General features: G+C 32.2%; 23 protein-coding genes, 8 long non-coding RNA genes and 1 pseudogene across 64 annotated transcripts; 20 read left to right on the forward strand and 12 right to left on the reverse strand.

Annotated features, from left to right (window-relative positions):
- Positions 1-5,083: 5,083 nt before the first annotated feature.
- Positions 5,084-205,803, forward strand: CASK (peripheral plasma membrane protein CASK). Of its 14 annotated transcripts, none has more exons than XM_087410333.1 (23): positions 5,088-5,195; positions 6,855-7,241; positions 29,031-29,143; positions 31,801-31,906; positions 32,941-33,018; positions 34,876-35,051; positions 39,261-39,332; positions 45,495-45,670; positions 45,835-45,957; positions 47,079-47,265; positions 47,915-48,036; positions 50,214-50,393; positions 179,146-179,334; positions 179,888-180,052; positions 180,354-180,428; positions 191,856-191,885; positions 194,738-194,975; positions 197,679-197,735; positions 199,783-199,902; positions 200,427-200,543; positions 200,663-200,770; positions 201,005-201,180; positions 202,446-205,803. In XM_087410333.1, exons 4-23 carry the CDS (start codon positions 31,830-31,832, stop codon positions 202,623-202,625), a joined length of 2,646 nt encoding a protein of 881 aa, XP_087266459.1. In that variant the 5' UTR covers positions 5,088-5,195; positions 6,855-7,241; positions 29,031-29,143; positions 31,801-31,829; the 3' UTR covers positions 202,626-205,803. The 14 variants fall into 14 exon arrangements, with proteins under 14 accessions (XP_087266458.1, XP_087266459.1, XP_087266460.1 ...); XM_087410334.1 differs by having other exon boundaries at positions 6,890-7,241; XM_087410332.1 differs by having other exon boundaries at positions 5,084-7,241.
- Positions 10,985-17,578, forward strand: LOC147908236 (uncharacterized). Its single transcript, XM_087410336.1, has 3 exons — positions 10,985-11,165; positions 11,336-11,421; positions 11,577-17,578. Exons 1-3 carry the CDS (start codon positions 11,001-11,003, stop codon positions 11,767-11,769), a joined length of 444 nt encoding a protein of 147 aa, XP_087266462.1. The 5' UTR covers positions 10,985-11,000; the 3' UTR covers positions 11,770-17,578.
- On the reverse strand, positions 19,907-26,084 carry LOC105151908 (salivary endonuclease-like). Its single transcript, XM_011065887.2, has 3 exons — positions 22,191-26,084; positions 21,634-22,114; positions 19,907-20,698 (listed from the first exon to the last, which is right to left on the reverse strand). The coding sequence occupies exons 1-3, from the start codon at positions 22,273-22,275 to the stop codon at positions 20,035-20,037; spliced, it is 1,230 nt and encodes a 409-aa protein (XP_011064189.2). The 5' UTR covers positions 22,276-26,084; the 3' UTR covers positions 19,907-20,034.
- On the forward strand, positions 54,013-129,597 carry LOC147908237 (uncharacterized). The gene is made up of 3 exons (XR_015546384.1): positions 54,013-56,403; positions 56,606-56,645; positions 118,532-129,597. It is a non-coding gene; the product is annotated as an uncharacterized LOC147908237 (long non-coding RNA).
- LOC147908238 (uncharacterized) lies at positions 98,503-113,967 on the forward strand. Its single transcript, XR_015546385.1, has 2 exons — positions 98,503-104,888; positions 105,047-113,967. It is a non-coding gene; the product is annotated as an uncharacterized LOC147908238 (long non-coding RNA).
- On the reverse strand, positions 205,708-210,146 carry Karl (lipocalin/cytosolic fatty acid-binding protein Karl). The gene is made up of 4 exons (XM_011065885.2): positions 209,846-210,146; positions 206,975-207,203; positions 206,346-206,517; positions 205,708-205,980 (listed from the first exon to the last, which is right to left on the reverse strand). Exons 1-4 carry the CDS (start codon positions 210,005-210,007, stop codon positions 205,827-205,829), a joined length of 717 nt encoding a protein of 238 aa, XP_011064187.1. The 5' UTR covers positions 210,008-210,146; the 3' UTR covers positions 205,708-205,826.
- A 2,905-nt stretch (positions 210,147-213,051) lies between these two features.
- On the reverse strand, positions 213,052-217,606 carry Cnb (centriole duplication and spindle assembly protein centrobin). Of its 3 annotated transcripts, XM_011065889.2 has the most exons (9): positions 216,506-217,605; positions 215,647-216,424; positions 215,391-215,499; positions 214,621-215,313; positions 214,309-214,550; positions 213,994-214,196; positions 213,614-213,894; positions 213,387-213,545; positions 213,052-213,311 (listed from the first exon to the last, which is right to left on the reverse strand). In XM_011065889.2, the coding sequence occupies exons 1-9, from the start codon at positions 217,128-217,130 to the stop codon at positions 213,225-213,227; spliced, it is 3,177 nt and encodes a 1,058-aa protein (XP_011064191.2). In that variant the 5' UTR covers positions 217,131-217,605; the 3' UTR covers positions 213,052-213,224. The 3 variants fall into 3 exon arrangements, with proteins under 3 accessions (XP_011064191.2, XP_087266366.1, XP_087266367.1); XM_087410240.1 differs by having other exon boundaries at positions 215,647-217,606; XM_087410241.1 differs by having other exon boundaries at positions 214,309-214,535; positions 215,647-217,605.
- A 704-nt stretch (positions 217,607-218,310) lies between these two features.
- Positions 218,311-221,153, forward strand: LOC147908239 (uncharacterized). The gene is made up of 4 exons (XR_015546359.1): positions 218,311-218,606; positions 219,312-219,371; positions 219,728-219,832; positions 220,057-221,153. It is a non-coding gene; the product is annotated as an uncharacterized LOC147908239 (long non-coding RNA).
- On the reverse strand, positions 220,170-759,985 carry LOC147908240 (uncharacterized). 3 transcript variants are annotated; one of them, XR_015546357.1, is made up of 4 exons: positions 758,427-759,973; positions 730,812-730,851; positions 444,251-444,292; positions 220,170-220,259 (listed from the first exon to the last, which is right to left on the reverse strand). XR_015546357.1 is itself a non-coding variant. In XM_087410250.1 (3 exons), the coding sequence occupies exons 1-3, from the start codon at positions 758,442-758,444 to the stop codon at positions 489,684-489,686; spliced, it is 339 nt and encodes a 112-aa protein (XP_087266376.1). In that variant the 5' UTR covers positions 758,445-759,932; the 3' UTR covers positions 489,611-489,683. The 3 variants fall into 3 exon arrangements, 1 of the variants encoding a protein (XP_087266376.1); XR_015546358.1 differs by lacking the exon at positions 220,170-220,259 and adding an exon at positions 425,306-425,500 and having other exon boundaries at positions 758,427-759,985; XM_087410250.1 differs by lacking the exons at positions 220,170-220,259; positions 444,251-444,292 and adding an exon at positions 489,611-489,964 and having other exon boundaries at positions 758,427-759,932.
- On the reverse strand, positions 246,529-419,914 carry LOC105146752 (uncharacterized). Its single transcript, XM_011057228.2, has 6 exons — positions 418,863-419,914; positions 334,818-335,026; positions 330,252-330,387; positions 316,834-316,967; positions 283,073-283,271; positions 246,529-271,974 (listed from the first exon to the last, which is right to left on the reverse strand). The coding sequence occupies exons 1-6, from the start codon at positions 418,915-418,917 to the stop codon at positions 271,889-271,891; spliced, it is 819 nt and encodes a 272-aa protein (XP_011055530.1). The 5' UTR covers positions 418,918-419,914; the 3' UTR covers positions 246,529-271,888.
- On the forward strand, positions 525,907-534,942 carry LOC105153189 (cytochrome P450 4C1). Its single transcript, XM_011067898.2, has 13 exons — positions 525,907-526,000; positions 526,458-526,667; positions 527,376-527,482; positions 528,075-528,165; positions 528,490-528,675; positions 528,906-528,999; positions 529,389-529,491; positions 529,687-529,792; positions 530,025-530,131; positions 530,206-530,274; positions 531,194-531,368; positions 534,442-534,621; positions 534,686-534,942. Exons 2-13 carry the CDS (start codon positions 526,511-526,513, stop codon positions 534,847-534,849), a joined length of 1,539 nt encoding a protein of 512 aa, XP_011066200.1. The 5' UTR covers positions 525,907-526,000; positions 526,458-526,510; the 3' UTR covers positions 534,850-534,942.
- Positions 541,355-547,110, forward strand: LOC105153188 (Cytochrome P450 4d20). Its single transcript, XM_011067896.2, has 12 exons — positions 541,355-541,596; positions 541,998-542,107; positions 542,237-542,327; positions 542,966-543,151; positions 543,373-543,466; positions 544,403-544,505; positions 545,000-545,105; positions 545,284-545,390; positions 546,011-546,079; positions 546,156-546,324; positions 546,558-546,737; positions 546,807-547,110. The coding sequence occupies exons 1-12, from the start codon at positions 541,443-541,445 to the stop codon at positions 546,983-546,985; spliced, it is 1,548 nt and encodes a 515-aa protein (XP_011066198.1). The 5' UTR covers positions 541,355-541,442; the 3' UTR covers positions 546,986-547,110.
- Positions 548,208-565,116, forward strand: LOC105153191 (cytochrome P450 4C1-like). The gene is made up of 12 exons (XM_087410202.1): positions 548,208-553,430; positions 553,909-554,018; positions 556,479-556,572; positions 558,636-558,818; positions 559,073-559,163; positions 559,888-559,990; positions 560,204-560,303; positions 560,405-560,511; positions 562,402-562,470; positions 562,734-562,902; positions 564,313-564,492; positions 564,578-565,116. Exons 1-12 carry the CDS (start codon positions 553,280-553,282, stop codon positions 564,754-564,756), a joined length of 1,536 nt encoding a protein of 511 aa, XP_087266328.1. The 5' UTR covers positions 548,208-553,279; the 3' UTR covers positions 564,757-565,116.
- LOC147908241 (uncharacterized) lies at positions 617,993-618,314 on the forward strand. The gene is made up of 2 exons (XR_015546347.1): positions 617,993-618,165; positions 618,227-618,314. It is a non-coding gene; the product is annotated as an uncharacterized LOC147908241 (long non-coding RNA).
- On the forward strand, positions 621,017-621,547 carry LOC147908242 (uncharacterized). Its single transcript, XR_015546348.1, has 2 exons — positions 621,017-621,398; positions 621,460-621,547. It is a non-coding gene; the product is annotated as an uncharacterized LOC147908242 (long non-coding RNA).
- Positions 651,303-659,197, forward strand: LOC147908243 (uncharacterized). Its single transcript, XR_015546365.1, has 2 exons — positions 651,303-652,175; positions 657,828-659,197. It is a non-coding gene; the product is annotated as an uncharacterized LOC147908243 (long non-coding RNA).
- LOC105151373 (Dpr-interacting protein kappa) lies at positions 675,137-871,371 on the forward strand. Of its 10 annotated transcripts, none has more exons than XM_087410242.1 (12): positions 675,137-680,813; positions 831,880-831,969; positions 843,536-843,639; positions 846,878-847,085; positions 847,344-847,499; positions 857,267-857,395; positions 861,259-861,396; positions 861,965-862,129; positions 862,939-863,007; positions 863,369-863,443; positions 869,002-869,143; positions 871,012-871,371. In XM_087410242.1, the coding sequence occupies exons 1-12, from the start codon at positions 680,726-680,728 to the stop codon at positions 871,025-871,027; spliced, it is 1,380 nt and encodes a 459-aa protein (XP_087266368.1). In that variant the 5' UTR covers positions 675,137-680,725; the 3' UTR covers positions 871,028-871,371. The 10 variants fall into 10 exon arrangements, with proteins under 10 accessions (XP_087266368.1, XP_087266371.1, XP_087266374.1 ...); XM_087410245.1 differs by having other exon boundaries at positions 675,138-680,813; positions 831,880-831,930; XM_087410244.1 differs by having other exon boundaries at positions 675,141-680,813; positions 861,980-862,129.
- LOC147908244 (small nucleolar RNA SNORD36) lies at positions 710,689-710,761 on the reverse strand (annotated as a pseudogene).
- A 36,741-nt stretch (positions 871,372-908,112) lies between the features above and the next one.
- On the reverse strand, positions 908,113-912,931 carry LOC147908245 (uncharacterized). Its single transcript, XR_015546494.1, has 3 exons — positions 910,475-912,931; positions 908,951-910,393; positions 908,113-908,889 (listed from the first exon to the last, which is right to left on the reverse strand). It is a non-coding gene; the product is annotated as an uncharacterized LOC147908245 (long non-coding RNA).
- Positions 912,932-947,985: 35,054 nt separating this feature from the next.
- LOC105151371 (neurotrimin) lies at positions 947,986-1,036,150 on the reverse strand. Its single transcript, XM_011065046.2, has 8 exons — positions 1,035,765-1,036,150; positions 999,835-999,932; positions 974,661-974,868; positions 964,658-964,813; positions 960,003-960,131; positions 958,762-958,899; positions 956,484-956,636; positions 947,986-951,530 (listed from the first exon to the last, which is right to left on the reverse strand). The coding sequence occupies exons 1-8, from the start codon at positions 1,035,835-1,035,837 to the stop codon at positions 951,283-951,285; spliced, it is 1,203 nt and encodes a 400-aa protein (XP_011063348.1). The 5' UTR covers positions 1,035,838-1,036,150; the 3' UTR covers positions 947,986-951,282.
- A 4,532-nt stretch (positions 1,036,151-1,040,682) lies between these two features.
- On the reverse strand, positions 1,040,683-1,062,744 carry LOC105151367 (protein RUFY3). Of its 5 annotated transcripts, XM_087410418.1 has the most exons (13): positions 1,058,494-1,058,621; positions 1,057,464-1,058,144; positions 1,056,802-1,056,980; positions 1,056,618-1,056,727; positions 1,056,029-1,056,236; positions 1,055,755-1,055,918; positions 1,055,499-1,055,661; positions 1,055,312-1,055,428; positions 1,055,015-1,055,155; positions 1,052,506-1,052,603; positions 1,049,365-1,049,581; positions 1,047,955-1,048,200; positions 1,040,683-1,041,637 (listed from the first exon to the last, which is right to left on the reverse strand). In XM_087410418.1, exons 2-13 carry the CDS (start codon positions 1,057,825-1,057,827, stop codon positions 1,041,497-1,041,499), a joined length of 2,148 nt encoding a protein of 715 aa, XP_087266544.1. In that variant the 5' UTR covers positions 1,057,828-1,058,144; positions 1,058,494-1,058,621; the 3' UTR covers positions 1,040,683-1,041,496. The 5 variants fall into 5 exon arrangements, with proteins under 5 accessions (XP_087266544.1, XP_011063344.1, XP_011063342.1 ...); XM_011065042.2 differs by lacking the exons at positions 1,057,464-1,058,144; positions 1,058,494-1,058,621 and adding an exon at positions 1,062,513-1,062,744; XM_011065040.2 differs by having other exon boundaries at positions 1,057,464-1,058,623.
- A 701-nt stretch (positions 1,062,745-1,063,445) lies between these two features.
- On the forward strand, positions 1,063,446-1,073,258 carry LOC105151368 (soluble guanylate cyclase 89Da). 3 transcript variants are annotated; one of them, XR_015546412.1, is made up of 13 exons: positions 1,063,446-1,064,786; positions 1,067,897-1,068,096; positions 1,068,383-1,068,576; positions 1,068,750-1,068,883; positions 1,069,381-1,069,617; positions 1,069,768-1,069,967; positions 1,070,044-1,070,151; positions 1,070,245-1,070,413; positions 1,070,499-1,070,642; positions 1,071,928-1,072,081; positions 1,072,277-1,072,386; positions 1,072,887-1,072,950; positions 1,073,041-1,073,115. XR_015546412.1 is itself a non-coding variant. In XM_011065044.2 (13 exons), exons 1-13 carry the CDS (start codon positions 1,064,745-1,064,747, stop codon positions 1,073,107-1,073,109), a joined length of 1,851 nt encoding a protein of 616 aa, XP_011063346.1. In that variant the 5' UTR covers positions 1,063,456-1,064,744; the 3' UTR covers positions 1,073,110-1,073,258. The 3 variants fall into 3 exon arrangements, 2 of the variants coding, with proteins under 2 accessions (XP_011063346.1, XP_087266546.1); XM_011065044.2 differs by having other exon boundaries at positions 1,063,456-1,064,786; positions 1,072,861-1,072,950; positions 1,073,041-1,073,258; XM_087410420.1 differs by having other exon boundaries at positions 1,063,461-1,064,786; positions 1,067,901-1,068,096; positions 1,072,861-1,072,950; positions 1,073,041-1,073,258.
- Positions 1,073,259-1,073,881: 623 nt separating this feature from the next.
- On the reverse strand, positions 1,073,882-1,077,315 carry LOC105151370 (trypsin-1). The gene is made up of 7 exons (XM_011065045.2): positions 1,076,685-1,077,315; positions 1,076,094-1,076,253; positions 1,075,309-1,075,471; positions 1,074,999-1,075,207; positions 1,074,611-1,074,813; positions 1,074,258-1,074,312; positions 1,073,882-1,074,102 (listed from the first exon to the last, which is right to left on the reverse strand). The coding sequence occupies exons 1-7, from the start codon at positions 1,076,751-1,076,753 to the stop codon at positions 1,073,987-1,073,989; spliced, it is 975 nt and encodes a 324-aa protein (XP_011063347.1). The 5' UTR covers positions 1,076,754-1,077,315; the 3' UTR covers positions 1,073,882-1,073,986.
- Positions 1,077,316-1,081,214: 3,899 nt separating this feature from the next.
- Positions 1,081,215-1,087,526, forward strand: LOC105151375 (trypsin 3A1). The gene is made up of 7 exons (XM_011065053.2): positions 1,081,215-1,081,401; positions 1,081,991-1,082,156; positions 1,082,760-1,082,919; positions 1,083,001-1,083,206; positions 1,083,632-1,083,852; positions 1,084,187-1,084,244; positions 1,085,921-1,087,526. The coding sequence occupies exons 1-7, from the start codon at positions 1,081,324-1,081,326 to the stop codon at positions 1,086,052-1,086,054; spliced, it is 1,023 nt and encodes a 340-aa protein (XP_011063355.1). The 5' UTR covers positions 1,081,215-1,081,323; the 3' UTR covers positions 1,086,055-1,087,526.
- An 812-nt stretch (positions 1,087,527-1,088,338) lies between these two features.
- Positions 1,088,339-1,094,279, forward strand: LOC105151374 (juvenile hormone acid O-methyltransferase). Its single transcript, XM_087410425.1, is given in 5 exon segments — positions 1,088,339-1,089,265; positions 1,089,349-1,089,520; positions 1,091,931-1,092,063; positions 1,092,205-1,092,403; positions 1,092,722-1,094,279. Coding segments are annotated over 5 exon segments (876 nt in total). The 5' UTR covers positions 1,088,339-1,089,078; the 3' UTR covers positions 1,092,907-1,094,279.
- Positions 1,094,040-1,099,987, forward strand: LOC105152127 (juvenile hormone acid O-methyltransferase). Its single transcript, XM_087410422.1, has 6 exons — positions 1,094,040-1,094,516; positions 1,097,343-1,097,605; positions 1,097,725-1,097,896; positions 1,099,022-1,099,154; positions 1,099,469-1,099,616; positions 1,099,806-1,099,987. The coding sequence occupies exons 2-6, from the start codon at positions 1,097,383-1,097,385 to the stop codon at positions 1,099,985-1,099,987; spliced, it is 858 nt and encodes a 285-aa protein (XP_087266548.1). The 5' UTR covers positions 1,094,040-1,094,516; positions 1,097,343-1,097,382.
- A 6,651-nt stretch (positions 1,099,988-1,106,638) lies between these two features.
- On the forward strand, positions 1,106,639-1,110,397 carry LOC105152128 (trypsin-1). The gene is made up of 6 exons (XM_011066223.2): positions 1,106,639-1,106,659; positions 1,107,511-1,107,631; positions 1,107,876-1,108,038; positions 1,108,312-1,108,520; positions 1,108,601-1,108,852; positions 1,110,126-1,110,397. The coding sequence occupies exons 1-6, from the start codon at positions 1,106,639-1,106,641 to the stop codon at positions 1,110,245-1,110,247; spliced, it is 888 nt and encodes a 295-aa protein (XP_011064525.1). The 3' UTR covers positions 1,110,248-1,110,397.
- Positions 1,110,398-1,112,174: 1,777 nt separating this feature from the next.
- Positions 1,112,175-1,117,693, forward strand: LOC105152114 (trypsin-1). 2 transcript variants are annotated; one of them, XM_011066207.2, is made up of 6 exons: positions 1,112,175-1,112,390; positions 1,112,920-1,113,013; positions 1,113,129-1,113,291; positions 1,114,623-1,114,837; positions 1,115,875-1,116,077; positions 1,116,319-1,117,693. In XM_011066207.2, the coding sequence occupies exons 1-6, from the start codon at positions 1,112,328-1,112,330 to the stop codon at positions 1,116,499-1,116,501; spliced, it is 921 nt and encodes a 306-aa protein (XP_011064509.1). In that variant the 5' UTR covers positions 1,112,175-1,112,327; the 3' UTR covers positions 1,116,502-1,117,693. The 2 variants fall into 2 exon arrangements, with proteins under 2 accessions (XP_011064509.1, XP_011064510.1); XM_011066208.2 differs by having other exon boundaries at positions 1,112,177-1,112,390; positions 1,114,635-1,114,837.
- A 1,116-nt stretch (positions 1,117,694-1,118,809) lies between these two features.
- LOC105152115 (vitamin K-dependent protein C) lies at positions 1,118,810-1,122,250 on the forward strand. The gene is made up of 7 exons (XM_011066209.2): positions 1,118,810-1,119,023; positions 1,119,311-1,119,392; positions 1,120,321-1,120,486; positions 1,120,582-1,120,787; positions 1,120,891-1,121,096; positions 1,121,311-1,121,368; positions 1,121,573-1,122,250. Exons 1-7 carry the CDS (start codon positions 1,118,934-1,118,936, stop codon positions 1,121,692-1,121,694), a joined length of 930 nt encoding a protein of 309 aa, XP_011064511.1. The 5' UTR covers positions 1,118,810-1,118,933; the 3' UTR covers positions 1,121,695-1,122,250.
- Positions 1,122,251-1,125,304: 3,054 nt separating this feature from the next.
- Positions 1,125,305-1,132,244, forward strand: LOC105152129 (trypsin-1). Its single transcript, XM_011066224.2, has 7 exons — positions 1,125,305-1,126,689; positions 1,127,002-1,127,053; positions 1,128,113-1,128,278; positions 1,128,634-1,128,842; positions 1,129,019-1,129,212; positions 1,129,585-1,129,642; positions 1,129,784-1,132,244. Exons 1-7 carry the CDS (start codon positions 1,126,633-1,126,635, stop codon positions 1,129,906-1,129,908), a joined length of 861 nt encoding a protein of 286 aa, XP_011064526.1. The 5' UTR covers positions 1,125,305-1,126,632; the 3' UTR covers positions 1,129,909-1,132,244.
- Positions 1,132,245-1,133,616: 1,372 nt separating this feature from the next.
- On the reverse strand, positions 1,133,617-1,137,389 carry LOC105152116 (uncharacterized). The gene is made up of 4 exons (XM_011066210.2): positions 1,135,791-1,137,389; positions 1,135,178-1,135,210; positions 1,134,937-1,135,106; positions 1,133,617-1,134,870 (listed from the first exon to the last, which is right to left on the reverse strand). Exons 1-4 carry the CDS (start codon positions 1,136,965-1,136,967, stop codon positions 1,134,721-1,134,723), a joined length of 1,530 nt encoding a protein of 509 aa, XP_011064512.1. The 5' UTR covers positions 1,136,968-1,137,389; the 3' UTR covers positions 1,133,617-1,134,720.
- An 11,765-nt stretch (positions 1,137,390-1,149,154) lies between these two features.
- Positions 1,149,155-1,150,666, reverse strand: LOC105152122 (uncharacterized). The gene is made up of 2 exons (XR_846905.2): positions 1,150,076-1,150,666; positions 1,149,155-1,149,708 (listed from the first exon to the last, which is right to left on the reverse strand). It is a non-coding gene; the product is annotated as an uncharacterized LOC105152122 (long non-coding RNA).
- Positions 1,150,667-1,153,433: the final 2,767 nt, after the last annotated feature.

The raw sequence follows: 1,153,433 nt of genomic DNA on the forward strand, positions 1-1,153,433 counted from the left end.
TGATAAAATTGAATTGACAAAAGTAGATGTGGTTCACTGTGGTTGCTCGTACTACATCCACAGGAGTGCCTATACCCTCTATATGGATAGTCTGCTTCTATCCTGTATAGTAGAGACATAGTCGTTTTTTTCACCATTTAAAAACTTTATTAAAAATTTAATTTACGCGGTAATTAAGATTAATTCGAGACCGCATCTTTCCGTCTCCGACACCCATATGTATACCCTCCCGTATTTAAAGAAACTTTGTAGGCTTACATTCATATATCCCTTACATACTTAGATTAGTGTTACACATCTTGCATAGATTCTGTTCGTCATTTTTCTTCTGGCCAGATTAAACCCACCTTTCATTGTTTCTAGCCAATATTTTGGCTTCACCAGAAATTGACAACAAGGAGAAATACTCCTTTTTGTTACCAATTAATCATCATCGGCAATAATCGTAATAAGATTTTACGCTTTTGTATGACGCACGAAACGCGAATGCGTCGCGAAGGAACCATTGTATTAACGAAATCGATTAAATATTAAAATAAACAACTGTCAAATAAAAATTCCATTAAAATTAAATGAACAAATTTCGCGTTTATTCTTTATTCTAGTTTATTAAAAATATATATCAAATTATATTAAATACATACCGTCGACTAGAAATAAATCTACATTAAAAAAAAATCTTTATGTCAACAACGTTCCAATTTGAAAGAATTCGATCGCAAATATTACGAAATTTCGATTAAACTTTTTATAAAATAAACTTTATTATATAAATAAAACTTTAATTTAAAAATAACTGAAAATGACTGAATCGATTATCATCCGATAGAATCTAAGGCCTATATACGTACTGGCATTGATTCAAAGTACGATTCATTACAAAATCTCATCTCAAAAGCATGCGAAGATGAAAAATTCAGATGAATGAGGTAAGATCCGAAAGAAACAACAAATTTCCCTTATATTAATAAAAGTATTTCTTTGTATTTTGTAAATCATTAAAGAATTTTTTGTATCGTTTTAAAATTAAGTATTTTAAGAGACGCAAAACTGAATGAGATTACAAAAATAATTATAATTAAATCAAATTTTTCTATTTCAAGACAAAATGTATATTGGATCTCACGTCATATTAACTGGTACAAAATCCAATTAATTGTTAATCACTTTGTATGGGTAAGTTAAAAGTTTACGTTAAAATTGATACATTAGAAATGAATATAGTAATTAATAATCGTATAATTTTCATAAAAAGCGAGATTAACAAATTGTATGAAATATATTTATTGTTACATTGCAATATTATCAATACTAGAAAAATGCCTATTACGATCGAAGCTGGATCTTCATTGCTTTAGATAATTCAATCTTGAATCTTACTAATATATACTATCTATGTACTTGCACATATACCATATTGTAATTTTTTTAAAGAACTAACCTATTCTAACCTAATCTGTTCTAACTTATTCATTTTAAATATATATATATAGGCAATGGAGTGTTATTAAATTTATGCATGAGTGCATCTAGATGTACGGTATATGTACTAAAATTATCACACATCCATTATCTCAATAAAAACATAATTAATTCAACACTCACCAATCCGATGCGCAACAGTGGAGTTATATCTGCAACGTAGCTACGATTCTGTAACATATAAATGTAAAAACCAAATTAAAAATGGGCAAAAATCAATCGTTAAAAAAAATAATTACTGTGGAAACGCATACAAAATTTTCTCAAAAACAATCACATAGTTTTAAGAATATAATTTTTGTAAGCACGGATATTTTATTTATCGTTTAATTGGATATTTATGAAAATAAAATTATATTCTCTGAAAGACATTTGAATAAATTTGTAAAAAATTTTAAATTTTGAAGTAATTCCTCTTTTTATAAATTATTATTTTTAAATTACTGTAAAATAAAATTAAAATTTAAGAACGAGCAAATAAAAATTAATTTTACACAAGTAAAGAATAATATTTACCGCGAAGTTGCTCCACTGGTGCCCGATGTCTCTCCCAGACCTCCTCCTCCTCTCGGAATTGGGTTGACATCCTTTCGCTCAGGACACTCGCGTAAAACACTCGCGAATAATACACTATAATCGCGCGCGGACTAATTATTTAGAAAAGTCTTTTGCGTTGAACTAGAATCCAATTAAATGGATTTTGTTTAAAGCTTATTTTATAGTCCGATAACTTGAACGGCACTCCCGTAACACACAAACGCGCGACGCGACGAACCGGCTGCGGTTCGTTCATTTTCAATTAAATCGGCGTACGTTACCTTCTCCGTCATTGGATTTTTACACGAAGAAAACAATTTTAGTCAAGTATCTAAAAATTTACCTAGATATATCATTCAGATAGATCTAAAAAATTTTAAATACTTAAAGAATACTGTTTTTTTCGTACATATCCTCCGGATACTGAACCCTCCCATCACGTTAAGGTCGTACTCGTTAGAGGGAAGATATCATTTGAAAAATGTAATATACTATCACCTATATTACTATGCAATTATTGGTTAACAGTTATTTAGAAATAAATATCAAACACACGTTAATTCGTCACCACATTATGAAATAAATTCAGAATAGATAAAAGGATTGAATCAATTATTGTCTATAAGATATATGATTAGAGTACAATGGAATGGTTAGAGATTAGTAAAAAAAAAGAAATATTTCTTTTATTACAACAAATAGTTTTAAAATTACGCTCAATTTTTTTATACGGATCACGAAAAATGCACGTAAAATGCACGAAAAATTGTTTAAATTACTATTTAGACATACTATATTAATTTGAAAGTAGGGATCGTACGAATTGCGTTATTTGCAGAGGAAAGTTTATTAATATTACTTTTTTATGACTCGTGTGATATCGTTCGAAATAATAATCGATAAATTATATGTATGTACTCAAGTAAAAGTAAAAAATTTCGTTATACATAAATAATTCCTTAATGTTATCAACAATTATCGCGAAATCGTAACGAATTATGTTTTTCATCGCGTTTTGATTTCAAATGAATGAATCGTATGAAATATCCGATTCCATGATATACGATCATCATCTCGATTCTTTTATTAATAATTAATCGTGCGAGTTAGTAATCGTATACTGTGAGTATTCATAAAGTACAATAATTCATATTATATCTACTAGTATTTTTCGTGATTATGTTTCAAAAAAGAATGTGAGAAAAAACGACACGCGACGCAGCTGCGACCTACCTGTACGAGCCTCGGTAAGGGAATGACTACGCAGTTACTACGTATTAACATGACGCGGCGCCGCGTCGCGTCACCCCACGTACCACCCCGTGTCAGTCCGTGCCAGTCCGTGTTTTTCCACGCCAAAATAATCTTCAAGGCTACGCGTCGATTACCTTATTTTGGAAAAATTAATACATATTACAAAGTAAAATAATCTATTCGTTACATTTATATTTTCCGATAAGTTTTAGTTTTATTTCTTACATTCGTTTACGTACATAATATCACCTATATATTAGATATTTCAAATTATAATAAGCGATTATTAGGCTGCATTCTACTTAACGCTTGCAATACTCACGAACATCGTTTGTCTTTGTTTAATATTTAATAAATGACAAGGATGAAATGATTTTACTGGCGTTATGAGCGTTAAGTGGAACGCAATGTTAGTTTGTAATAACTAATTTCGATTACACGAAATCCGTGATTGTACACAATATTTAAAAGATTGATTCTCTTGCGGCTTTTTGTTACTTTTGTATCATTTAATTTTTTCATTCGCGTCGTATTCTGCATTCTTAATCCGTAAAAAGTAATAGATAAATCCAAATTCACAATGTAATGCGAGATTTGTTGAATTCTAAGATTTCAACTTACTAATCGTAATAAAACATGCAGTAATTTGTAATCTCTGTACTCTATATGTCTATAATTCTGTTGCATACGTATTAATTATTTTCATAATGTGCATGGGTGAATGAAATAATAGCTCGCTGTATACAGCAAATACGCAACCGAAATATTTAATTCTTTGTAACATTAATTCATGCCAAATATTCTGCTTCTTGCATTTCAAATTAATTTTGCTTATTATAGAATATTAAACTGAACTGAAATTCATTTAAAATAACATAATTTATTTAAAATAACATTTTATTCTTTTCAAAGCGTAAACTTTTGGCACAAAATAATATTGATAAAATAAATAAAATTAATTAATATTTTTTAAATATTTTTGATTAATACTTTTCGATTAAATAAGACTGTATTCTTTATGTAATTGAATTTAATATCTTATGATAAGCAAAATAAATTTGCAATGTAAGAAGCAGAATATTTGGCACCAATCTATGTTATAAAGAATTAAATATTTCGATTGGTCTTGCTACGTGATTGCATCGTACAATATACTATTTCATTACTTATTTATCAGAAAAAATGTACGCGACAGAATCACAGATACACAGAATACAGAAATTATACAAATCACTGTTCTATTTAAATTAGCACCATATTTTTTACTTAATGCTTGGAATTCGACAAATCTTACATTATATTGTGAATTTGAATAAAATTTAATATTATTTTTCATGGATTAAGAATGCGGAATAAGACTAGATAGATTTAAGACTAGATATAATAGATAAATGATAGAATTCGAAAGTAACAAAAAGCAAAGAATCTTTTATTTAAAATATTTTGTATTCTGTATGGATTTTTTGTAAAACAAAGTTATTACAAACTAATAATCGCTTATTGTAACATAATTAAAATACCTAAGATATAGATGAGTTATATCATACAGCCTGTATGTATGCGTAACGGATCTAAGAAATAAAGCAATAAAGTCTATTCATCGGAAAATATAAAAAATGTAACTGATAGATTATTTTACTTTATTTTAATATACGTTAATATTTCAACAGTTAGACGGTTGCGGCTCTGGGGTGGGGATGGCACGGAGTGGCACGAGGTGGCACGGGGTGGCGCGGGTGGCGCGGGGTGGCGCGGGGTGGCGCGGAGTGGCACGGGGTGGCGCAGGGTGGCACAGGGTGGTACGGAGCGGCGCGGCATGTTTACGCGTAGTTTTACCTTGTAGTCATTCCTTTGCCGAGTCTCGTACGGGCAGGTGTCGCATGCTGTTCCATCTATTTCATTTTAATACGTATTTGTGATAAGTATGTACTAAATAATACGAAACATCATATTTTTGATTCCGAAAACTTAAAATATTAAATAAGAAATAAGTATAGAAAAAGTTTCGTAAAATATGTATATTAAATAACTGCTTTATTTTTTACATTTAAAATACATATTTTAAATGATATTGTGTTTAATACGATCGATCTCTGACTGATACGATTTATTTCAAATAAAAAACATAAAATCAAAAAACTTATTTAAAGTATTAATTAAAGAATAGATCAAAAGGAGTTATTTATAATAATAAATACTAAACAACTCTTTTATCCTTTTTATTAAAAATATGTATTTTAAATAACTTTATTAATACGATTGAATCCGATAACTTAGCTTTATATTTGATACGTGAAATAAATCCAATTAGTATTTCGTCGCAGAATTAATAATTTCTAATATCAATTTTCTCAAAATTTGGCGGTTAGTTTTAATGGTTTAAATCGTTCAATGTGTAATTACCTTAATTATATCGTAATATCAAAGAACATATTTAACGTTTATTTTATTATTTCAATATTATCAATAAATGTACTGACAAAACGACAAGAGATAATAAGTGATTTTTATTAGCGTGATTTTCTTTTACATAATTACTAACATAAAGTGTTTCCGACATCCCAACATTGTAGAGATAATTCACTTACATTTACCGAAATTTAAGTATGCGAAATAGGACGTAATAAATGAAATAAAATACTGTGTGTATATGTAATAGGTCTAAGAAATAAAGCAATAAAGCCAATTTATCGGAGAATATAGAAAATGTAACGAATAAATTATTTTACTTATTTTGAAATATACGTTACTATTTCGACAGTTAAGTGATCGACGCGTGACCTTGTTGTTTGCTATACTCTATTGTCGCAGGCGGGCGAGCGATTGACGCGTCACGTTAATACGTAGTAACTGCGTAGTCATTCTCTTACCGAGGCTCGTACAGGCAGGTAGCTGCGTCGCGTGCCGCTCTTTCTCACATTCTTTTTTGAAACATAATCGCGAAAAATACTAATAGATATAATATGAATTATTGTACTTTATGAATACTCACAGTATACGATTACTAACTCGCACGATTAATTATTAATAAAAGAATCGAGATGATAATCGTGTATCACGGATATTCCATACGATTCATTCATTTGAAATCAAAACGCGATGAAAAACATAATTCGTTACAATTTCGCGATAATTGTTGATAACATTAAGGAATTATTTATGTTTAAATTTTTTATTTTTACTTGAGTACATACATATAATTTCTCGATTATATTTTGAAAAAAAAATTGAGCGTAATTTTAAAACTATTTGTTGGTAATAAAAGAAATATTTCTTTTTTTTTACTAATCTCTAACCATTCTATTGAACTCTAATCATATATCTTATAGACATCGTAATAATTGATTCAATCCTTTTATTTATTCTGAATTTATTTCGCAATATGGTGACGAATTGACGTGTGTTTGATATTTATTTCTAAATAACTGTTAATCGATAATTGCATAGTAATATAGATAATAGTATATTACATTTTTCAAATGATATCTTCCTTCTTACGAGTACGATCTCAACGTGATGGGAGGGCTCCGGAGGATATGTACGAAAAAAACAGTATTCTTTAAGTATTTAAAATTTTTTAGATCTATCTGAATGATATATCTAAGTAAATTTTTAGATATTTGACTAAAATTGTTGTCTGTGTAAAAATCTAATGACGGAGAAGGTAACGTACGCCGATTTAATTGAAAATGAACGAACCGCAGCCGGTTCGTCGCGTCGCGCGTTTGTGTGTTACGGGAGTGCCGTTCAAGTTATCGGACTAAATAAAATGAACTTTAAACAAAATCCATTTAATTGGATTCTAGTTCAACGCAAAAGACTTTTCTAAATAATTAGTCCGCGCGCGATTATAGTGTATTATTTGCGAGTGTTTTACGCGAGTGTCCTGTGCGAGAGGATGTCAACCCAATTCCGAGAGGAGGAGGAGGTCTGGGAGAGACATCGGGCACCAGTGGAGCAACTTCGCGGTAAATATTATTCTTTACTTGTGTAATCTTTATTTGCTCGTTCTTAAATCTTAATTTTATTTTATAGTAATTGTAATTTAAAAATAATAATTTATAAAAAGAGGAATTACTTCAAAATTTAAAATTTTTTACAAATTTATTCAAATGTCTTTCAGAGAATATAATTTTATTTTCATAAATATCCAATTAAACGATAAATAAAATATCCGTGCTTACAAAAATTATATTCTTAAAACTATGTGATTGTTTTTGAAAAAATTCTGTATGCGTTTCCACAGTAATTATTTTTTTTAATAACGATTGATTTTTGAAGTGAGTGTTGAATTATACTTATAAGTATATGTATAATATTCTACAAATCCATTGCCTCGAAATGGATAAGTTAGAACAGATTAAAGTAAAATACGAGTTTGATATAGTTTGTATACAAAGTGCATTCGTATGCATACATTGTATACATATATAAAATTTTTTGAAGAATTGAAAATATTATAATAAATATTTGTTAATAATACTCGTAATTATATTAATTTATTAATAATATTGGCTGCATGTGATCAATATTAAAATTAAATACGTCACAAATTGTTGAACTTTTATGCTTATTATGTATAGTATAATTTCTTGAAAATATAAAGTTATAGAAAATGAAAAAATATAAATAAAAAAAAGTATAAGGATCTAATAAAAATAAAAAACGTTAAATACTGACTTTTATATTTACGTATTTAATTATTTAAAGTTATTTAAGTTTGCTGATGATATTGAAATTGTATGATCAATGGAAAAAATGAGATATTGATATTTTTTTACATGAAGTACATAAAATGAAAAATATATAATAAAAAATATATATATAAAAAAAGATTAAAATAAATAAAATTATTATTTATAGATAATATAATATGAAAAAATATTTGTTATAGTGTAACAAATATTGTTTTATTATTTTTTCCATCTATCCTATTCAAATATTCATCTAAGATTAAATTTTATACAAGTTAATGCAAGGGAGCAATATTCACATACACATATTGCTTTCTAAGAAATTGCTTTACAATTTGTTTGTATAGATATTATCATTGAAATAATATTTCAATAATAAATATATTCAGCATAAAAATATATTTCATACAATTTATTAATCTTGCTTTTTACGAAAAGTATTACGATTATTAATTATTATATTTATCTCTAATGCACCAACTTTAATTTTAACTTAAACTTTTATAACTTATCCATACAAAGTGATTAATAACTAACTAGATTTTGTACAGTTAATATTATGAGATTAAATATACATTTTGTCTTGAAATAGAAGAATTTGATTTAATTATAATTTTGTAATTTCGTTCAGTTTTTGTGTCTCTTAAACATACTTAATTTTAAAACGATACAGTATACAAAAAATTCTTTAATAATTTACAAGATAAGAAAGAGATAGTTTTAATAATATCAGGGAAATTTCTTATCCTTTTGGATCTTATCTCATTTATTTGAATTTCTCATCTTTGCATGCTTTTGAGATGAGATTCAGCAATAAATCACTCGAACCGATGACAGATTCTATTAAATGATAATCGATTCAGTCATTTTCAGTTTATTTTTAAATTAAAATTTTATTGATATGATGATAGCTGTGTTCCGTTTCAAGCATGATGCGCATGATGTATCATTTATCCTTGTTATTCATCAAATGTTGAACAAGGATAAATGATGCATTATACACATTATGCACGAAACGGAATGCACCCAAAGTTTATTTTATAAAGTTTAATTGAAATTTCACATTTGCGATCGGATCTTTTCGAATCGGACTATTGAAATAAAGATTTTTTTTTTTTAATGTAGATTTATTTCTAGTCGAGAGTATATATTTAATATAATTTGATATATATTTTTAATAAACTAGAGTAAAGAGTAAACGCGAAATTTGTTCATTTAATTTTAATAGAATTATTTTTATTTAACAGTTGTTTATATCAATATTTAATCGATTTCGTTAATACAATGATCCCTTCGCGACGCGTTCGTTCTTTGTTGTCGATTTCTGACATGTGAAGCCAGAATATTGGCCAGGAGCAACGAAAGATGGGTTCAGTCTGGCCAGAAGAAAGAAGATGAACAAGATCTATGCAAGATAGATTGATGTGTAATACTAATCTAAGTATGTATATGTAAGAGATATATGAATGAAACCTACAAGGTTTCTTTAAATACGGATGGGTATACGTACGAGTATTGGAGACGGAAAGATGCCGTCTCGAATTTACAGGATAGAAGCGTGCCAACTATTCCATCATATGAATAATCTGCACGCTTCTATTCTGTGGATGTAGTACAAACATGAACCACATTTACTTTTGACGATACGATTTTATCGACAGTGTCAGAAAGTGGATGTAGTCACGTAGTTTCTTAATCGAAAATGAATGTACTGACTGTTGTGTACGGGCGATTTTGACGGTAACAGGAAGACTCTTCAAGTTTGTCTGTGGCCTTATGACTAAATTGTTCAAATATGATTTGTTTATTCCACCCAAGATCTTGGACCGATTTCTAGCATCGGGACATTCAATATTGCGAATTCAGACATTTTAGAGATTACAAAGAAGGATTTTACTTTGAAAAAATAAAAAAAAAAGTATCTTATGTTCGTAAAAAAGCTTTCCCTTTAAAAAGAAGATTTCAATTTGTATCTTTCTCGATTATGCGGAAAGTTAGCTAAGAGAGGTAAATTTGCGTATTATCTGAAGGCAACTGTAATTTCTATCACCTATAATGTTAATAAAATGTCAATATAATAAAGACGTAGATTGAAAAAGATGTAAATCTCTTTTCTAAATTTCTGTGTGATTTAGCATGTACCGTGCAATTTACAAATATAGGCAATAATAAAGTTGACAATTGATGAAGAAGATTCCTCATGTTCCTTCAAAGTATACAAATTATTTATTTGTTATATCGATAATAAGAATTGTGATGCAATTAAAATTTTGTTCGTATTAATGAAAAATTATATTAGGCATTTATTATGATAAAAATATATTTTGTGTTAGTAAAAAATATCTACTAAAATGCGATTATATTATAATAGGAATTTATTAGTTAAATTAGATAGAAATGGAGATTAGGCTAGATTTCGAAATTGTAGAAAATACATAAATTAAAATAATTTTTAGATGCATTAATATATAAATGAAAGAAAGAGATTTATTATACTAAATATAACTAAAATAATATACGTATCACCAGAATTTTGATATAACGAATCATTGTTAGAGAGAGAAACATGTTAGAAATACATAACCAAATTGTTTTTATTTATAAGAAATATGTAAACATTTATGTAATTTGCAAAATGAAAAATCAAAAAAGTGGTAAAAGAGGTTGCACTAATAAATTAATTTTAAATAAAAAACAGAACAAATAATTTTATATAAAGTTATAAATATATTGCAAATATAATTTTTTTCTTTAAAAATGAAGAATTATATGCATAATGTTAAATGCTGTAATTATTAGGTGTTGGAATTAATTCGTAGCGTTTTACAAATGATGGGAAGTACTTTCATTAATGTATTTTTTAATGCTCATGTGAAATAAATAACATTCTTTCATTAAAAAACGCTACGAATTAATTCCAACACCTAATATCATTATAATTATGTATAACATCATGTATATTTAATAAGAAATTCAAATCAACTACAAATAAATAATGCATATAATATTAATATTATAATTTTATAAAATGAAATGATCGATTTTAGAAAAATATCGAAATTGAATAAGAAAATTATATATAGTAGAAGAAACAAAAAATTTAGAATGATTAAAAAATGGGCTGCACTCGATGAATATGTCTTTTATTCAATACTTAATACTGATATTCCTATGGAATTAGGAGTGGCAGCAAATACAGTAAGAATTAATATAAATAGTTATTAAAGCATTTTAGTCTCTCAATATCAAATGAAAATATAATAATTTTAAGTGTTTATTGAACATTTATTTTTAATATATCATATATGTTTGTTTTCAAATAAATTATTTAATAATAAGAAATTAATCGAGCTTTAATATTTTTGTAGATAGCACGTGGAATATTGGGTCTTTATAACAAATTAGCAACCGATCGAATAAAGAATCCCTATGTTATTCAATGGCAGAATTCCGGGTAATACAAAATTTCTGTTTTCTTGTTAATTTATTTTAAAGTAGATATTTAATATCAAATTTCTTCGAATTTTTTAAATTTGAGTCGTGTAACTTTTTCACGTGTAAAGTATAAGCAGATGCAAACATTATAATATATTTTTTTTAATTATGTAGGGAACATATAATTGTTTTGCAAGGATATGGCCATAAACATTTAAAATATCTCGAGAATGAAGCAAAGTTTGCAGCCCTCGGTACGCATGCTATTTATCATCGATGGTACAATCGAATAATGCTAGTACTATCGGTATTTGGACGAAAGGAAGAAATCGAAGATATCTTTGATGGGCTCTCATATTTACGATAGCGATATAAATAAATGGTATTTCAGTTTTTAAATACTCAAATAAACTATTTTTTCATTTATAATTTTTTCAATGCACTAGTTGCGATGTATCAAAAACGATACTTACAGTTAAATTAGAATTTAAAAAAATGTCAATATATTTTTACACACGAAAATACTCCCAACGTTGTTATACATTGTTTATTATCATATTCTTCTACATCGATAGCTGATACGTGATAGAGAGAAGAGAATATTATTATTAGCTAAAGCTATGTAAAAATTATATTATTATGCAGTTAAAAATATTTATATTTAATAGAATTTATATAACCTTACTTATTCTATTCAAAGAAGTTATATTTCCACGAATATAAAAAGAGAAATTCTTCAAATAAGAAAAGAAAACGGTCGAGAATTATATATGTAAACATAAATTATTTTTATACATGAAAATACTATTATATCTTGTTTATTACATCATACATTATATTCTTCCACATCGATAGTTGATAGAGAAGAGAATATAACGTATCAACTCTAATTACGTAAAACTTACGTCTACAAGAAAATGATTTAAAAATTTAATAGAATATATATCTATAGAATATATAATTATTCTATATAAAGGAGTAATTATCACAAATATAAAGAGAGAAATATATTCCTTTGAAATTAAAAGAGAGAACAGCCGGTAGAGAGAGAGAGAGAGAGAGAGTGTGTGTGTGTGTGTGTGTGTGTGTGTATCGATCGTGTCATCGAAAGGACGGTAATATCTGACTCGCGGAGGGTCTGGCGAGTATCACCGTCCTGGAAGCGCGTGACGCATACTCGGCGAGCGAGCAATGAAGGAAGTAAAGGACGTGTTAAAGCGCAAAAGGTTGCGAAGCAAAGCAAAAGAGAGGCAGGCGCCACGCCCGCCCCACCATGCTACAGTTCTGATCGCAGCGGGGTTATCGGGGGGTGAAGGACTGGCAGTGGTCGGCGCAGTCGCCCGCCGCGTTTTATGCAACCAGTCTTGCTTCGGAGCGAGCGAGAATCCACTGCCCCAGCATTTGACAGACGGGATAACGCGTGCAGTGTCATCGTTATTGTCCGTCTTCTCCCGTCCGTGCGTCGTGCGTACGTTAACGACATCTCGTAACGTGCGTAATCCGTGCGGCTTTTCGGAGACAAAAGGGGACACCGTATAACACGTATCACGTAACCGGACTTGAACGAATCCGGCACCCCACTGTGCTTTTGAGGCAGGTCACGACGGGGCCTATCTACGAGCCTGGCGTATAATATCGTATCGCTACCGTCTGTTTTCTCTGCTGACACTGCCGGCAAGGCAAGGCAAAGCGAAGCGAGGCGAGGCGAGGCGAGGCGAGGCGAGACGAGACGAGACGAGGTGAGGCGAGGCAAGGCAAGGCAAGGCAAGGCAAGGCAAGGCAAGGCGAGGCGAGACGAGACGAGAGTGAGAGCGAGAGCGAGAGCGAGAGCGAGCTAAGCCTAAGCGAGCAGAGCTGAGCCAAGCTGAGCGCGCGGCACGAAAGGTGACAAGGCGGGTGTCGACGGTGTGCTCGCCCGATATTGTCTCGCTCCGCGCAGAGGCAGAGCTGTGCGCCACACGTACGAATCACGATCGGAGCACCCCTGCAGTGGTACAGTGTTGGCTCGTGTCCGCCGACAGAGTGTCAGTGCGACGGCGGTCGGTGGTGTGCTGACACACGGGTATATTATCTGCGGCTGTGTGTGCGTGCGTATGTGCGTGACGTGTGCGTAAAGGCAAGAGAGCGACGGGCCGGCGGTGAAGGTGGTGCAAGAGAGAGGGACGGGCGCGACAGCGATGCGGCCGTGAATCCTCGATACGTGGCTGCGTTCACGCCGCGTGTACTCTACACGACACGGATACAACGACACAACGACAACGACGAGGACGACGAAGACGTCGACGACGGCGGCGGCGGTGGCGACGACGACGACGACAACGACGACGACGACGACGACGACGGCGACGGCGACGACGACGATAACGACAATAACGACGACGTCGATTACGACAACGACGACGACGACGTTGTTGGTTAGGAAACGACTACGACCAGAGCGACAGAAAAAGGCGCGTACTTATAAAAGGCGCTCCGAATTATCACGCATTCACGTAACCGTGACGCATCACCTGACGCGTGCAGGTTCCTAGCTTGGTCGACTCCTTCGACCTCCTCCTCTTCCTCGTCGTCACTATGGCGGACGACGAGGTTCTCTTCGATGATGTTTATGAGCTCTGCGAGATTATCGGCAAGTGAGTAACGAGAATCACATCAAGCAGGGTGAGAATGTGGGAGAGAGAGAGAGAGAGGGAGAGAGAGAGGGAGAGAGAGGGAGAGAGAGAGAGAGAGAGAGAGAGAGAGAACAAGAATCTGCAAGTTAGGGTGCAAGGAGGTGCTGTGCGAGAGAGAAAGCGCGATGCGATTGGATGAACGGCAGTGGGCGGAGGTTACTTTTGAACGTGTTGGTCGCGTGCATCTTGTACGTGCATGCGTTCTTCCCGCGGCTGCGCGAATGTAACCTGCCGAACAGGGAAAATAATGCCCGTACGCGCACAAAGATCGCATCGCATCGCATCGGTGTGACACGGAACGAGAGTGGGTAACGATGTGTAAGATTGGGGAAGGAGATGCGAGAGTCAAGTGAGGAAGACGAGTCAGGCGTCGTGTGTGCAACTACTGCAAGTTCCTTCCGTTTGCCTCCCGTTTCCACCTTCGTCGAATTCCATCCGATAATCCAACCCGTCACGCATGCTTACGACCTGAATAAAATTCAGTATCATTTTCCTGCTCATTCCTGTGCCGCAAAATAAATAGGTATGCTCTATACTCGTAATTTGTTACCCATCAATCGATACACCCGAGAATGATGTACCGATATTTCATTAAGTATTAATAGATTTCGTAAACGTCTGCTCCTTATTGTGAAATTAATATTTTTAAACTCGTAATTGAACTGACTTATTTGTAAAAAGCATCCTTAAATTCTAGAGAGATAAGGATCAAATGTTTTCTAAATTCCTACAATTTCGAAAGATAAGAATAAAATGGTTTTTAAATTCTTTTAAAAAGATAAGATTCAATGTGTTCTAAATAATGTAAATGGCTTGTTTCAATAAGATCTTGACAGGTTCTCGTTATATTTCTTTCAAAATAAACGGTTTACTCGACATATTGACAACAGCCCATTTGTCTGTCAAGTCTATAAATCGTCGATAAATCGTTATCTAGACCTTTACGTGTTCAAGGTTGACTTTTCCAATTAGCTCAAAAATCAAGATTACATCTGACTCCGAAAAAAACATGCAGAAGTATTGGAAAAACATATCTTTTTATAAAAGCGAACAGGAAAAATAGATGATTGAAAAAGAAAAAAATTAAAAAATTTAATAAAAAGTATTTGAAGCTTAAACATTTTGAAAAATCTTGATTTTTTTCAAGATTAATATATGATAATATAAATGTCTATCATTCCTGTTCAGGAATCTAAGTTGAAGTTTTAAAAGAAAAGAAAAAGTTTTAAAAAGATTATATTCCCGAATTGATATTTAAAAAAGTAATAGGAAAATAGCTATAATTTTACAAAAGAATTTTTATTTATTTACGAAAATTTTTCTGAACGATTAATGAACAATAATACATTATTTACCTATTTTTACCAACATATATTGATGTCGAATAAAAATTAAATTTTTTAAACAAAAAATATAGCAACTAATTAACATACAAAAATGAATTCATGCTGATATATTTCTTATTAATGGAAAATTTACACGAAGAAGATTTAATTGAAGCTTCTAATACGTAGTTCTCATATTATACTGCTGTGTTAGGAACGATCGATTTCGCCGAAATGGTTTATTTAATCTGCTGAAAGACTATAGGTTGAAAAGCAGAGATTGCTGTAACAGAAACGCAATTTCGTTTGTATCGGAAGCCAATACTTGATTTATCATTCAATTGGCTAACCTTCATGTCAAAATACTATACCAGCTGCGACTAAAATATCTGTCACAAAGGCGTAGGTTATTCGACGATCATCGACTTATGATTCAGATTTATTCTTCTCTCTCTCTGCCCGTTTAAACTATTTATAACTTACAATTATAATGCTGCTATAAATGGTACGCAATTTATTATCTTCCTCATTCGTTTACTTTTTATATGTGGCATTTTTCATTCATTTGTATTTATTTTTATTTATATGTTACATTTCTTTCTTTTTTATGTATTATTTCGTGATTCTTCAAAATCAGTATGAGATTTTTAGATATTAATCGGATATCTTACAAATATATTGAAATATGCATATAAATTAACTATAATACTCCTTGAAATTAACGTAACTTACTACTAATTAACTTTTATAAATTATTTTATATTTAAATAATTTTATAAAAGTCAATTAGTATTAATAGACTTTTATAAATTATTCAATATTTGAGAGAGGGTGACGTGAAATATCATCCTCTTTCGAAAGAGGAACATTTATATATGCCGCGATTCAATATAATTAAAAAAAGAAAGATAGATAGAGAAATCGTCGATTAAACGTACATTTTTGCAGAATTAAAAGATCTTTGCCATCTTTTTAGTGCTTTTATCAGCGTAACGTTAGCTGTCGAATTTTTGTCTAATACATTATCTTGGTGTTGTATTTTAAGTTCTGTCCTTGTATGCTAATGATAGATTTTCTCGTAAATTGAGAATTAATGTATTATTCGGCACGCACTGTTAATAATATTTTTGCTGAAAGCTATTTATGAAGATATAATCAATCATACGATATTGTCACACACATCGATGTTATAATTCATTTAAACTCGAAATCCTGTTAAATTAGCATCACATATTCTATCTCCATTATGCCCATTGAAGATGCCAAACTCGTTAATTAAACCATGTTTACAAATTGATCGATTGGTAGAAAATATACAATAAATAGCTAATCTTTTTAACATCGATCAAATAAAATTTTTATTTTTCGAAAAATGAATAAATTATGAAATTATTAAGTTTGAAATTATTAAAACTCATAAATATTAATCAAATACGATAATTTGTTTTTGTTGTCAAACAAGTTGGGAATTGATCAACTGTATATAACATTAATTTCTTGCTATTTTCAACTGTGTAATTAAGTAGAAACGCTTTGTCGCGTAACAATTGGTGCAGAAACATTTCAATAGGGACAGTTTGAAGAGATCATCCTACATACATATGCCTACATGTGGATCTCGTCAATTAAATTCAGCATGAGGTTATCGAGAAGTGGCGCATTCTTCGTTCGTTACAGTTAATTGAATTTGCACAGTCGACGCTCTTTTCTGCGTCAATTGAACTTAAATGCTGTAAACTATAGGGACAAATGGTTCTTTAAAAGTCGTTCCTTTCAATCGAATGCTATACAAATTTTGTTTCCTATTTAAAATATTACAAAGTAATACGCCCCGGAACGATAATGACATCTTTTATTATTATACATGTATATTTTATTTCGTAGCCATCGAATTTAATTCCTCTAAAGTTTTCAACTTTGCAACTCTTATAATTGAATTTCCACTCAGCTAAATAAATATTTAGTATGTTTCAACTTTTTCGTGGAACGTGATGAACCCTTAAAAAAGTGTGTACACAACATTTAATTATCCTTCATATTATAGTTGCTACAAGCTTTGCAATTGAGTTTCTAAATTATATGCATCATGCGAATAATATATATTATTCCTCGTAAAAGAGAAAAAAATACTTAAAAGCTAAATAAAAATGTACAAACAGCTAAAAACACGGAAATAAAATTATTATTAATGTTGTACATTTGTTTCTTTATGGATATTATTAGATAATAAATAAGGATCAGTTGTATCGAGAGCTGTTGTGGAAATGGAAACGGATTTATCGAACAGAAGCCCTCGACACTTTTACCTCGGTGCTCCATCGCTTCGTTGGAGAGCGAAAGCACCGAGAAATCCCCAGAATGCTTCGACGGTTTTAAATCTCGATGCGGACATGTACAAGGCGAGATATACGAGGCGGCGTGCTCTGCTTTTACGATTCACGCCCTACTTTTTATTTGTTCGCAAACTTCCGAAAGGCCCTACGTGTGTTTGCGTTCTTTAAAAGATAGAATAAACTCTTACCGTGATATTTGTCCTTGAACTTAATTATGCGAATCTAATTTTTAAAATAATTCAGAAAAGGAAATGGCATTTATATCACACATTAAAAAAAAATACATTAACGAATATTGAAATATGCTTTTATAGAGATTTAAAATAAATGAGAATTTATGTTTTTTTAAAAAATTTATTTGCTGCACATTTGGTATTTTACTTTTATGTTTGATTTTTACTTTGATATTTAAAAGTGTTTGCTTTATTTAGTACTGAAATATCATATTTTATTTCAATGTATAATAGAAGTTGTTGTAATAAACAAATGTGTCATTCGATTTATCTTAAAATAAATTTTTTTTTATTTTACAGAATACGTTCTATATCTTTTTTTTTGTTATAAAAATATTGAATATTTAAGTTAGAGTTTAAAACACACTTTTATTATCGCAACTTTGCTTTGAGATATAATAATAAAAGGTAACGATTTTTTTATTTTATACATTATTTATTCATCATAAAGATATATTATGAGATAGCAATTTTCTGTGATTATTAATAAAAAACTTTAATAATATACATACAAAATAGATATAAACATAGAATATAAATATATAAAATATACATATGTGGAATGATTTTCTACAAATATACAATATATATTGAATAAATATTTTCGATAAACATTATATTTAATATTTTCCAATAACATAATATTCTAATGAAATTATACTTTGAAGAAAAAATTCACAAGGAAAAAACTTCTCTTATTCAAATGTGCTCACCGAGGTGCTCACTATTCTCTTTGCGAGTAATATCTTTTCTGCGAGGAACAAGTCTGTAAAATTGTGTCACAGATAATCGCTTTAAATTTTTAACCCTTTGAAATTCTATTTTATATCTTGGAGATAAAGCTAACTTGTCTTGAATTTACACAAAGCGCGTGATATGTCAACATACAAGGTTCTTGTTTTAAAGCGTGATAATAATGCCTTTAGAGAAATTTATTTCAATAAAAATTTCCGTGTGACTTTTGTCTATATATTACATCGTAATAATTCATTTGTATAATTTTCAAAACATTATTTTGATATATTTTAATATCTAATCAACTGATATGGATCATTGTGGTCCAATATAGTTTATTTCACACCGATTTTGTATTAAAAACATTCGGATTTTCTATTAAAAACTAAATTAATTTATTGGATGTCGATATCTTTTCATTTATATAACATTGAGTATGTATATCAATATTATTCAATTTTTTTTTGATAAATATTATTGTTTGCCGATCATAAAAAAAATTGCTACGAATAAATAAAATATTGGATAAATATACAATTAATATTATCTAAATATAAATACATTTTTAAAAACATATTATTCAAAAATTTGCTAACATCTGCATTAACTATTACGAACGGATGTTGCCTTCCTGTTATCGACACCTCACTCGTATCAAAGATAAAGTATCTACTTAGTATGTTCAGTGAAGTATCGTTACACTTTGACTCAAGGAGGTGTATGGTGAAACTTTTGCATTAAATATTATTCTATACCGTATAAATAATACAACCTTACAATGTGTTTATTTCTATCATGTGATATAAGCTTCTCATCTTTTTATTTATATCATTTCAACGGATCTATTTTTAATTAATTCTAAATATACATTGAATGTTTTTGATCATACAGTTATTTATTGTTGATATATATATTTATTAAAAAATTGTGTTGTGCTAATCAAATTTTGACAAGCAATTTTTAAATGAAAAAATAAGAAAGTTTTTGTTTATTAACAAAATATATAATTATTATGTATCAAATTTCTCTCAGTATATATATATATATATATATAAATATATATATATAATATATATATATATCCATCCATATACATATATAAATTTAGAAACATCTATCTGTTATTATTTTATAAAATATGAATTTATAAAATTATTTATGCATGAAATACTTAGTGTTAGCTTTTATGCACTTAATCTATTATTATTGATTTAATCATGAAGCTTTTGGCTTCTATGCAAAAATCTAAACTTATAAGAAATAATTTGCGGATATTGATATCCTCTTGAAATACTAATTTGCCATACATAAAAGAACTAAGTGATTCACTCGTGTTACATTAGAATATCAATCACATCGAGCAGCGGCACGACGGGCAACGCCTTTCGTAGATCATCGACGCTGCAGGCATAAGAGATTCCTAACGTGATATTGGATGGTTCCCAGTTCAGCCACTCAATCCTTTCGCTGATATCTGTGCAGAGATATACATCGTCTGTGACTAATGTGATGAACGGATCATTGAGACCCACAAACGCCGTACCACATTTGCTCAATGGATCGTAGATGACTTTCCAATAGAACTTGGGTACAGATATGATGTCTTCGGCGAGATATACGGGTTGCTGTTCATTATGAATGTCTTCCATGGTCATCTGACCGTGCACTCCCGTGTAAACGTCGAGGTCCAAACGGCGGCTGGCGGCGAAGTGTCTGATGCTGATCTCCAGGAAATTCCAATTACCAGCATTAAAAGTCTGCCACTGAGGTGCGGTATTCAAGTACCAAAAGGTTGACCTCTGCTGGCTGCCGTAGACGAAATCCGTTTTGGCTACTAGATGTCCGCGGGAAAGAAATTGCAATGATTTCTTCAATCGTTTTTTAGCCAACTCGATCGAATTCAGGATTCTGGCGAGGGTATCTAATTGAGTTTCAAATTTGTACAGATAGTCCATATTTATCCAGGGATAAAATTTTCCTACTAGGAACTTGAACGGTCTGAAATATGTAATCGTCCTTAAGTAGTACAAATGATGTTTTTTTTTCATTGGCGACTGTGATTAAAAAATTATTTTTTTAATTATAATATATTTATATATTTAAAAAATTATAATACATAATATATTAGGTGTAGTAAAAAGAAATCCATTATTTTTCCAATAGATGATTTTAGTAATCTGTATCTCGCGTGATACAGATTACGAAAGCCATCTATTGGAAAAATAATGGATTTCTTTTTACTACACCTAATATATAAGTATGGAAACATAATCATTTTATTGATAAATGGATGATTTTTCTGATTATCCAAATATTAGTACATATTAATATATACAGTAAAAAACATTTTATATTTATTGGAAACAATCTACTCAAGTCTGTTAAAATTTTTTGTTAAATTTTTAACATTTAAGTGTTAATTTTAACATATTATGTTATTTAAATATTTTGTGTTAAATTTGATGTTTAACATTTCTCAGTATCAAATAATATAATTTATGGGTAAATGACAAATATATTACAAAAATAATATGTTTTAAAACATAAATTCTAAGATAAATAAATAAAATATATATTAACATATCATAAACGTTAATTGTACTGAAAAATATTCTTTCACAATTTACTTATAAATTGTGTCAATACTATATGTATTTATTGTGTTAATTTTTGTATATAATAATTATGTTACTTTCTAATATATTCATCTTATGTTAAATCAATACCAAAATTTGAGTGGACCGTTTGAGAACACGTCGAATGTGTTAAATTTAACACAAATTTTTCAACTGTGTTATTAATTTAAAATTAAACTATTTATATATTTAATTTGTTAGAACTCTTTTCTTAAAATTTGAACAATTATTTCATTCAAAGATTTTAAAAAGAAAAATCACTGAATAAAGATTCGATCAGTTATTACGAGTCCTCACCTGGGATAGTTCCTTTGATTACTTTTGATCATTTTCGTCATCGTGAACTTCGTGTAGTACGTCGTATATGTCTTCTTGTCGCGGCATAATTCAATAGTGCGGATGAAGGTGTCTCTCACGTTGAAACCAATCTCAATGGAGCTTTGTTCGTCGAGGCAAGACGGCGTGTCCATATATTGAGCATGATGCTCGGGATAAAATTTACAAACTAGAGACGAGATATGCTGGCGAACGCCTTTCACCTTAAACACCTTATCTTTTACGCAAACTGCTTCGACCTCATTGTAATTTCTTTTTTGGAAATAATTATTTTTGCCTGGGCATGCCAGATAAATGGAGTCACCCGCGAATATCCTCAGTGTCCCGTCATCGTCATCCGGGTACCAGATGGTCGCATTGTTGTCGACCTGTTTTAGGAGCAATGGTTCAGGCTCCTTAAGATCGCCAATTTTGTATTGTGTAGATATTGTGCAGCTGATATCTAAAGATCGTTAACGTGATGATAAAACAAATTTTGTGAACATTTAACGATAAAATTGTAAAATAAACTAGTTTACCAGTACTAATTGGGCTGGCAATTGCCCAAATGATACAACACGCAAGAAACGGAATGACCACCAACATGTTTGAATGATTATACATGGTCAACTACAACGCGTTTGTTACTCTCGTTTATTTTATACTAGTCGATTAACGGGAAATTCTTGTAAAAGATAATATACATATAGTAAGAGATAATCTTGTAAGAGATCTTGAACAAAATATTGATTTGACTATCAGTAGACCTTTAAGATAACTTCAAGTCACGTTTTCTTTCATAAAGATGCTGTTGAAATGTGAATGCCAGATAAAACTTTTGGATAAAGTGTAGGACAAAAATTAATATCTGTGTCAATTTAAGAAATATTTGTCATGAAGCAATGCATACGTGAAACAATGCATATGTATGAACAATGATAAAAGTATCATCTTTTTTTCTTCATATTTAGTTTTGTCATGAAGCAATGCATACGTGAAACAATGCATATGTATGAACAATGATAAAATATATTATATATTTAGTTCATATTTAGTTTCTTGAGATTTTATACGATTTCAATAAGAGTTAAGAGAAAAAAAGAAAGAAAAAAGTAATCTACTAGACACTTATATTATATCAAAAAACAATCTATTAGATACCTAATGTTTAATATTTGTCATGAAGCAATGCATACGTGAAACAATGCATATATATGAACAATGATAAAAATATCATCTTTTTTTCTTCATATTTAGTTTCTTGAGATTTCAATAAGAGTTAAGAAAGAAAAAAGAAAGAAAAAAGCAATCTATTAGACGCTTATATTATATCAAAAAGCAATCTACTAGATACCTAATGTTTAATATTTGTTATAAAGCAATGCATACGTGAAACAATGCATATGTATGAACAATGATAAAAGTATCATCTTTTTTTCTTCATATTTAGTTTCTTGAGATTACCTAATGTTTAATATTTTTTAATTGTTATAATATTGGGTTGGGGAAAAAGTTTCTTCGTATTTAAAAAAATTTTTTTACAAAAGTTTTTCATTTGTCGTGAAATGTTTTTGTTACAATTTTATTATATCATTTGTTAGAGCAAAGTTTCAGCTTTAAGAATCTTTTTTAAATTGCAGTATGGTGATTTTTATCAGAGTTAGCAATCAGAGTTTGAGCAATCAAAGTTAGAATGCTTTACTTAATTCGCGAATAACTCAGGTATAAAAAATCATACAACATTAAAAAAAAAAGATTTTGTAGGGAAAGTTTCAAGATTTTACGATAGGTCGAAAGTTTTCGTAAATTTTTTTGGGCACGTGAGAGACTCTCAAAGTGAAAATTTTTCATTTTTTTCAGCTCGTAATTTTTTAAATATAAAAATTACCAAACTCACAGAAACTCAAAAAATATAGTAACCTTTCGAAAGTAGAGATTTCAAACTTTAAAACCCTTTTTTTTTTAATTTAAATTTCGTTCATTTTTGACGAAGATATTGTATTTTGAATTAAAAAAAACGAAGAAACTTTTTTCCTGACCCAATATTATTTTATATGTTATTAAACAAATATTTTTGAACAACTGAAATTCAAGATAACAATTACTAATTTAAAGTATTTTATCTGATAAATTGTTTTTTTTTTTCAAAATTAAAAAATATAGAAAGTAATAGAAATTAACTGTCATAAATTACTTCTCATCGCATTGAATGCGTTAATATACTGCATACAAAAAGTTATTGCATATCATACAAATTTAGCGGAAAGAAAACGATAAGAATAGAATATTTAAATTTATAAAAGCAATAAATTTTAAATTAAAAATTGAAAAGAAGGACCAAAAAATACTGATGATTATATTACACGGGACATACAATTCGAGAGATTTGCCATATAAAGCTTTAACGTAAAAGAAATAAAGAATTGATTAATTTTTACAAATCTATATCGAAATTTACAATAGCATGTGAATATATATATATATGATATATTATGACATTGTTAGCTCTTTTTAAGTAAATTTTAAGAATATAAAAATGTTTCCCTTTATTTAGGATGTATTCAACTAAAAACCATTTTTTAAAGTTTCAAAATATTCGGCGTTTATATTATCATAAATAATATACATAACGTTGATCATCAGTTTTACTATTGCAAAATCTAACTGCAAGCAATAAGTGACTCGCAGTGTAATATAGAGGAAGAGAACACGTAATATCTACATGACAGCGCGGCTTAAGTTTAACAGAGCCATCGAGGTAGATGAGTAACTGCAGTATTTATATACTGCGTTTCGGTTAGTCGTAGCATATGTGATTTGTACGTGTTGATAAGAGTAACTACAGAGAAATTGTGTATGGAGTAAGAGCGACTAAATAGTCTGATGAGGATTGTCGACGTAAAAGGGAATATTTCAGTGGGTTAAACGAGCTTTTCTGAATGCTTCTGTTCTAGCTGGGAACGTTATTTATTCCTGACTTTCACTAACAATCCTATTTAGTGATTTCAATTTCCCATCCCTCTCTTCTCCTTGTAGTTGGGCATAGCTATTACATCTACGTGCCTCCAATACCGCGAAAATGAACGAGGTATAGCGATAGAATGTTAATGTCGAGCAAACGTATATCTTGATGATGTAGTTCGGCATCGAAGCATGCAGCTTCTGCATCCATAAACAAGTATCCAATTATGATAGATCTGAATACTCTCCGAAGAGAAAAGCTTTTTTATTAACCAAATGTTTAAAAACTCATTATAATATATTAATGTTTGCGACTTATTTCGAGTAAAAGATATCGTAGAAAAATAGTTATATGATTACAAAATGGATTATAAGACGTGGCATTATTACACATCTATATATCCGGTAAAGTTACCAATCTGATAATAAAGTATAAAATGTATGCGCTATTTTATGACTATATAAAAACCCTACTGATAAACATTTATTTCTGAAGATAAATTAATTATAAGAAGCTGAAGATGTAAAGGAAAAATATTGATATAACATATTTTTTATTTCCGATATTTTATTTCACAGAAATAAATGTATATATAAGTCGCACATACCTGATTGCACAACGTATAAATTTCTTGATTAATGAACTTATATATTATAAATTAGCAATTTGAATGCAACATTTTAATTAAGTTACATTCAATGATGTTATGTTCGGTTAAGTTATGCTTCAGTGTGAGCAATATGCTATATATCCTAGCAGATTTACTTAACAACTTAAGCGTATACTGATTTGATGTCGTAATTACCGTTTTGGAAAGCAGAATTCTGTATGAAACTTGAGCGCTTGTATCAGTGATGCCTACCCTTCAATGTAACTTGTTAACGGCAAAAGCCAAAGTTCAATTACGATCGATTTGAAGTTTAATTTACAATGACCAGAAGGTTAAATAGAGTCATATTTGATGATGCGGTGGGAAGTAGTACACTAGTAATCTGTACTTATGAATACTCTTTGAATGAAGTTTTATTTTTATACATAATATCGAATTAACTTAATTAAGAAGATATTTGATGAAATTTTTGTAAAACTTTTAACGATAGACAACTCAATTCGTCTATTTGTGTTTATTTTATTATACAGATTATTAAAAGAATTGTTAAGAATATGAAGTCATATATTTGTCGAAATATATATATGTAGAAATAGAAAAAAAGAAATCTTGCATATGAATTCCTTTTCAAGCGGAAAATTGATTTTGAATATAGGTCGCAGTAATGTTTGACCTCTTCTGGAAACTGACACGAGAAGTCAATAGCTTTTCATAAAAGGCGGATTACACTTTCGTGCGAATTGCTTTATGAAGGCCTTAAGGCACTCAAGAGCCGTCTTGCAAGAGAGCTTTTAACAACGAAAAACGGAGGATGATGTATTTAGTAACTCGTTCGCGAATATAGAAGATGACGGCACATACATATATATACATACATATACATATATGTGTACAGAATTTACATAAGAATGTTTTTAAAAGACTATATTACGTTTTTTATTTTATCTTGAGATTGTATAAAAAAAATACAATAAGTTGAGTGCTTTTTAAATGCACGATACACATCCATAATAATATAATCTTTATTAAAAAAATATGAATATAAACATGCAAATACAAAATAAAAAATTCATATGACATTATTATTTCATCTTACAAATTGTTAAAAATAGTTTATAGCTGAACATAAATATTTGATTTTTATGACTTTAAGTGGAAACTATAAATTTCTTACTTTCTATTATTATATGTAGATACATCGTTACATTAAATATCTAAAAGAATGATAAATACAATACATTTATGCTGTCAATCGAACATGAATAAATGATTTCAAACAACATACAATAATTTATTTTTATTTATTTTATAATTTTTATTATAAATAATATTACAATTATTCGTTAAATTATTGATTATAATATTTTTATTAAATGTGTTCATTATTATATATTATATATATATTACGATTCATTATTATGAGAACATACAGAATATTTAAAATATTAATAGAAAAGTTATTAATAGCTTGATAATAATGAAATAAATTTACAAAATATATGAAAAATTAATTTATGACATGCTAAATTCTAGCGATTTAATTTTAAAGAATTATGAAATTAAAAAAATATTAATTACACTAATTATTGCTTTAATAACTAATAATTGACTAGTTATTGCCAACTAGTTAGTATTCCAATAACAAATATCTCTATATGGCTTAATAATCGAATTGATAAGACTGCACAAAATGAAGAAAATCCAGGCTGAAATTCTATTTTCGGCAACAAGTCCTTTGCAGTGTTCTAAGATGCTTATTAGCAATATTATTATTAAATTGACAATTAATGTAATTTGCGATATTATTTGTAGCTTCAGTTTATGAGTGCGTTTTAAGTCTGACAAATTGAATTGGCGAGTTTTACAGAACTGAAAAATGTATTAAAGTATATACACATTATCAAACATCAAAATCTGCTTCGATTAAAAATAGGATTTTTATATGATTTATTTTTATTCTAATTTTCACTTATAATCTAAAAAATATACTTACATTTTATGAACAAATCACTAGTCTTTAAATATTATCGTTGTATAAACGTTTGAAAATAATAGCCCATTTATATCGACTGATTACATATCTAATAAAAAATAATGTAGCTATTTGAACATTGAAACAAAAATAGTACAGAAAGAAAATTGAAAGTACTTACGACGTTCCAAAATAAACGAAGCGTATTACTATGCAAGTATAAACAAAATACAAACGATTTATTTCATTATTGGAACAATTTATGTATGTTAGATATGATGGTGCATCATTATCGTGCAAACCGCAAGGATAGATGCTTGTGTGAAATGCTATACGCACGACATTCTCCATTGTGGGTTTTCACGAATTCCATGAATGCATGCGTGGTTATCATTCGATGGATAACCGAGACCGCTATCGAGTTTAACCCTTAAGTATAGAACTGATCATATGCCCTACTCATACACGCACATGCACAGACGCCTGTCTCACACAGATTATCTTCTTTATATGATACTGTATATTCAGTATATGACATCAATATCTGGAAATTCGATCTATCAATAACCATGTATGTGTGTGCGTGTGTTTCCTGTGTGTGTAGGATACGTTTTATACTGTGTGTTGCTGTGTGTGTATGATTTAAAAATAAACATCCAGATATTTTAAATATAAACATGAAGTATTTCGTTCTTGTTGTTTCTAATCTATTGGTAATGGGAATTGATATTGAATATTTTTATTTTAAGCTATTGGCGTTTGTCATGATATTAATTTATTTTTATATTAAATCTATGAAAAAAAATAAATCGGTAAAGATAGTGGCGGTCAGCTATTTTTTAGTGTAGCTATCAATGCTCTTTTAAGAAATAATTATATTTTATTCGAATATTGTTTGTTATCGTTTGTTTCATATTATAAGAAAAGTAAGTACATGTAGATATAAAATGTGCAGATGCAATGGATTTTAAATATAAAAGCATTTCATATTTAGCAACGAAAATTTATATATATTTATTAATATTTCAAATATCTTATATCAAAATTATGAATTTTAAATTATGAATTTATATTAGAATTATTTCCAAAACATTTTATCATTTTCTGATCTTACAAGATTTCAATATTTCAACGAACTATGACCTTATTGATTATATTGACATTTCCCTCTTTTCTAGATTTTCTTATATTAATGTAAAAAGCCCTGTAAAATTTACATGTAGATATAAAATGTGCAGATGCAAAATTAGTATATGCATGCGTAAGAAAAATGGAGAGTCACAGCGCACGCGACATTTAAAAATGGCGTTAGGTCACCAGAAGGACGTAACCTTGGTCTATAAAGTGATGTCAAAGAAATCTCAAGATATTATTCCTTTAATACCGGAACTTCATTTTACAAAATGTCCTTCAACTTTCGTTGAAATTTGTTAATATCCAAATACACAATTTTTAGTTATTTTATACTTACACTTATATTTATAATATTTTATTTTTATATCTATATTTTAATTTTAATCGATTCTGCAATTATATTTTGTAAACGAAAGAGTAAATTAAAATTTACTAACTATTTAAAAAATTAAGGTCTCTATTATTTAATTGTGCACGACATTACGAAAAAAATTGAAAACGTATAGAAAACTTTTTCGAATAAAATCCATTACTCTTTTCAAGTACATTTTGCAGGTATTAAATATTAGGTATTTAATAGTTTGCGTTTATTGAAGTAAGCTTTTTATCCGATTTCCTAATCATCAGACAATGTGCATAATTCGTACTCAACAACCATGCCACGAGTATAATTATTATTGTTGATGCCTGTATTGTTGCAGAGGACCATTCAGCGTCGTTCGGAAATGCATTCACCGTCACACCGGGCAAATTTTTGCCGTAAAAATCGTCGATGTGGCGAAATTCACCTCTAGTCCTGGGCTCAGTACTGCGGGTGAGTATATATTGTATAAGAATGACGTAGATATACACACACAAAAAAGATAAAGAAATATCCGGAGGTGTTTCTTTCCGATTTCAAGTTCCTCACGTTTGAGCAGCTTAATAAAAAAGCGCATTTTTCATGCATTATGCATAATGTACATTTAAACATCGAATAGTCAATTGAAGTTGATAAATATATTTCATGAAATATCTCTCCGAAACTTTAAAATATCAGATAAAATATTTTCGAGAAAGAGTATAGATATTTTGTAACATTAAGAGATCATTTTGGGATACATGTCTTTTGTAATCTGTGATCAATATTGAAGTGCTTTAATTTGACACATTTTAATTTGAAAGTGCTTTCATTAGTAACATTGCTTTTATATATTTTATAATTCTTGTAATATTCGGACAGAGACAAATAAATCGATTTAAATTTTACTGAGTTATTTCTCCATTACACAAAGAGTCCATTACACAAAATAGCCTCTCATGTTCTGAACTGTTTTATACATTCAAGTTTATCCAAATAAAGGAGAGATTCCTATCTGTTTGTAAATACCCTTCCATTAATTTCCATCGTGTTTTCGAAGCAAGGCTTATACTTCCCTATCCGTCCACTTACTGACAACGTACGCTGCTTTCCCCAATGCTGCCGACTGACTAAACATAGGTTCGAGTTGTGAATCGACGCGAAAGCCATTGTGCAATTGAATGGAAAGGCGGACCATTGTCACCGGGCACATTTTTCGGGGATTTAACCCAATGTACCAGTCGACAGGTCTAAATGAAATATACGAGAAGAATGCATTGTTTAAAAACCAGTTTTTTCTAATAAAGCGCCTTTTTTCCGGAAATGAGAGTAATATTTAATTTTTACTGATAGCACTGGTGAACCAGGTGTGAACATACTATAAGCTCACTAACAGATAGGCCATAGCAGAGAAAACGACTTTGGAACATTTTTCATATAATTTCTAAATTCTTTATTACTGCAATAAATTAGAAAAAAGAGGCTAAAAAAACCTCCCATAAATGCATATGTATTAATAATGAAACAGATGTTCATTTAAGATACCATATGGAATCTCTTTAGGATTATATGGATCTTATGTGGAAATATTCGGAAACATATGCGAACAGAGTATTATATTTCATTCCTATTTGTGAAACATAATTTTACGTATGAAGCAAGATGTTTCATTTTGCTAGATACGTCGTAAAATATTAGTTTTCTTGTTCACTCTTTGTTGTCATTTTTCTTTCTTCTTTTTTTATGATTACTTTCTTTCTCATTTCCATTATAAGTATTACTTGATCAAAGTTAAGATTAAATATTTAAATATTTTAATTATTTGATATTATATTTTTTGCTAAATTATATTTACTAACAATATGTTAAAATTTTTTAATTAGAAATTAAACCGTAATTATCGAACTAATTTGCAAATAGAAAGTACAATTTTATTCTTTAGCTTTAGATAAAGTTTATATTAATGAGATTTTAATTTAGTACTTACTTGCAAAGATATTTAATTACGAAGTTGTAAAATAGCTGCATGTATAATTTAGTGATAAGTTTTGCAAGAGTTCATATTGCTGTTTTTATTAGTCAAAAAATTTATTAATGGAAGATTCATTGATAAATTTCATTGTTCTTTACATTTATATGCATCAAAATTTTATAATTCATTAATTTGAAATTAATTAACTTACTTTTAGAGAAATGTATAAAATTATAAAAGAAATGTAATTTGTTAAAGAATTTTTATGTTGTTCTACAAGTTCGCACACTAAATGTTTTAATGTTATTAAATAAGTCTTTGTTTAAAATTATTGCAAATAGTTTTTTATATTTTTTTATGGTACAATTTTTGTACCATAAAAACATTTACACGACTAAAAGATATAAGCTATTCCGTTATTTCAGTCGATTTTCGTAGTTTTGTTATTCGTAACTTTGACTACAGATTTCATTGCAGTTGAATGCAGATACGGCATTGAAATTGACTCTAATAAAAATTAAAGGGAAACGAAAGTTTTTTCGCATTTAATTCAGATTCAGTATCTACAGTTTCGTTTAACTAGAATAACATTAAAATTATCTATTCTGATTTTTTATAGACATCTATATACAAAGTATTTATTTTCTTTAGATTTTTCGATATACATAGATTGTAATAGAAAACATTATTTTATACATTCGTAATGTATTATAATATAATTTATATAATAATATTAATTTCTTATATAAGTTGACAATACTGAAATTTTAGTTTATGATAATACATACACGTATATATTAGGTGTTGGAATTAATTCGTAGCGTTTTACAAGTGATGGGAAGTACTTTCATTAATGTATTTTTTAATGCTCATGTGAAATAAATAACATTCTTTCATTAAAAACGCTACGAATTAATTCCAACACCTAATATGTTTTTATAAAAAAATTTTTTGATATTATTTCTTGTCATATTAAATCTTTAAAAATCTTAAAGTTTTTAACATTTTCATGACAAAGTGGATTGCGAGAGAATCTCTCTAGTAAAGCAAAATTTGTTTAAAACAATTTGAACCATGTTTAGTCAGTGATTTTAATCTCCATGATGTATAATGCGTGAAAGCCACCTGCTGTGTTAAATCTACGTTTCATATGTTTTAGATTTGAAACGAGAAGCTACAATATGCCATATGTTGAAACATCCACATATTGTGGAACTGCTCGAAACGTACAGCTCCGAGGGCATGCTATACATGGTATTTGAATAGTAAGTATGCAAAAACGTATATATTTTATATTTTGGGAAAACATATTTCTTTATTTAGCTCATCAACAAATTTAATTATAATTTGACAAAAAGAATTGATAGAAACAAACTTATTCTACTTAATGTGCAACATTTATCTAATTACAATATTTTATCTAATAATAAATTTAGATACAGTAACCTCTAGTCTTACAAAATTAAAATTGTAAAAAATAACTATAGCAAACTATTATAGTTATATTCTTTCAATCATGAACTTTTAACGAGTCTTTTTTTAGAAATGCAACTTTTCGAAAGGCGTCAATCTCGTCCTTTATATGCCAACAAGTCTACTCTTTCATTTTCCTACTTACTACCTTCGTAATTACTACTTTCAGGCTAATGAAACGTTATGCTCGTAACATATGAAATGGAAAAGCATTACGTTCGTCGAAAATGAGAGACTCGGCAAAATAAATACGTGACATTTCCTTAACGGCTCTATCTTTACTCAGGAAAAGCACGTTTTCCATTTAGTTGTTTGCTATCTATTATAACGTTTTACTATAGTTCGCTATAATTGGATACACACATCCGAGGTGCTCTCGAAATAATCTACGCTATCGGATAAGATAGCTATGGTTTTTAATAGACTCGGTGCTCAAGGCGTTTTTAACGAGACTATTTAAATAATATGACACTCAACAACACTTCGTTATTTCCTTTAGTTTAATGGGATATTATTTATGTCATAAAAAATTCTTATTCAATGACAATATTATCGATATGACACGATTAGATATATCATTTTAATTACAAATATCATTTTAATCAATAATTTTCTGTGAATTAATTAAGCGTTATGAATGTTATGTTACATTTGATCATAATCGATATACATACAGATAAATAAGTATCAATTAAATAATTTAAAAATGATTCGTGAATAATTAAAACAAATAGGAATCAAAGAACAAGAAAAATATTCAAATTAAAACAAATCCATTTATCGCATCATCGGATATTCCTATTTCAATATTCCATTTCTTTTTCAGTATGGACGGCTCTGATTTATGCTTCGAGGTCGTAAGACGAGCAACTGCTGGATTCGTATACAGTGAAGCAGTTGCAAGGTAAGAAATTCATTATATCTATCATCGCGCGATGAGCACACTGTGCGAACGTCGCGAATCCACAGCAGACAGTATATCCATTTAAACATTATCCACTAAAGCTAAGACATCGTTTACTTTGGATGTAGTACGATACGCTGGCATTATGTCGCATGAATACATAATATTCTGTATTGTTCCATCCTAAAATTTTCAGGAGTTTCAGCCAATAGTGGCTATATTAAATTTATCTTTTATTACTCATATTTTTTCAAAACAATTAAGACATGTAAAAAATACAATATCCGAAAGATTTACAGAGCATTATTCCCATTGAAATACAATTATCGCATAACATCTAGATTTAATATGTATACTCCTACACGATGAAAATTACTCTAATCTGTTTATTAATCTTGTTAAGGCGATGCCTTCAAGATGAAAGAAATTCGATAAATTAATTGTTTTCATCGAGTCACTTGGAACTTGGAGTACTGAAACGTGATTACCTTTTGTATGTTACACTCGATATAATGCAAACGGATTCTCTCTCTCGAGTCTCCCTGGAGCGTAATAAATCTCTGTCTCGATAAATCCTTGACTGCGATCCATTAGATTTGCTATACTCGTTCATGTCACGCTTGAAATAACAGTAGTCTTCACCTCGAAAGGATCTTATTAAAACTGTTCACAAATGTCTTATATTTTTGACACTATGAAGAATTATTAGATAATAAGTCATGTTTAATGTAGTATCTCTGATAGAAACTACTAAATGATATCTGATTATAAAAAGAAGATATACATTGCAAATCGTTTTCATGCGTTTAAGTGCTTAATATCTATGTATTCCCTCAGGATCAGATATGATATGTAATCTCGATGATATAAATTACACACGATATAATATCTGATCACAAGAGGAATATAATACATTTTAAACAGTTTTCACATGTTTAAATATACTTAGGAAATATCTATACATATATATTTTCTATATTTAAACGTATAGATATTTTATATTATATATTCCTCCAGGCTCAGATATAAATCATCCTTTTCAAATCTTTACTTTCTTTTGTCTGAAAACATATTTTTTTCGAATTTCTCAGAATCAAAGACTTTATATTAATATTATATATCAGATTCACAAACATTATGTATTCACTGCATATAAATATCTCACATTACAACGCGCTCAAAAGATTCATCTCAAAGTCTTTGATTGATATGATGAAAGTATACGAACATAGTGTAGTAAATAACTGCATCGTTTTTGTCTGCGGTATTTCATATTTTGCATCGTCTTCTGGCAGTACACTGTGCCATCAATATCTTGTTTTTATTTTAGACCGTATTTCCTTTTTACATATTTTGTAAAAAATACTAGTGATAATGTCAAGAGTCAGTTAGAAAGGGTTTTATACCATATACAACTGCATGAAAAATGTTACTCCAAAAAATATTTATCTATTAATTAAATTTAAGTAATATGATTTTAATCCTTCCGTTTGAGTTAATAACTCATAAATACAATTAAATAACATTGTTAATATAGTTTATTACATAATTTATTTGTTTATAACATAAATAAATTCGAAATTTGGATTTATATTTATATTACCTAGTATCTTGGCTCTTTATTTATCGAATGAATTTATTAAAACTTTATGTCGTAAAATCATTACATGATATATATAACGAGGCCTTAATTGCTGTATTTAAATTCTCAAAAAGAACTGATTTTCTTTCACGCGCAAATGCTTCTTCCGTGCGGCCTTTGCTATTGTTCTCGACTGAGGGCGTACTTTCGTGATGTGTTCAGGGAGAGGTATAGTGTTAACGCCGGTACCTAAGAAAACTGCATTTCTTTTGCAGTCACTACATGCGACAGATCCTCGAAGCATTGCGTTACTGCCATGAGAATGACATTATTCATCGTGACCTGAAGCCGCAGTGCGCCCTCCTGGCTGGCAAGGAAAATTCCGCCCCAGTGAAGCTGCGCGGTTTCGGCGTTGCCGTGCAACTCCCAACCTCGCAATCTAATGGCGTTGGTATGTTCATACCTTCTTCTAATTCACTTATGTTTTCTTTACGCGATCTATTTTACATGGCGTAGAGATTCACATCGAAAGTCGTGCGACTTCAGCTCTGGGATGCCCGACCTCCATTATTAATGATTCTCTATTAACTTCCAACAAAGTTCTATATACGTGACACATACGACCATTATCATATAAAAATAACTCTATTAGTTTGAAAAATGGCTTTAAGCCAGCGTCTATTAAATATACGTACCTTTTAAATTTAGTTAAACCAAAAAAATTCGGAAAAAAAGTTGTCGTAAGTAAAGTTTTAATGTTGAAAATTAATTTAGAAAATATTGAGTTTAACGTTTAAGATATTGAACGTGATTAAAAAATAATTACAATACAGTTCCGATAAAATAATAATCAATTTTTAATTTTTATGAATTAATTTTTTGTCTGTTTTTTTCTATTTCTATTTTTTCAATAAATATTAATTGTCATATCAAAATTTAATTAAATTTAAACTGCTTGAAAATATTGATTGCATCTGAAAATCTCTTTCCATTTTTATAAAAATATCAAATCTAATTTCTTACGTAGAGTAGAATTTTCTAGATGCTTGAGAAATACTTGCATGTCTTACATTATAATGAAATTTTTTTATTAATGAAAATAACATGAGAAAGGTATATAACATTAATTACTGGCCATAGTTGAAGAAAATCAACTTTGTAAAATTAATTTTCGTAAAGTTTGCTTGTACATTTTGAATTAGTTTGCTTAAAATATCTCATCGACAAAAAATATCATTTTGAGAGATTTTTTGTTATTTCAATATATGAAAAGACATATCGATTAAGTCATGATAACAAAAACATCACTTGAAACGTCACTTGAACTGAAGTATAAAATCGTCGAGACGTAAAAGAGAATTTACTTGGGCTATGCAAATGCCCCAAACACTTTATGTTTCCCTCTATTCCGTGACATAGTTCACGAGAGCTGACGTCGTGCTGCTTTTAGCGCGACAGCATTAAAATTACTAAATTTTTCATAATATTTTTAAGTGGTGTCAGCGCTAGGCGAGAAGCGAAAATAGGACAACATTGACGTTATTAAGAATGATGAATAGAGAGATTATATCTCGAAATATTCATAACTTTATTGTCTCGTGATTAATAGCTTTCACAGAAGTCAATACGATAGCTTTTCTACAATCATTCATAACATAACAAAATATTACTTAATAGAACTCTTTACAAATATCACAAGTGTATATTTAAATGCTACGTAAATTGTGATATTTTATAAGAAAACATAAATTTAAAGATAAATTTTCTCCAAAATTTCACCTGACCTGGCGCCAACACTACTTATATTTAGCAAAATGTGCGCTGACGTAAATTATATTTACGCGTAATATAATTATACGCTTATTCCATCTGCAAACTGGCTGAGAGGCAGTATTCAATGCTCATACATCTATATTATCGAGACTTTATATATATTTATGTCTATTTTGTTGGTATTCACGAAATTAAGTACGTCACCAGATTATATATTAATTTTATATTAATTATTTAAACTTTTTAAATCGAGTTAAGCTCATGTACATATAAGTGTATGTACATACAATGAATTTTGCATTACAGCAAATTATTCGACACGTTCTTTAAACATGAAAATACATTTAGGACCAAAAATTTATGATTAAATGTTTAAATTGTTTAATCATATATATATGTATTTGTGATAATTTATTAACTTTTTATATTATATAGGAAGATATTTTTTTAAATATAATATAATAATACATTTCTATTCAGTACCTTTATAAAGTTTTATTTTTTTTTTGTTATGTTGAAAAAGTTTTTATGTATAAAATTAACGTATAATCTGTTTTTATGTATAAATATACATAATATATAATTTTGAAATAATACCTTTAATTTAAGTTAAGTGATTGCATTATACATTCCAACTAAATTATTATTTATAAGTGTTAAACAATTTATATGCGCTTAACCTATTTTCGCGTAGCTATCTCTTTCGCATAAATATTTTTTGAAAGCTAATGGACTATAAAAGATCAAGGCTATCTCACAACGAGAACATCGTTAGTCTAAAAATCCAATATTATTACGCCAAAGTGTTAAAAAAATTTATTGATACAACATATCGTCGATTTTATTTTGTTACGAGAAACGTGATACATTTATCATTGAAGGGGTTTACATGGCTCTATCTGAGAAGTTCATTTTAAATTGCCGACCTGTTGGTATTCAACCGGATTCATTATGAGTTCAAACGAGTGTCATTTAGCTGTGTTGCTTCCTTTTCATTTATAGCACTATAAAAGAAGAATTTTCAAATATTCAGTAGCAAAATGCATCATATCCCCAGAGATATGGCATTATTATTGCCAGGGATGTGTGTCAACGCATCTTTGACTTAAGATTGATTAAGTTTTTATGGAATAAATTATAATAATTATTATTTCCTGGGAAAAGTTCTTTTTACATATTACAATGTACGACATCATTTCCAATAAAGATATGACTTAATAATCCTCACAACGCAATGCGATAGTAATATTAACGGTCGAATGAGGGCAAAAAATCTATAAAAAGTGCATTGAATATTGCCTCCTCAGAGTTTGTAATTCAAATTTTTATCTTTTTTCTATTCTTTTTCTTTTTTTTTTTTTTTTCGTAACGATACAATGTGTTCCTGGCTCTCATCAAGCGTCACTTCAAAGACACTCGGTGTTTTTGTATCGTCTCTCTTTTGAATGCCCTACTCTGCGATTATTGGCTGGCTTGGTCGATGATTGGCAAATCACATTCAAAAAATTTCTCGGTGTTCAATGTGCACAATGCAACAGCTTTTATCGGATTTCTTCCCTACTGACAACCGTGATGCTCTCTTCTCTGATTAGCCGCAATCGATTGATGTCTATGCATTTTTTTTTATAATCTTTCGCTGCTTCGATATCGCATGGTTCCATTTGTAGATGCTCTTGTTGTTAGCGACACTTGTAGATATTCTAGACTGTACTGCTACGTCTTGAACTAATTTTAGACTTCCTTTGCGTGATCAGCGCAATTATTGTTGTCGTGTGTCTTCAAGTGATTTATTTCATTAGTAGCCATGCGATATTAAAGAAGCGTTTTCAATTATGAAGGAAATTAGGAAATCATCTTTCGCCATCCTGCATAATTACGTTATGTTAATGCTGACAATCGATATTGGAATTGCATTATCGATTTTATAATAGCACCAGTATCGCGTTACATCGTATCGCCGTTAAGAGCTGTTGATAGAACACACGTTATCCGTTGATTTCTTACTTTCGTTCTATATTTTATATTTAATATTTAATCAAGATTAACATTTAATCGAAGTTAGAGGGTTAATAATAGCATGGCATTATCAAAAAGAACATAGAACAACACAATGAATGAATAAATAACGATGAAATAACAGTTGCTATTCTTTGTATTTAACACAAAGAATTTAACACCGAAATATTGCCATAAAAACAATATAATGATAACGTTTGTCACTAATATAGTATGACACGTAACACTGTATACACTTTTATATGACGAGGCGCAGGATAAAGTGGTTCCCGCCGATCGATAATAGAATTTAATACCGATAAGAACTTTTGTCGGGGTTAATTGCCCCTTCGTTTCGCTAAGACGTTATGATATTATACCAAGTCAGATATTAATCTCTCCTCCAACTCCCACGGCTGTCGTCTCTGATCTTCCCAGTTCGAAACTAATTTGGCATTCTGTGAGAGTAAACCGACGGCGTTCCAAATACATAGGCCGGAGATTGACTGGAAAACCGCCGTGTAAACTGGGACGCGCAACTTTTTATATACGAGTTTCGTAAAACAAGACAGCGTTTGCCGCGCTGGGATTACGAGTCGCCTTAAACAAAAAGTTTCCGACAGCGTGATTAAATACGCATAACATTGCTGCGCGACGTCTCTGCCTTAACGCTCCATCATGCTTATTTCTCACATATAGCTAATGTTTCATTCTCGACTCTTTGTGACTTGAATTCGCGCGCGACATCGTGCATGTAGAGAGTAACGCGAAAAAAAAGCGCAAGTATACCGATAAGAGTTTCCCGCGGATTGCATTATGCAGCGACAGCGCGAGAAAAGTACGTCGTCTGATTACACCTTGATAACGTGAAATTTGGTTTGAATGAATACAGCATGTTACACGACCGAGTATCGGCAGTGTCTGAGCCCAAAGGGGCAGCTCTACTTGAAGGCCGACAGCGAGGGTAAGCCTGATCTAACCTTTAATCATTACTTCCGCAGGAGCCTTGTCTCATCACGCCACATAAATATATATGTATATATATATGTATATATATGTATATATATATATATATGTATATTACACGTACACACTTATCACATCCACACATATTGTATTATGCTACATTTTCACCCATTCCGTGTACTCCTCTATCACTATCACGTCACTGTACTCTAGAAGCTGCCACCGCTTGCTTGCTTGCTTTACGAGTTCGAATATTCACTTTGATTTGGCTAACTCATTAATATATATATGACTTGGCTAATATCTGACATATTAACATATTAAGTAATATATTATTTAATATTTTAATATGTATATGCACATTTATTTTTTTCTCGGATGTGTTTGGTTTACAAATTTGTTGAAGAATGTCATTCTCGGATTGTATACAATATTTCTTATTGAGCTTCGCTGATATTGTCTTCAGCAATACGTATGTCTGAAGCGGAATTAACAACACGAATGAGAATGAAAATTTAAATTTTTGTAATCATTTTTGTGTTTTATTGAAATACAAATTAAGAATGATAATTGTGCATCTATAAGTGTGATATCTATTTTTTATATATTTTTCTACGCTAGGATAATCATCACAAAATCGTTGGAAGTATAGGCGATTAATCCGAGATTTGTCGTACATTTTATGTAAGATTATAAAACGAACGAATTAAAGCAAGCTATTTGATAGTCTCTATACAGATTTTGTACTAACAGGATCATACGCAGATTTACCGTACAATACAAGTAAACTTATACAAACGTCGCGGAAATATGCCAAGCTCGACATTTTACATACCAATAGACGCACACACACACCACCAGAGAATTGTGTTGATTGAATTGTGTTGATCGGTCTAAGGCCAATGGATCTGTCTCCTTTGATCCGCGCGAGAGTTTGAGATTCCCTAAATAAATGCAACAGCAACTTAACAGCCACAGCCAGGTCGGTCTTCCTTCAGCGACGTTGTTGATAAAGAGCACCTTATCATCCGTGAAACCGTCAGTAAATCGCGCACAGCGCGAAATTATCGTGACGATAACAATCCTTCTCCTTTCTCTCTGTGTTCTTTCGATAGGCCTGATCTCTTCGAGCTGCAATTTCCCTTTTGAGGACCTGACCGACGCCGAGGATTCGTTAGTGAGCGACACGGAGGACAATATCGGTATCCACATGCCTGCCACATCTACATAACGTCTGATGATTTACCACAATCGGGGGGTAGAAATGAGAAAGTATCGCGTCTGTCTAGAGTATCTCTCTTAAAAAGAGATACTCCTTTCCGTGTCCTTGAATATAACTCCCGGCTTCTTGTACTTACGTCACCGTGTCGTAAAATATTATTGAGAAACTGTTTCCATCAACGATAAGGCCAGACGTATACAGGATGTTCTCTATTACTCGCATCAACTATATACATATGTTTCAAAAGATATTGCGGATATGAAAGAGAGCGGTATTGTTGAAACGAGAGCATTTCGATCAAAATCAACGATGTTATTCGTTTGAATTTATTTCTTCCAAATGATCAGTTTTTATCCAATTTAGATTACTGTTGATACATTGAATGAATTGTTCTCTACAAAGCATCCTGTATATAATGGGAAAGAAAAGATTCACATGACAAGTGTATGAGTCTGGCGAAATGACAGTAGTATAATTCAGTTGAAAATGACTCCGAGTTCATTTTCATGAGCGAAACGCGCACATGAATGTATAGCATTTCATAATTGTCGCTATCGATCAGTCCAGTTTCGTGATTATCCTCATTTGAGGCAATATAGTGGACGTTCTACCCCCTGTGTGGTATCGTTATATTAGTTTGAGAACGTGTAGTGTCTGCATAGACACTCAATCTACGTGCGATAGCAGTATTCCTGTGATATTATTGTGCAGGTCGCGTAGTAACAGATATTTGTTATGCCATCGAGGGGAAGTGAGTGAGAGAACTACTCCTTCCCCTTTTTTCTGTGCCCACCTGCCCCGTCGTCCGCGTGTCTGATTTTGTAATGCGCGAATGACGTACGCTCTGCTTCATCGTTGTAGGATTGGGACAAGTCTTTGACAAAATTGAAGGGTTCGTTACGAATCGAATTACGAATATTAAATTATTTCATTTTATTGATATATACTCTTATAGAAATCTAATACTGGTTCAGTAATACTGAAAGGCAGTAATTATTTATTTATTTTTTCAATATTAAAAGCACTGTTGTGCAGTATTTTTGGTTTAAAAGTAAATAATTAATTACTTTTAGTGATAAATGAATCAATATTAGATTTCTTAAAGATATAAATATAGCTTTTAAAAATAAAATTAAATATTAATCTTTTATATTTTTGATCTATGTTTATTAAAAATCAAAGGTCCTGGGCCAATCCAATCCGCAGCAGGAAATTCTCTTGAATAAACATAGCCATTTTTTTTTAGGAATGTCGAAAATATAGAAATCAAATACGGATATTTCTGCAATAACCTGAATTCGGACAGAGTGACTGAATTTATTCTGTGGCTTTCGAGTTCACCCGTAACACGTATCAGTTTCTGATTGAATTGCTCAAATCGACTGCTGTCTCCACATTGCAATCATGAGTATATATTTTGATAGTTAATTATTATTTACTATGAATAACGTACGTTATTATATACTATGAATGTACGTTAATTATTATATTAATAAGCGTGTATCCACATACAAAGGGTACAAATTTTAGGAAAAAAAAAAATCTGTTGTAGAAGATAATTAATAATGAATATAAAAATTGGTTAATTTTATTCTACAAATATTAAAATAAATTACATAATTCTATATGGATTATCCAGCGCTAAAATTTATACAATATGTTATATTTATTATTATTACAATTGATAAATGCAGTTGCACAGCAGTGAATTAATTTTATGTATATGATTGATATATAATGTATATTGTTGACAATGTTGAACAGTTATCCTTTCCGAATTGAAGTTTTTATCATATTCTTGTCAGAAATCTTATTCTTGTTTTTTCTCTCGTACTTGTATAATTAGGTATATTTTTGTTAAACGTAACAAACCCTTCAATCGATTTACCTATTTCTGAGTCTGGTTATGTGAACCAATTACCCGCGTATTTGGGCCTGTTTATGTCGTTGTTCGTAGCGGTAGACTAGCCTGTGTGTCTGCGTGTGTCTGTCTATTTGTATGCCGCTTTGTGTTTGTCTTTCATCACTTATCGATGACAAATTGAAACTAGTCGTCGCGTCAGAGAATACTATTTTGTTGAATGTCTGCGAAACATTTATTAAACGTTTATATCACGAGAAAGACAAACGCGATAAAACGTAACATTTTCCTCGATTGAACATATATCGATTGCTAATAAAACCAAAGCAGTTTCAGATATACGAATTCCAATTAAAATACAGGAATTTTTTGAGAATTTTTACTGCAATATCTTTGTTTACTAAAAATAATACTTCCAATCTCAATAAATCATACGTCACGATAATTACGTAATCTGAAATTGATATTTTATGCAATTGTTTTTTTGCATTGTGGCGAGCAATTAAAATATCATATTTTCTTAATGAAGAACTTAAGTTATGAAACTCGATAATTTGGAGTGCAATGTTATCTATACGATATACCTACGAAACGCGATGCTTTAATTATAAAAAATTGCGGAAAAAATATGATCTTGTTTTTTTAAATGAAGATGGTTCCTCAGAGATATCAGCATAAATATATTAAATGAGAGACATTTCGTGGCGCACTTATCTCACATATTGATTTTGAGATTTCCTGCTAGGAAGAATATTTAATATAATTAATATTTAATATGAAAAATATTTAATATTCAGCTGATACTTGTAAATCTTACATATGATAAATTATAAGATACACAGATTAACTCATAAATAGAACGGAAAACCTTGAGAATATATATGAAATTCTCTCAAGAGACATTTTGGAGACAGATTTTAGAAGTGATTAATCTAGAATCGTTTTTATGACGACTCCATTATTGCACATTTTGTACGTATGCTCTTATATAACATGTTTTTCTCGAAATAAATATTCCTGCTGGAAATTGTGCAGAAATTTCCCAGATCACTCGTGTATTATCCTGTATCTCTAAATTATACTTGCGTAACATATTATTAACTTGTCGCTTCGTTCGTGTAACTAATTACTTTCGTTAAAAGGCGAATAATTAAAATCATGAACGACAAGCGGCAACCAAGCGATGAACAAGCCGAAATAAAATATTTTTATCGACAGTTATATTTTTATTAGCGCGTTAGTTTTTCAAAAATTCGTCACTCACGCGCGTTTCTCATTATTAAATTTACATTCTGAAATCAAATAAATTCTGCATGCTCTTGATGTGAAATTGCATGAAAATTTGTTTCTCTGTATATGCAACTCTTTGGCACCTAGTTATGGCACTGTTAAATATTACATATTTTTACGTTTCTATTTCTGAAATATTTCTGATTCTATATTCTGATCTAAATTTACTTTTACTCGTTGCTTTCACTGTATATAAGTAATTATAATCAGTTTTCTTCTGCACCAGCACCTTTTATTTTTTTATTTAAGTATTCTACTCAAATATATTATATTATAAATAAATAACTTTTGTTTTACAGAATTTAATATTAAATATGTCTAGCAATAATTAAAATTATTAATTTAACTTAATGTGTATTACAGAAAAAGGAATGAATTAAAAATTGTTTTTTTTTTATCAAAGTTTAATCTTTATATCAATTATTCTAAAATGTTCTACAATATACGTGCGCGCGCTAATAATGTTATATTATTCTTGGAAGAGTGTAATCACTCTTTTTATATTAATCGCTCTCAATTATATTATCGTTACCGCAAAATGATGAAGAAGATAAACATCTCATTATTATAATTTACTTAATATTTTACACGTACGAAAACATAATGAAGGAATATATTTTTACTTATGATATATTTATGATATATTTATTTATTTTATCCAATAATAGATTTAGGATTTATGTAAAGGGTATATAGAAATTAATACATATTAACACAAAGTCTCTTTTTCATTACATAAACAAAACATTTAGATGAAATACAGTTAAGAGTCCATTCTATAGATAGAATAGTATATTTATAAATAGAAGTATGTATCGCAAACATAGGATACATAGTCTCTAGTAGAATATACGTGTAATAAAATAAAATATTAAAATATTTGATAAATTTATTATATACTGATTGTATATTTAAATATTTAAAAATATACAATATGCAATATTTAAATATTTTTTAGAAAGAAATCCATGCTTTAAATGCGTTAATCTTTATTAATAATTATGTGTCATATTAGATTTTTTGAATATGTAAAATTACACGATATTCTAATGATAATTTTTCTGATGTTTAACGATATACTCGCGAACGCAATTATGTCGTCTTTGCTTTACAGCCTTAATCATCTCATCTTTTCCCATGTACACTTTTCAATGTGCAGTGACCTACATTTCCTCTCGTGCCGCTTTCTGTGTCATTTACCGATTCTTAATAAATATAGATTGTTGAAAGTAAGCAAGTTAGCACGTTGGTTATCGTCCGTAAACGACGTTTGTGCCTATATCGGAGAATCGGCTATTTTGTGACAGGTGTATTTGTTTTCGAGGAATGCAGTAGCCTTTGTATTTGACGTTCGTTCTTTGCCATTAATTATACTTGATACGTCCAGTCGATCCGACGTTCTCGATAACGATAAAAATGGTTTGGATTCTCTCGCTACGGACAATCGATTTGGTAGAGAGAGAGAAAGAGAGAGAGAGAGAGAGAGAGAGAGAGAGAGAGAGAGAGAGAGAGAGAAAGAGAGAGTATGTATGTGTGTACGTATGTGGACGTGCGAGATAGAGCTACCGATTATTTAATATATATAGTCGTAAAATCGAGGAGATCAAAATCAAACGCAAATCCTTTATTCGACTGATAAATTCGGGTCTTACACTTGTCGCAAACACGGTTCTGTTTTATGTATAAACGATCGACTGTGAAGTTTCCGAGCAATCACTCATGCTTCCATTCTACCGGTTATATAAACCATTTCATCCCTTTCGCTCACGACGCTCTTGGTCGCGCAGGTCGTGTCGGATGTCCGCACTTCATGGCGCCGGAAGTGATCCAACGGCGACAGTATGGGAAACCTGGTGACGTCTGGTCAGCCGGAGTACTGCTACATGTCTTGCTAACTGGCACACTTCCATTTGTCGGATCTCGAGACAGGCTGCGGGAAGCGATCTGTCGAGGGCGGGTGCAGGTAATCGCCACGTCTTATGATCTTACGTCGTTTTTAACACTGTTAATCCGAATGTAACGAGACGGTTGGAGAATTTTAATAATGCTTGCCTGCACAACCATTTGCATCCGGGTCGCGCAGTTCTCCGTGCGCAACGAATAATTCCGTTTTAATTGAATTTGCAGATGGAGACACCACTCTGGGATCCCATTAGCGAGCCGGCGAAAGATCTCATACAGAGAATGCTTACAACCGACGTGAATCATAGGATCACCATCCAGGAGGTTCTCAACCACAAGTGGCTCAGAGTAAGTGGAACGGTTCGCGCGGTTCATGCTTCTATTTGGTATTCTTCTATGCATACAGAGCACGAAGGGGAAATCCCGCGGTTTAATCCGACGTATTATAATCGTTTGCGCGGGCGTTCGGTGACGATCAGCATTCTACGTCACGCCGCACAACTCCTGATAGGGATAATCGATGTAGCGGCTTCCGTTTCATCGGTGATAGTACATCGGATTTTATTTTTTTATAATTATGCCATGCATATATATATATATATATATATATGTGTGTGTGTGTGTGTGTGTGTGTGTGTGTGTGTGTGTGTGTGTGTGTGTGTGTGTGTGTGTGTAATATATACATATACATATATAAATATGTTTTATATATATATATATATATACATATATATATATATATATATATATATATATATATAATACACGTGGCCTCGTTCCTCCTTATTATCTCCAATGAATGTGTGTGCGCACGCGCGCGTCGTATGGTATGGGTATACCTATGTGGTGCAACAGTTAGCCAGTGACCTAAGGTAGGAACACTCGCGGAGTCACCCCCATGCTTCTTCGGTGCAACACACGTGCAACTGGGCTATCGATCGCTATAGCGGGAGCGAAGCCTCTGGTTAATGAAAATAACTATAGTAAAGTACACCTCGCGCTCGGTGTGCACTGCTTAGGGCTTTTTTTATGTGGCTGTACGTTCGTCGAACCCCCGTAGACTTCGTGGAAGCAAGTATACTCTCTCTCTCCTTTCGCTTCTCCATGACGGTATAATACGCCCCGATTGCAGGAAGGGAAAATAATTGCATATCACTTCGCTGCTGCTTCAGCATTTTCTTTACGATGTTTACGATGTTTACGATGTTTGCGATGTTTGCTGTTGCTTCACACAACGTCTATGAACAAATTTTTATTTCAAAGCCGATTGATTGATTTGCGCTGATTTGATAAGTTATTTTTTTTTGTTTGATAATTTATTGATGTCTTGAAGAAATATTTTTCTAAATTATATTTTGCACTTGCAGTTTTGGCATTTGTGATTCATTGTGTCCTTGTCAATAAAAGCATGGTCATTATTTATTTTACAACGATTGTTTTATAGCGAATGAACGGATCTTAACTTACAGGATCGTGATAAGGGTGCAGCCCGTATACATTTAGGTGACACTATAGAAGAGCTTAAGAAATTCAATGCGAGGCGAAAACTGAAAGACGCCGTAAAAGCAGCCATCTCCTCGTCGAAGTGGCATGCTCCGTATTCAGAAGCTAATGGCGACAATTTCTCTGACGTCGGCGATGACGAGATAACTACAGGTATATCGAACGCGAGCGATTTCGGAATTTCATTTCTCCGATACAGTACAAATATTACAAAATGCAATGCAGATAAACGTGTTCCCCTCGACAGATATTTAATTTACAAGGAGGAAGAGGACAAACAGATTTTATTTGGATGAATTCTGTGTTTCAATCGAATTATCAGAAACATATAATATTAAAAATTAAATGAGAAAGCGTTTTAACGTTTCGCTGACGTCAAATTTTGTTTCTTCAAAAATTCAAAAGTACTCTGCATGCGTTTAATTGATCGTGATATTTTCATAGCAATAAAAGTAATGATAACATAATATAGGCCAATATTTCATTCATAGCTTACTATTTCAACAATGAGAGATCGATGGTATCGTGTAATTTGGAAATTCCGTTATTTCCGCGAACATTACGTTAATAGACCAAGCAAATGAGCGCAAATAAGCACGAATGAATAATTTGCCTCAATGAGTGGGAATGGCGTTACGAGTACAAATTATTTATTTATACATATATATGTTTACGTTCGCTTAATTGAGAGCATTACTCAATATTGTCTACCGCTATATACATAGATTACAATTACAATGAATCGTCAAATGCTTCAATAACGTTTCGTAAAATCAATATTTCATACGTTCTTACGTTATAGGCGCTGTAGCTGAAATTGCGGATTGCTTGGATGACATTGAAATTCTTGAGGAAAGTGACAGATTGTTGCGGTCGGAAGTTCTCAATGCCGTTGATGATCATCGAATTCGAGTCATCTTAGAGGTATTTTTTACAGCTATCCGTAATTATATAAAAATAATAAGAACATGCCGACTTGGCTAAGACAATGGAAGAGTAAGGTTAATGATTAAAAGATTGCAATGAACTATGAAATCTCAGTATTCAAACTTTTCGCTTATCAGACAGATAATATCGATTTAATTATAAATGTATGAATTATCGCGTATTCATTGCGAAAATATTGCTACACATGTCTTTTAATGTCTTTAGATATTGAACATAAATTGACTTTAATTATACAGTAACTTCTGTTTTATACGATCGATTGTTTCATTTTATTTTTGTTCAATTTTTATTTTGTGCGAATTTTCGTAACTACAACTTGGGTCTTAATCGGCAATAAAATAATTCTGATTCTTTCTCTCTCTCTCTCTCTCTCTCTGTGCAGATTAGAAATAAAAAAATTTACCGTAAAGAATTAGTTAAAAAATGAAACATGTAATCTCAGAAAGCAAAGTTTTTTGTTTTTAATTCAGTGCAAATTCGAAAATAGTTTATTGTATAATAGATCCACTCTTTTTTTTTAAATATAATAATATTCGTTAATAAAATGTCACCTGGTAATATCGTCTTAATTATGAAAATATAACTCGCTAAATGTATTCGTATAATGAAAATTACAATTTTCATTATACATTTAGTGAGTTTATTTATTCTTTTTACAACTAAAAATATAAATGATGTGATTTGAGTAAAAAGAAAATTCTAAAAAATTTAAATCTTATTACAAATTTCACCATTACGTTAATATTATTATTTATTTCATTAATTTAATATTTTTTCAAGAGAAAGAATCGTCACTTTTATTTATTCAAACAATTTTTTTCTTCGTAGCTTTCATAAATGAGTAATTTCTAATAGGACTTTTCTTTTGTCTGATATTATTTTTGCGTTATTTATATTTTTATCAACAGCGAAATTTTCTGCAATCAATTGCAAGTAGCAAAGACAGAATGCTTTCGTCACACGTAGGGTAAAACAGAATGAATTATTTCTTACCAAGGGCGGGTAACGACCGTCACCTCCCTTTCCATGAAACGCTTGCGCATATATTTGAACTGTTATCTTTCGACTCGACCGGATCGGTAGTCATGTTGAAAGGCACCCCTTTTTTGCGATTGAGTTTCGTCGCTGCAGAGCTTGAGCTTTTCTACTGAGAGCGGAGCCACTCATCCTCAACTCCCTCAGTGGTCCCCCCCGACCGTGGAGGGATAATGTAACCCCCTGCAGGATATCCCGCGGGAACGAGCTGCCCACTCTCGTTCCTTTCGAGGAAAAGCACGCAAGCGCTACCTTCAAGCTGGCAAGATGGCTGCCGTGGAGTCCCGATAAACAACATGCCACGCACGATCGAGGGATCGCACTATCGCGCCAACACGCGTGTCAATGTAAACTTGTTCTTTGGTGGTTCTTGAAGTGTCACGTGGCCGAATGAGCCACGTGCTAGGACCATGTCACACGTGGTCCTAGCCTGGTGAGGCTTATATGCACTGTTTATGCAGCAGAGATGCATCTCTGTCAGTTAATGTTCATCGGCGACGCCGAGTTAGCCGGCGATCTGCTCGAAATCGCGGGTTTCCTGGTGAGTAAATTAATTCGATCAAGCCAAATATAAAGCAGGAATATTGCCAGGCAAATTCGAAATTTTATGTACATAAGTAATACCGATTGTCGCAAATTTAAGCGCATTCGCTTAATCATATGATCAGAATATATCATGGATTGTTTACAAATTGTTTTCAATCTTAATGTATGTGTTATCTAATAATATTATAATTTTTTTAATTTTCAATCTTTTTAATAAACACTTATTTTTTATTGTGTTATACTTATGTGATATTTATTATTTAAATTTATTTTTTACTACATTTTTATAAGAATATTTTGTGTAAATATTGCGTGAAATTAAACAATATCATAGAAAAGTTTGAATACTAAGATGGCTTTAATCTTTTTGCGTTAGTTGTTAAAATGTTATATTTTTTAGCATTTTAATAAAAATAAAATGAAATCTTGCAATCTGCACTTTTAATTTCAGAAAATGTGTAACGATGGTTATTTTTTGTTAAATAAATACGAGATTACTTGTACAAACGATATGAAAAAACAACAGAAGGATTTAAAAAACTTATATTAATGTTGATATTTTTAATTTCTAGCTTTATGACAGAATCTCAGGTCGTGTACCAGCACCGTATCGAGCACCACAAACGGATGCGGTTCAACGTGCTCGTGATGTTGAAGAGATCCTTCGGGAAGCAGAGCATTCGGCGGTGCGAAATATCGATAGAGCCGATCTTCGAGAACTTCATGAATTATTGATCCAGCCACATATGAGGGTAAGTACGTTATATTAATGTAACATTAGAAAACTAATGCAGATGGAATAAACAACTTGCTTCCGCTTTTTCAACACAAAGTTAATTCCTTTAACTTATTAATTAACGCGGTATCTATTAATCTGTTATTAAAAAAAGAAAATTTTATATCAATTTCATATCTTTGTTTACATATAATATTTTATATATTGTGCGCCATTAAGAAAATTGTCGAAAATTGTAAACAAAGAAACTGGTACATTTTAAATCAATCCTTAATTCATTTATTAATGAATATAATTTTTACTTTAAATATTTTTTGCATAATGTTGGAAATTACAACACTAAGAAAATTGTGAAAAAAGAAATTTTATGATACATTTTAATTTAAATAGTTCTTGATATAAATTCATTTATTAACGAACATAATTCTTACTTGAAATGTTTTTTGCATAATGTTGGAAATTACAGTTTGAGATTGCATTGTTGCGTCAAGCAGTTATTGCAAAATCGATCGTCGGTAGTTACGGGCTGCGTCACGTTTGTAATAACCCAAGAGTTAATCAGGCACGACTTGATTCGTATTACATTATGAATCAATAATTTTTCAATTGCTCACGTGAATGAATTCAATTAATAAGAAAATAGGGGAAATATTGATGATTAATTACAGTTTGAATAGTACTAAGTAATTTCTTAAGAATATCTCTAGATATTAATTTAAAAAAAAAAAGCTACGCTCTGTGTATCTTTTTATTAACAATTATATAATATTTTAATTATATATTTTAAATATTAATTATAATTCTGGTACGAAAGTGTTGAAATCTTAATTAGTTTTGATTTGTTTTAACATAGAAATTATTATGATACAATTTTATATTATTTTGACTTAATTAATCTTCAGAATATGCTGTACAGTATTACAATATTGTACAACGGTTACGTAATATTCTGTACATAAATTAAATGATTTGTAAATGTGATTAATTCTGATAAATATTACTGGATTACTGGAATTTATTAATTACATAGCGATTATTACAAACAAATGAATAATTTATATTATGATGGAAAATTCAGTTTCTTTTATTATACATATACATGTATAGATGTATATGTATAATTTCTCATTATGAATATAAATATTATATATATTACACATATATGTCATATTTATAATAGTTACATATTTAAAATTATACATATATATTTTTCAATTCCATTATATACATATATATATTGGTGTTAAAAATAACTTTTAAATGACACATTATGCCATAAAATTTACGCCTGTGCGGTGTAATAATTTTTCATATGCACAAGTACGTATATTTGTGTCACTTACATGCATTTATGTGACAGCAAGATATATTTGGTAGTTTCTAAATATAAGAGAAATGAAAGAAATAGCCTGTGAAATCCGCGAAAAGATTGATCGTTATCGGACGATTTGTGGCGACTTTCCGCAAACTATTCCGACGTGGGTATCTCGATAATCGTCTAACCGCACCATTGCATTGCTGTTTGTCCTTACAGAGGCGATCGTTGGTTTTGCTAGCATATTTATCGCGGTGTTTGACATTACCGTAGAATATACTGTAAATGGGGCGCGGAAATGTAGGTCGATCGTTAAAATTCTCGGTTAAAAATCCCGTAGCTGTTGCGGGCGGGATAGGACGGGCAGGGAGGAAAGAATTATAGCAGGAGTAAGATAAATGTAGAGAAAAGGAGCGAAAAGCGGAAAGATAGATCGAGAAACGCGAGATTTAAACGGACCGTGGCGCATTCTGATAGGTATACCCTCGTTACTAGGTGCCTTATTAATCCCATCTTTATCCTTGAGGCGCAATGCTCATTATTTATTTGCAACCTCCGCCTTCGTCCGCGTTTCTGTCTGGTCCTATTTTAGATCGACGTCTCGAGAAACGGAGAACCCGGCTGTGCCCTTTTACGTGATATTTGGCATTGCGCTCCGGATACGACCGAAATCGATGTGACGCCCTACTTCGATTAGCGACACAAGTGGAACAGGCAAAAATAAAAGAGTGTCTGGTGCATTTAATTACATATGTTGAATGGTTTGATAGAGCTTCTCGTTCCTTCCGCAAGAAATGATAGCTATCCATGTATAAACGTCCAAAAAATTGTTTGTTAGAGGAATTTTTATTTTTAAAATTTAACTTGTTTTGTTTCATTAATTTTGAATCGAAGATAAAGCGTTTGTTAACCATCACGTTTTGAATTACAAGTATATGTGTATTTGTCGTTTAATATAGAGATGTTTATTATAACAGTTATATTAAATTTCCATAAATGTTATATACATTGATAAAATACAATTAAATAAAGAGAAGTTATTTTTTCTTATATACACGATTTCATAATTACATTTACAATTGATGCAAAATTGAAAAGACTTTTTAAATCTCTGACGTGTAAACCAAGAAAAGGAAAACATATTTAATCGATTCCCACGAGAAAGTAGAACTTGTTGCTTCGTTGAGACAGGAAATAATATTGTGGCAAGAGGATTGATCCAGAGCTATACATTAAAATGCATGATAGAAAAAGCTGAGAGCTCTCGATCTATCTACTCTATTATATAATTCGATCACGATAAGTAATCAAGGAAAAAATTAACGTATGCTTAATTCGCGGAATCGTAAAGATTGATAATATGCATTCATATTTCGCATTCACATGTGTGTATATATACGACATATATACAAAAAATTGTAATAAATTATGCATTGTAGTAAATAATGCTTAACGGTTCTTTTTTTTTTCTTTTTAATCATGCAATGAATTCCTTTTATGCTTGAAATGTTTCTCAAAATTCATTCAATACTGTAATTTAGGAACTTAATTTAAAGATCGAAAATCTTGATATGAAAATTTTTAGTTATAATATTTTTTTAATTACATTTTTATATATTTTATATATTTTTTGAAGTAATCGAAGTTGTTCAATAATATCGCATTTCTTAGCTGGATTTGTCATTTATTTTTTCTACATAAATAATATTAAGTCTGTTTTCAGTTTTGTAATTTTTCTTCAGGCAATTTATACAATAGGTATGTAATTTGTATAAGAATTTATTATATTTCCATCGTAATTTTATATATTGTACAATATGAAAAACATTCACAGAATGTAATACCAAATAAAACAAAATTTTTTGGAAAATTAGAATACGTACAAATATAAAATATATATTAAAATATGTGCACACGTGAATTGAATGCGCTACATATAAATTATAAATAGAGAATTTCATCCTGAAATCTAACGCGAATTATCATCTGAAGAACGTATAAATACTTATACGTACGTACTTTATAACAATCAGTTGATATTAACAATTTTATTATTAACAGCGAATTTTTATTTTTATAAAAAGATGATTTAATTCTTTTGTTTAATCGAGCAGAATTAGTCATGGCTTTAAGTGAAGCTTTAAGCGATGGAAAAATATTTGCAATATGGAAAGTAAAATGCGTGATAAATCGTTTTTCGAAATTTAAAAAGAATAACAAATGCAAAAGCAATAAAAATTTGAAAGAATTTGGCGTGAATAGATTTGTGAGATGAGAAAGTATTATTTTGAATGGCACACGATCTTGACTTTCTCGTACCGAGAGTGTCATAAAGTCTATTCTTTTTAGTTAAACTTCTTGCACAATTTATCTCTTTCCTCCTTTTTTTCTTCAAAAAAAAAAAGAGAAAAGATGAACCGTAGAAGAAGTTCGGTTAAAAGGAACAACCTAGATATAAAATATAAACAAAGGTCACCGCTCTAGCAAGCGCGCCGAATTGTTTACGTAAGGGCATCGCGTTATCAGCTACATTCGCAGTTATACGCCGATAGTGGAACGAGTAGATAACAGTGTGCTCCGTATTTCGTCGCGTTATTTTTCGAAATTGCCTACAGACAATTAGCAACAATTGTAATTTCGCACGATTAGTTAATTCCTACAATTGACGATTCGGAAGAGTGTCGAAGTGATAATTACTGTATTTTAAATTTTTTATCGATTCGCCAAGTTTTTGTTTCGAAAACGTAAAATAATATAAGGACGTATTCATGATTATATTGTATTTTATTTGTTAATGGCACAACACGAATTCGGCATTTGGTCGAATCAGTGATTTATTACAACTTTTCAAGATTCTTTTGTTGCGCTAATTTGAGAAATTTTACGCATGTCGAATGAATTGTATCATAATTCTATGCAAACTACGTACTTACTTTCTTCGCGTTGTTCTTCCTTTACAATATAATACCATACATATTGCGAGCGATTAACATCGAAAGTTTAATATATCGTGCAATTCTAATTAATCGTGCAATTCTAATTAACTTAAATTCAATTAATCGCATGAAGGTTTTTCTTGAGCATTTTTCGATCATTTACAGAACTTCACAGTGTCTGTGTTCTATCCGAGACTCAGACATAAGGTCTGTTCTTTTTCGCTGAATTTTTTGCACAGTTCATTTTTTCTCTTTTTCTCTCCATGTGGAAAGAAAAGGAAGAAAAATAAACCGTGCAAGAACTTTAGCTAAAAAGAACAGACATATAATAAAAAAAAAAAAAGGAATAATAAATTTCAGTTTATCTAAAATCGAATATAACGAAATACACGTTTCTGATATGTTGAAATCTGTTCCTTATTTCTTGTTCTTTATTCCTTTCATTGTGTCTGAGTTAAAGCTTTAAATATAATAAAAAGACACAAGTAATAGAACAGGAAATAAGAGATTTCAACTTATCAAAAATCGTGCATTCTAGTATATACGATTTCTGGTTGAAATCTTTTATTCTGTTTCTACTGCATATGCTTCTCATTGTGTTTAATTCTAAAACGGTCAACACCGATTCTTGCATGATACATAAGAAAATGAATGAAAGTCTTTTACTTCCTTACTTTTTATGAAATAAAGGACTCTGATTGATTTTCTTATGCGTTACGCGTTATGTAAGAATCTGTGCTTCCCTGCTTTAATAACAATTCGCTTTGTGTTGCACAGTTTTTTATCATGTATGTATAATACATGCGCAACAACAATATAACGACACTGTAATTAAGGCATGCTCTATTGTATCGTGAGAAATTGATCAATTATTCTTACATTTAACTGTAAACGATCAACTTTTTATAGCTTACGACTTACAACACTATTGTAAGACTTAAGAGGCACAGGCATGAAACAGTTCGGCTTCAAGTCGAGCAGCTCAATTAGTCGCAGATTTAATTAGTAAAGTAACCATGACCCCAGTATTTTAATTTTTGTTGTCATGTATATGTTAGCTATTGAAACGCTTTCGCAAGATTTGATTGAAAGACATTTCGTGGCAAATCGTCGTATTCGCGGGTGACGCATTCCGCAAACGTTTTCATCTTCAATAATTTTAAACCGTATGTCGATTTGCTTGCCAGATCTGTAACGCCAGATAATTTCAAACCGCATATATTCGTAGCGCGTATCATATATTTACCATGAAATTATCGAAAATGCGATTAATAAAAACAACATAGCTGCGTTTAGCAGAAAAAGCAACTTTGCACGATTCTTTATTATGATTAATTGGTTTATCCAATAAGCAACTAAAGACAAGACTAATTACATGAAAGAATTTTACAACAGTTGCAAAGCGGCGTTTTCTGCTTGAACGCAGCCTATAGGCAGTATCGCGACGCGGCGTGACGAGTGAAGTTGGCTACGCAACTCGTACTCGCCGTTTGAAATTTCGTCCGTTAGTGCCTCGATGCTCGGAACTCAGAATGTTACGGGAGTCAAGTAATGTTCGTAGCTTGTTTACTCTCGCTTCGCGCAGTTACTCTTTTCTCACATGTGTTATTGTTTGTCGTGATGTATCAAAATGTGTCGGGAGTGCCGTATAAAGTAATCCACAATCGTAGTTAACCTCTTTCGCGAATGAGTGCGAGTGTGACAAAGAAGTTTGAAAGAAAGAAGAGATCCTGGGACTATTGGGAGATATCGGGCAACGGCGGAGCAACTTTAAGGTGAGTAGTTTATTATTTATCTATTATTTTTCATAAATCTTTAGAAAAGTTTTATGAAAGTTTATATAAAAAAAATTATTTGACACATTATGGAGTTTATTTATTACAGATTTATTTAAAGTAGGAATAAAGTTCAATACGCAGTAATTTTTTTTTTATATTAATTATTTTATTATAACATCAATATATTTGTGTTTTACAGATTAATGTTTATTATAACTCCGCTACTGCACATTGTACCGGTGAGTGTTAAATAACTTTTTATCAAACGCATGCAACATAATTTTGAGACAATGGATTGAAAATTATATCCTATATTACACAAATAAGATACATGAAATAATTAATGCTAGAAAATAATTTTAAAAAATAAAAACTTTTTTATGATTATAGTATACAAAAATTTGAATTTGCATTGAACATGCATACATATAGATAAATGTTAACAATGAAATAATCTTATAAACTTAAATTTTATAAACTACTTGACGTGTAAATTTAATATTTCTTCCTTTGGTTGTTGTTATATGACAAAGAATTAAGATTAAAAGTTCTCTTAGATATAAAAGTCCTTTTGGAATTGATAAATGAATAATAAAAATGGAACAGACAAAGAAGTAAAATACATTTACATGATACATAAACAATATTTTTGATATATGAATCTTTTTTCAAAATTTTTTTGTGGTTGTATTCGTATATCTTGTGAATGATGAAGATTAGAATAAGATGTTTAGTCTCCTTTCTATATGTATGTATCCATGTATCTCATGAATGATGAAGATTAGGATAATATGTTTATATAGTCTTCTTTCCATATATAATGAATGTATAATAAAAATAAATCAATATTTATAAAATACAATAAGGAAAAAATAAAAATTCAGGTTTTTTTTATTTGCAAATATTGCTTTTAAGATTTAAATCCTGTACTTTTATATATCTATACAGATCTATACAGATGTATTTTTCCAGAATTAAATATCATATAAATTGTCGCAAGAAAATATTTAATATTCAGAGATTTTATTAATATATACATATATTATGTGTGTAGATAATAAAAACACAAGAAATATTTTTATAGTAATATAATATTGTAACTGATATCTTAATTTTTACTTAAAGTGGAATTGTGACATGACATTCAACAAATTTTTATCTTAAAGTTAATTCTATTATATTATAAAATACAATACTTGATATTGAAAAAGTTTTTAATGTATTACATAATAAAACTGATATAAAAAATAAATATATATACATATTTTTACTTATATTATTAAACAATAGCACAAGATAAAAGGTTATTAAAATTAATTTTATAATGTGATCAGGAATTTTTTTATATCAAGTATTTTAATATTGAGACATATATAACTATTTAATTCTGAAATAATCTATAATATAACAAATCTTTTTTTCACAACGAAATATTTATGTATTCATAAATAAATCTATATCAATAATAAAAATAGTATTAGCCAACTCCAATTTATGAATTAAAAATTTATGAGAAGATTATTGCAACTATAATATCTTTATATTAGGATATTTTAGACTTCACTATATTTCTAAAATATCCTGGGTAAACCTGTAGAAGGAAAACAGTACAAGATGATATATCTTATATGTTTATCTAAAACTTATATGTTTATTTAAAGCCTTTACGAAGAAAAGATATTTTACGAGTGTTTTTAAAATGTAGAAAAATTTATTAAAAATTTCACAGGGTTACATTTATTTAAATTAAACATAAAACGCATTTTAATTAAATTACTGAATTAATTAAATTTTAACAGCTTATCCATAAATTTAAACATTGTTGGATATTACAATTTCAACAATCTTTCAAAGCCTTGCTATTATCTTAATTACTACAAAAAGTGATTAATTAATTCGCGATACACATACATGAAAACACTCAAGTACAAAGCAATAAATTGTAATTTATATTATTATGTACAAGTAGTTTTTATAGTATTTTTTTCTAAAGAGTTTAAACAATTTGTACAATTTTAAAGACATAATGTCTCTTAAAAAAAAATTGTATATTTAAATTCTTTAGAAGACTCGACGAAAACTACTTGTATAATATAATATATTATAATATAATTTATTGCTTTGTATTTGAGTGTGTATTTATTATATGAATTAGACATAGTCTATATCTTTAAAATTGTGTATTTAAATTCTTTAGAAGATTATGCAGGTTTATAAGAGTTAATGTTTTTCAAACAATAGAGGGTATGATAAAAGGGGATTACAAATATTGCAGGATGGCGTTTGCATTCATACATATTGATTCTACATGACATTCGCGGTCTCGTATAACAACGTAATAACATTAGAATAATCCGTTGACATTAATCCTGAATTAGTTTGTTTCGCAAAAATGTAATAGGTATGTAAAAACTCTTTATATTACTTAAATTGAGAAATTTATTTTATGTTCTTAAATATAACAGCAAAGTACAACTTTTCTTAATTAGACGTCTTATATTCACATTCGGCAGACCATTCACTAAACTTAGTTCGCTTCATCTATCACAATGTGTGCCTAGTCAAGTACTAGTAGTACTAGAAGTACTAGAAGAGTCTGTAAAAGCAGGAATGTTCCCAGAGTGCTAATACTTTTCGCAAGATCCACTTGGGCAGTTGAACGAGCGAGCCGGAAGAAAGTATCCGCCGGGCTTGAAACTGGATCACGATTGATTGGCGCCGTATCGTCCGGTGGTGTACGCAACTCCGTCCGGTGGTGGCAGCTACCGGCGCTGACGGTACTGCGAAACGGTCGCGCATCAGTCCGATGCGGGGGTGGCATGGCGCTCCACTAGCGTACCACTAGCGAACCGTGGTGGAGGGTGAAAGGAAGGATCTGACGTACGGGGCGGGTGGCCCCCGAAAGGGTCGCGGGAGGGGTTGCTGGAGCCGGGGGTGGGTGGCGGGCGTCAAGGCAGGAGAGCTAGTATGCCGCAGAACGTAGATCGCGAGCGACGCGATCCGCACCCCTCTGGTCCACACACATACAGGTTCTCCGTTGACGACGACGACGTCCGTGGACTTGCCGCAAGCCGATCGTGCTTGCGCAGCACGTGGAGGTGGCGAAGGATCGCTTTTCGTTGATAACGCGATCTGAAGACGTGTGATGACGTGTCTTACTCGTCTCGGCGCGACCCGCGCGATCGCCGCCACCACCGACGAGGTCGCGGATCGCGCGCGAAGGGTAGTCTCGCGGAGGAGGTGCTCGTGTCGCGGCCGCGCGCCATCCGTAAACAGCCCAGTAGTGTAGTCATTCCCGACCCGACCTCTCGCGAGCATAACAGTACCCTCCACTATACTCGCGGCGCCGCGCCGGCTAATCGCAAGCGCGGCACCTTCTGTGTGTTACCCTAGTGATATATTTTGGTGCTCTGCCCCGGTACCGCGCGAGAGTGCCACGACACGGTGTAGATCAACCCTCCGGTCTCAATGTGCGTTACGTCGTTCCTCCATCTTAGTGAACGACTCTGAATATACATCGCGTCATATAGATTGGAGCTGATCTGAGCTCATGCGGCTGCTGATCCTTCTCATTCACGACCATAATGCTAACCTAGCAAAAATCCCATTGTTATAGATCGTTTCAGTTCGCTAATCGTGTAGCTCGATTCCCAACCGGTTGACTCGCATCTGCCGACACATGGTTGTCTAGTAATTCCGCGATTTTATCAGAATCTTATTCAGCTGATTTGATGTTTGATTTGAACTTGGATTGATGTATAATTTATTTGTCTCTCGGAGTTTAAGTGATGAAACTATTGATATCTCGAAGGATTTGCGTGACGTTCGTTTCGTGACTCGCTCACGCGTGACGTGCATTATATGTACAATGGGAAAAAGATAATGACACAAACAATTTTCTTATTTCTTTTTTAAAAAATTGTAATAATTATTAGTCTAATTAGAAACTGTCTTCTATAATATATAACCTTTGGCATAACTTGAAAGATTAACTTTTCTAGGACATTGATTTCATTATAGCTCTATTTTTAACAAACTTACAAAGTTATTTTATTTATACACTATAAAAGAGAGTATCGATTATAACGCACACGTATATGAATGAATGACAACCAAATATATTTAGATATATATCTCTTTGTTTATTGTTAGTAATTATTTAACTTAATGAAAATTTGATTGATATAAATATATCTAATATTTAATTATATCATATTATATTACTTTAATGTGTATTTGATTTCTTCGGAGCTTACATGATTTCTGTGTCAATAGATATTTTTCTTACTTATCGAAATAATTTTTGTTTCTCGCGTTCTTATGAAAAAATATATAGAGTATACAAATGAGAATAAAAATAGATTATAATATATTAAAATTTCTTGAATATATTCAGTACAAAAAAGATCTTCCTCCCATTTTGCTATTTGCCTGTTTCGTGAAATGTCAAACAGTGTCAATCCGTTTGACATTCCATCATTGTGACATTCATGCAAAGTTTCGTAAAAAAAACCCATACGTGCCATTTTCCCAACTAGTACAAACAAACAAGTACACATACGTTTTTCCATCGTCGGCAAACTGCTTCAACCAGAGTGTACAAATGAAGTTATCTGTCCGTGTCGTTGGTGGCAGCAATCTTGCCGACGACGTTTCGTTAGCTGCCGGTGGTCGCGACCGTTGATAAATTTGATCGCGGCAGAAATCTTTGCTGAATGAAAACCAATAATTTTGCGGTTTCCTCAAACAGCCTAATCATATTCGTCCAATCTCGTTTCTTCAATCGTTACTTCTCATTGGGCTTCAAATTGGGCTCGCTTTTGTTATAATTGATTTATTTTAGGCGGTGGCGGCTTGTGATTTTATCGTACTACTTTGTCTGAAGGGATCTGGGGATTACACCCGGTGTTACTAACATTGGCGACAGATTTTTGCAGTTTGCGAAACCCGAGTTAGCCCGATTGTACACGAGTTTATAAAACATGGAACGCATATATATCGTATGCATGTCAGAATTGTCGCGCTCGAATTTATCTTCTTTGGTACAAACTAGAAATTGTTGTCGTTACTATTGTTAACAAAGCCCATCAAAAATCGAATCAATAAAATCAAAGTAACGCAATGTATACATTTCAATAAATTTAACATTATTTTTGGCTTTGAAAATGTACAATGTATAAGATCATTTTATCAATTATATTTTTTGTAATTGGGAGGTTGCAGGAATCAATTTTTCTGAAATAAAAAACTAATAATATAATTAAATATTAAATTATATTTTGTTCAACTATAAATCTCAAAAAAAAATTTTTCAAAGATGTTTAATAATGTTTATTCATTAATTTGTCAAAAATACTTTTAATTTCTAAAATTAAATAATTTATTATTTATGTAATTGGATTTTATTTTATTAAATTGTTTTTATTTTGTAATCATATATTTTATATTTTATTGAGCTAATACAAATAACTATACGAACTAATATAATCGAGAAAATAAATAGTTTATATTATAGGTTGTTAATTATCATAATAAATTACTATAATACAACAGAGATAAAAAAACTTGAATTATATTTTCAACGTAAATTTTACCAAAAGATTTTTTTAAATAAAAAGTTTTGTGTTTTTATCTTTGCGAATTGTAATACTTGAAACTTTGCAATTGTTCGGAAATGCCAATTACCTACAGTCGAAGTTTGTCATGTGGTTAGTCAACTGTATAACGCGAAGCTTCTTTAGTCTGATGAGTTCTGTTTTCTATCGTCGCGTGATAAAGCTTGATAAAGCGGGAAAACTCTCAACTCTCAACTCTCAACTCTCAACTCTCATCGACCCGAATTCTGTATTTTTAAAGTTAAGTTGCGTTTTATTCAGTTATTAGTATTCTTTGTTTTCAACTATCATTTCTCTAGTAAATTAAATGGCATGTCAAAAACGCTATGCATAGTGAACCAAGCGTGTCTAAAAGTGGGATAAAACGTAATAGGCAATATGTTTCCGAAAGTAAATCTTTATTAACGAAGAATAACATATATTTTCGTTTTCTAGATGGAAAATCCGCTTCATGCCTGACATGTTTTATTTCTTCCATAAATATTCTTGTTTTGTGCTTTGCTTCGTAGCAAGTTTAAATATATTCTATTTTATTGCTGTAAATTATTCTTTTAAATTAAAATATATATTTATAATAAAAATATAATTTTTGAGACAAAAATTCTATAAAATATTCCCCCAAATTTGTTTTCACTATAAATTTTGAATAATCGATAACAAATAAAACAGTATCTACATATATCATATAACTTATAGAGTTAAATAAAACTAATAAAAATTACTAAATACTAATAAACTGAGTAGAACTATGGTAAATAAAATAGAATCAGTAAACAAAGTATAATAAAATGCGATGTAAAATGAATGATGAAGTAACAAAATAATTTCTTTGCCAGATTCTTTTGTCTCGTGAAAGTAAAAAGTACAAAGAATTTTGCACAATTCCAGCTCTCCACGCTAGTGCATTGATTGAATTTTGTATAGGGAGGTGCGAGGATGCGGGCGGATGACTAATGGCGGCAAGGTGGAATGCATGGCGAGTGGCAGATTTTTGAGAATGGAAAGGAATTAAGCGCAAATTCAGAGAATATGTGGATTTGTATGTGTGCGTATGTGTGTAGTAAATTGATGGAATCGTTAATGTAAAAGAACGGTAGATGGCCAATACACAGCAAGCCTCTTCTTAAGCGACTTTCTATTTTTTCTCCCTTCAATGATTTTACATTTACTACAGACTTATTTCTCCGCGCGTTTCTCTCTCAACAATCTTATTTATTGTTAGTTTCTTGATTCTTCTTATCACACTCCGGGGTATAGAAAAAACGATTTTACGATCTCGTTTGTAAGACTAAAAACTATTTTATTCGACCTTGGGAAGTATTCTTGTTACCTCCACATAACTATTTTTATTTAACCTACGGAATAGAAATTATAGTCAAAATGTCATGTATTTTGGGATTTCTCTGATTTTTATTTACTATCGAACACATGTTATTGTAGGCGTAATAAATTCATATATAGTACTCAATAATATTAATGACGTCAAACGTTCACGTTTAAATTATCCAAACATTGATTTGAAAATATAGACGTATATTTATGACATGAATGTAATTATTTATTGTACAAATGGGCTACTTACTTTAATATAATAGTATCGTTATATTAGAGTTGCTAATAGTATAGCAATTAATACCATTTATATTATTGATGTCGCATTATTCCGTAATGAATTACATTAATTTAATAATCATGATGCCCAGTGATTGTTCAATCAATTACATTCAATCAATTACAACGAAGTTAAAGTCGATAGTGCTTAAATTGCTGAGGTAGTGGCGTGAGCTTTAGACATTCGTTGAAAGATGATATGTGATAGTTGTAACGCGAGCACGAGGTGCGATATCTAATGTCTAGAAAGAAAATTTCTCGCTCGACTTGAAACTTTATCGTTGAAACTTGGCATTCATCTCGACAGGATTGGTCGGCATTGTTCCAACGCGTTCAATCAAAAACAAAACTAGCACGAAAGTTCAGTCAGTACGATAAGAATTGTGATACGAAACGTTGCACTATTACGTAAAATAGAAAATGATGTCTCGCACAAGACTTTTAATTGGCAAACCAATCACACCGTAGATTTGACGATGCTAATCAAATGTAATGATGTACGATTTTGGAAGAAGAAATTCTTTTGCTAGAAAAGTTAGATATATGTATGTCGATTCGTGAATCAATATGACTAACGTCACGTGCGCGGAAGTGGAGTGGGAAGGATATGTAGCGAAACGAAGATCTGGCAGTTGACGAAGGACGATATTGCATATTGTCGAGATTGGATTCGTATGTAAATGCACGGGAAATCCTGTAGCTTCTGGTTACGTCTCTTTTTTCAGAATAATCCGATACTTCTCCACCTGATGAAGTTATCCCATATCCACTTTCGTCGATTAGTCGAGCCTAAAAGGATTGCAGGATTCGATTTTTCGAGATAATACGGATGTAATACCTGGGATGAATCCAGATAAAGGTGGAAAAACACATAAAATTACTCAAGCATTATTGATCAAATGAAATAATAAAATTTAAATTGACGATAGATTTAAATGATGTTGTTCACATCTATGTGTTTATTTTTGATACCTTAATTGTATCAATCAATTAACAAACCAATGGTATTTGTAAGTAAGAAGAATGAGATTGCTTAGCTAGGAAATTACTAGTCTGAATACGTAATGGAGCGCTATTTCTTCGGGCTTTAACCACCGAATTGAGTCGAGCAATTAAATAGGACAGCTTTAACAGAGGTCGGCTTTGCCCGACTGTAGTTTTAGATGTAGATAGTATATATTGATTATTTTATCCGAACATGCATACCGACAGTAATTATAATTTTATGCAAAAATAAGAAAAGGAAATTTGTACATTTTGCAAGAAATACTACATATATGCAAGAAATACTATATGTATATTTTTTTACATTACGTTATGTTTTCATGTTTTGTCTGAATACATCAATTGTTTAGTTAAAATTAAAGTCGTTTCTGTTTATGCATCAAGATTGGTTATATTACTAATATCAATATTTTACAAGTTTTCTATAATATTTTGAATTATTATTTCGTATTCACTTAATGATTATCCATTTACCGCTTACTAAAATGAAACTTACGATGCAATTCAATTTTATGTTATACTACATATTTCAGATTACATTTTGCATAGGAAGGCTTGCTACTTTTCATCTCATAGAAGGCATAAACAGTGTTTCTTGTTTATTATAAAATACACCGTCTGCATTGTGTAATTTATATGCTATGTTACACTTTGTACAAAATTTACTTCTTTATAGGAAAGAAATGAGTAGTTCACACTATCTATGATAATACGGATATGTACGGCCTTACAAGATCTCGTGTGTACAAAGTAAAAACTCAGAAAGAAAAGGCGAACTTTTGAGACACTGCCAATTCTGTAGAAGCTCTGTTCGGGAGCTCAGTCTTGACCGTCACGAAGGAAACAGCGAAAGAGCGTAGTAGAAAAGAGAGACATTGTGGAATGAGAATTTAAGCAAATGGAAATACAAAAGTGCATGCTGGTGTACAGGGAAAAGGTCGCAAAAATGCACGACGGTGGAAACTGTCGTAGGAATTGCAAGACAAAGAGTAAATGTATCGTAGCATTTCAACGTTTAGAATACATACTATATTTTTTACAAGGCGTTGGCTGTAATATTTTTCTCTCTTGAAAAAGAATGAAATTAAGAATTTATTTACTAATTTTCATTACATTATAGATGCATTCTTTATTAGAGAACAATACAAAATAAGTGCGAATATTTGAGATAAGATATATAAAATTATTTTGAAATCGATTATGTTTAAAAAAATATATAGATACGTTGATTGTCTTTAAAATATTTAATTAATAATTATAATCATTTTCTCTGCCATTATTAGTTTATTCGAAACCTTCGAAACGCACATAAGCCATCCGTAAAATGACACTTTGCAGCTTTATTTTAACTCGCACAGTAACTGCAATCCTCTCTAACATGCAAGTTGCGCATCCAATTTCTATGCTACACAAACATCAGTACGTGATACAAGTTTTGAGCATCATGGAAAGCGCATAATATAACATACTATTTTGTATTCAATGTGAGCACGTATCTTTTTCACTTCGATCTCGCTATGTTGATTCTCGATCATTCCCTAAAGCGATGCTGTTACATCTTGTCTTGGATTTTACTCAAACGAAATATTTCCAAAATCTGCTTGTTTCTTTTTTCTAATCGCAGCTCATTTTATATTACGTCCCAAATTAGAATCAAGCTAATAAGCAACCAGTAATTTAAAAAATATTTCTCGGTAAATGTCTAGTAATTCAGTTGAGCAATAATCCCGTGATTCTTATGAAATTCTTAAAACCGATTTTGCTTTTTATTCTTTTTTTACTCCGTTTGTGAAAAAATAAAGTATGATTAAAGTTTCTTAAAGAGCTATTTTTTAGAACTCAACGACTACAAAATTTTTAAATTTTACTAAGTTACAATTAAATTACACGTCTTTACTTTACTTTTAATATTAACCTTTTATTATTCCTATGGGATATGTCCAAGTCTTTAGTTTTATAAATTCACTGAACGTGTGAATATTGTAATTCGTTAGCATAAATTGTTTCACAATTTAAAAAATATTTTGCATTTATCTTTACCTGAAAGATATATAATCAACTTTTATCTAATTATAAATTATCAAACAGAAGAATGAAAATTGAGATATAATGTTAGGATATTAGAAACACTCCACGAGAGTAATTACATTAAAAAAGAACTGGATGAGCAGTAGAGTCAAATACCTATTTCTTTCGTTAAGGGAATTATAGAGAGAACGTGGGAATTATATAAATTAGTCTATAATTAAATGTTTTAATGTTATGCGTTCATTCTAATCTTGAGATTATAACAATGAAGTACATTTATTTGCATCTAACTAAGTACTAATTATTATCAATAATCTATATGTGTATAAACAATAATTCATGCTTGCGTATATTTACATATTATTAATATGTTATTATTAAGTTCTCTTTAATAAGCTTTCGTATCGTCGAGTTTCCTCTTTCAAATTACCATTTCATATGCAGATTATCATTTAACTTCGCATGAAATATCACAGAAACTAGGATATAAGGTCTTTGTCTTTTCTTTGACATCACACAGCACTTTGGTTTTTATCTTTAATTTTCTTCGTAGTTTATTACGATATATATATATACAGTCCCTGAGTCACAGAATACAAAGTATCTTCGAATCTAAAATATGAGTAATCTGCCAATTAAAAATCTTATTATGTAGTCTACGTAAAAAAACATAATATTCTATATTGCAGTTCTTGTTGTCGGGTGATATTTCATGCTAGTCTTGTTCTCTCTCTTATGCCGTTACACAGTTGCATTAAATGTATGAAATTTATTTGTACTTAATTTAGATTGACATTACCCATAATTATCTGAAGTTCTATTACTTGTAAGTACGTTCTGTCCTTTTGACAATTTTAAATTACGCGAAACAATTAGGCATTAATGTTGGGCGACCTCAAAGTTTCAGTACATTTCAAATGACCGTCTCGGTATTGTTATTGTATCCTTTTGTTGGATTTTACATACAATTCACAAGCTTTTCTCTTTCTCTTTCTCTCAGTTTCTCTTGGTGTCACTCTATCCTTTCAGCGGACTGCAGTTATGTTGTTGAGTGCAGGTCTTTATTACCACTTGTGCGATTCTCGAGGTCTTCCTGTATACATAAAGCCGCGTTGTACGTAGATGCACGCTAAAGACATTAGAAGTTTGCATGTAGCGGTATGCAAGTTCGGTACTCATGCTGCGTTAGTGTTAAGCCAAGAGTCATGATATTCAGAGAGAGAGAGAGAGAGAGAGAGAGAGAGAGAGAGAAAGAGAGAGGCAGGTCAGAGATAGAGTCACTAACGCATGCTGTTCCAATTCTGACTATCCTCTGTAATCTCACACATACGCAACTATGCTTAATGCTAATTAGTCATTATCTGCACATCAAACAATAAACAATATTTAACGCGAAATGAACTTACGGCCATGCGAGTAACGAACGAACGTTACGGTGATTTTAATTTAAAAAAAATTATTGATAATTGCACAACTAACTTTTATTACGCGTTTTTCATATAGATGATGCAGTACTAGAAAAATTTTCCACTGCTCATTTCATTCGCATACAAATATCGATCTTCTTTTTGGCTTTCTTTAGTGTTACATAGGTGAAAAATAAATATTAGTTCCTCACGCGAGTGAGAAAATTCTCAAGTGAATCGTGCGAACATCTCGAGTGACGTGTGTGTCATCGATCAATCGGATCCAAATTGGATCATCACTATGTGAATTATGTTAAACGCAGTTTACGCGTTCAGCAATGATGGACCACACGTAAGGCTATACCACTATGTCGCTATGCCTGCACGCCACGTTATCATCCGTCCTCTACGCGTGACCAAAGTGATGACAATGACGACGATGATGTAGCCGCTCGTGTAACAACGACAACGTGCCACGCACAACGTGCCGGCGGCTGGGAGTGGAAGGTCGCGTGCTTAATGCAATGTGAGGTTCGTCATGAACCACCCCGCGACCCGGGATCCGCTTGGCTCCAGGTCGCCGGGATGCTGCTATCACACGTGGACCCCGCAGTTCTGTCCGCCATGCAGGATCTGCCAGAGGCCGGTCTTGAGCCTGCAGCCTTGCGTGCTGCGACGCCCGGCGCTCTACTCGTATCCGTCCGTCCGAGAATCGGAACGCCGTCACGAATGCCACCCAGATATCCATCAAGAACGCCATCAAGATTATCATCAGGAGCATTATCCAGAATATCATCAGGAATATCATCGGTACGAACGTCCACGGCGGCAGCGGTCATTCGAGGCGCTATCCCCGCGTCGTCGCGACGTTGACATCGCCGATGGCCGACCGGCCTCAAATCCTTATTATCATACTCATCCGCCACCGAGCTCGTCGACCGGTTATCTCAACAGATCAGCCAGCGTGGTTCGCCTAGGTTCACCCGGTGGATCGCTCGGTCAACGTTCTCCTGGAGCACGCATCGCGAAACCGCCCGGTCTCGAGCAGACCCACCGATGGATCGGCGAGGAGACCAAGAAATCCTTACCGACGCACGTCTACAAATATTATCTCGCGCACACGAAGGAGTATCATCGGCAAAATATCAAGGTAATTAATGTTCGTTCGCGAGGTCAACGGTCGGTCGACGTGAAGGAAGATTAATTAACCCAGATAGTCAGTGGCACGTACTCTCGGGGAGGAGAGGGTTTTTCGTCTAATTATTTATATAAGTATTAAATCGTTTTTCTCTCGTATATGTGTTGCGTAGATAATAATTCGTTATGAGGTCAAAAAGTTGCTAGTTTAATTGAATATTATACTTTTCGATTTAATTCTACGAAATCCTATACTTATCACATGTGTAGTGTATTGATTATTTTTCTCGCATTGTATGTAAAATTAGTAAAATCTTTCGTAAAAGTAATCAAACTTGAACCATGCGATCATTAATTCTCTTTAGTGTTCTGACTGATGTCACAGTATTTTTCACATAGTATTGTGATATTGAAATGGAAATAACATATCTTTGTCACACATGTCTTTGATATGAGATAAAGTAAATTATTTTTTAAATATTTTGCACATTCTCAGTTATTTTTCAAGAGATCATTATTTTCTTTTCAATTTGATAATAATTTTATAACGTTTGACTTTGCAGTTAAAATTTATTACAATTGCAGTTTTACAATCACTTTATAGTTTTGGATACTCCTTAATCGATTAAAATCGTATATGTTATGTAATTTTATTCATTTCAAAATTCTGCTGTTTCTTTTCTGCTTTAAACTACAACACTTTCTGTTAATAAATCTTTAAATCCTTAAACTATTACACGATATCTAAATCCGATAAGATTAACGTAATAATAATTATGATAATTAAGTGACGTTATATTTTGTTTTTAATTTACGTGATTATTTTATTCTTTAGATGCATTCTCGGTAGAATATCAAAATAATTATTTTTTATCTGAGATTTAAATATCAGATATATAAAAGCAAAAGTTAATTAATCATCATTATTTCGGTTTCACGCTCGAGTTTTCGTGATTTAAGATTTAGACAAGAAAATGCGTTTTCGGTGCTAGTCTGCGGAAAGTAGTCTAAAGAAAGATCTTGGCTATAATACTCTAACTAAAATTATGATTGAACGATATTTCGCATCACTATAATCAGAATATTTTATCCGAGTGTTATCAAGGCAGAAAAACATATTGCAGAAAAATAATAGAAAGGAGTTTATTTAGTTTTCCTTTTTTATTAAATAAATTTATTGTGATGTACTAATATACAGTATATAATATATCTAGAGAATTTTAATTTTAACATTATGCCGTTTATGATATAATAATTTTTCATTTAATTTGAAGCAAACCATAAAATTGATCATCAAAAGAATACAAAATAAAATGCTCGTAAAATAAAAACGCAATCAGATTAGGTAACGATATTTGAAAATTAGAACAAAGCGCGTTCAATTAATTTTTGCATAATATTTGGCTTCATTAAAATTTAGGATGCAGGGATAAGTGTGCTGTAATCATAATTATGATGATACAAGTTACGAGCTTATTTAGACATGCACACACATATACACACGTACACACGCATATTACAATGCAGCTGCATATAATAAATCTGTTTTGTTTGAAATATAAACGATAATTTAAGAAAAATACACTGTAGCAGTTAAGCTTGGCAGTGGAAATAAAATTCTGTCTGGTAATTTGTTCAGATATTTACATGATAAAATTGTTGCTCGCGCTTATACATAATCCAGCATGCATAAATTTTCCATAATTTTGTTTTTGCTGTGTGCCTTGTGCACACGTGTTTCAGTTAAAGTTCCGTTTTTATAATATTTGCCATTGCGAGTGCCGATCATAAATTATCATAGCGTTGTCGCTATCATGATATTTACTGTACGAACAAGTACTCTTGAGATTTCTAGTATCATGAAATGTACGTGAGCACAGCACCTGAGCGTGCCTCAAACACTTCAAAGAGGAAAAGTCCGTGCTTAAACGAACCGACATTTTTCGTCTACGTACTTCGTTATAATATATCTACAAACTACTTAGTTTGTACTCAAAATATTACATCGTCTCTTCCATTTATTACGCTGTATTATATCTGTTAGATACTAAAACTCTTTGCAAAACGATGATAAAGGGTGTAATTAAATTGTTAAAAAGTAAATTGAATTTTTCTTAAGCGATTTGTATTCGAACATTTTAATGAACTTTGACTAATTATCGAATGAAGCGAACTTAATCAGATTTTTTTATTGTTGATTATCAGAGCGGAGTTGTTATGAGTTGTTATAATGAGATAAATTACGTGTCTAAATTATAAAATATTGTTGACCTATTTAATAAGGTAAATCGCAGAATCGTATTTACAAACATAAATAAAAGAATGGATGCTGTTCATCTTCTGTAAAATATATATTATGCTATGGAAAGATTATGTTTGACATATATATACATTTATCATATGTTTCGACTACACATGGATACATGCAAGTAACTGTCGTAATAAAATGAATAATAGTTATTTTAAATTTAAATAAATTGCAAGCATTTATTCTATATATTTATTTTATATATATATATATATAAGTAAAGATAAAAGTAAGATTTGAAAGTACATCAAGAATCAAATCGGAAGTATTTTAAGTTAAGTTTTTTATTACTTTTAAATTTGAATGCAAAAAGTTTTATCAATAAGTTATTCTAAATTTTTCATGGAAAATATTTCTTGGAATAGCACATATATTATTATAATTTAAATATATAGATACAAACAAGTTAATGTTTTGAAGGGATGAAATTTATAATTACATTTCTGAGTTATATTTTTTATTCTGCAAACACTATTGGATCTTAATAATTTATTATAATAAAAATACCTTATTTTTTTTCTTTTTATTATTTCTTACGAGGAACTATTATTGATTATTATTTTATTATTTCTTACGAGGAAGTATTTTATTACCGTAAGGACTAAAAATAAATTAACAAAATTAAGTTTTTGAATGCATTTAAAATATTTATTTTTGAATTTACTTTATATCTATCATAGATCTATATTAAACAAAAATATAATATATCTATTACGATTATATATTATATTAAAATTAATATGATTGATATCTTTGAATCACAATGGATTAATTTTATTACACTATATTTTATAAAGAAAAAAAACTTTCATATTATAGGATATATAATATTATTTAAGAGAAATATATATTTAATCAATAAAATAATTTATTGAAACATGCTTAATATAATCAATTCTGACTAAAAAAAAATTGATTTGAATTTTAAGATCAAAATATAATATTTTAAATAATATCTATTTGATTTGCTTCAAATAGTTTCTCCTATATTATCGAAATATGTAATATGATCATAATTAAAAAGAAAACATAATATTTTTAATTAGATCAATGGAAGCTTTCTAGTTATAATTATGATATCATTAGTAACTAAATTGTTATCGAATTTTTGTACTATATCTTTACAATGAGACCTAATATCTTTTTCATTTACCTTCAGAGGAAAATGAGATATAAAGCGCAAGCATAATTTAAAAATGTAATGTTGAGAGATATAATGTTAACGAAGTTTTACCTGGTTGTGAAAAATTAAGCTCAAATCTTATTCGCCAGAACTACAATGACTCTTTGTTTTTCCCATTGAAATTATGTGGAAATAAACAATTTTGGGTAATGAACATTTCTATTTTATTATTTTTAATATAATTACACACACTTGATTGTGTCGATTATTGCGAAGATGTATTTATTTTTAATATTTTTTGTCTTATTCTACGATGAATATATTACCATGTAGTTTGATAGTAACAGTGATAATAACTTGACTATAATATATATATATATATATTTTTTTTGTAATATATGAGACAGCAAAAATCTGTAAAAATAAGAAATGTTTTTACTCCTTGAGTGTATCCTGTCTACGATTTCGGTGAATGCGTCACACAGATGCAGTGGAGAAATGGAAACCAAGTGGGCATGCACATAGAATTCGAAGAATTTTCCGACTGGGAACGTAGACCGCGTTTGCATAGAGAAATACAATAATTTGCATATTTTGCGGTCATAGGAACGGCTGACAGGAATTTGAAAATAAGGGAAATATAAGCGCATTAAGTTACACAGAACGAAATTTAAAAAATTATAGATAGAGAGAGTCAATTTTTACTAACGTCTAACGCGCGATGTACAATACATTTCGTACGGCTTACGCAAACCGTCGGTATAATAATATAACTGAGCTTGCCTCGTGCAACGAATATCAAAATGGCACATGGTACTTTAGTTGAATATCAAGCGTCTTTTAAAGCCAACGTAACGAACAGAATTTCTACTACTTCTACTCTTCTATTCCGTTTTGGACGAATACATATGTTCGGAGTAACGATCTGAATCTGCGCACGAATTTCTAGTATCCTTCGATCATGAAAAATGAAATTAAAGTACCAATTACACTTATATAGTGCGCCTTAAAATGACACTTGAAAAAAAAAAAGATTTCGCGCTGTATCGTCGCTACGCATAACAATAAGTCTGTTCCTTTTACTCACATTCTCTATGCATATTATATCTTTTGTTCTCCATTCTTCTCCTTTTCTCACGATGAGCACGTACTTCTTTTATCTCAAACACGAAAAGTGTAGTTACAAAGAATAGATCTAATAATAGTACTGCAGAAAATACATATTATAATACTGTTTCGTAAAATTATATTAAATTTTTACAAGCATACACACGCACAGAATGTACTTTGTATTATACTTATATAAAAGATCGTTTTAAAGTTGTTTTAAATATTGTCATATATCAGTTTTTAATTTTATGAATTATTCTATAAATTTATAAATCAAAATGTGTGCTAACTATATACAGTGCTTTTTACATGCATTTAATATTTTATATACACAGAATTTCTTTTTGTTATTTTTACATGATTCAAATTGAACCATATTTTTTCGAATTTTATACTTTGTGATGTTTTATTTTTATGATATATTGCTGTATGATACGCACACGGATTGACATTAACTTCTTTTCAATACACCAATAATGTAACATTTGTTGATGTAGGTACCTGTAAGAGTTAATCTCGTAGAACATATGTTTGTCAAATATAGATGTTGACATTACTAGAGGCTATTAAGATGAAAATATAACAAATAATAAAATTGTATTTTAAAGCGTATTTTGCTTTGTTATTGATATGTGTAATGCATCTATCATAGAAAAAAATTATACAGTAAAAACAGAATTTTATTGTAGATAATAAGAATTATTATAATAAATTGTTATTTATAAAGAGAGAAGCAATAATTAAATATAAGTAGCAATAATTGTATAATTATATTAGCGAATACGTATATGTATATATATATATGTATATATGTGTTTATATTTATATACATATATATATATATATATTAGGTGTTGGAATTAATTCGTAGCGTTTTTTAATGAAAGAATGTTATTTATTTCACATGAGCATTAAAAAATACATTAATGAAAGTACTTCCCATCACTTGTAAAACGCTACGAATTAATTCCAACACTTAATATATTATGCACACATTTTGATTTTTAGTAGGTACTTTTTAAATTTCTTGGAGTCAAGTCTTGTTCCACGAAATACTTCCTCTGCTTTATACATCTACTCATAATTTATTAATTATTTATTTACTTATTATAGAGCTAATTAAGCAGTACAGGAAATAATAAAAGTTATTTCTAAATTGTCGAAGTCTTTTGTATATATTCTAATTGCCACATTACTTATAAATTTGAAATTTATGGAGCGGCAAAATGTTTTGTCTACAAGAAATATGAAGAGTTTATCAGTGTACGTTACGTTTTTATTTTGAATGCACTTTGCTTCAGCGAGACTCACGGAGAGAGTATCTTGCGATGTATTTGCGGTATTGTTAAGTTTATGATCTCGTTTATGCAAGGGATAGGTGCTCATTCTACGACTGATAGATCACACAGCGTGTCGAACTTCACTTGAGAAACCCGATTTTACGACTTTCACTTAGCTGAAGTTTAAAACGACCGTTTGGTGCACACTATAATGATAGCATAATGCTTCAACGGATTTGTATGTTAATCGGGGATATAATGACTACTATAGATCTCTCCATACGGCTTATATCGCTTCCCATTCATGCAGCTTTGCAAACGATCTATATCACAATTTCTTTTTATTAATTGGTTTGATAATGAAATGCATTAAAAGCAATAAAAAAATATTTTCTCTAAGTTCTTACAAAATAAAGATAGAAAAGTTTCAAGTCATTATTATCTAGAAATTTTTGAATTCATCATTATTAATCGTTTAGATGTGCTATTAGAGATAAATTATTTTTTATATTAGGTGTTGGAATTAATTCGTAGCGTTTTTAATGAAAGAATGTTATTTATTTCACATGAGCATTAAAAAATACATTAATGAAAGTACTTCCCATCACTTGTAAAACGCTACGAATTAATTCCAACACCTAATATTTTATTAAAACAATTTTTAGTAAGAATTAAATTATCAGTTGCAAATAATTTGCTTGTATATGATGTCATGTTTATTAAACTAAAATAGAGTATTTCTAATTCATCTTATTAAGATTAAAAAGAATTGTAAATGGATATCTGTAAACGAACAATATTCAACAATACATCTTCGATCGTATTGTACTCATAGTAGGCGTATTATATACGCAATTATCAAACTAATAGCACATGGCAACATAGTATTGCGAGTGCATAGTTTGACAAGATTATGAAAGCCATAATTCAGTTCTCCAGTGTAAGGAGCACACAAACTGTTCGTTGCTCCAATTATTGACGTTGAGCGGTAGTTGCAGATCTGACTGTTGATCCATTAGTTGGCAACCTAAATACGACCTGTTTGTTGCAACATTAATTCTCGTTAGATCGAACCTCACCTGCCCTTCGGACGTGAAAATTAGGCCATCCGGGATACCGCATGTAAATTAGTTGTAGATATGTTATCAGACATGTGACATACACATGTCCCGTAACTCTTCGAAAATTAGATAGAATGATATAGCATTTTCGATCTCGAGTACTATTTAATTTTATACTGCGATATATTTTATACTATGATATAATGATGTTTCTACTATATATTTACCATTTATTTTAAAAAATTATTTTGATATACAATATTTTCTTTTTATTTTACAGATACTTAAAAGTGAGATCATCTTCTCGATTGACAAAGCATTTTTTTTATAAATATTTTTACAATTTATTAAAAATAATACACACATTGTTGCATTTATGCTATAAATCAAACTAAACATCTTTCTAACTTTACGAACTGATTTTATTAACTTTAAAATAAAGCTTGATAGCGTAACTCATTTTAAAACAGTAGCATTATTAACATTTAATGTAACATGGAAAAAAATGCTTGCAACGTTTCTGTTTTATTCTGTTCATTTAATGAATTTATATTATTACGCAGTTCTCCATTGTTTTTATTATTTTAAACGTGGAATATGAAAATTGAAATATCTGGAGCTCTAACCATAAGTTATTTACGCTAAATTTATTATTATTACGCTATCGAACTCCGTACAATTTAAAATTTATTGAAGTTCTCATGACCGATCGCTTTCCGATAACATTTGACATTTGTACAGTTGTTTTAATAAACTGTAATTGGAATCCTGCAGCAATAATCTCATGCTGTCCTATGGCATGATATACTTTCTATCGAAACATTTACTTGTAATTAGATAAAAGATGATCCGCGCTTTGAAAGACGCGTTGGATTAATCAATTTTGTGAGGATAAAATTCAGGTTATTTGCAAAAGATATATCTCTGTATTGCATTCAAACTCTCTATACATCCATGGTCGCGATTAATTAGTTATCAGAGTTTTACAAATAATTTAATTTTCAAAAATGAAACCAATCCCGAATTATTCTTTGTGTTGATTTTTAATACATACGATTTGTGCTAAAAGTACAACCATATTATAAACTGTGTATAACGAGACTAGACGTGCCTAACAATATTTTCTGAATGAAATATTAACTGAAATTTTCTTTTCACAGATTAATACTGAATGTTGTTTTCACTTGATTACATTAAATATTTGTTGTATATCTTATTCGTTTAAACAATTTGTTCGTTTCAATGTAATCGCGCGAATAGCATCAGGTTTTCATCTCAAGCAAAAATAATCGAAACAACTCGTGATATCATCACATAAGGATCAGCAATATAACTCATTGGTACATGCGATAATTTTAATTAGCACATGCACCGATTATTCCATATTTTTCTTCGCCCACTCACGATAATCCACTCACGATAAACGAACCTTAATTCCCTCTTATTAATAATTTCAAGTGTTATGCATCGGCAATGTGTGCATTGCATATATAACGGCGGTCAATGCGCTGGGTAATCGTCGCATGAAGTGTCGATGATGAAAAGCAGAAGCAAACCGTAATTGAATCATAATGAGATTCAATTTATTAGGGTTATCAATTATTGATTGGCCCTTGAATTATATTCGTCGCACGAGGTTCCGCAAAAAGCCCGTCGTAAATCGCGAGCACGACACCGCTGTATTTAAACGAACCCCTGGGAATGTTTGCGTACGCCGCGTTCGTTTGGAAATTCTTGATAAAATAAATGTGACGGAGATAAAGTAGGAATGAAAAAAATGCACTTTAACCTGCCGTGATATGGAATGCATGAAGGCGGAATATAGCGAAACACATTGTGCATTACGCTTGCATGAGAATAAAACAAAAGCAGCGGTATCTCCGAAACGCACGTTAACACGACCAAATATGACACGAGTAACATGACATAACTAGCGAGCATTTTATTTATTTCACAAAATATGCTTTTGTGTCGTGGAAGGTAGTTTTAGTAGTTTATCTTAATTTTACTTTATTTTTTATTTAAGAACATGATGACGCAACGAGCAACTGTTACATTTTTGTACATATTTTAATGAATTTATAAGATAGTATAGTATATACTTTTTGTAGACGTATTCACAAAAATGAAAAATAAATCTGACATATAATTGTTGGTATCCCTAACAATTGTGTGTCGCTACTTTTATGAAAATGCAAAATTATTTGTGATGTTAATGTTAATGGCATTACGATTAATACTCCTGAATTCGTCTCTTAATTTATTCTTGTCTTGATATATGTATTTTCTGGCATCAGATGAATTAAATGGCATCTGTGCCAAATACGTCGCTGGTACGATGAATGAAGTTGGTAAAAACGTGTTAATTCACTACTCAGGCTCTTAGTTATAAAACCATACCACTTACGCGAATTAGTGGAGCCAGTTACTACTTGAGCTTGGCATGGTTTCTAGAACATGTTGTTTGTTTCTAATGGCTGGTCATGAGAACCAACAGAATTCGCGAACGGTCAGAGATTACACATAAATTTTTTGCGCAGCATAGCTTCGCGTGGTAATTTCGCGAAATTGCGTCTAATGAATCTAAAAAGTATCGCGTTGTAAGATTCACTCTCTACTACAAAATTAATGTTCTCTTTATCGCAGACAATGAAAATCATTGTATTATACATTGGAAGTCCTTCTCTGATTTTTAACAATTATGACTTGTATAAAGACTGTCTTTCTTTTAGCTATCCGGCGGAATACCGCTTGCGGGTTTAATTGCTCCTCTTTTTTATTATTACGGGATACGCTCGTTGAAATTCGCAATTTCAATGCATGGCTGTAATGGTATCATTGTATCGTGTCGCCCTTGAGTTATTTACATCCGCGTTTGCAGTCTTCATTCGGTGGTCTCACCAACCTTGGCGGAGTGTATGATAAATCGAGGCCACACAGTGGAAACGCGAGCGGTAACGCGGAGAGACTCGGTGTGACAGAATGATATATCGCGAACGGTAATGCGCTCGCGTGAGCTCGCGGTAATTACGAACGGCGTCCGATTAAACTTATAATCGTACGTAATTAAAACTCTTAATTGCTTCAATAAGTATCCGTCCAGTTCCGGAGTGAGAGAGGACTGTTCCTTTTCCTCCGTGCCGTCATCTTTCTTTCGGTCTTGGTGTAAACACCAAGATAGCGAACTCGCATCCATCTTTCCTTATTACTTCTTCTTTGAAAGTGAGACGAGGACACACAGGCACGATCGATGTGGTGTCGCGTCGTTAATCTTCAAGCGAGTGCAATTCGAAATTCTCTCTTGTACGCGTATGGTCAGGTATCAATGCGCGTGTATATATGTATATTTTCTTAGTTATAGCTACCGATGTTGAATAGTTTCATCCGATATTGACATCGAGATGCACAAACCAGTGCTAAACCGCTAAACCGCAAAAATCGGCATGTACAATCAAAGTACAGCATGACATTGAAAAGTTTTGATCACCAACTAGAAACGAAGATTTTTAGAACACAGTATTATTGTTTTGTACGTAAGTAATACATTTTACAAAAGATTCGACTTCGAAACTTTGTAATGGAACAAATAGATTTTTAGGACAGATTTTGTTCTCATTTACGTCATTCTTTTTTTAACTTTAATAATAGCGTGTATGTGTATATATGTATATATATATATATATATATATAAGTTGAGTATACTTTTTAAAAGTTCCCTAAAGTTTCTGCAAATATAACCTTCCATATGTCTAACAGCTTGAAACGATTGATTGGTGTTACTAGACTGGAAAAATAAATATTCGCAGATAGTAACAAGTTATTTAAAGATTGATCGATGGAAAATAGATTTATATATGGAAATTAGTCAAAATCTTTGCAATTATTTTATTTCAAATTTTTTTTAATTTTTTGTTTCAAATCTCTGACTTGTAAAATAATTGAAGATAATTAATATGTGTGTGTATCTCTCTCTCTCTCTCTCTCTCTCTATTTACTCAAGATGTCTTTAAACTATTTAATTATATTAGGTGTTGGAATTAATTCGTAGCGTTTTACAAGTGATGGGAAGTACTTTCATTAATGTATTTTTTAATGCTCATGTGAAATAAATAACATTCTTTCATTAAAAACGCTACGAATTAATTCCAACACCTAATAATATATTTGTAAAAATTGTATAAATTGCAAATGACACTTTAATAATATTTAATTACTTTTTTAGTCTTTATTTAAAAACTCATTAATTTTTGAAAGTTTTGTACTTATTGACTAAAATTTAGAAGAGAAAATAATTTGGAATACGTTATTTACATTAGCATACAAAACAAATCATTTAAAAGCATAAATATTATTATTATTAATTTAAGAAATTGTATAAACTAAATTAAATATATAACTATTTTATATATTTTATTTTATTATTTTTGTTTGTATGCGCGCGCGCGCGTGTGTGTGTGTGTGTGTGTGTGTGTGTGTGTGTGTGACTAATGTGACGATACCGCAAATCGCATAATTAAATTGAAAATTGTTCGCTTCATTAGATATTTAATGTGTGACTTGATTGCATACGTATTTTGTGTTATGCATCAGAGACACGAGACAGGAGAATTATTCAAGTGAAATTGTTAATTAAAATTTGTCATGATTTTTCATGCTGTCAGTTTTGCTTGATATTGTAAGTTTGTAATTATTATTTTATTAATGAAATCTTGTTTATTTGAAACTGTTTAATAAGAACGAAAAGTTTTTTCAATTTAACATATAAAAGAATTGAATCGAAAAATTGTGTTCGTAAAAATACATTAATCAGCGAGCTAGTTTGAGAAAAATAAAGATCTACAATAAATATTCTTTACAGTAGTTCTAAAAGTTTCAACGTGAGAGATAATGAATTGGTCCTGCATATTTTACTGTCTTTAGTTCCGTAATTATCTGCATGAACAATACAAATGACTGATTCAATTTTTTAGTAATGAGATTTTATTTTTTTAAATAACATATATACATACATTTATAAAACATATACCTACATATACCTACATATACCTACATATAAAGAAAATTAATAGTTATTTAGTTATTCTGACATAAAAATTATAAATTTATTCTATTTATTATTTATTTAATTTTTTACAATTAATCGTGAAATCTGTTATAAGAAGAAACAGTAGACATTTTAAATGTATGTATATGTGTAACGAATACAAATAATATTAATTTATAGCAAAAAATTACTTTGAACCAGAATTTTAAAATAACGTTAACTTTTTTTTTTACAAAAAATATCAAATATCGCAAAAATCTATTTTTGCACATTAAAGATCATTTCTGAAACATGTTTTAATGAAATTTGGCTTGTGACATCATTTTCAGCATCTAAAAATCTATATAAGAAAATACACTTGTCTTGTTGGTTCGAAATATTAAAAAAAAAATTTTTTTTATGAATATTTTGTAAAGAGACCAAGTTAAGACATTTTAGAAAACGAAAAGTTTTTAAAATTATTAAATGCAGATTAAAGTTCTTCGCGTTTTTGTTTTAAACTTTATGAAAATTTTTAAACAAGCATCAACTGAAGGTTTCAAAGAATGCATGCCATCATACACTTCGTCTTCTATAGAAGGCGGCTTCCCAATATTTTGCGTCATGCTGGGATAACTCCGAACGTATGTGCATCCGTTAACCCAATTTGTTGCATTACTTTGATAGAGGGATCATTCGGCGGAAAATATGAGCCGGGAAATGTTGGACGCGTGTTATAAAAGGATCTATGACTTATATTTGCGACGGGAATGATTTCGACATTAGGTATTCGTTTATGGAAATTTTGATGTATATATGTTTATGGAAATTTTGTGAGTCTAACCACACAAAATATATAATATATATTAACATTTTATGATGTGTACTGTAGGAGATGTAGGCAGACGTACCACAGAAAAAATAAACATTGTTCTTATATAAAAGCATATAAAATCACAAATTTTTTGTGATTAAACAGAAAGCAATATAACTCCTCTACGGAATAGAAAATATTAAAGACGTGGCAATGACGAGATAATTGCGAAAAATCTTGAAATCTTATCTATCACAACTCTCACAAAGATGTTAACGTTATTAAGATCTACTTAATATAATTTACGAGTGTTGCGCTCAACTTTGAAGACACTGGCGCTGAAAGAGATCTATCCGTCTTTTAAAATTCAGCTGCTGTACTTTAGTCTGCTCTATAGAATATTATGGAATAACGTATAAGTTGATTTAAAGTTATAAATTTCTTAATTTTATCCATTCATGCTTTTATTAATTCTTTTCCGATTCTTTCGTGACTTCAAAGTAGTGTAGACAATATTCCAAATCTGAGATAATTATGCATTACTGTTGAAAGGATTTTACAGCAGTGTATAGAATAGAAAGTGAATAAAGCACGTTAGGTCAAACCGTGACCTAAGAATGTTCAGTAGTAAAACCATGTTCGGAGTCTGACCGCGTTTAGTTGCTGGTGAAGTAAAGTTGTTTCAGTTAATTATACTCACGAATCATCTTATTAATTAGTATGATAGATTCACGTTATTTTATTAATCAACATTAATAATAAGTTTTAAGGACTCTCGATAATTCAAATAAAAACTGAAAAAATCAAATTAATCAACTTGTTTATTTTTTATATTAATAAAAAATGCTCTTATCTTGAATATTCTAAATATACACTATCATAATATTATTATGAAATTATCTATTACCGACAAATATCATTGTAATTTCTCCATAACATAGAGAGAATTTAAAGTGACATTATATAATTATTATTTAAAAAAATCTTATTTTTAATGCTAAAATTTCCAGGTATTTTAATAAAAGGAATATTTAATTGTATGATAATTTTATATAATATATATTATTTTGTTAAATTATTACTGATTATTTTGTTATATAATTATTTATGTTACTCGTAATATTAGTTACGCGATATATAAATATATTTTATGTTACACTTAGAACTACTAGTATTTTTAACTGCACTTTTATGTAGACGACTACGAACTTTATCGTGTAAAGGCTTAAAGCGAATCGTAGATAAGAGGATTGAGAATTATTGAGTAGGATACGCACCAATCATCGATATTGTATCGATATTGTATGATTCTATGCCTGTATATAGGCATGTAGATTAGCTGATACATTACTTGTCAATTTTATACCAGCAAAATACATTTGTGCCTTTGTTTATTACAGTATAAAATATCATTTACAAAGAGAGTCATAGGTTTCCTTGGAAAGATAGATAAATTATAATGATAAAAGGATGGGAATAAATACATAAAATTGTGATACTCATATCCAAGTTTGAATGTTGATATTACGATAAATGGAATAATACGAATAATATATGTAGATTTTATCTATCTGAATAGCGATAATCAAGGAGTCGATTGCGCGGTCGCGAGGAATATTAATGAATTTGTAATTCATCAGCTTGCATCTTTCTCATTGAATTTACATTAGCATGAATTTAAAACAATTATTTAATAAAAATATAATACAAAAGTTCGTTTTGTTACATTTTGAAGTAATATAAAGCATATAAATGTACAATTTATTTGTACTGTATTTATCTGGAAAAGAAATATAATTTATTTTTAACATAATTAGTTTACATAAATCATTCTTTTCATTTAAAACATATTAATTGATTAGTACAATAGCTATTTGTTAGTATGGACGTTGAGTAATTACAGCTTTAATGTATATGCGATGCAGTTGACTTACTTCGCAAGCGTGGTCTGACTCAAACAAGATTCTACTACTGCATGCTGTTAAGTCGTGGTTTGACCTAGAGCGCTTTATTCACTTTCCTTTATCTGTATTGTATTGTAATAAGATTATTTGAACGAATATGCGTAATTACTTCAGGTCTTCTGAATTGTTATCTATGTCATTAAAAACTAATAAAACCAAATGTATAAAAAGAGTTATATTTAAAATATTGAATGAAAAACGTGAAATGATTTAACAATTTTATTTTTTCGTGAATATTGTTTATTTGATAAATTATACGCGTGCACGTTTGCTTCTTTTATAGCAAACGTAAATTTTATAAGTAATCAGGCTAAGCTTTGGCAAGTGTCTCCATTTCACAAATTGCATGAAGATCTCGTAAATAGGACAAGGACGTTTAACGTAAGTGACCATACATACTTCAGTGCATTTAATAACAGGATATTTTAGAAAATAGGGATCATCAGGATAGATTAGGGTTCGTCCTAAGAGGTAGAATTAGTTCACAAAATTATTAATTGCGCATGATATTCATAATTACTAACGCTAATATCTCGATGCAAGTACGAGAACATTATTAATGATCGATCTACTCGATTGAGCAGGATGCAGTAAAATTTCATAGATTCTCTTAGAAATTTATAGAGTGTGACTGATGCTTATCTGCAATATAATTTGCTTTATAGATTTATATATGTTTAATGTGATTCATCGAAATGTTGATGCTATGCGCTGTCAGTAAATGCCGCAATTTGTGTTCAATGAGTCGTATATGAATATGGCTTATCTTTTTAATTATTCACGTTGCAAACTGCAGTTAATAAATGGTCACAAATATTCTCGTGTAAAATTTCTCATTAACAAAGCATTTTATCTAAATGATATTAGTATTTTAATTGTACATGCTTGATATTCAAAAATCAAAAATCTTATTTCTATTTTGCTATATGAATTGCTATTATTATTTTCTGTGAGCGAATAATAATAATTTAGATAATTTTGTAATTAGTATTCAACATAATTATGGCGTATGTTTTACTTAAACTTATCGACGATATTGACAAGCATACGTAGGAATGTGAAAAATCTCGCGACATGATCTTTTTGAATACAAGTATCGAGATATAGGTCAGCCTTGGAATGTAGGTTAGCGTGTCATGTTTTTGCTGCAGAAGTGAACGTGACCATGTAGAAATCATTATCAAGTCTGTTTATAAAATTTCAGTAAACTTTGGATTTAATCTATCTCAATAGATTAAAAGATATTAAAATCATTTAATAAAGAAGATTTATTAAAGAATTTTTGTTTATGCAGTATTTTGAAAGTATAATGATTTGTAAAGTAATTTGAAAAAATTATATAATTTGATGTGATGATATCTTTCAATTCAAATAAGATGCGTAAAAAATGGTTGAAAATAGGTGTGCATGGAGAATTAGCATCATTGCTAAATGGCGGAATACATTTAAGGGTTACACTGTGGTGGTTTCAAGCAATGAATTATTCAAGATGCGTGATGTAATGGCGAATACCTGTTTAGCTTACAGCTAGAAACTCGACTTGCATCATTTTGATTTAAAAAGTGGTGACTCGAATAACTTTATTATATTATACAATCAGGATAATGCATAAAATATGATAAGCACAGGAATTATTCTAAAATGAATTGAGTTCATCAGTCTACTTATAGCGAAAAATTGTTTAAATATTTAAATATTTTTAATATTTTAATATTTTTAATATGAGATGGTTTAATAATTGCGTTTAAAAGTTATAATATATGTATAATGTACATTTGAAAATGATCGGCAAATATAATTTTGTTGTATATCAACACAACAAAAATTAGGATTTAATTTAGCACAATATATTAATTTTTCTTACACAAAAGAATTTACTGCCACTATACCGAGTTTACATTGACCTTGAATTAATACTATACTATTGGTTAACGTTACATGCTGTACTAATAAAAGTAGAGCATATAACATCATTAATCCAATTCAGATTGGTACAAACTCGCTACAGTCGAAAATACTATTACTTTTAAATTTTTGAATATTTCATTGATATAAATGGTATATATTTAGTTTGACAATTTAAATATCGTATTGTACGCATCAATAAAAATTTTTTTATTGCAGTGGAAATGTATCAAAATAGATCGAACGTTTTTTTTTTTACAAGCATAGCTATTCAATCATCGTAGAACTTTAACAAGAGGCACGCTGATTTGTATCGAGTGCGCAATGTAAAAGCTTCGTTGCGTATTAATTACGTTGGAAAGAAAGATTGTTCGATTTGACTAAAATTTATATCGTCCAATATCAATTAAAACGAGAACAATGTCGTTTTGTCAATGTCACTCTATAATAAAATTTTCGATATTTCCTTTCTTCGTATTTACAATCTCGAAAAAATTGTTATGATAAAACTTTTTGCTCCTCTCATATCATTTTTGATGACAGTTATCTTGGTCAATGGAAATAATTTGTTTTTAATGGAATTTTTTTATTTTCAATTTTTACACTTGCGTAAAACTTAGTGATAAAAAAAAATACATGATACAAGTTGGAAATGTTTCACAAATAATGAATTTCTTTAACATATTTATTGCACATAAAAACCAACTTCAAATTGATCATTGACTCCGCTGTTAAAAAATAATATCTAGTGGAATATTCTAGCTGTTTGCTGCTCATATCAATATATATCAGTACGCACTCTCATACTTTCCCTTGTGTATATTCGTAAAATATTTATTAGTACAGTTTATATTGGCTTTGGGAAATATCATTCAATCGGGGGATGAGAGAGAAAGAAACTCAATTTCTATATACATTATTAACAGTAGGTGCCCACGAATCCTGAATTCAAACTAAATTTTATATTAAGGATGTAGGTATTACGTATTTTTTTTTTACAAAATAAAATATAAATATAATATAATTCAAAAATTTGGCGGCGATTTAAAATTTGAATAAAAAATTATTTAAATAAGAAGTAGATTTAAAAAAAAATAATTCAAATAAAATGAGAAGATTTTTATTTAAATTATAAATTGTATTGATAAATATATAAATATTAACCTTATTGGACGGTGCATTTTACATACATATAAGGTAGTTGGCCCAGTAATCGTCTCGTTAACCAAAATTTGATTTTGCAAATTTATATATTTTTATATTTTTTTAGATTGAAAAATGACTGTTATTTTAGATTATTTTAAATCAATTTTTTGTGACGAATAAAGACGTCACTCTAAAATTCTTATAGCTACTGTTGTTGAGAAAATCCTAAAAATTAGAAAGTGCAAATGTTATCGCCATGTCGCCATAACAATTTGCCCAATAATCGTCATGGGTACGTTCCAAATAACAAATCGTCATACGTGTTTAACTATCGCATACACGAATGATGGAATGATTCAGCACATAAATTTATATATATATATATATATATAATATATAATATATTATAATATAATATATATATATATATATATATATAATGTTTTATATTTTATTTTTTCATAATTTTTTATAAAATATATAATATATATATATATATTTTTTTATAATTTTTTTTTTCAGAATTATTATTTTATTATAAATTTTCAATAAATATTAATAGCTGTTTCAACAGAAAAGAATTGTAAAATTAGTTTTTATTCGAGTAGTGCTCTCTGAGCATCGAATAGATCTTTGTTCTCGATGTTCCAATTATCGATATCCTTTGCTTGCATATCTATTTATTAACTCGACTATGCCTATGACGATTACTAGTTCGTAGAATGTCTAAATAATAACAATTACGGATTTAATTTTTTTATTTGGATTTTGGATACATTATTATTCGATTTACAGACAAGAATTTTTTTCGACCCATCTAGTCTCAGTAATCGACAGATATGCTTCAGTGAACCAGTGCTTTTCACGTAAAAAAAAATTATGAAATTTGTATGAAACAATAATTTGTGATGGTGTATGTAAAACGATCTCAATTTATAACTCGAAGCTCAATTTACTTCATGCAAATTGCCAATATGCTAAGATCACACGAGACATCAAACAGTATCTCTTAATCTTACAATGAAGCATTTGATCGAAATCATGCAATTCAGTTGCTGCACATATTCGATTTAATCAATAGTGAATTCGTATATTTATGGGTTTCATAATGTAACACAATATTGTAAATACTTCCTTAGAATCAATAAAAATATCAACAAGCCTGATAATCGACAGAAACTAAAATACGTCTTTAATACGTGAACTTGGCGATTAATGATACCTTGACAATTTTTGGGCCAACTCTCTATCTTAAATAACATTCATTTTTCACACATTCATTTTCACGGAAATATAAATTTCCAATTCCACTCATTTTTTTTGGATTCATAGGTATCATACACCTTTATGACACCTGATACATTTTTAAATTTTTCTACTTCTTTTTCTCTCCTTATAAATTATTTATATCCTGTGTTATTTAGTACAATTACTGTTGTTTTAAATTTTAGGTACTTTAAGTCTTAATAAGCGTTTCACTTAAATAAATATCTATACTTTATACCAATATCGGTCAATAAAGCTTATCAATAATTTACTTAAGGATAAAGAGGGGGGACGAATTGTGCTGTGACGTGAAAGCTTATATGTAATTAATAGCTCTATGAGAGCATCCATCTAACGCTTGAACGACACGGGAATTGGGGATAGTATGTACGGGAATGAGTAGCGTTAGGAGAGCCACCTACTCGTGAAGGAATCGATCGGTCGTTTTTCATTCACGCGCCTTCGGCATATGGGACATATATATATACTAGCCCCTGATATTCGGTCTCCAATCATGCACATCTTTCCTTTCCTACCTGGACCGACACCTCGAGCTTTGTACTTCTCTTGACCCATTTCCTGGTTTCCTTGAATAACGAAGAAATTGGCATTTAAATGAGACAGAAGTCAAAAGAGAGCCAATCATTTCTGAGTTTTTAAAAAAGTAGTGAATAAATTCAAGGGGTAAACGGGAATAGAACGTTTTGGCCGCGAAAGAAAGGTTTACGAATAGGATCGTACGTAAGAACAGCGAAGGTAAATTTGAACTAGGAATAGAGGATAAACGGTAAATTCGTGGTGATTATTCGTGGCATGGAAATTAGAGGAACAGTAAGAGAGGAGACGAAAAGCGAGAGTAGAAGATTACGAGAGAAGGAGCGGCACCTCGTGAAGAGGAGAAGAAAGGGGATACTGCGGTTGAGTTTGAGGAAGAAAGTCGGTAGGAATGGGCGAGAGGAGTGGGGAAGGAGAGTTGAACCATAGGTGGTGGGCGAACATTGCGGTCCAGAGGGATGAAGGAGAGCCGCGTTGCCGCTGAGGGGTTGGTGATGCTGGCGGATGAGACACGCCGGGCTATGGAAGGGTATATACGTGTGGGAGGGATGACTAGGTAGCAGGGGGTGAGGGTGGCTGTCGAGGATAGTGGGTCGGTCGGTTGGTTTGCGTGGAGGGACTGCGCGGCAGTCGAGGCTGCGAGGTTCAGTGTTGGGGAGCGCGGCATCGCGATGCGTCGGTTTTCCGTCGCTGCCGCACTCGCGCACGGCTTTCTTCATCGTTCGAACTTTTTTCTAGTTCGTGAAGAAACTCTTGGATAGCCAATATTTTATTTTTGTTTCGCATCTTTCGATTTTTGTTTACTTCCATCTTCCAACCGCGTTCTGTCTCTCAGTCTCGTTCTTTGCTCGCATTTCTCCCATTCGACAGTCACCCCCGCGTCCTCTTACGCGTGATTCTGTTTGTGTATCTCTTCTTCGCGTTTATACATCGCAACTCGTGGATCCATTTATTCTGTGTTCTCGTTCTCATTCTCATTTGATCTGGAGCGCGCTCTTCGAGGCGCGCGACGTAACGCGTCGTGACGCGCCAACGACAACGACAGCGTGCGTCAAGCTTCGCGAGTGACAGTGCGTGACGACGACGCGGCAGTGGATATAAGGGCAGATCATGGCACCAGACAGGGCCACGCGACTACGAAATCCGTGAGTACGAGCGCGCTAACGGCGGCTCGTAACGGCAATGGATCATCCGTATGCGGGTGGTTGGATACCTCAAGGTCACGGTGGCGGTGGAGGCGGTGGAGGCGGCGGCGGCGGTGGTGGAGTGCTTGGCGGAGGCAGCGGTGCAGCGACGGTGCCGCGATGTTGGGAAAGGCCGTGTAGATCGACCGATCCTTCACCGATGCGTCCGTTTGACCACGGTATGCGCTCGACAGAGGCGATGAGATCGATGGAATCGATGAGATCGATCGATTCCATCATACGTCAACCACCATCTGATCCGATACGCATGGAACATCATCATTCTATGCGACCGATGGAAGGAATGAGCAGATCAATGGAACAAATCCGTACGGAGCAACCGCGTTCGGTCGTAGATCATCCCATCGCTCCGTCTTCGGTGTCACCGGGCAGTATAGGGAGCGGTATGGATCGTAGCCGTATGATGCGTGCCATAGAGCATCCCTGCCGGCTAAAAGATCATTCCAGTTACATTCACGATCATCACTTTGGAAGACCTCACGAGCACGGATGTCGATCGACTGAGCACATATCACGGCTGCTGGAGCATCGACAGCACGAAGCGCAACATCCGGGGAGACCGCCGATTGAACATCCAGCCGTACGACCGCCTATGAACTATTCTTGCAGATCTCTCGATCACGCCCCCGGGCGACCCATGCCGATGGATTGCGTGATTTTTGGCCCGCATACCCATCCACCGCCCAGACTGCCCGCGGAAAGCCCGTTTCGCATCAACTGTCCCGTACATAGTCCCTTCCGATTCAGATTCCCAAACGGCGCCGGCACCGAGTACCATTCGCATTCACAGGTAAAGCATACTCGCATATCCGCAACATGTCGACTATTGTCCGAATGAGATGAGAGTGATACTATTGTTCGTTTCTTCTCGCTATGCTAGAGGATTGTACGATTTATTCCGCATATTTAAATGGACCGATAGACGTAGATGTTATAATCCACAGAATCTCCACGTGCGGCCTCATAACGAATAAAAATGATAGGTTGAATAACAATGTTGGAAAAATAAATATAAGCTATATCCAAGTAGTTGCTTTCTATAATTTTCTAACTATTGTCTGATAATTGCTGTATGTAATTTTTATATAAAATATATTGATATATAAATCTATATGGAACATTTACTAAAGTTTTTGCACTAATTGTTTATGTACGTGATTTATTATGAAAAAATAATCTTAATTGTTAAATACTTAAAAATAAAATTAAGAAAATATTGTAAATTTATTTTTCAATAGAATAGCAGTATTTTCTAATTGATATTCTAATTGATATTAAATGATACAAATTTTAGCCAAATTGACTTTTTCTCACAATGTCATTAATACACAATTAGAATTTGATTAGATTTAAATTATTCTATAGTATACAGGTAGTAATCAATAATTAATTTCGAGATTGTGTTTCTCAAATTATATTTCGAGTAAGAATTATTATAAAATAATTAATTCAAATTGAAAACTGAATTTTATAAATAAACGATCAAGATCATTTAAAAAATATAAATTAAACAGTTATATAATTTTTACTTTAAATACGAAGCGCCACTACGGTCTGAATGTTAAGATGTTAAACTATTATATATAATCATATAAATAAATTAATTTCAGAAATGATAATTGCCGATATGTTGTCAGACTTTCAACGGAATCAATCTGAAATATTAATAATCCCCCCAAATTTCCTAAATTAATCTTAAAAAACTGTAATAAACTTATTGCGAAAAATATTGCCTCAGCCGGGAGTCGAACCCGGATTTCGGTTTATTACAGTTTTTTAAGATTAATTTGGGAAATTTGAGGGGATTATTAATATTTCAGATTGATTGCGTTGAAAGTCCGACAACCATATCGGCACGCAATTATCATTTCTGAAATTAATTCATTTATATGAATATATATAATAGTTCAACATCTTAACATTCAGACCATAGTGGCGCTTCGTATTTAAAGTATTTAACATAAACGATCTTGTTTCCAATCTTATTGTATAATTTTTGTTATTATTTATTTTATTTTCTTGTTATATTTTGCTATCGGAATTGCATTTAATCACGATATTGGATATTAGATTTTAAATTGCATTTAATCGCGATATTAGATCTTAAAATTATCTTGTCACAGAATTTCAGGCAAATCTACTTACTGTTCATTGTCAACCTAAGTCCATAGAGTGTTTTAGTAAACATTAGTCCTTCCGTGCTGAAGCTTAATGCAAGGATTTAGGTATGCTTAATTCGAAAAGCGGATGTTCTAATTCCTTGAATAACTAAGCTGTATAACTTTTCGTAATCAAATAGTTCACCTTTGTAGTAACATAATTTCGGAGCGAAAGATTTTCTTCGAATTAAGCGCACGCTTAAATGAAAAATATTCTCAAATTTTGCGTAATTTTCACGGTTAATTCAGTCAACCGTTGAATTTTTCTTTCTGTGCATATAAATGATAACGAGAATGCGAGAACTCATGTCCTACATTTTATACTGATATCGTAATATACTGGGATGGCTATCACGTGTGAACCTAATTCCATTATACATGACAACTGGAAATTCTCTCCCGCATTATCACGCTAGCTTTCTCGCTGAAATTTTACGTAAGAGCGTACTTACGTACTACAAGTTTATTCTGTGGCGCGTTTATTCCGTAAGAAAAATGCGTTGCGCTCGTTCGGTCCATGTCGTAGAATCCGATCCACAGTCGCATCTAGATTGTGCTCGAAATTTGTCGCACGTACATGTAAAAATAATGAAAAACGCACACAACTGCTTTGTTTTAGCAAACCAATGCACTCGATACTCGGGGAAAATTAATGTCGCCAATATATGACATGTACGATGTGTATGCCTGAATATTTTTGGAAATTGTGCGAAATAAAAGACTCGTAATTCCTGTCGGGCATTGAGTTCTTTGGGATCCCTTTTGAAATTTATGGGCTAATTTAAAGAGTCTCAAATGAGAGAAAAGGTAAAATACTGATTTCATTATTCTTAACAATGAGAGAGGAATATTGCATTGAAAAATAAATAGAGAGAGAGAGAGAGAGAGAGAGAGAGCTCAAAATGTGTTTAACTGCCGTTTTTTTATCTTAATTTTATGCTTAATTTTATTTCCGTTTATTTGATTTTATTTCCGTTTATTTTTTTGTAAAAGCGACTAGTACTGAAGCTTGCAAATTTCTTGCATTTTTTGCGAATACCATATAAATATGATATTCGTTATATTTTTTACAAGATAAAAATCTAGTTATATACTAGGAAAAAATTTATATAATATTTAGATTCCTATTGTAGAGCTTTTCATCAGAATTTGGAATGTTATATCTTAATGAATGGGTCGAAAGTCATTATCTATTGGATAGTAATACACCACACGGATGATAATATGGGATCGATGGCATTGTGTGTTACGCATGCAAGATAGATAATAACAGGTGTAACTCCATATCTCTGAGCTATTCCTTTGACGAATTTGTAAATGAGATTACTATGTAGCTGTGGTAGTCGCATCTGCAGGTCGCAGCTGTGAATACGACCGCAACATGGTTAGTTAGACCAGTCATAGAATATAGATTTCGAACTACGTTCCATACCGTTACAGCGTTAGAAACGGTCCAGAATACGCCGTATAAGTTTACTTCATCGTATCGGTCGTGTTTTATTTAGGTATTTCGACAAAGTCATACATTGACATAGTTATTGTAAATATCTTCAATCTCATCGTAATATAAATATAAAGTTTTTAACATAATTTTTAATATCTTCACACTTCGATTTGTGCGGTTATTCTTCTAACACGTTATATATTTATTACTATTTTTTAATCATTGACTTGACATCAATTGATTACTTTTTTAATTCTCTCTGTTGTGTGCTACGTTTACTTTTAATTTTCAACTGTCTCTTACTTTGATGTATAACTCGTCCATTAACGGATTGAGCACTGGATTTTCTACTCAGTCATACAATTGCTTGTGACATTTTCTGCAAAATTTTATTTAGCTTGAGGCTCCTTCAAATACCGTTGCTGGATTTAAGTTTATGATGACCTACATATTTGTTCGTACTTATCGGTATGTCTGAAGTGCATTGAGAATGGCTTAAAAGTGAGTTGAAACGTATGCGTTAAGCTTTTTCAATGCTTTTGTGAGATTTTTACTTAATATTAGCGTTTCAACATCTGCGCATGATTCTTATTTGTCCTTGTTCTCTTTTGATATATTTTTAATATGAATCACGAGCATCGTATAATGCGTATATTATATAGTATGTAGATGTGCAGCATTGTTCTAAAATAGGTCTCCATTCTTTGTAAATGTTCTCTTCTTAATCACTTTATAGAATGTATAATATTTTTTTGCAATAAGGTTGTCAAAATGCTAATAATTCTTAAATTATGGATGATTAAAAATTGATAAGTTTTTTTTGTGAAAAACGATTTATGCTTTGACAATATTATCTCGAAAAAGAATTGTCGAGGATTTTAATTATGAATGAAAATGTGAATTTCTTGATTATTTTATATCTATATTTTTAATAACCTCTTACAAAAAATGAGTAACTATATTATCTCATTATTATATTATACATCCATCATTGCGTAAAATATTAATTATTTTGCAGAATAACACTTCTGTTGATTTTGTAATTTCTATCAGTGGTTTCCCACAATTGCGTGGCGTCACTGTATTTAATTAAAAAATAATTCTTTATTACTCGCGCGCTTGAAACGATTAAGCGGTAACCTTTATTTCGGTTTTCTTGTATTATTTTCTACAAAAGCAATGTTTACGTTTTATATTAAAATATTGTTACTACTACAGATTTTTCAATTTGCATTTTGTTATTTAAAACGTATAATTTTGGATTTTTAATGTTAAATATTCCTTTCAGAAATACCCTTTATCTACGTTACACTTTATCTTTATGTACGCAAATTGCGACATAACGTTAGACAAATTCTCCATCACCATGCTTTAACTAAATGAAACGCGTCAAGAATTCCCAACACATGGAACGGTGTGAAAATTTCTCAAGCTTCAACATGGAGATAAGTAAGAACCGGAGGATTCTTTAGTCTCGCGGATTGTACGAGCGATGCTACGTTGTCTAACCGTAATCGCGAGAAACCCAATTTATCAAGCCTTCGTCTGCCCATCAAGTATGCTCTGCACCACGTCTCTCATCGTTTTTCTTTATGCCACTTTTCGCGTGTACTCAAGCTGGTCCAACGGAGACACTGCCAACTGTCGTCGCCTTGTCTGAGACTTTTACAATGTCGCGTGGTTTACGTGCCTCTCGTACCAAAAACGGCGATCTCATAGGTCGACTTTACTTCTTCTCATCCGCCATGACGGTTATTATCGCTCTACGTCTTTCGTTTATCCTCTTCTTCATGATATTCAGCATGATAGTGAGGCGTTTATGTCGAAACATGCGTTGAATTATTGTGGCAAAGCAATCCTCATATTTTCACGAATAACATGGGGCACCGATCTAAAATCGCGATCACTTTAAACTTATATCTCTGCAATAAAACATAATAACATTTCATGTTTCGATTTCGCTGATACGACGCGACGTATGATTGTCACAGTGCTTGGCACCTATCATTTTATGTCTAGATTAACGCACACCGTTATGATAAATAATATCGTTAGAACGCGTTGCATAAAACAGTTTTTAATCTCTAGTACTGACATTTCTTTCTCTCTCTTCTCTCTCTTTCTTTCTCTATGTCTACTCAAACATTGTTATGTTTTAATAGCGTTTTCAAATCCGATTTAGTTGCGCATTTAGGATAAAGCTCGGTTCATATTGCAAATGGTTTATGTTTCTCATATTTTCAATTACACTGCACATACTTCATGTTATGACACAAAAACATCTTTTTCATTTGCCATAATTATAATATTATCTCAAAATGATAAATTGAGTGAGTAGAGATTTTTTTTAGAAATATATGGAACATTTTATAATTTTCAAAGGACGAGTCGTATTTCATAACGCATCATCATTGCGGAAAAGGTTGGATTATGGCAAACTGTGCAGACCAGATTTCGGTGATGGGAAAGAAAGACAGATATGAGAAATAAAAAAGAATATAAAAGTCGCCAAAACGATCCATCAGAGGACTGTTGCTTGATTTACGAGCATGCTACACCTCGCAACAATTTATTTCATTTATCTTACTCGTATGTTTTCTTTATGACTGACTGTTCCACATTTTAGCATGTGTAATTCTTCCAAAAAATGAAGAAAAACATATTTTATTTATATGAAACATTATGAGACAACACGCATAATTAATTTAAAATATAACATAATGTATATATTATATTTTTATTTAAAATATAAATGTATTATACTAATACTAATAATAATAAACATATTATACTACTTAATTAAAGTATAAATATTTTATACTTAAATAGACAAGCTTCATTAATAAGCGGAAAATTTTTATGAAATATTTTTATTTATTCGGTGGATGTACCTAATTTATTTTTGCGATTCGTTGGCTATACTCTTTTCTGATGTATATACGTCTGATTAGATAATTGATTTTCAGTTACGTAAGTGTTTGTTGCTACTCTCGGACACGCTTTGTATCATAGAGAAATTTTAAAATATTATTGCGCACTGAAATACTCTTGCATTACATTTCCTAGTATATCTGAAATCAATTTAAATATATATTGTATAGCTTCACTCCTAAAAGTTCACCAGATTTGCAAATGCAAGATGACGCACTCGGCAAAGCGTGATAAGGAAATCTCGCGGATTCACCTGCGAATTTTTGATTTCGCGTGTACGGCTGGAAATATCAACTTTCAGACATTATTCGTCGATGCCTTGATAATGCTCCCCGTTTCCGGAACTTTTCTCTTCTTACCGCGCTCTACGCGATAAGAAAGTGCGAATATACGTCCGTATATTCAATTCTGCGCCAGAAACTTTTCACGCATTGAAATTCCGAATGTTCGCTTCGAAGACTCGAGAGGTATGGTGTATCGGAGAACAGTTTGTCTGGAAATTTTACTTGATGTATGTCACAAATTTGTATTTCTTATGATTATCGACAAACAATTTTTATCCGTGATATATTTCTCTGTATATGATTTCAGGAATTTGTATAAGATATGTTAGTGAAAAATGGGAGATACAAATTAAAATGTGATCTTTTGTGGACTTTAAAAGTCTATAAATGATTATTTATATTTAACATATATTTTTCAAGTTATTCAGTATAAAATTGTATTTCATTCAAATTTGCGTATAAAGTGTCTACAGTATATGCAGTATGTTTATCTTACGTTCTCTCCTACGTTGCAGTATTCTCGTGCATACCTATGGGACGACAAGGTGCTTCTTTGTTCACACATAAGTAAATGTCATGAAAATATTATTTTCTGATATATAAAGCAGAGCTTTTTAATGCATTTAAAAGAAATTGATATTTTTTTATTCATTAAAATTATGTTACTTATAATTTGGAGATTAAAATAAAAAGTTTCTCCCTTTCTTGTTTTCTCAAATATAATATGCGGTTTCGTGTACATATTGTATGTATACATATGTGTATATATGTATATATGTATATATGTATTGAATATGATTTTGAAGGTATTATACATATATGTGTATGTATGTGTGTGTGTATATATATATATATATATTTGTATATATATATATATATATATATATATAGATATACACACGTACACGTTTCATGGAACGCATAATCTTTGAAAAAAGCAAGATCTCACTTGTAAACCTTTCGCTGAAAATTCGATTTATTTTATTTCGTACATGATTGCATAACTTCTGATAATTTATGCGTAAAATCGCGGGTAAAATCTGTGTTCTGACTATTTGAAGTATGCTCGTTCTATTCTCTCTTGAGTAAGTTTCTACATCACATCGGAGCTGTCGAAAGTCATCACTCTCTATATTCTTCAGCCGAAATAAAAAAATATGAAATATATTTTTTGCTATACAATTGTAGAGCTTAATTTATAAATTTTTTATTTGTAATAGAAATTAAATTCCTATGTATTATACATTTTGAACACTTATAACAAAATATTTAATTCAAATAATAGACAATTTGAATTAATCTGTTATTTAAATTTGACCTTAAAATTTTATTTGAAATTTTGAAATTTTTTGATATTTTGTTGAAAATATATAAAAGTGATTGATATGACAGAAATGATAGTATCCATACATGTTCAATATTACGCTTGTCGGATTACGACCATTATATGTATAGTCCAGAAATTAATCCTGCAAATTCTTTAATAGAAATTGGTTTTTAATATGTGCCACTGAAATTACGATTCTAGTTTGTAGCTGCTTAATCTCTTATTTTCTGAATGAAAGATTATTTTATATATATATATATATATATATATATATATATATATATATATATTTGTGCGCGTGTGGTGTGAAACATATATATGTGTACATTTTATATATTTTAATATTACGAATAGCAAGTTCCAAATGTACGTTATTTATAAAAGTATTGCAAACATTTATATCTACTATTGCAAATGCATTTAACTTGGTGATGTCATAATGAGAAAAAGTTACTTTCGCGCCAGTTTATTTCAACTAATTACTTGACTAACGTACGTTAGATAATCTTTTTGAATGTGCCCCGCCTACGCGTGTTAGATTGTAATCTCATTCATTATGTAAACATATACTGCGGCGTGAAGGAACAGAATGGATAAAATGTCAATGAGATTCTTTTCCCCTCTCTATCTTATTTTCTCGTTATGGTACCAAGTAGTGCATCTATTTCCACAGTTGAGAGTACCGAAGGTAGCAATTAAGTACTTGCCTTCGTCTATCGTAGTTCTCCCTCGGGGACTAATTATTGTCTAAACGGACTAACTGTTTCCGCACACACTGGACTACGTCCAGTGAACAATAGAATGACCTTCGAAGTTCAATGCAGTTCGGAGGTAAATTCGAGGTCCTACCGGAAGATTGTTCAGGTCGTAATATAGATGGAATTCTAAATGGTTATTCAGCTGGCATCTCCTTTTCTATTTGTTACTGTGTACACATGAGTGATTGGTTTTCGGATAGATGAATTCATTTTCGTATCTGCTATTTTCTGAAAAGTATTCCAGCTATTTTTAGCACAGAGTTATATTTTTCATAATTTTCAATTCGCACTCATACAGCGCATTTTTTCAATGAATTTTTTAGAATAATAGACAAATGCATTTATAAATAATGCCTATGATCAAAATTGTTTTGAAAGATTTGCAACAACTGTGACCTCTTTTTTTTATGTATGTTGTATACTAATTATATCTTTATATACGTTTCTATAATATATATGTGTGTGTTATTCAGGCATATTTTTGATTGAAGTTTTCGTTTAGATTTTCATATACATTGTTCCTAAAATAGGCACCAGAATTCAGCTTTACAAAAAATTTATTTAAGAGATGTTGAAAAGCAGGAAATTTTGTCATTCTTAGACCCGGTAACTCAAATGTGCATGTTTAAAAAATTAGGTCAAAGATATGTATTGGAAAACTAAAGGTCAGAAGAAGAAATCAATGTCTGAGAAAATTATATGATTCAGAACTGCTTTATTGTAACTTTACTGTCATTACGATGTGGGTATAATGACTTATATTCAAACATAAAGTATTCTTACAAGAGAATTCTATTTTTCAGAGAAATAAAAATGTACACAGAAAGAATAGTTTTATTGGAGTACTTAAAAATTTAACTATAGATACAGATTGGAAAATAATTTTATTGAACTACCAAAATAATTATTTTGAGCATTCTACATAATTATTTTGATGATCCAACAGAATTATTTTTCAGATTTACATCTAAATTTTTAAATCCCCTTCAACAAAACCTTTCTTTCCATAAACATAACAATAATGTACACGAGGAAAGAACAATTTTGCTGAATTATCTAAAAATTTAGATAGATACAGATCCAAAAATAATTTTATTGGATTATTAAAATAATTCTGTAAGAAACTTAAACATGATGAGAAATGCTACAAGAAATTTTGGCATTCTAATAGTTTGAGCATTTTACATAATTATTTTACAGTTGAACAAAATTTGTTTTTAGATCTGTATTTAGCTAAATTTTTAAATATTAGTAAAGCTGTTCTTTCCGTATGCAATAATTCCAGAATCGTCTTTGTAAATCGTGGGGATTAAGCATCGCTATTATTTCTACAATGTGGCACAAGTTGCGACACTCGATGCAACGAGCGCACAATTATGGTGATTTCCTTCGTTGCTTCTCCTATTTCCTTCTGTCTCTGTCATGATCACCTCTCGAGAATGCACAATTTGGTTAATGCGTTTGCCGCACCAGCGGACTCGTTTGTTAGGAATCTTGTATTTCCATAATCGATATATATATTTTAAATTGCGCACCTTATGCTGCGCATTCTATCTCGACAATGAAAAACTACATTGTTATTGTCGTGGAAATCAATTTAATGACGTCGCGAAAGATATGAACGTCACGATCGATAGTTTCGTAAGTCAAAGCATTAGGGATGTAAATGGGGGTTCTTAGGAACTTTTGTTTTATAGTCCTCTTTCCATTTTCTTCGCCGTAAAGAACTGTTTTTACATCAGTCTCACTTTTATTTTGGTCTATTTACTTTCAAGTCCAAAAAGATTTAGTAAAGAACTTTTTGAAAACTTATATGTATATATACATACAGGTATTAAAGTCGATTTGCAAGTACAGGTACCTGTACTAAAGTCAATTTGCAAGTAGCTTAAAAGGTCTTAGACCGTAGGATAGATAATATAACAAAATATCTGTTTGCAGCTCTTGTTGCAATCGTATTGCAAAACGCTCAATGCATACAGAAGGGAGTATCGAATAGACATAACCGTCGATGCGTCACGGCCCACGCTATATTCGTCGATTTATGTGACATTTCGACGGAAATCATAAATTTACGTGCGTCATATAGATCATCAACAAAAAATTGATCGCATTGCGTTAAAACATTATTACCGTTACGACATGGTGGAAGCGCGAAAATTTATATATATTTCACTTACATCTTGGCATGTGTGCAAGCGACTACGGCGCGCGTTTTCTATTCCCGACAATGGAAAAACAACCTTCGCGTTTATAACGCAGTAACATTGTGAAACCACACGATGACGCATTACATAGGCCTTATAATGCCGATAACTCACGTACATGTGGCTACAATAATGAGCGTGTTCATCTTAATCGTAGCTGTACAAAGCGACGTTGTTCCATTCAAAGAATTGACGGCATCTTGGAAATTCAGATAAAGTGTCCCATCATCATCCTATTAAAAATCAACTCGCAGAAAACAAGTGTAAACACGTATGAATTTTATAGAAATTTTTATCCTTTTCTTTTATGGTGAGTTCAAAAGAAAAGTGACATAATATGAATGATATGTTATCATATAGAATTCTAAATGTACCAGAGTAGCGCAATTTATCCAAGTTGAATATCGACTAATTTTTCATTAACTATTTCGACCGTTATTTTTGATCTGATGATCTATCATCTTATAAGTAAGTAAGCAAGTAATCTAATAAGTAAGTAAGTAATAAATAAGCCTGATAAATAAATAAGTTTAGTTATTCTTTGATATAATATCATTTTTAGGTCAAACATGGCAAACTTTTGCGCTACTTTAAAGGTATATCTAGAGCTAGAATATTATAGACTAGTTATCGCGTTGAGAGAGATGGAAGGGCTGACACCGGCAACATCCGCAACCATTTCAATTCTCAGACGGATATCTCGGCGACGCGACACTGCGCGGCGCTTTTCATTTCCCTTGGAAGATTTATGACGTGAACTAGATGCATAAATCCCCCGCCCTATGCGAATTCGCCGTTTGTCCGAGGCCGGCCGCGTCTTTAGCATTTTAAATACCGTGGCCGGGACAATTTGACTGCGACGAACGATAGCAAATCGAATACGATGACAGAGTTCATTCATTATTCAAAACACGGGAGCCTGTTGTTAGGTTACCAGTCTGCTTGGTCGGTTTCAATGGAATATATTAGCATCATACAGAACGAAAGAAGATCCCTTTGGAACACTCGGCTCCACTTTGCGCAAGTGTCGTACTTTTGCTACAATCCCTCTTCTGTTTCTCCTTTCTGTTCTTTCAGCTGTTCGTCAACCGCGTTCACGTTCATGTACACGTCTACTGTAAACCGCCACGTAAAAAGCCCGCTACGTAAAGACTGCGGGGAACTTTTCACCTTTTCATCATTGACTACCACATTCACTTTATAACTTCTACTATGATACCTACGGTACCTCATTACTTTTTGGTAAATATTTAATCTTATACGTTGAGCTGAATAGAGTGTCTGGATACTTATTTCCGTACTAACGTGACACGAAGTATGAATATGCTAAGATCGCAAGATTTTCTATTCAATTGAAGTCTATGTTGAACCCTAAATTAATACTCTTTAATTTATTATATGAAATGTCACGCTTGATTCAATTTAATAATTTTATATGTAATATCGACGTGATATATGACAAGCTCGTAAAAATATATATATATATATATACGAAAAATTTCATTCTTTCCTTCATGTTAAGAATATATAAAACTATATATTATAAAACTCGCGTTAAACGAAAAAGTTGAAATTTTCTTGAGATAAAATAAAAAATACTATTTTGTGTTAAAATCTGTACTTTTTTTATCAAGTATTAAATGAATTATTTATTTGATTTTTTTTTGCATTAACAATGAAATATTTATGTGAAAGAATCTGTTATTTAAATGCTTATTGACATGCCAATTTACTTAATCTATCGAACAGATTGTATGTGATAATTTAACCCCTAAGTTCTTATGAATATTAGATCCTTTAATCTTTCACTAAATGATTAATCGATATTAGGGATAGTCATTACTACCCTTGGGGGGTCATTAACGATATGGATGGTGCTGCGAACGTTAACCGATATTCAATATGGCTTAATCGATAGGAACGGATGATCTGGCTAGTCGTTGACGCATCATTGCATCGAGATGTTTATGACATCTTATACGTATTACGTTATTTTGAAAAATAGATTTATATGTGCCTAGAAATAAATGAGTCTTTTAAAGGAACAATAATTTGGAATTTTTAATTTACTCAGATATCTATCAAATTTGTTAAATTATTTATTTCAAGTTGTTTCACACGCATATATATAATGACAGTAAAAATGAACAATTTTTAATCATATTTGAGTTTTATGTGCAGTCAAACGGCTTTGTGCATTCAGATTCTCGAAAAGTACAAAGGACAGTTATCTCTAAAACTCTGTAGTATCGAAATTGTTGAGATTCTCACATGTACATGAAGGTCATGCATGCGTGCAAATGCGCGTATGTATCGTTCGTTCCGATTAAACGGTTAAACCGATTATAGCGATCTGTACATAAAAACGTATACATATATATGACCTAGTTGGATGGCGTTTGAAAAATGGGAATGTGCAACATTAAAAAAACTACAAATAATATCTTAAGTGAACTAAAATTAATAGTTTAATTATTTAATAAGTATATGACGGATGTTAAGAATTCAAAACGCTGAAGGGATGCAAAATGTCCATTGGGGCGAAGTACATAGCAGGATGGGCGAAATTAATTGAAGAAGAGTTACTCGTAAGATGGAAATAAAATAATGACGACGATTCTTCCTTTTAAGAAGAGATGTCATCTTCATTCGCTCATTTTCGCTCACACTTAACTTCAGCTAAACAGGTTTAGATATAAAATTATAAGAATATCAACAATATACAATATACAACCGAATAATTTAAATCTCTCTCTCTCTCTCTCTCTCTCTCTCTCTCTCTCTCTCTCTCTCTCTCTCTCTTTCTCGTTCTAAATATAATTTTCAAATTTTATTAAAATATTAAAAGTAAGTTAATTTGTTGTTTATGTTAAAAGTTATCATTTGTGCGATAAATAACTTAATTATCACAGTATATTTTTAATTAGTCCTGTTTCGTGCAATTATATATTTGAAATATATACGTCATCAATAAATCGCAGTTGAAGATAAATTATTGAGTAGAAATTTCAAGCGACTTCGCGGTGCACAATCGCTCTCCATTCTAATTAAATATTCAGTATAGTAATAATTAAAATATTCAGGACAAATGCGGGCGCAGCGAGATTCTAAAAGATTAAGCAAAGCACAAGAATACATCATCAGAATTTTTTTGTGTATATAATCAGTCGTAGTGTATAATCAGTCGTAGGGTATGATGGTTGTCCTTGCAAGAGTATTATAGTACTTTGAAGGTACAATACTCTGATGAGGCACAATGTAATTAAACTGCGAGCAGCACAGGTGTGCTATCGTGTGTATATTTCAAAAACGACATATGTGCTTGCCTCCCTGGGCACAGCAAAGTGCGTACACTGCGTGTATAATTCGTGCTGCCGAAATCCTATGTCGGGTAGGTATGTAAATCGATCGATAACGGCAACGCGTGTTATTCTCGTTAATTGCCTAAAATGATGGGGCCGTGACGAAGATTTCGTAGTACCTATGATTATGCCTCTATAGGCAACGCATCGATGCATACTGTTGACGTCGAAATTGACAGAAAATCGTTAACAACTTATTACGTACCTACGTACGTACGTATGGCGCATTTGAAATGGATTGCCGCTCAATGACGAACCTCGCGTTCCTCGAAATTAATAAAGTTCGACATTGAGCTCGTTGCTCAGTATTAACCTAGATATGACGAGCTGCGTTGCATTTCACCGGCGCGTGATGCCGGATTTTGGAACAGTCAGCAGTCTGACGTAGAATATAGTTGGAATAAGACGAGCAGCACAGCTATTGCGATTAAATTTTCCAACTAACAAAGTAAGATTACAATTTATAATATTTGGAAGTAGAATAGGATAAAAGTAAATTGTAAGTCTTTATCTTTACAGTGAAAGATGAAGACGAGGAAATTGTGTGTTACATAACCATATATATATTATTAATATATATTATTAATATTTTATTCAATTTTACAGAAAGTTTTGAGAGATTCGACAAAGTCAAAGCAGTAAAGAATTCGAGATTATTCTTATTAGAAACTTGTTCATATTCGATGCATACTATGATGAATTCTAAAGCAGCCATTTTCCATTTGCTAAAGTTGGCGCACAAACTAAATTTATTTCCAAGATGAGATAATTCTACAACTACGAATTTCAGTGCTGGATAAGTTTAAGAAACGTTTATCACTAAAATTTCTATCTTTGGAAATGCCGCAACCTTGAGGTAATTATCTGAGAAGAACTAAATCTCTCGAATATAGAAATTGAAAATAGAGGAAAATTCTTTCCTTAAAGTTTTTTTACAACTGTAAATTAAAAAAGGATTTTCTTGCATTTGTCGTCGTACGACGTAAAATATCCGCTTGAGATATTACTTAAATAATAATGCATAACGCTTTGCTGCCCGAATTGTCACTTCTTTTCCTTCCATCAACAATTTCACTTGCACCTGCTTCGTATTCTCTTCGCATTTATTTACCTTTGATTTTCGCACGCGAACAAGTTATAAAGTCACAGTCAAATAACGATGTTGACATTTTCGGTCAGTGCCCTAGTTTATTTAACTTGTTTTGCCTTTACTGAATCTTTCGCTTGGAGTAATAGAGTTCATGCTCTAGAGTTATATATGCTTTATCAATTTCGCCCGAACCACAAGTCTCAACAGGATTTTACTCACAAAAAATAATAGGAAATAAATGAAAGCAAAATTGCGACTATCTAATATTTTTAATAAATCAAAATTTTCCAGTTCTATTAGATTTTTATTCTGCTTTTATGCACAAACTAACAAACATTTTTTGGTAGTATTAACTTTGGGAAAGAAATTGTGTGTGTGTGGTGTGTGTGTGTGTATTTTGATTTCTGATAAATTTAATTTATATTTTCCGATTATGAGATAAACTTATATACCGAAATATCATAAAATGAAACGTTTCGGCTTACAAGTTCCTAAACTAGGGCAATATTGCACTTGTGATTTTTTTGTATTTCGTGTTCTGATAAGTCTTGTATTTTTATATTTCATTTTTTATAGTTTTTAAGATTACCGAATATTTTAAAGTTTTGCAAAATATAAGTCTAAATATTTGTTACTTTTTATAAAAAATTATATAAAAAGTTTTATAAAAAGTTTTTCTTATGCAAATTGTGTAAATATATAAATCATCGAATTCCGTAGAGAATTTATGGTTGAAATATTAATCTAGAATCAAATTATTGTGCTCTAGCGGAGCATTAATGTTACCGAGATCGTCTTGACAGGTAAGCGTAAGGCATAACGTTGCCGAATTATGCACAAAGCCATCTTGTCTCGGAAATTTGCGCGATTATTGGAGGGTTTATGCTACCATCATCTTATCTGCACTGCATGCTGGCATATGTATTCATGGACAGAGCACGTTAAGATACGCAGGCTGACTGTAAATGGTTAGTGGAATCGCAATGCATTACGGTGCATCGCATTCGTTCGCTCATTACGGCGCGCATAATGAAGCTGAAAATTCGATGCAAATTGTCATTAGATTATACGGAAAGAACGATTTTTAAAGTATCTACAAATTTAACTAGATCTGAAAATAATTTTATTAGACTATTAAAATAATTATGAAGGCAACTCAAACATGATGAGCAATACTGTAAAAAGTTTTAGCTAGATACAGATCTGAAAATAATTTTATTGAACTATTAAAATTATGTAGACAACTCAAGCATGATGAGCAATGCTGCAAAAAATTGACATTCTAAAAACCAGCTTAAGTGTCTTGTGCATTTTATATATTATTTTGTATACTATTTTAATACTTCAACAAAATTTTTTTAGATCTGTATCTAGATAATTTTTAGATACTTTAACAAAACTGTTTTCCGTGTACTTATTATTTAAATAATAAATGTAATTTATCGATCGTATATGTTTATTATGTAAAAATTACGATGTTACACATGAAGCATTTAATTTTTATAAGCAGCTATAAAGATTCTGTCATAATCCTTAAAAATTGGGTTTTGTGGAACATAGTATTTAGTTTAGTAAAACATATTTTGGAATCAATAAAAAAGTTTGAATCATTAAATGAAAACTTAAATTTTTTATGTCAATGTATGATTTCGAAAAATTTTCTATTATCACTTACATCGTTTTAGACATTATACAGAAGATTTTACATATTTTCCCGCAGGGTAAATTTGGCTGTAGAAAGTTCAAGTACCCGTTTCAAGGACGCGATCCCTAATTAAAAGCGCTGGTGACGACGTTCGCGCTATTGCGCCGGAATTTATGCCTCTGGTAAACTTTATCCATCTGAAACTTTATAGACATAAATTTTGGGTACCTAGAAATCAAGTTTTGGTTTAAAACTTTACAACTTTTCGTTGTAAACAACACAAACATATATTAAAAAATTATCAATTTTACAATCACAGTCATCCTGATTGAATATGTTTTGAGCTTTACATATAAAATCTGTGCTTATTTCAAATATGTTATTTCAAATATATATAAAACATGGAAAGAAATTTATTAATACAAATTTTAAATAATAATGATACAATTCTGCATTATTAACATCTTGTAGCAATAATTTTACGATCTGTTATAATAATTTATCGCAAACAATATTTGACATTACGTTTTAATCTAATCAATTTTTTAAAATTAGTCATTGGGATTATATTTATTTATGTACTTAATAAAATATGCAACTACAATACTTAAAAATACCATTATAGTACATAATACCATCTAAACAGAATCTTCATTTTAAAAAGTTTTAAATTATTTGTAGTAAGTTCGTATTTTTCCTGACAGTGATAAAATCAACCGATATTCTTGGAAAGTAATAACTGAAAGTAATATAATTTGTAATATAATCGTGGAATGTATTTAATTATTGGAATGAGATTAGTAGAGTAATTTCGGCGAAGGTGTCATGTACCTCCTACACTTGGTTTAGTAATGTGTGGTGCAGATTGATGGCGACTGACTCCTATGTATATTGCAGCTTCTATGAGGTCGCGTCGTTTCGGGAATTGCGTGGGCAGCTTTCCCTTTACTTTCGTTTCGAATTTCCATGCATGGTTGAGTGCCTGATTTCTCTTCCGAGATAACAGAACCATTCCCACGTTGAAACGTCGAGAATCTATGTAGAATTTCAAAGGTCGTTCGAACATTCTGCTACACAGAATAAATATAAGTGACTATATATATTATACATATATCATGCAGTATGCGTGTAATATATAATTATAACACATTATAATTTGTCTCTATTAAAAAGAGTTGGAATATTAAAAAATTAAATAAAAAATATAATTTAAAAAATATAGTAATAGCATTGAGATAAACAATTACATGGAAATTATCTCATTTTAGCCTGTCATGTGTATTTATTATTTTCTTCTTTATTAGTGAAAAATAATTCAGATTCAACAGGTTCAATTTTTATGATAAAATCAGAAGATGGGAACATTGCAAGGGAAAAATGTTTTCTCAGCTTTAAAATTATTTTGAGCAATTGATGTTAACCAATGAATTCCGCAATTTAAAAAATCAAAAAGTACTACTATACTTCAATTTATACCAACAGGACGTCTTCATAGGACTTACGTCCAGGACGATTATTGCTAACTGACGATTTTACAAAGTTACGTAACGTTTAGCCAAAAACTTCAAGGGCAAATTCTTGTGTATATTAGAGAAGATACTTTTCGCGTTTCTATTTTCGTATGACATGGTTTTGGCACTTTGACACATGGGAAATTGATAAAATTGCCTGAAACGTGAGGCGAGGCTCGATTTGTACGTGCTAAAAACTGCTATCAGAAATTCTTACAGTCATATATTCGAAGAAGCCGGAAAGAAAGAGAAAGGAAAGATAAAAATGCTTCAATATTAATAATCACGAAATTATTTATTGCTTAGGTTAATGAATTATGTCAAAGTACGGAAATAGTACGAATAAAGACCTGTTATTTTTTTTTATTAAATTTTAATTGGATGGAAAATGATTTCAGAGATTAACCTAGATTCAGTCACGTTCTCAACGTTACAGGGAAAGAATGAATAGTTTTCGAAAAATATTTTTTTAAATTATTTAAATTACTCTATTTAAAAATATATATGTGCTATATTATTTAGGAATATGGAACTTTAAATATATATATAAGAATAATTATATATATATATATTTTATAAGTATTTTTTAATAGATATTCCAGAATTATTTTCGAATTCTCCTGATCTACAATTATTAACAAATGGCAAGAAGAATTCTCTTATTTATTTTCATAATTTAAGTTATGTAATTTAAGTTATGGTTTTGCATGCAATTAAATAAACTACTATTGGGCTATTATCTTAGGAAGTAGTATGCAACTAGCACCGAAACGAAGTCCGAGGAAGGTGCAGAGAACTGTGGAGAGTCGCGGAATGGAGTGGCTGTGTTGGTATTGCGGTATTTGGTGATAGCTATATCTCAGTATGTAGTCTTTATAATCCCCCAGCTTATAGAGAAAGAGAGAAACGCAGAAGGATATCGCTGTCGTCTGCAATGGACGTGAAAGGGTCGTACTCGAGTACTTTGTACTCGCGCGACATCGGTCGTGGCTACGACACGCGGCACAGCGATACGTAAACCACGAAATTGCTGGGATTGCGGGGTAACTTGGTCGCGAAGTCTGGAAAGCTTCGATTTTCTTCGCCTTCTATCTATCAACCGGAAAGGCGCGCAATGGCGAGTAGTGCTTCCGATAGAGACGTACGATATACGTTTCTCGCTTCGGTATTGGAAAATGCAACGGGGATATTTTCCCGTCTATTGGGCGTGGTGTGTGAGGACAGAGAAGGATTATATATATAATATATATATAGCTGACAGTCTCTCCAATACGACTAACTGCTGACATACTGTCAACAAATAAGTTGAATATAACTAAAATGGTTCGTAAGAAATAGACGTTGAAGTAAAACAAGCAAATTGAGAAAAATAATATTGGTTAAAATGCGAGCGATATTTACATGTATGTAAATGCAATATCGATGCTTTAATTATGAGAAATGTTTACGCGTTACACACACACACACACACACACACACACACACACACACACACACACACACACACACACACACACACACACAGGCACAGAAATATATATTATCGAGATATTGAGAGTTTTTGAGAGTATTTCCCATGATATTTCTTTTTTGAGAGAATATCGATATAATCTTTGAATATTTATTTTCGCATATATCGAAAATATATATACAAATATTAGCGATTTTTAACATCGAACATTGTCCGATATTTCATGCCGATTTACTATATATCAGATTTGCAAAATACATTGACAGTTAACGCAGTTAACGTACTTTTATAGTGCAGGGGCGCGATTTGAATGATCCCCGTGTTTTCGTAACTTCTCAGTAATAATAATACACACATACGTAGTATATACAAATATAGTAGTATGTATGTACCAGCTGTCGTTTTTTCGTTCATTGATCGATAAAGCATGTTGACTTTGTGCAACTTGCTTGATGTTTGCATCACACATTGTGTGAAACTTTCGATGCGTTTTTTACTCGTTTTTTTTGAAATCCGGTTCAGCGCACACGCGACACACACACACACACACACACACACACACACACACACATACACACGCACGCACACATGCATATAATGCATTAGTATTTCTACGTGAAATATACTGTCACACACCATGGATAACTGTAATATTTGTAGCGATTTTATTTGAATATGTCCACTCCGATTTTTTTTTCACGACTTGTATGACGGTTCGGCAAATGCAGTTACTTCAGTTTGTTTGATGGAACAATTCTACCAAATTTTAAATTTTACTTCCTATACACTTTAATGGTCAATGTATAAAAAACCGCAATATACAGAGGAACACCATTGCATTCGGTTATTAATTATTGAAATGTAAATTATTGAGAAAAATTTTATCGTGTTTTTTACAATGACAGAATATATTGCTTTGTTTTGCAATTTGTATTTTAAATATGATATTTCATCAATTACAGAAATATGTAACTTATTTCATCAATCATTTACGTTAGATCGTAGATGTAAGTTATTATTAAATAAATTTTTAAAGTGATATTTTTTTAAAGTACATTACAAGTATTAAAAAAATAAATTTGAAGTTGTTTCAAGTTTTAACTTAAAGAATGAATCCTCTCAATATGTTGGAATAGATAAACATGAATATGAACAACGCAGTATCACTTTTATTTGTTATTTCTTGAAATATGAAATATGAAATTATGAGATAGAGATAATAATCAATTATGATTGATTTATTTGCGAACGCAATTATGTTTGACGTCATTTAATTAAATTACGTTTAAAAGAATAATTTAGAACTAATAAAAAATACATATAGCAAACTATACATATATACTAATAAAAAAATACATATAGCAAGCTATACATATATCTAAAAAAAGCGAAATGCTCGATATTTTTATGCTTCACCTAGCTTATAGTTAAATTATCGCACGTGTCACTTTATTTTATCCCTTTATTTTTTTTATTATAAAATCGCAACGTCAACTATATAACGCACGTCTTATACGAATTTGACATGAACAAAATTTTTTTCTCTGGATAATGGTAATACCATCTATTGTTATTCTATCATTAGTCCTTGTAATTATTTGTTAGCGATCAGCAATTATTGTGTAACACGTGGTCGGTGTGTTCGATGATCGTGCATGACCAACGTCCAGGGCGACCACAGTTAACCCGCTCTCTCAACCCTGACGACCAGCTAGATATTCGGTCAGCGCATTCCCTAATACCATCCCATGGAAAATTGAATTGTTCGAATCGTCAACGGTCGACTGAGTAAAGCCATCAGTGTAGAGGACTGACCTTCGACCAACAGGCGTTAGCGTCGGATGATACTTCAATGACCAAAGTTAATTTACGTTGCGCTTCTAAATACATCGCTCTGAAGCTTAACTTGCGACTATCAATGTATATCTGAGTCGTATCTTACAAGAAAAACCGAGATTCGCGGCTCCAAAAGAAAACATTTAAGATTTATTTTTGCGCTACTTGTGTAACATGAATGTTTGGCATAATTATTTAATTACAGAATTTTGTTAAATGATTATGCGATCGATTATAGTGCACGTTCAGCTCATCTTCCGTGTATCCATGAGTAAATGTACAATAACTGAATTAATTGCAGTAGTATGCGTTGTAATTTCTACAGTACCGCGCACGTTAACGTTATGTAAATTGACTTTAATGAAACTTGCATCAAGCACATTTCTTTCAAAGTTGGTAACACTGGATAGGTAATTAACAATTTCACATAACAATACGTGTCGTGTATTACATTAAATATAATACAGCTTAAAATTGCAGAACATCTCGTCCTCTTTACTTTAAAAATTCTTGTGCTAATTATTTCATTTTTTTATATCTCTGAAAAATATGATACCGAACGTATCATAGATTCATTACCTATATTATCATACAATTAAAATACATAGTTCGTTGAATTTTTTGCTAATCAGGCATTTAAAAATATTATATTGTTATTACTCTCAACATATTTATTTTGTTAAAATAATTTATTATAAAATGAATTAACTCAACTTGCGACAATTACTATGTTAAAAGATAAATAAGATAATTATAACAACTATTATTTTTCATATTTTTATTTCAAAGACATACCACATGATATACATTTACATTTAAAGTTATATGACAGTATTTTATAACTGCCTTAATTAATTTGTATATGATATCACAATTATAATGAGAGCCATGATAGTTCGTAATATTTCTTACGTTCCTTTCTTATCTAAGATTTCACATAATTAAAACCTGTCATGTGAAGGAAGTTGATGAAGCGGCTCGTATAAAGGGTTGAAGAAGAGTACAATGAGGTCTCGCCTGCTAGCGCAATTAATATGTATCAAGGATCTAGGTCTGTCTACTCACTATCCGATCCAGACCCTCTTTTGCGAGTACATTACGGATGATAAAAACCACGCGAGAAATGTTTTATGTCTCGCCCCGTGAATCTCTGTCACGTGAGAGGATCTCGTAAGACACGGCCAAGGGACGAATTTGTAATGCTGGAGTGTTGGCGCATTTCCTTCGGCGAAAAGAGGACGGAGAGGAATAGCGGTGACCTATAATATCTTGAAAGAAAGAGGTGTGATAAATTCGGCGTGAGGTGACGACGGATAGCATACGGGATGTGTACTACGGGGTTATCCCGTTTCGAAGCAAAATAACCCACGGTTGCATCCCAGACAGGGAGAGTCGTAAAAAAACACGCATTTATTCTGCCTTCTCGTCTTCTCTCATCTCACTTTTTCGTTCGGTCCCAGGTGTTTTTCCGTACCTCATTTACAGCTTCTTTCCCACCCCTAATTCTTCCACATTCTTTTTTCGTCTTTCTCTGCCCTCGTCTCTTTCCATCTATCCATTGGTTTTAGCCTCATGTCTTTTTTGTGGAATCTGTGACCCGATGCTTTATGCTGATTCGGTGGTTGCATCTCAACGTGCGACTTTTATCTCGCTTCCACTTCGAAAATTGAGTTGAAGTGCAAGTCCTGGAGCATCAGAGCGTAATGTAACGTTCTGAAAGCCTCTCTCGGGTGTGGTTTGCAGGAAGTTATGTGTCATCTCGAATGCGCACGCGGCTTTTGGATAGATTAGGTTAATCGATATGCCTTCTTTTTTTTCATATCGTTTAATTCCCTTGTAATGATTTTTCTTTATCAAAATTTTCTTCTTATTGTCTTGATGAAATTAAAGAGACAATATTGATCAATAGTATATGACACAAAATTTCTTTTATTTTTTAATGTATTTATTAATAGCCAAATGGAGAAAAACAAATATTTATTTTTATTAAAAAAATTTATTTTTATTAAAAGTATAAAATAACAAAATATGAAAAATTTCTTTATTTTTATTCTGACGTCAGCGTTTTTATGATAGAAGAAAATTTTTACGATAGAAGAACAAATATACAGCTGTATTAAATATTGTTGGAAATTTCACATTAAATTTTATACATGAAGATTTTTATTATTCTTTTTAGAGATTTATTTTAAATTACTCAAATCTTTTGATTCAATTTTATTTTATAACTTATTATACATATATTAAATTTTTTATATTAGAAGATATTTTAGAAGATACTTCTTTGAGTAGATAAAAAAATATTTATAATAAAATTGTAAATAACATTGAGATATATTATTTATGGTTTTGAAGAGAGAGAATTTTTCCGCTGTGCAAAATTTATATAAAAGACTCTCTGCATTGCCTGCTCTGCCAGAAATATATCGTCCTCTTTCTGTTTCATATATCGAATTACTTCAACGATCTGGAAAAATGAAATACAGTCCTCGAACGAATACAGTTACGCGCCGAAAAATTTGAGGGTCATGTTATCGTCGACAATTTATAACTTTTATCCGTTGTTTCGATGGTACTTTTTAAAGATGTCGCGCGTATATAATATCAAAGAAATGTTATATATACTTACTGGCAATTGACATATATATTCGATTGCGATAGTATGAACATGACGATACAGAACAATTGCTTTTTCAAATGTTATTATCTCTCTGTATTTCATTTAATTTTCTTTTATCTATTTGCACTTATTATCAAATCCTTTAGGTATAATGAATATTGATAGCTGTGAGATTAGATATTAATGCCACTATCTTTCTATTATTTCTGATATGACACATTGCACCAAAATAGGAAGAAATTATTTGCGATTTGACATTTTTAAGCATTGCGAAGTTTTATTTCACTTTGAATAGTTTCGACGTACCGATATGCAGCGATCCCGTTTTTTCTCAGCGACTGCAGGGATTATACGAACGGCTTCATAACTCCAGTCATGATATATCGCAGCCGGCAACTTCTCTCTTCGTTGGCAGTATTAATCGACCATGAATATAATATCTGGCAGCGTCGATTTTCCCGATCGCGCATTGCGGCTGTTTTTTATGCTGTTTTTTATCAGTCGGATGTAGAATCCAAATGGTCTCAGGAAAAGGGCAGTACGCGAATTTAACGTATAACTTTCCCGCAGTTGGAATGGCCTTTCCGTTAAATTGAATTAAAGTCGGTCACCTGAGCACTCAAAACTTTGCGATCCACGTCAACGAACGACAGACACACGAGATTCTGATCCCTAAATCCTTACTGAATCATGAAAGCTGTCTTGTCATGAATTTCTCTAACAGAGTTGCATTTCTAACAATAACTGGGTACACCATGCTAGTTACACAAAATCGATTATAAAGATTTTTGAGCACGACATAATTACAATTAGTATTTTAAGATTAGTATTTTTTAAACTGGAATCCTTTATCATCATGATACAGGTTTAAATTAAAATATTGATTTTATTTTAAGAATTTTATGAGTTTATTAACAGTTACTGAACGATCGTTTTACATAGTCTGTCACGTAATTATTGTGTTTATATTTTCGATTTCTATGTAATTATCTTTATGAATTTAATTGTGTTGAATTAGCGCATAGTTATTAACGGAGTCGTGCAGTTCTACATTTAATGAGTTCTATGGAAATAATACCTGCACAAAAACTCCGCTCTTTACACGTTCGTTATCGGATTCACTTCAAATATTATAAAACAACATAATTCAATGCGTTGAATTATATACGACAGTACTCACGTAATTGAATTATGTCATTGATTTATTTGTCAAATTATTAATGTGCTATTTGCGTGCATTTTGCATATTTACGCATATCTTTATTTACGTCAGTCAAAATTTATACTAATTGCAATCGAATATATCGTGTAATACATAATTTTGTGAAAATAAAATAATTATGTTTTATTATAATATTAATATTAAAAGATAATTTTATCCAAATAGGCCAATATGTTTATAAAATTCCATAAATTGCGATTAATAGTGTGGTATTTCTAGACATATGATTTTTTCCGCTATATATAAGAAAATTGAAAGAAAAAAATGAAGATAATAAAGATTAAGAAAGAAAATATAAAAAAGGCATCTATTAAATTATATAATTGTTTATACTATTAATTGTTTATATATAATATTTTTCAAATATCAATTTTGTTTTGTGTCCAAAATGTGAGAATAAAATTTACCGCTTAAATCGGAGCCTTGATAGAAGCTTGAACCATAATGATGAAGTTATCTAAAATTTCTGATAGCAGTAGCCATTTTAGAAATATATTTTTCCTACATTTATTCAAGAAAAGATTTTTGAAAAATTTTAAGAAATGTAAACAGGAACCTTTACAAAATGAATTGCTTTAAATTTAATAATTTTTTATTATTTTAATAACATGAGAAAGAGCTCGATTTCATTCATCAACTTTAAGATTTTTTTTATAGATTTTTGCTAACACTAAATATTTCCATTGCAATCGTAGTTCATTGCGTCACGAGACCATCGCTCCTTAGTTGTAGAGAAGATAGTGATAAACACATTGGATAAAGAGTCGGGTAACGGCAATAAGTAGTAGTATCTCTGATATAACTCTACAGAATTTCTCTGTCCTCTCGAGGGGCTTAGTTGGCTGACTACAACATCTTTTACGATTATATTCTTAATGGTCTCGCTTTGTTTCCTCGCCGCGCATCAATCGCATTAAAAGGAAGAAAAATGGCACAGACGATCATTTTCCGAGGTCGATCGGAAAATGGTCGAGAGTTATCGTCACACGCCGATCTAATCTACTTATTTTATGAGGTAGTAGCGAGACATTAAGATAGTAGCGACAGGCGATCGTACGATGTGAGCTGTTAAGAGCTTTACTGCGCAAATTTGTCGAGGTTCCGGAATTGCATGGTTGGCTCGCCAATGTGTAAGCAAACCGCATTCACTACGTGTCATCACGCAGTGGTAAGCACATTGTTGACTTACATGAAATCTATGAATATGTATGATTACCGTTTCAATGCGTTTGCTTTGTGAATGTTTTCAATCCGTTCAAAATATGAAAAAAAATTCAGATTTAACATGCATGATTGCTCTTTAAGAAAAAAAGGGAGGGGGGAGGGGGAAAGAAAGAGAAAGCAAACACTTGCTCGAAATGTCTGTGCGGCCTACATTCCGTACATACGTATGATATAGCATGTAGAAAATATTCCGCGTGTTTAAGCGATCGATGTACAAAGCTTTTCAGCACGATTTTATCATAAATTTTGTTTTCTTGATAGATTAATGAAATATAAATGTAGACATGATATATTGTGATTACATTCGTCTGCAATGAAATTCTATCCGTATGGTATTGTCTTTGAAAAATAAATTGATATCTTCGAACATTCGATACGTGCGATCGCTGTTTATCAAGATTTCAACAGAAATTTCTTGGTTTTCTATAAATTTATGACACATTACAACGGATATGTGATCAATATTTTCTAGAAAGACACTTTTGTGCCATAGAATGCTCTTATTTTATTTCATGTGTAATCTCGAATTACATTCCACGCATGTTTCACGACGCGGCGTGCTTAAATTGTAGAATAAAAAAAGCTGAAAAATGAAATTTGCAAAAAGTTTTATATCTCGTAAATATTAATTATTATCTCATCAGATTGTGTTTGCTTTTAATTTAATTCACGTCAAGACTGAGTTATTTGACTTTCCATTGCTACAAAAGTATAAGCGCTCTCTCTTGCATTAATATTTTTACATTTTGCGTAGATGGCGAGGTATCGCCAACAAAGTGAAACCTACTCTCCCGTAGACTAATTTTAACAAGCTATTTCTACCCTCAAATGCAGTTGGCATCTTATATATTTTGCTAATTCAGTATGCGTACGGCACTTTACTGTAATTCAAAAAATAATGCAAAAGGTGGAACAAGCGTAACCCGACCTCGCCTCTGCGCAATTTGAAAAATTAATTACGTAAAGAGGAGAGTTCGCACGATGAAACACCCGGTACGTAGACCGCGTATGAATTCAACCTCCGATAGTCCGCAATGCGGAATTTCTGGTTCGAACATGTATGCGAAGTACGAAAGGAATATAGAAAATCTTTCGTAAACTTACAAGATATTTCGGAATCGCGTTAACTTTTATTTAGTTGTCGTAGAAATGTTCAGTCAATTCTCGAATAGCAGTTTTAAAATATCAGACGCCGTTGAAACTTTCGTTCCGTACGAACGCAATTTCGCGTCTTCTGTATATGACGTGCGGTGCACGCGAATTTTTTATTAAGAAATTTAGTCAAATAATTAATCAACTTTTCTACGATTTTATGAATTAGTCAACTTTATAGCTTGTACTCTTAAATTTTTATTAGAACAATAATGATATGTATAAACGCAACATAATTCCACTTGTTAAATATTTTTTGAATTAAAGCTAACTTTACATTTTATTGTATCACTAATGAATTGTCTCTTTTTTTGTTACAGGTGAGTCATGATTTTATGATTGAAGTTATCTACTTCGTGTAAGCATTTATCAGGTAATAGTATCTTGTATGCAATTTATTGAATTCATCACTCTGTGTTTATCCTGTTTTACGAACAGAAATCAGTCTTTTTATATGCAAATGGCTAATTGAATTTTATAAAATAATGGCTCTGCGAAGTTTATGACATACAGCGCCGTACAAATATATTATACATATGCATATGCACGGAAATTTATAAACATAATACGCACGTTTCAAATATTCATTAACGCGATTAATTCATATTCGTATTTTTTTAAATTACAACAAATTTCTATATTATATAATAATATAATATAAAAATGTGTTATAATTTTCTCTATTGTTCTCTTTTTTTCTTGCTTTTTAATTACATAATTAGTAGCAGAATATGGAAAGATGAATATCAATATTAAATTTTCTCATAATATGTGAGAGCAGAACTTATAATTAAAAACTTATAATGATTATTCAGCTAAAAGAGTCTATCTTCTATATTAGGCGAATTTAATTTAACTATCATTTGATATAAGTTCGTCATGTTATAATTACGGAATTCACTTTGGCGAAAACGCTAGGATAAGCGTTGCTTATACCCGTTGCATCCTTCATTTGCACGGAGCTTCCAGCGCATTCGGTTGATTGCCTTGTTGATGAATATTACTCTGATCTGTATCGCGGCACTAATGATCAGCTCGCTCAAGTTTGATTTCTCTTAAAAGATTCATGAAGATTCTTTTCACCTGTTCCAGTTTTCTCGTATATAGATTTTATCGCGTTAATTTGGCGTATTGGCATTTTGACAAATAATTAATTATAACATAAACAAAATAAAATATTCATCTTTATTGGTCTTTGTTTTTCTTTAACTGTTTGAATTAATTGTCAGAGTAGAATGGATAGAGCTTATCTCACTTTTGTGCGCCATTATTTAAATGACTTTAAAGATTTCAATATATCTATATAATATGCAAGTTGATCATATAATAGCAATAAATTATGCAAATATAATTCCGGTTAAAACAAATTAATCTAATTTTATCTGATATCAATGTAGAAATTAATTAACGAAGCTTGAAGTTGGAAATGATAATTCCAAGAAATTTCAAACTTTTTTAGAATTTTAAAATAAACATATACGAAAATATGTTTTTCTTTATTTAAGTATATTTATGTATAATATAATAATTTTTGTTAGTATTATTATACATACATATAAGCCTGTTCAAGTGATATAATTATAGTCTTTACAATATTTCTCATACAAAATTTTAATAGGATCTGTAATTCATTATGTCGTAAACTCATTTTCGAATATGAATACGCTAATAATGAAAAGTTAATTAGATATTTATCATTATATTATCCTTTGGAAGATTTTAATGTGGATTATATAATTTTCATGAATATCCACGAGAACACCCAGCTATTACAGCACAGTTACTATAACTTTTATCAATTTTTTGCAATAATTAAATGAATTAAATGAAATTTTGACTTTTAATAACAAAAGAATAATTTTAAATATTATGTTTTTTTAAATAAAAATATATTACTATATTTGTTAATAATAAACAATGTGATAATAATAGCAATTATATGGTCGGACATATTTAGAGGATTTATTTACGCAATATAGAAATGCTACGTACCTATAATTAAAGATTAAATATAGTAAATATACTATACTTTTATTTTTTGTGAACAAAAATAAAGACATATATTAACTAAAGGTTGAACTATGGGTTGATAATACAAAATTGCACATTGCTTGTAATTTGCATCGAAATGGATTCCTGAAAGGCGAAACCCTCATTAAACATCTTCATTACCGGCGTATTGCACTGGCAAGAGGCATTACGCGATCTGTTCACTTGCTACTTTATGATAGCAAGCAATTTTAGCGAGGTTGACAATAAGTCCGTTACATAACTGGGTTTGCTTAGTCCTATTTAGATTTTCAACGAGCGCTTGGCTCATTGTTCCAATTTTTCGCCTTATGGAAGTTTCTCATTTGTTGTCGCCGTGAAATTGCTCAAAGTCTACCAAAGCTTTCTAAGATTTTCCAGAACAATGTTCAGCTTTAATCAAGTTTCCAGTACCTTACCTTCCTTTGTTTGGCGAGGTTAATTAAAAGAAAGATCACAGATTCAATAGACGAATTGTCTGATACAAGAATTAAAAAAAAATTGATTTAGTGATAAAATACAGAATTAGTCACATTTACTTATATAAACAGAAGAGAATACTAATTATATAAATTAAGATCCTCTTAATCTTACGTTTTCGGAACATTAAGTTACTGAAATTTTTAAACATATAAATATCACGATATTTTTAAAATTATACTTCTAATTGGTTTTTATATATAAATTTAAGTAAATAGAATTTTAATTTAATGTTTTAACACCGCATATACACGTATACACTCGATAACTAATTTTATTACGTATAGATATAATTAGATCTAGTAGGCTTTTTTTCTAAATTTAGTATAATCTTGTTTTATATTTAACTTAATTAAATTTTTAATAATAAAATCTTAAATTTTTTTTTTAATCAAAAGCAATCGCATTTCTCAAGAAAAGATGAAGATTTTTTGTTGAGATGCACGAAGTAGACACTTCCATTACTTTTATTTGTCCACCTTCACGGAGTAGGATGAGAAGATCGATAGTGAAATATAGACTATCTCAGTGCAGCTAGAAAATAATAATGGGTTGCTGTTAAGAAAATGATATTGATTTGTCGTTTATCGGCGATAGAGAGGAAGATAAGATATTAACCTTTTCAAGAAATCGAAAGTGATTTTTTTAGCGGATTTTTATATTTCATGTTATCGTTATTTTACGGCTCTATCATTTTCATATTTTAATCATAATGTAAGAAAGGAGTATAAAGATTGATCATAACAACTAGCATTAGTTCTTTATGTTCCTTTCTTACATTGTGAATGATTTATTCGTAGAGCCTTGTCATTTTATATTTTCATATTTTATTATAATGTATTTATTATAATATATCTATTATGTATAACACGCGCGCGTAAAAATACCAATTTTTGAAGTTAAACGTTACGTTCTTCATAAACTTGCAAAGATTATCTACATTAATATATGTGCGGCATTGCATTTAATTATTGCATTTTGTTTTTGAAATAAGAATATGCAGTTGGAAGCGATAAATTTCGCTTTCAACAGACCACTTCTTGACTCTTTCCGCAATCTCAGCGACTTCCGTAAATTCTCTGCTTTGAAGAGCATTCTCAAGCACACCGAAAATATGATGCGTTACGATAAACGGGGTCGTCTCTTCAAAACTTTTCTGACAACAGCAGTATTCTAAACTTTCTTTCGTTTTTATATATTACACTTCTTAAAACATTATAATGCATTTTATTTAATTAAAAGTCTTATACGATTGAAATTTTGTTTATTCAAGATGAACGAATGAATCTAAATATATAAATTACATAAATAAAAAATAGAGCAAAATCTTATACTAATGATTACTTTTTTTCGCAAAATATGATTACTTAAGTAGTAACAATTTTTTTCCTTCCAAGAATGCGATATTTAACTCAACCATTTTTTTCAAAAACGAGAAATTTTTTTAAATATGATTAAATATAGTTTTCTATATTGTCGAATATTTATTTTGTTTTAAAAAAACGTACATAGGATATTTCTTCCCTTTCCTCGGACGATTCGCAATAAATGGTATCGGAACGAATCACTTTGCAGTTTCGTATATCTCCTCGATCTGTTTGATTGACGATCTACCGCTTCTTGTCGTTGAACAAGAGAGGCCATCATCCGGTCGGCAGCGGACGATTTCCTGATCGTGGTGTCGGGTACGTGCCCACGAGCGTACCGGTTCACAGGATTTATCGCGTCGCATTAATTGGAATGAACGTGTCTGCACCTCTGCTGGCGTTCACGTGAAACACGAAAATCCTCTTGCGCCCTACGGTGTGAATAACGACTTTGGATGCCGGCATGTCGTCTTCTACGCAGTATCGTACGACAGAAACGCTTACAGAAACTCATGGAACAAATAGCGCGATTCTATGAAACCTTATACTGTTGTTGTATCAAACTTTTTTGTATGTAGTTTTTTACACGTTGCAATCTAACTTTGTAGGTTCTTACTAAAGAAAACACAAGAGAAAAGCATTGCGCTATAATTTACAAAAAACCTTAAAAATTTCCTCTCTAAAATTACAGCCGAATATCAGACGCGCTAAAGTAGAATGCTTTGAAATTTATTATTCTAATTTGAATATATATTCTAGTTAATTAGTATTTTAATGAACAAAGAAACATTTTTAACTTTGTATATTTAATTGAAATTAATTTTTTAATTAACTTTAAGAAGTTTGAAAGAATTAATTTTTTAACATATGCATAAATGTATACTCCAAATTGGTAAAGATTTAATTTGCAGACTCTAAAACACTTGTTTTTAATTTGTAATCTTAAACTTGATGAAAACATGATATGATACCTAACTTGAAAATTAAGAATTAGAACTTTTCTCTCTATAATACCGTACTTTTAATATGTTTTTGAAACGCTTAATGAAGTCGACAAGGATACACACCCTTTTTCAAACTATCCAGAATCTCATCTAAAGATATCACGAGTAACTCAGAGCTCGCCCTCGGGAGACTACTTAAGGTTCAATTTTCAAAGCTCCCGAGATCATCACCCTCACTGTCACTCTATCCTATGACCTTTATCCTTTGTCCTTCGCGTATCTTCCTCTTTTCACTCCCAAATTACGTTCTTACCTACTAAAGGAAATTTTATAGTACTTTTTTAGCACAGTTTTAGTTTTAACTAAAACTTAATTTTAACTACATTTATGTCACGACATATATTTTACGAATTATCGTCAATTAATCTTTTATATAACAAAATATATATTACTACGATCATTGTTAATCTTAATCAACAACTTTACATTTAAATCTTAAAGTTGATAAACTATGCTTTGATGTAACTTGATAAATTTGGACTTTGATAAATCTCGAGTCAGGAATATCTTTTCTTATATGCATTCCTCTCTTGAAATTGTTTCGAGAGCTAAATTGAAAGTTTCGTGAACCACGAAAGAGAGACCTAGGATACTGTTTTGGGAGAATGCCATAGTAAAGAATCTTGATGGTTTGCAATATAGTCACCTGTCTTCAAAGCACAACAACATCACACCCAAGGTACGCGGCAGCGATATCGCATTTTAAAACAACATACCAACGACACTGTAGCTAAAAGCAATTTTGCCCAGCGATACTCTTAGCATCGTATCCTCGAAATATATTAGGCCGTTATATAGGTTGTCTGAACGCCCACAACGGTTGACGATTGCGTTACCCTATCGATATTCGATACAATGTAGAATCGCCCGATAGAACCGATCTAGTACGACGAAGGGCGGACTCACGTAGTCTACCAAGATACTTTGAACTCCACTCATAGCTGTAATTCGTCGTCTGGAGCATAGCGATCATTTATATTCGGGACGGCGCAGTCTTCCGAACCACCCTTTGCTCGTCAATCTTGTCCACGTATATACAAACGCAATTAATCGCAGTAAGGGCGGAAAACTATCAGCTTGCATTGAATGAAAGAGATTACAGACTGCGGACTAAACATTCCAGAGGCGCTCAAACATACTGCAACGTGTGTGGTACAACGTCCGCAGGAGGCAACCGTTCGAAGTTGCTTGGACGTTAGCCAACCCCGTCTTGTCCGCAGCCGCATATCTCCGGTTACTAGCGAATGGAAGATGGCGACGTGGTGGAGATAAAGAGCGGAGGAATGAGAGAGACGAGTACGAATGCGAGATAGTTTTACCGGTGTGTTTGGATTGGACTAAAGTGGGAAAGTAGGCAACTTTATTTATTACTTTACACTCTGCAGGCATTTCTGTAGATAGCGTGATCTAGTATACTTTACTAGAGAATCTATAGTAAATGGAAGCCGAACTCTATTATAGCGATCTTTTGACGAGCGTTTTCTTTGTGAGAAGATAAAACTTCGATCCTTCAAAAAAGAATTTATATATTTCGCATTTAGATATTTTATTCTCTCGATCTCAACTACAGATTCTTTGATCATTTTCGCTAACATCTACTGATAATGTCTCTGATAATCTCTATTTGGTATAAATTTATTTAATTATTTTATATTGTTATATTCATACTATTCACATTCGAGTATGCGTATTCTGTATATCTCTGATAAACTCGCAAATATCAAATTTCCTGTTACCGGAACTATCATACATCGAATTCATTATTATGAGATCAAATACGTTTATTCCGCTCTCGAAATTGAAGTTATAAATTAAAATTGCGATGTGAGAATTTAATGTTATCGTTAGTCTGTTAGTGCTATTAATCGCTAAAGCTATACTCTTTTTTTTTCATTTTCCACTTTTTACTCTCCACAAAATATGCTTCAAAAATGAAGAGCGTAATAACGCTTACAAAATGTTGATACACATAACACGATCCGTAAAAGCGCATCTTTCTTTTCTTATCCTATCTTGGCCTCTCATACTCAACTTCTTATCTTACCTATTGTATCTCTTCGCTTTTCTTTGTCTAGGCTCAAACAAGATTGCATTTTATGCTTAAACTTTGTACGCTTTTCAGCGAAGAACCTTACTTGTGTTCCCCGCGCATTTATAGGAGTCTTATAGACATTCTCTTAGTTGCCATCGTTACGCTGATGTCATTGTCATGGCACATTGTAACTTGCAACGAATGAGAATTGAACTTGTAGTTGGTTAAATGCTTATACACGGTTTATTTCAAATGCACTTTGAAATATCGGGAAAAAAAACTTAAGAAAGATCTTTGTAATTTCAGTTCGCGGATTTTATTATGGAAAGTATATATATATATATATGCGAACATACATTAATAATTATCTACGAATCATATGAAGTATACCTTTTTTATTATTATTTTTTTTGTATATTATGAACATCATTACATTAGAGAGCATTAAATCTGTGTTTTTCTTTTCCAATTTCTTTCAGCTGAAATTAGTTTTGAATTTAAAGTTCACATAAATGTTTATATTGCAAGAGAAATTCTATGATTCATACGTAAATTACTGTATCTAAATGGCAGCAATCTGCCTCTTTTGTATCTTAAATTAATTATATTTTACAAAATTTGATTTCTACTATTTAGTAAACAAACTTCCATCGAGAAATCAATAAATCGTGCACACATTGGCGTTACGTTTCAATATTATTGCTATCTTTAATATCAGTTAATATCGTTTTTATTTTTACTATCTCTTTCGACTCTTTGCCGTTTGTAATTATCGAATTTATTCTATAACTTCATGCCAATATCATCCAGTTTTCATTCACTGGCGCATTATTTTCCTCATCTCTGAAACAAATATTCAATTTCGATGATATCCTCTCAATGGAGAGATAAAAAAAAGGACACTTTTTGCAATTCTGAACCTAGAAGCTTTGTAAATGATTGTCATACGTGCTCTGTCTATTGTTCTCTTTAGTTGATGCATTTCCCTTTTTGTCTCTGATCTCAACTATCAGTCGTGATATAACGAACTTAAGTACAATTACAACTCCTTTATGCCTTCTCTTTAGAATACAGATCATGGTTCTCTTCAGTAAAACTTGACATGACAAAACACTCGATGTAACAGTAACGAACAAACTCACGTCTCCTAGCTGGCTCCCACTTAACCAAATCTTAATGAAAAAATTATGAAATAATGCGCTATTTATGCACTATTCATATCCGCAAAATTTTTTAAGATTTGGTTAAGTGGAGAGGGGGGGAGGAGCCGCTAGGCAGACGTAACAAACTCTCTAATGTTATCGCAAATGATTATTATTGAGGTATTATAATCTATTTATTACTTTAGTAAATTACATATTAGCTTAGTATATTTTAGTTTAATATGCATTTTAGTTTGGTGCGGTTTAACATGCAACACGAATTATATTAGCTAATAGGTAGGAAATGTGGTTAAGTACCTACAATAAATAATATTTTCGAAAAAGATATAATTCAAATATTCAACCTATTAAATATTCCTTTATTTAGAAACAAAATTTATTTAATACTATTTAAACTACAGCAATATTACTCTATGAGTATAATGACATGAGAGAAGTATCAGTCATATAAACTTTTGCAAGTTTAACCAAAGTTGTCTGAAAACATTATAGAGACTTCACGATTATTAGAACTTTCATGAAAGCCGTGGCTTTCCGTGTTCTTGCTGTCTCATCAGGATGTAACCACATCGATGCTATACAAGCGCTCCAAGGTTCCTACAATTTCATGCTACGTAACTTCTATAAATTAACATCGTTGTGTATATTGCTCTTAGTATCGGTAAAAATATAAAAAAAAACGTTCATTTATTATTAAGAAAATGGATTTGTTATCTAAGCAAAAATTAATAAATCAGTGAGAAAGTATATTTTATTATGGTATTATAAAGTAATTTTTTCGTATATCTGCTGACATTATAACAATTATATTATATTTATAATATTAATTCGACAGTAATATAAACGATGTGGATAAGTTTATTTCATTATATGATAATTATTTTCATGTGCCGATTATCAAGTCATATTTATAATGTTTTTTTCTCTATAAAATTAAAAAATATAACACTTCTCAAATATTTCTGTTAAAGCAAATAAGTATGATAAATATGTATATGAAGTAATAAATAATAATTACAATATTCTCAGATGTTAAGACAGAGGTACATATTTATGCGTTTATTATATTTAGTGCACTGAATTCAATCTGCGCACTTTGTATGCTTTGAGCATAAATCCCGCCTGTTAAAAATGCCATATATCCCAAACGGGTGAGCTATACAAGACAACAAATTAAATAAAGAATACGAAAGCGAAGCACTTGTACACAACACGCTTTACTATTCCATTACACGTATGAATCACGAAATAACCACTAAGTCTTTTACATGTCCTACAGTAATCATTTTATGTAGATTGTAATTTATGATGGCTTTACTTATTACAGTGACAAATCGATTCAACTCACAATAATTTCATTAATATTAACAGTAAAAAACTGAAATTATAATATAATACTAATATAACATAAAGGCATGTAACAGAGTAGTTGCGGAAAAATTATCCCCACTCCTTCTATTTTTTCTGACTTCTACAGCGTAAATCTCAGCGCGGCATATTTGCGGAGTTACCCTATCTCGAATATACAATGAATATAAAACAGAATGATGTATATACGTATAGAAACTTTTATACAAAATTTAATATATCGTTTTGTGTAAATAATACGCTTGTAAACATAGAAAAACTTGTAATTGATTTTTGCATCACTGTTTAAAATCACGATGAATTCCGAGTCTATTAGGGATCGTCGGTAATTGCTTCAATGATTTGACGTCGACTAACTTAGATAAGATTTCTGCTTATTATTAAAATTTTGTAATAATGATTAATTATATAATTGAATATATAATATTACTAAATTATTATTGTGAGTACGGAATTTATGAATTATCAAATCAGTAATTGTGATGTAAAATGTCAAAAAATATGTTTTAATTATTTTTGTATAACAAGAATATTAAATTTTACCAATATAGAGAATCTATTGTAATAAATTTATTATTTGAGAATATTTTTAAAAAATATGTTTTAATATCAATTTTCTTCTTTCATAATCATATAAATTATCTCCATTATAGAAGAAAAGTATACTTTTGATTAATTTTTTGCAATATTGTGAATGTTTAACATTTTTGCAATATGACATTTTCAAAATAAGTTGTTGTGTCGCTAATGTGAAATATCTATTAACAAAACTCAGACAAGTTTTTATAACGCGTAAAACATTTTAAAAACGCGAGCCATAAATTTTCCGAATACGTGAAGCGTTTTGTGAACACGTTACGTGAGCTTCGAATATTTTAATATTTTTATATGAACATGCTGGAATAATGACTAAAAAAATCTTTATCAATTCCCGCTGTATAAAAACTTATGCCAAGAAAAAATACGGGAACATATTACATAACTTTATATACGATTAATATTATGTAGGTTTGTATTATACATATATATGACAGAAATTATCCAGTTATTGTCAAAGTAATCAACCGAGATGATTTTAATCGGATTAACCGAATTAACGAAGTGTTCTAAATTTTCCTGTAATTAGCCATTTGGCTTGAAATTATTGTCACGGACGGCCATTTCAGCATTTTAGGTAAATGTTACAACTGCAACTGGCATTGTGCCATTATAATACGGACGAACGGCCTACGTGATCGCGCGCGACCCCAAGTTGCATCTCCGTTTCGTGGTAGGAACCACGTGTACCTACGCTTGAGTGCGCTGATGCCCACGAATAATGCAAATAGTGAGTGAAAAATGCAGCAGTTCAGACGGCTTTAAGCGCGTCTTGCCGAGAAAAAGCCTTTTACATATACATCCTCTCTTACGTCGTTTCTTTAGGAAGCTCGCTTTAAATGTACATTCGAACGAAATCCAAGAAAGCTGATAAATTTTACGGGTCGTAAAAGTGCATTTTATAAAATTTTTTGACTATTTCTTCCCTTTAATTTCTATTTTTTGTAGTTTGTATCGTAGTAAAGAGAAACACCTGCTTCTTCCATATTGCATATTTGGACAGGTATGATGGAGCACATGTCTCGTACTTCTTTCTTACTATCAAATGCGGCACATGCACTTACGTGCGAGCAAAATGGATTGTTCATGATTCAAACGGTTTCCCATTTTCTGTTCAAATTGCAAACAAAAAATGTAGCAATTCAGACGGCTAAGTGCGTCTTACCGAGAAAAAGTCTTTTATATGTACATCCTCTCTTATAAGATTGCCAATAATCACTTATTCACCCCGCAAATTAGGGAAAGCTACACTGTAGGTAATTATGTTTTTTTCTTTTAATCGTATAACTATTTTATATTTAAATTATTAATATGACACTACGACATTTTTAACACATTAACGAAAAATTGTTTATAAATTTGAAAATAAATGATACGGCAGGAATTCAGGACGCGTTATAATTAAATAGTTAAATGTCTGCAACAATAAAAATGATTTACTGCAACTATAACTAATTTGTGGATACATTTGTCTGTCCACTGACTGACTTCGTTTATCATTTGATGTGATTTGTGCGAAGGATTTTGAAGTTGATATCGTTCACCTTTTCGTACATTCTTTCCATTCAACCTCATCGGTCACTCGATTTTTCACACCATTTCATTGATCCGTGCTATGTAACGTCGTACATCTTCATTCCTCTGTGTGACTTCCAAGCTTTTTTTCCCTTCATCTCGAAGAATTCTCCGTCTTTCCCTAGCCTCTACTTACATGTAATCTATCACTTACCATGTTCGCGAAAATCGAACTTTTCACTTCCTGCGCCATCACTTTTTTGCATACAATAATGGACTTAGTGAACGCTTAACGTCTAAGGAAATACTTGATTTTTCAATTTTGAACTATAAAATTAAACTTAAATATAATGTGATACGTGCATAATAAGAGACATATGAGAAATCTGTCATCAACAAAAATTTCTTACTATAATATACAGAAACATTACGTAAGGATCTTATTGTTAAAAAATTAAAATGTGTTATTAGTATAAAAATTACCAATAAAGTTAAATTAATCAAAAATATACAACTCATTCTTTTCATAAAAATTAAATTAGTTTATATACAATATATATTTATATTTTTTTCGTAACTTTAATTTAAACATTTATTTAAAATATACATTTTTATATATTATTCCGCATTATATATCTCGTAAAAAGTTTATATTTTTTTCAAAAAATATACTTTTAAAAAATGTAATTTTTCATAATAATCGCATCGACTATTTATATTTCTTTTATTTTTGTGATGAAGCACTACACGGAGAGAATTTTCTTTTAAAATTTACTCTGAAAATATGGTAGTTTAGGTAGTTATGGTACAATACAATATTTTAAAGATTTTTACCATACACTTCAGTAAAATTAAACTTATTTTATACTTTATTATAGTTTTATTAATGAATAAGAGAGATTTATATTAAAAAATTTTTCAAAATACAAAGTTGTCCCACGATTATCATATTTTTAGGGTAAACTCTAAGAAAAAATTCTCTCCATATATCAACGGGGATCATCTATTATTATTACACATAAATTATACGCATCCTTTACGGGACTTGCTCGTAAAGGATGCGTATTTCGTCTTCCAGTCTACCGGTATATTCTGGAACAACAACTGGTCTTCGATACGATTCAAAATATAGCTGTGCCAACAGAACGGAAACCAATCCTTAGCATAACGAAAACGTAACTGACAATGAGAACGGGAAGGCACGTTCTTGTGAAAATCCATGTCTTCGTAGAATCGTACCATGTGAAAGATCTAATCTAGCGTGCTGTAAGCCGATTTCGTGTCTCCGATAAAGGTGACTCAATTCACTGGTCCAACCCTAAGCTTGGTCCGTCGCTGACCCTGCACTACTATCGCTAGAATAATCACAGTGGTACCGCCCAACGAAAAGTCAACCATCACGTTCCAATGTCGACCGGCTATTTTCGTTGCGGTACTTCGGTTGTTGAAAAATTCTCGCAATATCTGGTTTAAAAAAAAACAGTCAACGTCGAGATCCCGTATTCGGAACGAAAAGTTTGTTCACTTTTAATTTTTGTTTTAGACTTACATTACACTTGTATGAAATTTGATACGACAGTAATATTATATTATATATATATCTGAGAGAAGTATATTATTATTGAAGAACTTCATCAATGTCTCATTATCGCATGAAATCAGAGGAATAATTTATTTTCTCGTTTATTTCTTTAATTTGATATTCACAGTGACAATCGCAATGAGATCGCGCGAGATATATGAGAAAGCGAGACACCACAAAGAGAATAATCGATCAGACAAAAGTAAATTTATTGTTATTTTTTTTATTTTCATGTTACGTTCTCTACGTCTCTACGAAAGTAGAAACGACATTTCTACGTTTTGCGTAGTCACTGATTTCTTGCTTTTTATCTTTCTCGGGCTTGTCTACTAGTTTTAAATTTACGAGATACGTTGACTGTAGAAACGATGAAAAAGTTCTTCGTGAAAGAAAAGAAACCTTGTACGATTCTTATTGTAGCGGTACGAACGTCTGACAGATTCATTCGTTTAATTCTGCAGCTTGTAAGATTTGATGTTAATATCTAAATATTGTAACATTTCAAAATTAGTTTTGTTTTCGAAATTGAAATGTTTTATATACAAAAAGACATACTGAAAAGAAACTAATATTTTATGACATAGGTAAATTATGTTTACTAATCATAAATATTTGTTACAAAAAATATAAATAATATATATTTATTTTTTTTTTAATTTGTATACAATTATTCTTCTTTTATCTATTTGAATTCATTAGTTAACGAAACATTTCAATAATTGTAAGGAATAAAAGTGTTGTTTTTCTTACTTATATCTTTTTATTTTCGTTTAAATTATATATATATATATATATATTAATCAAACTAAATTATATACATGAATATTTGTATAATAAGTTATTCATCGTGTATATCAAGACTTGACTATATGTGCGCATATTGCAAGCGTGCAATCACCCTTCGATCTAAAGATGTTAAACGACAATATTGTATATGCGATTTTACATATGATGGCAAAGAAGCTAAAAATATAACAGCGTAACTTGAGTTACGAGAAGATCGCGCACAAAGATAATCTATACACATGCAGCGTCGAAAAATAGAACAAAAGTTATAATCGTGTGCGTAGCGTCTTGTTTCTATAAGAGAGAATCTTCACTGCAATTACAATATCTTTTAACATAAAAGGGAAACACGTAATTTTATCGCCTTTGGCATTTTTCATGATTTACATCCGTAGCGTCAAAGAATTCATAGATGAAAGATGATACTCTGGTCAATTCTGTGTAAGAAATCAGGGACTGATGCATTTTTCTTTTCTACATAATATTTACCGATATTATTTTTATACATTGATTTTTGATATTTTTTTTAAATTACACGTTGTTTTTTTCTCTTAAAAATAGATTCTGTTCTTTATCATGTTTCCACAATCACATGTGTAAAATTAAATTTGTTATTAAAAGCTACTTTTTATATGCACAAGAAAGAACAGTTTTCTTGAAGGATTTAAATTAGCTAGATATAAATTTGGAAATAATTTTTTGGACCGTTAAAATATAAAAATATGTCATCATCGCTCTTAAAATAGAAAATTTTTTGTAACATTGCTCATTATATTTGAGCGTTCATAACATAATTATTTTGATAGTCCAACAAAATTATTTTCATATTTGTGTTTCGATAAATTTTTAGGTATTCTAACAAAACCGTTTTTTCCATGTATGTCAAAAGAATAATATGCAATGCAAACAATTTTTTTCCGCAGGGATGATGCATACATTTGGGTTTGCTAGACTATACGCATTCTGTTTTTTTAACTGATATTTTTTGTTGGTAGATAGTAGTTTTTCCTTAACCTATATGAATTACTTAAATATTCGAAGTTTGTTGCATGAATGTAATGCGAGACGCGATTGGCTTTAAAATATATTGATTGCAAACATTTTTGATTGTACGATATTTGATGCAAATGATTCTTACTCTCTGCAACATGCCTACAACAGACGAATTTTTATACATCCTCGCCGACAATCACTGCGATATTTCCGGCTAAAAGGTTCCACTGGGTACATCGAGCGAATAGAAGGGCGTCACAGAAAGCGAATATGCATCAATAAAAGCAAGATAAAGTAACGTTTCAAAGGAAGAATGGTCGGGTTAACAGAGGCAGATTTCAGCACGCGTAGATATTATTGATTCACCTTGCGAAGAAATAAATCTCTTTCTTGGAAATTGTTACCGTAGTCTTCACCATTCTTGTTTAACGATATTCTGTCTCTTTTGTATCCGTAACGCCATATTGTCGCCGAATATTATCAGATATCGTCGAATGCCGTACAGATACAAATTTTTCTCTCTAATGAACTATGCGTATAAAGTATTGAATGCTCCACGTTTATTTCTTTTATCTTCTTTGCATGCAAATTTATCTCCTAAATTTCAAATTTGTTCTATTAACTATTATATACAACATTTGTATTATATTAGATTATATTTGGAAAAAATTTTTTATTTATTTATAATCACATTGTATATTTTATTATTGTTAGCACAAATTTAATTGAAGAAGAATGAATGATCATTGGAAATTCAATATAAATTGTAACTTGATAAATATTATCTATTTTATCTGTATATCTTTACTATATAAACTTGTTTGTATTTTATTGTTACAATTTTTATCTGTATTATTTTTTTATACTTAATAATTTCGTAGAAAATATAGCGTTTGATGTTCGTACACTGTGCGATACGCGTACGCGGAAATAAATAGTGAAAAAGAGATAAACCAGCAACTATTGCAAAGCAACGAAAGAAATGGGTCGTGGCTTTTTTATAGAAAATAAGCTCGAACTTACGGGATTGGCACCGCTCACTGGAATTCATTCGGAACGTTCCTTGGCTATTTCACTTTCAGAATTACAGAACTGGCCGCGTTATGGAGCTTTCGCGGCAGGTAAATCAAAACCGCAGCATTCTGCGGCGTCGTCGGCGAAATTTGTTTACAACCTGGAATTCATACAATTCTGCGTGCCTTCGCGGCTATTAAATTTTAATGGTCTCCGGTAGATTCTCTGTGTAATTAATTTGTGCACGTTCGTCAGTTAAGAAATGGGGTTAAATGATCATACAATCTTATATGTTGTTATTTACGAAATTTTTTCTTATTTTATTATAGAATTTTAAATATTTTTATTTGCTTTTTATTTTATGTAAGATTTTCCTTGATTTGGAGAATTTTTTATACCGATATCAAATATTAGGAATGCAAATATACGAAAATTTTATTTTAATCCTAAATATATTTTAATATAATTTTTAACAAAATATTTTAGATTTAATAATCTCAAAATAGTTGGAGCTTTTAAATTAAGAAATTAAAAGTTAACATAAATAACATTTTTATTATAAATTTATTGTTTAGTTCAGATTAATCAAAAACTAAGTGAAATAATAGTGATTTTCTTATGACAGCTTATCAATATTTATCGAGAGCTTGATTAATATTCATCATCCTATTAATTATACTCTTTGTGACTGAATGGTTGTCTAATAAATGACACGAATTTAATCCGTGTGATTACATCAGATTGCAATAATCCTTAATAGAGAAACTATACAGATGCTTGTAAATATCAATTTATTACATGCATGTCAATAAACTTACGAAATTCTCTCTTAAATTGTGCCGAATATACGATGAATTGTGACCCTGCGTCAATGGATTTTCATGGCTGATCAGCTCAGTAGAATATTCGCTCGGAAATAGTCCTTTTCAACGCGGCTCGAATAGTCGAACGTAAGTAATGCAGTCGATCGAAAATGCAGAAATGCGTCGCCATTTTTCATATAACGATGCATCGATTTGTAATCCATGGATAAGCGTGATAGAAGAAAATAGATTTAGTCATGCGGTCTTTTTTTCCTTTTATATTCGTGTCTGTAGATCTTTCACAGTAAATCAGCGACGCTTTGTCTTCGGAGGATTTCCGACTCTAAAAGTGCACTTCGCTCACGTCGATTACGCGTGCATCCATGTATCCAGGTGTATATGATGTGTATACGTGCTCAAACTATCGCCAAGTAAAGTGCGTACGTGCGTTTGCATATATGCAGATAGTGTACGTCCGTTTACCCCTCACGTTTCTGCACAAGTACTTATTACTTACTGCAAACATCTGTGGAACAATCAAATTCACTATTAAGCTATATTCGAATTAAAACTGTTTAATATACTGTATAAGATATCTTTGTTTGCCTTACAATTAATTAAGATACATATTTAACTTGCAGATTACCCTTAAAATATATACTAAATAGATAATATAAATAAATCAGTTGAATCAATTTTTTATTATAATAAACTATATGGAGTACAAAGAGAATTTATTTACTATATTTACAGTATATAACAATTTTACTATATAACAATTTTTAATAAGTTTAAATAAATATTTTTTAACTTTAAAAAACGTAAATATATTTTTACATCATATTTTGTAATTTCAAACTCTGGAAAGGGTAAATGTTTAAATAAATATATATTTTTAAGTACGAACAATCAGTTTTAATAGCTTTGCTTATTAAATTTTCACTTTGTTTGCTTGAAGACTAAAATGTCTCTGTTTTAATATCACAGCGCGCGCTGTCATAAGAATATCCAACTAAACTTCCTTTCTCTTATTTACATCCTGCGTTTGCAGTGATATTTTACTGTTACAACATTCCATGCGAGATTCTCTGTTTAGCTCATCTTTGTTTTGTACTCGAAACAAAAAGAACAGATCAGTAGAATTAAGATAATACTGCCTACCTAAAAAGTTAAACGAAAACATTTAATGAAATGCCGACTTGCATAATGTATAGAATTGATTTAAGTACCCAATAAGGGTACTTAAATCCCTTGACTTAAATGTTCTTATAATCTTACAGCAAAACTTCACCGACAAAGTTGCTGAATGTCCTAAATTTTCTAGAATCCACTTCCTGGCGTCTGGTCATGTAACCTGATTTTAATCGCATTTCGTCTTAATTTATCACATTATGACATTAAAAGAGTTGAAAATGAAATTATATTTTGTCTACTTTATGCTCTTCAAAAGAACGAAATAATTTAAAGCGTTTGAAAATCCATTAATGAAGAAGATGTTTTTCTTTTTATCATGAAACTCTGATGCATATATTTTTGAAAACATTGTTACTTTATTTACATTAATGCATCAGTTCATAAATATAATTACTCTTTTTCTGTGTCTTTATTACTATCGAGATAAAACGATATTATTTAGCATCCTGCAATGCGAGCAACTTCTGGTTGCAACTTTTGATTGATTTCTAAAACTTTACGTGATCTTTGTTCTTTTATCTAGTATTATTAATAAAAATTACTAATTATGCAAAATTGTCATCTCACAATCGCATGAAGTTAATAGATGCATAACCAATTTTCTGCTCAAGAAATAATTCTATATTAGAGATAATTTTTTCATTAATTAAGTTTTATGTAGATAAAGAGTGCAAATTTTCAAGAGTTTTTCGACCACTCGTTTTATTTGTATGTTTACTTATGTATCTTACGTTTCTTCGTAGAAATAAAAAATAATCATTATAATAACGCCAGATTTAAAGAAAAATTGGTACATTGAAATAAAATGAATAAAATTCTTATTCGCATCGTTATGAAATCACAATAAATTATTGAAACATAACTGATAGTGATTTTATAACGATGCGAATAAAGATTTTATTCACTTTATTTTAATATATACCAATTTTTCCTTAAGTCTGACGTTATTATAATAATTATTTTCGGTTTCTACCAAGAAAAATACATAAGGAAACATATAAAGAAAACAATTCCCGAGTGGTCGGGAAACTCTCGAAAATTTGTACCCTCTTTTAAGTGAAGAAATTTTAAAGTTCCATTGTTCCACATGATTCACAATTGTACTGTAATGCATTACTTTTTATATCTCTATTACAAAAACTTTACGTTTCAAAATGTAGAAAATGAAGTAATTAACAACGTCTGTTTGCAATTACGTGAAGTAGAGTGTAATCGTGCATAGAGTAACTTGGTCGTCCACAGGAGATTACTGTAAAGCTTAACAGTAGCTTTTCAAACTATGGCACGTTAGTATAATTGCATACGGAAGGTTGTAAGTAGATTCACTGCAACCATTAGCACGCAATTTGCGGCCGATTCGTCTAACGAAAGCAATTACTCTTCAAGTTTATCTGAGTTTGCCTCCTCCTCTCTCAGTAATGCCACCATCCGCGTCCGTGAAAGCCTTAGAAAGTTATAGTCTCGGACACTTGGAAATGGTGAGAAATCAATTTTCTAGGCTACGAAGCGTCAACTTTCCATCTTCCCTTTCTCATTTAATGAATTCTATCTGCATGCCAATCGATCTCCAAATACTTCTTTTCTTACAGTGCAGCATCGACAAAACGGATTTAGCGACAAACTTCACATTAAAAACTTTAATAGATTAATAGAAAATTTTAACTGATACTCGTCGCGCAATTTTAAAACTAGTTGATTTAAAATTTAATTGGAATAGACACAAACAAAGATTTTAAAACTGACTAAAGTAATTAATAATTAACAAATCGAATTATACCAAAATTAGTAAATCCAAATGATATGTAAAAATATAATAATTTATATAAGGTTTATTTATATAAAGCGTAATCTCTCTGAAACTTACTTTTAAGTTATATAATCTTGATTGATATTAAATTTCATCAAGGATAAAACTTGTATCAATTTATCAAAATGTTCATTTTATGCGTCCTTCATTCTTCTTCAGTCAAATACTAAGTATAACAATCTTTCGAGATATATCAAGGCTACTCTAATAATTATTAGAGATAGTTTTGAATGTTTATAGAAATAAAACGTATTAAACGTTTTATTTCTATAAATGTTTTATTTCACTCAACATTAGCAAGAAATATTTTATTAAAATTTAGATTATCAAAACACACGATCTGTTTTAATTGCAAATATTAAAAAATCATAGAAAAATAATAAATCGCTTATTTTCAATGTTGTATTTCTATTTAAGAAATAACAAGTATCCTTTATCAACTGTTGGAAAATATGAGTAGTTATTTTAATAAAGTAGATTTTTCCTTGTGGGAATTTTTACCTACTGCTTTTTCTCAACGATCTTTTAACGACTTTAAGTAATTAAAGCTGATTGCTCTTATTTCCCAAGTGGCATGGAGATAATTCTAAACCGATATTTCCTATGAAATATAAGATAAAATGAAGAATATTTCTGTCTATAATACAATATTGGCCGAACTTTACGTTGTAAGTTCATAACCAGGATTTGCTATTAAAAGATAATGTGTGAAAGTTATAAAGTAAACTAAATACGCAGCAGAGTGAGAATTAGCCTTTGCGTATAACAAATTATCTAACGTAATTAAATACGAGTTGGCATTACTAAATTTTGATTTCAAATATCTCACTTCCAAAATTGTGAAATTCCAGCAGTTATAAATTCATTCCTCGCTTTGAACATTCGTTAAATGCGGATTTTGGAATTATTGTACCATACAATTCCAAAAGCGCAAAGTGCACTGCTCCGACGCAGACGCTGCGTGCTGGTTTACGGATGGCTTATAAATTCTATATATATATATATATATATATATATATATATATATATATATAAATTATATATATATATATATATATATACATATATATATCTAAAGCCGTAAATAATACATCCGTTCATTTATTGAATGACAACTTTTTCATGGAATGTCTCGAATCGTTCTACAATAATTTGTCCATTTTTGCGTCCAGTTATAAAATCATTATTATATCTACACAGTAAGTACATAAATCATAAGTCAAAGTATTAATTATCTGTAAAAATACAATCGACTTTTTTTTGCAAAAAATGCAAATTCATGGATTTCAAAAACTAGAAAACTACCTCAAAATGATATATATCGAATGCTTGTGATACAGTGTTCCGTGAATTGTTCAAGAAAATTGGACATACGCTACGTTCTCTATAGAAATAAAAACCTGAAACTTTAATTAAAAAGAACGGATAAATTGCCATCATTCCACACGCGTACACAAAATTGCATATGAGACTTAAAAAAAAGCAGATTAATCTTAAATTTTTTTTAATAATGCGACATTTTACAATTGTGAAAAATAATTATGTCCTTAGAGAAATGTAAATGAATAGATTTAGTATCTTTCAATTTTATCTATCGATTTCATGTCACCCGTAGACATAAACGAAGTGATTTCGAAATCGAGTGATCAGTTTACGGAAAAACTAATCAACGGTAAGGCGTCTGTGGTGTAAACGTACAAACGTTGTAAAAGTTGGCAAGCTGCTAGGTGAGTGCCATTAAATTCGAACAGATTATCACAGTCAAGTACATTTTCGAGAGAGAGAACCGTCGAGCTGACTGCGAATTTCCACAATGCTGGATCGTGCGAAAATCGAGGGAATGCATTCAATCCAATTGCGATATAAATCGGCATACACACAACACACACGGGGAGAAACCGCGGCCGACATCGGGATAGTAAGCCTGTTAAAATTTTCGGGAACACGAAACGCTTTGCTGCGCACTTTCTGACACGAAGGCCGACCGCCTTCACCGCAACTACAAGATTGCAAATGCGGTGCTTTTAACGGATTAACTCTGCCTTTTTCGTCTTAAATCACGGATGTACATTATTTTCTCCTTTTATAATACGGTATTTACGTATTTAGATTCTGTTTCAAAATTATATTCTGAATATAAATCGTTTTTTAATGTACAATATGATTAGAGTAAAATAGATTGTAGCATTTTGTGAAAGACAAATTTAATTATCTAGACAGACAATTAACATGATATTTTAAAAGATATTTTATTAAGAAATTATAATTTACACATACATTTTATATACAGAGTGACGTACGTTATATCATTTAATTATCTCATGAAAATTATATTTATATATGGAGTATATTTAACTGGTTTTTTAACTGTGTGAGAAAATTCTGGAAAATGTGTCTTTGTGAAAATGTTAAGATAGTTGAGATAGCATCGTGAGTCAGAATTGAGCGGAGGTGGATATACACACTAGTAGTGAAATAGTAAACAATAAACGGTTGACTTAAAGTGTTGAGCATAAAGTTAAAGTTGTATTGTTTTCGTGAAAACAAAGAATGTGGCAGAGACTCGGAGACATTTACGCCCACATCATGCAGTTGTACCATGCATTATCTGAAGATTTGTGTCAAGAAATAATCAAACAGAAGAGTATGTCTCCAAAAAGTTTGTCTCTATGAGACAAAATAGCGATTATATTGAATGTTGTTATTCATTAAAGACAATTTTCAAACTTCAGTAATTTATACAATAGTCCCAATTTTATTAAAATGTGTTATATGTACAGCAAATGATAAATATGACATTTCGTGCATTACTCTGCATTTCACAAACTGATGTGTGCACCTTCATCTTCGCTAAATTCTGACTCATACCTAATAGAATTTCCTCGAAATACAATTTGCGCGCTCACACAGTTAAAAAAATCGATACTCCTGAAGTATAGTTTTAATGAGATAATTAAATGGTGTAACATTTCGTGTGCTACTTTGAATGTATTACATATGCAAAGAATATGACTATGAAAATCAATTTTGATTGTCATTTACAATCGGTAATAATTGAAAATTCGATTTATTTAAACATTTCTAACATTGATATTGCAATCAATTTATTTTGTAATTTTTATAGCGATATCAATTTTTTCGGAACAAAACATTGGTATATGAATAATTGGTTGCAATATAAACAATGTAGATTAAAACAGTTACGCGGATTGAAATGTAACTATTGACCTACGAAAACATTTCACACTTGTGTCAATTCAATGTGTCGTTTCTAATAATTATTCTAACACACTATGAATATTTGACGTGCGATTATTTCGGTAACAAAAATTTAATACACTTTCCGTATGCGATAAAAATCATAAATGACGCATTTCCAATAATTTATTATTAGTAGTACTAATTTTGCAAGCAGGAAGGTTGTGTGGAGAAATTTTTTCAATTTTTCTTATAACGGGCAATTCCGTGTATCTCCATTAACTTTGCGTTAGCTGTCGCTGCGTTGAAAAATATGCAACAAAAAAACTGGGTGGAAAAAGATTGATAATTATCTTGTACATGGATTTACTGTGATCTCGTTACTCCAGAATATAAAATTTTCATTTCGCTCGCTTTCAGGTTATACATCTTTCCTTACGCATGTTCATATATACAATAGTTTCAAACTTGTTTGCTAATTATGAACTAGAAATGGTTTGCGTGCTATATTTGCTATAAACAAACAACGCTTTCAGCCATACGACACAATTAATGTCGCATTGCAGAAATATCCCATACATTGCAGCCTCTTAATGATCGATGGATATGCATTTTTGAAATAACAGTTGCGGACACTCGCAAACTTGACCTCGATCATCACAAAAGCTCAATAGCAATTCCGTGTTTCTGCATGGATAAATTGGAAAGGCTAACCTATGTAAACATTTAAACATTTAACGCTCGCTCTCGATGAATTGCAATCATTCAAAAATCCTGTAGAAATGTAAGGGGATGAGAGATTGAAATTGTTCTCGTGAACAGCGAGAAATTTTATCAAGTGTCCTTTTGTACCCGTATCATATTATTAATCCGAGCGTTTTTAAATCGGCGCAAAAATCATTTGACCGCTATTCATGACACATACTTGTTAACACATTTGATGTCATCGATTATAAAGAAGACCGATACTGTCCATAAATGGCACGGTATATATTATTAAATTAAATGTTATTAGCATATCATAACTGCTGCATTACTACTCGGTTTGGCCTGAATTTGTTTTTAAAGTATAACATTGTAACTTTGATTATTAGCTAATAATTAGCTACTACTGGTAATGGGACATTATTATTCGACAATGCATCACTACTAAGCCAACGTTGAGCTCGTTTAACATCGGCAATTTCTCTGGAGTATTGGGAAAAAAAATACAAGCACAGAAGACCATATACGTAGTGGTTAGTCGCTGAATACATTTGTGAATATTTAGACAGGGCTATGTCCCAGAACGTAGAAATCACATCTCTATAGGGGCACTATAGAAGTTTCTCTTTGAACACGCGCCGGTTGACCTACTTCATTGCAATACTTCATTCCAAATACGATATGAATTTACTTGATGTCTGTTTGGAGCTTGGGTCTTCCAAATCGGATGATCAATTAAGTATTTTGTACAAATCACAGGAAGTTTCGCTGAGCGAATTTACATAGCTTTTCAAATATAATATGTTTCTCCTTTCTAGTAAGAGACATCGCAAAAGCACAAATATGATTCTGGAATAACGCTTAGGACGAATAGGAAAAGAAATTGTGTCATTCGTTCCCTAGAATTGATTTGAACATGCGGACAAAAACTTTCAATTTTCTGTAAAACATTGTCGTCAATTTAGGTTTCAGTTGCTTCAATAGTTGCTTTCGATCATTTTAAATGAATATTGCCTTGAATTATAATTCTTACAATAAACTTAATTCATTTATATACGTTATATTAACGTAATAATTAAAACTATTGTTCTAAAAACTATTGTTCTAAAAACTGTAGCTGTTGACTTGTTTTTTTTTTAATGAAAAAAAAGGTCTTTTGTTCCGTTATATAAAAACTGTATATCTACGATTTATCTAATCCTAAATTGTTAGAAAAACATGAACTCAAGTGACTAATAATTCCAAAAGCTACTTCGAACTTTGACTAACAGTGGATTCTCTAATGGACTGTTACAACGTAGTCGCGAGTTCGAAATCATATTTTCAGCAATATAAATCTGATTTCGCAGAAAGTTGAGTCCGCGCGTAACTCACGAAAACTTTTTCACTTATCGAATTCTGCTGATGATTTACCGAGAGTTTAACGCAGCATTAAACGCCCAAACAGCCAACTAACTGCTCCAACAGTTTCTCGTATTTCTTACAATTAAAACATCTTTATTGGACAAAAGTATATATTCTAAATAAATGACAAAGAATAATAATTATTTAAAATTATTCTAAATTTTAATAATATTCCGGTAATATTAATATCTTTATGTTAAATATTATAAAGAATTATAATTCTTTATGTACATATTAGATCATTTTATTTAATTAAAACAAGCATACCATTTATATATTATATATAGGAAATTTGTATAACGATGCAATTATTGACGTATGGTATAGTTACAGTATTATATCTAGTCTAACTATTGCAGATTTGTGTAAACTAGATTGTTAAATACATGAATTATATTTAATGAATTAAATAATCTCAAAATGACGAGAACGTATGATATTAAATTTAAATTAACATTAATATAATTTATGATATAAAAATATAGTGAAACGAGGTGATCATTATCTCCAACTTAAAAAAATATACATTTTAATTAATTTTTTAATTTATTATTTATGTAATTTAATTTTTAAAAGTAATGTTAAATTTTATTCCATTGAGTCCTAGCGTGTAATTTATTTACATTTTCTCATTCAATCTCATTTATCGAGTTTTGAACTAGAGTACAATATATTGAGATAAATTTATATCAAACTCAGATTAGATTGTTCAACTCTTCAATCACCATACGATTGCATTTAATGTCTATCTATATCAATGAATTACATTTAGTGTTGCAATCATTAACTGATATTTAGTTACAAATTTTTATAACAGTTCTGATTTTTCTAAAATTTTTAATTAAAAAGTGCAATTAAATTAAATTTTTATTGTAACATTAGTATCAATAATCAAAATTAACAGTGACATTAATATTGAAATAAAAGATTTGATTTTATTAGAATTAAATAAAAAAAGAATTTATAGTAACAAACTATGTATAATATATACATATCTATATAATTTAAAACACTAGTTAATATACATGTTATTTTATTTAACTTTAATTAATATGCGTTTGATATTACATATTAGATTTACGATTTTTACAATTTTTTTTTATTGATAAAATTACAAGTTCTTTAAACCAAGTTTGAATGAATCTAGAGATTTACGAGATTCACGAGATGACAGTATATTTTAAATATTTTAATATAAATCTTTACATCATTATCTGTTATTCTTTTTATACTCTATCATTCATCTGATCTTGACGCGTCATAAAATTCGTGAATACCAATCGAACATCTCTGCGGAAGAGCACCTGACGACACGTTAGGAAGCCGGGCGTCTAAGAACTTTGTCAAGTTAGATGTTCCGCGCTTGCTGGAAACTTGGCATCACTAAGTTGCAAGAAATAGGCACTTTGTCTTCGTGCTGTCATGTAACTAGGTGATACCGGTTATGCTGAAAGTCGCTCACACGCCCGCCGCCATCGGAGATTAAACGAGGACGTAGTAGAATGGCGGCCGCATGATTAATTTCAGGATATAATCTTAAAGGAAGCGACACATTTGCGCGGAAGTGTCAAGCCAACGCTATACAACCAGCGGATGACATATTTGTCAGGGCAGCATCCGTTATCTGACTGCAGTTGATCTCGGTTATATAGAAATGGTGTATATCTAACAATCGTGACGGACACTCGCCGACTTAGACTTCCTGCTTGGAATTTGAGCGACAGCCTTTTTTTTAATAGCGCGTTGTCGGAATCCCTCTTGCTGAAATGAAAATGGTACTTTTATTCATTAATTAATGTTTTTACAATTCAAACGGTAATTAGTGTTCGCTCAATAACTTCAGCCATTATTTCAACTATCCTTTATAAAATAATTATACGTAAAACAACAGTAAGTTTGTCATTTATGTATATATCGTCTTTCATCAAAACTATAAAACACGCAAGGTATTACTTGCAGTTTCCGTTTTGCACTTACGTAAGCAAACTACGAGTTTTTATTTCGCCTCCCTGTTTCTCTTGTCAAGCGATAAGTATGGCGTGCGAGAATAGCGTACTACTAAAAAAGAAAAAATTATACAACGTGTTTGTGAGGGAAAATATTTTTTAATAGTTTTTTTAAAAGCTCCATAAGAAAGCGGCTATTTCGTCGACGAACAATTACCGAGCGCAGTGTGATGCAAAAACTATCACATAATTAACCGCATCACAGTAAATTTCACTCTACAGAAACACGTGGACGCATTATATGAAAAGATATTTGCAAGCTATTATACGAAGTGTAATTTTTTCAGTATGTTATTATTAGGTGTTGGAATTAATTCGTAGCGTTTTTAATGAAAGAATGTTATTTATTTCACATGAGCATTAAAAAATACATTAATGAAAGTACTTCCCATCACTTGTAAAACGCTACGAATTAATTCCAACACCTAATACAATTTTACATTCGATAATATATAAAATCGGGATATCAAAATATGAAATTTTTTTTTTATTAAATTATAGAATAAACACCTTACAGGATATGTTTCTTTCATAAAATTAATGTCAAGTTAATTACACTTTATTAATCATCAGGTTTAATTGGCGCCAGCTGCATTGATAGTTTGTCAATGAACTAAGATGTATGATTCATCATCGGTTTCAAGTCTGATTGAATATTACTAAGATTGAAAGCCACAAATAAGATGATCTATTGATATGTCTTGCCAATAATTTCCAAACATTTATACGAACTAATTCGATTTACATGGAAATAATTTTCATGTAATTTTCGAAATTAACTTCAGAGATTGGACATTTTTCGTATTTACTTTCATTAAATTTGATTTTAAAGATCCATTATATAATATCAGTTTATGCGTATAATATTTATTAATTATACATAACTAGTTGGAAACTTGAATTATATATATATATATACATTAGTGATTTATACAAATTTTTGTTATACAAAATTTGATAGATTGATTACATTTTGAAAGTGACAGCATGCATAAATATATAATTACAACATTTATAATTAGAACATTTGTATACGTATAGAATATTGCTATATTACATCTATCGTATTAACTTCACGTGTTATCAATATAAAAATCACAACACAAATTGTTATAAGCGGTATGTCATATATTAAAAATCCATAATCTTCAAAATTATAAAAACGTTTCGGCCACTATCTGGCCATCTTCAGTATGTCATATTACATAAAATTAGTAAATAATTAATAATTAAATTTACGCAAAGTACATGAAAACTTGTCTGGGTCTTTAGTTAACAAGATTATTGAAAATTTATTCATGAATCTTTAAGCTCAACGCAACACTCGATTTCTTGGCAATTTTATTCCGAAGTTATATTAACACAAATCAACCTTATTTCTCGATTGAGAGAACACTTTTGGTTAATTTCCAGATTCTAATAACAAAATGACATTAGTATTACTGTTCTATAATTCATATAATTAAAATCTATTTTTGTTAGTAGCATACCTGTGTCCATTACAAGACTGTTAATACTTTGATTGTCGTCATTGTTGAAATCATTTGACAAGGACAGAGATTATTTAACTAAAAACTTATTTAACTAAATCATGTGTTCTTTGTTTGTAAGTTATTTGTTTGTGCTTCGATTTACATATTAAATTAGAAAATAAAATTAAGGAGTAAAGAAAGAAATTAGGGAATAAAGAAGAAGTCCTTGTTCAGTAGAAGAAGATATCTATTTGACAACCTCTCTGTGTGTTATGATTGTTTGTACGAAATACTTTATGCAATCATGCAAAAATAATTGACTAATATTAAAGAGTGATTCATTGACAGAACAAGTGACAGATTGTATGAAGGAATACTTAACTATATAGTCGCGCATTTCTATCAAAACATGATGTGTGTAGTAAATGTAGACAGAAAGAGAATAGCGATCTGTTTCACATTCGTCCGTGAAACAATCGTGAACTGGAAATGAAATGATATTTTCCCATGTCTACATGCCAATCTCTGGCAATTTGATCTGGCCGACCTAAATCTCTTTATCGTTAAATATGGATTCGAAAATCAATAATGAGAATTTGCTAATTGCATTGACGTAATAATATCATATGTTCGAATTTTTATATTATTCACTTTGCAGTATAGTATTATATTTTATAGATTTGATAAAATATACCCGGCTTAACACTTAAATTTGTGTTTTAAAATTTAATTGTTATGTTCATAAAATAATGAAACTGTACTCTCTAAAAGTGATTCAATGTATTATTACTAACTTTAGTGCTACACTTATAATTGAATCATCAGCGAATATTTACTGTTTTTAATAATACATTGATTCACTTTTAGAGGTTATAATTTTTGCAGATTCAAATGCACTTCAATCTGTATTCATTTTTAGAGTATTATCAATAGACTATTATTCATTTTAGAGAATATATATGCAAAAATAATATCTGTGCTAAAATGCTTGCTTATTTTTTCAAAATATTAATTTTTAAATTGTGCAGTGCTATAGTAATGAAAAGCTATACATTACGTTGAATATATATGTATTTTATATATGTATTCAGTTATCAATTACGCCTGAAAATGTTCTAGTCACTGTTAACAGTTCGTCCCCTATCACCACGCGTTTTGCTACAAGCAATTAACTGTCGCAAATATAGCTGTCAATCAAGTTTATATACATTTTGTGAAAACCCGAAGTCAACGCGATGGTAACGTGGCCTCTGTAGATTGCATATCAGAATAACGCGCGCATGCACCTAGAAAGGTTAATTTAATTAGTCTCTGCGCGGCCAAGGCTGCAGCGATTGCCTTCCTAGCGGATGGATAGCTACTCCCGTTGGAACTATCTGCTAAAAACTTTATTTTGTCCCTTAGGTAATCAGCAGAATATGTAAATTGCATTTTGACGCAACCCGATTATAACGAATATCACCTAAGCAAGTTTGTGGACAAACTATTCCGCATTAAATACTGCATTCTGGATCAATATCAAGTGTATCAGTTGCAAACATTACAAAATATAATTAAAGGTAAAGGTATGTAATCTATAGCTTTTCATTACTGAGACAACACTGCACAATTTAAAAATTAATGTTTCTTAAAATTAAAAAAAAAAGCAAGTATTTTAAGCACATAGACATTATTTTTATGTATGTACTCTCTAAAAGTTAATGAGTTACTTCAGTGCTATATATTTATAACTGACGTAATCATCAGCCTTCATATATTAATTAGAAGAAAAGAATGGTCCCAAAATTAGCCCCTTTGTAGTTTTCGAATTTTGAATCAAACCGTATACCAAACGATGGGACATTAATTTCAAAAAATATTTAAGTTGAGCATAGGGGCGGTAATTTTGAGATACATGGAGTCAAAATAGTCAAAGTCTCAATATTTTGCTAATAATAATTTTACACATATATTGTAACAATTATGAATTAACGTAGCGAACATTAATAATTTTGTAAATATTTTGTAAATATTTATTACCTATTCATTGAGAAAAATCTCTGTTTTACTAAAAAATTTTTTTATGAAATATTAAATATAATAAAAAATTTTAAATGTAGTATTTATGTATAGAGATACTTAAACATAAATCAATCTTTTATATCTCAGTATTGCTATTTATGTCTATTAATTTGTTTCATTTAATGATAAACAAAATTGCAGAACTTCAAACATATATCAACAATCGAATTTTACAATTACAGTTAAGAGGAAAAAAAGAAAAGGGGTTATCAAAAATATACTTTTTGGCATGTATATTTTTTTAAGTTATCTAAACCATTTCTGAAAAATCTGCATTTCCATTAGAGTTACTACAGTTGTACAAACTACATTGCAATTTTATTTATTAATTACATAAATTCCAGTAGTCTCGAGGAAACCAATATACGAAACGCATAATTTAAAAACTTTCTCGGGTTAATGTCTACCTAAGAACCGAGAAAGTACGAAATAACTCTCGCGGATAACCCAGAAAAGGAAAAAGTTACAAATCGATGGAGGATCGGTGTCCTTGACGAATATATAATTTTATCCCAGGGGAACTACCCTCGATAGTCGCGCCATTAAAAATATGCTATGTCAGTGCGCCATCAGACGGAGGGTGATGGAAGCTTGCGAGCTACCATGCAAGGGAATAATCAATGCCCTTGGGAATACTTGCCTCTAGTTCAGCAACTACGGTTCAGCAACGTCGGTTTGCATTTACCGACACAACCGTGGATACAACGCATCTCTGTCAGCTTAGATCCATCGGTATTAGCGACTGTTTCTTATCCGACGAATAATATTTAATATAAAATATTTCTGATAAGCAAACAGAGATATCAAACGAGAATAATATTATTTTAATTATTTTATTTGTTATTATTTTTTTTTTCAAGAAAAAATCTATAATGATTTTTTGAATTTTATTAATTTCTACATGCAATTGGGAAATTTGTATTAAATTTAATACAATTTACATTTTTCAAATAGTCCATCAAAGTTTTTATGTTAATTTAACATAAGATGAATATGTTAGGAAATAACACAAATATTATGTAAAAATGCATACAAGGAATGTGACACCATTTGTAAATAAATTGTAAAAGCATATTTCTTTAGTAAAATTAACATTTACATTATTAACATTATTTTATTCATTTATTTTAGAATTTATGTTTTAAAATATTTTTATGTTATTTATTCATAAAATCACTTACTCATAAAGTGTGTTATTTTACATTAAAAATGTTATATTAATTTAATATAAAATATTCAAATAACATAAAAAAATTACATTATGTTAAATTAACATTTGAATAAAAATTCAATGCAAAAATTTTGACAAGACTATCAGATTATTTTTAATACAAATACAAAATGTTTTTTTATTAAATATTTACGTATAAATTTTATAGAATGTACTAACAAACATTGATAGAATAATTCCGATATATACGTCGCACTTATCAAAAGCTTAATTTATTAAGTATTATTTACTATATTTATAATAAACAAACTATATCAGTAAAAACTTTGTACTGTGTACTACTATGAAAAAAATATTAGAAATCCAAAATATTTATTTTTTATATTAAAAAATAAATAATATTAAAAGTTAAATTAAGTTAATAAAAAAAAGTAATTGAAATGTTAAAAGTTAAATTTATTTTTTTTTATTTTTTTATTTCATGATTTCAGTCTTACAAATAACGGAAATGACAAATATATACTTCATTTAGAAAATACTCTATATTCTATTTACATGTTTTGTTCATATATACTGTTTACATATATATTGTTATATATATTGTTTGAATATTTCGTTCATATATATTGTACTTATTAAATTTAAATAATAAAGTCATTTCGAAATTTTTGTCATCTTTTTTGTATATATATATATATATGTGTACTTTTGTAAGACTGAAATCATGAAATAAAAAAATAAAAAATAAATTTAACTTTTAACATTTCAATCACTTTTTTTTATTAACTTAACTTTTAATTCAATTAATTTAATTATAAATTAACTTGTATCTTAATTAAGTTAAATTTTCAAGATTGTTAACTTTAACTTAACTTAGTTTAAAAAAAAGTTTTGTTTTATTGGGGTTTTTTTGGGGGATTTTTTGGTTTTTTTAGGGGTTTTTTTAAATAAAATTATTTAAAATATTTTTTTCATGTAGTATTTAGTTTACGTTGTATTTATCATTATTTAATTACATATTCAAAATAAAATTAATTATAAATAAATTGTAAAAATATTATAGTGATGAATTTTTCAAATGTAAAAAAAAAATATAATGAAAACTCAAATGTAAAAAAAAATGTAATGAATACTCAACAAATAGAAAATAAGAAATGTCAACATTTTAATACTAATCTAGAAAATAAAAATTACAAAAATTGTGCAAACATTTAAAATAAATGACTGTCAAAGTTGTGAATATAAGATAAATCTATAAACAGAATTTTTTTTAATAAGATCTTTATAAATAATGAAAAAAAAACTTCTAATCAATGATAAAGACAATATTGTCTTAAAAAAATTACGATTTTTGATAATGAATTAAAATTCTATCGTAACATAATAATATTTCCATGAATTAAAATTATGTCAAGGCATAATAGAAATTCCGAATTTTTATTATGTCATGACATAATAATAATTGCGAATTTCTATTATGACATAATTTTAATTTATGAAATTATTATGTCACGAAATAATTAAATGATAATATTAAAAACATAAAATTTATGTTTTTAATATTATCCGAATAAATGGCAAGCCGTTTTATTTTTTAATAGCAGAAAACTATGGCGTTATTTTATTTTTTAATAGCGTAAAAGAAATTTAGTCTAATGTTAAATTTTTGAAAAATAACTATCTCAAAAAAATTACGATTTTTAATAATGAATTAAAATTATGTCGTAACATAATAATATTTCCATGAATTAAAATTATGTCAAGGCATAATAGAAATTCCGAATTTTTATTACGTCGGGACTTTTTGTATACCCTGTATGTATTAAAATTGATATAATATGTTAACATTATATCAGTCCAGTTAATTTAATATACCTATATTCATTAAATATTTATAAATACATTCCTTTTATGCGTTACCGATTAAAAAATTTATTTTTCTTATATACAAAATCCCAATAAAACTCATAAATTTCGGGTTTTTTTAAGTGAGTAAAACCTAAAAAAACCCCTGGATTTTTTTGCGTAAAATAATGCCAACTCTGCCAGGTATGAATCACGAAACAACCACTAAGTCTTTTACACCCTACAGTAATCATTTTATGTAGATTATAATTTATGATAGCATTACTTATTACAGTGACAAATAGATTCAACCCACAATAATTTTATTAATATTAACAGAAGAAGCTGAAATCATAACACAATATTAATGTAACATAAAGGCATGTAACAGAGTAGTTGCGGTAAAATTATCCCCACTCCTTTTAATTTTTCTGACTTTTGCAGCGTAAATCCCAGCGCGACTATTTATAGGAGTTATTCTATATATTTTAATTGAAAAGATAAATAGGTTTAACTATTTAATACCTTTGTTATAATTTTATTTTAACTACATTAAAAAATTTGGTATAAAAAATTTTTTCTCAGAAATATCAACACTGTTCTAATTAATTATGTTTTGATTGAATATAGTTCTTTTTATACAAAAATTTGATTTATTCATATCTAACAATCGCTTCACATTATTTAATTTTAAATTAAATGCAATTAATATTTACATTTTCTAATATATAAATGAACATTTACACAATCTCTTAATCATGTCATATTTGAAAATTATAATTCGGTCTGCTATCATCGTATCTGCTATTTTCTTCTTGTAGGTATATTTGATAATATATTTACATACACAAGTAACTTCTTTAGGTCAGACTATTCAGGTTACAACTGTTATGGATGAATTTTATTTCTTCCTCGTCTCCCCGGAATTTGAATATCGTCCCTGCAGCTTCAATCTAGAATACTTGTCGTTAGCGATATAGATAAAATGCTTAATCAGTGCCACCGTCGTAATTACACTGTACACATAAAAAATAGCATAAAACCTCCTCGTCACCCTGATTTTGAAATAGGTCAGATCGCTTATATAAATTGCTAGATTGACAATTGCCTTTATAAAACTGATTAATAACAAATACGAACAATAATACAATAAATAGAAATCATGTATCGTTTGTCAAACAAGATTAAGAGGTACTAACAGGATATATAATGAATTATAGACATTGTTAACTGCTGTAATTCTTTTACGTCATTTATCTTCAGTTCTTTTCTTAATTCTAGAATATTGCGACTTTTGTATCAAAATAATATTATTATGTCGCGCAAGATAGTAGACACAAAAGAGAATTCAAAAATAAACGACCACATAGCTACAGGCACAGAATACTAGGGAAAACAAAGGTTGAGCGTACTAAAGCAAGCAGATCCGGTGGCAAGAAGTTTGAATTATTCACGAGATGATTTTTCATGCCGACTAATAATCCTGAGTTAACGAAAAATTAATTACGAAGTTATTTGAGATTGAAAATTTAAAGCTTTTGACGAATGTGTTCCGATGGAGAAATTTTATCTTTTAATTAATTTCAAACAGATTTACGCAGGAATTTAATTTGATACCTCATTATCATATTACATTGCGTATTGTTTCGTTAGTAACAATCACTCTATAGAATTTAAAACAATTGAAAAATCAAATAACAATACGCATTTTACATATGATTTTTTATCAAAAAAGGAATATAAAGAGAAATTAAATATAATAAAAGAATTTGATATCGAATACACTATATAAAGTAATTTCCGAAACAATTTCAAAATTTAATACTTAATACATATACAATGAGCTATAATGAACTAATTTCCATCTTCCTATTTGACCGATTATGTAAATTATTGCCAAATTATTGTTGTTACTGTCGTCATCTAGTCAGCATTACGTAATATGCATTTGCTTGAATACCAGTAGATTATTTTAACAACAGTCTAAGGCGTTTTCTTCAAGTAGATTAAAATTTCAATATGTCGTATAATATGTTCATATTGAAAAATTAGAGACGTTGCCTGACGATTGTGTTTTTGCACTGAAGCATGCGGCACAGGTGTGCACAGCATCGTTATCGATATAAAAAAAGTGTTGTAAACTTATCCCACCTTCTTATTACTCTTATATCTTGCAAAGTTTGTGGCGACTGTTCATCGCCATTCTCTAATGACAAAAAACACCACAAGTATCTTTCTGAATTATTTATGTTTTATATTATATGTATATTATATATCAAAGATACAATTTTTACATATTATATTACATACACGCATCAAATATATAATTATTTAATTAACATATTATTTAATATTATACTAGGTATCCCAAAATTCGCGAATCAAAATATCATAAAAAATGTTTTGAAAAATTAAATAAGAAGTTATATAATTATGTACATATTTTTATTTCTAGCAATAGAGTTATAAGAGTTTAAATATTATTACGTTTAGACGATCACCTGTCCATAAATTGTGCATGCACTGAATACTACCATATTTTAGCGTTTAAACGTAGTCCATAATTGGCCATATTTAAATCTTATTATTTTACAAACTATTTTTTAAATTAAATTTTTAATCACTTTTTTACTGTGATCTTTTGATTCACGAATTTTGGAATATCTTTATAGTAAATATTTAGAAAAAATTGCTGAAATATACAGTTTTATGCAGGGTTAACAAAATTAAGGAAGCCGTAAGTAGTAACAAACGTCTTTTATCAGACGCAAGTGGTAACACCTATCTTTGCAGTACCATTATACGCGTCCACGAAGACTTAGTGAGTTTTGCATTTATGAATCGATATACTATCGGCTCAATTTAAACGTAACTGCACCATTTGAGCAGAAACATTACGATGCAACGTTTCCTTACGATTAGAAATTCTACTTTTACTTCTTGCGAAACTTCATTCATATGAAAATCCATGTCATACGCTATCGATATACCATTAGCATACATTTAACACGCGATAAATTCAATCAGGGATGATTTTCTTTGTAGACAGTGGCTTATATTTCGCATGAAAATAAATTCATACATTTTATCGTAATTGTTTCATTATTTTCTAATTTTTTTTGAAAGACTATAAAACGTTCAACTATATAGAAGTATTGCAATGAACTTTAGTGTTTTCTCATTTTGCTAAAACAGTCACGGGATATGTTTTCTCCGTAATGAAGATTTTTTTTTAATGTTTAACTTATGTTTTCTGTCCCAAGATATTCTTAAGATTGCAATAACTTAAAGCCATCTTTTTCTAAAAGAAAAAAAGTCGATGAGAGAGCAAATAAAGATAATAAAAATTTAAGAGTTAACGAGAAAATTGTACTCTAACATCGGTAAGTTCTGTGACTGGATATGTTCTCAAGTAATGTGTCCAATTAACTCGGGAGATATTAAGGGAATTGAACAGAGCGTAGTAAAGGATACCTGGCAGTAATCAAATATACTCGTGTCTCTGATGAGATATTTCATCACTGCAGCGAGCCACTCATATCACGAATATCTTTTTTTCAATGAGAATAGAAGGCAGGCAGGCAGGCAGGCGTGTACACATTGGACGTCACGCGGCGACAATGCGGGATGTTTTCACATGATGCAGGATATGTATGTGTTTGCTTGCTATTGAGGTTGCTGGAGTAACAAATCCGTCCGTTCTGTGTGGTCTCTACGAAACACGAAATACGTGGTGGTCGTTTTCATGCGACTGACCGTCCGACCGCTTGGTCACAAAGAAAGTCGCCGTGTGTATGCACATGGAAGACACAATTGTCAATGCAGAAAACAAAATGTGCTAGGTCGCGCCGGCTCGTTCCGTCGGTGGCGAATTGCTGCTTGACTCGCGACCCGCGAATATTCCATATTTCGCGTTTTTTAAGAAATATATGTATAGAAATATATATATATATATATTTCTTAATCTATATATATATATATATATATATATATATATATATATATATATATATATAAATATCCCAAGAGATGGCAGAGAGTCCTTGTTATAGATTCCCTGAAGCAATCGGTGCCTCGCGTAACGGATTCATGCCTCGGGGATCGCATGAAACTCTTGATTATAGCTTCATATTACTCGAAAATCTTGTTGCTATGCTTGCAACAACAACGCGAGGTACTGGGGTACTAACATACCACATACGATTGTGCAAGGAATCTAATTAATTGTGGAACGTTTAATTCACTATATGTAAAATTATAAAATTTAAGTTTAATGTGCAGTTCGCCATATTGCACATTGTGCGCGACTGAAGTTAACGACTCTCTGCTTTTCTGAAAGTTATGGATTTTTCAAAATATAAAGATGAAATTTCTCAGAAATGATATGTAAGGAATTAGATAACTTGAGGAATTACAGTATATTTTGAATGCTTTATATATACATATTTGTGATGCAATATAATAAAGAAATACTTACCTAAATTGTAAAATAATTCTTAATGACCAAAATATTAATATTATAAATGTAACGTTTAATAATAATACATATAATCCTAATTCCATATACATAATTTTTTATTCTTCTGAATTCTTTAATGATTTAAATTTGTACATTTTTTACCTTAATCGATTGAATATGCTGAATACAAATTAATATGTATTTTTGCGTATTTCATGCTTATAAATTACCATACACAGAATTCCTTTTGACTAATTTGCGAATATCTATCTACATGACGCTTGCCGCATGGAAGTTCGAAGTTCGAAGATAGAACAGTCAATCTCTAAGGGCCAGAAACTCTCCAGTTACAAGTATCGCCCGAAGGAATATCGCTTACCCATCTTCTGAAACTCATCTTAATTGCACGAAATGTACGCTTGTGCACGGGTTAAAGAGCAATCTTATAATGCAAAGCGAGGCAAAAATGAAGTATCGAGCGAAAGTGCTTCGTCAAGTCTATGGAAATTCGTCCCTTAATTATATGACTGTTAAAAAGCTGTAAATGTCTAGAGGTTGCGGTGTATATTAAGTTTTTAATAAATCCAGTATGCGCATCACGTTTAATCGCTCTTTTTAGATTACGGGATATTATATATGGAACCATAGTCTAGAAATTAATTACGAAAATAGTAATTAAAAAATGTATAAACGCACAAATGGCATTGTGTTTATAATGAAAATAATATTATGTATAATTATATAGAATTAAAATTAAATTAAAATAATTACAAATATTTTTACGGAATTATAAAAATATTACTTAAGAGAAGCTACGCAACATGCAAACAAAAATAATTTAATAAACAATTTTGATTTAATGAACAGTTTTGTTTGCATATTTATGTAGCTTTTTTTCTTTTTTTATTTCTTTTATAATAATTTTTAAATAGGATAATAACATACATACATACATACACACACACACACACACACGCACACACACGCACACACGCACACACACGCACACACGCACACACACACACACACACACATATATATATATACTTTTGCCACTTAGTTATATATTAAAATGAAGTCATAATAAAGGACGTATGTCTGAAAGCCTTGCTAGAAATATAAAAATTTCATAGATTATTGTTCTATTACATGTGAGTATCTGTATAAAATTTGAGCATTGACATTTTTCAACGCAATTTAACGTAATTTAAACGATATTTTCTTATATTTAATTTAAAATAATTTTTATTTATAATAGTTTAAAAGATAAATTAATATAATTTTGATAAATATACTGTTTTTTATGTTAATATTACAAACGTAAAATGTATGCAACTGTTTGGAATTTTGATTACAAATCGATACGAAACAATAGCAATGAAAAAGAAAAATAGTAATCAAAACGGGTATTTATTTTAGTACAGTTCGTTACATGTTTCTTGAACCAGAATTAAATCTATACCATATATCCGATTGGACTAATTCGTATACTATATTCGTACACAGTATTAACTCAACCAGAAACATTGATGGGGGTTAGGATACCGTATATTCTGAATATACACGATCGGACGTGTTTGGAAAGTTTATTTGATGTATGATTACGAAAGTAAATATACAACGCTATGCAATTAAGACGTTCAAAATCAATCGTATCATGGTGAAATTAATTTCTGATAGTTCAACAGTGATTAATTATTTACACACAACTTAAAATTAGTTTATTGCCAGATATGACAGAGACAAATATTTTAGAAAATTGTCATAAATAATCCATATTCGCGGAAAAATAACTCCTGCTATCAGAGATTAATTCTGAGTAATGGTTATTCTTGACTCGATTTATAGTCATAATTGTGAAAATATGTATACCCACTGAGAGTATAAAAGTTTATACGTATTTAGACATTCCGTGTTAATGAAAGTAAATATTTCCTGTTTGAAAAGCAATTTTCCACGAATTTCTTGCATTGGAATTTCCTATCGCGTCATCATCTATTGCTCCGGAACGTCATCCCTTCTTCTTCTGACGTACTCAAAAGCTTTACGAAGATTCATTACGTCGTTCTCTCATTTAACGTGCTATGCGTCGTAAGTTTCGAAACCCACTGACACTTGAAATTTGCGAAAAGAGTTTTTATGTCAACATTTAAAATGCATATAAATTGTGACGAGCGCTATGCAATTTTATGCTTTACGAAGACATCTTATATGCAAGACGCAGGTAATCGAATAATAGTAATCGGTTTTGTGCGAAGAATTGGCGTAAGATGAGGAGTACGGCTAATATGGTAAAATACTGGCCGGCATAAAGCTTTTCTTAAGTAAGGCAATAAGGACTTTTATTTTTATAAAGAGATGGAAGAGACCATTTTGCGGAAAACTGGCTTTTGAATAGATTGGAATTAAGTCAGAAGTTTGTATAGGACATTTTTTATTGAGAGAATTGCTGTCTGATATTATTTTAACATTATACATTGAAAGTATCTACTTCTATCTATTTTTCTTTTTTATCAAAACTCAGTAAGAGAAAACGTTTGAATATAAATTTATATTTTCTTACTAAGTTGTCATAAAAAAGGCAAGTAGGTTTTCTTAGAAAAAAAATTTCTTACACAAAGATTTTTGTAGTTTATAAATACGAAACCTACAAAATCTTTTATGTGTATATTATTTCGAGATACGTATTTCATAAAAATTTAAAGATCATCACGCTACATTGAAATGTGAATTTACATTTACGCTATGTGACATTTTCATATTCTTCAACGAAATTCATGACAGAATTATGCGGCCGTTCTTCTTCATTGGATGCCGAGGTACCATTCCGTGTGATAATGCGGTGTCTCGTTTTGCAGTGAATTACCTTTTTCCTTCATAAGATAGGGATGCATTCGCGGTGGGCGAAGTCTCATCGAGTGGCAGGGGATTGGCGGGAAGCCGAACAGCTCGGCGGAGCACGGCACAGTCAGTACCCGGCGAACCGTCTGCACGTTCGGTGCTAATGTCCAAGCTCCTCTGACGATTCGGTTCCATAAGCATAAATTGTAATTTCGCTTAATTAACATTATTCCTTGGCTTCTATGGCTTCCGATGTACGACGTCTGTTTCATGAAATCGGAGAAAACCGATAAAATCTTAAATTTAAACGGGAAGATCGTGTGTGAATAAGTTATTCCTCTCAACTGTTACATTTTTGAGATTCAACTTTAAATTACAACTGATCAGCGTGATGCTATGCTACGTGAGTTTAATTGTGGATTAATCAATTATGAATGTTTGATTTTGTCACTTTTTTGTTTTACAAAAGAATCGGAGCATTAAAATTCAAAGTTTATAAGAATTGAGAAATTAATTGTATAATTGTGTGTAATGTGTGTGATATATTATAATTTTTATCTATAATTTATAGCTATTTCTATTAATATATTCAAATTATTATAAATAATTGCTAAAAATAGGAAGGTGAAATTGAAAGAAACTTGTAATACAATTTATTTTCCGTAAGCTGTTGTTAGTCTAGCTTTTATGTTAAATTTTATCATGTCTTTTATGATACGTATTTTTAAGAAGAATATACTTATTAATCTCGTTACGTATTGCACTTTTATGTATTGCATATTTACTTTAATTAAATTATTATGTACAGAATAGAGTATCATTGAGGTCGCATACTTAATGATATTCTCCTCCCTCCGTATTTCCTTGGAGACACGCCTGCTATAAAGTTTGGTTATAAAAACGAGAAAAAGTGATAATTGCAATATTCATTTTTTAGTGCTTTTTTAAAAATAGGTGTTTAAAACTCCGCTTGTTATATAATTTTATAAGGCGATCTTGCCATTATCACAAAAGGTGCAAACTTTTACGTGAACAAGTTTTACGTGAAATTATTACAAAGATTATTCATAATCTAATTTTTTATAAAAGTATAATAAATTTAAAAAAAGCTTCTTCGATTTTATATATTTTATATATTTTTATAAAATTGCTATTTAAAAAATTGATCATCTATATTATATTATGATAAAAATAAAAAGTGCAATAATAATATATATTTTTATTTTTGTTTTATATTTTTGCGAATAAAATAATATTGTCAATAACTTCAAATCACGTTATTTATTTCATTTCTGTGCATTATTAATTAATTTGAAGATAATGCAACCGTTGTCATACATTTCTAAAAATATTTTCAGTAACATTAATACAAACTTCATCTAATATCAATTAATATAAAAGCTTGTGCAATTAATAGCTGATGGTACTATAAGAGGCTATTGAAAGCTCGTTTGACCGCATGAAAGCTTCGCCATTTACCCGGTCCTGAATTTAGATCGTTAAATATCAATGATGGTGATACGAAGTCCCTCTTCACCATCGCGACAATTTTCCTCTTTCTCCGTTTTGCACTCACACAATATCACAGTGGCATCCGGGTACTTCCTGTATATATCACCCTGATATCGTTTTTGTCAAACGGCCGTTTAACAAATGGCTTGAAAATAATTTGCTCTCGGTGCGCAGACTAGGCATGCTTGCTCAATCGTCCCGATGAATCTATAAGATAATACGAACGAACGCATTTCAATTTTTCCGCAATGCAGGCAATCCTGCATGCTAACGGCCACGAGCAGTTATTAACACGTGCGTTGTGTCGATAATCAGTACCGGTAAATTCTTTCAAAAATTGCATTGTGTAGCCTTCAATCTGCTTTTCTTCATTGGGGCTTTTTATCTTTTCCTTTTTTGCTGCCGAACACTTTCTATGTGCAGCAGAAATGGTTTGTTTTTTAATGCGGCAAACAAAACCATTTACTTTTCTATTCAACCATTACTATTGTAACAGGTTCTATTCCCTACATATATTTTTTTGAAATAATCTTTTTTTTAGTTAGTTTCATTTTTAACAATTCAATTATTGTAAAACTGTTTTAATACGAAAGAGTTGCAATTAAGAAGAATTATGTTTAGGTATTGTGACTGAAAGATGGAACATATTAAGATCTTATTATTGGAACAAATTGCATGCCAAGAACTTCCTGTTTTCGTCTTAATTTCTATATTGAAGTAATACAAGTGGAAGATTTAACATCATTTACAATTTGTGTTGTAATTGTTGTAGTCAGAATTGTTTAGTTTTCAAAGTTCAGATCCTTTTATCCAAGAGGATTTGAACTGTCATGAAAGCATTCGATTTACAGTAATAAATTAAAATCGCTGATGATTTACATTGAAGAACATCATATTTTGAACTACCGCTCTCTTGTATAGTCAATTATAATTGCGCATATTCGCGTTCAATTAATTAAACGTCCCATCCGATATGGCATCCGCTTTGGATACTTTCGGATATAATAACGTCTAAGAAATAAACTATGACTGCTGCATTGCGAAATTTCTAGCAAGTTTAATGCATTCTTATCGAAGGATATCTCTGTTGCCTATCAATGCCGCGCCCCTAATGTTAAAAGCTTTTCACGAACACGCGAATGTGTAAGACGTATCTGTAATAGAACCGCTGAAGGGAAGAAAGTTAAATTGAACTTTTTTATCCATCGCGAATGTTAATTTGATTTTGTTACATAGAAGAGAAAGTTACACATTGAAACATAATTCCACGGTCAAAGAATTCGCGCATAGAATTAGATTATGAGATTAAAGTTTTTCTTAAATTTGATATTTTTACAGAAATTTTTATAAAGTACTAAATTACAAGAAAGTTCTTATACATGTATACGAAACAGAAAAAATTTATTTAGAATAAGTTTGTGAATTGTTTTTTTTTTCCATATGTATAGTATTCAAAAATTAAATACTGAGATTTTAATATACCGATCCCAATACTTGTAATCAAAGAGAGAATACCCTTTATGATCATTACAAATATAATTGCTGTTGATTATTATTAATAATCAATTGATATTGATTAATAATCAATACATATTATTCTTAATCATTATCCATTTAATCATTTGATATTATTTGCAATTATTAATAGCAATTGTTAATACCATGTGTTTAATACTATTATTTCTATTGTAACTTACATTATAATACTTTTATTAACAGAATAAGATATTTTATTTCCTAAATCAATTTAATTAAAAGAGAAAATTAAACTAAGTATCAGCACATTGTTATTATACAGAAGAAGTTTATATTCCTTATTAATATGTTCACGAAAGCTTTTAGAGCATTGTAATGTCTTGATTTGGTTTCTGAGTGCACTATTCGGCGTTAGTCCTTCATAGCTAATAACTTTGAAGCTCTTCAATTATTCAGTATGAAAGATATTGTCACGAAATTTAATCTCTCAAGGATCAGCAAGGCTTTCTAACACAAATATCATTTACGTAAACTAGTAACAGTATAAAACTAATTTTCATATTCATAAATCATACATTGTTTTACAAATAATATTTCAAATATCATTCGCATATAATTATATATTCGCGCTTAGAATTATCCATTAAAATGAAAGAAGTTATATGCTATAAAAATCTACAATTTCTAATTTAAGAGATCCGTAGAATATGATTTTTATAGAAAAAATTGAATTTGCCATATAATCTTTTGTCGTCAATATACACAAATAACGCAAGTTATAGGAGCTTATCCGGTTGTTTCAGAAACCATTAAAGCGGGCTTTGCTTTCAACTATAACTGATACCAACTATGCAATCTTTCGTTCTGTGTTAATGTGGTTTACTCCATGGACCATGCTAGAGTTTCAACAACTGAGCTAGCTCTAACATAAAAGCGCGTGCACTAAAGTGGAATTACCACAGCATCGGTGTAATGTACGGTCATGATGGTCCTGACTAAGCAGAGTCTATCTCACAATGACATCATTAAACTGGAATTAATAGTAATTTATGGAATTTGCATTTTGCCAGTTAATTTACCTAATAGTGGACTGCGTAGGATTGACAAGTATACGCACATAATCACATCAACGCAAGACAGTTCTATAACTGAATTCTAAAATGTAGTTTCTTGTAACATAACATTATATAATTATACTACGCTTTCGATCAGCATTTTATAACGAATGAAAAGAACTTTAAGATATTATTATAAAAATCTTAATGGATATTTATTTTAGCGTAATATTTTATTTAGATTAAAGAGACATTTTATTTAGAAAAAGTAAAAAGAATAAAGATTTATTTTCAAAAAATATGGAAAATATTAAAAATTTTAAATTGGAATTTACGGATTTTAATTCTAGATGTCTCTCACGTATATTTATTTTATTAATATTACAAACATAAAATATGGATAATAAAATATTTATTTAGTTTTTAATTTTATTATTTTTGGAATAAGTCTAATAAATGATTAAATACTGATTATGATATAAATTCAAGTTATTGCATATACACTGTTAAATTTATAACATCAAATTATATCCAATGAATTATTTTTAATCATTTTTATAAGTCACTCTTACTCTCAACATGTATTATTAATTTAATTAAAACAATGAAATTAGACATTTTACAATTCAAGAAAATGTATTAAATTTAACTCGAATTTAGTTTATTATGTACTAAGTGTATATACATTAATATGTTAATACATTATTTACTTTGAAATTAACCATAGAAATGGATTGATTTACATTTTGACACACACATATAAAGAAAAAGATTCAGTCTTTAAAACCATCTTAATCGTACTATCCATGTTTCTAATAATTGCAACTGTTTGTTGGTAAAGTAATATGATCTGTAAAAAGCCCCGATATGTGTAGGTAAATTATAGATTGGGTCACCATGACTCCCTTAGATTTCTAACAGTGTAAAGTGAAAAATTCATTGATTTTAGGTATTTTATTATTATTACTATAGCTTACCTACACATATCGGGGCTTTTTACAGATCATATTACTTTACCAACAAACAGTTGCAATTGTTAGAAACATGGATAGTACGATTAAGATGGTTTTAAAGACTGAATCTTTTTCTTTATAAGCCCCGATAAAGCGGATTGTGCTTTTTTAAAAATAATTTAGTCCATTTTCAAGACAAAAATACATTTGCATCGTAAACGTACATTTCTTTGCCCCTTGGCTCGATTACAAATCCCCCATAAACATAAATTTTGCGAAAAATTGCAGTGGGCGCTTGCGAAAAATTTTCTCGCACGGTTGTTCTAATACTCTAGCGATTTTCTCGGTAACAAAATGCGTTGTCAATTTTCGACCGGCACGGAATGGCGCGAGAATTTGGGACAACATATATTCACGTACCAACCTACGATCCAGCTTTTTACGTCGCGCCTCGTTGTCCTCTTTCTTCGTGCACGCGATTCCATTCTCTCACTTCAGCTCCTTCTATAATTGTTCGCCATTAAACGAATCCAAGGGGGTATCCATTAGTCTCGCGTGAATCTAAGTGACAACGAGAACGAGCTCTCATAACTTTCGTATCTTCTAACCGCGTTGTATCCATTGCGCACTTGTTCTTCATACCGCCTCCGCCATTCATCCTACCTCTGTTATCATTTGCATAATTTCGCGAATGCGTCTATTTTGTGCAATCGCGTACTTCTCTCGATCGAAATCGCAAAGTGACTGCAAATCTTGCACGGTGTTGAATATTAAACAAAATTTGGGGGATACCCCAGAAGAATTATTTTCAGATTTATGGTGGGATATATCTATACACGCCAGCCATATACGTTGCGTCGGAGTGCATGCGCATGATGATTTAAAGAACTGTCTTGTCGTTTGCACCATTCCACGCGTATATTTTGCGAATATTATTCGTATGTTTGGCCTGCGATTGGTGATTTATTTTTTTTTTTCGCTCTTTTATCGTGATATCAGTCGAACGATGGCATTGAATTCAAAGCGATTTGTACTTATAACATACATAAATATATATGTGAAAAATTATAAATATAAAAACATTTTGTACATAAATTATGTATAAAGTTATATAGCTTTATATATAAAATTAGATATTTTAACATAAATATATCAGCTTGTTCATATATAGATAAGTAATTAAATTTCTTTACCAAATAAAACTTTTAAGTATATATATATATATATATATATATATATATATATATATAAATAATATATATGTATATAAAATTATACTATCAGGATAAATAATCTAATTCCAACAATCATAGATGATTTCGGTTATTTCGGTTATTTTAATACCCTTCTTAATATGTACATTTATCTTTATTACAATGTGTTTCAAACAGAATATTTTATAAAAATCCGTTATACTGTTATAATACTATAGTTTAACAAATTCTGCGCAAAATAGTACCTCCCTTCGGAGTAAAATTACGCAACTGGAAATACTTGGATTATGAAATAATATAACGAGGTTAATCATGGATTTTCAATACAAATGGAAATTTACGGGAATAAACGAATGAAGTGTAAAGAATCCAATAAGCAGCAGAAATTAATTAATATAAAATAGATATTGCCGTATTTTTACATTAATATCATGAATTGAATGTCTATCTTATATACTTTTAGCATATTACAAGGATACCTTGTCTTTTACATTCTTCTTAAAAGTTACTTATCAAGAAATGTAATTCAAATTGCACTTCTCTTTTAAAAGAATCTAGTTGTGGCGAGAATAATGTTGAGTGGCAATTATAAAATCCCACGTTAAGCAGTAATCCAAATGCAAATTATGCAGATATTTAACTTTTCAAATTTAGAAATGCGTAACGGCACTATTCAATGTTTCCTTCAACAGCAACGTATAATTGTTTACAGAGATAGATCAAATATTGAATCGTGCACGTCAAACTTTCCAACTTTCAAGAGAGATAATCTGAAAATGACTACTGTGCATAGTTCTTGGTTCTCGCGGTTTCCTGCAAGGTGAAAATTGCGGCAAGAGTTATCATGATTTTAAAATGCACAAATGCTTGAGAACGAAATTTGCAGGTAATGCCGAGCCTTTTCTACCATGTCGTTCCTTTGTAACTTAAATACTTGCACAGCAACTTGTCCGCGCTCGCAATTTCGTACATCGTACCGTTGTTTCGGTAACTCTCTCAACGAAAAAACCGACGATGTCCACGAGGAAGTTTCTCGCTGTCGGCGAGAATAGAAAAGTTTTGTTTTCACGGTAAATACACGGGCAAAGTTTCATCTAATTGGTTAAGTCGTTAAGGTCACGAACAAAACCGATAGCGACAAAACTTGGACGGTGTAACAGGCGTACATATACAGGGTGGGCCATCTATTGGTACGTTTTTAAAAATGCGATCAAATGAGCATACATTGATATTTTTTATTAATTTTTTTTTTGTTGTGAAGCTAAAAGTATCCGCGTCAAGAATGAAAAACGATTTCGTTCATGTGGCTCCCTCTACTGGCCTTACAGTATGCCATTCGGTCACCCCAATTATTAATGACATTTTGGACTATTGTTTTTCAAAGCTGGAATTGTCTCACACTTTGGGCCACAGCCTCAATATTCTCGGGTGTGCGCACTGTCCGAGCTCTGGGACCACTTCTGTCATCCACTAACATCCCTTTCTCACGAACTTTCCTCACCAATTTGCGTATAGCTCCTTCGGTGCTCCATATTTCTTTTCAAAATTCGTACAGTTTCGGCGACACAGCACTGACTTTGAAAATAAGTTTTTAAAATTTCAAAACGCTCTTCAAGAGAAAACATGTTGTTTCGTGCCGCGGACGGTATGACTAATAAACTGTCAAAATTTCGGGTCTGTAGCTCGTTCGGTGTTGCCATACGACGAAATTCAAAAACGTACCAATAGATGGCCCACCCTATAGCATTCGATAAAAGAAATGAAATACGCAATTTTGTCAAAGCGACAATTTGAAATGTATCAATTTCAATATATACAGCAGTACGAAATAAACGACACATGAATACAGAGCAAGCAGATTGTTATTTAATTGCGATTACATATTGATTGTACTGTATTATAATTAATCTTACAAGTTAATATATATCGGTAACGATATATTTCTCAGTGAATAAATTTAACATTATGCGATTAATTAGCTTGTTTTTGTTTGTTAGTTTTGGGAAAATTATAATAAACAAGTTACTGAAAAATAAGATACATATATGTAGCACTTTTATCTGTTTATTCTCTGATATGATAAAAAAAAATGATAAATCTAAAATATGTTCTGTGAATATTAATTACAGCTGACAAATAAGTCAGCGATTTGTAAAATTATGTCTCCAGGTTTATTCAAATAAAATTTTTTCTCATACACAATCTAGCCCCTATACTGCTGGACTAATTAATATCGGATTCTGTGTCCGAAAGAGAAATGTTATTCGCTCTACATTACGTGGTAACAAGTTCGTTTATTGAATTGGTAATGCATTTTACATTATTTCAGGTTCCAATTACGTATATCACTGGGACATTATTAGAATGAATTGATTGTAATTTCGAGTTACGATGCAGTTTGCAGTTTCAGTAACCATCGTGAAATAGACGCACTAGCATAGTGTCTCTATAACTCTATATTTCCTCTATAACTCTATATTTACACTGTTTCACGTAACTCTATATATATTTATGTTTTAAATTTGTTGACGTACCACTTTGCATCAGTGTCTGTCCAATATTGGGTGCATCAATTAACTGTAAAGTAATATCATTTGTAATAACATTAAGGACTAATTAACTTAATTAGTCCTTAGCAAGTCAAGTTATTTTATTTTTTTTTACATACACACATACACACACACACACACACACACATTATACATATTTAATGTTAGATATACTTATACTTTTTTTTATACTATCATTCTATATTAATTTTTAATCTGAAAATCTTTTCTTAATCATTTCTTTATCTCAAGCAATTGCTTGGTAAAAAAAAACAATTTATAAACAATTTTAATTTCGTCACAATAATTTTCCGTTTAGTCAATAATAAACGAATATAATTAACATATAAATATATGTATAATAAAATCATTAAATTTTTTAGTTTAATATTTTCTAAAAAATATAAGTAAAACAGAGATGTAAATAGAACTTCAATATAAAAGATATGAAGTTAGTGAAAAGTATATCAATTCATTAGTAACCTTATGAAGATAACAGTCTACTTTTAATTGATTCAGCGCATTGTTTTAATATTGTTTTCTAAAACAGTATATTTGTACACAACTGTATTTTCAGTTTCACGAGATACATTTTTAGCTATAAAAGTTTACAAACAATATAAATTCCAGCAACTTCACTCAATGACGTAGTATCTAATATTTTATATTCAGAGCAATAATAGTTGCCGTGACATTTAAATCACCAAGAAGACATTACTAGTAATATTACTACTGCATTGCCATGAAATATGTAATATTTTAAAGAAAGAAGTTATTGACAAGAATTTTCCATCACTTCAACCGTTTATTTTTCTCAATTGCAGCATTTTGATTCATAAACTACGCTGCATTAATTTAAGTTTATAACATTTTTTTTTATGATATGTACTTGTTAATCTTTGTATTATGATGAAAATTTTTTATCGATTCAGAAGATTTATTTACTGCCGCGAGTTATCTCGTCACGAACACAGGGAACTGAAAGAATTTTTCCTATTTTATCAGTGATAAATAACTGTGTTTATAAAACTTTGCGTAATATATCTCACTAATGTTGTTCAATATTTGTTTGCGTCAACTAGTAATTTATTTGATTCCCTTCTTTCAGGCTGAAAATACAGTCCTGCAATATTTAGAAGTAGGCTGAGACTCTTAAATTATCTTCTTAGTTATGTGCATGCCGCAAAATGGCTATTATTTTAAAGTACTTTTTAAGTACACGCGAGAAGTTGCACTCTCGCAGCTTTTAATTTTCCCGGCGACATATCTTGGTAGCCGGTAGTACGGTAGCTGCAACTGCCATATGCCTTGATAAACTCGAAAATAGGATACGGGAAATGGTGTACTCTCATACACGGTTTGCTTTGAATGGGTTGTGCAATGCAAGTTTATTGAAAGCCGGAAGTTGATCCACACTACGACGAATGTAGTACCCATCATCTCGTCGACTCGTCTGCCCATACGCGCACCTATCCTACTTCCACCTCATACTGCGAGATTCCTCACTGTCCGCGTGCCACTCGTGTTTTGCACACTTTTTCGGTATGCGGAAAACGCATTACACACGATAGAGGCCATGGTTTCACATCAGTTTCCGCTATGCAGACTATATCTGTATCAATGTGCAGCTGTGCTCTTCGTATCGCTTGGAATTCGTGGCACGAAACGTAATATCATGAATGGATTACATCTCTGGTTTTTCTCACTTGTCGCTAATCTTAATTTTTTGTTTTTTAGAAAAAAATGAATTTTACTCACAAATATTATATTCGCCATGTATATAAATATCATTTTTTTTTTTTCGAGAATATTATTTGTTTCCTTAAGTGCGCATTAATTGAACGAGAGAAAAAAGACAAAATAAAAACATAGATCTTTAGAAATGATTTTATTAAATTGCTTTTTATTATTGTTTATATAGGATATTTCACTGCTTTTATGGATGACAGATCTATATTTTATCCCAAGATATTATTTAATTCTTGTACCAACCTGAGCCAGAATTTTTAATGTTGAAAATTAACACTGCAAAAAATAGGAAAAGGTTTTGCACAAAATTTTTCCTCAGAAATAATCCAATTTTTTAATTTACAAGACAATTTATTAAATAATTTGTTATATAATAATAGCAGAGACAGGAACATTTTGATTTTTGTATGAAGATGTAAAAATTGTTTACTTTTTGTCTTAAGAGTACTACATTAAAACGATCGCTGAAGTCGCATCGCCATATCTCTTACAAGCCAGTCAATTTTTATTCATAAATTTAAAGAACGACAAGCTTGTAAAGCTTTAGAATGATATAATACGATGAGGAATGACTAGGAAAACGTCAAAAAATGGAACGTTTCAAATGGTATGTATATTTGCGAGTTTCATGCCTCATATTCATCATATTATCGCATACATGCATAACCGAGTTACATAACTGATATATGCATCTAGAGGATATATTTCTGAGTATACAAAACAAAACGGAAGCCAGCTACGCAGTGCATTATGCCATTACTGGTGCACCTGCGTCGTTGCGTACTACGAGAGTGGCATTTCCGCTCTCTATCATTCGATCCTGCCGCGTACCCTTTGCTTTCAAAATATCCCAGGAATTCCGGCTATTCGACTACGATTGTAAAGATAGCTTCATAGTGTCGTATAATTAATTTCACGACTTCTCTGACTTGCATGCCTGCCTGTACGCTCTAATAACTCCTCGAGTTTCCCGTCCGCTGTCATATTCAGATTTTTCTGTAACGAGTTATATGAAAAATTTTACATGCTGTTATTTCAAGACTTATATTAATTGGCGGTTGGATTTATATCGAATGGACTGCGCGGAGAATTTAATCCACTTCAACGATACTTTGTACTTGATGAAATTCGCAGTGAAAAGCGCGTTAGAGCAACGTGAATGTTTTTATAATGAGTAACTATTTCAACGAATATATCAATAATTATTTCACGTTATTTCAATCGCTTCTTTAGAATATTTTCATCGAACGGAGTTGTAACAGAAAATTTTATTTAAATAAAGAGTTGTAGTATAATCTTATCTGTTTTTAATTTATAAAAGAATTTAGAAAATAATTTAATCTATGATGTATAATTTATTCTACTATACATAAATGTGTACTATACACAAAGCATAACTGTAATTTAATACAATTAAGGAAAACTCTTTACGTAGGGGTATTTTAATAGAAATAGTTTAGAGCATAAAGTTGAAAAATTTGTCATTACAAACTTCTAAAATGTCAAAGATTATTAAATGTAAGAAATAGCTATAAATTCTTATCCATTTTCTTAAAATTATCATCATCATCAAGAAATGGTAATATACTTGCTGATACAAAAATATCAATCAATCTGATTTTATTATCCGATTACTTAGCGATGTTAAATTATCTTTGATACATTATTGATAATCATTACTAAATTGTAACTTGCTTTAATATTTATTGTTAACTTGTAGATTATATAGCGATTATATAATATACAGATATATGCGCTTTTATAATCAAGAATCTGACTTTCCAGTTTCGCATTGACAATTGTTTTGGTTTTAAATAATGCAATTTTGTTTGAGTCAGCAATATTTATTATATTGATACCAATTTTGTCAGATATCAGTGTGTTGTAATTTCATACAATAGTGCGGCATATAAATGGCGCATGCTGAAATTTATTAAGTAATACATATACACAAACGAATTTAAAAGAAATATATAAACTTGATCGAAACAAATTGAAAAATGGATACCTAAGAATTTTTTGTATATCTTTTATTTGTATATCTTTTTTTTGTATATCTTTTGAAAGACTTACAAATATAAATATTCTTCGATTTTATTTCCATTTTATCTATAACATATACCGGACATTTTCCCGAGGCGATTCCTGTGCGTGGAAAGCAAATGTCAATACATTTCTCGAATAGAGCGTTGGGATGTGCTTCGTTATCGAGCAGCATTGATCGTAACGAATAATGCTCTTCCATGGGAGAGACGTGGGGGAATAATAAATTTTTAACGACGTCGGTTCATTAGCAAGTACTTAAAAATGCTGGGGTCAAGTCCGGTCCTCGCCTTGCCTCGTATATATCGCCTTTATTCATTCTGTCGCTGACAGAGAAATTAAGTGGGGCGTGGAAGATAAAAAAAAAAGTTAATAAATGGCCACGCAGACCCCAGCCGGAACTGGAATACAAAGCGGTGTTACTAGATTGCAAATCAACGCTTTATATACCCTCATGTATCGCGTCTCGTAGAGAAACAAATTCAGTTTTTGACAGTGCAACGACACGCTGACGGCCCAATTATTAAGTATAATGAGAATTTTATCGCCCTTCCAGCTTCACAAATGAAGAGATTTTACTGCTCGTCATATATATACCATAGAATGATTTACCAGTTTATAACGCGGGTTAATGATGTCAATGGATATATGAATTTTTGACATATATATATATATATATATTTAATTTAATCAAATCTGCGTAAAGAATGTCTATATTACGAAATAATTGAGTTGTAAAATTAGAAGGAATTTATTTATGTTGAATATTTATATGAAATATTTTTAAAAAATTTAATAGTGGTACTACAATATTATATGATGGTTTTGGCGAATCTATTGTATTAAGTGCGATAAGATCGCATAATAGTATTTTAATCAAAATGTTTAATTAAGTTTCACATCATGAATGTGCACGTAATAAGGTCTTTTGTTCTAACAATAAGTGTTTTTCTTCCGCGAGTTGTTACGATGTTCTTGTTCAAAGTGAAGTAAATACGTTCTCAATATGTTTCAATATCGATCCGCGCTACTGACTTTCGCAATCGAGGAGCCAAAGTGCGAGCTCGAGGAAGGCGCCATGGATGTCCATGCACGAGGCGATAATTCGTCGTGTCTTGAGCACATTTAACGAAAAGATTCGCCGGATCCGAAAAAGAAATAAATCGCTGAAAACCAACTGGGTACTGGCATTCCAAATCGCGCTCATTCTTACAATTCTCGACACTGGTGCTATTTTCGAGAGTATGTCGATCCCCATTTGGGCGTTTCTTCCCGCTTTGCTTCTTTTACGATCCAAGAAAAAAATATAAAAAATATCGAAGAATGTTATTGCCGCTTGTATAATCATTGGTACACATTCGAAATACTGTTCTATTGAGAAAAGAAAACAAAAGTCATTCGTATCAGATACAGATACTTCTGATAACTGCGAGTGAAGAGATAAACTGGATAATAATCCAATGATCATTGAATATATCCATATGGTCATCAGTGATAGCCAAAGGGACTAATGTTTGTAACAATGGGCAATTGCCGAGTACATCCCCGACAACAGGAACCATTTGTGTGTTAATTGACAAGTACCTGTAGTTAACTCTGTGTGCGCGCACATGATTGAAAATGATACTCTCGGGAACATTTCAACCAAGATGTTAATTCGACAGTAGTCCGTATTCTAACCGCCCGTTAAACACGATTATTTGATGTTGATCTCGTAATTCCAAACATAAATGATGCATTTACACGCAAAATAGAAAAAAAATTCTGCAATGAATTTTATCAGCTTGTTTTATATATATATATATTATATAGACTGATATTGTTTTGTTTGATTATTTGTACGTACACACAATAGATAATAAACGAAAAATCGAAATGGAAATATCGAATGTTTTAATAGCATCAATATTTTTGCAATCATGATTGTTTTTTTTTACGAACAATAAGATAAATCTAATAAATATCGGATCACTTATCCTTTCACAATGTAGAAGACTGCAGTGTTGAAAATATGGATGTTATATTACATCAATAATTGAATAAAAGATGATTATTTATGCTAGATATACAAAATAGTTAAAAATATAATAATTATTTTAAAAGTTAACTATTTTGTATATTTGCGTTTTGTTTGTTTTTCTATTATAATCTCTTTTCAAAAACATGTGTGACGCTAAACTTACGAACCCGCGAAACTTCACAACTTTATGCATACACAGTGATAAGTAGTAAATTTAAAGTCAATAGTTTACTGTAACGATGAAGTTAAACAATATTGGTTTTTTCAAAATTAATACACATTTCTTTCAAACTTAGCTAATTTAAAATCGATTTTTTCTTAGCAAAAGTTTGATTAAATATCGTTTCTTACGCAACTTCTGAAAGTTATTAGTTTTCGATATTGAATATTGTAATATCAAATTAAAATTCATTTAAATTCAGTTAAAGTTCGAAATTATATAAAGTGCAACTATTTTTTATTATGTTAGTCTTGTTTTGACATTTGATATCTTTCGAAATTAATTTGCTGTAATCATATATACTTTCAATAATAATCTATGATACAAGTTCTTTGACGAATGAAAATAATAAATGAAATAAGTAAAAAATAAATAGATTCCAAAGGTACAAAGAAGATACAAAGAAGAACCGCAAAAAATTGAATTAGAATTATCTTGGGATTGATCCTGGGATGCTTTGTATAGATTTTAATAATCCTCTGATCCAAAATGATTTCTCAGGTAGACGAATGAAAGCAGCAGATTTACGTATAATTGAATTTTAATTTGCCCAGAGAGAGAACTATTCTTGCAGAAATAGCCGCGGATATTCAGTCGCTAAACGATAATTGAATCGGATTTCCGAATCCCACGATTAAGTCGCTTCCCTCGTCAATTTAACGCTTTCTTCGTCCCTCGTATTTTTCGAAGGAGGTAGGAATATTTTATCCGAAAGACACCCCGCGCATATTACAGCGAGCAATGCCAATGGCATGAATAGCTGATGAATCGGTCCGAATGAATTTTATCACCCCAATGCGATCCAACCGCATCCGTCCGTACCATTTGTTCAGCCTTCGTGCAAGACGAATGATTATATATTTTAACACAGAGCTTATACGTACCGCAATTGAAGCAGTCCGCACAGTCGCGGTTTACCGCATACAACCCTCCCGGAATTGCAGACCGATGAATTGGCTTCCGGACTACGAATGATGCCACAGCCGCGGATCGCGCTCCAATTTGCATGGAGCAATATTATTTTATCCTCGAATCCAAGGACCAGCTTGCGTAAGCTCGTGCGCGCGCGCGGATATCAATATGTGGGATGAAGTTGCAGTCTCCACTGTTATCATGCAAGCGGAAATTCAAACCTTTCGAAGCATCCTCGAGATATTAACGTTGAATTTTATTTCTATAAATATAAAACTGCTAAAGAAAGATATTATAAAATATGATACACCATTACTCAACTGATTGAAAAACTGATTGTTATATATCAATTTTGTAGCTTTTAAGGTTTTATTTATAATATTCGAATAACAAAATATTTTGAATTGACATACATTTTTCCGAAATGTTTCATTTCGAATATTTTCACGTATTGGTATTTCTCATAATAAATTCGTACGTTTGCGAGATCGCAAGTTTCGAATGTCCGTTAAGGTTGTATGCATATTTAATGAATATTGTACAAAACGTTGCACATGTTATGCGATATTGCATTTTGAAATTATAGCAATGTAATGTTTTCCAAGTTAAAACATTTTAAGCATACAATTTTTACATAAAGATGACGTACATATATATGTATATATATATATATATATATATATATATATATAATAGACTATTTGACTATTTGACATTATCGGTAATTCGTAAGGAAAAGAACAATGAAGATAAACGATATTTGTGAATTAAATTATTCAATATTTTTTTAATTCTAATAGATTTCTGAAAAAAAAAACAGTTAATGGACATTCCTACATTGGCTGTTCTTAATTAATGAATATCCGATGGTGCTAATGTAATTAACGGCGTTCGATTAAACTGCGAATGAAAACCACCGAAATAGTCTCAACGTCCATTCCCGTTTTTCTTGAATTAACTATGCAATTGTGCTTTCTCGCAGATGGTGCAGCGAAGTAACAAAAATACAGTTGTGTTATCATAGAGATTAATCCATTATTTATGATTTATTTTCTTCGAGTCTACGGTATTCTACTTCTTCTTATAGTAAATTATCAAATGATAGCTACAAAATAATTTTATAATTTTCACGTGGTCCACTGAAAATTTGACTTAACCCTTCCAGGACTTTTGAGAAATGGAACATATAATGTCTAATTAGTTTTAAAGATTTGAGGGATCACTGAATATAAAAATGAGGTCGAAATATAAAAATTGACAACTCAAAAGCTTGAAAATTACAATTGTTTGTACATTAATAATGTATAATAAATGATGTAAAATAAATTTTCTTTAAAACTAGTTAAACTAAATGACTTAATATTTACAAAGATATCATTTTTTAAAGATACTGGTACATGCACTAGATCTGAAAGTAAAAAAGTACATTTTAGATTAATCTACATTGAAAAGAGTCTGATAATAATAATTAAGTCTAGATGATAGCTACTAAAGTTTGGTGAAATAATTTCAATTAAATGTTAGATTAATAGAACCAAAGCCTATTAAATGTTAATTTTACTTTTCTAAATATTATCAAACGATTAATTACTATTATTATATTTACTTAAATATCGCACCAATATGCTAAAATATATTAATAATTATTACTTTCTTTTTAATGTAAAACGTATTTTTTATATATACAGTTGATTCCTTCTTATGTACTTATAAGAATATGTATATACATCATAAAAGGTAATTTACGTGCGAGTTTATCATGTTTCTTGGCCATTTCGTTCTTGTTATAGTGTACCTGAAATATGTTTTTTCCATGTGCGATTTGCATATAAAGTAGATGTGTGAGAGAACAGAAATAGAGACTTGTCGTTGCTATCATCTGGGTCACAGGTGACGAGTTTGGCCGCGTTTCAGGTAAACGAGACCCATCCTTGGACAAAGTGCTCGTAGTGCCCCTTCCAGAATCTTTCACATCCATGAACAAAGCATTTCCATGATCTGATGCAAATATTTGCGTGACAATATATATTATCTTTTATACGTATAAACGAAGTCAATGGCCAGTACAAAAAGATACACATTCATATATTTAACTAAAATAAGATGGAAGTTATATTAATATTAAAATGATTATTCTTTTATTACGTAACCATCTCGAAATTTTTACGAAAATGTATAAGTCTTCACAAAAGTGAAATTAATCGGTAGACGATTATGTAAATATGCAATTAACGTATCAAAGCAATATACAATTCTCTAGCCTAACTTGAGTTTGCAGCACAAACAATTCGTTTGAGACAATTTTGAGGTTGTAACAGATTAGGCTTTAAGCTTGATCGACCGAACAACTACAGCTTAGAATTCGAATACTGTTATTAAACCACCAAATCCATTCACGATTGCTCGTAAAGTCTCTATTCAACTAATCCGCCAAAGAGTACGCAGCGTCGATAGCTGCTACTGAAGTTTTAGTAAATAAGGAAGTATATTTGGATTTCGACTGTTTGCAATGTCTAGTGAGATTTGGCGAGTGTGTGTATATATAAATCCGATTTACAAGATAAACAAAATTCAAAATTTACACATTTATATCGTATTAATATGTAGTAATGTGCGGCTATATATTTTACATATATTTTTAATTATAAAATAAATATAATTATCATTTAATTTTACTATGCTTTAAAAAAAAGAAAATAAATTTTTTAATTAAAAATTATTTAATTATATTGTATTTGAAATATAATAAAAAAAAAATGAGTTTGTCACCAAAAGATGATTAGTCTTGAGATCAGTTTCTAACATTGTCCGCTATTTTTTATAATTTTACGGAAATTTATTATAAGCTCAGCGTGCAGTCGACGTAAACGTCATAAGTTTGTAAAACTTTCTTTTTTTGAACTATTTGTATATGTCAGATGCGTATATTTCCCAATATACTTTTTTCTAAAAAGTTAAATAAATAGCTTCAAGGTATTAAAATTAAATCTGCAGAATGAAAGGTTTCAAAGAGGACTTAATAAGGATAATATCATCAAAGTAGGTTTTTATTAGCTGTAGAGATTTAAGTGTCAAAGTATCAGTGAAATTCGAGGAAATTCGGTGAAATTCAACATTTATAGCTTCAATGTTGCCTTAAAATAAATCTATAGAGGTTTAGAAAAGAAGTTAATAAGTATAATATCAAAGTAGGTTTTTCGTAGTTTACAAAGTATTTTAGTAAGTGTGAACTATTCTTAAGAATATCAAAGTAGTATTAAAATTTCGACTCAGGAAAGAGATTATAAAATAGTCAGATTATAAAATATTATATATTTTCTTAACATAAAATATGTACAAAATACTATTTATGAAAATTTTTTTGTAAATGTTCCACATTAAAATAAATAATTCTATTTGAATATATATCAGTAAATTATTTGATATGAAAATATTCGTGAATAAGAACGAAACATTCTATAGCAAACACGATAAGTAAGTACATTTATTAATCTATACATTGTAAAATAGAACATGATCATTTATAATATGTTTATCGCGTATGCTATCCCGCCATTAAATTTAGAATTTGCATTTGAATTTTAATATGAAAGCCGATAATTTAAATGTAAATTATAATATATATATACGCATATTTTACGCTTTTCCAGTTCGATCGAAACATGCATATCACTATATACACGCATTATGTGTTTTTCATACGAAACATATTACTCTCATCATGTTAAGACACTTTGTTTCATATAACTCTACTGAGTAATTAATAAAATTAATCGGACATTTTTACAAAATCATACTTATTAAATTATTTTCCCAAAACAATTTTCTGCATATCACGCATATATTCAGTCTAATAGATTAATTATTTAATTTCTCTTGCCATATGAATATATCCGTGCACATGATACATTTATATAGTAATATTTAAAATTTTAAAAACGATGTTTGCTGTGTGTGTGTTCATCGATAATAAGATTAAATATTTATACATAGTTTAGACTACGTTCTGCAGAAAGGACAATCAGCAATCAAAATTTGATTGCATATTTCCTTTTTATACAATTGCATTTGTAAAATAACATCGCAAAGATAAACATACAACTAACTAATACATAACTGTCCCGAATAAAACGTATTTGCATACGACTGAAGCTGAGCATACTTATTAGTTATGGTAATACTGTTGCTATTTATAATAAGAACTTATTACATAATTTTATGATAAACAGAGAAAAGGAAAACTTTTCTTAACAATAGCAAGTCAATCGTCTTGTGATATGTAAGAAAGAAGACGTTAAGAATTTAATTTGCAATTTCGCTTTGCTTTTTGTTCCAGGCACTTCTACAAGCTCACGACGTTGCCGGTCACGAGGTCTACGGCGAGGAAGCCACCAGGGTAACGCCACCGCCACTTCTCACGTATCTGAATGGCGGCGACGATCTCGAAGGACAAAACGGCGATTTAGATGAAAAAATTACTCGCGTCAGACTGGTGCAGTTCCAGAAGAACACGGATGAGCCGATGGTGAGTAACAAGGCAAATACATATGTGTTTCGGCAATGTGAAACGTCATTTTTGAAATATGGTACAAAAAGCTTCCTATGGTATGATTTTTTATTTTAAAACGAGAGAGAAAAATATATATATATATTTTAAATAAATTCTTAAAAAATATGTGTGAAAAAATTATTTTTTAATGAAAGCGTAAAAATATGTATACAGATATATATGGATGTGAAAGATATTGTTTAGGCATTATGTTGAGCAATTGAAAATTTGTGATAAAAAAGTTAATTTAATATTATCTTAATATTTTTTTTAATTTTTAATAAAACATTTAATAAAGATTTGCAGGATAATAATAAATATTAAATTTTTATGTGCATTGTAAAATAAACTTTGTTGTTATGACAATTTTGATTTTTAATTTACGGCGTTGTTATTTATTATTCACATGGTTTAACACACGGACATTCGCCATGTTTGAAATATGCGACTGTAATGCAATGTTTAACTTGTTATCGATAAAACATTACATTTACCACTCTTAATTTACTTTACATTATCTGTTTTTCAGGGAATCACATTGAAAATGAATGAGGATGGGCAATGCTTCGTAGCGCGGATTATGCACGGTGGGATGATCCATAGACAAGCCACTCTTCACGTTGGTGATGAGATTAGAGAGATCAACGGTATACCAGTTCAGAATCAATCCGTTAATGCCTTGCAAAAGATTCTGGTGAGTATTATAAAGTTATTCTCGTAACTGCGAGCGGAATCTGGGAACTTGTTTCAAGAAGTTCTTAATCCTACGTTATCAAAGAGATTACTTGATGGAATATACTATAACTTTCTCAAACAAGTATTTATTACAAAATTTAAAAAAATTATACTTTGAAGCAGAATATGATATCGAGTTATAAATTTAGCTTTAACACTGCATTGTTGTGTGCAAAATTTTGTGTTTATGCGAATGAGCATCGGCTTGCTTACTCGTAGCCATAGTTTCTGAAGAGCCCGGTTCTCTTCGACTGTTACAGCGGGAGGCACGTGGATCGGTGACTTTCAAGATCGTGCCATCGTACAGGAGCGCGCCGCCCCCCTGCGAGGTACAAGTAAGACCCAACACCCAAACCCTTTCCCAAAACACTATCGCGTCTAGTAAGCCCACATCTTCCACGGCCTCCACGGGCGCGAGCTCTGGAGGTGGTGTGAATAAATCCGGGAAACCGGTGAAAACCTCTGCGGCCACGAGCAAAGAGAAGACGCCTAAGGCGTCAAAAACTTCCAAGTCTAAGAGCGCTTCCTCATCCACTGAGAGCACGCCTAGACGTCGTTTAAACCCATTATCGGCTCTACGATCGCGAAAGTCTTAAACTCTTCGATCGATCTCGATTTCATGTAGCCCGCTCGGTTAAATCGTGTATTCACAGAATTACCAGAAGCACATCGAACTGCTTCTAGACGTAATGGTAGATCTTTCCCGGAGCAAAAATTTATGCCTTCTTCCAACGACACCATTGAATTAATTACTGAGATAGCAAAGTTGCTGACGAACTTAGGCCTTATAGAGTAGGTAGTTCTTATCGCAGTTGGTAATAATTATGGTAGGTAGTTTTTGTAGTCACAGTAATTATGCATGTTAGGCTTTTTCCCCAGTACGCTTGACTATATTGATTACGTAATGATTACTTCTTGGAAGTATGCAAATTTCTATAATATCAGTGCTATTATAGATTTTTTTTTCAAGATGATAAGTATGTGATATTGTATGTATATATTTAAAGTAAAATAAAAATTTAAAGTTTTAATTAATAATGAATATAAACATGATAAACATATTATTCAATTAATTTATTTTTTATTATTCATTGATTTAATTTTAAAGAAAGAAATTATTTACAAACAATTTCTTTAATATTTTATTTTTGTAAACTTTATTTTTATTCGATGAAATTCCTTTAAATATTCTCTGAATTATGTAACTTTATCTTCTAGAGAGTCACATCAGCATTATATATTCCAGATATTATTATTGATTATAACTCAAAGACATGATTCCACGCATGAAGTGATCTACCAATCGATTAAATAGTTTGCCTTAGTTTCTCTTAAATACAATCTTCTAGTCTAAGTCATACTTTGATAATAGAGTTTGCAACGAGTTTTAAACAATTAATTTGCGTTATATATATGTAGATTATTACAGATAATTATTTATGAAGGAAAAGAACAATTAATTCGATTAGATGATTTAAACTTGGCACACTTTTATAGTGAAATCACATTTCACATTTTATAAAGAATTGTATGATTATTACTTTAAAGAACTCACTCAACGTACGAAGTCTTTGCCTATTATCCGTTTCACGATTAGGAAAGTTTTGGATAATGAACAGAGGGATATACGATTAGTTCCTCAATAGTTTGCAGTTCGTATATAGTTTCCCGCGTAATTTCATCTAAGCTAGACCACGAAGTTTACAAGAAGTTTGCAGGAAGACAGGCGGTTAATAGTGTCCACTTTGCATTACGTTTAAGATTATCCACTATCAGAAAAATTTTTGTGCCATGTAATCGGCAACGAAGGAATTGAAAATATAAACTTCTATGAAAGCTTTAAAATTATTTTTGAATGTATCTCATTAAACTCGAAAATTTTATTTAAATTCCAAATTTATTTGAAATTAGCCAGAATTCATTTAGCGACCTTTATGTAGGAATAACATCATGAAAAACAATTGTATACGCAATATTTCTTTTGATAGTTATTTTGACAGCCATTATGCCGAATTAATACTTATAGGTATTATATTTATATACATATATGTATACATACATGTGCAATAAGCCTAAAAAATTATGACTCATTAATAGAGATGTATTTTCTGATAAAGTTAATATAGATTTTTGTTTACTCCTTTTTTAAAATTAATGATTAGAAGAGTCTTGCAGATTAATTTGAAGATAAAGATGCAGAAAAATTTGATAATATTCTAAATGTGTACTTTCTTAGATAATCAATTAGATACTTAATTTTTATATTATTATATATATTATTATATTCTTGCATAAAACAGGAGTATATTTTTTAATCGACTTGTCTTTTAGGGCAAACAAGGATGTTCACGCCTTAAATTTCTGAAATAACTTAATTTTGAACTTGAACATAGTTTCATTGCTAATCTTCGTTAATATTGACGAAGGGAATGGAAACTGATATCTGGCGGTTTATGTGCGCCAGCTTAAGTGCAATATTCTCGAATAGTTGAATATATTCAACGACAAATTCTACTATAGTTCAGTGTCCGGTCATATTTGAAGTTTTAGTAATTAGCGCGCAGGTTCCATCCGAGGGAGCAAGTTCTTGGAGAACGTAGAATTCTCGAGGCAAACGACAAGAACTTTCCTTTCCATGATTTATGAGCGTTTTGGGCTAATTACAAATACCAGTTCGCGTACAATTTATGAATTTTTATCTCTCTTTCTTTCCGAGTCATGGCATGCTGGGCGGTTTAGTTTATTTAACATCACCTATGTCAATAAATTGATGGATCTGTCGGCGCGGTTTTTTATTTTTATTTTGCAAAGCAAACGAGTGGAATTGGATAAAAATTTATAAATTGAATTCGTTTACAGTAAAACCACTGTGAACAGCATTTTTCCGGAAATCGTTTATCGACTGATAGTTTCTAGAATTTAAAAACGAGCAATGTCCAATGCCTGATATATGTTTTGCTACACTTTAATTTTATGAAAAATATTTCAACTGTTTCAATATTGTTTTCTTTATAAAATTTTATTTGTATCGCTATATATTATGGAAGAAGTAAAGAAAATATTAATATTAAAATGTGTTTAGTTAAATCAAACTAAGAGATCTAACGAAATTTTATTTTATTATTTCTTGTTATTTTTTATGTTAAATGTTTATTCAGTAATCGATTTTTTTTATTTCCAAGTATATCTAATTATTTATCTAAATTATCCAAAGATAAATATTTTAACCTAAGAGAGAATAAATATGTAACAAGATGCTATATTTACTTGATAATTCTTTACTTGATAATACATACCTGTCTTTAAAATATTTTAGAACGAATTTTAATAAAAATCAGTAAATTCTTTAATTTTTTACGAAATTTTTAGAGTGACAATGCTTCTTTACTAGTTTAAGTAGTTTATATGTATATGTTTAAAAACATATTATGTATGCAATTATAAATTATATATTTATGAAGTAACTATAAAATATAAACTAAATGTAAACTATAAAATACTTTATAGATTTCTCTCTCTCTTAATGAGAGAGTTTAACGTCCAAACCAATAAACTTCCAACTCTGCTTTTTCTACGAAATTGAAATCAGAATAGAGACGTTTATGTGAATACTTCACTTTATATTCACAATCACACTCCAGCAATCGTTTAATCCAACATAGAGTTTTAAGCAATAGCGCACAATGTGCGTAATCGATAAAAGCGGTAATAGAATCGAGATTATGTTCGAAGCAGTAATTCCGAAATTAAATCAGCGTAATTCTAATCACGTTAATCCGAATCGTTACAATGCGCGATTTCCTTCTATTATCTACAAATTTTGAAGTGAAGATAGAATTTCTTCGCGTACTGCAATTTGTATTTACCAATGAATTTGTCACGATTTCTCATCTTTATATGATTCAACTAAACGCAAAATAGTTTCTATCATGCTATACGTCGAAATAATAGATGCCAGACTAATAAATAGTTAGTAAATATATAAAAATAGATATAAACGTGATCGATATTTGCAGAGGTTTTCACCGCAGTTATCTGTATTACATATACACATGCACATATATAACAATATATAGAATGATTATTGAATTAACTAATTTACTGTTACAATAATAAAAGAATTTAGATATAATATTGTTTGACGTACCGAGAAATATAACGTTCGCTCGTGGCGATCGTGTTTATAAAATGAAAAAAAAAAATTTCTATCATTTTACGATATTTCTCAGTGCTCAAGCAATGCCACGCAAGACAAAGAAATTTCTTTCAGCATAATGCCAAATCGCATAAAATCAAATTGAAGAAACAGAGTTTTTCCCTGGATCAAGATTTTATTAGGTACAGCTGCTTTTATGTTGTTGCAAAATTTGATTTTTACATCAGTACGCGTGAAATGATTGCTTCTTCGATCAATCTGTGGGATTGATGGAACACTTGACGAAGTAAACGATTTTACGTTCGCAATATTTGCAATGTTCGCAGTATTTTTCATAGCTCACAATTCTGCGTCGCGAGTTCGTGCTTCGGGCACGTTGTATATATTTCAAATTTTACAAACTAGTCACAAGGCCCGTACAATGTGCAGTTACATGTACAGCTCTTTAAATAGATATACGATACCCTTCTTCGCGTACCCACTTGTATAAAGAATGTTTGCCATCTTTAATTGCTTATATCGCATTATATAGATAACGAATCTCCTACGATTGTTGCAATTGTACGGCAATAGGACAATATGCTAGTCGCATGACATATAATGTTCTCTCTCTTTTGGAGGATTATATTGCGCTTGCAATACGCAAGTGTCACATATAAGGACGCTGCAAAGTCGACGATATAATCGACAAAAAAAATCATTATCGTAAAAAATATACGAATTTTAAATTGTACAAGCGGCACATCAGCATAGCTATGATGTGCTTGATTTAACTGTTATTAGAATGATGTATTTTTGTTTATTTTTAGCTGTGATAAATTTCGTTGATTGTGTCGTCAATCTTGTAGCGTTGCATATTATGTCCCGTACATAATAGATGGTCCTTGCACTGACCTGTGTTGTGTTCAAAGTTCACATTAATTTCACAGATATTAATTCTGTAATAAGATAAAGCATAACTGATGATTTGCTCTGATAATATTAACATAAGAAGACGACGCTCGTTTAGCCAAGATTAGTCGGATTATCATTGCAAATGTGAGAGCTGTTATAATTGAATGTGATATCTTCTGTTAATGTGAATTTTGCGAATAACAGGCCAGTGTGATGGAAGCTCTAATTAAACAAACGGGATGATGCTGTTAGAAAATAATGTATGATATACATATTAGAGAGATATATATATTAAAAAGTATACATATACATATATACATATATACATATATATTATATAATCTGTATTTCTATAAGACAAAGTCGGTACGAGCGGTGTAACAAAACGCTTTGGTCGGCGCTTTCGAGTCCACGGCGCGTGCATGTTTCTTTTTCGCTCTTTCTCTTTCCAATTTATCTCTTTCTCTTTTTCAATCTTTCTCCCGTTCTGTTCTTCTCTCATTCTCTCGTAATTTTGTTCTTCCATTCACTCTTTCTCCCTGTTTCTCTTTTTCTCTCTTTCTCTCTGTCTTTTTCTCCTTTCCCCTCTGATTTTTTCTTACGACGTTGAATTAGACAACACTTCGTTACTGATAGTACAATAGTTCACTTTGCGGGGGAAAGAAGTATATAAGGAATGCACACTTTCGTTTCCACATGTGTTGGAATGTTGTTTGTGTTTCTGTCATAAGGAAGCTTTTGTTACACCCCTCATTATACCCTCACCTGCATGAAGGATATCTTTGCGAACTGACGCTTTTCTTTTTGGCCAGTGTAGTCCTCTGCATCATAAGTGCATACACGTAAAGCTATAAGTCGATCAATGGGTTTTAGTCGAGTTTACTGCAAAACTCTCTGGGCAGTTCGTTAATCATCATGTCTTGCACGGACTCACTCGCGACTGTGTAGATATCGCGCAAGCCTGGTAGCAGTGTAATTTAATCTTTTTCCTTTTTTTTAGTTTATTTTATTGGCGATTCGTATCGTTGTTTCATAATTGTTGAATTATCCAGAAAAAAAAACGAGAGAAATCTATGTCTATTTAAAATCTTATAAATAAAAATTTAGAGGATATATAAAAACTTGTTATACTATTTAAATAACAGAAATTTAATAATATTTAGACGCTATCGTGTGATGGAAAAATAATAGCATGCTATCTTTCTGGATAATTCAATGTAAACTAATTCTATTCTGAAGAAAGGATGCATAGCACACCTTCTTAAAGTCTCTTGCAAAATTTATTATCGATGTATGTCTGAACGTGCAAAAATATCCGTACATGCAGTTGAGGGTAAATCGCAAATAACGTCATCTATTCCGGCTCGGATAAAATCTGAATCGTTGTTTAATATAAGTCTCGCGATTTTCATTTTAACTCGTATGATCAAACTGACGGGCGCCGTTACTGATAAATCTTCGGAGTATTTCTCTAAGTGTGTTAGTAAAATATGCACTAACGACGGCTTCAAAGTAATAAGGCACTTCCCTCTTTCTTCGTACCTGAATAAACATATTTATTTTCCACATATTCTGTACCTGATGAAAGATTGCGAATCCATTTTAGAAATCTTGCGATTTGTCGAACAACGATGATAATCGTTAGTAGCTTCTATAGAAATTGTGTGTACATAATTCACAATTCTGAAAGAGTAAAATACAGTTACAGCCGATATTGTTTAAATATATCGCGTGCGGTTCAGTTTGAATTATAATTTCGATATCTTGGTGTGACGTAGCATTCATTTGTAAATACTGTATTTGTATATCTGCTTATGTTCATACATGTGTTTAACGTAGCGCCCGGCCTCTCGTTCTTCTCGTTATGCATCACGTAGAAATGCAAAAGGAAGTGGAGATATGTTAAGAACGTGATATATTGCCTACTTCCTTTCACACTCTATACTACACATATATACGTGTGTGCAGACGGCTTGGTTGGATTTAGATTTTGTAAAGCGTTGTAAAATGTGTTGGGAGTCTATGGATGTTTCAAGCATACGCAGATCTTATCAATGTATACTTCAAATTGTTGGTGTGACAAATATCTGTATATGAGATTGCATAGTATAGATCATATTTTCCGAAATATACAATTTCGTTAAACTTTCGGGAGTGCAAGGTAGAAGGACACGGGACAGATGAACCGTTAACTGTCACCTACATTAGAAAGATATTACGAGCTCGAGGAACGACGGTATAGCGAGAACGACTCGTATACAACAGATGCGATTAAGATTACGCAGTAAAATTTCGCCTGCGGAGAAAAGTCGGTATTTTTGATAAGTCTGCAAATGTTCAACAAATCTTAACGTCTATCGACAACTGTTTCACCTTCTACAAAAAAATGAGCTTACCAAGAGTTAATTGTTCTCTGTCTCGTGCGTCTGTGCTACATCTGTCACGTTAAAAGGGAGCATTTACGGCTAATAATCACTGCGCAAACACATCGTGCTGTCGGAATGTGCGGCAACCCGTTTACGTGGTATGATACGAATAAGACAATGTAACCCAAGGCGTTTCGCGACGACGAGCGTTGTAGAACGAGAACAGGGTATCTCGTGCGTTACATGGGAAGCGAGACACCCTCGATAAGCACACCCTCTCCCTCCCCCTCCTCCGTCTCCTCGCCCCGACCACGTTGCATTTCCGAAGCCATCACTCCCGGATCCCCATTCTCCAATCGCATCTTTAGGCGAGAGCAGCAACAGCATCGGCGAGCGCAACGGCAGCGGCGTTGTTACCCCCCGCAGAGCATTGTACGAAGATATAATAAAGCATGAACCGCTGGAACACATCACGAGTCGTCGCACGTCACCTGTAACGCGATCTTTTGTCCGTGTCCGCCGTAGAAATAGAATCGACGAACGTTACATACAAGAACTCTCTGTCTCTTCGATGTACACACATACCTACATACGCACATCGTCGTGCTTGACATGACCCTCTTCCCGTATCGTCACTCTCCCGTTACATGCCCATTTTGTCGCTCTTGCACTCTGCAACGATTGCGCCTGGCACTTTATTGCCCTGCACGAAGGCATCTTGAGCGATGCCATAGATCTCATTAAACGTCTCGAAAATTAGCTCAATCCTTTTCATCGGAATTCGGTAGCGCGTGAAGTCAGCCGTTATGAAATATCTTAGAAAAAGAGAATTTCTACCAATTGTTACTAACGATTGTATCTTGTATATTAGATAAATAGATTCGATTAAGCCACGGTCGATATGCAAATGTTTTTTAATAATGTTTTTTTAAATAATGAAAAGTATCTTATTGTTTTTTCTAATTACTTATTACTGTACTAGAAATTTAAAAACATATATAGATTAAATATATTATAATTATATTTTTCGATACTTTTCAATACATTTTCCTTTGAATTATTTTATCGTACAAAGTGCGAATTAAACACGGATGCCTCGAAATCCTATTTCGAAATTGATCCTTCGATCTCGCGACATTTTCGGATTTCATTCTCAGCACGCGCGTATCTTCTGCCTGCCGACGGTTTGTACTTTCGATTTATGACGTCTCTTCGTGAAAGATATCATGGGAAACGAATATATGACTCGATGTACGTTTCTACGATCGCGTGCGAGAGAGGCGTCTATAAGAATTTCTTGTCGTCAGGCGACGCTCCGAATAAACCTGAAGCGAAGCTGGTTTCTCGGGTAAATCCGCGAAAACGATAGAAAAATCTTCGGTAACTGTAATCATATTTCACAACCCTACATCACAGCGTTGCTCTTCATGTTCACTACCCTCATTCATATTGTACCATGTCACACACATGTTAATTGCAGTATGCAGTGGATGAAATAGGTAATCTTTATATGTCCTGTGTTCTTCGTCCTGACAAATCCGATTAACATTATCTATGATCATAATTCATATATGTAGAATTTTAGTCCTTACAATAACGAATGAAAAATCATTCCACAAAAGCACAACCAATTCTTCAAGAGATGTATCGCGGTGCAGTGCTAAATTATATTGATTTATCTTAGGAAACATTTAACGCGTATAAGCTTAGAGTATGAAATAATGGAATTATCCGTCGTGTGTTAATTAATAAAGATTTTTGAAAATTACGTTAAAATTTAAGAACAATATCATATCGTATTATCGCGAGATATTGATAATAGTTTAAAAAAAGGTTTGGTTTTTTTCTATCGCGTTGTAAATCGTTAGTAACAATAGAAAGCACCGGCGGTAGTACGCTCGTTGGAAATTGAATCGGGTAATCTACCGCAATAGACCATTGCAAAATTTTCAGTCGAATTTATTCTGCACCGCGATCCAGCTCTTTTTTGTTTCCCCCTTCCGAGAGCAAGCCCGAAGCCTGATTCTTCTGGTCTGGCGCTCGGAAGCAGATAGTTCGGCCTCGATGGAAATCGACAAGAGGATTCAGCAGCATCAGCAGCAGTCAGTCCACCAGACGAGTTGTCGATAGCGCAGTACCTGCTATATCACTGAGTAGAATTGTCTTTCCCAGTGTCGCCTGAAAATCCCATCAGCGACATACCATCGTCAAACCTTCCCCATCGTTCGCCCGTTCATTTCTTCTTTGAAGTAGAGCGCAGCTTCCAATGCACGTCGGAGACCCACATACCGTACCACCATGTCCATGCACTGTCCTTTACGTTACTATAGAAACGGGGATGGGCACAATCGCGCGGTGACTTTATTCGAACAGCGCGGCCTGAAGTTTCGAGAGGCGCGTCTGCCGAGCTCTGCGAAATCGGTTTTCATAAAAGGGACTCGCGTCATTATTCCTCTCGTCCGAATCGAAGCGAGATAGGAATTTGTAATCAGATAGGATAGAAATTTCCGTGTTGCAGCATACGGAGTCGAAGGAAATGGGATACAATATCGATTTGTCAAAAATTTATGTTTGGCATGACGCAGTAAATTCTAATTTGTTGAGTTAATTAACTTCACCGTTCAATTTGTGCCTGCATTATTTTACGATATCGTATGTAATTTGCTGACGAAGGACATCGCCATATTTAACTAACATTGTTTACCAATAGTTAAAATCATTAGTCGACAAACTATCTCCGGGCATTCCAATGTAATTTGAATCTACGAAATGAAGACAAGGTTGAAATATTGATCAGCAGCCAGCAGTATATTATCAAGCCAATTCGCAAAATTTTTTTTATATTTGTGTGTTACATTACTGTTGCTTTTTTTACATGATTTTATTTTTTTTGTTCGTTCTAGAATGACATTATCCCTTATTTCACATTCATTCGCTTGTATTATAAATCATTATCTCATTATTCATTTGATACAAAAACGACTATATACGATATATATATATATACATATTAACGAAATCGCAGCGTAACTATTTAATCATTGCGAACACAATGAACACTTAAGACTCTGTAAAGCGTGTCTCTCGTATAAATCGTACAAATCATTTGATAAACAAAATTTAAAAAGCTCAGAACTACAGCTTATCGCATAAACGCATATTTTTGCTTAACTGGAACGGTAATCTAATCGCAGATTTTACACTTGGAGAAGTGAACCACGAGAACTTCTACCGGCTTGCTCCCGCTTGAAAGTGTTCTATTTCCAACGAAACGTGCGAGGAAACTTATCTATCACGTAAAACGCCAGGCGTACCACTCAGCATTAGAATGTTGCTAATTGTACCAGTCCGCTTTGATTCCTCCCAACTCCCGACAGGAAGCGTCGAGAGTTCTCGCTCGAAACTTGCATTTCCGCGCCACGCTCATCACACGTGCCGCAGAACTGCGAGCTCGAAATTACTTCGTACATTCGACTCGCAGCAGGTGTTGGGCACACACTGTTAAATTACGATAATCTATGCGTGTAATATCACTTTGTATAAAATCTAAATAAGTGATCAATAATTAACGGTTGTTACTATTGTTTGCTTAATTAGATATGTTGCGTATTAATAGCGGTATTCTCTATACTTTATCAGCAATACCTGCATAGTGCAAAACACAATGAAATATATAATGTATACGACAGTCAATATTTTAAACACTTCTCTATACTTCAGTGAAACGACAAAATTTTTCTACTGCCAGTTAATATATATGGTATTGTATTCTTTAAGAATTAAAATATCGAGTTATTTAAATATAATCGCTGATTCAGTACAGAATACTGTTACAGGTGGTACTTTGATTAAAAGTAGATATTTCCGGCAAGCCGATGCTGCAGACACACGAAAATAAGACCATGCCATTTCCATGTTTATTACGAAAATAAAATGATTCGCGAAAGATTTTTTTTCTGTACCCGGGGAATAGGGATTTTTTTCGAAACTACAGTGGTTTCACACCATCAATTTGGATATCGTACGCGTAGATTGCGCGTGGGAGCCCAACGCTCGTAGGTGTCGAGAGTACGAAAGACATCTGTTGAATAATACGAGAGGATCTAGTAAAGCCTGCATGTGCCACACAGCAATGCGCACCGTGCATCTCGGAAGCGTTGACGCGTGCGACTCAACCGTAGGTGCTGTTTATCATTGATTGTGTCATTCTTATTCACTTTTCTTCTCCCCTCATGCGACATACGCATGGGGGAGGGTCTCGATTAATCCGTATTACGCTTTGGTGCGACTTTGAAACATGATTAATTAATTGATCTTCCTTTTTTTCTGTTTCCTCAACACTCTAGTTGTTCAGGATTAAGCCTCTGCCAGTGTTAGTAAGTACCGCCACTTGATCTGGTGTGATTGGACTGCTGTAGTTAGAAGGCTATGCGTACATATACTTATATATTATATTCATACTTACACATACATTATATATACATGCCTCGTACTGTCTCTGTTCCTGTATTATCTATACACGCCATCGCTGAAAAGTAGGACCTTTACTCGGATTTTCCTGTTTATCAATTTTTCCCTTTTAATCCCGCGTACTTTTTCCTTTTTTTTTCGCAATGCTTCTACTTCACGACAGGAGTTCTCAAGTGCGAGTAATACGTATCGATATGTTCGCTTATACATGCCTCCATATAAAAAAAATTCCTATTCGCATGGACGCTCAGAGGAATGCTTTAGAAGTAAAAAAAAAGCCTGTAAAAAGCGCATACGGTCATTGTACTATATATAAAAATTATCATTGTATCTTTCGACTATACACATTAAAAGCGAAGCTGAAAAATATTTTAATTTTATTCAAGCCATTTTTATTTTCAATCATTAATTGTCTACGAGAAATTGTGATTTAAAATAAAGTTTGTTGAATTAAACTTTGCGAATGCAAATAATTGTGACAGCTATTTTTATCCAAGGGACTATTTTGTATTGACAACAGATAAATTTAATAGTATCTTTCCTTTCGTCCGAGCGCTCATGTATTTCTTACTAAAAGAAGTTCTTTCGCTTTTCAAAGCACTTGACGTAATTCATGGAAACGTCCTATTTGAAAACGTGTGGCTCTTTTCGTATTCGAACAAGTTTCGATATTTTCAAAGGGAACATTTGCTGACATGATGCCAATAGAGACATACTACTACCGGAAACGTATAGAAAAATGTATTCACAGTTAAATGGGCTACACGTTGGCAGGACAATGCTACGATTAATCGCCAGTCTCGTGAAAAAAAAAAAATATATTGATTCCTATACATTCTATTACCACATCCGAAATTTCCAAAATTGCTAAAATCTTGCAATCGCCATACGATCCGAGATTTAGGAATAAACGTAAGTTTAATGTTGATTTGTTTTGTATTATAATTTTATTAACTTTCAAGACATTTAATTATTATCAATAAGCATGAAACTCTTAATTCTTTTCGTATATATAATAACATATCATCATATTTATTTTTTACAATCAATTATGAACGGTATAGAATACTAACGGCGTATACACTTGTCGAAATCCATCGTATCAGAAATGACCCTAAATAACTGTACAGTTTCATCAATATGCAAAAAATTATCATACAGACGTTAAACCTGTACGAATATTAAATGGATCCTATTAATAAATTACAAGTAAAGGCATGCCATGTGTGTATATTAACTGTCAAGCTATTAAACGCAAAGGATTGACAATAAAATGATGTTACAAATAGGCTGCTAAATAAAGTCGCAAATTTTCGTTCGTGTGACGCACAGACTCTAATTAGTACGCACCCATTAATTAGTTCAGAATTGTCGATATTCATAACTTTGATATATCCAGAAAATTCCTTTAATTTGTGATTAAAATCGATACAATTACGAATACACCAGACGTGTAATATTCGTACAGAATCAAAATGGCAAATCATCCTTCACTCTTCCCCTACTCACTTTCATCCTCTACGTCCTCTCTTCGCACATTATTAAAAATCACAGCTCTGTTTTGCGAATGACATGTGCGTTAACCGGAAGCCACTTTTGTCACTGTCTACAACCATATATCGTTCATTATATTTACTGTACATTATACCTTCTCTCATGCGTCGTTCTTTACTCACACATTCATGTAGTGGCCGCGCGCATATCTGCATCGTGCATATCTTCGGTATGCGTGCGTGCGTGCGTATACGTGTGCGTCTGTCCTTGCGCGATGTGCAGCAACTAGTGCTTGAGCTTCTTGTGAAACGGAATCACTCATACGTTATATATCTATGTATGCCTTTACACGTACTACGTATTGCGCATCGCTAAATGATCAAATCGTGTCGCTGGTGGCATTACGACCATAAAAAGCTCGCACAACAATTCCCGTGTCCCTCCAGTTGACGAATTCCCGCCCCCAATACCGATGAGTGTATCGAGATTGACTGTAAAAACCGTGCAGGTCCCTAAACTAAAGTCGATGACCTAACTGCGTACCGACTGTAAAACGTCATACAGCGACGTTCAGAGACCGGCGAGTTTTATATTTCGTCTGGAAATTCGTATTTACGTGCCCCTTCCTTTTTAACTTTTAAGCGATGTGGCGAAATCGAGCTACGAGTCGATCGCTGGTTATCTTGAGACAACGTGTGCATTTGTACTTTACTGGATCTCTATTATGCGCCATGTAACGTACTACAAATCAATACTACAAATTCGGACGAACTTGCGAGCGCTCCATTTGCCATTGATACTTTGTACATTCTCTACATTGTACTGTCACTCTTTGCAAGAGCTATTGCCAGTGCTTACTACGTCGCATCTTTCGCTTTCCTCGCAACATTTCATTAGATTCGTTCGCTATGTCTAGCGCAGCGCTGTGTAGGTCCATCAGCGATCGATATAGCCGTAGAACGATATCTTAGTCACGTCTCATGGTCGAGGACCTATTGTTGTTAATTAAAGTTTTCCTTACTAAACCAATAGATGTTAATGATTTCACTATAAAATGCACATTATCTTTTTAATTATCTCACATATATATTTTTCCACTTTGTAGTAATTTCTAATGTATAATTATACATATATAATTTCTCTCGTTATTAAATATATCGACGCAAAGTGAAATCCTTGACGTCGAATTTATCAGTGATTAATAAAATTAACGACGTTTAACCATCTCTAAGAAATGTTAACGTGATCTTTGGTACACCAACAGATTTTCGTTCGAGCGCAATTCGACTACGATCCACTAGAGGATGAATTGATACCTTGCGCACAGGCTGGAATCGCTTTTAGAACCGGTGACATTCTGCAGATCATCAGCAAGGATGATCATCATTGGTGGCAAGCGAGGAAGGATAACGCGGCTGGTTCCGCGGGTCTTATCCCATCGCCCGAACTTCAGGAATGGCGCATTGCTTGCATGTCTATGGAGAAGAACAAGCAAGAACAAGGTAACATAACTTTGCTATCCATATTGGTCGTTTTTGTGTAAAATCGCTCGTCTGTAGAACACGAGTATTGTTCTCGATATCTGATATGTAAAAACGATGTACAGTCGAAGTTCTTTTTCTTCGCTTTAAGGGGACTGATCATTTTTCATCACGTTTTATCTTAGATTGTTATCTCGTAAAATGGATGAAGTTCTTTAAAAAGAAAAGGAAAACATATTCGGTATAACAATTATGAAAAATATTGTTCTAGAATGTAATCCTCTTCATTTCATCGAACAATTGAGGATAAAATTTCTTGATGATTTTGGTGTAAAATATTTTCAATGCTGATCCTCTGTTTTAAGTGTTCTTTGAAAGAATAATTTTCTTTCTCTGGCGTTAAATATAACGTTAAACTTTTAGGATAAGGATAATTTTAGTTAAAAACTCGAGTAGAATGAGTAATAATCACTGGTTCCAGCAGATCGCAGAATCTTTGAGTACAGAACGGAGAGTCAGAATTTTGCCGATTGAGAAGATCATTATTATGTGACATTCTTTCACTGCCGCTCAATCGATCCCATTATCATCCAATCACATTTGATGATTCCATTCAATTCCCACTGATTTTCACCAAATCATTGCTGCCACGAATACGAATGTGCTGATGAAACACGATGTCGTTCTGTGTGTTGTTCGATGTGTACAGGTTTTCGATGGAGCATGTGATATCGTTGTTATCAGTCAATTATACTATCAATTATACGATAAGATGCATATTAATAGTGTATTTTTCATTCAGGATGAATTAGTTAGATTAATTATCGTTTGACGATATTTATCCCCAAAATATTTCGAACAGAAACAAAATGGTGTTTGATATTTATGATATTACTTCATACATGATATATTTATGTATTTTTGATGTAGGAAATATTTTAAAGAAATTTGGAATCCCTCAGATTTGAAAAAATATAAAAATTACGCACATTAATTATTCTTTGTAAACTATAATAAATCTTTCAAAGTATAACAATATCTATATGTAAACGAAATTAATAATTAATAGTACGTATCAATTAGTAACAATTAATAGTGCATACAATTAATAATAAATAATAAATGTTTAATTATGATATTAATGCATTTTGTGTGAATATTAACGTTTCCATAATATTATACAGAATCTAAATCAGATCATCCGTATCATTTCTTTTTGTCGGAAATGAATAATAACCGTAAATCGAAAAAAAAATTTTTACTACTAAAAATATTCATTGTTTCTTATTAGTTTATCGTTTTCTAAACTACATCTAACAGCGTTTCGGTCGAAAAAGAATAAACCTGAGTCAAGTATGAAATTTTTAATATAATAAAAACATAAGTCGAAATAAAAAGTTGGATGTGTCTTTTAAAAATAAACAATCTTTGCTTAAATTTTTTTATATTACTTATGATTTACGAGAAAAAAATAAGAACACGTTACAGATTATGAGTCATTCATTTATCCAGACATCAAAAGTTATCGGAGATTTAAATTAAAATTTATACTATACTCTACATGACCTATCTCCCTATTTAATATTTTGACTTGACTCAGATTTATCCTACTTCCGGTAGTTTCCGGAAAATTGAAATCTACATTATTAAATAATTTAGATAAGCTTTAGGAATGAACATTTTTTTCTCAACTACTATGCATATTTCCAAGAAAAAGTGTAATATGAATGATCTAATACATGCATGTCTATAACAGTATATGATAATAGAAATAGACTAACGAATTTAAAATATATAAATTTTTTTAATCCACATCTCACGTATTTAATGTTGTGATTATAGTTAATCGAATACAGTTTTTATGTTTCAATTTTAATTAGATAAATATATTTAGGTATTTAGATTGGGGGAAGGGAGGGATGTTTATATATCTTATTAAATATAAATTAATTCCTAAAGATTTTTTTATTAAATTGTATATAATTAATCTCTGAGAGAGGCTGAGTTTTTAAATGTTATATAATTCGAAGAGATTTTATAATTCAAATCTCGCGTGAGGCGTATAAACCTGTATTGATTTCGAATCTCGAAGCTGGATATGAACGTTTCCCGAAGCCATTCTGTTTGGCTAAAAGCATCTATCATCTGCAGACGTTAGAAATAAAGCACAAACGTAATCGTTACTTTGGATAGTTACCGATCCATGAAATTTTAAAATACCATTGCTTTTGTGTTAACCATAAATCTTTTACTTTTGAAGAAAAGATGCTGTTATAATATTATAAGTTGGCAAAAGCAACAAAATGTTAGAAAAAGCGTATCGAATTATACGCAAGATAGTGTATCACTTACAAGAGTTATTTCCATATTTTCATAATACACATTTAATAGCCAGACCACTTAATTTAAAAAACACAGATCACGATGAAGCAGCAAATGAGATACGATAGAAGGAATAATTATACGATTTTAAAATGTAACGTTAAAAGCCAGATTTAATTACGAATTGCACCTATATGAAATCGTATGCAAATCAAGATTTAAATGTTTTAAGAATATGTAACAAGAAAGTTTCGGTCGCCATATATCTCTATGTATGCGTCTGCTGGCGTAAGTGGGTGGCATGAAGGACGGATTAGGAATAGGCAAATGGAGAGCTAGCGCATACAAGAATAATTAGCTGCAGTGATATATCTGTTGTTTATATGTGTTATGCGGGGCTAGATGCTGAAGGAGAAGGTGGATGTTCTTCTCACACCGAAGGCTGCGACGGTTCGACAGGTACGTCTCTGCCTTCAGGTAGACACGTGTAGAGTCACATAGGACGTACTTTTAGACGCATGAAGTACAAACTGGATCCATGCTTCTAACACACGCATCAGTACAGAGAGAAGATAAAAAACGGGACGTCTTTCAACGATTTATGGAAACGAACGCACAAGCTTTTACTTTTAATACATGAAATTTATTATTCTCGTAATTTTATAATATAAATGTACGGACGATTATGTTTTTAACTTATTGTTAGTATTTTCATATTTGATAAAACACTTGCATTAACATTTACGAAAATATTTACGAAGAATTGTGTAATACATTTAAGTTTTTAACTTGCAATTAGCAAATGACTTGGTACCATTAACAAAATTATCTGAACAAGAAGTTCCGAGAGCTATGTTGCTAATGTACGTAATAAATGTATTACGCTTATTAGATATTGAATAAATATTCATATAATACATTTACTAGGCAAAAAAAGTACATCTATAACAATTTTATTATAAAATAAACTTTGCGTATTTGATTTAAAAGATATTGATTTTGATATAGATTTTTATAAAACTGTATTATTAAATTACACAATTGTAAAAGTATCTCACGCAATGCATGAAAATGAATGCCATTATGTGAATTCTTCATAATTGATGTAACAATATGGAATTAAGCATCAATAACAAAAAAGCTTTAAAAGTTTTCAATTTCCAAATTTGTCTAGATAAAAAATTTTGTAACGTTGCGAAATATTTCGAGAGAGCATCATACTGATTATAATTTATTAATATGGGTACTGTGGTATATTCTGCATTATAAATTAATAGATAGCTTTTTACACATGCGTGCTTTAATGCATGCGTTCGCTGCAAAACATTCAACGCACACTTATGCTTATTTCGCACGATTTCACTTGCAAGCGTACGCGGCAGCACGATTACAATCGGGGCTTGTAATAGATAATTAATTGATTGTTCTAAATGTTTATATAGCGAGTAATGATTTTGAGAATATCTTACTAAAAATCTCAGAAAACGATATTTTCATCCTCATTCTTGATTCTGAAATATAAATCTTTTCTTTTCATGTACGTATTTTTATCCATCTTCAATTGTAGATATTTTGGCAAGATATCGTGATTTGCACAATCACGCGAGCTATCATCCGCAGCTTCGATATACTGTAGTCCCACACGAATCTCCTTAGTATACATATTCTAGTATACAGTAGATCGCGAAAATAATATTCACGAGGTAATTCACCATGGTTCCCCTATTATGTCACTTATTCAACAACGCATTAATTAATCATCGACTTTACGTTATCATCTTGTGACCTGCTGGAACACCCCTTTCAATAGGACTTCCCCAAGTGCCTTTGGGCATGGCTTCCTTCAAACTGGCTGATTGAATGAAATTCTTTTTATAATCAATAGATAAGATTTTGCTTGATCCAGGAACCAATATTCGCAGAGTAGTTTATCACTTCGTGTTAGCATTAATTTTCAAGACGCTCCGGAGGGTTGCTAATATTAAGTGCACACGTCGATGCGTACTATGTTTCCAATAGGTTAACACACTATGTTGGGTACATGTTTAGGAGAAGTAATATCGGGAAATACTTTAGCGACGTGAACGACCCTCTTTGTGCAATTACGGAAAATATCTGTCGTGCCTCATTATATTTTGGCGATATAAATCAGAGAACTTCCAGAGAAACATTAATAGATAATAGATTACAACTTGCATCGTAAAGAGTTTAACCATCATTGGCTGGCATAATTTCTGATACACTTACACATTCGTATACACATTTGAATTTTGCGAGTCAATTTCGTTGCGACACTTACGTCATTGTGATCGTACTTTAAGATCAATTTAGCGGTCGTTCATCGACACTATAAAGGCACGTAACTTGTTAGTTAGCACGGATAATGGATTCCGTAACATGACACTTGCACAGTAATTTGCAAGTGTACACCGGATTTTTGAAAAGAAATAGCTTCATCTTCGGTTTCACGGCATTTATATATATTAACAATCTTTTCTGCTTGCAGTAAATTGCTCAATATTCGGCCGGAAAAAGAAGCAATACAAGGATAAATATCTTGCAAAGCACAACGCTGTTTTCGACCAGCTGGACCTGGTGACCTACGAAGAGGTCGTGAAGCTTCCTTGTGAGTTTTAGTTGCAGTTCTAAAAAAATTTAAATAAACATAAGAATAATTTATAATATAAAAAATGTAATTCTTATTTTTCTATAGATTATACAGTTTAATATTTACACAGTTTATATCAAATTCTTTTCGAAATGCCGAAATAATACATATCCTGAAAATTTTTTGCGCTCAACACGATGTTCTTGACAAAATTTGTGTAACATGTCAGAATTTTGAATAAATCGGGGTAAAAATTTGTTTCCCCCATTTTCCCCTCAATTTATTCAAAATCCTGACATGCCATGCAAATTCTGTCAATGGTATCATGTTCAGCACGAGAAAAAAATCTTCGGAATATGTACTATGATATGGCGAAAAAGTGATTTTTCGAACCGTGTTATCAGTGATAATTCTATTATTAAAATGTCTCAAAATTTATATTAAATACAATTAGAGCTATAATTTAATATCTTGTAACATTTATATAGAAAATAAATAATTATTGATTTTGAATATTATATATTATTTTTCTTTGTATATAGATCCTGCCTTCCAACGGAAAACTTTAGTATTATTGGGAGCACATGGTGTCGGTCGACGACACATAAAAAATACGATTATTTCCAAGCATCCTGATAAATACGCCTATCCTATTCCGCGTAAGTATTTCAAATTTTTTAATATAATTCTGAATTAATTAAATGTTATTTTTAAAAAATGTGCAAAATTAAAAATGATATATTTATTGGAAGATTTTTTAAATATGTTCTTTTTATAGATACAACGAGGCCTCCACGAAGTGACGAAGAAAATGGTCGTAATTACTATTTCGTATCGCATGATGAAATGATGGCAGATATAGCTGCTAATGAATACCTCGAATACGGTAAATTATGCCTATGCAAATTTTTATTTAATTTATTAAAATTGATTAATAAATAATTAATTTATTAATTTCTTAATTTTAAAATTGATAATTAATGGAAGAATTATTGATTATTAATATATTAATTGTTAGAATTATTAATTTAGAAGTATAGATAATAAATTTCACATTTTGAAACATTAGAAACAGTATATATTAAATATTAAAATTTAACCTATTTTTTTTTATGAATAGGTACACATGAAGATGCTATGTACGGAACTAAGCTCGAAACTATCCGCAAAATTCATGAAGAAGGCAGAATGGCCATATTGGATGTTGAACCACAGGCACTGAAAGTTTTACGGACTGCTGAATTTGCACCTTACGTCGTTTTCATCGCTGCACCAGCATTTGCAAATGTTACAGATGTAAGTATAAAAATAAATTCACAAAAAAACTAACTATTTAAAAAACTGCTATTTTGGATATTTTTCGCAAATTGTAGCTCGCATAACAATTTAACGAATGAATTTTATTATAATATAATATTTTTTTTATTCACATGAAGAAATATATATAATAAAAAATATATATAAATTTGTATAACATAAAGCTATATAAAAAATTGAATAAAATTTTCCTCTCCCTCTCTCTCTCTCTCTCTCTCTCTCTCTCTCTCTCTCTCTTTGAATTATAATTTTACAATAATTGAAGTATATTAATTATGTACATTATAATTGATAATATTAATTATATATTTTATTGTTTTTTGTTTAATATACATATTTTTAAAATTTTATTTGCAATTGCTAATCATTTATTTTTACGAGATAAATTTATATATACGAGATATATTTACGAGATTTTATTTAAAACGAGATAATTTTAAATTGCAACGTTACGAGTATTTACTTTTCGCATTAAACAACGATGTATAATTAATCAAGAACGGCATGTCTAGAAAGAATATGCTAATTTACCTTTCTACAGTACACGTTTTCTAACTAAAACATAAACATACTAGCCTTAAAACATTTACCATGTAAACTGAGATTAATGTTTAACAGGATCTACAATAATTCACATAATACAACGGCAAGTTACAAGCTAAAGAGCTTATCGAAGAGTACGTATACACAGATCACCGATATCAGCAAATATTCTCTTTAAGCTGAACGTATCTTGATTCTTGATGTGTGATGCGAGTAGGAATACTTGGCACGCCAATTAAGCAATTAAGCAAACCGTTCAGTGATCTTCAAATGAATTATGAATTTGCCGGATTAATCGGGCAAACAATTACCGCTCCACTTGTTCTGAATGACTAATCGACTGATAGCAGTCCGTTAATACACTTGAGAGGAAATCATTAAAGGATTTTGATGATGACATAAATATAATTCATATAAATACATATAAGTAAAGACTATTACATTCCCTATTCTACGTTGGATTAAATGCGTAATCAAATTTACTTCATTTTCATAAAAAAAAATATATGGAATTATTTAAACGTATAAGTATTCGGCGTGAAAATATACGAGACACTCATTAAAAAAGAAACGTAAAATAGATGGATAAAATGTTTTCATAGAAAATTACATCACAAAATTATATTCTGAACATTTTCGAACTGAATCGATTTTCTATTAAGCAAATACGATTTTTATATAAATGTCTCTTGTGCTTTCAGTTCGACGGTAGTTTAGAACGTTTGGCGAAAGAGTCGGACATGCTGAAGCAAGCATATGGGCATTTCTTCGATTTGACCATCGTGAACAACGATCTCGACGAGACGATCGCCCAATTGGAGGCTGCAATTGAACGCGTTCACACGACACCACAATGGGTGCCCGTTTCTTGGGTCTACTGACAGCGGTCTTCGCCGATTCGTCACATCGTCACCACGGATTGCAATGGCTCATCGAGGATGAAACAGTGATCGCTGGTGCCGTGACGATCATCGTATCACGGTCGATCCTCTCGACGCGAAGATTTGACGTCAACAGTCACCGGCGTCCAACAGGAATACGCCGCAGACAATTATGTCGTGTACGTAGGACGTACTCAACGTACTAGCAAACATAATCGCCGTCGATCGGCTCGACGGTGAAAACGATCAAAGTGCGTGACTATACGATGGCCGTGTGTTCATGAAATTCTTTCCATCGCTGCGTAATTGTTATTATCAGTCGCGAGACACGAGAGGAGACCAGCGACGTATCGTAGTCATCCTGATTCATCGATGAGTATTGCCGTTGTGTCCGCTACCGAGGCGTCGGATCATCCGGAAATGGAACGCGTCATCATCAAAGCACGACGAAGATCAGTGACGGCAATAATGTCGTCATGTGCGTCTAGAAACGGACGCTTTTTCGCGGACCACCAACTCTTTCCTGATTTCATCTCCTTCTCCCTCTGTTCCGTCTTCCTCCTTTGAAGATTAAAAGATAAGACAAAGAGCAACACTGACCAGCTGGGACTTCTTTTGAAACGAGACTGCTGAACGAATGCGTGTCTTTCTCTTTTATTCCGCGCAGTTTGTCGCTTCTTTCGACACATTCCTGGCACGGTTTCGACGAATTCACATACGAATTTCTCGTGATTCCACGCTCAAGGCAATCACGTTTACGAACGCGAACTATGTGCAGTGATACGGCAACGCGATAACAAGGATCAAAGAACGTCGCGCAGAATGTGGAAAACCAAAAACGAGAAACAATAGTCGTTATATTTTCGCGCGGACATCAACCGAGCGGCTGCATCTTCGTACCCTTTATCTGCGGAATCTATCGATTTCCGTAAACTGTAATTGCCTCCAATCATATTTTATCGTAATTACTTAACGAAAAGAAACTAGAGATCTCTCTCGTGCGGCACGGCAGTGCTCATGAATATAATGTATGTGTGTGTGTGTGTGTATATATATATATACATACATGTATATATGTACATAATTGCATATATATATATATATATATACGTATGTATGTATATGTATGTATGTATGCGTGTTTGTGTGTGAATAATGTATGTGTATATATAGCGAAAGATGGTCCTGTCGCAATAATCGAAACTCGCGTTTCTCTGATCGTTTAGTCAAAAGAGAAAAAGAAGAACAATAGAAGAATAATAGGAACTGGTGTGCTGCCGGCCGTCCGTCATTTAACAGTAACTTTAAGCAGTAGAGAACTTCGCCGGTTTCATCTAGTACTTCTGCTAATATCTAACGAGTGTTCATCTCTCGTCGCGGCTACCTCTACTACCGCGACGAATCTACGCATATACGCAAGCGCTTCTTTCGCAATTGATTGTCGTTTGTTTTTTTCCTTTGTCTCTCTTTCTCTCTCTATCGCCCGCCGAACTTCTCTCACCTTTCTACTTTTGACAATCGAGATCGCCGTCGGGGCGAAACGATTCGTCCGCTCGCTCGCTCGTGCACTCGCCCATCCTATTGCCATTCGTCGTTGCTCACGAGACTCCTCGGTCGCAAAATCAAATATGCACCTGACGATCTTATATTTCCTATATATATAAACACACGAAGCCGTACTGCAAATCCCGGACGAATGCATAGACGGCGGATACCGATCCGACAGTGAGAATTATACAAGTGCTTATTCGGAAGCGCTTGTATAAGATTATTTAAGTTTGTACAAGACATACATTCATTTACATACACACATACTCACGCAGGTACGCAACACACGCACGCACGCAAATACATAACATACATACACATATGGGCACACGTCAAAACTATAATGTCACTCGGTTCGTATTACTTACACCTTCGTACAAAAGCGTATAATCGAATGACGAAATGACAAAAACGCGAATCTACTTATAGGATATTTATAAAACGTAAATTTCAGATAAATAGATAGTTTACCAGCTATATGAAATAATGACACACATCTCTTCTCAGTAGAGAAGTACACACGTGCATCCACGCGTCCCCATACACCAACTCACATCGCCCACTTGTCTACACACGCACACAATATACATACATACGCACATTACGTACGCACGCAGTCGCATGCGCGCGAGTGCAGGTTTACAATATACAGATTTAAAAATTAGGTAATTAATTTACAAAGGATTAAAAAAAAATTAAATGTACGACTAATTAATATTAAAAAAATTACTAGGAGACTAATAGGTGATTTGCATATGTATATGCTCGTAGAACGAAGGAATGAATGCGTGTATACATGCGGGCGTGGTATGATAGTTTAAAGTTGACAACGTTGCGTTTATCACGGATCTGTTGGAGTTTCGACTTCACAGTCTGCTTTTCTCTTTCTCATTCTCTCTCTCTCTCTCTCTCTCTTTCTCTCTCTCTCTCTCTTTCTCGGTCGTCGCAACGATCTCGAAACATATAGGCGAATTTATATAGGCTTGCGTCTCGCTCCCCTGATGCGTTCTTCCTATTCCGCGCGACCATAGCAGGATAACACGAACCGATCGTGGCAGAAGCGCACGATTATTATATATTTTAGAAACGCATATAAACGAAGGGGAGGGTCACGATATCGTCACGCAATGTCACGTTTGCGAGGACCGGTAACTATAACATCGGACAGAAAGAGATTTTTACAAAGCCAGATATGAATTTGCCGAGTAACGAAAATGCTCGCACAAGAAAAAAAGGTTGCCCGTCGGTGTGATAGCGTTCGTATGCGTAAAACATTGCGAAAACGCGAGAAGCATGAATCACAAGTGATTTTGTAATATTTCTTATAAGTTGTAGCTGCCATATCTAGTAATTAAGTACTAGGTGCGTTGAGTGATAATCTGACGACTGTTACGCTAATGATAACGATGATGATGATTAATGATGACAGTGATCATGATGACCGTACGTGCTGCGGCATGTGTCTCAATTAATTTGGATGAATTGTGCTAAGATATTGAGAGAGACGACGGGTCTAAAGAAAAACAATAACATGTTCATTATAATTATGTAATTATAAATAAGAGGAAGAGACGAAGAATATTATAACACGTTGTTAATTGAATTAATAAAATTAGCCCAAAGTAACGAAGAGATGTTTGATTTGAGCGAAATTTATTGGCCTCTATGTTTTCGTTTCAATGGATGCCTTCTGGTGATATGCCTTCTTTTAGCTGGTGCCACTGCCGGTATAAGCATATCTTCCGAATTCGTCTTATTGCACTGCTTTTGGTCCATAGGGAACATGTACTCCAAGTCAATGTCATATCTATGTATTAAAAATTTTATTTTTAATCTCAAAAAATAATACAATATAATATTTGTTTTAATTCAAGTTTTCAATTATTTATTAATTTCTTTATTTATTAATTTCTAAAACAAACGTTTGGCATGCATAAAAATTTAATTCAAGAAATTATCGTTTCCTTTTCATACATCATCTTTAAATACATCATCTTAAAAATAAACGACTTTTAAAATTAACGATTTTAAAATTAACGAAATTGTATTCATATCTTATATTGAAGTATTAAAAAAATTATTGTAAAAAATTTTTCGAAAGATATATATATGTTTAATAAGATCTAGAGAAACAATTGTATTGTAATCAGAATAATATTAAGAGAAATATACCTAGGCAGTTTCTCTCGAAGATAAGAAATGACATTTGCCCCGAGACTCGCTTCACGACTCATGATGAAGCTAGATAAATATCTTGGGCTTTTACTCTTTTCAGCACAATGCATTAGTAACGCCCACGATTTATAATCCGAATCTAATACGTATGTATTATACACTCCTTCGTCTGGAAAATATCGAACTCGCCTTATAAAATAATTCTATGAAAAATAAGTATTTATTTTTGCCAAATTAAATTATTATAATTAATGATTCTTTCAGAAAATATATTTTTCAGAGAGTATATCTTGCAAGAAATTTACATCTAGAGCTGGCTTTCAGATTAATGACATGAGCAAACATAAATAAACAACTTGTTTCAAGGAAAATCGAATGGTATCACGAATGTAAATTGTTTATTGTCATTTGCTTAATCTGGATCCAGTTTAACATTATGATAAATTAATTTTTAAAAAATGAATAAAAGAAAAAATTGACTGAAAAGAATTAACTAATTAAAATTTTGAAATTAAATTAGAATAAATCATAAAAACAGAGCAAAATGAAATATGAAACTTTTTTTTATTACAATAAAAAAATTGAAAAAAATTAGATTATTGCGAGATAAGTAACTCTGTGTTTACATGGTAACTCAGCGTGCATCCAATGAGCAGGTAAGTCCGGCGAAGGGATTTTCCACGTGATGTTACCAACGAGCAGCTCGTTAATAGGATCGTCAGTAAAGCTGTAAGTGAAATTCATGGTAACTTCAGCGTTTTCAGGCGAAACCGAGAGCTCGGCTCTCATGCATCTGTACACGAGGGCTTCCTCTGAGCTTGCATAGTACTGTACTATGTACCACAATCCGAGAAACTGCAAGAAGCGCAAGATGTCTGTTACGTGCAAATGCATGTAGGCGTGAAGTCACGCGTGAAATAGACACAACAGTTTACCACGCCGATTTTATTCGCGCTAACGTATGCTAATAAATGTGTGCAGTCAACGGGTCAAGCGATCGCACTCGATAGTAAACGGCGTTAGAAATACGTTCAAAAATTTTCCAAATAATTATCACTTCGTTTCCATTCAAAGACATGGTTCATTGAAATTCTCTTGTATTTCTTATAAATTCATTTGACTTTTTTTTACTTTTCACAATGTGTTATATTGTTTAATTATATCATTTAAATGTATTTATATAAATTGAACTTTTACTATATTCAATACATTAAATTTTGAAGTAACATTTATTTTGATTTGCTTTGATTTTTTTTATAAGAAATTTATTTTTATAATAATGTTTAACTGTTGCTAAATATATAAAGAAATTCTATTAATAAGTTTCATATAAAATAATAATTCTCATTTATCACTACTAAAAAATAAAACTGAAAAAGTACAAAAATATACGCTTTATCTTATCTACAAAAACATGCAACAAATTAATGAGACTTATAACGGAAACGTGGGACACTTCAAAGTTTTGGGTTATCACAGGATATATGTATTGGGGTTTAGAGTCTATCTCTTATAAAGTCACACCCGGTTTAAAAATAATATTTTCAATATATATAAAATTTTTTTATCTTTTCGAACTCATTAAAATTTTAATCTAAGTGCCAATAACAATAAAACAGGAATAGTTTGAAATTAAACTATCTATATTATGTTCATAAAGAAAGACACAATCTTTATTTAAATGTAAGTTGCAGTGTCGTGCTTTAATTATTTTATAATTTTCCAAAATTCATATAAGAATTAAAACGCATCTGCAATATAATCCACTTCACTTAAAGTACATATCACCATTTATGACAAAAGCAAACTAACGGAAATTGTCGCTTCTATGTGAGCACGTCTGTAGTCTTCCTATAAATACATATCAAATCTAAAAATAAATTCGCCGAACGTTGCTCTGGAAAGAAAGTCTACGCAAGTACTGCTAAATTCTATTATTCCATATTCGCAAATAATATATATTATAAAGTTTCAAAGTAGTATTCTTGTAAAATGGTTTCTCCTCATTTTTTCTTTTTGTCTTCTTAAAATTTATTAAATAAATAAATACATACATTGTTAAATATTAAATATTATAATTTGCAACTGCATTTATTGTCAAGTTTCTATTCCAACTTTATTATACATTAGAAAATTAGATCAATTGATTTTTCATTTTTAAAACAGAATTGCCAAGCTGTACGACTATTTAAAAAAAAGTGATAGGTTTAATTGATACAATTTTGTAAATGATATAATTTCGAAAATGGACTTCCTATAGAAATTAAACGTGAATTAAGCATTCATAAATTTAGCAAAAGTACTTTATATTCTGTAAAGCCATTTGTCAACTCTTATTTCCTTAAAATTGCTATTAAAATTCATAAATTAAAGCAAAATATATCTCGTTCTTGGTCATCAAAATGTGGCCAATTTTTCTCTCTGTATACTGTAGTTATTAAGTTTTTAATACATTTAATTCAAAACCTCTTTAAAAGTTAACAATGTAGTGTGTGTTAGATTTATTCGCGGTTTACTAGGGAATACTAACTACTGGGAATACTAATATAATATGTATAGATATGTTTGACAGCTTTTACTACTTTCATGTCAAATTATGTGTTACTGTTAATTATACGGTAAACGATCGCTATTGCACATTGATCCTAATGAATAATTGTGAATTATGTTCCATATAATTAATATTCAACTGACATATTCGGCAATAGTAAATGTTCATTATCCATTTCCGAAATCACATCAGCGATGTATAATTCAGTATACTTCATATTATTTCGCATCAATATCGAACGTTGAATGAAATGCACTCCATCTAATTTACATAAATCAATTAAATGAAGCGGCAAAAATACGCTTAAATCATTACTAATGGTGAAAATGTTGATTTTGATGACAATTTCAAGTTTTACAATTAACACAAGAGTTAATTTTGAATTATAGAAGTAATTGTAATATTATAAAGACTTTTTAATAAAACTTAATTATAATGTAACTTATTTCTTTCGAAGAAGTAGACTCGATTTTTTTAAAGACTTTTCCGAGAAAATCTAATTCTTTATTAAATTATAAAAATTAATAAATATTCGCGATTTCAGAATGTAAAAATTTTATAGATGTTTTATAGTCACATTAAGTATATATATTAGGTGTTGGAATTAATTCGTAGCGTTTTTAATGAAAGAATGTTATTTATTTCACATGAGCATTAAAAAATACATTAATGAAAGTACTTCCCATCTCTTGTAAAACGCTACGAATTAATTCCAACACCTAATATATATATATGTATTCTTTTAAAAGCGATACAAAATTTTATATAATTGGAATCCACAGTTCCGGAAACAAGGAAGAGTTCAAATTTATCATTATACATACATGAGACAATCTTTGTATTTATTATACATGAAATGTTTAAGTGTAAACAATTCTCATTTAAAATGTATGAATCGGAAAAATCGTTTGATTCTTTCGATTGTAAATTGCAAAAGATTCTATACCTCGGATATGTCAAAGTTCCGTATTCCCTTCACTTTTGGGCACTTAGTCTTATCCTCCCGTCTCTTCCAAACACTGCCGGCGTCGCCGATGAGAAATCCGATGATAAGCAACGTTATTGTCAACCAGTAGAATCCCGAACGTCGTCTCGTTCCGGGATGCATCTTTACCGTGCATTCAGATTCCGCTCACAATAAACGGTACAAGCTGATCGGCTGGTTCGCGCGCGACGTCTCTCCTTGACTGTCGGGGCTTGCTCAGCGACTAGAGGCCACGTACATACCGAATGTACGAAGAACGGACGCGCGGCTCATGACTATTACACGGACGAAGAGGGGGTGGCCACTATCACGTTCCTCCCTTTGCATTCTTGCTGTTCCTTCGTTTTCAATCGGCAACTTGTTCCGCACGTACAATCCTCATAACTAGCGCCGGCTGGAACCCAGGACTCGTAGGCGTGATCGCCGTTTATAGCTAAAGAGACACGCTATATTCCCGAGTCACTCGGTTTCTCTCAATTGTCCTGTTCTCTCTGGCTTTGTTCCTGACTGGGACCAGTGAAAGACCTCGTCTGCAAGATTTTTGCGATCCTTTCACGATTGTGAAGTTTATGACAGTTATTTCTCGTGAAAGAGTTGAATTATATTCGTACTAATGATAAGTCATCGACATGATGATTTTACAAAAAAACACAAAATTAATACACAAAGTAAAATAATATAATGCACACACATAAAGATAGGGATTGCAGAAATAGAGATAATTTTTTGATTATCGATATGATTGTAACAATTTTATTCAAATCAATTTACAAGAAATAAATAAACATATAAATTTTATTTTAATTCATATATTTTAAATAATATAATGTGCATTTCGATATAACAATACAAAAAATATTTCTATAATTCAAATGTGAATTAGCAAAGGAATACACACGTATAATATGTCAGTTTATATTAATTTTTTTATACATATAATATATATTTTTATACATATATGTATATATATTTAAATGAGATGTATACATAGTTTAATTTGTATAGTATGCATAGATATACTCATATAGCATGCGTAGGTATATCTTCATTAAACAATAACACACTTAGCACTGATTAATTTGAATACATTGGACGTGACGATGCAACGCAATGTATTCATTATGTATACGAATATATAATGACATGTACAAATTAGGATAAAAAAATAGCAATATGTGTAATCGGTGCACTTTACTTATGCATTAACTTATTGTTTTTTTATTGGGTTAAAAATATGTGAATTGATTAGCTGGTTTTAGCAAAACATTTTTTCTGATTACTTTTGAGATGTTGTCAAAGTAAACGATTTTGTAAAAAAATGGATACATAAGATTTTTGAGAGATGGTTTTACTTTTAGTAATAACTTTAAAGTACTGAAGGTAATGTTTTTGAGGCTGAAATATCATCGAAAGTATTGTGTTTGTAATAATAAATAATAAATATGTGTTTGTAAGTAAATAATAAAGCCAAAAATAACAATAATTTATAGATTTATTTTGTAGAAATTTTTTATGTCGTTTAAGTGATACATACGTATTGATTATTATTCACCATGCACAATTGAAAATCGATTCGGTAATAGTACAATATTTCTTTGAACTTTGTATTAATATGCAGCAACCTACTCGAAGTAAACGTGTTTAACATACGATATTGATACGAAAAATTTCATTCGTGTATATATGACGAATTCTGATTATATTTGATTATAGTTAATTTTATATTTTAATTATATGAAATTTATGTAGAAATTTAAGCTATACAGAAATATGGATTATATGCACCTTTTTTAAAATAATAATTAATATATTTATTTTTTAATAATAATTAGTTAATAATAATTAGATAATTTTTAAGATATCTTTAATAAAATAAAGATAAATATATTTATTTTATATTCTATATATATTTTACATTTAGTTGCATTATTTCAATTTACTAAAAAAAAAAAGAATGTATAATTGTTATAATAGCTTGAGATAAAAAAATATAAAAAAATAAAAAATTTTTTTTATTATATTAAAGCTTACATATTACTGTAACTGAAAATTAAGTTGTCCTCTTTAGATAGCTCGAAACTTTTTGTTTTCGTTCCTCTAATAAAAAAGTATGACGTCAAATTCACGATTTCAGATCTGGTTATTCAGATCGAGTTATCTAATTGTAAGTTTAAAAGTTTAGTGTGTGTTGCTTCCCTGTAAGTAAACCACAAACTAAATTTATCATCTGGGATGAGAGTTGTTTGAGCAAAATAACTTTATCGACACTTTGACTGCAAATTGTTAGACTGCGTAATTTGTTTATTAAATGATTACACAATTTTTATGATATCTATCAAGAGTAGCCTTTTACGCCAAGTGTTTTTCGTAATGTACATTTCTTTCATACATAAATGAGAGAGATGCTACGTATTTTATAGGAAATATGTCTTTAGAATCCTTTACATTTTACAGAAAAAGGAACACAAATATAAATGTATATATGTATGCACATAAAAATATATTTTTAATTATACTTGCGCGGGTGCATATATATATATATATATATGAAACAGTTTATTTTAGAATCGCAATGAATGTACGCCAAACAATCTGCTACATTGATAAACTTATTATCAATTCGTCAGTTTATTATTTTATCACACATCCTTTTCCTCTATGACAATCACACTTACGAAAATATTTCGGAACGCAAAAACTAATGTTATGATAAAAATTGAAGGCGTCGGATATTTAATATAAAAAAATAGTGAGTGTTAGGTTAATGCTTTTAGGAATTAGTTGAAAGAGAAATAAGAAATGATTAAAAGATTAAAAAGAGGTTATCTTAAAAAAAATATATCTTAACAAAATGTACTTGTAATAGTTATATGAATATTAATATAAATTATAATGTTCAAAGTTTATATAAAGCAATAATAATATGTTTTGTTAAGTTTATGTTATTCTGTTATCGATATATAATATTATACAATCATTTTATAAATCTTTCCAAAACTGCAAAAGACAAAATAAGTAAATGTACATAAAACCATCTAAATGCCATTTACATATCAAAACACAACCGAGAAAAATTATCGTCGGTCATTTTATTTTAAATGGTATTGAATGTTGTATCTCGCGGTGGGAAAATAGGAAAAGAAAATGTAAAAATTTAAGCAAATCAATACAGTATATGAAAAAATGTTTTATTCAATTTTCGTCTTGCAGAAAAATAGATTGATATTTGTTCCATATAAAAAAATTTATTACTGCTAATTAAGTACACTGTACTCTGAATTCAGTTGCCATAATCGAGCTCATCTATGCCTTCGAAATCATTGTCATCACAAGTTGTATGTCATTTCCAAGGAGGCTTGTTCTTCTGATCTATTTTTGTAAGCATTTTTTGCGGAAGTGGTATATGTTCACTAATATCGTGTATAGTCTAGCAGAGAAAATGATATATTATTCCTATATATACATATATGTGTCTTAATTATCAAATTTTAAATAAATAAACCTCGGGACTTTGTTGCCACATGACGCTATCCTCACTCATACTCAATTCCTTTTTTAAATAATGTTTCCGCGGTACCTCTCTGCATCCTAATGGCGGACTCGAAATACTACTTCTGAGTTTTGGATCTTTGTCTTCTCTTGCTAACTGCATTTCTGCAATCTATAAAAAAATTTGTTTACGTTTGATCGTGAGTATCTTTTTAAGATTACCATCTGAATATCAATCACCATTTTCACATATTTTCGTAGATCATCCTTCGATTCATTTCTATTGGTTAATGGAGCATTTTCGATGGAATTCATTGTTACCGCGCTTTCGTTATGATCTTCAACAGGTTGTGCATTAATTAAATTACGTGCTTCTAACGATTGAGCAGTATGTTTTATTAATTCCTGAGAAAGTTTAGTGTAACAATTTGGCATTGATTCTGATTTTTTAGGACCTTTAGAATCAAAACATTTATCTCCGTGAATTTTTTGAATCGGAGAAATATTATCCATGTTACTTCCTGTAATAATAGTTTTTTTAATTTATGCACAAAAGTGTTATAATCATGATGATATTAACAAGTAATTGTATGTAAATTCGAACATATTCTGTGACTAACCTGATATAATGTGTAGAGCCTGTTGCCATTGTTTTTGCATAACGGAATGCAATTGTTCCGCAAGTTGAGATTTTGACGCACGTTGAGAATTCAAATGCTTTTCTAATAGAGATGATCTCTGTAAAGCTTGAGCTAATTGTAGTTCGCATAATCGTTTTTCCTCTTTATGTTTTTCCTCTAGCAAGTTTATTTCTAAACGATGTCTAAAAAAATTCAATATATAACTTATGTATATAACTTAGAAGATTAAATTGTACATATTTTATTGTACATATTTATATAGCGCTGCTATATAAAAATGTATAAGGAACGAACTTATCGATAACATCCTTTATCTTCCTAGCAGCGCATTCAGCTATAACTTGCTGTCTTGTTTTTAATTCCTCTAAAAATTCTGATTCGGCATTATCAAGTTGCATTTGAAATTCTTGCAATTTTGCTTTTACTACCTCATCCACTTGTTTCTGATAAACCTCTTGTAATTCTGCTCTGATTTTTTCCTTTTGTTCTGCAACAGACTTGGTTTCATCTTTAGCTAATTTCTGAAACAATAAGCACTAATAAATATATGGTTAATAAAATTATAAAATTTGATAACTATGACAAATAATTCAACATATATATTACTTCTGCTTTCTTAGCGTCGTCAATGGATACGAGCAACAATGAATTTTTCTGATCCAAAATAGAATTTCTATTTATCTCTTCTTTAAGCTTAAGTTGCAAACTCTCTTTTTCTTGTCTGAGTACTATCAACTCAGCTTCACAAGTATCTAATGCTTTGTGAATAACACCCATCTCATTTCGAACTTCTCCTCCCCTCAAACGTTCTTTATTCAATTCCGATTGAACAGTTCTTAATATTTCTTCGTTTTGTTGGTTCTTCTCTAACAACTTATTAAATTCTATCTTCATTTTCTCATATCTATTTTCTGCTTCTTGAACCAATGATTTGTAACTTTCTAATTCGTCTGCATGATTTTTTAACAGATCAACTTTCTCTTTGATCATAATGTCACTCTTCTCTTTATATCCAGCTGCCAAATCTAAAGCTTTCGATAACTCTCCTTCCAGCCGTTTAACTTGTGTTTGAAGTTCTAACATCTCAGACTGATGCTTTTCTGTGATATTTTGCAAATTAGTCTGTGAATTTTTATGCTCAACTTTTAATGTTTCGACTTGCTGCTTTAATTTAGACCAGGATACATGAAATTGAGATATCAGGACATTTTTTTCATTGTCTACTCTAACTGCTACTGCCACTTTCTCCTGTTGTTCCAACAAACGCTTCTGAAGTTCTTGAATCAGATGCTCGCAATGCTAAAAATAAATAAAAATAAAAAATAAATTATATTATTCTTATGCCATATACTTACTACAGTGTAGTTTTACAATACCTCTCTGCGAAATTTCTCTTCTTCTATCTTGATTCTAAGCGTTTCTTCTTGTGATCTAGTTGGATTAGAATCCCAAAAATCCGAAAGTGATAAAAGTCGTTGACATTTTCTGTAATAATTTTGTAATAATTCATTAATAATATTATAATATTATAATTTGCATTAAAATTCTCCTTGAATAGTAATATTTTACTCAATATACATATTTAAAAAATTTTAATATATAATATTATACGTAAAAAATTTTATAAGATACCTTATATAAAGATCCGTATTTGTTCCGACGTGTACAGTATTTTTACTAAAACTAGATTTTTCTTTATCGTGTAAATTTTCATTACCCTGTGATATTTTACAAAGATCTAAAGGTTCTGTATTACATTGTATAGTTTTCGATGGCATCATACCAGAAAGCCTAACTGAATCATTAATATGTGACACAGTATTTGTAACAGAAGATTTTGATGGGGTATATATACTGTTTGTGTTTATTTCATCTATCATTTGAACATTTGATTCTGACACTAATTCCTTTGGTTTAATATTGTCAATCGTAGCTGATACATTAAATAAATGATCTATATTTTTTGTATTTTGTATTGTATATCCATTTGGTTTTATAACAGGCTGAACATTTCGTTCCCATGTTTTAAATTCAGAAATCATTTTATCAGTCTCATTTACATGGAATGAATCATTGTACGATAATGATATATCAGGGAATGTATTATTTGTTTTTTTTTGAGAAAAGATTGATGAAGTATCAGTGAGTTGAGTATCTTTGTTCTCCCATTGAAAATCTAATTTACGATGCACATCAAATTTATGATGTGCTTCTTTTTCTTGACTACTTGCATTATTAATAGTTTCAGTTGATAGCGTTGGATGAAGTGATTCATTGCGATACTGATATCCACTAGTGTTATTTATTCTTTTCGATAATTCTAATTCAGTAGCTTCCATTTCTTGGAGTAACTCGTCAACTTCTGATAGTTCCATCTCTTGTACTTTAGAACGGGGATGTAGCAGCTGACCTGTTGATGTATTAGATGAGTTTGACATAGGTACTATTGAATGCAAGGAATTATGGGGTTTACAATACAAGTTACTCATACAATCATTCTGTCGAAGAGACAAATAGGAGTCCTTTGTCGCAGACATAACAGTGGCATGCGAGGGCCCAGTACCACAGGAAGCAGGAGGTACCACAGAGGAATCAGTGTACGAAGTTAAAACATCATGCTTAACCCGAGTAAGAGTGTTAGTATTAGTTGAATTAGAAGTAACAGCTGTCGAAGGATGACACCCAGATGACCTCGCGTCTTTCTTCAGGAAGTTAGTACAGCTCTGCGACGGATATCCATTGGGAGTGGAAGGAACGGATAGAGATTTACGCAGCTTCACAGGGGAATTTTGCAAGCTGGATCCTTGACTTACGGAGAACCTAGTTCTAGGTAGGGTCTGCCGTTGGTAAGGATAGGACGCACTGCCGTGGATTAACTGAGAGTCGTTAAGCAAACTGTTTGGCGCAGAAATGTCCAGGCTATTATCTCTGGACTCGATCGCGGAAATTCGAAACTCCAATGATTGCATATGTCCCACCAGCTCCGAGATAACACCGGTCTTCCCGCAATCCGTTCTGACGTGATTGCTCGAGCTGGTGTCAGAGTCGGAAGACGGTACGTGGAATATGTCAGGCGGGATCAGGAGCAAAACATCCGTGTCATCGGACTCGCTCATTATCCATCTAAACAATCGTCTGCCACCGGTAGCAAATTATTAAGCAACTACCACAGGTCAGTCGATATTTGCAAAGCGCTCGCAAAGCGTCCCGGCATTGATGTTTATGTACAGTGGAGAAACAGCCAGCGTCGCGTACCGGTTAGGTTAGGTTCAATTTCTTGTAGCGTGTATTTACGAAAGGTTTGTTATACGAAGCATATATTATGTGTCCGATTAGCGCTTATAAATGGTGATTAATCATTTCCAATTCGCCGTCGACAAGCCGCATCACAAAGATATACACAGCTCCGAAAATTTGTAAACAAACTTGAATGACACTCACGCGCCATAAAAGACAACATAACCACTTATTAGTTCAACGAACTCCATACAAGCAGAAAGAAACCTGAGAGGAATCAGCCCGACGTTTTACATAGCCTGTCAAAATCATCCATACAGTATACACTAGCGCCAATACATTCATTTTTAATTTGGAAACTACGTATATAATTACGTATTGGCGATAAAATCGTGGTGTCGAAAATAAATGCGAGTCTTACTAAATCGCAGTACTATAAATCACGTGCTAAATTATTTTAAAAAGTATAATATAAATTCTAATTTAAATCATGAACAAAATGAAACATTTTTTAAAATATCATTTCTAATCTGTATTCAGAATGCGTTTTCATATGCGCTTTTGTTTGAAATTTTTCATTGTAACGTGAACTATGTACGAAATGCATCATAAAAGTGCAAGCCGAATGCGATTCTTCCCTATCTCGACGAAACGCACAGCTTCAAATTCCGAAAAAGACTGAGATTTTTCACGCGTAGCGTTTATATACTATAATCCGAAAGCTAGTGCGGTCCAATGAGCGCCCGCAGCGAAGCAACGCGCTCATTGGCTGGCGTGCGAGTGGTGGGGTTCGCAGCCTGACGGCTATTATAAATACCGCGTAATTTCCACCTCCACGCTTTTGCGATTCGAGCAGGGGATGGGGTACGTCCTGTCATTTTAACGTTGAAAAAGTTCGCAACCCTGCTTCGAATCAATTGTTTTTCTCCATTTCTTCCGATCTCTGCATAGAATCTCTCAGAAAACATCAAACGACTAGAAGCAGCACAAAGGAATCGTCCATCGTTGGATTTATTTATTAAGGTAATCAATAATTAACTTTGCCTTTACTTCTTATAACAGTTTAAATATCGCGTACTGTAGAGTCTAATATAGTATTAACACACTGATTATTCACGGATTATACACGGATAAAAGTATCTTTCTCAATCCTACTCGTTTAGTCGAAAATAAAGTCGCGCGGTCGTGTTGTCGCGTCTCGTGTCGCTTTTTACGCGTGAAGTTGACCGCACACGGAAAACGACGCCGCTTCTCCATTTTGATTGCATTCACATTTCATTCGCGACATGCGACGGATAGGAGATGACAGGCGGAATGGACTCGCTCTCAAACGTGTGGCAACGCAATCAAATACGGTAATTAAAACCTATATAAAACCTGAATGTATAACTTAAATATATATTATCGATATTTAACTATCGGGTGATTATATAGATTCAGTATTTGTATATTTGTATATTAATAATCCGTTCAAACGCGTATTTCATAAAATTTGTTCGCCGAAATTATATTGCTTGAATAATTGTCAATAAGATTTTCTAACATCAAACTACACTACGAAAGTAATAAATATAAAAGACGAATATCTATTATAAGCATATATCTATTATAATACATGCGCTCGTCTTTTATGATGATTATTTCCGTATTGTAGATCGATATCGGATACCGGATCTGATGCTCGAAATACGGAAAATTCATAAACGCGACACCAAGAGTGAAAAGTGCAGCGTCATTGCGCCGCGTCGTCCGTGTCGCTTTTGGCACGCGAAGTTAGCCGCAAAAACCCTTCGCCATCTTAATTATGTTTCATTTACACATTTCAATCTGTAAAGTATAGATGTGATCAAGAGACGATTGGCATCGTGATCACATGATAATTGAAACTTATTAAATCTTTGTCGTTTATTGCAATATTTAGTTCGCGCAATTATAATATAAATTCAATATTTACAAAGAGAAGGATTGCCACCGTGTCGCGACGGTGCTCTTAATGTGTGAAATTGATTGCGCGACAGACGAAATCACTTCGACACATTAAGTGCATTATTTATTTATAGAATGCGGCGGATACAAGATGAGTCGATTCCAAATGAGTGCTGTTGTGACTTATTGAATTGGTAAGGAAAATATATTACATTAATTTTATGCCTAATTCTTAAAATATCTAATAATTGTTAATATAAATTTAACACTAGTATGCGGATAATTCGTTCGAGCACGTATTTCATAATATTCGTGCAGTCGAATAACATGCGTAGTCAACTGTCCAAAAATCTTTTGATGCATTTTAGGTGCGTTCCAATGTCCAAATTTTATTTATAAAGTATCGCGAGTATCGAACATAACAAATTTCCTGCGTTCTTATTTTTTTGCTTGCACCATGAATTATATCACGTCTAATTAATATCGACTATACGAACAAAATATGACATACAATATTTAGTTTTAACAAATTATTTGTTTCAACTGATAGGTGTTATCACAAAGCAAACAATGGGAAGAGAACAGAGGTGAAAAGCAGGCTTGGCAATTTTGTGAGGAGGAGGAGGTTCAGGAAAAGCAATAGAGCAACTTTGCGGTAAGCAAGCTTATTTTATTACATTACAAATAATAATAAAAAAAAAAATAATCTAAACCAGAAATTTATTTTCATGAAGATCATTTTGAGAAAATGTATAATTATTTTAATGGATATATAATTGAAAAATTATTAAAAAATTCAATGTGTATAAAAATTAGTTTTTTAATCATTGCTTATTTGGAATGCTATTTTAATTTGTATCTTGTATTTGTATGTTACAGAATCATGTAACAACGTAGCTGATAACTCCACTGTGCATCAATTGATCTTCCTTCTTCTTTTATTGGTACGCAGCCACCTCGGCCGAGATCAAACCATTAGCCAGTTAGTGAAGGTGTAAATATAATAGAGACATTCCACGGCTCTGTCCTGAGAGATCGGGGCATCAGTTGGTGAGTGACAAAGATTTTATCAGGTAACGAATCTGTGAAAAATGTACAGATTTATCATTATATTAGAAATGAATATAACGCTTTATAGATCCATTATTTTAAAATGGATTAGCTACAAACGATTATGATACATATTTAATCTTGGATTTGTCTATCATTATTTGTCAACTTGATCAATGTCTTGGTGCACTATTGCGCTTGAAGCTATTATGTTTATACCCGGAAAAAAAATGTTTCATAAATAATTATATAAAATTATATATAATTATATTAAAAATTGACATATTTTCTATACAATTATATAATATATAATTATTATAATATATGTCTATAATATACATAATATTTTTCCTGGGTATTTAAATAAGTATACATATAAAAAAAGAAAATAAAATAGAATTCAATGATGAGTTAGTGTTATAAATTATATAATATTAATAAATTAAGTAAGAATATAAATACGTTTAATTTTTTTTTAATCATTATTTAATTCACACATATTAGAAATAATAAAATTTTTTAATAAATATTGAACAAAAATTCTTTTCTTTATTAACAATGTAAATCAGAAAAAATATTTATATACAACTGCATTTTAATAAAAATAAGCTTGGTGGAAATAAATTACTGAAATAATTAGTTTTCAAATTAAAATTGATGAAATAAATAATGAAGAAGTAAAGAAAAAATAAAGTTTTGTATAAACAAAATATTATGAATTTTTAAATTCGAAGAATTCCACAGATTTTTTTTATTTTTAAATTAGTATAGAATATTTACATATTCAATATATGTGACATAACAATAAATAATATTTTGATACAGCAAAACTTATAATTAAATTAGTTATGCATTTATTTTCCTTAATTCCATTCCCAAATATTCATCCAAGATTAAATATGCTATAAAGTGATGCAAAGAAAAAATATGCGCGTGCGCGCGCGCGCGTGTATGTGTGTGTGTATGTGTGTGTATATTAATGTATATGTAAATATATATGTATGAATATATAAAATGCAATACTACATATGACTAATAATTAATAAAACATATAAATAATTAATTCTTGAACATTCATTGCATCAATTTTAACATAATGGATTGTAGCTTATTCATTTGATTGACAAAATACATTTACAACAAAATAAGTGACATAAAATCCCAAGATACTTTCAAACTTAAAATTTTTCTAATAAAGATATTTTCATATAATACAAATTAGTAGATATAAATGATACAACAATAATAACGCAAGGTTTTTTCGCGTAGTATCCGGAAAAAATTTGTCATGCATGAATATGCATAATTATGTATAAATATATATAAACATGTATAAATAATCATAAATATATATATAATATTAAATGAAATATATCCATATATATTCATAAATCTTTTTTTTGGTAAAATTACTTTTTAGTGTAATAGAAATAATAATAATAATGTGAAAACATAAAAAATAACTAAAGGGATAATTGTAGATTATTATTTGTTTTAGAAAAAAACAAGTTTGGAAAAATGTAAAAAAATTGCTCGTACAGAATAAACATAATTTTATATACATTATACATAAGTAATTTTTTCATATTTCTTCAAACTTAATGTTTTCTAAAACAAATAGTGTGAAAATTACTTTTTTAATTATTTTTAATGTTTTTACATTACTTATTAAATATTATAAAGAAATACTTCGCAATCACAACACAGATTTGGATATAGCGTGACATAAAGATGAAAATATAAAAAACTATTAGGTATATTAATTGTTATAAAAATTGATTATATACTATTAAATAATTTAAAATATGTTTTAACATTATTTAATACGCGTTCAAAAAATAGAGAACGAAATAGAGAAACGATAAATTAATCAAAGTTAAATATAAAAATTATAAAGAGCAATTCTAATTTATCAAAGCGCCAATCTACCGACTCTTTAAAGAAATATTTTTTCTCTGTTTCCATTATATGTTCCGCTTAAAACCTCCCTTCTGTAGTAAATTCTCTGTTTCAGTTTTCTCAATATTCTATTCCCTTTGTAATTTTTTTTTAATTCTTCATGTGCATTTAACACTACTGTTACAGTTTCCTCATGGCACATGCAAAAAAATTTTTAACCGATGATAGGTGTCATAATAATATAGAGATTTTCTTTCATAATGTAAATAATTGTTATACTATTACGTTAAATATTATAAAGAAATACTTTGCAGTCACAACAGTTTTGCATACAGCGTGATATAAAAATGAAAAAACGGTGCGTTCCTACCTACGGAAAATTTACGGATTTCACTCGAAATGTGTACAAATACTGGATACGGTCCGGGTAGTCAGATCGTTGCAATACGTGTCCAATTCTCGCCACGTTTACCGGTCCGTCGAGCTTGTCTCGTAAGACTAGCGTCTAGGAAGCCGATAAGCCGAATTAACCACGATTAATGCACGAGGGATGTGGGCAATATCGCCCCAGAAAGTGAATTGCCTCACGTCGCGTCTATCAGCCAAGCGTTTGCACACTTGTTGTGACACAAACTATTGTGGATCGCAAAGTATCGTGGTTATGAAGGCCTCGTCGACGTTAGACGTGTGTTAATCGTGATACGAGAAGCCGACCGTATTCGCAACGATCTCATTGTCGGTCCCGCATCCGTCGCGTCGATCTTAACAAATCGCCACTTCGCGCAGTTCGCACCGTCTCTTGCATGTGCCATGGAGATGCAGCATCCGAGACATAAAATGATCCCCGAAAATTAAGATTTTTATGATGAGAGATGAGGTACGCGATACATAGAATTTATTGTAGAAGGAAAAGAACGAATCGTTAGATTGTAGTTGAGTATCAGGAGTAGAATCTTTGCGCGTTTTGAAAAAGTAAGATGGAGTAACAATGAAATAAATAATAAATTCTACCTCGCGTGCATTTTATCGTTTCCAATGAACTATTTTTAATTTATACTTCACACATTAATCTCTCTACTATAATTGTTCCCCACTCCATCTCGGCTCTCTCAATATTTTATTCACTTTGTACATTTTCTTTAATTTTTCTCATGTCATTTACCATTTCTGTTGCAGCTTCCTCATGGCACGTGCAATAAACGGTGCGTTTCGTCGTAAACATTTACGGATTTCACTCGAAATGTGTACAAATACTGGATACGGTCCGGGTAGTCAGATCGTTGCAATACGTGTCCAATTCTCGCCACGTTTACCGGTCCGTCGAGCTTGTCTCGTAAGACTAGCGTCTAGGAAGCCGATAAGCCGAATTAACCACGATTAATGCACGAGGGATGTGGGCAATATCGCCCCAGAAAGTGAATTGCCTCACGTCGCGTCTATCAGCCAAGCGTTTGCACACTTGTTGTGACACAAACTATTGTGGATCGCAAAGTATCGTGGTTATGAAGGCCTCGTCGACGTTAGACGTGTGTTAATCGTGATACGAGAAGCCGACCGTATTCGCAACGATCTCATTGTCGGTCCCGCATCCGTCGCGTCGATCTTAACAAATCGCCACTTCGCGCAGTTCGCACCGTCTCTTGCATGTGCCATGGAGATGCAGCATCCGAGACATAAAATGATCCCCGAAAAATTAAGATTTTTATGATGAGAGATTGAGGTACGCGATACATAGAATTTATTGTAGAAGGAAAAAGAACGAATCGTTAGATTGTAGTTGAGTATCAGGAGTAGAACCTTTGCGCGTTTGAAAAAGTAAGATGGAGTAACAATGAAATAAATAATAAATTCTACCTCGCGTGCATTTTATCGTTTCCAATGAACTATTTTTAATTTATACTTCACACATTAATCTCTCTACTATAATTGTTCCCCACTCCATCTCGGCTCTCTCAATATTTTATTCACTTTGTACATTTTCTTTAATTTTTTTCATGTCATTTACCATTTCTGTTGCAGCTTCCTCATGGCACGTGCAATAAACGGTGCGTTTCGTCGTAAACATTTACGGATTTCACTCGAAATGTGTACAAATACTGGATACGGTCCGGGTAGTCAGATCGTTGCAATACGTGTCCAATTCTCGCCACGTTTACCGGTCCGTCGAGCTTGTCTCGTAAGACTAGCGTCTAGGAAGCCGATAAGCCGAATTAACCACGATTAATGCACGAGGGATGTGGGCAATATCGCCCCAGAAAGTGAATTGCCTCACGTCGCGTCTATCAGCCAAGCGTTTGCACACTTGTTGTGACACAAACTATTGTGGATCGCAAAGTATCGTGGTTATGAAGGCCTCGTCGACGTTAGACGTGTGTTAATCGTGATACGAGAAGCCGACCGTATTCGCAACGATCTCATTGTCGGTCCCGCATCCGTCGCGTCGATCTTAACAAATCGCCACTTCGCGCAGTTCGCACCGTCTCTTGCATGTGCCATGGAGATGCAGCATCCGAGACATAAAATGATCCCCGAAAAATTAAGATTTTTATGATGAGAGATTGAGGTACGCGATACATAGAATTTATTGTAGAAGGAAAAAGAACGAATCGTTAGATTGTAGTTGAGTATCAGGAGTAGAACCTTTGCGCGTTTGAAAAAGTAAGATGGAGTAACAATGAAATAAATAATAAATTCTACCTCGCGTGCATTTTATCGTTTCCAATGAACTATTTTTAATTTATACTTCACACATTAATCTCTCTACTATAATTGTTCCCCACTCCATCTCGGCTCTCTCAATATTTTATTCACTTTGTACATTTTCTTTAATTTTTCTCATGTCATTTACCATTTCTGTTGCAGCTTCCTCATGGCACGTGCAATAAACGGTGCGTTTCGTCGTAAACATTTACGGATTTCACTCGAAATGTGTACAAATACTGGATACGGTCCGGGTAGTCAGATCGTTGCAATACGTGTCCAATTCTCGCCACGTTTACCGGTCCGTCGAGCTTGTCTCGTAAGACTAGCGTCTAGGAAGCCGATAAGCCGAATTAACCACGATTAATGCACGAGGGATGTGGGCAATATCGCCCCAGAAAGTGAATTGCCTCACGTCGCGTCTATCAGCCAAGCGTTTGCACACTTGTTGTGACACAAACTATTGTGGATCGCAAAGTATCGTGGTTATGAAGGCCTCGTCGACGTTAGACGTGTGTTAATCGTGATACGAGAAGCCGACCGTATTCGCAACGATCTCATTGTCGGTCCCGCATCCGTCGCGTCGATCTTAACAAATCGCCACTTCGCGCAGTTCGCACCGTCTCTTGCATGTGCCATGGAGATGCAGCATCCGAGACATAAAATGATCCCCGAAAAATTAAGATTTTTATGATGAGAGATTGAGGTACGCGATACATAGAATTTATTGTAGAAGGAAAAAGAACGAATCGTTAGATTGTAGTTGAGTATCAGGAGTAGAACCTTTGCGCGTTTGAAAAAGTAAGATGGAGTAACAATGAAATAAATAATAAATTCTACCTCGCGTGCATTTTATCGTTTCCAATGAACTATTTTTAATTTATACTTCACACATTAATCTCTCTACTATAATTGTTCCCCACTCCATCTCGGCTCTCTCAATATTTTATTCACTTTGTACATTTTCTTTAATTTTTTTCATGTCATTTACCATTTCTGTTGCAGCTTCCTCATGGCACGTGCAATAAACGGTGCGTTTCGTCGTAAACATTTACGGATTTCACTCGAAATGTGTACAAATACTGGATACGGTCCGGGTAGTCAGATCGTTGCAATACGTGTCCAATTCTCGCCACGTTTACCGGTCCGTCGAGCTTGTCTCGTAAGACTAGCGTCTAGGAAGCCGATAAGCCGAATTAACCACGATTAATGCACGAGGGATGTGGGCAATATCGCCCCAGAAAGTGAATTGCCTCACGTCGCGTCTATCAGCCAAGCGTTTGCACACTTGTTGTGACACAAACTATTGTGGATCGCAAAGTATCGTGGTTATGAAGGCCTCGTCGACGTTAGACGTGTGTTAATCGTGATACGAGAAGCCGACCGTATTCGCAACGATCTCATTGTCGGTCCCGCATCCGTCGCGTCGATCTTAACAAATCGCCACTTCGCGCAGTTCGCACCGTCTCTTGCATGTGCCATGGAGATGCAGCATCCGAGACATAAAATGATCCCCGAAAAATTAAGATTTTTATGATGAGAGATTGAGGTACGCGATACATAGAATTTATTGTAGAAGGAAAAAGAACGAATCGTTAGATTGTAGTTGAGTATCAGGAGTAGAACCTTTGCGCGTTTGAAAAAGTAAGATGGAGTAACAATGAAATAAATAATAAATTCTACCTCGCGTGCATTTTATCGTTTCCAATGAACTATTTTTAATTTATACTTCACACATTAATCTCTCTACTATAATTGTTCCCCACTCCATCTCGGCTCTCTCAATATTTTATTCACTTTGTACATTTTCTTTAATTTTTCTCATGTCATTTACCACTTCTGTTGCAGCTTCCTCATGGCACGTGCAATAAACGGTGCGTTTCGTCGTAAACATTTACGGATTTCACTCGAAATGTGTACAAATACTGGATACGGTCCGGGTAGTCAGATCGTTGCAATACGTGTCCAATTCTCGCCACGTTTACCGGTCCGTCGAGCTTGTCTCGTAAGACTAGCGTCTAGGAAGCCGATAAGCCGAATTAACCACGATTAATGCACGAGGGATGTGGGCAATATCGCCCCAGAAAGTGAATTGCCTCACGTCGCGTCTATCAGCCAAGCGTTTGCACACTTGTTGTGACACAAACTATTGTGGATCGCAAAGTATCGTGGTTATGAAGGCCTCGTCGACGTTAGACGTGTGTTAATCGTGATACGAGAAGCCGACCGTATTCGCAACGATCTCATTGTCGGTCCCGCATCCGTCGCGTCGATCTTAACAAATCGCCACTTCGCGCAGTTCGCACCGTCTCTTGCATGTGCCATGGAGATGCAGCATCCGAGACATAAAATGATCCCCGAAAAATTAAGATTTTTATGATGAGAGATTGAGGTACGCGATACATAGAATTTATTGTAGAAGGAAAAAGAACGAATCGTTAGATTGTAGTTGAGTATCAGGAGTAGAACCTTTGCGCGTTTGAAAAAGTAAGATGGAGTAACAATGAAATAAATAATAAATTCTACCTCGCGTGCATTTTATCGTTTCCAATGAACTATTTTTAATTTATACTTCACACATTAATCTCTCTACTATAATTGTTCCCCACTCCATCTCGGCTCTCTCAATATTTTATTCACTTTGTACATTTTCTTTAATTTTTTTCATGTCATTTACCATTTCTGTTGCAGCTTCCTCATGGCACGTGCAATAAACGGTGCGTTTCGTCGTAAACATTTACGGATTTCACTCGAAATGTGTACAAATACTGGATACGGTCCGGGTAGTCAGATCGTTGCAATACGTGTCCAATTCTCGCCACGTTTACCGGTCCGTCGAGCTTGTCTCGTAAGACTAGCGTCTAGGAAGCCGATAAGCCGAATTAACCACGATTAATGCACGAGGGATGTGGGCAATATCGCCCCAGAAAGTGAATTGCCTCACGTCGCGTCTATCAGCCAAGCGTTTGCACACTTGTTGTGACACAAACTATTGTGGATCGCAAAGTATCGTGGTTATGAAGGCCTCGTCGACGTTAGACGTGTGTTAATCGTGATACGAGAAGCCGACCGTATTCGCAACGATCTCATTGTCGGTCCCGCATCCGTCGCGTCGATCTTAACAAATCGCCACTTCGCGCAGTTCGCACCGTCTCTTGCATGTGCCATGGAGATGCAGCATCCGAGACATAAAATGATCCCCGAAAAATTAAGATTTTTATGATGAGAGATTGAGGTACGCGATACATAGAATTTATTGTAGAAGGAAAAAGAACGAATCGTTAGATTGTAGTTGAGTATCAGGAGTAGAACCTTTGCGCGTTTGAAAAAGTAAGATGGAGTAACAATGAAATAAATAATAAATTCTACCTCGCGTGCATTTTATCGTTTCCAATGAACTATTTTTAATTTATACTTCACACATTAATCTCTCTACTATAATTGTTCCCCACTCCATCTCGGCTCTCTCAATATTTTATTCACTTTGTACATTTTCTTTAATTTTTCTCATGTCATTTACCATTTCTGTTGCAGCTTCCTCATGGCACGTGCAATAAACGGTGCGTTTCGTCGTAAACATTTACGGATTTCACTCGAAATGTGTACAAATACTGGATACGGTCCGGGTAGTCAGATCGTTGCAATACGTGTCCAATTCTCGCCACGTTTACCGGTCCGTCGAGCTTGTCTCGTAAGACTAGCGTCTAGGAAGCCGATAAGCCGAATTAACCACGATTAATGCACGAGGGATGTGGGCAATATCGCCCCAGAAAGTGAATTGCCTCACGTCGCGTCTTTCAGCCAAGCGTTTGCACACTTGTTGTGACACAAACTATTGTGGATCGCAAAGTATCGTGGTTATGAAGGCCTCGTCGACGTTAGACGTGTGTTAATCGTGATACGAGAAGCCGACCGTATTCGCAACGATCTCATTGTCGGTCCCGCATCCGTCGCGTCGATCTTAACAAATCGCCACTTCGCGCAGTTCGCACCGTCTCTTGCATGTGCCATGGAGATGCAGCATCCGAGACATAAAATGATCCCCGAAAAATTAAGATTTTTATGATGAGAGATTGAGGTACGCGATACATAGAATTTATTGTAGAAGGAAAAAGAACGAATCGTTAGATTGTAGTTGAGTATCAGGAGTAGAATCTTTGCGCGTTTGAAAAAGTAAGATGGAGTAACAATGAAATAAATAATAAATTCTACCTCGCGTGCATTTTATCGTTTCCAATGAACTATTTTTAATTTATACTTCACACATTAATCTCTCTACTATAATTGTTCCCCACTCCATCTCGGCTCTCTCAATATTTTATTCACTTTGTACATTTTCTTTAATTTTTCTCATGTCATTTACCACTTCTGTTGCAGCTTCCTCATGGCACGTGCAATAAACGGTGCGTTTCGTCGTAAACATTTACGGATTTCACTCGAAATGTGTACAAATACTGGATACGGTCCGGGTAGTCAGATCGTTGCAATACGTGTCCAATTCTCGCCACGTTTACCGGTCCGTCGAGCTTGTCTCGTAAGACTAGCGTCTAGGAAGCCGATAAGCCGAATTAACCACGATTAATGCACGAGGGATGTGGGCAATATCGCCCCAGAAAGTGAATTGCCTCACGTCGCGTCTATCAGCCAAGCGTTTGCACACTTGTTGTGACACAAACTATTGTGGATCGCAAAGTATCGTGGTTATGAAGGCCTCGTCGACGTTAGACGTGTGTTAATCGTGATACGAGAAGCCGACCGTATTCGCAACGATCTCATTGTCGGTCCCGTATCCGTCGCGTCGATCTTAACAAATCGCCACTTCGCGCAGTTCGCACCGTCTCTTGCATGTGCCATGGAGATGCAGCATCCGAGACATAAAATGATCCCCGAAAAATTAAGATTTTTATGATGAGAGATTGAGGTACGCGATACATAGAATTTATTGTAGAAGGAAAAAGAACGAATCGTTAGATTGTAGTTGAGTATCAGGAGTAGAACCTTTGCGCGTTTGAAAAAGTAAGATGGAGTAACAATGAAATAAATAATAAATTCTACCTCGCGTGCATTTTATCGTTTCCAATGAACTATTTTTAATTTATACTTCACACATTAATCTCTCTACTATAATTGTTCCCCACTCCATCTCGGCTCTCTCAATATTTTATTCACTTTGTACATTTTCTTTAATTTTTCTCATGTCATTTACCACTTCTGTTGCAGCTTCCTCATGGCACGTGCAATAAACGGTGCGTTTCGTCGTAAACATTTACGGATTTCACTCGAAATGTGTACAAATACTGGATACGGTCCGGGTAGTCAGATCGTTGCAATACGTGTCCAATTCTCGCCACGTTTACCGGTCCGTCGAGCTTGTCTCGTAAGACTAGCGTCTAGGAAGCCGATAAGCCGAATTAACCACGATTAATGCACGAGGGATGTGGGCAATATCGCCCCAGAAAGTGAATTGCCTCACGTCGCGTCTATCAGCCAAGCGTTTGCACACTTGTTGTGACACAAACTATTGTGGATCGCAAAGTATCGTGGTTATGAAGGCCTCGTCGACGTTAGACGTGTGTTAATCGTGATACGAGAAGCCGACCGTATTCGCAATGATCTCATTGTCGGTCCCGTATCCGTCGCGTCGATAGTAAATCGTCAGTTACATTACATATCCTGCAATTCGCACTGTCGTATGCACGTGCCGTGAAGGATCTGCAACAAGGATATATAGTGATTCGCTAGACATTGAGAATATTTATCCAAAAAGAGACCGACGAAAGCAAAGAAAAGATTTCCTGGAGACGGGTAATCAAAGGGGAATTGTGGATGGAGAATCTTGAGAAACTTCTTAGCCACTAATTGCGGAATTCAAATGGCGGAGATTATGGATAATTATAAAACAATGATTTTGTATAATTTATATTTCTTATGGTTCAATCACACAGTTGGAAGAAACATGGTAACAGTTGTGTAAAAATTAAAACGTGTGTAAAATATCTAAATATCATAGAAGAGAAATCACTTAATTCAATGTTAATTATAAAATTTTGTTTTATAGAAATTCACATTTTCAATTATTTTTGTTGAATTCTAATAATACATTAATAAAAAAAATCTGAGATGAAGGTTTCGTAACGATTTTTATTGTGATATGCAATTCTTATGGCTTCGTTAAAAAGGGGTCTCTGTTGCAGAATTAAATCCGAATTTTCATTCATGAGATTCGTATTCCGTGTCGATAATTTCAGTATTGATTGATGACCGTTAAAATTTTTGAAATTGTTAAATTTTTAATGATGAAATGATTTACCAAAAAAAGAAGTTATGTGAATGAGAATCTTATGTCACGAATATCATTAATGTTCGCCTTTGTCATTATTATGAATGGGAAATTCATTCGGTGTTCACATTTATTGTTTCTTATTTTTTCATGTTTTGATAATTACTTTTAATGAGATTTAAAAATCGGTGATCGAATTACTCTTTCTAACATTTCCGTTATTCTATCAACAGTTTTATTAACGTCTTTTACGATTTGTTCAATTACTTAAAACTTAATATATTATGTAACTGCTGATCACACTCAATAATTAATAGTATGTTTGTTTGAATATTGCTCATTAATTTAAATAACACGTATGATTGTATACTTGATTGTGACTCATTTTTTGTCTTTATTTTAAGTATAATATATCTCCATTAAGATATCATATTCTAGAATATATAATAGGTTGGAAATATGAATAACATCTTGATTCATCGATTCCAGTCAACAGTTCTCTCTTATTCGTAATTATAATTTTACATTTAATTTATTTTACAATTTAATTTATATCATATATTATATTAAAAGTAATCATATTAAAAGTAATCTGAATACGAAATAAAAATAAAACATATCAATAAACTTATAATTATTTGTGTACGTTATTAGCAACACGATAATTATAATATTGTATTATTAAATACTGTATGTTTAGTTCTTTCGGATCTTATGTCACTTATTGTTTTGTGTATTTTACTTGATATGCTTTGAAGGTTCTTATTATATTAACATTTATTATATCTTCATTGTTGCATTGTCAAATTTTATTTTATTATTTACCGAGTTTTTATAGTTAGAATATTACTAACATTATAAATTTCAATTTTTCGCGAAATATGTAAAGTTTTTTGTTTAGAACGGAATCACTATACGTATAATACGACAAGTAAAGTTTTAAACTTAAATAAAATTCCGAAAAACAACGCGTATCGTAGAGAAACATTCGATTAAAAATCTGATGCAAGTAATGAAATTTTTTGTAGATATGTCTTTAGTTTTTTATAATTTTTACGGTTATCAATTTTTTTTTTAAACAGTTTTTTATTTAAAATTTTTTGATATTTAAAATTTTATGATCGCCTCACGTGTACACACAATCGAACGTAACATTGTTTGTTGGTGAGAATAATAACACAGTAAGGAGGTATCTCTTTCTTATCAATTTTTAATTGAAATGCGATTAATTTATCTATTATTATAATTGATCAGATGCGACGAAAGGTAAGTCCAATCTGACCCGTATGCCTGTTCTGCAATCAGGTTGTAAGCCGTAAGAAATTAATCAATCATAATCGATTATTCTATTCATATTTAACTGTAATTAACAATTTTTTACGGCTTGTGACCTTATTGTAGAACAGATTAGAAAGGAGGAATATGAATAAAAAGTATAAGGTAAATGGTTAATTTTAATTACGTGGAATATAAGATAATGTACAAAATTATATTTACAAAATTATATGTTTGATTTTGTCTACATTTTCCTCTACTTTCTCGTATATGTACGAGACTGGAAAGACTCCATTTACATTCTAATCATGCGCGTATATTTGAAATTCTTAGATTTATTGCTCGAGATTTCAGGTATTCTACTGGTTTAATTAACAAATCGGTTCCCCTAGTAAGGCGTGTGTCGCGTTGCGGTTTTAATTAAAGAGGTTTTTTATTAAGTTGAAATATACGGATAGGTAGGTAAATGGAAAAGTATGGATAGGGTAAATAGGAATATAGACTGGAATACGGATAGATAGGGATTCGGGCAGGTAGGAGTGTAATAATTTGAGTTAAAAATTAGAGTTGAAAAGATATAATAATTATAAATATATAAGATATAATAATTGTGAATACGTTGATATATTTATTATTATTATTTTAAATATTATTATGTAAAATATAACAATAATAATATATAACTGCGTCTGTTATTATAGTTTTAATAATAATAACTTAAAAATTGTTATTAATTTTAAATTAATTCTTAGAGATAATGTAACATATTATATATTTTTGTAAATATTATGTATTGTATTTGTAATAATAATTATATATTATTATGTTATTTGTATAATATAATTGGAAATAATACTATATGTATTGTAATTGTAATTGTAATAATAATTGTAAATAATGTTTATTATGTAATCAGATGCAATTAATAAGACAAAAATTGATGCGCATTTAATAAACATTCGTTCTGAGAGGTTTTTAAAATTTTTTTGTTACCAAAGATTGTTAATAAATTCGGGAAATACTTTATTCAAAATTCCGTTAAATTAAAAGTTATAATTTATGTGACATGTATTATAATAATTAATTGAAGACAATGACAGTATATGTATACAATTTTTGTTGATAAAATTTAACATTCATGTTTTAAATATCATGATGTGACAAGTAAATTTAATATATTTTTGCGAAGTTGCAAATTTTATATTAGAGCTTGTTATATAGAATTCGCGAAATGCGTTATTTTATCTCGCTCTTACGATGAAACGTATTTGCCAAATTTATAATATCAAATATTTATTAATCAAATTCTTAAATTATGTTTCATATTAAATATGTTAAATCGTTAGAAATTATTGCAAATACGTTATTTTAACGTTCATTGAGGCTTCGTCGCTATCCTTCGTGTCAAGTAAATATTAAAAAATCTTCCCAGGTAGCAAACAAATGTTATTATCATTATTATGTTGTTATCATCAATATGTTGTTATCATCAATATGTTATCATAAGTGTCATCTTAACGTCAGAATGATGATAAATGATATTAACTTTTTATTTGGATTGTAGTTCGTACCGACGGAAAGTCGTAATAATTTTTAACGCATGCTATTTCTCGTCAATTTTCGTCAATTCTCGTCAATTTCTATAGGATCCATTTGAGACGCCTAGTTTAGTGCCTCTTTGTTCGGTGCATCATTGGGCTTTCCGTTGCAGGGCTGAAATTAATCTTGGGTTTTCTTGACATTTTCTGGAAGTAGTGATTTCGGCAATAAATTATCGAGGACAATAATGTAATTTTTTAAAAATTGAATTACGAAATCGATTACATATATATATGTTCTGGGAGAGGACTTTATTCTTTCATTAATTAATTAACATAAATGCTGCTTTGATAATAAAAAGGTTTAACGGATTGAACGTGAATAGCAATTGTGTACAGAAAAATGAATTACATTAAATAAATTAATGTTAGTAAGTAGTCATTTTTTGTAACACTTTTTTAAGAAAAAGATGTGATTACAAATGAATATATTTTTTTATTTTAATTCTTAGTTTCTTTTAAGAAACTATTTTCAGGCACTGGACATCCCTCTATTCCAGAAAATTTATTAATTTTTAAATATTCTAGAATATTAATAGTTAATTATTAAATATTTTAGGTTATTTATATAATGAAATACATACGCAATGAATATATTATTATATAATATGTAAATTTTTAGCTTTTATACATCTGATAAAATTTTATTAGAAAGATTTATATTTATTTGAATAAATTATTGAATAAATTATTATAGATGAATATAATTAAAAATGTGTGAGTACTTAATACATTCGAGACGAATCGATTGGGTACCCCGATATCCATAAGATTTTCAGAATTTTAATTACATTAAATTTAGATAATCTTACTTAATTATTTGACTGTATTTGATAAAATGTTACAGAGAAATGAAAACAACGTAAATCTTATACTTCTAAGTACATATTTGATTATGAAATTAATTGAAATCTTATTGTTATCGGTTCGATTCGCTTCGAACAGTTGGTACCTGAGAATTTTTGTTCGCACATTTAAATAAGTATAATAAAGATGTATGTATTTCATTATTTCGAAATATAATCATTTGTAATCACTCTTCAATAGGAATCCTTCTATCCATGTTTTTAGTAATAAATGTGTTTAATACATTGATGTATTATTTAATAATGAAAGAATATATATTTTTTTTGTGCGAGTCTTGATTTTGTGTACTAAAAAATTAAGATGGATATTTATTAAATTATTATCAAAATATTTGGGAATTGCATTACACTTGCATTATTCAAAAATTTGGGAAAAGATTGTTAACTTATTGTCGAAATGGCTATTATCAAGAGCAGTCCGGAAAATTTGGGATTCGTTTCCTCGTGCAGAGTTCTTGATGTTCAACGAATCATTTAACTTTCCTTTGCGGATTAATCCCGTAGAACTTGACAGAAGCAGAGCATAGTTCGCAACTCCACTTGTAGATTGTTCTTCTCTTCTAATATGTCACTCGGCAGAGAAACTTGATCGAATTGTTGAGCCAGTTATCCTATTAAATGCGATGATAACGCAATTTTTGATCATAATTTGGTTAATAAAATCTATTTCACCGTTGAAAGTAAATCGGGAATTAGAACTCAGACATATGATTAAATATATCGTCTGATTTATTTGATTGTTTACACATTGTTAAAATATGTAGTTGCGATATTGCAAAATATTTTATGTTTGACATGTATTATTGCGTAGAAAAATACATATATAATAAATTTATTAACAATCTTTTTGGTCGCGATTGTTTGCGTAAATTAAATAAAGCAAAATAATTTGCATTTGCTATTAAATAATTAATAAGAAATGTTACGTAATAATTATTTACCTATCATAAAATCCTAAATGTTTCACATTGCATCATAAAATCGTGTTATTATATGCATATCGATGTTTTATGTGTAATTTTATATTAAAGAAATTTTGTATGTATTTCTATTGTTTCCAATGTTATATATGTAAAGAAAAGCAGGGATGGGAAGTATATTTGTAATTGTTACAAATGTTATTTCCATCCCTCAAAAAAGATGAGGACCGCCGATCGGAATCGGCGGGGGTGGTGGAGGGCCTCTACAAGGTTAGTCCGCTTTTATTGGATAAAATTTCGATTAAAATCTAAAAATATTACTTTATTCATATAAAGGAAATTATGTAATTTAATTTAGACAATAATCCCAATATTTGATAAAGGCGGAGTAGTCTTATAAAAATATTTGACTAAACTATTATGTAATTCTATATTGTAATTTATATTTTATTTTCTAATATGAATGATAACTTTCATTATTGTACGTTGTATTTTGATAAGATAAATTGTAATATGCTACAATATAAATTTTATGAATAATATTAAATTAGAAAATAAAAAAGATATATGTCCAAAGCAGGGATGAAGTATATCTGTAATGGTGATATAATTAAGAGGGTCTCTACAAGGTAGCTTTTATCAAACGCTTTGTTTGAATTTTCTAATAAAAAATATACAGTTTGTATAAGAAAATTTCAAATTTACTCAAAATTCCTATCATAATTACATTCGGTCAAAATGGAACAGCTTAAAAAATTGAATCTGTTTATATTGTATAATACATTTTTTTGTAACAAATATTTAAACAATCTTGCATTATATTTTCTTTGTTCTTTATATATTTTATTATATAAAATACTTTATTATATTTTATTATACAAAAATATTATATGTTAAAATGGAAAATACTTGTCTTTTTTTATATATTTTTTCAGGCTTAAATTATTCTAGTTTTTAATTACCATATTATTTTTATGATGTATTATTACGTAATTATATTTTATAAGCATAACGGAATAGATCCAAATAAAATGTAATAAAACTCGGAAAAAGTCGAAAACTAGATATCATGGTATGTTACCCTCCGGAAATATTCGTAGCTACATAGTTCTATGTACACATTTTATGCACGTAGAGGCGCCAGTAGACGGATTCTATAAAACGCGTTCACTCTCAGGTTTCTCTCGATACCATCAGAGACAACATATTAGTAGCATATCTTTCAAATCCTAATAATTGAAAAATTATATGACTAACGATGAAACTGTTTCTCTTTCAAATTATAATAATAAAAATATTTCTTCTGCTATGCGAAAGAATCATATATGATATTTCAATTGTCTTAATCTTCTTGCAAGAATTTGATATAGTGTTTCATTTATGTAGCCAGTTAGTATTAAGATTTGTATACCCTTTGTAGAGATTTCTTTTTGCCCTCTGTGCATGTGAGTTATAGAAAAGTATCTATTATATCGATGCTGGAGTAAAATTTTATTTATATCGGAACCCTTTAATATCAATAATTGCTAACAGCGTCACTGATATAATTTACTAACTGTTGATATTTTGGGAAATATTCCAAGTCAGAAATGAAAAAATTACGTGAAAATTATACTCAAGTATTATTTTTTGTTTAATTATATTCTTTTCTTATTTAAAAAATTTTTTTATTCGGTTTTGCTTTTTGTTATTACTAATTCCTTTATTTTTTTATATATTTTTTCCTATAATGAGTGTAATGTAATCATTGAAAATAAAGATCGAAGAAACTGAAGAATAATTAAATGTAAAACAAACCGTGCAATTTTATAAAAATATATTTTATAAAAAAATAGTTATGGATTTTAATTAAATTGAATTCGACATTTATAGTTTATATTTTTTCAATTGCACAAATTATAAGAAATTACATAGGAATTAATAGCATTAATAATCCGATTCTTTGTCAGAGTTAAAATATCATTAGTATCATGAGAAATGTTACTATTAATTAATATTTTTACTTAACTTTTACATAATTTTTAGTTAGATATTATATTAATGAAAATTTATTTAATTCGTTGATTTTTTTTAGTCTCATCCGTGATTATTTTTTATTATTAATTATAGCCGTATAACATGCATATCGTATTACTATGGCTACATTTCGATATTCATTGCAAGTGCTAAAAATATATAGTGCACGTAACATACTAGATATTTTCAGTACTAACACCGAATATTAAAACACAGCCATATCATGTGGATATAGGCATCATTTTGATTAAAAAAAATTACTTTTAACATTAGAACTTTTGAATGTGCAGTCGATATGTCGCAGTGAGACGCATAAAATGTTATGTCGATATCGGAACATTGCATACGGCACTTGAAGCATTAAATTGAAGAGATGGTAAAGATTCCTATAGGGTATTCATGCTATAAAAATATAAATAATTGTATCTATAGATAAGAATACAGTATTTCTTAGAAGAAGAAAAGAAATACTTGATGTATTTTCAAATTTAAATAAAAAGATTTTATCAGAAATTTTATTTTCGGATAGAATAACATGTTATAAATTTTTACTAATTTAAAAATAAAACTTAAAAAATATTATGAGGAATTGAATGAAAAGTAGGATAATGAAATAAATTTACAATTTTTAATAACTATTTTTTTCCTTATCTGCTATATTATATGCTTGTATTATGGATGGATGAAAGCAAAAAAAAAGATTATATTGTCCTTCCATTTATAGAATTTGTTACAACCTACTTGTGTGTGATGACAAAATGCAAGTTATATATTTATAATCAAATTTCTTTTATTTTCTGTCTGTTAAGCTGCTGTCCATCAATATGATGTGTATTCTTATAGTAGATCTATTAAAAAATGCAGGAGGGAAAATATCAATTAGGACAGAAAAAGGACCAAAGACATTCTTCAACATATCGCTTTATTAAGTTCTCATAATGCAAATGCGCTTCTTCTCTGTCGACTACATTTTTTATTTTATTTTTAAGTAATATTATACACCTGCTTAAGGTACACTGTGAAACGTCTTGTGTCGCGTGCACTCTCGTATCGTGTTGCGAAATACATACACGCGTGTGGCGAAAGGGAAAGAGAGAAATAGAGACAGACGCAGAAGCTTTTTTATGGTATTATGAATATCACATTAGGTTATACCACATATCTCTATAATGGCGTCAATCTTCGACCATGGAATATGATGGATGCACTAAAAAATACTCGTTCGTTTATTTGATGCACTCCAATATCAATTTAAAAACCGTCTAGCTTATATATATATATATATTGACGCTTTAAATTTATTGACCTCTCGAAAATTGATATTTCATATCGAGCATAATTACTGCGTTAATTAAAAGTCTCATGCTATATATGTGTATACAAATATACACGTGCGAACATATTTAATTGATTTATGTTCCAAATTTTTATTGGTAGAAGTGTGTAATAAAGAAGTTAATGCAATAATTGATAGATTACTTCTATAATTTTTATCTCTTCGACTTTTCTAGCGTATTCTGATTTATATGCCTTTTTAAAATTGATCATAAAGATATAATAAAATAGCATCTTTCATAATATTGATTTACTGTAATAAATGATCGAATAATTTCTAGTGCAACTTCTAGTGTGTCATTTACAGTTTTACTATCAGCAGCTATTAATCTTTTAAAAAGTTCGTTTAAATCAACAAGAAAATGCTGTTTCTTATGCTTATCAATAATAATTATAATTTTTTCATCGTTAACCGATAAGTATGGACCGTATTGTTGTATTATGTCATTAATTAATTATTATCTTTCAAATCACACGCAATACATAAAATGTAAACTTACATTTTGTAAGTAGAATATTTCTTTATGAAAAAATAATTACTTCAATTAATGAGTTAAAATTGAGAAATATTCAATTTTCTTAATGAAAAACTTAATTTGATGAATTTAATGAGCTAAATCATAAAATTGTATTTTGTAATAAATATATTTATAGGAGTACATTATCTGCTTAAAAAACAATTCCAGAATATCTGTATTAAAAAGGATTAAATTTCATTTTTTCGTCGCAGAGTTCAATTAATGATCATAACTTTTTCTGAAACGTGTTGTATAATCAGTCATTTGTTTGGTTTTTAAAAAGTTTTCTAATTATAAACAAAATAATAAAAGCTGTAAACATTTGATATTGCAAAGTCTTCTAATTAGTGCACTAATTAGTGTCACGCTTGAGAATCTCAAGCTGTGCCAAATAATTCTATGAAAATTTCCATTAAAACATCAGGTTTTGAGAAAAAATTGATTTTAAAACTGGCCTTCTTATATATTTGAAAATTTTTTCATACTTCTTTTTAAAATTATTAAAATGTATCATAAAAAGTTCACTCGCGAAAAAAAAATTATTATATTGGTACAATAGAATTTAATAACAAATAAGATGGTTATAGAATGGCAATTGTTAGAAGGAATACTCTAAAGAGAAAAACTAGAAGTATACTACAAAACTATTCGTGAGACAAATGGTCTCTTTGTTACACAAAGGTCCGTACTTAGGGGTTAACGACAATGATCACACTCCGAATGTGGAGAGAGTTCTCGCCATTCACTTGAAAAATGCAACAGACGCAAGTTTGAACAACGCAAGGGATAGGCATTATAGGAATGTATGTATACGTGTGCGTACGTGCGTGCGTGCGATGACACGGAGCCCGAATGCATGTTAGCATTTCACATGAAGTTTGCATTCGAGGCACCGTTGTGTATCCGAAGCTTATGCGGAAGTTGCTGCGTATAAACCGTCAGCAGGGTAAATATCCTAGCTCGGCATCACGATACGATTTACAACAATCAACACGACACGCTTCCGCGCGCGCGCGCGAACATTGCGCGCGAACACTGATTAACTTTATTATTTAATGATGAAGTTAAGTGACAACGAAATACGAAGTCCGCCGCACGCGCGTTATTAGAGGGCGATGGAAAAATAAACTGACGATTACCGGCATACTTTATGTAAACTATATTACGTTATTTATTACATCTCGCCGATGAATCTGTAATGGCGGATTCTTTGATGAAATTAAAGTCACATTTTTCTTAGTCAAAACTTATAGCGATTTCATATTATGGATACATATTTAATGTGAAAAATTAAAAATTTTGGCACGTCGGATTTATATTTTAAATGATTATGGTTTACTTCAATTGATCTTAATAAGATTTTGATAATTAGAGACTTTATTTGGGATTTATCCGTTAAAAAAGTAAGATAAATTATCACTGAATTGAAATGGTTCGCTCTTAGGAGAAATATTAGTTTTCGTTAAGAAAAAATGGACTTCAAATTCGTCGAATCAACAATTGTTATCGATTATGCGATAATAGTAGGACATTCTGCGCATCAACGACTGTCACCAGTTTCACGTGTCATTGATCATATCGTTAAAAATCGTTGCAACTTTCACAGAACCGCGATTATCTACGGCGGCGTACGGTACAGCGACGGATCTTTGTCTTCTGCTATACAATTATAATACTACCGAGAACGGACACTCGGTGACTACTTAGGACATACGATTTTATAATCTTATTCGTAAAACCGATAAATATATATATTTATATATGTATATCTATACAATACAAATCACATTCTGTATTCCCTTCCGCTTCCCTGACAGCCGTGATGACATATTAACGCACGACACTTTATGTAAATACTGTATACGATAACAATGTGCGGCAACTATCGACGTTACTGCCGCGTTGGAGTTTGCGAAACTTTCTGGTGCTACGAGTGGCATGTGTAGTACCATACGCATTGATATTCCAAATTGGTGAAAGATGTGTAAAATAAAATACCTAATTGACATTCCGAGACTGTGTACGAAATAACTATCAGAATATATCAATATGAAAGATTATTCTTTCCTGCTGTTCCCTACTGTCTCGTCTTTTAAAGACGATAATCAGAAATATTTTTTAATCCAAAATGGCAGTTTAGAGGTCAATCAATTTTGATTTTTTACTGAGCAAATTGTCAATATTAGACTTAGTAACTGTCAAAGCACGTATTCTTTTACAATTCTTAATTTATCTATAATTGCATTAATTACATTTGTTTGTTTCGGTGTGTCTCGTTTATTTAAATATTTATATCGTCATTTTTAATAACTTTGAAAATGTTTTATAATTTTCGTACTATCTAAATTGACAGTAATTAACAAGTAGTTATTAGAGAGATTTCTTTCCAATATATAATTATCCAATAGAAAGAAGACAGCTGTATTGAACGGGGTCAGATCAAAAGTTCGCATGTGGATACATAAAAAAGTACAATATAAAGATTTTATATATGCATTTTATATGCATCGCTTACAGACGATTTCCGAAAAATTAAAGAATTAAATAACGCGAAGCAAAATATAATAGATAGATCTTAACTTTGTGCATTCTTTGCTATACAAATCAGTCGAAATCATACGATAAAATACATTGAATTTTTCCACCGTACATTATAACAAATATTAAATATGCATTGAACTCTTTATTACATAAATTAGATTCCTTACGAATATTTTATAATTGTCACGCTTAAGTTCTTAAATATTTACTTAATTAATTAATGCGTAACATTATATCCTTTCAATTGGCAATTGCATTGTATAAGTGCCAACATTGTTCTCTCTCGGCGATATTGCTTCTTTTTAAAATCATGTGATCTTCACAAATATAATTATGACAAACACCCAAGTGTTATTAATACATTATATGCATGTTTTATGACGATACAATATTTATCTGTAAGAGGCAATCTATATTTCTCTGAACGGCATTTTTCTAACAGAACGCAATGAATACACTTCACATTTTTAGAATCATATCCACATGAAAGAAAAATATTTGTAGTGTGCTCGACGCTAGCTGGAATACTTTTCAGTGTGTCGCGCGCGTGAAAGATGCGAAAAGGCCGGCCGGAAACGAACAGATGAAAGGTTTGAGGAGAAAAAGAGAAAAAAAAATCGATGAACACGCTTACTCTCGATGAGGAGCTCGCGGCGGAAGATCTTCCGATCGGCTGCGGTGTGCAACAGTCAGCAGGCGGGACAACTCACGAGTGGACAACGAGAGTTTCGAAGTACAATCGATAGGACCGCTGGCCGATCTTCTCTTTCCAGGAATAACTCTACCCGTTCACTACTTCCTGCGAGACTGCTCGTCTAGCAGTCTAGCAGCGGTGACCCCGCTAGCTGGCAGGAATCTTCCGAACGAACGATCAATAATCTGAAGCGAGAGAGAGAGAGAGAGAGAGAGAGAGAGAGAGAGAGAGAGAGAGAGAGAGAGAGAGAGAGAGAGAGAGAGAGAGAGAGAGAGAGAGAGAGAGAGAGAGAGCCACATCGATAACAGCATTTCCGTGTGAAACGAGCAAAACGCCGTCAAGTACAGAAAACAAAGGGCTTGGAAAGCGTGGGAAAAAAATGGCGGGCTGCGCGCTGTCAGCCGGAAGTATTACGCGAAGGAGTTCTTGTGCTGCGTTCGACATTCCGAATTTCGTTTGGATGCCTGCGATGTCGATACGGCACTGTCGAGAACTCGATGGTAACAGAATTGCTGCAATGCTTGCGCCGACTTGGGTCATAAATTAGAGTAACTTTCAAGAGAAGGAAGGTACTTTTGGCTATGGTTAAATAAAGCATGTTCTCTAAATTAGACATGCTTAAAAATAGCACAACATATCGCAAACCCGTTTGAAGAACTGTTTGAAGTACAGATAGGACAGTCTTCGCATTTTACGAATGACGTACTTCCTGTTAAATTATATCTTATATTTTATACTATTTTGTTTTATCGCTTATTATCTTCTTCAATTTTATGCTTTTGTTTGACATTTTCTTTGTTTATTTGTGATTTAATGATCAGTATATTCTTCCGTTTTTCAATTTCTTTCTATTTACTATTTTACAAATTGTGTCTCTATCACATCTACGTATACGTGTGCTTAATAAAACATGTGGAGTCAAAAAATATATATGAACTACAGAAATCAGTCTGAGACAGATATATTTTTCTGAACGTTCAAAATATATTTACCAAGAATAACTGGGTCATACGTGACTCACGATACGAAATTTCATTTTTATCAATAAAGAGTACAAAGTATACACTCAAATGTTATCATGCACTATCATCACTTTGTTCAAAGAAAGATGAAATTATTGAAAACGTATGACAGCGTCATAAGTGTCATAACACTGGATTAGTATAATATCCGTAATGCTTAAGTTAATTTTTTTTTACTCTATATAATACACACTATATTACTAATACATACTTACACCGTCTCCGTTTACGTTTTAAATAATTATTTATATTTTTTGTCTTCAAAAAAAATTATAAATTATGACTTTTAGCATGTGTGTGTGTGTGTATATATATATATATATATATATATATATATATATATATAAATTAGTAAATGTAATCAACAAGATTTAGATTCATTTACATTCCAATTACGATATATTGTAAAAAAAAGTTCTTCTCTCAAGGGAATGTGATAATAAAGAAAATTTTTTTTTTACTCCGCGCGCACGTAAATTCAAGAAATAAAAGGTCACATAAACTTGTAAATGTTAAATAAAAACGAGGATGAAACATCAAGTTAATAGAGAACTTAAAACGGCATAATGGCAGATGTAAACGTGACGTCAGAGTCGAGAAAAGCTACTGAAATATTCGCGATCAACTGCCTTATAAAAGCACGTAGGTATAATTATAAGAAAAATATTTTTATAAAAGATAAAATTAGATTCTTAGAGAGAAACATGTTATTAATCAAATAATTCACGATTTTTAATTACTTCATATATCAAATTTATCTGTCAAGTATTACAATCAAAATATATTCTAATATATTCTAATCCCCGAAATAATTCCGTTTATTATCAATCCAACGGAGAGATATTTCAGACAATACACTGTTGCGCGTTTCGTCGCGATTAAACGCAGATCTTTTAACATAAGCGGTCTTCCGACACGACGTCCGTAGACAGCGGCAGCATGTTTTGCAGGGTACCGATATTTATATACCGGCTTGTGCCAAGCTACACATACATATAAATACGTAAGGAAGGTGTTATCGGCTGTGTGGCACGGGCCAAGGTTCTTGACACCACTGAAAGATAACCGCCAGCTTCGATAGACCGTGTGGAGGTATCTATGGATTCTGACATCCCGCCGGTTCCGGATGGAACTTGGATCACTTCCTTGTCGTGCTCGCGCGCGCGCAAGAGAGAGAGAGAAAGAGAGAGAGAGCGAGCGAAGATAAACTCCTGGAGATAAACTCGAGGATCTTAGAAAACCACGGCAAGACCGATGGCTACGCTGTCTCCGCTTCGAGCCTCGATTCTCAACTTCGTCCCCTGGCATCCAACCATCCCCCCATTCGGTCTGTGCTTGTCTCCTATTCAGACGGCGGCCGTATCTCCCGAAATGCATCGAGCCGAGGTATTTGCAGTATATCGCTCTTGTGCCCCCGCCTCCTGCCATCGCCGTCAGTCTTGTTTGGCACCGGCGGCCTGTGTGGGAGAAATCGCCACGTCGGGATTTTTCGACTAACCCCCACTGTTCCCGAACATGGGCGCCTGGCTGGATTCTGCGCCGGCACACTTGCATAATGTCACACATCCTTTACGCTCGATCGGTCGCCCTTTTGTGGCGGCCACGTAACGCGTAATGCACACGCCCTTTCTCGCCCTTTTTCGCTGTACCGGGTTTTGGAAATCGACGTCGTATTTCACGTCGCATTTCCCACCATTTCCGATCGACGGCAATTGTACGAATTATGCTGGTACCATCATGATATTGAGACCATATCTGTATCACTGTTGACTGCAATCCCATTACCGTTAACTGCTATTGCTGTATGATATCTTGATCGTGTAGGATACGATTCATTATTGCTCATTCGAAGATCGCAAGATTGTATGAGCAGATTTTCCCTAGTAGATTTTTGTAATGTTTTATGTGTATGCCATTGCTGCCATTATGTTGGTTTGATTGTATAGTTTGGATGGTTGAATTAATCGTGGGTGATGTAGCTTGTTAATGAACAGTTAGTGAAATGAAAGCGCTATGCTGCGAGTTATTTTATAGTTTATTGCGCTTTTCATGGCATTCAGAAAATTAATTTTTCAAAACTTTCCCTATTACTTTTTAATTGGAATCCGAAAACGGAAAATTTTAATTATTCCGAAAGTAAGCGTCATCAGCGAAATTTTTATCTACTTATTTTTTCACACGACGGTATTAAGAGAATTAATAAATTTGTTCTTCTAATTTAAAAGCCAATTTTTTCTTCTGATTTTAAAAATTTTTTAGCAAAGTATAACTTTTCTCTAAAATTGTCTCAGATCTACATCGCATAGCAATATCCAAATATCTTTACAAAGATATTGGATCATCACCTAAAAATATCGTCGCATTTCCAAATGGAATATTTATAGGCTATATCTTAGTTTACGATAAAATATGAGAAATATGTTTCCATGAATTCAGTTTTCTTGCAACAACAGAACTTTTACGATTTGAAGAAGTTATCAAGCCATTACGATCGTACGTTGGCAAACAGCTACGATCGCCTGTCACTTCGTCTATTGTAATATTCCAAGTAGCTTCGCTGTAGTTGCACATTCCGTCAGCTATAAATTGGAAATAGTTTTGTCAAACCACATAGTAAGCACGTTCAATCTCTACATATCGTCTTTTAGGATTCGTATATTTCGTACGAAAGTATTCATTCAGACCAATGTGACTAACCAAGATAAATTTGCACAACTTTTTAGAGAACAAAATTGTTGTACGTGCATTTTCGCATATCATGAAAGTTTGATGTTTTATATTGCAAATATTGAATGCGTTTCTGGCGGATCTCAAAATATACATCAAATATTGTCATACGGTCGAAAAATTATATTACATGTTTTTATTTAACAGACAAGTAACTTATATGTGAAACATTTGTTTAAATTTTGTATAAAAAAAGAGAAAATAAAAATTTTATAATAGTGAATGTTAACACTTTGTAACAATTTCGATTCTTATTTCTATGACTTTTACATAACAATAGTACTTGAAAAATTAACGCTTGAAAATTTTAATGAGTGCTTGATGTAGTACAATTAATTGCTCCTTTTTATATTCTAATTTCTTGGATTATTGATACCTTTTTTGGTTACATTATTGTAGAAAGGTGTGAAAATAATTATTATAAATGTCGTTCAGTGTATAACTATGAAGGACATTTATGCGGTCGTGTTACTGCGCATACGTATAATGATTCTCGCGTTAATTATTCGACTTGTCCGTCTGGGAGATATCAAAGTTAAATGAGACAGGATTTTGATAATTGTGGCCCATTATACATATATGTATATATGAGATCAAAGTAGTTAATTGTACTGCATACCGGCCTCGATAATCAATGAATTGTGACATATTAATTATCATTAATATTAACAGCACTACTGTTAAATGGATATTTCTCGACTTCGTATGCGAGAAGTGTAACGGAGCCACTATGAAGCTTTAAAATTTAATAGAATAATTAAAATTTGGGAGGAAGCATATTATATTTGTGAATATTTAATGAACCTCGAGTAAACTTATGTTTTTTTTGTAATAAAAAGACTATATTTAATAATTAATTTTTCGCGATAATTCATTTCCTCCACTTATAAAAAAATCCCTAAAAGTGAATTTATAAAAATGCAATACCCATCAGCCCGCTTTTCAATATAATTCTGCATATTAAAATGATAATTGAAATATGAAATTCTAAAATATCTCATTAATTATATTCGTTATGTCTCATTCTAAACGTCATTTATAAAAAGCGAAATAAATGTAAGGCAGTCAAATGTTAATATTCATCGTATTATTTGTCCTTTTATGTTCAGGATGACAAAAAAGTTTGGTACATAATTGTATATTTATTAAATCATTATATAGGTAGTAAGCTGATATTTTATTATTTATTTTGACGTTAAAATGATAATGTCAGCTTGTTACTCGAATAGTTATGTATATAAAAAAAAACAAACTTTAAAGTTATTAAATAAATAAAGTTAGTTATCTTATTAAATACCAAAAGGACTCTGTACCAAAAGATTTTCATCAATTAGTGAATTAAAGACCTTTATATTGACTGCATGAAAATAATTATTCATAGAAACGTTCCTTAAGTACCTTAAAGTTTGAATCAAAAGTGATCATTTGGAATGTTAATTATTTTTAGTATTTAATAAGATATATTTAATGCTCTAGAATTTGTTTTTTGTAATATACGTTACTATAATAATTTGAGAAACATAAAACTTGTGTTCAAACTTTTTTGTTACTCTAATCTCTAAATTCTTTGGAGTGGAAGATTTTACTCTAAAGAGTAAAATCTTACTATTAAAGATTAAAAATTCACTTTTTCCATAAGAATAGTAGAATTTTTATTTTTCGGAGGGAGATTTCACTCCAAAGAATTTAGAGAATGTATATTTTCCTTTCGTTTGAATCTTGACGCAATTCCGTTTAGCTGTAACACGATCGCACAATATTATTCGTCTAAATATGCGCAATCTGCCACACGCGTGAACGTTCTCACGGCGAGATCTCAGGCGGAAACGGATGCGTGTTCACGTATCTTAGCGTATAGTTCGTATCAAACTGTGGCGCGGAATCCGCATGGTGTTTGGCTTTTGTCTCGACTGTAAACGTTAAATATCGATTACCGTAATTGGCAGGCCGCGTTGGGCGTAGCTATTATATCGTCGGCAACCGCAGCCGCATAAGCGGTGCAGATTCATGGTTAGCGCACGCTAAATAATCCGTTAACGATCGATGGCGGCCAAACGATCGCCAAAAACATAAAAGCTTGCTGTTTCGATGATAACCATCGTTTTTTTTATGTAGCGATTTTTGTAAATTCCGAGAAGCGTGATAAAATATACATGGCGCAAACAACGCATTGGTGATAATTTATATTTTTGTATCAACAGAATGCGGTCGATATTTACTTAAAAGTATAGTAATAGATAATTATATTTCTACAGTTATAATAATTAATTAATCTAAATTTTTCGAAAATTTTACTTTAATCTTTCTAATCAAAATTTCATACGTGTACGTGCTATGCCAATTTTAAAAGTACACAATAAATGGAGAAGTGTGTAAATTGTTATCCATATTAATAAACGATAGAAGCACTCTCGAACATGCTTTCATATACAGTATACGTTCTATTCCATTTTATTTTATTTATCGATTAAATAATATATATACATGTTTCATATATTCCAAAACTATTTACTGCGAATGCTATGTTCAAACGTCGATTGCATTCTATCGCATTCCATTTTATATTCTATTTAGGTCAATATGATTTATTCTCTGACGTGGAAGAAATTTTCTTTGTATTATTTCAACGGAAAGGCACGTTGTACCGATTAAATTTAAAGAAAAATTAGAAGTGTATATAGGAGCTTTTTTGTATGAGAATATATGTGAAAAAACTGATTAAATTTGACAAAAATTGTATATATATGGGAGCTTTTTGAGAATATATCCGGAAAAAAAAACTATCAATCCAGACGCAACGCTCGTATGTCAACATAACGACATAGCACACCACACTCGTGGTGCATTACGTGCGTACAGTTCGAGAGCTTGCTGTATCGTGTCACAGTGCGGGCAGGTGTGCTTTCGCCTCGAATTTCCCTGGAATTTAACATCACGACACATGGCCACGGTATGCAGGAGAAATAGAGGCGTGGATGAGAGTATAAGAGGACCCGCGCGCGTTAGAATGTGTCAAAGGCGAAAAAAGGAAGAGAGCGCACAGTGCGCGGGCGAGACGAAGAGCAAACGGAAGATGCGGATGGAAAAACGGGTGCAGGAGAGTGCAATGAGAGATTTGCGCGAAGGAACGTGTTTTGCGATTGGGCGCGTCGCCGGGATTATTGGAAATGTAATTTCGTATATACGATACGCGACCGACGGAGGAGGCAGAATTACGTGTTCACGCGGACGTATTTAATGCCTGGCCTAGCTATCGGCTCGAGCGCGTCCCGATGACGCTCCAGTACCGGGCTTAAAGGTGATGGACCGTGTTAAACTGGTATATTTTCCGCGCTTTCTGACAAAGCTGATTTACGGGGATGCATATAACGGCTCCGGGTATGCGATACCACCGCTGGTGGTTTCTCGCTGGTGATGCTATACGAACACAGGACCATTATACCGCCGTAGCTGCGAAGTAATACTTTCGCCTCGTAATCGACTTAGGAAGGCGTCCTGAGATCCCAAGTAAATATATATACCCATAGATGACGGACGAGCGCGAAGCTTCCGCGAGTTTTCGAAACGCGAGACGGATTTTATCATCATGACGAACCTAAGAGAATTACGCACACTCTCTAAACGAGCGAAATTGCGCCGCGCCGCGACGGGAAAATTTGCGTGCTAAAATAAAAGATTAATTTTCTACAAACTGAAAATTAAAAGAAAACAAGACGTAATTTAAAGCTATCTATGAATACTCAAGTATACATGAATGAAACTGCACACCGATATGCATGATTCCGGAACAAAATCCGCGAACCAGATCCTTCAATTAAGGCTAACCCGAGAATCAGAGATCCGAATCCGTAGACACGATCCAGTCAGCCAGTTGCTGAATCAATCCTCTAGCTAATGTTGGAGCCAACACTACGTTGCAGCGTTGGATTAACTACACCTTAGATTTACTACATCGAATAATTTGATAATTAAACCCAACGATTCGTTATCGATTTTTAAAGATGTGCTATTTTTTTTTTAATATCCACACAGTAATTTCACAAATTATAACGAGAGAGTTATAACATCCCAGAAAATGAGTGCATCGTCTGTTAGCAGATATTCTTTCTCGGAATAAATGATTACATAAATTTTTGCCGTATTTTTATCGATGGTTTAATTACCACGCTATTTAAAGTGTGGAAGATTAAAAAATTACGGATAAATGAAGAGACTGCAAACTGCCCGAATAAACTTTGATAATGGGACAATATCCAAGTTTTGCATTAAAGGTCACCGGAAGGAAGGTAGGAGGAGGCGTTCATTACACGTTAAATTTATTTACTCATCCAACATGAAATTGCTGCGTTGTCGAATACGCTCGATCAATCAGCGCGCGCGTTCATACAGTTATTGATGCCAACGATTAACAACTGAAATATATACACCATTCACCGCGATCATGATTTCTGCGCGCACTCAAGTCGAAATTATAAATTCCGTCTTAATTGCGAATTCCGCTTGTACGAGCACTTTTCGTATTCGTAACGGCCCGGGGAAATCCTGACTTTAACCCGTTAATTTCGCCGCGCTATCAATTACCGGTTGCTGATTGCGAGCAAGCACTGCGGCTTAATATAAAACGAATCTGAGATTTAATTCATATCGCGCCGTAACTATAGATCAATCGTAAATGCGCACCGTGAATGAACGACCCGCGAAACGAATTACACGCGTCGTACACGTAGCTTCGGCAAAGAGAATTGAATTCCGATATCGCAACGAGGAAACGGCCAGCATGGCCAGGGAAAATCGCTTGGGATTCTCGGGAAGCCGGATGTACCTCCTCCCTCTCTCATACCGTCTACTCGAAGGTGGACGCAGCTAAGGAATTTCCTCATTGCGACGAAAGCGGTACAGCGGAAACGGTCTGTTGTCCGATTTTTATCGTTTGGCTGCATTGGCTACTTCACGCTACTTCAGCAACTTTTTTCAGAATATCTCGATATCGCTTGCCGTGCGGGAATGTTGCGGGACACACACACCCGGCGCACAAATCAAATGAAATCGATGCGTTCAATTCGCTCGTGCTGCACATTTTGAGCCTGACGTAGCCGCGCCACGATTGCCCAGGATGCACCGATTAATTAATATTTCGCCCTGACTATGCCATCAGTGACCTAATTGCTCTCATTTCTTTTGTTTCTTTGATTAAGCGACTAACAAAATAATGTCGCAATTCAGGACAATTTTAAAAAGATAACAAATAAATAAAAGATATTTGTGATATTTGTTTGTGTCATAAATCAGCAATATTCCAATTTACAGTCTATAATAACAGTCATATTTGTAGAATGTTATACCGCAAAAATAAATTTTTAATTTTTATTAAGTTCTATTAAAAGTATACTCGATTTTTTTTTTAAATAAAAACGTGATGTGTTCTTGTACTTGTGTAAATACAATATCACGGGTTTTATATTTTCAACATATTGGCAATTTATCGTGTGCTGTAACGCGAGAGAATCTACTAACAATTTTATTATCACCATCGCACTAGTATAATTTCTTAAACTATTGCCGAAAATCTATTAGTGTCATCGTTCAATTAATTTTTTTCTCCTAGTGACTATAGTAATACAAACCAAAATTAAATTTTCTGACCGTATAAAATTAATATGAATAAAAGCAATCGCGAATCCTTTGAAAATAATATCGTAAAATATACCGTTTTGTACATTTAATTAATTATCATATTTTACAGCCAAATATATGTATACGAAACAATACAATTCTATAGAATTCGTACGTATTTCTCATATAAATAAATAATATGCAAAGAAAATGCAAATCAAATGTACGTGAAATATTTTGATTGCTAAATTTCAGTTAAAACTCACTTATATTGTATTTTATTATAACTTAAAATTGATATAAATTAACAATCTTATCGTGTGATTCTTTCATATATCTATTAATAAGAAAGTACGGTAAATTTGTAAAATTTTTAATTATCTAAAAAGCATCAAATGTGAGAGTTGATTCTTTTAAATCGTCCTTTTCGCATATGCATTTATTTATTGTAGACGATATATAATCGCAACACTTCTACAATAACATCACAAAATGATAATTTGAAGGGAATCAAACAAACGTGAAAAAAAACATCTATTTAAATTTCGATGAAAAAAAAACGGACTGCCAGATGCGAATGTAAACAGCGAAGTCCCAGGAGATTGAAAAACACTCGAACTTTATGAGAGTATAATAAATGAAGTTGGTGAAAAACAGAGAAGCGAATTTCACATAAAGATGTGCATGCAAATTTCGCGTATCGGTATCCGAAATGGTTAATGTCCGGTGAAACGAAACCATACGCGAGCTGAACATAACCGCTGAAACAAATAATGAAATAATGTTGCTATATCGTAACAGAGTCAATAGTCGGCACTCATAAAAAAGTAATCGAGCGAGGGGATAGATTCTATCATATAAATAGCTAATTTAGAGCGAACGGAAACATTATACGAGAACGGCTAACGGTACTTTACGGTTATCCGATGCTTCGCGTAATCGCGTTCGGCGTCTCGTAAAATAACACGCTCGCGATGTATAAAACAACGGTCGCTTAACATTACTTGCGCTGCGACGCTGCCACGATAAAATGATACAACGTTGACCAAACCCGGTTCACCTCTGTGGCCTCGTTATATTTAAAATGCGACCCACAACTCGCGAGTTCTGTCCGCTCTCCCTCTTTCTCTCTCCATTTTTTATTTTACGCATTTTTATGTTACATCCGTGTACCGACATTCTTACACGCAGAAAAAAAATACTGCCACCGCACTGATTTACGTCACTAGCACTATACATTCAACGGCCAGTGCTCTTCGTCAATTTCGTATGAGCGAGACAAGTTAAAAGTTGCGCAGTTACCGCCGATAAATAGGATATACTGCTAGCGGGAATTAAATCTAAACGGCAGAACTTTTGTACAAGTTCCCCCTCTAATAGCTGTAATTCCTTCCGAAGAAATTGCACTTTCCGAGATTGCTTTGCCAAGTTTTAAATCAGAAGAAAATTTTCCTTATCTTGTCTCTCGCGAGAGCGCCGCGTAAAAAGTAAATGCCTAAATACGTGAGCTCGTTTGCCACTATCTCTATTATTCTCTGCAGATTACCGTAGATATCTCATCAGGGTCTGATTTATTGTATAAAAAGAAAGTGTTACATGTAAGATTTTTCGTCGGGACGATTATGCAAGGAAAAAAAAAAGAAATTTCTGTAAGAAATGCTATAATTTTCAAAATAAAAATAAAATAAAAGATATGTAATATTTTCTGTATAAAATCCAAATAATTCTGGGTAAGTTTATGAAGTCGACATTTGTACTGGGTTTTTCGTTCGCTCAGATACGACGGAAGTTCTTTATATCGTTAGATCCGCAAGTACAAGACAGAACTGTCACGCGATAGAATACACCCGCAACGCTGCATAAAACATCAGTTTGTTTACTACGCGGCGATCGTGCACTGCTAAAAGTGTCGCTCGTCGCTCTTATTTTCACGTGTCACTCGTAAGCGCACTGTTTTCCATTGCGCGTTTAAGTCTCCATCGTTATCCATACTTGTCTCGCGACGCGCGGAACTACCCGGTCCTGGAATTAATAACGTATCTCTGGTCTGTCTGTCTGTTTTGGAAATAGCACGACGCGATGTCGCAATGGACCCCGGGTGTAGCCGTCACTTTTTTCCATCGCGCTCCATTACGAGCGTTTCGTACGGATACGCTCGCTCACTTCGGACTCCCTCAGAGGATGAGCGATCCTGCGGATGGTAGATGGAGATTGGTGGTGGTAGCAGCGGTGGATGGGCACGCGCTTATACGGCGAACATCAGTCAGCATCACTTGTCATCATTTGAGCGATGGGGAACGGCGCGAGAGACGGCTCGTAGTCTATAGAGTAGCGCGAGCTATGCGAGACGGGCGGTAAAGCAGAAACGCCTCCCACGCGAACGTCTTCGTCCTAGGGCCGATCGTCTTCTCTCAGCTTCTTCCTTTCTCTCTTTCTCTGTCTCTCTCTCTCTCTCTCTCAGGTTGTAAATTCATTCGGCGGACAAGCAAGAGGAAGACGAGAGCCGCGCGAGAACCTAGAATACGAAGCCCAAGGGAAGACGAGATATGCGAGGGAATTCGCTGAGTAATTTGCCGCATTAATAATAACCGGGCGGCTCCTTGCGGATATAGCACTTAATCCAGAAGCCGGCGCGCCGGGATAGATGACGAGGAAGCGTGGCGACGACGACAGCGGCGGCAGCGACGGCGGTGGCGGCGATGGTGGTGGCGATAGCGACAGTGATGATGGTGATGGCGATGGCGGCGGGGGCTGATGGAATAGAGTCGCCAGACGAAACGAGACTCGAGTGTATAATCCATGACGAATGACGTTGCAAAATAAAATCCTGGTTGTGGTGTACGCCCCCGGTCGTTGCATCAGCACGCGGTGCTGCGTGCACCTACTTATTCGATGTTCCATTATGCTCTACGACCGGGGAAGGGTATATATTGTTGACCTGGATGCTACACAATGTGATTCCGTAACGTACCGACATTCCCCTCTGTCGTCTCTCGGTATATTTGTTACCGAGGCGGAGGATGATGAAGAGGAACGGAAAGTGGCGAGAGGCATAGTCGCAACTCCGCTATTATTCCGAGAATCACTTTGTTCCAATTATTTCCAACCTGCTGGCGATAGTTCGCGTTTTATGCGCTAACTGACCAACAAATCAGCCCAGTTGGAGCTGACAAGATTGGAATGGCTGGCTCGATATTCGCTAGGAAAATTGAAAGGCTTAGAACGTGGCTTAGAACGAAAAAAAGGAGAAGATAGACGGTAAAATTATCGGAGATGATGAAACTATATCTACTATAATATTACCGCAGTGGCTTGTCACTGGAGAGGTGAGAGACACACAACGTTTCGAGAAGAATGTCGGATTGAGAATGAAGAACGCGAGGAAGAGGATGGTATATTACACTGAAAAATACGCGAGTTGGACCCCGTAGGCGAAATGGCTCGTTGAAATTTCCAGGACGCGTTTCTTTCACATTTAATCGGGTCTATGCGGATTTGGTGGCAAACAACGAGTTGTGCGCGTGACTCGCGGTGAAACGTGTATAACCCAGTTTCCGGTGCGAAATGTCCGGGTTATACTTGAGAATCGGTCGCGTTATGGAAATGGCGAAACTGACGAGACAGGCGAGGGCATCATGAAGAACTGGATAATAGTACGGATGAATGACTATGGCAACGTAAACGCGTGCAGGTTAATGCTGAGAAATGCACGGAAAAATGACATACAGCGTACAGGACAGGATGTATTCGCGCGATTTTCAACGTCCTTCCGCAGGAGAGAGCGTAAGGAAGACGGATGTTGACGTCGCGACCATGGTCAATTTTTCACATCGAAAGTCGCGGCATTCAAAGATAAAGGCGCCCCGAAACATGCACACACTTCAGACAAGAAGGAAAAAAAAATGATAAGCACCACAACCGGGATGCGAGTTTCATAAATAACTGCGCTATTTGAGACGCGAAATGGATATCGTAGGGAATATACGAGCGAATATATCGAATCGTATTTCCTCGCGTTAACGGGTGCTCGTGCTATATCCGGCATAAATCTATTCCTTTTCGATCATTGCGCGGCGTGGACGGGAGTGAGGGGTAAGAAGAGAAAGCTAAAGTTTCTCGTATAACGCGGCATCGGTAGTCGCTTAACGTATCATAAAGATAAAATAGCTTTCGATGGTGATAAACGAGCGCACGAATATCTCGATATATGTACCTATCGTTCGCAGTACAATTTCAGTTGGTCTATTACTACTCATTCGCCACAACCATGGGGTATCACCTTTCGACTAGTGTTCCGTTGGAGATCGATGGTTCTCTCCCGGAAATCGATAACTAGTGCCGAAATTGCCGAAATTGAAATTTTCTTGTAGTGTTGAAAAAAAAGGGGTTATCAGATCTGACCTTCCTGCAAGAAATATTCCATACATCACAGAATTTCTAAAAATGTTTTATAGAATGTATAAATATTCATAGAACGCACATAGATGTTCTATGGATGTTGTGTATTATCTGGGATCTTTCCAAAAATCAAAGGAAAATTAATTAACGCACTTAAAAAAAAGATAATCAGAAACGATTAATCGGAGATGTTTTCCATGTATCGAAGAACTGAAGATTTAATAAAAAAAGCGAAGTTTCTGATCGCGAAAATAAGAGAGATGGCAACTGCAGTCACAACAGCTACTTTTAAGGCGATTATTCAGTCTTGTATTTAAGACCGTCTTGAGTAAAGTCTTAAGATATAAATCAATTACAAGCCGGTATTCACTCCGTTCTTATTTTAAAATCGTCTTAAGTAATGTTTTAAGTAATGTTACAGTCCTTTGATTGGTTCATGACATCTTAAGATTGTATTAAGATGATCCTAAATACAAGATGCGACTATGAATACCGTCTTAAGTATTCATGCGTTTTTAGATAGCGAGACATCTTGAGTCGAAGGGAGTCGAATGTCACTTTTGATCGAGAGCTGATTCAGTGATAAAGTTCAATCTAAGTCGCGAAAGAAATACGCGAGTAATAAGCACCAGCGGAAACGGTCGATCTTGTAAGGGACGATTTCTTGAAACGAAAGAATCTTACGATCTTCGCACAGTGCCATCCTCGTCCCGTTTTACGACCAGTGAAAAACAATTCGTCCTCGTATAAAACGACGACTGGTTCTTAAAGTATGGAAGATGTGAGTGGCTCTATGGGACGTCCTTGGTGAGAATTCGATAGACGGGTTCCTCACGTTATAGGGTAACAGAGTTACGGCCAATCATGTGGCACATGTGCGAGTGAATGATGTTTTCATGAGATATATATTCGCTGTCGACATGTAATATTAAATGTATTTAATTCTATGTTAAATCAGCATATAAAATAAATATTCTTAAAACAAAGAAAAAACACAAATAAGAAGGACTAGTTGCGTTAGTTAATTTCAATCGCGATTCTTTGTCTTCTTTTAATTGTACTAGCAACATATTAGTTATAAAATTTTACAGGACGGGAAAGCCATTATAGTGGCGCTGAAACAATGCCATATTTCGAGGCAAGAAATACAATGAAATAATGAATCATAACAAATTTTACTCAGGAAAAACTAAAAAAAATTTTTAAATATACTCCTATGTTTTAAAAGTTAATATATTCCATGCTGCGTGGATTACCGATTCACGCTGGATTTTTCATTCCGGTCATTTGATATCTTGACTGTAAAAAACAAAAAATGTAATCATAAAATAATTTTATATCACACGTGGATACATAATTAATATATGATCAATAATATCGAATCAGTAATATTGACAGTATGCATTAATATTTTTATTACTTTTATTTTTAGCCTTACTTCATGATAACACATTTTACTTTAGTTTTACGTACATTATTTATTACACTGTGACATACTCATGACATGGATTCTAATAAAGCGATACTAATACTCGAGAATCAAAATCCAGATCATCGTCGGTATATTTTACGTTAATTAATCAATATTAACGAAACACAATCAGTAATATTTGTTAATACTGACAGTATTATTGACCGTATAGGGTCATCTTTAAAATTGGCTTGACACGGAACATATCAATAATCATTAACAAATATTGTGTGCTGTGTAATACAATAACTAAATACAGATTCATGTAGACAGGTAATTTATATCAAAAATCAAAATTCAGACGTCATAAGCAATATTTTCATCAAAGCGACATCTGACCTAGCTTGAAAAATATGATCCTTTTTGTCAGTCATTTGTTAAAAAACAATGGCCGCGCGACGGCGTTAAAACGTAGATAGGTATTACTGAAAATCCAACGCAAAGCTATAGGAGTATATTACGCGTTCCGTTGCGTATCAACGAAGAATCCTAGACGATTTACAGTTTTTGTACAACAACCGGACGATCTCTACCGGATTTGCGCAACTGTGCGAGCTTGTTTGATCGCATCAGATCACGCGTCGGCACACGCGAACGTTTGAAACCTGCTACTTCAACCTACGCACAAGCGTGATATACGTCATGTCGTTCTTGCGTCTGTTTTCCTTTTTTTATTTTTGTCATCCGTTCATTTGCTCGAAATCGCAAACTCGTGCGATTTCGAGCAAATGCGAACATGCAACCGAGACTCCTCGACGATGCGGAAGTCACTCGGCCGAAAAGTCATACGGGCGCATACGAGTTTTTCAAACGACGTGATTCTCTCTGACTTCCCCGCGAGTCCGCTTTTGACTCTTTTTTCCTCGATGTCTGCCCTACACTCAGATATCGTCCGCTTCCATTAAGCGCCGCTTTGATCCATGGTTAATTAAAGCGCCGCTCATACTCGGCGTATAACGACGAAGCCTCCTAAGGCTCTATCCATTCTTTCCTGGTTATTTCATTCTCGATAGGGAGAAATCAAAGCCACTTGAAGAAGATACCGAGGAATCTTCGTCGTGAGCGGAGTATGATTGCGAGTAAGGTCTTTTTTTTTGGATGATAGTGGCAGGATAACACCGCGGCGACGAGATACTTTGTCTCGCATTTTCGCTCTAAGGCTTAGATGCGAAGGCATCTCGTGAGGAAGAGAAAGGGGACCCGGCGATTTATGCCGTGTTCCGCCGGCGAAGCGCGGCGTCGGTCGGAGGCCATTGAGGAAAGCTCTCGAGGTGATCGAAGCTCGTTGTAGCGACGATATATCCTCGCCACCACGATGCCGCCGCCCTACTCCCCCAAACTCCAGCTATCGCCGAAATACGATCGTTACGATCCCGAATCGAGGGTGAAGAGCGACTTCGGTTCCTACCCTTCGTGCGCATTGGGATGTGTCGATCGTGTGGCTGTATATGTGCCTGTCTCTGTGTGTGTATGTGTAATAAATGTGTGCGCGAGCGCTTGCATCGAGTCAGTATCGGATCGCCTGTCGCACACCCGGCGAGGCTTTTCTTGCGAAATTACGTGATTTCGCGAATCTCACTATCGCCAAATCGATTGCGGATATAAGATACTGGAGCTCGAAATGGAATCAATTTAGGATACGGTGCGGTACACCGACTTCGGCTATCACTTGCGCGAAGCAGTGTGGCTAACTGAAATTCAAAGATCGAGGGAGATCTTAATTCATCTCTATCGTGGAGGGTTTTCTAATTTTCCAGTCGCAACTCGGCATGCTCGAGTCTACTGATGGCTTAAGTTTTATCGAAACATTCAAGTGAATATATATATATATATAACTTCATTCTAATTTCAAATAACTTAATTACATTGAAGATGTTCATCGGAGCATATTAAAAATAAATGAAACTTATACTATAATGAGCGTATTATTTTTACAAATACTTGTTTGTGAATTTAAAATAGCAATTATAACATTTTTCTTTTTTAAAATTACTATGTGATGAAATGTGTATATAGCTTCTTGTTCAATATGTTTGTCAATTTAATTTTATGTTAAGTTTAGTGTCTCGTAAAATCCCCTACAGGCAATGTTGAACCAAAGTTACAAACTTACTTCTCATCTTATTCGCATGGTAGATTCGAAACTGAGTTATTACTCTTGGCTTGAAGGCATACATACTAAAATTTAAAGGACTTTCGCGCTTGCAGAAGTTTTGAATCGTTGGGTTTTAATACAGAAGCACGTTACGACGAAATTACCAGGCAAGCTGCGTTGAAATTATCATATATACATCATACAGTCACTTCAAATATTTAACAATGATATTTATAATTTATTATATTATGAATTATAAATAACATATATAATCATGACCGAGATAAAAAATTTTGAATGTAAAGATAATAATGCAAAAATAATAAATATATGTGTGTTATAAAATCTCCATGTTCCTTTAAAAGATTAATTTCTATTTCTATATTTTAACAATAAACAATTTAACAAAGCACAATTTTCAGCATCGTATATTTAATTTTGCTTGGTTTTTTATGGCGCAATTTGTGCGTTAATTTAATAAGAAGAAATGTTTTTGTAATTAAATTTATACGTAAAATATTTGAACAAACAAATCTAACTATCTAATTATATATGTGAACTAAAAATTTTATTTAAATGTTGAAAAGTTAAATGGATAAAAATCTCAAAGTTTCATTATTTTTTCGTTTAATTACTAATATATTATATACTTTATACATTAACTATTATATTTATTTAATTATCTTACATTAAATATTATATTTAACAAATTTTACAAATTAGTTTGGCAAATTGGAAAAGAGCAAAAGAAATGACTTTATTAAATTTTTATTGATCTCATATCTTGTCAACTTTTCTCAAATATCTGTACAATGATATTATGTTAAAATCAATGCATTTAAAATAACATATGTAATAATTATAATGTGAGAGTGAATAAATATTATTTGATGTTGTATTTGATCTACAACGAAATTAGTACCAATCTTATCTCTCTTCTTAATTTTGATCATTCATGCCAATTTAATATTTAGCGGGTCAGTTGCGTGTTGAATGCCGCGTAATCGACCTCACTATATCTGTTATGTCCCGTTTAATTAGCGGGGAAATAGAATGATCATCCAGCGCCTATTTAATGCAGCCTGGCTATGTGGATTTGTGTCTGTTGCGTTCGGATCTAAGCCAGAGAATCGTATTATGTAAGCTAGAATCAACGTTAATTATGACATCGCAATGAGATTCCCCGTTTCTAATTGCATCAGCATGAAGCCTCTTATGAGGATAAACTTAGTGGGCATCTTTTTATCTGTATCAGATTTGTAACCGATGTAGGCCTGTAAATGACAAACACGATATTATAATTAATCTAATCGTTACGTCACGATCGTAAATATAACTGCAGATCGCGTAATTATGTGCTTTTCATAGAACTACGGCATTTTATATTTCAGTAAAATGATAGAATGCAATTTTAATTTACATTCGTAAAATGGACGCAAAAAGAATTTTTAATGAACTTTTATTGCCCAGAATGTGTTGACTTTTTATAATCTTAAATTTTTAATGTGACTAAATTTATATATACATATATATATATATTTATATATACAATTTAATTAAATTCAATTGATTCAATTAAAATTCTGTGTACCTCGCTTTAATAAAATAAAATAACTTTTTCTATATAATTGATATAAACATTGTAAATATTCGAACCAAGATAATTGAAATAATTCGAATTGAAGTAACATGGATAATATTTTGAACAATTCATACGAATGATACGTGTATAAACGAAACTTTATCAATTTCATTTCGCAAATAGAATTCTATTTTGGAATAGTAGAGAATCCGTTCTTGGGAATGCGATAAATGTATTACTACTGCGAGTTCGACGTATTTAAATTGATTCGAAATATTTTAACAACGCAACTTTTACATTACTTTAGTCATTGTTATAAAAAAAAATAAAGCCACAAGATATTATAAAATATACAAATGATGTGCGATTACTAAATTTCAATTATCATTTATAGACTTACAGTGAGAATTGACAATAAAGCTTAGGAATAAAACATAAGAGCACCGATCTTCAATGTCCATTAGATGACACTAACCATGAAGTAGCAACGTTAATAGTTACAAGTTAAGGTCATTCTCGAGCTATAAATGGGCGAGTTTCGCTAAAGCATCCGGACTACGAGCGATAAGCACCCTGAACAGTGCTAGACGGAAAAGTGTTAAGTTCGCTCGTAAATGTGAGTGCGGCTCAAGTTTTTTTTCTACGTCTCAAGCTGCCTTCTAGCGGTCTAACTAGCGGAGATTCGTTTCAATTACGAGCGGCATTCGATACCTTTGGGAGATACCGCAGTTGGACGATGAGTTCCCGGTCTGTATGTACGTGCTCTGAAAATCGCCGGGATCGGCACGGCGCGAGAGATCCTGAATGGGCACCGGAATGGAGATTTTTCGAGCTGTGGGGTAAACTTCGGAATGTCATGTACGTGCAATGTGCGGTTCGTATCCATGCGGCGCGGAACCGAGGAGAAATCTTTCGGAATTTGTCGACGGGGAAAAGTGGACGCACACAATTGTGCGGGAGCGTGTGGACGGTATCTACAAGCATGTGCAAATTTACATAGGAGACCTGGAGGAAGACCTATTACGTTTATTCCTCTCTCCCGCGTGTAGTGTGGAACGTGTGCACGGAATGTGAACGCGAGGGTGTGCGAACGTGCGTGACGAACGCATACATGTACAATTGCGAATGAAGAGACGGCATACGAGAAACAAGGAAGGAAAGATGAGAGCCACCATGAGAGATGATACAATGAGGAATGGTATCTTGCGAGAACATACGAGAGGGCAATGAAAAAAGGCGAGGGAAAGAGAGAGAGAGAGAGAGAGAGAGAGAGAGAGAGAGAGAGAGAGAGAGAGAGTGTGTACAAGGATAGGATATACAATCACCGTTATTTATTGCGGAATGCTTTTTATATTTCCACGTATTTCATGCTATTTTATTCCTGTTGATAATTCGGTTTACGAGATGAAAAAATAGGTGTAAACGTTGCATCTCACGATATTATTAATAATTCCATTCTCTTGAAAGGATACTAACTATAACGTTTTTAAAAAATCAAATTTTTAAATACGTGGAAATAATTTATAAAAACCTGTGCATTCTATAATATTAATAGTGTAATTAATATAAAAATAATACAGAAACATTGAGAGTATGCATCATTGAAGCATTAAAAATATGTCCTCTCTTTATTTGTATATATATTTTATTTTATAATATAACTCATTAAAAAGAGAACAAAAATTTCGACTCATCGTTAGACGAATTGTGTGAAAATAAGAATTATAACATTACAAATTAGTAACCGTTATTAAAACTCGGAATATTAAACGTAATGAACAAGCAACAATGATAATTCTGCGTGGAACATCTGCGGGTTGTAATGATTCATACATCAGAATGTGATGGGAATTAGGATTCTCGCCTCGAGGATCGTCTCTATTTTGCAATCAATATCAATTCATTCCATTAAACAACGTGTATGTCGAAGCTGTCTGTAACACGCGGCGACCCGATGAATTACAAATGTAACACGCCGGCAAAGTGCGCGTTAAATTTCCATAGGCAGGTACTTAGCCCGAGCATGTCGGGTCGCCGTCCTGCAACTGCCAGCTCGTTCGACTTTGCTATTTCGTTATCGGAACGTGAGCTACGTGCTTCTCGGTACGCGATCACGTTGAAACGCGCGCCTCGATTTACGACCGCGAAAAGAACAGGAAAACGTTCCTCGTCGCTTCGCGCGAGGGAGTACTATCAAGACGGCGCTTTAAACCGCGGCGTTTGAACGCGTTCGAAGATAATTTCGGAGCGAATCAATTTGACGATATCAGCGATAATGTCGGGACGAGCCAATTTTTATTGAGCACCACTTACGCTCGTATCATTTAATGGCGAGAAAGAACGAAAGATCGTGCGATGGTTCCATCACCAGTTCGGATTCTTGTCTACGTGTAACTGTTGGCACGTTTGGTAACTGTCTGGTTAATCTATAAATATAAAGCTTTTTTAGAACCATATAGAATTGCGATAATAATTCTCAAATTAAATTCTCAAGATCGTATAGATATAGACCAGTATATTCATAGTCCGATTTTTATATTTAAGATATTATATTAAGGCAATTTTAAGATGTCATAAATCAATCAGTATCTGAAGACGGTACTCAAGACAGTCTTGAAATAAATATGGTCTATAAAGTCGGCAAAATATTTTATTCTTTGCTCGCAGCCATATCATTGGAAAAAAAGCATATTTTATTGATTTTGAAAAGATAAGACAATATAAAATATTAAGTAAGACAAAAAAAACTATAAGTAAGATAAAAAAAAAATAAAGCCTCATTATATCGGTCTAGTCTCTTTGCAATAGCGATATAGTAAAGTAAAATTGCGTGTTATTTGTAAACGCGACAATTAACTTGCGATGGGTTACGTAAAGGATGGTTTACAGAACGTTAATAGCGTCATAACAAGGAGAATATGTAGGTCAGTTTCTGTGATGTGTTTTGAACAAACATGTTATCTAAAGTCCCTTGTTTCACTAAAAAAAAAAAGACAACAATTGGTTTGTGTACTTTCCGAATATTACTAAAAATTTTAAGAATACTATTACCAATATTTTAATACAATCTACAACATAAAATATAAACCTAATTCTCTGATGTTATAAATAAATATCTTTGACGTGAACTTTTAAAGTAATTTTTCTATGTAAATTCTTGAAAATATAAATTACGAAGATAAATATTTTAAACAAAACTATAAAAGTATTTATATTATTGTGAATATTCCTTTGATAGTTATTTTCTCTAAATTCCTTAAATATTTTCATAATTTGTTTCAGAATTCAAAATTGAATAATATACATAGTTTAGCAAGACCATCTTATGTAGTTAAACGGAAGACTTCATATAGCAAGCAGTCTCTAACACGACAATAGCTTTCACGTGTACTGTCCGTAGTAAGTATGGTCTATTATAACAACAACCCAAGAGCTATTCTCGCATATCATGGTATTAAGTCCTATTCAAAGTACATAAGACGTCATATGTTGCTAACTCTCTCACAGCTCACAGCTCTTAATATCAAATACACTCCAAATATCATCTCGTTAAATGATCAGATGTGAGTAATAATATTCAATTAAAATCACTATAAATACAATGTAAAGTTATAATTAATCACTTTTCAAAGTTAATCGTTTGTTAATCAATTCCATGAAAAGATTATAAAACTAATTTCGTATAACTGAATTGAACAAACAAAAGTACATAACTACAATATTATATACCGGATGACTCGTATTTTTGATATTTCCTTCTTTTTTTATGTAGCAATATATTTGATCTGTATATTATATTTATTCAAAGTAATGTACAAAGTAATGTCTCGAGCGAACTTTGAAATCTGATCAAAACTTGTTCGAATAAAACGCGGAACCGCGAGGCGCGTAGCGTGTCAACGCGTCTTACTGCAACTACGAGTGGGGTTTCTCGTTAAATCGTATGAAGTACCACGTTTAACTACGGCAAGGGTTTCTCAGGTCGACTTCTCCTCTTAGGTATGGGCAAACATTTGCTTTTCTTAGTATCAATCCGTGGGATGCGTCGGTGAGAGGATCGTTGCGCGGGAAGTATCTGCAGGGTCGTTCTAGAGCGGTGTAAAGAGAGCATAAAGCACCCGAGCTCCATTACTCTGCCTTAGTAAATCGGTACCGACGCTGAAGATCGCGCGCGCGACCCAATTCCGACCGTTCCTGTTATACCTAATACCGTATTTTATCAAAGATAATGCACGCCCCTACATTGAATAGACACCCGTATTGTCACCCGTGGTCGCGCGAAAATGTCCGCTAAAGCGCACGAAAACGGCTTATAAATTGTTTCCTGGCTATTGCAGAGGATCGACGAAAGTTTTGAAAAATGGATTCTCGATAAACGAAAGCTATTTGTTGCCTTAAACAAGCGTATTACTCGTATTAATAGCGCCGTCATATCCGGTTATTGATGAAAATGCATCTTTTTCATTTCTTTTACACTATAAATAGAAAGACATGATCGTAATAAAAGCAAAATAGATTATACTTTTTTATTGTCAAATTCCTAGAATTGTTTTATTTTCTCGAATAAGATTCTTGATTTTTTGTTTTTTTTTTCGACAATATTTAACGATATACTATTAATGATCGATTTATTAAAAACCATCAATGGATCGTTAAAAAAAGAATATTCTGAAGAAACTATGACTATGACAATATCTCAAAAAAGAATTGTTCTCAAAGAATTAAATAATAGAGTAGGATCTACGAATAAAATAAAGTAAATATTTTTTTATTTTATTTATCAAATAAAATACTATAAAATATTCAAATAAAACAGAGCCTGTGTACGAAGTCAAAGTAGGTGCTTTTATAAAAAAAAGCAAGTGTTGTAAGTTATGCATGTAAAATGTAAGTAAAAAGAAATATCTCTATCTGCAAGAATAATAAAATATGTTTTTTTTTCACTCCATAATAATGTGTTGGACAAAAATTATAAGTAGGTATATTACGTACATGTATATGTATAAGATTTGCGAATTATAATTCTGTAAACGCATTCTATATGGCTATGTTATGAATATCTATTATCACATCGATGAGGAAAGATGCTTTGTAAAGCGAAAGATTATTCATGAGAAACATAGGATGAACTCTTGCTTTTCTTGTGTCTATCGCTGCTAAAAGCATGCAATTTCCTTCGTATATTTATATATGATACGTTAACAGAGTTAGCATAAAATTTCATATAGAGTCATGCATCAAATTAATAGAGTTCATTTTAGTGTCATTAATTACGACCAGACAGAAAAATTAAAGTGAGTCCCGGTTTATAATAATTAAAGATTCGCATGAATGAAAACAATAACTTTGTACGGATATCAAACTTATATATCAAAGTTTTTAGGGAGAGCTAAAGAATAATTAAAAAATAATGTATGCTATAATAACTTAATCACTTTAATTTAAAAAATTTGGAAATTCTCTCTCTCTTTCTCTCTCTCCAGTATCTTATTTCAAACGCATATCGATATAATGAAAAAGGCATCCGTCGTCGAACAAATGTACATATCTAATTTAGAAACATGAGGAAGTATGTCGAGCAACGTTAATAACGAGTAAGAGAGAGTGTCGAGTTACGAGGGGGTTGCGCTGCTGCTTCCAGGTGCGCGAAGGGTGGATGGGCGGATGAAGAGCCTTCGTCAGCAATAAGCGCGATCACGTATACAACGGTCGTACAAGCGCGCTAACCAGCAAGCCAGCAAGGCAAGGTGGGATATCAGCAAGCGACGAAACAAAGTTTATTTTGAATCAGCCACGGTAACCCTGGAGTCGCACTATGCCGGCGAATAGCACCACGAGTACCACAGCAGATTCGACGCTCCTACCGCAGAGCTCCGGTTCTCAACAACGGCTCAACGGACACAGACAGACAGAAGCTGGAAGCTAGCGCGACCCAGAGAGGTGAGCCGGGAAAAGGAAGCAAACATAGAAGCAAAGCGAAGCAAGCGATAGACGAGAGATGAGAACGAGGACGGGGAGAGGATAGGTACGCGAAGGATGGTCTAGCCGACGATGGTGATTGTTACGGCGACGACGTTTCAGTTAGCTGAAACGTCGTTTCCTTTGACGCGTCTGTGTGAGGAAGGAACTTGTCCTCGATGAGGTGTACAGACGTGCACGCGTACACCAGCGCGGACGACGCCGCGCGTAACCATTGCCACGTAGCTGTACATACAAACAGCCGCACACGTGCGCGACCGACGCTACACACGACCGAGGAGGGATTCGAGGGATACACAAACACCGAGTTCCTGAGGCTTCCTTGGTATACGCTATTTCAGGAAGGGTGGTTGGATGTATCTGCTTGCCCGCGCGCGGTATTCGTCGTGCAAACTTCGAGCTCTTGCATGGGCGCTCCTTCTAAGACTTCGCCCGTAGTTGGGCTGTATAGCGGCAGAGAAGCGTAGAGATCTCGATTCGGGTTAATTGTGGGCTTCGTTCTATAGACTTGGTACTCGGGCAATGAATTTTAGGAGGCGCGCGCACGATATCGCCTCGTCTCGCCTCGCTTCGCCTCGCCGCGCCACCGACGCGACGCCGAGGAGGCGAGAGGTCGGACGGGAGCGAGCACCGACAAGCGGATATATTTATGCGCGCTCGTGGAAATTCTTCGATCTGATTGCGAGCGCAATTGCCAGGGGAATGAAAACGTCTGCATTTAGTGAAGTACTGTTTTCAACGCGCTACAAATAAGACCGCAGTTGTTCGTAGCAGCGGTGTATATTTTACTTTTGAAAAGCAAATATATCTAGGTAATTAAAAGAGCACAACTTTAAAAAGTAAAAGTTTATAGATTTTATAATTAAAGAGACTTGAGGATAATATCGAAACATATGCAAATATACAATGCTTTTCGCATTTTTTATATTTTGAGTTATATATTAAGTTAATTTAAATATTAAATTATGACATATGTGGAAAAAAATTTCATTAAAAAAAATTATTACATAATTTTTAAAAACGTTGACAAATTATATCAAATTTTCTTATTTACAAAAGAAACTTAAAACGAAAAAGTTAGTTCTAAAATTATTCTTCCTGCCTTTCACATCGTACACCGTATTTGTAAATATAATTTTTGTCAATTTATTCGTTTGCACGGTATGCAAGACTGCGTTTATATTTTAATATGTGGATTGAAAAAAATATTGAATATTTATATTAAGAAATTGTTAACAGTATACTACAGAATAAAAATATCTGTAAGAGGTTCGGATTGTTTTCAACCTATTGATAGAAAGATAGAGTTCATGCGCTAGTTTATTATGCTGGATAAAAATAAATATTTACATTAACTAAAATGTAATGCCCAAAAACATAATATAATGACTTGTAAAAGATCTTAAAACTAAAGACACTTAAACATAGACTTTAAAATTCCAGATTTAACAAAAATATTTCTATTTATCTTATTTCTAACTTATATATAAGTTGTAACTTCTCTTTAGAGATATCAGAAAACTATAGTAAATCGGATTTTTATCTCACTTACACCCATTTACAAAAACGAGTTTCGGGCAGAAATTAACTGTTCTTTAAAAAATTGTTCTGTCTACATCATACTTCATCCAATAATAAAATTTCCATAAAATTATCCATTAACACACTTGATACATTAATTTAAAGTATTTGTATATTTTATCACATTATAACTATACAAATTAAAAAAAAAAAGATTAAAAACAAGATGTTATAACATGACTTGCAAAAACTATAATGTATTCTGCTTCTGCATTCAAATTAAAACTTAACGTTCATGATTATCACCATAAATTATTAATTCTACAACTTTCAAAAACGCACTTCGTCCGAAAATATCGATAATGTCGATTTCCATGCGAAATTATTAGCACGTCCGACATCGATCCCTACAATTTGGCACGATTTAAGGTACCAGGCAGGAATCGGCGAATCCGCTTGCATGAGAAATAAGGGTCGTGGTTCCACGCGATGCCTTCCGTGCAGTTTCACGCCGATACGCATTACTTCGCAAAGATTTGTAAGCGGTCGCGAGCGTGCCAAATGCTGTGGTGTGCGCCGCGGGAGAACGAAAGCGGAAGGAAGGGAGGAAAAGACGTTCTATTCCAGGGTGGAATAGGGGTTAATACGGACGATTTCTGTGTTCAGGATGAAGGAACAAGCTGCACGTATATAGCCAGCTTATAGACGCGCGGAATCGTCCACGGAGTTTATCGTCCGTTTAATAAAAAGGAGATAGGAGGTGGGAGAATGAAAAACGTAACGTTCGTGCCATCCTTTCCAATGCGTCGATTTCTCCTCTATCTCCTTCGATAAATCGATCTCGAAACGAAACCTTTCCCCAGATTATATGCCCGACGACATCGTATATCTGCTAGATATTATAGCTTTAATACAAGGATTCAGTGACGCCATTAGAGATTGGTAAAACGCGCCGTCCAATTCAAACATTATGTTTTCAGAGTCAAGATAAGAAGGGATACTTTTAAAACGAGAATAGAACGCGTACTTTATCGTATTAAAAAAAAATACGGAAGATAGAAACAGATCGATCGAAGTATATTTTTCTTTGGCACGGCGTCATTAAAGAGCGAGTAACAAACTCGTTAGAAAACAAATCGTACGTAGGTCGGAGGCTAACAATCAATGTAAGTACATAACTCGTACGGCCGAGTTCTTCCGCGGCAGCAACAACAGCAACAGTAGCAACTACGCTGTTCTTGTAGTTTTGCAAAAACGTGAAAAACGAGAAGTTAACAAAAAAAAAAAGGGGGAAAAAACAAAAGTCAGCAGTCTGATCCCGTGTGCGCGCCCAGAGCGCTCTTTGCTTCAAAATACACGACATTGATCCGACTACGCGACCGAGTCCGAGCTTTTGAACAATGGATTCGAATCACCATCCTTGGCGAGTGTAACAGAAAGATATTCGAGTGCGTACCGAGTGCGTATCGAGTGCGTTGTTGCTAGAGTACAGGGAGGGTATGATTTCGCGGAACCGGAGAATCCGCGCTCTTTTTCCCTTTCGGTATGAGAAAACTTTTCGCACCGCTTTATCCGTGTCTGTTCCTTTGTGCGATCTCTATGGCTTGGCTCTCTTCTCGTCAATGATAACGACGGAAGAGACGTCTCTCATTCTCTCACTCTTCTCTCTCTCTCTCTCTCTCTCTCTCTCTCTCTCTCTCTCTCTCTCTCTCTCTCTCTCTCTCATTCATTCTTTCTTTCACAACAAGGATCGCAAATCTTCAGAAGCGGGCTGTACAAGCACTTATAGATGTATACGTGCAATCGACTTCAAAGTCCTGTCTCTTCCCTTCTTTTCTCGCTGTCACTCTTGGAACAAATCCCTTCTGTTCATTACTCGTCAAATGTCAAATTGAGCGTCGTAATAGTAATCGGACGCGACTAATTGGCTATGCTACTTCGATTCTCCGTGCCGTAAAGCGCGTGGCAGTGGATCTCCTAACAGCGGATTTGGCTACGGTGATCCTTTATCCGATTATCTATCTCTCCATCGGTCACGATCCAGGGATCGTTAACTGGTATCGCCGCTCCTCTCTTACTCAGTTCGTATATCACCGAAAAGACAAACGAGAAACAATCCGTGCATACCGGCGTGTCTTACAAAATAACGATACTATATAAAAGGGAGGTGGTAAAATATGTAACGATAACACGATCGACGATTTCGCGGTCGATAAATGTGTCACATTAAACGCGTCGTGTCCTTTTTGATTCAGGGACGTCAGAGTGTGGCGAAATGATTCTAATTATTATGGCAATGCTGCATCAGAAAATGATTCACCAGTTGAAAATTAACATCGCGCTGCTATTAACGATTGCACACGGGGAACATGTAGAATTTATGATCCTGACCCGTTCAGAAAAAAAAAAAATTTAATCCACTAGAAAAAAAAGAAAACACTTAATAATCATATATGGTTTAACAATATTATTTGTTTCTGCGCCGTCCATACGCGGTCCTTAAACCCTGCCTCCATCGTCTTTTCATCCAGCCCTTTCTCCCGCTGACTAGTGTGCTATTTATCATGCGACGCCCGTGAGCTCCCTTTTCGTGGTCTCAGGCGTGCCGTGACTATCTCAGAAGCAGATGGAGCGTGCCCAGGCAGAGTATTGTCACAAATGTCATCGTATGCGTGCCGCTTCCGTTTTCTGAGGTTACTGCAACACATGTTAAAAAGAAAAGTTATCATTTCTCGTTATTTTGTCAAATGGCAAGAACGTATAGTTTCTGGAATGTTAACTACTATACTGTCCGGCACTGATTTTATCTTTGACTTGCAAAGTATCGTTTCCAGAGATTTTTTGATACTGAAAACGATACTGTCCAAAAAATATCACGTCACATTTTCGAGAAAACTGGAATAAGCAAAAAAATGACGATTTTGATCATATTTCAACTGGTATTGCAGATAAAGAAATTTTATTTTTTAATTTGTCTACGCTATTTTTAAAGTGCTATTTTTTATCCTTAATTTTTTTTAAGGCCAAGTTACGGGTTAAAGTGAGGCATATTATATATACCTAGTAAATGTCATATCTTAGTTTAGGCGCATTTTAATTTTTGTGATTATATAATTTGTGTTTCTTGACTTGAAAGTAATAAAAAAATTAAATAAAAAAGAATATAAAAAAAAGAGCGTAACAAAGATCGCCTCCAAAAACGTGACTGAATGATTTATAGGGACTGTCACGCTAACTTCGGAATATCAAGTTCAAGAAATATAAATTATGTAATCACAAAAATAAAAGTATGCGCGAACTAAGAATGACATTACAGCTATACATGATAGCCCATATTTAGATCGCGTGTTTATCGATAAATAACATGCTTTTATGTCTGAAATTTTATAATATACGTGATCTATATGCTAAATATGCGCGCTAACATTATAAAACGTTTTGAATAAGAGTTGATATGCTTAACTTTAAACCCACGTAACTTAGTCTTAAAAAATCGTACAGAAATAAAAAAAAATGATTTTAAAGATAAAACCACTTTTGATAGTGAAGACGAAATTAAAAAAATTAAAATAATTTATTTTTTATTCGCAATGCTATTCTAAATATCGAAATTATTTTCGGCCCGCGTTACCTTATTTTCTTAAAAATATAATGTATTGTAATAGAATTTTTAAAGTGCGGATTCAAATTAAGCGACCAAATATTTTCAATAACATTTCACAAGTCAAAAATAAAAACCCAAATTTTAACAGTGTTATACAATAATTTTTAACAGAGTGCAAATAAAATTATTACACAATCAAAATATTTAAAAATCAGGCTGCTCCTCGCCCTGATGAAATAAACTGCAAGGTTCACGAAACGTTGACATTCCAAGAATGGATCTGGACACGGAAAAAACTCGCGAAACGCATAATCTTTATTTAGGAAGCATCCGTGGAAGCCTCAAGAATATAATCAAAATATTTATATTATATTAAAGTAAAAGTATTAATACAAATAGCGATTTTATATCAGAGAAATATTTATATAACATAAATAGATTCACAAATTTTTAAAATATCTACTGAAATTTTGTTGTGATATTGCAGCTTTTTTAAACATATAAATATTAGAAAAACGATATTCTATTTTATTGATAATAATATCTAAAAAAATTATAAGTTGTGCAATGTAGTTGCACTAAAAAATAAAATTTTTTAACACCATAGCGAGAAATAAAATAATATCTTGAAATAAAAGTTAAAAAAGTTAATCCAATAAATTATTGCTTTTTTATACTTTCCCAAAGTTTGCCTATAATAATCTAAAATTAAAATTATGCATTGAAAATAGATTATGATTTTTATTATTCATCATATTGTAAAAAAAGATCCAATAAAAAAGGAAAAGCTTTTCCAAGTTGAACATTTCACCGCAAACTCTATGTTGCATTCGAATTTCTAGTATCTTTGCAGTGCAAAATTTATATGCGCTACGTGTTCTCTATTTGCACGGAACGATGGCACGTGTGTCGTCCTCGTTGAAACTTAATTCTTTTTTTTTTTTGCGAAAAGCTTTTTTGTGTTAATGATATACACGAAAATTCACACGTATATTGTAAAAAGTGAGATAGATGAGTCGAATGATGGTGCCTGGCATGACCGGATTATTGATTGGTAAACACGGTCTGCATTACATTTCGTATCATTAAAACGTCATCATTATGCTGCGCGACATTCAAAATCGACAAGCCTACAATCAATAACAGCGACGATAATGACACGTGTCTCCGTTCGACGAAATGCGCAGGAAATCTGATGAATAGATATCAAATCATCGAGAAATGTGTCGCCGATAATCAGTTGATTTTAGTTCGGTTTATACATTATCGGTATATCATGAATATAACACGCGTGAAAACTAAGTACATGTAGACGTTCAACATTCTAATGTAGACACGTTGACAGATATGCTACGCATGAATATTATTGTAATTCAAAGTGTAGCTACCGTAACATATCAGTATATTTTACATGATAATATAACAATACCACACTTAATCTACTTGCTTTCTATATATGTAATTAATAGATGGTTGTTTAAAAAATTCTAGAATATAAATACCTAAATGTGATTTAAAATGTGATTAAAGAAAAAATAAATTGGAAAAAGAAAAATATAACAAAATTTTGGAAAAATTCAAATAATTATTATTATACTTTTAATATACTTAACAAATTTATATATTCCAAGTTTTGCTATAAAATTTAAGATTTTTAACAGTAATCGAAGTTGTCGAGAATCAAATTCTACAGGGTCCGGCAAAATGATCTCCCACATTTTTAAATTATTAAAGATTAAAATGTGGGAGATCATTTTGCCGGACTCTGTATTACCTATAAATTTGCAAGGGATTCAAATAAATGTAATTTTTATTTCACATTAGTCTCTAGGAGTAATTTAGGAACAATCACAAGATTTGGAAAAGGATCGCGCTTTTGTTTCTTCCTTAATTCGAACCAGATAATAGATTATATTTAAAATAGATTAAAATGATATGTATATAAAATATATGTATGCAAGGATTATTGGGGAGCGATTTCGCGTAAAATGACATTTTTCTTTCTGTTCGAGATTAAATCTCTCTGACGGGGCGCGGCGTGTCAACTGTTGAAATCCCTTTTGGAATGGAAACTCTGACGATGAGGAAGGAGGGTGGTGCCATTAAGTGGAACGTCAGTGGATTTTCCTCCGCGGGGCATTGTTCCTTCTGTCGGATAGAAAAGTCAATTTCCTAAAAACAATTCTGTCGACCACGGCCCAGGGAGTAATACGTACGAATCAAGCGACCAGCCGCCCGCGGAAAACCGGGTGTGAACAAAATGAAATTACTACGGGTGCAGAAGAGAACGAATTTCTGTAACGGCGGCAACGTTGGTACGCGGCGGGCGGTAAAGGGGACTAAAGTGGAATATAGCCCCGACAGGTTTGAAAATTGAGAAGAGTCAAAATCCTTTGGTCGCTTATCAATCGTCGAGGTTTACGGTATGTTCCTCCAGTCTGCTCCTATTACATTTATCTCAAAATGTACGAGAGTTTTGCCAACGATGACGAAATCGCGAACGCTCCGGATCCTAGATAGCGATCGTTGATATTACTTTTGGAATATTCCACTCGAACATAAAAAAAAACATATAATCTGATCATCTCTGACGGTTGATATCGCATGCAATGCCATACGCAATACTTTTTTATGCATATTTAAATATCCTACGAAATTCTGATATACCAGAATATTCTGTGGACACCGAAATGTTCCTCTCAACTGCAGGCTGTTTGACCATTTTAAAGTTGATTTTCCATTCCGTTCCAAGTTTGCTAAAGAATTTATAATCGGGAAAATCCGATGTGAAGACGTAATACACACTTTCTCTTTGTATTAATTTTGCGCGAATACGATTGCATAAAATAAATGTAGAATAGACTTATACAGAATTGCTCCAGATACATATAATATTTATATAAAATATGCGTGCAGAATAAACTGTCCGACGGCGAGCGAAACCGAGAGGAAAACTTTCGCAAAACCTCGGAGTTAGATTTTTCAGATGCATGCATAAATGTGACGTGTGCGTAAGAACAGCTTATGAGATATCATTCATGGATTTTCGGTAAGAGCCTTTTGAGAGGGATTGAAAGACTCATTCGCCACGACCTGAAAAGTCTAGGCCGCGACGAAATTCAAAGGGTTCTTGATGTAAAAACTCTTCAGGCAACTTCATGAGCCGGTGCTCGTAAGTTCGTGACACGAGTCTTCAGAAAGTTTCGGGGAAACGATTTACTTAGAGTACAACTGAGGTGCGTTTCAGTTGTATACATACTTTATCACTGGTATACATGAAAATCTCGGCGCAATGCAGCGGCAAAATTGCCAAAAGTTATTCTTGTAAGATGCATACGGTAAGGAGCGAAATTTCTTCTCGTTATACTGTGAGCTCGCTCGTTATAACATACGTTTATCCAATTATGAGATGATTAGTATAATAATAATAATAATAATAAACACACATGTTAAAATGTATCCTTAAATTGTTCGTGTTTCAAGATAATGAATAATGTACTTAATTAAATTAAATCTTTTTACATTATTAATTTATTCTATTAGTAGTATAAGTAAAATTTTAATCCTACTTTAATTCATATCAAAAAATAACATACAAAGAGCATCGTGCAGTAGAATAAAGAATAATATATATGTATACTCATATTACATGTATAAAGAAAATACAAAATTATTACATTATTTATATAGAAAACATTTTGATACTTGCGCAACGCACATATTTCAAATAAATTATTTTCGTAAAGAATAAGCTCTAATCGAAAAGTTCTCACTTTCCATATCTTATAGCAATCCATTTATTTTCCGGCGTTCGAAACTAATCGGATATTCACAAGTAATCAGAAACTCAGTAAAGTTCGACATAAACCAATAAATTTCAGACACCTGAAGATGGGTTTGCGTACAACTTGAGAACAGAATCCCGCAGATTTAATGCAGCTAAGGAAAATTTCCTATATTTATACTGTTTTGATTTGGGTGTATCTGTTTTGCAAACTTTCTCTCTGATACAATATCGCCTATTAATTAAAGCTGAACTGTTTTGAGAGAAAATTTGTGATGATTCAGATAAACCATTTGTCTCTTGAATGATCTCGGATCTCTTTAGAAAATATTTTTGGGTATTATATTTTTTCCTGTAAATTTTTTTCAGAATATTGCCACCTAGATGACATTATTTGAATTAAAATATCGCAAAAAGGTTGCTTAAGGTGAAAAGATTTATCCTAATCGGTCTTGAAACGATCACATACATGACACTTTCAATAATAATAATAATACCGAGTGTCAGTGATCAATCAATCACCTGGACTTTCGCGCAGGTGCTGCCTGCATGCAGTGCGCGATATTTCCCTATCTATTTGAGAGGTAGCTGCGACTATTCTGCACGAGAAGCCGAGAAGCCGATAAGCGTCATCTTCCAGGATGTTAGTCGATCGGGGAATGGCGTGCGTTTTTTTTTCCTCCCGGCAGTTTACATGGGAACAAGAAGGGCCGGATAATCGGGTATGCAAAGCCTTGATAACACCTACCCTTAAAGCTCAGGATACCTGCGTTACCACGATCCACGCTTCCGGGCTCGGCTGCCGCGAAATTATACATGCGACGTGTATAGAGGGTGTCTCAGGAGCACTTGACCTAAATACCAAATACTAGAAGCTAAAATAACAAGAATAACTTTATGACAATGTCAAGAAATATGATCGAAGCTTAAAGAATCTTAATGTATTTGTGGATAAGAAATTTTTATAAACTGCTAAAAATATTCATCAAAGTACAATTGTTAAAAAGATTTTGTGTAGGACATCAGTTGAATTATGAAACGGATTATTCAAATGAAAAGTTAATAAGAATTTAATTACACGCGAATTAAATATTCAATAGCAATTTGTGAAAAGTAATTTGTAGAAAAATTTGTTGAGGAATTATTTTTAATCTGCTTCAAATCTATATTTCTGTGTGTGTACTCAAAAAAACGCAAAATACATATAGATTTACCGCGGCGCAACCTTTGACTGTAGATAAGATTACATCTTTGAGACGATTTGCAAAATCCTTTTCTTCTTGCTTCGTTCGTACACGTGAGATTAGCGTCCTGGGTAATTCGCGAAGTCGGTAGATGGAGAATAGAGAAGGGTACAGGGAGGAAAGGCGTCGAGAAGAGGATAGAAGAAGAAGGGGCGAAGAAGCAAGAAGGCAACGAGACAGAAGAGCTGAAGTTTCGCCGCGAGGCGCGACGTCTTGTCCTGAGTAAGTTTCTCCAACGAGGTACCGAATCTTTCGTATCTCATACCATTGGCGCATGTGAGAAGCGAAAAAGAGGAAGTCAGACCGACGTATATATCGAAATCCACGGTACTTCCGCAGCAGTTCGCCGTTGAACTTCCGCATGCACGATGTGAGTTTTTTTTACACGAGAACGAATTTTCCAGGGAAGAGACAATCTCGCACAATGCATGTGGGAATATTATGACATCATGTCGGGGGATGAGTGCATTTCCTGTTTAAAAGATTTAATTTTATATGCAGATTTTGTAACTCAAAAGTGAAATAAGTAGCAACAAACATTAATCGTAGAATATAAGTGAATCGATCCTTATTACTATACATTGATCATTTCAAGTGCATTTTGCGGATTCCATTTTTAACATGTCTATGTGTTTCTTCAATTAAAAAATATAAAATACTAAGCAAGTATAAAATCAGCGTTATCAAGTTTTGATAAATGAAATTTTCAGCGTTATATAGATATGATAAAACAAACTTTATATTAAATATCGATTATATTTAATTACAATATATTTAATCCTAAATATTATTAAGAGGATCCTAAAGTGATGGAATTACAGCTCAAAATATTCTCCGAATTAGCTGTACAGATTGTAAAATCTTTTTATACAATTGAAGTACGCATAAAAAAGATAAGAGACGATTGATTTAATGAGAAAATAGAATAAAAGTTAAAAAATTACATTTAGTGTAATTATTTTTTTAACTTTTCTCTCATTAAATCAATCCTCTCATACCTTTTATATTTTAGTATTTTGTCGTATTAATATAATTGTTACTTGCAAAATGTATTGGACATGGAAAAAAGTTTTACTAAAGAATCTAAAAATTTGGTTAGATACGGATCTGAAAATAATTGTTGGGCTATCAAAATAATTATGTAGGATTCTCAAACTGGTTGTTAGAATATCAAAACTTTTTGCAGTATTGTTCATCATAAGATTTCTACGTAATTATTTTGATGATCCAACAAAATTGTTTTCAGGTTTGTCTATCCAACTAAATTCTTAAATACTTCAGCAAAATTGTTTTTTCCGTATAAAGAATTAAGGAAAACTCGAAAAATATGTAATTTTACATTATTAATGTAACTAGCTAGTTTTCTATTATAAAATAATTGAAACAAAATATATACTGAAATGACGTCATATCAAATTAGTGACATCATGCAGGCCATAATACTATTCTACCATTGTGTTGTGTTATATCGATGCTACATATATAAATCGGATATTCTATACAAATGCGAGCTATTCAGATGAAAAAAAACGAACGTAGCGGAAAATACCATTTTTGTGGTCGCTTTTATTTTCTGTAAATGTCACAGTCTTTTATAGAATGCTGCATGCGACCGGCGCTTATTAAATGTTATCGGGCAAACGTCATTGAAAATAAAATGAACGTACCGCTTCCGCGCCGGAATATATACCACCAGCCTTTTCAAAATAAACGAATATGAGGTGAACCGAGCTCCGGTAGCTTAACAATACAGAGGGTCGACAGATGCGAATAACATTTAACGAAAAATGTCAAGGGGCTAATACACAGCCTAACAGAAGTGATTACGATATCGTCATATCTAGCACGCACGTACAAGCTTTGATAAATGCCGCTGTGCTAAAATCGAAATTTTTATATGTTCCGCAATCCACATTCCCCCGCGCGCGCCGTTCCTCTGCGATTTATTAAATTCACGCTGCTGGCAACCGGTCAAACCGTATACGGAATTGAATGCGCGCGCGTTAATTTTGTTTCGCGTACAAATGGCTTTCCTTTATTTTCACAAATTGCGAATGTACGTATGTACGTACGTATACTTCGACAGTTGGAAAAGGGATTACCCCACATTGTGTGTCAAAATGTTTTATCGATGTTGACAACAGAATTTTTATCAGCATGACTAATGGATTTTGTCTGAAATTTAACTTACGAGAAACATTTTCGGGAGGACTGCGGAGAAGAATTCCAATAGACATTACGTCGTTAACAATGGATGCTGTAATATTGTGTGTACTTCAGCTTCGTATTACGTGTGATATTTCGGTTTACCGCAGCATAGTTGATTACCTATCTCGGAATAACTCTGGTTTACCACTGCATAGTTGATTGGCTATATCGAAATAACGCGAGTTTATCAATTCAATGCATTAAAGCAGCACACGCGTTACATGTCACGTTCGCTGTCATTGTCTAGTGTTATGATAAGAAGTTTTCCGAGAGCATCACTATGTCGGCGAATTCATGAACATTCTTCGCACCGGTCCACGACAACATCTGCCAACCATTTCTTCAAGTCATCTATCTACTTTGCACCGCGTTTCACATATTAAACTTCAGTTCACTTCAGCAGAAGAAAATCACTAAAAAATCTATGGACAGCATTCCTCTTCCATATTACACCGAGTGCAAATATTTTATATCTTTTCGCGTACGAAAGCTTACATCCGCAATGTGGAAACGAGATCTCTGAAATTTCTATCGAATGCTCCAAATTTCCCGCGCTACGTTTCACATACGAATTCTTTGATCACTTTAGTGTGTTGAATTGATCTTAATACTTTGAGTGCTAGAGTTTTTTTTCTATCGACAGTTTCGATAATTTAATAAATTTTTCAAATCTTTTTTCTTAAGAAATTGGTAATTTAATTTCTATCTTTCAACATGAAGTGCAGAAATACATAAAAGTACATTTATAACATGTATAAAATAACATAAAATGTTCAACAAAAAGATCCGTACGTTTTAAATATATTTAATTAAAAGAGTAACATTTGGAAAGAAAAAAGATGCTCGCAATATAAAATAAAAGCCTAGACTTTGGTAGATCGTATCAATTTATTGTAAATACTATCTGATCGTGCAATAGTGAAAAATGGAATATGCCATTTATTAGCCAATAAACTACATACAATATGGTACATAATAGCAAACAATAGGATGCACATACAGTTTGTTTTTTCTAAAAGCAGGGAATATCGTATCATAAGCAAGATATGGACAAAAAATGGCGTACAATGGGGCTTACGTACTCGTCCTGTTTTCCCAGGACGAATTGCACAATACGCAAAAATCCACTAGGTATTTTCCCGACCGTCGGGCGAACGGAAGTATCCAATCACCCGTATTTTGAGCAGAATCCATTGAAGAGCCAGATTCAAAACACCAGGATATAGATTATCGGTGGACGATACTTTTCGATTCCGCGAGGTACGAATGTGATCATAAAATTGGGGGCCAATGGGGACACTGGTAACGTGCATTGCATCAATGCAATCTATTGGTATACACTGCCACAGATTCAAAGCTAGACTTTAACTAGTTCTCGGCGCATGATACAGGATTGTAAAATACGATAGTAATTAAAATTTGTTAAAATTATATTATACTTGTAAAGTAACTATGTGTATTTTTAAAAGATACGTTATATACGCGCGCCATTACAATTCCATAATTTATTGAATTTTTTATAGAGATTACTTATTATTTTAATGACCGAACAAAACTCGCAACTGGATTATGTATAACAGAGCCCATCTTCTATAATTCTTTTATTCTATGAAAAAGAATATTTAAACCAAAAATTTTACTTAGTTATATCGCTGAAAAATAAATGCTCTTTATAAAGAAACAATAAATAATTGACAAATTAAAGAATAAAAGAATTATAGAAGATGGACTCTATTATTATACATAATCCAGTTGTGTGAATTTTGTTCGGTCACTAAAATAATATCTTCATATGAAATAATCTCTATAAAAAATCCAATAAATTATGGAATTGTATTGGCACGCGTATATAAATCGTTAATCAAATAAATAAAAAATAAAAAATCCTAAACTTTTCAAGCAATATTGACATTTTCAAAAATATGCGGTAGGCGCGACTTTTTCTTTTTTTAATTCGAAGCACTATTTTGTAAATCTGTATATACGATTTATTCAGACTATCGTGAATTATTTTGCGTCCACGTAGGGTCCACAGGGAGAACGGTGAAATCATCGGAATTGCACTAGCGACTCGGCACGTATACTTGGCGACGAAAGTTAGAGCGCCAGCGGGTACACCGGGCAAAGGGTGAAAGGACGGGTCAGCCGGCCGGAAGGTAATGGGAGCGTAGGTTATACCCGTGGCCGCTCAATTAAATCTCGTCGACGTCGCGTGCAGGAAAGCGAGCGCAGCGTGCACCGGAGGCTTCCTTACCGATTTCGAGTGGGTGGACCCTGCTCTCAGAATTTATTAGTCCGTGCGACCGACTAATCTCGACTCTCGGTTAGCTCGAGCGTATGTTGGTTGATCATAGAATCATCAAGATCGAGTCATGAATTACGAAACGCACGAAAAAGCGATCATTTTGTCATTATCATATTCCCGTCCAATAATTTTTTCTGTTAAACAGCACCAACCAAGTTTGGTATAACTATCAATACGTTACAAAGGATATTCTAGACACTTGCTAACGAGGTTGTCTATAGAGATATTGTATACCGAGAAACCTGATCTAATTCTAATCGAACATAATCTAACTAAACGGATTTGATCCAATGTGCGCTAATCTTGAATATTCGGTACGTTCGAAGTTTAATTCGAATTATCATTCAAGTTAGCTAGATAAATTGAATACAGTGACGTATATATAAGTGTTGAGTATTAAACTCAAAAAAGTTCAGAGAAATATTAAAGTCATAAGTTATATGCAAATTTTTCGAAACTTTTCCCATTTTAACGTAATGACATTTATGTTATGTCACTCGACTTGATTGGACTAAATATAATAATATGTATTCGTTATCGAAAAAGTTTCTCGAGTTATAAAGCCGAATCCAAGACAAAAAGGAACTTATAAGACTTCGAAAGTTCTTAGGTCAATATAAAACAAATAGAAACAAAATTTGTATAGTTACCTCTTTCAGGCACGGGTTCGCGCATACCCGAAAGGAGCTGGACTTCGCTTTGCTTTGAGTAGACGCCAGGTATCTCCGCGGTGCAACGTAGATTCAAACGACCGTTCGTGTAATGGAACGGCTGAAGGGTGAGACTGATCTCGCTCCACTGCGTTCCCTCGTCTTCCTTCGTCCGCTGTTGCCTCGTGGTCGCCTCCAACTGCAACAAATCAAGCGTGAGTTGGAGAACGTGTGAACGTCACGAGAAAAGGAATTCGCGAACGTTAAAGGGTAGGCAAGACGGTTACGGTAAGGGTCCCGTAGAAGAGGAGAAAGAGAGAGAGAGAGAGAGAGAGAGAGAGAGAGAGAGGAGGAAATGTAAATCTGCTTTCAACGAAATGCGTTCATCCGGAATCGGAAGGAGGTGAATTTCTGCCCTGTCCCTCCCACCGTCTTTTCGTCATCCCGCACGTTCAACGGCGTACCACGTTAAAGACGAGGGTTTCCACTTCGATGGAAAGTTGGAGAACCCGCTAACGTTCCTGCCATCGTGTTCTCCGATTAATGTCCTTCCATTCCCTTTTTTTTTCTTCTTGCGTGAAATCGCTTCTCGTCAAGCCGCGGCGGCAAAGAGCGAGCCCGTCGAAAGTATTGGCCGGAATGGCCGAGTTCCGGCTTTCTTAATGGATCATTATCGTCGCGGAAGTCGTGATAGCGTCGAAAGTAAGTTATTCGAGTGAATCGTACGGTAGAGTAATTTGTAAGCGAATTGTAAGAAGTTTGTCTAAACTTTCATCAATGTAGGCGACGATAGACTGATGTAGATTGAATTGCTGTAGATATATAGGTCGTCTCTATATTAGATATTACATATGATGTTTTACAAAATATAATCTTTATAAAGCATTTCATATTAACAAATCGTAATTGATACAGAAAAAGTAAATACCTTTGAAGATACATTATTAGTCACGACTTATAAAATAATTCAGCAATAAGCTAAAACAATTCTGATAAAATTATTTACTTTCTTATTTAATTATTTTTGAAATTTATTTATTTATTTTCTATTCAAATGTCAGTTGAATCATAATAATCTTGTGCTTAATAGTTTCTTAAGTGATAATAATCTCAGTAATAACATAATTCTCGATTCAAAGCGTTATATGCGCACCTGATGCCAACATGCTTCTAGAAGATAGTTGTTGCGAAGTTTAACAGCATTCGCGTCGAACCAACGGTAAATTACACAGAACATCTCGTATTATATAGATTATTAAGCCAACAGACTGTAGAATACGTATTAACATTTCAATCTCAAACATTACGTACGTTCGGAACAGCAATTGCTTGGACGAAACAAAACAATAGATATTTCTGGGCTTATTCATGCAAGTAGAAAAAAGAACACTTAGAAATGCAAAGACATTTGATTTGACGTAATTACAAGAGTAGTGCAGCAAAAAGTTTCCTTCTCAATTTATCTTCTCAAATAACGATCAGTACTAGGCAGTAATGAATTGGATAGAAGATGACTTCTAATCGCGACCAATCAAGCGAAGCCTAACAAAATTAATTGAGTGAGAACTTCGTAATAGAGCAACTACAATGTACGAATGATATTATAAAAATATAATAATCCATGATAAAAATATAATAATCCTTAAACTTTAAATTAATTTAACTTTGTTAAAAAGTTTTTCAAAGGCGAACTAAGTATAAAAGAAGAGACTTCCCACTGTTTCATCATCATGTCATAAAGTTCACTTTTCAATTAAATATGCATAGCATGTATAATGTTTTATTACAGTCTATATCATAAGTAAAAAGTGAATAAAAATCGACGCAAATATTTATGTGTAAATTGCATTGTTTATACATTTGACATGTCAAGTTTAATAGTTTCTAGTTGCAACAAAGAATATCGGTGAAAACATGCGAGTGTTATAGAAGCGCTTGCTGACTTCACATTTTCTCAACTGAGGAATTATGCAATTCGCGCGATCCAGTGTGATATATGGCGGAATGCGCAAAAAAGAATCTCGACCAATGATTAATGGCCGAGTAGCATTGATACTTATCCTCCGACGCGCCAAGAGTGCGTCCAGCCGAATATAAATTCCGCTTTTTAAACAGCTACCCGTGAAATTCAATCTCGAAGGGGAGCGAAAGTGATTACAGCGGTTGAATACAGATTATAAGAAGGCGGTCGCTACGTCATATTTAAGCGCTCCGGATTTTCTTTGTAAGCATCCAAAGGAAGGCTACATCTCTTTTCTCACCGGCACACTTTCGTGTCCTGTGCGATGAAAAAATTAAAAAATAAAAAAGAAGACGTTTGAGTATACCTAACGGATCGTGAAATTTTCTATTATGAGATTAAATGCGCTAGTCTTATCGAAGAAAAGATCCACTCTAATATTACGTCGCGTGGCGTAATCAAAGCTTTGATACGACGCCATCTTTTCAATATAAGATCTAATAATATTCTGACGCGAGTTTGAAAGAAAATTTGACTGATCTTGCACAAGGTTGCAAAAAGTGGACGATGTTCCAATTTGTTCTTAAATCAAACTGCATGATTCGACGAACCAATGGTTTGTAAGTTCGTAAAATCTCGCTAAAACTTTCCTCTCGATCTTTTAATTGCTCTCGTCAAAAGTTTCATGGATGCACTTTTTTTAAGCTGCGTACTTTTTTATTTCGAGATTCTTTAGCAAATTTGAAGTTAATTCTTTAACGATCAAGATTTTTTCAGAACTTTTAATTTTCGATACTAAATCTTTTTTTGATATAACTAAGTCTCAAATTAATATAAATTAGTAAAGATATATAAAATTATTAAGATATATAATTATTATTATAAAGATATATAATTATAAGTTTAAAAAAAATTATATTATTAGGTGTTGGAATTAATTCGTAGCGTTTTACAAGTGATGGGAAGTACTTTCATTAATGTATTTTTTAATGCTCATGTGAAATAAATAACATTCTTTCATTAAAAACGCTACGAATTAATTCCAACACCTAATAGAATAAGTTTACTTAAAAAATTAAACAGACGTTCAATACATTTGCTTTTTTCAAAGTTTAATTAGAAAAACTCTTTAAGTTTATTAAAATCATAATTTAAGTTAAAATAGATCGTCTGTATTTATATTTCTTATAAAATTACAGTTTAATAAATACATTCATTGTAATTAGATAATTATAATAATCTTCAAAGATACATTTTATGAAAATAATTTGCTTAAGTATTTAATAAACAAAAATATTTGTAGTAAATAAATATTGCAAAATATTATCTAGAGGAATTTAGAAAATAGATATATAAAATTTATCTTATATATCAAGAATGCGGAGATAGAAACGCTAACGATGTTTATTTCGCATGCTCAACTGCATTCTCTAGAATTTCCGCAGTCCCGCAAAGCCTACATAGAGATACATTAAGATACATGTAACTAACACCACGTGTAATCTAAGTTAAGTAATCAAATGAGAAATTCGAAACTAAATTAAAGTGAACGTATATAGAATACTTTTGATAAGCTCACGGAAAAGTTTTACAATTTACATTACAGTAAATAATTAAGTGAAAATATCGTGACATAAATCATTTTTATTTCAATTCTCTTAAAATAGAATATTTGAAGACATTTGTATACAATAATAAACTTTAAATATATTTTGTCACAATGCTCTTTTGGAAATCTTACAACATATAAAATGTTATATCTTAGTTATCTTTTAGATTATAAATGAATCATGACGAAAACAAAATTCTCAGCAAGATTACAGTTCTATTCAAGAGAGATTTACTTAAAATTGACTAAGAAGTACGTTTATTTATTTTTATTCTTGCAGAAGCTTAATTTTATCCCGATCTTTTAATCTTTAATATTAATATTTAAATTAGATCGCATTTTTTAATCTCAAAAGAGAATTATTTTCACATTCATCAGATAGAGAGAGAGAGAGAGAGAGAGAGAGAGAGAGAGAGAGAAAGAGAGAAATACTATTAGACCGTTGATTCAAAGCTTTTTTTGCAGAACAGCTTGCATTTTCTAATTTCATTATTCGTCATCTGAAAATGGAATTCTTTCTTTCCTTGCTATTCAAGGCGCAGATTACCAGAAATACAGCAGGAAACCCGCTGTGCAGTAGGCCATTACAGAGCTCTGCACGGTGCGAACACGACCGAGATATGAAATCTCAGTAATGCACATTTAATTGCATGTGTAGTACTTGTTGAATCGATGCGCGCATGTATCTGAAAACCAATATATTCGATTGATATCGCGAACGTGAAATCCGATTGATATCGAGGAAATACGACTATCTCCGTGGGGACTGAAGCAATGTGAAAATAGATAAAAACATCTTCGATGTACGGGTTAAATGAAATTTTTATAAAAAATTATCTGAAATAGATATATTTTATCCGCTACAAAAAAAAAGTCTGTTTTTATAGTATCCTTCGTGTTTTAATCATAAATAAATGTGCGAGAGACTTCATAAGAATACAAATGGCAAAAAAATAATTTTTTGCATAACTCTCTATTGGACGAGATCATGAACAAGATAAAAAGCACACGGATTAAATTCTCATACAGTTTAATTAATTAAAAAAAAATGTGAAAACATTTGAAAACAATTTTACGCGGTGATCGAAGAGAATTGATGAAAAGTTGGAGAATGGATGGCTCACAGAACGACAGAGCCGACGTTGATAACGACGACGACTACAATGTAGTTACATGAATGACTCTTGACGAATGACGTGGTTTTACGGTGCACCGTGATAAGGCAATATGTGTACTTATCATAACCATCACCGGTGTTATATACTCTATGGCGCATTGCGCCGCGTGTGCGTCGCGTGTCGGGCGGCTTACCCTGAACACCCTGCGCAATGCCCAACAATACACAATACCGTGTCGCGCGTGCTTAAATGTGCCTCGAAATCCACTGCAGTTCGAGGCGCATGCATCGTATTTAAGGGCGTAGCCATGCGAAACCTCTGCGACGAGACGCGGGTTTATGCGCGCGAATATGTCGGCGCGATGTGACGTGAGAACGGGATACTTTTGACCTCGGTTATTCTGTGTGAACCTCACAAGTCTCTCCCAGGCACCTTTGAAGTGTCGCGCGGTTTTCGGTGTAACCACCCGCTTATGAAATATAACCCTCGACCGCGCTCGCGCAGGTTGACTCATTTACACGGGGACTCGAAATGGGGTATTATTACGAGAAGTCTCTTGCCCGTTACGCCAGCTGCGTACTACTTCCCCTTTCTTTCCCGCAACAATAGTCCATGATCTTTTGTATCTCGTATATATTCGTTTTAATTAGCAGCAATTCCCCTGAATGGCATACCTTCGAAATAATTCCGCATCGTATGTCGAGATGTAACAACGTGTGCTCTTTATTAAATCTGAATTCCAAATGCATAAAACCTCATAATATTTTTACGTGGATAAGAATATACACGATATATTAATAGTATTATTATCCCAAGCAATGCCTTTCTCCGATATAACTATAAAAATAATATGAAAGTCTGATAGAAAAAAATTTAAAAAATATTACATTATATTTTTCCACTTATATATTACATTCGGTATTTTATGAGAACATTACTTGTTATTTTAATCGTATTAATTTGTACGCTACATGATGATCGTTTTAAATTATAATAAAGGCTCACATGATAAAGATTAACTGCGAGATTTCCGTCTAAAAAAAGTAAATGACGAGCATCTGTCCGATGAATATGTCGAAACGTGACAATGCGAAACTTTTGCAGAATTTCAAAGTGATCTCAGTTTTGCCGCTAAGCAACAAATTTTCATATACGTGGCTATCTCCTTCCTTCCGTAAGAGACGGTATTAGATACGCGATGGGCCGAGTTTCCCTGGAAAGATCTTGGCGCAGCATGCATGCAAATCCTGACCACGATAGTAGTGCAGATAGCACACGAATCTAGATGCGGAAATATACGTGTATGTGTGTATATTCGTGTATATATGTACGTAGCCATGGATACCACGAGTAGTCCAATTTCTCCCCAGTTGCATTCGACCGCTTTCTTGTGTTCCTCGAGCGACTTCTACGTTGCACCGAGATTCGACCGGTATTTAAGCGGCGTTTATCGCCAGCACGGGAACTCTCGAGGGCTGCAGGGGGATGGCAATGGTATAGAATGAACCAAACAGAGGAAAGAAGGAAGAGCTAGTTCGGCACGGATCGAATGGGACCGGTGCTCGTGGTGAAACGTGCGGTGAGAGAAAGAAGCCAAAAGGCAATGCCTCGAAAGCCAAATCGATCTTATAGAGGATTCCATCGGTATCCTTTTACAAGCTTCTCTGTCTACGGCACAGGATAGTCGGACGTGTCCGGACTGTGGCCTGTCTGTAATGAGCAGCCTTCACAAATACGGCGTTTGCTCTAAAGTCTCCAACGAGCATCTATCCTTCTTGAGCATGGATACGCAATTGAATTAGATGCATGTAGATATCGCAGAGGACATCGCGTATACATGACACGAAAAGAAACCGGGAAAGAGATACTGCTATCGACCTTGTTCCCATCCGCCCTCGTTATTGCTATCGAAAGCGACGCGGACTCGAGGAGGATGTTGGGCGATATCGAGAAAGGAAAGGAGCCGTTTTCACAAGCAGACAAAAAAACGACATCATAGTTTTCCGGCAGAGAGGAGAAATCAAAAGGCACAACTCGAACATCAATAATCGTTTCGAGAGAGAAATCTTCTTTTCGTACGGAATTTATTCAAGCATACTTTGCGAATCAATCGACTGTCCACGAATGATGCGACATGGATTTTCTTGTGATTCAACAATTTCGTGAATGGTACACGCTTTTATGTTCTCTGATGCACCTTTAATCTACTGTGAAAGATAAAGTGAACGTTACGTTCACATTATCGTTTGCGTTTATTATTTCATTGTAACTAGTCTCGGTAATTGATAATTTAATTCGATCAATATCAAAGAGGTGTGATTAAAACAGCACATAAATGGGAGTTTGCAATAATGATTAATAATAGAACGTAATTGACACTGTCGCTCACGCATATCTAGTGACGCATAATGAGGGTGAAATTCTACCTGTACACAGTTGATATCGATGTTTGTCACCTAACACGTAAAGCAAATTCGCGTGTTTGTATGTAATATATGTTTACATACATATATTGTATATTGTATATCTTTTTGCTGCATATTATATTTTTCATTCCATGTTTTGCATTCAATTTTGCTTTTCATCCAATTCTGAAATTTCAAAGTTTACGTAATATTTTTGCACTCCACGGAGTTCACGTTGCACGCAGATATGTCGAAAGTTTTCGAAAACGCGTCCTTTTTGTTGACTATGCAAATATTTTGCCTTCCGTAAAGTTTTAAAATACTTAATTAAATGTCACCCTTTCGATAATATCGGCAATTTTTTTACCCCGAAATATTTTTTTGCTCAAGCTGAAAATTAAAATTTTGTTGAGGTAAAATTCATTTCAAAGATCACAAATTACAATTGTATGATTGTATTGTTCATTATTTACAGTATCGAGACTTAATTAAAGTTTTTAATATATTTTTTATATACTATACTTTGTTGTAGCAAACAAAAACGTTACCATTACAATATTGAAAAAAGCCGCCGTTTCGCTTTGATTGTACCTGCGAAGAAAAATTTCTGCCTTCCGTAACATTTTGTACTACCTTTTACAAACTTAATGTGTTCTCGGTTAGGGGGGGGTTCTGGGTTGAGTGTTATAAAACTTGCCATTATTTCACGCTCAATTAAGAGAAACAGTTTCTTAAAATCGAAATACACGAAAGGAAATTGCAACTGGAAGATAAAAGAATCGAGAGTATCATGGCGCATTAACTTCAACAACGTTCGGCGCGTTTTTAGCCATACACGTCAACTGATCAGAATGAATCTTCGTTTTCCTCCGATCCGATCACTCTTCTTTTTTTTTTAGTCATTCAGCGAGCTAGTGAGCCTCTCTGTTTTATTTCACTTCCGTGTTATTCGGCGCGCATACGTTCGGTCGATGATCTATGGGACAGGTCTGATCCACCGACTGTGCGGAGTGACGCGCCTACATGCGGTTGCACACGCGAATACGATAAATCACGGCGAATATGAGCTCGGAACGCGCATGGGGTGCCATTCGAAACAGGCCGAACGTCCAGGGCAAACGTTTGCAGTTTCTCTCGGACATCGCGTCTCTCTTGTATACGCTGATCGATGATTCTGCAATGACAGTCGCTGCTTGCTGTTAACAGATGCAACGTCGTGCTTCAATTGGGGAGTGAAGAATCGATCTGATGAGCACGATCGACATCTTACGTTGGTTTCATCTCGAAAGCACAACACCCAGCTAAACGCGATTACATTTCCGTGACGTATTGATAGCAAGAAATTTTGGTGCAATAACGATTAGCGTGTTTATTCCACATTGTAGAATAAACTGGATTTTAATTACAAAATTCTCGTGCACGCATTTTCTTACTTTCACGCAAATTTATTTTACTAATTAATTAACTGAGTTTCCAAAGAAAACTGTTATGGTTAAGCATATCTTTGAATCATGAGTTCTTAACTTTAATCCGAATTATCTTTTAAGAGAAGTAATAAATGTAGTATATAATGACATAGTAGGAGATATTTCACTTGGCATTTCTAAACACAATGGAAAATGTGCAGAATAAAAAGATAGCAATGGTAGCTGCGACACGTCACTGAGACTCTACGATCTTAAGTGTGATACTGTAGTATATTCGTAGTAATATCCGTCCTTCGGACTTCTCTTGTTCATGCAATTTAGTAGAGTATACAGAGTGTCCCAGACTCGCCGGATGTCCTTTCAACAACAGATACCACAGATCAAACAAGAAAACAGCGGTTCCGGCAATTTCGAGAAATCAGTATCGAGTGATGAAATTACGTGAAATTGGAAAATAGAAATTTACGATAACATTTTTTTAAGAGTCGTAAAAATAAAAACAAAATAAGCAAATAAAATATGGATATTTATTATTTATTAATTATTAAAATAAAAATTAACTCTTCCAAAAATATATTTACTTAAAAATTTGTAAAATTTATAAAAATTAAATTTATAAAAATATGTAATAAATGCTTCATTACTGAAATTTGATATTGGAATTTAATATATTGGAAATAAAAGTACGATAAGTAATCGTCTGCCAATAATTTCACAAAGAAATGAAAAAGATAGTGTCCCACGTCAATCTATAATTTATTAGCGTCCCACATCGATTAAAAATTTATTTCGTTTTCGTGAGAAATTCAAGTAAATACATTTAAATGCGAAGAAAAGATCATGGTCTGAGATATTTTACGCATCAGTTGTAAGACGTTAACAGAGACTCGTCAACAGAGTGGGCACAATATGTATGCATACTACTTAAGTGCTTATTAAATATGTAAAGGGATGTGATGTGCCGAATTGGGGGGTTGCTCGATCTTGAGGCGAGAATACTAACGGTGATTGTGTTAACGAAAGCTATGGGAATTACATATGCGGGCGCGTAGAAAGCAACCGTAAAGAGCCGGGTGTGTAGCGAACGAAAGGATAGAAGGAAGGGAAAGTATGTGCTTTCGGGCGGCTGTCGGAGTGCCAGTACTCTTCGTTTCCGAGTTGTGAGCCACTCGAGAGCTCTCCTCCTTGCATCCTCTTCTCACGAAAATTGCGCTGCGTGAGAGTACCATACGAGTGCGGAAGACTAACGGAATTTAAGCTGGTATATTGCATCCTGGCGTCTTGTTCGACGAAGAACGTTTTCAGCTCTTCTTGATTATTCTTTCGCTGATGCGCGCTGTCTGTCATTCACGTCGGGAAAATTTATTGAGCTCACGACTCAGCTGAATTATAGAATCACGAATCTTCCATTTTCGTTATACAGCATATTCTTTCTTTCGACCATTAGATCGATCGTCAAACTAAAAATTATCATTTGACGATCGATCTGATGGTGATCTGATGAGAAAGAAAGAATATATTGTATAATGGAAATGAAAGATTCGTGATTCTGCAATTCAGCCGAGTCATGATCTCAATAAATTTTGTCAATAAATTTCAATAAGTTCTTATAAATTTTGTTGTAACACTTCGGAATAGTATTGTATTATCGTTTTCACAACACAGCGAGAAATGTTAATTAATTTAACTCTTCGTCTCTGCAATCTAGATCTTTTTTGACACAAGCAAAATTTTATCAAATTTCTCTGAAAAGGAAGTTCAATTCTCCTTCTTAAAACATCTTATAAATATTTTGTATTTATTTAATAATGTAATAGAAAAATATTGACAAGTAACTAAATTTTTTTTTATATTTTTTGAAGCCTAAATCAATAAAAAAACTCGAGCTGGACAAAAAAGACTCAGATTGCAAAAGGAAAGAATAAAAATATGATTGACGAATCAACATAAATTGATTTCCAAATACGCATAGAGCAACGGCGCACAATGAAAAAATTGAAGTGGAAATGCCTTTTTTGTTAATTAATGATTATTGTATTTAGGTAAGCGCGATTTTCATCAATGCAAATCCTATTTACCGAAGCGAATACTATGTTCAAATGGTCACTTGCGTTCGCGAAAGCCATATACGCAGTGCTATCGGGCGTACTAATCCATAACAAGAGGGCATTATATGCGTCGCTGTTGATTACTTACGCGACGTCGAAGTTACTGACACCGTACCCAATAGGAGGGGCATATCGTGTCACAAAGGTCAACAACTTCGATAGAAGGTCCTTCTAATCCTTCAAAGGATTTAGCTTGCGGTTAGCGGTGATCCCAGTATACGATTTCGAGACTTAGTAATAGCTGCTTCTATACCAATTTAACCAATAAGAGAGAGAGAGAGAGAGAGAGAGAGAGAGAGAGAGAGAGAGAGAGAGAGAGAGAAAATTCTTTCTCTCTCGCGCGCACACTAATAGAATTTGATTAAAATAAAACATAATCATTGGCTTTTTCACGATTTTCTGCTAACTTTTGTTTTTCCTAAATCATCGTACAAGCTTCGTTTAGCTTGCACGATCCATGAGTAAACGAATGGTCATCCTTTCGAAATTAATAAATAAAGAACTTTATAAAGATGATGCAAAGTTTTTTTCGTGCCATTTTAAAGAGTCTCACAAGAAGTTTAGCTTAATTGAATCGCAATGTAATCGATACTCGCGATTCTTTTCTTTCTTACTTTGTAAAAAATGTTTTATCCGGTTTAAAGTTTTATTATTATAAACACAATCTTTTAGAGTTTCATATAAAATAAAAGTGCGAAAGAGTCTCAATATTCTTTTTAAGAATATTAATGTCGTTTTAAGATCTACACATTTAATCCGAGAATAATAATCTGAGTTTTTTTTATATCCCAGCAGAAAGAAAATGTAAACTATTGTTTTATATAAATATTACTCTATTTTTTCTTTTTAAATAATTATTTTTTACTTAAATTTTTAAATATGTAATTCTATCAAAAACTCACAATAAAAAAGTGTTATATTAATTAAAATCTTTATTCCTCAGATACTACAATAACCTACATACTCTCTAATTTCTTTGGAATACAATCTCACTCATTCTAAAGTAAAAATTGAAGCCAGTCTTGAAAAGCAATGTTTCAAAATTTAAGAGTCAGATTCACTTTAAAAGTTTTAGGGAATACCATACTTATTCGGTTTAATATTTGTTTGGTTTCTATTTATCTTATTCAGAAATTTATTGTGATTAAGTTCCTACTCATAATGTTCTCAAATAATACATCGAAAACAATCAATAATGGATATGCAATATGTTATTAATAACAATAACTTTAATTAGGAGGTAAAAACATTCTAGACGATCGTTAATATAAAAAAAGTCAGGTGACTATTCCCAGATTAAACCTAAGTCGTGCTCTTCGAGCATATTTAAAGATTCAAGTTTTTGCGTTTACTTTCGACCAATTCCGAAATAATTCATAAGTCAAAGGAAAATGTAACTTCCTCGCAGTAATTCAAATGATCTCTCTTGTCGCATAGCGAAATATGCGTTTCAATATTGAAGCAGCATCCATTATGAAGCATCAATCTTCTTTTTACAACCCTGAAGCTGTGGTGTGCATACTTTATGGTCGGCCAATAAAACATGATTTTCGGGAGGATGTGAAAGTATAATCGGTCGGTACGCGCAGTGCGTCGCGCTTTAGATCGCACGGCAGGCGGCAGTAAAGAGAATACGCAAACGTCGACATGCATAATTGCGTTAGCCGCGGCAGCGGGGATCTTCCAGCCTGTTTTGAATTCATGGGCGTCGTTCAGTCGTACCCCCGCATCGTATTCGGAGAGCGGTGAAGCTTTGTCCCTATTACGCGTGTACTTGTCACGAAAGGAAGAGCCTCTCTCGCCTCTACCGCCGAATCCCACGTGGGTTACCAGAGATTTATACGAATCAAGATACTCCAGCGTGATTGCGAAAGCCCTGGAATCTGTGAAGATATATCTTAGGTGCGAAGAAGAAGTACGTTAGAATACATAGGAGAAGGGACCAAGGGGGATTCTTACTCGTAGTAGAGGTCGGAAAACGAACTCTTCGCCTTGATCCCCTGTCGGGTTACAGCTCCGCCGAGCAATTCGTAAGATTCGCAATTCGCATTTTCTGACAGGATTCCAGCGGGCGCGCGCGTAAAAACCCTTAAGTGCATCCCGACAAGTGGCCTCGCTCGATATGCCCAAATACGGGCACTCAAAATTTGGATCTGCGAGAGGCATCTACGAGATAGTATCTACGAAAATCCTAGTCGGGAAATCAGTTTCTTAACGCTGAAGATTACAACGATATGCAGGGTATACGGTACACTAATCTACGGTCGCGTTAATACTTAACGAAGTAGTTTCGAAGTGGTGTTTACAGCGTAATGTCTTCAGCACATTTTGATCAAACAGCTGCTCGCTCACATTGTACGCGCAAGGCTTTAGATCTTTCGTTTTCTCGTCTTTTTACTGTTTAAATTAAAAGCAAAAGATGTAAGGAACAGATTAATTATAACTAAAACAAAACAATTCGTTAGAGATATTTGCATCCTTTGAAGTCATAAGCTATCATTAAACTTTATATTATTGAAGAATTTCTCTTTTAATAAAATGTCAAAAATAAAAATCTTGGAAAAATTTAATTTTTTAAAATATTATTTCTTGTTTGTTTAAATATAAAAAAAAACTTTATATTTGTACTATGTGATAAATGTTCTCACAAATAATGTTTATAAAAAATATTTGTGCACGTATAATCTTCTTTAGCAAAAGATTAATTTCTTGAAAAGTTTTCTAGGAATAATGTTTATAATCTTTATAAATGGAAATTTTAAATAGTTAAATTATTAAAAATAATATCCTAGATTTTGTTCGCATTAGGTACTTTCCAATTTAATGTCAGAGAAAATTAAAACTTTAATGGTAATTGTTTAATCCTCGGAATGAAACGTTTAAACTTTTTGTCACAAGCAAAAAATTAAGAAGTTTGTACAACTCACATTTCGGACATTAATATTTTATTTTTCAATTAATTTAAAGCAAGCTTTACTTTGTATTTAAGAAGAAATTTCATTGAGAGTTTAATTGCTAAGATAATTAATGTTGAAATTTGACAAATTGCCAGTCTTTCCATCAAATTTTATCTAGAGTAGATTGACTGAAAACCCATCAAAGAATCCGCGGTTGAGAGATGGAACGGTTAGTCTAAGTACATATTTTAACGACGGTTTCTTCAGATCTTTCAAAGTCGAATTTCCCTTTAACGCAAATTTAATGAGAAATCATTACTGCTTGTCGTAGTTTCAGAATTTTCAATATCAAATATTTTAACAAGTAAGAGTCTGAAACTAAAAACCTTATTAGATCTAATTCAAACTAACTAAAAAAAACTTATCATAAAATTTATCTTTATTGATTCACATTAATATATAATAGTAATAAAATAAAATAGAGATCAATAAAAAGAGACTTTCTTTAAAAATATAATTTTTTTATTTTATTATATACAATGCAAATCATTGTATTATATACAATGGCGTATATAGTTTATATTTAAATCGGCATTGTTTTATATTAACTTCAAAGAACCCTCAATTAATCCTTTGATGTCACTTTAGGTATGGCACAATCGACTGTTTTTTTTTTATTTTATATGTTATAACTTTTTTAATAAAGATTTATCAATATTTTTATAGAGAGTAATAGACTTTTTTTAAATAAAAATATATCTTGTTTGTTACTGTTATATTTCTTAATTTCTTTTGGCAGATAAAATTTATTCTATGTTTATTTTTATGCGATATTTTTGCACAACATTCAGTACTATGGGACAAAATGTATAGAGCGGCGCACCAAAGGATTAATTTTTCAATGTTAGTTGTTCTTAATTATAAGTAGTTACATTGAAAAAAAGCAATGCGTATATATAATTTATCTCTTTATATAAAACGCGTTCAAACATTTGTAAGAACAACCTTAGTTCGCTAGTAGCTTCTGTCGAGAGTCGTCGAGTAAATAGCCCGAATGGGAGTCGTCTCAGTAAATATGTCTCCCGATACGTCACGGGGCTTTCGCGTTATACGGCATCATTTATAAGATGAAGAAGACGGTTATGGAACAGGAGTAGTGATAAATATGTCTGAAGCGTCTAGTTATACGAGTTTCAGCTCGAAGGAGTAAAATCAAGCCGATGCATGCAACGAATACTTGCGCATTCACGATACACATGCCAACGTTATTTACACTATCAAAATGATCTGCAAACGCCGGAATTGAAAGAAAACTGTTCTATATGCAGTAATAAACACGTCGATGTGATGAACGCATCCGTCGTTCTTCGATAAATCATTGGTTACCAAAGAACGTCGAGTGCACGAAATTTTTTATCGTCGTTACAGAAAAGAATTCTTACGAACTGTAATACAGTGAGATAACATAAAGGAGACAATAAAAACGGAGACGTCACGGCAACGAACAAACGATAGTCGTTATTACCATTGGCTCCTGTCGTAAATGCGCGAGGCGGAGTAATGCGGACGCGCGTCCGCAGTATATTAATGCATTCTGCCGCTCTATTTATGATCCACTTCCACCCCAGGAGTCGTTTACTTTCAATTCTCGGGTGTTCGATTAATTTTCGTATCGATGGCGATTCGCCCGAGAGCTCGCCACCGCCGTCACGCGCCACCGTGAAATTTATGGCCCACGGATTTCGCGAACTTCGCCTCGGGCTATGACTATCGCGATCACGGAAAAATCGGAAATCCGGCGCGTTGTGCCGAGCGGACGAGATATTTAAAAGCGTCTAGCTCACGAGCTATTTGCACTGGAGCCGCTGTACGTACGCGAATGCCCAGAGGCGAGATACGTATTCCCGCGAAATAACAGCGATTAAACTTTATGGGTCCCGGACAGTGCCGAGGGCATCTCTCTCTTTTGGCTTGATCGGTGGACACGGAAATCTGAAGCTGATTGCGGAATGTGACACTGCGCGAGTCCGATCGTTATTAATACCATTGACCGTTCCGTTTCTGAAATATCGTTTGCACCGTCGTTCGCGTACAGTGACAGCGAAACGGTGCAACGGATGGATTCGAAATGGAGTAAGGAGCGAGCAGATACATATGATCGATACATCGTACGTCGATATTTTATCCGTGAAATATTCGTACACGACGTACAGATAAAGTTAAATTTGCATTTATATTCTACAAAAGTGCTACCTTTAACTGGATTTACCGTGATTAAATGGACGAAGTTAAATAGGAAATGTGCAGACGAGATTTCTAACGATAATGGAAACGATCTCAATTTTCGATAAAGAATACCGTGCGGTTTTTAGCAATAAAGTTTTACGTAATTCGTGCGATACACCAAACGAATTCGCGTATATACGTCAGAGATCTTCGCGAGACTTGATTCACCGATGCAGGCGGTTATCCACTCCGGCTTCCGTGTGCGTCCATCGATCCGGATGTCGTCATCGTTCCGGGCAGATACATTCCCCGCCGTGGATATTATTCCCTCCATCATATAGATATGTGGATACGCGTGTCACAGTGTGCGAGCGTATTTCCGTACATCATCTCCGAGATATAGCCCAACTGTCGCTCGCGAATCATACGACGGTACTGTCATCGCGACCCATTCGGTGTAACCCACTTTTCTAGCCAAAATTCTTTCCTTCTCAAATGCAGCAGGCTTAAAGTATTAACCAATGACGAGAATGGCGACGGCGACGGGGCCGTATAAAGTATAGATTTGAAAATCGAACAGATATTGAGGTAATAGTCAAGAACGGTTATTGCCAGAAGAAAGTAGTTAAAATAGCCCAAGGATACGTCCATATCAAATAACGTAGAAATAAGTATAAGATGATAATAATAAGCAGTGAGCTTCGTGTTTATTTGAGAGGATTGTTTAATGATCTGCTAAAAGTTAAGTCTCCGCTTTGATAGAAAAATGACATCTCAAAATTAACAATTTTTTAGGATAGTAATTAAAATTTTTTGGAATTGTGGAATAACTTTTTAAAGAATCTTTTTTAAAAAAATACTATGACTGCAAATAGGAAATTTTATTTCATTATTTCAACACCGACAATACTCTTTCATCTGACAAAAAATGTTTTTTTCCTATAAAGAATTATTGCGAACTAGATCAAAGAACAAACAATTTATTTTTATCTTCTAGCGATAAATTGAATTACAAATATATTGGTTTTTTTTTTAATAAAAAATATACGTCTTTAGAGTTTTTCCCTGTTCTTCGAAAGTACTAATTTTTTAGTTGTGTCATTTTTCTATTAAAATGATATATAATCACATGTATCTTCTAATAATTCGGGAATGATTTGTTACTCAAGTGCACCATCCTGGAATTACGTAAGAAGGTGTGCGCTATATTGGGAACAAGTCGGAGTTCCAAACTTATATTAAAACAATAAAAACGGAGGACACGTTGCGTCATCGGAACTCGGTGCCGAAGGTATTCCTATACGTGATCACGTCGCGATTTAGCGTGTGACCTAGTACGATTGCAGATGTTACGTAGCCAATATACGTTTGTGACATTCTGATGCGCGGAAGAATGAGATCGACTTGATCGATACAGCGTGTCGCGTCGATATCTATACAGAATAAAAGAACAACAATACGCGCGGTCTTCCTGTTTCTTCTTTTCTTACCTTGACATCCTTCCTGCCGGGCCGCGTTTCCCTTCTCTTCCGGTTTTCCTCGAAAAATTACGAGTACGTGTAACTCGGTTGCGACGTGTAACGCGTCGTTGACCCGATACCGGAAAAGACATTCCGGGCCATTGGTCACAACGGCGCTTAAGCGACGTTCTATCTTTCGCTGGTGTGTGTCACTGGTGCTTTATACTCCCGGCGATTGAGCCCCCGAAGGGGCTCTCGTCTCTCTCGTCGGTCTCCTCCTTTGCCGTGCGCTATATCTCACATTGCGCTCAGGGGGTGGTTTGGCTCTCCTTTCCTTCATCCCTGCCTTTCCGTCCTTCCACCCAGTTTCCGTGTCCTCGTCTCTCATCTCACGACTTCAAAGCCATCCCAGTTCTCCTTCGCAATAAGATCGTCGGTTTACAGTAGACACTGCACGACAAAAGCCGCTCCTTACTTATTCCGCGTTCCGCTATCGATCCATTCCACTGTCACCAATCATTCTCTGCTCACAATCAGTCTACTCATTCGGTATCCATTTGATTGCTGTACGAGAAGGATATTGCGTTGCGGAGAATGAAAATAAAGCTGATTCAAATGCGAGCGGAACAATGCGTGAGAGCTTTCCTTTTGAGACATGACGAATGAGTCGGATGGGATGCACGCGTACTATGACGCGACGGTCCTCGTGAATGTCGAGTGAATGTCAGATTCCTCGGGGCCACTCCAGGGGACCAAGCGCGTGTTATACCGGCATGGTCTTTCGCGCAATTAGCCACGCGCCCGTGCATTAACGTACAGATTTATGGAGGTAATTAATGCACCCGTATGCGAATTATTGCGTCCTATTTGATACCCGATTTGCCGGCGGTGCAGCCCAATTTCTACACGTCGTCATGCTTTCAAGGAGCTCCGAGGAACACATTTCAATTTATTTAATTCCGTATCACGGAAACTCGGAAACGTAAAATGGTAGCAGAATCAGTTACTGCACCGAATCACTCGAGCTGTTTTGGTTTATTTCCTGCGGTCGACTCGCGCGAGGTTTATCGAAACATTACGATTATCCCCTTTAATTGGAAACGTATACACTTCATACATATGCCAATAACACGCTCTTGATTACGGTAATTCTATGATAATGTTACGGTATATTAGAGAATACGCTTACATGCTAGTGAATTAACTACAGCCTGGATACGCGAAGAATACGCATTAAAATATACTAATGTAATTAACAAAAGCATTAAAACCGTGCGTCAAATTTGAAAAAACTTTTTATAAATAGGTTACGCAGATGCAAAATTGGACTATGGAGAAACTGATCGACTTATCATCATAACTACACTAACATGATGATCGTGATATAATTTACATGCAGTACATGTAATGGAATAATGAATCAGTATGCTGCAACAGGCGGAGACAATCCGCAGTTACCGCGATGTCACGTCGACTTGATGTATTCATGGACTATACTATTGTCACCTATGACGTAAAATGCGACAAGGAGAATCACATTTTTAATAATGTTGACAGTCACATGCGACAAAGTAGAATATTCCCCAAGGAATCTGTAACTTTAGGAAAGTAGCGATTTTCTATATATCTTGCAAGACTCATTAGCGAAAGTAATTTATTATTCGAGACGAAGAATTAAAGAAGTCCGCGTTGCAATGTGCTTTGAGAGCATGGAACGTCAGCTGTAAGCTTTCTTGAGCAAAGGATAAACTGACAGAGAGAGAGAGAGAGAGAGAGAGAGAGAGAGAGAGAGAAGGAAAGAGAGGAAAAGAGAGAGAGGATTATGTTACGCCGAAGACGACGCTAAAGTCAGTATTAGTTTGCTGTCTGTGTGTGCGCGCACAACTCCCAGTAAATTCAGCATGTTTCTGCTGAGCTTGGGAAATCTGCAAAACGGTGACCCCTTCGCCATCTTGGAAAATTATACGGCGGTCGAAAATCTTCGCTAAATTTAACTTCGCAAAATATTATCCTTCCAACGAGCATTGTTCAGGCACACGTACCGTTCGCACCCATTCTCCCTATGTTGGCGGTAACAGCACGATCTACATTCACAATAGTCTGAGCGCCTCCTTCATTCGTATAATAGTGAACGGTTTACGTCAGAATGTTACACTGCGAAGCGCAATGGGTATTCGGATCCTCGTCTTCGGCTCCAGGTAAATTCCGTGCTATTTGAAGCGAGATAGTCGGATGTTCGATGTAATTCTGACGACTTCTCTCAGACTTTCTTTAAACTTTTTAACATGAAAGCAGCGAAGATTTATGCGGCAGTTAAAAATCCGCCGTATAAATATATTACCGCCGGAGCAAATTTCCCGAGTGTACATTAATCTGAATTTTTGTCCGCGTCATCGTGCGACCTTTCTATAATACGTAATTTACAGACGCACTTCACCGTATAATTCTCCGCTCGCACGGCGAATATGACTAAATTTTTCAAATTGTACCAGCAAAACTAACTTTTGTGCTAAGCGGAATACGATATTCTGCACTATAAATTTATAGTTAAATAAATAATGTTCAAGTAAATTTCTATCTTCGTTAACCACTTTCACAATGTTTAAAGAATTTCGGCAACTTTGTAAGTTGATCATAAATTGATTTATTTTTATTTTATATGGCAGACTGTTTCATAGGTCGACTACCTCGCCACAGCCGTCTTAAGCCTTCCTGATGTTATGTTCAGTACTCGGACGACGAACTGGTATTAGCCACCAGTCACTAACTCGAGAGTAGATACAGTGCATTTCGGTTAAACTCGGCAGAGCACCCAGCGACTGGCTAAGCTTTCCGATAAACTCGTCAGTCGTTTGAATCGACTGTACAGTATCAGCTCCAATTTACCGTCGGCTGTAGCGCACAGTTCCTTTCAGCAAAGGACAAGCATCTCACGCGCTCGTGTGTACACCACTATCGGAGAAACGAAACTGGTGGTTTTGCGAATGTATATGTGTGTATGTGGATTTGTATGTCTATGAACATTGATGTGCACGTGTCAAGTGTACGCGCGTGTGCTCCGCTACGAAGGGACGCTTTATTAGACCGTGCAGGTCTGAAGCTCGGTCACGGGGTTGACGAGGAACGAAGTGGATGCGGAAACACGGGCGGAGAGAAAGAGCGTGTACGAGCGGATGGAAACGAGGGAGATTGAAAGGGAGCGAAATGTAGGCGGAACACAAGCGGCTGCCGAGATCGGATCAGGGAATAGGGGAATGATGGGGGTGAACTGGGAATTGATGAAGCGACGAAGAACGGAACGTGGAGAATTAGTGGTTTTAGATGAGAAGACCGTTAGACGGGACAAGCCAGAGAGATGTCCAGAGTCGACATCTCTTCGAAAGGACCTTCCTCGATGGAAAACAATAGATTCCCGCGTGCATCTATTGGCTTTCATTACGACGACGATGACGATCGTGACGATGTGACGCCAAGAGTTCCCGCTTGTTTATCGATGATTCGTTAAGTGGCCGTTCCCTCTTTCTCGCATCTGTCCTCTCCGCCTCTCTCTTATTATTCTCTTCTCATCTCTAGTAACCTCGTTTCTATCTACTGTCTCTCTCTACCTCATTACGATCGTTTAATGGAAGTCGACGGGGCCGAAGCCTCGAGGGTAGGCCGCACGAAGCTAGATATGATTTTCCTCGGTGTTATTGGCCGATAATCCGCTGGTATCGACGGACGTGGAATATCGGTGTATATGTGTATACAGTGTGCACCCTACAGTGATATAGAACGGTATAACGTCGGATACACCGGCTGCAACGCCACAACAGAACGGCCACTGGCAGCGGAACGGCGCACGTCAAACTGGAACCAAGCGCTCGCCATCCTACGGCATCTCGTGTCCCACCAGGCCGCACGTCCGCGCGAATTAAACTTAACCACAATTAGCAGGAACCAGGGCTTCGTTTGGCGGCGCATATAACCGCGTGTAAATTGTAATAGCTACCCGACACTGGCAGCAACCGTCAGCGACGCGCTAACGCACGTGCGATACCCGCGTGTGTGCACGTTCTGTGATGACACGGAGTATAACGGTAGGTTCGTCGTTGAATACAAGATTGACCGATCGCGAATCTATCGATCTACATGGTCAACAAGCCTCATCGTCAGCGAGAAGCAGCATGGCTGGGAAAGTCGATGAACCGAACGCCGTGCAACGATGTACAAAGGACGGTGCCCGATAACTTATGTGTGAATTCGCTTTGATCCGTGTAACTCGAGATTCAGTCATCTTTTCACGCTCAATTTTCGTTTCTCTCATACAAAAAGATCTGAGTCATACCGATTATGATAGTGGGAGATATCTAAGAAAGTTAATTCTTTAATGTTTTTGTTAATTGTCGCACGTATATTCAATGAAATTTTGTGAACTTTTATAAATAGACTAAAAGATGTAAAAATCAATAGTGCAAGCATGGTGAAGAAACAAGATTATAAATGATTAATTATAAATTTTTTATTTGTTCCAAACTTGCATGTCCGATTTATTTATATATATTTAAAAAAATGTAATTCTTATACGTTTTAATTCCAGAGATATATCGCTGTAATTTCGGTCTCTCAGATATTATGACTTCAACGATGTAGAGCATAATTCGAATTATGTATATTTAATCTATTTAGATAGTATATATATATATATATACATATATACACACACACACACACTATCTAAATAGATTAAATATATAAAACAATATCATCGTAAGGTATATAATTGCATGCATATGAGATTCGTCATTGCATCCAGTTTCAATATACATACTATCAATATTAGTATGTATTCTGATAAATAAATACATATGTAAAAAAGATGAAGCTGCTTTATTTAAATTAACTGCTTTACTTAGTCTACGATTCACTTGATGTTACGAATGCTTCGAAGCATTTTTTAGTCAGTTAATAAAATTCTTTCTTCTGATTGATCAATCAAAAGTTTCAAAGCATTTGTAGCGTCAAATAAACCGCACCTCTAAACATATAAACATAAGAATGTCTCTTGTACATGAAAATAAAAAATATTAAATCATGTTGTTTGTTCCTTCCATGTATGAAAATGTATGGTTAACTCTTTAAAGCTTGGTGTGTTACGATATGCAACCACCTTTTTTAATCTCTTTCTGTCCTTAATCTGCTTGATGCTTTTGTTTGACTACTGCTTTTCTGTATGTTCACTAGTTATTAATAAATGTAAAAAGAATGTCACTGTCTTTGTGAGTATTGCAGAAAATATTTGCATTATTTCGACATAAGATTCAGAATGCATTAAAAATTTATCTGGACTAAATATAAATTTATTTGATGTATAAAATGTTTTTGTATGTCCGAAATAGATTAAATTTCCTTTTTTATTCACGTATTTTTATTATAATTTATTATACGTGAGATAAATTTGACAATACAAATTCTTCAGTTAAAGCAAATTTACTTCAATATATTATACTAGCATATCAAATAAAATCTAATGATCTTTTCTTTTATAAATATCACATAAAAAATCCAAAATGATCATGAAGAAATTTTTAATAAGATAAATAGGTTCTCTCCTAAAATAATATTTTTCTGTTTCAATTACTAAATTGTGAAGGAATTATAATAATAAAATTTTTACTATTTTAATCAGAATAAATAATTTTATAATTCTCTATACAATTTATATCACGGCTATATATATGGCTAGCTAGATTAATTACATGATTAATTACTTGATAATTTTATTGTGCTCTGTTTATATATTATGCTTAATTTATAAGTATAAGTTCTCTTAATTTGGACTTATCTCTTTTCTAATTTATCGTGTTTCTTAAATATCTGTAAAGGGGAAGATACGTACATGTCAATGTCAATTGCAATTATAAAGATGCACAAATGTCCATTTGCATGAAAAAAAAAAAATAAATAACATCTATGGAATCTAAACTTCTGATCAATATCCCCCCTGATTCCATCAATATTTACGGTATATACTGATCACAATTCACTATCCGCTGCTATCTAATTTCCGTTATATATTCGTAGCCTGTAGCAATAACTTTCGCGTGATATCTATGTTACGCAGCCGTCACTGTAGAGCCATTTGCAAAACATTAATTGAACCATAGTAAATCATAAATTTCATGCTAATGATATCATCCCGAGTGCATTTCATTAACGTATTTTCTATTCTATTGTTTATAATGTTACAAGTGTAACAAAATTTACAGCGTTATTTAACTGCGTTCAAATAATATTAATGCGTATTAACAGCTTAAAATCGTAATACCTACTTAGAAACTGTGTTTCTCTCTAAATAAAAAAGTTTTTTATTTTATTATAAAGTTATTTTCGCCAAAGAATATGTACGATTTTTAAATTAATCTTCAAATTTTAAAACACGTTTAGTATTTCAGTATTAAAATAAAGGGACATACTTTGCTTTTTGATAAAATAATAAAATTAGAATACAATTATACGATTGAATTAAAGCAGAATTATATTATCCTAGTTCTTATCTATTAGTAATAAATTCTTGAAACTTTGGCTATCTTGGAATAACCGATACAATTTAGTACTCCGCACACAGATCACGTGCATATAGTTTCAGAACTTTAGAGGCTTTTACGACTAGTACTCTGGGCACTCCCGGAAAATTATCTTAAAAAGTCTTCTTCGTCATACACACACATTCAAACATACAGCTTATATTTCTATAATAATTTTATCCAGTTTTAGAAGTACTTCGTATTTGTCAATTCGATGGATTATGTGAATAAAATGCAGCATATATTTTTACTCTTACTTATATCACTTTTTAAGAAATACTTTGAAGAACATGAACAAAGTTTTTTTGAATAAAACTTATACTAAAATATTCGTTATTGTCCAGTAGGAATAAGCAAATGTTATGAAAATATATGCATAAAGGAAGTATTAACTATCTACAAAAGCAGATATTTTTATAAAAATGTTAACTCAACTTGATGACTTTATTCCGCGTGTGTTTAAAAGTGACGTTTACTTTTGCTTAGTTTGTTGCATATTACAAATATATATATATATATATATATATATATATATATATATATACACACATGCAGTGACAGTCAACTAAATGGATGCTCTCTATGTGTACTTTGCATATGCAATATCTCCGTTAAAATTCTTTTTGGTATTCAAATAAATAACAACTGATGTGCAAAAAATTAATTTATAAACAAATGCTGCACAACTTTCTATTTTTTTTAAACAAAATTTATCAAAAAAGAATTAATTTAAAACAAATTATAAAACTGAAATATCGTCTAAATACAAACATATATCATGCATATGAAAAAAGGATTCAATGTTATAGTTTGATTTTTCAATGTATTAGTTTGATAGTTCATTTTTTTCTTATTATTTTTCGAATTTTAGTCTTTTACACTAATTTAAAAAAAAAAAGAATAAATTATCGTGTGATAATGGAATAAGACGACGCAAATCTCGATATTTCAGACTTAGATAACTTCTTGTGCATCAGATCTTCATCTCCATCTGAAGATAAGAAGAGAAGCGACGTCTTTTAAAGGAAAAAAAAATGTTCCATGACCCTCGCGTCGAGTTAAGACTCGCAATCGTTCGTCTCACTTCGTAGGTCACGGATGTAGGCTTTTATTATTTTTCGGACGATTTTCTCTTCCGTTCTCTCTTTATCTCTTCATGTCGTGATCGCACCAGTATGCACTAGCCATCACGGTCTCATCGTGTTATCCGAGGAGGACATCTCGAGTTTCAGAGGAGAACAAACGGCACGTCGTGTACACGTCTACTGACGACCCTATAGAAATTGCGAGGACGTTCTCGAGACTTAATGAATAGGGACCGGCGTGTGTATCTGTGTACGTGTGTATGGAGGGAAAGAGCAACGGTGGATGCGAGAGGTGGTGCGATACCGCGAGAGCACGGGGAAGAAGTTAATGGCTTGGCCGAGTGAAAGACTAAGGTTGGATTGTCGCGCAATTTCTGCGTTTCTGTCGTACGTTACGAATGAAATCTGCGATGATATTATGAGACAACGTGCAAAATGTTTCGCTTCAGTCATAATACGCTGCTGTAATACACTGCCATTTTTGGCATTTTGCCTTATTATGCAGCCGCATAGAACAATCAATAATCGATGTTTGCATATATGAAAATTCGAAACCGAAAATAGATTTATAAATAAATCATGGAGTAGAGTGCAGCTTTTTCGTCCATTTCTCGCAATAACATTTACGTTTCTGAACAGTACATATTGAATGTTTGAATATCGTGCTTGTGCTTTCAAGGATCAATCATGATTGTATAATGTTGTTGTAAGCACACTGCAAAGAGATATTGTTTGCTGTCGTAAATGTTCATCAAATTAAAAAGTAAAGTGGTACTATCTTTAATTATACGATAAAGTGATATCTTTTGTATTCCTATTGAATTTTCATATTACTTTAAAATTGGAACTGATAAAATAGCCTCGCCCTACTCTGTATAAAAATAAGCTGTGTGTTGCAGACAGAAACTGTAATATATTGGTGTCATCGTGTCGAATATCAATCCCCTTAAAACTGACTTCACAATAAGGCTCGGCGTCGAGTGGTGCTCGATGTCCAACCGTGAAGGGTTAAAAATGCAGCTTCGACGAGTTTCGGGTTGTTCCTACTGAGGACGTCTTCGTTTATTCCTCGATATAAAGCCGTGACGAGTCTGGTGTCGGATTAGCTTCGACGCTCTTACCTTTTCCCGTAGCGTTGTGCTGCAATTTGTTTCACGGCGGTGGGGCGAAGGAATGAAGGGCCGGGGTTTTAATCTGCATCGGATTATACCCTCAAAGAGCGATGCATTTCATTACACCGAAGCCATGCGAGAAAGTGGGATAGTGATTGTAGACAGTGCTGGCCAGTGAAGCCGAAGTGGAAATAAAGGACGTACTTCCGTCGCGGTAAATCCTTCCGTTATCACATTTAGACACCTGTCTATTTGCCGCGGAGAATGAGAAAGTATCGTTGGAATATCATACTTCGTGATCACGTATAACATTGTGTTGCTTTCAGTATAAAGTTCCAAAGGAATGTTCGTTACGTTATGCTATTTTAACGTGTCTCGTGCCGGATTAAATTTAGTTATGTAAAGTTCGGAATATCGATATTGACCTCTTTTACTATATTTCGTATGATATTTGTGAGGTTTCCAATTAGTTTAAGATATTTAATATATTGAAAAAAGTAGTCAATTTCATAAGGACTCGATATTCTTAAAAAACTATTTAAAAATGTGGTATTTATATTCCGTATATATGCCGAATATACATACATATATATGCGTATCTTTGACAGTTCACACATTGAGCCTCATAGTAATTTCATGTGGACGCAGGTGTTACAATGGTAAATGGTAACAAAGTGCCTCGACTTTGAACCAAGCTTTTGATGCATCGTACAGCAATTGCAAGCGATACATGGAGTCATGGTTTATGATGCAGTAAATTCAATGGTGTCGCGCGAAATTTGGGCAACGGTAGAATATCTTCGATCAAGCGAAATAGAGATGCATTTTTCATTCTTACTCGTTATAGGTATTCAATTAATTTTAATACAAGAAAAAATCTGTAGATGTATAAATGAGGTAAAGGAGAATAGGAAAACTATACAAACACTTAAAAGAAAAATTAAATAGCCGTAAAGCTGATTATTTATCGATTAATAAGAAAGAAATTTATTCAAAAGATATTCCAGTTACTTAGCTTTAAACTATAATAATTAACATTCATATATTATCAATATAAATTATAATTTTGAACAAATAATCAAATCCTTGTTCGAAATTACTCGCTGCCACATTGAACTATGCCAAATCAATTTTGTTTACAATTATAATTTATATTATAATATAATAATATATATATGTTGTAATTTAAAGTTTTTATCCTTTAAATATCCTTTAAATAAAGACTTATGTAATTGATTAATAATCGGCTTTATTTAACTTTTTCCTGGTAGTCATAGTTTCCTCGATTCTCTTTTACATTGAAATAATTGAAAACATAAAATGCTATTTACTAAGCTGCGTGTGCGTTCTGTGATCACGTGTTAGAGTGTGATACCAATTGTAAATGTATATGGAGCTATTACTGGATGCGAGAAATGAGAAGTCATATCACTACTTTAATATACTGCAATAATATCGTTCGCGGTTACTCTATGTTCACAATTTCTCCATTCTCTCCTAAATATATGATTGCACTAGAATGACAACAACACTAATAGTTCATGATAGTTTAGTCTAAAATATTCAAGTTGTCAGTGACAATCTGCGGAGAAATCAAGGAGATAATTTTTAATGTTTCATCGTTTCTCGCAGCGCCAGAATTATATTCAAATATATGCAAAAGTAGTACCGTATTGGCCAACAATCAAGACGAAAAAGCAAAATGTGCAGTGTTAAGGCGAGTGGAGACATGCCTAACACGCGAACGATCATCTGCATATGTTCCTTTATGATCTCTTAGAAGATACTCAACTGTATCGTTATTTACAGAGAGAAGGCTTAATGATAAGCACTCGAGGGCCCTTCAGATCTTCTGAATACACAACCGTGCATCTTGATTCATTAAACATTCCGTCATAGCTGCAGCTCAGGAACTTGCAGCTTAAAGATTAGTTTAATGGAGTTCGAATATGATGGTTCACCAAAGTGTACTAAGCAGTATCGGTCATGATTGAAGAGAAAGAGAGAATGAGCGTTGCGCACGCCAGCTGTTTAAGATAATGTTTTCACTGGTGTTACCGCCGGTTATTTTACTACGTGTCCTCAAGTTCTTCCTTGTCCTGTTTTACAATATCTATCGGATACCTCGCGAGATTACAAAAACAACACGGTCGCGCTTCCGTCCTACAGAACAAGAGAAAGAAAATACTCGTCGTCGCTCTGGGAAGTCGTAAGTGCACGGACAACGGTGCTCGTTTACCTTCAGGTGGCGACTTACGATCCAATAAAGAGTTTTTATCTCTCTTCCGTCCCCTTCCAACACAGCTGCGATTCCGATCTTCTTTCCCGCGGGATGTGTTTCTGATTGGTAAAAGTTACCATGGTTTATAAGTTGATTAAGGCCACAGTGGGAGGCGATGTCGAAGATTCTGTTTGCACAGGTAACCCCGAACTCGGTTTCGTCGTGGTGGAATAAGTTCAGCGACGCTCCCGTCAAGATGCCAGCAAGTCGTGCGACTTTTCTTAACTTATTGGAGAGTAAAACTGAGCGAAGAATAACAAAAAGAACGTTGTTCGCATTATGTGCCACGATACTCAAACAAACTACATCTGCTCCACGATAATCGAACGAATTCGGATATGAATTTTGTGAAAAAGTTAACGAAATTGCAGCTTGAAAAGATGTTGATTCTTTCATTACGTATAATAATATGTAATCAAGAAATATTTAATCATATAAATATAAAATTATGCTAAAAAGTAAGATTAAATAAAATAAATAATACTTTCAAATTATATGGTAAATAGTTAAAGTTTTTTTTAAAAAGCGTATGTATATATTTATTAATTTATACGCAAATTCTTTTCTACATTATTTAAATATTTCTTTGCAAACTATAATTTTAGAACAAAATGTTACTTGAAAGTTGATTTATCAACTTATTTTATAACGCTTTCATTTTAAGCAACATCAGTATCTCGTTTTATCTCAATTGTAACTGTAAAAGCGTAAATTAACACGTCAAACAAGACCCAGATTTAAGTTAAAAGTTAAAGCACTGATTTGCGGGGATAAAATCAGAAAGATCGAACATTAATCTCTCCTCTCTTTCCTTTTTTTTCCTTTCTCTTGCGGAAAAATATCCGACAAATTCATTAAAAACGAAATCAAAAAAGGACGCAAAAAATGGGGAGCATCAAACAGATATTTCAGAGAGGTCGTAATTTGCCAGGCTTGGCAGCGCGGTTATACATGTCGAGCGACGTATAAAACCACAATAAATCTCACTCAAATAACAAATCCTGCCCATATTATCGAAAAATACATGGTATTCCGATAGGTTGTGTCTTCACGGTCGTGTAAATCTCGCATGGATGATACGAAGAGTGAAGAAGAGAAGGATGTGGTGAAAATAAAGCATGGAACGAGAATTCATTCGTTACTATCAATTGTAAAAATATTTCGACAAAATAATCCAGGATAAAAACTTGAAGAAGAAGACCAACTAATCTGATCTTATAAACTCATCAAAAATATGAAAAATTAATGTGCCAGTCACAAGCAAGTTGATTTTGCCTTTATCAAATAATATTTCAAAATCTCATTTGACCTGTGTGATAGGACTATATAAAATATATATCATATCATGTGTAACATAGTGAAAGCGTCATTAATGTCGTTAATGTGAACATAAGTTAGATAAGTTCGTTTCACTTGACGTTCAGAACGTTCGCAAGCACATTTGTTAAACATTTGCCAAACAAGAATGAAATGAATCCAAGAACGTTGCGAACGTCAAGTGGAACGTAGCCAAGAAGAATATTTCGTACTTCTTTTATACTCCTTGTACCTCTTCTCTTTTCAAAGTTATATTAGTTTATAAACCGGACGAGAATACCTGAACATTGCATTCTCGTTGCTTCATACGTGCATATCGCGAATGTACAATAGGATAAGCGAGATCGCACGTGATCTAGCGGCGCTTACGATGTCGGGTTATGGGGTATTAAAGGATAACGACTGCATATTGATATCTGCGTAAGAGCGCGCGTCAGTTGCGCAAAATTTATTCGTGCCTGTGATAGTGCCGTTGCGTAGATTAACCTCAGGAATATCAGGCCGCGAATATACGCCATGTAAACGTCTCTGGAATAAAGTTATTATAAAATATGAGTACGTTGCGCGAACTGTTACAATTAAAAGTTTCTAAGCGTTTTCGGTACGCTTAGTATTAGTACAATTAAAGGCGATTTATCGTACACGATATACGAATGTGTTACGGAATGTGTTTCATTTAATGATAATAATATTCACAATTACAAATCGGAGTTAAACCGTTTGTCTCTTTTGCGATGTCATGTCATTAAAAACGTAATTGATCAATTTTCGTATTATCGAAGATATTCTGGTATATATTATATATTTGCATCACATCGTGTAAAACAGGAAATTAATAAATATAACAGCATATCAATTACAGCCGCTTTTCCATTTAAATTCAGCTGACATTTAGAATGCATTTATCAGAAAAAAGAGTCTTACTATCATTTTATTACATTCGCAGTCAAGATATTTTTTGCTGATAATATTACCTGACGTTCATCATATTGGTGCTCGTATTGATATTGCAAATACACATTTTATGTGCTATAAATATATATTATGTATCCTGATAATTAATAAACATATTTTAATGTATGTTTAATTTATATACATATAATATTATCATTAAAAAAAATTAAAACTTTGCATATTAGCAAACATTTTACAACGCTTTATCTACTCTTATATATTGTAATATATCTTTACTCTATAATCATTTATGAGTAATATTAAAATTCGATATAATATATATAATAGAAAGAGCGGTTAACGTATTTAAATATTTAATTAGATACAGATCTGAGAATAATTTTGTTGTACCATCAAAATAATGATTAATTACTCAAATTAGTTATAAAATATTTAGAATGTCAAAATTTTTTGCAGCATTTTTCATCATACTTGATTCGTACATAATTATTTTAATGGTCCGACAAAATTATTTTCAGATCTGTATCTAACTAAATTTTTAAATACTTGAGGAAAATCGTTCTTTTCGCGTAATTATATAATATAATTAGTCTCTTAAAACTAAATTACCAAAATGAAAACTGAAACACAGCACTGCAAAACTGAAATTCGCGTATCCTTTTTCATTAAGAAGATTAAAGAAGTAGTAACATTAAAGTGCAAAGATAAAATTTACCATGTATTATACTATAATCGATTTGCGTAATTACCTATTTAGTAAATACGTACTATTTATTAGTAAATATTGAAGTTGTACGACAATAATTATTGAAATAACAATTAAAAAGTTTTTCGACGAATAAATCGGAGGATAAATCAGAGAGGATTCTCAGCAAGAGATCAACTACCTAAAAGTTTTTCCTCCGAACAAACTACTTTTTCCGGCGCGAGTAAACTTGTACTGGCAACGCCCCGGCCATAAGAAACCGTTGTTTCCGCGACAAGATATCTTCTACGCTCTCAGAAACGTTCCCTGCAAATTCGACGAGTTTCTCGACAAGACGTTAGTCGTAAGAACCTAGCAGACCGACCCGGTTGTTCCTGACCTGGGCAATTCGTTACAACCCCTCGCCGCTCTCGTCGGCATTGCTCCTTCGTTACTCACACTTGTATGTATATACGCGATACTAATTTCCCAGGTCCCATGAAACCTGCGGTTGATTTCTCCGGATTCGTATTTTCCTGGTTTTTTACGATCACATCGCACATCCAAGAGATAATATCATTACAACTTTACGAAGAAATTTACGATTCGCTATCATTTCGATTATCTCGATTGGACACAAATATACGTTGACTGAACAAATTTATACCTAGACGTATAAGGATGACACATAAATAGCGTTATTTTAAGTTAATTAAATATTTATTTGCTAATTTTCAATAGAAATTTGATTTATACAATTATGATTAATATCATAAAATATTCGATAACCAATTTTCACATTATTTCGTCGAAATCGAAAATTTTATTTCGTTTCTTACTTAATTAATATTCACAATGCCAACAGTCAAGCGCTGGCAGAAATACTTCCACCGTTTAAAAACGGAAAAACATAGCAAAACACGTTCAGAGACGAAATTCTGCTCGATCAAAGTCGATGGTAAATTTTGGGTTTCCGCGATCAAGCCTGGACCACGCTTTCATTTTACATTTAGCTGTATCGGCTAATGAGATCCTCGCGACGTCATCCCCGGAGATTATGGGTAATGCATCGCCGGAGGCTGTTCCCGTGCCGCGGCGTTTCGCTCGGCAAAAGTTACTCGACAACATTTTTGCTCGTATCATAGTTATTAGTATTTCGTTCGGTGCTCCTGGCGGCTTTTGCACGGATTATCCGATTATTCAAATTCTCTTATCCCGCAGACGCGTTTGATAAAACCTTTTACCCTCGAAGACGACGTTGCACGAGCGTCCGGGACAGGGGAGGGGGTAAGGCTTAATCATTCATGTTCTAATTTCATACAGGACTTCAATCTTGGTATAAGAATTGAATTGCCAAAATAGACGATATTCGCGGAACAAAGGATTTGCTTAACCTCTTTAATGTCTGTCAATGTGCCTCTTCGTAGAGCTCGTCAGAATTCCTCAACATTCTTGCCCCAAAATTATTTCCAACTAAATTGAGCTCTAAAATGTGCCTTCGCAGTAGGGCTATGCAAATTCCGTGCACATCAGTTAAAAGCCGGTAATAAATGGAACCCATTTCAGGCGCGTGATTTCGGTGATAAAGGGAAAATAGTAACGTGCGAAAATGATCTCCTTTCCGAACGGTTAGAGGAGTTTCCTACTACAATAAACATTGGCGACGATGATAATAGCCGCTATGTAGACACATACATTCCGTAAATTGAAAATCGATATCGAAATCCTGTGCACTTTCAATGAGGCTTACGAGTTTCATGGGGTGGTAAGAGCAAATAGTCTTCGATTTAACAATTTTTATAAAAGGACCCATTTCAAGCGAGAAGATGTGAGAAAAGCGGATTCCGATTGAGTGGTATGAAGTAAAAATGAGTGCAGCTGTTAAATGGACCGTTTGAAAAAAAGAAGGAAGAATCACCACGACTTGAAGTATTTTTATAACGTATACATTTCAATGGTTTGCATTTTTTTCACACTTGGCTAATTTCATATCCAATGAATAAGATGTAATGCCTACGTAATAAATATACTGAAGTATTAAAACTGATTGTTAAATCAGAGATAAAAAATTATATTATATTTCCTCAAATTAATTGTTACATAGGATAATTCGTTCAATAATAAATAATTTTACTGTTCTCTTAAGATATTTATGCGCGTTTAATCCTTAATACACATAATGATTTTCCGGTCCTTTACTATATTCGATGAATCGTTCGTATTCCAAGTTCATTTTCATCATTTTTACAAGTATACAAAAAAATGTGAAAAAATTCTATATACACTTTAATATTTTTATAAAATATTTCTAAAATTATATATATTCAAATAAGAAAAGAATAAAGACTATTATATTTGACCAAGTGCTCCTAGTATTTCAAAGAAAGGAAATGCGCAGGACATGAATGATCATGGTGTACTAAGGATAAAATTTCATTATTTACTTGAGTATACCTTTCCTTTGAAAAGGTCAAGGTTCTGTACTGTTATACATACAGCCGCAAGTATAACATCGAAAACCCATCGCTGACACATTCTCTCGCTCCTTGATTCAATAATACGACAATCGTGGGCGATAGGCATCACTTACCGGCATGCTGTTCAGTGTGAATGAGATGCGAACCGGTGGCTTCGAAGGCGGCAGGCTGCAATTTGCCCTCAACATGTCTCCTGGGTCGTAGCGATCGCGTTCCGATACGATAACGGGCTTTTCAGGGGGCAGAACTGAAACATAATAATTTCGCGGGTCCCTCTTATAGTCATTGTCGACGAAACTCGAGCACGGAGCGGCGGTGGTGATACGGGGAAGCGGGCGCACGTAATCGCTCCGTTTCCCCGTGCTCGCCGCCGAACTTATCCAATATTCAAGCGCCAATGAGGAGACCCCGTTATGTCGCCAGCTTTATGCGCTTCCGCAGAGTACAATGGAGTACGTGTATTGCGTAATCCCGACGCCATCCTCAGAAGGCAGTTACGAACGCGTAACCGTAGAAAAATATTAAACGCGGTACGTGGATATTGATTTTACCGTGGTAGCGCGAATCGAGTAAACGCGGGGCGTTGCACTGCAAAGACAATAGCGGCAAACTGAAACTGTGATTAAAAGCTTGTTTGTTCTGCAGCAAAATGAAGTGTTCGTGAATGGAACCGGCTATTGCCGCCGCACAGATATAACGGACCTGAAGTAATAAAGCAAACTTTGTATTGGAAATTCACTAATCGTTGCGATACTTCAAACAGAAAACGTAACACGCCGGAGTAATCTAATTTCGAAGAATTGCAAACGTATGTGTATCAGATATCCTCTGGTAGAACGAGAATCTCTTAAAAACTCAATAATTAATAAAATGATTATTAGTAAAATCGATTTTGTTTAAAACGTATCAAAGTTACACTCAAACAATGCATCTAATATATTTATAATATAGCGGATATATATTGAATTTATTTGATATTTACGTATAAATATTGAAATGCATAAATATTAGACATACATATACAGATTTCAATTTTATTCATAGCACAAATACTTTTGAAGAAATTGAATGTGCTAGAAACGTATCGTCAATTTACAAAGCACTTCAACTTTATCACTAAACTATCAAAGTTCAGAACGGCCAAAGGTATTATGTTTACTGTATGCTTCACTCAGAAAAAATTTTCCAAAAACTTTTTTACTTATTTAGAAGAATAACATTTTTGCTTGTCCATTACATATACATGTATAGAATGCATCCATTATGCACACAAATGACTGTAAATGAGAATATGTGGATAATTAAAAAAATTTCGTGTTTATTAAACTCGCTGGTTCGCGTAAAGGAGATAGTATCTCATACTTAGCGTCAAAACACTACCAGTATCTCCAGATAATTAAAATATGATTCAAATTGAGAAGTATATATTGACTTCGACGATTAATTTTCAGGTATCAAGTATTATTAGAAAATTATCACTGTTCATTTTACCATATGCTAATTAGTGATTCGTGATTCATGTATTCAGACTAACTTGTGTCCAAATTAAAATAACTAGAGCTTATTATAAAATTATAATGGCGTATTTTTAGTTAGATATTCATCGAACCAATATTATGAATAATTTAATTCCTCAAATAATTTAGAAGGTCAAGTCTACAGTGAGAGAAATGATTTTGTTATAAGAATAAATTAAAGGAAAGCAAATGTGAGATTTGTTAAAAAAACGATCGATTTATTACGATTGCAAATTAATTATTCGTCAATGTAACAAATAATCAATAATATCGCTAGCAAATAAGAGGCTCATATATATAAAAGTCGTAGATGGTTCCAGGATCTTAAATCATAAAATTGACCAATTCTCCTTATATTTGACTGTGCTTAGTCGGTTTCTTACGATTTAAGAATCCATGGTCATCTACGAATTCTATGTAAACGAACCTAAAGTCTATCCAAAAAATAGGTTAGATTGTATATAGTTTGCTTCTGTTACTAATAATTGATTAGTATAGACTAGCAACAATCACAACAAAATTTTTGTCACATATTTATCGATCACCGGTTAAAGGTACTGGTGGCTTGTTTAACAAAACTAACAAAATCCTTTCTCTCAATGTAACAGATTTCGGCATTATGTTTTCCCATAAATTAATAGAAATTTCTCAACAGTATCTATAATAAATAAACTGCATAAGTAAACGAGAAAATTAAACATGGAATCTGTAAACACCTCCCGTGTATCATATATATTTTTATATTTAAGATATTTAATAATCAAGTCAGCAAATCAAGTTTGGTAGTAAGAACAAAATCGTATATGTTACGAAAAAATTACGTTACGAGAGATTAATTCATTCACATGATCGAATTAATTACAGAGTTAATAAAATAATATTGAAAAAATAGAAAATGTTCTGAGATTTTCAATCGATGCACTTCGATAATGCGTTATAGTATCCACTCAACTTGGACTTTTCGATTACTCTCACGTTCTTAACTACGAGCTTCGTATATGTGTACTTTATACAGCGAAGCACTTGAAGTCACTGTACTTGAGATGAAACCGGAAGCTATTGCTGATAAGTCAAGTGAAAGGAATAACCGTGAAATCTCCTAAGTTCTGCTCGAGGCGACGATAAACTGACGACTCGTGAAACGATAGAACGATTAATCGAATCTCGGTTACGTTGCCACGTTTCGTCAATGAATAGTATCGTGCAAAATTGATAAAGAAGCACGATAAGAATGCTGAAGCTATTCCTCGTACAATACGAACACGAATTCATGAATGGCTGATATTTAATATTGGATCCTGTTATATGAAAAAAAATAAAAATCTGAGACGTTTAGAAAAAGTTTATAATGCAGAACTCCTTTTGTCTGGTAATAAATTAAACGTTATTCGAATATAAAGTATTCCTGAATCATGATATAACTAAAATTACATGACATAGCATATTACCGGGCGCAGAAAATTTTCAGTTTTATTTTCTTCTTATTAGCAAAAGCTTTATTACCGTCTATTGTTATAAAAAAAAAATCATAATGACTTGTACTTTTTCCCAGAACTTTTAATAAAAATAACAGAATAAAGAGTAGAGAGAAAAAAATAACCGACGCGCAATTGTTAGATATCGTAAAAGAATTACACGATAAAACTTTTACTGTGACATAAAAAAAAGTCTATTTATTTTGTGCCGAGTTTTCCTTGTTATATTTAAGTAAATTCCGATTAAGTGCACGTTTTGATATCGATTTATTACTGCGGTTCTATTGCGGTGCAAATTTTAACACGATGTCATTACGATATGAGAAAATCGATATGAACGAAGGGAAGTAACATTCAGGAAAATTCAAGTAAGGATATAATTTTCATTTAAGCATATGAAAACTGTACTAGAACAAAATTCGTTTACTCTACGATTTTGCAATGTTATCGTAATATATGAATGTTCTGTATGGATAGTTTCTGCTCTACCAGAGAAGATTCTCTGCTTGAATTTAAATATTAATAAAGAAAGATCCGCAGATATTATGAAGATTCTCTGCTATTTGTAACGAAGGCACCATCGTGATCGAAGATTGCATGGTAGAAATGGAATTTTCGCAGATTATTACTATCGCGTTGAATATTCTTTCCGTATGTCTATCACTCTTGTACGAAATTCGTTATTTATGTAGATCAGAAAATATTTATCAGAATTGTTTTGCAAGATAGTAATGTACTGCAATTAAAGTAAAGAGTAAAAAGAAAATACTAGAAGCAAGTTTTCTACGAAGACTGTCTGCTGAAAAATAGATGTGATGCATTTACAGCAACTCGGTGAAAAAGAGGAAACTTTTAAATATTTGACGGGAGCACCGGGAATAGATGGAAGAACAATAAAACCTAAAATATTCCGTCGGAAAAAGAAAAGATAAGAATGCAATAAAGTCGATAATTATAAAACAAAAAAAAAAGGAATTCCAATAACATTTATATAGAAAATAAATATAAGTAATAAAAAAATTTTTTTTAATTATTTAATATTAAAAAGTTCATGTAGCGGTTCATTTTCCAATAATTAATTACTAAAAGCAATGAAGCCCTTTTATAAATAGGTGTGTGTATATATATATATATATATATATATATTTGATCTAAAGATAAAAAAAATAAAAGACTCAAAAATCTCAAATCGCAAAAGAATGCATTGCATCGTTTCATAAATAAATAAATATTACTCTAAATTAATATATTTACAAAAGTTTTTATTTGCTATCACTGCAAAACATTTTCAAAGTATTTTATTTAAATGCATTTGCTTGCGTTTGATGGCTGGGATATTGGATGATATGACTGATTCTTGAATTTTGCAGATTGAAATGGCTAACGGTTGCCAGAAATTTCGACAACCATCGCGCATCATTCAATCATCAATCTTGTTCTCCCCTTATCGGAAGTCAATTTCAAAGTTGGAATGACATACTACTATATACAATATATAAATTTTTGGTGACCGCGCATATGTTCCCATAAATAAAAAGTGCCAATTAAACGTGACGCATTTCTTCAATTAAAATGACAATAAATGCGTACAATAGTTAATTAGCATAAAATTCTCGTTTTGTTATTGTTTAAAAATATCTTTTATATAAAATAATTAATATAATAAAAATATATATTTTGACACAGTTATATTTATAAATATAATTGTATATTAAAACTTCGATTTATATAACATTTTATCGGATATCTCTGGCAAGAAAATTTTTCTGTCTCTTAGTTATCAAATTAAAAAAAAATTTATTTTTTTTAATAAATATAATAAATTAAATTATTTAGTATCGTCACGTATCACATTACGTAAAATAAAATATTAATAAATTTTATATTTAAATTTATTTTTGTTGTAAAAAATATTATAAAAACCGTTATCGTAGTAGGAGAGAAAAAATTTAATTAAGCGCGTCCAATAAAAAGTGTTATGCGCTAGGCAACGTAATGTTGTAACAACGCAAATTCCTAATGAATATTTTATTTAATGTTATAATGAAAGAACTGTTATAGAATTTCTATACATAAGTACAATCAAACATTTTCCATAATGTTTTGATAACGTATTTTTAAAATGTATATTTTCTACTAAAACAAAACTTAATTTGGAAGTGAATTTGTACAAGATGATTCACGTGTCACGTGTCTATCAAAGCATAAGAGGAACAGCTTAAACAGAATTACAAGGGATTTCGGATATAGTGTTCACTACTCTCGAGTATTATATTGTTCTTCTTCTTCTTCTGATGCGTATCCACTAATGGATGTTAGCGATCACACTTTCCATTACTTTCCTGTTTCTTGCAGTGTTTACCAGTGATTGCATGTCCCGCAATCCCGTCCACTGTCTTATGTTTTTCAGCCAAGACATCTTCCTCCCCATGCCTCTTCAATCTTTCCCTCAATTATCAGCAAAAATTGATATCTTTCACCTCGCAGTACATGTCCTAAATAAACTAAATTTTCCTCTTTTTTATTGTACTAAACAATTTGCGTTTCCCGTTTATACGCTTGAGAACCTCTTTGTTTTTTAATCTTGCCGTCCATGACACCTTGGAGGATTCTGCGATACAGCCACATTTCGAAGGCTTCTAACTTGTTGATATCATTCACTTTCAGAATCCAGCTCTCCATTCCATAAAGGAGCACCGACCAGACATAGCATTTCACGAATCTTATTCTTAAATCAAAGTCAAATACCGGATAGATGAACACTCTTCTAAATCTTAAGAATGTCTGTCGAGTCTGCTCTATGTGATATTTTATTTTATTGTCTGACGTCCTCGAATAATCATGTTCCCAGATACTTGTATTTATTAACTCTTTCTATGAGCTTTGTATCAAATGTTATGCTGGCATTATTGAATGCATTCAAGTTTCTAGTCATGACCATAAATTTCATCTTTTTGGTATTGATATTTAAGCCCATTGATTTACAGTATTCTACCACGTTAACCAGGTGTTGCAGGTCATCTATGTTGTCAGAAATTAAGACCGCGTCATCTGCGTAGTAAATGTTGTTAACTCACACTCCATTAGCTTTAATCATCCCATTTCCTTATCTTCCAAGGTCTTCTGAAAAATTGCTTCTGAGTACAGATTGAATAGGAGTGGCGACAGCACACAGCCCTGTCGCATTCCCCTCCTAATCTGTATGGAGGTGGACATGTTTTCTACTTTTACTCGTGCAGTTTAGTACTAGTATAAGTTTTCAATACATCGGATGTCTTTTTAGACGTTTTCTATATCGAGTTTTTTGAGGAGTAGCATTAATTTGTGATGTTGCACCTTGTCAAATGCCTTTTCGTAGTCTAAGAAACATAGGCATATATCTTTCCTCTGGTTGTAGCAGTTCTAGACAAGCACTTGCGTTGCGAATGCTTCCCTTGTACCTAACTCTTATCTAAACCCAAACTGTGAGACTCTTTCACACTTCCTACAGATCCTCTGATGTATTATGTTTAAGAATATCTTTAAGGAATGACTCATCAAACTAATGGGGACAAAAGTGGAGGTCAGCCACTGTTTAGGATAATGACCAGTATCATAAATATTTTATGTTAAATATTTTATGTAGTGCTGTTATGCCCCTCTCGTCCAGGAGCTTTCTAGGAGTATTTCTAATGGAATTTCGTCTAGCCCAGCTGTCTTGTTAGATTTTAAATCTTATAGTCTTTTCTATCTCTTTCTTGGTGATTGAAGGACCTGTCAAGTCAATAATGTTATTCTCCTTTTCCTTTATGGCTACAGTTATGTTAGGTCTTTTCCATTGTTTGACGTTATTGATTGAATTTGTATTTATTTCATTACTTACTTCAGTTTTAGTTTTTGGCTGCTTTAACTCTTACAGTGCTAAAGTTCTTTTGTTGTACGACTATAGTGTGAGTATTATATGAAGATCTGAATGTATTTTACATTCATGAGAACATTAGAGTGCGAATACATAGAAATTTCGTCGTTAACATGTGCAATTTTCTTGATAAGTAACCTCACCTTGTATGAAATAAAATTACGCGAGATTTTCCGAAAATTTTGCGATAAATGAAATATTACGTTCTATATGGTATATTTTATGCTGCATTTCGCATTAACAAGAAATAAGTCGTTATAAATAAATAATTAAGAAATAATATATTTCATCTTTATTGTATAAAAACCAAATTGACTTGAAGAGTTTCAATTTATTTATTACGTTTAAAATATTCTATTCTAAGTATAATATACTGAAATACAACTGGAAGTTTCTAATCTTCTTATTCTGTTCATTTTTGTCATTTTTACTCTTCCGATTTTCAATTGTATATTTATTATGTGACAAAACTAAAATTAATTTATTTCTAAATTAAAAAAATTAAGCTATTTCTAGAATTATTTTCTCACAAATTTTGATTTTCAATAATGTTATTATTTAAATCTTAGATGTAAAAGGATTTGATTGAACAAGCAGAAATTTATAATTCCTAAAATTGATTGCAACCTCAAATATTTACTGCTTCAAAACACTTGTGAAAGTTACAACGCATAAACGTTAAAATACTAACAACTACCATATAGTCAACTAGCGAGTAAATATCAATAATAATCATAACTTTTGTACAGCACATGTTCCAATACGAGTAATGTTAATTACGTAATAATTATATATTTAGTAACGTATATATATTAAAATTAATTTATATAAAATCAAATAAGCGTAAATCTATGTAACATAAATTCATCTAATTTATCGAAATTTGTAATTTAATAATAATTTGATATAAATTTATCAATCTGATTTATGAAACAATGTTTAACATTAAATTAAAGACGTCTGGAGAATTAGGTTTTAAAAGCGCAAAGATATCCTTATTCTACGATTAATTTAAAGTAAATTTTACTTTTGCAGAAGTTTAACATGCAAACTTAATTACCAAGATATTATAAGTTTTCAAAATTCAGAGAATACATAAGAAATATTATTTACGATTATGAAAGTCATTATGAAATTAAAAACATATATTAAAATATTATTATTTCGATAAAGCAGACAATGTCTGAAATGATCTGCATATCATATATCAAACTATCAAATAACACGATTATAAAAAAATGTCAATTTCTTCGCATGACAACGTGTAATTTGTGTAATTTCAAAGGATTCAATGTTTCATTCCTACAAGGTTTCCAGAGAATTTTCTTTCTGATGAAATGCTTTTTAGAAATAATATAGCTCGTTGGATATAAAATAATGAAGTGATGGAGTGCACACCGTATTATTCACGATGTTGTGTACGCTTACAGTACAATGCTCACGTATATAGTTAGGTAATTCAGTAATACCGTTCACGAGTTTATGCGACTTTGCTGTTACTGTACTACTCTATCAAGGGACAGTGCACAATGTTATTCATATTAATTCAAATTTACACAAGTCTTATGCACATAAATAACTAAATCGCAATGAAACAGTTGCGTTCATCACAATAATTTATGTTACGTAACATAAATTATTTTTAATTTCAACTGCGCATTGTATTACAATTGACGTATTAATGTTACAGAATGTTGAATGTATCGTCAAACTCAGCATTCTGTTTCCACGCAAAGGATGCCAGAGAGACGAGAGAGCATAGCATTTCTGATATTCAAGCATTTTTCCAGCATCCTACGCAGAATTGTGCCGTCGCACTTTAAGACGTTACAGACCGTTCATTGAATCAATACAGAGTTGCGAAATAAATTCTTCTCCTTTCAAAGCAGGAGATGATAGCACATATTCCAAGAATAATTTTGTAATTTTTATACATAAATGCTATTTAAACAACTTTTCGCTCGAAACTTTCCTAATACGTCTAGTTGTAATTAGAAAAAAGTACAATTTTGCTCAATTTCATTATATAATTAATATTCACAAAAATAGTAAAATTGCTTTCCGTATAATATCAAACGTAAAGAAAACTTTATGTGTATACACGTATTATTATATATATGTGTGTACATTAGTTTTTTTGAAAAGTAAATGAATTTAAAGTGTAATATGATAATTATACTATAATCATACACACATAAAATGTACAACAATATTGAACCAAACAAAATCCTTTTCCACATAACAATTATTTTGTAATTAACATACAGTTTCGTTATATCGTGAAAAAGCTAAAATTGCGTATGGAACGTTTGTGAAAACTTGCCAGCTAGGAAAAATAAAAAGTATAACGCGTAGGAAAATAAAATTCTTGAATATAATAAAAATATTGAATAATTTTCCGCTAAACAAAGCAGAATGTATGTATGCAGGCGCAAAAAGAATGCAGCTAGTTTTTATTTTAAAAAATGTAGTAGCCATACAAGAAATACAAGAAATTTGCAAATATTTGCAACTAAATCTTTAGGTGTATAATAAAATAAAATTCTGTTAAATTTATTTTTAATAAATTTAATCAAAATAGAACGAAAGAAACATTAAAAAATATATAAATAAAAAATATATCTAACGATTTTAGACTATATGAAAATAAATTACATAGTTATTACCAGTTTTTAATTCTCCATACAATTTTTGTATAACAGAAAATTCTTTTACATTTTTGACGTGTATTTTTATTAAAGAAGAAAATACAGTAATTACGTTAAAGCAGCATTATATTACAAAAATTGTACGAAATTTAAATAACAATATTAGACGAACTGCAAAATATCTATTTAAGATCAATTTAAAAATTTCTGTAGAGGCAATAATATAAATATAACAATACATTTTCGATTAACAAAATATTGTGGTTCATTAATTAAATTATAGTGAATTAAAAAATTCCGAGAAATCTTTTTATATTTTGACTTTGCTGTTCCTGTGGTAATGTTCTATTATGCAACAATTTGTAACAAGCACAGCAGTGCCACGGTAAACAGTGCAGCACGCGCAGAAGCATATAAAAAGTCCAATAAGAGAATATGTTCCATGCGTTGTGAGCTTTATGCGTAGCATAAAGGATGCAACTGTGCAAACATATATGCGTGAAAGTTCTTCAACTGTACTTCGAGAGTCTCGATTTTCGCCTTGCAAAATGTATCTCCGCGACAATTCGTGCATTTTCTAACGCTGTACTGCATAATGAAATCTTCGATTTCCCGCAAATTTAAAGAAAAGAGAGGATTGTAGAAAACATCTGGTATAGCTCTGACAATGCTAGTAATAACTTATAATAAGAAGATTTAAAGAGCTCGGTGGACAGATATATGGCGAAATTATTATCTCACGGTCGCTCATCTTTGAATAAATCGCAATTCCCTTAAATCCAATAAAATATTTCACAAATACCAAAGTGAGAAGCATTCCCAAATGCATAAATATAATCGGCTATTCCAGTGACTGAATTCCCCCAGCTAAAAAATAAAATAAATTCAAAAATATTAGGTGTTGGAATTAATTCGTAGCGTTTTTAATAAAAGAATGTTATTTATTTCACATGAGCATTAAAAAATACATTAATGAAAGTACTTCCCATCACTTGTAAAACGCTACGAATTAATTCCAACACCTAAACAATCTCAAAATAATCGTTGATCGTAGAAATAAAGAAAATAAAAACTTAAACATTTAAAAGCAACCATTGCTCTCTCAAAATTTGTTGTGCAAAATTTAAAAATTGTAACATTTAAAAATTTCGGAGAATATAAAATAATAAATATCCTGATATATAATATTTCATATAATGAATCTTGCGAAAACGTCATCGTCATGTACCACTTTATATTTAATTGATAAGACATGTAAATATTTGGTGTAGTACTTCTTATATTAAAAATACGAACATCAAATATTGTATACCGTTAACTATATTTTGAATTTTTACAAATTCTTTTTATCGATATCGATAATTTATCGGACCAAAAGAACGCGCTTTCACTTTATTATATAAATGATTTTATAAATACATAACACGTACGATTATATTTTTGTAACATCATATTTTAATATGCAATATTTTATAACATTCATACATCATATGAATAACAACTTGATTAATATGCGTTATGGAATTCATCACTTATACGTATTAAATGAGTGATTTAAAATTCACTTTATTGAGTTTGCGACATTATCAATGGAATGCAAAGCAACATACTTTTAATTATGCGAGTTTAACTTTTATATTTCGTACGACAAATTACATCCATGTTGATGACGTTGGAATGATAAACTAATTTCCTTAATGAACGACAAAACTTCTAATTCTATGTAACGTACATAAATCTCCAAAATGGAATTTCGCCAACCTTAATTTATCATACTGTCTCGAATCCAAATTTTTGAAACATGCCAAATTTATAACGACGTATAAACAAGTTTATCTATTACAATAATTTCTTATGTGGATTAGTTAATTAGAAACTCTTTACATTTCTTGGAGTGAAATTTCACTCTAAAAAAATGAAAATACTGCCACTATCAAAAGGGAAAAAGTTTTTGATTAAGAGTGGCAAATTTTCACTCTTTTCGAGTGAAATTTCACACTTTTGGAATGAAATTCGCTAAAAAAAAAAGTGAAATTTTTTTCCTTTAAAGTGAATCTCACTCCAATGAAAGAGTAATACAATCTGCCACTCTTATTCAAGTGCAAATTTTCCACTCTTTTTCAATAGTGGTAGTATTTTAATTCTTTTGAAGTGAGATTTCATTCCAAGAAATTTAGAGAGTATATCATTATTTACAATTATACAGAAAAATCACGCATCACTATTACATATACACATCAAAATGAGATACTGTTCAGCTAAGGATATTGCATGTGATGAACAAGTTGATATCAATTCAACGGCTAAAAGGATGATATATATGAATTGAATTCAATAGATGGATCAAACGCGACAGAGTTAATAACGATGATAAGGGAACTTTCAATGCCAGCTGTGCTGCAGAGATACACATATCTCTTTGAGTATTTTAACTTACAACATTTTATGACACAAATATAAATTACAGTAACAAAAGGATTATCGTAAATTTTATCAACAGAAGTCTATTTACGATTTTCTAAAAATTTCTAAATATTGTTACGTAATTGGTGTACTGTTCAAAATAATTTTATATTTAAACTAAGATTGAATTTGAATCTGTGAAGTAGTATTGTATTCTACTAATACTTCTAAAAAAATGATTACAATTCCAGTAACACTTTTTTTTTATTTCTACAGTTCTTTATAAAAACAAAAAAAGTTCTGTATTTTTTCTAAAGTTAGAACGCCATATTTTTAATTTTGGTTTTTTTAGTATAAAAATGCAAAACTTTTTTATTTTTAGAACTATAAAAAGTGTATGAAACTGTTATTATTATTTTTTTATATTAATAGAATGTCGTGCTAACTTCATAAAATCATAAATTGATATTTTTTATTAATTATTGATTATTGATTAATTATTGATTTTATTAATTATTGCCAGTTTAACAATATTGTTATTGCATAATCAAAAAAGTTTATTTCGTATCACTGTTTATCAAAATTAAATTATAATATAATCAGACAATTACAGATAAAACAATTTTATGAACAATTTCTATGGTTTCCGAAATTTAGTTAGCAATAATATTCTTCACGCATTAATTTATCATATATGCTGATTCAAATAATAAACTAATTTATAATAAGAGAGATTTAGTTCTTAAAAGTTCGAAATATTTTGATTTCTATTGTTAGAGACAAAAATAAACAATGGTAGTTGAAATTTGTAAATTAGAAATTATAATAACATAAAAAATATTATATTTTTTCATTAATTTTATTCCTTTTAAGCACTTCGTATAAAACGGAGCAAAACCTCATTTTTTAATACAACTGAATAAACGAAGCATTTCTATGGGTCACTGCTTTCAGAAGAAATTTTCACGTAAAAATACGCGGTTTAAAGAAAATATATAAAAGCATTTGCGCCAGTTCCAATTATGTATCGTTTGTAATTTTATTAAATTATGATAGTCACACAGAAACTGGAACATTATAGCGAAGCCTTTTAATTTATTCAATTGACAAAAAAATATTACCGCTGCCTCAATTATGTATATTGCACGCGCACATATGCAATTAGATTTAAATTTAAAAGTTTCGAAAAATTCTACAAAAAAGATTCATCAGATAATTACATAATATTCAATTGTTAATCACAAATACATATTGCGACTTTAATATTTTATACAATAAAGGGTAATAAAAATTAGTTTCCCATTATTGCTGAAAATTTAATTCTATCTCCGCATATACACTCATTCAAAGATGTCGCGAGAGAGTTAGAATTATTACAATTGAGCACCTCTTATATGCAGTTCTTGTATGTTTGTATTATCTAATGTGACATAATAAAAAAAGCAAGAAAAAAAGGCTTTCGACTTTCAAGGTACTCGCTTAATTCGCTCGTGCGTAAAGCTATGGCCCTGGATAACGGTAAGAGTGGCAGTCTGCCTTGTGCATGTGCGAAGTTTCGTGATACCGGATAATACCATGGCATGTACTTACATACTACGGTGAGATTCTTCGAGGCGGAGGCTGTGGAGAAGGTTGGCGCGTCTGCCGTAACTTCGCAGATGAATGTACCCGAGAGGCCGAAGTCGACATTGCGAAGCATTACCTGGCTGTTGTTCGACTTGTCGGGCTGAAACACACGTCCGCATAAGATGTACACAGCGAATAGGAATATCTATGTATCAGGCGCGACGGCCTAGGTTGTTATGCTGCGGTGAAGTAATGCCATTTACATGCGGATGTGATAACGTGATTCGATATAATCTCATTTGTTGAAAGATGTTACACATGTTGAAGAGATTAGTTATTTATTGTTTCGTGATTCGATGTCTGTACATAATTATTAATCGAATTATAAACATGGATTTCCTATTTGCCATTAGCTATTTTATTAGTTAAAATATTTTGTATTATATTATATTTTATATATCTATGATATAAGTAATTTTAACTATTAAAGATATTTAGCGCTGATAATAATTATTTTTTTTAATTTCTCATAAAATATAAAATTAGAATTTTTAAAAAGATGCACCGTTCTTTATTTCAGCAAATATTCCATGAATATCTTAGTTCTCGCGTCGAAGGATGTCTGGTTCACTTGAGGGAACAATCATCTTATCAGAAAATTATCGGACACTCAACTAAAGTGGCCCGGAAGGCCAAGCTGGTAGAAGTCGTGCTACGGAAATAGAGGTGAAGCAACGTGGTGATGGTGATAGGGACCGAATAGAGAAAAGTTTAATCAGAATAGGCAAAACGAAGCACGCATAATTAGCGATGCTTCCATAATGAAAGAGGAAGAGGCACGAGTGAACAGGAATACGTCAATGGTTGAGACCAAAAAAAGGATGAATTACAAGTTTTTTGACAAGTGGGAAAAAAAAGCGTGAAAAGCAAGTGAGCTTTCTCCTCGTTGATTTATGTGAACGAAGACGTGGAGTCCCCGGCTGACTTTACAGAAGCAGGAACAAAAGCTCAGCACGCCGCATGAGAGGAATAAATATGAAACCATAGCATTCTCACTCGGCGCTATCTAGGGAATAATCTCCGACGTGTAGCGTCTTGTCGTTCTCTCTTCCGACTGGCGATGACACTGATATCCTCGCGCGAGATACCCAATATTCGTGGCGTATGAATCGATCATTCGCAGGCTAATAACGTCCAGGATTAACAATTTTGCATGTCATCAAGTCTGTCAGATAAGCGTTACCAATACGTCATACGCATGAAAAATTAATGGAGCGCCAAAATTATTTAATCAAGACATCCAATAATAATAATGATGATGATAATAATGTTTTATTGACGTGCAAGATAATATGAATTTATAAACGTAAGTGCGATATAATTTAGAGTAATATCCGAAAAAATGAAGCATCAGAAGAAATAGTTGTTGTTTTAGAATCTCTCCCTTGTAACTTAATTCTTTTTATCTTTTCTTTGCAAAATTATATAAGTTTTTTTTCAAAATATATATATATATACAATTATTGTAAAATTAAAACTGTTATTTCCCGGAACTAATAATTCACCTGTAATTACCATTTTAACGTTCTTTTCTTATTCCTAGTTTTAAAAAGACATCATCGACATAAAATCATTATTTGCGGTTTCTTTTATCTAAAGGATTCGATCGTGCGGTAACATGCCCATTGCGATAAATTGTCTTTTTTATAGACCGTTACTTGTTCGATACTTGTTTGAATTCCTACTAGAATGGGTTGCAACGATGTCAATATGCTGGAAACGTGATATCTATACTTCTCGAACGAGCGTCAGGACTTGGTTTGGTCGAGAATTGCAAATAGATATTGGGAACTAACCGACGCGACTTCGGGCACGACATTGTGAAATAATGGGTCAACGCTCGTAGGTCATGCGTTCTGTGGTTCTTTTTGCTTGCTAACTCACTCATCCGTTGTCTTTAGCGTCACAAAATTTCACAGTCAACATTCCACTGTAAATATACGAAAATCAATAAATATCAATGATTTACGAAGATTGATACGATGAAACACATCATGAAGCATGTTAAATATGTTTGATATGCGTACTAGCAAGCTTTATATTTCATCATGAATATGCTTTTAACGTACTGCATAACGTCCTGTGTTACAACACCTGCCTGAGCGGCGCTTTGTTGACTCGTGTAAATGTTTCACCGCTTTGACTTCGCAAACGCTGAGTCGAATTGGTTAACTCGATGTTTAGTACTTTCAGCATACGTGAGAGAATTTATGCGTACGTGCAGAATCCCAACAATAATCTGCTCTTTACTTGCATGCAAAATAAAATTTGTTATACGAGAACTTTCCGCGTGTTACAGTAGAGTGTGCGCAGTGTAATAAGACAATAATTCATGTTCGTAATCGTATAAAGGATCTATGATAACACGGTGGGAAAACAACGGAATAAAAATAATTTTTTTTCCCCTAGTCCTCCGAACACGCGTTGCTGCGAGCGTGCTAACAATTCATTTCCCAATATAAAGGGTCTATTAGATAAAACATATACCTGGTGTAACGACTAGAGTATTGCGAGATTAACACAACTCATGGAAACAAGGTACGCATCGAAATCCTGCCAAACGTATTTCCGATATAGATATCCGGGCAGGATACGCATATAGTAAATCGAATATCAGCCCGAAAACAAGCCAAGTAACAAAACAATTTTTTCGCAACCTTTCCCTCGGGGGAGGGGAGGGGGGAGGAGGAGGGGAGGGGCCAAACGTATTTTTCGAAATCGAGGCTTTTATATCTCTCACGGCAGCGCGGTGCATTACTTCCCGTTCGTCACTGGAGAACCCGCCGCGCGTGTACCATGTTTCGAAACGATAAACGTAAACGGGAACAGGAACGTGCGGCTCGTTGTCACGGTTTGTCAGGTCGTTCATTCGGCTGTACCGGAACACAACGGTACCGAGGGGCTTGTTTTTGGCGCAACGCGTGTGCAGGCGGCATGGCCCGATTGGCGGTCATCGCGCCACCCCGCAAACCATCGCGCCCAACGCGTGTAACAGCCTACGGAAATGTTCGAGCGATGATAAAAGCATCGTAGACCCAACTGTTTTACGGCGATTACAGCGGTCAAGGGTGTTGTTAACGAGACGCCACCCCGCAATTTGCGGTTTGCGTTACGGTAATACGATAAAACCGCATATTTCGTTGTTAGGTAACCCCAGCTGCGATTTGCGCAGCTCGATCGAAAAAGATAGCCGCAGTTTTGCAGACTCATTAGGACATATGCAAAAGTGTCCCAATTAACAAATGCTCCCTCCTACCACCCTCAGTCGCCGATCGTTAAGATCTAGAACATTTCGTTCGTTTTTACGATGCGCATGTTCACAATGTTTTAAAGGAATAACAGGTGTTGAGAAAAAGAACAGCGATAAAAAGAATAGGAAGATTAATGATTTATACGGCGACACAGAGATTAGTACTAAATATATTAAAATGTGATTATGCTTTCTTGTAAATCTTTTCACATTTTCTTATCAGATGATTTATAGTAGACTTAAAGGAAATATACTCGGATAAATTTTATCCCTTAACCATTAAAAATTTGCTGATAATATCATAGTACAAGAAATATGATAGTAGAAGAAATATTAAAAGATCTGATTTAATATGTATAATTACTAAAATTTTTCAGTATCAAAACAAATAAGTAAAAATATGATTCGAGTAAAAGTAATTCGAATACATTTAATTATTTATATCATAGATATGTTTGTGTTAAATATTCTTCCGCGTATTATCGTTATTCGGATTACATTATTTTATCCATTCCAACATATACCTATGTAAAATTACTGCTTATCGATCCACTTTCAATTTACATTTTGGTAATTGTATGTCAATATATTATTATCTATACAGAGAAATGGCTCATTTTATATTTTATTAACGTTTATTAAATGCCAAATATTTGCCATTTGGAATTCATATACTCGTTTATTTTATTAAAATTTTCACGTTATAATAAATCCTATTCATATATCCAGTTAAAAAATGTTTGCTGCAATTTTTTTTTTATTAACAAAGAATTATAATTAAAAAATGTTTCTCTTTTCTTGCAAAAACTCTAAAATTTATTTAAAAAAATAAATATAAAAATATATTTTTAAAAATATGTATTAAAATATAAATATATTTTAGGAAAATAGATATTAAAATTTGAATAATGAAAAAAAAATTAATTATTTGCAACCTATATCATTATGTAAAAATTGTAAAAAAAATATTACTTAAAAATTATTATTTGCTCGAAATGTTTACCTAAAAATATTCATTTATTTGTTCGTGCGTATAATTTTATATTTTATTTTTATTTAAAGAAAATAACATGAAAATATGATGGACTGAATTGTCTTTTGCACGTTACTATAAATGTATTTTGTTAATACAAAACTGTATTAAAAATGAGTACAATACATATTATTTTACTATTATTATATGCATAATATTACTGATTACAATATTGAAAATACGTCAGCAATAAGGGAATTCAGTCCGAAATATGAAATGTTATCGGAGATCTCATTTAGTGACTTACGTCGACATTAATCCCGGAAATGTTGAAGGTCTTGGTAGATGATTCCTCGGTGGGTGAGAATCGGTAGAATTCGTGCCTGCCTCGATACCACTTGAGGGAGTAGAGTGGCGCATTCTCCAAATCATAATTGCACTGCAGAAGCACCTTCTCGCCACGTTGCACCACCTCCGGACTCACCTCTAGGCTGACCCCCCGCAGGCAGTTCGCACCTTTCAGGAAAATGAGAACAGGAACACAGGGCATTAAGTCTAGTGCGCATCATTAGTTCGCTTTTACTCGTCGCGCGAGAGGTTGCACAGCACGCGTCAGCGAGAAATTGCAATTCCGCCGAATGACAATTTCCCTCATCCTCCCTTCAACCTCTCTCGCAACTATGCATGCAACCGCAAACACACGCACGCGCGAGCTCTCACGTCCACGCGGCCACGTACCTGCATACATATATTAAACCCAGCCCCATCTCGTATCCCAACCATTTTCGCATAACCCATACTAGATGTTCTGCAAACTAACCCTCGCACTCGAACGAGCACGATGTTTTTTGCTGAAACTCCGTTATGCGAGGATTATCGACAATTCGACCTATTAAGCCGCAGTCCGCAAGGAAGCCAAGCGTTGGATAGCGTTCATATTAAAATGTGTGTATGTACTTCTATGTGTGTATGCGTGAGAGAGGAAAGGGAAGAGAGAAGAGGTCTGCAACTCCTTGGTGCAGAATGAAGCTCTTATTACGTAGTACCTCCGGGCTACACGGAAATGGGTACAGTCTACAAGCCGCGAATAGGAACAAAACTCTGCGGGGTTACTTCCCTCCTCAAAAGCATCAGGAACATATGCTACGCTATATGTAATATTTTAGGAAATGTGGCACTTTGTACCTACTACGGACAATGCACGTTTTCACGCCCATACGGAAATGTATTTACACATCGATGGAACGTGTAAATCTTTCGTCACATCCATTCTATTTATTATAACATGCTGATAACCTGTTCGTAAATACTCCTGTGCTCTGTATCGTATATCGAATACTAAATTCTTATAAAACATCTTAGAAAAACATGCTTTCAAATATGATTGATGATTTCACATCATCCGATGTATTAAAATTTAATATTTTTGTATGTTTCCAAAGAAAATTTGATATCTCATTTTTACACATTTTATGTCACTACAAATTGCATGATATATTTTAATATTTTAGCCTTCATTTTTCGTAAATTGTACAAAAATTTATTATTTAAAATATGACATTTTACTACACATCATCATTATGAAATTATATTGTAATTATAGTAATTTATTTTAGTAAATTTATTATAATATATTACATATTTTTATCGTAATAAATTTTATGCAATAATATATATATATAATTATTTATTTTCCGTTAAATCATAATAATAATATGAGTAAAAATTAAAATATTATTTATATACATATATATACTTGAACTTCCAGTAAAATGAAAAGAAATAAAAATTAACATATTTCTGAGTATTTATATTATAAAAAATTAGGAGGTTTTTTTTACAAGAAATTACCGAACTTTCACATGAACACCTTTAACAGCACGAAAGATATCGAATAGATATTTCATTTTATATCAAATGCATCGAAGTATATTATTAGTTATGGCATAATTTGATTGCGCAAAACATTCACATTCGATATATTGGAATAAACTATATTTTTGATATACTCACAGAAGAAAAAATCTAAAGAAGTAATATCAGAGAAATGAGGTGAGCAGAGCATGGAGTCTCTTCATCTAATTCAATAATCTCTAAAAGTCACTAAAAGTCATGCATGGAAGTTTAGTAATTTTTTATAACAAACTTTTTTTAGTTTTCCTTTGCAATAAAAACAAGTAAAAATGTGTTTTTTTTTATTTCTCACCATTTGTTTTTAATATTAATGCTTCTCATTTCATATAAATTTGGACACAAGAAGTTTATAAAACGCTCACAATTAAATTCAGCATGAAAGTAGATTAAGTAAATAAATAACTCATTTTATTCGAGCGACTTATACCTACGCGGAATGAGTTTATTAAAAATAAGAACATCTGACTATGTTTAATATTGTACACATGTTACACTAAGTCCTCAGAAATGAGAAAGAAACAGACGGCGCCACGTTAAATTGTGCTATATGATAAGAGCAAGAATGTTCACAAAAACAAAAATTATTAACATAAAGCAATCAACAATAAAAACATTGTTAACATAAAATCAAATATCGTATATATAGTTATTAAATTATCAAAAAATTAAACAATTTATTTATGTTAATATATATACCTATACATTAAACTTCACATACCTAATTCATTTTCAATAAATAAATTCCTCACGTATAAATATCCAATGTAAAAAATTCTCATTCTAACTTGTACATAATTATAAACTATTAGAATACGGAAGCAAGTGGATCTTTGTCAATCAGATACTATTTTTGTAATAAGACTTCTGAATTGTCTTGTAAACAATTTTACGACGTCGTATGACAAAGCGTTTTTCATACAGTCCAAGGAATGTCAGTTAAGTTCCTTGATGGCAAAAAGATACGAATTTCCCCGTTTACTACGAATAAGACTTGGAGAGTTGAGAGCTTTTTCCTGCTTAATTTTCGTTTGAAAGGCATCCTGAAAAATGTGAACCGACGTGACGCCAGTTTTAAGTTTCCAGGGACTTCTTTTGAAGGGTGCAATACTTGCATCCCTCGTTTCCCCTTGCTTTAGTTTCGTACTGCCAACGTATCTACATTTAAACTCTCAAGACCCCAGCTAGTTTTTATGCTTTCGGTAGTGCCACTTCTTACAACTAATTATTCGTAAAGAAAGCTAATTTAACGAAACACTTAACGTTTCAGCAATTTTCTTTGAAAGAAGGAAATGCACGCCACGCAACGCGAAATTACCTCGCTTGCCGACGTCAAATGGGACGATGGATTTTTATACTTTCATAAAGGCGCTCGTTTTTACAAGCAGTAGAAGCCAATACGATAACGGTAGTATATTTTATGAAGTAAATAAAGTCGGTCCACTCTATATCGGTTGTGTTTAGTATAATTTAAAGAACACGTTTAATACTTATAATTTTTAAATTATAAGGAAAAAACTTAAAATGAACTTTTGAGAGACAAACTGAATGAACTGATTTAAAAGAAATATTTAAATTAACAGCAATAGAAATATTTAAATTAAATGCATCGCAAGATTACGAGTAATAACAGTTTTGTGAAGCAGCAAGGTACGGATACATTTATGATGGATTTATATTTTAAAACTGAAGAGCTTTTGTAGGAGGCATAGCCTGCAATTACATGGATAATAAATCCATAGGATAATTTTTTTTTCCAATAATTAGCAAGTAGACTTTCTTTCTGATGAAAGGAGGTTGCATTTGTTCTTTTTGTTCGCTGCCATCATCCCATCGCTTTCCGCTTTCGCCAACTTCGAAATTTATAACAAAGTTTTAACAACTCGTCTTTCCTGTGTTGCGAGTAAAGAAAGTCAGGGATCCATCGCATCGAGAGCAGCGTAACGAAGAGAAATGTGAATTTGAATATACTTAGCCTTTAACATCAAAACTCCGGATAAATAGTGATAATTTGAGCGAATATATAAAGATTAATCTTAGTTTGAGAATGCTTAAATAATAGTAAAATCATGTCTGTCAACTAAATATCACATATTTAGAATAAATTAATCAACTTTGTAAAGATTATTATTATTATTTAAAGTGTTATTATTAACATATTTTCTTAATAGCCAAATTTTGTTTTCAATTTTTGTAGTAACGAATTGTGAACAAGTTTATATCCATTCGCATTATCGCTATACAAATTTATATCTCTTGTATGATTGTTTATTATTATTCAGAATAATGCTAATACGATCAACTTTAGATTCTAGTGATTGTAAATTTATGTTTGTTGAAAATATCAACAAAACACACATGATAAACATATAAGTCATAAATGAACGTTCAGTTACAGTAAACAATAACTTGATATTTGATTTAATATGTTTATGTGAGAAACACTGATTTACATGATTATCGCTAAAAGATTATTTATAACTGATATTCGAAACGTATCGGTTACAATTAATCAACATTTCATCAAAACTGGTTTTTCAATTGGTTTAAAAAATCTGGTTACATAGGCGTTGATCAAAATATCGAGCGAAGTTACACGTACATGCTAATCTCACATTTGAAAAAGTAACATTGGTTTTTCCGGCCGCTGCAAACAGATTTGATTGCAATAAAATTACGTCGATTTAACCGAACGGAAAGATTATCCCGGGTATATCGTTTAAAAGTAAAATCTACCCATGACATTTTTCGCGCGGAGGTATTAAACGGCGCAATCAACCCGAGTAAAACCATTTTCGTTAAATACGATCGACGCGATTTGCGAAAGCCGTTTCGACGGCTTCGGCAATGAGTTTTGCGGTACAGACAGTTTAATGCTGGGGGTGCGCCATCCCAATATAATTCCAGCACGATTCCCGAACGTTTCCGTCGCGGGCGGATCGTCGCGTCTGTACGCGAACGCGCCTCGGGCAAATTAAGTCCCACTCGTAACTACGAACGGTTGCGATCAGAATTGCAAAGTCCCGTGTATACTCTTCCCTTGTGTCTCTTTTCCATCGTCCCGGCATGTAGCCAAACCCATGAGACGCGTTATCACGCGCGAGATGTATATACTTTACGACACATTGCTACACGTTACAGAAATCACAGACATACGCGACATCACGTCGATTCACCTTTTCGCCATGTCAACTACGATTTATCTGTAATAAAACAACAGCATAAAGATGTTAGACGATTTTATTAATGAAAATTTTAATATTATTATGAAGCAGTAATCGTGAAAAAAAAAATCTTTCTTTACAATTTATATTTTAAAAATCTAATATAGTTATATGCAATTAAATCTTCTAAATTGCTTGACTAATTGTAGACTTATTAACTAAAAATAAAATTTTGTTGATCTAATAATACTTTTGAAATCTCCACAGATATTTTCACGGTTATTAATAAAGTTATGGTTTATGGATTATCTCCCCTCCCCCCTCCCCTTTCCCCACCTCCCTCAGTAATATATTAGATCATTTAAAAAGTATCCGCGGTTTTTTGTTCAATTTTTGAATGAAAAAACCGCGGATACTTTTTAAATGACCTAATATCTTTATGGAAAGAACATTTTGAAATCTCTAAAAATATAGTTATAGATATAGATCTGAAAATAATTTTGTTAGTCTCTATCAAAATAACTATGTAGACTATTTTAACCTGGTTGCTAGAATGATAAAATTTTTTGTAGCATTACTCATCATATATTTAAGTTTCCTACATAATTATTTTGATAGTCCAAAATTATTTTCAAATCTGTATACCTACTTAAATTTTTATATATTGTATTTTAACAAAATCGTTCTTTCCATATTAATACATTAAAATCTCTTTTTTTAATAACTTTTTCTTCTTCAGTCAGATGACGCATTTGATCAGTGAGCGAAAATTTAATTAAAACTTTGGATAGTAACAATATTTATGTAAACGATTTCTTAATAATATTTATAAAAAAATATTAATATGATATAATAATACTTGTATAATTTAACATTAATTATTCAACATAAGCAAAGCATTAAATTAAATGAGGTTGAATTATTACGTTCAGTATATCATATTCCGTAATGAGATCTGTTACCAAAGTCGTTATAACAGCAAATTTGTATTACGCAATTTATTTCATAATTAGATTTAACCTGAATATGATTCATTTTAATATTTGAAGTATGAGTCCCTAGTGCTCGTTTCATCAAAAACATTTGATTGATATTTATCACAATTTCTTTTTTCAAAATGGACCCTCAATGAGAAAAAGCAGAAATAAAAGTTTAATTAACTAAAAAGATGAGACAGATATAAAGTAAAAGAAATGAAGATTCAGTGACCTAGACCTGTTTTTCAACAAAACATATGACTATTTTTCATTCATATGCGTTGTTATGCGAGTGTGTAATGAAACGTTGGAATGTTGGTAATCTCAGAGAAATACGAACATATTTCAGTCATAGTACACGCAATCGGTCGTTTCTTTATACATAGTAATGTAGATAAACGAGAAACGTCGGGTACAGTAAGAACAGAACGGCCGCACAGCTTCTCTCGTTTCTCTCTCCTATCTTTTACCTGCTTTAAAGTTCAACAATGCTAAAGCATGCGGCACAGCGAAAGAGTATTTTGTTGCCAGTTTCCCCATATGCTAACCTTACAAATTGCGACGCATCTTTGCTTGCATTCTGCACTTGTAACAAAGTCTCATCGTAGATTAGATGTTAATGCGATAAACGTGATAGTTGCACGTTTCTAATTGTTCGAGACAATCAATGCGTCAATAAAAAGCTACAGAACTAGCAAAATAGTCTGTAATGTAGAAAGCAATGGAACAAAGCAATGGAAATAGATGCACGTATAAGTTTGTGAGAAGCTGACAAAACATTCTCTGTGAAACATTCTCACGAACTTAAGGCAATTTATTCTCTATCCGTATCGATATTAATATAATACGTTTAATTAATAATACAATTTCATAGTTATTTTAATCTTCTCATTGTAGAGGACTGAAAACTAAAGCAGATAAAATTATTTAAAAGAGTATATTTATCGAGTTGTGCTGCATGTAAGTTAAAGTGAGTTTAATATTTATTTATTGTAAACACTAACAGATGTCTCTATCTCGTGCAAAAGAGAGAGAGAGTTTAACGATAAATATTCAAAATACTGCAGAACACGATCCCTTTTACTATCGAAAGTTCCTCGCAGAATACGTTGATTATGTCACTATATCTACAGCCGCGCTTATATTGTCGTTGCATAACGAAGAGATTCGAGGTGGAAGTTTTGACGTTATAGGAAGTAGCGAAGCGACTTGATGAGCTCTAGTGAATCAAGCGAAAACAACAAACAAATTTAGCATCAAAGACCTGTATTTTCATGCAGTATATACGTTATGTACGCGCGGCGAGTTAACAAATTTTTCTGAGTTATTACGTGAAGTTTGGCAGTTCGATCGGTGGCGATACGTGTGGAAAATTCATGATTTTTCGCCAGCACTCAGCCGACCAGCCAACTTTCGTCTGCAGGCGATAGCGTTGACCGATTCTTCAATAACGATATCGAATTTCAGAAATAACATTCTCGACATTTAAAAACAAGAAAGACTACATTCGTTTTATCCGGAATTTTGACATTTTGAAAAATACGTTCTATATAATTTTGCATGTATTATTACAGCACATTGCGATAATATAATATAAAAAACATTAAAATAAAAAGTTGTTTTGTAGCTCCAAGAATAAATAAGAAGCTCCAAGAGTAAATAAATTGTCTATATGAGCCTCCGTGGTTGTTAGTATATGTAAACAATATACTTATAAGATGATATACGACATAATTCGCAAACAATTGGAATATACTTGTTAACAAAATTAACTGCCAATGTTTCGATTTTGAGTTCTCTTCAGTGCAGAAGTCAAATACAAATACTATTTATGTAATACTTGACTTCCGCACAGAAGAGGACTCAAGTCTAGAATCGAAATGTTTGCAGTTAATTTCGTTGGTAAGCACATTCCAATTGTTGCAAATTATCCTTATCGTCTTATGAATATATTATTTATGCATTAAAAACTGCGAAAATTTATCCTATAGACAATTTGTCTTTTATAACAAAATACATTACCTGCATATATTTTTTTTCATGTATATTATTAGCACAGAATTTACAATATATTTTATCTTTTAAATTATATTATTTAATGTGTGTGTATATAGTCTACTATTATATAGTTATTTACTATTAGAAATTATTTGTATTACATATATATATTTAGTTAATATTAATATGTATAAATTATTATTTATTTTATATATATATACATATATATAAGAATACAAATTTTAAATCTACAAGAACTCTGTGTCGACGAAAAATTTAGCTAATGTCGCTTCAGCATTGTGCACAGTAAAAAGTTACAACTACCCGATAATGACACAGAATGCATTCAGTTTTTCAAGAATAATGCGACTTTCGGTGACTAGCGACCGTTTGTTAAAAATGCTGACAAGCAGCAGATCGCAATGAAGCACGAAGAAATTTGAGAATAGAGAACTGCACTCGCTAGAAAAGCGGAAATTGGTGAAACCCGGGCGGACTGTCGGCAATCTGAGAAGTTATTACTGGGTGGGACAAATTGCACTTCCGAGCAAACAAAAATAAGAGGATATTAAACCGGATGAATGGAAATGGGACTCTACGTCTACATAATGATGAAAGATGCGCGCCAACTTAATCGTTACTTATAATGACATAAATAGGAGGGTTATATTAAATGACACACGCCAGACGGGGAAGTTGACATTTTATTCATGAATGCACGTCGCTTCGCTTCAATTACGAGAGTTTGTAATTATCTAAAGTAGTCCCGCGACAGCCAATTACCATATATGCGTATACGTCTAAGTATAATTCTGATTAGCTAAATGCACCCTTTTGCATGATACAGATTATAAATTTGAATATAATTAGTTATTTCTACTTATTTCGTATTTCGAACATTATACAAGTCAAAAAAGTTTTATTCAAATGTACATTTTACTAGTAGAATTATGTAGGATCCATCAAAATAATTACAATATGTAGAAGCTTGAACGTTAATGCTGCACAAAGTTAACATTGCAACAATCAATTTAAGCGTCCCACATAATTATTTGATATATTATTTGATGATACGAGAAAAATTATTTCCAATCTGTATTGAATTAAATTTTTAGGTAAGTACTTCAAAACCGTTCTTTCCGTGTATTAAATTCTACAGCATAAAATAAGCATTTCACATTTCAATACATGATAATTGATAGTGTCCATAAGCAACGGACGTATTCAGATGCAAAATAAACATGTAAATGCAAAATTCATGACAAATCAGCCGTCTTATTTTGATATTTCATCGATTCATTTAATTCATGTTTTCGATATTGGGTTTGAGTGAATGCTAATGACCGTGCATGGACAAATGTACTTGTGCGACTGATGAATAAATGCATCAGCATATGATATCAAAAAGACACAATGTAATATATAATCTCTTCTAAAATCTGGTTGACATCAGAGCTGAATGCGGGATACGTTAAAAAAAATGGGGTCAGAGAGAGAGAGAGACAGAGAGAGAGAGAGAGAGAGAGAGAGAGAGAGAGAGAGAGAGAGAGAGAGAGAGATGGAGCGCAAAGCTGTATCGAGCGTGTGTGTACATATTGTGGCGTGAAAGCACACAACAGTACGGCCAAATGAAAATGTAGCGGCGACTGGCTGCGCAGCCAGTCGGATGTCAAATCCCGAGAAAATATCGTAATTGCGTGAAAGCAGGGGAACGTATAACTTCATCATTGAGCCCGAATAAAGCGAAACGCTCCGCGGTCTGCCATGTGCGACAATGGCAAAACGAGAAAAAAAAAGTACGAGAAGATATCGTATAGAATTATGGTTTTACTGCTCTGGAGACGAGACAAAAATCCTTGGGGACGAAGAAAACCGGAGAAAATGACACGATGTAGCCATAAAACGTAAGTACCCGATTTCCGTGTGTTCATGCGACGAAGTCGTAGCCAGATATTTTTACAGCCTGACTTACAGTGAACATTGCGCTGAAATAAAATGCTTAATTATAAATGTAAAAGATAAGTTGATGATTATGACCAGCTGGCGAATAGCAAAATCGGATGTATAAAAAAGAGCTCCTAACTAAAGTATTACACGTCGCGGTTTATTGGATACTGGCGTAGTTTCTAGATATACGTAATAAAATTGCGATCGACGCATCTTTTCATAGGCAATTATAAAAGGAAACTCTTCAGAAATACTACCGTTCACTTTCTTCATATGTAGTTCATTTTCAAGTCATCATGATTAACCAGAATAAAAATAAATACATAAAAAATATAGTTTTGTTGAAATATCAAAAATTTAGTTAAATACACATTTGAAAATAATTTTGTTGAACATCAAAATAATTATGTAAAATGCCTAAATTGATTGCTATAATGTAAAACTTTTAATAAAACTTTTTGCAACATTATTCATCATATGTTTGAGATAATACTTACGTATTATTTTAATAATCCAAAATTATTAATAAGAAGAAGAGCTAAATTTAGATATTTCACTATTCTTTCCATGTAGATTTTCATTTTATAATAGTTATTTTTCACAGAAATTAAAAAAGATGCACACGTGAGCAAAAAATTGTCCGCACAACATTGTTTGTTAGTAGCAACATTTATATGTAACAGACCATTACACATGCAACATGCTGATAACGAGATAGTCCAGGAGGGAATTTGATATTTGATCAATACGTACAGTTTACCCTACGTCAACTGTATTGACTTTACAACAGTGATAGAACATAGGTTCCAAAAATAAACTAATTGTTGCAAAAAAAAAAATAAATTAAAGTTAAAATTTAAATATAATTAAATATATACGTATTCTCAAATTTCTGAAGAACTTACTCTAATTAGAATAAATAATAAAGTAATAATAATAAATTATAACATTTATAAAACATTGTATACTAAAAGTACGAGATGTCTTTATTACAGTTAGAAAATATTATCTATCTGAAATTATCTCAAGTAACCCGATATTATCTGAAGTTATAGAAATAATAGATAGGTAACGCATGAGTGTGTTTCAAAAGTAAATTAACCGCGACTATCGGTATAACCAGAAAATAGTCATGTAAATCAGGTAACAATTTATCTTGCATTTTCTCGTATAAACATATTCCAGAATAACACGTGCAGTCGGGATATTCAAATATTGGAATATGAAAGCGTCGATTCATGCAAAATGATCGGAGGGCGCGCATAGCGCAAAATCGCAGTTCCGCGCGTCGCATGATTGAACTGGCGATCTCGATAAGACCACGAACACTGAATTAAACACGCCGCCGGTAATTCAGCGTAAATTCGTCGAATGCAAAAACGTAAACGGGAAACGTGAATGTAGAGAAGGCACACATTTCACTGTCCGTACGCTGTAATCTGCCGCGGTCTGACTGTTTGGCGAATGAGTTTTAATGAGTACCGCTGTTGCGTAGGCGCACTTGAAAAATGCATATGCTCTCTCTCTCTCTCTCTCTCTCTCTCTCTCTCTCTCTCTATCTCTCTCTTTCTGTTTCTCTCTTCGCTGCTCATCTTCTAACGTGATATCGTGGCGCCGTGAACGTCATTTTTCCGGCGCATAAACTCACATACGTGGACTACTGTTCGTCGTAAAACGGGCCGAACGAGCGATGACCCACCGACGATCAGTTCAACGATATACCACGAAGAGTTCTCTCTCGTCTACGAACTATTAATGCGAGCATCACGATGCCAGCTATTAACTGGTGATGTATCGACTCTGCTCGATAATGCGCTAGTATCGCTATGAAAAATAGCTCGAGCGTCGCCGAAGGGACGCCGCTCGCCGGAAGTCGCTCGATCAACGCGGCGCGATGCAGTAGAGAGGAAGACGAGCGTGCGCCATAACTGTGTATTGTGAATCCGTTCAGAATGCGCACGATGCACGGGCTTTGTAGTTTCTTGAATTTCGGTTTACTCGGGCGAACGTAATGTACACAAGGAAAATAGAAACGCTCTCGGCTACACGTCGCTTCATTCTTGTACTCGCTAGAGCGCGATTCTCGTTACAGTCTCGTGACAACCGAGTATGAGACGATTGCTCTATGTGTGTCACTCGACATGAAATAAAATCTCGATTCGATTTCACTCGATTCCGCGTCGACGAAAAGTCGTAGTCTGTAAAGCTCGAAGAGAGCCTGTGAAAACGACTTACGAAAAGCTTTCAAACCTGTTGGACATTATTATCTATGCCACGTACATGAGATTTTTATGCTACAGAAGGATACGACAAAAAAATTGATGCACGTATTATATCAAATATAGCGTATTATATCAAAGATTCCTTTTATGTGCGATTACAAGCAAGATATAATTTCTGTTCGGGAAGTGATGGTTGTATTATACAAATTGATATTAAACACGCATTCACTACATATACAAATGATACGCTTTTCTTGCGGAGATACAGCGAAACGGCTAGGAAAGGAACAAAAAATAGAATGGTAACATTTCCGTACGAGGTAACTATTCATCATACGAGAAAGGGAATATTATTAGATTGGCAAAAGAAATTGAGTCATTGTACGAGAGCGCAGAATGACGAGACTTTGATCGATGAGTAATATTGCGCACAATTCACAAAAGATGGATTCCAAGATCATAAATTATAACCCGTTTTCTCGTGCAATTTTTTTAGTGTCCACAGTTGAGGATATAACGTTTGCATGATGTAAAAAAAAAAGCGAAAAAGAATTATGAAGCGCTATTACGTCGAAAAGCATTGGGTCTTTCGATCTTTGATATACATAATTGCCTCTGATAAATCTGTTCAAACAGCTGGTTAAGAATCAATGATAATTAATGAGTTTATTTCAACAAAACGATAGATATGTTCCATATTATTTATATTCCTTTGTTTGAAATTTATGACATACTAAATATATAATAATATTCTAACAAAGAGCAAAGAGAGAGAGAGAGAGAGAGAGAGAGAGAGAGAGAGCTGAGTCGTACATTAGGATCTAGTCAATGTACTGCATTCACATCACCATCTTAAACAAATACTTGATTATTACTAGGGAGATACCCACTGCCATAATGCACCCCGAAGCGATGCAGCAGTGCATCCGTCAGGAGTTATGCATATGACGGAAGACCAGCCAACATTACAGACAACACTGCAGACATGAGTTGTAGCAATATCTATGCAACAATTTACGCCAGATGTTAATAGAGATAGCGAGAAACAACACGTCGATACGAGTTCCTGCTATGTTGATTGCTCTATATAGTACGATTTACTTCAGCAAAATCAATTACGATACCAATAGGTTATTAATTACGAGTATTTAATGATTGATGATACTTTTACTAACCACAGAGAGGATTCTGCAATATTGAGTATACCATTAATAATCCAGTTTTAAGTTAAATGAGCAATTACGTTTTGTAATAGATTGTTTTCAGCATTATATATTTATTGTAATTAGTATCGAAGTGTACATTCTATTTGTAAATAACTTTTAAATTATATAAAGCAAACAGACTAAAATTATCCTGATATTATATGCATAATCCATTTTATAATAATCAGTGAGAATTGCTCGAACCTTTTTCGACCTAAGTCGCCATATCCGCGCTATGTTTAATTAAGCAACATCACGTACACTATATTTATTATACATTAATATTTGATATATATATATATATATCATTGCGTTCTATAATATATTATGAAATAATAAAGGAAAAATTTCTCCAGTTCGATCGTCATCATAAAAGCATTTCGCCATCGGAAATGTAAAAAGTACGAACTTGAGATTCGCAGAAATTACCTTTTAATGCCTTTATGATTTCGCGTTGCGATACGAACAAGAGGGCGAGAGGGCGGAAACGAAGAGCTATCCCATCGCTGTACTCAAGTCTACGATTACAATTCCGGGGCGAAACGGAGAGCGGAACGACACCCCCTTCCCCGGGTCTTCGCGACTTCGTTTCGCCGGTGCCCGCTTTTAAACTACTGCGAAACTATTGTGTTTTCTTATGATCGGCCGACGCTCGATGCAGTCGCCTCGACTCTCCCGCTCGCCTTCCTTCTGCATTACCAGGGATAACTTCCGCACGTACACGGCGACGCAACTTTGTTTGTCTGTGAGTTGGCTGTGGATAGTGCAAGCGGCAAAGCAAGCTCCGAAATGCAAGGCGAGAGACGGAACTCGCCTCGATGCGAAGCCAGGGTCCTTGGCATCATCGGACGCTCGTTCTCCTGGTGCGCCGCGCGCCGTCGACCCCGGGCATTTTTCACCGTTTTTCTACCTCCGACCTCCGCCGTTTGTCCTCTTAATTGAGTTTTTTTCGTTCGCATCGAGACGCCGGCCGCGCGTTACGCTACGTGCAGAAATCGAGCGTCGGATACGACGTAGCGAAACGGCGAGCGCGCCACGAAGAAAAGAGCCCCGGCAGTAAATTATCGCGCTCCTAATCTCAAGTATATTCTGCTGTACCGGCTTATCCAGCCGAGTGATGTAACGTTCTTCAGCTTCGCCAGCTAACAAACGGTTCGTCCTGTATAGAGTGCACGTTGTTATTCGTGTGAGTGTGTCTGTGTACGGGCGTGGGCGCCATCGCGAGCATTTGGACATTTTTATCGGTGCGCCATATATATTGTAACTAGCACTCGGAATTTCTCGCTGCACTTCCGATTTTCGAGGAAAAATCTCTATTGTTTTCTTTTTACTTTATTTTCTCGCTCCTTCAAGTGGCCGGTTGGTTCGAATTTTCTCGCGGGATCTATAACAATTTCTATATAGCTAAGAAGACATTGACTCTAATACGTAGGACGAATATAATGATAAATTTTAGCGATGTATAAAACAAATAATTTTGTAAATTTTTATCAATAATAAATTAAATAAAACCACAAAAATAATGAAAATGTATTAAAGCAATCACACAATTTAAGCTACTTTCGTATACTTAAATAACGTCTGACAAAAAACTGTAATAGTAACTTACTCGTTCTTACTTTTTTTTATATTTTTTTCTAAATGTCGCATCGCAATAGACAGTTCTCTCATCATCCGATCGAAGCAATTTTCGTTCTCACATCACTCGTTTAAATTGACATTGCTGTAACCGCTTACGAAGATTCGTGGATTCGCGAGGTCCTCGAGGTATCCTTATCCTGATATCGGCAGAACGCTCGCAAAAATCCTCGTAAACGGCAGATACATCACTGAGCTAGACAGCTGTTTTTCTTCAGGCCTTACTGGAAAGAACAGCTGTCCAATAAAAAACTTGAAAGTTTCGCGATTAGACGCTCGAGCTAAGCGAGGAACCGAAAGTCCGGATTGCTCGATATAATAAGTTTGATTAAGTATCGGCAAATGGAAGTACCTAGCCGTTCATCAACAAAAGAGAACCGTATGATGCTACTGTGACGAAGACGAAAACGAAGACGACGACGAAGACGACGACGACGATGACGATAACGACGATGAAGAGGACGACGACGGTGACTATCGCGACAAGGACCAAGCTGGCGGCTGAGGTGATCCTTTATTAACGGTGACATAGGGTTATCGACGTCTTTCTAAGAGGTTTCTTGCCGCGTTCGATTCACCGAGTTTCCGGATGTTGTCGAGGAGGCACGATAATACTCCAATTGTCTCTGACAAGGGCGATGATGGAATTTTCTCGGAAGAGAGAAAGAACGGGCAGACGATGCACTTGAGTTTGCGTATGTGTATGTGTGTGAGTATGTTCATAGAGGAAGACATTACATAATGCGAAGCTTTAGGAAGTTTTGGCGCTTACGAGTCCAGGATACCGATATTGTGTCAGGCCTTTTGTGGACGACAAAAAGACAAGTGAGCTCTTCATGGACGAGAATCAGTAATTTCGGTGGCGGTTAGCGAGCAATTGTGGGAAACTATATCGCATTGCGGTAACGAACCTGATCGAATCGTTTGCGGTTTTATCGTGCCAAGAGAGCCTACGCTGTAATAGTAATAGAAAGTACGATGTAACGCCAAATGGAATGTAATATGAAACATGAAATCGGAGCTTCGGTCGTTCGTTATATCATTGCTATAACCATTCTGGTGGTTTCCGCGATATATACACGCGTAATAATGAATAGTGCCACGGTATGCATACGTCAAGATTAAATTTTAAATTGCTTTAAAAGTACATTTTAACAATTATTGCGTGCTTTGTGGTAGAGAAAAACTGGCAAACTTTTCAAACATTATGACATTTATTTTTATGCTATTGTTGTCTGTTACGTACATTTGCTCTGACATCAATGCTCTAAAAAAATACGGGTGTAGATTTAACACCATGCGGTGTCTGTGTCATTCTCACCGGGTTGATGTTAATATTAACGTCAATGTGGTGTTTAATTTAAAATCCCTGTTTATATTAACTTCATAATAAATTTATATTAACTTCATCGATTTAAAACTCGTAATGTTAAATCCACTCATATTTTTTAAAGTATACGATTAATGTACTTATCAATATATAATTAATGTATTTATCAATATATAAACATATTAAAAAGAATGAAAATAATTTAATACACAACAGATAATATGTAGACACAGATAAGGTATAGAGAAGCATACAAAATGCATAAACATAGCATAGCATTATAGACCATCTGGACCAAAGAGCATCCAGCATAAAGTTGCCATTTTAATTTACATAACATACTCGTTGGTCCAAACAGTCTTATCTATACTAGGCTTATACGTTTTGTGTGCTATAGTCCTAATAGAGTATCTTCAAATCAATATAATATTGCATTTGTAAATCTCCTAATGACTTCATATAGTAACGTCATTTATACGCACAAAGAAACGAAACTTTCAAGCAAAATATTTGATTAATTAACTGAAATTTAATTAACCGCAATAACCGTTAAAAATTACTGGCATAATTACTCAATATCCCTTACAACGTGGTTAGTTTGGGTTCGATAATGGCAACGGAAAATATCACTGTGACTATGTGAAGTAACTTGATCTTTTGCCAGCATAATGTACTTTGGAAATGAGAAATAGAAACCGCAGACATTTTGATCATATTCTCCCTTATTCTCTTCACTTCTCTAAACGAGTTTATTATGCGAGAGAATAATGATATATTGTAAAGAATGCAACATACCGAATATTTGGCAATACGAACAAACTGTATAAAACGTCATCATTTATGTTAGCTACATTAGCTTGTCATCTAATCTCACACTTAACAATAAAAATAGATGTAGAAGAGAGATGTGTTAATAGAATACGTTCGTTAGATACAGAATACGAATTATATTTCTTTTATTGTAGTGCATTTGCGCGCACTTATCATTCAATTATTTTATATTCTTGAAGATTTTCAATTTTTCTTCAGATATTATATTTTTTTCTTCTTAGTTTTTCTTACATTAAGTTTAATATAAGGAAACTAAGATTTAATATAATAAATCAGTAAAATATATGAAATGAAAAAGCTAGATTTAGCGTAAAACGTGTATCTACAGTGAGAATACGAACTGTCATTTTCCAACGTGACAACCTTGCAATGCACCAGATGTTAAAGAAAGCGATTAATTACCTGCCAGCTATCGCTGGTTCCAAAAGATGCTTTTGCTCGAGATGAGTCGTATGATTTCCGGAAAGTCGAGGACAATAATACCCCGAATGTCTCTGACAAGCGGGACAATAGAATTTCTGCTGAAAGCAAAGCTACGGGAATGGGAATCGAAGTCAGATTAATAAGAAGCGAAGAAAAAGTGCTTTATGGATATGATTATTTTATGTTCTGCATTGCAGAAATGCAAAATGAATAAGCCAATTAATAGATTTATATCTTGTCTTACGCCTAGTATTTCATCATTGAAATTTTTTAATTCTATTCGCTAGAATTAGGTTTTTCAGGAATTTATTCAATAATTACATAGTTAAGCAATTTAATGTTGTACTTGGATTCTTTTTTTTTCTAAGAATGATTATGTAAAGTTTTTGTCTTCACTTATTTCTAATTGATGTTTTTATAAAATAAGATTTAAAATATTTTGTTTAGAAATAAAAAGAATATTTTAAACTATTGAGGTGTTTTTTTTTATCTTCCAACAAACTTTTATAATTTCCTTTAAAAATTACAAATATAAATTTAGATTATTCTACAAAATTGTATGTGTATATGTGACGCATAAATAATAAATATAATAATTCTTCACAAATTTTCAAAACAGTATCGATAGCACGACTATAAAGTACAAAACTCTAAAAATAATTCGATTACGTATATGTGGTTGCAATTTATATTTCTCTGGCTTTGGTACTGGAACATTGAAATATGGAGAGAGAAATGTTAACCCAAACAATATCATTTATAAAATATTTATGACGGGCACCTCGAGAGTAGCGACGTCGTATAAAACATTGCTTAATAGAGCATATAATGAGAAAATGTATTAGCCGGATATCTCTCTCTCTCTCTCTCTCTCTCTCTCGATCGATCGTTCATTTAATCGACATTTAGATAATTGAGGCATGTCGCTCACACATCTGCGCGATATCTAGGACTCGTCTGTAAATCGCAAACTGATCACGTCTTCTCTCGACACATAGAGTATCTCCAACAGATCGCATCTGGAAGATTACTGTCTGTATACTCATCCTTGATTATAGTATACTTTGAACAGTAACCGAGGAGCAAAAGATTGGATAGTACCAACACCCGAGTTTGAACACATTTCTGAACACAATACAATGTCGTTCATTAATTCAGCAGCACGAAACAATTAAGACTAGGGCTTTCAGCATCAACAGCAGTGATTTGATTTCACAGTAAATCAGACAACGTAACAATAATCGGAGCAGACGGATAACGAGTACGAAGAAGCAATACAAATTTTAATTAGAAATTAAATCGAATTTGTATACTCTTTTGTACGCAAAATGTACAAAAGTTTCACTTTTATTGTATTATATACTACTTAGAAAACATGAAGTTATTTGCAAAAGAATACAATATCAGTAATTTGTTCTTTATGACGGAACAAAGTTAAAGCAATGGAAAATGTAGATATTACGCAATATTCATACGTATATGTGTATATATATATATATAGGGTGATTCGTTTTAATCTCAGACAAATATTTCGAATATGCAATTTTATCAAAAAACATTCTAAATAAAAGATGTATGGTATAGAAGAGAACGTACAATGATAATGTCCTATTCTATGCCATATAACTTTAGAATGTTTTTTGTTAAAGTTGCATATTTTTAAAATATTTGTTTGTTAAGATTAAAATGAACCACCTTGTGTATATATATATATATATATATATATATATATAATTTTTAACTTTGGCAAATGTCACTAACCATAACAAATTAAAATAGTAACATGTGTTACACGAAATCAGTTCAATCTACAGAATACATCGTATTCGTATTATAGTAGAACAGACAATACGTCTCATAAATCACGGAAACTTCATGCCACACTGATATATTCATTGGATTATTCATTTTCCGCCATTCGTGCGTCGTCGCGGTACATTCGCAATAGCCATTACCGTGTCATATCGATGCAATTCACGATACGATCCATATATGTCCTTCCTCTTTGAAGCAGTGAACGTTGTATCTACTACGATAGCATTTTAGATGCTTTCACTCGACGTTGATAAACGTTGAATCAACACAATGTTGTGAAGCAAAAATTAACTCCCTTTCAACGCGAGTAGCTTTTTCACAAGCATCGAAAGAGAGAAAAAAAATGGACAGTTTACCGACGAAAGAAGGACGGCTGGTCCCCGTTTGCAGTGCTGAACCCCCGACTGAGCTCCCGAAATTTCTATACGTAATATGTTTGTATCTCGCAAATGGCGAATTTCCCGTCCCTCCATCCAGAGATTCCATCAAATCTCCCATCTCTTCAGAGATGGAGAATTGTTGCCACTTCCATATCGCATCGGTTTCAAATGCGATGCCACGGTTCTCGTGGTTTCGAAAGTTTAAAAGCCCGCTTTTGCGCTGAATTAAACCGAGAGAAGACTTAAAAGGGAGGAGGGGGAGAAAAAGAGATAACAACTGTGAATCGCGCAATTCACTTTTCGCCGTCCATCCTACGATTGCTATTCCTATCTCATCCCCTTTTCCTCCAGCGTTATGCAAACAGATAGGTCTACCGCATCAGCTCGATGGGTGCTTACGGAATTCTATACAAGTCCGTTGGTATGGTGGATGTAACCACGAATCGGGGAATGAATGGTTGCGCGCCCGTGAAGGAATGGTAGCGACATGACTCACCGCCATTTTCTGGTTTCTTCCTGTCACTCTGCGGGGAGAATCGAGAGTGCACTGGTATTCATCGATTCGTACACGCTCGGTTGCCTCCTTCCATGTGTGTGCACGCGATCCTGAAGAAAGGGAGAGATATCCACCTCCAACTGAACACTCGCGCGCTTGTCGCGGACACCAAGAATCGCGACTTTATCCCTATACGACGAATGGAGCTCGCTGCTTCGACATTGTGCAAATATCCTGGGACAAGTTTTCTACAGCGATCTCACGAATGAGACTCGGCCCAAAAACTGCTGACTGCCGTTTAACGTCTCGCGAGTTTCTCTGTGAATAAATTACGCAATATTCTGGAGGATTTTTAGCGATTGTACAAATGAGATGACGTCATCAAGCAAGGAAACTTGATAAACTGTAATTCAATTTAGATTTCACGCATAATTTAAATGTATACAACTGAATGCTTTTCTTGAATTTATTTTATAACTTTGCCGGAAATTAGTTATCATGAGTAAATAACATTCGTCATTTGTATTATGTTATTACATGTTGTTTTATCCTCGTATGCTTATAATTGTGTGTCGCTACTTCCGAATATCGTTGATATTGTTAGCAATTGTAGCATTTTCAGCAATTCTTTGGGGATTTGTGTCAGATTATAAATAGATTTACTGCTATCATTATTACTCAGTTCTCCCGGGAATAAGCGTACATTCGTGTCTGTGAAGCTCGTTATAATAACGTAATTAACAGATACAATTCATGATACTAATTGACATAAAATGTTACTGAACGACACAACATTAGAACGAATAGGGTATTTTCTCACTTCAATGACAATATAATTTTCATTCACTGCACATCGAATAAACATTTAATTCTACTATATTTCTTACGCGAATGTTATTTTCACACCATCCTAAGGGAAAAAATAATTTTCCACAAAAAATTATACAAATCATATAGAATTTGTGCCATTTGTTACATTTGTGAATTTGTCACAGATAAATTGGATTACAAGATACATTAATATCATAGTATTGTAATAAATCTTAATAAGGTACAACTAATTTTCGCGTAATGTACATTGCATTTTAATTATTCAGTATCGTTCATCTCGGGTGAAATGCAACAGCAGTACGACGCGCAAATTTATGATTTTTGCTTTGAAAAATAATTACTTGCTTAAGATATGTGACATTATTTGCTATAGATACAATTGTCATGATAACATAATTCCGCGCACGCGAAATATACCTATTTATTAACGAGGACGGTTGTCGCCGAGGGATGCGACATTACACAGACTGGAAGCAGATATGTATGTGACGAGCGCATACGTAATCGAAATTGTGAAATATTTCTGCATTAAACGACAAATCATACATATGTATGGGCATTTTAACAAGTATATTTTTCAAGCCTGCTGAATCAAAAATTCAAATGTCGCGGTAAGCAAGCAGCCACGGGACGTTGATAGTCTCGTGTATCTTTAAATGCTAGCCTCGTACTCTGGCCGGCGTTTCATGCTCGAGAATATGTAATGAAAATCTTCCGATGTGGTAACGTATACTCAAATTAATTAATTTAATAACATTTAATTAAAATGCGACAATTATTTTGCGATTTTATTATAAATATTTTTAGAAAGACAATGATCATTCTTTCTATAGCAAATATGTTCTCATAAAATAAAAAGATTTTAGAACAAAGCAGAAAGTTATTAGCTTCGAAAGTAAGTTATATAAAATATAACTTTTATATGACTTAAATGATACCATCAGTCTCTTTTTTCAACTAGGTAAAACATGATCTATCGATTTTTAATAAAAGTATTATGTGGTTATTATACGATTTATGTCACGTGCGCATAACTTCGTAGCTCAAAAACACGATAACGAATATAAATCGTTAAAATGTATTTAAACTTGTGAAATGCAATCACGCAAATGAACTAATCGTTTGCAAATATAGTTAGAGTCGAAATGGGTCAGTCAGTTCCGATAAAGAGGCGGGCCAACCCCGTTCGATTACGAATGCGAACCCTCGAAACCGCCGCGAATAGCTCGGTTCACGAATTACGTTCAGGGAGATGCACTGGCGGACACGAAAGCGCCACGCAAGCTGCACTCGACAGCTGTCACAATAATCTGATCCTGTAAGCAAAATGCAGCAATTAACGGACACGCGTAAAACCGAAAGAGTGACTGCAGGAAGAAGTGAGATAGCAAGAGAGAAAACAAGAATAGCATTGCTCGAGGCAGGGAAACCTCATACAAGCTTTATACAAAGGACGTGCATTCTGCCTATAAAGGCAGATTTATACGATTTACTCCTGATCATCATTTCGGATAACACAAATTTGGTAAACAAATTTCTGTCTAAACGGAAAATAAAATGTGAAATTCTCTGGCAAGCCACATTCAATATGAATTAATATTAATTGAATCATTTGTATAATACTTCCAGATATGCTTTTGATTGCGTGGCTTACAAAATCATATTACGAAATCTGCGACTTCATTTAAAAATTTTTTTAGCCTCCGAAGACATTCGATTTTATTTAAATAATAATCTCAATTCAATCGAATTTTAATTATTGTTTTCTTCGCTTTAATTTAAATATTGTATTCACCAAATAACATGTAATTGTAATAAATTGTATTGTAAAAGTCGATACTGTTATATAAAGCTGAAGTTTCCTCGTTTACCAAATAAATCAAAGTTGGCAGGAGCGTTAGTGAAAACATCAAGGTATACTTTGGGGGCTTTGGTTCAACTCTGATAAAGAGTTACCCATCTATATAATAATTCAATTATAAGTATGAATCCATATATTGTAAAGTACGGCCTTCATATTCTATACGCGGAACGAAACCTTCTAATCTCCTTTCGCAAATTACTCTAACTAAACCTTGTTTTACGTATAAACATACACTACTCTCTAGTTGGAAAAAAATGTGTTGAATTTAACTTAAATCGCATATCCCAAACGGTCCACTTGAATTTTTGAGTTAATTTTACACAAGATGAATATATTAGAAGATAACGCAAATATTATGTAAGAGAATAAATACAAAGAAAGATAATTTCGACACAGTTTGTAAAAAAATCGTGAAAGCATATTTTTTGTTAGAAAAGTAACATTTATGATATATTAAATTAACACTTTATTCATTTGTCTTAGAATTCAAATTTTGAAACACATTATTTTTATGTTACTTGTTCACTTACTCATAAATTGTGACACTAAAAAACATTGAATATCAATTTCACAAAAAATCTTTAAATAACATAATCACATTATGTTAAATTAATTCGAATATATTAAAAAATTCAACACAAACTGTTAACACAAACGTGAGTGGACCATTTCCAACACAAATACACAATTTTTTTTACTATATAGTGACTAAATTACTCAAAATGAAGCATATGTTTCGCTTTATACGCGAAAGTATTGTAGTAGACTGAGCGATATTATTCACAAACAATCTTTTCATGCCATCAAGACTTTTTTACTTCACGTAAGCGATTAATCAATTTTTTGAAAGCAGTTGTTTTGAACTAACTGTTAAATAAATAGTCGATATATTTTTTTCAATCAAGATAAAAAAAATACAATATAACGTTTGTGTATTTGAAAATATAATATTTACAAAAACTTGGTCAATCTGTCAATTTAATAGTCTGTAGTCAGTCATTTACATGTAACAGTGCAACATGCGTGTATACGTTTCTGAGATATTGACATTAGTAGAAAATGTATTCATTTATCATTTTATTTATCTGACGTGAAATATTTAATTTTCTGAAAACTTTATTCTGTATTCCTTCTACGAACAATTACCTTGTCCATTTGCATGTACGATATTTTCAACGTTTTCATAGACGTAAAACTATATAAATAGCATAAATTCCAACAAAATAACTTCACTCAACGAGATGACGTTTGTAACATCACGGTCTAGAAAATATATATGCGAAATATTGCCGAGCAGTCATGTCTGGAATGTACTCTCAACTATTTGCAATCCGCAAATTGTTTTTGAGCTATGTTTGACGGCGACGTTGGTAATTTTGCATCAAGATGTGGAAATAATATTAAGAATATTGGTGTCTAATTGGTTTGATTAAATAATTATAAATGTATTTATAAATATGATGTCATATTAGTAATACTATAATTCTAAATATAATTTAAAAAAAAAATAAAATACAATCATAATAAAAGATTCCTCGGCTAATTTGCAGTTAACATTTTATATAAATCTTTTCTTCAAATTTAATATATGTGTGTACACTGCACAGAGAAAATTTTTTTTTAGAGTTTATCCTGAAAATATGATAGTCGTGGGACAACATTGTATATATACACACATATATATATATATATATATATATATATATATATATATTCTAAAAATTTTTTTAAATGTAAATCTCTCTCATTAATAAAACTATAATAAAGTATAAACTAAGTTTGATTAATTTTGAAGTGCATGATAAAAATCTTTAAAATATTGTATAGTACCACAACTACCATACTTTCGGGGAAAATTTTAAAACAAAATGTGAAAGAACAGTTTTGTTGAAGTACCTAAAAATTTAGCTAGATATAAATCTAAAAATAATTTTACTAGACTATCAAAATAATTATGTAGATCGCTCAAGCTAGTTGAAAGAATGTCAAACTTTTTGCATTGTTTTCTTCATGTTTAAGTTTCCTACATAATTATTTTGATAGTTGAACAAAATTATTTTCAGATCTGTATCGGTTTAAATTTTTAGATATCAACGAAATTCAACAAAATTGATTTTTCTTGTGTGTCTGTGTACACATATCAAAAGGCGTCTCATTTAAATTTGTCTTATAGAAAACTACCATATCATGTTACGCGCACTGGACATCCCGCAAGCACAGCATGCAAGCAAACGTCCATCCTGCAAGCATGAACTTCGATCGAGTGCATGGTGCAAAGCAAATTTACGAGGCACCAAAGATAGCAGACCGAACGGAATAGGGTAGGATAAGAGGAAAAGCGAAATGGGGAATCTGCAGTCAGGCCGAAATCTAAAGTGTCGAAAAGACCGATTAAACGCGTATAATAGAGTACTTCGTGAAATAATCTGAAATCCAATTTATTTTTTGACAATACCGTCTGTGTACCTCTTTAAGATTGTTCTTATTATTAATATAAAAAATATATGCGCGTATATTTTTTATCGTAGATATAAATGGAAGAAAATATCTTTTTCTATGTGACACTTCAGATTATGCATGATTGAAAATTGGAGATAACTTTAGCGAATCAAGAATAAGGAGAATGACAAATTATATATCTAAAAAATAATAAAACAGTAATTTTTTCATTTGTGATGACAGATACTATACTATACGCGAAATTGCAGATTCTACACGTTATAAACATTTTAATGATGAAAAAAGTTTTCAATGTAAAAAAAATTGATATTATGTACAGTATATCGTATGTAAGGACTGAGTGTTATTTTAATATGGCAAGTTTTCGTGTAAAAACTTAGGCGCCAAACTAGAGCCAGCCGGTCTAAAGTATGATGGAACATTCTAAGCGCGTGAATCTAATAACTTTGTTACTAATAACCCGCGCCACTCTCCGATGGCCTTTACGATATTGCACGGTTGTAAGTTACGAGCTAATTATCGAGAGCGGGATTTTGTCGGGGTGAAAAACAAGTGATTTATGGATGTGATAGGAAAAGGTGTGCACCGTGGCGCAAAGCTTCCATTACCTTTTCTGAAGATGCACACAGAGCTGGTAGAACAATAGGTAAAGCTTGTACAATATAAGAAAATTTACTCGAATATTACCTATATCTTGTAGAATCAATCTCTTTTCAAACTATGATATAATATATCATAATTTGAAAAAAGATACATTTGAGAAACCGCATCTTAGATAAAGTAGTAAGATGCACTTCTCTGTTTTTATATGGTTTTGTTGAAGTATCTAAAAATTTAGCTAGATACATATCTGAAAATAATTTTGTTGAATCATAAAAATAATTATATAAAACGCTTAAACGTTGATAACAATACTGCAAAAAGTTCAACATTTTAACAATCTGACACATTTGAGCATCCTAAACAATTATTTTGATGGTCCAAATAAAATTATTTTCAGATTGATATTTGGCTAAATTTTTAGACTTTAATAAAATCATTCTTTTCTTAATAAGAAATTTGTAAAGGTTTCACATATAGAAGCGCAAAATCGCATAATAAATTGAAAGAAACGTACAATTATTCATATTCTTGATAGCACATTGGCAAATAATTTACAACTATTAATTTAAATCCATTATGAATCTTCAGCTATGTATGGCGTCAATTTGCTAATTGATTCAACGTAAAGTAAAACTGTTCCTCGATCGAGAGAAATAACGGTAAAAATTACAGGAGAGATTGGACAAAGGCCTCGAAGGAAACAAGAATTTTAACAAAACTAACAATCCTCCAAATAAAAGGGATGTCACTCCTCCCTTCCTCTCTCCCTCTTTTCCTCCCCCGCTACTGTAGAACTCGTTTGCTTTACTTCGTTCTCACAACCCGAGTTTTTCCACGCTGCACTACTGCGATGTATCTCCCACGCGAGTAAAATTGCCGGGATCGTGGTGGAACTATATAACGACAGTAACGAAGTCTCGGTCCTGATAAATTCACCGAAGCGGAAGCTTACCTCCCCCGTTGTTGCCTCGACCCTCTTCCATCGGTTTCAATGGCCGCGTGAGCCATGAGCAGTCACGAAAGTTTCAACGAGACGGCTGCTTCAAGATCGCCGGCAAAACCGACCTTTCTTCCGGCGTGGCGAAGCCTGGGCTTGCCTCTAATTACAACGTGGTCCCGTCTCGATGTCGACGTTTCCTCGACACGACGGAAATTCGCCAAGTGAATTGCTACGTTCTCCGCACGTCCTTCCTCCCGCTTTCCGTTATTGGTGCCTCTTCCACGTCATCAATTCAATTTCCTTGGCGGGTCTGGACTTTGCTATGAATGACTCGTCAATCTTATTTTCATGAATGTACTTATTTTCATGCAGAATTGGTAATATAGTTAGAAACCATACTTTAAATTATAGTTTAAGGCATTGATTTCTATAGGTTGTGTTTTTCACATATACGATTCTATAAGATATAGTATTGTTAAATTATAATGTTTCCCGTCATAATGTGCTTTTGCAATTATAGTATATATATATATATCTCTAGTATTATGATACTTTTACATAACGTACAATGTACTTTGGCTTCTAACATATGCACGTAGAATATTTTACATTGTGATTATAGATAGCTTCTACATTCTCTTTTGTAGTTCGTACTCTAAAGAGTCTTTAAACATGATGAAATTCCTCAGTGGCAAGACACACGATTGCATTCACAGACAGTAAAAGCGCCTCACGCATTCCATTAAGATCTCAGAAGACGGACAATGCCAAAGAGAATGCGAAATCCTCCCTTCATTTCGATGTTTCATATTTGGAAAAAAGAGGTATGAGACGGAAATAAATTCGTGTGAAACCAACTTTCCGAACTCCCGGCATTAATACACCGTTAGGAGAGAAATTTCTCGGTAAAAGTTTCTACTACTAGAATTGACTGCATTCTATGACGCGCAAACGTGAAATTTCTCTCCTATAAACTCTACTACGAAGTAATATAGCTGGTAGGCTTTGAAACATTTAAGTAAAAAGCTCCGAATTATAGCGAGAAACTTTTAATTCTTTGTGCTGCACTCCTATAAGTTAGAGATTATAAATTCGACAACGACATATCCCGATAATCGTAAATCTCAGAAGTATCGCTAACTCGAAGATGTAACATAATCGTAAAATGTGTGCAATCGTAAACGATAACGAGAAGAAAGAAGTATTAAAATCGTGAAAGAAGTATTGATTAAATATTTATCTTCTTACATTTTCAGGAGATCCAATTTCCATTAGCTTAACGCGTACTAATGCAGTACTTAATGCTTAACGAGCAGAGATGTATGAATAATTTGGTTGACTTCTTTCGACAAATAGAGATAGAGAAGCAAACTTTAACAGGGACGTCATCGACCTTTGTCGCTCTGGTTGCTTACATTAAAACAAACATTAGGAGCCGTTGTCATTCTGAGGATGTTTTTTATTGCGTGCTTAAACTACGATCGTAGACACAGCTGGACGCAAATACGCAAAGTACAACGAGGAAAAACGTGCAGGGGCCACGTTGAACTTAGTTAGGATCCCTCGTTAAAACTCAGTTTACACGCTCAATTTTACGAGATCACTCCGTGCGAGTTAAGAGTAGAGCAATAAATGTTATAGGTATTTAATTCAATATTTCTAATCCATAGATTTCTTTTGATTCTAACATTTTCGACTCGATACAATTTTTATTGTATTATATATACATTTAAACTTTAATTTGTCACTTATATGTCTAGTTTTATATATTAATTTTCCCTTAACTGTTTATCACTTATAAGTATTAGATATGAGTATGTATTAGATATGTAGATGTATATGAGTGGTCGCAGTGTACCGAGTTTGAGTATCCGTAGATTCGATAAGCTAAATGACTATCTAAATTAGTTATTCCCATGGATTTTGATATTTAAATTTTATTAATTATTTGAGTAGAAAGAAGTATATTTTATTCATAAATTAAAAATGACAAAAATATATAATAATATATAATAAAATATATAATAAATTAATGAATAAGAATTTATTCATTAATTTTTAATTAATATTTCATAGACAGTAATAATAATAATGCCATAGACATTTTAAACTAAATTTACTTAAAAAAAAATTGTATTTCTTTTTATGAACATTGAAAAAAATATTTTTGCTTAGAAGATTTCAAAGCATTTCATGTATAATACTATTAATGTACATTAATAACAAGTAATTTATTAAATGCTGTTACGATGATAATATTTGTTAATACGTGAAATTATATGCATATACGAAAATTTATAATTCATACCTCAAATTCTTGAACTGATTTTAAATCTATTGAGTTTTATTGCATATTATTTGCTTATTATTATTAATATAATAAATTATTAAAAATAAATTGTTCACATGCATTCCTCACGTACACCTCGTAAGTGTGTTAATTAAAAAATAATCGATACTATAAGTACGCACTACAAAAACATCCATTCCGCTTCCTTCGACCGATAAGTTTCATGGAAGTGATTAAAGCCATATGATATTGCGGTAATTGGCGAATATTGAATTGTACTGTTAACGGGATGCTTAATGATTTGTGCCAATCAATACGATATCCTATACATATCTACCGAGGGTATTAATTAAAGTGACATTTTCGATAACTATGAGGAATGATCACCGTTACCAGACAGTATCGACAGCGCCGCGCAATTTAATGTAGCGTGTCACAAGCGAGAGTTGAATCATCGGTAATCCTCATCATTAGTACCGGAGGCTTGTGCACAATTACGAAAACGGATGATATCATTGGTATGGTTTCGAGCATTTCCACTCGTTAAGCCTCCACGTAGGTTGCATTAAATCGTTCGTATTGTACTAAATGGATTTTGCGGACGAAACGGATGTAAAACAGTCTGTATGTGCGTATTCCATTATATATTACTGATTTTACGTATTAACAAGCTTTAAAGGCTGATGTCCGCTCTGTCGCATAAGTATCTTTGATTCCTGTTCTACGTTGATCATTTACATTGTAAAAACAGATTATGAAATAAATGTAGAACGTTGAGCTTTTAAGCTTTTAAGCTATTATAGAATAAGTTTATACTCCTGTATTAAAAAAAAATATATATATATAAATTACACAAAGCACTTTACAATGAATAAATGATGCGTGAGTATATCCCATAAATAATAGGAACTATGATAGTGGCAATATGATCCATGTTGATATGAATCATATTGCCGCTTACTCTACCATACTTTTCACCGGTATAATTATTACGTACCTACATCAAGATCATCGCAAAAACGAAAAGGGAAAGAGAGAGAAAGGAGAAAGAGGGATAAGAGAAGAGCACAAAAATGTTGACGAGATGGTAACGAGATACTGTGCGTCCATAATTCCATGCTTCGCGCACTCTTACTAATTAACCGGTTTAACGAAGCAACCTCGATTTTCATTCTCAGATGCAGGGAATATGCGGCGGTTTTGCGCGGTGTTTTATCGATTAAAATCAATTTTTGAGCCAGCTCGATGTATTTCTGTGCACAGCAGTTAAGTACCCGATAGGTCGGCGAACCACATCGCGACCAATTACGCTCAACCCAATGATCGATACGCGAGTAATTGTTCCAGGACTAATGCAATGTCAACATGGAGCACGAACAAATGCTCTTCGAACGAGTCAATGCTTCTATCAGTGAGTGGCGACTCAACCGCACGTATAGTTGCGTTTAACGCATTTTCGCTTTTTCTCTTTCTCTCGGAAAGAGAATTGTTGGATATACGGTGCATAAGATTCGCATTTGCATCGTATATGAGGTCGCTTTTATCGCATGTTCGAAAGCTGTTCGTTGCGCCGCCAACGCGATCGATTGTTTTATTCAACAGCATTCGTTGTGAGTGAGTAGTAGGCACGTTGTTATCGAAATACACAAGAATATACCATCACGCAATTTGGCCTATGCAACTCACTTGACGGGATAAATTTTCGTGCGTAATGCGATACGAACGTGCTCTGAACGGATCAGAACTGAAACAGCGCTTCGACAATCAATAGTGTAAGTTACATAGTCATTTTACTGTTTGCAATTTCACATTGGATCTAATAATAGCTCGTTATGAGTAAAGCGACATAATTGATGGTCAATATATCAATAGTAATTAATGGCATAGATAGATGAGTATAATGAAATGTGTATAATGGGTTTGTTTTGCAATTTCCTCCTATTTAGTTATAATACAATATCTCAATTTTTTAAGTAACAATTATCACGTTGCAAAATATTTCACATAACATCTCAAATATTGAGAGAGTAGCTGCAGAGTTGAATTTATAAAATAAAGTGAGATATATTGAAATAAAAATTCATCGTGTTTTCAAAAACTGTGCTGAAATGTTTTGATGTAGAGGTAATATTATAATAAAACTTTATTCTCATCAAGGGCGGAATCAGAGATTATTCTGGGGAGAGGGGGGAGAGGGCGCGATATGACGAAATGTAAATATATACTCATTATTGATGTCATTTTTAATATTTTTTAATTATTTTTATTACTTCATTATTTTATTATATTTACTATTATTATTATTACTACTATTATTACTATCATATTCATGAAATATAAATTATACATGTCTGGTATTCAGCATTTTATTATTTTTATTAGCCAGATATATTTTTATGTATACATTAATATAATATAAAATGTTATTTAAAAACAAATTTTGTTATATAATAAATTATAACTTTCTGTTGGAGAACTCTAAGGGGGACGGTCGCCTTCTCCACCCTCCCCTCCCCCTCGCGTCACTGATTCTCATAAGCTTGTGTATTGTAGTACAATTAAAAGTTGCAAGCGTCCTTTTATTTAGACACATTTAAGACTAGAGATGCAAATCACGGTGAAATTTGCCCGATATGAAGTAATGTATACTCCGTCCAGAAAACTAGGGATAGAATGTCTTGAAAGATGGAACTCGCGATGGTACGTGTCTCTTTGCAAACGCGGGATGAGTCTCTCGGCTGTGCCAAAAATGCACGTGCGATATGTATATAGGGAAGCAACTTGCGTTGCATAGTAGCAACGTGTACGTGACCTGCAATCGGCCGGCAGAAAAATGGCACTGTCATACGGAGCAGCTGATCGTATTACGGGGACATTCTTCACAACTATAATTTCAGGGTGAAGATACCTAACTTCTTAAAATACCAGTCATCCGTTATTCTGTGGGACACGCTGTTCGAAATTGAAATTTGCGTGCCAGAAAAGCCGGAGAAAAATGTGTACATATCCGTGATATATGCGTTCGCGTGTTACATAATGGAAATAGGTCATATTTAATGAATACACGAGTGAAGCACTTTTCATCATCAGTGATTAACGTCATTGTTCAGTGAAACATTACGTATCGCTAAGGAATTATGTCCTTTGAAACATTTTATTTAATTAGAAGACTACACGTGAGGCAAGAGATATAACGAGAAAGAGAGCTTCTCGGTAAAACAAAACTACTTGGAAATTCTTTTAAAAAAAAAAATCTTTTGAAAAAGAGAAATTCTACAAACGTATAAACAAACGCCGTTACTGCAGTGAGAATCGTCGATCATTTGCCAAGTTTACGTGAATTACTGATAAAAATGCATAATGATGCATTCGGGCGAGAATGTTCCTCTTATTTTTGCAGATATATTTCGTGTCTCTCATTTCATAAATCCTCTAAATAAAACACCGAGAAGAAAAAATGCGACGATCAATTTATTCAGACACCTCTTTCCCTTTCCCAACCGTGATAATTATACCGATGGGATTTTGCTTGTCATTGAGAATGCTCGCGGTAAGCGATAATTAATTCATAATCTTACGTCTTAAGGAGTTGGCCGAGACAATCCGAGAGCGAAGGGCGACGGTGAAGACTGTCAACGTTAATACTTTCTGGTGTGCAAATCGTTTCTGTCTTCGTCATCTGCGATGATAAAGTGCGAGTACTGCGAGCGGGCTTTCCTACCCCCGTACGGTTTTACCATTGATTTACGACACTGGATACCGCCAGCATATTCATATCATCTTCTCTGTGCTAATATCCATAAGTTCTCTTTGACCCCGCGCGGTGACTCTTGGCAAGAATGCGGATACGATGATATATAGATGACGTAATAACCGGCGTGAATGATTGCCTGGCAATCGACAATGTACCGCACGAGAGTAGATATTTTTTGCTGCGAATCGAATAAATCTTCATGTTAAATTGGTCTACTTCAGTTCTGTAAAGCAGGAGACCGTTAATGTAATTATTTCTTAATTCCTTGTTTGAACATTTAATAACTTATACGAGCGTAGAAATTATAATCGATAGGAGGTTCTTCGAAAATTCTTTGAAAGAAAATCAAACGGTAAATATCTATCGTCTGGATTCGCACCTTCATCCATTTTCAAGCTTTTCTCGGCGAGAAGTTCCGTTTCAAAATAGGCAGCTCTTAACAAGCACACAGCGCCCTGCCGCTTTTATTTTCCGACACTCGCTATAGTCTCCGCCAATTTTCGCCGCACGTGGTATCACGTTTTCCTTCTCATTTCTATCCATCGTGTCAAGCATACCGAAGTGTGCTTTTCTTCAGCCACCATTTTCTAGCTCGCTCACATTTTTCCCCTGTTTCCTTCGTATCCGCCTACGCCCCCTTTGTCAGTCCAGCTCCTCTCTTTGTCTATCTCCATACGTTTTCGAGGTTTACTTATCCCACAATAGAACGGAGCGCGTTATTTATACATTCTGTACCATATGGATCCATACGTAAAGTGAATGTGAACGGGGAGAGAGAGAGAGAGAGAGAAAGAGAGAGGGAAGGGTAGGGAGATAGTGTGCGCGCACGTTCATGCTTGACCCTTTGAAGATACAAACCTCCGGCACGTCAAACAAATATCGAGGGACCCGCAGTGCCACCTTCGTGAACCCTAAGCATGACATTTGGGACCCCGCCCCGCTTCGCTCTCTTCAGGATGCAATAGTCGTTTAAGATCTGACATCTATGGGCGCCATGATCTTCGGCCATAGATGCGACCAATGTTTGTTATGACTACATTATGACTCACAATAGGAGGAAGTGACGAGTGAGACGCTCTTTCTCTCTGTCTTCGTTTGATACGCAGCGCGCGATTATGTAATGGAGACAAAAAGTATACACATTCTGATTGGCCAGGAAGCTCCCACTCCCTGCACGCGCGCTTATCAATTTTCTTTCTCCTACATTCAATTTGAGAGAAAAATGATACGCTACTTTTCACTCGCGTGTATAAAAATAGAATTCTATAAAGAGAAAAAAATGTTAAATTAAATAAAAAAAAATGTTTTACATTTTCGTATATTTAATGTGTGCCGTTTTCACATGCTAATTGTACAAGAAATCTTCAGAGAGAACCAAGATAAAAATCTATGTATATTTGGACATAATAAATCACTTCATATTTTAAACATTTACTGCTCTTAATGCTTAAATCATCAAATCGACTCACGATAATCGTTATACTAAAGCAAGCCCTTTGTACCCTTTACGTATTTTCGTTTTATTCGTCTTTTATAAAAAAGTAACCCGTGGGAAAACCGCATCGTTCGAGAGGTAAGCAGTTAGCTTTTCTTCGCGCTTTTCAGCATGGAAGCGAGGATTTTTGATGCGAATACTTGCCAACGGTGTATCTTCTCCCTTTCCTTTCTGCGTAATCTTAGATCAGCGCAGAAATACGATCTCTCCCTTTATTTCGTCTCTTCCGCTCAGAGGTATTTCGCCTGTATATTCACACTTTCAGCTTAGCGCGAACGTTAGATTTCCAGTTTGGCTTGACGATTTTTCATGCAACTTAAATGTTAGCTGCTCTTAGCTTTCTATCCTTCATATTTATATTTTTATGTAACTCTAACATTAAAATATCATTACATTAAAATTTTATGAGTCTTATTACTAATAGACATTTTAATACACGCGAGAAATAATGCGTTATACTCAAGAATATTCTCCTTTTACTTTTTCTTGTATTAGAAATAATTTTGGTGTTACTACATGCAATTTATATTTTACCTACAGGACTAAATTCATTTTCTTTTGCGTCATATTCTCTGATTTACATTTATATCTAAGAACATTATTCAAGCTAATCAATGTTTGATTACAATTATCTGACATTATTCAAACAATTCAACGATTGACTGCAATTCATTATTATCATGCGACGATTTTTTCTAAGCTACATTATAACTGTGAACTGGATGATAATCACTTTTTTGTTACCAGCGTTTGTTAGAGAGAGAGCGAAGTATAAATTTATATTATGTGTTGTTTTTACCGTTTGTAATATTATGTTTTTAACATTGATAACGATCCGATCGCAATCGAAACGTCTGTTCGTTTATTGCTAGCACATTGTATTAAATCAACTAAAAGATCTATTACTTATGTTCAAACTTCTATATTAACGATGTTTAATTTTATAAAATAATTTTTGGCTCGTAACCCTTTTTCTTTATTGTTTTTTAAATTTTATGAGCCTCATTACTAATAGACATTTTAAAATATCTGTATTTCATATTAACAACAAAAGTTAACAAAAAAACAAAAAGCCAATGTTTTTTTGAGATAACAAATTGCAACAATTGCACAAAGTTCAGAAAATTTAGGTAGGGGAGGCGATATCATAATCAACAAAAGTCACAAAGTTTGATTTCACATAAATGAAACCGAGTTCTAGAAAGCAGAATTGGAGCTTATACGGCTTATGCTTCTTCTTTAAAAAAGTGCTGACTCTTCACAAACGTTACGTAGAAGTCACAAAAACGACGGACGTTAAAACCTAAATACTTACAAATGATATCTAGTGTTCGAGGATCGCGCAAAGTTATCCCGGTTACGATGCACACGTGGCTACAGAGGTTAAAAATTACATTTCTGCTTTCGTATATAAAAATGGACACGTATTTCAACGTGCACAGAGAGCTTATGGGATTTAGTTCTCTTTTGTTCCAGTACTTGTATTCTGCATTCGGCAGTTAGAAAAATTTTCCCAAATGAATAAATGAATAAATGAAATTCGTGACTCATTAGTTTTTTCACTGATAATAGGATTTTGTAGAACTTTTGTAGAAATAAGCAAAAAAAAAGTGAATAAATAGTTATATTTTTTAAATAATGACAGAAAAAAAATGTTATAAAAATATAAAAATAATCATAAAATTTTTAGAACAATATACAATACATAAATAAAAATAAATAGATACTTTATCAAACATCTACATTATATTTGATGTATAATATATTATCTAATCATAAAAATAGAAAATATCGTGAGTCGATATTATTTAAAATTAATTTCTAATTAAAACATTTTGAAGTATTTCAATAATTACACGTTTCAATATTCACATCATTATTCTATTGAAAGAAATTAAACTGTTATAATAAAAATAAAACGGTTTGAACGATTTATGTAATAAATTAATTAAAAGTAAAATACACTTGAATATCAAACTGGCTGCTTTCAGAAATTTAACGAATAATTACCCAATTAATTACATAATTATATTTCCTAATAAATAATTATATACATAATTGTACTTTTCGTTACAATAGTTTCATTCTGTATACATATCTGCTTTTTAGTATAATTTTGATATTAAATACGAAGTTAATTCTTTATAAAAGTAAAAGACTGAATTATTCGAAATAACATCTTGAATGTCACAAGATCCTTTCAATAAAATACCGTCTTCTTGACTAATTAGCGAGTCTAAATTGTACATTACTTAATTAAGTTTCATGTTTTACATATTATAATTTCTTATATAATAACATTCATTATGTTATTATTATCATTATTTTGCTCGTTCAATTCAGATATCTATTACTTCTCAACAAACACAATGCATAATGGGACGAGTCCGAAAGGGGATGTAACTCGAGAAGACAAATGTCTAAGTCCCCGTTACTCGCTTAAGAATGCGACCAGACAATACGTTTACGACGCGAACGACTTCTTTATTTGCAATAGCTCCCCATTACTATGTCGAATATACACTCAGAAGATAAATATGGGACTGAAACAAGGAAATTTTCGACGAGAACTACTGCGCGTATAGATCTTAGCGAAGTTAAAGCGGACGAGTGCGAGTGAGAATATCGGTATTCTTCACCATCGCGTTGCAAAATGAAAGACCACTTGGGACCCCGAATTGACGTGCTCTGCGACTATAAATAGAAAACTTCATTGTTTATTCCGCGCCAACAAATCGAGCAAGAAAATTTCTCTCGATAGAAAAGAATCTACGGGTCACAGTGTGGCGCAGACGACGATATGTATGCGTGTGTGCGCAACCAGGATGACCGCCGGGCGTTGGGTGGTTGTTACGAAAGGACAATTTCTCTTCCTGCACGACGTATCGTGCACCGCCACGCCCCTATACGAGATCTATTTCTATATTGGGAAAAAGTACTCTCGGAATAGAGAATGGGGATGAAAGAGCGAGGGGTAATGTTGAGACTGCAGGAAGTAGGTGGACAGAGGGTGGGCCATGGGGTGACTATGTGAACGAGGGAGGATAAGCGTGGTGGAACGGAAGAAAGAAAGAGAACGGGTACCGTGTTTACGAAAGGGCATGTAGCTCGCGTATTCCTTTTTTTCTAACTCTGCCACGACTTTTCGATTTTTCCAGTCCCATCGTGCTCAACTTTCCGCCGAGGATTTTCGGAGGATTTTGTTCGCGGCCGGAAACAGACGGGAGACGATCCGTTAAATCGAATTCGGCTAATGTACGGCAATTCCCCTTCAGAGAAAACATTTTGGTTCCACATTCTGGAAGAATTAGCCGTACCTGCAATATACTTTCTTACAGAGCCATTTTCGAACAAATAATCATGAAGTTTATTTTAATTATTCAGAATATTTGATCTATCTACTTTCTTGCTTAGGTTTTTCTAGTAAATTATTAATATTAGTTTCTTATTTTTAATTACTATAATTTTAATTATTCTAATTTCTTAGTACATCAAATAATATTACAAATATATCTGACTAAAATAATAAGACTAATTAATGAATAATATTAGAAAACGATGAGAAATATCTAAGACCTATTTCAATTATTTCTGTTATAATAATAATATAATAATGTTGTAATATGTTCATACTCTATAAATAAAATTAAAACAAATGAAGTGAATCAATAAGTGAGTTTAATTTAAAGATCGGATTAATATTCCATTCTCATTCATTCGTTGACCTACGCCAAAACAAGTTAAACAAGTTAAATGTGTGAAAACGAAATCAGTTGAGCATTAATAAAAAAAAATCGAGGATTTTTAAATCCACCAATAAAACTAGCTTGGATTACGCGACATATCCCCATTCCATTTCACATATCCCATATCTTTGAATGTTTTTCCAACGTCAATCAGAACTTTTCAAATATAAACTGAGCCGACAGTCGTTGAAAAGAAGTTGGTTTCTTTTAAAAATAAGTTGAAAATACAGAATAAAGTTTTTTTCGAGGTTTTACTTTCGAGAAAAGCAGCTTCGGAAGTTGATCCGGTATATATTGATTTGGTTTCTAGCCTATCGAAATTCGATACATATCGTTACTTTAGTTCGCGTAAACAATATATAGGTATTTGCAACATATACTATGAAACGGTATTCTAACACTTCTCGTTATATTGTTTTATCGTTTTTTAAAATATTGATTTTTTTATTCAATTAAAATCATGTTAAAATAATCGTAATATAAACTTATTTTAAAAAAAATTATCTTAGTAAATATTCAGCATTACACCAAATTAAACATTCAGTATCATTACAAAATAAAATATTTATAACAATCAATTTGAGTAAAACATGTATTCGGGTATACAAGCAATAATTTTTAAAATAAACAAATATTTTGCAAATATTAAAGATACGAACACAAATAAAAATTTTGATACGTAGCAAACTTGGAACTGAATCAAATTTAAATGGACCATTAAAAGCCGTTGTTTTTCTTTTCATAAGCTCTTCATCGAACAAAACTTAGTTTTCTTTTTGTAAGCACTTAAAATATTTTTGCTTAAAAGATTTCAAAGTATTCCATGTACTATTAACGTACATTAATAACAAATAATCCATTTATTTATTAAATGCTGCTACGATATAATATTCGCTAACACCTATATAATTATATATCATGTATAAAATTTTATATTATCGTAAATTTCGATTAAACTTAGATTTTAGGTAAATATAATAATACAAATAGAGCAGAAAATTATAAATATTCTAATGCATTCGTATAATAATTGCGAGTAATTTTTCCACATGAAAATTCGCATCCACGTCGAACAGGATCCTCGTTCGAAACGCGCATTCGTGAGTTACGTTTCTCCATAAAAAGGAGCCGGATAACCGGAATATTTTCGGCGGCGATAAACAGCCATTCGTCTACCCCCGCCAGATCGCCTTCGTTTCTCTCACGAATCGTTTCTCGAGAGAACGCCCCGCACCCCCATCGTTCCTGCCTTCCACAAGAGACGGGTATACGGGTAATACGGAACGATCTGACGAATGTCCCGGGGCAAAAACTCCCTGCCGGTCCGGGATACGTCGCAGTCCTTCCTGGAAGAATATTAAGCGCGCCGCGGCGCTTCGTCGATGCTTGCGTTTTTTCAAATTTTCGTTCCTCGATCGATCGGAGCGGGTCGTCTCCACAGCTACTCCGGAATCTACACTGTCGTCTATCACTAGCGAGAACGAGGAAGAGATACATTAGATAGGTAGATAAATCCTTAATACGGCTTAGGAAAACGGCTCATGAGGCAACTAAAATAGTGAGAAATGCGAGCAATACTGCCACGTAAGCTGTAAACTTTAATAATGCGTGTTGCATAACATAGCTCATTGTTTACGACGTGAATAACCGATCAATAGTGATGTAAATTTTAAGAGATTATTTCTTCACGTATATAATAACCTCTTTCTTACTGTGTTTATAATTAGAAAATGTTTCATTACTAGTATTTTTTAAATCAGTTTTCAAATTTTTTTGTTATTAACATAGTTACAGTTCTCAATTGTGCAATACTTAAAAGAACAGATAATAAAAATGTTTAAGCAGTTTATCAAATGATAAAAACTATTAATTATTCTGTCAGTAATGAAAAATACATTATATAATACAAATTTATAAAAAATAGTGTTATATATCTAATAAAAAATAGAGAATGTGAATATTATATAAATCTTTAAACATTATAATTTTATTTTTCCTTTAGTTTCTTGTAACCATCTCTTATAAATATTAATATTCATATAATATTCATATGCACTCATAATCCTTTTAATTTTATTACTGTATAGGGTGTTTTCCCATTACAACGTGATCTAAAAGAGCTATGTGTAAAGTAAATTTTTAATACAAAAATTAAAAAGATTTTAAACTAAAAATTTACATATTTTTAATTACAACATTCTTGTTATTATTCTTTTCTGCATTGATTTAGAAAGTAGAAAATATAATTTCTAACAATTAAATTATGACTAAAATAATCATTAAATTATGAATAAGATAATTTATACTATAATATAATAAAATTTAATTTAAAAATTCAGGCAAATTGTAAATCATTTTAATTTACGGCTAAATGTGACGGTAACATTAAAAGAAATAGTAGTATCATAAAAAGTAATGTATTACTACATGTATTTGTTAATTGATCAAATTCTAGAATACTTGTGTTCTAAATGGGAAGACCGAAGGAAACATTGCACATTTGTATAGAAGATCACGACAGGGAAAAGAAAGATTGGCAATTTCTACGCGCTTAAAACCCTTACCATCACTCGAGAAAATCTGAGGAAAAGCTAAACGGCCGGCAAACGACGAGAAATATATTTTTACGTGGATAGTAATCCGATGGAAGGGAAAACTCTTTCTCTGATCGCGATAATGTCCTAAAGCTGACGATGTCGCTCGACGTATTACATCCCGGCACGAAATATACACAGAAATGTGACGGCGGTGATTGATGGCGATCACCGAAGTGATTGAGAGGTCTGATGTACTTTTTTTATGCGCGATATGATTCACGGTGACATGATATCGATGACTTGGCGCATTGAAAACTTCCCGTGAGAATAATAGAAATGGCGTAAAAAATTTAAAGGTACTCGCGACGTTTTTACGATTTTGCAAACTTGACCCTTTGTTCGAACACATTAAAGTACATATCTACCGTTTCCAATGCAGCGCAGAAAATTACCTTAGTCTATGTAACAAAGAATTTCCGTTTCATTCTGTATAATGTAAAATGCACCGGGAAGCTGCGGTTCTTTTCCTGTTCATTCACTACCATCGATTTTAATAAGTCGAAATTAAAAATAAAATCTTAAAAATTATTAACTGCCAATACATTATACTTTTTTTCAGTTTATTAAAAAAATTTTTTTACTCTTTCTTCTAATTTTCAATTTCTTTTCAGTGCAACATAAAATCGTATTAAAAAACTTTTAAAAAATGTTCTATTCATTTTTTCTACAAAACGAAATATTTACAAGACATTTTACATTACGTTTAACTTAAACATAATTAAAAACTTTGCAATCGGTAGAACTAAAAATGATTTTATTTATATTTATAATATTAAATAGCGAAAATTTATACAATTATAATCTTTTTATATTAGGTATACTTAATGATTAGCAAACGATTAAAATATCTTCAGCGCTTTACTCTTCGAAAAGTTGCGCTTCTTGAACAATGCGCGCGCGAAACTTCCACTGTAAACATTCTTTCTGAGCAGCTTTTCAACTCAGCATCTTCAAGAGATTACAGATCAGACATTTGCTCTTTATTAAGTCGGGAAATTGTTCCATTATAAAAAAAAGTGCAGCTAATTTTAAGTACCGTCCGGATTCATGATACTTTTATAAATTAACAGTTAAATTTAATATTTGATATTAACCCTTTAGCATTATCCCGAAATTTTCGATCATATTAGTTTACACTCTGGACCGTTAAAGGAAACAGCGTATATCTTTTATGATTCCAGATTACATAAAAATCTGGAAAAAATTCTTATACGCTTGTGAAATCTTTAATAATAAATTTTTATAATAATAATTTTTAATAATAAAAACTAAACTTTATTTTATTTATTCCTTTACATATTAAAATCTGAATAAGAATTTTGAGAAAACGTGACGTCAACTGTAGGTATCTTAAAAGACACAAAGCGGTGTTGGACAGTTAATTACCATCTCTTGAATAAACGGAACTCGTTATAAAAAAATTTTCAAAATGTATTATGTTTCACAAATAGTGATGTGGCATAATGATCGTATTCCCTTGTTTGAAGTTTCCGGAAATAAATGTCTAACATAGGCTCGTAAACGTAACGAATAGCGGAAGAGAGAAAAAGAGATAGAGAAAGAAAGCGAGAGGGTTACGAGTTTTATGAATATATCATGAGGTTGGAATATCAACCGGATCGTCCACGTAGCTCGTCCGAAATCTGCATATCTCTTGGTATAGCACAGAGGCATTGAAGGATGACTAGCGCGACCGGATGGGAAAAGTCGTCAGTGCACACGTGGAGGAAATTGAAAAGTTTCAACTGAAACGCGCGCGATGTGAATCGATCCTCTCATGCGACCGTAAATCGATTCTCCCTGACACACAATCCGAAGTTTGACGCACACTGGACAATCAGCGGATAGAAGTGGCATTTTGATCGCATTTCAGACGCGACAACAGCAGTTTTGCTGTTAAATAGGCCAAAATATCGCGATTTTGTTGTCTTAGATGCGAGGAAAAGCTTTGGATACGAGTGAGAACGGCTATGGGAGTTTGCCTTCAAACATGTTTCACGGCTACGATGTTTGTAGAGTTAGAATCTGTGCCATTCGATATCCCGAGGGGATGTCAGGTGCCAGTTCGATCAAATATTCACGTTGTCCGAAAGTTATACTTATTGATCAACAATTCCGAGAGCTTCCTACGTACTGCGAACAGATTCGTTGGCGATTGTAACGAGTCACCGTCCAACTGCCAACAGACGAGCGTTCGTTCGACTACTATTAAAATAGTGATGTGGGCGCTCATGCGAGCTTAGTTTCCGAGTTTTTTAAATTTTCAGATAACAAGCGTGGAATTTATTCTTCCAGAAATTCTGCCGAAATAAACAGCGAACTTAATTGATAAAATAGTGAAGTATATCATATCTTGTTACACAGATAGATTTTCGCTCTTTTGTTGATATCTCATTAAATTTATGATTTAAAGTTATTAATATATAAAAAATTTTAACAGTAAAATTGTTGTTATTTGAAAATGCAATATCTAATATTTTCCTCTTAAAAATAATCTCTTTAAATATATATAACACAAACATATGTACTATGCGATGTACAGTCTGTTCTATAAGAACATGACCGACATAACTGTCGACATAGCTTTCGTGTCTTACTGCGGTCTGGTAGATTATATAACTATATTTGTTGTTTCATACCGCTTTTCTACTTGTTTACAAATGCCTTTGACTTTTTTGTAGCCAATTCCTGCGATATTTTCGGTCCTTTTTCTTTATAATTTATTTATAAATTTACAAAATAAAGAACTCAATAAATTCAATAAATTATAATTGTCAATATACATATATATGTATATATAATTATCGAATTTTATTGCATTTTTTTAGTATAAATGCAGTTTTTTCAGTATAAATAAATTTATAAACTTATATAATGAATATTTGTGTTAAATATAATTTATTGAGTATAATTGGTTCAATAAAAGCACTGAAATAACTTTTACATGAATTATTATAAAAAGTATTGTAAATATATATATATATATATACACACATACATACACACATATATATGTTTGTTTTTACATTTTGCAAATCTGGCAGCATTTGCACAGCCATCATTTATAATCTTCTACATTCAGATATCCTGTATCACATCACATACTTTTGTAATAACGTGTAATAGTAATTTATGGAGCAATATATCCATTGAAAATGCACTCGAAAAGTGGCCCGATTAGTGATGGTCCGTTTAATCGCGCTCCTCCGCGCGTAATATTGTGCGCACATCAGCGTGCTTAAATTGGCATGAAATATTAAATCTTTGTCCAAATGGCTTTAAAGGGCCGATGTGATTTGCGATTAATATTGATAAAATCCGCGTTATTCGCAATTCCACATTAGAGTATTTTCCGCGTCAAAGGTGTGAGATTAAAATTTCACATTACCGCGTGATCGCGCACTAATTAACCGACGTATATCTCACGCTACCAAGCAATAACAACAATAATTGGCTTGGCTATAAGCCGATTACCGCGATACACATAAATGTTGCGTGTTCTTTTTATGACACCAAAAAATCATATAACTTGGTGAGTGAGGATATTAAAGCGCGCTTCTTTAGGAACAATGCACTATAACGATGCTAGATGAAAGTATTAAGTAAAAGTGTGCAGCAGTTTTTTATACATTAATGAAATTATTCCATAAAGAACATTTTCTTTTCTAGCATAGGTAAATAAAAATTAACGACAGATATGGCAAGAAAAAAATGGACATTTTATAATAATTAAATATAAAAAATTATTAAAGATCAATATTTTAGTATAATTTCTATTCCATTATTAAATAATACATGATTTGTTACGTAAAATGTATAATAATTCATTCAATAAATTTATAGAAATATAAGGATCTTTTACCTTAGTTTAGAGGAACATTAGACTGTCGTTATACAATATATGTAGGTCATGTCAAGAGCGTCAGTGGACCGTTTTACAGATAACTCAACTAAAGCGCTTGTACGCCTTATCCACGTATACCGATATCATTATCGCATGACTCAGGCAACTGTAGCCATGTAACACGCGTAAAATTATATGCATTAACTCCGGAATATATAACGACTAATAATGCAACAAATAATAAAATAGCCCAACAAGAAAAATACAGAACGATTTCTAATATTGTTGTCACATACTTAAAATATAATATATTGTTCTAATTATTTTTTAATTATTCGATATATTCCGATAACTAAATTTTTTATCAAGAAATAATTTTGTTTATGAAAACTGCCATTTAAATTTTTGCAAATTAATCATTAAAGTGTTTTCTCATAAATCATTTTCTGTATGCTAAACATATGCTCAGAATACTCGAAATTCTCTTTGTGAATCAGAATCAATTTGTTATGATTATATCTCCTTAACATATCCTTCCAATAGATAAGCGAGCTTCCTACACAAAGGGGTTGTGAATACGTCCTGCGGCGGTTCACACCCTTGCGTGATCTTGTCGAAGGGTGCGAACGACTTCAATGGAACAGAATGTCACGGTTTCATTAGAGCTCTGAATAAACTTAGGTATAAGATAGCGAGAAAACAAAGTAATGTGGATAGGATATCAAAATCTAGTTTAGGCTTTTAATGAAAAAAGAAAAAAAAGCATCTTTCTTTTTTATTTTATCTATAAATTAGATATATGCAGTTTGATTTAAAATATTTATATTTTTATGTTGCTTTTGAAATATGTTTTAACTATAATCATTTGTCGAAAGCGTACTTTGCGATAAAAAAATATAATATTTTTGTCGTCCACAAAACGCAGCAAAAAATTAATTTTTTTTTTCAAATGTCTATATCTAAGATGGACAAATACAAGGATAGATAGACGCAAATTCACTTTTTAAAAAGAAAGATGAAAATATATATATAGTAAGTTCATAATATACATGTGACGTTATAAAAATTGAAAATATATTAATTTGCAAGTATACAATTATTTTCCTGAAATATTCGAAAGAATACAAAATAATTTTTCAAAGTTTAGCAACCAATCTAAGAAAAATAAATAATCTGAAATGCTGAAATAAATCTTCATCTTGACTAAAATTCTTCTATTTTCTCTCGATGGAATAATATTGGAACTTTAAAGAAGAGCATTAAAAAAAAGAAATAAGCGATTCTGATCAAAGTTGTAAACAGATTTCTGAAAATTTTACTCGTTTTTCTTATTCCTTTTCTCCAAACCGTTACTTTATTGAATTTTCTCTGAGGCTATTGAAAAATAATGTACTACATCTCAAATGCAGACATCTTATAAAAATGTCAGCAACACAACATTACCGTTCACAACTTTAAAGTTTGCGTATATTGAAAAAAAGTTTACTACGCTCGTAAACTCACGGATGAGGATTATACATGAGGCTACGAACGGTCACAAGTGTGGTATGAGATCCTGCATTTTCAACCGCGGACTATTAGCATATTGCATTTGACGAAAGTACTTAATTGCTTCGCTCCATCCGACGTGACGAATAAATTGCATGTGGCGTAAACGTAGGGTAACCGGTGAACGTTTAATCAATCTATACGGTGACGCGGGAAATACCGTAAATATAAATATATTATTTGTTGGCTACGTCAGCAAATGTTATTAAATGCAACATTATTAAATCAATTCTCATTAATACGATGATAGCGTTATTAAGTATCAGATTACAACTTCATGGATCATAATAAATTGTTATAAATTATCATGTATCTGATAAACGCAAACTATGCGGACAATTTTGTCTAAAAATGTTATTAAATTATATTAATCAAATATATTTAATTTTCTCTGAATTAGGGAAAATTAATAGCTAAATATAATTAATATAATTAATATATATCCGATTTCCTATTCGATATCCTATAATCGAGTAGGAAAATAATGTAATATTTATAATGTAATTGGGACTTGAGTAAGACGGATTTATTTAGACTGAAATGTAAAATAATATGGGTACATCAATCTGGCTGGCGCGCGAACAACAAAGAAAGAACGTGACAAGACGAAAGAACTCAGCTAGTACTTGGCAAACGCTGAAAATTGACTTTTCAGCAGTATCAGTGTCATACGTTCAGTAAGAATAAATGGAATACTCGACCCGTAGTTGTGCGCACTCAATATATTTCAAGCGAAGCAGAAGCAAAACACAAAAACACACCCGCGCGAAAAACAAGGCAAGGAAGCTCACAGATATTTTCCGGAAAATTGAACAACGATAGTGCACTACCACGACGTTAGCAAAAGGCTCTGTAATCAGTAACAAGAGAAAAAGTCGTTGACAAGAGATAGGAGTTTGTTATACGATGGAAATCGATTTTCTCGCGTACAGGTTTGTCACTTTTACGCACAATACAAAAGAATAAAAAACATTCGTACAAGAAAAAAATCAGGGTTATTTTACTAAAAAAAAAAAAAAAAAATGTCACTCGTTATTAACAACAGAACAGAACACTGAAAGAAATTGACAAAACATTAAAAGTAAAAGACCATCACTTTTTTCTATCACTGTGCACTTTAGAAAGTGTGTTGAAGCAGAAATGGCGATATGACAGTGGATGAACACAATTACCTGATCATCTTCTTTATCGTTCATTGCAACCCCGAGTACCGTGTATCGCAAGAAATTTATGCGTTTTTAATAACGTTCGTCTTGTCTCGTCTCCTCTTTTCTTCCTTTTTGATAATTTTTACGATAACGAGAAACTGTTTAAACAATGCCAAATTGAGAACTCCTATTTCGTCCATTATCTTGCTTCACACAAGTACAACATTCAAGAAAAAATCTTCCCCTTTCATAATTTCCACATTTGCGACGAGGCGAGAACAGGATAGAATAAAATAACGGTACTAACTTCACGCACATCAGAATAGGATAACATGCAACTCACATTTCGTATGTGAATTTTTGAAAAACAAAAAGGAAAGCTCATAGATATTCCCCGAAAAATCCAACAACCGCCATCCGGGACCGTCAGGCAAAGGTGGAGGCGAATAATTAGTTTTACCCGCGAAGGGAATAAAACGCAACGGTAGAGATCGACATCGAAATTGCCTGCAGGCGCTGCCGAGATCCGCGAACTCCCAGGTGTTCCTTCCCGCCTCGAATAGTATCGAATATGTATGATGCCACAGGCGAGTGGAAAACTGGCCTAATCTTATCACCAACACTCTCTACCCGCCTGACTTACAATCCCCCCTTGGGCATCAGAAATAGAGTTCTCTCTAAGACAGACTTCTTTCGCGCGCTTAACGGAAAGTTCGCCCCATGGGCAAGGACCTCCAAAATTCTGTTTATAAGCTTATGTCAGTCGCATGAAATAAATATAATATCACATGAAAGTAACATTCGATTGGCTCCAAAACTATCTACCGGTACTAAGTGATAAATGCTATTCAAGATTTGTAATTCTGGATGTTAACTTGATCATTCACGCCTATCATTGTTCTATTTCATATGGAAATAAAAGTAAGATCGCAATAATAAATATGTAAATGCTGATAAACGCGTCAAATATATATCAATGCTCAGTAACCAACGCTCAGAATTACAAATCTTAGACAGTACTGTGCTAAAAGCTAAGATTTGTAATTAAAATCTTTATGGTCAAATAAAATTTTAGCAGAAATTTGATGTTAGAAATTTGTAACTTCTTATTTTTCAAGCATATAAATAAATAAATAAACTTCACTCATTATTCTTATATTTATGACGAACGGATTGTATATTGTTTAAAGAAATTTTCATTCGAACATAAAATATTTATCGTTGCTGCTTGAAAAGACTAGTCTCCAATCAAATTTTTGCCAATCATTGATTCTAGAACATCCTGAGATAAAGAATAATATATCTTGAGATAAAGACAATAGCATATCCTTGTAGCAGAGTCGATTCTCTCGCAAACTATCGCGAACACATAGAAGAGAAAACCAAAAAGAATACCAAAGAGAAAAGTTTAATAAAGCCGAGAATTATTTATCAATTAATAAATCTTTACTAAAAAGATATTTCAGTTATATAACTTTGAATTACATTAAATAACTAAAATAATATATATATTATCAGTATAAACTATAATTTTAACAAAAAACAAACTCTTGCCATCAGAATTATGCCAACCGCGCGTAGTGCTAATATCAAACTGTGCTTGTGCCGTGTTCTGTCTTTCATTTAAAATTATAATTAATGCTGATAATACATGAACATTAATTATTGTAGTTTAAAATCAATTAACTTTTGAATAAAGATTTTTATAATTTATAAATAATTGGCGGTTTTATTTAACTTTTCCTTTAGATATACTTACAGTTGCTTCTCCTCTTACATTAAAAACATCGAAAAAATATAATTGTATTTATCTTAAACAACATCTGCCTTTTATATTGTTATCAAAGAAATACTAGTAACATAATCCCTTAAGTTGAATAATATTTTGTTGTTTTTAACTTTCATGTGTATCAAAACGTAAATCAATTCATTTCTGTAGTTATTACTTTTGAAGTAAATAATGTTCCATATTAGTATGCACTTAGTAAGAAACTTGAGTCAAATTTATTAATTTGAGTTAAATATTATACATTTTCTGGAGTTGAATTATTTAATTCCATTTCAATAAAATAACGTTGTATACTGAATAGTAGCAGTGGCGATCTATTATAGAAATGATTAAAAATAACTTAAATTAGGTATAATATGACATCATAAATTTAACATGTACAGTCACGTGTTACAGTTTCATATATAGCATATATCGAATTATCGCTTAGGTGAGGGAAATGAGAGATCACTACTCTAATATACTGCAATAGTATCGTTTGCGTTTACCCCATGTTCGCAATTTCCTCACTCTCTCCTAATACCATTACGCTTATGCGTAAAATGGAAAACCCAGGTTTACGTTCCTTGTCGAGCAGTGCGCAGCATGAGAGGAGTCTTCTTATTAAGTTCGGTCTGCTCGTTTTGAGCTTAGCAGAATCCGTATTACGCGTGCATACAGAAAAATGCTAAAGCAGCTTTGCTGTTCGATCAATCGGATATTACTTGCTTTGCTGGCACTATGTTCACGCAGTTTCGTGAGTTTGCTTTGGCGATGAAAGGATACCTAAGTTTTCTAATTAATTTAGCGAGATTGATTATACGAAATATTCTTCTTATATGTAAAGATAGCGAAATATGTTCTTCCTTCTATTCAAAATTGATAACAAGATATTTACAAAATATCTAAAATATTTCATATAATGCATCATTTTCTTTTAAAAATATAGATATAACAAACTTGATTAAAGATGATAAAAATTAAAGTATGTTTATTTTGCATTTTAAAGATGGATCTTACCCAAGTTTACTCTATTTACATATTATAACATTGCCTGTTTTAAAAAACTTCCTATTTCGATAATCAACTTCTTTTTAATCTCGTTAAAATTTTTTCAATAGCACGAATTAATAATCGATTTAATCAATTAATTTCAAGACTTGTAAAAAAATTATATTTCTATTTTCCTATTTTATATTCCTATTTTCACTATGCTCGGAGAAAACAAATCACTTTATCAAGATAATTGATTCAATTACGATCCATTCAACGTAGAATAATTTAACGTTTCCCTAAGCAAGAATTTTCATCAAGGCCAAAGGTTTCGGACGAAAAAGGGGATGAAACCCCAGAAGGGTTCTTCACCCTTAACGAAAGTTCATTTCTTCGAGAATTGTCGCAATTCCGTAATCATATGGATCGAACATTCCATTCTTGTGTTAAAGCTCTGTACATATCGACAAGCAGCAAACGATAAAATGCAAACAGTGAACATAAACATTTTTAATAGAATCGTCTGCATTCAATTATTTAAACTTTCATTATTTAGCTCAAATCGTTTTACTAAATTACACGTATTTAAATTTCATTTTATAAGTTATTTTCGTCACTGCATGCAATTCGATCGCTGATGTGTGCGCAGCTTAAGGAAGAAGGAGGAAAAAGAGTAGTGTCACGGCCGAACGGAGATTCCTCCGATCACACGGATATATACAGTGGATTTTCCCCAGTCCCTGAAAATCGCCCGAGGAAATTCGGGAAACCCTTTTCTCGTCCGACAAATTGTGCCGCGCCACCGCACAGAAAACTGGACGGTCGCGCATTGGAGGGCTTTCGCTTCCCTTGTCGATCCGGCCACGTATGCCAACATTCGATTCCTCGGGAATACGCGTCCTGGTTTTAATTAATCAAGCGAGAGAAACGGACTCACTTCCGGCTTGCCGGTCCACTACCGCTGCCATCGCCACCACAGAGCTGCGTCGCCTTTTTGTTCGTGTAATCGTTACCAGGATTCTAGATTCGTACGTACATACACCCCCGATTCCGTCGTACATATACACCGAAGCCACAGAATGTAGTGTCGGGCTGGGAGAGGGAAAAGAGAGGAGAAAGGTAAAATAAGGAATGGAAATCGAAACCTGGGGTCAGGAAGAGAGAAGAAAAAAACATTGTTCCCATCGTTTCGAGAGCTTCCGTTCATTGATCACCTTTCGACGTCGGCACATGCAGATAAATATCGAACGTAGCCAGGAATTAATTGTCCGCGCGATTTTACCTGGATATCCGCCGTGAGCTGCAATTTAATTGGATTATCTATAAAGGTTAACCGACGTATCGGTCCCGCTGTAGATCGACCAAGCGCGTGCCCCGAAATTGTTGGGGTAAAATTATGGCTCGCGAATTTGCACGAGTAAACGGAGCATGCAATGTGTTTATATTTGATCCAGGGATAATTAGGTGAAATCATAGACGACCATAATGTCAATAGCCAAAAAGAGGCATATTATTAATGTCCCGCATTAATTCTACGCTTGTTGCTTGTTATTAGAGAAAGGACTCGCTACGATTTACATCATTTGATCATGGACTGATATCTCCTAATATGTAAAATATTGTTATTGAAAAAAATGTTATTTAAACTAATGAAATATATATGATAAACATGAAACAATTCCGTAAAATAACTGATACTTAATATATACAATATACTTCTTATTGAAAAATATCCGTTGAACGAATGAAATATGATAAATATAAAACAATTCCGTAAAATGTTATAAAATAAACTAATGTTGATAATATAAATATTTGTGAATTTTCTAATTGAGAACAATATTAAAACTTGCATTTGTACATCCATTAATGCTTGGTGCAATTAATTGCTTGCGCGCGTGAGATTTAAAACAGTAGGAAATTATTATCTTGAATTGTTTCTCACTCATGTTTTATGTGCTTGCCGATAAGATTGCGTAAAACTTTCTATGGTGACCGAGAGATTAAAAAATCCGCAACCATATATCACAGATATTAATGTTAAGTCAAGTACACGATTTATCGCTTCTGTGTGTATATCTATAGAGTCATATATATTTTCCATTAACTTTACCGTGAGTTACGTACAATGCACGATATCCGCGTGTTATACGTATTTAAAAGAAACATCTTTTTTCCACTTACATCCATAAATCCTGGCATTTTATAATATTGCGTTAGTTTTGTTTATTATTTTGAGGAACGTTCCGTGTTCATTTCCGATCGATTTATCTGTTAAAAGCACACCTTACTAGCACACATATCGTATGCACATTATTCGTATTTTATATGCTACCGTGTATTTCTTCATGTCATCGGTAAAATTTGTAAGGCCAAGCGCGACAAGCACTGCTGTGAAAGCTTCGTGACACGGATTAGAATTTTCCGCACGTATGACACACGGAAGGAAACGAAGAAAAGAGGATAGCGCATATTGCATACGTTCAACTCGTTTGCAATTTGAATCGTTTATCACGCTCAAACGAATCCGAGAGAAGAGCCTCTCGCAAAAGCGGGTCGCGTATTCAAGATCACCATAAAGTCCGCGACGAATCGACTGCGTGCATTAACGTGGGGAAATAATTTATTCCGAACACGCGAGTTGCGACGCGCGCGTGTCTAAGATTAACACATGTTTGCATCGAGCTTCACACACCAGCGAGAAGTTCTTCGATGTATCGCGCTGTTCGTAAATGATTCCGTCGGAAAGCTGCCGTGACGAACATTTTTAATAGATTCTAAAAGCAAGTACGTGAAGCTTATCAGATCGAGTCGAATAATGAAAAATGTATAACGGTAATAAATAGTGATGCATAACGAGCATGTGCACGCATGTTGTACTAGAATATTTCAACATATATTTGTGTCGATGCGCCGATCCGAAACGAGCGCCAATAATAATAACAACCTAATTACGCGCTCCGTCATCTCGATATTGTGAAACCTCGTGACGGGACATAAATTCGTGATCAAATACAGTGAGATGGAAATCGCGCGTATCCGGATTCCCGCAAATAATTTCACCGCGTTAACGAGCAGCTCAAAAACAGCGTCGATGCGCTATCGCCGGCGCGTAAATTCTACACGCATGACAATAATGGCGCAATGTCAATGAATACTAAATTTTAAAAGAAAGAAAAATATCAACAGTCATATTGATAACTACATAAAGTAACACTTATCAATAAAAATAAATTTAATATATTTTAAATATTTAACAAATTATATTGAACATTTAATAGTCGATTTTCACTTAATATTATTTAATATTTAATTTTGGTACCGCAAATAATTTGTAATAGGTAATTTGGGACTTGTAGGTGACTTGGGACAGCATATACTTATGTTAAATTCAATCATGGAATCCATCTATAAGTCACTAAAGAAAATTAAAAATTTAAACTTTCTTTAATAATTTATAGATATATAGATACCATGATCAAATTTAATAAATACACGTTGTGTATTGTCCTAAATTACCTGCACTGTCCCAAGTTACCTACATTTACGGTACTTTTCCTTAAGAACGTTGGAAAACATCTTGCATTAATTGGAATTTTAAATTCAATGATAAAGGTATAAATTAAATATTTATAGTTAAATCCATTATTTTGGTTGAGATAACCAGAAATTCAATTATAATAACCAAAAATCTATTTCATATAAAATTAAAATTCGTTTTTTTTTTATACCTTTTGTTAGTACAATCAGAAACCTTTTGTTAGTACAACCATTTTCCTCAATGTATTGATTTTCTAAAGAAGTATCAATGTGAAGATCAAAAAGAAGAAACACGAGTGTCGATACTTCAATACCATTGCTATATCGTTAACATTTCTGAACAATACGAAGCATGGAAGAATATGTAAAATGTCAAAAGGGTCGAACCTTCGTTGAACCCTGTAGTGTGCATCCACATTATAAAAGAACAATAAACTATCAGATAACGAAATCTGAGATGAGCAAACGAGGCGCAAGAGTTCCACGATCGTGTGGTTATCATGTTTGTCGTCGTGCATGTATATATATCTAACATCAATAGAACGTACGTTCACAATTGATAAGAGAGAACGATTTTTATCTAGCAAATACGTAATAAATTCTCTTTCTCCTTTTAATATGGTATCCAGTGCGAGTTTGAATTTTATACAATTTTCAATTGAACCGACATGGATCGTCCCAAAGCGCGATTAAATCCGATTTTGATAAGCAGATATTCCACTCGAAACGTATTTCGATCCTAATTGGACCCAGAATTAAAATTGAAATATTTAACGTACAATAGTAGATGAGAGAGGCTACGTAATCGCTTTATATGTACACACATAGGATGTATGTTTGCAAATAAAATATCATATTACAGAGATGCTTCACGATCATTAAAGTATCGAAAAATAAATGATAGCACTTGTTCAAAACAAGGATTTATCATCTGATTATTACTTACAAGAGTTCGAACAAAATTATGCTTTAAAGTTATTTATACTTTACTTTTATCAACAAATGTCCATTTAATTTACGTTACCATACTACAGAACCTTAGAAATAAATATGCGCATTTATCGACAAAAATGAAATGTGAATATAGCTCTGTATCTTTCTTACGCACTTAGCTTTGTCTCGTCGTGAGATAAGCGATATTTCTTTTGTAACGTTAGCATCTTCGAATGTCATCGATGCGATCAAAATCTAATCGATGCGATCTATCAGATCTTTTGTTTTCAGATGATCATTCGATCAGTATTCTGACTATGACATAAACGGAAGTCGATTCAAGGACCACAACGTAATACATGATGGATAGTTTCGTACAAGGATGTTATTGGGAGAGATATATATCTTCAAGCAGGTTGACAGATATAAACGGATACGCTGGTTAACCGTAACTGGTTTAATTGCTATCACCTCGATATTTTGGAAATAAATTCGAATATTATATAGGAATATATTTAGGTACTCGAAAACACATCAATTACCTTGATCTTTTAAATATAAATATTACACTCTTTGAAGGTAATAAAAAAGCAAAATTTAATTTTTTAAATTGTACATTTAAAATTTTTCAAATTAAATTTTCAACAACGTACACACTTCATGGCCAAATATAATATAATATATAAAAGTTCTTTCACGTTTTCAGTAGCTCTTTTTAAAAATGTGTCGATTTTTATTTAATACTTCCCTATAAGTTTCGGCAACTGATAAATTTAGAAGATAAGATACTGATTATAAAGCATACTCAGGATAAAATGAGAATATCAATAATACCGTATTGAATGTATAGCATCGATGTTTCATTAACATCTCTATAAATATTCGCGACGTACACGACATGATCTCATTGCACGCAATTATGTGCAACGAAGCTAGCTTAAATACGGTACGTAATATGCGTATATTCACGGTTAAACTAACTCGTGCCAAGATGCGTTACGCCAGTAATAAAGATCCAAAGGAATAATTAATGATCCCAAGCAGAGCACTGCGGCGATACCGTAGCGGCGCCTTCAACGAGAAAAGTCGGCCAGGAGCTAATCGGCGCGGCGGTGCGGTATCTATCGGTCGTTGCCAGGCGTTCCCAGGCCCAACTATGAAAGTGTAATTAGCACGGGTATGCCGAGGCGGCACTACGGCAGGAAAGGGCCTTCGTTAATGAGTGATCGAAATTTCCAACGTGCTCGTAGCGCGCCAAGAGGCGTACTAACGTCTTGTACACCTGATATAATCCCCTGAGAGCTGGTGTATTAGTTTTCGTTCGTCTCCCGTCGATCGAATCTCTAAAGGGATTCTCCCTTCGTCACAGAGCGATAAGTCGGTAGGTAATCGTCGTACTTGCTCGGTTCAACACCGGCTGCGGATGCAATTAGCGCTTGATTTGTCGCTCTCTATTTCTATCGGTCCACGACCGCCCACGTCGAGAGGTCCAAAAAGCTTAGGGAAGCAGGTGGAAGGTCCACGGCGAATTCCCAAAGGTATCTGCGTGGCCATCTTGGAGACCATGCTCGAGACCTTTCGGCAAAAACGTGTCGCGTTGGCGTCGAGAGCGTAATTGCGCGCGACCTGCACGCCGAGTATTTTGCTATGACGTGCACAGAATACATAGCAGCAATGAAATTGCGGAGATAATTGGCTCCTTGTCGTCCCACAAAGCACCATTGTCACGCGTCTCAACATTCGTGGTTTAATACGTCATCAGGCTGATCCTTTTTTAAACCACGCTTGACTACTAATATAGACGAATTAACACGATTCGCTTTTAGTTCTGACCAGAAATATCCGCGATTTTTTATCTAGACAATGCATTAACAATAAGATAAATTCTAAAGATGCAAAGAAGAATAGAAAGGTGTCATTAATAATTCATTCTTTTTTTAAGAAAATAAAAAGAACCATATAAATTATTAATAAATTTGTGTGACTTGAACCGTTGACACTCAAGTTTCCGATTATAATAAAATAGTATTATTTCTAAAATATTCACAGAACAACTATAAATAAGAGAATCCGTTAAATTTTAATTTAGACAAATTAAACAACAATATATCGTTAAGCTGTTGTTAAATAAACATCGTTATATTAATGTTAGCTTTATTCAGGAAGTGGTTAGATAAATATTAAAAGAGAAAAATAATTATTTAATGCCTACACTTCAAAACGTACTTCACACTATATCACCAGACTATCAATTTCATTTTTAATTTTTCATCCGTCTTAATGATCGATAAAATTTACAGCAGCTGCAAAGCTGTTGATTTAGCAATTATGTTAACGAGAGCGCAAATTGATTTGTACATGGGTGCAAAGTCGTAAAGAAAAAAAAACTCGTCCGTGGTCGTGTCGTTCAAGTGTTTTCTCAATGTTGCCGTGTCAATTATTTCAACCCCAAATTCCTTGTGTAAGGAGAAATAAGGAAGAATACGACCGCGCCCCGAGAACACTCGGTCTGTCTAAAAACGTGCTCTCACAAATCCTGTCGACGTATTTATGCCGGAACGTAAAGACGATGCTCAACGTGTGTGAGCACTTTGCTATAGCTACAAGGGACAGTCGATATTTTTAGGCACTATTGACGAGGTCGGGAACTGATTTGTAGTAATCTTAAGTGTAGACAAATGTGCGTCGAAGGGTCGTGTATCTTATTGCCCTCTTGGCGCCTGAATAATCACTGGACATATAAATCAGGAACACGGTGATCTTTACAATGTAATTAATAACATTGTGTATTTTAATTCTTGGAGAAAATTCTCGAAAAATTCTTAAAAAGAATTGCAGTATTATTGACACACATATATTAAAAGCCACTTGCGCGAAAATACGAAAAGATACACATTGCATATATTGTGAAGTAAAAGTTAAATCTACATGCAACTGTCTTGTAATAAAATAGAATATATTAGAAGTATATAGAGATAATAAAAAATGTAGGAATAAAAGATATATATAAACAACGATTTAAGAAATGTGTTGGCAACTGTATACGCGTCGGATGTAACTTTCCAGAAATTTGTCTAGATTCATAAGTGACATAATGTCACAAAGTGCAAAGACTTGTAACGTAAAAAATATGTGTTGTGCAGATCGCAAAAGTATAGTTTTTGGCAGGTTACCCAATAACTTTTTAAATCGCTTCAACGCGCTCCGGCGCCGCTTTTTGTTACGAGTTTACGATCGGATATCCTTCTAACTCTCGGTATACTCGTGAACACGCTAATCATTTTTTATGATGTTATTGCACACGTAACGTTCATCGTTAAATTTATACAAGCCAAACAAATTTAGCATACGCATAAATAAAGTATGTAACAAATTTGAAAACTAAACATATACACGTATAATTATTTATACAGAAAAAGATATTATCTTGCGCAGAGTAAACTAATTATTTAAAATCAAATCTTCAAAAGTATGAACACATAGAAACAGATTTTGTAACAAATTTAAACTGTTATTTTGAATCGAATGGAAATAAAAATTTTAAAAAATTATCTTTTAAAATATTAAACATATCAAAAAATGGATATTTCAGAATTTTTATTAATTTAAAGAGATTAAAAAAATATAGATTCTCTCCCATCACTTTAAACATGCATGTTCATTTTAATCGGTTTAGTGATTTTATTGCTACAGAGGACAAGCATGCACGCAAGTACGTTCGCATTTTTACAAAAAAAAAAAACGCGAAATTCTAAAGGGATATTTTAATATTTCGAAGAGCTTGAGAGATATTCGACCGTTACATTTTTTTTCACGACGTCTGACCAATAGTTATTCTTAAATAAAGTATGTACAGCAGTATTAATTCTTCACCGGTTGGGGTTTTTAAAAGCATCATCGATATTTTGAGCAGAAATTGTGATAGGTAAATTTAAATCTGTAAAATAGTGAAAAGTAAAATACAATCCGACTTCTATGATAGTAAAAACTCGTTATTTCAGCTTTGACAAGTATTAGAATATTTTCAGATTTTTATATAATTCGGAGTAATAAAAGTTTATTGTTCTCGAAGAGAAATCCTTATTGCTGAAGGATAAGTTAAAATTCATGTGCTGCCGGTAATTAATACGTAATTTAATACAGCTTTTTGTCATCCATAGGCTCAATCCTTCATTAAAAGAGCTGTTAGATATAAAGACGCAACTCAGAAAAAGATTCTTAAAGATATGTCTCATGTGTCACTAGACACAAAGACAAAAGGTTCGCGCAGGAAAAGGATATTTTTGGAATACATCAGATCTCCATTTAGACTTTTTCTCTAATAGCATACTAACTATAGATAGTTTGTAAGATTTTTTGACTCTACAGTCACGATACAAAAAATTAATTAAAAAGAATATAATAATGTTAACAATAATAATGAATTCGATTTATAATAAATTAAAAAATATAACTTTCGATTTTTAATTATCGTTGATATTCTTATATTAATAATTTTTAATTTTGTGTTTCTTTGTATTTTTGTATTTTCAAGATTAACAAGACACGATATGTTTCGTGCTGCTTTAGTTCATCAATGACGCTTCTGCAGTTATATGTACATGCCATTAACAAAATAAACATAATCTCACGGTAGGAAAGCATAATTTCTTCTATAAGGTAGGAGATAAAGTAATATAAAAATAAAACGCCAATGAAACAAAATTTGCTACAAACAAACGGCTGTTTGTTAAATTTATATCGCGACGGGTTAAGCGCTTGGTATACAAATTACATTCCGTAGTTTAGCTCGCTTCAACGAAGATTACCCTCACATACGCGCCCATATCCTGAGATTTCTATCTCGTTCAGCGTTAACAAGAAACCTTAACGAGAGGCCACTTGTAACCGAGAGAGCAGCCCCGGAGAGATCTAAAAAGATTCTGCGCCTCCACCCCGGCGCGAATGACAACGACGTACTTATGTAAACCGTATGTTTTTACGGCCAGGCCGTTAAATCATTCCCGCTTGCTCGTGCTTGCCCAGAAGAACATACTAATAAACGGGCTAGGACGTACTCGAAGAAAACGGAGCGTCATCTGGAGTGATCAAAAATCTATTCCATTTCATGTGGAAAGGAAATAACGATAAATTTTACATCACTGTATCCATATTTCAAAAGCTGCATTTCCAATTATTTATTTCTCTACGGAAATATATAAGTACTACCCTTATAACTCTGTTTTTTTACCTATCGACCTCCGACCGTAAAAATACAGTTGTATTTATTTAACGAAAATAAGAGAACATTACGTTACGTGTATTAACTTCCAACTTAAATATAATATATCTTGATTGTTATGTTGATAATTAATTGAAACAGAATTCAGACAAATTCGAAAAAGAACTGACTAATTGTATATAGTCTTATTTATATTCTTACACTATCATCACATATATTAAATATATCTAACATGATTCGTTTGTGAAAAGCACACGAAAATGACTTGTGATGTCGAGCAAACTTACACATAAAGCAAAACGAATTACTGTCTTTTTATTTCTTTTACATCAACATTTGTTTTCATCTCATCGATATTGGACGCACGAATAATCCGTAATATGCTTTCAGATAAAATTTATTTCAGAGCTTCTTTATTCATCTTTGATTGAGCGTATATACCGAGGGGTGAAGAAAAAAAAAGAAAATATAATATTAGAGTGAGATACGTTCGTCTTCAAATATTATTCATCGTGAATATAGTTTTTTCTATTTTATTCAGGATCATTATGTCATAATGATTTATGTGATAGATCAATATTTCGATAGAATTCACTCTTTCAGTTGTCAACCAAGTTTGATCGATGTTTTGAATGCTTTCACAAAAACGTGTCCGACAAGAATATACGAATATTAAACTGTCATAACGAAGAAATTATTCATACAATAACAGCTGTTTCTACCCTAGACAAGGCACGGCTGTCCCTTCTTAATTAAATGAACTTCCGTCCGACAAGAACGCGGTTGCTAGGTGCATTACTATCGTTCCTTTAGCATTGAACGTCGTATCCCGGCATCGTATTCTGACAGCCCCTCTTTCGAGATTGTAAAGGCAATGAAGTGGCTGGCAAAACAACATAGTATAGCAAAACGATTCCTTTCTCCAAATACCTTCGAGGAACAACCTCTTACTTAAAGAGTCAAACACGAATTTCGACGCCAACGGATAGTAGCGGGATGTATCGATCGGATGCGAAATGAAAGAAGCACGTTTACCGCAGGCGCGTTTCTTTGGCGGCGTGTGCGGAAAGCATGTTTACTTTAATTACTTTCCTGCAGGTCATTGGCTGCAAGGCAAACGAGCCAAAGCGGCAAGAAGGATGCATTCGAAAACGAGAACGAAGTGCGAGAAAGCAGAAAAAACGTGTAATGAAGTCTTAGCGAAAAGGCGGCGGAAACTTGGATAGCACAAATCTAATCTTTACAACATCCTAACAAAATGATCTGTAGAATACAAAATGATCTGACGAATCTTAGGGCTTAAATTTGAAATCCGATTGCGGCATAAATTTTTTGGAAAACGCGTAGTATTGCGTGATATAAGCTTCTTTATTTTGGTCTATTTAAATGTAGCATATACGATTATTTTTCGTTTTAATTTTAAATTTATTTTAGACTTAATTTATCATATATGACAAACATATATTCTTTGGACAAAGGTCTAAAATTTTTCCTTGATGTTTTCAAATAAATAAAATTGTGTACATTTATCTTGCAAATTATTAACAAATTAATTTTATTTGTTTATTTATCTTAACGAATTATTTATTCTGTTTTTTTGTATTCGTAATAAAGATATTTTTAGAGAAATAAATAGTACCAATAAAATCAGTACCTCATACCTCAATATTAACTTAAGACTACATCATTCAAATATGATTTTCATAATTAATGTAACACGATACTTGTTATATACATTTTTTACCATTCTATTTACAATCGTTAAGTTAAGTGTATAATTTTTTCATATTCACAATATTCGAAACATTATGTCCTCTTAATTTTCCGAGTCGTAATAGATCTAGATTAGTGCAGAAGTTTTCTATGTGTATTGTTGAACATGCAGTCTTTTGCAACGGAAACAAAAAACGTTACGTTTGCATACGAATGCAATGTCATCGGTATTGTAACGAGCGACTATCGATCGGAATTCGCGGTTAATGCGTTTTGCAAAACACAACAATTGACTTTGCGGAGATACCTTGGTTATATCCTGATGGATGGTGCTTTCCCGTTGATGTTAAATGGCGCCGACGCCAGAAATCGCGAAATAAAACACGCCTATGCAACGTCAGTGCGTGAATCTTTCACAACAAGATACTCTTAATATCGGCGAGTTGGATATATATATTGTATTTATGCTCTTTGCAAATGCGTTATTATAATGCAGTAATGAAAACTTGCGATTTGTGCTGTACAAATAAAAAATAAATAAATATAATTAATCGAGGTAAGAAACTTGTGACGGAGATTTATTATACTTGACAAAGGTATGCAAATTTATCTTTAATGATGAAACACTTCAGACTATACATTGATGGACATCAGCTACGTGATGATCCTGTGCAAAACAGAGACATTTGCATTTCATTGCATGCAAGAACAACTTCGCTTTGAATGAAGTTACATCGAATCGTCGAGATATTCTGTATGACTGATAATATCGAGTTATTCGATTGATTTCAAATCGCCCTCATACATATAGGTGATCACAATTGAACTCGTTCCGTATAAATTTTTTCAGAACACATGGACAAACATGGATTGCACTTGAACTGCAGAATTTATATGTTTTGATGTATCTTTGAATAAACAATTTTATCGAGTGGACATGTACCCCTTGTGCCGTAGAAATAAAAGTTGAAACAATTAACGTATTATTTATATTGTGAATGCACGAAAATGTGTATTTATTGTATCCGAATACGAAATCCGTAATTGATCAAAATTCAATTCTACTGTAATCAATAATTTTCAGCAGAATATTAAGCTTCTAAGCATTTTCAAGAATATTATATAAACATTTAATATACATCAATCATATGGTGTTCATTTATAATGAATAGATGTCAATGATGATTAATAGCTATTTACATATATTGTACTTTATTTTCTATATTTATCAACTGTTAATCACTTAATTTCATTATTAATTATTTCTTCGGAAATTAGAACGTAACTATGCACAATAAATTTAATGATATATCCTCGCAACACGCAATTATAAATAAATTACAAATAAATTATATATTCATAACAAGACTAAGGAAAATCTCCATTGACCATACGAGCCATGAAAAATTCTAGCGACGTTCTACGTCAAGTACACTTCGGGGAACAATAATCCCATCGGCTCGCCGTTCATATCCGCGCACGAGCGCCCCGGCAACGAAGAGGCCTCTCGTCAGGGAGAAAAGGGTTACGATCCTAATTTCCGGCTGGTTGCGCGAGTTGACTCATTTTTGCATAATGCAGCCTAATAAGGGCTAATGAATGAAACGCTGTAACCCCCGATGTCGCGTAAATTGGATTTACACCACCCGCTATTTCCCAGCTTTCATCTTTGTCCCCCATCCCTCTGTGTGCCGTTGTCATATCCGTAATCTCACCTCGAGTTCCCTTTCTCTCTTTCCCTTCGCCCGTTTCGCGCGTATTTGCATACTTTATCATCTACCTCCGGACGAATCCTGCGTAACTTCACTCACGAGAATATCCACAAGTCTATCCGCCTAGAGTGGCATGGAGAAAGATCACGAGAAAGACCTCTCCCCTTAATTCTTCTAATTTTTTAAATTATTTCTTTCCATCTAACACGAGGTTTTTATCGTCCTAGAATTGTCAGCCTCATCATACTCTCTTCCTCAATCTCTTTCTCCACTTTCCAGCAGTTTCAAAGTTAACTCTTTAAATCACTCCGCTGCTAAACGTGGATTAATATCTTTTCTTGTTTTAAGCACAGAGCGAAAAAGAAGAAAAATATTATATTCGTCCATTATTTTTTAAGATAAACTGAACAATAAAAAGCTTAAAATTTTTCATTTTACAAAAAACATCGAAACTATACAGAAACTATTTACGCTAGATTACGAATATATATTTAAATAAATAAAATATAACACAATGAAAGAAAATATTAGCTGCTGCAACAATTTAGATGATAAAATATGGCATAACATTTTTAATTAGCTGCAGCAGCTATGTCACATCTTTTCTTTCAGTGCAGGTATTTTAAATAACTAAAAATTTTTTTTTAATCTTACATATATTTTTTTAGTATCCGATCTTAAAAGGTTTGCTTTAGCATGGCAATAAATGCTTCTCCCTCTTTCTTTTTTTTTTAGGCAAAGTCGAATGAATATTGCTGGCTACTTTAAACTGTCTGACTCGCGAAGCGTGTCCGGATCGATGCCAAAAGCTGTGGTGAAGTGTAAAAAGTTCGCATTGAATCGTGAGTGTTAGGCAGCAAGGAAAATCAATTACCCGCCTGCAAAGAGGGTGAGACGGCCCGAGACCGGGGGCACGTAATGTTTCCTTCAAAAATTTCACAAGGGACGTATGAATTATTCCCAAGACGATCGAGCGTCCGACACAATCCCTCCCACGATCGATTCTTTGCAGCTGCCACCGTCGTTTCTTTTAATCTAACATCTTTTTGCACGACCTCACGATAGATATGTAAGACCGAAAGAACGAAGTCACATCCGTTATCACGTGTCACCTGCGAGTATTTTACAAGTGGCTGCAAGAGATAAGCGTAAACTCAAGTACATACATCATCTGCCGTGAACTCTTTCAACGTGACGGATTGTACAATAAAGCAAAGATATAATATTCTAATAAACAAATATAACGTGCGTAACATATTAATCCATAATACTTTTTATAAAAAAAAACAAAAACGTTTAAAAACGTTTAGAAATAAAATATCGCATATTTCTTTAAATAAATTTATATTACACAGGTAAACATTTTATATGTAAATAAAAATGTATATATCGAAATAATATTATCCGATAATTTTGCGAATTTGTTAACGTTTTTTATTTAGTCACATTGATAGTTGTTGTGTCTGGTGTAATAATTGGTATATTACGGCAGTGTCGGCTCTCACATTAGTTCACATCCGTCGGATTTTTTTGACAGGATCTGAATTATTCCGCAGTCGTATTGCGCAGCAGACCAAACGAGAACGGCGAGCTTTGATGCGCGGCGGCGCATCTGTTGGATCTCGGCCGTGAAACGTTCTCTTGGTCAAATGGATCGTGGACCATGTCTCCAATAATTTCTTGCGTAATTGATACCAGACATAGATGCACAGTAGGAAGTGTTTTTCCTGCTTGTGCGTGGATCCATACGAGCAAACCCGATTAATGAATTTTGAACGGCTGTATCTGAACGTATAAACTTTGATTCAATCAGCCATTTCATGTGAAAAATAAGAAGTTAGTCTAATCTTTATTCGTATCTATTTAATAAAAACATTTATAAATTCATATACACATAGATAAGCAATACATTTTTTTAAAATAAGGATATCTGGATTTTTAATTTTAATATCGAATTCTACTAAAATATCTGAAAAATTACTAAAAATACTAAAAATACGTTTTGTTATTAATATGTATAAAAAAAAATTATAGGTTTTTTTTTGACATAAATAACTGTTAGAGATAAAATTAAATTGTAAATTAATAATTTAGTTTAAACTACAACCGAGAGAGATTGAATACATTTTGTAACCAAAATCAATATTTTCGAGTTCAATATTCTCAAACTTCATCATACATAAATTATATTATTTCGTAACATTGTTACGACAACTTATTACATAATTCAGTTTAATAATATGAATTTTGTATACACACGTGCACATAATTCAAAATATTATAGCTTATAAAACAATAAATAGAAATATAATATACAATAAATGTAAATAAAAAGCATATATAAATCAACATCTCCCGTTTGCAGGGTAGCTGCGCAATGTATCCCGTGCATCTATGTTTGGACGCAAGAAACATCTGGAAAACAAATTTATAACCCAGTTCGAGGACGAGCGCGGACGCGTGTAAAGCATCGCACACCAAGTCTCATTATATGTTCCAGAATAACAAATAGAAGCTGAAACGGCATTCAATGGTACGTATATGTAAATGTAGAGCACTGTTTAATTGTTAGTTTGTTAACCGGATTTAATTGCCTCCGTGCTTCACTCGGAAGCGCTATTACCGCGCATAAAGAAGGAAGCGTGCCCATTACGTAAAATAATTGCACAAATAGATGCAGGTGTTGCGTTAAAATTAATTGGTAGTTAATCGTGTCGAGGGGCCCGAATTAATTTTATTACTCCGTCGATGCCGCGCGATACGTCAAAGAATCAATACTTTCCGATACACTCCGTCCGCGATTTGCAGAAAATATTCTCTTGTAGTCTTAATTACTCCGTAAATGCGCTCAAGTCCATTTAATTACTTCGCATCTGACTATAGCGATGTACGTGGAACACATATCTGCGGGCTATTAAAGAGCGGTCGATGAGAGAGTCGCTTAGTGGACACTGGCATCCGTGAAAGTGGGCGCTGTTATTAACGAATGCTCACCCCACGCGTTGCACACAACGCTCTTGTCTGTTCTACTGTCGACATAGACTAAAACAGCTAAATAAACTGAAACAAACATTAACTCATCTCAGGATCCCGCATTTATCGGACATCTAAGAACTCGTAAGCTAAACATACATTTCATTTTCTTTGCTATTTATCGACAAAAAATCGAAACATAAAGATACGCGAGCAAAAATGCGATATAAAAAATTAAGTAAAAAAATTCTGCAAATTTTTCGTTACAATCGCTTTAAAAAAGAATATTAAAACCGTTTTTTTTTTTACTATTTTTGACACAATATTATTGTGTCAAAAATAATAAAAAATCCTACACGATGTGTACATACGATTTATAAACTAATAAACTTTATATCATTGAAAAATAGCGGAGAGAGAGAGAGAGAGAGAGAAAGAGAGAGTGAAAGTATTTGATTCCAATTTGCATTGGTTGATTCTCCCTCACATAACTGTGTGTGTCCAATTACTCTGCATGAGCAAAATTTCCAGTTGTGGATTCATGCCCTCAACTGGGGAGCGATCGAACTACTAGTCTCGGAGCAACCATACAGTGGCTGCGTACATTATATAGTTTGTTTGTAACTGCCTAAATTTTCTACATTCAACCATTACGGCACTTCGCAAACCCGACATCTCAAAGATTCCCCGGTAGAGCAATTAAGTCACTGAACGCGACTATAAGTGAGCAATTAGTCAGCATTGAATTTTGGTATATACTAGGGGTGATACCATATCAATGGTGATATTTCTATAGGAGATCATATAGGGGAGCATTCAACATGATTCTTTCTAATATAAACATATAGACGGTATTAGTCCTAAAGAAAACATGGCGAAATACGTGCGAAACACGCCTGACTCCGTAAAGAGCTAATAATTACACGAGGAATATGCGGACTTATATCACGACACCGTAGGGATAGATAATTTACTTGAAATCTACCCTTCGCGCGACAAGAGCTGAGAAGATACATCTGCTCGTTCTCTCTACTATCACTGATTAAAAGCATCACGATTAATATCTATTAATCGATTTGTGACGTAATCATAAAATAAATTGTAACAAGTATAATTTTCTTGAATGTTAAACTCTAGTCTTTTCTTGTTTCGTAATGTAGAATATAAATAGATACTTATATAACTATTTATATTCTAGAGTAATTTATATTCAGAATAATTAATGCGATCATCGTAACAAATAAAATTACATGAGATTCGCAGCGATCGAGAAATTATTGCCTTTATGACGCGATGTTTACAAAAGTTCCTACATGTACATTGACGTTCACAAATATCATGGTTTATTCCAGTAATTGTTAAGTCATGTGTAGTTACTTCTGCCTCAGTGACTATCCGCTCGGATTCCATTTCTCTATATTGCAGGTACTCTCAGGGGACTAACTGTTCCCATCGTTCTTCGCACTATCGAGTATCGACAAAATAGTTTCTAATACATGAATGCGATCCAGAACTTATTAACGGAATTTCACAAGAAGGCGATAAATATTACTAATTAACGCTAAGTTCGATTACACACACACACATATATAAACAATAGATATGTACCATTTATTATTACTTCTGTCAAATGAAAGTCATGATTATAATGACACGTACGAATTATTTTCTTATACAAATTCGACATAAATTCAAATCATTTTCAGAATATATTTCGCGGGAAAACTTGTGAAATATGAAAAGTTTCGAGCCTCCTTCATTCCTCCAAGACGGATCAATATTTTCTCATTTGATAACTTTTCCGAAAAACATATTTTCGTTTAACAACCACTTAATGATTTTTCACCAATATTACATACGGGCGATCCGTTTAAAAAATAATTAAAAATACTTTAATTTTATCAAAATTTGTCAAAATTATCACACTCGTTGCTTCACAATAACAAATTCGCGAGCAAATATTAATTAATTTGATTTTATGACTATTAAACCGTAATATTTGAATAAATATTTGTGCGTTTATACACTAATTGATGAATGTCGATATATGAAATGTAGAGAATTGTCAAATATGTAGAGTTCAAATTCATTATAGTCAAGAATATAGAACATACATTCGATATATGTGAAATATGTAAAATATTTCACATGTGGAATCTATATAATATTCCACATCTACTGAAACCTTTTTTATTCCAAGAATAACTATACAAAGAACAACTACGAGAAATAATTATTGTTCTACAAGTAATTCGAGTTTTTTTAAAATAATGTGTTAACGTTTAACTCCATTCTTTAGTTAATTTCAAGTGTATTTAAGTTAAACACAAATTTAATTCAACACCTAATTGCCAAGAAATTCAATGTCGAAAATTGAGAAGTTAAGACTAATAATTGCCTTCCATAAAGTTTTCGCTAAACCATAGTTAACTCCAAGAATCCATAATTAAGACATGACATAGTAAGTTTAACATACACTTGATACGCTGTACTTATAGTGAAAACATTTGCGCGTTATGACATGGAAAACTGCCTACATCGTCCCAGAATTATCGACGCCTTCTCCAACTTTTTCTATAGAATCTTCTATACAAACTAAATATTGTTATAATTAAAATTCAATATTACATTTTTTCGCAAATTTATAATTTTCAATATTAACCTTTTAATTAAAAAAATATATCAATCAAGAACTTTTAAAATAAAGTATATTTGAAATAAAATACAAAATTTTATTATATTTTTTTATCTAATTAAGTTTTTTTCGAAAAAATATCGATTTCAAATATATAATATCAATCAGATTCCGAATTTTTATTATTTAATTTTTTATACTTAATTCCAAAAGAAATTAAAAATTTGCAAACAAAAATATTCATCGCTATGAAATATTTAGTTCCAATTTTGAAGAAAACGATGTCTATTCTCCGTGTATGAGTTTATGCAGAATGAATTTCATTCTACGTTGCACAACCACCGATTTTCAAGTACAATAAGTACGATAAGTATCGCGAGTATTATACTCACAGGAGTCTCTTCTCATACGGCGAGATTGTAAGTTCTCTTGATATCACCCGTAATAACGCGAAGCAAGCGTAGCAGTACGTTTGTTCTATACAAGTACAATATATCTACTGCTGACAATTAATACGTTCACGACTATATAGCTCTCTAAAACTTTATCAGTAATATTAATATATTACTGCAATAGATTAATTCTCTAAATTACTTAATATCTTAAATTCTGCAAATGCATCGAATATAGAAGAAATTGCATTGGATTGTTAATATTAACTATAATGTACAAATAACAATAGAAATAAAAAGATAAAATTTCGTTATATTAAATATTATATAATCTCTCCGATACGATCTATATAAACTTATGTTTCTTTAAAATATTCTTTGATATTCAACTTTTTGAATTATTTAATTACACAATTAAGCAATAATTATCTCGTAAGTAATATTACGCTTCTCAACCACGTCAGACTGGCTCGACTCGTTGTTAAACAAAAGACGACCGGTAATCAGACATGATTGTTCGAATCTACACGTCCTTAGGAAGGTGTTAACTGCAGATCCAGGCGTTAGCTTTCGTGCCTTTGGGACTTTGTCACAGTATGAAGAAGGGCGTGGCGTTTAATTGAAAGGGGATTAATTAAAGCGCATGCAGGGTAAGAAAACCTCGCGTTACTCGCGAACGGTTTCCTCTGTCTCATGGGATTTCTTGCCGAATTATGCACAAAGTCTCTCCCTCGCCCAGCCTTTCTATTTGTGGAGTGCCATGGGAAATGCTCGTACGGACGTTTCGTAGCAGAGTATCAGCAGATACGAGAGAGAAAGGGAGAATATGAGAGTATATAGGGGGTGAGTACAAAAGAGAAAGGAGAGACAGTTGGAATTTTGATAACGTTAGGGTCGAGGTTGCTTTGCCGCAGCAACCACGACATTTCCCTCGCAGTTATTCCACAGCAAAAAAGAAATCTGCACCCTACTGCATACTCGGCGTTAGAATCTCTTCGACATTGCCTTGTCTTGAAATTCAACGGCACCCAACAACGCTGATATATTCCCTAACGAGAGAATCACAAGCACACATCGCAAATAATATTATTCTACAATATTTCGGCAAACAAGAATATTCATGTAACAAAAGTAATTTTATATATAAAGATTTATTTTGTATCATAATTCACACAAAATGTTTACAATTTTATTTCTATTGCACTTTTCCTTCAATTATAATTTTTAATTTTTATCAATATTTTCGTAATATTCGAATATTTAATATAACTAATATTTAATTTTTATATAGAGAATTTGCAATTTAATCTCAAATTAACACTCTGGAACTGAAATGCATCGACAGTCGCATTGGTGAAGAGGAGATTTTGTTATCAATTTACTCTGAAGTTTATTTCTCGAAGAGTTCTTTTTTACAACTGCTTTTAATTCATAACTTCATATATTTGTTATTTTAATTTAAAACAACTCATATCATGAGATGTTAACACCTTCGTATTATCAATATTCATTTTGTATTCGATAACTTCCTGCACCCTCCATTCTTTTCACGGAATTATATAACTCTGTATCTCTGCAAGCATCACGGCATAACGAACTCGGATGCGAACGACGAATTTTTGCGACGATAAAGAATCGGGCTAGGATACATATTATTCCGCAGTAATGCCGCGCGTTTCTCTCGCCGCCGCGAGTTTTGAGCAATTTCGCGGTGCGCAGCTTTCGTCTACTGTATTCTTAGGACGAACCGCAGCGAGGCAATAAAGTACCGAGGACTGAAGTCTTGCGCGCGGAATATTTTTGCAGGACACGCACACACATATGCAAGAGCCTTAACACGCGACGAAATATTCTGGCACAGGCGTTATGTCGCTGAGACATTTGCACGCGAACGTCGCGCAGTGTCTCGGAAAGAGCAAGAAGGTATGCTCTGCAAATCCTCTTCGGAGATTGATGAGTAATATGTAATATGTAACATTGCACACGAAAAAATCTCACGATTCGTGCAGACAGATCAAGTACTTGACGGTGATATAAATATTAAACATAAATTTTAATCTTGATATCTGATTAATCGCGAATGAGCTGTTTTTGACCCATTTGATAGTTTTTGTCTTCTAGTTAATTTGGATTTGCACGATTTGGAGCTTTAGATTTTTTTTTATGACTTTTCATAAATAATCATAATTAATTACAAGTAATTTTACTTTTATGATGACAAGCCCTCCTCGTAAAAAGTATGATTTACCTTGAATCACGATTGGGTTAATTTAAACCCGCGGTTCTAGTGTTAAATAATAACGCTTTAAAATTTCTCTTGGAAAGTGAGTGTTCGTTCATCAAATTATCTGCTTATATCTCGAATAACTAATTTATATGAAATATGGCAAATTAACTTTGGCTACTGGATTAGAAACGTTTTTTACGAGAATTATCCCCTTGAATTCATTGCATTCTATATCCTTATTTAAACCGGGAAAGAATCGCATCCTTCTTTTACTTCCCTCAACGATTGTAATGATAATAATTACATCAATCCACTTCGCGTTATATCAGCCCTCGCACTCATATATGTCGCACCGTTTATTATCGTATTCGCGCCAGCTGGACGGTGTGTATATTATTAAACCATCTTCACCCTCTCAGCATATGCCATCTCTTTACGTTTACGCACGTCGCTAAAATTATACACGAAATCTTTCTTTTTTTTCTCTCAGTCTCGTACTCGTCTCTTTACAATCCTCTTGGTTCCACTTGCGCGCACTCGCCGCGTGTTTCGTCTGACACGCTCGCAAAAATCTCGCGAATATCTCAGCTTGAATATTTTTCTCCGACAGGAGACTATTATGATTATAGCACTTTCTACAACTACACAACTTTCTCACTTGCAGCTTGCAATATAAAGAGCTTGATAGTTAAAGTTCCAATTAAGATTTGTATATTAAACTTTTTAAAATTGGAACAAATTGGAAAAATAATTGCATTCCTCATTATCGTTATTAGTATCAAAAAAATGTATCTAATCAAAATTTGCTTTCATCAAATTATAATATAAATAACAAAATATGTATATGATATATCACGATTATACATATAATTTTCATGAAAAAAACAATTTAAAAAAATTATGTATTAATATAGTTCTATGAAAATTATGTAAACTAGAAAATTATGTTATAAAAACTGATTATTTTCTTGAACAAAATATTGATTAATCGATCTTAAACAGTTGAAAGTTCTCGATCTTTAAACCGTGTATTATCTATTCAAAATATTTACATCAAGTATTTCGCATTTTTCATAAAAGAAGATAGTAACTTGATGAAAAATAATAAAAGATACATTTTCTTAAACTATTATTGCATTCATGGAATGACATGTTATTCTTATCATTATTTCGTTACTGTTTTGAGATTCATAATGTGGAAACTGCTACATTCCAAATTACGTCTACGCGCATGGTTTGCCAAGTCAACCAGGGGAAATTTATGCGCGCAAACATCTCTGAAATCATGGGTAATTTAACGTGAAACGAGAAGAACCGCGAAAAGTCATTTAAAAGTTTCAGAAGTTGTCTTAAGAAAAAAAAACTTTTTGTTCATGCGCGCGGAAAGTTGGAGACGCGACCGATTATGACAATATTCGTCTTAAACTTATGTACCATAACGTAACTGAGAATATATATTAGTAGTGGATAAAACTGAAGTGCATAAATATCGAAGATTGTCTTGTAAAGATATTAGCCGTATATTATGCCTCCATCTGCAATTGCAATCCATGCGATATAAATTATAAGTACCTGTGTGTTAATTTTAGTAGGCGTGTGCATGACACGCTCTCGGTAACGATAGCACGACTACTTCGAGCTGAATCCATTATGCCGTATACGAATATTACAAAGCTTACTGAATTGTAAATGAGACTCCTGTACTTCGTCGGGGGTTAGCAACGGTAACTTCGGCTACTAGCCAACAGCATTACGTCTGCGAGCGCGATACGAATTCGTAAGTTCTGTTAATCTTTACTCATCTTGGCATTAAAGTCATAATGCCAACCACGAGCGTTATGTGATACTTATTGTTTGCTATTACTTACGTATCATTAAATGTTTCCTACATTTAGCATAGAATAGAAACTCTGCTATTAATTATTATTAAACATGAATCTTTGTAAGAATTACATGTATGTATAAAGTATATTGTGAATAAAATAAATTATGACATATTAATATAACGTAAAGCTAACAATTAATAGTATACGATTATGTTTAGAAAAAAATATTTGTTGACATTAAAAATATATTTAGATTAGAAAAAGCTATAATACTGATAGTGCGCTACTTATATCTAATAATCATTGCATTGATGACATTCACGCATTAAAAAATGTGACAAGGAGTAATTATTAAGTATCAAGTTAAGCGCATTCTTGTAGCTAATTAGAAATGTGTAATATACGAGAATGTGTATATATAACGATATAATATCAGATTATTAAAAGCTAACAAATATCGTCCAACTGTCCAGTCTACAGCTTTCGATAGGCTCTCACCAAAACGGTTTGTTCACGATAACGAGAATTCTTGTCAATCGGCCGTTAGAGAGATAAATCGCCATGTACCTATATATAAAACCTCGATTCTTCCCACCGAGTGTCTCTTTTCGCTTCGGAGCTTCGACAGACCCTAGACGTTTACCTGGCACGAGTCTCCAAAGACTCATTGCGCTACAGTTCCGTGTTTCTTCTCCGCCAACTTCCTTTTCTTCTTCCCTTCTCTCTTGCTACTTTCGCTCCTACAAGTCCAAGCCTTTCCCTCAGGAATAAAGACGAAAATTGACAAACCCTTTGTTTCTTTGTGCACATCGCACTATATCTGTCTACGATAGTTTCTTTTTGCGGTTCGCCGAAACTTCGCAAAAACTAGATTCGAGGAACCACTAAAATAACTAATTAAAAAAAAATCTGGCAATATATATCTTAATCAGGATTGGCATTATTTCACCCCCCCCCCCCACCCGCCTCCAAAAAATCCCTGGAGTTTTACTCGCTTAAAAAACCCGAAATTTGTGGGTTTTTTAAAGGTTCATTGGGATATAAGAAAAATAAACTTTTTCATCAGAAACACATAAAAGGAACGAAATTTATAAATATTTAATGAATATAGATATACTGAACTAATTCGACTGATATAATTTTAATATATCATATCATTTTAACATATATATAATATTTAAAACTACAATATAATTTTATTTAAAGGTATATTCTATTTTCATGCATATTTTTTTTATAAGTCCATTTTCCATGAATTTACTTGAAATTAAATCTAAATTATATTTAAATATTCATTTAATATTTATATAATTACTATACATTCATCACTTTTAAGCTGATTTTTTTGTTCTACCCGAATACTTTTTATTATTTTATATATATAATATTAAAGAAAAAAATGATGATATTATATATAATATATATAACATCATCATTTCTTTCTTTATTTTCATTACAGAAGTAGTTTTCTTTTATTCGAAAAATTCATTTTATAATTAATTTGATTTGAATATGTAATTAAATAATGATAAATACAACGGAAACTAAATATTATGTGAAAAAATATTAAAAAATAATCAATGTTGTAAAAAAAACTCCACACAAAAAAACCTCCTAAAAAAATTCCAATAAAACCTTTAAAAAACCAATGGACTGAGCTTTTTTAAAAAAAGCTCGGGTTTTTCCAACCCTGAATTCTTTTTAATGTGATATAGAAGATTTCTCTCGGAATAATTGTTTCTCAGATTACATGAACAATCAATTTCTCTTACGTTTTTCCGAAACCAAATGCAAAATAATAATACTGTTATTACTGTCTAATAATCATTAGTGAGTAATATTTAATATACATGGAAAAAACAATTTTGCTGAAGTATTTAAAAATTTAACTAGATACAGAGATCCGAAAATAATTTTGAACCATTAAAATAAATATGTAGAACTCCTAAACGTTAATGATAATATTGCAGAAAGTTTAATATTCTGGTAACTAATTTGAACATCTTATATAATTATTTAGATTTAGTCCAAACAAAATTATTTTCAAATTTATGTATGTCCAACTAAACTTTTAGTTACTTCAAAATCATTCTTTCCATATATAAAAATTTACAGATTATAATTGTATAATCTGCGCATAAGTTTAACTAAGTCCGACGTATCCTATGGTCCTTTTAATCAAGACCTTATATTTTAGGCATATTTTTAAAAAATACACAAAAATACAACGCTGCTATCATCGTGATCATTATGTCGTGGACGAGACGCGCAATTACGCTGCAATGGAAATATAAGCGAGGAAAGTGCGAGGTTCATTCACAAAGCCTTCCCGTCCTTCTTTCTCTTCCCCGCCTTTGTAACGTCGCGTTAAAAGAAACCGCGAACCATAAGACGTATTCACCACATCCCGCGAGGTCTTTCCTCGGTTAATGCGAGATGAAATTACAACTCTCCGGAGTTCCGGTAGACGGTCATACCGTTCGCTACTTGAAGGACAGTGACACCTCGTTTCCCTTCCTCCCGCAGGATGTATGTAGGTGGGTAGGTGGATGGGTACGTGCAAAGACATTTCTTTCAACTGGATAGCCGGATAGCCAGGTGGAATGAACGTTCCAGTTACAAAAAGCCACCGCCCTTAATCTCGAGCAGGAAAGCAGTCCTTGGCTCTACGAGTTTCAAAGAGGAGTTTTCTAGTTATTGGAGAATATTCTCCGGAGTTTAACGAGATAACTTATACTTTTACGATCAAAGATTGACATTGTACGGATCGCGGAAGTCTCTTGGAAGTGCCGGATTGCGCTACAGTTTCCGGAAGGAATCGAACCGGGATCGGTTTTCGGGGAAATAGCGATTTTCGCGTAAATTGTACCCCGATATTGTTGAACGTGGTCCAATTAAAATCCTTGACCGCTATGTCGATTCGATCTCGTGACCTTTGTATATCTTCGATGAAAAGTTAATCTCGCGTATTAAAACGGCTCAACACGATTCACTTTGGATTCACTTCAATGTTATAATAGATTTGGACAAATCTAGAGATGTAGACAATATGCTCACACAATAATTCGTAGTAGACAACAAAAGAAATAAAACTATCCTCCTTTATTCATTTAGATGTATATAAATTATTTCAATTAATTATGTAATTAGATCTATAAAGAATCATATTCTCTCTCCTTTAATAAATAACGAAATCATTTTCATACACATTTCCTTCTCAGCATTAAAACATATATATTTTTTATTACGAAAATGTATACATATATGCATATAATGTAATGTATAGAATAAACTGATAGCTGAAATCGTAAAAAACGAATTTGTTGAAGATAGTATCTCGTTTTATTATTAAGCGGTCTCTCTAAAAACGAAATGCCGCAATATACTTAACCAGTAAGCCGAAACCGAGTTTTGATGATGAAACAACCTTGGGATTCTTTTTGCAAGCGAAGTATTTAAAACAAAGTTTATATGCGTCCTTATTCGAGCACAGGGGATTATAAAGTTCATTACGGTACTCAACTAGAAAAAACAATTAATAGCATTCCGAAAGTTTCAGGCTGATGGAAAAATGTGGAGCTTATAATACAGTCGCGAAAAGCATTGACTAGAGAATATTACTTTTTTTTACATTGTAAATTTTTATGGTAACAATATACGGGATTAAAGGATATATATTCCGCGAATTTCATTAATACGCAGATTTTCCAATAATATAGTCAATGTAACTAGAAATATGAAACCCAAGAAAATTAAAAATATCATTAATATGACTAATAATAATTCGATATTATAAAGAAGAACAAATTAAAAGAAAGAATATTTCCATTATAACAGATTTCTGATGTTTTCATTTTCATTATTATGATCTCATTGTTTCAGTTTATTTTAATATAAAGCATTTTTTATATCTATAAAGTAGCAAAGCTTTATATCTTTTATGAATATTTTTAGCATACGTGTCTTCTTATAGATATACATAAATCTTGCATAACGACGAACACGTGCACGCAAACAAGATAGGAAAAAATCTAAAAAAAAAAAAAGTAAAGTTTATCACGATTTGCTTGATTAAACTTTTAAAAATACGATAAATGTACAATGAATAAAGAGTACAGTATGTTATATTGTACTATACAACGTGTGCGTATTTGCAATTTAATGGAAAATTCAAACAATATTTTAAATATTTATTCCGAAGATAAAAAAAAGGATTTAACATAACACACTAATTTACGCAAGTACAACGTTCGCCAAATACAAATGGTACATGACAAACCAAGCTAATGTGGATAATCACCGGACACGGTAGTTACTGCCACAGAAGCCAATGATTAAGATTAATATTAGCGAGTCTGACAGCAACGATGTTATCATCGTGTGACACGCACAGAACAGGACGGAACGCTATTTGCACTATTAGGATTCTGTATTCTCAATAATAATACTATTACTTTACAGTAAATACTTTACAGTAAAACAAAGAAAACAAGTTTTAATAATTAACTACTTTAAGTACTTGACAGTCTTCTTATTATTTTGTATTTTTCTTTGTTATTTTATATTTTTTTTTCTTCTTAAATTACAATCGCAAAAAGCTCACGAATAAGAAAAGTTGTTGTCGACTAATTGTAAAACACAGTTGATTGCGAATTAAATGAATATGGATAATTACCGAACATCATAGTTATAATGATTAAGATTAATATCACCGGATCTAGCAAGAACATTATCATGGGACGCGACAAAAAATGCCGGAATCCATAACATAACAGTTGTGCAGGAAAATTGTGCTTCGTGAATTGTCTTTGTATTTATCCATTCTTGAAATGCCAGTTGTTATCTTGTGTCTGTTGCTTGCTTTGTTATCTAACATGAAGAGTACTTTGTTCTAAATCTTTCAAGATACATCCATGAAACTTTTTCTTGATAGTTTATATATTGTAATAATTAATATAAATTAAAACTTTCTTTATTGAGAATAAAAATATTTTACTATTAGGTGTTGGAATTAATTCGTAGCGTTTTACAAGTGATGGGAAGTACTTTCATTAATGTATTTTTTAATGCTCATGTGAAATAAATAACATTCTTTCATTAAAAACGCTACGAATTAATTCCAACACCTAATATTTTTTTTAATTTTAAATTGTATCCAAGATATAAACAATTATCTACGTATATATGAGAAACTTTTTTTAATTAAAACATAACATTGTAAGAGCAAATTAGTTAAAGAAATTCATAAAAAGTGACTGACAGACAAACATGAAACTAATGCAAGTACTCATCAGACAATGATTTGCCTCCATAATATCTGATGATTAACATTAATATTATCCAGCTTAATAATAATGGGTGATGTATTACTATTGCCATTATAATTCACACATCCACCGCAAAACAGAATATCATCCGAGTAATTAAGATAAGCAGTCACGAGAACAAATATTGAATGCATTAAAAAATCTCAATATTAATATTATTTCATTTTACAAATGAAAGGCTATTAAAATTTCGTATTTTGCCAACTGGAAATATTTCCACGTAACTCCCTTACCGTTTAATTAAAAAATTAAATTACATCTCTCCGAGTCTTCGAGATATTCGCGATTGCAATGAAAGTTTGCATCTGGTTTGCCTTTTCCAGCGCTAAACTTCGAGTCATCTCCGCGAATAATATTCCTGGTCGCTCGCTCGTGGCCCATTTCGCTCGTGGCACAAATGCAGTCTCTCAATTATAACTACTCACGACAGCGGCAATTTCACTTCCGATACACGCGTAGACCAGCTTCAAACAACTGTCAGTACTAAAGACAAGTCACGAGGCGCATTCGAGCTAAGCCTAAGTAACTATACAAAGGATTTTCGGAAGGTAAGAACCGAAATTCGCTCGATACGCTCCAAATCGTCCTAACGTCGCAACGCGCATCCGCGTTTAGTTGGCGGTCTCGATACAATAAAAACGCACCAGCTCGTAAGTCTATAATTAATTAAGCTACCTGTCCTATATGAGAACGTCAACTGTAAACCGCCTAATGCCGCAACCCTGTCTCGGTAGATCAGTTTGTGTGTGCGCGTGTCTATACGGAGCACTCGGTTGTGATATTCCTGGCTTAACGCCGTCCTCATCAAAATTGTAATTAAACTCCATACACGTAGTTCTCGATTCGGGCGGCTAATGCGTTCGCGACAGCTAGGCGTGTAAATAAATTCGCACGGAACGAGTACAAGCGTAATTCTCTCACATTAAATGTTGGCGATCCTTTGTTGAGCGCGCGCCTCCAGTTTACGGATTTTCATCCGTTCTCAACTCGTGGGTAGTTTTTTAACTCACTAATTGTGCAAGCCGAGAATTACTCTTACTTCCATCATAAATTTAAACGAATTACTTTATTTAACATGCATACTGTAGGTCTTGAATAGTCTACAATATACATTGTATGATAAATAAACATGATAAAACAAAAAAATCTATAACAAACCTATATAAGAAATATAGGAAAAATCTATAACATACCTATACAAGAAATAGTCTCATGAATGTATCTTGAAAGATTTAATACCAAAGCATTCTTCATATTTTAAATAACAGAGCAAGCAACAAGCGCAAGATAACAATATTTCAAGAATGAATAGATACGGTGACAACTCATGAAACATATATATATAGAAAAGTATCCGTGGAAGCCTCAAAAGTAACCAATATCATTCATTTATCATTTTATACAAACTTATAATCAATTCATTATAAGTTATAATTTTATATCTTTCTACAACAATACATAAATTATTATTATATAAAATATTGTCACATTTCTTTTTGCTTTAAAATAGATAAAGTTTTCATATATTATATAAATTTTTTTTATATAAAAAAAAGTATCCTCAACTTTTTCTGATAACACAGATATTGCTTCCATAACACAGATTTTGCTATTTTTCCTCCGATATTAAAAGCAAAAATCATGAAATATATGTATACGTACATTTTTTAATTTACAAAAAAATTATCTTTCTTTCAAAATAAAATGGAGACTTCACTCATCGAAATTAGATTAAAAGCGGAAATATATTCGACTATAATTTTTAATTAGACTACAATAAACCTATATATACACACACACATGTATATATATATATATATATTAGGTGTTGGAATTAATTCGTAGCGTTTTACAAGTGATGGGAAGTACTTTCATTAATGTATTTTTTAATGCTCATGTGAAATAAATAACATTCTTTCATTAAAAAACGCTACGAATTAATTCCAACACCTAATATATATATATATATATATATATATATATATATATATATTTCTTCAAATTAAAATAAAGAGAAATAAATGCCTGTGTCTCATATTATTTTAGAGTCATACAGACTATTGAAGCTTACTTCATGTTCATTATATCACCGAGATTGTCGAGAATTTGCTTTCGTAGCAAAGAGAGATCAGACTGTTAAATTAGCATGCCGATTCATAAATAAAAAACTAACTATTTCGTTACTCTAAAAGCTGCAAATTTACGGAGAGATTCGTCGATTCTCTCAAACGTTCATCCTCGTATTCCCCGTTTCTCTTCGTTCTCGCCTCCTTCCCAGCAAACATAGCAATCGTCGAAAAAGCGTCGAGAGAAATCAAATGAGTTTGCGCGAGAGTGACAATGGAGTTTCGCGACTGTAATCAAGCTACTGTGAGTGGCGCGGGAAAAGGGGTCGCCGTGAAGGGTGAAGGGATCGTCCTGCGCATTTGAATTTCCACGCAAAGGGAAACGAGATACCACCGATAGCGTCTAGAAATCGTCCGCGGCGCGACGATAGAGACATTGAATTAAGCACGATGCAGACCCTTAATTAAACGCTCGAAATTGAGCCATCGATTAAATACTTTCTCTCTCTCCTTCTCTCTCTCTTTCTTCCTCTCTCTGTCTTTACGGCAAGAACTTACGCTCTTCTTTAACACCAAAACGTCTGAATTATCGTGCGAATTCGTCGTGATAATTCGTTCCCAGACATGAATAAAAGATGTACAATAAAAATGCGTAAGAAAATCTTTCATGAACCCATCAAAAAGATAATTTCAAAATATAGAGACTTATTTTTACAACTTATTAATGTACACACATCATGTTCATTACTGACTTCAAATTAAAATTATAATTCTCTACTTTTTTTTGTCTTATAAGTATTAATATTACAGAAGGTTTAATTTAGATTTAGAGAATAAGAAAAAAAGAAGAAAGCTTGTGAAGCTGTTTCTTTGCATACGGAATAGGACTCTTTACGTGAAAAGTAATCCCAAAATATGATAATTGCGCAAGTTTTCTTCAGAAACCCATAGCACTAATCCTTGTAATCGAAACAATTTCGCACGCAAAATGCACTATAAATGTAACATGATATGAAAATAGAAAGTAACATAAATATCTTTATTGTTAAAAGCTAGCACATATAAACAGGATTGCTAATGGAAAACTTCAAAAAACAATCGATTCAAACTTCATGGTACCAATTTGTTCCACCATTATTTCGTGTCAGTTAACGTGCAACTGTTATTTTGAGGTATAAACAATATACCGTAATTGTAGCAAATTTATATTTCGGTAAACAAAAAAAATAGCTTTATGGACCACAGAGCGAAAAGATCAATTCTTTTTCCCCAAGTTGCTCTAATTGGCATGTCCTTTTTGGAAGAGAAAACCGTCGTTTTCGAAGATAGAATTTCACTCACACGTAAATTTAAATTATCTCGCGATTGTTGTTATAAACGAACAAGCATGATTTTTTTTTCAAAGTAACACAATAACACATTAAATCTAATGCAACTTTATAATCCTATTACAGCGTTGTCACAAATTCTTCCTCCTCTAAAATTCCATAACTTTTCCCTGATTTTCGGACAAAATTTCATGATTTTCTTTAACTTTCAATAATTTTTATTTTCAGTAATATTTTAAAATCATATGTTCGTCTTGTTTGGAAACTGTTAAATTATTTGTTGAAGATCAATTTAGTATAATAATATAAATTGCTATTAATACCGCTAATATTTTTAATTATTAAGTTGATAGTATTCGAAAAGTGCAGGTGTAATGTATATCGAATCTTTAAATTCTTTAAAGTCAAGAATTTTCATTTTCTAAAAAATTTTACAAAATTCTCTGACTTTTCCCTGATTTTCCGGACCATTTTCAATTTCCCTGGCACAATTTCCTGATTTCCAGTTCTACGACAATCCTGCAGTCACGCGATGAAAGATGCGAATTCGCTATAATAATTATCTCCATCACGACTTGTTATCCGACTCATTTTCCTACTCGCCGACAATGGAAAACGTTGTGAAAGAAATGTATAAAAAACGTGTTATTCGCAGAATACGAACGAGTCGTCATCGTCGACGTCGACCACGTTTTCGCGCGTGGTCCAGTCACGGATGTTGTCTTTGCCTCCGACATCGTGCGGCGCGATGAGCGTTGAAACGCGACGATGTAACCAGCGGGGGAGCTATTTTACGAAGGGAGAAACTTTTACACATGCATTATGGGGTGACAATCGTCACCTCGTTTTTCAATTCTAACCAGCTGAGTCTAAAAGCGCGAAGCACCGCGGCTTTTTGGCGAGTTGCCGCTTCAAAAGGGAAAAAGGAAGTATTTATTATGTCCTCACGACAATGAACATTTTTACAGAGAAAATGCAGTTTTATAACGGACTTTATTAATGTTTCTTCGCGATTTCTAAAGCAATTTTTTTTTCTTTGAAAAGTGCTATTTTACAACAATATTCCTTTAACATCAGTTTTATCGATGAATTCGATGAATTCCTATCAATTTCTAATATATATCATTGCACATCCGCTCTTTTGATATCACTAGAATTGACTAGAATTGATTAAAATAAAATTTATGATAATCCCACTTCACGGAAATATATCGAGAAACGGAAAGCTCTTATCGTTTTGAAATTATATGTATATGTATATGCAGATTATAAAATAAGTTTAAATATGTTATAATTCACGATATCCATTGAAGATACAATGTATATAGTTAAGAGACTTTGAAAAGCATTACATTTATTCTCTTCATTTAAACATTATATAAATATATGTCGTTGCGCGGTTATGCGAAAGCAAGTTTCTTACGCAATCTTTTATCGTAGATGCGTTCAGTAGAAAAAGCAACCGTTTTAAAATTCTTCAATATCCGTTTCTACCAATATAGATTAACTTTAATCTCGATTCGAGTTGAACCGAGATTAAAATTAATCTACATTGGTAAAAACGGGCATAAATGTTGATTTAAACATTTACTATAAATCCAGTGAAAGAAACAGAGCAAAAGATCAATCATTAAACAACTTTTGTAACAGTCGCAAAGCTATTTTTTCTGCTAAGTACAGCCAATCATATCCGGGAACGTATATCACTAGACGACGAAATTTTACACCGATAATTTAGATGTTTTGATTTTCGCACTAAAGAAGGACGCAAATTCTTGTCGTAAATAAAAGAAAAAGAGTATTTAGATCCGATTCCATCAATGAAGATTAATTTTAATTTCGGTTTTCTCTTTATCTTTTTCTAATTCTAAGAATTAAAACTAGAATTTTCTAATTCTAGAATCCTAAACATTTTTTATTTCTCAGAATGAGAATTTTCTCATTCTTACAATTATAAAATTTTCCAATTCTAGAGATTAGAAAAAGATAAACAGCAAATTAAACCGAGATTAAAATTAATCTTACATTGGAACCGGGCCTTAATGAATAGCTCAATTTCAAGCGTTTAATTAAGGGTTACCGCACACGACGTACACACACACACACACACACACACACACACACACATACACTAACACACCTCCGTACGTACAAGAAAGGTAAAAGTTACGAGGGACAAATCGTTTTTCAATATCCTGAATGTTCTTCAATATCTCGTCCCAATACAGGCAGGTCACTTACCTGCTATCGCCAGGAGAACGACGACCGCTTCTAGCCACAGGTGGCAAGTCTTCATCTCGACGGCGTGTACGGAAGCTCCAGCGATCCCACGATGACCAAAACCACTCGCGGACTCGCGGCTCACGCAACACTCGCGGACACACTGACGATCCACCACTCACGCCGGCAGTTAGGTCGCGTGAACGCAACTAGGTGAAATTACCCGGCACCACATCTGCTCGCTTTCGCACACGGCACGCTCTTTTCTCCTTTTCCTCTCGTTGATTCGTACCACTCGCTCGCGATGACCGGTAACCGGTCGACACTCGAGCGACGTCTTCGACGCTACCACTCGTTTCGTGCGTTCCAGCCGGACTGACGCCGCTGACGTGCGCCGAGATTCACCGTCCGAAAGACTCGCGTCAAACTTCACGCCGAACGGTCCCTCCACTCTTTCGCGACGATTGATACTGGTTGAAATTCAAATTACGTCAGATTTATCCCTTCGCGCGCGCCGCGTGCTTCCGAAACTTCCTCCCGCGGTGTGACTCCTTTTACTTTTATTTATTTTTTTTTTCTTCTTTCGTCCTCACGCACGTCGATCACGACACGTCGGCGATCGACGACAGACTCCGTCGGTGTGCGTTATCGATCACCGTGTGTGCTGATGAAACGCAGCACAAGCACGAACCAAAGATTTTAAGCACTGTTGACAGGGTAATTGCACGTATATCTGCACTGGATTGCGACGGACGAGACTGAGCGTCGCCGCGCGAAGCAGTTCTGTCGCGAGTCGCGCCTGCGCGACCGCCCTTTTATCCCCACCATCGGCGCGCCGACGATCTCGCAGCTTCCACTTCCTCTCCCGCCCTTCCTGCGGGGAAGTGAGCTCTTCGCTCCTTCGCGCTCTTCCCTGCGTCTCGCGTGGGTTTTATCCCGTTTCCACCGGGAAGCCGCGCGCGATCTCGTTTTCTCGTCTTCCCTCCCGACGCTCGCTTCTCCAACGGCCCGCACACCTCGCGACCGGGCCACGCACACAGACAGATCTCTCCCCCACCTCCCCTCCCCGAAAACCCACGATTTTATTCCGCACCTCCTTCCGCACGCGGTGGGGACGGCCGCCTGCCCCGAGACCTGCGGATTCAATTTGTCAGCCGAAAGTTGTTTTTTTTTTGAATGAATACGTTGAATGAATACGGTTTGTTACGCGTATCATTATTCGACATTAGGGACATTGTTGAATGTTGTCGCACGGCCTTGCGAAATCCGTAGGACGCCGCTCCTTTGCTGCTCGGACACGTAGATAGGTTGATCGCATGAATCTCAATTTGCGAAGACGATACGTGTCCTCGAATCTACCTCCGCTGAATTCTAGTCTTGCATTCACAGTACACGATTAAAACAAGATGCCTACATATATCTCATCTTATATTGGAACAATTATAATTCGTATTAGACGAGAATAAATCGATTAGGAGCTAGAAATAACTTTATTTTCGATTAAAGTAGGTTTCAGTGTTTAAATATTTTAACTAGAATGAATTTATCATAAACATATCCAATTCTGCAAATTGCGCGTCGAAAGCTTTTTCGACCTTGAAACGCAGTCACGAACAGAACTAGAATAGTAATATCACATGTTAAATTGACAAGTGATTTAATAATTTTGATACTAATAAGTATCTTAAAAGAATATTATTAATTTGATACTAATCTAAGCAACTTGAGAACTGTAAATAATTTAATTTGTTGCAAAAAATATTACCTTAACCGAGCAACTTAGATCTCCTGTGGTTTACAGAATTGGACATGTATATAAATTCACTTTGAAATATTTAAGCACTAAGATCCGCTTTGACTGAAAATAGATTTACTTAATTGATTTATGTTGGAACGCCTACTTGTATTATTCTCCGATTTTATTATAATTGAAATTGTCCTTTACTTCAAAAGTGACACATGCAGCTCAATAAATTAAATTTTTCAAAAAAGGAAGAAAACTATTTTTTAACTAAACAGAAAATTATTGATTAGTTAAATAATATCGGCAAAAGGAATATACTCTCAAAAATATAATCAAATCATTTTTGTCATTTTCATTTCATAACCTTTAAAAAGCATTCTTTTTTAACTGTAACGATTTTAATCTCCTACAAAACAATTGCAACAAATTCAGAATAATTATTTATTAAAAGCGACATAACTTGAAATATCATCAACAATTTATATTTATCTTGATCAACTAAAATGATTAAATTAAAAATAAAACAACTTTTTTAATCACCTTTTTTGATCACCAAAATTGCCGTAATTCTAAATATTCTCTGTAGAAGACTCTCCTTTTTATTTACAAAAACAACACAACTCTAAATGTGTCATCTTTGTAGAAGATATTAGGATTTGTTTGAAAATCTTTAGAACGATACACTTATTATTTGGTGAAAGGATTGTGTGAGATTAGATTATTTTATTTTTGATAATTGATAGAGTAATCTTTACTTATACTTTACGTATCTTATTCGTAGTAAATAACTCGAAAATCACATTTTTTTAGTCGTGTTACCTTTGAAGTAAGGGAATGACACACAACATGCACAAATTCACTTTGTATACTATTTAAGACGCTCGACAAACAGCCAATAATAAAATCATTATTATTATGAAACAGAAAAGGAAATAAGAAAGATATAAATGTTGTGGTATCGTGTAGTCTCTTTTAAAGCCCTTAACTACACTAGTGACTCCCCTAGAATTGTTTTTTTAAAACGAAATTATAGTTGCTCTTTTACTTTGCGTTATGCGAGTGTTTACATTTATAATATTGTTATATTATGCTGTTCTGTTTATTTCCACTGTGTAAATAAATTAAAATGGCATAGTTTGCTTCGTTATTATACTAACGAATTCTATAAAATATGAAGTTATATTATAAAATTATATTTTATGTAATTTATTATGAAATAATAACGCAACAAATATGGCATTTTAATTTATTAAAGCAGCAAAATCCGATTATGTTGTTAATATCGTTGAAGCGAGATAGAGCATACATTCGTATACAGCGGAAGAGTTTTGCATCCAATTCGACCGGAAGAGTTAAAAAATTGCGAATGTAGCTCTTTCTCTATCGTCATAATTCTTCACGGAAAAAATACGATTTATTCTGTATCTGCTATCAAACATCCGCAAGATACATCGCGGAAATGGTATCTATATTGTTCCTTGCTTCCCGGAATTGATCCTCAACAGCACGGACTGCGTTGCCCGCAGGCGTTGCGAACTGCGTAATGACGTATGCTGATCGCTCGCGCAAGGCCTCGTTTCGAAAACACTAAAGCACGATATATAGCACGATATATAGCACGATATTCGCAGGAAGCGAAGCCAGATCGGCATAATGTATCCCATGCTAGAAACCATAGATCATAGACCGAGTGACCTAATTTTCCCGATGCCATTGAAAATGCTTTGTTACAGCAAGTACATCAAGCGCATTGCTACGGCTTATAATGAACCATTACAACGGATTCATTTGTTACAAATCGACATAAATCTCAGAGTATTAGAATATCTACAATGAATAGTTACAGATAAAAAAATCATTTTGACACAGATAACGTGTAAAGTATTATTAAATAATATGATAAAATGAATAATGCCATTGGTCCATACACAGATATACTATTGAATCCAATATTGCTCCCTTTTGTACAACTCCGGCAATTTTAGTTAGAAATGAGCACATATTTCAACACACAATAGTACGAACTAAAATGTTACTAGCTCCATTCCTCAAGTATTTCATTTTTCGATCAATCGAATGTATTACTCCGAAGAACGTTAAAGACAAGCGTTAATTAATTCATTATCTAGTTTACTGATCTAAAGCAAAACAATTTTAATTCTTCGTAGTAATTATTTAGGATATATTTTTTAAGGATGATTAAACTTTTGAAGGTTTCTATAGAATTAGGAGATTTCGCGACAACAAATTATACGGTATTAAATTGAGTCATTCATTTCTAACACACGTCCGACAAGTTTTAGAAAATTTCATTAAAATAAGTATATCATCAATAAATGCCGCATCTTGATTCGTCTTTCTCTGAAACTTAACTTACACCACTTTCGGGATTAACAGCTCTATTACCCCACCGAAACTTAACCGCAATTCACGCCGCGGTATCTCGTACATCTCATTAATCGAGCGATTACACGTTTAATGAAGTGCGAACGTCTAAAATGTACTTCGAGATTAATTGGGGCGCGACTATTCTTAGATGCAGTCAAACTTTCGCCGGATGTCTTGCGCGCGATGGGATTCTAAAGTTCGCTGTGTAAGGCTTTAGATTAGAGCGGATAATTCTGTTCGGATTTACGCGTGCGCGAATTTCCGAGCGGATTTCTATACAGATACGTAGAAAGTTCCCGGACTTGCTCAGATGCTGGCGTCGATCGCGCAAAGATTTGAGAATAATGATATAAAAGTTAAGGGGAAGAGAGTAATATTTTCTTATCTATACGTCTCAAAACGTAAAACTCGCGTAAAAACGCGGGCAGTTGGGAAAAGTGTGTTAAAGCATGATTCACATTTTCCATACTAATACCAACTTCCGGACGGAATGTACTATATACAGGAAATCTTATTCGTCTACGGCGTGCAGATGCGGGTATCAAAAGGCACTTGGCGACTGTGCATTCATGAATCTCCGATGCGCGATTTGCTGCTTAAACATGGAGTCGCCGTGGGAGCGGTCATGGACCGGTCAGCACGCTCTTTATGGCGGTACATCTACCGCCCGCAATTTATCTTTCCCACCCGCGTGCACTCTGCTAGCGCGCTGCCTTCCCCTAGTTCTCCTTTGTCGCTTTTCTTTTCTCGCCTACCCCCGGACTTTGCTCCCTCGTCTCGTGAATCTTGACCCCGGAAACGCTGCGAAAGAAGGGCGCGCGCCCGCGAAGAAAGACGGCGGGGGTGCAAAGGAGAGGTGTGAAGGGAATAGACGATTAAAATATCAGAATCGTTTATCCGTATCGCTACCTTCCTTATAACCGTATAAAATAACCTTTCATCCTCATTCATGCACATGGCAATGCGACGTGACGTGACGCGACCGGTTGAAAGTCGCGTCAAGCCGAGTCGCTGAGATTCGCAAGATCACACTTTAATAGGATAGCACGAGCGAGAAAAGCGGGAGAAAAAGAAAGAGCGAAAGACAAGGGAGAAAACAGGACGCTTTTTTCGGTCGTACCCGAGCCCGCCGGCATTACTCTCACGAGGACAGGAAGCACCGAGGCGCTAGGCGGGAGGGTTGAGACCCCTGAATTATCGCGCGGAGTTATTTCTTCTTTCTATATATCGTTCTTTACCTCGGGGGCGTGTACACATACGAAGCACAGAGCTTAGGTACCACGGGCGCGAACGGACACGGCGCTAACTCGAGCACGAAAAACTCGGGAAAGTTAGAAGAAGCTACAAATACGTCCTACACGAGTATCCTGCTGTATATTTATACATATACGGTTGAAATTCTATTTTATATTTCTTATTGTGTTTCATATTTTTAATTAAACAAGCCTATTATGAACGTTCACCTGCTATAACAAATCCAAGAAATAATAGTAATAAGAAATTTTAAACAATAAATAATAAGGCTTACAAGCCAAACAAGAGCTTTAATACTTAAATAAATAATTAAGAACAATTACATACGTCTAATTACAAACTTATTGATCCTAATTAGGTGACTTCCAATGTAAAAAAGAACAGTCTTTAATAACAAAATCTCTTTAATAAATGTAAATACCAAGTTTGAATACCAAAATTCTAGTAAAAAAAAAGTAAAAAAAAGGAAAAAAGAGAGTTATCATATTAGAATAATTAATTAAAACATTTCGGCCTTAATCAGATCATTTTCAATGTAAATGAAAAACTTTATTGATATATTTTTGAGATTTCCACGAGTATTTTATATATAGAAACTATGTGGATTATTTCCTATATATATATATATTATATATATATATATATATATATATCGAGATCCATTATTAAAATGCCAAACGTTTCGTGAATATTGCAGTTCACTTCAGGGCGAAGAGTAGTTTGATACTGATTGACGTACAAAATAGTATAAATTTATAAACATGAATGTAGTCTACTATCGAATATTACATCAAACAATGAAACATCAGTAATAATGCAAGTAGTGTTACTAATGTACACTGAAAAAGAACTTAGTTGCACTAATTGGAATTTTGATAATTTTAAAATAAATAAAAGCACAAATCAGAAACGTATAATTAAAATTTATAAAATATTCTACACTCATAATTTATAAATATTCTACAGAGATAATCAGAAATTTAATTATGATAACCAGAGAATTCCGATCAGAATGCATTTTGTTCATATTTTTTTACTGGACAACCAGAACATTTTTCTTGTTAGTGTAGTGATTAAAATATGTATTTATGGTTTATGTGTAAGTGCAGCATTGTTAGAGAATAAAAACGTAAATATCTTTTTTTGTTTTTTCCTCACAAAGGACGAGCATCGCATTGATCCATCTAAAACCGTTCCTGGCTGAGAGCGTCTCGGACCGGAGCGTCGTTCGAGTCCCTGTTGTTGGTTCCCGGGACCAAAATGTATGCGTTACCTACGGAACCGAAAGATAAAAGTTATACGCTTTGCCCATACCGTACTTTGCCCATACTGCGCTGAGAGGTATCGGGAATGGAGTTGGAAGAGATGCAAAAAACCGCAACGCACATCGTCCCGTCAGAAATATTGGATGACGCACTACGCACTCTTCTACGGCCATCGAAGCCGCTTTTGTTTTTCCCTCTCTCTTTCTCTCTCGATTCCCTGTTCTCCCCTTTTCGCACGATATATTTTACGAACGCCTGGCTTTCAGCCGACGTTTTGTTTTGCCCTCGACGCCGAATGGCGCGACGCGAAAGAGATTGTATCACGGCCGCGAGATCTTTCGCCAAACTTCGCCACGAGGGAACTGGCGAGAAACTTTGCTGTTTATGGAGAATTGATAAACGCAGTATGCGCCGACGAAAAAATGCTGTTTGCGAAGTTCACTCGAGAGTTTCTCGGTTGGATTAAAAATATGCAGTTTAAACGAAACGTTCTGCGAGAGTAAATATTGGACGTGCGTCCGTCATGCGTCTTCCTCCGCAACCTCGCCCATGAGGAAAAAAAGGATAATACTGTATATTATTTCTATATTTTGTTTGTTTCAGGAAAAAAACAGTGCACATGACTAGAAGCAAAATTGATTCAGTAGATAAAGATTGTCGACATTGTTTAAAAAGAGATTGTTTATTTAAAAAAATATTTTTAGATAAAAAAAAAGAGAAAATTTCTTGATAATATATAAAACGATTAAATTTATTTTTTAAGAAATATTAATTTATTTATATTGTGGAAGTTTCTTTTTTTATAAAATCTATATGATATACAATTTATATTATTTATATATATATATATATATATATCGTATTTATGATAGAAACGATCCATTTAAATTCTTGTTAAAATTTTGGATTGCGTTTTTTAATATATTTGAATGTTAATTTAACATAATATGATTATGTTATTTGAATATTCTGTGTTAAATTGATATTCAACATTTTTCAACGTCAAAATAATACAATTTATAAGTAAATAAACAAGTAACATAAAAATAATGTATTTTGAAATGTAATACTGAGATAAATGAATAAAATACGTATTAATTTAAAATGTAAATATTAATTTTATTGAAATACTTCCATAGTTTGCTTACAAATTATGTCAATATTGTATTTATGTTGATTTTTTTACATAATATTTGTATTACTTTTTAACAAATTTATCTCGTGTTAAATTAACACAAAAATTTAAATGGACTGTTTAAGACACGTGAAACGTGTTAAATTTTCAACTGAAAAAAAAATGTAAAAAAATGTAAAAAATGTAAAAAAAAATTATCTCGACAAAATAGACTGTATTTCTCCTTAAAACATTCGCGGTAATAAAATATTTCTACTTCGATCTCCAAAGATGATTTATCGAGCATAAAGAATTTCTTATCACGTCATATCTGGAAAAAGTACAACGGACGATTCTTCAGCACCGTTTAACGATTGCCCGAAAACTCGAGTTCCCAAGCAAAAAGAAGAGAGACATTGAAAGCGTCGACGCGCGCGTGCAAATTTCTAACGTTACGGAGGCGGAAGTCGTGACGACAATAGTTTCGAAAGTGGCGTTTCGAGCCCGATGTACGCAGCTTTATAGACATACTGCGCGTACGACTCCAGAATAACAAATGCTCGGGGGACCGTTTTCTCACTATGGTCTTCTCTTACACGCCGCAGCGGCGATTTATCGTCCTACGTCTCATTCCGAAAATTGTTTCGTTACGCTTTTACAGTCCGTCGCTTTCTCCATGCTATTTTCTCTCTCTCTCTCTCTCTCTCTCTCTCTCTCTCTCTTTCGTTCTTTCTCTTATCATTATGTTAATAAACGAAGAATTTTATCTCCCGTTTAGTCGCGTAAATTTCGCGCACTGATCATCGTAGACCGTAGGTCGTAAGTTAAACTACTCGATAGAACAACACGAGTATAAAAGAGTCAATCGAGAGTCAACTTGGACAATGTAGTTTCTGTCTCTTTTTTTCTCGACAAACCGACAAATGCCCACGGTGTATCGGGTCGATCGACGCGAAAATACACTCGTGTCCTGTTCGGCCGACAATGAAACATCTCTCGCTCGAAGCGACAGCGGTACAGGAGTCGAAACACACTCAAGCTTGGGCTGCTAGCTACCCTACCCCTCTTGCCCTCATCTTCGTTCTTTTGCTTTTCTTCGCGATCCAGCTCTTTCACCCCCTACGCGACTCTCACGTACCTTTTCCCGTGCCCGGACCTCGCGGGTGGCAGTGATTAATCGCGCAAGGGTGACCGGTATTCGCGGCGTACAACGAACGACGTGTTGCTACGTCCACATATCTAATGTATACCCAGAAAAAAAAGACTTTGGACGACCAATCTACCATTCCCAATCTACCATTTGCTTGTTAGTCGTTTAGAGCTCTCTCTCCTCGTTGCCGACTTATGTCTTCTCGTGTTAAACCTTCTGTCGGACGAGTAATAAGGGAAGTCTGATGGCCGCTCGTCAACAAAGTGAGTGTATAACCGGGACGAGAAATCTCTACGTTGCTCTCAAGTGGAAAAATATATGACCCACGGGAAAACCACCCGTCATATTGTGGAATACCACGGAAATATATTCGCGAAACGCTCGGTTCAAAGAATCGATCCGTCGGCACGATAAAAGAAGAAATGTGGGCCGCGAGAGGAGGATAATTAGCGTACGCGAAAACACCCGGAACACTTACTAGAAACATTTAGCTCCTGCGGGGCCCTCCACTTTGCTTAATTGCGTCCTTAAATCAACAGCCCATTACACTATTGCCGTTTGCTATATCTGCCACGGAGATCAATACTCCCGTTGCATAAGAACAAATTCTTGGCATTCATAATGCAAAGTGCATTTCATGCGTTTTGCGCGTTGATGTTCTCGTATTGCTGAATTGATGGTGGATCGGTTACGCAGGTTCGATCTTTGCATGAATGAGAGAAAATGGATGTGAAAATTAATTCTCTGCATTTCAGAAATTCAATTCTTCAATGTTTAACGGAAGATTATGTCTTTTTAAATATCCATATTTTGAAATAAAATATTAAGAAGCTGTAAATGTTTTCGAATGCAATGGGTTTGAATTGATCCGAGGTTGATTATTGACACATGTTCTATTTTAGTCTTTGATTAAACAAGATTATGTTTTTGTATTTTCGTGTTAATATCGGATCGATACAAACCCACTGCTGTCGAAAATACTATTAAATTACGATACGTATAATTGATACATTTTTAATTTTTTAATCAAGATAGATAAATGGAAAATTTTTAAAATCTTTAATAATTAGTTATAAATTTGAAGAAAATGAAATTAATGAATATAAATATTAGAACTGTACTATTAGATTAAAATACAGTTTATTCTAACTCTCTTTTCTAGATCAACAAACTGACGAAACTTTGCGAAAGCATGCATACATAACAAGCACATGTTGAACACAGTTCATTTCTCATAATATTCTGGAGATATGATGTAATTGCGGTTATATACGTAAAATTTACGTAACAGCCCATTATAGCGGACTACGTTGATCTCGTGGATAAAAGGTCGGGTTGCCCAACTTGGTAACTCGGTCTCAAATCCCAGGTGTCGCGTTTCTGGATTTTTCCAAGTTATCTTCATACAGAATTTCTTCGTGTTTCCGGATTCAGTTCGGATTGTGAATTCTAGATAAATATAACCGTGGCATAATGTTGAGAATGCAGAAGGGGGTCGCAGTATGTTTATCGGTTACCATGTATTCCACGCGTACGTTGTGTATATTGGTCGTGTAAACGTACTTGCGACGACGCTCGTGGGGAGCTTACTGTTTACCTTGTCGTGTTTATAATCTGAAAATTACTTTTTTCCCATTTTCATTTTCTCCCTCTATCACGTAAATTGTGATAAAAATCAGGGAAACCCACCGTAAATTCGTCGTAATTTCGTTTCAATTCCGTCGGTATCGCCCAAAGGAGAAATGGGAGCCTATCTTTGAGATATCAAAAGGAAACACACATCGATAAGGAACTGCGAACTTTTTGCAATCGCTACTCAAGCGGGCTGATGTGTTTCTCGGTTCTCTCTCTTTTTTTTTTTCATCCCTTACGTATTTCCCGGGGCCAGTTTCGCGAGAACGAATGGACACTTTATCCAGAGGTGAATCTGAAACACGGCCGAAATTTAATGGCGTTCGAAAAGCTTGGTTAGCTTGGAGCCCCGGGATAATTTCTGCAGTTATCGCGATGCTCTGACAGAACTCTTACAAAAACGGTTACTCACCGATGGAGATAAACGTAGTACGCATTAAAACAGGGATTTCTACGTTTGAATAAAACGAAGCAAAATAGAACGAATTGGGATATAATGCACAAGAAATGGACATAATAATAACAGAATAATAGCGAAAGAGAGCAAAAAGGAGATATTGTTAGCGTAGCGTCTTATCATTTTGCAGCTTTACAAGAGAAATGTTGATGACGGCTAATAATCAGAGGTTTGCTGTTTATGCGAATAATAATTTCTGAATGAAAATTCTGCAAGATCCCTTTAGCAAGTTTTAATTCACGATACAGCTTGCGTTTAATTGAAATGTACGGTTTACTTATCATTTTATTCGGTTGAACGTATTTCTAGATTGTCTATTACCTATATACGATCTACTACATAGAACGATCGTAGTTTCTTTCAGTTTTACGAATTCTTCTTTCACCGATACACTGTTAACTTTCAAGATACTTGGTAAATACCGATAAATGAAACTTACATAATTAATTACATACTTAAAAGAGTTAATGGAGAGTTCGTTAACGACAGAAAACATCTTTAAGCCAGGCATTTAATTTTTTTGTTACCAATTCTCATTATTCTCACATCGAATCGATACTCGGATTTAACGCTGCTCAGTCTATTCTTCTTAAAAACAGCCATTGCTTTTCCGTCGACCACCAACGTTTAAAGATACTGAAATAATCGAAGACGCTTTGCAATTCACACAATGCTAATACAAATAATATACAATTATTGTGATATATATCAATAATAGATTTTTTATAATTTTCGATCAAAAATTTTCTCTTTATATTTTCAGCATATTTTCTCTTTATAATGGAACGCTTTTATTTATAATTACGCTTATTTAATGACGTATAACAACATATTCTGCGCAGATCATTATTACACTATTAAATTTCAACAAGTTAAATGTCGGAAATAGGATTATATAATTCATCGAATAACGTAGTTAATGGAAAGTTCCTTATCGAAGGGAAACATCTTTTAACCGGGCAGTTAAATCATTCATTGCAAATTCTCATTATCCTTGCATCGACTCGATAATCCGATACTATACCGATCAATCTGACAATTCCTCCTAAAAGAGGCCACGCTTTTTTCATCGATTCCTGCTCACCAACGTTCGAAGGAATCGGCGGCACGAAAGAGTTTCAGCTGCGACTAACGATTGACTTTCCATTACTCTCGGGATGAAAAAAAAAGGAATAACTAACGTAACTCGCGTCGAATGTTTCAAACGCAGTGCAGCAGATGCTGCAAAAACGTATCTTATTCGTTATCATTCTCTTCTCTATGGCAGAAAATGTTTTCAACCGAATTGTTCGAAGGCAGATTTTACAGAGACAAATTTTTATGGGCAAACCGCTAATTCTCGTTTTTTTTATGCCATCGTTTCTTTCAGATGCGAAATTGTCGCGCCATGTTGTTAAATAAAACATAATCAACTTACGGATGATATAAATGGATAAAAGTCTAGTCGCGCGTTGTATTTTTCACAATTTTTATGCGCGCGCCAAAAAATTCGTATTGCGAAAAACAAGCGGGAAAAATCAGATATTATCGTATTGTATCGGTCACGCGTGATCTTTTCGAGCTATGTATGAAAATCATTTTGCTCTACGGCTTTGTGTGCTTCGTTATCCGAGAATCAATAGAATATATTTATTTATTCTGATACCGTTCTATCAGAGCGTTATTTGCTATTCTTTTGTTACGACATCCCGTGCCCATCCTATTTTGCCGACATTCATCAATCGACGACACACTCACGTTGGATAATTACGATGGACTGGAGACCACTACGTACAATTAACCCATCCTGTTTCCTTTCTACGTGCCGCGCTGCTGATGCATTCATTCTCATGGGAAGTCCGTGCGCCGTGGTCGGTTTTTCTTTTTTTTTTTTACGAGCTATAAAGCGACGACGCAACAAAACGCGAGTCGTTTCGAGCCACCGCCAGTACATCAATTTCAAGCTCTTCACCCTCATTTCCGTCGCCGTGCCGCCCACCATCGAAACATGGTCGCAAAAGTGTAATTTTTTCAATTTGGCAGGGCATCACGAAAGAGCGGCCTCCCATCGCGTGTCGAAGGTGCTCTCCCGAGGAATCGTATGCGTCGGTATCGTGAGTAGTACACTCTGCGTAGCTGACAAAATGCCCGGCCAATTTGCTGCCATCCTATAAACGAGGAAAGGTAACGAATAATGTCAGTCATAAACCCTTTTACTTCGTCTTCCCCTCGTCACGGTCGTTATTTTATCCGCTTTTCTTATATTTACTTGCAGAGACTTATAAAAATGAATTGGAACCGCGCCATTTTTATAGGATGTACGGATAACTCGTAAAATATTAGGTATATATTAGAATCAGAAGACCTTGTCAGTTTTCTACAGTTAACCGTACTCTTAGTCGTACAAGAGAATAACATGGTAATAAGTTTTGCGTTAATATTTTTCTCTAGCTTGAGAGAAAGGTAAATATGAATTTGAAAGAGACAAGAATAATATACGTATTCATTAGCGTGCTAATCAATTAGAAAAGTAATCAATAATTTTACTTTATTCTTATATTAATCGTAAAACAGGCTGAAGTTGCACCGACAGGAGTAACTTTGCGAAAAAGTAAAGAAAGCTTTCAGAACCGTCCAGTGGCGGAAAAACTAATCAACGAGCAACAGGAATCTCATGAATATCGAAACTGGAGTTAACAAATGACTTTCTTCGGTATTATAAAGTACTATAGAATTTATTCGTTGCGACGACGCAAAGTTACTTTTTTACCACTAATTTAATACATCTCATCTTGCAGCATGCTCTAATAAATAGGAAATAATTATTATCAATTGGCAAAAAATTATTAATTGTCACAAAAGAAGAATATATGCAGCATTTTTCATGTATTTTCTAATTTTCTACACTGTGCATTTTTTCAATTAACTGGATTTAAAAAAGATATAATTACGCCATTGTTAATTAACGACACGACGCATTTCAAAGTTGGAATTTCAATTTTCTCCTGACATGAAAACAATTTTACATATTTTTTTTATAACATTATGTAAAGTAATTTCAGTTGATCTTATTAATATTTCTGATTGTCGTTTTGTTTTTCTTAAAGATTGAGATATAAGCACATTTGATACATACAAATTTAAATCCCTGATTTATGAACTCATTGATTATCCATGCGCGAAGTTTTATCGACCTTGTCACCTATGTAGCGCTATCCGATACGCTCGGAGACGCCGGAAATGTACTATCGCAATCACTCCCAGGGTGCCTCAACTTTGGGATTTCGATTTTACGTCGAAGTTAAGTCGACATTTATTTGGATCGCTCCTTCTGCCCGAATGTAGCTAGACCGGCGGTTTTCCTTACAACGGAAAACCGTGAAGCGTCCCACGAGCGTACACTGGAAGCTGCGAGAGCCTGAAAGTCTGAGGGGACTGTTCAGCAAACTTCATTTCGTCACACACGTACGGAAAAAGTGTGCGAGATCGTTGAATTCGAATCACAATATTCCCGGCGGACTAGCCGCGGACTCTAATACTCGTATTTTCATAAAACGAGAGCGCTTTCGAAATAAGATTCCAATCGATTTTTTCGCTGTTCGCCGCATGCCCGCAAATGTGCAGCATTTTGTGACTATTAGGACTTTCATCGTGGATCTCGAGAGGCCCACCGAGAGATAAGACGTTTTTTGACAATGTGCCAGGAAATTTTGCAGTATACGTGTTAAGCGATCTTAACACGTATGCTGAAAATGTCTGACGTATTAACGAAATAAAATTTCTGCGGCTGAGTATTCTGCGGTCTTATTTCATACTTTTTTCTCTTCGACAGTTACCTTTTATTTTCAGTCAAATGTATATTATTTTCTTTTTATTTATACATCTTCTCTCACACCGAATATATTCTTCACAATATATTCTTTTGTATATCAATGATTCAAAATATATTGTTTAATGATTAAATATTAATAATTTTATTATTTTTTGGAAATTTTTGTTGCAATGTATAATTAAAAAATACATATTAAAAACAAACAGACTTTTAGCAACAAATTAAATCTAAGGATAGATTTTAATATATTGCTTTAATGTGTTCTCAGGAATTATGAAAGAACGCTTGAGTATTAGTCTGAAATCAATTCCAAGTTATTCGCGCTCCAACTAAATCGAAGCAGTTTCTTCACTTTTTCAAACTTTCACTTCGACAAAAAGTATTGACAGAAATGTCGAACTTTGGTCTTTACTTAGTTTAATTGACTATGGGAAGTATATATAATAAAAATAATAAAAATCTATGACGTGCAACATCTAATGCATTTATCACCTTTACTGTTAAAGCTAACCTGTTTTTCTTAAATTCTGTTGTATTATAAACATATCACAAAAAATGTAAACCGATGATACATAGAAAGAATAATTTTGTTGAACTATCTAAAAATTTAGATAAATAGATTTTAAAATAATTTTGTTAGATCATCAAAGTAATTTTATAGGAATCTTAAGAGCAATATTGTAAGTATTGAAATTCTAGCAATCTGAGCATCCTTCATAATAATTTTTATAATCTAACGAAATTATATTTTTAGATTTCTAAAATACTTCAACAAAATCGTTTTTCTAATTAAAAAAGATCTTAAATTATAATATACGGTAAAATGCGCAAAAATGTTAAAAATAAACATGATATTCTATTCAAAAAAATTTAATGAAGTTTTCGACTCAACGTAAACGTTTTTCAACTAGAATTTAATAATCATCTTTTACTACTTTTAAACTATCGGCATTTATCTTAATACAAGTAAAACGCAAATTAAATTTCTCTTGAAGAGAAGCTAACTGAAAGTGCTCATAAAATAGGAGTAAATAATTCGTGTACATTTTGAATATTTAATTCGCAAAGTATTTCATAACCGATGTTAAATGTGTCTGTGAATAGACATCTTATTAATTTATAAAGGATACTGATTTCAGATTTAAAAAATCAATCTAATTTATAGTATTTCATAGAATTTGTTTGTACCACAGGTGTGCTAATTATGTGCATTGCTTTGAAATGTACATATACAGAGAGATAATTTAACGCCGGTCAAACACACGTCTGTAATCAGCACAAATTCCACATGCTCGGTTCTCAAAGCTCTTTCGGATGTTATATGAGAAGGAATTTATTTTTGAATACACAGATTACTGGGAATATGAATCCATTAATGTTAACTTTACAAAAAAAATAAAGTGAAAAAATAAGCACATCTATTTACGCATATCAATTTACTTGGTAACTAATTTGTATAAAATATATATCAAAAGGTTTATCATAATATTAATTGCTTTATTTATCGTAATCTTTAGTCTGAAACATTATCTCCATAATGCGCTTCCCATAAATACACACATCGTTCAACGATATATATATTTTAAATATTTTTAGAAATATAATAAAACAAAATTACAAAAATATTTAAAATAATAAAAATAAAAAAATGTTATGGTTTAAAGCTAAATCGAATGTTAGTAAAATACTTGTATGAGCTTTCGGTTGTGGTGCGTAAATAATGTATTTATAAAAAGTTAAAATATAATTCCCAAATATAATTCGTCTCAAATCCAGAGTCGAAACATTTACATTTGACTTCGTTAGAAAATATATTTTAATTGTTTGCGAATTATATTTTAATGCCTTATAAATACATTATTTGCATATTAACAACGAAAGCTCATATAAACATTTTATTTGAATTTAATAAAGTAAACAGTTTTTGATTTTGAAGTGAGCTGTTCAAAAATAACATTTATCCTTCAATTAATTATTTGTAAGAATGACTATTACGTTGCATTAATAGCATGCTAATTTTCAGTTACCTTGCTCTGCACATTTACAGGCCATATAGATTGAAATATGTACCCATTAAATTTTCCTACGCCGTAAAGGGAGACCGCGTAATTGAGTCCTAAACATTCAATTACTATTCTTATGCAGTTGCTCCTCTTACAAAATAAAGATTCTAATATCTGAATATCCAGGTGTTGACTTTAGAAAAAGTCAAGTATTATTTTTTATTCAGAATACGTATTATACGTATTCTTTGGTATGAATACAAAATATACATAAAGATAAAGATAACTTTGCATATAAATACCACGGTAACACATCTAAAATGTACAGCAGATTACTCAGATTTCTCTACATAATTTATGACTTAGATGCGTTTACGCCAGATCTTAGGTTGGCGATATTCGGGTTCTCTATCTTAACTAACTCCTATCAGGGGAGTTAAACTCTTAGTCATGTGGAAACCGCGACGCTGTCCCGGCTGATTACGCGGAGGATTACCTAATTTCGTAGTGCATAAATATAACTTACTAATCCAGATTATTATAAAAGGAAAAATAATTTTTATTAAAATACTACGGAATTAGGCCACGAAATGAACAGCACTTTGTACGTATATACATATATTACATAAAATGTGAATGAATGGCAAACGTTTGTTTCTATATATCTGCACGGTTAACACAAATAAGGAAAAATATAAATAAAAAAAATATTCATATTTGATATATGACTGATAATCATATATTATATTTCTTCTATTTGTGTTTCCCTCATTTAATTATACAGAAACAAGCTATTGTCATTTGTTCACATTAATATAAAACGTTAAAATGTCCTATTATTAAACACATTGGTAATTTGAGAGAAAAATCGATTCAATGCTTTAAATTTTTTATCCTTATTGACAATGTTAAAAGATAAACGACAATCTCACATTTTTTTTTGCGGCGTGTGCTGACTTGTGGCTGCTCAGATTCGAAATTACTTTAATTTACGATTACTCGAGACGTCTCGTTTTCTCGCGGAGTCGATGAGGATCGTTTGGTGCACACGTAATCGCGTGCCACTCAGACGTTTTTCCCCTGAAAGCGGAGAATTCGCGTATTCGCGCGAAGCAGAGAAACCTCCAAAGAGGCTTTCGAAGTTTCGGAGACCACTCGGTAAACTTCGTTTCGACTCACCGAAGGTAAAGAACGACGCGAGATCGGTGCATCCGAGTCACGCAGTTCCCGGAGGATTTCGCGCGGTCTCGTTTAGGTATACACACTCCATGTGCTGCGTTCTCGACATGTGCGAAATGAGATTTCCCTTGATTTCTTCTGCATTCAAATCTACAACGAGGTATACGCGTCGTATAAACGCGTTGACATCGTTATGGTCAGTCTCGCTTTGTTCGCGACGCGATGTGCTCATTTGCGTTAAACCTGATGAAATCCTCTTTCACGCATTAGCTTCTTCATACATCCAGTTGGACCTCGTTGATAGAAATCTCCATATTGCAGACATCGTATGTCTATAATAACAATATAATATAATCTGCGAGTAGAGATAATCTGAATCATCGATGTTTCAAACATCGATGGGTTTTCCCTTTTTTTTTAAAAAAAGAACAAAACACACTGATGTTTCTTTTATTGGAAAAGAAACAATCTTTTTGTAAACGATTATTTTTTTTTTAATAAAAGAAGCGATTTCTAATCAATATTTATGCAAATGATTTTTGTAAAAAAACGATTCAATGGTCTGAACAATTCAGAAGTATCTCATACATTTGAGTACATTGATCCACATGTGATAAATGAAACAATTTTGGAACCAATTTTATAGAAATAACTATAGATGTACCCATATATATAGTTTCGTTTGAAGAAGAGAGTAAAAAGTTATCTCACACAAAACTTACTAATTATATTAATAGCAGTCTTCGAAGATCTTAAGTGAACTTCCTTACGAATAACGCATGAACCTCGCATTGGCCAACAAGCGTTTAACAAATTTAACTTTTCATGAAAATAATTTTCATAGCTTGTTTTCTTTTGCTAAAATTAAGAGGGGGAGGGGGGAGGGACAAACACCTCCTGTCCCCCTTGCATACAATATTGTGTTCATAACAATCAATATCTCTTCTACATACAATATTGTATATTAAGATCGAAATTTATCTAATACATCCAGTAGATATATATTATATCGCATGTAATTTTATTAACTTTGGTTTCAATCTCCACTACGCAATAAATTTGAATAACTTTTGTAGTTCAAGTATATCCCAGTTACCGTGTTGCTCTTTAAACTTTCGATGTTCGTAAGTAGTTCCGACTTACGTAATATGAAGCGGAGGTTTCGAAATATGTGAACACATTTGAAATTAATACTTGGACTTTTAGCTAGCATGCCGTTTATGTCGTTTAAAGGCGTAAATGCCGTTTCGGGAGAACGTTATCCGATGCCTGTGGGCTTCTCGATGCGAGGGTCACTTGAGTGAGAACTACGCTCGAGTTTCAAAAGTGAACCGACGTGATCCGTTTTGTCCCGCTTTGTCAGCGTTTTCTGTACTTCGAAACGGCGCGAAGTCTTTCGTCAACGATTTGCAACGTTATTCTGTTAACATAGCGCTATCGATTTTCTCGCGTGGCTCAGGTGACGCTGCCGTTTTTTTTCTACCGACGGTAGCGATACGTTTTTTTTAAAAATAAATCTTTTAACATACCTCTCCCGTGTGTACCCGTGAAAATATCTCGCGCTTCTAATGGAAAGTCCACCGCAAATCGATTGCTCTCGTAAAATTCTATGCAACGAAGATCGAGAGATGTGCGATGCAGCAGTATTTTAGAACTTCCGGTAAAACTTCGATTTGCGAGTAAATGTTCACTCTTTTTTTTAATAACATACGCGTATATTTATTTTAATATCCATTACTGTATTTTTTAATTAAAATGAAATCAAAGCGAGAATGCAAGATTAAAGATTTAAAAGGCTATTTAAAAACATAATAGTTTTTAAAAGGTTAAAGAAAACATTTTATTTTGAATAAAATAACAACTAACCAATTACAAGATATAATAGAGAAAATGTTTCTCTTTTGTTAAAATTTATTTGACATATGCGAAATGCATAAATTCTCAATTTATGAATTTCTTCAACTCCGTATAATAATTAAAAATATATATTTATAAGTTTTAATATTGTTTTATAATTTTGTTATCGTCTTGTTTTAAATTTTGCTGTTCATTTGTAAATATAATAAGCACATTGTGTGGTGAATTAAATGATGACAATTTGTAATCGGTGCATCTCTTTTCTAACACATTACACGCGTGATTTATAAATTACTAACTGGCATAAACAATCAGTATCAACACCGCTATATGATCGACCAAAAGCATCACCTATGGACTAATTAAACATCATTTCGACAAAAGTCTAACGACAAGTACGCTAAATACATCCACCGTAATTGACAATCTACGTAATTACGCCACACGATATATTAGTGTGGAATATTGCGTATTGAAGTGTTTCACGTGTTCCACGTAGTCGCAGTTATTTATTCGGTGGAATAATGTGACATAATGGAAATTCTAAATGAGAGCCGATTTGCGTGTCGCGTTACAAACAATGCCATTTTCGCGCTGGCCACGGGTTTGTATTTAAGCCCGATGCAAATAATAATCGCATGTTACACGAACGAGGAGGAACGTCCACCCGTTTTATTGCCGGATCCGCAAAATTGCACGCGCAATCTACCTGTCGGCCAAATTTCTCTCTCATTCCGACCTCACACACCTGTGTGCACTTATGCGGACGCATTTTAGCCAACGCTATACGCGATAATATTAACGAAACTGATGCACTCGCTTGATTCTCGAGAAACTTCTAATTTCCCCCAAGTTCTTCGAAGCAGCTGAGTACAAATGAAACCGCATTATAAAAGAAGAAGTTTATCGTAATGGAGTTTGTTTAAGGAATATTTATGCGGACCTACCGCGCGGTTCCAACTAGATGTTATATAGTCGCACTAATGCAATACATCATGCCGCAATATTTTTCTGAAGATAGCTCTATTCGTGCGATTGCTTTACGGAAGGACAGAAATTCAATGGCACTGTTAAGCCCGGATGGTACCGGGAGGAATCAAATAAAGCCTTTTCGCCGCCACAAGAAAGGATAAAAAGGTCGGAGGGTGGCGTATGCTTAACAGATATTTCAATGACAAAGCAATATTCTTCTTGGCAATTTTCCGCCTAACGCTGGACAATGCGCGCTTTTAATTACGCGGTCATACGCGCGTATCGCAGGGATTTTGCAGAATTTTATTCGTCGACTTTTCCCGGCCGAATATACCGCGCCGTAAACGCGCGTATAAATGTTCGCAGCGATGCGTGCCGTTATCGCATGAATATGTAAACACGGCCTTACCTTTTGCTCCCGAAAGACTTTTCCGTTTTCTTACTTCCGTTGTGCAGACGAGCGAAAGCCTCTTTGATGACAACCGACTTTGAGTATTCGTTGACTAAGCTTGATATTATAAAGAGATGTTCATACGCAGTGAAAGCGCCGAAACGGAGTTTGTCGAGACGCAAAGTTTAATTATTCAAAGATTCACTATTATCGCATCGAGTGTTACGTGTACGAAATATTATACGGAAAGAACGATTTTACTGAATCTAAAAATTTAGTTAGATATAGATCTGAAAATAATTTGAAAAAAAACCATCAAAATAATTATATATAGGAAACTCAAATATGATGTTGCAAAAAATTTTTGACATTTTAACAACGAGCTTATGCGTCCATAATTAATTCAACAATCCAATAAAATTATTGTTGGATCTAGCTAAATTTTTAGATATTTTTTCAAGCCCTCTTCTTGTGTATGTATTTACAAGTTGTAAATTAGATTTTCGTGGATAGAAATATGAATTGTTATTATATATAAAATAATAATTGTGCAGTTTATTTTTCAATGCCATTTAATATCACTTGATTTTTTTATATCAAACGTATGATTTTCAGTATCTAAAATAATTAGTTATTATACTTATTCATTATTTAAAATAATATTTCGGAATTGTTATCTTAACTGAAACCGAATTTTATCAGCGATATAGAATTTAATGATTAATGTGTTCTTATTGAGCTGCCAAGAAGCTATCACCCACTTTCAGTTTTGGACATAGTTTAGGATAAACTTTACTTATCATCGTTCATCATCCGTATGGAAAAGTAAGACAGTTAAAATGACATACTGTGATCGATATGAAAGATTTTAATAAATGAAATCATTTTATTATTCAACAAAATAACAAAAAATTTTAATTACATTAATTATATTACTTCAATTAATTACAAACTGTGGCAAAAGTACTTTACTATTTTAAATAAATAATAATATTATAATTGATTGCTATTCCGTTCTTCATCATACTTATTCCACATTATTTTTTCATTCAATTATTTTTTTTATAATTATCTTAACTTTTCATTTAATGGTTTATATAAATATTCAAAGCCGCATAAATCTTTTTAATCGTTGCTAGTAAATGGTAATTTTATTGTTATTAAACTTCCAAATTTTATGTTGTGTATCTATATTTTCAAGAGCATGATTTAAACGAGTTGACAGAAATCTTAAATTCACAGTATATTTAAATGTTCTTCCAATGCAAAAAATAATATGATTAAATCTGTAATTTATAAATACACCTCATCTGTGATAAATCCGTTAATTAAAGATAGAAGCTATTTTTATACTATAGACAATCCTAAAGATATACTCATTAGAATTGGAGATATAAAATCCTGCTAATAGTAGACTTTATATGTAGATTTACCTAATAATTTATGCTGGATACATCATATAATAAAATATATTAATAAATTAATGCTTCATATAATAAATGCTTCATATAATAAAATATATTAATAAATTAATCGTGATAAAATATTCACTATTTAATTAGTTAAATATAATCGGATATAATCAACCAAAATAATCTTATGCAGATTATGATAATTCAAAGTGTCCGATGCACGAAAATTCCTCGCAAAGTGACAAATTATGTAGCTAAGGTTTACTTTCCACATTTAATTGGTTTTCGTTCCTAACAACGATTTGCAACCGCGACATATTTCCCGTTAATCAGACGTTCAGCTTGAAACTTTTTCCATCCATTTTGCCTGTAACCCCAAAGTGACCTCACTCCACGTCGTCTACTTTAACTTTCTCAAAGCGGTGTTTTTTCGACAGCTGCCGAAATATTTAACGGAGGAGGGAGCGAACTTTCAAACGGCAACATGGCTAGATGAACGAGATGTAAGATTAGCGTGGCGATTCGTTAAAAACCCCCTTCAGCTGACCCCCTTGCATCAGATTCTGATTTTGCGTGTATGTTCCGTGTAAATCATGCATACTGCAAATTAAAGAAGTTAAGTTGTTGTCCGAATCGTGGGAATACCTCATACGTGAACAGAGTTTCATGGATATTGATTGGTATTCTCTCGCTGGACAATATTCCATTTCTTTAAGGAAACAGAAAATATTAAATTAAAATACTATACTAATAATTTCCATTTAACTTATTACTGTAATAATAGTTATTATTACTTATTATTATTATTACTATTATTACTACAATAATCAGCTTATCCAGAAGAGTCAATATTTTCACTGCATAATTCATGATAAATTAAGACTATATGTATGACATATTGGTATGAATCTTGTTGTGAAACTTCAGAATTCTTTAGAATCGATCAAAATTAAGAAACATTTTTCTTGTTTCTTCGCTTTAGGAATAGATGGATAATAACTTATTATTAGGTGTTGGAATTAATTCGTAGCGTTTTACAAGTGATGGGAAGTACTTTCATTAATGTATTTTTTAATGCTCATGTGAAATAAATAACATTCTTTCATTAAAAAACGCTACGAATTAATTCCAACACCTAATAAAAAAAAAGTTATTAGTACAATAATAGGAATAAAAACAAAGCTGTAATAATATAATTTCAATTAAAAATATAATAGATGAAATAATATCAAAAGTCATTTCTTTTATATGTCTGAGATTGATCATTTCTGTTTTCTAATAAATCTTTGCTCAAGATACATTGACCACTTACGACCATCGCTTACGTTTTTATTTTTCGTTTTGCTCTATTTCTGGCTGAGAACGATGATCGATAGACGTCCGTTCAATGTGATCGTTAATAGTGGAGAACTCACCGAATCGAATGAACGTTTATATAACGCATAACATGATAGATACCGGATTGTAGGTTATTATATTTTCATAAGTAAAAAAGATTATCGGTCACGCAATAATGATAACGCCTTTTTATGCAAGTATAATGAGATTTTTTGTTTAGATATTATCGCAAGGAATACATTGTCATTCTATTTTTTGACGGGCTTTTGCAACGAACCGTTGCACGTTGCGAGCGAGACTATGTAATGCTTTTAGCCATTATTATACTGTAGCACTTTCTTCAGAAAGAAGACGTTAATTAAAGTATTGCAGTATGCGTTGCCAGCATGCTAAAAGGTTATGACTCATTTCTAAAAATAATGATATGTTACATGCAAATGAAAAATGTGAATAATGCGATGCATTTATTTTGCAACGCGTACCGTTGTATAATTCTATTAATTAAATACAGTTTCAAATTAGCTAAGCTTCTCTCTCATGTGAAATGTCTTACAAGATTATGTAACAGTATATTAAACTAACGGAATATATTTGTATTTTGGAATTCCGAATTGAAAATATTTTTGAATATAAAAAGAGTATGTCTCTCGAATATTTACTACACATTGGTGACTATAATTTAAAATAAAATTCAGCGATAATAAGTGCATGAAGGGAGAGAAGAAGAATTTAGGATTTTAAACGAGCACGGAAATAAAAAATGGAGTAGGGAAAATGTGGAAGCTCAATCTATATTTTATTCAATTTGCTTATAACGTCTTTATCGGTCACGCGTTCTCAATTTCGCGCACGCTCATTCTCGAGAGTCGCCAAGTGATATACCTCGTCCTGAGAGTATTAAAGTCTTTGCAATGGGATGACAGCAAAGTTTGCCGAGTAAGTATAAAGGGGAAAGGAACGCTAAAATATTATCACAGAAAAAACTGCTTTTCTAGGGTGAACTTGATTTCTCTCTCTCATCGATACATCTGTCCGGTTGCTCTGGATGCTATCACTATACAGTGGTAACGCTACATACCTGTTTTCATTCCCCAGCTATATAACGGAATCAACATGCCGAAATTGAAATTCGTCAATCGCTCCCATCTGACTTTTTTTTTATCATGTTTGACACATTTCAACCTTTGTACCAAAACTACGTATCGAAATGGGCAAGCAGATACCTATTTTGAAATCAATTTGAAGTCTATTCTTTTTTTCGACAAAAATATAGATACATCAAATCTTTAGTTATAAACTATTAATAATAACATTTTTCTTGGCTAACGTTTCACACACACACACACACACACACACACACACACAACACACACACACACACATATAAAAGTTTCTTATAAATTTATTATTTTTTAAATTAAAATATAGATAATTTAACTCACCAACACACGATGCGTAGTGATGGAGTTGTCAACTACGTTGATCTGTAAAATGCAAATACATTCAAATTATTGTATATCAATACCCAAAATAATAAAAAGTTTAAAAAAGAAATAATTATTATTTATCAATAATTTATTGATTTTTTTAAAATTAGATATTTAACATACAATTTTGGAGCTTCAGAAAAAAATGTTTTTTAAATATGAATTTTATGATAAAAAATACGACAAATAAAAATTTAATTATATCATGTCATGTAAAATGGGGCATGAAATGTGCTGTACAATTGTCGCGAGAGGAACCGATTAATTACTTCGAGAAACAATTAATGAATAATTAATTATTCCGTGGTTGCTGCACCATTACCCGCCTCCCAGGCCTCCTCCTCCTCTGTTTCTTCGTTGCTCATAATATTGATCACGAAAACATAATTATAATTGCACAGACACTAATTATCAGAATTCGACTATCGTATACTCTCAAAGTTAATCGAATGTAAATTTTATTAGATTGCGACGCATTTTATTAGAATAATGTGAAAAGCACGATTGTACAAAGATTCATCTTGATATCATACGATATAATGCGATTAATGAAATCAAATTAACGGTTAATTAAAACATGACGGCCGCTTGAAAATACATAATCGAAATTTAGTTGCATACACATAAAATTCAAGTACATAAATCACGCGGAATATATTATTATTATCTAATAAAGCGTCATAATATATCGTCGCTTTTCTTTGGATCATACATACAATTTAGAAGTTTCTGTATTAGTTTACGTTTTTAATCCGAAATGTACGAGAACATTTAAATTTTAAATAAAAAATATTTGAAGCGCAGTACAAGATATAATATTAATATATTATATCAAATTTAAATTTATTAAAGGAATAATTATCACACGCGAAATATTGTAATGAAACAATAATTTGTAAATCCTTTCATTGATTAGATTCCTATTACAAATTCGCGTGAGATATCTGCTTCGATAAATCCACAATACATTTACAAGCGCTTAATTAAAGAGCTTATAATTGATTAATGTTCGTAGGGAATGATCGCGTATTCTCTTAGCACTTGTCACGGTCGCGTCTCGAGGGGTAATGCGATGATATGTGAAACTGTTCGAGGTTCGGCGTAAATACGAATTGCTGGGTGGAGAACCTTATGTAAACACAGCGCGCTTTGCATCGTCAAAACAAGTACTAAGGACATACACCAACCATCTCGTTGCCGTTACGGAATAGGATAACTGTCCCTATTAATGTGCCTTTTAGCCAACTTGCTTATTATTAATTAAATATTGTAGCTTTAATTTTATCTGCTTGCAATCAACATCGGTTTTTCAACTATTTCTTTTTCTTATAATATTTCTTCAATCTAAAAAATGTTAATACTTTATAACGTTTTTGACACAAATAAAAAATGTTTTTGTCCCTATTAGAATTTTCCAAATGGCGATGGCCCTATTAATGTGTGCCCAATTTGTGTGCCTATCCACATTTGACTCATTTTAATATATATTAAAACAGGTGTAATAAATTTAAGCTAATTATTTAAGATAATATTACATAAATCATTATTTCAATTATATTTATTTCAATGTACATTTATAATACAACGTTTTCAGCTCCAATACAGAGCACATTAATAGGGGTAAGTTTAAAATCTTGCGGTACGTATTACTGGATTCACATAAATTCCTCATATCTTTTAAAAAATGTTTAAAATATTTTAATACTCAAAAAATAAAATATTATCTCTTCGGTATCGTATGCATTAATAATTTAACAAGAAAAAATATTTTTTCTTATTTATTCGTGCTAGTTTTCTTTATAACTTATCGAAATACAAAAGCACACTAATAGGGACAGTTATCCTATTCATGCGCATTTTAAAATAATTGTATGTATTTTCTTGTGTTCTAAATTAATAGTTTATCGTTACTCGAATCATTGTAACCGATGATATTTATACTTTTGTGCACGCCCTGAATTCGAACGACAAACTGCTTTTAAATCGATGAAATAATCGAAGCAGAAATATTCGAAGATACACTTCAATGTGAGGTATATTTCGAGTGTCGCTAAAGAGAGAGAGAGAGAGAGAGAGAGAGAGAGAGAGAGAGAGAGAGAGAGAGAGAGAGAGAGAGAGAGAGAGAAAGAGAGAGCACTGCCTGTAGATATTACTGTAGATTACAATTCTCATTCTCTCATGCTTCGGATTTCTACCACAAACGGATAAATTGCACGAAATATCTGCTTCGATAAGTAGCCGTCGCCTCGAATATGCATACGAATTGTTATCCGTGGGAATTAATCACAAGGGATGATAATCGGTAACTGTTCGAAGGGAATAATTGCGTTTTCTCTTGACACTCATCGCGATCGCGTTTCGAGGAATAATAACGCGACAACGCTTGAGGTTTGCCGTGCGAATAGTAGCGCGGTGACCATGTTTACCCAACGACACGCTACATGCCGCAAAGGACTCCGAGTGTTAGAGGACTAGTAACTGTTTCGTCGCTATAAGATATTTAGTGTGCTACAAAATGAATGTACGTTGAATATTCTGTTACTTACACTACAAACTAATATAAACTGTTATACTTAATGTAAACTGTTATACATTTTGCGCTTTGCTTTGTAGACTCTCGTTAATGTCGTTTAAAATAATCAATTTCTCTTAATTGAAAACTTTCATTTCTCTTCAAACAAAGTTTAAATAATTTATTTATAATTTATAATTTATTATTATAACAGTTATATTTATCTACGTGGAATATGAACTAACTGTTATACATACAGTACTTACATATATAAAAAAGTTAAAAGCATAATCAACTGAGTAATAGATGTTAATAGAATACTTGAGCTGTGAAAATTAATAATATGCGGTAAGCGAGCAAAATATGTGCAGTAATATTCATTAATTTTAATAATATGTTCACTCGAATTCGAAAATTAGCTTTGATATTTTCCTATTGAAATTTACACTACTCTAATTAAATCCCTATTACGTTATTAAAATATAGAGGATTTATTATATACATATTATGTACATATGTACATAATAATATATATTATTATTTATTTGTTATCAAACCCATTCCATTTCTTGAAAAGATCCCGTGCTGCTAACTATGAAGTATGACTTTCTTATATAAACGTGTGAAGAAATCGTGAAATTCTCAATCGTAAGTCGATTTTCAAGCGTTCGCACACTCGTGCCAAGATGTTATTTCGAACGTCATTTTTTGCGAAAACTATCCCATTCTCAACATAAATGCGAAACGCGCGTACAGTTGTATTCTTAGTTGGAAGTAGACAACGCTTCGCGCGCGCGGAAATAGCTACGTAACCGTATGAGAGATAAAACAAGGATGAGAGTGTCACTTCCGTGCCATCTTCGTCGTCTTTTCTGCAAATCGCAAGTGGTTGAACCGAGCGATTTGTTCCGTCGTATATGTTTCGTTTCATCTACATCACACATTCTATGCCATCGATTTAAAAAAAAAAGTTAAGCAGTTTTAGTAGTAACTCATATAAAGTACTATGCATTCGCAGGTCATCACGAATGTGTTTTTTTTAGTAATAAAGACTGCCGCATCGTGTACTGTTGAAGAAAGGATAAGGGTAAAGCTTATAGTCTCTTTTATTCCTTTTATCGCGTCATCCAGTTGGGTTCTACCAAGAAAGGGCGCTCTCTACGAGCTTTTGTGATATCTCGAGACTGAGTCTCATTTACGATATAACAATTCTCCTTTATTATTTCTATAATATCTACAAAGAATGGCTAGAAATAGCAGGTTTGATGATATAGTTAAAAAATTGGGTTGAATTGCTTTCAATTGACTGTGAATTGTGCTTTGTTTGAACACAATAAATACAATAAAAGTATATATATATAAAATATTTTTGTATTAGATTAATTTGAAAATTTATTAGCACATACGCATATAACATATTTATTATATAATTTATATTTAAATGTAGATATTCAAATATCAATGAATAATATATTACTGAAATACGAGTTTATTTGACAGAAACATAATATTCTCATTTTGTGTAGATGTTTTTTATTCCCTATAAAATATATTAACCGCTTATAAAGTTATATCCATATTATTATGTCGGTCTTATTAACAACTATTATATAACTGAAAACAAAAATCATAAAGTTATAATTTTATTTTAATTTATATAAATATGTATAAAACTTCCGATATATAAAGAAAAATATTAAAATTTAAAACATTTAAGACTTTATAATATCAATAAAATAATACATTAAAATTAACAGTAATAATTAATCTAGAGGACTATGCGGAGTCTATAATATTTTTAAAATCTTTTACTAGAGTAAAATTTGTTTGTAAATCATTATTTTTCATTGTATCTTTGCTTCAAAATATTTCAATGTTTGTTCCAGTGTCTTTCTTGTCTTGTAAAAGTGAAAAGTTATTAGATAATGTTTTAGTACAAGCAAATGTTACATTTTTATTCTGTTTGCAATTAGATGAATAAAATTTTAGCAATTTAAATTGCGCATCTCAGAAGTAATTTTAGTTATACATTTTTATTCTTTAAAATCAAGCATTCAGTTGCAAAGCAAGTCTGTTCTAAAAAAAAAAAAACCTATTCTTGAGTTTTGTTCTCGCCGTCTGAGTCTTAAAAAATTATCTTCACTGAAGAAAGTAAGCGTTTATCGAAACAAGTCGCTCTTCTTCATTATTCATGGGTTCAGTTGGGAAAGACCGAGCTTTCTTGAAACCTCTCAAGAAGCAGGAATGTTCTACCTCTCGATTTTTCGATGACGCTTCTTGTCTTGAATATTTATGGTATACTGTTTGTAATGATCGTAACTTTCGTTGGCGTTCCTTTTCCTTGTACTCATCGCCATAGTCACTGGCATGCCTTTCCTTTCCAGCAAAACTCCGTGATTGTGTTCAGCGATTCCACTCCCTCACCCTTCTTTTTAGCGCCCTCAAAGAGGGATCGAGAACGAAAAGAGAGAAAAAATAAATGAGCTCGCGACTGAGAGAACGCGACGCGCTTTCCTGAGGAGATAGGACGGTTGCCTTTCGTTAGAGGCAAAAAGCTAATGTGGGGTTACGCGAGATTGAACTCCGATCGGCCATTTATACGATGTCAATCGATCCTGGTTTTATCTGTTGTTGACTCAATGTTAAGCGAATCGTCCGTTCCAAGCCCCTTCCGACGACAAATGGCCATTGCTGACGTGCAACGCGCATCGGGTCGGGTCCACGAGAATACAATACACATGTCGCTGGTGAACGCAAGCACACCTCTGTCCCATTACATTGTATGTGTATTGTGTCTCTGTGTGTTTATATATATATATATATATATATATATATATATATATATTTTCTACGTATATATGATGCAGTGTGCAGTCGCGGAATTGCTACTTGAAGTGATAATTTTTTGTTTCGTGACGACAGTAACACCCCAACATGCCGCCGCGCCGGCTCCACAACCTGTTTGTTATGTTAGACGAGGCAATTTGTTGCTTCCAAGTCGGAGGCTACTCTTTCGGACAAAAGCGGACCGGGAGATTTTCATCCGTGTCACGATGAGAAGCGTTTCTCACACGAACTCGTGTCGAATTTGCGATCAACAATGAAACCATGTTAAATCAATTGATTAAACCTACACAAAATCTATCTCTGCTTTTTCTTTTCTATACTACTTTTTCAATCACTTCCGCTGTTTTAGTCTACATTTTTTTATCTCATTAATATTCTAATGAGATTAAAACAATCATTAAACAAAGACGAAGTGTGAAAAGTAAGTTATAATTAATCTCATTGCTGATAATTACGTACGTTATAATATAATAACTTGTAATATAATAATTATTAACTCTGCGCCGACAACGAGGTCTTTAAAGGCATCATGGATATTTTGATTGTGAAAATTCTGGTAGATAAATTTAAATCTGTAAAAAGTATTCAACTTCTATGATGCTAAAAAATTGTTGATAAAGTATAAGTACAACAGAATTTTTCAAATATTTATATAATCTGAAACAATAAAAAATTTGCAGTATTTCTCAAAAAACCCTGCTGATGGGCGAGTTAAATTCTTGCCGAAGGGTTAAATATAAATACATAAATTTAATAGAACTAAAAGAAAAAATTAAAATTACAAGAACGTTAAAAATTTAAAAAGAATTTATGGATTTTTTGCTACGTTTCAGAAACATTAAAATCATACATCAATATATATTTTAATTCAACGAACAATGACATTAACGCTTGTTTTTGTTTCATTTTAATCCTGTATTTTTCAGAAGATCATAGATATGTTTTGTGAAGATAAATCAAGTTGAACATGGAAATGTATATACAGCCTTAAATGTAGGAAGTTACTGCAATGTGTAAATTCATTGCCGTTAACGCATAATTTCTCGCATGAATCGTCGATACGAAATATGCGGATTGGAATATGCGAAGGTAGCGTATGAGACGCAAAGGCTTCGTAATAATTCGTGGGTAAGTAGGAACTTCGTCGAGGCTTGCGCAACGCATGTTCAAAAGCGATAATTACGAGAATTGAAATGTACGGAATATCTAACGCGGTACCTAGGATCGGCATTAGTAAATCTCGCAGATGACGGAGGGTGGAAACGGTACTGAAGCTATAATAAGAGGGGTTGAAGCCTCGTCGCGTATATACTCCGTTACAACATGCCGGAATATTCATCGGTTGAGGATATGCTAAATATTGAATTCGCTATCGCAACTGCTTCTAACTGATCGCAGATACAACGCTGTGGATATCTGCGTGTGCATGTTTCAAGGTAGAATAGTGACTGATTACTAGATAGAATAATAACGTGATAGTATACGAAATACGATCTTTGCATCGTTTTACTTCCGTCAAACTTCTCGAATGAGATCACATTACTAATTAATTACACATTATATATATATATATATATATATATATATATATACAAATTTATTACATTATATTATAGTTATCAGAAAAATTATTAATAATATGATATTTTCAATGTCTTGTTATATAAATAAATTTAGAATGTAAACTATCATGGAGAAAAAAAATTTAATTTTTCTAAATTAATAGATCGAGTAAAAAGAATTAGGAAAACTTAGCGTCATGCTGTTAAATATTTTTTAATTTGTATATAAATTGTTTATACAAAATATTTATATGTATATATATATATATATATATATATTACTAAAATTATTTAAATATATTATAAATTTTTATTCGTACATAGAAAAAAAGCTTTTTTTAGTTTATGTTAGTTTTTTTTTCATATTTATAATTAAATATATATACAGGGCGTCATGAATATACGGCCCCACTCGTTCCGAGCAAGTAGAGTGGACTAAACTGAATAGAAAAGTCCTCTACCATTTTGTAATGCTCGCAATAATTAACGAAATATTAACGTTTAAAAATAGCCGAATGTGCACGTCCTCCTGACCTATTATTGCCGAAAGTACGGTCCACCGAGCGCGCGGGCCGCAAGGAGCGGGACTTACCGTCGCGAGCATCAAAGCTCAAAAGGCGCGGGGCGCCTGCTAGGCCATTCCCACTCGGTGGGCCGTACCTTTGACAATAGTAAGTCGAGCGGACGCGCGTATTCGGCTATCTTTAAACGTTAATATCTCGTTAATTATTGCGAGCATTACAAAATGGTACAGGATTTTCTACTCAATTTAGTCCACTCTACCTGCTCGGGACGAGTGGGGCCGTATATTCATGATATCCCGTATATAATTATTTTAGAAAAAATATATAATTATTTTATCTAAATTTTAAGTAAATCTCCTTTTATCTAAATTATGTAAAAGGAGAATTACTTAAAAATTACTTCTGTAACAAATAAATTAAAATCCAAATTAAAACTGAATAAAAAAATAACTTATAATAATTAATTTAAAAAATAATTGCTATATCAACGCATGCAGTGTGCAAAATAATCATACAATTCATGAAAAATAACTCATGAAAAATAATCATACAATTACGAAAATATAATTTTTGTAAGCATTGAATTTTGAACCCATTATTTAATTAGATATAAAATAATCATATATTATCTAAAATAAAAATTTTAAAGTATTATTTAAATTTTTTAAAGTAATGATTATTAGTTATTTTTTTACTCAGTTTTAATTTGGATTTTAATTTATTCGTTACAGATGTAATTTTTAAGTAATTTTCCTTTTACATAATTTAAATAAATGGAGAGTTATTTAAAATTTAGATAAAATAATTATATATTTTTTCTAAAATAATTATATATATATTCTCTAAAGATCTTAGTAAAAATAAATGTGTATAAAATTTAAATAATACTTTAAAATTTTATACAAATTTATTTTTACTAAGAAAATAATTGCTATATGAACGCAAGCAGTTTGCTGAAAAACAATCATACAATTTTGAAAATATAATTCTTGTAAGCATAGAATTTTGAACCCATTATTTAATTAGACATAAAATAATTATATATTATCTAAAATAATTATACATTTTTTTATAAAATATATAATTCTAAAATAATTCTAAAATATGTAATTCTAAAATAATTATATATATTCTTTAAAGATCTTAGTAAAAATAAATTTGTTTAAAATTTTAAAATATTTAAATTTTATACAAATATATTTTTGCTAAAATTTTCTTTAGAGAATATATAATTATTTTAGAAAAAATATAGTACTTTATCTCTCTAAATTTTTAATAACTCTCCTTTTATCTAAAATCTAAATTATGTAAAAAGAGAATTACTTAAAAATTACTTAAAAATTTTATACAAATTTATTTTCGCTAAGATCTTCTTTAAAAAATATATATACAACAATCATTTTAGAGAATATATAATTACTTTAGAGAAAACGTATAATTATTTTATATAGAATTACTTTATATAATTATTTTATAGAATATAGAATTATTTAAATCATTTTATTTAACAATGATTTAAAAATAATCATTTTTAAATTATTGTCAAATAAAATGATTTAAAAACTAGCGAAAAAAAGTTAATATTACACAAATAAAAAATAATATTTACCGCCAGGTTGCTCCATCAGTGCCCGATGTCTCTCCCAGCCCTCCACCTCCTCTCAGAATATGCACAGGACACTCGCGTAAAACACTCGCGAATGCACTGTAATCGCGCGCGGACTATAACTTGAGTCCAATAACTAGAACGGCACTCGCGAAACGCGCGACGCGACGAACCGGCTGCGGTTCGTTCATTTTCAAGTAAATCGACGACGTTAGCTTCCCCGTTGGATTTTTAGACGAAGAAAATGAATTTACTCAATATCTAAAAATTTATCTAGATATATACATTCAGACATATCCGAAAATTTTTAGATATTTGAGAAAAATCATTTTTTTCGTGTAAAATATCCTCTGGGTACTGAGCCCTCTCATCACGTCAAGGTGCACCCATGAGAGGGAAAATAATCTGAAAAATGTAATAAATATCTATATTACTATGCTATATTATTGCAATCGGTTAACTTTTAGAAACGAATATCACGTCTGCAATCCTCATCATTATCATTGCGAAAAAATCAAAGCAAATAAAAGGGCTGAATCTTTTATTTATTCATAGATAATGTCTGTAAGATATGATTAGAATCTATAAAATAGACTAGAGATTAATAAAAGGAAGAAATGTTTCTTTTATTAATTGTTCCAAAGTTACAGTTAATTTTTTAACGGATCGTAACGAAAGATGCACAAAAACAAAAATTAATTAAATTATTAAACTGTATTAATTGTATTGAAAGCAGGAATTGCGACTTTTTTGCATGAGAGTATTCATATCAACATTATTTTTCTATGACTCGTGTGATACCGTTCGTACAAACAAGTAGCCGTATCGCATACTGCTTCTTTTCACATTTCTTTTTGAAACATATATTAATCGCAAAAAGTGCTAGGTATAATACGAAATGTTGTATTTTATGAATATTCACATAATATATATACGATTACCAGTATGAATAATTATTCATAAAGTATAATACAACGTTTCGTATTGTATTAGACATTCTTCGCGAAAAAGATTTCAAAAAATAATGTGAAAAAAAGCCGCGACACGGCTACGTTGTTTGTACGAGCTTCGGTAAGGGAATAATAACTGCGCGATAACTAGGCGTAAACATGACGCGCCGTTCCGTGCCACCTCGTACCATCCCCAACCGAAGGTCACGCGCCAACCGTCTGTCGAAATACTAACGTTAACGCCTATTACAAAATCAGTAAAATAATCTGTTCATTACGTTTTAATATTCTTCGATAAATATTACACGATGCTTTATTGTACGATTTACGTTTTATTTCGTTACACACACAACTCATCTATATTTTAGGCCGGTATTCATAGTCAGGGCTTATATTTAAGACCGTCTTAAGTATAATTTTAAGAAGTCATGAATCAGAGATCCGTATTAACGTCTTAAGATATTACTTAAGACAGTCTTGAAATAAGAACGGACTATGAATACCGCCCTTAAATATCTAATTAATATATCTGTAAATGTGTAATATATGATATTTCTATTTATATCCATTATTATATTTAGTCCAAATTGTTTCATAATTTAAAAAATGTTTGCGTTTATCTTTACTTAAAGAATGTATATTATTAATCTTATTATTAATCTTTATTTGAACGTAAATCGTCAAAGAGAGTAATAAAGATTGAGTTAACTCTGAAAGATTGAGATAACTCTGAGTACACACCTTAGTTTTGAGCAATATTACTATTTGAGCATCCTGATGTAATTAATTATCAGTTCGCGTTCGTGAATCTCTAATTTTCGTAGATTAATGCGCGAGCGCCTCACGCCACACGTCCGTCTTGCTGCGAAGTCGTCGAACAAATGCCAACGTGATGACGTAGCCGACCACCGCACCTTGCCCCCCTACGCCTTCGCTCCGCGTCCCGCCGCTTTTCGTCGCCAGTGATCCCCTCCCCCCCCGAGCTTTTCGCCAGATGTTGTTTAGATTACACCCAACTATCGCGTTTGAAAAATATTGAACGGTTAGTACAATTATTCAAGTATTTTTTATGATTTTGACAAACGGATATCACCGTACATTTCGCGTTTTGCTTTGTGGCATCTCGGGCACAATTCTATATTACTTGCATAATTCTTTTAAACGAATTACTAATTATTAGATATTTTTGATATTCCAACATTGTTTCAATTTTCATAATTCTTTTTAATGATTCATACTTCAATAAAGATTGATAAAATATTCTATATATGTTTTTTCTATAAAGATACATGCAAATTTTCTCAATATCGTGAAACAATTTGTGCTAAATACAGCTTTGGCTAAAAGTACTAAACGTCTTGTTAATCATTATTTAATTTTTCAGTTATTCATACTAGTAATAAATTAATTTAAGACACTACTACTACTGCAAATTATCCGTGTTTCGGAAATTCTTTCTTAAACTTACGCCGATCATGGCTCGATAAAATAACATACGAATTATTTAAAATAAAAAATATAAAATAAGTTCCAGAAACTTATTTAAAATCGTAGGAATCTGTAAAAAGAACAGGTACGAAAAACTTGTTTAAAATAAAAGATATAAAAATAGTTTCCGGAAACTTATATAAAATATTAAATAAAAAATAAGTCAGAAGTGTATAGTTATTTAAAATAATGAATTAATACTAAATAACGCTTTTAATTTTTTTATTTAAATTACATATTTTAATTTTCGTCGCTTTTGCAAGTAAATGAAAATTATTAAACGGTTCTTACGTACATTTTGACATCTTTAGAAAGTATTTGTAAAGTTGGATATTTATAACAAATTGTATATAAATTGTTATAACTAAATATAGTTGACAAAATGAGAAAACTGTATTTTTTTATACAAAAGTGTAAAATTCCGAAGCAAAAATATTTAAAGGATAAATATGTTTCATATATAATACATATAATAATATATGTTTTTAAACATATACATTATTTAATATTTTATATAAGTTTCCGGAAACTATTTTTATATCTTTTATTTTAAACAAGTTTTTCGTACCTATTCTTTTTACAGATTCCTACAATTTTATATTTTAAATAAGTTTCTGAACCTTATTTTCTATTTTTTATTTTAAATAATTCGTATGTTACTTTATCGAATCATGATCGGCGTTACAATAGGTCTTAAATTAATTTATTAATTGAAAAATTAAATAATGATTAACAAGATGTTTAGTACTTTTAGCCAAAGCTGTATTCAGCACAAATTGTTTCACGATATTAAGAAAATTCGCATGTATCTTTATATAAAAAACATATATAGAATATTTTATCAATCTTTATTGAAGTATGAATCATTAAAAAGAATTATGAAAATTGAGACATAATGTTGGAATATCAAAAATATCTAATAATTAGTAATTCGTTTAAAAGAATTATGCAAATAATATAGAATTGTGCCCGAGATGCCACAAAGCAAAATGCGAAATGTACGGCGATATCCGTTTGCCAAAATCATATAAAATACTTGAATAATTGTACTAACCGTTCAATATTTTTCAAACGCCTAAATAGGCTATAAATAGCACTCGGCGAAAAGCTCGGGGGGGGGGGGAAGGGGGTCGCGCGCGACGAAAAGCGGTGGGTCGCGAAACGAAGGCGAAGGGGGGCGCGGCGCGATGGTCGATCGTCACTTTGGTATTCGCTCGACTTCGCAGCAAGATGGACGTGTGGCATGAGGCGCTCGCGCATTAATCTACGAAAATTAGAGATTCACGAACGCGAACTGATAATTAATTACATAAGGATGCTCAAATAGTAATATTTCTCAAAACTAAGGTGTGTACTCAGAGTTATATCTCAATCTTTATTACTCTCTTTGACGATTTACGTTCGAATAAAGATTAATAATAAGATTAATAATATACATTCTTTAAGTAAAGACAAACATTTTTTAAATTATGAAACAAGACTAAATATAATAATGTTATAAATATAATTCGTATTATACATTTACAGATATATAAATTAGATATCCAAGGACGATATTCACAATCCATTCTTATTTCGAGACTGTCTTAAGTAATGTCTTAAGACATTAATACGGCCCTCTGATTCGTGACTTCTTAAAATTATACTTAAGACGGTCTTAAATATGAATACTTCGACTGTGAATACCGGCCTAAGATATAGAGTTGTGCGCGTAATGAATTCAAAAAATAAAACATAAATCGTATAATAAAGCATCGCGTAATATTCATCGAAGAATATTAAAACGTAACGAATAGATTATTTTACAGATTTTGTAATAGGCGTCAACTTTAGTATTTCGACAGTTAGACGGTTGGCGCGTGACCTTCGGTTGGGGATGGTACGAGGTGGCACGGAACGGCGCGTCATGTTTACGCCTAGTTACCGCGCAGTTATTATTCCCTTACCGAAGCTCGTACAAACAACGTAGCCGTGTCGCGGCTTTTTTTCACATTACTTTTTGAAATCTTTTTCGCGAAGAATGTCTAATACAATACGAAACGTTGTATTATACTTTATGAATAATTATTCATACTAGTAATCGTATTATGTGAATATTCATAAAATACAACATTTCGTATTATACCTAGCATTTTTTGCGATTATTATATGTTTCAAAAAGAAATGTGAAAAGGAGCAGTATGCGACACGGCTACTTGTTTGTACGAACGGTATCACACGAGTCATAGAAAAGTAACGTTGATATGAATACTCTCATGCAAAAAAGTCGCAATTCCCGCTTTCAATACAATTAATACAGTTTAATAATTTAATTAATTTTTGTTTTTGTGCATCTTTCTTACGATCCGTTAAAAAATTAACCGTAACTTTGGAACAATTAATAAAAGAAACATTTCTTCCTCTTATTAATCACTAGTCTATTTTATAGATTCTAATCATATCTTACAGACATTATCTATGAATAAATAAAAGATTCAGCCCTTTTATCTGCTTTGACTTTTTCGCAATGATAATGATGAGGATTGCAGACGTGATATTCGTTTCTAAAAGTTAACCGATTGCAATAATATAGCATAGTAATATAGATATTTATTACATTTTTCAGATTATTTTCCCTCTCATGGGTGCACCTTGACGTGATGAGAGGGCTCAGTACCCAGAGGATATTTTACACGAAAAAAATGATTTTTCTCAAATATCTAAAAATTTTCGGATATGTCTGAATGTATATATCTAGATAAATTTTTAGATATTGAGTAAATTCATTCTCTTCGTCTAAAAATCCAACGGGGAAGCTAACGTCGTCGATTTACTTGAAAATGAACGAACCGCAGCCGGTTCGTCGCGTCGCGCGTTTCGCGAGTGCCGTTCTAGTTATTGGACTCAAGTTATAGTCCGCGCGCGATTACAGTGCATTCGCGAGTGTTTTACGCGAGTGTCCTGTGCATATTCTGAGAGGAGGTGGAGGGCTGGGAGAGACATCGGGCACTGATGGAGCAACCTGGCGGTAAATATTATTTTTTATTTGTGTAATATTAACTTTTTTTCGCTAGTTTTTAAATCATTTTATTTGACAATAATTTAAAAATGATTATTTTTAAATCATTGTTAAATAAAATGATTTAAATAATTCTATATTCTATAAAATAATTATATAAAGTAATTCTATATAAAATAATTATACGTTTTCTCTAAAGTAATTATATATTCTCTAAAATGATTGTTGTATATATATTTTTTAAAGAAGATCTTAGCGAAAATAAATTTGTATAAAATTTTTAAGTAATTTTTAAGTAATTCTCTTTTTACATAATTTAGATTTTAGATAAAAGGAGAGTTATTAAAAATTTAGAGAGATAAAGTACTATATTTTTTCTAAAATAATTATATATATTCTCTAAAGAAAATTTTAGCAAAAATATATTTGTATAAAATTTAAATATTTTAAAATTTTAAACAAATTTATTTTTACTAAGATCTTTAAAGAATATATATAATTATTTTAGAATTACATATTTTAGAATTATTTTAGAATTATATATTTTATAAAAAAATGTATAATTATTTTAGATAATATATAATTATTTTATGTCTAATTAAATAATGGGTTCAAAATTCTATGCTTACAAGAATTATATTTTCAAAATTGTATGATTGTTTTTCAGCAAACTGCTTGCGTTCATATAGCAATTATTTTCTTAGTAAAAATAAATTTGTATAAAATTTTAAAGTATTATTTAAATTTTATACACATTTATTTTACTAAGATCTTTAGAGAATATATATATAATTATTTTAGAAAAAATATATAATTATTTTATCTAAATTTTAAATAACTCTCCTTTTATTTAAATTATGTAAAAGGAGAATTACTTAAAAATTACATCTATAACGAATAAATTAAAATCCAAATTAAAACTGAGTAAAAAAATAACTAATAATCATTACTTTAAAAAATTTAAATAATACTTTAAAATTTTTATTTTAGATAATATATGATTATTTTATATCTAATTAAATAATGGGTTCAAAATTCAATGCTTACAAAAATTATATTTTCGTAATTGTATGATTATTTTTCATGAGTTATTTTTCATGAATTGTATGATTATTTTGCACACTGCATGCGTTGATATAGCAATTATTTTTTAAATTAATTATTATAAGTTATTTTTTTATTCAGTTTTAATTTGGATTTTAATTTATTTGTTACAGAAGTAATTTTTAAGTAATTCTCCTTTTACATAATTTAGATAAAAGGAGATTTACTTAAAATTTAGATAAAATAATTATATATTTTTTCTAAAATAATTATATACGGGGTATCATGAATATACGGCCCCACTCGTCCCGAGCAGATAGAGTGGACTAAATTGAGTAGAAAATCCTCTACCATTTTGTAATGCTCGCAATAATTAACGAGATATTAACGTTTAAAGATAGCCGAATACGCGCGTCCGCTCGACTTACTATTGTCAAAGGTACGGCCCACCGAGTGGGAATGGCCTAGCAGGCGCCCCGCGCCTTTTGAGCTTTGATGCTCGCGACGGTAAGTCCCGCTCCTTGCGGCCCGCGCGCTCGGTGGACCGTACTTTCGGCAATAATAGGTCAGGAGGACGTGCACATTCGGCTATTTTTAAACGTTAATATTTCGTTAATTATTGCGAACATTACAAAATGGTAGAGGACTTTTCTATTCAGTTTAGTCCACTCTACTTGCTCGGAACGAGTGGGGTCGTATATTCATGATACCTTGTATGTATATATATATATTGCATATAAATAGTGAATTACAGCAACTCATTTTTAGTAGTGTAAATTTGTAATTAATTTACATAAAAATCACAAAATAAATAAAAAGATTGAAAATTCTTTAAAAAAAAAAGAGTATTGGAAAATATAACTCATATCCACTTCATTTTTACGTGACTTTTATAAATCAGTGCTTTCCAATAGTACTACATTTTAAACTCACAATTAAATTTTCAAAAATCTATTTCTAGTTTTATCGTACATCTTAAAGATTTTTTATTTTTATAACTTTTAATAAATATTTTATCTTATAAAATTCACGCAAGTGAATTTCAAAATACTTCTCGAAACGCTCAGCCAAATGATATCTAATAATTTTCTGCGAAAAAAAATTTAAGATGAATACTGTATGGCGTTTTTTACGGTATTCATGTAAAATATTCTATTTTCCTACTTATATAAAAGATAAAAAACTTGAAATTACTTTAATATTTTTGGAATGTAAGTGACTAGTACTTTTGCAGAATAAATTAATTTATGTCAGATATATATATATATATATGTGTGTGTGTGTGTGTGTGTGTGTGTGTGTGTGTGTGTGTGTGTGTGTGTGTGTGTGTGTGTGTGTAGTATATGTATTTATACGAAGTGGAATAATTATTTGCTCAATATATTTCAGAACTTTATTATTTTTTTTCAACAGAAAGTAGTTGTAAATAGAATAAAAAGCATAGCAACTTTTCAGCTTATAAATATATTAATATAATAATATATTAATATATTTTTCTTCCCTAATAATATACATATATAATCCTCTCTTTCTTTTCTCTCTTTTCTCTATTCTATTCTCTTTCTTAGATAAGTGATCTTAATAAACAACCCTTGTTGCGTGTTGTGGGATTAAATTCGTTTATTCCAACAAAGAGTGGTTTCCATAATCCAAAAGAGTAAAGGTGCAGCCCAAGAATTTCCTTTTCTTGGAGACATCAATTATCGTTGTCCTAGTAACGAATTGAGGCCGAGCACGTCCATTTGACCATTCTCACCATTGCCCAAGAAAGGGAGAGGCAGTAGAATTCTCGCGAGGAATCATGTCAAATGACATTCATAAACCACAATGAGTGTAAAGTAGATTTGTTCGCTAAATATTTAGCTTATTTTTACGTTCAGTAAAAATTCTCTTCCTCTCTTTCTCTCTCTCTCTCTCTCTCTCTCTCTCTCTTTCTCTCTCTCTCTCTTCGAAAAGATGCAACGTTAGAACATTATTTATGAAGAACCGGAAGAGCAGATACAGATAAAAAAGGAAAGAAAAACAGGAAATAAAGACGAAGAGAAAGAGGAGGGTAGATAAGGGGCAATGTTTATTATATGCTTCAGGAAGGACTTCTTTTATGACTAAAATTGGACTCGCAACGTAGTTGTGATTCCGTCGGCTTTAACGCATTCACATATAAATGACAGTGAAAAGGAGAAAATAAAAGAAACCCAAGAACATAGAGAATATCGTATGGACATTTCTATTGTAGAAAGCAGCAAGATCCTTGGAAAAGAAGTGTTTGCTACGTAAATACTCAAACTACTTTATTTGCTTTTCGCCAGAGTGGAAATGTTCGAACCTGCTGTAATTCATTGCCGGATATTGCGACTGAAATATAAATGTATCTCTTATATACACGTATTACTCTTTATTAGAAACCATTAATCATTATTGTGGTTTGTACTATGGATGTACCAAACAATTCTGTTCGTAGCCAATTGACTATCGAGAATTTATTAGTGCGATGTATTATTTTAATTTTTGTTTTGTTAATTTAATCAGAATTATTTATCACTTTAGAAATTTCTTATTTTTCGCGTTTTGTATCGAATTTTTTTATTGTCATTATCAATAGCACACTATGGAATATTTTTGTAAAATATAATTTTTTCTGCATAATAATTCTTAATTTCTTTACATACAAATGCAATCTCTTTGCATATTTCCGTGATGTTTTCAACAATACCTGTATACAATTTTAATGCAAATACTTACGAGGTGCAATGAGGTATGTCGATCGAGCGATGGAGTCTATTTACGTGCATTAAATTATTGAAAGCAGGGTGAGTGTATATAAACACACCGGCTTGCATACATGTATGATCAACAATGATCGGGTTGAATTGCATATCTATAGAAATATTCCCATTCGCTCACCCGCAAATAGGGAAGGGGAGAAGCGGAAGATCGAGCGGAGTTCCGGAATAATATTTACCTTACAATCGGTGCTTCGTTATGAGTTCCTGGCACTTTTACGAAACGCTCGATTGTCATTCGCTCATACGGGAATTTGCGCATCGTGTACGTTTCGTATTGTCTTCTCACCCCGCATATGCGTATAAATCGCTTCGCGTTTAGACCGCGACAGACCATACGTGAAACGAAATTTCGCGGCTCGTTTGCGAGCGATCGCTTTATCTCCCACAGTGACACCATGATGCGCATGCCGACATTATTATTGTATTATTCGCGGGATGTAACATTGTAACACGCAATTACATGTGTCCGTAAAGTGTACCTTGATGATTGGACGTAAATGCAAGTTGCTGTGCTCTTTTACGAGGACGCCGCGCCGTTTAAATACCCATGTAAGTTAGAATTGCAGTTTTGTTCTGCGTTTGTAGCGTCGAGGTATTTGTCATGCAAGGAACATATCCATATTATTTTGTTGTGCGAAAATGTTTGATGAAAATGTTTATGTAACATATACATACAATGTAGTATTTCGAGCTGCAAGTTTTTCTCGTCTTTAAAGTTTTTTCGTCTCTAAGAAGAATTTAGATTATTATGTTTCAATATATCTAATTTAAATCGATGAGAAATTAATATTACAAGTATAATCTTAATAATTGCGATATCTTTGTTAATAATATTTACAATTTCTGAACTGATATTTAATGATTTATAGCCGGTAAAAGAGAAAAATAAGTCTAACGAATAATTAAATATCATTTCTATTAATAAAATCTCATACTTTTGGCAATTGGATCATTTTTACAGAAAAATATTTAATTTATCAATTTACATTTATAAATTATTTGATCGTCGATACTTTATTAATAGCCAATTCAGCTAATCACAAAATTCCACTTTTAATTCCACGTTAATATTCCAATCTTTCATGCGAAAATAGGGATACTTTTAAATCTTTATAAAGTTCATTGTTTCGAAATTATCTGGATGCGAAGGATCCAGCAAACTCATGAAAATTCGCAAGCTCGATGAAGCGAGAGCGAACCCGAACGACATCGCTTTGCACGTTGAATTAGTGGATTATCACCGTGCTTGGGAAGACATTGGAAGGCGAACGAGCATTCTAATGGCGTCGCGGATACGCCACTGTTCCAGCAATCTTCCGGCCTTCCAGAATCGCAGTGAATTACGAGTACCAGGAATTCTTAAAGCTTCTCACGTAATGAGAGTCTCCAGGATATAGGGAACGGAGTTTCCCAGCTTCGAAATTCATTAACGGACCTTGCCCCTTTACCTTCTATCCTCTCCTTTCTCCACTCCTGTCTTGTTCCCGTCCATCCTCTTTCGCGACCGTCCGTCTCTACCCCCTTTTTGCCAGCGTCTCATTTTCCCAGTAGCAGTGTGCGAACCGTTGCACTTGCGCCACCCGGTTAATGGTATTTTTATAGGTTTACTTGTTTCTCGCCTGGTGAGCGGATGCCGCTGATCGACCGCGCTAATTATTTCCGGAGATAATCGAAAGAGTGGACAAGCTCACTCTTCGTTTTTTGGTGGGGAACTGCCTGAATTGTATATTACCATGGCGAAATGAAGTACCCACTGCTGCAGGCTTTAGAAGTTACTCCTTGATAATTGAATTCCGCATTATTGAAGGGGACTGTTCTAATTACAGCTTGCTTGATGTAAATTATAGATTGTAATAATAAATTATGCAAAAAGGGAAAGATTCTTTTAAGGAAATAGGATAGTAAGAAGAATCCGTTTGTTATTTTATAATTTATTAAATAATGTAAATACTTTACCATGCTATTATATATACCGACTTTTCGCGTGATATAATAAAAATATGATTTATTTAATCTATTTAAAAGTATTTTCTCTAAAAACTCTTAATTTGCACTATTTATTTCATGTTTCGTTCTCGACAGTGTATTGTAGAATTGTAGAATTGTAGATGATTAGTTTTTTGAAGTAATCTTTTGTTGAACTTTTAATATAGTTTTTTAATATAGTCTCTCTCTCTCTCATTCTATTTCTTTTTAAATATATCATTTTTCAAATTAAGTTAATAGCTTATCAATTTGCTATTAACTTAAAATAATAAAGTAACCGAGTTTCCTCTTTTAATAATTACAGATCTTATAATAATCTAAACCATAAATGTCACGATATTATAAATTTATATAAAATTTTGTTCGTAGCTTTTAACTAAGTTTGAGACGCACTTTCTTGATAGACAATTTGAGTGATTTAAGACGTCACCTAAAGTTTCGTGCAAGTTTTTGCGGGGGGAGGTAACTTGCGTCATAGAGAAACGAAAGTCATCGTCAGAAACAGAAGAAGCGTGTCGGTTTCACGGAAGCTCGCCCGATTCGTTCGTAAATTCCACTGAGTTAACGATTTTCGAACTACGGTGGACGCGGAAGTCATTGCCTAACGATGTCAATGTTTCTGCGATCTGCTGGAGAGCAGTTAGAACTTTCTGATCGAAATGGTTCTTCACGGTAGTTTCAATTGGAGTGAATCGGAACTTCCACTTGGAAAATGGACTCTGATTTAACTGCGATTGGTACATTGTCGACTTCTTAAAAGTTTGTTGCTGATTCTGTTGATGAATTTACGGTTCTACAAGTTAGACACATATTAGGTAGTGTGCTTAAATTTTACGCACACATTGATTCATAATAATTAAATAAAATTAATATGCTGCAACAAATATTTTAGAATAAATTTGTAAGCAATAAGTTGTTTTCATTCAATTTTTTAAATTTTGTTAAACTTTGTTTGTGCGGGAATTTCAAGTCACATTTTACAAATATATTATTTTAGTTGGAGGATTTAAATTGTACGACATAATTAATATTGTAAGGAATAGTATAATGAAATGTACACCAAATAGTGGCTATCAGAAATGTTACATTATGATTAAGTCTTTATATCTTTATACGTTATATATATCTATGTAGTTTATATTGTTATCTACTTGATAGACTCTGTATATGAAATTTGGATCACAAATTTATTTCATCGTTGTTTTTTTTCTTTATCTCACACAAGTGAGAATTGCATATCTAGTCAATGCATTTGAATACATTCACTCAGCGGCGATATCGGCTTACTTGTGCTGCTGTCGGAATTTCTCGGTGAAATATGTATACAATGACATATTCTTGTATAGAAGTGAGAGTCTCGAAGTGAGCGTGCTAACAGAGGGTCGCATATGGTAGATGGAATACAATTTTTCGGTGCGATTGGGATTATAAGGCACACGCGGGATTCAATTCAGGGGTCGGATGTGATGCCTTACAAAATTTCAATAAAAATTCTCATCAACCAAGCATCTCTCGCTGCTCAGTATCACTCCTATGGCTAAGCGTCGAGCCGATCGCTTTTCGATAAATCTAACTATCGAATCTGCGGGGGGAGTTTCATTTTCGATGAGGAGCAAGCAACTATGCATAAAATATATTGCTTTATCGTGTAAAAATTTGAAGTATCTTGTCATGTTAATATTGCATTGTTAGTATTTAGTGTTAGTTTCTTCGATTTGAACATAATTTCTTCAAATCAAATAAAGTTTTTATTTGATTTCAAAAAAGAATGTTTAAATCAAAGAAATTTTTTCTTTAACCGTATAGCAAAAAAACATTTCTTTAAATCGAAGAAATCTCTTTCTCTGGGTGTAAAGAACATTTTTTATGTGAGCGGAAAATTCTTCCATTATGGCTAAAATAATATTTTTTACTGCTTGTAAAATATCTTGCTCACTTTTCATATTTTTGCAATTTTTATTTGTAAGGTAATTTATTCGTGCCACGCTCGATTAAAGTTGTTTAGATATTTAACAAAAGATAATTATTTACTTTTAAGATAAATAATACGTATGTCAATATTAATTTCTTCAAAACATTATTGACAAAACTTAATACTTGCCAGGAGTTCATTCTAGCCCATGCAGAAAATTAAATTTTACAGAGCAAGCAACCCACACAGTGCAATGTGGCGTTTACCTCGCGTGACACACGCCGTTTCAACGAGCTACGCAATTACATTACGTGTAACTATGAAGATTGTCGTGAGCGCTGTTTAATGTAATATGCTATGAAATAATGTAATTATACGGTAAACTGCATCATCTTGTGAACGAAGAAAAGTGTATGGTCTAACAAATTCAAGTATATTTATAGTACCTGTGTATTTATTTTGCTTTTACCTCTTTTCCTCTTTTAAATTAAATTTAAAGAAAGCAAACAGAGATTTGCGTGTCTTCGTATTTGCTGAAAGACATCAATATGGACCAATATAAACCAATATACACTATTCTTCATAGCATGAATATTTATATGCGATATTAATTATAGAAAGATAAGCCCTAAAATGAAGATTTTCAAATGTCACTGCAATTTTCAATAAGGATGTCATGTTTCAATTTTAGCGGATTAAAATTAAATTTACTTTTTAATCAAAATACATTAATTATTTAAATGTAGGACACGAAATATAATTTTGGATACATCAAGAGCCATTATCTTTCATAAAAAAAGTCCACATACATAAACATAGTTGCTTAGAGTCCGTGTATTCTGCTCTCAACTTTGGTCCCCAGGTGACACTGTGTTTGACAGAAACGTTACTGAAATACAGGGTTTCCGCTTAAATTCGTGATACCACAGACGCTGCATCGGCCCTCTTTAGTAAAGGATGATAACCGAGACTTGTCTGGCACTCGACCCACGTATAGATACATTAGTTCGAGGGGATAACGTTACACACTTGGGGACACCTCCCTTCGGTCTCGCCATGTTCTCACTTTAGCGAGGAAATTCGCACGTACCGGGCTTGACTGCGGATTTCTAACGACTGTTTACAGAGCACAAAGGCATAACGAAATAATCGGGGATAGCACGCACATCGCTGAACGTGCAATTGTTTTTCAGATGCAGCCAATAATTTTCACTTGTATGTGTTGAATACGAGTACGTGTATCTGTACGAAGTATGTGTATTGTGTGAATAAAATAAATGTATACGTGAGAATTTCAGTGAGATTTCTGTAATTATATTGTTTGAGAGTCGATTCTGCATGCGCGAATGTATTGGTGCAGATTGTTAATTGGAGTGAATGAAAATGTCGCAGAGAGGTTGCCGATATTGTCCAATAATGCTAAACTTCACGCGACATACATTGATATTTAAATGTTTGTTCTGTCGTTTGTTCTACAATATAGGTAAATTCAATACGTCCACAGCGAATTTAAATAGATTAAGACATGAATTTTTTTTAATTGAATTCAGATATATACTTTATCGTCCTTCACATTTATTGACAAGCGTGTTTAAAAATAGGTATATGGTTGCATATAATGGTTAACAGTTTTTATTTTCATATCCTGTTAAAATAATATTTTACTTAACGTTTATATTCGCATAGTGCAAAAAAATATAGATTTTATTTTAGATTTTGACAGACAATTATATTGCTATTCTAGTCTTCCTAGTTTCAAGACATTTTTCAGTATCTAAGATTTAATGTTTGCTTCGGACGAGTGGCTAACGAGTAGGTTCAAAGGTTTCGCGAAAATTCTAGTTCCGTAATTAATTTAAGAGCAAACGATGAAATTACTTTCCGTGGTGCGGTAGTCTGTAACGTTCTAAAACTCAATATCTTCGTTGAGCTTTGATGAGGCATCTTAAGAAATGTCTGTCAAGCTTGTAACCGTTAGTTCGTTAAATTATTATGAAAGAAATAATATTTAGAAAGCTACCCTTTTTATTAATAAAGCTGTATAAAATGTAATAAATTTATTGAACCTAGGACATTATATTTTATCCTAATTATAAAACATTTTTTTTATTACAATTATTGTACTTACATTGCCTCTACAAAAATAAATATATAATATCTAGTAAGTTTATATTGGCTAGTTACATTCATTAAAAAAAAAAAAAATTAATTAATAAATAGCTTTTAATTATCGATCATTTCGTTGTAAACAACTATCATTCTATGTTGTTTCGGACAGATATAATCTTGACTGTGTCTATTAGAAAGTTCTGATTACATGTTAATTATAAAATAGATAATAAAAGTAATTACCTGTTTATTATAACGATAAAGTTAAGTGTATTAAATAAATACGCAATGTATCTTACGATTTTGATAACTCTTGATATTTTACTTTCAAAATAATATAAATACGTAGTTTTTTTATACATGCAAAAAATGTTTTGTTCAATTCGTGATTACATATCACAAAACAATGATATTTAGAATTAAGACAAATCTAAATATCTAAATATAATATAAAGTTAGAATTAAATTAAATATAAACTTAGAATTATAAAAATGTAATATTTCCTTTAGAAATAAAGTTCAGAGAAAAGAGCAGAACGTTGCGAAAATCGTGAAACGTGAATAAAATGTTAATTTTATGAATGTTGAATAAATAGAAAATAATTTTTCTTCTGAGCGTAACTTTTATTAAACGGTAATTCAAGTATGAAGACATATTCGAATTTAATAAAAGTGCACACTTATATTTCCACATAAACAACTCCGCTTATAATTTGACGCGTACACGAAGCAGTAATGAAGAAATTCAGAATATAGCCATCCGATATCTTGTGCTTTCCAGCCACGTAAAGCCGTCGGTGTCTTGCATGCGTGAACTTACTGCTTCTTCCCTTGCTTCTTCTGCAGAGTGTTTCGTCTCTTTTCGCCTTTTCATTCTCATTTCTTCTCCTTTTCTCATATATCTTCTGTCCTTTCCTCAGTCGTTGTTGAGTGAGCACCCCATCATTTCTACACATCCGTTTGTACATGTATTTCTCGATATATTGTAATTAGATATGTCGTTTCATCTTTATATTGCTACAATATAATTAAAAAATTATTATTTTTTAGATGCTTGTAGAAAAAAGTAAAGGAAAGAACATATTTTTATTCCTCTACAATCAATTATTAAATGAAAATTCAAAAATTAATATTAAAAAAGTTTAATGATTTAAAATTTTTAAAACATTAAAATTTATTTTTTTAAAATCTATTTCAGATGTGTCATTGTAACAAATGAGCGAAATATCGCATATACATGTACGCAATTATGCGTATATATTTACATCATCATAAGCCAGTATATAGTCCATTTTTATTTTATGACTGTCTTCCATGTCAAGCTAATATGATTGGTTCATGACATCTTACGGTCATAAATAAAAAAAACTATAAACACCGACCAAACATCGCTTTTTCGTTCACTTTCCATTTTGCGATTACATTTTTATCGGTTTCTATATTGTGTTCTTTTTCTGTGTCTACACATTCGCATGTATTATATCTACATATTTACATTATCCTGAGACACGTATATGAAGTATTCACATTGTATATACTATCATAAGAGTAGTCTCGAAAGTCACACCTCCATTCACAGCCATGGTTGCATCTCTTAACCACCATGTCATGCGCTTTTTCTTTTTCATAAGCATATATAGATATAAACATATATATCCACGCCATTTATGCACGTGTACGATATATATTATACGCACATACGCATACTATAGTAAAGATAGTCCCGGAAATCTTCCAAGTAAGATTTCTCCTTTTTCCTCGACGGTTTCTCTCTTTCTCTGTTTTTCTCTCTCGAATAACAGAGAAATAAAACGAAAAAGGAAGGTTTCCGACTGCGCTATTTTAAAGTCAACGCGGCACCCAGCCTGAACAAGCCGACTATATGTGTGGAAGATTACCTTATTTGTTACGTCTTTCTAACAAACCACAAACATCTACTGTGGGTGGGAATGGCGGAAGAGTGGATAGGACACTCTAGGGAACCCTTCTGTCGACCGACTTGGCGGGAACAATAGCGGCGGCGTGAGAATTTCGTGAATTGATGTGAATTGCATCTTGATAAAGTTCTGTATCGGTAATAAGTTACTATTATGCTAAACAACATTCACAAATCTTTCTTGTTATATTTAGTAAGGTTCGAACTTTATTTAAGCTTCTTCCTATATTTAGCAAGTTTCTATCTCCTTTACTATTTAAAAACAGACAAAATACATATGATTTTATGTCATAAAGAACAATTTTTATTTTTTCATACACAAAAGTGTTGTTAGAAATATGTATCTTCTTCATAAATTTACATTTTTATTTTTTTATTATAGCTTTTTTATATTAAATACCTATATTTCTACATAGGTAATCATTATACATTTTTAACTTATGCCAAAGAGTTTTTAGTTATATAGTTTAATATTCATGTAGAATTTTTATTGTTACTATTTGACAATTGGATAAATATGCAGATAATATTTTGTAAGATGTTTCGTCCCTTTCGCATTGTCCCTTTTCTGAGAATAACACGTAAGGAAAAGGAGCTCTTGAGATTGAAATAGGAGGTGGTTATAAGGAAAGGGATAAAGGTTCGCGCGGTCCACACCGATTCCGCTAGACGTGTCAAAGTGAATCTCTCACAGCTTGTACGGGGATTTCCGGAACGATCGATCTGTCTCCGGAGATATATCCAGGAAATGAAATTTCTGGAGCGGAGTCCTGGGACGACTCCGCAAGGGTATGGTGCATGGGGATGTGCTTATCGTGAACGGTCAGCTAAGCCTATCACGGGGTCCGACATCCCTTTTCGTCAACGTGTGGACATTGACGAAGGAGATCGCACGAAGGTAACAGGCTTTAGGGTGATAATTGCACTACATATTATGTTAGATTATTAGAAAATCGATTAACAGGAAATTTTATAATCTGCTTTCACGGAATATTGAATTTAATTTTGTCAATAATGTGAGAAACTCTTCTCCTAGAAATTTGTGATACATATTAAAAAGAAAAATATGATCTTAGCTATTTTACAACTATTTTATTATAAGATAGACAAAGTTATATCAGTATTTCTTTGGGGGTATTGTTTGACCAAACAGTTCCTGACACGTACAAATGTTGTTATTGAAATTATCTTGTTTATTCGATTATTTACGGAGCTAGCGCGCCCCTGAGTGCTTCGTTATCAGTCTGTTGTCAGAACTACTTTATGAGATAACATGAATACCTGAAAAATTATTTAACGTTGATAATTTATCTAGACATATTTCATTTTATTCATCCATATTTTACTTTTATTTTTGATATAATACATATCTATTATTGCATGTTTCACTACATGTAAAAATAATGCTATTCTTATATATAAAATTTATTATCTATTCTATAGATTTATGTCGACACCACAGGATATTTGATGCATATATTTGACATGCAAATTCGCTATTATGGTACTGAAATTCATGTGCGAAGACTCATCATTAATTTTATACAGATATATCATCTCGACAGTCACAATAAAATATCATTCCATGATATGCACTACTATAATTTCCGTGAGAATAGATTATAGTGTTTTGACGCAAGATAGTAATATTATTTTATGCATTATTACTATGTTTATTAATAAACACCTGCATATCAAAGAGTGCGATAGACATTTTTAGGACAAATCCTTATTAATTTCTGATACCGATAATTCGATGCATCGTTATTTTTATATAATACAATAAATATGCAAAGTTTGAAGAGAAACGAAATTTTAGAGATATATTGTACATATCTTCTTTTTTATCTTTCTACATTTTTATAAAATATCCAATAATATAAAAGAAAAACGAAAACACATATGTATGAAACACATAATGTATTCAGACGATTATATCAATTATTACGATTACACGAAACAAAATATATAAACGATGTCGCGTCGTAATAATCCACAATCACGGGTGGAAATCTGAATCGCGTGTACGTCGCATACTCTGGGGTATGTTAGTGCGTACAGTAATTAAACGGGGCGGGTATGACGTTAACCTTTTAACGTCAGAGCAAGAATACATATTTCTCTGTCATTAGTCCAACGTTCTACGCAACGCACCACGACGGCGGGGGGGGGGGGAGAGAGCGACTTCATCGTAATCCCTTGACACAGGAGCGTGTTTGAAAAAGACCGTGCGGCAATCTTGCGCGACGTTTAATCACGTTAATGGGCAAAAAGCGTTATCGTTGGCATGCAAAGCAGCTCGCCCCCGTCTGAAACCCGGCTTCCGGTTTATCAGGGACTGTCTGCTTGTCACGCGACCAAATGTACAATGGACACGAGGCGACGCGTATCGCGTGACTGCCACAACGCGCACTTACCTCATTATAAGGCCCGATGCGACCCCGCACGCATTATATTAATGAAACTTGAATTAAGCTGATTGCGTTCCTTCCACCCGTTCCGCTCCGTCAATGGACACCGCGAATTGTGTTATCACCGACGCGTCGACGCCGCGTTAATTATGCTGGTTTTATCTCGTGGATCGCACACGCGCGAGGGTCGCACACGCACTTCGTATCGCGCTGATTTTGCCACCCGCCATGTAAACCGATCCTCTTGTTCATCGCACAATTATATACTGCTTGCATGTAATAAACTGCGGTCCTTCGGTTCATATTACGTGTTATTGTGTATAATTATGGAGTAAATTATATTGTACTAAGCGATAAACAAATTTTTCTCTTTACATTTTCGATGTAAAACATCGTTCTAAAAAAAGATTAAGTATAGCGCTGCTTAATATAGCAATGTTTTTGCTCTAATGAATTAAAAAATAATTTATCTCTTTTACGAATTTAACGTAATTAATCACACATTTAAATCATAGATTTAAATGTTTACAGTTGGAACTATATATTCAAATATTTATGTTGAAAAATAGTATTAATCAGCATTCTTCTGTTCTTTGTAAAAAAAAAAGATTGTTAGTTTATTTAAAATAAAAATTCCATTAGAAAAAATTCAATAATATTCAATAATAATAATAACAATAATAATAATAATAGAACATCGCACATTGTACATGAATTGGTATTCATGATAAAATGTACCAAATAATCCAATAATCACTGTGTTCATCGTCGAGTACAGTGAAGTAGTTTTCATTCCATGCAAAATACCAAATCCAAATTTACACTGCGCATACTCGGGACAATATTTACTTAGCAAAATAATTCTGTTTAAAAATGTATTTATTACAATAAGATAAGTACACTTTTCAAATAGAGTGCTTTAAATGAAATAAATAATTATCTTGATTATATCATAGTCAAATTTATTCAATTATTTAATGATAAATACATATTTTATATCGAGAAATTCATTATTTGAGAATAATCTCGAATCCAGTATGATCGATTTATTTATAAAAATAAAGGGCTATCTATAAAAATAAATAAAAGGCTAGAAAAATTGTTAATAATTTTGTTTAGAATTCATAAGTAAGAAGAGTACAAACAAATTGCTTTGGCGATCTCTTACGAAAAACATTTTTCATCTTCCATCAATTATTCATACAGTGTGATATTCATGTATATAAAGAGAGATGACAGTTCTTTGTCATCTTCGCTTGACGCGTTCAGCAAATTTGAAGATATTCGCAAGTGGTTACTATACCTGCGGGAGCCGTTAGATCTTCGTGGTCTCGAGGAAGCTCGACTTCTCGAAGTGCTTCCGGGAAAATCTTCGAAGCAAATCACCCACATCACGGCAGACAAGTTTCAACCTCGTCCCCCGGTATAACGTTCTAATGTCCATTATTAAGTTAACCGATCCGCGTTATTGTTCGCCCCTCGACTCGCCTAATACCCACTTATCCAGCTCGAAGAGGCGGCGAGTCTTCGAGGTGCCTGTGCTTTCAGGAACTCTGTGGTGGAGCCTCGGAGAGCTTACCGGACCGAGAGAATAGAAACTGGGACACACAGGTGATCCCTGGTGGTTTCCCTTGATTTTCGAAGCGAACACGCGCGCGGCTCACACGAGAGGCGTACAAATTACGAAATTACTGCTGTATCAGCCCAACTACTGCTACGAGATACTTGCCAGCGAATTACCGTGCTGTCTCTATCCACACTAGCGATAAAATTTAAATCAGATTTTATATGTTGGTATAGTTTCGATTTGAATGTCGTACAGTTAAAAGGACGATATGACAAGAAAACATAGTAATACATCATTTAAATTTATAATCTTATTCTTACGTTACCTTATTATTAAACAAGAAATTTATTCAATCTCGGTGTCTTGTACAAAAAAAAGAAGATTGCTACAGTTAATCTTCGTTTTTTGTTATATAAATTATAATAAAATTAGTAAAAAATTATAGGATAGAGCAAAGTTAAATAGAAGAAATAAAGTTATAGGATAAATTAATGTTAAAAACTGTGACTTTTTTTTGCAAGAAAGAATAATTTCAGTTAAACAAAAATTAAGAGATTGTAATATGTCAGACTGGAAATTACAATAATTAATATTTAAAACGCGTAAGTAATGATAATCGACAGTTCGAAAGTTCAAAACACAACTTTATATATTTATGACTATGATTTTTATTAATGTAACCATAAAAAGTCGTTAGATTTCGATATAAAAATGAAATACAACCGTTGTATAAATTGTGATATATCAATACCAAAATAACAAAGAAAAAAAAAGAGAGTAAGAGGAATGATCTATAATCGAGATATTTCAAATTTTCTGTAACGCATACCATCGCATCTATGTGCGTCGCAAACGTTCGTTTCTTCGGATAACTCGCTTAGTGATTTACACAGCTATAAATTCTAACCATCGCTCCATATTCCGACGATTGTGAATCACTGGAAAGGACTCGAGATAAAGAGCTTTTATTAGCACATGCAATACCCCAATTATTTTGCGGTGCCTCATGGAGGCTCGTAAAAGGCTTTACCAAAAGTTGGAAACTAACGCTAAAATAATTTAAAACTTATTTGTCTATGCCTTAAGTCCACTTATACATGTCTCAGTAGTTCAAATTGAAATAGGATGGAATACGAATAGTTGTCGTAAAATTTTATTACAGAAAAGAATAAATTTGATTATTTCAAAAAAACGAACCGATATATCAAGATATATCTCAGAATATATCAAGAGATATCTCAGAATATATTCCGCATGTGCGCTATCCGTCTACACGTACTCAGCGAACTGCAGCAGCGATTACGTTATTGCGTGTCTACGTCGCGGTCACGTACAAAGTGACAATTTAGATACTCCTCGTGTATAGACCATTGTTGTTCAGATGGTCGGCACCCGTTACGTACAAAGGAAACGTGATGTTGCGCCAAAGGTAGAGCGTTTGGCCTTTCGAAGCGCGCGAAGCTGTATGTAACTCGGAAGATCACTACGGGCCGTGTAGAATGTTCGGTAGAACATTTGTCTAGAGTACTGTGAGAAGTACAAACGTAGAGATCCGCGCCGTGTGCGGTAGGCAATCGATCGACACTGATACGATTTGCGATAGTCTGCGGAGTGCGGGCGACGCTCTCCTTAGCGTTGCACGCGATAAATTGGGAAGAAGAGGCTTACCGCTACCGTCGCCGTCGTCGTCGTCGTCGTCGTCGACATAATAGAATTACTCGCCATGTTTCCAATCGCGCCGGTGCCGATGCAGCTCGTGCCTATTTCCGGTCTTACCTTCCCCTAAGAACTTTGCGCGTCGACAGGCGTGAATATAACCGCTGCTATATACGCGGGTTTTTCTCGCGCTCATTGAGAATTGCTTTATCGACTACTTACGTCGCGATCGTTCTCGGAGAAAGCGTTCCACGAGACCGTAGAAGCCCGGCGTAATAAATATAATCGTAAAACCCCCGTGCCGTAAAATCCAGCTCGACGTTATATATATATACACACACACACACACACACACACATACGTTATCCCCATTGTACATGTATACACGCGCATACTTGACGAGCGCACATTCACAACCAATTCAGCTATTGGCACGTACGATGAGAAAATACTGCGAAGAGAGCCTAACGTAACCGCCTCTACATGTGTATCGTGATAGTCCTTTAAAGTATCGCCCGCACTACTTCGCCTCTGTATGTAGTAGACTTGCGGCAGTAAACAAACAACTGAATCGAACCGCCAATGCGTTATAACTACTGTCCGTTGTATACAGTAGTTGCTATTTGTATTTGTCATACAGCGCTAGTTGATTAAATGTCGCAATAATGGATTGCATGTAGGGTAACTCCGGTATATACGCCGCATCTATCAAAAACTTAATTTATTAAGTATTATTTACTATGTTTAAAGTAAACAAACTATATCAGTAAAATGTACTGTACTGTCTACTACTATGTACTATCTACTATTATGAAAAAAATATTAGAAATCCGAAATATTTATATTTCGTATTAAAAAATGAACTTTTTTGAACCCCTGCATTTTTGCCGTATATCCCATAGGGATGGATAGCTATTCAGAGGGAGGGTATGTATGGCTTATAAAAAATTTATAAATAATGCATATAAATAAGATGTAAAATGACACAATAATTTATAAAATGCATTTATAAAATTTTATTATGGAATAAGAATGATAAATATGTATATGAAGTAATAAATAATAATTACAATCTTCCCAGAGAGATGTATTACAAAGTGTTATGACATGAGGTACATATTTCATGTAATGCGTTTACTGTATTTAGTGCACTGAATTCAATCTGCACACTTTGTATGCTTTGGGCATAAATCCCGCCTATTAAAAATGCTATATATCTCAAACAGGTAGGATATACAAGACAACAAACTAAACAAAGAATAGAGCAAAATACTTGTATTTTGTTGTACAACATGCTTTACTATTCCTCTACACTCATGTATCACGAAATAACCACTAAGTCTTTTGTACGTCCTACAGTAATCATTTTATGCAGATTATAATTTATGATGGCGCTACTTAATACAGTGATAATCGATTCAACTCACAATAAGTGTAAGAATTTAGTAAGAAACTAAAATTATAACACAATACTAATATAACCATAAAGGCATATAACAGAGTAGTTGCGGAAAAATTATCCTCACTCCTTCTATTTTTTTCTGATTTCTGCGGCGTAAATCTCAGCGTGACATATTTACTGGAATTACCCTATATTGTCCACGAAGGATCCTCTGAAGATAAAATTGTTCGTTGTTGGAGCCTAATGTATTATTTTTAGTTTAGTAAGTAAGATCATAACATGTAATTTATATATCGCTTAAATTTGAATGATATGAAGAAATCATCAATATCAGTGTTATCCTAATTAATACAATTAGAAGATTATGTTAAAACACTTCTCAACAAAAAAATTAATTTATACAATAATTTCAACATAAGTTGCGTATTCTTACAAAATGGATTATTTGAATGAAAGATTTTATAGATAATTCGTCTGTTCTATTCTAGGCGTTATGAATGAACACTCGTAGGCTGTCTGTTACCTAGATAGATTGATAGACTGTTGCGTGGTCCATCAGTGGTATGTGATATAATAAAACATGACTAACATGATTAACATGACGGAAAGGTTTAACACATAGATCACTGTCCGATCAAATGATCATCAAACTATCACACATGTGCAGTTTATGTACTTCACAAATAAGTTGAATTATTTACAATTTTTTAAAAATCAAGAACTTTGATATTTTTTATTATTAGATATTTATTTATTAGATATAACGTTCCAAATTAAAGATTTTTTTTTATGTTTATCGCCATTAAAGAGAAATTTAAGTAATTTGTTTTTCCATTGCGAAGAATTTATTAAACCACAGCATGTACACGCACATAAATTTCAATACCGTATCATAGAATTCCGTTGTACGATCGTTTCGAAGGACTGAGAATCCCGTAAAATCCTAGCCCATAGAAACGAACATAAAACAGTTCGACAGTGTGTAGAAACGCTTGTCGTTGAGAATTTCCTATTTCCTTTCGCTTTTCTATTGTTTCAACAGCCAATTGCTCAGCTATTTCATTAAGGTTACCTTAAACGCATTTGCGAGTCGGATGAGGAAAGGCGTCGTTTGTGACTGTCGAGATATTATTTACCACCACGCGTTTACTACTGCTTTGCAATTACACGCCAACTATTAAACGCTCGATTTACGGATACTAAATTGCGCGGTTCTTGTCAAAGTGTTAACGCTCATTATTATATTTCTATTGTTCCCACTGATATAATATCCCATCAAGAAGACCATTTCTTCAAAAGAACCTTATTTTAATCAAGCTAATTATCGTTATTATGCGGATTGTTCGAACTGTCCTGTAAGCTGCGGCATTTATATTATTTTAATGATATCATTTTAATGAAGTGTACCGATTTGTATGATTATATTACTTAAAAGAAATCGCGTAATTGTCGCACACGTGAGTTATACGATAGTTTTTTAGAGGAAAAAGAAGAGAGGGAGAAAGAAAGATTTCTTATGATTAAATAATTACTTCTAATTGCAAATTATTATAATTCCAAAATAAAATGCTTGACTTTTTAAAATAAATGTTCTTTAAACAAATATCTTTCTTAAAAACTTATGAAACAAGATGAAATAGAAACATGTTAGATAGTTTAAATGACATCAATATTAATCAAGTTAAACTGAATTTAAATCGTACAGATTAATTTTGGATTAACACATTCGGAAATTTAAAACATATTTAGCACATAGCTTACTAAGCATAGCGATTAACAACCATCGCTATCTATTAGGAGTTCGCAAATTCTCGACTAAATCATTTGAGAAGTTCGCAGCTGAATATACCGTCTACTTTCTACTTCTTACCTCGACCTGAATTCAGAGAAGATCGCATCATTAACTAAGAAGTTTCCATCTATATCATACTTTACGAAAATCCGAAGTCCATGGAATAACTTTTTCAAGAACCTTTTATAGTTGCGATCGGGACCTATGGTGACATCGATGAGTGCATCCTTCAAACTTGATAAGACCAAGAGGATATTTTTTACTAGTGCTTTGTTCGAATAAACATCGATCTCTCGTGCTTACCCATTGCCTATTGCGTGCCACGCCAATGACAGCGTCCATAATCGACTCATCGGTCATTTACTCATCACTGTGCGAATTAGGTCTCTGCGGGACGAGAGATAGGACTCTCATCGTTGTCTCCGACAATTTCCGGAAACGTTTCCAAGTCGCCGCTCTTATCACGCGAATGAGTATGCACACTCCACCGTCATCTCCGGTCCGATTCCGAATGACGCAGGGATTAAGTAAGCGGTCCCTAATCGAGTCCTCGACCAAATCCACGTTTTCACTGTACTCGAGTAACGTCGAACTTTAAATCGATATTCCAGATTCGTCTACCAGCAACCGAAGCGACACAGAGCTCGCGCGCATGATGCGCGCAGAAGTAGCAGCGGGTCCGCTTCTCCTCTCCCGCGCGCATCGTTACCTACCAACCTACTCTACCGCGAGACGTACTGGAGGGTGCAAATGGTACATCCATTACTACCCACAGTCTAATGGCTGGAATTTATTAGGCGATAAGTTACTTCGGCCACCTACCTTACTTGCCGAGTTCCGAGACTCTATCCGAGCGGAAGCCGAGAGGGACACGTTTTGAGGCTGCCTTCTCGTCTCCTTCTCTCCCGCTCTTTTGCAAGTTCTCACAGCCGCTGTTCTACCTTTCCTCCTTCTTCTCCATGGCGCTGTTCTCTTTCTCGGTGGACGCGGCTTACCGCAGCGGCGACCACCGTGATTCTCGACACCTCCGGTTCACCCCTTTAAAACCTAAGCCTATAACTAAGATTCATTGCATAAGAAGGTAAAACCATGGGCCCGGCAACGGAAGCCGACGTTCTGTAGGTTTTATGCATGACAACGAATTACGACTACAACAGAGAGCATTCCTGTGTTTTATTTTTAACGCGTTGTTAAGCAGAAAAAGCTCAAGAAAGATATTTATGGCGAGGGGAACACGGTTCGCCTTTTCAAGAAAATGGGAATCGATAATTTCTCACAATAGTCGTAGCAAATAAACAAATTAGTGATACAATACATATGTATACAAAGATTTAGAAGAAATCGATAACGTTAAATAATAAATATTCATGAACATACTAAGTATGAAATGTGTATAATATTGCATAATGCTAGATGGAACTAAATACCATTAAAACATACACTGAAAAAAATTTTGGTCCAATGAATAATCATTAATCAATGTTCGACTTAATCCAGTTAATTTATTGATACAATAACTGAATTCATTAATGTAACTACATATTCATGCATTCTTGCAATGAATTCTAAAATAATTTTATAATCTAAATCATTATGAGAATTCATTGGACTAATTTTCATTAATTCAATGAATTTAATTGTATTTACGTATATTCAACTTTGGTTCAGTGTAATAGGTAAGAACGAATTGTAAACACGAATGAAAAGATAATTTCTCAAAATAGTCATAGCAAATGATGTATACAATGTATTAAAGATTTAGAACAAATCGATAGATTATAAATAATTATAATCATATGCATATGCAAAGTATAAAATACAATATTGCGTGTAATGCTGTTTGATGGAACTAAATACTGTTAAAGCATAAGAATGAATAAGAATGGATTGTAAACATGGATGAAAAGATAATTTCTCATAATAATAATAAATAGGCAAATTATTTATACATATATGTATGTATATAAAATATTCAGAAGAAATCGATATAACGATAAATAATAAATAACTACATTCATACATACGTTAAGTAGAAAATATAATATTGTGCGATGCTGTGGATAGAACTAAATACCGTTAAAGCCGATAAGAACGGATTGTGAACACGGATGGAAGGATATGCTTTTAGTGCTAGTAATGCTTATTGGCAGAATGGATGCAATTTCTGAAACAATGGAAACTGAAAAAAATAGCGGATGTTTTAATTATTCTCGATAATTTTTTTGACAATCTATTTCTCGGCAATGTAATTTCAAATGCAAGTTTTTAAAAAAAATATAACTTATAAAAACTTTTTTATAATTAAATTTTCTTGATCGTTTTTATTGTCAAAAATTTTTGTTTTTAGAAAGTAAAAGTTTTAATATTAATCCTGGAAGTTTCCGCATTATTTTTAATAGACCTTTATATAGTATTCCTATATCAAATTTTTATCAACAATAATAAGCATATTTCCTGCATTTTAAGATAAATAATTCAACAGTCCTGTGTTTTTGAGATAAATCAAATTGTGTGCGAATAAAAAACATGTGGCGAATATATGAATAATAAATTAAAAAATTCCATTTTGGAGCATTTTATATTTTTTTTCAGTTGACCTAAAAAATGCGCATTTTTAGAGAGAGCATGTTTTGGAAATAGGAAACGGAATCGTGTATAAAATTTTAAACAATAAATGTCGCTTTGTGTGTATACCATGTAAATAATTGAAGACAGTTATGTAAAAAGCAAATATTTCGTAAATTATTAGATATATTGCAGTAACTTCGGTATAAGTAATAGTACATTTTCCTTACAGAGCATTGCATAAATTTGTCGATTGATTCACGGCGTTCGCACAACACGTCGTGGGGAAACAACGTATGCATAAAATGATAAGACAGATTTCATAGCAGTAATTTCGCGTTTGCCCGAACGACTTACTCCGACGGTTGACGGAGAAGTATTGCGCCATGGTTCCGGAAGAAGCTGTCGGTCGGCGCGTAATTTCGCCTCATCCGCTGGAATCTGGAGCTTCGATTTGTCATTCCGCACGACTCGCGGCCCATTTGTCAGTCCGGGGATCCGAGCGACGACGAGTAGTAGTTGCGCTCAGCCGTTTTATGTAGCGCGATAACAATACGCAAGCGGTACGAAAACCCGCTGTCGGTGTGCACGGGTTTGCATTAGGGCCATCCCTTCATCCGCTGAGCGATTTCATCGATGTAATTCCTGGCAATGCCATGCAAAATCGATAAGCTTTCAATTTCGAAACTTTCCGACAGATTTACAGTCTGATCTCGAGATTGCATGTTTTGCGACCAATAATCCCCTTTCCCCGTCTCTTTCCTCGATTCCACAAATGATTGTGGTATAATTTAATTTGGTAAAACAGCCTTTGGGTATTAGCTAGCGGAAATATGCAAATACACATTTTAGAGGCAAATAGGTAATGAAAGGATTGTGTATAATAATTACTTCATAAAGTACGAATATGTCATCAATAAATACTAAATAGCATTTTTAAAATAATCAGAAACGATCAAGATTCATTAATTTTAAAACAATTTTTATAGAAAAATATTATAAAAATATCAATTACAACATACAATTTTAGGAAATTTATTCAACGTAATCTGATTCCTAAGTACGATGCATATATAGAGGCCAAAGAGAAGGTCTCATATTTATATATCATACATATATTCCTTGCGTTGTGTTCAATTGCAAGTAAAAATAATCTAAATACATAAATATATTAGGTGTTGGAATTAATTCGTAGCGTTTTTTAATGAAAGAATGTTATTTATTTCACATGAGCATTAAAAAATACATTAATGAAAGTACTTCCCATCACTTGTAAAACGCTACGAATTAATTCCAACACCTAATATTAAAATTTTTTTAAAAAAATGTATTAAAATTTTTTTTCCGTTGTGTCGTGTTATACTATTTTACATATTTATCTTTATCAAAACTGCGGTAAGCCGATCATGCAATATTGTGTTAAATCATTAACTTTCATGCTGCAACACGTGCAACGCCTGTCGTAAACGTATCGCTTTAGCGCTTCGCAGTGGTTAAAACGGGACCAGCCTGGGCTTAATGACGCGGTCGGATGTTAATTATACGATATTCCGCGAACCTATATACTGACCATTGGAAACATGGCATTGTCCATTGAACAGTACGGTTGTAATACCGAGCGAAGGCATGACTTGTCCAAGTTTGTCCTCGATAAACGACTTCGACGCTGTTGCACGAATTGCACGTATCTGACCGTTTCACGAATTCTGTTAACATTACAATAATTTTGAGTGATTGAAAAGATCATACAAAGCCATAAAAATTCAATGGCAGAACAGCCGGTTCGGAAATTTATTTATATTATCAACGTAATGTTTTTATTTTTGTATTTGTGTACCATTATTTATAGCAAACAAAGCATATAAAAAGTGATCGTTTTTCATTAGTTACAACGCGGAGCAGGTTTACCATCCATTGATTCAGAAATATTAATGTTCATTGTAAATAGACAAGACAAATGAATGCATTTTTTCGTATTATTATGATTCACGATCATCGATAAATCCAGAATACGTTCAATATTTAACATATTTGAAATGATTCGTAAAAGTCAATATGTTTAGATTGATTTGTATTATATACAATATTTGTTGCTATATATCTCTATCGTGTCTATTAAATTGCATAGTTATTTGCATTTATTTGTATAAATTTGATTTCGCAGCCTTTGATGTTAACCTTTTTTGCAATTTTATTTGAAAATGGTTTTATTGAGTCTTTACAAATAATTCATAACAAATAATCATTTATTTATACAAATAAGAAAGGAAAGAGAGAGATTATAAATAAAAGAAAATGAAGCAGTAAAAATTTTAGGAATATACGAACAAATTTTCGATAAAATTTTCGATATGAGAAATGTATGTATTAAGATACTACAATCGCTTTTTTTAAACATTTTTTAAAATTACCTTCTGCGGATGATTCCATAATTTTATAACCTCGAGCTACGCAACGATTTTACAATTTCGTGGATTAAACGATAGCTTTTAAAAGAACGTACGCATTATCTCTCTTCTCATGGTATTGTAAATTTTTAAAACAATCGAAATTTTACGCTGGTAGCAAAGCGATATAATGCATTATTGCGGAATTACCATGCCAATTTTAACGTTCGGAACCAGTTATAAAATTGTTGACATATAATATTTATATAAAGAAAATTTTAGATATTTTTAGTTTTTATATTTTTTTAAAGACGCGCAGGCGTCGTATATACGAGGCGAAAATATATATACGTCTCCATTAGATTTAGATTTATCTTAATGTTGCCTTTTAAAAAGCGTCGCCCACTGTCGTAAGTGACAGCGCGACAAATTTGTCAAATAAATCCTCGCATAATGACGACGCAAAGTATCTGCGATGGAAATCATTGCGCGGCTGAGCTAGCGCGATCGAACTTTTAACGTTTAAACTTTCGTAATGAAGTCTCGACCTTTTGAGCATCTCTCATGACGACGGCACTTGTGGGAATTTGTCACTATTCACCGGTAATACTTTCGTGCGACAACATTTGTCAACGTTACGTCGGTTGATCCAGAGACGACGGATCGATCGGGTGGATCGATCCACGCAGTTACCCCCTTGGGTGGTTCTCGTCTTCATCCACAATCCACGATGAAGAGGTCGTAAAGTCGGCGGGCGCCGAGAAGTTGGGGCGAGCGATAGACAGTTCGCTCAATTATTAAAATAAAGTCCCCGCTCCAATTTCCAGCGGCGGGGGTGGCGATGGGGTGGATTCGTCGCGAGAATGAAGCTGGGAATTCGCGTCGATCTAATTCATACACGCCTGGCGTGCAATCGGGACGCCTGGAATCGTTGGAACGCTTCGGCGTCTGGATATGTTTGCCGTCTCTCGCAAACGGCGCTGCATGATCGACGCGCTTGAACGCGGTTTTAATTACGCGAAGAGCGAATGAAAGCAAATGGAAAATGTTGCGATAAAAATATGTAGCGAGAGGCCGGTTTACGGAAATAAATGAACGAGTAACGCCCTGAGCGGTTTTTGCAAACAAAATTACAGCGAGTTATGATGAAGAAAAATATTACGATTAAGAAGTTTATTTTTAATTATTCTGGTATGAAAACAATTATTAAAAAAATTATTTTAAACTGAGTATGCTTGTATTGCTTTTAAAATATATTTAATTTAAAAAATAATTATTATAAATATATCATTCTTTTATTTCTTTTATGTATTAAAATAATATTATATTTTTTCTTGTTTGTTCAAACAATAGAATATTTAAAAATGACAAAATAATATAAAATAATTTAAAAGAAATTTTTTTTACGTATTAAAATCTTAAAATTGTCTCAAGTCATGTATATATAATATAATCATTTTTGTGTGGTGATGTCTTCCGGATAATAGTAACAGTAACTGATCAGTGAATAACATTGCGCTTTGCAGCATTAAAGCGATGAGGTCGCACCGCATCTTTTGCTTGTAAGCGATGAATTATTACAGCGTGATGCATTACTTGCTGAAAGATTGCAATTCTTCACTTCGCCTCATTCGTCATCTTGGCCTTTCTCTTCGCGTGCATTATGCACATGGCACGTCATAGGATTGTGTAAGTCTAGTTATGCGCGCACATATGTCAGGTTCAAGTGTCATATAGTTGTGTATTCTTGTAACTTCTGACTGGCATGAACAGCAGCAACGAAATTCGTTACAAACATAATAGGAAGATATGTCGAAATATTTTTGATGAATAACAACAAGAAAATTAAACAAGCACTTTAAACGTTACGTATTATTTTTATTCAAATATGATGTTACAGTTCTCGAACAAAAAAAGCTAGATATTAATAAGATAGAATTTTTCTTCAATTTCACAACAATACAAACAAAGTTCGACCAAACCTGTGTTTCATGTTTTTACAAATTTTATTCGGCGTGGTGCATACGTAACTATCAAACACATGTAATAATTAAAATAAACATTCGGAAGTGAACATACGATTATATGTATTATACATGATCGTATACATTTAACAAATCAAATTTCCTGATTCCATCTTTTGTTTTCACATAAACATTGTTGCAATTAAAATAATACTGCCTCAGCCTTATAAAATCAATGTTTTATACATGTACATGTACATGTACATGTTGTTACTAAAATAATATTTTTTTTATAAATAATAAGTTTTTGTTTTAAGATATTTACCTCAGAGTAGCAGAGCAGTATTATTTCATATTCTTCATTTGTATTTCTTCACGACGAATATTATACATAAGAGATTCAGAAGTTTCACCGATCTTCTCAATTTTCTGAAATTTGAAACTAGCTCATCGATGCTCGTGCAAGACTAAGATGCGAATTCGGTGCACCAAAGCTTTCTGTTTGCCGACGGCACGCATTCTCGTCCCAAGCAGAAAGCACCCAAGCCAATGATAACATTCCACGAAGCGTCGACCCGATGTTCTAGCGACGGTACCGAAATAATAATATCGCTCGATTGCTCCACCGGGTGAATTAGATCGGTCGTGCGGACCGACGGGGAACCACTGGGTTTCCGGGTAGCTGCTTGAATGCACAAATGATTGGTGGGATCGCAGTAGCAAGTAGGCGCCTGGCGTCTTTACTCTCGGTTTGGTCGGTTCGTTGCTCTTACAATGGTCCGGTGAGCCCTCTGAGCCGTCTGAGCTTTCCTTTCGTGGAGAACGGTACGGCACTTGCTATGTGCATCTACTGCCACGAGTTTGCATCGTTATTTCTTTCGAAAGACGATTTTCCCAAGGCACCGGATTCGCGCGGTCGCTACGTGGTCACATGTTTTCTTAATCTACGTCAGTTAATTAGAAAAACAAGAGTATATATAAAGTGAATTTATTTATAATGCAAGAGGAAGAATTATGTGTGTAATATGTATTAAAGTAAGATACTTGTGGGAGAGAGATCAAGGATTTAGGGAAAGGAATATTGTGAAAAATAATTTAATTTCAATATTTGTGTTATTTTTATGTTTTTTTATATATTTCTATATTTTTTAAAATTTAATGTGAACAAAATACCAGCTTCATGGAGTAGTTTACCAAAGATAAGGTGAAGAAATATATTGGTCGGATTTGAAATCAGATATACTGTTTCTTATTCCATCTGCATACTATCTATATCACGTACTTCGAAATAATGTATAAATATAAGGATTGTCACGTAGCTCTCCAAAGTTCTACTGTTTTCAATATTACAGAATGCATCTCATCGTATTAGAAATCCATTATACTATTTTATGTATCTGCGTGGCGAATTTACGTCAACTTTCTTCTCTTTGAGAAGACATCTTGCTCGTGATCAGATTGAATCCAATTAAAATTGTAATTACAATAACATTAACGCGCAATTTTCTTCAAAATTTCGATATTCAAGATTTTAATATTTTATTTTGACAAAAATATGTAGTACAATTGAGATATACACTTTGTATGTATATTTTTATTGCATTATATTCACGTCTTTATTTTCTAAGTATTTACATATTAATCCATGATTAAATGCAGTACTTATTGCATATCTTTTTTTATTTACTAATTGACTTATATTTTCTATGCCTATATATCAAAAAAGTTATATTAATTTTATATATATCTTACAATTATCTTAAAATAAGTTCTTTAATTGTTTATTGTTCTCTGTTTAATTTTGAACATTATTTCTTTATCTTATTAATTTTCTTGTTAATTCTAATATATGCATGCATTACACAATACAACAAATACAACTTGTATTTCACAATATAAATTAATCATCAAACACATTAACTATATCTGATTATAAATTGTCTGTCATTCAATAGATTTTATTATTTGGGATTGATCTTATTAGTTTCATAAATAATGTCTGAATTTTGAAATAATATATATAAATATTTTATTAATGATATTAATTTATAAATTATTTTATTAAATTTTAATTAATTCGACAACAGGAAAGTTAAAAGTTATTTAACGATAAATATTGAAACTAATCTGTATATTAATATGTGTAATATTTCTCATATCAATAAAATAAATTCAGACTAAAAGGTATAAAGTTAGCCGCGAATTATTACTATATGGCATATGAGTTATATTTATTATGTTTATCCATATAATTCTCTAAATATTAAATGTTTACAATTTCTTTCTCTCTTTCTCTTCTCTTCTTCTTTTTAAATATATCATGAAAGCATATAATATCATAATAGGCACATAATAATATTATGCTTCGTAATTTGTTGTAGAGTTCCTTTTAACTACAGCACAAGTTTTCCAAAGTCACTCTCGAGTTAATATAAAACACAATGTGAACGAGAGCTCTTTGAAAATTGTGTTTTACATAATAATTTGCATTTCCCTTGTGCCGACCGATATTCATGAGTGGCGAGTTTTAGTGCGGAGTGCACTTAAATTTCTAAACCGTATTGTCGAAGACGAGATACATAAGTAAGGTACGTAAATGCTACTGTCTGGAAATTCTCCGTATCTTTCGTCTCACTTTCGACACTTTTCTCCTCCATTTTCTCGGGGAATTACGTTTCGCGTACACAGTGTCCTTCACCCATCTTATACTGAATAACAAAATCGCTTTCTCAGATAGGGAAAAGACATTTCGCTCTCGAGAAAAGGGAAACATGCCATGATATCGGAAAGCAAGATGAAAGTAAAGAAACAGAGAAACAAACAAATATAACGAGAATGTGTACTATTAATTTAAAGAAATAAATATGTAGGAAAAAAATTATCCTTTGTACACAATATTTTTGTGCCTTTAAGTGTTTTTTAATTGATCATTAATAATATGACTCGAATCTGATAGCACGATGTATATCACAATATATCGAGCACATTATTTTCAAAAGACATTTCTTCGTCAGTACTATATTAGCTGTGGGAAACATGATTCAAAGACTACGAAGTTTCGTTTTCTGTTTGAGGCACGATATTCCTTTGAAATTGCTTGAAAGCAAAGGAACGTGCGCTTTGTCAGTATTTTGACCGACGTAGACATCATTCAACCAGAGGACAGATGGAATATAATGAACTTTCATAATTGATAATTGATCACTGATTAATCTAACAATAAAATTTTACAGATGATGTTTGTTTCGTGATTCAGGGAGACAACATTAATATTTCACGCTGCGTTTTCGTTTATGAATAATGTTTAATTAAATCAAGTACAAATCACATATTAAGCACAAAACGCTTAAAAAATACATTTCTATGGCTTATGTTACCGCGTATTTAAAACGGCGATTTCGCCTGGAGGAACTCGAATCCCTGGATCGCCCTTCGGACAACGCCTGGGGGTGCTGTCGAGTCATCCTGAGTCATTATAATCCGGACTATATATTCGCGATGACGCCTAGGGGAAACCCTGAGTCGCACGCCAAACGTTCTGGAACTTAGATTCACTCTGAATTCGTATATACGATCCGCACTCTTGCTCGATTTGTAATCGGAAAAAGGTCTCCATGCCGCCACGACCCTCCACGGGCCCTCGAACTTTCTCCTGATTGATGTTTCTGAAAACATAGAGATCACGGTTAGCGGCGGCGACGTTTCAGATAATCACAATTGGATTAACGATCATGGCGCCGATCATTGCTCTAGTCTATGCCGACACCGCGTTTTCTTCTTCTTGAAATGTCTACTCTCACGACGTCCGTATACGTGTATGCGTGAACAGTGCGATTGAATTGATCCGACCACGATTCGTATTGACATGCACGTCTATTTAGAGCTCTACAATGTCTGATTTGTACGATAATATATGAAGTAATTAATCTTATTAATTAGAGAATCTATAGGAATAATCTATAGGAATAATCAATCTATTTTTTTTATATCTATAATAAGATTTTAATAGCTAAAATTCCGAGATCAGTTAGTTCGAAATTGTCTTAAATTATATAGTAAAATATAAATATATTTATCGCGACTATTACTTTACTGACTAAAATAATCATTTATTTATTTACAAGATTTTAAACGGCAAACTGAATCTAAGTACCTAGACAGCGTCGACATCGTCGCAAAATCAAAGTGTATTGACATAGGAGTTGTATAATAAAGTCGTAGGCAATCTGTAGATATGCAAGTCAAGAGAGAGGTTGCCTTCCACCATCGTTGTAAGAAGACAGCCGATTTCAAAAGGATACGAAGGTAGAGAAGCGGAGCACGCTAAGAAGAACCCGATCACGTCGTCGACGAAGTCATCGACGAACGCAACGTATTGTTCCCATTGATCGACTCCATTCGTAGCATATACGGGACTTTGGTCTCTCTACCCTTGGGGATTTGGCACTTTGACGAGTTCGCATCGCGTGGGAAAGAAAGAATGTACTTCCTTCTTCTTCTGCTTCTTTGCCTATTTCCTTTCTAAATATATATATATATATAAATAAATACATATATATATATATATAAAGATATAAGAAAGTAACGTTATTGCTAAACTCAAATAAATAAACATGTATATATATATATATATATATATATATATCATGTTTATTTATTTAAGTTTAACAATAACATTTGTTTTCTGTTCTGTTCATCTGTCAAATTATTTTGATTCGAAATAATTTGACCGTTGAATTATTTAGTTAAGAAGCAATCGTGTTTGAAAACTTTGCTTCGCTTTGTTACGCTTTGTTCGTTTCTTTCGGTTCAATGACACTGGAACTTTACTGGTGCTTTAAGCACAAGACCAAATATAATGTTTGTCTTCTCAGCGAAAAGATTAATTATGGTGCTTTCATCAGGATAAAATAACTCAATCGTCGCGGCGGATGACTAATTTCGAATCGACCCAGCGGAAGCTAATTTCACATGTACGTACACGTGGAAAATTTCTTCCCATGTTTAGGTGGGTAGGCATACGCTCGGTGATGAACGATGAGATGCGGTGAGATGTAACGAAACGCATCGTGGCAAGAGTTTATGGCGCGGCAACTCGCTATTATTTGAATGAACGCTTCGTGCAAGAGAAACGGTGTTCTAGAATGTATTGTGAGTTGCTTACCGCAGGTTGGAATTTTGACTCGTAGATCTTATAGACACAGAATTTAATATTTGTCTGAAGTATAATATATTCACTGTGCAGTAATATTTATGGAATAATTTTACTATATATATATATATATATATATAATAAGATGCATATTTAAAAAAAATATTTATAATATCTATCATAATATCTATATATAACATTGATGGATTTCTTATGTACTACAAAAAAGCTATACAGTGTATAGAAGCATTATACGTTAGCATAATACGTTTTAATTATAATAATTCGTTATTTAAAACGTCTATAATCAAAATTGTGAAAATTGTATCAATGAGCTCCGATCTTTTCTATTAAATCTTATGAATTTATTTTATTGTATTTCTATTAAAAAATATACTATGTAATATGTAATAATTAATAATTGAATTACAAGATTAACGAATTATGGTATTTTTCTATTAATATCATAGATACATAATGATACTACAATAATTACATTTTATAACTATAGTAGATTATTAAAAACAATATTTTTTTAAACAATGATATAAAATCTTACTTTTATACGTATACTTTTTGCATTTTGTGCTTTTCTGTTATAACTTATTAATTCCTATTTATAACTTATTAATTCTGTTTTTCCGCTTGTTTACTTACTTGATAAAGGTATTTTTCTCGGATTCATTCTTTCTCTCAATGAGCTACAATACCATCCGTTCTGTCTAATTTTTTTTCGTTTCTTATTTCCGCGTGCAATTAAAATCATGAGGCCAAAGTAACTTGGAGTCTTTGAAGAGTTACACGGTTTAATCTCTGCTCTCTCCCTAATGGCTATCTTTTTTAATCTTTAATAAATATTATCTACTTTCACGCCCTTAGGAGACACAATTGCATAATTCTGTATGATGTTTACAGTTCCATTCGCTGAAGAACATCAGTTGTGTTATAAAATATTATTCTCGTATGCATCATACGTGATTCTTCTTATGTTTGGAAAACACGAATCTTCATAATCTCTAAATGTAATGAATTCTTGTTATAAAACGTAAATAAATAAGTAAAAGTTCATACATTTGTTTTTTGTTATAAGACATAAGCAGTTTTGTTTTTCCTAATACACATATCTCAGATCTTACATGCAATATATATTTTACTGATAGGTATATATATATATATATATATATATATATATGTATATATATATATATATATATTATTTACATATATATTATATGATAAGAACTGTATTTTTTTTATAATTATGTATTTATTATTATGTATTTATATTATGTATTTATTATTTTTTTTATTATGGTTAATTTAGATTAATTAAATAACATATGATCTCATAATACAATTTATATATAATATTAAAATATATACTTAATTTAATTAAAATTATTCAAAGAATTTGCCAGTTAAAAATATAACCTAAATACACTTGTAACATGCTTTACATTATTTTATATTATAATATGTATAAACTATAATAATGAAATGAGGCTATTAAACAAATAATTTTACAAATTAACGAAAAGCTTGTAACATAATAACAACAAACATTGCTCATATTCACTATGATTTATATGAAGGATACATAAAATATTTATATATTGCATAACTATATAATTGTATTCTAGTTTAAATTAATTTATTAAATTATCCATGCAATTCTGTGGCATTATATTAATGGTAAGCAACTTATATATATTTCATTACTGATTAAATGAATATTTACGTGAATATAAAATTTTATGACCGATATATATTTTATCTATAGCAATCAGAATAGGAGTATAAACATTCAGGCGTAACAAAATATGTAATTAAAAAATAACTATCGCGACAACTTATTGTGCTATAATACAAATTAAATGCAATGAACTTAATAGATATGTAAATAAATTAGACTCAAAGTATAACAATTATATATATTTTCAGTATGCTTTATAAATTTATACTCTTTTTTATTTTTATCATTAAGTTAAAAACTTTTATTTTAACATATTTAGTCATACTAGAATTTACATAATATTTCTTGAATCCATATATGACCCAAAGAGACAATATTTGAATGCATTATTGGCTTTTTTATTTTAATTACAGTCATTATGATAATTAACGTTGAATTATGTTCAGGAGCAGAAAATCGATAAAGCTAGGATTTGTCTCGTCGAGAAGAAAGGGTAAATTCTCCGGCAAGAATCTGCTATGTTAAAGATATAGTGGTGCGAAAGAAGAGAAGAAATGAAGAAGAGAGAGAGAGAGAGTGTGTGCGGGCGAGAGAGAGAGAGAGAGAGAGAGAGAGAGAAACAGAAAGAAGTACAATGAATAAAAAGAGAGTCAGCGCAATTCGATAAGACTTAACATTAATACAGCTCTCTTTTGGAACATCCCACGAGACAAGCGGAGTACGACCTCCCTATATTTAACTCCGTCTCATCGAGCAAAAAGAAAACCGACTTATATCTCGGAAGTACTGTCTCGCTGGTCGAGATTACATGGATAATTGGGGTCTCCATCTACCTACTCTTTTTTACATTCCATTCTACTTCGACCTCAGCCTATCTCCCTCTACACTGTTAACTATGGATCTTCGTCGTTTCGCGAGGGGTGTGTTAGTCCCCTTTGACCTACGGCAAGTCAAGTAGCTAATTCGTCGAGTTTCACAGTGATCGCGAAATAGACACGGTTAGAAAATTGAAAGCTGTTAAGAGTGTATGTCTGCGGAAGTTAAGCAGATAGAAAGTAATTGCTAGCGTAAATTTATTATCGTATATGTATCCTTGAAGATAGAAAAAGAGAAATAAGTAATGAGGATAAATCAAGCTATTAGTCTAAGATCGATTGCAGTTCTCAGCAACCTTGTAGATACCTTTCCGCTAAGTAATAGCACCGCAAGTTTCAGACTCATTAACGTTCGAGAGGTCGATCACTCTTACATACCATTAGTCACTTCGCCGCAGGTAAAGCAATTATTCTTCAACAGCGTCTACAGCCAATGCTGACAAAATTATTGGAGAAAGATAACAGGGGGCGTCGGCGGCGATATCAAAAAGATTTCATTATCCTTCGAAACTTCCTTTTTGTACCATTCATTAAGGATAGCGGATAGCAGAAGTCGATAAGACCGACCGAATGTATATGTAAAATAGAAGGAAAGATTGCATAAAGACGTGTTTCGAGAATAAGGAAGAGGAAGAGAGAGAGAAAAATCGAAGTACAACGGTGAAGATCCATATGTTATTATACGTATTGTCACCTCTCTAGCATTTGTTCGCGTTTACGACTAATCATAAATGCAACGCGAAACGTTTGCCAGACTACCTTCCATTCCGATGGAAGATTCCGCGGGGGTGAACGAGACCTTTTACATCGCTAATATCGCGCGATTGTGGGACTCCTTACTTCGCTCACGGAAGGAGAAAGAAAATGTCTTTTGCCGTGGTCTCCCGGCGTCCGCGAATGCTGACGAACTATTGTGGACGGAGCACCGTGTTGACGAAGGGCGAGAGCAAGTCACAATGCCCGGCAACGGGCGTTCGACTGGATGGAATTTCACTCCGAAATTTAATTTCTTCGCAAGCTTGTGTCCGAGAAAGCGCGATAGAACGTCTGGCAAGGATTGGATATCCACAGCCTTAACGTCAGAAACGGAGGGGAGGGAAGGCAGCGATAGTTGTAGAAACCGTGAGAATCGGACTGAGAGGAGGTTTACGTGAACGTAGAGTGAAGGAGTAAGATGGGAATGTTAGTACGAACGGACGTGGCCTTTTTCCGTTGAAAGAGCGAAAAATGAGGATTCCGTGCGCGAAGGCAGAGTTATTGAATATCAAAGTTTCGAAATTCCGCGGTGCCAGCAAAGTTCACTCGAAAACATAACTTATAAGTAACTTCGACCGGGTGGTGGGGTTCGATAAAGAGAGGTATGAGGACAGAGAAACGACGGCGGGTCACCCGACCAAGGGTGAAAAAGCAGAAGGGCGGAAGTCGAGAATCGGACTGAAAATGGTAGAGGAGGAGTTGTTCGTGTAGCGGGGGAAGGATGAGTTGATCGTAGTGAAACAGGCGGTAGGAACGAAGCCGGGATCATTCGTCTCCCTGAGCCGGAAGTTAGGCTATGCTGCGACTACGAGGACCAAGTTTGGTCAGAGTCCAAGTCGCTAAAAGGAAGAAAATTTCAGAAAATACGGAGCAGACATAGCGTATACGTCGCGAGCCATTGGAGAAATTTAGCGCGGCGGGTATAGCGTTACGAACCGGTCTCGCAAACTCGCGAAACTCTTTTAAACGAACTAACGTCGGCAACATTGTCCTTAGAGTATCCTCTACAGAGAGGAAGAGAAGCCCCCGAGCGTGAACGTGGTGTCTAAGACGGAGAATGGGGATGGAAAGATGTCGTACAGGATGAGCTCGCATTGCACTACAGCAATTCCGGGTGCCACCAAGAAAATGCTCTCCCGACGGCAGGAAGAAATTTTGCAGAGATGCGTGGTTGACGTTTCTTTTTTAAACGCTTCTAATGGTATTGAAGAGATAGATTTTGTGATATAGAAAAGACACATCTTAATTTAATTACAACGGTAAACAAGTTATGTAATTTAACTAGCCCTTTAAATGCATAAAGGAAAAATTGCTGACCCTCTTAAAGTGCGTGTCTTTCGCTATTTTTTTAAATGTTTATATCTATTTTTTAATAGAAAGACACATATGTGGGCAATGAAGATAATTTAATTTTAAAATACATGTAAGAAGAATTCTTTTTTAGATTAGATATTTTTTGTTTTACGTATTTTTTACCTATGTAACATTAGTATTTTATTATTAAATAGATTAATCGTGTATATATTTATAGCTTTTCAAACTGTTCACAATCTTTTTTAAACATATGTTTTGAACTTTGCTTTCTCTCTCTCTCTCTCTTCTTGTGTTCTTAATTAATAACTTACAGATCGATTAAAAAATTTAGTAAAGATAATTTCTAAAACAAGGCTTGATGTTATCTTTATTGTCCTGCAATTCTCTTTTTTCATTGAATAATAGAGAGAACTCTTCCTACACTTTCCTACTATAAAAGTCGATCGTTTTTATGTCTATCGTAACGAGGAAGGGGTAGTTTTCTAGACAATTATAGTCTGAATATGCACCGTTATAGTGTACTTTCGCACGTAGTGCGCGAAAGTTTGAAAATGTGGAATACTGCAGGTACACAGAACAGTCGCTACAAGATCGACTTTCGAAGTAGAAAATGGAACGTCATGGTTCAGATATTATCCCATTTGCAACTTTGCGAAAATACAAACGCAATGTTGTCGATCTTAAATCTTAATGTAATCGTTTGTTTCACGTCTTCATGATAATTATATTCTTTAAATAAATTTACTGCATAAAAAATACAGACACATATTCGCGTCTTTTATAAGAAAAATTATTAAAAATGGAATAAACATAACAGGAGCGAAGCGTTTAATGTCAATTTGAAAACAAAACGCGAATATCGTATGAGAGTTCACGCGTGTCAAATTCGTATATTGCTGGGATATTGTTTGTCGGGATTGACATGTACATTAAATACACGAGGATACACCAGCCACGACGAATTCTTGTATTTACCTTTCATCGCGTTCGCCCGCCGATATTCATTTCAAGCGTAACTGCGTTCTGGTCTATCGTTATTTCGGAAGGGTCCAGGTTGCGGACGTAGTGTCGACAAACGGACAGCAATACCGGGAATGGCAACGATGGTGAATCCGCGCGCCCCGTTGCTCTCGGCGGTAGTCATAAATTGAATACTAATTGACACATTGCGAGGCGCATCCGTTGTATTTCACGCGTTCAACTTTCATCGTACCAGCCACTGTGTTTAAATGGCGGCACATATGCGCGAAGATATAAATTTACGGATAAATACGCACGACAGCTGGTTAATGCGAGCCGAGTTCCACCCTTGATTCTCCGCACCCTTCCGCCGGCTACGCGCCCGCTCGTGAACCCCCGCCATCTGAATCAATACCTACTTGTTTACTGGACCGTTGCCAGCGGGATTTCACCGAACCGACGATCGTACTATCCTAATTAATTCCATCTTTTGTTGTGGCTCTTGGTGCCTCGCAACACGGGCGATTGCTGAAGACGTAAGAAGAGCATGGCGTTGCTGAACGTGACTCCTGTCTGGAGCGACTAATTATTAAGGAGCTTCTACTTCCCATTTCTCTCTCAATCCAACTCGTCGCCTTCCGGTTTGACTTGCAGCTGCCGAGAGTTTGAAAGCGATAGTTTCATCGACTTCGCAAGGATCGCAAGTAGGTAGGCTTCTAATTCAATTGAGACCAGTAATAATTCAATTAATCTCTAAGATTCAGAAATTCTTGGAAAACCTTGGACATTTGAGCGTTGAAAAGATATCGATATGACGGTGTTAGTGGTGTAAGATTAATGGAATGCATGTCATAGAACAATACATAATACAATACGTAATACAATACAAAATGAGTTATCACCAAAAAAGTTTTATCTTTTAGCATTTGCATCGTTACGGTATACTCAGAAATTCCTAGAAAACATTGGACAATCTCAGCTTTCAAAAGGTATTGATATAGCAATGCTAGTGGTATTAGATTAGTGGAAAACGTCGTGAAACGTAATACAATACGAAGTGAATTATCGCCAGATAAGTCTTGCTTTATCCTTTAGCATTATCGATAAGATTTATGCATCCAAGTAGAGAGTATTGTCCCATGGTAATTGGTAGATCTCCCGTAGAATTAGATAGATATATTAAATTACGAGGGTCATTAAATGTGGTGGTCAGATTTATTGCAGATGCAAAGAGGGATGAGCATATTATACCCTATTATCACAGACAAAGGCAAGTCGAAAGCAGACGCCGATATTTTATGATAATACTTTACTCTTCTTTAGTCAAAGTGTCTTACGCAGTAAATTATTAAGATAGTAGTCGCTTTATGTACACTTCATATACATTTTTCTAATCTAGAAGTATATAGAAATACCCCTAAATTTTATATTTTACATTGAAAATATACGTACAATAGTTTTTTTATTTTATTTTAATAACATATTTAATATTCTATAGATTCAATAAAAAATGAAAGTACACTGAAAGAAAATTTACTAAATTTTAATATATATTTCTTTGAATAGTATTAATTGTAAGTTAACATTTACTCAGAATAAATAAATATTTACTCAATAAAACATGGTAGTTAAATGAAATTAACGGTTTTTGTATTAAATATTTTTTACATTTATCAAATATTTCCTTAGAATTATTCAAACAAATATTTATTAAAATTGAGTATTTTTTCAGTGTAGGATTATTCAAGAATCGAATTCTAATTGCCTTTCTTTTCTTTAATCTTAATCTCGCTAGTCTTTAATCTTAATCTTACTACTGTTAAAAAACTAATAATAATTTTTTTAATTTCTGAAATTACAAAACAATGAATAAAAATACAAGAGATACAGTAAAAGAGAGAGGAAAAAAGTGTCTTGCGAGATCAAGATGTATGCGATTAAAAAAGTTATGAAACATAGTAATTGAAATTTTCAAAGCGCTTCATTGTTTAGTTCCAGAGATAAAGATGAAAAAAGTTGGTAGATGAGTGCGTATCGGTTTCTGTTAACGAATGTCGAGGTAATCGAAGCGATCGCATAGAATGACAAATGCGTTCAACGGTTCTAAATTTGTCACATCGCTCTGAAATGAATTTATTCGCGTATCCTTTTCGTACCTTCGATTTTAGCGCATAACTTCTCGCATTAGTTAATTGAATGGCTTTCTCAATTCTAAACGCACATTCTTTTGTTCGTCACATCAAGAAAATTATAATATCTGTCAGCAGAGAGCATAATATACTCGCTGTATTTTAAAAGTAAAACGAATTGACACGCTTGAATATTTCCGTAGTTTTAACTTCAGAAGTACTGACGAGCTTTTAACTCGTGATAAATTAAATGATGTTCGTTAATGAATATTAAATCTTAGTATGTCAAACTGTATATTGTTAAAAATGTGATAATTTATCTCACGTAGAGAATAGATATATTTTAACTAAATGTATATCATTAAAAATGTAAGTTTATCACACATGAAGAATAAATCATTCATAATTTCGTGCGTCTTTGTATAGTACATTCATATAATTTGCAGTATATTAACCGTCAGCCTTTGTCGTGCGACGATCCTCGATATCATTTATGGAAGTTTATTGTAAAAACGAGTTTTATAAAATCGTTATTATGTGGCTTTTTCTCTTTCACGGTTTGAGCCTAAATATATATCTGACTTGCAACGCGTGATAGCACCACAGTAAGTCGGCACAACCATACGTTGTGTGAAGCTGCGTGTATTTTATTTCGTTTGGTGCCCACAATGGAAAAATGCTTAACGCGAAACTTACTGACTGTGCCGTGAAAATTTATTTGCGGTAAAAAAAAAACGGGATATGCATACTGCTACACGGCGTGTACTATTGTAATGCTAGATATTTTTTTTAATAAAGGGATCAAACCGCATAACATTTACACGTAAATTTCCGCACAAATGCAATGCGTATATATAGGGGATAATTGCATTATTGAAGCGAATTGGAAAGTTATATCTGATAAACTCAGTCAGTTCATTCTATGAGTGCAATATGTATATTCAATTTTTAATTTAAATGCTGTTTATATCTACAAATGTCAAATATCCTTAAGTAATGGTAAAAGCAATCAGTTTATTAATAAATTTAATTTAATATTTAAACATTTTATATATTTTACTCTGTGCGCTTTATGACATTTATGACGTTTTAGTTATTAATACTTGATGTTTTGAGAGCAATTCTTTTTTTTCATTTCTTCATCAATTTAAGAATAAGAGAAAAAATGGTTTATTCAACTATTTCTGTAAACAAGAATTTTCGTAACGTTTACTTGGAACATAAACTTTGCCAGGCTTCCTTAGTTACATTAGGTTTCTCTCTAGTAGACAAGCACGATGGAGCGCGAAATCGAGGAAGCATTAAACTATTAGCTGCCGATTCATGCGTGAGAGTACAGGGTGAGTTCGAGCTTATTCCGAAATTGACTATAATCTTCCGCACACGGAATAAAATGAAGTAATCGTAACACATTCAACGTAGAAAAATCCCACGAGATATATTTTAATAAAATAAATAAAAAAAGGAGAGAAAAGAAGAATATTTTTTATATATACACATTTGCAAAGTAAACACATTTTTCTGATTGATGATAATATCTCAATTTTTTTTATTTAAACTTTTCAGAGATTATCTTAAATTGATATCTATAAAATAATGCGTTCTTTATAATTTTCGTAATAATTCGTTTTTTAATTTTTTAATTAAAGTAATAATCGGTACTCAATTTTTCATAATTTGATTATAATTAGTTAATAGAAGAATTAATTAATAGAAGAATTAATTCATAAACAACTTAGGAAAAATTGCATTGTAAAATTGCTTGCAATTATGTATGACCGTAAAATAGGAACGGCGATTTATAGCGATAATAAACTATAAATTTATCAATATTATTATTTGAATATATATTTTAAATGATATTTAATGATATAGTTCATACAACATAAAAGTATAATAGATATTCAAAGAGGGATCTTAATGTTGCATTCATTTTTATCATGTACCGTGATAGAAATTCATATATAAAAAATCTATATATATTTAATATGCCTATATTTGATGCACATACGCTATTTCATTTATCTATTATTTATGGAAATATTTATGTAAAAAATTAAACAAAGATGTAGATATTGATTCAATAAAAAAAGTAATATTTTGTAGAATTTTCAATTTGATGTCTTGAATTACATCTTTTTAAATATTAATTATTGCAATCATTTATTACGTTTTTATAATTTAAAATTATTAGAATTATTAGATAATGGCATTGGTATTTAGACAGATAAAATATATGTACAATAATTTGTATTACAGATTTTCTTAAAATAAAGCGATAAATTGCAGCGATGACATATGGTTCATATTATTTTGTACATATGATTTTTGACATTTACAAGCTAGACATCGACAGGAGAAGATATTTTCTACAGGGAGAACAAAGTTACGCAATTAATCGTTCTTTTCTCGGGAGAACTATGGAAGAAGGTGAAAGCGACGAAAATGAAGGAAACGAAGAACGTACTCGAGCACATAGCATGGTTTTCTGGTATATTGGTTTAATTGGCCCTTCACTTAACTTTCCCTTCTTCTCTCTAATCCTTGAAACAAAATCCCTAAAGATGAAGTAGGAAGTTCACATTGGACACCCACTATACTTTCATTCTCGAACTCAATAGGAACTTTGTTTATATAGTTTTCTTTCGTTCGCTAGTATAGAACAATTTATATTATATTTGTTGAAGTTAGAAAAAAAGGAAAAGTTAACATTTTCGGATCATATAAAATATTTCCCATGTAACTGTATGATTAATTTTTCATTACGATGATTTATTAGATCTATATAAATATGTAATAAATATTCAAAGAGGAGCTTAAATGTTTTATTCATTTTATCATGTACCAAGAAGTCAAAGTGCAATCGTCTTTCAATTAGCACTCTAAAGCTTCCTAAATTATCAACTTTTCTTCACGAGAGATAGTATTAAATACCATTGATACTGTACACGGAGAGAATTATCTTTTAAAATTTACTCTGAAAACATAGTACAATACAATATGTAAAAAATTTTTACTATGCACTTCAGTAAAATTAGTCAAATTTATTTTATATTTTATTGTAGTTTTATTAATAAATGAGAAAAATTTACATAAAATTTTTCGAAATACAATGTTGTCCCAGAATTACCATATTTTCAGAGTAATTCTAAGAAAAAATTTTTTCCGTGCATGTTTAAGTAATTTTTTTTTTAGTTGTAGAAAAAGTTAATAATGTACATAATTAAATAATACTTTTTTAAACACAATTTTCAGTATTAATGAACCATGATTTTTTTATCAGGTTTTTAATATATAAAACAAGGATAGCAATCGTCTATGAAAATACACATATACATAAATCTTTATAGTAAAAGAATTAAACTTCGCAAATATCCATAGCTTATAAATTGAACCCATGTAATCGTTATAATTCATCTATCCGTTTTCGCGTGGTACCGCTCAAAGAACGAGAAATATGGTGACATATTCCTGGTAAGAATCCATTCGGGGAACATGGGAGACCTTTTCAATTCGGTATATGGTAGTAATTTCTTATCTGCACCTACTATGTCGTACACCGACGATATCTACGTAGAGGTAAAATCGCCACAGACATTGTGATTGCGATTTATACAGATTCTGTCGATTCGATTCCGAGATCGTCCAGAATTATTCACTATACCAGGCACTTATAAACTATTATTGACAACGATCTGTAAACCAGAATATATTGATTTTGACAAACATAATAATAGCGTTACGGCCTTTGAGTCTTGATGGCATTTATTAAAATTCTAAAAGAGTTACTCTCATTCAAATCTGTTAAAGAACTGTGAATAACATTTTTAAAACGATAAAAGATTTTCTACGCTGAGAAAAAAATGTACAAAATTTTAATAAATATTTATTTCTATAGCTGAATATTAACTAGGTAAATACAAACATATATTTATTTGGTACAAACCATTAATTTAATTTAATTGTTATCTTTGTTTATTTAGTAAATATTTATTTATTAAATAATTTAGTAAATGTTTTTAGTATTATTTAAACAAATCTTTGTTGGTATATTTTATATATTTATAATAATCCTGAACGTATTCCATATATTAATATACATTTATTTAAATTTAATCAAAAGAAATTTCTTTGTATTTTAATTACAGTCGTTACTTACGCCAATTAAAAAATTCATAAGTCTCTATGAATATATTTGTCTCATAATACATTTTATACATTTTTCTTTTATTTGTATCTTTTATTCGATAGATTTTATTTCGAATAAATTTTGGCTTACTTTTTGTTTGAAAATTATGAAGCATCAATAAAGTACTTCTCTTTTACCTTCGTTAGAGGCTCGTTGCACTTGAGAATCAATGTTGAGAAAGAAAAGGATAAGGAAAAGAACGTGGAAATGGCGCGAGATACTCGAGACTTCAGTCGAGGTGCTGATGTCGCTGAGCTGAGATTTATCGGTTTCCTGAATCATGGCGACGTGGCTGTCGAAGGCAGTCTAATTGATTTTTCCGCCCTCACCCTTGCGCCGTTCTAGAGAATTTTATAGCTCAATGTGAAACTTGCTGCTCAGTGCTCCTTCGTACCGTGTAACCCTTCTGGGAAAACTCACCCTGCCAATAAGAATTTAGCCAACTGAGTAAAAACGCTATCTTCCTCTGCAAACTTGTTATAACTTATATGTAAAGGTATATCCTTGCACAAATGATACACATGTTACATACGACATGTATGCTATTTCATTTCATATAAGAATTTTTTTCATTTAAACTCTTATTTCAGATGTAATTATTTTCCATGTTCTTTACAAAATGGATTCAATTTCAACTTTTCTGTCAACATATTAAAAGCATAGCTTATTTATTGTAAAACATATGTATTCTATAATAAATATATATATTCTTAAAAAAAATATATAACACGATACATTTTAAATTTTATAAATTAAACGATATATTAAGCGGTGGATACAAATGTTTATGAATTTTTACGTTGTATGTGATATTTGTACAATATTTAATTCGTTCCTTTTACATTTTGTATTTATGAGATATGTTGCGTTTACGTTAGAAAAATCAAAATTATTAACTTTATGTAATGTATTTATACTCATAAAAGAAATGTTTAATTTTAAGATATTAAAATGTTTTATTTTTGTCTCCATTTTTTAAATTTAAAGATATTTTAGTTCTAAACGTTTTCAATAAATTCAAACATTGTGTGTTTGTATTTAAAACATTAGAACGTTTTTAATTGAAATATCTTTTAGTATTAAACATTTTGCAAAGATATTTTAAACATAAACATTTAAAACATTGCACTTTTTAAAGCGTAACGATAGATATAAATTTATAATTATATCAGAGGGTTTGTCGAAGTAAATACATTTGATAATAATTTATGTGTAGTAAGCGTACGATTAAAATGCGCTGGTTAGCATTCATTATCATTACTCGTCAATTCTAGATCGATATCTATATGGACTTCTATTATTAATACCATTGTAATTACGCGATGATCGGATAAATTTATTCAAGGATGCGTACAGACACACGTCTTTTAGATGAGCTAATGTGTCCTCTTGAATCTCCGGAATTAAGGTATATAAGCTGAGCAATCTACAACCATCGCCAGCAAACTGGCTAGCGCGATGAGATGGTGTGTGTACACGCGCTTTTGACGCGCGTTGGTGTAAGCATCAGCCCTGATGGGTAATCGATTTTCATTAATGGACGTCGCTTGCGTAACATAGAATTTCAGTGGGCGCAGTCTCAACTGAGCGACCGGAAGAGACGAGGAACTTCCGTTGCAGTGATGTCCTCATCGAAGTTTTGAAGTTTGATAACATAAAGATATGTAATTCAAAGGTATGCTTTCATTTTGGTTTTAGGAGTGTTAGTTTATATGTGGAAAGATAAGATGTATTCTTAATTGGTTATTAAGAAATAATTTAATTTCTCAAAAGAAACAGTTACTCTTATGATCATTTCATTTAATCAAGAATTTTCGAGAATGAAAAATTACCATCTATATTATTCGATATACATTATAAAGTTACTTAATTATTTTATTATTTAATTATATATAGGATTGAGTAAAACTATATAATGTAATTGTAATTGGAACGCACTTCTTTCTTATCTTGTTGTTTGACTAATCCTTTTACATCCCCTGCTATATTATGATTTGTAACATGCTTTGATAAATTCTCAAATTAGAATTCTGTTGAAATAAAACTTTTAATCTTCGATTAAATATTATCAATTCATTATAACAATTACAAAAATTAATTATATAAGAGATATTTTATTTACGCCGCGATTATTGTATAATATTTTATAATTAATACTTAGTTGTTTGTATAGAGGATATTAATTAAAACAGAAATTCTATTTGACGTTTCGCATAATACAAATAACTGTACAGCGCGCAGCTGTATGTTTGACGAGACGTAAATTATACCGGTAGAAAACAATTATTTACGAGCCTGACGCTCCACGATTCCGTTTGAATTTAGCATTGGAAAATATTATTAGCTTAGTTTCGCCGTAGGTTCAAAGTATGCCGCGCTGCGTAAAATCTCTGTTTAACGAAATCTGTTTTATGCATTTTAGAAACATAAAAATCGAATATATAGCGCGACCATCAGTATCGTTGAGTAAGTCGATAATGAAATTAATTTTTGAATGTAGATGATGAAGTTTGCAACTAATTATTTAATGCATTTATAAAATTGGAGGAGGCACCAGCTACGCGGTAAGCGATGCGTGTGTTTTATGGAAAAATTTAAAGCTGCTGTATCCATTAGCAGAAGCATCATAACGCTTTTCAATATAGTTAATGTAATTTTTGCATATGCTTTCTTGTAAGAAATGTTTTGTATTTGAGAACTAGATTTGAAGTACAGATTGCATGACTAATGCTACATTGACGTACAAAATCGTGGAAAAGACACGTATTATGAACGGAACGTGACATCTCTTTATAATACTATCCAAATATCTGAGTCAGTTAGTCGGCTATGTAATATCCAAGCTTTTACGATCCATCGAAAAAAAGATACTGTATGTGCATCGACTTTGTGGCGGCTGCAAACGATGGATACTCACCAACGAAATTTCGACCTCACCCCCCGATTCATTAAATGAATGACATCGTAGCTGAGTTTTATGCTTCTCTGACGGTGATGTTCGTCGTTCGGCTGTTCATATCCTCGTGCTAGGTGCTTGATTCTCTTTCTGCCACAATGAAACATTCGTGTCTTTTGTACGAAAATCGTAAAATTGGCATTACCTTACTCGATATTTGCGTCGTATTTCTTTTGTGGGAATTATCAATTTTATTTTTCTGAATATACGCGACAAACGTCGCTTTGATGGGTTTCAAATATGTCAGTTACTTCGCGCCGACATGTACACGTACATTTATCTACATATATAATGTTTGTTCTATCAGGAATGCATTCCGCAAATGTAGGCCGTGGTGTAAAGATCAACAGCAGAACGATAAATCGGAAATTCATTGCTACGCAATTGCGCACGGTAGTTTTTTCCACTGCACCTCGTATTGTTCGGTTGAAAAATCGTTCGCTCGAAAAAGAAACCAGATTTATTCAGCCCGCGTCCAAATGTGGCGTATGAATAGACAAGGAGAGAGAAAAATATTTCCGTGATTTTTTGCTAACACAAATGAATCTGCAACTTGGCAGGCGACGTCCAACGTGCGGTTTCCGGCGTACAGGAACGCTCATTGATCAGTAATCATTGAATCGATCTACTTGTACGAAAAGTTCGACCACATCATAGGACGAGTAATCTCAGTCGGAGTTATCGATTTGTGTAATCAATCGGGAACATAATGACGCCTATGGGATGTGCGTGGTCAGCTTCAACGATCGGTCGAGCTATATACTGGATGACGCGTGCATAAATAACTGTGGCACAAGCCACAATAGCGATTTATACACAGATCTACGCCTCGTCATTTTCCCTGGATGCAAGTTACATTATTCCGAGATGTTTTTCATTGCTGCTGGCAAAATGCCGAGCATAAGTAACGGTCGAGCATCAACGTACTACGTAGGTCGCGTTTCCTCCAGTACTTTTGTTCGTCCTGCTCGCCCGGCTCTCTTATTATTATTATTATTAGGAACGTGAGGAGCAGCCATCTTCCTGCTGCCACTGTGTAAGTGCCGTGCAGTTTTATGCTTTTCACGGGATGCCAACCACGAAATTCCGCTAGACAAATTGATGTATTTTTCGCGGTGCTTTTCGCTCTTCGAGATACATAGTTTAATATACTCGATATTAGGAACGCGCTGCCATTTAAAAAATATCCGGGGCATTAACTGAAATAATTACGCTCGCAAAATTCCTGGTTCGGCCTGGTCACGGCGCGTTGCCTTTGCTAATTATCCATGTAACGAACAAATTAAAGTTGTACCCGAAGCGATCCTAAACGTGCGGAGCAGCGCGATGTCTCTGGCTCTGAAAAATAACTGGATGGAATTGTAATTACGAACGAAGTGGATGAGGAAATTAACTCGAACTGCGGTAAATAAAGAAAAGCAATGTCTCGAGCTAACTAGTTTAAGAAAAAAAATCGTATTCTTTTGTTAATCTTTTCTGTGTATGTAGTTGATTGTTTTTTTGTAACATTCAAGGTAGACTTGATAATAATATTTATGATTGAATATCTATTATTAGAATCTATTATTATCTATTATTAGAATCTTTCTTTTTTGCTTCTTGTGAAGTTATTATGCATCTGTTGCAGCAAATCATATTGATAAAAATGTTAAATCTTGAAGACAAATATATTTTTTAGAATAAGACTTCAATGTAATCAAAACATCGATATACTGCGTTATATAATAAAAATAAAGACTAGTCATGCTATTTACGTTGCAATGGTTGAAAATTGTAACTGTCTTGGATATTTTCTGAAACTCGGCCTTTCTCATCTTTTCTTTGTCACCGATTTAAACTTACTCGCCAGTCACATTTCAAAGGAAGAAAACGAGAAAAGAGAAGAACTCTGTAGTGGGCACATACGGAACTGAAGCTGTCACTCGTTAGATATACGTATCTCTGCGTATCACTCAGAAAACGAGTACTTACTCGTACGAAAAGAAGTTTCTCACTGACAAAAAGCGCGCATCGACTTCCTACGTCGAGGCGAATCGGCTGAATCGCGGGCTGTCCTTTTTAGTGTCGCAGACAGTCGGTCGGTCCCATGCGGAAGCGAATTGCCTCGTTGTGTTTTGTACAATACTCCGTTTTGGAACCACTTTAAATTTTGGCAGACTCGACTGTTTCTCGCGCAACTTTTGCGATCGTGAAACTTAGGAATAAAAGACATTGCGTATTTTCGACGAAGAGCGGTGAGAGAGATTCCCTTTATGTGATGCAGCGCGCTTTTGTGCCACGTGCGACCATTATGCGCTATCATTCTCTTTCCGTTTCGATATAAAGTAATCTGGTAGATTTAAAAAAAATGTTAGATATAAATTGTTTCATGTATTAAAATAAATAACTGTAGACCTTCTATATAGTGTTAATAGTTTTAAGTAGTGCTATTTTATTATCTTGCAATTTACTTTTTTTGAAGAAAATTTCTTGAAATGATTACAAAACATGAATAAATTTAATACAATAAAATATAATTCGTACTGTTTTTCCATAAAATTAAATATAGCTTATTGCATAAAAACTTTTCCAAGATAATCTGACGTTTTATTCATCTATGTTGTTATCTATGTTATTATTCTTTTCGATAAAAGATTTAATAGAAAAATATCTTATTTTCCTAGTAAAATGTTTGTTCTCTTCTTTTACAACTATATATAGAATCAAGAAGAATTATATGGTCAATAACATGAATTTCTATAAAAAAATGATTTACAATACTTAACTGAAAGACTGAAGTGCAAGAAGAAGAAGCTTATAGAAAATAGTGCAATGTTTCGGAAGCAATCATCCACTTTCCTTTTTGAGATCTGCTGATGCAACTGGGATTTCTTACACTATTTTTGGCTCCGATATTCTTCGATAAAAATGGACACGAGCCAATAATCGCATTCACATTCTAATATCTTTTTCTGAAAAAAAATGTCACTTGCTATTGATTTTTGAACGGACAAATTCATTTTTATGTTAACTTTTGTTACTTTAGTAATTGTTTAGTCATATAAAAAATATATTTATATTGTAAATAACATTCTGCAGTTAGTTATATGCAATTATATACGCAATCATGATTTTATTATAATTTTATTAAGTTTATCAGTGGTATTGTTAAATTATTTTTGTCAAGACTTTAAAATAAATAAATTGTTTTTTGTGTGTATGTATATGTGTATGTATGTATGTATGTGTGTGTGCGCGCACACGCGCGACAGAATTTAATTATATTTTTTTACTTAATATAAAAAATCAGTAGTGTAGTAATTTATCATACTATTATATAAAAGTTTATAAACATTTAAAAATTTGATCATAAATATCAGATACTTACATAGATACTAAACATAGATACTTACAAGTTAAACAAATCGGAAATTAATTATTTATGAAGTAGAAATTGATTACTAATACAAGAACTTTGGTCATTAATCGTTGATAAGACATTCTTTACATAATGAATGTGTCAATAAACACCTGACGATCAATTGATCATGAATAATCTGTTATGATACGAGAGTCCAATGAGTTGGTAAAAAATATATATATATATCGGTTGCGTCACTCACTATCCAATCATTATCGTGTTAGTAGTAATATGTATAAATTGATTGCACTTGAACCATTTGGCCGCAAATGTTACGAGCTGTACCATAGTACTTGTCCATGAACGCGCGTAAGTTCCGGCGCCTTAAGTGAACCAAGTCGACCCATTATCTCAGTTTACGTTGGGGTCTTTTACGAGCCAATACAGAAACTCCTGTAGAACATAACTGAAACCACAGTGGACTCGCTAATTGTTACCTTAATTTCGCGGATCTTCTTGCTATCGACATATTCTCCTTAATTATTTCCACCTCCTAAAATTTGAGATATTATCATTTTATATAAATATTAATATATATACATTTTACACAAAATGATTTCGCTAGAAAGAAAGGCTAATATTTAGTGAACAATTAAATTTTTTGTCAAACGATTAAATAATTTTTCCTTCTCATTTTAGTTCTTTGAAATAAATTATTTCATATTGATAAGAAAAAACAAGGTATTTTAGTTTTATGAAGGTATACAATTTAAAAATAGATTTTTTCCTGTCGTATTTCAAGATAAAAATTTAATATTATTGAAACATAATAAATATTACGCTTTAACGTTCGCCAGCGAACACAAGGTCTTGCAAGACCCGTGAGTTAAAGTTGTTTACTTTTTACAACTGTAAAGAAAATGAATAAATAGATATTTATTTCTATGATAAATATGTGTTTTTATTTCATCTTCTACATATTTGAAATAATTTACTATATATTATATAATAAAAAAAAATTGCTTTTCAAACGTTTTAAAATAATATCCCTTTTGCATCACATTTGACCTTGCATCCACATTTTATAAAAAATACTTAAAGATGTATGAAGAAACATAAAGAATTTTCTTGTGTTATAGATTCTAATATAAATGCTAATTTAATAATTTGTTTATTGAAATAAGAAGTAATATATGTCATGTTGCGAATATTTCGGTTTAATTTTACATTCTCTCTCTTGTGTTACTATCATCTGTGTAGCAATTAAACACGTCACATCTGTTTCTTCTAAACTATATTAGTCATGCAATCAGTTTGGAGTTAACATGTACAATAAACATTTATTTATCGGTGGTTCGCTATATATATGGTTAATGTGGGGATCTCAATAACATTCGTTTGAGTGAAACAAATAGCAGATGTCTATTGTATATTTTCCATTTACAACACGAAGTGCGTATCGCCGCTAGATGGTTGGAAAATGACGAAAATAAATTGAAACTATATAAAATTTGCACGGTCCATGTATTCTAAATCGTCCAGAATCGAGATCCTCACATTGACTGCAAACAAATCAATCGTTGACAGTTACAGTTTATTGTATTGCTCGTCTCGAAATGTTTTTATTTGTACGTGTACGCAGTCATAATTATATGCACACCTGCGGTACGTGTATCGTAAAAGTTTCTATTTATATCAATGTTAATATATCAGGTTTAGTTAGTTGCTGCTCATTCGAGCAAAGCCAATTACTGCGATTAGCATAATGTTCTTCCCGCTTTTTGCTGTACTCGCCAATACGTTTTGCTAAAAATATAAATTTCTCACGTGTGCTCGGAGCATTTTCATCGAAACTCCATTTGACGAACACAGTGTCGATTGACGTTTTCATTCGGTAGCGCTCGAATAGAATGACATCGCCGTTTTCGCATGCGTCCCGTAAATGATAAAAAGATGTAACGTTATGCATTAATCAAAATGTTAAATGACATCGGTATCGTTGGACGTGCTTAAAATGGACGCTGCGCGATAAATCAGATCGCGTCTTTTTTGCGCCGACAAGCTATTGTGCGTTTATTCATTTCCTGAATGTCCATCCCGGATATTTTGGTCGAGAGCAACACTCAACGCAGTCTCCGGAATACACGTAACGCACAATTTATTTTTGCGAGGCGACGTTTTAATAATGAAAATGTAATGCATGATATTTAGCAAGTTGAGTTTTGAATTTAACGAGAGCTTAACGGTGTGGAGAGAAGCTAGCAAACATGACATATTATTACGTATATCATCAAGTGTTATCTATCAAAAATTTCAAGTACTATTTAAAAGAACAATATAGTTTGTATCATTATAATAATTGATGTATTTTTTCGTTCTGCAGCAGTATTTAAGCTCTGAACTAGTTAAATATATTATTTATACGTTTATAGAAACTTTATAAATTGCTAATGTAACTTTAAAATTTTTTAATATTCTTTTTAGTACAATTTAATGTCTTTGTATGTATATCTCAATGGGTATATCTCAATATTATCTATTTGAGGTTGGTCAACTATTTAAATAAATTTGTTTTAGTTTTAAAATGAAAAAAATGAATTTAAAAATAAACTAATAAGAGTTACGATTAAAAATATTATAACGCTCTAGTCGATTATATAATAAGAAATTTAAATTTAAAGTTGTCTAGGCTAATCTAAGGATCTTTGTAAAAGTAAAGTAATACCTTTGGTTCTTACGGATTACAACCCGTAGCTTAGTAAATTGACAGCTTATGCCTAGTCCCATTCAATGTACGAAGGACAAGGACGTATCTCTGGAATAACCATAATTTATTGACTGTGGTAGATAGGACGCGATCTACCTATCTCAATGAGTGACTCTGTTCAAAGCCTGCATCGATGTAGATCAACGACGATACTCGCGAGAGGCTGAAAACTAATCAGGATCGAAGGTAACGGATGAGGAAACCTCGCTACGGCAGATTGTCTCAAATGACGTATGGTACCGTCGGGGACATCACTCAAGACATTTTCCGATACCTATCTGGATGCGCTGTGATGTTGTAACGCTGTCGCCGTCATCGTCTGAGACACCACCGTCGCGCAGAGCGCACCTTATTTTCGTTCAATTTAATGCCGTCAATATGTCGCTTTCCACTTTGAATTTATTTTCATCCAAAACCAGCGAGTCATGATTTTAAGGCGACAAGCCTCCCTGAGGTCAAAGCGCTTGGGCTCTATTTAATTCTCTTCGAATCTACTTTTCAGAAAAGGTGATGCCTTTCAGATGGTTGGAAATCTGCAAGTTCGCAGGTTAATGAACCTCTTCTGAAACTTGGCGTAAATCTGGTTAATGATTCCGATTAATAATCAGAAATGCCTTGAGTAGCACTTTTGCAGAAAGTGTGTAATTGAGTACGTACTCACAAGTCATTTATGAGAGTATTACACTTCATCAATTAAGTTTGATTTCTACGAGAAACTTCCTTCTAAGTGTTTGGAACTTCATCCTCGCGTGTTGGTACGTGAAATCATTTCTCCTTGAGATTCGTCCTTTATTCCGAATTGCTACCTGGACCGATGCCGTCCTTTCGTCATGGCGTTCTTTAAACTTTTCTCCGCTTCGATTCCTTGACGTTCACCTCGCATCGATTTCCTCGTTCACGCCTCGACGCGTTTCGTTCATCCCAGGATGCCACCTACCCGCTTCATGTCACTCACAGTTGAAGAGGCACAGGAGTCGCGACTGTCGCGAGTTGCAAAATGTTATGGATCGCACATACCCCTTCTCCCAATGGAAAACTTGAAAAATGGTCCTGCTTATACTGCGAAACTTTTCAAGTAGGTTACACCGTTTGCCTACGTCGTACGACACTACGAACAACGTTTTCTCCCGCGCTTTTCTATAGCTAAATAAGCTGATAATTATTTATGACGGTTTCTCCACGCGCGTGGTTAAACGGTTGCGATGAATAGTTTCCCTAACTTGTCCTGTCGACCTCACGTGACTCCTTTAGAAGTTTGTCTTAAAGTTTGTGCTTCAAGAGTTGATGCTTTACTGTAATTAACTCGACAACTAATTACTCAGTTCGCGGTAAACGTATATTGTATTAGAAAATATATATTTGTGCACATTATAAATTCTAAGTCGAGATGTAAATAATTATAATACGTAATAATGATTTTATTGATTAATATTATTTATCTTTTCAGTAAATTGGTTTAGTAAACTGGTAACAATTTTTTTTATCGTATTACCATTAATTTCATTATATTTAGCAACTGAAATCTGATTGTAACAATTTTATTGTATTCTTAAATCGCATTTTCTCAGCGTCCTCTCCTTTCACGTTGAAGTTAGGAATGTCTTCGACATTCCAGATTCTAATCTTCGTACGTCATAACTCGTGATAAACGTTTGTTCCTCTTCTCTGTTTTGAGTGCTAACACAATCGTTTTTCGGCGACAGCGTTTCCGCTGTACGGTCGCCGTACTGGGATTTCAAAATGTTGCAAACTTGCACATTTCATTCTGTCGCTTGCCAACAAAGCACAAAGAAGTGCCATCGTTATGGAGAAACAAATAACAATAACATTAAATAAAATATAAATATAAATATCAAATATTTACAAGGAGTAAAACTAAGTGACCGATATTATTAATTATTTATATACATGTATAAATTCATGGAACGTTTCAACTTGACTCAGTCTTCTTCAGCTATAAAAAAATTACAAACAAATTATAAATTATAAACAATTAAACGCAGTATATACAGTATTACGTTACAGTATTACATATGCTATACATTTTCAGTACTGCCAGTGAATATCGGAATGAATCCTACATGTACATCTATAAAATATTGTTTTGCACGTTATGAATGAAGTTTATTGTGAAAGATAATCATTCATTACAATGCAAAATTATGTAACCATCGTAATATATCGGCATTTTGTTTATTAATATTAATATTTTTGTTTTATCAATATCTATCATTTCTCAAACAACAGAAAAAAGACATTATCTTTTAAAAATTAAAAATAATACCAAATATTCAATTAAAATGTAGAAAATTTAAGTTATTGTAATTTATTAAAATTTATTATTTTTAATGTATCAAATAATTTGAAAGTAAATTTTGTACACAGGATGCAATATAAATATATATGATGACGTAAACGTAACTGATGTTTCAAGCAAGTGGAATTTCAGACTTCGAATAAACAGCACCATCTTAAATTGGCGGTATATTATACGCCTTCATGTAATATTCCCTACATAACGTTTAAGGGAAGGTAACGTTACATTTTCCTAGTGTAAAGAGCTCAAAATATTCACACACACGCACACACACACACACACACACACACGCGCGCGCGCGCGCGCGCGCGCGCACATACAATACATATGTACACGCACAGAAAAATTTATACTGTACGCAAGTAATAATGACTTCTTCAAGTATTTCAAAAGTTTATATATCCGCAAATCTATTATAAGTTCATCACAAACATCCGATTTATTCAAAATATATTCTGAATTCTCTAGAAAATGTAATGCTTCTCAATCAAGAATATTAAATTAAATCAAAAATTCGATTTACTTAAGAAGAATTCTTTTTTGCTTGAACCAAGTATCATATTTACTTGTAATAAAAAAATTACGGTTATATCTTAACGAAAAAAATAATTTTTTTGTTATTATTATATTTATATTTGCAGTTCAATCTATACTTTTAACTGTTTTATGTACCTATATTTTGTCTTATTAACTACAATTAATTATTGAAAAACGCATCGCATTGTCGGCAAGATTTGAATCTACTCTAGATTCCTAGATCGGTAAGCCTAATACATTTGCTGAGCTAATTGCTTATGATCGAATCATTGTCAATATATCTCCTACTGTAACTGTTCTTAATTTCATGCCTCTGCTGACAGTTTCATGTTATTAATATTTGAGGAGGTTACATGAGGAGGAACGAAATAATACCCTGGTATTTATTAATTCAAAATAATTAGAATAAATATTATATAAAAAAACATCATTATGGAACAATATAAAAATTCATGTTTACAATTTGGTCTCAAAATAAATATTTATTTAAATTGAAAACATAAATTATTTTGAAAATAAAAAATTTCTTGTTTCTAAACTTTATTTCGCTTTTTCTAAAGCTGTTGTATAGAATTGAAAGAAATATATCAAATTTTTCTGATCAAATAAATTTTCGTACATCAATATATTATTAAATATTCAAGTTAATCTAATTTGATTTTTTTTCGACAAAACTTTATATTCTTCAAAAGAGAATAAATTTTTATTTTTGAGAGCATATGATATTGAGTATTTCTAAAACTTGGGATGAATACATTTTAAGATTATTAGCGAGAAAATATTCTTTATTGAAAGTAATCATTACTTAAAAGAAGAAAAATAAAATGAATAATTGCTTTTTTTGAAGAAAATGATATTTTTCTGTGTGCATGCACACGCATACACACAAGAGCTTGTTTATATTCACAATAATGTATGCATGTGACGTTGTTGCAAAACAATTACTTTTCATTAACGTTATAATAGGGAATGTAAATTATAGCTTTAAATCTTCGTCAATATTCTACGGTTTTTACGAACTTCGAATAAAGTTCTGCAGTCGCGTTTTTAATTGATGCATATATTTATTGTTAATTAATTATCCTATTAATTAATTAATCATTAACTAATCAAACGTATCGCTTATTTGACGTGATCAAATTTTAAATGGAATCAAGTAAATATATTAAATAAATTACTAATCACATGATTATGTCTCACTTATAACAAGTATACTATTAAATATTTCTATCTATAAACTAACATTCCAGATATTTGATTTTCTATCATAAAATATTGTTAAACTTAGTGTTGCTTTATTTGATATATTACTTATAAAATTTTTATAATGTACACTTTATACATGTCTTATTGCCATCTAATAATATATAACATTTCAATCAGATTGCTGGTAACAAACGTTAAAAGTAAGATATTAAATATAACTAAATACAGCTCAAAAAATAATTCATTATTATTTTAATTTCTCTTTTTGTATTATCAAATTTTTCGTTTTGTTTTGCTATATCCATGAGATTATTCTTGCGTTATATTATTCGCTTTTCTATTTTTTATAGTAACGATATAATGTTATAAATAATAAGAACGCTGAAACTTTACGGGAATGAAGCACCGAAGTAACCGCGTCACCACTGGATAACGCGTTGCACAGATTCTCGCGAAATTGCTCGAACGTGGATTGCGTCTCATGGAATTGGGACAACTTTGTACGGCAGCGTACCGCCATTATCCCTACGACGAAGTATTGTTACAAAGTACGGTTATCATGTTTAACGTCGCAGCGATGTGTTCTTCCCAGAGTTACTTATGTGATATCGCACCGCGTATAAGAAAGTAGTATCTTATTACGTCTATACATGGGTGATGCAAGAAGAGATTTATCTTCGTACCTCCTCCGTTCCTCCGTTCCTCCTTGATGTTAATCTCCATGCAAACGTCTAACAATATTGTCGCCGCTATATCGAAACGCGCATATATTTTATGTATCCGCACGTTGTAAATACCACGTGTTGCAATACAACAGTTTTCCAAGAGGAATAATATATGCGTCCAAAAAAAGGTAGAATTAAAATATTGGATGATAGGGAAGAATGGGGGAATTGTGCGTGCGTGCGCGCGCGCGCATGCGAACAATGGGTAAATGTAAGTACTTTTACAGTATATTAGAATAATGATAACACTGATAACCTCTTATTTCTTACATCCAATGATAACTCGATATATCCTTAGTGCCGCATTATGATACATAATCATAAAACGTATATAAGGCATTCTACGTCAAATTGAGCACCTTTAAAATATCATTTATATTTTATCTTTAATTTGCTAACATATTTTACAAAAAAATATACTTGACGTTGACTTATGATCTTTCTATTTATATCTCACAGTCATATTTATATCACAGTTATATATCCACTAACATTTAGTGTTGGATCATCGAAACAGCAATTCTTATACGATCGCAGAGATTCAACATCATTGGATTAGGGTACAAGATTGGATAGGTGATCATAATTTTTTGTCTCACAGACGTTGCAATTCAACGTTTCTGACAACGTTCTGACTTATTGATTCAACGTTAGTGTGCTGTACGAGTATGCTGTTTAAGGTAAAGACCATTATATATTTTCGATGATTTTAATGTAGAGGAAAATGTGCAAATTGTGTATATTTAAAAAGAAAAACAAAAAAATTTAAGCAGATAATTATTGATCAATTACAGAAGCCTTTATTCAAAGAATATTGGCAGTAAAATATTCCAAATGGCAAGGTTTTTGTTTATTATTTAAGATATAGTTTCTATTGATTTAATATATGCATGTTAATTATTGCAGACAAAATAACTGTATCTTTCTCCTTTGAATAAAAATACTTCTGTAATTGAGAAATAATCATTGGCTTTATTTTACTTATTCTTTAAGTGTTGCAGAACACGCCACTTTCATACTCACACAGAGGTGTGTGTGTGTGTGTGTGTGTGTGTGTGTGTGTGTGTGTGTGTGTGTGTGTATAATCCTCCCTATTTCAAATAAAAAACTTTTACTTATTGCGAAAAATATTACCTTAGTCAGGATTCAAATCTGAGACCTCTCCGAGATGAGCCTTTTTTGTATTTTTATTATATTTATTCTCGCAATGTTTGCGTAAATATTTTCAGGAAAAGTTTTATATACATACAATAATTATTGTACACAGAATTTGATAATTCTATCGATTTATATTTATTGCTTGCTATAATATTTATATTTATATATAAATTATATATATATATATATATATATATATATACTATATATATATTATATAAAATTGAAGAAACCAGCCATAGTTTTTTAAATATATTTTATATATTTTATATATATATATATATATATTCATATATCTTTAATATATTTATGTTTTTTTTACTTTATACCTTTTGTTGCTTTTTTTCTTCTTTTCTTATTTTATGTTGCGTCTTGTATATGACTCACGCTATAGAAATTAAGCAATAGCAAAAAATGTGAGAAAACATTACAATAGATTTTCTCTGGTTTACACCCTCATGTGATTATTCTTACATGTCGTGGTCAATATGCTCGCATTACGGAGAACTTTGGCAATGTTCTCAAGTCAGAGGATAATCCCCGAAACTTTTCCCCGGGTTATTGTTGGGAAGCCATCCGTATCAACGCGAAAGTGTTTCGCTCAAAGTGTAGAGTTCTGTTTAATCCGATTCCATTGACAGAAGGAAACGCTATAATTTTAATCATTATAATTATCTTACTTTAGAAGTTATAGATAATAGCTATTTATTTTCGATTTTATTACATGTTTTTATGGCAAATTATAGGATACTATTTGATTTCTTTAATTAATAATAATATTGTATTAATTAAAATATTAAATTAATTTTAAAAAATTATGTATGGTGCAAAATAATTACTTTTGTATAGCGTGACTTATTACAACAATACCTGATATCTGCCATAAAAATACATTATTATAAAAATATTTTAATTAATTCTTTAATTCTTAATCTTTAATAGACGCGATTGGATTATTTGTTATCCTGCGTATTCCTTTTTTTTAAATACAATACTATATAGGAGTACCAAGTAATTAATTATAATATTTATCTATCTATAATTTTTTAAATGTACAATCTTATAAATGCTTTCTAAAGACGTTAAAATATACGTAAAAATTACTTAATAATTTTTGTATATTTGTAATGAAAATTTACCCATGATACATCGTGTTTGATAAAGGATCGGAAAATCATTATGTATTAAAAATTATTAATCAATTAAATTTCATAGAATCTTAGCGTTTTACTTGTCATTAGGTCAAAAACTCCTATCTGAAGATAATTTATCTTACATTCTTCTATTTCCTTATTCTTCATTTAAACAAGCTATGCAAAACTCATAGTTTTAAGACAATATACAGCGTACGATTCCTTTTGCTAAAAGGATCTCGAGTAATTCCAATTGCTTAAACGTGTTCTTCTCGTTGGCGCATAATTGAAAGGATATTAATAAGTATAGTCGGGCTAGAGGGGCAAAACGCAAATGAACTTGACAAAGATATATATCATAGATCTTAGAGTATTATAGAGAAGCGCTTGTCTTTTTGATCGCAGAGTACTGGCTATATTAGAACGTAGGATGGCAAAGATTCGCCAGTGAAAACATGCTATGCTCCAGGAAGTAAAAGCTCTGCTCTTCTCTCTTCTTCTTCTGTTACTCATTTTCTGTTCCTCTTTCTCAACACTATTCTCTGTTTCTCTGTTGGAGAATAATGGACATGAAAGCTGCTAGAATAATTAATACAGGCAATTGGATGGAAGATCAACTGGTAAATTGTTTACGAGAAATGAGTCCTGAAAGAATTAATGTATTATAACTAAAAATGTCTCACCTATACTTAAAAAGCTACAAAGTAATTATGATATTAAAATTTAAATACTATAAAAAGTTTTTAATATATTTTATCAATATAAATCTTTTCCAATAGTAAATATTTAATTAAAAATGCAATAATTATGTAAATAGCAGACAACTGATAATAAATTTACATAAATAAAAAATTAAGAAATATGAAACAATATTTGACCAATTAACTTTAGAAAAAAACAATCTAATAATTATAAAGTGTAGTATTACAGTAACTATTTTTCCTTGTAGAGAAAAAATACTTTAGGTAAATAAGAAATTTTTGAAAAAAAATTTCTTTTGATAAAATTTTGGAGAAATTTGTGGCACTAAGAATGAGAAAGTAATTTTTTTGGTAATAATATAAAGTTTTTCATGAATAATTAACGTAATACAATCTAATAAATTTTTAATTTTGCAGTACTCTGTAATTATAATGGACAGGAGACACCTGCGTTCTTCATGGCTGTCCAAGAAAATTTTCTATAATCCTAAATGAATTTCAATCGTTTTGTCCCATGAATCAGACCCTTTCAAAATCTTTTCGAGCTGAACTTGTCCACAGCTCGCGATTATTCTATTCCGCGGCATTTCTATGTTCTGCGAAATCTCGAAAGCTGCATTCAAAAAGGGACGGGAAAACAAATTGTATGGAAAGATGAAACAGTCTTAATGGACTCTTAGAAAGGTAGCGGAGTTACGCGGGAGAAGGAAAGGTGGGTTAAGTAAAACGCTGCTGAAACGTTGGACGGTGTTGGTGAGCACGCCTTGAAATTTGCCTCATGGAACTCTTCTCTCTCTCTCTCTCTCTCTCTCTCTCTCTCTCTCTCTCTCTAATATTCAGACTGTTGTGTAAAATATAATTCAAAGCAATGGTGTAAAGAACGACGAAGCGTGCGAGGGGTAACAACGAATCGGGCGAAAGGAATAAGGGTGAGACGTAGGTAGCGTGAATATATCTCCGCGGCCACCATTCCCACCCCTATTACGGTCCTCACCACGCTAGGCAAGCCGGAGTTGTCTATCCCGTCGCTAACTTCATTTAAGTTTTGATCCTTTTACTGGGTACTCCATGCTAACTTTCCATATCGAGCATTGAAGGAGATACTTTAAAATCTCGAACAGAAAGACTATTGAACCTAAGGGAAGGCGTGGTCTCCATCCAATTGCGGTGTTTTCTGGACAGAGATTGTTAAAGAAAAAAAAAAAGGAATTAAAGAGTGAAAGAAAGAAGAGATGGAGAAAAGAATAGAAACAAAGAAAAAGAGATATAGTCGGATGGAAAGGAGCAGAGGATTATACGATAAAGAGGCCGAAGAAGTGAATGTGGCAGCATTCTGTCTTCGCGACCTACAAACAGGGGAGAAACATGACTTTTATTACATTGAATCACTGAAAACGAGGGTTCACCGGATTATACATTGTGCTAAAATGCAGATACAAATTCTCCACCGAGAATCATGACCTCATTCTTCTCTTTCATTCTTCCGCATCCGTCCGTCGCTTGTTTCCCTCCCTTGTCCTTCCCGCGCTAGCAGTTATTCTTTTGCCGTTCTTCTTTTTCTTTCTTCGTCATTTGACCTCTTCTTTCGTCTTTTTCCGTTCTCTTTGTCATCTGCTGGTCCAATGCTTATTTGTACTTTACTATTAACTTTGTTGTAAGCTTTCGGTATGCTCCGTCATTCCTTGTCGTTAAATCCTTTGCAAAACAGTAACTACAATCCTTTTATCTTGCCGGACAGTCGCGCATTTCTTCCTCGTCATTGTTCGGATTACATCATCCGGAATACTGAATGTCACATTTTATCTGCGGCAAGACGCGCCAAAGTATGGCTGACGATATTAAAACTCTCTTACTAGCACTTGCGCATAATTAGCAAGCATTGTGCTATTGTTTTAAAAACACAAAGATATTGTATCCATAAAGATAATAATTTTGAAATTACATGTTTAGCACAACCATCGAATCTTAGATTTAATCACATAGTCATAATTGCGTGTATCTATTTATATATTAAAATTAGAATACTTTAATACGTTTTTGATCGTTTTTAAATTTAATTCTCTGGAATTGGGGAGATAAAAAAAATTTTATGACAATTTTTCGTCGAATTTCAACGTTCGTTGTAAGACAGGTTTAGCTTCAAAGACGCGTAATTAAAAAAAATCGTAAGAAAATTTTTAAAAAAGTATTTTGTAGATAAACCTTTGTACATACTTTCTTTTTAAAACTATTAAATTTTTTTAAGAAAAATTTTTTTATCAGGCTTCAGACTGTTGAATATATGTAATTTTAAAAGAATATAACAACGTGATCTTTATTTGAATACAAAAGATAAATTAAAAAGACCGGTCAAAAAAGTTAGTCTCAAGCTTTAAAGTTTTTTTTATTTGCAGTGATTTTTCTTTATTTTTATAATGAGAAACAAATTTACCTGTTTGTAAATTGTAACATTAATATCAAAGTTATTATGTATTGCTAAACTTTTTTACAATACAAATTATTGTGTATTTATATTACCATGTGATTAGAATATTCTGCATAATATAGTATATCAATCTTGCTTTGATTACAATACACTTGAAGCGTTCTCTGAGGATTCTGCTATAGAGTAACGGAAGCCTAAGATGGGACAATGTATCTTCTACGTTATGTCGAACAGGTTTTAGAATTTCGCTATAGTTCGCACGAAGTTGCAGGGTGCACGTTATCGGATACATCACATATCGAAGGCTCGAACGTTACTGATATCGATTAAGCCATTGTTCTAAAGATCTTGGGAAGCTTCTAGAACGTGCTCAAGGCGTTCGAAATAGAAGATTGAAGAAGAACAGAGAAGGAAAGAGAAACGAGACGAATTTTCGTCCATAAAAGAAGGAAATCTCTTATCGTTTTTCGTGTCCATGGTATGCACACAACCCACAGAGATGTGCATGTATACGCCTTCGGGGATCCTTTTGTGCCCGTGCCACATTATAGGAACTGGTGCATTAGACAGAGTAATACGGCTGGAGGAATTCCAATTGCAGCACGGCCACATCGTTCGGTTTAACGATTTCGTCGGACTTCAGAGAATACGGAGTGCTGCACAGAGAAGAGGAGTGAGCTTATGTATAGACTGCTCCGTTGACATGTTTAAAGACCGTCGTACATCTCACGGTTGGAGAGAATTGTACGTTGCCTTGGGCCGCGTGTAAATGTATCAATATTCATCCCGTCAATTTGACTACTGTAAAATACATGTAGTATTATGGAGAAGATTATTATAGAGAATTATAATGTTGTGCGGAAGCACATGATTGTTATCATCATATATAAGCTTAATATACTGCCCGTATTATATGTTTTCTTATATTGTTATTTCTATCTATGGATCCGTTTAAATACGAATTAGTTAGAGAATCCATCAAAATTATATTAAAAGAAAGAGCTGTTTAAAAAGAGAAAAATTATATTAGGTGTTGGAATTAATTCGTAGCGTTTTACAAGTGATGGGAAGTACTTTCATTAATGTATTTTTTAATGCTCATGTGAAATAAATAACATTCTTTCATTAAAAAACGCTACGAATTAATTCCAACACCTAATATATAAAAATTATATATACCTAATATCATTATTTAATATCAACATTTTTATAAAAATGTTTAACAATTAATTTATAAAAAAATTAGAGAGTTCTTAAATAATTAATAATTATATGATATAAAAATTAATTAAAATCGATGCACTACAATCTGAGATACAAGCAAAAGAAAACGCTGGGTTACAAATATCCGAATGTAGGTAGATAGAGAAATGTGGGTACTGAGAGTTAAATGTGTTTAGTTCCCATCAGTTGTATTTAGTTATGTTTCATGGGTGTTCACACGGTTTTATACTTTTGTTCCAGCCATATCTGTTCCGTCGATGAGAAGAGCGGAAGGCGGAACCGAGTCGAAAATCGACCGAGAAATGCAAATCGCGCCGAGCCCTGGCCTAGACTATCTAGAGTCATATAATTCATAGATTTATCAAAAGAAGAAAAAAACGCCTAAATTATGAATAAATAATAAATATAATAAATAAAAAATATATAGTGATTTATCGTACAATTGTAATATTTAATATATTAACTTCTAATACGTTCTCTTCTAATACGTTAATTGTGTATACGTGGATATCTGAGAAGATAAAAATAGTTAGACATTTGTCTGTGTGTTATAACAGAATCGTTATTAGTCAGTAAAACATGAAGTGCCAAGTGGTCCTTGCGAATATTAAAATTTTACGATTAAAAAATTATTTAAAATAATTAATTACTACACAATTGTAAGATTATTTTTAATATGAAATCAATCACATAATAAACTATAAAATTTAAATACCCTAAAGAAAGCCCGAAAGAACGATCGAAGTTGGATGTTTCAAATAATACATATTAAATATTCTTATATTAAATTAATTTATTTCAGATATGACTGAGAGCCGAAAAACTTTCGATTTCAATATCAACATTCTGAAACGCTAATAATAATATATTTATATAGTAAAGTAACAAGTTACTTTCAAAAATACTATTCCAACCTTAGGGTTATCCGATCAGCAGATACAAACAATGCTTTTAAAATGTTATATTTTTAAAAATATTTTTAATATTAAATAAATATTATAAATATATTTTAAAAACATCTGCTGATTGGATATCGACATAAAAAAATTATAACGTCATTACCAAATCATTATTATAAAAAAATAACGATAATAATAACGGCGTATAAGTAATACATTATTTGACATCCCTGGTTTGTTAAAAAGTTATTAACAAAATTTGTTTTACTTAATTAATCATTATTTTAAAACTTGTTTTGTTAATAACTTTTTAATAAGCACCAAGGAAGATCAGTAATCTTGTAATTAACATTAAAATCAGTTAAAAGTTATTTGGCACTCATTGTGTAAAGAAAAATATTAATTTTTTTAATCAGTCTTTAATCTTTAATTACTAATATTTTATAACGAATAACTGTTAAAACCTTTTGAAGGTTACTCAGGAAAATATTTTTGACAATGTATATAAAGATCAAGATCATCGTAGTAATTTTTTTAAAGTGAATAATATAATTATTTTTTTTTTAGAGTCACCTCAAGATACTTGAATGATATGCAATTTTTTTTTACTTAATATTTAGTTGATATAAAATCCAAGGACCGTAATATGTGTAATGACTTAATATGTATAAGTAAAATTGTTTTCAAGATTCAAGTATACATTGTAAAAAATCTATTGTAAAAAAGCTTCAAGCAGCATTATAAAAAAAACATCTGAATTTTTTATTTGAATCGTATTTATAAATGTGACGAATACTATAATAAATACTATAATAAATCAAATACGATAAAAAATGTCAACATGGCCAAAGTCTTGTTAGATGTTTCGAATAATACAATATATGTATATTCTTTATTAAATATGTATATTCTTTATTAAATTTATTTCAGATATGATTGCATGTCAATAATTTTTCGGACTTTCAATATAATCAGTCCGGAATGCTGATAATCCTCCTTAAATTAAATTAGAAAAACTGTAAAAAATATTATCTCAGCTAGAGTTTGAACCTTCAACTATAATAAATATTAATGATCAAAATTTATCTAATAAATTATCTTCACAAGAATTTATATTTCAAGTGTCATGAGTGAATTCATTAAACAAACTATGCTTATAAATACAGGTTTATCTATGCGAGTAAGCCAGAAAGAAAAAGCGAGCCAATAGTCATTTTCAAGTATAAGCGGACAGTTTTTCACAAGGTAACACTACATAGCAACAAAATATTTATTAATAATATTTAAAATTTATTTGTACAGATTATGTATAATGTTACGCAATCGCGCGTGTAACACTCAATTATAAATATTTCGAAAACATCTTCAACAATTACATATAAATAAACACATTTACATATAAATAAACAATTACATATAAATAATAAGATAAACAAATACTATTAAAAGAGAAAGATCAATTTTAAAATCTTTTGTAAGATTCATGTAATTGTTACGTAATTCATACATTTTCTAACATAGAAATAGAAAAAATATATTAATTAAATTTTTTTATTTTCGATATTTCAGTACATGTTTTATTTATAAAACGTGTTTAGATGAACTTATTTGTTTATAATTAAATAAATTCGTAAATTTTATTAAAACGATAAGATTTGATTCAAATACATATATTTAACATTTTGCGATACGTTCAATGCAGGAATCCGAAACTGAAGAAAATCATTAGAACAGATTAGAACAGTCATTATAAGGATGCTTATTAGTACATTCTTATTACTCATTCTTATTGTATATTTGATATATCATTATTATGTGCAATATGGACCAATAGGACGACTTATTAATAATATACCAGGACCACCAGGTCATCCAATTATTGGTAATACATTACTCTTACTAATTTCAAGAGGTAAGTTAAAATTTTTAATACATTTCGATCAATTAATATTAGAAAATAAAACTATCACTATTATTAAATATTTTAAATATTGTTAAATAATTTTAATAAGTGCATAAATTTATCAATACTCTTTTATAGAGACGCACCGGATATCTGAAAAATATTCGATATCCGGTATTATCCGACACTTTTTTACGATCCGACCGGATAGTCAGATATTATTAATATCCAGAAACATATCTGGTGAAATTTTATATCATTAAATTGTTGATTTTTTTATTATATAAATGTTCCATAGATAAGTATGTATATTTATAATATTTTACCTATAATATTATACCTATAATATTTTATATATACTGTTGCAAAATTACAATTTTTTTCTCTACAGATTTTTTTTCTTTTTAGAAAACATTGTCCCGAAATCCGGTCAGATATCTGAAAAGTGTCGGATATCCGATAAAAATTGTTTTCCTGGATACCAGATATCCGATGTTACATTCTTTTCGGATATCCGATATCCGGTATCCGGTAATTTTATCCGGTGCATCCTTACTTTTTTATAATATTTATTTCATAAATTATTTTATTTTTTTCCACTATATCTAAGTAAAACAGTATAAAATATAGATATTAGAAATATTATTATAAATAAAACTAGTGTTACAATTTTCTATCTTATAATATTTATGTATTCGAAATACATGCATTTTTCAGAAGATCTTTGGAAGCTTCTAAAGATTTTAAGTAACAAATATTCTGTTTTTAAATTATGGTCATTCTTTGAGTACATAGTATCTATCAGACACCCCGATGATCTAGAGGTAATAAAACATTGTCCAACAAAATTTAACTTTTTTTTATCTTTGGTATGTGGAGTGTCATTTCTTAAAGATTTTTAGCCGTTGGATTTGAATCCGTATTTAGAAATATTATCCCAATTTTTTATTCCCTATATTATTTCATTTTTTCGGAAATGTGACATGGTAGATAAATTATAAGAACATTATTATTTTTAACGTTAAAAAATATACAAATAATACTTCGGAAATAATATTTCGCAAACCAAAGACAAAATCAATGACAGCAAAATATAACAAAAATTCTATATACATTATTGTCAAACTGGAATTTTAGAAATAAATATTTTATTTTCGTTTATTTACATTTAATAAAAGAACACTGATGACGACTATAAATATTTTAAGAATAATGAAACGCATGTGAGAGATATTTCCAAATGATTAATTAATTATTTCTTTAAGGCCAGAGTCGATTCTTATATTTTCAGATTATCTCAAGTACAATCTTAAGATATCATGAATCAATCAAAAGATCACTTATGTCTTAAGACACTGCGTAAAATAATTTTGAAATTAAGTAATACTTAATTTAATATTTTCTATAATTTTGCAGATAATACTAAGCAGCACAAAGAATATCAATAAAAGTAAAATTTATGATATATTACATCCTTGGTTCGGTACGGGTCTTCTTACCAGTGGAGGTAATTATATTAAATGTACATATTTCTTTCAATAATATATATATTTATAATATATATATTTATAATATCTTGATAAAAAGATAACAAATTATTACTTCCTAAATACAACGATAACAAATTACTTTTAAAAAATAGTAACGATAACGTTACTTTTTATAAAAAGTAACGATAACGCGTTATTTTCATAAAGTAATAACGTTTCCAACTCTGTTAATTTTAATATTGAATTCAAAAGAGAGAAAGATTTCGCAACATACATAAATATCATTTATATGCGAGCTTAATAGCATTATTATATAATTATGTGTCATCATTTTATTTTAGATTCCAAATGGCAATCTCGGCGAAAAATATTAACACCTGCATTCCATTTCAATATATTACAACAGTTTGTTGAAATTTTAATCGAAGAGAGCGAGAACATGACAAAGTCTTTGAAAAATATAGGAGGCACAGTTGTAAAAGATTTAGTACCATTCATTAGTGAACATACGCTGAACGCATTGTGCGGTATTGTAATCTGTGTATATCTATGTAAAAGTTTTATTGTAAATAACATTAGTAACAACAGAAAATATAAACTTATGTAAAATATGAATGTTGCAGTGAATTATATGTTATGATAATTATAAAGTTATCTAATTTTTATTAAGATATTTTTTATTTTTATATTTATATTTTTAAAATGTATTGTATAATTATATTACAATATAACTTTTAATAATATAACTTTTTTGTAGAAACTACTATGGGCATCTCTCTAAAAAAAATGAATTTATATCAGCAAGAGTATCGAGATGCAATTTATAAGATGAATCAAATTATAATTTATAGGTAATATTTACAGGTTAAAATAACTTTTATATTTGTATGATATTTGGAGAAATGAATTAATATTAAATAATCACACACGCATGCACGCATGAAGATAAATAATGAATTATACTCCATCTTATTTTTAATAATACTTTCATATGTGTTCTACTAAAATACAAAATACAAAATATATTTGTATTGCAAATATATATTATTTCAAATAAAATTATTTCAAATACATTCTATCCAGCCCTGTTAATCATGCATGTAAATATTACATGCTTTCCTTTTTTGCATTATTAAAATATTTATAAGTGATTAACAATTTAAGAAATCTTGTACAAAATAATACTATCATAATACTTAAAAACATATATATTATATAACATTTTATAACTATGATTTAGAGTAATGAGACTATGGCTGAAAAACGATTGGATATTCTCATTAACACCTAAAGGTAGAGAACAAGCAAAGGTCTTGAAGATATTGCACGAATTTACTGAAAGGGTGCGTAAAAATTTTATCTTCTTTAATAATTTTAAATATTTTATTAAATAAAATCATTTTTAAAAAAATTTTATCTTTTATACAAATTATTTTAATTTCATTCAAAATATTAATAAAACAATTTGTAAATATTGGTAAACACATCCTTAGCTAATTTACACAAAGTAAAAGAAAATTAATATATGATATGTGTAGATTATTGCAGAAAGAAAAGCTTATCATAAACGTACCAATGGGCAATACTTAAAAAATTTTGGCGAAGATGCAATTATAGAGGCAGATGATATAGATAATATTAAAAGTACGTAATACATACGAAAGTCGTGGATGTCTTAACTTCTATCACTTAATATTAAAAATTATTGCTGCATTGAAATTTAAATATTATCATATTTATATTATTAAATAACATACACATTGCTGTGAATTAAATTACTTCAATATTTGTAATATATTATAATTTAAATTTATTGTTACTTAGTAAAAATGTACTTTATAAATTGGTATTTATATATTTATAAAATTTGATTTAGAACGAAAAAAAAAACTTGCTATGTTGGATCTTTTAATACTGGCGTCTCAAGAAAATCTTTTGACTGATTTAGATATTCGAGAGGAAGTCGATACCTTTATGTTTGAGGTATGCATTTGGAACTTTTCTTTTTTCTTTAATTATGCGTTATCCAGATATATATTAACGCAATATAATTACAGGGTCATGATACTACAGCAATGGGTATTTGTTTTGCTTTATCACTATTGGCTGAGCACAAAGACATACAGGTATTTTTCGTTTAAATGAGTATTATGAAAAGGAAAGAATAATTCCTTTAACTCAACAAAAATTTATTAAAATAGGAATAATAAAGAAATAATGTTTTTTGCGAGTCTGCATGCGTACATTCGCGTTTTTCGCTAGATTTTAAATCCAATTAATTGAGATCCTAAACTAAAGATTAAATTCCGAAGAAATTCCTGTTTTACCAAATCAATGGGACTTACAAACATATGTGACATTGACATCACTACATACTCTACTATATCAATATCAGTATTTTTCGTAAAGCATTTTCGTATACTAGTGTACTCAAACTAGTGTTTAAATTTAATTCTCTAAGAGCATTCTTCATATAATCTATTAGTCTCCAATTTCGTAAGGAAAGAGAGAGAGAGAGAGAGAGAGAGAGAGAGAGAGAGAGAGAGAGAGAGATTGCAGTTTTTATATCATAAAAAAAATGTTGTCATGACTTGATAACTTTAGATGTCCATATCGGACTAAAAAATTATACTTAAAATTTTAGTTTCAAAAATATTTTTTCGTTCTCGGCATAAATTTCACATATAGGATTAATATTAATACCTATATTTTTATTTTGGATAAGGATTTCGCAATCTCTAAAAGTAATGCGTATGAAAATCCTTTAAGAAAATTATTGCGTTTAATTGGTAAAACAGATGATTTTAGAATTTCTTTAAATTGTTCTTTATTTATTTTAAATATACTCATACAAAGATATAAATATTATATAAAATTGTATATTCAAAATTAAAATATATAATTTATACATATATCACATATATCTTTGAAAAAAATGAAACCAAACTTCTTTAAAATTATAAAGAAATTGTACGAATGTATTTCTGTATACGTGAAAGACATCATAAACATTAATAAAAAATGCTTAATTTAACATTGATACAGGATCGTGTTAGAAAAGAAGTTAATGCTGTTATACAAGAAAATCAAGGAAAGCTTACTATGAAATCGCTGCAAGATCTACAATATTTAGAGAGATGTATAAAAGAAGCGTTGCGTTTATATCCCAGTGTTTTTTTCATATCACGAGTGATTTCGGATCATGTACAATTAAAAACACGTACGTAACTCAATCTGTTAATATGCACATATATTTTTAAACATATGAAATGTGTCATTTAATATTGTATTATGTTATAAGAATATATAAAGTAATATGTTTTTTATTTTGAATAAGATAAGATTTTTAAAAGCAATTTAGCATTTTTTAGCATTTTTAAACACACTTTATCTTAGAAGTAAATCTATTCAAATATTACATTTTAATTTTAATAAGCTTTGAGTATGTTGTAATCTATAAGTCAAAGTAAGAGACACGTATTTTTTTATATTTACCCATACGGCCGTTAAGAGAGTAAAACACCCTCTTAAAAAAAATCGGTTTTTATATTTCTGAGCTAATACTGTCGAAATGATAAAGACATAAAAAACGTTTCAAATAAAAGTTTTATGATTTTTAATGTATTTTATAACGGTTAACTTTTTTGAAAATGTCATTTTTTTCGAAATCCTCCTATCTCCTCAATTTTTGAAAATTTTAAAATTTGTTCTAATACAATCAAATATGATAAAATTGTATTGTAAAGATGTATTTTTCAAAATGTATTCATATGTATAAGAAAAACATTTTTAAAAAAGCAAATATAGCAATAGCCATGCAGCGGATACGGATAGGGCGCGCGAATAGCGATATAAAGGTATATATATATATATATATATATATATATATATATATATATATATATATATAAAACTTATTTTTGAAAAAAATGCATCTTCGCAATAATTTTGTTATACATGATTATATTTGTCGTTAAATATATTATAAGTTTTGCTACAGGATGAATTTTTTAATTTTCAAAAATTCAGAGGGTAGGAGGATTTAGAAAAGAAAGATATTTTCAAAAAATCTGAGTAAACTGTTATAAAGTACTTTAAAAACTATAAAACTTTTATTTATATCTTTTACCGCTTCGAAAGTATTAGCTCAGAAATATAAGGTATATACAAAAATATGTGCGTCTTCTTTTGATCTAAATTACATACTCAAAACTTGTCAAAATGGGTGTAACACTTGGATAGGAGAAAGCAAATCTAAAAGAGATATGTAGAGGAAACCGGGGTAAGTCGTTACAGTTAGTTTTTTAATTGCCACAGGTGACAGTACATTTATGAATTTTTATATGTGGTTCTTATGATATTCTACAATTAGTTTAGCCGCCATATTTGAATTTTAGAAGATACTATGTATGTTTTCTTGATTTTTTACTATTAAAAGTTTTACTATTAAAATGTACAAATTTCATTGTACATGGTCTGTCCAAAAAGTATCGGGACTACACTCACAAAAAAAAATTTATTGCACATATATGTACAATGAGTTAAAAATCTTCAAAATAACTCCTTCTAAATCAATACATCGTTGCCAGCGCTTCTGACATACTTGATGTGCTCCCTGGAAGTCTGCAACCGGAATCTCCTTCAGGCACTACGTCGAAGCCGCTTGCACTCTTTCCATCGTCCAATAATGGTGTCCTTTTAGACTTTGTTTCATCCGAGAAAAGAGAAAGAAGTTTGGCCGAGTCAGGTCTGGACTATAGAGAGGCTGAAGTAACGTTACGGTGTGCTTCGCCAGAAACTCCCTTATGCGTAGCGTCATATGATTAGGCGCATTGTCGTTATGAAGAATCCAAGTATCGGCGACTTCCCTATGAACGGATGGCAAGAGTCTCAGCATCGAATTTTTTTCAATTTCATGCAAAACTTGATTGCATATCGCTGTTCAATCGTGCGTTGCATCTTGATTGCTGACGAAACTACAAAATAATTGCTCACACTAGAAGCGATCCACACTCTGCAAAGACTCAGAAGTGAGCTGGTCGTATCGTATACCTGAAATCTCCAACATCCCTGCCCATGGAGACCATTCTGCAGCCCTTCCCTTTGGCTAGAAAAAAATCAGTCCTGATACTTTTTGAACAGACTATGTATTATATAAATCGCTTGTGTTATTGTATACATATATGTATAAGTTAGAGGTATGTGATTATCTTTTGTTAGAGGTATGTGATTATATATTTTTTATATATTTCTTTTATATACATTCGATTATAATAACATATTTTATTTGAATCGATATATGTACTGGTTTTCGATCCGTATTTTTTCGAATTGAAAATGGAAGGTTGGGACAAATTGTTACACTTCGATCGGGGCAAATTGTTACAGTGTAACAACTTACCCCATTGAAAACAATTTTTTTTTCTTACAGAATGATGCACAGATTTCTATAAATAGATTACCTACTTCGTCTCCATATTTGAAGACAATGCTGAGTAGCGCCATATTTGTGTTCACTCCATTCTCACATATATAAATCACACGGATAATAACATTAGTGTTTTCACATAAATTTATGCGAATATTCAGAATAGACAGATGCATACATATGCGTACGTGAACTGAAATAAGGCCAGCTCGAAATCAGGTTCATCTCTTTCTATTGAATCAGCAATCTAGTTATAAAAGTCTGTGGAATAGTGTGATCTTATAAAAAAAAATACAAACAAAGGATCTATAAATGTAGAAAAATATGCGACAGCGGCAAAGAAAGTTAAAGATGGTCACCTATCTGTGAGAAAAGCAGCGTTTAAGAGACATAGATACAAATTTAAAAAAAATTAACTATCTAGTTAAAGATGTACTTGAAGCAATGCACATTCATTAATTTAAATGTAATACGTTAGTATGAAAAAAAATTGCTAATCAAAAATTGTAACAACTTGCCCCGATCTCCTCTATCCGGTAATCGTTTAATATCACTCTGTTTGTTTAGTCAATCCTGTTATCTTTTAATATGTATCATTTCCCGATTTCCGATGCCGATCTTCTCAGATACAAAGGTTCATTGTCTAAAATTTGAATATTCTTCCAATCGAATTCATAATCATTCAGAATAAAATATTCTTTTTTAAATATCAATCTTATATTTTCCAATAAATCGAGATTATCGTATTAACATTTCTGTTAAGCTAATTGCACGTATCTAGCTTAAGTTAAATCGAACAGTTTATTTTTCAAATTTTAATGAAGTTTTCGATTAATATTTGTATATTGCATTTTTCTGCTTTCAGAGTCATATTTACTACCTCCAAAAACGATGCTGCATCTTAATATCTATGGAGTCCATAGAGATCCCAATTTTTGGTCAAATCCAGAGATATTTGATCCAAATAGATTTTTACCTGAAAAGATTCGAAATCGTCATCCTTACTCATATTTACCATTCAGTGCTGGACCACGTAACTGCATTGGTAAATTGTTTAATGATATTCTTTTATACATAAACAATATATATCAATATATATCAAATTGTAGGTCAACGATTTGCTTTGCTGGAGATGAAGGCAATGATAGCCTCTCTGATTCATAATTTCTACTTGGAGCCTATTGATTATTTAAAAAATGTACGATTAGGAGCTGATTTAGTAATCCGACCTATTGATCCGCATCGCGTAAAATTTATTCCAGTTAAAACCTAAACATTAAAAAATAATATTTTAAGAATTTAATAATGTATTGCAAAAATAAAGAAAATTATCATATGTTTATAAACATATGCGAATAATAAGAAAGGTCTCTATAAATATTAAACTTAAATAGCAATACATAGATTATAATATAAGTTAAGCCTGTCTTAATTTATTATAAGATCTTTTAATATTATATTATATTTTGACCTGACCTTGATGACGCCACCCAAGTCAAACTTATAAGATCAGTAAGATCTTTTTGATCAGTAGATCTTTTTGAATCCTACAACTTTTGTCTGAACAATTTTTTTCAATAATGCCGCAATAAAATTTTACAAATATAAATATATTTATAAATATATTTTAAGCTTTACAAATTTTTATTGCGGATTATAACAAAAATAAAATATGTGGTTAAGTAATTAATATTTATAAACGTTATATTTAATGTGTATATTATGTGAACAATAACTAAGTTAATTTTTTATAAAAGGCATTGTAAAAGAAAATGAACAGTATATATTTTTTAAAGTTTACAATGAAAATATTATATACAGATTTATTGCAGTTTTTTATGTAATATTTAAATATTATGTTGTTGCTTATCATTATATTACGATGCGGTCTATTTAATGTTTCTTTCAGAACGATAACCTTCCTTTATCAATATTTGCTCTTATAAACACAAAAATATAACAGATGAGTAGTATGATGAGAAATGTTGCTACATTAAGTAAGACGTAGGAAGATTTATACTTTAATTAAATGATTAATTACATTTGCGCAATGCGTAAAAAATATATGTGATGTCAACATTTATGTAATAAAAAACTATTACCATATTTATAAAGTTAAAAATATAAAATTTAAAAAATATTACATAAAATTACTTAGTTAATTTATTGTTAATAAAAAAATATTTTTCATAGTACAACTGTTTCAGGTTGTAAGTATTGTTGAACAAGAAGAAAATCAATTAAAAAATTTTCTATTAAATTCTATGACTTTACTTGATATATTTTTTATTAGAATGAATAAATACATTATGACGGGGAAAGGGAGGTGGAGGGGGAGAGGATATTTATATTCGATGCTATTCGATGATTAGATTATCATTGCGTTTGATTTTCGCATTAAAAAAGATTCTAATCCAGAATCGAAAAATGTTTGTAGATATCTATCTTGGTAAGTACATTCGAATTGATTGCAAGTTATATCTTATCATATTATAAATCAGGATTGGCGACATTACCTCATAAAACTAACTCGTTACCATTACCGTTCTTTTTCCCAAAAAGTAACTCGTTATTGTTACTCGTTATTGATTTGCAAAAGTAATTCGTTATCGTCACTCAAAATGTAACGAGTCGTTACTTTTTTTCTTGATACTAATAGAATATTATATAGCGTTTTTCATTGGCAGAACTTGTGCACACTCAATGCACATTAAAGCCGTGCGCACACAACTCTAATCTAAATGTAAAAATGAGATATAACTGAGAGGATAAAATGCTTAAAGTATATTTTATCAAATAACATAATAAAATATATTGAGGATTTCGCAGTTTAATTCGTTTCTATATTTTTATTAACCATACATCTTTATGTCGATTGTACAGCGGCTTTAAAGTGCACTGAATGCGTACTAGTTCTGCTAATGAAGAACGCTATTATGTATATGCAGATTCTTGCGGTAATTGTAAAAAAGATGGAAGAATTTTTTTTTTAGAGAAAAAAACTAAAAGATTGATAAATAATGTATATGTACATAGCTCTAATTATAATTAAAACTTTTATATAAATAAAAATAAAGTAACGGTAAAAGTAATTAATGAAATCGTTACCATTATCTATATACCATCTCAAAAATTTAATTGCGTTATCATGCATGTTATTCAGAAAAAAATGTAACGTCATTACTCAAATGTTAAAAAAAGTAACTTGCGGTTACAAGTAATGCGTTACGTGCCAATCCTGATATAAATATATTATTAATTTAGATAAAATTAATATATACTCTTCAATATTATAATAAAGTAACGAACAAATGTATGATAAAAGTGTAATGATAAAATAATCTTCATTGGCTGATATATTCGTATCAGCGACGACATAAGTCATTTACATCAGCGCAATTGTAGAGCGAACATCACATTACGTTACATTGTCCGATAAAAAACAGTTTTTGGATTATAATTACATACTAGGTATTAATAATTTAATTGTTTGTTGCGTTTGATTGTTTATATTGGATTGACTATTGAATAAGAATAAATAATGTACCAGTTTTGGTGAGTAACCATTAGATTCTGTTCTCTAAATATATATCGGCCGCTTATTTTAACATTATGTTTCGTTTCTTAGTTTTACTTTACGAAGGTTTCGTGAAATCCTTTCCTCTGGTCAATAAACTAGGAACACTACTAAAATCTTTTGAATAAGATAAATTCTTTTTTCTTCATCTTTTTGATAAGATGGTTGACAATGTGACTGTTGCATCCCTAGAGTACATATATTCGAATACAATGCCATTATATTGATTAGAAGTAAGTCGAAACGTATCCGGATATATTGTCACGAGTAAAAAATTATTATTATAAATAATGAACTAAAAGATCTTATCATTACATTTGCGCATTTATTCTGGTTCATAAATCGAAATTAAATCAATATCGATTGATTTTTTGGACCGTTTGATTTAATATCGACTGTATTTTCTATTGATCTTCAAAAGAGATTGACGTTTTATCAACGCTGCATCGAGATGATCGATGTTTTATCAATGTTACATCGATAAAATGTCGATTTTCTTTCGAAGATTAATAAAAAATTTAATAGAAATCAAATCAAACGAAAAATTGGTCCTAGAAATCAATCGACTGTAAATCGGTTTGTGAACGCGGGATAGTACCGCGCTGACTCCTACTTCCTCATATATAATATTTGTTCATTATTAATATATTAACAATCGCGGAGGCTCACGACACACACACACACACACACACACACACACACACACAACACATGTATACTGAAAAAAATTTTGCAATCTTACTCGCACAGCAAATGTATCCAAAATACATCTTAAAGGTATCTTAAAGATGTATTTGAGATATGTGATATCTTCAGGATGTCTGTCTGATGTATTTCGGAAATTTCTGCTGCATGGGTAATAAATATTTTTTTGAATATCTGTAAGTAAACATTTACTTATAATAAATAAATATTTACTCAATGAAAAAAAAAGATAATTAAATCAAATTAACGGTTTTTGTATTAAATAAATATATGTTAATATTCAATAAATATTTATACTTATAAATATTCAAAGAAATATTTATTCAGATATAGTAAATTTTTTTCAGTAGGCAATTTATTTGACTGGTCAAAAAATAGTTGCGTTCAAAAGTTCATTTTTAATGGTAAATTCACTATATATCTTAATAATTTATTGTTCAAGCTTGTTTTAGAAAAAAACGCACATGATTTCGTTAAGAATTGTTTATTCGACGTTGATTTTAATACAGAAAAGAAAAAAAAACATTTTCGTCATATTTTTACCTCCAAAACTCTATTCTTATCTCCTTCCAAAAAGGAGAAAACGTTGCGAAAGCTCTTAAAAAGTTATGTGTATGGTGAAGATGTCTTAAAACTACAATAATGTCAGAATTGATTCGCAAAAGGTCTGGAAATTTTGATGTTAAAGATGCACTACGCTCAGTCGAAGTTGATGACAAAATAGAGACATTGATCGACTTCAATCGCTGTTTAACGAGAGATTGCTGAGAATCTTAATATGCCTACCTAAATCAAGCCGTTGAGAACCATTTAAAATAATTTGAATATAAATAAAGTTAGTAAGTACTTTACAAGAGATGTATTGTCAACTATTAGAAAAAAACGCAATTATTTTTTGGCCAATCCAATATATAAGTATACATTTGCCTAAGAAAAAGCAGTATATAAATAAGAAAATTTAAAAAATTCCAATACAGTAAATAATTATGATACATACTAAGATGCTTCAAAAATGAAGCTTGAAATCTATTTGAGAAATTTTTAATGCTGACTGAGTGGGATAATTAATTTTTCAGTGGCGGATGATAGAGCAAGAATCTGCAAAAAATTGATAAATAGAAAGTCCAGTTTTTGAAGTTGCATTGAATAAAGCAATTGACATTACTCAATATATGATAAAAAGCATGTTAAGAGGATTCTAAAGCCGTCTGTATTATCGATTAAATAAATCATATAATTTATGTATAACACATATTCTTTTTCTCTTTCACAGATTCGAAAATCCTTTTTCAGGATTGGAAATATACGCATTATTACATGTTTGTGAAATGAAATTTATGCCGAAAACGATCAAAAAATTGATATATTTTTTATCATTTCTTAATTAATTAGTATTTATCATATGGTATCTCAAGCTATCAAGTCGTGATAATATTTAAGTCGTGATAAAAATTTTTGCAATCTGTACTTACGAAATAACAATCCACGAATACGTAGTTTATATGAATAAATAATTGAGTTCTTAGACTTAGATTTATGGCGAATTTGATACATACGCACTGACTCCGTTCTAGTACTGCCCTGATATGATGCGAGTGTAGAATTACTTTAGTGCTATGACAAATTTCACTGTGAAAAACGTCAGTACATTTTTTGAACTCGTTCAATTTATTCAGTTGGTCTGAATATAAATTCAGCACTATACTGAGTTAGTTTTCATTTGCTGAATATGATAATCTTAACGCATTGAGACAAGCCGAATGCGTGACACTGAAAAAGTTCTCAGTACACACTAGTGCGGTCTGCCGAATTCGCTATTAGACGCTTTATCTCGAAGAATTTGTTATACGAAAATTGACACGAATGTGACTACGTATATCATAGATTGTATGGGATATTAATGTGATAGCATAAAGACAATATACTGGAAAAACAATGATTTCTAGCTTCGTCGAAGTTTGAGCTTCAATTTAGGATCCTCTTAAGTATCCGAAAAGATATAAAATTTCTTCTTCAAAATGCTTTATTCTAAAATTTAAAATGATAATTTTTTGCTGAATTATCAGAAAAAAAAAGATTTTTTTATGCTTTTTAAAAATTGATAAATTGATTTGTAATATCATTGTCATTAGAGAGTCTAATGCGTATTTCGAAATAAGATGAAAATTACAAAGTAATCAAATTCATTAAATGTTCACCAATAAAATTATAAATATTTTAGCCATTTTTTTCACTTTTTCACATTTTTTTTGTGTTTCAAGATATACAATATCGACTACCAATTTAAATCGCTACCATTTTGTTCAAACCATATCGTATTAATTGTTTGAAATTATATCCGTATGTGTATAGTGTGTGTACACGCGCGCGCGTATGCATCTTTTTATTATAAAAAAGAAACAATGAAATTTCTCAATATGTATACATTGCGGGCAAAGTCTATAAGTGGGACAGTGTCGACATTGTCCGGGACGGGTTAACATTGCCCAACGCGATTGGGTTGGGCAATGTTAACACGGTCCGGGCAATGCTAATATTATACAGCATCAGGCAACTCGAGCAATGTTAACACTATCCACTATGTGGACTTTGCCTGTAACATAACAAATCCACTCGGGCTTTCCACAGTTGTACATGTATATAATGTGTATTCAGATAGGCTAGAGCTTGTTAAAATTGCCAGTTCCAATTGGATTTAAGTAGCTATCGCCTCTCTCTTATCTTTCACACGTACACAGATGTAATTTTAAATAAACAACTCGATATGTTTTGGACAAAATCACAGTAGTTTAAACTGATGATGGCAGCATTACAAATTACAATTTATCATTATTTATACATTTTTATTATTTATATATTATCATTATTTTATACATCTATTTTTTGTATCAATCAATATTTTGTGTACAATCTATTTATGTATACAATCTATTTTTCACAGATTGAGGAAAATAACTCAGTGAAAAATTATCATATCGAGTTTCACAATAGCACATTTTGAAGAGGAGACTTTGAACTTTCACGCGCTTTTTATTGAGCTATGTTGACTGTTTCCGTGCAATTCCGGAAACTGAACTTTCTATTTATCAATTTTGTAGATTCTCATTCTATCGTCCGCTATCAAAAAATTAATTATCCCATTCAATCAGCATTAAAAATTTCTCAAAATATAGACTTCAAACTTCATTTTCATTTTTTAAGCATCTTTGTATCATAATTATTTATTGTGTTATAAGTATTTAAACTTTCCTAAATTTTTTCTAATTTTCTGTTATAGATATCCCCCTTTTTTTTAACAGAATGCATTTGATTTTTTCTTAGAGTCACAACACCATTTTTATTTTAATTTGAATGCATTATATTCTGTTATATATTTAAAAAATTGTATATCTGTTTAAAATTTTTTTATTGATAAAACACTTTATTTCTACAATTAATATCTTTTATTTGTTACAAACATTTAGGACACTGAAGTAACTTTGTAACAATTTGATTTGAAGCAAATATCACGTATTTTAATACGCGTGAATCAAACATTAAGCAGAAAGTTGAAGAAAATTGATTAGATTGTAATCAGATCAACAATGATTGTTATCGTATTGATACTATTTGTTATCATATTGTTATCATATTATTATTATGTGCATTACGGACGAAATGGACGCCTTATTAACCTTATACCAGGACCACCAGGTTATCCAATTATTGGTAATACACTGCTATTACAAGGTTCACGAGGTAAATTGAAACTTTTAACATTTCAATAAATTACCTAATTCTAAAATGTGCAATTATCAATATTATCGTATGTTTAATAATTACATAAAGTTATTAATATCTTTTTAAGTAATAACATTTGTTTTCTTAATTATACAGTTATTTGTTCAATATCTACATTTCAATAAAACGGTTTAAATTGTATGTACTACGTTCATAATTTGTATTTCTCCTAACTTTTTTAGATACATTAAGAAACAAATTGTGACAAGTAAGGAAATAAGTATCATTACACAGAAAAAATAAATTAATTACATGCAATATGTTAACATATTACGAATATTAATATTTATCATTAAATTTCTAAATTAGTAACGTTTTTAAATTTACAATATATATATACATATATATACATTTTTCAGAGAATCTCTGGAAACGTCTGATTACGATAACTGATAAATATTATCCGATTTGTAAAATTTGGACATTTTTTATACCTATTGTATCTATCCGTGATCCGGATGATATGGAGGTAATAAAATAAAAAAGTATTCATGAAAACCGATTACTTAAAAGTGATAAAATGTCTAAGATATTTTAAGTAATGTCTTCATTAAAATTAAGTTAAATAAAATATTTAATTCAGTATCTGTAATTTCAGGTAATATTAAATAATATGAAACATATTAATAAGAGTATAATTTATGATGTTTTACGCCCTTGGTTCAATACAGGTCTTCTCACTAGTGGAGGTAAAATAATGTGTGCGAGATTAAAAAATATAACATCTGTAATGTATATGTTATTATTATATTCTGCTCTAATTATAGAAAATTCCAATTACATAAACAATTAAAACTTTGCAACTAAGCCAAATATTATTTTAAATAACAATTTTTTTTTATTACAATTTATTCAGTAAATATATGTGTAGTGCAGATATATTCAGTAAAGAGAATATGCGTATACAGAAATACATTCTTACGAATAATTTTGTTATAGTTTTACATATAATCTCAAGTATACAAAAATAATGAAACTCATATATCACAGATCCTTTTTTTGTATAATGAATTTTATTTGTCATTAATAAAATTTTAATTATATGATGTCTATAATGTATAATACATAAATCTTTATTGAGCAAGTATTTTAAAAAGATAATAAAAATATTTAATAAATTTGTTTATTAAACAACTGAGAAATTTCAGAACGCGTGAAAGAAGAAAAAAACTTAAAATAATTGGTGCTAAGTCAAAATTAATTAATTAGAAATTATGTTGGCAAGCAACAGGTTTTATATAGTAGCATATATGTATATTCAAATTTTATATATAGATATATGTATAGTTTAACTATATAATTTTTTATTTTATTCTCTCTGTTTTAGGTACTAAATGGCAAACTCGTCGAAAGATATTAACTCCAGCATTTCATTTTAATATACTGCAGCATTTTATTGAGAGTTTGATCGAGGAGGGCGAAAATATGACAAAATCTTTGAAAAATACAGGAGGCACTGTTGTAAAAGATTTAATACCGTTTATTAGTGAACATACACTGAATGCAATATGCGGTATTGTGTCTCATTTTTATAACTATATTATTTAAGATTTTATTCCGGAAAAAAAGATAAAACACGAAATATTAATTAATAAATACAATATAATGCAATACATTAATATATAAATCAATATAATAATATCTATTTATTACAACATAAGATATTAAAATAATTGATTACATATAATATTTTAACAAATATATTTGCAAAATTTTAACAAATTGCATTTGTAGAAACTGCCATGGGCACTTCTCTACGAGACCAAAGCGCGTACCAACAACGATATCGAAAAGCAGTTCATCAAATAGGCGAAATTATCATATATAGGTAACTTACATGTAAATATAAACAGCTGCGATAGCTTGGTAAAATACTTCCAATTAGTTTCATACCAATTAAAATATTTTTTAGGTATAACTCAGAAATTGTAAATATATAAAGTAGCAACTTGAACATTAAAATTAAAAAATATATTAATAATTTAGATAAAAAAAACATTTGGTTTTTATCAATTACTTCAATTACTACGTAAACTAAAAGAACACTCACGTAATATTTTATTTTTAATTTTATTTTTTATGCGTAAAAACAAATGTGTTCAGCTAAACACAGATTATCATATTCAGTAATCTATGTCTCTGCGCAATCTTACGCAAGTATAGATGAGTCCACATGCATTTCAGTTACTGAGATATTATTTCAGTTGAGAACTTCAGTTGTGAGATATTTGCATGTCCCAACTTGCCCTTTGGCTCAACTATCCCTGTTTTATTCGTATATGATCTATCCAATCGTTTACAGCTTTTGAAATGTTGAACGTTTAGATAACATGACGTAAACAAAAGATGAATATAAATATTTATCCAATTGCATTTTTATCCAATTGTAACAAAATTGTCTTAAAAAGATGCAATATTTATATAAAGCATTCAATATATCCTATTAGCATAAATTTAATTATTATTAAATGTAAATTAATTAAAAATTTTTCAAGTAGTTATAATGCTATTAAAATTGATAATAAAATTAATAATAAAATTAAAGACAGCTTTCACAAAATATTAGGTGTTGGAATTAATTCGTAGCGTTTTACAAGAGATGGGAAGTACTTTCATTAATGTATTTTTTAATGCTCATGTGAAATAAATAACATTCTTTCATTAAAAAACGCTACGAATTAATTCCAACACCTAATACAATCATCAATAAATACATATCATCTCTTTAAAATAGCATATTTATTATTCAATAATTATGCTTTAGATTAATGAGGCAGTGGCTGCGATACAATTGGATCTTCTCATTGATGCCAAAAGGCAAAAAACAAGCAGAGACTTTGAGGATACTACACGGATTTACTGAACGAGTATATTAAAATTATTTTTTAATGTTTGCTTATATATAAACTCATATTACGTAAAATTATAAAAATTCCATAAATTTGAAATTATTATATAATGTTTTACGTTCTTAGTGTATTTATTGAAAAGATTGAGATGGCTCCTTTTATCTACAAATCGATGCTCTACAGCATCGTTTGCTTACATCACTTTTGCCGATAGTTCATTTGTACACAAAAATTATTGCCTATAGCTCGATTACCTACAAGCATTTTTGCACACAATCGTAAGCAATTATTATGTAGATAATAATATATGTAGATAATAATACATGTAAGCAAACGTGACTTCGTTTCTGAAATTTTTATTCGCAAAAGTGCAATCGAGCTGTAGGCAATAATTTTTGTGCACAAACAAACTGTCGGCAAAAGTGATGTAGGCAAACGATACTGTAGGCAATCGATTTGTAAGCAAATCCTAAGAGGATTCTTCAAAAAAGATTAATATGATGATTGTATAGATTATTGAGAAAAGAAAACTTTGTCAAGAATATACCGATGATCAATACTTAAAAGATTTTGATAGTAACACAATGACAGAGACAAGTGATGTAGAAACGATTAAAAGTACGTACAATTATTAGAATCTATTCTGTAATTTCGATTGGCATGTAATATAAATTATTTTTTTACATATTATTATAATGCAATTTAAATTTTAAACAAAATTAATATCACTTAATAAAAATATCATAGAATTATATTAGAGATTATTAACATTAACATTTTAATTTATACATTTTAGTTCGGAAAAAGCGGCTTGCATTGTTGGATATTTTAATAGCAGCGTCTCGAAAAGGTCTCTTAACTGATTCAGATATCAGAGAAGAAGTGGATACTTTTATGTTCGAGGTACTTTATGTATGTGGTATGGATAAAATATTCGTGTACTGAATTTTTTTCTGCTAACGTAGCAACACTGTAGGTTTCTGCAATGGTGTGGTACGTACGAAGTTTAATGAACATGTTTAATGAACATGTCAGTATAATTTTGTCACTAACGCATGCAGGTTTGTCAATAATTGTGAGAAAGTGTAATTTTTTGCATCGTTCGAATAAAGCTTGACATTTTGACAAAACAGGAAATCAAATTCCTTGTGAAATTCGAGAAGAATAAGCCAGAAATTCATGTTACAGACGGTCTGATCATAAATTTCTATCCAATTCTTTCCTAATTTCACAAGAAATTTTATTCTCTGTTTTTTCAAAACATCATGCTCTATTCTAACGGTGCAAAAAAATTATTCTCATAATTATTGACACAAAAACCTGCAAATATTAGTGATCAAAAAATTGTATTGAATGTTCATTAGACTTTCTATTACATGCCACGCCACTGTAGAAACTACAGTATTGCTACGTTGGCAGAAAAAATTCAATTCACGAAATTTTTGTTCATTGTATTTATAATCTTTTCTAAATTTTTCTATTCATTATTTACATATATAATGATATATATAATGTAATTATAGGGTCACGATACTGTAGCAAAAGGTATATGTTTTGCTCTTCTATTACTAGCTGAACATAAGGACATTCAGGTATTTTTCATTAAATGAGCATTATATGTAGATAGAATTTTTTTCAATTAACAAAATTAACAATATTAATACACAGAATCGTGTCAGAGATGAAATCAGGACTACTATAGAAAAAACTGGAGAGAAATTTACTATAAATGTATTGCAAAACTTGTCATATTTAGATAGATGTATAAAAGAAGCATTGCGTTTGTATCCCAGCGTTTATTTTATATCACGAATTACATCGGAAGACGTAAAATTTAGTATGTAATTAATATTTCGTATAAATAATTTTTAACATACTACAATATAAAACGAATATAGAAATGTAATAAAATTTAATATAAATATTTATAAAATACAATGATTATTATAATTATGGTAGGTAACATTACAATAGTATTTTTTGTTGAAACAGATTTAATTTCTTTTTATTTTAATAAGATATATGAAGTCTATTTAATATTTTCTAAATTAATAAAAATATACTTTACAGAGTCATATATAATACCTGCTAAAACAATTGTGCATCTTAATATCTATGGACTCCACAGGGATCCCAATTTTTGGCCAAATCCAGAGATATTTGATCCTGATAGATTTTTGTCTGAGAACATTCGAAATCGCCATCCTTACTCATATTTACCATTCAGTGCTGGACCACGTAACTGTATTGGTAAGTTACATCTATGATATTTTCATATAAACAATTTGAGATATATAATATTAAGATAACAAATTGCAGGTCAACGATTCGCTCTGCTGGAGATGAAAGCAATGATAGCCTCTCTGATTCATAATTTCTACTTGGAACCCATTGATTACTTAAAAGACTTGCAAATGGAAGTTGATTTAGTGCTGCATCCTGCTCATCCACTTCGTGTAAAATTTGTTCCCATCGTTAAAATGCATGCAACTATTTAACGCGAATGCATCCTTTAAGAAACGTGTAACAAAAATTGAAAAATTGTTAAGTATGTTATAACTTGTTTATATATACATACATATTCATTCATATGTATAATAAAGATAATTATATTATCACGTGCTATTTTGAATTTGATATTTATCAAAGTAATTTGTATTACTTCATTTATATTTTCAAAAAAGACTTTTGTGATACTCACAGCTGATAACAAAACGTTACAAATTCATAAAAAATTAATCTGCAAAATAAGAGGAATTTATGTACTATTTATACATTTTTACATCATTTATTTATATTTTATTTCTTTATGTAGTGCTTGTTATTTTAATATTTATCTTTCTATAATATTATTTACAAAAAAACTCATATATCTCAGATGAGAAGAAATTTCATATTGTAAATGTATCAATATTCATTCTGTTGATTTAACTGTAAAAAGATCCGTCAAAACGAAAGTAATGTTAAACATATGAAAGTATAAAAATCGTTTCATATCTTCGCGTGTTGTTCAATTATTGCAAATAAAATTATCGATTTGAATACAAATTATGACATATATTCCGCGGTTAATTATGCGGTTTAAAAAAATCAACTGATTTCGTCAATCGTTGCTCGTGCATGCACTTGACGTGAAATAATCTATCGTGTCGTTTGATATTATCACAAAAAAAGATTTTTTTAAGAGAAAAAAATTTATTTATAATGTCAGTATATTTTAAAGTTTCTTTCAGGAACATTTAGTCTTCCTTCTTGATATTAGAACATAACCATGCGAACGTTATGCGTGCACCGTTTATTTCGTGCTCACGAAAAACTTTATCAATATGTGACATAGTTTAAGGTGCCTCCAGACAATATGGTCAACGTTCACCAACATTAGCAAATATCATACAAACATGATGTACATAATTATCTATACTAAATATAGGTTCATATTTAGCAAATGTATGCAAAAATTAGCGTATACATTGGTCATATATCATATAGTCTAGAGGAGTCTTTATTAATACAAACTTTTTATGTTATAAATATACACACATATATGTATATACATACATATAGACTATTATATATATATATATATAATATTATATATATATATATATAATATTATATATATATATAATATTTTTAAAATTATTAAATAAATGTACTATGCATATAGCATACATGATAAGAGTAATCATCTGTTCTTTATCGATGAACTCTCTAAACTAGTACAACACACGGTACAAGTTGAAATGAAAATATACATGTTTGTTTCACTTCAACACTTTTGCATCGTGTGCAACAGTTTCGACAAAGAACAGACGGATATTTAGTATCTTTTAAAACAGTAAAGTAAAAATTAAGTATCTTAAAATTATTTATTAACTTCAGAGATTTCAATTTTTGGTTATACATAGAGACATTTGAATTAGTCAGATTTTTTATTAAGAAGATTCGAAGTCGTTATTATTATTCGTGTTTACCATTCAATGCTGGATCATAGTAATTAGACCAATTACTAGCTCTATTTTTTATTCTCTGATAAATAGCTTATGCTATACATGCATATATATACTTTTCTTATTTAAACTGAAATATGCTAAGTATGAAATATGTTAAGATAGATATGATTTCTTAAGAGTAATATAAAAGTATTTTATTAATGAACAAAAATTATTCAAACATAGCAAAATCACGAGTCGCGCTTAAATATGTGAGAAATTATTTTATTTTTTCATAAGCTTGAATGAGCATTCATAAGCATGAATTCATTAAATGATTAAGATTGTACCCGAAATAGAATCTTATTAATTCTATTCCATTGTCATAAATTTCTCAGTCTCATCTCTAATATTATTGACTAATTACAGTATATGATGTAATAAATACCTCCCATAAAGAACATGATTTCAATATCGGCGTTTGTCCTCGTTGACGTGGAGATATTTCATTTGTTAAATTCCACTCGTTGTCAGACATGACATAGTAGTTATCGAATTACATTTGTAAGAAGTTACTGTGTCTGTTAAATCAAAGATGGCAGTAATTCCGTTAATATCGTTTGCTAAAGTTGTGACAAAGTTCTCTCAGTTATAATTTTATCATTTATACAATTTTATGAATGAATTATTGATTAATTTATAAAATTGTAAAGTGTAATATAAGTAAGTGTAAAAGAATTTCTAGAAATATAAGTATTTAAACGAGTTTAAAAAATAAACAAATATTTAAATAAAAGTGTCAGTAATAGTAACTTAGAAATACTTCGTATACTAAAGTAAGTTATATGTTATTTATTTTTTATTTTACATTATATTATAGTATAAATCGTTGAAGGAAAAATTTAAATTTGTTTTAATTACTTTACTTAATTTAACCGTAGATCAAGTTTGGCATAAACATCTTCGCATAAAACATCATAATTTTTAAAAATTATACCATATTTAATAATCATTGTTTTAATAATACAGTTTTTAGACAGAATCATTTTGGAATATAAATATTGTTATGGTTATTTTATAGAACTATATTGCATACTTATGTACATTAAAATGTTAAAGGAAAGGAAATATTGTACATATAAGAAATTTTCTTAATTTTTTTCCGTTAGTGTAGTGCACGTCTTTCAATTAATTATATGATTCATATACAAAATCTTTGTGTTACTGTCAATACCTAGAGTCCTTATAAGAGAGTCGCGTCAATGTGAAGTAAAATGGCGTTTAACAGGAACTCTATTAGAGAAGGGTTCTAGACTCTCTATTATACGCATAGAACCATGGTGGAAGCTTTGATTAATAAAGTAATGAAATTATTTTAGATGTATTAAAATTATAAATAGATAAGCTTATATATTATTATAAAGGTTTCGAATTAAAAATATATTGTATAAAAGATACAGATATTATGTGATAGAAAAGCATTGAAAGTGACATTCTAACTTTGTCATCAATCATATAATTTTAATGTTTTCTTCGCAGAAAATATGATTAAAATATGATTAAAACATATTGTCAAAAAGGGCATTTAAATTCTCAGTATATAATAGTTTGACGATGGCAAGACATTTTATTGTAAAATAAAAGTATTATTGTTAAATAAAAGTGTTATTTCATTATTCTGTTTCGTATTATCACTATTTCAATTCTAAAAGTATAAAACTAGTTCAGCTGTAGAAAACAGATCTGTTTTTATCAATATTTTGTAATTTAACATAAGTTCTAGCTTCTTAACGTAAGTTGTCGATATTATATAATTTAACGTAAATTCTACTCTCACAATTTCTAAAATCTAAATCACCGCGTTCATGATAGTGGAGATATACTCAAAGTGGAGATATAATAGCATCGATGATTGGTTCATCATTTTGTTTCAAAGCCAATGAAAATTTTGACAAGATTAGACGCAACTCTCTTATAGGGACTCTATCAGTACCTATTAACTTTTTTTGTTTCTCCTACACATAAAGTATTCTAATAAAAATTATGTAACATTTTCATTCATAATCAAATAGAATAAAATAAGATAGATAGAATTATATTCTAAACAAAATAAAATTTATGAACTGTTTTTTTCAATTTTTTTGAAAAAACTACAAATATTATTTATATCTGCTTATTAATTATCACATAAAAAAGGAACAATAAAAATCGATAATTTTAATTTAAATAATCTCTTCAAGAATAAAAATTAATATATTATTACAAGTAAAAAGTCACATAATGTATTATTTATATATGTAAAACATTTTTATATATGTAAAACATTTTTTATATATATAAAACATATTTTACAATAAAAAAGGTAAAATGTAAAACGCGGTTAAGAGATATTAAAATCGCGCGCGCGCACACACACACACACACACACACACACACACACACACACACACACACACACACACACACACACCGTGCGCGCACGCGCGCATGATATGTACATATTTCTTTTGGCTAAATTTTTTATTTGTGTGTGTGTGTGTGTGTGTGTTGTAAAAACAACTGTTTTTGTCGTATTATACACAAATTGTTTTGTAATTATTATGCCAACTCTTGTAAATAGATAGAACAAATAAAACTAAATGGAAAAGTTCTTTAGCAATTTGCAAGTTTCTTTATCAAGTAATGAGAAATTAATTAATAGAAATTCATAAATCAGTGTCATATAATTTGATGAAAGAGCTTAGCGTTTTCGGTTGTTATGGCATGTGTGTAAAGCATTGAAAAAAGCGCTCTACAAACAATAACGGCTACATATGTAAAGTGAAAATAATACTATTTATAGAAGGTAAATAATATTTTCTATACTGTAAGATTATTCTCTGTTAGAAAACGTTGGAAACGCAAGGACTAAGGATTAAGTATCATGTATAACTGCTTGAGCGCTCCTTTCAATGCATTGTTGTAACCGAAAACGCTGAGCTGTCTCTTTTTGTTAAATTGCTAAACGTCAGCAAATTAATGTTTGCGAATATTTATTAACAATTTCTGATTAATTATTAAGAAACTCGTAAAATAATAAAAAATTTTTCATTAAGTTTAATTCGCTTTACTTGCCTACGAGAAGTAGCATAATAATTATACGTATGTGTAGAACAAGATTACCAATATCGATATATTACTTTCTCTTTGAACAATATTTCTTATACAAAAGCTAAAAATAAAATTTTAGAAACGTAAATACAAACTAGAAAGTATTTCCTATCAAATAATGTAGCAGTTTTTATAATATTTGCAATTTTGCAATAATTAACTTTTTCGCAAGATAAGCAAAAATTAACGTCTGACATAATGAGTTCTAAAATTAAATGCATAGTAGGCAATAATGCCAATATTCCAATTCTTTTTCTCTCAGGAGTCTGCACAAAATACCTACAAATAAATATATATAAAATTTTTTAGAATTTTTTGACTTTGATATAAAATATTTTTTGTTGATATATATGTATACTCTTTATACTGTTCTGCAAGATGCAAATATTTAACGTGCAGTTTATTTTCTTAAAGATTTTCTCATAAATGAACGATTGCCTTCAACTCTGATAAGGCAATTTGATATTATAAAGCAATATATAAAATAACTTATGATCTGTCTTACAGACAAATATGCTTATTTTTACGCTATAATCTGATTTTATATTTAAAATCGCATAATAAAAAAAATAAGAAAAAATATAAATATAATTGATTTAGGATTATAATATAATTGATTTAATTACAAACATATAAAATGATATAATATTATCAATAATATATCACTATTATTTTAACTACACAATTTGCAAAAAAAATATAAGAATTTTATTTTCGCATTTGTAGAATTCGTTTTTTAATTGATTTTAATATTTATTTTTCATATTAAAAAATAAATATTTCGGATTTCTAATATTTTTTTCATAGTAGTAGATGGTACAAAGTTTTTACTGATATAGTTTATTTACTATAAACATAGTAAATAATACTTAATAAATTAAGTTTTTGATAGGTGCAGTGTATATATTAATTATGATGGAATTACTATATATAAAATAAACTTTTTGAAATCCTTGCATTTTTGCCGTATATATCATAAGAGTGGGATATATGACTACTCATAGGGAGATTTAACATTCTTTTTTAAACATAAAGACGATGTTACACACGTTAAAGAGAATGTTAACAATTAATCGTTAGTCAAAAATTAAAAATGATAAAATTATATTCGCTTAAAAGAAAATAGTTATTGCGATATAGAATCCTTGTTACTTAAGACTTTGTAAGACTTCGTATGGAAAACACGGAATTTCCAGATTCATGTATTTCCTGACTTCAATCTTTGCAAGTCTGTTATAGAAATTTCTCGATGTAAATTTATAGTAATTATTGAATGGTTCCTGGTAGGCAAGAATTATTATGACAAAATGTTTTAGAAAAACTTTAGTATTTAATTTTTTTAAGAAAATAAAAATTATTTTGCAAGAAAAGTATTCTCTAATAACGTAAGGTACGATCTCCGCACGTTTAAGCTACAAAGACGTTCCTGAGCCAGAGCATCACGTGACCGCCTGATTGCCGTCGAGCGATAGTGGGGGTCACTTGATGAAATCGACTCAAATGTATAAATTCTTACGAGCACATCTTTGCTGGCTTAGATAATTAATCTTATACAAACTGTTCATATCATTTTTTCATATACAAATAATATAATAATTTAATATAATAATAGAATAATTTTACATTTCTTATTACAGGACGTTATATCACATAACTTGAGTTGACAAAAACTAAAAGAAAAAAGTTAAAAATATTTCTAAATCATACAAAATGATTGTCACTTTATTTCTATTCAGTGTTCTTTTTGTGATGTTGTATAAATTCTTTCATTTTGTAAAATTCGTGAGACAAATTAATAATATACCAAGTAAACCAGCATTGCCATTTATCGGCCACTTGCTAGATTTTTGGTGTTCACAAGGCAAGTAAAACTTATTGATTTTATTTTAATAATTAACATTTGATTTGTTTATAAGAAATGTCTATTAACAAAATTATTTATATTATACATAGCAGTTACTAACGGTTACTAATGTACTAATGGTTGGGTCATGGCGTTTGATTAAGAACAATATGCAACGAATATTAGAAACATTTATAGTTATTAATTCATTTTTATTTTTATGCAAGTATTTATTAATTTTAATTTTTAATTAATTTTTTGTTTCAAATGTATTTAAATATACCAAAAAATTAATATTGTAATTAGATAGGTATTGATAACTTAAAATACATTCTTTTTAAGATAAATTCTCTTAAAATCGTATAAATAAAGTAAACATTAAAAATTAATATAAATTTGATTAATATGCACGTAAAAAATGATTACTCACAATAATCTGAAATTTATTAATTTTTATCATTCGTTTTTTTAAATTGTATATTTTTTTATATTTTAGAAGATCTATGGAAGTTTCAACGTCGACTTTGTAAAAATTATTATCCAATTTATAAACTTTGGTGCGGTCCAATTGCTTTCGTCAGCATTCATCATCCAGATGATTTAGAGGTAAAAAAAGTATTAGGAAACAAATTAATAAATTCATATTACGTAATTCGTGTTGACAAAACTAAAAGGAAAAACAAAAGTTAAAAAGATTTTTAAATATAGATTTTTAATATAGATTTTAAATAGATTTTTACAGTATGATTATGACTTAATTTCTATCATTATATTAGGTGTTGGAATTAATTCGTAGCGTTTTACAAGTGATGGGAAGTACTTTCATTAATATATTTTTTAATGCTCATGTGAAATAAATAACATTCTTTCATTAAAAACGCTACGAATTAATTCCAACACCTAATAATATTACATAAGTCTCATTCAGTTTACAAAATTTGTGATAATATAATAGAGAAGATGGTATTACGGCCAAAATGTATATATTGAGGCCTTAATATCTCCGCTATTATATAGTGAATCCTAATGATTACTTATGTAATTATTTGTTCAGTCGTTATATCATGACGCTAATATATCAATATTCAACAGCCAGCACTTATTATAACGCATTTTTACTTTCAAGTATTTCGAAGCGTTTTTAAATTATATTTTAGCATTTAATTACACACATTATGTATTTTTAAATGTGTTATTTACTATTTAACATTTTATTTGTATATATATTTCGAGTTATGTAAATTTAAACAAGCATGGCATTTTGCTAATATGGCCTTCTATGAGTATTGATTATTCACGACCTCTGTTTTGAGGTTTTCATATCAAAATAATTATTTGATAATCGATTGTAACTCTACTGTTAATCTATAGTTTATATTATGTGTACTATTTTTAGTATTGAGATTTTTAGTACTGTGAGCAGTTTATATACAGAAGTTATATGAATGTATTAGGTGTTGGAATTAATTCGTAGCGTTTTTTAATGAAAGAATGTTATTTATTTCACATGAGCATTAAAAAATACATTAATGAAAGTACTTCCCATCACTTGTAAAACGCTACGAATTAATTCCAACACCTAATATATACATTAATTTGCATATATTTTAAAATATTTTACTTTTTTGTTAATTTTGTAACTAAATACATTTGTTTTTTAAACAAAACTAATATTTTAAGGCTATTTTTATGGAAGGCCACATTTTTTGAAATCACCCATTTTTTTCTTCAAATCATTATATAATGTCATCACATTTTTATTAATAATATCCTAAGTAATAAATATTTCATAACTTTGAGTTTAGAATTGATTTAACATTTTAATAAATGTAATTGTCAAATTTTAAACTTAAATATTGATTATTAACAAAGTTATGAAAATAACTGGTGCCACTTTTTTCTCTATAGATAACATTTCTTTTTAGAAAACATTTTAACATATTATAATCATTATGTAAAATGTAACTGGTGTCATCTTTTTCTCTACAGATAATCTTTTTTTTTTAGATAACATTTTATATTATAATCATTAAAATGTTGCAATGTGTCAAAATGTTATTTATATAAAAAAAATAATTAATAAAAAATTAACTGTGGCAGTAATGATACTTGATATATTATCAGTCTTACAAAATTTTGTAAAATAAAATGGTGTTGATGCGCTGCATATGTGGACGCGTATTTTTTCCTTTGCTTTACCTTAACATTTAGAATACTTCATGATGGTGGCGAACAAATAACGTCTTGTAACAGGATAAAATCAAATGTATTTCACGTATAAAAAAACTTGCGTCACAGTCTCGACGTAAACCAAGACTGACTATAATTAACTAACAAAACTGAAAGAGAGACGTACGCAGTTCTCCCACGAGAAACGCAGTCTAGCAAACACTAGCGAAATCTCCAAGGGGCAACGCGAACGCCAGTAGAAGCAACAGGGCATACGCTATACAAAAAGCAAGAAAAAATAAGCGCGGCGCGTTACAAACAGATTATTTTATTTCCATTTCTATGCTGATTTCCCAGACATAAATTCCCAACTGCGACAGACAATTGATCCCAATAAACGTTTGAATGATAGCATGTTTATGATAAAAAATAATATATTAAAACATAGCAAATAAAGATATCAATGCATAAACGTAATACAATATCATTTATCTTTGTTCACAAAATTTTTATGGCAAATCTACTAAAATTAGTAAAAGATTATAAGCAGAATTATTAAAAAGGTTGTTTTTTGGATAAGCGGTTTGACTTACTCGAAGCCTAAAAGTTAAAAATAAGTTTTATGCACATTAACAACGCTCGATAAAATTATTATTGCTTGTGATATAATTCGATAAAATTATTATCGAACTATATCTTAAGTAGCATTGCAGCGCGTGCGATTATATTATACGCTTTTTTAGTGCTTAAATTTGTTAAGTGTTTGTAAGCGTTGTATGCTACTTGTGTGCTACTTCAGTATTCATAAACAAGTTTGTGCACACACTACGTACATACCAATTTTTTTATTGTATTATTGATAAAAAATATTATAATTTAATTTGATTCTAATTTTAGAAAGTACTAGGCAGCGCAAAGGAACATCTTTCAAAAGGCTACTTATATGATGCTTTAATTCCCTGGTTAGGAACTGGATTACTTACTAGCGAAGGTATCATACAAAATTTTAATTGCAATATAAAAAGTTCCAAATAAAGTTTATATATAACTTTACATGTGTTCTTTATATAATTATTATTAATATATAACATAACACACACATACACACCACCAAAAATACAATACAACTATGTATTTAATGTTATTAATATGTATAAATGAATGCAAAATGTTGAAGTTAATAATAATATAAAAAGACAATATAAAAAGAAAATATGTATTAAAACAAAAATAAGAAATAAAAATTAAAAATACACAATATAACAGGATATTGAAGAGCCAACCGCAAAACTTATTGCGTAAAACAATTTATATACTTTATCAATAATCACATTGAATTGTTATTTAAACCTAATCTCGTAAACAAATAGCGAAATATTTCTAATTTACGAGATTAAATTTGAATACAACTCAATGTGATTATTAATAGAATGTAGGGTAAGGTTATCGCTGTTACCGATGTACCGATATACTATTTTATTTTTATGCACTATTTCTTTACTAAAAAAAAAAGATCAAGTATCGAGTATCGATTTTTATACGATTTTGTTGATCTCCAAGCGATCATCATTCGATTTATGCATCATATTATTACCTACCTATTTTGATGAATATTTCCAATCATTGTGAAAATTTTTATCTTGCAAATTTGATCCGTTTTAGCAAGAAGTATTATTATGATAAGCAATAATAAAAATGAAATGTTACGCAGTTTTATATATATATATATATATATATATATATATACATATACAGAGTGTTTGGAAATAATCGCCAAATATTTCATGGGTAGAGAAGACTAAACTGAGTCGAAAAGTCCTCTACCATTTTGCAATAGAGTTAACAAGATATTAATTACTAAAAATTACTAAAAAAAAAAAGATAAAAATAAAACTTTAAGTATATAAACTAAAAAGTGTCTCTCCTATCAGATAATATAAGCAATTTTTGTAATACAGTTTGTAATTTTGCAATAATTAATTTTTTCGTAGATAAGTATACATGAGTGCTTGACAAAATGAGTTCTAAACTGATATAGTAGGCAGTAATGTATTCTTTTTCTTTTACAGAAATTATCTGTGTGAAATATAAGTGAATATATATAAGATTTTTCAGAATCTTTTCACTTCGATATAAAATATTTTCGTTGAATTATATGCGTATTTACTTTATGCTGTTCTGAAAGATGCAAATATGTAACGCAATAGTTTTTCAAGGGCTTTCCCATATATGTATTATTACTTCTCCGATAGAGTTATTTGACGTAGCAACTATGACTATAAAGCAACATTACAAATATTATAATAAATTAAATAGGTCATGATTTGTTTTACAGATAGGTGTGCCGGTTTACACGGTGTGCTGCACCCCGTGCAAATTTATATTATAATTCAAAATCGTATTATTAAAAACTTGAGAAAGAAAATAATATAAATAGAATTGATTTAGGAAATTACAAGCATTTAAAATGACGTACTATTATTAATAATATATAGTCACTATTATTTAAATTACGCAAATTGCAAAAAAAATCATAAGAATTTTATTTTCTCATTCGTTTTTAGCTAATTTTATATAGAAATAAGCCATAAATATATGAAATATGTGTTTGTACCTTTTTTTTACTTAACTAAACACATCATGTTATATTATTAGTATTAATAAAGTGCAATAATTAGTTTCTAAGAAATAAGGGGATTTTGTTTTAGGAGACCTATGTCGGCTTTCCTCTATAAATTGTTTTACGCAATAAGATCTGCGGTTGGCTCTTCTATACCCCGTCATTTTATGTATTTTTAATTTATATTATTTAGAGCTCTTTATTATCATTATTGTATTATTAAGAAATAAAAAATTATCATATAGTTGAATTAAATATCATTATTTTTAGATAAAGAAACATAAGCATACGTACAATTTTTAAAAATCTGTTATACAAAAAAAATTTAATTTGTTGTATTAAGGTGAATAAAACAAAATTGGACAAAGTATGCGAAGCAAATTTTGATGCTCCAAATTATCGTATTTAAGCTTGCTATTCCATTTTTGTTATAGGAATCAAATGGCACAAAAGGCGAAAAATATTAACACCTACGTTTCATTTTAACATATTGAAACAATTTGTTGAAATTCTAATTGATGAAGGAAATCGTATGGCGAAATTTTTAAAAGATACTAATGGTTCCGTTAATGATTTAATGTTTCTTATCAGTCATCATACAATGAATGCAATATGTGGTAAATTAATATATATATATATATATATATATATATATATATACATACATATATGTATTATTATATATACTTATATATAGTTATAAAATAGAAATTTTATCTAGCATTCTATTAAGTAAACATCAATTTATATTTATAAATATTTTTATTAATTATATCTAACCCTAAATTTGCATGTTTTTACATAATTTTATGAAAAAGATTTGATTGAATTAATCAAATAATTATTTACGTTAATATAAATGTATTTGTAGAAACCGCCATGGGCACTTCCTTGCAAGAAATGGATGAATTTCAACAATATCGTCAAGCAATTCACGACATGGGACAGATTTCAATTTATAGGTAATTCATATAGGTAGTAATTTTGATCGCGAATACTATACGACTATGACTATTTTTATATTGGATTGACAAAAAAGTTCATTCGGTTTTGTTGGCTTAAAATTCTATATATATTATTTTTATTAAAAATTAAATTTAAATTAAAAAAAAAGTTTTAAAGTTTGAAATCTCTACTTTAAAAGGTTATTGTATTTTTTAGTTTATTTGTGGTAATTTTCACATATAGAAAAATATGAGCTGGAAAAAAATGGAAAATTTTCTTTTTACTTTATGGACTTGTTACGTGTCCAAAAATTTGCAAAAATTTTCAACTATCTAACGCGAAAGCATAAAGTATTCAAAATTCGTTTTTAAAAAATATTCTTATGATATTTTGTCATCGAGTTACTAGAGAGTTATATAAAACAGCATTCTGACTTTGATTGCTCATAACGCTGTTAAAAATTAACGTACCATAATTAAAAAACGAAGTCTTAAAGCTAAAACTTTACTCGACCAAATCATATAATTGATTAAAATATATTTTGTGTTTAAAAAAAATTTGTTTCATTTCATCTTAAAAAACCTGAATAAACTTATTTGTCAAAATTAAAAAAGAGAATTAGAGTTATAAAATGTAATTGATAAAAATATATGTAATTTATAAAGCTATATAAATTCATTTCTTAAAAAAATATTTTTTTTATTTTATTCAAATATATATATATATATATATATATTACAGAACATTGAAACCATGGTTAGCTTCCAATCTGATATTTTCATTGACATCAATGGGTAAAAAGCAAGACAAAAATCTAAAAATACTACATGGTTTCACCGAAAAAGTGAGTAAAAATTGAGTTTAAATTTGTAAAAACTTTTTCCTAAAAATAAAAAAAATAATAAATTTAAGATGATTTCGGTGTATAATATTGGCAATGCGTTTTAGCAGCATATAAATATACTATAAATCATATATAATAAATCATATATAATTATCATATAATAAATCATATATAATTATAAATAGTAAAGATATGTATTTGATTTTTTTGCAGATAATTACAGAAAGAAAACAATATCATGAAAGGACTAATGGACGATATTTGAAATATTTTGATGATATGACAGAAACAGACGATGAAGAGATAATAGGAAGTATGTATGCATAGAGCATTATTTCAATTTATTACTATATGCATTATTTCAATTTATTATCATACTAAAAATTAACACTTAAAATATTCTATCTACTTAAGTTAAGAAAAGGCGACTTGCTATGCTGGATCTTCTGATAGCGGCAGTTCGAAATGACGAGATGGATGATGTAGATATCAGAGAAGAAGTCGATACTTTCGTATTCGAAGTAAGTTTATATTTCATTGATATTTCATGGAAATTCATCATTATCAATGTCGATTATCAAATTATCAATCAAAAAACAAGAAATTCTTAGAATAATTGATTTAATATCTTTAAACAATTATTTTTTCAAAAAGATTTAATATTTGCGTGTTCATATATATAAACAGTAAATCTTTATAACTTAAAAATGATAAAATCAATCATAAATATGTTTCTGAAAATAAAAATTTTTAATACAAGGATCAAATATAAGCGAGAATTTATTATTATTATTTATTGGATGAGAATAAAAATATAAAAAAAAACAAATTATTTTTCTCCTTGAATTTTTCTTCTTTTAGCAGCTCAAACAAATGATAATCGCATTGAGACAAATCTTTCCATACAATTATCATTTGTTTGAACTACTAAAAGAAGAATTGGGAAGACAATACGATTTATTGGACGATGCCAGTGTAAAGGAATTCGTACACAATTAGCTGCAAATAATCTACTATTTTTTATGAAAACAGAATCGCCAAATTGCCTATCCGCTGATAAAAATATATTAATGTAGCAGGGAATTATATAAACAAATAATTTGTTTTCTATATATTTTTATTCTCGTCCAATAAATAATAAAAAAAATTCTTGTTTATAGTTGATCCACCCTCGTACATTATGTAAGATAAATATTCTGTTTAGAAGAGCCCCTTCCATGACGTATGTTGTTAAGATTATGACCCTGAATAACCTGCAACAAGTTTTAATCGTCGCTCGTTATTTTTTTTTTAAATTATTAAGGAAAGTTTGAAAAATAATGTCTTTTTTATACAATATAAAACAAGAATTTCCTGCTTTAAAACATATTTTACGACTGTCCATGCGAAGCGAGTCACCTTACCTTCTGCCCGCTGAGGGGCGCACGACTTTCCACGCGAAGCGATTTCCTCCCTCCCCCTTGCCTGCATATTTTTAATGCAAAGAATTTGTGTGTTTAAAGCAGTAAATTTATATTTTAAAGTTAAAGCAATCACTGCTTTAAAAACATAAATTCAGTGCGTTAAGGATACAAACTCTGCTAAAACAGTGAATTTGTTTGTAAAGTAGTGATTCATTGCTTTAAAAACATAAATTTACTGCTTTAAACACGCAAATTTTTCGCATTAAAAACAAATTTTCTATTAAAGCAATGAATTTGTGTTTGCGTGGACAGAGATTACATAAACAAGGGAAGGTATAGGATAATTTTTAATATTGGTATATTATTTTTAATATTGGTATGTGTGAGAGAATAAGACGTTATTTTTCAAACTTTTTTTATTAATAACTTTTTAGCGAATAACGAGCGACGGCTAAAATTTATTGAAGGCCATTTAGGGTCATGATCTTAACAACATATGTCAACAAGATCGAGATTATTGGAAGGGGCTCCCCTAAATAAAGGATATTTACCTTGTATAGATTCATATTATTCACATTATAGTCATTATAACATAAATAGGAATTAGTCTTTAAAATTTAGTTTTTGTCCTATTCTGCGATATAGTATAACGACCTCTCCTTCGAGGTACATTTTATTATCCTTTCTTTTTGATTCATTTCTATCTTTCTTCTGTCATATATTTTTTATGTCTATAACTTTCTTATTCTTTCTATTTCAATTTCCTCTTACAATTCTTATAACATTTTATTTCGATTATTACTTTATAAATTAATAATTTCAGTTCTCTTATAAAAATATTTTATTAATTGGAATTAATAGTTATTAATTACTTCAATTAATATTCGATTTTTGTAGGCAAAAATAGCAGGCAAAAACTAATTAAAAATAAAAAAAATATTTTTTAATTATTTTCTTATTAATAAATTATACATAACTTGTATGTAATACAGAATTTTCTTATTATAGGGACATGATACCGTAGCAGTGGGATTAACTTATGCAATATTATTACTAGCTGAACACGAAGATGTCCAGGTATATATTTTCAACAATAATTTATAATTAATTTATTCAACCCAATATTTAACACAATTGATTAATTCTACCAATCTTCCATTTATAGCAAGTAATTATTAAAACATTAGAAACATTAATTTAAAAATAGACATAGAAATACATTTTTGCTTTATGTGTTTAATTCGAAAAGGTCACCACATGTTTATGGAAACATAAATACTGAATTTTTAATTAATAATCAAATAATTTCATCAAACATAGAGAACTTTATTTTCTAATAGAAACGTGCCAGAAATGAAATTAGTGCAATCATGGAAGCAAATGGAGGAAAGCTTACCATGTCAGCGTTAAATAATATGCCATACTTAGAAAGATGTTTGAAAGAATCGTTGAGATTATATCCTAGCGTTCCTTTCATTTCACGAGTTCTATCAAAAGATTTACAAACACGTGAGTAATAAATTATATGTTTTATATATAGGTATATATATATATATATATATATATATACATATATATATATATATATATATATATAGAGAGAGAGAGAGAGAGAGAGAGAGAGAGAGGAAAGCCCCCTATTATGGGATAGGCGCCTAATATGAGATAGCGGCGTTTCTGCTAATAGATTATCTATTGGTTCTATCATAAATTTATTGCTCTTGGATAGAAAACTATTTAATAGAAAATTCATTATTAGATCATGCTTGTAGTCATTGTAAAAAAAGATTTTAGAATTTGGACGTCTTCAAGTTTCATTGAGATGAGCCTTTAAACATTGTTTATTATTTAATGAATAAATATTTGGCAATAAATTCTTCATATAGTAAGGTCGTGCTAATAGAAAAATACGGAATATGTTGAATTGCTTAATTACAGAAGTTAGATTTGATAATCGTAAAATTGTAAGGCGTAATTGGAAATCGTAATATGAGATAGGGTATTTTTAATATGAAATAATCCATATTCCCATGTCATAGTGAAAATCGTTGCTAAAGTATAAATGTTATTGTACAATAATAAAAAGAACAACCGGAATGAACATCGAGTGCCTATTTTTGCGATGCTTGATTTCAACTACTTGAAGACGAGTTCTGGATATAATGTATCACATATTCATTTTTCGCACAGCCTGACTGTGTTTGTTTGTATTTAAGAAACATTAAATAAAATTTTTTAGTTACAATACTGATACACTTACGTTTTACTATCGATTTCTCGGAAAGTATCTCATATTAGGAGCACAATTTTTTGACTTTGCGATTTTGCTCATTTTTTACATTTCTTTAATTAAAAAAAAAATGAAATTTAAATTAAATTTTATATAATATTATCTTAAAGCTATTAAATTCCCTTCAAAATGACCTATTATTTTTGTAAGTTCTGTTCATAAACTTCTGGTATCTAAAATGAACTCGGTATCCTATAATAGGAACCTTTCCTCTACATTTAGACATAAAATCATCAGATAAGTATTAATGCAAAAATAACTGTCTCCTTAATTGTCTAATATTTTAATATATCAATTAATACACAAATTTTTAAAATAATTATTTATAAATTCTCTTTCTTTTCCTTTTTTTTTGTTTTTTTATAAGACAATATTTTCAATTTTTCATTATATTTTCATTTTTAATTTTATATACATAATGTTGTCAAAATAGAATTTGTCAATTTTAAACATTTTTATAGTAAATTTAACGTGTAATAGATTTTTCCAAAATCAATAACTTATATGGTAAAAAAAGTACATTTTAATAAAATAATTTATATATAAATGAGTATTTGAGTTATATTTGTAGGTTTCTATTATTATTGTTTAAAAAAATTTTATTTACGTATGCTATATGATGTTTTCAGAAACATATTTGGTGCCTTCTGGAACAATTGTGCATTTAAATATTTACGATATTCATAGAGATCCAAATTTCTGGCCAAATCCAGATGTATTCGATCCAGATAGATTTTTGTTAGAGAAAATTCAAAAACGTCATCCTTATTCCTACTTACCATTTAGCGCAGGACCGCGAAATTGTATAGGTAATGTTAAATGTATATTATATAAGATATTAATTTATTCATATAAACAATTCCTAACAATTTCTAATATATTTACGAATAATAGGACAACGATTTGCTATGATGGAACTAAAAGCTATAATAGCGACATTGATATATAACTTTTATCTGGAACCCATCGATTATTTAAAGGATCTTCAATTCAAGACGGATTTAACAAGCCGTGTTACACAGCCGATCCGTACACGATTTGTTCCAATCAATCGTACATCTAAGGTCATATAATTTTATTTATTGTAATAAGACAATATTAAAAATCATATATAGCATTTTTAACAGGCAGGATTTGCTTAAAGTATTCAAATTAGATTTAGTGCACTAAATGCAATAAACACATTACATGAAATATGTATCTCATGTAATAACACTTGTAATATTATATATGTAGGAAAATTGTTATTATGTATTACTTCATATATATATTATTGCTTGTGATATAGCTCGATAAAATTATTATCGCTTGAAATATAGCTCGATAAAATTATTAACTCAAGTAGCACAGCAACTTGTAAAATGCTAAAAAAGCGATTATATTATGCGCTTTTATATTTATCATTTTTATTCCTTAATAAAACTTTGAAAACATTTTATGAGTTATTGTATCATTTTATGTCTTATTTATAAGCATTTGTAAATTTTTTATGAATCGTACATTCCCTCCTCCCCCTATGAGTAGCCATATATCTCACCCGTATGAGATATACGGCAAAAATGCAGGGGTTTCGAAAAGTTTTTTTTTAATACGAAAAATAAATATTTCGGATTTCTAATATTTTTTAGTAATAAACAGTACAAAATTTTTACTGATTGCTTGCCATTAAGCTAGATTCTCCCATTTTTTTTTATTACTGCTAAACGGTTTGAGCTAAAATTCGGAATAAAATACTAAATTAGTATCTAAACAGCACTAAATTTTTTATCTATTGCGAACTTGATTTTCGATGGTGGGGAATCCAGCTTAAGATTAGATGTTTTTATAATATGTCAAAATAAAAATTTTCAATTCTAAGCGTTTCTATAATCAGTAGTTTTTCCTTCATTAAGTATAACTTCATTAAGTAACGAATATAATTAGAACAAATAGAATTTATCTATTCATTTCTCTTATTTTATCTCGATAAGATAATTAACTTACTTTAGTATGGAAACACAATTAAAAATTGTATGTATAAATTGTGTATTAAATAAAATAATATTTATATATAAATTATTATTTTCTGAGTTAGTGGCATAATCACTGACATCAGTGCCTACTAGTACTTAGGCACTGACATCAGTGAATTAAATGTGAGATCCCTAACCTAGCTAATTATGTGATCTAACTAAACTTGTTTTAGTGTTTAAATTCAATGAATATGGTATTGAAATATTGAAATTAATGTGTAAATATCAGTATTTTAGTTATTAATGCTCAAATATTCTTCCTTTTTAGTTGAACTTCACTGATTATCAGTACCAAGTATGCCACTGGGTAATTAGTGACTATCCACTGATTTAGATTTAGACAGTACATATTTTTATACTTAACGTTTTTAAAATTCAACAAAAAATAAAAAATTAATATTTTGTCGTAAATTAATTTGTTGATATATTGATGATTTTATTACTATTAAATTATTTTTTGCCGATTATGTTGCATAATAATATAATTACCGTTTAAATTCACTGCAACAATTATGCGAATGTGATTTGATTATTATGATAATTGGATGCCTCTTCCTCTTCATGTATTTTCCAACTCGTTCCTATTACAGAGTAAAAAGACTCGTGCACCACACTAGCATCTGTTATTATGTCATAATAACCCTTCATTCAGGATTATAGATCGAATAAGCGGTAGTTTGAGAACATTATGCCGCAACTTTTAATTTATTGTTTGCGTTTGTGGAAGCCGCGCAATCCGCGACGAGTCACAGGTCGGCACGAAAACGCCAAACCGTTTTGAAATTAAGCAATAAATTCAGCAGGGAGGCTGAAGGGTTGGCGTAACTGCGAAACGAGGATAGGAGTCGTCGTTAAATATTTCGCGAGAACCCAAGCACTCGCGACTGATTTACAGACGACGGTACGTGCGTGACGTACCTGCGTATTTCATGTACACGATCCTGACTGGTCCGTCGCTGTTGTCCATTATTTTCTTTTTCCGTGAACAATCCGTTTTTGCGATAAGTGGAATAAGAGAGCATATACTCTCAGGCGAGTTTTCCGAACGTATGAACGGCCAGAACGATGCGAAGTTAAGAAGAGAGAAGAGCAACGAAACAGAAAAAAACAACGGCATGGAGGACAAAGAGAAAAACACATGGATTGGCGAAAGATACGGCCTGGTAGAATTGCGGAGTTCCTGCACGGAAATTACAGATGCGGCGTGTTTCACGCTCGAACGAAAATGTCTGGAAGAACACTCGACGAGTAAGAGAACATACGAGGAATAGAATAGAAGAGACTGGCATCCCCTTGAGGGCTCAACGAATTGTTATTAGTAGGACAAATGTTAATATGAAAGTGTACAGTTAAGAGACATGCATTCGTTTGTTAATTTTTTTGATTATAATAATAAGAAACTTTTTTAAATTTAAAAAAAAATCTTTAATCAATGGTTTTACTTAATCAGTCAATTTTTATTGATACATTTTGCATATTGTGCAATTTTCTTATATGTACCCAAACAAAAAGAATTAATTTTCATTTTGATAACAAAAGTTAGCAAAACTTGACTTGTCTTATTTTCATTTCATATCGAATATTATAAAAAGTTAATATCGGAAGAATGAAAATTATGCCAACAAGTCTTGGTCTCTCTTATTTTGTCACTTTTGTGCCTAAATATATTTATATATAAGAGTTTAATTAAAAGTTATTTATTTGTTTATTAAAACAGTTAAAAAAGATTTTGTTTTATTTGATTTATAGATTTTTCATTTAATTTAATTTACAAATTTAATAATATAGATTTAATTTATCAAAAACTTCCACAAAAAAGACAAAAAGGAGAATAGGGATTGCTATATATTACTTTTGTTGGTCATAGGGAACAATGAAAACGTCTGATAGTAAAAGACTTAATGATGTTTGTCTCTATTATAAATATATAAAATATACAACAAAGTTCATATAAGCAAATGAATATCCTCTTCGTGCGCAACAACTTTTCTAGTTTCGTAACGTTCTCAAATGAGTCGGAAAGAGGCCAAATTAGCTGAAAAAAATCTTGATTTTAAAGTGATGTGTAGGCAACACACGACAAGAATGGTTGCACATATTGATTATCGGTCGGCCGCATCCAGATGTGTGCAGGAACTTTTTTCTTCGCGTCAGTCCGTAAATTTTAAAGTTAAAAACTTTTCCACCCTACTGGCCAGTCGCCCAAAACTTGCAAGTCAGGGCGACATCATTTCACTCGCAACCTACAAGAACCATGCACTTGTGATGCTAAAAGATGTATTGCTCGGTTTTTTTTTCGATTCCCATCGAGCGATAATGTACGATATGTTCGAGCTTTTACTAATTTACTACGAAATATATATATCTCATTGTCTCTTCTTTTAGTATAAAACATAATAATATTATAAGCTACAATAAGCAATTATACTATACTATAACCGTACTTTTGGTTTTTTTTTTAACTGACTGTAGTATAACAATATATCTGATCAGCTCTTTTGAAAAGATTAAAAAGTTTTTTTTATATGAATTAGAAATGGAGTAGAGTATTCTTTTGAGAAGTATTATGTTTTCTTATTATTTTTTTTCTTCATTTCGTAAAAGGAAAATTATATAATCTTCAATTGCGCTGTTTTATTTGAAATAACATAGATAAAATAATTATTTTTTAATGTGGTTTTTCTCTCATTGATATTAAAAAAATATGTACTGGTGTTTCAAAAGATAAATTAAAGAATATAGCGAGTTTTGCTCAAAGTCACAATTTTCTGTAATCTCCTTCGTCGGTATTACATATCTCTCAAATCGGGGCTGCACGTATAGCCGTGTCTTGTCGACAACGTCGTCCTCGTTTCGGCGCGCATATTAATCGTGCCTCTGGCTTTTATGCTCATTAAATTACGCAGCCGTCGCTGGATACGGTGCCGTTAAACCAGCGACATCGTCGGTACATTCACGATCCAGCGGTTTCGCGCCAGGCGAGCAAGACGATCGGAAGACCAGATCCAAGTACTTCAACCTGAGTTCTCCACCCTCCACGAGCCTACATCCCTCTCGCTGCGCAAACTTTACGCAGATTGCAAGGCTTCTGCCAACCAACCATAACACGCAACACTGCATTTACGATGTTAATAACGCAGACTATGTCGGTAATGACGGATATTGACGAGATAAAAGCGCTAAGAAAAATCGACCACTATAATTCAGCATATTTGAACGAAAGTCGGAATATTGATAAAATTGGCCTTTTTATTTAACATTTATATTTATCATACTGCTCTTTTTTGATATATTTATATGTATTATGTTATTTTAACGGATTTCAACATTTTTTTATTTAATTTTGTGCAATGTAATAATAAATTAATAAAATTTTGATAATTTAAAAATGTATTAATATATTCATATATGCATATATTAATATATATTAAATTATAAGTTAACAATTTATACTTTGTTAAACAAAAATTTTGTTATAATGTTATATTAATATTGCATTAATATTGTATTATTGTAATGTATTTGAAAAGGAAATAGTCTTTTTGCAAAATAAGTATTTCTATTTTTAAAGTAGTTTAAGATTTATAATACTTCAAATACTTCTAACGTTATAATCCATAATTATTTTACAGATTTCTATAATAAATATAATTTGAATAATTATACGTTGTTTTTATCAATTTACATTACAGATAAGTAAAACAATTAAAAAATATAATTTCTGATTTTCACGTACTTATTCATAAAAAAGGTTGAGATATCCTTCGAACCAGATTTCTTGCATCAAAAAAGATTTCTCAGCTACTTTATTGACCGCATGTGTTTGCATATTTATACAAACGTAGTCATCCTAGTCCCAAGCGTACATTTCATCTTGCAGCGTTTCTCCTGAATCGATATGCCGGAACTGTGTAGAAACTCCTGGTTATCACACAATATGTACGTTGTAAGCCAGAGTTCTATTGTTGCGATCAAATCAGCTTATCGACTTTGCTATCGCTTTATCTCATTCGAGGAAGAAGTTTAGCGAGAATACCTTCCTGCGGATACCGCTCTAAAAGTGAAGAAAACTTCCGTACGTAGCACGTCGTCAAGGTGGGCGGTGTATTCAAAGTTTTTGGCACGCTTGATATTGATATATCGAGATACTTTCAGCCTGCGTCAGCACGTAGTCGACTGAACTCCTCCCTTCGATCCCTTTCCTTCTCTCTAGATATAACGAGATATTTTAACTCTGATAATTCTTGTATAATTGGTGATTGAATCCGTTATTTTTCCCTGCCAAACCATGAGATATAATATGTTTTTGTATAGCGTTCCAGTCTTAAGATATCTTCAAGCGACAACGATTAGCATTTTTTTCTTAAGTATTAAATAGTACTATAGATTACAATTGAATAGCATTCTCTATTATTCGGTTCTTTTTTTTAATGGTACGATACGTCATTTCATAAGTTAACAGATATAAGTATGCTGCAGATTTATTTTTTCTTCTTGTAATAAAAAAATAAAGAATAAAAATTTTAATCTGGCACTTCAGTATAGTTTATGAAGTCCTACTGCCCATTTTTTTCTTCACTGTTAGTTGCACTCGACAACAAAAACTTTATACATCGGAATCAGTAATTCTCATAATATTTATTTTTATATGAAAATAATATGCAAATTAGATCTACGTCATTCAGCAGGATATACATATAATCAGTAGGATATTATTTTGGCATTGAACATTGTGCATAGAAAATAAGGACAATGCGAGTATCTTTCTCTGCATAAGTCGTATACCAGCTGAAAATGTAAATAGGAGAGAGAAAGAGAAAAAGAAGAATAGACAAAATTCACCCTTAAGTATTATGCATACAACATTTGTCTTCAACTCTCCGCATATTTTCTTACAATGATTTTGCATTCTGTTATCTTTTTTTATTTGCAGTCTTGTCGCGACATCTGCGATTATGTTTATGCGTATGCGCGATCTTTTATATTTCGACATATCTCTTTCAATGTTGCATATTCCCAAATGATATAATATGCGAATATTATATTATATAATAATGTAGACTTTGCAGTTTACAGATTTCATTTAAAAAAATTATTTTAGATAATGTAAATAATATCTGTTCTTTTAGACCAAATTTAGCAAAATGTATAAAATATTTTTAAGTTGAAAGAAAAAATTAAAAAAAATGAAACAAAAAAGTTTTTAAACTATTTTTTGCCATTATTAATAATTTAAATCATGCATTTCGTACTTCGGATAGTATAATTTTAGTTAATAGTTTAGAAGAATTAAGAATTAATTTTTTTTTCTGAATTATTAACAAAAAATTTTCTTGTAAGAAAGAAAAAGATTATTCTTTTAAATATTCATCTTATTTCAATATGTGTTTTAAAATAATTTAAGATTAAATAATTATTAAAATATATCATAAAAAAAAATAATATTATTTATTTTAAAACAAAATTCTTACAAATCAGATATGGTTTTCATGACAAGTAATATTTATATCTTATGTATGGATTTACTTTTTGTCATATATTTTGTCATATATTATTATTGACAATTTACAATTATCATATTTATATAATAAATAAAAGACTACTTAATTTATCAAATTATTAATACCTGTGATGCTGATTCTTTTTTACTGATAATAACAGAAAAATGTCATATTATTAATTGCTCGGCCTAGCTTTCGCATACAACACGTATAAAATTACGTGATTGCAAAATAGGTTGGCACAATAAAACGCATTTGTACGTACCCTTAGGCAAGCGGGGCACGAGGACTTCGTGTGTGTGTGTTCAGTACTCATGACACAGGTCCCCCACGTAATTATATTAAATGAAATGAAGTTAGTGCAGAGCACACATGCCGTAGATAATAAAACGAGCGTCGTTGTCGCTTGCTTTGAAGTTCCCCGCATTTTCCACGTTACTGCGATTCTTGTTCTCCATTGACGATCACCGCCGCAACACTTTTGTAGCGTTTGAAATCGAAAATTCGTGTAAATATTTGCCATTAGCGTCCGCTGAAAATTTTACGATTGCACAGAATTACATATAGTAACGTTCTCTTCAACAGAGTACGGGTAATGATATTTACGACGGACAAATAATCAGTTATTTCTCCCTTCGACATTATCACTCCTCGTTTCATTTTCCCTATTTACGTGCTTGCAGTATTCAAACGAATGACATTTACTGTACGACGACAAATTTAACATCATTCGACGTCTCAGAAATACGACATATTCATAGATTTGTAGTTAATTTTTTATTAGCTGATATCGGAAATGGTAGACTTTAATTCTTGATATTTAAATATTTCTGCTATAATAAAATGTTTAAATAGACTTTCGATATCATTAAGTACTGTCCTTCGCTTGCATAAATTCTATTCTGTGTTTTTCTAAAACTATTATCACCATTAACAATGAAATTTTCTTACAAGGGAGAAAAAGATTATTCTTCGAAGTATTCATGTTATTTCAAAATCATTATCATTTTAAAAATAATTCAAAATTAAATAACTGCTAAAATAACGTATGTTGTGTCTTTTTAGTCCGCGTTGAAGAGTAAAAACCGATTAAAATTAACAGTACTAGAAAATCAATACTTAAAAAATCGATTAAAAAATTAATAATGACAAAAGAGGATCGAATGTCATAACAACAAGTCGTCAAATTATAAATACAGAGCTGGAACTGATTTGTCGCTTCGTGTTGCAATAGGTTTCAAAAGGTATAATCTTTTAATCTGTAATTGTGCAAAGGATTTGAACTGACGGTCCCATTATTTTATGAGAATGTGGAATTGCGCGTAAGTTTTAATAGATACGTGAAATAAATAATATCATAAAAATAAATGTAATTGCCAATGAGACGGAACTACCATTTTACATTCATAATATTTTATTTGAAATTTTTCAACTTTACATAAGCTATTATTAATGTCTCGATAAAGATCATTATGCCTTTTTACTTTGTTTATGATTCAAAGTGCTTCCGGTTACTGGGTCAATATGAATTTACAACACCAATCATGTAAACACACATTTATATGTACAATAATAGTTCTCACCCTATTGAATGGTTACAAAAATATAAATTTGATTTCAATATATTTCTAATAGATATATCTGTATGATTTCTTACAACAGGGATATTTATGGCGCGCCAAATTGTAGATAGCTCGTTCTGCATCATACATACTTCCGTATCATAAGTTTATATAACCATATTGATATTTACCCACTTTGTCAGTACGCATGTGAAGTTTTAACACACATTACGCAATACTACGCGAAATGCATTTCTGTTCTCAAATCTTTGACAGTCCTCATATGTAACATATATACATTCAGAACATATAATGTTCATTTAGTAGTCTTGCAAAGTGCAATCGTTTCCGTAGCTAAGTAAGATATAGATATATTATTTAAAACTCTAGTAGCAATTTATTCGCAATACATTGGTTAAACGTTAGGGATATATTTGACCTATATTGTGCTAATAATTGTGCAAGGAAAAAAGAACGAAGTTAAAGAGAGAACATAGGTTGAAGAAAAATAATGCTAAAGAATATGGAAGGAGAAGCATTTGAAATACATATCGGTAAGACCGATGTGCAAGAACATACTCGTTCTTGGCGGCAGTAATTTTCAGAATGATATGAACGCAAATATACGCACATAGGATTACCGTACAGCAAATATCGGTGACAGACGTTGCGCGGCCACGTTTCAGAGTCCTACCGGGATTGTTATTTGCACTGGCTGTTTCCCGCTATGTGTATATCGATCGGCTCGTCGCCGCGCACCTGATGTACAAACGCGTCTAAGCGTGTAACTCTTGTTACCTGACGTTAATAACTTTCATAACTTCTCAGCGGACGTTATCTGTAACGTCAAAATGTAAACGACAATCGTAAAACCGAATCCGAGATGGTGTTTAAGGAGCAATATCGAGTGTAATGCGTCCACTGTCTCCTTCGTTTGCGTTGTTTCCCGCACTGTTTCGAGACGAAGAAAATATGCCCTTAGCACAGAGAAATTCGAAGTGGTCAACAAATAGTCCGTTTCCAATCTTCGAACAATACAGTTTCTCTTTGCGAGATTTCCCAGAATCCTATGAAGCCAGTCGGTCGACCGATACAGTATGCAAATGCAGTTATTTGCTATAAACGTAATTATCGAAATAATGACAATTAATTCCAACGACTGCACTTGTTCAATGTGCAGCAGCTTCGGTATGTGGTTCATATAATGCGTGTATTTGCGGTTGGTCGCATCTAACTCTATATTAACATGTATGTAGATTGCACATGTTATACTAATAAGGCAGAATGGCACATGGTAAGTTCTCAGTTTGGGTGAAGAACAAATCATGTTCTCACACGTTTAAAATAATGGATTTTTAATAAACAATTACAATAGATGTAACAAAATAGTGCAATAAAGAACCAGAATTTGAAACAGTTAAACCGTTTGGTTTGCCTCATATTACTGAAAATCTCAATTTTGACTTTTAACTCCTTTATAGTCGACTAATTTCATATTTTGCCTCAGTGTAGTTAACGTCCTTGGATACTATTGTTGAAAAACGAAATTAAAAAAGTTAAGCCATTTTTGAGAAATTTTGCCAACAATCGGACGGACGGATAAACGGATGGATTAACACTGTAAAATTATAAAGTAGTTTGCAATACGCTGCACTACTCAATAAACTGTTTTGCACAAATTACGCAAAAATCACTTATTTAAATTATACCACACAAAAATGTATCAATGCATCAGATTCAATAAAAGAAAAATGTAACTTCAGCTAGTTTATACACCATCGTTTTCTCAAATTTGCCGAACCGGCATGATTTTATCTTAGCGATCTCCGTGCTTGAATGATAACGCAAAAGGGGAAAACGAAGAAAGGAGCAGCACGCAGCGTATCCGCCACATTGAAAATGGTCGGTTCTGCAAGAGACGATTTATAGTTTCGGTAAGGGGCCGGCGGGACGTTCGGCGCCATATAACCATCATTCATTTTGTCAATAGCGCTCACCTCTACAATGGATTTCGTGTACGTATCAAAAGTGAACAGCTTTATTCTTTCAGCGTGGCGTGGCGCGAATCCAAATGCCTCTTGACTCCACCGGCACGTGAGAGGGTTCTTATTATTTTCTGCGAGGCTTCCGCACACTATTCTGCGCTTCGTGTCCATATGTTATAGCCATCCTGACGTGAGAAACGGGCCGTGTCCTCTCATAGTCTGCGCCGTCGTAGTCACTTCCCGCGTGGAGACAAAGTGGTCGAGCAATTTTCATACTTCGTTGCCACGTCCTGGCGAATAAGTCGACTGACAGCAAAATTGTTGGAAGTTTTCTCCAAGATACACACTGCGCTTGATGCTACCTTCGATACAGTCTTCGTTTCTAGATTTTGCTAGGAGGATGACGATAGAAGGGGATAAATGATTTTCGAACAATTATAGATGGCTGCCGGATATAGAAGATCATAGTATGTGATTTTCTAGAAAAGCGAAAATGATATAAAATACGCGGCCAACTATAGATTCAGTTGAAGATTTTCAGTTGATAAGTCATACAAACAGAAAAGAAATATTTAAAAATCATTCTGCTATCACAAAACAGCCCAGTTTTATGTAATAGCATTTTTCATAACATAAACAAATTTTATTTTCTCTTTTTTACATGCTTTAAAAATAAATAAATTCGAATGATCTAATCTGATTTACTACGACTCCTATATCTATTGCAGAATTGTAGAATACATAGAGAATTCGGATAGAGGATCGCTATGGAAAATACGTACACTTTGATACACAAATAATATAGTATGCGCGTACAGGTATATCAAGGCATATTGTTACAAATGGCATTATTTCATCGAATAACGGATCAGTGAATATTCTAGTCGTTTGCTGTCGACTTGGTCACGAAATGTATTTCCAATTATGAGCACCAGATCGGTAAGACGATTCTCACAGGGAACTTTGTCAATTAGTCTCGTTAATTAGACCGTCGAGACAGCAAGCGGACGACCTATGACCGCACTGTTGCCTCAAGCCAAATCAACTTCCACTCACGAGAGTTTAGATAGCTTTGTAATCGTACCTATAATAGCTTGGTGAACCAATTCTTAGATAAGCTACTGCTCGATAATTCACACTAGACGATGATGCCGTTAAATTGATCGGTATTCGTGCCAAGTTTGTGATAATCACATCATAACAGTGTTTTAATAATGGTATAGCGATGTCAATGATCTCTTTATCGATATGATTAACGTGAATGGCTAACAATAATAAAATAAAATAAATAATTGCTGATTTTGTTTTCGATATTCATGATGCAATATTCTTAATCAAATATATTCGTATATTTATGCTTCTTTTGATATTTGTGTGTGTGTGTGTTTTTATCAAAATATTATAAAACCTATAATAGATTATTCAAAATATTCAATATATAATATAACGAAAAACAGACGTTTATGTTTCGTTCAAATACGATATATTTTTTTATTATCACTTAAAATATTTTTGTAAAATTTATTCGCGAATGTCAGTATTTAATATTAAATACGTTTTAAGAGCAAAGGTTTTATCTCGTGATGGAAAATTTCCCTGTTAACTACTAAATTTGCGCAAGTAATATGGTCTCCTCAGTTCTTAGAGTAGGATTTAGCACGTTCTCAGTTCTTAGCGTCTATTAGCAAAATATGAATGTACCTTGCACAGCATCGTCAATAGTTCGGCGTTTCAAAATCGAGGTTAAAGCTTATGCCGGATGGTTTCCATTGGTGATCCCGGCAAATGGACCGGCTTCCATAAACATGAATGGGTCGGCATGCCTGTCCCCGTTCGAGTACATCGTTTGCTTTCCGTCGACATCGGAACGGATGCGTGCCCCGGCGGCGTTGAATTCTACCGATGGACTCGCTAATAGTATCCACCAACACCGAGTCGCTTATCCCTTTCGCAATCTGCGGTACATAGAAGGAGCTCATGGGTAGTACATTTCCGTTGCATAGATCGACGCGCGTCAGAACATATGAATAGGAAATTAAGCATTTCTTCCGAAATCCATTCGATTGAGAGAGAGAGAGAGAGAGAGAGAGAGAGAGAGAGAGAGAATGATCGTATCTATTTTAGATTTACTCCTAGTGATCAATAGATAAAGGGACGACGCCGTATTGCGATGCTCCGTGCAAGAGATAAAATGGCCAGCTCGTTTGTCTCCCCCTTAGATGGTATCACTGACGATTTGCCGTTTCATCGAGGCAATTTAAGGGTGACTGCGCTCTTTACCCCTTCGGATGTTCCGTAATCGAGCCGACCGCATTCGCTCATAAGGAGTTCCGGGCACGTACACTCCAAAGTCTATGCCACGCGCCAGACTAAACTCTGAAATTTCTACTTACAGTCTGACTGAGCAAATCTACTAATTGCGCTTATGTGATATGCAATTATATTATTGTGCACTATTGTTGTGCACTAGTTCAAACTTTTGAAGAGCTTAAAGAAAATTTTATTAAGAAAATTCTATTAACAAAAATAGTAGAAGATAATAGATATTATTTTATGTAAATTTAATTCTTTTCAGGTCTGTCATCTTTAAACGTAAACTCTCAAGCTACAAATATATTAAAGTAAATATATTAAAAATTTAAAAATTATAAGAATAAAAAGACAAAATTTTATTATTTATTTGTAATGCTTCAATATATATTAATTAATTAGCACAATAGCTTAATTAATTATTTCTGATACATAAAAATAATTTAATTTGTTAAAATTTATAATGAAAAAAACTGTGTTTAACTTCTAATAACTAATAAGTACCCGACTTTATTTTCAAAATTACCAAGCTAAAGTGCTTTATCATTATTGTTGTATTTCTACTTATATATAATGTCTTTACTAGCTTTGTTTGACGATTATTCACGTAGTTTTTAAAAGAGTTTACCTCTACTTAAAGTTCTATTATGCTGAATATGACCATGTAATTCTTCATCTAATATAAAGATTCAACGTTAACATGAGATAAAGCTCGGATGATCACATTTAGCGCGAAATATATGGCGAAAATGTGAGTCCTTGTTCCAAACGCGTCGCTGAGAAAAGTACCAGAAAAGTGATGAAAGAGAGAAGAAGAGAGAAAGATAGTAGGATAAACACGCGCCAAAACTCCCGCATTGCAGGCCCGTGTGCAACTGCGTCGCAATCCAGATATTGTACTTACGTAGTAGTTCGAAAGCGCTCGGCGAATTGCGAAAATATAATTAAATGCCGCACAACCGAGCCAGCGCGGGTCGGCGAACCGCGATATTTTCTTGTGCATAATGCGTTTATCCGTTTGACGTAGACGTGGCGGATTGCAACGTACCGAGAATCAGCGGCTTGTAATAAAACGTAAAGGAAGGATCAGAAAACGTATTTTCATAATTCTGTCGGTATCCAAGGCATGCCGCGTGCTCGCAATTAGAACGCAATTTAACGTTAGTGGTGAAGAAAAAGGCTCTTTACTCTTTACTGAAGGTCATTTCCCGTGGCTCGTCGTCGGTGAGGCGAGGTATTTTACAGCGCTATTTTCTCCCCGCTCTAGTTTGCATTATCGCATTTGTCGCAAGTTGCAAGAAGTCTGTGCTTATCATCACAGTGATCGCTAAAAGGGTACTGCTAAAACTAATTTTTCCAGAATTGTCATAGAAAATACTTAAGCGCGCGTCCCAGCGTAATCCTCTAGCCTGTATAATACCTATGTAAGTTTATAATTTGTAATTATTTCTATCTTTCTTCGAAAGATATCGACTTTACTGTGTACGATGCATTGATTATGATGCGTCCAATTTAGCTGAGAGCGTGATGTAACGACTCCTTGAGTGGTGAAAAAGAGAACAATATTCTGCTTTTGGTCAGTGATTGGTATGATTAAGAATAGTCGATTGAACGGGTGAAGCTGAAGCAGAATGTCCTCGTTACGTTAACATTTCCTGCTCTTGGAATATTGACGTGACATTTTCTTAGCAGGAACTTAATCAACACCGAGGTGAGTCCATCATAAAAAGGATTTCGTATTTATTCACAGCGAGTTAAAATAAGTTCAAACGAAAAAGTAATTTAACTGCAGACATATTCTTTCTCTAACCGCAGGAGAAATAATAATATTTTTTTTACCTTGCGCGCCATGTAATTTAAAATTTACAATAATTTAACTGCTATTAATTAAAAGCAAGGTTATATGTTTCGTCAACTCGCGTAGATAACGATGGACAAATAATGCAACAGCATTGTGCTTCTACGATAGTACAACATCGCTCAATGTGCGAGAATTATTAATGAATTCATATAGGTATGTTTGCGGCCCACATTTCTCTGGAAGAGGTGTTGTGAAGACAAACCTGTGTGTGCAATTAATTAGTCACGCGTACGCGAGCAGATAATTTTCGTTGAGGGCGACTAATTACTCTCTCCGTTTCTCTCCCTCCCTTTGTCAATCACCGCGTGACGTTGTGGTTCGATACCAGTGCGGAGCAATAGCCGCTGGAATCCCACGAAGCTGTCTCTCTGTTGCCAGACAGCTCAACCAAAAAGCTCGACCTCTATCAATCATATGCTTGATTTAAATCTCCAGCAAAAGCGCAATTAGTAACATTGTAAAGTTATTTTTCTCGTATCGTTTAGATTTATCTGACATCAATCTCAAAAGCTTTTATCATTGCGTTCTGAAGTCATACAGCCAACAAGACAGATTTTTATTGTTTGTCATTTAGCTGTTCACAGGTAAATGGAGTTCGAAATATTATTATTAAGTCAATTCATTAGTGATCTTTTTTTTTTTAATTTAGTTACACTAAATTAATTATTTTCTCTAATTCTAAAAGTGTGAAATGTATGATGGCGTTTTATGCTGGTTTCTTTGCATTCGAAAGTCGAGCTTTTACGCTACGACAGATATCCTAGTATTTCGCTTTGCGTATTTCAAAGGAACAAACACATACATCTGGCGCATTTTGTTGGTAGTTCAAGTACACGCCTTTGCACAATATTCCTTCGGTAGAATATATCTCGCTAAATTAAAAATCGTATTTTACTGTCATCTACAAGAAATTCGATTTTGAAATATGATCATATAAATATTTTTTATTTTTAGAGAAATAGAAATATAAATAGAAATATTAGTAGAGAAGATATATTATTTGAATTATTGAAGTTACAAAATAAATTTAATATTCAATATCTTCATTGGAAAAAATGAAACAATCTTATTGTGTAATATTCCTAAAGTTCCTTTAGAAATATAATGTCTTACTTCTGTGTTAAAAATATGAATATCAAAAAAGTTTCTAGAAATTTTATATCAACATCATAAATATTTAATAATATACTAATTATGTAGGCATTAGCGCACTGCGTTTCTACAAAATAAAAATTAGTTTAACAAATGTTCATTCTAACTTATTATAATATTAATATATTATAATAATTATAATAACTTAATTATAATAAACAGATATTTTATACGTTTAATTACATCTGTTATATTTTATTTCCGTTACATTTTAATAATATTTTTATTTAAATTTGTTCATTACTTCATAACCATTTTTACCATTTTTATACATTAATAAGCGCAATTGCATGTATGTAAAAATAAAGAAAATTAATTGCTTAGTGTATAGTCACTGTATAAAAAAAGTTAAAGCTCTGAAACATTATATCTAGTTATTACGAAAACGCGAGGTACTTACATTAAGCGCGAAATTAAGAAAATTACACTTTACGCGACAAACAAGCTAGCGTAAATTTTTCAATGTCGGCATCGCTTTCCTTTTTTCGTGTTTCTTTTTTTTTTTAATTTTTTTATTTTGTGTCCACAAGCAAGACAATAATACGCGTCTGGATAAAACACGTCGGACCAAAAATTACAACGCGCGCGGCTGTTAATATCTTACGATGCACTGCATAGAATAGAAGATCCGTAATTGCATCCGCACTGTGCAAGTCCAGCCGATTTACGACACAGTGACATTCGCGACATGCAATAAGTAACACCAGTACGTACCATTCGTAAGCGCGCAGAATTTATCATGATCAGAAAAGATTACATGACAGAGAGTAATTTTGTTTGATAAAGTGAAAAACGCTGATATATTTTGCATGTAATATATTTTAAACTATGTACAGTATAATTAACTGCAACTGACGAAAATATTTTCATTTGGTAAAATATAATTTACATTTCTGCATATACACATAGATACAGTACTGAGAAAAATAAAATAATTGCGACACGTAATAGAAGCAAACAATTTATTCCGTTTTCTGCTAACATTTTCCATCCATTTTACTATCAATATTTTAAAGCTTTATTTACGTAATAATATTCTATACATTTTATTGTTGATATAAACTTTATAATATCCAAAGAGGTAGTAAATATTACAAAGTTCTCTTTCTCTCTCCTCTCTCCCTCTCTCTTCTCCTCGTTCGCTCAATTAAAATACTATTTACTGTTAGGAATGCTTCCTTAACTGCGTCCAAGTTAAGGGAATGAAAATGCAAAAGCGTTTTATGATACATGTTTAAGCTATTCATTGTTTGGATGCTCGTAATGTAGTCGGTAATGTTTTGCCAGCATTAAATATCAACATAAATCTCATCCGTTCCGCTGTACGTCTTCATCCTTCATCTTTTTAGAGATAAACGAGAAGTATTCGAGAGTTCGAGGCGCGAGAAAATGAAGAATCATTCTCCGTAGAAGTTGTAAATCTTGCGAAAGCTAACTATCGCCGAGCAGAACGGCGAAACAGCCCCTGTAACACGTTTTATTACTTCGTTTTAGTACTTGCACTAAAGAGTCGTCTACTGCACGGTCGCGATATGTACAAGGTCCGTCATTAGATACTACAAGCGCGATGTTGACAAAGTGAATTGCGTGCTTTCGTTATTATATAATTTATTATACAGGGTGTTTCTGAAATAACGCCCACCAATCATATGGTGCTATTCCTAATAAAAAACTGAATCGAAAAGTCCTTTACCATTTTACAATTTTTGCAAGTTAACGAGATATTAATTTCTAAAGATTGCCAAATAAATGGATGTATAAGATACATTGATATAAGATAAATCAATATAAGATAAATCGATATATAAAACAATTTTAAAATATCTTTTAGTATTCTTTATGAAATATTAGGTCATCATTTAAAAAGTATCCGCGATTTTTTGTTCAATTTTTGAATGAAAAAACCGCGGATACTTTTTAAATGACCCAATATTTTGAAAATGTTTCTTAAATCTTAAAGTTGTCCTATACGTTGATTTTAAACATTTTATTTATTGGATAATTAACAAAAAATACTGCAAATTATTTCGTAGTCTGCAATAATACGAACGAATCAGTAATCTATGAGATGTACAAATTATTTTAAAGCATAACTAGCCATAATTTATAAAGCACTGTTTGTAAATGGATATACTATGATTTTTATGACGATTCGATACTTCTTCATATTCCATTCCTTTTTTTATTTTCGTCGGTTGTCGATATTCCTATCGATCAGAGAAAGTATTCAGCCCCAGTTTTATACGTATAGCTACATGTACATAGAAATATCATGCCGCGTCTTGAGCGTAGTTAATCCTGGGCAGACAGCAAAACTATTCGGCGCAACAGAATTTTTGCGGCAGCAGCGCCTGGTATGCGCGTTCGCCACGCCACGCCGTCCACTCGACATATAAAATCTGCCGGGCTACTCTCTCAGCGTGTCGGCAGTTCGACCGGAATGAAATATCGATTTTCAATCGGGCATAGTTTAACACTCGGACGATTTCGAATAAAATTGCCCAGCTCCAGAGAGAGAGAGAGAGAGAGAGAGAGAAAGAGAGTATAGTGGTCTATATATTCTTCCCATTCCTTTAAACTCGCAACGGTTTCGTGATACACCAGCAGCTCGATTGCTGATGGGAATCGAAACGTTTCGCTACCTATCTCGAGGAGCGCGTTGTCATTCCAACCGGGACGTTATGGTCGGAGCCAAGAAAAATAGCCGCTCGATCCGGTCTCTTTATCCATCCTCTCACTCCCCATTTCACCGCCATGCTGTATCTACCTTGGAAAAGCGTTAATGAGACCGGGCAGATCGGTGTTGTATTCCACCGATCGTTACAGATAGCGAGTACTTTAATTGGAAAAGTTTCTAGCTGTCCCGCCAAAACATACTCTTTAGGATGGCACTTTTTTCCTTCTTTCTCGTCACGAAAATAAGGAATTTATATTTGATGGAGCCGATTCGATTGGCACACGCATTCGTTCGCAATTGTCACCATTGACCGATAAATTCGCAGCATGCTTGGCTGGTTCCGCGAGCGCATAGATGTGTGCATGCACGTTTATCACAAAACACGACGGAATATACGAGGATAGGCGTAAAATCTGCATCTCAAAAAGCCGGCCGATAGGTCCGTGCGTCGCTGCACATTTGACAGACGCGCCGATGACAGCAACGACGTCCCTGTTTTGTATCGTGACGTGTGTGTACGCAACTCTGATCTTTCGAAGCGTGATAATGAGTCACACACAATCGCGTGCAACCGCTGAAAACCGCTTTTTTGCACACTATATTGAAAATAAATCATTTTAGAATACCTCAGCATCAGGGATCATCCCAGCGCAATAATGCGTGACAGTCTGCTTAATTGCATGTGTATGTTACTTTTAAAAGAGGAGAAGCGGGCGAGAATACAGTACGCGAAGCTGGTATTTGAACAGCCAGGTATCTCACTAAATTAAGCGGCTCGGCATTATGGGTACACAAAAGGATTGCTCGGTATAAATTACAAGAATTGGACACTCGTGATTCGTTTTCTCCGCGTTAATTTATACTAACGATGTGCAAGCGCCGAAAATATTGCTGAAATTCAACAATAAGAATACACTTTATCACGCTATTATCTGTGTACTATAAGAATCGATATAACGTTTATATCTCACTTTATCAGACTATTACGTTAGGCTGGTTGCATCTCTTTCTTTTTTCTTTTTCTGAGTTTACTTTCCATTTTATTAATATTATCCATACGTCAAAGCAAAAACATATCTGTAATTGGATATGTACTTTTACAAATATTAATCTCGCCATATATAAACAAAATGTAATTTTTCGTTGTTTTTATTAACAATGATCGATAAAAGAAATACATTCACGCTAGACAAATTTCGTCGCTACTTTTTATCTCGGATTACATGTATATGCATATTCCATCATAATTTTCCAAAGAATTTGTACAGATTGAAAAATATGCACTATAAATTTTTCTTATTAATTGCAAAACACATTTTGCATCAAATTCATATTTTCAAGAAAAAATAATTTTTTTCACTCAAATATTGTATTTCGGTAAATATATTATACTGTTGATAAATATATTGTCATGATCAAAATATGACAGTGTTACAATAATAAATTACTAAAAAATAACATATAATTAAAATAAAGAAATCGGGTGTAACAACAGTCACAAATGCGACTGCCAGAGTCTAAGGATGAATGATTCTAGTGGATGCAAAAAATTCGCTGATGCATACGTAATATGCGAACAAGCGTATCCCTGGAGAGGCTGACTCGTTATCAAGCAGCATTTACCAATAACTTCTTGAACTCAGATAATTTATCGTACATACCGTACTTTCTATATTTACCAATACGCTAAGTGCAACTGCGAAGTGTGCGTGACTATCAGATGCGCGCGCAACGCGGGTCACTGTATCGATTTGATATTCGTCGTGTTTCTCACACAGAGAATGAACGTATATATATTTTTTTTAATTGTTCGTCCACATACACATGTTTGCAATTGGACGCGATACGTCAGCCGCGATTAACGTTTTTAGGAACGCATTCGACTGCAACGAAGAGGAGGTGTACTGTCAACGAATACATCTATTGAATCTCGTTCTTTGATACTATATACTGATAATATATCGCGAAAGATGAATACGATACGAAAAAAGTACGATAAAATATTCATTTATCTTTCCTAAGTTGCACTTTCTATAATTGGTATATAATTAATATATGTATTATAGCTTAATTAATATTAATGTTTCATAATTCACATATTATTTCTATAACGCATTTCATTGTCTCAGAGATTGTTAGAGATAATTTTTAAAATAGCTGAGAGTGGCTACTATTATATTTTAGTCAACTTCACGTATAAAGTTAACTATGTTTATAAATATATTTACAGCATATCAAAGCCATGTCAAATTTAGGAAACATCGTCTCTTCTGAGAGTGAAATAATAAATGTACGGTATCCATTAAAAAGCAATTTAAATAGCAATTTCCGCTGTCGGGTTGCAAAGCGACGTTCAAGCAAAGCGACTCGTTGAAGTTTACCGAAAGGTTCGTAAACAGGTAGTAGAAAATATTTTGTTTCTTTAGCGATACATGTAAATTACAAGTATTTTATTATAATGTGGGAATTTGGCAGTATTCTCTTTTTTCAAATAAATATATATTTCTGTACATGTTAAGCATAACATAATTTATATATTTAAATCAAATGTATATTTAAAAGGATCCTGGAGTTGTGTTTTATTGAAAAATATATTATTTTGTTACATGAGATATATTTTGTATTAGTTTCATAAAATTAAAATTCCGTTTCTACGATTACAATACATGTTAATGTATTTAATGTATGTAGTTCTAATCTATGTTGTGCTAAAAAAAGGAACAAATATAGAAATTACAGATTTCGAAATTATAGATTTTACTTTTATCTCAATATACCGATCAAAGTTGTCAATTTACCGAAATATTTACTTCGTGAAAAACTTATACAGGTCATATGCGCGAAATAAAGGCAGAACTAAATGTAAAATAATTAAATTAGTAATCGTGAATTGTTAGAACTAAATTTAGCAGTCTAATTTAAAAAATTGCCTCTTTTGAAAAATTGTGTAAATGCGTGAGATGTTGATATACTTAATAGTATATAATATGTCGATGTCTTGTAAATTATTGTAATAATAAAATCTTTAATTCAAAAACTGTAATGTACCATAAAAAATCGTTAGATTGTAGATCTTGTCATTATCAATTTATTCTCTTGGTGATCTCCCGATAAAGAAAGTGAATTTTGATGTTTCCCTAATGAACGCTTATTTCATTTAATAAGAATACAGCTGCTTGATGAAGAAAAAGAGCGAAATACATCTATATTAAATACATCTATTACTAAATTCGTGAATTTTTCCAATGATAGGACTATCTGGCGATGAAAATCGATATCGGCCTCAGGACACTCGGCACATGTCGAGCAAACGAACGACAGGACATGCTACGCATATTTCAGAGTTTTGAGTATTTCTCTAACAATGCGACACGATCTGCTTTTTAATGTGGGTCACGTTTACGGTATGGCCACCATGTTTATCAAAAAATTTGTGCATATAAGAGTACGTATGCTACTTCAGATCAAAGCGCACAAAATAGTTAAATAATTATGAAGCGCGTTATATTCTAGAAAAGAATATTGATTGTTTTAGCAAGTTCCTAATATACTTTCCTTCCAGTCTCTTTAAAAAAATTTTGTTAACTATTATTTTAAAATATATTTAATACAACATAATACATTAAATCAATAATAAATAAACATAAAAAAGCATATATTATATTAACAAACAGAAAGGTAAGGATAAATTAAACATGTGTGATTTAATAATTATTTATCATTAAACGTTAAACTGTATATCAATCATGTGTCTATTTCACAAAAATATTTGTTAAGAGACTAACGACAATATACGAATATATGGATATGCCGACTGCAGTTATTTGTCGCAGTTAGTGGAGCATCGATCGCAATGCTTTTATTTGAAATTTGTGGCCATTGCCTTTTCGTGTAATCGACGCTGTCTCCCACAGAATGATGGATCTACAATTCATCATTGGGTTTTAACCCAATCGTGCAGTCAAAAAAAGGCCGCGGAAACTATATGTTGCGCAAAATGCTACTTAAATTATAAAAAAATTCTGTTGTATATATTTGTTTAAAATAATATACTATTTAAATTAGAGAGAAATTCTGTTATATATATTTATTTAAAATAATATACATATTTTTTTATACAACTCTTATGCAACTCATGCAATACTCATGTAAAAAAATTGGTCTTTTATCACAAAAAATAAAAATTTACCTTTTGCTGTTTATGAATGGGTTATTATTTTCTGTCTCTCATACGAAATGTGAAATGTCGATGTAAAATATAGAGCAGTTTTATAAATGGAAGAAATATTAGATTGTCGTCGAAGGTCTAGCTTTGCAAAAATAATATCCATAAAACGAACACATCGTAATATTGTAGATTTAAGATAAAAGCCGCGGCCGTAATAAAACTCGCGTCTGACGTAATCGTGTAGTTGCTATTTTGTAAAGACTCGCCAATGCGTATATGAAGAGGACATCCTCCAAGCTTACGTAGAAAACGCTCAAATATTGAACACTGAAATTCTTGCAACAGAAACTTCCTCGAAAAGGAAGAACGGTACCCGTTGCATTTCTGTTTTCGTAGCTTCCGGACGCCTTTGGCTCCTTGAATATCTTGAAACTTCTTCGAAGGCGACTATAGAGAAAACTTATACGCGTCGCCATTTTGTAAGAGACGCACTTACACCATTCTTGGCGACTGATTTACGAGGACGATAACCTGTACTTACTTATGATTATGAATTCCGCGAGAGAGTATTCATAAAATTAGATTTCTTTGAGAGTGTATTATTTGTTAATGGAGACGTAGATGTAATATCATATCCTTCCTCGGTTCTACATCTATAGATATATATTAGATATATATATATATATATATATATATATATATATATACAAGATACAAGGCAAAGGGAAGTTGATACTACTAGCGATGTGATTATCCCTAAATTTAATGTCGGTTCTGTATATAGAGGTATATATTAGATATATATACATACAAGATACAATGGCAAAGGGAAGTTGATACTACTAGCGATGTGATTATCCCTAAATTTAATTTCAATGTATATAATATATGCTGGTAATTGTATATTATAAGAAAAATTATTAATAATAAAAGTAACATGTTACACTTCTTAATAAAATTCGCTTTAGATATTTAGAAAAAAACTGAACGTTCAATTTTTTAGTGACTTTCATCAGTTTCTGCTCGTAGTTCAAATAGAGAGAAATTTTAGTAAAACAGAATTCTATTTGCCCAAAAGCACAGCCAGGTCTTGAAAAAAAACAGTATTTACAACTGACAATAATAGATTTTTCATTTTCATACTGAGACTTTTTGCATCCGCACATGTTTTATTCTAGCTATTATATTCAATATAACAATTGAAAGAGTTTGACTGTTTCTTGCTCCATTTTAAAATCGACCTCAGTCGACCTCAGTGGTTTTATACGTTTCGCGTAAAGGGGAAAATACGATAAAGAAAATCTCCCACTTTTCCTATTCCAGCTACGCAGCTGGATAAAATACAAAGTTTAAAGATAACCGTTCCGGTTTACCCAGAGATAAGCCCACTGGAGAATGGTTGCGAGTGTGCTTGATGTACGAATATCCGATGAGAGTAAAGCGTAACTCAAAGGGATGAATTAAGTTTTAGGTGTGCTCTGACGACTTGAGAGATAAAAATATACATTTGCATTTTGATCTGACATAAATATAGATTTAAAAGGTGACTGATCCAATTTATTACAAGAAAGTCGTTTTATCTCTTTAGGATACATATTCTGATCTATTAAGATCTGCCTGTCCATTTTCAATATCAAAGGCTAAAGTCTTAAGAAAACAGGCACGATTCAATGGATAAAAGAAGTGCAGTGTTCGGTGGGAAAAAACAGATGAGTATTCCATAAGCAAGACTTATGGATGGATAGACCAAGCACTGGTGTTAAACACGATAATAATTTTCTGATACGCTATTGTGTCTGCAAAAAAGTTCTATTATGAGATGAATACGTAGCTTTTAACGATACCATGTACTTCACGCGCTCGTGCGTGTAAATTGATATCGTGTCACGGATACCGTACACTTTGTGTTTTTTTCCGTCGGTTCGATGAATTTTATAGAATTAGCCTTAAGAGACTGCATTAATTAACTTTGTCGGAACATGGCAATTTAATCATTCTGGTTGCAGATATTCGACGACTGTTCTATAAAATTGCGGTTTGAAAATAGGTCCGCTTTATTATTTAATCTAATATCGTCACTTGCGCAGATCAATCGACATTCGTAACAAGTATATGGCAAGTGTGCGTTAATTGTGGTTTTATCGGTGAATTTCCGTGTGAATATAACAATACACGCCAATCAATGTGACATGATCTTTCCGATGATATTACATATGATATCCTATGATATTACATATAACAAACAAATTAGTGTTGCGTTATGATTGCGCTATGTATTCCCGCGCGATATGGACATTCTATCGGCATGTAGCTTTGACAACGTAGTTTTAACGACGAACCAACTAACCGTGTCATCATCAAATATTTACATAACAGACAATGAAATCGTTATTAAATCACATTAATCAGCATATTAGGTGAAGTAGGTATTAATAACACGCATTTATAGATGTATCTCGTTTGTAACATGTCACAATAAATTTTCATTATTCCAACATAAATCATGTTTTCATTACAATTTGTAATAAAATTTGAAATGTCGTCTCGCCTTCCATATTGCTCAAAACTATTATTCAAAATTATAAAAAAATATTAAAAAATTCTAAAGATATTTTAGCTAATATAATATAATTTTGATATGTTCTTATCTTTCAGTTTCATTAATAAATAGACGTATATTGCTAATTAATATTATAATCGTTATTTTTTGTATATATTTTTATTTAATTCTTTTAAGTAAAAAATGTTAAACTATTTTAAAACTTCTGTCATGATACTGTATATATTTTCAGGTGAAAACTATTATAAAATTATTATAAAAAATATAAAAATAATGATTTTCTTTTTCTTTTGTTAAATAAAAAAATAATACATGGCAATTTGATCAAGTCATGATAATTCACGTCGCGTAAAGTAACTTTTTCCTAAATAGTAAAATATTGAAAAAGAAATGAGAAAGATTATATTAATTATAAAATCGTTACAGACGTAGCTAAACGTAATTATATGTCAATAATCATTTGATCTTATTATCATGACATGATTATATTATGATAGGTGTAGCTGTAGTGAAACACGTAGATAATTGACAATATATATGTGTATGTGCTTACATATATACTGACAAACACATGCACTTTCATCCCACAGAATAGTAGGAGTTAATCAACTGATTTAAGATAATTGCCAGAGTCGTTAATCAAGCTTAATTATGTGTGTGTAGGTAGTAGATAAAATTAAAGTCTGTGGGCTATTAATCTCGTCGATTATTTCTTGATGTAAACGTTAATTGTATTAATTTATTACTATATTAATAACAATTCGTTGATATACAGATAAAAAAGTTTGAACACAAAGTTTTGTGCTTATTAAATCATTAGTTTATTTACAAAAAACAAATTTTAGATTGTTATTGTATATCTTATTAAATATCAAAAAATAGTAATATTCAAAATAGCCACCTTTAACTTTGATACAAGCTCTAAAACATTCTGAAAATATATATATTAATGATTATCATCTTTTCACGATAAACTCTAGGCAATAGAGCGGTATTCAATTAATCAATCAATAAATCTTTTGATGCAGAATCTTGTTGATAGGATATAATTAACAGTTTAGAGTTTTTTGTTTCTTTTAACGTTATTACTCAAGGAGCAAATTAATATTATTTTGACACTAAATTATTTTGTCATCTTTAACGTCAAAATGACGATAAGTAACATCAGCTTGCTAACTGTATTGTTATTTATTTATGTTTACATGGACCTGTCAGAATTCAATTTGACATTGCCAACACTATTTTATATAAAAAGAAGATATATTTCTTAAAGAAATATATTTCTTACTAGATTTAATTTTTATTTTGTTATACCTAAAATTAAAAATATGATATTATTTACAAATAATGTACAAAAAATGATAAAGAATATTAAGCAGTACATCGAACGCGTCTATTTTCAATAAGTTGCTCTCGTTAATAATGTGTCGCATGAAAGGCGTCGCTCTCATATTCTTGAACAGTTTATATTATCAAGTCTTTTGTTATTGAATATATCTTAGATAATGTAATATACAGCATGATATTTTTCGAGGCGAGTTGAGCCTGTTCACGGAGAGTACTTTATTACGAGAGTATAACGGAACGTGTCAAAGGTGGTACTAAAGAACCGCACTTTGTTGTATCGTGATATCATAGCATGAGCGGATAGGAGGTGCATCAGCCACTTGAGATGATCTTGACGCGCCCTGCAGGTTTCGAAAATACTTTTATGTGAGATACTGTTTCTTTTGAAAAATGTAAGAGAAGCTACGTGATGTTAACCGACTTGGATTTCTGTCATATCTCAAGGTCAAAAGATGTCTGAAAAGCGTAAGAAACATTTCAGCAAATCAGATGGTAACTAAATTGAAAGAAATATATAAATATAATCTGCTTATGTTTAAAGAATTTTATAAGATAAATAGATTCAAGCAATTAATTAAAAATTTAAGCAAAATTGAATTAATAATAATAATTATCATTATTTTTTATTTGAGAATACATTTTTTTAACAATGTTCCGCAGAACGGATTTTGTTATCCTTTACAATCGTTTTTATAACAATCTTGTCAATGTATAGATACATATAGATGAATATGATACGTATGAATTATTTAAGACATAACAAAAATATATCAAAATATATCAAATATTGTCTCTGTTTTCTGTTTATTGTATCTAGTAAAAGATTATTCTAGTGAATCTCGCTGCCAAATCGCGGATGTTTGTGCAAATTTTGTTTTTGGTACAGAACTCATTGTCAGTTTGGAACTTGTTTGTTTGAAATATTTATTAACGGCTCGTTAGCACGTTATGTGCTTCTCATGAACTTATTCCAAAATTTCCTGTGTCGCTGTACCATGGAACAGCTTACTCAAGAGCACCTCTGGCTTGCGACGCAAATTATGATTTCATTGCCGACAATTCTCGCGCTTCGCGCGCCACATTGGCCGGACAATAATAAATGAACTCTGACATTTCCATTCTCTCTGTCTCTTTCTCTTACTAGTTCTGTCATCCTATATCATCGCTACGTGCCCTTTTTTACCTCGCTCTTGTTATGTTGCTCCTACGTAATCACTATCCAACTGCCATATTTGTAACATGGGTACGACGGCGACGCGGCGCTTGATAAAATTGTAACTGGATGGGTTATAGGTTGAGTTATAAAATGATGCGCTGGTGATGTGTTGGCAATGTCCTCGCAATTAAATAAATACCATGTCAACATCCACTTCTATTATTCTTGATTTATTAGATGCATATACAAATCTATCTATATGTTACAAATATCAGAGAAAACAACATAACATTTGCAGATCCAGGATACTAAAAATGACATTTGAATTTTATAGGATTTTCACAATATAAGCTTCAAATAAAATACATATTTATATAAAGAATTTTGTACGAATAAATATAAAATTAATAGCATCAAATTTAAGCATGTTTTTTAAGCACAGCAAAATACATGCGAAAGATCTTTCGCAGCAATTTTTCTAAATTATGTAATACATATTCGAATTAAAATAAAAGTAGAAAGAGGGAGGGAGGGAGGGAGAGAGAGAGAGAGAGAGAGAGAAATTTAAAAGATATACATAGAAAAAACAACATAAAGATAATCAATTTTTACTACTGGTTGTAAGATTGTAATCAACATTGATTACATATTTCGTACGTATTGCTCTATTTGTGGTATTTATTGATTTTTAAGTCTCTTAAAGCTTATCTTTTTCGTTGGATTATTAGAACAATTTTTCCTATAACTTTAAATAACTAAAAGAATTAAGAAAGAAAACTAATGTAATAAATATTACATTATTCTTGCACAAAAATATGTTTTATTTGTGTATTTTAAAATTCGTATTTGATTTGATAAGTTATGCACTAAATAATAATTATTGTAATATTTTATAAGAATGTGAAATAGTCCGGCGTTATTAAATATAAATAAAGATAGAAGCAAGTAGTATAAAGAAATCTAATAACTTAGAAACTTAAAAAATATTTAACATTCCGATTCACAGCAATAAATATGTAGTAAATCCTTTCGTATATATCTTCTACTTATAGTTACAGGAACAATCTAGAAATCGAACAGAGTGGCATTTATGGGCTCGTTTCCAGTTTAGAGCAGTGAGAGAGAAGTATATCCATTGTATCTACTTCAAGCTTTTGTAACACATTTTGCCGAAACACTGCCGTCTGTGTTATTAGGATCGTTTTACGCGCTGGACGGAAGACTACACGTATAAAGTTCATCGCACTCACGAGAAGCAGATAGAGGCATCGCGAAACTACATGCGACACAAAACGAGATTCTGCCGGTGCAAAGAGACCGAGGGCACCGATCTATCGTCGTGTCCTCGTAAAATCTTCTCGACACGCTCGTGTCCTGCATGCAGGATCTGGCGAGCGCCGTATTAAGACACCGACGGTCGGAGGGTGCTCAGCCGGCCGTAAGGCCGCAAAACAATTAGATTTTCTTCGTAATGGCGTGCTGGCCAGAAACTATTAAGCTAATTCCACGGCGCCGGCATAGCATCGTGGTGCTGCGCTGCGTGCAGTACGAGGACGGGCTTTGCGGGTGTTGGTAGAAGGAGATATCACGGGTACAGAGTGTAAACTATGACTGGGTGTGTGGCGACGGCGGGACGATGGGAGGAAAGCTTACGGTTGAGCAACAAAGTTAGAATCTGATATGACCCGATCTAATTTTGCGATAGGATGGAAGTTCCGGCAATCATTATCGTGTTATATCGCGAATGGTCGACGATGCGTTTACCCTTCATTTCGTATGGTAACAAATTTGCAACATATCTAAATTTGTCGTCAATGTATCCTGTCCCGACAGATTGCTCGATTTTAATTTACTTTTGGTAATTTAGGCTATTAGAATTTCCATTTTCAGATATTCAAGCTATTCTCTCTTATTAAAGTACATTAGGATATTTTTATTTAATTATTTACAAAAATTGTATAATTAAAATAGAAAGTTACGTATTCTAAAAAATATAATTATAGAGAAATCAATTCTTTTTGCAAAGAAAAATACTTCTAAAGCAAGCTTTTAAAAATGTTATTACTCAACTTTTAAATAAAACTACTTCTAATATATGTACAATATTTTTATGTAAATAGTGTCCAATCACTTTTCTTTGAAAGTATAAAGTACAATAATTTAATCAACAATACGCTTTATAGAAAAAGAGGTATGCATACCACAAATACTTCAAGAGATTGCAAGAAAAATGTAGGTATGTTCTGTCGGCTAACTCAATTTGTTTGTAGTTAAAATAGGATTCGTAATGACTTCAAAAAAACGAAATATTAATGTTTATGCAAGAATTTATAATTGATAATCAAATCGCACATTTATATTCGTGCGAATTATATCTAAAAAATATAAAAAGAAAGTTTACAAGTCATAATAGCAGCTACATTGTCTAGCATCATTGAGAAAATTTATAAAATCTTTCTCTCCTTCTCCTTATCCCACAAACTGCAGTATATACTGAAGTACTAAGAAAACCTTCTAAATGTGCTCAAATACTTTTCTACTTCGCGCGTGCTTTCGCTCGTCTCGGTGCGTTTTATTTTGCGCCTTTTGCTTCGCCGTCTTTACCTAACTTTTGCCGTCTCACCTTGCCTTACCTGGAGAACCCGCTGGAATTGAATTACAGGTAACGATGATCTGAGAACTAATGGACTTTCCGGAGATGGGATAAGCCATCGAAGAGGTGAGGTCTTCGCTCTGCGCGAAGAACATCAGAGAGAAAGAGAGAGAGAGAGAGAGGGTGAACGAAAAAAAGGAACGGCAAGCACGGAGGCGCGAAATGTTATCGAGCATCGACGAGCGTTCGATCGATTCGTCGTCTCACGGCATTTCCCTTCAGGAAACTTTCGTGCCCCTTGGCATCCCGTACTGCGAAGCGCGAGGGTGAAAATTGAGTTACGATGTCACCGACTGCCCCTCCCGAAAGTCGCTCGATATGGAAACGAGGCAAGACTCGACGCCGATCGCGAAATCTTCACCATTCTCGTCATCTCTCCTTCGGATGCAGGATCCCTGCATCGAACTCGCCGCGGTTCTCCTTCGCTTTAAAAGATAAAGCTCTTTTTCAGGATTTCCCGTGTTCTTTGCACAGGACCGACATCACGTATCGTTTGCTAACCGGCGGTCAGGGGTTGATCCCTTGACGTGAACCTGGGAACGCAGAATGTGTACAAAATCTCAGCGTTTATACTTTCCCCGGCACGTTTCCGCTAAAACTGCGGCATTTTTCGCGGATATTCAACAGATGGGAACAGCTCGTTTTTGGCGCCAAGCAAAGGGGATTTCTGCAGTCGGATTACGATATCTAGCAGAATAAATGGCTAAATGATATCGTTTGTAGCGTATACTACTACTTCTTAAGTTTTTCGTATCAGGACATTTCTTTTTTTCAAAGATATATAATTGTTATGGAAAGAAAATATACTCACATTAAAATTATATAACACCATTAAATTCGTTAAAAATGATCACAAGTGCTACAAGAAGAGTAAAAATAGTTTATAATAATACGCGATTTTACATTAAAAGAGATAGGTAAAAGAAATACTGTAAAAGATGAAGAACTCATAGAAAGCGCAAGAAGATTGAATTTAAAAAACTCTCTCTTGATTTTCGAAGATTTTCCAAAATTCTTATCGTCTCAACCCTTACAATTAATTCGGATTTTAGTTTGCTGATGTAAAAGATAGTGGTAGTTGAAAATGAGGAACTCAATTATTTATTTTGTTGGGAGTTCACAGTTGTAATACTACACATCCCCATGGAAGTTTCAGGGAAATATCATTTCGCAGATGCTTACGGCAAGTTACGTCATATGGAGGACAGAGATTGGCAAGCAGTGGTCGGCGATGATGACAGAGGCAAATGTTGCCGTTCGATGCCATCCAGCAACTTCCGGTGCCGTTTAGCGTCATCCGGCATCGTCCGGCATCGTCCGGCGCGTTCCGACACTTCCCGACGTCGTCCTTCATTGTCAGAAGCAAGATAATACACAATAAAAATTCTTGCATAATACTAAATAAAATGTTTTTCCTTATATGTATATTTCAGTAAAACGACACTTTCAATCGATGAAATCGAGTTGTAAAATGCGTCGAAAATTTCTTTTATTAATTAACTAATAACCATATCTATAAATGTATTATGCAAAACAAAATAAATTGTTCATAACTGTTAAATTAATATTATAATACAAAAGAAGAGAATATCTAGATAACCGTGAAAACAAATTATTTGCGTGATTTATCCTATCATTTATGTCAGAAAAATTTCATTTTATTCTGATAAAATTGTTTTATTTTTTGTCATCGCTGCCAGTCTATGTCCTCCTCATAACATAACATATCGTAAAGGAGACTCTATTCAGTCAATAATACTGATCAATAATAATGAATCAGTAATACTGACAATAAGCACCAATATTTTTAGTATGCTTACAACCTTACACGATCAGTATTGTTGACAATATATTTCATTTTAATTTTAACGTATATTGTCTACTGCAGTGTGATATACTGTGGATCTTAATAAAACTAATACTCAAAAATCGAAATCTAGATCACTGTCAGTTTTCTACGTCAATCCATCAATATTAACCACACACGATCAGTAATATTGTCAGTATATTCGATAATACTGACAGTGTTATTGATTGGTTAGGGTCACTTTAAGCATCTATGAAATGGCACCCCTGCGTGGAATCTCCATCCACTTTTCCATCCTAATATCGAGCCAGCATAGCAGACATCATTCGTTCAATATTAATAGTATTGTAGCAAAAACTATTACCGCGTAGTTTTGCGACCAATTCTAAGCGAGAGGATTGAATAAAAGTATAATTCACGGTGCGCTCTACATTCAATGATGGTTTCGTGAACAATAAAAGTTGTATAATTGGTGGAAATGGAGAAGAAAAAAGATGGACGCACACGTATGGCTTTTTCGCCCCGTTGATGGATGTTTGACAATTTTGATCCTATATCGTAACGGATAAATATATCTAAAAAAAAGTAAAAATCGCAAAATTTCGGAGAAGCGAGAAGACTGCTAACTACATATGGCGAAAAGAGGAGAGATAAACCAAGTCGAGATATTGAGAAAATGTAACAGGAAAAAAAGAAAGAAAACGAACACACACAAAAAGGAAACGTAAAGAACATAAGGTGAACTGGAGAAAGATATTACAAACTCGAGCAAATCGACAGTATATGTGTATACATATCAGCGTGACCTCACGTACCAGCAATTGTTGTAGTGTGCTGAATCAGCTTCAACATGGTCATTCCTGATTGGATGCGGTAAAGTGACATCGAAACGTTTAAACGTTACCCACTTGCCAATCAAGAATTGTAATAATCTTAAGTTCCGATTAAGAGTTCCTTCCTTCTTTTCTTTTATGTTGATAGCAACATAACATGTTCGTGACAACATTATGTTTCTATGTAATTGCCTAAAACAATCGAATTAAAGCTAATTGAGATAGAAATATTTTAATTTAAGTGGATGCACAAATGACAGATATATTTTGAAATATGTAATAGTATATCCGTAAACTGAAATAATTCTTTTGCATTCAGTTCCAACTTAAATATTTTATATAATTATATTATACATTTTATATATATATATATATATATATATATATAATACGAATAAATATGTTACATATAAATTACAGATATCAACATTTAATAATTATGTATGAATTTGTAATCAGTTATAAAGATGAAGAATTTTAGCTGTTATATATTAGGTGTTGGAATTAATTCGTAGCGTTTTACAAGTGATGGGAAGTACTTTCATTAATGTATTTTTTAATGCTCATGTGAAATAAATAACATTCTTTCATTAAAAACGCTACGAATTAATTCCAACACCTAATATATACATATAGCATTTATTAAAAAAAAAAATCTATATTTTTATCATATAATAGATGTAGATTCTAGTAGAAAATTTACGTTGTAAGTACTAATTATTTTGTAAGTATTTAATTTAAAGGTTTTAAATATCAAACAGTTAATAAAAATTGAATAATGATTAAAATACGCTTATATAATTGGCAATATATCGATCAATTCGGTAATTAAACTACCCTCAGTAAATTAATTTACGAGTGTTATTTGTTGCTTAATTAATCACTTGGACATTTATAATGCCTCGGATATGAGATTAATATCTGAATGTGTGATTATATTGATATTGTGATTATATGAGCACGATAGGATGTACAATACGGAAAATCGTGGGGAGAGGGGAGGATGCTAAGTCAACATATCCAAATAAATACGCATAATTCTCGGATAAAACGCAGTATTGTTATAACATATAAATCGTAGCTTTATTCTCTATTTACCTGAAATGCAGAGAGAATATTTGGGAGCGGAAGATGTTATCAATAAACTATATTAACTGAAACAGAATCGTTACGTCGTTAAATGTGGTTTACGTAAAACGATTTGCCATACTGTTGAGAGTAACGGTATCATTAACCGGTTAATTAATTATGTATGTATGAGAAAAGAATATAATGCTGAAATGTGTGTTGATGAAGTCCGATTAATGAAACAAAATTAGCTAAACATTAGTCAAATTCTGCTGAATTATGGCAATGATTATTACATCGAAATAATTGCGTGTTAAATACGGTCTCTTGTATTTAGCGTTTGAATATTCGCAATACTGTCATCGCATAGATGTATATAACGTATTATAATTATTAAAAGGAGATTGCTTGAGTAGAGGCAAATATTGATGCGCTATTCAAATATACTGATTAATATAATAAAGGCTATCTTTCTTATATAAAGATTATTTCTTTGAATATATATATATATATATACATATACCTACGCAAGTACACACTCAAACAATGCAATAATGTTGAAAAAAAGAAAAACCGTAGAGTACCTATCTATAAATTCCATTCGTACAGAAGTCAAGCTTACGTTGATACTGTATTGTTCATAAAATTCAATCATCGTAAAAGAATCGTATCATTCGTGGCGTACGAGACACTTTAGATAGATATTGTGTTAACCTGTGATTCGCGTTGCGCGGACATGCACGAAGCGCTGATGTCGGTGACCCGCATAGTTACCCGTCTTAAAGATTTATTTGCTCTGTAAATGCAATCCGATGTCCCGCACGCCAGGATGATTTATGACGCGTCCCTTCGAGTGTCATGCAGTTCATGCAGTGGAAATACAGTTTTCGTAGCTGTGGATAATAGACCGAACGATACCGACCTCTCGTCTCTGTCTCTCTCTCTTCCTCTCTCTCTCTCTCTCTCTCTCTCTCGCCCCTCTTTGAGGTGCTTGAAGATCGAACTTGGACGGAAACGTGGAGAAACGGAGAATCTATTGGCAACCGGCTTCAGCGATGCGCTAACAAACAGCAAAATTTATCGTCTCGTTCTGTAAGAGCGGACTTTAGTTACGGTAGCGGACTTCCATTTTCTTTATAATGCGGATACGTATTTTGCGAAATCAACAAAAATCATAAGAAACTAATTATTTGGGTAATTTTAAAATCCGGGGAATACGCGTCGAAACGTCTCTTTCATAAATGATACGATAACAATTAAATAGTATTTTAACGTATCTAATTTGCATATTATGCCATTATTTCTCACTCGTTTTAATTTATTAAATCACCTTCGTGTATTTCAATAAAAGCAAATAAAATTATTTGTACCGCAGAATCGTACTAATCGTTTATGTTGGAGTCGGTGCTGTTCACTGATAATGCGCGCGAATTATAACTCTCATGATTTTTGATATACTGTCGCATTTCGATGGAGATATTCCGGATACATGCCATTTGATGCATTCATTTCCTCGTGCAAAACCCGATATTTGTCGTTGCAATAATTTATGCAAATTACGGATTTTGTTTCGTCTACGCGTCTATCGTGCGCGTTATCGCTAACAACATTATTGATGTGCGTGTGATATATTAATATTAATATCGTAGTGTTACCCGTGGGATGTCACGCCCCGTTGTACATATCTGTAGGAATCGTATCGGTAGCGTGACATCTTGCATCGTCACGCGACTCATCGTTGCGATGAACTCCGTAACAGCAGGACAAGTGATCGCCGTCAACTATTGACAGGTTTGCGTCGACCAGTTAGCGCCGACTGTCGATACCTGTCAATCATTATCCTATACAGTACATGCTCCGGTACCCCTTATCCTGCTACTGTCATGTCTTTATACTCGACATATAACTGGTTCCAGCAAAAGAGTATATTCGGGAATAATTTTCATAAAACGCCATTTTATTTATTAATATTTAATAATATATAACTATTTATTTTTGTATTTTTTTTAGCTTTGCTTATCAATAAAAGAAATTATAGTGTTCAGTCATATTTACAAAGATTATATGTGTATAAACAACCAAAGATAAATTGCGGATCATAGTAAGTAGTATATACTACGAATTGATCCGCCAAAGAAATAAGGAAAATAATAGCTGCTCAATAATATGCTTTTAAGATTAAATTTTGTTTATATATTTTCAAGATTGATTGTCAAACAAAAATTTTAATGAAATGATGCGTACATGATTGTTATCATATAATTATTAAAATTTATTTCAAATATCAAATATTATTGTATAATTCTGTCATTACTACTTTCGTTAATCATTGATTTAATAAGGCCACAGATGTTAACTTCAATTTGATAATTATAAATAATTTATTGTAATTTCCAACACATAATCAAAAACCGTAAAATCTATGTTTATTGCGTTAAAATAATTATAAAACAGATTATCAGAATATATTTATCGTAATTAATATAACAAACATGATATAATTTATTTTATTATAGTTTATCATGTAAACAATATAAATTATTTAATGTGAAATGAAAGAAATACATTTATAGGAAGAGAGTTATTTGCCATTTAAATACTATGTTTTAAGTATTTAAATTTAGTTGTGGAATAACAATCGTAGCCACTCAATTGTGCGAATATATAAGCGCAATAACATCCAAGAGATAAATCGCGAGTTATTGCTGCACAGAAATTAGTAGAGCATAAAGCTAATCTCGATGTTCTTTTTCAGCTAATCTCGCTGTTCTTTTTTAGCAGATATGACAGCTAGAGCGTGATTAATGTGACTTAAGATGTCCCTTCTCCACTCAACGCGATAATCCACGCAGACATCTGACACGCGTGCGAAATTTATTTCGTTCACCCTCGTGCTTAGGAAAAAAAACTTTTATGACTAATATGCGATAATGTGCCATCCAATACATATATATTTTGCCGGACCCTAATAGAATTGGAGACCCGTCAATACCAGCCGCCGCAGATGCCAGGCCGCCTCTGTTGTTCCCAGTATTGAGCGGCAGTAAGCGGCTAAACTTTCCTTCTTAGTTAAAGTATCACTATTTTTAGATAGCGCGGTTTTTTCTCTTATATCCACGATGTTATTTCTTCAGCAGTATTGATTTTCCTCATTTCAGCAATTCACTCGCGGCCGCACGCGAAAAATTTCTTCAAAGCGAATGTCTGGCATTTCAAAAGTATTGTTTTGGAGACTAAACAAAAATGCAGCAAATTTATATATTATGTAACAAATTTATATTATGTAATTGCATGAATCTTCCTAAAAGAGTTCCGCATAGAAATGTACGCTCCGTGTCGCAGTACACGTTTGTATGCATCTCGTTTATATATATACTCGTATTTATTCGTGACTTTTCATATAATTCATTATAATGGATAACCATCATAATTTACTGCAAGCGTATTATAATAACATAAATTAAAATCCTCTTACAAAGGAGATTTTTAGCAAGATTATAATATTTTGCAATAATTGTTATGTAATTATCTAATGCTAAATCAATCTGCATAAACATACACGACATATTGTTATGTATTACCATAATTTAATATCCTATAACAATAGATTAGGTAGAATAGAGATTCACAAAGCAAGATAAAATAGATTTACAAAATTTAGAATTTTAACATTCATAATAAATACATATTTAAATCAAATAAATAAAAATGTATAAAATCAAATAAAATAATATTTAAATTATATAATATTACTTTCAGAAAAAAAATTACAATTTTGTGATAAAAATTAGAATTTGTTTCTTTTTATGTGAATCAAAAGTTGCGACAAAATTGTTGCATTTTGTTTTAACTTCAGTTTGATGATGCAATTATGTTACGTGGATTTCTGCTTGTAAACCGCACCTGTAAAAGTTACACAGGTAATAAATATTACTTTTCTTTCGTTTTGAAAAGTTTTACGTCTACAACGTGCATGAAATTTTTGCGTAAGCAAGAAAATTATAAAATGTAAGTGTTTGTACCTTCCGGAATTAACATTAATTATATCTTGTAGTACTTAGCCATTTGCGGTTAACATAATGTTGCTACTGTTTTCAAAAATATTTTTCTTTTTTCTAGAATTTAAATACTTTTTTATAGACATAAATTAAAATTTGTAGGAGAATCTTTTATAAGGAAAACAAAAAAATGTTAATATCTTTCTATATCAATTTAGTTTCGTATAATAAATCTTTCTACTTTAATTTCTTATAATTTATACCAAATGTTTATAATAAAGAGTGGTTTGTTAATGAGTTATCTTTCGATGACGTTTATTTTCTAATTAGTGCGTGGCATGGCGACTTGCACGAGAAAAGGGGTTGGTTCGAGGAGGGACACAGACAGGCCGACGATTTACAGCTTTCGCCGAGCAAAACAAGCCGAGATGAAAGTTCCTTGGCCGCTAGTATGCGCCGGAAGTAAACCAATTAACCGGCTGCAAGTTTCGCGGAAAATCTGAAACTTAACTCCCGCGATGCTTCTTTCGCCAAATCGTAATCTCGCATTTGCCCTGCGATGCGCGGCATTCGCGCACTGGCAGAAAGAAGAATACTATCTTGTAAGGGCGAGATAGGGTGCCGACGACATTCAGGCGTCGTCGAGGGACGTAGAGGATGGCAACAACAACAACGACGACGACAACGACGACGATGACGCCGAGGACGACGCCGAGGACGACGACGACGACAACGACGACGACGACGACGACGACGACGACGACGACGACGATGACGACGACGACGACGACGACGACGACGACGACGACGACGACGACGACGACGACGACGACGACGACGACGATGACGACGACGATGCCGACGCTGACGCCGATGCCGACGCCGACGAGGAGGACGAGGACGATTCGAGTGCCTGCAAACGAATTACGTTGCGAACAAAAACAGCAAATCCGGTAATCTTGTTTCAGACTCGCCGGCGAACTGCTGTGAGTCGTAAGGAGAGCAAACGTTCTACTACTTCTAATTAATTTCTGTTTGCGTGGTAGTGGCTGGATGGAGGAGGACAACTATCAACGGAGATACGGAGCCCTGGAGGGAGAAAGCGAGAGCGTCGGATAGCTAGACGGAAACTGCTGAAGACGGTGGGGCTGCTGGATTGACATTCACTGAGCGCGTTTTTATGGATCCTCGTTAAGACTTCTAACGTGAATTGTCGAGGAAGCACGACGCAAGATTCAAGGCACGCTGTTTTGATGGCCGAGGTTTTATAAGGTTACGACTGTTCCGCGATAATTACCTGTACTTAGTTGTAAACGATATAGATGATGATATAGAGGAAAAAATTGTAACATCTTATATGTATTTAATAATCATGCGATATGTAATACTGGAAATACATATTTTTTTTATAGAATCTTGCAGACTTCTGTATATTTTCTACATATTTTCTATATATTTTCTACATCCCTAAAACGTATTTTTGAAATTATTTTCTGTAACAGATATCTTCTATAAATTTATATTTTGATGTGTCAAAGAATTAAGAGACATTTGTATACAAAGCTAATAATATTAGAATAAAATGCGTTAAAATGCTTTTAAATTTTCCGATTTTAAAAATATAAAAAATCGTTCTGGATAAAACTTAAAAGCCAGATATAATAAAAGTTCGCAAATAAAATAGAAAATAATTTATTAAATAATTTTAATTTTTTAATAAAAAAATGTTTTTTCTATTATTTTATAATATTACAATTCAAAAATTTAAAATTTCTTTTGATGTCTTGATCTTTTACAATAAAAGTTAAGAAAAATAATTTGATACTTTATTAAATTAAAAAAATAGATCAAATTATATGCATGCATATACCGAATATACTGAAAGATATAATCAACATTAATATCATTTCTGCTAACGTGTTTATGCAGTTTAATAATTTAATTTCTACGTCGTTTATGAGTATATAGTCCAAGTCAAAGATCTCCAGTATTATCATATTTTGCATTTTGCTTTCGTAACATAACAATTTTTTGGCGTATTTTTATTATTATACAGTATGCATGTGAAATTAAAAAGATTCACTGAGCGAACATCAAACGATGTTATTTTTTTGTATATTGCATGAATTAACCGGTCACACAAAGCTCGTGTGGTTTTCTCCCGTTTTTGATAGAAAGAAGCATTCAATTAACGCATTTTACATTGATTTTTATGGACTAAAAGTTAAAATTGTATTGTAACAATTAGAGTTTAATTCTTACACTGTACACTGAGAGAAAAATGTTTGGTATTTGTAACTATAATTACATATTACTATAATTATGATTATTGCTGCTATAATAACAATAACTATGTATATAGTTCTAGCAATAAATGTATATATAGTTGGCAACCTAAAATGATTATAATAACTATAATTATAATCATTTTAGATTGCCAACTATATACATTTGTTGCTAGAACTATATACATACTATTATCATAGCAGCAATAATCATAATTATAGTAATATGTAATTATAGTTACAAATAGCAAACATTTTTCTCTCAGTGTACAACAAGGAAATTTTGATGCTGTCGTTTTAAAGCAACGTTCACAAAATCGCGAAATCGATGGTACGAGAATTTTACCCTAAGCACTGGAACTTCCTTCCGAAAGATTTCTCACGATGAATAGATGCGGGACAGAGTACGTACACTCTCCTTGTAGCTTCCGTCCGATATCGTGAATAATGCAACGAACTTGGGTCAATTCGGTAGTATCGAAAGATAGGTGATCTGTGTCTGAGGGATCGTATGGCGGAAATTGTCGTGAAAATGTGATGCAGCTGTGATTTTCGAACAAACCTTGCAATCTAGATAAGCACGATTTTATGTAATCGCTCTAAGATCGATTAGTATTTTTTGTAAATTACATTAATATAGTAAAATGTATAGTTAAAAATAAATAGACAATAAAGTAATTTAAAGTAAAATAAGAAAAATCTTTATTACTTTCAGCATTATAAGTCAAAAGAAGGAGATTTGATTTATAATAAAGTAGAAGATTTAAAATCCAAAGACAAATAGAATAACATGTTAATTCATAGAATTAATAATTCACTTTTAAAAATAATAATTAAATAAATAATCATGATATTTATGTGATTTTTCTATGTAAAACTATCAACTCACGATTTTTACATAAAAGAAAATACTAATAATTTCATTACATAATTGCATTATATTCCATATTTACTTAAAAAGGAGTCTATTTTTTCTGTAACTATTTATATCTGCGTGTAAAACACATTTTCTCTATTTAATATCTCTCCAACACGTACTTTCTCTTTTTCAAATCTTTACCTATCAAATATTTACTTTAAGTTATGATTAAGTACCTACCTTCCAGTAAATATTTGATAATATTTATTATATTAAAATATTTTGTAAATTAATTTATTCCAAATAACATTCAAAATCAGTGATTTTCATGTTCGATTTTTTTACACATTCTTCAGCATGCAAAATTGAACGATGAATTATTACAGATTTATTTTTCGCAACGGATATTGAACACGGCGAATATTTCACGAAGGAAATCGAGATGCAACATCCAAGCGGGATACGCGTTCTCACTGTGGACTATTGTTAATTTATCAAGCTATGTACTGTCGCGTGCGATACGTACACATTTCGCTTTCTCGCTCTCCACCGTGCAAACGAAGGTGTGTGAACTAACAAGCAGTGATTTGAATATCTACACCGATGTGCACCGTCGCGTTCTGTCACCCACGTATATATCGTTCATACAATTAGATAAGTGCGTTCGCAACAAAAGCGGAAGCAGAACAATACCGTCCGAGCGAAGCGCGATTCGGTTGTTTAAATGTTTGGCTTCTGATTTTCCGGAGAGTATTCCGCGGGATATTTCAATTTCAAGAGAGCCGGACATAGTCAATTCTTTTTTAAATTATTTTATCCTGCACCCTGTTATAATAGCCAGATTCGCAAGTAAATTTACAAAAGGATATTAAGCGTCAGAGAGTTAGTAAGGAAGTTCGATAAGAGCCGGTATGGTCTCGGCTAAACCTTGTCACCCCTTAACTTTCACGTACTCAAACGCGGAATTATCCGGGAACGCTTTACAAAATTCGTCACCATCTGGTGACGCAAAAGGAACTTCAAATATAGACCATAGTGTTCGTTCCATAAATATACGAGCGATGAAAACATGTTACGAAGGAGTTGCAAGGATATAAAAGTAATATTTGTATTAAAAGTGAAATATTGATTTTAACATACACATGATATCACAGTATGTCTTTTGGAATTTAATAGATATTTTAATTTTTTGTTATCCTATAATAAAAGAAAAAATATTATCCTACCATATAGAATTGTTATTGATAAGAATTTGTTTATCAAATTTCAAATTAAAATAATTTTTTAAATCTACTACAAAAACGTTATAAAAATGTATTGATACGATAAATCAAGGAGTATAGAAATGTATTTTATTCTTTAAATGTTTGGAAGTATTATATAATTATTAAATCAGTTTCTAAATAATCAGTTTGTAAATTTCAATTTGAAATCGGTAATGTATTTTTACGATCAATCTTCCATTACCAATGTCTAACAATTGTGAAATATTGTGTTTACGTCATACGTGTAAGTTATGATGGGGGTTGAAACTTTGCATGACGAGCAGAATCGTGAAAGTTATAATCAATGCCGTTGTGGTCTTCTTTACAATCCGCATCTTTATGCATACTGTATTCCTAGCAATTTAGCTAGAAATACAGCATGCACTACCGTAATGAGGTCATAAAATGTACGACAGATATACTCGCATAAAACTGCCTTCCTAAGAAAAGTCGTAGATCTCATTCAGATGGTTGTACACACACACATGATAAAACGCCGCATTGAATCAATACTATTAGAACGCTCCGTAAATGTCACTAAAACTTGGAGACAGAGACTAATGTGGCATTTTATTCTTGCGTTTTGCTCAAAAAAACATTTTCCTAATCTCTGTAAAATCTTTTGAAAATTCAAGACAAAGATTTCTTTATACACAATCTCATACGTTTTATTTCTTATCTTCAATTCATATTTTCAATTAAAAAGTATAATTGTTTCACAAAAAATAATTGTTTTCACAACATAGTCATTTGCAATATTTACGACAGTATAAAGCACCCCTATTAAGCTGGACCCCCCCCCCCATCGTCAAAATTCATATTTGGAATAGGTCAAAAATTTAGTACTCTTTATTTGCTAATTATTTGTTAAAAAAAAATTTTTTTTGCCCGGCGATTTAGCTGTTATAAAAAAAAAGGAGGGGGTCCATATTAATATAAAATTGGACTCCCCCATAAAAAATAGATCCCCTGAAAAAAATAGATCCAGTGATACTACAAAAAAATTAAACACACCAAATTTTTTGCTTTTTATTTGCTCCAAGATAACGTAAATAGAATTAGGAAATTTAATATTTTTAAAGAAATATTTTAAAGAAATACCGATATATGCGGGCGCGTTGCGAGAACCTGTGCGGTCCGCGTCAAGCTACTTCAAGTCCCTTTTCTACGTTCACAGAATTATTTACTCGAATGTATAAAGTATTAGAGTAATCGTTAGATCATGTACTTTATATTAACTTGCACCTCCCCATTTTTTTTTATAGCAGCTAAACCGCCGGAGCAAAAAAATTTTTTTTAGCAAATAATTAGCAAATAAAGAGCACTAAATTTTTGACCTATCGTGAAGATGATTTTTAATGGTGGGAGATCTAGCTTAATAGGGATGTATAAAGCTGCCTCTTAATAACGAATATATTAAGCATTCTCTTAATTGTTATTAAATTTTTAGGTTTATAGTAATTTTAAATGATCTCAACACGAGCTGGATTAAGTTCAACGTAGGATATATTAAATGTGTTGAATGTTGAGTGCATTACTCTTGGGAACACACCCAGTTTCCTTGGCACTATAATTAATAGGCAAGTTAGTTTAAGTAGATCCCGGGTTAAAAGACAACACATCCATTAAGCACAGCCTCCGGGATATCCCGTTCTTCGGTAGTCCCTGAGGAGAGATTTTAAGGAAAATCTACTATGTTTTATATACTTAGCGCTTGTCTTACCTTTCATTAGTTCCGATTCTATAATACATTAATTCTACATACAGAAAATTGTATAAAATCAATATATTTTATTAGTCTTGCTATTCTATTAAAATTACACGTAACTTATTAGGTGTTGGAATTAATTCGTAGCGTTTTTTAATGAAAGAATGTTATTTATTTCACATGAGCATTAAAAAATACATTAATGAAAGTACTTCCCATCACTTGTAAAACGCTACGAATTAATTCCAACACCTAATACATTACAGTTATGTGTAAAAAAAACACATAGTTTTGTAAAAAATAATGAAAATTTAAAAAAAAAATTATGTATGTAATAATTAGCTTGACACACATTATATATTTAATGCGTCCCTTAAACTTTGTAAATAACAGATTTTTTTATTATATTCAATATTACGAAAGAATGTGCTAAGTAAAAGAGGCCGCGTACATTCGCCGTTTTCTCACAGGCAAATTATGCAAGTGGTATGCGTTATTGCCCTTTAATACAGGGCTATTAATTCGCGCTCTACGGTCATTAGCCACGTTTCACGGCGGTGTATTAACTTCAGACGTTCTTGATACATGCACGTCGTACCAAACGTGATGAAAGACGTGCAATCTGCTGCCGCACTAATGTTGCTGTCAGATGCCCAGGTGTTGCTTGACCCGTGTAAATCGATCTCAGCCTAAATTGCATCGTTAACCACTCTATCGCACGACTGCGTTTCGCATCACAGCTCATTTCGCTCGATTTGTCCGCACAACATTATAATTTGGAAGTTGTCCTTAGTGATCATTTTGCTAAGGTCTCATTCGATCATCGAAAACTTCTCTGATGTAAAAAAAAATAGCTGCGATATGGTGCGAACATAGTTACACATATACACATATATATATACCATATATACATATATATATATATATATATATATATGTATATACTGTCGAATTTCTATCCAAATTTTAAATTCAAATTATTTTACAAAACAATTTTTTTTTATATGATTCCTAGGCATACATTTAGAGATTACGTATATCGAGCTTTAAAAAAATAAATCAGATTTATTTGATGATATGAAATCTGATTTATAAATTTGTACATTACAATTTCTGTATTATCTATTTTTTATTTCATTGAAAATCCTGGTATTTATCTATCCGATAACTGCTTGTCATGCGTCCTTCATTATACGCCTTCAACGAGGCGAATGCTCTTACCAGGGTGTCGGATGTATCAAAGTTTGTCAGAACCGATACACGTTGATCCGGAATTGATTATGGAAAATTGGGTATTACGCCGATATCAGATTGTTACCTGAGTTTAGGCGAGTGTAATTACTGATTATCGCCGTGCGCTGTTATCGCCTACCGTTCGCACGTACATGCGTGGACGCACGTGACACATTTGCATAACCGCATCGTGGTAGGGGTCTGAAAACCTGATGAAAAATCCGTTTTTTGTTAAATCAGTAGCTGTTCGTTCTCAGTTGGCACGACTTTGCCTATCTTTCCCTCTATGGAGCAATCGAAACGAATTATCGCGCGAACTTTCAATTGGAAATTTAAACCGGTACTCACTGAGTCCAGCTTCCCAATTCTGATCGCAGATTGGGGTCGTAAACTCGGGATAATTGGAAGGTTAAATAGTACTTGAAAAACGGATAAATCGCCAATTTCTCCGGATCTCTAGTGAACGATCAATGCGCAATTCAGAAGAATGGCGCAGCGACGAATTGTTTTAATTACTCATTAACTCAAGCCCAAACTTTTTAATTCTTCTGTGAATTTGTACAATCACATTCGTACTTGCGTATTTGTGTTATTATATATTATAAAGACAGGAATAAAACTTATACAAAAAAATTCATTTTTTTTACATCAGAAAAAAAAATTGTCTTTTAAAAAAATTATTTGAAATTTATTATAATAATAGTTTTGTAAATTATATAAATTATAATTTTTAATAAAGTTATATAAATTTTATGACAAAACGTGTATTCTAAATTATATAAATTCAAGATTAAAATTGTAATTATTAGGTGTTGGAATTAATTCGTAGCGTTTTTTAATGAAAGAATGTTATTTATTTCACATGAGCATTAAAAAATACATTAATGAAAGTACTTCCCATCACTTGTAAAACGCTACGAATTAATTCCAACACCTAATAAAATTTTATAAATGTGGATTCGATCTTGACTTTAACTCTTGACTTTAGAAATGTAATTTGGTTTCGATATGATTAATATATGTAATATGTAGCAATTGTATGATTGACAAATACAATAATAATCACAATGTTATATGCTATCAGAATAAATAAATATATTACTTGTTATTCTCATATTTAATATTATCTTTACGAAATATTATCTTTACGATCTTCATGAAATATTATATACGTAATATTTATTATATTCCTCTCTCTCTCTCTCTCTCTCTCTCTCTCTCTCTCTCTCTCTCTCTCTCTCTCTCTCTCTCTCTCTCTCTGTTCGATACTATATATCAGTCGTAGCAATTGTCGAAAATTGTACTTCTACACCAGCAAGTGGCAATGCATTCATATTTCAGATTGCAGTATGCACTCGGAATTACAAAGGCAATACAAAATACATACGTAAATACATATATGTATACACACATACATATGTTTGTATATCGATGGTTATTCACTGCGCAGCACTTCGTGCCTATGCAAATGTTATTTTGAAATCTGCGTTAAATTTGGCCATACTGAATCATGCTTTCGGCTTCTATCGGTAAGCTTTCACCGATACTGGGTTTCGTTTTCGCGTCTTCCGACAGCGACGAATATCATGGGTGTTACCCACGCCCCATCTTTCTTAACTGAGTACCATTGAATCAACGACGTATCCGGTATCATCTGGCACAACGAAATAGCTTCTATGAAAATGGTCCCTCGCGTCCCACCTATTTCGGAAAAAGGGGCTCATTCTATTATACGAAATAACGGACGATCGGAAAATGAATGGTTATTGACAACGAGTTAGAAACGCTCACAAGATTTGGAACTATGTTGTTTTTCTTCGACTATTGCTATTTCTTCATCTTGTAACTGTATATCCTTTTACTATAAAGGCTCGCTATTACGTACCACGTGCTACATGGTGCTGCATGGTAGTAAAAGATTCAGGCAGAATCTATTTTTCGAAAGTTCCGTTCTCTCTCTCTCTCTCTCTCTCTTCTCGGGCGTTACTCGCCGATACACCAGAATGTTTTACGATACTCGATTTAGTCACGTTTCGCGATTCCAGTTTCTAAAGGCACATCCACGTCCACCGTGAGTTAAGACACGCGGGGGTTTTCATCGTTGAGAAAATAGAGAGAGCTTGAGCGAAATAAAGGTATTGCGGCGTACACGGAAATCAGTTAGGACGGGATACGACGTGAGAGGGAAAGAGAAAGAAAAAAACGAAAGAGAAGAAGTCGAAGAACGTGAAACAGGAAGAGCAGAGATGAACGCAGAAACGAGCACCGAAGTCAGTACCATTTGCGTTTATACGCGGCCTTCGCGGCCACTCGGTGTTATATATCCTCTTCTGCCAGCTTCCTTTTGTCTACTCCTTTTCGTTCTCTCGCATGTCAATTTTTCTCTGGCTTCCTTTTCCTCGCTTTTCCATTCCTCGTCTTCGGCACCATCCTCTCCATCACTGCGCTGCATGTTCGTGCCGTCTACGCTTTATCATCCCGCAATTATTTCGCATACATGCCACTCCCCTTCAGTCTCTCCTCTGCCATTCTCTGTCATCCCTTCGACTCTCGCACACCATCTCTTCCCTCTCACAGCACTATCACGCAGTCTTCTGTAAAATATACGTTTGTAGGCGGGCCAGCGATGTGGCGGCCGGTTATTTATTTTTCCAGTAACTGTAATTTTTCAAACACGTACTGCCCGCTGGATAAATGTGCCAGCCTGTTTTTGACGCGCTGAAAAATACGATGTCGGATCCGACGGCATTTCTCGAGATCTCTCGGTGGTTAGGAGGATGATAAAGATCTAGACGGGGAATTGATTTTCTTCATTGTTGTTCAGTGCTACATGGTTGTACGTTTTGTGTTCTATATTTCTTTTTAATAAGCGAACTGTTTATCTTCAGATAATTAATATTAAAGAAATTATGTCTCTTGATATGCTACAATGTATTGTCTACAAAATCTTATTTTGGATAAAAATAAATCATGTATCGTAAAAATATCTCGACACAATTTAATGATAATAAAATATATGTACTGATGTATTAATTTATACATGATATATTTCCTTTTTGAAATATTCCTTTGTTTATAACTTTTATATAAATAAATAATAAAATAATGCTACTTTTTTGCTTTATAAAAATATTTGACTGCTTTGTCATAATCCACAGTTGCGTGTTCGACAAAAGATAACATATCTCAAAGAATATTACTGATCGAAAAAAGCCGCAAATTGGAGAGGCCATCGCAGTAGGCTCTCGTCAATAGTTGCACCTGTCGTTTCATTTGAAAGTAACGCAAAATCCCTTTGAATTTCGCACCCGTGCGACAGATATCAATCCCGTCGTTCTTTCCCTTCCGTTCTCTTTGTCACGCAGAAACCGTGCTCGGGACGCCATATTAATTTCGCGATCGATAGAAAGAGCGAACGAGAGCGAAGGAAAGCCATACCACCGATGATTGAAGGAGTTATTAAAATGAGCGATATATCCCCCGCCTAACTTATCCTGCGTAAGTTCCAGAATCGACTAACTAACTCATATTTCTTTAATGTAGATACTAGGACCTTACGATTGGTTTATAGCTTCCAATTTGAATATTAATCAATTCTTACTGTGAGGTTGGATAAAATGTTCTGATCGAGAAAAAAAATGTGTTTGCCATCTTCTGAAGCATAATGTTAATTATTCCACGGTATACGAAATACCTTGCATATAAAAAGGCAAATTACTGTCGTAGATACATTGATCTTAAACCACATTATTAAAATATCTCATTAGTTTATAATTAATTAGATTTTTTAATAAAAAAGATACAACTATACGTTGATCGATGTGATGAATCAGCGATCGATTTGAAATACAAGTGAAAGATATCCTACGCAAATATGAACAAATAGAACAGGTACGCGAAAGATATCTGCATGTTCCACATGGAATTATTAAAGCTGAAACCGTATTGCTGTAGCTAGCCCTCACAGCTTGCATCTTGCAAGGGGATCTGGTACTGATACGTAGGTACACATGGTACGATATATATCGAGATTACGGCGATACATCGGCGTCGACAACGTTAGGCCGTCCTCGGATATATTGGAACATGTTGCCGATGGAGAAAGATCCAGATATGCCGTTTCTAGTCGAGTAGGCACAGTTTCAATAATATCATCTTGGCGAATTGTGCATATATCTTCAACGGTCCATCGTTCGTGATATAGAATTTCCGGGTCAGTTCGATGATGAGGTCGAACTATAAGAAACTCGTATCAGTAGAGCGATAAGACACGTCTTCCTTGGAACACAGTGTAGTACGTACGATGTAGCACGTTCGATATTATAAAGTAAATAAGCATTATAATATGGGTGCTTTACTAATAATGCTCGCACGAACACCGCTAAGTGTGTGCTATTATGTGTGTGTGTGTGTGTGTGTGTGTGTATATATATATATATATAATTAGTTTATGATACCTCTCCGGAGAATAACACTGATGTTGGTACATAAACACAGCCACAGATATATGTACACATACACATACACACACACACACACACAATGTCGGTTGATTTATTTTTATTATATAATGATATTGTTTAATAATTTTTGTTTTAGGTTTTGCTTACAAAAATATAACTTTGAATATATTCTAATTTCAAAAGATGCTAATAATCCAATTAAAAAAACATGAAAGTGAAGAATAATGAAAATAACTGGATTTTTATAAATATAGCGTTAAAGAATAAATAGACTTATTTTATTTGCGCCTTACAGCTTCGCAATTTCGATTTGAATCATTTATAGATTTATACCAACAATAAATGTAAGAGAAATAGTACAGAAATATTTTCCTAGTCAATCGAGTAAGATTCATTTACATATTTATTTTATTACAAATCAATATGTGTATTAGAGTTGCAAATTGCAAATAAGTGCATAGTTCTCAGTCTTGCAAGTCAGAAAAATAATTTGCAAACAGCTTATAAAACAAACTATAGAGATGGATAGCAAACGGATAGTAAAGATTGGTCGCTTCGCGATCGTACATATTTTATAGCAAACCAAATGCATTGGAAAATGAAATGTGTACGTATAATATTAAAGTATCATGATTCTGCCGAACTTTTTATCTTGATGTCACAGCAAATAGTGTATGTCACATTTTAATAGCGATGTTTATCCGAATTAATGCTGCAATCAATTTCCGTATTTTTTTCCGAAAAAGCTTTGCTGCTAATATCAAATGGATGATTATTTCTTCGATGTCAACTTTTCAATCTCTCTTCACGTACTTGGCATAAATAATTGCATTACATATGAATGATATTCGTAGCCAGAAATAAACGTGCGTTATTTCAAATCCGTAATAAAGTAATTAATTGTAAATCAACACATATACAAAATAAGAGCATAAAAAACCACAGCACAAGTTATAGTTTGTGATATTTAATTATTATTACATTCATTAAAACATTAAACGTTTCGGCCACAATCTGGCCATCTTCAGTAATTCAATAATATTCTTAAAACGCAGAGTTACATCTAGTTGACATTAAATTCAACAGTCGAGAGTTGTAATTAAATAAACATGTTCTTTTGTATGTGAAGATGCTTCATGCAGTAATGTTACACGGTCAATTCAAGAATTATTTGTCATATCAAGAAAAGTGTAGAACAAGAATTTCCTGATTCTAAATGAAATTATATATATTAAAATCTTCTAGTCAGAATATAAAGAAAAAGAATCATTACCTGTTTTACAGCAAAAAAACCAAACGATGAATCTCGAATATTTCTTTTACACAGTTAGAATTTTGTCGTGACATTATGTGTTGTTATTTGTCCTATCATATATTTTACCACTGTTTATATATCTGAGTCAAAATTTTTAGAAAGTTCTAGAATTGTTTATTAACAGAAAGAGACATCCTTTTTTAGAAGAGGAAAATAAACCTCAGGCAAACCTTCCGTGTCACTTTGCTTATTGATACCACTTGATTGTTTTTTTATATGTATCATTTCCGAAATTCTTCTTTTCGCTAAAGATTGTTCTCTATCTAAAATTCTTATATTATCCCAATCTAATTCATGCATCTCATTCATACGGTGACGTGAGACCACAGAAATTTCGGAAGAAGGTTTTCTTATATCAGCCTTATGTTCTTTAATCCGAGTTTTTAATTTCCTTTTGGTTTGGCCAACATAAGAAGATTCACAGTTTAAGCAATTAATTTTATAAACTACTCCGCATTGGTCATCCTTAGGCAAAGCATCCTTTCCTGTCTTAATAAATGTATTCAATTTATTCATTGGTTTATAAGCTATATTAAAACCGTACATATGAGAAAGTTTTTTAAATTTTTCCGAAACTTTGCCCAAATATGGTAACGTGAAAAATTTTTTAGAAGTAACATTAGAGTCACATTCATTATTAATTTCTTTAAGATTTTTATCTAAATTAGTTCTGTTTTCCAACGTTTTAATTCTATTATTTATTGTAGAAAATATAAACTTTAAAGGATAACCATTACTCAGAAACGTGTGAATTAATTCAGAGATGTTTTTTTCATGAAAAATAGGATGGGATAAGAATAGAATTCTATCAAATTGCCCAATAATAACTCCCCTTTTATGTTCTAACGGATGATTCGAAAAATAATTCAGATATCTCCCAGAATTGGTGGGTTTTTTATAAATATCGAAGATGATATTTCCTTCCTGTCTCATTAATTTAACATCTAGGAAATGTATGCCGTTATCATCGCCAAAGTCCACAGTAAATTTAAGCCTTTCGTGATATGAGTTAAACAATTCTAGAACTCCTTCAATTTTTTCTTTGTGTATAGCTAATAAAATATCGTCCACATAACGAAAATAAAACGATAAATTAATGTTATTCTTGGTAATGATTTCTTGTTCAAAATCTTGTAAAACAATGTTCGCCAGTATGGGGGACAAAGGAGAACCCATTGGCATGCCAAAAATCTGTTTAAATATTTTATTATCAAAACTAAAAAATGTAGAATTAATTATAATCATAATAGCTTTGATAAATTCATGTAAAGGAATCGAAGTCTTATTCTCCATAAGATTCCACCTGCGTTCAATGCTTTTTGATACTAATTCGGTCGGAATATTCGTGTACATGGAGACCACGTCAAATGATATAATACTAAAATTTGTATCAATTGCTTTTCCATTGAGTTTATTTACTAAATCAAAGCTGTTTTTAACGAAACTGAAATTTTTTATATTATTATTATCAATGATTTCCTTTAAGAAAGTCGCCAGTGGATAAAAAGCACTATTAATACAACTGACAATCAATCTCAAAGGGTGACCTTCTTTGTGAATTTTTGGCAAACCGTAAGATCTCGGAAGTTCGCCGTCCGAAACGTACAATTTTTTATATAAATTAGAATCAATGTACCCCTTATTTTTCCAATTTTTAATAATTTACCAATTTCAACAGTTATTTTCTTCGTGGGATCTTTTTTGATTGACTCGTATGTAGTATGATCCTTAAGAATTTCATACATTTTTTCTTTATAGCTATCACGACTCATAATTACGGTGGTATTCCCTTTATCAGCTCTAGTAATCAAAATATCAGGATTCTCTGAGATGAATCGCTTAACCTCTCTTACACCTTCGTATAAAATTGAATTTTCACACGATTTACTATTACAATTCTTAATAGCTTTAAGAATTTGGACAGTTTCATTCCTAACATTTTTTCGCGTTTCATCATCAGCCCTGAAAAGATTATATTCCACGTGTTTGATGAACTCACGTGTGATACCATCCTTACTAACCACGTTATTAGGCAAATTAAACTGTTGACCTAATTGTAGTAAGGCTAAGGCTTTATCTGAAACTTTAGCATTGCTCAGATTTATCAGCCATTGTTTATTAATATTACTTATATCGAAATTGCTATTAAAACTTTCAGGAGTGATATTAATCTTGTATGATGAATGAATTTTGTCAGGATTCATGATTTTATTAGAAACTATATTCAATTTTAAAGGTGCACCAGAAGTATCACAATTCATCTCAGAGGTCACACATTTCGTAATATTATAATTAATACGTTTTATATTCGCAATTTCTTGGCGAATGTATTTAGCCCGCAAATTAGAGATTTTTTTACCGATTCTAACTTGTTCCTTTTGCCACATAATGTCAAAGTTGAATTCCTGTCTTCGAAAGAAAGAATAAGATATATTATTCGGTAGAATTTTTTCAATTTTTCTGCACATGTTGAATAATTCCGATTTTGTTTGCCCAAGATGTTTATAGGCGTCTTGTAATTCTAAAGGATGTCTCTTTCTGTTAATAAACAATTCTAGAACTTTCTAAAAATTTTGACTCAGATATATAAACAGTGGTAAAATATATGATAGGACAAATAACAACACATAATGTCACGACAAAATTCTAACTGTGTAAAAGAAATATTCGAGATTCATCGTTTGGTTTTTTTGCTGTAAAACAGGTAATGATTCTTTTTCTTTATATTCTGACTAGAAGATTTTAATATATATAATTTCATTTAGAATCAGGAAATTCTTGTTCTACACTTTTCTTGATATGACAATTGACCGTGTAACATTACTGCATGAAGCATCTTCACATACAAAAGAACATGTTTATTTAATTACAACTCTCGACTGTTGAATTTAATGTCAACTAGATGTAACTCTGCGTTTTAAGAATATTATTGAATTACTGAAGATGGACAGATTGTGGCCGAAACGTTTAATGTTTTAATGAATGTAATAATAATTAAATATCACAAACTATAACTTGTGCTGTGGTTTTTTATGCTCTTATTTTGTATATGTGTTAATATTAGAACCACGTTAGTTTTAAAATATTTTTCAATTACATGAGCATTAACATGTGTAAATTAACGCAATTTTTTGACTTCATCAATTTGAATTTTGGATCACACGTATGTTTGCTTCTGAAGAAATGTGTAAAAATTCATAGAGCTAATATTTATACAAGAATACAAATTCAATTCTTAAAAACATGTATAAAGGAACGTCTAGTTCCCATTCATATGTATAAATTTACACGAAATGATAGTAATAAGCTATTCCATTCTTCGAAAGAAAGAATTGATAAACTTAAATATAATTTTATTTTTAAATATTTAAGAGTAGAATTACAAGACGCCTATAAACATCTTGGGCAAACAAAATCGGAATTATTCAACATGTGCAGAAAAATTGAAAAAATTCTACCGAATAATATATCTTATTCTTTCTTTCGAAGACAGGAATTAACTTTGACATTATGTGGCAAAAGGAACAAGTTAGAATCGGTAAAAAAATCTCTAATTTGCGGGCTAAATACATTCGCCAAGAAATTGCGAATATAAAACGTATTAATTATAATATTACGAAATGTGTGACCTCTGAGATGAATTGTGATACTTCTGGTGCACCTTTAAAATTGAATATAGTTTCTAATAAAATCATGAATCCTGACAAAATTCATTCATCATACAAGATTAATATCACTCCTGAAAGTTTTAATAGCAATTTCGATATAAGTAATATTAATAAACAATGGCTGATAAATCTGAGCAATGCTAAAGTTTCAGATAAAGCCTTAGCCTTACTACAATTAGGTCAACAGTTTAATTTGCCTAATAACGTGGTTAGTAAGGATGGTATCACACGTGAGTTCATCAAACACGTGGAATATAATCTTTTCAGGGCTGATGATGAAACGCGAAAAAATGTTAGGAATGAAACTGTCCAAATTCTTAAAGCTATTAAGAATTGTAATAGTAAATCGTGTGAAAATTCAATTTTATACGAAGGTGTAAGAGAGGTTAAGCGATTCATCTCAGAGAATCCTGATATTTTGATTACTAGAGCTGATAAAGGGAATACCACCGTAATTATGAGTCGTGATAGCTATAAAGAAAAAATGTATGAAATTCTTAAGGATCATACTACATACGAGTCAATCAAAAAAGATCCCACGAAGAAAATAACTGTTGAAATTGGTAAATTATTAAAAAATTGGAAAAATAAGGGGTACATTGATTCTAATTTATATAAAAAATTGTACGTTTCGGACGGCGAACTTCCGAGATCTTACGGTTTGCCAAAAATTCACAAAGAAGGTCACCCTTTGAGATTGATTGTCAGTTGTATTAATAGTGCTTTTTATCCACTGGCGACTTTCTTAAAGGAAATCATTGATAATAATAATATAAAAAATTTCAGTTTCGTTAAAAACAGCTTTGATTTAGTAAATAAACTCAATGGAAAAGCAATTGATACAAATTTTAGTATTATATCATTTGACGTGGTCTCCATGTACACGAATATTCCGACCGAATTAGTATCAAAAAGCATTGAACGCAGGTGGAATCTTATGGAGAATAAGACTTCGATTCCTTTACATGAATTTATCAAAGCTATTATGATTATAATTAATTCTACATTTTTTAGTTTTGATAATAAAATATTTAAACAGATTTTTGGCATGCCAATGGGTTCTCCTTTGTCCCCCATACTGGCGAACATTGTTTTACAAGATTTTGAACAAGAAATCATTACCAAGAATAACATTAATTTATCGTTTTATTTTCGTTATGTGGACGATATTTTATTAGCTATACACAAAGAAAAAATTGAAGGAGTTCTAGAATTGTTTAACTCATATCACGAAAGGCTTAAATTTACTGTGGACTTTGGCGATGATAACGGCATACATTTCCTAGATGTTAAATTAATGAGACAGGAAGGAAATATCATCTTCGATATTTATAAAAAACCCACGAATTCTGGGAGATATCTGAATTATTTTTCGAATCATCCGTTAGAACATAAAAGGGGAGTTATTATTGGGCAATTTGATAGAATTCTATTCTTATCCCATCCTATATTTCATGAAAAAAACATCTCTGAATTAATTCACACGTTTCTGAGTGGTTATCCTTTAAAGTTTATATTTTCTACAATAAATAATAGAATTAAAACGTTGGAAAACAGAACTAATTTAGATAAAAATCTTAAAGAAATTAATAATGAATGTGACTCTAATGTTACTTCTAAAAAATTTTTCACGTTACCATATTTGGGCAAAGTTTCGGAAAAATTTAAAAAACTTTCTCATATGTACGGTTTTAATATAGCTTATAAACCAATGAATAAATTGAATACATTTATTAAGACAGGAAAGGATGCTTTGCCTAAGGATGACCAATGCGGAGTAGTTTATAAAATTAATTGCTTAAACTGTGAATCTTCTTATGTTGGCCAAACCAAAAGGAAATTAAAAACTCGGATTAAAGAACATAAGGCTGATATAAGAAAACCTTCTTCCGAAATTTCTGTGGTCTCACGTCACCGTATGAATGAGATGCATGAATTAGATTGGGATAATATAAGAATTTTAGATAGAGAACAATCTTTAGCGAAAAGAAGAATTTCGGAAATGATACATATAAAAAAACAATCAAGTGGTATCAATAAGCAAAGTGACACGGAAGGTTTGCCTGAGGTTTATTTTCCTCTTCTAAAAAAGGATGTCTCTTTCTGTTAATAAACAATTCTAGAACTTTCTAAAAATTTTGACTCAGATATATAAACAGTGGTAAAATATATGATAGGACAAATAACAACACATAATGTCACGACAAAATTCTAACTGTGTAAAAGAAATATTCGAGATTCATCGTTTGGTTTTTTTGCTGTAAAACAGGTAATGATTCTTTTTCTTTATATTCTGACTAGAAGATTTTAATATATATAATTTCATTTAGAATCAGGAAATTCTTGTTCTACACTTTTCTTGATATGACAATTGACCGTGTAACATTACTGCATGAAGCATCTTCACATACAAAAGAACATGTTTATTTAATTACAACTCTCGACTGTTGAATTTAATGTCAACTAGATGTAACTCTGCGTTTTAAGAATATTATTGAATTACTGAAGATGGCCAGATTGTGGCCGAAACGTTTAATGTTTTAATGAATGTAATAATAATTAAATATCACAAACTATAACTTGTGCTGTGGTTTTTTATGCTCTTATTTTGTATATGTGTTAATATTAGAACCACGTTAGTTTTAAAATAATTGTAAATCAGTCATTAATTCATTGTCAGAGTCTTTTGCATTCGTTCTTTACGAATAGACATTTGAATCTCCATCACTATTTATTATTCATACTTAATGATAATAAATACATATATTCTCTCATAAATTTATAATTATAAATGTTAATAAAATTAAATAATGTCGAATTTTTTCCTTTCATATTTGCTTAATATTTGTTTGTTACTTCATTGAAGGAAGTAATCATTGATTCATTGATTCAAATGAGCTATAATTAACTGCTTTTTTTCCTATCTGTTAATGAACCTACTAATCTCAAATTTGCAATTATCTTATATTAATGTTAAATATGTATAAAAATATGTATGTATATTTTTATTACATGAGTTAAAACTAAACTACTCAAAAGTAAGATATACTCAAAAAATAAAATATACAAAATATAAAAAAGATAAATATCGTCTGTTGTTCCAAATATAAAAAAGATAAATATCGTCTATTGTTTCATAAATTTTACGAAAATACGATCACAAAATATTTGAATTTTCCATTCCTTTGTTTATTTTTCATAAAGCTTTCCATAACGAATTAAGTTATAAATGATAATTATGAAAAAGTTAAATTACTTTAACTTGTAATGGATCTATCAAAGTAAGAGAAACCTTACTAGATTGGAATTTCTGTGATCTTTAAGTGCTCAATCAATAAATTTTTTCAAAACTTCATAAAGTTTTAAATGTTTATTATTTTTACAAGATTCTCGAATTTTTCGTTTTGAGAGCAGAATTTTATTTCAAACATTAATGACTGAAACTTTTTACAGAAAGAAAAGTATTCGGCATTATCATATCATAACATTAATGATTATAAATTTATAATAAAAAATATGTATTTATTATAATTCATTTTCTGTAAATATTAATTCTTTTAACATTGAAGTGTTAGATAACAGATATCTATCTTTATTTACTATAAAAATATATATTACTGGTTATCCGATTTGCGCTATATAACTGTGTTCTAATTAACAAACTCACAGTAACAATCACCGTTAACGTTTATGCGAGATATATTATATGCGAGAAATACATAGTCGTAGTATTTGCAAAGCCCGATTAAAGCGCTTACTCCAATTCCTTACGGGCCTCCTGCATTTTCGATGTGATCAGACGAGCCCTTCGTACGTACAGGCGTACCCTTGCTCGCTATTCGCGAGATACGTGGCAAATCGTCGACGTGATTGTCGGCGTCGACAGGATATCCTTGAGCGCGGGAATGAAATTAATGGCGCGCGAACGATACGGATGCACGGAACGACGGCGAAATTTCGCGATAGCGTTATGCGATGGGAACCCTTCGAAGCACGTCTGTGCGCTCCTAGCGTATCCGCGGCATCACATGCCGGCAGTTTCGTCGCACCTCTGTCCATGAGCTATGACGACGCGAACATCCATACGCTAACTACATACGCATGTATGCGTTACGCATCTCTGTTCTAAGCCAGTAATGTATAACACCGGTGAGCATAAATATACATGAAGGAAGAATCATAATGGACCTGGAGAAATCTGAGGTATACCGGTTGGAACATCTATTTTTCCATCCGTTACTATTACACGTGCAGCAATCTATTTTAATATTTTATTATTTAAAAAATTATCCATTTAGCAGAAAAATAAAAATGAAAATAAAAATAAAAATCAAGATCAATTCGAGATTTACTTAAGTAAATCTCAGACATTATTGTTAATATACACATATGCGATTCATCTATCCTTTATATATTAAAAATAACATAAAATAACTTATTAAAATTAAAAACAACTTATTCAAATTATATTATTAATTTTTTATCAATAACACACGTTATATAAAAAAATACGATAAACGATATCTTGCGGAGAACAAAATAATGCTTTATATGCATTACACTTGCTCGCTTGATATGCAAATTTTCAACGAATTTTGTTATAAACCGTTTCAAATTCAAAAACATACGTACTTTTTACCATATATGTATAAAAGCTGTTCCATATGTAATTAAAATATTGTTACATGCGGGACAATTTTATATTTCGCCGCTTCGTGTATACGCAAATGAAATACTTTGTTTTACGTTTCATTATGATAGCATGATACGTATTGCACCACTTATTGATTTTACTGTTTTTATTATTAGTGTTTAAAATAACAACTGCAGTAAGTTTGCAATAATGGTTTTTTATGTTTAACAGAGTATTGCTTCTTTCTCTAATATTTCTTTTCCTAATGCTTTTCTAACAAAAAAGTTTTTTTTTTAGAACGTATCGTTATTGTTTACAATTAATACAAGTCTAAATTAATCTTAGACATTTGTAGGTAATACATTATCTCCAATACCAGAGGAAAAAGAACTTTACTCAGATAATACTTTTATTTAATTTTAAAGTGAAACTCGAGAGATTGGATTTCCATGTTAATTTAGTGAAAAATTAAATATCCTTCCTTCTTTCAAAGTTAATCACAAATTAAACAGTCATAATTTATTTTTTACTGAACATTGTTCCGGTCTCATCGTTCCGAGCATGATTCTGTATTATGCTATTCATTTCTCATGGGAGTTTTTTCCGATGTACAGACTGCATGATTAAACGAATAACACATCGACGCGATTCGTTTATTGATTCATTTGTTCGTTTTTAATACGTGCGAAACATCAATGTCGCACATATTAAAAATCTGCCAAAACTTATTGATTCAGTGAATACGATGAAGAGATTATTCGACTGTGTAGTGCGATATCGGGTTAATAAAAGAATAATACAATAGGTTGCTTCATACTGACTGTTCATGCAGACTTGCCGCGTTGTTAGCGCAAATCAATTATTCTACACAAAGCATTTTGACAAATGTGAGCAACGTATATTTTATTAAATTAAATAAACACAAATATTATGAAAAAGATTAATGAAACGTAAAAATCAGTTTTTGATAAGTGTACAGTGATTTAATCGATTACCTTGTTAACGGTAATAGTATTATTTATGCTCTGATACAACTATAGATTGATTTATAGTTTCATAAACTTATTAAAAAATTTTTGTGTTTTTTTTTCTAAAATCATGCATGTAGTCATGTAAAAATATAGATAAAGAAAAAATGTTTTTTTAATATCAAATGTATTAATACGTTATTTCAAATAAATTGTTGACGGTTTAACAAAAGGCTTTATGTGCAATGAAATGTGGTAAAAATTTAAATTCATTTCGCACAAATTTACGAGAAGATCAATGTATTATATTTTTCTTTTAAAAGAATTATTGTACCAAAGAACCGAACCAGAGCTTGCGATGTTATTTATCACGTCTTTGGTTGGTTCTAATAAAAGATTTTGTTAAAAAAAGAATCGAAGTTATATTAAACGTTCGTCCGTCATTTTATAGCTGCGTACAATTTCTTGTTTTATTTTGACATTGATCGATGTCTGCGTTATTTCACATCCAGGCGCCCGAGACTGATGCGCATTATTTGAGTGGTACCGGAGTGACGGTTTAACAAAAAAAGGGGGGAGAAAGAAAGGTTATTTGTGAAAACTGTGAAACGAAAGTATTTTTGGGTCTTATACTACTCTTTTCTCTCATTATTACGTAACTCGTGTTACGAAATCCTAAATAATTTTTTCTTTCTAGTACAATGCACAAGATTTCATCATAAGTTTTATAAATTTAAAAAAATTGTTCTCTTTCTTTAACTTATTATTAATTAATTACATTTTAAAAGACATACAAATTGTATTTAACAATTAATTTATTTATAAATATATATATAAATATTTATTTATATATATTTATTTATATAAGTGTCAAGATCTCTGCTTTTTGATCCAAAATAAGATTTTTTCCTCTTATTTGACTTATTAGTCTTATTGACTTATTTAATTTCTATTTATAATTAAAAATTATAGTTTAAAGTATTTGATATTTATTTCACAGAAAAAAAAATCTTTCAATGATGCAGCGCTATTTTTCTCCATTATTTATCAATAATGGTGCTAAAACGCGCTTCCTTATCTCAGAAATGATAGCTAGATTACGATCGGTCTTGTGTTGCTTTTAGCACAACGCTCGATGTCTTCGATCAGAGGAACTTTTGCAATTAATAGCAGTAGAGAGTGGCGGAGGAACTACAGAGGGCAGAGGTTGGAAAGGGATTGAACAAACCAGGGGTTTGAGGGGGTCGAGGTGCAGCGGTGTACTTGGAAAGATCGTGGAGCTAACTTTTGTCGAGTAATCAAGGAGGCGCTCTTTGTGCAAGGTGCTCGTCCATCCACCACTTCCAACGCGAATCGTTATCATTGACGACAATCGTTTTATGACCGATATTATACAGAACTCAAGTGAATCTCTTTCTCTCTCTATCTTTCTCTCGCTTTTGAATGTTGGCAGCAGAAGTTCTTCGATAATGATTCTGGAAAACAGGATCCGCTTAATAGAGATTCAATTAAGATGTCAGACGCTCTTTAATTCACTAGGTAACAAGTCGGGAAGAGGAAGGAGAAGGACGAATTCTGACGCGACTTTATTCGTTGCATGACGACTATTGCTGCGAAATTACGCTACAGTAATTAATTCAGTGACGATGTAAATTCGCTACTTCGCGTGATTTGCAATAGCGAATTACAGATGCATTACTAACTACCTAAGATATTGAATTTTATGTGTCACGTGTGTATATAAGCCGAGGGGAGAGAATGCGAGTGTTTGATAAAAGAAGCGAGAAGTTCGCGTGATTCTGTTACTGTAACATTCGATCAGCGGCGAATATACACTTATGAAAGAATGTAATTTGAATATAGATAAAAGATACACTGTACGTCTCGAATACTCTAATCGTGCGTTTCATTCCTTTTTCTGTTAGGCAATATATCCGACAAAGCTATATCGTATTGTATTCGATAAACGTTTGTAACTTGCAATGGGAAAACAGACACTTCAAACAGAAACGTTATCCGACTGTTTAGCATCACAAAAGAGTTTCATCAGATCGTAGATCATTCCTTTCGTACGTAGTCAAAGCTACAATCGCGAAGTATCAAATCGTTTTCATTAAGTTATTCGGTTTTATATATAAATATTAATTATATATGTACATCTATCTTAGATTTTCTTGCTGATTAATAATCAAAAATAGTAATGTATTGCGCATTTTTTTTACACAGACACTTTTATGCTTATTGCTTTGATTTATAGCTCGGAGCTTTTATTACATTTTATTACATACATTTCAAATTATCTATTACTTCGCTTTTGTAACTTAACAATTGACAATATACAATGATGTCATTGAAACATCAACAAAAAACCTCGTTTCTTCAATACATCATAATTCAAATAGTAGATATTCTGTATTCAAAGTACATTCAAACAGTTATCATTACTGTATCTTTCTATTTGCTATTCAATTTTTTTCTCTGCTTTACGTGAGATGGCTGACGCATTCACAGTAAATCATTCATAAATAAACATGCTGCTTTTACTCCATGAGACACGACGATGTTCATATTTTATCTGAATTTCAAGGAAAGACCGTGGAAATGTTAGGACGGAATTGTGAAGAAATTAAATTAGGTAATTCTCTCCCTCTCTTTCAATTCAGGAGATTCAAAAAGTCAATATACAATTCTAATTAATGCTGTAAAATTTGACTCGCGCAAAACTTCCTAACAAACCGAGCGGCTTTCCACCGACTATAAACGAATCCGCAATAAACCGCGATTTTATCACCAGAATATCCTGCTTTACGAGCATTGGAAAATATCGATTCCGCTTTTGCTGCATTTATGTGTTCGGCATGGACACTATCGATTCAACTTTTTTAGGCGATTAACTTTCGACGATTTTATATATTAACGTATTACACATACAAATACACATACAGACAACTATGAGAATATATGTATATATATATATATATATATATATATATACATATAATATATATACATACATATATATAGGACGCACTCACAAAAAATCTATATCTATAAATTATATTTAATTCGTAACTAAGAAACAAAAATAAATAGAACTTATTTAATTATTTAAATATATAAAAAAGGAAACATTAAATTTTATAAACAATTAATATTTATAATAAAATCATTTATTCTTAATGTTTTTTAATGTTTCTCTGTATATGTTTTCTTATACAAATTGAATATTTTTTTGTAATCTTTAATAGGCTTACAGCCTTTTAAATACAGATACTTGAGCTGTATTATGATTTCATTTTTAATATTTTTTATATTATCTCTATAAATAAAATATATGTATATAATTATATTTTTCTAATTGCTGCATGTTCATATTCAAATATTTACTCTTTTTTGAAACGTTAACTAAATTAGTAGTATTGTTACTATCATCAAAATTTCTAGTTGGCTGATTTCATGAAACTTACTGGCTTTGAATAATGCTAGTTATGCAGTATTATGTCATATGTTTCAAATTTTAGTTGCATATGCCAGCGAAAGTGCTAACGAAGAGGATCAACGTCCGATTCAGATAATTAACATTTTAGCTTCGCTCGACAGTGAAATATTGCTTGGTCTATAGGAAAATAGGTTATTACCAATCAATTCGTATTAACGTTATAATTCGATCACCAATATTCCGAACTGTGTCTCGACAAATATTTGATTGATTTCGACGCACAATAGAAGAGCAAGGATAAGTATGGCTGGAATCAGTGAGACATAATCTAGGAATATATTGGAAACGGCACGATATTGCAAAAATTCGCCGATTAAAAATGCAAATGCGTTTCGATTTATGTCAACTTTAAATTTTCATTTTCCAGTACAATGTGGCGAATTTAATTACGTATATTATGTGTACAAGAACGATTGTATACATTGTCGTCGAAATGGTTGACGCACGAGTCACGTTAATGATATTTGTTTACGTACGTACGTGGAAGTTTCACGAACTTCATTTACCAATACGCAACTCGAAGCACCATAAGCAACACTCTATGCTGCATAAACAATGCAGTAAGTTGATTTAGCGTTAAGCCTAATGATATTTGCGCACCTGCTCCACTTGCCGTTATGATTGCAATTAACTTTTACCCATGTTATGATTTATTCAGTTATAAAATAAATTGCAGCAGAATTATTTGCAAAATTGTTGCAGAATTATTTGCAGAAATATTCAGCGGTGCGCTATTTTGGACAGAATTATTACTATTTTATTTCTTATATTAAATTTTATTTATTTATCAATCTCCCGGAGTTGAAATGTGTGAGGTATCTAACAGAAACACAGATGTCAGATACATTTTTATTTTTAGCTATAGCATTCTTGAATTTTCAAAAAAAAAACTCAATTTGAAATTCTTGTAACGGATAACTCAATAAATATGTAATAGTACAATAAAAATAATCATAATTTATAGAGTTTGAGAGATTTGTATGTTACATCGAATAAAACTATAGTATTGATAGTAAACTCGTAAACATTGTAAGTGAAAAAGATGGGACTGTATGTAAAATTAGCAGGAAATTCAAAATTGATAGTTTCCAGCGACGCCATCAGAGCTGCCGGAAATCTCATAGTAAACCAGATGCAGCCTGACAATCTCCGCCAGTCGGTAGAGCTGAGTTGTAAGCAGTGGAGAGTAACTCTAGAGAAGCGCTTCCTCCCGCCTGGGTTGCCTGTAGCAACCATCTCTAGGTGCGCGACGAGCTATTAGACTTTCAGAAGGGCGGTTGATCATTGAACACATACCGCGATCCACAGTTTACACATCGTAGACAAATACCCCGCTCTCCCATCTTTATGGTAATATCGTAACCGCATCGATGTGGCGGTTGTACGACGACGAATGTGAGCGTAAGTTTATTAGAGGGATCACGAAAGCTTAAATTTAGATCGCCCAGCGTATCTATGCGAGCTTTTGGCAATTACGTACTCAAACTTAAACGATTTTGTAGAATAGGTTGCACCGGAAATTCAATGTCCGATATAAAAGTACAAAACTGCTAAAAGGTAGAAGGAACGAAACGGCAAATTGTAGAAAAGCGCGTTCTTGATGAACAAAGCCCAGTAATGTTGAGATCCTTTTTTGTAATATTAACATTTCTTGAGTATTTTTGATATAGAAAATCCTAGAAAATTACAGAAATTCTACTTTTTTCAATTAAAAAAGATAGAATTCTTAATTGATTTGTCTTTAAATTAAAATTATGTTAAAAATAGACTTTTTGCTTTGTTTAATTCATAAATATAAGTATATATAATAGCAAAATTAAAAAAAAAATAATTAGAATGCAAATTTTGGTGAAAAAATTTTGATGAAGTTATTGCACGTTAATACAAATTGACTCCGTTTAATGTTTCTAACTCCATTAAATCGGTGTTCTTTTTAAAAGAAAAATTGTAATTAATCGCTAATTCTATCAATTTAGAGTTTTTAAAAATTTTGAATTTAATTTATCTTAATATATATCAATTCAATCTGTAAATTTAATCAAAAGCGTCATAAACATTTTTTTACATAATAATAAAATATGTTCTTCAATTGCGCGAATATGGAACGATATTTAATATTATGTAATAAATTTATGAAAGTATTAAATTTTATCGTAAGACAAATAACAATTTTATAACACATGAACACACTTCTTTCGCGGATAAAATTTTATTGCACGGAATTGTTGTGTAAAAATTATAAGTAAATCTATTTCTTTCTTATAAATATTCATCATTTATTGTTCGATCGAGGCCAAACAATAATACTGTAATGCTTTATTAGGTACTCGATGCAGATAACGCAATCGAGCGAAACAAATCTAGTCGATTAATTCAATCGTTTGTGTGCAACGTTTATTCGCCTATGACTTATTCGTATATCCAATTTGAATAACAACGAGAATCTACAGTCACTATATCGCTGTAATATGAATCCTAACGAAAATGATCAATCATAAAAAAAAGAAATAATACAGATATCAACTCCATTATTCCAACACAGTAATCAGAAATTTGTACAAACTATAACGATATATCCTTCTCGATATGTTAGAAGTCAAATGGATGTATGTACATTATATAATATAGCACAATTCTAGTAGATATGAATAAATCGATAACTAACACATTTCGTTCATAATTATATTTTGAAAACTAGAAAAATCAATAATATCCGAAATACTATTTTCTTTACTTAAAATGTATGGCATTTCAATGGTCAACTTTTAAATTAAATTTTAATAATATATTTATCTTAATTTATGTTCAAAGAACGAGTATTTCATTATTTATTTATTTAAATTTAGGTATTACTATAAAAGTATTTTGATGACGGAAGTAGTCATCATTTTCTATGCATACTTTATATGTTACATGTTATTATTATAATCATAATTACTTATGTGTGTGCAATTTTCGATTTTATGCATTTCTAAAAATATGATAGATTCATTCAAATTTATTACGATCTATTTATCATTACTTGTTCGTTATTTTTTTATCTAGCATTATCTATATTATAAAATCGATAATTCACTAAACACACAACTCAAGCTGAAGCTGATAATAAAGTGCATAGTAAATTTTTTAATTTTATTCTTATTCTTCAATTCTTTACGCTGCACATATTTCAAGATAACACAACACAATACACAATATACATTTATGATTATCATAATGCGTGCATTATATACACGTTTCTTAAACATCTTACAAGCGATTTGTATGATTTGTTTGTTGCTGCAAATACGATTGAGGTTGACATCCAAATCCATATTCATGAAGAAAAAACGGTCAAATAAATAGAATCGCCCTAGAATTGGGATGCTAGGTCAATTTATACATTAATAAATTGCAATAATTTCCATAAGCCCTCGTTATTACATTGATTTATCATTGCAATATGATAAATGTTTTTGTAAAAGAGCTTGGTGCTGTTCAATACCCAGATCAATTACTAGCTCGGCAAGAAACGTATTATTATGTGTTAACTAAAAATCGTGTACATAAATAATCGTGGATATAAATAACTGAGCATCGCAGCTGCGTAACATTTAGTGATCTCCACGAATGTATTAGCTGAGATAAATAAACGCGTTATCAGCAATGCTCGACGAACAGAGTGTGCAGAATAAAAGAAAAAGTAGATAGCAGCATAATTCCACTCCAGTTTTCGCTCGTAAACAGAGTTGTTAAATCTAAAAATAATGCCTTTAAAGCTAAAAATATGTAGGTACGCTCTTATCGAAAAAATTACCTTTGAATAAGTAAAGTACTAAACTGATTTTGATACTTTATTTTATTGTAATCGCACGCAGTGTTATACCATTTAATTGTTTATTAAGTCTTTTTAAATATATAGAATGTTACGTTATATAATTATGAATAAATCAACAGATCTCTTTTGTCAAAGATAAAGCTACCTTTTGACATTTAATTATAATCTAAGCGATTTTCTTTTTGCGGTACGCGTTTTCCTAGCGACTTCGCTTTTTGTCACTAAGCTAACAGCTAGGTAGTAGACCCATTCTGCGTTTGATGGGTGTAATTACAGAAGTTCCGGACGCTATAAACGTTGCTTCTATCCGAGCTGCCACGGCTCTTGCAATGATTTAGTAATATGTAAAAAAAGTCTATTGCAATCACGTCAGTCAAGTACATTACGTACTTGTTATTATCTGAATCTCTATCCAATTTAACATTTGTGTTTAACTCAAGTTTTTGAATTATTTTGCTATTCATCGTGAAAAAAAAATTAGAAATTCATCTCGACAATATATTGAAAATAGAATCTTAATATAAATTTTTTTTATTAAATTACGTTTTCATTTATTATTACTTGTTTCTATTAATAATTTATGTATATTATGTAAAATCAATCTAGAAAACAGAGCAATGTCTTGGCGTTAAAATCTATTCTACAATGTGCTCTTTGTTTCCTGTTTCTTGCTTTTTTCCCCCTTGCAACCGTTTTATCGACAATTGTATTTCTTGCTACATGTTTCCTGTTTCTTCCGAAGTTCGTTAACTTTTATCTTGGGAGATATAAAATAAAAAACTGGATAAGAAACAAAAAGACAAGATATAAAAAATAGCAAAAAATAAGAAATAGAAAATAAAAAGCACATTGTAGAATAACTATAAGACAAGCAAAGATGCCATGGCACAAAATCGGCCGTGATTCATTCATTCAGCCATTCATTTATTTATTTACGCGAGCCGACGAGGTTTCCGAGTTCGCGATTATCAGATTTTAATAAGGACTAAACCAATCAAGTTCTATGTAAGCTCAGTCGAGCTTGTTCGGATGTAGCTTGTTCGGATTATGATAAATCGGTTGTAATAAATGTTTTTATTTTTTCTCTAAGTACCCTACGAGCGAAGATATTGCGCAAAGTCCGGATCTATAACTTTTTATATTAAGATATGTTGTTATTGTTATCGTCGACAGAGAAAAATGTACGGTTGCAGCTTCTGGCGCAAGAGACACTAAGGATGCATAGCAACAGGCACTGCGATATCTGTTGTCTGTATCATTTTATATTTCCTGTATTTTGTAGAGTTAAGTGAGTGCAAAAGAATAAGATTAGAGACATTGTTCCATCTTGTGAACAAAAGCACTAATCATCAAAAGGCAATGGCTACTAAGAACATCTTTGTCATGAGAACCTCTTCTGGAAAAAGGCTGTTTAGATTATTCGGCGTTAAAAATTAAAAGTCTCAAATATCAATGAATATATACAAAAGAGATCACCATGTCTCTGAAAAGAGACGATGAACTGAGAAGAACAAAAAGAGAAATATTTTTTTAATATAAAAAATTTGAATATAAAAAATTTATGGTTTAACGAGTTTACAAGTTTTTTTTTTATATTTATCCGACTGACTAAGACACTGTGTATAATGTATAGGAGAAAAAATATTTGATGTAGCAAAAATCAAAAAAGCTTTTCTATCTGCTCGTTAAAAAATATTTGATGTAGTAAAAATCAAATAAAAGTTTACTCAATTATGTTCTTATTAGACAGATTATATTGTAAAATTAATAGAAAATATGTGGATCTATTTAATTCTTACGATTTGTTCATTTCATATCAATATGCAAAAATACAGAAATAGATTTTAATACAAAACATTTATATTCATACTCCATACTTTGCAAATAATTATATCTAATTATAAAACTAAATATAACTAAACATAATTGAATAAAATTGGAATAGATATGCATATAAAAATATATAAGTTATGTATTTGCTGCGCTAAACTATTATTCAGCACAATTCATATGTCCTACTTCAAATAATTAGTAATGTAATTGTGATATTCAATATATATCGCATTGATAGAGAAATAACACAAATGAAAAATTATTTTTGAGATAATAAAAAAAAATCGATTCTAAAAATTAATATCTATATTTTTAATTTTTGACTAATATATTTTGATAAAAAATATATTAGTAACTGTTGCTTATACGGAAAAGTATCATAACTTTTACAAAGAAATTAAATTTGCAATTTTTTTAAAGTTACAGTTCGAATTTTGAAAACTCACACACATAACATAATTTTAAAGAATATATTAGATATAACTAAAAATATAACACGGAAAGAAAGTAAAGAAATTCCATATTCATCGTTCTAATTAAAATGTTACAATTCAGAATTTAAAAAATGATTTAAAAATTAATAATTTTGAGATGTGTGATTTTTCTATCAATGTAGCGCATCAGTCTTAGTCATTTAGTGTGTTCGTCTTGCAACGTCGCTTGCTATAAAAAAACTATGAACGCAACAAGAACACTGAACACGTAATAATGCACGCTGACCGATTCAGGGAAAAATCTCGCAAAAGACCTTCTTCTTGGCTGGATTGAGTTCGCCATTTCGTTTTTTGTTGTGCAATAGACACAGATCTTTTGCGCGAGGACACATACATATATATCGCAAGATGGAAGGAGTAAAGCGATATTACGGTGGTTCGAGACAAGATGATTCTGTATCAACGTCGAAACCATTTTCAAGATTGGCGAGATACCCTGTCGCGTTGTACACCATTCATCGCTTGGAACGTATGTCAGAGTGGATGGCATCGAGCAAGGAGGTTACCTCGACGGGTCGGATGAGCGGCGAAGTTATCACACAAAAAACCCCCGTCGCTGAACGACACGTGATCGTATAATATTTTACGAGGGGATCGTGAGTGTCCTTTATATCAGTTCACTTACAAGTCGCTGTTGTCTCGCAGTTGCTATCCGCTGCCGTTGCGCGCCCTTACACCTCGTACTTCACTTTCCTCTCTCTCCCCTTAGTGTTACCAACGATAAGCACCTCGACAGGCCCACCTTTTCTTTTTCTCACAGCATCAGCGTTGTCTTGGTCAATCTGAACTCCCTTTTGTCCTCGTCATCCAGAGACTTTTCTTTCGTCCTACCCCCTCTTTTTCTCACCCCTGCGCATGTTTCATCCTTCATGCCTAGTCTCTTCAAGCAACTTGGGAGGAGCTCCCAAGCGCCTCACTCTTGCACCCCTGCCGTTTCTTAGAAGCCCGTCGGCATTTTATTACCAGCCCCATTACCCCCGAGGTAACCCCCGCGTCTGCCATTTGCTCTGCAACATTCCCCTGACACCTCCACACCGGACGGTCTTGCTACACGATATTTTACTGCGTGTTTACGACGGGACACAATTATTACTAACGTTCGCTCACACTATGTCGCCTTGCCAAGTAAGTAAACACGTTTATTTAATTGCTTGCACGGACCTACCCGTGCTTATTCCTGACTGTCAAGCACGTGATGCAATCTACCTGGTCGGTGTTATTACACAACGAGAGTATTGGCCGTAATAGACTGAACTTCTCTGGAATAAAGCACATAAAGCGCATCAGACGAACATATCATCGCACTTTAAGAGAAAATGTTTAGAATAAGAATCGTAAAATAAAAGATATTTAATGGATACAATAATATTAATAAACATAATTTATTTGCTTTTAATGCTCTTTCATTTAAAATTAGGTGACATTTCGAATAAAAATTCCAAGTTTGAAATTTTTACACAAATTTTACTAATTTGAATGTAAATTTGTAGTAGTTACGATTTAATAGCAGTAAGCTATTTAATTAACAGAATGTGTTAGTAAATATAACTGAAGTTCGATTTTCTCTTTTGTAAAAAATATAAAAGGCAGATATTTAATATTTTCTTTGTACATGTATTATTTTTAAAGAAACATTATTCTGAAAATAATTTCATAATATTTATCCTTTTTTAAGTAAATATAACTCATCATTTAATTATGAGCTAAATGGAAATCTAAATTGGATTTTTGCCAGAAAAAATAAGCTACAAGAAGTGAAATATTAATAAAATAAAAATATAGTTGTGAAGATAAAATAATGCAAATAATATTTCTGCGTGCTGCTGATTGCACTTTCATTCATGAGGTCATTCTACATTCTATCATTCTCTTTGCGACGCTCGTTTTCACTTGTTCGTACTCATTGTGCTTCACCTTGCGAGAGATACAATGCAGATTTATACCTCTCGTGGATGCTTTTGGTTGAGTGCGCTAACACAGATGAAACGAAGTTGGTGTAGCGCAGTAATTCGCTTAACCCCTTAACTGACGACGTGGTGCCTGTAAAACACGGTGCGGGTCGCCGAATCACCAAGCATTCTCTCTGGCTTTGTTATTAATTCTCAACCTTGTGCATACAGAATTAATCTTTGGCAAAGGAATTCTCTCGAACGATTCGACGATTCTCTTATACCATTTAAATACTACTGCGTATTATATAAATAATATAATATAATATAGTAGTAAGTTTTGTGATATACAATTACCAATGCAATAATGATATTTTAAAGAGAGACTAAATTAAATTTATTTCATTAATTTTGGCGTATATCATTAAATTGCATTAATAACATATTTTAATAAATACAAATCAAAGTTGCAATTAATTTATATAAGCGGACATCATTAATGAGTTTGATGAATACTTCAAGATCATTTTACGTAAATTATAGCAATTGAGTTGAAGCAATTTGCGCGTTCATCTTATTCGCGGACTCTTTAGACGCGCATCGGAGACCAATCTTCTGACAGTGTAAGAAAAATCTGAATCCACGGCTTCTTTCAAAAGTGACGCTCGAGCTTTTAAAACTCCTCTTAACGTTCCATGAGTAGAGGAGGTCGGGTCGACGGCGAGAAAGCAGTTTTATCGGCACGAAAGCGAGGTGCAAATTTCAGCTAACCTGCGTCCTAAGAAGTCTTTTGAGCTCGAAGATTCTCGTCTGGGTATCACAGTTACGTTCTACCTATTTGTGGCCGCCGATAAAATATCGTAAACGCAATGGCGACAGGATAAGATCCGCAAATGAGAGTTACGCTTCGCCGAAAACGATGGTTCGATTCGAGTTTTAAAATCGTGAGGAGAAGATAACTTAAAGGAGCGCATCGGGTGTATATACGTAACAGTAAAGTCCGACAGAGAAAGCTGACGGTACTCGGTCGAGGAATAATTCGGCGATTTGCGTGATCGTGCAAAAGTCAAATGCAGGAAAGCGGGTACGAATAATGTGAAAGCGCGCCGATATAGCTATCGATATGAGATCGTTGAATGTGGGCCAGGAATAGTAATTCGCGGGAGAAATACTAAAGGGAAGATTATTTTATAGCTACCGTGCGCGACGATTAAGGGAATGTAACTGCAGTGGGAGCTCCGTCGAATAGTTTCGGTATACTTGTTCCCGATCGCTTAACAAACGGGTCGCACGATAATCACGCAATAATTTCTTCGACGCTGTGTTGTGTGTGTATATGTGCGCGCGCGCCGTCGACACAAACGATATTTATCCTTAGACTTTTTCTCCTTAATTGCCTCCATTTTAACGTCGGTTGTGTCTTGTATCGTGCAACTTTATCTACGTCATTATGTAATTCTAATCTTGATACTCAGTGCAATTTGTTTCGCGCGCCAGTTACGCTTAAAAGTAACTCTTGCGATTATTATCGTCAAAACTGTTATTATTGTTATTAATAATCTTGTCAAGTTATTAAAATTGTTAGATTTACTTATAATATTAAGCGCTTGAGAAAATACCATGTCGTAACGCGTAATAAGCGCTTTCCGACGTTATAATCTCTTCCTCTAATCCTCCGCCCGTCTTTCTTCTCATTGTTTCCGCGTACTATCCTCCTGCGCCACGCAGAGAATCTTTTCTGCTCGCTTTTTATTCTTATTTTCTTTTTCTGAACAAACTTTATACTTTCTAAAATTTCAGATAATAACAGGTACTACTATGAGGAATATTTAAGAAAATATTTTAATATAAATTTTATATTTTAAAATGTCAATATTAAAGATATAATTTTAAAATGCGTTTGATAAATATTATTTATAGTTATTAGACCTTTACTAGAATGTTTTGATTATGATTCTCGCAATATTAACGATATTAAAGCATTAAGTCAATTTATATATTTTGTTATTCTGAATTTTTACGTTCATAGAGATATTTTCAAGAAAAAACTAACTACTGTATTAACGTCATGCTCCATTATACATATAATCACACGTAATATTACGTAATTTTAAAAAATATATATTTTGAAACAACTTTTGATTATAAATAATCATAAAATTTAAAGCAATATCATATATCCTAATTTTTATTATATATTATATTTACGGAAAGAACGGGTTTGTTAAAATATCTAAAAATTTAGTTAAATGTGAAAATAATTTTGTTAGACCATCAAAATAATTACAAAGGATGCTCAAGCTGGTTACTATATTGTTAAAACTTTTTGTAGCATTGCTCATTATACTTAAGCGTTCTGTATAATATTAATAGTTCAAAAACTTATATATTTTCAGATCTGTGTCCAACTAAATTTTTAAATACTTCAGCAAAATTATTCTTTTCGTGTACTTTTAGTAAGAATAATTGTAGATATTATGGTTGAACTGATTATCAATCGAACTAATAGCGTAAGAATTCTTTCGTAAAGTGAAGATTTGTAGCGTCGATCGTGCGATTCCTATGCACTTTGTGAATGCACACGCTTGATACTGGAAGACTTTTGATATGACTAGTGCTCTGGGAAGAGAATAAAGGTCGACCGAACATCTAAAGAAAAACGCAGCAAGCGTGAAATACTTTACTGTAGAATTCGTTGAAAGGCGCAAATGGAAACCTCACTCTCGTATGGTGAAAGGTAACGACATTCTGCCGAGATGTATCTCGACATTGTGCCTGGATACAATCTATAAAGTATATACGTTCGATAGCAGCGATAAAAGTCGAGCAGTCCAAGAAGACGGTCTGGCAGGTACTTCAGCCTCGAGTTGCTCAAGTACACCAAAATGTCATGACTCGACGTGCGATAACCTTAGACTAGAATTTTTACGTTCTGCATCATATAAAACAGATTGTCTAGATTATACATTACTAAATATGTATGTAGCAAAATAATGTTATGCAATCATAAATTTGATAATAAATGATGTTTTCATGGCTATTTGGAATTATTGAGACATATGTGTATTGATAATAATAAATTTTAAAATTTGATTATTCATAAGAATACATTAAATAATCAATTTAAAATATATTTATGTATCAAGTGATTTTATCCTCTCTATTATCATAAAATAGTCACAAAATTAAAATTAAGATAAGATATCTCAAATATTAACTTTAGTGACTTTAAAATTTCCACATTAATTTTTCAATAATGTAAAGTAATTTTTTATTGTATACTTCAAACAATAAAAGTGTTCTATCGTGAAGTATAATCAATTGATTTACTTAAATGAATAAAACGTATTCGCGGTGTTTGAGAATAAATTGGAAACTGTACCTCCTGCAAAATATTTACTAAAATTTTATTCGTAAATTATGTGACACTCTTATTCACATTCCTCTAAAGCGCATTAACGACGCTTTAAAATCAGTTTGCGTACTTTTATTCAACATTGCCCTTCGAGGAGTAAGCTTTAAGGTACGAAATCGATTTTCCGATGCCTCTCGTGGAAACCGCGTTGAATATACATGTTCACCGCTACGAACCGATCGACCTCATCCGCATTCTAATCAGACCTTACTTCACACGGCCAGAAACAGCTTGCTGAACTTTAACTCGTTATCCTCGTTGACCACAGAAATGTCCTGGTTGGTTTGGCACTGCCGACCGATTCAACCAAACTCGATTGGGAATGTTTTTGACGTTGAAACCAATTAAAAAAAATAGCTCAAGTCGTATAGAGACTAACGACTACCAAATGAAAAGTGATTGGAAAACGATACAAGCTGCACCGTGTAAATGCCATTCTTATTCGTGTGCATGGCAATTTTTTTAGTTATTCTCTATTTTTTTGCTGTATAATATAAGAAAATTATTAAAGTATTTGTTTAAGCAACTATTATACCCTTTTTTTTTTAATATAAAGTATAAAATATTCTAATGTATTCTCTATATTATAAATATCAATTATCTTTCATTATCATGGTTACTTATGTGAATGACAATAGCAGTGTTAATACGCCAATACACATTTCTCACGAAGCAGTAAAAGCAAATACCGATGTTATCGTTACTGTCATTTGCGAAAATAGCAAAAAAAAAATGGAATTTTGTTGTTAGAATCCACTCTTTTCTCGGTAATAAAGTTATTATTACTTTTAGTATTATTACTATCATATTCATGAGCATGTCGAGAGAATCTTGATGCGCGATGAGATGTGGCGCGATGTTATGCGCGATACGAACGACGAATGTTCTATCCTAATCCTTATATGTGTAATTACTGTGACAGGTAATAAGCTAAAGTCGTTAATTTGTCAGACTTTGATGCGCGTCTCTATGAAATTAGCTAGAGATTGGGAGGCTGAGAGCAATTTTGGCTAGAGTGGAATTGTCTGCCGGCAGAGACGAAGTCCCTTGGAATCTGGAACTATCTAGGATCAGCGGTAAATGCAACGGGATGCTGGGTCGAAGTCCTCGAAGTGGCGAAAGGACGACAACGAGACGACGTCGTTAGTAGGGCGGGCTCTAGCTAAGCTACAAACGCAAAGCTATCCAGACACCGGAAATGGACGGCGTAGTACCGGCTGATGCGCACGTACCCGTAACAGCCGTGCATTTGGTGTGCTTTTCCACCGGCGTTGGAAATCGGAGTGAACGGTGTATTCTTGAGAAAATCGTAAAATTAAATGCAAACAGGATCGCGATAAAAACGTTCTCCGCGCAGTTTATCAGTTCATGGATTACTTCGATTCACCTTTGATATATACTGATCATTATTTTAAAGTGGATTACATTAGTAGGTGTTAGAAGATTTTATTATAGATTATTTATCATTTAAATTAAATTTAACGCATCCTGATAATACGCGCGCATTTTCTACTAATAGTATATTTATTTTCGTAGTATTATACAAATTAAATTACGGGTTACCATATTTCCATGCATATTCGATAGGCGACTGTTGTGTATATGTTGCAAAGTAGCACATATGGCGAGTTCTTGCACCATACTTTGCATGATAATATGTTTGTATTATGTAAGTGGTTTCTAAGATGATAATATCTATAATATGAAATACTTCACGAAGCAGGAACAGTATGAATAATGAAATTCTGGAAAAAATATAATATAAAATTTTGTACAGAAATTTCTGGCTTTAATATAATAATTTGCGAAATTCTTGCTCGACTTTCTTTATTATATACAATAAAGATTATTATAATAAGAAATATTATATTTAATATTATCTAATTAACATTTTCCAATGTCTTAATGTATTGTCCTTGAAAAAAATAATGAGTCTTTCTTGGAAAATTATAAAATAAATTTTGTGAAATAATATACAATTTAATATATAATTTAATTATAAATTTAAAAATTACATTTCTTTCTTTTTTGCGATAGTTTATACATAATTAAAATACACAATTTCATATAAATTTGATTCGAATTAAAGACGATGCGGACATTTTCGGCTTTTTTTATAGCGTCAAAAAATACGATACGATAAAAACCTAATCGCAACGAGCCTCTCCGAATAGCGAGCGTGCCAAGGCGTGCTTTACCCTCCTTCAATTTGCACCTAAGGTCCTGGTGTTCGTGAAATACCTTCCCTGAGGAATGCACTCCTCCGTTCTCAAGATTTTCTTCACATAAATAATTCTCAACTGGCATCCCATCCCTATTTTTGCTCTTTCAAGCTGAACAAACAGTTTTCCGATTATGTAATGCACATGCCATTACAACTGCGATAATAATTAAAATTTGAAAAACGGAGAAAATTAAATTATTTCACAAGAAAAGCAATTATATTATAAACCGAAAATTACATTTTACCTAAATACATTAAAACATTTTTCAGATAAAAGATTACAAAATATTTGTTCTCTAAATTATTAGCGATGTATTTCTAAAGCTCGATTTATACATATAATTTATGAAACTATATATTTTATAAAAATAAAGCTTGAACGATAACTTATGTACGTATAATTTAATGATATTCAAAATATTATTTTCTATAAAATACGTAAATATCGTACCAAACTTAAAAGACTCACGAAAATCACAATTTATCGATGGAAAATGTCGCTCTTCTCTGCATTTGGTGAGTATAAAATCCACTTTACCGCATTTTACGGGAATAACTTGTTTGCCGGGTAAGTCGCTCGAAGGGATTCTCTTCATGCAGCCGCGCGTCTGCAGCAACGACGGCAGACAGCGTCGACGAGTCGCGGTCATGCCGCTGTTTAGAAATTTAATGCAACCACCGCGCGTTTTCGGACGCGCTTTCGAAAGTAGTTTGCGATATCGTAAATCACAATCGTGTATATACCCGTCGAGCCCGGCGAATTGTGGGTGGGCGTAATGCATTCGTGTGCGTATTGCTCGGCAACCCGGTAATGTATTCGCAAGAGTATAACGTATCGATGTCGAATCCTCCATCGAAAAATAACCACGTCGTAGATATGCGTCGAGGGGCAAACGAGAGGTAGGATGATACGATGGGGGAACGAACGATTGGAGGATGAGCGACTACAAGTTTGAAAGTGGTATCGTGGTGAAGTCGCGAGCAAAAAGGACGACGTTTGTACGTTTCTGTACATCCATGTGCGATTTCCTCGCGTGTGCGTGGAGGCAAAAGGGATGAGAACCGGAAAAAGTCGGCCCGGAGGGAAAGGTTTTATGGAGGGAGCGAACGAGTTTCTGTTTTTCGCGGAGATTACGCTCGCAAACCGCGAAGAGACAAACGCGAGCGTTATTAGCCGAAATTCTTATACACATTGTCGTCTGTTTCTTATTGCATAATATTGTTTCACAGGGAAAAGATGAATGCAAATACAGATGTACAATTCATCTAGCTATTAAATTGGAGAATATTAGAGATGTAAGTGTTAACATCTCATTAAAATATTTAAGCTTAAACTACGAAAATGTGAGACTTTGCAGAATCAGATATGTAATTTCACACAGAAATATTTAAGCACTAAAATCCATTTTGACTAAATGTAGGATTTCTCTCATTTAATTAGATTCATGACTTTGATAAACTATATATATTTTCCACCCAGAATTATTACTACGTTATGAGTCTTCTATTAAAAAAATATGCCAACAAGATCCTTGTCTGTGGATGTGACTATGGATTAAATATAAGATGCTTAATCTATTCATGTTTGCAAATTTTATTACGATCGTAATTAAAACTTTTTGCATTTCTTTTAAAGCTATTACAAGCTTACTATCTCTCTTTCTTTCCTTCCCCCTCCTCCCCTCCCTCTCCTTCTCTCTTTCTTTTTGTCTCTGTCTGTCTGTCGCTTTCTTTCTCTCTTTCTTAACACAAGATTACTAGTTTATTAAGAAAATAAGTTCACGCTGTAGAAAAAATTACTTATCTCATTAATAATAAGTTTCTCTTGTTACAAAATTTTTTCCAAGATAATAATAATTTGATGTGTTATTGTTCCAATTCTATCCTAAAAACTACATCAAAACTATTATTATCAATTTAATAGGATTTAACATGGTAAGTAGTAAGGCTCCAGCTAAAAATTCAATGTAGCCAAATATATTCTTAATCCGAGATTCAAGTAATCGATCAGAGAAAAAAGCCCAGTCACGAGGAGGGCGGATGCATTTTTGTTATTTCCCTGAAACGCGCTGATAAAGAGCAAGGGAAAGAAAAAAGGAGAAGAAAAGATGCAAGAATAAAAGGACAAGTGAGTGGATGGGGATCGCATCGTGAATCCCAACGGGAACGGACATTCTTGAATATTCGTAGATGGAAAATGCATTCCGTGCAAGTTTATGTACGTATAATACCACACCATCGTATACGTATATAATATACACATTACACACGTATACTATATCCACGTATACATCCAGCAGCGTTTCGGAAAAGGGACAGCTCGCGCGGCTGTTTAAATTACTAAACTTTAAACTTTCACTCACGTATGCAAACTAATGCAAACTGGAGGCTTGTGGAAGGAACTGCAAACAGCTCGCTCGGGACTCTCCGCTACCATCCGCGTTCCCAGAACGGGTTCTCCACTCGACACCCTCTAACCTCCGCCCGACTTCTCATTCTCCTCTCTCTCTCTCTCTCTCACTCTCTCTCTCTTCCTCTCATCTGAACGCCCCTGCTTTTCCCTAGCATGTTCATCCTCGTTCTCCGTCGTCGCACATTTCGCGGCTCTGTTATCTATATATCGGGTATCCTAATTTTCATACCAGCGCGCGGTACGCGGTAACGGTCGTCCATCGCTTTATCCTTGCGAGTGTTTTCGCTTAACCGAATGAAGACCGAGTAAAGCATGTCATTAAAAGCGAGGTGGTATTCATTCCTGCGACTAGGCGGTGGCCGGTGGTTAGGCAAGTTCAACATACTCCTCTCTCAAGCTTTGTTGTAGACAAAACGATTTACTGGTGTTGCTGTAAGCGCTCGTTCCTAACATCATTGGGCTTTGCGGTGGGTACGTACATTTAAGTTAGACGCATTCTCGCGACTCAGGAAAACAAATAAATGATAAAAAACGGACAAGCTTTTACGCAATGGTCATTAGCCTGACTTATTTGAATCGCGTAACAAATATTTCAATGATCATGGATAATGGATAAATTTTAAAATCGGACAGTTGCGCATCATTATTAATTTTTCCGATATTAATCACGGCGTGCGATTCATTAATGAATTTAATGAACGAATCAGAGTTTTGCGAGATGCATAGATGAACAGCATCCGCTGCGGGTGATGCAATTGTGGACAATATAATGCATCGAAAATTTTGCATAATGCATAACATGAAAATGGTATACGTCGTTACTTTGCTAAACCCACATACCATAATGCGCATTTTGTTAAACCTCCCGTTAAATGTAGGATATTATATTCTGTATAACTATTAGAAGTTTTCAAAAAGAAATCTGTCGCGAATAAAGTTTATATATACTACTTATTAAAGTACATATTCACTTATTGAATGTTTATTAGCAATTTATTGGTTTAGAAGTATTTATGATATTTCAGTTATTAATAATAAACTTGATAATAAATTAATAATAAACGAAGCGAGTTTGATTACTTATAATATATTAATCTCTTTGAAATCTCATATTGCTCAGAGATATTTTTTGAATGTGTCAAGTAAGTATAAAATAAAAGGTCCTCGTTTTTAAAAGTAAAAATTTACAATGTTTTATATATAATGTAAATGTGTCTCGGAACGTCTTAATTGCAATTTTTATATAATATTATTATAAATACTTTAAATTATTTATTTAATAATTCATTTTCTTTTCAAGAGTTTTTATTCGCGTTTTTCTCTTAAAGTTCCTTAGCTTGCAATTCTATAATGCAACGAGCGCTTAAGACCTAGCCAATCATATTAATCGAATTTTCTCGCTGATCGCGGATTGCGTTTCGAATCGGAAGAGAGCTCGCGTCAGTCGAGCTGTAAGTCAGCATGTCTCGTAACTTGTAAGTTAATCGGTATACCGCGGAGATATCGTGCAGGAGCCGTCTATATACGTTGGAGGCTGTGGGGAGCCAACGATAAGTCAGCGAAATTATCGAGATTGTCTTTCGAAGTTACCGTGGTGGCGGCAGCAGCGGTGGTGGTGGCGGCGGCGGCGCCGCTTTGTGGGTAATTTAGCGCAAGCCATAAGTAATAATCGATGCCATGCGAGTAGTGCGGTATATGTGGTGAGCGCTAATAAGGACCTGCATATACCAAATGTGAGTACACATATATACACGCTAGTCTGTATAGTACATGTACCAATACCACGCCGACATTCCGTAATGGATGTCAGTTGTAATTCATAGCCTAATGCATAAACGTCCTTGTCGGCTGTTAAGGGTAAGATTTAGCTGAAAAATACCGGAAAATTAAATGATACCATAATTTTCTGACTCAACTTTTTTTTCTTTGTACAATCATTCTATTACATTAGCGTAGATTTTCAAGCAAACAAATGTAACGTAATGCAAAAATAAATCTTAAATTTAATTGCATTTTTTTCACATAAATTTAATATTGTATGTTAAAATATTCGTTATACTATGCCACTATAAAAAATAATAAATGCTTATAAATTGAGTCGTCAAACAAGAAGTATCTTTTTGAATTTTTTAAAAACATTGTACTTGTTTGTGTTGCTTTAATGTCATTTTTATTTTTGTGAATGAAGAAAATATTGCAATATTGCAACTATATCATTGTAGTGACGCTGACGAGTAATATAAAGTTAAAAAATATATACCTTATAGAATTTCGAAGATAATAATGTAAAAAATTTAATTATAAAGTAAAAATTCTATCTTTTTTCTCTGTCTTATTTGCAACAAGTTTTTCGTAAAAACATTTTTATAGTTTAATAACAAATAAATTCCTCATGACAAATCTTATAATGTGATTTTTTTGCAATAGAGATTGTACTTTTTAATTATTTCTTTAGTCGTTATTAATCCTCTATCGATAATGTCAGATTTTAAAGATATGATTTTTTAATTGTAAATTCATGTAAGTAAATTTAAATCTGTAAAAAATAAATATAAAATACAATTCAATTTCTGTAACAGTAAAACCGTGTTTATGAAATTGTCACAAGTATGTAAGTAATTTTTTCAGATTTTTATGCATTCAGCATAAAAACGTGTACTAATATTCGGAGATTCAGGTTGCAGATAAAGGCTAAAAATTTCACATTGCCGATGGAAGATTGAAATGGTAACTATTGAAATAAAGTTATGCTAAAATATAAAAGTGCTGGTTGTATTATGAAAGTTATTTAATCACTAGAATTAGTGGATAATGCACGTGATGCATGTGTTATTAATTACAGCAAAGTTTTCATAACAGTGTCTCTCCTCTTCAATTAGTGTATGATAAGTTGAACTTATTAAGACACAATGTTGTGCATCAAAATATTATAATTACTGAAATATTACCGTAACTGTTAAAATATTAAAATTTTACGAATTTCAAGATAAGTAAATGACTGAATATTGCTAAATTAACAATTTCTCATTCAAATGGTTCTACGAAGAAGTCAGATGACAATTTTGCTTAATTTATGTTTTGAGTACAGAATATATGCGGTTCGGTTACTCAAATGATGAATGATATTAACAGTAACAACACTGCAAATTATTTAATATACAATTCTCTTTAGTTTTTGTATATTACTATTTTAATTATAATAATAGACGTGCTATTAGTATTTCCGACATATATATTCTCATTTTCGTATAATTCTCATTTTCTCTTCTTAAATTCGCAATATTATAGACATTTTATACCTCATTTATGTGACAACTAACAATAAAACATTGACAAAGATACTTTTATCTAAGCCATAATATAGTTTATATTTGATTGAATTAAATGTAAAAAAAAAAATAATTTCTGAAAATTTATTTTGATATTTTTAAACATTGTTTATATATTTTTAAAGTGCATGCTTTCACATGCAAATGATCACTTCATTGCACATGATGTTTATCGCTGCAAATTTCCATTTTTCATTTTATTTGTGTCATAGTTCAATTCTTAATTAGAACATTAATGATACCTTTAATACATTAAATTTAATGAAATGTTATAAAATACTTAAATTTATAAAATTTTAATAAAACTTACATTAAGTTATAAAAAATTCGTAATAAACTAAAATCTGTTAAAATATTCCCACAAAAATATAGATTAAATTTTTAATAGAATATTTTCTGTTATACATTTTCATCTAAAATTATACGAATAAATAAATTGCTATAAACTTAATTTTCACTGCAAAAATATTCATAATAAACTTATAATAAATTTATAATAAAGTGATGAAAATTTCCTGCAACACATGCTTAAAGAGCTTGTTTTTCATTAATATTTCAATTAATAGAAAATATAAGTACATAATCTATTATAATTAAAAGTTTGCATTTAAGCATATTTTACGAGAGAGAGAGAGAGAGAGAGAGAGAGAGAGAGAGAGAGAGAGAGAGAGAGAGAGAGAGAGAGAGAGAGAGAGAGAGAGAGAGAGAGAGAGAGAGAGAGAGGAGGAGGAGGAGGAGGAGGGGAAGGAAGAGGAGGAAATATATAGAAGATTACTTTTTTAAGAACAAATTTCTTCTCAAGACATAATTTTTCACAATCGTATACATTTTCCAAGCTTCACTTTTCAAATTTGTTACTGTACCGTGCAGCACATGTCCATTTCAACCGCGGTAATATTTAATACTCTTATTACAGAGCGCTGAACGCGATAAGTTGGTCCGTTATTAATTTTAAATGAAATGGACTGAAATGTAATTAAAAAGAAAAAACGGTCGCCTGGCGATGAAAGTGGCTGAAGTAAATGGCTCGTCTCTTCGGCACGAATTAAGATCGGCTGAAGCAAGACATTTTCGGAAGCACGATCTCTTTCTCCTTGAATAAATTATTCATGATTTCAATGGATGATTAATTGGGGCTTTAAGTTGAGAGATTATTAAGAAGACAAATGACATTGATAAGAAACGTTGCTCTGTATTTATACAAATCACTTCTTTCCAAAATGTATTATGATCGTTAAAAAGAAGACGAGGAAAACTTTCATAAAAATTTGGTGCTTACTAATTAAGTCCATCAGTCTGCTAGTTAAATATATACATATATCGTAGAATTATAATTTATATGTTGGAAGTGAATTCCACGCGAATAGAAAATTTAATATCCACGAGAGACAATGCTTATGAAATTCTCTAGAGATTTAATCGTTGATATAACATATTTTGCGCAAAGTATTATTATTTTAATATGCAGTAGAAGAGAGAGAGAGAAAGAGAGGAGAAAATAGTTGTCAATGACTAATAGTTGCATCAGATTTTGCGATTATGTCACTTATACATACGAGCGTCATTCAAACATTTTGCAGTTACATCATCTATTTGCACACATATATACGATTTAGTTTAATAATTAATTAAAAATATCTTTTTGTGTTTGTTATACTAACAAGAAAAAAGATCACACGTACAGTATTTAGATGCAATATAACCGTAATATATTACGCAATATTATCATGATTTAGTAAAATATTCTCTCGTTTAATTTCATCACATATCGCATAATGACGTTGGAAATGCATATCATTAAAACTGTTATCTCGCGATAACACACATTGCTTAATATATAAATCATCGAATAGATTATATCGTTTTTTTAAATTCTAAGAGGATCGTTTACTTTACATAAGAATTTGTGTAACTTTACGTTTATAATTTTGTATAAATTTTTATTGCAAAGATTTATTATTTTCTTATTCTAGAAAAAAAATTCTACATATTTTTATACAGACGATTCTATATATATATATAAAAAAGGATTCACAAGAAAGTATTGACATAATAATTACTCTTTATTGAAAGAAAATAGAAACGGAAATTAGATAAAATTTACGAAGATATATCCATCGAGTTCCGATATTCCGGAAATGGTTTCTCGGTAACTTGATATTGCAATCGCAGGTAATATAGATGTATATTAACAAAATCTTTATGTCCGAGCAAATAAGTCTGTTATTGAATATTTGCTACAAGACTTGATATAATTTTATGCTCGCTCTAACTTTCCTCTCAACGTAGAAGATATACCGTGTTTCATCAACTGAAATTCTCTCTTTGAATATATATCATTGAACTTGTTGCTATTAGATATGTATGTACAGTTACTTGGATGTTACGTAATTTACGTGCAATTAAGACTGCATCTTCGTGGAAATATCGCTATACTGAGAAATATTTCTGCGACCATCAATATACAGCATGTATGGTTATTAAATTTAATTGATGTTTTGTCTAACATAATGAAAAAAAAAAATACATTGTTGTGGAAATACATCGTCACTTAATGCAACTTCACTGATTTGATCTTTTTCCGCTACATGTAGTACATCACGTACGATATCAGTACGAGGAAATTAAATGCGCAACTTTTCTCGCGAGCTAAAATCGTAACGAACGACATTTCTTTCCCTGAATACGCGCTATTAGTTGCGGACATTCCTGATTTACATTTAAACCGCAATTTTGCCTAATCGCTGACTCAAATAAGCGGAAATGCAATTTTCCGTTCGTAACATAATTATAAATGAAGAGAGGATTTCCCTTTATTTTGCGTCACAAATTGATAAATCATATGATAATTAGCAATAGAAATACCTGTGGCAATCAATTTCGGAATATATAAGGAAATATATAGGAATATAAGAAGTATAAGGAAAATCAGTTCGAAATTAATAATGTAAAAAGCTAAACTGACATCAAAGTTAAAGGAATTAAGTATTACATAGATCATTAATTCTGTAGAAACTTATACAATACTTTTGTCAAATCTTTACTTTAATAAAAACCAATAGTTTTTACTAAAAGGTAAAATTGAAATTAATTACTATCTGTTTAAATTATACATTCTGATTGATAATTTCGACTAAAATTACTAGCTTAAATTAATCTAGAAAACTCCACTTTTATTGAATGTTGGAAAGTACAGGAAATAGTTGCATGTTGTTTGAAAATATTGATTGATTTTCCTTGTTCGATATTATTGGGCGACGATTGTTTCGCGATAAAAAATTGCTAATTATGTCGACCTTGGAAATCCCTACTATGACTCTTATGACGTACTTGTAACATACTCAAGTTCGACCTGTTTGGAAGCGTTCACAAATGCTGTTTCAAGTGTGAAGGTCACGACCAAGTATAAACGGAGTCACGCATAAACCAGCGAGATGACTAATTGTTAATGCATGCATTTCTTAACTCCATCACACACAGAATAACAAGCTGTTAGTTGTATAAGCATAAAACTGCTGGACCAGTAAGCACGCCACATTTACAGAAGATTCTTATTAAGTACAATAACTCACATTTTTATAGACACAATAAAATATTATCAAAATATTATATTGTTTAATTTTATTCTATGTAAAAAATTAATAATAACTTAATTTCCTTTTTTTTAGCAAAAATTTCATAATATATCATTTGAATGTTTAAAAAAGATAAATAGCGCTAGAAATTTTTTTCATCCATCAGACTTCGCCTGGTCAACTAGGACAAGCAATACATCATAATCCAGATTAACGTACTGGAAGGACCTCCATACATATGAATTATTCATGTCATTTAATAAATACGCAAAGCGATGTAAAACAAATCGAATCATCTAGTCGGTGATGTATTCCGATATAGCGAGTTCTTTATTTATTCGCGCAGGGGGCATATAATTCATTGAGTAACCGTGAGTCCCGGCGGAGACTACATTGGAAATATAAAATATATTCTTTCATTTCCCCAAGGAGGAAGACTTCCAAGAGCTTAGCGGAAGATACCGCTAACGGAGAGGTAGTCCTCTCACGATCGGACCTATTCTGGTAGAGACGATCACCTCTTGTTTCGTGGATTAATCTATCCCTTATCCTTCCTTTTCTTCCTGTCTTTCCTTTTCTCAGAAACAGCTAAAAACGATGACACGTCTCGAGGCAGCGTGGATAGCTTCTCCCCTACCATTCCCATCCTTCCACCACCAACCTGCCTGAGTACTTATGAAGTCTCTCACAGATTAACTTTTGATACGTGTCTTCAGTCTCTGTTCTAGCGCCGATTCGTACGTGTGCAGTGTAACATGTTTTGTTGCTGTTGATTATTAAATTTGTATTAGCGTCGCGAATTTCTCGTAAAGCGTAATTTGACTGGTAATCCAAAGTGAGAAGTATTGAAGGTAGGATCACGGTGTGTACGTGGAACGAAAAGAAGTTAAAGAAGAAGAGAGAGAGAGAAAGAGAGAGGAACGCAGTGAGCTGCGCCAAGTTAGACGAAGAACGAATGTGAGTGTAACGTAATCGTTAATCCTGTTGGCCGCGAAAGCGCGGAGGTTACCGCGTAAGTTTAACGTAAATTATGCAAAACGATTTGCATCTCGCACCAGTGGGCGCTTTAGGACCTCCTTTTGTGTTCACAAAGCAAACCGAGCGCGGTTTTATGCTCGATCTCGCGACGGTCGTGATTCCATAGTAACTTGGGAAATCGTTTACAACCTGGAACAGCGTTTTCTTCGAGAAACGTTTATATATCGCACAAAAGTGTCCCATCAAAAATTTTGAAGGCAATCTAGTATCTCCGGCGTTATGTATCTTTCAGAAAATTGCCCATTTCCTTTATAGTTATCTATCCTTGCTTTCCGCAATTGAACTTTCCATGTTTCTTTCAGATTGATCGCCCAAGTTTCGCCAGAAAAACAACACATTTCTTTATTTAAATTTGTTGCGGAGAATAAATAAAAGTGTAAAAGCAAGATTTAAAATTTGTTTTGCCATCAGAAAAATATCTTTCTAACATTTAAATTTCTTAGCATCGTAGCTAAGATACTATAGTTAATAATAATATGTTTAATTATCATTTATTTATTTTTTTATTTCTTATAATTTATTACTGCAAAAAAGATATAATTTGATAAATAATAATTTTTCCACTAACAGTTACGTGCAGTATAATGAAATTATTAATCGCACAAATAAAGAAATAAAAGTTCAAGGAATAACTAATTCCATTTTACTTAAAACGTGAAATTATTCGCATTGCGGAGCGTTATTTTTTTATGCGAACGTAGATATGTAAATGGTACTGAGGCAAATACGCATTCTTTGTTTGCGAACGGAAATTAATCTCCGAATTTTTCGTACGCGAGAGGTAAAATTAGCCGACTTCGGTTACCGAAGCATCCACGTTGACGGGAGAGACAGGCAAAAATTAATCGTTCTCGTCAAACGCTCGGAAGTCAGCCGATGCACGTGTAATCCTTTGCGATTTGTATTTTCCCACAGTAATGCGTCGGGAGAAATTATGAAAAAAATACAGAAAAAAATAAATAAATAAATTCCAAAAGGAGACAGCGACGTGGTGGTGCACGGGTGCGTACTCCATGTCGTGTATTTCATTTCTACGATTGCAGATTACGGTGCGATGGACCTATTTTTTAAAATTACGATGCACCATATATATTGGCCGCCGCATGACAACCCAGCAAGGCTATATATATAGGCGATAAATTGTTTTAAAACCCGTTGCGCATTTATAATGGATATATCCGCGTATGGTCTCGCGAACGCTCCATAATCCTTCCGCACTGTGAGAGATACAAAGATAAAAAAAAGTGGAGACAAAAGATAGGAGCTCCGAATATAAATGCCAACCCGTATTTCTAAAAGATTTACAACGTGAATCTCACTTATCAGCATATAAATCGTACATCCGCAGAGAAGCAAGCAATTGAAGAGACAAGTTCGCCATTTCTACTGTCTGTCTTTTTAGCAGTCGATTGTAACGAATTCCATTTCTCCATCTATATCACTGCAATCCAGAAAGGAGCAGCGAAGCGCTAACCAAGGGTTACTTAAGCTAGACTGTCGGAGCAACAACTTAGTCTAAAGGACCGGTCACCGTATCGTGGAGTAATGTTGAAACTTTCCTCTGGAATTATCGCGAGTATTTCACCTGAAGAAGCCAGATATACCCACCCATTGTGTTCTGTTCCATGCTTGGAATTTAAGCATTCAGATGGAGATAGCGCAATTTATTATTCCGAGCCAAAGTTAACTCGTCTTTAATCACGTCGAGTGGCGCGCGTTGTTATCTCGATAACTTTTATTACAAGCTTGTGCTTCCTTTCAAAATTTTTTATTCAAGTCTTAATGTCTCTCGTGGGAGAAATCGATCAAGAATTGATTAAGAATTGTTTAAGAATTTATTTGCAAGAATTTGCGATTACATTTAATTGCGCATTCTCGTAGTTACATGTACATCTAAAATTACTTCAGTTAGACATTACGACTAAAACTGATACAAGTGGTATCAACCTACTTTAATTGCCTAGAGCGATGGTAGCTTATCTTGATGACGACGTTGCGTGCCGTCTTTACTAAGTGTGTTGCTTAGGGATACTTTACAATTATTGTGAACGTTCATCCACTTCCATTTACGAAGTTAATTTCTGTTTAGATAGCTCGCTGATGTTAATTAATACTTAGTTAATTAATACTAATTGTAAGTGATATAATTACGTATATAATTCGCAACAAGAAAATGACAAAATTCTAAGTACCGCGTACTTCCCGAGAATTTATGTATTACTACGATTGCATTTATTCATGACATTACATATCAAAAAAGTATTACTATTCGCAATCTCGGAATATATTTTTCGAATTGATCTCTATCACGTAAGTTTGTATAGTATCTTGAGTTTCTATTAAATATTTATGATGGTATTTTTTGCTATCAATTGTTTAATTTTATATTTTAACATTTATTTTTCAACAACATTTAAAATAATAAACAAATAATCGTATCGAATAAAATTTACATATTCAAACATGCGCACATCAACATGTATGAAAGTGGAAGTGTTTGTTAAAATACCATTAAAATTTATGTACAACAAAACTTGGGTACGACATGCATATAATTTATAACTTATTTATCGATTACTTTTATATCTTGATGTAAAAGTTACATCCGTGTATAAAATTTCTTCTTTTCTGTGTAAATAACAATAACAGCGTTTAATTCTAAAGTAGTGTTTAAGTTGCATTTATATGTTGTTTAAGTTGCAAATATATTTTTTAAATATATTTTTATATATTTTCATGTCTCTCGTAATAATAATTTCGAGAAGAATCAAACATGAAGTATAACATTTTTATAAAATTTAAAGTGAACAATTGTTTCAATACAAACATCACTATTTCTGCTAGAAACAGCTTACTTAATATACGGAAAATTTTTATCTGTTAATGCGACGTATAATAGGGTATTTGTTGTCATTTAACACGATTTTTCATTGTAGCCGTGAGGTCTTTTGAAAGAAAATATTTCTCCGCCCTCCGTGCATCATCCATAAAAGTTTACGTTGACATGCCTGAAAGAACTGCTTGCCCATTATGGTCGGGATTTTACGGCATTCTCTAAACTGGCAGTCATAGAACGCAGCGTCAGACATAATTTTTATTGTCGATGCTACGACCTTCGTAAAGTAGCCACATTTCGAGGTGACATCGTACGGGGTGACATTGCGCCGAACTAAAACGCAATCGATTAAAATGTATATCGTACAATCGTCTAATTTTATTTAAACAAATCAATAATTATGTTTAATAAGAATCAAACATGAAACATATTATTTAAATATTGTATAAAAATTATTCATATATGAAATTAATTAATATAGTAATTAATATAGTAATTTTTAAGTATTTTAAATAATGCATTGTAGACCCCCCTTTTTATTTAAATCTTTATAAGATCTTTTTATATTCTAAAAAATACAAGTATTTTAATCATGACAATGAATCATATCATGGTATTGATATAAACAAGGATTTTAAATCCACATGAATATTAATATTGACTGCTTTCCTTTTAGGAGACACTGCAGTTGATACAGGAGTTCTATCTTTGTTATTCATTGAATGCCAGCATTAATTATGTTTTCTAAAAAAAGCAAAAGTCATTAATCCCAACAAATTGAGAATTACATAACCATCGCATGATGTTAAATTCATAACATCGCATGATGTTAAATTCATATCTATATTTTTTAGAAAGAGAAATCTGTTGAAATGCATTTATAGCAATTATATTTAATATAATATTATAAATATTACGTTATAAATATTACGTTTATAAACAAAGTATAAAAGTCTTTGTTTAAAACAATATTGTGATATTTTTATATCAAAAATTGTTCTGTTACTTAATGTATCGTTTGGAAAATTAATTTCAAACTTTTTACAATGTTTGATCGGCTAAATCGCGAACCGTGCAGTTTGCTAGTCGCGCGTGAAAATTTCGAGAAACGCAATAGCGTGGAAATAAACACGCTCGCGCGAGTACTATCACTGTTCGAGTCAACGAGAACTCTATATAATTTTCTTTCGTTGTACTTCTCACATTCTTTGAGCGCAAGTTTACCGCATTCTTAAAGTTGTTTTCTCTAAACGCATGAAATCGGGACTTCCCGCTAGATCCCGTCATAAGCGATACTCCGAACGCATAGTTCTAGTATTTTGTTACTGTAACTTCTTTTACATACATAAATTTCTACATGCATTTTCTCAAAAAGTAAATGGGAAATAAAGAAAAAAAATACAATAAAAAGAAAAGGAACAAATATTTCGTAATATGATACACAAATCCAGTATATACATCTTTTTTTACTATCTGTGTTTATTTATATTGCATCGTTTTTTACGACACGTATACGTACTGTACTATTTTTCCTGTATTTGCATTTTTCAACAAATCAAAATATTGCTCCGCTTTAATTCGTTATATGTTACACGATAGATTCGTAAAATGCAACATCATCACAAATTTGGTAAAATAAAATTATTAAAATTTGTTGTTTTAATAAATTAATCACTGCCAAGGTAGTGCCGAATTTCAATGCACAAGAGATGTACTGAAGATGTTTTCTCGTAAAATAATGCTACACAATCCGGGCTGCACTATAACTGCATTAGAAAATAGAAGACGTGGAATAATTTCGCTCGTGAGAAATGGAAACTTGTGAAAATGTCAATGTATGCAAATCTTCAAATTAAATAATTGGCAGTATCAGACTACATGAAAGCATTAATTGAGTATGCTTGTTTCAAATTCATTCGATTATTGAAAGAATCCATATTCTTTTTATATATATATGTATGTATATATATATATATATATATATATATATATATATATATTATACATGTTATAAGTTATAATGTTAAAAGAAAATAAAATGCAATTGAAAAAAAAAACGTATTTTATTAAGATCGATATAGAAAAGTCGAATTTTCTATAAAATATATTATATCTAATTTTTATATAAATTATACCTATCTAAAAAAGAAATAGTCGCAAAATATAATGCATATTTATTTATAAAGATTTTTATACAGTCACATATATGAATCTATAAGATTAATGTTATTAAATTTATCGTGAAAATTTATTTAATCTATTGATTTATTATTTTTCACGTTTCAAAATCTGATCATGCGTCATGAATTTGTTTTAGCAGCGTATGGCTGTATCACTTTCGTTAATTTCTGTTTATTGTCCAGCAATTGCATTATATAAACTGTTACAAGAGATGAAAAATATTTAAAAAATTTTTGGAATTTTAAAATTAATGTACCTTCTATTTTTATTTATATTTATATTTTATTTATATTTTATATTTAACAGTCTATTATTTAAATACATCTCGAATTACATGTTCTATAGGATGTATTGTATTAATTAATACAATGTAACTTTTAGAGATTTTTTTAAATGAAATAAAACTAAATATCTCTCACAAATATATCGAAATACGATACTTATGTTTTCATTGAGATCAATAAATGTTGATTTATTTATTTTATTATTTCCAAAATAAGATATTATGAAATTATAATATTTCAAAATCTACATAATAAATATATCATTTTCAGATTTCCCATTGCATTTTCGTGAGACGGTGCAAAGAACTGGGTACATCAAAATGCATCTATCGGCATTGCTTTTCCTTATCATAATGTGCACATTCGCGCACTCAGCGGTCGGTATCACAGAAATCGATTCTGACTTCGTGTATTTCCCTGACCAAACGGACTACATCAAGTTCTCTACAAGATGTAAAGATAACATGATTCTGTGGCCAGGGACTCGTCGGTGCTACAAGGAAGGCGAGCAAGGTCCCTGTAACGTCGGTCGGGTACTGACGTTCAACCGTCGGTTACTAAAACCATATTGTAAAGACCTCATATTTTAACGATATTTTCCGTATAGAAAGGAACGTAATCAACTGCTGGCAATGTAACTTAATATACAGTGTGACGCACGATAGGTGACGGTAGCGAATGTAAGTTACCTTGGACTAGTGTCCAGGAAAAGGAAAATGTCGTTCCGGCTCAACTTTATCAGATGCAGACAAAAATATTTGTTCAAGTGAAACGCGTAAAAATTTCCATAGCGCAAATATAAATACTGTTCTTTCTGACTGTATGTATTCAATGCAAGCAGTTACATTTCGTGAAAATAATATTATGTGATAATATAATATATATAAAGAGATAGATTTGCTGCACATGTCACGTTTATGTTATGGAAATTTGTGCTTTTTCTAGACACAAGGTTGTAATTTAACAGATAGATTTGAAAGAAATAAAAATCAAAAATTAGTTAAATAATTAGATACTTTAATAACTAGATACTTTAATTCTTACTCAGAGATATAGAAGCTCAATTTAATGCCATAATAAAAAGTGATACAGCTAACATAACGATATATTTATCTATTGCTAGACTTATGATATAAATGTATTTATTTGAAATAAATCTTGCCATTCTTGTCTTAATTAATATTTACATATTATATAATTGCTGAATTTTTTTGTATATAGTTGTTTTTATGTAATTAATTAGGTATGCTTAATTGTTATTTAAAATCGATAAGCTTTAATTTGTCTCTAAGATTTGATAGAAATTAAATTTCTTGTTACATCTTACTTAACATCACACTTTTATTACAATAAACTTTTTATTTAGTACACTTATCTATATATATATATGTTTAACTTATACAATATAAGTCTATATATTTTTAGTGATTATATTGCTACAAGATAATTATAACTAAATTAATGTTTAAGATGACTTTTGTATTCATGTGTGGAGTAATGCGTATTTTTCACGCAAATACAAAATATTTGTAAGCATTTTTGTTTCATATTATTAGCGTTATAAATGGTGATTGCCTCACCGATTTGTATTCTTTACTTGTATTTAAAGACCAAATATTAAAGAAATAATTTTAAAGTAACGCGTATATTATTTTATGCTTATCATATTCATGTATTCAACATAAAAACTGTATTTTTTAATATTAAGATAAAAAATGTGCTTTTTAATTATGTTCATATTGCTATTATTGCAAAATATGTACAATAACGCCACTATGCATCTTTCGAAGTTACAGGTAAAGTGAAGTAACAGTTATTGAAAATAAATGATAACCACCGAGAGCGGACCATGGACTCTTATCTAACTACGTACGTTATTAGTATTTATTAAACGATCATAACTTGATGTTCGAGGAAATGGATAGAATGACTCTTGTATCTTGTTACTCTTCATTCGGGAAAGTTTCTTGCTCGTTCCTATGCAATATCTCAGGGTTCAATGTGACATCGATTTGCAATTTGATAGGACAGTTGACAATATGGAGAAACGAGGAATGATTTGGGAGCTACGAATGCTGGCCATGGTGCGGTCGTTTCGAGATATCTCGCGCGACCCACCCTCCTATCCTACTTTACCACCCTACGTACTTGATACGTGCGCAGAGTAACAAACGTCGCGAGATGTTTTCGATTAACCTCATTTTAAGAATGACTGTCGTTCTTTACTATCGGATGGAGGGCCCGATAGCCTCATCGCGTCCTCCATCTTTATTCCTCGGTAGGCGCGCAAACAGGTCATGATCGGCTTTTCCTTCATTTCCCTCCCCTCTCACTGTATTAGAAATCTATTCAAGGCATGTAGAAAGGTTGAATTTCTCAATAGTACGATGTATTATTAATTATTTTCCATTATTAATTATATTCATAATTTCGACATCTATGAATAAATAGCTGAAGTAAAAGAAAAATCGCGAGAAGTATCGGCTGAAGTAAAAAAATATCATGAAGCTTTTGCATAGAATAATCATTATTTTTATGATAGATTTAATTTATAAATAGGTATTTCATATTGGATGCATTATATTGTATAATATAATAAAGTATGCAAATTCTTTTATTATAATATTCTGCAATAAGCCAAAACGTATTCAAATTTGATAAATATTGTTACGTTATTTTAATTTTTATATTATTTCTTTTATATTATTTCTTCATAATTTTTAGCTCTCTCTCTCTCTCTCTCTCTCTCTCTCTCTCTCTCTCTCTCTCTCTTCCTTGGAAAAAATGTAAAGTTACGTAAATAAAATTCAAATGCAAAATCGTCAATCACTACTTTAAATGACAGAATGGCTAATAAATTAGATATATTTCATAATGGATCTTTTATATTTCTAGTTATTACTTAAGCATTACATTTTATATAAAAGTAACGTATCATAAAATTTTTTTAAGATCGTAACACACGCAATTCATTTACAATCCTAGATACAGGATTTATCTTTTTCTACTGAAGTTATTTCACATTCGTGTATATAAAAAATTATACTTCAATTTAATTCAACCAGTAATTGTATTAGCTAATACAAAGAAATGTAAGTGTATAAAAAAAAAAATTTTTTTTATTCAATACTGGTTTAACGTTTCAACGATATGTAATTTAATTTCTGTGCCCTAGCACATTCTGCGCCGTTTTAATTTTGCCGTGTTCACCTTTTTTAACTTATAACAGATTCCTCTTTGTGCGGAAGAAAATACTCCACATGCCATGCCATTACGAAGTAGGACGATTAAGGCTCAGTACCGCAATTCCAATCTCTTCCCGTTCGTGTTCGCGTTGCCATATTCATCATCTCAATTTTATTCCACCAGCTCTAAGTTTCACGCAGGAGATTTGCCCGACCACGAATAAAATCGAGCACGGATACATCGTTCCACCTCGAGCGGAAATAAATCTGCAGGCTGCGAACTACGAACGGTCAAGGTGGGTGAAATAGCTTGCAGAGAAGCGAGTTTGTCGGTCGCGCTCGTTATGCGACTTCCACTTCCTTTCCCTCATTCGCGGCAATTCGTCATTGCAATTTCACTTCGACTTTTAAATCCGGCGGACAAGCAGCATCGCAATATTCGCTCGGAGGGATACTGCAGCGATCCGAGCTACATTCGCGAGTGACAACGTTTAAAATTAAATTAACAGGAAGAGTATCTGGGCCACGCAGGCAGGGATTAAAATTTTTATCAGCCTCGAGTTACGTGTTGCGATTTGCTTTTCATATCTCGCTTTAAATTCCACGACAATTATATCATGTTCAACACGAACTATGTTGTGGCAAGTTGAGCATTGTGCTTGTTATTATTTTATATTTTGCATACTCATGGATTATCGTTTGGACATGAAGTAAACATTTTTAAAAAAGTATAAAATAATAGTTACCAGTAAGTAAAAAATATTAATAATTATGAATATGGAATTTTGAGAATTTTATTCATATGGAGAGATGTTCCATATTCGTGTTCTTGCGTCAACACGTGACAGTTTAATTTCGCTTTAAAAAGACATTATTGAGATTCAAACAATCTCTTAAAATGTATCTAGAACATGGTTATGGAAGATAAATACAACGGAAATTCAACACTATGCCATTGTATATACGATAAATGGTGTCTCACGAAACGCCAGGTCTCTTGGATGTGAACGGCTTAATGTATATTCCAAGTAAACTTCATAAGAGGGTTAACAACGCTAATATCGCGGCCCGAATACGTGCCTTAGACCATGGACTATAATGCTTAAGTCCGTCTAATCGTTTCTCCGAAACAGTTAATCGCTCACCGGTGCAATTGTAACGAGCTATTATTTACGATTTATATTATAATTATCGAACTTAATATTATAATGTATGAGAAAAACATAATGTTTTTGATAGTCATTTAGCTAATTTTATTTACATATAATATTTCTTGTTTCGAATTATAAGCCCCAAAGTATAAGTAAAGAGAAATATCTAGTTACAACAGTGTTTAATTAAAATTCTATTTACTTTAATTGATAATCTTTATTTAAAAATTTAATTTATCATATATTTATTTACTCTATTTATATTTAATGCATATAAAAGTTATCTAAATGTAAACTATACTGTTGAATCTATAGTGACAAATTTAACTTCTAATTTAAGTCGCCACTGCTCCTACTAAATATATCGTCATTTTATATTAAAATAATGATTAAAATTGACACTACACAATGTTAATTTGACTATCGTTTTAGTATAAAATAATAATATTAGGTGTTGGAATTAATTCGTAGCGTTTTACAAGTGATGGGAAGTACTTTCATTAATGTATTTTTTAATGCTCATGTGAAATAAATAACATTCTTTCATTAAAAAACGCTACGAATTAATTCCAACACCTAATATATTTAGTAGGAGCAATGACTTAAATTAGATTACATTTGATATTATAAATTTAATAATTTGACCACAGATTTTACAGTGTATACTTCATTGTTGACCGAATTGTTCTTGAGAAAACGTAATTCAATTTTGTCACTTTATTTTATAAAACATATATTGTATACTAATAATATTTCAGTCCATCTTTTTAATTTTTAAGTGTTGTCTGATATGTAACTCGACAACGATGAACGAAGGTTATTCTAACAATTGACGGAAAAGAAGCGTTGCCCAGGGGACAATTTTAACTTTCTCATGCCTATAGTTCCCGTATCCATAATTCCAACTTTATTCCTTGAACTTCCAACTTTTAGTATTCCAGAACGGGATTTGTTACTCGGTTACCAGGACCGTCGGGTTAAAAACGATGGTAAAACGAAGTATATTCTTTAAGCGGCGTGTCTAAGGACTTCAATACCAAATTTGCATCTATTAACGTTATTTTATGCACATCTAAATCGTATTAACATTTATATGAGTACTTGTTAAAAATAATATAACTTTAAAAGTTATGTATAATAGTCATTTAAATACTGCGATAACTTTTATATGGAGAAGAAAAAAGAGAAAGCGTATTCTTAATTTCAAACAAGATTATTAATCAATTATATTTATTAAACAATTAAATTTATCCTATTTTAATTTAGTATACATAAAAATATTATATATTATATAGCTACATGGAAAACTATCGCAATATATAAATCTAATAAATTTACAAAAAACCTCGCGACATAATTCCTTGTGATCAAAAATTGCAATATTATATAAAATAGCAGTGCCAAGTAAAAGATACTAAAGAAGTGACAACATCTACCAACGTTGAATAAAATAATTTCAATCAAATTTAACATAACCAAAAAGAATTTCACTATTCTAAATATTTAATAAGTAAATATCAAACATAACCAACTTAGTTTTAATTGCTAAATATGTATTTAGAAAAGTAAAATTATTTTCGGTTATATTAATTAAACATTTGATTGAAATTATTTCACTCAATATTTGATAGATATTACCAGATTTCTTTTTCAGTGTGCAATTATTCATCATCAAGCAAAAACAGTTAATCGTTATTCTCTCTCCTTTAGTAACATTAAAACGATTATTTAAATCTGTCAATCCGCGAGAATCTTGACGCGAAAGTCGCTAAGAACGTCTGTTGATAATTAAATTCTGTCGTTGTGTGTCGAGCGATATCGCACTCCTGTCCGCGAGATATCTCGTCGTGTCGGTCCTTATAGGGTACGAAAATGGATGACGGCCGAAGAGATAGAGATACGAGTAGATAAGAAGAGAATGAAGGTTGAGGGGAAGATCATTCGTTCACTTTGCACATACATACACACACACACACACACACACACACACACACACACACACACACACACACACACATACATATCTTTATATCATATCCTTATTTTCCCTCCACCTCCTACCTCGACACCACAGAAAACACCTTATGGTAGTTTCTTACAACGAAAACGAGGAATCGGCGACTGAGTTTCCGCCGTTAAGCCAAATCCCCGCGAGTCTTGCGTCGCGTCGTCGTCGTCGTCGTCGTCGTCGTCGTCGTCGTCGTCGTCGTCGTCGTCGTCGTCGTCGTCGTCGTCGTCGTCGTCGTCGTCGTCGTCGTCGTCGTCGTCGTCGTCGTCGTCGTCGTCGTCGTCGTCGTCGTCGTCGTCGTCGTCGTCGTCGTCGTCGTCGTCGTCGTCGTCGTCGTCGTCGTCGTCGTCGTCGTCGTCGTCGTCGTCGTCGTCGTTGGAACGTAAAAAGCGGCTCGACGACGGCCGTCGTGACAAACGATCGCAGTCGTGGGCGAACGGTTTCCTTTTCCTTGCAAACCGTTACAGCGTCTTAAGCATCGTGGATGCGAGGATATACCTAGATTTGAGGTATGGATTGAGAGTGACACATCGAAGGGGAGAGGGGGACACGTCGGGCCTTTACATTCGAGCTTTGCATTTGTAAGACGCTTCTGAAAGAAGACATGAGTCAGCATATGGTAAAAGTCAGACGAATACTTACGATTGAGATATTTTCAAGATAAAACGTTCGTGATAATTCTTTCGTACAAATAGGATATTTAAAACTAGAGCAATGAATTCTGGAATTCTTGATGATAATGAAAGAATGTTATTTAGAAAGAATGTTTATTTTTTTCTCCTTTTGATTGCATAAAGACAATTCTTCATTTTATTTATTAAATATTTAATTAAATTTATCTTTAAATTTCAGTTCTTTAAAGTTGAAAAATCCAAATTTCTGCAATTAATTTTTATAAATAAATTAAGATGTTTAATTAAAAATCGATTCCTGTTTCAAATAATTTAAGAATTTTATAATCAGTTAATCGTTCTGAATTTTAGTACACGCATAAATCTTTTTATTTTTAGTTATTCATAAGCAAGATTTTTACCGATTTCTTTTTCAAAGAAATTAATTTAATTCTGAATTTGTTATCAATGTTATATACGAAAAGACATACTATGCACATTATATTTATTCTGCTTTCATGCGAATATGAAATTTTTATCGAAATTACAATCCGTAATTCATAACATAGCGATGTCTCGGACAGATAGATAATTCGATCAAGTTCAGCGGAATCCTATTTCTATGACAACCACGTAAATCGATGAATTGATTGGTCTTAATGACATTATGCAGCATTATTCAATTAATGTACAAAGAATATATATATAATTACGTCTAAAGAATATAATCATTTACTAAATCGATCCTAACTGTTTTAGTAACAAGAAATGATGTTACTTTTAGTTGCTATAACAATCCCCTAACACAAAAATGTAATCATGTTATAAATTAAGAGTAGAAAGAATTGTATTAATTCTGCTTTTTTTAAAATGCAATGTAAAATAAAGCAGAAAAAAAGAATCTCAGTACAAAATATTCAATGCAACCAAATATGTGGCATACAAATTTATTTACATTAACTTTTTAGATTTTTACACAATAGCAATCTTGCTTTAGATTTTTAAAATCACTTTTACATCAAATTTCGAATAATAACCAACAACTGTGCTCGGGAAAACAGCAAATAAAAGTATTATATTACTAAAACTTTCGCATGAAAAGTTTATTACAAAAATGACATATGTGGAAATACCGCATATAAAATATAAATACAGCAAAAACAAATCGAGCCATTTCCAGACCACAGACACAATGTGTCAAGTAGTTGTATCAGTTAGAAAAACTACACTGATATTGCGACCTGGTTCACTCCTTTTTCTCCACTTTTCTCTTTCTCTTTTATCTTTATTATTACAATATTATCAATTAAAAATACCAAGCAATTAAAGATTATAAAATTACCAGCAGTTTTTACTTTTTTTACCCTATACCATAGATATTATATTATTTTTCACATTATATGATGTCACAAATATATTGTATATTTTAAGCTTTTTAAAAATATAATTTTCCTGCTTCTTAATACTTTCTTAAATCAGCTTTATTTTAAAATTTAATTCTCTCAAAATTTTTCTTAGTTTTCTTATTTCTTCGTATATTGGACTGACATCTTATTATATTTTATAAATATGTAAATTCGTACATTGACACATGTTAATATCAATAAGAATAACCGGCCATGTCACATATCTTCGCGTTCTTTTCTTAAATCATTTCAATATTCAGTTAGAAGGTAACTTCTTCGTATGTCTTACGTATACTTTCGTGAAAGCGTCACCGGTGGATGGGACAAGGAGAGAGCGGTGAAAAGGCAACGGGAAAGGGTAGAAGGGCCAGACACTGCAATATTCTTGGCTCGCATTGTACGTGTCCCATAAGTTGGCAGGCGAGCTCCCTCTCAGCGACAGCTTGACAGAACATACGCTCTTTCCCGCTCGAATCGTTTCGTCCCTGCACCTATTCTCTTCTCACTCCCATACGCTCATCCTCAACCCCTCCTTCGTTTTCCTTCCTTTCCTGTTACCTACTCTCTCTCCACATTTTCCGAAAATAAAAGTTTATAAGCTAACGCACACGTGTATATGTGTAGGTGGAACTCGAGCGTGGATACATCGCTTTCAACGAGGACGCGGAAAGCAGAATCGTCGGTAGGGTAGCGGATAGAACGACAGAAAGATTGGTGGTGAGAAGCGAAGGAACGTCGCGTTGGCGACAAGAAAGAAAAAACGCGGGAACGGGGAGAAAGAGATCGAGAAAAGTGGAGACCACGTGCAGAAATAACGTTCGTGTTTTTGATTTGAGGCACGTAACCGAACCACATTGAAATCAGATAGGGGCGCGAGAGAGGACGCTAAACTGGCTCCGGGAGGCTACAGGAAGCTTGCTACGAGAATACCTAAACCTCACGGGAAGGGTAAAAAGATCGGGGGAGACGCGTTAGACGCTCGAGAAAAGAGGAGAGATCGCGCGAGGTAGTGCGGCGAAAGTGTGGGGTGGTGTAAGGGAGAGAGACATCGCCGAGGGGCGCAAAGGGTGGCGAGGCGCCTTACAACGGGTGAAACGTGCCACTTTCTTGGATTTTCGAATAAATCGGCACGGCGCGGAGTGCGCACCGCTCGACTATAACAGAGTCTACTTTGACTCAGACCTCTCTAACCCCTGAAGATCCGCGTTCCGTAATCCGGATCGGCTTGATCCCTCCGTTTCCGAAAACGTTGCAGGGAAAAATTTGGTATCGCGGTACCAATGAAAAATTCATATTTCTTAAAAAGATATGAATATCTAATCCGTCGCATTAGTATCTGCGCAATTACCCTTTGTAGTTACGCATTAATTTATTTTACATTTTGTTAAATAATTTTATAATATGATAAACATTCGCGACTTTCGTAAATAATATCACAATATTCAAGTTTCTTTAAAACTAAAACTTGGCTTTGAGAGAACTTTAAGGTCAAGTCAAAGTTATCTAAAATTTTTTTAATTAACATCGTGATTGTTTATTTTTTATTCATGTATTTCATTTTAAGATCTTTTCAAAGATTATAATAAAGTAATTTTTCGTTACGTGTTTTACAAGTTATGGGTCTTGAAAATCAATGCTTAATCAACCCACTATTTTTAAATACTATTTTTAAATTAAATTTAAGATGAAGAGAAGATGATCTTTTGAAGACAACATATCAATATTAAGACCATCATTTTCTCTTCATCTCAATTACTTTAAGTGTATTGATTAAATGTTAACCTTTCACGACTACGATCTTATAAAATACTAATTAATGAAAAGATGATTTATTATAACTTGAAAAGGTCATAAAATCAGCTATATAAATATAAAATAAAAAAATGGGGATTTCAGTTAAACAAGTTTTAGATAACCTTGATGTTTCTTAAGGACATTTTTTTCAAGCTCAACTAAGATCATCATCTTCTTTTGCTCTAGTAATCAAGCAACTTTTATCTGAAACATTTTGCTTTAAATTTAAAGATTTTGAGATATTCTAGTGGAGTGATTAAAATAGACCACTCTATATACGTGTATATTGCACAAATTGAATGCGTTATATCTCTGCAATATGTCTTTTACAACTCAAATACGCTCGATAGACGGATACTACTCACATATGAGCTGTTTAACGCACGTTCCATCTTGCTAACATTTTCATCGGTGACCGACGTATTCCGGTGACATCGCTGTTCGTCGCCCGCGGTTTGGTAATGGATCGCCAATCTGCGCGACATTTCGATCATTGAGCAAGCATGTAACGGGCAATGATCTATTATTTAGCCATCATTCTGCGCATACTGTTTCACACTCGTACGTATATGGTCACATACACGACGACGATGACGTCGGCATTGATCGAACAGCTAGCAGTAATACCGAGTAACAAGTACTACTCAGTTTGCTAGTGGTTGAGATAATTAGGCAGAAACACAAGATTGTTATCAGAGAAAATGAAGAAGGAAATCGAGAATTACAATTATGTTATACGGTAATAAAATAAATGTTAATAAATATGTCGAGAATGTAACATGTCGGAGCAGTTGGCAGATGTTGATGCAGATACCGCAAAAGATACGACTGTTTCGAAAGTTTCTTCGGACTTATCTGCGAAATGCATCAGTTCTGAACGAAACTCCGGCTATATCCAATGTCTGCCAGCAAAGGTGATAAATTTTGCTACGATTAAAACTTAAACTCGCTTTCGGATTTATTTGAAAATTTGGTAGGACATACTGCGTCACGTCAGAAAACAAATAAATATGGAGCTTTGCCTTGAAAATTTAAAACTTGATACATATAAAACTGTAGATTTCTACAATTTTACTTTTTTAATTATTTTTAGCCACATAAATTTAGAAAAATGATTTTCTATCTCTTCATAAATATGACGAATGGTATATTAATAAAAAATCCATTAATTAAAACGAATATTGAAAAAAAAATGTTATGCATGTTATTACAATATTATATTTGATTCTGTCTATAAAAGATAATAAATAAAAATGATAAATTGACATGTTTTTAATGTAATTTATCTGCAAAAGATAATATTTCAAAAGATAATAAATTGATCGTGTCAAAAACATGTTAATTTATAGAGCAACTGTAATATCGTTCGGTATGTTTAAAGTCTGGTAAATTCTGTCTTTTGCTACGTTTACGCATCATATTGTATTTTCTTCGAAGAAGAAATTGACACAATCTCTTTCTTTGAAGAGGTTACGTCTATATAACTTTGACCGTAATCTTGGAACAGCGAAGTAAAAGATAAATATCAACTTCTTGATTTCTTCATTCCGTTGCATCTACAATTTAAAAAGCAGCTTCTATCGGTGTACATAATTTGTCGTTAAACTTGATCTCCTTCTTTTTTAAATAAAGCAACATATTATTCATCGTATAACAATTTATAGCCAAGATTATTTCATAATAAAGATACTCTTTTGTAAAAAAAACATTTTCGTATTCGTAAATATAATTTTATATATCACATATACAACTCAAATATTTATATAACATTCATTTGCTTTATAAATTATTGATAATTCTTAATAATTGCAAAAGCATTCGTTTTTAAAATATTCTACAAAACCGATTATATTATAATTTTAGAAATACTGTATATTATAATTTTATCATACTGTTAATTTTCTTCTCACGAAGTTTAATAATCATTGATTTATATCAATTATTATTATATCGTAACATTGAACCTAAAAGCATCAATGAATCATAAATGCGCAATGTAAAGAGATACACGTATCATTCGTGGTGTTCCATTTAATCGTATCTGATCATCTTCATCGTGTAGTAGCGACCGAAAAATCGTTATAATCAGTAACGCAATGTTTGATATCTCTTCGAAATATTTCTCTTCCGTTCGAACGTTTTTACTTCCGTTAACTGGCTGCGTCTCTCTCGCATACGTTATCTCCTTTTTCCTTTTCCGTCATCCCTGCCGCCCGTATCTTCGGCCGTGAGTTGCGCCATATTTCAAACGTCATATTAGCAGGGACCATGCGTCTTCTGCGAGTAAAATGTCTATGCCGCCGGCAGGCTTTGCCACTACTACATCACATGACTCTAGTCTCTCTTGGCGGCGTGGTATCGTGTCATCTTCCCGGCTCGCCACCAATTACACATTAATGCGGCGTCGCATTATCCGGAGACGATGTACGAAGAGGAAGCGATAGGGTACGAGGATGAGGAGACGGTCAGAGGCCTGTATCCTTTGGGAATATACTCTCTTCCGGTATAGTCAATTAACCCAGTTTCACTTGACGCAACGGTTCGATCAACGTTACCCGTCGAGAAGATAGGAAACTATTTTGTGCCAGCTTTTTCGCCGATTGCACCCCGATCGTTGTATACAATTTTCAGATTGAATGTTCGCGGAACAGAGCACAACGCTCTCTGAAGGATGAATGTTATTTCAGGTATTTTCGACACCGATTGGATATGTTTCAAATGTAACGTATAGCTATAGAAACCGCTACAATACCTCGCGTTGTCGTCAAGGGATGCCTTTCTTGCAATAGCACGTTACTAATTAAAAAATAATACAATAAACTTTTGCATGGAATTGAAGACGCAATATTTACTGATGACTGAGTACTAAGGTTTTAGCTCGTCCAAAGAAATCCAAATAAAGATTAAATCAAAAGGCGTTATTACATTACATATAGATCGGTTGATGTAGATTATACAACAAGTGATACCTAATATCGACAGTATTTATTTTCTTCGTCTTCAGCGTTCAATCATAAGAAAAAATCGTATTCCATGTCATTTAAGCCATGCAATTTAAGATAAATTTTGATGATTGTAACTGCTACATCTAGGTGTACAAATTTTTCAGTCACAAAACTTCCAAACTTTCGTATTTTACTTTAACCATGTGCAATAAGTTCACTCACAGATCTCACTTCTGTAATAGTGCAATAGAAGTTGTACATTTTCTCTCGACTGCAGACTCTTTAGAGAAATTGGGAACTTTTCCTAAACAAACTTTGTTCTAGCATCTTAGTTTTATTATCATTAAATGCTTAGATATTTAATTAAACCTCTAATTATATTCGATTATTTCTGCTTGGAGTTTAGCAAATACATTTATCAGCATCTTTAGAAGTGAAACAAATCTTTCCGATTTTCAATTATATATTCAAAAACTATAAAAAACATTCGAGTCTCAGTAATTTTAATATTTCTTTTTATTACGGATAAGATGCGTAACTTATGGAATATTTTGTTCATTATGTAATAAAATATCAAGAGATTTGTCTCGTTGAATGTAATCACGCTGAATTTCTTAGAAAGAAATAAAATTTTCTAAGACACATCAGGAGGTCAGAATCCTGAACTCACGTTTCCAGGAAGTTTATTGAGTTCTAGTTTGCTCTAGAAAATCAAGCGGAAAATGGACTTGTTGTACAGGTGTTTTCTTTTTCGTCATTGTGCCGGGACATTAATATTATTAAGCATTATATATCGCGAATATCCGAGGATGTGAGACTATCAGGGACGTGTGCAGAGCATGGATATGGGAGGAGGGCTTTCCTCGCAGTAAATATTGTAACATCTGGTGCGACTCATACGAGTTCGAGTCACGCCTCCGGCCCTCTACATTTCATTTCACTTCTTAGATACTTCACTGAAATACTGTCGAGGATCCACTGGCTGTCTGGTCTTTGTGTAGATCGGTGGTAATGCTTCGAAAGGGGAATGAGGGAAAGAATGTGTATATGCCGCATTTGTTCCAGCAGCTTCCGGGATTTGCACGACCACCCTTTTGCGTTACTTGCCTCCGCACGTTGTTGCTGCGCGACGAGCTGTTTCCTCTTCGAAAGACTGATATTTATGTTATCATTGGACCGTGTTACAAGATGTGACAGGCTTTCCCTAGAAATTGCCCCAAGTATTCCTGTCTTACCATACGCGATGTCACTTAAACGCCAAATTGGATTACGAAATGATATAGAATTGAGATAGGCAATGAAATGTAGCGTCGATACGCCAATGACGATTAACTCCTTTACAAGTTTGTTGAATGTGTTAAACAAAACAAATAATAGTGATTGCAATGAGATATGGCACAAGTAACGAATGACTCGGGGGAACGGCACGATGTACAATGTATCTCATCCGAGCATGAGACATATTTCATCTACTCAAAGTTTAATTCGCTCGAATCCTGTGTTTGACAAGTAGCACGAGTCATTCAAGTGCATGCAGCAGTGATTGATTGCGTATAAAATCGTGGATACGCGTCCGTGTATCCACGAAACGATTTATATATTTATGCATGCGCGGGATTGTCACCGGCTGATCAAATGAATCTGGAGCTTTCTATTTACGAATATTTTTTCGTTGCGGTCGCGAAGTGTGTCGATATATATCATTGATAGAGACAGGATGCACGCGTATATGAGAGACAGAAGAGCACATATCTAGTATCGTAATTTTTTGTGCATCTGAATTTTGCGTGTGAATGTTTAACAGCGGTTTCCGGATGCTGTTGTTTACAATGGCAACCGATTTAATTAAACAGCGAGCAAGGCGTGCATTTCGCGTGGGAGGCACGAAACTAAAGCACGCTTCCGCACGTTCACACTGTGTTGTGCCACGTAGCTGCATTTTTTTGAAGTAGAGTATCGTGTTTTTTGACAGAGCTTCGTGTTATATTAAATTTATATTTTCCAAGTATTGATTCGGCTGACTGATAGCTAACGCGCGAAAGGACACGCGTTGTTTGTTTGTGTAGATGCAATTGAAATTTTCAGATTAAAGATTTCACGTGCCAATGCCATCTAGTAAAACAAAATTTTTGCATCATTTTTTTAGGTATATACACGCTATTTGATAATACTCGAATTTACGATATGTTGCGTATTTAATTGAGCCTTAATCATTATTATTGCTTGTAGTTTATGAAAGTTTTAAAAATATTGAATTATTTATTAAAAATTTTTATAATCTGCTTCGTTTTTGACTGAGATTTCAGTTACGGAGACCATCAAAATTGAAGGCGATGTAATTTATATTTTTTACAACAATTAATGCTTGGATGTATTTTGCTACATACATAATAATTTAAATATCTTTCTTGCCGGTAAGAAAAATGCTAAAAAACTAATACTAAAATATGAATAATAGCATAACAACATACTAGCTACTATTATGTTAATAATCCCTTGTGTCATTGGAGACAATTATATACAATAGTTGTAGCTGTCAAAATAATATGTTTATAATAGCAATATGTTTTAAATAATTTTATAACTGTGGACAATTATACACTGCTTTTATACATATCACTGAGTCAATACTTGTTTATGTCAACTAATAAATATTACAGTATTCTTTGGTCTGATATAACCAAATATATAATTCAAATTTAACAGAAGAAGAACTTAACTGTCATGTGTCATGTTTTAAAATATCTGAAGATAAATCGATGTTACAGTATATTTTCTATTTACATAATATATAAATTCGGAAGATATTTATAAACACATATAAAATACTTCGTGAAGAAAAGATATTTTATGGTAAATATAAAATAAGATTCTTCACATTAGGTGGGTTATATTATAAAATTATACGATCTTATAGCGAGAGAGGGAGAGAAAAAAAATGTGAGAGAGAGAAAGAGAAAGAGGGGGAATTTTTAGTGAAAAGAACGAAGCTCTCACGCAGACAGCTCTTTCAATAATTCATTAACCACTTGTTTCGTTAACTACTTCTACGCAGACCGTGTGGTAGACTCTCTGAAAAGTGCTTTAATTTCCTCCGTCGACTTGTTACCGTCTTAAAACTTTAAGGCGCTCTCACCGTTAAGTGACACGCTTCATGGAAATACGACAGCGCGCGGAATTGCCATGAAATGTCTCAGACGTTTCGATTTCAAACTGGAGGAACTTTTGGTCCTTTAATCTGACGCTCTTAAAATATTATGTGAAACGTATTATCTTAAATTCACTATCCGCTATACTTGAAAGTAATGAAAAAGTAATATAATATACTCTATAGAGCAATAAAACTCGCAGTTAATAGCGTAAGTTAAGAGCAATAAGTAATGTTGATGCGGAGTTCGCGTAGCTCGTAAATTACCGAATTAAATTTATTAAATAAGTGAAGAAGAGAGCTATTCGGTCAAAATGGACCTTGGTGTCTAATAACTTTTGTATAAATTTTTCAGTTCATGCAAAATTTATGCAAAAATATTATTAGACATCAAGATCCACTTTGACTAAATGTGATTCTCTTCTTCACTTATTTATGTCGTTTACGTATCAATTAATTTTTATTTATTAAATTTATTAATATCGTTGATAAAAAAGTTCTAAAAAAGTTCTTTATAAAAAGAATTTACACATACAGTTTTCTCTCTATACCTTTTCAATTTATTCAATTATTAAAATATATACGTGTGTAAATTTTTATAATATCCTGTAAAATAATATCTGTAAAATTCTTATTCTCTATCTCATTTTAATATAAATTCTTTTTATCAAACTTAAATATTTAATAATTAAATTCCAAAAGAATTAAAAATATTAGCTGAACGCAAGCCGACTTGACGTAGGAAGACTTCAATGTTCGCACTGTAAGCAACAGAAATTCGAGAATTCGTACTTGGCGGTTGAAGACCTGGCGAACTGTATGCAGCGTACACATGCATAAATGCCAGATTACGGGGCACAGGAATTCGTGAGATAACGTCGTCCTTTCGGAGCCGTCAGCCGCCAGTTCGTGCAACAGAATCGTACCAAGCGTCATGTCTTCCACCTTGATACAGTTTTATTGCTGTCTCGAATCTGCGTCTACACGACTACTGCCATACACAACTTCTCGATATATCGCTCACAAGCATGGTGCATTGTTTAGTATGAAAACAATGACATGCTTGCAAGATTGATGTAAAGCCTAATGCAGACGGAGAAATCTTTCTAACGAGATTTCGGAAGATCTACATTATATTTTTGTGAAGCAAAAAGAAAAAATTAAACTTACTTCTAAACCGCCGGATGTTCGATATTAAAATAAAATATTAAAACGTAATAGTATAAAATATTAAATAATTAAAAATAAAATTTCTTTTAAAATGTTCTTTTAAAATTTATTTCCTGTATAAAATATTGGCATTTATTTACTATAAAATACTATAAAAAACAGAATATTTGAAACACTCGATAGATTTCTAATCTTGTTACATAATATATTTTAGTTTAAATTATCTCATTTAAATGTGAATTACAATAGGTAATAATTCAGCTCTTATTATATATTGTTTTTAAATCGTTTTTTCATGATACTCAATTGTAGATATATTTTAAGTACTGCTCTATTTTAGAACATCCGCTCGCGGTTACGCCGAACGACTAAAAGTTCGCGGCTAACTTTTGCCCGCGTTCACGTACGGGTTGTTCGTTTAAGAATTACAGGGTCCATTTGCCGGTATTTCACGGGCGCAATCTAAGTAGGCACGCCCCGCCTAGGATTTATTAGAATTAGAAATCTGATGCTCCATGTGCGACTACGTTGTATATTAACATTAACGGTACGAGTGTTACGGGCCATTTGTACTCGGAGTAGTGAATTACATAGAACGTGAGAAGCTTCCGTGCACGAATTATTAGTCTCATTATCGTATAGTTTACAGGTTTCACCATACGGCAAAATCTGTCCTGTAGTTATAGAATTAAAAATAGAGGAGATGCTTCGAAAATAGAAGAGATAATGTTAATTTCGATTCATGTTCATGCAAATTCAAATCTCTCACTTCCTATATTCGTTTAATTGCTTAATATTGCAAAATACAAGACATTTACACTTCTGAATTTAGACTGTAGTATCTTTATTATAATATATTTCATGTGAATGTTACACATGACTGAGTAAAATTATACTTTAATGGCATAAAATAAAAGATTTTGCAAAAAATAATATATCATGATATGAATATAAAACTAATCTAAAATAAATTAATGAGTTATTATATGAATATTATGCATTTCTACATTTACAATATCCAAATGCATTTATATGATAAATATTAAAAACGTTCATATGTATGTCATATTATAAATTGTTTTTTTGATCTATACATATGTAGAGAATAAAATAACGCAATGATTTTTGCTGCATATTTCGCTTTCGTAATAAAATTCTCCTATTCGTATAAAGATATGCGACTATGTAATATTATTGCATACATTACATGGAATATATGTGTATGTGTCCTCTCTACAATGCCGTATAAAGCTATATTCTCATTTTTAAATAATTTTATAATAAAGAAGTAAATTTTGTTATATTAAAACTCTATTTTTTAAATTCTCTTGTTTTAAATAAGATACATTATTCTACATCAATGTTGAATTAATTATACAAAATCTATACATCTATATATATATATATACACTATATATGTACGTGTATACACATGTTCGTATATATTGCATTCGCATGACTTTTTGTTAGTGAAATTCCATTCATACGCAATACTATAACTTAATTAACTAGAGCTAATGCAAATATTCTTTAAGATAACTGTATATTCATAATGTTAAACTGTAATTGATACAGAGATATCCTGTAGAGATATCCAGATATATAACATATAATTTATGTTTTTAAGTTAAGGAGTGTTTATGTAGTAAGGCTGACTTTTGCATTGTGATCGATTTTACTGACATCGAGATACTATACTGAGAGCGAGATATAGGATACATGATATGTATCCTATATAGAATGACGTGTACGTTATTTTTCAGGATTTTCAACCATAAATGCCATATCTAAGAAATAATGACGATTGATGGTGGTTGCGCGACGCGTTGAGCTAACTTACTATATGATACTCGATGAGTTTACTTGCATTAGATATTATTTATTTAGTGTAGCGTCTTCTTTCTCTTCTTTTTATATAAATTTTCAATTATATAATTAACATTTAAATAAAATAACCGGCCTTTATAAACCTATCTAACTTTGCGATTTTGTTTTCAATTTTTTGCTGAGTCTAAATTTGAAAACTGATGGTCAGATTTAAAAGAGGAAACATTTATAAATATTAAAAATATAAGACATTTTCAATTATTTACACGAATAAAGATTTAAAAAAAGTAGCATTTAAATCATATTGCGTACACATATATATATATATATATATATATTCCTTCTTTCATTAAAAAACAATATGAGCCAATGTTACTTTTTAAGTTTATAACATGTTGACATGAAACAAAAAAAAATTTTTAAATTAATATGTGTACACTCAGCTTAGGTTGGCTATTACTTCTACCTTATAAAGAGTTTCCTCTTTATATTAATTATAAACAAAACATTATGATAAAAATAACTACTATATGTTGTAAACTATACAGTATAAAAATACAATCTAAAATAAAATAAACTATACGGAAATTAATAATCATTTCTTGATAGTTTTAAGAAACAATTACTTAGCTACGAAATATTATATTACGATGTTCTACATTTTGTTTTACTGACAATAACAGAATGAACAAACTAAGCAATAAACTGATGCAATCGAGTCCGACAGACAGCCTGCACGATTTATTAGTGCTATCTGTTGAATTCAACGTGTAATTACCCACAAATAGCGAGTAAGGCATATTGGGTACCAGGCCATATGGGGTCCGTTTCCTTATTTAAAATTATAAGCAAAAAATACAAATATTATTGCATTTTCTTTAGAACTCATGTATTGTAATTTTAGCTAATAAGAAAGTTATAATCATACCAATTATGTGAAAGGTTTGATATAATAGTCTTCAGTAACTCAGACAATGCTGCATAAAATTACCTTTCATCCTAAAAATTTAATTAGAAACTCGTACTTTCATTAAAAATTCTTTAAGAAGCATAAACTTATTTTAAGCTCTTTTTTTTATTAAAAATTAATAAAGTGATTATATATTTCTTAAAAGATGCTAAGGAAAAAGAATTACATTAATATATAATTCGAGTACAAAAATTAATACAATTTTTCATTTTAATAAATTAATTTTTCTTTTTACTTTCGAAATTATAAAAGATTTTTAGGTATTGATTAAATAATTTTTAACTAATTTTTAACTAATCCCTAACTTATGCAAGACGTCGTGCTGCCTTAATTCGCATCGGCGAGCACTCGAGAACCACGAATACCATCAAGAGAATAAACCACAAGTCGTCGAATTGATATTAAAATTAATGTTATATAGTTAAAGGCGAGAAACTTCCCGATTAATTCGGTAGATAACGCCCGCGGGGGCTTTTGCAGGGGTCGACGTTGGGGTAAGAGATAGCATTGCCGCGAACACGACGGTATCCAATTCGAACAATTCGGTTTTCCTTCGAGCTGGGACACGCGAAGGTCCTCTCTAACCCATCCGTCCCCCTTCTATTTTACACCCGAATAGAGAGAGAGAAGAGAGAGAGAGAGAGAGAGAGAGAGAGAGAGAGAGAGAGAGAGAGAGAGAGAGAGAGAGAACGAAAGAGACTCGATTCACAAGGGAATTATCGGTACTTGATTGCGCTTAATCCGCGAAGTTTTCTCGTTTGACTTACCCATTTCGAACGCGACTCTGCCTCGTTGGCTACCGTCGTGCGCAACTCACAGTCGGACATCCGCTGAACGAAAAATGCGCGCTAATGCCCGCAAACGCAAAGAAGGAAAATTCAAACGTGAAAAGTCGAATGCTGAATCTCGCGCTAACGACGCTCGTTCGGTGGAATATGTTTGCTCACTTCCGGCGTCGTTCTCGCATCCTTCCTTTTATCTCTCCTCTTTTCCTTTGCCGTCTTCTCTTTCTTCATCCCTATCGCCCTACTCTCGCCTCTGCCTTCTTTATCTTCAACACTCTTAGAGAAGAAACGTTGCTACACGCAGGCTCGAGAGGCGAGGACGTACCTCTAACGGCTTACACTAATCCCAGGCTGCCTCAACAGCCTGGAGAATTATTTCCATTCCGTTTCCCTATTCCCCTGCAACTAGCGTTATCAAAGCGTGTACGCGCCGTAGCACAGTTTGTATAAAGGTAGAGTTGTGGTTTCCAGCATTAATTTCGGAAACAATGAGTGGCCTAATACAATCTTTTCCGTTAAGCGCGGAGTGAGAACAGCGGAATTTTGAAAAGACCGTGGAAATTTGATTTTTTATTTTGTTCTTTGTAACACAGCTAATATACACGATATTATATGCTCGTACATGATAAAACCGAAAATTCCATTATTCAACTTGATAGTTTATTTGATTCTATAAAGTTCAAATAAATAATTGATCTTGAAAAATTTTTATTTATGCTCTATTTGTTAATAATGGGTAGATATCAAATAAAAAAAGCAGTAAAATGACACAATACAAATGTACAACTAAATAATAATATAAAAATTATTAAACAATATATTGTATTTTAGTTTTAATTAAATAAGATATTTTTATGTAGCGTAGATATTTATTTTTGAAATATAAATACAGTAATATTTGAAAAAAAGACATAAAAGCAAAAGCAAAAATTTAAAGAAAACGTATTTAAAGTTTTCTTGGCCCCTTAGGCTTTCTAAGAAGTTCTTTGATGTGTCAGAAAGAAGTATGATTTTATTCAGTGATGTGTCTATCATCAAATATATATTTTTATTTTATAGTTCTTAATATTCCATTTACTGTGTAGAATTATATTGCAATAGCAAAGTATATGTGTATATAACTTAAATTTATAAAAAGATAAATGTATTCTAAAACGAACAAATAATTTCTTTTTATCGTATTCAATAAATATCAGTCTATTATTATGCATAAGATTGCAACATCTTTTTTCTCTCTCATATTTGAAATAAAAAAAGTTTTAGTTCTCCATACATAATATTATAAGTAATATTTTTTATTCTTTCAAACTTAATAGATTATGATAAATATAATAACACTAAAAAATATATGTATTTATAATACGTACAAAGTTCTTTTTACATTCATATTCTTGTTTGTTATTACCGCTTTTAATTCAATTGAGTTACTTTTCTGACTTCTTACAAAGCATAAACCGATCTTGAACAAAAAGAACATAAGAGAGACTATAAGAAATAATGTTTCATGTGATCCGTTTGAAAGTACCTTTGGATTTCCTGCTCAATGAGACAGAACGAAGATATCCGGCAAATTACAATTGTCTCTCTGTGACTAGTAAAAATACGAAAGAGGCAACTATGTGGAAGATTCATGCGTGCAAGCTTTGTCAATTGAAGATACTTCTTTGCCAGAAAATGTTTCTTCTGCTATATTCAATTTTTATCATCGGTTTGCATGTAGAAGTCTGCATTTCATAATATGAACACGTATAACGCAAATCCTCTTGCATTGTAAAAGACTTGAAAGCAGTGATGGATAAATGAATCACATATGTAAAGTGTATTGTGTATAAGACCACGAATAATCTCTAAACTTGACATCGCGAGAGAATAATATACGAGACGATAAACGAGATAACATAACACATTCACATGACACGTTTCAAAGATACTTTCAGCTCTTCTATACAATGAGAGAGAGAATGAGGATGTCCGGGAAATCACAATTGTCGCTGTGACTAGTAAAGATACGAAAGAGACAGGCACGTGGAAGCCAGGACGCATGCGTGTCGTGTTGCTCCTGCTGGACTCCATAGGACAAGTCAGTCTGCATCTAGACTCCGGCTCGCGTAGGTTTTGTACCAGTGCGTGTACGTGACGAAAATTGAACGATAATTAAAGAAAAATTCATGAGATTAATAAATATGACAATAATCACTGCTGTTTTCGTCCCATGGACCGTGTGGATCTTCGTTACATTGGTGCATTCATCCGAAGGTAAGTGTTCATCGTGTTTTTCTTCAAAGGCAATTTCGTAGCTATACATTTACTAAGGAATTAGTTATCAAAAAAATTCGTGTCTGAATCTTCTTATTGTAAAAGTGTTAGGATCGTTTAATTTCGAAAGGAAGTACCTCGAACGTCAAATTACGCTACATATTTTAAATTTTACGTAACATCAGCGAAAACTGAAGTGTTAAACTTGTGATGTGCGAAAGAAAAACCCGAGTACATTCAGTGAAATGCATAAGAGAACCACGATATCCGAATGCAAGCTCTTCGTATATACCATCCATTATGGTTATACCATAAATCTGACTTAACTCGACATGCCATTTTGCGAAACTTTCTTCATAAAGTCATGCCACCATTTCAGTATTTTTTAATGCTTTTTATTGTGTTGTTCTAGTTTCGCAATATTGTAGGAGATATTCAAGTGTATGCAGTTTTTCTCTCAGGTTGTTCTTCCTTAGACAACGTGATTAAACTTTACATTGCTGCGTATACTATAAAATTGGTATATTATAAAGAGGAACGGGATATCATTATATTTAAGATATATTAGTTTCGTAATTAATATGTATTTAATGTAACTGAAAAGATTTCGTATTTTCATCTTAGTGATGTGATAAGAATTATTTGAAGATATGTGAACTGACGATAAAATATTTTAGAGTAAATTTAAATGTACTAAAAAAAATTCATGTATATGTTATAAACTATGCAAAAAGTAAATTAAACGTTAATGCTTATTAACAATCACAAAAATGGAATTATTAGAAATTCGGGTGCTTTAGTAAATTTTCTAGTATACAAAACAAAGACTTAAATAACGATAAAACCACGTACATGGTTAAATGAGAATTTGTGGAGTGCACATGGTGGCGTGACACAGAAGTATTATCCGCAGGGAAACGGAAAAAGCCTCGAATTTATGGAAGTGCTAATTGGTATTGTTAGCGGAACCGAGCGCCAATAATGGAAGTCGCTATAAAATGACACGGAAAGATGGTAGAAATAAAGGTAAATCGATGATTTATCGAATAAAAGATTGGGTGGGCATGACTATTGGCCATTTTACATTTTTAAAGATAGAAACAAGAACAATGCGGATGAAAAGAACAAGTAAATCGTGAATAGCCTGGATCAATATTGTATATATATTATACACAGGTACCAGACGGTACGAAGCAGTGGATTTAAGATGCACGAACCATATGTTGGTTTACATTAATTCTGTTATTCGCCAAAATGAATAAAAATCTAGAATCAGTTCACTCTTAAATGTCACGAGGCGATAAATTTTTAATAATACTAAAATGTTACAAGTTCTGTTGACAATTAATTCCCATATTACTAATTACCTATTTTTAACATTTCTCTTATTTTCCTACAGAATTATAGAACATGGAGAATTACTGATTGATCATTAGAGTAAATAACAATTAGATTATAATATCATTATTATAGTGTATTATAGAATTTTATAGCAGTAATTATTTGATAATAAATCATTAAGTTGTATTTATATTAATGTTTTTGATCCAAAAATAATCTAAGAATGTAGATATATATTATCAACGTATGTGTGAATGAAATATCACAGTTGATGTTTCAATTAGGAGAATCAAATAAGAATTTCAAGAAGAGAGAATCATAAAAAGGAACTCTCTTAATATTAAATATTTAATAGTAAAAATTTGCGACAATTGAAATTTAATATCTTTCAACAATGCTAATATACAAGTTACTGGAAGTGCATAATATACTTCTAATGTGTAATTATATAAATAATACATGTATTATTTGACGAAGAAATATAAGTTGTCTGGAAAATGAGATAAAGTGAATACTTTACTTGGTATTCTTTCTAATCAGTAGTAAATCCAGAATTTAAGAGACATATAACAATCGTCATTTAATATCATTATCCAGTAACTGCCAGGAAAGTAAAAATTAAGATTTGAAGAAAGAAAGAGAGAAGAGAAGAGAAGAGAAGAGAAGAGAGAGAGAGAGAGAGAGAGAGAGAGAGAGAGAGAGAGAGAGAGAGAGAGAGAGAGAGAGAGATTAATGTCTGATTCTTAGTATTGCCTTCGATTTCTCTTGGGACAACCCTCTAGAGAATCAGTGACACGCGGTCGACGAATTGCCAAGATAGAGTAACGCTGGAGGGTTATCAAAGCATACAGCATAGGAACGACGCCAATTCAATGTATAAAATGCTAAACAATAAATCAAATATGATAAGATGCAAAATTACTACAAATTGTTCCTTACTTTTAATCTATTTACAATTATTTTCTAATAGAAGCTTTCTTCGTTCTATTGCTTAATAATATTTCTTTCTAGTTTTATCTGTAATATCTGTAAAATATACCTTTTATACATAATATTTATAAATAGTACCTTGATTATATGCAAATACTGATACATTCAAATCTACAGAACATGTATACCTATTTATTAATCACTGAGTTCTTTAGAATAATATCAATTTGAATACAGGATGCATTACTACCGTGCATTATTATTTAAGCGATGAGCGTATATTGCACAAAATATAGTTTGCTTTAAAGCAATATTTGCGTGATATATGATTTTGCAATGCCGTAATAAATGGAAGCAAAATTGGACGTGAAATAAATCGCGAATTTAATGTTTTGCAGTCTACACCGTAGAGTGATTACGTGATATGCAATTATTTCCCGATAACCGTGTCCGGACGGAAGGAAATATAAATGGCAGCGTGATATTTTATGTCATAATTTCCATTAGGATATCTATTAAAATGCTGCGCGTTTGCATTCAGATAGATAAAAGAATAACTGACTACAAAATACTTCTAAAATTACATTGCATTTAAACGTTATTGATTTAAATATTTCTAGCGTGTCAAACACCATATAGCGATCGTTAATCGTAATTACTAACGCATGCAACCTTAATCGTCTTATCGAAATGCTGTATCATTGTCGATCATGTCTGTTTCCTTGTGCATGTAATTGACACTTAGAATTAGAATGTTCATATATCAATGATTTCAAAACAAGGTAACGATTGAAGTGTTATATGTTTCCATTAACAGGCGCATTGCACCTGTAATCAATCTTCTACATTCTGCTTCGTGAAGCGACATAAACGTGTAATTACCCGAGGTTACTAGTAAAAACAGAAATAAATGAGAAAGTAAGAAACCATTATGTTGATAAGAAGCAATAGGAAAGGCTACACTTATATATATTAGGTGTTGGAATTAATTCGTAGCGTTTTACAAGTGATGGGAAGTACTTTCATTAATGTATTTTTTAATGCTCATGTGAAATAAATAACATTCTTTCATTAAAAACGCTACGAATTAATTCCAACACCTAATATATACATAAAACTACAAAGACGTCAAATTTAAAAATATTTTAATGCTTTTCATAAAATTTAAATCTTTTCTAATTTGTATTTAACGGATATCAAAATAACTTGTTTGTTGCAAAAGTCTGATAATAATGTAAATATCTATGAATATATAAAATGTTTCAGATATTGCAGATGAAAAAAGAATTTTGTTAATTAAAAAAATCGAAAAAGTTGCTGCCAAAACAATTCTAAATCAAAAATTAATATCGAAAAACAATTAAAATCAATAATGTAATGATAATAATATTTAAAAGTATTTAAGTAACAACGTTTGAGTTTTTTATATACGTTTATACACATGCATGTACTGCATTACGAGAGTAGTAATTAAGGTCTTCTCATAGTTACAACACTTTATCGCAACAAAACAGGCAGAGATTAATGAAATATTCGCGTTGTATTGTAAGAAAGATTTACTTTCATGTAATCGAAAAACTCGTAGACTGCAAGACATTCGTGCAAGGTAATTTCTTATTTAGTGACCCCAATCTGCCTAAAGAATGCGGAAAATGTAAGGCAGCTGTGCATATCCAGTCAGCAACAGCTTCAAACTTCATGTCACGGGCAGGCCTGCTAATTATTCGCCAGCACGCGAATGAGAGAAATTCCTTTCTCTTTCTCGGCGGCCAGCGTGTGCACACGATGCAAGCACGCAATGTTATACAACGCGGGGCAATTTCCATTATGCAACATGCCTCTGTTATGCAAATAGAGACGCGTGTCTGAGCGGACGATCTCTTATGTGATGTTCGGTGCTCGGGCGCTTCTGAACATTGTTGAAAATTTAACTTGGCGAGTTGACGCGAACGTATCAGGACGCGCAGTTACGCCGACGTGCGACGTCCTTTTTTTTTCATCGGTCCGTCTCGTTGCATGTCCGATGAAATTCCGATGGACGATGGCTCATTCCCGAACAAAGTTGAGCTTACGAGTGATGCGTGATACAACATTAAATATTTGATCGATTTATTAATACCGTATTAAGCCAGCTTGTAGGCTTACAAATATTATTTATAATAAGTTACCTATAATTTATTTTCTTAACTAATGACACCCCAAAGAGATCTATAGATATTGACATTTAAATATATATATCAATAAAAATTACCTTCAATATTGGATTTATAAGCTTAAATTATTTATAGATAGCATTTTACTAAATGCATATTACAATTTACAACATATACGTTATTGGTAGAGATCTAATAAATCTTCATAAACCATCAGAATTACGGCAATACTCTTGAGACTTCCACGGGTACTTTCTATACAGAAATTATGCGTTTCACGGATTATCTCCATATCCAATTCCATTCTTAGGGCATTCTAACAATAATATCTGTATAGAATTATGACAAGTTATTATGAAATTCTTTCTATCGCGAGCTTGAATCCGTTTATAAAGATAATACATATATATGTTACGTAATTACGTAAAAATAGTATAGCATATACATATATCATATATATTTAGATATAGCGCATATATTTAAACTTTACTAGATTTATTATAAACAATATTGTAGAAATTACTAATCATCATTCGTTTATAATAAGTCTAATGAAAGAATTTATATGTAATAAAAATACAAATGTTAATTGTCGTGAGTAACCAAAGCGTAAATTAATATTTTTATCATTAATAAATTTTACGAGGCGCTTCTATAATTAGATATATATTTTGAAATATCAATTATTTCAAAATTATTCGCGACGGTACGATTTTAAAACTTTTGAATTGCGCATGCAGTAGAGGATTTGTTACTTCATAAAAATTTCAAGGCGATCGATGAACGAAGGGTCACGACACATAGATACGTCCGAGCTGTAATCGAAAGTTTCGGATCCTCTTACGAAAATAAAATCTTGTTGCAAAAGATCGTAGTGCTTTGAAGGAGTTACGTTTGATACGTGCACCTATGCATACATACGAATGTGCGATAACTATTTATACGGTAATATTTTCCTTTAGTAGTTATAATTATAATATATTAAAGATACGAGGAGTATTATTTCTTTATTGCGAATACATGTTTATAATTATACTGATGGCTATTTGTTACTTCCAAAGTATCTATGCTTGTAAAATATTCTTAATAGAATTATACGAAACGAATGTTATGGAGAGAATTATGAAAAATATCTTCTGTATGAGCTTGTTTCACGGCGAAATCAACAGACGCGATCAGAAAATTAACTTGGAAAACTTTTCCAATGGTTAAAGTAGTGGTGCGCATTCGGGGAAATTATTATCAATGTACACACCTCGCCGGAAACTCTATGGAATCGAACGGTCGTTAAAGTTAAATTGGCTCGCTAATTAATTTCCACGCGGTTGCCCGTCCAATCGCCAATCGGCTCGTGTTCCTCGTACACCATGGAACCTCCATTTCTGCCTTGGACATTGTTTTCAAAATTACCTTGTAATCGACATTATATAATATCTATAATAAATAAAAACCGCACGTTCTATTGATTTTTACTGTGATTTAGTCTCATTTTAATATGCATCTATCTACGCGATATACATTTCCGAAAATACAGTGCATAAATCGATGTGAGAAAACGCAAAATTAGCAAAGCATAATGTACGAAAAAATATATTATGTGCAGTCTTTTTTAATAACTTCGTTTCTCGAAAAATCAATAATTATGAATAATACATAAACTATAAAGTCTACACAGTGAGTAGTATTTAATTGTCTTCAAGAGAAATATTTTTATTCTAATAATTAAGACTCAGTTATACATAAAAATAATTATTCTAATAAAGAGAGATTTTTAATCGTCTTTCCATTCAACATTAAAATGTCTTTCACTTGGAAAAAAAAAGTACGTAAAGCATCAAACGCGAACATATCGGTTTCCAATTGTAGAATACTTTTGAGTGGAGATCGGAAGATGGGAAAGGCGGCTGTGTTTTCTCGATAGGTCTGAATTTTTATGAAAATTCTCAGAAGGTCAGTTCTCAGGGCGAGTTGTGCGAACTTTGCAAGGTTGAAGCGACAAGGATGTGATTGTGCACGGGAAGGAGGACAATTCGAGGAACCTATCTGGCTACCATCAGCCACCGCAAAGTGTAAAACGTCAGCTGCAAGCGCTGTTTTGCGCACGTCCAGATTGCCGACACGGCCGCAACCGCCGACACCGATTCTGTCTCTGCAGTTCTAGTGCGTTTTCATGCACCGATACTTGTACCGCTTTTAAAAGCCTACAAAGAGCAGAAACATTTCCTTCGCGCATATCGCGTTAAAAAAGATTGAAATATATGAGATAAATCGATTCGCAATACTTTCAATTCAATAATTCTTTTCAAGATTCCTAGAATACTCAATCCTTTGTAAGAGATATAAAAATTTAAATTATTAAAAGTAGGAAATTGTATGATATAGTTTTCTATTTCAAAGTTTAATGTTTAAGTTTTTATGAAAAATTTGAGTTTATAAAATTATGATATTAGTAATTGTAATTAAATAAATTATTTTACATCGTCAATAAAACTTACTTTGTCATAAAAATTGATTCTTTGTCTTTAAAATATAAAAATCATAATGAGTTAATAATTTTTTAAATAACCAAAATTTATCTCCATATGCAGTAATATTTGACAAATTTTTATTACCTACAAATAACTTCCTTTATTATCTATAAATGACTTTTATTATCTATATATAACTTCTTGCTATGAGTTACATATTAAGTTACGCATCAACGCATACATACAAATGCACGACTAGAAGGATGAATCTTTGGTAACCTCGGAAACTCGCTTTGGTCGGTTGCTCTCGGAGCCATTGTTCTTAGCGTGAAAGAGAACGCATAAACATTGTACGTGGTGAATCGAGCTTTTCTGTAATACGAATTTCGAGTATATTCAGCAGAAACGAAATGTAAGATTTTAACGTTAACGAGCGAAGACTGTTACCTTATCTAGATGCAATATTATACTATTACGATGCGCACAGCATTTCCTTCTATATCTCTTACAATTGGGATTGCGATAGCTATTTAAAGAATTCAGAATCAGAGCAACCAATTCCATAATACAAGCTCTTTTCTTAAGTATTTGAGAAAACTAGAATTTCTATTATCACAGTTAATTTTTTTATTCTAAAAATAATATGAGATATTAATTTACAACCTTTGATTTATTATTCTTCAGAAGAGGAATAATGATCTACAATAAGATGGACCGCAACTTTATTTCGACTCTTTATTTTTTTATTTCTCGTTCACTTTTGATTTTGTATAATTGAAAATGTAAAATATACTAAAAAATTATATATCTCTATTTTTTTATTAGATTTATTGTTTAATCAGAGTCATTCTCTGGTTTAGAATGTCTTACATATAAAGTATTAATGTCGAAGATGTCAATTCTTCCAGATTTTCAGTTTCTTAGAGATCATCGTTCGAAGTTTACGAAACTTGTCGGATCTTCATGGGAACGTTGTTAACTTGTCACCAGAATTTTATTTTTTTTTAATCAAGTGTCACATGACATAATTCAAACTCTAAATATATCGTTTGCTTTCTTTAGTCTACTTTTAATCTTTAATATTATAGAAAATTATGCAGCTTCTTATCGGATATCTATTGTTAGGTTTTAAAAATCGAAGGATTTGTAATTACGCATATCGATATTGAGTTGTATTTGATTAGTATATAATAAGAAAAGATCTATTTCTCGAAGAAACGTACTATATTTCTTGAGAAAGGAATGTCGTGCTTCTCGATAAGTAACAGCGTAGCGCGAAATTTAAGCTATTACTCGAGCTTTCTTGGAAGAAAATTTATCTTCTTAACAGTAAATTTTTTTACTTTTTAATGGCAGAATACGATGCAATCAAGTATAATGATTACCATTTCATTGCATGTTCGTCTAATTTATATACAATAAATAGAAAATAGTTACAAAAAAAAACATCTTTTTATGGCATTTTATAGGCTAACATTAAAATTATTATTAATAAAATTTGTTATTATTTATAGATATAATAAAAAAAAATTGATGTATACAAATCGATAGATTTTTTTTTACATAAGAAATATTTTTATATTCACTAGAAATCATTTATATGCCAACTTTTACAAGAAGTCGAAAAGATTAGACTGCATGCGCATTATAAGCTACTTTTACGAGGGAAAGATAAACTAGGATATCTTAATAGAACTTTCGCAAAGAGATTACAGTATTAAATAAGTTATCGAATTTTGCATCTTGAATGATAATGCGTCGTGTATCAGATTACGTTTTTTGTTGCTGAAAGCGGTATTATCACGTAATAAACTTTCTGGCTTCTTTTTCAACCGTGTTCTTTTCCTGCCATTCAGTTATCGTCATCGTTGTTCAAATTCCGTATAATGACACCGTGTAATGTGTGCGACTGCTGTTTCATGATGACAAGGGCTCAAAGTTTCCCTCGTGACACGTGACACAGCTATGCAACCATGGTGCGCGTATTCATTATGTGCTTCATAGTGACGACAGTGGGGCGAGAGGAAATTATGCCTTGTGTCTCCTTACGCTCCAATACCTCAACGAGTGCCAGGGCATACTTATGTGACGTATAGAAGACGAATAGCTGTTACGACGTACGATGAATTAACAGCCGTTACGATCTCGCTTGCAATCGTATCATCTATAGTATCTCGTGTCTATTTCGAGCGTACCGTCATGCTTTTTGGAGAACACTCGACCTCATGCCCGCCGTCCTTTACTTTTAGGGATCCGTCAGTCCAGCTGTCTGCTGACCGGTCTCTCTCCTCTTTCCTCCTCTCTCTCTATTTGATTGTTCTCTTCTTCCGGTCTCGATCTCCCCTTGACACCGCTGCCGTTACTCTTTCGCCTATCGCCGTACGAGACGTTAATCACCCAGCAAGAAGATCGATCAGCGATTAATGAGAAATGTCGACGATGTAGAGGTGGAAATTTACACGGTCCGTTCCGTCGTTGCGAGTAGGGTATCGTGATCGATTCGGTATCCTTGGCACCTTCCGGAGTACTACGAAGCGCTTGAGAAGCGTAAAGGAAAGCTGGAAGTTGGGCACGGTGAATTAGGAGTATTAGAAAAAAAATCTCCATTACTATAATCTATGTTTATTGTATCCATTCAAGGTCGAGAACTTCTTAATAAAACATGCGAAACTGTTTTGGCAGGAATGCCAAGAAGTATCGTATCCATTAACGACGAGACACATCCCAAAGTTTCACAGTCTGTCAGTATTCGCGAGTAGAAACTGTTTGACATCTCGATGAACTTTTCCCATTCCCTCTATCACGGTAGATACACCCGAAGTTTACCCGCAATCCTAATGTTACGATAATATTTAATGATACCTTATCGCATAAATGAAACGTTTAACAGAGTTCGAATCTGACCGTGCAACGCATAACGCGTGAAAAGCATTGTTGCGCAAATTAAAGGCCGTACCAATGCTGAATAAGCTTGATTTGCGAGAAGCAACGGGATACTGAACGGGATACTGAATCAACTAAAATGAGCGAACTGTTTAGTAACAGCAAACAAAGGTATTGTGGTCCATGTTTATCAGTTCATTATTAGATATTAGGAAACATTAGCGGAAAGACAAATCATTGCCGTTAATTAACGCGGTTATGTTATTAAGTATGTTTACGACATACGCACTATGCACAAGAAACTTTACCATGGACTTGTATTATTGCGTACACAGTCCACTAATTATTAGCGTATAATTGGTTGTTGTACTGTTTTACGTGATACCACGTTGTTTCAAAGCACAATACTTTACCAATAATTGCGTACTTAAGCTACATCGCGGCTAAAATTGAGAAATTAATAATAATTAAGTTTATTCGAGTATTTAATACGCGTTCTGAAATTAATTGATAACATTTTTTAAATCAGTTATATATAATGTAATATAACTGCTAATACCTTTAAATTAATTTTTTTTCTGAAATCTGTAATTTTGGATTAAAGGAATGAATAGATAGAATGGAAAGATTCAGATTTCACGCCATTTTAGATTAAAGACCGCACGATGATTATAGGTAGAAACTTTCTCGAGATATCTTGCTCTTCTTTTAGAGCCGAAAGATCCTGCGAACGACTTTCTTACTAACGACCGATTTGAAACGATTGCTTCATCGTCCACTTCTACGACTATGAATGGGTTACCTAGAAGAAGACAAAAGTCGCCATTTTCTCAACTCTGCTCTGAATGACATTCGGGAACGCTGAGAAGACTAGTCAGCTGTATTTTCTGTACGATGTTAGATAATCTATTTTTAAGATCGTTTAAATATTTCAAAGTTACGTACTGTAAAACATTTTCGATTAATCATAGGAATCTAATTAAATTCTCCTGTCATAGGATTATAATCTCAGATTTAATGTAAATGATAAAAACAACTTTCTACACTTATTAGAAAAACATTTAAACTAATGTTTTAGCTATACTTAAAGTCGTCTACAGATTATAGTTATTTATGGAAATATAATATAAAAAAATACGTAATTAATATATAATAATATAATCAGATCTCATTTTTATGAATTATATTATTTCGTTACCATCGCATTATTTCATGTAATACAAAAAATTGTGTCAGTCTCAAATATGATAAATTAAATCTATGATGGATATTATTTCGTGTGAGATACACAGTAATAACCATTTCTCTGATGCCCTCGATCTAGCAATACTTGGTATTGATCTTGCTATGCAAATATCGGACGCGAACGATAGGAAAACTTCTTCACTTTGCCTCATCCCTGCGGAAAATGTTGTTCCTGCCGCTGGAAATACTCCGATCCATTGCGTGCCTGCTTCTGTTCGGCTTCGACTCCGCGTTGGACGTCGATTTCCCGTTAAGTTACTTTTGAAGATAGATTATTGGCTAGGATACAGAAGCAGATATCAGCTCTTGGATATCAGAATATTCTTGGCAAATGCGCATACTATGTCTTATTCTTACCGACTTTTCGTTTCCTCGTTTATGAACGAGCACTTTAGTACATTATAAAATCGCTATCGTGATATCTATTTAATAGATTATTCCACAAATATTTAGTTTTTATAAACATTTCAAATTAATTATTATAAGTAGATAAAGTGGATATAATTTCACGCGAGTTAAACTTTTGCATTCTTTTAATTGATTAATTTCTCAAATATAATTTTTTTATTATAATAATATTTTTTATTATAAAGAATTAATCAAATAAAAAATTATTGACATACTAAATTCATTAATAAGTCATATGCGTTTATAATATGTTGTACTTGCATAAAGTAATGTACATAAATTTGGATTAAACTTTACAACTAAACATGTTTTAGCGGCTAACCGTACGTTACTTACAGGATTACCTCACGTACATCCGTCAGCCAGCAGTTAGCTCTCGCATTATTTTAGTCCAATAAGTTGTGGTCTATTTTCTCTGGCGTATGTATAATTTACGCATACGAAGCGCAAAAGGAGCAAGATAGATCGGATTGCGTAGTTAAAGACGCGAGCGTTGTAATGCAGAGAGGAAATGAAGGAAAAGTAGGAAAAGGGGACAAGAAGAGAAGGCGCAAACAACGCTACGCATAGCAGGGCTCGGATTGCCACGTTGGCTGTTGTTCAAACAGTCTATCCGACAATAAAAAGCGATGCACGTCTTTGCCGGGGAAATCCCCTCGTTTCTACGAGGTTCAAAGAGGGAGAACCTCGAACGTGTGGGCGGGGGCGAGTACAGGGGTAAGAAACAAGCAGAAAGCTCGACGACCCGCGCCCATCGTCGGAGCTTTCCGCTCTCTCGCTCACTGTATCTTCCCCATCCAACTTACGAGTCGTATTTCTATCTTATTTCTTCCTATATTAAACTCTCTCTCTCTCCTTCCCTCCCCTCTCTCTTTCTCTCACTCAATGGCTCTCTTCGCTCATATCTTCTCTTACCCCCTCAAACGACCCGTCTCACGAGTGGTCGAAGGAAGAAATGTGTTTGTGTTTGGACTCTCGCCAGATAATCTACGGCAATAAATTTCTGTGTGTATAGTGTCATGTGATTGGTTTTATCTCTCGTGCTATGGCACTCATGCCAGGCTCGTTGCCCAATGGTATATCTAACCCTTTACCTCGATTCGTGGCGAGAAGTACGATAGATAACCGGAAGGATGATACGGCATAGTAGAGGAATGGTCGTTGTACTCGAGAAGAGTGGATAGGTGGCTACCTACCCGAGAAATCAACCTCTAATTCGTTTACCGCGTGAGAATCTACCATGGACCGTAGGTTTCCCTTTACCGCCCGTACCGTACGGGTGTATGCCTTGAATTGTAAGCGAGCTCGTCTTATGCCTCGGGGTGTCGGAGGCAGTTTCAAGTTAAGAACGTCTCGTACGTTTTGTATACGGCGTTTATCCTCCCTCATCCAAGCCGCTGAAGAAGCTTCCCTTGCTCTTATAACTTTTGAGCATCAGCATTCACTAGTGTCGTCACACGTGAATAGCTGAGATACCAGGGAACGTATCAGCTGCTACGGTTGTTTATGCAATATATCGGATGTTTCATAAAGTTCGCAACAAACTTCGCGGCTTTAACTATATTCCTTGACGAATTTGTAACCGAATTTTCTTTCAACATTAAAGTATAATTACACTGTGTTCTTTATCGATTTATTATATGTGTATAGTTATTAAAGAAATTATTTATGGTACGCATTAATATGTATAGCTTAACCTTGCTGGTCTATTCGAATCTATTTTATCCAAAATGTAATTTAATTCCTTACTATTTTATTAAAATTATTTCTTATTATTTTATTTAAAACCTTTTTTCTCTGGTATTGATGATTTTGATTGCTTCGTCAGTTATCTTCAATTACAACAATCAAAATATATCCTAATTTACATATATTTTGAATCTAAAGTTTTTTTCTTTTTATTGTATATTTCACAAATTTCATTAATTTTTTTTTTTAATAAAAAATCTGAATAGTACAAAATCCAAATCTGTAAATAAAGAAAGGTTTAGATAAGTATATTAAAAATTATGTCCAAAAACATAAGCAAGAGTTTTATAGATAAGTGCGAGTTAAAATGTTCACTTGAATCCAAAAGGTTCAATACTATCGAGAGTTAATATAAGATCTCTTTTCTGTAAAAATTTTTTATTTTTTAAAGCTTTTTAATCATATTGATCCAAACGTATAATTGTGTAATAAAATTGAATAGAAGGAGAATTAAAGTCCGAAAAAAACATCTGCTCACATATTTTCGATAACTATTGCATTTGTGTGAAATTCTTATCTCTATAATTACAAGCAATTACTATGTATTCATTTGATACTGGAAATGCTTGTTGAAAAACCGATGTAATCAACATATTTTTTTTCTTCTATGACTACCCTTCCCTACGTTTTTAAGAAAATGTGTTACGTACTTCTGGAAGGCGATATGTCTTACGTTACGTATGCAACATGCGATTTAGCTATTCTGCAGAAACCAGGGCTCACCTCTAGAATTCCTTTACAATGCAACCACACTGAGGTAACATCGAAAAACGGCCTGTTGCATATGACTATGAAATATATCAGCCGGTGTAAGAAGTATGTTATCTGAAGATGAAGCATTTTTACAACGAGAATTGAAATTGTTATTTCCTGACGTATTCGCACGAAACAAATTTGTATCGCAATTATGTTATTATTACATAAAAATTATATTCGCTAATAATTTGAAAATTTTAGGTAAAGACAATATATACATATTTATTTTAAATATGTGTACATTATAAATTAATTAGATTATATTAGTAAATTTTAGCTTGCGATATCTTTGGCGACAGTTTCCTTACTTCAAAAGTGACAAAACTTAAAAAATCAAGTTTTTCCAACTTATTAGAAAATTATTGATTAATCAAATAATATCGACAAAAAGATCATACTCTTAGAAACATTGCCATTTTTGTTTCACTCCTTAAAAAAAAACCATCCTTTTTAAGGTGTGATAATTTTGATATCTATGAATAATTCATCAAAATGATACAATTTAAAATATCATCAGTTTATATTCAACTAGATTAGCTAAATTCAAAATAAAAAAAAATTGTTTCCTCAAATTTCAATCTAAAACTGTTCTAACTAAAAAACATTCTCTGTAAAAAAACTTTTTTTTTATTTATAAACAACACACAACTGTGTCACTCTTGCAGAAGATATTACAATCACTTTGAAACGACATAAATGCTATTTCGTGAATAATGAAGTAAAGATAGTTTACCTTTGATTGATAGAATAATCCTCACCTAACTCATTCATGATATAATAATAACTCAAAAATTATATTTTTTTAGTGATTTTTTATATTTTTGAAGTAAGAGAACGATATCATTTACTTAGAATGTCAAATGTCAATCTTATTTATCCAAAAAATATTATTTAAGACAATATTAGGTGAATATTTTGTTACATTCTTGTGCTAGTCCAATTTAATTACAAAATTCAAACTATATATATAGCGACATACTCTGCAGTCTTTTCATCCTTTTATACACCAAGAGATCTCTGATGCTCGTCGAAAAGGAAATCTTCGATTGTTCCTGGGCTTTCAAGCAGTTGCAATTACATCGCATTACAAGCATAGTGTCACGACTCTTCAAACAGCTATCTCGTATTCGTCACGAGTGCAACGCGTTCTCATGCAGTCTCGACAATGAGTGTATCGCCGTATTACAGATGTACCGCCTATATCTCTGAAGCGCAAAGGTCTTTCAGGTCGAATTGAAGACGCGCACGAAGATACTTTCGCATCACTGGATAAGACGAGATATCGATCGGGTGACGAGACTACTCGAAACTACTACAATGATTCGTATACAGACGCAGAGTTTTCAAAGTGTAGACACAGTCCGAGAAAGTGTTATTTACGCTGTATATAAAACACGAACGCATAGGAGACTTGTATGAATTATTCGAGTCAAACCAGCACACTAATCGTGGATGTCATTTTACTGTATTTAGAACCACATTGAGGCAAAATTGAGAGGATTTGCTTAAAATACTTAGTCAGGCTCTGCGACTGCAGAGAATTAAACCGCAAAACGAGAAAACTCCAGCATATTTCTATATTGCAGTAACAAATTTTTTTCGAAGCACCAGCAAGTATGTGAACCAACCTCTAATATTCTTAGCTCAATGATGCAAATGGAATTTTTGATAAAGTCAGAGTTTAACAAGAAGGTTTATACGCAAACTTATGCGATAAACATAATGTTAACGTAGTAGTATTAAGCGCACTGCGGCAAATAATGTTAAATTCATAACGATAGAGCCATGTTAATAGCTATGTGGGCAGGCAGCGTTTGGTTTAACGTTTTGTTACAACCACTAAACACAGAGTGTATATTGCGTCTAGGCAGAACGTATCGCAGTTATTTCAGTATATTGTACCCTATATTACACAAACCTGTTCTATACACAATCCGTAACCATTTCTGGAATTCGATATAAAAGCGTTTAATTGAATTCCGACCGGAAGGATTAACAAAAACGTTCAACACATCTCTTCTGCACATAAACAATGTCTTAATCCTTATAAAAGAATCCTCTTTATTTTTGCAGGTTTATCTATTCTTATGGCGAGATGAAACTTTATTTCCTGTGGTCTCCCTTAAAAATTTCCCCATTTCGTTTAGTATATCGTATTTTTATACCGATATATATTCGATGAACGGGCAATAAAAGGCATGCATCGAAAAAACGATAAAACGACACATACTTTAGGATCCACGAAGGAAGAGTAACAAAGGAAAAGAGACGAGAGGGAACAAGAATTCGATCTGTCTACGAGGCTACGTCGTTTCAGGCAAAGTGTATTCAAAGTGCCCAAGCACAGAACTTCCCCAATCCCTTTCTCGCCGTTGTACATGGCGTCCTACAGGAACTGGCGGATGTTGGTACAGCCGGAAACGCTGTGCACGGTCGTCGAACGTAGTCGCACGATAGAGCCGAGGAAAATTGATGCTCCGAACCGTTCCGATGTCAGGATCTTGGAGGGAATGATTTTCGTGGTGTAGTCCCCATATCGAGGAATCTCACTTCCCTCTGTTCTTTGCTTACGTCACTCCTCCAATCTTCTGATACGTCGTTAAATTCATGATCTCTCATTTAGCGGACCGTCACTTCGCGGATTCAATCGTAATATCATTCAAATACATTGCATATATGTATTAAATGCTACAATAAAGTTATGCGTTTTATCACAATATGTTATATGTGTTTTGATAATGTTCGACTTATGTTATAAAAAGAAATCTAATCTTAACTTTTTGTTCCAATTTTCTTGTAGTTTTATGATTTTAAAATTTTTAACAACAACTTGCTAAATCTGAATTTAAAACTATTTTATACTTTAATCTTCTTAAAATCAGCGGAAGAGTAAAAGCCGAGAGCTTAATCAACTAAAATCCCAAAGTATTTAATAGTTAATAAAATATTATCGGTATTCTTCTCAACATGACTTTCAATGCATATTGTAAATGCAACTACAAGTATATATATTAGGTGTTGGAATTAATTCGTAGCGTTTTTAATGAAAGAATGTTATTTATTTCACATGAGCATTAAAAAATACATTAATGAAAGTACTTCCCATCACTTGTAAAACGCTACGAATTAATTCCAACACCTAATATATATATATATATATATATATATATATATATATGTCGAAGTAGAAAAATCGAATATACATATAGGTAGATACTCTTTTAATCGTTGGCTACCATCCAGTCTCGACAGCAGCATAATGTCTCCGCCTTCGTGCAGAGTAATGCAACGAATGTCATTGACTCTTGCGAGAAACCAGTGCTTAGTGGAACGACGTTAATGCGTCGACGTTGCTCTTAAGCTGTCCCGGTTCCACATTTTACACCGCTGGTTTCGTGCAATCGACATCTTCTTTACTGTACGATCTTGTAATATTTTATTCTGGCGCGACTGGCTCTCGGTACATCCACATTCCAGTAAAAGAATTATCGATAGAAGCAATGGAGAAATTTGTCTCGGGAAACATACACTGCCACTACCGTCCTGTTTCAGCATCGAGACACGTTAAATTACATCTTCCCATTTCTTCCTTTTGTTCCAACATGGGTGTTGCTCCCATTAGACTACTTACGTATATCGATTTCGTGATATGTAACGTTCTTCTTTATGATAGGAATCCTCATTGTCATAAATTTACTTTAGCACATTTGTTTTTCCTGTTGATTATTTTCGTGTTTTCTTATCTTGTTAATCCATTTAGTTCACATGCGTCTGTTTTTTTTTTAAATTATATACAACACTCTTCTCATCGTATATCAAGGTATACCATTTACCTATCAATAGGATTTATGCTCGATCTAAAGCATGACTCTTGTTATTGTCAAGGACTGTTAAAGGGATCCTAAAGTCATCTGTTTTACCGATTCAATCGGACTTACACACATAAATTTACATAGTGTCATCACTGACATATTATTACACTGCTACTTAATATCGCACACACACACCATATATGTAAATTTTCTAATTAATCTTTCATATTAGATATCTAAGTCTAATTCTAAAAACTCCACACATTGTTCATGTAATTCATAGCCTATATATATAATCACGATTGTTTTATATGTATAAAGTATAAAACTTGTACTTAAAGCAAATATTGTTACTATAATTGTCCAACTTTTTTCGTTTTTAATATAAAATCGATTGATGGACATTATCGTTTATATTTTAATCGTGGAAAAGGATTTTTAAATCAAGGTGAAAAGGCAGTTAAAAAATACTTACTTATTTAAAATAAATCGGTAAAACAGAGACGACTTTAGGATCCCCGTAAAATTTCAATGTGCAATGGATAGTTGTCTTGTGGGATTAATTTCGGCCATAGGAGAAAAACGTGAGGAGGATACGGAACAAATGTTTCGGTTGAGATTCTAATTCAAAGACCCGCAGCAAAAGTTTCCTTATCTCTCGACAATCATAAAACGCGACTCGAGGACATTCAGAGCATTATAGTTTCTGGCCGACCATGTCGTCTGGAAAAATATTCGACATCTAAAAACGGGGCGGGCGCAGACTTCCGTAGAAATCGGCTCTCGCGTTCTACGTCTTCGCTTCTCTCCATTATTATTTTACCGTTCGACAGGCAGTATCGACATACACGTACCACGTACGTGAGAGAAACCCTTTCACGTTGCCGAGCTCTCTCACGGTGCTTTTACTCGATTTAACCCTGCCGCCGACTGCCTATCCGCCGACGACCGCTGGTTTCTGCAGCAATAATGGCCAAGGACAAATCATTTCACCCCACCGCCATTATCGTCGATGCTACTGTCGACATTGCCGATATCGTCGTCAGCCCTAGCGAGGACTTTCGGTCGTCAGCAAAGAGGCTTTACCTCCTGATTGAACAAGCTCTAAATCGATCTGACTCCGGGAATTTCTCAAGCAGCGCAGACTTCAATTTCAAGCGTATATTCACTTGTTGCCGGATTACTACTCTACCCCTGTCAATTGGAATGTTATATGTCATCGTGAATTTTGAACTTCTTTCGCGGGACCATTCGTCCCATCGTCATTTGTTGTTTCGCAGCTCTGACATTAATTTCAATATATTTTCGATTTCTGCAACGTGCTCTCGCACCGATCAGTATTAGTGTTGTCGGACTCGCTATAATTTTGTTGCCGATAATAAATCTAAATGCCTGGTGCCGTATGTCGATTGCGATGAAATCCAGGATTTACACGGGCAATAAAATCTCGCTTTTCAAACGGATAAACGTCATATTGCACCGAAGGATCGAAAGAGTATGGGATCGCGAGCAAGAGGAGTAAGAATGGAGCGTGTGCCGAGAGAAATGACGTATTGCAGTGCGAGGTCGATCAAATTACGTGTACACTGGCCAGAGTAAAGTGTAGTTTCGCAAGATTCAAGAGAAAAAAATTACGTTAGATGAAAACACATAACAATACTAAAGTTTACCAAGAGATTCTTATCTACGATAAATTCGTTAAATTGTCATCACTTAAAGAGTCTTAAATATATACGATTCATATAAACCCAGACATTAGATATATTAATGACAAATCATAATCAATTCATAGATATTAAGTTTAGATTGACTTTTGCTATGTTTAAGATGTCTAATCTTTAATTTGCCATTGAGACAATAATCTGTAGCATCGAAAACAATATAAATCCGTTTCCACGATATTGCACCGTGCGCGTGCCGGTATTGTGGACGGTGCAGGAAACTTCCCTTTAACGGTTTTATATGAGTTTAAGCTTTAATTGGTTGAAGCGATACCAGCAATTACGTGCACGCTTTTATGTCACCGCGGAATTTACAATTGAATCGAAAATTGTTCGTTGAATCTAAGTTTCTTGCTCCGATTGTAACGATGTCTCGTATATCTCTGAGAAACAAGGTAGATTGCGGACCTTAGATAAACTTCTACTTCGGATGCAAAAGTAAAAGCACACGCGATAAATACAATGTACGATCATGCGCGGAAACAGTTAAAAGTTAATGCACCGTGATCATAGCACGAAGATTGCATATATTTGAATTGCAATAATAACGTAACGCAATGACAGATATTTCAGCTAAAACTGCACAAGAAATTGAACGTATGGATCAATACATAAATTAGGTTATTGCAATCTTTTGCTCGAAACACAGAATTTTATAATCAATGGTAAATTCGTAATTACGGATTCCTCTCATGTTTTTATTTTTCATTGGAAATCGAAATAAATGTTGAAAATCAGTTTGCCAATATAACGACAGAAATCATTATTATGCATAATAATAGTGAGTTATTGAAATATGTGTCAAATAGATGCAATGATATCAATGTATAATTTATAGGATTTTAATATCAAATAATCATATAGGTGACAAAAGTAAAAATGCAGTAAAAATAAAAATATTTGAAATCGTTTCATTTACTAATTAATAAAATAAAAAAATGACGTCTTCTCAATTTAATTTATTAGACGTGAAATAAAAATTATATCAAATAATTATTTTAACTTAACTTAAATCCTCTTCACGTAACTTTTATTTTTATGAAAAAATATTTAATCGAAAGAGAAGAAAAAAATGATATCTAAAGCAGAAACTGTATTATCAAAATATAACTGTTAATAATCATCACTGAATTGTAACAAACGAGAATAATCATTGAATCGTAATGAGAATGAAAACTGATTAGTGCTTAAATCAGAGTGATTTAATAGCGAATAAACTGGTAGCGTGGAATGCGAGTTTATAAAGAGGTCGATTAGAATAGTATCAGCAAGCGACGAGTTACATTTGCATTCGATGCAATTGACCCTTACGCATGACTGATTACTCATTAAGTCGTACTTTTCACATTAGCAATTTGCAAATAGCTTGTTCATTTGTGTGCGATTGAATAGTGATTATAATTCATTTAGTTGTGTATTCAATAAGTTAACGTGTCATTTAAATTTCATAAAATTTTTTGAAAGTAGAAAAAATATATAAATATATAAAATATGTAAATTTTTACGTAATATCTAAGATGCCTTTAAAGACTAAATTTTAAGAGAGTTCAGGAAATACTTATTTTATTAATTATATATAGATATAAATATTATATGCTTTTTTACTTCATGATTTTTATATGCATATTAATTACGATTATTAAATCACGATTGTCTAAAATAGAATTTTAATTTGAAATTAATTTAGTACTACCAAGATATTCCATTTTATAATATAAAAATTTAAATAAACGATGATCTCTCAATATTTTGTTTAAAAAAAAATCTGCTTATATCCGTAAAATATCATTCGCTCTTCTCGAGACAATCCACGTACGTTATATCCACGATGCGATGCGATCTGTTTACGCAGATATATACGAGTCCGATGATTCGATGCGGAAACTCGTTTGTCGAACGGAAAATTGAGGAAACAGAGATGCCTCGATCCGGTGAGGTGTGAAGAAGCCTGGGAGACATTCAGACGTAAAGGGGTAGCGCTCGGTGGACGAGCAAAGGAGTGCGCGCGCTCGATTAATCTCGCAATCTGGATGGAGTGGCTATGATAGACTCCCATGAATAACTCATGAGCAGTGGGTACCTGCTTCCCATAGGGACATTCGCGTATAATTCAGCCACTTCATTTGTCCTCATTACTATGCCCGATCGTTACATAGAGCACGATTTACGAGCGCCCATCCCACTCTGAACCCTTCCCTCTTTTCGGTACACGAGGCACCTGTATGGCGTCCCTCGACGAGCTTTCGCCTGGAATCCTTTTCACGTGCACAGATGAAAATGTAACCGCTCGCCGCGTATCTTGACAAGAGGACGCTGCACAGCATGGATCTGCTTTTATATATCTTGCGTGCAAACTAGATACGCGATACGCGATGTAAATGTAAGCAAAATGAAATGCAAAATCTTTTTTTGTGCTTTTTTTCTGCCGTCAGCACATAAATACTTTGCAGATGAATTATTATTAAAAATTTTAATGTTTTAATATACACATCAAATTTTAGTTTTTTTTGTTATTAAAATATTATTATAAATATACACTATAAAGCTATTTTTTCAATTTACATGTATATATATATATAAATTTGAAGAAAAATAAGAGAAGATTCTTATAGTTTATAAGCCGATTCTCACGAAACATCTGCGATTACGGCAGCATAGAGTAAATACTGTTGTCTCAAAGGACAAGAAGCTTCTAATTGCTTTGCGCCACAAACTATAACTTATAATCCGCATATCGATCGTACGGATTCACAATCTTGAAACATCGAATTATTATCCTATAGTATTATTTCGAACAACGAATAGCGTATTACGTAGTCATCCATTTAATTCTCACCACTATTCTTAGCCGACCGTAAAACTCATACAGAAAACTGAAATTTATGAATTCAAAAGTGGCCCACCATCGAAATGTTCCGACGAGTGGCCCGTCCGGTAACGGGATAAATGGCTCTCCAGGGAAGGATAAAGAAATTTCGCGAGCCCATCCTGCATCCAGAATCCGGCGTTCGCTACGAATGGATTCCCGATAAATGGATATCAAAACGAGATAAGAAGGATACGCCATTGAGAGAATTGGAAATAAATTTCCGTACCGTTAAGAAACATATTGCATTCAACGCCATATCTTTCGCGTCTTCTTTCCATAGGCGCTACTCTGACAACTTCCGGCGGTGGAGGAGCCAAGGCAGAAGGAGAGCTGCTACTGCCGGGCTACTTTCTCATTAAACGCAATGAGATTTTGAACTTCATAATTTCTTTACGTCGACATAAACTTTTTTACCTTGTTACTGACCTCTCAGTAGTTTTCGATGTATCCCGGGGATATAAGTGGCCATACTGAATCCAATGTTAATATTCGATGTAATTCCGTAGCTTTTGTACCACGGTATGGAGTAATGAACCACGGGGAAAACTTTAAGATTGAAATTCTGCTTTCACTGTGTAAGAACTTACATTGAATTAGGGATAATTGCGATTGCACTAGCGTACTCGTATTCTACACGAACGCGAGAAAGATTGCGAATTTGTGTACATAAGAATTATTGATCTCGAGTGATATCAAAAGAACGAAAAGAGAAGAGTTATCGTGTGTTGCCATAAGATAAAAATAACTTCTACTTTATAATTGTACTTTCAATAGAAGCTTATTAATAAATCCTGCTATTAAAATAAAATCAGATTATACGTATAATATAAAAACATGAAAGATGCTTATTACACGCGTATATCACAATTGTTCAATATATGGCATTGCCATTTGAACAGATCGATATACGTAATTCGTTTAAATTGTAATATCTCTTAATTGTTCTATTGTGCTCATATCTATACATAAAATTTATGCTTCATTGTTTACTTTTCAGTGACTGTTTATATATGTATATATATATACGTATATAAGTTCTTATAAATCTATCTTCGAATTATTACATATTTAGAATTTCCTCTAATTCTAAACAATATCAGTACAAACTTAGGAGAGCTTCGTACAATCAAGGAATAGGAACAAAGAATTAGAATAGAAACAGAGATTAAGAATTTCAAATTATCAGAAACTGTGTATTCCATAGTGCATCGTTTTTGATTGATTGAAATTCGTATTCTCTGTTCCCTGTTTCTTCACTATTTCTTCACTGTTTCTTTGATTGTGCAGAGCCCTTTAGAAGTTCATCAATACATCATCATTTTGGTATGTATACTTTGAAGTACGTAACAACAGAAGAATAACAACAGAATCTTTGAGGAGTACAGTATCTTTTCATATAAGATTGTTAGATATCTTTCATCATCGCTTCCATAATAGCCAGCTGATGATTTTGCTCGCATTTATTATTCGAGCTTAAAGGATTGATCGGACCGATCATCGCATAGAAAGCTATCGCGGTATTCCGTTTGAGTGCTGGTGATCGATTACCTTCTGTCCCGGCTCCTCAAAGTATGTAAAGAGAGACGGTAAGGGCTAGTGTGCGTGTACGCGCGTATTCGCACGCGGATGGGATGAGCGGGGTGGCGAGTGAGAAGCGTGAGTCTAACACCATTAGCGATCGCTCTTCGCCGCAACAGCTTGCAACAGATGATCCCGGGGTGCTCTTCTAGATTAGCAAACAAGGAGCCGGCACCGCTGCCACTTATCTCCCTGTAAGTGCACCATCTATTCGTTCGTCGGTTTACCGTGACTCGCTCGATTTTCGCTCCGGGGCTAAATTAAACGCGCTCGGGAGAAAAGAAGGCAACGCGCAATCCTTCGTTCTTGCGCGAGTAGTTAAAGAACCGACCATTCTTTCCGTCACCCTTTCCTCCCTTTACTTTTTTCTTCCGCCGCGACTATCTTCCGTCCCGAATTTCTACGTTGCTGCAAGAACTGCATTGAGAACAGAATATGAAGCAGTACGTTCGTGCTTTAATGCGGCGCTCTGGTTTTAACATGCACAATCACCTGCATTCCTGCGGCATATCTGACATAATGATGCGCAATATGCGCGTCATTCAAATAAGGACCTAGACTTGATACTTTACAGAATGTCTCTTGATACACGAGGCGCGTTCTTTAAAATGTTTTTTATAACAGTTATTCAGTTTTATAGATGTGTAAAAGAGTCTCTGTGGGACAGTCATATATTACATCTCTATCTCGTCAATGTATTTTCATATATTTACACAGAGAATGATATGGAAATGAATACATGAATATGCGAAATTATTGTGTAATTTCTTCCTCGCTTAAAAATACTTACATATTCACCTTTTCATAAATACTTATATATATATTCTCTTTTTTATTTTATATTTTTATTTTTAATATGTAAATCGTATGAAGATAGAGACATTTTCACATCTTTAAAGATATTTTTATTTTTTTAAATTATGCAGAGAGAAGCAGAGTATATAAAAAGTATGTCAGAAATAAGATTTGCGATTTGAGAAATTTATAAATCATCTCTCCTAACAGAAATATTTAATTGAATACTCAATTAATGTATTGTTATTCAATACTAATAATGATAATACATAAAATAAATAGAACCAAAAAATATAATAAATAATGACTTATAAAAAATATAATAAATATAATAAAAATATAATAAATAATGATTTATTATTTCAATTAATCCATTCATCAGGGGAATTATACAATTTTAAATTAAATATTTTTTAATTTCGTGTATTCTTCTTCCAACAATAGCAAATTATAAATAAAACAGATATTATGATTTTTCTTCTTCAGAAACATATCATTACATATATTTTGACATACTTTGCACACGGTTACCGGTTGAAGTATTTCCAGCATAAAATATTTCTAAAAAATGCAAAGAATCCGTTAGAGTTTTACGGGAAAAAGAATACAATAATATAAAAGAATGACAAGCAGTGCCATTTAAGAAACATGCAATATCGTGCACGAGGTAATTAAGAAACGATTGAATTACTGTGAGACACGATACGATATCATGTATATGCTGACACTTAGCGAATTGAATTAACGGAATTGGAGCATTCAAATGCATCTACTTCAGTAATTCTGACATATAATATTCGCCAGATGTAACATGCTGCATAATTGTCCTTCTCATATCAGATACAATACCTGCGATTTACAAGCGCGATGTGAATCGAATAATATGTATGACATTCTACACAATTCTCGCGTTGCATATGATGCAATATATGAATCGAAATCAGAGATTTTGTTTTTATATGCGAATATTTTTTAAATTATACATTTTGTTAGCAACATTATTCTTTTAGTTTGCGACGCGCGCAAATAATATGCACCACATCGATAAATTTCATTTCGCGAATATTAATTCGACATATCCATCTCGAGAAGATGCATCGACATGCCATTCTAGGGTGTGTCGGTACACTCCCGTAGAATTAGAGCGTCAACCTCTTATGACATTGCACGATATCGACTGCATCGTACATCACCTCTATGCTATCTCGAAAGAATCGTGTTTAAAAATGCATGCGACGCAATAAGGACGAAACAACAAGCGGGAGGAAAAGACGGGAGTATTTCGCTCGACTACCTAAATAAAACAGGTTAAGAATGTATGCAGCTTCCTGCACTCGAAGAGAACAGGGCAAAGAGTAATCTCGTCCATGTGCTATTTATGAAACTTTATATACGCGATATGCGCTATCCCCTTTTGTGGGCGTAATTGGGTCATATTCTCTCTCAAAGAGACAAGAGCGAAGTATGTGGATGATATTGCATCCAGAACATTCCTCAAAATATATTTTCTATCAGCTCTTAAAGTCAAGATTACGTGATATAACATTATTTTTAATATTTCCAATGCTTTGGTTTTATATGGAATAAATAAAGGATAATTATAAAACATAATTTTATGAGAAATTAATTGTTGTCATATTTTCAAATATTTTGATGAAAAATATTAGAAGAAAAAATAATTAAACAAAAAAGTACATTAAATAACAAACTATAATAATCGACTTAAAAATTACCGAGATAAACATTTGCCTTTATTTGTATCAATGGAAGATAAATAGAAATAAAAAAATGCATGCAATACTTGATAAATAAAATAGTTGATAAATAAAAAAATGGAGAATATAGAATTAAAAAAGGAATATTAGTCTCTCAAAATCTCAATTTTTCAAATAATCTCATCATATCTTTTTCCGATAGTAAGATTCTTACTATAAAACGTCAATTTCATCTATTTCGAGCACTAAAGTCAGCAGAATGAATATTTCACATTGATTTTGAGTTGATTTTACGATGAATTCGTATTTCAATTTTTCTATAAATCTACGTTTTTAAAACTATCTAAAAATATTCCTTATCGATTGTTACATTTCATGTGCTATATTCCTTGTACTTTTTTGTTATTTTTAAACATTTACATTGCACATTCATTTTAATATGTCATGATAGGATTATGTAAACAAATTTATAAGTTTTGTTTGAAATATATTGTTTGTACATGTCATAATATTCATAATCACTTGTTAATAAAACGGTGTATAGTAAATGTTAGTTTTATAAATAAATTAATAATTTATTTTAAAGCTCTTATTGTACTGTTTGATTAATCAGAAATTTTTACACAGTTTGTGTAAAAAAGTAACAAATTGTTAGTACTTTATTATTTCTTCGCAAATAAATGATATGTAACCGATAATATGCTAACCGCTTATCAAACTGTTCGTACCTGCTTACGACGTAGCTGGGCCTATTCATTAACCATCGCCTTGATCGACGAGTGTAACATCACAGTATATATTCTCATCTTCCTTTTGCGCAGCCAACCTCATACGCGACGCTCCAATTTCTGAAGTTAATAGCGCGCGATCCAATGTAGGAAACAATATTTCCAACTCGCCGCCTCTCCCCGGCACTTGGCCTGATTATCCTTAACGGCGGAACGTCTGCTAACTTTTGCCGAGAAGTTATTAATCGACATTTCGCCAGGATATTTCGCCTCTATTAGAAAGCGCTCGTTATAACCGCTTTTTATTCGTCGCTACTCTATTCATGCGGCGCGGCATGGCTCCTCGGACTTAATGGACGTAATTCGGTGGAAAGAACAATTCTTTCAGCCCCATCGCTTCATCCTGCAGGTCGTCACCATCGCCGTCGCCGCGACGGTTACGCTCTGTCGCCGATCGTGGTGGAAGAGCTTTAAGCCCAGCCGACTTAATCCGAAATGCAGCGAAGTTTCTTCGAGAGTTCTAAAGCGGCGGGCAATTGGCCGTGCCACGCGGATAGAATAGAGCTTGGAGGCAATTTCATGACAGCGTCTCGAGATGATTGGATCACCGCATCCACCTCGATAACCCCTTCCGGCCTCCATATGTGTGTACGGTTTCGCCTCCTTGCATTACCTTTTGCTCTCTCCGAGTCTCACACTCTCTCCTTCCCTTATCAATATATAACCTCATTATAGTGGCGCGTATATGGATTCCAATTATCTAGGTCCCGTTGCGGCAAATAACCTTTTTATTAAATTCAGCTCTATATATACGGTTTCGATCCGTCGCCAAGGTGTTATATCGTCAAGAGAGGGTTATCATACGGCCCAATAACCCGTCATGAGGAGTATAAAATGATCTATGCAATCACTACGTAAAAATCTAACTAAATATAATATTATATCTTGAAGATATTTCGGAAGAAAAATAAAGAAAAGAAAAACTGTGAAGATATTTTGGAACGGTGACGAGTTTTCACGCCGGCCATGAAGCGAAGAGGTGTCACACGCAAAACCTTTCTGTGACATCGTGACTCGCTGTTTGGTTTATAGAAAGCTGTGCAAACGGCGACCCGTTTCTGTCATACCTGTTCACAATGTCAATCGCAAACGAATACTATTCATTCTGCTTTAATGTAGACCTGCGGAATATTGAATTTCTCGTCCTCTACTTGGGGCATGAATATTAATAAAATATTTAATTAAATTGGCAACAGATGGCACAGCAAATGGTATAATGCTATCAATTCTTTATATTATTTGGAAGGAGAGATCAATTCTCCCTGTTTAAATATACAGAAATTAAATATCGTGTGTCTCTTAATGGGTAACGTAATATTACACTGCTACATGTTTATATTAGTATTAAATTTCGCTAAGTTATATATGTATTTTAATGAGTTTGACATTGATTATCTTTTAGCGAAAATTTACAAATTATTAATTATTTTCTACGACATCACATAAATATCTAGAGGATATTTTTAAGATTTTAATTTTGTTTAACTTTTTTCTCATATAATTACATATGCCTTTATAAGCAGCTTACTATAAAAGTATTAGGTATTTTTACTTTTTACGTCATCATTATATCTACATAACTAAATCTATTCTTAAAGAAATATTCTATAAAATAACAAATTTTCTATTTTAACAAGTTTTCTCTTTTAACAGTATGTTAAAAAAAAACAATATTAATAACTTAATGAATTAAATAATATGATCGAATTATAAAATTCAATTAACAACTTATTCGCGCTATTAAAAATCCCTGTACCCATTATTTTTTCTTTCTCCTAAATTAGTTCGTTGTTTAATAGACGATATTTCGCTTTTCTCTTTTGTCATGAGATACAAACATTTAGAGTATTAACCGACGCAGCTACGACAATATATTTCAAGAGTGTACACTGCTTTTCATGCTTCTTCATCTTCATTTTCTAAATAAAGGTACCAGGAAAATATAACTTTCACAATTTAACTTTAAATGCGACAATAATTCGGGTATTAACGAGAAGAAGGAAAGACGAATGCGAGATACACAAATCGTTGAGAGAAAATAAGAATATTCGCTCGTAGAACGTGAAAAGCATGACAATAGACTGTAATCTCTGATGAATTTCCCTAACGCAATTTGTCTTTCGTATTAGTAGCGTCATTAAAGTTACAAAATTTTCTGACACTTCCTTCGTTTTCGCATTTAATGTGCGAGGAAATCGTTTCGCGAAGTTACGAGGCGAAGATTAAAGAGTTCGCACAACGAGCCTCACCCGCAACAAAACCAACCCCTTTCGTCATTGTTCGCCGCTTTACGAGCGTGTTAATCTCACCCTACTGTCGGCTTTACTACTCTCATTCGCCGTTACGTGCGTAACGTGCTCTTGATTGTTATTCACGGAAGGGCACGCAGTCTAAAACCAAATTTATCTATTACCTCCTCGTTGTCGCTACCGTAACGGGTGTCGCGACAGACTTTACACGTGCATACTAAATTCGAAATTATATGACTACGTCATTGTGCTGTCTGTCCTTTTAAATAAGATTAATATATTAATTTGGAATGCTTATTTTTGAGAGGCAAAGTGACCATATTAGAGTTTTACAGAAAATATAAAAACTAAATGAGGAGCAGATTTTCAAAATGCATTTTGTCCAAAATTTCATTTTTTTAATTAGAGATGGAGGAATGTTCAGTGTCGAAAGGCTCATATTATAAGCTACTCTGAGATGTTCAGAAAGCATTTTTTCATCTTTAATTTATATGTACTGAAAAAACGTAAATATTTCGAAGTACATTATGTTTTTTAACTTTAGAGACGAACAAAATGCATTTGTTTAACATTTTTAACAATTGTTTAGCAATAATTTTGTTTAATATTTCACATCATATTGATTTATTTTTATTGTTATTTTCTAATAAAGTAAACAGTTTTCTTGTGAGTATACTTTCTTTCTTTCTCGTTTTTTAAAAATTATAAATTTTGAACAAAACGCATTTTGAAAGTCTGTTTCTCAAATATATATATACTAAAGAAGATATATTCTTATATATCAGAGATATTAATCAGATAACATTGATTATTAATATTGTTTATCTAAGAGTTTAAATTTGAATCTTACTAAGAAATTATCTTTTATTTAAATAGTCATGTTAAAAAGAGATGAAAACAGATTAATAATATATTGTGGATTTTTGGATAAATTAGTGATGAGATGTAACATATACATCATTTTATTTTTAAAATAATATAAAGTAAATTTTCAGAGTTTTACTCCAAAATAATCTTCGAATTATTGAGAATTTTATAATTATGAAGAATGCAAAATTCCCGAAAGAACGGCGAGTTGCGATCGTTTCTTTCAGACAATTAAAATTTCAAATTTGTTGGTAATGCGGCAAATAAAGCTGAACGTAATAAAAACGGCTATCAATTGCGCCATTACTGGAAGCAGTAGCGTAGAAAATGTGTTTCGCATGAAAAAAAGGGGCAAAACTAAAAGCGAAAAGGTTAGGCGTCGGAATCAAGTTCGAAGCGACAGGGGACAAAATTAGCACTGCGATTTGGATACACGCGATCGGGATAATTCGGTTTTGTCGATTGCAATTCGAGCCCCCGACGTGGCAACAATTCGTTATCCGATTTCATGAACGTTTCTACCATTCCGTTACGTAACCGCACACCCGTCATTGATTTGTGCTCGCGTTGAAAGCCACGTGATGATCATTATGCTTCACATATTACATCACTTTGTACTTTCGCAATGAGTATATGTTTATGGTATCATTACGTATACACGTGGATCGATACCATTGATAAACCATTTTAGATTATATACAAACGTTAGTATGACTTTTGTGAATTTGTAAATTGTATAAATTGAATTATCAGTTGTTCTACAAAACATGTTTTATAATGCAAATGACTACGCGATATTATCTATTGATTTTCGTTTATTGTCGATTTACTTCAATTTTTCACTTGATTTACAAAGTTTTTCCAAAGCAATTTATCTCAATTATAAACTCTTGCGATGTCGGATGAACCTACAGTAAACAAATTTTTTTATTCGCGCTTAGAAAATATCACAATTTCTCTGGCCAAGTATCATACAGTTTATTAAATATTACAACATTCGTGTTCTCACTCGACATACAGGTCAAAACAGCAGCGCTGGACGAATCCCGAGTCAATTTTTTTGAATGTAGGTAGTAAAAGCTATTCTGTTTTGCACCGGATGAATACGAAGGCTTGAGGATTTTTGTAAACATTTTCGATTGTTCTGAACAACATAGCATATCACTTTTTTTTCAGATTTTTATTCCCCGGTAAAATAAAAATCCAAACTCTATCAAAACAATTTCCCTTTCAAGCTTTTTATGCATCATCGTATCTCCAATAAAAAAGGGAGATTAAAAAAAGATAGAAGCGAAATATAAATACAGTAATTATTATAAAAAATGCATCAATTTATAATTGTTAAGCTGATTATCACGGATAAACGAAATTGCTTGTTTTATTTATTAACGAATTGCTACAATTACTGTTTATGTACGTGTATGTACGCAACTAGTAGAAATTAATAATAAAAGAGTTACAAAAATATTTCTATACTGTTTTTTTCTCATCTAATATGTTGAATAAGTTACACGCGAGAGGGTGTATCACATAAAAATAACATGCAAACATCGATAACGTAACTTACATTACAATTAGTATAATAAATATGTAGATAGACACTAATCAAATTGTGCACTGATCAAACTGTGTACATCACGATTTTCGTGTATCGAGCCATTACTATGGCACAATATTTTTTTATTTTGATAGATAATTGCAAAGTGCTCCATTGACCATGAACGGCGCATACACAGTCGACACCGAATAAATGATTCAACATAAATTTTACGGTACCCGTGACATGCCATGTAAATTTTTATAGTCAACATAAAATGCAGAAATGGTTTATAGACAACCTTAAAATAACACGCGATCGCGACACCGTGCGATAACGAACTTCAAAGCAGCCACGAAAATCAGAATAACATAATAGGAAGAGAGTCAAACACGTATACAGTGAACATTAATTTTGGCAGTAGAGCATAATTTGATTAATGTTAAAGAGCGATGTCGATGACAATAATATTAACAAGCGTATCGATCAGGAATTCATTAAACGTATATATTGTTCTATCGATACAATTCATTCTAATAAAATCGTGCAGGATTTATATACCCTTTCAACGACGTAGCAACTTCACCGAGCTTATTTTTATGATCGTCGACGAATTCATAAAGCGCATAACCAATGCTTGAGTACACAGCGTTGTACCAGTCCGAACCAAATACTGCTTTCATGACCAGAACTATTCTGAATATCCGCGTTCACTAACGTATACCTTTGCTTGCCTGGTATACTTTCCATAATAAAATTATCATGAGCAAGAGAGATCGAGAGCGAAAAAACTTAGAGAGAAAGAAAGAGGAAAGGGAAAGGATTCGAACACGAAGTGCATTTGCGTTGAAATAACGAGTAAGAGAATCCATATATTTTCAGAAGAACATTGCAACGCATTTATAATTTTATTAAACTAACAGATACCAGAAAAAAGACGAATATTATTAACTTTAATCAAATATATATTCAAATGTGAAATTAATATTATAATAATCGAACATGATCTTTTACCTATCTTATCTTTATGTTTTTCCACTTTTGTTTATTAACCAAATTAACATTTCAGAAATTGTCATTCTTTTGCAGACTGTGAAAAATAATATTTACTCGATAAATATGTAAAAGACAGTGAAACAGAAAGTATAATTATTTCTCACTAACTCATAAAGAAAAGTATAATTATTTCTACTTACTAACTCAAAAAGAAAAGAAAAGATAAGAAGGAACTAGAAAATTATATATAATATATTAGGTGTTGGAATTAATTCGTAGCGTTTTACAAGAGATGGGAAGTACTTTCATTAATGTATTTTTTAATGCTCATGTGAAATAAATAACATTCTTTCATTAAAAAACGCTACGAATTAATTCCAACACCTAATATATTTGTGAAAAAGAGTAATTATGAGCACTGCTATGCATTTTTGTCATTTAAAAAAAGACATAAAATTATTATAATTCTTTTTGATTAAAAAGCTAATTTCATTGAAGTATAATAAAATGTTTCTAATGTTAATATCATATATATGTTTCTGAAATAATTCATAATTCTCTTCTCTTAGTTTATAAGAACGATCTCAGTGAAAGAGATTGCGCGATTTCGCGACGCGGTATATACCTTCATTTTGCAGCAAAAAAAAATGTTTTATTCCATGCGCATGTCTTCCATCTTCTATCTTTTCGTCTTTCATCGGAACGTGCGGCGCATCGTTAAATTCCTCAACGAAATAATTGAGTCAACTGATGCCATTATCTGACTACAATGCTAAATAGTATAATTGACTTAAATATGCCGTTTCGCTATGGACCGTCAGAGGTGAGAAGAAGAACGACAGGGAAAAGGAAGCATGGTGGGAATCCGAAGACGAGAGGACGTTACTTTTTCACTTTACTTTCATAACTGAAACCGTTGAATATTAATGCCCGCGGGCCGAGGTACTCAGAAGCTTCTTAGCAAAAGGAGCGACCATCTCCGTGAAATGGAAATGAGGAAATTATAAGAGTAACTGGGTAAATTGCGAATAAAGGCTATTATTGACACGCGCTCGGGGGCTTGTAAAGGGAACGCGGCGGTGATAAAGACGCGATTCATCATGTTCCTTGATGGCACACGCCACCGTGTGTACGGATATCCATAAGGCCATTATAATCTTCTCGCTCCATGAATTTAAGTTCAAACAGAATTCGCGGCATCTACCTCGCACAATAGATTTATTCTAATAAGAACATTATTCAGCTCGCACAAACCTATCTCAAACAATTACAATATATTATAGTTAAGTAATCTCGTTTCTTTTTTAACTTTTTATTATTAATATACAAATAAATTTTTACTTAAAATATAATATATTATCTATTAATCTATTATTAAAATATATTTACAATCTATCAAAATTAGCTATTTTAACTGTAAGCCGTTTTCAACAAGTATCGAATTTCACTTGGATTTCAAGACGGTTCCTTGATCCGATCCTGCCACTACGGAACACGAGTAACGTTTAACGGCCACGTTTTACGATTGTGACATGTAAAACGGAGGGAAATAAATCCACTGGAATAACAATTGTAACGTACGTGTAGTCGCGTGACGTAATAAATCGCGCCATGAAAGCCAAGGAGTTTTCATCAAATGGAAATGCTCTGATTTTACCGTGCACATTGAATATGAATCTTATAAATATTATTTAGTTACATCATTAAATACACATTCTATTTGAAATAAACAGCAACCTATGTAATGTTAAAATTATTATAATTAATATGATTTGAATTTATATAATTTAAATTTAAGTTGCAAAAAATGTATTGTCATTGAGAATCTCTTGATTAAGAGTCTAAATCTTATTAACATTTTATTAACATTTCGTGAAAGAGAGAGGGGAAAAATCATTATTCTTGTAACTTATGTGTTATTATTTCTACGAATTGCAAGTAGGCAGAAAATAGATATATTAATCCCTTGATACAATAATCCCGATAATCAGAGATTGTCTAAATTGAATCGTCTAGCGGTAGTATGCTAAGTAGGATTATGTACTGTAAGATAAGATGCAAAGTTTAACTAAAGTCAGATATTACCGTAAGAAGCTTAAAGAAGTTTTAGAATTTGGGTAAAAAGTAGTAGTTTCATTTTATTGCAATTATCAATGCATCTTCAATATTTAATTAACAATATGTAAAAAATAATTCAAGAGTATGTAGCTGTGAGAAAATTTTTTTGAAATACGTGGAAAAGTTTTACTATATAAATAAAACAATTTTATATATACAAGCGTATGTTCAATTTTCTTACGTCAAAACCTGAAATGTTGTGTAAAACTGTTATTTTCTTGAGATATTATTACGTTAATAACTATAAATTAAAAATTTTCATTGAATATATAATATTTTTACAAATCTAAAGTTTTTTCAATTGATAATATTACTATAAAAAAAAATTACAATATTAAAATTATACAATAATAAATTGTAATTTCTTTTTCATTGTACTATTATCGACTAGTAATTGAAATTTCTATCTCTCTTCTAACTCAAATATATTTTCTCTAAAGTTATTGCGCAGGCTGTTGAACAACATTATAATGTTACAAACGCAATTGTATGTAATTGTAAGTTGCGAACTGTGTCATCAATATAACTTGCAATAGGTACATCATCATAAATTCAGTTCCAAGTTGCTAGCGGCACGTTTCTAAAATACCCTATATGTCAATTAATAAACGAGATTGAACGAAATTATACGTTCAACAATAACGTTTTGTGTCTAAAAGGTATTTCCTTGTATACTCTCGGAATTTCCTAGAGTTCCGCCTTATATATCTAATTTATTTATTTGCGCTTAATTTCCCTTGATAAACTGCAACGCGTTAGTGAGAGATCTTCATTAAACCATCGTTTAATATTGCGATTAAAATCTTTCTTCAGATTTTCAATAAAAATCTTAGATTTCTTGGCGTAAAAAGTTTGAAAAAAGTCATATCATAGCAATCAGATTAAACGATAGAATAAGTTACGCAAATTTTTTAATAGATCCTGATCGGACAAGTAATTTAATTATCACAATTCACAGTTAGTCGCGGTAAGAATCTGCTTAATCGAAATGGGTCGATGAATTCAATAGCGCCGGTGTTCGCGTGGTGGACGAACGTCAGCCGGTCTTACTCGCAGTCTTCGCTGTCTCGTTTAACTGGCTTTGAGCGAGATATCGCAGGAGGAAGACGGAATTTTTTTTTTTCATGTCGAGTTTTCTTTTGAAGTCATCACGTCTGATATGCTCGCCAGAGTTAGATAGATAGAGGTAACAGACAGAGGAGTTGAACCGCAGAATGGCGCGACGTCGAGAAGGAAGGGGTAGCCGCAAAATCGTCGCAGCGCCGTCGTTTGCGCGGCAACTTTCCAGCTTCAGATAGATGAGCGGGGAAGTTTGAAAAAGCGCTCGTCGTCGTTCTCGCCCACCTAAGACCCTAGCGCTTTTATTACTCGTGCAAAGTCCGCCTCGAGCTCCGCCATCGGTACCGCGGTGCCGCTGCCGCATCGTGTGGTTCCGGCTTAATGTGCGGCCTGGATTTATCTGCTAGTAATCAATCGTGCGGCAGGAGAAACGAGCGGATTACAAGAGTGCAATATTTATCACATCCGAACGGTTTATTTGCATGATTTATGTCCCGCCAAATTCTGAAAGTGCTGGATTATTTATGCGGAATTCGCGATTGCGTGTCTCGCGACCTGTAATGATCTTGAATTCCACGACGTGGTGGAATTTCTTAGTTATAGCAAAACTTCCTTCATCAATGATTTGCAATCTGAGCGCATTTTCATTGATTGGAACTATGTCTGAGCATACAGGCAAAGCCTTTCCTCGGTATGTTTTATTACCGTTTAAATTAGAGAACATGCATTTATAAAATTAAATTTATAAAATAAAATCATATGTAATACTATCATACACATAGGTCGCGTCCTGATTTAGCACTGCCAGTACTGAAAATCTATAGGAAGTATATACGTAACGCAAACTACAAATTTTCAGTATCGACAATGTATCGGAATATGATTATAACTGACATCAACTGTGTCGTTTATAACTTTAAGTTATTTCCAATATTTTCATAAAACTAATTAAATAAATATTTAAACAATATTTCTTTAAAATATAATTCACCTTTGAAATTCCATTCCTAAAAACGTTCATTCTCTAATGTGCTTAATTCATTCAAGTAATGTTTCAATTTTATTTTTTTACTTGATTTATCTTATAATCAATGATATTATTATAGAGCAAGATGAAAATAATTCTTTTTAACTTATTTAAATTAAATCTCCTAAACTTTAATTTTAGGTTAAATTTTTTAGGTTAAATTTTTTAGGTTAAATTTAAATTTTTATTAAATATATTTTACAAAAGTCGCCTTATTAGACGAAAATGCATGCACGAAAATCATCTATAAATAAATCATCAATTGTGTAATTTTCGTTTTTTACCTTATTGCAAATAACATAATCGCAAAAAAATATTTAAATATCTGCAAATATCTTAAAAATGTGCAAATATCTTAAGCTATACATTGAAACATAAAATGTAACATTTTTTGCACTGAATACAAATACTTATTCAAAATTTAGTGCTGTTTCAACTTCCATTCATCATAATTTGGATTTCCATTGGATTTGATTTTAATTTATTTTGCTGACATTAAATTTTCAGAATACGCAAATGCAACTCTCCTAATCAAGATCTTAAAATTTAAGCGAAAATACTGTAATTCTTTAAGGTTTTGCGCGAGATCACTGGCTAACCCCCAAATGGCGCTGTGATTCGCACGAAACGCAGGTTCAATAATGAGGATATATTACACCCTTTTTCCTCCATCGTTCCTATTCTTGCAAAAGTGCCGAGAGTATAATTTACGACCGTGCGTATTTTTCTCCCGGGCACAATTGCGTCTCGATAAGTCGCTCTCAAATTCCTATTATCAAAAATGTAACATACACACACACACACACACACACACACACACACAAAATACACATTTTTATAATTTACACAATAATAAAAAATCAAAATATATAAAATTAAAAAATATAATCCATACTAACATCGTCTCTTATTATATTCGTCTATAATTCTTATATAATTTTTTAATAAATATTATAAAATATTATTATTAATAAATGTGATAAGTACATATAGACGTAAAGTTTACGTCGACACGTTCAAAAGGAGGTCGCACAATATTGCTGCACGAGCAAGACAATTCTGTTCGAACGACTTTAGAATTTGATAACAGGCATACACAGAGCTGCTGGAACTCTTGAATGCGCAGTTATTCTGCTGTCGAACTCTTATATCGAAACGACGAGTTGGTTGTTTTTTCTTTGTAAACTTTTCAATTCTCAGTAAAAGAAAGTAGCGACCGCGGGATTATACACTGGCAAAAGTTTGGATTACCCTCAAATTGTTACGTTTATGATTATGGCACAAGTGTATCAAGACATTCGATCGCGATATGCATATCTTAGTACGAACGACCTGCAACGATTTAAATATCTAAAAAAAAAAAAAATTGGAAAGTTTTTAAAAATTTTTAAATTTAAATTTAAATGAAATCTAGAATTATACATTGAAATTGAATAATTTTAAAGAAATTACGGTATTGCAGAAGCGATTTTTTTACTATATATTGAATGATTGTTAATATTAGATATTATACGAATTAAAGTTAAAAGAGATTTAGAAAATTTTACAAAAAATAAAATAATTTTATACATAAAATTTTCAGAAATTAAAAAAATTTACATTATTTTATATCGTACGTGTTGCTTAGTAATTTCTCTTTCTTTGATAAAATGGATTTAATAATAATTACATTAGAGAGGATGATATAATTACATTAAGCAAAAAACCATTCTCGCTTAAAAAAAAACTTTTAGAATTAAAAATGTAGATGCACATACCATAGTTGTTAAAAATAATTTAAAGTCATTTTTTGCATAGTAATATCGTCATAGAGGTAGTTCTGCAAAATTGAATCACTTCAATGTGAAATAAAATGGAACACTATGTCACTTCGAGCTTTATTATGATGTCGCTTTTGCACAACATGATGAAATTTCCAAGAGCTTTATTTTAATAATTACCACATTCGATACCGCTAACCTAAATCACAAACGTGGCTTTTACGTTATGCTGCAATATAACCCGGTGGTTGCAACCCGAATCCAACTGAAGCAGCGGCGGTGCGTGTTGCAATGTAACGCCGTACAGAAATTAATAATGTAACCGCCGTTGCACCATGTTTCAAGCGCAACGCGGAAAATTAGCCTGGTCTGCTGGTAGTTTTAAAAGATTTTTCACTCTTAGATGTAAGTACGTCTGAACGGAACACCACAATTTATCCATCTCCCGCCCACGAAATACTAACCTTGCAAAGCTTTATTTTGCGCACGCAATATTTCGTATTTAATGTAGCCATGCAGCAACGGTTATTATGATACATTTATTTCACAATTATGGGAGAAATAAAGCACATAATGCGGTCTAAGTAATTTAATTTTCGGCATGTGTTACTTTTATATCGTAATAAATAAACGATAAACACATTTCTTTCAAACAAACATTAGACACACTTTCCTTTTTACAACATGTATATGTAGATATCATTGAATAGAGATTTTCAGACATGTATATTCATCTCGGAGAGATATTCTTCTCTTTTAAATCCGACTTTTCTGTTTCAATCCCTTTATATCCGGTCTTGTTACGCGAGCGAGAAAACCATTCTCAAGGAAATCGGTTTAAATGCAACTTCGTGATCGCAACTACGCGTTCGAAAATGATCATCTATCAGTGGACCCTCATTAACCGTCTCCCCGACGATAAAGCGCTGCACGAGATAGCTTATCTCTGATGTCGTTTGTCCTCGCTCTCCACGCTGGCTGACCCATCGAGGTCGTCTATTGGGGGCTCTTTTCTACCGAGTTTTCCTCGACCACTTCTTCGTTCCTTTCCTTTTCCGTCTTCCTTCATACACCCGACCGGTCACGCTTCTTTCGGTCACGTATCTTTTCTTTCCCTCACGGGTCAGATCTTTTCTCGTAGAAGCAGCGACTTCGAGAGGAGACGAACAGCGAACCACTCGCCGATAGAGAAGACAGTGGTAACAAGGATACGAAAGGGTCAAAACATTCGTCGTGGGGTTTTCTTGGAGTTGTTATAACCATAACGACACCTTTCACTACACATCGGATTCGAAGAACTACGTTCTCTCTCCTCGACTAACTTACTCTCTTTCCTAGCTCTTCTCTCTATAAACTTTTTTTATTTTTTTGTCGCGACTGAAATCAGCTTCCACGCCCCACGCCCCACGCGAGTAATCCCGCGGATCGATCAATAACGATCGATGTACGCGCGTTATTGCAAAACGGTTATCAGTAAGATACGCCGGAAATGAGAATCGTTTTGCAATCCGCTTCGCGAAACGAATCAAACCAATAATTTTCAGGCGCGATCGGCGTGTTGTCAGCTCGCGCGCAGATTGTGCACGTAATGCGTAGAGTGAAGGGATGAAAGATACATCGCGAGTTATACAATCTGATTTGAGAAAGGGAAATAACCGAGCGGGCGAATATATATAACCGCACCATGCGCCGGAATACGGTGCGTTCGTTAAGCCACGTACGTGACTTCGTTCGCGGAGGAAAAAGGTGGTGCAGTGCGACAAGAGACAGAGGATTCTCTCTCTCTCTCTCTCTCTCTCTCTCTATCTCACTCTTCTTCTCTTTCTCGCAAAATGCCCGAAGCGTGCAAAATATTATATATATCTGTCGTCGCTGATTGGACGGCGCGGCCTGTAACGCGGGATACGTGCGCGGATCAAAGAATGCATGCTATACGAATGTGCTGCTGTTTAAACGCAACCGAGTCTCGTTATAAATATGTATGCATATGCGGAACCGCGAGAATATCCGCACGAGACAAGGAAATATCGACGTCCGATTATAATCCACTCTCGGTGGCGTGAGATTCGGTTAGCGCGACGAGAGTAGATGCTCGTGACGAGACCGGGCCACTTACTCGTACACGAGTGCCACGATGAATAATACATATGATATGAACGGACGATGACGTGTTCACTTTTAGGATAACTCTAATAATAAAGATTATTGCTGACTATGACCCTTGATATAGCGGTGGCATTTTATCATCTTCGTCATCTAATTATAAATCTCTACATATTGCTTTAATAAATACTTAAATTAGTTTGATTATAATATGGTTATGATTGATTCACAAATTTAAACTGTATTAGAACAGTGAAATAATTAATAATAGTGAAATAATTAAGTCTACGACAAATAATATTAAATAAGATAACATCAATTCTTTCTATTTTAATATACATATCACACAATTACGAAATAATCTGAATTCAATGAGAAGAGAATAGGCGGATTGTGAACATGGGATAAACGTGAACAATATCATTACAGTATATTAGAGTAGAGAAAACTTCTCATTTTTCGCATCCAGTAATAGTCGGACATATGCTTTATAGTGTTAATATTATTGTGTGGAGGCTCACACCTCCATTAACAACGCTTGTAGGTACGAGGAATTTTAAGAGTAAAATGTATGAAACCTTTTACAGCAGTGAGTTACTTGTCTTATTGAAAGACAAAGCTAAAAGAGTGAAGTTACAAAACAGAATATCTTTGAACTAACAAAAAGAGAAGATTAAAGTGTGGCTTTTAAACACAGAGAGTGGCCAACTTTATTAATATAAAGAAACTATGACTAAGTCCTTGTAACTAATTTATAAAAATACAATGTTTAGTTGAATATTACACTTCTGACATTTAATATCATATTATAATCGTACATGATCACAGAACATCATTTGAAGTACATTACATGTTTTCGATGATTTTAAAAGGAAGATGGAAAAATTGCGAATAAGGAAAAATTAAATAAAGCCGATGATTATTTATGAATTATAGAAATCTTTATTCAAAGGATATTGGCTTTAACGACAATAATTAATATTTAAATATTACTAATATAAATTATAATTTTAAACAAAAAACAAAAAATGGCGTGGCGACAAGAGTTTTATTTTTTATTTAAAATATAGTTTCTATTAATAATATGAATGTTAATTATTGTATTTAAAGCCAAATAATTGCAGTATATCTTTAAAAAACTTTGAAGACTTTTATTAATTAATAAATAATCATCGATTTTATTTAACTTTTCTCTTGATGTCCACATAGTTTCTCCATTTTCTCTTATTTCTATGTAATAAGAATTTGATATGAAAAATTTTAAATCCTTTTCAATGTACTCAAGGATGCATCTGTTTTCTTTACATGTGCAATTTATACTTTAAATCTCTGTTATATGAGCTGAGATTTTATGGTTTCCATTAATAAATCAATTTCCTTCTGGATTATCATGATAAAGTATGGTTTTCGGTCCCACCCAATATGTATCGATTCATATTATGAATAAGTTCACGTGTGCTCGGAGATGTAACATTCTTTTGATACATCTCCAGGGAAATATCTATTATTATTCCAAGTGTTTCTTGATTGGTTCATATTAGGTAAAGTGATCGTCTTCGCGATACCTATCACGTGCACGCGAGACAGGTAATATTAAAGTAGTTCATCGTGTTTGTCAACTTAATGTCGTTGCGACGTAAAATAGACTGATCGATGGGTTTAGTAGAGTTATGCTGAGTAATATTACTTTACGTAATAACGTCTATAAGCTGCATAACAGATCTAGCAGACATAATAATTATTAATCTTGTTAATTGTTGTGTTACTAGTTTCTCTTCGGTGATTGTGTTGAAAAAATCTGTCGAACAGATGTATAACGAAATAAAAAAAAATTTTAATTTCGAGTACACGATGATGGATGGAATTTTGCTACAGTGCAAAACATGACAGCTTCGAGTTTTATTTATAGTCTATGGTATACGTCAAATGTATCAGAAATACATGTGTTTGAATATTTTTCTATTATAAATAACAAATCGACACTGTACCAATATTAGTACAACATTGCACTATAATTTTTTTATTACTCGCGTTGCGGATAACAAAAAAGTACTTACAAAACAAAAATTTTATTTTGTGTTCTATTTCAATACAGTAATAAATCTGCCAGTTAATAGTATTATAGATACATATCTTTTTTCACTTGTTCTCATATTTTACAAAAAAAAAAGGAAAAATTTTTTCACTTTCGCATATCAAGTAAAAAATCAGCAATTCATATATCTGCGATATATATATGTCCGTAACCGCTTCAAAGTTTATTTTTTTTTTGTTCAAATTTTGCCAAGAGCTTACAATTAAGTGGAAGCAACGAATGCGAATGCTAAATTAAAAGAAACGATATGACACGAAAACTCACTCAAAACGACAATGCAAAAGGAATCTCGCTCTCGCAATTGGAGAATCCATGCCTCGTTTACATAGCGTGCGTTGTATGTTTGCATAGCGATTCAGAGAGAAGCACATCGGGCACGATATACGCAGTGAGCTGTTGAGAGTACTGTTCACGCCGAGGAGGGTCGAATATGTGAAAAATACACTGTTTATCCGCAACAAAGAATCGTGCGAAATATAACGGCTGATTCCAGCGTACTGCACGCGGTCGAGCGCGAGGATATCTAGATATTTTCTTTTTTAAAACTAAAGACATACACACACACACACACACACACACACACATATATATATATATATACACACACACACACACAAAAAACGCTGTACGCTTGAAAACTATAAAAGTGATATAACTGAAAGGCGTATTTTTCTAATGAAATTTATTTAACTTGATCCACAGCAAAGAGAACGTTCTGCACTGAACCGGTATGGTCGACCTTTTCTCACTAGTCACATGAACGAACGGCTTAGACAAAATAATTTTATTACACTTTATTTTATTTTTGTATCCAAGCGAATTTTTGAAGCGTATGTCTGTGCCAGATGCACTAACAGGCGCAACGTTTAACTAATCGAAAGTGCAGAAATTCGCGCAAGAGTTTTGCGGAGAAATGAAATTGCGCGCGCCATTCGTTTGCAGGCGTGAACATTACTCAATTTTCAGCGGACAGCGTTCAGTTTGCCATAGATTTGATTTAAATGGCAGCCAGGCAGGCAGGCAAGCGTAATTTTAGTAAAAGTCCACACGTCAACATTGAACGAAATGCGAATAAAATGATGAGAAAAAGAGAAAAGGAAAAAGAAAGAATAATATAACGTTCATCAGATGAAAATATATCAAATATAATATTTATTAATGCATCACTTAATAAGGAAGAATAAGAACCTTTATGTTCCTTCCCTCCAGCGTTTTGAATCTCACCATGTTATTTCTCTTGCATTCCACTAAACAACCAAGTGAAATTGAATGTTACTTAGATTTGCCAACGACTGTTACAAAATGAGAAAACTCAATTGTCGTATAACTCCGATTCACATTAAGAATCACTTTGTCTTCAGACTACATTTATCAGCTTCATCACGACAAAAATAATGGATTCATATTAGAGCGCATTTTCTTTCACGTAATCCTTCACGGGCGTCACATTATTTGGATCAGTTATTAAACTTTTCATTTTATCTCTACTGCTGGCAATGAATGAATTAAATAACGCTAGTGAAAGTAGAAACACTGATGACAGAAACTCATTATTTAATATATATCTCCCCCCCCCCCACACACACACATACACACATACACACACACACACACATCAGATTACATTATCTCTCAAATCTATTGATAAATTTAATCAAACGCGATGTAATTTGTTCTTAGGGCTAAAATGAAATTTAAAAAAATTCCAAGAAAAATAATCATCAGAAATATAGACTAAATTTATAAAAAAAAAATAATCTTTATAAACTCTTTAAATCTGAATCAGTGGATAATCACTGATATCAGTGTCAAGTATGCCACTGGTAATCAGTGAATGAAATGTGAGATCTCTCTAACCTAACTAATCTATGATATGATCTAACTAACCTTAAATTCAATGAATATGCTATTGGAAGATTGAAATTAATGTGCAAATATCAGTATTTTAGTTATATAATGCTCAAACATTCTTTCTTTTTTAGTTCACTGATTATCAGTGCAAAGTATGAAACTTGGTAATTAGTGACTATTCACTGATTCAGATTTAGAGAGAATATAGATATAATTTCGTTATGCGAATCTTATCAAATTTCTACATAAATTAATTGATATATAAATATACTTTATTCGAAAAAATTTAGTCATTTTGTATACATAAATTTAATATGTGAAGAAAAGAATTGTCTGAACTATCTTTCATTTGACAAACTGATTGTATAAAATATGCATGTTGATTCATTTCAAAGTATAATCTGTAAAATAAATTTTTCACTTATCTGCAAAACAAAATTAGTTTAAGTTCATGTATTTCTTTCTCGATCACAATCTTTTCATTCGTGCGACGTCATAATTAAACATTTCAGTGTAATATTATAATTTAAACGTGATTTAAAATTGGCTAACGCAATTTTAAAATAAATTTAGCTCGAAAGCAGCGGAATGTGCTTTAGAATGCGCTTTAATAATTCGATGCTATCTGATGGATTCGGACTATTTGTCGGCAATTTAAAAGTTAAGTAATGCTTTTGTGCAAAATCATTTTTTTGCCCAATCAAATTGCAGGTTACAGGGTTTTCAAGCTGGGTATTTTATTTTGTAGATATATATTATGAATTATATTTCGAATTGAACATATTGTGATTCATACACACAACTGCTTTATGCAATCAATTTGCTAAATAAAAGTTAATTTAGACCATTCTCTTTTTCTCATATTGAATTCATTTACTGAGCAAAGAGCGACTAAATTTTTCTAAAAAAGCATATTCGCATATCAAGCAGAGAATTATTTTTGCGCGTGCACTACATATTACCTATAAGTATACTTTGCATATATACGATAACTTGTCTACTTTTATAAAAGTTTCTTATTACTTATCATATGGCACGTCATTTCTTATAGTAAATATAAATATGTTATAGTAAATATAGTAAATATAAGAAATGACGTGCCATATGATAAGTATTATAATAAGAGACTTTTATAAAAGTAGACAAGTTATCGTATATATGCAAAGTATACTTATAGGTAATATGTAGTGCACGCGCAAAAATAATTCTCTGCTTGATATGCGAATATGCTTTTTTAAGTGTATTTATAAGAATCTATAATAAGATGCGTCATTTTATGCGCTCTTTATTTTTTCTTTCGTGACGCGAACGATCATGGATTACCGATTGTACGTTATATACTAGGTTGAATCAACCTCGGAAATTCAAGGAGGAAACTTTTCGCGATACCGAGAAATACGTTGGAGATTGCAATGACGTAATCAGACTTTTCTTCTTCTATATTCTTCCCTGCATGCAACCAATCCATCCGATCAGATTTCTTTCCTCGTGCCTGTTGCCGGTTCTTAGGGTACCTTAAGGGTGCGATTGCTCGTACGCGGCGCGTACCTGCTTCCGATGCAAATGAGAAATGTTTCAGTGGAGGGTGGTTCAAAGCGGTACGATAAAGTGAATTGCGTGACAGTGCTGGTGGTCGTCTCCTTGCCACACATCGGCAAAGGAGAGGATCAGACTTAGGTCGCGACGACCCTCGAAGAAGAAAGTTAAGTCAACAGCCCGAGGGAAGACTTTCCTTTTGCCTTAGCCAGCTATGCCGCTAGCCGTGACTTGTCAACCGACGCGTTTATTCCTTAATATTTATGTTGTCGACATAACTATCGGAACAGTTATTACGGCGATGCACGCAATTTTGTCAAAAGGGTAAGCTAAAGAATGCACGGTCTTATGATGAGCACGGAAGCATTCGTATGCATACGGAAAATATCTACATGGATAACTATAGGTATACGTGCGTTTGCGTACAGATGTCCCTGATATTTCTATTCCGCAGATAGAATCAGCGAACGAACGGCATTACTTTTTTCTCTCCTACACAATTAGGTTCTCCCAGTTACTGTGGTCTATCAGAAACGATTAAGGCGCGGCACGACTTAAGCGCGCACTTATACTCGGACCCTTTCCCTTCCTGCCAACGGAAACATCGATCTGCATTTATTAGAGCGCAATTTGCATCGCGACGCCACGGATTCGTGCGGTTCTGTTGAATCACTAAAACGCGTACTCTTTTTTGTAACTTTTTCGCTGCAGGACGAAAGTGAATTCGTGTCTTTACATCCAACGCGGATATTTTCCTTCGATTATCAAATATTATTTTATTTCAATATTTTAATTACGTATATTAAACTTGTAAAATAATGTCCGCACAAAAATTGCGGATTTTAATAATGTAATTTAGCGAAATGGACTAAGATTATTAATTAATCATGAACATTCTGTTAAATCTACAGTGAAATCTATATTTGACATATAGATTCAAATCTAACCATTATTTTAGTAATAAAATAACGATATATTGAGAAGGAGCAATGGTGACTTAAATTAGGTTACATTTTTGATACTATAGATTTAACAGCAATGAATTATTAATGAAATGCCATTACACGAGTACTGATTTCATTCTTATTAATTTTCTATGATATTACTCTACTTTAATATTACAAATCTCATTCGACATACGTAATTGCATTCGTCAACGTAATCAAAATTATGTTTTGAATTTGCAAAATGAGTAAATTTAAATGAATTACGTCGATTTTAAATTTGTTTGATTCAATACTAGAGTGTATCGTATACTCTTTTTTAATATTTCAAGAAATAATAAGGAAAAAATCGAAGACTTTCTTTGCGGACGCTATGCAATATTCAGATTAAGAAGACTCAATCCGTAAGTTGACTTAAAGTCGTCTCTATAAAACACAATGTTATAAGCACGAGATGGATTTTTATATCTTGGGAAATGAGAAAAACGATCAAGTCACAGCATCTTTTTTACGTAATTCGAAAAGAGAAGCTATTAACAAATTTCAAGTATTCTAAATAATTCAGATTAAATGCCGATCTAAGTATCTTTCCTTCCAGTATAATAGCTCAATAAACTAAAAATATTTAAATAAAATGTAATATCTACTTTTAATAGTACTAACTAATTTACATTTAATTATTATTCAGAGTATTATTAAAGTTTCTCTCATAACATTACTGGTATTATACTATTATCCTTGTAAACAAAAGTCACATTAAAAAGTATGTTCTAATAAAAAAGACTTTAAATATTTGTTAATATTTATTTCTTACCTACATATTCGATATTTTTCTCTTTTTAATCAATTTTATATTGATATGTAGCGTAATTCGTATAATCAATTTTAACAAGGTGATTTTTTATATATGACGATGTGAGAAAATTTCATAGCGGATCTAATAATTTCGTTTTGCCTTCACAAAACGGTCTTAACTTAACTTAAGGTTAGTTCTGGCCACAACAAAAGTATAATGTTAACAAAGGGCAGTTTCTTTTCGCGCGTGCGGCCAGTCGAGGGAGAAGATTCAACAGATCGATTCGCAGACCGCAGGCTGTTAGAACTTTAACTAGCGCGCGTATAAACTCCGCTCACGCAGTCGTCAAGCTACACAGCGAGCAACCACAATGAATAAAAGATGGTACTGTTAAGCTCAATCGAGTAGCTTTCCGTAAGTGAGACGTCAGACCTCTCTTATCCTTAAGAGGCAATTTCTTATATACTATTGCAATATCAATTTTAATTTTTGACTAATTAAAACTATTATAATTATTGGAACAATCTAATAACAAAATCGATGGACGCACTAGTGTGTATATATATTAATGCATATTAAAGCGTTATACACTGATTTAATCTGTGTAAAATGCAAATATTTCGAATTATAAAATACAGATTTTACTTAATAGCACAATAAAATGTATTGAGGATTCCATGGTTTAATCCGTTTTTATATTTACATTAAACAGATTTTTACGTTAATTTGTGTACGATGGCTTTAATATGCACCAAATTCAATGCGTACTGAATGCATCCAATCAATTCGCTATAAGAATTATATATTTAAAAGAAGAGTATCATTTAAATTTCTTTTATATTAATGCCATTTTAGTTATTCATGTAGTAATTTCATGTAGTTTTCATGTAGTAATTTTATTTAAAAGTTTTATTTTATAGACTAATTATCGCTTGCTAATTATCGCTTTTAGACAAATGCTCCACATAAGCCAGTTATGAATTTTACCATATAATTATCCTCTCTTTCACTCTTATACTTATATGTTTAGTTTTTTGTTTAATTTGTAAAAAATTTAATAAAACTATTAGTTAAAAAATGTTATTAAAATTTTTCGAATATCTTTTTTATAATGAGAAACACAGACGAAAATTCATATCTCGACATCTTATATACCTTATATTAAAATGCGAAAATATCTAGTATCTCTATTATCAAGAGTTATACTTCTTGTATACGTATACATGTAAATTTACTTTATAGATTTATTAAATTATTTATAAAAAGTCAATTATTTCAATATACATAATAATATATAATTATTAAATATTAAACATGAATAAACACTCCTGTAATTATAGTTTTACCAATATCGTACTAAAGTTGTTTTTAATATAATAAAAACTATAATGTAAATATATATAAGTGTGCATATACATATATACAATAAATATACATAGATATGTATATATATTATATACACTTTTCAATAGAAAATATTTTAAAATATATCACCTATAATATATACTGACATGCAAAATTAAGTTTATAATAATAATTAACAAAAATTTTCTGCAAGCTTTGTACACAGGCGCGTGTTTACGTATTTTTATGCACATAAATCGATAATTAAAAAAGCTTAAGGAGATTAAACATCAAAACAAATCTTTTTTTAGTCCATGTTAAGGCATTTTAACGAATCTGTGACGTATATTATAGGTATTTATTTATAATATTTGTATATATTTTTAATGTAACACATACATACATTTACATATATCTTATGCATACGTATATATTAATTATGTATCTTTGATATAATTTTGCAGATCCATTATCTTGAATTAAAATAAAATAATTTATTACTCACCAATGCGCAGCAGCGAAGTTGAAGTACAACTTACGTTGATCTGTAACAAATAGATTCAAATTATAATAAAGTCACAATTTATTTAGTACTGATAAATTAGCAAATTAGTTAGCACAACAATCGTCAAAAGATTTTAATTGAAATAATTTTCAATCATGCAAAGTGTCCGTTTCAATATAATCGTCGACAGTTTATGACACTATAATTCAAAAAAATCAATCGTACAAATTGCTAATAGCTTCTTATTTGTAGAGAATTATTGCATTTATCTTCTATTACTTGTCACTTAATGCGTTTCGGAAAATAACGAAATAACTCGCGCAACTATCTACTCGAAGTTCACTACTGAAATGATAGTGTGGCAACCTCGTGTAAACATATCGCGCTGTATGTACGTTACAAAAATAAAATACCAAGGCTACACGCCAACCAATATAATAATAAATATTTCATAGCCGTAACGAAATATTTATACGTAGTATAAAATAAATACAGATATATTCTGCTCTTCCAAATTAACTCGTGAGATTTACAGTTACCCGAATCGTTCTAAATTCTACCCGACGATTCATGTATTATTTTTGCGTTTCAAATCTGGAAAATCTAATGCACGACATGAGATTTATTCAAATCCAAGCGATGCTAAAGCAATAATTATTATTCTATTATCTATAAAACTATACATATTATAGTTTTCATTTCCTATTTCCGATTTTTATCTTAAACTGAAATAAATTGTATTAGGTGTTGGAATTAATTCGTAGCGTTTTTAATGAAAGAATGTTATTTATTTCACATGAGCATTAAAAAATACATTAATGAAAGTACTTCCCATCACTTGTAAAACGCTACGAATTAATTCCAACACCTAATATATAATAACTATATTTCGAGAAATAATTATATGCATTTATGAGTAATTAATTAAAGCGCGAAGTAATAATTATTCAATTCGTAATAACGTTCTTAATATTAGAGCCGAGTTTGACTGTCTTAAGAATTAAACCGATGGTATATATGGAGCAGTTCGAATCTTTAACCTGTCTCGATTTACAAAAGTCAAATTATATAATGTGGAGATTTTGCGCACATATACATCTTAGAAATAAAATGTTAATGTTACGCAACAGATACCGATTTTCTTGCAATTCAGATTAATTCAAGAAAGGTATTATCGCATCTTAAATCTAATATTTATTTTAAAAATAAAATTGATATTATTTTAATCAAAATAAGCATTTATTAATTTATTAATTTATATTACCTCTCGACAAATTTGTACGTACGGCAAGAAATAAAATCGTATAATCAAAAAACAATGTGCAGCGATTTTAAAAAAATGAGACAACTTATTTTCATAATTTCTTAAAATTACATAACTTTATTTTTTTTAGAAGAAGTAACTTAGGAAAAAAATAATAATCGTAAATTATAATTTTCGTTTTTTCATCTCAAAACAAAGAAAAACTTTATCTTTCAAATTTAAATTTAATTTAATTATAAGTCTTTTCAAGAGAAATGTAATTAATTAAACATTTAAATTCAAAAGAGGGATTAAATAAATGTAATATTAAAAATTTCCTATTACTGATCAATTTGCCAATATCAATTAATTGCTATATTTTGTTTACAATTTCATTAATAAGATAAAATCGGCTGAATATTTATATATATAATATATATATATATATATATATATATATATATATATATTTATAATGAAAATAAATAAAAGTACCAGATTAATAAACGTCTCTTCAAAAACTAGTTCAAAAACTATTATATCAACATTTTTTTATTCTCTCAAAATTATTCTTCGGAATGCACTATATAATAAAGTATTGCATGATAGTTATAAGATAAATGAACGTAGATAAATGAAAACTTCTCGTTTTATATACAATATATAACAGATGAGACAATTTCATGTTAGATGAAAGAATTTTCATTCATGCACACACGCATACACCCCCCCCCCCCCACACACACACACACACACAGGTATTAGTAAAACAATCGATAACATTTATTTTTAGTACCAAGATAGAAAGTCTTTATACAATTGAAAAAGTCTTGTTATAGCTCGAAAGCTTTAAAAAGCTGTCGCTTTTTCTCAGGATCAAGCTAGATAATTCGACAAAGTGCGGGTTGTTTGTAAATCCATTTATCGATAAATCGAATTTTCACGCCTCACGAGTTTGATGTTACAGCGATCGTGGCGTGTCCTGCGTGAAGCAACGAAAAGGACGTCGACTCTGCCGACCGCCGCGCCGTGTGATTTGGGGCGAGAGAAAGATATCGCCGGTCTGTGATTTTCTGAAATTGTGTTCGCGCGAATGAACGACGAGTCGAGGTACACCATCGGTCGATTGAAAACCTTCATAATCCGTTTATGCGCGCACTACAAAAGCCGTCGTCAGCAAGATCTGTATTTATCGCGTCTCTTAAATCAATCATACGCCGATGCTGCTTTTGACGCTTCGCAAACAGCTCTTAATTTATGAATGATGGTTTGTGGAATCTCGCACTCGAAACACGAAAAACCGAAATTGGAATTTGAACGTTCGTGTCCAGAAAGATTAAAAAGACAATAAAAGAAGTGTGTGTCATGCTGTCAAAATCAAAATATTTGACGTACACATAACAACGCCTTTGCATTCATTTTCCAAGCCGCTAACAATCGCGCTAAAATATCACATAAAAATGATATCAATCGGCGAACGTGTTTCATCTTTCGCTCATAGATCTGTCTACAACTAGAAAAAGCAGGCGAGTTAGAAAACAGCATCAGTGCGAATGGAACGGATGAGAGTCAAGTCAATAAAATCAAACGTAGCTAATTCGTTTAATGGCCGTGACCCAAACCTCCCTATTTATTTAGAGGGGGTATCGATCGAACAAGAGTTTGGCCGCAGGAAGGTTAACTGACGATCCGCAGTCACGTCCGCGCAAACACGATTGGTGCGCCGATTTAATCTGTGAGGGATCCTCGAAAGGAATCTTTGCTGTTATTTCCTCGAATTTCCCTGGTTGAATTTCTGCACCGTGATATTACAAAGAATTACGCGTGAAATTATGTTTTATGATACCGTCTTATGAATTTTAGCTTCGGTATTGCGTAGACTGGATAATAGATCGTTAAACTATCGTGTTTGCATATGAAAACCAGTATGCGTGACGTTTTCGGCACGCCAGACGCGTCACGACGCTCATGATTAATTGCTCAATACTGTGCGCTGCGTTTAACAATCCGTAATTCATCATAATTATAGCGCCGATGTGAAGCACACGGCAAAAACTTGCGTTTCCGCTTTACATAAAGATTGGTATCTTTTACTGTTTTTGTTTCTATCAAAGTTGCGTGATATTAATTATTCGCATAATGCGTAAGCAAATGTATTTTTTTTTGGCCATCTGAAGGAATCATTCATTAAAAGATAATCTTTGCAATATCGTGTATGTGCTTATTCTAAAGTGTGTTTATTCTAATTCGCGCGTGTTTCTCATCAAACGCATTTCATTACGCGCGATCTTCGGAGTAACTTTACGCGCACTTTCCGTCTCCGCGGTAATGGAATAAAGTTTGTCGCTCTCGCTAAAAGAAAGATTGGAAAGTTTCGAAAATTCGCGTCATTGAAGGTACTTTGCGTAATGTAAACTTCCGAGATTGCCTGCGCTAAACGAATGTGACTTGGAAAATGCGCCGTACGGCCTGCGTGGACGTCGTAATCGTCAACTACGAAAGCCGAATTATTATACTTTATCAAAGTTTCAAGATCAAAGAAGCTGCTCGCGAAAGATTCAGCGAAAGTTGTTATTTCTATTATTTTTGCTTGTATCTTCTTCTATTTATATACACTTTGTGCGATATTTCAACTTATTTTACAAGCTCTTATAATTCTATCCCACAATATAAGCAAACTCTGACTGATTCTAAATACTCTCAATCCTGCAAGTTCTTTTAGCATGTTCCATGTTATGCAAATTTCACATTAAATTTTAGTAGTATATACCGCCGAATTTATCATTGTCACAAGTATTGCATGCAGACAGACACTATTGCATATGTATCCATTTTACCGAGACAAATATGGATCGCTAAATTTTTGATACGCCCGTAAAAACGTTTTATTCCGATTAAATGATGTACAGAGAACGCATACATATATAGCTACTATCGATTTTCCCTGTCCTTCTCCAGAGTATTGTGGGAAAAATCTCGTAGTCGGTTACTGTCCGTTCCCTTCGAAGCTAACACCGTAGAAGCGCATTATCGTCAAGGGTTCACCTAGTGTAAACTCCTGGGGTTGCATGTGCAAATTGAGCGCAAGTTGTTTAACACGATCGTAGGACCTCGTCGGAACGGTACAGCGAGTCTCCAGTCCTCGTTGCACGTGCACAAACTCCTCTCGTAAGACTGCTACAATAGTCACGTTCGCGGAAATACAATCGTCGAGCCGATCTAATCTTGTGGATTCTTGTTGCAATCTCGTGCATCTACAATGGCAAAGATCGAATTGAGTCTTGCACGTGGATATCTTTATATTCTCTTTGACATCAAAGTTGTGTCACAGAAGCTCTTATGTAGATTTATATAGTTTTCTTTCAAATTTTCTTTCGGGATCAATAAAAACGTGTTTTCTCAAATTTACCTTCTTAAATTTGTCGATAAATAAAATTTTTCTTTGTTTTCTTATTCAATATTTCGACTTGGAATTTTTACAAGGTGAATTTTTACGTCTTTCGATTTTTATATTTAATTGAATGTTCATATATTGCGAAAAACATAAAAAGATATATAATACAAATATATGTTTCAATTATAACGTATGAAACGTTATCGATTGTCCACAATAAATATTTGCAGAAAAGCGATCGAACAGTGTATATCGATTACATTTTTTAGCGAAGATGTAACGAGTCATCTAGATAGAAACTCCATTAAGGATCGTGCCGAAGTACAGAGCGCGTGCCGGCAGAATCTAATGTATTTTAATGGAATTCTTCGGCGCACGGTCATTTCTCTTACGGACTGGCGCGCACGCCATAGCGGCAGCTTCTTTTGCCCGTGGATGAGCATTAGCGGAAAAGTTACCTAAAGTACCGCGACCCTGCCGCAGCTGCGGGCGGTTCGCACGCGGTTTTTACCGCGACGCGGGGGTTAACGCTCTTACTTAGCTTAACGTTCGTTAAGGGAGCAGCTGCCGGTCTTGAACTGCTGGAAAATGTCGCCGGTTTCTCTTTTTCGTGTGTCCAACGGTATAGGAGATGGGAGGAAAGGCGGAGTAGTTCGTTTCTCTCGTGTCCGCGTTTCATTCTGCGCTTGTGGAACGCGCGAGTGTTTCATTCCGTGCAACAGCATTTCGTATCCAAGTATACGCTTATAGTACGTATTTCCGACTTTACCGCAACGATGAACGACGGTTCGCCTCGTTAGCGGCGGCCTGAATTTAATCCGTCATTTTAGTCGTGCCAGTCTGCATTATTTAATCGACTTGTCTCTAATTAACGCATCGCGCCTGTTTAATTTCGCCAGAGCATCATAAACGTGCATCGCTCCGTTTTGGTTTTGGTATTACTTGATAAAGGGAATAGCGTAATGGATGCATGCCGTCAATATATCGCGGTATATCGAAGTAAAAGCGATTGATCGCTTCGAGTAAAATTGAGTTTGACACTTAAAAAAAAAAGCGTTGCCTTGAAATATAATACTTTAATTTTATTATTCAAGTTTATTAGAACGACCTATGTATATGTATATATACAGAGTGTTTTTAAAAAAAGGATCCAATATTTGAGTGGATAGATAATACATCGAATAATACATACTATATTGAATAAAGAAAGCTTGAATAAAGTATATATAAACATAGATCAAAAACTCAATCTTTTCAGAAATAAAATAATTATATTAGTATCAGAATAGATTTATGGACTTCTACGAGTCACATGCGACATGAATATTTATCTCAATGCTTACAAACCGTATTCTGAATATCTTTATTCAATTTACATACTATTGCGTAATAACCTAAAAAAAATTACATGATTGAATCCAGCGTGCTTGTCAAATAATTCGACAAAGATCTAAACTTTTGAGAGAGAGAGAGTTTGCGAATCGTGAGAAGATGCCAAGCGTGTTGAGAAATGGAAGAAGGACACGTGGAAGACCGTCTGTAAATATCGAGGTAAAGCTTTGAACAGATTACCTCCTTTTCACATCGCACATGCAACTCGTAGAAGCCAATATATAAGTCCATCATGATACTAACACAAAATTGTTTATATTTCAGAAATGATTGAGTTTTTCACCTACGTTTACAAAGCTTTTACATAGTGATGATTACTATTTACTCTATAAATGTTGAATCCTTTTTTCAAATATCGTGTACATGTAATAACATATAATATATACATATATATATATATATATATGTGTGTGTGTATATACACAAAACGATACATAACAAATTAATCTGCTTTATAAGTTTATATTTTACCATATGTATATGAATTATAATTGATTATTGCATGTGTTATCTTTAATGACTAAATTTAATCAATAACCTCTAGAGTAAACGGTGTTGTCTCATTAAAATAATGTCCATTAAACATGAATATAAAATTAATATAACAAATATTGCTTTGATACGGGAGTTGGAAACTCGTCGTTCGACCAGTTTATCATGACAGTATGATTAATTAATTTAATAATTCTTGATATTGATAGAAAGTATACAGAATATACTTTTCTAATTACTTATATTTGATAAATAATGTTTTACATGAGAAAGATTACATTAATCTTTCTTCTATAAAAAATTTAATTTTAGTAAAATAAATTTTTATTCTTCAGTATCGTACATTCCATTTACTTTCTATTAAAATTTAACATACGTAGTTTCATTAAATTTTATAAATTTCAATTTTTCAAAGAGAAACTGAGAATTTTTTTACAGTTTGCAAATTTTATATACGGATTTAACTCCGGAATATCGTTGTGTGTTGATGGCATTTCCATTTAATGAGCAGTTATACTTCATTCAAAGTCCCACAACGCGCAACACAGTGCACTGTTACAATGACGATGTATTACGCATCATCGCTCGTTAATACAGTGTGTGCATGGTCGACTATTAATTTATCGGCGTATTATGCAACGTTAACCGTATGATCAGCGCAGCTTTATTAAAATTCACTGCGTTTGACAATAAAATCACTGTAGCTACTCGTCGAAATAACTGTTCGCCTTTGTACTCTGAGTGCGCACATAATGGTAGTAAGAACTACTACAGTCGGCACGACGATCGTATCACGAGGTAGAAACGAAGATAGAAACGTAATTTTCACAGTAGATTGAACGCCAGCAGCCGGCGCGTTTATACATGCGGACTAAGCGAATATTTAAGAATTCATTATTCCTTCGCCTACTCGGTTTACCCAGCGCGAAAGCTAAGCCTCATTGGAGATAAAAAATCTCGAATAAAGCGAGCCATGCATTATAGATATCCATTCAAACTACCGGCGCAAAGTCCATAACTACGTTCGATGATAACGCGAAGAAGAATCTAGATTCTGACGTGTCCTGGAGGAGGGAAAGACAAGAAGAGCCGCAAACCAAACCGACGAAAACGAGATCGAAGAACGGTGAAGCTGTGCTAGGTAAAAGAAAGAGAACGATATGGTAAACCGGAGCAAGTGAGAAAAACGGAGCAAGAACGAACGCGAGGGAGGTAAATAGGTAGAAGAAGAGGGAGGGAGGGAGGGAGGGAGGGTGGAGAAACGGAGGAAACCCCGCGCGCGGTAAAGCGAGCAAGAAAAGGCAGGATGGTCGGGGAGAGAAGTGGCGCGAAGGCCTTCAAATGATTTAGCCCCGCCGTGGGGTTAGATCCGCAATTTCGTTTGAAACATTCATGAGAAATATCCTCCTGGCCCGGTACCGCAGCTGCAGCGTTTAAAGAATTGCACCACGCGGTCGCGACCGTTTACTTATCTCGATGGCTTCCTCCTCGGGGCTCTCAACCTCGCAAAACGAGGATGTTTCGCCCGCATAACTGGATCTTTCTTTGGCGTTTCGTGTAGAAAGAGCGAAAGATGGCCGGTAGGGGGGATGGCTGAAGGGGAAAAGTGAGTAGAATGAAAAGAGAAACAAAAATAAAACAAAAGGTAGGTGGATTTCATGGTCTTCTCACGGCTGAAAGAAATTCTAAGCGCGGATATCCTCCCGCTGGTACCAGATGAGCTTTAACGAGGTTACGGGTCAACGCCAATTTCCCAACCAGGTAGGAGGATCTCTCATCTACTCGTGCTCCGTTAGATCGGTTTCAGCCTGGTTTCATTGCGGCTTCACACAGACGAGTTACAAGTTGTATGTAATTTATGAAGTTTTGAAAATTGATAAAACTTGCTAGGATGTTCTGGTATATTTCATGAGTAATCGTGTCATACATAATTTATTTTCAAAGAAATCATGCTTTATTAGCAAAAATAATATTTAGCGTATAATTCATATACAAAAGCAAGAGATTGATATATTTTTAAAATATTTTACTAATATAATTGCAGTACAAAATGTAATTTTTTAAGTAATCAAAATGTAATTTTAATATTTAAACATAATTAACAAAACAGACTCTCAAAGTGTTAAATTCTGATTTTAATGAAACTATGTATATAAATAGGTTACGTAAGTACGATAAATATAAGTTATGGTTAATAAAAACTTTAAAGGATGAAAATCATTGCCTTATACGTAAAGTTTCATTGCTTTATACGTAAAGATTTCAGTTTTTTTCGTTATGTCTCAAAAATTATTCAAGCTCGAAAAGTGTTTTATACGAAAATCATTTCTATTTACTTCAATATTTTTTTTTAATAATTTTTTCAAAATTCATATTTTTAAAATTAATTTTTTAAAATATCATTAATAGACAAACAGAAATAGAAATAATTTTACTATAAAACTTTCAAATAAAATATTATTCTTCAATTGATAGATTTCTTAAATAGTTCTTGAGATCGAATAAAAAAAGGTGGAAATTGTTTATAAGAGGAATCATTTCATCTTTAAAATCATTTATTGGCCGCAACTTTGTATGCAATTATATAAATAGATAAATTTTCCAAATTCAACCTATATAATACAAACCTATATATATATACAAAAATTTTATTAAAATTAGAATTTAACATTTTAAGAAGTTTTCTAGTGAGATAGATTAATTTATCTTTATTAGTCAATCCAATTTCAACGATCCACCAAAATTAATTTAATTCGAGTTTAATTTAATTTTAGAAAAATATTTTTGTTACTGTGACCAGACTATTTACTTCATTATTTTCTTTACAAAATCGAGTACATTAGTTTAAACAGAATTACATATACATCTGTTAACTCTCCCATATCTCAAACGGTTATTTCAGTGCAATTTTCGTCGGCTACCGAGTCGTCGACGTGGCGACCTCGTCCACGTGTCCTCCATTCAATTATCAGCCGTTCAACGTCGCCATTCGTGCACGTCTGTAGTTACGGTGTTTGCAGTACATACAGGTACCTCGATTGTGTAAAAATCTCTCTTTGCGCCTTCTCAGGCTCTTACGTCAATTCCTGGACAAAGTCAGTCTTATTATCCTCTTCGTACGGTTTTTCATCGCACAATAGTAACTCCACTTTTCGAAAAAGCTCCATTGAACGGAAAAAGTTTGATTAAAGCAGAACTATAATTTCTATACGTTAAACGATTTTCATTTTGCTTTAAGATTCAGTATTTTACGAATATTGGAAGAATAAATAGTTGATATTAACTGCATGTAGGAAAATGTTAATTGTATTCTAAATTGCAAATATATCAAGAGAACTAGATGCATACCGAATTATACGTATACTATTTATGAACTTAAAAAATTGAAACATCTTACGAGAAAATCATATATTATTATTTTGGTGGATTACTGATTATTATAAAATAATTCAAAGTTAAATTTTTTTATTTACTATAGTATAGTTAACACAAAAAAATCATTAATACATAACAATTGTCCACTTTGCTATCGTAAATTTATTGCGTTTTTATATGTAATAGGTGCGTCCAATTTGTATCCTATTCGATTCTAGCTTCAAAATCCGATAAGAATAATAATAATAAATCTATTTAATAACTATTTCTAAATAAATAACTATTTCTAAATAAATATCACGTTTATAATAAATTCATTTATAATGTATTGCTGTCTTCGTAATCCGTATTTCTAGTATTCTTGTCATGCATAAATTTAAATCAAAATAAATACTAAGTTTCTATATTACAATCATCGCAATTGCTAAAAGCTTCATTTTAGAAATACTGAGGCGATGATATATACACACACACACACACACACACACACACATATCTGAATCATAATCTAGCGACTCGGTTTATTTCGTGATATAACTATAGTTCCAAATTGAAATTTCTTGAAAGGCACCCATTGAACATTCAACTTTTCATCATGAACAAAGTATAAACTACCGATGAAAAAATGGATATACTCAAGAAATTGCAAAATGTTAAGGATCATCTGAAGATGACTTAATAAAAAGTCGAAAACATGTAATGTCTCTACGTCTCATGTTTATCTAATCTGTCAATTAAATTCTATTAATGTGATATCTATATTTTTAAACAATTATTTGATTCTTATATATCCTTTATAATATTTATTTAAATTTTCCAAATTGGAAGCTTCTTCGTCGGAGTATTTTAACGCTCGAAGTGTCGCCTTCCCGTGCGAACTGACAAAAGGCGACCATTTTCTATCTCTGCAACCCGTATACGTGTGTGTGTATATATATATGTATATATATGTATATATATATATATATGTGTGTGTGTGTGTGTGTATGTATATATGTATATACACACACGCGCGCGCGCGTATATATACTATCCGGCGAGCGCAATAAAATGAGAGCGACGCGTTAAACTTTATTGCGGACGGAGGTTGTTGCTCGCATCTCTGTGGCGTCACCGTCGAAAGAGGCTGTTATAACTTTATCACTACTGTCGCTCGCCGTAGGATCGACATTGTGGGTCTCCATTTTTGGTTCAAGAATGTCCAATGCTTCGCGCGTCTCGCGGTTAACGCTTTAATTGCACGAGCCATTAGTGATGGCTCGAAAACGGCAGTTTGAAAGACATTGCTGAATATCGGGGATTAGGAAAATATAGATGATCAGCAAGCTGATCGTACAATTCCTTCGTCTCCGAATTTTTATAGGCTGATATATATGCTTGAAATATAAAACGGCCAAAAGATTGAGAACGAAATATTGAAATTTGAAATGTCTAGATAGTGTCTTAAAAGTCACCAAATCGCTTCTAAACCTTTATTACGTTATATGTCTTTATATTGCACTCGTATTTATTGAATAATTTGACCATTCACAGCGTTGTTGTTAAAAAATTTATTTTTAGCACACAATTGTACTACGTGCTCGAGATTATGCATAGATGTGCATCGCGACACAATATCTTGCATAAAAGCAAATGCGTTTTAAACTGAATTGCTGGATTATGCCGTTGGCACGGATATCAGTGTAAATGATAAAATGACATTTTATGAACGTAGCGTTTATTTAATATCTTTTGCATAAAAAGAGATTGTAAAAATATATGCTCTTTAAAATATTACCTTGGTTTTAACTTAATGCGTGTATTATTGACGTATGAAAATTATAATCTTTGAGAGAAATGTAAAAACTGAATGCATCGCATAATATTTAAATTGCATTAAAAACTCTTTCGAGCAACTATTTGTTATGCTTTCAATCTTTTATAGCGCATATCGTAATAACTTCAACGTGCTTATACGTGAAATTATAATTACCATCGTCCGTTTCAAATTTCCGACTTCCCTGCCCTAGGGGTGCAAAACAGAGATGGGAAAGCGGAAGGATTATAGGGTCTAAAACCATCGCCCCGCCACCCACCCCCCTCATGACCATTAACTAATTGCATTCTACTAATTACTCGCAAATCCTTCCGTTCCCGCTTCCTCGTGACTCTGTATACGCCTGGTACACGATCGTAAATACCTCAACTTCCAAAGAGCTGTGAGCTCCCTCCGGCGCTCTACCTTCCTCCAGCTTGTCAAGAACACAAATAAAGACTTTAAACCGGTTAACCGATCCAAGCGAGATAGTAAGACTGAGTACGAGTACACAAGAACGATCGTCGCTTTCCTGCTTCAATCTCTTCACGAACTGTAGTGACTATTGCAGTTTTTCGTAAGCGAATACTCGGCGCATGGCTTAGCATGAGAGAAGCGACCGTTGTGCTCGACAATAATACGGACTACATTACGAGACGCGGAAAATATATCCGCTACTACTTTAATTCGCGAATAAATTCTGTGCTATGTGGTCCTGCTAACCACTCAAGTTTGTAGCGTGAAGTAAGTTTTTCGTGCGAAAACACGGAAATTAATTTCAACCGAGATCAGCACAAAACCGTTCCGAAGCATCGTGATTAAACGAGGCCGTATATTATTTCGCACCGAGTCCCATTTCACGCATATGGTATTCCGATCTTTGCTACTGTATCGTATTGTATCAGCTACCCCGTGCAGATCGTATATCACGCTGATAATAATTCTTATGACCGCCGTGGAAAAAAAAAAGATTATTGCCACGGCAAAGATATACAGGGCGCTCTTAACCCGAAATCTCTACGCTGTTCTGCCCTCCATTCATTACCCTCACTACCCTTCCCACCTATTCTTTCGCCACAAATCTGAATCCCCCATCGGCCCAGCCAGCACGGAACGCGAACGTGACCTCTCGCTGGTACAGCGAATGCGGGGATAAAATGCATTGGGAATTACGTATATCCCCCAGTGTTCGTCGAAGTGAAATATTTCCTATCGAGAAGCATCCCGCTGGCAGGGGTTTGAGGCAACGGCGTTCGGTCAGGCGCCGGTTTTACTCGTGGGAGAGAAAGTTTCGCTAAAACGTTTCCGCTGATAAATCTTGTTTACAGATGGGCAGGCTCAGGTGATGCGTGCGCGCTTCGTTCTCGTCAAAACTTAAAGTACGGGCAACTTTCGAAATTCACGCGGGACGCGCTGTGCCGCGCGGATACGTGCCGCGGTCGCGGCCAACATCGATAATTGGCAAGGAACGCGTCGGGAGTAACAGAAACACGGGGAATGACTTTAGAACACGTCGTGCAGTAACAGAATCACGATCGGGATGGCGCGCGCGGTGGTAGATGGGCGTTAACTGCGGTGGTGTTTAGTCGAGGTAATAATTGCCGGTACTAACGACGGCACTTGTACGTATGTGGCTCGTTATGTCTCTATAATTCAATATGTTGCTTCGTATACAAAATCATCTTTATTCGGATAACTTATCGATTGGTCGATTATCTGATCAAATTATTGCGCAATAACTTTGGCAAATTGCTTTATTCCTAAGTAGTTTCCTCCATTATTAATAATTCGCTTGAGTTGCTTATCACTTCTTGTAGTTATATATGCATGTAGTAATTATTGTATTTAGTTTTCACAGCTATATTTTTTGTACTGGTTTTTAAAAGTATTTTTGAAATATATTTTTTTTTATTTGATTTTCATAAATAAAAATACTAAAAACAAATTAAATTTCAGAAACAGGTCATAAAATATTTTTCATAAAAAGTTAATTTAAAAAGTTAATTTTAAATAATAAATTTTTTATTTAAAAAATCGAATTTAAGCTTTGTAACTATGTCTAAGTGGATTTTTGACTATAATCATTTATAATTTGATAAATTTAAGATATAATTTATGAACATATCCGAATATAATGTATTATTCAATTTAATATTAATTAATATTCTAGTCTAACTCAAAATGCGTCACCAAGTCGTGGAAATTAATTAGCCACATATCTGCTAACACGTATTTGAATTACGAAAAATTACAATGACACTGTTATTCACAATTGAAGAAAAACGTCCTGTTGCCTCGCAAGGGAACGATACTGAAAAGCGCAGTCAACAGTTTTAATAATTGCTACAATATTCAACAACTGCCCGTCTAGGACAAGGGGATAAACGAGTGGCCACTCATAAGTTGAATGTAAACGACTTGCCTGTTGAAATATTGATCGCGAATGTATAACGAGTAGACACTTATTCGCCGCTTGATATTAATGGGAGATAAAGACAAGACAAAAAATACTTGCATACATATTGCACTTCTTTCTCTTGAAATAAAAAAAATCGATTTTTTTTTCATAAATTGATATATTAAAGTGTCTAAAATAAGGTTTTAAAAGATTTTCAGATTCTAACTATACAGAAAGTTATTTACGATCAAAGTGAGCTAATTGCAAGTTGGAGCTGTGAGGTATTAACCATACACGTAATAAGAATCTCGCGCCATGCTTAGTGCTGAGACACCACCGTGTCTCCAGATAAACCGAGAGGTGCAAGATCTGAATCTTCTGAAATTCTATATAGATATAGAAAAATATAGGAGACAGTTTATAGTAAAAGACAGTTGATAATAAGAGAAGGAAAAAAGAATTAAATCAGAGAAAGACATGATGCGTATGTTTTCTGTATTTTTCTATTTGAACTTCACTATATAGTGTTATCAAACTTTAAACGTGTTTTTCTCGAAACTATGTTTTTGCAGTCGCCGTTGTACAAAACTTCCACACTAATAATCTGATTGACTTAAATTTTGGATGTTTGAATTAAGTATCGCTATTGAGCATGAACTGAGAATTTTATGATAACTTGAATAGTTCTTTTAATACACCTACAACGAGAAAGCGCAAAAATTTCAACGAATAAATAACTTTTTTTTTTACAACATTATCATTTAGTGGACATTTTTTTTCAATTTTCCTTAGTTCATGTCGTTAAGAACTCATTACTAATTATAAAAAATTTTAATTTTCTATTCGAGCTTTATTGAACACTAAATTTTTTACAACGGCAGACTGAAAATTTTGACACTATTATACCACATACCTGGATACCGCCTATATTAAATTTAAGAAATAAATACGTGGTACTTATCAACATGCCAAGAAAAATCTCAAACTATCACACTCTTTGATTTCCTATAGTTCATCTATAACCCACTTTTGAAAAATTCTCAATTTTACATCCTCTAAACAGAAAAGGGCTCATAAAGTACACATCTACATAAAATCTACATAATATCACACATAGTTAAAAATAAAATAATTTTATTGACTGCACGAAATAGTTTCAATAAATAAAATATCACTAGATAGATATCAGAATTCGTTTAATCTAATTACTTAGGCATCCGTAAATGTCTGATATGTCTATCTTCATATCTCAGGATAAGGTAAAATTGTCCCTCGAGATACCTACCATTATTCATGAAGAGATAGTGAAACTCTCGTTTAATATCTCCCCTGTAGCCTGCTTACAATGTTACAATCGCCTTCAATTTATCACTCGTATCGCCGGATACGGATTTCAGGTGACCGTTGTGTTTCGCGAGTAACGATTTAGAAAGTCGAGAGTAACTTTATCGTAGAATGGACAAAGTAGAAAATGCTGCGTCAGTGCCGTTACGTGACATTATGGCTAACCAAGAACGTGAAAGTGAGGGGTGCCATCCTTCGCCGGTATGCTCATGCTTTAAGGAAAATATGACAAAAGAAAAGGAGAAGCAAAGAGCAATGCGCGTCGCGACGCGAACGCCCATCTCTCAATTTGCATTTTCAGCATTTTGCTCGCAGGCAAATAACGACTTCATTACAGCGCTCATCAGATATAAATGACATATTTGATTTGCGTCGGCGTCGTCGCCGACGTCGTCGTCGTTCCCCGTCTCGTTCGTCGTCGTCGTCATCTTTGTACCCGCCACCTGCCGTCTTCCACAACTCACACAGACAATGGAGATGCTGGATACTTGCATATCCGGACGTTCTACCCTCTTAATGAGAGGAGAACTTCTATAATCGGTGATCAGTTTGCGAGCAAGACAGACGTCGCTCATACTGAACCATTCGTGGCGATTAATCAGGCTCTCACTTGTCGATGTGCCAACCGTCATTTCTACTTTCATAACGGATAGTGGACGATTTTAGCCAAAAGCTATTGAATTCGGTTGCGTACATATTGATCAGCTGTCATTACAGCTGCTGTTCACCATTAACCATTATTGATACATTCCAATTTTTACAATGTTAACACATGACAAAATTTAGAGTAATAGTTTGTCGTATCATAATAATTTAATAAGTATTATATAAAATAAAAAAGCTATAAATTAGATGAAAAATAAGAATGTAATAAGAAATTTGCGAGCTAATTTCTAAAGAAATATATAGAAACCTGACTTGTGCGATTACTGTAATAATAAAAGTATTTAACATTATTTCTTTGAAATGAACAGATTCGTTGTTTAAATGATAAAGTCGAAATATCATAGTGGGTTGTGTCTTACGGTATGCGGAGATAAAAATCGTGACATGCAATTATTGATACAATGCTGATTTCGAGCACGAGAAAAATCAATTAATCACGAATCCGATGGAACGTCTGTTCCGACGTTTCGGATTATCTCGTTCCCCTACAGTTACGAAAAGATTAAGTGTTAGAAATGAAAGGCATCGACCCTCTCGAGTTAAGCAGAAACACTTGTAGAGTACTCATTGCTTCCGGCGATAAAGTCGGCTTTTCACACCGGATTTTCATGCGCGTCGAGATGAGGGCATTTCATTTGCTTCGCATATCCGATTTCTCGGGCTCGCAGAGATCACAGCACGCGCTATTGTTATGTGATTCTGATCACCATGTCGAAACAGCCGCGCGATCAATTTTGGCCAGTAAAAACATGTAAAATGCAATGTTATCGTGACAAACGCCACGGACATACGTTTCGCCGCGATACATATAATGGCGTAGTCTCATTTTTCATTCGCTCCGTGAATAAATGTTTCTCCGCCACAGTGGAATGGAATATGCGAAACAAGCGTTACCCGATATTCGCACAAAGCGATGCACTTCTGCCGGGCGTTATGAAAAATTACGTCGGATCGTATTTACACTGTCAAACAAATTCGCGTGCATGCGACCGGGATAATCCTGGGTTGTATCAAACAATGTTATTCGCTTTAAAATACTCAAGTATACATCGAAAGAATGATTTTGCCGGAATATTTTAAAAAATTTAATTAGATACAGAGTTCAAATAATTTTGTTGGATCATTAAAATTATTTCGAGCTGTGTAACTATAAGTAAATTTTTTAATCTCAAATTTTAGTCAAATTTGTTGAATCATTAAAATAATTATGTAGGACGTTCAAGTATAACGAAAATGCTGCAAAAAGTTTTTACATTCTAGGAATGAGATTGAACGTCCTTATATGTAATTATTTTAATAGTCCAACAGAATTATTTTAGATCTATATTATATATATATATATATATATATATATATATATATATATATATATCTGTAATTAAATTTTTAAACATATTTTAGCAAAACTGTTTTTTCCGTTCAAGTTATATAAATAAAACTACGTTTAGATCTAACTAAATGTCTTCTTTACAAAAATAGAAATTTGAATATAGAGATCTTTCATAAACGTCTAATTCATCGATATTCATTTTAACGTAACTGTAAATGGACGTATATTTTTATAAATGGTATAGATATTCAAATATTCAAACGCAGTTCAATCTTAACACGACCTTCTATTTCCATCGACAATTGAAAATCGAAAAGCCTGTTGTTTTGCCGACACTCAGTGCTGTTTTCATCCTCGTGATCGACACGATGGTACCGTCCGTAGCTGGTAAATGCCGGTGGAGCGGAAGTCGCTGGCGAATGACAGGTCTCCAGTATTTTTTTCTGCCTATCGTCCTACTCTTACTCTGTCCGATCTAGGCTTGATTCGTCACACCGGCTACTGCGAGACAGAATACGTGATGAGCACTCACCACAGTTGTTTCCGTCCTACGCCGATTATTGAAAACCAATGGTATTTCAAAAATAACGAGCAAAATACGACCATATAACGATATAGGAAACACACTATTGATAGAGCTGATAGAACAAAGAAAGTCCGGTTCAACCGAAACAGATGTATGGATCGACAGCAAAGAACACTGGAGGAGAGGAGGCAAAGGTGATACGTCAGCTAGCCGAGAGAAGGCTGATTGTAGGTTGCGACAGAAGGTTTTACGATCGAAAGGGAATTCGCTCTGCCTAAAGCTGGATCGAGAAAGAAAGGACTATAGAACACTTTGGAATGCAGGGAGGAAGAAGCGGAAGTTGGGTGGAAACCGCCCTCGTATTCGTTGTCCGATGATATACATCTTCGAGATCCGATAAGACAGGATAGATACGTCTCACGGCATCTTACCTCTTTACCCGCATTAAATCGAATGCCAGGGTATTCTCATGCATGCCAATTCCTATCCGGCGTTCTCCCCAGCTACTTCTCTTCCTCCCCCTTCCCTCCCCCCTTCTCTCTCTCTCTCTCTCTCTCTCTCTCTCTCTCTCTCTCTCTCTCTCTCTCTCTCTCTCTCTGTCTCTCTTCGCTTCTCTTCTCTCTGCGGCCTGCCTCGCTGTACCTTCGTGTTGGCCGTGATTTATGCTTTAACGTAAATATCGTTGTCGTCGTGGCTCGAGTGCCCCTTGAGCTGTGTTACACCGCCACAGGCGCCATTTCCACCTGTTCGCGAGATTGCGCGTGCTTATGTACGCGCTTCCGTGCATGGAGATACCTCGAGGTAAAAAGGGGAGCTTTCGTGACTGATCGCCTATTGTCGACGTAAGTAATGTAAAGCGCACAGTAAACACAAACATGGCACGCGTGTCTGTATATATATGCGAATTTAGTAACTAATATTTATTAAATTTAAGGGCCTTATTTATCTCGGCTATAATTTTATGCATAATTAGAGCTTATATGTTATAACGAAAATAATCTTAATATTTTTATGCTTGATGTTTAGTATTGCAGAAACTGTACTTTTATCTTGCGAGGATAAGGTATAAGAATTTAGCTTTATGTGAATGGGTTTTAGGCAAAAGCGGTATAGTTTTAAAATTTACGATTTAAAACCCACAAGCTTGTATATTGAATTAATCGATATATGTATATACTAATTTTAAATACTAATAGAAATTGTTATTTTATTCAATCGGCTATTTCTTTTATTTTCTAAATTTATTTATATTTTAAAATCTATGTAGAGTGTTAGACATTTTATTTAGTTATTTAACTGGATAAAATCAAATATATAGTAACAAAATAATTAAATATTTATAATTTGGTACAGAATATATAATTTAATTTTGTTTAATTTTCATTGACTTTTTATAAGACTTAAATTAATATAAAAAAATTATTTACACAAAAAGCTTCTGACAGTTCTAAAATAAGTCCTTCATTTTAAAACTTAAAAAAGCACTATCTTTAGGAAATACATCATTCATTTTAATTTATTTATTATTTAAAGATCTTAAGATGCAGTTCTATATTTATAATCTTAAAATATATGTCAATATGTCAAAAACGTTTAAAAAGAGTATATAAAATTTGAGATATCTCTTTGTATTCCTAACGAGAACGAAAAGATTTACCTCAATTCTTCTAGATTTTTATCCTCGCAAAGAATATACTAGTTCAGCACTGCAACCTCGTTATTTTTAACTACGCAGTCTGCGTTTTTACGCCATTTCGGCACGTTCGGTTAGCTGTACCACAACTCGGTTCCATTCAGTGACGTATGTTACGAAAGCTCGATTGCTCTAACGAAACAGCGTTGGGGTCGATCCTTAATATGAATCCCCCGGGATATCGATATAGACCGTCGATGTGAGCCTATTCAGACGAATTCGTTAATGCGAACCATTGCATTCAGTTACTATGCAAAAAGGGATCAATCGGTACGCGCAGCGGCCGATGGCACGGACAGTTAATGGCTCCCACGTTCGAGGAATTTAAGTCACGTAGAAAAACTATTTGAACCGCGTGAATTAGCATTCGGCACGGTGTCCGATCGAACAGGCGTTTCATCGGTGAGAGACAATAGAAAAATCAGTTGGCGCAAATCGATGCGCAAATAATGTTGGACGACGCGACGGCACAGTCAAATCCCGATTAGCTTCCAAAAATACTCGTTGTGTTCCGCTTAACCTTCCGAGACTTAAATGATTATTTGTTAAATGAAAATATTGTTTTTAGTACAATTTTATTTTATCTAATTTATAAAATTTACATAATATTTGGGAAATATTTAAATTGATTATTTTTTATATCTATAGATATATAAATATCGTTGGATAAAATCAACAAAATTTACTTCCATATCTAATTTTAAAAATATTTATTTAAAAAATTAAAATATTAGATATAATATAATAACTCAATTCAACTTAAATTTTATTTTAACGATATTTTTTATTTGTTTAAATTTGTCAAAATTTTGCTTGTAACATATTTTTTATTTTAAAAAATTGTCTTTAATTTCATTTAACATGTTATATCAAATTATTCAAAGATTCTTTATTGCTAGCTGTTTCAAGACATTATGTAATTTTTATAAATCAGGCATTTAAATTGAAACATTCAAATTGAAAAATTTTCTCTCTTGCAATATTTTTCGCCGCATGCATTTTAACACCAGTTTGTTCAAAGTTTCGCAACTTGTTCTTCTTGAACCGATTCACGTCGTTCACCGGATCTTCGCGAGACTCGAATGGCGATAAACTCGAAGAAATTAACTGGGCCATCAAATTGTACTTTGTAGAAAAGTTCTCATTGGCTTCCAGACTTTAAACGTCATGCTTTACGAATTACATATCATACGGATCTTTAACTTTCAAATAATTCGTAAACTTCGTTCGTTTTTTTTAACGCGACCATCCAATTATAAATTTACAAGGACATTATTAAGTCATAAATATAATTAACAATTAATATAAAGTGCAAATAATTATTATTAACAATCTTTCGTTTATTTTTCTAGAGAATAAAAAAGCTTTGATTTTTAAGAAATTTATCTCTAATAAAATGACAATAATATGACGTAATATTCTAAGTATGTTAGAAAATTTATTCTAAATTAAAAACTATTTATTATTTTAATATTATACATTATTGTAAAATTTAATATTGTATAATATACTAAATAAAGTCTTTTATTTAAAAAAAATAGAATAAATTTTTTCAGAACATTGTTTATGTATACGTTTTTATAATGGAATGTTATTTTAAAAAAATTAAGTAACATTTGCATTATTTTACATTCGCATTATGCTTAATGTCCTTGCAAAACATACTCATTTAGATTCAAATGCGAAATAACATTAATCTAATATATCGTTAATCTGTTATATCTATCGTTATTGGAAATTTGTGAAGTATTTGTAAAATGTCGTAAATCCGGATTCTATTCTGTATTACTAAAAAATTAAAGGTAATTTGCATGTGTTTTACAAATATCTGCAATCGAGAGTCAAAGAGGAATAGTTTAATAATATGCTTTAGAACTCAACGTTTAATATTACATTTCCATAAGCGAACATTATCGTTCAATTATATTATTTACCTCCATAATGATTGTTCAAAATTTTCAAAAATAGAAGTTTACAGCAGGCATGTAATACATATTAATACAATTTATTTTTTAAATAATGTTTTGGTACAATATCGGTTTAAAAATACGAAAACAAACATCTGTAATAAAATATAAATGTTATATTGTTCAAACATACTAAAAATTATTTATTATTTGTCAAATATTATTTAGACATCAATAATTTAGACATCAATTGCCTTAATATTTATATAAATTTATTAAAGTAATTCAAAAGTATCTTATAAAAAATAAATACAATATAATAATGTAAATGTAACATATATATATATATATATATATATATATATATATATATATATGAGCAAAAGATTACAATTGCTATAACATAATCATATTTTAAATAAAATAAAATAAAACATATGTTTCGATCAAACAAAAATAGATCATTATCAATATTGTTCCGGTAAATATGACAATAGTTACATCCCAATGTTATACATTTGCAAGTTTTGAACGATTTATATTCTAACGGCTATAATTACATACAATTAAGTTAGTTAAATAAAATAAAATAAAAAGACAATGCGCAATTTAATGTACAAAATGCATGTTTTCTTTATTTGTATAAATGTCAGTCGACGTAAAGTACATAATTGAAAGAGAGGTCACACAATTAGCTTGGAATTTAAAAAGAACTAATACATTGCAATTCATACATTAAATTACGTATTGTCTTTTTATTTTATTTTATTTAACTAAATTAATTGTATGTAATTATAGCCGTTAGAATATAAATCGTTCAACTTGCAAATGTATAACCATTAGGATGTAACTATTGTTATATTTACCGGAACAACATTGATAATTGTTTGGTCGAAGCGTATGTTTTATTTTATTTTATTTGAAATATGTTTTAGCAACTGTAAGCTGGCTTTTGCTCATACACCCTTGTATTATATTTATTTTTTGATATAAATGAGCTTTATATATTTAGTTTTAAGTATAATAATATAAATGATTATATTTAGCAAGATTTTGTCTTGTATGTGTGTGTGTGTGTGTGTGTGTGTGTGTGTGTGTGTGTGTGTGTGTGTGTGTGTGTGTGTGTGTGTGTGTGTGTGTGTGTGTGTGTGTGTGTGTGTGCGCGTGTGTGCGTGTGTGTGTGTGCAGTAACAGAATAATTTCCAACTTGTAATGTATATATGTTTTAAAAAATACTCGCCAGAAATATCGAGCGTTTGGATTCATTAACATTAGTTATTGTTATGCTCCCCAATATGAACATCTGGTGTTATACTATATGTATTAATGTTATGCATTTGTACGTATATTACATGCGAGTTATGCAAAATTTCATATATATTAATTGATATATGTTCAGAAATAATTTTCACAATAGTGATATAATTTAATTTTACGTTACAGTATCAAGTAATATTATTAAATACGTTGTAAGTTTAAAAAATGCAGAAGTTATCATGATAATAGCAGTTGAATGGACGGAAAGTATTTCTTTTCGGAATTGTAAACATATTACTTTTGTAATTTAATTAAAAATAAGTATTATTATATCCCATTTATACAATATTAAATATAATTTGATCCTTAATTTTCTTTGTAAAATGTGCTTTACGCTTTTGATTTAACGAAGGATTAATTTCATAGTCACATTTATAGTGCAAACGTACGGCGCAAACATGAATCATGTTTAATAATATGAATATGTATTTATATTATTATGTAACGCGCACGATTACTTCATATTCATAATTTTGAAGCCGTATTAGATCACCATACATCGCAGATACTAATTAAAACGAAAATCACATTAACGCAGTCATAGAGATAATTTTCATTTAATTAATCTACAATAATTAATTATAATCATCATATAATAAATGTAAAATATCGACCATACTTTCTATGATTTTCAAAACTACATAGAATGGGCAATTCATATCTGCATATTAAATCGTACGCAAATAGCGGCGAACATAAATTTCGAGGGAAAGTTATTAGCTCCATTAAGCTTCCATGAGACGCAAACGCATTTGCAAGCGACACCAGCAATTAGCATACAATTTCCACAGAAATAAAAACTAATTAACGCCCAACCTACGTGCGCGCCTAACACCGAGCAGCGTATTATTAGAAAATCGATTTAGCGAAACGACTGCGACAGTATCATTTTTTTGGCTACGGTAGAGGTGATAGGAATAGCAAGGAGCGAATAAAGCAAAAACAAATCAAATTGATCCGATCGTAAGGACGTGGAAATTCGCCCGCCGATTTTCGCGCCATCCCCTTCCCTCCGTATCGCTATCCTTTCGCCAGAAGATTATCGCAATTGCCGGGGAAATTGGCGGGGAAAAGAGTGGTCTCGATGCCCGCGGTGATTACGTGGAATGGATATGGGAAGGAACGAGTCCAATCTAAGCATCACGCTTCGATGGGCAATATCAGTGGCTTATCATCCTTCCTAGCTTCCCGGCCGTACGCACGCAGTTCGCGCCGCTCGTAATATAAATTCACACTCTCGTCTTCTTGCGCGAATAAACATTGAAATAAGCCGACACAATCTGCACGCCAACAAATGTCGCCTCTCTCATATTAATATCTTCGCTAATTGCAAGATCCATGCTTTTATTTCTTATTAGAAGGGATAGGCTGAGTAAGAGATTAACATTTTACTAGCTGAATGAATTATTCGATAAATTACGTCCTTCTATTTGTTTTTATACTAACTTGTTCAAAAGTGTTATTCATATTTTATTCTAGAAAATTCTAACAAATAAATTGTGCGAAAAAACTGAAAATAAATCATCTTCAAATTTTAATTAATTAAACTCTTTTTAAAATTATTAATTTTAATATATTGATACCAATTCGCTCGTTAATTGAATATCATTAATATCTTTGTTCTCAGCTCTCACACTAAAACACTTCACACAACATTTTCTTAAATCCCTTGAACGATTTCGCGATGACATTTGCGTTTCACATCGTTGATTTTATCCCCCTTCGGTCGAAAAGCAGAAAAGTCGCGGTAGATGTATTTCTATGCTTCGATAGATAGAGGTCGAAAGGTGAATGGATATACGAATATTTTGATATATGTATATACATATGATACGCATGTATGTTTAAAAATGCTTTGTGTATGGGGATGAAATCGGAGCATTCGGTGCGCTTTGTCGACTTGTCGTCGCCGTCGATATCGATGCTCTCTCTACGCAACGGACAGAAGTGAGCCCAGGAGAACATAACGAGAAGTTTCCTCCGAGTTTTTTTCACGTTGATGCTCGTCTTGAACAAAAAACCCTACTTGCATGAAGACAACATAAAAGGACTCGGAAGGATTATTTGCGGGATTTGGAAGTTCCATTATATAACGACTTCTTCTCGCGTTCTTTGTAAATGAAAGAATCCTCTCTCTCGTTCAAATCTCGTGTCACAACAATTCGAAAAATTTCTTAAATAAAATCTAACATACACAAAATCTAATCAAATGATTTTTTATTATTATAATTTAAATGACAATTCCTTGACAGTATAATTAATTCATAGTAAGTAATAGACAACTCAAACTTTATATAATTTCTTAACTTTTTCTACTTGGAGAGAGAAAGAGAGAGAGAGAGAGAGAGAGAGAGAGAGAAAATAGTTTTAGTGAAATATCTAAAAATTTAACTAGATGAATATTGGAAAATAATTTTATTAAACTATGAAAGTAATTGTGTGTGTATGAAAGTAAGCTGGTTGCTAGAATGTCAAAACTTTATTGCTCATCATGCTTGAGTTTTCCACATAATTATTTCGATGGTCCAATAAAATTTTCTATATCTACTTATATTTTTAGATACTTTAGTAAAATCGTTGTTTCCATGCACACACACACACACACACACACACACACACACACACACACACACACATGCGTACATACATTCCTTTTTAAAAATATTATTTTGTTTTTTAATATTTTTAGATATATATTAATAATATTTATTAATGATTAAATCAACAAAAATGAGTTATATATACATAATTATGATATTTTTAAAGAAAATTGTTTGATTGTTATAAAATTACATTCACAAAGTGCTCCATTTTCTCTTTGATACATTTTAGAGATTGCTCTTTTCATAAGAAAATCAATTATATATCGAATCGCTAAAATAACACTCAAATTATACATATATCAGACCACTAAACTAATATATTTAATGTCTTATTTCATTTACCTGGCACTCTTAGAGCAGAATAAGATAATTCGAGAATTTGACGATTTCAACATCTGATAACGTTTCAATTTCAGAAGTTATTCGGGCGAAAAGACATTCGAGAGCGTAACTCGATTCATGTATTTCCATTTTGGGTACGAATAAGACCAACAATCAAATGAAGTTCTAGAATCTTCGGAGCGTTACAAAATCATTCCTCGTTGCATATCAGCTCAACGAGTACTCGCGAGAATCGCGTAGTCTACGGAAATAGTTTTATTACGAACAATCTAGTCGTTAGCATGTACGAAAACTCACCGGCGTTTTTAACACCGACGTTGGGATTTAAAGGATTTCGCAATGGGATTACTGCCATCGATCATCACGCGCACCTGTATCTGCCTTAAGCGGCAATATTGGAAGCGGATTTTAACGCCGGTTTTAACGGTCCGTATCGCGTAATATTATCCTAGTATTAATAATGGCGATAAATCAACAGACTGGGGAATAACGTTCGACTTCGAGCTCGATATTCCGTTGGGTAGTTCGGTGGCACAGTCGAATGTATATAGTGGCACTCCAGGGAACCGCCGATGTATGCCGCGAGTTTCTCTAGCACGCCGAAGCACGAAATGCGCTCCGGGGGTAGAACGGAAGGGAAAGACAAAATTACGGCTGCAGCGTGCATAATGATCTACTTGCGAGCTCTCCGATGCGCGGCGAGGAGATTTACAGCCGTGGTAACGTTCGCAAATGTGGTCGCCTCTAGATACCGTCTTGTAAGAGCGCAACCTGTCCTCGACGTTTCTGTGTGGATAAGAGGTGCCACGATACCGTAGGTGTACGATACACAAGCGGAAGTTAACACTATTCACCCGTAATACGATCTATTGGCAGGTAGCGATATCGCGCTGGTTAACCTTTTGACTTAGCTGAGAGTGGATTTATTTACATACGATTTAGTTAGTATAGTATTATAAAGGAGATGATTTGAATTTTAGATTATAGTAATTGTTGTTCTTAGAAAAAAAATCTTTCTAAGAATGCAAATAATTTTTATCAAATCTCCCGATCTTTAATATTAAATATTATCACATTTTTGGTAGCAACCGCGAAAATTAAGTAGAATATATCTAACTTTAATTCTCCGTCTACAAATATATTTTTACTCCCTTTGCAATCTGGGTTTTTTTTCGTCTAACCTAAATCTTTGTTACTATTCTAGACTTTTGAAAAACGTTTAGGATTATTCTTCAATATCTCTATTACATTATCAAAATTTTTTAACTCAAATGTTAAAATATTTAAGAATGAAATTTCGTTTGTGTCAAAATAGATATAGATTGCAGACGAAAAAGATTAATTAATTTAACTATTTTAATCATTTAAGAAGATTGAAGTCGTGTATCAGCTCATTATAATTTATATCTCTAAAAAAATAATCATACTAAAATTTCTTACATTACATTTTTTATAATTCGTAAACTACTCATTCAGTTTTTTATTACAAAACAATTAATTGTAAATTAATTATAAAATGTTAAAAATGACAAAATGAGATATGCAAAATTTAATCTTATTGAGATCAAAATTAATATTACCGATTATTAATTTTGATCCCAATAAGAAACTATTACAAAAATTTATTGTATTATTGCTCGCAACGCACTTTCTTATCGCGTTTTTTCCTCGACGTCTCGTTATTCTTGCTTCGCTCCTAATATACATAATTACTACTATTATCTTCTAATCCGCACGGACAGCAATGCCAAATAAATGTACAATTAGTCGCACGAATATAACAAATGAATTCACTCACCGGTCGACGCACCATCATTGCCAGTTGTCGACTGCTCCATTGTTTTGGACGTTCATTCCCGCATGCGAGTTGAAATAATGCGGCGAGATAATCACTCACTACCTCATATTCCTGGATGCTCCGGTTGGTCCATCACTTTCCTTCTTGACACCGTTATTCTCTTTCTTCGGATCGTTTAAAAAAACACTGACAGCGAACGCGCATTTTACGGTTAAATTAGGTCAAGTTCTACATCAACTATATTTTGTCATATTGCGCGGCACTTCAAGTCTCAAGTCCGAATTACATAAGAATGCTAATCGCAGATCGCAAGCTTATTGTGTCAGCCAATCTCGAAGCGTCATTTTTAAAATTGTCACAGCATCCGCGGCATATTCAGAGTGCGTTCCGTTTCAGGCAAAGGTGTAAGCTTTAAAAAATTGACCAAACTTAGACCTATTTTCATAATCTATGTTTATCTAAAAATTAAAAGTTACCAGAAAATTCCTGAATAAATTTCGTTAAATCTCTTGATAATCTTTAGGGAATCACATATTATGAAAATGAACCATAGACGAATATTCTCGCATTAGATTTACTGTAATGAGCTTTCTACAATAAGCCATTACCTAAGCTTTAAGTCTTAAGACGTAAGAAATTAACCAGTCACAGTCAAATGTGAGAAGATTAATTAATTATAATTAATCAATTTTATACGACTTAATTTTGCCCAATAGCACCAACGTGGTTACTTTAACTTTAAGCGAAGCTTAAAACTCTCATTTTCTCTCTTTAAAGCTGAGAGAGTGAGAGAAATAGAGAGAATTTTAAGCCTCGCTTAAAGTCAAAGTAACGTTGGTACAACCGAGCTTTAAGATTTAAAGCTTAGATAATGGCTTATTGTAAGAGAGAAATACATATTTGATCGATTTCTTAAGGCTTAAAATTTACTACCACTACTGTGTTTCGAAACTAATGCATATGATACATCATTTTATCCTTCTTTAATATTCGGTGAATACACAAGGATAAAATGATACATCATATACATCATGTGTGAAACGGAACGCACTCTCAGAATGAATAGAGTGTTTTCCAAGAGAGACACAGTGTAACAAGTGATTATTTCATCTTTGTTTAACATTGGCAAACAATAAGGATGTAATGATTCACTGGATTACACGGTCGGCTGTATTTCTTGCTAGAAAGCAACCGACGTGAAACAACCACAGACTTCCATGTAAAGTACGTTGGCATTTGCAACGCTCGCGAATTTATCAGATGTTAAACAAGGATGAAATGATACTTGCAAGAGTCATGTAAACATCAAGCGAAACGTATCCATAGAAATTTGTGGAAACGACGAAGATCGTACACATTGCCTCGCATATCACAATCACTGGGTGTCTTTCATTTAAACTGCGAATACTGAAAATCTCTAGTAATGCGAATTATAGATTTTAAACGGGAGACACCCAGTAAATGGCTGCGTTCAGCAGAAAAAGTAGCTTTGCAACTGTTGTAAAATTTTTCAATACGATTGATTCTTGCTTTTGGTTCCTTATAGATCTAAATCAGTCATATTGCAGAATTTTACAACAGTTGCAAAGCTGCTTTTTTTGCTGAACGCAGCCATTTACTGGATATCTCTCGTTTAAAATCTATAATTCGCATTACTAGAGAGCTTTCTCTGCTGGATGCAGCCATTGCAATATATGCGACGCAACGTCGACACAAATCGATAGAAATGTCGTTCTATCTTTTTAATCTGCGCTAGATTTACGAAAGATAAGTAATGTGAAACAGTAATAACTTTATAACGGAATTTTTGAGACACGCACGAACACGCACGAACTCGTTGAAGATCACTCGCGACGGTGAAACTCGGCGATACGATTCGCGCGAGGACATTCGTGTTCACACTTCACGATCGTAACGTACTTAGATATTTCAATCTTCAAATAATAGAGAAGAATGTCATACGGAGCATTTTACGTTCTGAATCCTTTCCGACTTACTTGCGTCTCGATCACTCAGGTCACTCGATTCGACTGGTGCTCGCCAAGATGGTGACGCGTCACGCGTGAATATAGTTACTAATCCCGCGCCACGCTGGCGAGACATCACGTTATATCGTGTCCGTTATAAAATTGCTGCCGCATATTTTATCGTGAATCGTAATAACGTGATCAACGCCACGATGTTCGCGTTATATGCGATACTCCAGAATGTATCACGTACTTACATACTTTAATGTTGAAATGAGAGAGGAAAACATTACACGGAGCAGTTTACGTACCGAATTCTTTGTTCCGACTTACTCGCGTCTCGCGAACGTCTCGGTCACTTAGGTCACTCGATTCAACTGACGATCGTGACGCGTCACGCGTGACGTGAACATAGTTACCAACCCCGCGCCGCGCTGGCGAGGCAACATCACGTTGTATCGTGTCCGTTATAAAATTGTTGCCGCATATTTCAGTTTATCGTGAATCGTAATAACGTGATCAATGTCCGCGTTATATGCGATACAAATCGACAGAATGTCGTTCTATCTCTTTTATCCGCGCTAGATTTGCGAAAAATAAGTAATGTGAAACAGTAATAACTTTATAACGGATGAAATTTTTGAGACACACACGAACTCGTTGAAGGTTACTCGCGACAGTTGAAACTCGAGGATACGATTCGCGCGAGGACATTCGTATTCACACTTCACATACAACCGTGCAAAATGTATCGCATACTTATATACTTTAATATTGAAATGAGAAAGGAGAACGTTACACAAAGCAGTTTACGTACCGAATTCTTTACTTCGACTTACTCGCGTCTCGCGAACGTCTCGGTCACTTAGGTCACTCGATTCAACTGACGATCGTGACGCGTCACGCGTGACGTGACATAGTTACTAACCCCGCGCCGCGCTAGCGACGCAACGTCACGTTGTATCATATCCGTTGTAAAATTGCTGCCGCATATTTCAGTGTATCGTAAATCGTAATAATGTGATCAATGCCACGATGCGTTACAAATATTGTATGCGATACAAATCGACAGAATGTCGTTCTATCTCTTTTATCTGCGCTAGATTTGCGAAAAATAAGTAATGTGTAACAGTAATAACGGATGAATTTTTGAGACACGCACGAACTCGTTGTAGATCACTCGCGACAGTTGAAACTCGGCGATACGATTCGCACGAGGACATTCGTGTTCACACTTCACATACGATCGTAACGTACTTAGATATTTTAATCTTCAAATAATAGAGAAGAACGTTACACGGAGCATTTTACGTTCCGAATTCTTTACTTCGACTTACTTATGTCTCGATCACTCAAGTCACTCGATTCGACTGGCGCTCGTCAAGATGGTAACGCGTCACGCGTGAACATAGTTACTAACCTCGCGTCGCACTGGCGAGGCAACGTCACGTTGTATCGTGTCCGTTATAAAATTGCTGTCGCATATTTCAGTTTATGGTGAATCGTAATAACGTGATCAACGCCACGATGTCCGTGTTATATGCGATACAAATCGCGCGAGGAATTTCGTATTCGCACTTCACATACAATCGTCCGGAATGTATCACGTACTTACATACTTTAATGTTGAAATGAGAGAGGAGAACGTTACACGGAACAGTTTACGTACCGAATTCTTTACTTCGACTTACTCGCGTCTCGCGAACGTCTCGATCACTTAGATCATTCGATTCAACTGACGATCGTGACGCGTCACGCGTGACGTGAACATAGTCACCAACCCCGTGCCGCGCTGGTGGGGCAACGTCGCATTGTCTCGTATCCGTTATGACCTTGTTGCCGCATACTTCAGTTTATCGTGAATCGTAATAACGTGATGATGTTCGCGTTGTATGCGACGCAACGTTTCGACAGAAGTATCGTCCTATCTTTTCTACCTGCGTTAGATTTACGAAAGATAAGTAATATATAACAGTAATAATTTTATAACGGACGAAACTTTCGAAACAAGTGCGGTGGACTCGTTCAAAGTAACTCAACGTGCAACAATTGAAACTCGGCAATACGATTCGTGCGAGAATGTTCGTGTTCACACTTCACATACAATCGTCCGGAATGTATCACGTACTTACTTTAATGTTGAAATGATAAAGGAAAACGTTACACGAAGCAGTTTACGTACCGAATTCTTTATTCCGACTTACTCGCGTCTCGCGAACGTCTCGGTCACTTAGGTCACTCGATTCAACTGACGATCGTGACGCGTCACGCGTGACGTGAACATAGTTATCAACCCCGCGTCGCGCTGGCGAGGCAACGTCGCATTGTCTCGTATCCGTTATGACCTTGTTGCCGCATACTTCAGTTTATCGTGAATCGTAATAACGTGATTAACGTCACGATGTTCGCGTTTCGCATTATTTTATCCGTGCGGGGTGTATCACAGGTATGTCGTAAACTTTACTGTGCAAAGTGACGAATGAGTGTCGAATTGGTAATTAATTCGTGCGATCGAATGGCCGTGTTCTCCGTTATGTACGCGTTCGAAGTGAGTGCTTAATTACGTAGTAACTGGATCGGGAAATAGTGACACTCAAGATGGTGGCGTATCGAGAAAGGAGTACAACTGCGCATTTAGATCGAGTGGTAAGTGAATATTATCGTTTTTACAGGTGAGGCTAATTATTTGTTCGTTCGAAACAATTTCCTGAAAAATGTATGTACGTTGAATTAAGGAGAGAGTATAAGAGGAGAATGTTGAAAAAGGACTGACTTTTGCTTAAAAAGGTTTTAGTAAAAAAGAAAGTGTTTTTTTAAATGTAGGTTTTTAATTTCCTGGATATGGTAAGTTATTAAAAGTACGTGGCGTTTTGGAAACACCTTGAAAATTGAGCAAGAATGTTGAAAAGGGGATAGCTAAAATTATCGGATTTAGCCTAAACATTTTTTTTACGCATGTTTTCTTGTATTTTTTTTTATGTGCTCAATCATTTGCAAACAGTTATTTCAAACTGATTTGATGGGAAAATATGTTGAAAATTGTATAAAAGTAATACAATTTCGTCAAAATCTGATCTTTAATTGTAATTTTCCTATCAGTTTAGTTGGAAATTAACATTTGCAAATGATTTAGCACGTCAAAAAATACGGAAAAATATACATAAAAAAGGTTTTCTTGCTTAAACTAAAATTGGCTATTTTACTTAATATCCTGGATAATGATTAAAATAAGTTAATTGTGATTAAAGCAGTGGAATTTTTCTTATGAATTTTTTTTATTTTCTTTAATGTGTTGAATTATTTGCAAACGTTTATTGCAAACTAAACTAATGGGAAAATATTAAAAATTGCCATTAAAGATCAGATTTTGATGAAATTGCTATTTTCAATGCGATTTTCAATATATTCCTATCAGATCAGTTTAAAACAATCGTTTGCAAATAATTCAACACATACAAAAATATAAGAAACATGCAAAAGAAGGTGTCCCCGTTTAGACCAAAATCCGGTCATTTTATCCATCTTTCTTTGGATAAATCATATTTGTGTTTTTAATAATTTTATCATATCTAGAAGGTCAAAATCTACAATAAAAATCATTTTTTTGCCTCTTTTTTAAATATCTTTTAAACGAAAATTCTAAAAGGAAAATTGAGATAACGAAATACTTAGTGCTTTCCAGCAAATGTAATACAGTGTAATACAATGATTATTTCATCTTTGCAACAGTGGCAAACAACATTGTATGATTCACTGTGTTACATTGTGTTTCTTGCTGGAAAAAAAAGTAGTTTATTTTTTTTTACGTTTCATTATCTCAATTTTTGCCTTCTGCGATTCAATTAGCTATAATCTTTACTTTCGCCAGGATTTGATGTTGTTACGTCATACGGATTGCGTTTTGTAGATATGTTTACATTTTTCATGATTCTGATGATATAAAACGCGCATTTTTCGTATTCTAAACTGTAAAACCGTTGGAAAGCAAAATAGAAATATAGACAGACGGCGATTTACGAATAGGTTCACTAAATGGAAAGTCTAAAATTAAAAAATTCAATACGTATGGCAAAATCTGTTCGGCGTTTAATCCACCTAGTGGTAGTTCAATCTCTTGAACTAAATAGATATCTAATATTGTGTAATTTAACTTTTCATATGCTTCAAAATGTAATTGAATTAATTTCTGTGATTATTAAAGTATGTATTTAATAAATAATAAACTAAATTTAATCCTATTTAATATAGTTTTTGAGTTAAATTATTTAATGCGAAAGTAATTGATTCATATAGATCATATATCTAAGATAAATTTATTTAAAAATTTATTTAAAAATGTATATGATCGTATTAATTGGCGCTTCTCTTACTTAATTGATACAAAAGCGATTCTATTCTAATCTTAATATTGTTTAAATTATTTAATTCTATTATGTCTGTCTTCTAATTAAACATGAATATGAATATAACAAGAAAATTGAATTATTTCACATTTTTAACAAAAAGATTTAAAATTGAGTAGCTTCTATGAATCAACTGTTAGCTCGTTAAAGAATTAAAAAAATATAATTAAACAAAACGGTTGTCATGGAGCAATTTTACCTACTCATCGTATTATCTAAACTGTTAAATTTTTAATGTTAAATTGATTAAATTATATCCAATTTGAGTCACTTTTAATCTCGTTTTTAATAATTTCTATGGGTCGCCACTGCTCCTACTCACTATTTCGTTAACTGAACTAAAACGATGGAGTTAAACAATTTAATTCGAGAAAATTATGAAGTTTAATTCGAATTTAATTTATTATTTACTAACTGCATACGTTAATATGGATAATACGTTATTTACTTTGAAATCTAACCACAGAAACGGATTGATTTACATTTTGATACACGTGGAAGTTAAAAATAGCAAAAGTAGCAAATAGCTAAACTTTACTTTTTAACTCAAAGAATTAGAGTACTATGAATTAGAGTGCTCTTTTAATATGTAATGCATTTTACCGAAATTCTATTGCGCAAATAGAGGGAGACGTATGTCTTTTTCATCAACAAGGCGTATAAGTGCTATTCTGACTTTTCACCGGATTTACATGCGCGTTCTTTGACTTGCTCCTCAACCACAGACGCCAGCGAGTGCTTTTTTTTGTAATGCAAATTCGCGCGCGGCGAATCTACCCGTGAAACTGGCGGCATCTCTCCCTTAACTTACTGCCGGCCCGATATCAACTCTTCCGCTCGTTCTCGAGGATTTCATTTACGAGGAGCTTCAGCTTCCTACCGGCAACTCCGCCGCGATTTCCGCAACCTTCCCGGATTTAGCCGAGATCTATTTGCCGACAAACCGATGTCTACTCGCTTGCGATGGCTGTTTAGATCGTGTCCCTCCCTTATTTCCTCCCTAAATAGCGGTACGATTTGCATATTCCGATTATACTTGAGTCAGGCTATCACATTCGAAGACGTTTCTCTATCAATAACGACGACGACGACGACGACGACGACGACGACGTCTTTCAGCTCCAATTCTTCCCTTCCATGATGGTAAACTTTCGTTGCTGTAGCTCCTTCATCGACAAGCTCTTATCGAATTAGTCTTTTACTGAAAATCGTAAACAATAGCTGAAACAATAGTTAATTCTACCCGACTCCGTGTTCTCCGAGGTGCTATCATTGTGAGATTGGCTTCAATATCTATTAGGATATTTAGTTGCATTACGGATTTCTTCCATTTTGAGAATGAATCGCTATAAGTAACTTATCCATCGTATATTCTTGATCTCCGCAAATTCTTGATTTAGATCTTACGCGAATACGACACCCACATGGCACGTATATCGTGAAGACTTCATATCTTTCGCTCAACTATACTCCGTTTGTCACAACTTGAAACGAGTAGGTGGTAATCACGTCAGAAAATCGCGTGGGTTAGGGCATATTAAATATTATTTGTTCATGTTAAATAGATTCACTTTGAAATGTCATCTTTTAATTTTAGTAGAAGTTCATCTTTTGTCTGCGTGCCAGTCAATCTCATTCATAATTTTCAAATGGATCTTAATTGAGAGCAGGATTGATAAAAAAATCGATGCATATTTCAAATTTTATCAATTCGCGATACGATTGTATTCTCTGCTAGGTTTGAAAGATTCGCGCATTTCATTTCAAATTCAATGTTCGATGCCACAAATGAAAGATGTATGGCAAACGACATATCATCTCTCTGAAACGTTATTTATGTTATCGTTTTTGAACTGTAATATTTTTAGCATCGAATATATTAAATTTTCTGCACATTTACAAAATTGGCGGCAAATTTAATTGCTTTGGAATTCACTTTATCTATCTAATTTTGTAACTTATCGGATTAAATTTTTTATTGAACACGATATATAAATTATATGAATTATTTAATAAGCTCTGGATGAAAAATATATTTAAATGGGAGATTATTTTAATTATAAAAAAAAAATAGTTTGCGTTAATGCACGAGGCATTATGTAAAAAGTTTTTTTAGTTATGAGATTTGAAATAATATACAGCATATAAATGTACCGTTAAAATAATAATATTGTAAATTTTATTTTACAGTGATAAATTTGATTTTTAAAGAGGCTTAGTATGAGAATAATAGATAAAAAAATGTTACAGAAATCAAATATATGAAAACAATTTTATATTCAAGATAGTTACTGAATTTCTACATGTACATTAAACATAAAATATGTTATTATTAACATTAAACTATTTTATTGAATATCATATTCAAATTTTTCTAATAACTTCTATAACTGTCACGTATAATATAAACTAATAATTTAAAAATAAAAACTAAATTTAAAAATAAAAATTTTAAATATTAACAGGATGAGAATAACCGTATGCTTAATTAACGCAGAAACGCTTTTGGGTTAATTGTAAAATAATTTAATTATTCACGAAGAATATAGAATAGCGAAGTAGAAATAAAGAGTAACGTTTTTTATCTCTGCAAAAGTCATTTTGAATATAATCTTTTTTTTTTCAATTTTTATCTCATTTTTGCCTCTTTCTGTGCATGCCAATGTATAATATTATGAAATGGAAGATAGTAGGCAGAAAGCAATTTTCGCAATCAGAGCTCAATTGAGATATAAGAGGACGCAAGTGCTTTACATTTTAACATTTTCAATATTATCCCATTTGACCGTACATTTATTTTTTATAATTCCACAAGCTAAAAGATCGTAAATAAGGTTGGCAATGGAGAGGCAATTGCTCGAATATCTTATTTCTACAGAAAAGCTCTGCAGAAAGACGGATTCTAAAGTCAATTACTTGTTGTAAACAAATGAATAAAAGGTAGATACGTTTACGTCTTTACTTCTCTGCCCCATAAAAATTCTCTACTGGTTTCTCGTTGGACACGTCCACGTCGGAAGCGTGAATCGCTCGTTCCATTTGTCGCGCTATTCTCTGCCACGCAATAATTCTCCGTCGCGCCGCGCGGTAGAAAAGAGAACGCAACCCGCTGCGAGCTTTACGTAACTGCACAACGTTTTAATAAGTGGCCAAATTACCGTTCCGGACGCACATAATCCGACGGTTTTAAAAACTCGCCAAACAGCGCAGGGGTGAGTTGGATGGTCTGGCGACGCGACGTAGCCCGCGGCGGGGTGGCGATGAGAGGGTGGCGCATAGGAAGGAACTCTTTATGCGAACCCGACAACCCGCGAACTCGGCGTGGAACGTAATTTGCTTTAGTGCCGTCGCGTAAATTTCAGGATGATGAGAACGTACGGGCGCCGCTTAATCCGTTCTTCTTCCGGATACGATGGTGGATAGGGAGTATAGGGTAGAATCGAGGGTAGAACGAAGTTTCGAAACCGTTAATGCGGTCAGTTATCGAATGGACTAGCCCGGATTTTGCGTAACGCTGAATTTGCCCGCGATAAAAAAAAAAGCCCGGCGGTCAATCCTCTTCTGGTCAATTCGTCGCGAGTGCATGCACTCACACACATATATATATGTATATATATATATATATATATATATATATATATATATATATGTACACGCCCACATACACACGTTCCAACTCCCATTATCGCATCGTAAAGCAATTTGGAAATCCGAGCCGGCTCGGGACCGCGCGCAATTTCCTGAACGGCTCGGCCTTGGGAATATAGCGGCTGTTCGACCGGTTTTTCTTTCCCGCAGGGTGCGAAAGAAGCGGAGATTAAAGATTAACGTTCGTTGGTTCGAGTGCGGTGCACAAACGTGTCATGCGGCTTGCGTATAATGTGCATTGGCACGGCAGCGAAACGCCATTGAAATAGGGCAGTAATTGAACTCGTCCCTGTGGCGATGATCGAACGGATGTGTTCCACGATGTATGAAGATTTCGCCTCGCGTTTCGTTCCAATGTCAATCGAGGGTGGTTTTTATTCAGTCGTTACATTTCGCCAATTGCCGTAGGGTATTCGATGTTGACGATTTAACAAATATCGGGACGATAATCAGTTTTTGCTGCCACATTAGCCTCTTTGAATGTTTATGCTGGAGTGCAACTGCAATCGTTTCGTTAAAATGATAAATTACGTATAAATACAATATTTACGTATTTATGAGCATTGGAAATGACATTTGATACGTACACGGAGATTCACTCGATGTGGCGAAATGCAGGATGAATATTTCATCGTATATGTGAAAAATTAAAAATGGTGCAAGTTATCCATCCGCTGCTGTTTCTGTATGAAATAACGCGATCGTTGCGCGCGTTTGAACTCGCGGTAGCGTTTCCTCGCCGGCAGTTGGTCGTTGTTCGTCCGTCTAATAATTGAACACTTCGGCAAAAGCGAATTGTCACATAACCATTTGTAGCTGCGCGCATTTCGCGAATGACGTACAAGCGAAATTTAGATTTCACCGTCGGCGAGGGTCTCATTTTCGTGTGCACGCACCCAATGAATTTTTCAGCCGGCAACAATCGTACTGCTTTAGTGTAGGCGCGGACCGCTCATGGGGCATTAACTTCAAAAGGATCATTCACGCGAGCTAAACAAGCAGTAAAAAAGTCGGGGTTTACACCCCGCGTTACCGTATTCCTCCCTTTCCCTCTGTTCGTGGGAAATGTGTTGGAATTTCACAGCGAGATTTCGTGGCCGTGCCGGGCATACATTTGTTCGCACTCGCACGTTATCCGTGTAGGTATAGTTTGCGAGCTTATATTTCATCGGCCGGACCGACGAAAATCACGGCATTATGAAGCCTCGCCGAAATTCGAGAATGCCCGAAAATAGACACGCACCGCTCCACTGCAATATGGTATATCACGACGCACACGTCTGCGGAAAAGCGATAAGAGCCGCCGACCCCACTTATCTGGCACGCGTTTTAATGGCGCGCCGTTTTCGTTTGCGTCGGCGATTCTCACTAACCGCAGATAATCGCTGGTCGGTTAACACATTCCCGCAAACTTGCGTGAAATTATCGCGTGCATATAAATGGAATGAAATCTAATTCCTGAGATAAGAGATAAAATCAAATTTGTAGATTGTGATCCAATAAGTATAATCTTTTGATTATGTTTACGTTTGAGTATATTGGGAAAAATTGCTTTATCAAATATGTAGGTAGCAAAATAGAAGTAAATTTTATAGTTTACAGATCACTAAATGAATAAAGTTTCATACATTTCTAGTAGAGTAACACGTACAAGAACCAGAATTACATGGGATGGTATTAAGAGAGGGGACGATATTCCAGTTGCCTTCGTGAATAATGCATATCTTTACTACTCTCAAACACTACCATGCCGAGACGAGATCAGATATGTAATAAAGCTTTCAAGAGCTTTAAATATGATTTTATATTTATGGCAATTTTATACATTTTGTTTTTTTTATGTTTTTTTTACGATCGTACCAGATGAGTCATAGAAATATTATTTTTACAAAATTAATCACTCGCATTGAGAACGATGAAAAGATTCTTGGTTTTTTATAATTTATTCTAATATCCGAAATAATATTAATTATTTTAGACTTAATTATATATAAATAGTATTTTACTTGAATCGTGTTCATACTTTTCGTTTCTTGCATAATATGTATTTATTAATGTATATATATATATATATATATATATATACATATATATATAATATATATATATATTCTACAAAATAATTTACGATAAATTATGGAAATTGGTATTTTAAATATATTTAATTATATTTTTATACAACTAGAAATTGTTTAAGAATTGCATTTTTTTAAATTCTTATGACAAAAGTCATAAAGATAACTTTTTTCCCTTCTTTTCGGCTTATACGTTGTTTGTACAATATTATATAATTCACAATTTTTAAAGGGTTATAAATATCCTTCTAAAAACCTTTTTTATCTGAAAATATTTTATAAATTATTACTTTAATTTTTACTTTAATGTAGAGCGATTTTAAATATTAGTATCATTGAGGATATCAATTTAAAGGATAAAATATATATTTTTAACATTAAAAAAGTTTCATTAAAGTACAAATTTAATACGTATATACGTACACAAAGATGAAAGAAATTTATTTATTAAATGCATTGCATGAGAAGCTTATTGTACAGTATTACATATAAATGCTAATATTTTCATGCATAGTACATTCATGCGCACCATCGCACAACTTGCTTATAGCATCGTTGAAACATTGTTTTTATCGTACTTTGATGCTTATGTACATGTTAATTGTTCATCGCTATTTGCGATCTCTTTTATACACAAAACATTAAAGTTTTTACCAAAATTATTATATTTTATTTATATAAAATTAATTAGAAAAATAAGTAATACTTATAAGGCAATCATACACAAACGATATAAAACATATATCATTACAAATATCCTATAGAAAGTTGCTGAAATTAATCAGCTGTCATTTTTAAACATGCAATAGGAAAAATAAAATATCTTTTAATGCAGGACATTTGGTAGTTTTATTTACACATAAAATAAACACGAAAATATTTTTATAATTTCATAAATATTTACAAAAATATTAAATATCAAATATTACTGCTTAATGATACATATTTCTAAATATTACATTTTTAATAATATTTATTTCAAGAAATTAAAAAAAAAGCTTAATTTAATATCTCTTTTATTTAGAAATAGTATTATATGTATATCATTTAAAATTGCAATATTTGACATTTCTATAAATATTTATTAAATGATAAAGGTATTTCCGATCGTCGTAACTTTATATAAAACTGTCATAAATGTCCTCTGTTAAACGTTATTTCTCCTATGCCCTATGCGTTAAAAAATGACATGAGTTTAAATATTTTTAATAATTGCTATGGGATATTAAAGTATATAATTTCTTCCAGATATATATTTTTTAGGAAATATAAAATCATTGATCAGAATATATAAGTGAAACCAACCCTTGTACATAAGTGAAATGAAATATATTGAATAGAACACTTTATATGTTTAAGATATTCCACCAATTTATTGCATTTCTTTACTATTTTATATTATTATCATTAAATCAATTTCACGTGAAAATAAGTATATTGCATTCGAATAATTTACTCACATCTTTATGATTCTCATATTATTTAAAATGACTGTATTCATATTATCGTTTATCTCTTTTATTCACATTAATTTCGTGATCATGAAAGATATAATTTCGACGGTTTCCAACCAGGCACAAGTTGCAAATTGTTCTATGGAATGGACATAGCCATATCGTTGATGATGCAGGACTTGGGAAAAATCACGCGCATCGTCAACGGGCCAGATGTTGACGACGTCGCGGTATTACTCGAGAACTAATTGCCCTCGTATTATCTTCGTTCTGCGAGATCTCCATTCGCCAGGCTGCCTCGCCGTAATCAGCCTGGCGCAGACCTGTCTATCATAGTCCTCCAGGTGGGAGTGTTGTAATTTGCAAGCCGATATCACAATGGGCATCGTGTTTACTGTTACATCTGTCAAGCTAATGGACCCAGATTAGTGCTCAACCCGTTATCATTGTCCCATTCCCTGTCTTTCTATCGCGACCGTGGGCCCTGTTCGCGAAATCCTGAGTGACTTGTTAATCCGTTGTCCGTAAAGCCCATGTTATCACCGATAACACTGTCATTTTTGACAGTCAGTATTATTCCGTCAGTTACGGAGTCGAGCATCGAGCGAATTGCAATACCGGTAAGAAGCTTTAAATCGAAATGTCGCTTGTATTGCCGACCTCTACAGCGATTAACCTACAGCTCTTTCTCGTTCCTGTAAATGTGGAATACACGCAATTATACAGTTGTTTGCATAAACATTTACAAAAGTGAAACGTGCCATCACATTTACAAATTGTTCACGTAGAGTTGAGTATTGTTTACATAAATGTTTACAACGTTGAAATGCACTTTGAGATTTATACAGCTTAGGGAAAATGACATCAGCGACGAAGTCTGTAACTTGTTATTGCCGTTGGTTTAGTTAGTAGTTATTGTAAACAGTTAGTTGTGTAGATCACAAAGTTCAACATAACACATGTTAAATTATTAAGTATTCATTATGGTACGATAGATTCTTTAACCTCACTTTGATTTATGAGATGTGTATATTATCAATATATGTTGCAATTATTAATTTTTGTAATTTTCATTTCTGAAAAAAATTAAATATAAAATTTAATTTGTAATATATATTGTATAATTTTTTAACATTGAGTTCTTCATAAGAAACTATAGTGATAAAATGTCAATAAAATTTCATAAATTCTGTGATTTATTTTACTAATTTTAAGAAATTAAAATCTCTTTGTGAGGACGAATTAAAATCTCTCTGTGAGGACGAATTAAAATTTGTTATAAATTTATCGATAGAAATTGTGAGTAAATTAAATCAACTTTGATTTATCTCTTTTCTTAAAAATAGAGTATAACGATTCAAATATAAAGAGATTAAATTTCATTGAATTTTCTTATTGGTCTAATTTTAGCACACATAACTTTTTAAATATCTCATCATACAAATTATAACCTGCAATAGATTAATGGATTTTAGAAGATGATTTGATAGCTAAGACCAAATTGCAGTACGTCAATATTTCCGTTTAAGGAAGAAATTAAAAATCGTCAACGGCGTTGACTGAAATAAACGCGATGAACGTAAATTACATATGAATAATAAAATAAATACATCTCGTCATAATATTGCGTAATTATCAACGTTGAGCATTTTGTTGCTCAAAAATATATAATACTTTTTTACTGTCAAAGCTAAATCAATTAGAATCGTTGATTCTAACAAAAAATTGACTTACAGATATTATTAAAAAAATATATTATCCTCAATTTTGTTAGGACTTCTAATATTAACTGTGTTTTCTCAGATTCGATATGATTATTGTGAAATTTTCATAATACATATTTTCTATTTTCACTCTTCACATACCTACCTCTTTTCATCGCCCAGTTTACTCTCGTTAAAACACTTTTTCGTCATGGGACGCACGTCATCCTATTCTGATGCGAGATTTTCGCAGCTGGCGTGACACTAAATATTTAATGGTTCAGATAAATGTTTGATGCGACAGCTCAAGATCTAGATGCAGACGCAAATTCGCTCGATAGTCGGAATTCTTTCGCTGGCGAATCTCGTTTGGGAATTCAATGGAAATTCAAGGGAGCGGAGGCATTGGCTCTGGTCGTTTCACCGAAATCGATATCACGAGCGAGCATCCGTATCGTCGACGTGAATTATTACGCGAGGCGTTCAGCAAATTGTCTTATCGCGTGGCGCGTGTTTGACAGTGACACAATTCTTGCGAGACGTAATATTTATATTAAAAGTCCACTCGATCAATCTATGTCAAGAGCTTAAAAACAAATTTACTATACCGCTGAATATTAATTGCCTCGATTTGCTCGGACGAATTGCTTCATCGTGTCTTGTGCGAGTCATCGTAAATTGTTGCTTGAAGGGAAAACTTTAGCAATTAGTTCTTTAACTTTTTCATCCAAGACCCGATTGCACCAATGTTACTTTGACTTTAACCAAGGTTAAAGGAGGCTTAAAATTCTCTCTGTCTCTGTCTTTCATTTTAAAACGAGAGAGAATTTTAAGTCTTGCTTAAAGTCAAAATAACGTTGGTGCAACCGGACCTAAGGTGATGCTACGAAAGTAAAATATCACAAAAATTGCATTTTTTCCTAGTAATATTAGCAACATGTAAACGATTATTAAAGTGTTAGAAAATAATATTAAATAATATTTGAATAACGTATTTAAGTACAATTGCTTTATTTTGTGTCTATATGCATATATTTATGCAACGTTCGTATTACATAACTACAGTTATTACATAATTGATAATCAGAATTTTGACTGAAAAATTCTGAGAAAATATATTTTTATGTGAATTACTGTAATTATAAAATATGAATTGGAACATCACATTTATCATGGTACTATTTTAAATTTCCTTCATAGCATATTAGCTACAGAAATAATTACAATTTTCAAATTAGCTATTACTATGTACATTTCAAACATGAAACATTTTTAAAAAGAATTTACTGTTTGATATTTTTTAATCAAAAGAAGCAAAATTTTATTCTTTAGATAAATATTAAATTTAATAATTTTTTAAAAAAGATTTATCAAAGAAATATAAATTTTTCTTAGAAATAAAACATAATTTACATTAAAACTTATTCAAATAGTGATATATGTGTATTAATTTTTTTCTTAGTTGAGTTATTTTGAGCGAAATTGTCTGAGTGATTTCAAGCGCTTGTGCTTTATAAAACGAAGCACAAAGTACGCAATGATAGTTTATCCATTTGTTTGAAGTACAAAGAATAGGATATATTCAGCGGAAATTTATTTTGAAACATTAAATATTTTAAGACAGCAACGATTTAATTGCCACGCGGCTATGGTTGGTAGGTACTTGTTTTTATACGGCGCACTACGTATACACAAAGTCACCGCGTTATCATTTGACCTCGAGACTTGAATAGGCGGGCGAAGCTCGAGCCATCTTCGTGTATTGTCGCATTATTTCTCAAGATGTAGTCGCGACGAGTGCTACGAGACAAACGCGATCAATTCTTATTAATACTTAGCGAATACTAATCCTTATTACAGTTAATTAAGAAATCATGAGTTCGTGAAAATTATATTTTGCTTATTAACTTATTCATCTGAATCTAAAATAAAAACGAAAACGATATAAACAATATTAAGAATCTTTATTTTAGATCGCATATGAGAACACAATCAATATTAGAAAAATGCTTATTACGATTGAAGCTGGATCTTTATTGCTTTAAATAATTTAATCTTGAAATACTAATATACACTACATATATATGTACTTACATATGTATCATATTGCAGTCTTTTAGAATTACGCGCTGCTTGTTTTTCCGGACTATGAACGCAATTAAAATTATTCTAGTAATCGCGAATTAAATTGACAAGCAATTTAATAATTTGATGCTATTATCAAGCATCATATTATAAAGATGTTAATGTTGAAACGTTAATAAATTTATTGCGAAAAATATTACCTCGGTCGGGACTTGAACCCGGATCTTTTGTATTCCTAAGCCATTAAACGAGGCAAACGATATGAAATTATGCATTATTATTTAACAATGTTTAATCCTTCGCAAATATTACGTCTTTTTTTATCCAGGCGAAGTTTTACTCTTAAATTTCTTGACATAAATTTTAATTTTTATTAAATAAAGATTTAAGTGTAACTATTGATAATGAATAGAAATCTTGAGATATTAAAAATTTTATTGTTAATTCGTACATTTGCAGGATTTGTGTGTACCAAAACATACACCGAATTTTGATCATATATTTTGAATGGTTTATTACTTGTTTTAATTAATCGTAAGTTATTTATTGATCATATCATTTCAAACAATATGAGTGTGAAGTTTTTACGATGTCATACATTTCAATATTTTTTTTAAACTTTCTAGTATTCCCGGTTTGCCTATTGCGTTAATTTGCGTTAAACATTAGTATTGAGCAAGTTGTAGTCTTGTGGGATTGGTATTTTTTTTTTCGCGTTATTCTTTCGTCATAATGTAATAAAGTGCACGTCGGGATGCGATTAACGTTGGGAGTGCCGCGTAAAGTACCGTATTCTGGTGTGATTACTGTGCACGTAATCGTAATTAACTATATTTTCGCGAGTGTTGTGCGAGTGCTATGAAGGAGCAAGGAGAAATTGAGAGGAGGAGGAGCGGCCAAGGAGGCAACAGCGGAGCAACCTTGGGGTGAGTAATTTATTATGTATTTATCTGTTACGTTGCAGAATTAATTATTTTATGAAAGCAACAATTATTTTTCGAAACATTAATACTTATTTTCAGCATAATTTTACTATAATTTGAATATATTTGTATGTTACAGATTAACGTAGCTCTGCTAGAACTCCACTGCTGCGCATTGTACCTGTGAGTAATAAATTATATTTTATTTAATTTAGGATAATGGATCTATTGTATAAAAACATTTGGATAAGATACATATAAATGTACGTGTATATATCAAATTAAGAATTTTGATTACAATTATTATATATTTATTACAAACGAATGTAATATGTATTTGATTAAATAATATTTAAAAATGAATTAAGGTGACGTATAACATTTAATAATTATTTTATTATGAAATAAAGCAAATTTTTATACGATTATCTCAGAGATAATAAGAAATAAAAAATACGAATAATAGATGAGAGATCATAATTGTTAATTAACGAACCTTGTCGCTTGTAATCAAAAACTATTGCAATCTCGACAGTTTCATATCAAAATTTGTTTTCCAATCAAAAAGAATTCATTACTATGCTGTGCAAAAATAATGTAAAATATTAAGTTTGCTATAATGTTATTTGATTTCTTTCAAAATTTATGGATTAACAAATCAAGTCGTGTCGCAACGCATATACATATGATAGCAATTTGTTAAGGTAGCTTTAACACACCGCAGGTGCAATCTGTAAACTCAAACATCCGCGGTCGCATCTAATCGGTGGAAGGCATACAGAGACACGGTTCACGTGTAAATTCACAGAGAGCTGAAATTTCATCTTTGAAGACTTGCCAATGTCGCAAATACATAAACATAAGTTTAAAAATTTTCGCGCAAATAAACACATATAATCTTATTTTATTGTTTGTATTAGAACAATTATTAGAACAGTTATTAGAACAATTGTAACTTGCAAAATATAACTTAAATAAATAAATATTAATGAGTAATGATTAATAAAGAAATATCTCAAAAATTAATCTTTTACATATTCGTTGATTATTTTATTGCTAAACAAATAGAAGAGAGCTAATACATTATCTTGTATTTAAATTTATATGAGTAATAGTTTTAACACGTATTATAGTTTGTATATATTTCGGAAGGAACATATTGTTGTCTATAATACAGTTATAATTATTACAATCGAGAATAAGTTGATAAAAGTTTTCGCAGCAACTTAACAAATTTACAATTATTGTTGATGAATCCCTCTATGCCACGTATTTTTTTTTAATTAGTAGCGGAACATATTTTTTGCATACGTGCACTTTTGTACAGCTTTTAAATCAAGATTTCTAAATTTCTATTGACAATTTTTAATGTTATATATGAATTTCTACATAGAACATCACTCGAAATCTTGCTGAGAGTATTATTAGTGAACCCTAATAAGTTAAAATTGATAAAAAATAAATTCATGATTTATGCAAAATCCTTTATTTTTATACCAAAACTTTTTTATTTTGATGTTGAAAAGAAGCAATCTTGATTGTATGAAAAAAGATAAACCATAATCATAGACTGAACATATCACGTTACATATTTGTGTTACAACGTGGAGGAGAGAGAGAAAGAAAGTGAATTTGTCGCCTGACGAATATATATATATATAATTACAAACAATTTTATAAAATTGTGACCAATAAATCTCGATTATTACATGCATGACGGCATAGGAAATTTCTGATTCAATCTACTGTAGTCGCGTGAAATTAGCATCAAATGCTCTATGCATTGTAATTGACATGGAAACCAAAATGTACTCACCAAAGCGTATAAGCATTAATGAAGTCTCCGCGAATTATTGCACTCTGTCACGTGCCAGTCAATTGTCGCAAAATAAACGTGCTATTTGCCATTTGCTTGTTATTGCTTCATTAATTGCAGGCACGGCAAGTAAGCGGAAACATGCGTGGCGTATTATCTAATTTATCGGAGCGGCTTGTCCTCCGCAGATGCGTCGAGATGAGAGGCGATTTCGATCGTGCTCGGGCAGTGATAAGCGTGGAGGATGTTATTAATCTGCACGACCGCACCTCGCGAAATATATAATATGCGAATCTCTCTTACGAAGTAAAATAAAAGTGTATCCGGATACGCAGTATGCAGTATAGGTATCCGCGTTATTCGGGCGGTCGCGTCACAATGGCCGCAAGGCGATTATAAACTAGAGCAATTAATTATAAGTGGTCTCGCAGTATAACGACTTCATGCTGGAAATTCCGGCGTGTAACGCCGGTGCATACCGCGAATATTTGGTTTGCCATGAAACGCTTCAAGACCGGCCGTGCCTTCGTCTTCCGGTATGCGGTGAAACTGCAGTTCTCTGTTCTCTTCTATCCGCTTTCTACCCCTCGGCCCTCCCACCCCTACCTCTCCTACCCCTATCTCTGTCTTTTTCATTCGCCACGTAGTGGATATTCTGTAACCATCGCGCTCATTCTCTTTCTTCGAGACGCCATTTGTCAATTACAAGCAGTGAGCACCTGAGGATAAAACGTTGAAAAATTCTATTGTTAATGCCGGATTTTCGTTCGCTTGCATCTATTTTGCTGCCGCTTAAGTCGTCACGAAGCTTTTACGAGACTTTTACCTTGCGCGCAGAAGCAGCAAGAATCTCTGACAAAGGAACGCACAGGAATGCTCGCATTCCGAAGTCTAACGCGATTTCAGACGCCTTGTAATGTAGTTATCTTGTTAACTTTAACTGTTATTTATTATCGCGCGAAATTATCAAGTTTCTGGTACATCTTTCGGCAAATAAAAGTCGCCTTTTAATGATCGGAAAATTTCTAATTAATTTATGTGCAGGTAGCAATAATTTGTTTATTTATAATAAATATATTTTTATAATAACAAATAAATATGAAAATATTTAAATAGATATTTGTTTTTATACCACAGAATTTAACATCTTTACGTTTTTAGAAAAGATTTGATCATTCTTTATAGTTCGGTTCGATTGAATGGCAGGATTCTGAGATTGATGAAGACCGCGGCAATAAATTCACTTATAAGAGGATCGATGAGCGCCGGTTTCAAATCATAAACGTAATAACGATAAAATGTCATTTTGCTGCGAGCAAGCCGATGAACGTTTCCTGCGCGAAGGAAATAACGTATGTTCGGTTTTCCTAATCGGATGTTCGACTGGCTTTTCCGGGATAATAGCTCGAGCAGGCGGGATTATGGAGGGACAGAGTCTCGGATAGCTTCCCTATCGCTTCGATAACTCTGTTCGATGGTCCGGACGAGCTGCCACCCTCGCAACCAGGATTTTATGTATTCCTTCGAACGTAAGAATGCACGTAACCATGTATAAACGTTCCAGTCGCACATACGCATTATTGATATTCAATTAACGTGCTTATGTTCTCTAAGCTGTGATCTTTACTTTAAGATGAAATTCATTAGATGAAGAATTTTTATAGGGATAAAATTGTATCGAAATTATTTATGAAAATTTTCAGTTAAAAATTTTCTGTTTTACAAATTCTAAATTTAATATATTTACTGTAAATTGATTATATGAAAAAAATTTGTGTAATAAAATATATGTATATCAGAAAATAAAATAAATAAAACAGGCTAATAAAAATGGCGTAATATTTGGTGCATACACATATAGTTTATGACATACTTAATACGTTCCGCATGAGTACGTTTCTGATGATCTAGCTGGACTTTTCGTATTTTGGCCATTTCATATTTTGGCTATAAAAAGAAATGTAAAATAATTTCATATTATAAAATATTTTTTAATATTATTTGTGGATACATTATGATATATAATGCATTATTGATGCGTTAGGTCTTCTTCATAATAATGATAATTTTTGTAATTTTGTACCCATTATAAAATATACGCTATTTAACAAATACAATAAACGCAAATATTCTGAGCAACGCAGCGTAGTCAAATTTCTTTTAGCACAAAGGAGAACGTGTAATAATTTTCATATTATAAGCCCATCAAGTATCGCACTGTCATTAATTTGTTTTGTTTATAAATTTTATTTAAATATTGAGTCTTTTTGATATTCTCATAAAATCACTTTGATATTCAGTTTATTTGTTATAACACAGTTTCTTGTGTGACATGTGGAATGGTGAAATGTCGGTTTTGTCGACGTGGCTAAAGAGGATAAAGCGCAGCTTTAATCCAAGAAACCTTGCATGTGGGCGAGGCCTTTGTCATCTCATTGAAATTACGTCAACTGCGAGCGAGTAGTTATGTTAACTTGGCGACATCCATGAAATCGGCCTTCAACACAAACTACTCAGAGTACTCGGAGAAGTACCCTTAGGTTACGTTATTGCTCGTTACGAAGTTCAAATCGAGATAAGCATTACGTACACGCATTGACTCATAAGTAAACATGGCCTTGACCATGAGATCAGAATTGAATGCATAAACATATAGAAAATTGAAAACTTATAAAAAGAAATATTTTCTATTTATTTTGCATAACTATTAGAAATAAAAGAAATAACATTTGCTTTTTAATATCAGCATTTCGAATTAAAAGTTATATAGGAAATGAAAAATTAAAGCAATAAAAAATAAAGGATTTTGTGAATTAACTTTTGTAAAGGAGAATTAACCTTTTTAAAGAAATTATAAATCTTTAGTTAATTAAAGTGAACTTTCTATAACAGACTCGTAGTTTAAACTAGGTAAATTTAGAACGGCGCACAAGCTGTAGAAAACTGCAGTTTTATCAACTACTTAAGCTTTTTTAAGTATACATTGATTTGAACTTAACTGGCATCAGATTTACTACTCTTTGTGATTTATTATTTACAAATTCGATAGTTGCTCGATTACTGAAATATTTACCATCGAAAATTAAAAACTTGCGAAATAAGATGACGTTTAATTGAATTTTTGTTAAAATAAGATTAATTTTAAATTCTATCTCTATTAATTCTCTTCGCGGAGAATTTACATAAGAATTTACATACAATTGTATGCATACCCTTATTCAAGTTTGTGAATAAAAAATTACAAAATGTAATGTATTTAATATCATTAAATTTATTAATTAATATGTTCGAACTAATATGCATTTTTGAAAATTTAATAATTGAAGCTACAGAATCTTTTATATCACTTCCATGTTCTTTCATGTTTATATATAGACTAAAATTTTGCAAATTCAAAATGTACTCTTATTAAATTTCATATTTATTGATTTATAATACGATTACATTTATGGAAGCATGTTAAAAAAGATGTCGTCTTGTTAATCTGTAGGGATGCAGACATCAGTGTCGTTAGACAGTAGCACTGTTGTCTCTAGTAGTATTGTTTCGGGTTATTTCACGCGGAGCTATGAAACCCTTTCATGTTTGAGATTCCCGTGCTACACCGACGGTATACTGAATAAAAGGAAAATGAACCTAGCCACACCCAGTCAGTCTTCACATTCCGAGGCGTTCACCCTCGCCCCGGGAAATCACGGTAATCTCGAGTTTTTTTTCGAGGAAGAGATTCGTGCCCTCGTTGAAATAACCTTAAGAACTTTCGCGGGCTTATCGTACAAATGCGGCGGTTTCCTGCAAATAGTTCGCGTTTAACGTAATTGACCTCGGAAAGTGATTTGCATTAGTCCACGTAGAATCTACGTTGTAATAGCGATGTTTATATCCTGGCAAAACTGCATCGCTTAAGCAAGAAATATAGTATAGGAATTCACAAGAAAGACGATAATGTGTCTTTTACAATGATGTAGTCACCGCAATTGCGTACAAGCAAGTGACCGCACACACCACTATGACTATGTAGGGCGTTTATGAATATATGATGGCTGCGACCATGAGTACGCCTGGTGTTGCAGTTTGTCGAGCGAACTTTAAAACGTATGCAATTTTCCGTCATATCGCATTACGGGATGTGCGCGAGGAAAAACAACGGGCTCTCCGGCCCGCAATTTCGCCTTCGTACCGTTGCACACTTGTAACTCACGTATATTAAAATTACTAACGTTTTGCGGTTGAAGCGAAAATGCATTTGATGCATGTGAAATATACGCGCGAGGGAAATAATCTGTTTTCTGAAATACATATCTGAATATATTGTGTTACATTTCCGCAACGACACGCATGAAAGAGTCTTCATGTGGCTCGCGAATACCTACCGCATCGAGAGACCGAGAAGGAAACGTTTTGCATAGATGGCAATTTTTATCCTTAACTCAGGGAAAAGTATCAGTTATGATTAAAAAATAACAGAAGAATTATATGTGCAGCTAATATAGCTGCGATCAGCTGTATTATAGAGACTTTTGCTTTAGAAAAGTAAAGATGATAAAAAATGATAAAATAAATAATAAATGTAAAAATGATAAAAGCTCTTGCAAAAGAAAATATCAAATATATTTGAAAATATCTTAATTAGCTTTGCTACATTATTTTACTTTTTAAACACTGATATTTCAATTTGATAAAAAAAAATTTTATTACAATTGCTTAGTACTTTGAAAAATTCTGAAATTTCAACAGATACCTGACTTTGATAAATACAAGATATATAGCACTTTAAAATCATAAGCATATGTGTAAAAAATAATCGCACACATTTTATTTATTTTTATCTTATTTTACATTAAAAATTTTTAATGTAATTTAAAAGGTACTTTTTAAAAATAAATCTTTAATTAGTTTATAAAAAGTTAAATATTATAATACATGCATATACTGTTCTCTAAATCTGAATCAATGGATAGTTACTAATTATCCAGTGGCATACTTTGCTGATAATTAGTGAAGTTCAACTAAAAAGGAAGAATGTTACGTAACTAAAATTAACATTATATAACTAAAATACTGATATTTGCACATTAATTTTAATCTTTCAATACCATATTCATTGAATTTAAGCACTAAAACAAGGTTAATTAGATCACACAATAAAGATTAGCTAGGTTAGGGATCTCACATTTAATTCACTGATTATCAGTGGCATACTTGGCACTGATGATTATCCACTGATTCAGATTTAGTGCTTTTCGAATTAAAAAGATAAAGAAAGCTCTAAGATTAACGAGATTTACTATTATTTGAACAACTGTCACGATATTTAAACGAATATTAGTGAGTTGTCTAATGTTTAATGTTATAAATGTACCTCATTAAAAATAATGATGGTGTCATCAATATCGATATTTACAACGATTCAGCAAAATTTCGACGAGATGTGGATAAAAACTGCTGCACAGCAAAGCCGCACAACTCGAGCAGAAGGTACTGATAGGGCCCGTCAGTGTCTAAAGTATCTAGCCATGCCTAACTACTATATGACACACGAGCGTGAAATTTTGTGAATATACCGCGAAGTAGAAAAATGATATGTTTTTATTTAAATATATCGCTGTATATCAGCAAGTTCTGTCTTTCCTACAGGAACACCTGTATTATTGAGAAGGTGCTTGCGTGCTGCTGTTTATTCAATGCTTATAGCGCGAGCCAATTTATCTCGGACAAACGTCAAAGCCTTGTGCTTGAATAATGGTTCGGTGGTTCGGACTGTGGTTAGACAATGACGTCCCAATGCTTTCCATCTCATAGCCCCTTCGACCCCTAAAACAACCGAACGTACAACACGACATCATGCACGGGTACGTTCGCTTATGGATGTGCACGCTTACACATACCCGATCCAAATGTACACGCAAGCAATCTCACGCTGTGCCTGCCTAATTAGTCGTCCTTATGCGACTCGTTTATCAAAGGTGCACGCACACGTAGGATTCAGGTACCGTTCCCACCCGGTGAGAATTAATTGAAGGGCTCAATGCGGGACTGTCACGTTCGTCCGATTGACGTGGCTCTTCCAGTCAACCGAGAGTCTAATTATTAGATACGTGAATATTATAGCGGATGTATGAATAAATACGACGGGCCTCGCGCTTGATTGGGAATAAATTATTATGCAATCGCATACAAATCTGGTTAAGTGGGTGTCATCGAAATTTGAATGTATATCCATCGAGGTGGATTTTCCCAATTTAACAATACGTATATCTATATCTGAAAGAATGTGTACATAAGCATGTTTATTAGTTTAGCCATGCATTATATTTAAATTGATAATATACGAATATTCGATTTTTTTTATTCTTACATGCAAATTTATCGATTTTGCGTGAATTTGACGAATGCTTTAATGTGATTCACCCTAAAATATTGTTACATAGTTTAAACAGATTTATAATTAGAGTTACAATGCTCCTTCGAGTTATATTAAAATATTTATTGTCTGTTAATTATGTAGATTAACGATTTGAATGAAATAGTATAAGCAAATTAATTTTAAATTTGGAAAGCAAAAAATTTATTTTTGTATACAAATAATGTGTCACTTTCTCTTATGCCTGTACAAATATTATCGCAGTCATGCATTTTATATTTATTTCTGTTTATTATTTATACAAATAATTATTTATACGAGAAACGTAAACAATTTACTAATTTACATATTAACTAGATAATTAACTCATTGGAATATTGGTACAACAAATATTACGCATTCGTAAACTTGTATTGGGAACGTAAAGTGATTAATAATATTAATCATTTTGGGAATGTTGCGTGCAATTGTACAATATTAATAATCTATTGACAGAAAAAATTGTTTTGTGTAAATATTAATTATCTGCAGATATGCAATTACTCTTGATTATATTTAATTATATTTTGGATGATTATTTTCATTTGGAACATATTATTTGATTACTATTTTAGCATTGAAACATAAAGATATAGATATATTTGCCATTCTGCGATACATGGAAAGAATAGTTGCGAAAATGAGTTCGTTTTTCATATCAAAATGACAGCAGATATATATTGCGGTAACTGCACGTAAATTGAACGCGCGGTTTTTCATGTTCTTATATATAAGCAAGATATACACTGACACAACTTACAAATCGGCTATCTCTTATATCACCCTCGATTTCGTCATTTTCCGAAGAATCTTTTCGTCTTTACGATTCAGAATCGATATCTTCTTACGAGGCCGATTTTACGATGCACTCAGAACTATTGCGCCGCGTGCAATAGAACGCGTCGCGCATCGATATTGTCAGAATATAATAGGGGTCCCCCATGGTGTGCATTATATTACCGGCATAATATTATCGCTCTGTTGTAACGCGCCCGTGACGGCCGTTAAGGTCTAGTAAGATCGCCTGGTGCCTGGATCGGGGGTTCGCCTGCAGCTCGCGGGTGGGCGAGGTGGTGCGTGTGAAGAGCTAAACAACAGTCTGGTTATTAACGAAGTTTCTAAGTTTTCTCGTTTGTGTTCGTCCGCTTCTCGCATTGTGCCCTCTTGGATCGCAAAACGCATTACATGATTGTTGAGTGTCACGGTTCCTTCGTGAATAGGATTGCCGACGTAAATGTAAAGAAAATATACAGGGAAAATCTTTCTAAATTTGTAGATTGCATACATGCAAATGCAAAAAGATTAAGAAGTAGAACGAATTTAAAGTAAACATAAATGTTAAAGTAACTTTACATGCTTTCATATGATTCTTGCTAAATTAAAAACACGACGTTTACAATGATAGGTGTTAATTAATAATACAATAATATAACACGTACGTCCAGAATGTATCATGAAAATTGACTATAAGTTTATTGTAATGTATATTTTTTGGCAAATATTTTGTTTCTACTGAAACGAGACATTATTCATAAATAGAATCCTTCGAAACTTATGAACCTTTTATATAATGTGCTATATACTTTTGCTTTTAAACACTTAAATTTTTCAAGATATCCATAGGACAAATCTGTATTTGTCAATCTATAAAACATAAGAGTTAGATATCACGCAAGTATTTTGTTGTTATTTATCCACCGTTCTAATTGGTTGCCAATCATATAATTCGGCCGAATAAATTTGGGTTGATTCTGTTGGGTTGGTTTGACAGCTTGACATTTAACGATTAAATACCGTAAAATGATTGATTGAGAGCAAACAAAAAAATTTGAAAAATAAAATTTACATAGAGAAAACATAGCAAAAATAATTTCAAGTATGTTTAAAAGGATCTATTGTGATAGTGGATCAAATACATGCACGCTTAATATCTGATAATTGCATACTCATGATATCGATGCGATGATAAAAAATAAAGCTCGCGAATTGCGATGCGTATACGAGATTAAAGAATGAGCTTATCGTTAAGAGAGTTCTCAAGTTCGTTCGTTTGCTCTTGTGTGTTTCCTCGCGCTGCATTCGTACGCTCGCGTTAGAGCGCATAAAAGCTTGGTACTTAGAGGAAAGCGAATAAAGAGGCAGTGCGAGTCTTTTCTCGACTCGGCAACCGTACTACCGAGTGAGCGTAGTCGAGGCTTTTGGACGCCTCTTAGCGCTTTCGCAGAAAATCGAATTACTCGTTTCGCGTTTGCGGTCCGCCGACGGCAGGAAATGAGCATCCAGTCCTTCACTGGGAATGGGCATTTTCCGGAGCCGCTTCGACGTCCAGGACGACCTCCGCGACGTCTCGCCCGATCTCCGTGCAATTTGATTTTATCACGGATGCGAATCTAAAAACAAACGATCGTAGAGTTTTTCTTTTCCGCTAGACAGCTCGCAGGCTAGAAGTTATACGCGATAGATAGCAGCTTCCGTGACTTTAGAAAACTAGACACAATTTTTCCACAAACATTGCCAGGATAAACATTTAAAACGATTTGCAAATCATAGTTGCGAAATCTGGATAATGTTTTAGTATATCACGTTGATGTTTATAGATGTCTACTAAATTTAATAGAAAAGCTCTCTCTGATTAACATATTCACTTATTCGTCTCTCATTTTCTCTCATTTTTTTAATTATTTTTCGTATCGTTAAAAAAGATATTTAATTCACGAAATTACATTAATTAAAAATATTAAAGTACATTTACTGTATTTTTCATTACATATGTGAATAATTACATTAAACATTTTATTTAATATATGCATATTTTTAATAATCTTTATAAATTATTGAGAGAATAAATGGAATTTACTATGATGATGGTTTTGATAATGCTATTGCTTTTGCATACTGATTACTTTCATTATGATTACTTGCTTTAGTAATATCAATCTTTTAGATACCAACAATCTCTATTGTACGTGTCAAACAATTGATACATGATTCAATAGCAATGAGAAAGAATTAATCCAATTTTGGAAGTTATTATATTACATACAATATCTTCATCGTATCTATCAGATTGGCATTCCAGATATCACGTACTATTTTAATATCTAAAATATCTAAAATTACATTTCTTTTATCTTTTTATTATTCAGATTGTGTTATTATATTAATATTATTCAACAATACTAAATATTGCAAATGCTTAACGTATAAATGATTCTAAACTTAACAAGAGAGAAAGAGACCAAATCGTAATCAGTTGTGCGCATTACGTTTTCGCATATATTCCTGTTTTCAATATTTACTTATTTAAATAATTAAACACATATTGTATTCTGTTTGCACTAATTTAAACCACATATCGTCAATCTATTAGTCCATATATGTATTTCCATATTAATAATATATGTGATAGAGGCGCGATTGCAAATACAAATATTTTTGATTAGCTGAAAATGGTGTATGAGGCGTATACGAATGTTTGACGTCGAATTGGGGTCATTTATTACTTTATTTGATGATTTAATGAAATAACCAGGTAAAATTTTTACAAAGGGAAACTTTAATTAAAACATATAATTTAGACAATATCTATAGTTTCCTTCTTGGAGACTCGCGCTTCCATTGTAAAACTTGGCTTGAAAGACTTACAAAAGCATCTACAGTGGTGCCGGAATATGTGCGACGAGGCAAGTGTAGTAGTAGAAATGTTGTCGACTTTACCTTATCCGCGAGTGAAAGGAAGAGAATGTTATAGAAAGAAGAAAGGGAGATATAGAACGGAAAAGGAAGTGCGACGAAAAGAGCTAGGGAGTAGAAGGGAGCTGGAAACACGTTTCGCTTCCTGCCGTCACCTTGAAGCCATCTCTTACCGGTTTACGAGGGCACCCACGAAAGTTTCGGTACACTTGCACTTAGAGTCATCCTTAGGGGATAGTGCGATATAGGTACTGTAATGCCTGTTACGAATACTGGCCTGAGAACTGTGGGTTAGGTTTATGACTTGCACTACTCGTTCGCATGCCACCGAAAGACATGAAACGCTTAAATTCCTTTTGCTACCTTTTTGATGGCGACTTTCATCCTAGTTACTTCAGTATATCGCGCTAACGATTTCTCGGCTGACGGCATGGAACCAATTTCAGTGTTTGCGCACATCACTTGTTATTTCGTAATTTTTGACTTGACAGTTTTCGTGACGCGTCCACTGACTGCGACGGCGCTGAAAGACGTGAACTATGTTCGAAGAAAGAGCAACGATGCGTTCAATTTCGTTAAGCTCGAAATAGTGCAATCAAAAAAAGAACTTCACGTAGAACGACGATGTTAGGATCTAGCGTTCGTTTAAAAGAGTTGATAAACGAGGATATCTACTGATTGATCGACAGTCTGTTAAAGTAGTCCCCGCACGTGTACGTTGCCCTGATGCGGTGAATCACAGGTCACGAAATCTTATCATCTGACACGGAAAAGTGGATAATCTTTTTCACCGTCGAACCGACGATCGATTTCAAGCTATTTTCACTCACCACAGATTGAAAAGTAACGTTTCGATTGAACACGTAATTTCAATCTGTACAAGTTCACTAGAGAAAAACTTGGTTTTTCTGGCGGAAAATGCATGGCTGACCATATGACAGATTTTACTACTTATTATAACGAAAGTATCACGATTTTGTATTAGAACGCTGAAAATTTTGTAATATGTTTTGTAATATAATATAAAGTGAAATAAAAAAATTGTAATATAAATTATATGTTTAATATAAATAATATTTTTATATTTTTGAAATTTTGTTTAACATGTATATTTGCATGTTTAAATAATTAGACTCTAGTTGTGTATAACTATTATATTATATGTAAACATATGCATATTTATATGTAATAATTATGTAGTAAGAGTTTAATTATTTAAATAAAAATCTTAAACAAAATTAAAAAATATGAAATACATCGCAGTTTATGTAATTATATATATAAAATGCATAATGTATATTATGATACTAAAAAATTTTAGATACATATTATAGTTTTAAACAAATATAAAAAACAAATATAAAATAAAATTATGTCCAAAATGACATTGTAAAGATACATCGACGACATTGTGATGTTTAAATGCAAGACAACTTCTGCCCTTTCTGAAATAACTTCCTCGCGATAACGTGTTAACAGATAATATCTATACATACTAATTAAGCATCGGATCGATGAGGAGTCGGGAGTATAATTGCTTTATACGTTATAATAAATTTTGGCATTCTGAGAAAGCAGTGCAGATTGTATAAACAGAAACATAATCCGGCGTCTACTTGTTTAACGCAGGACGTTCGATCATTTATCTATCCTAAGGGGACTCCGGCGGTCGAATACCATGCAACTGACGTTGGTGTCTACGTGTGTTTCTCGCTATCCTAAGAACGTGTCTCCAGTACGAGGAAGGCGGGTCTTACGGTTTGTGATGGCGGAGGGCACGTGAACCCCGACGAGCGCATGCGAACCACCAACCCTAAAGCTCACGGCAGACCAGAAAGGATCACGTTCTCCCTCTCATTCTCTCTCTCTCTCTCTCTCTCTCTCTCCCCTCTCTCCTCCCCTTCTCTCTCTCTCTCTCTCTCTTTCTATCTCTCTTTTACTCACTCTCTCTCTATCTCTCCCTACCGCTCTTTCTTACCCTCTCTTTTACTCCAGCCGCTACCGAGTCAGGTAAACCCCTCGTGTGTCAGTCCGCACCGAGATTCCGGCGCGAATCGTCCTTTCCCGTCGTGGCGTCACGCCAAGTTCTAGATGGATGTCGCTGATCCGCATTATTGTGTCAGCGATTTACGTCGTCGCGCAGGTGTTCCTCGCTCGTCCATCCCTTGCGGAAGGTCAGTGATGAAGTTCGTCGTATGCTAACATTGAGAGTAATTGCTGTCTGCTTATGTTCAAAAGGGGCACGTTCTGTGCGTGAATAGGGTTATACATAACTTATTCGGGTTTATATAGCGTTGTGAATCAATTCCGCAAAGTTTGTTTTGACTACTCTGCAAAGTTAATGTTAATTACGTCGTAAAACTGCCACAATATATGTTGCGATATCTGTAACTATGTCTTTTCGTATTTACAACTCGTAGTGCTCTTATTATTTCTCTATATGCAGGCAGCGTAAGTTTATATTAAAGTTATAAACGCGAACGTGCAAAAGATGATGTAAGAGACAAAGAAAAGCGGTGGGTGAGTTACCATTAGAGCTTGATGCGCTTTGAATCAACAAGCATTTTTTGTATAACATATTCTCGATGCGTATTTATTAAATTGTACATTATTTTGTATAGATAAAAAATTATATAAATATTAATAATATTAATTTTATAAATTTCGAATACAGCGTATCTTTAAGCTTAAAAATTTATTTTTAAAACATCATTTTTAAAAACATTTTTAAGATACTTCCATCTATGACTTTTGATCTGTTTATGTTTAATTCCATAACGAGTATTTTGCATTGAAGTTGATGCATATGAATATCCTAATATTTTTTTATCAAGTATTGATTGGAAAACAGGTTGGCACTTCACTTTGCGGTGCCATGATTGTGATTCCGAGATTTGAGTTAGCCGGTAACTTTCGGCAGTTTGCGTGCTACAGGGTTTCAGCATTAATTTAATGACATGCCGTAACACGCCGCGATGCAAGCAAGTAACGACGCGTCATGCACGATAAACTGTACATGATAGGTACACGACATTTTCATTTTATTTGTATAATCTTCTCCTGCCAAGAAGAAGCGACTTAACAGCACGTCTATTATAATAGTGAATTTAATCACTCGCATTACACCGAATCAGTGCGTATTAAAAGCTGCTTTACATAAAATATTTGAATATAGTGATACAATATAATCAACTTTGACAATGAAATGATACATATATATATATTTTGTTAAATAATGTGACAATATCATTAGTAGATAGTTAATCATGTTTAAAATATTTATATACTTTTACATTTAACTTTGCTAATTTCATGTAAAGCAGCTTTTAGTATGCATTGATCTGGCATAATGCTAAGTGACCGCATTCGTTATAAGTTTTCCAATTCAAAGGATAAAGATGCATTTGAATTAAATTCCTAATAACTGACAAACATCTTTGATATTCAATTAACAAGTAAAGTTTTAACAACGTTTTATTGATATTAAAGACATTATTTATTTGACATCATCTTGCTACATGAATATTAAATAATATTTTTTTAATTATACACACTAATGTTATATTCGATGATTTTTTTTAAATACGGCAGTTGCTATATTTTACATATTTTTAATTAAATTTGCAAGTTGCCACTCACAGATTATCTATCAAGACAATCTGTTAAATTTCCTGTAAAGATTGCTCCATTATCAAGCAACGTGTTAGTTTTATGTAGACAAAAACGTGTAAAGTATCGCATACGTCTATGATAACGTTATCATGAAAAATTTAATTTCTCTTTCATGTTTCTTTGCGGTCTATTTTTACCTCAGCTTTCGGAATCAAGATAAAATTTTCTAGGTAGAGTTAGCACAAAGAACACGCAAAAACTTTGTCTTGATTTATCTACAATCACGTTTTCAACGAAACTCGAGATTATAGTTCGAGATTATAGAGATGTACACATCGGAGTATGGCGGGTATCTTATTCACCGATTGGTCCGATCTCTCGATTCTTCTTGCCGTGGCTATTATCCTCCAATATCCTGATACATTATTTATCCCCATCTATAAAACCTCAGAGTTTTCATGAAGGCGAGAAACCTTCCCTAGCAGGGAATTTTTTCCCAATCCTCCTGGCACGATCCTTACCCGCCGACAATAACGAACGGACGAGACGACGAGTACGAGTGAAGCTTTTCTACCTTCCTCATCGTCTTTTTTCTCTTCGCTCACTTCGCTCCCTTTTTTCGAGCTCGTCCCACCTACCAAAAGCCTTCCCACATTGACTGCCAAAAAAGCCTTGGCAACGGCACGACACTCATTTAATTTAAGGATAACAAAGCGCTATCTGAGACAAATCCCAGGATTAGTTTTACGACGTTCCTATTTACACTTCAGTCAGAGGAGATCATTGTGTTTCACATTTCTCTATACATATATTTTCACCTCGACGCACATTTTCGTATAATATACCGAATAAATAAAATGTTTTTCTACCAAATCATCAGACAACGTTGTAATTTAGATTACAAACTTTATGTCGTACATCTAACTGTTTTAAAAAATTACTTTTTTTACATAATATAGTTATTATAATCTCAAAAATTTTTAAAGTAATAAAAGATTAGTAATTAGACAAATTTGTATGTATTATAGTATATAAAAAATCGATTAAATTATTGAAAATTTTGAAATTATTGATTTAATATACTAGAACTTCTAATAATTTGCAAATATTTTTATAATATTGCGTTTTACAATAATTTTTTAATTAACTGAAAAAATATATTTATGTACATTTCAATATATAGCATTTTATATGAAAAATTAAATTTAATAAACTCTTTCTTTCTTTCTCTCTTTTTCTCTGTTTCTCTAATTCTTATTAAAGAGGAAACTGCTGCGTTAAGTTTTATATATACATGTTTAATAATGTGTATATAAATGGATAAAACAATATTATTTTTATTTATAATAACAAGTAAGTCTACTTAAGATAATAGTGATTTTAGATTTCATCAGATTGAGAAGGCATTTTCTAATTAATTTTAAATATTAAACTATTAATTAATCTATTCTCTGAAGAAGAGAAATTAATGCTAAAATAATTTTTATTATAGTACATAAAGCGCAGAATATAAAGGAATAATTATATAGGCAAAGAATATATATATAATATATAATATATAATATTTTTAAATATTACAAATTTCTTGAAATATCTTATTAAAATTATCTTCAGTATTATTGAAATTATCGTTAATAACGGTAGCACAGACCATGAATCACATTCCATGTGCTGCGATCTTACGCATACTCAAATTAGATTGGCTATGATTGACTCATTTGAATCGATGCGCATCATTGTTCGCTGTATGCCATTGTATGCATGTTGTATGGTGTGGACCGGTCATTAATATACAACGCTACAAGGCGTTATTCAGAAATGAATATTAGGTGAGAGATTTAGCGAAATATTGATTTAATAAATTGTTATAAGATATATCTTATGAAATAAAAAATGTTATTATTAGTGAAATTAATCAAATTAATTTTGTTTAGATTTGAAATGATTTATAATTTATTTTAAATTTCAGAGTAGAATTTTATTTATAATTTTATATGCTGTGTTTTTTTTTAATACGCATATGTCATTTAATATATATTTTATATATGTATTCTGATTACTTCGTATTACATATATTACACGTATTACACATATAAATTACAAATAGAATAAATAAAAAATTTATTACGATATAAAAACATTAAAAATATCTGTTTTATTAATGTAAATTCTATATTAATATTAATAAATTATAAAGCGATATAAATATTATAATGTTCAGAATCTTTATATATATATATATATATATATATATATATATATATATCTTGATTGGGTTTATAATTATAATAAATATATTAATTGCAGACTAAGGAATAATAATAGAGTATAATAATAATATGTTTATTAATAATAATAAGAATATTTATAACTGTTCTCTTTAATGATAATTTAAGAAACTATTAAAAAATAATATCGTACACATTAGAAATTCTTGCGCGTACATTTAATAAAAGTATATGCGCTACTTAACGCTGCTGGTGTTTTCAAATTCACTGTACGATCACACTGTTTGATTCAATATGATTCTAAAAAATTAAAAATTAAAAAAATTTCACAAAAAAATATATATTTCTTATTAACACAAACGAAGCCACTAATGCCAGAAAAAAATTTTAAGTGAAATGTTAATAAAAAAATTAATTACACTTTGAGTCAAATAAACCTAAATAGATTAGCAGAGTTAAATCAAATATGTCATAATAAACAAACTTAATAATAATGATTATTCACATCTTCAAATTATTTAAATAATAAATTAAATCATTTATAGAAGAAAAATTATTTATTTTTAATTTTAAAAATTATTTATATTTATATTTTCAAATTATCTCTATAATAAATAAAATTTACATAATAAATTAAAAATTTAGTAAATACATTTCTCTGAGATAACTAAATATTTACTGTTTGTAACATTGATTACGTGTTCCAGAATGTTTAGGGAAGAAATGTGACATCTCTGGACATGTACACAAAATATCGATATGAAGTAAACGAGTAACACACACTAGTTGCATTTTAGTTTATAGAACGAACTGTACATAGCGCGAGAACAAATTGGTGCAAATATTTGTCACTATTTTTGTTCATTAGAGAGTTGCAGGTATCGATATCTTAAGTAGTCGAGATAGATGTACAACCGGTCTTTGTTAACCGTGAGATAGGATCCCAGGGTTGCATCGAGGGAACAGTTCCCTCGACCATTTCGCGCGTGTACTCATGATTTCACGAAGTCTTTATTTCGGGTATACCGTGGACAAATGCGACTAACGTATCGAACTTCCGTCCCGGCTAATTTATGGCGTTGGGATTAGGGGAGTAAAATAGGGAGGGAGAGGCCGGAAAATGGCAATTCTGCAGTGCGGGTAACTATCCCCTTCTGCCTCCTCCTTATTTCTCGACCTAGCTCGCTCGAATGGATTCAAACGCTTAAGAGCTCTCTCTCTCTCTCTCTTTCTGCTAGCCATAGTGAAATATCACTGCTAAGAGAAAGAAACGGTCACCCCCTCCGGGGGTTGACAAAAACAGGGGTAATAAAACTTGGAAGCGTCCCTGTATACCTCCGACCGAACTGGGAGGATACGTTCGAACGATTACCTTTCCGGTTACGTACCTATACATGCGCCTGAACCTCTTCGGACCGAAGCCGTTTTCAAACGAGATAAAAGAGCAGTAGAAAACGATATATATTTGTGCATTAAGCGCGGTGCAAAGGGCAAATACTCGAGGGAAAAGTTGCATCGGTGAGCATTATCGCGATTTCCAGCAAGCTTTGAGAGCACGTTTTAAAATACACGTTTTCAATATGCTTCGAACGATGTAGCGTTCGAAGGATTATGCATGTCGTTATACTTACTAAAATTAACAGATTAGAAAAAATATAGCTTTTACTTTGAGGGCGTATTATGTCCTTAAACTCATGAAGTTCACACAACTTCGTAATTTGAAATCTATTTTTGTACCGTTATTACATGCTACATTTACTAATTGGACGTTGGATAAAGCATCATTTATCAGAAATTACCCTTACTTTATGCCCGGAGAAACAGAAGAGTTAAGCTGAATCATGGTCAATTAATCATGCTTATTTGGTATAATATAGGTCACCGCGTCTTTCGAGAACAGTACATTATCCTATTTCCATAAATAAAACATTGTTATAATAATAATTACATAATTATATTGAAATTATTTTTGTGTGATACGTACTATTTCTTATTTAGTATCTTCTAATTTTCGAGTAAAGATCTTTATGTTCCATTGTTACGTTATTTGCATACGTAAGAAAAATAAGTACATTTTTATTTTTAATTATTTTAACTGTTCTTTATTTGAAAACTGAAATTATTGAATAATACGTGATATATTTTCCAAAAATGGAAGTTTTTGAGAAGATATTGAGTAAGCATTTTCAAACGATTATTTGAGTAAGCATTTTTGAGAATTCACTTATTATGCCAAAATATAACGTCAGTGTGAACATAATTCCGCTATATATGCTCCCTGATTTGTAGGGTAGGTCGTTAACGGAACGTATTACACGTAGAAACCGCTACTTGACAACCGATTAGAGTGCGACAATGACAGCGACTCAAGGAAACGGACTTTACAGGCACACTCGACAATAATTGGGGATTGGCGCGCAAAGTCGGCTTGGGGTGAGCTTTGATGTGGTACCTTTGGCACCAATGCATCTGCAATGTGTCTAGTTGTACTCCGCCAGATACCAAAGACGAATTCCGTGGGCAAGTAGTCATCGTGACATCGTCAAGACGATACCTCTCACCTAACTTTCCCGCGCGATCGTAGAATTCAGTGAAGAAGTAGTTACGGACAAAGACCACGTCCCACTTCCGTGTCCCGTCGCGGTCCTTTCGCTCGCTATTTCGAGAGTTCTCCGTTATCAATACTTAATGCAAAGAGACGCAGCAGCGACTAATGAACTCTCTTACTCCATCTCTCGCCATCGGAGTCCATTGTCTTTTCGTGAACGGTGCATGCTGCACAAACCAGTGCGCCGTATTCATGATAGCGGGATAGTTACGCGGGGAAAGAGGACAGGCTTAACGGCCAGGAATTTGGATCCTCATAATACCGGGAATCTCTATCGGATTTATGCTAATGCTCCGGCCTGCCTAGTATCTTGCCAATCCTTTCTGTTCTATTATCACATGAATAACACCGGTGGGCGCAATGAATTCGGAAAATGGATATCATGTTATAATGACCTCGAATAATCAGTTTTTCATATCTTCTACTTCTCCTGATCTATTATTACTTCTTCTGTAATGAAACGAATATAGAATTTCTCGAATATGAATCACCGTTCTATTTATTATAAATCTTCAGTTCCTCCGAATATTAATTGATTTAAATTAAAGTTATATAAATTAATTTTATTATATATTTTTTAATTTTTTAAAATAGAAATCTTTATAAATCATAGAAGTAAAATAAGAATTATATAAATATTATAGAAAGGTGTTATATAGGAAACAATTTTTAATGAAAATATGAATATTAAAACGATTCTAATTTTATTTATCCATTTTATTTATTTATATAATATCTTACATCTACAATCATTGAAAGTAATTTTTCTCCTCCTTTATTATTTTAATTTCTTTATAAATTAAATTTTATATATTTAAGAATTTGTATTCTGTGTGTTTACGTTTAACTTTGTAGTTTTTTTAAAATCTAATTTGGATATCAAAACATTTTTAAAGTACAAACGTTTCTGTTTATACCTTTTATTAAAATCTATAAAGCAGAAATTAATATAACTGTAGGTTAATATCTAAACAATAAATTATTTCATATTTTAATCGCAGTTTAATGTTAAATTGCCACATCATCTTCATTTTTTATAGCTGTCATTTAAGTTTTGATTCCATTTTCTATCAACTATACGTGACGTGACACGAGTAACGAGAAAACTCCGGCCGCAACTTGCTTCGTAACTACATGAGATTGACCAATGAAAAAGGTATCAGAATGAAGTGACAAATTGATCGCATTCGGTCATAAAACGAAGTGATCGCTGAAAGTAGGCTATTATCTTTGAAACATTCACTTAACTGCTTTCCTTTCTGCCTTCTTCGTTGGAACATCCGTGATATTGTGTCGACCAATTAAATTTATTGTGCATTTATTTGCACTTATAGCTTATACTGGTTGGTGTGATGATTATTATAATAATCAGAAGTGAAAACTTGGTTTCTTTTGTTTCACTTTGATATAATGAACTAGAAATAAAACGTGAAGTTATTGATATTATTTGTATAATAATTTTCTACAATATCTTGCACATATATAGAGATATATTCATATAACAAGCAACATTATATTGAAAATAGAAGTTCCTTACTAAAATAACTAAAATAAAATTTATTAACATAACAACTTTATTAAAATAACAGCTTTATAAAACTGTTTCTATTAAAATTATGTACAAAGTACTATTTCACTTGTTCTATTATCTTTTGTATATTATTACTGAAATATAATAAATTGGATTTAATAAGTTATATTAAACATTAGCAAGAAATCTGTTGCCAAGAAATCTATAAAGTTTAATATTTTTGTAGTAATTTTTATTTATATTTTTGATAAAAAATTAGTTATTATTTCACGGTATTTAGGTATACGATAGAGAACGCCAACACAATCAAAATTAAAAATTGTTTCCAATAATATATATGTATATATTTTTTTAAATCAATTTATTTCAGATATGATTGTGCGCTGATAATTTTTCGGACTTTCAACACAATCAGTCTGAAACGCTCATAATCTCCCCTAAATTAAATTAGAAAAACTGTAAAAAACTTATTGCGAAAAATATTACCTCAGCCAGGATTAGTTATTATTTTTTTTGGAGAGAGAGAGAGAGAAAGAGAGAGAGAAACTAGGTACTAACAAAGCCATTTGAGATTATCTTTCCTTGTTCATAATAGATCCACAAAGAAAGCCATCAGAGTTTGCAAACCCAATCGTAACCGGTAACTTGCAACTCGTTACTGGCCTCGTTGTGTACTGCCAAAACATTACGGCTATACAATGTCGCGCTGCTCGCGGCTTGCGGACGTGCCGCTGCGAGGTAGAACGGAGTACCAGATTGCGCTAATTAATGCTAATTGCCCGAACTAATAAATAACCGCATGAATAAACATATTCGCCGACCGTTGCCAGCGTTGGGGAGTGGCAAAAGGGAGGAGGGACGGATACTGTGATACGATGGCGAGAATAAGAGGGTGGGTGAGTGAAAGCGAGAGGATGGCGGGTAAGGGAGTACGTGTGTGGTGCGGTGGATACGTAGTGAGGTGTGCAGGCGCGCAAGTACGCGGCTGCATTCGTACCCGCGCGCCACTGTACGCGCTGAAATATTCATCGATTTCGGTAGCGGCAATTACGCCCCACAAAACGAAGCCGTGCCGCTCGTATGCCCCTCACCACCACGGAAATTTATCTGTATGAACAAGTGAGCGTGCGCGCAGGCACTATTACGCGCGAATTCCGCTGGGAGATGCGCGCTCGTTGTTCTCGGTCGTCGCGGAAATACACATTTCGTTTCACGTATATTAAAAAAAACTAGAAGGAGTAACCTGTTCGTACAAAGTATAATAGATCACCCACGTCGTTCTCTTCTCTCTTATCCTACAATCAAATCGAGATAAATTTTCCTTTTCAAATTTATAGCGGGATACCAAAAATTAAATCCTGAAACCTCTTATGAAATGTTTATTTCTCAAATTTATAAATTGAAATTATAAGTACTTAATGAATGTCTTTCATTTCACTTTATATTATATTTAAATTATAAATATTTTCTAAATGTGGAAGAATATTTATGTTGATAAATATTCATGTTTCTGTCTCTCTCTCTCTCTCTCTCTCTCTCTCTCTCTCTCTCTCTCTCTCTCTCTCTCTCTCCAATATTGTGCAAGATATTTCAAATTCTCTGTTTCTTCTTTCTTTATTGTGATATACATTTATTTTTAACTCAATTTTCGCTAATAAAGAAATGATCGTAGAATTTTATCAGATATTGTTATTTATTTATTAAAATATATATTTACTTGTAATTAAATTGAATCAGGCATATATACGCGAATATTATGCATAAAACAGCAATTCTCACTTGAAAGGAAATATTCAAAAAGAAATGGCATGTATGCATAACAAAAATACTACGTATAAGAGTATCTAGATGCAGTCAGCGGAATAATTTGGGCCAACATGAGCGAGTGGCAGGAAAACGATTTCGGTAATGCCGCAGACCGCGTAATCGATATTTCATTATATCGCGCCCGACTGACCTTTCTCGTCGAACTGGAAGAAAATTTAACCCGTTCCCAGGTTTAAATTACTTCCGGACATGAACCGTTCCAAGCAATGTTTATGGGAATGGTTAGCATTATAGACAAAATGCATACGTTCGTGGTTAGTTCTTGATATTTCTTTAAATAGAGGAGAGAAATGTTTAATTATCTACAACCAAATCAATTCTAAAAGGCAGGGAACTGTATTTTATCAAATGGTACAAATAAAATGAAAAGCTCAAAGTATTCTTCTTTTTGAAATAGTGTAATTGTCATTTTTTTACATTTATATTAACACATATTTACATTGATTTTTTAATAACGTGTTTCTAAAATTTAATTACATAGTATATTAATATATATTTATATTTAATATATTTATTTTCCCTGTATTGCAATCTTTAAACTTATAGCCTCAATGAAAGAATTTTAATATAGAAATCAATTTATTATATCATCAAGTGCTGATGAAATAGGTTCTACATTTTTCACGCTTGTAGAAATTAAACGACTTTCTATAAATTTTCTCTAATATTCACATTTCCAATATCAAGTACATTCAGTTTATTCTATGCAGCATTATTGCGGAACATTATTATCGTGTATTAATAAGCATGCTTTTGTTAATCTCTATTTTATCGAGATTTTGTATTTAGAGATTCGAAACTCTTCAATCACGTTGCGATGTTTCAAATAATAGATAAATTTTTTGCTCAGATATTGTATTCTCTCTTCATCTACCTTCACCCCCCCCCTCTCTCTCTCTCTCTCTCTCTCTCTCTCTCTCTCTCTCTCTCTCTCTCTGGTTCTCTGTATAATATAATGAAATTAGTGACAGTCGAAAGCACTTTTCCTGTTACATTTATGGTGAAAAATTCAATCGCAAAATAGCCAATGGCGGATCAAGTTTTAATCGAATATAATGTAAATGTATACATGTATATATGTGATACATGAGCAATGATGTGAGTTATACATATACATATACATATTTTAATATTTTAGTTTAAATAATTTATTAATAAATGTTGGCAAATTATCCTTAATAATAATAAAAATCAATAAGATATTAGAATTTTAAATAAAAGGCTTTGACAGACAAATAAGGAAACATTTTATTTTCAATCTTAAAAAATTTTTATTGTAATGAAATCTAACTTTGGATATTACTTATCAACATTCAAAAAACAAAATATTATGAAAAAATAGAATAATTTCGTGAGATGTGCTTGTTAAATATTTTAGATTGCTTTAAAAGTTAAATATTATTAGAAAATTTTATTGTGGATAAAACGAAATGTCAAAAAATTTGAAATAGTATATCGTAAAATTATCGATATTTCTTGGAGATTCTACTTTCCTCTCGTGGAAAGTCGGTGCTTCATGTAAAATGGAGAAAGTATCTAGAATCTCCGCGACGTGACTGACATGTCGCATCATATAATATAAAATTGATGGATGCACAATCTGCATGAGTTCGAGAATTTGTTTTAAAAATGATGATTTTTTTTTATAAAATGATGAATAAAAAGTTCTATTTCTAACGTAAGCGAAAATCAATAAAATAAATTACAAGAAAATTATTATTATCATCTGATGCACAAGAATTTAGATGGTTGTAAATATGTTTGTAAATATGTTTATTTTCCTCTTATGTTATTTGAACAATATAAAAGGAAAATAAATGAAAACATATGAGATAAAATTAAGTAATCATAACTACCCAATTTTTACAAACGTACGTATTTAATTATCACATCATAAAATTATATAAATAATATTATATTATAATGCAATATATATATATATATACATATGCCTTTGATATGCTTATGATAATGTATTTAAATGTTGAACATTTTAAATACATCAACAAAGATAACGCGGTTAGTAATGTTCTCCGAGAAATCCTCGGCTCTACGGATAATAAATCCTTCAGCACAGTCATATAAAGCTACCCAACATTTTACTTAAAAAATATGAGATTTGTATTTATGAATGTATATGCATGAAATTTGGCATGAAAATTCATGACAAAAGCCCAGAACGTGAGCTGCATACGCACACGTACACACAAATATACATGCACGCAAGCTCCCATTGTAGTATACCGACATCACGTACAACGTAATATTCCGCGTATGAAGGTTGATAATAGTGCTTTCCTTGCTGTAATACGTTGTTAGTAACAGGCGTAGATATTTCTGTGGCATAAAATTTTTACACGATATGCGCTAACGGAAATGTCAGTCTACGTGGAAGTGAGTTTTTAATGAGACAGATATATGTACATTAAATACATTTTTAATTACTATTCTTGAATATCTAGAGTTTTACAGCGGTTGATTTAAGTTTTCCATATTTTTACAAAAATGTAATAATTATCTAAAACATCTTTATATGTGCAAGTACCGGTTTATTTTACCAGATTCGCGAACAGGATTGATTGTTAAGATGAAATTTATGGAAACGTATCGCATCACACCACATATACGTATGTATGTTATACATTGAAGATAGTACACACATTAATAATAATGATTTGCACGAGTAACGATTACTGCCAACACAGTAATTACGTCCATTAGCCGTACATCATAGAATGGGCGTAGCTTTATGTGCCGTGATGAACGTCAGTATAGTCGATGCAAGTATGGTTTCTCCCTTTATTCACCGTACGCCGAGTCACGTCAATTATTGTAATACTTATTGCAGCTAGGCGTAACCGGGCTGGCACGTTCACGAACAAAGTGAAATCCCATTATTACTTCCAAGGCTTTTAACACATCCTTTGAAGCGATGCTTTTGAAAGGACTTATCCGAGTATAAAGTAATGCCTGGTCGTTTCTAAAGGAATATTTGAAATCGCATGGCAAATCGCGTAACCCCGAGTACGAGGTTCAACGAGAGACAGTGCTAGCAGCGAATTTTCCAATTCCACGTGTTCTAATGTAATGACCGTACGTGGACCAGCGCGCTCGCAGTATGGTCGGTCTCTTGGTTGACCGAGTTGCATAACCCGCGGGTCCATGGAGAATAATTTTCTCGTCCACGGCTGTAAGTCCCTAGCCCATATGAAAAAAGTTAGAGCCAATTATAATTGGAATATTTCACGAGCATGGATTTACGACGCAGTTAAAAGCGTAGGAAGCAAAAGTAGTTCGCGATGACTTGGCGCCATTCAACAATGGCGCGGTAATTAGAAGGGCCACAATTGTATCCGTGCGTATAATAACGACGTGTGTAACTTTTATGGTAATGTCGCTAACATTATTGCTGTAATGTTTAGTAATGTAATATTTATCGGATTGATTTCACCTGCAATTTTTTGAAATTATATGCCGTATTAACGTTCGTAGGGATTAATATTAAATTTAATATCGTACAAGTAGTTAGAAATTATGAATTTTTACGAACAGCTGAAATTACATCTACCTGAGAAGTTAAATTGTAAAAAGGAGACCTAAAAAACTTGTAGATCTGAAAACATCATTGAGAAGATGTTAATAAAGAACTTGAAACACGCGCGCGACATGATATGTATATGAGATGTAACGGTAGTCTATTTAATTTATTATCATGTATGAGAAGAATTGGGACAGAGAGAAATTGAATACGAAAGATAAAAGCTATGAATATTTGAGTAAAATATGAAATTATTTTATAAGGATATATTATCTTTATATTAACCTGTAAATGAAGTGAATCTTATTAGTAAAGAGCATTGTACTTTATTCTTTCTCGTTAAGTATCACATGATATAATATATGATATGTTGATCGGTTTATAGGTTTTTGATATAAAAAATTAAAAAGCTATAAAAATGAATATAGGACGCTGAAATAGTTATAAATCATTATAAACTTTTGATTTGCAAATATAAAATAATTATAATATTAACTTTAGAAGTTATATATAAATTTTGCAAGATGTTTAGAATAAACTTTATGATTATATCCTTTGACCCGAATTTTTTGAATACATATAAGTAAATCAACTTTTAAATAAATAATGAAATTTTCAATTAATTAAAAGAAAATTATTTTAATAAAATATTGATTGAAAGTTTATTTTCTAAAGCGGCATAATACTGCATTCATTTAAACTTATCAAAACAAGTAATGTCATATTAAAAAATTGTTCGAAAAGGAATTTTTTTTTAATTATCGTATATCTTTCATTACGTTATATGGATGATATAATATTAGGATGTTGGCAAATTTTTTTTTCTGTAGCGGATTTTGTGCTAGCGGCATTAGTAATAATCGTTATTTTTGTTGCATCGACCCAGTTGGAACACATCGCAGTGTATCCGTCACAATGTACGCTGTCGGCCTACTTTGTCACGTGCGTGAAAAGTGCAGCAAATCAGGGGAATAAAGCGCTTGTCGGCACGCTCATGCACGTACACGGTAGTAAAAAAACTTTCACGATATAAACGTTACCTGTACTATCCCCTTAGGATTTTTCCCGCGAAATGTATACATAATCTCTAAAATGAATTTCACTGTCGCAATTTGCGCTCAAGAATTTTCGTTGTTCTGACCATTTTTGACTGCAGTTTCACATCATGTAAACTAACATATACACATACATGCATACGTGTATGTATAAATATGTATATATATATATATATATATATATATATATATATGTATGCATACATATATAAGGTGTAACTAATAGTACAACCGGAAAGAGGACGATTTTGCATGAAAAAATATGTCGAAAACGTAGAGTAAAATTTTTTTATGAAGCTTTTGTTTTCATGAAAATCGACTTTAAATATTAACCAGTTACGTCTCAACTTTATGAATCTTGCTGTAAACTGCTATCTCTATTTATATTTGTGTTTTATGGATAATTGAGATTACATAATAAAACAGGATATTCGTATGATAGATTTCATTATTTTATAAATACACTGAAAAAAATGATTGGTTGCTGTAACAATTTAGATAGTAAAATATGGCATAGCATTTTTATACGGCTGCAGCAACCAATCTTTTCTTTCAGTATACAAAAAGAATATATCAATCTTCTACATGTATATTCTTTTTTACAAGAATGGCAATCAACTGCTTTTTTGATAAATAATACAGCATCGTGTTATTTCTTTTAGTTATCTTTATAAGTTAAGCGTACGGACTATCGCATTCCTTGTCCGTCGCCTCGTAAAATCCGATATCAGGAAAACCTAAACCAATTAAGGTGTCCCTGCACCGGGTCTATGGCAAACCGGTGAGACTCGGGACGACGCGTAAATCTATCTCCTTAAATCATCTTCGACGTAACTACGGGGACGTGCACCAACGATACGTCAAGATAAGACGATCGTTCCGAGGAGCACGAAATTCGAGACCAGATTCCCCGGGGTGTCGTGAAACTGTTTGTTTTAGCGTTCATAATTGAAATAGATTGCGATAGATATAAGATGACTGTTTAATGTATAATATTCATAGGTATTAACTAACGCCTGCTCTCTTATTCTTTCTCTTCTTTTCTTTCTCTTTTCTATCTATTCATCTATTATTTATTTATCATCTATTCATTTATTTATTTATCTACTTTTCTATCTATCTACCTATCTATAATATTACTCTATTTCTTTCTTTCTTATACACGTGCACATTGCTAACGATATATAATCGTTTTGTTGCTATGTAGGAGTGAGATCCATTTAATGATAGAATTAGTGAGTCATCTCTTTGATATTAAATCTATTTTAATATAACATATATATTGTTGTAATATGTATACTATAGTATAATACATTTTACTAAATATATTTCATGTGCGATTGGTTTCTAGTTTCTATTATACCGAATATATGTACATAGTTTACATAAATTGATTTAATTATTGTCTCTAAATATTCTAATAATAGTTCCCGTAAGCAAATATATTTAGAAGATTTAACATTCTTTGTCAATAAAAGAATAATTATTAACATTATTTGTAATATAATATATCACATAATATGATACATTTCTATTGATATATTTTGTGATACAATTTTTTCTTGATAAAGAAATTTAAGATAAAAGCTAATATTAACATGCTAATTTAAATTATTTTAGATTGTATTGAATTAAAAGTGACAAAAATACAAATATTGTTAATTCACAATCAGTTATATTATACAAATACTCTTTGCTTTAGGTATGATATTTATAGATATGATATTATCATAATTTTATAATTTTGTCAACAATTCAATTTTTTACCAGAATAATTAAAAATATATTTGCACACACATATATATATATATATATATATATATATATATATGCAAATAAATCTAAACACATATTGGAATAATGATAAATAAAAACTTCAGTGGCATATAATTTCTATCAACGATCGCTCGCAAGAAAAGGTAGCATTTTCCACTGTGATGAGCATGTCTCGTCATCCTTTAACACTCCCTGCCTGTGATGTAAAGGCGACGAGATCTGAACTCCGAGGTTCGACTTACGAGGGTAAACCGAGCGCGACAACGAGTATACACGATGCCCTCCGTCGGCAGCAACGCTCGACTTCGTAATTCTTCGTTTACGACTGTCAGCTTTACATCTATACTACTTCGGTGAAGCGTCGAAAAACAGGGAAAAGAGAAAGATAGAGAAAGAGAATACATACGATAGACAAGAACGGGATGGGAAGGGTTGGAAGGTGATGTTAGTTCGAAGCGGCGAAGAGAAGATTTGGGGATGGCAAGACCACTGGCATTAATCCAGAATAGGTAAGAGCCGGAATGTAGTTAGTATCATAGGTGAAAGAGAGGAAGATACAGTGATATCGAGAGAGAGGGTGAAGAGAGAGAAGAAACAAGCACGAAGGAAGGAACGGAAAAGAGAAAGGAAGGAAAGGAAGGATAATGCGTCCACGATAAAACTAAGCCGGCTAACACCACGGATAAAAAGACCCCAACGGACGCTTGGCAGTGTCACCAAATTGCTCGAATATTTTGCGCCCCTGAAGTGTAGGAAAATAGAGGGTGGGATAGGTGTATGTGTGTGAGTGTAGAGGATAGCGGAATCCGCTTGACCACAGCCGGGATTCCCTGATAAACTTCCGGTTTAAGGAATACGTTTACCGTGTTATTCCTGGCAGAATCGCGAGAACTTTATCTAGGTAGGTGCTAGAGCGAAGTCGGAGAGACTGAAACTTTGCCGAATTTGCTTAGGATTGCAAATAGAATTGCTATGCATTTCCCGTATCATATTGCTTAATCTCAAAGAAAAGATAGCTAATTTATGGGGGGAGGGAGTGGTTTATGAAACATACAATACATTATGTTTTCTAAATCATGGCAAATGTAATTCATTTTATTACGTTAAATGATGTTCTTTATTTATACAATAGAACATCAATAGAAACATTATTACGATTTTTAATTGAAAATTATGTACTTATACATATAAGACAAACAAAAATTACAATTTTATTAAAGTAATATATATTTGAAATTATTTAAAAATCAAGACATTTTTATCTATGTGTATATTATTAAGATTTATATTACGAGATTATTTAATTCCGAAGAATTAGGAAGCTGTTATTAGCTTAGATTTAAAAACGTCGGTAATTAAAAAATAAGATGAATATTTCTGTAGACAATTCTGTACATAATTTTGAACTCAGAGGTGTGGGAGGAAGTTAAAACTCACAAGTTTTCCATCCAACTAACGGCGATTCAACTTTTCCCGTAACTCTGCGTTTTCATGCGGGGAATGAAAGCGGAACCGGCAGCATGAGGGTCCCCGCTTTTTCCACTTGATTAAAAATTTACACTTCATGGAGCGAACTTTCTATCGCGTTTTAACGATCGATCGTACTTACCGATTCTCGCTTACCTATGGATGTCGCCAATGATTATTTCTGCTAGTCCGTAACGTAAATCTGTCGATGACTTACGCTTGCGATTAGAATAATATTGGATTAATCAATAGAACTGGAAATACTTCAAATTTGTCAACACGATCTGATTAATGACTATATTCACGAAATGATGTATTTCAGTTGGTTGAACCTCGGATGAATCATATCGTCGAAGGTTCCAGCGAATCATCCAAAATTACTGGTAGGGCTCGCTTCCTTCGATCGACCGCCAACGGTGCGGAATATTGCCAATTGGTAGAAATTGCTCTCCACTATTCCTTACGGTGAATCGATAGTTGTTCTTATCTATATCTCGATCGTGCTATCGCAAACTGGATCATGAATACGCGACACAATTGTCGCAAGAAGCATCTGATTTGTCTGATATTGCTGCTCCGACTGGGTAGTAAATTAGTCTGCTCGGTACTGGGATAGGTGGTTTGACACCACCGGATGTATATTCAGGATGTTATAAAGTCGTTGTCGGCTCACGGGTTAAGGGGTTAATTACACTTTACCGCGTGTAAAGTACCTCGGGCTACGTTAAACTTTAGACACCATTGATTTGTGGTATTAATCCTTCCTATGGGAAATATATATACATATATATATGTATGTGTGCATGTACGTGTAATATATTTGCGTGTATAATATATGCGTGTGTGTGTATATATATATATATATATTATAGACATACGCACACATACTTACAGCAACACAGTTTTATATATTATGTAGGCATTTGCGTGTATATCGCAGACCACCTTAAATCGAGATTTCTATTGATGATCAAGGAAATTCCTTGTTCGTCGGTAACCCAACGAAACTTGAAAACGGATTTGTCCTTACGACTGCGGCTGGCAGTCTCGATGCAAACTTCGCTACGCCAAGCTGCACACGTAGTGCCAAACACTCGTCCCTCCAAGTATCTTGGACTGAGTTTATTCCGTGCCTTAGGGCTACTCTCGTATACAAGGGTCGTAGGACAGTAGCGCGCGTGAGAAGCGTAGCATGTCTCGAAATCAATTGTTTCTAACACAATGATCTGAAGTACGAAACGTCAGTAAGATATCGAAGCACGTACTTTCGATGGTGAGATTTGCGACAAATCTTACATTGATTGTATATATATTACCACGATTTTCGTACGTAAACGCTACAGATAAAAATGACTGCGTTATGAGGAAAAAAGGAAAAAGAAAATAAGAGGAACGTTATCTTAGGAACGTCTTACGTCATGTTCAAGGAAAATCCTTTATCCGTCGGAACCAGGCTCGGGTACATATTTGTTCTTCCTGCCTCGCTCTACCGCTCGCTCTTCGAAGTCGCGTTTGGCAACCTCGAGTCTGGCAAACTTCGTTTCGACCCGTACGACACACTCGCTCATACTTATCGAACTATATCTCCCGTCTCTCGGCCGCGTCGCTTTCTTTTTGCCTCTCGTCCCCGCTTGCAACGCTCGTCTTCGTCCGCAGTTTATGTTTCCCTCTTTCTCACCGCAAGGAAAATCGCAGCTTCGTCTAAGATGCTAGTGGCGGAGTTCCTATTACCAACGCCATCGTCGCGAATTTTTGAAAAGGGAATTCCAATGCATAAGTACATTCTCGCAAAACGCGCTCTGCGTGCAGTTTCCGTCCTCTAACCAGACCCTTCCGTTTTCTTTCTTTCCTTTATCTCACTCTCTCATTACATTTTTCTGTCTTTTTTCCTTTTTTTCCATTCATCTCTTTTCCTCTCATCGTTGCCGCTATGGCCATTCCTACCTTTTTTCAATTTCCGGAATAAGGAGGCTCTTGCACCTTCTTTCATTCCCTCGACAGTCACCGCGCGCAAGTCCTTTTTTCTTTTCTCTCTTTCTTTCTCTCTTTCTATCTTCGTTTCGTCCCATACGAGTTCCGGCGATTTGAAAGAAGTGAAGAGTTTTAATCAACGAAATCGGTGGTGCCGCGTAGATCCCGTAAAACCAAGCTGGTACATTCTGAAGTCTTAGTTAAACTGAGTGGGACTTAGGTCAAACTACTGCGCATAAAGGTCGCGACGTTTCTTGTCGAGTGATTTTTATTTGCTGATAGCATCGACTTGCTGCTTCTCAATCTGTAATCAAATTCAGATCTTTACACATATCTTTAGAAATAATTTAATTTTTTTTAAACTACTTTTTGTACATCGTAATTACATCTTTATTAAATTTGAAACATTTTCTACTTTTATTAAAGAAAAATTAAATGATTGAAGTCAATAGAAGTCATTGAAAGAAATTTTATGATTTTGTTTATATCTACACCTATACATACATTAATATGTCGATATACATATATGTATAACTTTACTAATATCAATATATATATAATCAATTTTATAAATATCAATTTTATAAAAATTTGCATAAATTTAATTCAATTATTAGGTGTTGGAATTAATTCGTAGCGTTTTACAAGTGATGGGAAGTACTTTCATTAATGTATTTTTTAATGCTCATGTGAAATAAATAACATTCTTTCATTAAAAAACGCTACGAATTAATTCCAACACCTAATATTATTTATTGCCATCCTTTGTTTATTGTTTTTGAGACATAGTTAATTAAAAATGTTCGATCGAATTAGGCGTTGTCTCAAACGAGAATTGTAAAATGAAACAAACGTGTACGTGGAATCGTGCATATCACGAAGGAAGAACGAAACACTGTCGACTTTGAGTGAACGAATCTCAAAGTGGAGAGCAGAGAGTTTTAATCAACGATGCGGCGCACGCTGGTCCTGTAAAACGGAGCCCGGTATTGCGAAGCAAAGTCCTAAGCGCGCGACGGCATCTTCATTCTTTAAACTACACTTCTTTGCTGCTTGCAGTGCTCGAAATTTACTTGCTGGGTGCTTCCTCCGTTTGACGAAAGAAATGTGTAGTAGTTTCGTTGGGGAAGAAATCGCACGTTTTACAGAAAATCGAGCGAGGGTGCGTATCGAGCCACTAGAGAATCGACTCCGGTGACCCAAGCGGAACAAAGGAAACCGACGAAACGGATTTGTGTGTATGGCTGTTGGATGGAAGAATCGGCTGGTGCATGCAGAGGAGAAAATCGAAACGCGCGGTACGCTCCGAGAGGAGTGGGACGATCAGGGGTAACACTGGGCGAGAGGCCACGACGAGGGGATAGAAAACAAGTGGGTGCGCGATAGTGCAATCTTCCGGTGGTGTCGCGTTTTCCGGCCGGGCGATTCCGCGCTGAGCTCGGCTCTCCGCTTCCACCGATCCTCAATTCCCTCGTCCTCCCTCGATTTTATCCCCGTTTCTCTCCCACCTCGTCCCGCTTCCTCTTCAGTTCCGGCGCGGGGTACCTCTTGTCACTCCCGTCCCTCGTCTCTTCCTCTATGTCTCCCCTTCCGTTCATCCTGAAAGCTTGGTCCAGCAACTAGGTGCCGGAGCACCTAGGGAAAGCCTCGTCAGCGGGTACGCTCTCCCTTTAACGGCTTCCCACCGCAAACCTATAGAAACCTCGCGTATCTCACCCTTCAGTTGGACATTCGCTGCCTCTTTGTTTCTCACACGACCTATCTCCACTTTACCCACCTCATCCTGCTTCTCTTCCAAAGCTGAGTCTCTGCGGACTGTTTGGACTCTAAATCGAGAGGTTATTGTGAGTCCTCTATAATAAAAACGATATATCTCCTAGCAATTCGTCGTTGATTCTGCCGCCGTATATTACGTTATTCCTTCCTCTCAATGACCGACATACTCGAGGGATGAAACAATGCGATTGTCGTTTACTGTAGCGAAATCCTTACGATTTGAATTGTTTCTTCGTAGATAAAGCATATCGTTAAAAATAATGGTGGATAAAGTTTTAATGAAAGGATTACAAACTAATTGTAATAATTGTAAAAAGTACGAGTAGATATTAAATATAGGAATGCATTATGCTAGCATTATATGTATACGTTATTATATTAAAGATGATAAAATTTAAAATAAATTCCAGGAAATTTCGTTTCACTGTCTTGTTTAGATTCTGCTCAATAATTTATATACATCTAATTAATTTTTGAATAATCTGCTAATTACTAAAAGAAAAAGTGCAAAAAATAATCTAAAATGAAATATGTAAAATCAATATTTTAGGTACGCTTAAGTATATTATTAAAAATAAAACTGTGTCGGCACATAACTGATATAATTCTGCAATTTAACCAAATTTCTGTTATATATTTCTATCTTTAAATCACACATCGAGGGAAATATAACTTTACAAGGCGTGAATTAACGCATCGTTATTTCTGCGGGATACCACTTCCTCCTCAAATTCTCGCGTTCGTATATAACGTTCGGATAAATACTTGGCAGCAAGTGTATAGCTGAGAGAGAGGAACATTCGTATCGTTTCTTTGCACTTTCACCCATGCGGGTATAACTTGGCGTACGCTGCGGTAAAATTCGTTAGATTTTGCGACGCGAACGATTCTCGCGAGGTCGCATTTGGAACTCGAAGTTCTGATGCGTAACATCATGAAATTTTTCTCTTTCTCTTTTTCATTTTCCTTTTACCTTGTTAGCTATTTTATATGTAACATTTTAAAATCTAAAATTTGCATATTCGTAATTTACCAGCTATTCGAACGACTAAAATTTACATAGTGTACTGATTGATAATTGTGTCTGATTAATCACATATTATTCTCCTTAAGCTTTAATTTTCTATACTATTTATTAACATAACAAAAGAAATTGTTTACACTACTTATTTAATGGAACTGTAAATTGGTTTTAACAATATAAAATCTTGTAAATAAACATATTATTATAATAGATTTTCAAATATGTTTGTTTTTTTCTATATATAATACAATAATCACGCACTGAAAAAAAAACGAGTTTGTTATAGAAATAAAAACAGGGATGACAAATATGTAGATAATGGTTTGGTAGGAAAATGGATCGATCAATTGTTATTGCGAATAATTTTTCATTATTCATTAATGTAACAAATAATATATGATTTACGATACAAATCAAAATAATCAATTGTTAAATCTTAACAAATTTTTTTGCTTAAAATAATAATTTGTTATGACTATTTACAAATCATTTGTTAAAGAAGCTGGTAGCTTGTTAAATTAACATAATCCTTTTGCGCACTACATAATGAAGGTATTGTAAAATTATCTTATATGAAATATTTAGATAATTTGTGCATATTTTAAAGCATCAAGATTCTACAATGTTATAATAATATCGACTTTCTTGTTTCTCTCTTTCTATCCAATCTCATTAAATTAACATAATCCCTTTAGTGCTACATAATGAAGGTATTGTAAAATTATCTTATATGAAATATTTAAATAATTTGTGCATATTTTAAAGCATCAAGATTCTGCAATGTTATAATAATATCGACCTTCTTGCTTCTCTCTTTCTGTCCAATCTCGTTCTCGATCTCATATGCGACTTGAAGTACCACATTCATGCTACGAATGTATGTCATCAACATAATAATTTTCAGTACATTTCTCGTCTTCGCGAAAGTTATATCACCCATCTAGTGACATGCGGTCGGAGAAACACGCGAAATTCTGATTATCAATTCCATGAAATTATGGCAAATTGAAATCAAGCTTCAGAGTAACCGATTCATCCGCGCAATCGTGCGCTTTCGATGAGCGCGCTGCTCACGCGCGCGCGCTCCTTTGCACGTACACGTGTATGTCATACACCAGGATCAATATCCGGGTGATATCACGCTCGTCATATCGAAACGAAATTGTGAACGAGGATGGATTGGCGAATTCGGATTTTACGTTACAATGGATTGATAATGAAACCATCGAACATTTGCCGATCGAGGCGTACGTGCAATTCCGACCGTGACCGGTACAATATCCAAAATTTTTAAGCAAAAAATTTGAATTGAAGCGTTTCGACATTAATTACGACTGGCAAAAATGCGATTAAATTTCACAATGCAATATTCTTTTCAAACGATTGCTATTTGGGATAAAGCTATAATTGGACGGTAATTCAATTGATGCATTATTGAAGCAATATATAATGGGTTACGAAATAATGGCCGTTTAATTAATTACAGGGTTATGAAAAGCAATTTGATAAAGATATAATCTAAAAATTTTTTTAATTATTTTATTATTGTTCTATTACTATTTTTTGTATTAATGACGTCATTACGAAATTTAATTAATTTTTATTCAATGTAAATACATGTATATCTAATTGTAAATAAAAAATAATGTAAATAATAATGAAAATGATTTCTCTTATTTTTGTATTAAAAATAAGTGGAATCATTGGTTTCGATAAGATTAATATATTAAAATCTGACTAATAATAAGAGAGGGAGAGGGGGAGAGAGAGAGAGAGAGAGAGAGAGAGAGAGAGAGAAATCAATAATAAATCTTTATAATGAGAAATCTATAATAAATATGATAAAGGAATTAATTAAGAGACAAGGAAATTAATTCCCAATGTGATTTATGCATCAATACGCAGTGTAGGCGTTCAGTGTTCATTCTTATTCCGCACGGATCTTATCCTATAAAGTACACACCCCGTCATTTCACCCTCATCTTATCCTACTTATTTTCCTCTAAACTGACAACGGACTACCACTAATCTCGACACACTTCGCAAAATTGCCCTCTCTCGTGCATCCCTCCGCGTTAGACCGCGAGCAATGATTTTGATTGAGCGTCTTACCCTTCTTTGCACCCTTCCTCACGCAGCATCGTTGCCAGAGCATTAAATCACTGCGGAAGAAGAACAAGTCCGACGAGGCTTGACGAATTTTGCCTGTCTTTCCTGACAAGTTTTCCCCCTCGGTACGGGAATAATAAAACAACACTCGCTGATAAAAAGTTTCTATTATCGAAAGAATGGTCACGATTTGAATAAGCTAACTTTTGTGAAAGTGGACTGGAATATCATTCGCCGATCGATATCAGACGCGATTATTCCGGATTTGATTCATACGTATATACATTACGTGCATAATACGCATCTGTTTTCATCGCTGATGCCAAAATGGTTGATTCCAAAATCACAGCTATCTCACGATGGAATGCGTATATTTGACGTACATTCTAGCAGCTGGTTTTGCAATTATGAAATCTGTTTGATATCGTTTTCTTATCGTTCGTAGAACCAAGATCGATTGGTAGAACATTTCGATGAAAGATATATAAGAGAGTCCTTTTAGTCCTATGTGAAACCGCGACTGACCTGCGGCGTCGGTCTCTGTGTTCATATGGTTGTTCGGCATAACAAAGTAGGAGCCTACGTATCGTTCATGCAATCCGTGTCTTCCCTCTTCTTTCAACCCGTTTCATCGGACGCGACACGACACGACACGACAATACGCTCCACCTTGTTTGTCCGCGGGGCAGGAGAGGGACAAACAGAGAGAAACAGACGGGAAAGAATAAGAAAGGCAGCTGGCGGAAATATTTCGACGAATCCCCGGGCGCATACGAGACGTTCTTTTTGTGAGAATTCCAGTCCGCGCGCCGTGTACTTTGTGAAAACTTGAGAGGCGAGATGGAGAAAACGCTTATACGTGGCGCAACTTCAGTCCAACCAAGCGGGCATACTATAATACGTGACGCGTGAGCAACACACACGAAACAGGTCTCCTGATAGTCGCCACGGAACAAAATGTCCTTGCACGACGAGAACTCATTCGGCACAATGGATGCATTTGCGTTTCATAATTCGAAAATGGCCATCAAACAAAAGAGAATGTGGGCAATGTGAATACGTTAGCGCATTCACTTTATTCTTCTTTAAATGTATTTTTATCTCTGCGATATTCTTTATTTCTCTTAAGGACTACGTTGCATATATTATCTAATTTTCTGATGTAAAATTGAAACTATAGATATATATATATATATGTACATATTGGGTTGGAACAAAACTTCGTAGCGTTACGAACTTTAAAATTTAAGCGGCTGTAACTTCGTTAAAAAGGAACGAAATTTGAATAATTTAATAAAAGGATTTTAAAACTTAAAATCTCTACTTTTGAAAGATTACTATGTCTTTTGAGTTTCTGTGAGTCTTATAATTTTTACATACAGAAAACTACGAGCTAGAAAAGAGGAATTTTCTTCTCACTTTATGGGCCTGTCACGTGCCCAGAAAAAAACTTGCGAAAATTTTCGATTCTAAATTTTCTCTAACGTGAAAGTTTAAAAGTTCCCCTACTAAATTATTTTTTTTTAATGTTCTTAAATTTTTTGCTACTGAGTTATCACGGATTAAATAAAAGGAGCATCTTGATTGCTCATGATTCCGTTAAAAATCATCGCGTAACGCAATTTAAAAAAACAGATTCTTAAAGCTGGAACTTTATTCTATCGAATGATATAATTGCCAAATTTTTTTTAAGAACATGTGGACATGATAAAAATAAAATAATGCGTTACGAATTTTTGTTCCAATCTAATAGATATACTTCAGTACTTCAGAAATATTAATTTTTTAATAAATTTATACATTTTTTATTTGATTTTTTTTTAATTGATTTGTTGACTTAAAAATGTAATTTAACGTTCTAACGTTTATTTGGCTAGATTTTAGCTATTAATGAGGGAGGGAAAATGATATTTGCTATTATTAACTAGGATTGTTTGCTTTAGGATTGTTAGTAAGTAAAAAAAAACCTGTTCAAATCCTTTTTCAAGTAAATTTATCTTAAAATAGATTTTAATTTAGAGTTTAATCACCGCAATATAGAAAATTTAAGAAGCTATATAAACACATCTCATGTTCTTAGCACAAATTAATTCCAAGAATTCACATAAGAACTTGTTTTAATTAAAATAGTTTAAGTTTTGAAAAAGCAGTCTTAATTTTGCACTATTTCTGTATAGATTTATGTATATCTGCATTGCAGAATATTTTATGTAGTTGAATATACATAATATAATACCTTCCACAGCTCTCTCAACAAACACAGGAAACTTAATTATTTTTTTATTTAGGAGTTATTAATTCTTTTTCGATTAAATTGGATCATACGATGGGAATTTGCATGAGTGAACAAACAAAAAAGTCAATCTTTAAATAAAAAAGGAAATAATTGTGTCATTCGGCAATTTATTTTAATTTTTAATTCTTTTTATGATCAATAACTGCACTGTACTGTTTTAAATTCACGTTTTTTGGGTTAATTCGTTTAAAGATGTACGACTAATAAGTTTACTGATTTAGAAAACTATGTCACATAAAATTGTGAAATGGAATTTATTGCAATGTAGTGACATGCACGTTTCAACGACACATTCACTTCACTATTCACTTGAATATTAATTTACGTTTTTATATATTTTTTCCTAGTATCTTATTGTTTGTATTTTTTAGAATATTGGATAAAAAAATGAACTTTTTGACAAAATTAACTTGTTTGTTTTATTTGATATGCTTTATTTGATATGATGTACGTTGTATTTACATTTCCCATTTACTTTATAAGCAGTACAGTTATTATCGCAAAGTATTGTTAGTAGTATTGTTGTAGATTATAGCGATATCTCACTTTGCAAATTAATCGATTGATAAACCTGATTGGTCTGAAAAATAATTGAATTCTCCGCGACAGCGGGTCATGTTGTTTGCATCCATGGTAAATCAATATCCGGCGAGTAAATTTAAAATGCTATCGGGTTACAATTAACTTGTCGTAGTTTTCGAAGGGAGGTCTTAAATCACCGTGTCGAGTATCGACTATCGACATCTTAGACTGACACTAAGAATCGCGCGTTCGCTGAAGGACCGTTTAAAAAGTTACAAACTCATTAGCCCACGCGCAATCCAGCTATCTGCGAGGTGAAAGGCTCTGCTCTTGTGCACCTCGGAAGTTAGTAAGGATCGGTAAAAGCGACCGAATCCCATCTTAATAGAACGTCATTCCAGATAAATTGCAGGACGCGTGGCCTACGAGGTCGCGCTTAAAGGGCCATGGAAATACGTGAGGTGAATTTGGTTACTGGTCTTACAGCGGGTGAAGGTACGAGTATGAATCGACGAAGCATCGGCCGTGTAAAGAGCCATCGTGATGTAATCTTTTTTTTTTTCCAACGCTCGAAGCGTATTTTCTGAAAGGGTAGCTGCGTAAGCTATTTTTTCTTATCTAAATTAAAGAGTCTAAAGAAAGATCACTTCGTGTACGTCATCGTAAAGATTGATTCTTCCCCTTGATTGGAATATTGTGCCATTTTTAACTACAGAACGGATATTTGCGTATTATATTCGTATTCTTATCAACGTAATAAATATTACTACAACAACAGAGTAATATCGGATGTTATCCCGAACTGAAATAGTTCAATATTAGTAAATCGGGCTATCAGGAGAATTACGCGACACGTTATTTTGCCGATAAATTCTTATCTATTATTAGTTTCGTCTCCGTCGTCGTATCGATATGTTCTAACGAGGATGAAAATTGTATGAGTATTGTGTCTTCCTGTATATGCATAAAGAGAATTTCGTAATAAAGATAGATCGCTGTGGGAGCCATAAATAACATTCTACTATTCCCAATCTAAGGAAGATTACGATTTATAATATATAATATATAATATAAGTTTATTATTGTTTTAGTATGTGGAATATCTTTCATTAATAGAAATAATAATTTAGAATGAATAATTTAGAATGTCGTTAAATATTAATCATTAAAATTTAGAATATTATTCAATATCAAACATTATTGAATATCAATAACGCTAATTCAATACTATTCAGGTTTATTATGTTAATATCCACTACTGAGGTTCATGTCTATATTAATTACCTCAGTATTGATGTAACTAAAACTATTTTATATTTACCGAAGTATTTTATTCTTCATATTTTAAGTTTATTGTTTTAACACTCATTGACGTTTGATTTCTATATAAATTGACACATCGTCATTGATATTATAATTATTTCATATATTCGTTATGTATTATCGGTTCGTAACTCATTTATGTATTATCGCTTTGTAACTGAAGAAAGTTTTATAAGCCGAAACGTTTGAATTTTATTGTATTTTATATTAATTGATTAATTTTGTTTTTTGATTATTATATTGTATTTATGTAATTATCTTATGCTAATTTTATTAATTTAAAGTCATTCTATTTATAAGCTCGAAATAAGCCACGACTCTGTTTAATTTGTTTAGCAATCATACGAGCCTTTTCACTCTAATTTTAAAACTATTTTGTTGCAATTGTAATTGTTTATTTATTATATATATATATGTATAATTTTCTGTGAAAAAATTTATTTTCTTAAAAATATAATATTGGGTGCTTTCCAATTGTAAAATTACTAAACACTTTCGTGCAATGGCGACACAAGTTGTGTTTCAATTGCCGTAATCGACACAATGCACTGCACATCCGTACTCAGCCCGAGGGCTACTGTGTAAACTTATGTGTCTAGTGACAATTACGTTACTAATCGTGGCGGCTATAAATGAAGTTGGAGGACATTGGATGATCGATATTTTTGCTTTTTTTTTTCATTCAATACAGATGGAAAAAGCTACATTTAATCTAACTCCATCCGAAACCGTGCACAGCGTACACATTCTGTTCCAATTGAGTTGTGCACAATGCTACACTTTATGCATTGCTGTGTAGATTTGTGTTAAGATGTGTTAAGCAATTGGAAAGCACCATTGTGTATTTTATTCGAGAGCTTGCAGGCATTAGTCATAATGCACTCGTATGTCAGTATAAACAGATTTTACTTTCTCCAATCAAATTTGCAATATGCATGCAGATGTGAATGGAGAAAAAAAAATGAATTTCTGCCGAATATAATTTGCAGAAAAGGTACCGCTCGCGCACAAGAGTTCACGCACTTGTACCACGCACCACGCACCACGCACTTGTACGTGCGCGATGTCGGCATGTCCGTAACGTGAAAACTTAATCGCATTGAATCCTCGTTTCAGCATCGTTGCAGGACGCGCCGGGGCGGCGTTATCAGCGCGTCCTCGCGCGTACCATTTCCCGCGCGTTCGCGCGCCGATCCGGCGCCGGAAAAATTCGAGTCCGGTCGTTAAGCCGCGGTCGCAAATGCATTTAAGCATTCACCGTTGTTCAAGATCCCATTGAGCGCCGTGTCAATATAAATGTAAATGTCATTGGGAGTCGTGCGAGCGCATACATTGACGGTCTCTGGAGGACGATTGCTCGCGGAGAATATTGCAGATGCCCGTATGGGACGTCCACCGCAATTGAATTGCCCTTCGGATTGGAACGTATAGAAATGTGTACGGTCGGCACTTTGTTTCGCGTATCGATCGTTCACGACCATCGGGAACGCGGGATCCGCAGTGAACGTTCTCTCGCAATGCCGAAGAGTGCGCTCCAATTGATCCGCCGTGCTGCCGAATCGCACGTTGGACGTTGCGCTATGCCGCGCCGCGTCCATCGGCGTCGGCGTCGCGTCGCGTCGCGTCGCGTCGTCGTGCGGCGTTTTACTGCGCGGGAGATTTGCAGATCGCGAATTAACGTACGTCGACACGTTTTGTTGCGACCTTTCGACAGGCGCAACGGCGTCGATAACTTGATTTAGCCGCATCCACGCCCATCCATCCCTACGTTTTTCTAGAAAATCGCATGCGTATACGTGCATTACGATAATTAAAAGTCTGCCACGATGCAATCGACGAAAACACATTTGAGTATTTGTTAAATGCGACCTTTTTATTGACCGTGTTCAAGTTGGTTAAAGTTACTAGGGCTACATTCCAAAATATCCTCTCTGAGGAAAATTTTACTCGAAATATATAGTATATGTAACTCGATATTATACTCGGTATTTTACTCGATATGATATGTATATTATATCGAGTAAAATTTTCCTTCGAAAGTACATTTAGAATGTAGCCTAGATATATAAAGTAGTGCAAACCATTTTGACGCAGTCGTTCCTAACTTGTATTTATACATATTTTGTGAGGAAATATAAAGCTAGAAGTTATGTAAATTAGTTTTTTTATTTGTAATCAATTTATTTATTAACAAAGAAATATATACGAATACTTAATTTATGTATTATTTAGTTTAATATGGGTTTATTTGTCGTTGATGTTTCAGTGCATGAAAGTGCATGAAGATACATTTAAATTCAGAAAATAAATTTTGTAAAAGGTAAATGTTTTATTTAACAAAAAATGCAACAGAAAATTTAGTACAAATTAAGATAGCTGCAACTAATAAATAGATCAAATGTTGCATTATGCACACTATCTGCTATCTAAATAAGAAACTTGGACTTGACTTCAAATGTTGAAAAAAATGGATTTGTCCTTGAAATAAACTGTAATATTGCTGAAATGTTTTTAATATATTTTTATTTCCTAGGTTTATATACCTAGTGACTTTAGTTGATAAAGCAGCTAGCCTGTTTACAGCGATTAAACATGATTGATTCTTACTTATAAATCCAATCAATCACATTCAATCGTTCGGCGAGCAGGTTAGCTATTTTAGGGCGTTCACAATTTGACAGAAAAGCAGAAAGCGGAAAAGTGGAAGCCAATCGGAACTCACGTAAGTAATAAGCGATATATTCCGCTTTTTTGCTTTCTGCTTTTCCATCAAGTTGTGAAAGCGCCCACACGACTTGAACACAACTATTGAATTACTTACTCTTTGAATCCAAATGCCGGAGCGAATACAAAACATGGAATACAACGAAATTTGCAAGTAGTTATAAATAATATTATTGCATATTATTTATCCAACTGTTTCATATGTATTGCATCCAGTGGATGCAATAATAAACTGTGAATTTGTAAAACTTAATTTTGTGGCCCGATGTCGGCTACAAATCTCCGCGATTGCGCGCTCGAGCTGCGCTGTGCTGTTTTCCCGCGTTATCAGTAATTAAAAAGGGCGAGAATAGAGTAAAATGAAAAATATGGCACAAGTGGCAGTTGTGAAATATGAAAGCTGCTTGAGCCGCGCTTTTTTCCATCCAGGCGGCGCTTATCTACAGCTTTATGAGCGTTATTCGATTTTCGTGCGTGCATTGTTCACCGCGGAGCACCGGAAACAAAGCGTTATCTTTAAGCCGAAACAATGTTCCTCTCTCAATCTGCGCATGAAATAACCGGTTGCAGCGATCCGCTAGAATCGCCATCATCGATCACGTGTGTGATGTATGCAGCGATATCGACAGCGAATCCCTTTTTAACACAGACGAATGGTCCTCGCTATGAAACCAGGGATTTTTTGCAGATTTTTGCGCGTAGTATTTGTCGGTTGATACACGTCACGAAATCGAGCATAACATCCGATTTAAATGTATCGATTTTACTGAGAACCTTCAGAAGTAACGCGATACTTAGGTCGGAGATATGTGAATATTTCAAATCTGCTGCTATATGTATATATATATATATATATATATATATATATATATATATATATATATTAGGTGTTGGAATTAATTCGTAGCGTTTTTTAATGAAAGAATTTATTTATTTCACATGAGCATTAAAAAATACATTAATGAAAGTACTTCCCATCACTTGTAAAACGCTACGAATTAATTCCAATACCTAATATATATATATGTATATATATAAAACCCTTGAGCTATTTTTACCTCATCCTCGTGGGAACAAAGTTAAGAACCGTTGCCTGAATTAGACGTATTACGTATAAATCGCCTTCTCACAATTATAGGCAATATATTTTAACGCTACCGACAAAGTTATTCGTCACGCAATATCGTACAACATTTATTTATGATAATTTTACCTATAAAAATAAAAAAGATGTTATGCGGGCATCATTTATGTGGTTGCAGGACCTTTAATTATGTCGAGGATAATGAATGTTGCGCCTTTCATAAATAATGATTATAAATAAAGCCTGAACTCGATATTGGAAAATATGTGATACATATTGCCATTAAAATACATGTATGAGAATGGGAAAACCACATTTTTCGTATAATCCGTCAAAATATAATCAAATCGACAAAGCTACGTTAAATACTGATTTTAATTATTTCTGACGGTATTAATGAAATCTCATATAGGAAATACAAACAGATTATTAATAGTTGACACTCTGTAAAGTATTAGTATGTCCATTATACATATTAAAAAGCAACCATCATGATATTATTGCATTGTTACTTTCTAAATCTCGTGAGGTAAAATCTCACTCAAAGAGACTGAAAATTTAGCTTGTCTTGAAAAAAGAGTGAAAATATAATCACTTTTGTTCAAGAGTGGTAGATTTTCATTCTTTTTAAAGTGAGGTTTACTCTTTAAGAATGAGATTCACTCCAAAGGAGTGAAATCTCAATCTCTTCTTTGAAGTTCCATCTACCCTGGTATTACACTCCAAAAAAGAGATTAAGATTTTACTCCTTTGGAGTGAATCTCATTTCAAAAGAGCAAATCTCACTTCAAAAAGAGTGAAAATCTGCCACTTTTGAACAAGAGTAGTCCTATTTTCACTCTTTTTTCATGACAGGTTAAATTTTCAGTTTCTTCGAGTGAGATTTCACTCCACGAGATTTAGAGAGTAAATTCAGGATATTTAAATTATTTTCTTTGTATCGTTTTGTAATGATGTTACTTGTAGAAATATAAATGTGAGCAGTTTTTTTAAAATTATATATTATTATATTTAATAATTATGGTTATTAATATATATTAATTATATATGATATTTTGACAAAGAAATGGAAGACATTGAATTAATCAAGGTCAAATTAATCAATTTAGCATACAAACTGACTATTCAGTATTCACGTACACACAGAATATACTACATAACGGTTTAAGAAAGATATTAATTCATAAATCACTCGGTAAAAAGAGACCGAAATTATTCCCTTAAGGAGCAGGCAGTCAAGTTGATTTACGGGTTTCCATGAATCACCCGACGCCCGAGCTTCTCGTTAGCAAAAAAAATGAAGAGAGCGCACGCTGTTAACGCGGCCGAGAGAGAATTCGAGACACTCCGTTTCATGCGCTCGGAGGAACGCAGAATATTCGGCGAACCGTGCAAAAAGAATGCGCGGACGATGCCGGGTGTTACGAAAAGTTCGCGTTTGCAGCATCTCGCACGCATCTTTTCGTCGCTATTAACATTTCATCTGACGAAGAAACGGGTTTGCGCGCCCGGCTATACGCCAGCCTAGATAAGAAGATGCACGCGTGCTGGTACGTGTTACGGGATGAGAGGAGAGCATGCCGCGACCCAAGAAATACCTTCCGCCTCTTCCCCAGAGTTGGCGTGCACTGAGTCTGTTCACGAGATTCCGCGGGTACGCAAGTTGCCGCAAGGGGCTTCCTTCACCACCAAGTTGGAAACTTGTGCTGACTCCGGGCCAAGCGGTCGCGCCGAAGGGCAAGAGAGAGACGATACTTTGACATATATTTTATTTAGCGCACCAAGACATAGTTTATGAAAGAAGGTACGAATAGAGTACTGGTCAGACGAAGTAATGAGCATTTTATTGAATCCGAAGGAGCAGCAATTAACGTGTCATTTACACTGTTAGCCAATTTCTCTTTTCATAAATTTTATTTTTCTCTCTCTCTTTTTCCTTTGCGTTAAAGTTTCTATTAATAATATCGGTAATAAGATATCGGTTGAGAAATTAAAATTACTGAAACGAAATTAAAATAAGAAACAATAAATGACGTAATTATATAATAGATACATCAGAAAAGATTTTAGTTTTTAAAAGAATTTATTCTTTATAAAAAATAAAGTAAAAGAATTTATTCTTTATAATATGTTTCTGTAATATTTTATTTGTATGAAATGAGTTGATTCGGAATATATGTAATTAGTAACTAATACAAAACGTTATTAAATTATAGCGCTTATGATGCATTATATTTTCCATTTTTAATGAAATGTATTAATTGCTGTTAAAAGTTGCAGAACAAATTTTTTTATGTATGAATCAACAAAAAATTTTGTCTATAATTTACTATACGTATATATTTAATCTAAAAATTATCTTTTTTATTTTTATTTTTTTTGTTTTTAAAACGTAAATATTATTCTTTGCGAAAACATAAATATTACTTTACGTTTATCTGCGCCACATTCTGAATTTATTTCTTTAATATGTTTGTATTTTTACTCGCTGTATATATAAAAGAAGTTATTGTATCGGCATATAATATGTCTTTTTATAAACTATTCGTTTACGCGTTAAATAAAATATGGATTTCTTTATTAGATCAAAATTCACGGATGCAAGATGAAGTCTCTAATATACTAAGTCGATACCTTGTAAATTCTATAACTACAGGATTGTAGAGAGATTGTGAGAAGCTTCAGAAACTTGCTTCTAGCCCGAAGCGAACTATGCTCCGCTGCGGAGAAAGGCACATTACTTTGATTCATCTATTATTTAATGGTGACGCAAAAAGTTAGAAAAAAGAGATGGAAGAAAGGGCGGTAAGTTTAGGACAGGACATAACCATTTTCGCTCCTTTACGATGGTCCCGCTTAATTTGCTGCGCGATTGCCACTTCTGCTCTTTCGTGGATGAAGACAGCTCCAAGATCCAATTTTACCCAGTTTTTCAACCTGTCGGTACCTCGGAGTTAGTACCTTTTATTCCTGCAGATCTTATCCTTTCCCTTTTCTCTGTACCGTTTTCTTGACCTCATTGCACCTCTTCACCTTCTCTGCAGCCATCTTCCACTCGATCTTCGCGTTACTCCTGTTCGCACCTCTCTTGCCTAACTTGAGAAGAAGATTCAGGCAGTGTATAAAGAGAAAAGGATTAACATGGTTGAATGTAAAATTAAATTTATTCCTCTGCAGATTTCCGTAATATCCTTAACCTCTCGAGATTCGTATATCTTTGTAACCGTTGCGAATCCGTGCGACTTTGACGTATTTTCCAATAACTGAAGAAGATATTAATTAAATTTAAAAGCTGAATACGAGGTGCAATTAGCGGAACTTCGAGGCGAACAGAATTATCGAAGGTTATTTTGAGTTTATAATTGTAAGCAAAAGCATCGTTCAAATAAAAGGAATCTCTTTATTCTTTTTGTTTAGACATTAACTGTGGTACGTTTTTTTTTTCAAGTTTTATTCTCCCTCTGTAATTGTTTAATTTATTTGAGTTTTTAACGAAGTAGATGTTCACCGATTTAATATGCGAGCGATACTCGCGAGTTGAGCATTTTGCCTCTCCGACCTTTGCCTTTTTAATCCTCTGTTGAATTTTATCTCAGTTGTTACGACCCCGCCGCTTGAATTAGTTAAAGAGCCTATCGGAAAAGTGGCGACAGACCGGAACGAACCAACTTGGGTAAAATACTCCTTTGGGTGTATAAAGCTGTATTAGGCGTCGTATCTTACTTCCTAGCGTCGTGTAACTTCCTAGTGTCGCTTGGAGACTCACGATCCTTTGGGAATTTACATGCGGTCGAGAACCATTGAGCGGGACAAAGTGAATAATCAATGTGCACAAAATTATATTACTCATTATGACGTTTATTATTTGTGGAGAATCAGCGTTCTGCAAGTGGAAACGGTTCGAGAAAATACACGAGAACCGCGGAAATATTACTGTCATAACGTCACTGTCATACGCATTTTGAACAATGAAGTTAATTCAACCAAAAGTGTTGTATGTATAGTTGAATGTAACAAGTTAACGCTTATCACGTAATAATATTATTGGTTTACAAAGGCATATAATCTATCTTCATTTTTCATTTTTTATATTTTAATTCGCTTAATTTGATAATCAAAACAATGAGGGACTATTTACTAGAGGAAAATGGAGGAACGCGAACATCTAAGGGAAAATCGACAATTATTTATCAATTAATAGAATAATCTTTATTCAAAAACTACTCCAATTACTTGGCTTTAAACTACAATAATTAACATTCATATATTATCAATATAAAGTGTAACTTTAAATTAAAATAAAAAAGCTGCCACGTGGGACAATATCGAATCAATTTTGTTTTTTGTTTAAAATTATAGTTTACATTGATAATATATAAATGTTATGGGTTAAAGCTAATATACTTTAAATAAATATTTCTGTAATTGATAAATAATCATCGAGTGTATTTAATTTTTCCCTTAGGTATAGGAAGGTTTATAATACTTCCATTTTCTCCTACATTAAAATTATTGCAAACATATAATAATATTTACCTTGAATTCGTATGTTTTATGGTCACGTGTTATACGGTACTAATTGTAAGCGTATACTGGACTATCATCGGATACGAGAAATGAGAGGTTATCACTACTGTAATATATTCCAATAGTATTGTTCGCGTTTATCCCGCATTCGCAATTTCCCCAATCTCCCTTATATCTAAATGGAGAAATTATTAATTATACAATATCTCTTCTGTAAAATATTGCATTTCTAGTAACTTTAATTTTTTTATTTATACACATATTATATACATTTGTAATAAGTTACGATGAATTAATATAAATCTTGAGACAATAAATTTACAATAACTTTATATATAAATAAACTTTTTTTATTTATCAATTAGTCACATTATAGAAGAAATAATAAGGTTATTGACAATAAGTTTAATGTGACAGTTATTATTTTACGAAGGTAAATAAACGACAATATTGTATAGAAACGCAGCGAATAAACAACGCGAAGAAAGTAACAATAATTTGGTGAGGTGCCTCGATTTTTCAAGCAGGTTCATTATTCTTTCTTGCGATTTCTTTTCTTTTTTTTTTTTTACTGTTCCTTCTGGTATTCCGGTTTCTTGATAAATAGTTCCTGGCAGTTTGACCTTTCGATGTGAATTCACGAGAAAAGACAAATCGATTCCGTTCCCTAGTGACCCGATCGTCTGTAACAAATATTACATCGTTCGATAACCGTCTACAGCGTTTTTATGTTTTCATCGTTTTTGAGCGAGATAAAGAGTCGTGCAATATTAACTGTCTTGAATTCTATGTTTTTCGATGAACGACTGATCATTGTTTAAAATATCTCACAATATAGAATAACGATGTTACGCCGTATATAAAAATTTCCAACTTATTTGCAACGATAATCCTTTTTCTACCATCTTTCTCTACATACAACGCGCTTCTATGGCTGTTGTTACATTACCACGTAAAGCGCGGGCTACGTTTCACGAAGTTTACGTGGTGGAACGTAAAGTAAATACCGCTGACTTGAATAGTCTGAACTGCGTAAACCGGGTATATCGCGAGCCAACATGTATGTATCCACGTCGCTATCACGATGAAAGGTTGAAGCTCCGAAAAGCTGTCTCCTGATTGCGCGTAACTGTGCCGGCGCCAAGATTGGTCCATTAATCTTACCACAGACGCACGCGATATCGCAGTTTCATGAAGAGGCTACGTCCTAAATAAATGCCGCCGCTCGAAACATCGACGCCATAGTGCAGAAAATGCAGTTGCGCAATTGCACAGTGGTGGTTGCGCCAGTGCCGAATGAGAAAAAGAGAGAGAAAGAGTGAGAGAAAAAAAAAGCGACACGGTAGAATGGCTCGTATGCGAACTCCAACAATGAAACCTTCCTTAGCAGTGCACTGTTAGCGAAGCTCGAATGGAACAGCGGTCGTGGTCAATGGATGGAATTCAGTTATTCAAGTTTGAATGTAACAAAAAAGTTGAAAACTCGATTGAATCGCAAAGAAAAGAGCTGTAACAAAAATACCATAAAGTATAAAAGAATACGTTGTTTCTGTGATTTTTCTCATGCAGCTAATATTAAGCTAGAAAAGATTTAACTTGTACGAATATTAATAATAACTTTCACATATATCGTAACATAACTATAAAAATTAATAGTATAAGACATATATAAATTTGATGGCAAATTTTTACAAAATGTATATTATCGTTTATTGTAAAGTTATCTCCTAGAATTATTATAAATTTTTTGCCAAAATCAAAGGTAAATGAAACGACGCATTTTGACAAATTTATGCTCGCTATTAATTTATTACAACACGCCGTACAATTATTCGCAGAGTGCTCGTAATTGTAATTTCAAATTTTCACTTGTGCGCGAAGGACACAAAACATGCGTATATATTGGCTTTTACAAATTTACATTTCCCTCGTGTAATCTACTAGTCTCGTGCTCATAATGCAAGTAATTTTACTCTCTGTCATCTGTGAATGTAATTATCCTCAAGTTGCTCCGTGGCTCGCATTTATGAGACGCACGAAGTTATATAACTATTGGGGAAGCACCGTCACTGAACATCGTTAAACTCGCGACAAACGGTTGTCATAATCTCCAAGTTTAGATAGTTTCGTCACCTCGAATTCGCTGGAAAATATCATAACGTTATCACGCGTTATCATCCACAAAACTCGCGATGATTCGTATGCACTGACCTATATTGCAAGTACATACACAATGTACGATAGCGTTATTTTATATTTTTTTAGTTAAAATAAACTATTTAATTCCGAATAGAATGTGTAATTTTCGCTAATGGATCTGGATAATTTAAAGAAGGAGACAGAAATATAACAATTGTAGAGGAAATTTATTGCATTTATCTGTTATGTTGACGTCACTTCTACAAGTGTAATATGCAAAAGACTATAAACAGAAGCCATTGTAACAAACGTCCATATATCTTTTCCGATATAAAACACTTTCAAAAAGTAGCGAAAAAATAAAACAAAACTTTTAATGGAAAAGCTTTATCTTTGCTTGTCAGAGAGATTTTTCTTTTGAAAAAAGAATCAAAAACTGTACCGTCATTAAATTAAACATTGCAAATAGTATAAGAGTCAGTAGATAATAATTGTCGGATAAAATAACTAAATGTATTTGTATCATCAATATGTTTACAAATTTTATTCTGATTCGGCCACAGGTTATGATGCACTTGTGTTCGCTTTTGTTATCGATAGATTTAATGGCTGTACACGAGCCATAGAGCGTCAGATTTATTTTTCAACCGTATAAAAAAGCACCATGAGGTATTTTAAAACAACATACTGTAATTTTACACTCGTCAGGATTCGGCCGAGTCGTCAGTCATTCAACATTCTACCTTTGCATAGTGCAGCGGACGATTTTAGACAAATGGTCGAACGAATGACGAAGTCGCATCGAGTTTCGTAACATTTATCCTTGATCAACAAATTTTGTATTATGTTACACATTTTTTTTGCTACGCTACTTTTTCGTCACTAGTTCAATCGACGCGTTATTAGATATTTTTGATCATGAAAAATCTCTACTTTTATAAATTTTTAATTAATATTATTCTAATGTAATTTTTGAAATTATTTTTATGTTATTATTGAAATTATTAAATTTTCCACATTTCTATTTTATACGCCATCATGAATTTAAAAAGTTTTCCATATAGATACAACTTTTTGTATATTATAATGATATATTAATCCACTTTTATGATCGTCATGTTTAATGTGATAGGGAAGATAAATTTCTCATAAGTCTCATAAGTTGTGCTGTCGAAGTGATGCTCATCACTTATGAACAGTGTAAACGATGTTTCTGGCGATGTATGTTCGTGTTCGTCGTATGTCACTTGTCACTTCGATGCACCATCTCGTACATAAATCTGTGAAACTGTGTCCAGATGACATGTCGTGGACAAAATATTGCTAATATGTGTTGTTACATCTCACCACGATGATTTGCAGTGATCAAGTTCTGTCAATTTTTCTAGGTTATCTATCAATTTTTTGAATATATTTATCATGCACTGAAAATTGACGGATATTAAGTTATATTTTCGAATATGAAGTTCTATTTTCAGATATTGAGTTGAATTCTTTGATATTAGAATTAACGTTGCATCTAGCAACAATAAACAAATTTTTTGAACTTGTATCTTCAAAATACACGCTATTGTAGCAAAATGATATAAATAGAATCTCATAATTTTGATATTTTATTTGCATTATATAGAATATATAGAAGAAGATTTAATTCTCCCTTCTCAACTTTACAAACAAATATTTTGGAACAGATATAAAGGTCAATGCTGTTAGCGTAGAGCAGGTATTCTCTGTATCAGAATATCCGTCCGTTAAACGAGTCCAGGAGTAATATTACTCCGATATCGGAGTACTCGAAATCACGGGTTCGATTTAATGGATTTCGATTAAACTGATTCGCTATAACATTTTTGATCTAATCGGATTTTCGATATGTTTCACGTATGCTCTACGATTTCTGATACTGTTTCGCTGTTGATACATCGTTGTTATGAACCTTGTAGTAACAATCGAAGCTTGCAGAAATTAATTTACTTCAGTTGATATCTAAAAAATGAATTGAATACGCGATTTCTCGATGTTTTAGTAACAATGGTTCAAATAGAGGAATTGATAGATGAAGAAGTAAAATTCTTTATTAATTGTTATCTTAAATTTTAGTCGCTTTCTTTATCCTCTGACATTTCTGTGCTCTTTTGTGTTACAGGACGACAAGCGAGGAATCTGTTACCGGGACAATCGTCGGGTCATCATCACGGTACGCAGGATGCATCATTATCGGACAGTTACAATAACAGTGAGTGACCATACGTTGACGAGCGCAATCCAGCTGGAAATCACTAGCAAAAGCTGCTAGATCCCGTGGGGATGTTGCGGGAATGCACTCGATGTCGAAAATCAGACTCGCATGGTTGCACGTTGCGAGTGTCAACCGGGACCGAGCATTATCGTCCTTGTTGTTTGCGTTAAAGGCCAAAATAAACTATGGAACACCAGCGCTTTTGCGTTACGTTAACGGTCATTGCACGTGTACAGGACGCACGTGTGTACGTATTGTATATATCGTATGTAGAGTCGCGGGCACCTCATGAAATGGGCCATTTCGCGCCTCGGCATATCCGCTTGCTTGTAAAATAACTTTTCCTCTCCTCTCTGCCGCACGATTCGATTCTTTCCCGCACCACCAATCTCGAACTCTTTTCGATATTACACTACGACGATAAACCCGTGGTGGGCTTATCGCCGTATCGGGCGCGCAGATTGTTTTATATGTATAATCTCTATTGAAAATAATCCCCTCCCTGGAGCACATACGCGCGCGAATGCCGTCGCCTAGCAATGGATTTTTATGCCGTCCGTTTTTTGTGCCACGTATCGATCATTACGAAACGGTGAGCGCCAACAAGTTTTTTGTCGAATCGCATGGCTGCATAATGCAGGCAACAAGCCATATATTGCTCGATGGATAGCGTACGTCAAACGTTGGTGAAGTAATAAAAAGCGATATGTCGGTACAGTCGTTTTAATTTTACGAGCAGTTTCGTTACTGCCTATTAAAAAGTGACATATGTATAATTATTTAGAGCAAAGCAATTTTCTGTTATTGTGTGTGTATAACGCGACTGAATTACGCTCTTGTATAGAGCGAATCAGAAAAATAGATATTTTGGCTTTTACGTGTGTATTATGGTTTAATACATATTACTAAAATGCGGTATAATGCAATATTATCCATTACTTGGCTCCATTTTGACTATTTTTCGGCTTTTTGAAATTTAATTAAATTTTTACTTTTTATACAAAAATAGATGAAAAAATAGAAGAACGTATTTAAATAAAAAGGGTTGGTTGCCACATCAATAATTTTATATTTGTGAAAATATAATCCAGTTGAATATTGAAAGAACAGGTTTTTGTTGCACAAAATTACTGTATCTTTTATTAGTAATTACAAAAATGGAAGTGCATGGTTCATTCTGTAAATATAATTTGAATATCAAATAACTGACAAGATTATCTGTATGTATAAAGATTACTAAATATTATATTTTATTTCTCACTTTAACTGGTATGATTTTTTAATATTGCAGCTACAACACGTTACCTCGGTGTATTTTATTACGATGCTCTACATTTAGAACATATGATTATCGTTTTAATAAGTATAAATTCTCAATGGAGAAATCTTTATTTTAATAGATAAATTTTAGAAGTATACTTCATGAATTGAAATGAATTTTCCGCAGCTTTAACTTTTTAGAAATAGTATCGTCTTTTAAAAAAGTTTTTTTACTATTTTTACTAAAAAAAAAAAATGATTTGTAAGCGAAGAATTTATCGATATCTTTAATAATCGATATAGTCAATTGATATAGACTTTCTAGCTTGAAGCATTGTACTCTCTAAAAGTAAATCAGTATTGATAAATATCATTATTTACTGATCAATGTTATACTTGTAACTGCGATCAACAACGAATATACTGCTTTTCAGTAATACATTGATTCTCTCATTTTTAGAGAATATACATATTTTAGTGCTTATATTTCCATGTCCTTAAATATAACTAATTTATACAAATATCAAATTTGTACCGAATTTAATTTTAAAATAAATATTATAAATTTGGAACACTCGCTTCTAGAGAATTAATATTTGCATATTTCTTATCGGTTAATATTAGAGAAACCCGAGGGTAGGGACGGTTCGACGAGCAGTCAAATCCCGACGTCAGATAAAAATATATCAGTTGCACAAAAGTAAGATGAAATCTCGCTCAGCTCCACCACATCTCGCTCATCTGTACCGCCTGCCCACCCATTTCGCCCACTATCACCCGCTATCGCTCTCCTCTCGTTTCTGCACGTCCTCGTTTTCTTCGTCAGGATTCCTCTGCTTTTTTTTTGTTCGCGAAAATCCGCGATGGAACCTCCGTGCGGAGAGAAGTTTCGGTATGCAATGGCTCTCTAAGTGCCCCTTCCCCGGCCTCTTCGTCGCCATCCTACATCTCCTTCTATTTGCCCGTTTCGCGCCGATCGATATTACCGACACCCGTGATTCCGAAGCCGAGTACCGGCTTTCGTAGCGGAAGGTAGTAGAAACGCGCGGCGAGACGCAATGTCGGTGTTCTATGGAACACGCGCGAATCATTCGTCACAATAGTGACGTGCTACCGCTCGACTTGCCATTCCCTTGCTATCCCCGCAATTTCTCTCGTTCCTAGAGAGAGAAGTCTATCGCTACGCGCGCGTTCGATGTTTCCTTCCTTCCTTCCTTCCTTCCTTCCTTCCTTCCTTCCCTCCTTCCTTCCTTCCTTCCTTCCTTCCTTCCTTCCTTCTTCCTTCCTTCCTTCCTTCCTTCCTTCCTTCCTTCCTTCCTTCCTTCCTTCCTTCCTTCCTTCCTTCTTTCCTTCCTTCCTTTCTTCCCTCCTTCCCTCCCTCCCTCTCTCCTTTCTTCCTTCCTTCCTTCCTTCCTTCCTTCTTCCTTCTTCCTTCCTTCCTTCCTCCTTCCTTCCTTCCTCCTTCCTTCCTTCCTTCTTCCTTCCTTCCTTCCTTCCTATTTTCCTTCCTTCCTTTCTTTCTTCCTTTCTTCCTTCCTTCCTTCCTTCCTTCCTTCCTTCCTTCTTTCCTTCCTTCCTTCCTTCCTTTCTTTCTTCCTTCCTTCCTTCCTTCCTTCCTTCCTTCCTTCCTTCCTTCTCTGCTTCCTGACTGATTTCCATTCCTGTTTCCTCGACGAAGAGAATTCCCCTTTTGCCCGAAATGCGATCTTACCGTCGTCGTGTGCGCCGAGACTAATCGGTAACATGGGCACTCGGGAAATCTTACGATCTGACCAATTCTCCGGAAAAAGGAACGACAACTTTTACGCTTCAGACGGAACCGACGTTTCTTTGCGACGTTAATTTGCGATGTTTCGCCTACGTAGATTTCTCATGAGATTTTTAATATATAGATGTTCTTTGCGTTGCAATCACTACAATGGGCGGCAAGAATAGAGGCAGCATATCAACTGTAATGCATATACACTTCTGCATGAATAAAATCTGTGCATATAAAATCGAATGTGGAATCTATATACATTATATTTATTAATTTAGACTAATTTATTTCTTTTTTTGATATAAGGTTATAATTAATTATTAAAATTTTCTCACATTTTGGTTTAATATTTTGTTGTGATGTATATGATAACAAGGTTGAGACTGAGAATTTCGTGTAACTGCCATTATCGCATTCCAACCGAGGCGAATTCACTTTACATTACACAACCCAAAAAAGTTTTAATCATATCGCATTAATAACGTAAACTAATCAGGTACCAGTTAGACTGTTAATTAACTGTCTCAACTGTAGAGAGGATGATGAATAATTTAATGTTTACGGTTCGTTTGCACCCTAATCAACCGAGTCGCCTGCGTTAAGCGGGCAATGTGGGAAGTTGGGGTTGTTTAGATAAACCAAGGAGATGGCATTATTTGGAGGGAAGTTTACTCGTCGGGAGACAATCACATTCGTAACTAGACCTCGCGCTGTGAATAAGAGCTGAATAAGATCCGATTGTAATTTGCGGAAATGAACCGATTGTCATCTCGCTGATGTGTATGTGAATGACGATGTAAACCGGAGAATAGATGGATACAATTTCTATCTATCAGTGCAATATAATTATTAACAATATTGATAAATTCTAAATGTTTATCAAAACTAAATAATTTTGATTATTCAAGAGTTAAGACTAATATTTTTATAAGTTTAAATGAGATTAATTGGTATTAATGATATATATTTCAATTCTTGTAATTGAATCATCCAAACATAGATTGATATTAAAGAGAGCTATATAAGCATTCTGTTTCAAGCCAATACTGAATATGTGAATATTAATTTATGCGTTATATAATTATTTTATATTTACTGAACGCTATCAATATTGAATAATACAATATTGTTATCGGTACATAAATTTTACGTACAATGAAATAATACTTTTAATTACCAAAATTTTCTATATATTTTACATTTTTACTAATAAAATATTTATAATTTAAATCTTTATAGACATAAATAACCTAATTATCAATTCAAAAGAAAAAAAAATTAATAAAACACTAATCAAATTTAATTTTGAAATATAGAGTATGAAATTCAATGTCACCTCATAACACTTACCAAAATAAAATATTCAATATAAAACTACTTAAAAATTGAAATTATTTATTATATTTTCTGTTACAATACCGACCATCAGAGAGTCTGATCTGATTATACATAATGGGTTGAATTTTTAAAAACTCGTTCTGATCCTTTTAGCATGACAAATTGAACCTCCTGATGATCACTGAAAGCATAACTTAACATTCAATGAGTTCGCATTTGTATATAAAATTTATGTGTTAATAGCGTTCCAAGGTTAATGAAGAATGTTACAAATTACCGCAATCGTATTGTAATAATAGAAATGCAAATTGGTACGAACTGCCATTAAATATACAAAACTAGAATATTAATTTACGTTTTAATCTATATTACGATTATGTAATAATACATTTCGTTACATGATTGCGCTCGCCGCAAAACTCGAATAACTCCACCTCGGAAACCTGACATACCGTATTGCAAGTAATATTTATCCTCGTTAAGAGACAAAATCAAAAGCGATAAGGGAATAAGGGACGGAGTTAGACCGAGTATAAGAAGACCGTGCTTGAATCTTAAACTAACCGGCACGACTACCGGCGCATTTCGGAGACGAAGTGCTCAGGCGCGGGCATGAATATGAATGAGTCCACGGGGTGATATTCTGAAGTGCGAAATAAAATAATTTCCTTCGTCGTAGCTCGCGGCTTCGTGTTGCCGCGGAATATGCACGAGGCAGACACAGCGTCATTGAGTGACTGAAGACTGGGTGAGGGAAGAGTGCAAGAATAAAATACGAGTGACGAACGTAGAAGAGACGTATGAGATACACGCGAACCCGCTGAGCCCGTTTCTTTATCGTCGTGGCGAACGACGTTTCTCTCGCGTTTCTATGGTGTGATATTCCGTCTGTCGAAATTTCCGACGGGATGGTCTGGAAGGCAAAGGAGATACGCAGAAATGCGATGCAGGAGAGAGAGAGAGAGAGAGAGGGGGGGGGGGGAAGAGCGACGCTGCGAGTGGTGAATAGTTAGTAAACGTTAAGTAACTGGCGCTGTATCGACCTGCCAAGTGTGTGCATATCGGATTTCGGCGACGGCGGCGGAGGCGGTGGCGGCAGCAGCCTCGAGGCACAATTCAGCGAGATATTACATTTAAACGGGACTTTATTTACTCAGCCGACTGCGTTACTCCTATGCCGCGGTACACTCCCATTCCCTTCGTCTTTTCTCTTACCTACTACGCGTTTCCGTACCAGACGACACTTCCTGCGGCTATTATCCAATGTGTCGCCCGTTCCCCGCAGTTATTCCACCTACAAATCGCTACCAGATGGGGAAAATTAAATTAGTCAGGGCCACACTTGTAATTATAACCTGGCCGCCCATCTCGGCCGCTTTTACCACGGTCTTACCACTGGTCTTACCAATGTCTCGCTCTTACTACTTTCGCCCGACTTACCACGCACGTAGGGGGCCGTCGGTAATAGCAGTAATTTTTCCTACCTTAATTTCATGCAAAACTTTCCAGCTTTAGTCGTCTACATCGCGAATGGTCGTTCTCTTCCTTTTTCTCTCTTTTTCTATATTTTTTTTTTATTCTTTGAGCGTAAAGTGAATCTGCACGCGCGCCAACCAGAGATGGCAGAATCGGGGTGGGAATATTAGAAATATTGGCCGAGTATATTTTTCGCTAGAGTCACCTCGTCCGCAATGCCTCTGAGGGGTGGTTCCGCATATATATGTCACGCGATACCCTTAGTGGTTCCCAGCCGTGCCTCTGGAGTGCTTTTAAAAATAATGAAGATCACTTTCTCTGCTCTGTTATTTTCTTTTTATCCGACCTTCCTGCTTCGTCGAGCTTTCCTTTATTGCCTGATTTATCGCTTGACGTTGCAGTGTTAATATATTTTCCGTGGGATTAAATCCTGAAATATGACGACTTCGAAACCGAGACTGCTTATACAGTTCTGCAAGAATGTAGAATTTGCGAGAAAATGACTAATAGTACGTCGTTGAAAGGCATGAACAGAGATATCTGAAACTTTCTTACGTGATAAATAGAGATGAGATAAAGAATCCCTTAATTTATAGAGTTTTTTAATATTTCGACGCAAGTCTCCCCGCCCCTCTTTCCTTCATTAGGTTTCATACTAAGAAATATGATGGCAAAATTTAATGACGTTGTTTTTCTTCTTATGTACACCAGTCTCTTTATCTCCTCTTCGTTTACATAATTTTCATCCTCTCTTTTGAAATGTTGTAATTACAGTCGGTACTTTAGCTTACAAATGTCAAAGGAGAGGGAGTTTATTATCCGAGAGAAAGCAAAGAAATCTGAAGAACTTTGAAATTCTTTGATGTAATTTTGTATTGATTATTAAATAGTAGTTATTTCTTATCTTAATTTTTCAAGCGTGAGTTTGTTAAAGTAATCTGAGTGTAAGATCTTTAGCGATTTCCGCGTTTAATATAGGAATGTTCACGTCATGTTTACCGCTTGGTACATAATACTTGTCACGGAAAGAGCCGGAAGAACAACAATGCTCGTTCTGAGAGGAAACTCATGACTTTCATAAGTCTTTGTGCGTTTTCCGAGCGAGTTACCCGAGCACGGGCTCGGCAACTTGTTAAAATTCCATCGTGATTTCCACGCGAAGCTGCGAAGGTAGAAGCACGTCGAAAGAAACGATGCCAGCACTCGGATAATCTCGTGGCACAGATTATTGAGCACGTTTCGCACAAGTCCTTTTCCGTTTACTTCAGTAAACCAATAAACTCTAACTTCATTTCAGGTAAATCCCTACGAGTTTCATGTTCGAACCATTCGATCGGCGAAGATTTTCTTATCTGAAAGGCTTGTCGAAGCGCGCAAATTGACTAGCTGTATCGGTGCGAATATTTATACTTGTACTCAAACATTGCTGTGCAGCATAAAAATAATATTTTATGTGCCAATATTTTTTTGTTTTAAATACAGTTTACTTTATATAATTGAAAGCAAGAGAGAGAGAGAGAGAGAGAGAGAGAGAGAGAGAGAGAGAGAATACGGATGAAGAGGAAGATATCTTTTATATATTATATAATATATGTATATACATACAGATTTATTTTAAAATAATACATGTCCCAATAATATGTTAGTAAATTGTTTGAAACTTTTACTATTACACCATTTCATTGTGATGAGATTGCGATCGAATCGAAGATAGTTATACATACATATAGTTCTGTTCTGTCGTCTCTCGTCGCTTAAAACCTACATTCAGCGTGAATTTCATTGAAATAGTTTGCAGTAAAAGTTTATTATTCCCGATTGAAGAGCTCTCCACCGAGTAGGTTCGTGTGGACGTCATACAGCTTTAACCGTTTCTCGAATGTCGCGCGTTTTCAACAGACGAGAGGAAACTTCTACCCTCTCCCTCCCCTTCCCCTTCTTTCCTTCTGACAAACGTCTGAAATAGCGCATAGAACAATCGGCAATGTTATCTCGCGTAAGATCTTGCTTGATCGAAATACCTAGCGGAAATGGCCGGTCCAACTGTTAACTTCTTTCCGTACGCCTCGACGAAATAGTCTCGCTCGATTCGCCTGGCGCCCTCGCCGCAGTTCGCTGCAAAATGCAGATACAGCCGGCAGCCGAAAAGCGGAGCGCAGTTTGGAAATGAAATTTCGCGAGAATTTATGATAGTTTGCACAATAAAAGTTACCGTAGCTATCCGCGCAATCGTATCCCATGATAGAACCGCGGTATATATAACGTATATATAACAGAATATTCGTTTTACACTCTACACATCGGGGTTGTACGATATGCCACGGGATAAAAATATACGATGAAATAACAAACGCAAATCAGGACACAACATTATATAATGTAAATCGTGTGACTGTGTTTAATTCCGAGTCCACCACAAACGCCATCCGCATTTATTAAACTTGTGTGCATTTTTTGAGATTATGTTTGTGTTTTAAAAGCGGTATTTTTGTTATCGTTTTAATTGTTTTCTGAAATTATTTAAAAATTTTAAAATATTTCAAAATATTAAAAGTTTAAAAAAATTCTACTCAGTTATTTAATATTACGAGATAAGAGCACGCTGTTTATTGTAAATCATTACAATGCAATAATTACGCTTTATTTTAATTATGCTAATCAGAAATTATATTAAGTGTAATGTAAGAAAAATCTGTTTGATATTTTAAATTTATTTTAGGCGGAATGTAGATAATGAAAGAAATCTACAGTCTGCGGTTTCTTCCTAATCGTCGAAAGAAGTAATCATTATTGCATAAGCGGCGGCAATATAGCAACAAAAAGCAAAGAGGTAGACAAAGTGAGGCAGGAACTTAATGAGAAACCATTGAATCACCTTTGGCACCGAAGTCTGCCGCCAAACGCTATTGCGACGCGGTTAAAGGTGATGAAGTGTGCTAAGAAAACACCGAAGCGCGCCGGTGAAAACGTGGATAGACAGACGTAGGGGCTGCTGCCTCTGAGGCAAGAAGCGTGACCCTTAATTTCGTTTCTCGTTAAATCGTTCTTTAACGAGAAAATAAGGCTGTCTTTGAGTCAGAACTCTTGAAATACAAAGACGCGATTTCCCTGGCGGTATGTACGGTAATGTCGAATGAAATGAGACGTAAACGTCACAGATTAAACTGACGTTCTCTTTGCCGCAGTTGTCACTGAATAGAATTCCGAATTTTATACAATTTGTCAGTAGTCCATCTCTTTATCCTTAAAAACACACGCTTAAAGTATTCAAACTGTGAATCTCATATAATTCTTAATAAAATATATACGTCTGGCAAATCGCTTTCTTAAACGGTTCGTGTTTACATGGCGATTAAAGTGACAAGTATTTTAAGATCAGACTATATAATAAATAGCTCTTGTACATTTCATGGTTATTGTTATCTCCGTTTAGATAATACGCGACTACCGAGAGCTCGCGTTAAATACCTATTCCAAAACTGTTCGCAGGTACGTGATGATGGCAGAAATTCATATTCATTAACTGCGGATTGTTATGCACGAAATTCACGGTATATCTAGTATGTAATGTATTGTGTCTTTCGAGCAGAGCCGAGTCATGTTATTAAGCACTCCGTGCCATACCGACACATGGGCTTACCTTAATCAAAGCTTGTTAATCAGTTTGATAACGACTTTCCGAGGACGTGCTTGCGAATTCCAACAGTTTCACTCGATTCTGACTCCCATTATCATTAACACGTTGAATACTCTGACGGCCATTATGACAGTGGCATGTCTCGTTGATGTGCGCATAAAATTTAACATACACTGTATTACCGATCAAGTTGAGACAATGGGTGTATTTACCCAGACTGGAATTTCAAGCTTATGAGAAATTTAAAATAAAATTTGAATGCTTAGAAATTTATTGATTTATCGAATTTTTCAATGATTGTACAGGACGTACGAATTTTTTAAGCTACGTTAAAAGTTTCCAGACTCATCTTTTTGATGTAGAATACAAAAAACTCTCATCCTTGAGAAAAACTCTCACACTTGAAGAAAGTTGCATGTACAAAACCATTTCCTCTGACATTTTACCATCGCAATGAATTTCAAGTTGCTTCAAGCGCGTTATTCGTTTTTTTTTTTCATCTCCGCCGTCGTAGGCGCGACAATTAACACTGCGAAGTGTTTTATAATAATAAAGCACTTGGGGGCATAATTAACACTGTCCTGTATCCGCGCTGTCGCGCTTGAAAGACCTAAAAGTAACTCAAACTTATCTTGAAGCTTGTCTCTCTGTACTTGTCTTTCACTCTCTTTCCTCAACGATATTTTCCACTCCATTCTGCTTCCTTTCTTCCATCTTTCTGTTTCCCGTTCTCCACGAGTTCTTTGTCCCTATAAATAATTCAGATGCTCGGAACGTCGTAAAGACATTAACGAAGGTAAAAGCTTTTAAGGGAGACCGGCCTGAATCCTGAACTCGTTACACTGCTTTAACGATAATAACTCTGCAATCAGGTCGGACGATGTATTGTCTAGACATGCGTGCAGGCGTGCCAGCATCAAACATTTGTAAGTGAATAATAGTCGAAGTGATTAATCAAGTACTTAGCTCGCGACAGGTTTATCTTGATCAGATGCATAGTACGGTGCAGAAAGGAACATTTATTAACATGAGTGATGCCAAAGCGCGAATAATCGTTGATGTTATTTCATCTCTTATCCCTTTCATTTTAGAACTTAAATTTTTTTTCTTGGCTTTTCTCATTGGAATTACGCCATGATATAAGTAAAATAATATGTTAGGCTTAGTACACTGAAAAAAATTTTACTAAATTTTAATAAATACTTGTTTAAATAGTACTAACTAAACATTTAGTTACAGTAAAGATTTACTCAATAAAAAATGATATTTAAATCAAATTAATGGTTCTTGTACCAAATATATGTTTAGTAAATATATTTAATTAGTATTATTAAAATAAATTTTATTACAATTTAATACATTTTTTAAATGTATAAAATTGTTTATATGAATCTCTTTAACAAAGTTTTGATTTTTTTTGCGTGATTTCGACTACTGACTCATAAAATAACAATAATTATTCTACAAGATAATTTTAATTTTATAAAAAACAAAGGAAAAAATTATTTATTTTAATAACGTTGGATCTTTTACTACTGTTATTTTATCTCACAATTACGCAATTACTCAACAATGAGTATTAATCGTTTCCCCGCAGAGTAACGCATAAAAATTGTAAATGAATAGGGGAAGCTTATTTTTTAATTAATTTACGCTATAGTCTGTTTTAGAGAAAAATTAAAGCTCGTAATGGCTGAGACAACAGTAATTTCAGAGATTATAATAAATAGATGTCGGTTATACTAACCAAGACTACATTGGTTCGACTCTTCAGGTTACAATATTTTCTATCTCTATCTACACTACGGAGTGCAATTTCGAAAAGGAAAACAAATTACTAATCAGACTTACTTAGCTCAGACGGTCGTTGCAACTTAGGGATCTTAAATTGAATTTCCTCTATGGGGAAATCTCCATATTTCTCGCAAATATACTTGAGTGTCTGAATTTATAATTGTGTACGTTTCATGAAATGTAACAACGTTAAATATTATAAAAATAGAAATGAGTATAGAAAAATAAATATTTTGTTTTCATTGTTATTTTAATGATTTATTTTATTTTGTTCTAAAATGTCTACGTTGGTGTTGCAGATTCCGAATTGCCTCGATTCGCCGAGGAAATCCAAAACGTGACAGTAAGCGTGGGACGTGATGCCTTACTGGCTTGCGTAGTGGATAACCTACGACATTATAAGGTACTTTAAATTAAACTATCTTTATTACTGTTGTATATATGTCAAATGTCATATAGAAGATGGTTAGCTACTCGAATTACCTTTGCTTTAAATTTATTGATTAGAATCGTTTGGAATGATTAATGGAATAACCTTTGATATTATAAGATTACATGGTTTCAAATGAAATTTCTTCTCCGTTTCTATTCCAAGTATGTCGGATTTTATATGAAATAGCGTTATCGTATAATTATTCTTCTCGAGGTGAATTCGAGCCATTGATTGACATATTTAGAAAAATTGAGGTCACATATCTATATCTCTTATAATTGAAAATGTCAGAGCTTTTACAAGCATTTTCTTCTGCATTACTATTTTCTGCTCAACATTGTGCAAAATGAGCACAGATAAGAATGAATATAGAACAAGAGAAATAACTGCTGATACAATTAGATAATAAAAGATGAAAATGTTATACTTTAAAAAGACGTAATTAATGTCTGTGTAAAGAAAACGTTACAATTAAGAAAATTAATATGTTACAACAAATGAGAATTTAATACTACTTATCCAGTACTAATTCTATAGTATATTTGGTTAAAAAGTCTCTCTTTGTATTCCAATATAGAAACTTGAGACGGTTCCGTTTATTTTTTTTTTTTTTTGTATTTTGATGTATATGTGTGCACGTATGTATTTTTATATATTTTTTATGTATGTACATATGTATTTTAATTCTCCATTCTGATTTCTCGTATCATATGGCACATAAAATTATAAATAGAATACTATTCAGAATTCTGACGCGAATTATAGATTGTCTAAAGTGAGCTTAAGAAAACGTTTTCAACATGGTAAATTGCTATTAAGCAAGATTCGAACTTTTCTTGCTTCTGCGCAAGAAACGCTTGCACAAATTAAATGAAGATAGTATCTACTGAAATCCCTACGGCGTTTATGGTCCGTAGACTGCGAATTGGACGGTCCTAGTTTGCGTACCGTTATCAAAGACTTCGCATAATTGCTTCATTTTCCTTCAGTTAATTGAGATGACGTAACAATAGAATACAATTCATTTTGCCGAGTAGCGACAATACTTACCAGAAATAACGCAGTTCGACATAAGCTAATAATACGTTTCTTCTTTCCCGAGATGACGTGATCAGAATCAAATAGAACTTTATAAATTATTCTGTATTTATCGCAAGCTAACTCGTCATGGATTTTAGTGCATCTTGTTAAGCGAGTAAATTAAATTCATACGTTTCCTTTAAGCGCATTTCAGGAATGTGCCTTGGTACATGTAATATAATTTGCAAGATATCCGCCACCCGTCTTTTGAAAATTTAATGAGAGATGAAAGATTTATGTACTCATCGTTCGACGAGCTTTCGTACACTCGGTATTCACTGCACATTCCGAGGAGAAAACATATTTCTCATTCAAAAATTTTCTTTTAACAGCATTTTTATTCTACTATCCATTTATCTTTTTAATCAAAAGGCTTTTATATGAAAAGCGTCAAATGCTTTTCTATTAAAAGCTGAGAAATGTTGAATTTGTAAATTTTTATATCGAAAATATATACCGATTATATATATATTTTTTTTTTCGTTTACAATATAGATAATGTAAATCTTAATCTACATAATAAAGTGTTATTTTTAAAATTATTAATATAAATAATATAAAAACCCTAATAAAACTATAAACTTTTTTAATAATATATATTTATGAATTTTTAATATAAAATTTTTTGTGCTTGTTCTTCCTTTATATTACTTTACAAGAGGAAGCATTTTACTTCGTTTATAAAATATTCTCATTTCAGGATATGAAAATTTCTCAAATATTTCAAATTAATCAGATTTAATTTTAAACTTACTTAGATTATTTAATTTTTTAAATACAAATATAGTTTAATTTCTCACATTTCCGTTGTTAACAATTGCAACAATGTCAAGTTTAAGATAAACTTTCATCCGTTACGTCGATGAGGATGTGTCAGGAGTTGTGTCAAGATGAGTTATTAAAGCAATATTGTAACGAATACTATGAAATATCGTTCGGTATAAGTATGCACACGTGTTTACGCATGTATCACATAGCGTAACCTCACGCCTACACGTATAAATATATAAGAGTCGAGTATATACAGTAGGTGGGAGCTAAAATATTCGCGAGTGAGCTGATCTTTTCTACGAATGATACTCTCCAGTCGTACTACTAGAAACACGAAACATACTTGAGTTGCACTTGCGGTGGAAATTATACTGCTGTAGAATTTGCGAGACTTTGGGCATGTTTTGCATGCTCAAGAAACCTCTTGCCCGTATCGAAAATTCAACGACGAAAGTGTGTGAGAGACAGGTGGTAGTAGGAAGAAGAGTGAGTAGTTCTGAAACCTCCGTCAGTTTCTCGAGATCTATGTAAAGAGGATAAAGAATACTATCTTACCCGATTATTAGTTTAAAAAAGAGAAAGAAACAAATACGATATTTTTTAATAAAATATATAAATTCACTAGAATATGTATTTAAATGTTCACAAACAAAATAGGTACATCATATGTTATGTTCAAGATTTATACAAAATATACTTTAACTGAATCTAACATACATCTAACATAATTTTTAGAAAGAGAGACAATATTATACAAAAATAAATATGCTTTCTATTTAAAATATAATTTATTTAATTTATAATTTACTGTTTGATACCACTCTCGATGTGGCATATCCGAGGTTTCTTTTATTTTGCTATGCTACAACTTTTTAATTAATGAAAGTACATATGTCTATCTATTGTAATATTCCTTGATGTCTAATATTCGAATTTAAAAAAAAATTATTATATGTTCATTTTTATAAGATATTTTTTAGTATCCAGTGGGTAGATGTGATACAAGGAATGACATCAATTAATTAAATAATGTTTTTAACTATTTATTATTTAATATTACTACGATTAATTTTATGTTTTGTGTATTTTATAATTAAGTAAAACAGGGATAGGAAAAGTTGAAGATATACAGGGTTGGCCATATTCGACGGAAAGATGTTTTTTTTTTCAATCATGGGAAAGAGATGTTAGATCGAGTAACGACGTTTCCCATGATTGAAAAAAAAACATCTTTCCGTCGAATATGGCCAACCCTGTACATATCGAAAGGTATTTTCATAATTAAGCAGGCAAAGTGGAGATATGTATAAAGTTAAAGAGAGTTTAAGAGAGATATATGTTCTACCGTTTGTTTTAGGTGGCATGGGTGCGCGTCGACACGCAAACTATACTGTCGATTCATCAGAACGTAATTACCCAGAATCCCCGAATCACGTTATCGTATAATGATCACCGTTCGTGGTATCTTCATATAAAGGAAGTTCAAGAAGTTGATCGCGGATGGTACATGTGCCAGGTGAATACGGATCCAATGAAGAGTCGTCAAGGTTACGTACAAGTTGTAGGTAAGCAGTTTTATGTACAAAATGCATATGTTTCTTATTTATATTTAAAATTATTTATAAATTATAGTCTTCCAAAAAATTATTTATCAACATATTTTTCTATTAATATATTATTTAATAACTCAAATAAATGTGTGTATATGTGTGTGTGTGTGTGTGTGTTTGTGTGTATGATGTGATCGCAAGTCTGTAAAAAATTCAAATTCATGTAAATGTGACTAACATGAAAGTAAAATTTTTTTAACGTTTGTGTTACAGTACCTCCGTCAATTATTACCAAAGAGACCAGCACTGACATGGTGGTCCGCGAAGCTTCCAATGTGACATTGACGTGCAAAGCGACCGGGTATCCGGAGCCTTACGTCATGTGGCGACGGGAGGATGGTCAGAACATAAATTATAATGGCGAGAGTGGTAAGTCATAATTAATTCGTCATGATTATTAGGAATAGACAATTGAATAGAGACGATGGATTCAGAGCTTAATGCCAAATAGGATAGTTATTTTAAAATGCTGTCGAGAGATGTATGTCGATCGATAGTCATTATCGCAAATGTTAATTTTACTATTTTTAGATTGATCAATCCTAGTATGATATTTTTGTTTAAATTTATATTTTTATCATACTTGTGAATTAATTACAAAGTTACATCTGCGATCAGTGATGACATATTTGTTTACCGAGTGCTTAATTTGAAATATTTAAAAAGTACTTTTAATTTTAAGTCACTTTTAAATAGCACAATGTATCTCAATATTCTGTTATTTAATTCAAATTTTAAAGATGGAATTTTAATACTTCCTAAGTGTAATATTTATTTAAAATTTACAAATTTCGATCTGATCATTTAAATATGATTAATATTAATTTTAAAATTATACTTTATATTTTTGTAGATATAATTAGATAAAAGAAATGATAAATAAAACAAATATATATGTATACGTATAAACATAATGAAAATGAACTCTCGAAAACAACACGTTCGCCATTATATAATATCATGATAATATAATTAAATATATCATAATGTGGAAAATTTAATAAATTTTCCGATATCGAATTGTATTATATATTTACATCAGCGATTATCACTAATTAAATCCGTTTTTAAACATAATCACTCTTCTTTCTTATTATATGAATAATACAATTTTGTGAGCAAATATAATACAATGATATATAGAGCTACGTCTCTAAGTTAGTATCATCCATCCCGCTAACGGATGCTGTGCTTTAACGATTAATTATTCCTCTCCTAGTCCAACATCAAAATTCGGTTGAGCCATGGCCAGAACGCAATTATTCAGGTGCGCGCGGTATAACCACTGTATCGCCAAACTGTACTGTAATGTGTCCAAAAGTGCAGTTCACAGCTAGTTCGGAGTTGAGGTCGATAACATTGAGATATGGATATGCTATCCGGTAAAATTTCTTCAATTTCTACGTGAAAAGTTACCTTGCTAAACTTTTTTATTTCGTATTGAGTTGCTCAGAATGTCGTTTTGTCCTTTCTCTACATTTTAGTAAACCGAATAGGTTTATGGCGATAGTAAAATGATATTTACATATTCAACGTAGTTCTATAAAAATATAATTTTAGATGTTACAAAAAATTATTTCTTCAAACTAATTATTAATTCAAACTAATTACAATTGTACTTACAATTAGTATAAATAACTAAATTACATATTTATTCATTGAATTAGTATTCGTTATGGAAGATTAACAATTATCAAATTTCATTATAAATAACGGATTGATGAGCGCATCTGTGGCGTCCTTGTCATTCCATCATGGATGAAAATAACCATACGATATAAGAACACGTCTACTTCCTTGAATCCGTCTCGATCAATGCTAATTACCCTCTTAATTACTAATTATGACTAGACTAAAAAGTACAAGTCAGTCTGTCGGTCGGGATGGATATTCACGGAAAGGCGAGACGTCAAACCGTCTGTAGATTCCAGAGGGTTTCCTCAATAAAGGATAAAGGTCGGATTTAATTTCTGCGCGCTAATTTAAATTTTCATTGCCTTCCAAGCATACGCCGAGTGCCGACGCTCAGAGGATCGTCAGATCGTAAACCACTACTCCATACTAAGCCGGCCGTATAAACTGATACTGATAAATATGGATGTCGCGCGTTCTGATATGGAAAAATAGTCGATTACGTAGCGTGATTTACTGATTATCCGCTGTCGAAGTGGTGCCCGATTTATTGTGTGTTAATAAGATAAATAAATTGAAAAGTTCTTATATTAAAATAAAAATAAGACAAAGTTGTTAATAAATGTTTTTATTTGCATGTTATTTTATCTTCATTTTTATTCACAGTTGTTTATATACATGACATTTTATTTTGCGTTATTTTCACAATTGTTTTGTAAAAAGAACGATAATTAAAATAATAACTTTAAAAATTCTTATGATACAAAGCAATATATAAAAATTCTTTTGAAATATTTTTCCATCGTAATTACACCCAATTTAACTGTTATTTGAAAGTTTTTTAATATATTACAAATATATTCTTTTCCGTAATCTATTAAAATGTGTTCGAGAAATAACGTTAAAATAAATTAATCTGATAATTAGAAAATAAAGATGAAGAAAATATGAGCTATATATTTTGAATTGCGTCTTTATTAGTATATAATAATTAATTCGTATTTTTTTTAATTATAGAGAAGGTAAGATATAATTGTATAAACATAGTATTGTTTCAAATGTTATTAATGAATTTATCAGTTTCTAAAACAGTAGTTTTTTAATAAAAACTCGTGCATCTAAATATTGTTTATTAATACGCAAATGCAAATGTTTATTAATATGCAAATGTTTATTAATATGCAATATCGCGATGCGTTACATCGAAAAAAATTTCTCATCTCGCGTTGTTTAGATGTTATTATATAATACATTTGAAAATAATTAATTTTATTGTAAATGGAAGGTAGTCATTGAAGGTGAAAGTTATTAGAAAAAGTGAAAGGTACTAGAAAAATCCGATAATGTAAAGAAAAAAAATATTATTAATGATGTAAATGTTGCTTTAATTATACGTATTATATTATATTTAAATATGTATTATACTATACTTTGTCCGTATTATTATTTAAAATGGGATAACGCGCATTCGTAACAAATATTTATTGCTTTGAAAATGTACGTTGAGAAGAACTTAAAATGATAGCTGAAGTTATAAGATGACATTTCATAACATTACTACGTAAAGAGGAAATAAACTTTTATGTTCGCGCACAGCACATGGGCGTTGAGGGTTAACACCTTTTAGAAGCTATGAATATTTTATTTATATCGAGCTATTATCCATACTTCATCCATTTACACAAACTGTTTCTTTTCCAAAAACGTTTATTCATATTTTTTTTAATTCTTTTACTTTCTCTTAAAAAATTCAGTATTTGAATCCTGCAGAGAATAGAGAAGCAATAAGTTATAAGTATTCTAAGCTCTCGTTAAAAACTTTCTGATATTTATTAAATTTTTAATAAAATTTTAATTTTATTTTACGATTCCTTAAATAATTTTCTGAGATTACAGACTCAAGCAGTTCTGTATAATAATAAAACGTAAAATTTTTTAATCAATTATGACATACTTGATATTATCGAAAAAATTAAATGTTATAAAAGTATAAAGTTTTTCCAATTTAAAAAATGAAATTATCTTTTAATTCCTTTAATATCCTTTAGATAGAGATCCGTTATTATTGCATCTCTAATTAAGGATTTGTGAAGTTGCCAGGTATCGATAGGTGATCGATATTAGTCGACGCACAGAGATGCTTTCCAGCAAACCGACGATTCATCATTCGAGATGAGCGTCAGATTATCCGTGTAATTGGACGAAATATCGCGCTGTGAATATGGTTCGCGTTCGAGCCGTACGACCGTGTTACTAACTGATGTGTTGGCCTCTGGGGCACGAGGGACGGGCTAACGCCATTACTTCCCGCCTGATAGCCTCCAGACACCTACCAACCCTCCGAGAAAGTATAGATGGTTGCCGGCTTTTCTTGCTTCTTCTTGAACCGAAGGTATACCCCATCCGCGCGCAGTCTACCCTTTCGCCCACCTCGGGGCGAGTAACCGAAAAAGAATGGCTGAGAGAGATGAGAAAGCAAATCGAATTTAGCAAAACTATCGCGCGTCGAGGTGCTGCCGTCGTTGAACGTGATGGTAGTAGTGGTGCGAGGCACCTGCAGGTACAAGGGAGATTTACCTCCGGCGGACAGGTACCGGAACTGATCGTGCGGAAGGGCGATGGCGAGAACGCGAGAGAAAAGATAAAAGAAAGAGACGCGGGTGGGAAATTAGAGCACAGGCGAGTGCGGGGGTAGTCATGAGGAACAAAATAAACGACGAAGACGGCGGAAACGAATCGTCGCGCCGCTCGTGCCTTTAATACGATCGTTCATAAGAGCGATAACGCGCCGCAATTCAGTGACGTTCTACGGATGTCGTGGCCGAGGGGCTGAGGGGTGAATTGGAATCGGATGCAATGGCCGAGTTGAAGGAGTAGGGGGGCTATATTCCGACAAAGCCCGATATCAGAGGTTTACCTGCGCGCACGAACGAAAATTCACCTTGCCTCCATAGTTATGGAAACGCGTATACGTCGACACTCGTCGATGCCGTATCGCGCGCTTCGTGCTCGGGAAACGCGATTGGCTTCTTCCACCTTTTCGAGATGTACCGCCTGGTCACTACCCGTCCATCGTGCGTCCTCGTGTGCGCTACTCCATTCCCATCAACGCTAGTCGGGTGGACAGATCCAGTCTTTTCTCTCTCTCTATCTTTCTCGACACGAGAAAGAACGACTCTAAACTCATTCGGACGCGTATGTGTAACAGACGTGTACATACCGCGCGAACCATCCACTCGACTGTACACATCTACACGATTATCGTGGATCAATGTAGCTGCGCGCCTGTGATTATGTGTGTACTCACGAATCCTTGCACATATGTACTGTTCACCGACCGTTAAATGTACATACATGTGAAGTCATGGACGTGCGCGTACGCCTCCTCCTCGCTCACCTGTTTATATCTACCGCAAGAAGCGAAGGTAGATAGCGAGAAAGCGAGAGACACATATACCACGAGTATTTCCGTCACCGATACTCTCACGAGTCCTGGCAAGATCTCCCCGTTAATGCGACCACGGCTTGTCGACGCGAGGCCGACATAACGCGATGCGACTGGAAAATCGAAACCGACAACGAGCTGAGTTTCCCGCCGCGCCGGTGTACCAGGGAGACGAACGTACAGGAGAATAGGAGCCGATGTGCATCGGGTATAAAGCACGGCGCAAAGTCGGCTATACCTCGCACTCATTTTACGCTTACACACCCAACGCTCGCCCAGTTCTGCGCCAGGGAGAACACACGTACACATAACCAGCTCGAACCGGTATCGAACGCCCTGATGTCTGTGGTACGCCAATGCTTGCGGTGAAGAGGCACGTTACGTTTTCTCGTTACCGTTTGAGGTTCCTTTGTGCCTTCCAAACCGCTGGTAAAGTCAGCGTTCAGCACGGAGTCAATATTATCTGAGAAATTTCTCGCTGGAAACTGGAATATAATAGCCCCGTCTTTCATCCGCTTTACGCAATGCTGCACTGCAAACGTAATTTGTCTTTCAAACCTCGTGACGTCAAGCGTCTATGACAATCGATGATGCCCCCTGAATCCGTACTGTAGTAACGAGCGATTTTATTTCATTTCATTTCTCATTGTCCACATTTGTCGCAAGTATTTACGCAATTTGTTTGGAATCTGTGGACATTTTTATGTTTTTTCATGCATAAAGCTTATACAAATAGCTACTGGAAAATGTGACCAAATGTTTTTAATTCTTACACACACCATTTGTTTAACATACCATTTGTGTGTGCGTGCATGTGTATTCATATATGTATACGTATGATTGTTAGCTATTCAAGTATTCCGCGTTTGCATATTGAAAATTTCAGGTTATTTAAATGGAATGAGCTTTCTTTTTCCTTTTTTACATCAAAATAGCGAATTAGATAGAATAAAATTATATTTTATTTTAATTATTTTACAGAATAGAAAATGCGCGAGTGACGTAAATTTGAAAGATAAAAATATTGAATGCCATGTTTGCTTTTTCAATATTTTATATAACTTATATAATTGCGCTATTTGTCATAGTCATCATTATTAATGTGTCTGTGAAAATATTTTCACTACCGGTGCAATAAATACATAAGAATCACTTACGTACGTCTGGTCTAACATTCGCGGATACATTAGCAGCAATAATCGTTGGCCGAGGATTTCGCTTGAAAATGAATGTACCTGGGTTATCTCACGGTTATAACGCGAAAAAGAGCACTTAAGGCTACGAGAGAAAGGGGGATGGGATGAAATATCTGCGACCCATCCTTCGCTTATGGGGCGGAATACATCACGTACTAATTCCCAAATAGGTGGCCAACCCTCCACTTCGTCTTCGAGTAAGCTGTTCGCTTATTTTTACACCGCCGAGAATACGTCGCGGAAAACGTTATGCAAAGCACGGCCCGGCATCGATGTGAATGAACGCAAATTTATTTCAGGGTACTTTCACGCGCGCACTGCTTCTCTTTACACACATTTGCCGCTTAAATCCGACGACGGATGAGCCACGAAAGATTTCACGTCATTCGCAGACGCGCAATGTCCCGTGAAAATTTCGAAACATTTTCACCGGTACGAGCGCAACGCGAAACTTTATCAAGTCCGACGATTGGGAGCCAATTTTGCCGAAGTTTAATAACGTTATAGCTCGAGCACTGATCTTTCTAGGTCGACGCAGGCAATATCACGTAGTATTATAGACACGTACATCAAGTACATGTCTATAACTTTAATATATGAACGTAATATTCACGTAATATGTACATATCTGGGCGCGGTAGATGTCTCTCTCATTGCATTCTGTATTATATGTACGTTAGACAAATATTTTATTCCTGTTACATAGCGATGAAGAATTTAATTTATTCTGTTTTATTTTCCTGGCAATCCTCACATTTTACAACATTTTAAACGTATTATTCTCTTTATATTATTTCGACAAATAGACAAAGTGGAAGTGTAGGTTAAAAATGCACACAGATGCATACACAGTGAAGAACATGGAAAAACTCCACAAATAGAAGATATGAAGACAATTAGAAGAGAATTACAAGTTGATGATAATTTTATTAATGGCGTTATTCATAATGTAATATGACATGACAATGCGTGAGTTCACGCGATATGATAATAACGCATAGTTTAATCTTAACTGGCATAGATCGTTGTCCTACCGTGAAATAATCAGATCGCTGGCAATTAAATTGAGTTACCCCGATCGAGGAGGAATAATAAAATTTAGGCGTGTCCGAAAATAATAATTGTTCGCGTTCTCTTTTGTTTGTGCCTGCCGCGGCACGTCCGCTGTGAAATTTCGCTCGACCGGACCATATTGCGGTTTCCCATTAAGCCGAAAGTTTTAAAGGTTTCCGCTAAACCGGTAAGCGAGTAGTTCCGACACAAGACCTGCGGGACTACTTGATTAAAACCCCCTGAAAGTGCGACCCGCCGGGCAGAATCTCCCCGGCACTCTGCATTGTTTATGGAACAATAGATAGGTTTGCCGCGCAGCTTGTAGCACGGGGTTGGCTACCAAGGATTCAGCACTCTCTCGCATCCTACTGCTGGCCGGGTAACAACTTTATCCCTTTCACCGCTTTCATTGCTGTACATGTATATATGTTGCGTTCCCTTGCAACAGCAAAATCTTCAGCTGTGATGTGCGGCGTAATTTAATGGAATTTTTATTTCATTCAACGTGAATTTTATTGTTAAAGCACATGAAAATGCGTAAACATGTAAAGATGATAACTACGCGATAATATAAGTGCACGTATTTTATACATTTTATGTTGCAAATATTATCATATTTACTGATTTAAAAAACATCATCGATTTTTGTATTACAATGCCTTATATTATTAACCCCTTCAGACTTCTCTGTAATGTGCATCAAATTTAAAGACATTAATAATATAATAGACAGTAATAATATAATATTGCAAAAATAGTCCAAATTTTGAAAAAAAATTAATTTTTTAGTAAGAATTATTTATTTATTTATTTATTAAAATGTCCCTAAACTGAATTGAAAAAGAAATTAACATGTGTTCATTAAAATCAAGTTTAAAAGAGTTAAATCATAATGAAATTACGTAAGGATAAAAAATTATATAAAAATAAAGTCTTCTTAAACATGGATCAAAGTGCGTGATACCTTTAAGAGCATCACACATAACTTGTAACACCTTGTGTATTTTTACAACGCTTTATTGCTTCTACGCAGTTCGGTCAAATGGACGTAAAGTTTCTCGCGTCTCACGATGCTTTCAACTTTATTGCAGGAAAAAGTTTAAATAGGTTTTCCATCGCGCTATATATTCCTTTTGCATTTTCTTGAAATGTCACTTTAAACTAAATAGCAACGAGAAAAAGCACACCAACTTGTTTTCGCGTGAATTGTTCCCTTTTAAATATAAGCACTGAAAAAAAGATTGGTTGCTGCAACAATTTAGATAGTAAAATATGGCATAGCATTTTTATATGGCAGCAACAACCAGTTTGGTTGTAGCAGCAAATTTTAGTTGCGTTAGCCTAGCGAAATCATATACTGACATTGTGGATAGGCTAACACAACTAAAAATTTGCTGCTACAATCAAAAACTGATTGCAACCATATAAAAATGCTATGCCATATTTTACTATCTAAATTGTTGCAGCAACCAATCTTTTCTTTCAGTGAGCAATATACTAACAAAAACAGGTAATAAATAATAGTAGTTCGAAAAAACTTTTTTGTAAAATAGTTAAATAGAAATTTAATTACACCACAAATTAATAAATTTCACATTTGTCCCAATTCTTTTGACTAATTATTACATATTACGTGAATCATTTGCATTTTAAATTGTATGGTATAACGTATAGTATAATATTACTTATATAATATGTGTGATAGGAAATGAGATTCAATCGATGCGATCAAAATACTATATGCTAAACATTCGTTGAATATATAATTTCTATATCCAGATAAAATACGCATGCCATGTGCAATCTATTAAGTGACGACAGCGAGGTAACGCATAGATCATTCCATCAAATACAGCAGTTTTTCCGTTAATATGACGATTTATTTTACACCGTTTTCTGGTTTGATATGCACACAAGTAATGCGTTATCAATGTAATCGCTCTTAAAATGAGGATAAATTATATAGAATCAAAATTTATAATGTGCATACGATAAGAAGTATTTGATTTTTGAAATATTCTGAAGATTTATTATCCAATAATATTTAATTATGTACCTGTTTCGTTTTCGCGCGTCGGGAATTATTACTATTGAGATCTGTAATCGAATAGAATCGGTGGCAATAATGCGATTATCGGCACGCGATTGTCTTTAATGCTAAGCAGCTCTCTTTTGACGGAGTACAGACATAATTCTCCTTTACAGAGTTTAATCTATCTCCTATCTTTGCTTTATGTCATCTGCGCCAGTCATATCAACCAACATGCCAGAAATGAATGCAGCGTAGATGCAAATAGCTCTCTAGCAAGGCGCAAAGTGCTCTTTGTCACACAACATGCAATAAAAGTTTCGACGCATATGCGCATCGCGTGCTTTCAGCGGCCTGCGCTCCGATAAATGTTGCCTTCTTTGTCGACATTATGGATATCAATACGTTTCGGAATAATACTGATATTATCATGATACACTTCGCTTATTAATTCGTGAGAAAAATTACAACCACGGCGAGCTGCGTTTGCCAAATTGTATTACACGTTATACAATAATTATTTTGGGCGGAATATGATACGAGAGGATTTTTCAGCGATTTGCTATCTACAATGCAAACACGTTTTAATTAAAAAGTATCGTTTAATTAAAAATTCGATTATTAATTAATTGCTTATAGGTTTTATATTATAGTTTACAACAATTGTATTTTTTAACTTTTATGCAATAAACATTGAAAATACCAGAAGAATATATTAAATGCGTTTTCCTAAAGCTTTTGCAGTTTACATATTAATATATGTGAACATTTTATGTTCCAGTGAATGTCGTGGATGGCGAAGTGCTGCATATCGTGAAGATAAGCCGTCTTCACATGGGAGCTTATTTATGCATAGCTTCAAACGGCGTTCCGCCATCGGTGAGCAAGCGCGTCTCGCTACGTGTGCAATGTAAGTTACTAATTTTCTCACAAAGAATTTCCATTATGCACATAAACATTCCTTGAAATTTATGAATTTACTGTACATAAATGTAATAACAATGGATACAGTTCTTAATAAAGGAATTGTATCCATGCATTGATACAATTTTTAAAAAAAAAGAAAAAAGAAAAAAAAGGAAAAAAAAAAGAAAATAATATCGAACGATTTTCCGTACAATTTAATATTTATTTATAAATACCGATAGGAGAAACATTTCAAAATATTCGTAAAGCTATGGATCCGTGCCCATCCATGCCCATTAACGTAACGAATTCAGATAAAACCAATAGTTCGCAAAGGCAGCGATTTTAATATTGATTTCTCTGATTGAAAAAGTTTGTAGGAATTATTTTCCACAGCGTGAGTATCTCGAAACTGAACCAATCGAAACTTCGCGAGATCGTGTCGAACATAAATTAAAATGTCTATGTATGAATGAGTACATACTTTCAATGTTTTATATTTTTACTTTTAATGTTTTGTTTTTTTTTTATATTAAATTATTGATAAATTGTATAGATATATATACATATGTTTAATTAAATATTTTAAAAATTAGAATTAGAATAATATACTTTTTCTTAATTTATATTTTTTATAGCTCTTTAAAATTAATTAATCTATCTATGAAAAATAATTTTATCTAACTTTTGAAAATGTTTCTATAACACACACACACACACATTTATATACAATTTTCACGTAATTCTATTTATTTTGCTATATTTACAGTATTAGTGTCAATATCGGATATACATATTTTTAGGGATTTATTTAGTATAGATAGTATAGATAGTATTATATTGATTTTGCATCAATATCATACTATTGAGTACTGGATTTGGCGCATACACTATTGATTTCTCCGTGTATCTATATGCCATTAGCGAAAACTACGATGTCATCGTAATACTGTGCACTTTGGTATTATGATAAGAGTAGGATAAAACTTGGGAAGGAGCGACTATTGTCGCATAAGGATACCGGCGTATTTTTCTGTACAAGAAAAGATGATAAGAAAGGATGATGGAGAGAATCCAGTTTTTATCATACCTCTCCGATTGCGAGGCGCGCGTAACTTGGTAAATGCTGGTCGCTGGAAGCAGTAAAGCACGATGTCGGATATATTATACTTTTAATGAACTCGACGTGGTTCATAAACGTTAGAAATGAAATAAAGCCACTACTTTTCTTTGATATATGAACTACGCTAATATCGCTGCTTGCGAACTAGTTTTTATTAATCTCTCGACGTTACACCAACTGCATGCTGTGTATAATTTCAAACAAGTCTTGTAGCATTATAAATACCTTATAGTATTTTATATTCTCTATCGTACGATTTGGCATAACATTATAATTTATGACGTATTATTTCACATGGAAGCTATATTTTTGAGAATAATTTTCTTGCAAAAAATACAAATTTTTTAATATTGGTTAAAAATGTTTATGTAAAATAGATACATATACGAAAAATTTGTAATTTGAGTCACTTATTAATACATCGTATAATTTATGAATAATAGTGTAATGCGTTATAAATTGGAGAGAAAATATCGATAACTATAAAAGATATGCATTTTATTAATATATACATTTATTAATATAGGAGCGAGATGACAGGACCAATCTTATTTGACGAATACAGCTACAATTTGTTGAAGAATAGCTGTTCTTCATCCGTAGAAGCATTCTCGCGCGATGCGCTATACATTAGGTCGGTTTTCAACGTCTCATTTAGCCACCAATTTATGGGTGGCTACTTGACCCAGATATGGTCGATATACGTCCGTTCCTCCCGGTGAACCTATTTCAACCGTCGCCCATCTACCGACATTTCTTGGATTCCATTTAGTTTAGGGTGCGAAACGCGTCCCTGCGCCATCTTTTCTGACACATTAGTTCCTTACTTCTACGTTTTCTTTTCGCGGGCGAACACAAATATTAATAATCGTCCAAGAAATTCAAGCCTCAAACGGCGATTTCGTACGAGGATCACGAATTGCGTCAACTACTTTGGCCACTTACACGCGACCCCAGGCGCGGCATAGTATTTTTCTTTCGGATTTCTCGGGAATATTATATGGCATATTGTAGTATATTCTCTCGGATGTTGATTTGCTGACGGTGCGTGAGGCATGATAAACGCACAAGTATTATTAACTCATGGCGTGAATTAATAACAGTCGTGTATCTCTCTCACAGAAATATATCGTCTAACAAGTTTTTCAGTGACTTTATCTTTTTAGTAGAGATACTTTTTTTGCAATAGATTGTGTGCAATTATAACACAATTTATACGAAGATTTATAAAGATTGAGATCGTTTCAGGGATAGTTAATTTTAAAAGAAAATAATGTTTTAAGATTTTATATCGGGAAAAATTGAAATCTGAAGCTAATGTAAATTATTCGGATATATAGAGATATTAAGATAATATGTACTTTATCTTTACTGGATGAGTGTTCTTGATTCAATATTTATAAATGTTAAACGTTACAGTCTTACGATCAAATTTTTAAACACTTGAGTGAAAGATTTAGTAAACAAAAAATATATTTTTAAATTATGTTGAATAATATATATGAAATTGTAGTTTCGTTTCTGTCAACGGATTTATTGATAGCTCAGTAGGATAGTTTGAAAGGGAAATAGGTGAAAAAATTCTGCAGCTATGTTGAAAATGCACCTCTACTAGTAAATCGCGATTTACGTCCGTCTGTAAAAGATGAAACTATGACACGATCCTATCCCTACATCGAGATATCAGTATCGATCGAAAAAGAACAGTCGTACATTTATGGTACACCAGATACATCAAATATCAATTGAATTTTTATATAAAATATTATATTTTCTTTAAAATTCTTAAAATACTACAAGTATTTATAATAATCCGCAATAAACATGAATCTTGGCTAACAGTATAAACTGGATAAATTTAATAAAAATATATGGATTTCTTGCAAGAGAATTTCATAATAAACAATTTTATCAGCTTGTAAAAGAGATTTTTTTTTTATAAGAAATTTGTAAAATGTAATTTGCGTATTTTAAAATGAATGGTTGATAATATTTATAAATTCGCAGTTAAAACAAATCGATAGAAATATTTCCCTGAAACGTCTCATTAAAATACTGAATAAAATTGAAATAAATACACAGAAAGAAGAACTTTTTTATGTCGTAAATTTTTTGTTTCTTTAGTAGAAAATTTCTTGATGAAACCAACGTGTAGTTTGCATTGCATGCAACGGCATGCAATCGTTTATTTTTGGATAGTGCTTTTACATCGTGACAACCTCCAAAGCAAAGATGAGCATATGTGCAATTGCATGTAATACTGCGCGCGTTGCCGTGTTTTTTTGCAAGGTTCAACTGAATTTTCGGACGTTAAAACCGGCTTGTAACTTAGAGAAGAAAAGAAAATTCTGAATACATATTTGTATAAGCTTACTACATTGTTTTTAATGAGTTCTCCGATTAGCATTTAACAAACATCAGACTGCTAGAATTGGTCTGATCTCAAGCAAGATAATTATATCCGCTGGCTACTTGTAGTATTGTGCTGCATTTGTATTTTACAAAAATATACATACTAAATATAAAATTATATAGAACATACATACACACACATGACAAGCTTCATGAATATCGTTAGTTAATTCAGTTGTTATAATCAATTTAAACTCTGAAATATTTTCACATTTCCCATAATTACTTTTGTCTTACATATTAATGCAAATTTATTCATTGCGTCCCATCGTTCCTAGCAACTGGAAAGTATATATACATAATTCATGATGAATATCATTTCTGTGTTACAGTTCCACCCATGCTTTCTATACCAAATCAGTTGGAAGGAGCGTATATTGGACAAGACGTTACCCTCGAGTGTCATACTGAAGCTTACCCGAACTCGATAAATTATTGGACAACCGAACGCGGCGACATGATAGTCTCTGGTAATTTTAAGAATCCGAATGCACACATTCCCTACAATCATTGCATGTCTGATAAAGAACTTTGAAATATCTATTTAGAATTCCAGTGAAAAGAAATAACATTTCAGTTTTTTAAAAATATTACTGTTGTTTGATTGCATATTTGTTACAAAAATCACTATGCAATTTGAAGGAAGAATATCAAAACTGATAAGAACAATATTATTGAATATTCTAGTCTTCGTTTACTTATTTAAGATTGTATAAATAAATAAAATAAAATTGCACATAAATAAAAATTGATACTAATTACAACAGTCTAATAAATGAAAATCAAATATCAATTTTATTTAAAAAAATGACTCAAAAATTTAAAAGTTTTGTTTGATATTTAAAAATTTTGTTTACGCACTGAACAAGCATGAAAATTATAAATACATAAACAAATGGTTATTAGAAGTTTTCAACGTATATAAATGAACAATCCTCCATGTAGACTGTATGATATTTAAAATTATCCTCTTATCTCTCACGATTTCACAATTCTATTTTTAAATGGAAGCCGGAGAACCTGGTTTTATTTGCACAGGCAATTCTGTTTCAGGCGACAAGTACGATGCGGTAGCCACCGACAGTGGTTACAACAGGTACATGATACTGAAGATAAGGAATGTCGGTCCGAAAGATTTTGGTTCGTATAAATGCATCGCACAAAATTCTCTTGGCGGAACGGATGGTGTCATCAAGTTAGATGGTAAGTCGTATCACGATGATAATAAGGATATCAATACATATCGAATGCGATATAAGTAAAAAATTCGATAAAGATATATCCTCGCACAGAGTAAAAAACGTTTAACATCGTGCATTGAAAAATATTGAGCAAAGTGATATCAAGTTATGGTCTATTTAAGATCGATTATTTGAAAATCGACGTCTGCGCGCTAATGGTGAAATAATTAGTTTCCAATAGTAAGTTACTTAAAGATATTTGAGTCTTCGCCGTTAACGAGCAATAGACGAGATTAAGTACACTTCTCTTACGAGCATTAATCATAATAATTGCTCATTAAATTTGTATTTAACATAATTATCAGATATAATGCAATCATCAAAAAAGCACAGAGAGAGTCTTCTTAAAAATATTATATTACTAAATACAAACTGATATATCAACTTGTGCGAATTAATAAAGATTTCAATTTCGAATAATACACAAAAGCAAAGTGGAGCATGATAGGACGCGGAAGTTCGTGAGGTTTCATAGTGAAACTCCTTGAGATGTGTTGTTTTCTTGACAACGTTAATAGTAGACTAGAAAGGGAAGTTTTGTTTAGTTTAACCGACGACCCACGCGAAAACAATTGTAGACCGCTTCAACGTGTCTCAGCATCATGGACTTGTGAAGAGTAATCGTAAAATCTAACAAACTTCTACGTCGTAATGATACTTGACTTATTTGTGTATATCTTCAGTATCATCTATTATTTTGAATGCAATTCTATACATTCCTGAGCGCTCGAATTTAATATTAAAGTATACCACTTAATTACTTTAACGCAGAAATCCCAGCCCCGTCGACAACAACTACAACACAGCAGCCATACGATGCAACGTCAGCGCACAAGAATGGTAACTAAATTTATTTAAATATTGATATCGTTCCTCAAGTTTATGTCTATATCAGTTATATCTATCTCAGTTATATTTGTTATACATACGATAAGTATGTAGGACAGCTATAGAAAAGATACGTCGTGATCTAAATTGAGCGGTAAGGTAATGCAGTATTATCTTAAACCGCCGGAAGCGTTTAATATGGATTTCGAAATAGGTAGAAATAATATTTTAACTTAGGATCGAGCGAAGCCTCTGAGAGAGAAATCCGGCATTCATTTATTTCTCGATTCTTAAGTAAAACCATCAACTCCTCGTTCGCAACAGCCTACCGTAGAGCACCAATGTAAAACCGCCTTTGTGTAATGCATTTTAGGTAGAAACAGTAACAAGAAATCACGACAAAATCAACGACCTTTCGACTACGAGGTCGAGGAATGGCGAAATCCAGGTCAGTAAATATCTATTTTAACACGCTCCGCGTAGAGCCCAGGCATTTCCCATGACGATACACGTTCCGTCCGAACCGCCATGTCGTTCGAGTAATTAGTGTAATTAAAACCTCGTCAACGATCTACGATCGAGGGGAAGGGAGGGAAGGGAGAAGGGAGAGCCTAAGAGAGAAAATCCATTAAATTGGCAATGCTCTGTGATCCACTTTATCCGCGAGCGAATTACTTCGTCGCGTTACTCGGCCCTCTTTATTGACTGGGAAGGATTCTGCGGTCATTCCTTCGCTGTCGTAAAATCTAAGTGAGAATATAGGAGTACGTTAACTGGCTGTTTGCTTGCTCATTGAGCAATCAATAATTGTGATATTTTTTTGCGTACTATAACTAAAATGACTGAAAGTTAAAAAGTTTTAATTAAACTTTTTTTCAACATTCATTAGGAAAAAACACACAATATTGAACGGTATTTCCTATTTCGGATTCACATTGAGTCTAGTTAATATTTAATACATTTATTGAAAAATATCGAATAATTACTATTATTTTTTTTTTATAAAGTAAGTGTTCTTTAAAATAACACTATACTTGTATCATTATAACTTTATACATACAAAATTGTTGTATATACTGTGCTCCACTACCAATGCTCTTGTATTGATCAGGTTAAGCTACAAGGGATTACAAGATGTCTGTTGAAACATTTTCACGTAAATCCTTTGTACAAGTTTACTATCCCCAGATTTCGAAATTCGACCACAGTATAATAGTCAATGTGTTCTACGAGGCATTCAATTATATTTCACGCGATAAACGCAAAATCGTTACTCTTCTTTTGGAGAATCTAATGTATTTTTCAAACAATGATCACGTATAAGTTTCAGCGTCTAAATCTGTTTACATGGATCGTTTTCCACAGTATTTTTATCGATTCCGATTTCTATTGCAAAAGGTAGACTTCGCACGTTAACGACTTCAAGCACTTCACAGATTCTTATATTATACAAGCCAGCTGACGGAGATTGGCGGCAGAATGCAAGTTCAAAACTCTTGGAATGACTTTGTTCAAAGATTCCCCCAAGCGTCGGCTAGCTTTCCCTTCCTGAAGTTTACTTTCAATTAATGAAAAACGAGCTGCGTTGACCCGCGGCCGTCTACTACCTCTGGTATCAGGAAGTGGAAAGAAAGAAATGGAGAGAGGCAAACTCTTCCATTATTTTTTTCTCGCTTTATGTTTTTTCCTTTCCTTCTCTAAAAATCAATTGACTTTCAGAGTCTTGTCTCGTGTGCATACAATTGTAATTTGTATTCTTTTCGACCATTTTTTACAATTAATACTTCTTATCTAATGTCATAAAAACAATTAGTACGTATACACATCCACTTTAAAATCTACGAATTTAAATGATAAATTCCATAGAATGATTTAAAAAAAGACTATTTGTTTTAACTTTCGATAGCATACACTTGAGGATAATTAAGGAGATTTGTGACGCGGTTTTTTATAAAAATTAATTTTAAATGAGAAAACTTGTTATGTTGTTTTATTATGCATGTAGAATATGTCAGTGAAACAATTCTTAAACATCCATTATATCTGATACGATTAAAATTGAATTTGTATAGCAAATTATTTTACGTTATAAATCACTCGGTAAAAGTTATTGACCTATCTTCGATAAGTGATCAAACGATTTTAAGGTTCATTGTAATTAATTAGAAGTTCGAGTACCTTCGAGCGATTTTCAAGCCACTGAAATATAATCAATGGTAAGAGAATGTACAGACTAAAATGCCAGTAAAGATGTTGTTAAAGTGTTGGAAAATGGCTCGTCTGTCGCCGACCATGCGGAAAGTCACGTACAGTGGATTTTACTGGTAGGTGGGAATAACTTTTTCCGAACGGACGTGCGGTTTCGACGTCCGTTCCTGGCGGGCAAGCCAAGGGGCACGATGAACTACTCTCGAGAAACGCCTTGCATTTGGGACGACTATCTGCCAGTGCTAGGAAAAAAAGCAAAAAAAGGATATTTTTCTCAAGTCGTTACATTCCGGCTTTTTGCAGAAAACAAATTTTGATAATATCGTTCGTCCTAAATGTCTACTTGTTAAGAAATACGAAAAGTTTCTAAAAAATGAATGATTTAAGTTTAAACTTTATTGGAATATTTGAGACAAATAATAGTAATTTCTTTAGAATTATGTATTTATTAATTATATATTTATTAATGAAATACTAATAAATTATATATAAAATAAAATTTCTAATGATTATATATATAATATATTTTTTAGAAATATATTGTTTAACATTTGTTAAATAGATGTCGCAATAACAATTTTGTCAATATGACCTAGTTTAAAAATTTTGATGGAACGATTTGAAAGTGAAACTAATGAAACGAGTAAAAGTTTTGTTTCATCCAGATAGCAGTGCTGTTAATAAATGCAACTTGTTACAAGGGAGTAGATCCTAGATTATTTGATAATGCCGTGGATGGAAGTCATTAAGGTAATCGGGGCCATGAAGTTTTATCACCGCAATAATCGTACATTCTGATGTATGGTCTACAGTCATTGATATATTCGTTTCTATAACATTACTGACTATACATTAGTGCCACAGGTGGCGATGTTGATTCGACTTCAATTCATTTATCAAAGTTCGGACAATCAATAAAAGTTACCATTGGTAGATGTGAGTTTAATCGGATAAAATAGAGCTTTTTCTAAAGTTTCTGACGTCTGCGTACTATTCAATCTACTTCGTATAGTAGGTATTTATTTATAGAATTTACCGATAATTATTTATATGCTATTTAACTAACGCATAAATTATTTCTTTTATTAATAATATTATCATGAAATTTATTCAAGGATTAATTTACGCCTAATAGTTCTACGTATAACTTTATACTTTTTTAATTTTTACTTGTTACTGAACAATATTATGAGAAGGCACAATCGTTTTGTTTGTAAACTCACTGTGGAAGATTATTTCTTTCGCGCACTAAAGCGTAAAAATTTGTTTAAACAACCTTATTAAAGTTTAAGGACTTTCAAGTGTGTAGCTCAGCACCGGAAGCACAATATATCATGACGCGCTTCGCGTAGCAGCTCTTAGCTACGTATCTCACTACGTGTCTCATCGCTCTTCTCGCCACATAACAAATGAAAAAGCTCGCAAGACACATCTGCGAATTACTGCGGCACCGCAATTAATCCAGTAACATTTCATCCGGCGTTTCTTTGATGGTAACGGTTGATAAGGGCCGATTTAACAGACGTCGGATGTATTTAATCTCAAATGAATTTACCCTTCCTGCGTTCTCGGGGGTCCGGCCGCTCCTCATCGCCGAGGGTTTTATCTCGTTAAAAAGGGATTTACGCGAGTTGAACATCGCAGAAATTCCGGTAGAACCGAGAGTTCGCTCGAATTTAATTCCCGGACGCGCACGAGAGGGGGCGGCGGCTCACGGCTCTCCTCCTGACTCTCCTTTCTCTTTGTCGCTCCCCCCCTCCCCCTCCCCCTCCCCCTCGTTTCACATTATCCGCAACAACTCCTCGTATTTATCTTCCGTATCCGCTCGTTACCGTACGTGCATGTATTCGGTCGCGCCGAGAATGAGGCCACTGAGGAAATGAGCCGCCGAGCTTGACGATTTTCGCGTATTCTCAAGCGCTACCAACTATTTGTTCCGGACGCCGCGCAGCTGGCAAACGGCGGTGCTGCTGGCCACGTTACGTGAAAATACAGCCAAGAAGTTTGTCCAAAACGTGTTGACGGTGGTGGTGTTCGCGGTCGATGATACAAAGTGCGAACGGTATTCCAATGGTCGTCTGCCCTGCGGCTAACCATTGACTGGAGCAAAAGAATATTACTTCTCGGGCGATGAATAAATTGCCTCTTTTACTATCAGCAGTGACTATCAGCTTGACTTTTATTTATTACAATACATAAAACTATATTTTTATCATAGATATGAAATATCGTACATGGAAAGAATGGTTTGCTGAAGTATCTAAAAATTTCGGTACAGATCTGAAAATTATTTTGTGTTGGATCATCAAATTATGTAAAATGCTTAAGTGCTGGTTATCGAAGCATTGCTCAATTACTTATTATAATTGAAATTCGTAATTATTTTGATGGTTCAATAAAATTATTTTTAAATCTGTATTCAATTAAATTTTTTAATACTTTAGCTAAATCGTTCTTTTTGTGTAATTAATACTAGATAAAATAAATGACAAATTATTTGCTCAAGATTCACGCTTATAAGAGAAACGAAATTTATTTTTCAAATGTATAAATTTTATACTTATTAGTAAGAAATCAAGTAAAATTTGTATTTCGAATATATTATATAAACATGTTTGTTATAAATAAATATATAATTTAGGGTTTTGTTAAGACAATTTTATTAATAATCTAAACAGTTTTCTTTCCATAAATATAAAATTAGATGACACGTAATTTATATTACTTAAAAGAAATTAATGGACAGGTTTATCGTTTTAATTATCATATATTGATTAAATGTCCATTTTTCCATCGTATAGCTGTAGCAAAATACATTGAAGAACTTCTTGTGACGAAATACTAAAATGATAATTGATTATACATTAAATTAATCGATCAAATTTCTCCAAACTTGTTATTCCAATTCATAAAAATAATCTGAATTACTATCTGACTAGATGCTTGTGAACAATTATTATATTTCATTCGCGTTTCTCTCTTGCTCGATCTTCTATTTATCGTATAATGAGTTGGATAAGTTGTCGCATGTATATATGTATATATATATATATATATATACACACACACACATATATATGTGTGTATTTATATTACAAATATAATACCATTATAACTGACATGCAAATGAACTTTATGACATATTAAAGTGGAAGCAATTACGTTCATTATACATGTGCTTTCGTTAAAAATCTTTTACCAGTTCTTCAATTTTACAAGTTTTACGGTATCGCGTTTTACAGAGAACAATCATTAGAGACATTTTAGGTGTTTTTATACATCGGTTTTATTATCTCTATTGAATTACTAACCTTATCATGAATAATAAATTACAATTCGGTAGAAGAAAATGTAGAAATATGAGATAAAAATGGAAATTAAATCGGTCAAAGTGATGTATAATATATTGTATTTTTTCAATTTCCCGAATGGGTACTATATATATTATATAATCTTTTACACTATTATGTAAAATAGTCCATATCATTTACATTTATATTTCTTGTAAGGTTATTTATAATTTATGTTTGAATTTATAGTATAGCATCTCGAGGTCTATGACCGCGTATATTCTGATCGTTTCCGATCTAATCTATATTCCAGGACTGATAAACAAAGTATAATATTTTAGGTCTCATATTTCAATGTTTCTTTCTATTTTCTTTTATCTTATAGTTATTCTTTTTGCGAATAAATTATTAATTATATTCGAAAAAGAATGGTACTTTTTTTATATTATATTCACATAATAGTTCTATTTTGCTAGAACAATCGCAGCGTAGTTTCGTCTGTTTCCAGACTATGATAGGGATTTCGGCCCAGCATCGATGAGGCCACCGGGTGAGCTGCCGGACGTCCAGAGCTCGGGTATGTTCCATCGTGTGCCGCTCATCCTTCTCATTTCGAGCCTCCTGTCATTGCTGATACCGGCCATCCGAAGGTGATTCTTACGTCGCAGGAACGGGGCTTCCAGTTCTAGTGTTTATTGGTCGGCATCCGGGCCGGCGACAGCTGGTGCGCGCGTGGTTCCGGTATGCCATCAGGCAAATGACGGACGAATACTAACCGCGTCGCGCTTGAAATTATTTTCGTACTAAAAGTAAACTTATACAGAGAGAAAACAAGCGCAAAGGAAATATATATATATATAATATATATATGAATATATAAATATATAAATATATATATAATATGTCGTGTAAGTATATATGCGGTGAGTACGAAGTTACATTTAGGCTTTCTCGACTGATCGTGTGAAAATAGCGCGACTCGATTCTCCTATGTACGGGACAAGCTTCCCATTCCGCGACCGTCTCGGCGAACTCTCTTGAACAGAAACGTCAAGGAGAAATGCTGCAGCGCATACATTGAGAGAGACCCGTCACCCGCGATGTCCTTCTATCAGGTGATCTCGCGTTGAATAGCTTCGGGGATTGGGAATACACTTAGTCCATGATGAGGAAACCGAGACTTCTCCCTGGAAATTCGGGACATTTCGAGGACTGAGAATCCCCGGCCGGCGCAGCGATCGCGCAGTGTTCGCTTCTTCTTTTTATCTATGAATCGAAGTGGAGTGTTAGATTAGCGAAACTTGATAATTCGGACACAATGATGAATCTGCTCGAATTTTTTCTACTATGATCTCCATAATATCTTCCTAACATGCAACTCCCGAAAAAAATATTTGAATTTACGATTGGCCATCGTATTAATATGTGTAACGTTCTTCAAAAGTAACGTTTTTCAAATGCCGTTTGACTATCCGTAACTATTATCCTCGATTTTTCACATATCAGCTTTCGATACTCCGTGTGAAACGAAACGTCATGTACATTTGCCATAATTCATTAAACCATTTAGTAATCATTAGGGGATAATTAATTTTCTTCTTTTGAAAAAATTGAGAGACATTAATGCATTTTAATTGACGTTTTTAATATTATGTAGGCGTTTTGCCATATTACGAGAAAGACAAAGAAACTGTATTCAGTAAATATACATATACGTATGCATAAAAAGATATAAATAAACAAATATAGATATATAGATATATATATATATATATATATATATATATATATATATATATATATATATACATATATACGTACGGATCGTAGTTGTGTCGAGACGCATCGCTCGGTAATCTCGTAATTAGTTGTTGGATTGATAAGGAGTGCAAGTATAATTCGAGCACATGGTCCTACATGTTTTGCGTGATGCGATTGCTAACAGAGTTCAATGAAAATCTGTAAGCTCGCATCCGAGTATGTGTGTTTTGGGGAAAGAATTAACGCTAGACATCAAGTAGCCTCGAATCATCGACGACGGTGACGCAGAGAGCTTCGTGGCTTCTTTTTGCGCGATTATGACATTTCGATGGAGTGAAATATCGGTTTCTATCGGGATTACGCGACCGCGATTATCAGAAACGGTAACAATCCGGAAAGGTGCAACGCGTACTCTTGTTACGATTAATGTTGAATATATAGAGCGTACATATATATATAAATATCTCTCTCTCGAATCGCTGTTCTCGAAAAATTGATTGGCATCTCCGAAAGCGATTATCATATTCGCGCAAATTCCTATTTTTCACTTCTCGTTTTGTCCATCGCGTGACGCAAGTGTGCGACTATTATGGGCATATATGTACGTAGAGAATGCTCTGCGACGCTTCAACCACTTTGAATCTCCTCTTACGTTGTACCTGATCATATCATAAATTGCCATCATGCCGTTCGATTTTAGACGATACGGATGTGACATGTTATGCGCCTTTCCCTGTTAATTCTGTAAATATTGTAGATACGTTGTGCTGTGATCAGTCTGGATCGTCGTCTTTGAGAGGATGACTCGAGGCTGCGCTTGTTAAACCGAGTGTAGAAGGCGAGTGTTGTGAATATTATATACTGTTTGAGATGATACGGCGGTATTGGTATGATAACGTCGTTCAATAGAATACCAATGAGGCTGCAGCGATCGTAGCTATATCTCAAATTAAGTTATAATAATGTTATTAATGTATCATGTCCGACGATTTCACTATGTCAAATGATTTTTATGTACCGGGTGCATCGCCTCGGATGACACGAACCGATAATTAGATATAGATAGTGGAACTGTCGGCCTGTATATCTTAATAAATTGAGTAAATGACTGCCATTATGTACGCATTGTTTAATTAACAAATAACCTTACACAATTAAAGAGATCTTCATTTATTCCATATAATCAATACATTTTTATTCGTAACAATTTTGCTAAATTCTTATTAATATGTTTTTATTTACGTTACAGATTTGATTTTTTGTTATATGTTCCTGTGTTTTCTTGAGATGGAAACAGATTGAAAGGAAATTTTCTGCAAAAGTAAGAGAAAGGTAAGTATCATTAATTATTTATGCATGTGTGAGCTAATATATATATATAGCTACTTTTTAATTACTTGAAGTAATTTTAAGAGAGAATAATATAATTTAACTTATAAATAATTTTTTGCAATTTTGAAGAGAACAATTTGAATATTTCACGAAAATAATTAACATAGATAATCGTCTAAAGTACTTATCAAATAGATAGAGACTTATTAAAATTATTTAGCCGCACATCTTGAAATTCAGTTAACATAGATAATTAATAAATTATTGTTATTGTATTTGTGCTGAATATTTTATTTAATTACTGAAAGATAATATTTATAACGAATTATACATATTTAATTTTAATTAGGTTATAATTAATACGAAAACAAGTAACGTCATAATAAATTTCTGTTGAAAATATATTGCATTTATCAATTTTCATTTTTAACAATTTTGTTAATTTTGCTTACTGATGTATCATAAATTAGCGTGTCATAAGAACATATTATAATAAACATGTTTCACGTATTACGGCAGCAAATAATATCTGTTTATTTTAGCTGAGAGTAATATGATATGCGACATATTTCATGAAATCAAATGAAATATGTTTCGTACTTTCTTTCTTCGAAAGAATATTTGCAAACCGCACTGCATATTGTAATATTAGTCATTATAGATAATTTTAATGAGCACGAATTTTTTTATATAGATCTTCATATACTTCATATTTTGTCAATTTTTATCGGTTAAATAATACAAGTTCAAAAGCTATCGAGTATCTTTTTATGAATAAATATTAATTAATTATGGACATGACGTCCAAATTAATTAATATTTTATTCATAAAATGATACTCGAAAAGCTTTGAAATAATCTTTGAATATATTTAAGTAGACAATTATGTATACATTTGCATGTGTAAAATTCCAAAATTTTAGTTACAATGGTTAATACATTAATGATGTTAGAACTAATTTTGTGTATATATTTCGATCATTTCATTAAAAGGTATAATTAATTAACTACATGAATACTGTGTACAACATATGATGTATGTAAATTAAATTAAATTATTATTAAACATGTAACTCATGCTTTGCAATGATTCATGGATGTAGATAATGTATTGAATTAAAAAATTATCCACGCATCCATTGTTAAGTATAAAAGGACTATATATTGTACATTGATATCAGATAACATGTTGCGCGAAATTGAAGAGGAAATAATCCCAGCATTTCTCTTTGAAGTCATCATCAGTGTGACATATTAAGTTTTATATTACATAATTAATATGGACATTAAATATTTATCATAAATATATAACTGTTACATATGCATAAATATGTTAAATATTTAATGTTATATATATTTCTTAAATAATTGTATGTATAACAATTTTTAATCTGTATCTAATTTTAATTGAAGAAATATATATATATATAAATATTACTGCAGTAATTAGAAACGGTAACTTTATTGATAACTTTAATCATTATATTTCGTTAAATACAAACATATTTACTGGGATTTTAATTAAAATTATTGCACTTGTTTATATAAATAAATATGCTACGATTTTCTTGCAATCTCTGATAAGTTAATGTTGTATTGCAAAGATCGATTGAAAATATTTTTGTATCATGACTGGTTTAATTTTATTGTTTTATCAATAATTAATTTTATTCATTGATATATAATGTTCTTACAATCTTTGAAATAATTTAAAATGAACAATTAGAAATTAAATATTATAATGGCAGTTTCTTCTTCAGTTTCCGACCTCTTTTTTGTTCTGAAACAGCAATCGATCTTCTTACCAAACTTAAAAGACAAATGTTACACGGTTTCTTGTTCACAAACTTTTTTCTATAGTGACATGAAAAAGGGTACAACAACATTCGCCTTGACGATATTTCTTCGAAACCTTTTCTTTTACTTGTGCTGGTCTTTTTATAAATAGTCTTTGTTATATAATGATTATTCACGATTAAATAAAGAGGATTGATGAATTTTAAGTTTGACAGAAACAAATAGCTTATTAAAGATCAGATTTTGATTAATTTTAGATGCATAATGAAACATTGTAACGAAATTACGCTGAATTCAACTCGGGTTCTGTCATGCTTAGTTGATAAGGACAATGATACCCTTGCTTTGAACAAAGGTACGCCCACTGTTGGGCACACGTGATAGGCAAACCGAATGAATGCGAAATGGTCACGAGCTGTTGCATACCGTGCTATGGCTGCATTAAAGCGTAGGTGTTAACAAGTAAAACTAAGAGCCAAGAGTATCATACATATTAGTATATCTATGTGGGGAATATATTAATAAATGTATAGGATATGTGAAAAACGTAAAACGTTCTGAAATTATCGTAATATTTTTTTAGTAATCAATCTCGTAATTAACTTAAATTGTTTCTTGATCAAATTCGTGCTAATGATATATTCTTTTATATTAAATATCGTGAGAAAATTAATTAAAAAATCAAATTATGCTTCAATAAGAATAAAATTTCAGCATTTTAAATTCGCACCACGAGAAAAGTACGTTTCGTAGTTTAGAGTTTTGCTCTTCCTGAGTGACACGCGTCACAAAAAACAAAGTGCATCGATCCCAGCGGAGAATTCCGGCAAACAGGTTCTCTGCGTTTCATTTCGCGGTTATTTACGCCCATGCGATTTCGCAAATCCGGCATTTGGCCCGCTGTGGATTTCAACTGAGGATTGCCGCTGCGGGCAAGCGTGGTTACACACGCGTACATATCGATGCAGTCGGCGAGAAAATGACTGGCGATTAAAAAAGAGAGTTGAAAAAGAGCGGGGTTAACGAATCGAGACGGACGCGCATGGTGAACGATCAATCAGCTTCTATACTTCCATTTATTTTTTTCTTTCCTTGACGTTAAATGAGCACAGTAGACGAAATGGGCAAGAAACGATTCATAGGACGATCATCTGATTTGAAGTTAGATAATTATGACGCGTAATGGTATCTGCAATACGATAAGATTTACACTGTGCTAGTAAACCGATGAAACATTAAGAGACTTTAATGCTTATTGCAGTTGTTTCATTCATAATGGTGAGGATAATAATAAATAATTCGATGGCGTGCATGACGATGATTACCTTCTCAATATACGACGATTCCTCGATGGCTGTCCAACTCTATATATATATCTCTCCTCGACATTTTGGTAGTTACTAATTATGGGATATTATCGACTCGCGGAAGTTAGTACAGTCTCCTATTCTCCACCTCTGAGCGGCCATTACCGGTCGTACGAACGTTCAGAACACTCCTTGACAGCCCGAATATCAAAATTGATGTTCTATCCGGCTTTAATTGAATTAGTAGATCGAGTGCCTTACAAGTCAAACTATTCTTGTAATATGCTTAAGTTACGTATGGAAAATTGCTTGTAAAAATTAAATTAAATGAAAAATTAATTCTTAAAATATCATTATCTTTAGGCTTTTCGATCATAAATATTATTATATTTTCACTCTACGTCCATAAATATTGTTATTTATTAAGTCTGAATGAAGCAATTAATCATGAAATATATATATATATATATATATATATATATATATATATATAAATTAAGATAAAGAAACCGTGATGAGAATTTATATTTTTACGGATTAAAAATCAAGCATTGAAGATATTACAATCATAGTTGGGAAGATTGCTCGAAAAGCATTTTGTAAAATAAAAATGATTAAGAAGTGTGTATATGTATACATATATGTATGTTTCTTATCAAAATTTATTATATGCATATATATATATGTGTGTGTGTGTAATTTAATTTAATAATATGAGAAGTGTCTTTCAAAAATTATGTACATCTTACTGAAAGAAGACAAAATATGTCGTTTTTCTAAGAGCTTTTTTTAGTTATTGAATATATTACGTTAAAAATAACTGGCATTCACTCAAATATTGAAGATTGATATGTACAGACTAACAGAATCAATTTTTTAAATTATATAAAGCAATTTTTCATCGGCTCTCACTACGATTGGATATTCGGCGAAAATAATGCAACAGACAAGAAGTGCCGTATGGTTTTTGGATCAATTCGCTTCGGACAGGTAGAAAAGTAATCTTGAAAGTGTCTCCCGTAGCCCTGTGGGAAAGACTTCGATTCGGATCTTATACGAGAATGTATACGCGAGTATGAGAGCATCTTATTCTATCGCTCAGTTTCTACTTATTTTCTTTTCTTTTGAAAAATTATGTCAAAATTCGATTTGGCTGTTACAATCGGAATAATCTTTATTTATACATATTTGTCGTGATTGAATGATTATTCGCCAAAATTATATATTATTATGATAAACTTAATGTTCCTCATGCTAATATATTTGTATATCGATAAATAATAGGTTAATCAATATTCAATTCGATTTGTATTTCTCATTATTAGCAATCCAGTCGCTAACTAAATGAATTAAGTTGTTATATTGAATTTATCTTCCGATATAATAAAAAAATAACATAATTCGATCAAATGGTAATAAAAGAAGGTTTCACATCGCAATAATTAGATATCATCATGTTATTCATATTGCTAAAATACACAAGGTAAAATTTATTCTGTTTAAACGTGCAAGAATTAAAATGGAAATATATGTAATATGCTTTAAGCACATATGCAGACGCACATATGCATATTTGTTATAATAAATACTATTTAATTAAACTTGATCGATGTATCAGTTTCGTTATATTCATATAATATGCATATGCAGTTATAAAGATTGAATAAGCATCTTCCATGTTGTTTGTGTTTAACATTTTATATAATTATTACCTGAAAATCTTGTAGATATTCTATTACCCTAAAATTTAATTAGTTATAAAGACTTATTATATTGAGAATTTCTCATTAATTACAAATTGTGACAATATTTTCTTCCATAATGATTGGATCTATTTACCGCATATTATTAATTACTTTTTAAATAAAAACACATACAATGCATTTTTCTGTTAACATATTTATTGAAATGAAAAAAAAAACAGTACATGTAAAAAAACATTAAAATGAGAAAGCGTGTGCAACAAATATGAGCTAATGGAAATCAGAAATAGGAAGAAGCGAAGCAACTGACGTTGATGAGACCAGAGCTCATGTCACATTATTCTTGCACGCAATGATGCGTAAGTCGTTTCCGTCGAGTCAGCAATAAGCACGATTTTTTCCCTAGGCCCATCTAGTGGAACCGAATAGTCTCTCGCATGTCAAAAAATCCTATTATCCAGCGTTGATCCTCTCTCGTCGAGATGGAAGAGATCGGTAGGCGAGCTTGTCTAGTTTTGTTCGCTCTTCTCCTCGACGTCGCTCATCGCCTGGAATCGAATCGATCTGACGAGGTCACTTCACACGGAGGACTCTGCGTGCCGTCCTTGTACAATCTTTACGCGATTTTGAGATCATTTCCGCGTGCGATATTCTGAATTGGTGCTTTTAGATAGCTGTGAACATTATAGTAGAAGTTACGAAAGAAAGATATCGATCGCGCTGTAATCTGGATTTAACTTGGAGAAATTAAATCTTTATTGTGCTTTCTTTACACGACGTATGCAAAATATTAAATACATACAAATTATTGATCTATAAATAAAATATTTTAATCTGAGATAAATATGTTAATTCCTGACTTCTGTAATTGTTTCGTATAACATATTGAATAAAGATAAATACATTTTTAAATATTTAATGCAATGCGATCGGAATATCGATCGAGTTCACAAATACCTATGTTACATAAAATATACATATATTTCTGTATTTAATAAGATTTAGATTTAAATATGTATAAATCGAACAAACAGATGTGAACTATTCTATACATATATCATACATGTTATTATTATTTTTTTTTTGTAATTAGAATGTAAGTTTGCATAGTAATTTGTACGAGTAACGATTCGCAGGCGGTCATTAAATATATCTATATAGCATGATATATATCTTCGAAGTATAAATTAAAGCGATAGGAAATAAAAACTTAAAATTATGAACTCAATATATATTAAAGATATGATATTAAGGTGATGATTTTTTTTTACATGTGCATATATATATTACGAATATATATAGTATATAGTACATATATTTTGAATACTATTCTTGAATATTCAAACAAAAGCAAACTTATACTTTTTTCTAATATTATATTATTTAAATTATAAAAATTTGTGGCATATGTAAATTGATTACTCCAAAATTTTATATATAAATTTTATCAGATTTACGTTATTTAAAAAGTAAATTTATATTACTCTTGGTGATCGATAACTCCATAAAATAAAGATTCTAATTATTCCGACGTCAAATCGCAATGCATTATGCAAACCACTCGAACACCGATGAGTTTTCATTGTAATAAAGAACAATGTCTGGCTCAATTTCAGTCTCGTTTGCTAAGACTTTTTCACTCATGCCGAGATATCATAAATAAATTATATTTCTTCGATGTCTCTACGTGTTCCATTCTTTATTCATTCGTATTGCAATCTTATTTCGCTTGCTGTTAACCGTATCACATTTACTTTCAAAAACTTTATCACAACAGGAATTAAATAGTTTCGTTAAATTGCTAGTACAATTTGAATTTTATTCCGTTATTTATTGAAGCCTTTGTTAATAAAATGGCTAAACAATTAATACAAAGTATATTTATGCGCTTTGATTTATACATTATTCTAAAGCTATATAAATTAGACAAGAATTAAAACCAATTTGTATATCATCAAAACGTAACTTTTGTATTATTTCAAATTATAATGTTTAAGATCACGTATTAAAGTATACTTACTACCTTTCATATCTATACGTAACAGTATAATATAGAGGAAGATCTGACTGGATGACGACTGGATCTACTTAGTGATTGGTAATCCCACTCTCTCAAACGGGAATTAATAGCTCGTCCCGAGTTGTGCAATTAGATGCGATTAATCGGCCTCGTTTAATCTGAATCGTCGGCAACTACGAAGAAGGATTCTCCATCCCCCTTATTTCTCCCTTTCCCTTAGTTCTTGGATATGTACTAGATCCAAGATTCTTTCCACTTCGTATAATTTCGTACTTAGTTCGCTAAGAACTCAGAAAGTTGCGTACTTTCAATAGTTTCAATACTGTGATTTTACGAACGAATCGTAAAATATAATCGATTTATTTTTTGATTAGACATATTCAAGTTTTCCCCTTCATTTCTAAAACTATTGATAAACTATCTGCGAGAAAAATATCCTACAGATGAACGATAAATTATGTGCATATTGTAAGGTAGTAAGTTCCTTATTGCGTACTCACACATGGAACTTAGACATTGAAGGAGAATTTTTTTTTTTTTTACATATATGTCTAATGTGCAAACTCAATCAAGTATTATGTTATCGTAAATATGTGTATCTCTATAAGATTTTATAGATCTTGAAAGTTGAACGTTGCTCACGCGCGAGGACTAGATCTCATCTTAAGCGCAACTCCACGATTACCACGTGACCCTGATTCGCGTCGATCCTTCAAGAGGTTTATCCTTCAGTAGCGCGCTCGGCAATTGCATATTAAATGCACCAGTATTCTCACCCGTTATCCCTGTCTGCTACTCTCACCTCCGTGTTCTCGCCTCTCTAGAATAGGGTCATGAAATATGACCGCGCCATAAGAGAACCGCCGGCACGAAAATACTATCGCTTTCCAATAATACGTTAGAGAACGGAGAAAAAAGGGGGGAGGATTGCATAAGGGAGAACGGAGAGACTGTTGCGAAAGAAGAGCGATGGAAGAGAGGAAGTGGGAATGAACGCAGGCAAACGCGGAAGAAAGAGGGTAGGTTGCAGAACGAGAGAAGGTGGAAATAAGCGCTATTCGAAGAAACTGAAAATATCGTCCATTTTGCGGCACTCTCTCGGCCATATGGTGACCGGCATATATCATATTAGAAGCCAATTTTTAACTCGGTGGGGGCACATTTCACGTGATAGTGGTGGTTATAACCCTTCGCTGCTAAAAATCCAATGAATTGATGGGAGGGATGGAGGAACGCAAGGGGGATAGGAGGCCCGATCGTTCATGGGGGCAAAAAGGAGTCGGAATGGTGCGCCCACGCTGACTTTCTCGGCTTGCCTGACCAAAGGGAAACGACCGCAATATCTTAGAGTCGTAAGTACACACGGAGTCCACAGCAAAGACCTCGTCGGTCCTCATAAATCTTACGAGGCCGAGCCTCTCCGCGATTTCCCTTTCTTCTTCTATTTTTTTTCCTCACGTTTTTTTGCACGTTCCACCCTTTCGCGGTGTGAATACTCTAAATATTGTTTCTGAGAAGTATGAAAGCGTATACAAATAAAGAAATTTAAGAAGAAATTGACAAACATATGATCCCGATTTATATCATCGTAATTAGAGAATTACAATGTAGTAATGTCCAATAGCAACTCGACTCCTATATACTAACAATAAGTTCAATAAGTTTATGTAGCATTTCTCTAAATCTATTATAAACAGTTAAGATATATTATTATTATATGTATATGTACACTTGACAAGGATTGAAACTCTGCGTGAATTACAGCAATTGTGGATAGCAACTAAAGGAAAGTACGTATAACTTAAGTAACTATTATGCGGATGTCAGTATTATTCCTTACTTAGGATTATCATCAACATCGTATCACTGCACGATGTTATAAGATATATTTCAATGAAAGAAATTAATATTTTAAAATTAAATGTCTATTTAATATTTTGTAATTTGTCTCATGTTTAATAAAATTTATCTCATAAATTTTTATATTTTTCGATGACTATAATTTCTTTAAATGCTATTTTGTATTACGTAAAAAAAATATGTTGATAGAAAAATAATTGATACTATTATTAGATAAAGTTAATATGACAAAATAATTGTTTAATATGAGATATTTTATTTCTTCAAATAAATTTTTTTAATAAATAAATAGCTAGAAATCCAAATTTGTAGCAAAAACGAGACAATAGATTGAAACCTAATAACTTGCGAAACAAAACGTATTCTGTCCCATCGAATACTGTCTAATCTAATTTAGCAACCAATACGTGGGATTTTCGCGAAAAATACAAGCGATTCAATATAAAAGCTACGTGAAGCAAACAAGATTCCGTGCAGGAACACGACTTGATCAGCCAATCCTCCAAGCCAATATTGGCGTTGCGTCGACAACCCTATCTTTTTCCAGCTAAATTCGTCCAATCATGGAGATTCGATATTGATGCTAACATATGAATTCTTATTTATATTTTACTTATATACTTTGTGCAATATTATATAAACGCGGAAACTGTCTCATATCTTGATATTTATCTCTGTATCATTGCTTCTGCCTCTTTATATATTTTGTGATACCCAAGTCACAATATATAATAATAACTCATAATAAAAATTAATCATAAATTATCATTTCATTTAATGTCCTATACATTGCAATTTTTATATACAAACGTAAAGTTATACATTAGCTTTACTTACCTATTTATTCACAGGCGCGCAAAGAATAACGAAATGACAGTGGATCGATAATCCGACTGGCAACCTCCATTTTTCTTTCTATCTTTACGAAATTAATATTTATAATAATTTATGGTCTGAAGAAGATTCTCTCCTATCTTCATCTTTTATATTATTAGGAATTTTAAGAAATTTTAGTTTTCTTCTAGATAATTTTTTAAATTAAAAAAATGTAGATAAAAAATGTATTTAAGTCAAAACGTTAAATAAGCTACTCTTATTATATTTTAAAAATCTGCATAGTAAAATTAGAGAAAAAAATTAGTTTACGATGCTTCTTTACTTATGCAAATAAAAAATATTCATGGGTGATACATTATCGGTATTGACAATAGTGTTTCCTGCGTTGGCTTCTTCTTCAATAAAGACTGAATATCTAAAAAGCATTCCGTCATATTACCACATGAAATGCGTTAGAAATAAACATAAATAAATATTATATTTGGCACGTGGTGCACACATGATATTGTGCAGTAAAGAGCTCGTTAATCTTCACTAGATGCGTCCCTCTAATGACGGGAATCCCTCTGTTATCTCGTTGGCCTCCCCATGAGCGCACTCAGTCTCAAATTAACCATAATGAAATAACGATCTCACGTTCCCGACGTCAAGAGGATCCTGACAAAACGGTCTCGACGCCCTGTTATCTTAGACGAGAATGGTACCGTGATTTCGTGCTATTACAAGAGAAATGAGAACGCAACTCTACATTTTGGAGATTTCTTCTCTAATTATTCCCTTTTATTACTATCGCTCGATATTATAGCATAGTAAACGCGTGAAATGTCGATCAGATATATAATAACATTTACGAAAATGTCTCTACTCGGAGCATAATCGAGATACAATGCGTCTACCGTTCGCGATGCATTTACAGAGACCGATGCGCGAGATGCCAGGAAGAAGGCAAGAAAAAGCGTTGCTGCTGTGCATCTACCTACATAGCACGGGCAAGAACAGCTGCACATAAATTTCGTGCTGGCCCTAGGCGCCGTTGAATCTTCTCCCTTGTAATCTCAGATTTACTACCGAAATCTGGTTGAAGTCTAACGTGTGTATCCACTTGTGCATCGGCGAGTCGGGTTCTCGATGAACACGCGAATACGTGGCGGACGCAAGCGCTGGCAGTTATGACTTATTATTAATAGAAGCTTCGAGTTTTTTAGTTAAACGATTACCTTGTTACGCAAGGCTACCTTGTTATCTATGCTGCATATTTCTTGCATATATATTCATTACGCGGATAACATGGTACTATGAGCTCAACGGCTAAGTTTTAATTTTTAAGCCCGCTTTATCTCCCACATTTAGCGCGACGAAGTAAGAAAATTTGCTCTATCGTGACCATTTAACGACTTATTTATCTTCTGCAGAATGCGAACGTGCATTTTAAGAAAGATTAATGTAAACTTTTATCATTTAACGTGAAGAACTTGTGGATGTGCATTGAATCTAAAATGATCGATAAATGTATGATGTGTATTATTAATTATATGTACGACTAAAATAGATACGAAATTTTATTATAATTTATAATTCAATTTGAATTAAATTAATTAAAAAATTTTATTTTACTTAAATTTTTTTAATGTTTTGTTTGTAATGTAATACAAAATTATAATATTTAAATCGTCAAAAATATAAAAAAATGGCTTTTAATTATATATTAATGATATATTGATAAAATATAATATAAATTTATTTGTTTATATTAAAATAGTCTGATAATATATTTAATTGTTTAATTCGTTAATTGTACATGAAATATAATAAAATTATTTGTAATTTATATTTATATTTGTACACATTAAAAGACACAGAATAGAAACAAAATATAATTAGGGCTTAACATATGGAGTGCTGTAAACATAGAATTATTTTTGGCTTAATATAATATTTTTCAATTTGTTTATTTTATATGTATAATTCTAATTGAAACATTTTTAAAGTAAATTATAAGTAATAGTAAACAAAGGGCACTTACTTTATGGTAATTGAAGCTCGTGCACGTGTCAGAGAGAATTAATCAGGTCGAAGCGTACTCAATAGTTCGTCAAGTTCGTGTCTTTGATCGTTCAGCATTGCCGGACAGGACTTGTTCCACCATTTACTTTCATCGAGAAGCTATAAACTCATGATTGCACTCTCCTTGACACGACCCCGATTGATTTAAACTTTAGTTTCTATGATGTTAGATATATATATATATATATATATATATATATATATATCTACGTTTATATACCTACGTCTCATATGATCATTCGATAAACATTCTAACATAAATGGAATTAAACTAATATTCAGACTGCAATGCATTAATAATACGCAAACAATAAAGTAATTTCAATGCTGCAATTTATTTCTTACGCTTTTAAATAATTTATACTTTTTATATATCCTTATTTGTAATTGAAATAATAAACGCTATTTTTAATATATATATGTAGCATATATTTTATATATATACACACACACACACACACACACACACACACACACACACACACACACATATATAACGTGTAGAATGTTAGTCAGTTTAAAGCGATATTAGTATAAATAATCTACGTTATTTTATTATCGTTATATTATATATCGTTATTTTATTAAAACTGGTTAAATTTAACATTATATAGTTTTTATATAGTTTTTAAATTGAACCATTGTTTTAGTATAAAATAATGATACATTGAGTAGTGGTGACTTAAATTAGGTTAAATTTGATACTGTACGTTTAACAGTGTAATATAATACAATTATCACAATAATTAAGATAAGTTGCGAAAGCAATATAAGTTAAATTTGAAAAGGTAAATTTTAATTAGATATAAACTGGTCGATTGATCAGTTTTAATAGGTTGAATGCTTTCACAATCGATAACCATTGCTATTATATATGTATATACATAGTTGCAGACATACCTAATTGACATATATGTAACATGCAATCGACTGTAATTAGCGAATTACATGTACCGTTAATGGAAGTCGAAATAAACGGGACGAGTCTATATTTGACAAAATCCTCATTTATTTGACGTAATAATTGACATATAAATTTTAATTAGCTGGTAGTATTTATAAAATTTGAACAAACAACAAAATATTTTCAAAGCTAAATTTACAAATAAGGAATATAAAAGGAATAAAGAAATAATTTTACATCAATGTAATTAATTTCTAATATCAAAATTTGTGACATTTATTGATTTATTTTTCTGACATTGATATTGTTTCTCATTATTTAGAATATATATATATATATATATATATATATATATATATATACATATATATTCTAAATATATATATATATGTATATATATATATATAATTAACGTAAAAAAATATATATATGCATATACATACATACAAATTGTATTTATAAATGTTTTCAATTTGAAAGAAATATATACTTTTATATAAAATTTGAAATAAAAAATGAAAAATGTTCAATAATTAAATACAAGCAAATGTATCAATTTAAAAATAAAAAAATATTCTTTTTTAGTTTACGCTTGCATAAATTTTACATAAAAATAGAATTTGTCAAATGTACTTTCTGATAAATAGTATCAAGCTTTCAATCCATTCGACTATTTTTATCCAATTAAAATATTTTTACTTAGCAATTAAAAAAATATTTAAAATACAATTAATATTATATTAAATAATATAGCAAAATATACATATTGCAGTGTTCCACATTTATTCATTTTAAACATGATATTTTACATCGCAAAGTGCAGGAAATTCAATCAACTTTGATATACAGTAAACAATTATACTCTTACAGTAGGACAGTCGAGCAATTATTCTCTTCTGCGTACAATCGCCATTTATGACGTGGCATAATTCTTTTTCCGAACTCGTGAAATCGCGCTCCGCGGGGCACAACGGGCCCGTCACACACTGCCTTCTATTTTTTGTGAAATCCAATGCCACGCTCGAATGCATCAGGAAAGCGCTGAACATGCTCTCTCAGCTTGTTCAGCGTGGGTAGTTACGATTTCCCGCGTCGCATAATTCGCGACTATTTATTTGCCCTGAATATCAGACCGTGATTTAATGTATAATCACGCTAGGCTCGGGCCACATTAATGGTTATTTAATTGCGTGAGCGAGCAGCGCGATATAGGATTACAATCATATTCGTTTACATGTAAAATGTAGCCGCCCAGCTTCAATAATCATCCATTGACATCTTGCGCATCGATCGCGCGATCCCTTCAGCTGTCTCCTTTACTAACAAAACCACCAGTCTTACGAAACCCTCGGAGAAACGCTGTTTGAGAGCGATCGTCTTTCCGATAGCCGGATGACTCCACGAGATCACGTATACCAGGAGAAAACTTAGTGACCGTGTGGGAGATCAGTTACGAGAGAGGGTGATCGGCGACGATCAAGGCGGAGGTGGAGTGGTCCGCACGTGAGAGAGGAGGAACGAGAAAAGCATTCGGGATTTAAAAGAACTCTCAGCACCCGGTAACTCCGTTGTCGGATGCGATGCGAAAAGAATGACCAGGCCGCTCTTTCCTACCAAAGATGGAAGGACAGAGGCGAGAGGAAACTGGAAGGGGTTTCCGAAGCGGTTCGGTTTGGTTCGAGGCACGACACCAAAGCCACCTGCTCCCAGAGTTTCCAACTATCCGTTAAGGTCCGAACGTTCGGGGTCAGGAAACCACCAGCCAATTTCTTTGAGTGCCCGGAGTCGAGTAGTCATCGTCCCCGGTGTCCATTGTGCTCCTATTGTGATCGGATATCAGCGTTATTTTTACCTGAATTGCAGAACACTCAAACGTTTTCGTTTATCAATGGAGGGCTACGTCCGCATCGCTAAACTCTGAAGATGTTGTATGAATAGTAAAAGACCACAAATTCAATCGAGCGGTCAAACGATCAAAACATTAGCCTTCACGACGACCATCGTGATATATCTAGATCTTAATATTTACATAAAAACGCTGTAAATGTTGCATTTTATATTTATTAGATATGACTTAACATTATATAAAACAATTTGTACAAAATTAATTAATCAGAATTTGTCTTATTATAATAAGTTTTTACACGTGATTAAAAAAAGAATTCATTTAATTATTTTGTCAATCCGAAAGTTTATAAAATGATTTATTATTCGTAATAATGTAAAAAGATAAATACGTATAGTAGAGAATTTCATATAAATACAAAGTTATATAAAAGATAATATAAAGCTTTCAAGTTTCGGCTTGATTGTTATAATATATCTTTCTTTAAATTGCTTTTAAGCAAGTTAAAAGGAGTAAATATAAGTTATGAGATTCACGACGTTGTTATTTTATGCAATTCTGCGTGTACGAAAGAGGCACTTTTAAGATCGCCGAGAGTATCATTAGAAATATTTACTTCACTCTCTCGAGAACGTTAAGATTTTTAAAGGTATTGTTTGCGTTGTTATTATTTTTAGTGAAAATATTATTTTGGTTTATACTATTACTTATTTTAGATACATACTGGTTCTTGAATAAAGAATTTTTACAAAAATTTACGAGAATGTTGCTTATGCAAAATAAAGTTATATAATAATTGCCAGAAGATTTATAAAAATAGATATGTACACTTTTAGACGTAAGAATATTTTGCTTGTTTAAATGAAGAAGTATGTACCACAACGAGTTATTAACTTTGGGTAAAACTATAGTCCATACATCAAACCCAAAAAAATATGGAACATCTGAGAATAAGATTACGATGGTACAAGTGATGTCCAACTAACGAGACGTTACAAGTTGCGGAGATGTACAAAAGACAAGACAGACGTGTACCAAATTGGCTCAGGTAGAAAGTTTAAGAAGCACAAGAAAATTTTCTAAAGCGTTAAGAAGCTTGAGTGGTAATGGGAAGGGGATGGGTAAAGGTTTGTAGAGATGAGTTGGGAGACCCGAGATGAGAAACACAACTTACGTTAGATGCAGAAACAGAGAATACCACTAGAAATATTATTCACGAAGAAATATTATTCACGAAAGTTTGGTAATGCAAATAAATGAAATGTTGGAGATTGAGATAGATGAGAAGAGCATAATCCGACTATGACGATATCAGAATTAATGGGAAAATTAATATATTTTGGAATACAGTGATACAATATTTTGTATTATTGTAGATATATAATTTTTATACAATTTAAGAAAATGTAATATCATATTAATAGGATTATATTAGAAAAGCAGTATAATAAAAATATGTTGTCATGTCAAAAAAGTTGAAATGTACATATTTTTTCTGTATGCAAATAATAAAACGTCACAGTAATATTGTTTCATGTGCGCGCGCAAGTGTTTCTATATGAAGAAATCATTACTCTAGCAATTAGTCTTTAACGGTTACCTAACATTCATATCTCGCGCATAATATTTTTCTCTCACCTCGGCAGCGACAAATGCAGAGAAAATTTACCTCTACATTTTCCATCTTTCGACTCTCTCATTCTTTATCTCACTTATTTCCACTTCTCTCTCTATTACTCCCGCCTTCTTGCTCCAACCACCTTCTCCCTCTCTTCCTCCGAATCTCATTATGTTCCCTCCTTAATTATTTCTTTTTTTTTGAACGCTATTAGCAACTTTCCGCCTGACTTCGTTGTCGCGCGGCTCAAACTTTCATTTATTCCACCTTTAATTCCGCTCTTACTAATAATACAGCTTCGGATGTAAGTATATCGATTGTAATACCGTCCATTTTAATCCTCGGCTAATTTTCACTGCCAAAAGATTTCAGATAATTAAAGATTTAACATTAAAAGAAGGCTGTCCGGAATGATTGATTTTCTCTCTCTCTCTGCCATGCTTGGTTGGTGAATTACGGCGCAAACCACGCTGTTATAAATAGGTTTCTTTCACGAAAAATATTCCTTCTCTTGGGAATTAAACTTACTGCTTGCATTTCATCATACAAAAAACTCGGTCAGGTTCTAATTAACATGACGTTTTTGTATATTTTATTTAAAACATATTTATTTAAACAATTCTTCATTTTTTTATGATACATCCTTTATTAGATTTTTCTATATTATTAAATTTAGATTCATTTTAAAAAGAATTTATTATTCTTCATGTATATATTAGCAATATATCTTATGCAATTAATTTATTTTATGCTCATTTGATAGATTTTGCTCAAGTAAATTTAATTACATAACTAACAACCAGAGAAAAGTTACTTCTTATTTATATATTTACTTAATATATCACATTTATTATTTTTATTATTCAAAATTTACGAAATTATATTCTTGAATGTTATAAGCTTATAATTTCCATTTTTATAATATTAAATTGTGATTATAACATTTTGTAAACTTTCAAACATGCTTTAGAATTTAATATTATTACATTATTATTATTTATAAACATCTACGTATATAAATATCTATAAATTATACAAATAATAAACGTTACTTTATGCAACACAGGATATTCTTTGATTAGCACAATTTTTTTACTTAATCTATTACTTGCCACTAATCCAACGAAAGTTTTTAAAAAGAAGAAAAGAAAAGACTAGAGAGTACGCAATATCCGTTGGAAGGAATAGTTCAATGAGAATTACCAATCGATCTATGCCGGTAAGGTCTCATAGGTATAGATGCCCTCGAAGTACGGTCTTTCCTCCTTTTTCTTTGTAGACGGGTGGTGGGTAGCATTAGCGTTAAGAGCAATAGAACAACGTGGCTACAGAGCGTGGCTTAAGGCGAGTCACCCCATACCATCCTTTGCCACAGCACCAGCAGCGGTAGAAGCGACAAAAGCGGGGGAGGGTTGATTAATGGAAGGAGTAAAGTCGTCACCGAACAACCCTGGCAGGCAGGCGATCCTTCTCTCCTCCCTTACGCTTCAACCTCCTCTTTCCCATCCCCTTCTCCACATCCCTTACATTTCCGTCACTCCTATTGTTTCTCTTCTTTCCCTTCTGTATCTTTCCTAACGGCGCAACTCGCCCATCCCCCTTGCAGCGTTCTCACGATCGACGTGAAATCACGGCGGTCTGACTTTTATTGTCAGCGATAATCTTCTGACGGAAAAAGCGAGCGGCACCCTTCGTAGAAAACGCGACCGCCTCTCACTTAGTTTTTGGGAGGTAAGGGGATGATAGTCGAAGACGGCCACCTTCTGATGGTAAAAGCTCCCTCGCGCCGAGCTGAGAGAAAGAATTGGCGCGAACCAACGACACCGCGTAAAAGTTTGTTTCTTATCTGAGATGAGGATATCGGGAGATGAAGGTGCGAGTGAGAACGAAAGATCATGTTCCCTTTCTGCGAATCACAGGAAACCTTCAGGCAATCGATCGAACACGTAAGCGTCGTTATTCGTACACAGATTCTATGTTGCTGGCGTATATACGTCGGATTTCGGAAAAACTTTTCGACACGATTTCGACAGCGCTTCGTTTCATTTTTCGCCTAGAGCAACGACGAAGTCGGCGAGACCAACATGGAAGTCTATTGCGTGACCTAGGTACACCATCGTCGCAGTCACCGTCATCACTACCACCAGCACCGCCAACCACCACACAACCTTTGGCCATCTCATAGAAACCGACGAGCCCAATCAATTCAACGTCAAACTTAGCCCCGCAGGAAACTGTTCGGAGCGCGTCCCACCTCCGGCAAGTCACGCCATGACACGCCGATTTCCCGCTAAATTTATTTTCAATGCCCTATCGGATAAGCGTACTGCGAAGGTTTTCTGAGAGGGTATTGGCCGTAAACACACTGGAAGCAATGGAGAGAAAGTATATGAAATAATATGTTGTGAGTCCATTTGCTAAAAGAAATATTTATTTGATGTCGCGTAAAATGTTGGCTTACATGCAACACTAGCATTGATCGATATATTTAATTTAAGTGTAACAATAATAGAAACAATAATAATAACTTTGTTGTATACTCTTATAAATTGGATTTAAACAAAAATTATAAAAAAAAGAAAAAAGAGAAGAAAAAAATATAAAGAGCTAACAAAAAGCGAGGCGAGAACGGTATATAATAAATATGTCTAGACATAATATTTATAGAAATTTAATTTTATATGACTGAGTTTATGCTTTTTAACAATTCAGTTAATCTAAATTAAAATTTTATATATATATATGATTTAATATTAACTACATTTTTACCTTTTAATAAGTAATGCAATCTATGCTCCTAAAAAGTTAATTATAAGTTATTTTTACGCTAACAGTATGTTTCTCGTAAATTGTTTATCTCTTTTTCTGCGCAATCGTAATTTTTTAACGATACTTCATTGACGAGGAGTCCTTTAAAAGAGTCATCTCATTAATTCAGCACGTCATACTTGTGCTTGGAGAAGGGTGGAAACATTGAAAACGAATGGTAGAAACGGTACGGCAGGAAGGGGACAGAGAGGGATGAAGAGTAAGTAATCGAGTGGCTCGCTATGCTTTTAATGAGATCCTCGATGACACGAAGACAACTACGTCAGCGACTCCGACGGCTTCGGCGATGTCGGCGACGGCGTCAACGACGATAGCCGTCGTCGTTGGAAACAGCTCGCTTTGACTTAAAAGTGCGACCGGGCATCGAACGGAAAAACCCCCGGGATAATACTTTCCCAGAAGTTCCCGGACCCTCCCGATCCCCGGCGCACTCTTTCTCGGTCTCGACGACCCCCTGGCTCTACGATTTTTCCGTTCGGTCATGAATAGCAACGAGGAAAAACAGGAAAGTTCCGGCAGAGGCGACCAAGTTTCTCACCCAAGTTTCTTCTTAGCTGTTGGAACCGCTTCTACGTACTGACTAACGTCCCGCACCTAGCGAAACGCAATGGGCGACCGTGCAAGAACTAACGTTTCATAATTAGCCGCATCATTAATGGGAAAGTATTGGTAAATATATTGGGTGGTAGAAAAGAGCAACAATTCTCTCAGGGAATATAGCACTAATTGCAAATTAGTGAATTGTACAATGTTTTATGTATCAAATATGCGATGAAACTGATATTATATAGTTTTATCTCGTTACTGTTTCCTCTATTATTCATGCATTAATTGATTTCCTGCGGTTTAAATTTACACCGCATTAAAATTTTAATTCCAAATAAATGCAGTCCGAATTTATTTTCAAAATACAGCTAATATAGAGTATACTATTTGTGGAAGATAGTTGTGGCATCACAACAAAGGATTTTGGTCTACGGTAGCATAGCAGCCAAATTATCTCATCGCGACTAGGAAAGCTCGTTATAGAACTAGGGCAATTGTCGGTCTGTCAGAATCTATGTATTCAGGAAAGTTTTAGTAAAGTGCTTCGCGTAGTTTACCGCCGTTTTAGTGATGATATCTATATGAATTCTTCCTTTTATATGCGAAATCAACATTGTAGATATTCTTGGTACGAAGAACTGGATTTCGGCAGACAAACATCAGTAATCTAATTTTTAATAATCAATTCTCCATAATAGAACAGTTTAGACGTAGATTTTGAAGGCATGAAATCATATTATGTCTTTGCGTTTGCTATTTTCCTCAAATAGAATAACAAGTCCTGATAATATCAAGTGACGTTAAAATGAATCGTTACGAATTAAAAAGTAATTTTTAGTAATCATTTTGGAAGTTCACTTAATGCGGTTTACTTAACGCTGCAATTTGAAGCATTTGATTGACTAATTAAAAAGGAAGAATTTTACTAATTCAATCAGAGAAAGCTTCAAAGCATTAAGTGGATTGTAGCTTTGGAATCATTTCAACGTCATTTTGATATCATGATAACTTATATTCTTTTTAGATATTACACTAGCTTGTTTTTTTTTGTAGTAAAAATCAATTTTACATTAATATTTATTTTACGAATATATAATATTTAAGAGAACGAAGGCATCAAAATCTTTTGCTATTTAAAATTTACAGGTATCATTCTTCTTTTGTGTATTACAGGCTCTTTGAATCGCGCGCAACAATCGGAGTTTTTCGTCCGCTCGGTATTTTCGTGTACGACGAGTAATCGGTTTCGTCGTGTCGTCGTGTATAATCGACGAGACGCGAAACGTTTTTATCGTCCGCTTTATCCCGCAATACGACGAATAATCGCTTCCATCGTGTCGCCGTTTTAAAAACAGGATGTGGGACGCAACGAGAGCGACGCTCGGTTTTGTTGCGGTAAACTCGGTCGACGCTTTTGGCGTCGTTGGACGACAAAACTGCCCCCGCCGCGACAGGTACGAGTCCTCCCTTGTCCCGATGGCGTGTACAGCCGGGGGAGGTTGACTTTTTAAAACGGCGCACGCGGAGGAAATTCCCAGCAGTTCAAATAGCCGTCGGCTACGGCGCGGGACCCGTCACCACCAACACCGGTAACACACCACCGCCATCACTATCATCGTCACCTCCTATTTGAAGCGTCAGACCGCACACACGCACGCAGGATAACGCGGTGGCACGCGGGAACGCGCGAACGCGCTTGTTCGATTCGGATTCAGCGATTTAAATCAAGTTGATTTAAGCTTTCCCCCGGACCGATCGGGAATCCGCTTGACCATGTTTCCACTTTCGTCTACCCTGCGCTCCCTTCGTCCCGTCATACCCAATTCTATCTCCCGACCCTTCTACCTTCCTTCGCGCCTGCCGATGGGACGCTCTTCGCGCGCGCGCCTCCCTCTTTTTCGATGCTGCCGTTTCCATTTGTACCAACGCGACCTGATTCAGCGCGATCGACACCAAACGCGCGCAACGAAATCGATCTACGAAATGCAGTTACTGTGACCGACGTGCATTGTAGCAGCCGGAGTAGAGGGAGGCTCGATTCTGTTCGCCTGTACCGTCGCTCTCGCACGACACGAAAAGCGCGAGATCGATTTGGTTTGATCTGCTGACCGTTCGTTTCTTTAAATTTGGATCCGCGCCGTACGGATTTCTGTCTGCGTGTTTAGCATTTTTTTAAACCGTGAAAATGAACTGAGAAATGTTCAACACGGCTCAGCACAAGCGAGTGAAGAAGACCCATAGAGCATACTTTATTTAGGAATATCCTAGGAACGTTTCTTAGAACGTTCAGAGGACATAGGGACGTCTCTGGATATCTTTAGGATGTCTGTCAACCTCCCTTGGAAATCCTCTGCTGTATGGAGGTCAAGGATCTTGGTGTCTAATAATATTTTGTGAATTTTATGTAAATAGCTTCAGTCCAGAATATAGCCATATCACGGAAAAGTCAATCATAGAATGTTCTTATTTTAAGACCATGTTAAGTAATATTTTAAAGTAAATATAACTTCGTGATAGACTTATGATATCTCAATATTGTATTAAAGATTGTCTTAAATATAAAAACTGACTATAAATACCGGCTTAGGTTTCAGAACTGATAAATAATTTATTTGCTTGAACTAGAAATCGTTAAAATTTACACAAAATATTATTAGGCACCAAGATCTGCCTTGACTGAATATGATATTCTTCACTTATTTTTATATTAAATATATCTAGCTTTTAAACAAATGGAGCAAAGTGCGCAAATATATTATAAGCTACGAAATAATGTTCAAAATTGTTTTCAAAAAAGTAAAAATTTAAATTTTGAAGCGTTTCTAAATATTTACTTTATAAAAATATAATTTAAAATATAACTTTATAATAAATATTAACTTTATATTAGCTTCAAGTAAATGAAATTTCTTTGAAATTTTGCTCAATTAAATAATAGCATAGCTAAGCAACGTTACGACATTAAATCTCGTCGGAAAGATCATTTACAGCTGCCATTCTGCCTGCTTATGCTTCAGAGATCGTTACAGCGACTATTATTAACGTTGCCTAGTGGAAAGCTTGTCATTTAATTGGCATCAATTTTCAGAAATATGACGGTATCGAGATATTCCTGTGGTGATTTCGTATGATATCGATTCTGTGGAATATGCCTAATTCTGGACACCATGGGCGCCGTGTGCCGGCAGGGGTATTGCGTGTCGACTAATTGATGCCGGTTTATTAGCTGCCTCTTTCGGCTGCGGAGGCGTGAACTGTCGGAGTATTATTCGACGTCCGAGTGCGCCAGGGGCAGCCCGATGCATAATTAATTTGAAATTGCATTGTGCGAGGGAGCGAGAACTTGCGCACCACGCGGAAAGGCCATGCCATGGGGGGGTTGTGAAACGTATGTATGAAGGTGTGATGGCGATACAGGGGAAACACTGCAGGCGTAACACTGAGGCTCGTACCGTTTCCGGACCTGACATGCGATATTGTTCCGCGAATGGTTTTAAGGTCGTACTCGCCTTGTCTCCCTTCGCACCACCGCCTACCTAAGCTCGACTCCTTTGACTGATGTATTTCGCTTGAGCCCTCGGCCCATTTGTATGCACCACGCACATAAGTCAGGTACAAAGTTAAATTGCCGCTACATTGTGCCCCAAGACGTTGGACCAGGTGATACCAACAAGTCGCCCTGAAAGTCTCGCCGTCGCAACCGGCGCACGTTCGCCGAGAGGTTAAACGTCTCGAATCGGCGCGTGTCCTCGTCTTCTTCTCTTTATCCTTTGTGCGCTTTATCCATGCCGTCTCTCAGACTTTTCCGCAATTCGGATTCGTGTCCGGAGTATAAACCGTTCGGCGCTTAGTTTAAGCGTGCACCAACAGTGACTCTTGCATAATTTTTCTTCTTACGGAAGATATTCGATAAAAGTAACGTCTCCGCATTATGATTAATGTGATGAAAGGCATTTATATTCCATAACTTAATGCTATACAGTCTAGATTGTCTAGAATATATCGGTTATTGGGATATTGGCTTCATTTCTTAAATTATAGTAAGATTTAGAACTGTTAATAATGTATATATTGCAATCGTTACTGATCTAACGACAGTAATTTGTCAGCTGCATTCAATAAATTATTAAGTTTCGAATTGTTTCAATTACTTTGCTAAATTAGTAGAATAATATGAGTTATAATAATATAAATTTTTCATAGCTTTTAATAATTTGTAAAATGTAAATGATATAATGTTTATCATATATTCCATTAACATGTTCAATCTATGAGAAAACCTTTGGAAGAATTAAACTATATATTATATATTTTTTGATTGATGAATGTTTTGTTAACTAGAGTAAACTATTTTTACATTTGCTTGTACGTTTACACGAAACATCAATGTAAAAAGTATACTAAATGAAATATTTGTCGAAATATCGAAACTTGAATTAAATTTTCTGTAATTGCGTAGCGAAGCATGATTCAGTTTTCGGCTTTTAAGCAAAGACCAACGAAATTTACGATCCAATTCAGTATTGGAACGGATATGTATTAATCTGTACAAAGGCGGTTATCATTTTTAAGCAGATTATATTGATGAAAATATGATGCGTTCAACTTTTCGGGCCAAGTGACTAAAATTATGAGATATTGCAAAAGCAACGGAAATCACAATAAATTGCATCAAGGCAAACTCACTATGTACGAAAAATAGAATTGACAATATACATATAACAATAGTGATAATTTATTATTCTATGACATAACAATTATTACATTGAAATTAATTCATTATCATGTCCAATGTTGTATTTATCGATCGCAAATGATGGGCACTGTGATATTTAACATATCCATTAATACCCATATTAAATGTATTTGGTAAAAAGTTACGTACGCCGCTGTATAAAGGAGCCGGATAAGATGAGGAATATTTGCAAAATTTCATTTATTTAATATCATATCGCGAATGAAAGCAAAATCCTTATGCAAAGTTAATTAAAATTTGTGCAATATTAATTGCATTAAAAATATGACACTCAAATGATATATATATATATATATATAAAATATGTGTGTCATATTATAATGTTTTAAAACCGACTCTCTCTCTCTCTCTCTCTCTCTTTCTCTCTCTCTGTTAAATTTTTACATTAATTCAGTGCATTATGTACAATTGTGACAAGATGAGCAAATGTGATAATGTATTCGCATTGATCGTATTGTCTGGGCAATAAGTTCTAACACATACGTCAGAAATTTTGACAGCTGATAGTAATGCCAGCACGTGTTTCAAGAAAAGACAGCGGCACATTCTGTGGGTGGGAAACGCCCGTAACTAATGGGGAACGCTTCGCACGTGCTGTGACGTCTACAATTTATCAAAACTTGTTCAGAGTTATTTTACGAGTTAGGTGGCACGATACGCTCCCATACGTGGCTGCACGGAGCCAAAACGACCGCACGTGTATTTGGATCAAGATAACCAATGATTTTGACGAATTATGCGACTGCACACTGCGATTCCGTTCACATAACAAATGATTTACAAATTATTTCGATAGCAATAAATTTATCTCTTGCCATGTTACACAATATTTACATTGCTTTATCATGCAGTGTATAAGCCGCTATCATCTGTGTTATGTATCAACCATAATATATTTACTCTGTAATAATTGTACACGTTGACTTTTAATATCAAAGAAAGTATTATGCAATACTAAATTACAAAAATTAATATTACTAATTATTTAAATTTTTTTGAATTTATTAAAATAATGTGTAGTAATAAAAATTCTTAAATACAATAGCAATTAATTTAACAAATATTTTTATATATTTTTGAACAATTTAAATCATATTTAATAACGTATGTTATATTTAAATAATATTATTAAAATTTATTAATTACTTCTGTTGCTCACTGCAATTGTAAGTTGAACAATTGAATTTTTGCGAAAAGCCACTTATTTAGTTATTTGCTATTTATTGACATGAAAATATATCTGCTTTCTATTCTGTCACAATTAAAAATAAAACCTACTTTATTTTAGGTTGTTCATTTTCATTAAACTTAGTAATAGAATAAAAACTGGAAAGTCCATTGAAAAAAGTTTGTATCGTACATTTTACAAATTTACATTCTTTTCTATTCTATTTAAATATGTCGTACAAATGACACGTTAATTTATTATCTATACATTTTCTTCTTCAAGGCTTATATATATAAATATTATATTCACATATACATAAATATATATATTGCGTTATTTCATTTTAGATTACCTTTTGCGAAAGCTATATGAAGCGTAACGTACATAAATGCGTACAAGTGCGTATTCTGTATGCACTTTTTCTACAGATACATTTCAGTTTCCTTTGTTGTATTCTTATCCATGTTTTCCATTTTATCTTTTCTGCGTTTCTCTAGCTGGTATCTGGATTTTCATTACCTGTGGAGGGCGGATCCAGAATGAAATATATGACGTACTTCTCACTAATCCTTCACGCGAAGTAGCGTGGAGAAAGATCGTTTATCTATGAATGCATACTCGTTCTATTGGCCGACAAAACAAAAATAAAATATATTTTGCAAAGGTGATAAATTTGGGAACTCGTTTGTTTCATTAATATTATAACGATAAATTTTTGCATAAATTTCCTTGTCAACAATGCACTATGTATTACTTACCAACTAATTTGTCAACGTACATGGCATAGAAACGTCTAAGCTGATGAAAAGAGAATAATTTGTCTATTTATATATTCATAGAAAATGATTTTCTTAGAGGACAACATTCTGCTTAAAAAGTTTTTTTATTATTTAAGTAAAAGAAGGTATTATAAAATATAATGTATATGTTATCTTTTAATGATAGAAAACTGTATTATATTACTAATGATAGAAAACTGTATTACCTCTTTTTATTTGTGCCGTAAAAATAATTTTACAAAAATTTCTACGAAGGGAAGCTTTTTGTAATGATATTTTTACGTTACTCATGCAGTATTCATGCAGTCATGCACGTACTCATGCAGTCACATAATTTATTGATAGAAGACCCCATCCATTTGTGTTATTAAAATATTTTTACTGATTTACCTGTTTTATATCAGATTTACAAGCGTGTTCCATTCCGAGTGCTAACACATGAGGTTGTGCACATGTCTTTGACATGATATATGAAAATGGAATATGAAAATTAGTTTCGTTATTAGAATGTTCGCCGTTTCTCAAGGTGTTCTCTTGCGTCAAAGCAACTGTTGTGAGTTGGAGAGATACACGTTTCAGGGAAGTACTGTGTGCGATTTACTGTACGATTAGATTTGCAAAGTTGAGATTTACTTATTCATATCACCATATTACATCTATGCAAATGTTTGTAGCGATTCAATATAATGAAATAATTATTTAAATTTTTAAAAACAAAAAATAAAATTGTAAATTTTTGGCAAATTCTGTTTTATAAATCAAAGAAGTTGATATAGATATAAAAGTACAATTAAAACATCATTTTATGAAAAATTTTATTCATAAAAATAAATTTTAAAAAATAAATCACAACATTTAATATAAAATATCTTAGGTATGAAATATTTTTGAAAGCAGTAAATTTGTTTCATATGTACTTATAATGTTAAATTGCAGTTAAAAGTAGGTATATATAAAATATGTGACTTAAAAATTACGTATTTAAATTTTGCAACCAATATATTCTTATATCTTTTTCTTTATATTTTGCAATAAAATATTTTTTTGTACATGTCAACATTAATTTTTCAAAATGGTGCTCTTTTTACAAGAAATGTTTTATTTTCTTGTTTGCCACGGGCTTTCATTGTCGTATAATTTATGCTCGCGAATGAAATATGTTTTTCGTCATAAATGTATGTGAGACAATAAAAGAAAGGTTGGTTCTCTACATCCGGTTAAGCTTAACATAAATGAGTGGACATGAATTAGCAAACACTTTTCACACTCCTGCATAGAAAATAAACTTTTGCAAACACCATGCCACCGAGTACAAAATTTATCATTTAACTTTTATTATTAATGTATGATCTTTGTGTTTTAAATTTCCTTCATTGAATATATTTTTAAAAATACAAAGTTTTAAGTTATTACATGATTTTGTGCAATAAGTAGTTTGAATATGTGGAGTATTATAGCTATGAAAAAAATGCATGTGTTTTTATCAGAAATATTTGTCATTTTTATCATACAGAAAAAAAAGAGAAGGAATTGTTTGGAATAAGATTTTCATGGAAACAAGAGAAAATTAATTATAAGCTTTAGGAGAAAAATTTCTATTTATTTGACGCTATTTAAATTAATTACATTTTGATATAACTGTATATTTTCTTGTTATAAATCTCTTTGCATAACTGATATTATAAATTTAATGTATTATATTATTTAATCAATTATATTGTGTACGAACGTAATAATGAATTAAATATTTTGCGCCATCTAATATTACTTGACAAAAAATAATATATGGAATGCGCGATTTATTTGACGAACGCTCACTTATTGTTCTCGTATTGTAAAACTGAATTAATTCCTGACATTTATAATACGTACATATATACAATGAGATATCAAGAATTGTGTAATTTTCACTCTCCATATAACTGCAGCATACCGGTAGAATTCGGGAAATTATCTCTCGCCGCTTCGACCGAAACAGGTGGCAAAGTGATAAATTCCTCTGATATTTAATCACTCGATATTGATCGTTGACCAAGCAATTTATTATATGTATACATATATGTATATATATTTGATATACATGTATATGTGATATAAACTCAGGAATAGTTTTGATTTTTCCTGACAATTCTAGAAATTCTTTAGAGAAGAGTGGAGGATAACCGCAAAACATTATCGCTATCCACTATCGCGTCGGCTTATAAACGCGAACATAGAGCTGGCAAATAAGCGTAAAGCATACACTTTCTCGTTAGCATCAGATCAACGTGGATGTTCCCGGTTTATGCACCTATAAAGCTTCGCTCGCCCTCATCGCCGTTCGCGTCGCTGACGATGTGAATGGCGGCGGAGGGTGACGGTCATGGTGGGAACGCGATGTATCCTCTGGTCATCGGCATGCGGCGTGTAGTTCCATGAACATGGAGAAGATTAACTGCGATACCACTATACGCGGAAAGGGGTTAAGAAGGGTTGCATGGACGAACGGTGAAACGCGCGGTAGAGAGATGGGAGACCATAACGCAACCGATTTGATGGAGCTGCCGTTACTGCGATCGCGTTGAAACTGAAAGATACGGCCGATTTCCGTGTCCGAGTACGAAGGAGAGTACAGAGTAAGCTAGAAAGGAATAGATCAGCGGAGGCATCCGTAAGGAGAGAAAGCAGTTGTAGCAGAGAATTGAGCCGCGTGGGACAAGAGTGCTGTTCGCTGTTGTTCTCCTGTCCACACTTGTGCACTGAAACTCTAACCATCATAGACTCTGCGTCGGATCCTTTATGCTATCTCCTTCACTCACTCGAATTATCCTTCTCTGTCTCGCTCGTGTTCCTTCTCCTCTCTCCCTCTCTCCTTCTCTCTTGCTCACCCTGACGGAATTCCACTTTCCTCTAACACTGGCCCACCCTCTATTTCCATCTCTTTCTTCTTCGTCGTCGCTTGGCTAGCCGTCCTTGGTCTCTGGTCCTCTTTCTCTGATATGCAGGGTCGTTCACTGGAGCACTTCAATTTGCATTACGCTCGACCGCGCATAGCCGAAGGATCAATTAAATTTCTATTAAGCGAAGCAGCCTTTTCCGTCCACCGTCCCGACCAGGCTTAGCGCGCCGCAGGCGCACGCGCCATTTATCGAAGAGATTATTTGCATTGTCTTGTGTCGGATTTATAAATTACTTATTATTTTATATTATTGCTTGCTAGTATTTCTGTCTATCAATCAATAAATTTTACAGAAGAAAAGTAGAGGAAACGTAAGACTAATTATTATATATACGTATAATCTACCATTTTAAAATATGAATTAAATTGCAAACATCATATTATAAATTAATAAAATTTGTAGTTATTTGAAGAAGTATATAATTCAGATTTTCCAGCAGCAAAAAATCATATTTATGAGATATTAATATTTAGAAATTAAATTATATTAGATCACGAATTTATTTTTGCATAAATTATACGTATTAAAATACGTACAATTTTTGCAGAATAAATTACATCTGAAATTATTTTATATGAATAACTTAAATTTTAAATGTTACCTCGCAAATATGTTTTTTTTTAATTATACATATAATGCGTGTATAATTTAATAATTTTGTAATTATTATATACATAAATTTTATTATCTATATATATACGTAATATTTTCATAATCTGTTTTAATATCATGGATAAAAATTACTGCTATCGAATTGGACTTACATGTATAAATATAGATTCTTCAATAAATGATAAAGAGACAAAATAGAATAAATAAAATAAATGCCACTAAAGAGAAGCGAAAGTTACATAACAAATCAATATCAGAAAAAGTAATTCACTCAACATTAAAGTACTTTTTTATTTGATAAAAACTGATTTTATTATCCAAATTTCTGCTAAAAGTCCAAAACCGTCTTCTCGTTCATTGGACTATGAAATGGTCTTTTTTGGAACGACAGAGCTTACTTTGGACACTCATCTTCGTGTCGGTGGCATGGCTATATCGCTTTTTATGAATGACACCATATGGTGCCAGTTTTTCCAGAATATGGATGATAATAAGAAATAGGGATAAGTTATGTACATATGGTAGCTAGAATAAGATTATATATATCAAAAAGTTTGTAATATTCTTCTTGCACAATGCCAGGACTATCGCAAAGCGTAATTTGTTACAAGTAATACTAAGTAAGCTGTTACATGTTGTAAACATATAATAGCTTACTTGGTATTACTTGTTTTATTAACAAAGATATAAAAGAAACAAATTTTCAACCGAGATTGAATTTTATCGTCGAAACTGAGTTTTATCGTTGAAAAAAGTAATTTGGGAGGATGTAATTCTCTTTTATAGAATTGATTTAATCGGCGAAGCTACTAATTCCAGCCCCTGGAAGACGCTTTTTCCGGACCAGTCTTGAAATCGCTTTTTCTACTCTTTGCTCAGCTTACTGCGGAATCCTTATATTCGCGTCGGCGGTATACCGCTTTTTATCACTAACCCCATAACGGTTGCATCATTCTCTTTCTCTTCTCGCTACGATCGGCGACTAAGACAGGCAAGCTTGGCTGCCACCAAAGGGGATTGCAAAAAGGTTATTTGCCGGCCTGATCCGTCATGAAGTCGGACGCGGGTGATGGGTGTTTTTATGTTTCTATGTCTATGGGAGGATATGCTCGACCTTGTTGCACTGCACCGTTCGCGAGGTAATCCTTGATTATCATGATCGAATTACCGACATACTGATAGAGGTACATGCTCTTGTATATGTATAGCCAATCAGCTTACCTCTTTGGCGGTAAACAGCAAAGTTGTGAGATACACCGCTATATATAGTTCCTTTTTATAATATTTCTTAGGAATATCAAAGGAAAGGAAAAAGATAGACGAAATCTATAGGGAAATTTTAGATTATTTATGACGGTCTTGTGTTTCTTGTGCCTCGTCGATATAAAAAGGAATGCTAATTAACTCTTTGATGCACATATTTCAGATCTTATACAAGTTATTAAAAAGTAATGTAAACAATTTTTTTTATTTTTTTGCATATATTATTTTTTTTAATGTAAAAATGAAGATATTATCTTTTACATTAAAATTTTTATTAATGTCAAATTTTAATATTGCAGGGAATAATTAAGGTAGATACCTGATAAAATAAAATGAGTTCTATTATGTTAAGATAATTTTTCAAAGTATAAAAGAGAACAGTCCGAAAGCCTAAAAAGCTATCCCTTCATATGAGCACTATCCGAGGATTAAAGCGAGATTTCCAATATAGTGTAATCCAATATATTTATTTCTAATATTTTAATTACATTTTTCATTGCATGAAACAAATTTTGTACTATAAGCACGCATACATATTTAATACATATAATTGTGAGATATTTTTATAGAATTTTAGATTTTTGTAGAAAAGACTATATAAAATTCTTTATATATAAAGTTTGTATGTAAAAATAATGTGTCGTGTAATATATAATATGCTTTTTATCTTTCTGCCTTAAGCAAGGAAATACTAAACATCATAATCATTTAAATAATAATTATGCAAAAATATCAAACACAAGATAAAAATAGAAAATAGAAAAAAGCATGGCATTAGAACAAAATTGCAATTTCTGTCTCATTTTGCGCGCTGTACAGACTAACAAGTTCAATTCAATGAATTGTTATGTACGCCGAAACCTAATTGACTCTGATCCTGTCAAACAAGCGTGTGCCGTGTTGCCTCGCACGCAGCGATTACCGGCATGTATCCCGCTTGAATACCGTCATTCGATGAGATCAGGTAAGCCATGGTTGCAGATGTTGCAGGAAATGTTTCGTACATAATGTGGTTATATATAGTAACATTGTACAACGTAAACAATATAATACATATGTGTGTCCAAATAAATCGTATAAAAATTATATATATTAGGTGTTGGAATTAATTCGTAGCGTTTTACAAGTGATGGGAAGTACTTTCATTAATGTATTTTTTAATGCTCATGTGAAATAAATAACATTCTTTCATTAAAAAACGCTACGAATTAATTCCAACACCTAATATATATATACATAATTTATTTACATACATATGCATTATATTGTTTACGTTTTATATATATATATATATATGTGTATATAGAAATATATAAACACGTAATATGTATACATAACATATATTATAAAATTCATATATACGTGTATATCAATTTTTATTGTCGCTTTGCTACTGATAATTCTTCATTGTTCCTGCATCGTAATCTAAACATAATACAACTCAGCAAATTTTAATGGCGCAATGAAATTACTATTCGATTGGGATACGTCGAATAATTAAGTTGTATGATAAATGGAACTGAGATAGAGAAAAAGAAAGACAGAAAAGTAGCATTATGTATAAAAAAAGAAACGTACCTATATTTGTTTCTGTAAATAAAACTCATTATTCATAATTTAAAGTAATAATATGAAACAATTTATCTGTCAATTTGACAGTTTTATGTTCAACATACATCAATAAAATTAAAAAATAAGTGAAATACACATTATACGATTAATAAAATGCAATCTTAAATTTAAGATAAATTTAAAGCATATTTAATTTGAAGCTAATTTATTATAAAGAATGAAATTTAACGAGACACACACATATATATATATATATATATATATATATATATATATATTGTTAAAAATAAAATCTTAATTTTAACTTAAAAACGTATAATAAATTTTCTGAGACACGCTAAATTAATACTAAAATTAATATTTTTTTATAAAACTGTCGTTTTCTCGATTATTCCTCGTTCATTTCTTATTCATTTCTCGTTTAATCAGTCACAATACATAAAATATTTGTACGCATATACGTCAAATAAGTTCAAAAATGTTGTAACTTCATATGTTGAAGTATTCATGATACCAAGTACGTATTGGATCAAGTTAAAAATGCACGATGTCAATGCTCCCTCAATCACATAACTTTGTAGTAATCGATCTTTGATTCAAAATCTTTCCTCGCTGCGAAACGTGCACCGTCATACGGACAAATTCTTCCGTTCTTCATCCTCCGTTCGGTTCCTTCCGCACCCGTTTCTTCACTATCTGTCCTCCTCTCTCGCATTCACCTTCTCCATCCCTTTTTCTTCCTTCCGCGAACGTCCCAGCCACCCGACAGATAAAACTTCATCCTTCGCTCCGTTTCTCACACCGTCACCCATACCATGCCATTTATATACGATTTTTCTCGTAATCGCGAACATCCATTTACGACGGGCTCCTTCAATTTCTCGTTACCCCAACCCGCGGGCCCACCCATGCACCCTACACCCCCGTCGTGCTAGCATCGTGCACCCTTCTTCGGCTTATATCCCCTCCATCGAAGCCAGACGTCCTTTACTATTGATTTACGACGGCTATTTGCAAGATCACGCCGAGCGCGTTAAAACTTTCTACAACTGCGCCACGCCTTGTGTCGTATTGCTTCTCCTAGCGATTACGCCGAGTCATTCTGAAATGTTTCTGAAAGTTTCGTCGGGAATCGGACGCTGACCAGGCGTGGGCGAGGAAGCCGCCGCGAATCGCCCGAGGCTGTTGCTGAAAACGTGCCGCGCCGTAATAATTCGTTCTGCTTTCACGCCACTTTCCTATTACGTACCGCAGTGTATGAATCCGCGAATCTCATATTGTGTTTGAAAATATTATTATTTTTATGAAATCTTCTTTCTAGAATGATAAGAATGCGATCAGAATGCTTTCTCCTTACTCTCTGCATGAAATTTTGATTTCTGCATAAATATAGAATTTAATAATTGTAATAAGTATCTACTATATGTTTTGAAGTATAAATAAAGAAATAATAAAAATGTTAACAGTTATGTATATATATATATGTGTGTGTGTGTGTGTGTGTGTGTGTGTGTGTATAAATTGAAATCTTTATTAATGTTTAGAAGAAGATAAAAATAGTATACGAGCCAATTTGAGATATATAAAAAAATCCTTCTCTATCTTTTTTTGTCTCATGCAAAAATCGGAAAGTGTATATATCTCTGTGTATGAGTATATTTGTCCTCGGTACCTATCTAACAGTCAATCGGTCAAAACAATCTCTACGTTAAAACATCTGGTATCAGATCGAGTTGCGCTGCCAACAATTGGAGATGGTTATCATTTCCGTTTTCAAATTGGAATCGTGTCAACCTTTCAAAAATTCAAACAATCGAAAACCGATTCAACAACAGTCAGAGTTTGTGTAAGTGCTTAAGATAATTCAGAAAATCTTTTTGTTATTGAAACGATTCTTTTTTTTTAAATATAAAATTGCTGCCATTTAAATCTTAAAAAAATTTGAGCTATTATATTGAAAAATTATATATACTTAGCAATACAAAATATTTATGAAAAGGGACTAAGAAAGAATTAAGATAAATTACATTTATAAGGAAATTGATTGTTATGTAATTCTTTTCTGTATCTGTATCTTCTGTATGAAATCTCCAAAAGAGGAGCTATTGAAAATAAAATATTGCAATTTTTTATCAAATTGTAATTAAAAAGCATAATACAAGAATAATTATTAAAAGTTGATACAAATAATTTAATTACCTACAATTCTTTAATAAAAATGTATGTAAAAATTTATTTGAATCCATTTAGTCATTTAAAAGTTATTTATCTAAACTGCAGCAAAATATGGATATTTCACTGCATAAAGTCATTATAAGCCAAATTATTTATGGTTTTATTTTTTGTAGTTAATTTTCAGGATATGTATGGCGTAAAATTGGATAATATTAACGGTATTTTAGTTAATACGTTTAACTGATATTGTACAGCCAAAATATCTTTAAATAGATAACGTTAATAAAATAATGCATAAAATCCGAAAGGAAATTTTCACAATACGATTAATAATGAATTACCACTTACCACTTAACTAACATGTGACATTGTATAACGTCATAAATTGTATAATGCCACTGTTGTTAACCAAAATAATATAAAATATAATTGCAAAACAATTTTGAATAGCATATAAGCCATTGAATCGGAACGTCCACGTAAAATGTTTATGCTAAAACATGCAGCCGCCGAATGAAAAGCTTAACGCAATACGGTTACGTGCAATCGCGCGTGCTTTAAAATAATTGAAACTTCAATAATTAATGCAAATGAAAGTGTAAAATGTACATCCATTAACGACGACGCTTCAATACGTTCTCGCCATCAATGATGTAAAATCACCGAACGGATCGAACCATATGCGAAATCATGGAACGTATCGCAAGGGGTTGGCGGATGCGGAAACCTGGTTTAACGTGTCGAGGTATGTACCATGGCCATTTATGTCGCTAGCATATGAAAAGCTAGTCTACAACCGCAGCTCGAGCACTCTTGATTCACCTCTGTCGACTCATAAATGAATCCATTCACTTGATAGGCAGTTAAAGCGCCTGTTGCTTTAAGGATCGCATGTGAACTCATTGGCAACGTAATAGTTACTTCTAACTATTTTTATAGGCTTTTATCGCGGATGGTCAATTAATTCTCTCATTACCATTTATTCAGTCATAAATGTATAAAGACTTTAATATTATTCATAAATCTATTTCGGAGTAGATCCTATTTTTATTATAGCTAAATTTAATTATAAATTATGCAATTATAAATTGATGTAAAAATATAAATTTCTATTTTTTATTATTTAAAATTTTGTATAAAAATCTGGACTTTTGTATTGAAAATTTACGTTTATAAATTTACGTTTTATAAAATGTGTGTGTGTGTGTGTGTGTGTGTGTGTGTATATTAGGTGTTGGAATTAATTCGTAGCGTTTTACAAGTGATGGGAAGTACTTTCATTAATGTATTTTTTAATGCTCATGTGAAATAAATAACATTCTTTCATTAAAAAACGCTACGAATTAATTCCAACACCTAATATATATATATAATTATTATTATTATATATAATTTTGTGTTAACTTTTTTATATCTAGTCGTGTAAATTGCATCCATGTGATTTTAAATATCTACTATAACTTTTTTATTATTAACCATTTTTATTCGTAAAATAAATAGAATTTTATACACAATAATTTTAACTTTTAAAATTTTATAATGCTAGAAATTTTTTAAAATCAATAAAAATAGTACCTATATTTGTTTTAAATTTAACCATACGAATATTGTTTATTAAATTAAATTAACGTATTAATTTTCAACTGGTTTTATTTTTAAAAAATTTTATTTTAGAAAAATTAATCATAAATATATCTTATGACAAAATTGTATTGTAAATTTATTGAAACCTCTATCTAATCTTGCATCTGTATATCCAATAAGTTCTTAAAATGTTCTTTAATTTGTGAATATATAAATAACCTGTTGCTTGATAAATGTAGTGTCGCTTATAATTTTTTAATTCCATCGAATTCCGAAAAATCACACATCCAACGTGTGGAGATTCTTCCGATATGAAATTCTGTTCACGTTTACGCCGGTGCTTTCGACACCTTTTTTCACGTCCTTCGACAGTTGGCAACAGCTGTTGTGAAAAGCTGCCCAAAACGAAGACATAGTTCTTCAACGAAATACGAGACCGTTCCGAGAGTTTATTTTTCTTTTTACACGTCTGAGAAAAACAAGGCATATCAATTTTCCGCTATCGCCGTCTCATCTCTTTTCCCCTGTCTTTCTTCTAGTACAAAATAAATTGTCTAAAGCAAAAATCATAATTGAAATAACTACTTCCTATTATTATATAATTTTGTATATATAAAAGTGATTATATTATTAACTTATTATAATAGATAATTGTAAGTACTCTTTTATTTTTTGTTAACATAATATAATATGAATTATTATGTTAAATATTATTTATTGTAATATTTAAAGCCATATTAGAATATTTAAAAAATGAAGATTTCTATTAAATAATAAATAATTATTGATTTTATTTAACTTTTTCTTGGTGTTATTCTACTCTTTTTACTTGATTTAAAATATGTACATAACGCATAAATATATGAATTTATTATTTTATTAAGAAAACTGTTATTAAAACATCTTTCGTATTAATGTAATAATTAGATAAAGATTACCGCATTAACAGGGAGGCAAAATGATAATATGTGGCACGTGTCCTCATACTCCTCATACGGTATTGCGCCCAACAGATTCCGGTATGCTTTCGCGTCCGCGTTACTGCGCCCGAAAATATACCGGCTCATAAACTGGAACACTGTGTATGCAGGCTTATGGATGCGCTGGGGAGATGGGTAGGCAACCTGGAAAGAGATTTAGTGAGATCTTAGGGTAAAGTGTGGATATTGAGGGTATATCACTCACAGGCTGCGGTTGCGACCCACCATTTTCCCCTTCACCGTCGATCCTCTTCGTAGGTTTCTGCCGAGAAACGCCATCCAGGTACATACTTGCATGTGAGTAGTAGATGCTAACCCAGTGCGCAACACATACCGATCTAGCGGTACGGATCGGTAGGCAGTCTCGACCATTTATGTGTGTCCGTGCCATTAGTAACCCACAGCCCGGTAACATCTTCGACGGTAATGCAAATCGGAAATCCGCCCACTCAATTACACCAATGCAGTCCTAATCATGCGTGCACTGGAGCACATGCTGCAATCAATGTCCCAGCGGTGTCTAATTCGGACGAAGTCCGAATGACGAAGTTAATGCGTTAATACGAGTTTGTTGACCCATCTTTGTATTTATTAGAAAAAAGTTGATAGGCAATCATAAAATAATTGTAGAGTATAGATTGAATGTAAAATTTAAGTTGAAGTGCCCAACTAAAACTTAAAATAATGAGCAATTGACGATTTTGATGCATTTAAGAAATAATGTTGAATAATCAACTCGGTTAATTATTTTATAAAGGTATGCACTTAATAAAACTAATTCGAATTTTGTAAAGCAGATTCCATCATATTCTTCGCATTAGATGGGAGAAACGTGCAAATCTGCAGAAATGCATTTCGTTCATTGATAACTAGGGAAAACAAAAATATTGAAATCGCACCGAGCAAATATTGAACATGGACATAAGAATAATATGACGGTATATCCGTCAGTATGTTCTCGCATTTCATATTTGTACAGCAAACAAACAGCGATAAAAAAATCACGTGATACGTTCTGTGAAAGCTCGCGGTTGATATGGAAACGACTGATAACGTCTTAAAAAAAAAAAGAAATTGGGATTCGCATCGATAAATTAAAAAATAGGAAATCCAGAATCAAATTAATCAACTTTGCTTAATTCTTAAATTAATTAAATAATCGTATAAATTTCCATTATTCTAGTATGTGATGTAATCGATTTGTGCATGCGCACGCGCACGCGTGTATCAATTTTTTTACGATGGCCTTTATTAAATAAATAATTATTACTAGACACTCATATTAAAAAACATTGAACATTTAAACATTTATATATTGCAAATATATAGCCCGGTTAATTTCTCCATTCATGCATAACACAAAAAGAATTACTATTAATTAATATATTTTGTGTACTGCATAACAGAAATTGCATAAAAGATGCATAAAACAAATATTCATTGGCTATGTAACAATAATCTAACGATAGAACTGTGTTTATTTATATTTATTTGGTACCTCAAATTTATATAATAAACAATAATGATGAAAATTGTATAATACCGTATCGTACAAGCACGTGTATCGTACAAGCACGATGTGAGAATGACCGGTGGGTTTGAAGCCTTAACGAGGTTTACAACCATAACGTAAGGAAGATTCATGTCCCTGAGAACATATCTTGATTATATTACATTACCATGTAAGGCGAGTCTAGTGATAACGAATGTATGGACAAGGTTCCCGTACCCATATACGGTCAGAGATAGGCGTCGTTGCCATGCCGAACTGGTCGCGTACGAGGTACACCCACTAATGGGAATTAGCACCAGTGGCACAATACTGTCCTCCCTATTCCCATATACATCGGGATCAATCAAATCTCCAATACCGCGGTGAGCTTCTCGATGACTACGTTTACAACGTAGACCGCGAGCTCATCAATCCGAACCTGCTTCGGCTGGGGAGTCGATATCGGTTTCTCCGCTTGCATTGTTATCGTGTACCCATCCACAACGTAGGACGTCTATATCAGGAGACGGAGTTCCGCAAGATACGACATCGTAAGGAAATCTGTGGAAGGTATTATCCTTCGGAAGGCGAATGGCAGCGTAGCGAGAGCGGATATTTCAACGTTCGCGTATCCACGAGGCATTTATTTTTCGTCTAGGTTTATGCAAGAGCATTTGCATATTTCCGCGGCATCCGACATTTCGTCGTTCGACAGCAAACAAATTCGTTGTGAAGACTGACCTCCGGCGCTTTTCGCGCTGCAATATTTTATTTCACACGATCGAATTTGATATTTAATCACATTGCTGTTACGCATTTCAAATCTATGAAAAATACGTACATAATTGAAAATAGTAAGGTATATTTTCGCGATAAAGTATATACCATAAACTTATACATATACCTCTATAAAGATATTTATATTCGGTTTCCTACACGTTTTAAAATCATTATGATATATTATTTCTATTCACGATATTTCATGAAATTGCAATAGCTCTCAGGTATGTACATACAGTTGTAATTTTCAAGCTTATCGATTTTTTCTAACAATATATGTATAATTATTTTGTTTAACTTTTAAAAATAATAATATATAAATTAACACAATTGAATTTTCTGTGCAGTAATATCAATTTCCGCAAAATAAATTTAATATGAACTAGCTATCTTTACCTTCTTTTATATTGCTTTGACCTCTCTTTGGCCTCTCTTTCATATATTTATTTAAAATAGACGGTAATTTGCTGATTAATAAATTTGCCAATAATAACATAGAGATGGAGGATTATAGTGATTAGACCGAATCGATATTCGGGATTTCTGTTGGAACCCGTTATCATCCCTCGTTCTCGCACTTGCACATAGAACATTCCTAACGAGGTAAATATGACGGAGTCCTGGATCTCCAAGGTAAGGATATCCTCGGCGTGAAGATGCAGTCCACGTACATGAGGGTGAGAAGAAATAAGAAGCGAAGGAGTTTCGAGTTTCGTTGAAGCTTTCATGATAACCATGGCGGATCTTCTTGTATTCACCCTTCTCTCCCTCCCCTATCTCTGTCGACCCTTTCTCTATTCTCATGTTGCTTCCACTTCCTCTCCCTTTTCTACGAGACCGTCTCTCAAGGTTCAGGTAGAGGATGAGAGCACTCACTTTCATGTGAAATACCCCGTACGTTACAACTAGCCAAAAGAAAATCAGGTAAGAACGAAATGCGCGACATGAATTTCTGGGTAGGCAGCCCATTCGTTCTACCTCGTTTGATATTTCGTCATAGCGAATTGCTCTAACAAACATGGTCACAGTTTGTTATGTCTTAATTGCATAAAGTACGGTCGGGGACTAAACATTTTAATTTTTTTTTTTCACCGAACAATGAATTAAGCGATTATTGTCAGAGAAAGAAAGAATAACTGTTGAGAGTGATTGGATAAGGAATATTCCCATTAGAAGGAAAATATTCATTTAATTCTGAATGGCGAGCAGAGATATTGCTCGTTGATAACGATTTTTGTAATCAGTACAAAGCAAAACATCCTACGTGATTTAATGATTGTCTAGATATTTAAAATAGATTTACTAAGAATAGGTTTGCGTAATAAAATATCTCAATAAATATTTCGCTTTATGTATATAAATATTGTACATCTCATAATTTAGTTCAAAATTACAAATTCTATCAAATTTTATTGAAATTGATAAAGTTTGATTTATTGTCAATTATTTTTCTTAATATAAGCAAGTTACCGAACATTGACAAAGTTATAATATGCAAAAATAATAAAATATAATTTTTTTTATTTTAATCGATTAATCTGTGTTTAATTATATAATACTGTAACATTTTAATTATGTAATCCGGAGAGAAAAAAATATTAATATTTATAGAAGAAATGAGTAAAACATTGTTTTTATATCACATTCTATATAAAAATAATTTATTCTTCGTTATAAATGATATTTTTTAACAGCAAAATCGTAAATTTCAATAGCACGGGTCAACAAGTTTGAAACTAATCTGAATGTAGATACACAAATGTAAAATGTAGAGACACTCTTGACCAAGTGTACCTGGACTCTGGAATGTATCGCAACTATTCGCAATCAAAATACGCAGGTGAACAATGCCACAATGTTTAGGTATGTGCGCTAAATTTAACACATTTCAGAGTATCCATGCTGTACACTAGATATTCCCAAAAAGATAAAAAACATAAAAAAATGATAAATAAAACTTTCTATTTTTATCTCTATGGAATATTTGTAGGTCATAAACGTTTTCATTTTTTATTTTAGCATATGACACGTATGTACATTTTTGTTGCATATTGTATTATGTTTAACATGACTCGATATATTTATTATATCTATTTTTTGTTATAGTAATTTACAATTACATAATTGTGACATAGCTAATAGCGACATAATGTTCACATAATAGAATGCAATTTCTACAAAATTTATATATATATATATATATATATATATATATATATATATATATACAAAAGAGGAGGGGATCTGAGATGTTTCAATAAGATCCATTTATCAAGCTAGATGAGTATACGTGTAATCTCTGATAGATCTTAACATCTACTAGCAACTTTGAGCGTATATGGTATTTACTTAAATCTTAAATGAATGAACGTCTTGACATATATTGCAGTTTCTGTAGAGAGTTTCGAAAATCTTCCTGGAAAGCCATACAGAGGTTAATTCGTCCTTGTAAAGCTTTTAGTATTTTCAGCAAAAGAATCGCACTTGGTAATAACGCCGATTAAAACAGTCTGTGCTAATGAAAATACTCATTTTTTTACGTGCGAGAATTTTGTAGTTTTATACTCGTATATGTCAGTGTGCGAACATAAATATTCTCTTTTAAACATTCTCTTTTCAAAGTCATAAAATTTTAAATAAAGTTAAAATAATATCCTCCTATTTACTCTGAGATTCTTGTCTTTAATTTATTAAAATAATACATATTTTTTGAAGATTGCACAGAATTAATACCACGAATACTTGGATATAACAATATATTTCCATTAACGTACTGTATAACAAATATTATGAAATAATATTAAAACCATTTTTCGTGAAATAGGATATGAGAATAAAGCATTGTATCTTGATTATACGGTCATGATGCCAGGAGCTAGAGTCTTTATTCTTCGCGGGAATTAAACAATGTAGCAAAGTGCAAAGTACGAAGAATTGGCGGAATTTTTCCTTCCATGCGGCGAGACGGGGCCGCTTATTTTCGTGCATGATAAATTTCCAGGTGATTACACCGCAAGCTTCTTATTAGATTCAGCCATTCATTAATTATACGTTAATTAATCATGCTACTTCAGTTACCCCACTTTCCTAACGTAACGGAGATGGCTATTCATCTGGAGGAGACTGCCTTGTGCGCGGCATTTTCGCGAAAAACGAGGCCACCCCTTACACCACCTTCCATCCTACTTTCCAACAGTGAATTTATTAATTAAGCGTCCTCTTTTATGTCATTAATCGGTTACGCATTTTTCTCGCTTTTTGCCAATGTTAAAACGTATCTTACTTTTCAAAATTTCCCTTTGAAAAACTCTCCGACAGAGCTGACTCTTATCTATATTATTCGCCCTTGGCCTTTATAAAAATGGACGTACCCACTCCAGATCACCGGAACGACCTTTTATCGAGTGGCCTTTGCGACGTTCTCAAGAAGTCCTTGCGCTTTCGGTCGCATAGCTATCGTCATTTTCATTGCCATTCTATGAGGAGGGTGCGAAGTCTAAGACGTGCAGGAAACGACATTGCACAAAGAAGGAAATTCCTTGTGGATTTTAGTACTTTTGTATGGCGATCGATACTCGATACATGACACAGATTTAGATACCTGCCTTCAATGAGCGCATTCTATTGAGGTTTATCTCACTAACAATATTATCGGTCTTATAGCAAAGAGAAAATCGTAAAAAAGAAAAATTGTACTCATTGCAATATGTACTATTTTTAAAGTATTATTTGCAAGTGAATAATAAAATAATTTATTCTCTCTAATTATATGTTTATTATTCTAATTAAAAGCGTGTACAAGTAATTATTTCAAGAGAAAGTACTTTAAGAGTAAAATATCTAATATTATATGAATATCTTTATAAATAAATATTAAATAAAAGATTTTAAGCTTATATTGCGAGTTGATTGTGAGATTATTCTTGTTCCATTTTTTATTTAAGACAATTTTTATGCTAAGAGAAATATACAAAATGCAATGGTATTATACGCATGTAATATCAACATTTTGTTATATTGCTCAATAAACGCAGAAAATGTATTGTATGTTGTTTTAAATAATTTCTATGTTCTAGATCAGTCTATGAAACGGGTAATGTAATTTTTAATGTATATATGCAAAAGCAGTTTACATTTCGAAGTAGAAGCATAGACCGTACTTCGTATGTTAGTTACAAAAGGTATAATTAACTTTTCAAATGCTTGTGTGAACAGTGTTTCGTGACTACCTACGCGAAAGTACAAATTCGAGGCTGCAAAAAAAAAAAATAAAGTGGAGAAAAACTCATTTCACGTGTTCCAGTTCTCTGAACTCGATAAATTTCCACCGCAGATGTTAATCAGTGCAGACATTGACTTCTAAAGTTTTCGTCCGCTGTATAGAAAATGAAAAAGGAGATAATAATAATAATGAGAATAAAATCATAATCATTCATGATTTGCGATTCTGTCCTACAAACAGTTTGCAGAATATCTTTACGAACGAATAGAGAAAATGTACAAAATTATATTTCCTATCTCAGTTGAGATCTAAAGTTACAATTACTATGCTATATTTTTTAACAGAATATATAAAATTGTAATGGAAAGAAAAAGAGAGAGAAACTGATAATACTTCACTGAGAACTCCTTTATGAAAGAAGAAATAAGAAAAGATTCATTGAGAAAACCATCTGCGTGAAAAGTTAGTTATTATAAACCTATCTGTGATAATAGCTAAATTAATTGAATCGGGATTATCTGAGCTCAGCATTTAACCCTTGAAGCAGAGAGTTATTAAGATACGATTTCACCCCAAGACAATCTTTAGGATCGAGTTTCGCTCAAACCTGAGATAAGTCGCAATTAATCTGTATTGTGGGGATTTCAGAATTAATTCACATAGGAAATATAAAATAAGAAGATAATATTTTTTTGTAATTTTGTATACATATGTCCGTATAATAATTGTTAATACATTTTTATTATATACAGGGAATGAATTGAGTAATTTATTATATTATATGTAGCAAAAGGTAATCCATCGTGTGTGTGTGTGTGTGTGTGTGTGTGTGTGTGTGTGTGTGCGTGCGTGCGTGCGTGCGTGTGTGTATATACATACGATGGATTATCTTTTGTTATATAATATATATATATAAAACACAAAAAATGTATTCGATACATTTTCGAATTATTGAATTCATAAAACTAAGAGTTATAGGATTATTTTTTTTATAAAATTTTGCAATTTTGTATTTACAATGAAATGACTTTATTTATAAATATTCATGAAGATTTGATTTAACATTTTTTGTATTAAATTCTCAATATAATCGTTGAAAATAGTTATCTACTATTATTATAATAATTAAATTAAGCATTGAAATAAGAATGTCATAGGATAGAGGATATTAAAGATTAATGAGAATTAAGCAATGTTATTATATGTTTTTGATTCTTGATTCGATTGTGGATGATGAGGGCCGATACTTATGAAATGTCTTGAGTAAATTAAATTGACTATAAATCAAAAGTTTAAAACCAAAAGTCGAGAAGTTTATTAACGTGTCTGACCCTGTCTCCACGATAACTTTTCATTTTTTTTATTTTCTTGAACTAGTTGTGTGAAGTTCCAACTCTTCAATGATCAAAAGTCTCATTACCAAGCTATCCCGAAACAAATTTCTAAATATTATCGAGAAGAAATGTTCTTCTCGAGCGTTTGAAAAGATCATAGGCTCCAGTAAATATATCGAAGGTCTCCACGCTAATCGATCTGTTGTTTTGTTTTCTCATATGTACACAGTAATCATTTATGTGTCTTGGAATAAACAGATTTTACGAATATAATTTATGCGAATTACAACGATGCAATTGTCACATGTATTATAAGTAATTAATTTTTGAATTAATTATAGTCAGATGTGTAGTAATTAAAATAAATAGGATATTTACTATTAGTTTTAAGCATCAATACATTTTATTGCTTTTTTTTTATAAGAAATACAACTAAAATAATATAAATTAGATTTTTATTAGAGTAAAAAAGAATAGTAACAAATACAGTAAAGAATAGAATACATACATAATATAATAAAATAATATACATAAATAAGTAACAAAAACAAAAAAAAGTGAAAGTAAATAAACAAATGCAAGTATTGATATTATTGAAAAAGTGATTACATATATTATTAGATATAAAATTAGAAATTATTTGTAATAAAAAATAGATATTCTTTAAAACTTTTACATTAAATTAAATTTTACATTAAATTAACATTATGTTAATTTTTACATTAAATAAAAAAAATAATATCAGAAATTAAGTTTAGAGTTACATGTGATAAAAATAGGTAGTAAATTTTAATTATTGATTGCTAAAGCAGTAAATGACTTATAACATGCAGCAATATACTAGAACATAAATTTAAACTATAAATTTTAGATTTACAGTTACAATATATCAGTTTATACTGTTATACTGTTTACAGTATATAAAGCGAATATAATACATAAATATAATACATATATTACAGAGGATGTATAAAGAATATCTACATAAACTCATAAATCATATATATATATATATATATATACATATGTATATACATATATATACATACATATTATATAAAAACGTCTATTATAAAGTCAAATATTGTTTTATGTTTATTGAGCAATTATTAATCATGGTATTACTGTTGGAAGTATTTATCAGGAACTAGCTTTCTCTAATAATCTTCAACCTGAGTCCGGAATTGAGCGGCAAACCACCTCGGACTCAGCCACGAAGTCCTCCCTTCGCTTTTTACTGCCATAGCTCATTAGTCGTCGTCGCCGTCGTCGTCGTCGTCGTCGTCGTCGTCTCCGCTCCGCAGCTCATTTGTACGGTCCCTCGAACAGGAGCAGATTGGCCAACTAGCGGTGGATGACGGCAGGGATAGAAATTTTTGGAAAATTGAAATATTTCACGTACGGCGAGCTGAGTCCGTCGACAGCTCAGACCAGGGGCGAATAGCGCTGGGATATTTGGCACGCGTATATGCACTCCGTCCTCGGCGACACAATAGATTTACGTATTCGGGTAAAAGAGGTAGAACAGTGGTACTACGATAGCCACGGGGAATCAGCAATTTTGGCAGCATTCCAACTGTCGCAAATAGGTATGCTGTGCTAACAGTAGAAAGGGATGTATGGTTCTTCTTTTTCTGCTTTTCTCTTTTTTTTTGCAATTCACTATTTTCAAACGTATACAGACGTACGCACAGAGTGAAACGTGTGTCCATATTTTAATCAACATTCTCTTTCTAAGACGTATAGATATATGCGGTCCATACAATTCGTCACGTTCAGACCAGGCCATTTAGGAGTGTATCCCGTCTGGCATCGATCGCGTCTGAAATTCGTTGCGGGAATGAAATAAATCGATTCGAACTGCAACGGAACATATATCGCAGGCTTATGTGCGATAAGTTATATAGCAAGGCGATATTTTGTACTCCTCATAATTTTACAGTTTTTGGTCATGTATTCTTTATAGACCTGAACTCTTTCTCGCACTTGCGATAATACTGCAATCTGTGTAATGTTAATATCACAATTTCAAAGTTAATTTTACAGATAAAAATAAATCTCTTAAATCGTTTACGTGTAATTTATTATTTTTACAACTAATTAATTGACTATTTAATATTTTTAAGTTTCTAGATCTTTGAGATGCTTACAGAAAAGAACATTGATTAATTTTAGAAAAAATACTCAGTATTTTGATCATTAATAAAAGATTTACATAATTCAATGCAGTTGCATAGTTTATTTGATGTTACCACATTGTACAAATATCTATTACATCCCTTTACAATATTCTCTTTAATCTACATATATATGTAGATTAAAGGGAATATTAAGTTTAATATAGATCATAATTTAACATAATTTTAAATTAATAGTTAAATTTCTCATTTTGATTGTTTACCTTGTCACTTCAATTATAAATGACGTTAATAATAATTGCTAATCACATATCCGAAGTTAGCTGATTATTCATTTGCGAGTTAGAATGATGCATAATATAATTAAAGCAAATACTGTGTTTATAGAGTAGTAGTTTATGAATTCGTCACAGTTGCGGAATCAGACTTACAATTGCAATGGCGCGATCGGTTATCGATATGTACGTGTACCAAACACGTAATTCCTGGTTCTTGTGCGTTCGAAGAAGCACAGATCTCGCGCGCCACTGACAAAAAAGTTTACACACTGCGCTTTCCAGCAAGATGGATATACACGGAAACCCTCTTACACGGCAACCTGGTCCGACCTGGTATGTACATCACGCCTATGTCCACGTCGTCGGAGTAGGTACATACATACGCGACTCTTGCACAAAGGAAACGATGACGTGTGTGCCGCGAGCGTATTATTAACTTCAAAATCGGTAGACATAATATTTCGCCCATTACACGCTGCAAAGAGATCGCGGGAACATAAACCTTATCGTGCAGTACAAAGCACGCTACCTCTCATGTGCCGGAGTTTCTTACAACTTGACTCTCTCGAGCGTACAAAAGATTCCGAAAGAAACTTTCAAAACATTTATTACACTGGACTCTCGTCTCGCGAATTCGATTCGGTCTCCCCTGTTTCGTAAGGAAGGGATCTGTACTTGCCTACACCTTCGTTCGTATTAAAGATTGAGAGCACTAACGTTGTCCATGTTGCGGATCAGTGTTTCGCATGTGTTTACGTTAAACTATAACTCTCTTTGTCAGATATTGGATAATAAATCTGTCGACACGCAAACTCATTTAGGGACGACGAAACTTAATGCCGCAGTGCGGAATAATAAACACGTGGGAGTTAATCGATTTTGAGAATGCTGATTACTGTCACAAAGTTCACGTGTTCGCTCGACCAATTTCGCCGTGTCACTGTCGTACAAACTACTAGATTATTCCGCAAGTCCATGCGACTTTATACATAACATCCTCCGTTTACTTCTCGTTAGATAGAAATCAATGTATCGATCGATGAATCGATACTGTACATAGCTAACCAAAGTGATCACTGTAAAGTGATCCACGTTGCTGATCCCTGGATAATATATCGAATATTGAAGGAATACAGCTTGGACGCAGATTGCCGGTTAATCGAGCCGGTCCCAAAATGATTTATTAGTGGATAAAATCGTCGTTAGTGTGAGCTGGTATACATATATAAGGGTCACACGTGGTGTTACTTACGCAGATGTGGGCGACACATTTCAGTTTGATGAAACCTAATTGCTACCTGTATGAAACGAATAGACCATTCCACATTCGGAATCCTCCAACTTTTGACTGCTCCGCGAAACGTGATGCTTTTTACGCCACGTTAAACGATAATTTATCGATCGACTTTAAATCTCTGGGGGTAACACTCCGCGAAACGCCTCGGCCAGGTGCAAAGTCACTGGTACGTGACTCCACGACTCATTCGCATAAAATCTGATTTAACGAAACATTCATCACGGCAATCTGGTTTTTTCCGCAGATATTTAAAAAGTCATTTATACTTCAAAAGTGCCATGTAAGAAATGTAGTTCACGTATAATAGGCATAACGATACAACATGATTATGAACTGATAGTACAACTAGCAGGGTTGATAAAAAGCTTATTTTAAACGCATTTTAAACAGTTTAAAATATGCTTAATTAATGTTTTTAATATGTTTTTTTTTATAGTATTATGTTTGAAGCATATTTGAAGCATTAAAAACATATTTAAGAAGAAAGAACAAATATGTTTTATTCTTAAAAAAAAAATCAATCTTTACCAACCCTGACAACCGGGAATGAAGTAATTTTACATGAGAAAATAAATGGAAATGTAAAATAAAATTTTTTCATAGTTTTTTTTAAACGTTTTTTTTTTGAAAAAATCGATTTTAAATATTTGCCGAGTACGTTAGCACTTAACTGTGTCTTGACTTAATGGATCTTGCTATAGACTATTATCTCTATTCATGTTTGTGTTTATTATTGTACTGAGTAATTAAAAATGCACAATAAGACAACAAAAAGATATTTACGCATGAAAAATTTTATTACTTTATAAATTGTTGAAAATGTTGCTTATTCTGTCGAATACAATTCTGCTCTTCGAAGTAAATTTCTGAGAACGTTTTCTAACGTGTTTTGCTGCTTCAATTTATTAATTAAATCCGTATCCGACGAATATTTAAAGTCGATTTTTTTTTTAAAACAAGGCCTTATATAAAACAAATTTACTTTATATTTTCGCTTTATTTTTTCATATACAATAGAATCGTCCTCTTCCGCCAATTTACGTTCTGTACTAATATAGGAAAAGAAATGGTTTTTGCTGGTTTTAATTATTTTATTTAAAACAGCGAGGGGATTTTATGGAGATAATAAAGAAATAAAATAAGAAATAATAAAAAGATTTATAAAAAAAAAACCATTTTTGTTTCCAATAAATCGAAACGATTAGATAAATGTTAAATGAAAAGTAAAGCAGGATATAAATCGCTCTGTAAATGATTCGATATTAAACGGCTTTCGCCAGCGAATGTAGCTCCATAGTGTACCGCATTAAATCGCAATGAACGACAATATCCACGGCATTATAATCATCGACCGCGCCTTTACAACTGCTCGCAGGCGCTCTTAACAACACGTGCAAACCGCCGCAACCAGTTTCCATTCGAGCGTGGAAACTCCGTGGAGAGATGCTGCACCTGCGATTAACCCAACCCACCCCCCAGCGTTGCTCCCTACACTCGCCATCGGGGAGTAACTGTGGTCCTACACGAGCACGGTGTATGGCGCGCGTATTGCGCACGTTGCGGCGATTTTCCGTGCACGAAAGGGGAGAGGGACCGACGAAAATTCCACGCTCGAAATCCGTCGTACATACGTAGCACGTAACACTTCGCAGGAAAGTTACACGAAAGCGAGACGCGCCCTCGTTCATCCACCTTCTCTCCGTATCCATTTTCCGCCCTTTCTACACCGGTCCACCTAGCCGAGCGGAATTGCCAAGAAGTTCGCGGCAGTCTGGATGCGTCCAAGTGCCGCAATTGCAAGACGAAGATGAAAAAAAAGTAGAAAGGGAAAAAGATTCGTAAAGGAGAGATTCGAGGAGAACGATATCTAGTGGTATTCGGAAAACCAGCGGATAGCAATGGGTTCTCTATCAAGAGAGCCGCGCGCTCGTTCATACTCGAATACGGTCGGTGATCTTCCGCATGACGAACGGTAGCTCGATGAAAAGGAAATAACGCTGGAACGTGTAGCCGAGAGATAATAATTTCGACACAATTCCACTGCGACAAATGCGTTATTATATCCGATAGACTGACTACTGCTGCAACGTTACGGCGTTATCGCGCTGTGATAACGTGGCACAAAACGTTCTGTTGAATCAATTTATTAGTCACAATTATAAAAAAAAAAGGAAACCGTATTTATTGCATCGCAAAAATAGAATTTAAACCGTTTAAGCGTTCAAGATATTCGCTACATGAATCATGGCGAAAGGAAATTCTCACGTCTGATTACGTTGAGCCGGGATGATCCTGCGGTGAAAGTATGCCACCGCAGAATGCGGCACGTAAGACGTAGGTGCAGAAAGATATATATGCGTGGCGCGAAATAGCGGCGAACTATTGTGCCACCAGTTTATGCGCGTTCGGACACTTTAAGGGCCGAGCTACCAACCGACCTAGGACTATCCCCAGTGTTAGCAGTTCTCTACGGTGGCACAACTCCGCGCCGACAATTTACCGCGACGTCGCGCACGACAAATTAATTCCCGCGATGCTAACCACCTAACACCTTGTAAACTTCGAAATGATTAACTACCTTAACTATGCGCACAATAGGTAGGGTAGATAAGGCCGATCCGCGTGACCTCCCCCCCCCCTCTCTCTCTCTCTCTCTCTCTCTCTTTTCTCAAAACCTCTATCCCAACCGCCCACTATTACGTTATGCATATTCGCGACTGTATTCGCGGCTGATTACACCACATGCAATACAGCAATTATGGACATGACCAATAAATCAATAGCTTATTTGCTAATTTTGTTTTGTGGTTGATTGAACGCTCTAAGTGCGAAAAGAACAGAATAATCGAATGGTCATTTATTGAAATTAAAAGATAATTGAAATAATTATCTCATATTATTTCTTCTATTTCTTTATCATGATTTCTCGAAGATGTACTTTTGTTATAAATGTGTCATGTATTCATATTCGGATTAATATCGCAGACATGGCATAATAATTTTGTTAAATGAATATATCTTACTTCACATATTACCTAAATATTAATTAAATTACACTAAAGTACATAGCAATAAATGAAATATAACTACTTCATTATAATCGTATTCCTTTCTATTCAAGTATATAGTTATGAAGCTATAATATTGTTTCATAAAATTGTACTGAGAAATGAAGCAGTTGAAATGTCGCAATTGTTATGTACTTGAAAACGTTTCCCTCCAAGTATATCTTGGAGACTATAATCTTGAAGCTTTTACGCGATATTAATTTGCAAGCTCAAGTAGCCGTCATAAATTTGGATGTAATATTGATCTTTCCATGGAATTTATAAAGACGGTTTAATAAATCACACCGTTCCGTTGAAATTATATTGCCATAAAATTTAAGAATTGTAAAACATTTCTCTCTTTTTCTCTGTCTACTTTTGTGTGTAAGTTTTAGTTTTATACAATATCTACAAAAAAATAATATGTTTGTTATATCTGATTACAGCATAGCTAGTAACGTACACAGAATTTGTTTGTGATAAATATAATATCCATTTTATTTCATATGAAGAAATGCAAGTTTATTATCATAAATATCATGGATATTAAATAATATCTTGTAAAATCTTGTTGAATAATACATATTTATCGAAGCATAAGAGTGCACTTAGGGATTTCAGAGTCTCCGATGCGAATAATCAATTCGAGATATAAAAATCGCAGATATCGCTGCATCGGAGCACAAGTTTGCACGCACCGCGTAAGAGGGGATTTATTTTTGGCCGTTGCGCAACAAACATTTCATCGGAGTAGTGACAAGGACTGAAGTTATCGATCCGTAATAAATCTCTCCGTTATACCGGTACGGTCGAAGCTTTTATCCGTATAATGCCATACAATGGCCGACCGAACCAACCGGTTACAAAATAATACGACCCTCTGCAGATTTCCTGGAAAATACGCGTTTCCCTCGTCATAGAACCAGTTTGTTCTCATTCAACAAATCGCTTTAATCTCGAATCGCACGAATTTGGTCGAAAGCTTTCAGAGACGACGATCCGAGTAAAACGCATACGAGACGTCCGTATAATACGCATAACAGATACAAAATGACGGTGTTACTACTCAAATGCATACATACAAATAAATTATTAAAATGGATAATCTGTACTTTATATCTACACATATGTACACATATGTATACACACACACACACACACACACGAAACATAAATTTTTATAGAGATAGATTTATGAATCAGAGAATACGTCAATAATAATATAATTTGTTCGTTTAAATGCCGAGAAGAATAATCCATTGATACTTTCGGGATGCATTTATAAATATAGAATTGCAAGAGAATATTTCCCTTCGACTGAAATTATACACGATTAATGTCTGTTTATAAATGTAATTATCCCGTTGAAATTATTGCAAAAGTATAAAATTAATAGCAGATGAATGCAGTATGATATTTAGTTTTGTCAAAATTAATCTTAATTTTTAATCGAAATACTATTCTGATGATATTGTCTATAGAATTGTTTACATTTATAAAATCAACACGTATGAAACTTTCATTATGATATAGCTTTAATCATTTGAATTCTTCTAATAAAATCATCACATATTTATATCTTTCTATTAAAAAGTCTGTTGAAATTTATCTCATGGTTATTATTAGATGAAAATTTTTAGTATCCAAAAACAGGAAGTGAAAATTAGAATAAAAATAAACTTGTGCATACTTAAACTTAGAATAAGAGATAAAAAGAGAGAAAGAGAGCAAAAGAAAAAGAAGACAGAGATAAAGAGAACCGAAGATCACCGTAAAACAAGAACTGACATTATGAGGACTCTCAGGTCTTCCTAACCTTTGGAGAACTTGATAAAGTGTACGCATCCAACGATCACACAGATTTTACGGCGATTGCCCGCTATAACAAAGTTCTACCGCGACGCGTGTTGGAGGGAATGTCAAGCCATCTCGAAGTCTGGAACGCGATCATAAAAAGCTGAATGAAAATCCATTACTTCGACATTTCTCTTCGATATCCGTGATATTCGAAGAATTAATCGGACCGTTTCATTATTTCTACCGATAATAACGACGTTCTCATCAGATTTCCTTTTTCTTCCTTCAAACACAATCAGATCGTTCTTACTTGCTGACTGTTAGCAAATGTAATTTAAGTTACTTTATGCATAGAATTTATTACGTAATATGTATTACGAGATGTAAAAAGTTACACCAGTAGAATTAAATTTGCAATACAGTAAAGAAAGTTTTAGAACCATCCATTAATTAAGGAAGTAATCAACGAATAACGCTAACCTGTATTAATTAAATTTTTTTTGTATTAAATCCTTCTTTGTTCGAAAATTTATCTATTTAATACGAGTAATATTCAGGCAATGTCATATTTTGCTTATCTTAAAACTCCATCTGTAAACAATGGAAAATACTCAAGGTTTAAAAGCGATGACCATTCTGAATTTTTGAACGCATTGCTTCTTGACAAAACTCCGAGACACTTTCGATCGCAGGTCGAGAGACATATTCAGCAGGCGCAGAATACATTGCCAGAATATAACGCGAATATCGAATGCGTTTTATGTTCTCTGAGAGATTGGGCGAAGCAACGAAATCACGTTCTGTCGTGTACATAAATAACCTTACGTGCACATTATTTCGTACCAGTTGCGCAATGCAGCTGAACTTACGGTCGTGAATTACGGGATATCCAACGGTTGAAATGGGCACTAAGACTTACTGAATTACTAGAAAGAGATGTTCAATAAGAGGCCCACTTTTCACAGCTATGTGTCTTACGTCGCTGTTCTTGCACATGAGATCTATTGTTATAAATACATTCTTAAATCGAACAAATGTTCTATCTAAATATTGCATCATTAATTTAAATCTAAATTTTGTAACTTCTTTCAAATGTTATGTCACAAGTCATATTTATCATCATGCTACAATTATCTTCAGAAAATCTTCTAAAAATTGCGAAACAATGTTAACGTTTTGTGAGAAAATCATTTTTTTTTTAAACTTTAACGTAAATCTTAATAATAAACGTTTATTTCGAGTGTCTCCATAACTGCTTCCTTTTTAAAGTGCTTTAAGCTTAGCACTGACGTAAATGTTCCCTGTTTAACGTTTCCCATTACAATCTTAATGAATACTCAGCTCCTAACTGACTCTTTCTCTCATTCTGTTATCTCTTCTATTTTCTCCTCCTTAATCCATTCCACTATTCTTAAACCTTACCGGATATCGATACTTTTTTCGCAACTTGCTATTCACAAATTGCTATTCTTGACATTTCGTTTTGCCGGTGATAAAGCTATAGAATTTTGAGTCACGCTCTATGGAAAGATTAAATAAAGCACTGCAAAAGAATATGAAGCAATCAGTAGTTAATCTCAGAAAGTATATGTGCAAATCACACGAATCTCGGATAAACACAATATTGGTAAACAAATCGGACTGTGTGCAGTTTCCTCGTTTAATTAACAGCGAGAATATTTGATTCTGACCTTTGTTTACAGTGCGTACTATATTTGCAATCGTACCAATGAGACTAATAATCATACTGCGATATAGCAATGCAATGTACCTCGAATGAGCACTCCTGTAATATTTCCAACGTAAAATTATGTGACACATTTACACAAATTCCTACATTGTATATAGAATATTCTCGCCCCATTACTCTGTTTAAATAGGTCATAAATATGACCTTGATTGTACAGGAGGGATTCTGATCTTTCTATTTATGTTGCATTTGCAGATAAATTGTTCATCGATTTTCTTATATTATAACTTATGAAAGCAAAATGGCGATTAGTTTGAAAAAAGTAATTAAAAGTAAAAGAAGTTATATAAATAAAATAGAAGGAAAAAAAGTTAGATGAGCGATCGTTGTTATTTTTGCTATCGTGTTTCATCGCGTGCGTGCACGTACATAAAGCATATAATAAAATATAAAGTACGTGAAAATGTAACTGATAAAGCCGAATAATACATTAACGTTGAACGTGTATGCATATTCTGCAAGCCGCGCGAAACGTGACCAATCTGTCTAATTGTGCAAAATATGAAATCAACGATATAAATCACAATGACATGTATCCACATGATATATCTAATTTTGATAACGACAGGAATCACACAATAATTTACTACTGCACGTTCGATATGTAATTTACGATCATTGCAAAGGAAATTTAGTTTCAACATGCAGTCTATTAATAACAAATAATTTTGCATATCTGAAATACAAGGAATTCTTTAATCTCATGTAAAAATAAATAAAATATTAACATAAAATTTACATTAATCTCAGAAAAACTGAATTTTTTGGTAATTTATCTATTTGTAAAAACATAATAAAATGTTTACAAAATATAATTAATTTTTAAATATTTCATACTATTGTAATTATTTATTGTCGTATAATAATAAAGTTCTGTAAAGTTAATTGTCAAAACTGATATAGTTGATGAAAATTCTAATAGTCTACATGAACGTTCTAAAAATTCTGATAAAAATCGCTGATACATTAAAAGTGTAAAACTGCAAAACATTTTTATACAGAAATGTTTTTTTTATTCCAATAACATTGTCATATCGCACAACATTTTTAGGTATTTATTATACATCTTTATTACGCATGTAACATTACTTGATAGCGCGAAACTAGTGTGGTTCTCTCAGCGCTATAATAATTTAACGTTTGCATTAATCTTTCATGAAAGTCCAACCGCGCTGTTTATTATTGACATGCATACTCGAAACGAATGTTGCCACTTTGCTGTCAGTCGTGCATTTGGGATTACATTTAGCCTGCGTAACCGTTGATGTAGCGGAAGCCAGCAACAAAATGTCACTTACACCGAACTTTCGAGATGACCATGGAAGATTTCACCGCAATCCTCAGGAGTGCCGAGATGTCGGGCAACTTGTAGGATTCCGCATCGTGGATCCAGACATTCGCGGAAGTCTCGGCTCAACACTCCGTGCTCTCCGCCGCGAATTGCCATAATAAATTCATAAGCAATTCTTATGCGGCAGAGAAAGGAATGGAGGCCGCATGATTTTTTTATACGTGTATAAAAATTGCAGCGGTAGTTCGATTAATTTTCAACTATCCTGAGATGTCGTATTTCCATCAGATTGTTTATTCCAGAGAAAATTTGATTACATCTATTAATTTTGCTTGTTGTCTTCTTATTATATATTTTATTATATCAAAGTTACATTTCAAATATCTAAATTGAAAACGAAATATATAAAGAAGTCAAAATTTTCACCTAAAATCGTGGACTTTATACTAAAAGTTTTGTTTGAAGACATTGCTTTACTTAGGTAAATGTTCAGTATTGCATTATGCATAAGAAAAGCCCACGGTTCTCATTAACATCATCGTTAAATAAAATCCCTTATCTGAAATTCTTCAACCGCGTCGAACCGCGGATCTCAACGTAAATTAATCACTCTCTTCTTCGCTTCACAACACATTTATCACATTTTGCGAAAGAACAGATTCTTCCCCCTCAAATGTTTTTAACTCTCCCTCGAAACGACTTGCAGATTTTGTTGGACGTCTTTTCTCTTTCTTAAAAAAAACTGACTAATCTAGAAGCGCATCTTCTCTGTTCAGCTTAATTTTCTTAATTGAGTTAATAGTTAGTTTCTACATTTCTTACATACGTTACACATAATTTTTATATATTTTATTTTCCATGTTATCTGTTATTACATAATTATGCTATGGAGACTGCTAACATAACATCATTTTGAAATGACTTGGAATGATAATGCGGTAGCATAATACGTTTTAATTGTATAATTTTTAAGAATAGTAATGTCAATTGAAATTCTCTAATTATGTATTTAAAAATAACTTTTCCATGTAAAGCGTTCTCTTTGCTTATTTTTTTTTTACATTCTACTACTGCATTTTTTTCAGGATGCACTTATCTCAATTAAATCATGAAATATTGAAGTAGAATGTTAGATTTTCCGATAAAGTAGTCAAATGTTATAATTTGAACGAAAAAGAATATAAAAATAATGAGAAATATTAGAAAAAGGAAGAAGATTTCGGCTCTAAAAAAATGCAACTCAAATGTTATTTAATTTAATTAAAAGCATTAATTTTATTAAAAGAAAATTAATAATTATTCTGGTATATATAGTTTGCATAAATTTTTAAAATATTAATTTTTTTAATAATGTCATTCTTTTATATAATATTGTAGATAATTTATAACTATCATTCTGCTGCTAGTTCAGTAAACGTCATAAATTAACATGTGGTTAATAAATCAATTCTACTAATGAATTAATTAGTATCTTATATAAATATATAATAAATTAATCAGTAATTTGGTTAAGTAAACTATATGATCAAGCAAATAAATAACTACTATTCCAATATGTAAAATATACGTAAAAAATATAAGTTCCTTATTTTCTATAATTTTTCTTTTTAAATAATTTCATAAATGCGGAAATGCTACATTCTATGGATATATTAGGATATTATTACTAGACAAAACGTTCATAGCTTCGAAATTATTACATGATAATTTTTTTAATTACAAAACGAATTAATTTTTATTTTAATAACTCTCGAAAAAAGATATTTATTCTTTACTTCGTAATTTTTCACATTACCAGAAGATGCGGCTCTGCTCTGTCACAGTTAGGAACGCTTCATTGTGCGGCAAACAGAAGCGTGAACGGCAAATGTGTGCGGTTACCATATGTCAGGAGATTTCGAGTGGACGGTGTACCTTCCCTTTGGGAACGACGATACAATCTGAGCTCTGCTGACAGTTTCCCTTGCTACCGACCTCCCCGCCGTGAAAACCACCCCTCGTCTGATATCTCGCAACCCCATACAGCCTCACCATTTCCACCACCGTCCGTCATCCCTCTTCCTCGTCTCCTTCGCCGATCTCGTCCTTTCCTTCTTTCTCTTCCTTTGGTCGGTTTTTTTTTCTTTTTCTTCAGTTCCGCGACGGTACCTCTTGCCGCACGGGAATCCCCTCTGACACGCAGAATGGATGACTTGAGAATTTCATCTCGTAGCCTTTCGCTCGTGCGTTCTCGCTATCGCCGTCCCTCCACCGGCATCCTCCATTTCGTCTTTTTCTTACAGTTTTCACTCCTTCCTTTTTTTTCCTTCTTCCCGACGGCTTCCACCGTTTCCACGAGCTAACGCGCTCACCGTCTTCTCCTTCTTATCGCAAGGCAACGTCGATGTCCTTTGTGTCGTGATGCCGCACGCTTTGACGAACGAGTCATCCGCGTTTAGCGTTCCGGCAAATAAATAGTCGTTGTCGTCGTCGGAGCGACGCAGATTCATCGCGCGCACGCGGAAATTCGTATCGCATCCGCCGAATCGCGCGCAACCATTACACCGCAGTCGATTCTCCCAAATTCTCCTTCCGCTTCTCTCTTTTTTCCTTTGCCTTTTTCTTCCGACGCGGACGTTAAGCGTCCGCCCCGCTTTAACGTGCACGAGATTTTCCTCGTAAGCTAAAAACGCTGCAGCGTGATAAATATTTATAAATCAAACGACGTATTCCACGCGAGAACGTCGCGCGAGTGTACTTAGAGATTTACTGGAAATAGAGAAGAATCTTCTAGTCGCGATCTCTCACACTTAGTTTGATATTCTTAGCATTAAGCGTCTTGATATCAGTAAAGTAAATCTGCACCCGAACGAGATTGAGATTGCGTTACATGTGACATGTATACGTTACGTGAGCTGTTGTTGAATATCTTACAAATGTAGAAATAAAATTGGTGAAGTTAAGTGATAGGAATTAATTGATACTGTGCATCAAATAAATGCGTGAATTGGCAAATCTGTGATACAAAGCTTTCAAACCGCTTAAGGATCAATGTCGCGTTGTGATGTCACATAAAGATTGCTGATCACGATAGATTGATTTAAAAACATTGAAAAGCATCCTTTTCGTCACGTACAAAATGCCAATCCCGTAGCACGCGCGTACATACGTCGAACAATATATTACGTATAAATTTATGAGCATAAAATTGCTATAAATCAATTCCGAAGCGTTTTCGTATTTTCTCCGATGGAAAACGACGGTCGCCCACGCGCCAAATATGCGGAACGTTTGGGCATGCCATCCCGGATTTCGTAAACGTTCCAGGTATCACGTCGGATACAAAGATACGTCGACAGTCGCATCGTTTTACGATGGAAAGTCTATGTACGTTGAATAAATATGTATGCCCGCGTAATGCAATATAAGGCGGAAAGGAGGTGGAAGAAGAAGCTTTTCTCATTTCTTCGGCTCGTTTAAAAGGAGCGACGCTGCTGTTTATGGTACTTCCGAAAGTGCACTTGTCGGTAAAGTTAAACGGAGTCGCTTGCAATTTAACAAATCGAAAGAATCAAATCGCAACATTAGATTAAGATGTCTCAAATATGTATATCAATTATTGTTTACGACGGCGCCCTGTCGCGGATAAAACGCGATAAAATTGGAAAGAACATGAATTATATATCGCTCTCATTAGACCATATCTGGCTTGATTAATTTATACTGCCAAATCTCATGTTGGAATCAGACGAGACTTGAGTTATATTTAGTCATACAAAATCATTTTATCCGAATATCTGATAAGTACAAACACGCTGAATATTTATAAAATGATTTATAAATATTCTCTGTTTGTATTTCTGTTTATCGAATCTAAGATTAAAACCAGAATCTTAAGAGTAAATTTATGTCAAAATATAAATAGATCCGATTTTAAATCGTTAATTATTTTATATATAGACGTATGCACATACAGAAACTAAGAAATTTATTTTAGAAAATCTTAATAATTAGTTGTATACTTTTATTTTACAAATATTATATATCCAAATGTCTGAGACATAAGATTTTTTAAAAATAAATTTCTCAGTTTTTGTATATATATCTATGAATAAAATGATTGTAGTTGAATTGATAAGACGCTTATCCCGGAAAAGATCCTAGCCGAGATATTTTTTTCACAATATATTCTTTGCAGATTTTTAAGATGCTTATTAATATCATTATTATATCGATGATCAATTTAATTTAAGATATTACACTGAAAGAAAAGATTGCTGCAGGTAAAATATTTTAGATGGTAAAATATGGCATAGCATTTTTAATTGGCAGCAGCAGGCAATTTTTGATTGCAGCAGTCAATTTTTGGTTGCGTTAGCCTATTCGCAATGTCAATATACGATTTCGATAGGCTAACGCAACCAAAAATTGGCATAGCATTTTTAATTGGCTGCTGCAGCCAATTAAAAATGCTATGCCATATTCAACCAATCTTTACTTTTAGTGTCATATTTCAACTTTAGTTTGCAATTGAAAATGTTATTTCAAATCTAACAAACCAAATCGGCGCGCAGTTCATAGAAAAATATATTTGCAAAAATTTGTAAATAAATATTATTAAGCATCAAAATTCGTTTTGACAAAAATAAAAAAATAGGATTATTACTTTTATATTTGATACTTTTATTTATTTAGAAAAATCTGACTTTGCATACAACAATGAAAAATCAAATTGTGCAGAATTAATTAAACTTAAATCATTTAATGTTTTAAAGAAATATGCGATTTATAAAAAAAATATTAAACAATAATTCTATTTTCCAAATTATCGGAAACTTTAGATCATATTAGCTTTATCATATTAACTTTAGATCTCATTATCACTCCTTGAAGCGTGATAATTGACGATTGAACAATAGCGAGTGTGTCTGTAAGCAGGAGTTTAGTTAAGCTTTGGCTTAAGCACATGCAGTTGTGTCCGTGAGTAGGTTCATGGAACTTGTTAAATAAAGGTATTTAATGCCGCATTAGATGCAGGTGTTCAAAACAATGTTGTGGATGATATTTAAATGCATTTCGTTGCATAAGTATATTTATTGCAATGAAAGTTATAATATGAAAGTCTTATCATATTAAATTCTAAATTTATAACAATCATTAAAAATTTATATACGTGCGCTATTTCATTGAAGCTTAATGCGAAATAGTTTTATTAAATTATTTGTAAATAATTTAATATATTAAATTTCAGCTTCACTTTTTTACCTTCCCTGCAATATCACGAAATAGATAAGAATTTATGTGGAAAGTAATAAATCAACTTTTCCGGGGATTTTCAGCCACAATTTGAAACACCGATCATCAATACACAGGTATAGCCGCATCGCTTAATCGCTGTATGAAGTGATTGTTACAGTTTGATGCGCATGTGGTATATCCTCCGATATACTATCCATAGACTAATGTTTAATTCAAACGTCAGTCTTTACTTTATGAGAGCGAGCCTGGCTTAACCTCGCCTCGATGTGAATCCCCGAAAAAACTTTCAGCAAAGTTGAATCGCCTTTTTCCCGACGCGGTTATCCACGAGGTATTAACACGGATCGTAAAGCCGAACGTGCCCGTCGGCGATATAACTGCGATACGTTTTCTGTAGAAACGAGCGAAAAGAAGAAGAGAAGAGAAAAGGTACGGCCAGGGAAACAAAAGGGAACGATCTCAGAGGGAGGAAAGGAAGGACTCACGATGCGGTGCATCTATTCGAAGGCTTAATAAACCGATTTAATTAAAGGAACGGCGTATCGCGAGAGCGCAGGAGCACGAGAGAGAACGAGGAGAGAGACCAACAAGGAGAGAAATGCGCAATTAATGCCACGGACAGTGGAAGAGGTGAGACAGCAGTGCTAGGGGTGAGTCCTTCCGTAAATACCCGCAATATTGATTCCCAATTCCTTATTCCAATGTCCATAATCCTGGACTATTACACGCGCAGCCGGCACGTAATACGTTTGCCAATCTCCATCCACAAATCCCTAGCCGAGCATTGATGACTAGGCTCGGCTTCGTAGTGGAGAGAATTAGGAATTATTATTCTCTCTCATTTAATACCTACAGTGTACGCGCTTGTGGGAATTAGCATGCCGGAATAAAATGATGGATAGGTGTACGGGAAAGATGGTGGATCAAGAAGTTGCAACACGATACAGTAAACACGATGATAACGTAACGCGCGAGGAAGGAGGGTGGATGAACAAAATTGGAAAGTGTATCTTGTACCTCAGAATTTAAGTTATCCGCCGTAATATATGACTATATACCTAAAGTAAATTTACAACTAGCCAGACATGTAACAATAAGTAGTATGAGTCAATTTCTTCCTACGTGTAGCCTCCCTCGTTGCTGTTATTACATCCCGTGTTTACATAAATCTTACCTTATCGATACATCAGCCGAGCGATTTTATAAAACAAGTTAATCGGATTCCGTCCTGCGACAGGTAGTGGCTTAATTCAAGCATAATCTATAAGGCTGCAAAAACGTTCTGGTAGATGGTCGGAGCAATTTATTACTGTACGGCACGACAACTTATCACGATGGATGACGGCTTAATGACAATGTCTTTCCAGAGGCTTGCAAACGTGAGATCGATCCCCAATGTTCTTGGATCGCACTGCATAAAGGGGATAGTATACGCAGTGCGTATGGTCAACATTTTTACATACGCGGCAAACAACCTCTATACTAGAGATTAGCGTGTAAAGTACTTGAAACTCGTATAATACTGTTGAATGAGATGCGCCTCGATTCTCTCACTTTGTCGCGAGCTGCCAGGATGCGTACTGAAGTTGGATGGCAACGAAGGAAAGGAAAGAGGATGAACGCCGGGTCTAAACAAACTTTCTGTTGTCTGCTGCAAGAATGATAATGTGGATAGCGTTCGGCACGTTTTGGATTAGGTTTCAAGTATGGTACCGCGAGGGATCGAAGAAGCGAGTGAGAGTACTCGCATAGGAGAAGAGAAGATAGAAGTGCGAAGAGATTGAGGGGGGGATGAGCGAGGAGACTAACGTTTTGGCACTGTGTAAGTGTGAAATGTTGGCGGGGTCGAGCTTGCAGCCACGTGCGAAAGAGGGAATGCAGGACGTGCGAAAATGAGAGGGTGGGAATGAGAAAGAGAGAGCCAAGAGGCAAGAGGGTGAAGGAATAGCGAAGAGGTGACGCCAAGTGCGTGTGTATGAGAGAGATGGAATGAAGGAGGAGACGATGGAAAAGAGAAAGACGGATATGGCGGGAATGATGGAAGATGAGAGAAGCGAGTATGAGTTGATATTAGGTATTTAATAGACAGCTCTAGGGAGTTGCTCGGGCGAGCGAGAACTGAACCGTAATGTTAGCACGCGGCAGGAGGGATTTCTCATAAGCTGACCTCGGCGAGCCGAGAATATAGTTGAAAGGGTGTCGGAGAGGATGGAGAGTAGAACGAGGCTCGCTGACGGAGACTGAAGGCGATCCGAGCGCTGATGCGGAGCCTGTCTGTTGGTGGTGGTGGAGCGATGGTGACGGAGGGATGCGAAGGCGGAGGCGGAGGTGGCGGCGGTGGCGGCGGTGCTACTACTTCAGGCTTGCGGTAGACGAGAAAAAGAAAGGGGGATAACTTGAATCTGAGTTTTCTTCCAGTAAACCCATGGATTACCAGCCGCTTTAACTTAGCGACGCCTCTCGTTTCTCAGGTGTCGTTCTCGGGGTGTCACCATATTGGATACTTTCGGGGCGCCCAGTATGGCGCGCGGGCCATCGTGCCGTTATTAGAAAGAAATTTGATATATCGTCGTAGTTGCCAGGACCCACGCGCCGGCTGCGGGCACTTACTCGATGAAGGCCGAAATCAACAAGGGAAGCGTTTTGTGCTGGATAAAGATGACAGTTCAGAGAATGAGAGAGCAAGAGGGAGAAAACACTAGATAATGATCGCGTATTCTGTAGGTCAGAAAGATGAATAATTTATTATCGCGTTGTCGAGCGGATGACGTCGTAAGATTGACGACGCGCAACGCATATCTTTGTAACAATGATAAAAAAGACAAATATACCGTCGTGATAAAACTGCATTAATAGTAAATCGCTGAAACGGTGCCAATTGTTTGCCTGTAAATTTAATATGCTCCATGTCGGAAACTGAACAATGGTTTAGATAGCTATCGGATAAGCACGCCGAATATTCTATTATGATACAATTCAATAATGAATGGAATTTTCAGCGTAACACAGAAAGTGTGTTTGCGCACATTTAATTTATAATATTCTCGATTGTGGATTAATTATATTGTAACTTAATGATGCTAAATTTTTTTATTTTTTATTAGTGCCGCGTATTATAAGCACGAAAACTACTATAAAATCAAATATGCAATAATTTCTATTAATAAATGATTTATTCACTTAATTCTTTATTCTTTATTGACTGTGTTAAATTAAAGTAGTGATATATAAATTTTAATGGCTTTGTTGTAATATTTCTGTAAAATTTTAAAACGTTTCAAATTATAATATTTTGTTGAAGTAACAAATGTTTAAAATATTTTCAAATGAATTAAATGTTTATAATTCAAAAATATGCTTTTTTGTTTCCGTTGTTAAAACAAATGTCATTTCTTTGTTTAGTCTATAACATTTAATAATATTTCGTATATATAATTTTGAAAAATTATATATAAATTATTATCTTTCTAATTAAGCCGTGTCACGGATTTGAACGAATATTTACATTTCAAACTTCCCACGCAAAATTAAGCGATTCGCTACAAACAGTGGACAAACCATTTTTCCTTCTGCGCATCTTCATCGCTCTGCATTAATGAAAATTTATATTCCTTCCTGACGACTTGCGACAGCACGGGGCGCTTCTTTTTCTCTCGCACTTGAAATTTTTCTCTAAGAGACGCTCCGCGCGATTCATTCCAAGACAGCCCTCCGTTCGTCACAAATCTCCCGCTCCCGAACTCACCCCACGCGCTGACGATATGCCAAATGCATATTCAATTTTGTAAATCCGCTCTGCTCGCCTGTTGGATATATCTTTGTACGTGACGCGGATGACGTACAACGTAAACTTGACGATATAATCACAAATACACGACACTGTGCCTTTTAACCCAAGTGGTCGCAATGTCGAAATATTATATTGTTACACGATCCGTGAGCGACATATCCTGATGTACTATTTCAGTATTGCCTAATTTTATCCCCGAATGAATAATTCAAGTACACGGTAACAGAGCTATATGCGGAAAAGATTCGAGGAAAGAGAAAAAAATTTCGCATTCACATTTTAGAAATGTTTTAGAAAGGTATTGGAAATTTTCATAAATATTTCCTGTGAACTATTAGAAATAAAAATAGCGGGTCTTTATTCTGTACAATGCGATAAAAATAATTCCTCACTTGAATACAACCCTCGTTGCGCGAATTCAAGATGTAAGGCATCTACGAGACTCTCCTGAATTTCCTTGATGCGTTTCCTTTCGTCATCGCTCAGCGACATGCGAGAACGCCCACGTGCCATAAGGAAGCAGCATATCAAGAATAGCTAGGCTGCATTCGTGTCATCGTTTGATAATCGGGTAAACTGCCTTACGTATTCTCGGGCACGTCGGCGCGGTCTTCCTGAATTGCAAGAATGTTGGGACATATTTGCATTGTTCTAATTCTCCGCGAAACTTATTAAATCCTTTTTCTGTATCACATATTGGAATAATGGGTGAATGCGGGAAATTCAATAAGGATATTCCAGCTATCGGACTGAATTAGCTTGGCCGAATTCGCTTAATAGAATGATTTTGTCTCTGAAGAATTCATTCGAATAACCTAAGAAGACGACCGGCGGAATATGATTAGGACAAAACTACCCTCTTATCGCCCAGTGTGTATCGTGGAGAGAAAGACCGAGTAGGAAACGCTCGCCTCCCTTCGTTCGAATTATACGCGTCCATATCAGATTTTTCGGAAAATTGGATACGATACTCTCTGGAGAATATTTATGAAAGTATAGATATACCGGCTATTTGCATCGTGAATTCTCGAAAGACATTATTTTATTAGAAATAATAATACGTTCTACTAAAGTATTGTATTTTGAAGTATAGCGTCGACAAGAAACGAAATTGTATTCGAGAACATTTGTAGGTAACTAAAAAATATCCAATGTTAAGAAAAATTACAAACAGGACACATGTATTATGATTATAAATTTGTAAGATATTGCATAATATGTAGAAATACATATGTATGATATTACATTATGTTCCCACATAAAAATATGTGTATATTTATGGCACAACTATTACGCTTAATAACGGCTGTAAATATGGCAAAAACTTAAAATACTGTATTTATCGTCAAATATGTTGTACGAGTAAGCAAAACATGATGTGAATTAATATCAAGCTTAATGAGAATTAATTTCCGTATACTGATGTGTACACGGTATGCATATTACTAGTAACGCATAAATTTAATTCAGGCCTTTCTTTCATGGCCATCAGCGATGCAGTACGTGGAAGAAAATTACGGTAACCACGGAAGGCAACCGCCTCAAAGCCGCTCCATTGCCTTTTATTTTTGATTAAATTATCTTAAATAGCCAAACAATCTTCTTTGCAGGCCAATGTTGTGGGAGTCCCCGCGAGGACTCGAATTTTCTCTATCGATCAGCAATGATGTCGGACGCTGCTGCATCGAAGTTCCGATCATTCATAAAACATGAGTCTCCATCAGGTAGTATCCCATAAATTTTCAAGCAGAAACTACTGCGCCTCCATTTTCTTCGGCAGTCTGGAACATTCGACGTGAATTCATGGTCAGATCGATAAAAAATAATTATCTTGTACTTGATTTGCAGAACGCAAATAAGTTTCACGTCACGGATCATTCGCTCTCCATCAAAAGATGTAGATTTGATTCGCACAAATATAATTTTTTAATCTCAAACGTATGAATTCATTGAACACGTTATTTACAAAAATGCATTTGGCAATTGCACGTTTATGTTATTATATACATATTGCTACCTTTTAGAAAATTAAGATATGTTATTACTATTTTAATTTATTCAATCAAGAATTTAAAACTCAGATATGTGACGAACGGTAATATTATTAAATTAAATTATATACCTAGCAATTATTTGAAGATGCAGTTTATGCAGCTCTGCATAAGTCTATGTAACAATTTCATCTTTCATCGATTTCACAACTAAAATTCCAGTTCAATATGCATTCGGTCGAGTCTTCCAATCTCTGTAACATCATCTCTGCAGTGTTATCGTATCGATCCATGGTATCGCGCTATCAATATAATACACCTTCATCAAAGAGAGTTCTAAATTGCATCGATATTTATCATCGAATAAAATGTACTTCATTATGTCGACATCTCGTTTAAAATAAGAGTGAAGTTTCTAGCTGATCGTTAAAGTTATTTCCACAATTGACGAAGTTGGATATTTTATCTTCTGTACTGTGTACTTTCATATTTCCTGACTCTAAGACATACGTCTTTTATATAAACGTCCAACAATAAAAGCTCGAACATAAATGTGAGGACGCAAATCGATGCGACATTTTCCCTCTACTTTCATGTCTCATTACGCTTTTAGCGGAGCACCATTCGCTGAGAGCGACAGAATTTCAGATTAGAGCATACGTGGAACGCATTCTGGATGACTTGAGCGTAGACGAGTAAGCGCATTAGCAAAATCTTACCCCACGACCGCGGATATGTAGAAAGGATCCTTTATGTCTACTGCCTGGCGGTGATACCCTCCGGGCAATAATAAAACTTTCTGAGCTCGAGGACCGTTCCACGCGAGGAGTAAGGGAGACACGTTCAAGCAAATACGAGGGGGAAATCGTCGGATCTCGATGGTGGTGGTAGTGATGGTGGTGGTGGTGGTGGTGGTGGTGGTAGGAATGCCTGCGGCGAGGGGTACTCCGATTCGAGATGCTTGTTTCGCGAAGCGAAGCGCGGCGGTTCGCCAGGAAAGGCGAGTTGAAATCAAACGACATTTGTTACGAGCTTGCAATAAATCCACTCTGCGATAAATTGTAATCACCATCAGACTGCTGCCATTTGGCGATATTATCGCCATGTTCTGTAGAAGTGGCGCGATGGAATTCAATTAATTCTAAAGATACCAACATAGCACTTATTTTATATGTCTTTATATATGTATATGTAGGAAACGGTATCTCGAAAAGATATGTATCTAATGTCATTTAATATATAATTTATCGTTATTTTATTAGACAATATATATTATTTATAAGAAAGATATATCTGAAATCTGTCAGAAAATTGTTCAAAATATATAATTTTGAATATATTTAACATTAAGATAAATTACGATTATATTGAATTATCAGTTAATTTTTAATAATTTCCTGGATATGTGTAATATATGTGTATCTTTCATATGACTACGCAGCTATGCGGAGAGTATTAATCATGCCGCAAAATAAGGGATGTGTTTAATAATCCACTTACACTGAGATATAAATCCTGGAGACGGTGCAAGATATGACGTCGAGAAAATTCAAGATACGACCTACTCTAGCGTCTACTGTCGTTACTAATATACAAGCGAAGATGGTCCGCGAAAAATAATGGTGGGCGGGAGATAAATAAGCAGCGAAGAAATAAAGCTGAGGCTGCTGCAATCCAGCCGAAAGGTACGAGAGGCAAAGCAGGCGGTGGCGGTGGTGGAGGCGGAGGAAGTGGTAGAGGCGCACCGGTGTAATAAGGTGCATCGTGCAGGCAGAATAAAAAGATCATCAATTACCACGTAGGGTCCTGGAGCCGCCTATTTTATACGACCTCGCGAGCTAGGTTGCGGAATATTATTCAGAGCATTAGGCATGCTCTCGACCGCGAAGAATTTCCATAAAACCGCTATCTGCCATCTAAGACGCCATAGTTCGCTCTCCCCGTGTCTCTGTTCGTTTCCCCTCGTCTTTGTCTTCTGCAATTCCCTTCCGGCGGCCCTGCCACCTGCATTCTCGCTTTTCTTCCCTTTCTCGCTTGTCGCTGTAAAACAGGAAGGGATGCTACTAAGAGGCGGGCGGATGCATTTCCGTAGCTATGTTACACGCCGTTTACGATCATCCTGAAACGTGAACGTCACTTACGCCACATCCTTAGATTGGTCTTTGAAAGGGCACTTCAGCCTGTTTACTGATAAAATGGCAAAATAGAGACAAACATTATGTCTCGTAATTTTTATATCTTGATAATATTTGATCAAGATAAATATCAAATCCTTCAAAGCTTATTTAACTGGTAAATAATTTGATCGATATGGGGTGATTTGTTAACGTTTATTTTAAAAAAAAAGATGAATAATTTGAAAAAAAACCAGAATTAAAATGATTAAGTTTTTAAATTGTGAAGATATGCAATGACATAAACTTTTGACGTCTTGAATCTCGGTTACTTTAATCATTCACAATAGAAAATGTTTCAATTGAAAAATATTATCGTAAACAAAGGCTACAATTACCATTTCAGATAAATTAAAAAAGAATTATTTTTCTCTTTCATGTAGCAATTTATTCGCAAAAATGATAAATCCGCTTGCAATGAAATTGGCTAATGGAAAAGTTTATAAATTGAATTAATTTCTCATCAAAATTTGTTATATTTTAACTAATATCGAATCAAAATATTTTTTAATTTCTCAAAGAAATGCATCGCATATATTATAATATTATTTTCTGCGCGATTTTTCTATAAAGAGGCGGTAAATTTTGCTTTGACCAGTGAATGAACAATGGAAATCGAATCAGTTTCGCTTACTTGACTGTTTCTGTATAAGAGAATGCCGTTGCCTTGGCTTAATGGCGAAAATTACCGCTTTCGATTTATATAGAGAATACGTGCTATTTTCTTCGTTCCGCGGTGTGCTTCATTACGCTCCTCTTAAAAGAAAAGCGGTTTAAGAACCCTCTTTACCTGGCCTTTCGTCCAGCGAAAAAAAAACCTGATGAAAGCACGAGTTTGTGTAAAGTATAAGCGGTTAATTAACACGCCCGTTGCTGTTATACCAAAAGCGGATATAAAAGGATTATAGAATGTAGATGTTGTCCTCGCTTTTTAAATGTCATTCATCCGCGTCTTTTATGCCCAACAATAAGAATCACTGAACTAGATTTTTCAGTACAATGCAATAAACAATTTACGAATTTAAATTACGGAATTTACATAATAGCTACACAGACAAACACTTAATGTGATTTATCACATTAAGTGTTTGTGTTCGTGTGACATGTATATTTAACTTTTATTATACATTTTTGACTGGTTGTCCCAATTCGTGTTCTAAGTTATTTTACTTATTCTTATTTTACTTATGCTAACTACGTTTTTAACTTTTTGTCTTCACTTTTGAATGGTTATTTCTACTACTTGCGATGCAAATTACGGCTCTTGCATATCCAGAAATTATATTTATGTAGTCATCCAATCGTTTGAGTAATTTTTTATCATTCTAAAAGTGACTTATTATCTGCATGGCTATTATATAAGTATATGTATTTATTACATATACTGTACACTGTACATAGTGTATACACATAAAGTATTCGTAGATTCTAATTTATTATACGTTGTTTGAAGATAATTCGATAATTTATAATGCATTATATTGCAATCAATGTAATTTTTATTAAAAATCTCAATGTAAGTAATTTTTATTGGATTTCTCAACGTATGTCATAGTTTACAACGATAATCTCATGTATTAAATTCTTTATTCGTTTTGTGCACCTATTTTTGTACCTGCTTACATGCCCCTTTTAACTTATTGAATTTTATTATTGTTTAATGTTAAAAGTCCTATTTTTTGCTTATTTATATATTCTCCAAAATAAATTATGATCAAATTAATTACGTCATGCATTATTAATTCTAAATTTTCTAATCAAAATATCTCCGAAAAATGAATGCTTAAGTTATATGTTATATACATATAATATCACGTAATGTTCAATAATTTGTTCATTGATTTTATTATCTATTTTTTGTGCGTTTACTATGTAAGCAACGTATGCTCATCATAAAATTATTTTTCACGTTGACAAACTATTATTTGTAAGCAGCGTTCGATAACGGGCGGAATAATTTAGTTTATATCGCCCTTCTACGTAATCCACCGTTAATACCATCCTTCTCGTTCATATTTTTAATGACTTCGTATCTGAACCCGTTAGGCAATACCTGTAAAAAAACTGCAGCGCAATTTTCGATTTTAATCACTTTTCTACATCTTTGCGTATAAATGTAAATGTGAGAAATTATTTTAAATTTTCAACCGATTTATGTATGCTTAGAAAAGGAAGAAATCACCTTTTAATTTAAGTCAGTAAGTGTGATTAAATTTATATGTCATTAAAATATTTCATTTTTGTAACAATTATTACATTCGAAAATTTTTATTATTGTAGGATACGTTGGGATACATTCAGCGTTTTATTAAGTCAAATTCATAAATAGCGTTAACTAATAGTAATTAATTCTTTCATTCTATTATAATATTTCAAGAGATTTCATACATAACTGTCATGGTTATTTTTAATAATTGCTCATTGACATTAGAAGATCATTTTATTCTCAGCAAGGTGAGAGAAGATATAAATTTTAAATCGAAGCGTAACCAAACTAACCAATTCGCATTTAGCAACATGGTCAGCCAATATGATAGTTTTCTACGGAGAAAAAAAACGAGGCTGGACAATTTATCCCTTGGGTGCTGCGAGGAACAGTTACGACTTGGCCAAAGATATTCCAAGCTCTCGAATAAGAGAAGGGTCGAGTTTTGCAAACGAGGCAAAAAAATTACTCTGTGAAGCGATATGCACATAGCGTACGAAATTAAGCCGCACACAGATATTATATTCTTGTGCCGGTAGTATTTGCTATTACACAATGTTTGTAATTGATTATCTTGAGGAAGGTAAAACAACAAAAAATAGAACTAGTTAAAAAGTTTATTGAGTTTCATTTAATGAATTTAAATAAAAGTATTTTCTATTATACAATGTTTGTAATTGATTATCTTGCGGAAAGCAAAACGAACAAAAATAAAAAAAACTTTTTTATTCAATAAATTTGGATAGAATTAAATAAAACATTAATGTTTGTCATTGGTTTTCCGTACGATTATCCAATAATTAATTAGAGATAAATCATAAATGTTTTAATGAAGAATTTTAAGAAGAATCGAGTCAGCAAATAAAAACCAATTTTTTTTTTATTTTCAGAAAATTTGTTTAATCAATTAATTTCAATTTAAAAATAACATAATAGATAATCTTGGTTTAATATAACTAAGATTTTATATAAAGAGAAAGAGAGCTCAATTTTAATTTCGTTCCAAAATTTACGTATTAATAGTAAACATAAAAACTATTGATATTCTTTATTATTATTGACTTACATCACTATTCATATTACGACTTACAGTTGGTTATTTATATTAATCAAAATAGGAAAAAAAGTAAATTTTTATTATCAGAAGGTTAAGTTAATATAAAAAAATTAAAATAGTAAGGCAAACTTAAGAATAAAGTTCATACTTTACTTATGACTTATTACTCTTTGAAATATTTCATAACATTGATGAAAATGGAACGCTGCATAAATGCTCCATGTCAAAACCAGTCCAATATTACTTGGTATTCGTTATGATGATAACAGGTTTGCTTTCATTCAATTAAAAACTTTTCACATCCCTTTATCTTATGGACAGAAAGGAAATGTTACGGGTACCCGGAAGCAGCTTGTCATAATCCAGCTACTTTGACGATTTTCTTTTCCACAAAAAAAAACCAGGAAAAAGGAGGACTGCCTAATTAACTGATCTTAAAGAGAGTCGTGGAAAACTTCTTTGAAAAGTGGTTGCGGCTAGGAGAACGTCGAGGCGAACGTTGAGAAAAATACGTGAGTACGAGATAAAATTAGCGAACCTTGGGCGAAATATGAAAACACACCGTAGGCGATAAAAATAACAACTCGTGTTAAGGGTCTGTTCCTTCGAGCGCTTTATACCACGGTTCTGTGTACTTACGGCGATATGGACACGATGGGCGAACCGAGCGTGCGAGTTTTGCGATAATACTATCGAAGAATAACACGTCGAACGTGTTTAAGGAATGTCCTTTTACAATTGTGCGGATGGAGAAATCGCTACTAGATGAAACAGTGGATGAGAGGTACAGATTCTTATCATTTCCTGTTATCATTTGCATTTAGACTATGTTTCCTGAAGCAACAGCGAATAACTGAAATGTCTGCGTTAAGCTATACCGTGACTACTGGCAATCCGAATCCGAATAAAACGGTACTGCTTGCAATAACATTGCAATAGAGTAAGAACAAACAGAAAATTATACTACAATGTTTTATGTTTTCTAATTATTCGAAGATTGTTTAAATATTATTATATTCACAGCTTTATTATAACACCGTAAAATAAACAAAGCTTTAATAAAGTATTTTATTAATGCTCTTTTTTATTTTTGTTAATAAAGTATTTTGTAAACCTGATTTTGGTAACCTGATTAATTTTTTATTTTAAAAATTTATTAAAAAAGATTCGGAGATGTAGATATTACAAACGCTATTTCTGCATATCCGTTTGTAAAATCTGTACTTCGCTTGCCGAGTCACATAATTTTTCCGATAAATTTATTATAATCATCGCCGATACGGTATCGACTTTACATATGGATACAGAAAAACACGGTTTTCATAAAATTACTGAAAGAAACGTACGGATTGGAAAAGTTATAACTTCGTTTTCCATCAGTAAATACATGACACAATTAATAAAACGATAAAAAAAGAAAACGATACGCTAGACGTAATGAAATGTAAAAATAGTCACAATAGTTATAAATGTACAGAAATTGTAGCCGAACGATATCTACAAGTCACTAAACTATGTAATAGGATAAAATTACAAGTGAGGTCATAGATACCCAGATATATTTTATTATATTATCTAATATTAGAAGACTCGTTTGTTTACAAAGCATCTAAAGTATCGCTCAACGTAGACGCCTTTGTTATCGCCGCCTCTTTCGTTCTATAACCGTCCGAAGGGATTCGTGCCGATGATGTACGAGCTGGCTTATAGAGAAAAGCCCTTTTTTCTCCTCGTTACTCCAAAGTGCGCTGCCAAGTTCCATAATAATTCTTTCCCGAATATCATTATTATACCGTCGGGTCTTCGTTATAGTCGATCTCCCGAATTTTACGCGGCTTCGGAATGAACCGAAGAACGTAACAAAGCGGAATGAGAGAGCTAAAATGCCAGCATGCACACTGCACATATAACTTCTCTTTGCCATCATAATTCGTTAATACTACTGTATTTCATGAAATAGTGAAAGATGAAAAAAGAAAGAAAAGTTGTGGAATTTATTGATAATATGTTAACTTTTAACAATGTTAAGTACTCTCAGTTATAGGTACAGTCTCAAAAGCTTGTTTTGGTACTTTAAAGTGAAATGCTTTACAGATAACTGGATCATACATACAATGTATTAGTGAGAAATCTATTTCTGAAAAATAAAATTACTTTTATATTAAACTTTACTGTAATAAACTGATACGAACTATCAAGTATCTATATTACACTTACACTCTGTTAAATCTGTTAAACTTAAGTCACTACTCTTACTAAATATGTCATCATTTTATATTAAAACAATAATTAAATTTGACACTCTATCGGGTTAATTTGACACTTTAGTATCAAATTGTGACACTGTATAGTGTTAAATATAACCAAACCAGTTTAACAAGAAAATGATAGTTTGAAGCAAGCTTTTGTTAGAAATTTCCTTTCAAAGAATATCCATCACAGTCTCTGTAGTCAGTTCCTAAAATAGTTTATCGATCTCTTAAATATTTTGTTGAGAAGAATATAGTCAATTCGGAATCGATCGATTGGAGAAGTGAACTGTGTCTGTATCTGCCCTCTACAAGGGAAGTTTATAAGCTGCAGCTACTATCGATGTACTGCATGTGATATTATTCTGCATTTTCCCAAAGATCTTGTAAAAATTATCACTTGTTGGTTTACAAAAATATCGGTTATTGATATAGTAGTAATTACATGCATATAAAAGTTTGTACCTGTTATTTGAAATTTGTATTCAATGATAACTTTACATTTTTAATCATCATATAATATGTAAGAGAGAAAAAGTATATGCTTATTATTATCTTATTGGATTATTTTGTACATGTAAACTTATAAACTTTTTTCATTCATCATTGATTTATTATAATATGAAATAATTCAAAAATTTATTCATGCATTTGATTTCTTACTTATCTACAATTTCAATGAAGACATTCTCTACACAGACTTATCATATTCTCTTTTATCTATTATTAATAATTCTTCAGTTAAACTATAATAACATAAAATAAAATACTTTTATAAATATAAGTATTTGATTTAATTAGATAATAAAACTTTAATCCTTATAAAATGTTAAACGCAATTAATTTCAATGAAATTTTTAAGTAAAATTTGTAAAGTAAAAAATAATCTATTTAATAATATATCACAAAACAATATAGCATTGAATAATCTAATGAGAAATGACTCATCGAATTTATATCGAATTGATTTTGATACGCCGACGATTTTTGATTTCGGCGTTGATTTGACAATTCGATGAATCATTTCTCATTAGAAAATTCTTATTCCCAGTTCTTAAAATTAAAGTCTATTTTCACTTCTTGAAATTAAAGACTTCAAATTGATCAGATATATTATAAATGAGTGATGTGGTGAACAGGAACGGGGAGCCTGCATAACATCTTTTTATTGAAATACAGTCTTCTTTCATTCAGTCTATATAATTTAACAAATTTTGCTCCGTCGTAAATCAGAAGTCTCGTTGAAAAGAATGGAATGACCTACAACACAAACGTAACAATTCGCACAAAGAATTATCACGATTGTCTAACATTTATTGCCCAAATACACGATAAGTTATACATTATATTTACACGGGAGGGAAGAGTTATTGTGACCACAAATGCAAAAACTAATATAACTTACAGCTTAGCGTATATACATGTCCCTGAGGCTTATTCTACATTATCGTACACACACTATTATTATACAATACCAATAGCTCTATGCATTGAACAAACGTGGCGTCGTATAATATAATTTATATATATATATATATATATATATATATATATACCGATTATCACGCATCTACATATATGTACATAGCATATTTGAGGTCATCACAAACATACGCAAGCGGCACCGCGAAATTGATGGGTTCATTTGGAAAGCCGAACTTGCAATTTATAATCGATTGATGAAACAGATTGATAACAAATTCGTTAGGAAATGAAATGAAAGCTCAACTGATGAATCGGTAGTATTGCTTTGACGACTAAAAATATTGCACATTCGATATTTTGTGCAAGAGCGATGTTAAATTATAATATGTAGCAATTTACAGATTTATTTTTTCCTACGCTCAACGTATGCTGAAAAAAATTAAATCTCTCGTATAAAAAAAATTAAAATATAGATGTCCAGAAATTATAAAAGTTGCGAATTTTAACTTTAATTTTTTTCAAACTTAACATTTCCATATTTCATATATATATTAATTTCACACATACATGTATGAAAATATTAATTATTTAAAATAATGTTATATAAACTGTCAAAGTAACACATACAATTTTTATAAATATTAAACACATAATCTTTGTTATTTATAAAATTAATCTTCTAATTTTTAAAATTAATTTTCTAATTTTTTAATGATTTATAATTTATAGTTCAGAAAGAACTACGTTAAGATATAACACTGTTCGTACTCTGTATAATAATCATCATTTATCTAAAACACTAATCACTAAATTATAGTGTACAGATGAAGAACTAATGATTTCTATAGATAAATGTTACTTATTTGTACAATAAGCCTGTTATACATTATTATGTTTGTATGATCTCGAGGTATTTGAATTAAAAATAGTTATTGATCGTTCCGTTGAATAACGGAAATTTTCAGAAAATTATTGTCATCCTGTAACATAAATAATAATTACATTAAATCAGCATTTTTATATGCGAAAGTATATTTACTGAAAGTACTTTACAAGAATTAAAAACAAATTCTAAGAAATAAAAGCGCGAGCAGTAAGCAAAACTATACGCTACTCTTTATCGTAAAGTAATGTTTTACATATGGCTACAAATTTTTGTGCTGCTATTAATAATATATGTATTGAAATTTGTAACTAAAAGATTAACTAAAAAATTATTTACGTAATTATCGTTTTTCTCTTCAATGCCGCAATAATTAATATTCAATGCCATCAATAAAGGATATTCGATCAGATCTCTTATAAGGTAATATAGGCAGGTTTTATAAAGTGTTATTACATTATCCATATCCTTGACTATAATAAAGAACACATCCACTATCAGTTTGAATAAAATTGAAAATGGAGCACTCCTCTTTAACTACTATATAGAGAGAGATCATTGGAATAGCCACTTATAATGTAATACGGTAGATCCGTTTTACAATTCTCTCTGTTTAAAAATTATTGCGACATACTTAAGCGAAATAAATTTCTTCTCGATGAAAATATTTCCTGTGAGGCACATTACTTTGTTTCAGCGATATAATTTATGTGTCCGAGAAATAAACAAAAGGCTGAGTAAATCAGCAAATTGTAATTCTATATTGTAAACATAATTCATAAAGCAACATGATAATTTAATATATTGGCATTATTATGAAGTATTTGTTATTTAAATTATTATATCCATTTATTAATTTTATATTAATTTCTTAATAAATAAATTTTAACCCATTATTTCAGATTTCTTATTATCCTTGCTATATATATATACAAGAGGATTTATTTATTCTTACATCCTACATAAGGTATAACTAAATTTAGCATTCTAACATTTACATTTTTCATAATAAAAAAGATATTAAAATTAAAAATTTCATATATACATATTTTGAAATCATGCGAAAAAGATGACTGCAAATTCTAAGAAATAATAGACAACTTTTTACAATTAAAATTATTTGAAATTATAAACTATGTATAACGCAATCACTCTCATTCTTTGCGTCCTTGTACGTTTTGACATTATTAGCAAATTGCAAGCTATATACGCTTAATATTTTTTTTCAAATGCAAAAGTAACGACAACATTTACGTCAACATAATTATTTATATGGGAGGGAGCACTGTAGCAATAGGTTAACCTACATTTTACGAAAAATAAATATATTTTTCCTATCACTTTAATTTTAATTAATCATTTTCCCTGTTTTTATAAAATGTGACTTAACTCACTATTGCAGTAAACACCTTTTTTTACGTGTGTTTCTAAAACAAATTAATACACCATTAAATTAAATTTTTAACAAATCAAAGTGGACATTTTTAAATGTAATATTAAATATAAAAATAGAAAATATGCTTGCACAAAGTAAAACTTTTTGAGTAAGCGCTGAAATGTAATTTTTATGTCTTTGTCAATATTTGTTTTTGTAACTAATTAGAAAATGAGATTGCAAATAATATGTGCCCCTTTTTACTGGATCTACAGACTTTCTTCTTTAAGTGATGGCGAGGTCAACAGAGTTACCGCTTGAAATGGAAACGGTAAAAGCCAGCTACTCTGGCACCTTCAGCGCAAAGGGGTTAATAGATTGGTGGCTTTCTATGTCTTTAGGGAAGGAAAATCTATTAGTACACGTTCGGCTTGCAATGTGTTAATTACGCTTTTCACGAAGTACCCTGGTCACTCTGGCCTAATCAGCCAGGTATTCCGGACTCCATGTAAAAACGATTCTTCGCTCTATGCTTCGCTTTATGTAAATTTCATGTACAACAGGAAGAGATTTTTTAGGAGAGCAGCGATCCTACACAGCATCATTCATATCGACATTCCTTCGTTGTGACGTTCACCACGATACCTAGTCTCGCATCTGGAGAACGTTTTCTACATTGTGTTAATCTTCGCGTAACACACACAGTTTCTACACAACAGTGGCCTACGTGGATAAACCACCGGCCAATATCACAGTTATGGTGGTTATTCCGAAATTTATAAATAAATGACGGTGAAACGACGATGAGGCCGTCGCCGATTGAAAATCGATCTGCTCGTCACCAATATCGTCGCCCTTTAACATTGGCTCGTCTTTCACAGCTTTCTTCTCATGATTGTGATCGATCTTCCATGTTTTCTTCGATTCACGCCTCGAGCCTGGTCTGCGCGTCGTTGGCGGCTTATCGATCCCTGAAAATGGTGACACAATAAATTGGGTGATTAGAGTTAATGTTACCAAGTAACGTGTGAAGTGTGCTTCCGATAAAAAGTGAAATAGCTTTAGCGTGCTTTTAGAATCGCTAGTACGGACCTTTTTGTGATTTAAGAGACTAATGTGTATCTCGCTATTTTCTTTCATATAGATTTCTTCAGAGAGTTATTTTTCGTCTTATTTACTTTTTGAACAAGTTAATTTTTTCTTTAGCAATCTTTTCACATAATATGCTAGTATTTAATTAAACATTAAAATTTACTGAACATAATATCATCAATTAATTTACTCTTAATTCAAAAAATTATTTGTTTTAAATAATATAATCGGAAATTATTATTATCTAAAAGCAAATATGAATAACAAATTCTTTAATTGGAGCAAATGGAATTAAATACGTGTGAGTTTAAATATGTGCAATCCATTATGACAAAATAGAAATCGCGATTTCAAAGTTAATTATATAAGCTAAAAGCTCGTGTAGTTTATGTATTAGTTTAAGCCATGCTTGTCGCCATGTTTACTAGCATTGGTTTTATCAATTGGCTTCAATGTAAAATCATTTGCAACAGATATCAAAGTAAACATATACAAGCTTTCTATATACTAAATAAAAATATTTATAGGACGGTAACATTATATGATCATGAAGTTTCGTAATTACGGTGTCGATAAAAGTCAACGATAACGAAATAAAAAGTACATTAGCTAATTGATGAATCAATGGCGAACGTTGGCGCTTAAAAATTGGTGTGATCGTTTGAATAGAGATTGAACGTCCGTCGCAGTATGTAACACAGTAGAAAGCCGCTTTACGTCGAATAGCGTTTGAAGCGAACGGGCGTAAATGGCGAATCGAGATATCGGTAAAGCCTGTCCGCGAGTAATAACCAGAAAAATAATCGGCCAGGCGGTCGGACTTTCCGCGCGATGCTCCCCGGTTTGACGTATTGGAATGTCGTCCGTACGGTGTTCCCGCAAACCCGGAGAGCTCTTGTCACTTGCACACTCCGTCGAAATGTCGAGAGTTCGGAAGCGATATTAATTCTCTCGTGCGTGCATCGACATTTCCGCACGAGACGAAAGTAGACTTTTTCTAATTAATCCACAGGATGACAACGTGCAAGCCACACACAACGTACTGAGGTGACAATCCCTAACAGTTGAGACTATAAAATAAAGGTGAATATCGATGGATTATGACAAAAACAATGTTGCAAATAAAAGCGTAAAGACAATTGTACTTTTCCTTCAATTTTGACGTGGTGGACATAGATTTATGTAAGCTGGTTAAAAGGTTGAAAAATTTACACACTGAAAAAAATTTTAATAAATATTTGTATGAATAGTTCTAAATAAAATTTACTAAATGTAAACACATATTTATTTAATACAAACCATTAATTTGATTAAATATTTATTCTCTGTAAGTAAATGTTTATTTAATACCTATTAAAAACGTATATATTAAAATGTAGTAAATTTTTTTTACATACATTTGTTATTACATACATTTGTCAAATATATTTCTACTAATGTGATATTTTCAAATATATTTTAATCAAATAATTTTTGTGAGAAAAGAGAAATGTATTTATATAACGAATTTTTTTATGTATTTACATACTTGCCTATGTTTTATCCTTTAAAGGCTCTTTTGCATATTTCAGTCTGAAAGTTACCTTCGTGCAGATGTGAGCCAAATATTGTTGAAATAGTAATCAACTTTCGTTCGATGTGCAGAAGCTTATGCAACGTTGATTTCAATTCGCGAGCGACAATTGTGTTTGCACTTCTGCAAGGTCAATGCGTTTATATTTACTCGTAGTAGCTGTTTGCAAATCTCGGAAAGCGTACGCTGCACCGTGTATTCGGAAGTACAGATGCAGAATGTGTGCTCTCGACGATCCTGACAGTTCAACAGCACAATTTAATAAATACATTAATTAATACGCTCGGACACTACGTTCCGGTTGAATATCGGAATTGTGGTCGGACCTGCGTTATCGCGCCGTTACCGAAAAGCCGTTGAAACAGCCGTTCGTCTCGAATACCTTAAATTACGAATTTACATTTATTACCATGCCGTTATATCATCGCCTTTGATGCTCGCTGTGTCTGCGGTAATGAATATTGCGACTGTGGTTTAAGATGCTCAGAGCTCTTTCACCTCACTGCAATTAGCCAGTAATGTGTTCCACCGTAAGATCCGTAATTCTGTTCACTTCACTACTGGTGATGCCTGCCATTTCATGATAATGCGCTTTATAGCGTCTGAAGGTGAGCAATGATCAACCGTAGAGCTAAAATAATTCAACTTGTCTTCTTTCCATTTATCTTTTCATCTGTCTTTCGCAAAGAATTATGAATAAAGCGAAGAATTATGGATATACCTTTAGAAGTTTCATTCGCACCATCAGTCTTAAAGAGGTAAAAGCGTCAAACGATGGAGGGACGCAATTATTTTATTAGACCTCTATACAATCATAGAAATTAAGAGCAACCTAATAATTCTGTACGTGGCATGCGTATTATGTCTGCACGTTCAGATAACTTATTGAATACACAATTTAACGCAACTATAATTTCATTGGAATATACAAGTACATAGATAATGATAAAATAGTAATTACGTTAGTGATTGCTAATAACTTCCAGGAGTTACTTTACCGTATAATAGTAGCGGATATTTCGAAATCAGATTTACTGGGCCAATTGCGACTTAATTCTTTCTCAAAGAACATCCGCTTCTATCGGCAAGCGAAGCAAAAGTGAACTAATGACCATGGCTACCACGGCACGTTTATCGGTCACATCTATACGCGCGCGCGCGCACGCTCCCTCATCCGGCGATATAATGCAATTTGAATATAGGCCATCATGCACAGACTTTGCATGCCATGCGTGCACGTCATTGTACAGACTCGGAACGAGCGACGCGGTGGTGCAAAGTTCCTTCGCAGTCTTAGCTGCTCTTAAAGCATCCCCTGCACGACTTGTTCTCTATTCGCGCTATGTCCGTCGATAATTCGTCCTTTCTCACCCTCCTTGCCCTGCAACCCTCCTTTCAGTCAAGCTCAAGTAAGATTCCCATCGAAGTTAACCGACTTTAGCGGAACATGTAATCCACAGACCAGTGCACCCCCTCCTCGCGGTAATTATTGCTAATATTGTTAAACGTGTCGCGCTGCCGGAAAAAGCTCCCGATAATAGCGACAGAGAGGCATGCTAGTCGACTGACGTTTTAACGGAACGCAAGCCCGTTGAATTAAATTGCTGGGCTAATTATTGGAGAAGTGATTCGCGAGAATGGAAATTCGTGATGGTCTGTACAGGCGTGCGGGCGTGTCCCCGGGCTTTCCCGTCCTCGCTTCGACCGCAGCATTTTATTTGCAATTGTCGGTAATTAAGTGCCTCACTACGGCCTCTTCTCTCCCTTCTCCTTTCCGTTATCCAATCATGAACGACGATTTTTGTTAAAGCCACCGTTTTCTTCCTCTCCCTTTGAACGCATCGCTTCCGTCCGACCTCGCCACCGTCGACACTCTAATTGAAGAGACGACCAATTAACATCAGCGAGATCGAACGGAACAGACGGGTCGTGCTTTACGCATTTGGCGTGCTTGCCACTTGAACCTCATGCGTGAGATCCAATGAAATATAATGACGGCGAGAGGAATGGACGCGTGACGTAGTGACGCGAAGATGAGATGACATGACGTGTGACGCGACTCAATGCGATGCGACGTGACACTACGACTCGGTCTCTTATTCCTTACACTTGATTTGCAGCGACGATTTGTCTCCTAGCATGTCTCCTTATTGAAGTTTATTTTCTCTTTGCTCTTCCTATATTTCTTCTCGCGAAAAAAAATGGCAAAGTTACTAACGTTGTTAGCTAACGAGCGGCAACATCTTTCACGTCCTGCAAGATCGCTACTCTTTTACCCTATCAACGCGACGAGGGTAAGTGGTAGAACAAGGGTAAACAGGTACGGAGGTTGTCTAGCTTCCAAAGTTCATATGCATAGAACGATGATAGAGATCAAGCGACGGCATCGTGGAACGGTGCGGAGAACGAGGGGTATTGGTACACTGAGATTGGGGCAATTACGTCGAGTAGGCAATATCGATCGGCGATAAACCGATAAGTTATCCGTTTAAGAATCATGCGCGCCTCTGGTTAAATTTCGAGACAGGAGAGATGTTTCGTTGCTGTCGAAATAACCGTGTTGTTGGGATACAAGTAAATTTTTTATTCATCTCGCCGCGTACACCATTACGCCATAATGAGTTTTAATCTATACATACGTTTTCGTGAAACATGTTTAACTACAAAATCCATATCGTATTTTCCAGTAATAAGCAAAATTAATTTAAATCCCTTATGTAAGATTAATGCGATTAAAAATAATAAGAATAATATAATAATATTAACATAAAACTTGAGTTTGCGTTATCTATTAAAATGTAATATTTATATTATTTTTAACTATTTATATATATAAAATATATAGGGTATGCAAGTAACTAATCCTTTTTTTGTACATGATTTTTGTGCGCGATGCAGGTAAAACGGGAAGTAGAGGAGCAAACAGAGTATGGCAAAATTTATAAGATAAAATTTAATTATCAGTAAATTATTTGTATTACATAATTACGTCAGATAATCACTATGAGCATGAATATTAAAACACACGTACAGATAATACATACAATATTATAATAATATACATGTTACGAAAATTAAAAGAGATATTTTTAGCACATGCAGTTTTTCATACGTAGCATGTAAAGTGAATAAAGGAATTAGAAATCGGCTTGAAGTAACAAATGATTTCTTTATGCGAAGATAAGCAAGTAATGTACATACCGTAAAAATACGTTACGTGCAACTTATGCAGTTTAATGAATTCATAAATGTTACTCACTGTAAAGTTTTATCTTTCCATCAGTTTCTCCGAGGGAGTTCGTCGCCACACATCGAAAGGTTCCGAAATCCTGTGCTCGTACAGATTTTATCACGAGCTTCATAAGTATTTCATATAATCCTTTAGGAATTGTTTCGACCTTATAGTTCTCGTCTAAAAAACGTTGAAAATATCAGTATAGATTAAGCATAGTAAATATAACGAAACGCAAACGCTAATTTCCATAGAGATTTACGTGATCAATCAGTGCGCATACATATAACATTAAATGTATAGTTTATAAAGAAACACACATTTATTATATCAAATTGTTATATCAAATGCATACCAACAAAATCAACAATAATTAATAAAACAAAGCTTGTAAAGCGCACGTATGACTAGATGAAAAATACACTCGTTCCTCCTAATCGAAGTCAATGATTCAGAAGGTTGTTAACGGGAAACGCATGACGCAAAACCGGCTTTTTCGCGTTGATGCAATTGTACTTGTCTCTCGTTAAAAAGCTAATTCGTTTCGCGTGTTTGCCGCGAATGGAGGAGCACTAACTAGACAGGGCTTCCATGGCAGCCCGGAATAACAGAAAATTCCGGATCGATGCAGCAGTAAACTTTATATTTACGTTCCAAGCCGCTTAAACATTATGGAATCGCACAAAGTACGCATGGAACAGACCATGTTATTCGTGCAAATGTCATTTTCGTTCTGGCACGTGGAAGACGACGTGAATGTCGATTTTCGTGTTATTAATTCCAAGCTATACGACACTGTCGATGCGGAAAATAGTTATTTCAGAGGAAAGTTTACCGGCGTTCATATCGGTATATCTTGTGTTATCCGAAACAATAAAAAAATCATACACTTCTATAAGAGTTTGTTCGCTGCATTCTTCGATTATAAGAGAATACGCGATTTTATAAATATGTATTAAAAAATCTGTGGAATATGATATACGTAAAAAAAATTTTGTTGCAAAAACATTTCGTTGGGATATTTCTGATAATGAAAAAGAACATGTAAAATTTGTATGTAATAAAAGTAAATTCAATGTGACATACATTTTAATTAATAAATTTGATATTTATTGTACATTTATAATATTAATAATTTATTTATAATAATTATAAATTTTTTGTGTCATTTTAGGTAATCTATTTTTTCTTGAATTGTTTTATGTTTTATTATCTGCATTTAATTAATGTCTTCCTTTGACACTTTTATTAATATTAGTCTAGTAAAATATAAAATAATGCCAGCTAGTAATATTATTTATTATATTATACTTATATAATGTAAAGAATACAGAGTAGTACTGAATTTAGAAATATCGGCTAAATGCTAACAAGAATTATCTCTTTGTAATTAATTAAAAAAAAATTCAATGCTAATATTATCGATTTGTGAGAAACTTTCATCAAACGCCAATTAAGCTACTAACAATGGACTTTGCGATAATAGATAAAAATTGCCATCTGCATAAAAAGAATTTCGCGTGTTCTTAATTAATTTGAAGATCATTCATTATAACGCTTTAAGAAAAAATTTTAGCCTGTACGAAAGGTACTGTCACGGATTAACGACCCGACACGAGATGGCACGCACACGTCTTAAGTTTTAATGCCACTGGCCTTGCCCTTAAACCCTTGCATATCGCAAAGGTGCATGGTAGCAATTAGAGTGAAACGACCACGTTAGCGCGGTGTAATTAAGGCGAATTGCATTACAGCTGCTCGTGCGTGCACTTCCCGACGTGCGCAAAAAAAAAAGAGAAGAAAAAGGAAAGAATTTGTAACAATTATTTCATAAATTGGAATAAAACGCGCTCTCGGTTTCATTAAAACTCTCCATTTTTCCTAGTTTTGAGACAATGAATATTATTCATGTATTCTTTAATGATAAATATTATCTTAAGATGCAAATTCAATGTTTGTAACTTGAAAAAGAAATAATTAAAACTTATTTTATCTCGCAATAAGAGAAAAATTTAAGATGGAATTATTAGTATCACTGTTTTAACATCTATGATAAAAATATTAATATTATTTTGCAAAACTTGTGTACGTTCTATTCAATTCACTCTGAATAAATGTTAATTAATTGCTCGTTATATTGATTTTTATTTATGTTTAATAAGAGCATAGAAAGTAATTTAAAATATTTACTTTTTATAAAACTGCCTTAATTAAATTTTTCTTTTCCTGTGCACTATTTCTATATTACTGTTGATAAAAGCAAAAAGCATATTATATTCGGACAAACAGAAATAAACATGCTCACCATTGGCAATAGTTTCGTTTGATGGCTTCGTCCAATATGTGATAGGACTGGGATGAGCTTCGCTACGGCATTCCAACGTAACAGTTTGTCCCTCGTAACTACCCACTAGCTGATTCTCAATCCAAACCATTGGCTGAACTGTGCAATATGATGTATTTCAATAAAATATCCATTAAAACATAAAAATTATATATTACTAACCTTAATTAAAGGAAACATTTTTTTTATTTTATAAAAACTTGTTTTCTCATACTTTATTGAATTTTTTACCGTGAGATAAGAAATCAATATAGCACTGTATATTAATTTTATTATGTACAGCTCTGCAAACAGTTGTTTTTAATGAATGAAGTCTAGCTGACAATATAATGTTAAAATATTTGACATTAAAAATTATATAAAGCTGGGAAACAGGTACAGAATTTAACGAAATATCCAATTTTATGAACTCATCACAAGGTACAGCATCTGACGTTTGACGTAAAAGTCTTGCTAAAGCTCCAGCCCCCATTTTTAAAACATGTTCCCTCGAAATAGGGCTCTCTTATTTTTTTAATCAATCCAGAAACGTCACTTGTCCTTTTAGTAAGCGACTTGTTATATAGCGTAGTAAAATTACGTAGCCAGCGGCAGGAAAGATTTAACTCAGTTTTTAGGAACAATGGCCCTCGGGATCAGCTATTCACCATGCCTACCCCGAGAGGCGTCATTACGCGAGATCGCTCACACCACACGCGAGTACGACAATTTAAAATATATTTTGCGACAAGCGCCCGACGCGCGTATAAGAAAGGATTTCTATTACCAGGACGGGGCAGAACTGCATAAAATATCATTCGTATTTCCACAATTATATATGCGTGAAAAGCAAAGGATGGAAACGGAACAGTTAGAGTTTTGATTGAATTAAAATTTACGAACTGAAATCCTAATAATATTACATCGCGTATGGTATATTGTATAACATTCTGAAAAGATTAATTCTGGAAAATTAATTTACGATGATTGTATGAATAAATTTCGATTAATCCTCGTTTTTCCAAGGGAGATTAAATAATTTCACGTAATATTTTTTTCCGCCTTGTAAAACGGAGAGAAACGTATTTAATTATATTTCGCTCAATCGTAATGGAAAAGCCATTTACGCAACGTATTTCACCACGTTTCACGCTGCCGTTTGACTGGAAGTGTTCCTTAGTGTCATAAAACGGAATTTAGGATCACGCAGCAAAATTACGTACAGTGAACAGTGAGGAGGATCCGTTTACTGACTGTTGGTGGCACCCCGTTGGACGCTATGCAGAGATACGGTCCCATATGGAGACGCGTGATTCGTGTTATTTCCAGCTCCGGACCCACGATACTACCCGCTGCAACAGTTTACATATGTAGATGCGGGCATACAAATTCATATGGACATGGATTACGACGCATTATTATATACGCTTCGTTCATCGTTCAGTTAAACACACCTATGACATGATCTGACCAATTGCACACATTAATACCGCGCCGTTAATTTTTAAGCATTCCAAATTACAAACATATTTTTGAAATTACAAATCATAAATTTAATCATCTCGGCTTATGGTTGACATTATCTTTTATAATAAAAGATAATAATTTAAATTGTTTAATATTACGATATAATTTTCAGAATCAAATAATGAACAAAGATATGATAGAAATTATGTATTATTGTAGCATAAATATATTAAACTCTTTTATTTTTTGAGATTAAAAGAGAGAAGAAGATATATTTTTATATGAATTTTGAAAAATAATATATACATAGAATAATAAAAAAAAGTTTTGTTAAAACAAAAAATTTCGGATTATATAAATCGATCATGATCATATCTGCACGTGATTTGTGGAGAGGAAACAAAACTCTTTTTGCTAGTACTATATCAATAAGATAATTTATTTGTTTATTTATTAGAAATAGCGAGTATATTCAAGAGAAAATCACGCCTTTTACGACATAATATTTTTTTGTAAAAATCTTTTTCTAAAATCAGAAAGTCTCTTTGGATCCATTATTTTCGGTTATACACACATTTGATGTTTAAACTTACTATTATTAGACAATGCAAATACAATAATAATAATAAATGCATCTTTGTTATATGAAACAATGAAATATACACGTATCCAATTTTGACAAATAACTAATAGCGTTTAAATAATGTTTCTTCTCATTTTCTTCGTACTTTCTCATAATATATACCATATATTTACGTTGCATGTAATGTGTAGTGTTACTAACTAAGCGTATGCACGATAATTAAGTAGCAAGCAAGTAGCAACATGAAGCATACTTAAACTTATGTTCTGAATTTTGCGGAATATTGAAAACGCGCAAATAATACAGATAGCACAAATATATATCCTTCAATTCATGAAAAAGCAATTAAAAGATTTCGCAATATAATAATGAAAAAATGGGACGTTGATTCACTACTAAATGACATAATTTCGTTAGACTGCACATGGTATTAAATGGAACGTAACATAAATATTAATATGCAAAAGTGGACAAAGTAGCACTCATTACGTCAGCTGTAATTTCATATGTTGTAAATTAATATTTGCTCTCTGATATTTTCCAATAATTTCTGTTTCGCATGTTGCAATACGGTCGACTAGCTTAATATTGCGAAACAATTGATTTCAAGTTTAATTAAAATGTGTATTTCCTTAATTTCGATATTATATAATTAATCGTGCTAATCGATTTGTACATTGAAATTACAATTAGTTCCGCGTCGCGAGTATGTAATGAAGTTAAATTGACAATCTAGCACATTCATTTCGAGATTGATTATCATATAATTTACATAGTTCCTTTACAGATCAACGGCCTACCGATGTGTAGGTATCTATATATCGTACTATTATCAGAACGATAGGTTCATAATTTACACAATATGAGAATTTACAACTTATTAAATAATATATTAATATATTTAAGTAATACATACATACATACATAACAAAGTATCCTATTTTAATAAAATTATCACAAAATTTATGAAAGTATACACATATATGTACGTAATAAGAAAATTTTAATGTCAAATATGATAATTAAAATTTTTCTTTAGAATTTAAGTAATCCAATCAGCTTGCAATCACATATTATTACGCATTTAATTATTAAGATATCTATAAAATATTCATAAAATATTTATAAAATGTTAAATGTGTAAAATATGTTAAATGTGTACAATTATCGTTTTTTAACAATTTTATAAAAACTATAACGATATAATTTTATTGTTAATTATCATATTTATTTAAATTAGTAAATTACTTCATTTGTTCTTGCTTTTAGCATTATTTTATTTATGTTAGATAACACTTTGTCAATAGCATTTAAATATGTATCACGAAATTTGTGTGTAATAACGTCTGCATATTTTGATAACAATTTGAAAAGCTCTTTCATTCATGCACCTGTTGAGGCTTTCGAGGCAAATTCGTACTTCAAACTTTTATCGTGTGCAAAAAGCAAAATCTCTTAGTATGAATTATCATACAAATAAGAAAACGCCGAACACTTTTCTCGACTATTATAGAAAGTCAAACGGAGTGCACGGATTTCGATTGCGAAAATCGTAAGACCGATAGCGCGTTTCCGAATACTCCATTCTACGGTACTTATCGTCTAATGGAATCACGATTGAATCTTTCCGTAAAATTGACGTAAGACGAAGAGATGAATAGAGGGACAGTGAGACGCGACAAAATATTTAAAGTGATTTCTTAAAATCGGCTTCGAAAAAATGGAAATTTTGTCTGGTGAATAAATCATCAGAAGTCGGTCACAAATCGATATTTCACTACAGGGCGACGTTCTCTCGTTTCTGACCCTTGGCACGATTTCACACGAAAGGATGAAAATATATTACGTGTGTGTTGCACGTCGGTTTGTTGGTCTTTGAGAAGTACTCCGAATTCAGTATGGACTGAGACGAATAGAAAAGGAAGAGGATGGCAAAAGAAGAGACGAACTTTTGAAGCCATATAAGAGAAAGAGACTAAAGCGGTACTTTAGTTATCTGTCTGATGTACAATCGAAATGTCTCCGACACTTGCTTGCGCAATTAGTCAGCAAAAGGTCTAAACAATCTTGATGCGGGTGGCGCGTAAAACAGAAATGCCGGTGAATGAAGGTGACAGCTGAAAGCATGTGATTGGATTGAAAGAACGGCAAATCTCTCAGACGAGATGTTTTTCGAGAACAAAAACTATTGAATTGAATCACTGAATATCATTAACCTTTTGCCTCAATCTTACAAAAACTGAAATAATCAATTATGAAATCTGTTTGAATATATTATCAAGTCTCATAAAAAATTGTTTAAAATATATAAATAATTAGAATATAAAGATTTAAAAAATGCATCCAAATGTACTGATATATTCTTATAATTATAGAAATAAAATTTATTTATAAAAATTAAATTTTTATAATAATAGTTTTTGCTAAAGTATTTAAAAATTTAATTGGATAGAGATCTGAAAATGATTTTGTTAAACCAAAATAATGTAGGACACACAACCTGGTTACTAGAAACTTTTTACAGCGTTGCTCATTATTATTATTATATTATACTTGAGTGTCATATATAATTATTTTGATAGTCCAACAAAATTATTTTCAGATCTGTATCTAGTTAAATTTTTAGATACTTCAATAAAATCATTCTTTTTGTGTAATAATTAAATTATATGTATCTTCATTGAAGAATTGTTGTATTAATGGAAAGTTCTCGTTAAAACATTCTATCGCATTTGTATAACATTCCTTTTACAATAATTAAGAAATTAAATTACATGTTGATTACTAGTTCCTGCTAGATTTTACTCAAGTCGGCATAACGACAGAAATTCGTTCGGAATTGTAAACAAAATTAATTTCTCACCGAATGGGTTAAGTAAATGAGTTTATATTATAAATGCTCAGCAATTTCATTTCGATGGACATTACGCCGACGGCACTTTGCTGATAATAACATCAGGAAAGAAACCATTTTGTGTAACGAATCGTTAAATTCTTTCGTCAATTGCAAGAGACTGTAACAGGCGAAAAGATAATAAGAGAGAGAAAGTAGAAATTACTGTTGAAAGTATTGTATCATCAATACAATAAGGAAATAAATTGAAAATCAAAAGTTTTGTAAAAATAAAAATATATAATAAGCAAATGGATTAGTAGTACAGAATAAGATTATTAAAGAACAAATATTGTTTTTTACATTCTTTATAATAAATAAAAGTTCATTCTCGTCTATTTTGTTTAAATTTTTCTATTTATTTCTGTTCTATTTTGTTTAAAAAAAATAAGAAAAATTTGTGAATCGAATACATACACTTGACGATATGTTAGGGATCCAAGAAAGAAATTTACTTTGTTTATTTTATTTACGACCTTTATCTGATTATCAGACGTGTTCAATGTACAATGAATTCAACAAAAGGCACATTCATATCGGTTCAATGCCGTCCATCAAAACTCATTCAATGATACGCTACGAGAGCACAATAAACGTCTCGCTCAATCAGCGCGAAACGAGACGGCGAGCTTTCTGTCACTCTGTTTTGGAGTGAGATCGAGAAAAAGCCTCGGAGCTGTTCTATGAGCAGCGGGTTATGTTCAATAAACGCGAAACAACGCGAGGCAACGATGCCGATGGGGTTGAAAGGAGACACAGAGATTGGGTGAGAGGAAACGAGACTCTATCTAGAGTAACAACCATCATTCGTTATACGATGGAATACGCGACAATCGGCGGCCAACGAAGCGGTGCACCATATGGTAATAGTAGTAGTACTAACAATAGTAGTAGTAGTAGTAGTAGTAGTGGTATAGCAATATGAAGATACGTACCCTGCCAGTTCGACAAGCTGATCGTACCACCCGCTTCACGACGCCACGTGACCGTCGGCTCCGGTGTTCCTGTTGCCGCGCATCGTAGCGTCACGTTGCTACCCTCTCGCACTACCATATCCGTGCTGGTGGGATAGTCCAGGATGTCCGGCGGTACTGAAACAATAACCACATTGCGACGAGAACGTCCCAGAGGTTGCATGGGCACGAGCACGCGCGCGTATCAACGCGCGCGACTGTGCGCGATGATCGTTCACGTGGACCAGATAGATGGTTATCTCGCGACGAGCGGATCACGCCCCGCCGTCTCCCGTCGTGCAATATCCCGCGCATATACACCGCACACACCGCGGGAGCACGCACGACACTTACGCATCCTGGGGTTCGCGCCCCATTCGTTCGCGCGGATGGCGGATGCGCTCGTAAAATCTCGATTCGCTCAACCGATCTCGCGTTCGTTTGAAATTTTTGCAGAATCCCGGACCACGCCGGCCCGGACTCACCCTCCGCTTCCGTAGGGAAATATCTTTTTGTTCCATTGAAGGATTTCTTTCTGTTTTCTTTTCTTTTTTTTCGTCGAGGTGATCTTTCGCGCGTGACTTTTAACGTCCGTAAAATCCACGTTATTTTTGTCGCAGCCGAAAGCTCGACGGAAGCAGTACGATGACGCGTAGTATTAGGGCGAATCTGCTTTTTACGGCACGTACGTGCCGTCGGGCACGAGAGCAAGCAAGCTGTTGGATAAAATTTGGATAAGGCTTACTTATCAAGCAGATATGTAAAATTGTCATGAGCTAGATTACCATACGAAATAACTGTACGTAACTATTATAATTCGTATGGCTATGCACGCTTTAAAGCACGAAATTACAATTTTTTTCATTTATACACACATACATCTTTAATATATTTACATAAATACCTGCAATATGTATTATATATGTTGTTTTTACGAATTTTACGGAATGTAAAGAAGTTACAATTTATTAGTTCTACAAATTAATGCACGCGAATAATACAAATAGGATCTGAACTGACTAAGAGAACGATATAAGTGGATTACTCAAAAGGAACTATATAAGCAACTAATATATCATGCAAAGTAATTCATCACGTCGCTTTATCCAAGTTTAATAAATGACAGCTGGATTCGATATGGCGAATTGTTTTGCACTTAGACGATACATTAGATAGTTTAGAGTTACCGTCCATTCCACTAATCTGAATAAATAAATCAACTGAAGCATCAAAATCAATGCTAATCCAGGTATTTTGGGTTGAATCTCTCTTGTCTCATTTGCATCATCATTTTTATGCTAATCTGTCTCGTTATAAACAATTTAAATCTGTTATTCGACCATTTTACACAAAAGTGTTCTTCAAAAAGATATAACGACATAAAAAATACATGTATTTGAAAAATAAAACAGCTGACTACAATCGTGAAAATTTCTCTCTTGCTTTAACAAACGCAGTAAAATATTCCAGAGAAAAACCACTCAGCACGATAGGGACAAAAATTTGCAGGAATCTCGTCCCTCTTGCGGTTTTGTATTTATAAAACGATTGAACGAAAGTTATTTATCCAATTGAAATCTATTCATCAAACGAATTTAAATATAGAAGAATCATATTATCGTATTTAGAATGTGCTTTAATAAAGAGAGCTTCATGAAAGGATATAAATTTAATTATATCTTAATCTGCTGTGGCGATTACCGTATTAGTTAGTAACGCAAAAGCTGTATTCTCGGACTACGAACTACGGATTACCATATTAGTTACCAACGCAAAAGCTATATACTCGAATATTTAAATAATTAATTGAATTTTTGATAATTTAAGTATAGCTTCTCTCGTCCTCTTTTTCTTTTTCTATTTAAAAAAAGATAGTGAGGAAGTATAATATTGTTACAATTATGTATTTTAATAAAATAGGAGGTTATTATAAATTAAAATCTGTTCTATCTCCTTATGATTTAATTTTTATTTTATAAATTATATAAATATGAAATTCACAATCAATTAATGAATATTAATTATTTTATGTCTGGCATATAAATTATGTATTATTTTTAGTCTTTAAATTCACTTCACATAAAAATTAATAAAATTGCTCAATAACTTTACTCAATAGCTTTACTCAATTTTTTTAAAAGGATTGATTTTAACGTGCGAGATATTCACCTTTTTCGATGTATGACATATTTGGCCATCTTGTTTTTTTGTGTGTAATGTATGTAATAAAATATGTTAATGATAAAACATTATTTTTATAAATGCGTAAATAAAGTACTTGATATTTTTTTATGTTATAATTATATAAATGATGTAAAAAATTTCAAAAGTGTTAAGAAGTGTTAAGTGTTTTGAATTCTCCTTTATTTACATGAAAAGAACGACTTTTTAAAATATTTAGACATTTAGCTAGACACATATCTAAAAATAATTTTGTTTGGATCATCAAAATAATCATATAGAATGTCCAAACTAGTTGCTAGAATGTATTTTTATGAATCAACTAAATTATTTTCGTACCTACTTGAATTTTTAGATACTTTAAAAAACCATTCTTTCCGTACAAATATCTGTTTTACATTGAAATTCAGATGAATTAATAACTTACAAAATTTTATGTCAGCAACACAAAGATTATTCACGAAAGCGACCTTTCCAAAACAGCATAGGATATAGAGTAAGGTTTATTATAAAATAAGATTTATTATAAAATATCATCGGCTCTTCACACACGCACACGATGATCGACCAATATACTCTTTGCGAAAATAATTTTCACCGCGAATGGGAGGCCATTGACACGATACATTTTTCGCGGCAACAATGCGAAGAATTTCGTTATCGAGTTGCCTTCGAAACGGAATAGAGCCGAATATGGCTGGTACACATGCAGTTTGTACACCGGAAAGACGGCTGGCCAGGAATGGTTTCCCATGGCTTATACGCGGACTAAGTTCTTTCCCGGTCACGAAAGAGGCTACCTCCGTGAATAGTCCTCTCTCAGAGACCGACGTCGCGTCCCCCTGGTGAGTTACGAAAGACGTGTTCGGAAGGCAAAGAGGTTCCAGGACGAAGTTTCCGCGGATGCGAAAAAGCTACCAACGCGAATGGTGCTTTCGTGTGCTAACGAGACGACGAGGATGGACCGAGAGCTACGATTGCATAACAGCGTAAATCCGAGAGGCACATTAGGAATACAAAGCTTCTTTTTACGATAATCGATAAATAATTTCTTTTTATTGCCGATAAATAAATATAATTAACGATAATTATATTATAACGATTTCTTTTTACAATACGTAAATCTGAATAATTTTCCATCATTTTCAATGTACATATATTTCGATAAACATTTTAATTCATCGTCAAATAAATCGGTCAAATTTATTTTATATTTTGAAATATTCAATAAACATTTCAATGTATAAAAAAGTCGACAATGCACAAGACTACAGTTAAAGCAGCATCTGCAGTACAAAGTATTTCTGCAATAAATGTTTGTGTGGTTCAAACAAAGAGAAAGTCAAAATGATGTTCTCTGACGACATAGTAGGATCACGGCAGAACAGTCAAATACCGAGGGCAACCGTACAGCAACGAATTCTTCCAAAGAATTAAGCGGGCATCGGCCATCGAGCAAAAAGCAATTCCATGCCGGCATCGCTACGCCCGCCGCCGTCACAGGTCACAGAGATATCACCGGGTCCGGTGCGCAATTCATTTCGCGCTTTGCCCCGACTGCGTCGGGCGCAAACGGGGCGAAAAAAAGCGCCGTATCCGCAGATAGTATATTTATTGATACGGGAAAACAATTGGGTCGAATTTATTATTTCACGCGTGCCCGCGCACCGACGCGCGCCGTTGTTTTTGTTTGCCCTCACGGGATCGCGTTTTATTCACGTGGATTGTACACAACCGCGTTTCATACCGCCGGTATCTTCGAGTGTCCTTTTGAATGGCCGCTATATTTTGCGACGGTCCGATAACGTTTGAAAAGTTCGATCGGTCAAAAGCGAGCCAGCGTTTAAACCAACGTGACACTAAATTGATGCGTACGCGCCGATCTTCGATGATCGAGTTACGCAAAGGTACAGCAAGAACTATCAACCCTTTGCCATTTGAGATAATTTCGAGTAATGCAATATTATATCTTTTATTTCTATCGCTATTAACATTACATAATAGCACAATCGATATCCTTCCTCAAAACGTTATAACGTTTTACGTAAAATTCGGAAAATTTGTTTTATAAATTATAATAATTTATTTAGATAACTGTAAAGATATATGTTGCAAATATCGATTATAGCAGCGCAATTAATTAAAATCCATCTTAATAATTTTATCACATGTTTTAAAAATTAATTGTAACAAAATTTGAAATTTTTTGATCAATATAAATAAATGCAAATTAAGAGAAAAGAAAGAAAAAAGTAGATTTTATTATCTTTTAATGACAAAATAAATTGGCTTTTTTTCTATATAACTGCAGTATGCATTTAAGTCCAATCTCTCTCTCTCTTTCTCTCTCTCTCTCTCTCTCTCTCTCTCTCTCTCTCTCTCTTTCTCACTCTGAATTAAATACGTATTAAATAGCTATATATTTGTGTTGCACTCACCAATATATATTTTACACAATCACGTATACTCACATTGCGATAATATACAATCAAGTAATTGGTCATATAAGTTAGTACATGTAATATCATGCTAAAGCAAGTTGACCAAACTAGTAATTTCACTACAATAAACAATAAATTTGGTTGGTTGCAATATAAGCTCAATTTTATATTATATGGTACTCTAAATACACATATAAATCAAAGAAGCAAAGATTATGACGCTCGTATTAATATTCATAAACCATTATAAATTTAAAAAATAAATAAAAATTATAAAATTAATAAGAAAAATATCATTGTTATATACAATATAACGAAGACCCGCACGGCAATTGCAATACGCATTCAATAATCGAATTTGTGCAAAATAAAAAATAAACTGAATGATAAAATTTCTGCAAGTCAATATTTTGAACCGCGCTACGAATCTATATGCAATATTTGCTATTTCCATATTTCAGCATTTTGCTATTTTTATATTTAAAAAAAAAATTTGGAAATTGAACTCTCTCAACAAGTTTGATTATCCAAAGCTGATTATCGCAAAAATGTACAAACAAACGATATTTGCTACAATTTACATGCTTGTGTGAATTTATATTCCGGCATAAGGAGAATTATTATTATTACCGTTATCGAGTAGTTACTTTCTCTTAGTTAAATTTTTTTAATAGTTTACGAGTTTTATTTCCCTTTATGATAATTCGTTAAAAAATTGAAAAAAAATTTTCATAAAATTTTTTTACAACAAGTTTTGCATTCACACATCGTCTAAATAATAATATCACTGTTTCAACGAATAATGCAACCGTATCAAGCTTTCCATATCCTCCGTATTGAAATTAGAAGAGACAAATCCTTATAAGAACGAATATCAGAAAGATATAAATATAAGAAAGAAATATTAGAAAGCTATAAAAAAGATTAAGGTAAAAAAAATAAAAAAAATAGAAAACTAATTTCAAAACGCGAATAATTCGGAAATTGAGTCAGAATATTTATAATTTAAAGTTACGACATGCTGATGATATAATAAAATGTCTCAAGGATTATACCATAATTTTAGGAATGTACAATAGAGTAATAAATACGTACAAATATAATTTTTATACCTGCATCTTATTTCTTTCTAAATGCAAATTAAAGCAAACCATGATTGACGGCTCGATAATACAAGAGAAGGAAACAAACAACTAATTTCTGTATTTGATTTCACCTTTATTTCACGTTTAATCAAAGCGGTTATTATTAGACAAAAGCCAATAATTCATTATTATATACCAATTATTGCAAAGCTTATTTCAAAACTACATCAAAGGTTTTGTTTTACAAATTAACAAAAAGAAAGATGCAAAATTAATTAATATGTTTAATATATTGATTACGTTCCTTAACACTCATTTATATCATAATAATTTTGCGTTATTTTGCCAGTTTCGTTTTCCTGTTGGAGCGATGCAAACTACCGAAGAACGCAATGTTCGCATATCATCCGATGAAGCAAGATAAAGCAGAATAGCCGACTCTTTTCTTTTCTCTCTTAGTTTTGGCGGTATAGTCGACGATAGGACAGACCGATAAAGAAGAATCTTAACGAGGGGTTGCGGTGAAGTTAAACTATACGCTTATACAGGTTCAACGGTGGCTGGGTGGTTTGCGGCATGAGGAGGCCGACCGGTTATTAGAACGAGGAGCACGAGTTGCCGGGAAGGTGTCTAATAGCCCGCCAAGAGTACAATCGCCCTCGAAGGTTTCGGCGCGGGGGTACGTACTTTACATATATTTGCATCCCGCCGCCACAAATCCAGCCGATCGCGAAAGGCCGAGGCTAGTAGCACGAGGAGGCATCTCTATCTTGGCAAGTCCGAAAAGGTTTGCTGAGGTGTGAAATCTTTAATCTGTTCAGCTACTTTCTCGTCCGACAAAACGTTATTTCAGATTTCATTGCAAAATTCAACGCAACGTTGTTTTAAATTGACTATCGTAGAAAAAATATCAAGCACACGCGCGTATGTGAATGGAGAGCTAACCAAGGTAGACCGCAATCGATATAGAATATTTATACTAGTGCAAAATAATATAAATATTTTAATATACTGTCCACAAGGCGCAATTGAATTTTTTAAATTAAAATTTTTTTTATAAAATATTTATTTAAAAAGATTTTTTAATATAAAATTTGTATTCAATCATAATTCTGTTTTATACTTATTAATATATAAAAATATTAAACTTAGGTTTGTATGTGTATATGCGTGTACAAAGAGATGTCCCAGATAAACTGCGATCGATATTAAAATTGATTTCAGCAACGTCCACTAAATTAATTTTCTTAATTCAAGAACTTTTATTACATCGTCCTATTAATTTTTATCACGGAAGTTTCCTTTAGACGAATTAAAGTTTTTTTCTTCAAAATAGATATTTAGCTGTACATCCGTTCATGAATGTTCGCTCGTCTTACTTAACTTCTAGTTAACGTGAGCTTTGCCATGTATCAATGGGATACTATCTACGGGCTTGTTAAGAGATATAAATCAGTAAGCTTAGCTGAGGTATTTATGGAGATGCATTAGCTTTCCGCAAGAGTATAGAATGCCAGCATTTATTTGGTAATTTCCGGCAGTCCGATATTCATCTCTCGAATGCTATTGCGCCGGAGCGCGATAGAGCCGATCAATAATCTCTAAAAGTCAAGAATTGTGTCAGACCTTCGTCAAGCTAACCGATAATTAATAGCAGGGTAGATACTTTCATTAATTTGAAAAATAAGAGATAAGCCGGTTGTGCCCAATCTATTAAAGATAACAAGTCAACTGTCAAGCGTATATATAATGAACAAATTTTGAAAAATTTTAAAAGAGAAACTATTTTCTAAAAATAATCTTAATTTACTAAATAAAACAATAATAATTTTATTATTTTGTTAACAAATAATACTTTACATAACAATTATTTAATGGTCAATAATTAGTCAACATTTCATCAAAAAATATTTTATCAAAAAGAGAAATGCTATGATTATTAACTAATTGTAAGTTAAAACAAAAATAAAAAGTTGCTACAAGAATAATGTAACGAAATTCACAATAATATGTTCCTTTTTTTATAAAAAAATGGATTAATTAAAGTATAGATGAATTTTGCGGACGTTATTATATGTTGTACATGTGTTTCCTGGGAAGCCGCGAAACAAATAATCAAGGATTGAATATCGGTGTCTTGTAGTAGCAATCACGGCTTTCTCTAGAGGTACTACGATGTCCGCTAAGACGACCGTAGTTGGCGAAGTTTGACAAGTTGGCGGTAACAGGGACGGTGGTACCAAGTGCCAAGAAAGTTCCGAGGAAGGATCAGTTGATGCATAGTCACGGGAAGAAGGATGCGCCCTGCCAGCAAAGGACGTGTTCCGCGGGACAATCGCGAGTTACGTATACATGGAAAACGCTGAATCTGCCTGTGCTTAGTCGAGTTTCGCAAGGACTAGTCAAGGATCCCGGACTTTCTGGATGGCGCGGGTTACAAATTCACGAGCAATCTCGAACGTACGATTTGCTCGCAAATATTTGTCGGCAGCGGTCCTTAAATCATTCCGAGATTCTCATTCCCTACTCAATTTTCCGCCTTTTAGGCGTTATGAAAACTGAAAATTGCATGCAATAAGTTTAATGTCGGTTTTAAATTATGTGTGCGTAATATATGGCAGTCTTATTATTTTAAGCTACACACATATCAGTTAATGATTATTTAAAAAAGACTTGCACATATTTATACTGTTATTAAATAATCAAAAATGTATAATCTAACGTTGATGCAAATGTAAATGTAATTATTCAAATAAGTATAGCTTAAAACTATACATTTCTATAATGACATGAAAATAGATAATTGTCGTTATATACAATAAAAAAATAAGTATATAAAAATAATGAATTTGGGATTCGCATTTTCTTTAAGTAATATTTTGCTGATGTGTCTTTTATAATCATTTTAAAGTTAATGATCAAGATTACAAAATAGAAAAATTTCATCAAATATGAATAAAAGGAATATAAAAATAAAAATAGTAACCTGAAATAAAATATGCAACGAGTATTTGAGTAACGTTTTTTTATTAATCGAAATAATGCGTTTGAATAATTATAAATAAGTGATGGAAATTTTAGCAATAAATTTCATATGAGATAAAATTTAATGGACCTGCAAAGTTCGTACATTCAAAGCGTCGCATCTCACTGCCACTCATCACTGAGATTGTACGAGTTACATTTGCCAGATATGTCAGGTGTGATGTGTTAATCTATATTGAGTGTAGAGTGGAAATTATTTGTAATTTTTCAAACAGACCATAATGAAGCTACGCATGGTATTATATTCATTCAGTGTATGTGACACACGATATTCTGGGCGACGTATATGAAAATGTTCTGCTCGACTTGCAATAATTGTGATTTGTCATTTGTTTAATAGGACAATAAAATATTTGGGTTTAGCAACGTAAATAAAAATTAATGTTACGTAATTTAATTTAATTTATATAATTTTTACGTACGCAGCAGATTTATATGTCTACTCTGATAATGTATTATTTATCAGTATATATGCGTGTTTTTAGAAAATCTCTTTCGTTTTTTCTTGTTCTATCTCTTTCTCCTTCTAACATCTTACTAATAGCTTTAATTTAATATTATTCTCTAATTTAATATTAAATATTATTGAATAATTAATATTTCCTTATATTAGTATTCAATAAATAACTTCAATTAATAACTTTTTAAATATAATTTTATTGTGGTATCACAATGTATAAAGTTTTTTATATCGCGGTAGATTAGTTTACTCTCTATAATTTTGCGTTCTTTCCTTATTTCTCTCGCAAGTGCAATACATTATTATACGAGTAATATACATTATTATTACGAGTAATTATATTTCGTAAAATATTAAATAATTTTATAAAATATTCAATAATTTTGTAAAATATTATATTAATTATACAGTAAAAATATTTTTTTTATTAATTATTGATTTTAACTTTAGAGGAGATATTATATTTATCGGCAAATAAAAAGTAAAAATAATTTAATATATGGTAATATTTTATGGTACATATTTATAACATTACAATTTAGTGTATTTAAATATGTTTAATATATTAATATATTAATATATTTAATGCATTTACAGTTATTGTTTTCTCTTGGATTATATATGTAAATTTTATATGACATTGATTATTCTTTTGTTTATAATTATCCTTCTGTTAATTCATTGATCAAAATAATGCTTATTTTTAAATGATAAACATAATATAGCAAAAAGACAATTTTTAAAGGAAAAGTAGAAGAGATCTGGATCTTTACCAACGACTTCGAGAAATCCAGTGATGCTGGACATCGGGTCAGTATTCACCTGGCACATGTACCAACCGCTGTCGGTCTTGCGCGTTTCTCTTATATGAAGAGACCACGCACGATGGCCACTATGTGTCACAGCGATCCTATGATTCTTCGTAATAACGTGAGTCGCTATCGTGAGAATCGTCTGCGTATCGACTCGTAGCCACGCTACCTGTAACACAAAATCAACGATAGGTCAATTGAATAAGCCATTCAAATAAAACATCGTATGCAGCGTTGTATGCGTTATGCCAGTCTAAATGCCTGCGTTTTATTTATATACCGAGTTTTTAGGCAGTAACATGAAGAGAATTTTAATTTAATTATAATAAATGCTAAAAATGCGACGTGATGGAAGATATGTATTAGATAAAATAGATAAATTAATTCATGTTGACAGATAAATTAACGTAAAACAAGGAAAATATAGAAAAAAATACGAAAGTAGGAATGTTATTTTACAATAATAGAATTTTCATTTTAATTGACTTCTACCGGCAATCAGCGATTTGTACACTAACATTTTTTTAAATCGTTTTTAAACATCTAAAAATATTTTTACTCCGGGAATATTTCTTTCACATTTTGAATATAACAGTTTTAATTACGATCATTATTTTAAATTGCGCTTTATTAATTCTTATCTAGAGTAATTAAGAAAATGTCATTTAACGAAGTGATTTCTTCAATTAAAAATAAAAATGATCATATGTTTGCTAAGCGTTTTGAGACATGCATTTCGAGAATATATGGATGGAATTAAATTTTCGAGATGCACATTTCGTATCCAGCTTTTCCGCAGCACTATCATATTCGGAGTGATAACAGACGCTAGTGGGTACTTTAGCTTGTTGCAGGCTGCGTTAGCAGAGTTAATAATATATCATATCATGTTGCAAAACGGATTTACATTACAAGTTTCATTCGATAAGAAATGAAAAAAAAGAAAGCATTTAGAGAAAAAAATTTCAATTAATTCCGTTAACCTCAATAATTAGCAGTTGCAAAAAAGGACTGACTCAAAACATATTTTTCTTATTATTATATAATTTTTATCAAGTAATAGTTTTGAAAAGTCAATACTTAAACTTTATTTAAATTTATAACTGTTACCCTTATAACTTTTTTTTTCATAAAACAAGAATTCATTTATTATTAGGTGTTGGAATTAATTCGTAGCGTTTTTAATGAAAGAATGTTATTTATTTCACATGAGCATTAAAAAATACATTAATGAAAGTACTTCCTATCACTTGTAAAACGCTACGAATTAATTCCAACACCTAATATATGATTTATTATATAGGTACATATATATTGATAAAGAAGAATAAAAAACATATTAATTATTAAAAACTTTTATTTTTATTAAGGAAATTGTAAATACAATTTTCTAATTTGTAATATTTATTTTATTAAGTTATGTTATTATAACGTAGTTTTATACCATTTTATATTTAATTTTATCTTTTTTACATGTTATATTATATATTAGGTGTTGGAATTAATTCGTAGCGTTTTACAAGTGATGGGAAGTACTTTCATTAATGTATTTTTTAATGCTCATGTGAAATAAATAACATTCTTTCATTAAAAACGCTACGAATTAATTCCAACACCTAATATTATTTTATAAACGTACAACTCGAATTTCAATATTAACAAATAATAATAAAGAAACGTCTAAACATAAATAGAATTATAGCCATATTATCCGAATTGGGATTTCATAATTGAAACAATGTGTTAAATTCTTCGCCGAAAGAAGATGTTAAGTATCAAGATATAAAGCTGAAATGCCAAATCCACGATAATAATAATGTGTGCGACCTAGTTACCGCTTCATATGTCGTGTACCATTTTCTACAAAAGCGCACACAATCCTTTTATCTGATCCAATATTCGCGAAATAGCAAATGCATTATGAAACACGTCTATCACTTTGTAGATTGCATCACAATCTAGCCATCTCTCACTAAAAAAGTAAATAGTATTCTTACTCTTTGTAAGAAAAAAAAAAAGATAAATCTTTCTAGGACGATGTCGCATGCGGTTTTACTTATGGATATCCGTTGCGAGTCTTCCGCTTTTCGTGTGAGCCACATCCCTTCTTCCCTGTTCCCGACCATCCTCAACCATCGTCTTTCCCATCCTCATTGCGGAAGCTGTCAACACGTCTCATCGCCCGAGTGCTACCGACAATGTACTCGAAGCTTTATACCAACTACACTCGTAACATAAAGAGAGTGAGGATAGAAACAGAAAGAGAGAGAGAGAGAGAGAGAGAGAGAGAGAGAGAGAGAGAGATGGGGAGAAGAACAAGAAGAGAAAGAGAGAAGTACAATGAAAGAAAGTCAGAAGGACAAAAAACGGAAAAAAAAGAATTCATTGTTACGCCAAAGTCGTAATAAACTCTGCGCTGTTTTAAAGCACGCAACATCCGTTTCTTTACAGCATCCACGCGGCCCGTAGGCAATGTGTCGCGTATAACGCATTTTCGCCGCGTGACGCGTGTGCACTGGACAGGCATAGGCGCTCTAGTCACGAAGAACAACGAACGGGTAAAAGGGAGAAACGTTTTGCGAGAGAACGAAGGCGAGAGCGAGGACGAGGACAAGGACGAAAGCGGAAAAGCGGTGGTTGAACGTCCGTCGAGAAAGAAACCCGGAAAAGAAGGTGCCGGGGTGCACCAGAGCGAGCAGTGAAGAAAGCGGCGGTGAAGCGCGGACGGCGAAGGGACAGGAGGGCAGAGAGGTTGTAAATTGTGTGCTCAAGACGGGGGTGGAAGAGCTCTCGAGGTTGATAAAAGAGACGAGTGCAGGGTGACCGTGCGCGCGCGCGCCTATATGCATATATATATATATATATATATATATATATATATACATATATATACATATGTATATAATACACTCCGTTTTCTTTTTCCTTCTCTCTCCGGTGGTATCGGTGCATATACGCCTATTACGTACGCATGATGAGGTCTATGAGCGCGCGTAATGGAAGCGCATGATCCTCCCGCCCGTGAGCCGCCGTCGGCTGCAATTACTCAAGCTCGTATACGACCGAAATGCAACCGCCGCGAACGTGCCGTGGTGCAGCGCGGAGCGGAACGGCACGTTTCGCTTTTACAAACGATCCGTTTCGCGGTAACGATATAATTGTGCTTGTCGCAATGTAATCTCTCCCTGGTACGTCTCGAGCGCGTCTGAATAAACGCCACGGAATTCTCTTCTTCCTTCCATTCTCCTTTTCCTCGCAACCTCGACCACCAACAGCGGAACGCTTCCGCATCCACTTCTTTTTTTTTCTTTTTATTTCGGCCACTGTGTTGTGTTTCCTGCCTTGGACGTGCCATGACCAACCAGTTTGCCAGTTGAAAGCGGCGAGAGGAAATCAGAACTCGGCGGCAACTCTTTATTTTCGTTTACGTCAGTCGGTTGCACGAGACGATACCTATGTATACCTACTCTTTTTTATTCGGACTCTTTCCTTAGCACCCTAGCCTTTCTATTTCTCTCGGCAACCACTCGTTGCATCGTTCCTCTCTCGCCTCATCTCTTTTAGTTGCGGTAAGTACGGAAGGTATATCTGAGCGGATAGTTCTTTAATTTCGCGAAATATCTTCCCGAGAGGTACGGCCGCTTTCGCGACTCGAACTTGCGGTGAAAAATGACTCGGGTAAGTTTGCCTCGAAGGTGTACCATGTCCTAGCCCTCGGACGATCGCTCATTCTTTCTTCTTCGATTTCTCTTCCGTTCGCTTGCGCTCGCGCAATCGTCGCCGGAAGTAAGTGACGATGGAGAACGTCGTGCGATGAATACGCCGAAGCGACGGTAATGCCGAGATCTCGATATACGTTCTGATAACTTTTAGAGTGAGTATTTTTCACATGATATCCTTACAATTCTGAAGCATCCTGTATCGGGTTAACAAGATTTATCGGTACTCTTAATTATTGCCAAGTACCGCTTCTAGTGACGGCACTAATTGACGTAATTCTATTTATTTAACTAATTGGATGACACAGAATCGTGTCCGCGTTACCACGAGTGCTTTTAAATAATTAGATTACACATGTATATACACGTATTCACATGCACTAATACCCTGCAGCATAAAGCTACAGCTAGTACATATCTCAAAAATATTCCGCTTGCTTTAAGCGGACATAATTTAAAATTACGCTTTCCAAATATATAAGTTAATTTTACTTACCAGCACTATTATTGCGATTAGAGTTTGTAAAATATTTAGAAGGAATACAAATGTGACAAAAAGAGGCAACGTAAATATGCAATTCGTAATGTTACACGCACACACACACACACACACACACACACATATATATATATATCTGGAATACAGTTAGAAATTAAAACTACATTACGAATTGTATACGAGCACCTTTTATATACGACACATCGCTTGAATATCGTTATATTTAAAGAGATGGTCTTTAGATGTGCGCAACGTCGTACGCGATATGAATAAGAAATAGTATTTTTTTTCTGCCAACACTGTGTGTACTGTGCCTACATAGCGGCGTAATTACTCCTAGCTGGCGACCGATGGCTTACGAAGAAAAACGAAAAGACAGTGATTCGTATTTACCTGTCTGTGCAGCTCGAAGGTGCTCAAATATTTTAACAAGATACGAGCACGGCCAAGCGATTTTCCGATATAATAACTTATCCAAGAGAGGGAACTGCATTCGACGCGTTGCTTCGACTACGATCTCTATAGCATGAAATTTTCAACGTAGCTTAATAGCCGAGCATTGCTTTATCTTAATTTAACGATGTTAATCAGTTAAAGATAATATCTACCTTTATCTGATAAAGCAATTAAAATTTAAAGAAAATTACTAAATCGGTGTTTACTATCATTTAAAATAAAAACTTTGTTACACATTATTTGCACCTTCAAAATATTTTGTTGATTAGTAATCGAAAAGTGTCAGAAGAGGAATAATTTGATAATGAATTTAAATTTTATAATCAACGAATTCAAATAAAATTTTTACATTTGAATGTAGATCATGGATGTTACTCGCGCGCTGCAAAACAAATTTCAATCATTTACAGGTAATGTAATTACAGCATTTTATTTTTTTCAATGTGAAATAAATAAAATAAATAAATGAAAAATTTCAGTTACTTCCTTTTTGAAGCAAGTGATATATACTATTGTGTACATAACGTGAGAGGAAGATTTACTGTTTGTCATATCACGATGTACGACAATGTATGTCATGTTGCTAATTCGCAAAACAAAGCGTCATTGAACGAAAATCAGCCAGCTTGCGCGAGGGCGTGTTCGCGTTTATTAAAGGCAAATATATTAAACGTAACCCAGCAACAAAACAAGTATTGGTTATTCAAGTTTTCTAGCAGCATGCTGGAAAACGTTGAATATTCTGGTGTATAAATATTGGAAAATTCTAAGCGTGGCAGCGGTTACCAGTGAACGGCCATGATATGGTAATAATCACGCCTGTATAACGCTTGCGGTTGAAACATCTAACGCACGTCATTCACTCTTCGATCACTGTGTACATACGATCGTACTGAAAATTAAAAAAAAAAGTGACGTATGTGACGAGGAAAATGTTCGCGTCGTACTAAAGCGCGGATATAACTCGCATAATTCATAGGGACGAAATTTTTTTATTGTCTTGCCTATATTTTTCACGAAACAAAAGTACTTACTCGCTGCTGATTACATTTAAAAATAAATTAAGATACATACATATGATTTTAACTTTTCTAATAATACATTGATAAACTCAACATTTTTTTATATTATAATCAGTGTTTGTTCTACTTTCTAATTTTTTTCAATTTATTTAATGAAGAAAATTTTTTAATACACATAAAACCTGCTCATGTTACATTCAATATGTTTTATTATATTGAATAAGCATTGTTCTGTTAAAAAGGATTTTGTTAATTTCCAAGCTAATAATTACCGTATTCACACGAAGGACAAATTGAATTAGCATTTTGTTTTACTTTGTGTTATAATTAAAAATTTATTTTTCCGTGAATGTTACAGTAATATTGGTACTTAACTGCATTTAAAATTATGTTGCATGTATGAATTACCCTAGAAATGCTTATATTTTAATAAAAAATAATTATAAAATATAATATGCACAATATAAAATTATACAATCGTTTTCAAGATTCATATTATCAGATATTATCAGATTCATATTATCAGATATGTTGAATATATATATATAGAAATTATTAGTAATTATGATAAAGTTTAACAAATAAAATTTCAACAATGTAAATTAACGATAAAAAAGATTTTATTGTCTATTTATTTTTAAACAGATTTTTGTTAATGCAATTTGAAAGTTATTACTAATCATTTACTTAAAATTGAAGATTAAAAAAATAGACAATTTGCTAAGAATTTTTGCTATAGAAAAATTTAGTTCTATTGCATAAAATAAAATATAGCTTAACAGAAAGGTATTGTTTTAATTTAATTAAAATGTCATTTATTAAATTGCATTTGCTTCAGAAACGATGTTTACGATATGCGCAGGGAAAAACAAATCCAGTAGACTGATCCGGATTTTAAACACAACTCGCTATGAAACAGCCACGGTATTTTATCTTTGTGAAATATATATTTTACACATGATTGTTAAACGGACCTGTTGCCATGGTGTTCAAACAACAAGAATCTAATTCTATATATCATATTGGGTTACAAGTTGATACTATCGCATTATCAGAGAAAAATGCAAAGATAAGCATCTGTCCGCAGCATCAAAGTTTGCTGTGGACAGAGGACGAAATAGTCGGTAAATTCAATGCAAGTTGTACAGACGGATAATTAGCCTCCACTGGTACAATCGGCATAATTATTGTTCACTGCGGCTTACCCCCGCACATTTTCCTCTGGGAGTGCTTCACTCTGATGTACATTCCTCTCTCTTTCTCTCTTTCTCATACCTTTCCATCACTGTATCTCTACCGTACTCTCTTTGGTTCGACATTTTACAATCACCATCAAACGCTCCAACCACCGACAAAACACACGATCGTATTAATGAGCCCAACAAGAGCCGATTGAACCGGTTTTGCCTAAACAAGGAATGCTCGGTTAATTGTAATCGCTCGTCAACCACGGACGCGCTAATTACAAAGGCAATCATCGTAACGAATGTCAAATACAGATAACGCTATCCCCGGTCGTTTGTGTTCCTGTGGACGGACAGATACGTAATTCCTAAAGCCCGCGTTCTACGACTTTATTTGTCCAGCGCATTATCATTAACCTAGTTATGTGCAATAAGAAGTGCCTCCCACTTACGTATAAGCTGTAATGTGCACCTCTTGTCAACAGCCGTGCTGATTACGAAAACAATCGTTGTAATAAGTGGCACATGTATAATCCGTTGAATGTCTTCTTAGGATTAAGTAGGACACAAAAATCGTGTGCGGCCGCATATTTTTTGGAATTGTTACAAATTATTAGATCTGTTTTTTGTAGCTAAACTAGTGTATATTTTTGAAACTTAAAGTGAAATAGATACATGTTTGGTATTTGGCGAAAACAAGAAAGAAAGTTCTAGTGCAGTCTACTTGCTTTTTAATTAAATATTACAAACATATAGAAAAAGAATCTCTAGAAATATAATGTTTATAAAAATAAACAAAACAAATCTACATTATATTTTATAAACTTTGTTCTATTTAGAAGCTGAATTTGACAAAGTTTTAGAGTAATAAAGTGTACATATATTAATAAATATTAATATATTTATAAAGTATAATAGATCAGTCAATAAGCAACCTTCTGCCCTTATAAATCAAGGCGATAAAAATGAAGGTTACTGACTTTCTTATTGATTCTCACCCACGTACGTATATATATTAAAAATTTCCTATATTTAAATAGATTTTATATTTATTCCGCTTTGTGGACTCTATTTAATTTAACATGTCGCGATCTATTAAAAGTATTGACACCTTGAATCAAATATTCATTATTATATTACACATATTATTATATTATATTATTATATTACATATATTAAGTTGAGTATTTAACCCTTAAATGCCACACGGGATTAATTGGATCCTAGCGTGAAAAAGTGTATACTATTTTCAGAGTTTTCAATATTTTTCTTTGAAAATTTGTTTGGATACACTTCAAAGAGAGAGCTTCTAAAAGAAGATGTAATTGCAGTTATGGTGAAATTTTAGTGTAAATATACTAAAAAAAAATTAGTTAAAATTTTAAAGAAGCTTACTGTTTTTAAGCAAATAAATATGTTTTTTTAATTTTTAATATTTTTCGCTAAAAGTTTAGGGTTGTACTTCTGAGGTAGTATTTTTTTAGATAAAGCTAAGTCCGACACTGGATATTTTAAAAAAGATATTTATTTTGCGAAATGAATGGAGAAATTTTACAGAAAGAAAAAACACACTTAACGATTTACTTGATAAAATTTACACAAAAACATGAATAAAAAAATCAATTTTCATTTTGCACAACGTAAATGATACACTGGGGTATTTTGTACCCCACCTCGAAATGCGTCATTCCTGCTCGGCTGCTATACAGAGACTTATTTGCCGCGAACTTTTCAATTGGTAGTTGGGGATCTAAACTAACAGTAGATGAAGCTAGAAGTTCGATTTACAGCGGGATTGTAAGATATATATATGATTGAAAAAGCCTTGGGGTCTTTTGGACTCTCAGTGGCATTTAAGGGTTAAGTTACCCTCTTATAACTCGAAAGCTCTTGCTTGTTTACAACAAATTTGTAGTTTTGTACTAAATTCTAAACTGCTTCATTATTCAAAACAAACAGTCCTTTCATCGGAGATTGCATTACTTTACGCTAAAGCGATCGAAACTTATCAGCTTCGAAAATAAATGTACTTCCGATATTGTTGGCCGTTAAGTTAAGTAGGTCAGTAATAGCCTATGGCGTATTTTTGTTACTTTCAAAGCTGATAAGTTATAAGTTGTCGTAACATATATTTTTATATGTATACCCAATTATGTCTTTTTGTAAGAAAAGATCACATATGGCACGTAATTAAAGAATAGCTTGTTATTTGTCAGAATAAAAACAACTAAGAATGCCGTTATATCGCAAATACTATTGGACATGCTGTATCTAAAATTGTCAGTTTTCTGTTCGTTCGTTCTCTTGTATTAAAAAAAACAACCTGCTAGTATTTATCGATTAAAAGCTAGCTGGTCTGCCACGAACGACAAAAAAACAATCGGTACATAAAGAAACTGTGAACACATGTTATCCGTGTCGCACGGATTGCCAGGTTTTCCTTTCACTAGAAAAATACGAGTGGCTGTACAGTTTCGATCGACAATATAAAATTGCGAAAAATTCAAGTGACCACTATGTAAATCATATAGTTGTCCTCCAAATAAAACAATTTTACTCAGAGACATTAAAAAAAAAAAGAAATAACCTTAAGAATTTCATTTGTGTGTTTTCTTCGTACCACAAATTTTTTCAAACCTGTTGATTGGCTATAAGAAAAAGAGATCTGAGAATCTTTCTGTCCTGCAACCATTTGTCGTACAATATAAACGTATAAATGAAATCCCATCCTTAAAAATAATTTTATTTAGTACATCTTATAAGATGCTCTGTATAATGTAACTTTACATTTTAATCAGTGTACTTATTCAATATTTAGCGTATCGTTTATCAACTTGGGTTTTTGTCACCATTACGTGACATGGGGCAAGATGAAGAATTTCTTCGGAGATTGTTTGAAAAGGATACGAGAGGAAAATCTTTCTTTTGATAAATAAAAAAAGGATTGGCTGAAATAAAATCGGATCAATTTCATCATGCAACGTTCGGTTGTCTCGCCAGCTGATGTATCGAAGCTAATACACGCTCGCTGCTTATGCGCCCTTTACATGAATTCACAGACACCGCAACACGCTCGCAGGCTAGCGTCAAGATATCTGTCAAACATCCCTCGGCAGAAAGAGTCCTAGAACGCGTATTCTTCCCCATCTTCTTCTTCTTCGCTTTCCCCATTCTCCGTCAGACATCATTTTTCATATCTCGACTCTCAAGAATATCCGCCGAAGGGTGACGTCCTCCAACCTCTGACGTCGACAATGTGCTGCGTTGATTGAATCGTTGAACGTCAAGGAATTTCCCGCTCTCTCTCTCCTTTTCTCTCCTCCTTCCATTCTACCTTCCCTTTTCCTTAGTCGCACTATATTCCTCTCTCTCTCTCTCTCTCTCTTGTTCCAGTCCATTGCCTTATTCCTAACCGAGATTCAACCTCGTGGCAAGATCCTTAGTGAGATCCGCTTAGTAATTCACGCGGCGCAACCGCTCGTGTAACGTCAATTGCTTTGATACGCCGAAGACTGCGCGGTCAATCCGGATATTTGCCGCATACCAATGTTGCCGACCCCATCGTCGTAAAACGCTTTCCAATTTCAACTTCGACGTTGACGCAGTAGTGAACATCGTAGTTTTGGTCTGGGTCAGACACAGTTGATTATCTTTGTAGCATCGATATAGATGTGTGTTTGTACGTGCATGGATGCGATATTTAATAAAATTAAGTATGCAAAAAGCAATATCAAATATGTGAAATACGAAATATTTACAAATTACGTAATTCCCTCGAAAAATATATTTTTATTATTGAGAATTTTTTTTTAATAAAGCAAAATCTGATTTTATTCTTTATTTTTTCTTCATATTTTCTATTTTATTTGTACAATTGTTATTAATATTATAACAATATGAGACACACAATTGGAAAATTTATGTTAAATTTAATATGTTTCATGTGTTCCAAACTCAATTCACTCAAATTTTTGTACTATAATTTAACACAAGATGAATATATTAAAAAGTAATAGAAATGTTATGTAAAAAATTAATACAAAAAATGTAACACTAACACAATTTGTAAGTAATCACATTTCTTTATCAAAATTAACATTCATAATACATTTAATTAACATATTTCAATAAATTTAACATTTATAATATGTTAAATTAACACATTTTATTTATCTTAAAATTTACGTTTTAAAAAATATTTTTTACGTATTGTGCTTGTTCACTTACTCATAAATTGTGTTATTTTAACACTAAGAGTATTAATTTAATATGAAATATTTAAATAACACAAAACTCAACACAAAATTTTAACTTACATAGACCGTTTTTAATATAAATACAGAACATTTTTTATTGTGCAAAATAAATTTGGTTTACAAATTTATTTTTTTATTGTTTCGTTCATTTTGTAATGTAATAAAATAATATATTTTTTAGTATAACGACATTCATTTCGAAGATTGGCTGAGAAATTCAAGAAATTCGCGCATTCCGTGGTGATCACATTAATTTTCTCTTTTGACCAGAAAAGGGAAGCTGCATGACATACTACTGAAGAAATGATCAGTTAAGTTTGCATTCGCCGGTACATTGCGTGGTCTGTCTTTGTCAGAAGAAAGCATTAATGTCTAAGGCCCAGTTTCACAACTCACGGTTAACTTTTAACCGAGGTTCAATTTATTCATTGTCTCTTTTCAATTCTAGTATTGGAAAGAGATGAGAAACAAGTCAAACCTCGGTTAACTGTGAGTTGTGGAACTGAGTCTAAGGCTACGTTTACATCATGCCTATACAATAGGTGTCCTTGTTATTAGTTAATTGTTTATCCTTTGTAAGTTAAATAAGAACACCTATCGTATAGATTGCGGACTAAGAGCATAGTGTAAACCTGGCCTAAGTCCGCGCAGACATTCTTCTGCGTCTTCTGAGTCTTGATTCTAGAATGGAGCGTTAAGCGTTTAATAATATGTAATCGTGTGCGCGCGGGACGTTGCATTATGTAGCGGAAAGTCTGGTAGACATAAAAATATATCCGCTCTTATTCCGTTTTGCTTTGAACGTAGGTAAACTCGCCGTGCAAGCACTGCAGTCGAGCGGTTTAGCACAGGAGAAATTCAAAGGAAATACTTAAAAGCGGTGAAAACTGACGCTAATGGAATTTCGTTGTAACTGACACTTTTTTTGCGCCTTTGTAGTGCGGCGACTGTACTCAGAATTATGAACCAGATCGGGTTTTGCGGTCGAAATAAAAACTCTGCGAGTAATATTCCAGTTAAGTGAGACAGCGCAGGCGAGACATTTTTTTTGTTAATACAATATTCACAGTACAATGCAATATATTGACTACATCTTTTTGTAAATTTTAAATTTGCCAATTTTGATGAGTGCATTGTTTATTTCATTTATTAAATATTATTTTAAAGTACCATGAAAGAGGCTATAATGATATGAGACTATCTTAAAGATGTCTAACATGAATAAAACTTATCATGACTGCGTAATGCACTTTTGCAAATTTTAAATTTACTGACTTTTATGAGTACATTATTTATTTCATTTATTAAAACATTGTTTTAAAATGAAGTAGCATGAAAGTAGCATGACAGAGATTACTTTAAAAAGATTTAACATGAATATAAAACTCATGAAGATTATAATGTCAGTCATATAAGGAGTTATCATTCCGCGAGCGGAAATAAAAATATATAAGTAATAAAAATTATTTAACATGAATTTACGAATTATGAATAAGATGGTATGTAAATTTTCCTTTATAGGAGCCACGAAAGCTAATGAAATATACGCACATGTAAATCAGCATGTTTTCTTTGAAACGAGTGCATGCCGTATACGAAGTTTCCTTTGGCGCTATTCTAGTTTAATGATGTATGAGTAGAAAAAACTAACACCGCGCTCTAGTACCATTTGGTACTCTCTTAATTTGTCTCTCGCGTAGACGAGTTAGCTCGCGATGCTGACGCGCAAAAATTTCACAAGGAGACAGCAATTACTGCTAGCGTGGTTAATAGCTAGTACATTCGCCGTTGACTTATTTCATATTCATTAAAAAATTAGGTTTATAATTTTATGGAATGTAATCAAATTTATCCAGATAAGAACTGTATGTTACGTATTTTACTTATTTTGACGAGCAACAAAATTAATATAGGCAGATAATTTTTGATACAAGTAATTTTTAAATTACATTAGTACTTATATTCTTCCTACGTTTGTTATTATAAGTATCCATTGCATCATTTAATATTTGTTAATTGTGTACTTTCAAAGATAATTTCAGTGCTAACTTAATTCATCTAACTTTGCAAACTTTTGATAAAAATTGTTTTAAATATTATAGTAAAAAGAAGAAAAAAAAGAGAGAAAAACAGAAAAATTATATAGAATAAAATAAAAGCAAATTATATTTCTAAAATGTTTTAAAACGCAAATTTGAACTAAGCTATAAGATTTAATGATCGAGATGACGAAACAAAAATTCTTAATACGTGATTTACATTTGTATGACTCTGAATATGACTAATAATGCGAAAGTGAGTCAGCAATAATGCACTTGTCTATACATAATAGAATTTTTATATTTTTAGAACTAATTAAAATTCTTTTATCTTTCTTTTTTAATTTAAATACGTCATCAAAGTGCACTGTTGAAAAAAAAGTGTCAAATTTAACATAAATCGCACGTCCAAAATAGTCTACTGAAACTTTTTAGATTAATTTAATACAAGATGAATATGTTAGAAAGTTACACAAATATTATATATGTAAGAGTAGAGAGAATAAATACAAAAAGGTAATCTCAACACAGTTTGTAAACAAACAGTGGAAGCATATTTTTTACTAAAATTAACATTTGTGATATGTTAAATTAATATTTTATTCTCAAATTTTATTTATTCATCTTACAATTTATTTATTTATTTTATGTTTTAAAACATTTTATTTTTATATTATTTGTTCACTTATTCATAAATTATGTCTTTTTGATAAGCAATGTTGAATATCAATTTAACACAAAATTTTTAAATAACGTAATCATATTATGTTAAAAAGTCCAACACAAACTATTAATAACAATGTGAATGAACTGTTCCCAACACAAATACACAATGTCTTTTACTGTGTAAATTGCATTAAAACGTATTTGGCGGCAAATCATACTGATTATTCGTCACATAATTATGTTTATTATATTTCCATTTGAAATTCGTATTCGATCGTTCCCAGAACTGCCGCTTATAATAGTAATGTTCAATAATTCATTAGATCGTCGCTGGATAATTATCGAAACTCTACTTAATGTTTTAGTGTAGTTTTAGTGCATTCTTCGTGTTTCGTGTTCCTAGCAAACTTTCATTTTATCGTTCGTTTCTCGGTGGGATCTCAATGAGCGTATGACAAGTCGCGACAATGACATTTTACTTTACTCGCTGGCTCGTTGTCTTGCCATTTCACCCACAAAATGTCACCCGCAACTCCGACGCGCCGTGCGACGAGAAGCTTACGAAAATGTCATACCTTCGTCTCAAAGTCCCTACCGCGCCATCCCAGCCAATGTCGTTTCGCATTTTTCGAGTTCACTACGCTTCAGCCTGGGTTTATTTTCAGGCGCGGTTGCATACGTCTTTTGCGAAGGTATGCCGCCGGCATGACGCACTTGCATCCAAAAGGAGACAGAAAATAAACGGTAGAAGAGTTTTAGATATTTGTTCTCTCATGGGACGAGAGGCAACCGGTGGCTCATGCATTAACACATAAATCATTATGATGAAACAAATGGAAAGAATTTTCATTAAGCTTTTTGTAGGTACTATATTCAATAAAAGAAACGATCAAGTCAAATGTAAAAAAGTTAAATTAAATCCACACATATAATATAATATATTTTAAAATATAAAACTTATATTATATTATAAAATTTATATTATAAATAAATTTATATTATATTATAAAATAATTATAATAAACTTATATTATTATATATTATATTATAAAATATTATTTTTTGCAATCCTCTCTCTCTCTCTCTGGACATAATTGCCATAATTGAAATTGATTGTAATAAAATTGTGTTGAATTAAAAAATTTCTAATTTTCTAAAATTGAAATCGTTTAATTGCAATATAAAGTTTAATTAATTGTAACAAAGCAACAAGTACATTTTATTATATATAAAAGTAGATAATGTCAATTAGCATATTAAATTTTCTAAGACATGATGATCTGTATTCAGAACACGTTTATAACGATGTTACCTCTTATTTAGCATATTGTTTACGTTACGTATATACTATATATCAGAGATAGAATTTCAGAGATGAAAGTGCATTTATTGATATAAGCGTGTTTTGAATACGATTTATAATTTAAAAAAAATATTTTATAAAGAATATACGCATAAATTTCTCTTACATTTAAAACAATATTTAATAATAAAATGCAAATTTAAATAATAAGCTAGCCTTTTATAATAAGCTTGATTTTTCTTGTCGAAAAGCACTAATGATAATGACAACTGACAGAGTATATATACTTCTACAAATGCTTCGACAAATGGTGCAATTTCCATCGTTTCGAGCTTTATCGATTTTTCTAGTATATCTACTTCAGAATGATGATAAATTAATGTGAGCTGCAATTCCAAACGGTACCGTTAATCCTCCTTATGACGAAGTCGGAGAATGCATTCATTTGGGAATGTCAGAAAAATTATGAAGTTTCTTAATGTGGAAGCTTAGCGCGGTGACCTGCGGATGATATTACAATTTGCTCATGCAATCCGTGATGCCGTTTATTTCGCTGACCGATAACCATATTTTATACGTATGCGACGCGGTATAGTTAATGGCGGAATCATTAATCAAGCGATTATGACATATAGAATGAACCAATCTGACAGAGTAATTTATTCTCTCTCTACTGAGTTTCCTTACTTATACACAGGCAAATTTTAAATAGCGAGCTAATGAACCTCCGTCTTCCTGAATATGTTCTAAATACCTGTTCTTACCGGAAAATTCATTACGTTAACTAAAATTTATGCTTCTGTACATTTACACTTATTTCGACTACAATTTGTTATAACAGCTAAATATACATTATTTTGATTCTTATTCGGTCCTTAATTTCGTTCATTATGAGTATGTAATAGTGTAAGAACAGCGTGTGAAGCTTACGATCTATAATAACTGGTTTTCTTTCGTTACTTTTTTTTATTACAAAGAAATAACGACTAGACGATCGTTCTTTATCCCACCAACCATGTATCCATTGCCCAATATTCTTCATAAACATTTATCTTGCAATTTTTTGATCGCTCATTACTCCTGCTGCGTAGCTCGACTAGAGAAACATTACACGCACGCACCTTTTCTGTCTAAAGATTTATTCTTCACGCGAATCTTTCCTAATCTTTTTAGCCTCGGCAAAATAATTCCCAGAAATTGTAATAATACCAACTGTCTGTATAGCTAACTCGTTTTGAAGTATCAATACAAGAAAGTATATAAAATTTATGATACTGGATTATTGTCGAGAAATATACACAAGAGTTACATTATTAATTAATTTATTTTATTATAATGTAATTTAATTATTTTTTGTTTATTTTTTTGTTATATGTGTTTAAAACATGTTTTTTCAGTACTCCATCGAATTATTTTATTTTAGTTCTAAATAAGACTATAATTTTTTAGAAGAAATTTAATGTGACTTGAAGTGGATTATTATTTACGCTTGCAAATACATATTTTTCGACTACCCTTATGTAGTATTATAATATTCTTCTAATATAAATATTTTAAAAGAATAGAATCATGATGAAATGTCATTGTTGAGTTAATGGTCTCAGCAACTAGGCAATTTTATTCATAATTAATAATCAGGATTATATTGCTCGACTATTAATTTTATATTTTATATATTTCAATATGTACTATTATATGTATAAGAATATTAGTTAAAATGCTTGTTAGAAAACAAAGGTACAATAAAGATTCCTTGAAAAAATTGTGTTTGACGCTATTGGTATTTTAATGTATAAATAGAAAAACTACCGCTTATAATTTATGGGCTCTCTATCTTATCTATCTGATTGACTATTATTGTGAGAAATTTAAAATAAAAGTAAGCTCATAAAGTACTGACCATTTTTAGATTTTGTAACGTTATTGTGTAAATAGTGCAAAAATAAACCTATTATATTTAGAATAGCTATGTGTAATTTTATGATAATGAGAAAAACTTGTTTATAGTTTTTTTTAGAATTATTACAATACGCTTTTACACGAGAATAAAAAATTATTGATTCTCGAAAAAAAACTCTCTAAAAATACTAATCAATGCTATATTTATAACTGATGTAATTATTAGTAAATATTTTTTGTTTTTTAATAATAATACACTGATTTATTTTTAGAAAGAGATAGATATTGATTATACTGTCTTGTTTATATTGTTTTTAAATATAAATATAAATTATAGGTATTATAAATTTTTTAATTTCAATAATAATAATTAATAATTCGGTATTCTTATAATACGAATTAATATATCGGCGTAACGATTAAGAAATTAGAAAATAACAAAAGATGATTGCGATATTTCTTTTATCTCTATTGACAAGACAAAATTTTTTTATCTTTAAAAAAGCTCTCACCGGCCGTGCAATAAAATGGCAGAAAAGCTGCATCTATCGCGGATGAACTATAACTGGTCTATTGATAGTAGACCACATTCAATCGATTTCACCGTTCATCCACGCGATCCGAAACTAAACAACTGTGAAGTAATTTCGTCGAGCCGAATCGTTTGACGTGATAAAGTTCAATTAACTCCTGGCGATAGCTGCGAGCACGTGGTTTTACGACAGCGTAGTTGCTTCAAATTGAAGCGTATTTGGAGACAAGAGTGGCACGGAGATTTCTGGCATGGCTAGGAGAGAGTAAGAGAGGCAGGGAAAAACAGTAAGCGGGATGAAAGGTCGGAAATGGGGTAAGCTTCCTTCCGGAGCCAGCTGTTTTCGTACAAACAGCGACTGCTTTGCACGTGTGCAGGCGCGTGTGCAGAAACTCCTGTGTACCTATATAGATATGCGTTGAGGAAACGATACCCCACTTTCCTTGACTACTTCCGCGCTTCATCTTCACCCTTCGATTCTCACGGTTCTCCGCTCCTAGATTACAAGCTGCAGTTGCCGTTGCTGCTGTTGCAACGACTACTGCATCGTAATGCACGTGAGAGAGAGCCCAGCAATACCGAATGAAATTGAAGCGCGTATCCTATCACATGCACTCGTGGGAGATGGGAGTAGGGTAGAAGGATAGGGAGGGAAAGATGAAAAAGAGGACAAATTGATAACACGAATTTCTTCAAATATTTCGCATCGATAATATCATTCCGTCGTAATAAATACGATTGCATCAAGTACGGCCAATCTTGTCGAGCATGTTCAACGATGCATGAGTCCATTAGCAGAGGATTGCTAGTGTCCGCTTCGTTTGACTGAAATATCAGAAATCTTTCTCGTGTAACCCGAAGCTCTCAAGAGGCACCGAAAAAGTTACCGAGACCTAGAAATGGATCAGGAGACCTGAAAACCTATTTCGTGAAGTATATTTTTGTTTGATAATTTAATATTTTAACATCTTCGAGACATTTTTTTATATATCAGCGTAAACTCTCTTTTTTGCGTTTCGAATTGATTATATCTATTTTAACAAATTCCAGAATTTTTCATTTATTTGTGATAAGTGTTCTGTTATTCTCGGCCACATCAAAATTTGTAATAGCATAAAACAATAAAAAGTTGTTTTCAAAACAGGCAGAAAAAGCCTGTGAATACAAATAGACTGATGTAAGGTGGCGGCAGGATGACAAATCTTAGAAAAAGAAATCGATGAAGCGATTCCCGAGAAAGAAAACAAATATAACGTAATATAACGTAAAAATGTCCGACCAGTATTAAATTGGCGAAAAAATATAGAAAAATTACATAGATGTTTATGATATCTAAAATATAAAGAGTATTACTTAACATTTATTTAATAATCTAGAATAAAAAATAAAAGAATATTGTTTAATATTTATTTATTTGTTAATACTGTTTTATTATATTATAATTTAATAATAATGCACTGTGTGTGTAATTTATTTATCTTTTTTTTAAACAAATACCGAATAGATCAAAAACGTGTAGACGTTATTATTATATAAGATTGCGTGAAGATAAGAAAGAAGAACATTCGCCTTTCAACATAAGAAACAAAACCTATATCATATTATAGCTATACCGTACAATACTTGAAACAGTTACTTCAGATGACCGATCATACAAAAGTACGATCTCTTTCAAGCAGCTATACGAGATTTGAACTTTACAAGTGGCATCGCACATACCTATACATACATACAACATCTGTTGGCGAGAGCCAAGAAGAAAGTGCCGCCGTCTTTTTCGATTTCGTGCACGACTATTGCAGAGATAAGTGAGACTTTCAAAATGCATTCTGCAGAATATTAGCCGTATACGTTTCCCTTCCATAATCTATGGCAAGAATCTGCGATATTTTTCCAACGATGTCACGACAAATAATGGAATTATTTTGTTGCTAGCTTTTTAATCTAATTCTATAAAATAAGTATTCATATTTTGCGTTAAAATAACCAGACACTATATGTCCTACCTAAACTTTGTGATTTTTTTCTTATTTTTTGTTAAATCCAAATTAAAAACTAATAATCAAAAAAAGAGAAAACGTTTTTGTGCATTAAACAAAAATACAAGACATTTTTAAACATTTAAGAAGTGCAGTAAAATGCAACTTCCACTTTTCGTTGCCAGTATTACAAAGAAAATATTAGTAATAACGTAAATTCCGTATCGCAATATTTAACATCCAATTTAACGGTATTATGCTAACGGACATTATATATTTTGGTATGCTAGCTCGATTAAGCGCGTATTACGGGCGCGTCGACTTTATTGCACTTTTATGTAGCGTATTCTTGTAGCGAGTATTCCAAGCATCGTGATAGTAGCGCACCAACAATGCTCCTGAATCTAAGGGCAAATTCAAATTTGCATCTCAGACCGGTATCCGTAAGCGGAAGGAAACGCGTTTCCGATCTCGCCCACTTATAATCCAGTCCAAATATAATGGTTTCCTCGATCGATGCCGTAACACACAACGTGCATGTAACGCAAAGAGCATCTCAGAATCTCACTTCGCGAATTTCGCGTATTTGGCTGAAACAATTAGTGCTCTCGCGATATTAATATTAGTGGCCCGCCTTCGTGCAGCAGAGAGTATCAAACTGAAGGAATGCGGAATCGTTGTGTGATGCGGTAAGCTTGAGAAGCAAAGGAAAATAGCAAGTAAGAGAGAGGTAATTAAATCTAACTAGAATTCCGTATTGGTCATTCTCGCTTATTCTACTCGCGTGGGATTAACTCGTCATTGGACTATCACGCTAGCTATTCGTCATATAAGATTTCTAATTCGCGCAAATAAATTTACTGCAAATTTATTCACTCAGTGTCGCAAAAACTTATCGCAAAAAGAGCCACTACATTGAGTCATCGAAAGAGGTGCAAGCACAAAGTGAGAAGAATGAGCGAACAAGGTGAAAGTTCATGTTTGTACACGTATATCGGAGGAAATAGAGTTGGCAAGAAAAGATCGTAATAGAAGCGGCGACCCTGACCATTGATGCGTTATTCTCGAGAGGAAATCACAGCCTAGTGCAGCGTTGTATCCTCCCTCGGGATTCAGAAATTATCGTCGACAAGATCGTAACTCCTGCAACATCGGCTTCTTCGTAGGATATCCGACCTAGGCTGCCCCGTTCAATGCAACCGCCGGTATCGCGAATAATTAATACTGCGGTTTGTTTGCACGAACAATCACAGAGGCGAGCATGAACATGGTTCCTCTCTCCCGTGTTCGCATCAGCGTCGGCTTCTCTTTCCAACTATTGACCGTGAGAGAGACGTCAGTATTCTCTAAATGTTAAGCACCTTGATCCAAAATCCGTCACATTAGAGCCGACGTCAGATAGGTATATACTGGAAATCGTGCGTCTTATCGGTAAGGACTACCGGATAATCAAGGATCGTCAAGGGATTGTGGAATATTCCACGTTAGCGTGCCTCTTATGGATGCGCAATTTGCCAATTGCTACAAGCAAGGAAGTACACAATACCTTTGTAACAGGCCGTAATGATTTCGAGAGTTTGCTTCCTCTAGAGAATATTAGTCATAAACGTTGCATTACTTGACGCGCGAAATAGCCCGTATAAGATCGCGCCAAGTTTAATATCTTATTGTAATGAAAAGCGGAAACTGAGGATATTATACATTTTTTATCAAAGTACTAAATTTTGAAAGATTTTTTTTAATCGAATCGTATATATATATATTTTCTATTAATTCTACGTAATTTGTATATTTTATTACATTAGTTATTATAAATATATAATTGTATCTGATGTAAAAACCACAGAAAATTATGCTTATTTCCAACATCCAATTTCGAAGGAAATAAAATTTTGTCTGGAAAATGAGATTTGTTCGCAGTATAGCAATAGATGGCACATGATGGTGTATAACCATTTGGCAGCCTCGGTTGGCTCTTGCGAGATCAAACTCGTAATCTGATGGGGCAGTTGCAAACATTCACAATATAACATAGATGTTTTGCCAATAGATACAAACAAAAGTTGAGGTAAAAGTTATGCAACGAAGCAATTATAGAAAATTGCGAAATACACAAATTGCTTCGACATAATACTTTAACATTTTTTTTTATTAATATCAGAACATAATTTTTAGAAATTGAAAATTTTTTAAAATCTGTTCAAGATGTAAACGAGTCACTAATTTTCGTATTTTAAATACAATTGTTCAGTTCAAATGCCATTTCCAATGTTATATCGCACATATATATTACAAATATATAAATTCAAATATATTATGTATCTATAATTTTTTTACACACATATATATATATATATACGGAATATAAAAGTTCACGTTAATATAGTGAAATCACAATTATTTAAAAGAAGAAAAATTTCCGAGCGCTAATCTCCACGAAATCCAACGAGTTTTAAGGACTCGACTTCAATTAGGTTTAGGACCATAAAAATACTTTTCTGCCTTCTTTCCTTACTGTTCCCACTTCCACAGGAAGTAATTTCGGTTCTTTAATAAAATTTTAAAATTTGCCGGAGATTCGGGATAATACATAAATCGTTTTATTCCTGAAGCACGCTTATTTCCGCACTTCATAAGGCGCGGTAGAAATGAAAATATTATAGCTGGAAGCACATTGAAGCTCTATTTTGCGATAAGATTTTGGAAAAAATATATTATTATTTCTTACGGAAAAAAGATAATTAAGTTTATTTTGTTAACATAATTGTAACATAATTTTAAATACATTTATTAATACTAATAAATTTTCTAATTTCTTAATATTTCAAATTTATAAGAAAATTATAAACATATGTAACCGATTGCAAGACATCATATCAGGATACCTTTCATAAAATTTATATAACTTTTCTTCAATAAAAATTTGTTTAAAAGTATTTTTAAATACCAGATATATTTTTCTGAATACTCGTCGATATATTAATTGAGATTTTTTACGTTTAAAAATTTTGTACAAATTAATACTGTTCAGATAGAAAATAAAAATTAGCGTACGCAATAACTTATGTCACATAGGCTGCATAATAAGTTACAGCAAAATTTATTATAATGGATCACTGACGAGCTGTGTGCATGATTAATTCTGAAACATCGAGTTTGAATAAAAAGTTTGCAACGATTTTTTAATTATAATCAACTAGGCGACATATTTATATAGTACGTTCACGTCAAGATTTTACTTTTACTTTGCAAACTTTGTGTAAACTCCATTGTTTCTAAAACAAATTTTAATACAATTCTTAAATTAAAATATTTATTTTCCAATTCTTCTCTAAATACTTATTTATGTTGTTAACAATTATAGAAAATTTTTTATATTTCAACAATTAATTTAATACAATTAACTTAATGTATCAATAAATATAACGTAATGTTAATATTTATAAAATATTTTAATTATTTACATTTTTTCTTTATATTCTTTTTTATCTTATATTTTAGAAATAAAATATTGTCCAAACTTTAATTTCTAAAATTTATTCATTAGTTGATATTGGGAACGCATAAGTTAGGACATAAATAACGGTAACTGGAGGATGACAATAACTTGAAAAGATATAAGACATAACTTATAAATGGCATGTTTGTTACTAATTAGCAGAATTCGTGCCATCATACCATATACTACATAACACAGAGTTCTAACACCTTGCGAGTCGTAATAAGACGCTTTATTATTTCAAAGCATCAGAGAATATCTGAGGTATTTCTTCCCTTTCTCAGGAGTCACTATACATAAAATTCACCATTACTCATGTTACAGTTTGAAATATAAATAAACTACTCGATGTCAGCAACGTCGTTGCATTAACGTACGTTCTCTTCGTGTCTTTACTATTTGAAGATATATTTACGTTTCTCTCTCTCTCTCTCTCTCTCTCTCTCTCTGTCGAAACGATAATATTATAAGTGCACGCTCCACTTAATCGCGTGTCCTATCAGAGGAAATTAATAACTTATTATTAGCGATGCGAAAGGATTGTGATACCGTCGACACAAAAAAGCAATCACGCGATATCGGTTATAGCTGCGCCGTATGCGACTGCCATGTGCTAAAACGAGTTACGCTAAAAAGCGTTAATTCCGCGGCGACCGTCGTCGGCATCGATTATCGAAAGCGCGCCCCTTTGTGTCCCGTCCGAGCAAAGTGGCACGCGCTTTTTATTATTTTTACTGAACGCTTTTCGCGAGTATCGCGGCGGCCAACGTGACTCGCCGTTTTCATTTCCGCAGAGGTATCGTTGACCAACCGCGTAAGGATAATGCATCGATTCCGTTCGAACGTGCGCAAACGAACGCCTACATACACACATATACACGCATTTATACGCACACATGTATTTCTGCGACGCCATAAAACAATTTTGCGCATTTTTATCGTGAAAACATTTCCACAGTCGCGAGGTAGGCATTATCTATAAAACTATAACTTTTCCATGCGTGGTTTGAGCGCTGGTGAAAGAGCAAAAGAGAATCGAAAAGAGTATTTCCACGAGAAACGTTCGATTTCTCGCTGAGAGGAGAGATGGAAAATAAGTAGAAAACGAGAGAGTAGAGACAGACAAACGACATCAACACAGGGAAACGAATCAACCAGAAGGCGACGGATGTGTGTGTGTGTGTGTGTGCGCGCGCGCGCGCGTGCGTGTGTGGGAGAGAGAGAGAGAGAGAGAGAGAGAGAGAGAGAGAGAGAGAGAGAGAGAGGAGCCGGTTAACAAACTGCTGAACTCACACCCCGCGGGATTTTATTTCTACTTAAATGGAGTTGCTCAGATACGCACTGTGATCCTCGTGCTCCAACCCTTCGCTTTGAATTTATTTGTCCTGTTCGTTAACTTCTCCATCCCTGTAGAACTTTGCCGACGTAGTTCAGTAATGACGTCGCGCCGCTCAAAGCATCTTAGTACCAATTTTCTAAATCGCAAATTACAGTAGTATGTATCTATGTGTTAGCGTAAGAGTAACCGATGTGATTTCGTAATTTAGAGATAAAGATCTGTATTTGCATAATGAACTTACTGAAAACTCTTGCTAGAAACTATTTGATTTTCATCTTATATTTAGATATCAGAGTCGATCAAATAGGAAAATATAAACCGCTCGTATTAAATTCACATTAATCACGAATTGCATAAAATATATTGAAAATGAATTTATAAATTATCTCCTTTTTCGTAAAAATGAAAATAATAAAAACTTGAAATAAAAAGTTAACATGAATTCGTGATAGAGTCATTATAAAATTGAGATGATAAAAGTTTTTAACGATCTTATTATATTTTTGAATAAAAAAGGGATTGTTTCTATTAGCAGGTAATTCTGTTTTATAATTTGTATCACGAAAGTGTATAATGAAATTTGCACGGTCTAATGTCACTCATCAAAATCAGTCCCAATCATACAGGGAGACATCAGTGCGTGTAACGTGGCGTGGAATTGCAACAGCAGCATGGCGGCGGAATGTATGACTGCAACCGTGCGTGGAAAATAGGATGGTCGGAACTATGATGTTGTGTCTCACCTTGTATGGTCCGAGATCCTCGACGATGCAGGTGAAAATGGCTTCGCGACCCACCGAGACTGTGAGATTGTTCAACGGTTTGCCAAACCTGGGTAAATCTGTAACACGTGAACGTCCCCGACTTAAGTATCACGCTATCGCGCGAACGCTCTACGTATAAACAGGGGTATACATACTCTTACTTACTTACTTACTAGTACTTATACTTATAGCCCACCTATGTACGCACCGAAGTTTGCAAAGTTCGAGAAACTCGGCAGTGAATAGCGCGAGTTAACGTAAGCAGGTCAAGCAAGGACTAAGCCTGGCACTTTATAATTCCACAATGTTCTTGTGTGTTCTCGATTTTTAAAAAGAAAGGTCGTTTGAAATCATTGCACGCTGTTATATTATTGCGCCGCAATAAAATTTGGAATGCATTTATCAAGTAATTCTTATTGGAAGTCAGCTGGAAAAATTCAAGCAGTCATTTCTAAATAATAGTTCCGAAAATTCAAAATGCAAAAGAACGAGAAATGAACGAATTCATCTCTCTTTATATTCTGACGGAAAGTAATTTCAGTAATATAATAATATTTTATAACAACGCGTATAATAAGGTATTATGTAATAGAATCATATAATGATTTTTACTGACTTTGTTACATCAGCTTTTAAATAAAACATTTTGCGGTAAAATTTATTACAGTAATGAAGTAAGCGTTATTGTAAGAGTGACAAGATTGTTTGTACAATGTATAACAAAATTTCTTTCATTAAGCTCAGCTTTATAGACGGCCCGCTCATCAAGCTTAGAAACTTCTAAGAGGCCATTAATAAGCAAGCCAATTACTACTTCAAAGAAAATTTTCGAGACAAGGTAGTATACTTACGAAACTACGCGTGATGATACGAAATAAGTTAGCAACAGTTTATAGCATGGTACGTGCATCATCACACTGTTATAGTCCGGAATTTAATGTGTACTCAAGTATTTCTCTCACCTGAACAGAATCGATGTTGTCCCATGCGACATTTGCATATTCAATTTCGCACCAAATACTTGTTTCTATCGGATTTTCGGAAAACAGCTCGAAATCCGGAGAGAGAGTCGTGGTAAATGAATTGTTAATAGTTTACACCACATTCAGTCGTTCACAAATCTCTCATGCTCTTATTTTTCCTTCCTTTATCATACTCTCTTTCATACTACTTTCTTATATTATTCATTACGTTCTCTTATATTTCCGAACAACGGCTTTTAAAGTAATCCGATTATATCTTTTTTTTTTTCTTATACGTTCGCTGTGTCACATTGGCGCTACCGCAATTTGAAATCCTATTTTTCTGCTGCTCTATGCAAATTTAATAATCTCAAAAATATACCATCGAATAACTACACCGTTGCAACTTGAAAATGAAATATTCGGATTTGAAATAGCAGATGCATTGAAATGGTCGACACATAATCAAAAATACAATATCGTTTGATTTCCAAATGCGTGTTGGTGCTTCTCTTAAAAAATTCTCTTTGCTAATTGTTGTATCTAGTTGTAGTAAGACTACATCTTTTATCGTTAATAAGCTACAGTAATTACACCGTAGTCCATTTGCGAGCGCATATTCATAGTTTAAGCTTCATTAAACTTGGTATAAGTTTCATCGTACAAGATATACAATATGTATATACACACACACATTGTGCATATATATATATATATATATATATATATATATATTCGTCGAAGAGAGATGAATGAGATCTGCTCAATTATTGCGAACTGATTCATGATCCGCGACAAGCGGTCATTTACAAGATCAGGTACATTGCGTATGTCAGTGCAATGAGTGTCCTCATGCATCGTCACCGCTGCTCATTTAGGAATATCATATAAAACAGTATCTTAATCTCGTTGTCTAACAGATGAAAAATATAATTGTTATCGTAGTAAATAAATACCATAGAATAAATCACATTATAATGTGAATACTAATCGCTTCATTTATAGTCGAGAAATTTAAGTGACCGTCTTTTCTTTAATTTCGTAATCATTTATTTTTGTCAACAAAATAACAAATTTAAATTGATTTACTGACTGTTAAATAATGTTTCATTATCATTAAGTTTGTACAATTATAAAAATTAAAGTTTATATGAAACTGATGAATATGAGACTCGATCTTTATTTTGAAGATAATTTTTACTTTTTCATAAAAAAAGATTTATGTTTTTGCGTGTAAAAAGATTACATATTCATTAATATTTGATACATTTTCATGAATTTCGTTAAAATTTATGAAAATGTGTCAAATATTAATACATATATAATGAAAGAAATTGCTAAATCAGGATTTTTAAACTCGGATGTTGAATCTAATATATTCGTAAGAGCTCTTAAAAGAATTGAAAACGACAGCAAGAATTTAATTTATGTAGACGTATTATTAATAAAAAATCGTGCAAATAATAAAAAATCTTTTTTATACTAACAATAAGAGAAACAAATTTCAACATTATTAAAATGGATTTATGTATTTTGAAGTGACAATCTCTTTTACTATAAGTTTCTATAAAATATAATCTATTCTATACAGTTCAAATAAATTTAGCTGACCTATTCGTAAATAAGTCATTTTACATGATGACATAAATTACTTATTTATGAATTTATTGTGAATTAAAAATCGTTACTTATCAAAAAGTTTATTAAATTTAAAATATTGAAAAAATAGATAAAAGAAAAGCAGATTTGATAGATAGAAATGATTCAAAAATTTTTGGTAAACTTATTTAAGGAATCTGTGGATAAAATAATCTAAACAGAAATAATTTGTATAAAAATAACTTCTGTATTTTATCTAATATTTCAAATATTCAACAACTCAACGACAAACAAATATTTATTTATTATCGTTACAGATACAGATTAAACTAATAAAGTAATGGATTACTTATGTTAAAAATCGAATGTAAATTTTTTAAATGTAATTACGAAATCGTAACATGAAGTTCTAATTTTTTTTGTACGCTCAATTCTCATTTATACTTCATTAATAAATAATGTATTTATAATCCACTTGAAAAATTTGAATTAATTTTTCAGTTATATGATAACACGCATAACTAAATTATTTCAAGGAAATAATGTTATTCAGGAAATAATGAAAGTCACAGATCTATAAGTAATTGCAGAATTCTCAATAAATTTGAAATTAAAGTAGGATGTTCCTCATTTAATTAGATTGAAGTCAACTTTTTGTGCAGTAAAAATATGATTAACGCAAATGAAACTTTTGCTTTTAAATCTTTTACATCTTATTTATATATTAAAGTTTATAAATTAATTATATATTAATTATTCTTATCTTGTATTTAATGATTAATATGTGATAATTAAATAAATAAATATTTTACTAAAGTGATATTTAATTGAAAACAATATATATTATATACTTAGTTACAATGTTGTTAACATTGCTGCCAAAAATGTCTTGCTTACTAAAATATATATATTATATATATATATATATACATATATTAGGTGTTGGAATTAATTCGTAGCGTTTTTTAATGAAAGAATGTTATTTATTTCACATGAGCATTAAAAAATACATTAATGAAAGTACTTCCCATCACTTGCAAAACGCTACGAATTAATTCCAACACCTAATATATATAGAGGAAAGGTCTCTATTATGAGATACCGAGTTCATTTTGGGTAAATGCTAAAAGTCTATAGGCAGAATTTAAAAAAATAATAGGTCATTTTGAAGGGAATTTAATCAGTTTTAAGATAACATTATATAAAATTTAATTCAAATTCCATTTTTTTGGGAAAATTAAAGAAATGTAAAAAGTGAGCAAATCGCAAAGTCAAAAAATTGTGCTCCTAATATGAGATGCCCCGAGAAATCGATAGTAAAACGCAAAGTATATCAGTATTGTAATTAAAAAACTTTATTTAATGTTTCTAAAATACAAACCAACACAGCCAGCGTGCGCGAAAAGTGAGTATGCGATAGATTGTACTCAGAACTCGTCTTTAGATAGTTGGAATCAAGTATCGCAGAAATAGGCACTCGACGTTCATTCCGATTGTCTTATTATTGTACAATAATATTTATACTTTAGCAACGATTTTCACTGTAACATAGGAGCATGGATTATTTCATATTAGAAATACCCTGGGTATCTCATATTACGATTTCCACGTCTTACAGTTTTACGATCACAAATCTAACTTCTGTAATTAAACAATTCAACATATCCCGTATTTTTCTATTAATACGATCTTACTCTATCACTACGTGAAGAATTTATTGCCAAATATTTATTTATTAAATAATAAACAAGGTTTAAATGTTTATCTCAATGAAACTTGAAGATATTCAAATTCTAAAATCTTGTTTTACAATGACTACAGACATGATCTAATAATGATCTAATAATGAATTTTCTACTAAATAGTTTTTAATCCAAGAGCAATAAATTCATGATCGAACAATAGACAGCGTTTATTAGTTTAACAAAAACCCCGCTCTCATATTAAGCGTCTATCTCATGATAGAGGACTTTCCTATATATATTATACAATATATAAATAATATATGTTTGCCTATATGTCGTTTAAGATTTATCTAGTTAATGTTTAATTCATAAGTTTTGCAATTAACCCAATATAAACAAATATAAACAATAAACCTTTTATAAAAGTTATTAATTAAATACATCTCAGCGGTATATTGACATTTTATAAACGAAGCTAATTTATGCATTAATTAAGTCAATTAATGGTTGTTTTACAATAACTTTATGAAACGTATAAAAGAAATTAAAATATTTTTAATATTATTTAAATATAATTACAATACTTTATTTTTTGTGAAAGTGTTTAACCAAGTGTCGTATTTCATAAAGCAATCTTTCAAGTGCATCGCAAACCGCTAAAGATTATATTGAAGTTATAAATCATGTGTTAATATAACCCGATTCACGAAGAACTAAAATGAAAAATAATGAGCACACTCCCTCCCTTAAACAGCAATCTAATCTGATTTCTGGTTACCGAGTAAATGGAAAATAAAGATCAGCACGCAAAGATGTTATGAATCAATAATATCTCAGTAATCGAAGTTATAATTATACTGGTAACAAACAGATACAAAATATATTAAATCCACAAAATTATTTAAAATATGCAGTGTACAGCGTAATATATTATTTAGATATACAATTTTAATTGAGCAATTTTAATTGAACTTAAATTTCTTATTCGAATGTAACGATGATTGCATTCGTAACTTTGTACAATAAAATAATGTTGCTTACAAACAATATGCTTTCTTTTGCACTTTGCATCCTGAAAAAATTCATGTAAATTGATAGAATTTCTTTTTTAAAAATTTGTAAGAAAATAATATTTCACAAAATGTATACCGTTTAACGTTAAAATGTCACAGTTGTTAAATTGTAGTCTGGAATTTTATTTATATTTAGAAATCGAATAAAGGACAGTATTTAAGGATACGTCAATACAATAGTCAAATTTTATGAGAAATATATAAAATTAGATTTGTCTATATCGGTTTTGACTCCAATATGAAAACTCATCCCATGATTTTTTCATTTTTATCTATAATTTATCTTTACCGATTTTTAAGATCACGTTTTCTTTTAAGATCACATCACATATTTAAAATTAGTTGCGAATTCTTTTTCTCCTTTTCCTATTTTTAATTCTTTAATAATTCGTGTATTTTATAATTCGTGTACAACATATTCTACTTAAGTCGCGCGTTGCACTCGAAAACTATATTTGAGAGCATGTGAATTTTTGGTTTGCCCTCATACGCAGACCTGCAAAGTCCGACGTATTCGGACGTGTAATCTTCAGTCCGACCTGGGATCTATGTAAATCCAGATGGGGTGATTCAAACGCGCGAAGAGGGCAAAAGAGATAAACAGAGGAACGTACAGAAGAGAACAGGTACAGCGAGAAAACGATAGTGGATAAAACGGGTTCCGAATCCTCGCACGTTCGCGTATTACCATTGATAGAGGCATCAAGGCTCCTCCTGAAAATAAACGTAACGATCCTATCCGAGATCGAAGGATCAATATACGCAATTGCGATGACCCGTGAAACGGTTACACTTAAAGCGCACAACCAAACCGTTTCCAGAATTATACTCATGAACAATGCAAACGTCGGCGGTCTCTAATCGAAGAAGTAAGCAAGCAGACAGGCAAGCAAGCGCACAGCGCGTATACACGACTTCACCCAAGCCGAGTGACAGGTTTCGGTATCTCTTATTTCGGGCACAATATCCAACCACGGAGCTCATCAATCCTGCGCGTCGGCGTAGGTACGAGCCAGAGCTGCACACGTATGAGACAAACTTGCACGTATCTGGTAACTGGAAATTTCGCGATACTATCTATCATTCCTTCATCCTACTGTAAAAAGAATACCAGATTCCGTATATTTCGAGAATGTAATATGGACTTTCCTCTCTACGTCGCGCGAACGAGATTAAGGCCGTCCTTTTATTCTACGTATATAAACGTTTATTGAATTATGAATCAATCAATTTGATCGATTTGTATGTACGTATAATTGTATAATACATGTACTGTAAGTATGAAAGAATCTCACACGACACACACACATATAATGATTATATATATATATATATATATATATATATATACATAAATCATTAATTTTACACCGAAGATACTACCGTGCCTCCTGATGTATATAGGACTTCAGTGAACTCTACTTATTAGTAGCTAGACAGGCATAAGCGCCGGAAGCTGATTAATTTTATGCTACTTCATTTCCACTGTACAAGAAACAAGAGAATGGATAGGTAATAAAAATTGAAAAATTGGAATGCTTCAACTTTGCGCGAATTTGATACGGAAACTTGTTTCAAATACAACAGAAAAATTTCAAAACTTTTGCAACTCTGCAACATTGCAACATCCCGCTTTGAGATTAAAGTGAGATCATTTTGTATCAAGCATCTATCCTCATCTATTTGTCTTCTTAAATTTAACGATTAAACTTTTATTAAAGTTGGCATGTTTTGTTTATCTCATTAAACAAACTAATTAAAATAGTAAAATTATATAAACTTCTATATGAATTAATTTTTGCGAGTCATTTTAAAGTCATTTCTAAAATCCATTTCAGCTTTCAGAAATATATAGATACATGATAGTCTATAAAATAACTTAATCAATTATTTGTAATAGAAGTCAAATTAAATTGAGAGGAATATAATTCTTTTAATAATTTTATATACCGTGTATTATATATAACTTACAGAATCAGAATACATATGTATAAATTCTAAATTAATTAAATTTAAAATGGAGTTAACGGATCTAAAATGGAGTTTATAAGAAACTAGGGCAATAGTTATGGAAGAAATTCAACTCTCTAGGCTATATTCAAAGTATACTTAATAATAATATCAAGTGTAGTATACATTTCTACGTTAAACTAGATAAGAATTTAAACCTTCTTAAAAATCAAATGTCAGTTGTGTAAAATATTTTATACGCCACTTTATTTTATTGCAAAAACCATTTTCTAAATGCAGACATTACTCTGGTTTTACATTTTATAAAACAATTAAGTATGATGAAAACATTTTATCATTAAATTACGGTGTCGCGTATGTAACAGTATTCATATGGGTGCGATGGAAATTCCTATTTTATCGTGATAAAAGTATTCATATTTCATTGGAGTAAATTTGACCGACCAACAGTATGAAGCAACACATAGGTTGTGGTCATTGTGTACACATCGCTAATAGTAATGCCATTAACATTTGCACGTAAAGTACATTTCGTCGTTCTCGTCCAATTATATGTTACAGATCTTGGCTGGCTGTTGTACTGAGTTATGTGTGCGTGTGCATGTACATGCACGCGTGTATGCGTGTATAATTCATGTATGTACATTTGACGCTAAATGTTAATGTGATAGACTGAAACATGACTATCATCAGCTTTTTCCGTCTTAATAATTTTGAATTATTTACATTATAATATACAAAAATAATGTATGTAATTTAGAAATTAAAATATCGATCTCTATCAATTTTTTATGTTTAACTTTTTCTAAACTTACTCTTCCTCCATTTTTAGCTCTCTCTATTTCTATCTCTATCTTTCTTTAATTGATTAATTTAAAATTGAAATTGTTTATTTAGCCATTTGATTATTTATTACTAAAAAAAAATCAATACATTTATATATGAATATAAACACCGAATAAAATATGCAATTTTAGTTGAAAATGAATAAAAATACGACCAAATGACCATTGATTTAAAGCATTTTTTATAAATAAAGTATAATTATTTTTCTGTCATCAGTACGTTTTAAATGAAAAAAAAATCTTTTGTTATGCAAAACTTTTCCTAAAAAGGATAATTTCAGTGTTAAAAATATAATAAAAAAAGTACGAAGAGACAAATTGTATTATACATATGTACATAATCTTTTTTATTACGGTGCAAACTTATATTAATGCAATTTAACTCCATATACACAAATATCGTTTAATTGTTTAAATATGTATGTAGTTGTTTAAATATGTATATTTAAATCAACTGTAATTTGCAATGTAGCAATTAGCAATAGTTTAGTTCGAAGAAAATAATTCTCGACGCTGAACGATTGCTGTAATAGTAATGAGCAACGATGAATATATCGGATATATCTCATGAATAACAAAATTGGAATTAACCAAGTATTTTCTTGGATGTTAAATGATACTACAATATTTATTTACTATGACGTAAATTCCTCTGGCGTGAAGTAGCTTTATATTACGATACGCTATTAAACTTTGCGACGATGATAAATAGCATAACGGATATTTGAAAAATGTAGAAAGCGATGCAATAACAGTTTGCTTAAAAAATAAGAAAATCGTGAAAGTAAAATTGTATTTCAAAATTAGATTCTACAATTTAAAGTTTTTTTAAATGTTTAGCCCAAAGCGTTTCTGTGGATATTTCTACAATTTCAGCACAAAACTTTTAAGGACAACAATTTGACAAAAGGATCCATTTGACAAAAATTTACAGTATTTCAAAATTTACAGTAGTTCAAGAGTTATCCCCGTCGGGGATTTTGGAGAAGGCCCCGTTTATTGGTGTGGATATAAAAATTATTTAGTATCAATAATATCGTTACGATTTCGATGATCGCTCAGAGAACAAGCATAGATACTTCACTTTGCTGTTTGCCCCTCGGGCTATTGGGATTCCATGGAGGTTTACACACTCACCGCGATCACGAACTGTTATATAAATCGTATCTCTCAAATTGAAAAACAATCTCAGTCGGCGTGATTCTTTCACTCTGTGGTAAAACCGCGTCTCCGAGAAGCACTAGGAGAGAAGATGAAGTAGTCGCGTACTCGCTTGCATGGAGTATACTGCTCGTCGCGTTTCGCAACATCGTGGAAAATATCTCAAAAATATATGTACCAACACGAAAATTGCGAATGAAATTTGATCTCATGGCGGTTATATGGATATTGTACGATATTGTATGTTACACGAAATTGTTGCACAGATCGTATTGATCAAGATATGAAAGAGAATCAATTGCAACCAATATTATAGTCAATATTTATTAGTTCATTTCGCGATTAATAAAATGAATTATTTTTTGTATATATTATAATGAAAATACAATAAGTATACGTATTACAAAACACAAAGATTTTAAATTGTTATTATAATAAATTAAATTTAATTAAATATAAAAATTTAAGAACTTTAAATAAATTAATAAATTTACAGAATGTATAATAAATAAAAGAATATTGTATATTATTTTATTTTTTCATATAAATTTCTTTTATTTTATATAATATAATTGAAATATAAAAATATTAATTAATTTAAATATTCAATTTGAAAAACGTATTTCTTTATTCCAGAACGTAACGTATCATAAGTAAAACAATAAAAAGTGTTAGACTAACAAAAAACATAATAGATGTGCAAAATGCAAAACATATTATCACTTAAATTCGCGTTAATTATAATTATACCTTTCTCATTACATTATCTAAATTGTAACGTAAATGTTCGAGAGATTTCCTTACTGAAGTTGAACATGTCTAGATCTACGTGTTAAAGTCAACGATCCCTTCACCTCGATTCTCTCTCATTAAAGCAATTGGCTATTCATTGCAATCCCCGATAGCTCTCATCTTTATCGTACGTCACTTCTTTATAATGATTTTATTACGCCTGTCTCTCAAATCCTTGTTTAATTCCTCGTGTTACCTTCTAATTCCTCGATAACGGAGGAAGCATCGGGCTCCTTCTCGGAATAACAATGGGCATTCTCTCGGTGTTTCCCTTCACACCGAAGCACGTTCCACGGTTTAATTATTTTCAAGTGCGAGATTCTCGCGTCGCTACCGGTAAAAAAGTTGAAGAGGAACAAAGACATGGCGAAAATTTACTTGCTACATATAGCAAGACACTAAACGGTTAACGGGGAATTCTTGGGAATATCGTATATACGCAAGATTGTCTCCACTCTTGCGTGTCCTCCTACAATACTTCCTATTATCCTCGCAATCACAGCAGTTTCGACCAGCCGTGGGTTCCCGAAGTTATCGTCACGCGAAAATAAATCATTTACTTACTTTCTGCGTCGATAAATTCTATTAATGCTTCAATATTTTATGAAGTGCTCTGTCACATTAACGATTGCGATGATATGATACCAACTTTATCTTCGTTTTTATCTCTATCGATTATTATCATTCAAAAAACAAATCAACAAATGTTCATAAACGTTAACATTTAAAAATATTTTGAACGTGCTGCTTAATTCTTCTTCTCTTAAAGTATGTATAAAACTATTTCTTTAAAATTCAATTAAATTCTCGTTTAAAATTAAAATCGGGAAAAATAAATTTGAAACGATCGAATTGTAAGTTTAGTTTTACGTAATAATTATAATAAATTAAATCTTTATTAATTCTCTAAATTAAATCTCTATAAAATCTTATTAAATCTCTAAAAAAAAGGTAAAGAATGTAATCAGGCTTTATTAATAAGATTACATTTTCTAAGTTCTATTTATACTATTATTTCTTCCATCCTGAGTTGATCAAATTGTAAACTTTGTTCTATGTGACAATTAGAATACAATTAAGTTACTAAAGATAAAGAATGTGATTGGTTTTTTTGAATGGTTTTTATTAATCAAATTATATTATCAAAGAACTCTATATATATATATATATTTTTTTTTTATTATTTCTCCGTCCTGAATCGATCGAATCTTTTTTTAATTTTGGTAAGAAAAAATAGAGTACAATGTATATCCAGTTAATGATATAATTAATAGTGCAACGTATCATTAAAATCTGATAAAGATTCATAAGGCTTCGTGATTGTATTATCTACCTCTTCGAGCGACGCTCCTCCACGAGACACTTAGCGCGATTATGAAGTGATGTCTGATAATTTCTCCTGGTAATTAGCAGCGAATAATTTATGTATATTGGCATTGCACACCCAAATGAAATGTCTGCTTAGGTAGATAAAAAAATATATTTGAGATTTCCGATACGATCGCAAATATAGCAGGAAGTCACGAAGCGGTTTCATCACGGTATTTGTTCGCCACAAATGGATGAAACGGCGTGAGGAAAGCTGATCGCGTATTACCCGACACGACGGCATAAACTGGAAATGTGTGCTCGCGCGATGACAGCGATTCGCAACGGCGGCGTGTATATCGTGTATACGGAAATCAGATTAATTAGTAGACGCGTGTGCATGGAGGTGAGGGAGAATTAACGAATCCATGCACGAATTCTCCAACTTTGATAAGGTCGCCGGTCCGAGAGATCGTAACGCGAATGATCGAAATACGGATCCGAGAAACGGCCGCGGGAGAGAGTGAGAGTGGATAGAACGCACGCCGAGAACCTCAAGATATTAAACCAGACATCTCGCGTCCCATAAACCCTGGGCTTTGATCCTAATCCCAACTAGAACCTGAGCTGTCGTCTGCTTAATCGAGTTTAGCCGCTTCGGATCCACTGCGTAATCGGCGCGCGAAACTCATACCTGATTATGCTGCCAGCTATTCGCAACGTTGTTACCCACAGAATCGTGTAATAAACTTGGCAACGCGAATAGTTTGAATCGTTGGCGGTCGTTGGCTGAACATGGTGGTGCTGATAAACGGGACCGACGACGTTCTATTTGCTGCTAGTAGTCAAGGTAGAACTTTAAGAAGACGCACGGCACTTGACCGTAGACAAGGTGATTTTGTCAGCGTCAAACAATTTTGTCCAACAATTTTGATATAAATTATTTATTGATTTTAATAATTTGTAATTAATAATATATATAAAGTTGCAATTTATATGTTTAATTAATTAAATTAATTTTCACTCGATTGTTAACCGTAAGAATCGGAACATTTGTCGCAAATTCGTTTCGCACACTGCAATTTGCGGATCTTTGTCAATTTTAATTAATTTTTGATGTCATAACTTTCATAGCAATGCGAATTTTCATCTGTTATTCATTGCTACAAAACTTGTCAACTTTGTACCAATAAAATAAAGAGGTTAAGTCACTCTTCCGTCTCGTCATGAAAGATATAGAAAATTATAATAAATGTTTAGACATACTGATGATAGCTCAAAAGCAAGCCAAAACGTTTATGTGTAATTAGTTATATTCGAATAGGTAATAAATGATTTTTATTCTGCACAAAGTACCGCGAATAAACACTTATTAGCCCTTCTTTGTTTTTACATTCTCGAGAGTTGTTACTTGTTTTATTTATAATTAAATTAATTTTTTTCATATTAATGGTCATATTATCCATATGGCCATATCATCAAATAATTAAAAATATCTGTATAACAGTATATATTGTTTCATATCTTTAGTTATCATAATTGAATTTACTCTTCTTTCTCTCTCTCTCTCTCTCTCTCTCTCTCTCTCTCTCTCTCTCTCTTTCTCTCTCTTTCAACAAATTTATTCACAAATACTATTATATTAATTATACACGCGAGCATTTACTTGTATAATTCTATCACCTACTTTATATGTACATATACATGATTCCAATTAAAGTACTCAACGCGCAATAACATGATATACAATATGCATTCTTGGTTTATTCTATTATACACTATACGTAAAACAAAATGTAATGTATGCCTATTTGATAGGTCAGCCAAAACAACGTCACGTTGATATTTATAAATAAAATTATGAGCTAAGTTGCAGATAGTATTGACCCACTTTGTGAATATCGATTTTGGCTATGTTTCTGTTTTTATTTCTTATTTCATACTTCTGAAATATTGACTAATTACCGTAAAAATCAATAAGAGATTCCTATAAAAAGAATCAGTGCTTGTTTTGATATTAACTAGCAGTCAACCAAATTTATTTTGCTGGCACTACAGTTTTGATAATAAAATAATCTACATAAAACGCTAATCCACCGTTCAATAAATTTTTGTAGGTACTCAATTATTTTAGTCTAAAAGAAAACCACTTTTTTTCACCCAATGCCGCAAAAGGTGCTAGTGGAACGAGTAAACACAGAGGCAGTAACATAGCGTGTCGCGTCCGCCGACGTCAAAAGTATGTCAACGTCGTCACTTCGTTCGGCATTGTTCTCCGTAGCGCTGATAGACGTCGTAACCATAATCTATAACACTCCAAGAATACGCTAATTAACATCGGAATGGGCAGGGAAGCGCGGCTGGCGGGTGCGTTTTCGTTGCGCTAGCAATAAATCCAGGAAGCAGATAAGCGTTATCGCGGTCTTTCGCCAGCACCTATCTGCAGCAGTCGTGGTTTCCCTATTCTCGAACAGACACACGAAGACCACCACACCACGTAACGTCGCCATCGCGGCCATGATAGACGATTCATCGATCGGTGGCTTACCAAGATCGAAACGATCGAAGACTACCGGTTACGTGCAATAGCGATATCACGGAGTTAGACGAGTTTGTGAATTGAGCATCTTTTACCTCAGTGCCAATTTACTTCCGACGGATAGCTTTAATACCTTGCACTGAAAACTCTCTGACGGTTAAGTAAGTAGATCGTTTTTCTTTTTACGTGCAAAGGACGCGATGAAGAAAATGCGTTTTTATTTAATGTAACAAAAATTAATTTTTATTTTTAATTTATATATTGATAATTTGTTGTTATACGTCATAGATTTTATTTAGAATAAAAGAAATGGATAATGTGGATCATGCGTAAGTTGATTGAACAAGTCTTCCACATTTTGTTAATTTTAATATGCTAAAGTTTTCATTTTAACATATCTTATAGGTTAAATAAAGAAAGTACTATACCAACAAAATTATCAGACTTAGTGATTCCACCTAGTTTGATGATTCTGCACAAAAAAGTACATTCATCTACTAATGTACTCTTTCAATAATTAATTTTTACCTCACTATATTATTTAGAAGAAGTCTTGGAAACTTCATTAATTTTACCCAAAATGTATGATATAACATTAGTAGATACAGTATCGCGAGAAAAATAATCATTTGTCAAAAGCAATTAAATTGCGATACATTTTTTATTATTTTTCTAATTAATGGAATCTCCATTTTGAATATATATTGGCACTGTGCCAGATAAAAGTTTATGCATTATAAATTGCTGTGTATTTAATTTGATTATAGAATCATAAAATCTAATCAAATAATATTTAAAACTGGAAAAATAATTCATGCTATTTCTTTTAATAATCCAAAATACATTGATACGATTGAAAAGAACAATTTCTTAGGAATGTAATAATGTTAAACTTCATTATAATATTAATTTAATTTCGACATTGGATAATTAAAAATTTATAATTCAGCTTTATCATTAAACTATTCAATGTAAATGGAAGTGTTTATAGCGTTGCATCCGCGCCAGTATTCAATGACTTTAATCTTATAAAGAGACCACTTTATAAAATCAATACAGCGTTACATGAAAATAACATTCAATAAAAAAGTATGATACAAACCTGAACGAATGGGATCAAATAAGAAAGAAAATAAGAAAGAAGAGAATTTGACACGATTCGCGATACCTAGTAAATATGTCATTGACCTCGTCAAATTATTTATATACTTTAATGGTTGTTATAAATTATAAATTCCGCTTATTATTAAACATTTATATTAATATTATTTAAATTATTAGTATTTTGCAAATTTAACTCACAAGTGAGAGTGTGTGCCGCAAATATTAACATCATAAGTAGATACAGAAATTGTATTTATATTATTACATTATTCACGATTTATAATTTAAAATTTGAAGTAATATCGACACGCGATGTTTATACGGATAAAATGATGAGTGTCACTCTGTTGAACACTCTTTAGAAAAATAACTTGATAATGCCTTTTACACGGATCTCTTGCAATTACGATTGGCAAGTGCAATCAGGATAAGGATGCTTTCAGAATTGACCCATCACGATACGAGGCTTAATTGTTGGCGAAATGAATTAACGGAGTGCATGCAATGCGCTTTAATTTATTCACCATTTATCCACGTACAACTATTTCCGGTGCAGCGACTATAAAGTATGTTGCTTCAGAACGATACAACACGCGCTCATATATACATCATGCGCGTGCGCTTCTCATCAGGTTGAAATGCTTAGGTATTACTAATGCAATTACGTAATTTACTAATGAATATCGAGGTTTATTGTTTATCAGTAAATCTCGCTTCGCATAGTGCGCCGAGAACTTGCATATACCAAACGGTGGAATATTCAAGGAGAAAAGTTTCGTCGTTACACAGAACAACTCTACTCGCGCTGCAAATTATATGGTTCCTAAACCATCTATAATAAAACAAGAGAGAGAGAGAGAGAGAGAGAGAGAAAGAGAGACAAAGAGAAAGAGAGAGAGACAGAGAGGAAGATCGAACGAAAATTATTCCCATAATAATTTTATTGCAAATGTATGTCGATACTGAATTTTCGTGCATCCAAATGAATATATAAGCACTAACGCGATAAAGAGATTAAATTTTGCAAAATTTTTCTGAAGGATTAATTTGTTTTTAGAAAGATAATCGATAACTTTATTTACAAAAACTTAGTTATTTTCTTTTAACGAAACTATTTCTTTTGATAAAACAACTATATATTTTTAAGCTTGCATATTTATTAATTTTTTAATATTTTTAATTTACTTAAAACTGTACACTTTTGTTTAATAAAAAATGCGTTTAATAAATTATTTAATGAAGATAGATTGTGACAAGTTTATGTCAATAGTATTTCTAGACAGAAAATTGATGAGAAAAGAATTGAAGCTATTTCATTGCATTTTCTATCATCTACGTTGAGTTTACCGAACATAACTTTAACGACATAACTGAGACAGAATAAGATGTTTCTCTCTGATGTCAGGCACTAAAATTGTGAACAAAAAAATTTATGTTTAGACAATACAAGTATAACGGCATCGTGCGACGCAACCGACGAACGTCAACGACAATAACGACGTATTCAAATTTAAGTGATGCGTCTGTACAGACGAAATTGTCGCGAGATTAAATCCTCTACGATTGTCGTAATCAGATCCAGATAATAAACTTTCTATCTATAAATCCCCCGCACGTTGCCTCTTTTTGTATAGTGTTTCTCTCCGCTTTACGTTTGTACCCAACACACAATTTTGTTGTACGTGCTGTTGCGTTCATTCTCATACATTCCTCCCTTCTCAGAACAATTACTGCACATTTTAATTAAAAATTCTATTAATTCGCCGCGGTTTTATACGAACGATGCCGTTCCGAAGTATTAAAAGATAGTTTTAAGGCCGCAGAACCGTTCCCATGTAATTCCCGTAAGGGAGAATCCGCCCGTCTAGTTGTGCTCCGCGGAAAACGCTCTCTCATTTTCTTTTTAATTTCTCCGGCTCTTTAACAAAGTGCTAATTCCACGGGGATCCGAGGCAATGAACGGGAAGTTGTCGGAGTTTCGACCAATTGCGTTCGTGAATACGAAAATGCAACGATGCGGAAAACTTTGCAATCCATCGCGCTTAGAAATTTTTCTCAGTCAAGATTAGACGCTAACCATAATTTCCATTAAAATTAGGTCACACGATGAATCGTCGAACAACGAAGCTAAAGCTATCCATTATATTTTAGAATATCTGTCAGGCTAAAAATTTATGATGCGCGATATGGCGCAATGAAATTACATGTACGGTCGAACGAATATCCTTACCCGCGTGAAATATAGCTTAATTAGCAATTAGCTTGCAAAGTGCATCCGTAACAAAATACGGTCACATCTGAATATCCAATTTACGTATTGATGTATGGGATCGTCAAAGCGCCGACGTAATGTAGATATGAATAATAATTAATCGCCACGTCGGAGAACTATACTGAAACTTAATGCATCTCATTACTGCAGATACTCGCGCGCCAAAGAAACGTCCGCGCGCTCCAGCTTGTATACATGCCGCCAAACGTTTATGTATACGTGTATATAAGTACGATGTCACCCGGTTCGGGATTTGTAAAGGGGAACATCCTGGCGGCGCACTTAGCACGGATAACAGCGCTGTAAGATCCTGGATGGAGAACGGCGTAAAGTTTGAGCTTAAAACACAATTTAGCGACAGCGTGTCTTCTATATTCCACGATGGAATAGGTAAGATAGTTTGCGGAAACAGGTGGAGCGAGGAAACTCGTTCAGCAGAGCATCCTTTTCGCCTTGAGAATTCTGCCTTGAGAAAAATGTTCCCCGGAGAAAAATTTTGCTCATCGGTGCATAGCAATTAACAGGCACTTATACTCCGCGTCGTGCAAGTATCGTCGATCTTTATTTACACATCTTAACAAATAATTTTGTGAGCATAGAATTTTTTCATTGCTTTTTATATTTTTAAATATATTTCTTATTCCCCAATACCGTTTTCGTATGGAAAATAATCTTTAACAGAGGAGGAGGGAGGAGGGGAGACTACCGGATTAAAAAAATCTTATAAAGATTTAAAGTTTTGTGAAATAATTACTTACGTGGACACAGAATGGTTTTGCTAAAGTTATCTAATGTTAGCTAAATACAGATTTAAAAATAATTTTGTTTGGACTATCAAAATAATTATGTATAGGACGCTTAAACGAGTTGTTAGAATGTTACTTTTTTGCAACATTATTATCAACCTTTAAGCGTCCTATACTACATAATTACTTTGATATTAATAACAAAATTATTTGTACCTAGTTACATTTTTACTTCAGCAAAACCGTTTTTTACAAGTATAATAATTAAAATTCACAGAAGATATAAAATAATTGAGATTATTGTGATTTTTTAATTAAAATATAGAAAGTTAATTGAATTTATACACAGCTGAAGAGAGCTAAGTAAAGCTCGAAATATTCTCGAAAAATCATCGTAGATCAGAATAATAAAATATGTTTTTGTTTATTGATCATTTTAACATTACTTGTTTAATATAATAGATCTTGTATTTCAATTTGTAGTTACTAATTGAGATTATACTGTGCATAAAACTTTAAAGAGATGTTTACTGTTAAATGCAAAAACTATTCTATAAGTGATCATATAAAATACGAATCAATATTGAGTTTTCTTTTATAAATCAATTTTAATATGGTCTTTTAATATGATCTTTTAATACGGCCAAATAACAGTTTATTTAAATGATGAAATAAGACGCGGGCGTCGTAATTACGCGACGCTTAGACAGTGTTTTTGCCAGATTAAACTTACTGTGATTTCACTTGCATGAAATTACGGTCGCTAAGATAAACGGGAGTTATAACGAAAGTTTGGCTAAAATGATATGAGATTGAATCTAATTCATCGAACTGCGAGACATTTACAATAACTTTAGGTATAATTATTCAAAATCTCACCTCATTATTGAATTACAATTTCTAATTATCAATTAAGTATTATTTGAGCGTAAAGATAAAAAGTTTTATAAATTTTGCGTTTTATCATCAGAATATTGCAATTATACATATAAATTTAAAAAAAAAACACAAGAAAAATATCTTAAAAATATTTTGGAAAGAAAAACATCATTGATGCAGCGATAGTTTTCCGTTAAAAAATAGTTTATTTTTCGTAATTGAAATAAATTATAATTATAATTATTTTTATACGTATCTTCTGCAATTTATCTATAAATTACAACATAGAGATTTAGTTAGAAATTCACAATAATATGTAGGATTTGCCGAAATTATCTTCCTTGTACTGAAATGTTATTGAAAGCAGAAGGTTCTGGGAAACTACACGTCATGCCTCACATTTTGTAAAAGTCCGTTAACGTACGTCAACATGCGCGAACTGAACTTTGCTATATCGTGTGCGGGGCACGTCTATCTTCTAATTTCCACGATCGCGAATGAACTTCGAGCAGCGTGTATTTTAGGCGTCCATTGTTTGGCTTACCATCATCGGCGGAAGGGCATCAGTGCGCATTGCGCACCGCGCGATGAGCCAGCAGCCGCGCGCGACCGAGGGAAATCCGAACGTCCAACGAAAATCGATTTGGCGAGCCGGTGTGGGAGGAAGGCCGCGATACCGGTAATTTGTGACACGCGATCTCGCACCGAATGAAAACTTGATGCCGTCACGTGGATGTGGCTGGCGCCACGCAGACGTTCCGGTTATTTCATCAAGTTCTCTACGGTTCCCATACATGCGCATACCTGCTGTTTTTATTTTTTTTTTTGTACTCTATCCACACCCTCGGCGAATCAGAATCTTATATGTGCTTTCGTGCTGACTTCGTATCAAAGATTGATGTGTTAGCTATAATATCTTGCATGATACTCTTCAAATCTACATTCTTGATCTTTAGGTTTCTGTAAAAAATGAGATTGCAAAAATAAAAGAGATTATAATAAGATTGATATTAACATAATTAATTGTTAACGCTAGAAGTACCAAACAATCATTATTAGTCGTTTTTATTTTTTAAATTAATATTATATTTCTTATAAGATAGAATTCTGAAACTAATTTTATAACAATTATGTTTTTTATACTGATAAAATATAATTGCTTTTTTATTACTTTCTTTTAAATAGGTTATTTACTTGGCCCTTTTAGTAAGTAAGAAACGTTGGTATTTCTAGTGTTTTTTTTTAAATGCTTTTTCGGTATACTATATACACGGCATGTTTTCCAATTCTTTTTCAATGCTTTTTTTAATTTGTGTATAACTTTTTTGATAATTAAGTTATATGTCTGGTGCTTCAGTTAAAAAAAAATTACATGTTTATTCTTATAAAAATTATAAGCAATCGAATTGAATTGTGTATGCACATCAGTGATGGTATTTAAAGATAATATAAAATATATATATGTACGATAATATAGATATAGCAATAATGTAATCCGTGAATTTAATCATATTTATAATTTTTTGTTAAAGAAAGTCATCGATATTAACTAAAAATTAATTAAAATTTCAAATGCCAACATTTACTGACGAGCAACATCAACATTGAACTCTAGTCTTGCATCAAATCAAGTCAAGTGTCGAAAAATCTTTATGTTCAAATCATCAAGTGTGGAAAAATCTTTATATTCCTGTACTGAAAAATTTCAGATTAAAAACGAATTAACTAAAAGATTTTGATCATATTAATCAAAATTCTGATTATTTTACAACTAGAATTATAATAGGTTCAACCAGGAAATTTTGATTTTAATTAATTCAACCAGAATTTCAATTAATGCGACTCTTTTTCCATTGTGTTAAGTCACTGTGTATCTCGACTAAGTAAAGAAGTTTCAGAAGGATGTTAAACATCGCGAAACGTGATTTTACGCACCAGGGTATCTCAGGTAACTGGTAACGAATCACTGTAGGTGTGTACGGCGCGTTACACAAGAGCAGATGTATTGCGGCCAACCGGGCCGACAGTCGCATGCTCACACAAAGGATCCCATTAGACGGCACGAGCACGCAGATCCTGCCCTTTGAACGTACGCAAATCAGTGACAAGTCGCGTACGAGCGGGCACTCGAGGAACGGACTCTGCTGCGGGTACATCAAGGCTCTAGACATGTCCAACGTTCCTATTCGCCAGTCCCATGGAAACGCTCGTCTTGCTTCTCAAGAGAAACGACCGACGGTGACACGGCGAAAATGGGTTTTCGATCGCTTCGGCAAGTGAGCACGTGGCCCGCGCGACCTCGTAAGAACGAAGAATCCACCGGAACAGATCTGCGTTAATGACCGACAAGTTTAATTGGCGAATAATGGGGACTGCGATAACTACGCTGTTTCAATTCGACACGTCTATTTCTACTTTGAGAGACACGTCGGATTTCTTCATTTCTGTAATAACGTTGATAACGTCCGCGATTAAACGCGTGAAATTGATGATTTCGTTCTCCTGACGAATAATTTTTAAATATCCATGAAGGACACTCCACATGATACGGCGTGGGTAAAACATGCCAATCTACTAAAAGGGTAACACTGATCAATCAAACGATTGATACCCAAAGGAATTCGTTTGCGTTATGGTGCAGGTTACTGTAATATTAATTATTCGCTTGCATAAAAGCGTGGCAAATTCAGATTTGGAGCTGAACAAATGTGACATTTATACTCGTAGCGATGTTTGGCAATTAACTGTGGCGCGGCGGTTACGTGAGAATAGTCGCTTTCGCGTAACAATGATATTTCAGAAATAAGTCACCTGCGTACCGTTTGAGAAATAATATGTCTAATTGATGTACGTCCCTTTCATAAGAAGAAACACGAGATTTTCTGTAATGCAATCGAAGTTTAATTAAAAAATGATGACGTATACTGTTTAATGTAGTTTCTATAAAAACGATAAAAAAAGGTTTATTATTTCTAAAAAGTGACTTTATCAAATGCATTTAAACGTATTTTCGAGTGAATTTATTGAATATTCTGAGAAAACGATTACAAAGTTTATCTTGTATTAATTTTATCTCTTAACTTGATAAACATTTCTACATATAAAATATTTGAACAAGCAATTAAGTAAATCTGAAACTTTAGTGGGTAACTGAATGAATACTTAAGGGATGTACATAAATTTCCCAAGGTAAATAAATCGTTTCACTTCATGGTAAATTGAAATCCGGTTAGATATCGTCTGTTAATGCGGTATCGCATAATATCCAGTCACGAAATTAGACTTTAAGGACGAGAACGTTCTCGCAAGCCAGAAATCTCGTTTCAAGAAAAAGTGGACGGTCTGTGACAGTGGAAAATGGGATTTCGATCGTTCGCGGGACACCAAGCTGCTGCTGAAGAACGAGCTGTGGCCAGCTGCGGTAGATCGTAAAGTAGAACGGGTGGACCAATCAGAATGAGAGAAGAAGACAAAGACCTTCTTCCCCCTTGTAATATTAAGCCAGGATATTAAACGTCCACAACGTTGAGGCATTTCCGGACGGACTTGTCCCTTTTTTTCCCAAAGAAATAAAGGAAAGTCATACACATCAAGACACAACACCACCGTAGAATATAGAGTGACCCGCTTCATGACGTAAACTTGGTAACTTGCAGTACAACACTATAAGAGACCGTGTGAGAATATACGCTTAATCCTTAAAGGAGGGACTTCGCAAGACAATTTCTCATCTTCAAAGTAAGATGCGAAATAACCCTTTTAATGGTCTACTTTTACTATATGATGTAAACTCCCCGACAATACTTGTATAAAAAGTACTGTCTGCTATGTAAAGAGTAACTGCCGACACTTCACTATTCTATGAGCTTTACTGTTTTGGGTAGGGAATGGAAGAGAGAGAGAGAGAGAGAGAAGAAAAAACTAGAAAACGCGAAAAAAAATCGGCCGCACGAACACTCGAGAATAAACTTCCGGAATCCTGCTAACGACCGCGACGCTTGGCGCGACTTTCAGTGGCGCGCGCGTCTCGATTTCCAAACGACGACGAAGACGGCAGTCACGGATAGCAGTTTTACACATACATATATATATATATATAGGTATATATGTATATATACGTATCTACGGCACGTACGGCCAGGGATATCGCGGGGGATTAAATGGGGCGAGGATATCGTGAAGCCAGTCGGGGGCGAGATCGAAGAAAACACCGGCTGCGATTATTTGCGAGAGACACCGTTCAGACTCGAGTGCCACATACGTTCACAGAGAAAGGGAAATAAGAAAACGCGAGCGAGCGTTTCGGGAGATAGCCAGTGAGTTTCATGACGATAATCAAATGGCACGGCGAAAAGGGTAGGCGATGCTGGAAATATATGGGGCATTGGCAGTGAAAGAAAAAGGGAACCGACTTTCCGGAATGTCGTAAAGTCGCGCGCGAGACGTGCGAGAGTTAGGAGCGTAACGCGAGAAACGATTCGAGGAGTATCAAAGAGAAGTGAGTGAGCCGAAGAATACGATAGAAAACGAGTAGACAAGTTGATGGAATGTGTATGCACACGTATCGAAATCTTTTGGAGAAATCAGGTTTTTAAAGAATTAATCGGAGAGAAATCTTTTTTTCTTTCGTTGTACCCATGCTTTGACATGAGAAAAAAAAATCTTAAATTACTATGTTCGCCTTGCTTCGTTAACAAAAGTAACTGTTCGTCTGCATTGTAGTCAGAGATAGAAAACGGAACGTAATCGATCGAGACGATGGCTTATATACAGACGCGCTCAGTATAAGCAAATGTAAGACTTAGTATTGGCAGTTCTCCGTTAATTTCCAAAGAAGATGTACCAATTTATTGGCTACAAAAGAAACTAGTTTCATCGACGGTTAATTACGAATAGACGACAATAGACTGTCGTATCAAACATGTAATTTACATTAATGTCGTCGACGTTCTGTTAACCGGGCGACAATAATTTTGCGGTAAACAACGGTCATCCGTGTTTCCTGCGACATGACCTCGATAGTTCCAAACACACACCTCAAATGAATTAATTTATAGTTTACAAAAGACAATCTATATGCAAACTAATAAAGCTCGAACTTTGTAAAATAATTATACTAAATTATTTAGTACCTATTGGTTTTTCAAAGTCATGCAAGAGAGTTATATTGAGATAGCTTTTAAAATTATGAAGTATATAGAAGTGAACGATAATCTATTTATTATGTAACCATTGTGTCAGAACAAAAGTTCATAGTTCGCTGCAAACTTCAAAATTTAAGCAACTGTAACTTCATTAAAATGAATGAAATTTAAATTAAAAGAAAAGGGCTTTATAGTTAAAAATTTATATTTTTAAAGTTACTGTGTTTTTCGAGTTTTTGTGAATTTGATAAATTTTACATATAGAAAACTACCAGCTGAACAAAATGAGTCTTTTCACTTTGTGGGCTTGTCAGATGCCCAAAAAAACTTGTAAAAATTTTTGACTTTCTAATGGGAAAGCTTTCTCCTACAAAATACAAATTTTTAAAATATTCCTAAGCTTTTTTGTTACTGAGTTTTCATGGATTAAATAAAAGGAGTATTTTAACTTTGATTGCTTATAATTCCGCAATTAAAAGAAGAGATTCTTAAAGTTGAAATTCTTCTCTATCGAATGATAGATAATTGCTAATTTTTTTTTTAAATATAAGACAAACTATAGCAATCAAAGCTTTAAACGATCTAACTGGACCTTAAATAATTCTATTAAATATAAGACATTGTACAAATAAATTGACGCTTTTGTTTCAATTGAAAGTTTCTTCTATTTATATAGATTCGTTTAATTTGGATTGCTGAATTTTATCAAAATATTACTGAAGCATATTCGTAAGCTTAATAAAAGAAAAACTAAAAAGTAGTAGTCTATAGTAAAGGAATACTATTTCTTTAGAATAACTCGTTCATATAGTTAAAGATAATCACCAAAGTTAGAGATAATCCAACTTGAATAGGAGATTTTGTATGAGCTACCTTATTCAGTTATCTCTCTGGATTAGCATTTATTTCTGACCCTTAATAATAATCTGCATAGAAAAGTGTTTAAAAATGACAGGTACTGGTCTCACTACAGAATTCTTTTGTTCAAAAAAAAGACTTCTATAGAAACATACAGAGTCAAATAGAAACCTTCTATCAATAAAATAATTATTTTTAATAAGAATAATAACATTATTTTTAATATACATAAATTATTCTTTTTTTTTTGCGAGTATGAAGAGTAATAAAAAGTTTTGCAATTATCTGGTATAGAGTTATCTTTTCAAAAAGATATAATCAGACAAGTAAAAAGAATTGAAGACTCCAGCTAGCTCTCTATTACAGCCAACATTTCCCGTCACGTCGACGAGTACATTCGACGATTAACCGCAGTGAAATATGATCGCGCCGGAAATCTACAGACAAGTGGAACAAAAATAAGCCAGGTGCGAGACCGTTTGCGAACGTCGGAGTGATAATCCGTAACGAAGTAGCCTGATACGGACGGCACGCGGCGTGAACATAACGATTGCTCCAAGCGAGCGTAGAGTGTAGCTAAGGGAAAAGTTGCGGCGGCACGCGGATAGACTAATTAATTGGGGTTAAATAACTGACTGTAAAATACTTGGCGTGTCGAGATTGCGCGCGCGCACGACCCCGCGAGAATCGGGAATGAGTTGGCGGGCAGCCTCGGTAGTAGCTGAGAGTTTAGCCTGAGTCGGGTGAGCGACTACGGAGGGTAAGTAGGTACCTTTAATGAGGTTGATAATGGGTGGTTATATAGTCTTCCTTTGCCTTCCTCTCTTTGCCTCACCTCCATCTCGGCCCAATAGTTCGCTCACCGGTTTGCTCACCTTTCTTCCTGCCGTTACTCATTGATTTCACGGCGCAGCAGGGTTAATCGGGCCACGAGAATTTCGTATTTCAGCGGGTTTTCAGCTTTCACTCGAGTTTAAACACTTGCCCAGGAAGAGTGCCGTTAATTGGATACCCCGATTTTACCTCTACGGTACGCCAACACACTGGAGAACCGCCTCACTGGGCGGCAAACGATTTCACTTCCCACATAACGGTTCTGGGGAAGTGATAGCGATTCTATCGTGCGCCGTGATCGTGAACGAAGTCATTCCGTGCTCAAGATAATCTTCGATTCTGTCGAATACTGTCGTTCGAAATTCTATAATCTGGGAGCAGAGGGAGGAGGGAAGGCTGGGGAGGAGGACAGAAGGACAATAGAACTGGGTCGAGTAAACTCGGGAAGGACGCACGGTATGGCTTTGTTTAAATAGTCACCGTGTTTGGTTAAGCAATTATCGCAGACGCTTTTGCCCACGCGACCCACTTGTAAAAACACTCTTCGCGCGCCAAGACTTTCTTAAGATGCGACACCGTGTCTGACACGCGCGCGTTAGGAATGAATAATCGAGTTTTCTTCATTCGCATGCCTACCCTACGCGCAAAGGGTGTAATGCGCCGTGACTAAAGCGCGACGAGAGACTCATGTCGCGGAAGACGCGTAAACAGCGGCGGTGGTGACGGTAGTAGCGTAAAATGTTGGAGGAAAACAAGGCCTCGCCCCCATCGTGTTGTCTAGCACGAACAAATTCATTTGCAAACGGCTCACCGCGGTCATTAGAATCCGCGCGAATTGTCAAACCGGTCGTAATGCGAGCATAAAGGCGAACCTCCCACTCGGAATCAACACAGATTCGGCAAGTTCGAGTTCCATGCTCGGGCAACAACAATTTGAGAATAATTCACCGACGACAAGGATACAATCCAAGTTCGTTCGAGCATAAATGTGCGGCGTAGTCGTCGTGAAAGTTGTCTGCATCTCGATCATCGAACGTCGTATATCCGAGACGTGCAAACGTTGACACAGAGAACAGAATGTAGGCGAATTTTTGTATTGACATTGAAAGAACCGTAAAGATGGACATTCTATCATCTGTACCCGAAAAATCCAACTTTGCAAAAAAAAATAGAGTGATCCGGATCACGGATCACGATCGTGCGCGTTTTCAAAAGCTATCACGTGCCCGTCTCGGTCGGTGGTCGAGCGCGCGTGTGGATCTTTCATAACTCGGTTTTGTGATTTATTGCGACCTCGGTGATTTTTCATCGAGCAGCCTACGAAATAAAGTGATTGATTGCGCGCGAGAAGGAGCGATGGCAAAAGCGGCCGACCAAGGGAGAGAGAGAGAGAGAGAGAGAGAGAGAGAAAGAGTAGAGATATATTTGTCAAGATCTCACTCTGGGTGGATCGTTAATTTACGATTGTTAATTCGCGAAAGAGTTACCACGCTGCGGGAACAGCGAAGACGAGTTCAGTTCGGACAAGCAATAAATTTGCGTGATATACGATGTAGTTATTACTGTTTTGTTAATCAGCAGTAAGGGTCGCAGTTACAATCGCTTCGCTTTGCTGTTAATGAGTTAACAGCAAATATTGAATAAAGCAGAGGAAAATACAACTGCTGTACACCATGGATAATACAATTAAGAAAAGGAGACCGTATTCTGTCAAAGGGGATCTTGGTATCTAATAATAGATATTTTTAAATAAATCTTACAATTTTTAGTTTAAACAAACTACAGAATGTCAATTATTTGTCAATCTTAAAACAGTTCTAAACTGAATAAATAATTTTTATATGCATTTTTTAAGTACTTTTTCACTTATGTGACATATTGCATAATTTAATAATTTTTTTCAGTTTTCGTTTTCAGATATCATTTAAGAAATATTGAATATTTAATCTTATTAGATAAGAAATTCTGTTTTCGTTATGACATGAAAGATATTTATACTATATGAAATTAAATCGCGTTTGTGAGAGGATTTTGTTAAAATAATAAGATTCAGACAACGTAAACAATAAAATATTTATTTTAAAAATAGCATCTGTTAATTCAAAATATTTCTTTTTGTAGTAATTTTAATCATCACTGTAAAATATAATAACAATAAGAATCGTAAAATTATTTATTAAAGTAAATATTTGCATTTGCAATATTAGTAAACACAAAAAGTTATATAAAATAAATAAATAGATTTATCACATTTGCTTTCATAATAAATATAACTTTGGAACAATATTAAAATAAATATTTTGCTCGACGAAAGTATTATAATGTTAATAATTTTTATTTTTAAAATTGCATATATACGGGAACATTCATAAACTTTTCAAACTAAATAAATTATTTTTAAAAATATTTTTTATTTTTAAAGATAAATTATATTTTATTGCTTAATATTAAATTCATGTCCTATAAAAAAAAAACAGTATACAATATTCAAATTTAGCTCCTTAAAATATTATTTTCGAAAATACGATCTATTTTTTAAATGATTTATTAATCAAATCATTAGAGATTTAATGTGTGAAGTAAAGAGATAAATCTACTTATAAGAAAACATATTAAAATTTAATACTAAAGCAAGAATAATCATCAAAACGACAATAATGTAATTAATGTAACTTAGACAAAGTGTAACTAATGTTTTTTTATACATCAGTCATTTCTCTGACATGAAAGTATATGTGTAAGAAATGAAATAACGATACAATTACATCAGAATTATGAAGCGATATTATATTGTAGGCCGACGATGAAAATATGGCAGTGATAAATGTTCCTTTTTTTCTTCGACGAACGTCGTTAGCGTTACCGTACGATTTATCATTGATAATTAGCTATGAAATTTTTGCAACGCGCGAGTGCTTAACATGATGTAAAGAGTATGAAGAATTACACACGTGACCCAGAACATGACATTGAAAAAATGGATAAGGGAAAAGGTATGGCAAAAAAATTCTAGCACATTAAGCTTTTAAGCAATCAGGTTGCAGTTAACGTCATAATACATCTGTCATATTTGTTAAAGGAAAATTTGTGTCATATCGACTTTCGAATTGATTTTGAACATAAAATTTCATGTTTTTATTACACATTTTTATTTAACTTTTTCTTTACGTACAGAGATGCAAACACACTCCAGACTAAAATAAATTAAATTTTTAAATTTTTTTATACCTATCTTCTCAAAAATCAATATAATTTCACAAAGATTTATACAGCCAAAGTTTTCTCTCTATATTTTACATTTTTCTGAAAATGCATGGGGTGTAATTACATACTTGTACACGGTTAACGTTAAAATATTTGTACACAGAGAGAAGGTTAAACATTCCGATTTGATTCCGTTTATCTTTATTTTTAGCGTAAATAAATACATGTATCTGTATTAAAAGTCTCTATATTAACTTTCATGACATCGTACTTCCAGAATATTTAAATAGATGTTGCACAATATTTTGCTAAATTTTTCATGATAAAAAGTTTTTATATCAATCAACCTGTTCTAGATCTGATATTATTTTTTTATCTAAGGAGAAAAGGTATAAAAAAATAGGAGTCTTATTTAAAATGTTATTTAATTATTTAAATAGATGTTTAAAGAATATGTCTAATAAAATTATTCAATAGATTCATGGTCTATATAAATTAATTTGTGAAATTTTATGCATGTATATGCAAGATAAATCGATGACATATATTGCACCGATCGAGGTTAATAAGCATATTAAGAGTGTACGGCAGATGCATGTAGTTTAACAAAATATGAGAAATACGATAGGTATATATATATATATATATATGATTCATGTCAATGAGAAGTTAATGAGAAATATAATACATGAGATTAATACAAAGACATATGTATATATACGTATATCCAAATTGACATATTGTTATAATAAATAAACATCGTTACGAAGATATGATAAAACTGGTGATCGCGATAACAGACGTTCGTAAAGGTCGCGAAACCGTAAAATTGAATTAAAATCGATGACAACGATTCGCTTCGTCAGATTCCCAATAACGTTATTGTTAATACGTTATGCATTATTTTCGTCTGTCTGATGAAACGATCCAATTTTGTCGTGTTCCCCGGTGCGTCGGTCGATCGTAGGAGACAAGCATGCAACCGCACGCGCACAACGGTCGTTTGCGTGACACTGAGAAGAAGACAAATGTAAAGAGTCAATAGCGGAGGAGCACACGAGTGCGTGTAATTCGTTTTGCCGTCGTCGTCATCGTCGAAAAGCACACTTTCGCGTCGCGACACACAGGCAGATCCGCCACTGCGGAGAAGTTAAAAGGTCGTTAGCTGAATTCGCGGCAGCGAACTCAAAACGCTGCCATAATTTACGCGGTCGTACCCCACTCGACCCCGTTGTGAGATCGTATCACCTCGCAGGTGTCTAGCCTGCATTCTCGCGAAGGGACATGCACATGCAAGCACGGAAACGCTGTTTAACAATTCCATTCTTGCCGCGAGAAAACGTTTCGCTTAACCCCCCGTCGGTTCTCTGTGAAGCCAACTCCCACGTGAGTTTATAGAGGAGAGTAAGTCTTCAATTCTCGCGCTCGCATACCTCGCTGTTTATACCTGCATACCTAGCTAATTTTCGTCCCACAATATTCGTACAAAGGAAGAAATTTCTATCAGTAGAAATTGATTTTTCATATTCAAATTTAACGATAAGTAAGATTAAAAGATACGTTAAATAAAAATTAATTAATTAATCTTGAACAATAATTATAAATAAAATAGAATAATAAATTTTTAATATTATTTATGCCGATTTAAAAATGCAAACAAAAAAATCTAAAATTAAAAAGTAACGTTAAAAATTAACGTTAAAAATTAATGAACTTGATAACGTCATTATATTATGTGTAAAAGAAGTAGAATATTATATCGACTAATGGCTTATTTAAGTCACATTAGAAATGTAAGCGCACTTGTACTGTGCATCTATGCCTAGAGCGTGAAAGAAATTAATTTCGCGATAGCACCGAGCTAATTGTGAATTGTACTTTGAAGTCACCTTCGATATATCACTAGGCACCGAATGCATAAACGTATCGCTGCTCTCTATCCTAATGAGTTTCCCGGCCACTGTATATCTTACTATTACATTGTGCCTATATTCTTAGCACATATATCTACGAAACATTTGAAAAATGTATTAGAATTCGTATTAGAATATCAGTATCTGTAATGGTTGACTTTATACATCTATTATTCACAAAATATGAGCAGAAAGAACGATTTTGCTGAAGTATTTAAAACTAGATTCAAATATTTCAGAAAGATCATATTAACTAAATATAAATCTGAAAGTAATTTTGTTATGTTGAATAATTTTAAAATATTTATGTCTGACTAATGTTAGGACACTCAAACTGATTATTAGAATATTAAAATCTGCAGCATTGTTGTTCAACATTCAACAAATTATTTTTAGATCTATATCTAATTATTGTACATTTTCAGACTTCATTAAAACTGTTCTTTTCATGCTATGCTTAATTTGATGCATCAAATTCTGTATACGTAAAAGCTTTAAAACATATATAGGATTCAAAAAGTTCACATATTACTCTGCAATTTGAATAAAACTTTACTTAATAATAGCATTAAAATATGATAAGTCGCAAAAGTTAAGCAGCTTCAAAAATAATACCGCGCTCGCGCGCGCGCGCGAAAAGTACCCCACTCAACTTTAATGGCGAGCTAGACGAGGATAAAATAATTAAAAGGCTTTATACGCCAAAACTTCTTGTTAAAATTTAAGATAAACTTTTATAGTCCCATAATAAAAATAATTTTTCGGTATACATATTTATTTTTTTAAATATTTCACGAAGTGTCACATGACTTTCTGGCAAGTGAAAACATCTCATGAAGCTTAAACTGCATAATTTTTTTGTCGGCAAGTTAAGAATGTAATCTATACGTATAACATATTCAATCCTAATAGTACATTCGTAGTCGTAAATGAAAAGGATGGAAAACACGTTTTAATATTAAAAATAGGAGAAACGTAACTTGAAGCTTATCGTCTTTAGAAGGCGCTTCAATCGTAAACGAATAGCGTTGATGCACTTTGGTGCAGTGGACCGCGCGCATGTGTCATTATACATTCCTCTTTGCTCATGCCAAAGGTAGATGCACGAGAAATAGCGATGCGTGGAACGAAAAAACAAAACTGAGAACCGCACACGTACTGAAGATAGGATGTGCAAAAGCGTATATATATATATATATGTGTTGGCTGCGCGCATATTTATCTAACGTACGCGTTCGTATTTCGCTACTACGGAGATTTCGGAGCGCGAGGCACGGAATTGCCAGTTTAATACCGATTCTGCGTGCAAATATACACGCGGGGGTGTGTCGACGGTGGTTTGCTGTTTGCGAATTAGGTGCAATCAAATGCAAAATCACACTGGCAAATATTACACGATTTACCAATCACAGATTCCCGCAATTAATTGCTCGGCGCGATATGCTATTAGCAAAGACTGTTTCACTGTGTTGAGAAAATTTTACAGAAACTATTGAAGACATCATAATTATACACATCTCAAGATTGAATTTTATTATATCTCCATTACCTCGTAATAAAGATATTTTTGTTAAGATTATTCATTGTTATCACTTTTGTATTCTGTATTTAATGAATTATTATATTTCATACGCGATGCACAAAAATATAAGCAAACAGATAAAAATTAATAAATATTATATATACGATTCATACTCATATTCGTCTTTTAAACATATCTCTTTACTTATATTTTAATTAAACTTTCTTGTAATAAAAAAAATATATTGAAAATAAAATATGTTGCACCATTGTTATAACATTTTAATTTTCAATGTTTAAAGTTTATAATTAAATTTCAAATTGAAATATTTGCTTAATTAAATGATTACATAAAAAATTAATCAAAAAGTGAAGTTTTTGAAATCTCTTTGTAACTGTTATTTAACTGAATTTATTTAACTGAAAAATTTTATTAAGATGTTGGATTTCTACATAAATAATCTTTTATTAAATAATTTTAGTAATAAAAATAAAATTGATTTCAGACTCATTAAGAAGTCAATTACAGTTAATGTAGTAGAAATTATAGCACGTATTAATCAAAGCGGTGGTAATAAAAGAAGAAAGTTATAGGAGCTGTAAGTCGTTTCCAGTGTGAATAAAATATAGCCCGTGCGTCAATCATGCGCCGTCAGCCATCATCCCAAAATAGGAAATGTGCGATAATTGTTCCGCTCGTTCGAGTTATGTACTTAACAAATCAAATTGCTTCTTCTTTGAATTGACGTTTAGTCTTTCTTAAGAAGCATTACAGCTATTAATTTAGTCGCTCCTTTATTGAATTACTCGTTGCGTATATCGGGAATTACGATGAAGTATCATATTATATTATACTTGTACAATTAATATAGACTATGAATAAAAGTGATATAATAACTAGTTAAATACACGTAACGTTGCTCGTTAAACATAATTGTGATAAATATGATCACGAAAAAGCCTGTAGAGTTTATCAGATCATTTGTTTTTATTATCATTTGTTTATATTATTTTTCTTGCAAAAGTACAATACAAAAGATATTTCTCATATCTTGACTTTAAATTTTAGATGATATAGCACGCCGTAGAAACATTCATCTAAAATAGCAACGACAGTATAGGCCAGATGAATAACATGGCACTACATGAATACTAAACATGATACGACTTAAAAAGATACTTTCAAAAAAGTATTGTTATTTGTAAGTAAAGTTTCGCGAGTAATTTATACTGTTTTATTAATTAAAACAGTTCACGTATAATGAAGAAATTTGAATAGCATGGTTATTGTGACACATAGATAAAAAATCTAATTTTATAGTAGAGGCAGAACATTTTTCTGCTTTTCTGATTGTTTAAACTCTCAGTCCTTTTGATATTTTTGTTTCATCTATTAATCTCCATAATGTATAGTTACGAGAACAAAATATTACTACCACATAAACACATACATATTTTTGTAAGATACAGTATATTTTAAGCGAGGCAAATGATAACTTTAATCACTTAAATTAAGTTTTTTATCAAATAAATCAAGTTATAAAACTTTCAAAGAAATATAAATTTAACTAAATGCCGGACAATCTAAAAATATATTGAAAAGAGATAGCAAAAAATCAGGATAGTTCCAAGGTATTGATAATACAATATATGAATGTTTATGCAAATAGCCTTCGAGAAACCGTATTAATTTACAAAATGCATGAAATATATTCGAAACCAGATTGTCTATTCTAATAGTGCGAGATAAAAATTCCACGTCGGCGCGTTATGCATGAATTAGGACTGTAACAATTGCAAAAATTGTAAGTCACGATTTCTAGCGCGCGCGGCTTTCATCGATACCTCTTTGCGAGAGGCATTCCGAGGCGTAAGTAACTCACGTGACGACTAGATTAAGGGAGCGAGTGTTTATTGCAGCCTTATCGAGGTGCATATCGCGGTGACATGACTCGAGAACGCAGATTAAAAAACCGTCAAATCTCTCCTTTCAATCGGGTGTCGAGCAATCAGGATTCGCAACTAATGCGGGACTAATTCGGATGGTAAGAGACGGGCAATTGCGGACGGGTGAAGCCAAGTGGATTTACGGAGCCTTCGGTCAACGGTGTGATAATTCGACGTTAAGTCATTAGCCCCGCACGATTACAGCACAAAGCGCGTTATAATGGCGCCGGCGTATTTTACTGGCACCTAATCCCGCTGACATACCACGTGCCGACGCGTGGTGGTGTCACGCCGCTTCCGGAAATCTCGCGATTATTCCCTCTTTCTGCCGTTTGTCTCGGCATCGCGAGACGCACGAATAATTGCGTTTGGGGCGTGAATAAACGGAACGATCGCCGGTAAGATCTACGAAGGTGTCCCGTCCGACAGGCTAAAGAACCCATTTCCCAGCCGACTGGCCGAGAAAGAGAGAGTAATTATTATCACGCGAAAGGATAAGGAGGAGTTTGCTGGACTAACTTCCGCTGTGATAATTTATACTTGCCACGATTCGCTATAGGACGATTGCAGCGGGTGGTTGGCGCGGCCAACAGAAAGGAAATGGAAAAGAAGAAGGACTGTTGTGTAAAGCTGAAGAAAGAACAAAACAGATAGTGAGATGGCACAACTCTTATAAGTTCCCATTTACATAAAATTTTCTATTTATTTCGTTTACGGCAAATACTAGCTGAGAATCGATGCAAAGAAAACTTTAGAAATCTAAAAAAAGAGACTTTTCGTTCCAATCAGTAATGTTGATTCGAAAGATCAATGCCAATAACGGTGAAGAAAATTGAGTGAAAAGCCGCGACTGTTTGCGATTCTGGGCTCATCGTAGAGAATTTTACGATCGAGCAGCGTATCCCACAATCGCGATCAACGGAATAACGTAAACTCGCTTTGCGATACCGCGTTACGATCGTTCCCGCGGGATCGGAGGAGAGCTCCTGGCGACGAAGCGACGCGACGCGACGCTACTCGAAGCGATGCAGTGGGATAGGTGACTCGATCGTGGCCAATCTCGTTCGCTTAAATTACGACCAGCTCGTAATCACCTACTGACTTTTATCATCCACGTAATAAACAAACCGCAATCGTAAAAGCCAACCGTAAAATTCTCTCGAAGGATAGACCCCGAGAAAAAAAGGGGAGAAAAAAAGGGGGGGAAAAAAAGAAAAAGAGAAAAAAAGCGCGCGGTTAAATACGCAGACCTCGTGCAGAAAAGTCGTAAAAACGATGCAATGAGTCACCCTTTTTCCCTTCTCTTACGAGGATCTCGATCGTATAAGAACTCTTCGATCGCGAGCGATGGTCAACCACGACGGTTTTCGCGTTTTAGCGACGCATGGTCGCGAATTACGATCGCAGCAGCAATCGGAGGCTAAGGACGGAATTCAGGGGGAGGAGAATGTATATTGCATAATTGCATAAAGTGCGTAACGCTGTTCGGATCGTGCAGAGCGGTGCGGGGAAGTTGTGCGTCTGCCGGGAGATGCTCGGTGTATTATTTTACCTGATGACGGATCGTTCAGCGCGGATACCCATGTCGCGACGCAGAACACCGGGATCGCGAGAACGGGGAGCATGTTGCTACGTCGACGACGCGGCTACGTCAACTGAGGAGTAAACGCCGGGCGTCGCGACGCTTACCGCTGCGACGCGGTTCCGCTTTGCCGCCAACCACGCGGGCGCCTGCGTGCTACATCGTGCCGTGCACATACATGCGTCCGCGACTTACGCGGCTCGTCATCCGGGGGTGCTACGAGGAGACGCGAAGATATCTCTGTTTACTATCGAGCACGCATTCAAAGTGAAAGCGCGACGAAGCGCAAACGCGATGCAATTGCGTTTTACGCATACACTTGTTCGGCGAAGGGGAGAATTGTACGTGCAGTCATATACACGGGATCCATCGAACGCAAGAAGCATGATCTCGTTATTATTTTCTTCAAAAACTTTGGAAGGTATTGAGACTTTCTCAAATCAGAAACATCGGCATATCTTTTTCTGAAATATACATGCATATTGAGAATATTTTTATTATCGTAATCTAAAAATTTCGAAAAGATTTGTTCACGCATTTCAAAGCGACACAGTTGAGCCTCTTGTTTTCAGAAGACAAATTAATTGACGAACTAATAAAATAAAAGATAGAAACATTTCGTATAAACATATATTCTATATCAGTTGATTCTTACGAGACTGTTTCATAGAAAAAATTTAAACGATCTTTTTAAATAAAATTATTTAAATACTTAATATTAGTTCAAATACTTAATATTAGTTTATTTAAATACTTAAAATTAATTCTAAATGCAGCTAGAGTTAAAATTTTATTTGTCTCTCTACCGTTTTTTCCTTATAAATTAAGAATTAATAAATTATCTCTCTTTTTTTACAAAATAGATTTTTTAACTATTAATAAATTAATTAAGACTATTAGTTTGTGATTAATATCAAATTTATTTTTTTCTAATTTGTATAAAGACATACTTAAGGAACAAAACTTGTCTAATTTTAAATCTACTCTGATTAACGAAGAAGCCTATCAAAAAAGCTGAGAAAAAGCGAGTTTGCAGGTAATTACTTTTGCCTTGTAATCATTCTAACGATCTTATTTCGTTCTGCATCTGCTTCTTATTTAGTACAGATGAATTTTAAAACATTTTAAATATAAATAAATTCATTCCATGTCAGATTTTAATTATCGCTTTCAATACGTTTATTAAATTTTAATTAATTAAGAACCTTCAGGTACATTTGTATATTTCAGAATTATGAAGTATTACCATTTTCACCGGATGTATATATATCCTCTATTTTTAATTACCAATGACCGTTGACAGTTATTGGAAAACCGACAAATGAGCTATTTCTGTTAGCCTAGTGATAGCGACTTTTAACTTCAAACATTCAACAGACTGTGTTTGAAATAGGTCTATCATTTAAGGGAGAATGAGAGAATTCTCTGTGAATACCTAAGAGAAAAGTTAAATAAAGCCGACGATAATTATTTATCAAATGGTAGAAGTCTTCATTTAAAAGATACTTCAAAGGATACAGTTATTTGAATTTAAATAATAAATTTATATATCTCATTTTTATCATCAATATAAACGATAATTTCAAATAAAAGAACAACATTTTTATTATTCGGAATTGCGATGCGTCACACGAGGCAATGCTGAATCAGTTTTATTTTTTGTTTAAAATTACAATTTATATTAATAATACACAGATGTTAATAATCGTAGTTTAAAGTCAAATATTTTTTACATAAAGACTTATTATTGATAAATAATCAGTTTTATTTAACTTTCGCTTACATTTGTAATTCCTTCTCTACATAAACTTATCGAAAACATATAATGATATTCATTCAAAAGAGCATATGTGTTTACGTGTTACAGTACATCATTAAACGTATATCAGATTGTCACTGAAAAATAAGAGGTTATCACTACTTTAATGTTCTGCAATAATATTTCATATCATTTGCGTATTCCATGTTTGCAATTTCTCGGATTTCCCCTACACGATGTTATCTACGGCGAATTAAGAAATCGTTAGAAAACTCCGAATGTACTATCAAAAAGACTACAAAGCAACGATTGATGACGTACAAAGCAGTTTATCGGCGCACTGTTACGGAAAACAATCATTTGTTTTCGCTGCTTCTCGTAACTTTCTACGCTTCGGTGCATCAGCGAATTGTTCACTTTACCACCCGTAGCGTGATCGTACGCAATATTGCTTTTTTTTCATGTCCATATAGTTTTTTTGTCACCATTTTTGCCGGGTCGGTTCGCGATGCACGCTCATGCAGCAAAAATCTCCTCACGGAGTTCCCATACGTTCGATCGTGGCAGAAAATTTTTGTTTTTGCATGATTGTATGTAGCTGCAAGTTCCGATACACGCGATAGTATTTTATCTACACGAGAAATGGATCAACAAGCGCTAAATAGTAAATAAACATCGAAATCGGGCAGGACACCTTGCGGCATGGAGAGCGTAGCAGTGCAATCCCTATCAACGATTTATCCCTCGAAGAATCACGATGGAAGTGGCTCGCGTGATAATTCATGCTCGCCGCGGATACTATTTCGAGCACGCGTGCCACTTGATGGAATCGCACCTCCGGTTCAGCACCATTACGTACAATTGTTTTCGCTTATTACATGCATGCGATTCCCGTAGGTACGGATCTGGCGAGAACGCTCCGAGAAACTCTTTCTTCTGTTTCTCTCGAACGTGGCTTGAGAAAATATGTCATTCGTGAGTCTAACAAGATTGAAATTTTCAATTTGATGTTGCGCGAGTACTCGATGGGAATTTCATCCATAACGTAATTTGCGCGCAGTAATTTTCGCATGGAAAAAGTCATTTTACGGACGCGCGTAGGACGAAAGAATAATTAATGTACATACATATATATATATATACATAATAAAGTATATATGTATGTATATTCTTTCTTATAACGTCATCATTCAAAATATTTGGATGTTTATATTAAGAATCCTCGATATCCGGGATATCGAGATTCTTTAAAGTAAACATTTATAAGCTGCGTCACTTTATCACTACGTGTCGACTTTATATCAAAGATGAAGAGCTAATCAATTCTTCTGACAGAGACATGCGATATAAGAACGTGCGACCGAGTTACTTTGCGTGCGTCAGTGATTTCATTGTAAAAGCAACTTTATGCCTTCATGAACTTGGCACCGCGTGCTACGACTTGTGAAACACGCCATATCATCATTAATGCTCCATAACGTAATGCATTATTTTATTCTCATGATCGCGTTGATTCGTCACTTCAGAACGAATAGTCAGTACAATCTGAAGTTTACAAAAGTACTTTGCTAAAATATCCTTCCCCATTGTTTACAAGACTATATTTGCTTTGCTTTCATTTATAACGCGTCATGTCTGAAATATCGCAATTTGATCACGTTCCGCAAACTGTCATGAGAAGTATCGCCACGTATTCTGAATGAAAGTGTTAAAAATCTATATCGTAAATCATCTAAATTTCAATAAATTTAAATAATTTGCGACTTGATTATATTTTCCCTGACAGCGGGATATACATGTGCTCAATCATTTGAGTGTTATCGCAATGGTAAAGTTCGATCTTCCATTCGAGCCCCCTATCTCCGTTCCTCTTCCGATTATTCTGATTTCCGGAAAACCAGGTTGCAATGAGTGTGACCGAACTCATTCCGGCGCAATTGTCGCGTGCACCCTTGTACTAGGTACTCCATCGCGGCTAGATACTCCATGCCGGGCAGATGGAAGCGGATATATTTGCACCAATCGTCGAGGCAGCAACGATCGATGCGGAACGGCCGAGGATCGATTTCAATTTAGCGACCGTTTAAGCGTGCACGCTCGCGGCTAACGAGCTTTCGAAAGTCGTAGATATCCGACAAGTTGGCCTACGGGGGCAGTCCCGCCGCGGCTCACAACCACCCGGCAGAAACTTACCGCAGTCAGGCGGCGTAAGTACCTGCGAGCATACAGGTAACATGACACCGTTAACTCCCTTAACACCGTACTTGTACCGTACAGATATTACACAGGCTCACGGACACGCGCGCGGTTTCGCCTGGCGGACGTTTATGTGGCGTCCAGGATCGTAGTGGTAGGCATTGTTAACGTCTGAAAAGGATAAGAATGGCGCGAGCGATGGAAGCGGGCTGACGGACTGTTTTATTGCTTTTCCAGCGGAGCTTTTGCAATGGAGGAGTCAGTGGCGTGTGGTTCCCATTGTAGAGATTAGAGAGATCAGCATATCCACCTGAGAAACGGATTTACATTCGGCAACTAGATTTACACATTACGCTTTCTTTCTGCGAATCACTTTCGTGCAAAAGAAAGTTTCTTTTTTTATATTGTATTTCTTGAAGGATCGATGTCACTGTAATAGAATGTAAGTACAGAAGCGGATTAGATATCGTCGTTTCCAATTATTTGTAAAGAGAATTGTTTTAAGAATATATGAAAATATTGAGTTCCGATTAATCGAATTATTTGTTATAATGAAATTAGAGTATAGTTTGCACGATAAAAAATAATAGTGTGTAAAATCTTTATTACTTCTGAACAAAATTATAATTTTTGTTTGTTATATTGAGTTAGTCTCGAATACATTTAATTAATTATTGTGGTTTTCTGGATCATAAAGACTTCTATTAAAATGTACTCACAAAAGATTGTCAAAGACTTTCTTATAACATAGATTTTGTAAGAACGTCTTTAATTAATTTCTCCCAGTTAAAGAAAATTTTCATAAACAGTCTACAAAGGACTGCAACAACGGGATCTTTGTTTCTTTCTCTTTCGAGGCATTTTAATAAGCATGTTTTCATTATAATATTTGTATAACATAAAAAATTGGGATCAATAAATAACGTGCACCTGTTAGAAAACCATTTCATTTATTTACGTATAATATCTCTTTTCAGACAGTATAGAACAATTTAAAAATATCGTTGTACAGGCACGCGTTTTTGGACGCTACAGTATGCGCGAGCAAAGCTGCAGTTTCGAGACTTTAAATCGGAGTTCAAAGTACAATCACATCCTGTTATAATTTTACCCTGCTCAAGTTGAGCATAACAAATACAATTACGCACTAGATCGCATTAGAAGTAATGTGCGTAACGTTATGAATTCTCGTAAATATTTATCAATCAGATCATTGGACTCTCGTCATTCATGACGCTGGTGAGATAATCGTAACTGTTGTGCAATAAAATGAAACAAACATTTCGCCGTGACAAAATAAAATATATTCGAGGAAATAAATTTTATCGATCGTATATCTCGCGATTATTTATAAAACTATAAAATATATTAGAAACGCAGAACAGTATGCATAACAAAATTTGATAAATTGAATATTTATCTAAATTCCTCGTATTACTCTAAAAAGAATTGTGAGATTATTTTCCATAGAAAAGATTCAACATGAAATAAAATATTGCTTACGGTAGATTGATTTGTTTGTCGTCGCATACGGCCAATTGATAATACATTGTTATGCATTACGTATAGTAGAAAGAAGCATGTACAAATGTGTGGATTACATTTGCAGACAAATTTCGTTACCTTTTCATTCTTTCTTTGTTCTGCTTTCTCGGATTTCCGTTCCTATCTTTTTTGAGACTGTGCATCGAACTGAAAACTCTGTTATGCAATTCGTTTACGGAAAAGAACAATAGCATGCGGAATATTAACGCACCACCGAGTAACGGCTAACCAGAAATACATAACATTCGTCACAAACGCGTACCGGTCTCGCTGAGTTTGGCAAGACTGTAGTATTGTCACTGCATGCGTTACAGAAAATGTTCCCGCAATTGCGACAATGGTGCTGCAACAGAAATAATATCAAACACTTACTGTTAGTTCATATTAATGGTTAATGTTATCGATAGAAAAAAGGTTATTGTGTTATTTATATAAAGCTGATATTATAAAATATTAATATATTTATATAATATATTAATATATTTATATTGTAGTACAAAAATTAATATTTTGACAAAAATTAATATTTGTTCATTTATAATGCAACATATTTACATATCAAACTTATAAATATAAAAATAGAAATATAAAATCATATTCCTTTCATTTTATGTTCAAATAAATAATATAAATATCTAGGTATTTCTATATATTCACTTGTATGTAAAAATATCGGTATTTATATCTTTTTTAAATTTGAGTAATGAAATTATGTAATAAATAATTGACATCAGTTATAATAATACGTAATCAGTTGACATCAATTATAATAATATGTATCAGTTATAATAATAAGAGTATTAGTACAGCAAAATATAAATATTAATTTACATTTGTACTTATATTAAAAACGGTACTATGGATTTTATATTCGTTCTAATAATGGAGTTACATTTGTAACATATATAAAATTTCATATTTTAAGATCTAAAAAATAAATATTCTACAATATATTCAAATTTTATTAAGTTTACAATTAATATTGCAACTTTACTTGAGAAGCACTAATTGATAAAACGATGGACTGACGTTTAACTTCAACTATTGAGTTTAACTAATTTCACTCCAGATGAAAATCGACAATAATTCATAAGATATCTCGACTGTCTCCGGGCAATGTAAATATAGTACGTTTTAAATCTCGTAGTTACAGTTTAGGATTTCAACCGAAACGTCCAAACCAATCATAACTTCGCGGCGTATAATGGCGATGAGTTTGCCCGCCTCAGGTCTACACGCTGAAAAGTAAAAAGCTCTGTAGCGTAGTTCGCAGTTACGGATTACGTGTGCTCGTTACGTTCGGGTCAAAAAAAGTGCATGCCCGTACCTGAAGCTGGCACGCGGACAACGGCTGGAGCTTTTTGTACTCGGCACCAGGGATACTATTGTCCGCGCGTCAACTTCAGGTAAGAGAGCGCTTAATACTTTTTTGCGGTGTTTCTTGCACAGGTCATTTCCATGTGAGAGTCGTTAGATTGTTAAAGTATAGACGGACTGGTATGGAACAGGACTGACTGCCAAAGCTGTTGAAAGTGACAAACGAGAAACAGTGTAGAGAAGGACAGATAGATGAAACAAATTCGTGTTAATCGCATCGATTATGCAGAATTATCGATTATGTCTCAATCGCATTTATCTTTTTATAGTCTCTCTAGATATGCTAAAAGATAAATAAGGAAAGATATTAAAAATATTATAAGTTAAATAACACATGTAGAAGTCTATATTTTATTACAACTGAATCTTCTTTTAATAGATTATCTCTTATCCAAACTAGCGCAATTTAACGTCGTTTAATCACACGAGGAATCCGTATTTTGCAAGTCGCAATGAGAGGAATGCGCAATATTCCCGCCTTTGATCTTTGCATTTATTTCGTATCTCTACTCGCGCCCTTTCTCTATTATCTTTATTTTCGGACCATTACCGACGGTCTATTATAATAAGAATTCGTGGTATTCACAGTATTTTCCGAAAGCCAAAAGAGAAGTGTAACTGAGGCGATGATTCTAAATTTTACATCTAAATTGAATCCCCTAAGTGAGACGGTGGGATCGTCGTTCCCTCTTGGCGCAAGGGTGGTGAGGGTGCGGGAGAGTGGTTGCCCGGTTATTACCGGGGGAAGTAAGAGCCCGAATAATATCGTCCCGATAACCGATTTCCTCGCGAAGTTAATTATTGAACCGTCATCATGACTTACGACCGAAACGTAGTAGATTGGCGCCCGTAACTCCGTAACCGGCGTGCCTCAAGTACGCCTTATCTTAACCGTGATAGATACCTACTTACAGATACTTTCCAAGACGAATAAATCAAACAGAGATCAGATCCAAGAGATACTGTCGAGCAAATGATCGACCGTAGTGATCTATAAATTCCTCGCGAGATGACTCGACTCTTGGCGCGGACGCGAAAGTTTTGGTAAACCGAGGACACCATCTCGCGGCTTACCTCGCTCGCCTTTGTAGCGCGTAACATCGGGCAAACTCACTTTTATGCAATCGCACGAGCAAGGAAATGAGTTTTCGTCTCTAAAGTTAAGAGTTAAAAAGACGCAAATGACGTTGCACGCTTATTTATCTTCGTGGATAAAACGGTGAACGGAAATTCTATTTTTCTTTTTCTTTTTTTATTTTTTTTTGTAATCGTGGTCGCTTTCATCGGTCTCATAACCAATGTATTCATTGTATTAATGTATTCCAAACAAACTTATCCAGTTAGCTTTATCAAAATTAAAGACACCACGTGATAGAGAATTAAGATAGTTACATCGTCGTAAAGTTCGCCTTAACTTGGAACAAAGTGTGAAGAGTTCTAAGAGATTTCAGAGAAATTAATTATGATTTTGAAATATGCATATTCATCGTCCGTAAGATACGTCCTTTAGCTTCGCTTCAAGTTTATGCAACACATACGAACATTCCCAGGGCATCTTTTACGACGACATTCTACCACATCAACACGAGTATGGCAGCGAATGGTGTTCACTTTTCAGCATGTGTACCACTTGATATTGCTTATAATGGGCGAATTCGGGGAGGAGGAGGTTCAAAATTCCCTGAAATTTATGATTAAAAGTGATGATGTTACTATAATATATTATATCGTATATTATATATCAATGTATAATAAATGGCAGCAATTTTGCTGACACCTCGCCTTTTACTGGTATAATAAATTGTTATTAAAATTGACAAAATCTAATATTTTCTTTATTTAAAATCAGGAATGAAAAGGAGACATTCTATACTCTAAAATATCCACAAAAAAAATTAACACAAAAATTGCTGTTTATGTGATTAAATTAATAATCCTCCTCTCCCCAAAATCTTACGCTTATGGTGCTCCAATATTGCGAGTATTATTGCTCTTTTTACGTAATAATCTCGTATCGCTTTATATCATGCTTTATAAGTTGTTCTTATCAAGTATATGGCAAGAAATAGATAAACAATAGATATAGAATAAAAATACAATATAGACATAAACATAGATATACGATAAGATATATAATAAAAAAGAAAGAAAATTGCTGTGCACTTAGAAAAAGACGTACAATAATTTCTCGATGGAAATATTGTTTATCCTTACACATTAATATATAATTTCACGATACGCATATTCAAATAAATATCTACATACATTTTACACACATTAAGCTATTGACTCAACCATATCCGTTAGAAAATATTTGCATGTTGTTACAAGATGAAACTTGGCTGTCGCAATTTGCAATTACTGGAAGCAAATTAAAGCATCCAGCGACGCGTAAGATACACGGGAAAAGTTTTGCACACCGTCTCGTTAACATCTCGCTGCGGAATTCAAATTCCGCACAATTCGCGGGAACTGTGTCAAGTGCGCGTACAAAGCAATCGTCGGTGTACCACGTGCACTGGGCAATGCCGCGGGGCATCGTGCCATTTAAAAAGCTAACAGGGGTGAGTTTACAATATGTCTTAACGTGGTCAACCGCACTGGAATTATTGTTTTACTCGCTTTTGCCCGCGCGAAAGCTTGCGGCCACCTCGTATTTTTTCTACCTGCAAACAAATCCGTACCTTTCGAAGGCTTCGCGCCTTTTCCCGCACGGCTTTTCCGTTGTGCACCTGCCAACGGAACAGTTTGCCCACTGGCACAATTCCCACCCACACAGCTGGTCGTGCCATGGGTGGCCTATTCTATATTAAACAGTATGGTAATACACCTACCGGGCGAAAAATGAGTAACAAGGATATCCGAGCACTGCCTTGTTATTATGCAATAACTTACCACCCTTTCCTACGCCCTCCTTTCAACTCTCCCCGTAACCCATTCCTCTCTCGCGCGAGCACAACGTATATTCCTTGCTGGCTACGTAAAGCAAAGAAGAGAATACGGTCTAATGTATTTTATGAGGCAAGCAACGTCTCTATCATATTGTCGACTGAATATGCATGCGAGCCATGCATGCACAACGCGTAATCATGAATGTATGTTGAATGATGATGCAAATAATGTAATTCGACGTTCTGAAAAAAAGCGAAGGACGTTGCTTTGCAAACATAGTTACAGGCTTAAGGCTAAAGACAGGATTTTTGTTGGCACTCTCACAATAGTTAGTATTTTAAGTGTCGTACATTGAAAAAAAGAGTCTGATAATAGCTAAAGGTTCAGTGAAATAATTCCAGTCAAATGTTCGGTTATGTAATTATAGCCAAAAATAATATTACTTTTTTAAATATTTAATAGTAAGTATTATTAAACGGTTGATTCATTATTATATTTAATACTTGCTAAATATTTATTTAGAAAAATAAAATCATTTTATTGAAATAAAATATATCATGTTATATCATTTGATTGAAATTATTTCATTCAACATTTGGTAACTATTACTAAAGTCTGTGTGGGTGTTTTAATTTACTCCTAGTAATTGCAAATTGCAACAGTCAAAGGAGTCCGCACTTCTTATGAAGAATTAAATTGAGTAAATTTTTGATATGTGGTTGCTTTTATGATGCTGATCTCAAAGGACATAAAAACAGAAAAGCTCAACCCTTACGATTATTACTTAATGATCTGGATATAATAATGTATAAGGATCATTAAAAAACTATTAGTTGCTCTTTTTTAGACTAGGCCCTTTTAGGTTTTGTTTTGTTAAAAAGGTCCGAAAGAAGATTGGAAGATTACAGAAAAGATCTAAAAAAAATACAAAAGAGAAATTAGTAATTTTAGAGTAAAAAAAACACAATTAATTTTTGTAAAATACACAGTTTTAAACTATTTAGGGCTAACCGTAAAAATTGAGCTTTTCTGAAATCATGTTCATTAAAATTTTTTATTAGCTTATATCATAAATCACATACCTACTAAAAATTTAACCAATTTGACAAAAGCCGTTTTCTTCATACAAAGTGCCTGGGATTACTTTATTTTGAAACATGTGCAAGGTTAATTGTTACGATAATCATTGATGACCGAACGAGATGCACGCGATTTCTTTAGAAGATCTGCGCGAGCGAGTTATCCCGCAGCGATTAGCGTTGACAACCAACTCCAAAGAAACTCTATTATTTATAGTAGACGTCTGCGTAATTTCGATAAACTCTTGACTGCGCGTAAATCCTGCTACAGAATTTATCCGTATGACGAATGCACGAATACACTTGCTCGTTGTTAGTGCGCCGCGTGCTTCTCTTATCGATGCACGCAACTGCAACTAACGGAACGATCAAGATCTCCGCGCGAATACTTTAAGCGCCCATGTCGTGCCGGCACGTGTGATTTGCACTCGAAAAATGGAAGTTAACCGGCTTAAGGAGTTCTCTGAGCTTCGTTGCGCGACCCGGGAAATCGCTCGCTTTTACCGTGTAACGCGACACGTCTCTCACTCCTTTAATGAGCGAATTAAAAAGCGTTACGGATGCGTGGCCGACGTATTCGCGCGGCAGGTGCTTAACAATTGCCGCTCGAGAACTTGTTTAAGTCGGTAATCCCTCAGTTGGCTCTTATCTATTCACAAATTCCGGCCCTCATTACGGCCTATCGCGATTTAATAAAGGGGGAAGTTAGGTAAACGAAAGCCTTTAAGTGTAATTGCCGGCTCGGGCAACGCGATAGCCCGCTATCTCTAATAATACGACTGTCGTGTATCAAAGTTGTTGCGCACGAGAAGCGATTTCGATCTCGAGGGATCTCTGACGACCTGACGAGCGCCTAGACCTATGCGCCATCAGATCGTCGAGGGTAAGTGTATCTCGTGGTTATGTCAAGACTACCCTGTAACGACCCGAACGATCCTGGTCATTTAATGCGGGCTTACTTTGCCTTGTCTCCTTCATTGAGTCCAACGGCTCTGATGGAATTCGCATCAGAGTAAGTAGTAATTTCCCGAACGGCGGGGATAATTGAACAATTACGTACGATGCCGCGCTTTCAGCCGAGATCTTCGCGCGCGCGAATCGTCTCTGCGAATAGATCGATTAAGCGAAAGAGGAAGGCGAGGAGAGAGAGAGGCGAAAACGATTTCAACGAAGAAGCCGGAGAAATCGAGAGTTGGAGCGAAAAGTTAGAGGGAGACAGAAAGAGAAAAGGAGAAAGAGAGAAAAAGAGTGAGAGGGAGTAAGATAGAGAGAGAGTTACGAAAGCGTGAGAGCAATTAAAAAGTTTGATTACCTTACGACGAGTCATGTTGAACTCACGACTGCATCCCTTGCATTGGGTGACCATCCGATCATTTGCCCAGGTTACCAAACCCTCTTGCAGTGCCGACTGCTGCTGAGCATTGTCAGCGGCTTCGCGCAATTCGGCGGCCGCTAATTTGGCAGTGCTCAATTGTCCCCCAAGTTCCTCTAGAGTTCGTTCCTGCTCACCGCACACCTCCTTTAGGGCGTAATACTCTTCCTGCAGCGTCAAGTATCTCTGGAACAACCATAATTGTGATTATCTAGCAAGTATATATTCATTGTCGCGAAGTATAAATCGATTCGCTGCTAAAATGGGAGTTGAATATATGGATGTAAAAATATAAAAAAAAATTATTTTACTAAAGTAAAAATTTAGCTAGATACAGATTTAAATAATTTCAATGCATTAGCAAATAATTATAAAATGTATGAACATTAATGACAATAGTGCAAAAAGTTTTAATATTCTAGCAATTCTAGTAACCAATTTAAGCGCCCTACTTATTTTAATGATCCAACCAGTTATTTTCAGATTTATATATATCTAGTTAATTTTTTTAATATTTCAGTAAAACTGTTCTTTTCTAGTACGTATCTTCGATGATATCTATTTGAATCGATGTTCGAAATGTGCACGCAAAATTTAAATAAATTTTGTTCCTCTTTACTATGTTTTTATATTCGATCAAAGGGATCTTATTCCTAACAATATTTTTATGTAAATTTTACAATTTCCAATTTAAACAAACTACGCACAGATTGCTTGTCGATCCTTTTCAAATTCATTTTAATTATTCTTATATGTTACAAAGAAATAACAAAGGAATATGTTTTTGTATGTTTCATATCCGGGAAAATTTTACAACAGCTTAGCGCACTGTGACTTCTTTACAATTTTGTATTCAACGTCACTGAGAATACCTATTATAATTTTATATTCCATATATTAACTATGATCATTATAATTAAATATATACCCAATGAATGTTACTGTCTTACGTTCGAATTAGAAAGAGACAGAGAAAATTAACTTATTTTTTTATCATAGAACTGTCAAATAACCCGTGATACTTTAAGAATCTGTAGAAATGAAAATTCAGTAGTTGAAATAAATTTCATTAATCTATTCCAGGACGACAGCGCCGCGCCGTCGCACTTACTGTCGGTTCTATTATCGAAAGGCGGATAAATCTCCGTTCCAGTGTGCCGATTGAATTAGGTACGGGCTTATAATCCAGGTTTCGGGGATGAGATTTAAATAGAAAGATCGGATCGCAGTTCCGTGAAGCTCACCGTTGTCTGAACTTACGAGTTCGGCACGACGATAATGGCGATATCGTGAGATTTATTCGCCGCGGGTACGCTTAAAAGGCAATACAGATCGCACGTGGATACGTACCTCGGACACCCGTTTCAGCTGATCGATTTCCTGATGTAATTGAGAGATCTTCTCCGTGTTACAGATCGATGTTTCCTGTAAGGAGGTTCTCCACTCGCGCTCAAGTTGCAATTCCCTCTCGACCCCATTCGTCCGCGCTTCCCGCTCTGCAGCCTCGGCACCCAGAATCCTCACCTTCTCCTCTGCCCCCGATCTGACACCATCCATCTCCTTGCACCTGATTAAGTCAAATCGGTGGTACTTAAACGTCGAAGTTTTATAAAAACTCGTGTCTACACCGCTCGAAGCTATTTTATTCAATTGGTTCAACAATCTTTAACTCGTATCTCGCTCCAGGATTAACTCGGGATTTTAAAATAAGTATAATGACGTGTGATGGTTATATCTAGATGAAGACCCTGTTCGTTTATTAAAAAAAACTTATTAAAAAATTGAATGATATGAATAGTCTCATATATCATATTTATTGTCAAGAAATGATTTTTAAATTGTGATTCATTATTTATGCCTTCTTATCAGTAAAAAATAAGATAATAATTGTATTTGTATTATGATTTGTTGAATTAAACTTAAATAAAAAAAAAACGTATTTATTATTTAATTAAGAATTATATTATACATATCGTGTAAATATATTATACACAAATGAAAGTGTATTCTCAAAATGTATTTAAGGAACTGTTTTACGACAGTATTACAAAAAAAATAAGAAAAAATTAATACAAACTCACATAAAATGGTAAAATCCTATCATTTCCTTTTTTATCTCAAAAAATAGAACAAAAGAAATAAAAGTATCAAATAGTGATAAATCTACAAATATAATCAAATCAATATCAGAACAATATTACAAGTGTTAATTCTCTCCGAAAATTTACATTTTATTTAATACTACATTTTAATTATACGTTTAATTATAATGTAAGTGCGAGTGTGTGTGTGTGTGTGTGTGTGTGTGTGTGTGTGTGTGTGTGTGTGAATTCATAAGTATGTATTGCATTGGCCACGTATTTACATCAACGTAAAAATGTATATTATACTTTTATAATCTTAATATACAAATAAGTTGATTAAAACAATAAGGCTGTTGAATTTATATAATTTATTTGATAGTATGTTATGCATAAAATACTATTATTATGCTGAATACATATAACTTACCTCATGTTATCGTATAAACAATAATTATATAACAATAAAAAAAAAGAGAAAACTTTATTCAGCAATTTAAAAAATCACAAAAATTTTATTCAATCGTGGCATTTTAATTTAATTGGCGATGACTCTGGGATAAACAAACTCACACTCTCTTCTGTCATAAATTTATTTTCGAAGTGTTGTACAAGCACACGTATCAGAGTGCGTTATCATTTCCACTGCGCGAGACTTATATAAGTACGTAAGTATATCAATAATATAGATATGGCACGTTTAATTAATCACTATCAAGTATTTTACTTCCAATAAGAAAGTAACGCTATCATCTTGAAAAAATGTCTTGCATGTGTAAGTGTATCGATTACAGATGTTATATAATATAACAATTTACGTAAAGCTAATTTCATATGTCAATGTTGAATAAAGAAGGAATGATTCGGTGACAAGAACGATCGTGAATCAGTTCCTTAAAAACGATTATCATAAATAAGAGTAAGCGTTTTATTTTAAGTTACAAAGAAATTTACAGAAATTTATATCTTCCTAAGAAATAATATCAGACGAAAATGCATCGACATATAGAAAAGTTAATTTTTATTCATCTAAAAATCATAAGTATGGAGAAATGATAAATGAAATCGATGAAATATTCGTTAATATTACTTTTCCCGTTTAACAACATTAATAAAGTTTATTATTATAATTATGTGATGATATATAAATTTATCGATTATATTGCAAAAAGTTTTTAAAATATGTCTTGTCAATATTAACAACTACGTATTGATATAACTGTTTAGAGTAGCCATTTATGAATGAAGTTTGCCAATATCCCCGTGACGATAAGATTTCATTTAATCCTAGAGCTTTGCGAGTCTTTAATCTATTCTACCTAAATATCATCGCGTCTGCGACATCTAAGTAAAAAATAAATCATTTGCAGCTAGAGCTGTCCATTTATTTGCGTGCGTGCTTCATTTAAATATTGGTAGTATGTCTATTCGCATACCAAAATACTGTATAACGACAGCTGAGATAAGAAAATTTTTTCATAACAACTATATTTGTACGTAAATAATGCCTGCTAAAAGTTTAGTAATATAAAGTTTAGTAATATAAGTTTAGTAATATAAAAACATTTTCAATACTTTTTTCAGATGTAAATAATATTACACGAGAAATTTGATGGAAAAAAAGTCTTTACGCACCTCAAATGTCACATTTTGTTGAACAATATCAATTCAACTAAAATTTTAAAGCATATAAGAAATGCAAATATTAGCCCTTTTTTATTTTTACGATGATAAATGACTTTTGTATAACTAGAAAAGGCTACGCTTTTTCATGCGCTAAATTTTAAATCTACATAGATTTATTAAAGATGGAGCAACAAAATATTTTAAATATACATCAAAAAAAGTTTGGTATAATTTAAATATTCGACATGTTAAAAAAATTGCTGATTACAATGATAATATAACAGAGAATAAAATATTCTGAAATGGAAAAATAACTTATTTACAATAAAAAATGTAGGGCCGTTTCCTGAAATATACGTGCATCTTTACTCCATTTTATAAATGGAATGAAAATGAGCTTTTGCTAAATTTTTGATAACAAACACATAATATTTTTGTACAAAAAACGATGACATTAAAGCACCAACAGATAAAGCAGTATTGATCAAACTAACTCCGCCACTTCATTTATATATATCACATAGAAACCCTACATTAGAAATCCATGATCCTGTGAAACGAGAAACTAGCTTACCAATATACCTTTCAGTTAATTAATCAGATAAGATGTTTAGCAAAAAATATGTTAACGCCTTAGTACAAAAACCCAATAATAAAGAGCAAAACATTTTTTTATGCGTAGTTATTATATTAAAGACTACGCGCTATTTTTATTTCCGAGTATGCGCATGATTAAATTGCACTTATAAGTTAATTAACACTAATGAAAGACAAATAAACATACTTCTCATCCATTTTCTGGATGGTCTCACTCATCGACAGCGTTTTAGCTTCCAGCTTTGTAATCAGTTCTGTCTTATGCTTAAGTGAGCCTTCGCACTCCTGAAATAAATATTTATTGAGTACAGGCGAAAGAGATATACAATTATGATTGCCCAAATTTCTAAGTCAATCTGGAATAGCAATATGATATATATTAAATTGGAAATAATTTCCACAATAATTAGGCATGTAATGATACAAGAAATTTGTCATATGTAGAATATATGATATTTTTGCAAATATGATGTAACGAAATGGAATCTCCAGATTTCTTAAATCTGTATAGTTTTATAAATAAATTTGTCTTGCATTTGTCTATAATATCATGAATGATGAAGAATATACATAACAAAAGTATATATTTAAAAAATCTTAGATTTCAAATTTACATTATAATTTTTAATAAGTTTCTTATTACAGTAACAAATAAATAATTTATATTAAATACAATACATATTACGGAAAATTATTTTTTCTCTCTTTATACATTAATATTGCAAATATATTGACAAATTTTTCAAGACGCTCCATATATCACAATCAAAATTAGTTAATTAGAAAATTATGCTCGATTATTTTTAAAAAAATTTTTTTAAATAATAATATGAGTATATATATATATATATATATATATATATATATATATACACATACTCATTATTATTTAAAAAAATAATCGAGCATAATTTTCTAATTAAATAGTCAATATATTTGCAATATATATATATATAGAATATATATATATATATATATATATATTAGAATATATATATATATGTATATATAGAGCGGCTGCTCAAAGTTTGCAGGCCAATGAATAGTTTTATTGCTTAGATAAAGAATCTTTACAAATAAAGCTCTATAAATACCTTGAATATATTCTAATATTTAAAATATCATATGCCTAAGTTGATTAGAATGAGAATTTCATTAACTTAACATATATAAATGGAAAAACAGATTGACAAAAATTATCATAAAATTATACTATATGTTGGTCAAAAGTTTTTGGCAGCCACTTTATAATGCAATATTATAGAGACTTTAATAAGAATTATTGTCTTAAACGTAACAACCTATCGGATTAAAGCATCGGCAATTCGATCCAGTACCTCAAAAAAGTGTGCTAAATCATTTCGTTACATCATAGTAAATATTATCGTAGTAATTATTGCATTTGATAACATAACGTCAATTAATCTTCGAAAGTGGCACTGAATAAGTGTATACGACAATATGCTATGCGCGAAATACAGGTGGAAATCAGGCAAAATAATTTTGCACGACTCTGTAGGGTATACATATAAAAAATGTACGCCTCGCGTGCAGCACTGAATAGCGATATCCGAAGTGTCAAGATCCGCTGTGAAATTAATCGTTTAAGGGTAGGCTGTCTCTATTCTTTCGCAACTTGCTCGGTCGTTGAACTATTCATGGAAATCTCGGAGGTAGAACGACTTTGTTTCAATTTGTCATTAGAGGCTGTCGCCGGCTGCTCGTCAAGAGAGCGTTGATGATCGACCATCGACCGAGAGGTCGCATTCTCCGTGGGTGGGCAACCCCTCGGGGTAGTGGGGTTAGTCTTATTAAGAATAGATTTCGATACGCCACCCGGAGTGGTGGGGCTCCGTATACCTTCTCCATCCTTCATCAAATGATTATACTTCTCGAGATTGTTAAGGATTTTGCCGATCTGATTAGTCTTCGCGTGAAGACGGCTCACCATCTCGCCCTTCTGTGTCAGTTCATGCTCACACTCCTACAAGGGAAACACGTCCAGAAACGGAGAATTTACGTCGAATTTACGCCGAAATCTTCTCCGAAAAGAAAAGATACCGGCGAAATAAAAATTCCCATCATTGTCAGCTCACATCCATAAAAAAAGCACCTAAATACCGCTAATGTAATAATAACCTATTTTGCATAAAGGATAATTTAGCTATTCATTAACAGGCTGCAATATTAATAAATAGGAAAAATATCAATAAAATGCGGAAAAATATAAAGCAGGTTATTGTTTCCGTGCTACAACTAATAATCTTATTTCAGAGTAAATCTTATGATTAAAAATTTTAGAAACAGTAAATTATATAAAGAACGTTCCGCGATACAGTATACTTGTCTATATTAAATATCACATATATTTAATAAGAAATATTATTTATAAAAATATATATAAAAAACAATTTTATTATAAGTAATTAAATAAATGATTAAATATTTCCTAATTAAAATAAAACAAATTTATTAAAAGAAAGTTATTATAACATATTATAAACACATTTTCTCTTTCTGTCTCTCTCTCTCTCTCTCTCTCTCTCTCTCTCTCTCTCTCTTTCTCTCTCTTTCTCTCTCTCTCCTCTCTCCTTTTTTACATAAAGTTTAATAAAATAATTAATTAGATAAAGTACAAGTAGACTATATCACGGGATTAAAAAAGTATATAAGAATAGACTTGCAAATTACACCACCTGCAACTTTTTGTACATTTCCAAGTTGATTAATTTGATATCCTCCAGCTGACGCCTTAAAGATATTATAGTATCCTGTTTCTCATGTATATCCTTCTCTAACAACTTCATAGCTACTTCCATTTCAGATTTCATGCTAATCTATATAAAAAAAGATAAAAATACTTATCATAATCACTATTTTTCTTTACTTAACTTTATAAATTTATAGCGTTGTAGGAAAGTATTAAGAGTTGTAATATTCTATTCATGTAAAGATACAGAAAAAAATATAAAACAATACTGATTTTTATTAACCTGTAATTCTAGTTCTTTCTCTAGATCTTGTCGTGATTTTTTTTCAGATTCTATTCTGCATCTAAGTTCTTCAATTTCAGCAGTCGTTTCTGTTATTTTAAGAGGTATTTTTCCATTCTGAAATTAAATCAATCGTTCAGTAATACGTCAATCTGTACGTAACACGAAATTTTGATTGCGTGAATACCTCGTTTGCATCTTTAACTTCAATACCAAGTTCTTTTTTTAATTGTCTATTCTCTTCTTGAAGCGATAAAATATTATTTTTAGCAATAGCAAGATCTTCTTTCATAAGAGCATTTGTTGTCGTCAGAGATTCTACTTTAGCTTGGAGATTCGTTACTGTTGCACTAAAAATGACAGAAGAAATGTCAAAAAATTGTATAATAATATTTGTATGTATGCGCAATATTTTGTTTAAAATTCGTGAAATAAATGTTTACTTTAAATGTCGATTAAGTTCTTCGATATAATTCTTTTGATCAAGCACTGTGGTCATATTGTCGGTTTCGAGTTCATCATCTGGCGATTCACCAGGTATATGATTACTATTGCGTAGATATAGTGAAAAGTCGATTACGCCCTGCTGGCAATCGAGATCTTCTTCCTGTCGCAACAGTTACAATCGATCTTGAGTTAATGTCATTATCACTTCAATTAAACGCAATCTTGCACACTTTCACGTATGTGAAAGACGCGACAATAATCCAAACTGACCTTTACACAGAAGTTGCAATCGATCACATTTAAGCCCACTAACAAACCCATTACTACGATTGCCTCTTCGCTCATCATCAGAGCATCTGGTTCAAAGTATTCGGACAAAATATCATCTTTGTGATCTATCAGAACTTTGAGATAATCTGCTAATTTCTTTTGCATCAATGCCATACGCAGCCAAGCCCGCGCCCTACCCATAGCCGTCCTAAAAATGGTAGCGATTTCAAAATATTATATCCCAGACTTGATAATTACAAAAAAAACCGATGAAAATGTTAAATTAATTTAAATTCTAAAATTATTAAATATAATTATACTGCTAAAGAAGCAAAAATAAAAAAAATAATTTTAATAATAAAGAATTTTTTTAAAAATTCTAAGAAAAATTCTTTGAGAAAGTCTAAACGCTCCATCATTGATTAATATAAACTGTACCGATAACGTTTTAACAAAAAATCCTAACATAAAATATTACATACATATTTCATTTTATCGTAGATAAAATATAAGCTATACATCTTGTTAATTAATGGGACAAGTTCAAGATAGATATAAATCACATTCTGAGAATAAAAATATGCAGTACCTAACAGTAGGTAAATCACGAATGCTGGACGTAATATCTTGTGCTTCAGGACAATATTTCTCTACAAGCTGAAGAATATCCCATAGCTCCTTTTTGGGTCCGAGAAGACCCTGAAATCGGAGACCTGTTAGTATCAGGTTGTAAAAATTACTCCCTTGTCTGCACGAACGGCATTAAATTTTACCTTCTTCGGCCGTAAACCATGCCTAAGCACATGTTCAAGGACGATGAAAAAATGTTGCAATGGCATATGATCAGAATCGAGCATACGACCATATTTCAAGGATGTTTCGATCAGCTCCTTGACGATTAGTTTCGAAATGTTAACGAGATTACTCCTCTCGATGATGACTGGATCTCGTGCTGCAAAAACAATATGCGTGTGTTCTAACTTGCAGTATGATCTCAATTAATTTCCCTCGTTAAAAGTAACTTCAAATTCGACGGCAAGTATCTAATCCTGAATATATAAATATCCTTAACTAAAATCACAATGTGTCACTTAAAATGCGTCGTAAAAATGATTGCATAGCATTTGTGCATTAATTTTATGATTTCATACTTTTTATAATAAATAAAATATAAATAAAGAAGTGTAATACAATAAGCAAAGATTTGCAACGGTTTGATTATTAAAGAAATGCATTCCAAAGCGCCCACGATAAAGCGTGATAAAGAGGAAAAAATATTTTTTCCATTATAAGCAAGAAAAGCGAAACTTATTCCCGTATAAATGTCACAACACAATTAATCAAATTTTGCTGTGTGAAAAAAAAAACTGATTCAATATCCCTGAATGTATCCTGATAATTAAAACGGGCGAGTGCAGTAACATCCAGTACAGACACAAGCTGGAGACGTGCTGCAATGGCGGTGGACTTGGTGGCATAATATCGCGAAGCTCTCGCTGTTCGGGAAGCTGTTGCTGATGGTGGTGATGGTGATGATGATGATCATGATGATGATTAATACCACTGAGAGCGAGCGGTGGTGAAGGTGACCGCTGCATTGAATCTTGGAGTGAGAATTCGACATCCTGAAGTTCCTTTAAACAGAGCCATTCGCCATCTACCGACACTCGAAAATTGCACAGATATATTGTGTCCTGGGCACCAGCCATATCTTCCTCCAGCATGACCCCGCCGTGATGTATACCACCGTGATCGCCCGGCGGCCGCAATTTAAGACCAGTCAGAGATTCCTGCCGCATAGAAGACGATTCCTCTATCGTCACTATCTCAATCGATCTTGAAGATTTATGTGATATCTTTCAACGCTCGTTCACTATTATATAGACGATTGATTTATACAGATTTTTATTTCCTTCAGTAATAATTTCCATAGATTGAAACAGCTCGTTTTGTTTGTGATAGATCTTTTTTCGTTATTAAAATAATGAATGAATCAGAATTAATAAGCGTTGATTTGTTCGTCCAATATCTTTTTTTAATCTATGGATCTATTACTTTATAATATTAATTTGTTCAATGCTGCAGTAGAGAATTTTCTTCTTCTTACATCGATCAGCTGATAGAAAAATATGTCGCAATGGATGAGTCACCAGTATAATAATGATGATATATATATATATATATATATATATATGTATATATATTGCAGTCAGATTTTACGTTGTTGGCACCAACGTAAAAAATTTGTATATGTTAATTGTATTGCTGTTTCTTGATATTTCTTTAGATATTATCGTTCGATCAGCACTGCTTGTTTCTTGAAGGCAAGTAGATGTTGTTTTAAAAGCAATGCTCCAATTAATCTGCAGGTAGCGAAGAGATGGCAATCTCAGCTTAGAAGAAGAAATGATAAACGCGCACTAACGCGACTACATCGTAGTACGATGATATGATTATTTGCTCACAAAGTAGCGCGTGTGCAGGAATCAGCGCACTTATAGAAACAACTTGGAAATCGTACGGATGTCGAGCGAAGAAAATTTCACGTCGAAAATAGCGAGAGCGCCGGCAAAATGTGGATATTGATTTTCCCGCTGACTTTGCCTCCATCTACGATAATCAATACAGGTATCGCTGCGTATTGCTATGTGGTGCTGCCATCACTTTTCTGTATTGCTTTACCGGTATAACAGCACGCAACAATAAGAATAAAATTTGCAAAAATTCTCAAAGAAGAGTAAAATAGTAAAACGAGAGTAAAGAAGATAATTTTCATGTTTCAAAATTTTATTTTGATATTTCGAAAAGATCAATATATACATAATTATATACATAATTATATAAATGATTAGCACTTTAAAATATCTTTTAATATTATTTCATTTTAACTATAATTTTTAACATGTATTCATTATGTCACGTAAAATTAAAGCAGCCATAAATACGGGTTTCTTATGTAGAAAGTTTAACAATATAAATAACTTCTACATTATAATTTTTATATCACATCAATTCACATTAATTACAAAAAAGAAATAGCATTAAAAATATCAGACATCTAAAATTAATACTAAAATTAATATTAACGTACCAAGTGTATTACATAAATATTTAGTCTTCTTTTCTTTTCGTGATTACTCACATGATAGATAATCATACACACAACACATGTCAAGAACACATGTAAGAGATCATTATATTCGACAATACATTATCACTTGATATGTAATTCGCAGAAGTTCGCACGCCGCACAAACAAAGATACAGAAGTTGATAATACATAATAATGTACTATACTGATAAAAAAGTTCACTGAAGCTTACAATACAATTAAGATAGGTCATTGAGATGAAGATGTCACACTTAAGCTTTTATTCTTGAATAACTTCTTAATGTTATTAAATTAACGAACGAAAAATATTATATATATTTTAGCAATCTTTCTTTATTCATACAAATCAATAAATTAAACTTTTGATGTTCCATATTATTAAAAAAAAAATTGATACGTTATATTTTGCAAAAGTGGCATCTTCCATATAGAGTAAAATGCCATCTCCCATGGGAAAAGATGTCACAAACAATTAAATAATGTGATGCAATATAAACTTGCATATTTTATTTATTTATAATCCATAATTAAGGGTTTTAAGATATAAGATTTACTATAATATTTTTACAATTTATTTATAATTAATTTTATTTGAATATGTAATTAAATAATGATGTAAAAATATGATAAATATAACGTAAACTAAATATTACATGAAAAAAATATCAAATAATCAATTTTATTAAAAAAAACCCCTAAAAAATCCCAAAAACCCCAAAAAACCCCCATAAAACAGTGGGTTGAATTTTTTTTTAAAAAGCTCAGGTTTTTTTCAACACTTTAGGAAGTAAGTTGGATATACTTTTATTCGTTTAAACAGCATTTTTTGTGTTTTGTATTTACTATCATCTTATCCCCAAGTGTAAGAGGAATATTCAATTGCAATTTTTACATATATAAGAATATTACAAATTATAATCTACAGGGTGCGTCATTAAAATCCGAATAAATCGAACAATTTCTTTAAACAAAATGTTTATAATGAAAAATTAAATATTACAAAAAAAATCCTTTTACATGGTACTTGGGGGATCCCTGTAGAGCACAAGTATTCGATATATCCCCTATTAGCTTGAATGGCCTCTATTCTCAGTCTAAAGCATTCGCACGCACGCTGTAATGTAGCGTTGTCCATGCCGACGAATGCTGCCTCAATAGCGGTCTTTAATGATGTCACATTGGGATGTCGAGATTTGTTTGTGACCCTTTCAACTACGCTCCATACATACTAGTCCAAGGGATTTAAATCTGGACTGTTGGGAGGCCAGAATAGGAGTCGAAGCGAGCAACTCGGCTTGTCCTGACAGCCTCAGAGAGCATCTGTCGTATCTTTAATGTGTACGATTTGTATCGAAGGTTCTCCTCGGCAATTCGACATTGTTGGCTCGCTTACACCTAACAATCGATACTAATTTTCGCAACGATTGCCCTGGGTCATCCGAAATCAGCTCTTTCTATGACTAGCGGTGCGTTTTTTAGAGTGACTCTTCCTCGCTGGCATACTGGAATCCTTGGTTGAACTGTTCTAAAGCCGTATATTTTGCCACAATGTCATAAATGATTGATCTCGGGTATCCAAAGAATCGAATTATTTCCGTTGCTGAGCACCCAGCGCAAAGGCCTTCGATGATCGCGGCTCTTCGATTATAGTTCGCACTTGGTTGCAACACCGCAGCCATTTTGAGACTATTTATTAGAAGCATCAGACTTTCTCGGATGCCAATAACAACTTCTGGCGGAGGCACAATATAGCACAATATATAAAATTTAAATTAAAATTTGTCCAGATAGTGACGCGCCCTGTATATCATCCACATGACCTCCAAGGAACACTAATTAAAACCGTATATCATTTGCTCGATTTTACGCTAAGCATCGAAATACAGCCCTTAGCTATTAGCATACCAAATATTACAAAGAGCATGTTTCACGATCTACCTTTTCGTATTTCGTATAATTTTTACGAATCGACTTTGGTATGAACATGTTCATCTCTGCCGATAACTGCGCAACTGTTTACCACACGCTTTTGTATAGTCGAGACAGTATGGCAACGCATGTTTTCTATAAAAAAAATTATAAACAAAGTGGCGTCTTCCCCCTTGTGGCATCTTTCTTCGAATTACTTTACATTAATTCAATAAATTTGATTAAATTTGTTACATATAAGAATACTTTCGTATAAAGAAAGATTTATAAATTTTGATATAATTGTAAATTAAATAAAATAAAAATTAAAAATCACACTTAACTAAAAGGGATCTGATTAAATAAGTATTGATTTTTATTGCAAGTGTTATATAATTTAAATAATATATGAACATTTATGATTTCCACTTATATCAATTTACATGTCTTTGTTAATATAAAATTTAATTTATATAGAAAAAATAAATAAAATATAAATTCCCGAAATGAATTACTATTTTTACTCATACTTTTTTTCATATTCTTCAAATTCTCCAAATTAACATTTCATAAAATCGAAGTATATAAGATGAAGGTCAGAATCGAATCCGCCGATTGATCAAGTTTATCTCGCACGGTGCTTCACGTTATACTTCAATTATTTTATTTTATATTATTTATACAATAATATATTTTTTATATTATTTGTAAATATCTGTTGTAAAACTCTCAACACATATAAACAGACACAAGATAGAATTTGCATGTGTGTTACGTGTTACGACAAATAAAAGCACAAATAATTTAAAATAATTATAGAAATTCTTAAAACATATAAGTGCCAGTTGGTATTTTGTAAACTTTTATAGCGTTTGTATCTTTTAACAAAAAATAATTGTAAGAAATTCAAAAATAATTTTGAAAACGCTTGAAAGCAGGATAAAAATCAATTTTTTATTTAAATTATTTTTTTATTTACTCCTTTTCTCTATCTTCAAAAACTTATATAGTGTTGTTAATTTAATATTTAAAGCGTGTTATTTAAAGTCATGATTTAAACTCTTAATCATATTATACAAAATTATAAAAATATATACCACACGATATATTAAAAACTAAGTCTTGTCCCTAACATACAAATTTATAATTTAATATAATTACACAAAAGGAAAATGACGCTATAATTCGTGCAATAAGAAAAGTGCAATTGCTTGTAGCTTCATTGTCATATGTATCTGACAATTACGTAATTATTGAAACACGTGTTATCTATAGAATTTATACAACGTCTCTAGCTGACAGAACGATCGTCAATGAAGAAATAATAATAATGGCGAGACACGTGGGCGCATAGTATGTCCACGCACGCTTAACACGCGGGCGCCAAGCTGAGCCCGAGAGCGCCGGACTTTTAAAAAGCGCGCCGAATCATGGGACCATGCAACCATCGGGCTATGTACTCACGTCTCGGCAACCACCAGGCATCGAGTTTTCTGGGTCTGGACACGACGAGATCGGGCCATTTGTCCTCCCGTATGGAATAACTTGATGGCGAACGTGAGACACTTTTTTCGTTTTCGTCGGACGCGAGGCTACCGGTGAGCGATTTCTCGGACGGGGATATTGGCAAACCGTCGCCACTCTCTGCGGCCATGTTTACGTTCCCACTGTCGACTAACGGCGCATTCATCACACAGAAACGTTCATGTACGTATACGCGCGCGTAAATGTATTTGTATTTCTCTGTTACGGCGGCGAGTAGTGCGAGGTAGGCCGCGCGTTATTCCTTTTGCCAACACGTGGTAAGAATTCTCGTCACGCAGCACACTCACGCCTACATCAGATTCTGCCGGATAAACATGGAAATCAGAGTAACGTGACAGAATTGAAACAAATGTAGCGATAAGTCTGCCATTGAGCTTCTTGGACTCTTGCCGAATGATTGAGAATATTAAGGCTTACAATGGAATCAAGAAATGATATAAAAATTATGATATATTGGCAATATAGTCGCAACCTTGTGTTGACTTTTGACGAAGTAAAAATTTGATGCACGAATGAAGATAAATATTTGATCTACATATTTCCGTTTTCTGGAAATAATACCTAGATGTTTTATACGACTTTTATTGGCGTTATCTCTTAAAATGTATATTTTGTTATTTTTTTTATATGTATAGGTGTGCGGGAACGAATAAATTCTTGTTCTATTCTTTCATCTTTCAATTACAAAGAATCTTTCTCATACACTCCGCTTATTTAATTTTAACTCTCTGTCTGCAATCTTAGTCACTCTTGGTAAAAGTAAAATTTAGTGTAAATCTTTCAAATTTCTTTGAAATAATGAAGACAGATTTGGTTTTTTAATGTTAAGTTATACATTTTTAAACAAATTTTTATTTTTTTTCATTTTTGTCAATTTTCAATTTTTATTAAATGAAGATTTTAACATTTAATTTAAAGACCTAGATTACAGATAGAGAGAGAGTAAAAATGATTATATATATCATGAATATATCAAACAACTATCTCGAAATTACGTAGATTTTTTTTTAATGAAGAATATATTGACAAAATATATTTATATCTGTAAGTTTATACAGGGTGTCATTACAATACAGCACCATCCATCCTGAGCAAGTAGAGTGGACTAAACTGAATCGAAAAGTTCTCTTCGCTAAATATTGGTTTTCAATAATTTTTTACTCAAATACTATCAACTTTACAGAAAAATTAGAAAAATCATTTATTTTCTTCTCGTAGAACTTTAAGAATTTTTTCAGAATTTCAACTTTTTAGTATTGCATTTTCTTATTTTTACCACCAAAAATGTTTAAAACTTTATAAGAAGAAAATAAACCATTTTATCTCTTACTGTTTTTCTATAAAATTAATCAAGTATCTAAGTAAAAAATTATTAAAAATTAATATTTATCGATTTTTAGTACTTAATATTTCGTTAATCATTGCGAAAATCGCAAAATGGTAGAAGACATTTCGATTTAGTCCGCTCTACCTGCTCAGGATCGGTAGCTGTAATTTAATGACACTCTGTATAATTTAATTATAAAAACACACAATTGAAAAAATTATTTATGTATTTTCTGAAATGTTTAATAATTTAAGAACACCTGTATTCTTAAGCAATATGTCTTTATGTACTCTTTTGGAAACAAATTTATTGTAATATATTAAGACGTAAATATTAATGAAAAGAATCTTTTAATTATTCAAAATATAATTAATAAATTACTTTCTAGAAATTAAATAATTTTACATACATCAAATAATTGTGAGCTAAAATTTATTTCTTGAAACATTCAGGATAAACGCCTTCGTAAAACAGCAATAAAGTCTGCGCACACGCATCGCGTAGGTATCTCTTCAATTCATTCTTGTTAGCTTGAGTAACCCTCAAGCCACAGTCGGAACAGGATCTATCGCACATCATTCAACTTCCCTCTCTTCACTGCATCGAAGGGAGTCTATTGTTCAAATGACACTGGGTACCATGATTGTGATTCTAATGGCGCGAAACACTTGTCTTCTGAACGTTGCGATGAAGCTAGATAATGTGAAGGATTTTGGTTTGCTAGTGTTGTAAGATTGCGAAAACTGTTTTATAAATTTGAATATTTCCTTTATTTAATTTAATTAATAAACACTTAAAGTAAAGTGAAATTCGTGTTCGTCAAGATGTATGGGATGCTGCTGGAAAGTGTGCAATATTTCGTACAGGTCGGTAAAGTACAAACAAATCATAAAATTGATATTGTATATTTAGCTAACATAGGATATACAACTTACTTGGGATATGTACTACATATGTACTTGCACAACGATTGAGTTTAAATTAAAATTTGATTTTTTTCTTTATTTTTGTTTTATGATAAGCAGTTTTCTACATAATTTCTTAAAATTTATTTGTAAATAATAAAAAAAATTAATAAAATAATGTTTATTATCTTATTATTGAAAACACTCTCATTATTTGAAAAAAATTAATGATTAAGACAGTTGCATCAACATTTGACTTTAAGCGACACTTAAAACTCTCTCATTTTAAAGCGAAAGAAAAACATTAATGTCTTAATCATTTATGTTATAAATCGCTTATGTATTATTTAAAATATGTTTATAATGAAATTTAAAGAAGTCAAAAAACATTATTTATAATGTTTTTTAATTTCTTCAATTTTTTCAAATAAAAATTTATATAAAATGTATTATATAAAATCATAAATAATATAATTTTACAATTTATAAGTGTTCTAAATTAGCACACATTTTTTATTAATTTACTTAATTATTAAAATTATTTTTTGATTAATCTTTTTTCATAAAATAATTTAACATTTCTTTAATATTTTTAATTAAATCATTTAACTGTAAACTGCATTTAAAAATGATTTATTAAATTTAGAGTTTGGAAATCTTATTTTATGCTCTTTTTATATTTCAAAATTCTAGCTCTGTTTATTGCGAATAACATAGAGAATCGCAAGTTTGATAAGATTATAGTGGCGTAGTTGCTCTTGGAAATATTTAATTTAAGAAGTTTGAGATTGTGAATGTTGTGCTGATGAAGATCAAAAGTTTCTGCAATTTAAAAATATTAAAACTGTTTCTCAGATAAATTCTTTCACTTGATTATTTAATTATTTTTTTCTTTTTATTAATAACATTAAAGATAATTTCTTCTTCACGCGTTTTATGTTAAATAAATGAGATCGATTTTTTTTATGCATCAAATGTCAAGGGACATTTATCTCCTAGCTGCGCAGATTTTAATGAATCCTATCATGTTTCCTAACATGTTCTTTTTTTTCTTGATAGATATTTTATTTTCAAAAAAAATATATTATACTTATATATATAATTATATATGTACAATTAAAAAAAGTTATCATAAATTTATGTAACGGTTAAAAATTTGATAAATTAAAAATAAATGTCAATTTAAGTTATTTTCTATCTCATATAATAAAAATGAGATTATATTTTTAATAGAAAATTCAGTGCTTTTATTATATTTGTCAAGTACATAAATGCAATTGTATTAGTATGTATATTACATATTCTTTTATTATATTAGTTTATTTATATTTTATTAAAATTTTTATAAATTTTTATCTCATAAAATAGTGAAAAAATAAACATAAAGTGTAAATTGTATTAGGTGTTGGAATTAATTCGTAGCGTTTTTAATGAAAGAATGTTATTTATTTCACATGAGCATTAAAAAATACATTAATGAAAGTACTTCCCATCACTTGTAAAACGCTACGAATTAATTCCAACAACTAATATTATAATTAAAACGTTTTTATCGACGATAAATTCGACAAATCTGTATTAATTGCACGTTCGTCAGCATACATTTTAATGAACTCTATACATACTCACCGGATATTTATTGCAGAGTTAAGGTCGAATACGTTTATCTTTAAGCTATATTTGCAATTTTTGTTACTCTGTTTTTTTGTAGAGACAAACAGAATAAAAAATGAACTCATTCATTAATCTGTCTTATTAATTCTTTATGAAATTTAAAGTAAGATTTAATGATAATGTTCGTAAAAACATTATTTTATGTTATTGTTAGTTACATACAATAATTAATATTATTACATTATCATAATAATTAATTAATTTAATATGTTCTATTTTTGTCTTGAAAATTATTTTGAAAATTTTGATTTACGTAGGTACTTATAATGTATGCCACGTACTTGCGAAGGAAATGCTTTGTAGATATGTAATAAGCGAGGTACTTGAATATGAATGGACTTATAACTACTTCCTTTTAATCTCCGATGTCTTAATTATACAAAGTTTTAAAAATAGAATCTGCTTTTTGTCAACATGTAAGGCCGATTCTATTAATTTGTTTTAATAACATCTTCCTTATTTTTTTTATATCTTTTTTTAATCACTTATAATTCTATAGATTATCTCTTAATATCTCTTAATGATCTTTTATTTATGTTTTTTCTTTATATTAAATATAACTTAGGTTACATTGATACATTTCTTTACTATTTTTATTCTTTTTTATTATCTTTAGTCTTTTATATTTATACACATAATGCATAAATAATGACAATATTATAAATTTTAATTTACGATAAAAATAGGAATTATTAATTATATGTTAATTAATTATATGTACTGTATCATTAATCATTAACAATTTTTTATTTTTATGCATCTTTAGTAAATCCATTTTTTTAAATCAATTTATAATATTTAAAAATTTTTTAAAATATCTTTGTAAAATTAAAAATACTTTTAAAATATTAAATTATTTCTTAATTATTTCTTAGTTGTTAGATCATTTCAATTTGTAAATTTACGTGTTCATTTGCGATATGACTCCTGAGAGCTTTCCTCATTAAAGATCACATATTCATTTTCGTGATCACATCTCATCCTAGTAAAAGAAAGATTAATTAACATAGGGGAACTGGGAAATTGGTTTGATTATCTAAATCGACTTATAATTGATCCGTCGATATCAGACGTAACAAAGGTATTATTGCAAATACTTATCTTTATTTTTAAATAATACTCTACGTTCCGTTTATAAGAGTTATTTATTCTACATTTACATTGAATTTTAATTAAGCTATAATTTAGAGAGAATTACAACTTATTATTGTAATATATCATAGCTTTTATTATAGCTTTTTTCATATTGTACCAACTTTATTCACTTCAGATATCTATATTGTATAAATTAGAAGATAAAATATTAAATATTAAATTAAAATATTAAATACAAAATTGAAGTGTTAAATATAAAAATATGAAATATTTAACATAAGTACTAAAAATATTTTTTACAGTTAGAATTTGGCGAAGAAGTATGGCTTCGAATTTTAGAGAAAGCTGATTGCAAACATATAGTTTTTAATACAAGACAAATATATCCAGATGTGCTAATGACTAATTTGGCAATGGCTCTTGCTGCATATACTGGTGATTCTATGGATAACATTATGCAATTTTTTGGAAAGTGTTTTGTTAGATTTTTTAGTAATTTAGGGTAAGTAATGTATTTAAAAAATGTACACAAGTCTAACTTTAAAACATGTTGATAATTTTATGTAATTTTTAAAATATAATTAACTGCATAGAATTGTGTAGAATTAATGTAGAAGTAATTAACTGTATAGAAATATATGCGTAGAAGTTTACGCACGTGTCAACATAATAAATTAATTCAATTAGAATTGCTTATGTATACATATTGTATATTTTAAAAAATATTATACTTATACTTACAAAAAAAATTAATAAAATTTGCACATAATACATAGTTTACTTTTTAGGTATGATTGTACTATAAAAGCAACTGGTCGTTATTTTTGTGATTTTTTACAAAGTGTAGACAATATTCACATGCAAATGAGATTCACGTATCCAAAAATGAAGAGTCCATCTATGTATACAACGCATGTCGATCCACAGGGTGTTGTTTTGGTTTACAGAAGTACTCGGCAAGGTTTTACGCATTATCTTATGGGTAAGAATTTATTCTTTTTTTTTGTCTTCTGTCATAAACATAAAAAAATTATACTGCTATAATATCAAGAAGTTCACACAAGTAGTATATGAAAAAAAGAAAAATACAGATACGAGTAAATCTTTAGTTCAATTATATTTTCTATTATATATAAAATGTTCTATTTTTTGTAGGACAATTATTTCAAATAGCGAAAGACTTATATAATATAGAACTGGATATCAAAGTATTAGAAAGTTCAAATAGTGTTCCAGGATCTCGAAGCGTAATGGTTAAATTTCGTATTAATTTCGATAACCAGCAATATGTGAGTTTTAAATTGAGATTATATCGTACCTTCTTTCTTTTGAAAAGGTTATTAAAAAACTATTAAAAAGACTATTGTAAAATATACATATATAAACATATAATAAGTTATTATTATATTAGGTGTTGGAATTAATTCGTAGCGTTTTACAAGTGATGGGAAGTACTTTCATTAATGTATTTTTTAATGCTCATGTGAAATAAATAACATTCTTTCATTAAAAACGCTACGAATTAATTCCAACACCTAATATTATACAGTGCTGCTTAAAAGTTTCAAAAAATGGCAAAATTTTTAGAATGAACAAACAAAAAATAGAAAAAATATTTAATGCAAAATGTATATACTATTGCAACTAAATTATACTTTTAACTTTCTATTGTAATTGCGTTTATTATTAAGTTAAATCTTTATTAAACTACAATTATATGTGTATTATTTATAATACATTTAATATTTATTTTTTAATGTTTTATGCAATTTACGTTGGAAATCAGATTGCAAAGAACAATAGAATGAATACTCCATTAGGCCGTGAATTACCACCGATAAGTTGCACATTTTTCTTACGCCTTTTTCCATTTGGTGTCATCATGAACAAGGACATGAGAATACTAGGGGTTGGTGATAAATTGCTTCAAGCATGGGGTGGTACCACGTCCATTTTAAACAGCCATGTTTCAGAAATATTCAAATTAAGAAGACCGAAGGGAATTCCATTTACATGGGGAAACGTAAGTAATACAAATTATATATACTTTAAAGGTTGCAATATAAGTTTTATAAATTAAGGTTATACTCTAATTATATTAATTATAATAATATAGATCTCATACACATGTATAAATACAATATTTAGATACACATAAATGTTTCATTTTTAGGTAATGTATTTGCATTCAGTGATATTCGAATTGGAACTAATTAGAGCAAATGATTATTTTATGATAGATTCAAATAATGTGCCAAGCACAAGCAGTGGTTTAGATAGGCGTGGGAGTCAAGGTGCGAGAAGTATCTTATTGAAGGGTCAAATGAGATATATCGAGGACATTAAAGCTATTATATTTCTCTGTAGTCCTTTGTAAGTTATTAATGTTACCATAAATTACATTTTCCATAAAATAATTGATTTGTAATAGATTATTTTATTGCAACAGGATCAACAGTTTAGATGAACTTCTTAATATGGGTCTATATTTGAATGACCTAAATCCTCATGGTATGAGCAAAGAATTGGTATTGGCAGGATGGCAGCATTGCGGAAGGTCATATTTTTAAACAATAGAAAAAACCTATTTCATCTAAAATTGAATACATCTCATAAGATTTTTCCGATATATAATTTATATTATTTGCAGGTTGGAAATGATGTTTGAGAGGGCAGAGCAAAGATCAACAGAATTAGAAAACAGTTATGTATTATTGGATCGATGGAAAAACAAGAGCGATGAGCTTCTATATTCTATGATTCCACAAACGGTAGCAGATCGATTACGAGCCGGAGCCAGTTCATTAAGCACTTGTGAGGTATGCAAATATACTTCACAATCTTAATCACTTCAAGATTTTGTGGATCTTATCTAATAACTATTTAAAAATGCTTTACTTACAGTCATTTGAATCAATAACAGTTCTTTTCTGCGAATTATGCGACTTTGATTATTCAACTATTGAAGGAGCGATGGATATTGTTTTATCAATGAATGCCGTTTTCTCCTGTTTCGATACATTGATGGATCAATTTAATGTGTACAAAGTAAGATTAATCATTTTATTAAAAGTATCATTTCGCGCGAGATAATGCAGAATTTAATACGTTTATATTAAATATAAACATATTAAATCCTACAGGATTGAGTGACATTAATTGAATTAAAAGTTATTTAATGAAAAAAAGTAATTAAAAAGTTAAAAGTTAAATTTGTTTTATTCCATGATTTTAAGTTAATTTTTTTTAAATTAAATTAAAAACTAAGTTAAAAAGTTTTAACTTTTTTAATTAATGAAAGATTTACATATATATTTCACGGATTTTAATCAGCTTTGGCGTGATTATTCTGAGACATCAAAAAATAATTCTTGTAATGCAGTAAATTGCATTTTTGCGTATTTTTAAAGAAAATCGTGATTTAGATCATGATAACGGATCGCTTTCAAATCTTTTTCTTCTTTGCTTAAATGTAAATGAAAAATTTGGATTTATTTAAAATTAGAAAAACGTATCTCCTACGGACACGAATGTATAAGCATATATATAATCCAAGTAAGAATCCGTATAACACTAATTATCCAATCCTGATGTTAATTTTTTAAAAATCAAATTAAAAGTTAATAATTACCGGTAAAATATAACTAAAGTTAAACTGAAGTTATATATGTAGTACTAAAGTAAAATATAACTGTAAAGTTAAAAAGTTAAGTTTTCTCATATGGATAAAAGTTTTCTCATATGGATAAAAATAAGAAAATACAGTACTAAAAACTTGAAAAAAAAATGTTTGTGTAGAGTTTTATGAGAAAAAAATTAATGATTTTTGTCTCTTGTAGCTTTTCTATAAAATTGATAGCATTTGAGTAAAAAATTATTCAAGATCAATTTGGTAATTTTTAGTAATTAATATCTTGTTAACTATTGCGAAAATTGTAAAATGGTAGAGAGAATTTTTCAACTCAGTTTAGTCCGCTCTATCTATACAAAAGCAATTGGTCAAAACTTACGGGACACCTTGCATATTCTCTTGCTCAATTAGATTTATCTTGATTTGTCCGAAAACATCATTGATACCCTGAGTCTTGAAAACAAAAAAAAATAGAGTTAAACCGAAAATTAAATTAGTATTACAAATGGACACATAAAATATTTCATTACTTAATTACATAAAATTTATTACTTAATTACATAAAATTACGTAACATACGAGTTATTGATTTGGTACCATATGTCATTAAAACATTATCTTGTACTATTGGGTCACGAAGATAGTTTTTATCTGAGTTACTATATGATATCGTTGATCACGCCATTTATGATTATGTAATAGGTGGAGACTGTTGGTAGCGTGTATATGGCAGCTAGCGGTGCACCGGACAGAAATGAAAACCACGCACAAAATGTCGCCGATGTTTCCCTGCAACTCATCGAGCATGTTCGATCCCTTAAATTACCCTCCGGATTGGATATACGAATTCGTATAGGTAATAACTCTGCACGTCTAACTTCTCGGACATAATATATATTTTTTGTATCTTTTGAGATATGGCTTCGTTTCCTCGATATTTTGAATAATTTTATCCTCGTAAAAACTATTACATCGTATAGCGAAACTATGAATACATAAAGAAATTAATTTAATTAATTAAGATAATAATATTTATTGTGAAACCTTTTAGGCATTCATTCTGGACCAGCGGTCGCCGGAGTGGTCGGGATCAAAGTACCGAGATATTGTTTCTTTGGAGATACTGTTAACACGGCCTCCAGAATGCAGACTTCGAGTCTGGTAATACTGTTATCTTATCTTTGCCTAACATAAGTAACATTAAATGTTTATAAATACAAATATAAGATACAATCCATATTAAAACATTTTATGTGATATTGATAAAGCTCTCAAAATCAATTTAATCTCGCGCTATATATCGCGCATATGTCAAAACACTAATGTCTCGTGGCTCTTAATTTTTATTCATATATTAGATTTTGACATAAAAGATAATGACCAAAGAAGTTAATCTATAATTCAATTAGTTTTTATAAACAAACACCAAATATTAGAAATTGTACGATAGGTAATCTAAATTGATAATGATTAATAATTTCAAAAAAAATTCAAGAAGTATATTAATTACGTATAATTACGTAAATTAAATATATCATGACAATTTGAATTAATTAAAAACAAATTTATTACCTTACAAATCTGTTGTATTTTCTCTTTTATTTTCACGCTATTTAATTATATTGTATGACATAGCCGGGAAAGGTGCATATTTCTTCCAGCACTAAAGCTTTGTTACCAAAAGGACGTTATCATACCGAATCACGTGGAGTTGTTAAGATAAAGGTTTGTATTATTAAAATGTATTAATCAATCATACGTCATATATCACGTATATCTGTATGGAAAGAGTTATATTTTATTTATTATATAAAGGGAAAAGGAAATATGGAGACTTATTGGCTGGAATCAATGGCAAATAATGAAACAAAGGAAGAAATATAAAATGATAAAAACGTAGAAATTAAAAGTCTTTTAGTTACTAGTATATAGAATACTTTAATAATGAATTAAATAAAATTCATACACGCTATTGCTGTAATTGCTATAAAATGTATGTTTTATCTATTAAAAAGGAATCAAACTGTGTTGACAATTTCTTAATATATATATCGCATTAATCGTGTACAATAAACAAAATTACTTGGTAGTTATAAAAAAATAATTCTCATTAAATAATTATTACATACACATTGTATTTAAATTAATTAAAAATTGATCTTATTAATATATATCAATTAATATATATCAATAACATATACATATCAATAATAAAATGTGTATATATCTATTTTAAATTGCATCTATTATTTATTGCGTGATGTAAACAACATTACAAACATATACAATGTATATATATATATATATATATATATATATATATGAGTTTTCAAGTCGAATTCCAAGTCGTCTCTGATTGCGAAAAACAGAGAAAGTCTTGTTACTTTCTTTTTTTATACATTCTATATTGTGAATATTAACCAAAGTGAAGGGCGCACGTGTCTTAATTTTTAATCATTGAATACACAATGTGTGTATAAAATTCGTATACATAATGAAAATGTCACAGCGTATCGTACATTATGTATATAGTTATGAAGCATTACGTAAATTTAAGTATGTAACAGAAATAAATAAATATATGTTAAATAATTATCATGTCATGATATAATAAATTCTTAATCTCATTCAATAAGAATTATTAACTGCAATGTACGTCTCATTGTACGCTTTATTGATTGTTTTTGTAGCTTGCATATTTATCGTTATATAAATAATGAATTAACTAAAATAAATATATCAGTCTATATAAAAATATATATCAACAATAACAGCCATCGTTTGTGTTGTGTCTAATCCATGTCAAGTATCGATTTACTCTGGCATAAACCCCGGGATATCCGGATTGCGCGCATCCTTCGCCCCAGGATACCACTCCTATAAAGTTAGTCTTTTTAATTTTTTTCTCTTGAGTGAGATTGGTTTCCAAGTTTTTTTTTAAGTATCTTTTTACATTTTACAATTTTTTCAAGTTTCACGACGTTTCGTGTCGTATGTATTAGATAATTAATACAATTTAAAGCTGAACTTACCAACTACCTGGTGAACACCGTTCTCTTCTATGTGCAACGGACCACCGCTGTCTCCCTATAACGTAAGAATTTATATTATTATTTTTCTTAAAAATTAATATTTTTTACAATGTTTTTATATTTATTAAAAATATATGCTGGACATTTCTATGCTGACATTTCTATTTATTTTACTCATTATTTGTCATATTTTTATTGTATCAATTATTTACATAATTAAAATGTTTTTTTTCTGTATTTCAAAACAAATGCTACAAAATTTATATTTAATTTAAGATAAACGATTTAAAAATAACTGATGTCTTAATATTACTTTCTTATACTATTCCAAATTAATATAACTTTTTGTTTACTTGACAGGAATCCTTGCCGCCCTCCTTGAAACCCGCACACATCATGTTATCTGTTATTCTGTGTGCTGGATATTTCGTAGCGCGACATTCTGCATTTGAAAGAATAGGAATAAAAACTTCTTGTAAAGTGTGCGATACCTGACCACCTTCCTTGATAGCACCCCATCCAGTTATTATACCCTTTTTACCAGCGAAAGTTTTTACTAAAAGAGATAATTAATTCATAATCTATCATACGAATAAATTTAAATTATTTTTTTAATTCTTTAAAATCTATTTTTAAAAATCTAAAATACTTGATATCGATCATTTAACAAATAAATATTGTTTTTCAATAAAATCTTTATTATTATTTGTGTATAGGAATGCGTAAACTTTATAGCGATACCTTTTTCCGGAAGACAAGCAGGTCGCATCGAATCTTGGAACTTGATAGCATCTTTCAGTTTAAGAAGTGCAATATCATTGTCATAATTAATAGTCGAGTAACTAGGATGCCTGATTGCTCTTTCTATTTGAAAATCCTGCGTTTTACTTTCATCGGTTGAGTTCCAGTCGTGTTCCAATATTCGGGCAATCAATTTATTCACATCGAATCTGTAAATAAAAATCTGATTATTTTAGCGATCATTTTGCATATGCATACATATTAATCAACATTTATACATATATAAAATTGACATGAACGGATGCATCACCTATCAATGCAATGAGCAGCCGTTAGTACATGTCGTGAATTTATAATTGTACCCCCACAATAAAATTGTCCTCTGTACAACAATAAGACCATCCAAGGATATTGATTGACAAGCGTCTCAACGCCTCCAACAATACGATTGTGTTTGTTTGTTAAACCACAAGCTATAAATAATGAATCAGTATCTTATTATTTCATATGTAATACATGTATACGTTATATATATATATATATATATATATATATGAATACAAAGTTTCCTTCTTTTTCTTCAATAATATCTTATTGAAATATATAGAGAATTCCAAAATTCCGAAAATTATAGAGAGTTTCAAAATGAACCGAAGTACCATTTAAGAATCTAAGAAAGTTTTTAAAAAATTAAGTAAAAAAGTTATGGTAAATTTTTATTTTAAATAATAGTTTGTGAAATAATAAGAATTAAATATGATTAATTATAAACAGATATAAACAGATTATATAAACAGATTACATTTAAACTCTACAGTACGCGTTTACTATTATTACTGCACGCGTGATTCATAAATAAGTGGATGTCTAAACATAATCTGTAATTGGCTGTAATTAAACTTTTATGTAAAAAAAACCTTATATAAAAAATTATTGCTTGAAATAAAAATGTACACATAAGGAATACACATACCCGTCCGCGCGTATGTATGTGAGAATATAAAATAATTATCTAAAAACTAAATAATTATCTAAAAATAAATATCTAAAAACATAAATATTAACATAAAATTATAAATTTAAATTTAAACATACTGCATTTTAAACACTCTTCTGGTTGCTGCAGTTCTATGTTTGTTGGTGGATATAGTGTTACTGAACCAAGCAGCCATTCCCAAAATCCTTTATCATTATCAACTCCACTTGTGCTATTTGAATTTTGCTCCTCCACACGTATAGTTAAATTTGATTGTAACTGGAAATTAAAGTATATTTTTTTATATTATAGATGATGATATTCGTATCACATAGAAATCAATAAAAGTTTTTCAGATTAATTATTAATTGCATCTATAAAATTTATAGTATAAAAAATATTTTAATATAAAATATACATGTATACAAATTAACTATAAAGATACTTAATATTAAATATTAAAAAATTTTTTAAAATAGCATGAATTATTTATTACAAAAAACAATTTTTAATAAGTAAATAAAATTAAAAAATGCGACAAATCTGAGAGTTTCTACGTTTATTTCTATATATATATTACTTTTAATATATTCTTTCGTGTATTTTATTTTGTAATTAATAAATTAGTTCAAAAATAATTTATCTATATGTAAATAATTGTAAATGTGCTACACTACACCATCAATATATAATCAGTACATTGATGATACCTCATTATCAACGCTGACTGTTATTGCCACTATGACAAGAATTAATAATAATATAAATCGTATCAGCATTATTTTTAGCACTTAAAAATTTAGCACTACTGTACGTTTTCTACTGTGCACTGAAAGAAGTATCAAACCGATCTGATCCACAGCGCACTTCCTGCCGAGGCAGTTTATACTTTCACACAAACCGTCGATTTGGTGTCACGTCTTTATTTATATGGAATACTGGACAAGCCGGTAGTAGAAGTGAAAATTTAGGCTAGTGGTATGTAAATTCATCACAAAAAATGTAAGCATATAAGAAATCTTAAACAAGTTCATTAAAGATGTTATCTTTCAAATAATTCCTTTTTCTCTTTCTCGTATGATTTCTCTTTTTAAAATAAAGGAAGGGCAAAAGTGAATGTCCTAGTTAAAAGTAATTTATTAGCTAAAATTATATAGAAAAATTTTTCACTGTTTTTGCACATTCCACATTAAAAAATTATTTTGTATATATCGTAAATAAAATGATTAACACACGCAGAGAAAAGATTAGCAATTAAAATATAGCTGTGGTAGTGTCCTTATAATAGGGACAGCTAATGTCGTTGCTGCCAAAGCTCAATTTATTAACTGCTAAAATTTAGATGCTGCAGCAAAAAATATTCTCTGCTAGAGCAAAATGGCAACCGTCAGCGTCTCAGAAACAATTGCGAATGGAATGTTCGGTTACGCGGCTAAAATAGTGACGAATAGCTACCACTTACTCAGCTACTCATAAGTTAAGTACGCTTCTAATTTTAACTAATAAAGTTAAACGTCATCAGTAAATGTATTTTATCTTCAATAGCCAACTTTTATCAATAACAACAAAGTTTGAATCAGCAATTGATATTTAGCTGATATTACTAAATCCTTTTTCTGCGTGCAATGTTTATAAAAAATGTATTTTCTATCCAGATTCTTTATTAAATATAAAACAAATGCAATATTTATTAAATATTTAAAACGTACATTCAAAGAGAACTTTGTTGTGAAATTAATAAGTGCGTTTTGTGTGTGTGTGTGTGTGTGTGTGTGTGTGTGTGTGTGTGTGTGTGTGTGTGTGTGTGTGTGTGTGTGTAGATAAAATAAAATGTAGTGATTGTAACGGATACAAAAAAGCTAGCAATATTGCTACAACATTTGGAATGGAATGGTCTGTCTGAGAAATTATATAAAATAAATTATATATATATTCCAAATTAGTTCTTAAATAAAATATATAAAAATCAATGTTTCTTTGTACATACAAGAATAAATGTATGTATATTATTGCATAAATAAAGAGTGTCGTACATTATACATCTTACTTTGGAAAACGTAAATTTGAAAGTTTATAAATAAATAAATCCCATTGTAATTTGAGCATTCTGATTCAATTAAAGATATACTTTTACAATTCTTTATAACATAAGCGCGCGTGTCATATTGCATTCATAATATTCCAAGTGATACGGAAAATGACAGATTCTTTGACAGGTTCCCATCTTTGTCTTCATCGGCACTCCTCCATCTGATCTGACTTATCAACTTCAATTATTGCTGAACAAATGAGATAAGATGAGCGGCAGGGCAACAGATTACACCACCTGTAACCTGTAACAGTGGGTCAAGGTATATAGGTAACGAGACCCTCATGCGGGCGAGACGCATTACCTTATTGTCTCGATGTATGTCTAACTTTATCAGAAGCCTTGCTTTATTTTCACGTATCTTCAGGGTCAGATTAAATCTACGATGTAATCTTTTCACGCGCAGAAATTTGTTGTTTCAGATAATATCTAAGGACAGTAGTACGTAATTCTTAGGTAAAGTTTAAGATTGCAAAGATAACACAGCAAAAAAACTGTTAAAAATATAATAAAGAAGAGAAATTTTTCGTGATTATATTAAAGTAATTGTTTAAATAATACAGATACACACACACACACACATACGCGCGCGCGCGTGCGCGCGCATACACGAAAAAAGGAAGAAAGATATAGAATATTAATAGCGTCATGATATGTATTTAATTACAATTTAAAAATTACAGAGATATAAATGTAATATATACGTTATATATAAATATAAATATATATATATATCTTAAGAAAAAATTAAAATTATATTATTTTTAACATTTCTTTCCTTGTCTAATTATTTTAAAGATATAGCTTAGCTTAGTGATGTGGAACTTTACTATATGCATATACTATAATAATAAGTCAATAAGTTAAAAAAACAGAAAGACAAAGGGCTACGAGCTTAAAATAAATAAATTAATTTTAATTTTGCCCTCACAATTAAGTAAGAATCAAAGTTATTTTTTACTTAGCTACGTACTTATATGGCAAGTAAAACAAATAAAATATAAAGATAAAAAGTTAAGAGCTTGATGTATATTTTTATTGCACAAGTATTGTATCTGATGTTAACAAAGGAAAAAATAAATATAATCTTTATAAATTTAATGAATCAAATGTGATTAAAGAGTTTGACGACTTGTTTCATACTTTTATAAGCGTTTTCAAAGAAACGCATAATACTGATTTTTTGTCTCAAATTTGGCTGCAATTTTTACATTGACTGAAGATTATATGTAAATAAATTTATTTGTAAATAAATTGCAACATACGATGTTTTATATATACGTAAGTTTAAATAATGATGTGGAATCAATTCAGTTTTATGTAGAGGAAATTGTGACACATTTAATTGAAGGTCTCCTTGCATGTTTATATCGCGTATTGCGTTTGTTGTACAAATCCCTTTATTCCAGATGATTAAAAATCCTTGAAAAGCCGCAAACGTTTTATTAGTTCACTCATAATATTTTTATTGTAACCACAATCTTAATAGGGTCCAAGAAAATTGTATAACTTCTTCCTTTTACGCTACAGGTTTGTTCTAGCGCATTGAAATCAAATAAGGACAAACCTTATTACATTGACTTGATTATAACCACAACAAAACATCGTATTATGATATATTGAGCAGACCACAAAAAGTGTCTAAAATCGGGTCATAAGACGTTTTTTGCGTTAAAAAGACGACTTAAAGACGTCTTATGTCACAATTTTAAACTTTGTGTTGTTTGGGTCCTAAGAGACATTCAATATAAAACGTTTATATTTTAATTATATAATATATATTTAATAATTTGATGCCACAATGTCATACTCTGCAGCTTTCTTTCCGGTGTTATTCCAATACTTTTTCCATTCCAATACTTTTTGCTTATAACTTTTTTATTAATAAAGATATAATACATTGGCTTGATACACGACATTACGTTCCTTAATATCTGGCGTTTCGGTTAAGAAAAAAAATTCTTTAGAATATATTTATTTTTATGGAAGTGTATAAGCAGTTGAATTAAGCCCATGGCACATACAAAAACGTAAGTAAGATATAAGTAGGTAGTAAGGAAATTATAATATTAAATTCGCTATTGGCCTCGACTGTGATTGGCTAATTTGCTTACTATTTAGTCTTGCCTTACGTTTTTGTGTGTCCTATAAGCTTTAAGTTTGATATATCATACTTAAGTATGTCGCTCTGTAGTGTAACACGTAAGGTTAAATAAAAACAATTATTACATTACCGTTTACTTTTTTATGATACCGCATCTATACTGTAAAATTATATAAATCTGAATTTTTTAAGATTACCTTTTTGATTACTATTCCTGACACAACTGATTGCAAAATTTATTATTATATGTCAGAAGATATTGTCTCATTCATGTATAATCGTAATTAATAGTCTTCACGCTGGGCATTTACACATAAAAAAAATCATATTGTAAATTGTACTTTCTTTTAGAAAAAAAGCGCTACCAATTTGCTCAATGAATACGTATTTGTAGAAAGTGTCACATGGAACAATGACAAAAATAAGAATCTCGGCAGTATTTCGCACGCAACATAATAAAGTAACGAGTGAGATTCTTGCAATTATTTTGCTCGCGTAATTTATTAGCAACAACGGTTCATCACTGTAATAATCCATCGCCCTCATTATCACTATCATCATTATCATCATTATCACGACGTCATTATTGTCATTGTCATTGTCGCTGACACTGTCGTCGTGGTTATACCGCGACAATGAATCGGAACGGCCGTGGGGCGCGGTGGCATTCGCGTTCATCCGCTGACGAAATTGACATTGATCCAGTCTCGGTCGATCCCTGAAATGAAGGGTCGCTGTGAAAGGAGGTGGACCGAGTTGACATTGGACGTTCGTGGTGGCCGATGGTCGATTGCGCCACAAACTGTCACGCTTATGTGTACACGCGCAAACTCTCATTGTGCTTGTACCCGAGGCGGTACTTGTGCAGGTGAGACAACGGGCGCGTACACCGACCGACCGGGTGATTTAAAAGCTGTCACATGCAACATCTGCCAATGCAAACGCACCACTCAAGGTTGACGATCCCCACCGAGACACGTCGCTGGGCTTTTTCATTAGTTATAATTTACTATAAAACGGCAAAACAGTCGAGATACTTTTAGACTTTTCACGGTACCGGTATAAGCACGTGCGCGGGTCCGAATTTTCCAACAACAAATAAGTTTACGCGTATTGGCAAGGATTAATTAAACTGGAAACCGCACGCGTATACAACATGGACAGTTATGCAAGAACAAAATACATTCCTGTGCTGTTTCTATGTCTGGGTTGTTGTTATGCATTGCCTCGTGTGGTAAGTTAAACAATTATTATTTAAATGGACAATGTTTATGAGAAGACATTAATGTAATTGTAGCAATGACAATATCTTGTTTTCGTTTAGTTTAAATTTGCATTTAAATAAAACTTAAAAGAACGTAAAATTTTTAACTACGTTCTTTTCATAAATATATTAAGTTTCATATCCGTAAACTGTAAAATTTACTCGTTAAGGAAGAACACTCTGGTTTGCTCATTACTAGATTACTAATCTTCATATAATTTATTTTTATTAGGTGTTGGAATTAATTCGTAGCGTTTTTAATGAAAGAATGTTATTTATTTCACATGAGCATTAAAAAATACATTAATGAAAGTACTTCCCATCACTTGTAAAACGCTACGAATTAATTCCAACACCTAATATTTTTTCTTTCCATTTCTGCAAAAGTACAAATAATCCATAAATAATATTTTTCTTTTCGAAAATATTACAAAATATTATTGCAACAAATTGTCAGTATGTTATAATTTCATCATTTCATTATGATATTTGCGAAAGAAAAAACTTATAGAATTAATAATTTTGAAATATCTGTGTTCACATATTCTTTCCTTTATAGACATTATTAAACAATGGACGGGATTTGCCTACCTCAAATGCTCAAATACACTACAATATTACAAATGCAGAAGTTGATCCTCCGACAATAGATGAGGTGTCTTACGTCGATTTTGAGCCTGCGTTTACATTCCCTTCCAAAAAGCCAAATGTTTGCAATGATTGCGGTAAATGAAAATATCTGAACTAATGTTTAATTATCGTGTATTTCATTAGAAGTCTACGCAAGAAACACACAGAGAACATTATAAGAACATAAACATAAATACTCGTAAATCTTTTATACTCTTATATTATAACAACAGAATAGATACAATCATGCATGTTCCAACTTCAATCGAGAAAATTATATACAACAATCTGTTTCTGTTACATAATAAGCATACAATATAATAAGCGTGATTCCATTTTAATGTAAATTAATGAAATTAGTAAATATATATCATGTAAAAGCATTCATGCATAGTAGGAATATAAAATTGTCATATAAAATAAAATTATAGCATTAAAATATATTCTTCTTTACACAATTTTATACATGATGCTACAACTTACGTATTAAAGTAATAAAACAATTATTTTCATTTTTGTAATTTTGTTTTTACATAATATACAAGATATTAAAAGATTCGATTTAATGAGATTATTCTTTTAAATGAAAACTTAATTAGTTTTGCGCATCATTGTAAATAATTAGCGTGTGTCGAATAAAATTGCCCAATTTTATTGATTATTCAAGTTATGAATAATCATGTATTAACGCATTACAGTTTGCGGGCTTGGGAGAAAAACGAGAATTGTTGGTGGCAATATTACTAGCGTTTATGAATACCCTTGGCTTGTTAGCATGAGTAAAAAGGGCACATTTTACTGTGCTGGAAGTGTAATAACACGAAAGCACGTACTTACTGCAGCTCATTGTTTGCAAGGGTATGTGTCAAGCAATTACACTCATATATTTAATTCCAGAATTATATTACAACATATCTATATGATTAAAATTATTTTCAGATTTGATATTAAAACCATCAAGCTTGTTTTGATGGATAGCGATCGTTCCTCGATAAGCAGAAACGCTATAGTTCGACGTATTAAATCGACAATCATTCATGAGAATTTCCACAGTTATACTTTTAATAATGATATCGCAATCATCGAGATGGATGAACCCGTATCTGTGAATGGTATTGTACGAACAGCATGTTTACCAGAAGGCAGTAAGTTATTTTTAACATCAACAAAATGTATTTCTAATATAATATTACATTTACTAAAAGTTTAACATTTAAGTTTCATTGATTCTCAATCATTCTCAATCTTTCCTTTTATGTGATGCATTTTTCTCATAAATTAATTATTACACACAAATATGTGTGTGCATTGTTATGTTTTGTATATTATTATGTTATTTACTTAAATGACAACTAAATTAATTATTGTCTGCAAAATAATAGTCAATAAATCGCGCAAACGCTATTAATTATTAATAGGGAATTATCTTCATTGAACAAGTTTTGAATTTTTTATACGTTTTTAAATTTCACTATGCTTAAACATTTAAATAACAGATTTTATTTCAATAGAATTTATGTTAATGCATAATCGGTCGTAATAGATATTAATTTGAATTTGAATATTACAGAAACAATTGACTATACCGGAGCGCTCGCTACTGCAGTGGGATGGGGTCGAACAGGAGAGACCAAGCCGGTAAGTAACGAATTGCGAAAAGTCAATCTGCCAATCTTATCACAAGAGGAATGCGATCAAGCTGGATATGCAAAGGATCGTATCACTGAAAATATGTTTTGTGCCGGCTACATACTACATCCGGAGGGAGCGGTAGGACGAGACGCTTGTTTTGTAAGTGTTAATCACAGTTTGAAATAAAAATAAATGACACTTTTGAATTAAAGATATCTTTAGTGAACATAAAAAACATGTGCACATATGCATGTGTGCAGGTGTGTGTAAATTATTTACAATATTAACGGAGGATCGTCTTTTTTTTTTAAGATCTCGTTAATAAAGTTTCTAGTATTCAACATTATATGTAAATTAATATATGATTTAATTTATTACATTACCGTATTAATTATCAATAATAAACAATAATTTAAAAATGTCTTTTTCAAAGAATAAAATATATTATTTTTTTATATATTATTTCTGAATATATTTTTATTTTCGTTTTAAGGGCGACAGTGGTGGTCCTTTACACGTTAAAGGAATTTACGGACAGCTTGAAGTAGTAGGTACGTATTTAATAATAATAAATTAAAATGTTATTTTATACACAGGGTGCCCCACGTAACTGTGATCACGATTTTTCCGGCATTTCCAATGATCTGACAAAAATTGGTTTGGACAAAAGTTAATCAATTTTCAATCGGCTACAAATTGCAATATTATTAAAAATTTGCAAAATACTCTTTTTTAGAAAAAAATGACAAGGTCACCCTAATTTTTTTAAATGGCACTACATATTTTTTACTTCATAATATTGTAACTGTGGCGTCAAGACGAGTTTAATAACCTGCTATACTATGATCTTGAGAAGATCTTACAGTTATGAGATTAATGAACGGAAACGTTTTCGTGAAAAATTATTTTATTTGTATTAAATTTTTTGTATGGACTATTCTACAGTAGAAAAAGATTTTCGTATCCATCCGTATCTGTACGGATTCGCTGCTTTAAATGTTCCATATTTTGAATTGATATCACGTAGACTATTGATTGAAATGATCAGACAGAAAAAAATCTAGTGGTGACAAATCGAGGGACCAAGGTGGCCAAGAAATTGGTCCGTAAGTATCCAACCAACGTTCTCCGTATTTTGAATTTAGATATTGAACAACAATCCGAACGTTATGAGATGGACAACCATCTTGTTGGAAATAAATACATTGCACATCATTCGGAAGCACTTGCAACAATGTTGGAAGTTGAGAACGAAGAAAATTTAAGTAAGTTTGGGCTGTCAAATTCTGTGAATAAAAATAAGATTCAATCAGATGACCGTTTACCAGACCACACCAAACATTCACTGTAACTTTTTGTTGAAAATTATGTTCTCGGAACCAATGGGGATTATCCTTTGACCAAAAGTGATGATTATGATGCTTAATTACATCATTATTTGAGAACTTACATTCATCTGTCTATAGCATATTCTGTAATATTTCAGGATTACTTTTATATGTGACAAACTAGCCATGCTATAAAATTTAGACGTTGTGAATCAGTTATACCTAAATGTTATACTTTGATTATTTTGTAAGGATGATAATGATTTTGTTTTATCATCTTATGAACAGAACTCTTAGATAAATCAATTTCAGTAACAACTGCACGAATGGAAGTATGCGGATTTTCTTCTAAATATGCTAAGAATATTGTCTGCAGTTGTACTTAAAAGTGATTTGTTCCTTTTCTTCTTTTCAAATTCTCCGTAATTTCTTAAATTCTTTTTAATGTTATAAAACATTGTTGCACACGGATGGTGTCTCTGTGAGTATCTTGTGGCATACAGAATTGCAGCTTCACGTGCATTCCTTTTATAATACATTGACTGAATATTTTGACACCGGTTACAATATTATGTATATAAATAAAAAATATGTAGTGCCATTTAAAAAAATTAAGATGATCTTGATTTTTTTCTTAAAAAAAGTAGTTTGCAAATTTGTAATATCGCAATTTGTAGCCAATTGAAAACTGATTAACTTTTATCCAAATTAATTTTTGTCAGATCGGAAAAATCGTGATCACAATTATGTGCGATACCCTGTATTTATAATTTCAAACTTTTGAAATTTAATTTTAAAACTAAAATAATTTTTTTGTCAGTATAGTTAAACAAAGAAGTGCAGCCGTCTTATATTTATAAAGACCAAATAAAAAAATATATTTTTATGTTTCTTTTTAGGTCTAGTTTCTTGGGGACGTGGTTGTGGAAGACCACATTTCCCTGGAATATTTACGAAACTAACAAATTATATTGGATGGCTTAAAGATCACTTAAACGACGAATGTGTTTGTCCTCCACCGCATCGGCAATAACATAAATTTGTTACTTATTGTTATTTTGTGAAAATTACGCGTAATTATTAGAGAAACAGTAAATGTTGATTTTTATTTTAATATTTATTTGATCATTATATAAGTTCATGAAAGAACAGACAGTAATAAGGAAAAGAATGTTCTGATATTATATCTAACTGTTTTCTTAGAATCATCGTAACATTACTGTATATTTTCGCGCCATTAATTTATTGTAACTATTAATATGTATATATATATATAATATTATGTATGTGTGTATATATATATATGTATATATATGTATATATATATGTAATGTTACATGCATCTAGTCCACTTATACGGGACCTACAGTTTTAAAACGGTTCCAAACAGTCTATTAGAAAAGATTGTCATGGCCAAGATGTTTTTGGTGGTTTGCCATTGCCTTCCGAGAGGTACGACCAAATAAAATTTGATATATGTGTATTCTGGGTGTAATGGGATTTGAATTTGTATCTTTGGCATAAAGAGCAGCCATGTAACTCTCTATGTCATGATCGCCATACACGCCAAAGTATATATAATAAAATATTTATGTACTGCGACATTATGCTACAAATGTCCTGTAAAGTAAAAGAATGTATAGTAATAAAAATATAATTAATTTTTATGTCCATAATAATATTATATTGTATATAAAATGTGTGTTAGATTTACAAGTAATATATTCGGTTATAAATTGGAAAGACTTAAATCTTATTGTGTTTTATTCTTTTCCTTCTCTTTCCATAATTTTAATTTAAAAAGTTACAAAATAACAATAATAAGAATAACAATTAATGTCAAAGAACTCCTTGATATTTAACAATATAAAGACTAAAATGAAAGAGAAATGGAGTCAGCGCGGTAATCGTTGCGCGAGTATAATAATGGAAATATTTATATGTCCATTTTTAATAAACTAAAGTATAACAATATAAAAAGTATAAGTATCAATATAATTCTAATTTAGTACAAGTAGTGCATCAACCATGGTGCCAACATCACAATGAGGTTCTTTAGCTTCATCCCAGTTTATAGATCAGAAAGAAACAAGAATAAAGTGAAGCGAATTGATACAACTTGTGCGTACACATACAGTAGTCAACCAATACAATATAATATAATATAATATTAAGTTTGACAATTGGATGAAGTAATCAAGAGTGATCCAAATAATTTTTTCGTCAAATGAAAAGAATAAAATGTAACAGTTGTTCACTCTTCAGTCACACGCAGGCAAATAATTTTATTATGTTGAGGTGTATTATAAGTATATAACACGAATAGTTATATAACACGATATCTTCATACGTTTATAAAAGTATGTCTATAATTATTAAGCATTGAAAACGTATCTTTATTTATAACCCATAATATGAATTAATTATAAAATATGGTTATAATATGGAAATGAAAATAATAAAATATTATTATTAGACGTATAACATTTTAGTCATAAAGGTGTATATGAAAAAGTTACAGCGATTCCGTGTTACATTAACATTTATTACAGACAGTATAAATCTAACTAATTCTATTCAGATATTTAAATCACTTTAAGTTAAAAAGTTTACTTTTCTATTATATAAAACAGAAATTTTCTACTTTAAAATACATTTTTCACTTTTCAACTTTTCACGCGAAGCGACTCTCACTCCACCTCATGCACATATTAAAAAACTAAATAATGTAAAATAAACATTTTTTATAAACATTAAACAAACGTTTAAAAAAAATTTCAAGAACTTTTATTTCAAACAAATAATTAATATAAAATAAACATTTAAAAAAATGTTTATTCAAACCATTATTTCAAATAAAAAATGAATTTAAAATAAACATTAAATAAACGTTAAATGAATGTATGTATGTATGTACATATATTTGTTTTTTCCCTTAGGATTATATATTATTTACAATAGCACTTATACTAACTTACACACTAACTTACTTTAATTTAATCTAATCTACAATTATTCCTCTCTCCCTACTCGCTCGCTCCGCTACTCTCTCTGCCTATTCTCTATGGACTTTCAGTTTACATTTTTTTTATATGCTTCCTGCCAACTACTTTCTCCTTCATTCCAGCTCCTGCATTCCTCCCACACATGCTCCCAAGTCTCCCTTTGCCCTCCGCACAACCGACACATCCTCCTATTCTCTTCCTCCCAATAGTTTTATTTATTCTCTTCCTCTTCTTTCCATCATCTCATTTCCAAGCCTCAACTTTGCTATCCTCTTGCCTACCTACTTTCCTTCCATCCTTTCTTCAGATATTTTAGCACTCTTTCCTCCTTTATAGATTCATATCATCTATTAAATCTCGATTTCCTTATCCGTTCCCATCTTTCATCCCTCTGCCTGATCTTTTCCCTCTCTTCTAATTCCTCGTACTTTCTGTCTCTCTCCATTCCCTGTCTCTCCCATTCCTCTATCCTTAAAAAAGTCCCCTCTCCCTCTCCCACTTCGTTACGTCTCTTCCCTCTAGCGCCCTTTCTCTTATTTCTTTCCTACATGTCTGCGTTAATTCGCTTCCCTTTCCCATATCCAATCTTTCTTTAAAATCCCATGCCCTCTTCCCCGCTCTGTTTTTCATCATTTCCCTCTGCATTTCTTCTCTTACTAAATACCCCGGTATCCTTTTTCAAGCACCCATTAAGAATCTTAAGAATCTTTCCCGCACTTTTTCTATCCCCTCTCTTTCTTTCCCATATCTCCACTCCATACCCCATCACTGTCTATACTAATGTGTCAAACATGTGTCCACACCCTTCTTCTCCAACTTCCGCCAAATCTCCTCTTCCCTATCCCCCATTTTGTTCTTCGGCTATGACTGTTCTCCGACGCTATTCGGCTCGCGGTGAGTGCATATATTTCCCCCGTTTTCATTAGGAAGCTTATCTCCATTCTTCGATCTTAGCTTTAGCCTCATAATATTTTAAGGTGGCAAAGAGTATATAAACTAGAAGTAATACTGCAGCACATTACTTCTAAAACCACAGTAAAGTTGAGAAAGTCATGGCAAGTCCAAAAGATTACAGCGCGTCTAATAAAGTTCAAAGATGTAGAATATTGGCTATAATTGAAGAGTTTGCCGATAATCTAGTGAAAATAAGTGGAAAGTGTATGGACATCGGTTGCGGTCCTGGAGATACAACAAAGGAACTTTTGTTACCGAGTATAAACTTCAATGGACAAATAATTGGTAAAAAAATAATAAATTGTAAAATTATAATATGACAAAAATCGACATTATAAATAATTATTCAATTAAATGCTTTTGCTAAGGTATGGATATTTCGGAGAGCATGATTAAATATGCAAATGATACATTTAAAGACGAAAAACGGCTTCAATTCGACACATTAAATATTGAAACTAAAAATTTACCTAAGAAATATATTTCACAATTTAATCATGCATTTTCGTTTCACACTTTACACTGGTGCAACGATATCCAGTAAGTAATATACTATATAAAATATAATTTAATCTAAAATATATTTAACTTTTAAATAATAAAAATTAAAAGGATTTCCGGAATTCAAATAAGTCAAATAAAAAATAGAGCTATACCCCGTTAAAAATTCTTGTAAATCTTTTGTACTAAATCTTAAAAGAGTTGTACATGATCAATCAAGATTACTAAATAGACGTACATGATCATAAAAAAATCTTATATAATTTATTTATGAATCTTACTAGTAATTTTTAATGACCTTAGGAATCTGGAATGAATCGTACATAACTATTTATATCATAAAAAAAAGATCTTACATTAGCCTTATAAGAAAGTCTTTAAAAAAAATTTTTTTTTAAGTAGTTTCTTTACAGGATCAACCAAGAATATGGTATTAAGGGGAGATTCTAGTCTAGAGCTCCAAAATTTATATATTTTTTATCAATTTTTTTTTATAAGGAAAGGAAAGAGATATCAAAATAATGCTTTTTGCATTTCAATATACAAAAAATTTTTTTTATTTTTAGAAATGTAGAAAATTGCGACTGTAGCATACGGATGCATCAAAGCGTGCGACACGTACGTGGCTAATTAGCGGAAAATCTTGATTGTCGACAATTTATCTGAGACAAAAAATCAATGAAATTATTAAAATATATTAAATTTGTGGGGCCACATAAACCTCATTTCATTTGAAAAATTTGAAAATTTACAGAATGGCAACCATTTGAAATTAAGTGTCAATTTTCACGAACTTTTTTTCATTTCCAACCTGTTCAAAAAAATAGTTATTTTGGAAAATTTATGACATTTCTAAGTTCATGGCCTCATAAAAATTGTCTATTTTACGTGGGAAAAAAAACTTCATGTCAATCAGATGATTGATTGAAGCTGTAGGATTTCCCGCCAGTTTGAAAAACGTGAATTCGAAAAAAATGCGTTTATAGTTTTTTTTTATGATAACAATATTTATTTTTTTGTTAACAATTTTTTGCTTAATTTAATCAGCGATTCCTGGCCCTAATAACAATTTCCCCTCCTGTTCGAAGAAAAAATTTTGCTGCATTTGAGCCCCCCCTTTTCTTTCGATTCTTGCTTGTTTTGCGCGTAATATCGTTAAGTTCATTTAATTTTCGATCGATGCAAAATCCAGTTCAACAAGTCATAAATTGCTTTAAAATTTTGAATATTGCAAAATTCTTTTAAAGACATACTCTACACACTTTAGAGATGCAAAAAATGTAAAAAAAAAATCGATTTTCATCTTCCAAAAAATCTCCCCTTAATTATGTATGATTCCTAAGTGTTACATGAAAGATCATGTATCTTAAAAAACATACAGTTATACATATAGTTACACGAAATAATTTATCTTTCAAGTTGGAATCTAGCATGAATCGTACACGATAATTTATATAGCAATGAAAAGATTTTAATTGCTAATTTAGCCTAATAAGATACTCTTAAGAAATAATTTCTTTACATGATCGCTCCAGAGTAATGAACGTATTAATCATCTCAGTAAACAAAATGGAATTATTGAATAAACAGAAACTGGATTAAATATATAAAACGAAAAAGAATTAAGAAAAATTAAAAAATTCATTAGAATATTAAAGATGAATGAATAAAAGATTGAAACGTAAATTATCCCTGTGTTAATGAACTGATAAATTATAATTTCGCTATAATGGCGTAGGCATTTTATGCTCCTTTCCTAAATTAAGTTTGATTTAATCGAGAAGCTGTTATTCAATTTATGTAAAAAAAATTTCATTTTAGCTAAAATGAATTCTTTTAAATCCTACTCAACTCCTTGCTTATCCCAACCCATTTTACAATATTTACTGGGATACGGGCAGTAAATCACACAAAATTCCAATTGTTTCAGTGTTCTTGTAATATTTTCATAATGACATTCCAGTTATATTCATGCAAAGTTTAACCTGCGCGCAAGATTCATATAACATGCGTGTAAGAGTCATGTAACATGTTTATAAGATTCATATAACATGGATGTAAGATTCATGCAAGATTTTTAATTTACCTATAAATATTATATGCGATATATATTTTTATACGATCTTGTATATTTTTGTCCGAAATGAATCTTGGAAGATCATACAAGAATTTTTCTTGTAAGAATTTGCAGCAGAGTAAGTATCAATTCGATTGTAAGCACAATCAACTTAATAAGAACTCATTTTAATTAGTGACATATATATAGAGTAGCACAAATCACAGTTATTGCAATTCTTATTGATTAAAATTCTTAATTCTTATTGTCTAAAATATAAATAAACTTTTTAATCAAACTTAAATTAATTATTTCTTTCAATTTATATTTATGCATGTGCGTATGTATCAAATTTAGAATAGAACTAATCAAATTCTCTGTTTCATTTAACAGACAAGTCTTAGAAAATATTTATCAAATGCTACAACCTGATGGAACTATGCTTGTGCATATAATAGCATCTCATAATGTGTATGACGTTCTCAGAATTTTGGCGTGGGACACTCGTTTTGCATCATATATGCCTGTAATATATTATTAAAATATAATTATAATTTAATTTGTTTTTTAATTATTTTTAATATTTTTATTACATGTTTTATAAAAAATTCCTTTTAATTTAATTTTAAATTTTTAGTCATTAATTATTACTCTTAATTTTATAAAGGAAGCTATGAAAAATATTTCGCCATATCAAGAGTCAAAAAATCCTCGCAAAGAGTTGAAAGAATTACTTAAAAATATCGGATTTACAGTTTATCATTGCAGTCTTCGAGAGGTCAGCTATAGCGATAAAAAATCAGAATACTTAGTCAGTAAGTCATTTAAAAATATATAAAAAGTAATTTTCTGTTATAAAATTATTAGTTTCTTAAAAGATCTTCCATATTTTTCATTTATTTATAATTTATAATATTAACTAAGTTTTTATTATATACATATGGATATAATAGAATAAGACTTTTTAAAAATTAACAAATTAAAGTACCAAAAATTTCCGGGAAGTAAAAGTTAACGCGATAGTTAGTGCACTAGTATAATATTAGACATAAATTTATATTGTCTCTTTTATTAAACATACATTTTCTTTCGCGTTTCGACTTGATTTAGGTCATTCAAATCTGATGACCGTTGACTCTTACTTCCCGGAATTTTTTGATACTTTACTACATGTTTTTTAATAGATTCAATACTATCCATCTTGAAATTTCTTGATGATATGCCAAATGTTTTGGTGAATGACTTCAAAAATATATTTCGACACGAATATATGAGAAGAATGATTAACTACAAATCAATATATAATAATGAAGAACATACATTGGATTTATATAAAGAATTAATAGTTTATGCACAAAAGATTATATAATAATTGCATAAACGTACATATGATCGTACAAACATCAACAGTAGAAGATATAGTATAACATTACAACATTAATTTCTGAACTAACAAATATTTATATATTAATATTGTAATCAATACTATTAATTAATAAATTCTTTGTAATTCACATCTTATATTGTTATATTCCATATCTAGATTGATACATAGAATATGAAATCAAATTTTAAGGAATTAAACTTTTGTAAATAAGAATCATGTATACACGTACGTACAGTCAAAGTGTAAAGCTTTACATAAAGCTAAACATATAAATCTTAATTATTGTTTGATAAAAAACTGAGTTTTATATTCTTTAAAAATTTAATATATACGTACAATTTTATTACGTACAATTTTAGTAATTGGAAATTAATGCAAATAAAAAAATCATTGTATCATACAAGTTGCAATTGTTAATTATAATATCAGTTTAATCTAATATTAATGTCATACTACAAAATAATTCTTTAGTATAAGTATACTAAATAGTTACTTGCAAATGTAAATTTAAAATCTTAATAAAAAAATGTATTTAATTTTATTCCGTAAATAAACATACAAATCCAATCAGCACATAATATAAAAAAATATTTTGTAAACATTTATTTAATGTAAAAATATTAAATAAGTATTAAGAAAATATTTTTCAAAAATATTGTGTGGTGATTACGAAGTACTTAACTAAAAACTACAAAAAATATGTACTAATAGATAATACAAAATATATACTGTACTATAAAATACTAAAAGCAAATTAAAAACTTATATTTCGTTTTTTAATTTAAAAAGAATTATTTTGTCTATATGTTAATATTAAAACATTTAAATATTTTAAAAGTATGCTAAGAAATACATACAGTATACATTTTACTTGACATTTGCATTGCTTATGAAATCCTTTTAATTTTGTTGTTTAAACAAATATTAAACAAAGAAATTATGCTTGTGAGCGCCAAGTGCAATGCCAAGTACGCTCGAAATATGAAAGATAATGAATAAAGGAAGGAGATAAATATTGCGCATGCGTTTGATCTCGGTAAGTTGTTTGCTTTAAATACCGTGTTACCGTCAGCATTCATCAGAAGTCAGTACATACTTTGATAGTTCATACGTTTAGTACATACTTTGATTACTTGTCAGTAGGATTATACTTTGAGATTTAAAAGAATATTTTTATCTTATTATTAGTAAAGAAAATTTTCTACAATTGCAAAGTAAATATTTTGTTAACACGGACAATAACTTTTTAAGTGATGACTAGTTTCTTGAATACGTATCTATCATACGTTAGATGAATAATATTACGAACAATACAGCTACAATACAGCACAAGTAGCTAATATAGCATACGAAAAGATACACATGAGCTGTAATTTCTCTGATAATTTATAAATAGTGCATTTTTGTAGTCATTCTCAAAAATAATTAATATTTATTATAGTTTATATACGTATATTCAAAATAACAATATTGTGAAAAGTAATATTTTTACTTTTGTCTGCAAAGTTTTGTATGTGTCTCCTAAAAGCTCCTTAAAGTATCAAATAAATTATAAATAAGTTGCCGTAATCAACGTTATATTCATAATAAAGGTACGTAAATTGCAACGTGATTATATAGGGTATTAGTTAAGTATGTTGCCATACTCAACAGAGCGATTCTTTGGTTTATTTCAAATAAAAAAGTCCATAACATGTATCTTAAACGGCATAATTTCTGAAATAAAAAAGTTTCGAAATAAAAAAGTTCCAAAATAAGAATCCATTAACAAAAAGTTGGTCTTTATATTCTGATTTTGACTTTGTCACTTTATTTATAGTTGTGCGAATAGTAACTCATGTGAAGCAAGGCATATTTATACAAGAAGATATCTCCAACACAATTTACCGTTTCGTCAAACATTTGCGAACATTCACCTGTATTTCGGAAACTAAGCCGTTTAGGACATATGTTTATATGGACTTTTTTACTTGAAATAAACTAAAGAATCTGTTAGGTATGGCAACACCCAGTATAATAATTTGATTTTCATTATTTATTTATAAATACAATGTCCATCGTTATAGTTTGGGAAAGATGGCTTGCAACCTAGTAATACGCACACATTGTTTTTCTTAATTATAAAAATTTTTGTTTGATTTCCTTAATTTAAATGAATTAGAACTTTTACATTAATATTACAGTTTTTTTTATAATTAAAGTTATAATTTATAATTATAAACAAATTATACAATTTTGTATATACATTTGTGTATATACGAAATTATGAATTTTATTTAGCATTTTACAAAACGTTACATACACTTTTAACATAAAATATGTAGGGTAATAGTCCGTATAATATTATAATAACCTTTTTCCTGACAAGTAAGATAGTCAATTCAAATTGATATAAATCAAATTTAATATTTTGATAATATTAAATTTCTGTTAGGTGTTCTCTTTAATTTCGTATCAGTACTTTAAGCTTCAGTGAAGAGACATAACAAACTCACTATTAAAAAGTAACAAAATTCAGTAAAATTAAATTTTTTGTATTTAAAAACTATGGTCATATCATACCTGAGATTATCCTATTAAAAACCATAATAGCGATCTGTACCGGCAAAAATAGTAATCGCTGTAAAAAAAATAAGAGCTAATAAGACGAAGTAATGTAAAAAAGTTCTAAAAAGAAATGAAACTTTAGTATATTTCTTCATCTGTTTCCAAAAAAACGAAGAGACATGTATTTCGTACAAAAATGATAATAAAATTAATAGTAAAATAATAGCAACAAATAAAAGATATTTTTATATTAAAAAATTCGACTGTATACTATATACAATATTGCATTACAATATTGCAAACAAAACTAAAAAATTTCTTCTTAAAATTTCTTTTAATTATTCATTTGTTTAATTTATTATTTATTATGTTATTTTTTATATATTAAAAAAATTTATAATACAATGTATAAAAGTAATAATGTGTAAGATTTCAATATCCAGATTGGATCTGAAAATCATTATCTGATTTTATATTCGTATACAGAAAATTTTCGTCCATAAATTTATAAGTAAAAACATTAAAAAATTTTTATTGATTATAGTATGTTTTATATAATATATAAGCATAACTTCAGAAACGAATTCAGGACACAAAGATAAAACAAAAAAATCTGTATCTGTTCCATTATTATTCAAAAAAGTGATGACTTGCAGTTAACAGCGAAAATTATCTACGTACGAGAAATAGCTAAAATAAATAAATTTCTAGCAAATACTAAATACTACAATATTGGATATGTATTGCATTTAATCATACACGTGGCAGAGATAGAATTTAGATTTGTGCCATAAATTTTATACGTATAATTTTTTATCAGATACAAAAACATAATTATTTTAGCTGTTACAGCAAACTTTTTTTGCGTGATCTGCTTCCAATAGTAAGTTTTTTTAAGCTATCATATTATCTTCAAAAATGTGATAGAAGACGGATTATCGCTGTTTTTTTATACTTTTGCTAATGCGTTCTATAGAATATCGATGTTTTTTTGTAAACCTTAGCCGTTTATGTCATCAGGGAGAGGGGGCATTGATATCATTAATCTTGCTTTAGAGTTGTTTCGTGTTTCATTAATATTTATTAAAAACTGTATAAATCTAACTAATTCTATTCAGATATTTAGATTGTTTTAAGTTGCTTACTACTCACAAAATAGAAATGTGTTGTACTAGTTTATTTTGTAAATTGAAAAAATAAAATTAATAATACTAGTTTATTTTGTAAATTGAAAAAATAAAATTAATAAAACACGAAAACGTTACAGTCATTTTCTGTAACTTGGCTAAAGATTGGATGATAAAAATGTTCATATAAACTTTCTGTTATTTTTGTAATCTTACTAGTTTTAAATCTTGGTGGAATTAAACAAGATTTTATTGCGCATAATATGGAGGATCAATCAAAAATCGTCCCTAAATGTTAACATGACTTTCATTTTTTTAAGATGTGAAATATGTCAAATATGTGAAATATATCAAATATATATGTTTTAATGTGATATGTCAAATATATAAAAACTCGAAAAAATAAAATCGAATTATCAAATGTTACAGTTGCATTTAGGGCGTAGACACCATTATTTTACTTATTGCGCGTCTTCGAGAATACAATACTTTGTCTAATTCCATCATGGTCTTAAATTAGTTCTGAAATAACGCTCACTTCTTCTAAAACATCATGTACAGTATTTATATAAAGTTAAAACATCATGTAAAGTTATAATATACATATATATAGATATGTTTTTTGGTATAATTACATTAATTAAAATTTACATCTAAAAAAACAACAGTGTACATATGTATAATGCAAATATTGTATAAATTTGTAAGAATTTAATTTTATTTTTAATATATTTGGTGTCACAGATATCTCCAGTATTTTTGAAGTATATTCTTGTTCTTAATAATGCTGAACATTAATAATAATAATGACGTAATCAAATCTTATAATTCATTAAAATATATTGCAAGTAACACATCGCAAAGAGAAAAAGCAATTGCAATCACTGACGAATTTAATGAATATCTAAAAAATGTATCTGGAAAATGCATTGACATAGGATGTGGACCTGGAGATGTAACAAAAGACATAATCTTACCGGCTCTTGATCCAAATGCAGTAGTAATTGGTAAAAAACAATAATCTATACAAAATATAATATATAGCAACATATTAACATAAATTACTTATAATTATTACTTAAAAATTATATATTGTAAAGTTCATTTAATAATTTTTTATCTATAGGTACAGATATATCAGAAAGTATGATTGATTATGCAAAGAAAAAATACATTAAGGAGAAACGACTCGAATTTGACGTTTTAGATATACAAACTAAAAATTTGCCTACAAAATACGTATCTGAATTTGATCTTGTATTTTCATCCCATACTTTGCATTGGTGCAATGATATCACGTAAGAAAGATTTTTTAATAAAGATAATTCCTTTTATAAAAATTTTTATAAAATAACGTTTATGCTTGACATTGATAATAATATATATAATTTTCTTTAAATTATATATAATAAATGTATATTTTATAATTTTTCTTAATTTTATATTATAAAATAAAATAACGATATATTTAAAAATTAATATTTTTATATTTGTTCAAATAGGAATTACATTAGTAACTTTGTACAATTTGTAAATACAAATATATATTAGACAAAACCATACATTTGCGACTTCGGGAGTTTTTTTTTTCAAAGAAACTACACGGTTTGACATGTTATTTACTTGTTTTAATATATTTTTTTAGCATTAAACGCTAAATTTTCATGATTCATTATCAAGTGTTCTTTGCTCTAATAAAGATTTGATGTTAATTAACATTTGACTATATATCAAGACACAGAATTATTTCGCAGACTACGTAGTTTCATTAAATACACATTATTGTATGTATTTACATATTAATGTAATTTACATATTAACTATTTATACAATTAAATGTAAATACACATTATTATATGTATTTACATTTAATTGAAAAAATAATACTGCAAATACAAACATACGTTACGAAATATTCATTAAATGTGTACGATAAATTTATTCTATTATATATCGTATTTTAATCAGTATTTCATAACGTATGTTTGTATTTGCAGTATTATTTTTACAAATCAAAATTAAACAATCCACCTAAAAACGTTTTTAGGTGGATTGTTTAATTTTGATTTATAAGTTTTATATAAAACACACACACACACACACACACCACACAAAACACACACACACACACATTTGTTCCAAATTATGGTCGGTTGCTATTTGATCTTACGATCTTACTAATCTTATATCAAAAAGTGGAAATAATGTCTACATTATTGAAATAATATTAATAATCAGTTTCATATTGTTGATGATGCTGATAAGTATCTAATAAAATTTTTATTTATCAAAAAATTTAATACATAATATCCACGACAGCAAAATAATTAATGTTAAACCTACAATAATCTACTTAAGCTATTAAATATAAATGTACATTTTTCAAAAATTCATTTTATTTTTTTTTCTTGTTTATTGAATAGACAAGCGTTTGAAAACATCTACCGTATGCTTCGACCCAATGGAGTTATGCTTATACTCTTTGTAACCTCCCATAATATATTTAATGTTCTTGAAAACTTGATATATGATGGCCGTTTTGCACCACACATAAAAGTAAATATTGTTATTTAGTACTTAGATTATTATTTTATTACGTTTAAAAACATATTATTAATTTTTTGAGACTTTGACGGGTATTTTCTTCAAAAATATCAGAAAAATTTCCAGATTATTGTCGTGTCTTTATTCATTGTCAATGTTTCGTGAATCTTGCTATTCACTTCATTGGGGCGAGAAACGTATCAATACTGTATCATGATGAAGTAAACAACAAGGTTTAACGTTGGCATTAGCAATGAACAAAGACATGACGTATTATTAATTATTTTCTATTGTTTACCATTATTTATGAAATATTCTTTATACAGGATGTAAACAAGTATACTTGGCCACTTGGAAAGTCAATCAATCCCCGCAAACAATTAAAAGAATTGCTTCAAACACTCGGATTCACGGTTATTCATTGCAGCCATAGGGATACATTTCATCAAGATGCAAATACGGATAGATTTTTTTGTAAATTTTTTTAATGAAATTTCTTAAAAATAAATTTTTTTATAATTAACTGTATAATTATTAATTGTATCTACTGTACATCTTAAACTTTTATTAATTCATTTATTTAGTTCTATTTAATTAATTAAATTTAATTCTAACATTAAATTAATTTATGACATTGAATTAATTAATCGTTGTTATTTTCAGCTTCTATTATATCATTCCTCGACTTCATTGATTACATGCCAGGTGATCGCAAAGAAGAATTCAAAAAAGAATTCTCTCGTAAATTTGCAGAAACACAGATTATCTATAAACAAAAAAATAAACAGAAAATAGCATTAGATATGTATCGTATGCTAATAGCTTTTGCGCAAAAACAGGCATAATTGTACATGTATATATATATATATATATATATATATATATATATAAAGGTTGAAATATTTACAAAAACCTTTCGCAATATTCAGTGTAGGTTATCATAATAATCTATCTTCACTACTTATCATCTTAACTATTTCTCACTTAAATTAACACTTTTGATATATGTAGATTATATATATATATATATATATATATATATATATATATATATATAGCTTTTGGTATAAAAAGACACAAATAGTCAGCAAATGTACAGTTCAGTATATGAGTTTAACCCATCAGTAAGTATTGTAAGTAGTAATACAAAGTGGACATCAGTAAACATATATCGATAAAGTTTAATTTATATTAGTCAAATAAAGAAAAGTAACGCATTGTATCAAAAAGTCTGTTATACATCTTTAATATTGTTTACACATGCGATATTACGTGTGCATGACTTATGTGATAACGAGTCTAACCAGATTTTATTGTCCAGTTTAATTAAATCCAGTGTTATTATGGCTAAGTTTAGATTCTCATTCGAATAATACTTAGGCACTATTTTGTCCAGGATTGGCAAGTAACGCGTTACTTGTAACGCTGTTACTTTGCTGGTCGTCGTTACCTTGTTAATAACAATTTAATTATGATATTTTGAATTTTTTATGACAGTTTGGTAACATCAGAGTTCATTACTGCAAAAAATAATTCCTAATTTAGAACGTGTTATTTTTTATTCGTTACTTGTAACAAATACTATCAACTTTACCGAAAAATTGCAACAGACAAAAATTATTTATTTTCTTCTCATAGAACTTTACGAATTTTTTCAGAATTTTTTATCAACTTTTTAGTACTGCATTTTCTCATTTTTATCAACATTTTTACTATCAAAAAGTTGATAGTATTTGAGTAAAAAATTATTGTACAATTATATTATATTAATTGTACAATTTGAACATTGAGAAAGAACTCTTTAACCAGCTTAATGTTCAGATTATATTCGTACAATTAACTCAGAACCACACCAAGAATCCATGACTTCAATTTACTGAGGATGACTTAAATAGATATCGATATTGTATTAAATATATAACATTTATATGTACTGGTAACCAAGAAATTATGTATAAAATAATTACTTTTATGTAATAATATATATAATAATATATATGTAATAATTTATGTGATAATATATATAATAATATGTATGTAATATTTATAATATTTATGTAATAATATATGTTAATAGATACGCTATAGTTAACTGCGTTTATTCTCAATTACCCTCATTTCACTTCATAATTAATTTTAACGAATCTGAGAGGTCAAATTAAATATTTGTTTTAATATACTTACATATTGCGTATTCACATTAATTTTAATAAATCATTCATTTTTTGCATAATGTAAATTTTTATAAGAATTTAATTTTATCTTTCTAACACATTCGGATATATTACAGATATTTCAAATATTCTGAAATAATTAATTTTTGTTCTTAACGATGACAATTAATGATGACACAATAAAACATTTTTGCAATCTATTGAAATACGTTTCAAATAACAATTTGCAAAGACAAAAATCATTTGCTTAATTGATAAATTTAAGAAATGTCTAAAAACATATCTGAAAAATGCATTAGACATAAGATGTGGACCTGGATATAACAAAAGATATAATTTTGCTCTTGATCCAAATGCAATAGTAAAAGGTAAAAGAAACAATAATCAATACAAAATGTATAGCAACATATTAATATAAATTGCTTATAATTGTTACTTAAAAATTATATATTGTAAAGTTCATTTAATAATTTTATATCTAAAGATATAGAGATATATCGAAAAGAATGATTATGCAAAGAAAAATATACTACGGAGAAACGATTCGAATTTGATGTTTTAGATATATGTACAAACTGAAAATTTGCCTACAAAATACATATCCGAATTTGATTTCGTACTTTCATTCCACGCTTTGCATTGGTGCAATGACATCAAGTGAGAAAGATTTTTTAATAAAGATAATTTCATTTTTTTCTCGACGTATTCTTTCTTTACAAATGTACTATAATAATGGAATTAATTATCGATGATATAACTAATAATTGATGGCTATTTATGCAAAATAATATCACTTTTCTCAAAAATGAATTTAAAATGCGCATTTATGAAAACAGTATTTAATTTAATCTTTTCAATGTTTAATAATATGTGTCATGATCAAACATGGAATTTCTATGAAATTTTCTTTATTTTCAATAGTATATATACTTCTAGATCTAGAGATTTACACGTTTAATATATCATTATAGGAATAAGTTATGTATAATATGTCATTATGTTTATTCTTACCTTTTATAAGTAATAATTATATAACAATAATAACGCAAAAAACAACATTCTATATTGGATCATACTTTTAATGCGTATCTCATCCTAGATTAAATTTCATGCTAAAAGTGAGAGAAAATAACTTGAATTTTTAAGACGACATCATAATAAAAGAGATGTATTTAATACATGATTAGTTTCACAAACTCATCTATTTAGGATGTTATTTAACCTATTTAATTCTTAATTTCATTGTTGACGTGAAAAGATTTTGTTTGTCATATCAAAAGTTATATTAATATGTGCAGATAATACGAAATGCTTCAGAAATTGAGAATGTGGAATATAATTCATCGTTTAAATTATATGGTAAATATTAATTATTGTAGTTTAAAGCCAAAGAACTAGGGTATATTTTTTTAATAAAAGCTTTTATTAAATGATAATTGTTTGTTTTATTTAATTTTTTCTCTAAATTTTCGCAGTTACTGCACTTTCCCTCATATGTATAATATTTTGCCAAAAATGAATTAATTTATTATGCTATAAAACTTTTTCTGGTATGTCTTAAAAGATACGGTTTAAGCAATTGGTCTCCTCAATTATATCTATAGGTTTCGGAAAACGTATTTTTTCTTAAATTAATAAAAAATGCAATTATAAAAGTTTATACATAGTGACAAATTGAAAAGTATCTAATATATGTAATAATAATATGAACGTATATGCATTATAAAATTTAATATACAAATTTAATCTCTACATTTATGGTTAACAACTGTAGTACTACAGTTATAGTCGTTAAAAGTTATAGAATAAGCCTCTTAATTCCAAATAAATCTTATTTTATTAAAACTATCAATATGTTTGCCACAATCGGTATTTATATTTTTATATCTACATCAAAAAAATAATAATTTAAGAAATTGATGTTTCCAAAAAATAGTAAAACGATGCATCAATAATATTATTATAAAAATATATTATATAAAAATATTTAAATGTGATATTTAAATATTTACATAAAGATGCAATAAGCAAAATCAGGTCAGCGATCTCAGATGTTTTGCTTTCAACGATGAATGTGGGTTAGTGAAACTTTCAAACCGTTACTTGCATCGCGTGATTCTTCTTAAATTAAAATACAATATGTTCTATAAAAAGAAAAATAATAACATCTACAAACAACTTCAAAATATATAATGTTTATTAAATAATAACTATAAAATAGTCCAACAAACATAAGTATAAATATAATGTCATCTTTTAACATTTATATCAGTTTTAATAACAGTATTAAGATTACATGACCAATAGATTTTATCTAAAAAAGTTTAAGTCATTATATTTTATTTATATACCATAAGCTTTTTGAATAAAAAATACTCTATCTTTTTGATATATTTTGATTTCAAATAAAATATTCCTTATTTATGTAAGATCAGATAACTGCCCAAATTTATAAATTCTCATCGAAAAAAGCATTATTGTTGTTTATCCAGATAGCAAAATTCTTCTTTAGCAAAAATATAAATATTTTGAAATTAAGAACATTTATATTTTATAAAAAAACATTTACATATATATTTTTAACAAATACAAATATTAATCTCAAAAAATAAAAACACAAAGAAATTCAAAGCTACACAATACACATTAAGCAGAATAAATCCACTTCAATAATATATCTGCCCTTCTTTTCGCGCTGACTTTCATTAGCTTTAAGTTTCAGTCTTTATATATTTTAAAGATTGAGAGTCCATGTAATTTTTTATTATTTATTTTAAATCTACGCTGGCTGCAAGATGGATCAAATATTAGTTTCTTTATAATTCTTTAATTCCACTACTGTAACATTTGGCATCACATTATTAAATTTTATAAAGCTTTGGATTGCTGAGAAAGACTCCAACATTGAAACATTAAAAATTGGAATAAAGATGATATCATACATTAAACAGAGTAGATAGTTATTCCGCTTCAATAATATGGGCCCCTTTTTCCACCTTGATTCTCATTAGTTTGAGCTTCTTTATGTTTGTATTTTTTAAAGATTAAGAGTCTATGTAATTTGTTACTATTTATTCTTAGCTTCGAAATATTTGAATCGAATGTTCTGTGTATATATACAATAAATATTCTATTTAGAAATTCATATTTATAATAAAAAATGTATAGAATATTTCTCAAACAAAACATTTATAGAATGTTCCTCGAAATATTCATAGAGTTAACAAGAATTGTATATGGAATAGTCTTATTTATGGATAAGATTATGTTTAGACGTATAATAAAAACGTATTATTCTAAAACATTATATAAAATGTTCTATACACATTTATAGAATATTTATATAGTATGATACGAATATACTATGTGAACATGATCTTAATACTTAACGATGTTTTAATACATCCATAACAAATATAAATAATCTTAATAAATGTTTGTACAACATTCACAGAATGTTTTTTTGTTATTTAAATATATGTCTTTATATGTATGTCTCAGTTATTAAAAGAAAAACGTTTTAAAGACATCGCAAGAGTGCATTTCGAAAGTTTATAAAGAGTTAAACGAATATATACAAATAATATATTGTATATATACTAATAAATATATACTAACAATACATAATACTACATATTATATATTATACAATATGTATACATCTAATATATAAGATGCGTTCCATTTTGCGCTTTTATAGCACTTGTCCTTGTAAGTTTTATTTGTCCTTGCATAATTTGATAGACAATAAAGATGAATTGATATTTACAGGGTGTAAATGTGAAAACGAAATGTATCCATAGTAAGACAAAACTTTAGCAAGCTACAGATCTTTTAACATCTTAAAATCTTCTTTTCAAAGAAACGTGATCAATAATTTTAATTTGTAATGTTTTTTAAAAACCATTATAACTGTATATACTAAAAGTAATAAATTATTGTATATTCACTATTTACTGTTGAGTCAATGACGGTAATCTATTCTTCGGTATTTTTAACAAAATTAAGCTTTTATTCAATTAACAAGAATCCAAAATTTTATACCGGATAGCAACTAAAATTTTTACATAATATACATATTTATACATATTATATGAACTATTCCAGAATTTTAAAAAGAATATTTATTTACGATCTACAGTCTGTTTAATATAATCGTAACTGACGTAACTTTTATACTATTATTTAAAAATGTAAAAATTACATATTACAACGCTTTTAAACTAATAAGTTAACCAATTATTGCTATTGTTAATTATTATTGAGTATTATCTTCCAGTGTAATCTGTCTAATAAAAGTTGTTAAATTGTGGAAATCATTACATCAACTTTTAAACGAGTAGATAAAGAGAAGGATTTTCTTCTACAACACATTATACATAGTCTTACAATTAATCATTCTACACAAAGTCTTAGTCATTGTTCGACTTTTGCTGGAAAACGACATATTTAATATTGAATTCTGTGTATGTTAAAAAATTTGAAGCTTTTTTTGCACGCTCCTAAAGACCCGAAAATATCGCCGGAAGCAATTGCTAAGAATATTAACTATTGAGATTATAATATAAAACCTTAAAATATATGTGTGTGTGTTTGCTTTGGCTAACATTCTTTCTCTTTTTAAGGAAAAAATTTCCCAATTTATACTTTTACTCCATTTCCTAATTTATAGGTTTATTTCAAAATTATTGAAGTACTAATAATAAGAAAAAGAAAAAATTAAGCAAATTGTTAGGTTACATAAAAAACAATGATATTGTATACGGCGAAAGCTTCCATTGATATACGTGCTTTCCATTCTTACGAAAACGAAAGACATCATGATTCCAAATTGAGAGGATTCACCACGTTTATGCCACGTGTACTGAATAGGACCAGAACGATGCGATGGTGGCAGCGCGACAGTGAAAGAAGAACTTTCTTCGTAACCATAAAGACCAGCTAGCTCTTGGTCGATCAGTTTAACTTCTTTGTGGAGCTACGGTGAAAGCGTGCGCGAGCAACGGTGATCTTTAACGAAACCAGAATCCACAGCTTCTCTGAAAAACCCGAAAAGAACGGTGTCGCTGAAATCGTGGCCGAATGTTCGTACGGACTCAATATAATGCATATTGATCGTGGAATCCAACAAAAAACGTGGTGCTACATCGATGAAAGCAAAAACGCATCCGTGAATCAGAACGACGTTGGTGCATTTCGTGAATGACAAATGGGAAAATGCCTTTATACGTGTTCCGTAGCAAGCTTTCGATCTTAATCTTAATTATAACATTTTTTATATCAGTATCAATTGAAGGCTATAGACTTCGTCGAGAACTTATAATGGCTCCAATTGCTTCTACTGTAAGTATGATTCGATTGAAATACCAAAATAAATTATGATAGATTAGCTCTCAACAAGATGAAAGAATAGTGAAACTAATTCATATAAAATTTAACCTATTAAATAGAACAATATATATAATAATTATATATTACTTTAATTTTTTGTGACAAATGTTTACAAAATATGTAATATAACTTTTTTAAAGAATTCTTATTATGTAACTCGCAACAGTATTATAAAAACAATTCTTCTTTTATTATTCAATATTAATCAATATTATTATAATCCATACAATATCCAAAAAACGTTTTAGGAACGTTCTTAAGATGTTTAAAAGCCATAGAGTCTTCTTATGAATGTCTTTAGAAAGTCCCTTGAAGATCTATGCTATATAGAAATTAATAATAATTTATAAATTATTCTAAATCATGCTGTTTTAATTTAAGAATTTAATGCTTTCATTTAACTTTCCCTTGAAGATCTATGCTATATAGAAATTAATAATAATTTATAAATTATTCTAAATCATGCTGTTTTAATTTAAGAATTTAATGCTTTCATTTAACTTCTTATTCCTTGACATGACTTAACATATCACGCTATATTATTTAATCCAAACAGATAGATGTTTTTTAGAATTTAGATAATGATTGTAATCAGTCAAAAGATCAGTTAAAAGATTTATGTAAATATCACATGCATGCAATGCTTACGTTTATAGATATTTAGTGTTGAAGATGATTTGACAGCTTAGGCCTTGACCCATTATTCTGATCATGATTTACTTTCTCTCATCGTTTATGTCGTATTTGCAATAGAAAGTGAGCGCGTACTTGAATGACATCAGTTAATTATACATTTCTTTCAGGAAATTTCTTTGAATAATTCTCGAATTCGTACTCGAAAATTTTTATTCGATGAAATATTTGGTATTGATATTATTGAGAATACTGAAACAGACGAAGAAAGGCTAAGAAACTGCACGTGTGGTAATAATGTCTTTCACAAATTAAATTTGTCCCGAGTCATAATTACTTTATTAAATCTTTTTAAAAAAATTAAAAATATTAAAATTTGTTAATATACATATATATTTACGATTAAGTTATTACGTATGTTATCTGTATATATTTTTATTATACTTATTTTGCTATAGAAGTAATAAATAATTTGTTTGTTCAAATTTAATATTTTTAAACATTAAAAGCATTTAAATTTCAATATTGATTTCAGAATGCGGTTTATCTAATCAAGAGAATCGAATAGTGGGAGGACGTCCTACATTACCGAATAGATATCCCTGGATTGCGAGGCTAGTATATGATGGTCGTTTCCACTGTGGTGCTAGTCTACTCAACAACGATTATGTAATTACCGCTGCTCATTGTGTACGGAAGTATGTCTTTATCCAATAAGTTTATAAATAAATACAACCAAAACGTAAATAATAACAATAATATAAATGCAATAAAGTAAATAGTATCACAAAATTATTAAGAATAATCTTATGTCATAATTATTATGAACGTTATTGAAACGGTATCTCGCAGAAATTCTAACATAATTTTTAATATTAAAAAAAAGTATAAGTGTGTGCTTTATTTATATTTTAATTCTATTTAATATATATTATTGCGATTAAATTAATGTTTTTATTTTTCTTTTTAAGTTTAAAACGATCGAAAATTCGAGTAGTACTTGGCGATTACGATCAATACGTAAATACTGATGGAACTCCTGTTATGAGAGCAGTGAGTGCTGTAGTACGTCATAGAAATTTTGATATGAACTCCTACAATCACGATGTAGCTTTATTAAAATTACGCAAGTCTGTGAAATTTTCGAAAAAGATTCGACCAATCTGTTTACCTCAACCAGGTAACATTGAACTAAATCAATCATGTATGTGTGATCTATTTTAAGATATTAAATATTGTATTTTTAATATGTTAATGCAGGAACCGATCCTGCTGGAAAAGAAGGGACGGTAGTAGGATGGGGTCGTACTTCGGAAGGAGGCATGCTGCCTGGAAAGGTACAGGAGGTGCAAGTCCCTATATATAGCTTGACGCAATGCCGAAAAATGAAATATCGAGCAAATCGAATTACTGAAAATATGATATGCGCCGGTCGAAGTAACCAGGATTCTTGTCAAGGAGATAGTGGTGGTCCTCTTCTTGTTCAAGAAGCCGACAAGCTTGAAATAGCAGGTAAAATATTTATATTTTATTATAATAATATATATAATTTTTAATAGTATTTGATGACAAATACTATTTCAAGAGGAAAAAAAATTTTTACGAAAAAGTACAGAAAAACTACATTGAGAGTGATATTATTTGAAAGATGAAGGATCTATCGATTTTTCAAACAAATGCCATTTTACGACCCATTACAAATGTCTATGAAAAACTGAGAATTTCTCAGATCTTGTCTTAAGATCTATGTAGTTTTTCGTAAAAGTATTTCTGTCAAATAATTAATGTTCCTTCATTATTTAAGCAAGTATGTTATAAAGTAAATATCTCCAGACAGCTTTATTTATATTTACGCAAATGTAAAAATCCGCAGAAATTATCTCAGTCAGACAAAAAAAAGGATTTTTAAATGATTTTTAAATATACATTTTACAATAATTATTCATTCAAAATAATGATTTGTAAATATTTATTAAACGTTTATTTAATATTCATCTATAATAATGATTTAAAAAAACATTTGTAACGTTTATTCAATATATTCATATTACATTTATAATTTATTTGTAATAACAATTTAGAAAAACGTTTATTTAACATTAATTATTTTGCAAGTAATATCAGACATCACCATTAGATGGACACTGTTTTTTGTAAATAAAAACCACACAAAATAGAATAGAAGGTGCAACAATATGAAATTTCTCATCCATGTTATGATGAAATGTTAATGAAATAACTTTAAAAGCAAGCCTAAAATTAGGCCCCAGATGAAAATTGAAATATTTTGTTACATATAATTGTTATAGGTCTCGCATTTTTCAACAGATAATTTTTTAAAATATTTTTACAAATATTTTACGTTTTTCAAATGTTTTTCAAACATATAAGGAATGTCCTTTTATACAGTAAACTAAATGTTTTTTTAAAAAAGTTTTTTGAAAAAAGAATGACTAAACCCATTATTTTTATCGTTTTCTAAAAACTTTTTTAAAAATATTTCTTAAACGGTTTTTAAAAATGTTTTAAAAGCGTTTTTTTAAATTTTAAAATAAACATTTTTCAAATATATTTTTTAAAAAATATTGTTTTAAACATTAAAATAAACGTTTCTCTTTAATTAAAAAAAAGATAACTTAACCCATTATTTTTAAAAATGTTCTTAAAAACATTTGAAAAACGTTTTTAAAAACATTTTTAACATCATTCTTTGTTAATTGGGATCTTACTATTGAAACATTTTTGTTCATATGGGACTTATATATGTGTTAAACGTATCTAATAGGTATAGTATCTTGGGGTGTGGGATGTGGTAGACCAGGTTATCCCGGAGTTTATACGAGAGTAACCCGATATCTCAAATGGATCCATGCAAATATGAAGGAAGGCTGTCTGTGTGTCACCTGAGGACCTGCTTTCACCTCCGACTTGTACATAAAATTTCACATGCAACGATTGTAATTAATCACTGTAATAAGTACGTTTTATGTTATTATTCTTAAATGACTTATTTGGAGAAACTGAGTACAATTTTTTATTAAATACTGATTTATCAAATATAGTTCCTTGTATAGAGGCCATTATTATTATTTATTAATTATTGCTTATATATATTGCTTATATATGTGTATAAAATGTAAAGGATATATTTTTTTGTAGAAAATTTAATTTAAGTAAGATTAGAGCACATGCTTAGCTCGCTTCACACGTTTTTATCACCTTTAATCGTACGAATAGCGGTCAAACGTTTCCGGAATAATTAGCAACCAGTAACGGTTCACTGTCAAATCGGGCTAAAGTTGACTCATCTAAATGCACTTCACGTACAATAGTATCTTTGTATGCGCAACTAGTAATTTGTACATAATAGAAGATAATGTAATTTATGTTAATCTAAATTACTGATATTGCCTATTACGTGTACATAATACGTATGTATGCATGTGTGTTATAAAATAATATGTATAAACTTGCAAAAGACTAAGAATGTGTTAACAAATATAAAATGAATTTAAAATAATCGTTGCATATTTTGTTATTATATAAAAATAATTAAAATTATATATGAATAAAAAAATTTTATTTATATTGTGTTTTATAAAATTTACTTTTTAAAATAATTGTTATTTAATTTTTTACTTATTATTACATTGTACCTGTATATGACACTAAATAAATCGCATATGCATATGTTAGTATATTCTTAAAATTAGAATAAAATTAGAATATAATAGACACATTATTTTTGTATCAGTATGATTAACAATATGACAATATACATAATTTTACAATATTAATAATAAAGAAAGAAAACTCGAAATGTATGATATTATATTCTTCCTAAAATTGAATTTTTATATTCTTCATAAAAATATAAATAGATGGTTAATAATAACGATGACAAAGTTGCTAAACCTGCTCCTTCAACCGAAACTAGTTCTAAGAAATAATAGGATAGCACTCAGCGAAAAATTTATTATAAATTCTCATCAAAAATAAAAATAACAAGATTTAATTAGTATATTAATAAGACTACTTTTTTTCTTCCAAACGAGATATTCATTAATATAAATTTTTCGTGAAATGTGCCTGTCAAACGGTGCCAGATGATGCGCTAAATCCGTATGCGCATATAATAAAATTAAAATGAGTACTTGTGTATAACCTTCTCTTTCTGCACTTTCTTTTATTTCATTATGCATTCGCATGATGATATGTTAGGACGCATTGCGAAATTGTAAAAATGCTTTAATGAAATTTAAACAAAAGTCATTGTTTTAAGAATTTATTCATAAAAGGTATATATTATACATTCATATTTTAATATATTCTTTCTGAACATACTATCTAAAAAAATCTACTAAAAATTCTTAAAAAAGAAGAGATTTTGTGTGTATACAGAAGTAATATAAACATTTTAATATCAACTTTTCCTTATCACAAATGTTTTAAAACGTTCTTTTACGAATATACCTAAAGATTAATGAGATAATTGAAAGTAAAAGTAACGTTACTACTTTTCTATGTAAGTTATCTTATAAAATAATTAATAAACTATTTAATGTGCTAATATCAAATAAAAAAATGGAAAGATATTATTTTTATTGATACAAAAATTTATGTAGATGCAGATGACAATATCTAAACAACTCTCTGCGTAATGGGTATAATAATTTCTCGTCGTGGCCCTGATGACGGTCAATAACAGTTATTCGTGATTCGACCCTGAACATGAACGTGAACTGGTCAGGTACCGGCCGACTGGCTGTGCCCGCCTTCCCTTCCGGAATAGCAATTACTTCTTCGACCTCTCAGTCCTCGGCATAGGACGCCAGTGATAGTCGCTCTCAGTCAGGGACATGTTCATGACTCGTTCCTGACGGTGCCCGTTGTGGCAACTCTTTTACTTATATATCTACAAAGACTTAATTAAAATTGTAAGTGTATAATTATCGGTGCAATAAGTTACTTAATCAAGTCGCAGAATATGAAGCCTTTGTGTTTCTTAATTTTATTATTCATTTTGTTTTTAGCAACAAAAAAGTGTCAGGTAAGAGTTGCATTTATGAATAATATATATAATTGATTTCTTTACATGGTATACTATGTATATGTCTCTTAAAAAATCGTTAAAATATTTTCTGAGATATATGTTTGAATTTTTTAGTTTTTATAATCTTAATTTTAATTATATTGATTTTTAATATAAAACAAAAGTAAAGTAAATTTAGGTGTCAATTTAGGAGTTATTAAAAAACAATTACAATTAAGAGGTATGTTTGACAAGATACAAACATATAATTTAAACCATTTTAATAACTTATCGAAGTAAAAGAAATGTATGCGTGATAAAAAATTACAAGAATAATTTTAAATTTATTTCTATTTATCTTTTTTTATAAGAATAATCTGTAATTAAAAGTTATACATCTTATGTCTACCTATTTATATCTAAAATTTACAAATTAAATAAAATTATTAATTAATTTTCTTATCTTCTGAACGTCTTTAGAATGTCATTTAAATGCCTGTATGGGAAGTACATAGATCATTAATTAATGTAATTATTTTTATTTTAGGCCGAAATGTTTGATGAGAAGATAAAGTATTTCTTTGGAGTTTTTGGTAATAAGCCACCTTATTCCACTGAATCACCTGCGCCCTGCTACTGTAGTACGTACTTCAATATTCCTTTTTTTGTTAAGTTTTACTTTTAAACATAAAAAACTTTATTAAACATAAAAAACAACGTAGAAAACGTGTACTACATTTCAATTGTTACAACTAGGTTGTGGATTACGGAATGAAGAAAGTCGTATAGTTGGAGGTCAAACGACGAGTATGAATGAGTTTCCATGGATGGCTAGATTATCGTATCTAAACAAATTTTACTGCGGTGGTACACTTATAAATGATCGTTACGTTCTCACAGCCGCACATTGTATGAAGGGGTAGGTATGGTTTATAAATTGTGCATCTAGTAGAATCAGAGTTGATGTTAATATTAAAATTGGATCTTAATTCTAATTTTTGTTTTTAAATATTTTATAAAAATTTTTGTCAATATATTACTATTTTTACTAAAACATATCTACAATTCCAGTAGATTTTATTAATAATATTAGGTGTTGGAATTAATTCGTAGCGTTTTTTAATGAAAGAATGTTATTTATTTCACATGAGCATTAAAAAATACATTAATGAAAGTACTTCCCATCACTTGTAAAACGCTACGAATTAATTCCAACACCTAATATATAATATAACAAAACACACACATACACACAGAAATAAAAAATTTAGCCAAAAGAAATAATCAATAATAATAATCACAAATCTTAAAAGGTTTATCTAATTTGTTTTATTGTTATAAATAAAATTAGAAGTGAATACTCTTTTAGAATATTTCTATGAATTAGACCCGTTTTTATAATACATGATTACCTAAAAATTAAGGATTATCAAGAAATTAATGAATGAATTTTATTGATAAATCTCTTGGTAATCTTTAATCTTAAGGTAATCATATATTGTGAAAACAAGCCTTAGAATAACTGTATAAAATACTAACTACTAATCGTACTATTGGCATCATCTACTCAACACGCAAACGGGTCAAACTTCATATTTGCATCCTTGATTAATGTCGTGCTACAAGGAAAACTTTTAGTGCCGTTAGCTCTTCTATGTTGACATGAAGGAATGATAAATTATTTCAGTGTTGACGATTATAATTTTTAGTTACTTGCAAATAGAGCAATATGAAGAATCTGTTACCTTAAAGTTGCTTGTTTACATGTATTTATCTTAACAAAATGAATAGCATAAATTATTATGTAAATAAAACAACAGAAACGTTATGTAAACATTGTTTAAAAAGTTTACTCATTCAATATACAATAAATATGAAAATAAGAAATTAACATTTAAACGTAAGATTTTGAAGTATCTTTTGCTCAATTAATATTTATTGAATACATTATCTTCGATGCATATTTTTCTTTAATAACATAATTTACGAGCTATTTGTAAATTATATACATAGAATTACAAATTTATTAGTAATGTAACAACCTTTTTAAAGAATCGATTAAAATATAATTGAAATTTCATATTACTAATATAGAAATTCTAGAACACATGATTGAGTCAATGTACAAAAAAATTGAATTATTATTAAATATATTAAATTGGAAGATATTTTCTGTAGAGTTCATTTATTTTATTTAAAGTTCCTCCATTGCAAACTTATTCGCCAGGCGAATGTGATCAGTTCTTCTAGTTTTATTTTCAGATTCATGTGGTTCATGATCAGAGTTACTTTCGGAGAGCATGATAGATGTGTCGAGAAATCACCGGAAACTAGATACGTAGTGCGCGTTATGACTGGTGACTTCAGCTTTCTGAATTTTGAAAATGATATCGCGCTGCTTCGTCTTAATGAAAGAGTGCCGTTGAGCGATACGATACGGCCGATATGTTTACCTACAATGTTAGGTAAGTGTATTTTTATTTTTTTTTATGAAAGTATAATAAAATGATAATAATAATAATCTGACGAAAATATTTTTATAAAGATAGATTGTTACTATGCAAGTGTATTTATTTTCTCTTTACAAAGACGCAATAAATAATAATAAAAATAATATTAAATATACAATTTTTATCATAATTAAAATTATAACAATACATATATTGTTATAAAATTAATAATAATAATAATAATGACAATATATTGAAATTTCTTGACGTACTATAATATGCTTTAATTTTCTATGTTTGACGGATAAATTGATAATAAGTTTTTTATTCGAGACACGCAATTATTGTATAATCTTAATTTAACACGTCAAATGCATTATTGATATCTACTTTCAAAGCGTATTACAATTTCATGCTTAGACGATGTTACAATAGCATTCAATCACGATTAATTTTGGTCAGTGCATTTTTGTAAAATGCATAATATTGGATATAGCGACCTACGATTAGCAATCATGTTTATTATGCGACGATTACGTAATAGAAAAGTCATAAATTAGTCAATATACGGGTACCTACTCTCAATTGAAATGTACTGTCGCGTCGCACAAATAACTGCGTAATAATGAAGATTTCTCTGAAATCGAGGACTTGAATTTGCATTTCGAATGCACGCAATCATCTTTTTCTGAATTTGTTAACGCAGCATGACATGGTACACTTACCTGCCCTGCTTACCGGCATTATAATGTATTTGCATTAATAATATACATATAATATATTTATACTCGAAAACCTCTTAACTTTCTTTTAGCGATTTCCGCTTTTTATATTTTTTTTAGTAGAAAGTTGATTACTACTGAAATTCTTTTCATCAGATTTATGTTCATACATTGTGATATTATTAAATATGTACATTTAAATTTAAACAAAATTATTTTTAAAAAATGATAAAAACAATATTTTACTAATTCTTTCCATAAAATTATTATTGCAATTAGTCGCTTTAAGTAATTATTGGTCATAATACATATTGTAGAATTATTTTTTAGATAACGAATATGTAGAGGCAAAAGCAATTGTGTCAGGTTGGGGTACATTGAAAGAGGATGGCAAACCGTCCTGCCTTCTTCAAGAAGTAGAAGTTCCAGTCATGAGTCTTCAAGCTTGTCGCAATACCAGCTACAGTGCCCGAATGATTTCAGAAAATATGCTATGCGCAGGTTATCTTGAAGGACAAAAAGATTCATGTCAGGTAATATATACTTATTTGTATATGTGTAAATTAAAAATAGAAAATTGTAATAGTAAATAAAAGAATTTTGAAAAACATACATTGCAAAATGTATCTTACAATATATTAGTGTAGTACATATTAATTATTAATACACGCAGTATATTAATACATATAACTATAACTTAAGCTCATTTTATTACATTGAATATGACTGGATTGAATTCCGTGTGCGAATAATAAGGAATCTTTTGTATTATAGGGAGATAGTGGTGGTCCTCTAATAACGGAGCGAGAAGATAAAAAATACGAACTTATCGGTGTGGTGTCCTGGGGTAATGGATGCGCAAGACCTGGTTACCCAGGTGTATATACAAGAGTTACACGATATATGGATTGGATTTTGAAACATTCAAAGGATGGCTGTTTCTGTGAACATAATTGATTATAATCCAGCGATTGTTAATCGTAAACATAAAAAGGGACAAATGACAAATGACTTTACTATTGTATATATAAGTTCTTTAAATTCTCGTGCTCTGTTCTCAGGATATGTATAATATTTTTGTCTTAATTTTTTTTTATATAAGAAAATAGATAACGGGCTTAAATAATTAAAATTAAAATAGATAAACAATAAAAGGGCTACAAACTAAATTGAATGTTCGTCGCTAACTCAAAGCTGAACATTCGTTTATATATTTTAATTTAAATATAAATTTATAGCACGAACAACTGCGTTTCAATTCTCAATCAAATTTATTGTTTGATTTAATGAATTGTTTGATAATGAGTTTCTTTGTGTTTATTATTAATTAAAGATTAACTTTAAGAATAAACCCATTATCGGGTCATTCTCAATGTGACAGATAATTAAATTAAATAATGAAGAAATAATTCATTAAAAAAATTTTTTCGTCTGCTTTTTACAATTATTAAAAAAATTATTAATATAACGCATGCTAGTGTCCGCATAACTTAAAATAAAAAAATAGAAACGGGCTCAAATAATTAAAATTATAGTACAATAGATAAACAATTAAAGAGCTACGAGCCAGATTTGTTGCTAACTAATCAAATGTAATCATGAAATAATAAACACAATTTCGACTCGTTATCGGGTCATTCTCAATGTGACAGATAAAATGTTTAAAAAATTTTGTAATTATCTATCACATTGAGAATGACCCGATAACGGATCAAAATAACTGTTTGTCTAGTAGTCTTTTTATTTTTTTTTATTTTTTATTTTTTATTTATAGCAACAGCTAATTAATTTAATTTAATTTTTTTAATAATAAACACAAACAGTTTCGATCTATTATCGGATCATTCTCAATGTGATAGATAATTATAAAATAATTCGTTAAAAAAATGTTTGCGTCTGTTTTTTTACAATTATGTAAAAAATTATTAATATAACACATGTTTTGGTGCCCGCGTAACTTAAAATAAGGAACTAGATAATGGATTCAAATAATTAACATCCAGCTTGACTCGTAACTCTTTTATGTATTTTTTTTTTATAATTTATATTAGCAGATTTAGAGTGATGTACTAGATGTGAAACTGATGTACTTAAATTGCTCAAAAAATATGAATTTTTGAATAATATTATTTTCAAGTTTTATCTGTTAGATTTTTTGTTATCTCTCTCTCTCTCTCTCTCTCTCTCTCTCTCTCTCTCTCTCTCTCTGTTTACATCTACTTATAGCGGCAATAAATAAATAAATAGATATTATGAAATTATGAATAGATATGACATGTCCAGCATTTGTTATATTATAACATGTTTACAAAAATAATATTATATTGTACAATATTTACGTACAATTTTTTTTAGAACTGCTAAAATATAACCAAAGGTTAAAATACTCAATTCTGTTGCCGAGAAAATTGACTATAGTGAGATTGAGATTAGACTTAAGCTAATGTTATATCTTTTTATAGGAAATATTTTATTATAATATGCGATACAAAAATGTAATAAATGCATTAATTAGCTTTAAATGTCCTTTAACATATTTTTCAAATATAATTTAAATATAATTCATCTGAAATTTTATATCTTTATATTTTAAGTTTTACATTATTATATTCTATTGATTTTGGAAACTTTTTGAATAAATAATATAGAAAATAATATAGAAAATAATATAGAAAAAATACAAATATTTTTTTAAATTAAGACTGTGATAATTTTCATCTTATGATATGCAATCATAAGAGATATATGCAACATATACATTTTATACATTAATCATTTTACAGAAAAATGTTTTACATAATGCACATATTATCAAAATAAATACGTATTTGATATTTCTGACTTCCAATATTTTTTGAGTTTTTACAATATGTGCAAAAAAGACATTTTTTACAATATCAGCCATATATATATATATATATTATATATATATATATTTATAATAAACAACTTTAACAAAACAGTACATAAAATGAAACAGTGATCAAAATTATTATAAATGTTGTAGATTTCCATTATTTATTCTTTGCTAAAAAATGTATTTCACAAATTTTTAAATATCAAAAATATCAAAGACATCAAACGAATTTCGTTGATATATTGACTGCAATGCCTGAGAAATGTGTAACGGGATTGACAAACCGGTTAGTCATCTACCTTCCAGGCTAAAATAAAATATAAAATAAAATATAAAAATAAAATATAAAAAATAAAATAAATACAACGATAGAAAAAAATACGAACTTCAGCGCAAACGTAAAATGTATGGGTTATATTCAATTTACATTCTTGAAAGTATCCCAGGATGCGGGCGATGATAGTCCCGCTATACAACACAAACCAGTCATTTAAGTGAGACCAGTATCGCCTCGACTACCGACAGAAAAGTCATGAAGCTGCAAGTCTATATCAGATACCTCATTTGTATCTTGTTGGTGAATTTTGGAAGAATTGATTGCAATGGATGCGTCGATGCTACTGTAAGCTTCAGCACATCAATTTTGCCGTGTTAATTTTTATTATAGTGTACTAGTTTTATAATTTTTTATGTATTTCCATAAATTGCGTATATTTAACATATATATATATATACGCAAAAAATGTTTTAATCATAATAATATATTAAATTCTATTTTGCATAAAATTATGTACATTTCTTTCTACATTTTTAATTTAAAAAACACTTAAACATTAAAAATTATTACTTGAATTACAGCTAAAAAAAATTATAAATGTATAAAAGTTTACGAATGTATTCGTTGAATAGGTTGATGATCAGATTAAAATAAGACATGAACGCGGTGTTTTCGATCTTCTTTTTGGAAGATTCCGGACCTGTGGTGGTTGCTGTAAGTAACATTACGATACAAATGTATAACTATTAAATAACGTGAAATAAGCAAAAAGAAAATTTAAAATCTAAACTAATTCTATACTTAATATGTAAATAATTTATTACAAATAACTAAATTATTGATATTATAATAAGCAATGCCTATTATTTAAATAGTAACAAAAGAAGAAAAACAATTCTAGTACATTATTAAATTTACTGATTCTTGTTACAATTTATAAATATAAACTTAACTATTATTCTCTAAATTACTTTTTATCTATTTTTTATCATACAAGACATGTCAAATATATTTTAAGATTATAATTATATTTTCTCAGGAATTGTATAATAATCATTTATAACAGTTTATTATGTTTAACAAGAAACGTTCATGTTCGCCCGCATTTATGAGGAAACTTCATGATACGCAATTCATATCATATTTTTTTTTAATCTTTGACAAAATGAAATGGTTGAGCTGTGCTAACTATATATATTAATTAAGTAATACACATTATTTAAAACATAAAAAATGTATAAGTATTACAACAGTCAGTATTTTAACTGTAGAATGTAACAGATATCAGTAAGATTCCCTATTGTGTTATTACTACTTTTGTGTGTTAAGTATTATGTATTTTATTTTTTTTAAATACGTTTTTCTTTAACTATATATGCTTCTATAAATATATACATATATGTATTAGGTGTTGGAATTAATTCGTAGCGTTTTTTAATGAAAGAATGTTATTTATTTCACATGAGCATTAAAAAATACATTAATGAAAGTACTTCCCATCACTTGTAAAACGCTACGAATTAATTCCAACACCTAATACATACATATAATAATTTTCTTAAAATATTTCTTATACATTTTTTTTTCTTTGATCAAATTTTTTATATATATTCGATATAAAATATTTTTTATACATCTGTAGTATGTGGTCGACCAAATCGTAAGGTAGCGCGATTATTGGGTGGTGAACATACAGAATCGCATGAATTTCCATGGCTCGCAAATATTCACATAAAGTCCAAATTGCTAGTGAGTGGAGTATTGATAAATGATCGTTATATCTTAACAGCAGCTAGTCAACTTATCGGGTTAGTACAGAGTGAAATTCAGCATTATTACAGTTAGTAATAGTAGAGAAGATTAATTGTAGGATATAATGTATAATTAATATTTTTCTCGGCAGAGCAACAGCACATGAAATAAAAACATCCTTGGGAGAATATGATCGATGTAACTTAGATATCTCATCAGTAAACATTAGCGTCGAATCTATAATTTTGCATCCAGAATTCAATCTAGAGTCGAGTACTCATGATCTAGCTTTAATTCGTTTGAGTCGACCAACTAAATTCGAGAAGAGAATATCACCAATATGCTTACCCAATCCAGGTTTGTTTTTTTTTATGATTCGTAATATAATACATCTATTAACATCTAATAAATATGAGGATAAGATATAAGATTATATAACTAAATCTTTTCTGAATTCCAGGATCAACTTATCTTGGTCAAGTTGGAACTTTGGTAGGATGGACCAAGCATAAAGATCAGGCTGATAATGCGACATGTAGGCCTCGAAAATTAGGACTTCCTATTCTAGGACAAAAAGAGTGTATTAAATCAGGAATAAATGCAATAAACTTACACGATGATTACGGATGCATTGGAATTGTGGGTACAAATTCTTTGGTGTGCGAAGTAAGTGAATACATGTCACATTATGATTTTAAAATACAGCGCAATATATAATACAATATATAATAATATCTAAAATTTACAAAAGTTTTGAACTTAAAAAAATTTTTTATAAATTTAAATGAAAGCAATATTATCTAACTTGATTTGAAAACAAAGAATTTATCATTACATATCATTTATAATTATGTATCATAATAATGTTGCATATTTATAGAATGACGTCGGATCTTCTGTGCAATATCGATCATATGCCGGAATTTATGATCTTATTGGTAAATATGATCATTTGTAAAATTAAAACTGTTTAATATTTAAAAGTGATTACATCAAATTTATTATACTAATAAAAATATATTTATTTAATAGTAATATAAAAATTGAGTTTAAAAAATGTATTTTATTGAAAGATAAATTATTAATTCTTAAAGTTAAAGAAATATAATAGTAACAAAATATATATGTATGTTGTATTATAGGAATTATTCCGAGCGTAAATAAATGCGACGATTATCCTAAACCAACTGTTTTTACGAGAATAGGATCGAGTCTTGACTGGATATTACAACATACTAAAGATGCCTGCTACTGTACAAAATAATATATAGCAAACTTACAGAATATTATTGTATATGTGATACTAATAATTATTTTATTATTGTTATTTTTGCTGCTATATATGTTGCATTTTAAAAAATATAAAATAATATTAAATATCAAGTAAACAAAGCACTATTTAAAATGCATATATGTACACATTTTGTTATTACACACACATATAAAAATATGAAAATTGTAACATATTAAACAAATGTATACTTCTTGAAATAAAAATATTTTTATTGCATTATAATAAGATATAAGTAAAATATAAACTATGCATTTTAAAATAATTTCGAAATCATACCAGATACTAAACATTGAATTTTATAATGTTCAAACATTTTATAGACTAAGTAATTCGTTACTTCTCAGTAGGAAAACATTGTGAACCTTAAGTATTACCTTATCTAAAAACTGGCAAAAAATTGGCAAGTTAAACCACATCCGTTCTTCACTATTCTCGCACGTCGAAATATTAGTCATTAAAATATATTTTACACTATGCATTAAATGTAGCACACGTCAGTTCAATAAAACACGTCTTAAAGTGAAAATTACAATTTTTTCTTAATGTTACGCATAGAATATTTCATATTAATTAATTTATCGTGTCTAACAGTTAGACATGTTAATATGTTACCGTAGTATAAACGAGTTCATGGACATACTGATAGATTTCACGGAAGTTCTGATTATGAATATTGCGGTAAGATTAATCTTAAATAATTTCATGCAACTTCGCAAGTAATAACAAAAGAAAAAGTAATAAAATCCCTACATTAAATATTAAATCTTTAATAAATGTTGTATACTATTTTTGTTCTTATAAAAATTATTTAATAATATTGTCTTCACTTGTATATCCATTGAAATAAAATAAAGAAAATATTTATCGAATATTATACGATATTTTATGTGCATGTAAGGAAATAAATCTAAGTCATTAAAAATTATATAAAATTGAATATTATAAAAATATTCTTTTTGTTTTTATGATCATTATGCTTTAGAATGCGAAAAGAAAACTACTTCATCGTTGTCTAGAATAATTGGAGGGCGAGAAGTTTTTCCCTGGAAAACGAATTTCCCTGGATGGCTGGTATTATAATCGATAAATCACAAGTAATCTGCGGAGCATCAATCATAAATGATCGTTATGTAATAACTGCAGCCCACTGTAATATTAATGGGTACGTACTATATATTTATAATGCGAAAAAACATCATCACTTCTTACAATGAATAATTTCTAAATGAAAAAATAAGTTTTAGAAGCCTACATTTTTGCACTAACAAAGATACTATATTAAAATTATCATACATATTAAAATTATTTATAATATTATTATAGATTATTTTGTAAAATAACTCTTTTAATAACAACTTTTTTACAAATTTTAAAATAAAATTTAAATTTACATAAAACAAAATTTTATGTAGTGAATAGTTATTGTAGATAAAAATAAAAGAAAGAAAAAAAGAGAAAGAAAGAGAATAAAAATATGATATACATCACATGCCAATAAAAGTTCATATATAAATTTACTATTTTTATTATGTTATTCTCTTAGGGAAGTACATATTTAAAATAGTTTTTTAATAAAATTTAATTCACATAAAAAAAATTTATTTTCTTTACAACAACGTTTGCATATTTACAAAGATTATATAAATTTGTAAACAAAATATGTAAAGTTATATTATATTTTACAATTTTAGCAAAGATGATTTAAAGGTATCTGTCGGTGCTCATAATTCATGCAAATGGGATGCAAAAAGTATCATCTTTTCTGTTAAGAGTGTTTTTCCACATCCAGATTACAGTAGAAACACAAATTTCGCTGACATCATGCTTGTAAAATTAATTATGAGGATTACCTTCAACAAACTTGTTAGACCGATTTGTTTACCAAAACTCGGTAATTTCTATAATTATCTTGTGTACAATATTTGTATATTAGTAGACGTTAAGATTTGCGCAACAGATTTAACTAAATAAAATTCTTAATAATTATTTTGCATTTTTTATGTAGAACTTGATGCAGTCTCTCAATACGAAGGACAATCCGTATCTGCACTTGGCTGGGGATATTCAGAAAATGAATTTTTATTTAATACAGACTGTGGTTTACGTGTCGTAAATTTAACGTTATTTAAGAGATAGGAATGTCTTACTAACGTCTCGACCTTGTTTTGCGCAGGATATAAAAAAGCACTCCGAGGCACTTGTGGGGTATTCTCCAATATTTATAAATATAAATATTTTATAAATTTATTCTATAAATATTTTAATTAAATTTTCTCTTATATATAATTAACTATTTATGTTTGTATTAACATTATGAATTATTTTCATGAAATTACAACTGCATGTCTAATATGTTTCTAAACACATAAATAATTTTTCTTAATGTTTTAAATCATTAACTAAAGCTATTAATTTGAAATTGTATACTCAATTTTTTTACAACAACATTTTATTCTTAATCATTACAAAACGGGAAAACTATTGTAATGGCGCTGAAATAGTGTCATATTTTGAAGCAAGAAATATAATGAAATAGTGAATTATAATAAATTTCAAGAAAAAGCTGTAAGATTTTGAGAAAAAATGTCATCCTCTAGAAGTTACTAATATTGCATATGATATATTTTTTATAAATATTTTATACAATATATTGACTATCAAAAAATATTTATTTCTTCTTTAGTTTCAATCAAAAATATGTCATATTATAAGAATATCAATATCAATGTACAAATAAACTCAAATTATAAATTTACAGAATTGATTTTAGCAATCATTAATAATTTAATTTTCCGTATAATTTATTTATCACTATCATGTTCATTATTATCATGTCATACATTAAAATATAGCAATATAAATAATTTGAATAAAATGTTATATTACAAATTTATTTATTACACAGAGTGATAGTGGCGGCCCTCTTCAAATTTTGGATGAGAATTATAAGTACGTCTTGATAGGTGAGTTGCAATATATACATATAGTCAATAACTTAATTACGACAATACAGAATTAACAAAATTTATTTTATAGGAATTACTTCAAGCGGACTACTATGTACTGACGTTAACTATCTAGATTTCTATACGGATGTTACACAAATGATTTCATGGATATTGCAAGTAACAAAACATGATTCCAAGTATTGTTGGCATTGATATGATTGAAACAATCTTCTAAATCATACATAGGAATGTTGTGTAAAGAGCAACGGATTTGTATCCGATAAATCACAAATCCAAATCCCGCATCCCGTATATACAGAAAATTTCGTAATCCTTACTAACTTAACGGAAGTCGCAAAGGAACTCTTGAAATCTGGTAACTCTCTTTGACTAAGTTCAGACATGCAAAGACTGATATGATTCTACCCATCCCTCCATTATTACTATTGTTAAATCATACAATCAAATAATTATTGAAACAATTTATCAATAAAAAAAATAAAAGAATAAACAAATTTTATACCATTCATTTTACAATATATGAATTATGATATAAAATAGGAATCAACACAAATTTGTAAAATAATTTAATTTATTTATTGTATATGGCGTCAATTCCCAATCATTTTATTTTATTGGTCCAATCTTATTTTTTCTTTTCTATTATTTTAAACATTTATGATATATTCTTATAAATTTACTGAAGTGCAGATTTACGATTTTCTCACGATGAATTTAACGTTTGTCAACTGTTGCGGCACATAAAACGTTGTTGAACGAATTGTCTATAACTCGTAAACTATAATGCTCTATATTTGACTGTGACGTGCACGATACGGTATCTGCAGGGCCGTACTGATATATGTGCCGAGGCAAGGAAATGGCGACTAACCAATGAAAGTTCAATGAATGTTCAATTACCTTCAATGGCCATGATTTTTATTTTAAAGTTACGCCTAAGGCAATAATGATGCTTTTAAAATTGTAATTCTTTTATACCTGATTTATGATGCAATTATGCGATTATTCATTATTAATAAACTTCTTTACTGCTCTTTTCAGATTTAAGCGTAATAAAGAGAATAGTTATTTTCTGATTTAATTTTTTTTTTAATTGAAAATGCAAGTTTTCAAATCGTCTTCTTTCTTCTCCATGCACCGACTTTAGTCACAGACACAATTGCTATAGGAAATCCTTATAAGAATTTATTGCCCATATACCACTCTAATACCTTTCCCGCCTCTCCGAAAGTAATTTATAACACTTTCGAAGTGAGAAAAAGCAGCGACCTGTAAAATCTGCCGACCTATTCTGAACAGGATAAAGTACATTCTTCACATGAAAGATAAAATTTAACAATTAAATATGTTATATTGATAACATTAATTAATTGTATTAGGTGTTGGAATTAATTCGTAGCGTTTTTTAATGAAAGAATGTTATTTATTTCACATGAGCATTAAAAAATACATTAATGAAAGTACTTCCCATCACTTGTAAAACGCTACGAATTAATTCCAACACCTAATAACAATATGTTATATGTAATATATTATATCTTATATCAACAAATAAAAACAAATTTTTTGAATTTTTTGTAAAACTTTGAATATTTTTAAAAAATCTATAAATATATATTTTTAAAAAACCTATAAATATAATCTTTTATATCCTGAAATCTACATTTTATATTTAATTCGAATCTTAAAGATTGATGGCGTACTTTGTGTTGCGCGATCATTCGTTGGAATCTATCGTCCACATATTAATGGGAATAGCAATTTATTGGAACACGCTCTCGAGATATAAAATGACGACGAAGTGATACGCTCGATAATGATGCAGCATCGAAATTGGTTACTGTTGTTCACGACTCGATATAGAACAGAGTGTTCTCTGTGTTGCGCTCAGTAATCGCATTGTTTTCAGAAGGTGAAATCTTGACAGGAGTAGCGAATTATGAAGCCCCACGACTTGATCCTGACGACTGCAATCGGCATTCTTCTGATCCTAGACGTTCGTTGAAAGAGTAATTAATAAAATTATCACAAAACAAGTCGGAAATATGACTGATAACTCCAAACGACTAAAAGTCGACTATAAATTGAACGAATGTCAATTAATAGTCGATTAATACTCGATAAATGTTTCAAAAAAAGTCGACTAACAGTCGATATTCTGTGTCGACTTACAATTTAGAATGTCGACTTACTCTATATCAACTGGAAACAGTCGACTTTAAGTGGACTTTCAACAGTCGACTATAAGTCAATAGTCACTCGTGTTGTTTGAGTAGTTACTAAATAATTACATTGTGCTCATTTTCAGGCTGCACACGCGCAAAAGCATCACTTACATCTACGAGTAAATCGAGATTGCGGTAAATCATATTAAAATTATTATATTACATATATGTATGTGCGTAACAAAGCTTATAGCACAAAAATCATATAGCCATTACAATAAAAGTAATATTATATATTACTTTTATTCTGGAGTAACCTATTAGATTTAGTGAATATTTACATTTAATTCCATTAATTTCACATTAATCATATTTTCACTATCAAACTTTTTCCCCAATCCTATTATAAAAATAATTATACAAATAAAATAAAACAAAATGAAATTATAAGCATAGGATATATATGAAAAGAAATTTGCTGAAGTATCTAAAAATTTAGTTAAATACAGTTCTAAAAATAATTTCGTTTGACTACTAAAAAAATTATGTAGCTCAAATTAGAACGCTAGAATGTAAAAATTTTTTGCAGTATTAGTCGTTATATGCTTGAGTTCTCTATATAATTATTTTAATGATACAACAAAATTATTCTCAAAACTGTATCTAATCTAAATTTTTATTTCAATAAAAATGTTTTTTTATATACAGTGTTGGCCATATTCGACGGAAAGATGTTTTTTTTTTCAATCATGGGAAAGAGATGTTAGATCGACGACGTTTCCCATGATTGAAAAAAAAAACATCTTTCCGTCGAATATGGCCAACCCTGTATTAGAAGAATTAAGCTTATTCTACAATATGCACTTTGTTTCCTGTTTCTTGTTTTTTATCTTTTGCTTTTTTCTCCTTTGCAATCATTTTATCAACAATTGTATTTATTGTATTATTGCTACGTATTTCTTTTGAAATTCGTTAATTTTTATCTCTGGCGATATAAAACACAAAACCGGATAAAAAGCAAAAAGACAAGATGTAAAAAACAAGAAACAGGAAACAAAAAGCACATTATAGAATAATAACCATTAAGAGAGTTGGTAAAAAAGATTTCAGTCAAATTTTCTACAAAAATATGAATATTAAATTTTCTACAAAGATATTATACATACAAGATATTTAATTATATTTAATTATATTTTATCTGTTTGTCTACACAATATAAAGTTTTAATTAATTTAAGAAATTTTTTTATAATAGAATGTGGACTAACAGGAGGGATATCAAATCGTATTGTCGGCGGAAAAATAACGATTCCGCATATATTTCCTTGGATTGTGGCAATACTTAAAAAAATCAGTCTTCATTGTGGAGGCACATTAATTAATAATCAATATGTATTAACAGCTGGACATTGTGTTCAATGGTATCTTATCTATTTTTTTTTAAATTAAAAATGCTTTAGTATCATCTTTTTAAAACATACATGATATTAAAGTCAATGACTGATTGATAATGAATAAAAGTATATAAATAAATAAATAATAATCTAAATCGAAATTTTAATTTGCAATTTCAAATATAATATTGGAGTTTTTATATAAATATTTGTAATAACATTATTAACAAAATATAAATTTGATAAAAAATATATTGTTATACAATAGATTGTCATAAAATATTATTATAATTATATATATATTTTGCGATAGAAAGTATATATTTCATTATAATATATTATAAAATATTCTAATTTTTATATCTTCTTCCGATTTGCATAGGACGAATCATGCCGATCTCTCGGTCGGCGTAGGTATGCACGATATTAAAAATCCAAATGATGGATACATAGCCGCAATCGATGAAATAATTTTACATGAAGATTTCAAGAGTGATTATCTCCATGACACAAACGACATTGCCTTGATTCGATTGCAGCAGCCGGTTAAAATAGACGAAAATGTGAAACCTGCATGTCTCCCACATAAAGGTCAGCTTTGTACTTTTTTAATAATATTTAAGCTATTCCATTTAATTAAAAGTAAATATTAATTTATAAGATTTAAAATTAAAGTTTAAAGGTATTTGTTTATATCTCTCTTATATTTTATATACATATGTCAGCATTTTTAAAAATAAAAAGAAGTAATAAGTTTTCAATGATAGATTCTGATTATACGGGACAATATGTCAAAGTTACCGGATGGGGACGTGTCCAAGTAAAAGGAGAACCTTCTCGATTTCTTCGTCAAGCTACTCTGAAAGTAATGTCCTTCGCAGCATGTAAAAATACTTCATTTGGAGATCATATCACGGAATCGATGATATGTGCTTACAATGACAATACTGATGCATGTCAGGTATTATGTCACGATCAATTTAATTTTTCAATGTACTTTGGAATCAAAATATTTAAATCTTTTCTTATTCTATTGTGTATATATATATATATATATATATATATATATATATATATATATATGTATATGCATCATTAAAGATATTAATTTCCTATAAAGCTTCTTTTATTGTATTTGTAGTTTACGTTGCACAAGTAATTTATAAACAAATAAATATGTAAGATGCATATAATATACATATAATACTATAAACCAAATATAAAACATAATATTAACAAATATAACAAAAAGAATCATTAAACGCATCTATTTCTTCAACAGATATATGTATATATATGCGTTTAAAAGATATTAATATTATTAAAATTTCAGGGTGACAGTGGTGGACCTCTTTTATACCAAAGAATAGATGGGAAATATGAAGTAGCTGGTAAGAATACTGTCAAATTGAATATAAATTGTCGATCAGAAAGATTATCTCGCAAAACGACCATAAATTATGAACAGAATTTATGATTCACTTTTGAGATTTCCTGTAGCTGTAGAATTTTTTTTGTTATTATTTCAACAGGTATAGTCTCTTGGGGTATTGGATGCGCTGATCCTGGAATCCCAGGTGTATACGTCAAAAACTCGGATTATCTAAACTGGATAAAGTATCATAGTAGAGATGGTATTTTCTGCGTGGATAGATAGGTTTCCATGTAACGAATATTAAAAAATAAATATAAATTTAACATTAAATTTTAGTTGTCTTAATATAAATACTAATTGTGTGTGGATATAGATTTTTCAACAGATCAACATTTCACGAAATAAATATATTTGGATTATAAATCTTATGAAAAATTATGCTATTTGTTATTAAAACGATTGTTTCAAACATATTATATGTAATTAATCGCTTATATTCACATCAGATTCACAAATACAATACCTTATCCATATACATTTAACTGAACAGTTTTCTGACACGTGATAAGCTCAATATTATGTGTAATATCACTGAGTATTTCACTATAGATATGCACAATCTGCAACAATCACAATTCCTTCTACGTCGTTAAAATTCTGTTCAATTCTGTAGTGGGTGTTTTCATCTATATAATCACTATTGCATTAACGATAACGTTTCGATTGTTTAATGAAACAGAATTGATTAAAGTGCATGTGTGAACATTATTATGATCAATAGTTTTGTTAGACTTTTGTTTAAAAGAAATTTGTATAATAACTTATTTTTTCTATTATAATATATAATAAAAAAATAAAAGATATATTATTTCAATTCTAAATGTATAACATAAACATGATAAAAACCTAATCGTATTCGTTGTTATCTATCAACAGACGTACGGACTTATCTATATTTTTTTTTATTTTCAATTAAATTCAAGAATTAGTGCGCAATAGAAAGATTCAACAATATATGTCAACGATGTAATATCAATATAAACTTTTATTATAATTAATTCGATGGTAACTTGAATTCTAATACATACCTCCAAATATATATATAATACTAATAACATTAACAAAACACAATGCAAGCTACGAGTATCTTTCTTTAACTATATTGTTTCTATTATTTGTATAGTTATTGAGTTTTTATTATATTAAAATAATTTTACTATTGTTTCATTATTTAAAAGTAATTAACACATAATTATTTATTTATTTTGTTTTTACAATTATCATTCTTTTTATTCGTCAATGTATCATGTAATTATTTAATCACAAGATTTAATACTTACAATATAATCTACAAATCTGTTGTTAATATCTAAAAAATATGATTGTAAGGAACATAAAAACATATATGTACATAGGAATAATAATCGTCGAATTGAATCGTCAAAATACGTAAAAAATTAAATCATATATAAATGTGTGACAATTTGAGAAATATCTTGTATATACATCCTGCATTTTAGGATATTTTATAGGTTGTTATAACATTGACCTTAACATAAAAATAATAATAAAATACGTATATATAAATGTATAAGTGAAAAGTATATATTATACAAACTTCGTCATTAAACTTTATTTTCATATATTAGATAGAATTAATATGAAAATATTTATTTAAATATATTTAATTAAGCTAATTTATTTACTTACATAATTTATATATTTTTAATATCATAAACAATATACATATAATTATATATATTATTATATATATATATTAGGTGTTGGAATTAATTCGTAGCGTTTTTTAATGAAAGAATGTTATTTATTTCACATGAGCATTAAAAAATACATTAATGAAAGTACTTCCCATCACTTGTAAAACGCTACGAATTAATTCCAACACCTAATATATATATACAGGGTTGGCCATATTCGATGGAAAGATCTGGCAACACTTTTTTTTTTAAATGAACAGCAAAAAATGTGTTTTTTTCCCATGATTGAAAAAAAAACATCTTTCCGTCGAATATGGCCAACCCTGTATATATAAATCATACATATACAGGGTGTCATGAATATACGGTCCCACTCATCCCGAGCAAGTAGAGTGGACTAAATTGAGTACAAAAATCCTCTACCATTTTGTAATGCTCGCAATAATTAACGAGATATTAACGTTTAAAGATAGCCGAATACGCGCATCCGCTCGACTGACTATTGTCAAAGGTACGGCCCACCGAGCGCACGGCGCGCGGGCCGCGAGGAGCGGGAATGGCTTAGCAGGCGCGCCGCGCCCTTTGAGCTTAGATGCTCGCGATGGTAAGTCCCTCTCCTCGCGGCCGCTCGGTGGGCCGTACTTTCGGCAATAATAGGTTGGGAGGACGTGCATATTTGGCTATTTTTAAGCGTTAATATTTCGTTAATTATTGCGAACATTACAAAATGGTAGAGGACTTTTCTACTCAGTTTAGTCCACTCTACCTGCTCGGAACGAGTGGGGCCGTATATTCATGACACTCTGTATATGATGTACATATTCATTAAACATAAATTATTTTGTTCAATAATAATAAAGTATATTAAAGTTAAAATTATGTAGTTCTGTAAAAATATAGTAATTAGGTACTACAGAATAAATCCTTTTAATTAAAATATCTAATCTATTAGGTGTTGGAATTAATTCGTAGCGTTTTACAAGTGATGGGAAGTACTTTCATTAATGTATTTTTTAATGCTCATGTGAAATAAATAACATTCTTTCATTAAAAAACGCTACGAATTAATTCCAACACCTAATAATTTGTTCTCTTCCTCTCTTTCTCTAATATCTGCAATTTAATTTATTTAATATTATATATTAAATCCATTATAAATTGTATGTAAAAACTTACAAGATTAGCAGTGTATTTTAATTAAATATAATTGGACGGTTTTTTTGCTAGAGAATATATAACGTTAATTAAAAAATATTAATTAATATGATAACTTTTTAATTGATTTTTTTAGCAAACATTCACATAAGATTAAAATTATACATTATAGAAATTATAGTGTGTTTAAGTTTTATTTTTGAAAGTAAAAAAGCAAAGATAAAAATATAATAATTGTATAACAATAATATAGCATATAGATATAACTTTTAGATAATAAAATGAGAAATGCAATATATTACGATAAAAACTGAGAGATATGACAGACAAGTTGAGTTTAGATTTACAAGAAATCTTTTTTATATACGAACGAGTTGAGATGGTTAAAACAAATCTGAAATAAGAAGTTAAATGGCTATATGTAAAAAAGGAGATTGAAAGGATATTTTCCAAAAAAAAATATATATATATATATATATATATATATAGATAAGGAAGGATATTGTAAATCTATATATAGATTATGATTCAACGACAAAAAGACAATGCTGAAAAAGTAATTGTAAAGATATCGGTTTAAAGCTGCGTATACAAAAGTTATATTAAAACCAAGTCAAATGTTAAATCTCAGTTAAATAATTAAATTTAATAATTAAAACATTTAATAATTAAAACGTTTAATAATTAAATTTAATAATTAAAACGTTTAATAATTAAGCTTTTAATAATTAAAACAGATAATTAATAAGAACACAATAAAAGATATTTGTAAAAGAAAACATAATACAATTCTAGTGGTACTGAGAAACTTGTCAGAACGAAGACAATTGGACAAAGAAAATTCGCGTATTATTTTGTTTTCAGATGAAAGATGAAATAACGTAGCAATAAATTTTTCGGCGACATGCATGTGTTTTCATAAGCGTAATCACTTAGTGTTGTAGTGCATTACTGATATTACTAATATTTCTTTTTAATTATCTGTATCGCCATAATCGCATTTCAGCACCTAAAATTGACGGAAAATTTAAGGAAATTTATTGTAAAACTTCATGAAATTTCACTTCATATACTAAAGAATTGATGATAGTAAAATAAGTAACATAAAACAATTAGATTAATTTGTAATTTTTTTAATTCCGACACAATGTGTAACATGTATATAATATCAAATAAAATAAAATCTAAATATATCGGTAAGAAATCGTGTGTTATGTCAAATGATTATATTAAATTAATGATAAAAATCAAGCTACCTTTAATTTTCTATATATCTAAATTAATTAACAATTATAATCGATAGATTGTCTGAATACTGAGATTTGTATCAATGATTAATGTCATGTTTAGTCTTTAGTCATAATGTCGTATGATGTTTTTTCTTGAATTGTTAAATTCGAAATATATATATAACATACATGTTTTTTCTTACTAGTTTTATATGCAGTGTACTTAATATAAATTTTTATAAATAACACTTTATTAAAAGATCAAAAAAATAACATATTAATCACATCATTAATTACCAAACATTCCATGTTTTACTTGATAATTATGGTTTGTAAATCTATGAAAATTAAACATTTTTTCGAATTTTTTAATGCTTTAATACAATCAAATATACTGAAAATAAATTTTACAAATGTCTGCTATAAATTTTGACGACAGAAATGTTACAGATCTGACACATATATATGTAATAATGTTGACAGTTTACTGACAGAAATATAGCAAATTTCATCAATAAAATATGATAGCAAAATATATGAAATTAATAATAAAAATCAAGCTAATTTTAACAAATTTTCTACATATAGATTAATGGCAGAAATGGAGCAGACTTTACGTTTTTGTTGCTAATTTTCTTGTTATGTCAGTAGAATCTCTCAACATAAGCTTAATGCAGACACAATTAATGTAAATTTGCTAGTAATTTTCGTTCATTAATTTATTAACTGTAATAAGTTTTTTATGTTGTAAATCATATGTTTAACTCGATATACGTAAATTAAAAATATAATTAAATTCTCCAAACATAATATTAAACGTTTTATCATATTTATCGTTATTCATAATTTTTACTATGACAAATCTTCGTTGCTAAAATATAAAATTTTTAGAAAATTAAATAATATGCTGAAAATATATGCTTAAATACAAAATATATTACACTTGTTATGCTATAATACAGATATATAAAATTTATGATACTCTATTCGCATTAATATATGACATGAGTAACATTAGCGTTACATTGCGAGGTAACAGCTTCTTCAAGTGTACAATCCAGTTTTCGGTAGCTTGCCGTACTTGGACGTCGTCTACCACGATTACTTCTTGATCTTCGACCCTCTAATACAATAGCAAGTATCTGAAAAAAAACTTTCTATATAAAAAAACCATAAATATCAAATAAAAAGGCATAAATTAAACTAACCTTTTGTTTATTATGATAACCTATGTACCCAGCAAGACAAGCCAAAGTAATCACAGTAAAATAAGTAAAGAAATGAGAATCATCTTCCGTTCTCATAGTAGAGTATTCCGTTAATCTACCATTATTATTCTTCTGTTCAATAACTTCTTGCACATTTTCATTTTGATTTCCTTTCAGAAAACATAAATATATAATTATATAATAAAATTAATTATATATAATACAAAAAACCATTTCTCACCTGTATCTGGATGTTGAATTGTGTCATCTACATCTGAAAATTACGCACACATAACGTTCATTTATTTATTTATATGTATGTATTATACGTAAAAAAAATAAATATATAGATAATAAATATATATACACATTGTTTATAAATTTATAAATAATTTAAAATGTGTTATATGTATTAATCCGGAAAAAAGTTTTATATATAATAATATAAAGTTATATAAAATTATATATAGTTATAAATAATGATATATAATTTTATATAACTATAAAATATTTTTCCTTAGGAATACATATAATATATATAATTTAACATACATATATTTTTATAATTTTGTATTTTTATAATACTATGTACACCTGTATATACGTTATTTTTCTCTACATACACCCATAAAAATATTTTATGCAATATGAACACAATTTATATTCTTAATTTTTTATATAAAAAGGTAATATAGAATATAAAATTTTGAATGAAAATGCAAAGATCCAATTTATTTTTAATATATTTATTCAAAATCATTTGCATATGTTTTAAAGAATAAATTAGATGGACAAATACACATTTATAAACATTGACAATACATTACAAGAATATGTATTAAAAGTATTAATACCATCTATATCATTTTCCATATTTTCTTCTGGATTTGCAGCATCATAATGATCTTGCGTATTTTCGGATAATGTACTAGGTTTTAATTCATCAATATTTTGCTCTTTACTAGATTTCTGTGCATTTTCTTCTACGTTTTTATTTATATTATTTATAGATGGAGCTTTATTTATTGATGGAGCTTGTGAATTGCTATTTGGAGGAATATTTTTTATAGGTTTTGGAACTTCAGCGTTGGTATCAGGTTCAGTATCAATATTATATTCTTTATTTTCTTTAAATATTGCAGATTTATGAACTTGTGTTTCTGAAGTATTATTTATTTTCTTCTGGTTATTATTCTGGGTATTCTCTTTTTCAGTAGCAAATTTTGTTTTTTCTCCGTTGAATTTTACATCTGTAAATGGTACGTCATCAGGTACATTTGCGTTACCCTTTTTAACACTACTATTAGAATCTAAATTTTGCTTCCTGTCTTGTTCTTTTGTTTCTATTTTTTTAGATTCAACTGATGTTGTTTTAATATCACCCATTACTTCGACCTTGGACTGATTTACATGCGATTTATCAGATGTCACAAGATCATGTTTTGTTTCTATTTCTTTTACACCTTTTGTCATACTATCATCAATGCTTTTCATCAAAGCTAATACTGCGCATAGTGGGTGAAACTTATCTCGTTGAAAATCAAAACATATATTGCTACATTTATGAAATACATTAAGACTTTCGACGAATGGTCCCCAAAGTAACTTTATTTTATCATATAATAGTGTAAATCTCTTTAGACTGGTGCAAACTTCTTCTTGTTTCTTAAGATATTTCTCCACGTGCAAATTGAATGTTGCTGTATTATTGAAAAGAATTTGTGACTGACTAGAATATTGGCAAATCTTATATGCTGTATCATAAACTCCTAAACACAGAAAATTATTTAAAGTTTTTGAATTATTGTACACCCAAGAAGCAGTGGGATATTCAATGGATGCACAAGGTTTTATATACTTTGAATCATATAAAAAGTTAGATGTCGAGCATATTTTCGAGTCATTTTTTATAACTTCTATGATACTTGTCAGTGCCACTGGTGCGCTTCTCACTCCCGTGAAAGAAAGAAATAGGATAAGGCAATTTAGCATTAAGATGATACGAAATAAATCAGTATAACGGTTTTCCATTATTTTCTTTTTTTTTTCAGAAATGATTTTTCAGCCTCTACCGTACGAACTAGTAAATACACTGTCGCTTTATCGGTTAATGAACATAATTTTGTTTTGTTTACTTTAATCCTTCTGGAAACCGATCATTTTTTTTAAAAGTCTTGAATATTCTCACTCGCACAAATTGTTTTAAAAATGCAATACTTTGAATAAGTTATGTTCATCTACCATAACCTCTCCAATTCAATTTTCCTACATTTGCTGGACAGTAGAACACTCAATATTTAGTGTTCATGTATGTCATGTTCAATTCTATCGTCGACACACGACAATTGCGCCATCTAAAATATTTCAACTATTTTAACATATATAAAGTTACCATTTCAAGACATAAAGTTACCAACAGTGAATAAATTCTGAACTATTATAACAATAATGCAACAATTAAGGTATTATTATTCTCGCTCAGTATAAAATTGCCATTAATGAATAAATTTAAATTTAATATTATATTTAATTATGTTATTTTACACAATTATTTCATTATTTGTAATGTATAATTATCTTATAAATTGTATAAAATTACAAAAAGGGGGGGTTAAAATTAATTTTACTAATACAATTTTAGTTGTTCTCGGCTTAAATTGTGTAAATATTTATTTAGTAATTTGCAGTAAAACATTAAAATTTTTAAATACATGAATGCTCAAGCTTTAACACCAACAATCGATCGTGTCAGTGCTCTCCAAATATCTCTGAATTTTTTACGTTCTTTTGTTATCAATGCAGTAAATTTATTCTCGATTGCTGATATTTTAATAATTTTTCTTAATAATCAGAGATCTATACCCATACAGCACAGAAGATTGAAACAATGTTGCAATATTGTAATGTAACATTGTAGAGATATTACAGAAATTAACAATATGCCTGCAAAATGTCAGTAATATGCTTGTAATATTTCAAATATTGCATAACTGTAATTCTTTAATTGTTACAATAATAATCATATAATAATATAAGTTTTTATAATATTTATGTAATACAACTTTTAGTTTAACAGCCGTTTTTATGATATAATAATTAATATAATTCATTTTATATTTAAATAAAAAATGTATTGATCTATTATTTGATTGCCATTTCATTAGCTAAGTTTTATATTTATTTTTAATGTAAAATCAGAAGATTGTATAATATCGAGTTTGGATATAATCGATGCATCATTATCGGTTAAGATGATAAGCAATTAAACTGCTGAAAACGATTTATCGAAATATTAATTATGTGATCGATGATGTATTTATGCCTGATGTGAACGCAAGAATAAACCAGTGCCCGAATTTTATTGATAAATTTCATACTGTCATTTTTTTAATCGATTTCAATTGACTCGGAATAGTTTCGAATTAAAAAGAATCACTGCAATTAACTTAATCCATGATTAACTTATTAAGCGACTGTATTATTATATTAATGTGGATAATATTTGTATAGTTTATTCGGGGCACACACATACATGCTTTATCCTTACGAATAAATTTATCCTTCAGAATTACTACTATATTTATTGGAATATTTTATGGTTTTATCATAAAAAATTACTTTTGGAAAGCACATATCACTAGAAATATGATTTGTAGAAAAATTAAAATTAATGAGGTATATGTATAGAAATAATTTTCATTTTAGAGTCTTCGTCAAAAATTTATCTAAATACATTACATTGTACTATTACTAGAATGTTTTGTTGCAATATAACAAAAAGCAGACATCTTAACATTGGAATTTCGCAACAATGATTCAGCAACGTTTCGCAACCATCATGCAATATTGAAATGTTTCAGTAAAACATTCTGCAATGTTTCTACAATCTTTCTGTGTTGTGTGGGTACTATTATTCACACGAAAATAAAAAAAAATGTCATTAATACCCGGCGGCATTATCAATAGATTGGAATATATATTTTATATATATCCTATAATTTTATGCGATCAAAAATGATCTAAATCAGAATATTATAAGAACATTATTGGAAATTAAATTCGAATATTCCAAAAATATAAATATATCAAGAAAACAAGGTAAATGTCAATAAAAATAAGCCCGAATAAAATATTTACACAGAGATCAGAGATCTGAAGGACAAAAGCACATACACAAAAACACATAAATCAAACTTAAGTTTATGAAAGACATTGACCCTAATAATGTGGGTGCATTAATTACAACGCGCCACATAGTATATTTTTTTATGGAAAAGCATCAGTCACGCATCCCTCTAGTAGCAATATCGCGTACTGCTTAGCAATTACACGGTATACATTGTAATTAACTTACAGAATCATCGCATAATATAAAACTAATTTTGTTATTTTAACGGCTAAATCATATTACATTTAAGTTTACAATTAAAATTAATTATTTCAATCAGAAAATATCTTATTTTACAATTAAATTTTAACATCGAGATTAATATTAAAGAAAAACACATGTGAATAGAGATAAAAGTTCCATAACATTATACCTTATGATTATCATTACAACTATCGTAATGCTTTCATAAAACAATACAATTTAAATGATATGTGTATGTGTGTACAAATTTAATTTATTTGAATTTGCACAAGATATATATACGTGCTTCTTTTTAAGAAAAAAAAAAGCTTAAATTAGAGCTCCTTCGTGCTTTTACAATTACATTTATTTATTTAATAGAATTATGTGTAGACTTTCGAAGAGAAATGCTGATGAGATATATGTGAATTAAGAGTTTCACAGAGAAGCGATTAATGAAATTTTCTTGCGCCTAAACTACTTACCTCTTATCTCAGAAAGTTTACTTCTTACGATATTGATCTCTTCAGAATTACATTAGCAGCCTTTAACCTGTTGAGAACCCTTAACTTATCTTTCAATGTAATTGTATTATGCGGATAGCACAGAAAATTATCTAGATTTAGATGATGAATAGCATATCTGTCAATAAGTCGCGTTTTTTTATCGTTTACAAATATTTTGCAAATTTTCGATTTTTTAAATTCTTTCTTCTCTTTTTTTTTGAGTAATAATATATTTATACTTTAAAAAATCTTTAATTAATATATATACTTCTTCATATTTATACAAAATAATATTAATTATTCTTTCACAAATATACCCTTTTTAATAATAATTAAAAGATTATGTTTACTAAACATAAAGCAACAAAATAAAAATGTTTAACGGTGATCTATTTGGCACATATTCAGCACGTATCCCGCTCAACATTTTCTTCATGTCTGATATATCAGCATAACTGTCAGAGCAATTGGGTGATGATTTATATGTTTATAAAGGATCAAAGGTATAACTATTTTGATAAAGTGCAGACTTATTGAAAATATCGTAAAATACTGAATTATTAGAAAGAGAATCCAATTCTCGGTCAACGACTATGATTCTTAAAATTAAATAAATTAAATAAAAAGAAGAAATATAAGTTTGTGGCAGCAATATATGATTACAAGCAACATTGACACACACGTTATAGAGTTTAAGCAAAAATCCTTAAACTGAGAGTGTTTCCTTTGAAATTAAACTTCAACTGTGGCGGAATCGTCGAGGAATTTGCACAGGAGTATGTGAAGATCGCGTCGTTAATGATCTTGGCGGTTGAGAACAAAATTACTAAGTTGGAAATGTACGAGCAGATGAAGGAGAGTCCGGTATGCCCTCTGACCGACCGGGAGGTATGGAAGATGTTTCCTCGAAGGACAAATGGAGTCTGAGTGCCTTCTGCTAGGTGGTTGACCGACCGTTCATCTCAGAGAGTATCCCGAGAAGAGAGGGTCCAATCAGGAGCTATCCCTTTACTTCTCCTTATATTGGTACATGCGTACGAAGCAATATCCAATTTTGCGAAGATACACCGTCTGGTTCCTCAGCCTTTTACAGAAGAGACGGTAATACCAACGCAGCTGGCGCATTCGGATACAAGATCTTCGCTACTGACGTTTACCCGGAATACGAAAAAGCGAGGAGTGTGCATAAGGCTCTTTCTGAAATAGAGCGCAGGCTTACTGAAGATAAACAAAACGAATCCGAGATTGTAAGAACGCAGCAGATAGCCTACTTTATTTTTTACTGCACGCAGTAAACACAACCGAATAAAGTTAGAGCGATGAAATATTGAAATATCGCTCCGGAAAGTCGATGATGTTACTGGTCAGATGTAGAGAAATGTAGACAAAGGAGAAAAGAACTTTTAATGCCAAGCACTTTGTAGTTGCTTGATGCATGCAACTTTTGACTCGTATTTTTGTGGTCAATCTACAACGGTCATTGTGTAAATCTTTTTGTAGAAAGCTTACTAAGCGGCGGAAGATGCGGAGGAAACAATGAAAAGATACGTCGCTACACTACCGGAACAAGTTCTGAAGAAAAACAATATGAATTTGTTTTTCTTGAGTCAACGATGGCGATGAGTTATTGCAGCTGAGAAATGAAAACTATTGTTGGAAGTCAGAGATCTTCACGTTATACAAATCGCATATTTTCAGTGCAACTGCACCGCAGCACCTGTCACAGAGACAAAGGTAGGATACATGCCGATAGAGACTGACCTGTCAATCGCACGTTATCGGTAACGGTAGTCCCAGTGTTACAATATTGTTGTCGGATCGAAGAGCCGTTGATTATTTACGGCTCTGTTGTGAGTTGGATTTTGTGATGGATTTTATTCCCTTTGCTCCAAATTCATGCACGACCTGCACGAATTGATTTCTTGTTTTAATATGTGGACATCTCATTTTTTATTTAGCATACTCTATTATTCATAAGCTATTTAAAAAACACATTTGTATTAATAAATATGCATTTAATTAAGCACAAGAAATATTTAACTATAAATTGCAATAAAGACCAAAGAACATTCAATAAAAGCAATTGAATATAATAAAATTTTATTACGACTTGAAGCTATTGCAATAAATATTTCTAACTTTTGACATTTTTTCCGATTCGCATTTGAATATTTCATTACCTGCAATAATAAATTGAGCATTCTGGCAGTAAATGCATCTATACGTTAACTTATGTATCACTATTTTTAAAAGTCTAAAATTTATAAAGATATCATTATAAACTATATATATATATATATATATAAAGTTAAAATTATATCCAAATAAATATTAGGCTAAACAAAAAATATCAAACTTTTATTTTGAAAAAATTATTTATTCTAAAATATGTCATAAAAAATATTAGTCTATCTAAATAAAACAGTTGCAGAATGCGAATGCTTAAACTCTAAGCTTATCAATATGAATTTATATTTTATAAATATAAAAAAATATAAATATACTTTATTATTCCATATGTAGTTGATTGTATATGAACTATTAATAACTTATTGATTTTTTGACCTCTTGTGTAATACATTTCACATTATTAATTATATAACAGAATCATTTCGTAATAAGAGTACTGCACAGATATTAATTACTAACATTTTAATGAAATTAAAATTATGTTTTAGACAATCCTTAAAATTTTGCAAATCAAATTTCATTGTCGAAATCAAAATGAATTCTATTAAATGATCGGCTCATCGAACGAAACGAAAGTCCCAAGAAGCTCATTCCGCTCTTTCTTGACATAATAGAGATCTTGTAGCTCGGCGTGTCCCTTGGGCTCGGTACCAATCCCGTTCAACAAAGCCTTGGGAATGGACTCACCTACCTCAACGACATATCCACAGTACAACATAGTTCTGAGTGCGTTCTCTCTTACGTTTCTTCGTGACCAAATCCAAAATGTCCCATGAGAATATCACTTGAGAATGCGTGCACGAACTTTCTTTATTTAATATTATCCAAGTTAAAATGATTGAGATTGTTTGATGTAAAAATATTATATAAGCAATATAATATTAATATCTGCAATATTAATCCTAATAATTACATCAGATAAAAGATGAATTTAGAAGTAAAAACACAATTTATCCAAATTAAATCAACCTATATTTTTAAACTAGGCAATTTAAAAAAATTAATTTTAATATTATATGCATGCGAAATTTAGATTAATAAATTAAATCAACAAAAATGCATATATATTAAATTGTTTTAAAAAATATTAAAAGTTATTCATGTTAACAATTTAATAAACAACATTTAAACTGCAATAAATTTGATAAAACATGTTAAAACACATTTTATGTATATATATATAATGCATAATAGTTTTCTAAATAAAATTATTATTAATTATTCTTTTATTTAATTTAAAAATTGTATAATTCAGTTTCTTAACATAAGTATTTATATAGAATGTCCTGCAATTTGCAAGTCGAAATATTACGTACAGCAATAAGACGCTAAAAAAATAAATTATGTATGATTATTGTATCTTGGGATATAAAGATGTAATTTTATTCTGATTAATTAAAATTTGCATAGGAATAAGTCAGTATGCATGTAAATATATATATATATATAATAAGTAGATATAATAATATCATGTAAATGAGATAATATAATTGGTATATTTTTTTAGAAAATAAATGAATAAATAAATTAGTAAAAAAGAAACAACCAATAAAGTATTTATTTAATTAAAAACTAAAGAGAATTAAAAAATAGATGTATAAATCATATCTGAAATAAATTAATTTAATATCAAAATATACAACGTTATTTGAAACATCCAAATTTGACCGTTGGCTTTCTTTATTGTATTTGATGTATTCACATATTCAGTCGTGCTTAAAATTCTTAAATAGATATATAAAATTAAAAAGATCAGAATTATAATAAAATAATAACTTGTATGTACGTGTCACTTGATTACAACTATTCATATCTGCTATTGATATTGTCGTAAATAAATTAAAAACATGGTAGACATGTAATTTCGATAAATTATAAATTTATCTTATTCGTTATATTTGTTTATTAACAATATCAATTTGCAACAAATATTACACACAACAATAAATGCAAACATTGTGCTATCACTAATATTATCGACACACGACTTGACGAATAAACGGCCGTTCAACCGTAATCTATGATTGACTAATTTTTACTTTTTATGTCTTTTAAATCTCTTAAGCGCGCGCGCGCGTGTGTGTGTGTGTGTGTGTGTGTGTTGCATATCATTTTTCTTTCTAATAAAAATCAAACTTTAAAAATTGAATGATATATTCATAATTCAATAATATAATACAGTAATAGTTTCTAATTAATTTATGATAATTTTGTTTTACTAAACATTTCATTAAAGTTTAAATTGTACAAATAACAAAAATTGTTAATAATAATAACATGTTATTTGAATATATGCTTAAGATAGCTTTATAAAATTTATCCCGTATAAAAATTTTAACTGATTAAAATATTTGTAAAAATAAAAAATATAAAAATAGCTATTATTATACTTTATATAACTTTACATACAGTATAGAAAATATTACAAATATTTTATTTCATAATATTATAGAAATTTTTAGCGCGGAATATATTTAAATTATTACTGTTTTTAATTTCACAATGATATACATTTTATATTAAATAGTATAATATCAACATTAATTAAAACTTAATAAAAATATAATTTATAACTGTTTTTTTCTAAAAACGTACAAAAATCTAATATTGACCAATTTAGATACTAAAAGACAATAATAAATTGATTAATAATTATTAATTTAATTACTTATTTAAAATATTATAAGTACTGAACAACAATACTTTTAATACTTAAAGTAATTTATAAGTAATTAATTTTGTATTTTTAATATTAAATTTAGTATTAAATTTTTATAAAGGTTTTGTTCTTTATTCTTTTAGTAATTTAACAGAATTTAAAAATTTGTTATATTTATTATATTTATTTAGTATTAGTGCATTAATGCATTATTTTATAATAAGCATATCGTATCTATATTTCACGGTCGATATTAACTTAATAAATGTACACTTAATGTAGTCTACTGAGAACAGCGCGATACTTGCTGCGCTCATAAGTTTTACGAAAATAATATATCTTCATACATATAATACATTTTAATTACAAATTTCAAATATTTCGGTTGCATTTGAAACTATCTTAACAAAAAGAAAAATTTCTAGTAATTCACTCTTTGATTCAGGTTGAGTCGCTAATAAACTACACAATTTAAATCTCTCATCACAGATAATCAAGCGACGAAAACGAGGTAAAGCAGATAGCCATAGACCAAGAGCGTGAGATCACGAAATTTAGAAATAAAAATTACAAATCCGCAGTTGTATTAAGTAAAAGGTAAATAATAAAATTATAAATCATACAAAAATCAGAGATAAAATAAAAATTAATTCTTGTCTATAACCATAATGAAAATTTCAATTGTGCAATTTTTTTTAACTAAACATTCGATTTTTCTTAAAATAAATGTTGACACGTTAAAAGATTTATACTACAATATTTTAAAAATAAACAATGTATCATTTGTAAAATAAATTGTAAATGATGTAGCAATAATAAGACATGCGAATAGAGATATAGACAGTTCGAATAAATGAATAAATTGGTATATTATATAATACATGTATATGCATTATATTTAAATATATTGTAGAAATAATAAGAAATCAGAATGAAAGATTTATGTAAAAATATTATACTCTTTACACATCGCAGATTTGTCAAAATGCAAAACTTTATGAAAAATGGTTCTCCGGAGTATAATGGCTGGCGAAATCTTGATTAAGCATGAAGAGAAGTATATTTCACGTAGTATAGAGGCAACTAACCGAGAGGAGCCATCGCTGTACATTTGCATGTCTCTGCAGAGAAGCCGCGGCTAAATATGCACCGCTCGTTATTTAACCAACCACCAAGCAACGTCTGTGAAGCTCTGCAGTTACAGATCCACCGAAACTCCATTCTTATACGCGCTATGTCGTCTCATGCGATTTTATATTATAAAGTGACTTAATTTAGAAACAGTTTGATTAATAACTATTTGACATTTATCGTGCGTAAAACAATACGATGTTCTTATTAAATTTCATTTTATTCTATCTTTTATTGAAACATAAGAACTGATCTAGAAAAATTTGTTAATTTTGAAGCTGTTTAAAATTAACGTGGAAATTATTAATGTGAAATTAATACATAAATGACAGCTTCATAATCTTGGTGTTGATGTTGCAGGGTATAATGTAACTAAAGTTCTATCTAAAAAAAATCTCTATATGCTTTTTCCGATTAAATCTACAATGCAAATCGAATAGCGGATAAAAATGCTCGTGAACCGAGCTTGAAGAGACGACATATGCTGTATAGGTACATTTTTTCATCCCAGAGATCTCCAACTAAAATACATGAAATATAAGAGGAATAGCAAATTTCCATATAAATCTCAGCATTGTTCTTTTGTACCGGAAGAACTGACAGACTGTGGAATAAGCGTTAGCAATGATATATCGCTCTAAAACAGATTAAACTAGTTGGTCTGATACCGGGTTATGATGCCATCTAAAGGATATGCGACATGATATTTTTCTTCATTAAAGTTGGAACACTAGAATGCTAAACAAACGTTTAAACGAAATTTATTCGACTGGAATGAAATGCTTCTTCCGCCATTTTAAACCGGTTATTGACATTTTCCACATAAAATTTTTAAACACATTATTTACTGTCCTCACTTTATAGAAATGTAATTGTTTATAAATTTCAATTAAAAATATATATGATGTAATTTTTACATAGTGTGTTCTAATTTTTACATCGCATCAACAACGACAAATTTTTAATGAGATTGGAAGCTTTAAGGTTTTTATAATAATTTTCCAATTTTATCTGATATACTGAGATATGTAAAATATCAGTTATACATTAATAATTTTCATATCAATTTCCAAAAGTTTGAAATGTATCAAGCATTTGTAAATTAATATTTCTGAAGTTCTGTAACATTTTATACAGAAGTTGAAGCTTCATGAATAATAATTAATGATAACAATTTATCATGTTATCAAGAAATATATTTAACTTTTGCATGAAAGATTAATACTTTTAATCGATCAAGCATTGAACGAGATTACAGACGTAATTAAATTATGTTTATGATCCGTAATGAACGTACAGATCAGACAGTGACTACCCTATTGGTTGACTGATTACGGAATAATTGGGTTGACAGACGGTAGCAATTTTGGTCGATATCAACACGGCATTCTATATATCAATGAGTTTTATGAGTGCTTGAAATTGATGCAAGAAAAATAAAATTTTTATAAAATTATTATATATTATATATCAATTTTATTGCATCTACTGAATGAATAACGTGTTACTTTTCGTGTGTCAATGATCTAATCGCGATAGAGTAATGCATGAATACGAGTAATACTTCTTATGAAAATGCTCTCAGGAGGAAAGGACAAGCTGGGGAGAGATGTAAATTGCGTGGACGGAAAGTATCTTGAGCGCAGTTCCGCAAATATGACGCGCTAGGTAGATCTAATTGCAAGCCGCATTTCATCCCCAGCTGGAAAAATCTCCAGAGACACGCGACAAAGGTATGTACACTCGCGATATACGCAAGTATTCACCGCAGCATTTTGTAGCGAGACGGCTTGAGAAATGATGTAAGAGATTATCAACCCTCTGAATTAATGGCCGCGAAGGACGCACTAGTAGACGAGGAAATCTCCTGTTTATGAAAAAACAAATCATTAATTCACAGCGTGCTGGAAACTGTAAGCAACTGTATAAATAGGAAAAAAGAAATGGCATGTAAAATCACATAAAAATCGCAACTGCATAGAATTTAGTTCAAAGTATTCTATCCACGATAATAACGTTATTTATTAAAAAAAATAGTAGGCCTGTGACTTGGATGTATGTGTAATTGTTTAAAGGATATAATGGAACATCTGAATAATAATATATAAATAATAATATTGTAATAAATTACACTATAAGATTATTGAAATTGAAATTTATGTAACATATCATAATAATTAGAATTTTATTAAAAATAATTTTAATAAGATAAAATAAAATTGAAAGACAAAATTAAATAGACAAAAGAAAATTAAATTGATATAATAAGCGGTCATACAATTGTCAATAGAAGTTTGAAAGCACAAATTGATGATGATTGAATCGATATAATAAGAAAAGAATTTTATTATATAAATTATATAAAATAAAAATAAAATTGAAATTTATTTTATTTTAATCTTATCTAATTTTATCTAATAAAATTCTCTTCTTATTATATCAATTCAATCATCATCAATTTGTGCTTTCAAACTTCTATTGACAATTGTACGGCCGACCGCTTTGGGTTAAGCAGAATGGGATTGTACGAACCTGGGTCAGCGATTCCGAATGCTCCAAATTGTTTAAATTCTTGAGAAAACAAACTATAGACCCCATCTTCATCCCTTACGTTCCAATTTCTAGAGACGAGAAATTTTCAATCATTTTGATTATACGCGATATTTACTTGCTTGTATTGTATATTAAAATTTAATCGGATGATTTTAATCAATCATTGTGTCTATCAAAAGTGTGGAATAAAAATAGATAGATTAAATAGGATGCCACATTAAGAAATTGTCTGTTCATACAAAATGTTTGAACATACTTGTTTTTAAAAATCAACCTATGTTAAAATACGCATATGTATATACGTAACATAGCTAACATAGCATATACACAATATAAATTTACGACGAATATTAATCTATAAAATTGTGTGTATAAGTGTGTTTATAAAAATATATTCGATCATGTGAAAATTGAAAAAATGTTAAAATGTATGCAGTCCATAAAAATGCTGTTAAAAGTTTTTTACAAGTTTTAGATACATGTATTAATAAAAGTAGAATATACGTTTCAATATATAATATAATCACCATGCAAATATTATATCAAGCAAATAATTAAAAAATACTTTATATTAAAAATATAAGCAATAATAATATCTTTATCAAAATAAATTGTTAAAACTCATTATTAAAAATAAAGAAGATCTAATTAATTGCAATTAACAACACAACTCATGAAATTTTGAATAATTTTGGCATGCAGAGAATATATACATATATTGCATGCATTATTATCTTGTTTATTATTAGAACAAATGTTTACGTAATACAATTATGTATAATAATGATTTGATTTCACCAAAGAGCAATTTCTTTCTTTTTCTCTGTCTTTTTCCCTTTCTCTTTCTCTTTCTGCATCTTCGCATTCAAGTTAAATTTTTCTCTTAATTAAAAAAAAAAATGAAATATATGTTCTATTATCTTCATTGATATATCTATCTGATATATTTGATTATTATTATTTATTTATTAATTGTATTCTTTTATTTAATAAATATTAAATTTTAATCTTTAATATCTAATTTTATTCTTTTATTTAATATATTATTTGTCAAAGTTATTGTACGATTCTTGCCATCCATCTATACCGTAATTTTTCAATGTTATTTGAAAAAAAAAATATTTTTTTGTTTATACAAAGAATACGAATCAACTCCATTCTCTGGAGATTCTTATATCTATATTTCATTTTATTTTTCGTACATAAATTTAACATCATGTTCCTTTCTCTCTACATGTTATATCCCATCTTTCTTTTTCTCTTTTTCAGTCTTATTCACTATTTCCTTTTATTGAATTATGCACCGAATTCCGATCCGAATGTTGACACACCTTCGTTATAATATCTTGTTGTGCCTCTGGTGGCGCTTGATTTCCTTAGGGCTGAAAATTTAGGAATTTCTCGAGAATCATGTTATGCCTCTTCGAATCATATATCGCAGTTTAAATTTGCTTAATAAATATTGTTACAGTATAGATTTGGTATCATATTTACACAAATTGATAAATAGATTTATTTGAATATTAAAATGCTACTTGTTAGTGTAACCCCCAAGGCAGGAGTTAGAAATACAAAAAATGTTTGTTAATAAATACAAAATCGTACGATAAATTTGAACTAATTCGTTTTAGGACTAGTATATTTCGAGCTCAAGAGCAACATTTTTTTATATTTGTTCAAATCTAGAGTTTCAAATTTTGTATTTAATAATCGAACAATCTATCAGTTTCATACATATGGCATGCTCACGTTTTGAAGTATTCGCGTAGGCAACGCCATAGTAAATATCCCGATAGTCTATCGTCGTGCACTATTCAATATTGACATACTGTAGTAAAACAATGGAAATATGTTGCCCAGTCACAGTGTCGAGGAGAAGCGTAAATATCAAGTAAATTAGCATTAATCTGTTGGCGTTCGTATCGAAGCTATTCGACGACCGGCTGTTAACAGTTTGAAAATCACGGCGGCCGAGTGTAGCCGCGTGTTTGTCGTCCGCTCGAAAACCCTCTAACAGGTACGCGAGTCATTTTTGAAGCCGGCCTCTAAACCTGAAACACAGACCGATCGCACGCCCGCCACTTTTGCTCTCGCTCATGGAAGAGACAGAACGATATCTCTCTGTTCGAAAAACCGATAACGCAAATATTTCGATAATATGCACGAATGAATTTAGTGAGAGAAATGAAGGAGGAAACATGAAATGAGGAAACATGAAGCTTAATATTTATCATACTTAGCCATCATTTATGAGAAGTTTAATAACATAATATCTAAGGTGCTTGTAACCTTCGCTGATTATTCTGTCAAATCTTTTCATTAATATCATTTTAACAAGAAATATCGAGTAATACTTCTTAATATATATATATATATATATATATATATATATACGAACGATTTTGACTTGACAACTATAATAATTAAAGAAATAACGTTATAATCAAAACATTTTTAAAATAAAATTAAATAATATTAAAAAATATTTTTGATTGGACGATCATTTTTCACAATAAGTAATAAAGACATTACGGGATTAATATAATATAACTCTTCGATTATGAGAGATTAATAATGAAATAATTCTACTGCACTGAGATTTAATTTAAAAAAATTATAAAACATTAGCTATCTAAATAAATAAAGCACTTTTAATAAGAAAATATGCTATCTAAAATGTGGAATGTTTCGTATATAACTTCTGAAAGCTCAGAGCGAGTAATAAAAGCACAAGACATAAAAGCATTTATTGACAACAAAAAACTCGTAAAATAAGTGCAATTCTGTGACCCAGATAACAGTAATAGGCTCGTTTTGTGGGAATCTCATAATTCAAACGAAACGCCGTGATTCGACGGCGGATACAGCCATAAAACGCCCGAAAATTCGAATTCCGGTGACGAAACCTCTGGGCTAAAACATGATTGACATCTTACCCAAGTTGGAAAGGTAGATCGCGCGTACATAGGGCGCAACGCGAATGACATAAACTGTCAAACGTGACGGCAGAGGAGAACAGATTGGCCTCAGCGCTCAGTACGTGATCAGCGTGAGTAGCGTCTTTTGATTTCTCCGTGGCCGCAGAACGCGAAAGAGACGTTCTGGAAAGGAGAATAACGTTTAATGCACCGGGAGAAGAGAGAAAGATGAAAAGATCGCGCGAGAGATCGGACGTGACGCCATTTCCATTCTGCGAAATTTATGAGCTAAGTTTTGCTCGCACGTGGTACTGCTAATTACGCGAGAAACGCTGCAAGCAGATTTGAGAATAACGATCGCGCGACCACTGGCTGCAATAGAAAGACGTGGAAAAGACTGCAGTAAGTGTGTTTCAATGCACGAATAAGATCGTTTATTAACAAAGTTGAAATACGGATGGATCTTATATTTGTGGTTTAAGAAATATATAATATAGATATTTATGTCAATGTACGTACGACAAAAATTTTAAAAATGATTAATATGATACGGATTAACGAGTAAATGATCTAAACATTTTTTAAAATATACATATATGAAAAATGCATATCTCTTTTTTATTTCTTTCTTTTATTTCCCTTTAAAATTGATAGTTCATATATTAATTTAATTTAAAGGATCAGTATTTATGCAAAATATATTCCTGTAATTAACTTTTTGTCTTAAAACAATATAAAGATTTACTAAGTATAAAATAATTAAGAAAGAAAACAATTAAAAACATATAATTACAAAGTATATTTTTGAATCGGGAGAGTATTATAGCTTGTAATGAAATTAAGAATAAATTGTCGTAAAAAGTTTATGATTGTTAAGATTTATTTTTTATTTGGATTTATTTTTGTCAATAAAAACATAACAAAAATGAATAATTTATTTTTGCTAATTCATGTCTAAGAAATGCTAAAGGTTCTATGTTAGCGGTGTGTATTTTTGTCTATTTCATTGTGTATTTCAGATTAAACTGCGCACTGCAACGATTTCTAATAGTCTCGCTGGGGCGTAGAGTTTTTGTTCGCAGGAACTTTATCCGAGTCTCTGCTAATTACTGTCTTGTTAATTACATGAGATCAAGAAGATCAAGTTCATTACATTCGCATAGGGGAAAGAAAAATAAGTGTGCAATAAATATGCTCACCGTCAAAAAAATAAATAATTTTCCTCGTTCTGGAGAATCACTCATTGGCTTAAATGTATAGAGAGATAATTCGTTTGTTTACAATTTTATATTGAAGTGTCAAAGGATTTTATGTATGTTGCGTAATGCAATTTTTCGAATAGCCTATCGTTCTCTTGAACACAATGCACCATTCAACACCTGCAATCTGCGAGCAGATTGTGTAAAATTTATTGTCATAAGTTAATCATGCATAATTTTATTAAAGATTTTCTTAAATTACTTAAATATCTTGCAATTAATGCCGTTTTAGCATCGACCGTGTTACTTAATCATTAAGTGAAAATGTTAATTAATTAATTTCATCGTTAAGTGAAAATATTCTCATCCTGCGTAAATTCAAAATTTTATACTTCTCTATACAAAACATTCATCTTCCAAAAATAAGATGCACAAATATGTACCTTATCTTTATATTATAATAGATATATTAAAAATAAAATAGCATACTTTCGCAGTACTATTTTATGTATCTGCTATTCGCGTGATTATAATTTGAGACTGTAATAATTTCTGAATAAATTTGATGTTCTCTCTCTCAATGCGTTTCAATTGTTATAATTGAACAAAGCGAAAGCTATATGTATATTAAAATATTATATAATACTGGTTTTACAATTAATTTTTATTTGGAGTATTGTAAAACTTCGAATGTGAAATTGATATTTTTCACAAAGTTTTTAATCTTTGATAGTATATTCTTATTAATATCTTTTAAAATATGTCATTGTACGAACGTGAATTTGTATGCATATATTCTTTTAGCGACACGGAACTAGTCCGAAATTTCACGTGCTACATCGTGTTATTCTGACGCTCGTCGTTCGAAGCAATCACCATTATAACTGCCGGCGGGAATTGCAGAACTTTATCACACGGTCTAAACAATGCCGGGTTTCGCCATGGTGCCAACACATATGATGTCACGTTCAGAACCAGTTTATCAATGGC

Source organism: Acromyrmex echinatior, chromosome 10 (genome assembly GCF_024713525.1).
Source record: "Acromyrmex echinatior isolate Ae372 chromosome 10, ASM2471352v2, whole genome shotgun sequence".
Lineage (NCBI taxonomy): Eukaryota > Metazoa > Arthropoda > Insecta > Hymenoptera > Formicidae > Acromyrmex > Acromyrmex echinatior.

Bases quoted from the DNA above. Each gene is read 5' to 3' on its own strand.
- LOC105151375 (XM_011065053.2), top strand. From the start codon at position 1,081,324: ATGGACAGTTATGCAAGAACAAAATACATTCCTGTGCTGTTTCTATGT. The intron at 1,083,207-1,083,631 runs GTAAGTTATTTT...TGAATATTACAG, and splicing joins AGCATGTTTACCAGAAGGCA to AAACAATTGACTATACCGGA. The intron at 1,084,245-1,085,920 runs GTACGTATTTAA...GTTTCTTTTTAG, and splicing joins CGGACAGCTTGAAGTAGTAG to GTCTAGTTTCTTGGGGACGT.
- LOC105152128 (XM_011066223.2), top strand. From the start codon at position 1,106,639: ATGGCTCCAATTGCTTCTACT. The intron at 1,106,660-1,107,510 runs GTAAGTATGATT...CATTTCTTTCAG, and splicing joins TGGCTCCAATTGCTTCTACT to GAAATTTCTTTGAATAATTC. The intron at 1,108,039-1,108,311 runs GTATGTCTTTAT...TTTCTTTTTAAG, and splicing joins GCTGCTCATTGTGTACGGAA to TTTAAAACGATCGAAAATTC.
- LOC105151367 (XM_011065040.2), bottom strand. From the start codon at position 1,057,827: ATGCGGCAGGAATCTCTGACTGGTCTTAAATTGCGGCCGCCGGGCGAT. The intron at 1,056,728-1,056,801 runs GTAAAATTTAAT...CTCCGATTTCAG, and splicing joins ATGGTTTACGGCCGAAGAAG to GGTCTTCTCGGACCCAAAAA. The intron at 1,048,201-1,049,364 runs GTACGTATCCAC...TGGTTGTTCCAG, and splicing joins AGCTGAAACGGGTGTCCGAG to AGATACTTGACGCTGCAGGA.
- CASK (XM_087410335.1), top strand. From the start codon at position 13,977: ATGGCGGACGACGAGGTTCTCTTCGATGATGTTTATGAGCTCTGCGAG. The intron at 48,037-50,213 runs GTATTTTTTACA...TTTAATTTCTAG, and splicing joins GAATTCGAGTCATCTTAGAG to CTTTATGACAGAATCTCAGG. The intron at 180,053-180,353 runs GTGAGTATTATA...CGACTGTTACAG, and splicing joins ATGCCTTGCAAAAGATTCTG to CGGGAGGCACGTGGATCGGT.
- LOC105152115 (XM_011066209.2), top strand. From the start codon at position 1,118,934: ATGAAGCTGCAAGTCTATATCAGATACCTCATTTGTATCTTGTTGGTG. The intron at 1,119,024-1,119,310 runs GTAAGCTTCAGC...TTCGTTGAATAG, and splicing joins ATGGATGCGTCGATGCTACT to GTTGATGATCAGATTAAAAT. The intron at 1,120,487-1,120,581 runs GTTAGTACAGAG...TTTTCTCGGCAG, and splicing joins GCAGCTAGTCAACTTATCGG to AGCAACAGCACATGAAATAA.
- LOC147908240 (XM_087410250.1), bottom strand. The intron at 489,965-730,811 runs GTGAGTAATAAA...CTATGTTTTCAG, and splicing joins AACTTCGCTGCTGCGCATTG to AAACATCAATCAGGAGAAAG.
- LOC105151370 (XM_011065045.2), bottom strand. From the start codon at position 1,076,753: ATGCTGATACGATTTATATTATTATTAATTCTTGTCATAGTGGCAATA. The intron at 1,076,254-1,076,684 runs GTATCATCAATG...TTTAATTTCCAG, and splicing joins CAGTCAGCGTTGATAATGAG to TTACAATCAAATTTAACTAT. The intron at 1,075,472-1,076,093 runs GTATGTTTAAAT...CATTATTTATAG, and splicing joins AGAAGAGTGTTTAAAATGCA to CTTGTGGTTTAACAAACAAA.
- Cnb (XM_087410240.1), bottom strand. From the start codon at position 217,130: ATGAGCGAGTCCGATGACACGGATGTTTTGCTCCTGATCCCGCCTGAC. The intron at 215,314-215,390 runs GTATTGTAAAAC...ATTTATTTTTAG, and splicing joins AAGAGAAATTTCGCAGAGAG to CATTGCGAGCATCTGATTCA. The intron at 213,546-213,613 runs GTGATTGATATT...ATTTTTTTATAG, and splicing joins TACGAAAATATGTGAAAATG to ATTGCAGAAATGCAGTTAGC.
- LOC105153188 (XM_011067896.2), top strand. From the start codon at position 541,443: ATGATTGTTATCGTATTGATACTATTTGTTATCATATTGTTATCATAT. The intron at 545,391-546,010 runs GTACTTTATGTA...ATGTAATTATAG, and splicing joins TGGATACTTTTATGTTCGAG to GGTCACGATACTGTAGCAAA. The intron at 546,080-546,155 runs GTATTTTTCATT...ATTAATACACAG, and splicing joins CTGAACATAAGGACATTCAG to AATCGTGTCAGAGATGAAAT.
- LOC105151368 (XM_011065044.2), top strand. From the start codon at position 1,064,745: ATGTATGGGATGCTGCTGGAAAGTGTGCAATATTTCGTACAG. The intron at 1,068,097-1,068,382 runs GTAAGTAATGTA...TTTACTTTTTAG, and splicing joins AGATTTTTTAGTAATTTAGG to GTATGATTGTACTATAAAAG. The intron at 1,072,082-1,072,276 runs GTAATAACTCTG...GAAACCTTTTAG, and splicing joins GGATATACGAATTCGTATAG to GCATTCATTCTGGACCAGCG.
- LOC105152114 (XM_011066207.2), top strand. From the start codon at position 1,112,328: ATGAAGCCTTTGTGTTTCTTAATTTTATTATTCATTTTGTTTTTAGCA. The intron at 1,112,391-1,112,919 runs GTAAGAGTTGCA...TTTTTATTTTAG, and splicing joins TAGCAACAAAAAAGTGTCAG to GCCGAAATGTTTGATGAGAA. The intron at 1,113,014-1,113,128 runs GTACGTACTTCA...TGTTACAACTAG, and splicing joins ACCTGCGCCCTGCTACTGTA to GTTGTGGATTACGGAATGAA.
- LOC105152129 (XM_011066224.2), top strand. From the start codon at position 1,126,633: ATGAAGCCCCACGACTTGATCCTGACGACTGCAATCGGCATTCTTCTG. The intron at 1,128,279-1,128,633 runs GTATCTTATCTA...CGATTTGCATAG, and splicing joins GCTGGACATTGTGTTCAATG to GACGAATCATGCCGATCTCT. The intron at 1,128,843-1,129,018 runs GTCAGCTTTGTA...TTTCAATGATAG, and splicing joins TGCATGTCTCCCACATAAAG to ATTCTGATTATACGGGACAA.
- Karl (XM_011065885.2), bottom strand. From the start codon at position 210,007: ATGCATCCCGGAACGAGACGACGTTCGGGATTCTACTGGTTGACAATA. The intron at 207,204-209,845 runs GTATAGAATCTT...CGCTTCTTGCAG, and splicing joins GGAACTTTGACATATCCGAG to TTTCTCGGATTGTGGTACAT. The intron at 206,518-206,974 runs GTAAACACAGAG...GATATTTTCCAG, and splicing joins GATGCACGCTGAGTTACCAT to ACGAAGGAGTGTATAATACA.
- LOC105152116 (XM_011066210.2), bottom strand. From the start codon at position 1,136,967: ATGGAAAACCGTTATACTGATTTATTTCGTATCATCTTAATGCTAAAT. The intron at 1,135,211-1,135,790 runs GTATTAATACTT...CGTAATTTTCAG, and splicing joins TATGGAAAATGATATAGATG to ATGTAGATGACACAATTCAA. The intron at 1,134,871-1,134,936 runs GTTAGTTTAATT...GTTTTTTTTCAG, and splicing joins GTTATCATAATAAACAAAAG to ATACTTGCTATTGTATTAGA.
- LOC105146752 (XM_011057228.2), bottom strand. From the start codon at position 418,917: ATGAAGACTTGCCACCTGTGGCTAGAAGCGGTCGTCGTTCTCCTGGCG. The intron at 335,027-418,862 runs GTAAGTGACCTG...TTTTCCTGAAAG, and splicing joins CGTTCTCCTGGCGATAGCAG to GTGCGAACTGCCTGCGGGGG. The intron at 271,975-283,072 runs GTAACTATACAA...CATGTGTTGCAG, and splicing joins CGAACCCGTGCCTGAAAGAG to TAACCTCAGAAAACGGAAGC.
- LOC105153191 (XM_087410202.1), top strand. From the start codon at position 553,280: ATGATTGTCACTTTATTTCTATTCAGTGTTCTTTTTGTGATGTTGTAT. The intron at 553,431-553,908 runs GCAAGTAAAACT...TTTATATTTTAG, and splicing joins AGATTTTTGGTGTTCACAAG to AAGATCTATGGAAGTTTCAA. The intron at 564,493-564,577 runs GTAATGTTAAAT...TACGAATAATAG, and splicing joins AGGACCGCGAAATTGTATAG to GACAACGATTTGCTATGATG.
- LOC105151908 (XM_011065887.2), bottom strand. From the start codon at position 22,275: ATGTATAATCATTCAAACATGTTGGTGGTCATTCCGTTTCTTGCGTGT. The intron at 22,115-22,190 runs GTAAACTAGTTT...AACGATCTTTAG, and splicing joins TGCCAGCCCAATTAGTACTG to ATATCAGCTGCACAATATCT. The intron at 20,699-21,633 runs GTGAGGACTCGT...TACATATTTCAG, and splicing joins AATCAAAGGAACTATCCCAG to ACCGTTCAAGTTCCTAGTAG.
- LOC105151371 (XM_011065046.2), bottom strand. From the start codon at position 1,035,837: ATGCTCCCCGTTCTCGCGATCCCGGTGTTCTGCGTCGCGACATGGGTA. The intron at 974,869-999,834 runs GTGAGACACAAC...TTTGTGTTACAG, and splicing joins AGGATCTCGGACCATACAAG to GTAGCGTGGCTACGAGTCGA. The intron at 964,814-974,660 runs GTAAAGATCCAG...TTATTGTTTCAG, and splicing joins TGGATTTCTCGAAGTCGTTG to TACCGCCGGACATCCTGGAC.
- LOC147908236 (XM_087410336.1), top strand. From the start codon at position 11,001: ATGATCGATTTTAGAAAAATATCGAAATTGAATAAGAAAATTATATAT. The intron at 11,166-11,335 runs GTAAGAATTAAT...ATATTTTTGTAG, and splicing joins TAGGAGTGGCAGCAAATACA to ATAGCACGTGGAATATTGGG. The intron at 11,422-11,576 runs GTAATACAAAAT...TTAATTATGTAG, and splicing joins ATTCAATGGCAGAATTCCGG to GGAACATATAATTGTTTTGC.
- LOC105152127 (XM_087410422.1), top strand. From the start codon at position 1,097,383: ATGCTGAACATTAATAATAATAATGACGTAATCAAATCTTATAATTCA. The intron at 1,097,606-1,097,724 runs GTAAAAAACAAT...TTTTATCTATAG, and splicing joins TCCAAATGCAGTAGTAATTG to GTACAGATATATCAGAAAGT. The intron at 1,099,617-1,099,805 runs GTAAATTTTTTT...TGTTATTTTCAG, and splicing joins AAATACGGATAGATTTTTTT to CTTCTATTATATCATTCCTC.
- LOC105151373 (XM_087410242.1), top strand. From the start codon at position 680,726: ATGAGATTAATAAATATGACAATAATCACTGCTGTTTTCGTCCCATGG. The intron at 847,086-847,343 runs GTAAGCAGTTTT...TTTGTGTTACAG, and splicing joins AGGTTACGTACAAGTTGTAG to TACCTCCGTCAATTATTACC. The intron at 861,397-861,964 runs GTAATTTTAAGA...TTATTTGCACAG, and splicing joins CGGCGACATGATAGTCTCTG to GCAATTCTGTTTCAGGCGAC.
- LOC105153189 (XM_011067898.2), top strand. From the start codon at position 526,511: ATGCTTATTAGTACATTCTTATTACTCATTCTTATTGTATATTTGATA. The intron at 528,676-528,905 runs GTATTGTAATCT...ACTTTTTTGTAG, and splicing joins TACGCTGAACGCATTGTGCG to AAACTACTATGGGCATCTCT. The intron at 531,369-534,441 runs GTACGTAACTCA...TTCTGCTTTCAG, and splicing joins TCATGTACAATTAAAAACAC to AGTCATATTTACTACCTCCA.